General features: G+C 42.7%; 5 protein-coding genes and 1 long non-coding RNA gene across 26 annotated transcripts; 5 read left to right on the top strand and 1 right to left on the bottom strand.

Annotated features, from left to right (window-relative positions):
- Nucleotides 1-45,680: 45,680 nt before the first annotated feature.
- Nucleotides 45,681-799,144, bottom strand: RIMS1 (regulating synaptic membrane exocytosis 1). Of its 19 annotated transcripts, none has more exons than XM_033935980.1 (29): nt 798,961-799,144; nt 595,160-595,373; nt 505,974-506,317; nt 490,959-491,827; nt 456,315-456,382; nt 451,753-451,863; nt 439,707-439,806; nt 435,824-435,947; nt 425,005-425,051; nt 417,641-417,753; nt 393,472-393,602; nt 378,468-378,639; nt 365,285-365,438; nt 347,205-347,358; nt 338,134-338,259; nt 318,154-318,216; nt 307,869-307,958; nt 293,463-293,540; nt 290,318-290,389; nt 263,915-264,027; nt 235,462-235,491; nt 215,557-215,669; nt 184,600-184,766; nt 151,652-151,887; nt 88,077-88,218; nt 74,012-74,124; nt 54,855-54,956; nt 51,547-51,686; nt 45,681-47,917 (listed from the first exon to the last, which is right to left on the bottom strand). In XM_033935980.1, exons 1-29 carry the CDS (start codon nt 799,125-799,127, stop codon nt 47,699-47,701), a joined length of 4,572 nt encoding a protein of 1,523 aa, XP_033791871.1. In that variant the 5' UTR covers nt 799,128-799,144; the 3' UTR covers nt 45,681-47,698. The 19 variants fall into 19 exon arrangements, with proteins under 19 accessions (XP_033791871.1, XP_033791869.1, XP_033791868.1 ...); XM_033935978.1 differs by lacking the exon at nt 798,961-799,144 and adding an exon at nt 645,088-645,297 and having other exon boundaries at nt 88,077-88,215; XM_033935977.1 differs by lacking the exon at nt 798,961-799,144 and adding an exon at nt 645,088-645,297.
- LOC117356583 lies at nt 471,435-506,165 on the top strand. Its single transcript, XR_004538672.1, has 4 exons — nt 471,435-471,899; nt 481,147-481,435; nt 489,610-489,727; nt 506,032-506,165. It is a non-coding gene; the product is annotated as an uncharacterized LOC117356583 (long non-coding RNA).
- A 52,047-nt stretch (nt 799,145-851,191) lies between the features above and the next one.
- Nucleotides 851,192-856,199, top strand: LOC117358045. 2 transcript variants are annotated; one of them, XM_033939470.1, is made up of 4 exons: nt 851,192-853,481; nt 853,757-853,849; nt 853,991-854,059; nt 854,156-856,199. In XM_033939470.1, the coding sequence occupies exon 4, from the start codon at nt 854,174-854,176 to the stop codon at nt 855,554-855,556; it is 1,383 nt and encodes a 460-aa protein (XP_033795361.1). In that variant the 5' UTR covers nt 851,192-853,481; nt 853,757-853,849; nt 853,991-854,059; nt 854,156-854,173; the 3' UTR covers nt 855,557-856,199. The 2 variants fall into 2 exon arrangements, with proteins under 2 accessions (XP_033795361.1, XP_033795362.1); XM_033939471.1 differs by lacking the exon at nt 853,757-853,849.
- A 3,610-nt stretch (nt 856,200-859,809) lies between these two features.
- On the top strand, nt 859,810-862,958 carry LOC117357644 (extensin-like). The gene is made up of 2 exons (XM_033938521.1): nt 859,810-862,187; nt 862,444-862,958. The coding sequence occupies exons 1-2, from the start codon at nt 861,608-861,610 to the stop codon at nt 862,806-862,808; spliced, it is 945 nt and encodes a 314-aa protein (XP_033794412.1). The 5' UTR covers nt 859,810-861,607; the 3' UTR covers nt 862,809-862,958.
- An 84,709-nt stretch (nt 862,959-947,667) lies between these two features.
- Nucleotides 947,668-1,030,137, top strand: ASRGL1 (asparaginase and isoaspartyl peptidase 1). Of its 2 annotated transcripts, none has more exons than XM_033938331.1 (7): nt 947,668-947,737; nt 956,883-957,104; nt 976,331-976,473; nt 990,338-990,492; nt 998,476-998,594; nt 1,003,468-1,003,578; nt 1,029,352-1,030,137. In XM_033938331.1, exons 2-7 carry the CDS (start codon nt 956,918-956,920, stop codon nt 1,029,579-1,029,581), a joined length of 945 nt encoding a protein of 314 aa, XP_033794222.1. In that variant the 5' UTR covers nt 947,668-947,737; nt 956,883-956,917; the 3' UTR covers nt 1,029,582-1,030,137. The 2 variants fall into 2 exon arrangements, with proteins under 2 accessions (XP_033794222.1, XP_033794221.1); XM_033938330.1 differs by lacking the exon at nt 947,668-947,737 and adding an exon at nt 948,194-948,603.
- An 88,971-nt stretch (nt 1,030,138-1,119,108) lies between these two features.
- On the top strand, nt 1,119,109-1,149,358 carry LOC117357171. Its single transcript, XM_033937542.1, has 3 exons — nt 1,119,109-1,119,562; nt 1,147,868-1,147,903; nt 1,148,862-1,149,358. Exons 1-3 carry the CDS (start codon nt 1,119,109-1,119,111, stop codon nt 1,149,038-1,149,040), a joined length of 669 nt encoding a protein of 222 aa, XP_033793433.1. The 3' UTR covers nt 1,149,041-1,149,358.
- The last annotated feature ends 4,075 nt before the right edge of the window (nt 1,149,359-1,153,433 follow it).

The following is a 1,153,433-nucleotide window of genomic DNA, read 5'->3' on the forward strand; positions in this document are numbered from 1 at the left end:
ATACTGCTGGCTGTTATGTTTTCTCTCCCTTTCGTTTGTTCCTATCCTTTTAAATATTTAAATATCTTTAAATATTGTAGTCCTCCCCTTTGTTTTCAGTTATGTCTATGATTCATTGTGTTTTGTATATTGATAATGTATTATTTTTAAACTTCTTTTTTTATCTTTGTAAAACTGCCTTGAAATCTGGCAAGGCGGTATATCAAAATTTGAATAAACTTGAAACCTGAAGTGGAGGAGATGAGAGCATGTCAGGGTGAGGAAGGACCAAAGCTTGAAACCCCCAAAGTTGTTGGATCCATGACCACTAAGAAGTAAAGGGTAGTGGTGGTTGGTGATTCCCTTCTGAGGGGTATAGAAGCATCCATCTGCAGACTAGACCTGCAACAGGACATAAACATGCTTGAGAAATGGGTCGCAACATGGCAAATGAGGTTTAACGTGAATGAGTGTAAGATGATGCATGTCAGTAACAAAAATCTTATACATGTCTGGTGCAGTATTCGGAGAGACCCCCCAGGAAAGAAACTTGGGAGTACAGGTTGACAAGTCAATGAAACCGACCGCACAATGCACGGCGGCTGCGAAAAGGGCGAACAGAATGCTAGGAATGATTAAGAAGGGGATCACGAACATATCAGAGAAGGTTATCATACCGCTGTACCGGGCCATGGCATGCCCCCTCCTGGAATACAGTGTCCAGCACTGGTCGCCATACATGAAGAAGGACACGGTACTACTCGAAAGGGTCCAGAGAAGAGCGACTAAAATGGTTAAGGGCCTGGGAGTTGCCATACAGTTAGAGATTAGAGAAACTGGGCCTCTTCTCCCTTGAAAAGAGGAGACTGAGAGGGGACATGATTGTTCTTATGTTCTTAAGACAGGTTGTTCACCCTCTCCAAGGTAGAGAGAATGAGAGGGCACTCTCTAAAGTTAAAAGTGGATAAATTCCGTACAAATGTAAGGAAGTTCTTCTTCACCCAGAGAGTAGTAGAAAACTGGAACGCTCTTCCGGAGGCTGTTATAGGAGAAAACACCCTCCAGGGATTCAAGACAAAGTTAGACAAGTTCCTGCTGAACCAGAATGTACGCAAGTAAGGCTAGTCTCAGTTAGGGCACTGGTCTTTCACCTAAGGGCCGCCATGTGAGCGGACTGCTAGGCACGATGGACCACTAGTCTGACCCAGCAGCAGCAATTCTTATGTTCTTATGATTTAATAGGACAGAGTCAGCATGGGATCAGCTGAGGGAGATCTTGCCTCACTTCTTTGAAAGTGTGAATAAGCATGTGGATGAAGGTGAGCCAGTTGATGTAGTGTATCTAGATTTTCAGAAAGCTTTTGACAAAGTTCCTCATGAGAGGCTCATGAGAAAATTAAAGTGTCATGGGATAGGTGGCAAAGTTCAGTTGTGGATTAGAAATTGGTGAGCGGATAGAAATCAGAGGGTATGGTTAAATGATCAGAATGCCAGTATGGAAATCTAGCCTCACCCCACCTCTAGAACATAAGAACATAAGAGTTGCCATACTGGGACAGACCGAAGGTTCATGAAGCCCAGTATCCTGTTTCAAACAGTGGCCAACACAGGTCCCAAGTACAAAACTAAGGAAAGGAAATATAAAATTAAATTCAGACATAAAAGATGCAATATTATACTGAGTGAATTAAATTCAGCTACTCTACACTATTTTGAAAACGTTAACCACGCAACCCACTCCTGCTGCTAATTTTACCTTGCAATCTAGAGCTGAAACTATTGCAAAAACATTCAAGACTAAAACTGAACAGATTCACTCTTCATTTAGTACATCATTGACAACACAATCTTTGCAACTTGTAACAACTTCTAATATCACATTTTTAACCTCTCCCCTCCCAGTGCAGGCCGCGTGATGAATGCTCTGTGCTGTTCCTAATGCTCATAGAGACTCTATGAGTGACAAGAGCGGCACAGAGGATTCAGCGTGCTGGCCTGCGCTAAAAATGCTTCTGTGATTTTGTAAAAGGGGGGTTATGCACACTCTCTACATTCAATATTTCCTCAATAACAGAGCTCAAATCCTTAGTTTCATCAATGAAGACCACTATATCCTCTCATGATCCAATACCTACAAACATTTTGTAGAAATTCTTTATTTCCTTTGCTCCATCTATACATAGCATGATATCTAATAGCCTTACTTGCAGTACGGTACCATATTATTGGGAACTGGCAACTATTATCCCCCAAATTAAAAATGTTCATCAACCAATTTCTGAAAGTTCAAATTATCGCCCAATTTCTAATATTAAATTTTATGCAAAAATTATTTAAAAAAACAAGTTTTCAATCATTTAAATGACTTTATTGAAAAACAAATGTTCTACATCCTAGTCAAGCTGGTTTCCATTTAAATCAGTCAACAGAAACATCACTTCTTGGTCTTAGTACAACAATATTATAATAAGATAGTAGATGACGGCAGTCATCCGTCCATCCAGTCTGCCCAACCTGATTCAATTTAAATTTTTTAATTTTTTCTTCTTAGCTATTTCTGGGCAAGAATCCAAAGCTTTACCCTGTACTGAGTTTGGGTTCCAATAGCCGAAAAATCTCCGTCAAAACCTACTCCAGCCCATCTACACCCTCCCAGCCATTGAAACCCTCTCCAGCCCATCCTCCCCCAAATGGCCATATACAGACATAAAACGTGCAAATCTGCCTAGTACTGGCCTTACTTCAATATTTAATATTATTTTCTGATTCTAGATCTTCTGTGTTCATCCCACGCTTCTTTGAACTCAGTTACCGCTTTCCTCTCCACCACCTCTTTCAGGAGCGCATTCCAAACATCCACCACCTTCTCCGTAAAGTAGAATTTCCTAACATTGCTCTTGAATCTACCACCCCTCAATCTCAAATTATGTCCTCTGGTTTTACCTGGAAAAGATTTTGTTCTACGTTAATACCCTTCAAGTATTTAAACGTCTAAATCTTATCTCCCCTGTCCCTCCTTTCCTCTAGGTCAGTGATGGCTAACCTTTTTGAGCCCGAGTGCCCAAACTGCCGCACAAAACCAAAGAATTTCCTCAAAGTGCCAGCACGTCAATTAAACCTTAATAACAAGATTTTAGTATCTAAAAACTCTTTATAAAGTTGCCTGAACTATGTAACATCATTTTTAAAGGTTGGAATCTTTGTATTGTCAGAGAATCAATTTGATTCACAATCCTTTGGTTTTCATTTCAATTTATTGGCAATTTATAATGTTTTAATGATTTCATTCAATTTAATGAATTTAGGAAGAATTTGATTCAGTTACACAATATATTTTAAATGTATTATTCACATAACATGTCAAATGTATCCTGAGTAAAAAAAAAGATAAACTTCTTAAAACTGTTAACTGTGTCAAGACTCGGTGTGCATTCCCAAAGAGTCTATACATGTTTTTTTGTAAAATTTACAATCAAATTAGAAAATAGTTAAATCATTACATTTCTAATAATATGATGTAAAGAAAACAAAAGAGCTTTCAATTAAACCAACCGTTTTTATTGGAAATTCCAGATTGGAATACAACAGGGCCATGTAAAGTCCCTTTTTTAAATAACATCTTTAAATAATATTTAAATAACTTAGAAAGTGTCTTAACTGCAAACTGAAAACACTGCTTCATGTAAACATATGCATTGGGCATGCTCTGAAAAAAATTAATGTGATTTTTGTTGTTGCATGCATGCTGATAACTTGTCAATCCTTGGCTCATAGTGCGTTAATTTCAGAGCAACACAAGCAGCACTCATGTCATCCGTTAATCTGTTTCTAGCATCAGATTTTATATGATTCAAAGCCGAAAACAGCTGCTCACAAGCATAGGATGACCCAAACAAAGTAAGAAGAGCAATCCCAAGTGCTTTCATGGACTTAAAATTGTCTGGCAGAGAATTCCACACTTTTAGGATTTCATTTTCAGAACTGCTAGCAGTGATTTCATTTGTCACCCTTTCACACTCAATACGTTCAAGAGCCGCACGCAGGTCATTGAATTTACTTTTCCAGATAGAGCTTTCTTGAAATTCCAGTAGCTCCATTTCCAAATTTTGAATATCCAACCACTGTAAGCAGGAAAGATCAAGATCTTCAAATGTGGACTTTCCTGGGGAAGTTATAAATGAAAGGGTTGTCTCCATCTTACGGAACTGAGAAAATATTTTACTAAAATTCTCCTTTGCTTCGGCTACAATAGTGGAATATGCTTTGTGGATTTCCTGGTGTTTTTTATGACTGTCCACAAATGTTGTAGAATTATCCAAATGTATTTTTAGGTTGGGAAAATATTTTAGCTGTCCACTCTCAAGGTCTTTTTCAAAAACATGCAATTTTCTCTCAAAAGCTTTGATGTCACTAAACATGCTTTCTGCTGTTTTTCCCATGCCTTGTAATTTTTTGTTTAGTACATTAAATTGGTTAGTAAAATCTGTAAAGAACATGAGGTTGGTAAGCCAGGCCATGTTGGTGAGTTGAGGATAGTCTTCCCCCTTTTCGTTCATAAATAGCCTAACTTCTTCCAAGCAGGCCACAAATCTCTCTAACACTCGTCCTCTGCTCAGCCACAGGACATTATTGTACATCAGTAAAGTGTTATATTGTGCCTGAACCTCATCAAGAAGGGCTTGAAATTGTCGAAAATTAAGAGCACGTGCCATGATGAAGTTCACCATTTTTGTTATATCTTTGAGGACATTGTCAAGTTTTTTGCTGCTTTCTTTGGTGCAGAGAGCCTCTTGATGTATTATGCAGTGAAATTGAATCAGTGGATGTTTTGCTTCCTTAGCAAAGAAATGAATGAATCCTGATGTTGTCCCCACCATGCTAGGTGCTCCATCGCTAGTAACTGAAACCACTTTTTCTGGACTTATGTCTAGTGATGAAAAAGCCTCCATCACAGCATTGTGGATATCTATCCCTTGTGTTCTTCCAGGCAAAGACAGCAGTTTTACCAGCTCTTCTCTCATGATGTCACCAGTAGCATAACGCAAAATGAGCGCTAGTCTTGCATGGTTAGTAATATCTGTACTTTCATCCAAGCACATGGAGTAGAAGGGTGCTTTTTGTAAGTCGCAAGTAAGCTGTTGACTAACATCAGCAGCCATTCGCAGAACCCTATCTTTTGCAGTATTTCTGCTTAGCGGCATCTCAGAGATGCACTGCACAATTTTATCCTTGTTTTGGAAATCATGGAAGAGTGAATTACTCCCAGCCAAAATTGCCTTTTTGATAAAATCTGCATCAGAGAGGGGCTTACCATGTTTTGCCATGCACAGTGAAATTTGAAAGCTGGCAACTGTAAGATGATTAGTTTTTGAAAGATAGTTGCTAAAACTAAGAGACTGGGAGTGATATTTCTTTAATTTTCCTACAAGGAACTCTTTTCTTTGAGCTAAACCAAGTTCAGCAATACTGTTATGGTTGGTCTCAAAGTGACGTTTGACACTTGATGTGCGAGACACAACACTTTCATTACACATAATACACAATGCTTTCCCACTGCGTTCAATCACTCCATATGTCTCTGTCCAGACCTCTTGGAATGGTCTTCCACTATCTGTTTTTGCTTTTTTTGCTGTACTCATTTTCTTTGTTCAAGACTTCAAGTCTACAAAAAGATAAAATTTGTATAATAAAAAAAATCTAATGATGTGCTGTATACAAATCCGTCCCCATAAAAAAAATATGTGATTGGGGAATTTTACTAATTGTAGACATCTGTTTTGGTCAAAAAATATACTGTCCGGGTGAAAACCGGACTTGTGCAACCTGAGTGTATGGGAAAAGGACTTTTATTTTTCATTATTGGAGCCTTTGTTATTTTATTATGATGTTTACAAAAGCACTGTGAAGGGCCACATATACACTTTACTGTTTTTTGCTATATTGAGTTTTCCATAAGGTACAGCGCAGAGGATTAGTGTGTTGGTTGTTCACAGAGAGCCCAGCCCTCCTCTCAGCTTACTGAACTTCTCTATGCAATCATCATAAGCAGCTTTTTTATTTCCTCGAATTTAGCATGTCCCCCATGGAAGATACAGAGGTTTTTACATAGGAGCACATTATTAGACACATTAACATCCCCCCATATCCTCACCTCTCTAGCATGGGAGCACTAGGAACTGTTCCTGATTACAGATGTCACATGTGGAGTCACACTACAGCCTCACTGAGTTCCTGTGACAGACTCAGTGTGAAGCTTCTCTTCCTCCCCCCACTTCCCCCTCACACACTGCCTGGCTCATAGGATACTAAGGGGAAGACAGGCAGGCTAAACATCCACTCACAGGACTGCAGCCAGCACAGGAGGATGGGCCGCGGCACACCGGGACAATGCCCAGTCCTCCCAATGGCCAGTCCGGCCCTGTTGCCAGGTGAGCTGCAAAGCAGACACCGGCACACTCGCCTCCCGCCGCGCCGCATATCTTAATTGCGGACTAGAGAGTTGCGCGGGGACAGAAATCCCACCCGTCCCCGCCAAAGTCTCACCCGTCCCCACCCGTCCCCGTGAGGAATCCCACCCATCCCCGTGAGGAATCCCTCCGTCCCCACCCGTTCCCCCGAGGAATGTCCTCCGTCCCCGCCCGTCCCCGTGAGGAATCCCCTCCGTCCCCGCCCATCCCTATAAACTTCAGAAATAGTTATTTCATTTAATTATGCTACTGAATTAAAAGCTCTGGTAGAAACCCATTTACAAATAAGCAAAAAGACTTTATTAATTTGGAAATATTAATTGGGAAGACCTGTAAGAAGGTAATTTAGATTCGCGGTTAAGGGCAGAGAGGTTTGTCGGCCAGGGCTGTTGTCGGTCGGTCGGGTTAGCGCCACAAAAGTAAGGGGACCTGGCCGGCTGTGCTGCACCCGGGGTGGGGTGGACCACCCCCCCTCCTTTGGTAGCCACTGGAGTCGCGAGGCTACTCCTCCTTACCTACCCTGCCTGCAGCACAGAGCCGAACGAAAGTCTTCCCGACGTCAACGCTGACGTCGGGAAGACTTCCGTTTGGCTCTGTGCTGCAAGCAGAGCAGGTAGGGAGAAAAGCCGCGCGACTTAGTACATCCAGCCCCGCAGGAACCCCGCGACCCTCGGAGGCGTCCCCAAGGGAACCCCCGCGACCCTAGAGGGCGTCCCCATGGGATTCCCGCGACCCTAGGGGGCGTCCCGTGCAGCTCTCTATTGCGGACCTTCCCGCGTGCCAGCTGCAAGGCGCATAACTTTGCATTTTTTGGCATTGTTCAATATTTTTCTGACCTCAGCACTTACTCTTGCACAATCTATCGGCTTTACCGTTTTTGTATAAACCGATGATGAGGTACAAAAAAATTAATAAAAAATTTACCCCCTCTTTTACTAAAGCGCGCTAGCCGATTTAACGTGCGCAAATCAATTTAGTGCTCGCTAACGATTAGCGCTCGCTAAATGCTAACACGCCCATTATATTCTATGGACGTGTTAACATTTAGCGCGTGCTAATCATTAGCACGCACCAAAATGATTAGTGTACGCTAAATCGGTTAGGGTGCGCTAAATCAGTTAGCATGCCTTAGTAAAAGGACCCCTTAGTTTAATCTCTGAATGGTTAAAAACTAATCATTTGTCATTGAACCCTCAGAAATTGAACGCCACGCTTTTTTGTACAAAAGAAAATCAGACACTTTCTTCACCATTAATGTTATCTAATACCCCAATTCAATTATCATCAATATTAAAAATTTTAGGAGTTACCTTAGATTCAAAATTATCTTTCCAACCACAAATTTCTACCGTTATACAATGATGTTATTGCAAATTACACCTTATCCGTTCAAGATCTCATCTTTTACTACCTTCGGCAATTAATATTCTCGTTCATTCACTGGTAATCGGTACACTTGGGGCTCCTTTCACAAAGATGCGTTAGGGCCTTAACGTGCGGAACAGCGCGCACTAAAATGCCTCGCGCGCTAGCCGCTACCGCCTCCTCTTGAGCAGGCGGTAGTTTTTCAGGTAGCGCGCATTATAGTGCGTGCACTAAAAACGCTAGCGCTCCTTTGTATAGGGAGCCCTTGATTATTGTAATTCTCTATATTATGGCATCATATGTAAAGACATAACTGGGAAAAATTAATTTGATCACGTCATTCCACTTTTAAAGTCCGCTCATTGGTTGCCTCTTAATCATGGATTAACATATAAGAATTAGCTTTTGGTCTTCAAGACACACTCTGCACGATCACCACCTTATCAGCACAGTGCGCAGCGGCTGCTAAGAAGGCAAATAGAATGCTAGGCATCATCAAAAAGGGTATTACAACCAGAACGAAAGAAGTTATCTTGCCATTGTATCGAGCGATGGTGCGTCCGCATCTGGAGTACTGCGTCCAATATTGGTCGCCGTACCTTAAGAAGGATATGGCGATACTCGAGAGGGTTCAGAGGAGAGCGACACGTCTGATAAAAGGGATGGAAAACCTTTCATACGCTGAGAGATTGGAAAAACTGGGACTTTTTTCCCTGGAGAAGAGAAGACTTAGAGGGGATATGATAGAGACTTACAAGATCATGAAGGGCATAGAGAGAGTAGAGAGGGACAGATTCTTCACACTTTCAAAAAATAAAAGAACAAGAGGGCATTCAGAAAAGTTGAAAGGGGACAGATTCAGAACGAATGCTAGGAAGTTCTTCTTTACCCAGCGTGTGGTGGACACCTGGAATGCGCTTCCAGAGGGCGTGATAGGGCAGAGTACGGTACTGGGGTTCAAGAGGGAATTGGACAACTTTCTGCTGGAAAAGGGAATAGAGGGGTATAGATAGAGGATTACTGCACAGGTCCTGGACCTGTTGGGCCACCGCGTGAGCGGACTGCTGGGCACGATGGACCTCAGGTCTGACCCAGTAGAGGCATTTCTTATGTTCTTATGTTGATAATTACCTAATACCATACTGTATACCTTCTCATTTACTTCAACAAAACCTTCTTACTGTTCCATCTGTAAGATCAGCTACATGCACTTCTACTAGAGAGCATATTTTTTCGGTTCATGGCCCACAACTCTGGAATGCCCTTCCTGATCACATTAGATGTGAAAACAATTTAGAATGTTTCAAATCTCTTTTCACATCTTTTTTTTTATTTTCAGATGCATTTAACTAGTAGTTTTCACTCAATCGGCATATGTTTATATTTCAGGCAGAACTCAGTGAGCATCAATATGAAAACAGAAGCACACATTTAAAATTAAATTAAAATTGCATGATCTATCTTTTATGTGTTTATATTGCAACTTTCAATTCTCATTCTATTTTAACATTTAGATTAAATATAAACTGCATAAATACATTTACCAATGGGGTATGTCAAATTCGAAATAAACTTGGAAACCTACTGCTGTAGTCCGGGTTCCTCTTTCCCACAGGCATCACTTTGCATTTTATCACATTAAACATCACCTGCCATTTTGATGCCCAGTCTCGCAAGGTCCTCTTGTAATTTTTCACAATCCTCTTTGCAAATAATTTTGTTACCCAGAATAGCTTCCACCATTCTGCCCGGCATGGACACCAGTTTCACTAGTCTGTCATTATACTGGCATACGTCTGATACCTTACCCTCTCCTTTACAAAACTGCGCTAGCATTTTTAGCACCGTGGTATCAGCTCCAACATTCATAAAATGCCTATGAGCATCCCAGGGGGTTAACTAATTTTTAATGATAGATTACAGATTACTAGGAACACATGTTCACTTCAGTTTTTACTGCCCTGGTGATTTGTGATCAAGAGAGCATGCGGAGATAAAGAAGTTGAAAGGGGAATCTGGAGAAAAGAGTTGCATGGAATATGTTATAGTCTAATTTTTATTTTTCAAAGTCTTTCCCAAGATAGTTGTCTTGTAGACTCTCACAAAGCCCCTCTGTTTACATGTCAAAATTAATTAAGGGCAAAGGAATCCTAATGGTCAAGAGAAGTTACTGTATCCTTGTCAGGCATACTGAATATTCATCTCATCGTTTTAAAGGTAAAGCAAGGCTGTTTTGGCTTTCTTTCCTATGGATTTTCCCCTACTTTGGGTCTATAGGAAGGATTTTTTTTTATTTCAAAATTCATAAGAGTTTAATGAAGTTTTATAAGACCCAGAAAGCAGATTAGTTATAGTTTTCAGCATCCAGTTGAGATTGAGAACATTCACCCCATTCTGCTTGTATGCACCAGAATGGGGGAACATGTCCCCTCCGTGCTTCCAAAAAGAGAAAAAGCAGGATTTAAAATTCAGCTGTTTGCCAAGGTATAAATCCAGGCTGATAAGAATTCAATCTGTAGAATATCTCAGGAACAGGGCATATATATTAAGAAAGCTACATTAATCACAGTCATAAAGGAGACCTCTTAATTACGTACATAGAGTTCGTCAGGCCAATGTTTTATGAGAGAGAGGGAGCAAATGAGTTATTTCTCTTGACACATTACATTTGGTAAAATTGTTGCTGGGATGATTTAGAACAGCCAATAAAAAGCACTTGTGGTCCTTGCTTCAGTTTTAGAAATGCACTTCAGTTGCCATAACAGTCTGATATTGTATAAACAGTTTTATTGAAGATCAACATAGATACTGTGACGGAAAAAAAAAGTATATAATTTCCATTACATATCTGCTGACTGTAGCAGATGATAAACTGAAGCCAGAGAGATGTTTCAACAGAATCTAGTAGCTTTAAAATTAACTATGCTTTTGTCTGCTTGAATAAATGTGATAGTTTAATTTTTATGTACCCACTATTAACATGCAAAGCTATAAGCAATATTCATGATGGAATAAGAAGAAGAAACCTTGGAAACCAGTTCAATTTTGTGCTTTTGTTAGATTCGATCGAGTTATTTATTTTACATTTGCCCTAGCACAAAACTGTACCAGACAAATCTAAGTGGTTTACAATCTAATAAAAGAGGTCAAAGTGAGAAAAGGAATGCCAATATGTAGACAGGAAAGCAGAATATCAACCATTCAGTGTACAAAATGGGATAAAAGACAAGAATTCTGAAGGATAATGACTCTGAGGGATAATGGGTGGCCTGGCTGCAGTAGAAATCCTTATACCTATGTTATGTAGATGAAAAGGCTTGCATGAGCAGCCATGTCTTGAGGGCAACTTTAAATTCCTTAAGCAAGTACAAATAGACAGGGGAAGAGTATTCCATGCAGATGAGTCTGTAAAGTAGAATGCTCGATGACGTGTGAATTTAAGATGTGCTTGTCGTGGTCCAAGTAGGATTAGGTAAAAATCATTCAAGGAGCATAGGGGATGGACTGGGCTGTATGAGATAGTGAGACAGACAAGATTTTCTGGGGTCAGTGGGAGAACTTTGTAAGTGATCCTCTGTTTTAACTGGAAGCCAATGGTGAGGTTTTACCTGGTGACTCTGACATACCTACCAGCTTTACAAAGAAGTCCTAATGGCCATATTTTGGAGAGTTTGTAGTCTTATTAGTGTGTAATCTAGGGGCCACATGTAAATGATGTTACAGTAGTGCAGTTTTGAAACAAAGAATGAAAGGATTAGGGCCGGAAAAGTGTTGTGGTTAAATAGGTAATGAATTGAATGAAGCTGGTGGAAGACAAAAAAAACTTACGGAAACACTTCATGTTTTTTGAGTTACCGGATTGGCCAGGAAAAAGCCCAAATCTCAACCCCATTGAATACCTCTGGGCCAGATTAAAGAGAGCAACCATCCAACAAACATGAGTTGATAGCAATAATCAACTTCTGATTCTACATAACACCTATGAATCTCCAAAGACTTGTGGACAGCATGCCAAGAAGATGTGAGGCAATAGTCGAGGCCATATGGCATCAGAACACTTTTTTGTTTGGGAGGGGCCCAAAAGCTCCACCCCAGACCCCGCCCCCATAATAGTACTAATTGTAATACCATTTTTTCCATTCATTTTTTTTATATATACACACAATATAATCTAATTAAAAATGCATAATGGTTAACCACAAAATTAAACTACAAAAAGCACACTGTATGCTTCTCAACATTCATTCCTACCAGAACACCTGGCCCTGGTCACATATGCAGAACACAGATAAACCCTATGCAAATACAGAACCACAAACTAATAGTACTAATATATACAAATGAAGCCCTAAGATGCAAGACTCTGCATGCAGTATAACCCCATAGAAATAGAAACAAATGCATTTCTTCCTGAACAGTGCAAAATATAGACATCAGATGTAAATTCTCAACACTGACACATTTCAGTCACTAAATTGAAATTAAAATCATTTCATCTACCTTTTGTTGTCTGGTGATTTTATTTTTCTAATCATCTCTTCCCAGTCTTTGGCTACACTTACTTCTATCTGTGCACTTAACTGTGTATCCAGGGCCCTCTTATCCATTTTAAGTTTTTCTTTCCTTCTTCACTTTCTGCCCTACATCCATCTTTAGCATTAACTTTTAACATTCAACTTCCTTCCATTTTTCTGCTTTCTTCTCAAAATCTATCTACTTTTCCATGTCTTCCCATCTAGTCATGTGTACCATTTCCTCCTTCTTTCTTATCTCTTCCCTGCCATACCCATTACTATGCATCACCTCCTCCCTCTGTCTCCCCTTCTCCTCCATCCCTGTGCATCATCTCACCCTTCTCTCTCCTCCTCCTCCTCCTCCTGTGGTCAGAAATCTGTCTTCCCCCCTTCCCCCCTCCTATGGTCTGGCATCTTTCTTCTCTTCTTCCCATAGCCTGGAATCTCTCTCTCGTTCCCACCCTGTTCCTGTGGTCTAACATCTCTCTCCTTCTCTCCTCTCCTTTCTGTGGTGTGGCATGCCTCTCCTTCGCCTTCCTGCAGTCTGGCATCTCTCTCCTCTCCTCTCCATCCTACAGTCTGGCATATCACTCTTCCTCTTTCCCTTCCATTCTGTGGTCTGGCATCTCTCTCTCTCCTTCCTATTCCAGTGGTCTGACATCTCTCTCTTCCCTTCTTCCATCACCTTTCTCCAGAATCTGACATTTGTCACTTCTTTGAGTCATGTCTCCTCCTTCCCAGTATAACATGTCTCCCTCCCTCCTTTCCACCACTATCATGTCATACAATTCTCACTCTTACTTCCTTTCCCTGTGTATACCATCGCTCTTTCCTTCCCACTCCACAAGCCTATGTCCAACAATTCTTTTTCTCTTCCCTCACCCACCAGCAGCATCTCTCTCCCTCCCTTCCCACCACCCCACCCATGCATCGCTCTTTCACTCCCTTCCTAACCCCTAGTCCATGCGGAATCTGTCATTCCCAACCCCTCCCAGCCCAGACAGCATCTGTCCTTCCCTCATTCCCAAACCTAGCTCCCACCCCCACCCCCACCCCCACACACACTATCAGCTAGATCCTGTGGTAGACCTCTCCACAGATCCCGACTCCCTACCCACCACTGTAATTTAAAATCTTTGGTCAGCCAATGGCACAACTAAGCCAGCCTCCCGCCATCGGCCTGCCCCAGAAGTGTTCTTTATGTAGCACTTCCTTTTCCCATGTAGGCAGGACCACTGCAGAAAGAAAACTTCTGGGTCAGGCAGACGACGGGAAGCTCACTTCATTGTGCTGCCAGCTGCCCAAAGATTTTAAATTACAGCGGCAGGGAGGTGATTTTTAGTAACAATCCATACATCACACATGAGTACCTAGGAAAACGCAGCATCTTATATTCTGCAGTGAGCAGTACAACATCAATACACCCACTGTAAAACTAAACAAGCCAGACTAGTATAGATCAATCCTGCACACTCAATCCTAACAGAACACAGAAAACACCTTTGCCTAGTATGGAATATCTAATCACAAACCAACCCATTTCCCTTTTACAAAACTATAGTGTGGTTTTTAGCCACAGTGGTAACAGCTCAGATGCTCATAGAATTCATAGCATCAGAGCTGTTACCAACACGGCCAACACTAAAAAACGCTCTACAGTTTTGTAAAAGGGGAGATAAAATAGAAATACGTAGACAAAGGTTAAACTGAACCACCAAGAAGCTGGACTCTGCATACAATGCAACACCACAGAAACAGCGATGCATCTCCCCTAAAGCAAAAAAAATAAAAATTAAAAAAATTAAATAAATAAATACATTTTTTTCTACCTTGTCTTCTCTGGTTTCTGCTTTCTTCATCTTCTTGTCACTCTCTTCCTTTCATCCCCCGTCTACTCTCTCTCTGCCCCTTTTCTAGGGCATCTTCTCTCCTTCTATTCCCCTTCCAGAAACTTTATGCCTCCCCCTTCCATCTCTCCCTTCACCCTCATTGGTCTGGCATCCATCTTCTTTCCTCCCCCCCTCCCCAAGCCCTGGCATCTCTCCCTCCCCCTCCATGGTCTGGTAGCTCATTTCCTTTCCCTCCTTCCAATGGACTTGGCATCTCTGGTTCTTCTCCCTTGTCTTCCTTCTCCCTCCTTCCCTCTATCTCCTCAATTGGGTGCTACAGCAGCAGCATTTCTCTCTCCCCCCTTCCCTTCCCTGTGCAGCAGCAGCATTTCTCTCCCCCCTTGCCTGTGTAGCAGCAACATTTCTCTTCCCTGCCTTCTGCAGCAACAGCGTTTCTGGCTGGTTCCTTGCTGCAGCTGGTTTTCTATTCAAAACTGTGGGCGTCGACACCTCGTGCAATCTGCGACTACGTCGGAAGCCTTCTCTCTGATTTCGTGACGTCAGAGGGAACGCTTCTGACACAGCCGTGGATCGCGCAAGGAGCCGACGGCTGCATCTTTGAGCGGAAAAACTGCTGCAGGGGAGCCGGCCAGAAACTAAACGCCCGCTGGAGGGAGCAATAGCTGGGCCGCGGACACCCCTGATTTGAAATTTACTGCCGCTACTGCTGGTTATGGAAAGCAGCAGCAACAGAATAGGGAGGGAGGGTGGCTGGCTGTGCACCCCCTTGGAGCGTGCACTCGGGGCGGACAGCCCCCCCTGCCCCTCCATTGGTACGCCACTGTGATCAGTGACTACCAAAACATTATCAATGTTTCAGCTGTCATGTTCCAGACACAGCAAATTGATGCGCACAACAGGTCTTCCTTGGAAAAAAAAAACAGACTACATGTTGAATTTAATCGAAATACCATCCAGAGACAAATACAACCTTGGCAGCAACCATATGAGAATAAGATTTCCAAATCCTAGAGGAATCAAATATTCACTCTACAACCTTCTCATACTTGGCAGCAAAAGGGTAGAATTCTTTGCCAGCACAATCAAGGAACACCCTCCCCCCCCCCCCTTAACGAAACATCTTACAAACCTATATGTTTGGAAAATACCATGCTCCTACCTTCCCCCCACAAACAATAAACTATGACCACCAGAAACCAGATATAAAAGACAAAGATGACCTCTCTTATCTCAATAGATGACCAAGCTCCCTACAAACTTGGAGACACCCATACCAGAACCTGTAAAATCAAGAGTACAACACCGGATATAGACAATCTTCTCTCCAAACCATATGCCATAATCATACACCTACATGTACACACACCAAGTTATCTGTGTCATGAACCCTAATGAAATAATGAAATCCCTGGATATGGCCAGGCTCTTCTAAATTGTAAATCACATTGAACTCCTTCTGGGGCATATCAACAATTCATAAATAATAATGTAAAGTTATATATACAGTATAAAAAAAAATAATAGAAGTGGCTCTAATATTGAAAGGTGATTTAAACTGGAATATCACCTGTTTTTGTAGTGCTCAGAGATTAATTAATTTATCAGACCTTGGAACGAACCCGAGCAGATGAACGTATGAATTTATCACCACTAATCATTGCACTCTTTGATATATATATATATAAATTTTTTTTTAAGACTCCAATACTGAGAAGTGTAAAAACTGCGTAGACTTATCTGAAATCGTTGAACTTGATTCTCAACAAACTCTGGGTTCTGACGTGTTTCGCCAAGGCTTATTTATTTATATATTTAAAAAATTTCTATACCGTTTAAAACTAAACGGTTTACATAATTTACATACCCATATTAAGATCATTCAAATGTGGCTCTGTAACAAATTGTCAAACAGTTACAATCTGCGTGCACACAAAGTATAAAAGATAATCTTACAAAGAATAATTCAGAAAGAAAATCATGGGAACTCCAGGCGGTACTTGTCAGACACAGCCATTACTTCTTCTCCTGCTCGTGAATAACTGTCCAAAAATTCTCTCAGATTTTAAAGCCCTCCTCCACCGAAAATGACATCACCCACAATCACGGGACTTTCAAACCTGCTCTCAGAAATGGTGCACGTAAGCCCACCATTCCACCTCCTTATTCAGGCCCCATGGTGTCACTGTTTCCCATTTAAATATCCAATGTTGTTCCCTACTCCATAGTAATTCAGCGATGTTGCCTCCCCGAGGTAAAATAGGAGCTTCTAACTTCGTATACTTCAAATCGCTCAGAGAGTGCTCTTTCTCCTGCTAATGAGTAGTAAAGGGTGCATCCCCTCTCCGTATTTTGCTGAGGTGTTCCAAAATATGCATCTTGACACACCGTACTGTATGGCCAATGTAGAATAATCCACAGGGGCAAATAATCAGATACACTGCCCCCACAGTGTTGCAATCGGTAACTACCCTAGATGAATGAAAATACTGTAGTCCAGTAGTCAGGGGCTGAATTTGAGTAGGCATATGCTGCAATCTGGTAATCTGATCACGTAGATTTTTTTTCCCCCCCGAGGCTGATCTTTAAAAATGTCATGAACTTGAAGAACATGCCAGTGTCTCTGAATAGCCCTCTTGATCTGGAAAACCTGACGAGAGTAGGGTAACGCGCATACCATGCCTTCAGATGCTTCTCTGACGGATCCCTCTAGTAGCCACTCCCTTTCAGCATACAAGGCCTGCTTGTACGCTTTCGTAATGACTGCTGTGGGATAACCTCAGTCACTGCACCTCTGCCACATATTCCGAGCACAGTCTTTATATTGCTCCAAAGAAAGCTGCCAACCAGGTAGAGAAAGCTTCAGCAAAGGCAAGACAAATGCTGGGTTGCATCAGAAGGAGCTTTATCAGCCGTAAGCCTGAAGTCATACTACTGTTGTACAGATCCATGGTGAGACCTCACCTGGAGTACTGTGTCCAGTTTTGGAGGCCACATTATCAAAAGGATGTGAAGAAGATGAAGTCGATACAGAGAATGGCCACTAGGATGGTCTCAGGACTTAAAGACATCCAATATGAAGAACGCCTGATCAAACTGCGCTTATATTCTCTTGAAGAGCGCAGAGAAAGGGGGGACATGATAGAAATATTTAAATACATCATGGGCCACATCAAAGTGGAGGAGGAAATCTTTTTTCTAAAGGGTCCCACAGCGACAAGAGGGCATCCACTAAAACTTAAGGGGGGAAGATTTCATGGTGACACCAGGAAATACTTCTTCACCGAACGGGTGATTGATCGATGGAATGATCTTCCCCGCCAGGTCGTCGAGGCGAGTAGCATGCTCGACTTCAAGAGTCGATGGGACAAACAGGTGGGAGTACTACAGAGTTATGCTCAATCGATAGATACTCCAGTGAGGAAGGGTCCTTGAGTGCGCAGACTAGTTGGAGGGAGGGTTCTCAAGTGGGCAGACTTGTTGGGCCGTCGGCCCTTTTCTGCCGTCACATTCTATGTTTCTATAACCTTCATAGCAGCTACTTCTATTTTTTTGGTTTATGCATGTGCTACTTTTGGGAGTAGGCTATCCTTATAGTTTGTTGCTTCCCAGTTTTGTTTGGGATGTTTTATATATATAGATATAGATATGCATACAACATATATATAATAATAATAATAATAATAACTTTATTCTTGTATACCGCCATACCCAGTGAGTTCTAGGCGGTTCACATTAGTTAAACATGGATTACATGCGGTTAAGAATTAGTTGAACAGATTTACATTAATTAAATATAATTACATGCATCGTTACATGCGGTTCACATTAATTAAACATAGTTATATGCAGTTAAGTAATAATTGAACAGAATTGCATAGAGTTAGGTGTTAAAATGAGCAGGGATTCAGGCAGCGAAGAAGATGAAATTGGGGAGTAGGATAAGGTGGGTCAGGGGGGTGGGGGTGGGGCGAGATGAAAGAAAAGGGGGGGAGGGGGGGGATTCTTTGGGGAGGTGGCCTTTAAGTGTTGTGGCGTTGGAAGAGGTGTGTTTTGAGTAGTTTTCTAAAGCTGAGGTAGGTTGGAGCCTCGAGGATTAATTGGGTTATCCATGGGTTTAGCTTGGCGGCTTGGAAGGTTTTGTCGAAGAATTTATTGGAGTGACAAAGTTTTAGGGAGGGGAAAGCAAATAACTGGATTCTGCAGGAGTTCTTGTTTCTGTGATTCAGGATGAAGTGTGGGTTGATGTAGTTTGAGGCTAGGCCGAATACTGTTTTGTAGCAAAAACAGGCGAATTTAAATAGGACTCTGGATTCCAATGGTAGCCAATGAAGTTTGTGGTAGAAAGGGGTGACATGGTCCCATTTTTTCAAGCCGAATATAAGGCGGACAGCGGTGTTTTGGATCATTCTGAGTCTTCTGGTAGTTTTCTTCGTGGAGCTCAGGTAAATGATATTACAATAGTCCAGTATGCTGAGAACGGAGGATTGCACTAGGAGGCGGAATGACGTGTCGTCGAAATATTTTTTTATGGTGCGTAATTTCCAGAGCACCGAGATGCTTTTCCTAACTGTAGTGTCGGTGTTTTTCTCCAGGGTTAGGTGTTTGTCCAGTGTGACTCCTAGTATTTTTAGGGTTTGTTTGAGGGGAAAGGTCGATCCTTTTACTTGAATTGTGGTGTCTATGATTTTGTCTTTGGGGCTAGCCAGGAAAAATTTTGTTTTGTCGGGGTTTAGTTTCAGTCTGTAGGATTGCATCCAAAGTTCTATCTGGTTAAGTGTATTTGAGAGGGAGGTGAGGAATTCTGGTGTGAAGCTGGATAACGGGATGACTATTGTGATGTCATCAGCGTAGATGAAGAATTTGAGTTTGTGGCTATGCAGAAGATTACCCAGGGAGGCAAGGTAGACATTAAACAGGGTGGGGGATAGGGGGAGCCCTGCGGAACACCTTGCATTATTATTTATGGATCACTAATATACATTTTAGAAGTTGTGTATTTAGTTATGCAACAGGCCACTAGATGGAAGCACCATGCTATGTTGTCTGTAGCCTCCTTATTCCACTACATAAGAAACCCAGGATCACATTTTAAGAAACCCACAATCATATTTTAGCAGGGTTTGTACATAAGCAAATAATCTTGGATAACTCCCCACTCCAAAGAGTAAGAACAACGAAAATACTGGGAGTGTTATTAGATCAAGAACTCTACTTTCATGATCAGATTAGTTCAGTGGTTAAAAGCTGCTTCTGTAAGTTACGTCTTATCAGATCCTTAACAAAAGTCTTAAAACCAGAAGCACTTAACGTCCTCATTCACTCTTTAGTCATCTCAAGGCTTGATTACTGCAATACATTGTATTATGGTATAACCCAGAAAGAAATAAGAAGACTACAAATCATACAAAATACAACAATAAAAATTATTACTAATTCAAAAGAAATATATGATCATGTCACACTTCTGTTACAAAAAGCACACTGGCTACCATTCTCACATAGAATAATTTATAACATTGCACTGATAACCTTTAAAATCCAACAAACTAACGCACCAATATTTCTGGATCGTCTTCTAATACCATATTCTTCAGTCAGGATGGCACTTAGATCAACAGAACAACATCTGCTGACTATCACTTCTTTAAAAATAATAGGTACTAGGAGATCTACTATCTTTTTGGTTATAGCATCCCGGATCTGGAACAACTTACCAAGTTACTTACGTGGTGAATCCTCACTAGAAAAATTTAAAAGCTCTTTAAAAAGTTACTTGTATAGGGACGCATTCGAGACATAGATAGCATAAATCTTCTATCATTAAAGCATACGCTTTAATACTTAATTTTAATCAGACTGTACGTATAGGTTGTAATCTCCTTTACCTCTTTTCCATGTTTTCCATATTTAGCCATATTTTCAAGATTAATTTCTAATTTCTATTACCCTCCAGTTGTTTTCTTCCCTAAATGTATCTATTAATGGAGAAAGCCCAATGTTTCTATTAACGGAGAAAGCCCAATGTATCTATTAACAGAGAAAGCCCAACCTACTGGAATAACCGACTAACCCAATCCACCTCAACCAGACGCAGGAGAACCCATTCACTATTCACACACCCACCAACCAAAAATGTTAAACGAGGAAAATTATATGACAACCTAATAGCCACCAAAGCAGCTAAACTGGACAGACAAATCACCATTCTGTTGTCATCGACCAAAGACTACAAAACCTTCAAGAAAGATACTAAAACCCTACTCTTCAAAAAATACATAAAACCTATCTAACATGACCAGTTCCTACCAAACCCCACCTACCCACTCTATACCCTTAATATACTCTAATATGCTTCTAACTGCCCAACTAATGCTAAATGCCTCTGTTTACACAACACTTACCATCTTAAGATCTCGACAACTCTTTGGTAATTCGTCTCTTATGCTATTCCTGTAAACTTTTATGTAATTTCTGAAAACTTTTATGTAATCTGCCTTGAACCGCAAGGTATTGGCGGAATAGAAATCACTAATGTAATGTAAAGGTTATAGTTCACCCTCCTTTCCTTTTGTATTGGTAATTATTTATATGTATAGACTGTAAGTTTATTTGTATAAAGTTGTTTTATTGTTTGTTTCCTAATTTTTAAATTGTCATACGCATTGAAGTATTTGACATTGCGTGTACAATAAATTTTTAATAAACTTGAAACTTGAAGACTTTAAAAAAAAATTTTATTCATTAAAAAAAAAGTGCAACACATTATACATACATTTTATACTTTAACAGCACTTAAATTCTATCAAATTATATTTTATGACAAATACATATATCATCCCCCCCTTTTCTACATATCCAACAATTGCTCTCAAATTAAATTATCTCCCCACCCACCCACCCTGTACGTGTATGATCAAAGGGCACAATCAACAATCACTCCTTACAGAATTTTGTCAATGGCTCTAAAACATCCATAAATTTCCTATAATGTCCTTGTTGTATGGCCATCATACGCTCCATTTTAAAAGTATGGCATAGAGATTCCCACCAAAAAGTATAATTTAACCGATCACAGTTTTTCCAATTCCTCAAAATAAGTTGTATGGCAACCCCTATCATAATAAACAGGAGTTTATTATTATGGGAAGATATTTGACTTTTGGCAAAATAGTACGATATCGTACTTTTTTAAAAAAATTTACATTTCACATACTGTTTTGAAATCATTCGTTTTATTTTTTAGCTTACAAACAAAAGCATACAAATAAAACATGGTTTAATTCTGTCATGGGTGTGTATGCTAAATGGTTTAATAACAGAATCTCAGCTGTGAATTTTCTCCTCTGGCTGCGCTGGTTTTAGAGGAGTTGATTATGGAGTGCTGTAGCAGTGATGGCAAATCTAGGGCTCCTTTTACAAAGGTGCGCTAGCATTTTGTAATGCACGCACCGGATTAGCACGTGCTATAGTGCGCGCTAGCTGAAAATATACCGCCTGCTCAAAAGGAGGCGGTAGCGGATAGCGGCAATTTAGTGCACGCTATTCCGCGCGTTAAGGCCCAAGCGCGCCTTTGTAAAGGGAGCACCTAGTGTTTGCAAAAGATTTTCATCAGGTTTTAGCAGCCAGTGCTATTAAATTGGTCTGTGAGAATCAATTAGACAAAATAATTACTTTAAGCAGACCCTCTTCCCTGCCCTTTTATTTATTTTTTATTTATGTATTTGTATTCTACTTAGAACCAAGTGGTTCACAGCTAATGTGCATAATTAAAACCAAAGAAACAAAAGAATTGCCAGCTGTATAAGGCAATTATTTATTAAAAATTACACATATTCTCACTAATTCTTTAAACCTGTGTGCACAATCACGAGGGGCCACTGAAAAGTTCTCAGCCCAACCAAGAAGAGAATGATGTGGAGCCATGAAACTTTCAAATTATTCTACACTTTTCTTGACACTTTGCGTTTCAATAAGGCAATTGCATCTAGTAAATAGGCACAAGTATAGGGGAAACCAAGCCATTGTGACATCATCGGTGAGGTTGGTTCTTAGGCACTGGTGGAATGAGGCATTATGACATCACAACACGAGGGGCCCCTGAAAGGTTGTCAGCCCAATCAAGAATAGAACGATGTGGAGCCATGACACTTACAAATTATTCCACACTTTTCTTGAAACTTTTCATTTCATATCGTTGAAACGAAAAGTGTAGAATAACTTGTGTCATGGCTCCTCATCATTCTCTTCTTGGTTGGGCTGAGAACCTTTCAGCGGCCCCTTGTATTTTTATATTTGGCTTTTCCACACATCTTTTTCAATAAAAGCAGCTCAAGGATGAGTAACATTCAGGTATTGCCCTGTCCCTTGATGGCTCACAAAATGAGTTAACTAAATATAATAAAGGTACAATCGTATTCCGTGAAGAAAAATTGTAAATATAAACGTTGTAAATAGTTATAGTAGGGATTCATTCACACCAAAAAAAGTAATAACAAGTACAGGACAGTTGACAAAATCATAAATAAACGGAGAAAAATAAACCTCAATTGTGGGTCGCCGGGACTACACAAGTGCCCTAAGCTCCCCACCTCATCACGGGGTTTATAAAAAACTCCGTACAATTATAGATTACTTTCACACTTCAATGTCTCTTTAGAGGAATAATATTCAAAAATTCTCAAAAGGTTTGAATTGCAACGTCCATAAATTTTCTATAATTAGGTGAAACAGTCCCAAACTCACTATATTTATGGCAATTAGCTTCAGCTGTAAATAAATTCAAAACAGGATTTCATAGCGTGGCTGTAAAACCTGCATGATAGCATATATAAGAGAGTTAAACACTCATCTGAAGGTAGAATCTTCGTCCCGATAGAAAAGATCTTCTATTTCGCCTGAAAGCAGGCTACTTCAGGGGATCCGTTTGAACAAGGTTATCTCCACGCTCTCAGCTGCATAGTGGGAGGCCTGCCTCTCTCAAAATGGACCTCAGACCGAGACACGCGCCCGGCTCGTTTAAAAAACAGGAAGGAGTCGGGCGTCATGACATCATCGCTATAACGCGATGCGTGATAGGTCAAACATTAGCACTTCGAGTAAAACACAAAATCCAGAAAAACAAACCGCATACTCTCCGTTTATTTATGATTTTGTCAACTGTCCTGTACTTGTTATTACTTTTTTTGGTGTGAATGAATCCCTACTATAACTATTTACAACGTTTATATTTACAATTTTCTTCACAAAATGAGTTACCATAAGTGACTTGCCCAAGATCTCAAGAAGCAGTAGTGGGATCTGAACCAGGCCCTCCTGGATGTTAAGGCAAGTGCTGTAGCCACTGGACTACTTCTACACTCTGGGCTCCATTTACTAAGCTGCGCTAGTGTTTTTAGCGCGTGCTACATTGCCCCGCGCGCTAACCCCACGCTACACGCCAAAAACTAACGCCAGTTCAATGGAGGCATTAGCGTCTAGCATGCACGGCAATTTAGCACGCGTTAAGCGCACGCTAAAACCGCTAGCGCAGCATAGTAAAAGGTGCCCTCTGTTTATGAAGATTGACTTGTGCCCCTAACCTTTTTTCTGCCTTTCTCTCATCCATATTGGTGGGCACAGAAGGGAAGAGTGCAAGGCTGAGACTTCAAGGTTTGAGATATTTTATAGCTTTGGCTTTCCTCCTCTTCTTCTTGTGATTAAGGCATGAGGTACAAGGCATTCTGGGATGCACTGGGAGTAGCCTAAGATTCCGATTGGCCAGATCCCTTAGGCCACTCCCAGCTGCAGTAAAATTCATATGATAGAATTCCTATGAGCATCAGAGCATTTACCAAAGTGACCCGCGATAAGTAGCCCTAAGGCTGCTTGAAAAAAGGAGGCTCATTTCAATTAACACATACATTAATGGATTACTATAAATCATTTTCTTAGTTATCAAGGTAAATTTTAGAATAACCCAAATCCAAATCCAAAATCCTTTTTAAAATGAGTTCCAGACTTTTTACTGAATTTCATCTCAATAAGCAATGGTTCAAAGGTTACTTCAGGAGTGTCCATAATATCCCCTGACAGAATGTCTAACACTATTGTACTGTTTATGCATTACGGCATTTCATAAAATCAATAGCTCATTCTCTGTAGCTACCCTAATTTCCTTTTCTCTCCATCTGTAGCTACTCTAATTTCCTTTTCTCTCCATCTCGCTGAAAACTTGCGCCTGTCGGCTTCACAGTAAGTGCTGGGCATCATTGATTTTTTTCCATAGAATGTGACTCTGCAAAGGTGACCTGCTGTGGCTTTTACAGGCACAGTCTTATTTGAAATATACAGACACCTTTTATCTCCCCACCTTATCTTTTTACATATTAGCTTGCTTGCTTTATCAGACATGTGCATGTGACGGTAGCTTGTATGACTGCATGATGCATCCAACATATAAACAAATATAGGAGCACAAAATCTAAGTGAAAAAAATGCCTTTACAGGTTTCTCTTGCTGCCTGTATCTCAGCTGAGACATTGTGCAATTAAGGAGTTTCCAAGTTTCCGTCTATCAACTTGTACCTAGACAGTTTACAATACTAAAAAATTTTAAAAGAGGTTAAAAAAAAAAAAGTAAGGGGTTCATAATAAAAAAAATAAAACCGTCTAAAAAGTGGCCTAAATGGGTACTTGGACAATCAAAATGCCTGATCGTCCAAGTACCCATAACGAAAGCTGGTTTTAGACATATCTAAAACCAGCTTAGGCCTTTCCCCTACCTCTAAACGCATAGAGCAAAAAGAGGCATTTTAGAGGAGGGGAAGGGCGGGAGGTGGGCCGACCTAGACATAGGTATTCAGCAGGTATAACCAAAAGTTTAGACAGGTTGCCTAGTCGGCACTTATATGTTTTGAGTTAGACCAAGTCAAAACAGGTAGAAGTGCCGAAAAAGGAGCTGCTGAGCTGATCGCGGCTACTGTGATGAGCTCAGCGGCCCCGGCAACCCGCCCACCCCCCACCGCAACCATCACGGCAGGAGAGATGGCTCATCTCCCCTTCCATGATGGCGAACGGCCACCTCCCGAACCACGGCACTTTGGGGTGAGGATCGCGATCCTCAACCCGAAGTGCCGCGGTTGGGGGGGTGGCCAATCGCCATCGTGGCAGGAGAGATGCTCAATCTCTCCTGCCCTGGTTACCGGTGACCCTCCCAACATGATTGGGGCAGGAGGGAGCCCAAGCCCCTCTGCACCAGCGACCTGCGACCCCCCCGGACACGATCGGGGCAGGAGGGAGCCCAAGCCCCCTACCCCCCACCCACACTAAGATATGTCCCTGAGGGTGGGGCTTGAGGCGCCTGGGCCAATCAGACCCTAAGGTCCGCCATTCTGAAGATGGCAGGCCTGCCTGACGAATGGGCTTGGGACCCATCCATCCATCCAACTTTGTTATGGTACGGGGGTGTCGGGGGTGGGGGGTCTCCAGGTGGGGGGGTCATGGGGTTTGTGGGGACTGATTGGGGGTTCTGGGGGGGCGATCGTGAGGGGGGTGCGTCAAAGGCAGGAGGGCCTGGAATTCCTCCTGCCCGTATCTTAGTGGGGGTGGGGGATAGGGGGTTTCGGCGGGGCTTGGGCTCCCTCCTGCCCTAATTGTATCGGGGGTGGGGGGTCACAGGTTGCCATGGCAGGATGTCTTGGGCTCCCTCCTGCCCCAATCGTGTTGGGGGATTCTTGGGTCACTGGGGCAGGAGGGGTTAGGCTCCCTCCTGCCCAATCCGATTGTTGGGATGAGGGTGGATCGTGGCAGGAGAGATTGGCTATCTCTCCTGCCGTGATTGTTGCTGAGGGGGGTGGATTCTGTAACCAGTATTTTTGTTGACAGACACCGGTTACAGAATCCAGCCCCTCCTTCACCTAAAAGCTCTTGTGTTGGGCTTTGGGACTTAGGCTTTTTATTGGTTGATTATATGTTATTAGTGTAGACGTAATGGTGGTCTGAGCGTTTAAACAGCTGAGGTTTTTTTTTGAGAATGGATATTTTCACTGCTTCTACTTTCATCGTTTAGGGCCTAGGCCAAAAGGGGACTTAGATTTTTTTTTTATGCCCCTCCACACATATATATATATATATATATATATATATATATATATTCAATAGAGAAGACATAAACATGCAGAAACAAGAGGATCAAGGGCTAGGCAAGAGTAAAATACATCGAGATAAAATTAATTTTATAAAAGAGTGATCAGAGGACAAGGAGAAAACAAGAGGGGGGATGATGCTTCTTAAAAGCTGTGAGCGGAGAGTCGGGGCTGTAAAGGGCAGGAGAAGTTGGCAGAGAGCAGGAAAGGTCGTGAGCGACTGGTCCCCCAGTTGGTGTTGCTTGAAAAGTTTAGTGAATCATGTCCTTCCTATTTTGTATATATAGCAAAATCAACTCGGATATGTGAAAATTCAATAATACTCAAATATTCACTTTCACAGTAGCGAAAAATAATAAATCATGTGTCAGTGGACAGTGCTGCCTCAGTTCAAGTGAAGAGGAGTTTCAAAAAAATGGAGGAAAAAGCCTCAGACTGGAGCCCTCCCACCACCACTTGAACTGAGGCAGCACTGTCCACTGACACATGATTTATTACTTTTCGCTACTGTGAAAGTGTAGATTTGAGCTTCCTATTTTGTATGCCATTTACCCTTATTTGCATGCGCGGATCGGAATCGGATCAGCCATGAGGTTAGTGAATTGGGTCGGGGTCACAAACCAATCAGTACACGATCGGTTTGCTTAGTGAATCAAGCCCAATGTCATTTGGGTTCTATTTATCAGAAACAACAATTTGTTAATTGAAATGGTATATCTCTGGCAAATGATAGAAAGATGTTGATTTGATTACTTAGCCAGATGAATAACTCAGTTTCTAAGAATTGGTCCATTTTCATGGATTATGACACAAATATATTTTATTGATCCAGTCTGGAAGCATTCTAGGATAACATCTTACTAAGTAATAGAATAAGAACATAATTAAATCTGCTTCTTAAACTGTATAATTTTAATTGGTGAGAAATATAGAAGTATCACATATCATCTTTAATTTATATACTTCTAGTCAAAAGTAATATGAAAGCAATTTACAAGAAAAACAAAAGCTAAATAAAATAAAGGATGAATTTATAAACTTATGCTAGTTATATGAATCATAGCATCTAAGATCACTCGTACCTTTCTTTATCACTACTCATATAAGAGTTCAATTTACTACTTGCAGGGTACTTATATCAAAGGGCTGCCTTGTGAATCAATAATTTCCCTTACAAAGTGACTCTCTTTTCAGAAGTGGCCAGGTCTGCTTCCAAATTTCAAGGATATGCTTAGAGGTAGACTATTATGAATCATGGAGAGAATGTTAATATTGTCTCTAAGTATCAAGAGAGGGAAATATGTAGCATGAAATGATTAAATTTGTTGGATTATAACTGAAATAATCTGGCTGCCTTCAGACCATCAAGAGCCTAAAACAAAAGGAGTTAAGTTCCCAATCTAAGGAGTGAGGCCGATAACAAGTGAGGCCGGGTTGGGGCAGAAGTGTTAAGGAACCCCAGGCCTAGATGCACTAAAGAGGATCAATAAGGCCATGTGGATCTGCTCCAATCTGATTTTTGGCCGATTCAAAAAGAGCTATTGATGCACTAAAAAGTTTTTATGCAAATGATTCATGCAGAGGTTCGTCTTAACCCCCGCCTCTGCCATCAGATTGATTGCTGAGCCGGTAGGGGAAGCCCCGTAAGCAGCATCCTGCCACTCAGCAGTTCAGGGCAGGAAACCTTTTTTAAAAAAAATGGGCACAGATGCTGTGTGTGTTTAACAAGCACAATATCTATCCCATTAAAAAAAGACACATCCCCAGCTGATAGCCCTCCCTGACAACCCCCCCTCCCCCTCCGCACTGTACTAGCAAAAATTGGAAGGAAGGATTCCATTCCCTCCTGCCATGCCAACCATCCCCCCTTCGGCAGCAAAATGGCAGGAGGGATGCCCACTCACTCTTGCCACCGAAAGCCCACCCCCAAACATCACCTACCCTCCCCCCCTAAAAAGACAGGAAAATTAGAAAAGGTGCAGAAAATGATGACAAAAATGATATAAGGTTTGGGATGCCTTCCCAATGAGGAAAGGCTAAAATGGCTAGGGCTATTCAGTTTGGAGAAGAGATGGCTCAGGGATGATATGATAGAGGTCTATAAAATACTGAGTGAAGTGGAAAGGATAGATGTAAAAGGATTGTTTGCTCTTTCCCCCCAAATTACTAGGACTAGGGGGCATGCGATGAAGCTACTAAGTAGCAGATTAAAAAAACAAGTCCAAGTCCAAAACGCCTAGAACAAGTCCTGTTGGAGTGGGAGGGGGTCTGCAAAGTGATGGACAGAACACCCAGACATGCCACCTAAATAGTGGGGTACCTTACAGAGCACTGCTGTGAACTTCACAAAAAGGGTGCCATGTCTTCTCCTCCCTACAGCTCCCTTATAGGTCATGGTGAGCCCCCCAAACCACCACCAAAATCCCCTAGACCCACTTATCTACCACCCCAATAGCCCTTATGGCTGCAGGAGCCACTTATATGCCAGTACAAAAGGGTTTGGGGGGTATATAGGGGAGTTCACATGTTTAAGTATCAATTCAGTGACTACAGGGGCTTGTGGGCATGGGTCCTCCTCTCCATGAGTCCCTAACCCACCCCCAACATGACTTAAGCTGCCTCTGGGCTGGACGACTAGGCTTTCCTATGCCAGGCGGCCAGGTGATGATGGTCTGGAGGCTGAATTTTAAAGTTATGATTAAAATTTTTATGGGGGGGGTTGGTGATCACTGGGGTAGTGTGTGGGGGGACTGTTTTATGTGTTTGCAGTGCTTATCTGGTGAGTTTAGGTGGATTTTTGTGACTTAGACTATGTTTTACATAGTCTAAGTCACAATGTCCAAGTTCCGTCTAGGGTCTGTTGTAAAACTTTCAGTTATAAATGCTGTATGACTAAGTCTAAGCTGGCCCATGTCCCACCCTCGACACGCCTCCTGAAACTTCCCGTTTAGCTTTGGACATTGAGTGGCACTATGAAGGCCTAGGTCGTTTAGAAATACGTCCAAACCCCATGTTTATCATCGGCACTTGGACGTTTTTGAGAAATGTTCGTCCAAGTACCAACTTAGGCCGGTTTTTGGACGTTTTTCTCTTTCGATTATGAGCCCCATACTATTTAAGAAATTTGTCAAATGATCTAACCAAACTGTATTGACCCTTCCCAGATCCCAACGCACACTATAGCTATCAACCTTGTAATCTCCCTGGGAATGCCCAGGCTAATTTCTTATAGTAAACCGCCTAGAACTGAAAGGTATTTGCGAGATAGAAGATACCATGTAATGTAATGTAATAAAAGGAAAAGGAAAAGAAGGCCACTTTAGTTCTCAAATGCAGTAGCTGAAAAGGTGAGAGAAAAAAGGTTAGCCTTCATAAATTACAAGACATCGCAGAAAGAGGAAGACAGACAAAAATATGTAGGAAAACTATGAGAAGTGGGAAAAGCTGTCAGAAAAGCAAAGATGCAAATGGAAGAAAAGATAGCCAATAAGGTAAAAATTGGGGGACAAAACGTTTTTTAAATATGTAAGTGATAGGAAGAAGTGTCAAAATGGCATAGTGAGGCTCAAGGGTGAGGGGGACAAATATGCAGAAACCGATAAGGATAAGGTTGAACTGCTGAACAATTATTTATGTTCTGTGTTCATGGATGAAAGACCGGGCGTAGGCCCACAAAAAATGAACGTAAATGGGAATGGATGTGTAATAGATCAGGAAAATTATCAGAAGACTGTGTTTGTGAGGAACAAGCTAAATTAAAAGTAGACAGAGCGATGGGGCCTGACAGGATACATATGAGGGTACTCAAGGAACTCAGAGAGGTTCTGGGGGCTCCATTGTCTCATCTTTTTAATGCTTCCTTAGAGTCTGGTGTGGTCCCATAGGACTTGAGAAGAGCAGATGCGGTCCCTCTGCACAACAGCAGAAGTAAGGAGGACTTTGGGAATTACAGAACGGTCAGTCTGACCTTGGTAGTGAGTAAACTAATGGGAACTCTTCTAAAGCGGAGGATAGTGAGATTTCTAAAATCAAACAGACTGCAGGACCAGAGGCAGCATGGTTTTATGAGAGGCAGGTCTTGTCAGACAAATCTGATTGATTTCTTTGACTGGGTGATCAAACAGTTGGATACGGGAGGGGCGCTAGATGTAGTGTACTTGGACTTTGCATACTGATAAACTGAATGCATGTGATATGGGCCCTAAAGTGACCAACTGGATTAAAGCTGGTTAAATGAAGAAGACAAAGTGTAGTGGTATTGGCAACTATGATTTAATGTTAAAAATACAGGGTCATGCATTTGGGATGTAAAAATCCAGGAGAACAGTATAGTGTAGAAGAAGAGCGGTAATTGGGGGTGATTGTATCTGATGATCTCAGGATGGAAAAAGCAATGGTCAAAGCCAGGATGATGCTTGGGTGATAAGGAGAGGAATGGCCAGTTGGAAAAGGAAGGTGATAATGCCGTTTTATATAAGTCTCTAGTGAGGCCCCATTTGGAATATTGTGTGCAATTTTGGAGACTCCACCTTCAAAAAGATATAAATAGGATGGAGTTGGTCCAGAAGGTTGCTATTTTTTAGATATATTAGTGATAGAAGAAGTGCAAAAGTGGCATTGTAAGACTCAAAGGTGAAGGGGAGAAATATATAGAAGCTGATAAAGAAAAGGATGAATTGCTTAACAAATATTTCTATTCTGTGTTCACAGCTGAAGCACTGGGAGTGGGACCATAGAAGAGAAACATGAATAGGGATGGATGAGTGGTAGACCCTGATTGATTTTCAGAGGCTTGTGTTCATGGGGAGCTAGCTAAAATAAAAGACAAAGCTATGGGCCAGATGGTGTACATCCGAGGGTGCTGAAAGAACTTAGGGAAGTTATGGTGGCTCCACTGACTGACCTTTTCAGTGAGTCTCTACAGTTGGGACTGGTACCAGAGGACTGGAGAAGGGCAAATCTGGTCCCTCTCCACGAAAGTGGAAGTATGGAAGAAGTAGGGAATTATAGGCCAGTAAGTCTGACTTCTGTGGTAAGCAAATTAATGAAACACTTTTAAAACAGAGAATAGTGAAGTTTCTGGAATCCTATGGATTACAGGACTGGAGGCAACATGGATTCACTTGAAGTAGGTCTTGTCAGACAAATCTGATCAATTTCTTTGACTGGGTGACCAGAGAATTGGATAGAGGAAGTACGCTAAATGTGGTGTATTAAGATTTTAGCCTTTGACAATGTTCCATACAGATGTCTAATAAATAAACTGAGTTCCCTCAGAATGGGTCGCAAAGTGACAGGCTGGGTCAAGAACTGATTTAGTGGAAGGCAACAGAGGGTTTTGATCAATGGAGGTCGCTCTGAGGAAAGGGATGCTAAGAAATGCAAGGCCGTGCATTTGGGCTGCAAAACCCCAAGGGAATTGTACAGTTTAGTGGGTGAAGAATTAAGTGCACGACAGAAGAGTGGGACTTGGGCATGATTGTATGTGATGATCTTAAGGTTGCCAAACAGGTTGAGAAGGTGACAGTGAAAGCTATAAGGATGCTAGGGTACATAGGGAGAGGTATGGCCAGTAAGAAAAAGGAGGTATTGAGGCCCCTGTGTAAGACTCTGGTGAGACCTCATTTAGAATATTGTGTACAATTCTGGAGGCCCTACCTTCAAAAAGATATAAAAAGGATGGAGTCGGTCCAGAGGAAGGCTACTAAAATGGTGCGTGGTCTTCATCATAAGGTGTATGGGGACAGACTTAAAGATCTCAATCTGTATACTTTGGAGAAAAGGCGGGAGAGAGGAAATATGATAGAGACGTTTAAATACTTATGTGATGTAAATGCATATGAGTCGAGTCTCTTTCATTTGAAAGGAATCTCTGGAATGAGAGGCATAGGATGAAGTTAAGAGGTGATAGGCTCAAGAATAATCTAAGGAAATACTTATATACAGAAAGGGTGGTAGATGCATGGAACAGTCTCCAGTAAGAGGTGGTGGAGACAGAGGCTGTGTCTGATTTCAAGAAAGCCTGGGATAGTCATGTGGGATCTCTTAGAGAGAGGAAGAGATAATGGTTACTGCAGATGGGCAGACTGGATGGGCCATTTGGCCTTTATCTGCCATCATGTTTCTATGTTTGTCATAAATTGTATGGGGCCAGACTTAGAGACCTTAATATGCATACTCCGTGGCGTTAATGTACAGGAGTTGAAGGAAAACTCTGGAAGGAGAGGGCATAGGATGAAGTTAAGAGGTGATAGGCTCAAGAGTAATGTAAGAAAATACTTATTTAAAGGAAAGGTGGTAGATGTGTGGAATAATCTCTCAATGGAGGTGGTGGAATTGAAGACTATATCTGAATTCAAGAAAGCTTGGGACAAGCATGTGGGATCTCTTAGGGAGAGGAGGAGATAGTGGATGTGAATGGACAGACTGGATGGGCCATTTAGCTTTTATCTGCTGGTTTGAGATTGAGCCTCCTTAGATGGTCTGTGTAGATGTCAAGGAATTGAATGAGGTCTACAAAATCCTGAATGATGTAAAATAGGTTAAAATAAATCAATTTTTTACTTTTTCAAAAGTACAAAGACCAGGAGACACTCACTGAAATTACATGAAAATACTTCGAAGACCAAATAGAGCATGATAAAAAACTATTTACAATGTCCAATGTGACAAGGACAAGAGGACATGGACTAAAGCTAAGAGGGGACAGGTTCAGGACAAATATCAGGAAGTTCTGCTTCACGCAACGAGTGGTGGAAACCTGGAATACTATCCCAGAAGAGGTAATTGCGGAATTCACCATTCTAGGGTATAAGGGTAAGTTAGATGTACACCTCCTTATGAGTGGCTTAAGGTGACATAGGTAAGGGTAAGCTAGATGTGCATCTCTTATGAGAATCTTAGAGTGATATGGGGACTAATACTATGCCAGGGTACACCTGGCGGGGCTTCCCCATGTGCGGATTGCCGGACTTGATGGACCTAGGGTCTTTTTCAGAGATAGCACTTCTTATATTCTTATGACAAAAGGAAATATTTTATCACTCAAATAAAAGTTAAGCTCTAGAACTTATTGCCAGAGTATGTGATAACAGCGTAGCTGGGTTTAAAAAAGGTTTGGACAAGCTCCTGGAGGAAAAGTTCATAGTCTGTTATTGAGACAGACATGGGGGAGAAGCCACTGCTTAGTATTGGTAGCACTGAATGTTGCTACTACTCGTATTTGAGTTTCTGCCAAGTGCTCATGACCTGGATTGGCCACTGTGGAAACAGGATACTGGGCTAGACGAACCATTGGTCTGACCCAATATGGCTATGCTTATGTTTTTATGCTGATTCTTATTTTTGTTCTTAATTGTAGTTCACTTTTATTATAAACCATTCTAGACCCACTGAAGGAAGAAAGCAGTCTATAAATGTTAGATTAGATATTCAGCCAGTAGCAATCAGCATTTTGCTTACTGCTGCTGACGTTAAACCCATAAATTCATTGCCAGGCCACATTTGGGCAATGGCACTGGCTTTCTGGAGCTGGCTAACACATGACTGGTTAAGTGTAATATTCACCACTGAACTGGCTATGGGTTACTGTATAAAGATAGGACTGACTTTTATGTAGTTAACCTAGCCAGTTAAATGCTGAATATCAGCACTTAACTGGCCCCCAGAACATCTCCCAAATAGCCAGTTTTCAGTTCACTGCTAACCGTTTTCAAAGATCTAATTGATTAAATGCTTCTGAAAATTAGTGGTTAGCCCTAAACAGGTGGCACACCTCAATTATAATGTGCTGTTTTTTCCTTTGTTGATTTTCTCCTGCAATTAGAACCACAAAAGGCAAAATTTGTGAGTTTTTATATTTTATAATGGAGGGATTGGGAACCCTATGCAGTTGTTTGTCTAGAGCCCACTAATAAATTAACCCTACCCTGCCCATATCACACTCTAACTATTGCATGTGGTGGAGCATGCGAGCTCACTAAAACCCACCCAAAACCTACTGGATCAACATAGAGTGACATCTGCAAGCATAAGAGCTATTAGTGTACACAGTTGGGTCTAGTAGGTTTTGGATGAGTTATGGAGGGTTCAACCATAAATCATAAGGGGGGTTATGGTAAGGGGTTTACCTGGGACCTTTAATGTGATGTTCACTACAGTGCCCCCTGAGGAGCCCCACTGTTTTGCTGGGATGTCGGTGTGGCCAGTCTACTGAAAATGCTGGTCCCCCCTACATCCCAATGGTTTGTTTTGTGCGTTTTTCTTTTGAACATGGTTTGGGTTTGTTTGATTTTTGAAAATGGTTCAAAAAGATAGAGGTACATGAAAAATGGCCATTTTCAGAAATACAAGATAGACATTTTGCAGTTTTAGAAATGACCATGTTCACTACTGGATTTTTGTGTATCTTTTGCAAAATGGCCAAACTCAGATTTAGATGTCGTATCAAAAATGCCCCTCTTGTTTTTCTCTGGAGTCTCTATTAACATACAGAGTGGATTCAATATGGGTGCATTTTCTGTGTTCCAACTCTCACTCATTAGATTGTAATCACTGCATTCATGGGAAGTAAGCTTATGAGAAAAGCCAAGTGGTCCAACCAGTAGAAGGAATTATGAACACATCTTCTTACTGTCTCCTCCTGCCCTTTATCTTCACCCTCTACCTCCAAAATGCACATGTTCTTAAACTTATACATACAGTTTTAATGGAGAACAAATTTCAGCTCAAAGAGTGCAAGAGTGAGAAAGCCTTAAAATAAGTATAACACACTCCTAATTAGTGACACTTGGGGCAAATTTTATAAATGGTGTCCTGTTTGTAGGCAGCGGTAGGCGTCCTACTGCTGTCTAACCAGCCAATCGGGATGCAATTTAAAAAAAACCCAAACACATCTCGAGGCACACTGTTTACATTATAGGCATCTTTGCAAGCCTAGGGAAGTGTGTAAGCTTGCCCAAGGCTAGGCATGGGTGTGATTTCGCCCGGAAGTGGCCTTAGGGGAGCTTAGGCAGCCCAAGGCATCCCCCTACATTTCAAATAGATGCGTCCGCTGCATTGATCCCTTGCCGTGATCAGTTTAGCAACCATAGCAGGGACCTGAACCTCCCCCAGGAAGACTATCGACAGCAGGGATGACCAGTCCCTCCTGCCGGAACCCTGAAGCCGCCCCACCCCCAAATGTCTGCGGCAGAAGGAGTGCACAATTCCTCTTACCGCTAGTCCCCATGACATTCCGGTTGGCCCAGGTGCCTAAGAACATAAGAATTGCTACTTCTGGGTCAGACCAGTGGTCCATCGTGACCAGCAGTCCGTTCATGTGGCGGCCCTTAGGTCAAAGACCAGTGCCCTGATTGAGTCTAGCCTTACCTGCATACGTTCCGGTTCAGCAGGAACTTGTCTAACCTTGTCTTGAATCCCTGGAAGGTGATTATTATCTCCTGAGGTATTACTTTAGAAATATTTCAAGAAAATATTGGGTTTACGAAACACGGAATCAACATTGATTTCCAACCTTTACTATTTCCCACATAAGAAAAAAAATCTCTGTAGAACAAGGACTGGCTCAATTGGCCCCAACTAAGGACCCTCCTATGTCTCATTTTTTCGAAGAGATACCAACATTACCAGGTGCATACTATTTAAACTTATATTGATATATGCATCATTAATGATGCAATATACATTTTACACTTTCTTTGGGTAACAGAGAGACAATATCTTAAATAAGTCCAGAATGGAGAATTCATGAGCCCAAGCCTATAATAGAAATACAAGGAACATGTCAGGAACAAGAACCAAGACAAAGAGCTAAAGTCGATAAGTTAACAGACTTCCAAAAGTGCAGCACATCTTGCCCTGAATTGTGTCTAAGAATGGAAATAGAACATGACATTAACATTTAGAAATATGCTGAAGAGGCATAGCAGTCCTGAGTACTGTTGTGGGTAATTTGTCTTTTCTGTTCATTAATGTGCTTTTGTTTAATCTAAGAATGGCTTTCTGAATGGATCCAAATCTAAACAGTGTGTCTACCCTCAATGATTTATGCTGCTAAACTCAAGCTACACATTTCACAGTTTGTCAAAGCTACTGCCGCAGGATGATTGGTTCCACAGTTTAAATAAGGAGCCTTAATGCTCTATGCATCTACGACACTTTTTGTTTTCAGAATATTTGAATTGAGCAAATCCAAACAAACAAGATCATATAATACCAAAACACTTGTCAAGTTCAGCAAGACAAAGAATGATATCTAACAGATATTTGTCAGAAAATAAATCAAAATATGTAAATGGAAAAAAACAAGTTATCAGGAGGTTAAGAGATTGCAGCTCCTCCTTCGCCTAAAAGGTCTGGGTTTGGAAATTTGGGACTTGGGCAATTTTTTGGACAGACATATGTTGTAGAGCTAGACGTAGTGGCAGTCTGGGTGAGTAGATTGTTGAATGTGGAGGTAGGCCATTCTGAAAAAAACTCCTCATTTTGGACATTGTTTTTGAGAATAATTTCCCTGCTGCCAACTTCAGCGTCTAGTGACTTAGGCCAAAAGGGGACTAAGCCATTTTTTTTTATTATGCCCCTCCACGTGGTTTAATTACAGCTTCTAATTCCTACCAAACTTTAAGAAAAAAATGGTAAAACTTATTTTTTTGATAAATTTGTCTGATGTTATCACGAATTTTAATGCTATCGCTGTACTATCCAGCTTTTCATTATTTTAAACCACATAGAACTGAGAGGTACTGCGGTACAAAAATAAAACGTATTATTATTATTACAACAGTGGCCAATCCAGGTCCCAAGTACCTGGCATAAAGGGAACATCTGTTGATATCCAAATAGAAAATTAGATACAATGCAGAAAATAATAATGTGCAGCAAAAAACATTACTAAATAAGTCTTATCAACAATAATTCAAGGCCAAATAAAAGAAGGGGTCATCAGTTACTCAATAGAGAGGGAAATAAAGTCACTGCATACAGAAGTGTCACACGTAGATGAGTACCTGATAGGATCCAGGCGACCAAAATAATAAGTTAAGTCCAAATCACCAATAATATATTGAAACCCACAGAGAGCTGTGAAAATATCTGGTCTGCATGGATTGTAACTCACTTTGAACTACTGAAGAAAGTGCCAGCCAAATCCAAATCCTGTAAATAAATTGAAGGAAAACAAGAGATTCCATGGACTTTTTCATGCTAATATTGATGACCAAAATCCAACAAATCTGCAGGGAGGACACAGTAGATACAAAACAAAAAGGAACTGCAGAAAACTGTACAAGATGGGATCCAACACGGTCTGTGTTTTGATCAACTCGTCTTCATCAGGGGTCCCTAGGTATGGTGGTGGAAAAACAAGCTCGCAACAAATTTTGCCCGATTCTGTGATGTAAGCGAAAACGTCTGACTGCTGCATAATGAATATTCATGAGTTAAGATTTGCACATGCTGCCTCCATTGCATGCAAATCTAGTTCATGAATATTCATTGAGTATCCTGAAAATCCGACTGCCTGGGTTCCTCCAGGACAGGTTTGAGAACCACAGTAATAAAGGTTTTTTAAGTTCAAAATTATTTATTGTATTTTCAACAAATCATAACAAAAAACAATATAAGAAAATGATATCATGAACAGTACCATATCAACATAAGCGAGGAGCACTAAAAATACATACAATAGGTTATGTATAATAATATATGAAAGTCTAAGTGTCCAGCCATCTTGACATGGACATGCAGTTAACCTGGGGAGAAGATGAGAAAGCAAGAAAAAAAGAGAGAAACAGACAGTTAATTGTTCAAAAAGTAAGAGATAATTATCACCAGTAGTCAAGGGGGAAAAAGGTAAAGATTCGGAGCAGGGCGAACGACCCAACCACAGGATATAGATGACAAAATATGGTAATAAGGAGCGAAACAAGATGAGTAAGTGAGGAGGAGTTGTCAGCGGCTAAAAAGAAAAGGATCGAATAGGGTCCCAAATTTTGGAAATAATAGATTTCCTACCAGAGCGTTCAGCTGTTTTCGATTCATATGAGTGGATTAAGAGTACAGTATTCCACCAAAAAGTGAGATTAAGAGAGTCGGCAGATTTCCAGTTGTGAAGGATCGCTTGTATAATAAGAGCAATCAAAATATTCAACAGTGATTGTTGATGTAGGGAGAGGATATCATCTAAAGCTAATGCTCTAAAAAGGAGAATATCTAAGGTAAAAGTGGAGCGGATCGGTAAGATATGTTGTATAACACGCCATACATGTGACCAAAAATTGGAGATAAGGGGACATGTGAAGATCATATGGTGAAGGTCTCCAATGTCAGATAGACAATGCCAACAAAGGTTCGATTCATGAAGCCCCGCACAAAACATTTTGTTCGGGGTCCAAAAGGTCTTATAAGATAGGAAGTACAAGGACTGGGACAAGCTCGAAGAGGCAGTAGGTCAAAGAATTTTTGTAAAATAATGATCCCAGTCCTTATCTGTTCCACTCCAAGATGCGTTCGTAGACCATATTTCAGTAGATTTTTTGGATCTAGGAAAGCTGTGAGATCTCATTTCCTTATAAAAACGGGAAGTGGAATGACCCATGTCGATACTCAATTGAGATGTGGATACAGTAATAAGGGTTTGATGGTTTTTTTTAACATGATTAGAAGTGAAATGTACGTAAAGAAGCTGAATATGGATTTCCTCATGATATAATAAACCAACAAAGGTTGTAGCATGTTCTTTTAATCTAAAGCTTAGCACTACACCCTACAGCAGGAGTGTCTAACCTGCGGCCCCTTGAAGTATTTTGTACGGCCCCTGGTCGAGGGTGATGCAGTGATTTCCTCTGCTGCCCCCAGATGTTTACCATCTTGCCGGATCCCTCCTCTGTCTTGCTGCAGCGTTTGCGTGTATGTGCGGCCCCAGAAAAAGTTTTTTTTCGGCCAGTGCAGCCCAGGGAAGCCAAAAGGTTGGACACCCCTGCCCTAGAGCTATAGCAAACATTTTAATGGTGAAATGCAGACTTTTTCTGACGACTGACAGGCTCTGGCTAGCCACAGGGAGCCCATCCAACAGGGGGCACATGTACTAATTGGTTACTCAAGACACAAAAGTTTCTGCTGCCTGTGAAATACAGCTCTGTATTTTACAAAGAGTACTCTTTACTGTTTTGGAGAATGGAATACCTATTGATATGCCTTATTCTCCTGTGGGATACTTTGTTTTCCTTCAATGTCGTGGAGAAAGGTTCATTGTTGGTGAGATGGCCAAGAAGAACCCACATCTTCCATCTTTGCATCACACTGTCGGGTCCTTCAAAGGCAGATGTGGCGTGTTGTTATGGCTAAACACCCACCTTCTGTGAAATCAAGTTTTCAAGTCTGAGGTTTCAGGTTTACTTGAAATACCACATCATATTATTTATGCAGTTTGCAATCAAATTTAAATATATTAATACAAATAATAAATGATAGTTATGCAGTATAAAATTATTCATGTGTTTATACGGCCACTTACAAAGTACAGAGTGGTGTGAAAAAATGTGCTATGACAAGATGGCACATATTTATTTATTTCCAATTTTTGATATACCATCATTATGATTATCAGCCAATCAAATTGGTGAGATTGCACAGGAGTGGAAACTCCTGTTGAAATTCCAGTATTGCAGATGAGATAACCTCCCCCTTCCCCACCCCTTTCTCACGATAGGAAATCCAGCAGACAGTTCAATAGGGTCTCCATTTTGCAGTGGCGTACCAAGGGGGGGGCGGTGCACCCCGGGTGCCAGCCCTGAGGGGGTGCTCCCGGCCTTGCCGTTCAGTCCCCCCCCACCCCCGAAGGATCGCTCGCCCCACTGACCTTCCTGCACCACCTGTGAAGCAGCCCGCAGCAGGATCGCGACGTCAGCGATACCTGAGCTGCTTGGGCGCTGCTTCCTGCGCCGCGGTCCCGCCCCTCCTCTGATCCTAACCCTAACCTCTGATGTCAGAGGAGGGGCGGGACAGCGGCGCAGGAAGCAGCGCCTAAGCAGCGCAGGGATAGCTGACTTCGCGATCCTGCTGCGGCTGCTTCATAGGTGGTGCGGGGAGGCCAGGGGGGCGAGCGGTCCTTCGGGGTGAGTCGGGGCATCAGACCTTCAGGGTGGGGCGGTCGGGCAGGCAGGCAGGCTTTCAAGGGGGAGGGGGAGACAGGCAGGCAGGCAGGCCTTCAAGAGGGGACAGGCCTTTGGGGGGGGGTGTGCAGACCTTCAAGGGGTGCAGGCCTTCAAGGGGGGGACAGGCCTTCAGGCGGGGGGCAGGCAGGCCTTCAAGGGGGGGCAGGCAGACCTTCAAGGGGGGGCAGGCCTACAAGGGGGTGGGACAGGCCTTCAGGGGGGGACAGGCCTTCAAGGGGGGGAAAGGCAGGCAGGCCTTCAAGGGGGGGACAGGCCTACAAGGGGGTGGGACAGGCCTTCAAGGGGGGGACATGCCTTCGGGGGGGTGCAGGCCTTCGGGGGGGTGCAGACCTTCAAGGGGGTGCAGGCCTTCAAGGGGGGGAAAGGCAGGCAGGCCTTCAAGGGGGGGGACAGGCCTACAAGGGGGTGGGACAGGCCTTCAAGGGGGGGTGCAGGCCTTCGGGGGGGATGCAGACCTTCAAGGGGGGTGCAGGCCTTCAAGGGGGGGACAGGCCTTCAAGGGGGGGACAAGCAGGCAGGCCTTCAAGGGGGGACAGGCCTACAAGGGGGGACAAGCTACAAGGGGGGGGGCAGGCCTTCAAGGGGGGGACAGGCCTTTGGGGGGAGCAGGCCTTCGGTGGGGGGTGCAGACCTTCAAGGGGGTGCAGGCCTTCAAGGGGGGGACAGGCCTTTAAGGGGGGAACAGGCCTACAAGGAGGTGGGACAGGCCTTCAAGGGGGGACAGGCAGACCTTTAAGGGGGGACAGGCCTTTGGGGGGGACCATGGTTTAGAAGTACACGGAGGGAAGGGGGTGTTCAAAGAGACGTGCATATGCCAAACTTTGGGGGGGGGGAAGAAATAATGGGTCTGAAAATAGAGGAGAGGGAGAGAGATTATGGACCATGGGATTTAGGGAGGGAAGGAACAGAAAGGGAGAGAAATTGGACACAAGGGATGGTGTGGCGGAGGGATAGAGATACTGGATAGGAGGGTAATTAGGAAAAGAAAGGGAGAGATGGTGGACTCTGGGGTGGTGGGGAAGGAGGGAGAGATGCCGGATGAAAGGGTAGTTAAGAAAAGGTGGATCTGTGGAGAGAGATGAAAAAAAGGAAAGATACCAGACTTCCTGGGAAGGGAAGGGAAATGGAAAGGGAGGACAGAGTTGGCAGATGGATGGTTAGCATGCAGAAAGGAGACCCTGGCAAGCAAGTTATCAGAAGAAAACCAGAGCCTTGGACCAACAAGATTTGAAATATAACCAGACAACAAAAGGTAGAAAAATTAATTTTATTTTCTGTTTTGTGATTATAATATGTCAGATTTGAAATGTGTATCCTGCCAGAGCTGGTGTTGGACTGCAAACGTGAGCTAGGATTTAATAGAGAGAGGAAAAGTCTTTTTTGTTTCTTTATTTTATTTACACCACAGCGCCAGTGTGGTTAGGAGAAGCCAAAGGGGGTGAAAAAGCTATAAAACCCACCAGGAGTTTTGAAAAAAATCACCCAACTGGGCAGGAAAATCGAATTGAAAAACCAATTCAATAGGCTGAATCGAATCGAAATTTTTTTTCCTGAATCTGGCAGCATTAGTTCGCGCTACTGTCTTAGACTTTAGGACCTGGGATTGGGGAGAGATGGCATCTTCAGTACTTTATAATGCAAGTGAAACGAGGATTTGGTCAGACTTTTAAAGGGTCTGCAGAAAAAAAGTATTGTATAGGCCGGGGACATGAGACAGCAGGAAATGGGAACTTTTCTTCCTTCTATTTTTGTGAATGGAAAGGCTGAGGATGTCAGAGAGTTCAGTTAAAATATGTGCTTTATAAGAAAATATAATAATGTGTTTTATAAAGTTTATAGCATAGCTGGCCTACCCAGTGAGGTGTTCCTAGTGGTGATGGTGGCAGCGTGTCAATGTGTTGAGAGGAAGAGGTGGTCTGGGAAATTCTGCTGAGCAAACTCCGGGCCCATTTCCACCCCCCAGTTAGTCCACTCCACTCAACTGGTTCACACACTGAGTGGGTCTTTGGGTGTTGTTTTGGGATCTCTTCCAGTGGTTTATCTCCTTCTGGTCCAAGGAAGGAAACTTTGTTATCCTTAGCATTGACCTACAGAATATGTTTGTAACAGCGCTGCTTGTGTGGCATTAGGCTATGTAGTGATCGAAAGAAAAAAACAGACCTTTGCACATTTTTGCATTATATGGTGGGTGTATGAGGAGATTCACATTTCCTGCACAGCTAAGTCCATGTGAAGTTACCTTGTGCTGTATTTGACATCTAGCAAGGTCTCTGTTTGAAAGGAAAGATCTAAACTTAAAAATGAAGTGGCCAGAAGTTATGGTAAAAGCAGATAGTGTAGCTGGTTTTAAGAAAGATTTGGACAAATTCCTGGAGGAAAAGTCCACAATCTGTTATTAAGACATGGGGGAAGTGTCTGCTTGCCCTGGATCGGTAGCATGGAATGTTGCTACTCTTTGGGTTTTGACCAGGTATTAGTGTCCTGGATTGGCTACCATGAGAATGGGCTACTGGGCATGATAGACCATTGGTCTGACCCAGTTAGGCTATTCTTATGTTATGTTCTCATCTGTAGGGGCCTTTGTTTTCACTTCTTATTTTAATGTAATTTTTTCTGGGAACTTATCAGTGTTTTTTATAATGGGAACAAAAATGGAAGAGAATTAATGTGTGTGGGATGAGGGGGTAACTAATTTCTTCAGCTAAATAATTGTAAATCCACTTCAAACAGACATAGGAGAACTCACGCACCATTCACACACCCTCCAACCAAAAACGTCAAAAGAAAAAAACTGTTCGACAACCTCCTAGCCATTCAAGCTGCAACACTCGACCCCCAACTCTACAACCAATTGACATCGACCACAGACTGCAAAACCTTCAAAAAAGAAATAAAAACCCTTCTATTCAAAAAACACATAAAACCGAACTAACACAATCAGAACTGTCCCAAGCATCACCTGCAACTACTCCATATGTACTTCTGATGTCATGACAATTCAGACATAATTTATGTTATGTTATGTTTGGAATATAAGAAAATTTTCACTGCCTGTTTCTATTCTGACCATTTATTCCGTTTCATGGTCATTACAAAAAATATTTTTTTACATGGGGGGGGGTGTCAAAAAATGATGGGCCCAGGGTGCCACATACCCTAGGTACGCCACTGCCATTTTGTACTTTTTTTGAAATCCAGATTGAAGGTATTCTAACATCTGCTTATTCTCTAGGACAGAGGTTCCCAAATCCACCCTGGAGAACTTCCAGTCAGGTCAGATTTTCAGTATATCTACAATTGCATGCACAGTCCTCCATACTCCCTCAATCCCATACTTATTTATAGGTATTTAAAAAATCTGACTGGCTGAAGAACCCCCCCTCCCCACAGGACAGGTTTGAGAACCACTGTTCTAGGAAGGCCTGCTGTTGCTTTAGCACCATTTGCTCAATTATGTTGCCCAAGAAAAAGAAAGTTATGAAATGGGCCAGTTTGAAATGGTTGTAGTTGCAGATAGATTATTTTACAACCAGCTGAACTATTGATATTTTCAATCCAAAAGCAACATCCCCTTTGCCAAGGAAGCATCCAGAATAGATATTACACCTCCCCCTCCGTATTTGCAGTTTTGGTTATTCGTGGTTTTTTGTGCGTGGGCTCCGCCCCCAAATTTACATCAAAGGAAGTCACTGCTCTCAGCAATGCACAGAGAAAATTGATCCTCCCAGAGATGCACAGAGAAAATCAATCCTCTCAGCGTTGTTCAGAGAAAATTGTGGCACTTTCTTCTTAGGAACAGGTAAGGTTATTTGCAGTTTTGTGTCTTTTTTCAGGAAGGATCTCATAGGTGACAAGCACCAGACACAGGGTCTAAATAAGACTTGCCCTGTACATCATTGTGTCCAATATTTAAGTTTGTTAGTGCAAATATCCATTGGCAAAAATTCAAACCAGGTGAAAAAAAGGAGTAAGAAAGTTTTAATCTCCCAGTTTGATTAATTTTTGATGCATTTTGAAACCGGGAGATTAAAACGTTCTTACTTCTTTTTTTCACCTGGTTTGAATTTATGCCAATGGTTTGTGGATTTTTGCACTAACAAACTTAAATATTGGACACAATGATGTAAGGAGGAGGTCTTATTTAGACCCTGTGTCTGGTGCTTGTCACCTATAAGATCCTGCCTGGGGCTAAATCTTGTTCCAAACAGTGAACTGTGCCAGTACTGATGTCCTATTATTATTTTTTTCTAATATTCATTTGAGCTTTACATTCTGGCATTTTCTTACCAGGGGGAAAAAGTTGTTGCCAATTGTGTTTTGGGTATTGCCATAGCCATGAAGCCATTAAAAAATATAACCATACGAGTACTTACCACCATATATTTTGTAGATGTTAAGGGCTTGCACAGCATTCCTATCCTAATCAGTTAGCACTTGGTAATGTAGATGTGCTAATTAGCATAGGATATCCTACTCTTCATCCCCCTGACACGCTCCCTCCCAGGAAAAAAAAAATTAGCACATAATTAGTGCATGCAGAATTGAAAATAATCGCAGGACACCTGAATGTGTTGTGGTAAGCACACGCTAGCACTGACTGCAGCTTAGGTAAAGGATCCCTAAAGCGCGCCTGTCAAGGCGATCTAACGATTAACTCGGGTCTTTTTTAATGAATATTACACTTCTCCCTCCGTATTCGCGGTTTCAGCATTCGCGGTTTTTAGCTTGCTGGCTCCTCCCCCCAAAATGCATCAGCTTACATAGAGAAATCGCTGATTCCAAGCGTTTACAGAGAAAATCACTGATTCCCAGCACTTTCTTCACCGTGTTTTGCCTCTCCTTACCGGAACAGGCCAGGTCTCCCACCATGTTATTCGCGGTTTCACCATATTCATGATGGTTTATAATAGAAAACAGCGAATAACATATGAAATAGTTATTCACGGTTTTTCTGTATTTGCAGTTCTGTTAATCCTGTTATCACAGCGAATACGGAGGGAGAAGTATATATATATATATATTTTGAATTGGTATGAGGAGATTGAGGGTTTTTAAAAATTTTATTTTGCTGTTTTCTGTTCATTTTTATTAGAATTTAGAGGCATTAGAATTCTTGCAATGGGCATCCAGTTATACAATATTAGTCGTAAACTTTCAGAACAGACACCGCTGCCTTTTTTTAACCCACTCAAAGGAGACGACTACAGTGGACATGAAAAGTAAATTTTATTAACCGAGTTTACATACCATGAGCTGGAAGTTCATTTAAAAGCACAGGAGGGTGTTAAGACAAGTGGTCAAAATAGAAAGAAAGTGTCAAATTTATAATCAATTGGCTTTCTGGGCCACTAACACGGACGAGAATGTAGAAGTAGTGCATCAATGCTTCAGTTCTTCCTGCTCAGCAGGTCGAGCAGTAATCAATCGTTGCCCTATGGAAAGATGGGCAGAATGGTTCTGGCCTGTTAAATAACAATTCATAGTTTCTTGGTGCAGGCAGTATGTCTATGAGTTAAAACCTAGTGAATGCACAGTTTCTACATGTGTTACAGCCCCACATCAGGAATCTACACCAAAATATTTATCTGAAGGAATTTGGTCCGTACTATATTATGTTTTCCATAGGGTAAAAAATAAAGTCCATCTATAGACATTTAACACCAGATAAACACACCTGGCCTGGTTAAAACCTGCAAAATGTCTATAAGAAAAAATGGATGGCTTAGATTTCTTGATTATTTCATTAGAATTACGAGGAAACTGTACAAGTACATGCAACATACAAGCTGGCCTATGTGGAACTAACACATATTATTAAACAAATTTTTTTTTGTTTGTTTCTTGGTCTCTTTTTACAAAACGTGCATGCAGCTGTGAACATCTCTAAGTCATGCTGCTTTATTGGCGTGATCACAAAATCGAATGGCCCATGAAAGAAATATTTATCAATGCTCTAGCAATTCTGCATTGATATATCTATCGGTCATCATTTTGTTTGTTTGTTTGGTTTTTTTATTTTATTTTACATGAAAATCAGTGGGGATATCAATGTCAAGGCAAGGGAAACTAAAATGAATCAAAAGCAAATTGAATTTTCATTGTTATTCTTCAAAACATTTAAATATTCTGCGTTAAAAAATCAAGCATTGTGCTTGCAGCAATCCCAAAAAAAATGTAAACTGAAATTTAATAAAAATATTTATAAGTGCAGAATTTTTCAACTGGAATTTCCAGTGGAATACTGAATAACTTACACACTGCTGCATCCAGGGCAGATACATGTGTCTTATGGGACATCATAGGTAAAGCTGATAGTGCCATATGTTCATTCTCACTACCACTCAATGTTTTATCATTTTGACACACAATCATAATTATGACTTGGTTTTCTGATTCAAGGACAAAATCTCCTTTGCAAGTATTATTTTAAAATGTCACACTTAATTTGGAGCTGCTTATGTCAGTCCCAGAACTGGCCCAATAGGTCTTCATCATGCAGAATGCCATAAGACATAAAACTCTTTTTTTCTTTACAGTGGAATCACAGAGAAAAAATGGTACTGTGACAAATCATCTTATTGTTTTACTATTTTAAAGCATTTTGTTCTGTATTAAAAAAAAACCCCAAAATCCATTACTCATTCATGCCATGTTTCTGTGTTGCAAGACTTTTGAGAACCAGAACTAATGAAACAATGTTGGCATTACAGTATGTATTCTGGTTGATGAACACTTTAAGGATACCATCAGAGATTTACCGCAGGACTTTAAAAAATATATATATAAAAAAAAAGTGGAAAATCTCTGAGGGCATCACCATGAGGATCTACAAAAATGTTAATGAAACCATATAGGAAAAAAATAACTAGTAGAAGTAACAAATTCAGAAAAAAAATTGTTGAAACACCTTAAAGATAATACTGCTTAGATCTCTGTAAAAATGCTGAAAAATACATTTTTGCCAGAGTGAAAACTTCCAGTTTCTGTTTTACTCTTCTCTCTTTGAGGATCAACAACTTTCACACATATTAAATGAGCATCAATCGATGTACCAATTTATCAATTTCAGCCAGCTTTTTTTAAAATCTATTTTTAGATCAATATTACAGGCAAAAAACAAATGATTGTCTTCAATAATGCTTTGTTCTTGGAAAGATATGGTTCAGATTGATATCTTAGATAGATAAGGTTTTGATTACAGGAGTTGGAATTTCCTGACAGTTCATTAAGACCTAACGCAGGGAGGGCCAGTTGAACTTTCAAGAGATGATTGGGAAGCCCTGCGAGTAAGGGGTGTCAACGTTGGATCCACCAGTGATGAAGGGGGGAATAATTTATACCATCCAATTACAACACTGGACAAATCAAGTTCCTCCAAAAGAATCTGTGCAACACCCATGAAGCACTTGTGATCCATTCGACCATAGTCTCCCCAGACAATTACCTACAAACAAGGAAAAGAGAATAAACATTATTCAAAAGCTAGCTAAGTAATTATATAGAGATAAGTGGTTCTGCTAGTATTTGAGAACAATGTCTGCCAACGTAGAACATATTCTAAAATATATCGTGAAATGGACATTTAAGCACCAATTGTATGCAGCAAGAACACTCATTTTAGAATCACAAGTAGCAAAATATGATTGGTATCGGAAGACTGGAGGCCAACATAATGCCAATTTTTAAATAGGGTTCCAGGGGTGATCCAGAAAATAATAGACTGGTGAGTCTGACATTGATGACAGGCAAAATGGTAGAGAATATATGAAGAACAAAATTACAGAGCATATACATAAGCATGGATTAATGAGAAAGCCAACATGGATTTAGTCAAGGGAAATCTTGCCTTGCCAATCTACTGTATTTCTTTGAAGGGATGGCTAAAGGTGAGACGGTTGATATTGTGTACCTCATGAAAGACTTCTGAGGAAATTAGAAATTTGTGGAATAGGAGGTAATGTCTTATTATGGATTAAGAACTGGTTGAAAGACAAAACGGAAAGTAGATTTAAAAGGTCAATATTCCCTTCCTTATTACCCTCCCTTATATCTCATTATGTAAGAGAAAAAAAAATTACTGATTTTCCCCACCAGGTTGGATGAGTGGATGGTTTAAACCCTACTCTTTTATGAATTTACTATATATGAAGGTGGGTAAGTCTCCGGGGTTGAATCACAAAATCAGATTTCTGACCCCGATATAACTTGCCTGGAAATGGTGGCAAAAGAAACAGCAGAAAATGTCTCCATTCCTATAGATGGTGAGGAATGAGGCTTTCCCTCCAGAAATAGGGAAATCATGGTTTCAAACATGGAAGCAGGCAGGAAGCATCAGCTTGAATATCTTCTTGGAGGTGGGGGAAGGATCTTATCAAACTTTCTCCAAACTATAAAACACATGGGCCCTGTAATCATGCTTACGACCTAGGAGGGGCACAGCCAGCCCCGATCCCGGAAACACCTCCACGGAGTCACACAGTCTGCGCTCAAACACACTAGCAGATGAACCTGGGGTGAGCCAGCTCCCATGGGAACGATCCCTGAACCCTGATTAGAAAGTGCAGGCTGCCCAGAGGGTGCACTGCCAGGTAGCCAACACCCTGGAAACAGACTTTCCCCAAAGTCTATGATCTTCCGCAGACAGAGCGGTCCCCGCACGGAACTTCTGCACCACAAGGGTGGAATTTGTGAACAAAAAAACTGAATTTAAAGAAAATAAACATGAGCAGAGAAAAAAAAGTTCCTATAGTCTGGCTTATAGGAAAGAAACTGGATTCTTGGGGGGCAGTCCTGAGGTAAGAGAGAAGGAGCTCAAGACTCTGTGAAATGAGAATTCCTACATGCTCTGGCGAGTATGGGAAAATAACCCACTAGTCTAGGAATAGAGTGGAATTGTACAAGAACCTTCTATTATATCATAAATGTGAATGCAGCAAACAGAAACACTATCCCCCTCTTCTACGAAACTGCAATAGCAGTTTTTAGCGCGGGGAGCTGAATGGTCCGCGCTGCTCCCGACGCTCATAGGAACTCAATGAGCGTCGGGAGCAGAGCAGGCCATTCAGCACGGCTCTCTACACTACAAACCGCTAGTGCGGTTTCATAGAAGAGGGGGTATGCTTATTTTCCACTGTATTCATGATTTTTATTGGTTACATATGCTATTCTGCTAGAAGTTATTCCATGATTTTCTACATATGAAAGCTGTTTGTATATACTTATGGGATCATTCTGCTTGTTGGTATAGTTTGAATGTTATAACTTTTGTACATGTTAATATTGTTATACAGTGTTTCTTTGCAGAAATATTTTTAAAAATAAGCCTCAAAAAGGTAAGACTTTTAAACTGGATTTGAATAGGACCGGAGACTGAGCATGATGTATAGGTCAGGAAATCTATTACAGGTGTAGGGAGCAGCAAGATAGAAGGAATGGAGCCTGTAGTTGGCAGTGGGAGGAGAGGAGTACAGATAAGAGTGACAAACCAAATCATAGTTACCAGATGCTAGGGTCCACCTTGGGGGGCAGCACCCAAGAAAAAGATCTGGGTGTCATTGTAGACAATACTTTGAAACTTTCTGCCCAATATGTGGCTTCGACCATGCGTTTTAACAACTTTGAATAGTTTAGTGTAATCTGCAAATTTAATCACCTCACTCGTCATTCCAATTTCCAGATCATTTATAAATAAGTTAAATAGCACCGGTCCCAGTATAGACCCCTGTGGCACTCCACTGTTTACTCTCCTCCATTGAGAAAAATGACCATTTAACCCTACCCTCTGTTTTCTATTCGATAACCAATTCCTAATCTACAACTGAACTTTGCCACCTATTCCATGGGAAGATTGTAAGGGAAGACAAGAGAGGAGCATAATGAATGCAGTTGTGTAAATCAGGAAGAGGAGTTTGAACTACATATGAAAACTGAAAGGAAACCAATGAAATAACTTGAAGAAAAATGTTATGTGAGTGTAGCACCACCAACAGAAGATAATTGCAACAGAATTTTGAGCACATTGAATGATAGAGAGATGGTTTAATGGGAGACCTGTGAACAACAAGTTGCATGTATTCAGAAAGAATGGAACAAATTTCATTTATTATTTGTTACACTATTTGTTTGATGCCTTCTGAGCAGTGTACATTTTCTATGTTATCATATAACTGGAGAAAAAGTAGAAAGAATGGGAGCAAAAGTTAGAGAAATTATAAAAGCAGAAGCTCAGAATGCTCTGTGGTCCTTCAAGATGAGTCCAGGTGTCCAAAAGTACGCCTCTGGGTTTTATTAAGGAATACGCTTCTGAAACAGTTTGTGACTGGGTTCTAGAAAGAGACTGGAAGGGATTCCTGGAGTAAAGGATTACAATGCACTCCTTACATTACTAATAGGATTTATTTTACCAAATGGTTTATAAAAGTGGAAGAGATACGAGGGATCCAGTTGCTTGTAATGAATACAAAAAACAAAAGGAAGAGCTTCAGCTAAGGAGAAGAGTAAAACAGTTTATACTCCTGTTGGTTGCTGGAGTTAGGGAGGAAAGAAGAGAGATCTGTTCTAGAATTTTGCAAGAAAGAAAGAGAGTCAACAGGTTGGAATATCCAAGGATACATCTCTGGAGTAACCTGGACAGGTGCATAATGATAAGGGAGTCTTCTGTGTGTTAAACATGGTTTCAGCGACTGTAAATTTACTGTACAGGTATCACCAGAAGAACACAGCCTGGCATAGCTTTATTCATATTTCAAGATTGTAGATGCACATCAACATTTCTTTAAGCCCCGAAGCAGAATTCCATCCTACCACAGTAACCTTTGGAAACCCCATGGAGTGCAGTATGGATCAGCAGCTTCCAGATATTCCTATGAGAATTTGGAAGGAGGGTTAAACAAGTGACCCTGGGCAAGTCACTTAATCCCCCCATTGCCCCAGGTACAGTAGATAGAGTTTGAGCCCACCGGGACAGATAGGGAAATATGATAAAGTACCTGAATGTAAACCACTTAGGATATAAGTGGTAAATAAACATTAAAAAAAAATTAATGTAGTATATAGGAAAACATTACTACTGACCTGAAGGACTTTGCCCAGTGGACTGTCTTCAAAAACCAATGACTGCTGGTATAATGGATCAAGCGTCTTCCGTGCAATTCTAGTCTTCTTCTTCGCAATGCAAGCCCCGTTTTCTAGCAGATACACTTTGACATATGGTGCTAGAGAATCAAAGCATCAGATGCAACTCAGTAATTTCTTTCAAAGACGATTTTAGAAGTACATTGTTTTGATTATTGCAGTTGTTCAGGTCATGTCGCATTCCAGGTAAGTGGAACCAACATATGCACTCCCTGAAAAAAGTGACAGCTTGATGGCCGAAACACTGGATTCAATTACTTGGACCATCTGCATAGCAGAAATGATCATGACGTCAGCCTCAGAAGCCAAAGAGAACATTATATTGTTCAGTCTTTCTCTCTTAACAAACCCCTTCATTTCTCAACAATTGCGGAGCAAAGGCAGTAGTTAAATCCACGGTTGCACACAGGTCACATTTCTAAGATATCTTTAATGAATCTCCACAAAAGATACAAGTCTGCTACCTTCATTATATGCAAATGTCTATCAAGTATATTTATTTAAAAATTTATATACCGTATATTATCAATACGGTTTACATAGTCAGAGTCATAAATGTTAAGCAAACATTTTAAGTAATTATAAAAACTATACCATAAAATTTGATCATTAATCTGACTTATGGATGGTCCTCAATGACTGGGAGTGAAAATTAAGGTATGAAAAGGTTAATAGCTATAAAATATACAAAACTATAGAGCAGGTTCACCTCTAATTGCCCTTGCATTATCATGAGATTTGTTGCCACAAAAAACCCTTTGGTAATTAAAAAAAAAATATCTAATTTTATTCATTTAATTTTCTATACCATTCTCCCAGGAGCTCAGAACGGTTTACATGAGTTTATTCAGGTACTCAAGCATTTTTCCCTGTCTGTCTCGGCAGGCTCACAATCTATCTAATGTACCTGGGGCATTGAGGGGATTAAGTGACTTGCCCAGGGTCACAAGGAGCAGCGTGGGGTTGAACCCACAACTCCAGGGTGCTGAGGCTGTAGATTTAACCACTGCACCACACTATTAAATTACTTAGAAACTAATGAGGACCATCAAACTAAAAAAATTCAAGATCTTCATAGCTAACATATGCATGCATATCATTTTTAAAAACCTACATTTTTATTCATTTATTTTAAAAACAAGTCCATAATTTGTCAAAACTATTTTAAATTGAAAATAAAATAACTTCTACAAATCCAATAGTCCATCCAGTCCATGTCAATTGTTTAGCGTGGATATATTTTAGCGGCGGATTATCAAAATGGCTTACCATGGTTTTTTTCCGAGTTTCCTAGCAGTCTCCTACTCTGCCATGCAAATGTATTACAAAGAGGTCATTAATATTTAAAGGAACACTCTGGGCAATTCTCTATTATCGCCAGGTGATTCCCTAACCTCACTGTCCTACACTTGCGAGCAAAATTTTCCAGCAGGTCTGAGCTGTCATAGCCTTACTTTCTGGTCAGTGCCTGAGCGCTGATTGGTTCAGGCATTGACAGGAAAGTAAGGCCCTCTCACCACCTGCAAACAACCCTTGACACCCTCCTCCCCCCCCCCGGCAGCGGGACAGATGCTCGCTCCCTCATGCCACCATGCAACAACTCCCGACACGCCCCCCCCCGCCTCCATGCAACAATCCCAGACACACCCCACTGGCAATGGGAGAGATGCCTACTCTCTTCCACCGTCAAGCAACTCACCCAGCAGTGGGAGGAATGCCTACTCCCTTCCCCCGCCACCATTATGTCCCTGACAAATGCCCCCTCCGGATGCCTACTCCCTCCGGCCAGCAGGCCCGCCTCTTCAAAATGATGGGTATTTCTCTCCCCAGTGCATCCTGGGATGTGCTTGGAAGGAGCCTAGGGCCCAGACACCTAAGGTCCCTCCTATAAGAGGGGTCTTATGCAACCTGGGCTAATCAGAGCCCTAGGCCCCTTCCTGATGCTCCTAGGATGCACTGGGGAGGGGAAGGCCCGCCATTTTGAAGAGGTGGGCTTGCTGACTGGAGGGGTAGGCATCCCTCTGGCCGGCTTTCGTAAACAAGGTAAGGGGGCGGGGGGTCATCAGAGGCATGGGGACGACGGCGGCGGTGGGAGATAGTAGGTATCTCTCCTGCTGCTGGGGAGCTGTTGGGGGTGGGTGGGTTGCTTGATGTCAGTGGTGGGAGGGAGTGGGCATATAGGGAGTGGGCATGCATCCCTTCTGCCGAACTTCGATTTGGGTTTTTTTTTGCGCATTTATTCTGCGCATGTGCCAATCTCTATCAACAGTGATCAACACATGCAAATTTAGCAACCCTCCACAAACCTTATTTGCATGTGCATTTTTTAAAGAATGACTCGCCTTTTTGAAATCATTACAGTAGTGTCCGTGAGAGCTGCCCGTCAGATTTTACCATAAACATCTGAGAATCTTCCCTGGGGTGCAGATTTTTCCCAGTGCCTACTTTTCATTGACATTTACATAATCTGGCCCTTTGTACATAAATAAAACCCTAATGCCCTAAAAACAACACAGAAAAGGACAACTCTTCAAAATCCTAACAAGTACAATCAAGCTAAATATCCAAATCCTCAAAAATATAAAGAAAACAAAAGAGATTAAATTAATAATAAGCTGAAAATAGAAAACAAAGTCAGCCATTCAACTCTAATCACTTCTGAACAATTACTTTAAAGCCAGAAAAAGCCAATCAGTTACATAAAGCAAATACACTTCTCCCTTGTTATTCGCGGGGGATAGGGGCAGAGCCGGACCGTGAATATCCGGCTCTGACCCACCCCCGCCTCCCCCTGGCATCCCGGCCTTACCTGGTGGTCTAGCTGGTTTTTGGGGCAGGAGCGATCTTCCTACGCTCCTGCCCCATGCAGATAGCCATTAAGAAATGGTTGTGGGGAGTCTACGGGAACTCCCCACAGCCATTTCCTAATGGCTTTCTGCACGGGGCAGGAGTGTAGGAAGATCGCTCCTGCCCCGAAAACCAGCTAGACCACCAGGTAAGGCTAGGATGCCGGGGGGAAGACAAAAATATGGAGGTTTTTTTCCCTCCTCCCCCCCCCCAAAAAAAAATCGCGATTATGTGAAATTGCGAGTAGGGAAACCGCGAATAGGGAGGGGGAAGTGTATAGATAATCCTGCTTGTGTCATCATAGAAATATTTTGGACTCTTAGTAGGAGATATTGATTGCCAGAGGTCTTCAAAGTATAGAATGAGTTGACAGGGTTGGTATACTGCTATGATATGCTTACCAGGAGTCGATTTGGAACCTGGCTTTTGTATAAGACCTCTGGCTCTTATGACTTCTACTTCCAGCTGACCCTTTTTATCTACCATACCAATCTGAATATCACCTGTAAGAAAAGGGAAACACCCTTACATTTAGACTGTTTCCAATGACATTTTTTGTTAAATATCAAAAAGGCATTGATTTAGCATACATTTGGAAATTTGATCTTGGTACAACGCACATGACAATGAAAATCCAACTGTAAAGAACAAAACAAGTGGTTACCCTGTAACACTTTACATTTAGAAAGGAAATGACAACTTTAATACAGCAATCAAGGCTTTACTTTTTAGATTCTACTATCAATAGTTTAAACTGTTATGGTATAGTCATAGGTCCTTTTACTAAGGTGCATTAACCGATTTAGTGCACGCTAAACGCTAACATGTCCATTATATCCTATGGACGCTTTAGCGTTTAGCACATGCTAAATCAGTTAGCGCACCTTAGTAAATGAGGGGGTAAGTATGGTAATAGTAGGGCTTGAGGACATAACGTTGATAGAGGGAATGCAGAGTTCCAAATTGTGGAATCACCCCTGGCCTGTGGACTGTAGAAGCTCAATGTGACCAGACTCCATTTTGATTGTGAAGAATTCGTTTGGATCATGAACAAAGCTAAGGAGTCTGTTTACTTGTTTCAGAAACACAGACCAAAATGGAAGTCAACATAAGACAGAACATTTGGCCTCATAAATGTTGTTTGTTTCTTCTAATTAGGGGAGACACAGGATAGAGTTAAGCAACAGCAATATCATTGGTGGATATAACATAACATAACATAAATCTTTATTTATATACTGCATAAGTCATTCAGTTCAAGGCAGTTTACAGGATAAAAACAAAGGAGAAACGTCAAATTTAACATTTGAAGGAATATTGTAAGTGAAAACATTTAACTTTTAGCAGGAATATTACAGAGGTATATAAGTGGTGAAATAATAAGTAGGAATGGGCTAGTCTTAGGTCAACAGTGTGAAATGGGAGTTATTTTAAACTTGGTTGTCCTGTTTGGGAAAGAGGAGCGTTTTTAGGAACTTTCTGAAATGCATGTAAGAGGTTGAACATCGGACCAGTTGACTCCATTCCGGATCTTTGGAAGCAACTTGATAGGGTTAAGAGTATAGTAATGAATCCTTTATGGGTAAAACCTTTAATTGAGGGGTAAAACCTTTCCTTTTTAGTGCTGGACAAATAATACTGATACAATTGAATAACTGATTGAAAAATGGAGTTTCACCTGCAGCTGCTGGTGTACTTGTGATTTATAGTTTTCTACAATTGCACAAAAAATTATTTTCAACTATCTGAAAGTGAGTGCAAATGCTTGCAATGCGTAGTTTGTGGCTTGATCCTTCCTGCAACCCTTGCTAGGGGCAGAAAGACTGATGCGCAGAATCACACGACCCTCTTGAGGTTATATCTACTCTATAACCCCTAAACCTGTTTAAACATATTCATGAGAACCCCCTCCCCCCTACAGAAATACATTATTCAGTTAGATTGTGAGCCTGCCAGGATATATAGGGAGAAATACTTAAGAGTACCTGCAGGAAGTTTCAAGTTTCAAGTTTATTGGTTTTTTATACCCCGATCATAAAACAAATAGGAAGACCTTAGGAAATTGGAAGACTGGGCATCCAAACAGAAGATGAAATTTAACGTGGACAAATGCATAGTGATGCACATTGGGAAGAATAATCCAAATCATACTTACAAGATGCTAGGGTCCACCTTGGGGGTTAGCTTATAAACCGTGCCGAGCTCCACCTCCATGGAGATGATGCGGTATATAAATTTAAGGCTTAGATTAGATTAGATTAGATTAGCGCTCAAGAAAAAGATCTGGGAGTCATTGTGGACAATATGCTGAAACCTTCTGCCCAATGTGTGGTGGCAGCCAAAAAAGCAAACAAGATGCTAGGAGTTATTAGAAAAGGGATGGTAAAAAAGACTAATGATATTATAATGCCTCTGTATCGTTCCACGGTGCGACCTCACCTTGAGTATTGTGTTCAATTCTGGTCTCCTTATCTCAAAAAAGATATAGCGGCACTAGAAAAGGTTCAAAGAAGAGGGACTAAGGGTTCCTTTTACTAAGCTGCGTTAGGGCTTTAACGCGCAGAATAGCGGGCGCTACAACGCCACGCGCACTAGATGCTAATGCTAGCATTGAGCTGGCGTTAGTTTTAGCCGTGTAGCGTGGGGTTAGCGTGCGCTAATCTGCTACGTGCACTAAAAACACTAGTGCACCTTAGTAAAAGGAGCCTTAAGATGATAAAGGGGATGGAGGAAAGACTAAAGAGGTTAGGGTTCTTCAGCTTGGAAAAGAGATGTCTGAGGTGAGATATGATCAAAGCCTACAAAATTCTAAGAGGGGTAGAATGGGTACAAGTGGATCGATTTTTTGTACTGCATCAAGATGTACAAAGATTAGGGGACACTCGATGAAGTTACAGAGGAATACTTTTAAAACCAATAGGAGGAAATATTTTTTCCACTCAGAGAATAGTTAAGCTCTGAAACGCATTGCCAGAGGATGTAGTGAGAGTGGTTTAATGTAGCGGGTTTTAAAAAGGGTTTGGACAAATTCCTGGATGAAAAGTCCATAATCTGCTGTTGAGACAGACATGCCACTGCTTTCCTTGGGTTAGTGGCATGGAATGCTGCTACTGTTTGGGTTTTTGCCAGGTACTTGTGACTTGGATTGGCCTCTGTAAAGAAAGGATACTGGGCTAGATGGAGCACTGGTCTGTTCCAATAAGGCGATTCTTATGTTCTTACCTGAATGTATACTGCTTTTAATAGAAGCAGTATAAGAAATAATATATCTGACTAGGTTGATCTGTAGTGAATTTAGACAAGTACCATAGAATTCAGCTTGAGCAGATAAAAAGAGCCTCACAAAAGAAGAGCTGCAACCTCAAAGAAAGAACAGAAGAAAGTGTTGACCATGAAGAAGATCTTTACGTTTATTGGAAGCTCTATATTGCTACTAATGACTGGGGAGTTAATTTAGAGTGACCAGAGAATTGGATAGAGGAAGTGAACTAGATGTGGTATATTTAGATTTTAGCAAAGCCTTTGACAGCGTTCCACACAAACGTCTAATAAATAAACTGAGTGCCCTTGGGATGGGTCTCAAAGTGACAGGCTGGGTCAAGAACTGGTTGAGTGGAAGGTGACAGAGGGTAGTGATCAATGGAGATTGTTGTGAGGAAAGGGATGTTACCAGTGGTGTGCCTCAAGGTTCTTTTTAACATTTTTATAAAAGATATTGTTGAAGGGCTCTTTGCAGATGATACCAAAATCTGCAATAGAGTAGATACCCAGGATGGTGTGAAAAACATGAAGAAAGACCTGGCAAAGCTTGAAAAATGGTCAGAAATTTGGCAGCTAAACTTTAATGCTAAGAAATGCAAGGTCATGCATTTGGGCGCAAAAACCTTAAGGAACAGTACAGTTTAGGGGGGTGAAGAACTTATGTGCACAACACAAGAGCGGGCCTTGGGTGTGATTATATGTGATGATCTTAAGGTGGCCAAACAGGTTGAAAAGGTGATGGCATAAGCTAGAAGAATGCTAGGGTGCATAGGGAGAGGTATGGCCAGTAGGAAAAAGGAGGTATTGATGTGCCTGTAAAAGATTTTGGTTAGACCTTATTTAGAATATAGTGCACAATTCTGGAGGCTGCACCTTCAAAAATATATAAAAAGGTTGGAGTCGGTGTAGAGGAAGGCTACTAAAATGGTGCGTGGTCTTCGTCATAAGGTGTATGGGGACACACTTAAAGATCGAAATCTGTATATTTTTGGAGGAGAGGGGAGATATGATAGAGACGTTTAAATACCTACATGAAGTAAATGCGCATGAGTCGTGTCTCTTTCATTTGAAAGGAAGCTCTGGAATGAGAGGGCACAGGATGAAGTTAAGAGGTGATATGCTCAGGAGTAATCTAAGGAAATATTTTTTTACAGAAAGGGTGGTAAATGCGTATAACAGTTTCCCGGTAGAGGTGGTAGAGACAGAGACTGTGTCTGTTTTCAAGAAAGCCTGGGATAGGAATGTAGGATCTCTTAGAGAGAGGAAGAGATAATCATTACTGCGGATGGGCAGACTGGATGGGCCATTTGGCCTTTATCTGTCATCAAATTTCTATTTATGAGCTTCAGTAAAGGTGTTACAATACACGAGCTTCAGTAATGGTGTTCCGATACATGAATTAAATATACGCATATCTTACCTATATATTCCATCTATGTACATATAGCTTCTGTATATCATATATTCATCTTACTTTGTGTTATTTGTGAGTTCATCCTTTCATGTTCCAAGTGGGTAGTATGCTGTTTCCTACATGTTGCTATTCCCCCAATTGTTTCTTTATTTGTTATGAAGAGAATTGTCTTTATTCCTTTCTTTAACTTTTTGGTGTCCTTTTCTAGTTTTCATTCCCTCGGAAGGGAGTTCTACTGCACTGGGGCTATCACCAAAAACATTCTTTTCCTGACACTTTTGTATTTGATGTCTCTGAAGGAGGGTATTTCCAGTAGGTATGAGTCGTTGCCAGCAAAGGTCAGATGGAATACCCCACATTCTTAGGACATTCTTGGGCGAGATAAATCCATGACTATACATATTTTAGGAGTTAATTAGCAATGTTAGTTTTTGCAGGTGCTAGGATATCTATTTTACCAAAAAGCCAGGATATGCATTCTGTTGTCTCTTTATCACTTTACCCATTATAATAATTCATCATTTGTAGTAACTGGATTATAATTGAGTTTATAATAAATTCCTGATACTGCAGATGCACCTGTGTTGTGGAAGAACAATTCCCAGAGCTGTATCCCATTTCCCAGAGCCCTCTGCAATGGAGGAAGGGAGAGAGACTAAGGATTTGAAGGGAAAATCATTTTAACTCGTAATTTAAGAATTTAAATGAGACATTATATTAAGTACTCTTCTTCTAACTCTGTGACCTGTATTTATTATTTTCTCCTACTACATATATACCGTGTTTCCCTAATAATAAGACAGTGCCTTATATTAATTTGGGGGTCCAAAAAACACATTTGGGCTTATTTTCGGGGGATGTCTTATTTTTTTCATGTTCAATGATCATCTCTCCCTTCCTCTCCTCCACCCCAATCCTCTTTCCATTCTCTCCCCCACATGCCTCCCCTCTCACCCATCCCCTTGCACCTTCCTTCTGCAGCATCTTTCTATCCCTCCCTCCCATCGTGCAGAACCCTTGCACAGCATCTTTCTATCACTCCCTCCCATCCCCCCCGAGGCAGAACCTTTGAGCAGCATCTTTCTATCCCTCCCATCCCCCATGCAGCAGATCCCTTGCATAGTATCTTTCTATCCCTCCCTCCCATCCCCCCATGCAGCAGAACCACATCGACCCTCCCACTGTGAAACCGACATACCTCCCGCTATACAGCAGCATTGGCAGAACTTTAAACAGGTTGCTTCGTGGTCTCTCCCACCGGCTCCTACTCTCTGTCGCATCGCCGTGAGACCGACATACCTCCCTCCAAACAGCAGTGTCAGCAGCACTCTAGATAGGCTGCTTCGCGGCCTTCTCCCGCTGGGGCTTTCCCTGTGCTGCATCACTGATGACATCATCAATGATGCAGCAGAGTAGGACCCGGCAGGAGAAGACCTCGAAGCAGCCTGTTTAAAATGCTGCCAGCGCTGCTGTTTGGAGGGAGGTATGTCAATTTTGCGGTTATGTGGCAGAGGGTAGGACCCGGTGGGAGAAGACCATGAAGCAGCCTGTTTAAAATGCTGCCAATGCTGTTGTTTGGCAGGAGATATGTCGGTTTCGCGATGGGAGGGTCGGCGGGGTTCGGATTGGAAGGAGAGATGGAAAGTGTCAGTTTCAGTTAGTGGCCCCCCCAATGTATGGTGGTAGGGGTTAGTGAAATGCGCACCGACCAACGCCAGGTCCCAGGTTCAGTTCCCTCACCGATGACTCACCAGGTAGTAGAATAAACGAGCACAGCCAGAGGTGATTATATAAAGAATATATTATAGAAATAGGCTTACAGAAAAGTAATATTTATAAGCATTACAATTAAATAGAGAGCCCAGCAGTTTCCCTGCATTACAGAGTCCAGAAGGAATTGAGTGTGAAGTTTCAGGGAAAGGCAGAGAGAGAGAGAGGGGGATGGGGTGATGTTTCGTGTTCCATAGATAAAGAGAAGGATAGACAGAGAGATAGAGAGAGCTCAAGAGAGAACCAGAGTGCCAAGCCAAGAGCCAAGCGATAGCTAGATAGAAAGAGAGAGAGAGAGGGCCAAGACCCCTCTCCTGATAGCTTGATAGAAAAAGAGATATATTGATAGAGCAGAGAGCAGGCTTTTATACCTTGGAATCTTATTCTGAATAGAGAAAATATTGTATCTCCCAGTATCTTTCTGTTTAGAATTTGCAAACTGTTTGAGACAATGGTCAATTTAATTGACAAAGGAGGGTGTGATACCTGCAAGCATGGTGATGGGATTAGCTCTGGCTTCTTTGTCCCATTCAAGCAGGCCATTGTCCTAAGCACCCTCTTAATCAGACATTAACACCTTTTAGCTAGTCATGATTCAATCAGGGAAACTTAAAACATATCAAGGATACTTAAAACAGTTTCCCTGCACTAAGGGTCTATCTGCCTTCCCATGCCAGAGTCAGATTGATATAATTTCCCAAAGGCCTCTAGGCTGACAGAAAGATGCTGCGCGGGGACATTTGGGAGGGGCTTTGGGGGCAATCTAACTAAGTCTTATTTTTGGGGATAGGGCTTACATTAAGACCTACCCCAAAAATCATGCTAGGGCTTATTTCGTGGTAGGTTTTATTTTTGGGAAACACGGTAGATAGTCGTTTAAGAATGCTGATTAGGGTGTCCTTTATACTTTTTTATTTCTCCCTGCCTTTCCTCTAGCAATTCCTAACTCTTCCCTGTTACATCTGCATTTAACACTCCTCCTCTCCTTGTCTCGCTGATGTCAGTACTAAGGGAAACTTAGGCTGTCTGAGAAGGTATGTATCTTCATAGTTTTGTAGGGCTGGGCTGATGCCTGATCAAAAAGGACACACAAAAATTAGCTTGTTATAAAATATAATTCCACAGGATCAACTCCAAAGCAGAAAGTATATAAAAGTTGCTGAACCACTCTACAGACGTGAATAACAAGGTTGCAGGCAAAATACAGTATTTAAAACATCAACAATAGACAGCAGAGGGTGCCAAAGTATTATGCTCATACAGTTCACAAGCTATAATATAAACAGCAAGCACATAGCCTCCTATTTTTTAGAAAGTGATTTTGCTCAACTACTATACACGTTTGTATTATCCCGACTAGATTATTGCAACGCTTTGCTAGTGGGCCTACCAGCAAGAACACTCTCCTATCTCCAAGGGGTCTCCAAGGGGTGCAAAACGCCGCAATCCGACTCCTAAAAAACCTGGGCTTCCACGACCACGTCACCCCTGCACTAACTTCCATGCACTGGCTGCCTATCCAAAAACGAAGCGCCTTCAAAGCCTTGGTGTTAGCCTTCAAGACTTTTCACAAGATGACACCAAACTACATAGCATCAAAACTACAAACTTATGTCACTGAGATCCTGCCACCTGGCCGTTCGCTCACGTCTGAGATAGCCCGAAGACACTCATTCTCATTACATACCCAGATTATGACACATCATCCCCCCATTCATTAGATCACTAGACAGTCTTTGGAACTTCAGGAAAGCCGTGAAAACCTCTCTCTTTGCAAACCCAGCTCCTTAACAACCCGCGTCTACACTCCGGACGGATGGATCTCAATGGCACCGCCTAATACACCAAACGACATCTCTAAACTCACAGATCACCGCAAATGTAATCTGAATTACCACCACATTCTCCGACAACAAAGATACACCCACCTGCTAGGAAAGCTATGTTACCTCCATGTTATACCTACACTGTAAACACTGCAATTTAATCCATCCTATGCCTACTAAGTCTGTATGTTATGTCTTTACTGTAAATGCTGTAACCTAACCCCCCTTGTCAATACTGTAAATGCTGTAAAGTCTGTATTTCTCACTAAAGTTTGTCCTACCCATACTATGCATGTATTCCTGTAACCCGTTCTGGGCTCCTTTGGGAGGACGGGTTAAACGAATGAAGAGATAAATAAATAAAATGTTTTGCTGGGTAAATGCCCTGGTTGAAAACTGTCCCCCCTTACAAGTGCTTAAAATACATAGGCTTTCATAGCATGCATACTTTTAGCCAGAGCAACAAGAAGCAGTTTTAGGGATGAGGGAGAGAGAGTGTGTTTAGGGTAGGATTTGAGTTGAGCTCACACCTTTTCAGTAGTAGTTTAAAGTGAGTGTACATTCAGGTACAGTTGAGCCCAGCTGGGCTCACAATTTAAGTTCAAAACCAATGATTGCTATATTGGGCAAGGAGAAAAAGAGTATGCATAGGTCTGATTTTCAAAAGTATGCATGCTGTTTTATTCCCATATCATTTTCATGTATTGAATTTATACTCTGCTCATTTCATTCAGTCCTTCTGCGCTCACTTATAAGACATCCATAAAATGTAAACAATAACACAAAGAAACAAATCACTTGGCTACCTGCAGCATAAGAAGGAATAAATGTGCATGTCTGCTTTGTACACAAAGACCCAGTATGCAATGTCTGGGTTATTTAATTTCACCTGTGGAAATTAGGAACAAGGTTCACACATGCTGTGTCGTTACACTTTTGAAACACTTTGAAGTACAGATGATTGACTCTGACAAAAAGCAGTACTACCTATCCTTTTAAAACTGAAATTCCAATGCAATTAGGACTGTAGGTAATTATTTACCCCAGAGTTTGACAGGAACAAAGTGCAAGCTTTTCTTTACAATAAACTCGAATAGGCCAGTAGGAAAATATTCATCTTCCCCCCTCCCTAATGCAGAATGAAATAACATCGAAAACAAATTTAACTTCTTCCTTAGTATAGAGCAGGGCTGTCCAAGTCCGGTCCTCGAGATCTACTGGCAGGCCAGGTTTTCAGGATATCCACAATGAATATGCATGAGAGAGATTTGCCTGCACTGCCTTCTTGGTATGCAAATCTCTCTCATGCATATCTATTGTGGATATCCTGAAAACCTGGCCTGCCACTAGATCTCGAGGACCGGACTTGGGCAGCCCTGGTATAGAGTCTTATTTCTGGAACAGTATTTATCTGACTTGTTCACATCATTGGATCTTGAATGCCTACAAAGGGCAAGTGACTAGAAAAGCAACAGGATGATAATACAGTTCACATAAGCTTCAACTAGGTGTAAATTTTACTAGCAGCTATTGGATTAGAGCAGGAGTTCTCAGCCCAGTCCTCAAGAAACACTCGATCAAGTAGTCAGGATACCTATAACTAATATGCATGAGACAACTTTGCATGCTTGCAACTAATATCAAGCAATCACTACAAAAAAAAAAAAGGGAAACAAGCAATTCTATTACAATTCGACAACTTAGCTGCCTTTTTTAAGTTCAATCTTCTTTATTAAAGTTTGGAATATACAATTAGTCATTAACCAGTTACAGGTACAATTATACAGTGCAGCTGCCTTTGATTCATTGGACCATAACCTCCTTCTGTTGAAACTCAGTGAAATTGGAATTGGAGGATCTCTGCCTAAATGGTTCAACTCATTCTTAAACAATACTGTAGAGAATGCATTGTATAGAAAGATAGCACCTTCTCTCAAAGCTGGAGATCCTTCTGTGGCATGCTGCAGTTCTCCTCTCTATCTCCAATTTTATTCAACTTATCTATGAGCTCACTTGGTGAAATCAAGTTCACAAATGGAGAGCAACTCCTAACCTATGTAGATATCATCCTATTTCTGCATATCGATCTGTTGACATGAACATCGCAGAATCAATCTCAGGATGAATAAACAAAATTTCCACCAGCGCAAACAAGCTCAAGCTGACCACCACCAAGACCAACTTAACATGGTTCCATATGAAACATTGAACAATCCCAAATTCTGTTAGCTAGAGCCACAGTCAGCATTCAAAGCTCATCCAAAGTCTTTGGTGTAATCTTGGACACTACTCTTTCTTATGCCCCCAGTGTTGAAACAATTGCACTGGTTACCTGCAACATTTCAGATTGAATATAAAATCTTGATGATTTTATATCAAGTAATATATGAAAAGGCACCTTGGTACATAACACAAGTCATCAGGAAATATCTACTTTCTCGTTCTTTAAGATCTGAATCTGCCAGTAGGTTGAGCCATGAGCATGGGTGTGAGGTGCTTTATAAAAAAAAAACCATGGAGGGCAACAATTTCAATATCAGGACCTCAATTATGGAATGATTTGAATGGGTCACTGAAGTTATGTCAAAACCGGAAGTTTTTAAAAATCTTTGAAAGCTCACTTCTTTGTTAAGGCTTTTTTTCTAAATTGGTAGCTGCCTGATGTTGAAATTGCATGAATGATTAGTCTGTTAATGAGTTTATGGTTTTTTCTTTTTACTTTGTATGTAAATTGTAATCCACTTAGGTTGTTGAGTGGAATACAATTTTTTTTAAATAAATAAATAAAGTATCTAATCTCTGGGGGAAAAATATCATTAGCATGAAACGTCTGCAGTTGATCAGACCTTCTTTTATGAACACCACTTTGAAATACTGGTCCAAATGCTCATTTTTACTCAGCTAGACTATTGCAACTCCCTATATTCCAGAATAGGCGCTAAGCAGCTCTACAGACTTCAGTTCATCCAAAATACAGTAGTCGGACTAATCTTCAGGCTCAGGAGGTTTGACTCTGTGACTGAGTACTACCAGAGACTCCACTGGTTACCCTTGGCCTCTAGGATTTCCTTCAAATCATCTTGAATCTTATTCCACATCTACAACAATCACTCATAGGAGGAACTTATTCAGCTATTCTCCAAACATCACTTCACATCAACCCGAATCACCAACAGATTGCAGATGATCCTTCCTTTACCAAAAAGAATCAAGTACAAGCACATTTTTAATTCCCTGTTCACCTATGTTGCTATCAATACATGGAATAGCCTGCCTCTAGTCACTAGAAAGAAAACTTTCTATCTAAAATTCAGATGGACGCTAAAAACATGTCCATATGACTAGTCTTTAAGCCCGTTACATTAACGGGTGCTAGAATAGATGTGTGTGTCTGTCTTTCTTTCTTTCTTTCTTTCTCTCTTTCTCCTTGGCCACTTTCTGTCTGTCTTTCTTTCTTTCTTTCTGTCTCTTTCTCTCCTTGGCTGCTGTCTGTCTTTCTTTCTTTACCCTCTCTTTCCTCGGCTGTCTACCACCACCCCTTTCCTGCTCCCCCTGTCCAGCAGCAGCCCTTCTCCCTTCCTTTTACCTCCCCGCTGTCCAGCAGCACCTCTTGCCTGCTCCCCCTGTCCAGCAGTAGGCCTTCTCCCTTCTTTTTACCTCCCCCTTCTCAAGCAGCACCTCTTACCTGATCACCCTGTCCAGCAATAGGCATTCTCCTTTCCCTGCTCACCCAGTCCAGCATCCGCTAGCCCAGGCAGCCTTGGGGCTTTTGCTAGGCCGGCCTACCTCGCATTATCGAAGTGGGCTGGCCTAGCAAATGCCCCGCGGCTGCTGCGTTTGCTGTTCCGGGGGTGAGAAGAGGCGTCTTAGCAGCGCAGGAGTCAAACCGCCACCACTGCTCAAGCCGCCTTGCACGCGGCAAGCCGTCCCACGTACATCCAATCAAATTCGGCACAGAGGCACACAGCATGGTGGCAGGGAACACGAAACCCTATGTGCGCATGCGCGCTTAGGGTTTTATTATAAAGGATAAGTACACATGACTAATCAAGCCTCAATTCCTATGACCCTCTCTGTGGAGATATGGAACATGCATTCTTTTTTCTTGTTAATTCTAACTAGCAGATTGAATTGTGCCCTGTTAATATAATTCACATGTATGGAAGTCAGCCATTCCCTTCATCTGTATACTGGAATGTTCACCATCTTTTTATAACTTGTTAATTGTAGCTCCTCATGTATGCATGGGTCCTTGACATTGTAAATCACCTTGATCCTTTACAGGATCTAGATTTGATTGGATTAAATGCTTTGCCTCTACTGTATCCAAATCTATCTCGTATATATTGTGGGCATCCTACAAAACCTGTGTCCTGAGGATAGGGTTGAGAACCAATATATTAGAGAGACATGTTTTGGATTGATTTTGTTCATATTTGATTGGTAGGATTAGGGTTACTAGACGTCCAGATTTCCCGGGACAAGTCCTCCTTTTGAGGACATGTCCAGGGGTCTGGACGGCTTTTAATGACGTAAAATCTGGTAACCCCAGGTAGAATGTAAGAAGTTGTATTAGATGGCTGCTCTATAGATTATTATTTCAGTACTATGTGAGTATATCAAGGATCATCTCTCTGTCATCTTATTTAATATCTATATCAGTGATGGCTAACCTTTTTGAGCCCGAGTGCCCAAACTGCCGCACAAAACCAAAGAATTTCCTCAAAGTGCCAGCACGTCAATTAAACCTTAATAACAAGATTTTAGTATCTAAAAACTCTTTATAAAGTTGCCTGAACTATGTAACATCATTTTTAAAGGTTGGAATCTTTGTATTGTCAGAGAATCAATTTGATTCACAATCCTTTGGTTTTCATTTCAATTTATTGGCAATTTATAATGTTTTAATGATTTCATTCATGGGCCGAATACACACATACTTTTCTCTGTCGCCGCACTCTTTGATCAAAAGATTTGTAAGCCTGCAACCACGTCAAGGTAGACTCTTTCAGCAGCTCCCCTCCCTCCCCCTTATCTTTGTGGCCAAGTCAAAATGATCTACCAACAATAAAATTTTAAGAACACAAAGCACGCTGTACGCAGAGAAAATGTTAATTATCATTTATATTCCGCGGGTTTTCAAAGAGGTCAAGGCAGATGACTTTATGCAATGTCACCTCAGTAACAACTATACAAAAATAGACAAATATTCCCCCTCCCTTTTTACTAAACCGCAATAGAAGTTTTTAGTGCAGGAACCTGCGCTGAATGCCCCACGCTGCTCTTGAAGCTCATAGGCTCCCTGCGCTAAAAAGCGCTATTGCGGTTTAGTAAAAGGGGGCCATAGTGCAAAATATAGACAGCATATATAAATTCTCAAAACGGACACATTTTGATCACTAAATTGAAAATAAAATCATTTTCCTACCTTTGGTAATTTCATCAGTCTCTGGTTGCACTTTATTCTTCTGATTGTGCATCCAATATTTCTTCCCTTTTTTCAGCCTCCTGTATGCTTTCTCTCCTCCAGACCTCATTCCCTCCCCAAACTTTTTATTTGTTTCACCCTGCCCCCTTCTTTCTTTTTTTCTCTCTCCATACCCCCTTTCATTCTGTATGTCTGTCTTTCTCTCTCTCTCCGTGCCCCATTTTTCTTTGTTTCACCCAGCCCTCTTTCTTTTTTTTTTTTTTTGGCTCCCTGTCCCCCCCTTTCTTTCTTTCTCCTTGCCCTCCCCTATGCCACCACCATTGGGAAAATGCTGCCACCGCCACTGGGGAATAGGCTGCCACTGCCGCTATCGGGAACAGGCCGGCGCCGAGTTCGCCCTGCTTCTCTTCTCCACGGGACCGACCAACTCTCGCCACTCGACGTCAATTCTAACATCGGAGAGGTCGTTCTGGGCCAGCCAGGCAGTGATTGGCTGGCCCAGAACGTCCTCTCCGACATCAGAATTGACGTGGGTGGCAAGAGTTGGTCGGCCCCACAGGGAAAAGCAGGGAGAACTTGGCACCGGCCTGTTCCCAATGGCGGCGGTGGCACTCAAGTGGCTAAAGAGACACAGTTTGCCAGCCTAGGGAGAACACTGGAGGGTGGCCAGCTGTGCACCCCCTTGGGGCGTGAAACCAGGGCAGACCGCCCCCACCCCCACCTTGGTATGCCACTGTCTGTACCTCACTCCCTCCCTATGACCAAAAATTCTCCTTTCTTCTATTCCCCGTGTACACAACCATCTCTTTCCCTCCCTTCCTCTCTCCCAAGTCCTTGCCTTCTGTGTCCAAAAACACATTCCCTCCCCCACCTCAGCATCTCTTTCCCTCCCTTCCTCTCTCCCAAGTCCATGCCTTCTGTGTCCAAAAACACATTCCCTCCCCCACCTCAGCATCTCTTTCCCTCCCTTCCTCTCTCCCAAGTCCATGCCTTCTGTGTCCAAAAACACATTCCCTCCCCCACCTCAGCATCTCTTTCCCTCCCTTCCTCTCTCCCAAGTCCATGCCTTCTGTGTGCAAAAACCCATTCCCTCCCCCACCTCAGCATCTCTTTCCCTCCCTTCCTCTCTCCCAAGTTCATGCCTTCTGTGTCCAAAAACCCATTCCCTCCCCCACCTCAGCATCTCTTTCCCTCCCTTCCTCTCTCCCAAGTCCATGCCTTCTGTGTGCAAAAACCCATTCCCTCCCCCACCTCAGCATCTCTTTCCCTCCCTTCCTCTCTCTCAAGTTCATGCCTTCTGTGTCCAAAAACCGATTCCGTCCCCCACCTCAGCATCTCTTTCCCTCCCTTCCTTTCTCCCAAGTTCATGCCTTGTGTCCAAAACGCACTCCCTTCCCCGTTTGTCTCCCAGCCCATCTTAGCAACTTTCTCAGCAAAATGTAGCTCGAGCCGCGTAGGCTTGTCTTCCATTTCCTGCCTGTCCCGCCGCGCACACATAGCCGATCGGAAATCTTCCCCGGAGGGAGGGCTTAAGCAAAGCCCGCCCTCCGACGTCAGCGCTGACGTCGGGGAAGATTTCCGATCGGCTGTGTGAGCGGCAGGGCAGTCGGAGTAGAAGACGAGCATCGCGGCTTGAGTTATAGTTAACCCCGTGGGTCCCCCATCGTCCTCGTTCAGCTCTCTCTCCTGTGCACCCCCTGGTAGTACTGCCCTGATGGCGGCCCTGCGCGTGCCAGCTGCAAGGCCTTCGCGTGCTACAGTTGGCATGCGCGCCATAGGTTCGCCATCGCTGATCTATATGATGCCTATTTGTCATATGCTGAGGGAGCTTGGTGTGTAGCCTCCAGGGATCTCAAAGTCCCTCCTTGAGGGCCGCAATCCAGTCGGGTTTTCTTGATTTCCTCAATGAATCTGCATGAGATCTATGTGCATGCACTGCTTTCAACGCATATTCATTGGGGAAATCCTGAAAACCCGACTGGATTGCGGCCCTCAAGGAGGGACTTTGAGATCCCTGCTCCAAACTGTATGATATGGTATTTTTATTTTCTTTTGGAGAAAATTTGAAGACATATCTAGTCAAGGTTGTATTTGTGAAAGATTCAGGATTGGATGTCAGCTAACCATCTGGCAATTAATTTAGCTAAAACTGAAATCATGGTTAGTAGTCAAATGCTGTTGTTGAATCTTCCATTTTTCAAACAGATCAAATCACTATACTTTATACTCAAATGTCTGGGGGTCATTTTGGATTCAGTATTTTTTAATGAAACTGTACAGTATATTAAGTATTTAATTTCAACTTCTTATGAAGATTCATCACATTCTCTGGCAACGAATTCCAGAGTTTAATTACATGTTGTGTGAAGAAATATTTGCTCCGGTTTGTTTTAAATCTACTACTTAGTAGCTTCATTGCATGTTCCCTAATCCTAATATATATATTTTTAAAATATTTTACTTATGCATTTTCAAAACAAATTCACAAGCATCTTCTCGTTTCGGCAATACAGAGTATAAAGGAATATTATTACAAATAGGAAAACATAAACATAAAAGTCAAAATTAAACCTCTTCCTTAGACCACTACAAATCTTAGGGCATCGGTGGGTTTCGGGGGGTGGGGGATGCGATCGCAGCAGGAGAGATTAGGCATTTCTCCTGCTGCAATCATTACCGGCGTGGGGGGACAGGTTGCTTGGGCTGCTGAGCTGCGGCCCAATTAGGAACTTATACTTGTTTTGACTTGGTCTAAGTCAAAACGTATAAGTTCCATCTGGCAACCTGTCAAACCTTTTTGGTTATGACTGCCGGATGACTAAGTCTACATTGGCCCACCTCCTGCCCTTTCCACTCCTCCAAAAATGCCCCTTTGCGCTCTAGGTGTTCAAAGGCAGGGTTTTTAAAAAAAATTATGTCCAAAAAACCTACGAAGTTGTTCCAGAGCAAAAAAGGTGCATTTTATCCCAGAATATCTGACCAGACATTTACAAGGATAGCTCAGAATTAAAGTGGCTACCAAGGTTTTAACTTCTTGTCTTATCCTCAAAAACAATTTTCTATGCTCTTGAGTTGTCTTCGTCACATCGGGAAAAATCCATACTTTTTGACCAAAAAATAAAAATTGTAAAAAACAAAAAAACATACGCATAACTGCATTCAAGCCTTGTTCAAATATAAAGGATATAAGCAAAGTAGATAGAGATTAAATTTCTACTGTGGAACTTTCCAAGAATTCATTTATACTGTATTATTCATATCCATAGCTGGTGATTTATTAGCTTCAGAAGGGTCACCTGGTTTCTTAGGCAAATAATACTGTATATCCGGTTTATAGGAGGTATTGAGTCTGAAGTAAACGTTAAAATTTCCATCAAATATTTTTTAAACATATCACTTGGTATAATCCCTATTAACTTTGGAAAATTCAGTTTCCTAAGATTTAGTTTTCTATTGAAATTCTCAATTTTTAAAATTTTTCTTTGAAAGAACATTTTGTCATTAACAAAGTTCCCAGATAAATATTGCAAAGAAGCTATCTCTTTATTTATCTGGTCAAATTCAGTAGCAGTATCCATTTTAATAGTCTCAACAGATGCTGATAAATTGTCTATTTTACTCATTATTGCTGATAATTCTCCCGTTGACTTAGGGCTCCTTTTACTAAGGTGCGCTAGTAATTTTAGCGCACGCTAACCGTGTGCTAAACGCAAGCTCTATGGAGACATCAGCGTTTAGCGCGTGCACTAAAACTGCTAGCGCACCTTAGTAAAAGGAGCCCTTAGTCAATGCCACTTTGAGTTTTTGGAGAGTTTCCCAAATGTTTTCCAACATCACCATGGAGGAGCTGCTATCCCCAGCTTCTTGTCTGGTCAAAAATTCAGCGTCCTGATCCACATGAGGCCCCCCACTATGCGGCTACATCGGGTACTTTTGGACCTCGGCAATCACACTCTCAACATCTCTTGATGCTGGAAACGGTGGAGATCAGGTAACTGGAGAAGCCAAAGATATTTCCAACCCTGAAGCCTTGGAAGCTCGTTCCTCGGAGGCAAATGATGGTAACTCGATTCCAGGTAAGGACGGCGAGCTGGCCATGAAGCAGTCCATTGTCACTTATCCTTCTGAGGAGGGGTTCAGCCGGACAGGGCCCTTATGCTTATTGTGGAGCATAATGAAGAACCAACAGGAAACTTGCTCAGTAGGAAAATGGTAAGGCAAAACGGAGTGCTAACGCTGGCTGCTAACACACTGCCATCTTGGCCACTCCCCTAGTCCTAGTGTTTTTGAAAAGAGTGAACAAGCGATTCACATCTACCCTTTCCACTCTACTCACTTTGCACTTGCTCACACTAAACGCCATCTGTCATTTTGATGCCCAATCTCCCATGGTCCTCTTGCAAGTTTTCACATTCCTCTTGTGATTTAGCAAATCTGAAAATTTTGGGTCATCAGAAAATTTAATTATCTCACTAGTTAAAAAGCAGCAGTCCCAGCACAGACCCCTGGGAAACCCCACTACTTACTCTTCTCCACTGAGAATACTGACCATTTAAACCTACTCTTGTATTTCCCATATTAGATGTAATTATTTACACGAGCTCTATGGTTGATTGCCTAAACTCATGCATGTGTATATACTCGGTTATACTAATATTCTTCTATACAGGAAAGTAGAAGCCTACTTTTCTTCATAGAATAGGTTCTACTGAGATGCCCTATTATTTATTTTTTTGTTAATATGCCACCTTTCAATAGTGATATTTAGATGATGTACCTAGAATTCCCTCAGGATGGAGGAAAAGTCATTTTCCAATCTGCTATCAAGCTTGTACTCTGTAATGCATTCCAATAAAGTGAACAAATCTGAGACATACTAGGCTGAATATATTTATGTTTAAATGTTATATAGATTCCAGTTTTCCATTGTATAAATATAACCATTTACAGTATGGTTTACTGACACTATATATAATGTTGGCTAAAAGATCAATGTGAATATCCTTCAGACTTTTTTTTTTTTTGTTCTGTCTGAGATACACAGGAAAGACATTTTTGGCTTTCTGTAGAGGCTGATATATTGTTCTTGGCACTTAAAATAAGGTATTCAAGTCTCTGGGGAAAGTTTTCCTGCTGCTGTAACTTGGATTCTCTGAAGAATAATTTCTAGAGATTAGTGGAAGAGGGGTCTCTTCTCTTTTTCTTTCCACCTAGAGAAATTTGCAATTGAACCTGGAGAAATGTCTTAGAAAATATTATTTTAGTATTTAGTTAAATCCATTGCTCTCAGAAGGGGCTGATGCTCAAAGGTTCATGGTAGAGTGAAACTCTACCACAAAACTAGTGCAGAAAAATTGCTGCAACATGCTCAAAATAATTGACATGCAAATTTTAGCAGGGTTAAAATCATGGCAAATCTGCTGCTTAGCTCGAAATATATGAGCTCAGGCACTGACAGGAAAACTAACATTTAAAAAAAGCTTGCCACAGCAAGCCCCTGCATATTGTATATGTAAACCACTTTGACTGTACCCACAAAAAAGCAGTATACCAAATCCATGACCTTTTACCCTTTACCCCCAACCTAACTCCTCTGCCGAACCCCTCCACAAACATATCCCTGGTGGCTTAATAGATTCCCTTGCCAAGCACAGGCCCTGACCTCTCCTTCCCACAAACCTTAAAAAATACCCTGGTGGTGTGGGGGAGGGACACAAGACCACCAGACCACCTAGGCATTTTTTTAAAGTTTTGACATAAAGAATTTTGAATTAAAAAGCTTCTAGCACAATTCATTTTCACCATCATATAATATCCAACGAGACACTATCTGCATTACTTTACAAGTAAATAACTTACCCATTGCAGGGGTTGCTAGAGTTTGCCGACCTACTAGTTGTGCAGGCCCAAGTCCATCAAGGAAATCACTGAACTGACTATCAGCTCCCAAACGTACTCCAGGGAATATTAAGCTATGGTAAAACAAAACAGATAGTTAAGCACAAATGGTTTTGAAATGATCTGCCATAACAGGTACAATATCTCTACAAAGAACCCAGTGCCTTAAATAATAATCCTTTCCACAGTTCATATAGTATGTTTCACTGAAACATACTGTATGATCATTTTTACTAATTTGTTGACAGGCTTTTCTTTTTTTTTTAATCTTTATTAAATTTTCAAGGCTAATACATTGTACATACATTAATAATCAGAATCAGCACTTACAATCCATCAGTAACAATACAGAATGAATTAACCTTCCCCCTTCCAGTACATTCAATCAAGTAATAAAACAAAGGAGATAACCCCTCTCCCACCCTTCCCTAGGATGTGTGTATAAATCTAAAGGAAATTAAAGGTAAAAGAGAAGAGCGACTAAAATGGTTAAGGGCTGGAGGAGTTGCCGTACAGTGAGAAATTAGAGAAACTGGGCCTTTTCTCCCTTGAAAAGAGGGGACATGATTGAAACATTTAAGATAATGAAGGGGATAGACTTAGTAGATAAAGACAGATTGTTCACCCTCTCCAAGGCAGAGAGAGAACGAGAGGGCACGCTCTAAAGTTAAAAGGGGATAGATTCCGTACAAACGTAAGGAAGTTCTTCACCCAGAGAGTGGTAAAAAAAAACTGGAATGCTCATCCGGAGACTGTTATAGGGGAAAAAACCCTCCAGGGATTCAAGATAAAGTTAGACAAGTTCCTGCTGAATCAGAACGTATGCAGCTAAGGTTAGACTCAGTTAGGGCATTGGTCTTTGACCTAAGGGCCATTGTGGGAGCAGACTGCTGGGCACGATGGACCACTGGTCTGACCCAGCAGCGGCAATTCTTATACCGAAGTAACAAAAGTCGTTAATGGACCCCAAACTAATTTCAATAAATGATTATGCCCCAACATGTCAGCATTCATTTTCTCATACTTATAACACAAACATAAATTTGCCCATCAAAAGGTAAAACTAAGCCGATCCCAATTTTTCCAATTGTGGGTAACCATTTGCATGGCAATCCTGGTCATGATAATGAAAAGCTGGCATTTATACCGGTCCAATGGGGGTTTAATATGCAATAGTGTCCCACAGATAACTACTGAATTATTTAATCAGCACACATGAATTGTTATGAGAGAGTATATCATATGGTCCAAGTTGGATCATTCTCGAAGCAGCTAATCAACAGATTACTACATCATAAGTTAATGGAATCGATGATTCCAGTATGTTATTCATATGTCCCCATATCGACTTCCAAAAATTGAGTATCAAAGGACAATAGAACAACAGACGATCCTATTTCAAGATGACAGAGCTATCTAACTCCTGCAAACGAACTGGAGTCCAAAAAGATCTGTGTAAGAAGAGAAACCAAGTTTGTCTCATAGATGCTGACGCTGTACATCTCATCCTCCAAGTCCAAATCCATGGCCATTGAGAAGCAGAAATCTGCTGCTTAATCTCAATGCTCCAAATGTCTTTCAGACTAGTTTTTGGTTTCTTATTCAAATATTCAGATACTAGTATTTTAGCCCGTTACATTAACGGGTGCTAGAATATATGTCTGTCTGTCTTTATTTCCGTCTCTCTCTCTCTCTGTCCTGCTGTCTTTTTCTGTCTGTCTCTCTCCCTGGCCCCCTTTGTCTGTCTGTCTTTCTGTGTCTCTCCCTGTCCCTGTATATTTCTTCTTTTCTTTCTGTCTCCCTTCCTCCCCCTGTTGTTAGAATATATGTCTGTCTTTCTTTCTTTTTCTTTCTGTCTCTCTTCCTCCCGCTGTCTTTCTTTCTGTCTCTCTCCCTCCCTGGCCCCCTTTGTCTGTCTGTCTTTCTGTCTCTCTCCCTGCCCCTGTCCCTGTGTCTTTCTTCCTAACTCCTTCCCTACTTCCCTGTCCAGCAGCCGCAGCATTCCCTCTCCCTCTATTTATCACGAGAGGAGCCTGCACGGACCTAACAGCCCGAGCCCCCAGCAGTGTAACTTCCTGGCGGCTCCTTTCACGATCGCCGCCTTCTCCGACGCAGGAGCGGCTCTTGAAAGGAGCCGCTGCAGCGTCTTTGAGAAGTTGAAAAAAACTTCGGCCCGTCTCTGTGCTCGGCCGCGGCGGGCTACAGTTGCTGTGGCCTGCAGCCGCCGACAGCCGCGGCGGCCGACATCCGCCTTGCCGTATTTTTTTTTTTAGTTGAAAGACGCGGCGGTGGCTCCTCTCATGATCCCCACCTGCGTCGAAAGTCCGACGCAGGCGGGGATCGTGAGAGAAGCCACCGCTGCGTCTTTCAAAGAACCGTAAGCCGCGCATGCGCACTTCCTATGGGTCACTACAGCTCACAGAAAACGGACCTACGCGATGGGAGTGCGCATGCGCGGCCTAGCGTTTTATTATATTAGATGAATTTATACCACTTGGCTGCCTGATGCCTTAGCATATCTGTCTGGAAGCAAAGGCCCGGCAAGCTATACTGATTTTTAAAATTTCGCCAATCAGGGAACCCCTTCTGAATGGACTGCTTCAACTGCAAACATTTATATGCTTCAGACTTTGTAATACTGAATGATTGTTGCAGTTGTGAAAAATCAAGCAGGCTTTTCTTGTTTTGAACATATAACTTGATTGATGGCCTTCTACTCACTGCCAGCTCAGGGGCAGGTGAAATTTAATGCATTTTGTTAAACTTTCCGGAGGTATTAGGTGATGCACTAGGAATAAATAGGAATAAAATGACTTCTTAGAATTTAGAATGAAGTCCAAGTCTATACAGCATATCAGATGTGGATGTCCATTTCTTATGTATTTTAGAACAGGATCTGCTGACAGCCTGTTCTTCACTATATGAGAAATGGATGTGCAAATGCTGGCCATGTCCAGCATGAACATCCATTTTACAAACTAAAACAACTCAATTATAAATGGGGCAAAATAAGGAACAAAGAAAGTTTAGTGGCAGCATAAAAATGTCTGTAGCATATTATATAAGGTCCTCTTTCAGCACACAATTTAAGGACTATAAAAATCACATCAAGAGTATATCAGTAAATCATAAGAACATAAGAATTGCCATACTGGGACAGACCGAAGGCCCATCAAGCCCAGCATCCTGTTTCCAACAGTGGCCAACCCAGGTCCCGAGCACCTAGCTAGCTTTAAGGGTATTAACGTAGAACATAATATTTTCCAGAGAAAGGAAAATGGTAAAACCTGAGGACATAATTTGAGGTTGAGGGATGGTAGATTCAAAAGTAATGTTAGGAAATTCTACTTTACGGAGAGGGTGGTGGATGCCTGGAATGTGCTCCCGAGAGAGGTGGTGGAGAGTAAAACTGTGACTGAGTTCAAAGAGGCGTGGTATGAACACAGAGGATCTAGAATCGGAAAATAATATTAAAAATTGAACTAAGGCCAGTACTGGGCAGACTTGCATGGTCTGTGTCTGTATATGGCCATTTGGTGGAGGATGGGCTGGGGAGGGCTTCAATGGCTGGGAGGGTGTAGATAGGCTGGAGTAGGTTTTAACGGAGATTTCGGCAGTAAGAACCCAAGCACAGTACTGGGTACAGCTTTGGATTCTTACCCAGAAATAGCTAAGAAAAAAAAATAAAAAAAAAATTTAAATTGAATCAGGTTGGGCAGACTGGATGGACCATTCAGGTCTTTATCTGCCGTCATCTACTATCCTAGGAATAAGCAGTGGATAAGAACATAAGAATTGCCACTGTTGGGTCAGACCAGTGGTCCATCGTGCCCAGCAGTCCACTCACGCGGTGGCCCCCAGGTCAAAGACCAGTGCTCTAAATGAGTCCAACCTCACTTGCTTATGATCCAGTTTAGCAGGAACTTGTCCAACTTTGTCTTGAATCCCTGGAGAGTGTTTTCCCCTATAACAGACTCCGGAAGAGCGTTCTAATTTTCTACCATTCTCTGGGTGAAGAAGAACTTCCTTACGTTTCTACGGAATCTATCCCCTTTCAACTTTAAAGAGAGGGTGAATAACTTGTCTTTATCTACTAAGTCTATTCCCTTCATTATCTTGAATGTTTCGATCATGTCCCCTCTCAGTCTTCTCTTTTCAAGGGAGAACAGGACCAGTTTCTCCAATCTCTCACTGTACGGCAACTCCTTCAGCTCCTTAACCATTTTAGTCGCTCTTCTCTGGACCCTTTCGTGTAATACCATGTCCTACTTCATGTTTGGCGACCAGTGCTGGATGCAGAAACTCTGGGTGAGGGTGCACCATGGCCCGGTACAGCGGCATGATAACCTACTCCGATCTGTTCGTGCTCCCCTTCTTAATCATTCCTAGCATTCTGTTAGCCCTTTTCATCACCATCGCACATTGCGTGGACGGCTTCATCGACTTGTCGATCAGAACTCCCAAGTCTCTTTCCTGGGAGGTCTCTCCAAGTACCTGTATTCGTGCATGAGATTTTTGTTACCGACATGCATCACTTTACACTTATCCACGTTGAACCTCATTTGCCATGTCGATGTCCATTTCTCGAGCTTGATTATGTCACATTGTAGATCTTCGCAATCCCCCTGTGTCTTCACTATGAATAACTTTGTATGGTCCGCAAATTTAATTTTATAGCTTCTTCACCCACTCCACCCCCTTTGCCCTCTCCTACCCACACTGGCGCTGTGTAGTAAACAAAATAAACAAAAAAGACTTTTCCACTCTCTGTTAAATCCTAGCTCATGTTCACGGTCTAATACCAGCTCTGGCAGGATACAGATTTCAAATCTTACACATTGTAATCACAAAACAGAAAATAAAATTATTTTTTCTATCTTTTGTTTCCTGGCATTATTATTCAAATCATGTTGGTCTCAGGCTCTGCAACTGTCTTCTGATAACTGGCTTGCCAGGGTCTCCTGCCCATTTGTCATTTTCTTCTTTCTCTGTTCTAACCATCCATCTTCCATCTCTGTCCTATCCTTCCGTTTCCCTTCCCTAGAGGTCTGTCATCTTTCCTTTTTTTTGTCTCCATCACCGGACCTGCAGCAATGGACTCCACCATTCCCAGATCCACTGTCTCTCCTTTTCTCAACTACCCTTTCATCCATCATCTCTCCCTCCTTCCCCACCACCCCAGGGTCCACCAGCTCTCCCTTCCTCTTCTCAACTACCCTCCTATCCAGTATTTCTATTCCCCACCACACACACACCATCCCTTGTGTCCAACTTCTCTCCCTTTCTGTTCCATTCCTTCCTAAATCCCATTGTTCACCATCTTTCTCCCTCACTTCTTTTTTAGACCCATTATTTCTTCCCTCCCCTCCCCATCCCCTCTCTATGATCTCCTCAAGTCCATCGTCCCCTCTCCACCAAGTTCATCTCAAGTTTCAAGTTTCAAGTTTATTAGGATTTTATATACCGCCTATCAAGGTTATCTAAGCGGTTTTACAATCAGGTACTCAAGCATTCTCCCATCTTCTCCCCCAAGTCCATCTCTCCCTCTCCCCCATCTACCTTTATTTTGATGTTAAAACTTGTTGCTTGTGGTGGTAGTTATTCAGCGATCCACAGAGTTCTCTTGCTGCCACTCCTTGCGTCTTCTATCCATTGCGGCCGCCCTCAGTGAAAACTTCCTGTTTCCGCTTGGGCAGCCGAATTGAGAGAAAACGCCAGACTAGCAGCATGGTAATGAATCACTTTCGCTACCGCCGCTTTTGCCTGGAATTAAAAGGTAGATGCGGGGAGGAGAGGAGAAATGCTTCTGGGAAGGAGCCAGCCAACCAATGTAAAAATTACTTTGCTGCAGCCAATCTGCGCACAGAGGTTCACTTGGCGCTCCCTTTGCCGAAGTCCTTTCTTTTGATGTAACTTCCGGTTTTGCAAAACAGGAAGTTACATTAGATGGAAGGACTCCGGCAGAAGGAAAGCCTGAATGGGTTTGCAAACACAGATTGGCGACCGACATGAATCAGTGAGTATGTTTTTATTAAAAAAACAAATCAATTCAAATCGATTCACCTGAAGTGAATCGATGAATCGATTCGAATCGGGAATCGGGCAGCTCTAGTATATACAAATGCTCAAAGTATGGAAAAAAAAAGTTCTTGATCTAGAGGCTATGATGGATGAGGCTGAGTTAGATTTTTTGGCGGTAACGGAGACGAGGTTCACAGAGAGACATGACTGGGATATACTGGGCTATAAACTGATCAGGAAGGAAAAAAAAAAAGAGGGGAAGTGGCATTATATTTTAAAGATCATTTTAAAGTCATACAATTGCAGGATCTACATTGCTGTAAATGGTGTCCGCTGCCTGGTCTATTGTTTGCATTAGCAGCAGAGTTATGTCATTAGGAAGAATGTCTATATTGAGTCACTAGCAAGCAGCAAGATGTTTCAAAGGAAGTTAATAATGCAAGTACAATAAATCCATTACAATAATCTGCTGAAAATATTCTTGCTAGGGTAAAATAAGCAAACATACTGAAATGGAAAGAATGGCTGCAAATATTTGGCCAGGATGGTTGCTTAACATATACAAAGAGCTGGTGTGGGATTCTTTTGCTATTGAGAAAAGGTTCAAGATTTGTTGCCTGTTAATTCATGAAAAGGATGAGATAAATACCCTCTCTGGTTTTCGTTTTCAAAACCTAGTACATGCCAAAATGTAATCCTCCAAAGAAAGTAGAGAAGGGTGATTTACCTAGCTACACCACTTCATCTGCAGCATGCATTTTTTTCTGCTAACTTGCTGCAGTGGGCATATTTTTACTTTCAATACAACCTCAATATAATATAATCCATTCAAATGGAGGGGTCTACAATCAATTAAGTTCAAGTTCAAGTTCAAGTTCAGGTTTATTTTGATTAATCGCCTATATAAAACTTTCTAGGCGATGTACAATAAAATACAGGTTATAAAAAAACATAATATCATATTAGTATTACAAAACATCCAAAACATCAACACAAGTAATTATTAATTAATTAAATAAAATAGAGAAGATTTCTCTTCTAGCTGTTATTATAAGTCATTTTCTTAATACAGGAAAAGGCCTCAAAGTTTAGGAGTACTACGACACGTCGTATCATCGACTCGCACTATCAGCGTAGTTAAAAGTCCACACGGATACTCCATAATTCAATCACTGGCCAAAAACCTGCTTTAATGTATTTTTTAATCTTTTTTATCGTCTTTTTTATCTTTTATAATTTATAACTTATACTTAATAAAAATGTTAATATCCTCTGCCAATGATTGAATTATGGAGTATCCGTGTGGACTTTTAACTACACTGATAGTGCGAGTCGATGATACGACGTAGCGTAGTACTCCTAAACTCTGAGGCCTTTTCCTGTATTAAGAAAATGACTTATAATAACAGCTAGAAGAGAATTGATTGTAGACCCCTCCATTTGAGTGGATTATATTATATTTTTATTGAGGTTGTATTGGTTATTTACACCACTCAGTTAGGTATACTCTAAGATTTTGTGCACATTTTTATTTTCTCAACAGGCAGTTTTTCTCTCTAGGTCAGCTGTAAACAATGTTGGGATCAGGGAATCGTGGTGCCTTGAGCATTCATTTATGACTACAGGTAATGCACTTGATATTCTACCATTCTGTGGTACAACCAGAGCAGTTAAAACAAAGCAAGGAGAACTGCAGTAACATGTACAATGATAGAGGCAAAGTTTATTAAAATAATTGCAGTTAAAAACAACACCTTAAAATTAAACCACAGGACCCAGCACGGTCCGTGTTTCGGTACACGCCTTCTTCAGGGGTCCTAGGTTAGAAAGGAGTCAAATTGATCCGCAAAAAGCATGCTGAAGCCTGTGTGAAGACGAACATCGAAGAGCAGCTTGTACGTGGGCTGATAGATTTTGAATTATGAGGGGGGAGGGGGATAATTTTATTATTACATATTGTACAAGGTATTTGATTATATGATAGAAAAGGGTGGGAAGGGTGGGAGATAAGAGCATATCATTTGTACCATTGATGATTATTAAGTGATATATTTATTGTTAATCTGTTTTAACTTATTGACACACTTATTGTAAGTTTGAAAATGAATAAAGATTTAAAAAATAAAAAAAAATTTGACTCCTTTCCAACCTAGGACCCCTGAAGAAGGCGTGTACCGAAACATAGACCGTGTTGGGTCCTGTGGATTAATTTTAAGGTGTTGTTTTTAACTGCAATTATTTTAATAAACTTTACCTGTATCATTGTACATGTTACTACAGTTCTCCTTGCTTTGTTTTGTCTTCGACCCTTTTACTGCAGATTTTTGGTTCTTCCTTTTTTTGTTTGAGTTACAACCAGAGCAGTTTCTCTGTCTCTAGTGGGTTCACAACTTGTACCTGGGGCAATAGAGGGAGAGGTGACTTGCTCAGGGTCATAAGGAACCATAGCAGGAATTGAACCTAACTTTTCTGTTTCTCAGCCCTCTATATTAACCATTGGGCTACTTATCTGTTGATTTTTATGGGTTTTTCTGCATACTTTTAACACTTATTCACACATTCTCCCCACCCCCAAATATAAACATTCTGACCATTGCAATAACAATCCTTTAACTACAATTCCAACTTAACATTTCTATAGCATTGCTAAACATATGCAGAGTTGTACAGATAGATAAAACAGACATTGCCTGGCCCTAAACCATACAGCTTACAATATAGATGAGACAATTAAGAGGTAATTCTCAAAATGTTGCCTAAAGTTAAGTGCCAGGATGATGCTTGCTAAATGAGAATTCTGTATTGGCAATCACACATGAAAATGCAGCTATAGAATTCTAGTGTAAGTTCTAAATTATACTTCTAACTTTAGGTGCAAGTACTTAAGGTAGCTCAATGGCTGGTGTAAATGCTCACACCTAACTGCTTCACTTAGGTGGTGATAGTATTCTGTAACCCAGGCATGTAAGTATTAGGCATGCCCCTGACCTGTCCAAGCTCCTCCAGGTCAATACCCCTTTGCAACTGAGACTACGAATTTTATTTGCACCCTCTGTAGAATCCCAACTAAGGGCAGTTATGCATATAACTGCTAATTACTGCCAACTAACACCAGGGCAGGGCAGGATTAATTCGTCAAGGGCCCCTAGGCACACAAGTCTGCTGGGCCCCCTGCACCACCCCACCCCACCAACCCTGCCCCCATTTATTTACCCATTTTCTTCTTTATTTCCACTTTATTACCGTATTTTCACGCATATAACGCGCGCGTTATACGCGTTTTTACCTACCGCGCATACCCCTCGCGCGTTATATGCGTGAGCGCGGTATACAAAAGTTTTAAAACATAGTTCCCACCCCGCCCGACGCCCGATTCACCCCCCCAGCAGGACCGCTCGCACCCCCACCCCGAACGACCGCTCGCACGCGCTCCCACCCGCACCCGCATCCACGATCGGAGCAAGAGGGAGCCCAAGCCCTCTTGCCCGGCCGACTCCCCGACGTCCGATACATCCCCCCCCCCGGCAGGACCACTCGCACCCCCACCCCGAAGGACCGCCGACTTCCCGACAATATCGGGCCAGAAGGGAGCCCAAACCCTCCTGGCCACGGCGACCCCCTAACCCCACCCCGCACTACATTACGGGCAGGAGGGATCCCAGGCCCTCCTGCCCTCGACGCAAACCCCTCTCCCCCCCAACGACCTCCGACCGCCCCCCAGCCGACCCGCGATCCCCCTGGCGACCCCCACGACCCCCCCACCCCCCTTCCCCGTACCTTTGGTAGTTGGCCGGACAGACGGGAGCCAAACCCGCCTGTCCGGCAGGCAGCCAACGAAGGAATGAGGCCGGATTGGCCCATCCATCCTAAAGCTCCGCCTACTGGTGGGGCCTAAGGCGCGTGGGCCAATCAGAATAGGCCCTGGAGCCTTAGGTCCCACCTGGGGGCGCGGCCTGAGGCACATGGGCCCAACCCGACCATGTGCCTCAGGCCGCGCCCCCAGGTGGGACCTAAGGCTCCAGGGCCTATTCTGATTGGCCCACGCGCCTTAGGCCCCACCAGTAGGCGGAGCTTTAGGATGGATGGGCCAATCCGGCCTCATTCCTTCGTTGGCTGCCTGCCGGACAGGCGGGTTTGGCTCCCGTCTGTCCGGCCAACTACCAAAGGTACGGGGAAGGGGGGTCGCCAGGGGGGTCGCGGGTCGGCTGGGGGGGCGGTCGGAGGTTCTTGGGGGGGGCGGTCGTTGGGGGGGAGGGGGGTTTGCGTCGAGGGCAGGAGGGCCTGGGATCCCTCCTGCCCGTAATGTAGTGCGGGGTGGGGTTAGGGGGTCGCCGTGGCCAGGAGGGTTTGGGCTCCCTTCTGGCCCAACTACCAAAGGTAAGGGGGGTGGGGGGGTCGTGGGGGTCGCCAGGGGGGTCGCAGGTCGGCTGGGGGGGCGGTCGGAGGTTCTTGGGGGGGGCGGTCGTTGGGGGGAGGGGGGTTTGCGTCGAGGGCAGGAGGGCCTGGGATCCCTCCTGCCCGTAATGTAGTGCGGGGTGGGGTTAGGGGGTCGCCGTGGCCAGGAGGATTTGGGCTCCCTCCTGGCCCGATATTGTTGGGGAGTCGGCGGTCCTTCGGAGGGAGGGATGTATCGGACGTCGGGGGGGGGGGCATCAGGCTTTCAGGATGGGGACAGACCTTCAAGGGGGGACAGTGCACGGAAGTCAGGGGGGGTGAACGGAGAGTCGGGACAGCGCACGGAAAGTCAGGGCGGGCGAAAGGAGCATCGGGCAGCATGCGCGGTATACCCGTGAGCGCGGTATACCAAAGTTTTTGTACATATCATCGTGATTTCTGCGCGCTATACCCGTGTGCACGTTTTATACGGGTGCGCGTTATTTGCGTGAAAATACGGTACTTTTATTTTAAAATACAAAACAAAAGTGCCAGTGTACAGTTTTTCTTCTATGCAACCTCCAAACATCTCTGCACAAATCCCCCCTTCCTTCCTAGAGGAAGAGATCTTCAGCTGGCAGGGCTTTGGGAAGCCCACCAATTTATATTTTGCATTTGGGTAGGAGGCATGGGGCAAGAAAATTTAGTGCCCGTCATTTTACTGGACTAATACATTTCTCAATTAGCTTTCAGAGGTTAAAACCTCTTTCTTCAGGTCAGTAAACTATACTGCTGTTATAGTATCCCTGTCCTGACCTGAGGAAAGGAGTTATGGTCTCTGAATTAGTAAAAGAAATGTATTAAAATTAGTCCAATAAATCACCTTATTTCCATTTTCATTTTATTTATTTAATTTTGCTTTAGGCTAAAGTATTATTGTAGCTGTGTTGATATTCAGAAGAGAAATAAAGTTCATACTCTTCAAGAAATCCCTGATTAAATCTTAACATCTCAAATACCTCCTTCCACCTATCTTCTTCCTCATTCTCTGAAAATATCCGCCCTCTTCTCTACCTTCACTAGTCGTGACCACTGATCTCTTCTTGTAACAGATCAACCATAAATTCTTTTGTAATCCGCCTTGAACCGCAAGATAATGGTGGAATAGAAATCTCTAATGTAATGTAATGTAATTAATAGAAAATGGAAATAAGGTGATTCTTGGATTTCCATATACAATCAATTGTTGACTATATTATAATTAATGGAAGTCCAAGAATCACCTTTTTCCATTTTCTATTAATAAACGATTATTAACACAGCTACAATAATACTTTAGCCTAAAGCAAAAATAAATAAATAAAATAAATATAAATTTTTTTTCTACCTTTGTTGTCTAGTTTCTGCTTTCCTCATCTTCTCATCATTCACTCCCTTCCATCCACTGTCTGCCCTCTCTCTGCCTCTTCCATATGGCATCTGCTCTCTTTCTATGCCTCTTCCAGAAATTGTCTGCATCTCCCTTCCATCCCCCCTTACTGGTGTGGCATCCATCTACTTCTCTCTGCTTCCCCAATGGGTGTGGCATCTGTCTTCTTCCCTTCCATCTCTCCGTCCCTCCCAAGAGATTTTAGCATCTTTCTCTCTCCTCCTTTCCTCCCCTCAGATCTGGTATCTTTCTCCTTCCTCCTTTCCTCCTCCCAGGTGTGGTATCTGTCTCCTCCCCATCCCCCCGCTCTGGCAACTCTCTCTCCGCTCCTTTCCTCCTGTTCTTCCCTCTCAATTTATTTTCTACCTCTGTCTAAATTCTTTCTTACTATTCAGTCCTCAATTTCCCTCTTTCATTGTGTCTACCTTTAGCTTGCCACCTCTTTCCCTCACCCCTTCCAGTATCTAACTCTATCCTCTTCCCCAATCCAGCATGTGCCCCTTTTTTCTTTCTCCTCCTCACTTCCTTCCAGTGTCTACTCCCCTCTCTCACCCCCTTCCATTCAATGTCTGCCTTCTTCCCCTACACTTCCATTCAGCATCTGTCCCCCCTCCCCCACTCTTCCATTCAGCGTCTGTTCCCCCTCTCCCCCACACTTCCATTTAGTGTCTGTCCCCCTCTCTCTCTATCCTTCCGTCTATTGTTCATTCTCTGTCTTGCCCCTTCTATCCTCTGCCCTCTCTGCCCTTTCCATCCAGTGTCCGCCCTCTCTCTTCCATATGGTAACTCTCCTCTTTCTATGTCCCTTCAATAAACCGACTGTCCTGGGCCCTTTCTTTCCTTTGTACATGATTCATTTCAGCTTCACCCCCTCTCTATTTTTCTGTCTCCACCCCTTCCCCTATGCTCTTCCTTCCTTCCTTCCCTCCCTCCCTTCCTTCCCTCCCTCCCTCCCTCATGGTGTGGTATCTCTTGCCTTTTCTTTCCTTCTCTTCTCCCCCTCCATTATCTGGCATTTTCTCTCCTTCCGTGCCCCTGGTCTGGCATCTGTCTGCTTCCTTTCCTTCCTCCTCCATGGTCTGGTATCTCCTTTCCTTCCCCTCCCTCCCATGGTATTGGCATCTCTCTTCCCCTCTCCCTTCCCTGATAGTATTTTGTAAGTTGTGTATGCTGTGACACATTTACCCAAGTTTCTTCCATACTCCACCTACATTCATAGCCCCTTGCATTCATGCACTAAGCCAACTTATGCACTATTGCAAATAGCGCATAGTCACTTAGCTACTTATGCCTGTAAGTGCTGTTTTTTGTGTATGTTGTGACACCTTCACCCAAGTTCCTTCCATGCTCCACCTACATTCATAGCCCCTTGCATTCATGCACTAAGCAACTTATGTGCACCATTGCAAAATAGCGCATAATCAGGTAGGGAGAATGAGAGGGCACTCTCTAAAGTTGAAAACTAAGCCCAATAGCACCTCTGGCTCCTCTCCCTGCCAACCCAAATTACATATTTAAAGTAAAGAGGGGTAATTTTGAGCCTCCCTCTCTCTCAATTCTGATGGCATATTAAAATAGGTAATGATGAATCCTCCACCCATTCCCAATTTACCATATGTAATTGCCAAACCCCTATTCCCTAAACACCATACACCAATTCCAGACTACCTGAAGTTCCCACTAAACAAACAAGAAAAAAGGCTCTAGTCTTGACTGCAATGTTCACCATGATGATTAGTAAGTGTGGGCAAATCTTAGAGCTGTATTGATGTTTCATATCAATATCAACACTGCACTCTTCTTCTACTTGATCCATTCACATGAGCTGTCATCAAATGGACCAATTCATTCAGAAACCAGTTCTTTTGGTGGACATGTGGATTATTAGAAAACTTAGAAACAATATGTACTTAACTTGATCTTATAAGAATCAGAAAAGAAGATGGGAAAGACCTGAAATGCCCTATGCATGGTAGGGATAAAGGTCAGTATTTTAGCAAATTCTGTACACAGATGAGAATTTGAACCCCAAATGAAAAAAAATCTCAACTTGGCAGTTTGGGCAGGACAATTTGTTTTTTCTTCATCATTTACTATGAAAATTATCTGATAATTTAACACAAGATAAACTAAAAATGTCCTAAAAATGTCAATCAAGATTAAAAGGTTTCAGTATGTGCTTGGTTATGCTGGATTACTTACTTTCCTTCTGAGCTGTAGCTATTTATACTTCCATCCGTGGACTCCCGACTTGGCTGACGAACCATGCGACTTCGCATTTCTGCTGCCATTCCTGTTTCTGTGCTTCTCTGGATAGTACTTTTCAATTTTTTGTTGCCAGCTTCTGAAAATAAATGTGTTTACTTGTTTATTAAATGTATAGCCTACATTATTTAAAAATATAATCAGGTTACAAAAACCACACACACTATTGAATAAAAATGAAAGAAATAAAACCAATGCTAAACCAGTATCATAAAAACAAACTTTAAAAAAACCCAATAAAAAAGTTAAATAAAGAAAAATAAATACTATGAACTATATCATTAGCAAATCAAGCTGGAGTCAAATCATTAACAACATTCTGCCATTATATTTATACATTACCGTTCATCATATTCATCATTTAAGAAAACACTTGGACAAAAATAACTTGCTTTCAATCTCTTGTGAAATATTTCAATAAGGCAGCGAAAGACAGATCAACTGTGCACAATGAAGTACCAGCCACAGAAAACATTAATGTACAAAATTCTGACAAGCATTACATTATATTACATTACATTACCATTTGTATTCTGCCAAAGCCCATATGAGTTCATGGTGGATCACAATAAATTCAAGTTAAATTCAAGCTGTTCTTAAAGTTCTAGATGGACAATACTGTCTTGGGGCAGAGGTTGGAGCTTCATTATGAAAAGCTTTGTGAATCAAAGTTTGTGGTTTAAATTTTATTGACTACTTCAGAAGCAACCAATGAAAAGAATGTAGGATACCAGTCTAAGAAATCAAATACTATCCCCACAATCTCTCCTTCCCCCTGGTTTAATGATAACTTAAGAACCAAGAAAAGGGAATTAAGGAAAGCAGAAAGAAAATGGTGCAAATCGAGAGCCAACAATGACAGATCCACCTGGAAAAAACTACACAAAGAGTACAAACAAGCTGCCCTAGATCCAATAAAACTATACTGCTTCCAACAACTACTAAAGTACCTTTCTTGGGTACTCTCATTTAATAACATCCCTCCCATCATATAGTTGTACCTCGGGTTTCTGTTTCCCATATGCAATACTTTACACTTCTCAACGTTGAACTTCATCTGCCATCTCGTCGCCCATTCCTCTAGTTTTTAAAAGTCCCTTTGCAATTCTTCGCAGTCCTCCTTTGTCCGAGCTCCACTAAATAGTTTGGTGTCGTCCGCAAATTTTATTATCTCACACTTCGTCCCTGTTTCTAGATCATTTATGAATATATTAAATAGCAGCGACCTGAGCACTGAGCCCTGCAGAACACCACTCGTGACCTTCCTCCAGTCCGAGTAGTGGCCCTTCATCCCTGCCCTCTGTTTCCTACCCTCTAACCAGTTTCTGATCCATCTATGCACGTCTCCGTCCACCCCATGGTTCTTCAGTTTCCAGAGTAGACGTTCATGAGGCACCTTGTCAAAGGCTTTCTGGAAATCTAGGTATATGATGTCTATGGGGTCTCCTCTATCCATCTGTTTGTTAATTCCTTCAAAGAAGTGCAATAAGTTAGTCAGGCATGATCTCCCCCTGCAGAAACCATGTTGGTTGGTTATCAGAAGTTCATTTTTTTCAAAATGTTCATTGATGTTTTCTTTTATCAGTGCTTCTGCCATTTTCCCCGGAACCGAGGTCAGACTTACCGGTCTGTAGTTTCTCGGGTCACCTCTTGATCCCTTTTTAAAGATGGGCGTAACGTTGGCTATCTTCCAATCCTCTGGGATCACGCTTGTTTTCAGGGATAGGTTGCAAATTTGCTGCAGTAATTCCGCTATTTCCTCCTTTAGTTTCTTCAGAACCCTTGGATGGATTCCGTCCGGACCTGGGCATTTGTCAGTTTTTAGTTTTTCTATCTGCCTGCGCACATCTTCAAGGCTCACTTATATGGATGTTAACTTTTGTGCTTGATTTCCATTGAAGATTTGCTCAGGTTCCGGTATGTTGGTTGTGTCTTCGCTTGTAAATACAGACGAAAAGAACATGTTAAGTCTTTCCGCGATCTCTTTCTCCTCCTTCAACACTCCCTTCCTCTCTCCGTCGACCAGCGGTCCCACCTCTTCCCTAGACGGCTGCTTCCCTTTAGCATATCTAAAGAACGGTTTGAAATGTCGTGCTTCCCTGGCTAGTCTCTCTTCATATTCTCTTTTGGCTTTTCGAACCACATGGTGACATTCTTTTTGATACCAGTGTACTGGTGTACAAATTGTTTTATTTTTGTCTCCTAATTTTAAATTGTCATACGCATTGAAGTATTTGATATTGCGTGTACAACAAACTTTTGAAACTTGAAACTATTGATGATAGTTGGCATAATTGGAGATCTATTACAGAATGCGTCTATCAATCCTTGGTGCCAGTTATCACCAAAACAATCTCCTATGCTTGGACTGCACTGTGGTTCCTACCCATTCATAGAGCACTAAAACAAAATTGCAGAAAGTTAGAAAAGAAATGGAAAAAATCTCATTCAGATACAGATAAATTAAATTAGAGATGTGTTATTAGAAAATATAATTTTGAACTTAGGAAAGCGAGAAAAACTTATTATGGATGTAAAATAGCTAAGTCCAATAATCAGGGTAGTATTCTTTTTAAACTCTGGCATTCTCTGACCAATTCCAACTCAAATTCTGATCAACCATCATCTTCCCCTGCCGACGTTGTAACCTGCTTTTTTCAAGATAAAATCTCTCTCATTGGGCAATCTTTTCCCGTAGGAGATATTGGATACTTCTCCTCATATTCCAAAAATCCCATAATGGACATACCAGTTGATCATTATTGGTGTTCTTTTAATTCAGTATCCGAACACCAAGAGGGGCATAATTGAAAGGAATGTCTAAGTCCATTTACGTCTAAGTTGCAAGTCGTCCAAAGTAAAAAAAACAGCTTATGACACATTTTCGAAAAATACGTCCAAATTTTTTTCGTTTCGAAAATTGTCTAAGTATAAATCCTGCCAATCTGATCGTCCAAGTCGCTAAATCGTACATCTTTATACCACATTTTCGTCCAACTTTTCATCCAAGTCAAAAATGCCTAGAACAAGCCCTGTTGGACATGGGAGGGATCTGCAAAGTGATGGACTGAACACCCAGATAGGGTACCTAAATAGTGGGGTACATTGCAGAGCATTGCTGTGAACTTTACAAAAAGGGTGCCATGTCTTCTTCTCAGTACAGCTCCCCCCAAACCACCTCCAGAATCCCCAGACCCACATATTTACCACCTCAATAACCCTTATGGCTGCAGTGTGAGGGTCTGAATTGTCTGTTTGCAGTGCTTATCTGGTCACTTTAGGTGGGTTTTTGTGACCTAGACCATGTTTTAAATGGTCTAAGTCACAACATTCAAGCTCCGTCGATCCTGTGCTGTATAACTTTCGGTTGTACATGCAGTACAACTAAGTCTAAGCCTGCCCACATCCCACCCTCGACACTCCTCTTGACACACCCCATTTAGCTATGGTCGTTCAGTGGCACTATGAAGGCCTAGGTCATTTATAAATACATCCAAAACCCAGTTTTATTATTGGCACTTGGACATTTTTGACTGATGATCGTCCAAGTGCCGACTTAGGCCAGTTTTTGGACGTTTTTCTCTTTCGATTATGAGCCCCCAAGTCTCAAAATTGTGTGAAAAGTTGAGAAAGTGTAAATGCTCAGTGGACCCTTTTCCATCATATCTTTTTCTTAATATTCTTTCTCAGGCTATAACGTGGATGACCATTTTACTGAATTACTCATTGGAAAATGGATACTTTTCGCAAACTATGGTGCAAATAACACTCCTTCCTCTTCTGAAAAAAATCAGATTTAGATCCTACCATCCCCTCTGATTATCAACCAATTGCTAATATACTTTTGCTGACAAAGATGCTAGAATCAATTGTAGATGGTCAACATACCAATTACCTGGAGAAATTTTCACTACTCCAACCTTTTCAACATGGATTTCGTTCTAATTACTTTTACAAAATAAATGTTCAATTTTGCTTCAATTCGATTTGTCTGCGGCATTTGATGTAGTCCATCATGATATTCTGCTTCAATTACTTTTAGATATTGTACTTAATCAGGTTGTTCTTGATTGGTTTTCTAAATTTCTACTGTCTCGTTCTTATTCAGTCAATATTGAAGGTGATATTTCCAATTCCTCTCCGCTTTCCCCAATCTTGTTCAATCTTTATATGACTACTTTGAACACTTATAAGTTGTCAGCTTGGGAAACGCTTTTTACCTATGCAGATGATATCTTTATACTGATCGAGATTGATTCGAATATTACTAATTTAGCTTTTAAAATAAACCACTGTATTTCTAAATTTCAAGCTTGGGCTATGTCTGTCCAGATGAAGTTAAACGCAGCCAAAACTAAACTTTTGTGGTTAGGCCGAAAACTAAACTGCCTTCCTTTCATTGTACTTCTGGATTCTGGGGTCTCCCTGCAAATCAAGTTCTCTAAGATTTTGGGAATCCTTTTTGACTCCTCTCTTACCTTTAAGGATCAAATAAATTCTCTGGTTAAGAAATGCTATTTCAGTTTTCGAATGCTGAGGAAGGTTAGATCTCTTTTTCATCAATGTCATATTTCTGTCTTGGTCCAATCAATTATACTATCTTGGCTAGATTACTGTAATGCTATTTATCTTGGCATCACAAAGATCTGTCTCCAAAGGTTACAACTGATTCAGAATACCGCTGCAAATTTGATTTATGGAAAAAGCAAATTCAACCATGTGACTCCTTTGCTTTAGAGCCTTCATTGACTCCCAGTTCATTTCAGGATTCAATTTAAATGTGTATGTATTACTTTTAAAATTTTATATGGTATCTTTATTCCTCTTGTTTCTCTGCTATGGAACGTTTATAGATTTTCCAATGCTAGAGGCATTCAACAATTTAAACTTTCCCTTCCTTCAAGGAAAGGTATTAAAGGAGTCAAGAAGCCTTTCTTTGGCTTTTAAATTTTTGCAATTATGGAATGAACTCCCTTTAACTGAGATGCCCTAGTCCTTTCCAATTCTTCCGTAAATCATAAAAAACTTTTTTATTTGCTAAACATTTTGAAAATTAATCTCCTTGAAATTTTAGCATTGTTTTTTAATTATTGCTAACCGAGTCGAGCTTCCTTTGGTTGATGACCCGGTATATAAAGCTAAGTTTTAGTTTAGTTTAAAATTATTACAGCAAAGTAAATACTGTATACACATATTTACACTTGAAGTGATTTTTTATAATATACTGTTTCCAGTAAGCAGTTATATTTAAATTGTTCATTAAAATCATCGCAGTAAAGTATATGTAGAAAATGATCAGGTATTGGTAGTTAAAAGAGAACAAATGTTCAGGAGTTTCCCGATGGCCGCTTGGTTTTATATTTATTTTTATGAACAACATGTCACCCCAAAATTTTTTTGTATTTGAACAATGGGAAATGATGTCTTGTAAGTTGGTCTTTTGATTGGGTAAGAAGAATGATTGCGTCCTTTCAAAATTCAGGTGAATGAAAGCAAGCATTGCCTGCACGATGTATGAGTGGTTTCTTCATGCTACAGACTCATGAGAGAGTTTTGTAAGTTTTGATTACCACAATCTCAATATAACAGCAACATTGCATTCAGTATGTTTTTTTTCATGTCCGTAGGATTTTTCAACCTGGGTGTCAGTCAGTAATAGTTATAATAGCATTTCCCCTGAAGAAGCCCACATCAGGTGAAACAGATCGGGTCTCCGTCGGGAACAAAAGATAAGTGCTGGGTTTTCTGCCTTCTGTTATTTACTGCCGTATACCTTAAAGCAAGTTGGTTGATATTTAGATTGTAAGCTCTTCTGAGAAGGGACTGTCTATTTTATGTTAAATGTACAGTGCTGCGTACGCCTTTCAGCGTTATAGAATTAATAAATAGTAAATATACGGGAGCTATAGATACTTACAATTGATTGAAAACATACTTAAAAAGAAAAAATAAAAAAATTTATATAAAGTGACTTTAAATATAATTAAAAAATATTAGTCACATTAATCAGAGGTTTTAAAGACCAGTGATAGTACTCCAAACCCCTTAATGGTGCTTTTCAATTGATCTAGCACTCGGGGTTCTTTGAGGTCTTTTTCCTCTGTAACAATTGGATTTGTGCATTATTTGCTATAATTAGTGTACAATTTTTAGTGCCAGCCGCTGAAGTAACAGCTCTGGCGCTCATAGAATTCATATGAGCATTAGAGCTGTTACTGCAGAGGCTGGCACTAAAAACCGCTCTACGGTTTCATAAAAAGGGGGAGGGGTTAATTTCTTCTATGTCTGCATGACTAAAAGCTATCAAAGCAGTATATTCAGGTACAGGAGGTATGTTTTGCTCCTGGAGGGTTCACAATCAGAGTCCTGCATTTCTCAAATTTGCTATATAACCAGAATATCTACCTTATTTATTTTAGGTATTTATATCCCACCTATCAAAGTTATCTAAGTGGTTTACAATCAAGTACTCAAGCATTTTCCCTATCTGTCCTGGTGGGTTCACAATACAATGGAGAATTGAGTGACTGGCTCAGGGTCACAAGGAGCAGTGCAGGATTTGAACCCACAATCTCAGGGTGCTGAGGCTGGAGCTCTAACCTCGATATATTTGGAATGCAGTATAGAAAATTACAACTAAACTGTATTATAACATCTTTATTAAAAGTATTTTAAAATGTATCTCTACCTACTACAAGTTCCGTTTCTACTAGGAGAAGAACAGCTACTAGAACTGTAAGAAAAGTTTTCCAAATTTGCAGTATTTAATTACATTCTAAGATCTATTGGACACTTGTGACTCAGATAGGCTACTACTGGAGACAAGCAGCAGTTGTCAATCGGCATTGGTCTTTCTTATGGATGTAGTAGTAGTAGTTCTCATTATGGGCTACCATTAAGATGTGTTATTTTACCACTAATTCATGCTACTTTAGCTCAGGTCCTATTTTATGAGACCTAGGGCCAAATTCTATAAACGATGTCCTGATTGTAGGTGGCAGTAGGCGTCCTACCATTGTATAACCAGCCAATTGGGACACACGTTTTCTAAAAAAAACCAACCCAAGGTAGGCTAACTACACTGTAGGTGCCTGTTGTGGGTGCAGAGAGGCACCTAGGGATGCTTAAGCTCACCCAAGGCTGGGCGTGGTTTTGCCCAGAAGTGGCCTTAGGTGAGCTAGGCCTACATTTCAAATCAACATGGCCGCTAAACTGATCGCTGCAAGGAAATCTTCCTATCGTGATCAGCTGAATGGCCATGGCAAGGAACCCCTGAACCCCACCGCAAGTTGGCCGGCAGAAGGAATGCCCACTCCCTCCTGCTACCCCCCGACCCCTCCCATACACACACACTGTCTGCGGCAGGAGGGATGCCCATGTCCTCCTGCTGGAACCCCTGAGACAACCCCCAGAAGGAGTGATGCCCAATCCCTTCTTCCGCAAACCCTGAAGTAATCCCCAACAGGAAGAATGCCCACTCCCTCCTGCCGGCAGCCCCCCAACATCCCTGGCAGGAGGATGCCCACTCCCTTCTGCTGGCTCCCACTCCCAACATCCCCGGCAGAAGGTATGCCCACTCTCTCCTGCTGGCACCCCTCAAAACCCCACCCCCATACCTTTATCAGCAAAGCCAGCCAGAGAGATGCTAACTCCCTATGGCTGGCAGGCCTGCCTCTTCAGAATGGCAGACCTTTCCCTTCCCGGTGCATCCTGGGATGCACAGAGAGGCCTAAGGCCCTGATTGACCCAGGCACCTAAGGACCCTATGGGAGGGGCCTTAAGCACCTGGGCCAATCAATGTCTTAGGTCCCTTCCCAGTGCAATCCAGGATGCACCAGGAAGGGGAAGGCCTGCCATTCTGAAGAAGCGAGTCTTCCGGTCAGAAGGAGTAGGCATCCCTCTGGACGGCCTTGCTGATAAAAGTATGGGGGTGTGTTTATGTGGGGTTATGTGTTTAGTGGGGTTGCCAGCAGGAGGGAATGGGCATCCCTCTTGCCAGGGATGTTGGGAGGGGGTGCCAGCAGGAGGGAGTGGACATTCCTCCTGCCGGAGATGCTGGGGTTGCCGGCAAGAGGGATGCCATCCTTCCTGATGAGGATTGTTTTGGGATTTGCCAAAGAGAGTGTGTGTGGGGGTTTGGGAGTGGTGGCAGTAGGGAATGGGCATCCTTCCTGCTGGCCGACTTAGAGTGGGGTTTGGTGGTTCCCTACCACTGCTGCTCAGCTGATCGCGGCAGGGAGATTCTCTAAACATCACCTGTGACATGGGTGCCAGTTAAAGAATTGGGGTGGTTAGATGGGGTTAGGCATCTGTCCATTAGGACAGACGCAATTCTGTATCAGATGCCGGTGTGTGATTCTCAAAAGCCACCTAGACAGCTGCTGAGACCGGGCATCCTATACAGAATCAGGCACCTAGTTACTAATAACTAGGGCTAACAGTAAAATAACACATCTTAATGGTAGTCCACATTGATTACTCTTCCACTCAGTATCTTATGTTCTTATATATTTTTCCCCCAAAATTTTTCTAAGAATGGAATCATAAGTTAGCATATTTCCCTCAGCAAATCACAAACTATTATATTATTTTGCAAGAAATCTAATCTTATTTCTAGGACTTCCCACACTTATCCTGGTCTAGTTTTTAGGTTATCCACAATTAATGTACATGAGATAAACTTGTACATTCAAGGTCACCATTGGCATAGTAATTTATCTCATGCATATTCCTGTAGCGATTTTGAATTCTCAGCTAGCTAAAGGAACCTCAGGATAGGTTTCTGAAGCCCAGTATGAATGATTTCAGAGCTTTGCAAATAGAAGCTATTAACTCTCCAGCAACTCTTTTGACAACAAACCAAACACTAGCTTTGTTATAACTAGTGTATATTTAAATATAGTTATTTGTTATATATCATAAGCCTTATTTATTTATTTACAATACTTATAACCCATACTAACCAAAGATCTAGGTGGGTTATCAGGATATACATACACAAATCAAAACAATAAAATAAAAAATAAATTAATCCATAAAGAGCAGATCATTAAATATGAAAAAAAGTAATGAAATATCAATTATAAAACAAATCTGTACGACATAAAAAACATAATCAAAGTCAAAATTTCTCAAGAAGAAATATCAAATGCATACATAAATATCACAGTTTCGATTTCTATTTTAAACGACTGCCCTGTACTCTTGTACAGATGCCAGCTTGACCTTACAACTTTGGGGCCTTAGTTCAGGGACTGTCCTATATTCCAAGAACTGTGGGCTCCTTTTACAAAGGTGGGCTAGGGTTTTTATCGCACACACAAAATTACCGTGTGCTATAGCATGCGGTAGCCAAAAATCTGAAGAACTTCTCATCAATAAAGAGGCAGTTAGCACACAGGAGGGGATGATTGTGGAGTCCAGCACTAGTGAGGTGATTGAACAATTGGAGAGATACATTGAGGATGCCCACCAACAGATTGTGGAGACCCCAGGGCTGGAGATCAGCAACTGAACAAACTTGGAAGGAGGAACAATTGAAGAAGAAAGGAGCACCAATCCAATCAGTGAGGAAGTGACAAGGAAGATAGATGATATGACTTACGAAGAGGATACGGACTTAAGACCCCCGAGGAACCTCCTACTAGAGAAGATTGGAATTATAGTCGGAAATTCTATAATAAGAAATGTAGATAGCCACGTTGTGGGAGGAAGAGAGGATAGACTGGTCACCTGCCTGCCTGGAGCAAGAGTGAAGGATGTGGCCAGCAGGATCACCAGGATTATAGATGGAGCAGGAGGAAAGGATACTGCGGTGCTTATCCACGTGGGAACCAACGATGTTTGCGGACGGAAGTATGACAGGGAAGAAATGAAGGACCAGCTTCGCTCACTTGGAAGGCAGTTGAAGGTCAAGGAGGTGAAGGTGGCTTTCTCGGAAATCCTTCCGGTACCGAGAGCGGATGCAATGAGACAGGATGAACTGAGAGCTGTAAACACCTGGATGAGGCATTGGTGCGAAGAAGAGGGTTTTGACTTCATGCGAAACTGGTCAACATTCTGGGGTAAAAGCAGGTTCTATAGAAAGGACGGACTACACCTTGCCAAGCAGGGAGCGAGGGTCCTGGCTGAGAACTTAAAGAAATTCATTGAGAAGGCTTTAAACTAAAGATTAGGGGACAGCCGACAACTGGTCGATGGGCCGGACACCAGGTAATACTAAGGAGGCAACTTCAAGTAACCACAGTGATATAGAGCACGAACATGAGGATACTATGAGAGCCGACAAAAGAGAACAAATGGAGACAAAAAAGGATGAGAGGACCATTAATCCCAGTAATGTAGCACGAACAGAAATTAGATGTATGTACATGAATGCCAGAAGCTTAGGAAACAAAATGGGCGAGCTGGAAGAAATAGCAAGAAGAAAACAACTGGATATCATAGGAATAACAGAAACATGGTGGAATGAAGAGAATGAATGGGATACGGCATTGAAAGGCTACAAACTATATAGAAGAGATAGGATTGGGCAAAAAGGGGGAAGTATTGCCTTGTATGTTCAAGAAGAAATAGAGTCTGTTAGAGTAGGAGAGACAGAAGCAAATGGCAAACTAGAATCACTCTGGATAAAGATTCCTGGACATAAAGAAGCAGACATACAAATTGGACTTTATTATCAACCCCCGGGACAGACTGAGGAAACAGATATTGAATTGATGGAGGAAATTATTCGAAGTAGTAAATCGGGAAATACAACTATCATGGGGGACTTCAACTTTCCGGGGATCAACTGGAAATTGGCAACGTCAAACTGCGGCAGGGAGTTAAAATTCCTTGAAATGTTAGGAGATTGCTTCCTTGAACAAATGGTAGGAGAACCGACAAGAGGAAATGCAATCCTGGACTTGGTCATAAATGGCATTACTGGAAGGGCAGCAGATGTGGAAGTTTCGGCCCTGCTAGGGACAAGTGATCACAATATGGTCAATTTTACCTTGGGCATCGGAAAGAGGAAACCAATCAAGACTGAAACTACGACCTTCAACTTTAAAAAAGGCAATTACGACAGCATGAGAACTATGGTTAGAAAACGACTCAGGAAGGGCATAGCAGACCTCCGAACAGTTGAACAAGCATGGTCTCTACTGAAAAATACCATCATAGAAGCACAGAATCTACACATTCCGAAGATATCCAAAGGAAGGCGAAAAAAGAACAAAGGAGAACCAGCTTGGTTATCCAAAGAGGTAAAAAATGCAGTGAGGGAGAAGAGGAACTCGTTCAAAAAATGGAAACGAGAAAAAACGATGGAAGCCTGGAACAGTCACAAAATCAATAAAAAAAAGTGTCATAAAGTGGTAAGAGATGCCAAAAAAGTCTACGAGGAGAAGATAGCGCAGGAAGCCAAAAACTTCAAGCCCTTTTTTAGATATATAAAAGGGCCGAAACCAGCAAGAGAGGCAGTGGACCCTCTCGAAGATCTAGAAAGGAAAGGGTCAATTAAAGAGGACAAACAGGTTGCCGATAGGTTGAATTCATTCTTTGCCTCAGTTTTCACAAATGAAGACACTTCAACAATGCCAGCCACAGGGAGGATATTCACCGGGGAGATAGAGGAAAGCCTCATAACAGTACATGTGACGTTGGACTTGATTTACGTTCAGATTGACAAACTAAAAAGCGACAAATCCCCAGGACCGGATGGAATTCACCCGAGGGTATTAAAGGAACTTAAGGAGGAAATTGGTGAAATATTGCAATCCGTAGCTAACATGTCAATTAGAACGGGGCAAATACCTGAAGACTGGAGGATAGCGAACGTCATCCCAATTTTCAAGAAAGGATCAAGAGGGGATCCAGGAAACTACTGACCTATGAGCCTTACATCGGTTCCAGGGAAGATGATTGAAACACTAATTAAAGAAAACATTGTACAACACTTGGAGGATCATAATCTATTAAGGGCTAGTCAGCATGGCTTCAGGAAAGGGAAGTCATGTTTGACAAATTTACTGCAATTCTTTGACAAAGTGAACAAACAATTGGATAGTGGCGATCCAGTGGATATAATTTACCTGGACTTTCAGAAAGCATTTGACAAGGTCCCACATGCAAGGCTCATGAAGAAACTAATATGCCATGGAATAGGGGGATAAGTGCACAGATGGATCGGAAAATGGCTAGAAAACAGAAGGCAGAGGGTTTGCATAAATGGGCACTAGTGGCGTGCCCCAGGGCTCGGTTCTTGGACCTATATTGTTCAATATTTTTATAAACAACCTGGAGGAGGAAACATCATCCAATATAATTAAGTTTGCTGATGATACAAAACTATGTCGGCCGGTTGGCACTCAAAGGGACTGCAAGGACCTCCAAAAGGATCTGAACCAGCTGGAAACTTGGGCGAACAAGTGGCAGATGAACTTTAACATAAACAAATGCAAGGTGATGCACCTAGGAAAGAAAAATAAAGAACATGAGTATATGATGATGGGGTGAAGTTAGCAAAATGCAAACAAGAAAGGGATTTGAGGGTACTGATTGACAGTACCCTTAAACCATCGGTACAATGTACGGCGGCGGCAAAGAAAGCAAACAGGATGTTGGGCATAATTAAGAAGGGGATTACGAGTAGATCGGAAGAGGTCATAATGCCGCTATACAGAACAATGGTCAGACCACATTTAGAATACTGTGTTCAACACTGGTCTCCATACCTTAAGAAAGATATAACTCTGCTGGAGAGAGTGCAGAGGCGAGCCACGAAACTTGTCAAAGGGATGGAGCATTTGGATTACAAAGATCGACTCAGGAAACTGGGACTGTTTTCCCTCGAGAAGAGAAGACTGAGGGGGGATATGATAGAGACTTTTAAAATATTAAAAGGATTTGATAAAATGGACCAAAAAACAGCATTACTAACATTTTCAAATGTGACACGGACTAGAGGTCATAGCCTGAAACTGAGTGGCAGTAGGTTCAGGACAAATGTCGGGATGTTCTGTTTCACGCAGCGCGTGGTGGGTGCTTGGAATGCACTCCCCGGGGAGGTTGTGGAGGAGACTACTGTACTGGGATTCAAGCGCAAGTTGGATACACCCCTTCTTGCATATCATATTGAGGGATACGGTAATTCTGGGTCTCCAAAAAGGATCGCTGGACTAGATGGACCTCGGTCTGATCCGGCGAAGGCGTTTCTTATGTTCTTATGTAGTGGCTAACGTGCTCGGGAATTTAACGCGTGCTATTGCGCACGTTAAGGCCCTAGCACACCTTCGTAAAAGGAGCCCTGTATCTTCAGGGACATCAAGTTCCAAGAACTGAATGTTTAGAACACAGGGAGGAGCTTGCTTATTTTCAAGGACAATGCCTCCACTGAACTGTATAAGAGGACATGCTGGAAAACCAAGACATAAGCTGGGTTTTCCATTCAGCCTGAATTACCACCATTTTGGTTTCTACCAGCCCCCGAGAGGCCTGGCAGCGCCAGCATATCACCTCTCATCACCAGAGAAAACAGCAAGAGAGGCTTGGTGGGTCCGTCATATCATCTCTCAATGGGAGGTGTTAGATTGGGACTGCCAAACCCCTCTTGTTTTCTGAGGCATGCCAGTTAGTGGCACCAACCAGAGCTTTGCCAGTGAGTGACACCAATTTTAGCTGCCAACACAGCACCATGAGCATGCTGAGCTTATTAATAAAAACTACACCTGCTTGTGGTGCCAGTGTCAAGTTGCTACTGAATACCATCTATTTTGGAGAGAGAACAGAGGCAGCCTCCACATTCCTTTAGCTGGTGGGTGTTGTTGCCTCCTACTTCCCCCTTGCCTTTTTGACTACATTATTGGTAAAAATGCTCTATAAAACTCACCATACATTTTTGTTTCTAGTTTAATCTCAACAACAACTGTATAGTAAATAAAAATCTTTAAAACAAAAAGTCACTCAGAACCTAGAACAAATTCACAATGCTAGCACTAACTTCTAAAACAAGGATCCTACCTATGATATTTTAAGGCCCTAAAATATCATTACATTTATTGGGAAAATGCACAAACCAATAGTTACAGAAGGCTAAATAGAAAATTCATACTAACAGAATACCTTGGTCACATACACGGAACAAAAATGCCAAATATACAATAGGGGACATTATTGCCAATGTTAGATAGATATTAGAGAAGAGCAAAGAATACCAAAATCCCGTACAAGTTTGCTTCATCGACTACAGCAAAGTTTTTGACTATGTGGATCATGATAAACTATGGAGAACTCTAGCACAAATGGGAATACCCAAACACATAACTCAGCTGATAAAGAGCTTTTACAAAACTCAAGAAGCTGCTGTGAGAACAGAATATGATAATACTGATTGGTTTCCAATATAACGTGGTGTCAGACAAGGATTCATCTTGTCACCTTACCTATTCAATGTTTATGGCAAAGCCATTATCAGAAAAGCAAATTTGGAAGAAGAGACTGTTGGTGACTGAAATATAACAACCTGTACTATGCAGATGATGCAATGCTCATCACCAGCAGCAAAGAAGACATGCTATATCTACTGAAAAAGGTCAAAGCCGAAAGTCATAACATGGGATTAGAACTGAACATAAACAAGACGAAGATCATGAACATGGAAAATGATGATGATTTTGAGCTTGTAGGTAATAGAATATAAGTTGTAAAGGATTTCAATCTCCTGGGTTCTTTCAAAAACAAAGAAGCAACTAGAAGGGAAGAAACACTTCACTGAATAGCACTGGGTCACTCTTCAATGAAGGTTCTTGACAAAGTGTTCAAAGGCAAGGAAATAACATTCCAAACGAAGATCAGACTTGTCCATGCATTCTTTTTCTCAGTGGTCAGTTACAGATGCAAAAGCTAGAGACTACAGAAACAAGACAGAAAGAAGATCGACTCTTTTGAGCTTTGGTGCTGGAGAAGGATTTTATATGTGCCGTGGACTGCCAGAAGAACTATCAAATCGATTCTGGAAGAGATCAAACCGGCTATGTCACTCGAAGCCCACATAATGAAGTTACAACCATCTTATTTTGGTCATGTTGTCAGAATAGAAAGTACAGTGGAGAAGGACATTATATTTGGGACGATCAAATGAACCATTTTGCCCAGCACAAGTGTTAGACTCACTGGTCTATAATTTCCCGGATCACCACTGGAACTCTTTTTAAAAATCGGTGTCATGTTGGCCACCATCCAGACTTCCAGTGCTATGCTGGATTTTAAAGAAAAATTGCTAATAGCTCTGCAAATTAATTTTTCAATTCTATCAGCACTCTTGGATGTATACTGTCCGGTCCAGGTGATTTGCTACTGTTCAGTTTGTCAAACTGACCAATTACATTATCCAGTGTTACAGAGATTTGTTTGAGCTTGTCTGATTCATCTGAATTGAATACCATTTCTGGTACCGGTAACTCCTCCACATCTTCCTTGGTGAAGACTGAAGCAAAGAATTCATTTAATCTCTACGCTATAGCCTTGTCTTCCCTGAGAGTCCCTTTTATCTGTTGGTCATCTAGCAGTCTAATCGATTCTGTTCCTGGCTTCTTGCTTTTAATATACTTTAAAAAGTTTTTACTGTGTGATTTTGCTTCCAGCACAATCTTCTTTTCAATGTAAACTTTCAAGTTTAAGTTTTGATATAACATAACATGACATAAAATTTTATTTATATACCGCAATACAGCATGAAGTTCGATGTGGTTAACAGTGGTGAGATAGAGGATCATACATAACAGGGGAGGGCACAACGATAAGTATCATAGGCGTATAAATAACAAAGGATCATGGCAGGTCATAGTCAAATATAATACAGGTGAGGCAATAAATGAAGAAATACACAGATTAGATCTTGAGACAAATTCAAATACGGTAAGATAGGAATGAGTCAGTTCATAGAGCCTTTCTTTGTTTTGAGGAGAATGAGAGACGTACAAAGAGGGCACTGGGTTTACTGCTCTACAAGGAAAATATTGAACAGATATGTTTTTACTTTTCGCCTGAAAAGCATGTATGATGAGGATGACCCAATTATGGGGAATAGTTCCCAGCTGTAGTTCCCAGCTGCTTCATATGATAGCAGTTTAGTCATGTAGCTTTTTTAGGTTTTCCTAGCAGGGAGGGGTAGGTGAAGATGGAGTTGAAGCGCAAAAGGTGGGTCAGGGGGGTGAACTCAAATAATTCAGTTGCGTAGATTGGCAGGAGGCCATAGAGAGATTTATACATGAAGCAACCTAGTTTGAATATAGATCATTGTAAAACTGAGCAGTGTACAAAAAAAAATAAGGGAAAGAAAAATATATATAAAAAGAGAAGTACATACATAATCATAAAAGATATAAGATACAGTAGAGTAAAAAGTAATATGGATAAGGGTTGAGCTACAATATCTTGCTAGGAAAGAGAATAAGGGGAAGGTCACAAGAGGGAACAGGGTAAGGGTATTCTACAAATTGATCTTGGATCAAGTTGAAATTAAATATTTAATTTTGATTCGCTTTATTATAGTGTATCATATGCATCACTGAATAGAAAAGTTTTGAGACTGGATTTGAATTTAGTTAATAAGATTCCTGACAGAGATATGATGGACAGAGATAGAAGCCTTTCACGTAATATCATACGTTATATGCCTTGCAGATGGTATAGTCAAGATATTTTATTGACTAAAATGGAGTGTTCTTGGGGTGTATGGGATCCTGGGGAATTATTTTGTCTGCTTACCATGTAGCATCAGAAAGCTTGTTTTTGCTTCTTGTAACTTACACTATCTGGCACTGAAGATAATGCAATGCAAATCCAAATGAAATAAATAATCATACAACCAAATTCCATGGCAGATACCTATACAACATTCCCCCATCTGATCCCATCCCTGACATACATTTTTCCACCTCAACATTGTGCTGATTCAAGTTCCCAATCCCCGAAAACCCCTCCATCCCAATTACAATAATCAACACTTTCCCTGAATGCATATGCCTCTGATTCCCCTAAATCCTCCAAACAGCACAACTCAACAGGTTCCTTCCAATGCCCTGACCACCTGTTGCATTCTCACCCCTCCTTATCCTACCTGTCCCCCCCAGGCCACTCATAATTCCTAGATATTATCCAGAGGCAATTATTGGTAAAATTGTGGTTTGTGTAGGAGAGGTCCCCCTCTGCTCCCAACCATCCAATCTGGCTCACAAAATCACTACTATGACCACCAGCAGTAGTCTCATGGAAGGATGAAACCTAGAGGTAGCACCATGAAACAACATTTAGGAATTGCAGCAGCCATTTTGTGATTGTGGTATAATGACCATGTTGGTACTATATGTTTGGTTTAAGACTGCTATTCATCTGGTCTAAAACAAAGGACTAACTTATCCAGTGAAAACTACCACTAACTTATCCAGTGAAAACCACCACTATCTAGATCATTTTTTGGCCTCGCCTTTTGCCTTTCCTAGTCCAGCACTGTTTTACATGAATAGTATCAGGATGTTTAGCAATGACCTGATACTATTTGACCATTTATTTATTTAAAAAAAAAAAATCTACAGATAGGAGAGTTATGTGTTGGCCACTCATGGCTCCTTTTACAAAGCCGCGCAAGTGGGGTTTACCCGCGTGACTTTTCATCACGTGATAACCCCCGCGCTGGCCAAAAACTACTGCCTGCTCAAGAGGAGGCGGTAGTGGCTAGCGCGTCCGGCGGTTTGGCGCACGCTATTATGTGCGTTAAACCGCTAGCGCACCTTTGTGAAAGGAGCCCTCAGTGATCAATTCAGAACCTTATTGGTTAATTGGCCTGAAAATTATTATGGCATTCAATATGGCAGTAGTAAAATGTTATTGTTTTATGATATTATCTTTAGTGGACTACTAGGGAAGTTTACTTAACTCAATCATAACATGACTATATCTCCAAACAAAAAGAATATGAAAAAAAAAATTATATATATATATATCTTTTACTTTTCAATTATCCTGGATGTGATGGCATCCCTTCCTTTGTTGTTATGGTACAGATCCTAGTACTACATAATTCTGTTTTTCATAATCCCAACAAACCCGTAAGTACACAATTTTGGTTTAAGGCTGTGACCCATGCTGGGGTGTATAAAAAAAAAATCATTCAGCAAGTCCTGACATTAACATTTTTACTGTTTTACAATTGTTTTTGAAAAGTTATCTATAGTTCCAAATAACATCTTAATGTACATACTGCACTTTTATATGCTGTTGCCAATTCTTGGTTTCAAAATTCTTCCTTTAGCTACTAAAGCTATTAAAATTCTCAGAGCAAACGCAAACATAAAATGATACAAATTAAATTTATAAAAAAGAAATATACCCTTCCTTTACAAAGCTGCATTAGCAGCTGCCACATAGCAAAATCCCTATAGCCCTTTAAATTTCTATGGGCTTCAGGGCAGTTACTGGAGTGGCAGCTGGGGGGATAATGAAAGCAAGAAAACGGAACAAGATTTCTGACCACTGGTGATTTTTATATATATATATATATATATATATATATATATATATATATATATATATATATATATATATACACACACACAATATCCATTTAGAAAAAAAATTCTAAAATAAAGCTGTCTCTTGAAGATTTTAACTTCAAAATAATTGTTCCTACAAGTATTTACATCTATCACCAAATAGTATACATTAACATTGGTAGTGAACTATAAACTTGTATACAGTTCCTTTATGAATAACCAATACCTATTTGTTATCTTTTCATGCTGCTTTGAAAAAAACTTTCTTTGCCATCTAGTTTACTCGAGTATTTGAAGCTTCAGTTTAATATTGTAATATGCATTTAATTTCATCTTAGATATCAGAACTGAATATATTGCTTTTGTCAATTCCTGAATCTGTCATAGCAAACACATGTCACAGCTTTTATGGGAAAATGTACAACCAAAAGAAAACTTACCAGCTGTGGCTAGGCACAAAATAACCTCTTGAATGTTAACCACAACAGAGTATACTCCCCGGGGGAAAATAGGAAGGCAAAAGAGCGTCCTCTTTCATAAATGCCTTGTGCTTATTTTTGGAGAGTACTCTGTGAGGTCTCTGCATACTCTTTTTTTTTTTTTTTATAAATCTCTTGGCATAGTAAGGTGTATCTAGCTTGCTCCAGTTCCAAGCTCTTTAATAAGTGATTACATTATGGGGCCATGCTGTGAAATGTGTTGAATGAAATGTTAAAATACATTGCACTGTGATGATCTAAGGAGATGGAAGAACTGAGCACAGACTATTTTGGCAGTTCACGGTTGCTTGCAGATAAGGCTAAATTAAAGGGAATAGGTAGGCAAAATAACTGGTGACAAAGGTATAACAGACAATCCAAAGGCATGCGCCAGTATAAATTGCAATAATATTTTTCAAGAGTGGATCTTTAGATGGCAGACTGTTATACCATCAGGTTTAAATCGTGAAATAGAATGTTGGGCCTATTTGTATACGTAACAAGTGGCAAACACTATTTAACAGACTTATGTTGTACCTTGTATATTTTCTCAACTGTTGTCTAATTATACGCAAGAGCCCCTCCGACACCTGTATTTCATTCATTGGTATGAAGCGGTTCATTCATCAAATTGCTTCACTCATTTCAATGTCATCATGACATCATTATGTCATCACGCCGCTTCACATATATATGAGGGCGGGACTAGCCAGTTGGCATGTTTTGAACCTTTATGAAAGCTCTCAAGTCAGGTACCGTCTCTCTGTTTACCAGATATGTATTACTGAAGGATGATAATTACATTACATTACATTAGTGTTTTCTATTCCGCCAGTGCCTTGCGGTTCAAGGCGGATTACATCAAAGTTATCAAGAATTACATAAAAGTTTACAGGAATAGCATAAGACATGTCATAATAGTTACTTAAGAAGTACCAAAGAGTTGTCGAGAACTTAAGGTGATAAATGTTGGGTAATAAGAATTACCAAAGAATTGTCGAGATCTTAAGGTGATAAATGTTGGGTAATTAGAAGCATTTTAGACTTGTTGGGTAGTTAGAAGCAAATTCGAGTGTATTAAGGGTATAGAGAGGGTAGGTGGGGTTTGGGTAGGGACTGGTCGTGCTAGATGGGTTTTCTGTTTTTGTTTGAAGAGTATGGTTTTAATATCTTTCTTGAAGGTTTTGTAGTGAGACATTTGCAATTAACATATGGATACTCAAATATGCATTATTGTTATGGTTTTCAGTTCAAAGAGATCGTTACTTAAACAGCAGTGTAATAAATTTAACAGCGGGTTCTCTGAGATAGCAAATGCGAAACGCATCAGAACCCTGACACATATGAGGCTTTTTTAAAAAAAATAAATCTTTATTAATTTTCAATCTTTGACAGCGCATTACAAATAATATAACATCAAAAGATTACATAAAATACACCATTCTCACACAAATATTAAAGAAACAATCATTTTCCCCACCCTTCTCCCAATTATTTATATACCAAATCATATTATGTATTACAACATTATAATTAAATAATTTTTTTATCTTCAAATAAAAATCCCTCCCTCCCCTCACCCTGGATGTGCAAGGAAATCCAAAGAAAGATACATTACCATTTTTGTATGTTAACAAATTCAGTTAATGGGCTCCATACTTTATTAAATGCGTTACTAAATCCTGAACATTCCGCATGCATTCTTTCATATTTATATGTGTTACACACACTTGCCTACCAGAATGTGTAATTAAGTCTGTCATGACATTTCCAGTTCTTCGTGATCATTTGGATGGCTATTCCTGTCATGATCAATAAAAGACAGCTTTTATATTTATCCAAAACAGGCTTTACCTGTAACAACGTGCCACAAATTACGACTTCATAAGATAAAGGAATAGATGAATCAAGAATAAGATTTATTTGTCCCCAAATTGACCTCCAGAATCAAGTATCAATGGACAAAAATATAACAGATGATCAAGAGACCCTATATTAATATGACTATGCCAGCATCTATTAGACTTAGAATTATCCAACTTTTGCAATCAAACTGGGGTCCCAAAAATCCTATGCAATAAAAATAACCATGTTTGACTCACAGATGCTGACGTTGTACATTTCAACCTCCAAGTCCAAATTTGTGGCCATCGAGATTCAGAAATGTACTGTTTTATCTCGATGCTCCAAATATCCCTGAGACTATTTTTTGGCTTTTTATTCAAGAATTGAGAAATTAATTTGTACCACTGGGCGGCCTGATGTCCTACTAAATCTGTCTGGTAGCAAAGGATCTGCAAGCTATAATACGTTTTTAAGTTTTTCCATTCAGGGAACCCACTTTGAATGGCCTGCTTCAGCTGCAACCCCCTATGTTGTTGAGATTTTAAAATGCCAAACGATTGCTGCAGCCGTGAAAAATCAAGCAGTTTCCCATTGGCTTTTGAGGCTTTTGATACACCTAACTAAAGATATTTACAAATCTACAACAAGATGTGTCTTTCTATACAATATTCACAATAATGTGCAATGATTGAAAATGATGAGACATTAGATGATGAACGTGACTCCATGATAGGGTGTCAGGTCAAAAGCGCGCCGGGACAAAGGCGCGCCCAGACAATTGAGCGCAGCGCGCGCCGCTGCGCCGCTCTAAATTACTGTTTTTAGTGCTCTGACGGGGGGCGTAGGGGGAACCCCCCCACACTTTACTTAATAGACATCGCGCCGCGTTGTGGGGGGTGTGGGGGGTTGTAACCCCCCACATTTTACTGAAAACTTCACTTTTTCCCTGTTTTTAGGGAAAAAGTTCAGTTTACAGTAAAATGTGGAGGGTTACAACCCCCCAAACCCCCCATAACGCCGGCGCGATGTCTATTAAGTAAACTGGGGGGGTTCCCCAACAAAACCCCCCGTCGGAGCCCCTAAAAACTGTAATTTAGAGCGGAGCGGCGCGCGCTGCGCTCAACTGTCGGCGCGTGCTTTTGTCTTTCGCGCCGTTGTCTATGAACCCATGATAGTCTTATGAGCCATCAAACTTTTCTCTAAATGAGCACATTTATAGTGATACAATATACACGATAAATATTATTGCAATTTATACTGGTGCACGCCTTTTGATTGTCTAAGTCACAGGTGTCAAACTCAAGGCCTGCGGGCCAAATCCGGCCCGCCTGGTCGTTTTATGCAGCCCGCGGTCCAATGCCCCCAGTTTTACCTTGTGGCCGGCTCCCTCCTCCTCACAGCTGTAATGTGCAGGGAGCCGTGTGCAGCGACCCAGAAGCATTCCCTCTGACGTTGTGACGTCAGAGAGAAGGCTTCCGGTTCAGGTGCAGGACGCACGAGGAGCCGCTGCACACGGCTCTGTGCACACTATGGCTGTGAGGAGGGAGCCAGCCAGAAGATGACACCGTGGGGGCATCGGACCACAGGCCACATAAATTGCCAGGTTGGAGACGGCCAGAAGATTAGACACCCACAGGAGGGAGGCACAACATTGAGGGAGGGAGACAACAAAGATAGGGGGAATGGTTTTATTTTCAAGTTAGTGTTTGAATTGAGTTTTGAGCATTTTAATCTGCTATCTTTTGCACTGCTCAGGAAGAAATACATTTGTTTCTTTTCTCTGAGGGTTGTACTACAGAAAGAATCTTGAATCTTAGGGTGTTTTAAAAAATATATTAGTACTTTTAAGAGTCCTTTTACTAAGCTGCGTTAGGGCTTTAACACGCGAAATAGCGCGTGCTACAATGCCACGTGTGCTAGACGCTAGCATTGAGCTGGCATTAGTTCTAGCCGCGTAACGTGTGGTTAGCGCATGCTAATCTGCTCCGTGCGCTAAAAACGCTAGCGCACCTTAGTAAAAGGAGCCCTTAGTTTTTGGTCCCGTATTTGCTTAGGGGTTATCTGTGTTCTGGTAGGAATGAATGTTGAGAAGCATACAGTGTGTTTTGGGTAGTTTAATTTTGTGGTTAACCATTACCATTATGTGTTAATAAGATTATACTGCGTGTGTATATCTGAAAAATGAATGGAAAAAATGGTGTTATAATTAGAATTATTATGGGGGTGGGGTCTGGGGCGGAGTTTGGGCGGGGTCTGGCCCACGACTTAGCCTGTGCTTTGGATTTCGGCCCCTTAATGTGATTGGGTTTGACACCCCTGGTCTAAGTGCTTGCAGATAAGCACCAGTTTGCTGGACTCATTTTATTAACATTATCATTTCTGTAAAGGGGCTCAAGAATTTAAGCACAAGAATAAGTAGAGAAGGTTTTATGAAGTGTGACATGTGGAGAGGAATGTTATAACACATCACTTATGTGTACAGATTAAGTAGGTGCCTATTTCAAGCTTATACTGCTATTACTTTAGGATTGCTGCCAGACATGTACAGCGCTGTACATTACAGTAACCATGTAATAATGTACAGAGATTACAATCTAATCTTTAAAAGACATCTAAAAGCACATTATTTTCAATTGGACTTTTCAAATTGAAGAAACGAGTTTGGGATTGCAATCTGTTCTATGCAGTTATTGATTTTTTTCTAAGAATATTTTCAGTTTGTATTAGTTACTTAATTTTTATTATTGATAGTTGATTTTTATAGAATTTTAAGTATTTTTTAAAATGTTTACTCTTTTTTTTTCTTTCTTTCTTTTTCTATTTTTGAATGGAGTTCTTTTCTAAATTGTTTTGAAATATGGATTGTAAACCGCTTGGATCCTTTTTTGGCTGTTATGCAGTATATAAAGATTTTAATAAACATATTACAAAGACACATAGGTGCTTGTTTGTCTTTTTAATTCACTAGGAGCAACATTGATAGAAAGTCAGACATGCAGCAAATATAAATGTTCACTTATGTGTACCCTTATTTTATAGCTCAACCACTAGAACCCTGTGGACTTGGTAGCCAATAAAGTCCAACCTAAATACCAAAAAAGAAATTGGCTCACAATTAGAATTCTCCCAGAAGGGAAAGTTTGAAAGAAAAAATAAAGTTAAATAATATTAAACGGGCCTTTAATACATAAGCCCCTTATATATAATGGACATCAATAAGAGCCTTTCGAGTGGCACACAGAGTTTTTTTTTGGCTCAGGCAGTAACTCATTGATGACTAGCATCAAACAGACAAGAGTCTAAATAAGAACTGCCTCATACATCATATTGTCCTTTATAGTATGTGAAAAAACAAACATCAATGGTTTAATTCCTTTCAAACGTTCACTCCTGGAAAAAATAAATCAAATAGTCTCCCAAGACGTAATGATATAAAGTGCCAAAGGCTATAAAGTGCTTCAAAAGAAAAAAATCAAAAACAGATAACAAATACTGAAATAAAGTGCCAGTGCAAGATTTAAAAGCTGTATATAAAAAAATTGATTAAAATAACACCCTAAATTAGTAGCTAATCAATTGAAAAATGTGCAAAATGTGAAAATGTATAGAAAATGTAGAAAAGTAGAAAACAGTTCATCCAAGTATCCAATGAAAAAATAATAAATAGTAAGAATCAAAAACAATTCCTTCATACAAGTTCATAAATAAAGAAATCACTTAAAAAGTTCAAGGACTAGGTGGTAATAACAGTTCATAAGATGAATGTCAGTTCATTCGCTCAAAAATCATGAGATTCATACATTCAATAGCAGTTCACAGAATCTTAAAATAAAGTCCACCAAAACCAATTTGCACACTAGCCCGGAACTTAAAAAATTGAATACTTAGCTTTACAAAATTGAACAAAGTGTTGCCTGTAGAAATCTGTAGAAATCTCCACTCAGCAGAGCTCCGTTTCGTCACCTTCCTCAGAAGCGGGGATTGAAAAAAGTAGTAGGGCGACAAACCACTAATAAGGCCATCAGCCACATATATCAAGTCAAAAAGGGCGACGGTTCAATAATACATGGCCCGTCGCCCTTTTTGACTTGATATGTGGCTGATGGCCTTATTAGTGGCCCCCTGCCGCAAAATGAATGATTCTTTCCTGCCACACCCTTGTACCAAGAGTGGGAGGGATTCACTGAATAGAGAGGGACTAGTTCCAACACCATTGAGCATTAGCTCACTGCCACTACACACAGATGGAGGATGGGCCAAAGAGGGAGGATTCTTGACTGTAGGCAGGATAGGCAAGGGGGGGGGGAGTGTAGAGAGTGATGTGCATGTGCAGACGTGACAGTGGAGTCAGAGTTTCGTTACTTTGCAGACTCCTTGAGTCAGGAGATTGGCGGTAGTGGAGCAGCCAGCTGACAGGGAATATTCAACACAGAGCGCAGCACCACAGACAGGGTAAAGTGAAACTCGAGTTTGCTTGTTGTGTATCCCCCTCCCCTGAAGAGCCAAACGTACTTAATTTGCTGTAAAGAATTTACAGTAAAGTTTTTAGGCTGTGAGGTGACCCATTGATGGAAAGGGGGGGGGGGGAAGGAAAACAAAGGCCTACAACAAAGTGAAACCAACCACTTTTGGTGTAATGTACATCCAGAATTGGTTTCACTTTGTTGTAGTTCACTTATCTTTCCCTTCCCTCTCCCCCTCCTCATTTTATGGCAGCCATCTCCTTCCTTACAATCCACAACCCACCCCCTGGCATCATCAGCGTTGTTTCTCTCCCCAACTAGCATCAACACAATCTTCACTCCTCTCTCCATTTCTCTTGATTTCACCACCACCATTCATTCCCTCTATCATCATGACCCTGAGCTAATAACGGGCATGGACCAAAAGAGAAATAGAAACATTAAAAATGACTGCTGTACTGACTATTCTTCTATGTCTGCCCATCCACACCAACTAATAAGCTCTACATCTCTTCCTGTCATTTAGAGATCCTCTGTGTTTGTCTCATTCTTTCCCTTCAACATCACTTCCCTTGCTTTTGTCCCATGCTTTCCCCTCATCACCCTCTCCCTTCCCTCTCCTGTCATCTAGTTTCTCTTCCTCTATTCCTTCCACCTCTGGGTCAAACATCTTTCCCTCTCTCTTTTCTCCCTCCCATTGTTCAAGATCTCTCCTTATCTCCCTCTCCTCTGCTCCTGGGTCTTTGTCTCTCCTCTCCACTCCTGGGTGAGCATCAGTCTCCTCTGTCACCCCCTTCCTCCTGTTATTCAGCATCTCTCTCTCCTCCTCTGCTCCCAGATCTGGCAATGCAGGATCAGGCTGCTGACTATGAAACAGGTCAAGATGCCAAAACAGAAGACCAAAATCCTCCGCAAACTAAATCCAGCACAAGACAACAGCGGTGGAGAAAAAAAGTCAGGATGGCAAAGTTCACGTGCAATGACTTTATTGCAAATGAATGACACTATAATATGGTACATGAAAGACTTGACACAATTTAAAGATTTGATTTTTGGTCAGAACAATATAGGTTTGTGAAACCAGCACAGCAATTAGACTCCTGATGCAGGCCTTGAGAAAAAGTGGCTAATATTATCAAGCCTATGGTCAAAGAAATATGTGGTTTAAAAGCTTCCCTAAAAAAACAAAATAAAAAAAGGTCTTGCAATTGTTTTTTCATGCAGATGCTGCTACTACTACCACTCATCCTCCAATGTGAGTAAAGGTCATGGGTACACTTCTCCGTTAGTCTGAGGCTTTTCTTTTGCTGAAACAGCAATATTCCATGCTCTGGCATTTGTTGCTTGGTGGTGCTTTAATGGTGCTTTGAATTTCTCCCTCCATTCCTCCTTTTTTTGTCTTTCTCTTAACCTGGCAATATTCAGTGATGAGTAGCCTAGTGATAGAGCTGCTGCCTCTGTATCCAGAAGTGGTGGGTTCAAATCCCAGCGCTGCTCTATGTAGGCCAGTCACTGTGTCAGGTACCAACTAAGTACCTAGATCGATGTAAACCACTTTGAAAGTATAACTACAAAATAGCAGTATACAGTATAAGTCCCATTCCCATTTTCTCATATTGTCATTAATGATTGGGTCCTCATCACATTCCATTCAATGAATAGCCTTTATTTTTCTAAGAGATTTCAGACCTGCTGATACCTATAGTACTATGTAGCTCTGTTTCATAACTCAGGGGAGGGTATCCTACCTTTGCGGGGAACATAGGCCTAACAAATCCATATATCCCTACTGTAGTCATAGGATCAGGACACATGTTTTTTAAAAAATCATTGCAAATTGCAGTCACCTTAAATGTCACCTTGAAATTAGCTTTTCAACAATATGGTTCTACTCTTGCAATTATTGCCAGAGAATATGGTGACAGCATAAAGTATTTAACATAGCAGTCAATAGCATCACGTGGACTGATAATACTCTACCACATATATCCATATGTCCTGAAATTGGTAAAGTCCACAGGATATGGGAAGGATAGGACTCATGATGTCCTTTTCAATCACTGGGATTTTGCCAGCTACTTGTGAGCTGGAATGGCCATTGTTTGGAAACAGAATCTGACCCTCAATGGAGTGTTGGCCTGTCCAGTCTTCCCACTATTGTGCCCCTCTGGCCAGTCTCTCAAAGAGGCTGATGGAATAACTCAAGCACCTGCTGTAAGAGCCCTACAGTTTGAAGATGCATATGGGGATTGGGGGGTGAGGGCACTGTAGGGGGTGGCATAAGAACATAAGAGATGCTGCTGCTGGGTCAGACTAGTAGCCCATCGCGCCCAGCAGTCCGCTCACGTGGCGGCCCTTTTAGTCAAAGACCAGTGCCCTGAGACTAGCCTTACCAGTGTACATCCTTGTTCAGTAGGAACTTGTCCAACTTTGTCTTGAATCCCTGGAGGGTGTTTTCCCCTATGATAGCCTCCGGAAGAGCGTTCCAGTTTTCCACCACTCTCTGGGTGAAGAAGAACTTCCTTGCGTTTGTACAGAATCTATCCCCTTTCAACTTTAAAGAGTGCCCTCTCGTTCTCCCTACCTTGGAGAGGGTGAACAATCTGTCCTTATCTACTAAGTCTATCCCCTTCAGTATCTTGAATGTTTCGATCATGTCCCCTCTCAATCTCCTCTGTTCGAGGGAGAAGAGGCCCAGTGTACTTGTATTCATTGATTCTATTTTGATTCTATTTTGTAACTTATCGTTGACTGTCCAGCTCCTCATATTGTAAACCGCCTCGAACTACCATGGCTTTGGCGGTATATAAGAAAATAAATTATTATTATTATTATTATTATTAATCTGTCACTGTATGGCAGTTCCTCCAACCCCTTAACCATCTTAGTCGCTCTTCTTTGGACCCTTTCGAGTAGTACCGTGTCCTTTTTCATATACAGTGACTAGTGCTGTACGCAGTACTCCAGGTAAGGGCGCACCATGGCCCGGTACAGCAGCATGATAACCCTTTCCGATCTGTTCGTGATCTCCTTCTTTATCATAGCATATCTGCTCACTGGTCCTCGTTGTCCTGGAGTGGCACCTCCCAGTCCCCCTGGTCCACCTCCACTTCTTTCTCCTGGCTCTCGGCCTCCTGGCCTACCTTCTGGGTCCCCCTGCTCATCTCCTCAGCTTGCTGATATTGGCCTGTGTGTAGTAAATACAGAGTTAGGGTGATCATATCATACATGGGTTGTATAGTATTGCTGATGAAGGTCAGGAAGCAGGGACTGGCACAGGAATGTGGTCTGAGGGAGTCAGGTCTGAAGGGTGGCACCAATGAGATGACTTAGCATAGAACCCTGACAGGTGGCCGGGCAGTGTGTGACAGAGGGTGGGGTGGTCTAGCAATGATGCACGGATGGGACTATTATGTGTGAATAAGGCTGTGAAAGCAGGCGTGTTGGGAATCATATATATTTTGGTGCTGCCTGAAGCCCACCCGGGAAGCTTGTACTATTGTGCAACTGTGGAGCCTCCCCCACCTCAAAGATGGCACGATTGTGGTTTGAGGGTAGGGTATGTGATCTATAGGTACCTGTCTGTGTGGGGGAGTCATGCTAACTGTTGGCCAGTTGAGTGGTGTTTGGGTTGGCAATAAAGCCCTTTACTGAGAATCTTTAGAGGTGCATAAGGAGGAGGAGGAGCACACATGGATATAGATGGGGTTCTGTGGGGGAGAGAGAGCGGTTTTAGGGGAGGTCCTGAGCTGAGAAGATGTATTGGGCTGCTGGTTTTAGACTTTCAGGAATGTCTTGCAAAGCATCATTCCAACCTGTGGAGCTGACTGTGGTGTATGCCATGAGTGTAGTTTGGGGCATGTGAAAGGTTATTGTTTTGAGGAGCCAGGGATATCACTCGTGCCTACTGTCATTGTACTGTCCTTCATCCCTTTCCCTTCTGTCAGTTGATTGTGTGGTGTAGTGGTTTGTACTGAGTTATTGCAGTGCCAAAGTTTGGGGGTTTGATACCCACTGTTGGTGACTCTGTCTTTTTTTTTCCCCAGCTACAACAGTAAACAATGCATGAGTGTGTGGGAGAATGTGTTCTTTAAAATTGATGGGTACTGGTCATATATGCCTTTCTTCCGCCCTGATCTTTCCCATGTCATCTCATAAGCTGAGGTCCTGGGGGTAGCAGGTGCAGAGAACAGATGGGCAGGGAGGTTGTAGGGTACTTACGTTGAACTCTGAGGCACTGTCTCATATGCCTGATGAGGGCCGGGTTCTTCTGGCGCACCTATCAATTGCAGTGCCTGAGGGATTCCATGTCCCGGTGGATGTTGAAGTGCCTGCATGACACAAGTTGGTGGAGAATAGGGTCAGGTGATGGGACTATATGACTGTTACTTGTAATATGCTGTGCAATGCTCCACATATGGCCTTAGACCAGGGGTGTCCAATGTCGGTCCTCGAGGGCCGCAATCCAGTCGGGTTTTCAGGATTTCCCCAATGAATATGCATTGAAAGCAGTGCATGCAAATAGATCTCATGCATATTCATTGGGGAAATCCTGAAAACCCGACTGGATTGCGTCCCTCGAGGACCGACATTGGACACCCCTGCCTTAGACCAATAAAGACAAGCTGCTTGCTGGGAGGGTTGGAGGACTGGCATCACTGGGGATCCTCATATTAGGAGACTATTGGTGTTATATGGGTCTCCTGACAGCTAATGAGGCCCTAAGGAACACAGCCTGCTAGTGTCTAGGGTTTAGATAGTGGAGGTCACTGGAGGTTGTGTTAGGAGTGGATAGCATAGATGGTTTTAAGAAAGGTTTGGACAATTTCCTGGAGGAAAAGCCCATAGTCTGTTATTGAGAAAGACATGGGGGAAGCCACTGCTTACCCTGGGTCAGTAGCATGGAATATTGCTACTCCTTGGGTTTTGGCAAGGTACTAGGGACCTGGATTGGCCACCGTGAGAATGGGCTACTGGGCTTGATGGACCATTGGTCTGACCCAATAAGGCTATTCTTATGTTCTTATGATGACACTCACCTCTGGAGGGTATTCCCTCAGGAAGAAAGTGCAGGGGGGCCTGCTGTCAGGGCAGTCAAAAAGGAGGACACAGGTTACTGTTTCTCTTTCTGTGGTGTTGCATTTCGTTCAGTGTCTGGCTTCTTAAAGTTTCCATTTAATTTTTGTCTACATATATTGTATTTTTAGCAATTAAGCTTTAAAGCAGAATAACACAGCTATGATTACTTTATCCTAAATGTAAAATAAAATACTTTTTTCTACCTGTGTCTGGTCATTTAATTTTTCTAATCATGTTAATTCTCTTAACTCTATCTTGCCAGGGTTTACTATCCATTTGCCATTTTTCTCTTTTCGCCCGTCTTCTTCACTTCCTCCATTACATCCATCTCCAGCATTGATCTTTTCCTTTCAATGTTTTCAATTTATTTTTCTGCCTCCCTATCCAGATTTCATTACTACCCAGTCTTCAGTTTCCTTCTTTTTAGTACATCTACCTAAAGATCTCCATCTCTTTCCCACACCCTGGCCCTCCCATTCTCCTTCTCATATTTCTCAGACTTTCATTAACTGTGTCCTCTCCTCTTTTCATCTTGTTCTCTCCTCTTATTCCATCCAGTCTCCTCCCTCTCTCTCTCTCCCTTCTCCCTTTCATTCACTGTTTCCCCCCTCGCTCCACTTCCATTTAGTAGCACCCCTTTCCATCCAGAATCTTTTCCTTCTTCCCTCTTTCTCCACTATAGCCATTCAGGATCTCCTCTATCTCTCTTGCTCTTTTACGTCCCCACAATCCATCTTCTCTAATATGCCCTTTTGTCTCTCATCTCCCAGCATTACCCTGTCTCTCTCTCACCCATTCAGCATCATGTGTCTCTCCCCCATTACTCTTATCCCACTCTTTTCTTTCCTCCATCATGCCACATAGTCCCATTTCTCTTCCCCTCATCCTACTGTTGTCCCATTTTCTCCCCCTCTCCCTCTTGGTCACTCATGGAAATCTCTTCCCGGTCCCTTCCTTCTGGAGTGCCTGTAGGAATCAGGAGCTCAGTTCCCTGCCTGTAACCAGTACTGCGGGGCCCTAACCCCTATGCGTGCCACTGCCAGCTTCCCACCCTTCCCTATTTGACGCTGCAGGATGCAAACAAAACTAACCAGTGTTGCAAGGCCCTAACACTTTGCATGCCACTGACAGCATCCTTCCCCCTTCCTCCCCCTTGCAATGTAACTTCCTATTTTGTGGAGGGAAGAGGAGGGAATACAACAGCAGCATGCACAGCATTAGAGCCCTGCGGCAAGGGTCAGATATGGTTGCATGCTACCACAAGAAAAGAGAGGGCAGCAAGTGAGTGACAGGCAGGGAAGGGAAGGAAACTCACCTCACTAGGCAGTCGGGGTGGGGGCCCTTGTAGCAGTGGGGCCCAGGGCAACCGCCCCATTTCCTTGTTTAACACCTCCCACCACCACCACCGGCCTTGCACTCTCTCTATCACATCTTTTCTCATTACACGTCTCTCAATCTCTCTTACAATCTATCACTCTCACACTCTTTTTCACACTAGCACTATCTCACTGGCACTCTCACTCTCTCAGACTCTTTTTCCACTAACTCTCCTCCAAAAACTCTTAATTACACTCATAAAGAATCACATTTTCTAGCACAGTTAATGATACACTTACTTTAGACATCCTACAGGAAGTATAATGAAAACCTATTGTACATCCAGCTGCTACATTTTATGGATTATATATTCAGAATTCTTGGACATCCAGTAGAATGGATTTAAGATGGCAATTTTCCAGATGTATAGCTAGTTCATTTTCAAAATGTCCTGTTCTTCCTTGATGTCTTTTTGATTATGACCTTTCCAATTTTGGCCATCCAACTCTGGATGTCCTCAGTTGGACTTAGATATCCTATTGAAAATGGTCCTGTACATGTATAGAGTGACAAGGTCATATATTTAATTTTTAATATACAAGCATTCTTAGCAGACAGGTTAATAGCAAATATAACAATAATACTGAATCTAAAGGCTCGACTTTAATAAAATTCATATTGTGTGAATTCTGCTTTTACGTTAATATTATACAATTTTTATATGGCTATTTCATTTTCACTTTAGTTGTAACGCTATTATTACTACATTATTAACTTATTATTTTTGGGTGGAGGAAGTAGAAGGAAAATTGGAGTGCCTATGGAATTTGGGGGATGGATTTAGGTTGTTTTTGTTAAAATGCTGTTAAATCTGTACTTCTGGTTTTGAGGGTTATTTCACGTATTATGATTGTCTCTTTTTGTCTAAAGTTTGCACTAGAATGTTTAAATAAAAACTAAATTTAAAAAACTGTGATGTATTAAACCTAATCACCCTATCCAATAATAGATGGGCTTTACATGAATGGATTCTTCCTCCTTACATTTAATAGCTCAATTATTTCTTTAAACAGCAATTCTGGTATATCATTTGGTATGGGGAAAGGTTACCTCCAGTGCTTGTGGCTATTATGACTTTAGAACTGGTCTTGTCAATATACCTTTGATGCAAGCTATCATTGGTCCCTTTCAATTCCCCTTTCTTCTTTTTTTGTATTTTTATATTTTTATTTATTTTTTCTTTTATAAATACCAGATTGTTTTAATTGGTGCTTAATTTCATTAAATTTTGTTTATAATCAATAGATTGATATATTTTCCAACATGGTAACCTTAACAATCATTTCTAGGGAAAAACAAACTTTCTGTTTAACTCTTGTACTTAGCTTTGTTTTCCCCAGCCGGCTTTAAGTGCAGCTGATGATATAATTTTCTTGCTGGGTTTTATGATAAAATTAGAGTGCTCGACGGAGCGTCCCCGTTTCACTCTGCATAGAAATTCTTCAGGAGAATTGCATTTGTTAGCTTAAGTGCCGGTACAGTTTTCCGTATTGTCACATGTACCAGCTTTCCAGCTCTTAGCGCAATGGCAGTAATGAAGGGGAGTAGACGCAGAAGAAAACCAGCAGAAAGAGGGTTGTCACTGGATTGTTTCCTCTGCAGCGTGAGAAAAATTGCAGTGTAATTAATTAATTATACATTAAAGGAAGATTTAGGGCTCCTTTTACGAAGGTGCACTAGCGTTTTTAATGCAGGCACTGAAAAACTACCGCCAAAAAACTACCGCCTGCTCAGGAGGAGGCGGTAGCGGTTAGCGTGCTATTCCTCGTGTTAAGGCCCTAACGTGCCTTCATAAAAGGAGCCCTTAGAGTAACTTGAAATCTTTGTTATATCACTCTTGTACTTAATATCACTAGACAAGAGAGAAATCAAGATGGCGTCGGAGCAAGTCACGTAGGAAGAGGCTCCTGCTATGTCGGCAATCACTCAGTCACTCCGTCAGTGCTGCTCATTTCACCCCTGACCCCGGAGGAAGTTTCAATCTCGCTGGGATTTCACAGACAGCAGCGTTTGGAGGAAGTGATTTTCAGAGTGCCGTGGGAGTTGAAATTGATTTTCATGAGTCTTCAGAAAAGGTTTCTGCAGCAATATTGCCTTCTATTTCCCTCCCCAGCCCCCTGATAAAACCAGCTATGATAGACTTGGAAGCAATCTGGGGAGCTATTGAGAGTCTGCATAAGGTATGCACCCATTTAATTTCTTCAACATAAACTTCAGCAATTCAACTTTAAAATTACTGAGCTTTGGAAAATCTTTCCTGTCCAGCTGCGTAATTTGGGCTCTTTCCAATTATTTCAAAAACATCTGAAAATGTGGCTATTTTCAAAAAATGTAAATTCCGCTGCTCTCTATATAACCACTAATTCTTATTATATTTTCCTTTCTTAAACTCTTGTAAACCGTGTCGAGCTCTATCCTTATAGAGAAAATGCAGCGTATAAGCTTAAGGCTTAGTTTAGTTTAAAAATTGTGAAGAAAAGATTCAACAGCAGTCTATTAGAATGGACCAAATAGAAAAATTAGCCCTAGATTTAAAAATTTTCACTAATCAACAACTGAAAGATAAAAGTTTGCTAATTAGGAAAATTGAAAACCTGGAAAATGCTAGTAGGAATTTAAAGTTGAGATTGATTAATTTTCCTGTTTCTAGGCTAAAATCTCCTAACTGAGACAGGATTGCTTCAGACAATTTTCTCTACTTAAAGTCAGCACAAAAGAATGCATGCCTTGTATCATGTATCACGACTGTAGGTTTTTCAATCATCCACCTAGTAGAGACAGAAGCAGTCTGATTTACCACTCTAGCAAGGCTACTCACAGTCTCCTAAGAAAGGATCCTGGAAGCAGCTTGAAGCAAAGGATTTTCTAATGTCATGGGAACCACCATCACTGCAGCCTGTTCCCAAGAATATCCACAAAATGCCACTTCTAGGGACAGTGCTGTTATTTGGACTGACTCGGGACTGCTTCCAGGTCACAGGGACACGTCTTGTTCCACAGGGCTCAGCAATGGCCCTTCCAAACTGCCACTCAATGCTCTCATGCTCAGCACAGCTAGTGGGGAGGAAGCTTTTGAGCTGGTAGGAGCCAAAAATAGCTCCAAAGTCACCTGCCACAACACAGGTGTAGAAGTTGGAGCAGGGGGATTCTCTCAAACCTTTCCCTATCTCATACCCATCAAAAATGGGCAAGATAATTCCTGTTGAGGTCTACGGTGTCAAAGGACAGTTGCTCAAACAGATATGCCCTCACTTCAAATCACCATCTTGGATCATCTCTCTAATTTGCATATTTTTGTGACTGACTTTGTTCCTGGAGACCCATCTATTAGAGGCCTTTAGTCTTTGGAAAGGAATTCTTATGGACTATGGACCTATCTTAGTTAAAGAAATACATTAATTTCTTCTCAAGTAATTGATACCATTTCACTCTGAATATAATAGGAATGCTCATGTAGCACCTGGAGGCTCCCAGCAGGTTGAAAGGGTGGAAGAACCTCACTATAGGACTGAATGTAACAATATATAATATATGTTCTTTCACATTCCCTTTTCATAGCATGTTATAAATCAAAGACAACTGAACCATGAAGTCATGTTTTAACAGCTACAACAGGCCTGATGTTATCCACTAAAAGAATGCATAAACTACCACATAAGAAAATGTTTCCTAAGAATTCTGGAACAAATTTTCAATGAAAATAACTTTCTACAGTAGAAGTTAATACAGTGTACTGGAATAGCTCCAAAAACTGTTTTAAAAGTTGGTAACAGATTTCCTTTATAAATAGTTTCATTTGTATTACAGAGCAAATGTATTCAGTTAGTTTAGATAAACCCTTTCAATTGCAGCAACATGAGTTTAGGAAATGCCCTATATATAACAATTATCTTTGCCACTGCTCATGTCCTATATTGGACCAGTCTGTTCCTATATGGCACCTGGCTGTTCCTACAGGCATATGAAATTTTAAATGGGTAATATATCCTTGAGCACATCTCTTTAGGGTATTTCCTGTTATTGTCTAGGTTTTCTATAAAAGTGGTTTTTATTATTTAAGTTTTTTGTCTGTCCCTCTGAAAGATTAACTGTATATTTTGCATAGACGATTCCTATCTTGTATTTGGAGTACCTTTTCCTTTGCTTTGACCTAAACAGGACATTGTTCTCAGATCATTTTCCCTTCTGTAAAACTGTAAATTAACATGGCTAATTACTGATTCCACAAGTCTTTTAATCATATTTACATTTTCCCACAATTCCACTTCATACTATGAGCCCCCCTAAAATAATCAAAGCAATTCACTCAGCCTGTCCTTTTCCAGCAGCACAAAATAATAATAAACAGAACAACAGAAATGTATCTTTCAGGCAGGATTCACATTTTGGAATCTACAGTTGACATGTTATGTGTAGAAGACGATCACCATGTCTACTTTAGTAGAAAAACAACTGATTTACGGTAGATGTTAGAAGGAGTTTTTCTAGATTTCCTGATTTCAATGCCAAGAAAACAAAGAAAAACTGTATACTGTAACCTGTCAACATAGTTGCCAGGCATGCTATGATTTCTTCTCATTCCTGTCTAGGTTAACAACATCCTTCTGTTATAAACCATATATTGAGCATATCTGACAGTTATGAAGGCTGTCTTAGCCTCAATATCGTATTATCTCAAAAAAATTAACAGGAATAAACACTTGCAACACTTCTTAATATTTAGGGTGGAGGTACCGTATTTTTCGCTCCATAAGACGTACTTTTTTTCCACCCAAAAGTGGGTGGAAATGTTGCTGCATCTTATACAGCGAAGATACAAAGTTTTTACCCCCCGTCGTACCTTTTTACATGCTGCCCCACCCCCAGTTGTACCTTTCTAAATGCTCCCCCCTGTTGTAGTATCTTTTTAAAAAATGTCCCCCCCTCCGTACCTTTTTACATGCCGCTTATAACCTGGTGGTCCAGCGGTGTATCGGCCGGCAGAGCGAGCTTTCTGCGCTCCTGCCTGGGCCAACACTCACTAATTGTTCCTTTCCAGATAACTTTCACTGAATACTGAGGCCTATAGATTATAAACCATATTATACATAGAACCTGTTGATCAGAATTGAGATATCCAGGTCAGCATATGCTCAAGTCCTGTGGCATTTTAAAAAAATGATACGCTGGAGTGGGAGGGGCTAGAGAGTCTAGTAGAAGTAGGGTTACCAGATTTTCCTTCAGGAAAATACGGACCCATAGCCACCCCCCTTGGCCGCCCAGTTCCACCCCTCTATCAGATGATTTCCATGCATGTGCGGAGACGACGCAATGAAGTCACATGCACGCACATGTGTGTGTGCGACTTCCCCATTTTATGTCTGCGCATGCGTAGATGCCCCTTCCCGACGCGACTATGTTGGGAAGCTGTTAAAAAACTAAAGTGCCGGGTTTTGAAAAGCCGACCAGACTCCCGGACATGTCCTCAAAAAGAGGACGTGTTCGAGAAATCCGGACTTCTGGTAACCCTAACTATTTGCAAGCCTTATTTCCTAAAGGTCGTAGTGCAGTTTTAAGATGGGTGTCCTAACTGAGATTGAGGAGGGGTAGAGAGTACCATTGGAAGGGGAAGGGAAGGGAGGGTTTGGGGAGGGAAGGTAGAGGGTATTAAATAGATTCAAACATGTAGTCCTATTGAGGTTTGATGGTGGATGGAGAGTACCTTTGAATGGGGAAGGGAAGGGAGGGTTTGGGGAGGGATGGTAGAGGGTATTAAATGATTTAAAACATAGATTGAGTGAGGTTTGATGGGGGATGAAGGTATTTTCTAGGTTTATATGGGATGTATTTTACTCGATGCCTCATTATTATACTAAGCACTTTGGTGTTGTATGTAATATTGACCACATCAATATGTTCATCATATTATTATATTTGATTCATCATCATTGTTATACAAGTGTTGTATTTGTTGTTGTTTGCATCAATAAAAATTGTTTGAACTTAAAAGGAAAACATTGGGATTGTTTTTCAACCGTTGGTCCGTGGACCGGTGCCGGTCTGCAGAAATTTCCTGCTGGTCCACAGGGCCAGCACGTGCATCGGGTCCGAGACAGTGTTCTTCAACCGCCGGTCTGCGGTGCGATCGATGCGGTGTTATCTTTGAGCCGGTTCCCCTCTTCCTTACTGCCGCAGTACACAAAGCCACGGGCAGCGGTTCCTATGTGCGTCCTGCACCTGAACCGGAAGTCTTCTCTCTGCCGTTGCAATATCAGAGCGAAGGCTTCCAGGTAAGGTGCGAGACATGCGAGGAGCCGCTGCCCGTGGCTTTGTGCACTGTGGCAGGAAGGAAGAGGGGAGCCGGCCTGAAGTTAACACTGGGGGCGGCATAAAACGGCCAGGCAGGAGCAGGTCAGAAGGTAAGGCACAGCATGGAGAATACACAGCATGTGTATAATGAAAAGAAATCCTGCTCTTTGAGGCTTCACTGCTTAAATAGTATCCTAGGCTAGCTTTCCACTGACCTATTTTCTAACCTGCTGATTTTTTCACATGGTGGATAAATCATATATCACAATCATTAATTTAATTTTTAATCGCACTGTTACATAATGTTCATCCACAAAATGAAGCATTAACTGAGTTAGGCAAAATTGCCTGATTCAGTGTGTCTGATAGAACTTTGGTTAAAATTGCCTCCTTTTCCCTGTAAACAGTTATAGGGAAGGTAAAAGGATAGCTGGTCATGTACTATTTGTCTTTAATTAGAGAAAGAGAAATCTAGTAAAAGCAAAACAAAACATGGAGGGAAGGAGACAAAGGTAGGGGGAATGATTTTATTTTCAATTTGAATTGTGTCAATTTGGGGAATTTTCATCTGCTGTCTATATCTTGCACTGTTCAGGAAGAAATGCATTTGTTTCTTTTCCTCTGGGGTTGTACTGCTTGCAGAGTCTTGCATCTTAGGGTTTGTTTGTATATATTAGTACTTTTAGTTTTTGGTCTCGTATTTACATAGGGGTTATCTGTGTTCTGGTAGGAATAAATGTTGAGAAGCATCCAGCGTGATTGTGCTTTAATTTTGTGGTTAACCATTATATGTTGTTACTATAAGATTATATTGTGTGTGTGTACTGTATATATGAAAAATGAATGGAAAAAATGGTGTTACAATTAGTACTATTATGGGGGTGGGGCGGAGATGGGGCGGAGTCTGGCCTACAACTTAGCCCAGTGTTCTTCAACCACCGGTCCGTGGACTGGTGCCGGTCCACAAAATAATTATTTTAATTCCGCCGGTAAATAGGTGTAAAAAGGTTGAAGAACACTGCTCTAAAGGATCAAATTTCCCTTTTGCTTGAGATTTAGCTCTGGAATGTTGAGGAAAAAAAGAATCATATTACTCATAATAATGGCTAGTGATAAATCCAACAAAAATGGCCAAAGCAAGATCCTCTGTCCTTGAACAGGATGGTGGGTGCAAAAGGCAAAGAGGCCACTTGACCAACTGTTCTACATGAACTGCTTCAGGCTAAGGACTTGCTGATTGATATATGTTACTTAAAAAGGCCAGAGAAGAGACATTGCAAATAAATGAAGAACTTGCTGTGAATAATATTACTACTGACAGCCTTGAAAAACAAGCAATGGCTAACTCAAATACCATTCTGGTGCTGTAGTATTTATTTATTTTTCTGTCCTATCCTCCCCAAAGAGCCTAAGACGGGTTACAGGTCAACAGGTTACAATTTGCTTAGTTACAGTACAAGTTTTTATCGTAACTCGACACATACTAGGGATCTAATACCAATATCCATAATATACAGTTTACAGGTTAAATTAGTTAGAGTGCAAGATTTTTCAATACAAGTTTTTATCCTAATGCGACACATATCAAGGATCTTGTATCAATATACATTTCTTTGTAATCTATCAGTCATGGGCTGGCAAGAAATCTAGAAGACCTCAACATTTGCACCTATGAGAACAACTTTCCGATATTGGCAGTCCCAGAAGGTGAAAAAGGGACCGATCTGGTAGAATTCAATGAAGCTTTTGGAACTGGCTCTTTGCAAAGCCTTTTGAAACTGAATGGGTCCTTTAGGTTTTTACTCCTAGGGGAATTCTGTGCAAAATTTTTGAAAATTCTGCGCACAATATTTCAAAATTCTGAAAAGTTTATTATTGGTGCTTTGCACAGAATTCTCCTATCAAGGGGCCTGAAGTTCCTTCCTGTCTTTTCCTTTCTCAGGTTCCATCATCCTCAGTTCTTTCTCTCACTCCATCTGCATTTCTGTCTCCCTCTAAATCAGACCCCTTTCTTACTTGCGCTCTGAAACCCCTCCTTGGTCCCCGTAGTCTGGCATCTCTCTCCCTCTCTCCACTGTCTAAGAATTTCTTCCTCCATTCCCATCCCCTTTCTGGTCTTGGTCACTCTCTCTTCTCGCTCTTCTTCCCTCCCCCCCACCCCACTTGCAAGTCCACGTCTTTCACCCCACCCACCACCTCTCTTGCTTGCACCCTGAATTCCTTCCTTATTCTACTACTACTATTAATTATTTCTGTAGCGCAACCAGACGCACACAGTGCTGTACAGTGTCACAAAGAGTAAAAAAAAACAGTCCCTGCTCGAAAGAGCTTACAATCTAAACAGGCAAGACAGATAAACAAGATGTCATGGATACAGTTAAGGGGAATGGTTAATTAGTGGGCTGGGTTGGAGGGCAGAGGAGTAGGGTTAAGGATTGAAAACTATATCAAAAAGGTGGGTTTTCAGTGTGCTTTTAAACAAAAGAAGGGAAGGGGCTTAATGGACAAACTTGAGTAATTTATTCCAGGCATAGGGGACAGCTAGATGAAAGGAACGAAGTCTGGAATTGGCAGTGGAGGAGAAGGGTAACGTTAAGAGTGACTTACCTGAGGAACGGAGTTCTCTGGGAGGTGTATGAGGAGAGAGAAGAGAGGAGAGATATTGAGGGGCAGCAGAATGAACACAATAAAATCTTGAACTGTGTGTGATGGCAGATAGGGAGCCATTGAAGTGACTTAAGGAGAGGGGTGACATGAGCATAGCGAGGTTGGTAGAAGATGAGTCGCGCAGCAGAGTTTTGCAGATTGCATGGGGGGAGAGGCGACACTGAGGGATACCAGTTAGGAGTAGATTGCAGTAATCTAAGCATGAGGTTACAAGAGCTTGGATAAGGGTCTGGGTAGTGTGCTCAGAGAGGAAGGGGCGAATTTTGGTGATATTGAAAAGATAGAAGCGAGAGGTCTTATTGGCATGTTGGATATATGTAGAAAATGAGAGGTCAGAATTGAAGATGACTCCAAGGTTGTGAGCAGAGGAGACTGGAGCAATGACAGTATTATTTACAGAGATGGAGAAAGGAGGAAGAGCAGAGGGTTTAGGAGGAAAGAGGAGCAGCTCAGTTTTGGACATATTTAGTTTCAGATGACGGCAGAACATCCAGGCAGCAATGTCAGCCAAACAAGCAGAGACTTTTTCTTGGACTTTAGGTGAAATTTCAGGTGTAGAGAGGTAGAGCTGGGAGTCATCAGCATAAAGATGATACTGGAAGCCATGGGAAGAGATCAGGGCACTGAGGGAAGCGGTGTAGAGAGAGAAGAGAAGAGGTCCTAAAATAGAATCCTGGGGTACACCAACTGCTTAAGGGGTAGCAGCAGAAGAGGACCCACCAAAACATACACTAAAGGTGCGTTGGGAAAGGTAGGAGGCAAACCAGGAGAGGACAGAATCACTGAATCCAAATGAGGACAGCATATCAAGGAGTAAGTTGTGATTTACAGTATCAAAGGCAGCAGACAGGTCAAGAAGGATAAGGATAGAGTAAAGGTCCTTAGATCTGGCTATGAACAAGTCACTGCAGACCTAAGTGAGGGCAGTCTCTGTGGAGTGTTAGAGGCAAAAAAACAGATTGTAGAGGATCGAGAATCTGTCAAGTTGAAAGGAAGTCCAGGCAGCGACGGAGAATAGCATGCTTGAGTATCTTGGATAGGAATGGAAGAAGGGAGACAGGGCGATAGTTGTACGGGCAGGAAGGGTCCAGCAAAGGTTTTTTGAGAAGTGGCTTAACCACCGCATGTTTGAAGGCAGCAGGGACAGTTGAGGTGGAAAGAGATAGATTGAGAACATGGCATATGGGAGGGATAACAGTATGTGAGATGGGGGTTGAGCAGAAGGGTGAGAATAGGGTCTGAGGGACATGTAGTAGGCTTGGATGAGGACAGAAGTTGTGCAGTTTCTTCCTCTTTAATTACAAAGAAGCAGAAAAGTCAGCAGTAGTTGATGGGGGGACAAGCGGGAGGGGCCAGACAGGAGAAGTTTCTTGAGCTGTTTGGGTGAAAGATGAAGTTCTTCTTCACCCAGAGAGTGGTAGAGAGCTGGAACGCTCTTCCAGAGGCTGTTATAAGGAAAATACCCTCCAAGGATTCAAGACAAAGTTAGACAAGTTTCTGCTGAACAAGAACGTGCGCTGGTAGGGCTAGTCTCAGTTAGGGTGCTGATCTTAGACCAGAGGGCCGCCGCGTGAGCAGACTGCTGGGCATGATGGACCACTGGTTTGACTCAGCAGTGGCAATTCTTATGTTCTTATGTTCTTAGGTGCAAGGTTGAAGTTCAGGAGAGTGGATGGTAGGTAATAATAATAACTTTATTTTTGTATACCGCAATATCACAAGCAGTTCAGAATGGTTTACAGAGGAAGAGATGGGGGGAGAAGGATGCAACTTTGTAGTGAACTCAAGGATGATCTTGCAGACCTTGTCATGGAAGTAATCAGCCATAATCTGGGGATAATCATACTCCTCATGGTCTAGCATCTCTCTCTTTCTCTCTCTACGGTCAAGCATTTCTTCTTTTACACACACCCTACCCGCTTTCTGGCCTGGGTTTCCTTCTCACCTCCTTTCCCCTCACCCTTTGGGTCTAGCATTCATGTCCCCTCCTTCCTCCTCCCAACACTTGTAGTTCAGGATCCATGTCCCCTACTCTTCACTCCTACTTGCAGTTCAAGATCCATGTCTCCTCCTCTCCCCCCCTCGCTGTCCAGGGTCCATGTCCCCTCCTCTACCCCCCCTTGCAATCCAGTATCCATGTTCTCTCCTCTCCCCCCCATCACGGGCCTAGCATCTATGTTCCCTCATCCCCCAAAAAATTGTGGTCCAGCATCAATATCCCCATCTCCTACCCTTTCTCCACGTGGGTATGGCCCTTCTCTGACTCACCCTCCCCCCCCCCCCAAGATCAGACATAACTGTTGGTCTCCCAGAGAAGAAGCAGCAGCAGTGGTGGTGGCAGCCATCTGGTAGAGGCAGCACAGTGAACAGGCTGCTTGTGGCTGGCCCTAACAGGGCCTTCCTTCTGCCATGTCACGTATCTACAGGAAGTGATGCACAGAGGGAAGGCCACACAGCTTGTTCACAGCACTGCCTCTGCCAGTTGGCTGCCAGTCGGAGGGTGATAGGCCATACCCGTGTGGTCGAGAAGGATTAATAAAGGGGAGAAGGAGTGGACGGGGACATGGGCAGAATGGAAGGTTTGCAGAATTCTGCACAGCAGAATAAGTTTTGTCTTAATATCCACCTGGAGGTAAGATTCCATGTCCAATAGTCCTCAGTATACTGTACTCTGATATCAACAGGTCTATCAAATCATGCCAAACTGCTAAATTGAAAGTTCTTCTCCAATAACAAGGTAAATCACTAGGGGGGTGGGGGTGGGGGAGTATAAACATGGACTACCATTAAGAGAGGTTATTTTACCATTAACTCTTGCTGTTTTAGTACAGCTCTCATTTTGTGCAATAAGAGGTTAGTTCTCAGCTGATAGTAATTGGATCAAACCGGGAAGAATGCTACTATTGTTTATAACTAGAGGCCTGTCTCATAAATAAATGTTGACCGTAAAAAATATGCTAAAGTTCTAGCCAGTCATTGAACAAGGTGCTCACCATCAGAATTCATTAAAATCAAAAAAGCTTTATGACAGCAGATATATATGTGTTTATTCTGTGAAGTTCACTTTAGTGCAGATCAAGTTGACACTTCCATTATAGCAGTTTCATTCGATGCTGAGAAGGTATTTGATTGTATTGAATGGGATTACTTATTTCAAGAACTGCACTACGTAGTTTAAGTTTTGATCCAAATGTGCAGATAATGGTGAATTGCCATGCTGGAACAGACTGAAGGTCCATCAAGCCTAACAATGCGTAGGCGGCACAGTATGCCAAACTTTTATAGAATCTCACCTAGCACCACATAAGTCAGCACTAGAGAATGATACGGGGGGAAAAAATCTGTCCCTGTCCCGTCACCGGACCACCGTCCCCTTTATCGCCCCGTCCCCGTTGTCCCCGCAGCATCCTCCCTTCCCTCTCGCCACCTCACCGCCCTTCAGCGGCCCGAGAATCTCCCTCCCTCCCCCTTACCTTCACGGTGTAAAGAAACGTAAAGGAGAGAAGGTGCGTGGTCAAATCTATCTCCCTCCCTCCTTCCCTTCGCAGCGCTTCAGAAAAGAAACTGATGCCGGCGAAGCCTGCCTGTGCCGCCCTGCAGTCGTGTGTGTGTGTGGGTGGAAGCTTCTCCTCTGACAATTAGAAACATAGAAACATAGAAAAAAACAGCAGAAAAGGGCTATAGCCCACCAAGTCTGCCCATTCCAAGTATCCCCTCCCCTGAATTTACTCCCTTTTATAAACACAAATAAAACAGAGCAAGGTTCAACAAAACCCATCTCTCCTCCCTTTCACATATATCCCCTTCACTATTGTGAAAACTGAACAAACCAAATTACTACAGAATGCTACATAGAAAAATCAAGCTAACAGAATACTTTAGTTACACATGGCAAGAATAATGTGAGCAGAGTGCAACTAGGGCAACTGCCCCCTGGTCAGAGAGAGAGCCCTAAGCCAGCTACAAGCAAAGAAGCTCAGCCTGGACTTTGCGGTCTCCAGTTATGTCTAATACCAGCTCTAGCAGGATACATATTTCAAATCTGAAATATTCTAATCACAAAATATAAAATGTATTTTTTTTTTTCTTTATGTTGTCTGGTAATTTTATTCTTCAAATCACATTGGTCTCAGGCTTTGGTTTTGGGTTCCTTCTGTCTTCATCGTGATATGGTTGGCTCCTGAAGGTAAAATAGGCACAAAAGGAGCTGGGGAGAAGATGCAGAGTCTGACAAGGGCACAATTTATTTTACCACAGGAGTAAGACTTTTCACCGCTCCCAAGGGGCGGTAAAAGGTATTGGCCCCATTCCCGCGGGGCGGTGAAAGGTCTTGTCCCCATTCCTGTGGTAAACGAGTTGCAAATGTCTCCATTCCTGCGGATTTACTGCAGTAACCCACGGTTTACCGTGGTAAATGGTCCCCGTGTCATTCTCTAGTCAGCACCAATATTTCTAGGTGCTTGCCCTGGATCGATAGCATGGAATGTTGCTACTTTTTGCGTTTTGGCCAGGTACTAGTGACCTGGATTGGCCACCATGAGAACGGGCTTCTGGGCTTGATGGACCATTGGGCTGATCCAGTAAGGCTATTCTTATGCTCTTACATATAAAATCAGGGTCTTAGCTTATAAAACCAGTCACTGTTAGTGAGTTTCAGACCAGCTAGATTTAGGTGAATATTCATTGTCACTATTAACCAGATCAGCACCACTTAATAATATGAATAAAGATAACTGTGTAAAATAACTCAGCTATCTGTAGACACGTTGGGGGTCACTGAATATCGACCTCCTTAATTTCTCAGTAAGTAAACTGAAAGGTAGGAGACAATGAAGCATGTGTTCATCTGAGCAGGCTGGCGTTTGTTTAAAACTGCTAGCCCTTATTAGGAAATCTTTTTTGAAGATGAGTAACTAGACCTGAATTGTGTTTCTGAACTATTAATGGCAGTGAATTCTGGCACTGGACAGCAGCAATAAACATTGCCAAAGAACATTTCCTTGGAAATTTCCTTGGAACTCATGAATTGAGAAATGTTCCTGCAGCACTTTGTTCATTTCCTTTCCAATGATTGCTTTCCTACTGCTACGTATGAATTTGTAAAGTAAAATATTAATGGAAAATTCTAAAGTGCAGGATTTTCTATTTGGACTTCATTTTTCCCAATAAAGTTCTTTTAGAAGCCTGTTTACTGAACCGCAATAAACAATTATGGTGAAATTCAATAAATGGTGCCCACAGTTAAGCACTGGGATGATCTGTGCTAAGCAAATATTCTGGAAAGGCTGCTCTGCACAGAGTGCCCTTCCCAGAATAATAGCTTGGCATGCATTTTATACCTATCTTTGGGGGTGATCACGTCCACTTACCACAAGCTGGTGTAAATGGTGCACCTAACTAATAGCAGTGCCGCTGACCTGCCCATGTACCTCCCAAAGCCATGCATTCTTTGAAGCTGTGCATTTTGAAATGTAGGTGTACATGTTATGGATAGAATATGGCATAAGGTGGATCTCCAAGTAACACTGCCAATTAATTAACATGCTGTTGATTTTTATTGTCTAATTAGCTAATTAGTTTACATGCAAATCTGCAATTCACGCCCATACTTGTACACCCAACTTTGGGCATCTTTATTGATATCTCCCCTTAGTGCATTAATTGAGAAGTGCTGGCGCAATAGTCAGTGTATGCTAATACACACAGTGACTGTACAACATGTTTTGGAGTAAGAAATAGATGGGTTATAATCAAGGAATAGGCACAAACAGCCAACGTTTCATGCTTTAGGGCAGGGATAGGCAATTCCGGTCCTCGAGAGCCGGAGCCAGGTCAGGTTTTCAGGATATCCACCATGAATATGTATGAGATGGATTTGCATGCACTGCCTCCTTGAGATGCAAATCTATCTCATGCATATTTATTGTGGAGATCCTGAAAACCTAACCTGGCTCCGGCTCTCGAGGACCGGAATTGCCTACCCCTGCTTTAGGGAGTCACCCACACCAGAAGAAATTTATTTTTCCACTTTAAAGAAACATTGACCACTGTTAGAGAAGGACTGAATATTAAAAGTTAAGGGCACTTCATCTTTGGTGATTGATATTTTTGAATTATGTGGAAACTTAATTGATTAATTTTCAAGCAATGCACAAATTTGCATTTTTGAAGGGTTGGTCTATGGAAGGTTTTTTTGCCGATGATTGATAGTGAAGTGCAAACAGAAGCTGTTTTGCTCTCTGAGGACTTTTCTTTCTTTAACAGTTACCTAGGTTAGTTTTTTGAAGTCCAGCATTGTGATTTAGAGTTTTGAATGTTTAATTAAAATATGACAAAGTTCTAATGGAGTGTACACAGGCATATATGTACATATACATGCCAAAAATTCAGTCTTGCACTATTCTGTAAATACAAGACTAAGGTTACCAGCCATCCGGGAAAACCCAGACATGTCCACTTTTTAGAGGACTGTCCGGGCTCCCAGACAGACTTTCCAAAACCCAGCATTTGTCCGGGTTTTGGAAAGCCCTGACCAGTTCAGGGTGTATCTAGAGGTCCTTTGAGCATGTGTGGATAACGTCAAACACATCCGCACATGCTCCAGGCCCTCCAGACGCAACCGGAGCTGGTTGTAGAAGAGAGGAGGCTTGCCGGGGACGGAGGCAGAATGTGATGGGCAGAGCTGGAGGCAAAATGGGGCGGGGCTAGAGAAGATCCAGGATACAAAAAAACAGATCAGAATAGAGGTCCAAAACTCTATAACAAAATTTATTCACCATATAAAATCATAAATACATAAATAATTAAAAGCCCAACATGGCCATATTTTGCCCTCATAAGGGTTGCATCAGGGGCTGTAAAAAACAAAAGCTATTATTCAACAGGTATCATCTATTGGCAATAGCTTCTCTCCTCTCCCTGCAGTTAAAGCCCCTGACACAGACCTTATGAGGGTGAAACATGGTCGTGTGAGGCTTTTAGTAAGGAGGAAGTTGGGACTTACAGACCTGTTAGTCCGATCTCAGTAGTGAGTATAATGGAAATGCTTCTTAAGTGGAGGATAGTAAGCTTTCTAGAATTGAATGGACTGCAGAACCCGAGGCAGCATGGTTTTACAAGAGGGCAAGTCTTGACAGACAAAACTGATTGATTTCTTTGACTGGGTGAGGGTTGCCAGATTTCCTCTGTAAAAAAAGAGGACGTCTGGCCCCAACCCGTTCTGCTCCCAGTCCCGCATTGCAAAGCCTGGGGCGGGGCCTAAGGCCCACAGTTCGTGGATGGAGGCCTCTGGAGCAGGAGGGACTAAGCACCCCTCCTGCTCCCAACTTTTACAGGTACGGGGAGGGGGACTGGGAGGGGGCGTCCGCATCCGGTGGCAGGAGGAAGTGAACATCTCTCCTGCCATTTGTTTTTTTTGGGGGAAGGAAGGAGTCGGTCCAATGGCAGGAGGGAGTCGGCATCCCTCCTGCCATTCATTTGTGGTGGCGGGTATTTTTTTGGGGGTTCGGGGAGGGAGAGGGCACTTTGTCGGGGGAGATATTTTGCATGTGTAACACACAAAATGGGATTCTGGGCTAGAAGTACCACTGATCTGACCCAGTAAGGCTATTCTGATGTTGTTAGCTTCCAGGGGAAACCAAACAGGTTAAATAAATTAAAAAACAAAAACCCACAAGTATATGTAAATAAAACATTCAAATGCCTTAAAAATACCTAGGAACTGAAGTAATCAAATCCTCAATAGAAAAATATTCTCTCATTGTTGAGGTTACTGCATATCTTATTACAATAATTCATAAAATGGAAATTATTATATTGCGCCTGATATTAAAAAAAAAAAAGTTGTGCCCCTAAATTTAGGCTCCTAAATTTATGCTTTATTTTTAGTCAAATGTAGGAGCAAGGGGTCCTTTAACTAAGATGTGCTAATGAATTTTAGTGTGCATTAACAAATTAGTGTGTTAAGTGCCATGCAATCCATAGGCACTAATTTTCAGTATGCACTAAATTAGTGCACCTTAGTATAAGGACCTAAGTGTAGAAAATAAACCTAGTGTGGAAAATCAGCATTAGGCTGTTAACTTTTTCCCTTGCACTAAATCTGCTCCTGTTACCATCCACTTTTCATTTAGCGGGCAATGGGTATAAATTCAAGCACTTAGCTGTGGAGGACCATTTTTGAAAGTACATCTGAATCTGATTTGGACAATCTGAGAAGTGCATCCATAATTTGGATGCTGATACTGTCCATTTTTGGGTTCATAGACAACCCCGCGAAAGACAAAGGCGCGCGCCGACAACTGAGCGCAAGACGGAGGCGTGCGCCGAAGAAAATTACAGTTTTTAGGGGCTCCGACGAGGGTTTTTGTTGGGGAGCCCCCCCAGTTTACTTAATAGAGATCGCGCCGGCGTTGTGGGGGGCTTGGGGGGTTGTAACCCTCCACATTTTACTGTAAACTTAACTTTTTCCCTAAAAACAGGGAAAAAGTGAAGTTTTCAGTAAAATGTGGGGGGTTACAACCCCCCAAACCCCCCACAACGCTTCGCGATCTCTATTAAGTAAAGTGGGGGGGGGTTCCCCCCACGCCCCCCCCCCCATCAGAGCCCTAAAAACAGTAATTTTCTGCGGTGCGCGCCTCTGCGCTGCGCTCAATTGTCTGCGCACGCCTTTGTCCCGGCGCGCTTTTGACCTGACACCCATTTTTGAAACCGCTAGTTATCCATCTTTTTTTTTTTTTTTTTTTAATCGCCTATTTAGATGTCTTGGCTGATAGAATGCCTAACTTTTTTGACCATTTTCAACCACAAAAACTTCCTAAGTTGAAAATGGACCTAGGAGGGGCTACCATTTGTACTACACTGACCATACAGACAAGTCAGAAGAGCATTGGGGCATCTTAGAGGACACTGCTGTGAACTTTACATAAAAGGGTGTAAGGTACACATCTCACCATAACCCCCTCCATAATATATGGTGAGCCCTTCAAAACTCCCTCCAAATCCAATATTCCTACCTGTCTACCACCCCAATAGCCCTTATGGCTGCAGATGTCACATATAAGGCAATACAGTAAGAATTTGGTTTTTTTTGGTAGATCACACTTTCCACCATAAATGTAGTGGGTAGAGTGGGATATGGGTCCGGGTCCCCCTCTCTACATCCCTACACTCTCCACCAGGTTACTCCAGACACCTGTCTGCTGCTCTATTGGGCTTTCCCATAACAGATGCTGCTGTTCTAGAGACAGGTATGTACAGCTTTATTCAGATATTTAGAGGGGTGAAAGGGGGGTCAGTGACCACTGGGGAAGAGGGGGGTCATGACTTAATCCCTCCAGTGGTCATCTGGTCAGTTTGGATACTTTTGTGGCACTTAGACACTTCAAAAAAGGTCTAGCTCCAGATGTCTAAATTGTGTCCTAGTCGTCTTCAGAAATGTCTGAATATCACCGCAAGATGTCCAAGTGCAAGGCAAACCAGTCTTTTAGGGGATGGGCGAACTCAAGTTGTACCCTTCCCAAATGATCTCTAGCATCCAGCAGTCTGATGAGATCTGCTCCCAGGTCTCTGCATACGCCGAGAGTCTTCTTCCTATCCTCAGGGGAAAGACTTTGACCATGGCATCATTGCGCCTTCTTAGAGGTTGAAAAGAGACAAAGACTGGAGGCTTGGCTTCGTCTAGATCCTGTGAATCTATGACAGGATCACTGAGACGAAGCTTCTCCTAAGTACTGTCGAAAGCACCTGGAATTATGAAAATTGGAACGTCCAGAATCTCTAGAGGTTTATTGTCTGCTGTCAGATTTTGGTAGAGATTTTGGCTGGTGATCTGCCATGCTCTCCTTCAGATCATCTAGACCAGGGATCTCAAAGTCCCTCCTTGAGGGCCGCAATCCAGTCGGGTTTTCAGGATTTCCCCAATGAATATGCATTGAAAGCAGTGCATGCATATAGATCTCATGCATATTCATTGGAGAAATCCTGAAAACCCGACTGGATTGCAGCCTTCAAGGAGGGACTTTGAGACCCCTGATCTAGACCCTTTCCGAACAACATCTGTCCTTTGAAAGGGAGTCTGCTGAGAGAAGCCTTGGGGGTGGAATCTCCTGCCCATTGCCTAATCCAGAGCATTCCGAGGGCTGAAATCGAAGTAGAGTCTTTGCTCATGACTCCGATGATGTCGTAGAGAGCATCGGCCGCATAATACACCCCTGCTAGCATAAGCTGAGGCAAAGGCTGGTCCTCTGCCACGGTAAATCCAAAGATCTTGGTATGATAAGTGCATGCTACAAAAAAGGCTGCTATAATTGCTTTGATTCCTAAGGCCACAGCTCCAAACTGCTTTTTTAGGACCATATCTACTCTGAGATAAGAATAGCCTTACTGGTTCAGACCAATGGTCCATCAAGCCCAGTAGCCCGTTCTCACGGTGGCCAATCCAGGTCACAAGTACCTGGCCAAAATCCAAGGAGTAGCAATATTTCATGTCTTTCGCAATAACAGACTATGGACTTTTCCTCCAGGAACTTGTCCAAACTTTTCTTAACACCAGCTACGCTATCCACTCTTACCACATCTTCTGGAAACACGTTCCAGAGCTTAACTATTCTCTGAGTGAAAAAAAATTTCCTCCTATTGGTTTTAAAAGTATTTCCCTGTAACTTCATCGAGTGTCCCCTAGTCTTTGTAATTTTTTTACGGAGTGAAAAATCAATCCACTTGGACCTGTTCTACTCCACTCAGGATTTTGTAGACTTCAATCATATCTCCCCTCAGCTGTCTCTTTCCAAGCTGAAGAGCCCTAACCGTTTTAGTCTTTCCTCATACAAGAGGTGTTCCATCCCCTTTACCATCTTGGTTGCTCTTCTTTGAACCTTTTCTGGCACCACTATATCTTTCTTAAGATAAGGAGACCAGAATTGAACACAATACTCCAGATGAAGTTGCACCATGGAGCGATACAGGGGCATTATAACATTCTTAGTCTTGTTAATCATCCCTTTTTTAATAATTCCTAGCATCCTGTTTCCTTTTATGGCTGCCGCTGCACATAGGGCAGGAGGTTTCATCGTATTGTCTATGATGATACCCAGATCCTTTTCTTGGGCGCTAATCCCCAAGGTGGATCCTAGCATCCGGTAACTGTGATTCAGATCATTCTTCCCAATGTGCATAAACTTTACATTTGTACACATTAAATTTCATCTGCCATTTGGATGTCCAGTTTTCCAATTTCCTCAGGTCCGCCTGCAATTTTTCACAATCCGCATGCATTTTAACAACTTTGAACAGTTTAGTGTCATCTGCAAATTTAATCACCTCACTCGTCATTCCAATTTTCAGATCATTTATAAATAAGTTAAATAGCATCGGTCCCAGTACAGACCTCTGCGGCACTCCACTGTTTACTCTCCTCAATTGAGAAAAATGACCTTTTAACCCTACCCTCTGTTTTCTATCCGATAACCAATTCCTAATCCACAACTGAACTTTGCCACCTATCCCATGACTCTTTAATTTTCTCAGGAGCCTCTCGTGAGGAACTTTATCAAAAGCTTTCTGAAAATCTAGATACACTATATCAAACGGCTCACCATTATCCAAATGTTTATTCACACCTTCAAAGAAGTCAAGTAAATTTGTGAGGCAAGATCTCCTTCGGCTAAACTCATGTTCTCATGTTGACTCTGTCTCATTAAATCATGTTTGTCTACGTGTTCCACAATTTTATTTTTTATAATTGTTTTTACCATTTTGCCCAGCACTGAAGTGAGGCTTACCGGTCTGTAATTTGCCAGATCTCTCCTGGAGCCCTTTAAAAAAATCGGCGTAACATTGGCCACCCTCCAATCTTCAGGTACTACAGATGATTTTAGCATTACAGATCACTAAACAGCAGGTCAGCAATTTCATATTTGAGTTCTTTTAGTACCCTAGGATGTATATCATCCGATGCTGCATATACTTTAATATTATACCTACCTAACTTGGCAGTTACCTGAGCAACCAAGGAATCTACCTTGGGCTGAGTGAACATCTGTTGACACTCCTGTGCCATAGTCATTTGGCTACCTTTAAAGAGCCCTAAGGAACCCTAAAACACTCATATCAGGATGCCAGGGTAAAGACATGGACTGCGCTCTCACTCCTCTCAGGATAGAATACTGAGTAGAAGGGGCCTACTGGGAGTCTAACTATAACTCCCGCAGGAAGTCAGTAATGAGCTCCAAGAACACCAAAGGCTTAAATAGCCGGCATACAGTGGGATACTCTTCTTGGTCGAGGGCCACTACTGCTTCCTGCGTATTTTCTCCTATATCACCCTGCAGGAAAGACTCGCTCTATGACAGCAAGGGCATATAGACTAATCCCTTACCTTCTGAGTCCCTGCCCAAAAGGTCCAGAGGATTCTGGACAGGCGCTGTCAATGACTCTGATGCACCCTGGAAGCCCAAGCCCCCTTGCGCAACCCCTAGCTCACTACCAGACCTCATAAGAGAATCCCAATTATCCAAATAAGATCTCTATATCAAATTCACAATTCAGGATAAAAGGCTTTACTAGGCATCACTGAGTCCCCTTTATGTAACTCCATCTTATGTCACTTGGGCTCCACGGCTTCCATACTCATGTTTAGGTACACCGCTGTTCTGGGGCTCCAGGAGGGATTTTCTCTTGGTAGACAGGCCTCCCAAAGTTTCCTCAGCCCCAGAGACCAAAAGGGGGCTAGGTCCAATAATCCCACCCCTCCTTCACATGCTGTGTAGCATATGGTGCAAGGGCATTCTGCCAGTGCCCATCTGATGCAAAGCTGGCATGAATTAGGGGTAACAGAAAATGAAGACTCTATCTCTCCCAGTTTTGAGACAAAATGAGGTGATTGAAGGATCTGGATAACTTTAAAAAAAAAAATCAGGATTTTAGAGGTGGAGGACACTATAGGATATGGCAGAAGCCTTCAAAAATAGGCTCTCAGACCCCCTCCCTCCCCCCCCCATTTTGCCCATAGGCTTTAAGAGCCTTACTCACTGCAACCTGCCTCTGTTCTAAGAAGTAGCTGGATCTGGGAGAAGAATCCCTGTTTCAATCAGCCAGTTCTCCAAACACTGAGATTTTCGGGCTGCTAATCGGACTGAAGTTGGGCCGATCCTCAACCCCTATGGTATTGTGCACGCAAAGGGGGGAGGTGAAATTATAGCTGGCACCCTGAAGAGCCCTATTGAGTTCCCTGTGGATGACTAACAGCCTGTGCTTAAATCTCTGCGATTCAGTAGGTGAACTAAGCTACTAGGGATACGGATCCTGAGATCCACAAAGTTTTCTGTAGGCTGGCCAAACAGGTCCCCAAAGGATTAACCTGCTGGCTGCAGACCCAAGTCTGTGTCTTCACCACACAGGTAGAACTTTTTCCTGCACTGGGGAATTCTGGGGAACAGACAGCCACAAAAAAAGCAAAAAATATGGAAAATAATAAAGAAATATTTACTTTATGTTATTAGGTATTTATATACCACCTATCAAGGTTATCTATGTGGTTTACAATCAGATACTCAAGCATTTCCCTTATCTGTCCCAGTGGGCTCACAATCTATCTAATGTACCTGGGCCAATGGAGGATTGAGCGACTTGCCCAAGGTAACAAGGAGCAGCACAAATCAGAGAGATTCCTTCCAGCTCGCTTTCAGAAGGAAAAACTGAAAGCGGCAGTAGAGCCTTTTGAAGAAGTTGAAAACCTGGAATGGGTTCCTTCTGCATGACTTGTGAGAATGGGGAGAATATCCTACTGCCTAGAATGATACACATATTGCACTAGAACACCTTGATATACTATGGGATTCAGCAACCTATAATATCTCAGTCCCACAGTTTGATGAATCCCATGATAAACGAATAATGCCGCTTGCAAGAAGAATAGGACTGCAGCCCTATGCTCCCAAGCTGTCACATCAGGCCCTCTAGATTACTGCCCACCCCCAAAAGCTGTACTTACCCCCCCCCCAGCTCCATAACCCCAGGCATAAGGTCCACCCACTCTCCACTTCCAAAATGTCCAAGCCCCCCCCCACTCTCTACATGGCCCTTGTCTCCCTAATAGGTCTATCATTTTAAACACTGGTGGTTTGGGGGTGGTCCTCAGTCAGGAACGATGCCCAATCGCTCTTGCCCAGTTTGGTGCCATCTGGACTGAATGGGAACGCGAAGGCCTGGAGCATGTGCATATGCTCAAGGCCCAGCATGAAGAAGGCAAATCTTCAGGCTCCGGCACTGGCATGTCCTGTGCGTTGGTGCCGGTGCCAAATGGGGGTAAGGAATGTGATCAGGTGGGTGGCTAGGTGCCTGGGGCATGCCGGATCGCTGCGGAGGGGGTGCGACACGAGCACGGGGTGCCGGATTGTGGGGGGGAGGGTGCAGGATCATGGGGGGGGCGATTTTGCAAATGTTTTGCTCGTCTTGCAAAACACTCGCAAACCGGTGCACTCATAAACCTAGGTACCACTGTAACTTCAAACATTACAGCCAGTGTTTAAATGAAATGTTGATCATGGAATTAGAAAATTGACCCTCAACCAATTTTACCACCATAGCCTTCCAAACTACAAAGTCTCCTTACACACTCTCTTCAAGATTGAAAGAGAGATAAATACACACGGATGTCACAGCACAGTCGCATTTACAAAATGATAACCACAATTTGTAAACATACAGACACACACATACATACACTTCCTCTTCCATAGAAAACGAACTCCTCTAGCATTCTAATGATATTCCTTATGGGCCAGCTTAGGGGGTATTCTATAAAGGTCACCTATAATTAAGCTTTGTGATGATATGCTATAAATACAAATTCTATAAGAACTATTATATGCACAATCCTATATATGTCTGCATTTAGGTGTAAGAATTTATGATAGCTCAATGGCTGGTGTAAATGCTCATGCCTAACTATAGGCAGTTAGGTGTTGTGATGAGTAAGGCACTCTCCAGGCCTCAATCACCTTTTTTCCCTACTGGATTCACACAGAAGGTGCTGCAGGGATCCCTGGGGCAGAATCCCCTGTAGCAGTCCTGGGCTGGCAGAGCAGGGTCAGCCTAATTGGGTGAATAGCAGCTCTTAAGTGTTATTACGACAAAGAAGAAAGAGGTCTAAACCTGGCTGAGGATCAGATTTACAGAGAGGATTACAGCAAGCTAGGCTCCTGGGCCCAAGCCTAGGGAGGGAGGAGGTGGTTTATAAGCCCCAACCTGTCAGTGAAGGGCTGACTGGCATTCTGGGTTGTCCATTCTGAAGGAGAATCCCTGTTGTTCCCCTCCCTGAAAACCCCCAGGACAGGACTACAGGACTTAAAAATAAATAATATAATTTGGGGGCTCTTCCGGGATTTGATCCTGGGACCTCTCACATGGCAGGCAAGAATTCTACCACTGAATTCCCAGGGCAAGCAGTTCCTTGAAAATGGAGTTTGATGAGCCCAGAAACTAAGTGTAGAATCTGGTGAAGCCAGGTTTTCCCTGCAGCACTTAGAAGCCACAGACACTACAGCCAGAGGTAAGTGATCCAGCTGTGCACAAGAAACAGGGGAAACAGTTGGAGTTCATGAGATGGGAACTACCTGTTGTACCTCAGCTATCTGAAAACAGTGAAAGGAGCAGACTTCTGGAGAAAGAGGTACAGGCGATATATCTCTGAGGGTCAGAGGAATAACAATGAACATTCATGGGTATTTCCTGCAACTGTGATTTGTGAAGCTGTATTCTAAACTGTGTTTAAGCAACATAAAGGGGAGAATCCCTGTTCACACAGTGGGGACATGTCTAGAAATAAGCTTTGTTGAAAATCCACTAGATGCAGTTAGAAAGGGTCTAAGGCCAGAAGACAGGAGAAAGCTTTGGGACCCCTATAGACAGATCTTATAGCAGAAGGTCCATGTTTGCCATTGGGAGATGTTATTTTTGTTTAGAAGCTAATAAATTGATTTGAACTCTGAAGTAGGACCTATGGTGTGTTTTATGAAACTCAGGAAATCCTGGGGTGGATTAGTTTCCAGCCACAGATCAAATTCTTAGATGCATATGTTTTCCTTGATTTAAAAAAAAAAAAAAAGTTGGTAGTTCCTAACCATGATAAGGGCGACCTAACCTGTCACAGTGTACAGTATAAATGTTAGCATTCTATAACTAAACAAAATCAGAATCTAGAAATTACTGGTACTGAAAAAAAAAAATATCATTGAATAACTAAGCATATATTTTCTGAGATGCCCTGAGATATGTAACTCACTTAACTTACAACAATGCTGTTTTTAAGGTGAACAGAGTTTTCTCATTCATAGGGCTACAACAAACAAAGCAAGCAAACGTTTTGAATTTTATAAATCAAATATAACACTCAATTTGAAACTATATTTTTAAAATGTTCATATCAATATAAAGTCAGTACTTATTTGTTTCTGTGCTGACTTTGTTGCTTGCCACTTTACTGCTAATAACAGAACACACTGTGAAAAAAAGTTACCAACTGCCACTGAAAAAAACAACTGAGCCTGTCATACTTTGGAAAGAAAACAAAAGATCACTCCTCTAAATATGCCCTCATGGCACATGTCAATTTTGTACACAGACCTTTTTGTGTAAGGAATGGCAACATAACAATAATAATAATAATTTTATTTCTTATATACCGCTATAGCAGAAGTTCAAAGCGGTTTACAACAGAGATACATACCGTCAGTGATTGAGATACAAGGTAAACATTCAATCTGAAATACAATAACAGTTGGAGGAATACATCAGTTAAATCTAAAATCTAAAAGTTATAACAGTGGCGTAATTAAGATGTTGACAGCTGTTTGGGAATTGTTAGTGAGATAGGTGGAACATGCTTTGAGATTTAGAACTTGTCAAACACGTGTCTTCAGTCATTTTCTAAAGCCAACGTAAGTGGCCTCAAGTATGGGTTTTCCAAGCCATGTGTTCAATTTAGCTGCCTGGAATGATAACATTCTATCAAAAAACTTCTTGTATTGACATGATTTCAGGGAGGGATAATTAAATAGATTTATTCTGCTGGTGCTCTTATTAGAATAGTTTAGAATGAACTGAGAGGCAAGGTAAGCTGGTAAGAGAGAGATGCTAAAAACCACAGGGGGAGGGAAGGAGAGAGATGCCAGACCATGAGGGGAACAGAAGGAAGATTTTGGATGCCAGACCAAATTGGCGGGGGGGGGGGGGGGGCAGGAGGAGAGATGCCAGGGAAAGACAGACAGTGAATGGAAGGGGCAGATGCTGGACTGAAGAGACAGAGGGCAGACACTAGATGGAAGAGAGTGAAAAGACAATGAAAGCAGAAACCAGAGACGACAAAAGGTAGAAAAAAAATAATTTTATTTCTATCTTGTGATTAGAATATATCAGATGTGAAATATGTATCTTGCTAGAGCTGATGTTAGACATAACTGGGGAGTGCAAAGCCCAGGCAGTGCATCTTTAGCTTCCAGCTGGCTTAGGGCTCTCTCTGATCAGGGGGCAGTTGCCCTAGTTCCACTCCCCTAACACCATTCCTGCCATGTGTGACTGTGGTTTTCTGTTACATGATATTTGTGTAGCATTCTGTAATAATTTGGCTTATTCAGTTTTCTTGATAGTAGAGGGGATATATGTGAAGGGGAAGGGAGACAGGGGTTTTGTTGATCTTTGCCCTGTATTATTTGTATTTATAAAATGACAATTGCATAGAATATTGTTTCTTTTTATACTTTAATAAAATATGTTCAATATAAAATCATAACTATTTGAGGCTTGTGTGGATGGGATCAGATGGTTTGTGGGACCGAGCTCGCGGGGACAGGGCAGCGATGGTTTTTCAAAAAAATTTCAGCCGGTCCACTAAATAATTATTTTATTTCCGCCGGTCCATAGGTATAAAAAGGTTGAAGAACACTGTTCTAGAGTATACATTTTCAGATCTTCCATTCTCTTCTTGCACATCTTTTGGCACAAGCCCCATAGCATTTTTTGCGCTTTTCTCTGGAACACTTCGAGTCTTTTTACATCCTTAGCCAGATATGGCCTCCAAAACTGAACACAGTAAACCAGCTGTACAGAGGTATCACAGTAAACGACCTGTACAGAGGTATCAACACTTCCTTTCTTCTGTTGGTTTTGCCTCTTTCTATATAGCCCAGCATCCTTGTGGCTACAGCCACCACCTTGTCACACTGTTTTGTTGCCTTCAGATCCTCAGACACTATCACCCCAAGGTTCCTCTCCCCATCCGTGCCTATCAACCTTTTACCTCTCAGCACATATTGTTCCCTCAGATTTCTACTCCCTGAGTGCATCACTCTGCACTTCTTCGCATTAACTTTTGCAGATCCTTTTTCCTGTTTTCCACTCCCTCTGGGGTGTCAATTCTATTATAAATCTCAGAAAACATATGCTTACTTAGTGATTTTTTTTTTTTCTCAGTACCAGGAGCTTCTAGTTTCTGGTTTTGTTTAGGTATTTGATTTTTTTTCCAGAACATTTTTTTTTGTTAGCATTCTATAACCCCAAGAAAAAGACCTGATAAAGTATTTAAAAGATGCAGGAAACAGGTAGGATATGCCCTAGGGCATTACCAGCAGTTAAATTCCCCAATCTCCACACTAACAAAATTTAAATATTTAAAGTGGGAGCACCCTTAGAGTGGGTTTGAAATAGAGAATGACACGGTGACAAAATTCATCACCGTTCCCGTCCCCGCGGATAACCGCGGGAAACCATCTTCATGTCATTCTTTAAGGAAAGAGGGAAGAATCAGAGTATGAATGGCCACAACCACTGACCCGCAAGCTTTGCTTTGAATAATGCTGGTGTAGAAGGACAGAGGATGAAATAGACACTAGAAAATGACATGGGTTTATTTTCCGTGGTTATCCGCGGGGACGGGAACGGTGATGAATTTTGTCACTGTGTCGTTCTCTAGTTTGAAAGCCCTTAAGAGTAGCTCAATAGTTCCTCCCCTTCTGTCTTGCCTGCCTGGAATTTCACTGACCTATGGCTGTGATATTTGATCCTGCTTGGTTCTTGAGGAAGAGGCCTTTCACTGAAACCCTGCTGGGTTGAACCATGTGTAAATGGGACTTTACCTTCTTTGGCCTAAGAACAAAAGGACTGGGCTGCCTCCGTTACTATTTAACAACAGAACTATGGATTCAGCTAAGTACTCTGAGTTTTTATTGACTATTTTTTTGAATTTGGGCTCTGGTCAGCGGGCTCAGGCATTCGGAGCATTACTTGACTGTTGATTCCCTGTTTACTTTGGCCCAAATTCACTAAGCAAATCGATCATGTACTGATCGGTTTGCGACCTCTTAGCGACCCCGGCCCGATTCACTTACCTGTCTTCCAACCATCTTCTGATCCGCGCATGCAAATGAGGGTAACAGCATGCAAAATAGGCAGGGACGTGATTCACTAAAGAAAATCCTGCAACACCGACGGGGCTGGCCAATAAAAAAAAAGCGATTGCTGAGGACCAGTTGCTGAAGCCCTTTCCGGTTGCCCGTGGTTTTAACCCGCGGGCTTAAGCGGGTTAAAACCACAGGCTCCCAAAAGTTCCTCGGTCGCCTATTTAAAAAAATAGAACAACAACCAAAAACCAAACAAACAACTCTGACAGCCCGGAGGTCCCGCGCATGCTCAGACCATCGCTATAGTGCGATCCGTACCTGCAGATGGGGGCGTTCCTCCGATCGCCCTCATCTGCATGTTGGAGTTTCCTGAATTCGTCGGACCTGTCCGGATCAGGCCCGATCAGGCAGGTTAGTGAATCCTGGCCTTTATTACTCCTCTTGTTGATTGTGCACTTGATGTTGTGCGGCTAGCATTGAGCAGTATTTTTTAGCTTTATTGTTTGCTGGCTCTGCTTTCGTTAAGCATCAGAGCGGCTCTGTTGAGCTACTCTTAAGAGCTTTCACACCCACTCCGAGGGTGCTCCCACTTTAAATATTTAAATTTTAAGTTTTGTTAGTGTGGAGATCGGGGAATTTAACTGCTGGTAATGCCTTTGGGGCATCCCCTTCCTGTTTCCTGCATCTTTTAAGCATTCTATAACCAGCATGCAAAACTGCCCGACATGCCCATGACCCTCCCATACCCCTCCCAGGTCCACGACCCCGGTAAACTTGTGGGTGATGGATTTTGGACCTCAACTTAAAAAAGAGTGACTAATAGCAGCTACTTCAAAACAGTGCCAGTTAATGTTTGTTAAGGGCAATTTTAGGTACTTATTGCCAATTTAGCAACAATTAGATAATTAAGTTACCTGCATAACCACCCTTGTTCTATAACGCCACACCCAATGGTGTACCTAATTTTGGACACCATTTATATAATTTTGGTGTTAATATTTAAAAATTTGAACCTTCAGCTATGGATTGCATATAATCTGATGTGCACTCTATTTTTATCATGATTTCTAATTTTATGACAAAGCAAAAGGGTACAGTGCTATGGGTTGAAATCCAACAGCCCTGTATTTTATGACTAGCTTATTTGAAATGCAACCCAAGTCATATTTTTCACAGTGAAGATAAAAAGCATAAATGGTAGACCGTATACTGTAAATTGACTAATCAAGGGGTCCTTTTATCAAGCTGCGGTAGTGGTTTAACACGCATAATACCGCACGTTAATCCGCCTGCCGCGCTAGCCGCTAACACCTGCATTCAGCAGGCGTTAGTTTTTTAGCCGGCTGCGGGGGTTAGCGCGTGATGAAATGTCCGCCTCGTTAACCCCGCTAGTGCGGCTTGATAAAAGGACCCCCAAATGTATAATATTCAGATTAGTAAATTAAATCAAAACGTAAGTGAAATAATTTCCATTTATGCTATAAACGCTTTAGGGGAAATTCTATAAACGGTGCCTTAACGTAGGCGCTGGTAGGTCACTAACACCATTGTAGGCGTGGCTAACACCAGACATGGCGTTAGGCGCCGGAAGCGCCATTCATGTCAGAGGTAGGCACCAGAAATGTAAGCCTTGAAAAGCCTGGCCTACATTTCCGGTACCTACCTTTGCTGGAGGCACAATTCTCTAAATCAGGGGTGTTCAACCTTTTGGCTTCCCTGGGCCGCATTGGCTGAAAAAATTTTTTCTGGGGCCGCACACATGCGCAAACACTGCAGCAAGACAGAGGAGGGAGCCGGCAAGACGATAAACACCTGGGGGCAGCAGAGGAAAACACTGCATCGCCCTCGACCAGGGCCGCACAAAATACTTCACAGGGCCGCATACGGCCCTTGGGCCGCAGGTTGGACACCCCTGCTCTAAATGGTGCCATCACATAATTGACATGCAATCGAAGGGCGCTTTTAAGGCAGTCACTGACAATGGTGCCATTTAGAGAATCCGGGTGTTTAAGAATTACTTAATACCTGTGTTCCATATTCAGTGTACAAATGGTAAGTGTTTTACTTACATTCATAAAAATCAATGCTATTAACACTGTCAAATTTCTGAACAGCACAACCTATTAACAACAGGACTTCCAAACAAATATGCTAAACCTGTCCACTAAATCTCCTATTTGACCCAAATACATACCTTATATATGGTTAGTTTGAAACTATTCTAGCTGTAGTGTACATCCTTATTAAATTTGCCTTGAAAAAAGGGATTCTACAGTTAGAAAGAAGACATTCAGTTTTATATTTTAGAATAATATATATTTTTACTTACCATGAGCTTTGTGTTAACCGTGACTACATGAATGGATGACTGCAGAGTGCCAGTCTAACAGATTACTCTCAAGCTAAATAATGAAGAGATACTTTAAGCACCTCTGCTTTACTTTCTTCATTCAACTTATGCCTATGCTTTATTCTCCCTCTTTGCTCCAGGCCACCCAAACATCATGGTACAATCTTCACTGAAATGTACTGACCTACTTTTTATGTCTTTCCTATTGAGTAAATATGGTCTTTTTCTCTTAGATATTAATAAAACAAAATGCAATCTCTGTTCAAAAAGAAGTTCTGAAATGCATTTCTGCATTTAAGATAGTAGTTTATCTTTAGCTGCATTCATTTAGTGCAAAAGTCCATCTAACTACAGGATTCTTTAGTCATCCTTGCTTGTGCAAACATGTTTAAATCAAAGCATGCAGAATGGAAATACTGTGGACCACGGTTGCCCAAGTCCGGTCCTCGAGATCTACTGACAGGCCAGATTTTTAGGATATCCACAATGAATAGGTACGTTAGATAGATTGTGAACCCACCGGGACAGATAGGGAAAAATGCTTGAGTACCTGATTGTAAACACCACTTAGATAACCTTGATAGGTGGTATATAAAAACCTAATAAACTTGAAACTTGAATATGCATGAGAGAGAGATTTGCATACCAAGAAGGCAGTGCAGGCAAATCTCTCTCATACATATTCATTGTGGATATCCTGAAAACCTGGCCTGCCAGTAGATCTCGAGGACCGGACTTGGGCAGCTCTGATGTATACATTTATTCCGTGAACAGGGCAGAGCTGGTTTTTATTAGCTTGCAACTGGTAACACATGCTCTTTAGGGATGTCAATGATCAGGAAAATAGCTCTCAGTCAGGAAAGCAATGACCTCCAATTTTTAATGCATTTTTTTAAAGAAACCTATTGACATTTTTAAAAATATATTGCATATTCTCAAACACATGGCTCAGAAAATGCTGATTAGTACCTATAAGAATCTGGCTAGATGAACCATCGCCATTTGCTATAGGTTGAACAGAGTACTTCACTCACCTGTTTGGCTAAGCTGGGATGTGCTTCTGCTTCTCCGAGATACTATGGCAACTACTTTGGCACTTAGGCTTGACCTCCTTTTCTTTCCACCTGTTCCAACCGTGCCAACAGCAGTGTCTGACTGGCTCCCATCATTATGCTCCAATTTGTAAATCTCTCCACTCATACTTGTGCTCTTTGTGATGGTTCTCCCTGAAGTCCCCATCCTTCTGCTTTGCATTTGGGGGGTAAACGAACTGGATTTATAAAGTAAAAATATATAATATGTGCATACAAATTAGTGCCTGTGCATTGGTAGCTACAATGCAATGTACTGATATTGCAAAAGTTCAGATTTAAAGAAGAAACTTGCTATATATGAATATCTGGAAAAATAAAACCAGTTGCTCCTTTTATCCTTCAAACTATATTGGATCATCTTACTGTATGTGTAATAAAGTAATTTAAGTTGAACATTTTTTTCTGCTCTAAATTAAAATGCTCAACTATGCAGATAAAAGGCAATTTTTATACCTGGATGCCTGGTTTAAAGTAGACAAAATGGCCCTGATTCTATAAATGACGCCTAACTCCTAGGCATCGTTTGGCATGGTTGTCAATAAACCGCTAGGCACCATTTATAGAACTGCATTTAGCAGCGTCTAAGGGGTCCTCTTACTAAGGCGCGCCAGCCATTTTAGCGTGCGCTAAACACTAACATGTTCATTATAGTCTCAAATCCACCTCAAATCCACTCCTAACCATGCCTACTTGCCTATCTCGAAGTGGTAGGTGTCTACCGAGTTAGGCGCCTACCGTCAAATTAATTTTTTTATTTGATTTTCAGGGGTCCTTTTATCAAGCCGCACTAGCGGGGTTAGCGCGTCGGACATTTCATCATGCGCTAACCCCCGTGGCCAGCTAAAAAACTAAAGCCTGTTCGATGCAGGCGTTAGCGGCTAGCACGGCAGGCGATTTAACACAGAGTATTACGCGCGTTAAACCCCTACCGCAGCTTGATAAAAGGACCCCTTAGTGATGCTTACAATTATCTACATTAAGAGCTCCTTTTACAAAAGTGCGCTAGCATTTTTAGCGCACGCTACAATGCTGCATGCGCTAACCCTGCGCTACACGGAAAATACTAATGCCAGCTCTATGGAGGCGTTAGCGTCTAGCGCGCGCTTAAACCGCTAGCTCACCTTCGTAAAAGGAGCCCTAAGTCAATAACAAAAATTAAGTTAGGTCCCTAGATGGGCACATTTAGCAAAACAGTAGGAGCCTTTTATAGAATCAGGACCAATGTGTCTATTTGATAAAGAAAAGTAGGTACCTTGTTTTCTCTACTGTATAATGTGCTTGTGTAAGTAGTCAAAAATGTGCCTTGATGTATGACACAAGCATTCACACCAGCCCTAGGACTAATATAAATGCCAACCTCTACCTCTGCAAGAACGTGCATAAATTATAGAATTTTGTTCTGCCCGTGATCATCCGAAACTCAGGCCACATGTACCCCACAGTAAAAGTATGTGCCTTGCAAATAAGACATGGACTTTTACTCTGATTGATATTTTATAAGGAGTATGCTTCTTGCAGTAAAGTCCAACTCAGGAACATCATCTCTCCAGTTTTGGGGGGGTTCATTTTATAAGGAGTCACATATATGTCAAAATAATCACTTATGAACCTCAATAATGTATGTTCTCACTGCCTAAAACTAGATGGCTCCTTATAAAATTACCCCCATAAGGGCTGAATATCACAGTTATCTGTATAGTTAGGCAGAACAGTGTAGCTGTGGTCCAGCATTATAAAGATCATGCTAGAACAATCAGAGAAAATGTTCATTGGCATTGTCTGTATAGTGTTACTGAAAATTAATGGATAGGGGACTTATTCATATAGCGGTGGCTATTATACAATGCCAATTGTATAACAGTGTACCTCCATCCAAATAACCCAAGGGTGATGAGTTAAAAGCTTATTCTACAAAGGACCCCAACCATAGCCCACACCATTAAATACATCCTTCTTTATAATAAATTTAAAGCATGGACATAAAGGGCCTGTTTCTCTTTAGGATCTTGGCGGCCACCTAAGAGGTGTATGATTGCTTCTCAATCATACATCTGCATCCTAAAGAGAATCGTGTCTACATTGCTGAACAGATGCCTTAAATGTAGGCCAGCATTTTGCAGGCCTACATTTAAGGCATCTGTCTCATGCCTATGGAGAAGCGTAGGGATGCCTAAACACGCCCAAGGCCATTTCCAGGTGAAACCATGCCCACACCCCACCTTGGGCATGCTTAAGCATGCCTACACATTTCCATTGACGTGCGACACATGCCTACAATGTAGGCTTCCTTCCTCCTTTTTTTTTTTTTAAGTGTGTCCCGATTGGCTGAGAGACAGCAGTATGACACCTACCGCCGCCTACCATCAAGACACACATTTGCAGAATCATGCCCAAAATGTCCCAATAATATTCTCATAAATATTCTCAAAGATGTTTTCACAAGTGTTCTCCACCTCAACAGAGTCTTTCATTCAACTCTATCATTACAAGTTTACACTTAAGTTAACTGAAAATAATAAGCTTTCAGACATTTTCTAAAATGGACAACAGATAGTTCTTCTCTTAAATCCTGAGGTAAATCATTCCACAACATTTGGGCTAGGTAAAAAAATGTCATATTCCGAGTACTGGTCATATGTGCTTCCTTCACTGCTGGCACCTGGAGCAGAGAAGCCTGACTAGAACGCAATGTGCGGGATGGGACATAAGATGCAACCAATTTAGCCAATGCACTTTGTGTTCCCATTTTTAACACCTTATATAAATAATCAAATCTTAAATCATGGATGGCACGATCATATTTACCTACTCTGCCAACCAATATTACAGCTACATTTTGCAAAGTTCGCAGCTTTCTCAGATTTTTTTTTTAAACCAGGTAATACATTTGCATAGTTCAACTTGATCATAAATAATGAATGCACCAAAGTCAAAAATGAATCCTATCAATTAAATTTTGCACTGCTCTCAATTTATGTAAAATCAAAAAGCCCTGTTTTACTACATTTTTCACATGAGCAGATTACAAAAAAAACCAAACATAATCATAAGATAAAAAAATAGTATAAAACAAAACAATATTAATATTAACAAAACTTCCATTAATCACTTCATTCCTTCAGTCATTCTTAATCACTTAAAAAGCTTCTATAAAAAGAGATGTTTTTAATAATTTTTTTTAAAACTCTGAAAGTTATATTAATTCTCAATTGTCCAACCAGATTATTCCAGAATACTGGCATTTATGTACATATGTACACATATATGTGTGTAAATGCCATAAATCCAATATACGAGGGTCATTTCATAAATAATGCACACTATTTTTTAAATTTACATGTTGTTGGTTTTTTTTCAAGTATTTCTTTACAGTCCTCAAAAGACACCATCAACACCTTCTCTCACATCAGGCAGCATTATGGGGTAAAGATCTAGAACAATTGCTTATGCCTACCACTTATGAGGAATTCAGGAAACGCCTAAAAACATATCTGTTCCTGAAGTATCTAGACAGCTGACCCATTCAACTCTTTCTCTTCAATAACTGTTCCCTTGAGCTGTTAACCACTATCTTTCACCTCTGTTATGTTCAATCAATTTGTACCATCTTTTAATCTTTGTAAACCGCATAGAACTTCACGGTCCTGTGGTATATAAACTGTTCTTATTTATTAATTCAATATAGTCTTCCTGCTTTGCAATGACCGAGTCCCAACGTCCGGGAAACTTCATTATTGCATCCAAGACACCGCTTTGTTCAGTTGCCGAATGGCTCGGGTAACGGCAGAAGAAAGCTCTTCCAGGACTTAAATGAGAAACCAAGGTGGCAAGGGAGCCCCTTCTGGTGATACAGACAGGTCGTGACCTGTTTGGGCCGCCGCGGGAGCGGACTGCTGGGCGGGATGGACCTGTGGTCTGACCCGGCAGAGGCACTGCTTATGTTCTTATGTTCAGAGATGCAAAAAGATGTCCATGAATAGGTTGTTTCAGTTTTGGAAAAAGGTCGAAGTCTGGTGGAATCATGTCTGGACTGTAGGGAGCATGAAGTAACACCTCCCAGCGGTATTCATGTAGTTTTTCAATGACGACATTCCCTATATGTGGGCGAGCATTGTCGTGAAGAATGAGTGGCCCAGCCAAGAGCAACTGAGGTTGGGTTTTGTGCATTTTTCTGCACATTTTTGCAAAAAATCACGATAATATACTGCTGTGACACTTCTTCCACATGGAACTTTGTCTGTGATTATGATTTTTGCTTATGATCATGAAGGCATCATCATTTGTTTGACTTTTGATTGAACTCGTCAAAATTTTTTTGGTCATGGGGAAGATGGAGCTCTCCACTCATTGGACTGTGATTTCAGCTCCGGCTCAAAGTCTCTGATCCATGTTTCATCAATAGCAACAATGCGATTCAAGAATGCATGACCTTCAATGTTGAATCTTTGTTTCAGCACGGTTGCACTGTCCAGGCGTCTCAGCTGCTGTTCAGCAGTCAAGAAGTGGGGGACTCATAACGCAGAAATTTTTCACTTTTTAAATAATTTGTCAGAATTCAGTATACTGATGGCAGTGGAATCCCTGTGGTTTCAGAAAGTTCCTTGCATGTCGCACGATGATCTTGTTTAAGAGCATTAGCCATGAGTTTCACACATTGTTCATCGATTGTTGATTTTGGCCTTCCTAGTCTTGCATGATGATCTATTCTCACACGATCACTCCGAAAATGAATTGCCCACCGTGAAACTGTACTACGGTCCACTGTTAACTCACCACAAACTTCATGTAATGCACTGTGGATTTCTGTTGGGTTTTTGCCACGTAGAATTTCAATTTTAATGTACGACCTCTGATCGTCAACAAACACAGTCCCCGAAACACCTGCAGCCTTCATTTCCCACACTTGTCACAGTCATACTATGTACACTACAAAGCTCCTAATCACACATCCTGATGCTTCAAGCACTGAAGTGAAAGTGAAACAAGGTTTACTGCAATTACATCATCCACTCTCCAATGTTACCAACCTGTGCATTATTTATTAAATCACCTTCGTAATAAACTTGGGGAATGTGTGGTACAGTGGTTAGAGCTACAGCCTTAGCACCCTGAGGTTGTGGGTGCAAACCCATGCTGCTCCTTGTGACCTTTAATCCCCCCATTGCCCCAGGTACATTAGATAGAGTGTGAGCCTGTCAGGACAGATAGGGAAAATGCTTGAGTACTTTAATGTACATCACTTAGATTGTAAGTGGTATATAAATACTAAAAATAAATATGTGCTGTTCCATAAAAAGGCATCTACAAGGGATAGCATGTATTTTTCAGTTAGCCATTCACATGGCTAATTCATGTTATGCAAACTGCTGAATATCAGATGGGACCCCTATAAATGAATACAGATTTGCTGGTCACCTCTGATCTTCCCTTCACTCTTCTGATTGTGATCAAACCTCTTTCCCATAATAAGTAGAAAACAGGTCCTTCACAGCCCCTCCCCCCACACTAACTTGTAATGCTAATATGGTTGCTGCTAGGGGTCACGGCAACCATATTGGGAAAGCAGCCATGGCAGACAGGAGTGAGTGGGCATTTTTTTCTGCCCAATGAACTTCACTGGACCACTAGGGTATTATAAGGTAGGCCGGAGGGCTTTTAGAAGGGGAAGGGGTGGGTGGGATAAAGGACCCAGTCTCTATTTACTTGCTATGGGAAAGAGGGGCAATTGCAATCAAGAGAGTATAGAGGAGGATCAAAGGTGGCTAGCAAACTTTTATTCATTTAAATGAGTCTCGGCTAATATTCAGCTGGGCCCGCTTAATTACAGACAGGTTTCATATTGTGAATTAGCTATGTGAATGGCCAGCTGCAAAGTACATCCTGTTTAAGTGCCTTTTACAGAATAGTGCAAGGAAGGCTAGAAGGCCTATGGAGGGCGGAGGGAGTAGGGTTGGCGTGGGGAGCTGGTCTCTACTTACTTGCTTCAGGATGGAGGAGAATAGTGATCTGGGGAAGTGTGGGGGACCCCAAAAAATCCTTCAGCTACTTCTGGGACAAACTATCCAACAGGCAATGTACGAGTACATATGTTGCATTTCACTAGCTCTGTTCCAGTTATCGCGTAAACAATTGCCTTTAATTTTTGATTCGCCCTCGAAGATCTGATTTGTCTAAAACCACACAAGAATGAAGAAAAGGTTTTTGACTTGCGATCACAGGTTGTGTCTCTTGGTGCTACATTTCAGCTATAATTTCCTCATTAAGCAAACCAAACCAAAACCCAAAGAGCCTCAAAGAGTAAGTTGTCATCCAAAATTTATTGAAGGGTCCAAAATTTTGGATGCTGGAATACTCTTGGAAGCCCTTTGGGCCAGATTCTATAAACAGCACCAAGCGGTGCCTACATTTTAGGTAACGCCCGGCGTGGCTGTCAATAAAAAAACAGCACTGTTTATAGAATCACACCTAGTGGCTCCTAAGTGGACTTAGGCATTGCACAATGAATATGGATGACAGAGACTTTGAAGACCTGACTAGTCAGGTGGTCCCTGAGGACTGGGTTGAATACCACTGGGATAGACTATGTGAATACACTAGTCAACAAAAATAAAGTTTTTCTTTGCTACTGAGAACTTAAGAAGTATTCTTTGTTAATTTAATGATGCTGATTTCAAATCTGTAATTGAAATTCAGCTAGCATGTCAGGTTATACAATATTGCGAGTATGAACTGTGTGCCACCAAACTTGTGTTAAGGAGTTTACTCTGAAAACAAACACTAAGACAATAAGGAGGGCATGTTGCAGCATATATTTACGCCTCTCTTAACTCACACAAAAGTGATGTCAGCATGTTCAGAAATGTTTGAGACACAATAGTCTCCCATCATACTGGAAACTTTCCTTGGTAGCTGCTTTCCATCACCTTGATATCTTAATGAAATCTTTCCCCATGTTCATTGCTGACATCACCAAGATTGAGTGGGAAGAAGTTGAGGTGAGAATGTAAGAAGTGCATTTTAAGTGACATTCTGGCACCCATTAGCTCAGGGGTGCCCACACTTTTTTGGCTTGCAAGCTACTTTTAAAATGATCAAGTCAAAATGATCTACCAACAATAAAATAAAAAAAAAACCCCACAAAGCATACTGTTCGCAGAGAAAATGTTAATTATCATTTATATTCGGGTTTTTTTCAAAGAGGTCAAGGCAGATGTCTTTAAAATATGCAATGTCACCTCAGTAACAACTATACAAAAATAGACAAATATGCCCTCTCCCCTTTTACTAAACCGTGATAGCAGTTTTTAGCACAGGGAGCTGCGCTGAATGCCCCGTGCTGCTCCCGACGCTCATAGGCTCCCTGTGCCAAAAAATACTATTGCGGTTTAGTAAAAGGGGGCCCTACTGCAAAATATAGACAACAGATATAAATTCTCAAAATGGACACATTTTGATCACTAAATTTAAAATAAAATAATTTTTCCTACCTTTGCTGTCTGATGATTTCATGAGTCTGGCTGCACTTCCTTCTTCTGACTGCAAATCCAATATTTCTTTCTGCCTCCTGCATGCTTCTTTTCTTCCATACCTCATTCCATTCCACAACCAACATCTCTCTCTGTCCCTCCATGAGTCCAACTTTTTCTTCCTCTCTTCTTGCCCCTCCCCTTTCTTTCTCTCTCTCTCAGGCCCCCTTTCTTTCTGTTTTTCTTTCTCTCTCCCTGCCCCTCCTTTCTATGGTTCTTTCTCTCTCCCTGCCCCTTCCCTCAAGCCACTGCTGCCTATTTCTCCCTACTTCCCTGATGCCGGGCCAGGCGCATACAAGCGCCGGGTCCACAAGCCTTCCCCCAGCATCAATTCTGACGTCGAGGGGGGGGGGGAAGGCTGTGGGCCTGGCCTGGCATTGGGGAAGCAGGGAGAACAGAAAGCAAAGGCAACACGAGTCTATCAAAGAGCCCAGGATGGGCTCTGCAATCGACTCGTGTTGTCTTTGCAATCTACTGGTCAATCGCGATCAACCTTTTGAGCACCCCTGCATTAGCTGATATGCTGTCAGCATGTTCTCCACAAGCTCAGCATAATTCTCTGATATGTGATTCCCAAGAAAATTCTAACAACCAGCACAAATGCTTCCCATGCTGCTGATTCAGCTGGGTCCAGCTTCTATTTGATTGCATCATCAAGGATCAGTTCAAGGATTTCAGGTCCAACAAAAACACCTTCTTTGATTTTGGTTTCACTTTTCTCAAAACCAAATGTACTTCTTAGATGCTGATTAAAAAACATAGAAACATAGAAGATGACGGCAGAAAAGGGCTACAGCCCATCAAGTCTGCCCACTCTGCTTACCCACCCCCTGTCTATGCTCTAATGACCCAATTTCCTTATCTTGACCCTCGTAGGGATCCCACATGGGTATCCCATTTATTCTTAAAGTCTAGCACGCTGTCTGCCTCAATCACCTGCACTGGAAGCTTGTTCCAATGATCAACCACTCCCTCTGTGAAGAAATACTTTCTGGTGTCGCCATGAAATTTCCCGCCCCTGAGTTTGAGCGGGTGCCCTTATGCAGTAAATTGTCCGCAGACATAACAGATATGATCAGGATGGTTAACAGAACATTGTCTGTTCATAATTATAATATCTTAGACAAAAACAAACAAAATATATAAATTCACAGGTACAAAAAAAAAAAGCGCAATCACTTTTTAGTATAAACTTTCAGATTACTGATATATGTGATTGATGAGCTGTCCTAAAATGCAATATTGTGTTACAAAAACAGTAAAATATTGACGCTTGAAGGTAGCGTTATTGGCAAAAATGATATAAACATAAATTGACGCATAACTTAAAAATAGGAAGTGATAGACAAAAACTGTTTTCAGATTTAGAGTCAGCATGTGGCCCTAATTAAGATACAGGTGACAGAACTCCAATAGCAAAATGCTTGTTCACCAGTGTTATGGGTCTTATTTTAAAAAAAGATAAATGTTCAACAGACGGCATAAACCGACACTTGGACATCTTACTAGTCAAAATGTGCACGTGGACATTTTCAAAACTGACTTTCTAGACGTCTTTCTGGTTATTTTTCTCCAGTGTGTCTAAATCTTAATGGGGCATGTTAGAGGCGTGTTTTGGATAGGATTAGGTTGGGCTTAGCACTTGGAGGTTTAACAGCGATAAACATTTTACAAAATGTCTAGGGCACAATTTGGACATTTTGGGCTAGATCTGTTTTTAAAATGAATAAGGGCCTAAAAGATACCCAAATTGACCAGATAAATGCTGGAGGGACGAAAATATGGCTCACACACACTCCCCAAGTGGTCAGTGACCCTCTTCCACCCTCCAAATATCTGCATGAAACAGTACATATCCATCTCTATGACAGCTGCAGATACTATGGACAGTCCTAGAGCTGTACCGGGCCATGGTGCGCCCTCACCTGGAGTACTGCATCCAGCACTGGTCACCGTACATGAAGGACACGGTACTACTCGAAAGGGTCCAGAGAAGAGCGACTATAATGGTTAGGGGCTGGAGGAGTTGTCGTACTGCGAGAGATTAGAGAATTTGGGCCTCTTCTTCCTTGAAAAGAGGAGACTGAAAGGGGACATGATTGAAACATTCAAGATAATGAAGGGAATAGACTTAGTAGATAAAGATAGGTTGTTCACCCTCTCCAAGGTAGGGAGAACGAGAGGGCACTCTCTAAAGTTACAAAGGGATAGATTCCGTACAAACGTAAGAAAGTTCTTCTTCATCCAGAGAGTGGTGGAAAACTGGAACATTCTTCAGGAGTCTGTTGCAGGGGAAAACACCCTCCAGGGATTCAAGACAAAGTTAGACAAGTTCCTGCTGAACCTGAACATACGCAGGTGAGGTTGGACTCATTTAGAGCATTGGTCTTTGACCTTGGGGCCACTGCGTGAGCGGACTGCTGGGCACGATGGACCACTGGTCTGACCCAGCAGTGGCTATTCTTATGTTCTTATGCAAGCAGATCTCTGGAGTAGCCTGGTGGGCAGTGCAGTGGCTCATATGCCACCCTAACTAGTACACTTCTGATGGAAAATGTGAGCCCACCAAAACCCACCGTACTGCCATATAAGAACATAAGCAATGCCTCTGCTGGGTCAAACCTGAGGTCCATCGTGCCCAGCAATCCGCTCACGAGGCGGCCCAACAGATCCAGGACCTGTGCAGTAATCCTCTATCTATACCTCTCTATCCCCTTTTCCAGCAGGAAATTGTCCAATCCTTTCTTGAACCCCAGTACCGTACACTGCCCTATTACGCTCTATGGAAGCACATTCCAGGTGTCCATCACACGTTGGGTAAAGAAGACCTTCCTAGCATTCGTTTTGAATCTGATCCCTTTCAATAAGGTCATAGCAGTGCCCCCAAGGGTGTCCCACTGCTCCGATTTCATGTCTATGTGGCTAGTCCATTAAAATACTGGCACCTCCTACATGCAAATGGCTTATTTTGGGCCAAATTCTATAAATGGCATTCCGATTGTAGGCGGCCAACTGCTGCCTAACCAGCCAATCGGGACACACGTTTTCTAGAAAAAAACGTCCTGAGCAAGGCCGCCTACATTGGAGGCACCTCTCGGAGCCTAGGGAGGCACACAAGCCCGCCTAAGCTCGCCTGAGACTAAGCATGGGCGTGCCTTGGCCCTGAAGGAGCTTTAGGCTGGCCTACATTGTAAGCAGACATGGCTCCAGAGCGTGTTACAATAAATATAACGGCTACAGCCACGGCTGCCCATCCCCCCCATACATCACCAGCAGGAGAGACGCCCAATCCCTCCTGCTGGAACCTCCTCACATCGCCGGCAGGAGTCCCTCCTGCAGAAACCCCTTCATCCCCCTCCCATACATTGTGGGCATCCCCCCGCTGGGCCCCCCCCAGCACACCCTTCCTGGACCCCATGCCACCCTCTCCGGGATGCACTGGGAGTGACCTAATATTCTAATTGGCCAGATCCATTAGGCTACCCCCACATGGGGTGATGTATGGGGGGGTTTCCAGCAAGAGGGATTGGGCATCCCTCCTGCTGGCGATGTTCAGTAGGGGTGGGAGGGTTGACAGGAGAGATTGGGCATCTCTCCTGCCGGTAGTGTTCGCGGGGGGAGGGGGGAACGGGTTGCTGCTAAACTTATCATGGCAGGGAGATCCCTTGCCACAATAAGCTAAGCGGCAACCCGATTCTCTAACCGGTGCCTGTGACATGGACGCCGGTTAGACAATCAGGTTTTTAGGCGGGCTTAGACACGATTCTTTATAGGACACCCGTGTGCAATTCTCAAAAGCTGCTTAATTTACAAATTCTAAAGCATAAATGTATACAATTACTTTTTAAATATTTTTAACAAATACAATATTTTATTTTTTTATTATTCATTTATTTAATGTGTTAATTTTTGTAGGGAGAAGCATCAGATGTTGAAGTATGTGACAGTCTGGGATTCTGTCAGGCTGGAAAAGCTGCCGCTTTATTGTTAAGAGGTATAAAAAGCCCTAGTGAAGATGTAATAAGTAAAGTCAAACTACTGTATACAACAGGGGTGCCCAATACGTCGATCGCGATCGACCGGTAGATCGGGAAGGCAACGTGAGTTAATCGCGGAGCCCATCCCGTGATAGACTCGTGTTGCCGTCCCAATCTACCGGCCGATCAGCCTTCCTTTCTGGGACGTCAAAGCCACCGCCGCCGGGCATCCAGTTTAGTCCTTTTTTTGTCATTTCGGAGGGGGGGGGGGGGTGGCGGCGGCAGCAGCCTGAAAAAGAAATCATCCTGGCTGGGGTCGGTGTCATGCTCCGGAGCTTCTACAGCCTTCCTATCTGGCCCTCTCCCTTCTACTTGCATCCGGCCACACCCCCTGCTCCGCGGCTCTCTTCGGCAACTCAGCAGCAGCAATCGACACAAGCTTCTGACGTCGGGGCCTACCCTCTGCAAGTCCCGCTTGTTTCATCTTCCTTTTTCTACAAAAGTGGCACTTGCAGAGGGAAGGCCTCAATGTCGGCTGCCTGTCTTGATCACCATTGCTGACGAGTTGCTGAAGAGGGCTGCAGGGCAGGGTGTGTGGCTGGATGCAGGTGGAAGGGAGAGGGCCAGATGCAGGACTCGTGGGTGAGGAAGGAGAACGAGAGAGAGAAACAGAGAGGGGAGGGAAACAAAAGGAAATATTTCATACCGGGCTGGGCCGGAGTGGAGGGAGGGTGGAAAAATTCTGGCTACAAGAAAAGGACGGAAAGCTGAAAATGGAGATAGTGACACAAAGAAGAGAAAGGGTAAGCAGGACCTACTGAATAAGGATAGAGATACAGAGGGGAAATAGAGACATAGAAGTAATACTGAAAAAGGGAGGGGGGAGATAAAGACATTGAAAGGGCAAATGGTGAACATGGGGTAAAGAAAAGGACAGAGACAAATGAAGATTCTGAAAAAGTGGTGAGATAGGGATATAGGTGAGATGGACACAAAGAAGGGTGATGCTAGAAAATAGGTGGAATGGTAATTCTGACAGACACAGAAGGGAAATGCTGGATCAAGGAGAGATGGGGCTCAAGCTGGATGGAATGGGGAGAAATGCCTGGTTGGCCCAGAACTTCCTCTCCTACGTCAGAATTGACGTTAGGAAGCGGAATGCTGGTGTAAAGTTGAGATGTGAAGAAGCATCAAGTAAAATTTGGGCGAGCCATGAATTTAGTTTGGCCGCTTGAAAAGAGAAGGTTCTTTCGAAGAATCTTTTAAAATGACACGATTTCAATGAGGGAAAAGCAAACAGATTTATTCTGCGGGAGCTCTTATTATTGAAATTCAAGTTGAAGTGAGGATAAAGATAATCCGGTGACATAACAAATATTGTTTTGTGGCAGATGCATGAGAACTTAAATAGAACTCTGGATTCGAACGGCAGCCAGTGCAACTTGTGGTAGAAAGGGGTTATGTGTTCCCATTTCTTCACTTTTCTCTAACACCATGCCACATCTCTCCCTTCATTGCCTCCTCCCTCTTGTATCCCTGTCATCTGTCCCAGTGTTATCTCTCCACCATCACATTTCTCCCTCATCTCTCTCTTCTCCATACCTCCGTACTTCACTCCTCTCACACCACCATGTCCAACAATTTTCCCCCTCCCTATGCCCTCCCCTTCCCTATGCTCTTTCTTCCTTTCCTTCCTCCCCCCTTCTCACTCACACACCCATGCCAAAAAATTCTACCTTTCCACTCCCTCCCCCACCTCAGCATCTATTTCCCTCCCTCATTCCCAGGTTTGTGCTCATCCCTCCTCCTTTCCATCTTTTGTCCCAAGTTCATGCTCCCTTCCTTCTTTCCATGTCCCAAAGCATCCTCCCCCCCATATCCCAATGCACCTCTCTCCCTCCCTCCCCCCTCCCTTGTGTGCCCCAAGTTTGTGCCTCCATCCCAGGATGTGTACCTCTCTGTATAGGCCTACTCCTTCTTCCAGAGGCCTACTTCTTCTCTTCCTCTTGGCCAGCTCTAGGACGGTCCACATAGGCCTACTCCTTCTCTTCTTCCTCCTTCTTCCTTCTAGGAGTACTTCTTCACAAATCCGGGGGTAGCGGCTGACCTGGAAGTCTCCCTATGACATCGCAGATTCCCTGTGACATCAGAGAGAGGGCTTCGGGGTCAGCTGATGCCTGCAGATTTGTGAAGAAGTGACACCTGGAAGTAAGAAGGAGGAGGAAGAGAAGGAGTAGACTTACATGAACCATCCTAGCACTGGCAAGGAGGAGTTAGAGAAGGAGTAGGCCTATGAAGACCATCTTAGAGCCGACCAGAATTACACATCCATGGAAGGCCCCCCTCCCATTTTGACACCTCCGAGCCTGTTCCGACAATTGGTAGATGTAGTACAAATGGGTACAACAATTGGTAGGACGACACAGCTTAGTTTTATATCTAAGACTGGAGAACAGTGTCATTTCTATAAGGTATGGACACACTCCCAGCTCCCTTTTTGAATAGGAGAGGCTGGTAGAGTAAGACGATTCTATGACAAAGTTGAATTGCCTTGAAGTCACCAACTGTAAGTGCTCATTCTTTACTTCATGTTATTAAAGAAAGCTGTTCAAGAAATACAGAGTCTGCCTGGTAACACTAAGATTACAGAATTAAGGTTTAACTGAATAGGAGCTTCATACAATTGCCAATATAACTAAGAGTGAGTTCAACAGTGTTTGGCCATTCAAAGAAGTCCTATTTTTCAGGGAAGTCCTATTTTTCAGTAAGCTATAGTCAGCAGAGCTTCAGTATATGCAAATTATACACCTGAAATGACATAAAGGCCTAGCATCTGACATTGTATTCGCTAATTTCCATCAACTAGAAAATAGAACTATTTTTTCCTTTTTAATACCAAACTAACTCCGCAAGCTAAATGTTGAGCCACTCATAGGAATGAAATGGACGTCTCGGCATTCAGCTCATGCTGCTCAGCAACGGAGCTTTATAAAAGTGTGTGTGGGGGAAGGGGATGTCAATTATTTTAAGAAATCAGAGTGTCATAAGTACAGTGGAACACCGATTATCCAAACTCCACTTATCCAGATGTCCAATTATCCTGATTGCTTCAAGGGTCTCAGTTTATATTTGAGTTCCCCCAAAAGTACTATTCCTATCACTCTCCCTCCCACTAGTGCTCCTTCTCTGCTTCTGTTACTGCTGCTATCAGCTCAGCTCAGTCCAGCCCAGCACCCCTCTCCCCCCAAACCGGGAGACTTTCCCCCACCATCAGCATGCCCCCTGCAATGATTGGACGTTAATTTTTTTTGTTTGTTTATAATAAAAAGAATACCTTCAGTGCACCCCCCTTCCCCGACAAGACAGCATTCCCCTTCCTGGAAGTCTCGGCAGCTATTTTTGTCACTGACAGAGCATGGGCAGGAGCGAGTAGGATCACTCCTGCCCCAGTACTGCCGCTAGACCACCAGGGAAACAAGGTAGGCCTGGGAGTTTTCCCTGTGGTCCAGGAGGGGGTTGGTGGTGCCTGTTCAGGGAAGGAGGGGGAATGTAGCCTTTTCTTGTATGGGGGGGGGATGAGCTGAAGGTATTTTTTAAATTAAAACCAAAAGAAAAAAATTAATGTCCAATTATCCTGATATTTGATGATCCGGACTACATTCTACCGAGGATAGTTCTGATAATCAGCATTCTACTGTATTTGCAAATCTTTCTTTGCATTGCCTTCCTTGTCAGCTTAGTACCATGTCATTTATATCATTAGTTCCTACAGAAAAAAATAATAAAAGCTTTATAAATAAAATGAAATTTTACCATTTATAAATATTTGCATTGGTGTTTTATTTTAAGCATTTCCTTCCATGAAAATTATTCATATGAACAATAATCCCCATTCACACTGTATTCCACACCTGAAATCAGTGAAACAATGCAAAACAATCTAGCACTCATCAGTATTTTGTATACATGGGTTTTCTGATAATGTCTAGAAAGGAGCATGCACTTGAAATGCCCCACTCAAACTATAGTGACATTTTCATCAAGGAACAATGTTCTTTGATAAATAAACAAAGTAAGAACTGGCAATAAGCTTTAAAGATTCAGATATTCTGTATATATGCACACGAGACTAAGAAGAGGCACTGGTTAAAGTCACTTTCCAAATTCACACCATGCACTTAAGCACTAGTTAAGACTCCTATCACCAGGAGCACCTACATGCTAGCTGAAAAGGAAAGACACTTACAGGCAGAGTGAACTGGAACTTCATATGCAGCAGCCTCACCTAATCATTCTTGGAAATAAATCCAGTTTACAGAACGATCAAGTCATTAGCTATGACCACAACAAGAACTGCCTCCTCCTCTAAGTTCTTAGGTGCATTTGTGGTCAGTAGGAAGGATATGATAGACAAGAATTCTTCTCACCACACATCTTTATTATGGTCCCTTTCTCTACCCAGTTCAAATAGCTATAACACGTCTTTGGCTTCAGTGGCCTTTATTAATACATATCAGGGAGCTGCCTATCATTGCTGTTGAATGCAAATTCATGTAACAGTGTTGACTCCTATGACGCTTATACAATAAGGAATTTCATGAATGCTAATATCAGATGTATTGACCAAGAGAGAAATACAAATTCTTCACTTCCATTAAAGAAAACCTAAAAGCTGCAGTCTGCTGCTGAAAAGGCGCTGCCATTAACTTGCCTCTGTCCTTTTTGGATTTGCTGCATTTATACCTATATGTTTCTCTATAAGTAGCCAATTAAGTTTCTTATAGAATACTAGCTGATTACCCGGCGTTGCCCGGATATTTATTTATCCCAAAATGTCCAACCCCTTACATGTCCCACCCCACTATGTCCCACATGTCCCACCCCCCACGTTACCCCCCCCCACATGTCCCATATGCCTCACCCCCATGTCCCAACCCCCTACCCTCCACATGTCCCAAAGGAATGTCCCTCTCTATGGGGCTGAACTTAGACTTAAACGGCATCGGGAGTGTCGGTATTCATCTCTGCGAGCCCGAAAACTATGGGTTGGACATTAATATCTGTCGCTTTTGATAATTTTAACATATCACCCCCTTCCCACCCCCACAGTATTTTACCCCGTCCCACCTGCACAATATTTTTCCCCAGATAGTAAGTCATATGTGTACCAAGTTTGGTTGAAATCTCTCCATGCGTTTCAGAGTTATGCTGAGTATTCATCTGTGAGCCCGAAAACACTATGGGGTAGATACTAAAATCTGTCATTTTCAATCATTTTTACATATCCCCCCCTTCCCACCCCCACAGTGTTTGTCCTCAGATAGTAAGTAATGTGTATGTCAAGTTTGATTGAAATCTGTCCATGCATTGAAGAGTTATGCTGGAACATACATATATACACACACACATATATATTCAAATTATAATGTGAAATATTTGACAAAATGAATACAATACAACTAACGCAAAACTTGATTATAAACAACATTTTTAGTTTCACCTCCAGGAGCAAGAACATATAAAATCTTGGGTGAACCCACCCTTGAGCAAGCAACATAGAGTTGTGGGCCGCGAGACCCCCAGAACATATCACCCCAGGTAGTGAGGGATCTGCATACCAAGTTTCGTTCAAATCGGTCAAGCCGTTTTTGAATTACTGTGAGAATGGCAGCTTTTTACATTTTTCCATTGACATGAATGGGTGAAATCTGATTTTATGTTTGTAGCTCCGCCCACGTGTGCAGGTGGGCCGCGAGACCCCCAGAACATATCATCCCAGGTAGTGAGGGATCTGCATACCAAGTTTCGTTCAAATCGGTCAAGCCGTTTTTGCGTGATCGCGGCACATACACACACACATACATACATACACACATACATACCTCCGATTTTATATATATAGATAGAAACACTATCATATCTCCTCAGGCCATATATAAACCTCATTGCAGTATTTTGAATCAGCTGCAATTTTGTTTTACCATTTTTGAGTTTAAGCTCAAATACAAAGAATTACAATAGTCAAATTGTGATAATATTAACATTTGTACGACCAATGCAAAGTGCCTGCTCTATGTTTTGTCCCTGCCCGCCCTGTGCCCTGTCCCAGCCTGTCCCAGAGGGGGGGGGGACATAGTACAGAGCCTGGCAGGTAGAATTTGGTCCAGAATGTTTTTTCTTGTTTTCCTCCTCTAAATCTAGGGTGCATCTTATGGTCAGGTGCATCTTATGGAGCAAAAAATATGGTAACTAAAAAATATCATTAGCATATGAGAGTAAAAGATCTTCACCCGACAGAACCAATGTCTGCACAGAACTCATAAAAATATTAAAAAGTATCAGAGAAATAGAAGACCCCCTGTGTAACTCCACAAAAAGAGTTCCAACTTTTAGAGAAAATTCCATCAAAGCAAAGTCAGAATAACAAAAATAATGTTAAAACTGTTGTTTAAAGCTTCTTAGGTATACAACAGGAGAAAACACCTCCACAGGTTCAATGTCACAAAGCAAGAAGTGGAGATGTCCAATCAAGACTGGTGGACTCAAACTATTTCACAAGTCTCTTTTATTTGTTCAAATCCAATGACTCTACAAGTACATGTTTTGGCCCAAACGGCCTGCTTCAGGGGTCTTGAGAGTCTTAGACAGAATGTCAATTAATATAACCACAAATTCTAAAAGATTTTCAGGTCATTCAAATCATACTCTTGTGTTTCAAATCAGGTCTGTATTGCTTCCTTTGCTGGCTGTACTCTATTCCCAAAGCCAGTGTGGCTTGGTTTCTGAGTTCTGCTTTGGGAAGGGAAGGGAAGGGGCATGACACACAGACTCTGGTAGTTTGTTCCAGGCATATAGGGCAGCGAGATGAAAGGAACAAAGTCTGGAATTGGCAGTGCCAGAGAAGGGTACAGATAAAAGCAATTTATCTGAAGAGCAGAGTCCTCAGGGGGCATAAAAGGAGAGATAAGAGAGGAGTGGTATTGAGAGGCTGCAGAATGAACACATTTATAGGTTAGTAATAGGAGTTTGAACTGTATGCAAAGGCAGTTAGGGAGCCAATTAAGTAATTTGAGGAGAGGGGTATAGCTTAAAATCTACCGCCTGCTCAAAAGGAGGCGGTAGCGGCTAGCGTGCTATTCTGCGCATTAATACCCTAGCGTGGCTTTGTAAAAGGAGCCCTATATATTTAAGATGATGATTTTTAATTGTACCTTTTAACTGATGTTGTATTTAATTTGATGTTGTATCCATAGTAGTTGTGTGTTTTTTGATATTGTATTTTTTAAATGAAATGTTTCAGTTTCTCTGTTGTGAACCGCCTAGAACTGTTGGTGGGGCGGTATACAAGAAAATAAATTATTATTATTATTATTATATAATGCTACTTCCCCTCCTTTTCTTCCTACCCTGTCTTTCTTGAACAGATTATAGCTCGGTATAACTACATCCCAGTCATGGTTCTCTGTGAACCATGCCTCCGTGATTGTCACTATCCAACTTCTCTTCTTCCATCAGAGCTTCTAAATCCAGAATCTTGTTTCCCATACTTCGAGTATTAGTATATACTGTTTTCCAGACATTGCCCCCTTTTAGGTGCAGTAATTGATTGCATTGTTTAAAACCAAATAAAATGTCATTAAAAAATGTAGGCGCCTACAAAAAAGGATACCATAATCACATCTACAGAGGCACCGAACAGTGCGCCTAAGATCAGGTCTTAGTAGGTGTGATTTATGCCAGAAAGGATCTTAGGCTCTATATACTTGTCAAATGTAGGCCTTCAAAATCCTGGCCTACATTACTGGTGCCTATGTTTAATGGTAGGTATGATTCTGCCTTTTTTAGGCAGACGTCCATGTAGGTGCTATTTGAAGAATCCAGCCCTAAATGCCTGCAGAAAAAGACCAATTGGTTTATACTGTCTGTGTTCTTCAAAAATACAAACACTATGCACCTACAGTATAAAAACAGTAGAGTGGTAGCCTAGTATTAGAAGAGTAGGCTACACCCAAGAGCATCCAGAATTCAAATCCCACCTCTCACATAATACTTCTAACCATAAGAGACTCTCATCTCTCTTCAGCTTAACTTTTGCAATAATGAAAGAATTATACTGATTGACTAACCTCTAGCACAGGGGTTCTCACTCAGTCCAAAGTAGTGTGCTAGATTAGAAACCGATTGACTGACTGATGGAGGAAAGAAAGGTGAGTATTGGAGTTCCTAAGGGATTAGTTTAGGGGCCAGATCTATTCAATATACTGTAGTTGCCAACATATTAGAAGGAAATGTTTGGCATTTTGCAGATCACATGATGAATTTTAATGCAAAGAAGTACAGTGATGCACATACAAAAAATCATTTCTATAGCACTACAATATCTAGCTGGTCTCAGTCAGTGTTTTTAAAAAAAACAAACACTCACCATCACCAGTTGATTTAGCCCCCAGTATTCAGGGCCAGGCCATATATATCATTAGAAGCATGTTGAAAAGCATTCAGTTGGTCCTCAGGAATGTACTGTTCATAGTGGATTAACTTTTGAACAAGAAACTTCACATAAAGAGTCATATAAAAATTGTAGCTGAGGATCCCACTGGTAAACATGGTGTTCTGAAAAAGTCTACGCCCAAATTTGACCAGGATTCTGCCCTTTCTGCCAGGAGACGTGCTGGCATATGTCCTTCAACTGCTGGCCTTCTTCAGTTCTGATTCCAGAAGCAGGGATTGGTGTTGCAGTTGGGACTTATCAAATCCTGGACAAGACTGAGCTCTCTATAAAGGGGTGCTTCCCAGTTCTTAAACATGGTTTCCTTCATGAGGTTATGGGAGGGAAGCTTAAGACAATCTTTTGGCCATTCTTTGTAATCCAAATTAATAAACAGTTCTGCTCTTGGTTTAGACTCTGACTCCATCTTTATTGGCAAATATTGCCCCATTTGCCTAATAAAATTTGTGAAGGAGTAGCTCTCTTGTGGTGACTTCTGTGAGGAGGTGGAGGAGATGGATCAGATTCTAGTCCATATGGCTCTTCAGCAGAAAGATCTGATTAGTCAGAAGATGAATGTTGAGATGAATCCGAGTCATAACTCTTGATGTCTTGCCTCAGTGATGGTGAGTGTTGAGAAGGATGTCGAGGTGAATGCTGAGGTGTACTGTATGTTGAGGGGAGAGCTTATGAGAACATCGGGCTTGACGTCGAGTGGAGTGTTGAAAGACTGTGAGGTGTTCTGTGGTATCTATCTGATGAGTGCCTGGATCAGGACAAAGAATTATAATGCCTTGATGATACAGCTGTCCTGGACCTCAAGCTTCAATATGGAGTCCAAGATCTGGCTCTCTCGATGCTTGCATAGAGCGCGGACTGGGCCGATATCAGATGTGTCATGGCTGATGGTTGTGCTGCATGTATCTGTATCATAGTAGTAAACTCTCTCTGAAGCAGCTCTCATATCTGGTCCTGTAAGGACATCACCAGTACCATGGCAATACTCGGTACAGATGGTGCTGGGAGCATTAGGTGCTAAAGCATTGGTGACCTTTGATGACGAGGCATACCTCAAAGGGGACACTACTTGAAGAGAAGGTGATCTCGTCTCAGTGGTCAATGCTTGGGATGCGCCGATAATGCAGACACTTAAGACAATAATGATGTATGTTTGGATAAGGAAGAGGGTTTACGCTTCTTGGCTGATTCCCCTGATAGAGGCAAAACCGATGACACCGATGTCGAGTGAGGTGTCGATGTCTGCACCGGTACCAATGCTGCAGATGGTCTGTGGGCATCAGAGTTTGCTGACATTCTTGATGCTCCTAAAGTCTCTCCAAAAAGTTTTCCACATTGCAGCTAACGAGTCTTAACTGACCTCTTCTGCAATTTAGAACAGCACAGGCAAGAATCTGGTTGGTAGTGAGGACCTAGGCCCTGGACACACCAGTTGTATGAGTCAGTAACTGAAATGGTCCTGTTGCACTGAGTGCACCACTTTGAAGCTATTGGAAGGCTTGGACATTGAGGGAAACACCGCCGATGCAAAATCGAAGGACTCAATTGTCTGGGGAGGTCGAGTAAATATAATACCGAAAAAAGCTCAATGCTCTCAACCTAAAAACAGACTAAGGTGAGCCAGAAGGTCCAAATGAGAAAAAAAATCAATAAAAATTTAAAAAATTGTACAAATGTGAAAGAAAAATAAAAGAAAATAATAAACTATAGTAAAATTTGAACAGAAAGGCACTACAAAAGTAGTTTGAAGCATGGGAGAAAATATACAGCTCTCAGCTCTGCGGGAAACTGAGAACTAATGGTCCCACAAGCTGACATGGATGAGAAGACACCGACACATGCGTGGTACACTTTTGAACTGTCCATACCGGGTTCCGTGGATAATGTAACCCACATGTGAGAATGTACTGCCTGGTTGTCCTACTTAAAGATGTACTCACCACGGATGACCCGTCATAACCTTGTGGAACAATGGTGCACCGACAATTGCACGCAGGACTTATGCACGCCAAATTAAAACAGTTACTGTAAGCGCTCCAAGGGTGTGTGTGTGGGGGGGGGAGGGGGGGTTAACCTCCCACTAAACTTAGAAGTGTTTGCGCTCCCATTGGTGTGTGTATGGGGGGAATCCCCCATTACAGAGGAAACTGTCGATTACCTCCCAAACCGAGGTAAAACAGCAGTTTCCTCTGTACTGGGGGTTCACCCTCCTCCAACCCTCCCAAAGGGAGCGCAAACACTTCTAAGTTTAATGGGAGTGTTCCTCTACCCTCACCCCCTCCCCTTCGGAGCACTTACTGTAACTGTTTTAATCCTGCGTGCAAATGTCCTGCATGCGATTGTCGGCGCGCATTTTTCCCGTGCATTTTGGTTATTGTACTACTCTAAAGGGCTGTTTTCAGTGGCTCAGAACTAATTCAGCTCCCTCCAAATTGTGGCCACAAGCATTTAGAAGATGCCAAAAATGCACTTTTTTTTCGTGAGGAAGGAGAATGGGGCAGTGGCATGGAGGGAGCATGGGGTGGGGAGGGACATGGCACCACCTAGTGTACCCCCTAAAGTAGGCACCGCTTAGCTTAAACACACCCACTTCAACTGAACCAAGAAACTCAGAACATGAGCAAAATAGCAAAGAAGATCAAAAGCTTGTGCAGATCATACATCCACCTGCTACTGATAGAGAATACTGGCTAACCAAGGAGCATGCCATCCTGTGGGGCAGAACTCAGTTTAATCTCTCTATCTCCACCAAGGGTAATTCTATAAAGAAAACACTAACTTCTATAAGTGTCAATGAACACAATCCAGCACATGCACTCTTATACATCAAAATCCAGCCCCAGGCTATTCTATAAATATGTCTTCAAAAACTATGATGAGTATTAGTCTTATGCTCAGAAAAGTCAGTTAACAATATTCCACCAGCAAATGAGCATTTATTACATCTTTTATATTGGTTTAAGAGCAGTTTTTTTTCCAATCTATGAGCCTCAGCCCCACCACTCCACCGCATCAAAAGACTTTCATCGCGGCAAGCTTTACGTGGTACTTCATCATCGGCTCTTCCTCTATAATTTTTAGATCTTAAAAGTGCAATGTGCTATTGCTACAACTCCCTTATAAAAGTGTTTAGTGCTATATTTCATTCCATATATATAGTATTCACTTTCATAAATATATAAATATAATAATATAAATATCTTCAAAGACTTAGTTCTTATTTCACTTCATGTTTAACATAATCAGTTTTTTCAGTTTGGGAAGGTTGGACCCGACATGTTTCGCCAGTTTACCCTAAAAAGGCAAAACTTCATCAGAAATATTTTAGGCTTCTACTTTTTTAGGAAGTAAACACCTTTTCCCTTATATAATCTATTAGATTAAATTAGATTAAAATAGAAATTAGGTGTTTTAGGCTTCTACTTTTTTAGGAAGTAAAGTATTTCTGATGAAGTTTTGTCTTTTTAGGGTAGACCCTTGAGAAAGTAAACTGGCGAAACATGTCAAGTCCAACCTTCCCAAACTGAAAAAACTGATTATGTTAAACATGAAGTGAAATAAGAGCTAAGTCTTTGAAGATATTTATATTATTACTAGTCTTTAAGCCCATTATATTAACGGGTGCTAGAATATGTGTGTGTCTGTCTTTCTTTCTTTCTTTTTCTCTCCCTGGCCACTTTCTTTCTCTCTCTTTCCTCGGCTGTCCACTTGCCTGCTCCCCCTGTCCAGCAGTAGCCCTTCTCCCTTCCTTTTACTTCCCCCCCTGTCCTGCAGCACCCCTTCCATGCTCCCCCTGTGCAGCAGAAGCCCTTCTCCCTTCATTTTAAGTCTCCCCCTGTCCAGCAGCACCCCTTCCCTGTTTCCCCTGTGCAGCAGGAGCCCTTCTCCCTTCTTTTTAAGTCTCCCCCTGTCCAGCAGCACCCATTCATTCTCCCCTTGCCAAGCAGTAGGTCTTCTCCTTTCCTTTTACCTCTCCCCCTTCTAGCAGCACCTCTTCCCTGCTTCCCCTATCCAGCAAATATATTATTATATTTATATATTTATGAAAGTGAATACTATATATATGGAATGAAATATAGCACTAAGCACTTTTATAAGGGAGTTGTAGCAATAGCACATTGCACTTTTAAGATCTAAAAATTATAGAGGAAGAGCCGATGATGAAGTACCACGTAAAGCTTGCCGCGATGAATGTCTTTTGATGCGGTGGAGTGGTGGGGCTGAGGCTCATAGATTCTTAAAAACTGCTCTTTAACCAATATAAAAGATGTAATAAATGCTCAGTTGCTTGTGGAATATTCTATAAATATGTGCATGTATTTGGTAGTACAGATTTTACAGCTGAGCCTTCACAAGGGCAAAGTCTGGTCAGAATGTGGGCAGGACTCACATGCATGCAAATTAAAGAATACTATAAATTATGCATGCATTTCTTAAATCTACATGAAAGCATTTACACCAGATCTATGGTTGGCATTAAGTACCCATGCCTAAGCATACTCATGTGGTTAGTATTCTATAAAGGAAGGTAAATGGCTTCTTCTCTTTACAGAAGACGCTCCACATAGGCTTCTTCTAGGCACCTTAATCTAGGCACCCCTTTATAGAACATCTCTCCACATATGCAGTAATTACCTCAAGGTTATTTGTATGGCACAGTCCCCCAACCACTCAAAGTATGGCAAGTTAAGCAGGAATTAGCATGTTGCTATCAAGCCATTAGGTCAACAGTTAGTGTCCTCTAAGTCTCACACACAGGACCCATACAAGTCAAAAAGTCCAAAGATCATCTCATGTGATATAAAAACTGTGACAACATGAATTCCTTAAATCAGCATAATCATGAATGCTTTGAGTATATCAAGAGAGCTAAAACTTAATAAATTGTCATAGCCAATTCACTATAATTCTAACAAAAATGTGTTGTGTAGACTCCCATTACAGAGATGTGTGCCTTACTACCATATTGATTCTTTCCATTTTTTTCTCCAGACCTGGCAGTCTCCTCATGTTCCTTTGGGACTGTGTAGCTGATTCAGAACCTAGGCTAGAATCTCATATCATGATTGTATAGTTACATGTACCCAGATTATTTTTTTTAAATCTCTAAATCAGTAATTGAAGTGGGGACCTTCTGCATTAGATTTTGACTACTATCTCAACTATATTCCTCCATTTTCATGTTTTTAGAAAATCCGTGACCTCCCGATATTCAGCACTATTTAACCAACCAGAAATGGTTCCTGGCCTGTTAAATAGCGTTTGACCAGCTAACCATTAATATTCCGTGGGAATTAGCTGGGACTTAGCCAGGCTGTCTCTCATGGTCTGAATATTAATTTTTTTTATATATATCACATAAAAACACATGGACATTTGCACTGATAATTTCAAATGTTTCTTCATGGCTGTATGGGGCTAACTTCTGAAAAAACAAGAAAGTATAATTATAAGGCCAATATAAATGATCTGATATTATAAAAAAAATGATCGGCCTCTTTTACATAGTCGCGCCAGCGGCTGTGCTGTGCTAATGGCCCCGAAGCCCATAGAGATTTAAAAGGCTTTGGGGCTGTTGCCGTGCGGCAGCTGCTAGCATGGCTTTGTAAAAGAGGCCGTACGTCTTACCTGATAATTTTCTTTCCTTTAGATGCAGCAGATGAATCCAGAGACTAGTAGGTTGTGCCCATCTATCAACAGGTGGAGATAGGCAGTACTGAGTTGAACTCTGTCTTATTGGATGGAGAGGCTCCTGGCCAACTACTATTGCTCTTGCCAAAGCACAAGGAACTGTATACCCATGAAAAAATTCCTTTCCCTTGAACATATAACCAATGAAAGAAACAACCAACCACTAATCCCAACAGTGAAAAATACTGTGTAACCATTTCTGAGAAAAACAAATACTCAAGTACAGATAGGGTGGGACTCTGGATTCATCTGCTGTGTCTAAAGGAAAGAAAACTATCAGGTAAGACATAATTTTTCCTTCCTTAGTGCCAACTGCAGACAAACCACAGACTAGTGGAATGTACCAAAGCAGTCCTTAAGTAGGGAGGGAAGAAACCACTACCCCTGCAAAAACAGACACAGTAAAACAAGCATCTGAACATGCTACCAAATCCAATCTATAATGCTTGGAAAACATATGCAATGAGGACCAAGTTGCTACCCTGCAAATTTTCTCCAAAGAAAAGCATATGGAATCCACTCTGGAAGAATAAGCATTAAACACTGCTGGCAAAAGAATTCTCTTGCCTTTTAATAATAAGGATTCTGATTAGCCTGCATTAAAGTTAGTGCTTGATACAATACAATACAGTGTTTTATATACTGCAATTCCCTGCAAGGAATCTATGCAGTTTATAAGAAGAACTAGATCAAGTTTTGGAAGATACATTTTAGATACATTTTTGGTAGCCTCAAACATCTTTTTCCGCCGTACTTCTTGAGGTGACAGGAAGGGTAGTATGAAGAGTTGTGATACATGTGAATTGAAGAAGGAGTTGGGACTTTGGTATCAGATGTTAGTCTCTCCAAGTTTCTCCACAAAGACTTAACTCTGAGGACTTTCTTAAGAAATCAGACTCCACAGGTGACCCTTGAGGGGAGGAATGTAAGCCTGGTTCTAAGAAATTGGTTGTAGAGGATCAGCATTAAAGATAGTTTCTGACAGGCCCACCCCTAGCTCATTTCTTTACTTATAGCAACCTGTGAACTATTGTCTGCCTCTGGAATAGGGCATTACTTTGGTATGATTTTTCTGCCCTTTCTTTTTTTTTCTTCCAGGTGTAAGTTCTTCTGCACCACAGTATGGCTAGGAAACGTATCACCAAAGCTGCTGCTCAGGTTACAACTTCTGTTTCTGTGCAGATAGAAAATGTTACCCAGGCAGAAGGAGTTGTTCCATATACAAGATATCTTCAGCTTGAATCCCTCATGAAGGAAGTAAAAGAACTGAGAGAACAGGTGGCAAGATTGAGAAGCATCCATGAGAATGAAAGGTACATCAATGAAATGGTTCATGAGGAGTCAAAGATTTCCGGTAGAGGGGAAGAAGAGGCTATGCTGAGGATAAGGCAGCTGTACTCAATTTACGGAACACTGCAAGATTGGTACTGTGACTCCCCCCGCCCTTGAACTGAAGAACCGGTATGCTGTCCTGGAAGTGGAGGAGATGAGAGCATCCCAAAGAGAGGAAGGACCAAAACTTGAAATAGGAGTGAAAGGTGAGTGATGAGATGGGCCTAGGGTGGAGGGAGAGGGAGAAGGTGGCAGAGCAGAGCAGGGCAGATAATGGATGTGGGAAGAAAGGGGTAGGGCAGGGCAGATGATGGAAGTGGGGAGAAGGGAGACAGAAGGGAGCAGGGCAGGGCAGATTATGGAAGTAGGGAGAACTTGTGCCCAGCCCTCACCTCCTCACCACTGCTGCTGCTTTCCCACATGCTGGATGGGGGGGAAGAAGATAGTTAGTGAGATAGTGGAGGGGTAAAGGAAAGGGGTGGCAAGCTGTGAGTAGACACAGTGAAAAGAGGGAAATTGAGGGCTGAATAGTAAGAAAGAATTTAATTTAGACAGAGGCAGAAAATAGAGAAGGAAGACCAGAGAAGAAAAGGAAAGGGAAGAGAGAGGAGAGAGATGCCAAAGAACAAGGAAGGAGACAGAGATATCAGATCTGAGTGGAGGAAATGAGAAGAGAGAGAGATGCTAAAAACCATAGGGGGGGGAGGGAAGGAGAAAGATGCCAGACCATGAGGGGAACAGAGGGAAGATGATGGATGTCAGACTAAGGGGGGGTAGGAGGAGAGATGGCAGAGGAAGGCAGACATTTTCTGGAAGGGGCAGACAGTGGATGGAAGGAAGAGAATGACAAGAAGATGAGGAAAGCAGAAACCACATAACAAAGGTAGAAAAAAAGTATATTTTTTATTTTTTTGCTTTAGGATAAAGTAGTATTGTAGCTGTGTTGATAAATGTTTAGAAATAGAAATAGTGATCCTTTTATTGGACTAATTTTTATATATTTTTGATTCTTTCAGAGGCCAAATTCTTCCTCAGGTCAGGACAGGATACTGTAACAGCAATATACTTTACTGACCTAAGGAAAGAGGTTTTGACCTCTGAAAGCTAATTTTAAAAATATATTAGTCCAATAAAATTGTATTATCTTATTTTCCATTTTTTGTTTTATTTTTATTTGTTAATTTGTAAAGTGATTTGTTATTTCTCCCTTTTCAAATTTACATCTGCTATCTTAATATTTTGTTCTGTATTGGGGGATATGCACCACTGTTTCTTTACCCCCTAAACTATACTGTTCCTTCGATTTGTAGCCCTTGATGCCCTTGCTGCCGTTGGCACTTTTGAGGATATTTCCCATACTTAGAATCCCAGTTTACAGCACATCTTGGCTCTTTGGATTCAGGTTCATTCTTGCATTTTGGGCAAGAAAATCTATTTTTCAGGGATTCTTATTCCATATGCGCATAAATTTACTCCAGGTGAATTGAACCCAATACTTAGGAGCTAGGCCAAGAAGAGACTGTTGACTCTGGGTCAACCTTTTGAGGCTGAGGAGCCGCTCCCATTTGAGACTCTGGTGGACGAATACGGGTTGTCTTCCATGGGCCTTTTACCCTATAGACAGCTGGAAGATTGTATTAAAAAAGGACCCAATGGGATTTGAGTTCCTTCGATACATCTTCTTTTAAGGTGGTTCTGATGAAGGTATGTGGTCTGAGAAGCATCACCAGGCTGTATAATGTGCAATTAATCCATCTCCGGGTACCCTTAATATATAAGCAGTAGTGGGAGGTGTTCCTTGGTAAATGTTATTCAGAGGAGAAATGGGGCAAGATTTTCCAATCACTTCTTAAAGTTTTTATTGCTAGCAATATGGTAGAAATGGTTACAAACTATATTATCACTTGTTTATAGACGCCTTTCTCTAACTCTGTGGTTATTATTTGTTTTAGATTTGAATAATTCTGTATTAAGGAAATATTGTAAGGAAGACTGACTTATTTGTTTACTGCATTTTACAATGTTTGTTTGTGTTTGAAATTGTGGATGTAAATGTTTTTGTATATCGCTTAGATTTAAGCAATTCATAATTTTTTAATTTTTTTTTAAATAAATAAATGAATATATATATATATATATATATATATATATATATATATACACACACACATACACATTATATCCTTGTCTGTCTTAAAACTATATTTGGGCATGGCTCTGACCTTTGTTGGAGAGCTTGTGGGGCTGTGGGCATCTTTGAACATATTTGGTGGTATTGCCCCAAGGCTCAACAATACTGGGATCAGGTTTTGCAATTTATTTCTCATGTACTGGGGCAATCTGTTCCTAAATCTATGGAATGTTGCTCTTTTTGCCTTGCCAGCACAAAGAAGGAAATAGGAGCATCTAGTTTTCACTGCTTGTCGCCTTCTGTTGGTATCCCATGGGAAGAGGCCGGAGATGCCTGCCTTCTTTGCTGTGCTGGCAAAAATGAATTATATTCAACAAATGTCTAAATTGACTGCTCTTTGGAATCTTTTAACTCTTTATCATAAGACTTGGGATGCCTATATTACTTGGCAGATGCTCATTCCAAGCCCGTAGTTCTACCCATAATAGCTCTCTAGTTGCTGTTATTCCCCTATTATTATGATTGCATACATCCATTATTTTGTTCTGTTTTGGAGGGGGTAGATTTCTGGGATGAGGGGGGGGTTGTTGAGGGGGGTTTGTCTGATGCGTATTTGCCTTCATTAGCCATATGCTGACGAGTGCCGGCGCATCAGATCTGGCTACTTTACCTTTGCATTTTTCACGTTCTTTAGTGTTTTGCTTATATTTGTACTATTTTTTGTTTTATGAATGAATAAATAAATAAAGTGACACTCGTGCAAATAAACAAAAACTGTTCTAGCTAGCTGCCGGGGGATAAATGAAGCCTGTTCCTGTCAGAGCCAGTATCCCCTAAAGCTGGCACCGCTCAGCCAGTCACCCCTTAACTCAACTGCACCTAGTACAGGAGCTCACAAACAGCGACCAGGAGCTAGAAGACACCCATCCATCCGCCTACTGAAAATAGAGCATACTAGTTGACCAGGAACTTTTCCATCCAATAAGACAGAGTTCAACTCAGTTCTCTCTATTTCCACCTGCTAGTAGATGGGCACAGCCCACTGTCTCTGGATTTATTTGTTGCTGGCACTAAGGAAAGAGATATTCAGCATTCTGATGACTGCAAAAAAGATATATGGATAAGATATCTTTACATGAATTGTCAGTCAGTATTCATCCCATTAATTTGGCAGTATTGGCACAATTTTATTTGAAAAGCTTATTCATATAAAGTTATCTATGTTGTTTCTGTGTCCAACTTAGAAGATATGTTATTCCAAAAAAGGGTGACTATTACTGCTCTCTGGTCTGTGTAACATGACTTGTGGTTGGCTACAGATTGCAGTGTAGAGTCAAAGGAAAAATTTTATTGGTGAACAAGTTATCAATCAAATCAATACAGTCTGTTCCCCTGTTATAGTTTCAGTTCATCCCTGGACAACAACTACAATAACATTTACTTCCTTCTCTTTCTAGCATTTCTGCCTTCTTCAGCACAGTTCTAATTATTCATAAATAAATTCAGGCCTAGCTCCAACTAGGACACTCCAGATCTGGGTCTTCACAGAAAAATATGGCACCCCTTTACTTTGCAGTCTTCTGTTCCTTCTCTTGAAATCCCTGAGCTTCTACAGAATGCAAACCTCTGTGCTAGGGCCACTCCTTACTTATCTGGGACTCCCCCCACAGGTACTGTAGCCCAGCCAATACTTTAGAGAGAATTTCTTCACTTGGAGCCTCCCTCCAGTAGATCTCTGCATTCAGGATCTCTCTCCTGGAGACTTGGCTTCTTGCCTGGAGGCTTCTTTGATCCACCTTGCTTCAGGGTATTTAACCACTTCCTGGCTTGAGCCCCAGCTTCTAGCATGGCAGGTTAGTGTCACCTGACATACAGTGGCTAAAATGCAACCTCAGTGAAGAAGTGTACTTAGGGACACCTGCCACTATATCAGTCACTCCCTCACACTGCCTAACCTCTGACCCTGCCCCATAACACCCCTTTGAAGATATCTGGATAAATATTTGCCATAAATCAACTTATAGGTCAAAATTTATCCAAACACCTGTGGGCAATGCCTGATGCTGACTGTATAACCAGTTCTGAATATTGTTCTTTTTTTCCAGAATTTAAGCAGATATTTTATATACTCAAATATAAGTCGATCTGAATATAAGTCGAGACCCCATTTCCCCCCAAAAGGAGGAAAAAAAAAAATTAAAAAAAATGGTTGACTCGAATATAAGTCGGGCAGCTTAATACTCAAGTGTCCTGTACTGTCAGGCTCTGCACCCAACTCCCTTTCTTCCAGGCACTGCACCCAGCACCCTTTCCTCCCTCCCAAGTCAGGCATTGCACCCAGCCCCTATCCTTCCTTACCCCCCTCCCCTGTCAGACTCTGCACCCAGCACCCTTCCTTCTCTCCCTCCTTCCCCTGTCAGGCACTGCACCCAGCTCCCTTCCTGTCAGGCACTGCACACAGCCCCCTTCCTTCCTTCCCTCCCTCCCCTGTCAGACTCTGCACCCAGCACCCTTCCTTCCATCTCCCTTCAGATTCTGCACCTTCCCTACCTCCCAGACTCTGCACCTTGCACCCTGCCTCCCTCCCTTTCTTAGACTCGGGCTCATACCTCTACTGATGATCGTCAGTGGAGGTGCAGCGGGCAGGAGCGAACTTTCCAAGTTCCTGCCCCGCTGTTAACTGGCTACCGTGTCTGATTGTTAGTGGAGGTGCAGCAGGAAGGAGCGAATGTTCCAAGTTCCTGCCCTGCTGTTAACTGGCTACAGTGTCTTCCGTCGCTGAGAAGAAGCATGAGCAGGTGTGCGATTTTACGCTGCTGCTCAGTGCTGAGCAGCTTCCTTAATAGTTCCCGCGAATTCTCGTGGGAACCATTAAGGAAGCCGCTCACCACTGAGCTGCAGTGCAAAATCACACACCTGCTCATGCTGAAGACACTGTAGCCAGTTAACAGCGGGGCAGGAACTTGGAAAGTTCGCTCCTGCCTGCTGCACCTCCACCAATGATCATCAGCAGAGATATGAGCCTGAGTCTAGGACAGGGAGGGTGGCAGGGTGAATGGCGGTGGTGGCCTGCAAAAATTTTGGAAGGGGCGGTGTATTGGCACGAATATAAACCGGGACCCCCATTTTTGGGCCAATTTTTGGCCCCAAAATCCCGGTTTATATTTGAGTATATACGGTACATTTGTTCTTTTCTACTCATTTGAAAATGTAATCAGCTATGTTTTCATTCACATAAGCTCTTCAATAGGTTCCTCTTTATTCATTTATGCTATCACATATCGTTTGTTTTGATAATTAGAAAAAAGCAAATGAGACTCATGGGTCTGTCACCCACATGCAGTCCCTTCATGTTGGCTTCCCCTGCCAGTGGTACTCTCTCTTGAATGCAGCTTATGCATAGGATGATAGTGACCTTGCTTTGTGGTATATGTATTTTCCAGAAACACATAGGGCTTCTTTTACAAAGGCGCGCTCGCGGTTTTAGCGCGCGCTTAGTGCGCACTAGCCGCTACCGCCTCCTTTTAAGCAGGCGGTAATTTTTCGGCTACCACGCACAATAGTGCGAGCTAATCTTGAGCATGCGCTAAAAACGCTAGCGCACCTTAGTAAAAGGAGCCTATAGTTACTTGGGCATACCTTACACAGCAAGTGAAAACAAATTTCCATTTTTAACCACATACAAGTTGACTTGACACATTTGAAAGATCCCAGGGACAACATACCTGATTCTGCCCCTGGGGAGCTCGGATTGCTCTGACATAAAGCTTGTGCTGCTGAGACGTGAGGCACTGCTGGTACGGGAAATGGCTGACACATCACTGACATCACTATCGGATGATCTGGCAGAGATGTTATCACAACTTCTGTATTGATCTCTACGTATGTTATACTAAAGATAAAACATAGCAATTGTAAGTACTTTTAAAATTACATTTCAAGGCTATGCTATCACAGATTTAGGAATTAAGGGTTATTTAATTGTATTCATATTTAATTGTAGACGCCATTTTACTGTAAAAGTTCAGGTATGGTAAGTTCATTTGGTAAATGCAGAGGGCATGCCCAGCATTTGTTCTCCATTAATTACACATTGCAGACACTTACCACATGTTCAACCATGGTACATGCATCTGAAGATAGCGCAAGTATACCCATTTTACTTGCCGGTGCATGTAACACATTTGCTCCAGAGCTACCACTGCTGTCAAACAAAGATGAAATAGTGGTAGGTAAAGTTCTCCCACTTCTGATCCCCTTTCCAAAAGCACAAGCACGCACCCCTTACCTCACCTCCAATCCCCTCAGGACTCACCGGAGGTTCCTTGGTTTGTTTTTAGTGGGATGGAATGGGAGTGGTCCTTTTCGGTTCCTGCTCTGGCGAGAACCAGATGTTAAAATGGTATCAAAGACTCCTTGTGCTAGCTTTGCAGTACTACTGCTAGGATTCATGCTTTCATGCAAGGGCACTCCTTATATAGAAAAAATAGAACCATGAGATGACCACTAGGAGTTACTGGCATCATTTTGACATTTAGAGCAAAATGGGATGGGAGAAGAGGGGGGACCACTTCCATTCAATCATACTAGACTACCAGGGAACTCCCTGGTGAGTCCTAGGGGGAGCCATTGGAATAGGGGGTACAGAGTCTGCTTGGGAGAGAGGGATGGGGCCTGCTGGAAGGTTCAGTTATATATTTGAGGTGTGGGGAAGGATCAGTTTCTTGAGCTCATGGTGGATTAAAAGGAGGAACTGCCATCACCATGACTTTACATGATGATGACTATTTTTGAAGCATTATATTTCAAAAAGAAATAAAGAAAAATGTTATTGCACATAATTAATAGTGAAGACTCTAAACTAAGGACCTGTTTTACAAAGCCATGCTAGTGGATGCTGCGCGGTACGGCCCCAAAGCCCATAGAGATTTAAAGGGCTTCGAGGCTGTTGCCGCGCGGCAACCAATAGCACAGCTTTGTAAAACAGGCTGCAAGGTTAGCTGCTAAAATATGTAAATACCCTTGCCCACATCTATGAATAGTGAGAAAAAAATAATTTATTTAACATAAACATATATATTTATTTATAGTGGTTAGAATTTGTCAGACCCTCATTTCCAGCCCTTCAGCTACCATTTCTAAGATAACAATGCATTTTCCAATTGAGTGGATTGAAAAACCCCCTTCCAAAAAAACCCCCCAACATATTGATTACCATTCAATTAAATCTAAACTAAACCTTACGTTTATATACCGCATCCTCTCCATAAAGATAGAGCTCAGCATGGTTTACAGGAATTTTAATATAAGGCAGGAAAAAACATAATAAGAATTAGTGATTATAAAGAGGGTAGCAAGATTTACATTTACAGGGAAATCTTCAGAAAAATGTTTAATCTTTTGCCAAAATCTTATTCTTCAAGTTTACTTCTCATGCCTGCAATCTGTTCCTACCCATGTTAAACTGCTAGCATGGGTTTTTACCTTGCTAGCTGGTTTTAACATGCAATGAAACATGTAAGCCCCCTTGTGTACCCAACTGTTGGGAAGGGGCCACACAAAGTATTTTTGTTTATAGTAGGGCTGTGAACGGGGACCAGCGCCAAACTGGCAGACAGTCGCAAGCACTCTCCAACATAGTATCTCTCTCTCTCTTTGAAATGAAGCAGACCACTCCAGTAGTTATGAAAACAAACTCCAATTTGTATTTCCAATGGGAACAAGAGTGAAAGGTTAGGTTCTTACCTTGTTAATCTTCTTTCAGATAGAAGACTTGGAGGGGCATAATCGAAAGGGACGTCTAAGTCTGTTTATGTCCATCTCGCAAGTCGTCCAAAGTAAAAAACAGCTTAAGACACATTTTTGAAAGATACGTCCAACTTTTTTTTCATTTCGAAAATCATCTAATTATACGTCATGCCGATCTGATCGTCCAAGCCACTAAATTGTCCATCTTTATACCACATTTTTGTCCAACTTTCCGTCCAAGTCCAAAACGCCTAGAACAAGCCCTGTTGGACGTGGGAGGGGTCTACAAAATGATGGACTGCACAGCCAGACATGCCATCTAAATAGTACCTTACAGGGGTACCTTACAGGGCACTGCTGTCAACTTCACAAAAAGGGTGCATGTCTTCTCCTCCTTACAGCTCCCTTATAGGTTATAGTGAGCCCCCCAAACCAACTCTAGAATCCCCTAGATCCACTTATCTACCACCCCAATAGCCCTTATGGCTGCAGGAGCCACTTATATGCCAGTACAAAAGGGTTTGGGGGGTGTATAGGGGAGTGCACATGTTTAAGTATCAATGCAGTGATTACAGGGGCTTATGGGCATGGGTCCTCCTTTCCATGAGTCCCTAACCCACTCCCAAGATGACTTAAGCTGCATCTGGGCTGGACGACTATGCTTTCCTATGCCAGGTGGCCAGTGATGATGGTCTGGAGGCTGAATTTTAAAGTTATGATTAAAATTTTTATGGGGGTAGGGGGGTTGGTGATCATTGGGGTAGTGTGTGGGGGTCTGTTTTATGTGTTTGCAATGATTATCTTGTGACTTTAGGTGGGTTTTTGTGACAGACCATGTTTTACATGGTCTAAGTCACAACGTCCAAGTTCCGTCTAGGCTCTGTTGTAAAACTTTCGGTTATACATGCTGTACGACTATGTCTAAGCCGGCCCATGTCCCACCCAACTCCCACCCTCGACACGTCTCCTGAAACGCCTCGTTTAGCTTTGGTCGTTCAGCAGCACTATGAAGGCCTAAGTCGTTTAGAAATACGTCCAAAATCCATTTTTATTATCGGCACTTGGACGTTTTTGAGAAATGCTCATCTAAGTGCCGACTTAGGCCGGTTTTTGGACGTTTTTCTCTTTCGATTATGAGCCCCATAGGATTCTGTACCATAGCTGGTGCTTCCCATTAGTCACTATAAAACTCTTAACTCCTCCCCTTCCGCAGTGGAGAACGGCTCCCTCTTCAGTTGGTACCAAAGCAATTAAACTCCACTGAAACATAAGTAAAGAAAAGGAGGGGCATGGGGAACTTCCCAAGCAACAAACCATATTCTGTTCTGCTCTGTAACTTATGATAAAAGAACAATGATTAATAAACATTTAACAATTTAACATTGAATAACAAATCACACAAATGATTAGCTAGGAGCCAACTTGCTAAGTGTAACTAGTAGGCGCCATAAGAACATCTCCAAAGGAGAAAAAGAAAAGGATCCCTCATGTCCCTGTAGTTTTGTCTCTGCTAAATTTTAACTACAGAAGAAGAGGTCCTGAGACGAAGAAGAGGTCCTGAGACGAACACTGGCATCATCTGAGGCAAGAATCAGGTGAATCAAAAGCTTTTTTCAGGTTGGGGCATTCAGAATTTTATGTTTCATTCAGTAGCAAAGACATAGGATTCTGTACTATAGCTGATGTACCAAAGCAGTGCCAGACATCTAGGGAGAGACAGATGAGCCTACCCGCAGTACCGAGGACCCAAAAGTGGGGAGTGTGTTGTGCAGTGTTGTGGGTTCAAATCCCATGCTGTTCCTTGTGACCTTGAGTAAGTCACTTAATCCCCCATTGCCCCAGATACATTATATAGAGTGTGATTCCACCAGGACAGATAGGGGAAAATGCTTGAGTACATCAATGAAAACCACTTAGGCTATAAATGGTATATAAATATGAAAAATAAATAAATACATCCTCTTGAGCCACCACATCCACTTTGTAGAACCTTGTGAAAGTGTGGAGAGTAAACCAAGTAGCTTCTGTACAAATTTCATCAGGTAAAACCGCCTGGGGCTCTACCCAGGAAGCAGCCAAACCTCTAGTCGAATGTGTTGTTATTGAGCTAGGGGGCTGTTTACCGCAGGCAATGTAGGAAGATGAAATTGTCATGCAAATCCATCTAACAATTGAAGCCTTCAAAGCTGGCTTGCCTCATCTCGAGTGGCTGGTCAGCACAAAAAAGTGGTCAGAGAGCCAGAAATCATTAGTTCTCTCCAAACAGAGAAGTAGGGCTCTACGCATATCCAGCCTCCACAAAATTCTGTCCTGTTTTTCCAGACCCATGGGATGAAAGGCAGGTAAACAAATCTCCTGATCGATACGGAAGGCAGAAACCATCTTTGGAAGGAAATAAGGTACCGTCCACAGAGAAATATCCGACTTCATAAACCGGAGGAAGGGTTCTCTACAGAAAAGGGCCTGTAACTCTGTAACAGAGAAGGGCGGCAAAAATGATAAAAGGAATGGGACAACTTCCCTTTGAGGAAAGGCTAAAGCTTGGAGAAGAGATGGCTCTGAAGTGATATGATATACGTCTATAAAATACTGAGTGGAGTGGAAAGGGTAGATGTGAATTACTTGTTCACTCTTTCCAAAAATACTAGGATGAAGCTAATAAGTAGTAGATTTAAAACAAATCAGAAAAAATATTTCTTCACACGTGTAATTAAACTCTGGAATTTGTTGCCAGAGAATGTAGTAAAATCAATTAGTTTAGCGGGGTTTAAAAAAGGTTTGGATAATTTCCTAAAAGAGAAGTCTAAAGGCCATTGTTGAGATGGCTTGGGGAAATCCACTGCTTATTCCTAGGATAAGCAGTATAAAAGCTGTTTTGCTTCTTGGGATCTAGCTAGGTACCTGGGATGGCCATTGTTAGAAACAGGATACTGAGCTTAATGGACCTTAGGTCTGTCCTAGTATGGTAATTCTAATGTTCTTATGAGGAGGCAATCTTGTGTGTATAGAGCACTGAGGATTGCTCGAAGCTTGAGGAAATTAATGTGGGGGCCTTCAAGGTGGGATCCCAACAAAGCATGAAAGCATCTGTTTGCATTTTTTGATGTGGTGGAGTATGGAATAGAAGTCCCCTGGACAGATTAGTCTGTGATAGCTACATTGAAGGGACTGACGGAGAGCTGAAGTCACACGTAAGCATTGGGAAAGTGCTCCAGTGGCTTGAGAACATTGAGTGGACAGTGTCCAATTGGATTGTCTGAAATGCACTGTAGATGGGAAAAAGGAGTCATGTGATCCATGGATGCCTTGTGGTCCAGAAGACGCACGATTTGATGTGCAGTTATTGTCAGAGTTTAATTTACATTATGTTTTATTGATATCCCGATTTTATTCTTGTAAATCGCTTTGAAATATGATATTGCGATTGAATCCAATTTTTAAATATACTTGAAACAAGCTTGATTTATATCCAGAGGTGTTCCAGTGTACTCTAGAGTTTGAGTGGGTTGGAGATGGGATTTCTCATAACTGAATGCATATCTGAGAAGCTCTAATAGATGTGCTGTGGAATTCATGGTTGATGTGGCATTGAAGCTTTGATCAACCAGTTGTCTAGATAAAGGAACAGATGGAATCCGCATGAGCAGAGATTGAGGCCACTACTACTAAACATTTTGTAAAAAAAACAATCTGATGGCTGAGTCTAGTCTGAATGGAAGCATCTTATTCTGGAAGTGACATGTTCCCACTCAAAAGCGAAGATATTTCCTGTGGGCTGGGAGAATGGGAATGTGTGTGTAGGCTTCTTTGATATTTAAAGTGCAGCGTCATTTTAATCCAATAGTGGTAATAAGGTTCCCAGAGAGACCATTCAAAATTTCTCCCTCACCCAATATTTGTTGAGAGCACAGAGGTCCAGAATTGGATGGAGATTTCTGGGGTTTTTTTTCAGTATGAGGAAATACTTTGAGTAGAACTGGAGGAGGACTGAGAGCTCTTGGTGAACGAGGGTCTTCTGAAGGGATTTGAAACAGGACTCTCTTGGAGGATAGTCTGGAAGTCTTTTTTTTTTTTTTTTTTTAAATGAAGAGCATATCCTTGTCTCAATATTTGAAGGACCCAGTTGGCTGATGTTATTATGGACCAGTGATGATAATAATGGGTGATTCAACCTCCTATATGAAGAGTTTCAGGAAGAAGTTGGGAAACACTAACTAGGTTCTGTAGGATGGAGTCAAAAAGATTGCTGCTGTTTAGACTGGGATTATGACTGTGGCTTTTGAGTTCTCCACTGCCTGGGTTGTTTCTGAGTAGATGTGGATGGTTGATTGTATCTATGTTTGGTGTAATACAAAGCATGTCTGGAGGTGGTGGAATATTTCTTGGATGTCTGAGTTTGTGTGGTCTTAGAAGAGGATAGAGTAGTCATGCAATTCTCATGTTTTTAATTTTTTGCATAGCCTCTTCTATATGGACTCCAAAGAGATCATCTCCTATGCAGAGGATGTTAGAAAGGCAATCTTGCACATTGGCATTGAGGTATGATTCTAAGCCATGCCTGTTGATGCATGGCAATAGATACTGCTAATGTTCAATAGACAATATCAAAAGTGTCAAAAGTGGAACGAACCATGTATTTTCTTGTCTTCAAGATGGCATTGGAAAGATGTTAGTAGGAGTTTAGATGTTCTTAGAGAATATATTGCTTATAGAGAGACATTTTCTGAATAATAGATTTCACATAGAATGTCAAATAGAAATTGTAATTTTAATTATATTGGCCAACATAGATCCCTCAAATACTCTTCCTGATAGAGTGCTGGCATTATTCAATATTTTCAAAGCTGATTCCACAACTAAGGACTGGTGTAATTGTGGTTTGTCAAAGCCCAAACAAGATTGTATCCTGTATAATGTGTCCAATTTGCACAGGGCTACTGGGAAAGAGTGTGGTTGTTCCAAATTTTTAAACAAGACCTCTTTTATCAAATTATGAAGAGGTAGTTTGACACAATCTTTGGGCCACTCCTTGTAGTCTAGAGCTTCCATTATCTCTGCTCTAGGCTCTGTCTCTGATTCCATGTTTATAAGAAGAACGTGCCCCATCTATCTGATATATTTTGTGAAAAGACAGGTTTTCTGGTGGGGATCTTCTGTGAGGAAATGGAGACAGGTCTGAAGGTATACCATAGGACTCCTCTCCAAAATATTCTGGGTAATCTAATGAAGAATGAAGAGATAAGTTCAAATCATACTCTTCAATATCAGGTCTTAGAAATGTAAAGCGTTGAGGCAAATATTGAGGTGAATGTCAAGGTAAGCCTCAAGCAGAGCAAGGACTGTTTCAAGTTGGACGTCGAGGTGACCGTTGATGAGATCTTCTAAAAGAATGTAAAAAATGTGAAGAACTGTTCTCCATGAAGGAAGATTGATTTCTTCTTGAAGGGAAACATTGATAGTGTACAGTCCGAGAATGGATCCTTGATGAAGCTTTTAGAGAATACTCAGACTGGACAGAGACCATCTTTGCTGGAGCAGGTGTTTGCAACGTATGCAACTGCAGCATCTCAGCAAGTTCCTTCTGCAACAGCTCTTAGCTGAATTTGAAGAGATGGTACTGGTACAGAAGGCGCAAGCAACATTGGGTGTTAAGGCATCAGTGACCTTGATGTTAAGGCAAGCCTCAGAAAAGACACCAGTTGTGACCTGGTATTGGTGCATCTGTACTTAGAATGAGTTGATGGAATTGATGCTTGGGAAGAAGCAGATTAATGCTTAGAGGGAGAAAGGTATTTATGTTTTTTAGCTTTCTTATGATTGTCCCCCAAGGGTGGCAACACCAATAAAACAGATATGGACCAAGGTGTTGTTTCTGTCAGTGCCAGTATCGTTGCAGAATGTTGAGTGTTGGCATCGGAGTCTATGGGCATCCTTGATGTAGATGGAGCTGTACTGAAAAGTTATCGTATTGTAATTGACTTGCCTTGAGCGACCTCTTTTGTAGCTTGGAACAAAGCTATCAAGAAAAATCAAGGTGCTCTGAACCTAGGCACTGAATACACCAGTTATGTGGATCTGTAGTTGAAATGCTCCTGTGACACCACTTGAAGCCGCTTGGAGGTTTGGATATCGAGAGGATCACTGCTGATGCAAGGACTCAATGGTCTGGGGAGGTTGAATAGGCAGGAACAGGAACCTGAAAAGGGCTCAATGTCTGAAAACAGGCTTAGTGGAGCCTGGAGGCCTAAAAAATAAAATCAGTGAAAAAATTATAATTAGAAACATAGAAACATAGAAAAAAGCAGCAGAAAAGGGCTATAGCCCACCAAGTCTGCCCATTCCAAGTATCCCCTCCCCTGAATTTACTCCCTTAAAGATCCCACGTGAGTATCCCATTTTCTCTTAAAATCCGTCACGCTGCTGGCCTTTATCACCTGGAGTGGGAGTCTGTTCTAATGATCCACTACTCTTTCGGTGAAGAAGTACTTCCTGGAGTCGCCATGAAACTTCCCTCCCCTGATTTTCAGCGGATGCCCTCTGGTGGTCGAGGGTCCCATGAGCCAGAAGATATCATCTTCTGACTTGATGCGTCCCGTGATGTACTTATATGTTTCAATCATATCTCCCCGTTCTCTTCTTTCCTCAAATGAGTACAGCCGCAATTTTTTAAATCTTTCTTCATACGTGAGATCCTTGAGCCCCAAGACCATCCTGGTGGCCGTTCGCTGAACCGACTCGATCCTCAGCACGTCCTTTCGGTAGTGTGGTCTCCAAAACTGAACACAGTACTCCAAGTGAGGCCTCACCATGGCTCTGTACAACGGCATCATAACTTCAGGTCTCCTGCTGACGAAACCTCTGCGGATACACCCCATCATTTGTCTTGCCCTGGAGGAAGCCTTCTCCACTTGATTGGCAACCTTCATGTCCTCACTAATGATCACCCCTAGGTCACGTTCTGCTAAATGGATGAAAACAATAAAACCAAAGAAAATGCTTGCTTGTACTCGGATAATATTATGTTTTTATCTGTTTCTGACTATGGTGCTGTATTGCTAGAAAAATAGTTTGTAAACTACAATCAGTCTCTCCATATTTATCCCCAATTATACCAATATTTGCTACACAATTTGTTAGAGACCTTAGCCTTCCAAAAGACTTAAGACAATTTTAATGAGGAGCTCTGAAAAATCTTGTTCATCATGCTGGAGAAAACAAAACAATTCACTAAATGAAAAATTTGCTATCAATACTTTCAGATACATTCTGTTTCTATGCCTATGCATACATTGAGATGATTTGATGAAGTTCTTTTTATTAGAATTAATATGAAGGCTCTAATCTCATGTCAGTATAACAGCGTATTTAACACCCTTCCAAAATAATATTTAGACTTCAGAAATCATATTTGGGGAGAGAGGTCTATTACGGAATTTTGGTCCTCAATATGGGAATACAACTTTAAATGCTCAAGTTTACACTGGTAAATTTACAGATTAAATTAGTTTTTGGTCTATATTTAACCCCACAATGTTTGCATAAGTTGGATTCCTCTATTTTACCTACTTGTTGGAGGTGTTGCTTAACTATTGGTATGTTAATTCGTATGTGGTGGAAATGCTCCTTAATACTGAAATTTTGATCCATTACACAGGTCAAAACATCAATTTCATCACAGTTAATAATGCTGGGTGGGTTTTGTAGTATCTTTCATGCTGATTCCAAATCTGTGTTTAGTTTTTCACTAGCATGTCACATTTTTGTGATGAGGCTCATTATATATAATTACAAGCTGATCACCCGGCATTGCCCGGATATAAATTCCCTTGAGAACATTCACTTGAGGATTAACATCACACAAATTTTCAGTTTTCACTTTCTGTTTAGGCTTCACCACACCACAGCTGCACTTCCTTATATACTGTTAAATGATTGTGTGACATCATTCCCAAAGCTGGCACCTCTCTTCCTCTCTGCCCCTTGCTTTTTCCCATTCCTCCCCTCCACGTGTGCGCCCCCCTTCCCTTCCCCCATACCTCTAGTTGAAGTTATTTGCGGCGTTGCCCTGATATAAATTCCCTTGGGTTTTGATTTACATTCACTTGAGAAACATTCACTTGAGGATTAACATCACACAAATTTTCAGTTTCTGTTTAGGCTTCCCCACACCACACCACAGCTGCACTTCCTTATATACTGTTGACTTTGACATCATTCTGACTGTGTGACATCATTCCTCAAGCTTCACACCATTGGTCAAAAAATATCTGTCTTTTTCAATGATTCTTTACATGTCACCCCCTTCCCACCCCCACAGTATTTTCCCCCAGATAGTAATTGATATGTATACCAAGTTTGGTTGAAATCTGTCCATGTGCTTCGGAGTTATGCTGGAACATACATATATCCGATTTTATATATAAATAGATAGATAGATAAACGTTAACTGGGCGATATATCATACGTTTATAGGATAATAGTAATAACTTTATTTTTATATACTGCAATACCACAAACAGTTCAAAGCGGTTTACAGAGGAAGAGACTATATACAGACAGCGATATTACATAAAACTTTAGCATGTTAAGGTTAATCAAATTTATCTGGACGTGTTTTGGAAATACATCAAGGTTGAAGTGGGGTCAGAGAAATTTGTCAAAGAGATAAGTTTTGATTGACTTCCTAAAAGTTTGATAAGAAAGTGCGTTTGAGAAGAAGTTGGTTAAAAATTTGTTCAATTTGCCTGCTTGGAATGATAATGTTCTACCAAGGAATCTCTTGTAGGTACAGCCCTTTAAAGATGGAAAAGCAAACAAGTAGGCACTACTAAGGAGGGTTAACGACAGTTGTCTTTTTTTTTTTTTATGCTACAGACATTATTTATGGTGATTAATATCAGTCTTTATCATGCCAAGACATTGTACTAATCATCCAGATAATTTCTGTTATGTCTGTGGTTCATTCATGACGAAAGCACATCACCCAATTACCGTAGATCTGAAGAAGGTATACAAATTGTACTTTGGCTGTCCACTGGGTGACAAGGATAAGTCTTGGGCTCCACATATCATCTGTACCAGTTGTTCTGGAAAAGGGAGGCTGCTAAACCCTCTCCATAAAACTGACTCAGGCCACACCAGGAATGCTGTTGCATAAAAGTACAGATTTATTATAAAATAAAAGCAGCATAGAAATACAAATTACCAGCATTCAGAAGTGTCACAGATGAGAGATAAAGTTTCACACCCTGCAGGTATGTGGAAAAATACCCTATCTGTTTCTCTTTCTTATCTTACATGGGGCCAGATTTACTAATCTGCCCGATCGGGCCCGATCCAGGCAGGTCTGACGAATTCTTCAAAATCCATAATGCAGATAGGGGCGATCATAGGAACGCCCCTATCTGCCGGCACAGATCGCAGGTCTGCAATCCCTGCGCATGCACAGACCATCTGTAGATGGTCTGCGCATGTGTCTAGACCTGTCCAGCTGCAACTTTTTTATTTTTTAACTTGTTGGGCTAGTAGATTCACAGTGCGCTGACTTTCCTGCTCTCCCCTTGCAAACACTTTCTCTTCCCTCGCCACAAACTGAACCAAACCCCGCCACCTCCACTGACCCCAACCGTGTGCTCCCAGAAAGCCGGTCCCGCTCTTGCCAGCTGCTGCCCTCACCTTGCTGCTGTAATGTAGCGTGCTGGGCCGGGTACACTCGTGTCCCTGGAGAGGAACGCAGCCGTGGACTCTTTTCTCGGCTCGTGCTAGGCCCAGGCTCGGCCAGTGGGCAGTGACGCATGCACTGCCCTCGTGCCTCTCTCTCAGGCACGGCTTGAGGCGGGGGCTCTTCTTCAGGATTTGAGAAATCTATGGAGTGCGAGAGAAAAAGTTCCTTGCGCTCGCAGTTGATAAAAAGAGAGCGAGGAAGTGAGGGGCGTATCTGTTTATGCAATCGCGCCGAGATTCACCCCTCCGTTCTTAGCTGGGAATTCGAGATGAGGACTTTTGTTTGATATAAATCAGTTTTATCTGAAGACAACAGAGCTAGATTTAAAAACAAAACTCAAAATATAAATAGCAACGGTAATTGGCTCTGAACTAGAGTGACCCTGTGTAGTTTCTGGGAATATAACGGCTCTATTTAGGATATTTGTGTACCGGACATCAGAAAAATAATCTGCCTTTCAGAGCAAAAATATACACCATAAATTCCTGTACACAGTTCAGGACTTTGAGGAAGGGCAGGAGAGATCTGGGAAGAGCAGGGCGACAAGCAGGGCTTCCAGCATCGGAAAGACATTTTTGACTGGTCCCCAGCAGTCGCTTCTTGAGTTCATCAGCCAGCCTAGTTGGATGGTGAAATTTGTGTTATGAATCACGTCCCTGCCTACTTTGCATGCGTTTCTCTTCATTTGCATGCACGGATTGGAAATGGATCGCAGGAGAGGTAAGTGAATCAGGCCGGAGGGAAATTTGGCAGTAAAGGGGTCGCAAACCGATTGGTACATGATCGGTTTGCTTTGTGAATCTAGTCCATGGACTGATATATTATCAGCCATTCATTACAATCTATTGGAAAGTTTCTGATTGGTTATTAGCATTATCACAAGTAATCAGGTGCTAATATGATTTGTAGCATCACTAACAGAATTAATTAAGTGGTTACAGATACATGTAATTGGCTATATCCCTAACTGATGTAAAAGCTATTAACATCTGCATAAGAACATAAGCAGTGCCTCCGCCGGGCCGGAGGCCCAAACACGACCTGTCTGAATCACCAGAAGGGGCCCCCTTGATTTCTCATTGAAGTCCTATCTTCCCATCGAAGTCCTAACCCTCCGGTCTTGCACATGCACGACCTGGTTGGCTTTCTATACTTATTACCTGGTTAGCTTTCTAAACTTGTGTTACATCCCAGCACCTCTCTCAGTATCCCACGATCCCTTTATCCCTCAGGAATCCGTCCAATCCCTGTCCTTGAAGCAATTTTCCATTTACATATGTCCAAAAACCACCAAAAAACCACCTAATTTTATCTGCCTTTGACACCCTTCTGCTTGAGGCTTTTTTCCCCAGAAATTATCTTTGCATGACCTCTGCCCAATTCCAAGAACAGCCCCCTCTCTGTCCTCTAGTTGCTGTAGTTTTGCACATGTCTAGGTCAACTTGTCCTTTTACGGTTCCATGGACCAGGGCAACTGTAGTTCTGTCTTTGATGTTCCAACAAGGCTGTTACTTCATCTTACAGTGGCTGTCAGAAGGACAACCTTATCACTTGTCCAAGTGTTGCAGTTTTGTGCATATAATGTATAGGCCTCATACCTGGCCTGGCCTACTGTCCATTGTTTCACCTCTGGTCAGAGAATATAGGAAAAACAGGAATCATTGCTGAAAACAAAAATCATTGCTGACTGCTTTACACCTGCAGACCTGTCTCTGTCCCTCAGCTAAGCACTAGTATTAGAATTTTCTTTCCATGTAGCAAACAATGGTCTGTGTTGTATGGTAAGATCTGTATGCTGTGTATTTACTTATCTCGATCAGCAGAGGTTGGAAGAAATTGGCACATGAGGTACAGAAACAGTATCTTTTTCCAGAGTTCCTGTAAAGATGAAACTATGCAGAAATCAAGCTTGGCCTGTTTATAAGGTCCTGTTATTGAAGTCCTGTAGTCATATCCCGAGAGTCCCCGGGAAAGGGGGCCAACCGAAATTCTTCTTCAGTTCCAACGGACTTCATTACTAGCTCAATTGACAAAACAACACAAAAAATAACCCTATGGACAATATTGAAGTCAATAAGTATGATCACAAATCCAGCAAACGATTGGCTAACACTCTTAATCCCTTGGGGGGAATAATTAAACTAAAAACCTACTATAGTTACTGAAACTCTTAAAATAATGGACATCAATATGAGCCCTTGGTGAACAAACGAGGGAATATGGTTCTCGGGTAGTAGCTCATAGGTGACTAGCACCAGACAAAAGTCTAAATGAGAACTGCCCCACAGGGACAAGCAATGTGAAATTTATACCATTGGTGTATCCTCATAAAATATTTCTTCCACCTCTTCATATCAAGCTGAGGCTGATGAAGAACCTGGTAAAGGCCATGGGTAAGGCAAACTCACCATGTTTTCAATATCTTGTTAATAAATTTCTAAAAATCAGCACTGCAAAACTGAAGGAAGGGATATTTATGGGCCACAGATCAAGTCTGCTATGCAGGTTGAAGATTTTAAGCAATCACTCTCAGCAGCTGAGCTTGAAGCTTGGGAGGCATTCAAGTGGTTAGTGGAAAACTTTCTGGGTAACCATAAGTCACTTCATACAAGGAAGGAGTTCAGAATCTCCTTGACTCATATCAGAAATTTGGCTGTCGCATCTCATTAAAATTACACTTTTTGCACTCACAGCTTGACTTTTTTCTGGAAAATTTTGATATGGGGAGTGACGAGCAAGGAGAACGTTTTCACCAGGACATTCAGTTAATGGAGTGAGAGTATGATGGCCGACTACTGTTGGATGTTGTGCCGTGACAACCTAGACACAACTCACAAAAAGAAATCATACTCTAAGCATTTTTGAAGAAATATTGGTTGCTAAGGGACATAGTCCAGTATAATTATGCTATGATGTGTGTTTATTTGACTTTGGACTGCAGATACTGCAACATTTCTTTAAGTTGATGCTGTAATTCTTAAAACCCTATGGGGCTCATAATAAAAAAAAAAAACGTCCAAAAAGTGTCCTAAATCAGTACATGGATGATCAAAAAGACAGATCGTCCAAGTATCGATAACCAAAGCTGGCTTTAGACATATCTAAAACAAGCTAAGGCCTTTCCCCTGCCTCTGAATACCTAGAGCGAAAAGAGGCATTTTTGGAGGAGGGGAAAGGGCAGGAAGTGGACCGACCTAGACTTAGTCGTACAGCAAGTATAACCAAAAGTTTAACGAGGTTTGCCCAGATGTAACGTATACGTTTTGACTTAGATCAAGTCAAAACAGGTATAAGTTTTGAATAGGGGCCGCTGAGCTGATTGCAGCTGCTGCAAACAGCTCAGCAGCCCTGGCAACCTACCCCCCCCCCCCAACGATCGCAACAGGAGAGATGCTTAATCTGCCGCGATCACAATCCCCCCAAACTGCTGCAAACCGGCAGGAGAGATGCCCAATCTCTCCTGCAGGTACCCCCCGACAAACCCAATACTGGCAGGAGAGATGCCCAATCTCTACTGCTGAAGACGTGGTGCACCCCCTCCCCCTCAAATACTGGCAGGAGGGAACCCAAGCCCTCCTGCCGAGGTGCAGCCTCCCGAATAATCCCCCCTGAACCAGCAGGAGGAATCCCAAGCTCTCCTGCTGGAAGGCGAACCCCTGAACCTCATTACCCCACAGAACCGGCAGGAAGGATCTCAAGCCCTCCTGCCGGAAAGTGAACCCCCGAAACCCTCCCGAACCGTCAGGAGAGATACCAAGTCCTCCTGCTGAAGACGATGACGTCCCCCCCAGGACCCCACACATACACCCTAGGACCCTCCACACTGACCTTTAATGTTGGCTGGCCGGCCGGATTCCCGGTCCATCCATCTGGCAGACCCTCCATCCTTGGAATGGTGGCCCTGCTCCTTCCTGGTGTATTGTGGAATACACTGGGGAGGGGCCTAGGGCCTGTTTGGCTCAGTCGCCTAAGGCCCTGCCCATAGGAGGGGCCTAAGACAACTGGGTCAATTTCAGTTGGCCCAGTTGCATAAGGCCCCTCCTTTGGGCGGGGCCATAGGTGATTCAGCCAATCAGGCTCTAGGCCCCTCCCCGAAGGGGCAGGACTACCATTCCGAGGATGGCGGGCCAGCCGGCCGGCTAGACCAATGACCCGTCTGGCTGGCCAACGTTAAAGGTCAGTGTGGGGGGTCCGCCATCATCATCATCTTTGGCAGCAGGGCTTGGGATCTCTCCTGCTGGTTCAGGGGTTTGGAGGTTCGCATTCCGGCAGGAGGGCTTGGAATCCCTCCTTCTGGTTTGGGGGGGTTATTCGGGGAGGGGGTGTGTCTCGGCAGGAGGGCTTGGGATTCCTTCTGCTGGTATTAGAGGGGGAGGGGTGCACCGTATCTTTGGCAGGCGAGATTGAGGTTGTCGGGGGGGGGGGGAGCGGCAGGAGAGATTGGGCATCTCTCCTGCTGGTTCGCGGTAGTTTGGAGGGATCACGATCACGGCAGAAGAGATTAGGCCTTTCTCCTGCTGCGATCGTTGCAGGGGGGGAGGGGAGGGGGGAATTCTGTTGGTTTTGACAGAAGCCGGTTACAGAATCCAGCTTTTAGGCGAAGGACTGGCCCCTCCTTCGCCTAAAAGGTCTGGGTTTGGGTGTTTGGGACTTGTGCGATTTTTTGATCAGGAATGTGGTGTAGGGATAAACGTAGTGGGAGTGTAAGCCAGTAAATTGCTGAACGTGCAGGTAGGCCATTCTCAAAAAAAACCCCTCAATTTGGATGGGTTTTTTTGAGAATGGACATTTCCCTGCTGCCAACTTCAGTGTCTACTCACTTAGGCCAAAAGGAGACTTAGACTTTTTTTTGATTATGTCCCTCCACATGCTAAAACGCTATAAACTAACATTAGTCATAACTTTAAAAAAGTTTACGTGACTGAAAAAAACTAATCGCAAACACTGATCACCTTGTTATCAATATGTTAATAAATATATCAAATGGTCAAATAACCGGTGACTCTAGCCTTCAAAGTGAACGCTCAGATCCATAACTGTCGGAAAAAGTATGGCAGCAACAACTTAACAGTATTTTAAGCATATACCCAGAGCAGTTATAGAGCCCTCCCCCCAAGTATCCATCATATGTGTCACTACAGGGTGGTAGGGGAAGCTACATATCTTTATAGATCTAACTTATCTGTAGAAATTTGTATGCTGGTATAATATTAATAAGGGTTTTGGAGACATTATAGAGTGGGGTTATAACATTTGGTCTGGGATTTCAGTGAGGTAAATTTCAGCATTGCTTGTTTCCTCTTTTTCATATATTTTTACCTCTTTTTTTACTGATGCATCTATTTGATAGGGCTATAATGGTCCCTGATAGGGCTATATTGATGAGAACTCTTGAGGAAATGTTCTAGTGATAGCGATAATTGTATTAAGCTGGATATAAGGGGGGGGCCCATAACCCAATATGTGATACCCCTTTCCTGGGAAACCTGAAAGACACTAATATATATATATATATATTTTATTTTTTTTTTTTTTTGGGGGGGGTGGGGGTCAGTTGGAATTCAGAGATTTGGAGGTCCATTAGAAATAAGGGCAATTTTTCTGTTTTGCAGGGAGGGGGTTGGGAGGGTTAACAGGATTAGAAGATCAGGGGAATGAAGGTAATAACACTATTAGCTTTTCCCCCTGATTCAACTGCTATAGAAGGGCAATTTAACTCTTCTATACCTTCTCAAATCTGATGGAAAATGTCTTGTGATTTGCTTACCTTAAAATCTTCTGTGCATTTCTCTGCAATGGAGTGGAATAGCTAATAATTTTGTTACTATTCATACTATGCTGCATGCCTATGTCTACTATGCAAGTTATCTTCAGCACTCTTTCTGCATCATGCATCCAGTAATATTTGTGCAGACTTCTTGTTAATCACTTACTTCTGTCCATGGTAACTTTCTGTATCATAATTGCATATAAGAAAATGTAAAATAATTTAATATACAGTATATGTGTGCTCAGTGCACCATCTGTGCAGACATTTCTTGCTAGACCAAACAGAAAGGGAACCATCACAGTATCGCACCATTCCCAATTTAAACAGAACCACAGATCAAACAGAATTGTTCTTAAAAATGAACTTATCTGTTCCAAGAAAGTTGATATATCCACTCCAGTCTGTGATAAGATCTCACATACTTCAAAGTCTGGCTCCAAAATGACAGCAACGTGAAAGTGAAGCTTAAATTTTTTCAAGTAAAAAAAATCCTGTGTAACGTCTTTCTTTAACAAACTCCTCTCCCTCCATATGTAATTATAATTTAATTTTTTTTTTCCACAAAATTTGTACTTTTTATATATAGACACGTTAAATTTTTGTGCACTTGGTTAAGAGAAAATTCCCCTATATTATACATTTTTGTTAACTTTCTGTATCAGCCACAATGTTAACTCAAAAAATGCATTTCTGAAGTCACGTGGATCTCTTGTTGAGATCATGCTGTAATCTCATTGAAACTCACCATGTTTCCAGCATTGTTTTCACAATCACACAACAATGTTTTTCTTGAATGAACTGTTAATTCCAGAATTAAGATGACAGCACTTAGGGCTCCTTTTACTAAGGTGTGCTAGCGTTTTTAGCGCACACTGGATATTACCGTGCGCTAAGCAGCTAGAACTAACGTCTAGTGCGCGCGTTAATGCCCTAACGCACCTTAGTAAACGGAGCCCTTAGTCATATAGGCCCAGATTCTAGAAAAGATGCCTAAAGTTAAGCGCCTAGATTGGTGCAGCTAGCCGATCTAGACACCTAACTTTGGGAACCTTTTGCTAAGGTGCGGTAGCTGATTTAGCGCGTGCTAAACGCTAACGCGTGCCAAGGAGATAATGGATGCGTTAGCATTTAGTGTGCGCTAATTCGGCTACCATATCTTAGTAAAAGGACTCCTTTAATTAATTAGCTTAGGTTCAAACAATTTTTATTGATGCAAACACAGCAAATACAACACCAGCGCACCCCAAAGGTGCACAGTACAAATAATAATGCATCATATACAATAATAGAACAAGCATATACAATAAAAGAGTAACATCAACCAAACTCCCTCCCCTTCCTTCTCTTCATAGGGCAAGTGAGATTAATGAGGGTGGAAAGATACTCCAAAGCCCTGTATTCTTATGAATCCCAAAAATGTCACACCATCCCTTCCCCCAACCTGAACCACTTATCCTATCTTTGACTAATTGCCATAACCTTCAATACACCCCATTTCCCCTCTTCAAACCCCCCCTCTCCTCCCCCCCCAAAGATACTCTCGACCCCACCCCACCAGTACTCACCATTACTCTTAATTAGCTTAATCAGCACCAATTACAAGCTTAATTGGCTTAAATTAAAATTTATTGGGTGGTTGGCACCTAATTCTGTAGGCGCCTACCACTTTCAGCTGGGCATCTAGACCAAGGTGCCCCCAGAAAGTGGGTGTGGTTAAGGGCGCATCATGGGTGTGTTGTGTTTTGTGTGAAATTGGACTTAAGCGTTGGTATTTAGGCCAAGAAATGTTTGGCATTAATGGGGGCAACTAAGGTTTTGACGCTTAATGGCGCCCAAGTCCAATTTAGGCGCTGCTAGGCAGATTCCACAACTTGTTATCTACCTCTTGACTGACATGCACTAGGCACCGCGTTCCTCGGTGCATATGCATACTACCTAATTGTATTTATGGCTGTAAAAACTGCATGCAGAAATCTGAGTGCATGCCCAATTTCTGCACACAATTTAACTGAATAACAAAATGATTAGCGCTGATAATTGGGTGCTAAGAATCAATCATTGGTGTTATTTAGCATCAATTAAAATTTACACACACATTTTTAGGCACCAGTCTCCATGCATAAATTTTGTGTGTGAATCTGAAAAATAGGTATGGACATGGGTGGGGCATGGGCAGATCAGGGGCATTCCTGGAATTTATGTGCAGTTTTATAGTATGGGGAAAGAGGAGAGTGTGGCACAGTGGTTAAAGCTACAGCCACAGCACCCTAAGGTTGTGGGTTCACACTCACGCTGCTCCTTGTGACCATGGGCAATCACTTATTTATTTATTTAATAAATTTTAAAAATTTATATATTATTTGAACCAGGAGTGTCGAACCTGCAGCCCGAGGGCCACACGCGGCCCCGTGAAGTCTTTTGTGCAGCCCCGGTCGAGGGCAATGCAGTGTTTTCCTCTGCCGCCCCCGGGTGTTTACCGTCTTGCCGGCTCCCTCCTCTGTCTTGCTGCAGCGTTTGTGCGGCCCCAGAAACATTTTTTTCGGCCAATGCGGCCCAGGGAAGCCAAAAGGTTGGACATCTCTGATTTAAACCTAAACAGTTTACATATTATTACATACATAATTCAGTAAGACAAATAAAATCAAACAAACGTTAACATATAATCATTGGAAAATCACGTAAAGTATCCATCAAAAGAACAAACACAAAGGGCTCCATTTACTAAGCTGCAATAGCGTTTTTGGCGCACGTAGGATTTTAGCGCACGCTAAACCCGCGCTATGCATACATAATTCAATAAGACAAATAAAATCAAACAAACATTAACATATAATCATCGGAAAATCACGTAAAGTATCCAGTCACTGGTTACTTTTTAATGAAAGTAATATGTTAAGTTACTGTGAAAATAATATATTATTTTTAGCTACTTTTTTAATCCTTGGACATAAACAGTTGTTTGAACATTACATAAAATTAATTCTAGCAATTAGAATTCCAGCCATTATCAAACCCCCCCTCCCCCAACTAAACATAAAGTACCCGATTCTATATAGATTGTCTAAAAAATTGGCACCAACTAGTGCAGCGCTAAGCATGATTCTATAAAAGGTGTGGAGGGGCATAATTTTAAAAAACCGTCTAAGTCCCCTTTTAGCCTAAGGCCCTAAACGTTGAAAGTAGAAGCAGGGAAAATGTCCATTATCAAAAAAAACGTCCAAAAGAAGGTTTTTTAAAATTTTTATAATGGCTTGCCTCTACGTTTATCTGTTTAAACGCCCAGACCACCACTATGTCTACACTAACAACATGTAATCAACCAAAAAAAGCCTAAGTCCCAAACACCCAACACAAGAGCTTTTAGGCGAAGGAGGAGCCAGTCCTTCACCTAAAAGCTGGATTCTGTAACTGGTGTCTATCAAAAACAACATCGGTTACAGAATCCACCCCCTCTCCCGTCAACGATCTGGGCAGGAGGGAGCCTAAGCCCTCCTGACCCGTTGAGCCGCGACCCCCCCCGACATCGGGGTAGGAAGGAGCCCAAGCCCTCCTGCCCCGTCGAGCCGTGACTCCACCCTTCAACATCGGGGCAGGAGGGAACCCAAGCCCTCCTGCCCCGTCGAGCTGTGACCCTCCTGAAAACATCGGGGCCAGAGGGAGCCCAAGCCATCCTGCCCCAGCGAGCCGCGCCCCGTCCTTCAACTTTGGGGCAGGAGGGAGCCCAAGCCCTCCTGGCCCGGCAACCCCCACCCTGCCGACTACGATCTGGGTATGAGGGAGCCCAAGCCCTCCTGCCCAGGTGACCCCCCTACCCCCACCCCCACTAAGATCTGGGCAGGAGGGATCCCAGGCCCTCCTGCCCTCGGCGCCCCTCCCATGATCGCCCCCTGAACCCCCGATCGGCCCCCCCACCCACTGACCCCGCAACCCCCTGCCGACCCCTCGACCCCCCACCCCCAACCCCCTCCCCGTAAATACGTTGGCCAGATGGATGGGTCCCAAGCCTGTCCATCTGGCAGGCCCACCATCCGTTGAATGGCGGACCTTAGGGCCTGATTGGCCCAGACGCCTCAAACCCCGTCCACAGGTGGGGCCTGAGGCGCCTGGGCCAACCGGAATCGGCCTAGTAGCATGCATATTCAATGGGGAAATCCTGACTGGATTGTGGCCCTTGAGGACTGACATTTGACACCCCTGTCCTAAGTGGTTTACATTCAGGTACTTTATCATATTTCCCTATCGGTCCCGGTGGGCTCAAACTCAATCCCCTCATTGCCCCAGGTACACTAGATAAAGTGACTCACCAAGGGTCACAAGGAGAAGTGAGGGATTTGAACCCACAGCCTCAGAGTGCTGAGTCTGTAGTTCTAACCGCTGTTCCACACACTCCCAAATGGGCTTGATTTGGACATTTTGAACATGGATGTTTTGTATTCAGAAATGGGCAAAAACTGTAGACATGCTAAATGCCAAGACATCGAAATAGGTGATTTTCAAATAAAAAAAAATTTGGACATCTAGCGGTTTCGAAAATGGATATTTCCCCATCCTAACTTTTGGATGTGTTGTGGGAAATGTCCAAAAATGGACTTAGACGCACTATCAAAAATGTCCTTCTATATTGTCACCAATTGATTGACATCAACACTGTGGCATCATTGGATTTTGAAAGACACATACAGGACAATTCTACAAACAGATGGCTAAGAGCACACATCTTTTTACCTGTCTTTGGTACCAATAACCATCAGTGTACATACAGTGGTGTGCAAAAGTCCTGCATCACATGGTGAATTTCAAGTATTTAGTCATTTGAGACTCAGTTAACATAATCTAATCTACTAATTGAACATAATTTTGTCTGAAAAGTATAATTCCATGTAATTTCATGAAATTTCTGGTAATTTCTTGATAACTGGTAATTCCTTGATGACTATTCAGTTACATCAGATTGATCAGAATGATTTTGATAACAGGCATAAGAGTTTGGTTAATTTCGATTCAGTTTTCACACAATCAGCAGTGTTGCATTTGCACAAATCAGAAGTGATATTTTTGCAGCCAGTCTGCATTAAGCTTCACTACATGGTGGGAAGTCTAAATTTTGGGGATTTCTGCAGCTGGTATCATTCAAAATGATTGACCAGTGACACTAATATCAATGAAGTTCAAATTTCAGTTTTTGTCAGAGAAAAAACAGGTTTGAATAGTGGTTCTTGGTGAAAAGGGGTATTCCTGCAGGCAGATTGCACAGAGGGTAGAATGCAATCAAAGTACAGTGATCAGTGTTTCAGAAGAAGAAGGAGACAGGAGGAACACAGGATAAACAGCGTTCAAGTTGACCAAGAAAGACGAGTTACAGACAAGATTGAGTGTTGAGATGCACATCTCTTGGCAATAGGAAGCTGACGTGACTAGTTTCCAAGTTTCCAAGTTTATTAGTTTTTAATATCCCGACCATCAAACAATTGTCTGGCCGGTTAACAATAAAATTAATAAAGAGTTTAGATGTAGTAGAATGTGCATAAAGATGTCTAAAATTGAACATAAATGACAAGGACTTGACATACTGGAGTGTGAGGGCAATGGGGAAGGAAAGGGAAAAAGTTACATTGTATAGATGAGATGGAAGGAGTGGGGGGGGGGGATTGAACGAAGGGAAGGGGGAGCATTAAAACGATGGATGCTTGCCTGATGAAAGAGAAGAAAAAAAAATTTAAAAAAAAAAAAAATAAATAAAATTTAGGTTTGATTAAATGCGTCCCGAAATAAGAAAGTCTTTAGATTCAAGTTTATTAAAATTTTGATTAATCGCCTATTATGATATCTAGGCGATATACATTAAAACAGGGATACTTGTAATTATTAATAATAAAAAAAACATTAAAATAATAATAATAACAGTTTATATACCGCAGTACCGTGAAGTTCTATGTGGTTTACAAAAGATTAAAAGAAGTTACAAATTGAATGAACTTAAAAGAGGTGAAGGAAAGTGGTTAATAGGTCAAGAGAACCTTATTGAGGAGAAAGAGATGTACGGGTCAGCTGTCTAGATATTTCAGGAACAGATATGTTTTTAGGCGTTTCCTGAATTCCTCATAAGTAGTGGGTAATAGCAATTGTTCTAGATCTTTACCCCATAATGCTGCCTGATGTGAGAGAAGGTGTTCATGGTGTTTTTTCAGTTTACATCCTCTAACTGGGGGGGAAACGAAGTTCGAGTGTGAGCTTCTCTTGTGTCTGTTGGCTGCGAAGGAGAAAAGGTCAGTTGTGTATTTAGGGGCTAGTCCGTATAGTACTTTAAAGCAGAGGCAAGCGAACTTAAACTTTACGCGTCTCCATCGGCAGCCAGTGCACGTGATCAAATTTCTTTAGTCCGAAGATTAGTCTGACCGCTGCATTTTGCATTAATTGTAAACGTCGCATATTCTTTTGAGAAATTCCTAAATAGGTGATGTTACAGTAATCAAGTTGACTTAGTACGAGGGATTGTACCAGGATTCTGAATGCTGGCGTATCATAATAGGATTTGATGGATCTAAGTTTCCAGAGAGTGAAAAACCCCTTTCTGATTAAGAAGTCCACCTGGTCTTTCCTGGTTAGGGATTGATCCAGAGTTATACCCAGTATCTTCATGGTAGACTGAATAGGGTAATTAAGTTTATTGATGCATAGTGGTGTTTTGGTGTCAAGCGGATGTGATGAAGCAACGAAAAATAACTATCATGGACAATAACAGACGCAATGCAAAACAAAGTGGGAGGAAATAGAACTATAAGAAAAACAAACATAAAAAATAAAAACAATAGGAAGGGGGGAAATTGTTTGAGCTGTTAACCAGAGAATGGATAAGAGCTGGAAAACTGGAGAGGCTGAAAAAAGCCTAAAATTTAAAGGCAACTTTTCAGTGTCCCTTTGAATTTGTCTAGGTTTTTTCCCACCCTTAGTTGGACAGGTAAAGAATTCTATATAAGAGGAATATAAGATTTAATATTATATGAAGTAAACAAGTGAATTGTATGAATATTGAATGATTATTGTTTACTTGTTATGAGATATGAAAATGAATAAAGAATTGGAAAAAAAAAAAGAATATGGTTGTGCGATGAGTGTTGATGATCTTTAGGGAGGATATGAACAGTAAGTTTTGTGTAGCGGATCTAAGTGATCTGGATGGTAGATGTGGAATGAGAATTTTGTCAATAAAATTAGCTGTCTGCTTGTCCTCCTTTTCTGATAGAGTGGCAGGACAAGTGCTCAGCCGTGGTTAATATAAGCACAGTGAGGCAAAGGTACCTGGAATTTGGTTCGAGAGGGTGTAAAGCTAGGAAAAAAAAACACTACTTATGCAGCAAAGAAAGCGAAGAATGGCCTGGCCTGTGCAATACGGCAAATGGACAAAGGAAATGTGGGAGAAGGTGTTATTTAGTGATGAGAGACAGAGTACTTTCTACATCTTAGGTGATCAGTACATATGTAAACAGATATCCAGGAGAAAAATTCAAGCCTGAATGCCTTAACCTGTCAGTTACGCATCCTACAAAGGTCATGGTATGGGGATGTATGGCGGCAAGTGGTGTTGGTCGGCTTCACATTGTAGAGGGCATGGTGAATGCAGTGAAATACATTGAAATCCTGCAGAAATGCATGTTCCCTTCAGCATAGAACTTATTTCTTTGTGATTACTTCTTTCAAGATAATAATGCACCATGTCATTGAGCAAAAACTGTACTCGAATGGATGAGAAAGAAGGGAGTGAAGGCAATTAATTGGCCTGCTCAGTCACCAGATCTCAATCCAGTTGAGAACCTGTGGCACAGGCTGTCACTGGCAATATAAAAAAAAAAAAAAAACAGCCAACAACAAAGCAAGAGCTGATTGTGTCACTGAATGAAGCTTAAATGCAATTGAGAAAACTGACTCAAGTCAATTAAACCTACAGGAGAAGGACTCATAAACACCGTAACGCTGCTCAGAGACTTGTAACTCTAAAGAGAGGGAGGAAACCCTCTCTTGGAACAAGAGTATTTCTTTCAAATCATCGCATAGTATTTAGTAAAAACGAGTCCAACTCTTGAGGGTATGCAAGGCTTGAAAAATATATTCAATGCTTAGATGAAGTATTTCACAAAATATTCTTTAAAAGTCCAAAATAATGGCGATTGCATTCAGGAAATGCTAAAGATAGTACTTAGCTTATATGCACATCAACTTTCCAGGGTCCCGACGTGGCCCCGTTTCGGCGACTGCTTCAGGAGACCCCGCCAACCGAAAGTGAATAGATTTTCTCAAAAATCACACTAAGTGTAAGTGCTTCAATTGTAAGCTGAAATGCAACAACACAAAGAAAATAGTAACATACACTAGATACAGGCGCTGGGACTCAAAAAGCTACTGTAACTGTGCAAGTCTCTGAGCAGCGTTACGGTGTTTATGAGTCCTTCTCCTGTAGGTTTAATTGACTTGAGTCAGTTTTCTCAATTGCATTTCAGCTACTTTCTGACTCTTAATTGCTACATTGTCCCTGTTTATTGGAAACTGAATGAAGCTTGGAATAGGATTATCACCCACAAGCATCTGGTGAAGCTAGCCACTCTATGCTCGAAAGGCGTCAGCTTGTCAGCAAGAGCAAAGGCTGGCCAATCAAATATGGAAAGCCTTAGACAGGACAAAACAGCCCTCTTCAGGACTAAATACAGAAAAAAAAAAAAGTAATATCATACAGCCATATGAGCACAATACATTATCATTACCAATGTTCAACAAAATTTCCCTGGACTGAAAATGTATTTAAATTTATTATTAGCGCAAACCTGCTTTGATGTGCCAAAATGTGATCATTTATACTAGGCCAATGGCTGGAGTAAGTAGGCATGCCTAAGTGTGCCAATCAATGCGTGCAACTGATAGTATTCTATAGGTTGTGCTCAATGTTTAGTGACATGTCCATGGCCCACCCATGCTCTGCCCATATATACACCCCCTTGCAGTTTTCACCCTATAGCACTTTAGGAACTACCTTACAAAAGAGCACCTGTTGTGTATATAGTAGTGTGCAAAAGTCCTGCATCACTTGACTTGGTTGATGCATTTTAAGCTATGCAACCATTTGTTATGTATTATCTTATTTAATTTTCCATTCTACTATCATATATTGAGTTACTGTACATGTATGCTTGATAACGCTCTCCTATCTTAATTCAAAAAACCAAATTTGCCAGCAATTCAACACAAAACTTATATCAAAAGAACTTGTTTCAAAAATATATAAATCCAGGAGAAACCTATCTTTCAAAGGTTTAGTCCACTTGCCAGCACCATATGAGAAGATTTACAAGCTGGTACAATTGCGCACCTGCCTGCTACGTTAAAGTAGCAGGCAGGTATAAACTTGTAATAATTTCTATTCCGCCTGTGCCTTGCGGTTCTAAGCGGATTACAAATTAGAAGATATCTGGACATTTCCAGGAGAATTACAAAACAAAGAAGCAAGTATGATATGAGTTTTGTGTTGAATTGCAGGCAAATTTGTTTTTTTTAAAATTAAGATAGGAGAGCTAAAGTGGATTTTTTTTGACTAAGGATGTGCCCCCTACTTCAAACAAAATTAATTTGAAGGTAGGCTAGTCCAGTGATTCCCAACCCTGTCCTGGAGGAACACCAGGCCAATTGGGTTTTCAGGCTAGCCCTAATGAATATGCATGAGAGAGATTTGCATATGATGGAAGTGATAGGCATGCAAATTTGCTTCATGCATATTCATTAGGGCTAGCCTGAAAACCCAATTGGCCTGGTGTTCCTCCAGGACAGGGTTGGGAACCACTGGGCTAGTCCCTTTGGATACACATTTTATCCTGAGTGACACTGAGGTCTTTTCTCCACTTATGGAATTGATTATAGTTCAGTCCCTGCATTAGCTATTACGTGCTTTTTTGGATGGTTTTTTTTTTAGAGTATAGTTATGTCATCTGTGTGCCATGATGCCATTACAGAACATGAAATAATTTGGCATTATCAAGCTCTCTAGGACTACTGTAAATGCATGGGGAAAAAATGCAGCAAATTAGCAGGTTAATTACAGTATTCTATCATTTATTTACATATGTGGAAGCCAAGCATCTGCTCCTCTCCAGTGAATGCCAGCTTGCATTTACACACCAAGACATTTGTGTGCGCATGTTATAGAATATCGCTGGAGTGCTCTGCTAGCACTTAATCCCATGTGTACCTTCACCTGCCTATGCGCCAGTATTCTATAAATTTAAGTACACATATGCGGAAAAATTCTATAAGTGGCACCTAAGTTAATTGATAAACACCATTAGAAATGGCGAAAAACCCTGATATTCAAGTGCCTACCAGCACCTAAATAAAAGGCGCCAGAATCATGCCTACACATAGGCGCTTTATAGCCCCTAACATCACTATGGGCATGACGTTAGATGCCAGAAAGTGCCTATGTAGGCACGATTCATGACATAGATAGGTTCTGGAAATGTAGGCCCTGAAAACTCTGACCCCCATTTCCAATGCCTATCGTGCCCGGAGGCACGATTCTGTATACGCGCAGTCACGTAATTCATATGCGATCGGCAGCTGCTTCTTGGATTTACAGAATATGGCCACTGGTGCTTAAATTTAAATGTGCCCTGTTAAAGAATGAGGGGACAGTAGCTCAACTCTAAGGGGCACTTTTTACTATGCAGCGTTAAAAAAGTCGCCTGTGCTATCCCCTGCGCAGGTCTTTTCCACATGCTAAGGCCACGTTTAAGGCTGCCAGGAAATGACAGTTTTTTTGTATTTTGGCATAAATGGCCACACGCTAATTTTCCCATTGGTTCACGGTCATTAGCACATGGGCACTTAGAAACATAGAAGATGACGGCAGAAAAGGGCCATAGCCCATCAAGTCTGCCCACTCTCATGACCCACCCCCTTGATTTTACTGACCCACCCCCCTTTACATCCTTAGAGATCCTACGTGAATATCCCATTTACTTTTAAACTCTGACACGCTGTTGGCCTCAATCACCTGCAGTGGGAGTTCGTTCCAACGTTCGACCATCCGTTCTGTGAAGAAATACTTTCTGGAATCACTATGAAATTTCCCTCCCCTGATTTTCAGCGGATGCCCTCTGGTGGACGAGGGTCCTATAGGACAGAAGATATCCTCTTCCACCTCGATCTTGCCTGTGATATATTTAAACGTCTCAATCATGTCTCCTCTCTCTCTTCGTTCCTCGAGTGAGTACAGCTGCAGTTTATTCAGCCTTACTTCATACGGGAGATCCTTGAGCCCCAAGACCATTCTGGTGGCCATTCGCTGAACCGGCATCTCTTTTGCAGACAGGAAGGGCTCATGTGCTAACCATGCGCTAATCAATTAGCATGCCGCAATGTAGCTGCACTAACTGATCAATGCAGAACACACCTACTCTCCACTCAAGACCTACCCCAGGTATTAAAAAAATAAAAAAATACTTTTTAGCATGTGTATAGTGTGCGAATATCCAATAACTATTGTAGGATACCTGAACACATTCCAGGGTAGTGCATTTTAACTTGCTGCAAGGACCCCTAAGTTTTTGCAAAACAGAGCACCAGTTAAAGGCATATCTGAATACCCCATTTCTACATAACCAAAGCAGTGCTTTACCATTCCATGCCGACCATGAGAAACCTCTTTGCGGTCATCTCAGAAATTGCCATTACATCCCACAGAAAGCAATCTGTTGATTTCTAGTGAACAGAATGCTACAGAAAGAGAGAACTCTGACAGATATGGCACTCTGAAATAGTTGGCTTGAAGAATTTATCCAGAACTACAAAGCACTATCTGTTATACATAAGGAAATACTAACAACAATTATTTACATCATCTTTCAACACTTGTTCTGGTGCTTTACTGCAAGTTATACTCCAGTTTTCTTCATGCCCCTATTTGGGCGCAGTTCAGAAACTGGTTTTCCCTTACAGGACCAGCAGAAGATTTAATGATGTCATGGAGAGAACTAAAAGTTATTGGCATATAAAACTTGCAAATATGATATTATCCCAAGATTTTTACCACATATATAATATGCAACATTGCCATTCCAGCTCTGGCCATAAGGGGTGATTTCCGCTGAAAAAATACGGTATTCTCTCAAAAGGTATTAGGAAGTAGGAGTGCTTAACATCCTTGGTTGAATTTTCAGTGGATTGCAGCAAGTATTATTAAACCTGGTATCTGATGAGATTTAAGCAGTTAGGGCCTGATTCTATAAAAGGTGCCTAACTCATAGGCGCCGTTGAGCACAATTGTCAATCATCCAGTAGGTGCCATTTATAGAATCATGCCTAGCGGTACTTAAGCAGTCTTAGGCACTAGTAGGCATTGAAACCCTAGGTGCACTCCCATTTAGGCCAGGGATTTAGGTCAGGCTTTTCTTGGCCTAAATGAGTGCGCCTAAGCTCAAACTCTACCCAGAATCTGCTCCTAACACCACCCACTTTTTGGTAGGCGCCTCGGGGTAGATACCTACCTTGAAGTGGTAGGTGACTACCAAGTTAGTCGCCTACCAGATACATAATTTTATTGTTTTTAATCATCTATTAATAGCACTTTCAAAGATCAGCGTCGATTAACCCTAATTGAATAATTAAGGCCTCTGTTTATCAAGCTGTGCTAGGTTTTTTTATTGCGGGTTGCTGCGGTACAAGCTCCGACGCTCATAGGAATTCTATAAGCATCGGAACTTTTACCGCAGTGGTCTGCGATAAAAAACCCTAATATAGCTTGATAGAAGGGGGCCTAAATTAGGTGCCTAGATCAGATAGGCATGCTGATCTAGGTACCTAACTTTAGGTTTATTTTATAGAGTCAGGACTGTAGTGCCATTGTGGACCAAATAAGTCTTTTAAAAAATATATATTTGCCTCTTTATATGTGGTCTAGGATTATACATTTAATAGTTTTGTCTAGGGTCTGGCAGGAAAATTACATGAAGATTGGCAAAATTGAGCAAGCCTAACCTATGTGTAGAAGAATATTTAAACAACCAGCGCTTCTGGATGTACAAATAAAGAAAGCACCACGGCTGGCATTTTACTTTATCCTACAGCTATAACTGCTGAAAATCTGGCCTGCTGTAAAATAATACATGCTTTTCTGGAAGATTATTTCAACAAAGCACATCTTCCAATGGGTTATGAGACAATCAGAGAGGTATATGACATATTCTAGACATGTTTACCATCAATCTGCTAATATATCATGTTTTTATTGTAACCTGCTTAGAAATGAGCACCAACTTCTTTAAAAGCTGAGGCTAACAATACATAGACCAAATTACTGTCATATTTAAAAAATAATATCTGGCCGTCGTTCATACTATACATTCAAGACCTCTCCCCTCTTTTCTGAACTAAAGACGTGTTTCATGCTACTGCCTTTACCTTGGGATATTGCTCACGCTCATATTCTTGACTAGAGCCAGACCCTGCCATCTGCTTATAACGATGCACTTTCATTTTCATCTGTCTCGTCCGCTCTTCCACCAACAAGTTTGCTGTAAAAACATAAAATAGAAGCTCATGAAAAGAGGTGAAACTATTCTTGGGAAAAGCATTGTTCATTCTTGGTAAAGAGTGGAAACAATACGAAAGGACAAGATCATTGTGCTGTGCTGGATCCAAACCATACACCTGAGCATTGAATGTGTTGTTCAAGTCTGTAATTATCCTTCTCTCTGGCCTGACAACATGTAAAGGTATTTATGGCGATGAAAGCCACCAGAACAGGAGAACTGTTAAAACAACAAACTACTTCTAGAGACAATTCACTTTTTTAATATTTTTTGAATGGTCACTAAATAATGGAGCTATTAATTAAGTATGCTCACTCTTCTTGCTTTGACATTAAGAATGCCTTGTCTTACTACTACTACTCAATTCTATAATGCTACCAGATATATGCAGTGCTGTACACATTATACACTTCTCCCTTCATATTTGTGGAGGTTAGGGGCAGAGCCGGCCCGCGAATATGGAAAAATCAAAGATAACTTCTAGAGCCGACTCTGACCCACCCCCCACCACCCTCCTGCATCCCGTACCTCCCCCAGACCTTACCTAGTGGTCTAGCGGTGACGTGGGGCAGAAGCAATCTTCCTACGCTTCTGCCCCATGCAGAGCCGTCATCAAAAAATGGCTGCTGTAAGTTCCCGTGGTCACCATTTTTGATGAAGGCTCTGCACGGGGCAGTAGCGTAGGAATATCGCTCCTGCCCCGCCTCACTGTTAGACCACCAGGTAAGGTCTGGGGAGGTCCTGGACGCAGCATTTCTGCCTTAACAAACAAGGGGGAGGTCCTGGGCAAAAAATCGTGAATAACTGAATTTGCAGGTACTAAACCTGCGGATCTGGAGGGAAAAGTGTATGCAGGTACTTTCTGTCCCTAGTGGGCTTACAATCTAAGTTTTGTACCTGGGGCAATGGAGGGTTGAGTGACTTGCCCGGGGTCACAAGGAGCTAGAGTGGGAATTGAACCCAATTTCCCCAGGATCTCAGTCTGCTGCACTAACCATTAGGCTACTCCTCCACTCCACTTTCCAAATAGCCTATGGTTTTATGAGATTTTATTTTTGAACACTCCCAAAATGCATGGAAAAAAAGAATTCACATTTAAATTTAATTTTTGACAAAGAACTGTCTCCACACCTCCCATTTAAAAAAAGTTGTGCTCGTGTTACATACGCTCTAGTCTATATAATATGTGAAATTGGCATTCCCTAAGTTATGCACACATCACCAATGTGGGAATATGTGACACCAATTTAAAGATATCTATTTGGAGTGATGAGGGTTGCTGTCCCAAATCAATTGCTTATTTTGCCTTCAAAGCGCTCAGATCTTTCTGAGGTAAGAGAGTCAGCAAAGCTTTACAGAGCTAAGAAACTGAGGGCTCCTTTTATCAAGCCGCGCTAGCGGGGTTAACGCACGTGACTTTTCATCACGCATTAACCCCCGCACTGGCCTAAAATCTTCCGCCTGCTAAAGGCTAGCGCGGCCGGCTGTTTAGCGCACGGTATTACGCGCGTTAAACCGCTAGCGCGGCTTGATAAAAGGAGTCCCGAGTCTCTTCCCAAATCCTTGCAAAAAAATCTCTAATGAAATGGCTATGCTACTGTTTCTTGGCTTCTCGATTTATTGTAATATAGGGTTGTAACTGTGTGTAAGCACACATCTCTCCCAAACCAGATCTGACTCCTAAATGTGCCATAGGTAACAATGTCCTCCCATTAACTTCTCAAAAGTTTAAAATGCATCCATATGTTTAGAGATTTTCTCCATTAAATCCTCAGAATTTACTGGAAGCAAACAGAGTTCACACTGCAGAACCACACTAGCGAAAATAATGGAAAATGTGGTTTATTCCCAACTTCATCAGTTTCTACTGGATCACTGTATCTTGGATGATCATCAATATGTATTCAGAAAAAATCATAGTACGGAGACTTTGTTGGTATCTAGGTTTGATGAATTTAGAGTGGGTCTGGATGAGGGAAAACAATTCTTGGTGGTGTTTCTGGATATCTCAGCAGCATGCGATACGGTGGATCATACGATTTTGTTAAGCAGATTGAGGGGTTGTGGGATTCATGGATCGGTGGTGGCCTGGTTTGAGTCGTTTTTGAGGGGTGCTTATGGGTGAAAAACTGTCGAGCTGTAAGGAGGTCAAAATAGGGGTGCCGAAGGGATCTGCTCTTTCTGCGGCCTTGTTCAATCTGTATCTTGTTCTGTTGTGTAAACTGCTTTCGGACCTGGACGTATCATACCGACAGTAAGCTGATGACATCCAATTCATTTTCCCCATTGAAGGGAATTTTCATGGGGCTACATCACGCTTACAGTCGGAAGTGGTAGCGATTAACACTGGATGGACCATAACAGGCTGAATTTTTTAAGTATTCAGGAAACACAGGTGTTGTATGTTACAAGAACCCTGGGTGCTAATATTCCAGAGATAGTTGAGTTGCTGGGGAAGAAAGTATTGGTAAGGCGCAAGATGAAGTACCTTGGTGTGCTTTTGGATTCAGGACTCACTGAGAGGGCAGATGCTTTGCTGTAGTTTGGAAGTTGTATTTTCATCTTCGGTTAGTTAATGGATTGAGACCTTATCTAACGGCCACATTGTTTAGGATGGTGTTACAATTGATGGTTTTGTCCGTTTTTGATTATTGTAGCCTGGTGCTCTTAGGAGTACCAGAATCAGTTTTGGGGGCGCTTCAGGTGGCCCAAAATTCAGTGGTGCGCTCACTGTTTAAATTGGATAGACGTAAGCATTTAAGGTTGTATTGGATGAAGGTAAAGGATAAGATATGGTACAAGCTACTGGTGAATGTTTTTATGTGCTTACAGAAGTTGGCCCCTAAACACCTGGTCCAGAGCATCTTGCCGCATGAGCCGGCTCGACTGCTCCACTCAATTAAGCATTGTGATCTGTCTGTACCATCTGTGCGGGAGTTAAGGCTTTCCTCTTCCAGAAACAGTGTCTTTCACTGCATCGGCCCCTGGGAGTGGAACGGTCTTCCAGGATACATTCACCAGCAGCAAAATGTTCAGAGCTTTAGGAAACTGCTAAAAAGACATTTGTTCTGTAAAATGAAATATAGGGTCTAAGTTAGGCTGAGGGAGGAAGAGTGATGACTCTTGAGTGCTGGTCACGGAGGCGTTCGATGGTCTGGTTTATTTTATTTAGTTTATTAATGTCTGTCATTGAGGCACCTTGTATGACTTATGGAATTTTATATTTTGATGTATGTGTGGGTTTGATATGTAAGTGCGCAATTTGTTATAGTGTGTCCTTGAAGTGTTTTGTATTACAAATGTAAATGTTTTAATTTGTATATTAATATGTAACTTGCGCTGGATAAGGGCGGATGAGAAATAAACAAACAAAAAAACCACCAACTGGCATTAATTTAATGAATAAACAAATAAGAGAGAATCAGCAACACAAGTCAAACAATGCAGAATCAAAGAGAAGTGAGCCACAGATGGAAATGAAGGAGGAGACTTAGGCTGGAGGAAGCCAGTGGTGTAGCAAGGGTAGGAGATGCCCGGGGCAGTGGCACCCCCTGTGTCCCCCTCCATGCCACCATGTGCCCTCATCTCCCCCGCCCCTCCCCGCTATTCTCACGCTCTCCCTTCCTACCACCTAACCTCTTTAAATCTTCACCAGTGCGAGCAGCTTCTCTAGCCTGCTGCTCATGCTGGCTTTCTCTCTCACATCACTTCCTGGCCCCGCAACCCGGAAGTGATTTCAGAGGAAGCCAGGCCAGCACGAGCGCAAGTTAGAGTAGTTGCTCACGCTGGCAAAGATTTTAAAGAGGTAAGAGAGTGGGGAAGGGTGGGTGTGAGCGTAGCATGGGGGACTGAGAGGTGCCAGCGTCCCCACCAAGATGGCACCCAGGGCGGTCCGATCCCCTTACTTTTACTATATTGCACTGGAGGATGCAATATTTATTGAAGGATCCAGCAAGGCCTGTGTTTCAGAAATATGCCTGAGCCAGGTGTCATATGTAGTGTCAAAAAACGGAGCCTACCAGATTTTGTGAACTGGAGTTGTGATAAGCTTGAGATCTTATGAACAGAAATCCATTTGCTTTTGACCCTACGGGCTACTTTTACAAAGGTGCGCTAGCGTTTTTAGTGCATGCACAGGATTAGCGCGCGCTAGCTGAAAAATTACTGCCTGCTTAAAAGGAGGCGGTAGCGGCTAGTGCGCACTAAAACCACTAGCACACCTTTGTAAAAGGAGCCCTACATATGATCCCTGATGCAAGCACATTGGCAAAACAAGGGCTGTGGTGGGTCTTTCAATACATATTGCTTCCTTTGACCTAAGGCTCTGCCTTTCAGTTTCATCCAAATCCTGCTGATCTTTATTTCTGTAATAATTTAAGGAATATACTTCTAATTGCTACATATAATATGCCTTAAGCAGCAATGTCATACTTTTCTAAAAACTTCTTACTGCAAAACATACTCAATTTTGTTATATTAAAGAAATAAGAATACTGTTTTTCCCTTTACAATTTTTGTGTGTGTGCTTCATGTCTATTGTTGAAGTAAATTAATAGAAGTATCACAAAATTTCTCAGTCATGCTTATCTAACAGTATCAACAGTTCCAAACACTCAAATAGTATTAAAGTAGGAGATCTCATGTCCAGAATCTAGTTCCATCATTAAGCTTAGATAGGCATTCCAACAAGCAGAACAAATGAGTGAGAATCGACCTGTAAGTACAAGTGCAAGAAAGTAACAGGCCGCAAACTTAAGTGTATGTACACAAACGCAAGGAGCCTATGGAATAAAATGGGGGAATTGGAAGCTATAGCACCAAAAGATAACCTAGACATCATTAGCATCACGGAAACATGGTGGAACAAAGGCAACGTCTGGGACACTGTACTACTGGGACACTGTACTACTGGGATACAAGCTATACCACAGAGACAGAGTAGGACAAAAAGGTGGGGGTATTGCCCTATACATAAAAGAGGGAATTGAGTCTACCAGAGAAAACATGCCGGAAACGAACAATAAGGTAGAGTCTCTATGGGCCAAAATACCGGGAACAAAAGGAACAGATACGAAGGTCAACATCTAATACCAACCCCCAAGGCAATCCAAAGACTCTGGTGAAGAAATGACAGACGAGATTAAACACGAATGCAAGGGAGGCAACGCAGTTATCATGGGCGACTTCAATTATCCAAGGATAGATTGGAACCTAGGCAACTCCAGCTGCAGTAGACAGACCAAGTTCATGGATGTTGTAGGCGATTGCTTTCTGGAACAACTTGTCATGGAAAATACGAGAGGAAATGCAATTCTAGACTTAATTCTAAAAGGACTACGGGGACCAGCAAAAGGTATAGAAGTGGAAGAGACACTGGGAAACAATGATCACAACATGATCTACTTCATCCTAGACACAGGAACAAAAAATTGATCCAGAATGACAGCCATGGCACTGAACTTCTGAAAAGGGAACTATGAAGGGATGAGAGTCATGGTGAGGAAGATTAGGAAGAGGATAAGCACTGTAAATACGCTAGAGTACAGGTGTCAAAGTCGGTCCTCGAGGGCCACAATCCAGTCGGGTTTTCAGGATTTCACCAATGAATATGTATTGAAAGCAGTGCATGCAAATAGATCTCATGCATATTCATTGGGGAAATCCTGAAAACCCGACTGGATTGTGGCCCTCGAGGAGGGACTTTGACACCCCTGCGCTAGAGCAACCATCGTCTCTTTTTAAGGACACAGTCACAGAGGTGCAAAATTTATATATACCGCATATCAACAAGGGCTCCAAGAGGAAGAGGAACAAGGAACCGGCATGGCTCACTGTAACACTGAAGGAAGCAATAAGAAACAATAAGACTTCATTTAAGGAATGGAAAAGGACAAAAATGGAAGAAAACTGAAAAAAGCACAAACAACATCAAAGCAAGTGCCATAAGGCGGTAAGAGGGACCAAAAGAGACTACGAAGAAAAAATAGCCAAGGAAGCCAAAAACTTTAAGATGTTCTTTTGATATATTAAGGGGAAACGACCCATGAAGGAAGTGGTGGGGCCATTAGATGACCAGGGAATAAAGGGAGAACAAAAAGGAGGACAAAGCCATCGCCAACAAACTGAACACATTTTTTGCATCTGTATTTACCGAAGAGGATATATTCAATATACTGGAAGCCGACAGGCTATACACAGGAAATTAAGACAGGAAACTGACAGGGACGACGGTCAGTCTAGAAGAGGTATGCAGATTGATAAGCTTAAAAATGATAAATCCCTGGGACCGGGCAGCATCCACCTGAGGGTAATCAAAGAACTGAAAGGGGTTATAGCTGAACTGCTCCAACTAATAGCCAATCTGTCGATCAAATCAGGAAAGATTCTGGAAGACTGGAAAGTGGCGAATGTTATGCCGATCTTCAAGAAAGGTTCGAAGGGAGAAATGGGAAACCACAGACCAGTGAGTCTGACTTCGGTACTGGGAAAAATGGTAGAGGTGCAGATAAAGTACTGCATCATCATCACCTTGACGGACACAAACTGATGAGGACCAGCCAGCATGGATTCAGCAAAGGAAGATCTTGCTTGACAAACTTACTGCACTTCTTCGAAGGAGTAAATGGGCAGATAGACAAGGGTGACCCAGTCGACATCGTATATCTAGATTTTCAGAAGGCGTTCGACAAGGTTCCGCATGAATGTCTACTTCGAAAAATTGCGAGCCATGGAAACGAGGGTGATATACTCACATGGATTAAAAACTGGTTGGCGGATAGAAAACAGAGAGTGGGGGTGAATGGACAATACTCAGACTGGAAAAGCGTCATGAGTGGAGTGCCATTTGGTGCTTTGGCCTGTGCTCTTCAACATATTTATAAATGACCTAGATATTGCCACGATGAGTGAGGTGATTAAATATGCATAGAGTCATCTGCCTTGACCGCTTTGAAATATCCCTGGAATATGAATGATAATTAACATTTTCTCTGCCTTTCAGTGTGCTTTTTTGTTTTTAAAAAATCTTATTGTTGGTAGATCATTTTGACTTGGTCATTTTAACAATAGCTCGCAAGCCCAAAAAGTGTAGGCACCCCTGGTCCAAGGGCTTGCACTAATCAGTTAGTATGCAGCAATGTAGTTGTGTTAACTGATTAGCACAGAAATGTTTACTTTCTGCTCTCAGGATATGCTCCTTCCCAGAAAAATGGAAAAAATAGTTTTTAGCACATGATTTGCATGTGCACATTTGGAACTTATCGCGGGACACCTCAAAACACCCCACGGTAAATCCTTTTAAGCTGTACTGCAGCGTAGTAAAAAGAACTCTATTTCTTATACTAATTCATTTTGTATCTTTCTATCAAAAATCAAATAAAATATTTTTCAACATGGAGGTCATTGTTCACTGGCAATGGTACTATGACTTTCTATAGTTTCCCAACAAAATTATCCTTAAGACAATTCATCATTTTTGAATATGGACTCATCTATGAAGTTTTAATGAAGTTCTCTCGTCACAATGCTTCCCAATCCTCCTCTTCTTTAAAAATTAAAATGTGATTTCCTTCTTCCCCATTCAGAATATAAGCCTGATTTTCATTAGGGCATCTGGATGTTCATGTCTGGATGTTTAGAATTAGCAAGGTATTTTACAAATACAGTCAAACCTCGGTAAGATCTTCCGTCTTCTGCCTGCCTGCCTTGAGCAGGAATCTCGGCGAGAGGGAGAATTAGAAGTCCTTGAGCATGCGCAGATGCATGCTCAAGGCAGGCAGGCAGAAAGCCGGAAGATCTTCTAGGCACACGATCTGTGCCTGCGCTAGACAGGGGGGGGTGGGGTAAGTTTAAGTTGTTCGGGCGGGGGGGGCCAGATTGCGCGGGGGGGGGGGGGGTGCCGGTTGGAGTGAGGGGGCCTTTGCGAGCGGGAGGGGAGCGATGCCGGTTATCGGGGGGGGGGGGGGGTGGAACATATCAAAGCAAGTTTCCATTATTTTCTATAGGGAAACTCGCTTTCATAAACGAGCATTTTGGATTACGAGCATGCTCCTGGAACAGATTATGCTCGTAATCCAAGGTACGTACCACTGTAGCTTACTGAATGTGGAACCTTTTGTCAAAATCATACAGAACCAAGATAAACGTGTATTTGTGGCACACACAGGAGGAGCAACTATTATAGGATGAAACACATTTAAAACAGGAATAGCACCATTCAGAGTTTTGAATGTACAAATACAGTAAAAGCAAAACATTTCATTAAATTTTAACTTGATATACAAGCAATGTCTTGCAATACAAGTACATACAGTATACACACATCACAACTGAGCCGATGGTTCTTCTCTCTCTGACGCTGTAGGAGTGTACTGACTGTTCTAAATGAGCGAAGTCTTGCAATAAAAATACGTATAGTATTTTGTATTAAAGTTTTGGGGTTGTGGAATGAATCATCTGAGTTTCCATTATTTCCTATGGGGAAATTCGCTTTGATATACAAGTGCTTTGGATTCCAAGCATAGAAACATGACAGCAGATATAGGCCCATCTAGTCTGCCCATCCACAGTAACAATTACCTCTTTCTCTATCTGAGAGATCCCATGTGCTTATCCCAGGCCCTCTTGAATCCAGACACAGTCTCTGTTTCCACCACCCCTTCCGGGAGACTGTTCCGCGCAACTACCACCCTTTACGTAAAAAAGTATTTTCTCAGATTACTCCGGAGCCTATCACCTCTTAACTTCATCCTATGCCCTCTCATTGCAGTTTCCTTTCAAATGAAAGAGACTCAACTCATGCACATTTATATTACATAGGTATTTAAATGTCTCTATCATATCTCCCCTCTCCTGCCTTTCCTCCAAAGTATATAGATTGAGATCTTTAAGTCTGTCCCCATACGCCTATCACGAAGACCACACACCATTTTAGTAGCTTTCCTCTGGACCGACTCCATCCTTTTTATATCTTTTTGAAGGTGCAGCTTCCAGAATTGTACACAATATTCTAAATGAGGTCTCACCAGAGTCTTATACAGTGGCATCAATACCTCCTTTTTCCTACTGGTCATACCTCTCCCTATGCAACCTATCATTCTTCTAGCTTTCGCCGTCACCTTTTTAACCTGTTTGGCCACCTTAAGCTCATCACATACAATCACACCAAAGTCCCGCTCTTCCGTCGTGTACATAAGTTCTTCACCCCCTAAACCGGGGGTCCGCAACCCGCGGCTCTTTTTCACCTTTGCCGCGGCTCCGGTAGTGTGTCACGCGGGCCGGAGTCTTTCAGTGGCTGCGGCGCGCTCCTGAAGAATGGGAGGCGCAGAGGATGACGTGTGATAGAGGTCTGCACGGGAACAGGGATCACGGGGATCCCGCGGGTTCCCCCCCTGGCCCACGGGACTCCCACGGGGACGCCCCCTGGCCCACGGGACTCCCACAGGGATGCCCCCCTGACCCACGGGACTCCCACGGGGACGCCCCCTGGCCCACGGGACTCCCACGGGGATGAAAACAGTCTACCTAAATTCTGGCGATGCAGGCATGCAGCTTACTAGTCCGGCGTCGCAGCGGGAAATAGCCATGCTGAGCAGTGAGCTCAGCACGTACACAGATGAAAGCCTTGCTTGCTGATTGGTCCGGTGGCCCCGCCCCGTGCCGCCGGACCAATCAGCAAGCAAGGCTTTCATCTGTGTACGTGCTGAGCTCACTGCTCAGCATGACTATTTCCCGCCGCGACGCTGGACTTGTAAGCTGCATGCCTGCATCGCCAGAATTTAGGTACGCTGTTTTCATCCCCGTGGGAGTCTCTCTCGTGCGCTATGGCTCTAAGTCAGGGGTGCCCAACTCAGCAGCAGCGATCGACACAAGCTTCTGACGTCGGGGCATACCCTCTGCGAGTCCCACTTGTTTCAACTTCTTTTTCCACAAAGGCGAGACTCGTAGAGGGAAGGCCTCGATGTCGGCAGCTTGTCTTGATCACCGCTGCTGACGAGTTGCTGAAGAGAGCCGCGGAGCAGGGGGGTGTTGCTAGGTGCAGGTAGAAGGGAGAGGGCCAGATGCAGGACTCGTGGGTGAGGGAGGAGAAGAGAGAGAGAAAGAGAGAGGGGAGGGAAACAAAAGGAAATATTTCATACTGGGCTGGGCCGGAGTGGAGGGAGGGTGGAAAGATTCTAGCTACAGGGTTCAGTAACAAAGGAAAAGGGGGGAAAAGCTGAAAATGGAGATAGTGACACAAAGAAGAGAAAGGGTAAGCAGGACCTACTGAATAAGGATAGAGATACAGAGGGGACATGAAGAGGAGGTGAAATAGAGACATAGAAGTAATGCTGAAAAAGTGTGGGGGGGGATAAAGACATTGAAAGGGCAAATGGTGAACATGGGGTAAAGACAAGGACAGAGACAAATGAAGATTCTGAAAAAGTGGTGAGATAGGGATATAGTGAGATGGACACAAAGAAGGGTGATGCTGGAAAATAGGTGGAATGGTAAATCTGACAAACACAGAAGGGAAATGCTGGATCAAGGAGAGATGGGGCTCAGGCTGGATGGAATGAGGAGAAATGCCTTGTTGGCCCGGAACTTCCTCTCCTACGTCAGAATTGACGTCAGGGAGCGTAATGCTGGTCAGCGCGACGCTTCTGCAGGGAAAGCTTGGGACGGCGGTGGCTTGGGGGCTATTCCCCAATGGCGATGGCAGCAAACCGAGTGGCTTGGGGGAGGGCACTAAGAAAGAAAGAAAGGGGGCAGACAGAGACAGAAAGAAGGGGGAACAGGGAGACAGAAAGAAAAAGTTGGGGGAGAGAATGAGGTCTGGAGGAGAGGAAACATACAGGAGGCTGAAAGAAAGGAAGAAAGATTGGATGCACAGTCAGAAGAAGAAAGTGCAACCAGAGACTCATGAAATCACCAAACAGCAAAGGTAGGAAAAATGATTTTATTTTCAATTTAGTGATCAAAATGTGTCTGTTTTGAGAATTTATATCTGCTGTCTATATTTTGCACTATGGCTCCCTTTTACTAAACCGCAATATCGTTTTTTAGCGCAGGGAGCCTATGAGCATTAAGAACAGCGCGAGGCATTCAGCGTAACTCCCTGTGCTATCCCCAACACTTATATAAACATGAAAAAGTATGCATTTGGAGTGCTGTCGATCTTCGGCTCCACATATGTATGTGAGCAGGTCTTCTCCAACATGAACTATATTAAAAACAAACATCGATCACGCCTCACAGATGTCAGCTTGCAAGCCTGTGTGAAAATGAAGGTGACGTCTTACAGCCCTGATGTGCAGACACTGTGCACTGAGGTTCAGGAGCAAAAATCCCATTAACCAGCTAAATTAAATATTTTAATTAGCTATTAATGTGCAAAAATATATTTTACATTGTTAAGTGAAAAAGTCCTTTTTTTCTTCAGATTGACAGCTAACTGCATGATCCTGTATATAGCATTAAGATAAGAAACAATATATGCAGTGTTAGATTTGTTTTATAATGGTTTTGCGGCTCCAAGTTTTTTTTCTTTTCGAAAACGGGTCCAAGTGGCTCTTTATGTCTTAAAGGTTGCAGACCCCTGCCCTAAACTGTACCGTTCCCTCAGGTTTTTGCAGCCCAAATGCATGACCTTGCATTTCTTAGCATAAAATTTTAGCTGCCAAATTTCAGACCATTCTTCAAGCTTTACCAGATCTTTCTTCATGTTATTCACACCATCCGATGTTTCTACTCTTTTGCAGATTTTGGTATCATCTGCAAAGAAGCAAATCTTACCCAACAACCCTTCAGCAATATCATTTATAAAAATGTTAAAAAGAACAGACCCAAGAACAGAACCTTGAGGCACACCATTGGTAACATTCCTTTCCTCAGAGCGATCTCCACTGATCACTACCCTCTGTCACCTTCCACTCATCCAGTTCCTTGGGATGGGTCCCAAAGTGACGGGCTGGGTCAGGAACTGGATGAGTTTATTTATCAGACATTTGTGTGGAACACTGTCAAAGGCTTTGCTAAAATCTATATAAACCACATCTAGCACACATCCTCTAGCCAATTCTCTGGTCACCCAGTCAAAGAAATTGATTATAAGAACATAAGAATTGCCGCTGCTGGGTCAGACCAGTGGTCAATCGTGCCCAGCAGTCTGCTCACGCGGCAGCCTTTAGGTCAAAATCAGTGCCCTGAGACTAGCCTTACCTGCATACATTCTGGTTCAGCAGGAACATGTCTAACTTTGTATCGAATCCTTGGAACGAATTATGCTCGCAATCCAAGGTTTGACTGTGCCAGTATTTATAAGTGATAGATGTCATGTAACTGGAAGTCCAGGAAGAAACAAGTAAGGAGTTGTTTGAAAAAGAAAACAACCCTCTTTTTAATATGAAATTTTGATTTGGCTTTAACACCAGAGAAGTAATGTAAGCATAATTGCCTTCTTAGTTTCTAAGAGGGTTATGGACTCAGTACCGAATCTGACTTATCAAATTACTGTCTGACTCTGACTCCAACTGATATTACTTTAGAACCAGGACAAATATATATATGTACTAGCTGATTACCCGGCGTTGCCCGGATATTTATTTATCCCAAAATGTCCAACCCCCTACATGTCCCACCCCACTATGTCCACATGTCCCACCCCCCACGTTACCCCCCCCACATGTCCCATATGCCTCACCCCCATGTCCCAACCCCCTACCCTCCACATGTCCCAAAGGAATGTCCCTCTCTATGGGGCTGAACTTAGTCTTAAACGGCATCGGGAGTGTTGGTATTCATCTCTGCGAGCCCGAAAACTATGGGTTGGACATTAATATCTGTCGCTTTTGATAATTTTAACATATCACCCCTTCCCACCCCCACAGTATTTTACCCCGTCCCACCTGCACAATATTTTTCCACAGATAGTAAGTCATATGTGTACCAAGTTTAGTTGAAATCTCTCCATGCGTTTCAGAGTTATGCTGAGTATTCATCTGTGAACCCGAAAACACTATGGGGTAGATACTAAAATCTGTCATTTTCAATCATTTTATATATCCCCCCCTTCCCACCCCCACAGTGTATGTCCTCAGATAGTAAGTAATGTGTATGTCAAGTTTGGTTGAAATCTGTCCATGCATTGAAGAGTTATGCTGGAACATACATACATACACACACACACATATATTCAAATTATAATGTGAAATATTTGACAAAATGAATACAATACAACTAACGCAAAACGTGATTATAAACAACATATTTAGTTTCACCTCCAGGAGCAAGAACATATAAATTCTTGGGTGAACCCACCCTTGAGCAAGCAACATAGAGTTGTGGGCCGCGAGACCCCCTGAACATATCACCCCAGGTAGTGAGGGATCTGCATACCAAGTTTCGTTCAAATCGGTCAAGCCGTTTTTGAATTACAGTGAGAATGGCAGCTTTTTATATTTTTTCCATTGACATGAATGGGTGAAATCTGATTTTCTGTTTGTAGCTCCGCCCACGTGTGCAGGTGGGCCGCGAGACCCCCAGAACATATCACCCCAGGTAGTTGGAATTACTGTGAGAATGGCAGCTTTTTACATTTTTTCCATTGACATGAATGGGTGAAATCTGATTTTATGTTTGTAGCTCCGCCCACGTGTGCAGGTGGGCCGCGAGACCCCCAGAACATATCACCCCAGGTAGTGAGGGATCTGCATACCAAGTTTCCTTCAAATCGGTCAAGCCGTTTTTGAATTACTGTGAGAATGGCAGCTTTTTACATTTTTTCCATTGACATGAATGGGTGAAATCTGATTTTATGTTTGTAGCTCCGCCCACATGTGCAGGTGGGCCGCGAGACCCCCAGAACATATCACCCCAGATAGTTGGAATTACTGTGAGAATGGCAGCTTTTTACATTTTTTCCATTGACATGAATGGGTGAAATCTGATTTTCTGTTTGTAGCTCCGCCCACGTGTGCAGGTGGGCCGCGAGACCCCCAGAACATATCACCCCAGGTAGTGAGGGATCTGCATACCAAGTTTTGTTCAAATCGGTCAAGCCGTTTTTGAATTACAGTGAGAATGGCAGCTTTTTACATTTTTTCCATTGACATGAATGGGTGAAATCTGATTTTATGTTTATAGCTCCGCCCACGTGTGCAGGTGGGCCGCGAGACCCCCAGAACATATCACCCCAAGTAGTGAGGGATCTGCATACCAAGTTTCGTTCAAATCGGTCAAGCCGTTTTTGCGTGATCGCGGCACATACACACATACATACACACATACATACACACATACATACCTCCGATTTTATATATATAGATGTATAAAATGATAGTTTTTATTTTGAAGCTGGAAATGAAGTTTATACATTTTTACTGACTGACTCCACAGCCCTGGTTATTAGTGCAAACTTCAGCTGCAAACAAGCTGTTAGCTGACACACCTGCCATAGAGTAGATGTAAATGGCAACATCCAGTTTTTTCAAGTATGCATACACTACGGATGCCCGATTCCCAATTCGAATCGATTCCTTCTCAGAAAAAAAATCGGACTCAATAATTCAGTGCAGGACGGGTAAGAGGGTGTTCCAAGGGCCAACATCATGGTCTGGAAACTTCTCTGCAGAGGCAGCCTTCACAACACACTGCCCTTTCTGGTGCCGTGGGAAAGAGTAGGAGAGGCTAAGGTCACAGAGGGAGGAAGAAAGAGAAAGAGAGAAGCTGGGACAGGGGATTGGGAAGAGCAGAGTGGAGAGAGAGAAATGAGAAGAGTGGGAAAGAGGCTAAATCCACAAATGGAGATTAAAAAAGAGAGAGATGCTTGCCCTGGGATGAGGGTGTAGGCGGAGAAAGAGAACCGAGGGGGGTAAAAGCTGGACAGAAGGAGAGGCAGGGCCACAGGTGGATGGATGGTTATACAGTGTATATAGAAGGGTCAGAAAGAGAGGGCAGATCTATGGAAGGGAGAGAGGACAGACACTGGATAGAAAGAAGAGAGAAGAGGAAGACTAGATTTTTTTTTTTTTTTTGCTTTATTGTAGCTGCAATGACAAATGTTTATAAATAGAAAATGGAAATAAAGTTATCTTTTTATTAGATAGAATGTGAGCCCAGGAAAGATAGGGAAAAATGCTTGAGTACCTGAATGTAAACCACATGAAGGGGCATAATCAAAAGAAACGTCTAAGTCCGTTTTGGGCCTAAGTCGCAAGTCGCCCAAAGTCGGACATGGGAAAAGATCCATTTTTGAAAAATACGTCCAACATATTTTTTTTTCCAAAAATCTTCTAACTGTACGTCCAGCCATCTGATCGTCCAGACCGCTTTATACCCCATTTTCGTCCATAAATTCGTCCAAGTCACAAATGCCTAGAAAAAGCCCTTTTGGGCGCGGGAGGGGCCAGAAAAGTGATGGACTGGACACCCTGACATGGCACCAGAGTAGTGGGGTACCTTACAGGGCACTGCTACTAGACCCACCTATCTACCACCCCAATAGCCCTTATGGCTGCAGGAGCCACTTATATGGCAATACAAAAGGGTTAGGGGTTTTTTGGGTGGCGCACATTTTTCATCATGAATACAGTGATTAGAGTGGCTTATGTACCTGGGTCCTCCTCTCCATGGTTCACTAACCCACCCCCAAGACCACTTAAGCCACCTCTGTGCAGCTCTACAAGGCTTTCCTATGCCAGGCTGCCAGGTGCTGATGTTCTGGAGGCAGATATGTAAAGTTATTACATATCTGCCTCCAGAATTTTTATGGGGGTGGGTCAGTGATCACTGGGGCAGTGTGTGGGGATCTGTACTTTGTGTCTGCAGTGTTTATCCGTATAACTGGATAAGACTTCTCAGTATACAAATAAGCAAAATATATGTCTGGCTTATAAAGTAAGTAAAGTGTTCACATACATTCAGAATTGTGAAATTTGACCAAGAGCGTTAGCTCCTATAACCAAACCCACCGCCCCATCACTGTGTATAACGCTCTTGGTCAAATTTCACAATTCTGAGTGTATGTGAACACTTTACTTACTTTATAAGCCAGACATATATTTTGCTTATTTGTCTACTGAGAAGTCTTATCCAGTTATATAGTATTACCTTGACTTCTTTGCCCTTTAAGCTACGACAACACACACCCTCTACTATATTCAGTGTGACTGCAGTGCTTAACTGGTCACTTTAGATACCTTCTTGTGACTTAGACCTGGTTTTAGATGGCCCAAGTCACAACATCCAGGTTCCGTCTAGGCAGTGTTGTAAAACTTTCGGTTATATATGCAATACGACTAAGTCTAGTTCGGCCCACGTTCCGCCCAAATCCCGCCCTCGACACTTCTCCTGACACGCCCCTTTTAGCTCTGGTCATTCAGCAGCACTGACAAGGCCTAGGTCGTTTTTAAATACGTCTAAAACCTGGTTCAATTATTGGCACTTGGACGACTTGTCTTTTAGATCGTCCAAGTGCCGATTTAGGCCGGTTTTTAGACATTTTTCTGTTTAGATTATGAGCCCTTTAGGCTATAAGTGGTATATAATTATTAACATAAATAAAATAATAAATAAATACATTTTTTTACTAACCAGGTCAGGGCAGGATACCGTAACCGCAGTATACTGTACTGACCTGAAGAATGAAAAAATGGATTAGTCCAATAAAATGGTATTTTCTTATTTCCATTTTTGTTTTTTTTCTATTTGTTAATTTGTAAAGTGGTGATTGTTATTTGTCAGTTTTTTCAAATTTACATCTGCTATCTTTATATTTTGCACAGTATTAGGGGACATGCATTACTGCTTCTGTGGTGTTGCACTGTATGCAGAGTCTGGCTTCTTGTCGTTGAGTTTAACTTTTGTCTATATATTTCTATTTTTAGTTTGTGATTACTTATTCCATACTGGGCGAGGGTGTATCTGTGTTCTGTGTGTATGAAAAGGACATGGTTTTCTATTAGCATTGACTGTGCAGGATCGATCTGTATTAATCTGGCTTGTTTAAAGTTGAATCAATTTTTATTGTAAAACTAAACTTTAAACAGCTGTGTCATTGAAAGCGAAGCAAATTTTTTTTTCCCTGAATCAAGCAGCTCTAGCGTGTTCTGCCATTGTAAAATCTGAGATAAACCTATACTTTATCAGCCTGCTGAAACCACATCCACAACAAGCCTTCTTCCAAATGCTGAGGGTTTCTAAAACCACTTTAAAGCCTATAAGCCCTGATTATATAAAGTCCGCCCAAACTTAGGCACTGATATTGGCACCAATTCTATATAACATAGGTGCCCATTATGGAATCACGCTTAGCATTGCCTAAGCTTGCTTAGGCAGTGCTCAGTGTCCTAACATTTAGGTGTCCCAATTTATGACAGGGTTCTCTTTGCTCATGCCCATGATCCTCCCCTAACTATGCCCACTTTTAGTGTAGGCACGATGGGCTAGACACCTACTTTTTAGAGAAACATGTTTTTTGATTTAGGTGCCTAACTTTCAATTAAGTTCAATTAAAGTCAATTGAGAGATGTCCAGTGATAAATTGGCACAGATTAAGCCTACTGATCAAATAGGTTAGGCGCCGATATTAACACCTAACTTTAGGCGGAGTTCATGGAATCAGAGCCATAGGGTATTTAGATGTATGTATGAATGCCATTATTTACACTCAAGGGCCAAGCAATTCTTAAATGATCTCATTTTCTCCACCAGATTATACATTTTTAAATTTACAAGGAATTTTGGAAATCAACTTGGAGTCAATTAAATTGTTTATTAGAAAATCATGTGGCATTATCCTATGATACAATATTATTTGGCATGGAGATGAGAGCTAAGAGTCAAATATCCTCTACAAATAATAAATTATTGCTCATTTTGACAGGAGTTGCCATACAACAAATAACACTTAATTGGAAAAGTTGGAATAGATTGAACTTTAGTTTTTGGTGGAATTTAGTATGCCATATTTATAAAATGGAAAGAACATTAGCCATTCAAAAAGGGAACTTTAATAAATTTCAGGATGTGTGGAGGCCATTATCAGATTATTGTAAAGAATGAGTATATATTTTTCTTCCCTGATTAGTACAAATGGAAATTGGACAGGGGGAGGGGGTATTTATTATTGGAAAATGTTTTTATGAAATATAAAAGGTTGAGAGGGAAGGGGATAAATTTAATAAGATTAATTGTAGAATTTCAAGTGATATATCTATGTTAAAATGTTAATATCAATGTTGATGTACTTGATGTAAGTTATAAAATGAATAAAGAATTATTTAAAAAAAAAAAAAATTTACATTTGGCCAGTTCTTTTCTTATCTTCCTATTTTGAGTATGCATGAAAACAACATTTGTATGACTTCTATAAGGTCAAAGGGGCAATTATTCTATAACTGGGTGCCTTTAGTTACACACATAAGTGCACTAAGCAGCATTCTATAAAGTAGCACATATCTGCCTTAGCGCATAACTGCAGGGTGAGGGGTATAGACATGAGTGGAGCACAGGAGGGCATGGGCATGTTTCAAACATTTCAGGATGAAAGATTTATGGAACACAGTTTGCATTCCAGTTTAAGTGGGTTGAGTCCAGTTCAGTATTTTCTCTGTGTTTTGAGTAAAACCCATAATTTTGATAGCTAAACCTCATCGCCATGTTGCCAATTTATCAAGCAGAACTGGGTAAAGTGAATTCTCATTGTCTAAGCAGTTCCTCTCATCAATATGCTATTGTTTGTCACTAACCTTAACCCTTCTAGTCAGAGTCTCCCATTTCCTTGACCGGGAAATCAGGACTGAAAGGTGCAGGGATGCCAACTGACTCAATTTTTTTCAGGTCAGGATTATCCAGTCCTGCTTTATTACTGTATGTCCCTAAGAGGAGAAAGACTACAATTTCATGAAAGCATTGGGCTACAAACCAGGACTGAATCACATTGCTCTCAAAGTCTAAAGCCAACTGGAAACCCTAGTGGTGGAGTTGTCCTAGATTTTGATACACTATGCCTTGGGGCACATTTAGGAACTATGCAGAAAATATGAACACTATAAAGTCCAAATACATCAGTCAAATTTTATCTGAAAAGGTTCATCAGAGTAATTGATTTAAATCAGAAATTTAACAGAGCAAAACCAAAATGAGAGTGCATTGTCCTTCAGTCTTCCACTGTGTTATCCAAAAAGAAGGTCCAGAGAAAGTAACTTACAAGTTCTAATGTATCATACAGAACACTAAACAGATGATTTTATTTTGTGAGAAAAATGGGGCTAATTCTACAAACGGCGTCCCAATTCTAGGAGGCGGTAGGTGTCCTATCGGGATGCACATTTTTTAAAACATGAATGCGGTGTAAGATGTCTATATTGGAGGCTTTGTCTCAGGCCTATGGAGATGCATAGGGATGCTTATGGATGCCCAAGGATGGGCATGGGCTTGGTTCCACTGGAAGTGACCCTGGCCATCTGTAAGTATCCTTATGCATCTCCGTGGGCACAAGACAGACACCTTAAATGGAGGCCTGTAAAATGCTGGCCTACATTTAAAGTATCTATTAGAAAAAATGGATGTGATTCTCTAAAAGATGCCAATGCGTGACTGACTTGCGATCGGCGGCCACTGAGATTGGCATCCTTTAGAGAATCAGGCCCGATATGTTTATCTTTTTATTTAGGCTACATGATTATTGGCATTTGCAAGAATAATTAAAAATGAATTACATAAAAACAAACACATTCAAATAGAAGACAAACATAATCATTTTCAATATATGATAGTAGATTATGTTAATATTTACCTTTGAAGAATGAGTTATAGCTCTCTGGTTCTTCAATGATTTTAATGCACACAATGATGGAGACATAAGAAAAACATCAGCACATACAGGTCAGACAAAGAAATATGTCATAAAAAAGCAATGACACATACTTTACCATTCAATGCATCAAAATAAAATCAATATGAATACAATGCCCAGATAGAAGCTGAAACTAATAGCAAGCAGGAAGTAACTGGAATTTGACTTTCTTTCTTATGTTAACAGAAATGAAAAAATAAAAATGCAATACAGTAGGTACATGACAAAAAAAATTGCAAAAGGAACTTTAAAATGTACAAATTCCATGGAATTGCCAAGGCCACATGGAGAAATTCCCAAATATATTGCCTTTGCTTAGCTCATATATACTAGGATAATAATAACTGCTACAAAAGAAATATAGTCAAAATTATCTCAAAATTTTTGCTGCGCTGAGATGCTTAAAAAGAACAAAAACGAGCAGCGGTGCAAAAAAGACAGTTCCTGGCACGCCTTAACGGGCAGTCAGATGCTCCAAAATAAATACACCAATGCAATAAATGATAAATTCGTGGTAATGTTCTGAGCCCTCACTGGAAGAAAGTAAGCTAGCGAGCCAGCGGGAAAGCAACCCAAACCTTTAGATAGAACAAGAGAACAGCAAGCTCTCTCGACTAACGCACACCATCATAGGGCCCACATGGGTGCTACCATAGTGAGTAATTTAGAAACACTAAAGCCACTGCATTGATAAATCAAAAAAATATATACTAATTCTAATTATTATGGAGCAACGAATGCCAGGGGATAAACCCACAATTTTAACGGCAGGAGAAGCAGGAAAGTCTTAGCCTCCCTCCACAAAAAAACATCCAAAAGTACTTAGCTTTTAGAGTATGATGGTAAATCAAGTTAGCGTTGAAAACAGCTTACTTTCTCTCACAACATTATCACTAATTTATCATTTATTGCATTGGTGTATTATTTATTATATTTATTTTGGAACATCTGACTGCCCGGTAAGGAGTGCCAGGAATGGCTTTTTGGTACCGCTGTTCATTTTTGTTCCACAAAAGAAATATAGGGAACCTTTTACCTAAGTGCAGTAAAGCACAGTTACTTACCGTAACAGGTGTTATCCAGGGACAGCAGGCAGATATTCTTAACACATGGGTGACGTCACCGACGGAGCCCTCGGTACGGACCTTTTTAACTAGAAGTTTCTAGTTGGCCGCACCGCGCGTGCGCGAGTGCCTTCCCGCCCGACGGAGGAGTGCGTGGTCCCCAGTTAGGATAAGCCAGCTAAGAAGCCAACCCGGGGAGGTGGGTGGGACGTAAGAATATCTGCCTGCTGTCCCTGGATAACACCTGTTACGGTAAGTAACTGTGCTTTATCCCAGGACAAGCAGGCAGCATATTCTTAACACATGGGTGACCTCCAAGCTAACAAAGAGGGAGGTGGGATGGTTGGCCATTAGGAAAATAAATTTTGTAACACAGATTGGCCGAAGTGTCCATCCCGTCTGGAGAACGCATCCAGACAGTAGTGAGTAGTGAACGTGTGAACTGAGGACCAAGTGGCCGCCTTGCAGATTTCCTCGATGGGCGTGGAACGGAGGAAAGCTACAGAAGCAGCCATAGCTCGGACTCTGTGGGCCGTGACAGTTCCTTCCAGTGAGAGACCGGCCCGAGCATAACAGAAGGCAATACAGGCAGCAAGCCAATTTGAAAGTGTCCGTTTGGAGACAGGGCGACCCAAACGGTTGGGATCGAAAGATACAAATAGCTGAGGGGATGTTCGGTGAGCTCTGGTACGATCAAGATAGTAAGCAAGGGCACGCTTACAATCCAGTGTGTGCAACGCCTGTTCCCCAGGATGCGAGTGAGGCTTAGGGAAGAAGACGGGTAGCACAATGGACTGGTTAAGGTGAAAAGCTGAGACCACCTTGGGAAGGAATTTAGGGTGGGTACGCAGAACAACCTTGTCATGGTGAAAAACAGTGAAAGGTGGGTCGGCAACCAGTGCATGCAGTTCGCTAACCCTCCTGGCAGAGGTGATGGCAATTAGGAAAAGCACCTTCCAGGTAAGGAGCCTGAGCGAAGTTGTGGCAAGAGGCTCAAACGGAGGCTTCATGAGTGCTGAGAGAACCACATTCAGGTCCCAGACGACAGGAGGAGGCTTGAGAGGCGGCTTGATATTGAAGAGCCCTCTCATAAATTTGGAAACCAGAGGATGAGCCGTGAGGGGTTTTCCGAGAATAGGCTCATGAAACGCAGTGATGGCACTGAGGTGGACTCTGATTGAGGTGGTTTTGAGGCCAGCATTGGACAGTGAGAGCAAATATTCCAAGACAGTTTCCACCGCTAAGGAGGTGGGTTCCTGATGATGCCGGAGACACCACGAGGAGAATCTGGTCCACTTCTGATGGTAACATTGGAGAGTGGCCGGTTTCCTGGAGGCGTCCAAAATGAGGCGGACCGGTTGAGATAGATTCTCCGGAGAGGTCAGCCCGAGAGAAACCAAGCTGTCAGGTGGAGGGAAGACAGATTGGGATGCAGTAGAGACTGATGCTGCTGTGTAAGCAGAGTAGGAAACACAGGAAGAGGAATGGGCTCCCTGGAGCTGAGTTGAAGCAGGAGGGAGAACCAGTGTTGACGAGGCCACCGAGGGGCGATGAGAATCATGGTGGCGTTGTCCTTGCGGAGTTTGGACAAGGTCCGCAACATCAGAGGAAGTGGAGGGAAGGCATAGAGGAACCGATCCCTCCAGTCGAGCAGGAATGCATCCGGAGCCAGACGGTGAGGAGAGAAGAGTCTGGAACAGAATTGGGGCAGCTGATGGTTGTGAGGTGCTGCAAAGAGGTCCACCTGCGGCGTGCCCCATCGAGCAAAGATGGAGAGCAGAGTCGGAGGGTCCAACGTCCACTCGTGAGGTTGAAGGATGCGGCTGAGATTGTCGGCCAGGGAGTTCTGTTCGCCCTGGATATATACCGCCCTGAGAAAGAGATTGCGGTCCGTGGCCCAGGTCCAGATGCGCAGAGCCTCCAAACAAAGGGGGCGAGATCCGGTGCCGCCTTGCTTGTTTATGTAGTACATGGCGACTTGATTGTCTGTGCACAGGAGGAGGACTTGAGGGCAGAGAAGATGTTGGAAAGCCTTGAGGGCGTAGAACATGGCTCTGAGTTCCAGGAAATTTATGTGATGACGACGCTCCTGTGGGGTCCAAAGTCCCTGGGTGCGTAGATCTCCTAGGTGAGCTCCCCATGCGTAGGGGGACGCATCGGTGGTGATGATCATAGAGTGGGGGGGCAGATGAAAAAGAAGACCCCTGGAAAGATTTGAGGAGTTCAACCACCATTGGAGAGATTGCTGAAGAGATGATGTCACAGAGATGGGATGAGAAAGAAGATCTGTAGTCTGTGACCATTGGTTGGCGAGAGTCCACTGAGGTGTACGAAGGTGGAGACGCGCTAGAGGAAGGACATGTACCGTCAAGGCCATGTGACCCAGGAGGACCATCATCTGTCGGGCAGGAATGGAGGGATGCCTGAGTACCTGACGGCAGAGGTGGAGCAGGGTCTGCTGGCGATCGGAGGGGAGAAAGGCCCTCATCAGCGTGGTGTCCAGAACTGCTCCAATGAATTGAAGTCGCTGGGTGGGAAGCAGATGCGACTTGGGGTAGTTGATCTCGAACCCCAGGAGGTGGAGGAGAGAGATGGTGTGATGAGTAGCTTGTAGCACGAGTTGAGATGAGGGTGCTTTCACCAACCAATCGTCCAAGTAGGGGAATACCTGGAGGTTGTGAGACCTGAGGAAGGCCGCCACCACTATCAGGCATTTGGTGAAGACTCTGGGGGAGGAAGCGAGGCCAAACGGTAGCACTTTGTACTGATAGTGGTGGTGTAGCACCTGGAACCGCAGGTAGCGGCGAGAGTTCTGATGGATGGAGATGTGAGTGTAGGCCTCTTTGAGGTCCAGGGAACATAGCCAGTCGTGTTGAGAAAGTAGAGGGTAAAGTGTGGCAAGGGAGAGCATTCTGAACTTTTCCTTGACCAGACACTTGTTGAGGTCCCTGAGATCGAGAATGGGACGGAGGTCTCCCGTCTTTTTGGGTACTAGGAAGTAGCGGGAGTAGAATCCCTGACCCCTTTGATCTGGAGGTACTTCTTCGATGGCATTGAGAAGGAGGAGGGATTGAACCTCCCTCAGAAGGAGGGGGGTTTGAGAGGAGTGTGAAGCAGACTCTACGGGAAGGTTGTCCGGTGGAAGAGTCTGGAAGTTGAGAGAGTAGCCGTGGCGAATGATGTTGAGGACCCACTGGTCTGACGTGATGACTTCCCAACGGCTTGAGAAAATGGTGAGACGACCCCCAATAGGCTGTGGAAGAGGCAGCGAGGGTGGATGACTGGCTATGCCCTGGAGAGAAGAGTCAAAAGGGCTGAGATTGTTTAGCAGGCTGAGGAGGCTTGGAGGGTTGAGTGGCCTGAGATCGAGCCTGGGCATGGTGCTGCTGTTGACGGGGTCGCCGAGATTGTTGGGGGGGCGGATTGAGTGGCCTGGCTGAGAACCTCCGCTGGTAAGATGATTGAGGCCGATAGGGTCGAGCAGGCGGAGCCTTCTTTTTCGGCTTGATCAGGGTGTCCCACCTGGTCTCATGGGCCGAGAGTTTCTGGGTGGTGGAATCCAGGGACTCTCCAAAGAGTTCATCCCCGAGACAGGGGGCGTTGGCCAAACGATCCTGGTGGTTGATGTCCAGGTCGGAGACTCTGAGCCAGGCTAAGCGACGCATGGCTACGGCCATGGCAGAGGCCCGAGAGGTGAGCTCGAAGGAGTCGTATATTGAGCGGACCATATATTTTCGCATCTGGAGAAGACCAGAGATGTGTTGTTGGAATAGCGGGACCTGGCGCTCAGGAAGGTACTTCTGGAGGGCAGACAGTTGTTGGACCAAGTGTTTCAGATAGAAAGAAAAATGGAAGGAATAGTTGTTTGCCCTGTTGGCAAGCATGGCATTCTGGTAAAGCCTCTTGCCAAACTTGTCCATAGTCTTACCTTCTCTGCCAGGAGGGGTAGAGGCATAGACACTGGAGCCCTGAGTCTTTTTTAAGGTGGATTCCACCAGAAGGGACTCATGGGGCAATTGAGATTTGTCGAATCCAGGAATGGGAATGACACGGTAAAGGTTGTCCAGTTTACGGGGGGCTCCCGGTACCGTGAGGGGATTTTCCAAGTTTTTGTAGAACGTTTCCCGTAGGATGTCATGCACGGGAAGCTTGAGGAACTCCTTAGGAGGTTGCTCAAAGTCTAAAGCCTCTAGAAAGGCTTGAGACTTTTTTGAGTCAGATTCCAGAGGAAGGGACAGGGCAGCAGACATTTCTCTCAGAAATTTAGAAAATGAGGACTGCTCTGGTTTAGAGGTGGCATCGGGTGCCGATGGTTCCTCATCAGATGAGGAGGGATCCTCCTCGGTACCGAGAGGAGTTTCCTCCCATAAGTCAGGATCCCTGACTTCTGGCGCGTGTCGAGACACCGGGGTGGAGGGCGCGGTATGGCGAGTTTTGGACAAAGACTTTCCAGAGCGCACCGAAACGGTACCAGGGGAGGACGACCGGCGTCTATCTCGGTCCCGAGAAGAATGCCGTACCGCCTGGTGCCGAGGAGGATCCAATGTGGCCTGAGAATGAACCACCGGATCGCCCTGAAGTTGTTGGGCCGAAAGGATTGGCATGGATGTGTTCACCGGTACCGAAGGGGTGGACACCGGGGGCTCGGTACGGGGCTCGGGCCGGTCTGGTACCGGAAGGAGCGGTGCCAGGATAGTGGGCAACAGTTGTTCAAGTTGTTTCTTCAACTGCTCTTGGAGTTGAGCCTTTAAGATGGCCGAGATACGGTCATCTAGGGGTGGCATCGGAACCGCTTTCTTTTTCTTCGGTTCCTTAGATGCCGCTCCACGCCCCGGCGATGACGAGGCCGATGACGAGGCACTCACCGAGATCGGGGCGGAGCGTTTGCGGGACCGGTGCGATGCCGGTAGGGACGGTGTCGCCGCCGTAGCTGGAGGGCGCTCGAGGGAAGAGGAAGGCTTCTTAGCCGGCTTACCTGGCGCCAGCGACGCCGATGTGGGGTCGGTCGGTGTCGAGGTCGACGGTGCCGATTTTTGAGGTACCGCCGTTGAAGGTGAGGAGTCCATTGCCGACTCGGTGCCGAAGAGAAGAGTTTGTTGAATTCTTCGGTTTTTAAGAGTTCTCTTTTGAAGAGTGGCACAGCGGGTGCAGGAGTCCGCCCGATGCTCCGGACCCAGACACTGCAAACACCAATTGTGTGGGTCAGTTATGGAGATCGGGCGTGCACACCGCTGGCACTTCTTAAAACCGACCTGCGGGGGCATGAAGGGGAAGATAGCCTCCGCAAAATCGAAGCCCGAGGCCTGTATACTGGCAACAGGCCCCGCCGGGGCAAAAACGAAAGAAAAAAGGGAAAAAGCAAAGTTTTTTTTTTTTTTGCAAAACAAAGAAAAATAAACCCGAAGGTAAAGAGAGAAAAAATAAGGAAAAAAGCGCGAGCGGGAAGGCAAAAAAGTGGTTTCAACGGCCGTTGAAAAAACACACGCGTCTTCTTCGCTCCGCGGAAACGAAGAAACTGGGGACCACGCACTCCTCCGTCGGGCGGGAAGGCACTCGCGCACGCGCGGTGCGGCCAACTAGAAACTTCTAGTTAAAAAGGTCCGTACCGAGGGCTCCGTCGGTGACGTCACCCATGTGTTAAGAATATGCTGCCTGCTTGTCCTGGGATAAGATCTGGGCGTGGCACTTTTATGAGGGACTTTTCTGCATGCTAAGCCCAGGTTTAAAACAACAATTTTGTAGGGCTTTTTTTTCTGATTTGCAGGTCATGTGCTAATGTTCCCATTAGTGTGTGCTATCTGCCAAAAGTTAATGTGGGAGCACCTAACGCCCCCTATTTATCCAACTAGTGCATACTAATCATAGCACACTAGCTGGATAATGCAGGAACATCTTCATGAGACTGCCTACTCTCCGCCCATGACATGCCCACTCTGAAAAATATTGCTAAAAATCGGTAATGCGCAGGTTAGCTCATACAAACAGGCAAAATAAAGCAAAACGCTTAAATGCATGTCTGTAGTTTCTTGTTTGCATGTGCTAACTGCATGTTAATGGCTTAACATCCTGCATCTCCAGTTTAATCCTTATTTCTAGTACAGTGGAACCTTGGTTTACGAGCATAATTCGTTCCAGAAGTATGCTCGTAAACCAAATTGCTTGTATATCAAAGCGAGTTTCCCCATAGGAAGTAAGGGAAGCTCGTTTGATTCGTTCCCATTCACCCCCCACCCCCCGAGGCCAGCGGCACTGCTCCAACCCAGAGAACCGGCATCACTCCCCCCCCGTTCACGTCGCCCCCCTCCCCCGCTATTCTACATCCCCCCCGAGCACCGAAATGAAATCCCTTACCCCGATTGGGCACCGGCACCAGCACCAATGCATAGGACATGCTGGTGCCGGTGCCCGAAGATCCTCCCTCTTCTGGGCTGGGCGGGGCGTCGGAGATCCTCCCTGTTGCCTGTGCTGGGCTGGACTGAGCTTTGAGCATTTGCGCATGCTCAAATCCTTCTGATCTCGCTCTCTCCGAGATTCTCAGATTCAGAATCTCAGAGAGAGCGAGACCAGAAGGCCTTGAGCATGCGCAAATGCTCAAGGCCCAGTCCAGCCCAGCACAGGCAACAGGGAGGATCTCCGACGCACCGCCTTACCCAGAAGAGGGAGAATCTTCGGGCTCCAGCACCGGCATGTCCTATGCGTTGGTGCTGGTGCCCAATCAGGGTAAGGGATTTTGTTTCGGTGCTCGGGGGGGGATGTAGGATCGCGGTGGGGGGGGGATGCCGCGAGTGGGGGGGATGCCGGATCACTTGGGGGGGATGCCAGATCGCGGGGATGGTGCTCGTAAATCGAGTCAAACTCGGTTTCCGAGGCGCCAATTTTGCGAATGTTTTGCTCGTCTTGCAAAACACTCGTAAACCGAGGTTTGACTGTACTTTCCTTCATCAAACAAGTTGCTGAATACTATTTAGAAAAGGTATTCTTCACTTGCTCTGGCATATCACTAATGAAGCAATCATGCATGTGAGTAAGTTACTAGTGCCTTGTTTTTTAATGTGTGAGCATTTTAACAATTTACTGCAAATCAGCAACTATATTGAAACATAGACTTGTTACTTAATATGAATGTGCATTCATTACCAGGTTAATTAGTGCAGGTTAAAATTTTTTAATGTACCCAATGTTGTTATTATTAGGTCATACAATTGTTGTTGGCTCAAATTATACATTTAAAACATTATTTTTATTAAAACAAACAAGTAAAGTGAACTAAAGGAAGTCCACAAAGGAGGAAAAATAACCAAACAAATGGAAAACATGCCAAAACATTTGCCATGTGCACATTCCTATATCTCTTCAAAGTAAAATGAATATACTTACAAGCTAACAGCATTTAGAATATTTGAAAATAATAGCTAAAATGGTACCAATGCTAGGATCAGTTTCTGAATTCACAGAGTAGGAAAAATCTTCAAACAAATTGAAAACAAGTCCAAAAACTTTTACCATTTGCATATCTCTTGTTATCTAATAAAACTTTAAAGTAATATGAACATCCTTACATGCTAATACTGTTTAGAATATTTGAAAACAATAGCTAAAATGGTACCAATGCCAGGATCAGTTTCTGAGTCCAACTGCACATGAAAACACCCTGCTGATTGTGAATATTTTATACCAACCCATTCAATTCCTATGGGCTTCAATGCATTTTCTGCAGCATCACTACCACACCTCTGTATAAAGGACCCTTATTCTTTGAATCCAATGCATAAAGGTATTAACAAAAGAGTACCACAATTGAAAAATGAGAAGGGCAGATCTTTAGAGCTATTTACTCAGATCTATCTTACATTCAAGCATGAGAAGAATTGCATTGTATGGAAGTCATGTGCATGCAAATCTCTTTTATGGAGACATGCGTAAAGTTTAAGTTCGCCTGCCTCTGCTTTAAAGTACTATACGGACTAGCCCCTAAATACATAACTGACCTTTTCTCCTTCTCAGCCAACAGACACAAGAGAAGCTCACACTCGAACTTCGTTTCCCCCCCAGTTAGAGGATGTAAACTGAAAAAACACCATGAACACCTTCTCTCTCATCAGGCAGCATTATGGGGTAAAGATCTAGAACAATTGCTATCGCCCACTACTTATGAGGAATTCGGGAAACGCCTAAAAACATATCTGTTCCTGAAATATCTAGACAGCTGACCCATACATCTCTTTCTCCTCAATAAGGTTCTCTTGACCTATTAACCACTTTTCTTCACCTCTTTTAAGTTCATTCAATTTGTAACTTCTTTTAATCTTTTGTAAACCACATAGAACTTCACGGTACTGTGGTATATAAACTGTTATTATTATTATTATTATGTGCATGCAAATCTCTTTTACACTTGATCATAAGAAATATCCTGAAAACCATACACTGGAGGAGCTTGAGGACATGAGTGTGGATACCCCTGACTTAGTTCAACCAGTAAACTGAGTATTGCTTCTTCTGAACTAATTTTAAATAATTCATGCCAATGAATAAGAGTTTATCTTAGCTATCATCATATATGGATAATATATATTCTGATAATCTCACCCACTGGCAGCCCTCAAGGACTAGGAGTAAATACCGCTGGGATATATCAATATATCATTAACTTTATACAGATACATCTCATTTAAATAATTTATCAGCATAAAACATTGGCTATGTGGGCACTGTTGCATGTTAGTATGCATTTGCATGTAATTATCATACTCAGTTTAATTACTCCACTTTTAATTTAGGGAGCCACTCTCAACAGAAGAAAAAGCCTCAGGTTTTCTTAGGGTAGAGCATTAATGCTCAAACCTCTTCCACCAACATCATCGGCTAAAAAACTTCCGGAGAGAATGTGCAAATTACCACATTTAACTAAAGTAATTATCACATGTACCACATGTAATTATCATGACATCAGTAAAGTGTTGGCTAGAAGAAAGTTCTGCATATTTGTGGTAAAGGTTTATATGCCCTTAGAAAAGCAATTTCTTGATTTTTTCCATAATTCCATTTTTGTCATAGTATAATAAAATAACAAAAGGGAAGCAACTCGCAAAGTGAGAATGCCCTGAGTGTCTTGAACATTATAGCTCTTTTCTCTTACCTTGCTTGCCTAGCTTACAGCAACAGCCTGCTATGACCCTAAGCTTTTCTTCATCTTGTGGCAGTTTTAATACTTCAGAAACAATTACAACTTTCAAACAAATAATATTTGCCATCTTTCCATGTAAATATCAATCAATTTAAATTACATTACATGGGTTTATTCTATATCACTTTGATAAACAAGCAGCAGAGTGCTTCAGAAAAATAAAGGTCCAATTTAACCTTCAAGCAAAAGTAGGGGGGAAAAAAGGTTAAAATTTCTTTGTATTAGCTGGTTTGCAGAATAGTAAAAAAAATACAGATTTTCTCCATAGGTGTTCTTTAAAAATGCCACGCTGAGGGGTTTTTACAAATAAATCACATAGATTATCTGTATAGGGCTAGATTCTGCAGATAGCACTTAAAAATTAGTGCCGAAAAAGATTGGTATTCAATTCTGTTCTATAATGGATATTCAAAGATGGTTGCCCTTTATAGAATACTATTGAGTAGCAATTTGGGCATCCAAATTTAGGCACAAGGACTTATGCATGCTGAAACCATGTGAAATTCCTAATGTCCAATGACCAGCCCATTCACTTCCCATTGGGTTACTTGTGATAGAATTTGAGTATCTGTAGTTGCCACTGACACTGGCCATTATCTATATGCAGCCACTTTCCCTCAGATTCCATATATGATGGTCAAAATAGGTGCTGATATTTGGGCACAAGTCCAAGATATGTGCACACCTGAAATGGCAAACAAGCCAATTAGAGCCAATAATGAAGTGCTATTTGGTACTAATTTGAATTTGCACACAAACCATCATACGAGTACGTACTATTCTATAACAATGTATGTCCAAATTCTATCACACGTAACCCAATGGGAAGTGAATGAGCAGGTCATTGGACACTAGGAATTTCACCTGGTTTCAGCATGCATATGTCCTTGTGCCTAAATTTGGATGCCCAAATTGCTACTCAATGGTATTCTATAATGGGCAACCATCTTTGAATATCCATTATAGAACAGAATTGAACACCGATCTTTTTCGGCACCAATTTTTAAGTGCTATCTGCAGAATCTAGCCCTATACAGATAATCTATATGATTTACTTTAGGACTACAACAAACTATACAATTTACAACAAATCTATAAGATTTACTTTAGGATTGCAACAAACCTAAAGAAACGCTATAAGCATTGGTCCCTCTAAGCTGAGCAAGAGTTTTCCACCTACAGTCTTCCAATGAGGGGATGCTGTTTCAATATCGCATTTAAAATAGTGGAGGACAGGCAAGTTCTGCAGGACTCCAGGGAACCTGCCTATCCATAATGACTGAAACATACTACCCCCTACTGGTAGCAATGCAGTTGGAGGACACTTGCACAGCTTAGAGCAGGGGTCTCCAAAGTCCCTCCTTGAGGGCCGACCCCAGTCGAGTTTTCAGGATTTCCCAAATGAATATGCATGAGATCTATGTGCATGCACTGCTTTCAATGCATATTCATTGGGGAAATCTTGAAAACCTGACTGGATTCGGTCCTCAATGAGGGACTTTGGAGACCCCTGGCTTAGAGGGAACCATGCCCATAAGATATCTATAGAGAAGCTGAATATCACCACTATATGGATAATATATTGTTTATGCCCTCACTTCCACTCTTTCACACCTATATAGATAAGGGCTAATTCTATACCTGGGAGTCTAGTTTCCTCTTCTTTACAGAATACTAGCATAACAGTGAAAATATATGCCTATAAATGAGGTGTAAGTACTAGGATTACCATATGGATCCAAAAAAGGAGGATGGATTGAGACATCCGGATATTAAAACCTCCTTTTTCTGGAGCTGTATGGTAACCCCAGAAAGTACTTATGCTAACCATAAAGCTGGCGTAATTGTGTGAACTTCCACTGAAAGCAATGGAAGTAAAACCCGGATGTCTCAATCCATCCTCCTTTTTCTGGAGCCAAAGTGAGTATTGACGCCAGCCATAGAGCTGGCGCAATTGTGTGCACTTAACACATGCAACTTATTTGTGAAATAAGTGCTACATAAGATATGTGTGTATTTTTAGAATAGTGCTCAGTTGGATTTTTGGCATCTGTACATTCATGTGCACACATACATATTATATATGCTATTACTGCTAATGATTTATGCACACAATTAGCATGTAATTGTTAACACATACTCTATATAATTGCCCTTAGTGTTCCAGGACAGTTAGACATATTTTTGCTCCAGCACAAAACCATATAGGAGATGATGATCGATAAATAATACACTAGAAGGGTAGCTGTTAAGCCGTGGTAAAATAGTAGAAATGTATTTAGTCTATCATATTATTTTCTTATTGTTCTCTATTTACTGTTTTATATAAAGGTCTATTGTGGAAGATATAGCCTATTATAGTACTGAATTTGATTTACTGTTGTATGTTTTACTCCGGAATGCTTAATAAAGATTGAATAATTTGAGAAAACAAACAAATAGTGACCCCAAGTCAGGTCTGCTATCTTTTAAAGTACCTAGTGACAGAATACATTAACTGACCCACCTCTTCTCACAATTCCCCTATCTCCAACTTCCAATAATCAACCACCCATTCCCCTCCACCAAAACCCCTTTGCCACTACCAGAGGTTTCCCTTATGGTTAGCTCATGGCAACCTCTAGTGGTAGTCTCATGGTACTATTGCTAGGACCAAACTACCAAATAAGGACCTTTTATGTAAAATGTTCAATTTACATTTGTTTTATAAGCCTCTAGTACAATAGGTCAATTTATAAAAAAAGATGAAAAGGAGTAGGAACTGATAGAGAATGAAGCACAATATATATTATGTGGCTATGGATACATTTATAATAAATTCAGTATTGATTGCAAAAACCTGTACCCTACTCTGCAATACTATAGAAGAACTTCAGATATATGCAAAGAACATATCAGATTATTTTTTTTCATATAGATCTAAACATTGATCCGAGTTAATCTCAGAATAATATTTGACAAAAGGAAATGAAAAGTCACAGTCATCATGCAGCATGAAATTGTAAAGTCATCACCTTTATAGTATTTCATTTGTAACTATCAAGGAATATGATTTTTTTTAAATTAACTTGCCATTCCATTTTATAATGTACATCTGGTGATGTACATTATAAAATGGATGATGGTGATTCACTTTTAAAGCACACATATTGTCACCACCCATTTTGTAAGGATTCACATGCTAATCCCGCACTTATCAGTTCACAGTATCTGGCTGCACTAATTGATTCACACTTCCAAGCTCAGGCTCCGCTCTAGACACACCCTCTGAGAAAATTTCTGGAATTTTTTTTTAGCATATGGTTTATGCAGGCAGGTTGGGATTTTACCACAGCGTGTCCTATGGTAAGCCCTTTTAAGCTATGGTAAGTACATTTATCATAACTTACGGCCTCTTTTACAAAACCGCGCAACAGCCCCAAAGCCCTTTAAATTTCCAAATTTCTTGACTCTAAATCCTTAAATATTCTAATACATTCATTGATAATTACAAAACTTGATTATTGTAATGCATTATTAATCAACATTACACAAAAAGAAAAAAAACGGTTACAAATAATTCAAAACACTGCAGTTAAACTTTTATACAACGGCAAAAATTTGACCATGCAACCCCCTTTATGATCGAGTCGCATTGGCTCCCTATCTCTCACCGCATAACATTCAAAATCTTATTGCTGGTATTTAAAACTCTATCTACAAACGAACCCTTATTCATAAATCGGATGCTTATTCCACACAATTTATCACGTTCTCTTCGTTCTTTGACTCAGGGGTTACTGGCAGTCCCTTCCCTGAAAGTGGTGGGTACCAGACGTCATGATATGTTTTCAATTGTAGCCCCCCCAAACTTGGAACTCTCTGCCACAATATATAAAAAATGAAAAGGAACTTAGTCTGTTTAAAAATAAATTAAAAACCTTTCTTTTTAAAGATGCTTTTAATCTTTAATCAAAATACTTATTATTGCAGTTAAGTCATCCCTCCTAGTGTTTTTCCCTTGAATGTTCCTTTCTTGAAATACCTATTATGTAACTTTTCCCCTTTTATCATTATGTGTCTTTGTATTTGTCTGTTTATGGGTTTGTCTTTATTCAGCACTTAATTTTACTAACATGTATATCAAAATGCTTACAATCGTCTTATAATGTTAAAGTGTTTGTCAGTTTAGGAATTTGTTTTTTTTTTAATCAAGTATTTGTTATTATTAACATGTTTTAAACTGTTCATGTATTTTATTGTTAATCGCTTAGTAAACTACGGATAAGCGATCCATCAAATGAAAAATAAACATAAACATAAACATAAATCTCTATGGGCTCCAGGGCCATTAGCGCGGCACAGCGGCTAGTGCGACTTTGTAAAAGAGGCCGTTAGTAAAAAGACCCCCTCTTTTAATAAGGCGCGCTAGCTGATTTAGTGCACGCTAAATCGTCTAGCACGCCTTAGTAAAAGAGGGTGTTGATAAATTAATTGCTTGAACAGAAAACACAAAAAGGGTTCCACCAAAGAGATTCCACAAGGAAAATAGCACCGCAAACACAAAAGAGACTGTGGAATTGATGAGCCTGTCGGAAGTAATTGCTGCTTTTTGGGGGGACAGGCAACCTTTATGGGGGGATGGGCAGGGACGGAAGGGATTCCTCACGGGGATGGAGGAGATTCGGGGGGGGGGACGGGGGGGATTTCTGTCCCTGCGTAACTCTCTAGCCCAGAGCCACAAGGAGCTGTAGTGCGAAATGAGCTCGCAACCTCAGGGTGCCGAAACAGCTACTCTAACCACTAGGCCACTCCTTCACAACCCATTTTAGACAGGCTGCAGAAGTAGGAATTGAGACGTGCACGTTACTGCATCTCAGGTTTCACCAATATTTTAGAACTGAATTTGCTGTCATAAAATCTGTTCTAAAAGTCAAGAGAAATGGATGTTTATGCACCAATTGCATGTAGCATAAATGTTCAATTAAGAAAAACAAACATAAGTAATTTCAAGGGGTGGAAAGCAATTAATTGGTTATGTGCTGGCACCAATCCAGTTATGTTGTACAATGCTGTTAAAGTGACCAATTTCCTTTGCCAGCTTGGCAGTTGGTGGCAACATTGCTGAAGGGTTAGCTTGGTCTTTATCTGTAGAATTCCCTTTCCTATCATATAAGCTCCAAATTCTCCTTTTTATTTATTCATTTAAAAATTTATATACTGCTTAAAAATCTAAGCAGTGTACAATCAATTAAAAAAAAAAAAAAAAAAAAAGCTGTTGTTACAGATTGCTTTCAGGCAAGTAATGCAATTCTCTATGTTCTCGTGATGCCCCCTCTATTCTTATCTCTTGTTTCTCCCTTTTCCTCCCCAACTTCCACTCTTCTTCCTATCTGCCCTCTTCTCCGCCTCTTTAGTCTTCAGCCATGATCAATCCACCCCTTCTCTTCTCCATCCTAATTCCCCCTTTTCCATCTATATTTTTCCTGCTATTTTTGATTTGTTTTATTGTAAACTGCTGAGCTGTGCACTCATGGCAATGGCAGTATATCCAGGTAATGTATTAAATAAATAAATAGTAGATTTTAGGCATGACCATTTGCACCACTCATAGTTCTGGCGTAAATGCTTACACCTAGATTGGTAAACAAAAATGCACGTAAATTATAGTATTCTAGAATTTATGCATGTTAATTGTGTGCCCTACCTTTGCTCTGCCCATGTATATGCCCACCTTCAACTATATGCCATTCCATTTAGCCATTTCATAGATTAGATCATCATGGAACACCAACATGTACATATGTGCTTACATTCTGGTCATTAGTACATGAGAGATATGCAAGCAAAGCAATTCTCTTTTGTTTAGAATCCTGTGTCATTTTTGAGTTTTTTCATTTTGTGTGTGTATATATATATATATATATATATATATATATATATATATATACAGTATATAAACAAAAAATTAGAAAAATGCAGTTTATATATATATATTTTTTTAAAAAAATTTTGTTTTATATACACACACACGAGGACTGCCTGAAAAGTAATGAGACTGCCTCTGGTTTTCTTTCCAAGAAGTAGACTTGGTAATACTGTGCTGGTTCTTGTGAAGCATGCAGTTTGATTTCCTGGTAGACAGTGTGTTTCCTGCTTGTCAGCTGATCCCGGCTTGTGCTGAACCCTGGGACCCTGCTCGAGTCATGCTTAGTTTACTGTGCACTGCACCGCGGAGAACCAGCATTTAAATTTGCACTGCACCGGGAGATGCCCCCAAGGTTGCCCCTGATGAAGGCTACGAAACAGGGCTCCGTAGAGCAATCAGCTGGCGCCCCGTAGACATTACAGCGGTCAGCAGATAACGATAAGTTCCTGAATTTTGAGTAATTTAATGAATGATGGTAAAACCGATAAGATTGAATAGCACAGGAACTTTTCAAATGATGTCAAATTAGAAGCGATTTCAATTTTTTGATCTTTAATTCTTCACATTCACTATTTAAGACACCGGGGCATTTGGGCTGTTAGCTAGGTTTTTTGTAATAATTTAGATTAAAAAAGACAAAAAAATTTTTAGCATATTAAATTATAGTTTTCATAGGAAGTTGGCCCACAGGGTGTGTAAAATGATGTAAGTGGGTAACGTCTTCCGGGTACTTCTGTGCTACTGGTGGTATTGAACCCGGGTGAACTCGCTTAAAAACATTTTCTTCCGCAAGTTCCCACCTACTGATTAACACCCTGAAACACTCGTTGTAACAAGTTTGGTAGGCCCTTAACCCTTGTGGTGTTGGAAGAATAAGAGAGCAGGTCTTTATCCAGAGTTCCAAGATTTTTCTGACCCCTCTCGTTTAGAGTAAGGCTCTACCTATTTTGGATCTTGTGATATTTCTGAATCTGCAGTTGGACTGCCATAGTCTTCATTGTTGGGTCACAGCGAGAGGATGAACTTCATACGTTTCATCATGGCTGATGAGGAACTCGTGTCAAAGTATGGAGCATGGCTAATTGTTTCACCATTGTATGCTTGCTGTAACATTTCAAGAGTTTCATTAGCACTCTTTCCAAGTTTAATAGAAAATTCAATCACATACCGTCTTCCTCAACTGCCATGACAAAATGTATAAAGTTCTTCCTCTCGCTCTATTTATTTATGGCACAGATGAAGAGTACTACTGAAGAAGAAATATAAGACACAATTAAGGATGGGCTGGCTATAGCAACCTCTCTAAATAAGTAATAGCTCATTACTGAATCATTACTGAAAGTACTGCAAGAGTGTTGGAAATTCTCATCTGCAGCGCTTAATATTAATAAATCAAGAACAGGAACCATTGGAATAAGGTTATCAACAGCCCTTAGTTTACAGAGAACTCTGCTTGCTTAAATTTCCATTTTTTTTATTTATATTAGCTAAAAGAACAATAAACCTGAAAAAGAAACTGTTATATTCTGGGGTAATGGTGAATTTATTTTATTAATGTATCATGAATAAAACAACATTTTGGTCTGCTCAAGGGCATTCATTATAATTATATAACATATCAAACCCCTTTATATACATAAAGTCCCCGATTCTAGTCATGACGCTTTAAGTTAGGCGGTGGTAAGCGTCCTACCACTGCCTAACTTGTTTCAATTGGTGATAAATGGTGAGGTAATTGACTGCCGAAGAAACAACAGCATCATTTTAAACCAATTAAAAACTGATTTAGGAAAAATGGAAGTGCTTAAGGTAGCCTCCAAAATGGGTACTGTTCTCCCGTCTACAGAGGCACTTTACATCAACTAACCCCAGAAATGGCATTAGGCGTCATAAAGTGCCTTCATAGCTGTAATTCTTGCGAAAGGTAGGCACCAAACATGTAGGCCCTTAAAACCCTGGCCTATATTTATATCGCCTACTGTTGCATGATGGACACGCAATCGGCAGTTGTTTTTTAGGCTGCCACTGACAAAGGCACCGTTTATAAAATTCGGCTCAAAATGTCAACCAGAGCTCGCTCTCATTATGACCAGTTACACATAAATGTTATGTGGTAGTGGTGGTAACTTTTTTTGGTTTCTCTTGACATGTGATTTTTATTTTTTTTTTTTAAGTTCATGAAAGTTTTTTTTTATAAAGTATCAAAAACATAATATGAAAATACATATGGCATCATTCCAAACATATAAACACTTCAGAGTACAGAAGACAGTTACGCAATAATGCATGTGATAGTTTTGATATATTAAAAGCAAAACCTATATTGAAAACATAAATATAGTACAGTACTCCCCCGATATTCACGGGGGTTTCGTTTCAGGAACCCCTGCGAATATTGAAAAATCGCGAATACGGTTTTTCGTCTGGGGAGGCAGCAGAGGGCAGCTGGAGAGGCAGGAGAGGGCAGCAAGTGAAGGAAATCATTTGCGGGTATGCTCTGACCGCCTCTTCCTGTACTAAAATCAGCCCTCACCAGGGGAGCTCAAAACGGTTTACATGAATTTATTCAGGTATTCAAGCATTTTTCCCTGTCTGTCCCGGTGGGCTCACAATCTATCTAATGTACCTGGGGCAATGGGGGGGATTAAGTGATTTGCCCAGGAACACAAGGAGCAGTGAGGTTTGAACCCACAACCCCAGGGTGCTGAGGCTATAGCTTTAATCACTGCACCACACTCTCCCCCAATATGTGCGTACAGAAGCTTAAAATGGTATACTGCAGGCTATGCTGAGGCATCCCATGGTAACTTTGACATGCGTGCATACTATCAGTGCACTAAAATTTCAAATTAATTTTTTTACCCATGCGGGCAGATCTGGGGACCAAGACTGGGTATGTCTATGCTAATCAGTTAGTGCAGCTAAATTACCAGGTGCTGATTAACACAGCACATGAGTCCTTAGGGCCTGATTCTATAAATGGGGTCTAGGTTAGGAGCCGCTAGGCGCCCTAATCACGGATGCCTAGCGATATCTATCTTAGGCCAGGATTCACTAACCTGCCAGATCCGGGCCTGATCCTGGCAGATCTGATCAATTCAGAAACCAAAAATATGCAAATGGGGGTGATCGGAGGAACACCCCCATCTGCCTGCATGGATCGCGCATGCACGATCCACACGCATGCGCAGACCATAGGAGCAGCGTTTGTTGTTGTTTTTTTTAACTTTTTTGTACTTGCGGCAGGACCTGGGGGAGACTGAACCAAACGCCGCTGACCCCAACCCGCGTGGCTCCCAGGAAGCTGGTTCCGTTCTTGCCAGCTGCCACCCTCACTAATAATAAAAAGATAAATGGAGCCTGTGGTTTTAACCCGCTTAGAGCCCGCGGGTTAAAACCATGGGCTTGCACTGCGGGGAAGGGTGGGAGAGTCCAGGCAGGCAGGAAATCATGGCAGTTTGGGGCAGGGAGCAGTTTGGGCAGGCAAGAGAAGAGCATCAGAAAGACGAGCAGCAGGAGATAAGAAGCAGGGCTGAGCAGGGAAGCATTCGGGGCAAGCAGGCAAGAGAGATTGCAGGGCAAAGAGCAGGGCTTCCAGTCGGAAAGACGTTTTCAACTGGTCCCCAGCAGTTGCTTCTTCAGGTGATCGGCCAGCCCAATCGGATCAGAAATTTGGTGTAGTGAATCTGGTCGCTGTCCAATTTGCATGCATTTCACCTCATTTGCATGCATGGATTCAAAGCGGATCGCAGGAGAGGTTAAGTGAATCAGGCCGGATGGAAAGGGGTCGCAAACCGATGGGTAGGTACATGATCAGTTTGCTTTGTGAATCTAGCCCTTAGTTCTGCATGCAACTTGTTCCTAATTGGTTCAAATGGTGTGATAATTCACCACACCATTAAAATCTGATTTGAAAAACATTATTTTAATTATCAATTTAACTCGCATGGGAATATCCACATGGCGCCTAGCGACGCCTAAGTCAAGGCACCCTCTTCCTAACGATGCCTACCTGGAAAGTAGGTATGGTTAGGGACAATTCCTGTAAACCGTGCCGAGCTCTACGACTATGGAGATGGTGCGGTATACAAACCTAAGGTTTAGTTTAGTTTAGGTGTGGTTCACTTACGCATTACTAGGTGTTGTAGTCAGACTCCAGTACATTAGGCCAGGAAAACCCTGGCTAATACACTGGTGCCTAACACAAGGATGCCTAGGCAAGCCCAGGTGCTGCTAGATGTGAATCTATAAAGGACACCTAGCGGTTGATTGACAACTGTGTGGAGCGGCGCGGCGCCTACTAGTTAAGCACCATTAAAGGCTCCTTTTATCAAGCCACGCTAACAGTTTAACATGCGTAATACCGCACGCTAAACCGCCGGCCGCTGTAGCTGCTACCACCTCCCTTGAGCAGGCGGTAGTTTTTAGGCCAGCACGGGGGTTAATGCGTGATGTAACGTCGCGCATGTTAACACCGCTAGCGCGGCTTGATAAAAGGAGCCCTAAGTGACGTGTATAGAATCAGGTCCTTACTGCCTATAAAATAGCTAATTTTTTGTTACAGGCTGCACACAAATGGTAATATTAGATATTAAATTAACAGAAACGTAATGAAATGAATTTAAATTGAAATAAGATAAGGTAGCTTTAGGCAGCTTCTCGGAGTTTTCACTCAAAGCAAGAACGGGAAAGTCTCCGGCAAAAAAATAAATATGGGTATATTTAACACATTTTGTCCTTTTCCCCTTATTTTTGTTTTTATACTGCTGGCAATCGCAAAATGCTCATTTCCTGAAGAAGCTTTTTGTTTAGAGTGAGAGCGAAATGGAGATCTTCCGTCGTAAGCTGTATCATTCTCAGACAGCCGGGTAGAGAAACTGCACCCAAGCTAAGTACTATAATAATAATAATAATAAAAATCTAGGATAAGGGTAAAATATGAATTACAAAAGTAAAAGTTTTCACACAAAATAACTTTTAAAAAATGAACAAAAGAGACAAGTGGACCGATGATAGCCCGCAAGAAAGTTATTAGCCAAGACTTGTTCTAAAGGCAAAATAACAGCGGGCACTTGAGATCCAAGGTCTCTATTTCAATTTCACTTATATTGATATTCTCGATCTAGCATCAGCCTATTTTTAGGAAGTTATTAGTGATAATAGAAGGTAAAATATTAGTGTATGACCAATAAATTAGAAAATTAGCCATTTTTGGGCTGAGGCAAAAAATGGCCTTAGATCATGGAAAAGAACCATATAGGGGTGTGCTAAGCTCAATTTTTGCTATAGTTTAGTAAAAATACCCCTTGTATTTTTGTTCCTTATTGTATGCTGTTAATTTGGTTTGTCAGTTTGTCATTTGTTTTAATTTTGATTTGTGATTTATTCATTTAACAAAGCCACGCCAGAAGTTTCTACCACAGGCCAGTGAGTAGGGTTATCAGACGTTTGGTTTTACCCAGACATGTCCTCTTTTTAGAGGACAGGTCAAGATGGCTTTTCAAAACCCTGCATTTTGTCTGGATTTTGAAAAGCTTCCAGTGAGACATCCTCATCCAGTGTGACATCATCACATCACACCTGCGCATGTGCAGATGCCCTTCCGACGCAGCTCCAAGCATGAGAACAGATTGAGGGGGCGGGGCTGGGGGTGAGGATGGGGTGGAATGGGGTGTGACTGGGGCAGAACTGGGCAGGGCTAGGTGGAACTGAGTGGGTGCCAGGGATCCGGATTTTACAATAGTAATATCTGGTAACCCTACCAGTGAGGTAAATGCTCCGATGCACACAGGAATTCTGTAAGCGTCAGAGCATTTATGTCGCCAGCCCACAGTAAAAACCTTTACTGCAGCTTTGTAAAAGCTAGCGTCTGTTTGTGTATTATGTATTACTGATATTTTTCTGTTAATTGCACTTTAATTATTGATATTTTCTTGCAATCTGTGTTTTATTTATTTTACTGTTTGTGTTAATTTATATTTTATTCATGATAAGCATACTGTTTTGATGTTGGTTTTTGAAAAATGATATTTCACTTTCATTAAACATTAAGGAGAAAAGTTATCAATCTGTGCTACCATTAAAATGTAATGTAATGTAATTTATTTCTTATATACCGCTACATCCGTTAGGTTCTAAGCGGTTTACAGAAAATATACATTAAGATTAGAAATAGGAAAGGTACTTGAAAAATTCCCTTACTGTCCCGAAGGCTCACAATCTAACTAAAGTACCTGGAGGGTAATAGAGAAGTGAAAAGTAGAGTTAGAGGAAAAATGTGTTTGTTTGTTTTTTACCATAACTCATGCTATTTTAGCACAGGGTCTCACTGCATAAAATGGGAACCTGTACTAAAATAGTACAACCTGTGGTAAAATAACCTGTCATAACAGTAGTCCATATTGATAGCTTCCCCACTAGATATAAATGCTGCATGATCTAAGAGGGGCTTTAGGGAAGCAAACGGATATTTTTATTTCCCCAAAAAGTAAGTGCTGTAATTCCTAGCTTGACAAACAGCCCTAATTCTTGAAAAACAGTTTGTGAGGCCTAGCGTTAACCTGCTGTTAGCACGTGCATTCTAGTTTACATGCATTAATAGTGCTTTTACAAAGCATTAAAGGGTCCTTTTATCAAGCTGTGGTAGGGGTTTAACGCGCATAATACCGCGCGTTAAACCACCTGCCACGCTAACCGCTAACGTCTGCATTGAGCGGGTGTTAGTTTTTTAGCCAACCGCGGGGGTTAGTGCGTGATGAAATGTCCGACGCACTAACCCCGCTAGCGCGGCTTGATAAAAGGACCCCTTAGTTTTTTAGCCGGCAGCGGGAGTTAACGTGTGATGAAATGTCCGACGTGCTAACCCCGCTAGCGTGGCTTGATAAAAGGACCCCTAAGTAGTTCACAAAATTTTTAATGCAAATTTTATGCTAATAAGGTAATGAGATTAAAACCTGAAAAAATACCCATTCCTTATTAGTTTATTGAAAACCAATGCATATTAAGATATGCAAAGTGAATATAGACCCATTAATACAAATAAATTTAACTATACATTAATATATTTTTCAAGAAGGTGCAATTCATTTTTTTGTGTTAATGCCCGTATTAATGCATTAAATTTAACACTAATAAAAATAAAAAAGCAAACAAACCCAAAAATCATTTATGTGTCTTCAAATGGCTGTTAACACAGTCCACTGTAATTAAATTATGATAATGACAGATGTTAAAGCACCTTAGTGAACTAGGCAATAAAATACTGGAATTAGAGACGGAAATGAGGAGTGCCGACCTAGATGTGGTGGCAATATCTGAAACTTGGTTCACGGATTCCCATGGATGGGATATGGCTATACCAGGTTATAACTTACTCCGCCGAGACAGAGAAGGCTAAAACGGAGGAGGGGTAGCACTATATATCAAGGAAGAAATCAAAGTTACCAGAATCACAGGTGTCAAGTATACAGGAGAGTCCCTCTGGGTGAACCTTGCCAGGGGAAGTGGCAAATGCCTGTTTCAGGGCATTGTATACGGAAACAACAAGATGACATAGACAAAGAATTAATTGAAGACATCGAGACCATCACTCTCCGTGGAGACACTGTACTATTAGGGGACTTCAACATGCCAGATATAAACTGGAGCAAACTTTCAGCTACAATCAGCAGCAGCAGAAGGCTACTAACCTCTATACGGGGAGCACAACTCAAACAAATGGTACTGGAGCCCACCAGGGATCAGGCGATTTTGGACCTGATACTCACCAATGGAGATAGCATCACAGAGTTCTGGTAGGTGAGGCGTTGGCCTCCAGCGACCACAACATGGTGTGGTTTCACCTCAGGAAGGGATCTACGAGGTCGAACCCCACATCAACAAAGGTCCTTAACTTTAAGGGCACTGACTTCGAGAGTATGGGAGATTTTGTCTCTGAGGCGCTGCAAAACCAAGACACAACAGATGATGTGGAGGTAATGTGGTCAGCTCTGAAATCTACCCTACTGGAAGCAACCGACCTCTTTATAAGAACCGTGAGTAAATGGAGGAGAAATAACAAACCCCAATGGTTCTCTGCGGAGATCTCGGAACTCGTAAAACAGAAGAATAGAGCATTTGTATTCTACAAACAATCACAACGACCAGAAGTCAAAGAAGCTTATCTACAGAAATTTAGAACTGTTAAAACAGCGGTCAGAAACGCCAAACTCTGGATGGAAGAAAATTTAGCTAGGAATATTAAAAAAAGGGGATAAATCCTTCTTCAGGTATGTTAGTGATAGAAAGAGGAATACAGACGGGATAGTGAGCCTGAAGAAACCCGACGGCAACTTTGCAGAATCGGACTCTGATAAAGCCGAACTACTCAACAAATACTTCTGCTCAGTCTTTACCTGTGAGGCACCGGGTTCCGGTCCACAGCTGCAAACAAGGTAGAGCTCAGAAGACCCGTTCAGGAATTTTGAATTTTCCACCAGCAGCATCTACCAAGAATTGTCAAGGCTCAAAGTGAATAAAGCCATGGGACCGGATAAATTGCAACCCAGAGTGCTTAGGGAATTGAGAGATGTCCTGATAGAGCCGTTAGCCGTGCTCTTCAATCTTTCTCTGAGCACGGGAAAAGTTCCATTAGACTGGAAAACAGCTAACATCATTCCGCTCCACAAAAAAGGATGCAGGTTAGAGACTGCAAATTACAGACCGGTAATTCTCACGTCAATAGTGTGTAAACTTATGGAAACATTGATTAAACACAAATTAGACACGGTTCTGGATGATGAGAGACTGAGGGATCCCCACCAGCATGGATTTACAAGGGGGAGATCCTGCCAATACAACCTGATCAGCTTCTTTGACTGGGTAACAAAAAAACTAGATAAGGGAGAGTCCCTAGATGTAGTGTATCTGGACTTCAGTAAGGCTTTTGATAGCGCCCACACCGTAGACTTTTGAACAAAATGAGTTCGTTGGGGCTAGGAGAAATATTAACTGCATGGGTTAAAGACTGGCTCAGTGGCAGACATCAAAGGGTGGTGGTAAATGGTACTCCCTCTGAAAAGTCCGAAGTGCACAGTGGAGTACCGCAGGGCTTGGTCCTGGGTCCAATCTTATTTAATATCTTCATACGAAATCTGCCTCAGGGACTTCGGGGTAAAATTGTATTATTTGCCGATGATGCTAAATTATGCAACATAGTAGGCGGAAGTACCGTGCCCGACACTATGACACAGTACATACTTTTACTGGAGCACTGGTCTACTATTTGGCAGCTGAATTTTAATTCCAAGAAGTGTAAAGTTATGCACCTTGGTAGCGGAAATCCATGCAGAACCTACACTCTGAATGGTGAGACCTTAACTAGAACTGTTGCAGAACGGGACCTGGGAGTAATCATTAGTGAAAATATGAAGACAACCAATCAAGTGGAGAAAGCCTCATCCAAGGCTAGACAAATGCTGGGTTGCATCCGGAGAAGTTTTGTCAGCCGAAAGCCCGAAGTTGTAATGCCGCTATACAGGTCCATGGTGAGACCACATCTGGAATACTGTGTACAATTTTGGAGGCCACATTATCCGAAGGATGTGCTGAGAATAGAATCGGTTCAACGGTTGGCCACCAGGATGGTCTCAGGACTCAAGGATATCCCATATGAAGAACGTCTAGGTAAGTTGCAGCTATACTCTCTCGAGGAACGCAGAGAGAGGGGTGACATGATAGAGAGATTCAAATACGATATTGGCTGTATTGAGGTGGAAGAAGACATCTTTTTCCTTACAGGACCTATGGCGACAAGAGGACATCTGCTAAAAATCAGGGGCGGGAGATTTCATGGTGACACTAGGAAGTACTTCTTCACCGAAAGGGTGGTTGATCGTTGGAATGATCTTCCACTTCAGGTAGTTGAGGCCAATAACGTGACTGACTTTAAGAACAAATGGGATCAACATGTGGGTTCACTTCAAAGAAGAACTTAGGGGGGAGGGTTATTTGAGTGGGCAGACTTGTGGGGCCGAAGGCCCTTTTCTGCCGTCATATTCTATGTTTCTATCCTGTAAGTATGGTGAAGTTCATTTTTGAGGGAGCCTATTTTCCATTCCCCCTCCCGCACCCCATAAAAAGTTTAAATTCTTCCATAAGAAGTTTCTTGTCATAGTCTCCCGTGCTATTTTCTGATTGCTCTGTTTTATGTTTCTGATTATTCTGCTCCTGGTTGTATGTTCCTTTGCAGTTGTTAATAAAAATAATTTGAAAAAAAAAAAAAAAAAGAAGTAATAGGGAAATGAATGACTCTGGTAATACTCTGGTTGGGACTTGTACCAGATTCAGGAAAAATTACAAAGACAAGGGGACACTCGATAAAGGTACAGGCAAATACTTTAAAACCAATAGGAGGAAATAATTTTTCACTCAGAGAATAGTTAAGTTCTGAACACATTGCCAGAGGATGTAGTAAGAGTGGTTTAAAAAAAAGGTTTGGCTAAGTTCTTGGAGGAAACATCCACAATCTGCTATTGAGACAGACATGGGGGAAGCTACTGTTTGCCCTGGATCAGAAGTATGGAATGTTGCTACTGTTTGGGTTTTTGCCAGATACTTGTGATCTGGATTGGCCACCGTGAAGACAGGATACTGGGCTAGATGGACTTTTGGTCTGACCCATATGGCTATTCTTATGTTCTTATAAGATGTTGTTAGATAGAGTGAAGGATATTAATGGATTGTGGTTGTTATTCCTGATACAGCTTCCCATGCATCTGAATTAAAAAATAAATAAATAAAAAAGCCAACAACTTTAAATATACAATAAGAGCAGAAGACTATAGCTTACCCCCCAAAATATTTGACTTTTAATCCTTGGTATAAAGTCTGTAGAGAATATATGTAGGCGATAAGTGGCCCAGACATACATAAATTGACAATATGTATAACAGTTTTGGCGCAACTGACCTCTAAAGATAAAGAACTGATGTAGACGAAGGAACATGTTTTAATGGATGTTATTGGGATTAACAGATAAGGAAAAGCTCATAAAATTTGTACATGTTCAATGACTTTTTCTTGTCCGAAAGTCTTTCTAGAATTTATTCTGATTGGGAAAAGCATCAAAATTCCAATCAAGTGATATAAGGTTGGCGTTACATCAAACTTACCTCCTCTTTTACCAAGGTGCGCTAACCGAATAGCGCACGAAAACTGATTTAGCGCGCACTAATCGGTTAGCGCACCTTAGTAAAAGAGGGGGTTAGTCAGCAATACAGTAAGACAAGAAGAGCTATGAAGACTTTTTGATAATAATAATGATTTCATCCACATAGATTCAACTCGAATTGAACTCTTCTAATTTCAAACACTTCAGAGTGGAGAGAGGGGACTGATGGGTAAGAGAATTAAAGTGATATAGTTTACATTTGAAAACTCTTGTAAGGCAGGTGGATTCCCTGGGTGGAGCTTTTGATTCTATAATTATTAACAGTGCATTTATGTGCTTTTAACAAGCCAAGTTCAGAACAAGGTGAAAGCAGTCAATATTTTCTTGATGTAAACCCAAATGTGAGGTCCCAAGTCTCACAACAAAGATCCTACTGGGGTAACACAGCATGCACCAAACATATTTTTTTCAGATCACAATGAATACTTTCTTTTCTTTATGAATCATCTCTCTCCTAAATATCAGCATTTGCCACAATTATTATTTGGTTTATCAATTCTATTCAATTTCCATAGGCCAAAACAATTTTCTGATTTCTCTGATTCACTAACATACTATGGTCTGTAGTTGAAATATTTACAATTTCGATCATATTTTCCTATTGACAGCAACAATTGAATGTTATTGCCACCACATTGCACACTATTGCTTTACCTTACACTATTATATTCCTGCATTCAGAATGCTAAAACTAGTGTGACTGTTCATCAGTAAAATGAAACTGTTAAATCCAAACAAGAAATATTTAGCTGTGCATGACAGATGCATACACATGTGAGCTTAATGTTTGGTATTGCAAAGCTCGAGTGGAATCCAAAGTTAATTTACAGAAACTAAATGGAGAATTTTGAAACAAATCACTATTATAGACTTTTGAATTATTCTTTTTGTCTCTTCTTGACAGGAATGTCATACCATATAGTAAATCATATCACTTTGACAAAAAGTTCACCACTCCAAGTCAGGAAAACATAAAGAATCAAACTCATGATGTTAAAAGTTGCTCACTGCCCATCCTTTGATACCTTGTTCTACACTATTGCTTCTTACTGGAACCTGTGGCAGCTGTCTTCCCCTACGACTGCTGAAGGACGAGTCCGCAAGAGACGACTGCATTGGGCTTCCTTGTTGATGTGCTCTGTAGATGAGAAGAGGATACAATAAAAGTGCTAGTTGATGTTTTCACTTATTTTAATTTGTATATTTGAGATTTGTATTTATTTATATTTGTAATCCATCTTGAATGGCTTCTATTAAGAGGGGAGTCTAAAAAATTAAAAATTAAATAAAATATAAAATTCACATCTACATTAGTATAAATAATCCCCCCCCCCCCCTTTTTACAAAACTGTGCTAGTGGCCAACGTGCGGCAAAATCCCCAAAGCCCTTTAAATCTCTATGGGCTTCGGGGCAGTTACCGCAGCAGCAGCCGCTAGCATGGCTTTGTAAAATGGGGGAATGTTTTCTGTGCAAGGAAAAAAGGTATTGCATTTGGGAGGTTCATCTAAAGAGCAACACAGTTCCCAGATTTACCCTGTTTTACTGCTATAGAAAACATTTTGCAGGGAATACTGCAAGAGCAATGTAAGGAAATTCTTTAAGGAGAGGGTGGTGGATGCCTGGAATGCGCTCCTGAGAGAAGTGGTGGAGATGAAAACAGTGACGGAGTTCAAAAAAGCATGGGATGAACACAGAGGAGCTAGAATCAGAAAATAATTGTAAATATTGAAGAACTAAGGCCAGTACTGGGCAGACTTGTATGGTCTGTGTCTGTCTGTATATGGCCATTTGGTAGAGGATGGGTTGGGGAGGGCTTCAATGGCTGGGAGGGTGTAGATGGACTGGAGTGTGCTTTGACAGAGACTTCAGTAGTTGGAACCTAAGAACAGTACTGGGCAGAGCTTTGGATTCTTGCCCAAAAATAGCTAAGAGGAAGAAAAAAACCCAGTAAATTTTTAGATTAAATCAAGTTGGGCAGACTAGATTAGAGTCTTTATCTGCCATCATCTACTATGTTACTATGAGTACAATAACTGGAGCTGAAATTACTCTGCTTTTGTGTCTCTCCTAAGTGCCTCTCCTAAGTGCTTGTTATGATAATTCCACTTTTGGAATGTTCTAGCCCCAAGAAGGAACCCGGACTCCTGTAGGTAGTTAAATGATTAGAAAATAAAACAACAACAAAAAAAAGAGCTGGCAACCTAAATAAATCAAGAGTTATTGACAAATCAGTTCATTTATAAAGATAAAAAAGCAATGTCTATTGAAGTCTATAGCTTTGTCAGCACTGGTTGCTCCTATTTTCTACCAGTTCCCACAGAAAAAGATGAAGTCTGAATGCAATGTAAAGTCCTGGTGTACTTTAGAAGTGAAACTATCATGAGAAAGGGAAGTACCTTAAGGAAAGGCAAATACTGTATAATGCAGTGACAGTTTACAGATGAGCACTACAAAATTAATATGTACAATAGGGTTGATTGATAGATTTAGTTGGTTTATAAACAACATTTCTACCCAAGGATTCTCTGCATGCAATAGTTGTGATCTATGACATTTAAATTTTAATTCATCTACATTTTTGTTCAAAACCTCAAAAGAACTAGTAGTAAAGATTATGGTGCAGACATCAATCTGCTAAAAATGTCCAAATCCCGATTTTGGAAAGTCAGAATTTAAACGTTCCACACTGCAGTTCATCAAAATAGCAAGGGAGCATGTCGTAGGCATGTTTTGGGTAGGATTAGGGAGGGCCTTAAAGTAGGATGTCCAACAGAGATTTTCAAATGGGAAGAAATGTTCATATCTTAAAAGAAGGATGATTTTATTTAGACCTGTTTCAGTCATGTCCAGGTTACAAAAAGTTGCTCTAATTCAACAGCTAACCACTGGAGGAATTAAGGCATGACTGTTCACAAATGCCCCAGTGGTTGCTGTGCCCCTCTATCCCCTAAAAGTGAAACTGGAAAAGAAAACCAGGCGTTATGTCAGCTGCAGGTATTATGGGTATTCTGATCAAAGCAGCAAACATATCAAATAAGTCATCTAGTGGTTAGTGCTATAGGCTGTAAACCAAAGGACCCAGGTTCAAGATCTTCAAACGGCCGCCAAAAAGTTCTCAGTCCAACCAACCAACTTCATAAATTTTGAGCTTTATTTTGTCAGTATATGGGGGACAAGCTAAACAGTAATTGGAGGTAATAGTGGACAAGACAACGAAGCTGTCAGCACAGTGCGCAGCGGCCGCTAAGAAGACGAATAGAATGCTAGGTATAATCAAGAAAGGTATTACAATCAGAATGAAAGAAGTTACTCTGCCGTTGTATCGGGCGATGGTGCGCCCGCATCTGGAGTACTGCGTCCAATATTGGTCGCCTTACCTTAAGAAGGATATGGCGATACTCGAGAGGGTTCAGAAGAGAGCGACACGTTTGATAAAAGGTATGGAAAACCTTTCATATGCTGAAAGATTGGAGAAACTGGGGCTCTTCTCCCTGGAAAAGCAGAGACTTACAAGATCATGAAAGCCATAGAGAAAATGGAGAGGGACAGATTGCAGATGACACAAAACTATGCAGTTGGGTCACAAAAGGAGAGCGAAAAACTTCAGAGAGATTTGAACCAGCTGGAGAAATGGGCGGAAAAGTGGCAGATGAAGTTTAATATAGATAAATGCAAAGTGATGCACCTGGGCAGGAAAAACAAGGAACATGAATATAAAATGTTAGGTGTAACATTGGGCAAGAGCGAACAAGAAAAGGACCTGGGAGTACTGATAGACAGGACCCTGAGGCCGTCGGCTCAGTGTGCAGTGGCGGCAAAGAAAGCAAACAGGATATTGGGCATGATAAAGAAGGGAATCACGAGTAGATCGGCGGACGTCATAATGCCACTTTACAGAGCAATGGTCAGACCACACTTGGAATACTGTATCCAACACTGGTCTCCCTACCTAAAGAAGAATATAACACTGCTGGAGAGAGTGCAGAGGCAAGCAACGAAGCTAGTAAAGGGTATGGAGAATTTGAGCTACAAAGAACACCTCGGAAAACTGGGATTGTTCACCCTCGAGAAGAGAAGACTGCGATGGGATAAGATAGAGACTTTTAAAATACTTAAAGAATTCAACAAAATAGAGCAAGAAACATCGTTATTCACACTGTCAAATGTGACTCATACAAGAGGTCATGGACTGAAACTGAGGGGCAACAGGCCCAGGACAAATGTCAGGAAGTTCTGTTTCACACAGCGAGTGGTGGACGCTTGAAATGCTCTCCTGGAAGAGGATGTGATGGAGACTACCATTCTAGGATTCAAGGGCAAGTTGGATGCACACCTTCTTGCAAATCACATTGAGGGATACGGGCAATCAAGGTTTTCATCAGGAAACACCTAGCTTGGCCTCCGCATGTGCAGGTCACCGGACTGGATGGACCTATGGTCTGATCCGGTGAAGGCATTTTTTATGTTCTTATGCTCAAACTTTCAAGAACTACAAGAACGAGAGGGCATTCGGAAAAATTAATAGGGGACAGATTCAGAACCAATGCTAGGAAGTTCTTCTTCACCCAAAGGGTAGTGGACACCTGTAATGCGCTTCCAGAGGGTGTGATAGGACAGAGTACAGTACTGAGATTCAAGAAAGGATTAGATAATTTCCTGAAGGAAAAGGGGATAGAAGGGTATAGATAGAGGATTACTACACAGGTCCTGGACCTGATGGGCCGCTGCGCAAGCTGACTGCTGGGCATGATGGACCTCTGGTCTGACCCAGCAGAGCCACTGCTTATGTTCTTAGTGCTAATTTGTAGAAACAAAATTCTATGTTTTCGCATTGTTTCAGATCATTGACTGAACTATATCCATGTTATTCTCTTCTTGGATAGGCTGATAACTTTTCAACATCACTAAATCTACTACAGATGGTTCATGAGATTAACCTGAAACTATCAGTTCTTGCAATAACACCCCACTTTTTAATATACAATAAATTGTTTCATAAGAGAGAAAAAGGATCTCAGAAACCTGCTTGATTAACCACATTTCTATCATTGATCCTGAAAAACCTCTCAAGAAATTTATCATGCTTAATTGCTCTTATTTGTATTTTTCTATAAAGTGGCATTTTTGTAAAGTGGTATTTTTATCAACAACTGCTGGAGTCTCAATATTTTATAATAACAGTCTATACTTATCTCCAATATAGCAAGCATTTTAGGCAGCAGCAGTCTGTGGAGTAGTGGTGTTTTTGGCAAAAGTCTTAAAACAGCCTTGGGTGAACCCTTGAAGAAGTCAGTGAATTAAGGTGAAACAGGTCTTGGGCCAGGGCTGCAAATTCCAAGACATGTCTAGCAGAAGTAATGGCTACCAGAAAGACCATCTTGATAGTCAGATCCATGAACGTGGCCTCTTGTAAGGACTTGAACAGAGGCCGCAAGAGCCCCTCCAGTATTGTGTTAAGGTTCCAGGAAGGACAGGACTGGTGAACCGAAGGCCTAAGCCTCAGGGCACCCTTAAAGAATCTGACAATATCCAAGTACAAAGCGAGAAAACCTGGCACCCTGGGCTCTGAAACAGGAAATTCCAATCATTTGAACCTTCTAAGAGAAAAACGCCAGCCCCATGTCCAAGCCTTCTTGAAGAAAGGGCAACGCTGATGATACCAAGGCTGTGACAGGGTCCAGCTTCTTCCTGTGATATTAACATTGGAAGGAATCCCACGCCTTGACGTAGGCCATGAATGTGGCAGGTTTTTGGCTCTCAAAAGTGTACACACCACCAAATCTGAATAGCCCTTCTGTCTCAAAATTGAACGCTTAAGAGCCATGCCGTAAGATCAAAGCACTCCAGATCGTGTAGCACAATTGGACCCTGAGAGAGAAATCCCTCAAGTGGTTGAAACCTCAGAATGGGGACTGTCATGTTGACGCACCAGATCTGCATACCACAGGTGCCTGGGCCAGTCTGGAGCTATCAGGACATGTCCCAGGTACCTGGCTACTCATCTCAGGACACTGCCAATCATGGACCAGGGAAGGAACACATACAGGAACTTGTTCACTAGCCAAGGCTGTACTAGAAACATAGAATATGACGGTAGAAAAGGGCCATCCATCGGCCCAACATGTCTGCCCACTCGAAGAACCCTCCCCCTTAAGCACTTCCTCAAAGTGAACCCACGTTTATCCCATTTTTTCTTAAAATCGAGCACGTTGCTGGCCTCAACTACCTGAAGTGGAAGATCATTCCAATGATCAACCACCCTTTCGGTGAAGAAATACTTCCTAATGTCACCATGAAATCTCCCACCCTTGATTTTGAACAGATGCCCTCTTGTTGCCTTAGGTCCTGTAAGGAAAAAGATATCTTCTTCCACCTCAATACGGCCAGTAACATATTTGAACGTCTCTATCATGTCTCCCCTCTCTCTGCGTTCCTCGAGAGAGTATAGCTGCAACTTACCTAGACGGTCTTCATATGGGAGATCCTCGAGTCCTGAGACCATCCTAGTGGCCATTCGCTGAACTGACTCCATTCTCAGCACATCCTTTTGATAATGTGGCCTCCAAAATTGAACACAATATTCCAGATGAGGTCTCACCATGGACCTGTACAGCGGCATTACAACTTCAGGCCTTCGGCTGACAAAACTTCTTCTAATGCAACCCAGCATTTGTCTAGCCTTGGATGAAGCTTTCTCCACCTGATTGGCATTCTTCATATCTTCACTAATGATTACTCCTAGGTCCTATTCTGCACTTCCAGGCTCATATCTGCAGCTAATGAAGTGGACTGCTTTCTTGTTCTTCACCGTTGCAATGAAGTCCAACATTGGACTGCCCCAGCAGTTGACAATGGTCTGAAATGCCTGAAAGACCACTCTCCTGCATCCAGGGGTTGTCTGCTGAGGAAGTCCGCCTGTATATTTTGTACTCTGGCAACATGGGCTGCTGAAATGGCCAGAAGAAAAGCTTCTACCCAATGGAAAAAGCCTTCACCTCCTTCTGGAGCCCGACACTCCTGGTGCCTCCTTGATTGTCTGACTGCCTTGTTCATCAGCCAGGGCTAAAACTACTTCAATGCTAGGTGGATGGCTCGGAGTTCCAGCCTGTTGATGGACCAACAGCACTGTGACAGAGGCTACCGCTTCTGAACTAGATGGTGCTCGCAGTGCGCTCCCCAGCCCAAGAAGCTGGCATCTGTTGTCAGAGTGGTCCACGAGTCGATCTTCAGAAGCATCCCTGAGGTCATTAACTGGGTATAGCCACCAGGCCATTCTGAAGCAGGCTGCTTTCATCCGGGGTAAGAGAACATGCAGAGAATCCCTCTGCGGGGACCAATGAGACAGAAGAGTGTTGTAGGGGATGCATATGTGCTCTTGCCCAAGGTACCACTTCTATCAAGGCTGCCATTAAAACACAGAATTTGAAGATAGTCTCAGGCTGGCAGATTCTTGTGTTAGAAGAGCTGAGATGTGGCCCCAAAACTTCTGTTTGCATGCCTCTGGAAGAAACACTCAGCCTTTCTCCGGGTTTAATCTGACACCCAGGTATTCCAGTGACTGAACTGGTTGCTACTGACTCTTTTTCAAGTTGACAATCGAGCCCAGACTCTGAAGAGTTGTCATGATGGCCATGATTGCTCGCTTCCTCCCTCGAGGAGGCTCTGATGAGCCAGTCATCCATGTAAGGGTAGACAAGCCAACCCATTTTGTGGAGATAGGCCACTACCACTACCATCACCTTGGTGAAAGTATGTAAGGACAGCAGACTTGATCAGTTTGCAAACAGATAGGTCCTCGACCTGGTCCACAGTAGCACTTACTCCCTAGTCTACTTCACTCAGAACCACATCATTCTTAATAGAGGTTTCACTCTGGGGAAAGAGGCAAAGCGTCCAGATCATCATCCTCAATAACCCCATCCGACCAACTGTCAGAGTCCGGGGGAGACGCAGGCCCTCTTAGCGGAACAGAAGTGGAACCACAAGAGGGCTGTGTATCTGGTTGCACTCCAGCTGACCCAGAAGGAACACTAGCACCACCAATATAGGCTTGACAGAGCAAGTTTACAAACTCAGGCATAAAGGGCATAGAGGACCAAGAACCCCCTTCAAGAGGAGGGTTAGAGCGCTTTCTTTTCAATTTGGGGCCATCAATGCCCTTACCAGGTGCTGGCACTGCAGTGCAGGATTCTGAGAGGCTTATATCATCCCCCAACCATGCCAAGAATCTCTTGGTAGCCTTAATGAGATGGTCAGAGACTAAACCTGGGGTCCCTACCTCTCCATCTTACATGATGGTACACGTGGCACAAGAGTGTTCTTCCAATGCCCAACCGGAGCAAACTTCACATGAATTCATGAGATTGGAGCTTGAGGACTCCATCCCTGGTGGTTAGAATTGAAAATGAGGCTTTTTAAGGAAGCTTGAAAACTTAGAATTCAAATCGGGAAAGATCTAAAATGGCCACCACCAGGATTTTCTTCTGAAGAAATGGCTGTAACTAACAGAGAACAGCCAAAACCAGCAATTTCAGGATTTTTGGGGTAGGGGAACAAGGCACCATCAAATAAAACATTCAAAAACAACAAATTCAGACACCCTGCCCTATGAGTTGTGGCAGTCCTACTCACAGACCAGACACTGGGAAGAAGTGCTTCAGCTTGACTCAGCTCCTCTAAGGGTAGCTGGAAATTGGAAAGGACCTCTGCCATCTGGAAAGCTGCCTTTTGTGAATTTTCAGCTGTCAGTTGGGCCACTGCTGGACTGAGCCTCAACCCATACAACCTGCACTAACACTCCTGATTAGTCAAGGAGTGAGCAAACAGTAGGGGAACGCCCCTAGCTCCATAGTTCAAGCAGGCTGGTTGAACAGGTCCCTGCAGGATTCACCTGTCAGCCGTAGACCCAAATCTGCTCCTCTCATGCAGGCTAGGCAGTCACCAGAGCTATACTGGAACACGAAGTCCCAAGAAAAAACACAGAAAACAAAAAATAAAACAGAGCAGATCAAAGTTACTCCTGCAGGCTTGCTTATAGAAGAAATAACAGACTGGGGGGGGGGAGGGGCAATAGAAAACAGGGAAAAGGAGGAGATGCTGAAAGCAGTGATCGGTATCTCTTGCAACAGACTCACAGGAAGATCCTTGGTTCAGCATACCGTCCCTATTGCACTGGAACACATTTTAACAAGGGTAGTCTGCTGGGTGCCTCCATCCTGGAACAGAACTGAAGAACTTTCACAATAGATCTTACAAGTGGTTTTGTCATCCAGAGCTCACCCGTGTGAGAGAAGATTTGACTTAGTTTGTCTGCCAGGAAGTTGTTCTTGCCTGCCAGATATGGAGCATGGAGAAGTATCAGAAGACAAACAGGAGAAACTGCCTTCACAGCAGTGAGGGGCACAAAAACAACAATGAAGGAGAACAAATGGTGCTCAATTCTTTTATTTTAAAACAGACTCGACACAATCGTGTTTCTTTTAGTTTTTTTCCTCCTGCATGGAGAAGTATTCCTTGAGAAAAGGTCTATTTTCTATACTCTGAGTTTCCCATCACAGGAGGTATGAACCTATCGCTCTTGTTACAGAGGTTAGGGTTATGTGGTCATTTCTCTAGGTGAAGGAAGGTGAATAGTGGAGTACTCCAGGGTTCTGTATTGGGACCAGTGTTATTTAACTTATTTATAAATAATCTGGAAATGTGAACAACTGAGATGATTAAATTTGCCAATGACACAAAACTATTCAAAGCTGTTAAATCACAGTGGACTATAAAAATTGCAGGAGGACCTTAGTAAATTGTAGCGCACGCTAAAACCGCTAGCATACCTTAGTAAAAGGAGCCCTAAATGTGCAGTGGAAGCAAAAATAGCAAACAAAATGCTAGGAATTATTTTTTAAAAAGGAATGGTTAACCATGCTAATAATGTTATAATGTCTCTGTATTGCTCCATGGTGTGACCTCACCTTGAGTATTGCGTTCAATTCTGGTCACCTTATCTCAAGAAAGATATAGTGGAACTAGAAAAGGTTCAAAGAAGAGTGGCCAAGATGTTAAAGGGGATGGAATTCTCTCGTATGAAGAAAGACTGAAATGTTAGAACTCTTCAGCTTGGAAAAGAGATGGTCCTAAGCAGGGTGCCCCTCTCAACCTTCAAAAATGAAACATCCTCTCTGTCTTAAACGGTGTGGAGCTTGGAGTAGATTGCATGATGTTGTCTACTGGTAAGAGCATAAATCTCTTCCTAAACTGACCTTTCGATGTTCTTATAGAAAAGTGGGCTAACCCATTGTTGATGTGGTTGACCAGTTGTCCATGTAGCTATTGGGGATAGCTAGTTGAATGATGTGCAAAATCTGAAATTCATTGGCTTTAAGCTTAGTCTTCTTGTCCACAGGTAAATATTGATGTCTCATTTAAAAAGCCACAAGTCAGTAAAATTGAGGGTAATCCCAGTTGTCTATAAGACAATTCCATTAATCTTTCTACACCACCAAGTTCTGAATTAATTTGAAGTAAAATATTCCAGATTTGTAATGCTGGAGAGTGACACCACAAAAGAAAAAGAAACATGCAATGGTATTTTATAGACTCTAGAATATACATATTTTGATTGATAACAACTGAGCTTAGTTACAGTAAAATAGAAACAGAAGCTACGTGGCAAAAATGGCATCCTAAGCATAGTTATCTGTGTAAGTAGTAATGTTCTCACTTACATTGACTGACAACAAATTCCTAAAGTCCCAATATGAATGTATTACAAAACAAAACAATGGAAGAACAGAATGCTACCAGAGATAATCTCTGCAGAAGCCCACCATGAAAAACTTAGCAACTGTAAGATGAATAAGGCAAGAATAACAAGATATGGGACAAGCGCTGATATCATGAAAAAGGAACTGTAATATGCTACAGTGGTGGAAAGAGTGAACACAGAGTACACTCAAGAAGGTACAACACCACACTGACATCTGGAAGGCAGGACACTGATACCGTGCTGCACATTCAATAGCACCTTTTCAGAAGTGGAGAAGGTGGCGCCGACCCTCCTGGAGATAGGTGATGTACTGGGCACAATGCTCTGACACTAGAATGCTCACTCGACCTTGAGCGAGTGTGATGCTTTCCCCTAATGCTTTGCTGCTCAGTTGTTCTTAGGGTGATGTATCCCCTTCTACAGTGGCTTGGCAGTACCCTATAACAATAGGGTCAAAAGAGGATTTTTATCAGTCATTAGTTCCAGAATATGGAACGTTAGGAAAACCTGTAGTCAGAATATTTGAATTCTAAAGAGAAGATTTTCAGATGTGGACAAAACAATATTATACATTATGCTACTTTTTTAGGCGTGAAAACAAAAGAAACATATGGATTCCAGCATGCACACTTCATCTTTCCATCTACAAGCTACATTCCTGAGTTCTGTAGAATTTTCTGTACAAATCTCCTCCATTTTCAGTTCTTTCTTGCAAGCATAAGAACAATCCTCTCAATACATACAGAAAAAAATTATACAGTAAAACCTTGGATTGCAAGTAACTTGGTTTGCAAGTGTTTTGCAAGACAAGCAAAACATTTTATTAAATTTTAACTTGATATACAAGTAATGTCTTGCAATACAAGTAGATACAGTGTACACACATCACAAATGAGCCATTGATTCTTCTCTCTCTGATACTGCAAGAGTGTAGTGACTGTTCTATACAAGCAAAGTCTTACAATACGAGTACATACAGTATATACGCGTCACATCATCACAACTGAGCCGATGGTTCTTCTCTCGCTGAGACTGCGGGAGTATAGTGACTTTTCTAAATGAGGAGGTCTTGCAATACAAATATGTGTAGTATTTTGTATTAGTTTTTGGGTTGTGGAACAAATCATCTAAGTTTCTATTATTTCCTATGGGGAAATTTGCTTTGATATACAAGTGCTTTGGATTAAAAGCATGCTTCTGGAACGAATTACGCTCGCAAACCACGGTTTAACTGTACTGTTTTTATTTATAAGCTTTCTTTGACAGAAGCAGTATATAAACAAAAGACATTTACATAACTTTTAAAGGTATTCCATTTAGAAAGTAGGCAACTAAGTTTGTGAGTAATAACTAGACAACACTAGCAGCCATTAAGTTGGAAGTGATAAAACATGACTGAAAAAGTTCCAGAAGTTCCAGAAGTTCCATCTGCTTACTCACAGATGCTAAGAGCCATGCAGTGCATGAATTACCCTACTCAGCTCACCAACATAATGCAGAAAAGAAAAAGAGTGAATCAATAGATAATGAACTCAGTTGACAATAGATTTTGACAAAGATAGAGAATGCAAAAAAAACAAACCAACCCCTTTCTAAGAATAAGTACATTGAAATTTCTTCTTTCCTAATTTTGCTTAATTCAGTAATACAGGCAGCCTCCCTTTTACGAACATCCGACTTACATCAGACTCGTACATACAAACGGGGGTCCTGCTCTACCTTTGGTGTCCCAATGTGCCCCTCCACCTCCCTCCCGAGTCCCAACGCGACCATCTCCCTCCCTCCTGCTTTCCAAAATGCCCCTCTTTCTCCCTTACTTCCTCCCTCCATTCTGTGCCCCAAGTACGTGCCTCCTTCTGGCGGGTGTTTACATTCTGGCCGGCTCCCTCCTCCTTCCAGCCAGTCATTTCTCTGCACAAAGCCATGGGCAGTGGCTCCTACGCACATCCTGCGACTGAGCCAGAAGCCTTCTCTCTGATTTTTTCCGCTTGATTTACAGGTTCAATTACAAGGGGGGAGGAGGGATAATTTTATTATTTTATTAATATATATTGTACATTGTATTTGATTATATAATAGGAAGGGTTGGGGAGGGTGGGGGTTAATAGCATTTTATGTGTACTCTTGATGAGTATTAAGTGATATATTTATGATCTATTTGTTATATTATATCGATGCACTTATTGTACGTTTAAAAATGAATAAAGAATTTAAAAAAAAAAAGAAATGTTATAAAATCATAAATAAAATAAAAATTAGGCATAACTGATCCTATGAAGATCAGGTTCAGTGATTTGTTTCACATGAACCACTGGGTAGTTCAACCCTCTGAGGATCTGTACCATCCTTAATTGGTTTAAGGTTTGGTAGAAAAGATGTTAGTATAAATAACACTGGAAGTTGGAGATAGTTTGAAGAGGCCTATTTTGTAAACTGCATGCCTAACTTCTCTCCAGTGTAACTGCAAAGGGGGCATGGCCATGGGAAGAGCAGGGACAGATCAGGGCCAGTCCCACAATTTAGATGCATTTTTTATAGAATAGTGTAATTTACAAATCCAACTGCCATTAGTTACGTGTCCAACTGCCACCAGCTGGGGGTAATTTTAAATAGGCACCCTAAACTATGCACCAAGTAGACATCCAATTGTAGGTACGCAAATGGGAGCTAACAGTAGTTAAATGACAAAATGGGGATAAAATAGCAGGTATTTGTATTTCTTTATACCTTGCCTTTTCCAAGGCGGGTCACAATAGAATACATGCACAAACAGAATCACATACAGTACAACAAATCTAACAGGAATAAAACATAATAGTGATAATGTAAAGCCTCCTAAAATTACAAAGAGGCTACCAGCGCCTCACACCCCAAAACTATAAATCAAGTCCCATATTTCATCTTACAGAAGAGGTGTTTCTTCAACATTTTCTTAAAACTACTCAAACATGTTTGCTGTCGTAAATATCCCGGAAACTTATTCCACTCCCGAGGACCCACACATGAAAATATGTTAGCTCTAGACACAGCTAGCCGCAGCTGTTTCACTGTCGGAATATGTAGGTCATCGTGAGTCACCAAGCGCAACATGCGCTGAGGTTCGTATGGCAGAATGCTATCCCTCAAATGTTTCTGTGGCTTATTGTGTATACAAAGATGCACCATGACCAGTCATTTATAAAGGATTCGATGCTCTAATTTTAACCAATACAAAGATATATAGCATTCTGTCACATGATCACAGGTAGGCACATAACCGGGTGACTCGCCCCCAAATTCTATAAAGTCCATCTAAAGTTAGGCGCTATATTGGCGTGCCTAGCTGATGTAGGCATCTAACTTAATAGCCTTAATCAGCACTGATAATCGGCACTTAACATATAATTGCCATTAATTGGATTTAATTGAAAGTTAACTCGAAAAATGTGAATCTACTCCATAAAAAGTAGGTGCCTGGTCCAAAGCACATAGTTAAAAGTGGACCTGGTTAGCAGCAGATCGTGGATGTGTTTTCTAGTTGGGGGCCTGTTTTTGATTTAGGTGCCTAACTTAGGTGAAGAAAACCCTGGCATAACTATGGTGTGCCTAAAAATCAGGATGCCTAGTGATGCCTAAGGCTCATCCTGACTGTTTAAGGGGGCTTCCGAAAGGACTTCTGGACTCTTTCCATGAAGAGAGGAGCTTGTCAGGAGCTCTCTGGTAACCGTTGAGAAGATGAATGCTGGCTTTTTGCCCAGAGTGACTGGAAAGTCCAAGAGGGAATTTCCAGTGACCAGTAGTGTCCAGTAGTGACCAGAGAGAGTCCAGGAATGTCCAGGGTACTCTGCATTCACCTTCGGGTAGGTGGCAAATGACCAGACTGATTGGAAGTGATCAGAGTGACCAGAGCAAACATGAGGACTCAATCTATACTCTCGAGTAGGTGGCAAAGATCATCCTAGGCGCCCACATTTGCACACTCAAATCTGTTTGTGTGCCCATGATGTGCATACAAATTAACTACTTAATAAGCAAAATGACATCATTGATCGGGTGTTAGCAACTAATTACCTGTGTTAATTGGCATTCATTAATATTTATGGGTGCATCTGGCCGTGCGCAATCTTATATCTTGAAAGGGAATGTGGCCATAGGAGGAGCATGGGCATGTCAGGGATGTTCCAAAAATTTGCAAGCATAGTTATAGAATACTGGATCAGTGTACCTAACTTAGGAGCTAGTATTAATACTAGGTTTCAGCAAGTGTAGGTCTGGGATCCAAAGTTAGGCTCAAGATCTGCCCTTAAGTACTATTCTATAAAGGGCGCACACCCTTTACAGAATAGAGCTTAACACTGATTTTGTCCAGTGCCAAAGTTTGAATGCCATTTATAGAATCCAATCCTACAATATGTATGTATTTTCACTCAGAAAATATCAAGTGAAAATATAAGCTGGCATTTGTCCACTTTGAAAATTTTGCAAAGTCTGCAGAGTGCAAATACTTATTAAAAGATAGCCTTTACGAAATCTGATTCTGCACAACCTTTCAGATTTCCTACAATTTGACTCTAAAGCTACTCAGTTTTATTTATTTATTTTAAAATTTTCTATACCGTTTAAAACTAAACGGTTTACATGATTTACATACATCCTATATAATAAAACGTTAGCGGCACATGCGCTTTTAAAAAAGCGTGATCCCTGCCGCTGTGGTGTGTGATCCATGGCCGTGTTCCATTTTAGAACCCGGCCAGGGATCACTCTGCCAACTCCCCTCATCCCGCTCTCACTCACCAACCCGAAGCAAGCTCGAACACACCTCCTGCCCTCACCTCACCAACCCGAAGCAAGCTCGAACACACCTCCCGCCCTCGCTCACCGCTGCTGCCGCCGCCGCTAATCCTCCTCTTCGGGGCAGCCTGCTATCGTGGCCAGCTTTGGCGGGCCTCGCGGGCCGTTTTCCGGCCTCGGTGGCACGTTCCCTCTGACGCACGGGATCGCGTCGAGGGGGGGGAAGTGCTTCCGGGTTGGGGAGCGGCCTGCAAGGTTCGCTGGGGCCGGCCACCACGATCGCGGCCTGCTTTGAAGACGCTGGGATGGAGGGAGGGTAAGCAGGGGGGATCAATACAGGGGGGCCAGAGGGAGAGGGAAAGGGGGCTGCTTTGGGGGGAGGGGTGTGCTGAGGGGAGACAGAAGGGGCCATGGAGAGATAGGGAGAGGGAAAGGGGGCTGCTTTGGGTGGAAGGTGTGTTGGAGACAGACAGCTTTGCTCTGGGGGGAAGACAGAAGAGGCCATGGAGAGACAGGGAGAGGGAAAGGGGGCTGCTTTGGGGGGAGGGGTGTGCTGGGGGCAGACAGCTTTGCTCGGGGGGGGGGGAAACAAAAGGACACAGACAGCGGCCAAGGAGAGAGAGATAAAGAAACACAGACAGACAGACACATCTATTCTAGCACCCGTTAATGTAACGGGCTTAAAGACTAGTAATATTCTTCCCTGTTCCATTCTTCCCTGTTCCAGCACAGTGAAGGGGAAGGGAGATCGAGTCGTCCCCCTTCACTGCACCGGAGGAGCAACGCGTGCGGCGGTTTGCCCCGCCCCCAGCAGCCACTTCGGCACCTGGCCTGCTTTCCAGCCCTCTTAAGGGCTTTGCAGACCGGGCCATTCTTCCCTGTTCCAGCACAGTGAAGGGGAAGGGAGATCGAGTCGTCCCCCTTCACTGCACCGGAGGAGCAACGCGTGCGGCGGTTTGCCCCGCCCCCAGCAGCCACTTCGGCACCTGGCCTGCTTTTCCAGCCCTCTTAAGGGCTTTGCAGACCGGGCCATTCTTCCCTGTTCCAGCACAGTGAAGGGGAAGGGAGATCGAGTCGTCCCCCTTCACTGCACCGGAGGAGCAACGCGTGCGGCGGTTTGCCCCGCCCCCAGCAGCCACTTCGGCACCTGGCCTGCTTTTCCAGCCCTCTTAAGGGCTTTGCAGACCGGGCCATTCTTCCCTGTTCCAGCACAGTGAAGGGGAAGGGAGATCGAGTCGTCCCCCTTCACTGCACCGGAGGAGCAACGCGTGCGGCGGTTTGCCCCGCCCCCAGCAGCCACTTCGGCACCTGGCCTGCTTTTCCAGCCCTCTTAAGGGCTTTGCAGACCGGGCCATTCTTCCCTGTTCCAGCACAGTGAAGGGGAAGGGAGATCGAGTCGTCCCCCTTCACTGCACCGGAGGAGCAACGCGTTCGGCGGTTTGCCCCGCCCCCAGCAGCCACTTCGGCACCTGGCCTGCTTTCCAGCCCTCTTAACCCTTTCCGCCCCCCCTCGGCGAATACCTTTTCTTACAGCGAGACACCATTACCACAGCCCAAACCAGAGACATATCAGAACCAAAGAATCTCCCTCTACACAAACAAAATGGAACATTACATATACAAAACCACACTTGCCATCCTAATACTTTCACTACTCATTTCCAACTGGCAAACCACAGGATATCACCTATCACCCATCCCAATTCTCACAACAACCTACAGGCAACCACAACCACCCAGAAAAATCCACACCACGAGAACCCTAACATCCTGCCCACTGACCAGCCAAGACCACATTCCCACCACCTGGGGAAAAAGACCTCCACCAAAGCACAAGACCACTACTCAAAAACAACTCACATCACCAAAAAATATCCTCTACCTTAATTGCAATCCTAATTCCAACACAAAATATACCTCGTTAACCTGTGCCTACATGAATATAAGATCAATTAGCCCAAAAGCAAACCTAATTAAAGACTGGCTGACTGAAGAACAACTAAGCTGTCTATTCCTAGCCGAAACCTGGCTAACATCCAATTCGGACCCATGCATAACCGAATTCTGCCCCAAAGGGTACAAATTAGAGCTGGTTTGTCGAGAAAACAAACGAGGGGGAGGACTAGCTATTCTAGTACAAAACAACCTCAACCTAAAAGTTCTACACAAACACTCAACCCCTCACTTAGACCTTCTTGCATGCCAACTCTCCGACAACACACTCACAGACACCCTGAACTGTCTATTATGCTACATCACTCCAGGAAAATGGAACACCTCAAAACTTGAACTCGAAGAATTCATATTCCAGAACTCTCTAACCTCCACATACAATTTGCTCCTAGGAGACATCAATCTCCACCTCGAGGACCACACATCCAAACAAGTAGACGATATACTCTCATACCTCGACGCCCTATCCTACCAGATCCTCAATCCTGAACCCACACACGAAAAAGGCCACCAACTTGATATAGCAGCATTCACGTCTCATAACCTCCACACCCCAAAAATTCATATCACCAATGGTACCTGGCATCCCTCTCTTTGGTCAGACCACCACAAATACACTTTCACCATCAACTGGCCTCAAAATAACACAAAACCCAAGCCACAAAAAACAACCTTCAAATCTAGACAGAAAATTGAGCCTGCCACATTCTGGGATAAAGTTGACCCTATAATCGCCCCCATCGACCCAACTGACTTCGTAAATCACTGGCGCATCCTAAGTGAAACAACCTTGAACGAGCTAGCCCCTGAAAAAACCAAACATAGAACCTGCAGATCCTCAGACAAGTGGTTCGACTCCGAACTCCTCCTACAAAAAAGGCACTGCAGACAACTTGAAAGATCTTGGAAAAAAAAGAAAAATGATCAAACCAAATCCGCTTGGAGAACCCAAATCAAACTATACAACATCAAACTAAAAGAAAAGCGCAAAACATACTACTCTAAACTAATTGGCACAAACACCTCTGACACAAAAACACTCTTCAACTTAGTAAAAAAACTTACGGACACAAACCCATTCCTTGCCACTCAAGGCAATAAACCACCAACAGCTTCTCAACTAGCAGAACACTTCAAACACAAGATCACTACAATCAGAAATACCCTCAACAACTCAACCACCAAACTCTACGAGATAATAACCCCCACAACGGAAGAAGCCATATCTGCAGACAGAACATGGACCACATTCCCAACTCTACAATGGTCTGATTTGAACCGACTATACAAAAAATACAGCCACGCCTCATGCGACTTGAACTACTGCCCATCGTATCTGCTAACAAATGCCTCCCTTAAATTCAAAACCAACCTCATGCAATGGATTCAAAGCACTCTCATAGAAGGTCAATTCCCGCAAGATCTTGGAGAGATCATAATCACACCCCTACTGAAAGATCAAAAAGGCCCTATAGACGCTCCTACCAACTACAGACCTATCGCTTCGATCCCATTATATGTCAAACTGATTGAAGGACTTGTGGCTCAATACCTCACCAACTACCTATTCGACCATAATATACTTCACTCCTCTCAATCAGGATTTAGATCTCAACACAGCACGGAAACACTACTAGCAACACTACTAGACATAGCACGACAACACCTCAGTAAAGGACACAGGATCCTAATTATCCAACTGGATCTATCCGCCGCCTTCGATCTAGTCGATCACACCATATTACTCCAGATACTTGATGCAATCGGGATCTCAGGGGTGGTTTACAATTGGTTCCAAGGATTCCTCAAAACAAGAACGTACAGAGTTAAGACAAACAACACGAAATCTAACTCATGGTCAAATCCATGCGGAGTCCCGCAGGGGTCACCACTATCGCCCATTCTATTCAATCTCTTCATCTCCTCCCTCGGCACCACTCTAGACAACCTAAATGTAACATCATTCAGCTACGCAGATGACATAACTATTATCCTCCCCTTTGAAATCCAAGATCACACCTCAACAGGACACCTGGAAATAATTCTGGATGAAATAGAAAAATGGATGACAAACCATAAACTGAAACTAAACTCGGACAAAACCAAATTCCTAATGCTTGAAACGGACAAAAACCCATCCATAACAGACCTAGAAATTAAAGCAACCAAATACCCAATCCAGACCTCACTCAGAATCTTGGGAGTGCTGATAGACAGATGCTGCACTATGCAGACCCAGATCAACAAAACTACCCAAAAAGCATTCTTCACAATGCGCAACTTAAGAAAAATAAGGAAATTCTTTGACAAAGAACACTACAGGATAATTGTACAATCCCTGGTACTAGGTCTCGTGGACTATTGCAATATCCTTTATCTACCATGCCCCACAAACATGATCAAAAAACTTCAAACCGTCCAGAACACAGCCCTTAGACTAATTTACTCACTCGGAAAATTTGACCACATCACCAATGCCTACCTAGACTCACACTGGCTACCGATTCGAGCCAGAATTCAATTCAAACTATACTGTCTACTCTTCAAAGTAATTAACGGTACTGCACCCACCTACCTAAATGACCGCCTAAACCGTAACCTTCCAACCAGAACAAGAAGAACACTGACATCATTCACATACCCACCACTCAAGGGTACCCACCGCAAAAAGCTTTATGATAGCCTCCTGGCAACACATGCTGCAAAACTCGAACCTTCCATCACCAGATTGTTAACCACAACATCAGACCTCAAGACATTCCGTAAAGAAATCAAAACACTGCTGTTCAAAAAATATATACAATCTACCTAACCTCCCTCACCCCTTCCCCCAAGAAACCAAAACACTGCCGTCCAAAACATCTTCCGATGTTATTAAGTCTTTACTATCATTCTGTTATTAAGTCTCAATCCTCAAACTGTATTCTCTATTGTCATGTACCATCCTGGAAATGTCCAGTTCTCTTCTTATGTAATCCGCTTTGAACCGCAAGGTACAAGCGGAATAAAAATCACTAATGTAATGTAATGTAATGTAATGTAATATTATAAAACCATAATAAAACAGACACACAAACAATCCTCAGAAATCATATCTACAAACTAATACCATGGCTTATATAATGAAAATCATGAATAGTTCATCAACTATGCCAGAGAAGAGAATTATTAGCTAGAAAAAGGCATCTACAAATAATTGTGCCTTGAGTAATTTTCTAAACAAGCCCTTTTCACGACAATTTCGTATTTGGCCCACAAGGGAGTTCCATATTTTAACTCCTGCGCAACAAAAAGTCATTTTACCAGTCTCCACAAGCCTCGGGTTAACGCTCGTCTTCAGTAAAGCTAAATTCTCAGAACGTAATGATCTATTTGCATATTATTTTTAAACAATTCTAGTATGATTCCATACAAGAATTGATGGCAAATCATTACTGCTTTATATTCTGAAAGCAACTGGTAACCATTGCAATTGTTGGCGATAGGGCAAAATGTGATCATATTTCGACAATCCCATTATCAATCTTGCTGCTGCGTTTTGTATAACCTGCAATGCCCTGCACCTTGCTTTTCTTATTCCAAGGTACAGGGCATTGCAGTAATCAAGTCTCAACAAGACCATAGCCTGGACTACAGTACGGAAATCATATAGCGATAGCATTGGTTTTGGTCAGTGTAACAAATGCATTTGTGCAAAACATATTTGTACGGTCTTAGTTTCTTGCAACTTCATTGTAAGGCCAGAATCAAGCCTTACACCTACAATGGTCATAAACTCATGTACTGGAAGAACATTGTCAATTACTTTTACTTCTTTAGGCCACTGATGATCAGGCTTTCCTACAAGCATTATTTCGGTTTTATCCACATTTAATTTCAAACCTTGTTCTCCCATCCACTCCTCAATTTTACACATATATTTACTCAATGATTTTTCAAAATTAATATCCCATCCATCTACTGGGAAAAAGAACATGATATCGCTGCATATATTTGATATTCAACTCCTAAAGATTTAAATAATTGGCCTTTAGCAGCCATATAGATGTTAAATAATAGGGCAGAAAGCGCCAAACCATGTGGTACTCCGGTCCTAGCTGAGTATTTTCCTGAGATCTTACATCAAGTCGTTTCAAGTTTTTATTATAATTTGATTGAGTCGCTTATCCAATTTCTAAGCGAGATACAAATTAAAATATAATAGGGAAAACAAAAACATGACTAAAATAAAAACAACGCCAATAACAGGATAATTTAAATAATTTAAATGAAATATCAAATAAGTGGCGTACTAATGGTTGACAGATTGACAGACAAACATGAGACAGAAAGGAAGCTGGGTTGGAACTACAAGTTATATAAAAAAAGGTATTTTTAAACCAATTAAAAACATCATTCATTCCAAAGTTATACAGTCTCACCAGCAATTTATGAAGATCAACCGCATCAAATGCTCCAGATATATCCAAAGACACAAGACAGAATGTTGGTTCATCCCTAGTCGCAGAGTATCAATTAAGATCAATAATAATTATATGCTATAAGCTTTCCTAAAGTCAAATTGATTACAGTCCAGCCAACCAGTCTTCTGTATAAAATTATCTAACTGAGAGAGAACTATTTTTTCTAGAACCTTTCCAATAAATGGTACAATGGAAATTGGTCGGAAATTTTTCATAACACTTATTTCCAGGTTTTTTCGCTTCAAAACTGGTTTAACCGTAGATTGCTTGCAAACCCCCAGAAAAATTCCATCTTCCAGTGATTTGTTTACAGTTTTAGTAATTACCATGGTTACCTTATTAACCATTTGTCTTATAATTGTTGAAGAGCAAGAATCTTGTATTGCATGGGTAGGTATACAGTCACAAATAACTTTATGAACCTCAGTTTCATCTACTCTATCAAACTGGGACCATTTCTCAATTTTCACATTCTTCTCCATACGTAAATCAAATTCAGTGGAAAACTGTTGAATTCCTCCCATTCTTTCCACTAGAAACTGAGCATACTTTTCCACATCTAAATCATGGTAATCAACTGAACCATCATACCCATTAATCAAATAACTAACTGTATTAAACAATTCTTTTAGTCTCTTCAAAGCCTGAATAACCCGTTCCTTATAGTAGTCATTCCGTTCATTCTCATACAAACCAAGATATTCCATAATGCGAATTTTGAAGCTTTCATAGTACTCAATATCTTTCGTCCTATGCCATAGGTACTCTGCCTTTCTAACTTCACTTCTAACCTGTACTATCACCTCAGATCTCCATGGGCAAGATTTATATTGTCCTTTCAACACAACTGATTTGTCAGGTGCAATAACATTCAATGCATTTGTCAAACCTTTATGCCATTTACACACCATCACATCTACTGAATCATTCTCATCAATCTTTACACAAGACAACCATTCCTTTTCTAAATCTTTTATATCAAAGTGTGGTCTTATCTGTCGCGCTTCTTTCTTCTCCTGACTCATATATTACCCAAGCTCAAAAGATAACATTTGTGGTCCGACCAATCCACCTGTCCAACCTGCAAAGTATTTTCAAGCAACCTCATGCAGTCATGGGATATAAAAATGAAGTCTAATACATGACCTGCTTGATATGCGCTTTCTTTCACCATCTGTTCTAAATTTAAAGCGGAAAGTGACACAAAAACATGATCTGGATCAGCCTCTCCAATTTCCTGAGGATTTAAATGAACATTAAAATCGCCTAAAATACAAAGTTTACTAAGATCAATATTTAAACCCATTATAAAATCTAAAAATGGGAGCCCATGATTAGCAGCTATCCCCGGAGGAAGATAAACCAAACACATCACATAAAAATCATCCCTCACCACTACACATTCACCCAACTCACACACCATTTTATCAACCATCTTGAATACCAGGTTTTGTCTTGAGAAAACTACCAAACCTCCTCCTCTTTTTGTCTTTTCGACATGCCCATTCCCAACCAAACCCAGGTGGACCACATTGTCTGATTAATATTAAATCAGACTCAAGGAACCAAGGTTCGGTTACACACAATAAATCATATGCACTCTCACTTAATAAATCATAAATTTAAACCACCTTATTCCTTGCTGACCTAACATTTATATATCCACTTTTAATCCTAGCTTGACATTCATTCATCATAACTACAATCTTCAAATCCATGGTCACACCCGGTATTCTCATCTACAAGAAGGCATATTCCATAATCTCCCATATCTCCCTTGTCCTACTAAAACAGTAATTGGTTCATTATCCATAACCCTTAAATAAACCCTTACCCAAAGCCTCCCCAAAGTCTCACCCAAAGGAGCACTCCAGGAAACATCTACAGAGGCACCTAACGGCATTTCTGGCATTGGTCATGCCTACACTGGCTATAGGTACCGTTTAGAAGGTGCAGGTATGAGGCTACATTTTTAATTTAAACATAGTAACATAAATATAGTAAATAATGGCAGATAAAGATTTGAATGGTCCATCTAGTCTGCCCAATGGTTATATGCATTAGAAATTCATGATTAAGTTAGAAACACAGAAACAAAGAAACATGACGGCAGATAAAGGCCAAATGGCCCATCTAGTCTGCCCATCTGGGAGACTGTTCCACGCATCTACTACCTTTTCTGTAAAATAGTATTTCCTTAGATTAACCTGGAGCCTATCACCTCTTAATTTCATCCTATGCTCTCTCATTGCAGAGTTTCCTTTCAAATGAAAGAAACTCGACTCATATACATTTATATTACTTAGGTAAACGTCTCTATCATAGCTCCTCTCTCCCACCTTTAAAAGTATGTCTTATATTTCTGGAATATTCACATAGTACTAATGGAATATGAATATATATTTTAATTGTCCTGTTAATCAACTGACTTCTAATCCTGTAGAAACTTTCAAAATCCTTATATTGAAATAAACTTATCAAATGTTCCAATTACAGAAATAGTGAAAACAAGTTAAAGAAGTGCTCTGAACCATACTAGTGGAAAGAGATATAAAGTATCATCACCGCACTTCTTATGATCCAGTCCATCACCCTTATCACCACCACAGTGTGATACATTCTTACTTAGCTTTTGTTGGTTTCCAACATAGACGCTACAGCTCTCCCTAACAGGGGAAATATTTATGCTTTTTAGTGGTGTATTCCACAAGATGATTCCAAGGAGAGCAAGCTACAATTTCATATGAAATGATCATCTTCATATCCACCAACCAACCAAAAGCTAAGTAAGATTGTATCACACTGTGGTGATAAGGGTGGTGGATTGGAACATAAGAAGTGCGGTGATCGTTCCTTATATCTCTTGCCTCCAGTATGTAAGAATTTTATGGTTTTAGCACTTTCACTTTTTTCATTTTTTCTGTAGTTGGAACATTTGATTAGTTTATTTCAATATAAGGATTTTGAAAGTTTCTACAGTCCTGGTTTTAGGATTAGAACTTATTTTTCTGGGCCATAGACTGTAGAAGTCTGCCTGGTAGTTCTTTGGTTCCAAGTACTGGAGTTGCTGTTGAAGCTCACTCCAGCCTATCTAAACCATCCCAAATTACTGAAATTCCCATAGCCCTTCCCAGTCCATCCTAAACCGATTAGCCATATGCAGGACACAGACCCTATTTTTTTCCATTTATACCCTTCACTTTCTGATTAGAGATCCTCTGTTAGTCCAAAGTTTTTTTATTTTTATTTTTTTTAATTCTATCACCATTTTGCTCTCCACAACCTCTCTAGGGAGGGCATTTCAGGCATCAACCACCCTTTCCTTGGGTTGTTATGTAGGTTTTAAGGCAGCGGTACAATGCTTACCACTGCCTAACTTAAAACGCCATTTGTAGAATCATAAGAACATAAGAAGTGCCTCTGCTGGGTCAGACCGGAGGTCCATCGTGCCCAGCAGTCCGCTCGCGCACCGGCCCGACAGGTCCAGGACCTATGTAGTAGTCCTCTATCTATACCCTTCTATTCCTTTTCCTTCAGAAAATTGTCCAATCCCTTCTTGAACCCTAATACCATACTCTGTCCTGTCACGCCCTCTGGAAGCGCATTCTAGGTGTCCACCACACGTTGGGTGAAGAAAAACTTCCTAGCATTGGTTTTGAATCTGTCCCCTTTCAACTTTTCCGAATGCCCTCTCATTTTTGTAGTTTTTGAAAGTTTGAAGAATCTGTCCCTCTCCACTTTCTCTATGCCCTTCATGATCTTATAGGTCTCAATCATGTCCCCTCTAAGTCCAGAGAAAAGAGCCCCAGTTTCTCCAGTCTCTCAGTGTATGAAAGGTTTTCCATTCCTTTTATCAAACGTGTCGCTCTCCTCTGAACTCTCTCGAGTATCGCCATATCCTTTTTAAGGTATGGCGACCAATATTGGGCGCAGTACTCCAGATGCAGACGCACCATCGCCCGATACAACAGCAGGATAACTTCTTTCGTTCTGGTTGTAATACCCTTCTTGATTATACCTAGCATTCTATTTGCTCTCTTGGCAGCCTCTGTGCACTGTGTCGACGGCTTCATTGTTTTGTCCACTATTACCCCCAAGTCTCTCACTCAATAACATCCCTCCCATTGGCGGCCCCAAGATGAGTAGAATTACTTCACTTTTTAAAAAACTAATTTTAAACATGAAACATCTGGTGATCAATGCAATAGAATTTAATTTGTACATACTAAAAATAGTGTGCGCTGCAAAATGCTTTAACTTATATGTACATGTTACAATGGTTACTCCATCACTTGAATGTGTATACGCTCATCTGCAGATAAATGAGGCATCATACAGAGTGAAGGAGTGGCCTGATAATCAAAGCAGTAAAGTAAGAACCAGGAAAATAGAAACATAGAAAAATGACGACAGAAAAGGGCCAAAAACCCATCAAGTCTGCCCACACTAAAGATCCCCTTCCCTAAATTTATCCTCCCAGATATCCTATATCTCATCAAGTCTGCCTATTCTGATGACCCTCCCCCCGCTTTTACTTTCTTAGAGATCCCACATGCGCATCCCATTTATTCTTAAAATCTGGCACACTGCTGGCCTTGACCACCTGCACAGGAAGTCTATTCCAATGATCAACCACTCTTTCGGTGAAGAAATACTTCCTGATATCGCCATGAAATTTCCCGCCCCTGATTTTTAGTGGATGCCCTCTTGTGGCCGAGGGTCCTTTAAGAAAGAAAATATCATCTTCCTCCTCGATATAACCGGTGATATACTTAAACGTCTCAATCATGTCTCCCCTCTCCCTACGTTCTTCGAGAGAGTACAGCTGCAATTTATTCAGCCTCTCCTCGTATGAGAGATCCTTTAGCCCTGAGACCATCCTGGTGGCCATACGCTGAACCGACTCAACTCTCAGTACATCTTTACGGTAGTGTGGCCTCCTGAATTGCACACAGTATTCCAGATGAGGTCTCACCATGGATCTGTACAATGGCATTATGACCTCCGGCTGACGAAACTTCTATGGATACATCTCAAATTCTGCTCTACTTATTGATTTTTCTTGGGGAAGTCACCTAAACCTCTGTTCCCTCAGGTGCAAACTTAGGCCTTGATTTACAAAGTTGTGGTGAAATAGCAAGTTTGACTGCTGTATTACCATTGGATTCACTGGCCCATAGGCCTCAAATAGAAAAAAACTAGCGACTCTCCCAGTAATTTTCTATACATTACAACAGCTAAGAACATCACACACTCCCGGCTATAGGCCTGCACAGAACTCAGGAACTTTATTTTGTATATACCTTAAAAATATTTGGTATATGTTAAATCATCCTAATCTATTTCTATCTTAACTCATCTATATTGTGTATGAAGACTAAAGTTATGTTTAGAAGTCACAAATGGATGATTTTCATGCAACAGTCAACACAGAAGCAACGGAAGTGATTAACAGATTATTTTGAGGTTTCTCACCTACCTTTCTGTTTCAGAAGTAGTGCTTTTCCTAGTCTGCTTTTGGCTGTTAGATCTCTCCATTTTCCTGGACTGTCTGTGAAATGAGATGATGTTAAAAAAAAGAAGACAAGAGAAACAACATAAACACATGAAGAAAGAGGCCACTGTTATGCAACAAAAATACAAAAAGAACAAAAAGATGAGTGGGAATTGTGAACACTGAAAATGTCTTCTCCCAAACTGCTTTACCCCTGGTATGTATTATTATACTTCATAGCTTGTCCTCTTAAGAGAAACAAGACAAACGAAGAAACTAAATGAGCCGGTGTTTGACTACTTAAAAGTGTGATTATCCCAATACTATTGGATGTTATTACACCCTTCATATAAACTGATGTACAAGATGACTACTTCTAAAGACCTCCTTACTCACAACTTCTTTCTATTATTAGATTTGAAAGTTGAGAGATAGTCGTAAAATACAGTATGATCAGTATAACCACATGTACGTAATATGTATGCTGATAACTGTACAAAGTACCGAGTTATATTTATCTAAACAATTGATATTTATGAAACTGCTGAGCTTTGTCAATCTTCTGGGATTTTTTCCCCCCCCCAAATGTTGATAACAATGGTTGGTCTAAATGCTCACACCTACCTACTGGCATATTTGAAAATCTGGTCACATTCAAGCCCTGATCCATTCAAGCCCCTCCCATGGGCATGCCCCCTTTGGAGAAGCATGTTATAGAAAATAGGAACCCTGGACCTGATTCTATAAATGGCGCCTAAATCCTTAGCACTGCTCAGCATGCTTGTCAATTAAACGCTAGGCGTCATTTATAGAATCGTGCCTAGGGGCGCCCAACTCAACTTAGGCACCAGTAGGAATCATAATACAGTATTAGATACCGGTATATTAGGTCAGTTGAGCCAACTGGTGTACGTGAACAAGGAACCCGATTCTATAATTGCGTGCCCAGTGGTGCACCTTTCTTCATGTGCTATTTATATAATCAGATGGTTTATGTCTGTCTTTGATTAGCACAATAGTGCCAATAGTTGCTTAGGAACTGTACAAGTAGTGTATAAGTATGATTCCAAATAAAGCTGTCTTTTGCAACTGACAGGGCATATTTGATATGGTTCCTAAGGTCTAAATTATAATTGGCACTACTTTTGATTTTTCTTTATTCCATAATCTTTCAGTTTTATGTAGTGAATGCCTGTATTTTGTGACTTTTTCAGATTCTTTATCTTCCACTCAACTGTCTCCTGAGTGTGTGTGTTTATGTGCATGTATATATGTATATTGTACTGCATATATGTACACTTCTTCCTCGTTATTCGCGGGGGATAGGGGCAGAGCCGGACCGCGAATGGCGAAAAACCGTGAATATCCGGCTCTGACCCACCCCCGCCTCTCTTCCGCCTTCCCCCAGCATCCCAGCCTTACCTGGTGTTCTAGCTGGTTTTCGGGGCAGGAGCGATCTTCCTACACTCCTGCCCTGTGCAGACAGCCATTAACAAATGGCTGTGGGGAGTTCCCGTAGTCTCTCAAGAGACTACGGGAACTCCCCACAGCCATTTCCTAATGGCTATCTGCACGGGGCAGGAGCGTAGGAAGATCGCTCCTGCCCCGAAAACCAGCTAGACCACCAGGAAAGGCCGGGATGCCGGGGGAAAGACAAAAATATGGGGGCTTTTTTTCCTCTTCCCCCCCCCAAAAAAAATTGCAATTATGTGAAATCGCAAGTAGGGAAACCGCGAATGGGGAGGGGGAAGTGTATATATCTACATCTACATACATACACATCACCCAATTTTTATAAAAACAGCACACAAAATCTTTCTCTTTTTTTTCTTTGCTCTTAAAGTAATCTTTGAAAATATGTATCATTGGAGCATGAGACTCAGCAGAAATATATATCTCCTTGATTGTACTCAAGTTATAATACTGTATATTCCTCAGATATTCAGCCAGCAGTGGTCAGCATGTTCTTTAAAACTCTGTCACCAGCTAAATTATGCCCCAATACCATACTATACGATACAATCTCTTATTTCCTGAAATTTTCCACAAGGATTCAATGTGACTTACAATAAGAATTGTAACAGACATAACATTGAATATTGGGGCATAGTTCTCAGTCGATATTCATCCAGACCCACATAGTTTTGTAGGCCCCAGCCCGATATTCAGTCGCTTCTGCCTACTTGCAGCTCCCATAGTACTACGCAAAGTACTGCAAGCTGCTACAAGAGGTCATGGCAGCCATTTTGAAAAGGCATTGCAAAGGAACAGGAACGAGGGGGCCTGTCCCTGTTGGACCACCAGGGGAGGCCTACCTGCACATGGGAGGAGGTGAGCAGGCATGGGGTGCTTTGATTCCAGCAGAGGAGAGTGGGGAGAGAGGAGGCATTCATGGGGGGCAGGAGGGGTGTGGGGTGTTTTCTTATAAAACAAAACAAGAAAAATACTTATGCAGGCCCCAGCTGAATATCACCAGAGCCTCAGCTCCACCTTCTGGCCTACCTCTGTCTGGCCCACTTTTTTTGGGCCTGTCAGAGCCAAAATTCAGCAACACTGCCCAACTTAGTACCACTGAATATCATTAGCTGCAATTAGCTATTTAAATGGGTCAGAGCCTCTACTTTGCCTGTTTAAATCTCTGAATATCAGACCCATTGAGTAGTCATGCTTTGTGATAAGGAAATAAATATGATACTAATACAGAATATAGAGCTAGATATATTTTAAGATCCTGATATTTAGTGGTACTTATCTGGGACCAGCCACAGATATTTTTCAGCAGCATTATTCATGTAATGCTGCTGAAAATCTCTCTACCAACTGTTATCCTGGTACTGTTGATAATCAGCACTGCTGAATATCAGCTGTATTCAGATAACTTCTGGAAACTACGTTAGATATTCAGCACCTGTATCTTGGTATGGCCCAGCACTGAATATCTAAGTATAAATTTCAATATTGCAGTCAATATGGACTGTGATGTGTAAATATTAACCTCTTACTTAGTAACAAGGCACACAGAAAATTATGCTGCATTAGATTGAAAACTAGAAATAAGGCAAGGAGTATTTTCAGTAATTGCATACACTGCTCTTAGTTATGATCGGCATTTTCTTGAAAGCATGGATACCTCTGTGTCGATCCAGGTTTAGCACTTAGGTGGTTTATACTTTCTTGTTTTGGAGTGCAAGAATCCAGTGTCCTGGTTCTTCACAAAGGGTGGGAACATGGACGTGAATTGGTACAGAATGAACAGACAGAAACAGAGAGATGGTCACATGAAGTGCAAATGGAATGAGTAGGCAAGATGCTATACACAACATGAGTGCATGATGGTTTGAGATCTTAATTTACATGCATATAAAAGGGGAACCAATGGCATCTAGAGAAGGCTATAATTAAATGCCAAATTAAAATATGAAAGAGTACTCCCAAGTTCCAAAATATGGACAGAACATACTACTCCTGTCACATGGTGACACATTATTTATTTAAAAGGAAAACAGATATTTCAAGCAAACAATATTACCCAAAATAAAGGGTGCATGCTTATTTCAAGAGCAGCATGAATTACATTTTTGTTCCAAGGCTAGTACATTATAACATGATTACGTAATACAGTGGTGCCTCACACAACGAACTTAATTGGTTCCAGGAGCAAGTTTGTTATGTGAAACGTTCGTTATGTGAAACGCGTTTTCCCATAAGAATACATGTAAAAAAAAATAATTCGTTCTGCAGCATAAAATATGCTAAGATGACATAAAAAAAGATAAATTTTTGGTTATTATTTTTATTTAGATACATCTAAAAACATAATTGTTTTTTAAAACAACACACATTTTTTAAATTTAAAGACAGACTAAGTAGAGTCTAATTTTACAGTGAGAGAGGGCAGAGTCTCAGCGGCAAAAACTGGGACTTAACTGTTCATTTTTTTTTTTTTTCTACCGTGTTTCCCCGATAAGGCAGGGCCATCAAATAAGACAGCCCCCCCTTTTTAGAAAAAAATGTAAAATAAGGCACCCCCCCGCAAATAAGCCACCCACCGATACCTGCGCTTACCCGAATCGGGTGGTACGGTGGGTGACTCCGTGTGGTCCCTGGCACCCCCGACACGATCGGGGCAAGAGGGAGCTCAAGCCCTCTTGCCCCCCGACTCCCCGACACGATCGGGGCAAGAGGGAGCTCAAGCCCTCTTGCCCCCCCGACTCCCCGACACGATCGGGGCAAGAGGGAGCTCAAGCCCTCTTGCCCCCCCCCCGACTCCCCGACACGATCGGGGCAAGAGGGAGCTCAAGCCCTCTTGCCCCCCGACTCCCCGACACGATCGGGGCAAAAGGGAGCCCAAGCCCTCTTGCCCCGCCGATTCCCCAACTCCCCGACAATATCGGGCCAGGAGGGAGCCCAAGTCCTCCTGGCCACGGCGACCCCCTAACCCCACCCTGCACTACATTACGGGCAGGAGGGATCCCAGGCCCTCCTGCCCTCGACGCAAACCCCCCTCCCCCCAACGACCGCCCCCCCCAAGAACCTCCGACCGCCCTCCCAGCCGACCCGCGACCCCCCTGGCCGACCCCCACGACACCCCCATCCCCCTTCCCCGTACCTTTCTGTAGTTGGCCGGACAGACGGGAGCCAAACCCGCCTGTCCGGCAGGCAGCCATCGACGGAATGAGGCCGGATTGGCCCATCCGTCCCAAAGCTCCGCCTACTGGTGGGGCCTAAGGCGCCTGGGCCAATCAGAATAGGCCCGGGAGCCTTAGGTCCCTCCTGGGGGCAGGGCCTGAGGCACATGGTCGGGTTGGGCCCATGTGCCTCAGGCCCCGCCCCCAGGAGGGACCTAAGGCTCCCGGGCCTATTCTGATTGGCCCAGGCGCCTTAGGCCCCACCAGTAGGCGGAGCTTTGGGACGGATGGGCCAATCCGGCCTCATTCCGTCGATGGCTGCCTGCCGGACAGGCGGGTTTGGCTCCCGTCTGTCCGGCCAACTACAGAAAGGTACGGGGAAGGGGGTTGGGGGTGTCGTGGGGGTCGGCCAGGGGGGTCGCGGGTCGGCTGGGAGGGCGGTCGGAGGTTCTTGGGGGGGGCGGTCGTTGGGGGGAGGGGGGTTTGCGTCGAGGGCAGGAGGGCCTGGGATCCCTCCTGCCCGTAATGTAGTGCAGGGTGGGGTTAGGGGGTCGCCGTGGCCAGGAGGACTTGGGCTCCCTCCTGGCCCGATATTGTCGGGGAGTTGGGGAATCGGCGGGGCAAGAGGGCTTGGGCTCCCTTTTGCCCCGATCGTGTCGGGGAGTCGGGGGGCAAGAGGGCTTGAGCTCCCTCTTGCCCCGATCGTGTCGGGGAGTCGGGGGGGGCAAGAGGGAGCCAGGCGGAGAGAGGGCAGTTAAGCAGTGCCTGCGCGGAAGGATGCAGCTCGGGCGACTTCGTTGTGTGAAACGAAGTTCGTTGTACGGATCAAGACATAAAGTTCGTTGTGCGCAGCGTTCGCTGTGCGAGGCGTCCGTTATGCGAGGCACCACTGTAAATGCAATATAATACTATATAGAGAGGTTCATTTTCAAAGCACATAGACTTACAAAGTTACATATGCTATTATGTAATTGTATAAGTCTATGTTCTTTGAAAATGCATATCATAATATAATAAAAGATCTGTTAAGACAGTAATAAAATTGCAATTTGAAATTTTTGCATAAATCGCCTCAACCAATTCAGTAGATTGAACTCAGAAAGCCTTTTAGACTTAGGGCTCTTTTTACTAAGGTGCGCTAGCATTTTTAGCACATGCTACATTGCCATGCGTGCTAACTAAACTAAACCTTGGGTTTATATACCGCACCATCTCCACGAATGCGGAGCTCGGCACGGTTTACAGGAAGAAAGATGAGAGAGGAACTACAGTGGAGAGATTAAAGAGTTAGGTGTAAAGGGGGAAGGTGAGAGGCCTAAGAGGGGGGAAGTGTTACAGTTTTGAGAATAGCCAGGTTTTTAGGTGTTTGCGGAAGAGTTGGAGGGAGCTTGAGGTTCGGAGAGGGGAGGGGAGGTTATTCCAGATCTCAGTGATTCTAAAGGGGAGGGATGACCCAAGTTTGCCTACATGGGAAATACCTTTTATGGAAGGGAAGGATAGTTTAAAAATTTGGGAGGATCTGGAGGAAGTAGGGGTTGGGGAGTTCCAGGATAGAGGGATAACGGCAGGAAGGATGCCATGTAGGATCTTGTAGGCCAGACACGCACATTTGAAGTGGATCCTGGGGATTACTGGGAGCCAATGGAGCTTAGACAGGAGTGGTGAGACGTGATCAAATTTGCTTTTCGCGAAAACAAGCTTAGCTGCGGCGTTCTGAATCCGCTGAAGTCTGTGGAGGCTTTTCTTGGTTAGGCTGAGGTAGATAGAATTGCAATAATCCAATCTGGAGAGGATGATGGATTGTACTAGGACTGCAAAGTGTTTTTGGTGAAAATAGGGTCTGACTTTCCTTAGCATGTGAAGGCTGAAGAAGCATTTCTTCACCAGGGATTGGAGATGTTCGTTGAAGGATAGAGAAGAGTCTAAGGTGACACCCAGAACTTTGCTTGAGAACTCGAGCTGTAATGGGGGGCCGGAGGACAATGGGATGGAGGAAGGTAGATGGTCTAATTTTGGGCCGAGGCAAAGGAGTTTTGTTTTGGACTCGTTTAGTTTCATATGCATTGTGAATGCCCAGGATTGGAGGTTCTTTATGCATGAGGATATGTTCGTGGAGAGGTTAGTGAGGTTCGAGTCGGTCTCAAGGAGGACGAGGATGTCATCAGCGTAAGTGTAAAGAGTTTCAAGGGGGGATAGTTGGAGTAGTTTCAGGGAGGACATGAAATGTTAAAGAGGATTGGGGAGAGGGGTGAGCCTTGTGGGACACCACAAGTCGGGGTCCAGGGGGAGGATGAGGTGCCGCTCATGTTAACCATGTAAGAGTGGGAGCGCAAGAATTTGGAGAACCAATCAAGAACTATGGAGCTAATGCCTATCTCGGAGAGTTGGAAAATTAGAATGTCGTGGTGGACAACGTCAAAAGCTGCGGAGAGGTCGAATTGTAGAAGGACAGCAAACTTGTTACGAGAATGCAGTTGCTGAACCTTAGAGATTAGAGAGGCCAATAGGGATTCAGTGCAGAAGTTGGGTCTGAAGCCATATTGGTAAGGTAAGAGGATGGAGAATCTTTCTAAGTAGGAAGAGAGCTGGGTAGATATGATAGATAACCCTGCGCTATGTACCAAAAACTAATGTCAGCTCAATGGTGGCATTAACGTCTAGTGCGCACTAAAACCCCTAGCACAGCTTAATAAAAGGAGCCCTTAATTTTTTTTGGGGGGGTTGTGGCTTGATCTGAGATAAAATATTTGAAATAATTGCACAGTATCTCAAAGTTTATTTTATACTATTCTAGAAATGTAAAAATGTGGTAACAAAAACTCTACTAAGCCTAGAAAAAAAAGAGAGATACAAATTTAGCTCATAAAAACATTCCTTGTTTCTCTATTACACAGTGTCTAAAAAGGGCAAATAAAAAATAGTGGCACAAGCATCTTGGGATATATTTAAACAAAAGCTGCTACTATATGCAGTAGGTAAAACAAAATGTATTGTGGCACCGCATATCCTCTTTCACAAATCATGTCCTCATCCTCCCAGACTTTGTTGAATTGCCAGTAACCTATTTCTGGTGTGACTGAAAACAGACAGCATTCAAAAATTGCATTATAAAATATTAATATACTGCTAGAAAGACCATCAGCTCCCAACCTATTCTTCAAGAACTGCTCTGCCATTCTTGTTTCAGGATATCCATAAAGCAGTTACTTACCGTAACAAGTTATTCAGGGACAGCAGGCAGATATTCTCAACATATGGGTGACGTCATCCACAGAGCCCCGATGCAGACAGTTTCAGAAGCAGACTTACTTGAAGAACTTTTAGAAAGTTTGCGACTGCCGCACCGCACTTGAGCGAGTGTCTTCCTGCCCGACGTAGGGCGTGCGTCTCCTCAGTTCAGGTAGCTAGCTAAGAAACCAACATGGGGAAGTGGGTGGGTTGTGAGAATATCTGCCTGCTGTCCCTGGATAACACCTGTTACGGTAAGTAACTGTGCTTTATGCCAGGACAAGCAGGCAGCATATTCTCACACATGGGTGATCTCCAAGCTAACCAGAATGGGATGGTGGGAGTGTTGGCAATTCAGGAGAATAAATTTTGTAATACTGCCTGGCCAAAGTTGCCATCTCATCTGGAAAAAGAATCCAGACAATAATGAGAGGTGACTGTATGAACCGAGGACCAAGTGGCAGCTTTGCAGATTTCCTCAATAAGAGTAGATCTAAGGAAAACTACAGATGCTGCCATTGCTCTAACTTTATGGGCTGTAACTCGACCTTCTAGATCAGTGGGCTGTAACTCGACCTTCTAGATCAGTGGGTCTCCAAAGTCCCTCCTCAAGGGCCGAATCCAGTCAGGTTTTCGGGATTTTCCCAATAAATATGCATGAGATCTATGTGCATGTACTGCTTTCAATGCATATTCATTGGGGAAAACCCGAAAACCTGACTGGATTCGGCCTTCGAGGAGGGACTTTGGAGACCCCTGTTCTAGATGCAGTCCAACCTGAGCATAACAGAAAGAGATGCAAGCAGCCAACCGGTTGGAGATGGTTCTCTTGAAAATTGGATGTCCCAACTTGTTTGGATCAAAGGAGATAAAAAATTGAGGAGAGGATCTCTGTGGCTTAGACCTTTGCAAGTAGAAAGCCAAAGCACGTTTGCAGTCCAGAGTATGAAGAGCTGTTTCTTCAGGGTGAGAATGAGGCTTTGGAAAAAAAAAACCACTGGAAGTACAATGGATTGATTGAGATGAAATTCTGAAACAACTTTTGGTAATAATTTAGGATGAGTGCGGAAAACCACCGTGTCATGCTGTGAAATACTGTGCAAGGTGGGTCCGCTACTAAAGCTTGTAGTTCACCGACTCTGCGAGCAGACATGAAAGCAATGAGGAAAACTACTTTCCAAGTGAGATATTTCAGATGAGCCGAAGACATTGATTCAAATGGAGGTTTCATCAACTGAGCAAGAACCACACTGAGATCCCAAACCACTGGAGGTGGTTTGACATTGAAAAGACCTTTCATAAATCTGGTAACCACAGGATGAGCAGATAAAGATTTCCCCTCCAAGGGCTGATGAAAAGCCACAATTGCACTGAGATGGGCTCTAATGGATGTTGAGGCCTGATTGAGATAAATGAAACAGGTAATCCAGAACTGAAGACAAGGAGGTAGACTGAGGCTCCTTGTGATGAAGAGCACACCAAGCAGAAAACCTAGTCCATTTCTGGTTGTAACAGTATCTAGTAGCAGGCTTCCTGGAAGCCTCTAAAATGTCTTTGACAGATTGAGAAAGCTGTAGACTGGCAGTTACGTTGAAAGGTACCAAGCTGTCAGGTGTAGGGACTGCAGGTTGGGATGAAGCAGAGAACCCTGACTCTATGTAAGCAGAGACGGAAAAATGGGTAGAAGTAGAGGCTCCCTGCTGCTGAGTTGAAGTAGAAGGAAGAACCAAGGTTGTCTGGGCCACTGAGGAGCTTTCAGAATCATGGTGGCATGTTTGTGTTTGACGAGTGTCTTGAGAATTAGAGGGAATGGAGGAAATGCATACAGAAATTTGTTCGTCTATTCCAGGAGAAAAGCATCTGCCTCCAAGTGGTAAGGAGAGTATATCCTGGGGCAAAATTGAGGCAGCTTATTGTTGTGTGGAGACGCAAAGAGATCTACTTGAAGAATCCCCCATTGAGAAAAAATGTGATGAAGAGGCGACGAATTGAGTGTCCATTCGTGAGGTTGTAGGAGATGACTCAATTTGTCCGCCAGACAGTTTTTCTCTCCTTGAATGTAGACGGCTTTTAGAAAGATGCTGTGAAAAATTGCCCACTTCCAAATCTGCTGAGCTTCTGTGCAAAAGGGAAGGGATCCTGTTCCACCCTGCTTGTTGACATAGTACATGGCTTCTTGATTGTCTGTACGAATGAGGACTACATGATCATGAAGAAGATACTGAAAAGCTTTGAGAGCATTGAAAATCGCTCTGAGTTCCAACAGATTGATGTGACACCAGCGATCTGTGCTGGACCAATGTCCTTGAGTACGGAGACCATCGAGATGAGCCCCCCAAGCATAGGTCGAGGAATCTGTTGTGAATACTTTCTGATGAGGAGGCATTTGAAACAGTAAACCTCTGGAGAAATTGGATGAAAGCATCCACCAGTGGAAAGACTGTTTGAACGAAGGAGTCAGGGTAATGTGCTGAGAGAGAGGGTCAGAAGTCTGCGCCCACTGAGATGCCAGGGTCCACTGAGGAATTCTGAGGTGAAGTCTGGCAAAAGGAGTCATGTGAAATGTAGAGGCCTTGTGACCAAGCAGAACCATCATGTGCCTCGCTGAAAGCGAAGTAAGGGGCAGAACTTTGTGACAAAGTTGTATGAGAGTATCCTGATGTTGTTGAGGAAGGAATGCTCTGAGTTGCACAGTGTCCAGTACAGCTCCAATGAACTGTAGAGTTTGAGAGGGTTGGATCTGGGATTTTGGAAAGTTTATTTTGAATCCCAAACTTTGTAGAAACCAAATAGTCCACTGGGTCACTACAATAACCCCCTGAGATGTGGAATCTTTGATGAGCCAGTCGTCCAAGTACGGAAAAACTGGAAGACCATGACTGCGCAGAGCTGCTGCCACTACTACTAGTCACTTGGTAACAACTCTGGGAGATGATGCCAGGCCGAAATCTGAGGAACTTGCAGGAGGCTGGATGAATGGGAATATGAGTGTAGGCCTCTTTGAGATCTAGAGAGCATAACCAATCATTGAGATCCAGAAGGGGATACAAAGATGCTAGAGACAGTATCCAAAATTTTTCTTTGACAAGAAATTTGTTGAGAGCTCTGAGGTCCAATATAGGTCGGAGATCTCCCATCTTCTTCGGGACAAGGAAGTAACGGGAGTAAAACCCCATGCTCTGCTGTTCCAGAGGAACGTTTTTGATGGCACGGAGATGAAGCAGAGCTTGAGCTTCCTGAAGAAGGGTGAGCTGCGACGAATTGGAAGGACACTCTCTAGGAGGGAGATCTGGTGGAACTTGAAGAGAATAACCTTCCCTGATGATTGTGAGGACCCAGAGGTCAGATGTAATTTGTTCCCAATGTTGATAAAAATGTTGAAGACAACCCCCGAAGTGAAGATGGATGTGCAAGATTGTCAAAAAGGCTGCATTGGCTTAGTTGTAGCAGGAGTCTGGGGCTTACGTTGCTGCTGTTGTTGTTTCAGAGGAGGTGGTCTAGAATAAGCCGGAAAGGAATTTTGTGGGTAGCGGCGCTGATAAGAAGAAGGTGGCTTATAAGCCTTAGCAGCTAAGGGTCTAGGCTTGGGCCTAATAAGAGAAGCAAAAGACTTTTTGTGCTCTGACAAGCGTTTCATGGCCGCTTTGATGGACTCGTCAAACAGCTCGTTTCCTTGGCATGGAATATTGGCGAGACAATCCTGGAGATTTGGATCCATGTCTACGATCCACAGCCAAGCCAACCGACTCATAGCCACAGAAAATGCAGTGACTTGTGATGACATTTCAAATGCATCGTATGCTGCTTGGACCATGTGCATACGAAGCTGGGACAGAGTATGGTGTAATTGCTGAAACTCAGGCAAACGATGTTCTGGTAAGTCCATGAAAAAAGAAAGTAAGGTCTTAATCCAATACTTCAGATAAAAGGTAAAGACAAAGTTGTAGTTAAAATTTCTATTTGTCAAGGAATTTTGATAAAGACAACGGCCAAATTTGTCCATGGTCCGTCCTTCTCGACCTGGAGGGACTGCGGCATAGACTTTAGTCGGGTTAGTCTTCTTTAAAGAGGATTCAAGCCCGGTTTCGGTGACAAAGTGTCCCTTCATCAGGAACCCATTAGGATTGGAGAGCTGAAAGCATCAGAAACTATGCAGGAAAACAATTCAAGCTGGCTCGGCCCTCCTTCCAGCCAGCTTGGATTGTTTTCCTGCATGGTTTCTAATGCTTTGTCACCGAAACCAGGCTTGGTTGAACCCCGCCTGAAGAATAATTTTTTGAATCAGTTACTCTCTGGACTTTCTGCTATTGGGAGGATTTTGTCCACTCTTCAATCCAAGCTAAGTCTGTGTTTATTTTCTTCTGGAGTTGGCTGGGGGGGTTCTCAGAGTGATATTTTGGCTTTAATTGATTTACTTGTGTGATTTTGTAATTATTCACTGCACTATTTTTCACAAGTTTTGGTTAGGCACACGTGAGATATCCAATGATGGTGTGCAGGTAGGGGGCTTTCTGCCTCTGCCTTAGTGTGTTAAGCGCTGGAGGTTTTCCTCCCTTCGCTAATCCTTCACACTGAGGATATCCCGTCTTATATTATAATTATACTTATATATTTATTGAGGGTTCGCTACCTTGTTCACACATCTTATTGCCAGAATACCACTCTCAGAACTTGTTGACTTTACTGCCTTTCAGTTTGTCTCTGTTCCAAAGACTCAAGCATTCAGGGCCAGATTCTGTAAACAGCGCTGTTATTGGAGGCCACCTAATAAACAGCCACCAATCGTATGTCAATCACGCAATAGTGCCATTTACTGAACTGCAGTGTTCATTAAAGATAGGGGTTGGAAATGTAGGCCGTTGAAATGAAGGCACTGTTATTTTTAAACAATTTTTAAATAGTTTTAAAATGGCTTTATTAATTAAGTTAGGTGCCGGTAGGATGCCTACAAGCGCCTAACTTAAGACTCCGTTTATAGAATATGGCCCTCAAAGTCTTCTTGAGATAAGTCAGGATAAAGCCTGCAATGCTGTTCAACTCCTTGCATCACAAGCTTTATCCTATATCAAAAAGATATTGAATGCTTAACTATTTGTAATGCCATTGGTAGATGACTACACCAAAGTGTACGTGTTTAGCTATTAGCTAAGTATGTTATATTTCTGTTATTTTCCACAATAAAATTTGGGAATCCATATGGCGTCAAGTAAATAATTTACTGGAAAATCTGGTGGCTTTATCGTATGATACTATGCTATTTGGTACATCAATGAGAGCGAGGAGCCAAATTTCATCTAATAATAATAAGTTACCACTTATTATGACAGGGGTTGCCATACAGCATATTACAAATAATTGGAAAAATTGGGATTGGCTATGTTATAATTTTTGGTGGAACTCTTTATGCTATATCTTTAAAATGGAGCGGGCTATAGCTTTTCAACAGGGGCATTTTAAGAAATTTAGAAATGTTTGGGACCCATTAACAAAATATTGCAAAGAATGAATATTTTTTTTCCCTTTGAACATATATGTCCGAGATGGGGGGGGGGATAATTTTTGTTTTCTTAAAACTGAAGATAATTGTTGGGTTTTCGTGGGGTGGGATATTTGATTTAAATTAGTTTCTGATAGAATATTAAGTGATCTTAAAGTGTAAAATGTTTTCATCTTGTATTGCACTTATTTAAAATTTTAAAATGAATAAAGAATTTAAAAACAAAATGCAGATATTGAAAGTTCTTTTAATAAAATACTACTAGAATTTTTCCATAACATATCTTTTTATTATTATTTTATTACAGGAGAATGTTTTCTTATTCTTTTGTGGTTGTAAAATTGTATTAGTGGTGTTCTAAGGATTCTGACCCCACTTTTTATAATAAGCATATTGGAGACTCTAGTGTTATTTCTGTACTGATTTATTGTCCTTTTTCAGTAAAACAGACTTGACATAAAATGTGTTTTTATCAATGTATCACTGCTGAATGTGAAAACATAAAACTTATAACTACATTACCAAGAAATTTGTTTTGCTTTGAAGGACCCTGGGATGGGCTTTAAACATTTTTAAAAAATTAATTTCTGATCAAGCACAATCAAATTCATGGGAAAAACTTCAATTTGTACAGTTTTTCCAACTTTAGGTTTTTCTGGACAACCCTAATGGTACCTGCTTATAAAATTACTTGCCACATGTATAATTAGAGAGAACCTCTTGCTCTTCTCTCAATTTGCCCTGGTACTATAGTGCCAGAATATTTAGAGGGAATTTTTGACGCCATTATTTATATACTGCCATTAAAAATTCACAGGTTATACATTTAGAAATGGCTGCTAAACTTCTAACTACTTTCATTCAAGGGCTTAACAAATGGAACCAGAAGCACCTGAGCCCCTCTACTTTCTCCTCAGGCTCCTACAAGTTACCTAGCCCAACCACTGGCAGTGTAAATTACCATAAATGAAGAGAAGCCCACAGCTTGTCATCAGAAGAGGGTAATAAACTGTATCTTTCCTCAATGTTCAGCTGGCATCATGCACACATTAAAACTTTATAGGTGGGCCATCCTTGTTCATGATCTCCCTCCCCTTGTTTGCTTTTACTAGAGGCAGGAATCTGGCTGAGTTATTGTCTCTGGGTCTGAATGAGATCAAAGAAACAGGTGAATTAAGGGGACATTATCAGTGTGGTAAGTGTGTGAATTGCAAGAATGCATGGCAAGTAGATAGCACACTGAATCCAAATACAGGGAAAAAGTTTTACTTGAGATCTTGCATGGATTGCTCTACCAAAAAGAGTGTGGCACAGTGGTTGAAGCTACAGCCTCAGCACCCTGAGATTGTGGGCTCAAACCCAAGCTGCTCCTTGTGACCCTGGGCAAGTCACTTAATCCCATTGCTCCAGGTATATTAGATAGACTGTGAGCTTACCAGATCAGACAGGGCACCTGAGCCAATCAGGGCATTAGGCTCCTCCCTGTGCATCACATAATGCACTGGGGTGGGGCCCAAGGCCAGCATTGCGTTGCGGGCTGTGACCATCCAGGCGTTATTCCCGCCAAGGTCCCAGTTAGGTCTGAAGGCAAGGTACAAAGGAAAGCCAGGAAAGGAGCGGGCAAAGTTCATTCTGTTTCTGATACTGACAATTTTCCTATTAACCACCAGACGGAGCCCGATCTTTCTGAAAATGAGTTAGGTGATCAGTATCCAGGTCACCACTGGAGGAGCCCAAGAGCCACATTTAGTCCTGCTGACACAGCTAGTTTAGGGCGTGTCCCTAAGATACAAAAACCCACAGTGGAGAACAGAGAGGCAGGCTGGCTAGGGAGGAGGTTCAAACCTGCTCTCCCTGAGATTCTCCCTGGGTCAAGCAGGTGCACTAAGCCTACACCGATGGAATGGAGGAGACTGGACAAGCTGAGGAACTGGCTTTGCTGGAAGCTGAATGTCCGATGGAAGTCCAAGAGATCTTTGTGGAAGCTGATACAAACTTACCTGAGGACATGGAAGTTGGCTTGATTACCAGCTGCAAACAGTGAGATTTTTTCAAGAAACTGTTTGTCTTTTGGGACTATTTGATTTTGGGGAGCTAGTTGTTTGAGCTCAGAATTTTTGGTTTTCCTGTAAAGCTGGGAGTGTCATTTGGGGAGAGGTTTTGCTGTCACCCAGGGAGGGAAAATGTGAGAGCCATTACTAGTGCTTTTTCTGTGCAAAACCTGGGACACTCTCCTTTGCCTGGCAATAGCATATAGGCTGCCGGAGGCTTTATTTTTTAGGACTGTAAAGAGCGAGAACAAGTGCAAAGAACTTTATTTTTGTATTTTGAATAATCCTGCTTGGGAGCAGGCAGTGCAAGCTCTGAGGAGAGCTAAACCTCAAAGGCAGTTTGGACTAAGTCAATAACAAGTGAAAGTTTTGGACTTTATTTTTGAGTTGGTTTATTTTGCCATCATTTTGGTATTTTGCTTTGCTGAAAGTTTTCCTTCTGCCATTTCCATCCCTGTTTTATGGATTGCTGACCTTTATGTTTGGAGAAGTAAAAGTGAAATGCCTTCAGTTAAAACGTATTTTTGTGTGGTTTATGTTTTGTGTTCCTGAGTGTGTCAGTTCAGTCCTGCAGGGTGACTCCAGTCCGGGTCACATGCTGGTGTATTTTTTCAAGTAACCACTTGGAGCGCTGTGGAGTCCTGTTCGGACCACAGTGGGGGTTACAGGGCCCGATGAGGAGTAGGAGCAGGAGGACTTTGTGGTTCTTCCTGCTCCCGAAGATTGGAGGCCTACAGAGCAGGAGGGACTGAGCACCCCTCCTGCTTCCAACGTTTACAGGTACAGGGGAGGGGGCCAGGGTCAAGGCCGGGGCGTTCACCCGCATCCAGTGGCAGGAGGGAGTAGATATCCCTCCTGCCATTCGTTTTGTGGTAGCAGGCATTCTTTGCGGGGTGAGGGGGCACTTTGTCGGGGGAGGGGGATTTTTTTTCTAAATTGGCCAGATATTTTGTGTGTGTAATACATGCAAAATATCTATGCCATTAAAAAAAAAAACAAAAAAAAAAACCCAGCAGAAGTTCTGACAGCAGTGACAGGAGGCTGCTTCTCCTGTCACTACTGTCAGAGCTGTCCCGACTCAATCGCTCACTAAGTGATTGAATAAGGGAGTTTGCATGCAAATGATTTTCACCTCCGTGCAAATCATTTGCATGCAAAAAAAGATAGTGAATCAATCGCTGTTTCAAAATCAGCCAACAGCGATCTTTAGTGAATCTGGGTCTTTTTGTCCATTTAGTAGGCTCAATAGCATAGTAATTATGTGTGACGATTAGGATTTTCCGAGTGTGTCGAGTTGGGCTAAAACAAATTATAAGAAGTTTTAATGAGCATGTCTGTGGAATGTCATGTGAATATGATATGTAATTAAAGAACAGTAATTGCATTATGAAAAAATAAAATAAGGTAATTGTTAGTAAATTTGATAATGCGATTTGTAGTAAATTTTGAATATAACAACTTTTGAACTTATACTGAATTATTATTACATGTTTTGAGTACAGCAAAATTATTTATATGGCAGTCATTGATAACAATTTAGCTTCATTAAAGTAGGATGAGATCATGAATGGGACAGGCCAACCACAAGGTTTTAATGCATACTCAGCATTGGTTGCACAATGGAGAAAGGAAGTAGAGAAGTGAAGAGCAGCTAATACTATCTCAATGCCATGTGTGACATATGCTGATGGGGCGAGACTCTATGCCTACTGACCCCTCTCCCCAAATTAACCCTGAGCCCCTCTCAAATATTGTATTCTACCTATACCATTGCTTTGAATATTGACCCATAAATATACAAGTAACCTACTGTAGCCACCCCCCCCCTCAATCTTCATTTTAAACTTCTCTCCTTCATTGTCCGAATATTAAAGATTCTTTTAAACAGAGGCCAGATGCAATAATTAGCTGGAACATATACATTGCATGAAATATCAATGCAGAAAAGAAAAGTCCCAGAAACACTACAGCCCATGACAATGGTAAAAATAAAGTATGTAAAACAAACTAAAGGGATCTTGCCCCACCTCCCTGTCCCCAGCATGCATGAAGAAACAAAAAGAAATAAAAATTAAAAAAAAACCAAACCACCATCACAGATGAGAAGAAACCATGAAGTTTTTGTTTTATACCTTTCTCGTTCTGGTGAATGCAAACTAGTATCTGGTCTCAAGCAGTTGGTACTAGCACTCCTAGCCCTGTCAAGGGAGGGCTGTAGTTCACTAGTGCCAGTGCATTGCATCCAATGGTAGAAGAGAAAGAAGAAAGAAAAAAACAAAGAAAAAACAAAGAAAAGGATACAATGTTAGATATCAGAAATCATAAAGAAATGTTATCTTTACATAAGATGTAGAATCATTATGATTTAATTGACGGGGATGTAAAAGAGCTGGCAGGATGGCAGTGTGCACAAAATCTGTTTTGAAAATAAAGCCAAATGAAAGCTTATGCTCTGAAATTATTCAAACCTACACCATAATGCAGTCTATCATGAAACAGGATAAGTACATTGAAGAAAAAGGTAAAGTAATATATAGGGGTCGATATTCAAAGTAATTTAACTGGACAGGAGAGGCTCTTGGCTTGTTAAATTGCCTGTATGCGGCTATCCTGGCATGGTCGGCAGCACGTAGGGCTAAATTCACAAAGCAAACCGTTCGTGTACCGATCGGTTTGCGACCCCTCCGGCCCGATTCACTTACCTCTCTGCCGACCATCCTCCGATCTGCGCATGCAGATGAGGGCAACGGCATGCAAAGTAGGCAGGGATGCGACTCACAAACCCAAACCATGCAACACCGACTCGGCTGGCTGATCACAAACAAGTGACTGCTGAGGACCAGTCGCTCAAGCCATTTCGGACTGCCCTGCCTTCTGCTGCCCTGCTCTATGCCCTGTCAGCCCCGATCTCCTGCTGCCCCGAACGCCTCCTGCAGCCCCGACTCTCCTACTGCCCTGATCTCCTGCCTGCCCCGAACGCCTCCTGCAGACCTGACTCTCCTGCTGCCCTAATCTCCAGCCTGCCACAAAATGCTCTGATCTCTTGCCTGCCCCAAACGCCTCCTGTAGCCCCTACTCTCCCACTGCACCGGATCGCCTGCCTGCCCCGACTCTCCCACCCTTCCCCGCATTGCAAGCCTTTGGTTTTAACTCGCGGGCTTAAGCGGGTTAAAACCACGGCCTCCATAGTTAAAAAAAAGTGAAAAAAAAAAATCTCTGTCGGGCCTGGAGGTCCAGCGCATGCGCAGACCATCTACAGATGATCTGCGCATGCGCTGGGATCACTCTGCAATCCGGGCAGGCAGATGGGGGCGTTCCTCCGATCGCCCCCATCTGCATATTATAGTTTGGGGAATCCATCGGACCTGCACGGATCAGTCCCGATAGGGTAGGTTCGTGAATCTAGCCCCAAGAGAGTGCCACTGAATATCCCCTCTAACTGCATAAGCTGACACCAGCTATGTTGTGGGTGGATGGAGTTAGCACTTATCCGGTTAAGTACCAATATTCAACACTTAACTAGATAAGGTAACTAGGCAAACTGAAACCCAGAAAACACAATCTTGTCTTGGTCTGGTTTCACTTTCCTGGTTAAGGGCTGAATATTTACCTCACTATGGGCTCCTTTTACAAAGCCGCGCTAGGGCCTAAACTGCCGCACGCGCTAGCCGCTACCGCCTTCTTTTGAGCAGGCAGTAGATTTCTGGCTAACGCACGCTATAACACGCGCTAATCCGGTGCGGGCATTAAAACCGCTAGTGCGGCTTTGTAAAAGGAGCCCTATATTTATCACCATTACAGCAAGTAACTAGAAGTCTTAGGGCTCCTTTTACAAAGCCGCGTCAGCGGTTTAACGAGCGTAATTGCATGCGCTAAACTGCAGGCCGCGCTAGCCGCTACTGCCTCTTACTGAGCAGACGGTAGGTTTTCGGCTAGCGCGGGGGTTAGCACATGATTAAAAGTCGCGCACGATAAAGCCGCTAACGCGGCTTCGTAAAAGGAGTCCTTAGCAGCAAAACTGAAGGATAATGCTGTACTGTATACTACAATCAAATCATTCCACTTGAGGAGAATGCGGGCATCAATCTAACAGTCTTTATTTTCATAAGGTGAGAGATAGTAGAATCAACTAACACAAAGCATTTCAATTGAAGATCCCAATACTTGTGTGTTAAAGTAATCACAAAGGAGTGAAATGCCTTGTCTAATCACTGATTTGGTCTTAGCACATGCAGGCAAATTGGAGGTTCACAAGCTAAAATTATTTAAAGAAAAGTAAAATTAAAGTTTCATACAAAGACAACAGAAGGCAAAGAAATAAAAGTGTGGGATTTTACCACATTCCCAATGAAGGGACATCAACTTATGAATAAGAAATTGAACTTCTAGATAATTGAAATTTCTGCAAAGGTTTATCACATTCATGCCAAATTAAACTAGCCCTTATTTCTCATTTCTTTTAAAATGGCTCACTTTTCTTCTCCTAAGTATTGCATGTTCACAAATGTTAGGGTTGCATTAGCACATTTAAAACATTAAGAACACAAGAACATAAGCAGTGCCTCTGCTGGATCAGACCAGAGGTCCATCATGCCCAGCAGTCCGCTCACGCGGCGGCCCATCAGGTCCAGGACCTGTATAGTGATCCTCTATCTATACCCTTCTATACCCTTTTCCTTCAGGAAATTATCTAATCCCTTCTTGAACCCACACCATCTGGAAGCGTATTCCAGGTGTCCACCACCCTATGGGTGAAGAAGAACTTCCTAGCATTGGTTCTGAATCTGTCCTCTTTTAATTTTTCCAAATGCCCTCTCGTTCTTGTAGTTTTCAAAAGTTTGAAGAATCTGCCCCTCTCCACTTTCTCTATGCCTTTCATGATCTTGTAAGTCTCTATCATGTCCCCTCTAAGTATCCGCTTTTCCAGGGAAAAGAGCCCCAGTTTCTCTAATCTCTCAGCATATGAAAGGTTTTCCATACCCTTTATCAATCGTGTCACTTTTTTCTGAACCCTCTCGAGTATCGCCATATCCTTCTTAAGGTACGGCGACCAATATTGGACGCAGTACTCCAGATGCGGGCGCACCATCGCCCGATACAGCGGCAGGATAACTTCTTTCATTCTGGTTGTAATACCTTTCTTGATAATACCTAGCATTCTGTTCACCTTCTTAGAGGCCGGTGTGCACTGTGCCGACGGTTTCATTTTCTTGTCCACCAGTACCCCCAAGTCCTTTTCTAGGCTACTTTCACCCATTACCAGCCCTCCCATCGTAAAGCTGTACATCGGGTTTCTGTTTCCTACATGCAAGACTTTACATTTCTCTACATTAAATTTCATCTGCCATCTTTTCACCCACTCTCCCAGTTTGTTCAGGTCCCTTTGTAAATCTTCACAGTCCTCTTTAGTCCTAACTCCACTAAATAGTTTTGTGTCGTCTGCGAATTTTATAACTTCGCACTTCGTCCGTGTTTCTAGATCACTTATAAATACATTGAACAGCAGCGGTCCGAGTAAGGACCACTGCGGAACACCACTTGTGACCCTCCTCCAGTCAGAGTAGTGGCCCTTCACTCCCACCCTTTGCCTCCTACCTGCCAACCAATTTCCAATCCATCTATGTACATCTCCTTCCACCCCATGGTTCTTCAGTTTCCACAGTAGGCATGCATGGGGTACCTTGTCAGAGGTTTTTTGGAAATCTAAGTATACAATGTCTATGGGGTCCCCCTTGTCCATCCGTTTGTTAATTCCTTCGTAGAAGTGCAATAAGTTCGTTTGGCACGATTTTCCCTTGCAGAAGCCATGTTGGCTTGTTTTCATCAGTTTGTTCCTTTCTTGATGCTCAATGATGCTGTCTTTTATCAGCGCTTCCGCCAACTTCCCCGGAACCAAAGTCAAATTTACCAGTCTGTAGTTCCCCGGGTCGCCTCTCGATCCTTTTTTGAAGATGGGCGTAACATTAGCTATCTTCCAATCCTCCAGGATCACGCTTGTTTTCAGGGATATATTGTAAACCTGCTGCAGTAGTTCCACTATTTCCTCCTTTAGTTCTTTCAATACCCTAGGGTAGATTCCGTCTGGGCCCGGAGATTTGTCAGTTTTTAATCTATCTATCTGCTTGTGTACGTCTTCAAGGCTTATCTCCATGGATGTTAATTTATCTGCTTGATCTCCTTTGAAGATTTTTTCAGGTTCCGGCACGTTGGATGTGTCCTCTTTTGTAAATACTGACGAAAAGAACATGTTTAGTCTATCCGCCACTTCTTTTTCCTCCTTCACCACTCTTTTCCTATCTCCGTCAACCAGCGGTCCCACCTTCTCCCTTGCCGGCTGCTTCCCTTTAACATATTTGAAGAACGGTTTGAAATTTCGTGCTTCCCTGGCTAGCCTCTCTTCATATTCTCTTTTTGCTCTTCTAACCGCGAGGTGACATTCTTTTTGATGCTTTCTGTGCTCTTTCCAGTTCTCCAGGTTTTGTCCTTTTTCCATTTCCAGAATGAATTTTTCTTATCTCCTATCGCTTTCTTCATTTCTTTAGTTATCCACTAAAGAAGTGAAGAAAGCTGTGTTATTTGTTGGCGTCCTTACCTTGCTGTCCTTAGGTGTACTGCCTCGGCCCTTCTTGAGGCCCTTCGCAAAGGTGCTCTCGCTAAGATGAGCGCCTTTGCCGCTCGCCTTCGACGCATGCCGAATGGCTGAGCGCCATTGGCCCCTCCCCTTTTAAGGGGGAGCTTCGTTGGTCAAAATCGGGAGTGTGCGGAGCTAACTCTTGCCGATTCCCCCTATAGTCTCCTGCCTCTGTTTCCCTTTTTTGCTTGTTTTTTTCTTCCCTCTCCTTCTGCTGCTGTCTCCTACTTTCCCCTCTCTCCTGCTTGCCTACCCAATCTCTCGATTGCCTCCGCTCATTGGCCCCTCCCCTTTTAAGGGGGAGCTTCATTGGTCGACATCGGGAGTGTGCGGAGCTAACTCTCGCCGATTCCCCCTGTAGTCTCCTGCCTCTGCTTCCCTTTTTCTCTTATTTTTTTCTTTGTTTTTTGCTTCCCTCTCCTTCTGCTGAAACTACACAACAAAGTTTTTACTTGAAAATATTCCAATGAGAACTGTTTTCTAGTAAGGGTATCTTGGGTGGCAAAGTTTTACTGTGCCTGTCAGGATTTCCTGTGTTGGCAATACACAAAACATACATATATACATATACACACACACACATAAAAAAATAAAAAAGTACATTTGCATAAGTCTGTAAAAAGTAAATCAATGTTCAAAAACTTGTACCTACATTCAAATGAAGTTACATTTTTAAAATGATTGTCTATACTGCAGCTGCAAAAAGGATTCCAGATACTGACAGTTTTTTTCATGGCAGGATAGATAGATAATCATTCAAATTGTGTTAGGTCTGTTGAAAAACTGGTTGGTACACCAATACAATCTTTCTAGCTAACATCCCAGTTTAACAAAACATGGGAATCACTGAACCATGTCTCTGTGATAGTAACAATATCCAAGTCTAACATCAGGGCCTGCAAATCATGAACTTTATTGCTTAGACTGCAAGCATTTGTGATCACTGCTTTCCAGCTACATTTCAGTGGCAACCTAATTTTTTTGATAGTTTTTTTTTAGTCTCACTTCCAACTGCATTGCTAAGAAGTGAATTACTAAAATTGTTGTTTATATTGCTATTTTTACTAATGTAACATCTTATCTTTTACTGGGATTGGGCCCACAAGAAGTGACCTGCATCCATATGCCACACCCAGCTTCTAGTTTAAATGCCTAGAAATTTATTGCCTGAATTTCGAAGCAAGGATTTTTTTTTCCTGCCATAGTATGACGCAGCCCATCATTACAATATAAACTTTTTATTTTTCCATGTATTTTCTCATCCTCCTATGTACTGTTTTCCTCTCCATCACCTCCCTTGGGAGGGCATTCCAGGCATCAACCACTCTATCCATGAAATGCTCTCCTGAGGGAGGTGGTTAGAGTGGAAAACGGTGACGGAATTTTAAAAAGTGTGGCATGAACACCGAGGATCTCTAATCAGAAAAAGAAGGATATAAATTGAAGAACTAAGATGCCTACTTGCCATTGTAGGTTCCTTGGTGTAGAATTGGTAGGCGCCTACAGAGTTAGGTACCTACCAGCATGAGTTCCTGTACTAAAATATGGAGTCTGGTTAACTCCTATTGCAACACAGGCTGACGACATTCAGTTCATGTGCTGAAACATGGATATCATCATCTAAACCTGGCTCTTGCTATATGGCTCACTCCTAGTGTTCCTATAGGTGTATGGCTCCGGTGTCTCTCTGTGCTTTGTGTTTTGGATTTTACATGTACTTTGCATTGGTATGGCATGCATGTTTCTTGCCTTGTTAACATTTATTGTACTTCATCTACTAAACTCAATAAAAATTTTTGAACAACAACAAAAAAATTTAAATCAATTATTAATTGTTTTTTTTTATATATGCTTTCAATTATCATTATTATGCTTTCAATTAAAAAAAAATGTTAGGTGCCTAGATCAGCTAGGCGACCAATCTAGGGGCTTAACTGTAGGCGTCTTTTATAGAATCAGGGCCAGAATGTCTTGGGTCAGCTGACTACGATTCACCTACAAATCAAGAAAGTAAATATACAGTCTCTCTCACTCACAGAGGTGCAGAAATCCATTGCTGCATTCCTGAGATCAGGGGAACAGAGCAGCTTTAATTTCATTTTAATTTAATTCAAATCATATAAATATTAGAACAATAAGTTCAATATCACTAAACCTAGCACCCAATAAATACAGGATAGACATTTAAGGGAAAATTCTAGGAAAAGCACCTAAAGTTAGACGCCTAAATAAATAAGTGCCTATGGTTAGGCATCTAACTTACACTCCGCCCCTTTTACTAAATCCTGGTAAAGGTTTCTACTGTGGCCCTGAGCGCTAAATGCTCCGAAGCTCATAGAATCCCTATGAGCATTGGATCAGCATTGAAATATTTAGTGCTTTGGGGCATAATAGAAACTTAGTAAAAGAGGGCCTTAATTAGTAAATCGGTTTCAATAATGAGTTTTAACAAGCTCATAATTGAAAAAAAATTAAATTTAATTGGGAGATAGATGCCTATCTTAGGCACAATTCTATAAAAGATAGGTGCTTATCAGCACCTAACACCAAAGTAGGCGTGTTTCGAGGTGCATAAAAACTTGGGCGCTACTAAGCAAATCTGGGGGTATTGAGGCAGAAATAAAACTTTGAAAAAAAAAGATTGAAATCCAAGATGGCCACCGCCAGCAAATTCGTACCAAAAATGGCAAAAATAAACAAAACCTGAAAATAAAAAAATAGAGATTTGGGGTCTGGGGAGGTGGGAAACCTGAACCCTACCCTCAGAAACTGTGAAAATCAACTTTTAAAATGTTCAACCGGCCACAAGTTCCCTTAGGAAATAATGGAGGTATACTCAGTTCTGCAGTACCTTGCATGTCAGCATTTTTATTAGCAGCTAAATGGAACGAAAGTATTTTCTGCCTCAGAAATTTCTCCAAATGACCAGAAATGAAGATCTTTGGACTGCCAGTCAGCCAGACTCTGACTATGACCTCCGCCCCCACAAATCCTCACTATGCGGTCGTAGGCGGGAAAGGCAACATGTGCCTTGAAACTCGGGTGGGTTTCCCTCCAGACACATACATGACAAGGTCAGCGGGCCAGCAAACTCCCAGGGGAATGGACCCTAAATTTAGGAAGGGTGGCATACAGCAGGCTGGCTCCATAGATCCACCAGACTTTCTCTGTGAAGTAGCAGTTCAGCACAGCAGGACTGCATCCTTTCCTCCAACAGGGGTATCAAGGCACTGAAGCCACAGAGAACGTGAACTTTAAGTGAAAAAACAAGAAAAAGAAGAACAACTGCAAAAGACTTCTGCATGGATTGCTTGCAGAAATTGTAACTGGATATATTTTCTAGCTCTCAGGCTAAGGAGCATGTGCTCAGAAAAGTGTTGGATTTCTGCATCTCCCGGATTGCGGGTTGGGATTGAACACCTAGCGTTTGAAATCCAGAAGGGACGTTAACAGAAAGAGACATTTAAATACCTACATGAAATTAATGCACATGAGGCGAATATCTTTCAATTGATTGGAAATTCTGGATTGAGGAGGCATAGGATGAAAGTGAAAGGAAATAGATTCATAAGTAACCTTGGAAAATACTTCTTTTGTAAAGGGTGGTGAATACATGGAATGGCCTCTTGGTGAAGGTGATGGAGACAAAAACTGTATTTGAATTCAAGAAAGTTTGGGACAAGTACACTGGATCTCTACGATAGAGGAAGAAATAGTTGATGGTATGAATAGGTAGACTGGGTAAACCTATGGTCTTTAGCTGCTCTCATTTTTCTATATTTCTATGTTTCTGCGTTAAGTTGCTGTTTACTTAACCAGGTTCAAGTTCTACCCAAGTCCTGCCTGAAACTGTGAATGCCCCTAACTTGGATGTTCTATTTCTAATCTAATTGCCCTAAGTAAATTGGAAATAGAGAATGACACAGTGACTGTTTCCTGCGGCTAGCCACAGGTAACCTGCAGGAACTGGGGGAAAAATTGACTGATTGCTGCAGGTATAGGGACAAGGCTTTTCACCGCCCCAAGGAGAGGTGAATGACCTTGTTCCTGCTGTAAAGGATTTGCCGTGAATCACCTCCCTTTCCACCCCTCCCAATCAGCATCCCCCCTCCCTCCCGCCCTCCCTATCGCGGATCCAACAGCCCCCTCCCTCGCTTGCAATTGTGGCTACCAGCAAAGGGGCTGACAGAGGAGTTGCAGGTTTTATTGTGTTTTAGGTTTTTTTTGCTGGTAGCCACAAGTGGGAGGGAGGGGGGTTGGACCCACAATAGGGAGAGGGACTGCTGGACTCACAAGGGGGGGACTGCTGTTGCACCCGTGAAGGGGGGAGGGAGTTGCTTGGGCTACTGGACCGTCAGGAGCTGAAGTTGCTGGGGAGACAGGGGTTTTGTTGATCCTCTTGGTTGATGACTCGGTCTATAAAACTAAGTTTTAGTTTAGTTTATACAATGACAATTGTACAGAATATTGTTTCTTTTTATATTTTAATAAAATAAGTTCAATATAAAATCATAACTATTCGAGGCTTGTGCAGATAGTATCAGATGACTTGTGGGGAAGGGGCGAGGACGGGGACCAATCTCGCGAGGACACGGCGGGGATGGGGACTGAGCTAGTGAGGATGCGGCAGGGATGGGACCGAGCTTGCGGGGACTGGGACAACTGTTTTCCCTGCGTTATTCTCTAATTGGAAATTCAGCATAATTTGGACATTTGAAGTTATCTGACAAATCTTACAATGCCATTCTTGATAAACATGACCGCAGTCCAATACTACTATTAAATAGCAGAAAGTAAGAGAAACACATCCACTGCTTTTCTAGAGAAAAAAGCCATTTAGATACATGATATTACATCTGCTATGAACGAAGTTCAAAGCAACAACAAACAAAAAATCCAACAGGACTGCAGTGAAATATCAAGTCGAAAAATGAAGGCAAAAACTGCAGTGATGATGTACAAGATGCCAAGTCTTTAATGAACAATCATAAAAAATAAATATAAATATAGTCATAAAACAGTTTCTATCCACAAGGATTGATGAACCAGGACCTGACCTGACACAGTCCTTGTTTTGAAGAAACACTCCTTCCTCAGGGGTCCTAAAATGTATCATATGCAAGAAAACCTGATGGATAAGAACTGGAGTCAGCGGTAAACAGCTGAGCAAACTGTGAAAGCTCCTACACAGTGCAGGACAATAGCAAAGTTCAAGCCACAGCTCTTTATAGCAAAATGTAATCCAATAAAGATACCATACCAAATACTAATATTAGCTAAGAACTGTAGCTTTTATTTAGTATAATGTCTGCATGAAACCAGGCTCACATCTCCATGAATAAGACCTTACAACTATTGTTATTAACTGAAAATACTTAAGAATAAATGGAATAAATCAAGGGAGATTAAAAAAAAAAAGAAAGGGACAAGAGAAAACAGAATGAACTTAATAAAAAAAAATAACAGATTTAATACTGCCATGTAAAGACCAGATTCCTTGTGACTAGACAAGTACTTCATTGTCAGTAAAAGTGATTGTTTATGGCACTATTATGAAATTTTAAACTGCAGATGTGAGTTTTGATAATCCATTATTAATGGGTCTGTGTAGTAATCATTTTTCCTATTTACAAAATGAGAGAAAGCCCATGAATAAAACACTCAGCAGTTACTATGCTGAGTTCAACATAATAAAAGCTAAAAATCACAGAGAAACAATGCCCAATACAATTAGCAATAATAATAATGATCTGGAAAAGGTTAATTATAAGCAATCCAGTATTTACCTGATGGTATGTAGGCACTCTGCACTTCGACCTCGTTTTGCTCTAGGCAGCATCAGAAACTCGCTGCACAGAGAGGATGTATAGTGAGTGTAACAGAAAATAAAATGAGGCATTAGGTGACGTATGATTTATGAGCTTATTGGCCAATGGAAAACATCTTCTATGCTAATGTATTCTGTGAGGATAATTCTATAACAAAGCACCTAGGTTAGGGGGGTATACAGGTGCCTATTCTAAATACATAGATACCCAATTTTCATTAAAGAATACCAGTGCAAGTGACATAAAACACACATATATTTAAAGGTACAATGTCTTACACCAGATGGCAAACACACCCACACTTAGATGCAAGCCAGAATGAATGTAAATTTTTGAATGCTACAATTTTTAACATATTTGCACACTGCTACTATTTCTTCTTATCATTTCTACAGTGCTGCTAGAAATATGCAACACTATACATCAAAACATAGAAGAGACAGTCCCTGCTCAAAAGAGCTTACAATCCAGTCAAGACAGACAAACTGGACAAGAAGGTGCATCTATATACAATGCTCAGGTGGGGAAATCAGAGGGAATGATAGAAAGATTAGGTTTTTACCTTGATAATCTTCTTTCTTGTAGATGTGTCTAGTAGTCCTGAACTGTAGGGTTATGCATCTGAACCTGTAAGTTGCTTGCAAAATGCTGGCAATCATCTTTGAACTCAGCCTTCTTCTCAGGAAGCTGCTTCTGTCCCCTCAGTTTGTTCAAAAGCAATCAAGCAGCATTATTATGACAGACATAACTGAAAGGAGGGAAGTGGGGAAAACATCCCCGACACTACAATTCTGTTCTGTCCTGTAACAAACATATCAATTAACATTATAACATTAAAGTAACTGATCAAAACAGATACTTAAACTATGTGCAACCAACACTAACATTATACAGAGCTCGTAGCTACTCACATGTCCTACTATCAAACATAAGAACATAAGCAGTGCCTCCGCCGGGTCAGACCATAGGTCCATCCTGCCCGGCAATCCGCTCCCGCAGCGGCCCAAACAGGTCACGACCTGTCTGAATCACCAGAAGGGGCTCCCTTGCCACCTTGGTTTCTCATTGAAGTCCTATCTTCCCATCGAAGTCCTAACCCTCCGGTCTTGCACATGCACGACCTGGTTGGGTTTCTATACTTATTACCTGGTTAGCTTTTTATACTTGTGTTACATCCCAGCTCCTCCCTCAGTATCCCACGATCCCTTTATCCCTCAGGAATCCGTCCAATCCCTGTTTGAATCCCTGTACCGTACTCTGCCTGATCATTTCCTCCGGTAGCGCATTCCAAGTGTCCACGACCCTTTGGGTGAAAAAAAATTTCCTTGCATTTGTTTTGAACCTATCTCCCTTCAGTTTCTCCGAATGCCCCCTCATACTTGTTGTCCCCTTCAGTCTGAAGAATCTGTCCCTATCCACCCTCTCTATGCCCCTCATGATCTTGAAGGTCTCTATCATATCTCCCCTGAGCCTCCTTTTTTCCAGAGAGAAGAGCCCCAGTCTATCCAACCTCTCGGCGTATGGGCAGTGTTCCAGCCCTTTTACCAGTTTCGTTGCTCTCCTTTGGACTCTCTCAAGTACCGCCATGTCCTTCTTGAGGTGCGGCGACCAATACTGAACGCAGTATTCCAGATATGGACGCACCATCGCTCGATACAATGGCATGATGACTTCCCGCGTCCTGGTTGTTATGCCCCTCTTTATGATGCCCAGCATCCTGTTGGCTTTTTTCGAGGCTGCTGCGCACTGTGCAGATGGCTTCAGTGATGCATCCACCAGCACACCCAAGTCTCTGTCAAGTCTGCTGTCTCCCAACAATGTCCCCCCCAATTTGTAGTTGAACAACGGGTTCTTTTTCCCTATATGCATGACCTTGCATTTTTCCACGTTAAAGCGCATTTGCCATTTGTTTGCCCAGTCTTCCAGCTTGTCCAGGTCCTCACACTCCTCCCTGGACCTATCTCTGCCGCACAGTTTGGTATCGTCTGCAAATTTTATAACCTCGCACTTTGCCTCCTTTTCCAGGTCATTGATAAATATGTTGAAGAGTAACGGCCCCAGCACCGATCCCTGTGGCACACCGCTTGTGACTCCCCGCCAGTCAGAATATTGGTCCTTCACTCCGACCCTCTGCAGTCTACCCGACAACCAGTGCTTGATCCATCTGTGCACATCCCTTCCCACCCCGTGGTTCCACAGCTTCCTAAGCAGCCTTTCATGTGGCACCTTGTCGAAAGCCTTTTGAAAATTGAGGTAAATGATGTCTATGGGTTCCCCATTGTCCACCCGACTGCTTATTCCCTCAAAGAAGTACAGAAGGTTCGTTAGGCACGACCTTCCCTTACAGAATCCGTGCTGGCTTGTTCTCAGTAGGCCATTCCTCTCGATGTGCTCACAAATGCCATCCTTGATCATAGCTTCCACCATCTTCCCTATAATTGAAGTCAGGCTCATTGGCCTGTAGTTCCCGGGGTCACCCCTCGATCCCTTCTTGAAGATAGGTGTGACATTCGCCAATTTCCAGTCCTCTGGTACCTCACCAGTTTTCAAGGATAGGTTGCAAACATGTTGGATTGTGCCCGCTATTTCTTGTCTTAGTTCCTTCAGAACCCTTGGGTGGATCCCGTCCGGGCCCGGTGATTTACCGCATTTTAACCTGTCTATCTGTTTGAGGACATCCTCCTTACTTACCTCTATGTGCTCCAATTTTTCGGCCTGTTCCCCACTCATGAGCTCCTCTGAGTCCGGTATATTAGATGTGTCTTCGCTCGTGAAAACCGACGAGAAGAACGTGTTCAACCTCTCAGCTACCTCTTTATCCTCCTTAATCACTCCCTTCCTATCCCCATCGTCCAACGACCCCACCTCCTCTCTCGCTGGTCGCTTCCACTTTACGTAACTGAAGAATGCCTTGAAGTTTTTCGCCTCCCTGGCCAGCCCCTCTTCGTATTCCCCTTTTGCTTTTCTAACCTCTCGGTGGCATTCCTTTTGGCATTTCCTGTGCGCCTGGTGATTTTCCTCCATTGGGTCCTTTTTCCATCTCCGGAAGGATACTTTTTTGTCACTTATTGCCCTCTTTACTTCAGTTGACATCCAAACCGGGTCCTTTGATCGCTTGTTCTTGCAGCCTTTCCTGAAACTGGGGACGTACATTCTTTATGCTTCTTGCAGGGTGTCCCTGAATAGGGTCCAGGCGCTTCCCACAGTCTCCATCCTAAAGATGTTTCTGAGCTTCCTCCCCACCATTTCCCTCATAGCAACAAAGTTCCCTTTCTTGAAGTTGAGCGCAGTTGTTGCGGTCCTCCTTACTATGGGTGTCCCCCTTTCTAATGTGAATCTGATCGCGTTGTGATCATTGTTGCCTAGTGGTCCTCCCACTTCTACCCCTCTTGCAGGCCCCCCTAATCCGTTTAGGATGAGGTCAAAAGTAGCACCCCCTCACATCGGTTCTTTGACTAGTTGCTCCATGAAGCAGTCCCTCACAGCTTCTACAAATCCTCTTTCCCTAGTGCAGTTGGAGTGACCCGTACTCCAGTCTATTCCCGGGTAGTTGAAGTCCCCCATCACTGTTACACTTCCAGTCCTGCATTCCTGTCTCAGTTCCACTTCCAAGTCGTGTCCGACTCCTTCTGGCGTACCAGGTGGGCGATAGTACAGCCCCAGTTTTATGCCTGCACCCTTGTTTCCCGGCAATTTGACCCATAGCGATTCCAGCCCCTCTGCCTTCGTTGCCATATCCATCCCGACCGAGTGGATAGAGTCCTTTATATATAGTGCTATGCCTCCCCCCCTTCTTGTGGGGCCTGTCCCTCCTGTAGAGCTTGTACCCCGGCAGTGCCACATCCCATTGATTTTCCTCTGTCCACCAGGTTTCTGCAATTCCAATTATATCTAGGTCCTCCCCCTTGGCCACGACTTCTAGTTCACCCATCTTGGCCATGAGGCTTCTTGCATTTGCGTATAAGCACCGCAGGTCCCGTTTTTCCTCCACCTCTGCATTTACCTGGGCCGCCTGCCCTTGGATTTCGGGCAGTTCTCCCGTTCCCTGTGCTTCTGCTTTGCCCTCAGCCTTTACCCTCTTAGCTTTCAGCTTCCCTACATTCCCGCCACCCCACTTCCCCGCTTTTCCTCTGGGTTTTCTAGCCCTACCGGCCCCCTCCTGGGCTATCATCCCTTGAGCCTCTGTTTGATCCCCCTCGCCTTGTGGTACCTCTATATTGCCCTAAGCTTTCGCCCTCGTGCCACCCAGTCCCCCTGTGTCTCTATGCCCCTTAGTCTTCTCCCAGCAAGCTCCCTTTACCTGATGTTTCCCTCGCTGTCTGATCATAAGATCCTCCGGTCCCTCTGCTTCCTCCCTGCAGTCAGCCCGTTCAGCTTCTGTTCTGGATACTGTTGTCCGAAGCGTCAACATCTGATCAGCTGTCGGCTTTCCCCCTCTCCTCAGTTTAAAGCCCTCTCGATCTCCTTCCTCACATTGGCTGCCAGTAGTCTAATTCCCGCTGTGCTCAGGTGCAGGCCGTCCTGCCGGTAGAGCTTGCTCTTTCCCCAGAAGGACGTCCAGTTCCTCACAAAGTGGAAGCCCTCCTCCTGGCACCATCTCCTCAACCTGGAGGTCTGCCTGCCTCTTTGCATCTGCTCTCGGTACAGGCAGGATCTCCGAGAATGCTATCCTCCGTGTGCTCCGCTTCAGCTTTCGTCCCAGGACCCTGAACTGGTCAGTCAGTGTGGCCATGCTGAAGTTCCTCCGGCTCACATCATTCGTTCCGACGTGGATTATTACCGCAGTCTCCTCTGTCTCTGCTCCGTCCAGGATCCTCTCGATCCTATCAGTGATGTCTCGTGTCTTGGCCCCTGGGAGACGTCACTAGCCGGTCCTCCCTTCCTCCAGCTACGTAACTGTCTACCTCTCTCAAGATCGAGTCTCCCACCACAATAGCAGACTTCCCTTTCCTCAGCAACCTCCTCTGCCTCAGGTCCGTGTCCTTGGTGTAGTGCGGTGTCTCTCCCTCGGGGTCCCGGTGAGTCGCGGTCTCCTCCTCTTGCGTGGTTTCTCCGCTAGGTCCTTCCCCGGTGTCGCCTTGTGGATCCTGGGTCTCGTCTGCCGACATCCGTCTGTGCAGCTGCTGGTCCCGTTCCTCCACCTTCCTATAGGCCTCCTCGATGAATCTCTCGAGGTCCCTCACCTGGTCCACAATGGGGCCTGCTCCGTCTGTGTTCTGGGTTGACCAGCTCGTCTCCTCTGTGGTGCGCAGTCCCTCCAGTCCCTCCAGTTCCTGAACCCTGACCCTCAATCTGCCGACCTCCATCCTCAGGCTTTCCAGTTCCTGACACCGACTGCATATGTACTCCCGCCTTCCCAAGGGGAGGTAGTCATACATATTGCACTCTGTGCAGTATACCGGAAAGTACCTCCATCGCTCTCGTAAAGTGCTGGTGTGCTCTTGCTGATTGGAGCCTGTTATTTTGTTAGCTTCAGAATCCAACTGTCGTCACTGCAGGCGCTTCACAAAGGCGCGCACTTGTCACGCGCCTTCGTCGGCGCGCCGAACGGCTGAGCGCCGTTGGCGCTGTGCTCTTTTAGATGTTCCCTTTCGGTCAGGGAGAGGGGCGGAGCAGGGCTCCCACGCTGCCTCTCTTCGGGAACAATCTGGATACGCTGTCTCCCGCTGGTGGCCTGAAAGGGGGCCCGGCTGGCTGCTGTGCTCTTTTAGATGTTCCCTTTCGGTCAGGGATAGGGGCGGAGCAGGGCTCCCACCCTGCCTCTCTTCGGGAACAATCTGGATATGCTGTCTCCCGCTGGTGGCCTGAAAGGGGGCCCGGCTGGCTGCTGTGCTCTTTTAAATGTTCCCTTTCGGTCAGGGAGAGGGGCGGAGCAGGGCTCCCACGCTGCCTCTCTTTGGGAACAATCTGGATACTCTGTCTCCCGCTGGTGGTCTGAAAGGGGGCCCGGCTGGCTGCTGTGCTCTTTTAGATGTTCCACTGTTGTTGAATCAATCAAATCATATATTGTGCTTGTCTTAATAAAACTCACACTAAGGGCTACCCATAATATATTATATAGAGCAACCTGCTTAAGGTATATTTCCGACCACAGTCGGATACAAGACTACCGAATGCTTATACTCTTCGTCGGTCCAACCTTTATTAGTGTTTATTTATATCCTTTTTTTGTTATTTTTCATCTCCTATTAATTAAAATGTCTTGTATATAATTGACAATAGAATATCACTTAGGTTATAGTGATTCTATCTTGTCTTCACCTCTCTCGACATGCATGTTTCACAAAGAAACCTTTCTTCAGGGTCGAGGGAAACGTTTGAGGGAGCAGTTTACATTCTGCTTCTAAAATCAAATTGCTTTGGGTAGGACCAAGATTAGAAAAACTTTCTACTTCTGTTATACTGAATACAGGTATCTCATTGCACATAGATTTTTCTTCTAGAGAATTGGGTATTATCCTGGATTCATCACTTTCATTTCACGAACAGATAAATTCTTTGACAAAAAAGTGTTTTTTTAGTATATGTATGTTGAGTGAAGTTAGATCATTGTCCATCAAGTACATTTTTCAGTATTAGTACAAGCCCGAAGTCATAATGCCGTTGTACAGATCCATGGTGAGACCTCATCTGGAATACTGTGTACAATTCTGGAGGCCACATTAGCAAAAAGATGTGCTGAGAGCTGAATCGGTTCAGTGAATGGCCACCAGGATGGTCTCAGGACTCAAGGATCTCCCGTATGAGGAAAGGCTGAGTAAATTGCAGCTATACTCACTCGAGGAACGTAGAGAGAGGGGAGACATTATTGAGACGTTCAAATATATCACGGGCCATATCGAGGTGGAAGATGATATCTTTTTTCTTAAAGGACCCACAGCCACACGAGGGCATCCGCTGAAAATCAGGGGCGGGAAATTTCATGGCGACACCAGGAAGTATTTCTTCACCGAAAGTGTGGTTGATCATTGGAATGAACTTCCACTGTAGGTAATTGAGGCCAGCAACATGCCAGATTTTAAGAAAAAATGGGATAGGCATGTGGGATCTCTTAGGGGAAGAAGTTAGGGGGGTGGGTCATTAGAGTGGGCAGACTCGATGGGCCGTGGCTCTTTTTTGCCGTCATTTTCTATGTTTCTATCTACAGTGCTTGTCCAGCTAGACTACTGTAATTCAGTCTATTTAGGCATTAAGCAGGGCAGTCTACAACTTCAGCTGATACAAAATACAGCAGCTAAGCTTATATTTGGGAAGCAAAAGTACGATCATGTTTCTCCTTTGTTGAGAAAGCTTCACTGGCTTCCAGTCCGCTTCAGGATTCATTTTAAATGTGCATGCATTATTTTTAAGCTTCTCTATGGAATATTTGATCCTTTAGTTCAGTGTTTTTCAACCGCTGTTCCGCGGCACACTAGTGTGCCGCGAGATGTTGCCTGGTGTGCCGCAGGGCCGCCGGGCCCGGAGCTGACAGGGGGCCCGAGGCAGGGGCGCCAGTAGCTCAAGGCAAAGTGAGTCGATCACCCAGGACTCACTTTGTCTTGGCGATCTAATCTATCGAGCCGATAAGTCTTCTTCTCCCCGACGTCAATTCTACAGTCGGAGAGGAAGTTCGGGCCAGCCAATCGCTGCCTGGTTCGGGCCAGCCAATCGCTGCCTGGCTGGGCGGAACTTCCTCTCCGATTGTAGAATTGACGTCAGGGAGAGCATGCGTCGGCGTCGGCTTTGGGGCCTGTTATCCATTGGTGGGTCCTGTTCCCCGATGGCAGCGGCAGTGGCAGTGGCTTGGGGAACGGCAGGGAGAAAGAAAGAAAGGGGGCAGGCAGGGAAACAGAAGGAAAGAAGAGAAACAGAAAAAAAGAAAGAAAGGTCAGGGAGAGAGGAAGAAAAAGTTGGGGGAGGGAATGAGGTGTGGAGGAGAGAAAGCATACAGGCTGATAGAAGGGAAGAAAGATTGGATGCACAGTCAGAAGAAGAAAGTGCAACCAGAAATCACCAGACAAGGTAGGAAAAATGATTTTATTTTAAATTTAGCAAAGTGGAGGCAGTATTACCACAGTTTTCAAAGGAATTTGCCCAAATAACTTAATAGTTAACTGGGTAAATTCCCAGAGATGAAAACTTCCCTTCACTTACTATGCACAGTTCTGAATTTATATCTGCTGTCTATATTTTACAATATGGTCACCTTTTACTAAACCGCAATAGTGGTTTTTAGCGCAGGGAGCCTATGAGCGTCAAGAGCAGCGCTGGACATTCAGCGCAGCTCCCTGCGCTAAAAACTGCTATTGTGGTTTAATAAAAAGGATGGAGGGTATATTTGTCTATTTTTGTATGCTATAAAAACCAAATACAGAGAGAGACTGAGAGCTGTTGACGAAGAGCTACGTGTGTGTCTTTCTTCGATTCCAGCCAGAATATCAGCTTTGTGTTCAGCCAAACAGGCCCAGGTTTCGCACTGAATAAAGTATTTTATAATTTTTATTTCGTAATAAAGTAATTATAAAATACTTTCTTTGTGTTTATTTGATTCCTATTCAAGAGAATTACTTTATATATAGTCAATATAGGCAGAGAGTTAAATTTTTTAACATTTTCTTATGGTGGTGTGCCTCGTGATTTTTTTCATGAAACAAGTGTGCCTTTGCCCAAAAAAGGTTGAAAAACACTGCTTTAGTTCCCTTATATTGGAACCCCTTCAGATTTTGCTATTTGAGGAATACACAGAGATATAAACTATCTTTCCCTTCTTTTAAGGGTATTAAATCTATAGGAAAGCTAAGTCGATCTTTTGCCTTCAAGCTGGTAGAGATGTGAAATGGGCTTCCTGACTCCATTAGACTGATAGGCCAGCTACAACAATTTCGTAAAGCCCTGAAAACTCTGCTGTTAACAAAATTTAAATGGTTTAATTATAGAATCAAAGAATTGACGATAATCCAGCTTTTTTTTTACTTTATGCTCTCTTTCTTATGTACTCGTCTTAATTATATGTGAACCGAGTCGAGTTCCATTGGGAGATGACCCGGTATATAAATTGAAGACTAGATTAGATTAGGATACATAACAAATAGTTATTCTAAGAATATGGCATGAATCCTAAACGGTATTACTTTTTCTGTTTAAAGCACTGGAGGAGCCTCAACCCTGATGAAGTTGAATTGAAACATGATCATGTCTGGAGAGACTCTCCTTGCATTAAGCCCAAGCAGATAAGTAGCTTTTATTATATAGTGTTTAAAGTGAAATTATTGATCCAATGACGAATGGAGTTTTTGTGGTGAACTTACTATCATCACAAATTCTGAAGAAGCCTGCTGAGGATCCAAAAGAACTTATATGAGAATGTCTGGGGTATATATATGTTGCATGTGAAGATTAACCCTGGAAATATAGCTAAAATATATCATGTGTACTTTGATGTACCAAAATATTCGGTGAAGAAAGTGGCTCACACTATCCTAATATGAAATATATTCAGAAGGAAGAAGAGCCTGCTGAGGATTCTACATAAAAGGCTTTATCAATGGTGATTAAGAAAATAGCAAATTAAGAATTAGTAAAAACAATATTGTAGACTGGGCTGTTGGTGTGTTGTACCAAAATATACAAAAGCAGGCTAGCTAGCTAGGTGTCCCGGAGGGCTGATCTTGCTAGCAGCAGACTTCAGCAGCGCGAGTCTCTCTTTTCCCAGGCTGATGTCTCAACAAGTGGGAACCTCTGGGCACTGAGCCTCCAACCGAACAGTAAGAAAAAAATACCCTAAAATGATAAAACCACAGAGCAGAGCAGAAACACTTCTGAGTAACTCGCTTGCAGATAAAAACTGAGGGAGCAGGAGCAGCTTCCTGAGAAGGAGACGGATTTCAAAGATGATTTGAAAGCAATTTGCAAGCAACTTGCAGGTTCAGATGCATAACCCTACAGTTCAGGGCTACTAGACACATTACACTAGAAAAGACAGATACTGGTGCTTACTACTTCTATTAATTATTTCTATAGTGCTACCAGACGTATGCAGTGCTGTACAGAGTCAAGAAGACGGTCCCTGCTCGAAAGAGCTTACAATCTAAACAGACAAGACAGACAAACAGGATGTCATGGATACAGTTAAGGGGAATGGTTAATCTGCTGGGTAGGTTTAACAGGTAGGGGAATTACAGAGGGAATGATAAGACAGGTATTGGATGCGAACAGCCTCACAAACAGACTTGCTTGAAGAAACTCAGAAGTTTCAAGACTGCCGCACGGTGCATGCATGAGTGCCTTCCCGCCCAGTGTAGGGCGCGTCTCCTCAGTTCAGATAGCTAGCAGAGAAGCCAACCAGGGGAGGTGGGTGGGTTGTGAGAATATTTGCCTGCTGTCCCTGGATAACACCTGTTACGGTAAGCAACTGTGCTTTATCCCAGGATAAGCAGCAGCACATTCTCACATGTGGGTGACCTCCAAGCTAACCAGAATGGGATGGTGGGAGTGTTGGCAATTCAGGAGAATAAATTTTGCAATACTGCCTGGCCAAAATGGTCAGCCTGTATGGAGAAAGCATTCAGACATTAATGAGAGGTGAAAGTATGAACCAAGGACCAAGTGGCAGCTTTGCATATTTCCTCAATAGGAGTGGATCTGAGGAAAGCTACTGAAGCCGTCATGGCTTTGACTTTGTGGGCTGTGACTCGACTCTGTAGATGCCTCACTTCTCAAGGATGCAGTCTAGCCTGAGCATAGCAGAAAGAGATACAAGCAGCCATCCAGTTGGAGATGGTGCGCTTGGAAATTGGATGTCCCAACTTGTTTGGATCGAAGGAGACAAAAAGTTGAGAAGCAGATCAGTGTGGTTTGGTGCATTCTAAGTAAAAGGCCAAAGCACATTCGCAGTCCAAAGTATGAAGAGCTGATTCTCCAGGATGAGAATGAGGTCTTGGAAAAAACACTGGAAGCACAATGGATTGATTGATATGAAATTCTGAAACCAGTTTAGGTAAGAATTTTTTTTATTTTTTATTTTTTTATTTATAATTTTCACAAATTGTTTAACAACAATCTAAAGAAATTAACAATTGAAAAAGAAAATAATTACATTAAATTATATATAATAATTCCACATATATGACTAATCAGAGTCCACATATTGAGGAGAGAATCCATCACCTCCAAGGGAAGTTGGATCTAAAAGAAAAGAAAAACTCATACAAATTTACAGAGTGCGGTTGGATTTAATCATCTGCCTGGATGGAGGACTGTATGGAAGGATCTGGAGCTCTGGACTCCATCTTACCCTCTAAAAAGAAATTTAATTGGTCAGGATCATAAAATATATATCTAACATTCTGGTAGGTAAGACAGCATTTGCAGGGAAAACGTAACTGAAAGGTTGCTCCCATATTCAAAATTAACTGTCGATAGGCCAGGAATTTCTTCTGCCTGGCTTGCGTCAATTTTGATACATCAGGAAATATTGAAACTTTGGAGCCGTGAAATTCCACATTCTCAGTCCTATAGAATGAACGGAGAACTGCCTCTTTATCCTGAAGAAAAACAAAGGTTACCAATAAAGTTGCTCTAACAATTATTTCTTCTTGAATTGATGTTTCCAGCATACCAGTGAGATCCAAGTCTCCTGATACAATCCCTTTGCTTTTCTCTTCTTTGGGAATGTTCAAATAGTAAAGTTTTTGAAGCGGTGGCATATTATTTTCAGGAAATTTCAACACTGATTGTAAGAAGGAATTAAATAAGTCTCTTGGAGTTTGAAATTTGGATACCGGAAAGTTCAGTAGTCTAAGATTTAAATTTCTATTTGCATTTTCCAAATTTTCCATTTTTCTAACCAGCAAAGATTTTTCCTTCAAATGTAAATTCATAGAAGCCTTTATTTCTGACACTGATTTTTCCAAATTGTCCGTTCTATTAGACTGCTTTTGGAGTTTCTCTTCCAAAGTTTTAACTTGTAAATTAGTGTTCTGTGTTGAAGAAAAAAGTTGAGAGCATACCTTATGTATTGATTCAAGTCCACTCCAGATTGCTTCCATATCGATGACTTCAGGTCTTACTAGAGGAGGGGGGAAAGATATTCCAGGGATTACCCCATTAGCTCGCTGCTCCTCTGTCCCTGCTTCCTCGCCAGCAACTGCTCCTCCGTTCTCCATTGTCGACTGCAAGAGAGTCGGCAAGCCGTGGAACACTTCCGGAGTCAGGGGTGAGTTCAGCAGCGTCAACGGAGAGCTCGTCTCCGGCGCCTCCTGCGCTGCCGACGGTGTCCCCGACATCCTCCCGGGCCGCGGAGGAGCTCCAGGACCCATAGGGCTAAGCGAGATTTCGCTCTCCAAGACCGAGGTCTGCCCCCCTCGGTCAGCGGATATGCCCGATCCAGCCGGTGTGGCATACGCTGTAATTGCCACCTGTCTCGCCGTTGAAGTACCAGATGAGGCTGGAAGAACGCCTCTCTGTTTGCCTCTGCGCTTAGGCATAATTGAGGTAGGAAAATTTTAAATGAGATAAATTCACCAAGCCAAGCAGGAGCAGCTTTCAAGGGTGACTCACTCCGTCGCCATCTTGGATCTCTTAGGTAAGAATTTAAGATGAGTACGGAGGACCATCTTGTCATGATGGAATACTGTGAAAGGTGGATCAGCAACTAAAGCTTGTAGCTCACTGACCCTGCGAGCAAACGTGAGAGCAATGAGACACATTACTTTCCATGTGAGATATTTGAGATGAGCCGTAGCCATTGGTTCAAAAGGAGGCTTCATCAGTTGAGCAAGAACATTGAGATCCCAAACCACCGAAGAGGTGGTTTGACATGGAAAAGACATTTCATGAATCTGGAAACCAGAGGATGAGCAGAGAGGGGTTTCTCGTCAATAGGTTGATGGAAAGCCACAATTGCACTGAGATGGACTCGAATGGATGTGGACTTGAGGCCAGAGGTAGATAAGTGCAGAAGATAATCCAAGACAGAAGACAAGGAGGTAGCTTGAGGCTCTTTGTCGTGAGAGATGCACCACGTAGAAAATCTAGTCCATTTTTTGTGGTAGCATTGTCTAGTGGCAGGCTTTCTGGAAGCCTCTAAAATGTTCTGAACAGGTTGAGAAAACTGAAGAGGAGTTATGTTGAGAGTTACCAAGCTGTCAGGTGTAGACTGTAAGTTGGGATGAAGTAGAGATCCTTGACTCTGTGTAAGCAGAGGTGGAAAAACTGGTAGAAGGTATGGCTCTCTGCTGCTGAGTTGAAGTAGAAGGGAAAACACCAGGACTGCCTGGGCCGCCGAGGAGCTATCATAATCATGGTGGCATGATCATTCTTGAGCTTGTCAAGAGTCTTGAGAATCAGAGGGAATGGAGGGAACACATACAGAATCTTGTTTGTCCATTCCAGAAGAAAAGCATCTGCCTCCATTCGATGTGGAGAGTATATCCTTGAGAAGTGAGGCAGTTTGTGGTTGTGGGGAGACGCGAAGAGGTCTATCTGAGGGGTCCCCCACAGAGAGAAAATGTGATCAAGAGGCGATGAATTGAGAGTCCATTCGTGAGGTTGAAGAAGGTGACTCAATTTGTCTGCCAAACAATTGTTCTTCCCTTGAATGTAGACAGCTTTCAGGAAGATGTTGTGAGAGACAGCCAAGCCTAAAGCTGCAGAGCTTCTCGGCAAAGAGGGAGAGAACCTGTGTCTCCCTGCTTGTTGACATAGTACAAAGCGACTTGATTGTCCGTTTGAATGAGGACTACTTTGTCGTGAAGATGTTGAAAAGCTTTTAGAGCATTGAAAATTGCTCTGAGTTCCAACAGACTGATGTGACATTGACGATCCATGCTGGACCAATAGCCTTGAGTACGGAGACCGTCGAGATGTGCCCCCCAAGCGTAGGTTGAGAAATCTGTTGTGAGGATCTTCTGATGAGGGGGCACTTGGAACAGCAAACCTCTGGAGAGATTGGAAGAGAGCATCCACCAGTGGAGAGACTGCCTCAAAGAAGGAGTCACTGTAATGTGTTGAGAGAGTGGGTTGCAGGCCTGCACCCACTGAGATGCCAGGGTCCACTGAGGAATTCTGAGGTGAAGTCTGGCAAAAGGAGTCACATGAATTGTAGAAGCCATGTGAACAAGTAGCACCATCATGTGTTTCGCTGAGATTGAAGAAAGGGAAGACACCTTGTGGTAAAGCTGAAGGAGATCATACAGACGTTTTTGAGGAAGGAATGCTCTGAGTTGTACAATGTCCAGAACACCTTTGATGAACTATAGGTTCTGAGAGGGCTAGAGGTAGGATTTGTGAAAGTTGATTCCGAACCCCAAACTTTGTAGGAACCAGGTAGTCCGTTGGGTCACTACAATAACCCCCTGAGATATTGAATCTTTGATAAGCCAGTCGAACAGGTATGGGAACACCTGAAAACCATGTAAGCCTCCTTGAGATCTAGAAAACACAACCAATCGTTCTGATCTAGAAGGGGATATAGGGATTCCAGGGACAACATGCAAAAATTTATTGAGAGCCCTGAGATCCAACATAGGCTGAAGATTGCCCTTCTTCTTCAGAACAAGGAAGTAACGGGAGTAAAACCCCCTGCTCTCCTGTTCCAAAGAAACTTCCTTGATGGCATGGAGATGAAGCAGAGCTTGAGCTTCCTGAAGAAGAAGGGTGGTCTGATTGGAAGGATACTCTCTTGGAGGAAGTTCTGGTGGAATCTGAGAGAAATGAAGACAGTATCCTTCCCTGATGATGGACAGCACCCAGAGGTCTGATGTAATGGTCTGCCATTGATGGTATAAATAATGGAGATGAAAAACCTGCTTCAGGAGGTTATTACTGGATCCAAGATGGCAATACCGTGGTAGCTGCCTAAGTGAGCGCTTCGTCTTTTCCTGCCAATTTTCTTATTACATAATCGTACCATCAGTTCGTTGTTGTTCTGGCTGCTGGGGTTTCAATGCCGCGTACCAAGCACAAGGGCGGACTCCGGGCGGACTCCTCTATGCTCCGACAAGCCACGATGGACCACTTCATAGCCCGCTCTCTGTTTGTCTCAGGAGGGGTTTCCACGGCATTTGCACCAGAGGAAGGAGCCTCAGGAGCTTCGGGGCTTGAAATAGATTTATCCCCTCTGGGCTGTGTGTTTGCCACCTAATCCAGTGCAGGAAGAGGTTGAGAGCGTGCACGCTGAAGACCAGAAGAACCTGACGCGCCCACATGGTAGGGAGACTCCCTCAGACAACGACACTCTACAACTAAGCTAGGACTCAAATCTCTCGGTTCCCCAAAGGTGACACTGGACAACATTTGGATGGTCTTCCAAAAACTCAAAGTAGCCGTTACTAAATCAGCTGCAGAAGTCTCAACTATCGTGAGGAAAATGGATAATCTCTCAGCAGCAGTACAAAATATAAAATCGGAAACAACAACTAAATTTGATCAAATTGATAAAGAGATTGCCTTATTGCAGAGTCTATCTGATAATTCTGCCAAGGAAAATTTTTCTATCAAAGAAAGATGGAACAAACTGAGAATTTCAATAGAAGACTCAATTTAAGAATCCTCAATTTTCCTAAAGGTTTTGCAGTCACACCCTTAGATATGTTTAAAAAATATTTGATAGAGAACTTGAAGTTTCCTTTGGACTCCTTACCTCCAATTAATCAAATATATTATATTCCTAAAAAACTGGATAAAGTTACTGAATCTAATCAAGCTGAGGGACAACAACCTATTGACTTAAATAATATAACTCAGATTTTGGAGAGCTCTCAGAAAGAAATGAGTATAGAAGTACATTGCTTGTTTCTTTTGGTTTTGAGCAAGATTTGAATGCAATAAATAGGCTAAATTTTCGCTCTTCTCAAAACCCTTTCTTCGGTCAAAAAATATGGATTTTTCCAGATGTGATAAAAACACAAGACCGTGGGAAAGTATTTTTGAGTATGAGGCAAGAAGTAAAAAATTTGGGAGCCACTTTTCTTTTAAGTTATCCCTGTAAATGTTTAGTTAGATATGCTTGGACCAAATATGTTTTCGTTCCTGAGCAACTTTGAAGTTTTTTGGATGTTAATAACTTAATTCATAGTTGAAGGCAGCAAGAAGTTTGAATGTAAACGAAATATCATCGAACACGTTAAGCCTTTTCAATATTAATATAATTTGTTGCATAAGAAGAGATCTCCTTATCTCTTTACCTCTTGTTCCTCTCAGTTTTCTTTCTTCCTTTTTTAGGTCTAAGGAAGAGGTTAATTGTTTCAACTTAAGAATAATGAAATGAAAGAATTCTTTAAATTAATTTTTTCTTTTAATTTGATTTGGGAATTATTTTGTTTTGAATAATTTTGCCTGACTCTGTGTCGCTGTAACAAGTTAATGCTTGTGAAAATTATTTTGAAAAATTAAAAAAAAAAAAAATGATGGAGAGGACAGAGGCAGAACGATGGAGGTTATGCTCTGTTGGAGAAAGTCTAAAAGGATGAGAAGACTTGGGTGCAGCAGAAGGCTGAGGTTTCTGTTGCTTCTGCTGCTGTTATAGTGGTTTCTTAGCAGGTGCTTGAGTGTAAGGAGCAGCTCTGGGAAGATAACACTTCTGATAGGATGGAAGGGGTCGAGAAGGCTTGAAAGGAGCTGGCTTAGGCTTAGGTCTGACTATGGAAGCAAAAGATTTCTCATGCTCAGACAACTTCTTGGTAGTCACCTCAATGGATTCATCAAAGAGGTCATTGCCCTCACAAGGGATATTGGCCAGACGATCTTGAATGTTGGGGGGTCCATGTCAATAGTGCGAAGCCAGGCAAGCCGGCGCATCACTACTGAGAAAGCAGTGACCCTCGAGGAAAGCTCAAAGGCATCATAAGATGACTGTAGAAGGTGTAATCTAAGTTGTGCCAGTGTAGCAATGACTTGCTGGAACTCCAAAAGCTTGTGCTGAGAAAGGTCTTTAGTAAAGCCAGGTAGGATTTCAATAAAATATTTGAAATAAGTAGTAAAGATGAAATTATAATTCAAAACTCTGAAGGCCATCAGAGAATTTTGATAAAGCCGACGGCCAAACTTGTCAATTGTCCTGCCCTCTCTGCCAGGAGGAATGGTAGCATAGACCCTGGAAGGATGATTTCTCTTCAAGGAAGATTCTACAAGAAGGAACTGATGAGATAGTTGAGTATTCTCAAAGCTCTTGCAATGTACAGTTCTATACCTCAATTCCAGCTTGCCTGGAACAGCAAGAATGGAGTAAGGAGTCTCCAGGTTTCGTTTGAAAGTCTGGGAAAGAAGCCTGTTACAAGGGAGTTTGAGAGACTCCGCAGGAGGCCGAGGTAAACCCATTTCCTCTAAATACTCCTTAGAGTACTTAGAACCAGAGTCCAATTTAAGATCCAGGTCCTCAGCCATTTGAGGAGGAAGGAGGAAAAAGACAATTGATCCACCAGAGGATGGCCTCGAGAGGGACTAGATGACCTCGAGGCTCCTCGAGTAGAGAATGAAGGCGAGGCCTCTCTGGAGTATTGATATCCCAGCGAATAAGCAGACTTGGATGAGTTACTGGGAGAAGCAGAACCCTCAGGTTCTGCTATCGGCATCCTCGATTGAGGTGTTAGAGGCCTCGAAGAGCTGGAATGTCTGGATGAGGGAAGCTTGTCTCTTGAAGAGGACCTGTGCCTCGATGAATGCCTCAACCGGTGATGGGAGTGTTGCCTGGAAGCAAGTCATGCTCGAGATCGAGGAGACTTCGCCCTATGCCTCGAAACGGGCATAACCTTATGTGAGGATGAAGGGCTGGAAGCTCTAGAGCGAAGACAAGACACCATAGAAGACTCAGTTGTTTGGATCGAGGTATCTTGAAGCACTCCCAAAGACTCAGCTCCTTGTATGGAGTGTGAAGATTCCAAACCAGACACTCGCAAAGACTCAACTCCTTGCATTGAGTGTATAGATTCAGCTCGAGGCACAGGCAAGGACTCAACTCCTTGTGAGACTGCTGAGTGCCCAGGCAGGACTGCAGGAAGCAGAGTTGAGGCAGGATTATATTTGGTCAGTAATTGAACAAACTCCCGCTCCAAAATGGGCTGGATGGTAGCCTGCAATTGCGGATCCAAGTCTGAAACTGGACCACTTGCTGAGGCTAAAGGCTCTGAGGACGAAGAGGAAGAATGCTTCACCTTGGAGGAGTGTTTCTTGGGCAGCTTAAGAACTATCACTGGAAGCATCTGCTGAGGTATCTGACCTGAGGGAAGTTCAGGAAAAGACTTGGCAGATTTACTCGAGGTCGAGAACATTCCAAATGAGGAAGGTGAAATGAGAGTCGAGGTTGTGGAAGCAGGAGAGCACCCAGTGGCAGACGACCAAGTCGAAGGTCGAGGTCGAGACCGGAGTGGGGGTTTCCATATTGAAAATCTTCTCCACCTGCAGTCGAAAACGTTTTAGGGTTCGAGGTTGAAGGGTAGCGCAGCGAACGCACGACTCCGGGCAATGGTCAGGCCCAAGCACTGAAGGCACCACCAGTGTGGATCAGAGAGGGAGATCGCATGCTGGCACTGGCTACACTTCTTAAAGCCCGTGACCGGCTGGGACATAGAAGGAAAAGTAGCCGCCGCAAAATCAAAGTCAAAGAGGCTGAAGGCGCAGGGCAGACCCCGCCGTCACTCGACGAAAAAACCCCACAAAGAATTCTTTTTTTTAAAAACACAAAATAAAAAAATAGCACAGTGACACTGTAATAAAGAAATTAAACACGAGCCGCGGTAAGAGAAGGCACGAAGTCGAACTAAGTTCAGCGCAGAGCGTCAAAGACGGACATCTCAGCTCCGCCGAAAACAGAACTGAGGAGACGCGCCCTACACTGGGTGGGAAGGCACTCGTGCATGCGTGGTGCGGCAGTCTCGAAACTTCTGAGTTTCTTCAAGCAAGTCTGCTTGCGAGGCTGTCCGCATCCGGGCTCTGTGGATGACGTCACCCACATGTGAGAATATGCTGCCTGCTTATCCTGGGATAAAGGGGCACTACCATCTCTGTTTTCCTACTGGCCATTCTTTTCCCTGTATACCTAAATAATTATATTCTTGTCTTTTCAATGGTTTGCATATTCTAACTGCAGATATGAGACCATGCACCCATTCTTTTTTGCAATTTGAGTTACCTCTAGGGTCTGTTTGGTCTCCTTAGTGAAGATTTAATTCTAGTTTATTGTGAAAGAAGATTTTACATCTTTTCTGAATATTTTCATATTAACCATATAAATGATACTTCAGTGGAGTAGGATATTATGTCAATTCAAATATGATTTTGGTTTAGTTTTCAAGTGTGCATTAATAATAAATCATTTCTGTGGCAAGAATGATCTGCTAGTAGTCTTTGGACCTAGGGTCAACTCTACAACAGTGAAAAAGTTTTGATTGTTTTCAATATCTTATTGTCACATTAGTATATGTGGGTACAACTTCACTATACTCTCCATTCTGCATATATTGATTTGACTGATTTTACTGAAGCTTAGCACTCAGAAATAGTGTCTCTGAAGCTTTTGGTTTTTTCAAACCTTGGCTTTAGGTTCTATTGTTATATTCTTCCTAACCAATGGAAGCTTTATTGGAGTCATCTGTATCACCCTTAGTTGCACCAACTATCTGTTTCCTGGTCATAGGGCATTAGGGACTCCAATGAAAGTAATACAGTTGGATATGATAGGCATGACTGCTGCCAGCGTTGTGGGGTGAAGAAAAGACCCTTATTATATATACTGTATCAGTGTTATCTACTTTTTGGGAACAGATTTGGGATAGAATTTTAGAATTATTGAGCATTTAGGCACTGATATCCTTGAAGATTATATTGTGGAAACCCTTAGCTTTAGACATTTATCTGTCGGCTTCAGATGCAAGTTTGTTTAATTTTTTTGTTGACAATAGCACTGTAGGTTGTGCTTGTTAATTTGAAGCATGTGTAAGATTTATTCAACTGAACAAAATTTACCTTTCTTGATCAGATAAATACTGACTATCCATATCTCTGGATCTACGATCAACTGGACTTCGGGAGGCATCATGGTGTCTAGTTGGAGAACGAGATCGTCTCATTTGATGAATTTCATCTAAACTCCTAGAAAAAATTGATGAAAGTCAATATAATTTAAAATCATTTTACTGAACATTGTCATACTGAGACAGACGGAAGGTCCATATAGCCCAGTATCCTGTTTCCAATAGTGGCCAATCCAGGTTACAAGTACCCGCCAAGATCCCAAAGAGGAAAACAGATTTTATGATGCCTAACCTAGGAATAAGCAATGGCTTTTCCCAAGTCCCTCTTATGGACTTTTCTTTTAGGAAATTAGCCAGACCTTTTTTAAACCCTGCTAAACTAACTGCTTTCAACACATTCTCTGACAACGATATAAGGTGCTTAGATTAGTGCGTCTAACTTAATTTTTTAACTGGTTTAGTCGGCACTGTTAACTTAACATCGACATTAAAAACCAATTTTAAAATTTTTTTAAAAAATTAAGTTTTGGGTAGGTGCCAAAAGAAGGCATGGTTAAGGGTGGAGTTTGTATGTGGAAACAGTTAGGTGCTGCTAGATGCCTGCCTTAGGCACTGCTATTTTATGCCAAGAAATATACTTCAGTTAGATGCAACTAGGCATGATGCTATAAACAGCACCTAACTTTGAATGACATGTGATAGATGGCATTTTTAATGGTGCCTGCCAATTTAGGCACCGTTTAGAGAATCAGAGCCTTAGTGAAGAAATATTTTTAATCTACTACCTAGCAGCTTCACTGCATGTCCTCTAGTTTCTAGTATTTTTAGAAAGAGTAAACAAGCGATTCACATCTACCTGTTCCACTCCACTCAATATTTTATAGACATCTATCATAGCTCCCCTGAGCTAACTCTTCTCAAAGTTGAAAAGGCCTAGCTCGGGGGTCGGCAACCCGCGGCTCCAGAGCCGCATGCGGCTCTTTTCCACCTTTGCTGCGGCTCCAGTAGTGTGTCACGCAGGCATGTAGCTTACAAGTCCGGCGTCTCGGCGGGAAATAGCCATGCTGAGCAGTGAGCTCAGCACATACACAGATGAAAGCCTTGCTTGCTGATTGGTCCGGCGGCCCCGCCCCGCCGTGCCGCCGGACCAATCAGCAAGCAAGGCTTTCATCTGTGTAGTGCTGAGCTCACTGCTCATCATGGCTATTTCCCGCCGCGACGCTGGACTTGTAAGGTGCATGCCTGAAAAAGAAATCATCCTGGCCGGGGACGGTGTCATGCTCCGGAGATCTACAGCCTTCCTATCTCCCTCTCCCTTCTACCTGCTTCCGGCCACATCCCCTGCTCCGCGGCTCTCTTCGGCAACTCAGCAGCAGCGATCGACACAAGCTTCTGACGTCGGGGCCTACCCTCTGCGAGTCCCGCTTGTTTCAACTTCCTTTTTCCACAAAGGCGGGACTCGTAGAGGGAAGGCCTCGATGTCGGCAGCTTGTCTTGATCACTGCTGCTGACGAGTTGCTGAAGAGAGCCGCGGAGCAGGGGGGTGTTGCCAGGTGCAGGTAGAAGGGAGAGGGCCAGATGCAGGACTCGTGGGTGAGGGAGCAGAAGAGAGAGAGAAAGAGAGAGGGGAGGGAAACAAAAGGAAATATTTCATACTGGGCTGGGCCGGAGTGGAGGGAGGGTGGAAAGATTCTAGCTACAGGGTGCAGTAACAAAGGAAAAGGGGGGAAAGCTGAAAATGGAGATAGTGACACAAAGAAGAGAAAGAGTAAGCAGGTCCTACTGAATAAGGATAGAGATACAGAGGGAACATGAAGAGGAGGTGAAATAGAGACATAGAAGTAATACTGAAAAAGTGTGTGTGTGGGGGGGAGATAAAGACATTGAAAGGGCAAATGGTGAACATGGGGTAAAGACAAGGACAGAGACAAATGAAGATTCTGAAAAAATGGTGAGATAGGGATATAGGTGAGATGGACACAAAGAAGGGTGATGCTGGAAAATAGGTGGAATGGTAATTCTGACAGACACAGAAGGGAAATGCTGGATCAAGGAGAGATGGGGCTCAGGCTGGATGGAATGAGGAGAAATGCCTTGTTGGCCCGGAACTTCCTCTCCTACGTCAGAATTGACGTCAGGGAGCGGAATGCTGGTCAGCGCAACACTTCTGCAGGGAAAGCTTGGGACGGCGGTGGCTTGGGGGCTGTTCCCCGATTGCGGTGGCAGCAAACCGAGTGGCTTGGGGGACGGCACGGAGACAGAAAGAAGGGGGAACAGGGAGACAGAAAGAAAAAGTTGGGGGAGAGAATGAGGTCTGGAGGAGAGGAAACATACAGGAGGCTGAAAGAAAGGAAGAAAGATTGGATGCACAGTCAGAAGAAGAAAGTGCAACCAGAGACTCATGAAATCACCAAATAGCAAAGGTAGGAAAAATGATTTTATTTTCAATTTAGTGATCCTGTATATAGCATTAAGATAAGAAACAATTTTTGCAGTGTTAGATTTGTTTTATAATGGTTTTGCGGCTCCAAGTTTTTTTTTCTTTTCGAAAACGGGTCCAAGTGGCTCTTTATGTCTTAAAGGTTGCAGACCCCTGGCCTAGCTGCTGAATGTGTTACAGTATAAAAGGTACAGAATAAAAGGTAAAAATGAGTAGTATCATTACACTGGAACAGTACTACTGAGGGCCGCTTTCTAACTTGTGGTAAGGTTTTGCATCTAAAAAGAGATTAGATTCTTACCTTACAGTTGATAGGGATGGTATGCTAAACCAAGTGGCTTGCATCTGCTTCCACGAGTCTGTTGCAGGAGATACTGATCATTGTTTATTAAAAGCTTCTATACCACTGCTAATGACTGGGGGAGACAGTATATATAAGCCTTGTAATGGTATTACAATACATGAGCTTCTGTAAAGGTGTTACAATAAAGAGTTTGTGCTTCCTGGGATAGTTTCAATTTAGTACCTCCTCCTTATCCTTGCACTGTCTGCCTTCAATCAGTTAGTTTCAAAGCTGGCGACAGCCCTACAGGAGGAGAATGGGGAGATCACCTCAAGACTTTGATATGCTCATAAGTATAAACTCATAGGGGCTCATAATCGAAAGAGAAAAACGTCCAAAAACCGGCCTAAGTCGGCACTTGGATGAACATTTCCCAAATACGTCCAAGTGCTGATAATAAAAACGGGTTTTGGACGTATTTCTAAACAACCTAGGCCTACATAGTGCCGCTGAACGACCAAAGCTAAATGGGGCGTTTCGGGAGGAATGTCGAGGGCGGGAGTTGGGCGGGACGTGGGGCAGCTTAGACTTAGTCGTACAGCATGTATAACCGAAAGTTAATACAGCCCACGATTGACAGAACTTGGACGTTATGACTTAGACCATGTAAGTCACAAAAAACCACCTAAACTCACCAGATAAGCATTGAAAACATATAACACTGACCCCTACACACTACCCCAGTAATCACTGACCCCCCCCTACTCCCATAAAAATATTAATCACACCTTTAAAATTCAGCCTCCAGACCATCATCACCTGGCCGCCTGGCATAGGAAAGCCTAGTTGTGCTGCACTGAGGCGTCTTAAACCGTCTTGGAGGTGGGTTACGGACCTACAGAGAGGAGGACCCATGCCCTTAAGCCCTTGTAATCACTGCATTGATACTTAAACATGTACAATCCCCTATACACTCCCAAAACCCTTTTGTACTGGCATATAAGTGGCTCCTGCAGCCATAAGGGCTATTAGGGTGGTAGATAAGTGGGTCTAGGGGATTCTGGAAGTGGTTTGGAGGGCTCACCATACCTATAAGGGAGCTGTAAGAAGGAGAAGACATGGCACCCTTTTTGTGAAGTTCACAGCAGTGCCCTGTAAGGTACCCCACTATTTAGGTGGTAAGTCTGCGTGTGCACTCCATCACTTTACAGACCCCTCCCACATCCAACAGGGCTTGTTCTAGGCGTTTTTGACTTGGATGAAAAGTTGGATGGAAATGTGGTATAAAGATGGACGATTTAGCGGATTGGACGATCAGATCAGCAGGACGTATAATTACACGATTTTCGAAACAAAAAAAATTTTGGATATATTTTTTGAAAATGTGTCTTAAGCTGTTTCTTACTTTGGACGACTTGCGAGTTGGATGCAAAGGGACAGATGTCCCTTTCTATTATGCCCCTCATAGCTTATAAACATGCCATGGAGAGGAAGGAACGAATAACAAACTTTATTAGTACAAAGCAATCAGAAACTGTGAAACTCTGGGAACAACCTTAAGCAGCTATATACAGGCAATATTCAATGTTTTCCAATATACTATAGCTGACAGAAAAGTCAGAGATGCAGTCTTCAAGTAGCAGGAGGTCTAGTCAGGTGCACCAATAATGATGGGTGGGAGGTTCAAAATACCATCCCTATCTACTGGAAAAATTATTATCAATGTACGAACCTAATATTTTTATCCAGTGCAATAGGGATGGTATGCTGAAACAAGTGACATACCTAAGTAGTCCAAGAAACTCTGGGTGGGAGAGATAAGCCTGCCTTCAAAACTGAGGCTCCAAAGGAGGATTCCTCTTGAGCGTTTAAGTTAACCCTATAAAACTTGTTAAAAGTATAAAGGGATGACCAAGCTGCTACCTGGCAAATCTCCTTTGGAGGAATCGTCCTGGTTTCAGCCCAGGAAGAGGCAATCCCTCTTGTTGAATGTGCTCGAAGAACAGAAAGGCTGCATACCGCAGGACAAAATGGCTTATCTGATCCACAATGAAATGGTAGCCTTGGAAGTCGGCCTCCCCTTAGCCAGATTCATCAACATGAAGAAGTGATCCAAGACAAAAGTCATTCTTAACTTCCAGGTAATGCAAAATAGCCTCCTGGACATCCAGCACTTTCAAGACTTTGGCCTTCTTCTTAGAACCCGAGGGATGGAAAGCTGGAAGGCAACCTTCCTGGTTGATGTGAAATGTCGAGATCACCTTTGGCAAGAAAGAGGGAACGGTTTTCAAGGAAACCCCAGCCTCTGTGATACGCATGACAAGGCTTGCAGTTCAAAGACCCACTTTGCAGAAGTAACACTGTTTTAATAGTCAAGTCCGTCAAGGTGGCATCCTGTAAGGGTTCAAATGGAGCCCCCGAGAGCCCTTCCAACACGATGTTCAGATTCCAGGACAGTCAGGGCTGGCGAATCAGGGACCACAGCCTCAGAGCACCCTTGAAGTACCTGATGACATCTGGGTGCGCAGAATGAGAACACCTAGCACCCTGGAACCTGAAACTGAAAATTCCAGCCCCATATCTAGACCTTCTTGAAGAAAGGACAGGACAGCAGATACCGAAGCAATGGCAGAATTCAATTTGGTCCCTGAAACACCAACATTGGAAGGAATTCTATGCTTTGGCATATGCTGCAAATATGGCAGATCTCTTGTCTTTCTTAAGATTGCACACAACCAGACCTGAGTAGCCTTTCCAGCTCAAAGCCGAGCACTCAAGAGCCATGCCTTGAGACCAAAGTGCTCTGGATCTAGCAGGATAATCGGACCTTGAGAGAGAAGTCCCTAGAATGGCTGAAGTCTCAGAGTCTACTGATCTGAAGATGCAGTAGGTCTGAGTACCATGGGTATTGAGGCCATTCCGGATCCACTAGGATAACCCACCCCTGATGCCTGGCCACTCTTCTCACGACTCTCCCTACCATGGGCCAGGGAGGGAACACATACAGGAGTTTGTCCATCAGCCAAGGCTGCACTACCATATTGATCCTGCATTCATATCTGCAGCTGCACTTGTATCTAAGCTCATTTCTGTGGCTGAAGAATCTCACCACTTACTTGTTGCTTTCCGTCATCATGAGATCGAACATAGGGATGCCTCAATGGTCGACGATGTTCTGAAATGCCTGAGACGAGAGAGACCATTCTCCCAGGTCCAGAGTCTGCCCGCACGTTTTGCACACTGGTGACATGAGCTGCAGTGATGGCCAGAAGATGAGTCTCCACCTAGTAGAAGAGAGCTTTTGCCTCCTTCTGGAGGCCAATGCTCCTGGTGCCTCCTTGCTTGTTGACTTAAACCACTGGTGGTCAGAATCAAAAATGAGGCTTTCTGAAGAGGTTTGAGAACTTAAAATTAAAATCAGGAAAAATCCAAGATGGCCACCACCAGGAATTCCTGCTAAAAAAAAAAAATGGGAGGACCTAAAAAAACAGTGATTTTAGGATTTCTGGGGTAGGGAAATAAGGCTACAACAAAATATAACCTCAAAAACCACATTTTCAGACCAGACACTGGGAAGATGTGATGCAGCCTGCCCCAGCTCCTCTCAAGGTAGCTGGAATAAGGAGAGGACCTCTGCCACCAGGAAAGCTGCCTCTTCTGACTCTTCAGCTGCCAGTTAGGCCACATAAGAACATAAGAATAGCCTTACTGGGTCAAACCAATTGTTCATCAAGCCCAGTAGCCCATTTTCATGGTGGCCAATCCAGGTCCCTAGTAACAATTCCTAGGATCCTGTTTGCTTTTTTTGATTGCCGCCACACATTGGGTGGAAGGTTTCATCGTATTGTCTACAATGACACCCAGATCCTTTTCTTAGGCGCTAACCCCCAAGGTGGACCCTAACATCCAGTATCTATGATTCGGGTTATTCTTCCCAATGTGCATCACTTTGCATTTGTCCACATTAAATTTCGTCTGCCACTTGGATGCCCAGTCTTCCAATTTCCTAAGGTTTGCCTGCAATTTTTCACAATCTAAATGTGTTTTTAACAACTTTGAACAGTTTAGTGTCATCTGCAAATTTAATCACCTCACAGCCAGACTGAGCCTCAACTCCCTAGACCAGGATCCAAACACAACAAAGAGGGGAAAGGAAAGTGCAGCTGACACTGTGTGCGCTCTGAAAAAATTGCAATTGATGCCCATACAACCTGCGCTGTACCCTTGATCAAATCAAGCAAATGGCAGAGGAAACCTCTGAACTCCACATTTCCAGCAGGCTGGCTGAGCAGGTCCCTGCAGGATTCACCTGTCAGCTGCAGACCGAAGTCTGCTCCTTTCACGCAGGCTAGGCAGTCACTGGAGCTGAACAGGAATACAAAATCCCGCAAAAAAACTGCAAACAAATACATGAAAAATAAAAAAGAAGACCAAGCAGATCAAAGTTGCTGCTGCAAGCTTGCTTGCAGCAGAAATAACTGACTGGGGGCAGCAGAGAGCAGGGAGGAGTGATCAGTATTAGAGAATGACACAGTGACAAAATTCATCACCGTCCCCGTCCCCACGGATAACCGCGGGAAATAATCCCATGTCATTTTCTAGTGTCTATTTCAACCTCAGTCCTTCTACACCAGCATTCTTCAAAGCAAAGCTTGCGGGTCAGTGGTTGTGCCCAATTATACTCTGATTCTTCCCTCTCTCCTTAAAGAATGACATGAAGATGGTTTCCCGCGGTTATCCGCGGGGACGGGAACGGTGATGAATTTTGTCACCGTGTCATTCTCTGATCAGTATCTCCTGCAATGAATTTGTGGGAACAGATGCAAGATCCTTGGTTCAGTATACCATCCCTATTGAACTGGAAAGTGCATTATTGTCCAAAGTTAAAGGGGACGGGAATGGGATTTGATATACTGCCTCTCTGTGGTTAAAATCTCTGTAAGCAGATGAATCAAAGCAGAGATGCTTAGATACAAGAATTCTGTCTACAGGAGGTTCGATAGAAAATGACTTGCTTAGTTTTCAGGTAGCTGGAAACAGCTTTTTAAAAATCTAATCTAATCTTCTATTTTTGGATCACTCATACCTAGGTACGCTCAAGGCGACTTAAAGAGTGACTTTCTAAGAACTAGGCACTAATATCGGCGTGATACGAATTTCTATGTTGATCAGATCCCGGGTGAGAAATTGGCCATTCAAAAGACCCATCAGATCCGCATTCCATGAACGGCACGGACAATCCAGAGATACCATGATTACCGTGCCGCGAAAGCGAAGCTATGATCACCCACACAAACAGGTTACTGGTTGGCCTAATGTTTATGACTCCCATCCTAAACTTTGGCCTGATCCCACTTTAAAGCCCTTATCGGGGTTGAGCCCTAACAAATAGTGGATCAAATAAATACTGAGTTATTTGTCTAACAGGACAAAAGAGATAGAGAAAGCGTAAGCATATAGCACTATCCATCTTCTATACTGCAATTAAAATCCAAAACACAGTAACTGCTGAGACTACAGTAAATATGAGAAAAGTCCAAAAAGCTGGTTTCTTTGAATAAATCCCCATGATATAATTCTTGATTAAAACTAATACAGTACTGTGTTCTGGCCATATTTTCCATTTATCAAGAGATACTTTGGCCAATATTCAGCTAGTAGTGATCGGAGGTTTGGCTAGATTAGCTTCTAATAAATATTCAGTGCCAGGCCATGTCCAGGCTCCAGCACTGGAAATCAGTAGATAATTTGATGAGTATGGCTGCTGGAGCCTATGCAGGTCCCAGCTGATATTTAGTTGGGGCCCGCATAAGAGAGTTATGCAGGTCCTAGCTAAATATTGGCCGGGACCTGCAAAACTATTTTTTTTAAACTTGAACTCCCACCTCCAATCCTCTTCCTGGACTCAAAAAACATCCCCATGAAAATCAAAGCCGCCCCCCCCCCCCCCCCCCCCCCGAAGTCTAGGTATACCTGGCAGTCCTAGTGGAGTTATTGGAGGCAGAAGTGAAGCCCCCTCACTCCTGCTTCTTGCAGTTACCCTTGGAAAATTGTTGCTATGACCTCTCAAGGCAGCCTCATGTTACGACACAAGTACCACAGGTATCAAACAATGCATTCAGAGAGAAACCAAACAAATGTGGCAGGGAAGGTGAAGACATATTTGTCCATCATACAGCATGTGTTGACGACAAATCTGATATACTTTATAAGCAAAACTAGTCAATTTGGAGATACTGCCCCCAAGAAGAAAATTTAGTAATCATATTCTTGAATGATTTAATTTAATGCATATATTTCAAACTGTTATTAATTGGCAATGCAGAAAACACAATAGTACCTTTGTAATGGCACATTTGGTAAACGTGAACGGGTCCTGCCCTGATCGTCACCACGGTGAGGAGATACAGATCGTGAACGATGATGTGCTGCTCTTTGCTGTTCTGGCACAGTTAATGTTGTGGATCTACTTTCTCTGACATTTGTTCTAGAACCTAGAATTTGGAACAAAAAAAATCCATATCTACTTGTTAAACCATGAAGTTCGTCTTCATTTAAAAAGTATCAGTGTAAATGATTATGAAAATATCGCTATCTTGTTTTCTAGATTCAAAAGTATCATGCAAAATATAAAGGGCCTATTATTCAAGAAAAGTAGCACTCCTACATTTTGTGGTAATTTGTCTTATTAAGATTTTTGTAAATTGATTAAGACAATCTTATCTCAACAATATTATAGATCTCTGAACTACTGACTGGGAGATTCCTAGTGATGTCAATTGTATACTAGACATAGTATAACTGTTGTTATTTTGGTTTTTGTTGCAACATTATTGTAATTATTATAACTGTTGTACTTTGTACATTATTCACTGCTTAATACTTATGTCATAGTGGTATATCAAGAATAATAAATCCAGTCCAATCTATATTCATTCACACATAGGAGCCTGTTTTCTACTAAAAATTCACCTAAATTTAGGAGCTTAAAAATTCTCCATTCATTCTCCTAGATATGTCATTTTTATTCTTTTCAGCAATCAAATTGCCCTACCACCTCATGAACTGCTCCTACATCTGCATGACCACCCTTAAATTCTCCCCTCTTATGACTCACTTTTAAGGGTCTTAAATGTAGGCGTTGAGTAAAATTTTGTACATAAATTAGAGCATGCAGCCCCAGTAAGTTTTCTAAGAGGCCAGTTTAGGATCCTAACTCTCAGAGATAGGGGCATAAACCCTTTGAATATAGGCCTCAGAATGTTTATATATAGGGGCAGATGCACTAAAGAGTATATCCTATTTTATATCTATGGCTAAAAATGTTTACTACATATGTCCCATGTATAATTTTACCTCTTATTGAAAGAGTTTTTGGGATGGTGTATAAACAATATGAAAACCTAATCATGTATACATGAATTCATGCTTACCTGTAGGATTAACTGAACAAATAAAAAAGGTAAATATAATATACCATGAGGGAAATGCAGAATTAAAAGTGAATTATTCAGGCATGATTATGACAAATTATTAAAATAATAATCTATAGAATTTTGAATCATAATTAGTTTGTGTTTGGTATACCTAGTTGAAAATCACATTTCCCGCGCGCACCATATCGAATAAGCATTTCTAGGTATTATACCAATAGTGTTAAGCATATGGGAAAAAATTATTAATATAGATATCTGATGACAGGAAGAGACAAGATAGACCAGTGGTCTCAAACTCAAACCCTTTGCAGGGCCACATTTTGTAAGTACTTGGAGGGCTGCAGAAAAAAATAGTTAATGTCTTATTAAAGAAATGACAATTTGCATGTTTTTCAGGGCCTTCTTGTCCATTGACTGTTTTTCTCTCCATCTTCACTTTCTGCCTTGCATCCATCTTTCAAACCAAGCCTTTGAAGGGTGATCAAGAAAAATTGTATAAAATTACGCAGAGATGTGAAACTCTGAAAGGAAGGCTACAAAACCTCCCTTAGGTAAAGAGTTTACCTTCCAGTCATTGTTATTCTATAAAAATCTTTTTTGATCACGACCTGGAAAGGCTAAAAAGTTCAAACTGTTTCAAAAGTTCAAAATAACTGGTTTTTTCTTGTTGTTAATATCATGCAAACGTCACTGCATACTTGATGAAAAAAATCCACTTAGCTGTTAAACAGGAGTGAGGAGGTCCCAACGTGGCCCCGTTTCGCTCCCTGCTTCAGGGGACCCGATGTAAGCTGGTTCAGATTAAATCCTAGTCGATACTAGTGCTGGAATGGCATAACTGCGTGACTTGCAAACAAACGCATCATAGCTGGGGAGTCAAAGATATAACTTCTTGCGATTCAGACCACCAGGTCTCTTTGACTCCCCAGCTATGATGCGTTTGTTTGCAAGTCACGCAGTTATGCCATTCCAGCACTAGTATCAACTAGGATTTAATCTGAACCAGCTTACATCGGGTCCCCTGAAGCAGGGAACGAAACGGGGCCACGTTGGGACCCCCTCACTCCTGTTTAACAGCTAAGTGGATTTTTTTCATCAAGTATGTAGTGACGTTTGCATGATATTAACAACAAGAACAAACCAGTTATTTTGAACTTTTGAAACAGTTTGAACTTTTTAGCCTTTCCAGGTCGTGATCAAAAAAGATTTTTATAGAATAACAATGAATGGAAGGTAAACTCTTTACCTAAGGGAGGTTTTGTAGCCTTCCTTTCAGAATTTCACATCTCTGAGTAATTTTATACAATTTTTCTTGATCACCCTTCAAAGGCTTGTCTTATTTACATGGTCAGTTATATGTCTTTTGGACTTTGACTCTTTCTGACCTAGTGTTTGTCAAATAATATCCCTGAACGTAATTCAGTAATTGCATCCATCTTTTGCATTAACTTAACATTCAATTTTTCAATTGTTCTGCTTTTTTCTCAAAATCTACTTTTCCATGTCTTACTTTCCCTTCCCTTCCTATCTCACTCCCCTTCCCTCCCTATTTCCATGGTCTGACATCTACCTCCTTCACTCCTTCCCCCCTCCCCCACTGTAACATTTCTCTTTCCCTTCCTCCTTTCTAGCCTCCTGCAGTCCATCTTCCTTCCCATCCTTAAAAAAAACCTCGCCCCCGCATGCTTCCCAGCCTTCCCAATTAATTTAAACGCTCCTACCTGGCAGGCCCACCACACAATCCTCGCCTCACACTTCTCCACCTCCCCTACCCCTAACAACCCTGGCCAATGGGCGACACGAGGGCCGACCAGCCCCGTGTTACCTTCCGCTCATTGATACAGGGGTCTCGGGCTCCCATAAAGAGTAAAGATGATAATATGTATAATATTTAAACTGATATGTAAGAGATACTAATTACCAGAGACTTCTTTGATCTATCTGACTTTTAGCTTTCCTCTTTGTTTCTTCTATTGATAGGGGGCCTCTGGCTTTTGTTTATCTTGATTACCTTTTGGACCATTTGCCATGGAGGCTATCTGTGGAATGTGGAGCAGCTGGACTGTAGAATTTCTCTTACTATCTTTAAGGCCTGATTTATTTTAACTTTAAAAAATAACCTTTGATCTCAGGCTACATTCTAATGTAGAGAACAAGAGGGCACTCTCCAAAGTTAAAAGGGGATAGATTCCGTACAAACGTAAGGAAGTTCTTCTTCACCCAGAGAGTGGTAGAAAACTGGAACGCTCTTCTGGAGGCTGTTATAGGGAAAAACACCCTCCAGGGATTCAAGACAAAATTAGACAAGTTACTGCTGAACCAGAACGTATGCAGGTAAGGCTAGATTCGGGGCACTGGTCTTTGACCTAAGGGCTGCCGCGTGAGCGGACTTGCTGGGCATGATGGCCACTGGTCTGGCCCAGCAGTGGCAATTCTTATGTTCTTAGACACAGCAAGGAATGCAGGTGGCCCTTTGTCTGTGAAAACTGACAGTTCTTCCATGAGGCAGAGAAGAACTTTGATTTTATCTGGTTTGCACCTAAGGGGGTTTTCTTTCTTGGTTAAAACAAGTTTTGCATTCCTTTGGTAAATTGTCAGCTTTATTACACTAAGATAAGCAGTACTAAGAAGTTCTCCTTTTAAGAGAACACTTTATTATATGATTCTAAATACATATTTAGAATATTTTAGAAATTGTTGTAATAGAAATATATGTAACTTCTATACTTTGTAAACTTTCTGTTATCTTTCAAACCCTAAGGAAATTTCTTTGTCTGAAATAGTCCCTTCTTCTAAAAGAACATGTTAGCTAAGTATTGGAAGCTGACGTGACGTATCACCAGTCATTGTAATAATATATAAGCAAGTCCCCGGCTTTGATTCGTGGGAGAAGCTCTCTTCACAGAGACCACTTAGTCTCTGGGAAAGAATCCCCCCTCACACACAGAATAATTATGGGGTTATGGTTTGTAATGCATATAATTAATTGGCATTTTAATTCTCATTTTAACCTCAAGTTCAATTTTGATATAAATTGAATAAATATAATTTTTATAAAAATGCATATCTTTGTGTGTTATTGGCGTCAAAATGTACCCTATGTTGAGCTGAAATGCAGTAATCGTGCTCAAGTTCTAATCATGGCACAACAATGTGCTTGATAACTCAAAATGTCCAAAATAAGTATTAAACATGAGTGCGCTTATCTCAAATTTTAATTGTGAAGCCCTGGCCTCAACATGAGCTGTGTTTTGCAGGCCGCTGCATCAGGAAGCCAAGCAATAATGTGCTTTAAATGAAATCTCTTCTTACGATGAATTTTGAAGTATTTCTCAAAGCCTAACAGATACTTTTGAACAATAGCTGGCTTCTGTAGGCTGGCTAACTGGTACCATAAAGGATTGGTGTGTCAGCTGCACAGCTGAACCCACTTAGCACCAAAAAATGAAGAAAACACCCCCCCCCCCAAAAAAAAAAAAAAAAAAGAAAAGAAAAAAGATGACCAAAATAAAGAAATAAGCACAGCAGAACATAAACATTCCTTCAGGCTTGCGTACAGAGGGAAAAACTGTATTTATTTATTTAGATTTCTATCCCATCCTCCTGTGAGCTCAGAACGGGTTACAAAAGCACATTCACAGTAGATTACAGTAGAAACTCACAGTCAATTATATTAGACATTCACAGTATATTACATAGGACAATCATGGTAGCTTAAGGACACGACAGTTGCAGAGAGATGTTCATAACAATCACAGGATGTGTTTCCTGTTAATCAAGAAATTACTGATTGTATAAAAGCGTTCACCGGAAGAAGTGAGTATAGGGGAGCTGTTTGCTAGAGGTAGTTCAGTTGAAAAGGAAGGTTTTCACTGCTTTTTGGGAGCTCATCAGTGAGTTCAGTGATCTGATCTGTGCAGGCAATTGGTTCCATAGTCGTGGGACAAAATGGCTATAGGAGCATTTATGGGCGGTTTCTATCTGGAGAGATCTCCCTGGGGGGATGCATAGCCACCTCTCTGCCTCGGAGTGGAGGGGCGGGCGGCAGCAGAGCCCTCTGTGAAGAAGGAGGGATAAAAACAAAATCCGGAGTGGATGCTTTGTGCAGGGCTTGTGGCTACAGGGTAATTACCCGTTTGTCCAGAATGACACAGCTATTGCACTAGAAATACTGTTTCAGCTCTAATTTTCCATTTATGGCAGAGGATGCAGAAAATCTTGTAGAAGCTCAATTACCTGACTCTCTGGAAAAAAAAACAGTTCTATAAAATAGTGCCTAGAGGTATGTGTCACTTAGGCGTGTCAAAGGCACCATCAACTGACAGGTACCTATGTGCACTTGGTGCTATTCTATAAGGCAGTGTCTAAGGCCTAGATTCACTAACCTGCCCAAATTGAACCAATCCATTTCCGATTCGGGCATGTCCGAGGGATTCACTAATGAAGAATATTCAAATGGAGGAACGCCCCCATTTGTGAGCAGGGATCGCAAATGTGCGATCTCCGCTCATGAACAGACCCTGACAGCAGTGACAGGAGAAGCAGCTTTTGCCCTGATCTCTCCTGCCTGCCCTGCTCTGCCCCGATCTCTCCTGCCTGCTCGCCCCAACTCTCCTGCTCTTTGCCGCCCTTCCCCGCAGTGCAAGCCCGTAGTTTTAAAGCAGGCCTGCACTGCGGGGAATGGTGGCAGAGAGCAGGAAAGATCGGGGCAGAGCAGGGCAAGCAGGAGAGTCTGCAGTAGTCTGACACCTCAGCCCGCCCCCCCCCCCCTGAATCAACCCCAACCGGCTCCACCGCCTCACCCACGACCGGCCCACCCCAGGTCAGGCCAGGCGGCTGTGCCCGACCTACCCGCTCAGCATACCTTACTAATCGTTGGGAGCAGGAGGGGGTGCCCGATACCTCCTGCTCTTTAGGCCGCCTTGGCTCCATCTTCGGGAGCAGGAGGGGTGCCCAGTCCCTTCTGCTCCTTAGGCCTCCCCTTGCACATCTTCGGGAGCAGGAGGAAGTGCAAAGTCCTCCTGCTCCTGCTGCTTTTAAGGCCGCTACGCCATAGTGGCCTTAGGCCACATCTCAGCACATGGGGAGGGGCCTAAGGCTCTGATTGGCTGAGGTGCCTCAGGCTCCTCCCTTGCATCGGGTGAGGCCTAAGGCCTCACTCGTCGGCGGAGGAGGTGTGGAGCAGGAGGGACTGAGCACCCCTCCTGCTCCCAACAATATTAAGGTACGGGGAGGGAGTGGGCTTGCCCGGTCATCCTGCCAGCCTCAGAGGAGGCCTAGAGCAGGAGGGGCAGAGCACCCCTCTTGCTCCCAACAATTTTGAAAGATGCGGGGGGAGTAGGTGGGCCGGGCCTGGTCAGCAGGCCTGCCTAGGTTAAAGTACAGGGAGGGATTTCACATGGCAGGAGGGAGTTGGCATCCCTCCTGCCTTTTGTATTGCATCGCGGAGGGGGGGAGCATTGGCGCGGGGTGGGTGGTGCAGGGGGGGGGAATCGGGCGGGGGGCCGCATGGGGGGGCATGAAGTTTATAAACTACTATTATTAGAAAAGGGATGGTAAACAAGACTAAGAATGTTATAATGCCTCTGTATTGCTCCATAGTGTGACCTTATCTTGAGTACTGTGTTCAATTCTGATCAACTTTTCTCATAAAGATATAGCAGAACTAGAAAAAATTCAAAGAAGAGTGACCAAGATGATAAAGGGTATGGAACTCCTCTACTATGAGGAAAGAGGTTAGAGCTCTTCAGCTTGGAAAAGAAATGGCTGAGGGGAAATATGAATGAAGTCTACATAATCCTGAGTGGTATAGAACGGGTACAAGTGGATCACATTTTTTATTCCATCAAAAATTACAAAGACTAGGGGACACTCAAAGTTACAGGGAGAAACCAAAAGCGAAAATATATTTTCACTCAGAATAGTTAAGCTCTGGAACACACTGCTAGAGGATGTGGTAAGAGCAGTTAACGTAGATGGTTTTAGAAAAGGTTTAGACAAGTTCCTGGAGGAAAATTCCATAGTCTGCTATTGAGACAGACATAATAATAATAATAACTTTATTTTTCTATACCGCCACAGTCAGGCGACTTCTAGGCGGTTTACATTGTAAGAAGGCTGGACATTCAGCGAATAACAAAAGGTCTTAATACAATACCATAAGTCTACATACAATACAAAGCAATGAATCTAAGTACAATACAGTGCAATACAATACAATGAGTCTAAATACAATACAATACAATACAATAAGTCTAAATACAATACCATACAATGAGTCTAAATACAATACAATAGTCAAAATGGGAAACTTACGTACTATTTGGAGTTCTATGGGTAATGAATACCTGAATGCTTTAGAACTTACATATGAAATGGAGTTTTTATGGGTAGAGAATACTTGAATATATGAGGAGCTTCTTGAGAGAAAGAAAAGGCGTTTACAGGGAGGGGAGTCCTAGTGAGGGAGGGGACAGTTTTAGTCAATGAATTTTGCGAATAGGGCGGTTTTGATCGATTTGCGGAATGAACTGTAAGACAGATTGGGTTCGTTTATGTAGTTTTTCAGCCAAACTTGCTGTCTGTTCGCTTGGAACTTAAAGGTTCTATCCAGGAATGGGGGAAGCCACTGCTTGCCCTGTATCGATAGCATGAAATGTGACTACTTTTTGAGCTTTTCTCATGTACTTGTGACCTGGATTGGCCACTGTGAAGACGGGACCACTGGTCTGACCCAGTAAGGCTATTCTTATGTATTATAAATTATATGCATCGCAGCAAACTTAGGTGCAATGAATTACAGCTGCTATTGATATGGTATATGAAAGCACACCCAAACCTTTGCACACCAATGCTGACATATATTAGTTTCCTATAATGGAAGCTATTTATAGAATTGATGCTAGGAACACAGCATTGGTGCACCTAAATTGAAGTGCCAATTTATGGAATTGCACCAAAATACTTCATCCAATACAAACTGACTTTTAGACCCATCATTTCACAGAATGTACTTTTATTAGCATTGTGGACTACATCATGGTGATTTTAGATATGGACCGAGATGTTCTCTTAGTTTCTATCAACCTATCTGCTACTCGACCTAATTAATGATACCATCTTACTGTCTTGAGCATAGGACCTTTTGAGGCTCTTGATTGCAAATGTTCTCACATTTACATTAAACTTCTGGGGTCCTTCTGGGCTAGATTTTGCGCATTATACATAATTTTTAACATTTTCCTTGCCCCTCTTGAATTGTTTATTTAATCCTGCTTAACCTAAAAAGATGCCTTATGACCACGAACCAGCTTGATTCATGGCGTATGCTTTGCAACCCAAAATTTAGATAACAAGAGCACAAACAAAATGATTATTAATTAATCCCAATTTACAGTAGTCAAAATTCCTTTTGGGTGACATTTTCCATTGTTCAAAAACACCCTATTCTATGTGCAGGATCCAAGAAACAGAAAGAGCTCTGGAGTCTCAATGTGTAGATGAGACAATGGGACAGGAAGGAAGAATTTAGATTAGGAACCAGGCAACATTATGGGGAAGGAGAAGCCTATTCTGAAAGGATGGACTTCATCTTCACCAAGGTGAAATCAGGATAAGGGTTCTAACCTCTAAAAAGGGCAACTTTTTATTTAGTTCCTTTGCTGTTTAACATATTTCTAAATGAACAAGGGGTAGGCGTGATGAGTGAACAAATTTGCGTATGACAAAAAATTGCTAGAACAGCTGAGGGCTATGAGGATTTGTAGTAGGATCCTGTAAGATGAAGCCTATTATCTCAATAATAACTCAATAAATCTCCAGACTCAGAGAAATTCAAAGCTCTCCTTTTATACCAGTTTTTCAGCTATGCATTGAAGTTTTTGATGAGGCATATTCTTGATAACTTAAGCCATTCTAGGTCAAACCAATGATCCATCTAGCCAAGGTCACAAGTATCTGACAGAATCCTAAGTAGTAGCATCATTCCATACAACTGATCCCAGGGCAAGCAATGGCTTCCCTCATATCTATCTCAATAGTAGACTATGGACTTTTCCTCCAGGATCTTGTCCAAACCTTTTATTTTAAGCTAGGGTACTAAAGCTAAACTATTTGTTGAGTGAAAAAATATTTCCTCCTGTTTTAAAAGTATTAACTTCATTGAGTATCCCCTAGTCTTTGTACTTTTTGAAAGAGTAAAAAAATCAATTCATTTTTATCTATTCTGCACCACTCAGGATTTTGTAGACCTCTATCATATCCTCCATGACCCATCTCTTATCCAGTCTGAAGAGCCCTAACTTCTTTATCTTTTCCTCATATGAGAGGAGTTCCTTCCCCTTTATCATTTTGGTCATCCTTTTTTAACCTTTTTCTAATTCCACTATAGCAGGGGTGTCCAATGTCGGTCCTCGAGGGCCGCAGTCCAGTCGGATTTTCAGGATTTCCCCAATGAATATACATGAGGTCTATTTGCATGCACTGCTTTCATTGTATGCTAATAGATCTCATGCATATTCATTGGGGAAATCCTGAAAACCCGACTGGATTGCGGCCCTCTAGGACAGACATTGGACACCCCTGCACTATAGGACTCATTTTCAAATGAGAAAAACATCCAAAAAGTGACATAGAGGGACAAATGAACATTTTTCTTGCCAACCCTTCCTATTCACTATTTTCAAATCATATTTTCTAGGCAGATTTCTAAGCTGTTCATCCACAGTTTGTCAATATCTCAAGGGCATGGTGTGGTCTGGACTAGGGTGGGCTTAAGATTTGGAAGTTCTTCTGCCATAATCAAATATTTGAGAAAACGTTCAGGATATAATTTGAATTTTTAATAATAAATAAGTGCCGAAAAGGTGCTCAAACTGACCAGGTGACCACTGGAAGGATGCAAGCATGAAACCTCCACACTCCCCCAGTGGTCAATGACCCTCTCCCACCCTACAAAGATGTGAATAAAACAGTACATACCTGCTTCAGATGTTATAGCAAGTCCTAGTACAGCACAAAGCAGGTTCCTGGAGTAGTCTAATGGGAGGTGTAGTGAACCGTAGAGATGGGGACCCAGACCCAAATCCTATTCTAACCACTGCACTTATGGTGGAACATGTGAGGCCACCAAAACCCACTCTACCTACATCTAGGTGACAGCTGCACACATAAAGGCTACATATTGGTATGGTGTATAGTTGGGTCCAGTAGGTTTTGGGTGGATTTTGAAGGACTCATCATACAATATAAGGGGAACCTTTTATGTGAAGTTAGTGCAGTGCCCCCTTAGGTGCCCACTGCTCTGCTGGAATGTCTATGTCATCAGTCTACTAAACATGCTGGTCCTTCCTACATCCCAATGGCTTGTTCTGTGTGTTGGTTTCAAAAATGGCTCAAAAAGATAAATGAACATCTGAAAAATGCCCATTTTCAAAAAAAAAACCCCAAGATATATGTTTTGCAGTTTTGTAAATGAGCATGTTTGGGTACTGGATTTTTTGTGAGCCTTCCACTAAACGTCTAAATTCTGATTTAGCTGCCATATTGAAAATTCCCATCCACATATTTTTTGAGATATGGGATGAGAATTGAATGTAATACTCAAGGTGGGGTTGCATCAAGGAGCAATACAGAGGTATTATAGTATTTTTTTTTCTTATTTTTCATCCCTTTCCTAACAATTCTTAGCATTCTGTTTGCTATTTTTGATCACTGTCACACCCTGGGCAGAAGATTTCAGTTTATTGTCTATGACGACACCCAAATTTTTTTCTTGAGCGATGACTCCTGAGGTGGACCCTAGCATCAAATAACTATGATTGGGCTATTCTTTCCAATGTGCATCACTTTCCATTTTTCCACAGTTCCTTGAATTAAGCTTGTATTACACTAACTTGGTTCCTAACCAGGTCATTTGTTCACAAATAGGCTGATACCAATCTTTCCATAGTCATTATTTGAGAAGGTGATAAAGAACCAGAGGGATAACACTAGCGATTTACCAAGGAGACATTTGGTCTTCTTGTCTCTGTTGAAGTTTGCCTACAAATCTATTTCTGTGAAGATTTAGACCCCACAACAAAGGACTTGAGACACTGAGAGGGCAGTTTTATAAGTGGATTCCTCCATTTAGGTGCATGGATGATCCACCTTGGTGCCAGGATTCCATTATAGAATACTAGCATAACCTGATATTAGCGTACCTAAAATTTACACGCATGCAGTTACAGTAGCCAGAGAATTGATGTAACTGTGGTCACATGACAGCATACATATGAGTTGATGATATTACTGTATAGTGATAAAATCGATCTAACTTTGTATTCTAAAGATTTAAATCCATTGAATTTAACAAAAATGTAAATAGAAAAGAAAGCAATGCATCGAAGAATGAATCAGTTTATGAAGTGACTGTGATAAAAATCCTCTCTTTAACACATAAAACAAACAATATGAATACCTGAAATATTATTGAAAAATCTACAGAATTTGTCTGATTTTGATTTTTAATACCAAATCAGGATGCTAGACTTTCACTATATTTTTCCTGTTTTTAACAAATATATAAACCACTAAATGAGAATAACAAATATTTTCAGAGTTGTCTGCAGTAGGCTTAATCCCCCAAATTCTAAAAGGAGCTATAATTGTGTACGCAAATTTGAGCACACACCCAATTTCTGTGCACAATTTAATTAACATGCCTCTTGGCACCAAATACTGGTGTTAATTGGTAACAATCTAGATTTACGTGCACATCGTAATATGCGCTATTCTATAAAGATGTGTGTGCAAACTTTTAGCATGCAACTGAAAGGGGGGCTTGGCCTTGAGAGGGGCAAAGGTGGGTCGGGGCATTCACTAAAGATGTGTGCAGTATTTTAATTTGTGTAAATCCTCGCACCTAAAATTTGGGCATGGATCATAAGAACATAAGAAATGCCTTCACCGGATCAGACCTTAGGTCCATCTAGTCCGGTGACCCGCACACGCAGAGGCCAACCTTGTTAACCCGTATCCCTCAATGTGATTTGCAAGAAGGTGCGCATCCAACTTGCCCTTGAATCCCAGAATGGTGGTCTCCGTCACAACCTCCTCCGGGAGGGCATTCCAAGCGTCCACCACTCGCTGTGTGAAACAGAACTTCCTGACATCTGTCCTGGGCCTGTTGCCCCTCAGTTTCAGTTCATGACCTCTTGTCCGTGTCACTACATGCTATTCTATAAACAGCATCCAGCTTGGAGCACCATTACCGTAATAGAATAGTGCCTAGCACTCATTTTTTGGCACCCAAATTTGGGAGCCATTTACAGCATCTAGTACGAAAAAGGTGACAAGAGGCTAACTTTAAAACAGTATCATATCTACTAATTACTTTTCCATTCCTATAGAGTGTGCATATCGATAGCAATTACAATTAAGGAATGTTTTCTGCACATTAATAAAGTTCTTCTCATGCAGCATGCTCTATCATCTACTTCCATGCACTGACAGAATTCTGTCAAGGTCTACATTCTACTTAGGTTTCAAGCAAAAATAATAATTAAAAAATGATCCTTGAACTGAGTATCATGGCCTGCATTCTTTGAGGATAATGTTACATTTTTTATTAAGTTCAGGGCATTGTGAAGTCACATGAATAGAAAAACACAGCCTCCTATCTCAATACGAACAGTGGTTTACAGACAGCAATGTTAATTAGCAAATAAAAGGCAAAATCTATTTTCATAGTCTGTAATTTAGAAGGACCCCACTGAACAATGGCTACTGTTTTCTCCACAATACACTGAATCTTCAAAATGAACATCCTGCAGGAGTCCAGAAAATTACAGTGAACTAAAGAAGTAAAGCACAAAGAAAAAGGGCCATGCTATTCAGCCACGCACCTGGAGGAACTACTCCAATAGCATCATCAACATCAAAATCAGAGATGTCACTATCATTGATTCGCTGAGATCCTGCACAACAGTAAGGCAAATAGATACCTATATATATATCTGGAAATTTTATTAAAACACAACAATGTTTTAAATAGGAGCTTTCATAAAAATGGTCTTTTTTTTAATAGGTCTAGGGTACCTTAAATATTAATCTTCAGCTTTCTTTGACTTACCTCAGATCTTCTGTTTTGATCATTTCCTATATTAAATGTGCACTGTCTCCAGTTCAGGCACAGTGCCTGGCAGCAGTTCCCAAACCAGTCAGGCATGCGGGCAGCACCTACCTGCCAGGCAGGTTTTCAGGATACTCACAATGAATGCCTAGGAGATGAATCTGCATTGTGTGTATCCTGAAAATGTGACCGACCGGTGCAGGGCAGGTTTGAAGTCTGCTCCATGGTAATGATGATACCACAGCACATGTGCTGCGTGCGTCTGGCAGCACTATAGAAATAAGTAATAGTAGCAGTATGTGCAGTTCGCATGACATGAAGGCAAAGGAGGGAGCAGAGAAAAGCAGTGGATCTCCAGTGGATAGAACTCTGAACAATATGGCAGTAGTCATCTGTTCTGATTACAGTGGTACCTCGGTTTATGAGTGCACCGGTTTGCGAGTGTTTTGCAAGACGAGCAAAACATTTGCAAAATCGGTGCCTCGGAAACCGAGCATGGCTCAATTTACGAGCACCCCCCCCCCCCCCGCAATCCGGCACCCCCCCCTGCCTCGAACGGGCACCCCCCCCACCACGATCCGACCCCCCCGACACGATTGGGCACCCCCCCGCCACGATCCGGCACCCCCCCCGACACGATTGGGCACCCCCCTGACACGATCCGACATCCCCCCGACACAATTGGGCACCCCCCCGCCACTTCTTACCCTCATCTGGGCACTCTTGAAGCTCGGCCTCCTCGTCTGCTGGGCCTTGAGCATCTGAGCATGCTCAAGGCCTGCGAGTTCACGTTCTGAACGTGAACGTGAACTCGCAGGCCTTAAGCATACTCAGATGCTCAAGGCCCAGCAGACGAGTAAGCCGATCTTCAAGAGTGCCCAGATGAGGGTAAGAAGCGGCGGGGGGGTGCCCAATCGTGTCAGGGGTGGTCGGATCGTGGCGGGAGGGGTGCCGGTTCGAGGCAGGGGGGGGCCTGATCGCAGGGGGGGGCCTTCGAGGGAAGCAATGATGGTTCTCGGAGGGGGGAGGGGGGGGAAACGCATCAAAGCGAGTTTCCATTATTTCCTATGGGGAAACTCGCTTTGATAAACGAGCATTTTGGATTACGAGCATGCTCCTGGAACGGATTATGCTCGTAATCCAAGGTACCACTGTATTTTGCTTTTCTCAACGATGGCTTTGGTCACCCATTTCCAATAATTCAGTCTTTCTTCAATCAATCACTGCACCAAAGCAACTGTCTCTGGTGCTTGTTCTTTCAAGTCAGATAATAATCTGCTACTTGACATGTGATGAAATGAACGACATCAGTACAATGTGGTAGGAAAGATTCACTCTTCTTGACATGGAACTTAGTATTGTTCTGTCTTTATTTCCAAGCTTCTTAAGTGTGGGAGGTGGATCTAGTCAAACACTCAGAAATGTATCAAAATATTCATTAACCTACATTGGAAGATTAAGGATTTTTGTCTATGCTTGCCATTTATGAAATCTTCCTTTAGAAAATAAAAGAAAAAATATTCCAGTTATCCGCTATGGTTCAAATTTTAGATGAAATAAATAAGCATCTGGTTTAATGGTAATGGTTCAAAATGAAGGAAAAGATCTCAGAATTGCCACTCCCAGGATAATAATAATATTGTCCAAAAGGGAATTGTGGCATGTGGTATCTTTCATTGATCAAAAAACCTTCATGATCAATGAAAGATACCACATGCCACAATTCCCTTTTGGACAATATTATTATTATCCTGGGAGTGGCAATTCTGAGATCTTTTCCTTCATTTTGAACCATTATCATTAAACCAGATGCTTATTTATTTCTGTAGATTAACCTTCTGTGGATCTAGTTTATAGTGGTTAATCTTTTCTCCTGTTTTTGTACTAGTTTTGATTTATCAAATTTTAGATGAGCCATCAAATTAAGGGCCCTTTTTATAAAAGCATGTGAATAATAATATAATAATAATTTATTCTTATATATCGCCAGATCATGAATGGTTCTAGGCGGCTCACAGCAGATAAGGCTGAACATCCAGCAAATATACCGTTAAAAAGATACATCAATTTCTAGAATGTACACAATACATGTTATATTTAAAAAGCATTAGGAAGCTTGGGTTACAAATTTGTCAAATAGTTGTGTCTTTAATAGTTTTCTAAAAAAATAATAAGCAGTTAAGAGTCAAATTGGGGGGCATACAAATACATTTTCACATTAAAGTTAGTGCAGCAGTTGACAATATGCACTAATTTCTTTCTCAACTGCATAGAATGAATGGGGAAGAGAATTTGATTTTATGTAAACCGTCTAGATCAGTGGTTCCCAACCCTGTCCTGGAGGATCACCAGCCAGTCAGGTTTTCAGGATAGCCCTAATGAATATGCATGGAGGAGATTCGCATGCCTTTCACCTCCATTATATGCAAATCTCTCTCATGCATATTTATTAGGGTTATCCCAAAAACCCGACTGGCTGGTGGTCCTCCAGGCCAGGGTTGGGAAACACTGGTCTAGATACTTCTTTAACAGGCAGTATATCAAATAATTTTTTTTAAGTTATAGTGCATTCAAGTTCCAAATTTAACTGCTAAAGAAGCAGATAAAACAGAACGGTTAAAAACCACCTTAATAAGTGGCATTTAGTGCATTAGTAAAACTTGTATGGTGTTTTATCACCACATTGACTGTATAGGCTGCCGCTGGTCACATCCCCTAGGGCAGGGGTGTCCAATGTCAGTCCTCGAGGGCCGCAATCCAGTCGGGTTTTCAGGATTTCCCCAATGAATATGCATGAGATCTATGTGCATGCACTGCTTTCAATGCATATTCATTGGGGAAATCCAGAAAACCCGACTGGATTGCGGCCCTCGAGGACCGACATTGGACACCCCTGCCCTAGGGTTAACACAGAGGCACTGCAAATACTGTACATAAACAGTTTGCAACTAACAGATGGTAACAGCAGTTATAGTGCAACTCAGTAAAAGAGGACCTAACTATCCAAAGCTGTCTAGTCTCCTAAGGCTAATCAGTTTCTATAAAATATATATTATAGAAATTGATTAGGCACTATAATACAAGAACTAACACTGCTAAACAGAACCACTGCTGTAAATAAGATTATAATCACAGCTCCCAAAAATCTAGCTTCTTTTTTTTGTGTGCCATCATTCACATTACTACTATTTATTATTTCTATAGCATTGAAAGGTGTACATTTTAACATACAATAGACAGCTCCTGCTCAGAAGAGCTTACAATCTAATTTAGACAGGACATTTCAGGGTTGGGGAGGTTAAAGTGGATATAGGTATCTGACAGCACCAGGATTGGGGAGATTATAGCGGGTATGGGTATCTGACAACAGTGAGGCGGAGTTAAGAGTTGAAAGCAGTTTCAAAAAAGTGGGTCTTTAGCTGGGATTTGAACACTACCAGGGACGGAGCATGACGTATTGATTCAGGCAACCTGTTCCAGGCATATGGCGCCACAAGAAAGAAGGGACGGAGTCTGGAGTTGGCAGTGGAAGAGAAGGGTACAGATAAGAAGGGCTTGTCCAATGAGCGGAAATCACCGGGGGGGAGCATGGGGGGAGATGAGCGAGGAGAGATATCAGGGAGCTTCAGAGCGAATGCTGGTTCCTCTCCAACTCTGCCCCCTGTACTGCCCTGACCTGCCCACTTTGGACATGGCTGGTCAAAGCCGATATTCAGTGGCACTGCCTCTCGTGCCTGGTTAATTTACTTTGAATATTACGCAGTGTCATAGGCATCCGTATAAGAAGCTTGAGAAAGTTAAGCCTTCCCATCCCAACCATGACCTTCCTTTTCTCCCTGTAATTTCAATGAACTACAAAAACAAATGTGAAGCTTCGCCTCCCTACCTGTCCAACCTGCTGCTGCCTCTCTGATTCACTGGTGGCAAATAAACAAGAAGCTCTGAGCAGGGCCATAGAACTCTGCGTGCTGCCACCTCTGCCGGTCTTCCCTGAATGGAAAGCTACATCATAAGGGGTGGGGTCGGCAAAGCCAGCAGCAGCATACTATAGCTCTGTGTACAGTTTCTTATTTGCAACCAGCGAATCGGGAAGGCAGCGGTTGCAGGTGGGGAGAGAAAGCTTTCTTGTTATGACCATATAGAGGTGTCTGAGCTCATGAATGGAGGAGGAAAAGGAGAGAGACAGGAGAATTAGGGAGGAAGAGAGAGACACTGGGGCAAATCTGGATAGTGGGAGAAGGAGAGAGAGAGACATGGGCAATCCTGAATGATGGGTGAGAGAGACACGGGGCAATGTTGGAAAGGGGGGGTATAAACAGAGATAGAGAATAGATCCTGGATGGCTGGAAGTGGAGGAGAGAAAAAAAAGGCTGCATGGTAGGGGGAGAGAGAGAGGGGTAATGTTGGAAGGTGGGGGAGGGGGGAGGGAAAAAGAAGAAATCCTGGATGACTGGGGGTAGGATAAGCTTCATGGTTGGGGATGAGGAAGACACACATAAAGAGGAGATGCTTGATGGAAGGGGGAGGGAGAGACTGTGTTGAAATATGCCCCCACTGACACATGTCCTAACCCTAAGGATTTAAATTTGTCCTTCTACACCTCACCCTTCCATAGCCCTGGCCAACTTTAGCCTCTCCAAATGTCTAAGTTACTAAATGCCTATGGACAGAGTACTTTTTAGACAACAGAATATGAACTATGCACAAAAGATTGAAAACTTTTACAAGGCACTATCCCTCAGATTTTGTATAGGTCACCCAAATGTGGGTCAAGAGGTTTTAGTGAAGTAGCTAGAGACATTCTTGAGCAAAGCATTGAAATATATATATATATATTTTTTTTTTTTTTTTAAAAAGGGAATCAGAACCTACTCTGTAATTTTTTGTTCGAACTTTCTCCATGGATATGTCTCCGTGGCATGAATGGTGATGGCTGAGGCAGAGGTAGTGAGGATTCATCATGGGTCTGTAATTTATACCAATGTGGTTGATCATCTAAAAGGGCAGTTTCCAGCTCTATAAGAATCTGCAAAAACAAAAACGTAAATGCAGTAACTGAGAAATCTTTCAATGCAAGAATTAATTGTGCATAACAGTATGCTATATCTGCTGAGTTAGATCACTTAGGGCTCCTATTACCAAGGTGCGCTAGCGTTTTTAGCGCACGCACTGGATTAGTGCGCGCTAGCCGAAAAACTACTGCCTTATCAAGAGTTGACGGTAGCGGCTAGCATGCGCTATTCCGTGCGTTAAGGCCCTAACGCGCCTTCGTAAAAGAAGCCCTTAAAGTTTTATGTACTAATAAGCATATTAAAAGCAGCCATGCATTTTTTTTAGCTTATCATTACATTACATTACATTAGTGACTTCTATTCTGCCTGTACCTTGCAGTTTTAAGCGGATTACAGAATAAGACTGCTGGACATTTCCAGGAAGTTACAATTTAGGGGACGCTTACATAATAGATGCAGGGGAAATTGCAGTTTAGGGGACGTTAAATAGTAGATGCAAAGGGGAGAAATTGAGGAAGGGAGGAGAATTGTGGATTACTAGTAGGGAAGAAGTAGTTTAGGGTTGGTTACTTGATAGGGTCATTGGGGAGATATTAGTAGAGGGGTAGGAGGTCAGCTGGAAATTGTGCCTACCCTATCAGTCCATTAACTAACTTCATTTTTAGCACAGATATGTATAAAGCTAATATAAAGGGATCCTGTGGTCCTCCTAACCAGTGTTGTGTGTTCTTAACTTTAATACCAGTAAAAGAGGGATTTGCTGTGGTTTGTGAGGTGGTCAGTGATAATGGTGCTATGGAGTATTCTGCAACAGTGGATCTCTCCTGACCCACCTACTGAGCAGCTGTGGTGCTCTTATACGATACAATGTTCATGGGGAGGGGGGGTTGGGGGGTGAGATGTGCCTGGAAATGCTGTGATTGTTGAACTTGGCCTAATTGTATATGTGCTTTGTTTGTTTTTCATGGTTCAACAATAAAAAGATTTAAATATAACATTAACGCCAGTAGATATTGCCACTGGGCAGATTATGTCATAAAGGAATCACCTGAGAATTCTATTGGGGGGCGGGAAGGTTCTTCCTATGTGATGTAACAGTTAGTACTGTTGCCTGATTGCAAAGAAGGGGTCATGCTGAGAAAGAAGTGAGGATGGAAGAAGGTGAAGGAGTACAAGCAACCACTGCAAGCTCTAGTCCAGGGGTGTCTAACCTTTTGGCTTTCCTGGGCCGCATTGGCCGAAAAAAATGTTTCTTGGGCCGCACAAACATGCAAACGCTGCAGTAAGATAGAGGAGGGAGCCGGCAAGACGGTAAACAAATAGGGGCAGCAGAGGAAAACACTGCATTGCCCTTGACCGGAGCCGCACAAAATACTTCACTAGGCTGCAGATTGGACACCCCTGCTCTAGTCCCTGGTGCCTGGTTTGGAGAGATGTTCAAAGATGACAAGTTTTAGTTCATCAGAAGAGCTACTAATAGCGATTGGGGTCCCTGGTTGGGATACTGGGTACCAGCCCCTTGTTGAACCGACACCAGAGTAAGGATGGAATCAAAAAGAAGGGCACATGATAGAGCAGAGCTGATAAAGAGGTATCGTTTCAAAGGACCCCTAGGAGTGTTGAAAAATTGAAGTGGGAAGGAATATGAATTGTGTTAGGTTTCTACAGTAAATTTAATATACTGATTTGGAACACCATCTGCTGGTCTCTGAGAGAAGGTTCTTTTGTTTTTTGAAAGAGAGAGTAATTATTTTTAGGGACTTGATGAGGTGAATCGGGCCCTAGGGAATCTGATCCCAGATATTCCAATGATGAGGACGGACTAAGGGACTCTCCATTAGGGCACATTAAATTGAAAGTAGCTCTTTAAGGAGATAATTTTGTAAAGGATATTTTACATGTAAACCTATAGCAGCTCTGGGTTATTTGCCTGAGTAGCCATTGCTGCAATACACCCTTTTTGCTGCAGCTTATTGTTATTATTATTATTTTTAGTCTTTTGCGATTTGTTTCTATCCTTTAAAGTTTTGATTGGTGTAGTGTGAGTTGCAAACAAAACTACAGCATCTGTTTTAGATCAGTTTAGTAGTTTTTGTCTCTGCAATATATATTGATGACATTTTAGATGCGAGTGCATTTATTTATGAATGATTTTTAGCTCTGCACCTGTCTATATATTCAGAGGCAAGTAGAATCATTCTTGTATTCTTTATTATTCTATTGCCTCTATACTATTGGTGGTAGTGTTCTTTTAAGATCACATATAAACTTTTTATTTGATTGATAAAATAGAGTTTTTAAAATTAATCATATTTATTAATCATATTTATTGCACATCTTAGGCCTGATTCTGTATAGGACGCAGGTCTTGACAGCCACCTAAACGGCTGAGAATTGGGTACCAGCGTCCTATAAATAATTGTGCCTACCCTAACAAACAGACGCCTAACCCCCCTCCCCCCTCCAATCCTCTAACCGGTGCCCATGTCACCAGCACCAGTTAGAGAATCGTGGCTCAGCCACCTATCTTTGCTGAGGGACCCCTTGCATCAGCTGATCATGGCAAGGGAGTCCTTGAACAGGACTCCCCGGGTCGACGGCAGGAGGGAGTGGGCATTCCTCCTGCCAATCCACAATGGAGGGGGGTTGGGGATTTGAGGGACAGTGTCAGGAGGGAATGGGCTCCCTGAACCCTGACACCCCCATTGGAGACTGGCAGGAGGGAGTGGGGATCCCTCCTGCCAATCCATGATGGGGGGTCTAAGGAAATCGAGGACTGTTGGTAGGAAGGAATGGGTATCCTTCCTGCTAGTCTCTGATGGGGGAGGTATTAGGAAGGAGGGAGTGGGCATTCCTCCTGCCAATTTTGAGGGTGGGGGTGTCCTCTGCCACAGCCAGCTCAAATGATCATGGCAGGGGTATTTTCCCTTTGATCAGCTGAGTCGGCAGGATCATTTGGACAGAGGCAGGCCTGCTGGCCGGATGGTGCGAAGACCTGTCCAGCCAACTTGGCGGTAAGCTTCAGGGGGATTTCAGGGTGGGGGAGTTCATTGAGGGGGGGGTCCGGCAGGAGGGGTTGGGCACCCTCCTGCCGGCGATCTTCGGGAAGGCCGTAGGGGGAGTCCGGGGAGGGCGGTTAGGGCATTTTGTTTGGGGGGGTCATTGGGGGAGTCCAGCAGGAGGGGTTGGGTACCCTCATGCCGGTGATCTTTGGGGGTGGCGGGTTATTTCGGCTGGAGGGGTTGGGCAACCATCTGCTGTGAACATCGGGGGGGGGTTGGGGAGAGTGGCGGCCGTAGTTGTGGCCGCTATACTAATCGAGGCAGGGAAATTCCTTGCTGCGATAAAGTATAGCGGCCGCGTCCTATACAGAATTTGGGCCAAAAATCCGATTCTGTAACCGGCGTCTGCAACATGGACGTTGGTTATAGAATCGGGATTACTTTGGGCGGGTTTTGTTCCGATTCTGTATAGGATGCCCGGGACGGGCATCCTATACAGAATCCGGGCCTTAAGGCACAAGTTTTCCTTAAAGAATCAATACCTGGCGGGCCGCAAGTTTGAGACCACTGGTGTAGATCCCTTCCACATTCTACAACCACACACATAAATTGGAGGAATTTTGAATTAGAAAAGGTTCAAAGATCAATGATAAAGGAGATGGAACATCTCTCATATGAGGAAATTCTAAAAAGGTTGGGGCTCTTCAACTTGGAAGAGAAATGGTTGAGGGGAATATGGTTGAGGTCTACAAAATCCTGAGTAGTGTAGAATGGGTACAAAATTAATCGACAAAAATCAGGGGACACTCAATGAAATAATATGGGAATACTTGTAAAACAAATAGGAGGATTTTTTTTTATACGCATAGAATTGTTATACTCTGGTTATTTCCAGAGGATGTGGTTACAGTGGTTAGTGTTTCTGGATTTAAGAAAGGTTTGCCGAAGCTTATGGTGGAAAAGTCCATAACGTGCTATTGAGACAGACGTGGAGGAAGCCACTGCTTGCCCTGGATCAGTAGCATGGAATTTTGCTATTATTTGGGTTTCTGCCATTTACTCTGACCTGGATTGGCTACTGTGGAAACAAGCAACTGGGCTAGATGGACCATTGGTCTGTCCTATTATGCCATGTCATTCTCTAGCATTAATCCCAGTGCTATATGCTATTCTATAAAGGGCATCAATCAATGAATGCCCATTATAGAATATCGATCAGTGCAAATTTTATCGTGCCAAATTTTGAGAGCTATTTATATAATTTCCCTCTTAATTAACTTATGGAATTTCACGTAATTTTGTTTCTAGATGAATAACTACAGATACAGGAGTGCACACAGAAGTACTAGTTGAAATATACTCTATACAAGTGAAAAAAAATCATAGAAGAAAATCACCCTGGTTCATAGAAGAACTACTATCACTATAATGGGAATACAGGATCCTAGAAAGAAAATAGAATAAGTAGCAAATTGAAGAAAACAAAATCTTACGGAGAAAAAAGATCAACCCTTCCAAAACCCAAACAAAACTAGCCAAACGTAAGTATTATTCCAAACAAACTGGAAAAGGAAAACCAGACTTGAAAAAAATTATTTCTAATAACATACTTCCTAAATAATTCAACTGAATTAACAGCCAAATCAACAAATACCCAAGCAGAACCGGCAATTTTTTTCAAAGCAAAAGTACACCACATCAGAACCAACACTAACAATGGAAACACAGCAAACTGCATAGAAGTACTAGGAAACAGTGCAAAATCAAAAGAGAGTGAGAAGACCCTCCACAAACAAAATACCCAGCAGATAGGCACTGGGAGGAATTCTCCCCAATCACATAAACAGAGTTAATAAAATTACTACCCAAATACAGCCTAAACTCTTCCTTGAAGCTGGCTGATGGGGCACATAAATGATTTGTTTGGGACCAAGGCCGGGACCAACTTCCAAGCTGGGGTCTGCTGCAAGAACACACAAGCCAATCTCCTCTCTCCTCCAAGAACTCAGACCACACCAAGTATTGCAATTCAAACTTTTTCTTTTTTTAGGTTTCAAATAAAGAGTAACAAGAAAGTAGATCATTATTCAAAGTAACTGCAACACAAGGTAAACACCACAGAGCATATAAGAACATAAGATTTGCCACTGCAGGGTCAGACCAATGGTCCATCGTGCCCAGAAGCCTGCTCACGTGGCGGCCCTTAGGTCAAAGACTAGTGCCCTATTTGAGTCTAGCCTTACCTGCATATGTTCTGTTCCAGCAGGAACTTATCCAACCATTACTTGAATCCCTGAAGGGTGCTTTCCCCTATCACAGCCGCTGGAAGAGCGTTCCAGATTTCTATCACTCTCTGGGTGAAGAAGAACTTCCTTACATTTGTATGGAATCTATTCTCTTAACTTTAGCAAGTGCCCTCTGGTTCTCTGATCAACTTTAAACTTGACATCGGGAAAGGGAAACATACCAAAACCTTAACCATGACCTTAAACTTTCAAAAGGGAAGATAGAAACATAGAAGATGACGGCAGAAAAGGGCTACAGCCCATCAAGTCTGCCCACTCTGCTTACCCACCACCTGTCTATGCCCTAATGACCCAATTTCCTTATCTTGACCCTCGTAGGGATCCCACATGGGTATCCCACTTATTCTTAAAGTCTGGCACGCTGTCTGCCTCGATCACCTGCACTGGAAGCTTGTTCCAATGATCAACCACTCTCTCTGTGAAGAAATACTTTCTGGTGTCGCCATGAAATTTTCCGCCCCTGAGTTTGAGCAGGTGCCCTCTTGTGGCCGAGGGTCCCTTGAGAAAGAAAATATCATCTTCCACTTCGACACGTCCCGTGAGGTACTTAAATGTTTCGATCATGTCTCCCCTCTCCCTACGTTCCTCAAGAGTGTAGAGCAGCAATTTGTTCAGTCTCTCTTCGTACGAGAGACCCTTGAGCCCCGAGATCATCCTGGTGGCCATCCGTTGAACCGATTCAATTCTGCGCACATCTTTACTGTAATGTGGCCTCCAGAATTGCACACAGTACTCCAGATGAGGTCTCACCATGGCCCTGTACAACGGCATTATGACTTCAGGCTTTTGGCTGACGAAACTTCTATTGATACAACCCAATATCTGCCTTGCCTTAGATGAAGCCTTCTCCACTTGATTGGCAGTTTTCATGTCTGCACTGATGATTACTCCTAAATCTCGTTCTGCTGAAGTCCTAGTTAAAGTTTCTCCATTCAAGAAGTACGTCCTGCATGGATTTCCGCTTCCGAGGTACATGACCTTACATTTCTTAGCATTGAAGCCTAGCATTGAAGCCTAGATACGATAGCATGAGAACCATGGTGAAACAATGGCTCAAGAAAAAGATGGACAAAGTTAAAACGGTAGATCAGGCATGGTCCCTACTGAAAAATACTATCACGGAAGCACAAAATCTCTACATTCCACGGATTTCCAAAGAAAGGAAAACTAAAGGCAAAAGAGAACCGGCATGGATTACTAGAGAGGTGAAGGAAGCCATAAAAGAAAAGAAGGACTCCTTTAAAAAATGGAAACGCACAAAAACAACCAAAGCTTGGAACAAACACAAAGATGATCAGAAGAAATGTCACAAGGCGGTGAGGGATGCCAAAAAGGACTATGAGGAGAAAATAGCACAAGATGCCAAAAATTTCAAGCCTGCAAAAGAGGCGGTGGGACCGCTGGATGGCCAGGGAAGAAAAGGGTACATCAAGGAGGACAAACAAATTGCAGACATACTAAATTCCTTCTTTGCGTCTGTCTTTATGAAGGAGGACACCGCAGCAATACCAGAAGCAGTGAAAGTGTTCAAAGGAGTAATAGAGGACAGCTTCACCACAGTAGAAGTGGACTTGGACCAGATATACTAACAGATCGACAATCTTAAAAGCGACAAATCCCCTGGACCTGATGGAATTCACCCGAGAGTCTTAAAAGAACTGAAGGTTGAAATCGGAGAGCTTTTGCAAAAACTTGCCAACCTGTCAATTAGAACTGGACAGATACCGGACGATTGGAAGAAAGCGAACGTCACACCAATTTTCAAAAAAAGGATCAAGAGGAGAACCGGGCAACTACAGACCTGTGAGTCTTACGTCTGTCCCTGGAAAGATGGTTGAAGCACTGATTAAAGATAGCATAGTCCGGCACTTGGATACACACGACCTGATGAGAGCCAGTCAACATAGCTTCAGGAAAGGGAAATCAAGTTTGACAAATTTACTTCAATTTTTTGAGACCGTGAACAAACAAATTGATAGTGGAGAACCGGTGGACATAATATACTTGGACTTCCAGAAAGCATTCGACAAGGCTCCACATGAAAGACTTCTCAGAAAACTACAAAGCCATGGAATAGAGGGAGATATACTAAGATGGATAGGCAAATAGCTGGAGAACAGAAAGCAGAGAGTGGGCATAAATGGGAAGTTATCAGACTGGGAGAAAGTGACTAGCGGTGTGCCCCAGGGCTCGGTACTTGGGCCCATCTTATTTAATATTTTCATCAATGACCTAGAAGAAAGAACATCCAGTGAGATCATCAAGTTTGCAGATGACACAAAGCTATGCCGGGCAATCAGATCGCAGAAGAATAGCGAGAACTCCAGAGTGACTTGTGTCAGTTAGAGAAATGGGCGGAGAAATGGCAGATGAAGTTTAATTTGGAAAAGTGCAAAGTAATGCATTTAGGCAGAAAGAACAAGGAACACGAGTAAAGAATGTCAGGTGCAACTCTGGGTAAGAGCAAACAAGAAAAGGACCTGGGTGTACTGATAGATAGGACCCCGAAACCATCGGCACAATGCGCGGCAGCGGCAAAGAAAGCAAATAGAATGTTAAGCATGATAAAGAAAGGAATCACGAGTAGATCGGAGAAAGTTATAATGCCGCTTTATAGAGCAATGGTCAGACCACACTTAGAATACTGTGCCCAACATTGGTCTCCCAACCTAAAGAAAGATATAAAACTGCTGGAGAGGGTGCAGAGACGAGCAACAAAGCTAATAAAAGGTATGGAGTACTTGGAATACGAAGGATGACTTAAGAGACTGGGATTGTTCTCTCCTGAGAAAAGGAGACTGCGAGGTGATATGATCGAGACTTTCAAAATACTGAAAGGAATCAAAAAAATAGAGCAGGAAAAAAAATTATTTACAATGTCCAATGTGACACGGACAAGAGGACATGGACTGAAGCTAAGGGGGGGACAAGTCCAGAACAAATATCAGGAAGTTCTGCTTCACGCAACGAGTGGTGGGCACCTGGAATGCTCTCCCAGAGGAGGATATTGCAGAATCCACCGTTCTAGGATTTAAAAGCAAACTAGATGCACATCTCCTTACGAGAGGCATAGAGGGATATGGGTGACTAAAATTATGCCAGGTGTACAGCTGGCTGGGCCTCCGCGTGTGCGGATCACCGGACATGATGGACCGAAGGTCTGATCCGGAGATGGCAGTTCTTATGTTCACCTCGGAGAGGGTGAACAGTCTCTCTTTCTCTACTAAGTCAGTTCCCTTCAATATCTTGAATGTTTCGATCATGTCCCCTCACAGTCTCCTCTTTTCAAGGGAGAAGAGGCCCAGTTTCTCCAGCAACTCCTCCAGTCCTTAACCATTTTTGTCACTCTTCTCTGGATCCTTTCGAGTAGTACTATGTCCTTTTTCATGTACGGTGACCAGTGTTGGATGCAGTATTCCAGGTGGGGGGAGGGGGCTACCATGGCCCGGTACAACGGCATGATAACCTTTTCAGATCTGTTTGTGATCCCCTTCTTAATTGTTCCTAGCATTCTGTTTGCCCTTTTCGCCGCCACTGCACATTGCGTGGACGGTTTCATTGACTTCTCTACAAGTACTCCCAAGTCTCTTTCCTGGGGGCTCTCTCTGAGTACAGCACCAGACATCCTGTATTCGTGCATATGATTTTTGTTACTGACATGCATCACCTTGCATTTATCCACGTTGAACCTCATTTGCCATTTCACGGCCCATTCCTCGAGTGTGTTTATGTCTCGTTGTAGGTCTTTGCAATCCTTCTGTGTCCTCACTACTCTGAATAACTTTGTATCGTCTGAAAACTTAATCACCTCACTTGTCATGCCAATTTCTAGGTCGTTCATAAATATGTTGAGCAGCACAGGCCCAAGCACCGAACCCTGTGGCACCCCACTCGTGACGCTTTTCCACTCTGAGTATTGTCCATTTATCCCCACTCTCTGTTTCCTATCCACCAACCAGTTTTTAATCCACCTGAGTATATCACCCTCAATTCATGGCTCACAATTTTTTGAAGTAGATGTTCATGCAGGATCTTGTCGAATGCCTTCTGAAAATCTAGATATACGATGTCGACCGGGTCACCCTTGTCTATCTGCCTATTTACTCCCTTGAAGAAGTACAGTAAATTTGTCAAGCAAGATCTTCCTTTGCTGAAGCCGTGACAGGTATAATGTAGCAAAAGGAGATGCATCCATTGAGCATGTTAATGCGCATAGAATTGGGTTAAAGGTGACCATATGAGAGAGTATTTGGAAAGAGTATTATTTTTCTCTGCCAAAACCCTATCAAATTTACTGATCATGCAAATATTATTCCACCATGCATGGACATCAACTTTTGATAAGTCTTTCTAATAATAAAGGAAATTTTTGATAGCTATTGACATCAGAATGGTGAGCAGCTTGATCTTATGGTCATTCAAGTGAGTGCTAAGGTCTTGAGACATAAAAATAATAATGGAGAAATTGAGTCATTCTTTGAGATCCAAACTAGAACACACTGTGTTCCAGACCTTTTCCCAATATAATGAGAGGTGTTTGCATGAGAATAGTAAATGTTCCAAGGAACCAGGTGATTACTGACAAGACCAACAGTTAGGAGACATGGAAGGGTCGATCTTGTTTGAGAGGATGGGAGTCCATGTGGCTTTATGTAACAAAAAGAAGGTAGATTGTAATAAAGATGCAGAATTGATGGATTTGAATAAATTGAACCAGATGAAAGACCAATCTATTGCAACTAAAGGGAGATTCAGTTCTTTGAGGCAATTGGATTCCGAAATTGTGGGAGCTCTATAAGTGGAAGTCTGTAGAAGCTTGTACCAAAGAGACACTTTACCCGTCTGGGATGAGAATTTTTGAACTAGTGTCATTAGACTTAGGCAATCCTTCACATTATATGAATCTGGATGAAGTTGCAACCATTTGAAATGTTGGTTAAGAGATAATCTGTAGTGATTGGATAACTCTGCAAAGGACATCCACCAATTATCAATGAGTAGGTCACAGATATTTCAAATCTCACAGTTTTGCCAAATGTGCCACGAAATGACTGCATTTTGTATCTTTATCAAGGGATTATCCCATACTGGCATCATGTTCGAGCTGGACAATTTGATTGTCATTAGAGAGTCTATTTCTATTATGGCAACCTTGGAAGATGAGAGAATATCAGTTCTCTAATTTGGTTATCAGACTTCTTTAATTTGGTTAAAAGTATACTTGCTAGTGATTTTAGGTGATTTTCTCCATACATAAGAACATAAGCAATGCCTCTGCTGGGTCAGACCTGAGGTCCATCTTGCCCAGCAGTCCGCTCACGCGGCGGCCCAACAGGTCCAGGACCTGAGTAGTAATCCTCTATTTATACCCTTCTATTCCCTTTTCCAGCAGGAAAATGTCCAATCCTCTCTTAAATCCCAGTACTGTATTCTGCCCTATAACGTCCTCCGGAAGCGCATTCCAAGTGTCCACCACACGTTGGGTAAAGAAGAACTTCCTGGCATTCGTATTGAATCTGTCCCCTTTCAACTTTTCCAAATGCCCTCTTGTTCTTTTATTTTTTGAAAGTTTGAAGAATCTGTCCCTCTCTACTCTCTCTATGCCCCTAATGATCTTATAAGTCTCTATCATATCCCCTCTAAGTCTCCTCTTCTCCAGAGAAAAGAGACCCAGTTTCTCCAATCTCTCAGCGTATGAAAGGTTTTCCATCATGGCTTGTTCCAATAGTTGCCAAGCTGGTAGATCTTTGCCACCTTGTGAATAGTGCCATTGGGACCATTGTCTCAATAGAAATGCATTGTTGTATAGATAGAAGCAAGGAAAATTAATACTGCCTCTAATTCTAATAGCTTTTAATTTGTTTAGAGCTATGCGAGGTTGTTTTTTGTTCCATAGAAATTGCATTAGAAGAGTCCAAAGTTTTGTATATGTGTTTAGGTAGGCGGAATGGAAGCATGATGAGTATGCAGTTGATTTTTGGGGAGATCATCATTCTGATGGTTTCTAACCTTCCCCACCAGGATAAGTTAAGTGGAGACCATTTGCTAATCAAATCTTTGATTAAGGACGTTAGGTGATCAACGTTATGTTGTATCGTATCGTCAATGAAGGGGCCAAAAAATATACCAAGTTATTTAATTTTCGAGTCTGACCAGTGAAAGCCATGCTGAAGGACTTCGTGTTTGATGCCAGGACAATTAAGAGGCATGACTTTGGATTTATTTGCATTGAGTTTATACCCAGAGATGGCAGAGTAATCTTGGATTATTTACAACAAGTACGGTAAGGAAGATGAAGATATGTAGAGTAAGATATCGTACACGTATGTCGAAACTTTGATCTCTGTATCTTTGAGATGAAATCCATGCATGGCAGAAGGGGTTCCATTGCCAGTTCGAAGAGCAGAGGGGACAGTGGGCATTCCTGTGGGAGATGAGTATAAGACTTTCACCTTTTTTATGAAGATTGGAAAGAACCCAAACCATCTTAAGACCTGAAAGATAAAAGGCCTCTCTACCCTGTCAAAGGTCTTTTCCGCATCTATTCCCATGGCTAAGAGGTGTTGATCTCGGGTATGGATTTGAAAAGATGCACGTGTTATCATTGGAAAAACAACCTGTGATGAAACCGCTCTGATCTGGGATGATAAGTTTGGAGATTATGGAATGAAGTTTGCTGGATAAGATTTTTGTGAATATTTTCACATCAACATTGATTAATGATAGGGGTCTGTAATTTGGAATGAGTTGTTTGTCCTTGCCAGGCTTTGGGAGAATGATGATACTTGATTCGGCGAACATTACCAGAATCAACAAGATAATTTATAAACTGTAAGAATTAGAGAATAAGAACATCTTGGAAAGTTTTGTAAAATTCTGACGTTAGTCCATCAGGGCCAGGGGCCTTTTTAGAGGCTATGGAATTAATAGCCTGAGAGATTTCAGAAGATGAGGAAGAAGGCCTTGACATGTGAGGAAAAATCTCGGTGGATAAGTAAAAAAAACTAAATGGTTGCACCCCGATATGAAAAAAACACCAGAGAGAGAAGGCCCGAAGGCCTGACTGAGAAAAAAAATTAACGGTTGTTTATTTATTTTTTAAAGAAAAAAGAACCAAAGACAGACACTATTATTCTAGATAAAAGAAAAGAAAAATAAGCTGAAAGGCAAAAAGTATGCTAACTGGGAAGGCAATGTGATTTGGACAGAGTCCAAACACAACTACTTTGCTTTGTGGAGAACAAAAAACTGAGGAACCGCAAGCCGACATCGGGCAGGAAGGCACTTGCGTGTGCACGATGTGGGCAATCTCATAGCTTCTTAAAAAGTTTAAAGTGACAGTACACTTTTCACACTGTTCATACCGGGCTCCATGGATGATATCACCCACATGTGAGAATATGCTGCCTGCTTGTCCAATGATAAATATATGTACTTCCCATCCATGAGAAAGTGCTCATGAGAGCAAGAGTAAGGCAAATGTATCTTTAGTTGTCTTTGTCCAGCTGGGTATGGCACAATAGTATTACAAGTATAAAAATTCAGCATACAATTTAAAATACCTTAGACCCAATTTAGTAAAGTTTTACCATGTTCTGTTTGTGCTTCAGGAAAAAAATACCCCTTGGTTAATCAGTTTCTTTGCAGACAGAAATACAAATAAAATACCAAGAGACTGTACCAGAATCTTACAAAGTAATGGGGAAAATAATGTTTTGTGTTTAAAGAACCATACCTCTCCAAGAAATTCACTTTCTTCTTCTTGAATTCTGGGCTGGTCCCACGCTGTTATTTCTAACATTCTTTCTCTAAAATCTTTGCGATGTACATGCGTGTAGAGAAACGTTTGATTCCATTTTGGTTCAAGGCTTTTCTTTACTGTTTTGGTCCTCCTTTTACTTTTATCACTAAAACAAAAACACTGTTGTAAATGGAAATGCTGAAATTAATAGTATGCTGCCACCTAGCTTCAAGCAATATGATTACCGTTTCACCTCAATTTTTTCAAAAATATGATTTTGCAAAAAGGTCACTTTAAATCAGCCAGTTCAAAAAGTCACCCGGCCTCTATTTGCTAATATTATAAAACGCTGAAACATACATCACTATATAGTCCCATAAAACAATGAATAACACTTCCCAGCCAGTTTTTAAAGATTTCAGTTGGTCTCTTTTTTGATTCTACAATTCTATTTTTTGAATTTGATTACCAGACTGTTTCTTTTGATCTTAATATATTTTTTACTAACCACAATTGTATGCTTTTTTTTAAAATAAAAATCTTTATACATTTGTTTGAAATCTTATCATTTGTTTCTAGAGATCTCCTTTCTTCAGGTCATTCTTGAATGTTAATAGTAAATAACAGATAATGGCAAGGAAAGATCAAAATAGCCCATGCAGTCTGCCGTTTATACATTTCTTATCAAGACAGATGTGCATATAAAATTGCTAAATGCAACCCCAGCACTAGCTTCCCTTAGTCGCGTCTTCCCTATGACTCTTCAACCCTCTTGTATCTGTCACAGGCATGGCTAAAATCCATCAATGTTCTGGCTCCTTCAGTCTGATGGAACCAAGGGGAGAACAAGCAGAAGCTCTACCCAGAGCTGGAAAGTGGGCATAGTATACAATTACAGGTCTTTGAGGAGGTGGATTCTAGGAAGGAGAGCCTGTACATGGAACTAGAAAGGGATATGTTTACCTCACCCAGGAAGATCTTTCATCTTAAAGAACTCATTACTGAAAAAAATCAATTTGCCCTAGAAACTGGGAGACTATTTAACTTGGCAAATTGATTATTGCTAAAGGAATCAGAGATACGGATAGAGGGAAAAGTGTGGAGCCTTACAATTTTATAGAACTGAACGACTACCTTAGAACTGTAGAGTTTTGCACCTAAGTTCAGTAAAGGAGTTGGAGCTCCCCACTTCTGCCTTTGAGTGGTCTTTGGGGAAATCTGTACATCAGAGCTTTGAGGGAAATCCCTAGCCCTGGAGAAAATCTGCTCTTTAAGAGAAGAGTGTGCATGCTAGGAGAAAACTGGGGAGCTTCTTGCTTTTAATATACCTAAAAAAGCTTTTACTATTTTTGCTTCCAACGCAATCTTCTTTTCAAGGTCTCTTTACCTTCCTTATTGCATTTGACTTGCCATTCCTTGTGCTGTTTACAATTATTTTCAGTTGGATCCTTCTTCCACTTTCTGAAGAATTCTCTTTTAGCTCTTATAGCTTCCTTCACTTCACTTGTTAACTTCGCCAGATGCCATTTGGTCGTCCTTCCTCCTTTTTAATAAATGTAATACATCTTGTTGTAAAGGATGTACATTTTGAAATGTAGAGGTGTCCTCAGTGTGTCACCTTTTATGTAACTGAGGCCTATGAACCAAACTCTGACTAGGCCTGAACTAAATTGACATGGCTGCCTCCCTGCCTGAACCAATACATACCAGAACGTTCTCCAGGTTTTTTTACTTATAGTATTTATATACTATTTATAACCGAAGTGGTTTACATTCATGTATTCAAGCATTTTTTCTTATCTGTCTCGGTGGGCTCACACTCTACCTAATGTACCTGTGACAATAGGGGATTAAATACTTGCCCAGGGTCACAAGGAGCAGCATGAGACTTGAACCACAACCTCGGGGTGATAAGGCTGTAACTCTAACCACTGTGTCACACAATTCTTTTTAGTATCGTAACTGAATATTTATTCAGTTATCTATTTTTTTATTATGCGCGGTTGTATATATTTTGTATAGCCTGATTAATATTGATTGTGTGTTTGTGTGACATTTTGCTAATTATCAGCAATATTTATTTTTATATAATAAAAAATATATATTCCACCTTGGAATTGTTCATTAGGTACAATTACTGAGATAAACCTTTGGTTATCGCTAGTAGGTTCTGTAGGTTCACATTTCCCTAGACATTTACGTGCCTAGAGGATTGCAAATCAGGGAGTTTCTGCACTAGCAAAGGATACCCAGATTTGTGCAATTGTTTGTACAGCTCCCCCTCCCGATTTGCGGTTTCCCCACTTGTGAATTCGGTTATTTGCAATTTTTATTGCCCCTTGTTTTTTAATGGAAAAACGCTGCCCCCGGACATCCCCCAGACCTTACCTGGTGGTCTAGCGGTGACATTGGGCAGGAGCAATCTTCCTACGCTCCTGCCCCATACAGAGCCGTCATAAAAATAGCTGAACAATATGAGGGGCAATTTTGATAGGACGTGTAAGTCTGAAGTTGGATGTTTTGAGCAAAACGTCCACAAAGGCAACAGAAAAAATGTCCATTTTCAAAACTGCCAGACGTCTATCTTTTATTTCTGAAAATGACCTATGTATAAGTTTTGGTCCTTATGACGTCTATCTTTTTTGGCCATTTTCAAAGATAAAAGCATCCACATGAAAAATGCACAAAAAGCAAGTTTTGTAGACGTACCCAACTACCTTGTCTGATGGCGGAAGAAGAATCTCCATCAGCTGAATTACTGCTGGCTCAGCTGATGGGGATTCCCCTTACTAGTTTCAGCTGAGCTAATGAGCCCTACACCCCTCACCCCAACATCCCCCTGACATCCCCAGACTCCCTGCACCCCTCCTCCCACATCCCCCAACATTGTTGAATCCACCTCCACAGATCCTCCCATACCTGCCGATGACAGATCAGTAGGAGGGAAGCCCACTCCCTCCTGCTCACAGGGCCGTGTGCTGTGAATGATGCAAATGACGGGCCTTCCCCCTCCCAATTTGAGACAATCAGGGCCTTAGGCCCCTCCCACTGCATCCTAAGATGTAATGGGAAGGCCCATCATTCACAGCACACAGCACTGTAGGCAAGAAGGAGTGGGTTTCCCTCCTGCCAATCTGTCATTGGCAGATATAGGAGGGAGTCCAGAGATGTGGGGGGGGGGGGGTCCAACAATGTTGAGGAATGTCGGGGAGGGACCAGGGATGTCAGGGGTAGTCCAGCAATGTTGGGGGATGGGGGGTCCAGCATGTTAGATGATAAGGGGGGATGCGGGAGAGGGGTCCGGGTATGTCAAGGGAATGTCAGGTGGAGGGCTCTACAGCTCAGCTGATCTTGGCAAGAGGAATCCCTATCAGGTGAGCCAGCAGGAATCCCGAAAACCATCTCAGCTGATGGGGATTCCTCTGCTGCTTTCAGCTGATGGCAAGCCCTCAATGCGTTTTTTTTTCCCCCCATCTTTGGGTGGTGGGAGGGGTTCATGACCACTGGGGGAGTAAGGAGGGGTCATGCCTTAAACCCTCATGTCAGTTTGATCACCTTTGGGGCACTTTGACCTGTTTTATTTTGATCTAAGTACTGGCATATAAATTCTGCTTAGGATGTCCTGGAAAAGCTTTGATTATTGCTTCAGGACATCCCGATGGAAGCCTGCCTGATTCCCGCCCATAATACACCTCCCAACACGCCTTTTTGAGCTCTGGATGCAGTTTAGAAGTTCTGCTGAACCTCCAGAAAGTTTGTTTTGAATATCAGCACTTGGACGTCCCTGCTATTAGGACGTCAACGTACCAACTTAGGCAGGTTTTTGGATGTTTTAAAGTTTTGATTATGCCCCTCTATGTATTCTCATCTGAAAAAATATGTGTACATGTATACTTAATTAGCTTATTAGAATCAAGTAACTAATGAACCATTCAACAGAATAAATCTGCATAGCTGATATGGGCACTCTCTCCTTTATAAAGGTCTAGGTTTTGAGTCTATAACGAGGTCTTGTGTTATAAACAATATTTAACTTGCCCACTGTACCTATAGCCTCAGTTCAAATCCCACACCGAGATTTCTGTCAGCCAAGCTCAGCTTAGCACATAAAGATGGTCACCCAATTTATAGAATATGGTCAGTTGCATGTACAACTTCATTTCAGTTCAATATCTTTAATGAATTTTAACAACAGAGAACATAGAAGAAAAAGGAAAACATACAAATCACAGAATAGATAACAACCAGAGTCCAGAAAAATGTAACCTACAATTAATATGAATAAGCGACATTAGGATTACAAATGAGTATCTACATATGAATCTAGAGTGACTATGGTCTTACAGGTCAATAGAAACACTTTAGTTCTAGTTGTACAGGCTGCATCAAATTTCCTGTTAGACATACCAAATTCCACCAATGTCCATATTGCATTCTTGCTATTGATTTCCAATAAGACAGATCAATCCTAAATGCCAAGGATAATAAAATATCAGGAAGTTTTCCAACCATAGGATCCAAATCAGTGATTGCCAGTGATCTCCAGATAATAATTGCAAGTAATATGGGTGCTTTAGTATGACAAATATCTTGAATAGTCAACCAAAACTTCAACCAATATAGTTGTAGGCATTCAAATAGCATGTGGGCCAAAATGCCTATAAACAAGCAATGCCAACAACATTTATCAGAAAAAAGGTGACCAATTTTGTGAAGTCTGACCAGAGTCCATACAGCTTGATAGAAAACAAAAAAACAGCACATGTAATTGTGCTAATGAGGCAGATTTGGTAACTGAATGCTGGCCTCCAAAATTTGTCCCAGAGTGATTCTTCTAAGGTCTGACCAACATACTTTTCCCATACTGTGGGGCTCAAAATAAAATAAAAAAAAGTCTAAAAAGTGGCCTAAATGGGTACTTGGATGATCAGAAAGCCTGATCGTCCAAGTACCCATAACCAAAGCTGGTTTTAGACGTTTCTAAAACCAGCTTAGGCCTTTCCCCTGCCTCTAAACGCATAGAGCGAAAAGAGGCATTTTTAGAGGAGGAGAAAGGGCGGGAGGTGGGCCGACCTAGACCTAGGTGTACAGCAGGTATAACCAAAACTTTTGACAGGTTGCCTAGTTGGCACTTATACGTTTTGACTTAGACCAAATCAAAACAGGTATAGGAGGGGCCTAAGGCTACTGGGCCGATTCCGGTTGGCTCAGGTGCCTCAGGTCCTACCTGTGGGCGGGGTTTGAGCTGCCTGGGCCAATCAGGCCCTAAGGCCCGCCATTCCAGGGATGGCTGGCCGGCCAGAAGGACGGGCTTGGGACCCATCCATTCGACCAACTTGTACAGGTACGGGGAGGAGGATTGGAGGGGGTCTCGTGGGTCATGGGGGGGCCAATCAGGGGTTCGGGGGGGCGATCATGGGAGGGAGTGCGTCAAGGACAGAAGGGTTTGGGATCCCTCCTGCCCATATCTTGGTGGGGGTGGGGGGGTCGCGGTTCGCCAGGGCAAGAGGGCTTGGGCTCCCTCTTGCCCTGATCTTGTTGGAGGGGGGTCGCGGCTTGCCAGAGCAAGAGGGCTTGGGCTCTCTCTTGCCATGATCTTGTTGGAGGGGGGTCGCGACTCACCGGGGCAAGAGGGCTTGGGCTCCTTTTTGCCCTGATCTTGTCGGGGGGGGAGGGGGTCGAGGGCTTGGGCTTCCTCCTGCCCCGATCTTGTCAGGGGGGTCACGGCTTGTCGGAGAAGAGGGCTTGGGCTCCCTCTTGCCCCGATCTTGTTGGGGGGGAGGGGGGGTCACGGCTCACCAGGGCAAGAGGGCTTCCTCCTGCCCTGATGTTGTCAAGAGTGGGGGTGGATTCTGTAACTGGTGTTGTTTTTGACAGCCACCGGTTACAGAATCCAGTTTTTAGGCGAAGGACTGGCTCCTCCTTCGCCTAAAAGCTCTTGTTTTGGGCGTTTGGGAGTTGGGCTTTTTTTAGGTTGATTATATGGTGTTAGTGTAGACGTAGTGGTGCTCTGGGCGTTTAAACAGCTGAACATAGAGGCAGGCCATTATCAAAAAAAAACTCCTTTTGGATGGTTTTTTTATAATGGACATTTTTTCCTGCTTCTACTTTCAACGTTTAGGGCCTTAGGCCGAAAGGGGACTTAGACCTTTTTTTGATTATGCCCCTCTGTTTGTATTTTGCCATATTTGTGTAGTATAACAGCATTATAAATATATGATGCCAAATGTCCAGTAGTCAAAAGTACAGGTACAATGGATAATAGAGACGTGGTACATATCCATGATTTAAAAAAATTTGGCAATGCATGGACACAGGTACTAAGTTGAAGAAATGTTATCTGGGACATGGTGTAATGTTTAGAATTTTTAAAAAGAATGTAATGCAGTAGAAGTTGCTATATGACGAAGAGATAAGACTATAGTTAGCCCATTTATAGCAAAACTGGATATGTGAATTAAACCAAAGTGATTGACATGAAGAAGATATTCTTACAGATATTATCCATTGCAGTAAAAGCCAACAAAATAAAGAATAAGATCGGGTGAGAGATAAGTTTAGTTGGAGGATACATTGCATTAGTGATTTCTATCCGCCATTACCTGCGGTTCAAGACGGATTACATAAGGAGTTATTTGGACATTTCACATGGTATTATGGAGTGGAGCAGGTACTATTGGGGATTGAGATGATTCTTGCTGTGTTAGTTTGTCTTTAAGGATTTCTTGAATAGCAGGGTTTTTATTTCTTTTCTGTAGGTCTGGGGTCCTGATCAGTAAATTGGAGAATTGGTAGTCTAGTTTTGCTGCTTGAGTGGCCAGAAGGCCATCGTACATTTTTTTTTCATTTAACGTTTCTGATTGGAGAGTGCGTGAATGGAGTGTGGGTTCTCCTATGTCTGGTTGTGGTTGTTTGGTTTAGTCGGTTGTTCAAGTAGGCTGGGCAGTCTCCGTTTATGGTCTTAAATAGTAGACAGTAGAATTTAAATAGTATTCTTGTTTGTATTAGGAGCCAGTGTGAATCGAAGTAAGCCGCTGTGATGTGGTCGTGTTTCCTCAGTGAGTAGATAAGTCTCAGAGCTGTGTTTTGTACTGTTTGTAGTTGTTTTATCATGGTTACGAGGCAGGGGAGATACAGGATGTTGCACTAGTCTAGAACAGTGGTTCCCAACCCTGTCCTGGAGGACCACCAGCCAGTCAGGTTTTCTGGATAGCCCTAGTGAATATGAATGGAGCAGATTTGCATGCCTTTCACCTCCATTATATGCAAATCTCTCTCATGAATATTCGTTAGGGCTATCCCAAAGACCCGACTGGCTGGTGGTCCTCCAGGACAGGGTTGGGAAACACTGGTCTAGAAGACCCAGGACTAGGGACCGGACCACAAGCTGGAATTGTTTTCTGTCGAAGAATTTTCGAACTTGCGAATGATTTCTGTATTGTTTTGTTGATTTGTGGCTGCATGGTACAGCCTCTGTGTATCAGCATTCCCAGAAGTTTTAGAGTGGGTTGAATGGGGAATGTGAGTGAGTTTATTACTAGGTTTATTATGGTTGGGGGTTTTGTTATTTTCGAGGAGGATGAATTTTGTTTTGCCAGGATTCAGTTCAGTTTGTGCTCTTTCATCCATGTTGCTACTGTTTCTAGAAGTAAATTTAGTGGGAGACAAATATTTACTTCAATCTGTAGCCATCTAAGAGAAGGCATCCAGGCCAAATCATAAAAGGGCTGGTTGAAATAAAAATGTGAGATGATAACAATATAAATCTGGGAATTTCATTCTGACACTTTATCAAGAAGCTTTTAATTTTTCCATTGCTATCCTTGAAACCATATTGTGCCCTAAAAACTGACTCAATTTCTGCTCCAAAAGTTTATAGAATCTCAAAGGAGCTAAACAGGGGAGCATCATTTTAATAACATTCACCCGTCCCCATCAGAATACATGGATGAAGACCACCACTTAGGGCTCCTTTTACAAAGGTGCGCTAGCGTTTTTAGCGCCCGCACTGGATTAGTACATGCTATAGCATGCGCCTGCTTAAAAGGAGGTGGTAGCGGCTAGCGCGCATGCTAAAACCGCTAGTGCACCTTTTTGCAAGAAGGTTTCTTATTTTTCCCATAATTGTCATGTCTAATCCATATCGAATTCAATTTCTAAATATTGTCTGGTTGAGGTATAGGGAATCAATGATTTATAAATCAAAACTGGAGTTTTGTATAGCAAAGATTTCAAGGTAAGCAGACTTAATTTATACATTATACGGTGCGCGACTGGGAGCCAGTGCGCTTTCTTAAGAAGGGGAGCCACGTGATCGAATTTCTTAGCGTTCATTATAAGTTTGATTGATGCATTTTGGATGATCTGTAAACGTCCAATTTCATTTTGGGCTATTCCCTTAATGTTCTCTAGCAGCAGTTCCATGCAGAACTAGTTATAGAATTTGTGCTTAACTGCCATCTAAATGTTGGCACCATTTATTGAATTTACCCCTAAATGAGTACTCAGAATTAATCAGGAAGTAAAGATGACTGGGGAAGGCAATGAAAATCAGCCTGCTAATAGTCTGTGTGAAGACCACTGCACAAGTGACAGCTCCCATAAGTCATTCGCAACTTATATTTGCATATATGGGACTACCTTTACTTTTAACTCTGGTCTTTATCATAATGGTTAATCAGCTCTCATGGTGATGGGATAATCGCGCGTGAGACACCAGCGCGCCGACAATTCAGCGCAAGACAGAAGCGCGCCGCCGAACGCCACCCAAAAACTTATTTAAGAGCTCTGACGGGGGATGTGTGTTGGGGAAGCCCCACACACTTTAATGCATAGTGTTCGCGTTGTCGTTGGGGGGGGTGTGGGGGGTGCAACCCCCCACATTATAGAGAAAACGGAACTTTTCCTAAAAAAAATCGGAAACTGGTCTGTTTTCTCTATAATGGGAGGGGGTTGCACCCCCCACCCCCCCAACAGCAGCGCGAACACTATGCATTAAAGTGTGGGGGGTCTCCCCAACACCCCCCGTCAGAGCTCTTAAAAAATAAGGTTTTGGGCGGTATGCTTCTGTCTTGCGCTGGATTGTTGGCGCGCTAATGTCTTGCACACCACTGACTATGAACCGCTCTCATCATGCCACAATCAAAAGAAACTTTAGGGGAACTATAAAAAAGAACAGTCAATTCTTGTCTAGATGGGGTAGATTATTCCTAAACATTCGGCGCACCATCCATCTGCTGTCAGACAATCTAAAACTTTTAAAAGATGACTGATGATGATTCTACTCTAGAGTAGTTTTTTTGACAAGATTTCCCCAAAACCTCTTCAGAAATCATCCATGAACTTACAAAGAACCCCAGATTAATCTTTAAAGATCTACAGGCCTCACTTGCTGTGGATGGAGTGAGTATTCCTGTGTCGGTCATAATTGAATTTGTTAGTATTGTATATTACTTAGCACTAATGTATTTAGCGGCATCCCAAATTTATTAAATTCAATCCAATATAAAAAAAGCCAATGTGAATGGGGTTCATGAGAGGATAGCTAGGAAGAGCCCACTGCTTTCTATAACGAAAATTACCTGCCTGGATAATTTTGGTATAATGTCCTCTGGACAGAGCAGTTAAAAAAAAAAAAAAAAGTTACTTTCTTGTTCACAATAATGAATGTTTTGTTGGTTGAAATCAAAACGTATTTAAAAGTAAGAATCCTATCCTGACTACTTGCTATGACGGAGCTTGCTATGATGAAGCTATGAATTCTGCTTTATATCAGAATAGTCTAGAAGGAAATTCAGGCCATCCACCCATGGACTGAAGAAGAGCCAAAAGTGGGTCACACACACAAAACAAAAGCCCTAAATATAAAGGTAAATCTACTACAGAAGGGATGTGACAATGGTCTTTACAAACAAAAAGCAGCCAAATGGATCAATAAAAACATAAACATGTTCATCCACAAAATTGTAGACCTGACACAGCACTGTGTTTTGGCATGTGATACGCCTGCTTCAGGGGTCAAATATATTCTGAACTCGCGTCCTGAGGCAGGTGCATCACAGTGCTGTGTCAGGTCTACAACTTTGTGGATGAATACATTTATGTTTTCATTGATCATTTTGGTTGCTTTTTGTTTGGAAAGACCGTTGCACCATCCCATTTCTTTTTAGGATTTCTGGAGAACATACACTTTCCCTTATGTGAGTCTTGGCTGATATTCAACCAGGACCTGCATGAAATCTGGCAGCCAGCACATGCTGAAATGTCCCAGATATTCATTGCCAATCCACAGAAATGGCCTAGCATTGGATATCAGGGCCTAACTGTGCCCACAGTAGTCAGTTTAAAAGAAACAAATGCTGCACATTTCCAAATGAATATTGAATAGGTAGAGTTTGAAATGCTCCAGTGGGATATGGCATTTGAAATATACAGTGCTGAAAGAGTTTTTGAACCTGCTAGAATGGTCTGTATTTTAACTGAGTTTATGCTCAAAAGATGTCTAAATCCTGATATAATTCCCAGTATGAGAGAAAGAATGGTAGATGGTGTGGGATAGAAAATTTTAAAATAATTAAAAAAAAAAAGGCATATGTATTTTATTCAATAAAAAGATTCAGCAATAGTTATCCTTGAGTGAGAAAGTATGCAATCCCTTTATTTAGTACCTGACAGTACATTCATGAGGGTCAATAACATCTACTAAATAGTTCCTGTAACCATTGATTGTCTCTCGCATTGCCCGTGAGGAATTTCAGGGTAGAACTGTAGCATAAGAATATAAGAACTGCCTTACTGGGTCAGACCAATGGTCCATCCCGCCCAGTTTCCTGTTTTCAACAGTGGCCAATCCAGGTTGCAGTACCTGGCTGAAACCCAGATACTAGCAACATTCCATGCTATCAATCCAGGACAAGCAGTGGCTTACCCACCTCTGTCTCAATAGCTCGCTATGGACTTTTCCTCCCAGAAAATCACGGATTAATCCTGTGCTCTCCTTGCGCATTGTACATTTCAAATATCAATGCCAAATAACAAAAAAAAAATCCAAAATCAAATAAAACTTTTATGGGCCAGCTCTCCCTCCCCCGTTCCTTCCAGCTGGATTGTCGCGCGCATGTGACGTCAGGGTGGTCATTAGTGGTTGCTACGTGCTTCATGGCAGATAGAGCCGCACAGCCTCCTGGGATTCGTAGGCTGTATATAACAGCGCCTGATCCCAACGCATTCAACAGCTGTTAACTGTTGTGCCTTCTAGCAACTTAACAGTACTTTTTCAGAGAGAAATGGACGTCGCTCGTCGGCAAACTTCGAGATCGATCCGTTAAAAAAGGACAAACTCGAAGAATTCAACAGCTCGCTCACAAACCTCCGATGCTAAAAATTTTCAAAAAGCTTGCAACAGTACTTCTGAAAAATAACGGTTGGTAAGAAGACTTCCTTATATTGCCTTTTTTACGACAATAATGCTTTGCGGTAGGCGCATTCAGAGCCCGCTAATGACATCCGCGATTAAACCAAGCCCCATTTCTACGCAGTGAAGCGTTATGAGCTTCAAAACCATGTTTCAGCGTTAATAGCAGCGTGTTTACGATTGGATCATTTGACTCGGAAATGGATAGGACACAAAGCGGATAGATTTTGGGACTTTAGTGAATCCTGCCCTAACTTAATTGCTTTAATTGGTGATAATGTAGTAATTAATTGTCATTTAAAACCAATTAAAAGGTGATTAACAACAAAAAAAATAGCCACGACTAAGGGCTAAATTCACTAACCTGCCTCTCCGTGCCCAATCCATGGCCGATCCGCGGCAGGCCAACCAATTCACCAAGGCTCAGCATGAAAATGGGGGCAGTCGGAGGAACGCCCCCCACTGACCACACGAATCACTAGTGAGCGATCCAGAAGCATGCACATCCAGAAGGTCTACACGTTTACAGAGCTGCAAGCTGCTTTTTTTCTGGGGTTTTTTTTTTTTACTACTACTACTTCGCAAACCCGTGTTTTAATCCATTTTAAACCTGTGGGTTAAAACCACGGGCTCACACTGGGGGGGAAGGGCAGGAAAGTCAGGGCAGTGAGAGGAGAGTCAGGGCTGAAAAGGGCAGGAAAAATCAGGCTGGAAAGGGCAAGACAGGCCGAGAAAAGTCGGGGCTGAAGTCGGGCTGAAAAGGGCAGGAGAAGTCGGTAAAGAGCAGGAAAGGTCGTAAGCAAATGGTCCCCATCAGTCGCTTCTTTTTGGATCAGCCAGCCCAGTCGGTGTTCCTTGAAAAGTTTAGTGAATCGCGTCCTTCCTACTTTGCATGCCGTTTACCCTCATTTGCATGCGCTGATCAGAATCAGATCGGCCACGAGGTTAGTGAATCAGGTCGGGGTCGCAAACTGATCGGTACACGATTGTTGCTTAGTGAATCTAGCCCTAAGTGGCCTCTCTGACCGGTGCCTATGTCCTTGGTGGCTAATGGTGCATAGTGATGCTGAAGCCCGGAAGGCCTTCAAGTCCTCTTTCCTGATCCTGATCTGTCCTTTCCCTGGACAAGATGAGCCCCTGACCAGATCCCTCAACCTTCACCCCTTGGAGGCCCCCAGTAGTATTGTGACAAATAGAAGAGTTTTCTGAACTGGCTAGGGGGTTGAGCCCTTTCCAATATGGTTTTCAAAAAGGGCATGAGCTGGAAACTTTATTGCCCTCTATTTTGGATAAGATCAGAAGAGGAATTGATGGGGAGATGACGTGGAGGGGCATAATCGAAAGGAACGTCTAAGTCTGTTTTTGTCTAAGTCGCAAGTCGTCTAAAGAAAAAAACAGCTTAGGACACGTTTTCGAAAAATACGTCCAAATTTTTTTCCCTTTCGAAAATCATCTAAGTATACGTCCTGCCGATCTGATCGTCCAAGTCGCTAAATCGTCCATCTGTATACCACATTTTCGTCCAACTTTTCGTCCAAGTCAAAAACGCCTAGAACAAGTCCTGTTGGATGTGGGAGGGGTCTGCAAAGTGATGGACTGAATACCCAGACATGGCACCTAAATAGTGGGGTACCTTACAGGGCACTACTGTGAACTTCACAAAAAGGGTGCCATGTCAACATCTCACTACAGTTCCCATATAGGTCACGGTGAGCACCCAAACCACCTCCAGAATCCCCTAGACCTACTTATTTACCACCCTAATAGCCCTTATGGCTGCAGGAGCCACTTATATGCCAGTACAAAAGGGTTTTGGGGTGTATAGGGGAATGCACATGTTTCAGTAACAATGCAGTGATTACAGGGGCTTATGGGCATAGGGCCTCCTCTCCATGGGTCCCTAACCCACCCCCAAGATGATTTAAGCTGCCTCTGTGCAGGACGACTAGGCTTTCCTATGCCAGGCTGCCAGGTGATGATGTTCTGGAGGCTGAATTTTAAAGGTGTGATTAATATTTTTATGGGGGGGGATCGGTGATCACTGGGGTAGTGTGTGGGAGTCTATATTATGTGTTTGCAGTGCTTATCTGGTGACTCTAGGTGGGTTTTTGTGACTTAGACCATATTTTAAATGGTCTAAGTCACAACGTTCAAGTTCCATCTAGGCTCTTTTGTAAAACTTTCGGTTATACATGCTGTACGACTAAATCTAAGCCTGCCCACATTCCATCCAAATCATACCCTCAACACTCCCCCTGAAACGCCCCGTTTAGCTATGGTCGTTCAGCGGCATAATGAAGGCCTAGATCGTTTAGAAATATGTCCAAAACCCGGTTTGATTATCGGCACTTGGACGTCTTTCGTTTATGATCGTCCAAGTGCCAACTTAGGCCGATTTTTGGACATTTTTCTCTTTCGATTATGAGCCCCTTATTGTCTAATTTCATTGAATGTATCTGCTGCAACTGATTCGGTAAATACTGAAGTGCTGTCGCAGAAGCTAACTGCAGCTTAAGAAAATTTTCAAAGCACATTTATTCACCTTAGCTTTTTTGACTACCCAAACGCGTTTGTAAGAGTAGGGAGGTGGCTGCTATAAGTGACTCACTCATTGATGATGGGAATATTGCAAAGATTGCTATGTATCGTATTGTGACTGTTATTGTGTGTGTCATTTTATTGTAAACCAGTTAGTGATAAGCGAGGTATAGATTAAAAAAAATAAAATAAAATAATACAGAAATAAATAAGACTAGTGTCCATTTCCTCCTGTCTGTCATGGCTCCCATCTCAAAAGGGCCACCATAACCTTTAGTGGGGCCTACAGGGGGCAGCGGGAAGGAACACAGAGGATCTAGAATCAGAAAATAATATTAAAAATTGAACTAAGGTCAGTTCTGGGCAGACTTGCACGGTCTGTGTCTGTATATGGCCGTTTGGGGGAGGATGGGCTGGGGAGGGCTTCAATGGCTGGCAGGGTGTAGATGGGCTGGAGTAGGTTTTGACGGAGATTTCGGCAGTTGGAACCCAAGCACAGTACTGGGTAAAGCTTTGGATTCTTGCCCAGAAATAGCTAATAAGAAAAATTTAAAAAAATTTAAATTGAATCAGGTTGGGCAGACTGGATGGACCATTCGGGTCTTTACCTGCCGTCATCTACTATGTTACTATGGAAAGGGAGGGGGCACCAGAAACCCCCACAGGCTGCTACTCAGAAGTTATATGGTGCCCAGCCTATATTATAGTTATATGGTGCCCAGCCTATATATCTGGTACCCAGATATCAAACCAAGCAGATTGCACTACTTTTTAGACAGTCCTGTCAGCATCCACATAACTGCCGACCCCCTCCCCAACTCTGCCCCCGTAATGTCCCTTTCTTTCCTGATTTCAGTTTGGCATCTTCTGTCTGTTTAAATCACTTTGAATATCAACCCCCCCCCCCCCCTGCATTTGGAAAAATAAGTCAAGAGTACATGAATATACATCACAATGAATAAGGTTACTATACATACATACTATACAGAGCATATATAAGTCATAGGCCTGTTGGGTAATTCTGAAAATTTGGCCTTAAAACTTTACCTTCTATCTGGAAGAAAGTACATTTTTACATAAGGATTCCTGGGACGTCCATCTACTCTTGGTGGCAAATCTTTTGCTTGCAGAACGTTTACTGTTAGCCGATGCTCCACTTTGTCATACCATAGTTTCACCTAAGTTACAATTGTTTTAATTAAGTTACAATTTCTTGATACCAAATGCAACAATGCGTTTACAAAATATGGACCATGAAGAGGTCAAGCATTCTCAAACACCCATAGAAAGCATACTCCAGATGTACAAAAGTAAGTTTTGCTTTGTTCATACTTACACACCAAATACCACAACTAGAAAGAAATAAGAGCAATCTCACACAATAACACAAAAAAAAACCCCAAAGAGACTGTTTCAACTACAATTACTTACACCAAAATTAAGCTTACAAGATTATAAATATGTTCAATTAACTTTGAAAATTAAGAATTATAACCTCATAATAATCTTTAAATAATTTTCTACAGAGGTGAAGCATCAGATCTTGAGGTGTTGTTTATCTTTGGTTATTAGGCCTCTCGTGGGACCTGTTTCTGTTTGAACTACTCCACATAAAGTTTTCTATAGTGATCAGTACATGTTTGGGAACGCAAGAGACAGGCAGGCTTTGCATTCTTTTAGAGAGCAAGTTTGTGAGTGTTGAGTGGAAACCACTCTTGCCAGCTGTTCAGTTACAATGCTAAATGCTGTTGTTGTTGTTGTTGTTAGGACATTGTTTTTGGTCTTATTTTCTTTTGTTATTGTGGATATTAGATTTTAGTATATGAATCAGATGTGTTAAAGGTAGTAGTGGTTTTATTTATCTAGGGGGGAAGCAAGTGATAGTGAGGGTGTGTAAGTTGGAAGCTTCTGGTGGGATGTCCCATGAGACACCTAATAACCAAAGATAAATACCACCTCAAGATCTGATGCTTCCCCTCTTTATAAAATTTAAAAAAAAAAGATTATTTTGAGGTTATAATGCTAAACTGTCAAAGTTAATTGAACATATTGTATTTGTAATTTTGTAAGTTTAATTTTGAAATAAGTAATTGTGGTTGAAGCAGTCTTGGGGGGGGGGGGTGTTGATATTTACATGTGCTGTAGCTCTAGACCAGGGATCTTAAAGTCCCTCCTCGAGGGCCGCAATCCAGTCGGGTTTTCAGGATTTCCCCAATGAATATGCATTGAAAGCAGTGAATGCACATAGATCTCATGCATAGTCATTGGGGAAATCCTGAAAACCCGACTGTATTGCGGCCCTCGAGGAGGGACTTTGAGACCCCTGCTCTAGACCCTCACCATATACTGTTTTCTCTTACAGAGTTTGTTTTCAAAGAAAAAGATCTGAGAAACTGAAGTTATTCTGCAACAAATAATGAAAAATAATCTACTGTAGATTTTCTTTTCATAAAGGTAAAAGTACCTCTGGATTTCAACAATTAAAGGAAATGTCCAGTGACATATGTACATCTTACGTAGATTTTCAGTACACTGCAAATATGTATATAAATAAGTGCATACTGATATGTAAACTCTGCACACACAAGTGACAAATATTGGCGTCTCTGCATGCAACCTACACACACAGATGCTAAATATCAGTGCCGATACTTACCAATTACACACTTGGCCTGAATGATACATGTTATATCTAGTTTTGATACATGCATGACAAACGCATAGGCTCAACAAATAAGCATCCAATATTAGCACACCTGCATATAGAACAGGGATCTCAAAGTCCCTCCTTGAGGGCCGCAATCCAGTCGGGTTTTCAGGATTTCCCCAATGAATATGCATTGAAAGCAGTGCATGCACATAGATCTCATGCAGATTCATTGGGGAAATCCTGAAACCCCGACTGGATTGTTGCCCTCAAGGAGGGACTTTGAGACCCCTGATGTAGAATATATGCACAATGGGCACCAGCCCAGAATGCCCCTTCCATACCCATTCCTTCAACATCTAATGGACTATGGGTAGATTCACTAAGCCCACCGATCAAGTCCTGACCCCTTTGTGACCCGCTTTTCCTCTGATCCGATTCATTAACCTCTGTCCCGATCATCCTCTGATCCGATCCGCGCTTGCAAATAGGCAGAAAAAAAAAAAAGAGGGACACCGACTGGGCTGGCTGATCAAAAAGGAGCGACTGCTGGGGACCAGTTGCTAATGTGCTTTCCGATTGTCCTGCTCTCTGCCTCTCTGCCCCCTTCAAGCCAAGGGTTAAAAGCATCTACAAAGACAAGCAGACTTCCTTCTAATGCCCTGGACCAGCCTGTGCAATCCTCTCCTGCTCTGCTGCCCTTTCCCACAGTGCGAGCCCGTGGTTTTAGCCCGGGAGTTTAAAGCGGGGCTGTAGAACACGCTGCGGTGCACCCCGCTTGAAACCTGCGGGTTAAAACCATAGGCTCGCACTGGAGGGCGGCAGAGAGTAGGAGAATCGAGGCGGGTTTGTGTTCTGTTCCATAGCTGCCCAGGACATTTTTCCTCCACTCCCCTCCCAGAACATGAACTGGCTTTTTTAAGGCTGCAGCAAGTCCCGTTAAAGTGATCGGGCCCGGCTCAACCCTTGATGCCTGCCTGGATTACTTTGCCACCCCTCCTCCTTTGTTTTGACCTCGCTGGTGCAAGCACATGTGCAGACCATCTATAGGCAAAGACGATGGTCTGCGCATGCGCCGAGATCGTTCTTCAGCGATCCGTGCGGTCAGTTGGGGGCGTGCCTCCGTTCGGTCTGCTTTGCATGCAGGCATGTTCAAAATCAGTTGCCTGGCTTCGGATTGCCCACGGATCAGATCGGATCGAATCCGTAGGCTTAGTGAATCTAGCCCTATATAAAATAACAGTGAAAATGTTTAAATAATATCTAAATCAGGCTTACAATTTTAGTCTCTGAGGGTCACAGACAGGCCAATTTTCAAGTTATCCTTAATGAATGTGCATTAGAGGGATTAACCATCCCTCTGTTTCATTGTATGCAAATTTCTCTCATGAATATTCATCAGATATCCTGAAAACCCAGCTTCTTTGTAGCCCTTAAGGGTTGGACGTGTTCGACTGGTCCTCAGCAGTCACTTGTTTTGGGATCGGCCACCCCAGTCGGTGTTCCTTTTTTTTTTAATGAATCTCTGCCTGCCTATATTTGAATGCTATTCTCCCTCATTTGCATGCGCAGATCGGGAGGTAGGTTAGTGAATCAGGTCCAGCTCACAAAGGGGTCGCTAAGTGGTCAGGACTTGATCAGTGGGCTTAATGAATCTAGCCCTAGGTCTAAATATTACAAGAAGCCACTATTCAGATTAAGTTAAAATGCCAATGTCATATATTTGTAGCTCCTATCTGTATAGGGGGCAACACAAAAAAATATATATACAGTGGTACCTCAGTTTACGAGTGCACTGGTTTGCGAGTGTTTTGCAAGACGAGCAAAACATTTGCAAAATCGGTGCCTCGGAAACTGAGCTTGCCTCGAATTGTGAGCAGCGCCCCCCGCGATCCGGCACCCTCCCCCCCCCCGTGATCCGGCATCCCCACGCTCGCGTCGCACACACCCCCCCCCCCCCCACCGCCACGATCTGAAATCCCCCAGACTCACCCGAACATGCTGCCTACCCCCATCTGGCCACAGACACCGGCACCAATGCACAGGACATGCCGGTGCCCGAAGATCTGCATCCTCTTCTTTGCTGGGCTTTGAGCATCGGCGCATGCTCAAGGCCTGCGAGTTCACGCTGTCTCCGAGATTCTCGGAGATCTCCGAGAATCTCGGAGAGAGTGTGAACTCGCAGACCTTGAGCAAGTGCAGATGCTCAAGGCCCAGCAAAGAAGAGGACGCAAATCTTTGGGCACCGGCACCAGCATGTCCTGTGCGTTGGTGCCGGTGGCCAGATGGCGGTAAGCAGCGTGTTCGGGTGGGTCTGGGGGATTTCAGATCACGGCGGAGGGATGCCGGATCATGAGGGGGGGAGGGTGGCGGATCACGCGGGGGGGGGCCTTCGGGGGAGCAATGCCGGTTCTTGGGGGGGGTAGAGCAGCGCCGCTGGCCTCGAGGGAGGGGGGGGTGGGAATGTATCAAGCGAGTTTCCCTTAGTTCTTATGGGGAAATTCGCTTTGATATACGAGTATTTTGGTTTACGAGCAAGCTTCTGGAACGAATTATGCTCATAAACTAAGGTATCACTGTATATATATAGGCTGCTGACCACCTGCTCCATTTAGTTCAGGCTTACATCATTCTGTTTGAAAATTGCCCTGATAGTTCTCAGTCACTGCCACCTAATAGAATAAGAACATAAGAATAGTCATACTGATCAAACCAGTGTTTCATCTATGACAATATCCTGCTTCCAACAGTGGCCAATCCAGGTCACAAGTACCTGGGAGAATCCCAAAGAATAGCAAGATTCCACGCTACTAGTCCCAGAGATAAGTAGTGGCCTCCCTGTGTCTATCTAAATAGCAACTTAAGGACTTTTCCTCCAGGAACTTATCCAACCTTTTCTTAAACCCAGATATGCTAACTGCTGTTACCACATCCTCCAACAATGAGTTCCAGAGCTTAACTATTCATTGAGTGAAAAAATATTCTCTTCTCTCTTTTAAAAGCATGTGTTTCATAGATATTTATGCCATTCCAAGAAACTCCAGCTTTAGCAAATGGTTATTTAAGACACATTACCTGAATACCAATACAGTACAGGGTTATATTTAAAACTCTATCTCTGATCTTCAAGGTCCTTAAAGGAAATGGGTCAGAGAACTGAAGAACAGGAACTCCCCTCTATGCACCTCCAAGATCACTAAGGTCCTTCTAACAATTATCCCTAACCATTCCCTCTGCAAAGGAAATCATTCAATGTGATACTCACCAGCGAACCTTCTATGGAGTAGTCCCCCCTCCCCCACCCATATTCCGGAATACACACCCAAAAAGGTTTTGCCGTATGCACAACTGCCATGTTTCCCTGAAAATAAGACAGTGTCTTATATTAATTTTAGGCCCAGAAAATGCACTAGATCTTATTTTCGGGGTATGTATATGATCATCTCTCCCTTCCTCTCCTTCACCCCAATTCTTCCTCTTTCCTTTTCTCCCCCACATGTGCAGTATCTTTTCTCCCCTCCCATCCCTCGGGCAGCAGGACCCTTGCCCAGCTTCTATCCTTCCCTCCCTCCCATCCCTCGTGCAGCAGAATCCTTGAGCAAGCACCTGCACCCGCAGCCGAACCCCCATCCTTCCCTCCCTCTCTCCCATCCGAACCCCGCCAACCGCGAGCGAGCCCTACATACCTCCCTATGCAGTGTCAGACCAGCAGCACTCTAAACAGGCTGCTTTGGCCTTGTCCGCCCGTGAATTTCGCGTTACTGGCTTATTTTTTGGGTAGGGCTTATATTAAGACCTACTCCGAAAATCCTGCTAGGGCTTATTTTCGGGGTAGGTCTTATTTTCGGGGAAACATAGTATCTGTATGAAGGGGTGCTGAAATGTTCCTAAACTTTATTTATTTCCTAAATTACTTCCTAAATTTTATTTATTTATTCAATTTTCTATGCCGTTCTCTTAGGGGAGCTCAGAATGGTTTACATGGATTTACTAAGGTACTCAAGCATTTTGCTCTGTCTGTCCCCATAGGCTCACAATATATCTAAAATACCTGGGGCAATGGGGAACCAAGTGACTTGCCCAGAGTCACAAGGAGCAGTGTGGATTTGAACCCTCAACCTCAGGGTGCTGAGGCTGTAGTTAAACTAAATCTTAGGTTTGTATACCGCGCCATCTCCACAAGCGTAGAGCTCGGCACGGTTTAAAGAGTTAGGATAGAAAGGAACTCCAATGAAGGGTTATAGGAAGGGAACAAGAAGAAAGAGAGGGTCAAGGGTCCCAGAGAGCAGGAGGTGTTAGATTTTTGAAAAGAGCCAAGTTTTCAGGTGTTTGCGGAAGAATTGGAGGGAGAGTGAATTTCTGAGCGGGGATGTGAGGTTGTTCCAGAGTTCTGTGGTTCTAAAGGGGAGGGATGTTCCTAGTTTTCCTGTGCGGGATATACCTTTTGTAGAAGGGAATGATAGTTTCAGTTTTTGGGAAGATCTGGTGGAGTTAGGGTTAGAGGAGTTCCAAAGGAGTGGAATTACGGGAGGAAGGATGCCGTGTAGAATCTTGAAGGCTAAGCAGGCACATTTAAAGAGGACTCTGGAGTGTACTGGAAGCCAGTGGAGCTTGGACAGGAGTGGAGAGACGTGGTCGAACTTGCCTTTTCCCTGTGCTACATTTTCAGACATAGTATGGTAGAAGAGGGCATGACAAACATTGTCTGACATAAATGGCAAAACACAGTTAACCAAGCATGATAAAACATAATCTGACAAAACATGGTATGGTAAAACATAGCACGGCAAACCTAGTATTACAAAACATGGCTAACACGGCAAAAATGGTAAGGCCAGTGTGCATGACTAAACATAGCATGGAAGATATGGAGCGGCAAACATGTGGCAAATATGGCATGAGAGACTGTAGCATGGCAAACATAGTATAGCAGGTCAAAGCTACAGCATGAACCAGAAATAATAGGTGTACCGTTCATCATTTGAGATAAGACTGAGTTTATTTCACTTTGACCACACTGAATTTTCATTGCACCGCACAGAGCTTTTTATTTTCCCAGAGGAGGTTATTTATGCCTTGAGGTTTTTTGCCTGAACACCTTAAGTCACTTCTGTGGCGAGGGTGGGAGGGTTTTCTTCTGAGGCTTTTTCCTCCTGTTTGGGTTTATTTCTGGCTCGTGCTATAGCTTTGACCCTTTACATTACATTATTTATGGAAAAGTGTTATTTAATCTGATATTTGATTTTCACTATATCTTGATGCTTTCGAGACCTAAATGCCCTTTTTAGGGCTACGTAGTTTTAATCAATTATTATTAATATTTTTATTTTTTTTTTAATTTATAATACCCCTTAAAAAAAAAAAAAAAATCTGGGGGCCATTGACGACTTATTGTAATGAGTAGACACCATTTTCTATTGAAAGTATATTTGCAAATGGGGGAAGGAGGGTGAATTAAAGTTTTACTATAAGTTTAATCAATAGTAAAGAATATTTATATTTGTATATTTTTGATTGAATGCTAAAGGAAAGGGTGGATGGGAAGGGAATAAATTTATTTATTTGATGTTATACTAGAAAGAAATTCAAGTGATGTATTTAATTTTAAATGTTTTATTATTTGTACACTTGTTGTAAGATTAAAAAATGAATAAAGAATTTAAAAAAATAATAATATTTTTTTTTTGACACCCTCCCTTTTGTTCTTTCCCTATATGTTCTCTTTCTTACTTGATAAATTGTAGTTCTGTCCTTCCTCCCTCTTGTTTCCGTTTGTTTTTTGAATTGTTTTTAATGTTTTGAATTATGACTGTTGTTTCCAAAGGATACATATATGTTTTTAACATAATGTTCACTGCCTAGAAGGTTGATTGGGTGGTTTATAAAATTTCTAAATAAACTTGAAACTTATTTATAATAAATATAGTATAGCAACCATAGTATGATAAATGTGGTGTAGAGTGTAATATAGTATATAGTATAGTAGGACAGAGATGGCGAACAGAGTGTGGAAGAAGACTGTATGAGAAAACAAGGCATGGTCAGATATAGGACGACGTACATAGCATTTGAAACTCCAGACAGTGGCGGGTCAAGGCACTTTGTCAGAAGGGTCAGGGAATTTGGATTAGTTCACTCTAAGAGAGGGTCAGGGAAAGAGTTGAGTAAACCTTCTAATGATCTTATATGAGTAGGTAGTTTGTTCCAGAGGCAAGGTAGGTAATGCGAGCACGAGTAAGATCTTTTTCAGGTGTTCTCAAGGTGGAGGGCGCATCCTGAGGGCTTACGTAATTGCTTCTCTTCTAGTGAGCGAAACGATCGATTTGGGGCGTAGGGTGGAAGTTTGGAGGCCATATAGGCCGGAACCATGTCATGGAAAAGTTTGTAGGCCATTACTTGGCCTTTGAATATACATCATTTGATGATTGGCCACCAGTGGACAGCATGTAATGCCGATGTGATCAGGTCTCGTATGTGTAGATTCTTCAGAAGTCTGATAGCGACATTTTGTACTCATTGTAGTCAATGGAGGTTTTTTGTAGTGAGTCCATTTAGGAGCACATTGCAGTGGTCTGTATGGAAGAGGACAAATGTGTAAATTCTTAGTTATTTTGCCATTAGGTGAAGAGTGTTATTTTATTTTGCAAATTATCAATCTGCAGACATAATGCTATGTTTTACATTGTTTCAGATCACTGATTGAACCTTTTCAATGAAAAGTGTAAAATTTTCAAGTGTGGATCTCCAAGCATTAACTTTCTATTCCTGCAGAAGAAAACTCCACGGGAAATCCATGAATTATGATGCTAACATAGGTGACAAATGCCCATCATACTCCACAGTGAAGAAGTGGTGTGCAAACTTTCAGCATGGAGATTTTGAGACCAAAGATGCAGCAAGGTCTGGGAGGCCACAAACGGTGTCTGTCCTAAAATTGCTGACCATGTCCATGACCTAATTTTGGCAGATTGGCGAATATCAGCTAAAACAATTGCTGAGATACTACAGATATCCAGGGAATGTGCTGGATGTATAATCCACAAGCAGTTGTGTATGCAGAAGCTATCAGCCTAGTGGGTATCCAAATGTGTGAATGATGAGAGAAATGACGTTGAGTGTACACTTCCAAGTTCATATTACAGCATTTTCAGTGAGCTGGTGCCAGGTTTTTGGATGAAACATGGTAACACCGCTATGACCCTGAGACAAAACAACAGTCTATGCAATGGCAGCATACAAGTTCTCCAAGGCCAAGGAAATTCAAGACCCAAAAATCAGCAGGAAAGATCATGGCCAAAGTGTTTTGGGATCAGGAAGTTGTTGTAATGACCATCTTCCAAGGGGTACAAATAGGTAATTGTAAAAACCCCTAGTAGTGATGTGCTGCAATTACATTAAAGTTTAATTATTACAATTAAATGTATGTGATGCTATAATAATGGACAGATGTTTCAATAGGTTTCCCCTTCAATTCACACCAACATAGAGGTTAAACAATTAAATATTTGTACTTATTTGTTGCAACAAAAAAACCCCTAGTAACAATTGAGGGTGAACGGAAACTAAATAGGTATGTCCAACAATTGTTGTTATCAGAAGTTGTTCAAACAAGGTAAATTACATTTAAATAAAAATGAATAGCAAAGCTAATTTACCATTCATGTGTAAACAAATTTACATTGATTACAACATTTTAATTAGTGATAATATTCAAACCTCAAACAAACATGTCATGCCTTTCAACTTAATACCAAGTATTTAACTAGGTGTCTCTTTTAAAACCGGAGAATGTTTCTCAGTTCCAAAGTTAAATAAAATACAAAAAATTTATATCTGTGTCCACACACAAAAAAATTATTCAGAAAAACCTGTTTTCTCCGGTATCGTCGCTTTCTTGCATTGATCCAGATGTTTGCTACTATCCTATCTATAAACAAATGAAAGGAAGTAAAACCCTAAGCTCCCTGGATGAATGCAGGCTAAAGTCAGTGTCTTCTTAGGCTAAGGCCATGTATTTTTAACTACATGAGCAAAAGAACAGATATTTTATCCCTAAAGCTGACCCTCCCAGGAAAATCCCCCCAAATGCTTCTGATATGAAATCAGCTGAGTTTCAACACATATTCACACAATATCTGCACCATCTTAGCTTTATCTGAATATCCAAGTATCTTTGATTCAGAAATAATGGAACTCCTAAGTAATTATCTCACAGTCCCACAGAGCCTGCCAGTATAATTGAATACTAACTGGAAATAGCTCTGCACCATAGCACTTCTCAGAATTCTAAGACAAGAGATTGCTCTTAAAGTTTTAGACTTTCAGTTCTCAGAACATTTAGCTATCAAAAAATAGTATATACTAGTTAAGAGCTCAGCAGATTAGTAATCAGAAAAGACTACAGGAATGAACTCCAGCAGAAAAACACCACATTAAATACAAAACATTTGCCTAAACACCAATGATACTAGGCAATCTGAGTTGAATCAGTGGTCTTACACAGCGAGGAGATTAAAACTCTCTATTTCCCAGTACTTAATACTTCCTTTTAGCAACAGGAGGCACAAAAATCCAGTATAAACACTCTAAAAGTTCTAATCAATTTTCCTTTGAAATATAACACCAAACTTAATTTAGAAATCTTAATAAATCATGAGAACCAGCAGGTATCGGATAAGTTCTTGATCCACAACTCACACAACTCATCTGTATTTTGTTTTACAGCTTTCACAGTACACACCTTAGCTCAACAGCCCATAAACAGGCTTAATCTGCAGCATTCCTCGTGAAATCAAACATTTGCAGGAAATATTGAAAAAATATCCTTTCCTTCCATACACAATGTCCAGAGCAGACCTAGAAACTTTCACTCAGCAGCCCCACCATTTCCTCACCAATTCCTGGTGCTGCCTTAAGCTATCTGCTCACATCTAGCTCACAGTAATAGTTCTGGGGCTCTTAATGATGAATTATTATGTGCAGCTTCCTGCTGGAGACTCTCTGTCTCTCATCTCTATGATCTTCCTGTAGATCACACAGGCTCTGTGCATGGACTCTTCCACTGAGCAGCCTTAAACACTTCCTGCCAAACAAGTAGAGAAGGCCTCATCCAAGGCAAGGCAAATGATGGGATGTATCAATAGAAGCTTCGTCAGCCGCAAACCTGAAGTCATAATGCCACTCTACAGAACCATGGTGAGACCTCATCTGGAATACTGTGTGCAATTCTGGAGGCCACATTACCGGAAAGATGTGCTTCGAGCTGAGTCGGTCCAGCGGATGGCCACTAGGATGGTCGCCGGACTCAAGGGTCTCTCATACGAAGAAAGACTGGGCAAACTGCAGCTCTATACCCTAGAGGAGCGCAGGGAAAGGGGTGACATGATTGAGACATTCAAGTACGTCACAGGTCGTGTATTCTTTCCCAAGGGACCCTCGGTCACAAGGGGGCACCCGCTCAAACTCAGAGGAGGGAAATTTAGTGGTGACATCAGGAAGTATTTCTTCACAGAAAGGGTGGTAGATCACTGGAACAAACTTCCGGTGCAGGTGATCAAGGCCACCAGTGTGCTCGACTTTAAGAATAAATGGGACATCCACGTGGGATCCCTACGACGGTCGAGTTAAGGAACTAGGTCATTAGCACTCAGACTTAATAGGGTGGGTAAATGGAGTGGGCAGACTTGATAGGCTGTAGCCCTTTTCTGCCGTTATCTTTCTATGTTTCTATGTTTCCTCATCAATTTCTCCTGTTATATAATGTAAATGATACTGTAACTTCCTGAGCCAATTTAAGGAAGCATTGAAAAAAAAGGAGAGGGAAGCTGCAGAAAAGTGTTTTTGAAAGACAATGCACTTGCTCACAAGACTGGTAAAATGATGGATGTTTTGAAGCATTTTGAGTTTAAGTGTATACACCATCCACCCCACTTACCAGATCTTGTTCCATTTGACTATTTTCTGTTTCCAAACAGTTTGAAAGGTTGACAATTTTTGAATGATTTGGAGGTGGTTGCAGCAGCGGAGCAGTATTTCAGTGACCAGATAAGAGTATTTTTTTGGGAAATGTTACAGAAACTTCAGACATGATATGCCAAGTGTGTTGAACTTTGGGGTGGATATGTGGAATAACTTGTAAGTTTCTTGGCTCCATGTCATTCCCTTATTGGTTGGGCTAAGAAATTTTCAGCACTCCCTCGTACTTTAAGAAGTAGTTGTAAACTTGGCTTTTCTTCCACACCTTTAAATGAAGAAGCAACACTGCTGCAGGACTTGATTATCCACTCAGGTGTTGTGTTTTAGTTTAGTTTATTTGATATACCATCCTATACAGTAGGTGAACAATCTAGATGGTTTAGAATACTAAATGACAAGTAAATATGCTGAATTTTCCCCCACCTTTTCTGACTTTGTTGGGCAATCTTTTCTTAACTTTTCTTAAGTTATTTCTAACTCCTGTTACTCTATCTTACCATATATACTCTAATATAAACCAGGATTTTTGGCCCACTGCACCTCCATCAGGGACCAGCAGAGGTATGAAGATAGGGCAGGGAGGGGACGGACGGACAGAGGGCAGAGCCTGGGAGGAAGAGTGTAGAGTCGGACAGGGGAAGGAAGGAAGGGTGCAGAGCCTGACAGGGGAAGGAAGAGTGCTGGGTGCAGAGCCTGACAGGGGAGGGATGGAGGGAAGGGGGCTGGGTGCAGAGATTGACAGGGCAGGACACTTGAATATTAAGTCGCCCGACATATTCGAGTCAACCATTTTTCCTCCTTTTGGGGGGAAAAGGGGGGTCTCGACTTATATTCATATTGACTTATATTCAAGTATATATGGTATCTGTCTATAGGTTCCACCTGCACTTATCCCTGATGTTCTTTATTAAGATGTATTTCGGTGGTTCCCTTTATTGGGAAAGTTATTGAAAAATTGGTGTTACATTAATTGGAAGAGTATGTTCAGGGAACTGTTTGGATTTGTTTCAGTATGGATTCTGTAAAGCATATAGCATTGAGTTATTGTTGCTATCGGTGTTAAGATACGTTGAAGGAAGGCTTGGACGGATGCTGTTCTTTTTGTTTAATTTCATTTGATGTATCTGGAGCCTTTGATGCAGTCAGTCTTTCTGTATTGCTCTCTAAATTGAAGAGTTTAGGTATTCAGGTTAAGGTGTTGGAGTGGTTTTTGTCCTATTTCATAGGAAGATCTTTTTGTGTGAGAGAAGGACAAAATATCTCAAAGAAGAAAATAGTCAGTAGAGATGTGCCCCAGGGGTCAGCCCTGTCGGCATTACTGTTCAACATTTATATGTCATTTCTTGGGCGAGTCTTTCAGCACTTAGGGGTTCACTCTAGGATTTATGCTGATGACATCCTCTTTTTTTTCCCCTATTGACGGGGATTTGAAATGTGCTGAAATAAGATTAAATCGATGTATGACAAAGGTGTGTGAGTGGATGTCACAACATGGATTGAGGTTGAATGTGAATAAAACAGAATTCATGATATTGGGGAAGGAGGATGAGACTAAAGTGATTAAAAGTATGGATGTCATGGGTGAACAGATAAAAGTAAAGGAGCAAATTACAATCCTGGGAGTCTGTTTAGACTTAACTTTGACTATAGGGAAGCAGATAATGAATGTTATTCAGAAAGACTAAGATTAAATGAATAGAAGAAAAAATCTTTTATAAATCAATTCACCTAATAAATAATATAACACTAAATGTGAATCAAAAAATATTTATAATATGTCTTAAATTATTATAAAATAATTTATAGAGTGCTCAGTGTGATATCTTATTCAAAACCAACAGGTTAATAGAATGAAGATGTGATAACATTCCATCATTGCACTCACCTACCTACCAGCCCTATCTAATTTAATAATTCAAGCTGAATAATGATGGTAAAAAATTTATAGATGAATACTTAGCTGAATATAGTTGGTGAAAACATATATATTCACATATATTTCCTTAAGTTCTGCTTATTAAAGCTGGAGGTTGTACAATGAAGTCTTTTCAAATATAAAACTCGTTGGTTTAGTAGAAAATGTGAAAAAAGTGAGTCTCCAAATCCACCGTTAAAAGTTAGTACATTTCAGCATATAGCTAAAACTCCTTGTAGTGAAAGCAATCCAACATTTCCTCAACACCGATCGTGTTTCACTATATCTTGCGTCATCAGGAGGAAACAACTGAAAATAAGAATATAACAGTTCTTGAAAAATCCTCAAAAAATACTGTATAACTTCAAAACTAAAGAAATAAAATACCTTCGGACCACACAATGGAGAGAACACGCCGACATAGGATTCCAACTAGAAAGTTAAATCAACGTGAGACGTCTGACGTCTAAACGTGCCAACGTATTTGAAGATCTTTTAAGGATCACGTGATAAATAAGATATAACATCGTGATTAACTGAGATATAACTATCATCTGGTGGTCCACTCTATTTCTTTGTTGAGACCATTAGGAATCACTGTGTTCCAGGTGTAAATTAGACGTTGTTCATGATAAAGAAGTATATGAGAAATATCACCCTGTCTATTAAATTCAAATTGCCTGATTACACAGAATTTGAGGTCATTAAGAGAATGACCAACTGATTGCCAGTGATCAGTTAAAGGAGCCTCAGATTTGTTGGTTCGAATACTGCTCAAATGTTCTGCTATTCTAAGCTTAATTGCTCTTTTAGTTTGACCTATGTACATCTTGTTACAAGGACAGAAAATTCCATATATTACTTGAGAGGTGTTACAATCTGAATGTCCCCGTAAGTAATCAAATCAAAATACCTAACACTAATAACATTCATTACTTACGGGGACATTCAGATTGTAACACCTCTCAAGTAATATATGGAATTTTCTGTCCTTGTAACAAGATGTACATAGGTCAAACTAAAAGAGCAATTAAGCTTAGAATAGCAGAACATTTGAGCAGTATTCGAACCATCTTGTTACAAGGACAGAAAATTCCATATATTACTTGAGAGGTGTTACAATCTGAATGTCCCCGTAAGTAATCAAATCAAAATACCTAACACTAATAACATTCATTACTTACGGGGACATTCAGATTGTAACACCTCTCAAGTAATATATGGAATTTTCTGTCCTTGTAACAAGATGTACATAGGTCAAACTAAAAGAGCAATTAAGCTTAGAATAGCAGAACATTTGAGCAGTATTCGAACCAACAAATCTGAGGCTCCTTTAACTGATCACTGGCAATCAGTTGGTCATTCTCTTAATGACCTAAAATTCTGTGTAATCAGGCAATTTGAATTTAATAGACAGGGTGATATTTCTCATATACTTCTTTATCATGAACAACGTCTAATTTACACCTGGAACACAGTGATTCCTAATGGTCTCAACAAAGAAATAGAGTGGACCACCAGATGATAGTTATATCTCAGTTAATCACGATGTTATATCTTATTTATCACGTGATCCTTAAAAGATCTTCAAATACGTTGGCACGTTTAGACGTCAGACGTCTCACGTTGATTTAACTTTCTAGTTGGAATCCTATGTCGGCGTGTTCTCTCCATTGTGTGGTCCGAAGGTATTTTATTTCTTTAGTTTTGAAGTTATACAGTATTTTTTGAGGATTTTTCAAGAACTGTTATATTCTTATTTTCAGTTGTTTCCTCCTGATGACGCAAGATATAGTGAAACACGATCGGTGTTGAGGAAATGTTGGATTGCTTTCACTACAAGGAGTTTTAGCTATATGCTGAAATGTACTAACTTTTAACGGTGGATTTGGAGACTCACTTTTTTCACATTTTCTACTAAACCAACGAGTTTTATATTTGAAAAGACTTCATTGTACAACCTCCAGCTTTAATAAGCAGAACTTAAGGAAATATATGTGAATATATATGTTTTCACCAACTATATTCAGCTAAGTATTCATCTATAAATTTTTTACCATCATTATTCAGCTTGAATTATTAAATTAGATAGGGCTGGTAGGTAGGTGAGTGCAATGATGGAATGTTATCACATCTTCATTCTATTAACCTGTTGGTTTTGAATAAGATATCACACTGAGCACTCTATAAATTATTTTATAATAATTCAGAAAGACTATGCACAACTTAGAATGTTGTACAGGCTTAAACCACTTTTGACAATTAGTGATTTCAGAACTGTAGCCCAATGTTTGTTGATAACTAGATTGGACCATTGTAATTCGTTATTTCTAGGATTGGCCAAGTCAAAGTTGAAAGCACTACAGGTACTGATGAATTCAGCAGCTAGGCTGATTAGCAGAGTTACAAGAACAACACATATAACCCCCATACTGAAAAGCCTTCATTGGCTGCAGATCGAACAAAGAATTCAGTTCAAAGTGTTATCTTTGGGGCACCAGATCCTGTATCAATCTGCACCCTGTTTGTATCAGTCTCTCTGGGAGGTTTATAGACCGAACAGAGCAGTGCGATCTGAGGGGGCATGAGATTTGTAGCTCGGACAGCTGAGAATGTAAGATATGTGGCAACGAAACTGCGGGCATGTCTCTTTGGAACAAGCTTACTGGTCAACTGAGACTATGGGCTCCTTTTACGAAGCCGCATTAGCAGCTTTAGCGCGCATGACTTTTCATCATGCGCTAACCCCCACGCTGGCCGAAAAACTACCGCCTGCTCAAGAGGAGGTGGTAGCGGCTAGTGCGGCCGGCGGTTTAGCGCATGCTATTACACATGTTAAACCGCTAGCATGGCTTTGTAAAAGGAGCCCTAAGCTGTTTGCAGATGCTTATTTTTGATCTAATTCTTTTAAATTTGCTCTGGTTCCTCTGTTATATTTTGATTTTTGATTATATTGAGGTTTTTAAGGTTGTATTTTTTTTTTTTGAGGGGGGAATTTGAGTGTGTAGAGCAGGGGGTTTCCAAAGTCCCTACTTGAGGGCCGAATCCAGTCGGGTTTTCAGGATTTCCCCAATGAATATGCATGAGATCTATGTGCATGCACTGCTTTCAATGCATATTCATTGGGGAAATCCTGAAAACCCGACTGGATTCGGCCCTCAAGGAGGGACTTTGGAGACCCCTGGTGTAGAGCTATTGCTTTGAGATGATGTGTATTTATCAACTGTATGATTTATGTTTATTATTACATATGTTGTTACAAGGAAACCGCTGAGACTTCAGACAATATATAAATTTTTAAAATAAGTAAATAAAAATGTGTAAGCTTATTTGAATATTTTTACTGTTACGAGGTATAAATGTTTTATTACTTATGTCAGTCTTATACTTGCTGTACAAAAATGTGACAAATAAAACTTAATAATAAATCCCTATATACGTCATATACAGAATGACTATATTACACTATCATCTCAGATCTAGAACAGTCTTTTGGAGATGGGAATTTAAAAAAAATGATACCAGAAGGCAGCTAACTAATATATTTAAGGATCTACAGAAATATTTATTTATTTAGTACTTTTTATCAAAATATGATTGCAGTTTACTTTTCAACCACAAATTTCTGAAATCTATATCTATTTAGTCATGAATTCCAAGAAATGCATTTTACAGTAAATGATGTCAAAGGCATTCTTAAGTCAATTGCCTACTGAAATATCAGAACATTATAACATTACTGATAACAGAATGGTCTAGAAGGCAGACATCTCTAGCTGGAAGGATCCTTAACCTGACCCTTCCCTTAGCTGCTTGAGATTCATCTGACTTTCATCTGATCTTCTCTCAACTCACTGAACACTTCAGACTTCCTGAGCAAGCATTGCCCTCAAGAAGGCAAACCATGATTCTTCACTATCAACACATGCAGGTGGTACTGATGAAACTTTATAATTGCTGGGCGACAGATTAGGTAGTTGCCAATAGGGTAAAAATGTGTGTTTGTACAAACTAATTTCTGATAAGTCTGAGTTTTCTTTTCAAAGAGCATTATTTATTTATAAAATGGAAAGCATAATTGCTATTCAAAAAGGGAATTATAATAAATTTTAAAAAGATCTGGGGGCCATTGACAACTTACTGTAATGAGTACGGTAGATACCATTTTCTATTGAAAGTATCTTTGCAAATGGGGGAGGAGGGTGGATTAAAGTTTACTGTAGGTTTAATCAATAGAAAAGAATATTTATATTTGTATATTTTTGATTAAATGCTAAAGGAAAGGGTGTGTGGGAAGGGAATAAATGTATATATCTGATGTTATACTAGAAAGAAATTCAAGTGATGTATTTAATTTCAAATGTTTTATTATTTGTACACTTGTAAGATTAAAAAATAAAGAAAGAATTTTTAAAAAAGCATTATTTCTGAGCATTTCTTATATGTCATTATTTCATTCTTGTAAATAAACTGCTTTTATTATAGTTACACGTTCTTATGGTACATACAGTACATATATCAAGAGTCTGAACTCAGATGAGTCCTTTATGAGACATGAACAAGTAATAAATATTCAGAGTGCATAATTTAACCTTTATTTGCCTGTCTCTATTCTACCACTCCTAGTGGTGATTGTATTACGCCTACAATTGCAGCTTATACAAGTATCTTCTCTCCCCTACAGTCAATTTTACTGCAAATGTAAAAAATGCCTTTTTTCAATAATTTTCATTAATGGCCACAGGTTAGTGTAAAAATAAGCATGAGGCTATTTAAAAAGAATTACTGCATGGCCACTTACTGCTACTATTTAGGAGGCAATATGGACTCCCACCATAACAGTGTGCAAACCAGTGAAAGCCCTGAAACACCCTCCCAAAAAATAATTAGCATGCAAACAGAACATGCACATGCCTAAAATAATGTGGAACGCTTTAATGCATCTTGTATTAGGCTTTTTATGCTGCATTAAATGCAGGTTATCGATTAACGCGGCTTAGTAAAAGGGGCCACCCAGTTTAAACTGGGTGGCTAATAACATTGGGCGAAGGCAAAGCCCACAAAGAAAAATTGAAAGGGAGGGGGGGGCAGGAAAGAGCAAGGTTAGGATAGAGACAAGGAAGAGGAATTTGATTGGTGGGGGAATAGGAGATTGGGGATTGGTTAAGAGTGAGGGGAGGAAGGAAGAAAGAAATAGGATTGGTTGTGACATTTGGGCGGATAGAATTTCGTTTGGGAGAAGAGGGTGGTGCGAGGGAGTCGGCGTTCCCCTCCCTCCCTCCCATGTTGATTAGGAGATGGGATGGGTGTACGGGGTGGAGACGGGTGTATGGATTGCTGGGGGGGTGGGGTCGCAGCTGGAAGAAGGGCCTAGAGGGGAGCATTTGATTACAAATAGTTTGAAAATTAATATAAATGAGATGAGTTGAATTATGTCCTCGTGGGCGGCACCGCCACGAGTTGAGGTGACTTGACGACACCGTGGGTCACCGGAGAATGTAAAGGAGAAGACGGGGAGACTGGGGCTAGATCGATACCGATTAGCACCAGGAATGGATTAAAGTAATTTTGAAAATTTGGTTGAGAATTGGTTTTATGTTAAATGTTATAATCAAATTGAGTTTTGAAAATGATGTTAAATAAAGCTGCGGCCAACTTTTGCCCATTAAAGAGTATATTGGTATTCTTTGAAAAGAGTGGGGAATGTGTGATATATGAGAAGTGTGGCTGAAGTACGAGTCCCAATGTTAAAAGATTCCTTAAATGCTTGTTAAAGTAGCAGGCCGAGATCGATGTTCTCATGACTGATTCTATAAAGGAAAAATTCCATGTTCTGGCCAAAACTTTCCATTCCACATACTGTTCAAATGAAAACTTAGAGCAACTTCCACAAAATCTTCCTTGTGACAAGATCTATGTAAATGAAATGAAATTCTGACTACAAATACGTACTGAAGTGAGTATGCGCATAAAGGACAATTCTATATAAATACATCTGCTTTGACATGCTATTTGTGCGTGCAAATCAATAAAGTGCCATATAGAGAATGACGCGGGGGAAAATTTGTCCCCATCCCTACTACATCCCTGCAAGCTCAGCGCCGTACCCACCCCATCCCCGTGAGCTCGATCCCGGTCCCTGCCCCATCCCTGCAAACCATCTGATCCCCTCCGCACAAGCCTCGAATAGTTATGATTTTATACTGAACTTATTTTATTAAAGTATAAAAAGAAACAATATTATGTACAATTGTCATTTTATAAATTACAAATAAGACAGAGCAAGGATCAACATAACCCCTGTCTCCCCTCTCCTCCCCCTCACAAATATCCCCTCCACTATCGAGAAAACTGAAGTTAAATTACTACATAATGCTACGTAGAAAAATCAAGTTAACAGAATACTTCCGTCACACATGGCAAGAATAGTGTTAGGGGAGGGCAACCAGGGCAACTACCCCCGGTCAGAGAGAGCCCTAAGCTATCTGGAAGCTAAAGAAGCACAGCATGGGCTTTGCAGTCCCCAGTTATGTCTAACACCAGCTCTAGCAGGATACATATTTCAAATCTGATATATTCTAATCACAAAATAGAAAAAAAAAATTTCTACCTTTTATTGTCTGGATATTATTCTTCACATCACATTGGTCTCAGATTCTGGTTTCTGTTTCCGTCTGTCTACTCTTAACTCACTTGCTAGGGTCTCCTGACCATTTGACATGTCTTCTTTCTTCAGGCTTACCATTCATGTTCCATCTTTGTATATGTTTTTTCCTCCATGTTCAGCAAGCATCTCCTTTCTCTGTCTCCTATACTTCCCTTTCTATAATTTCCCCTGTGCCCATCTCCCTGCTTTCATCATCAACATTATTCTGTGTCCCAATCCCCTCCATACTCAGTGTCAATCTTGTATCCCTATACTCCCCCCTCCCAAGTCCAACATTTCTCTTCTGCGTTCCTCTTCTCCCTCATGACTAGCCATCTTCTGTGTCCATATACCTTCCTATGTCTGACATTACCCCACTGAAAATATCCATATTCCACCCCCATAAAGCATTCCCCTTTGTATCCCTGTTCCTATGCTTTCATCCATGCCCACCATCTCCCCTCTTTTCGTATATCTCCTTATGTCCAGCTTCTCCCCTCTTACTCCTTTTCACCAAAGTGTCTCTCCCACCTCTTTTTCTTTCCTCCCCTCCACTGTGTTAAATATTTCACTCCCTTCATCCCCTTGGTTCAGCATCTCTTTCCTATCCCTCTCCTCCTCCCTGTGGGTCCAGTACCTCTCTCCCTTCTCTCAACTGGAAGATACATTAAGGAAAGACTCGTCGGCAGAAGGAAGGCCTCAGGATAAGCCTCTGAAGATTTTTCATCATTGGCACGGTTGGCTTCTTCAGATAAAACCGCCACCACGCTGAGAAATCTTCAGAGGCTTGCTCTGAGGCTTTCCTTTAGCTGACGAGTCTCTCCTTGATATAACTTCCGATTTTGCAAAACTGGAAGTTACATCAAGGAGGGGCTAGTCAGCTAAAGGAAAGCCTCAGAGCAGGCTTCTCAAGATCTTTCAGCGTGGCACTGCTGACTCGTTCAAGTAAGCTAGGCACAAGGGGAACTGGGGATTAGACACTGAGCCATGGGGAGAGGGGATATTGTCGTGCTGACAATGGTGCAATTCTTTTGCTGTGGGAACAAGGCCGTTTACCGATCTAGCGGGGCGGTGGTAAGACTTTGTTTCTGTTCCTGCCATGTCAGCTACATCGTTTCCCATTTTTGCGGGCTAACCGTTGTTTGCTGCGGTTTACCGCGGGAAGCCTTCATCATGTCTTTCTCCAGTGCTATAGACACAAACAAGCACCCTAAGCACTATCCTATATTTAATGGTGCATGCAAAAAATTCCAGGAGCGTGAATCTTTTGGAAGTTAGATCTCTGTTGCAGTATTCACCTGTATTCTTTATCTTTTGTGAACTGCACAGAACTTAGCGGTATTTATTTTATTTATTTATTTCTTCCATTTGTGCGTCACACATAAGTTCTAGGCAACATTACAGAGGAAGGGGTTAGAAGAGGGTAGGGAGGACTATGGAGGGCAGGAAGGAGTGGAGAGGAGAGAAGCATGTAGAATATTTCATAGAAATTCCTAACTTTACAGATAGGAGCACCATCTATGTAAATGAATTAAAGGAATATGTAAAAAGGAATAGAAGGGAGGAACCATTAAACAATAGAATTCAGTTAATAAAATAAGAATATTTATGGTATAGAAGTGAGTTTTATGTTTTATATAGCACATAACTGCAAAGGGGGTATGCATGTGGGTAGTGTATAAGCAAGATATGGGCATGTTTTCCAGTTGCATGTGTAACTTACAAAGTACTGTAAGTTACAAGCACCTTTGCGATATGTATGAACTCACAATTATGCCAGCTCTATGGCTGCTGAAACTGTGGCCGAACAGATTTTAGGTGCACCAATGCCGACTTCGCTAGTATTCTATAATGACATCTGGACACCCAGATGTTGTTATATAAAAGGCTCCCCAGGCTACTTCAGTTTGCCTAAAAGGAGATATCCACTTACAGAATTGCCCCCATAGTGCATCTCACTTTGATAAGAGACTAGGATATAGGCAACAAAAAGAGTAAAATAAGGAAAATCTTGGTTATGCTTTTGGAAGATTTAAATGAGTAAAAAGAAAAACAATCGATTAACATCAAATTGAAACTGAGCCATATAAATTGACTTTCTCCAGCATATCCTTCTGTTTGTGTGAGGATGCTTTTTAATTGAGCATTCAATGTTGCGGTTGGGTCAATCTATCTTATTGCTCATCTTCAATGACCTCTTTTACCTTCAACCTTGCCTAACATAATTGCTTTTTTTAGGAGCTCCAACCATCATATAATATGACCCAATGCGATAGTGTCAGTCTAGTCATGTGAACTCCTAGTGAGAATTTGAATTTTATTTGGTCAAAGATCCATCTGTTCAATTTCATGGTATTCACTGAAAAAATTATATCCAGAGTCAAAAGTTAAATGCTTCAGTGCACTTTCTATCCTGCTTTTTTATGGTCTGTCACGCCCATACTATGTAATAGAAAAAAATAATTGTCTATATAATTTGATTTTTTGTTGGTAACAAAACATGACTTCAAAATCTTCTTCATCACTTCGTTGCAGCTCTGCCAAGTTCTATCTTGCAGCCTACCTCTTGACTACTGGAGCCTTTGCTGTCAAAGGTAAAAACTGTTTACAAGTTTGATGTCTTTTCATCATCAATTCTGAAAAGTGACGTTGCTTCTGTTGTCATGATGTTAGTCTCTTTTAGGTTCAGTTTTAGCCTTTTTTTTTTACTTTGAGAGGTATTTTTAAAAGAATGCCCAATTCAGAATTGGGATGCCCTGCTCATAACATCTAAAAAAAACAAAGGGTCCACCTCACAGCCATTTATGAACAGGAAATATACTGGGGGGGTTTCCTGTTTGAAAATATGTGAGAACATCCAAAATGAAGTAATTTTACAAATTGAAACATCCATATTATGAATTATGAAAGTCAAAAATCTAGGGACAAGGACAGCATTTTTGCAGAAATGGCAACACAGACATCCTTGCAGAGCAGAGGGACAATCTAATGATCAGTGGAGTGAATTGTAAACCAGGGCACAGAGGTTCATATCCTCCTACAACTATTATTTTACATGCTGAGTCCTGTAGGAACAAGGAAATACTTACTCTATCCGACTATACAGTATACTACCTCAATAGCCTTCAGGCTTCCAGTTGTAACAAATACTTAGATACAGTAGGTATATATCTGTTTCTGGAGGGCCCACAATTTAAAGGAGAAAAAAAAGAGAGCTGAAGTGCAAATTGAACCTGTGTCCCCTAGTTTACAGTCTACTGAACTGGTTATTAGACTACTCCATAGACTTTTTTTCTGCTTTGTTCAGAATGCCCATAAAACTTGATGCTATCATAAAGCCAGGTATTCCTTTCTGGTTTCACTGTCAGGGGAGTGGGAGGACAGCTAACACTAAGGGATTTATGAGGGTTCATGCCTTAAGCCCTCCAGTGGTCAGCTGCTCAATCAGAGTACCTTTTTGTATTCTGGACATGACTGAAACGTCTATATAAAAACGTCCTTTTTAGACTTGGGTATTTCTTCCTGTTCGAATTATCGCTGTTAGACATCCTAATTTTGGGACTCCGTAGTCTCACCCAAAACTTGCCTACAACAAGCCCTCTTGCTATTTGGACAAACTGCAATGTGGGACATCCAAACTCTGCCCCTCCAAAATCATAATTTGGATGTTCCTGGCAGATAGACTTTTGGGAAGTATTTTGAGACATCCATGAGCTTTGAAAATGAGCTCCTTTGTGCCTTAACTTGATTGTTAAATTCTCTTCACTTTCAACAAGAACACTGTCTTCAACATGTCAAAAATCATTAATATTCCTTACTCCAATTTTAAACACTCTTTCACCATTTTCCAGTCATTGAAGACAAAATATCGATGCTCTTATTATTGGTGATTACAAAGAACAATTGGTAGCACATTTGATTATTATGTATGAGAACTACCTGAACAGATTTGATGTGTGAAATTTTACCTCAGTATTAGTTTCAAACATTATAGTTAATACTGCATGCTATAAAATGTATAAAATACTCTTACAGAAAGTTGTCCAGGTAGGACCTGAGGTGCATCTTTTAATGTTCCAGGACTTGTTGGAGAGATAACCGATATTGAAGGCCGTTCCATCTTTTGAGATTCAAACGAACTTGAACCTAAAACAGAGAAACAGTAGTATATAACATTCTAAATAACCCATCAGTGCTTCTCAGAGTACTAGATAAGATGCAGATAAAGGACTGAATTCTATATATGGCATTAAAAAAAAAAACAGTGCAGGAAAAAAAGCCTGAGCATGATTGTAAGAACAGTGCTTAAAGTTAGACGAAGTGCTTACACCCAGGAATCAAGCCTAACTTTAGGCACATCCACTTGCAACAACTAAAACCTTGCATCAAAAGTTAGCCCTGATTCCACTACTTTAAAAAGTTGCTTTAAAGCTTATAACTGGCTTCATTCCTTCTCTTCCTGTGAGATTATTTTTTTACCTCACTAAATTAATGTACTCATCCCTCTCTGCCTGCTTTCTGTACTCTGAAAAATCTATATATCTTAAGCATGCTCTGTTTGTAAACTGTAAATGCAATCCAGCTATCTGTTAATTGTCTAATTCCATTCCACTGTCTCCACAGATCTCTAAGTTTTTCCCTCAACACAAACCTGTGACATTCTCAGTGACCCTCCTTCATCCCTCATTCTACCATTTATAAAAGATGCTTTAAAGCTTATAAATGACTTCATTCCTTTCTTCCTGTGGGATTATATTTTACCTCACTATATTATGTACTCATCCCTCTCTGTCCGGTAATTATGCTTTCTGTACTCTGAAAAATCTATATGAAAATACATAGAAACATAGAACATGATAGCAGATAAAGGCCAAATGGCCCATCTAGTCTGCTCATCAGCAGTAACCATTACCTCTTCCTCTCTATGAGATCCCATGTGCCTATCCCACACTTTCTTGAATTCAGACACAGTTTCTGTCTCCACCACCTCTTCCATGAGACTGTTCCATACATCTACCACCCTTCCAGTTTCCTTTCAAATTAAAGAGACTCGATTCATGCACATTACATTTACTCCCCTCTCCCACCTTTCCTCTAAAGTATACATATTGAGATCTTTAAGTCTGTTTCCATGCACTTTATCATGAAGACCACATACCATTTTAGTAGCCTTCCTCTGGATCGACTCTATCCTTTTTAAGGTGCAGAATTGTGCACAATATTCTAAATAAGGTCTCACCAAAGTCTTATACAGGGGCATCAATACCTCCTTTTTCCTACTGGCCATACCTCTTCCTATGCATCCTAGCATCCTTCTAGCTTTCACTGTCACCTTTTCAACCTGTTTGGCCACCTTAAGATCATCACATACAATCACACTTAAGTCCCACTCTTCTGTCGTGCACATAAGTTCTTCACCCCCTAAACTGTACCATTCCTTCGGGATTTTGCAGCCCAAATGCATGACCTTGCATTTCTTAGCATTAAATTTTAGATGCCAAATTTCAGACCATTCTTCAAGCTTCACTAGGTCTTTCTTCATGTTATTCACACCATCCAGGATGTCTCTCTATTTGAGATTTTGGTATTATCCACAAAGAGGAAATTCTTACCCAACATCCCTTCAGCAATATCACTTATAAAAATGTTAAAAAGAACAGGTCCAACAACAGAACCTTGAGGCACACCACTAGTAACATCCCTTTCCTCAGAGTGATCTCCATTAACCACTACCCTCTGTTGTCTTCCACTCAACCAGTTCTTGATCCAGCTTGTCACTTTAGGGCTCATCCAGAGGGCACTCAGTTTTTTTAATTAGACGTCTGTGTCGAACACTGACAAAGGCTTTGCTAAAATCTAAATACACTACATCTAGCACACTTCTGCTATCCAATTCTCTGGTCACCCAGTTAAAGAAATTGATCAAATTTGTTTGTAAACTGTAAATACAATCCAGGCTGTCTGCTAACCCTGTATCACATAGCTAAAGGGAAGAAAAACCAATGGGACACTGTGATACCAGGGTACAAGCTACATCGTAGTGATAGGGTAGATCGAATCAGTGGAGGCGTAGCGTTATATGATAAGGATACCTTGACTCAAAAGCACTGAAAATTCAACAGGAGCAGAAACAGACCTTGGAATCCCTATGGGTAGAAATTCCATGTGTAAGTAGGAAAAGGATAGCGATAGAAGAGTACTACCATCCACCTAACCAAAATGCTGAAATGTTATCAGAAATTAGGGAAGCTAACAAACTGGGTAACACAATGGTGATTTCAACAACCTCGCTATTGAGAGGTTGAATGTAATATCAAGGCGTGCTATGGAGAAAAAAATTCCTTGATGAAATCAAGGACTGCTTTATGGAGCAGCTAGTTCAGGAACCAACAAAAGGTGAGGCAATTCTAGATCTACTTCTTAGTGGAGCATATGAATTGGTGCAGAAGGCACATGATAACAGTGATCACAACATGGTCAGATTTGATATGATCCCTGGAATAAGTTTACAAAGGAAATCCAATACAACAGCATTTAACTTTAAAAAATGAGATTTATGATAACACGAGGAAAATGGTAAAAAAGAAACTCAGAGGTGCAGCTGCAAAGGTCAAAAATATATACCGTATTTTTCGCTCCATAAGACGCACCCTAGATTTAGAGTAGGAAAACCAGAAAAAAACATTCTGAACCAAATTGTGTACTAATATATACCAGGCTCTGCACCCAGCCCCCCTCACTCCATGCCAGGCTCTGCACCCAATCCCATAGTCCCTGCCAGGCTCTGCACCCTGTCTCCCCTTCCCTGCCAGGCTATTCCTTTCATTTTTCATATACACACAATACACACAGCAAATATAAATTATCAAAACTTGACACATTTTGATCACTAAATTGAAAATAAAATCATTTTTGGCTGGTCCAAGATGGCCGCGGTCGCAGTTCTCTAAGCTACTGCCCGCAAAGTCTTTTCTTCAAAAAACTTTCCTTCCGACGTTGTCCGCTGGATTACATACCAGTTATGCCGAAGAGGAGAGGGAAGAGCGTCCCTGGAGCCTTGCAACGCTCTGGAGCGGCTCCCTTTGGAAATATTGAGGACTTGGTGAGGCGGATGCAGGGCGCCATAGCTTCATCGGCGTTGCCTATGCCCGAGACTTTTCCGGGGAATGGAGCGGAGGTGTCTCTTCGGGCCTTTGAGACCACATTGAGCCCCGACATGAGAGCTCCTCCCCTTAACCCTCGAGCTACCAGTTCCCCGGGGGTAGAGAGGCAGTCGGAAGTTGACTTGCGTTCTCCCCCAGAGGTTGCAGAGGACGGTGAGAAAAACAGCGACCCAGGCTCTCAGAGTCTTCATCAGAGCCTGAGTACTCATGAGGATGGATTAACAACAGGGTCAGATCCGACCCAGGAGAGACAGAGAAGAGGAGAACCTTTGGTTGGTGAGCAAAACTTTCCATCATCATACTTGCAAACTTTAACATTAGACGCCTTGTGGGATCTGACTGCCAATTTAGTTAAAACAGTGAATACTAATTATCTTCAAATTGAAGGGAAGATAAAAACTCAAGAGAAGGAAGTTTTTCAAATAAAACAAGACCTGGGTGAATCAAAAATAGATATTCAGAATATTAAAGATGAACTTAAATCCTCCAAATTTATTCAGGAGACATTAATAAAGGACAATGTTAATTTAAGAAGGAAGATAGAGACATTTGAAAATTTCTCCAGGAGTAACAATCTCATATTGATTAATTTTCCTCGAATTCTAACAGTTACCACAAGAGAAATGTTAAAATGTTATTTGTTGGAGATATTAGAAGTGCCTGAAGATTTATTGCCTCCATTTACCTAGGTCTACTATTTGCCGAATAAAAAGATGAATCAACAGGAAAGAAATCAAGGACCAATTGATGTATCTGCTTTACTTGAACTATCAGATAAAGAAAGTGCAACACCAGCAACATTAATAGCAACCTTAGCTCTTACTTTGGACAAAAATTGGCTTTTGAGACTTTTCTTTAAAAATAAAGAGAAAAAGTTTCTTGATTTTAAGATACAAATCTTCCCAGATTTGGCAAGAGACACACACAAGCGTAGAAAAGAATTTTTATTATTAAAAACTGGAGTATTAGCTCTTGGGGCGACTTTTTATCTTCGTCACCCATGCAAGTGCACAATACAATATAATTCTCAGAAATATGTTTTTTTTTGAGCCATATCAGCTAACGGCCTTTCTCTCTTTGTCCCCCCTGGAGAAGGAAAAGAAATGAGGACTTTAATGTATTAAACGCTTGTATATCAGTTAATCATGTACCACGCTTCTTATTTTCTTATTATTCCGTTTATATTACATCTTGAATCTTATTGTGGACTTGAGTTGATTAAGCAATACTTATTATCTTATATAACTTGGGGGGGGATTTTTCTTTGTTGTAAATCACTTTCTGTACAAGTTAAATCTTGAATTGAATATTTTGAAAATCATAAATAAATAAAAATAAAAAAATAAAAAAAAATCATTTTTCCTACCTTTGTTGTCTGGTGATTTCATGAGTCTCCTTCCTTCCTTTCTTCCTTCCTTCACTCAGGCCCAATTGTCCCTTTCTATTTCCTCCCTCCCATGTCCCAAGTTTGTGCATCCTCACTGCCTTCCAGCCTTTGTCCTTCGACCTACCTCCCTCCCATGTCCCGAGTTCTTGCCTCCTCACTGCCTTCCATCCTTTGTCTTTCGACCTCCCTCCCTCCCATGTCCCGAGTTCTTGTCTCCTCACTGTCTTTCATCGTTTGTCATTCATTCTCCCTCCCATGTCCCGAGTTCGTGCCTCCACACTGCCTTCCATCCTTTGTCCTTCGGCCTACCTCCCTCCCATGTCCCGAGTTCTTGCATCCTCACTGTCTTCCATCCTTTGTCATTCGTTCTCCCTCCTCCCATGTCCCGAGTTCGTGCCTCTTCCCCCTCACTGCCTTCCAAGCCTTTGTTCTTCCTGCCGCGCTGGACACTGTCTTCCTCCCTCCCTGCCGTGCTAATGAAGCCTGCCTACCCTCCGCCGATTCCGCCTCCTCTGGCCCGGGTCCCCCTCCGCCACGCCGCCACTCAAAGAAGGGAAGAGCCAGCGTGCAGCGATTGCATGTCGCCGGCCCAAAAGCCTTCTCCCAATGTCAGAACTGGCCCTTCTTTGAGTGGCGGCGCAGCGGCGGACCCGGGCCAGAGGAGAAAGAATCAGCGGAGGGTAGGCAGGCTTCAATGCGGAAGGGAGGGAGGAAGGCAGTGTCCGGCGCAGCACTCTGGCCCTTACCTTCCCTTTCTGGAATTGCAGCACAGTGGCAGCCAGCAGGGAGCAGGGGCAGCAGGCATGCGGCAGTCAGCCCGTGGTACATTTTGAAGAGGTAAGGGTGGGTGGGGGTGTTTATAAAAAGTTACCTTCACTTCATAAGACGCACCCAAATTTCCACCCAATTTTGGGTGGAAAAAAAGTGTGCTTTTGAAGCGAAAAATACGGTATCAGGCATGGATGTTGTTCAAAAAATACCATCCTGTAAGCCCATGCTAGATATATTCCATATTTTAAAAAAGGAGGAAGGAAGACCAAATGGCAGTTGGAGTGATTAACAAGTGAGGTGAAGGAAGTGTTGAAGATTTCTGGAATTTACAGGTGTGACAGTTGTTACCGATGATATGAAAACTAAGATTGTGAATGAATCAAACTTAAGTGAATACATTAAAAAATAATTATCTGCACATTGCATTGGAAACTCAGCCGTGAGCCTTGTAATAAATAGATTGCAATAAATAAATTTAGCTAGCTCACAGATTGGCATTCCCTGTCTAAATTGCTGATTCTACATTTCAGCTAATGCTAGGAAGTTCAGAAGATTGATTTTGTGACTCTTAAGAGACATAGATTTATGTACCATTGTTCACATACATCCATAGGGATAAGGTTCTCAGAGGAACAGGAAATTTGGGTGTTTTACAAAGAATCTGTTTCTTATAGATTAGAAAATACAATACTATTTTGAGGAAGTAGGGCTTTGTAATTGACATGATTGATACTTGGAAAGGTCAAAGATCAAAACTGATTTAAGAAGAAAAGTGAAACACTGCCACCTGCTGGGTTTAAAAACTTAACAGAATGGACTTTTAATGTTAATATTGACGTAAGGCATTTTTGGAAAAGAAGTCATGTGATTAACTGTGCCATTGTATTCTAAAGCATGATAATTATTATAAATGATGCCACTTAGGGTATAAATCTGTTTGCCTTGTTTTCTCTCTTTGAAGAGCACTGAAATTTTGTGGAAGCTCTGTCAATAAACCATTTGTTTTTACATGGCTTTTCCTCGTCTGTTATTTGAATTCACAGAACGGAGTCTCCAGCCCAATGATATGGGAAAGAGAATCCATTCTGGCAATTCTTTTAGCCTCAATGTTCGAGTCTCCAGCCTACTTGAACAGAAGGTATTAGAGCTAAAAGAGAATCTTTCATAAAGATGAAAAAGGATCCGACTGAAAATAATTGTAAACAGCACAAGGAATGTCAAGTCAAATGCAAGGCGCTAATAAGCAAGGCAAAGGGAAACTTTGAAAAGACAACTGTGCTGGAAGCAAAAACACAGTAAAAACTTTTTTTAGGTATATTAAAATCAAGAAGCTGAAAAGAGAATTGGTTGGCTGTTAGACGACTGAGGGATAAAAGGGGCTCTCAGGGAAGGACAATGCCATAGCGGAGAGATTAAATGAATTCTTTGACTCGTTCTTCACCGAGGAAGATATGGGGGAAATGGTATTCAATTCTGATGAATAAGAGAAACTCTATTCCTAGGAGATTAGGTGGCCGCTACTCAACCACTGGACACAGACTATAATCTGAGATTGAGGGAGTCAGGCCGCCAAAGAAGAAAACAAAAAACAAACTATCATTCTAACCTGAATCATCTACTGGAGGTAGAGAAATACAAGCTAGCTCTACACTAATGAAGTCACAAGAAATTGTCTTGTTCTTTATCTCCACCAGCTGGGTCAAGGACATAGCCTACTGGTTTGGACTGGTTTAGATGGATAATAAGAAAATACTTTTTAAGGTGCCTATGTTCAGCCTATTTTATAAAGACATTTCCCATGTCCTTTGGGACAGATAGGGAAGTTCTAAGTACCTAATTTTATTTTATTGTAACCCATTCTGGGCTCCTGGGGAGGATGGGCTATAAAACTGAATAAATAATAATAATAATATCTACATTCCTAAAAGAAAATGGCTTTTCTGAAGTCACTATTTATACATATGTGCTAATTTACATGTATAAATTAGGTTTTTACTAAGTGAATGGCACCCAGCCCTTCTGAAATCATTATTATATATCAAGGTAAGCAAATCCACAATTAAGCATATTACTTACTGGATTCCAGTGGAGGATGAGAGCTCTCAGGAATTCTCGGAATGTCACTGAAAGCAGACAGGTATAGAAATATTCAATTAATGTATAAGGTAATTCCCTTGTATAGATTTATATTAAGCAAGCCATCTGACATACATTTGTGTAGCATGTTAACAGAAAATGTCATAAGATTAGCAAATTTAGCAACTAAATCACACAGTGGGAAAATGAAATACTAGACAAATGCAGGGGCATGATAATTACAAAATACTACTGAAATGGTATGATCTAAATACAAAAATGAAATGAAATAAAAAAATGAATGTTGTTTTGCCAAGATCAACTTCTTTATTAGTTCAGTTTATATGTCATACCCTAGCCTCTTTGATAAATAAACAAATATATTTTTGGAAATCCCATTATCTTAATACTACCTATCTTTTGAATGTGCCACTAGATATACCCCAGATAAAAAGCTTTTGAAATATCCTCAGGAGATTGTTGAATTTACATTTGTTACCTTCTTTTAAAATCTGAATAAAATTTATAAATATCTGTGCTCAAAATAGAGCTTTAATAGAGAAGGAAAATATTACATAGTACGTTCCCATGCCATTGCATGTGATATTTCATCCCTACTTACCACTGTCTTGGACTATACTTCCATGAGATGTGTAGCAGACTAAATCTGGAGAATAGCATCTCTGATCAACCATTAATCATGTTCCAATGGAAGGAAAGTAGCAAATCATTTCCCTGAATAGACAGGAACATACTCCAGGGCCTAACCAATTGGACCAAACACCAAGAAAGTATCTTCTGAGCTTCTCCCCCCTCCCCCTCACACACACCCAAAAAAAAAACTGGAGCTAAACTAGAAATTGTTCATACACTGGTGGGCTCTAGTGGCATACCTAGAATATTTGATACCCAGGGTCGATCTTTTTTAACACCCCCTCCACTATGTAAAAAAATATATTTTTGGAAATAATCCAAGAGTCAAACAACAAGGATACACCTAGGAAAAGGCAGCATCTTAAACACTGCAGTGAGCACTAGAACATCAATACACCCATTGTAAAACTAGACAAGCCAGATTAATACAGATCAATCCTGAACAGTCAATGCCAACAGAAAGCCATGTCCTTTTCATACACATAGAATAGAGAGTTGCATGGGGACAGAAATCAAACCCGTCCTCGCTGGAATCAAAACTGTCCCAGCCTGTCCCCACTGGAACTGAATCCATTCCCCACAAGTAATCTCTTCTGTCCCCTCCCATCCCCATAAACTTCAGAAGTAGTTATTTCATTTAATTATTCTACTGAATTAAAGGCTCTGGTAGAGACCCATTTACAAATAAGCAACGGCAGTTTATTAATTTGGAAATATTAATTGGGAATGAGTCTCTATCAGAGCCTCTAGTGTAAATATAAAATGTAAATAGTCCAGCTGATGAGGACCCTCAAGCTATATCAGCTGATGACTTCTTCTGAAGATAGCTGGGGGTCCCTTTTGCCAAGCTGGGCAGGCAGCAACAGTGTCCCTAAGTCACAGATGCTGCCTTTGGAGGAAGTCCTCAGCTGGTAGTGCTTGAGGATCCTCACCAGCCATAGTAAGAGTCAGCAAGTACTCTCTCGAGGAACGTAGGGAGAGGGGAGATATGATAGAGACATTTAAGTACATCACTGGCCGCATAGAGGTGGAAGATGACGTTTTCTTTCCTTCTAAAAGGACCCTCGTCCACAAGGGGACATCCGTTGAAAATCAGGGGGGGGGAAATTTCATGGGGATACCAGGAAGTACTTCTTCACTGAAAGAGTGGTGGACCATTGGAATGAGCTCCCGGAGCAGGTGATCGTAGCCAGCAGCATACAAGATTTTAAGAATAAATGGGATGTCCACATCGGATCCCTACGAGGGTAGCATAGAGGAGGGCAGCTTGGGGACGAGTGATAGAGTGTAGATTAGGGGAGGGTTGTTGGAGTGGGCAGACTTGATGGGCTATGGCCCTATTCTGCCGTCATTTTCTATGTTTCTATGTTTCAAGTACTTCAACACTGGAGAAATAAAACCAGAAATGCATTTCCTTTTCTGTTGACCACAATACAAAAGACATCTTCTATAAGTATATATGTACATTTCCTAAAGCTAACATATTTCAGTCAATAAATTCTTTTTTTTTTTTTACCTTTGTTGTCTGGAGCCTTATGTTTCCATCAAGTTGGTTCCAGTTTCTCCTTTTTCTGCTTTCCTGTCTTCTGCAAATTCTTCTTCAAGTGTTTGCTATCGACTGGTTCTTCCTACCACGGACTAGCATTTCTTACTTCCCATTGTACAGCATCCTTACTCCCTTCTATCCTGGATCCATCCCCCTCTTTTTCCCCTCCCCACTCATGCACAGCGTTTCTTCCTCTCTCTTCCATTTCCCATAAGCAACATGTCTCCCTCTCACTGTTCACCATCTTTCTCCCTCTCATTCCATTCCTTGCTGCAAAGGGAATGAGAAAAGAGAGAGAGATAAATCCAAGGAAACATCTCTCTCACTCTTTCTACAGCCAAGCCCAACATTTCTCCCCCTCTCATCCCCTGGCCCTTGGGAAGTATCTTTTGCCCCTCCCCAACATTACCATGCCCAATATTTCTCCTTCTATCATCCCTCTCCAGCGCCATGACACACTTATCCCTCCATTCACTCCACCATCATGTCCAACATTCCTTCCTCTTGCATCCCTTTCCATCTGGCCCACCCTTCTCTCTCCATCACAACATCCAATATTTCTCCCTCCTCTCTACCACCATGTCTTTCTCCCCCAAGCCTACCGAGGTACCTGGTGGCACAGCGGGGGCCTTGATGGCTGGAATGCGGTCCTTTTGCTCCTGCCTCCTAAAATGGCTGCCATGACCGAGGCATTTCCTGCAGTACCACGAGAGGTTGTGGCACCCATTTCAGAAGGTAGCTGCAAGGAGTCAGGAGCAAAAGGGCCTTGCTCCTGCTACAAAGGCCCTCGCTGAATCACCAGATACTTCGGTAGGTCTGGTGGACCCTAGGAGAAAAGCTTTGAGAGGGTCCAGGGAAGAGCGACTAAAAGGTTAAGGGGCTGGAGAAGTTGCTGTACAGTGAGAGATTAGAGAAACTGGGCCTCTTCTCCCTTGAAAAGAGGAGACTGTGAAAGGTGGATCTGCGACCAACGCATGTAGCTCACTGACCCTCCTGGCAGAAGTGAGGGAGATGAGAAAAACCTCTTTCCAGGTGAGAAATTTGAGATGAGTTGTTGCCATTGGTTCAAATGGTGGTTTCAACAACCTGGAAAGAACTACATTAAGGTCCCAGACGACAGGTTGAGGCTTGAGAGGTGGTTTTAACACTGAAAAGCTCTTTCATGAATCTGGAGACTAATGGATGAGCAGTGAGAGGCTTTCCCTAGACTGGCATGTGAAAAGCTGTAATAGCACCAAGATGGACTCTGATAGATGAAGATTTAAGACCAGAATTGATAATACAGCACCAATTCCAATGACAAGGAAGCTGGATCATGATGATGACGGAGACACCAGGAAGAAAATCGAGTCCACTTTTGTTGATAACACTGTTGAGTGGCTGGTTTACTGGAAGTGTCAATAATAGTGCGGATAGGCTGAGAGAGATGCAATGATGTCAGCCCAAGAGATACCAAACTGTCAGGTGTAATGATTGCAGGTTGGGATGAAGAAGAGCTCCTTGATTCTGTGTAAGCAGAGTAGGAAATATTGGAAGAAATATGGGTTCCCTGATGCTGAGATGAAGTAGAAGGGAGAACCACCTTCTGGGCCACTGAGGAGCTATGAGTATTATGCTTGAGTTTGAAAAGATTTTTCAGGATGAGAGGAGTGGGAGGGAACGCATAGAGGAACAATTGTGTCCAATCCAGAAGAAACGCATCTGCTTCCAAGCGGTGAGGAGAGTAAAGCCTTGAGCAGAAGCGGGGCAGTTTGTGGTTGTGGGGAGCTGCAAATAAGTCCACTTGAGGAGTGCAAAGATGGACTGAAGAGTTGTCGAGCTGAGTGTCCATTTGTGAGGCTGGAGAATTCGGCTGAAGTTGTCTGCCAAGAAATTCTGTTCGCCCTGTATGGAGACTGCTCGCAGAAAAAAGATTGCGGGTGGTCGCCCAAAGCCAAATCTTTTGAGCCTCTTGACAAAGAAGAAGATAACCCGTGCCTCCTTGCTTGTTGATGGAGTACATTGCTACTTGATTGTCTGTGCGAAGGAGGAGAACTTGGTCAGTCAAGAGATGTTGGAAAGCTTTTAGCGAATAATACATCGCTCTGAGCTCCAGCAAATTGATGTGAAATTTGCATTCTTTGGAAGTCCAATAACGCTGCGTTTGAAGGCCACTCATGTGTGCTCCCCAGGTATAGGGAGAAGCATCCATCGTGAGTACTTGGTGATGCGGAGGAAGATGGAAAAGAAGACCTCAGGATAGATTGGAAGAGGTCATCCACCAGTGGAGCGACTGCAGAAGAGATGAGGTTACAGATATATGCTGTGAGAGCAGACACCACTGAGAAGCTAGGGCCCACTGAGGAGTGCGAAGATGCAATCTGGCTAGTGGGGTGACATGAACCATGGAGGCCATATGGCCCAGGAGAACCATCATGCATCTCACAGAGATCGTTTGGAGCTGAAACATCTGTTGACAGAGATGAAGCAAGGCAGCTAGGCGATCTGGAGGAAGAAACGCCCTCATGAGAGAAGTATCCAGAATAGCCCCGATGAACTGAAGACGTTGAGTCGGTTGGAGGTTAGACTTTGAGAAATTGATTTTGAAGTCCAAGGTTTGAAGGAAAGAAATGGTGTGAGTTGTCACCAGGGTCACCTCCTGAGATGATAAAGCCTTGATCAACCAGTCATCCAGATAAGGAAACACCTGAAGTCCCTGGGATCGGAGGGCTGCTGCCACTACAATTAAGCACTTTGTGAAAACTCTGGGAGAAGATGCCAGGCCGAAGGGAAGAACTTTGTACTGATAGTGACGATGACTGATTTGGAAGCAGAGGTATCTTCTGGAAGCCGGATGAATTGGTATATGCGTGTAGGCTTCTTTGAGGTCCAGAGAGCATAGCCATTTGTTCTGAGCCAATAGGGGATAAAGGAGGGTGAGAGAGAACATTCAAAACTTCTCTTTGACAAGCTATTTGTTGAGAGCTTGGAGATCCAGGATGGGTCTCAGACCTCCTGTCTTTTTGGGGACCAAGAAATAGCGTGAGTAAAAACCTTGGTCATGTTGAGAGGGAGGAACTTCTTCGATGGAATTGAGGAGGAGAGATTGAACCTCCTGGAGAAGTAAAGAGGACTGTGTCAGATTTAAAGTAGACTCTTTTGGAGGATGGTCTGGAGGAAGAGTGTGAAAATGAAGGATATACCCTTGATGAATGATGTTGAGGACCCAAAGATCTGATGTAATTAGCACCCAGCAATTGATGTAAATCTGAAGTTGTCCCCCTATGGGTTGAGGCAGAGAAAGTAGCAGAGGAACTCAGGCTATGCTCTGAAAGAACAAGGCAAAAAGGCTGTGCAGGTTTCTGAGGAGCAGCCGGTTGTTTAGGTTGTTGACGTGGTTGTTGTCATTGTCGACGAGACTGGGTAGGTGCCTGAGGATTAGGTTTGGCAACATATCTGCGTTGGTAAGAAGCAGGCTTAAAAGGCAGAGCAGGTTGAGGCTTCTTTTTGGGCTTAACCAACACATCCCATCTGGTCTCATGAGCGGACAGCTTTTGGGTGGCAGTGGAGGCTCCAAAGAGCTCATCATCAAGGCATGGAGCATTAGCCAGATGGTCTTGGTGGTTAACGTCAAGGTCTGAAACACGCAACCATGCCAATCGTCTCATCGCCACCGACATAGCTGCTGCTCTAGATGAGAGTACGAAAATATCATAAATAGAATGCACCATGTACTTTCGAAGTTGCAGAGAGGTAGAGACCAGAAATTGAAATTTCTTGGCTTTACATAAAGGCAGATATTGCTGAAGCGATGAAATTTGCTTATGAAGATACTTCACATAACAGGAAAAGAAAAAAGTATAATTGGATGCTTTGTTTGACAACATTGAATTTTGGTACAGACGCCTACCAAATTTGTCCATTGTCCTACCCTCTCTACCAGGAGGAACAGACGTGTACACACTCGTCCCAGAGGATTTCTTCAAAGTGGACTCAACCACGAGAGACTCATGGGGCAATTGAGGCTTATCAAAGCCAGGCAAGGGTACCACCTTAAAAAGAGATTCCAAATGTTTAGGAGCCACTGGGACAGAGAGAGGAGTTTCCAGGTTTTTATAGAACATTTCCTTCAGAATGGCATGAAGTAGAAGCTTTAACAGTTCTTTAGGAGGAAGATCATAAGCAAGTGTGTCCAAGTACTCTTTGCTGTATTTGGAATCAGCCTCCAACGAAACATACAGATCATGTGTCATCTATCGAAAAAATCTGGAAAAAGAAAATTTCTCTGAAGAAGAAGATGCTCTAGTAGGTGAACGTCTAGGTGACCCAGAAGCAGAAGAGTCCACATCGGTAGTAGATGGCATTTCAGGCTCAGAATCCCCCAATAAATCTGAATCTCTGAAAGGATGAGGTCGGTGTTGACGGCTTGGTGTTAAAGTCTCCAAATGTTTGGATTTACTGGAGACTTTGCCTGACCGTGCCGGAGTAGCATCTTGAGATGTGACGGAGGAGGATCGGTGCCGGAGTGGAATGCTCGAGTCCTGGGTCGAGAATGTCTGCACCGGTGGAGTACCATTAAGAGGAGTGGTCGGTGCCGTGAACAACTCAGCCCACACTAGTTCCTGGAGGGTCGGTGCCATGCTTGCTAAAAAGTGAGCCGGCGCCAAGAGGGTAAAATGCTCTCTTAACTCCTCCCGAAGCAGATTGTCAATTTTATGTTTAAGGGAAAGTGCCGATACTGTTTACTTCTTTTTGGCCAGTACAGATGGCTGGTCAACAAGGTCTGAGGATGATGAGGCCGAAGAACAGGCACTCACTGATATCGGAGCCCTGCGTTTACAGGACTTAAGCAAGATCGGCAGGACTTGACTCTGCAGCTTTGACCTACGTCCCGGAAGGGGTAGTGGAAGGCTTCTTAGCCGGCTTATCCAGAGTGAGTTGTGACACTGAAGTCAAGGTTGGTGGATCCACCCTCGGTGTCGTCTTGGTCGGTGCGGTCTTAGTCGGTGCGGACGGTGTCAGAGATGAACTGGGCTCTGTGTCCACTGCAGCGCTGAAGAGTTGTTATTGTTGAAGCAACCGATTTTTGAGAGTGCACTTCAGAAGGGATGAGCAGCAGAAGCAGGAGTTGGCATGGTGCTTGGGTCCCAGCACTGCAAGCACCAGCGGTGAGCACAGCGACCACACTTTTTGAAACCCGTCGGCAGATAGGACATGGATGGGAAGACAGCCGTTGACAAATCGAACTCTATGGTGAAAAGAGTCCATAAGGCCCCATTGGGCCAAAAGCCCGTGACAGCAAAGTAAACAGAAAAAAAGAGATTTTTTTTTAAATACAGAAAATAAAAGACAAAAAAAACGAAAGAACTATAACAAAAAAGTCACAATCCGCGAGGGCGGGAAGGCAAGCGATAGAAAAAAATTCTACAAAGTATTGGAAAACGCTTCTTTTTAGCTCTGCAGAAACTAGATATCCATTGATGGTCGGTAAGATTTTCTTGGCAAGTCCCAATAACAAGATCGTGAACACCTCCTTGAGACTAAATGGATCAGACTACCCAATTAATCCCACAACCAAAATCCTTGGCATCACCCTGGACCGAAGCCTGACGTTTGAAGATCACACTAATGCTCAAGTCAAAAAATGCTTTTTCACTCTATGGAAACTTCGTACCATTAAACAATACTTTGATTTCTTTCCTTTCGACTGCTGGTTCAATCCCTGATCTTAAGTACCTTAGACTACTGCAATATTATATACTTGCGATCTCTCAAGAAAACCATCAAACGACTGAGAGTCATCCAAAATGCTGCAGTCCGTCTCATTTATGGCCTCAAGAAATCAGACCATGTAAGCCCATATTACAAAAAACTACACTGGCTGCCTGTGGAAGCAAGGGTCATTTTTAAGTTTGCTTGCCTTTGCTTCAAAACCATGACAGGTTCATCCCCATCCTATCTGTCTCACCAATTCGAATTCCCAGGTACAACTAATACACTCAGTACCTACTTGTTCGCTTTTCTATCCCTAAAGGGCTACACCTACAAAAGATACCTCGATAGAACACTATCATTCCAAGCAGGCAAATGGAATAAATGTTTAACCAACTTCATCTCAAATGCACTTTCATACCAAACGTTTAGGAAGTCAATAAAAACTTATCTCTTTGACAAATTTCTCTGACCCCCACTTCAACCCAATGTACTCAACCTGATGTACTTCCAAAACACTTCCAGATAAACCTGACTAAACTTAGCATGCCAATGTAATTTTGAAAGTTCTCCATAATGTCGCTGTCTGTATACAGTCTCTTCCCTTGTAAACCGCTTAGAACTGTTTGTGGTATGGCGGTATATAAAAATAAAGTTATTATTATTATTATTATTATTATTATTATTAAAAGTGAACTCAGGGGAGCCTATAGAAGGGTAGGGGAGAGAAGGGTTCTTTGGAAGAGATTTCTGATGGAGGTTCTTAAGGAGAGTTATGAAGAGGGAAAACTTCAAGAGAGGATTTGTTTGCTGGGAAGATTGGGAAGGGGACAAATTACTTTTATCAAAGCCTAGCCCCTTTAAAATGTGGCCTGGGAGCAATTGGCTGCAGGTTATTGACTTGATGCGTCCATGCACAAAATTAATGCAGCTTGTAGTGTTCAGTGTAATCTGCATTATCCAATTTATATAGTAATAAGGTATTTTGCAAGCATCTGTATGCTTTACTCCTCATTACTATGCATCTTTAGGTAACACAGTAGTGCACTAAGGGCAAATAACATGTTATGGCCATAATACAACTTAATAACTATGCTCCTATGTGTCTTTATAAAATACTAGCACAGATTCTGCAGAGATAGAACACAGAAACATGATGGCAGATAAAGGCCAAATGCCCCATCCACTATCTCCTCCTCTCCCTGAGATCCCACATGCCTGTCCCATACTATCTTAAATTCATAAACAGTCTTCATCTCCACCACCTCCACCGGGAGACTATTCCACGCATCTACCACCCTTTCTGTAAAAAAGTATTTTCTTACATTAATCCTGAGCCTATCACTTCTTTTTTTTATTTATTTATAAATTTAATCATTTATTACAACAAATAAAATTAGGAATACACACTAATATTACATCAAAGAAAATAAATTCAATTCCAAGTCCACATTATTGGGACTGTGACTTCAACCGACAAATCACATAATTACAGGATAATATAAATTTAAATTATAATCTGGCAATCAGGCATATCTATATTCCATTCTTTGCTTTATCACTTCTTATCAATCTCTGTAATAATCTACTTTATGTTTATTTTGTAAGAAAATTTCCAATTGAGATGGATCATCAAAACTATACTTATTATTCTCCTTTGTAACCAAACATTTACAGGGGAATTTAAAGAAGAATAAAGCTCCTACTGCCAAAACTCGCGTCTTGAGTTGTAGGAACTGTCTTCTCCTATACTGTGTTTGCCTGGATACATCTGGAAGAGCCTATCACTTCTTAACTTCATCCTATGCCCTCTCCTTCCAGAGTTTTCCTTTATTTGAAAAAGGCTCACCTCCTGTACATTAATGCCACAGATATATTTAAATGTCTCTAGCATATCTCCTCTCTCCCGTCTTTCTTCCAGAGTATACATATACCGTTCTCCTGGATTTTGCAGCCCAAGTGCATGACCCTGCATTTTTTAGCATTAAATCTTAGTTGTCTATTGCCTGACCATTCTTCAAGCTTCACCAGATCCCGCCTCTTGTTACCCACACCCTCCAGGGTGTCTACCCTATTAAAGAGCTTGGTATAATCTGCAAAAGACATACTTTGCCAGACAATACATAAGGAAGTGGATGCTTACATTTATGTCTGCTTGAAAACAGACCTATATGTTAATTTGTAAACTACACACATTTGGACATATTATACAAAATATATGCCTAAACCACCCACATTCCACTCCTAACTGGGAACACCTAGAGGCACCTAGCCAAATTCTATGCACAACTTCAAATTAGTTAATTTACTTTAACTGGTGTTTTAAGTGAAAGCGCCATTTAAAAGTCAACTTTAAAAACATTCATTTAACATTAATTGAAGTTGCGCGCAGAATTCAATGTTATTGGCACTCAAGTCAAGGTACCTACCTATGCCTTCTGTTGCCTACCTGAAAAGTGGATATGGTTAGGAGTGGAGAATAGGTGTAGTATGAATTAGGTGTCGTTAGGCAACTGTGGTAGGCTAGGCGCCAGTATAATAGGCCAGGAAAATCCTGGCCTATTATACTGGCACCTACCATTAGGATGCCTAGTGACACCTAAGTCAAGTTAGGCACCAACAGGTGTGATTCTGTAAACAGTGTCTAGTGTTCGAGTGACAACTGTGTCAAGTGGTACTTAGGAGTTAGATGCCGTTAGGTACAGTTTAAAGAATTAGGCCCCTACTGTATAAGCATGCATTGGTTTGAACTGTACTTTTAGGCAGGATCAAATGCTAATTTTTACGTGAATAGGTACCTCTTCCAATGAGTAATGTCCAGTTTTACATTAGCTGATATTTATTTCTTACTTGTACATATAATAAGAGCGATTGCAAATTACCATGTTCTAAGAACTACTGCAGTATAGATATAATGCTGTTCCGTACCCAATAGGTCTTGAAACAATAATTTCAACTTGAGGTTCTGCTTTTGATTCTAAAATAATGTTGTAAACATCTTCATTTGTCACTCCAGGCAATGGTTTACCATTCCATTCTAGGACTTCATCCCCTTAAACAAAAAAACAAAAAAAAAAAAGAACAAACAATCAGTATACCAACTCTGAAAAGAATGGACCTAAAACCAGAATATGAAATGTTGATTATTCATATTGTGACAGGAACCCCGCTGAGAATGGATTTAGTCCTGTCCCGCTCCAGAAAGTGAGAACCCAGAGGGAAAGAAAGGCACAAGCTAAAAAAAAAAGTTTAAGTCTTCCCCTTTAAAAATGAGCAGAGAAAATCGGTATCAGGTCAAAAGCGCGCCGGGACAAAGGCGCAAGCAGACAACTAAGCGCAGCGCGGAGGCGCGCACCGAAGAAAAAGACAGTTTTTAGGGGCTACGACGGGGGTGTGTGTGGGGGGAACCCCCCACTTTACTTTATACAGATCGCGCCGCGTTGTGGGGGCATTGTGGGGGTTTTGGGGGTTGTAACCCCCCACATTTTACTGAAAACTTAACTTTTTCCCTGTTTTTAGGGAAAAAGTTATGTTTTCACTAAAATGTGGGGGGTTACAACCCCCAAACCCCCCACAACACCGCCGCTATCTGTATTAAGTAAAGTGGGGGGGCTCCCCAACAAAACCCCCCGTCGCAGCCCCTAAAAACAGTTGTCGGCGCGCGCCTTTGTCTTCCGCGTTACTGTCTATGAACCGAGAAAATCTCCCATTTTGAAGTGCAGGTCCCTTTAAGAACCAATCTGTTCCAACTCATGGAAAGGGGTGGAGTCCAACCTCCTGTTTCACTTTAGGGCAGCCTCCTGCACTAAGCAAAGCAGCTGAACAGGAGCTCAGCCCAGGAGCAAGCAGGACTAGCCTCCGGAAACCCTGCCTGAGGGGGAAGACGAACAGGCGGAGCCACAACACTGGGACAACATGGGAGAGTGTGGAAGAGTGGAAGCCTCAAGGCAGTGCTATGGAGTGGGAGCCATGTTCAATTGCATCTGGAGCACCAGAAGGAGGCATGGAGTGTGAATAATGCTTTTGAACAGTGCACAGCTTTAAAGTTTGTTCTTCTTTTTGGAATGGACAATCTTTAAAGTTTGGTTTGCCATGTGAAGGACTAAGAAAGTGAGAAACCCTAGCTGAAGCACAGGCGTAAACTCTGGGTTTCATTTTTCTTTTGGAGGTTTTTTAAGGTTTAACCTGGCTATCTTTATGATTGCTGACTCCTGGCAATCTGTGCTTTGGTGAGGGGTCCCACATTGTGTTGTCACTGAAATCCCATTCTCCAGTTGGATCCAGACCTCCTTCTGTTTCCTCATTTCAAAAAAGGTTTAGATTTAACATTATAGGTGCCAGAAGATCCACTGCCAACACTAGATGTGTCCAATGAATAAGAAATTATAATCTGAGGTTGCTTGACATCCGTGTACATCCATGAATAAACTAGTTAGATGAATCGTTCTTTTCATCGGGTACGTAGACTATACAGTGCGAGACAATCACGAACAGACATTGCCGGGCAATTGCGCGCAGGACGTCAACGCGCTGGATTAAATCACAATTTTAAAGCACTGAGGGGGTGTGGGGGGAACCCCCCCCACTTTACTTAGAATAATTGGTGCTCCCATTGCGGAGGGTGTTGGGGGAACCCCCCATTATAGAGGAAACAGCTTTTTCCCTCTTTTTTAGGGAAAAATTACAGTTTCCTCTGTAATGTTGGGGGGTTCCCCACCCCCACCCCCAACAGGAGCACCAACAAGTTCTAAGTAAAGTGTGGGGGGTTCACCCCCACCCCCAGGAGTGTTTTAAAATTGTGTTTTAATTCAGTGCGCTGACGTCCTGCACATGACTGTCTGCTTGGCAATTTCCGCATGTGATTGTCTCGTGCGATTTTGACTCTTCACCTTTTATCACGTTTACATTTTTTAACTTTGACTTTGTGGATATCTTCCCGAGCTTGAGAAATCTTATTTGATAATTTGCTCTGTTTATTCACCTCTTCGGCAGAAAACTGGAACTGGATGAGGCCAAGGGGCGGAACAGGGCAGGGCCAAGTGTCCAGTTTTTTAAAAGAGGAAATCTGGTAATCCTATAAATGTCTATCCCATGCAATAAATGCAGGCCAGATGCTTCAACACCCCCAACATTTACTACATAGACTTTGCACTTACAACATATTAAGTGGCTCATAATCAAACTTTAAAGATGTCTAAAAACCCGCCCAAGTCGGCACCTCTGTACCTCAAACACTGTCTATGTACTACTGTGACCCTTTCTGAGCTCCTGGGTAGGACGGGATATAAAACTGAAAGAAAGAAATAAAAGACAGGTCATCCAAATGCCCATAATCAAACTGAATTTCTGGATGTATGGAGGGACTTTTTAGGCCTCTGAATGCCGCTTTGTGCCCAAAGCTGAAAGAGGCATATCTGGAGGAGTGGTTAGGGCAGTATTTGGGTGGGAGTGGGCCAACCTACACTTAGTCATCCTGCAGGGATAATCAAATGTCTTACGAGACTTTCTGGACGAAACTTATACATTATGAGTTAGACAATGTGAAAACAGGTATAAGTGCCAAAAAGGTATTCAAAGTGACCAGATAACCACTGCACAAACAAAGTAAAGAGCTCCACACACTCCCCCAGTGATTACTGACCCCCCTCACACCCCCTCAAAGATCAGAATAAAAACGTACATACCTGTCTCCGGAACATCAGCACCTGGTGTAGGAAAGCCTAGTAGAGCTGAATACAGATGACTTAAGTAGCCTGGGTGGTAGGCTAGTAAACCATAGAGAAGCAACTCTATGGCCATAAGCCATTAAATATCACAAAACCCTACTCTATTGCCATATAGGTGCCACCTGCAGCCATAAGGGCTATTAGGGTTGTAGACAGGTAGGTATAGTGGGTTTGGGGGAGGGGGGCTCATCATAACCTATAAGGGAATTCTGGTGAGATGTTTATCTGGCACCCTTTTTGTGAAGTTCACAGCAGTGACCTTTAAGGTGCCCCACTGCTGTGTTGCCATGTCTGGGTGGCCAGTCTATCACAATTCTGGCCCCTCCCATGTCCAAATGGTCTTGTTCTGAACATTTAGGACTTGGACAAAATGTTGGTTAAAAATGTGGTTTCAAGATAGACATACTGGTGGTATGGACGATCAACCGTCTGGACGTCCAGATAGAGGATTTTCAAAAAAATATATATTTTGGACGAATAGTGATTTGTCTTTCGAGAATGAACATTTTCCCAGTGCCGACTTTGGGCATTTATCACCATACATCTGAATCGGACTTAGACGTATGTTTTGATTAGGCCCCTCCACGTTTACTATTTAATTTGCAGTAAGTGCAAAATCCTACCATACTTCAGTAAACAAGCCGCTTTATGTAAATTTTGTAGAAGACAGCAAGTATGCATTACTTAATTCTAATATTGATTACCTCGATAAATTTAAAAATCTCACTGTTTGATTCTATTAGTAGTAGTAGTCTTGAGTTCTTCTAGTAACAGGGCGTCTCAAATTTATTTTGAGCTCTGGCACACTAAACAGAGCAAATGTTTTTTGCAACACATTATAATTGAAATTATAAAATTGCAAAACCAACAAAAAATTAAATTTGAGAGTTATTTATTTAAAGTTATTTAAGCTATCTATGGGTAACTGTAACAATGGTGAAACTAAAGAAGATAGAATTGCTAATCAATGTGATGAATGTGCTATTTTTTTAGTGCAAATTTTTAAAAAACACAGGCTGTTGGCTCCATTATGTTTAATACTGATTTGCATATAATTATTGCATTAACATTATTTTATTTGTTACCTGCTCTTAGGTGTCCCACAACATCAGCTAGGCTTCCCTTCTTTACTTTGGTGATGAATGCACCAAGGCGACCTGTGTCTGTCATCTTTCCTCCAACAACCTAAACAATTACAAACCCATGAGATGCCAAACAAAAACATTGGGACACATATTCAAAGAAGAATGTGACCAATATGCCTTTTAAACATAGAGCAAAGTTGGTTGGGATAAATACTGGGTCCGATATTCAGCATAGCGGTTAAAGATAGGTCTGCAATTTATGCGGCCTATTTTAACCACTAAACATAACCAGTTTAGCAGCCAGGATTGTTTGCTTTTATTTATTTATTGGGGGGGGGGGGAGTAAGGTTAAAGATAGATACTAAATATGCAGGGAGCCCAGAGAAGGCTGGAAAAGAGCACCTGATTATAGGCCCCTGTCTACTTCATCCTCTCCTTCAGGCTTTTAGCTTTTCCCACAATAGTCCCACTACCACACCTAACTAATTATGTCAGGAGGAGAAACAGAGGAGGGTTCTGACACTGACTGGGGGGGGGGAAAAGAGGTTCTGAGGCTGATTGGATGAGAGAGAGGGATCGGAGGCTTATCAGGGTGTGAGAGGAGAGTCTAAGACTTATTGGGGGCAGGAGAGGGGTTCTGAGGCTGATTGGATGAGGGTGAGGGGTTTGAGGCTTATCAGGGGTAAGGGGACGTGTTGTGGTAAGCAGCTTATGCCTGCTAGCAGTGTCCCGGTGATGACAGAGTCATTTGAGTCTGACATGAACTTTAGTTTGCACCTCAGTTAAACACATGTATTGCTGAATTTGATGATGTTCCCTCTAGAAACACTAGAGGGAGCAAGAGTGCAGTCTTGCCTGTAGCACAGAACACATACTCCACAAGGAGCTATGCTATTCCTTTAATCAACAGGCAGGGAGTTGCAGAATGCCAAGAGGAGCACCTCCACCTGGGGGTTGGGGGCATGGCAGTAACTTCTTAAATGCTGAGGCAGAACTATTCAGAGAGAACACAGGCACAAGCATGAGTACAAGGACAGCAGCAGAGCAGGGAACTCTCAGGACTGAGAGGTCAAGCTGGCATTGAGCAGCCAACTGCTATGGAGTTAGAAGAGGCTGGACCCGAAGCTACAAACTCAGACAGCCTAATAAATCAGCCCTTGGAGGTAGAGATTTACTCAGACCTGCCAAACCAGGGGCAGCAAGAAATGGAAGTTTGCTGACACTAAGGCAAGTGAAAGTTGTTACCTTGCTACAGAACACAGTTAAAGTTTTGTTTTGGGAATTGGAGGGACTTTCTCTTTTGCTTTGCCCTGCCAGTAACCTTTGCAAGAGACTGTTGGCTATAAGAGACTGTTTGCTACAAGAATTTATTTTTTTTTTTTTTTTGCTACCAAAGACTATTTGCTATGAGTGTTTGTTTGAAAGCAATTGAAGGGGGGGGGAGGTTCTGCTGACTTTTGTTTTCCCCTTTTTGGATGTGGGGGATGTGCTGACAAAAGCCCAGTGAGAGTAAACGGGAGCTTTGTGTTTATGTTGTGTTGGGAATGTGGGTTTTATTAATAAAACTTCCAGCACACAAAGCACAACTTTCCAGCCAGCATTGGGATACACTGGTCTGTCAGTGCCTTGCACTGGCACAGGCTGTGCGGCAAAGCACACAAACCTAAGAAAGTTTGGAAAATAGTTTTTCTTTTATTTGCTGTGATGAACTGACACTTGTGTTTTGAAGGCATTGTGAAGTCAGGACTCCTTACTAAGAAGCTTACCTGGGTGTTTTGGGGTTTTTTTTTTGTATTTTGCATTCTCTGCATTTGCTGTGTTCAAAAACTGGCCAGAGCACTGCAGGAATCCATTGGGGCTCAGAGAAGCCCACAAAAACTCATTTCTTGTTTTGTTTGTTTATTACATAAAAGGACCATTTCGGTTTGTGGGGAGCATTCTGACACTAAGAACTATATTTTTTTACTTTTTGGCCTTACCTTTTATGAGCTCTCTTTTGGCTGCTAGAAAACCTTTGATTTTGAACTGAGCTACAATAAAGTGTGGTCCTTGTTAAGCTCCAGATATATCGTTTGTGTGGGTGTTTTTAAAAGCTAGAACTGTTCAGTTTCCTGAAAACCTTGTACGTCCCAAAGAGGCGCATAGAAATCCTGTCACGTCAGCTTGATCGAGGGTGGGAGGAGGGTCTGAGGATGATCACGGTCTAGGAAGGGGGATAGGATCTTGTTGCAATGTGTGAAGAGGGAGGGAGGGAGGGGCCATCAAGCCACTACTGATAGCTAAGCGGGTGCTGGTTGGTATTAAGTGCCAGCACCCTCATAGCTATCCAGGCAAAGTTAGGATTGCTGTTTGTGTTTTCCTACAAGCTGTGTTAGCTAAGAAGGTACCAGCACTGAATATTGCCAATAGCTGCACAACTCTCAGTTCCTTCCTGACTCCGCCCCCTTCAACACCCCTCTCCTGCCCCTTTTTCAACATGCCAGTTAGAGCCAATATTCAGTGGTACTTTCTAGTTACATCTGCCTTTAGCAGCATTTTTCATGTGGGTAGATGGTCATTGACCAATATTAGAGAATGACACAGTGGCGGGTTACCCGCGGCAGCCACATTTAGCCACGGGTAACCCGCCGAAACGGGGAAGAAAAAATAGTGGCCTCTGTGGGACGGGGACAAGGCCATTCACCGCCCCGTGGAGCGGTGAATGGACTTGTCCCCGCAGTGAGGCAATCAAGGATCGCGCGGTCCCCACCATCTCCCTCCCTCCCTCCTTACTGCCGGTTGAATTTTTGCCGGTCTGGCGTGAAAAAAAAAAAAAAAAAAAAGCCTCCTTCCTTTTCCCCTGCTCTTACCGCCATGCTCATGCTGCAGCTACTAAAGCCGACAGGAAGTCTTTCCGACGTCAGTTCTGATGTCGGAGAGGACGTTCTGGGCCAGCCAATCGCTGCCTGGCTGGCCCAGAACGTCCTCTCCGACATCAGAATTGAGTCGGAAAGACTTCCTGTCGGCTTTAGTAGCTGCAGCATGAGCATGGCGGTAAGAGCAGGGGAAAAGGAAAGAGGCTTTTTTTTTTTTTGAGCGGCAGGGAGGCAGCAGGCTGGCTTTGGCTAGGAGGGAGAAAGGTAGGCAGGCAGGATTCGGGGGTGGGGGTGGGACAAAGTGTGGAAGGCAGTGAGAGGGACATAGGAAGGAAGCACTAGGGGCACTAAAGACATGGGAAGGAGACACTGGGGGCACTAAAGACATGGGAAGGAGGCACTGGGGGCACTAAAGACATGGGAAGGAGGCACTGGGGGCACTAAAGACAGGAAGGGGCACTAAGGACATGGGAAGGAGGCATTGGGGCATTAAAGACAGAAAGGGGCACTAAAGACATGGGAAGGAGGCACTGGGGCACTAAAGACATGGGAAGGAGGTACTGGGGGCACTAAAGACAGGAAGGGGCACTAAGGACTTGGGAAGGAGGCACTGGGGGCACTAAAGACATGGGAAGGAGGCACCGGGGGCACTAAGGACATGGGAAGGAAAGAGGGAGGGAATAGAAAGGGACAATTCTTGGGCCTGAGTGCAGAAAGAAAGAAATGAAAGAAAGAATATACAGACAGAAGGAAACGCAAACAGAGACTCATGAAATCAATCACTAGACAGCAAAGGTAGGAAAAATGATTTTATTTTCAATTTAGTGATCAAAATGTGTCAGTTTTGAGAAGTTATATCTGCTGTCTATATTTTGCACTATATTTGTCTATTTTTCTAAAGTTACTGAGGTGACCGAGCTTGCGGAGATGGGGCGGAAACAGGCTTTTAAAATTTTAGTCCTAGTAGTTTGCCGGTCCACAAAATAATTCTTTTATTTCTGCCGGTTCACGGGTGTAAAAAGGTTGAAAAACACTGATGTAGAGTATGCCGGCTTTCTTTTTCGCCCAGCCGCATGCGTTCAAAAAGCCGTGCTTGCGCGGCTGCTCAAGTTGATCAATCTTCTCCTCTCTTACAACTTCCTGTTTCCGGTTGCGTCAGAGGAGAATATTGAACAAATGAGCACCCGTACGTGCGGCTGGGCGAAAAACAAAGCCGGCATACTCTACATCTAAGGTGAGATGGAGGGAGAAAGATGGCGGAACACTGCAATCGGTCGGGTGTCTGCTGTTTTTGTATCACTGCCTACCTGCGCTCACGTTCCAGATCCTCCTGCATTTTTAGTGTGCACAATTGATCTGATTCGAGCTATAGGTGAACATGGGGGACATTGCAAGGGAGGACAAGTCAATTGATTTATTTTATGTTCTGTTATTACTACAGGGCAGAGGCACTGAAACAGATTCTCAGTGCAATAGTAGTAGTGGCAGGACTCTCTTCTGTCTTCATGGTGTTTTGCAGTACTGAGGCTTATATGGATGCTGCGGGGACGGTGACGGGGCGGTGAATGGGATGGCAGTGGCGGTGACGGGGCGGTGAAAGGGATGGCGGTGACGGTATCGGGGCGGTGAAGGGAACGGTGGTGACAGGGCGGTGCAGAGGATGGTGGGCCGGGGACGGTGCAGTGATGGGGACAGATTTTTTCCCCGTGTCATTCTCTAACCCATATGTAAAAGTTTGAAAATTTCACTATCATTATTATCATCATTAGCCCTAATACTTATGCTAAAGATGGGGACCTTGTTATCCTAGGTGATGTGTGGCCAATTTGAACTGGGTGGGGGGGAGTTCTCTTCCTAATATCCTTTGATCAGCTGATAGTGTGAATGGAACAGTTACTAAGCTGCAGTAAAACATCATATTTTACCACAGCTTAGTTTTTCCCAGGAAATACTAACATGTTAACTTTGTGCCATAGGTTAGTAACTCTCATGCTATCAACCTCACAATGAAAGATTAGGTTCTTACCCAGATAATCTTCTTTCTGTTAATCCTCTGAAGAGTCCATACGTATGGTGATCAATCCATTCCCAAAAACTGGACTTGCAGAAGTGTGAATACTTACAGCTTTGAGCACCTTCCTCATGCAGGCAGAACCCAGAGTCCCCTTTCAGTTATATTCCAGAGCAATTGAGCTGCACTGGAATACAAAGAAGAAGGGGAACAGGGAATGATCCCCACATACATTGCACAATTCTGTTCTGCTCTGTAACTTAGAAACAAGAATTAGAACAACAATGAATAGGAATTTGTATAAAACCTTAAAGAACCAACCAGCTGACTGCAACTAGCATTAACAATAAGGGGAAGAATACACTACATATACAAGATTTCTTCACATACAGCTCTGACTTGACAGGAGACGAGCTCTAGGCCTGAAATCTAGAAACATGAGGCAGAAAAGCAGATGAAATAGAATATAGATGTACAGACTCCTGAGAAGATTAACAGAGAGATGATTATCCAGATAAGAACCCAATCTTTCATTCTGTTACTTCTACTCAGGAGTCTGCACGTATGGTGACATACGAGCCTGCCCGTAAGATCAAGGACCCAAAAGCAGCATCCCCTCGAGCTGCCATGTCCACTCTGGAAAATCTGGAAAATGTATGCAGAGTAGACAAAGTAGCTGTTCTACAAATCTCTGCGGGAAGAGCTGCCTGAGAGTCCACCTATGAAGAGGCGACACCCTTGGTGGAATGCCCCTTGAGAGAGACTGGCAGCTCTTTACCTCAGACAATGTATGCCAAAGATATGACCATGCAAATCCATCTAGCTATAGAGGCCTTGGACGCTGGCCTGCCACGCCAGGACTGGCTGGTAAGCCAAAACAGATGGCCTGAAAGGCGAAAATCATTAGTCCCTGCCAAGTACTGGAGCAAAGCTCTCCACACATTAAGCTTTCTCAAAATCCTATCCTATTTGTCTTAGCCTCTAGACTGAAAAACAGACAAACAAACCTCCTGATTGGCATGCAATATAGCAATTGTCATCCAGCAAGATTAAGAACTTCTTTATCTATTGTCAATTGCTTCGCATTCATAGGATCTGTACTTCATCTGAAGAATTTGAAAAGGAGGCCAAGATTTTGGAACACAAATTCTTGGAGAGAGGTTATCCTCAGTTGGTTGTCCACAAGACTTACCTAAGGGCTCTGTTTACTAATCGGGAGCTGTTATTAAAAGACAAACCACAAGATAATTCCAAACAGTTAGTTTGTGTGCTTTCATATTCATTTCATATATGTATACTTTAGAGGAAAGGTGGGAGAGGGGAGATAGATAGAGACGTTTAAATACCTACATAATGTAAATGCGCATGAGTCGAGTCACTTTAATTTGAAAGGAAACTCTGCAATGAGAGGGCATAGCATGAAGTTAAGAGGTGATAGGCCCAAACAGGATCATCCAGGACTGAATCCGCACCCTGAGACAAAAACAGCATGGAGTCTGACCTCCAATCCAGCCAGTCTGGCTCCGAAAGGTCATTGGAGCTCAGGCCAGGCCTGTTCAACTGAGAAGCAGACACTGGAGGAGATGACGCTCCCTGGGTTGATAGCTGGGCACTCGCAGGCTGCACTAACTAACCTGGTCTTGTCAGAAAAGCTCTCCATATCAGAGTTACAAGTTCTGGGGAGAAGCCTTCTGCAGGTGAAGCAAATGAAACCTGCAGAAGCTCCAGCTGGACTTGTGTGGGTTCTGTGGACTCTATGTGCCTCCACTTTGCAACATCACAAGATAGGGGATCCGTACTGGACTTTTTACTCATTTATCAGACCCACAGCGGTTCACCAGCCATGGAGGACATGAATGGGTCTAAGTATGAAGTTCAAACCCTTCCCTTGCATACACTGCAGCATGCAGTACATGGATGCTCCTCTGCTGAATAAGTGGCACAATTTTTACAAGTAATGGTGTCCTCATACCATGAGAAATCCATTCCAGTTGATTACAAATCAAAATCAAGGGGTTTTAAGGCAGCTTGAGGCTTTTGAAAAAAGATTGATTGATTGAAATCCAAGATGGCCACCACAAGTAAAATCGCGCCAAAAACGGCCCGTGGAAACTTATTTGAAAATTGAAAAGCACAGAAAAAGGGGTTTTGGAAATGGAAGACCTAAACCCTAACCCCAGAAACCCTCAAAATCGAGATTTCAGACCCACCCTGATTTTCGCATAGGAAATAATGGGGCTGTACTCACAGCTCTGTAAAGGGCCTGCCAGTCAGCCATTTCAGTGCAGCTGGAGAGAAGGAATAGACTTTCTGCTTCAGATGCTTCCAAAATCCAACTCCAAACTAAGAAATCTTCCGGCTGCCAGTTGGACCGACCCCGATTGAAACCTCCGCCCCCAAGGAACCTCACAGAGTGATGGGGGGTGGGCAATCTATGTAGCTGGCACCCTGATACCTCAAGGGTTCTTACATAGGGCGCCACAGCCTGTGCTCAAGTCACTGAGAGACTCTTAAGGTGAGCTGGCTCCCAGGGGAATGGACCCCGAACCTGAAGACATACAGCAGGCTGGTTTCCCAGATCCAATTGAAGGCTACAGTCCAACTCATTGGAATCTGCAACCTTTCCCAGGTAGAGGATCCCCAAGAATGGGGTCTCAGGGCACTAAATACTCAGAAAAAATAAAAATGAACTTAGGCATTTTCTCTTTCACTCAGGGTAGTATACAGTAAACATACAACAACAATAATATCACATTTTCTACAGTACAAGGTGTGGTAACCATGTACATTTATACAGAGGTGGTGGCATAATGCCACCTAATTAGCCCCTGCAGAGGATGGGAACCCAAGAAAAAAAGGGGGTGAAGGGCACTAATATCCAATGCATCTTCTAAGGTAGATACCCGCTAATTTAGAGGCTTTTTCTGATATTTTTCCCAGGGCTCTTAATTTAAACTTCTGCCACTGGGCCTTCATGGTATTTTGTTCTCTGTTTCTTTTATAGATTAGGGGCGTGTTTACTAAAGTATGGTAAGCTATTATGGGAAATAGCGTGCAGTAACTTAAAACACAACCACATGATGAAAGATAGGCGCAGAAAATGTAGACCACGGTTTTCTAGGCCTATATTTCCAGCACCTATCTTTGCCATGAATCGCACATATGTAGTTGCTTTAGGCTGCCTAAAGCCACTTCCGGTGTTAGCCACAATCATAGTGGCTTTAGGTGGCCTAATACGCCTACATAGGCATGATTCTAGTACCAATATTTTAGGCTTTGATATGCACCTTGAAACTCAGTTAAAAATGTCATTGGAATGGTATTTTTAACTGAGTTTGGGTGCCTGTCTGCGCCAGTTAGAGAATCTAGGCCTTACTGCCTCCTGAAGAGGAGGGGGTAAGTGAATCCACATTATCACTGATACACTTACCACAGCTGGTGCATCTAAAAAAAGAACCTTCCAACCCACTAAATGGCATTCCAGAAACCCCCTCCCAAATGTCTCCAATAAAAACTACAGATACAGTAAGTGGACCTTGCTAAATGAAATCCAACCCAATGAATGAAATTTAACAAACTAATAGGGTTACCGGATTTTTAATACTCTAATCTATTCATACAATTAAAATTTGCTTCCTCATGCCTATCAATTAATAGGAAAATTTAATTGTCCCACTAATAATTTTATCTTACCCTTAATATAGCACAGAACATATCTTAATGCCTTAGGTGATAAACTAGGAGGAGGGTATGTCATATATTGTTGATAACTCTCAGTGCTTAGGACCTCCCATAACCTATGTTTTCTCAGGTCCACATTCTGCTCTCACGATATAATCATCTATACCACAGTTCTTCAACCGCCGGTCCGCGGACCGGTGCTGGTCCGCAGAAAATTTCTGCCGGTCCGCACAGGGCCAGCGAGATCAAGTCAGCAGTTAAATTTCCTGCCGACTACGGTTCCTCCCGACTGCGGTTCCTGCTGACTAATGTTCCTCCCAGCCTCAGGCGATCAAGACAGGCTGCCGACGTCAGGGCCTTCCCTCTGTGAGTCTCGCTTGTTCGGAAACAGGAAGTTGAAACAAAATAGGCGGGACTCAGAGAGTGTAGGTCCCGACGTCGGCAGCCTGTCTTGATCGCCGCCCCTGCTGAGTTGCTGAAGAGGGCCGCGGGGAAGTTGCGATTAGAACGGAGAGAGCTGCAGATTCAGGTGCAGGTGGAGGGAGATGGTCAGTGTGTGCGAGCAAGATCCTGGAAAGCCTTCACAGTGGCTGTCTCCCCTCCCACCAGCTCTCCTATTTGCCAGGGCAGTGATTTACCGGCAAATTCCTGCAGGCAAGTACTGAGAGCTGCTGGAAGGGGAGACAGCCACTGTAGGAGGCAGGGAAGCTGCTGGATAAAGGGAGAGCTGTTACTGGACTTGGAGAGAGTTAGAAGGAGAGATGCTGCTGGGAGGGGAGGAGGGAAAGGGATGGGAAGAGAGTTAATGTTTATGTTGGATAGAGGGAGGAGGGAAGGGAGAAGAAGGAGAGATGCTGCTGGGAGGGGAGGAGGGAAAGGGATGGGAAGAGAGTTAATGATGGATAGGAGGAGGGAAGGGAGAAGGAAAAAAAGGAAGGAGGGAAGGGAGAAAGAAAAAAGGAAGGAAACAGCTGGCAGGGAGATTACAGGAGGGGAAGGGGATCAGGGTGTAATGGAGAGATCAGATGAGGGAAAGGGGAGAGAGAGGAATGAGAAAGTAGAGAGACATTGATGCTGGAAAGGGGGTCAGCAGAGAAATGAGAGAGGGATAAAGATGCTAGATCTGGTGTAGGAGAGATAAAAATGAAGAAGGCAGTGAAGCTGGAATGAATGATGTAAAAAGGAGAGAGGAGGAACAGGCTGGATGGACAGGGAAGAGAGGCCTAGAAAGAAGTCAGATACATATGGAAGGGGGAGTGGGCAGACATTGGATGGAACGGGCAGATGCTGGAAGGAAAAGAGTGAAAAAAAGATGAAAGCAGAAACCAGAGGCAACAAAAAGTAGAAAAAAATAATTTTATTTCTATTTTGTCATTAGAATATATCAGATTTGAAATATATATCCTGCTAGAGACATAACTGGGGACTGCAGTATTCTGTTAGCATGATATTTCTATGTAGCATTCTATAATAACTTGGCTTGTTCAGTTTTCTTGATAGTAGAGGGGATATATGTGAAGGGGAGGGGAGACAGGGGTTTTGTTGGTCCGTGCTCTGTATATTTGTATTTAAAAAATCACAATTGTTCAGAATATTGTTTCTTTTTATACTTTAATAAAATACGTTCAATATAAAATCATAATTGCGGCTTGTGCAGATGGGATCAGATGGTTTGCGGAGACTGAGCTCGCAGAGATGGGGCGTAAACGGGGTTTTTAAATTTTAGTCCTAGTAGTTTGCCAGTCCACAAAATAATTATTTTATTTCTGCCGGTCCACGGGTATAAAAAGGTTGAAGAACACTGATCTATACCATCTCCTCCTTCCCTTACCTTAATGTTCAAAAGCTCACTATTTAATGTTACTAATTTTTCATAATCAAATTTTATTATTATTCCCAATAGTACTCAATTTTATTAATAAAAAACTATTACTACTTCTTCATTTTAAAAAAACCTACAAATTAATTGAAAAGTGTAGGGATGGAGGTCTGATAAGTTCTGATCCAGGGCATCAGAACACAGGCAAGGTCAGCACACAGGCAGTTCTGAACCAGGCCAGGTCAGCACACTGACCTAGGGCCTGTGTATGAATCTAGGCCTGTGTTTGGATCTGAGGCCCTGTTTCTCATTCCCTCTCCCTCCTGCCACGTATACATTCTAAGCAAGGACAAGGTTTACACCTTTTGACAGAATGCTGAGGCATTTCTCCTCCCTTCCTGTCGCATATTAACCTGACACACATTTACCCTTATTCCTTATCTTGTTTAAGCTTCCCTTATATGGGCAACAATCAGACTTTGCCTGAGCAGGCCTTGACTTAAGGCTAATCAAGAAAGCTTAAGGAGTATACATTATAACCTTTGGACTGTCACATGCTATAGTAAGATTTGAGACATATCAGAAATGTACACATTGGGAATCACTTTATTATTAACCATTATATGTATTCAGATGTCATGTGAGATAGTAATTTTGAGAAGCACATGAAATATGTAAACAATGAATTACTATGGTCTAATCCTCACTGTAAATGCATTATGAAATTATAACCTTGTAGAGCATTAATTAAGTAATTAATGGAGCTATGATTCTCAATAAAAAGGGGGAGAGACCATTCATTTGGAGCGCCTCCTTCTTAACTCTAAGACTGCATGTGTATGTTTCCTGTGTGAAATTCCTACAGAAAAGCTGCCTTATAAGAGGCCAATAAAAACTACCCCTGAACTACCTCCAGCTCTAAGCAGACATTCCCTGTTGGCAAGTGAGGGAATACAAACAATCCTTAGATGCTTCTGTATCTATGCCCAGGTTCAAAATGGCACATTTGGCCCCTAGTAGCTCTCTCTCTCAATAGTGCCCCTAGTGATACATTCTTTTATTTGACAGTTTGACTGCTAGCAGTAGTACTACAAAAATACTACTAGGGGGTCTAAGACAGTGGTTCCCAGCCCTGTCATGGAGGACCACCAGCCAGTCAGGTTTTCAGGATAGCCCTAATGAATATGCATGGGGCAGATTTGCATAGCTGTCACCTTCATTATATGCATGTTGTATCCCTGATATTCTTCCGGATATACCTAACCTCTCTCAACTTACTAATGTAATTTGAAAATATTTTCTGTAACATCGCTGTCTGGGTACAGTCTCTTCCTCTGTAAACCGCTCTGAACTGCTTGTGGTATTTGCGGTATACAAAAATAAAGTTATTATTATTATTTATTATTATCATATATATTCATTAGGGTTATCCCAAAAACCCGACTGGCTGGTGGTTCTCCAGGACAGGGTTGGGAACCACTGGTCTAAGACATAATTAGAACCCAAGTGCTGACTTTGCCAAATTTATACCTCTTAGTTAACCTAGCCTCATAAAATTATAACATCTTTTCTTTAATACATATTAATAGATTTCATCAAGTTGGAATATATTTTAGCAAGCAATACTCATTGAAAAGAAAATTATTTGAATTCAAATAGGATGGATAGACTCATACTTACTTTCAGCCCCAGTAGTGCACCTGATTCCTTTGGCATGCTGGTTCTTTTGTTCAGAATAACTCGTCCAATTAATCGATCTCCTTCTTTAGATGGCTGCCACGTTACAGGATGCTTTGAAAAAATACAGTATCAAGGAAAGAGTGGAAATCTCTGCCTAATACAAGAAATAGCAGTTTGGTAGCATGAAGATGCAATACAACAATACTAAGCCCCTCGTACTGTAAGTTTCATGTCAGTGTTCCAGCCAAGTTTAGCACAAAGTCTCTATATCAAAGGGAAAATAATTTTTGAAAGTCTTTTAGGAGTCTACCCCCAATATTCAGCCAGCAGCAGTCAGATTCTTTTTTAAAATTCTTAATGTCACCAGATAAATTAGCCCCCAATATTCAGGGCAGGCCGTATGACGGCATCAGTACTGAAAATCTGGGGCTAATTTTGAAGGGGCTGGCCAATGAAGCTTATATGGGTCACGGCTGATATGGCAGATATGTGGGCCCCAGCTAAATATCGGCTGGGACCTGCATAACTTTTTTTTTTTTTTTTTTACCTGATTCTTTCCCCCCAACTTCCCCCCCCCAAAAAAAAAAAAAACAACAATACTGGATTATAGCATGGTACACATGATCCCATTAGCACAAACACTAGAAAGAATAAAATGATACATGAATTGAGAAATAACATACATTTGCCGAATATACTCGACTATAAACTGAGATTTTTGGGCCCAAAAATGGAGGTCTCGGTTTATATTTGAGCAGTCCCCCCATTCAACTTCCAATGACCAACAGGGCTGTAATCTTCAATAGAATGATCCCTCCACTCTCCCTGCTGAATACACGCCCCCCTCCCCGCCCCCTGATGAATCTCAAAGCCGCTATCCTCCGTGCACACAAACACCTGCCGTCACCCTCCTCCATGCATGCCCCACTCCCTGACATTGCACTTACCATTAATACTGGAAACCTGCTGCCACTGTCAATGCTGTATTCTGAACCGGTACGGAGTTTTGAGCATCTGCGCATGCTCAAAGCCTGCCACCTCCCGCCCTCTCTGAGATTCTCAGAGAAGGCGACAGCAGGCAGGTCTTGAGCATGCACAGATGCTCAAGGCCCTGCACCGGATCAGAATACAGCATTGACGGCAGAACTAATGGTAAGCACGATGCCGGGGAGTGGGGCGTGCATGAAGGAGGCAGTGGCGGTGGGGATTGGGGTGCATGTAGGATATTGGCTACAAGATTTATCACGGGGGGGGCATCGTCCTATTGAAGATTTCAGCCCTGGTAGCAGGGCTGGCATTAGGGGAGGGCAAACAGGACAGCTTCCGTAGGCTCCACAACTCCAGGGGACCCTGCGGTCTGGGCATCTTTTTCCCCTTGTTGGGCCTTATCCCTCCTTCCCTTCACCTTTGCAGCGCTTTTCAAAACCAAAGTTTTCGCTCACAGAGGGTCCCTGACACAGCAGCCCCAATGCTTCTCCTCTGACTCAACTTTCTGTTTCCACCTGGGCGATTCGCATCAGAGGAGAAGCATCGGGGCTGCCGCATCAGGGGCCCTCTGAGAGCAAAAACTTTGGTTTTGAAAAGCACTGCGAAGGTGAGGGGAAGGGAGGGAGATGGCCTAACAAGTGGAAGAGGTTGAGTTGCACTTTAGTTTTATTGTGTGGAGAAAGGGGGAGGGATGAGAGACACTGGATGGAAGACGGGGGAATGAGAGAAAAGCAGATGCTGGATGGAAGGGAGTACAGAGAGAGGGGAGCAATTGCTGAATGGAAGTGGAGGAGCAGACACTGAATGCAAGTGGGGAGGAGAGAGAGGAGAGCAGATGCTAGAAGGAAGTGGAGAGGAGAGAAAGGAGGAAATGCTGAATGGAAGCAGAGAGAGGGGGAGCAGTCGTTGGAAGGAAGTGGGTAGGAGAGAGAGGGGAGTAGTCGCTGGAAGGAAGTGGGGAGGACAGAGAGGGGAACAGACACTGAATGTTAGAGAGAGGGGGAGCAGACGCTGATGGAAGTGGGAAGGAGAGAGAGGGAGCAGACGCTGGATGGAAGTGGAGAGGAGAGAGAGAGATAACACATACTGGATAGAAGGAGGGGATAAAGAAAAAGGGCACATGCTGGATTGGAGAAGAGGATAGAGTTAGTGAGATACTGGAAGGGGTGAGGGAAAGAGGTGACAAGCTGTAGGTAGACACAATGAAGAGAGGGAAATTGAGGATTGGATAGTAAGAAAGTATTTAATCTAGACAGAGGCAGAAAATAAATTGAGAAGGAAGACCATGGAAGAAAAGGGAAGGGAGATCTTGTTGCCTAGTCTCTTAATTAAGAACATAAGAGTTGCCATACTGGGATAGATTGAAGGTCTATCAAGCCCAGTATCATGTTTCCAGCAGTGGTCAATCCAGGTCATAATAATGTGAGAAGATCCCCCCAAAAATAAGAGATTTTATGCTGCTTAAGCTAGAAAAAAGCAGTGGATATTCTTAAGTTTTTGTAGACTGGTTCACCAGGATCACCCAAAATTCTAATCTCGGTTTATACTCGAGTCAATTTTTTATTTTTTTTATTTTTTTATTTTTTGGGGGGGAGGGGGGTTACCTCGGTTTATATTCAAATCGGTTTATATTTGAGTCTATATGGTGAGTAGTACATTTAAAACAAACAGAAGAAAATATTTCTTCACACAAAGTGTAATTAAACTCTGGAATTTGTTGCTAGAGAATGAAGTGAAATCAGTTAGCTTAGTGGAGTTTAATTTCCTAAAAGAGAAGTCCATAAGGCTTGAGGAAATCTATTGTTTATTCCTAGGATAAGCAGCATAGAATCTGTTTTGCTACTTAGGGACTTGCTAGATGCTTGGGACCTGGGTTGGTCACTGTTGAAAAGAGACTTCCAAGTCCTAACTTGAGACCCTGCATTGTCCAAAACTATTTATTTTGAAGGAATAAAAGAACTGAATGCAATCCCCAGTCATCCCAGAATTTCTCTGACTGTACCTCCAGTTTCAGAAGATGAACCTTCCGAGGTGGCACTGTACTCTGAGGGCAAACCCCCATGCGCAATAGCTGGCATGACCCCAGAGGATGCAGCCATACCCCGTTAAGTCATATAGGCTTCAAGCATAATACAAACAAAAACAAGGGCAAAGCCCTGAACAGGATGCCCCAAGGACATCTGGAAGAACTCTCTTTGTCAGGCTTGCATTTTTTGGATGCATGGAAGACAACCTGGACACCGTCTGCAGCTAAGTGTTTGTTCGTTTTTTTCCTGCTTACCATTGACTGTGTTTGAAACTCATATATGTACTGCTTGCTTTACTCACATTTTTTGGAAGTTTTGCAATTTGGCGTGCTAGAGTTTTTTTTGAGGTGGTTCCTACAAGGGCTACTATAGTGTTTCTCACTGCTGAGTGAACTGATACATTTTGGACCTTGCTTAATGGTTGTTTATGAGTGGAGTTTTTTGCCATATGAAGATGAACTGAGGCTTTTTCTCCACTTTTTTTCTTGTTCTTTGTGTGTTAAGTGAATGAGTGGGTCTTTGTATGAGTGCAGTGGGTAGACCTGGTAGTGTCTAGGTCCCTCCTATGGTTTCCAATAGGGCATAATTTATTAGTTTTAGGGATTTTTGACCCCCAGAACGAGCCATCTGTGACTGCATCACCCTAGAAGGACCAGAGGAAGTTAAATCCAGTGCACCCACCCCCTCACATGTCCTACGGCACATGGAAAAGGGATGCTCCTTATCCAGCCATCTAGTGCAAATTTGGCATGAATCAGGGATAAAACAGTCTGAAGAATCCATCTCAATTGATTTTAATCCAAACTGAGGTGTTTGTGAGGCACACAGATGCTTTTACAATAAATTGGAAAATCCAAGATGGCCAAAATTTGGGCATGGATCCCAGATCTACATGCAAATGAATTAGCTGATGAGCTATCTGGAATTGGTGTTACTTGGCACTCATTTGAGTTTGAGAGCGGATCCTCCCTGCGTCCCTATTCTACAAAGTATGCACCAAAATCGCTTACCCCGGGATTCTATATAATAGAATCCAGGGGTAAGCGATTTTGGTACATACTTTATAAAATGAGGCTTATGATTTAGGCATTTAAATGCCAATTTTTTTGTACCAATGGCAAGTGTACAGTACATGCCAGTATTCTATATCCTGTTCCTGTATATAGAGCCTAATCTTAATCACCAACTTATAGAACACTAATGTGTTTCTTTCTGGGCGTATAGGAAATTTTAAGAATTTTACTAAAGATTTGTGCATGTTACCTACAGCAGGGCTCATGTGAATAAAATGGATCTTTTGACAGATAACATTCACTGTTTAGTAAAAGACCCCATTTGGGGGGAGGGGGTTAAAAATAAGAACTACTTTAGCTTTCTTGAAACATACTGACATTATCAATTTTGCCAAGATATAAACTTAGAATTACATGCTTAAATATTTGGTTCTTTCACTTTTTCCATATGGGTTGATCTCCTCCTATGCAGGTTATTTAAAAAAAAAAAAAAAAGCTATTGTAACCTTTTTTCTCCATTTCCCAAGCTTCTTACCGAACTAAGTGGTGATGTCTCTCTGCTGTGCCATGTAGCTGGATCCAGCCAGTAATAATCCAAGTCACCTGAAAACAATAAAGAAATCTTTAAATTGAAGTAAAAGACATATCCGAGCACATTTGGCCTAAATTCACAAACCTGTTGTGTTCAATAATTCTACAAACCAAAACTACCTCATAAGTGCAACAGTAAATCTACAAATCTTTGTAGCTTTGTAAATTGTGCTACTTTTAAAAAGATCAGCAAATAGATGTACATGAGCTTTTGAGATATTGCAAGTCCACTCTTCAAATACTGCTGAACCTTTCTAATAAAAATCAGTCCCCATACCCTTGGGTATTTTAGAGTAAAATAACAGAGAGTGAGAAGGATCTCAAGAAGTTGATCCTGAAGCTGAAAGAAGAAAGTGAGAAGATGGGACTTTACCTGAACATCAGGACCAAAATCATGTCTACCACCAGAAGAAAGTACACATAAAGATCAACAATGAAGAAATTGAAAGCTTCATTTTGCTTGGGTCCCTCAGTAATCACAGTGGCAGTTCAACAACAGATATCAAGCATCGATTAGTACTGGGGCAAGCAGCCGAGCATGGACTAAATATGGAAGTGCAAGGATGTCTCAAGCCACCATTAAACAAAGATTGATCACTGCAATTGTGTTCCCAAACAAAGCATATGGCTGCGAAACATGGACACTCACGAAAGCAGATAAAAGGAAAATTGATGCCTTTGAGCTGTGGTGCTGGAGAAGACTTCTACAAATCCCATGGACATTTAGGATAACCAACAAATATGTTCTTGAACATATAAACCCAGAGTTGTCCCTGGAAGGCAAGATTACCAGACAGAAACTGACCTATTTTGGACATGTGATGAGGGTAAATTTACTAAAAAAGGAGGTGCTATTCGGAATGGTCAGTGGTAAAAGGAATCAGGGGAGACCAAAAACCATTTGGCTAGATACCATCAAGAATGACATGAGAATGAACATCAAGCAATTTAAAGAAGCCATGGAAAACAGGGAAGCATGGTGAGGACTGGCCTACAGTGTATCCAAGGGACGGACACGACTGAATGGATAGTTTTGTTTTTGTTTTTTTGTAATAATTTTTATTGAGAAAGCAGTCAAAAAGAACAAACAACAAGGCCCAATCTAAGGACCAAAGTACTAGTACAAAGGAAGAGTAAATCGCTGGTAAATACAAAACCGTACAACAGGAGAGGTGCATACGAAACAATCGCTTGGGAGGAAGCCAAAATCCGCAAGATAAAATAAATTGGGGAACCCGTCCAATTCGGGCTCAGAGACATGCAGCAAAAGACTCTCCTAAAGATACCATAGACTGCAAAATCATTTTTCAAAAATAGAAACCCCCCACGCAACCAGCCCCCACTCATCCAGCAGACAAAATCATCCCTCTCAATCAATCCACACAGTCCGCACCAAACATACACCAAGCACCCCTCAATCAAACAACAAGCACCCGAGCTCGAGAGGCACCGACCAGTCCTGTAGGGCGAAGTCCCATGAAGGCGGGTCCCCAAGTCTAACGGGGACCAGATTCCAGATTATGGCAAGGGAGCAGAGACTGCAGAGTCAGCTGCAACCTGAAACGCCCTCCATAAAGAAACATACAGTTTTTTGTCATTACTAAGAGGAGCTGCATAGGTCTGGCATTCGAAGGCAGCTAGTTCCCGCATTTTGTTGAGCCACTGACTAAAGGAAGCTCGCGTCTCCACCACCCAATGTAGAAGCAAAATCTTTTTTGCCACCAGGATTGCCGTATATAAGAACTTCTGGGAGGGTGGGGAAAATCCCGCAGCAGACACCTCGCCCAGGTCTCCCAGGAGCAAGAGGCCATAAGACCTGGGTACCTTCCTGCCAAGAAGGCCATCAAGAAAAGGGAGAACCTGGAGCCACAGAGCTGAATGGGGACACTCTAAAAACATATGTACTAGTGTGCCCGATGCCCTCCTACAATGAGAGCAGATAGCATCGGCCCACAAGCCCATAGCCTGTCCTCTAGCCCTAGAAATATAAGCCCGATGCAAGATCCTAAATTGCATCTCCCGGAGTTCCATAGAGCTCGTGAATTGGATAAGATTAGTAAAGAGGGCCAAAAATTTGGACTCATTATAGTCAAGGGCCAGATCACGAGCCCACTGGGCCGAAACCCGAGGCAGATAAGAGGTGGGAAGAGCAGTTTTTAAGAGCCTATACCAAGTGGCTAGGGTGTTAAGGTGAGAAGGAAGAAAGGCCAAACAGGCGTCCAATTTGCCAAAAGGCCACTGCTCGCCCCATTTACGTGTTAAGGAGAAATAGTAATGTCTGGCCTGCAAGTAAGCCCAAAAATGTGAAGCCGGAAGGTCCCACCGGTTCTGCAGTTGTTGAAAAGAAAGAAATGTCCCCTCACCCTCAGCAAGGAGATGTCGCACGCTGACACAGCCCCGGGACTCCCACAGGTGAAACCCCGATGGACCCATTCCCGGAAGAAAATCAATATTACCTACCAGGGGCAAGAATGGAGAGGCCTGCGGAGCCCGCCGTTGCAACCTCCGCCACCACCACCAGGCCTGACGAAAAGGTTTCAGAAAATGAAATCGGAAGTCCACTCCCGGGGAAGACCGAGGATGCAAATGCAATAAAGAGATAAAGGAGTGAGGAATACACCAAGCCGTTATCCACCCCCGGGGGAGAATACCTAAACTGTCCCGAGATGCCCTCATGAACAGAACGCATCAAGGAAGCAACATTATATAGGCGAATATCCGGCAGATTCAGTCCGCCTTGCCTGGTGTCCAAGGATAAGGTAGCAAAACTAATTCGAGCCCTTTTGTTACGCCACAGAAAAGAAAGAAGGAGAGACCGAAAGGCCTGGACATCTTTATTCAGGATCCAAAGCGGGATCGTTTGAAGCGGATATAAAAGTTTTGGCAAAAGAACCATCTTAAACAATGCCGCTCTGCCCCATAAAGAAAGAGGCAAATCTTTCCACTTCTCACAAAGGTGACGTATAGCCTCAATGTGATGAAGAACATTATACTTATAGAGGAGATGATATTGGGTGCTCAAATAGACTCCTAGATAGCGCATGGGTTTCCGGACGGGAGGAATGGGAAGATTGTCATGCCACAGCTCATGTCTATGGGAAGCCAGAGGCAAGAGTTCTGACTTAGCACAATTAACTCGGAGGCCCGATATGGACCCAAAATCTCGGACAAGTGAGAGAGCCACCGGGAGGTGTAAAGGTGCATTCTCCAAATATAACAAAATATCGTCCGCAAATAGATTAATGCGACTCTCTTTGGCTCCCACGTGAATACCAAGCAGGCGTGAATTGGAACGAATCTTAACCGCCAATGGCTCAATAGCCAGAAGGAAAAGAAGCGGGGACAAAGGGCATCCCTGCCTAGTACCGCGTTCCAACGGAAATGGCGAAGTGAGTTGTCCGTTAACCAGCAGTCGAGCCTGGGGCAAAAATAGAGACTGCGCACCCAGTCCAGAAATGCGCCCTCCAACCCGTAGTGACCCATAACCCAAAAAAGGTAGGACCAAGAGATGCTATCGAACGCCTTCTCCATATCAAGGCCCACTATAGCCGCCCTATTGTCTCCCCCCCCGACGAGAATAGATGGCCATCAAAGCTCTCGTAAGATTCATGGAGGCATATCTGCCAGGTACGAATCCTGCCTGATCTTCATGAATAAGAAGGTGAAGATAAGAGTTCAAACGTCGAGCAAGCAGGGCGGCCAGCAGTTTGGCGTCTTGGTTGAGAAGTGATATGGGTCTGTAAGATCCCACCTGCGACGGGTCCTTGCCCGGCTTGGGTAGCAAGATAACGTGCGCCATATTATAGCGGTCCACACCCTTCTGGGAATGCAAAGAATTAAAAGCAGCTGCCAAAGAAGGGGAGACAACGTCAGACAAAATCTTATAATATTCTGGTCCATATCCATCAGGCCCCGGAGATTTAGTTAATTTAAGTGCCTTGATACCCAACTCCACCTCAAGGCGATCAATCGGGGCATTCAAGGCTTGAACCTGGGATGGGTGAAGTTTCGGTAAAAGGATATCCTTAAAGAAGTGGTCCCTGTCCGCATCCGCGAACGGCCGACAAGCATACAAATCCTTATAGTACTTCACAAATTGTTGCTGGATGTGTGCTTCCGTCGTGTAGGTTTGACCCTTTGGGTCGGTAATGGCCGTAATGATTTGACGCTTACGATAGGGACGGACCAGACGGGCCAACAACCGGCCCGCCCGTCCCCCCCACCGATGTAAATTGTAACGACGAAAATACAGATCTCTCTCCGCTCGCTGGGTGAGGATCACATCGATTTGTTGTCGAAGAGTACGTATGCGGATACGATCAGCATCCTGCAAGAGTCCGCTGGTGACGTCTCCGTAACTGCTGCAGTTCGCCCGATAAACTGCAACATATCCGCTTCCAATTTCTTTTTCTTTCCAGCAACGTATGCTATCACGAAGCCACGCAACACCGCTTTGGAAGCCTCCCAGAAAAGACCCGGGTCAAGATCAGGGTCATAGTTGGTACTATAATAATCTAGCCACTTTTCCCGCAGTAAATCTACGAAAAGCAAGATCTTTAAACAGGTATCCCGGGAAACGCCAAGTCCGATCAGAGGAATCAGCAGTGATTTGGAAAGAGAGGACCACAGGAGAGTGGTCAGAGAGCGGGACCTCCACAATGTCAGCAGCATGAACGAGGGGCAACAGCGAGGGAGAGAGCAAGAAATAGTCAAGACGGGTGTAAAGATTATGAGGATTAGAGTAAAATGTATAAGTACGTTCCGTAGGGTGAAATAAGCGCCAGATATCCAGGAGCCCAAGCTGTGTGGCCAGAAAATTAACCCCCCTTTCCCATATGGTCTCGAGGGATGCGCTTCGCGGGGGCACAGTCCTGAGCCGGGTCCGCTGTGATGTTAAAATCTCCCCCCAAAATAACTTGGTATCCCCGGGTACTGTGTCAGCCGCGACATCACCCCTGAAAAGAAACTGTGATTATAGATATTAGGGGCATATACATTACCGAGTAGGTACTTCCGGCCCCAAAGCTCGCCCAACACTAGAACATATCGACCCTCTTTATCTTGTATAACCTTATGCAATTGAAAGGGGAGTTGCTTGTGAACCAAAATAGCTACCCCCCGTTGACGGGCGCTATATGAGGAATAGTACACCTCCCCCACCCAGTCCCTCCTGAGTTTTCTCATGTTCTACTGGCGTGAGGTGAGTCTCTTGCAGGAAAGCAATGTCTATACGTTCCCTACGAAACCAAGAAAGGATTTTCTTCCTTTTGATCGGGGAGGTGGATCCCATTCCACATTGAGTGTGGAAAGTTTCAAATTAACCATTGTCTGCCACGCTTGGAACTGCAAGAGTAAAACGGGCAAGAGAAAAATACAGGGAAGAGGGCCCCCCCCAGCCAGGCCCACCTCCCACCGACCCCCATGGGACTCACCCCGCTGTGTATAGGGAAGACGCTCGCACTCTCGAGACTCCAATCACACTTCCCCATGCATACCCTACCCGACACACTCCCCCCCCCACCCCCTCCCTTCCCAACCCCCCTCCCCAGGAACAATCCAACCACCCACAACATGACAACCCTTCCTGAAAACCATAAACGTAACCAATAGCCCGAACCCCCCCTCCCTCCACTATAACAAAGGTCTGCAAGATATTCAAGTAGTCAGCATAAGTGCAACAGGACCAAGGCCACCAGTCTAGCTCCCGGCCAGAGCGGGCAAAGGGAAAAATGCCCATCAAGGTCTCCGCATCAGGTGACAGTCCAAGAGATGCTGCCCCAGCAGCCGGGACACAGACCCAAGCCCCGCCGATCGATCATCAACCGAGACAGGGTCCAAGGATGCAGCCACGGGCAGGGAAAACCCTCAGGGAGAGGAGGCAAGATCCCTCCCCCCGGCGTTAGTCTCGAAGGTGGAAACAGAAATAAGCAGGTCCCCCTGCCCAGGAAACAAAGAGAACTCCATCCCCCTATCCGGGGGTCGCAGGGCAGAAACCCAAACAAGGACTCCGCCGTCATCAGCCCCTCAAGTGGCCGGCAGCCACCTCCAGATATGAGCGAAGCTCCGCCGGGGTATCCATGGTAACCACACGGTTGTTATGAGAGATGCGGACTTTAGCTGGATATTGGAGGGAGAATTTAACTCCCCTGGCATGGAGCTGGGTGCAATATGGTGCCAGAGCCCGCCGGTGTTCCGACAGCTTGATGGAGAAATCCTGGAAAAGCAGGAGCTTGGTGCCATGGTAGTCCAGGGAGCGGGTGCGCCGGTAAGCCTCCAGTATGCGAGCTTTAATGGCATAATTTAGAAAACGGGCTATGACCGGGCGCGGCCGCGCTCCCTCAGCTCGCGGGGCCCCGATGCGGTGAACCCTCTCCACTTGTACTGGGCCCAAGGAAGATGGAAGTCCCAGGGTGTGGGGAAGCCACGTGGCCACCAATTCGCCCAGTTCAGAATCTCGGACAGCCTCTGGCACCCCAATTAGCCGCAGGTTATTGCGACGGCTGCGGTTCTCCGCCTCCTCCGCCCGTTCTTTCCAGCAGCTTAACTTGTCCCTCCAGGGCACCAATACGAACCTCCGCCGCCACTGCCTGCTCCTCGTGCGCCGAAATGCGCTCCTCCGCCTGCTGCAGCCGCGCCGCATGGCCCGCTATGCTGTCTTTTACCTCCTCCATCACGGTATGCAGTTTGGAAAGTTTCTCGTCCAGGAGCTTGGAGAGATGGCAGACGGAGACCTGCATGTCCGCAATCATGCGGAGGCGGCCCGGAGAGATCGGGCTAGCGCGCGGCCATGTTGGGAGGCTTTGCAGATTTTTCTTTGCCGGGCCTCGTGGTCTTGATCGGCATCCCTGCCGAACGGAACCGATCTGCTTGTTCCGGAGCTCCCGACGCAATGCCACAGCGTTCCCTAGCAACAAGCAGCGAAATCGCCGGGGAGTAAACGCTGACTACAAGCACGGTATTTAGCAGTTATACGGAGGAAGAGCGGAGCCCGAGCCGGAGATGTCCGGTCAGCTCGCTACCATCACGTGACCCCCGAATGGATAGTATTAGTCGTAATCATCTCTCCCCCTCTCTCTTTATTTATGGAAAAATATTTTTCATTTTTTAAAGGCATAATCAGTCCATGCCCGAGGTTGAAATGTTGCTGGATTCTGCAGTTAATATTCCTATGTTTTGTGGTATAAATAGCACATATCCCACTTTTGGAACCTTTTTGCTCAGATATAGAGCCAGATATACACGTGGATACACATGCACATGTGTATTTATACATTTATATACTGTATATATTTAGATATGATAGCTAATCAGATTTATAATAAAATATTGCAGACTAAAAGCATTCTAATGGTATATGAGGGGCCGCTGAAAAATTCTGAGCCCAACCAAGAGAATGATGTGGAGCTATGAAAATTACAAGTTATTCCACACTTTTCTTGACACTTTTCCTTTCAATGATATGAAATAACATGAAAAGTGTCATGAAAAGTGTGGAATACTTGTAAGTTTCACAGCCCCTCATTCTATATGTTTCATGTCAGTGTTCTAGTCAAGTTTAGCAAAAAGTCTCTATATCAAAGGGAAAATAATTTTTGAAAGTCTTTTAGGAGTCTACCCCCGATATTCAGTCAGCAGCAGTCAGACTCTTTTTTTAAAATTCTTAATGTCACCAGATAAATTAGCCCCCAATATTCAGGGCAGGCCGTATGACGGCATCAACACTGAAAATCTGGTGCTAATATTTGAAGGGGCTGGTCAATGGAGCTTATGTGGGTCACGGCTCATATGGCAGTTATGTGGGCCCCAGCTAAATATCGGCTGGGACCTGCATAACTCTATTTTTTGCCCTGATGCTTCCCCCACCCCATCCCCCAACAAAAAACATTTTTCTCTTCTTCCTGTCCCTGCCCATGAGTCGGAAACCCATCTCATCCCTTCCCAAGAATAATCCAACTGGGCCACCAGGGAGGAAGATAAGACCAGAGGACCTAAACTGTGGTAGATTAGGATCAGGGGCCATTCCTAGGGGAGGGGCAGGAAGGTTTTATGACTTGAGGGCTGGAAGAGGGGGAAAAGAGAAGGGGTTTTTTTAGTGGGCAACAAGAGCAATAATAAAAAAAAAAAGTTATGCAAGTCCCAGCCAACATTCATTGCTGAGGTATGCATAGCTAGGTGGGTTAATTTAGAACAGCTGTTCTAAATTAACCCATTTAGGTATGCAGGTCCCAGTAGAGGGTGACCAGAACAGTGATTCTCAGTTTCAACCAAAACTGAACCAGCAACTGAAATTTGCAATTCGGTTTTAGTTTAAACCAAAACCAAATCTACTCCCCTGCATCACTCTTGGTGCCCCCACACCCTCATGATCACTCTCTGCATCGGCCCCCTTGTAATCACTCTCAGTGCCCATACCTAACCACCATCAACCTCCACGAGTCTATCTTTAAATCTCCTGGTAGTCTAGTGGATCTTCAGGGCAAGAGTAATCCCTAATCACTCTCATTCCTGCCGATTCTGCAGCCAAAATGGCTGCCGGAACTTCCCACAGCAGCCTTGCGAGACTGCCGCAGGAGGTCCCAAAGCCATTTTGAGATTGGAAACAGCATAAGTAGAAGTGACTGGATTTCTCTTGTTTATACTGGTTCCAGTCTCAAAATATCCACCAGGACCTCCTGCAGCAGTCTTGCGAGGCTGCTGTGGGAAGTCGTAGCAGCAATTTTGGCTGCAGAACCAGCAAGGGCAAGAGCAGCTGTGGATCGCTCTTGCCCTGAAGAGCCACTATACCACCAGAAGATTTAAAGATTCTTTGGGTGGAGGGTGGTAGTGGTGGGCTGGCGATGAGAGTGATCAAAGTGGGGCTGGGGAGGGAGAGGGTACCAAGAGTGATTGTGATGGGGAGAGTTCAGTTTTAGCCAAAATTGCACTGACATTTTTGACCGAAACGCAAACCCAGCTTTTGTATCAGATTTGATGCCAAAATCACAAACAAAACCAAAATTTGGTTGGCCTCTAGTACTGGCACTGAATATTGCTGGCACCCATATAATTCCTGGCTGTTCCCTGCTACCCAACAAAGAAAAATGGGGAGACCCAATGATCCACAGTGAAAACAATCCACGAATGAAAACAAAAACAAAAACTGTGGATGCAGATTTTCTGGAGATAATTTATTAAACACTGACATATAAAACCACGAAAATTAAATTAAAAAAGTACAATGATTAAAAAATACAGTGATAAAATCTAACCGGACCATCCAGTTTGCCCAATATTCACACCCATATACAGTATATTCGTGATTAAATTGTCTTTTCTTTAGTATTTCTGGGCAATAGACAATAGAAGTCTGCCTGGTACTCTCTTTAGGTTCCCACTTCTGTAGGTGCCATTGAAGCGCACTCCAGCCTATCTTAACCATTCTGTCACTGGAGCTTGTATCAAAGCCCTCCCCAACTTATCCTAAAACAAATCACCATATATGGGACACAGACCGTGAAGGATTGCGCAGTACCGGTCTTAGTTTGTTTTATACAATTCATTTTCTAATTAGAGATACTCTGTGTTCATTCCATGTTGTGTTGGTATTTTTATTCTGTCATTGTTTTAATCTCTACCACCTACCTCGGGAGGGCATTCCAGGCATCTCCATGAAAAATAATTTCCTAATGTTACTCCTAAGTCTTCTACACTGCAACCTAAATTCATGCCCTCTAGTTTTACCATTTTCCTTTCTCTGGAAAAGATTTGTTTCTATCTTCATACTTTCAAGTATTTAAACATCTATATCATATCTTCCCTGTCCCTCCTCTCCTCTACAGTATAAATATTCAGGTCTTCCAATTTCCTCTTGTACATTTTCATCACTTTTCTCTGGGCTACTTCAAATCTTTTTACATCCCATCCTTTCCCAGAGACAGCTTACAAAATTGAACACAGTATTCCAGGTGGGGCCTGTACAGGGGCATCAACACCTCCTTTCTTCTGCTGGTTATGTTTCTTTCTTTACAGACCAGCATTTTTCTGATACAGCCACCGCCTTGTCAAATTGTTTTGTGCCTTCAGATCCTCAGACACTATCACCCCAAGGTTCTTCTTCCCATCCATGCATATCAGTCTCTCACCTCTCAGCACATACAGTTCCCTTGGATTTCTTCTCCCCAAGTGAATCACTCTGCACTTCTTTGCACTGAATTTTAGTTGCCAAACATTAGACCATTCTTCTAATTTATGCAGATACTTTTTGATGTTTTCAACTCCCATTAGGAGTTTCCACTTGCTGAAGGGTTAGAAGTAAGGTTTGCCTTTTTGCAGAAGATACCAAGGTTTGTAACAATGTCACTCACAAATATATTGAACAGAATTGGCCCCATCACCGATCCTTGTGGAACTTCACTACTCACCTTTCCTTCCTCTGAGTGAATTCCATTAACCACCACCCTCTGGCATTTGTCCATCAACCAGTTTCTAATCTAGTTCACCACTTTGGGTCCTACCTTCAGCTGATCAATTTTGTTCAAGAGCCTCCTATGAGGAACCGTGTCAAAGGCTTTGCTGAAATCTGAGTAAATTATATTTAGTGCACTTCCCTCAATCTAATTCTTTGGTCATCCAGTCAAAGAATTCAATCAAATTCATTTGGCACGATTTACCTTTAATAAAGCCATGTTATCTTGGATCTTGTAACCCATTAGATTCTAGGAATTTCACTATTCTTTCCTTCAGCAATGCTTCCATTATCTTTCCAATAACTGAAGTGAGGCTTACAGGCCTGTAGTGAAATAGAGCATTATAATAGATCTTCTCTGCACATAACCTATTTGATTTCCTTGTATAATTTTAGGCAATACTAAAATTGCTAGAATATTGGCATAAATGTTGTAATCTGTTTCATCTATAGCTTTCTACAGAAATAGCATCCTTAAATGGCTTCTCTAATACTATAATCACTGCTTCAGCAAAGTTAGCACTGACATTTTTATGTTTGATCAGATGTTAAAACTATTTCAATAGCCATGGCAAAAGCATTTTACTGATATTCTTATAACACTGAATTTCTGTAAGTTGTAAAGCTGAGACATTTTTATAAAACTTGCCATCTGGCCTAGTGCTTTATTGACTTGTAGCAAATCTATTGCCATTTGAGTCTCTAAATTAGAAAATGGTGAAAAAAAAGTCATTAACTCCTAACTCAAGTCATTATCTCCTGAGATAGAAATTGTTCTACTTTTAGGAAAGACCCAAAAACTACCAAAGTATACAACTCTGAGTAATATTTTTTGAACAGATCCATTCTATTCTCACTAAAGTTGGAAATTTGTCTTTCCTCTGCCTTGAGCACTCCTCCCACCTCATATTTAACTAGCAGTAAGCAGTTTATAAATGATGTCTGCCAGTTAAATTCAGTATTGGCATCCAGATACCAGGTGATGACACAGCATTATCTAGTTAGAGATAATATTCAAGTTACTAACTGGATTATAAAATTATAACAGACTTTTGGCTGTCTTTAATTTATCCTGTTCAATATCCCCACTAACCGGATAACCTTTAGCTCCGCTCAAGCCCTGCCCTGGACTGCCCTGGCACTAATCAGATATTCCCAAGGAGGTCAGAGGACATATTTAGTGGCACTATCCAAGTAGTTTCCACTGACTGCTCACGTGCTCAGCTTAGAGGTAATACGGGTGCTCCTGAGTGCTGCTAACTAGATAAGTGGTAATCACTCATACTTTCTTGGAGTATTGTCATAGATTTTACATGGTTGTTCATGAAAATATTTGCAAATGTGGAAAACTGTTAGTTTTTAGAACTTTTCGCTCACATGAAAAAAAAAATTTGCACACACCCAGCCAAATCCTTAGAGGGAGCACTGCTTAGGAGTCCACTAGTGATGGAGAAAAAGTGTCTGAATGGAATATGTAAACCTGTTTGATTGTACACAGAAAAGCTGTATATCAGATGTGTTATCAAATAAATAAAATAACTGAATTAGTGCATTTGAATATACAGCCCTTTAATTTTAGTTCTAACCTTCCTTTGTTTTAAGTAGCTGGCCCACAGCCTATTATTTTATACTGAATTATACTGCTATCAATCAGCATAAAGTTTTTCCCCATGCATTAAAGTATCAGTATGCTTATTGGTCATGCAATATGATTCTAAAGATTTTTTTTCCAAACCTTAAATCTAAGCATATTTCATTTTGCTATGAAAGCTAGCAGCCTGATTAATTCTCTAACAATAGATTTGAAAGCTTCCCAAAGATAACGAGAGGTGGAAATCTTTAGAATGGAAAAATTATGTCTTACCTGATCATTTTCTTTCCATTAGTCATAGCAGATGAATCCAGAGATGAGCGGGTTATGACTATCCACCAGCAGGCTGAGAAAGAGATCACTAAACTGAGCTCTGACATATGTAGGATGGAAAGCTAGTATTTCTTGTAACGAAGCAACAGGAGCAACATGAAGAGCAAGTTGGCTGAGAACTTCCCTCCTCATAGCTTCACTATACAAAGCCAATAAGTCCAAATCAAAGCAACCTGAAGGACCAACACCCTACGGAACAAAGGAGAAACTAAAGAAAACAGAAAGGGTGAGATTCATCTGCTGTGACTAAAGAAAAGCAAATTATCAGGTAAGACAATTTTCCTTCTTTGTCATCAGCAGCAGATGAATCCAGAGATGAGTGGGATGTAACACAGCAGTCCTCAGTAGGGGAGAGATAGTGAACAGAATGTAGAAAGAACGAGATACCAAGCAGTCCACCATCCCCCAAGAAACAACACAAGTAGTGCCCAACCGAAGGAGCTCTACGGAACTATCTGCCCCACTGAAAGAATGACTGGAAACTACACATCATGCCTTCAAAGGGTGAGACTATTTCCACTCAATCCAAAACACTAAACTGCAAGGACAAGCCTTACAAAGTTTGGTGTCGAACAAATCAAACATGAGCCACCAGAGCACCCAGAGGAGACAAGGGTGCGTGCTTCATGACTCAAAGGGTTGACAGTATCCAAATCCTAGGCGGACAGCAGGGAGAAGTCACGCACACACCCCTTGGCATGGAGCTACACCAAGGATATGCACGACAGCTAAGGAAGGTGTCTTGCTCAGCAGCAAGCAAAGAAAGTGTGACCAACACCCAGACAAGGGGTGGCACTCAATAACAGAAATGGAGTTGTGTGCAGCAGCCTGAAATAGGGCTATGCTTGACAGCCAGTGATCAAGTTGCTCTGCGATGGAGCCACACACAGCCTCTAGTGATGGGTCAGTATGAAACATATAGCAATGGACCAGTGCTCAGCAAACAGCTATGGAGTCTTTCCTTACCCCCAAATGGATCTGCATTCTATATCCAGAGATGAAGCTGTGTTGTCCAACCAGGTGGAGTTGCGCTCAACATCCAGAGATGGATCTATGCTGACTACCCTGGAGGAACCACCTTAACATCCAGAGATGGATCCGTGCCAAACAGCTCAGTGGAGCCATGCTCTACATTCAGAGATGGATCCATGTGGAATAGCCAGACAGGGTCACATTCTACATCTAGAGCTGGAGCTATAATGAACAGCCAGGTGAATACATGCGTACTGCTAGGTAGAGATGTGTTCTACATTCAGAGTTATCCTGCCATTGTATCAGGCGATGGTGCGTCTGCATCTGGAGTACTGCGTCCAATATTGGTCGCTGTACCTTAAGAAGGATATGGCGATACACGAGAGGGTTCAGAGGAAAGCGATGCGTCTGATTAAGGGTATGGAAAACCTTTCATACACTGAGAGACTGGAGAAACTGGGGCTCTTTTCCCTGGAGAAGAGGAGAATTAGAGGGGACATGATAGAGACTTACAAGATCATGAAGAGCATAGAGAAAGTAGAGAGGGACAGATTCTTCAAACTTTCGAAAACCACAAGAACGAGAGGGCATTCGGAAAAGTTGGAAGGGGACAGAATCAAAATCAATGCTAGGAAGTTTTTCTTCACCCAACGGGTGATGGACACCTGGAATGTGCTTACAGAGGGTCCCCTAAAGCTGCATTCAGAGCTAAGTGAACATAGTGGTGGCAGTTTCTTTATGTCAAATAAGAGAAGATATTTCTTCATATAGTGGAAAGATTCTAAGAATTTTGATTTTTTAAAGACAACAATTTTTTGAGTCTTCAAGTGTGACCACGGACTTGTTAAGTTGCTATGACTAGAAGGTGAACTCTTTCTCAGGGAGGTTTAACAGCCTTCCCTTCAGAGTTTCATATCTCTGAGCTTTTTTACAAGTCAGTTGGGTCACACTTTATAGACTTGTTTTCATTAAAATCAGTTTGTCCTATGGTACATCCATCTTTGACATTAACTTTTTTCCATTTTTCTGCTTTATTCTCAAAATCTCATTTTCCATGTCTTGCATTCCCTTCTTATCTCTCTCCTCTCCCATGGTCTAACATCTCTCTCTCCTTCCCTCCCACTTTCTGTGGTCCAGCATCTCTCTCCTTCCCATCCTCCCTCCCAGCGGTCTGACATCTCTCCCTTCCCCCCCCCCCCAGTTGTTCGACATCTTTCTCCTTCCTTTTCCCCCTTCCCACAGTCTGGCATATCTCGCTTCCCCTTCCAGTGCTCCAACATCTCTCTCTCCCTTCCTCCATCACCATTCTCCAGATCTGACTTCTCTCCCTTCCTTAAGTCATTTCTCCTCCCTCCCAGTGTAACATTTCTTCCTCCCTTCCTCCTTTCTGCCCAGTGCAGTCAAACATCTCCTCTCCCTTCCTCATTTCTGGTCCCCTCCAAACCCAACAGTTCTTCCTCCTTTCTCTCCACCAAACCAAAATTTCTTTCTCTCTGCCCTTGCACGCTTCCTCTCCTCCCCCAACATCTCTCTCTCCCTCATGAGTTCCACTTTTCACTCTCTGCCTTCTCCCCCTTCTCCTGAGTGTAACATTTCTCTTTCCCCATCCATCTCTCCATTAGTCAAATACTTTCTGCCTCCTGCACACTTTTTCTCTTTCTCCATAACCCTTCTCTAGAGTGTGACATCCATCCTTCCCCCAGTCCATCTCTCCCCAATACCACTCACAACATTCTCTCTCCCCATGCACCGTCTCTTCCTCCCTTCCACCCCATGTCCATTTTCCCTCTCTCACCATTCTTATTCCACCTCAAACATTTTTCCTTCTTTTCCTCCTTCCCCAGCCCCACTCACAACTAACATGCTCCCTCTTGCTTCAATAGGTTAGCAGCAGCGATTCCTACATGAGACCCAGCAGAGGAGAAGCTCCCAGGTTAGCAGCAGGCAGCATGTAGTAATTGATGCCACTAACCTGTTGAAGCAATAGAGTAGTGCAGGAGAAGCAGGACCACGGGATCAAGACTGCAAAATTAATTACAAGGGCAGCAGCAGTGGTGACAGTGGCTCCACCAAGGGGCTGAAAAGGAAGGAGGGCAGGAGACCCACGCAGTGCCGCGTACCCCCACCAGTGGTTAGAGTACCCTTAGGGGTTCACATACTGCATGTTGAGAACCTCTGCCCCATAGCAGGTAAGTTTGGTTAGAAGCTGTAATTGTATCTAAGTTGGTTCATGCTCAGAGGTTTGTTACCTATAGCCTATAGGTGCGATTAATTGCTTTAATTGTGTCTAAGCGGGTGCCACAAGTGACATCGCTCTATGGTACAGCTGCACCTCGAATACTATGTGCAATTCTGGTCGCCATATCTCAAAAGCGATGTAGTGGAATTAGAAAAGGTTCACAGAAGGGCGATGAAAATGATAAAAGGGATGGGACGACTTCCTTTGAGCTACGGCTTTTCAGCTTGGAGCATAGACAGCTCAGGGGTGATATGATAGAGTTCTATAAAATACTGAGTAGAGTGAAAAGGGTATGTGAATCGCTCGTTTACTGTTCCCAAAAATACTAAGACTAGGGGGCATATGATGAAACTAATAACTAGTAGATTTAAAACAAACCAGAGAAAATATTTCTTCTCTACAAGCAGGGCTGTGGAGTCGGTAGATAAATGTTCCGACTCCGACTCCTCAGTTTTTTGTACTTCAGACTCCGACACCAACTCCAGGTACCCAAAATTTCCTCCGACTCCTCAACTCCGACTCCAACTCCAGGTACCCGAAATTTCCTCCGACTCCTCAACTCCGACTCCACAGCACTGGTTAATTTTCAGATCGTTAAAATGGAATGTCAAGTTGAGAGAAATGAGCATTTTCGACACCACCTTCTTTTTGCTTTTAATCAAGGTTCTAAGGCCACAGAAGCTGCTCGCAACATTTGTGCTGTGTATATAGCGGGTGCTATAGCTGAAAAAATCACTCGTGATTGGTATGCCAAGTTCAAAAATGGAGTCGGTAGATAAATGTTCCGACTCCGACTCCAACTCCTCAGTTTTTTGTACTTCTGACTCCGACTCCAGGTACCCGAAATTTCCTCCAACTCCAACTCCTCGACTCCATAGCCCTGTCTACAAGTAATTAAATTCTGGAATTTGTTGCCAAAGAATATGGTGAAATCAGTTAGACTATCAGGGTTTAAAAAAGGTTTAGATAATTTTCTAAAAGAGATGTTCCTAGGCCATTATTGAGATGGTTTGGGGAAACCACTGCTTATTCCTAGGATAAGCAGCATAAAATCAGTTTTACTCCTTGGGATCTTGCCAGGTACCTGTGACCTGGGACCTGGGTTGGCCACTGCTGGAAACAGGATACTGGGCTTGATGGACCTTCGGTCTGTCCCAATATGGCATGTTCTTATGTTAATGGAGATGATGTTTGAGACAATATCAATGCATGCTTCGAGAGGGAGACATGCTTGTGCTTCTTAGCTCGCTTACAAGGTTCCCCTGATGCCTGTAACACCAATGATAAAGAGGTAGATTGAGTCGTTGACATGGTCAGTGCCAGTGTCGATGCTTAAGTAGTATTTGGCTGTGCATTGAGTTCAGAATCTGCACCCATGCTCAATGTCCTAGAAGTTGTACTGAAAAACTTCTCAACTTGCAACTTCCTGGCCTTGAGCAGAGTGTGCATGAAATATGCTGATGGTCCAGACTTAGGTACTGAACACAAATTGTGCTGGTCAGTACCTGAAATGGTCCTATGACATCAAGTGCACAGTTTGAAGCCGCTAGGTGCCTTGGACAAAATCAAAGGGCTCAATGGCTCGGGGAGGTTGAGTAGATGTTAATCTGAAAAACGATAGACACTCCTGGTGTGGGCATGAAAAATTGAAGTTGGAGGAAAATGAAATTCTAATTGAAAATGAAAGAAAAGATAATATTATGACAAAAATGAAAGGAAAAAATATTGGAAAGGCACAAAACAAGTTTGTTTGACATGCTTTAAGAGAACTTGAAAGACACAGCTTCTCAGCTCCACAGAAAACTAAGATAGCACCAGCATGCATGCAGTATGGTGGTCTTAAAAAATTTATATTGACAGTACACTTTTTGACTGTCCATGCTGGGTTCCATGGATGACGTTAGCCAACTATGAGGATATGATGCCTACTTGTTCTCGGAGAAATAAATCTTTATTTCTGTATCTTGTCTTATATCTCTATCTCTGCTTTTTCTTGCTCCTCTCATGCTTCCTCTCTGCCTTCATGTTTTTTGACTTTTATGAATTCTTTCCCAGTCTTCTCATTTCTTTTATTGACTCATCCCCTCAACCTCATCACATTCATGTCTTTTCCCTCCATTATTATCTTTTTCCTCTTACCTTTCTCTTAGATGGGAGTGTATTTTTGTTGTAGTGGGAAAAGAAGGGCTGAGAGACACCCAAGGGGACCCTCCAACCACAGGTCCTGAAATGCTGTGCTCAATAATACAGCCAAGATGGGAAAAACAGGCCAAGCACAAGATGGATTCTTCTAAGGACAAAATGACAGTTTTAAAACTTATTTTCTGCACATCTCTGTGACTGCTCAACAGCTTATGAGAAACTTTACAAGAAGACTGGGGACATTTCTTCACAGAGCTGGACATCAGATAAAAGGCTAAGAACAGCCCTAAAAAGCAGAAGCTGTGCCATGTTCCATGGTGACAAGATGTTCTGCATGTACTCACTGATGCAACACTTTTCAAGAAGGAGGAGGGGGATTCTGAGAAGGGTCAAGTACATGCCCAGAAGATCTTGTGGTCAGCCTCAGGGACAAAGGTGTGTCGGTCAAATAAGATGATGCTTTTGGGCACCTCCCAAGACTGGTAATGAAGTACGTCAATAATCGACTTGCCCAATTAGAAATTAAGTATATAATGACAGCCAATCATTTAAAATGCAAATGTAACAACTAATCAGAATAGCTAAAGTAATATTCCCCAGATGAGTGGGAAACCCCGGCGCGGACCACAGGTAAGATTTTCAGTGTGCCTTTTATATGGTTGGTGTAAGGAAAACCCAGACACTGGATTTCTTACCAACAAAACTCTACCGGGTTTATTAAGACAAAAGAAAAATTCCAAAATAAACAATGGCGTCTCACAGGCACCAATTAGATAGTTCCTCCCTTTAGATCCAGTGTACTCTATCTGTGCTCAAGTTCAGGGACTGGACAGTCCTTGTCAGCAAACAAGATAAACCAAAATCAAACACGCTTTCCAGTCTCTCAAATGCCCCAATACTCCCTATTTAGGGCAGCTGGCTTCTATTAGCACCAGTTCTGGCCAGCACTGGCTGAGCACTGCAGGTGCTAGCCCTTCTTCCAAGTACTTTTCAGACAGAGAGGGGAAAAAAACATTTTCTTTGCCACCGCTTTCCCTCTCTAGCGCTTTGTCCCCCTAAGGACTTTCACAGCCCTGCTTTGCAGGCTGTGTGGAGCAAGCCTCCCTTTTCACCAAGGTCTTCAGGCCCTTCCAATAGCTACCACAGTCCTAGAAGAGCTTATAATTTCTAAATCAGGTTTCCATACATTCTTCTGGTACACTTAATTCTACCTCAGCCTCACTGCACCCCCCCCCCCCCACCCTGTATCACTGGAGCTATAGTCGTTTTCTGTTTCCATGAATTCCCCTTCTTCACTCTCCACCTCCCTTCCCCCTCTCTGGGTGTTTGGGAAAGCTTCCTGGCCAGGTTCATCTCCCTCTGAGAGAACCTCTAGCCCTACCCCCTTAGGCTCCCCTGGGACATCACAATACCTAGCTGGCTGCTGGGTTCCTGTCCCTGCTTGTTGGCCTGGGGCAATCCTATGTTCCTGGTGGTTTGCACAGAGCGTTGGGCTGCTTCCAATGTGCTCTGTTCTGCTTCTCCAATTAGAGTCAGCTGACGCTCCTTGATCTCCCTGCAGTCTTCCTACTTGAGGCTTATGTGATTGCAGAACTCAGTGGCTAACTCCACCCCCTTTTGGGTTGATCTCACGTTTCTCCCTAGCTTTGATTTCCGATGCATATCTTTTTAAGAAATCTTTTGGAAATTAGATAATCTTGCTTACTGTATTCATCTTGCACACACAAATCTTAGGTGGACCACATAGAACATTTTTGGTATAAATGTTCTATAGGTATGTTATGATTCCCAAGTACATTAGATAGATTGTGAGCCAATCAAGACAGAAAGGGAAAAATGTTTAAATTTCTGAATAAATATAATCTGTCCTGAGTCTCCTTAGGAAATTGGTATAGAAAATGAGACATCTTAGATTAGTACAGTTATGTTTTATACATTATTTTATTATCTTATTTAACATCATAGAAACATAGAAGATGACGGCAGAAAAGGGCCATAGCCCACCTAGTCTGCCCGCTCTAATGACCCACCCCCCTTGATTTTATCCCCCTAGAGATCCCACATGTGTATCCCATTTCCTTTTAAAATCTGGCACGCTGCTGGCCTCAATCACCTGAAGTGGAAGTTCATTCCAATGATCAACCACCCTTTCGGTGAAGAAGAACTTCCTGGTGTCGCCATGAAATTTCCCACCCCTGATTTTCAGCGGATGCCCTCTTGTGGCCGAGGGACCTTTAAGAAAAAAAATATCATCCTCCACCTCAATAAGGCCCGTGATATATTTAAACTATCTCTATCATGTCTCCTCTCTCTTAACATTCCTCGAGTGAGTTTAGCTGCAATTTATTCAGCCTTTCCTCATACGTGAGATCTTTGAGTCCCGAGACTACATGAGTTCATTGAAACATTACAATTTGAATACCCGAGAAACTCTACTAACATATTCTGATGATATATTCATATTACTTGAGGTTGATCCACATCTCGATAATTTGATACCCAATATTAACCATTGTATTACTAAACTTCAGTCCTGGGCGACAATAGTCAAGATGAAATTAAATGCTGCAAAAGCTTTTATGGCTTGGTCCAAAGTTAGATTCTCTCCCTTCTGCTATGATCTTAGACTCAGGAGAATCTTTGAAAATTGAATTTTCATCGTTAATACTAGGTATTGTTATTGATTCTTCACTTACATTTAAGGACCAACTAAACTCGCTTATTAAAAAGTGTTTTTTCAGCCTTCATGCTCTGAGAAGAGTGAGAGCACTTTTTCACCAATAATACTTCTTTGTATTGGTTCAATCAATTATTTTGTCAAGGCTGGATTACTGCAATTCAGTGTATTTGGGTCTTTCAAAGGTCAGTCTGCAGAGACTTCAATTAATACAGAACACTGCAGCTAAACTTATCTTCGGTATGAGTAAATTTGATCACATAACCCCTCTGCTCAAGGAATTACATTGGCTTCCAGTGTGTATCTCAGAATTCAATTTAAGTGCACTTGTATTGCATTTAATATCCTATTTGGCATTTTTGCCACTTTGATTCCTTTAGACTGGAATGTTCATAGATCTCAGCTTGCCAGAAGTTCTCAAAAATTAAATCTTACATTTCCCTCTCTCAGTGGTAAAAACAGAACCTAAGAGATTTAGTTATTCTTTTGCTTTTAAATTAACCAAATTCTGGAATACTTTACCACTTACATTAAGAAGTTTAGGTTCTTTTGCTTTATTCCGGAAAGTTCTGAAAACTTTTTTGTTTGCTAAAGATTTTGGAAATTAACTATTTCAGTCTACTTTTTCTTGTCAAATTTATGTATTATGTTTTACCTTATTGTAAACCGAGTCGAGCTCCTGCTTTTATTCATAATATCTTATTCCTCACGAACCTTTGAGAACTTTAAGATCCGCATCACAACACCTTCTTCATGTCCCATCCCTAAGAATCATTAGTACGCATAAGGCCTCTTCATTTGCAACTTTAGCTTCTACAATATGGAATTCGTTACCATCATATTTAAGGGTGGAGCAAAATCTAGATAAATTTAAGGGCAACCTTAAGCTTCTTATTTAAAGATGCTTATGATTGCTAATCGATCTCTGGCTCCTTTCTTGCCACATTCTGTTTTTATTCATATTCAACATCAATATGATTTCTCCTATTTCCCTTTTGTTTTTAACCTTAATTGTACTCTCTCCTTTTAAAACTGTATTTCTCCCCACTTTCCTGTTATTTTCATGTAAGCAAAGTTGTGTCTTAAGTCCTTTGATTGTTCCCTATTTTAATTTTTATTGTCAAACGCTTAGAGGGGCATAATCAAAAAACCGTCTAAGTCCCTTTTTGGCCTAAGGCCTTAAAAGTGGAAAGCAGAAGCAGGGAAAGTGTCCATAACCAAAACAAACGTCCTGGATTTGATTATGGCCTGCCTCTACCTTCAGCTGTTTAAACGCCCAGCCAACCACTACGTCTACAAGTACACCCCCACGACGTCTACGCTTATACCCCATAATGAACCAAAAAAACACATAAGCCCAAAACGTCCAACACAAGGGCTTTTAGGCGAAGGAGGAGCCAGTCCTTCGCCTAAAAGCTGGATTCTGTAACCGGTGTCTGTCAAAAACAACACTGGTTACAGTATCGCGCCCCCACACATACACACACAACATCGGGGCAGGAGGGAACCCAAGCCCTCTTGCCCCGGCGATTGTGCTCCCTTCCCCCCCCTGCCGAGTACGATCGGGCCAGGAGGGAGCCCAAGCCCTCCTGGCCCCGGCGACCCCCCCCCCCTTCTGACTCTATCAGGCCAGGAGGGAGCCAGATAGTCAGAGGGGGGTCGCCAGGGCCAGGAGGGCTTGGGCTCCCTCTTGCCCCAATATTGTGTGTGTGTGGGGGGGTGAAGCATCGCGGCAGGAGAGATGCCTCATCTCCCCTGCCGCGATGCCATCACTCCTCTACCCGAACTGCCGCGACCTGCGGCAGGAGAGATAGGGCATCTCCCCTGCCGCGGGTCGCAGCAGTTCGGGTAGAGGAGTGATGGCATCGCGGTAGGGGAAATAAGGCATCTCTCCTGTCGCGATGCTTGCGGTGGAGGGGTAGGCAGGTTGCTGGGGCCGCTGAGTTGATCGCAGCAGCCACGAGCAGCTCAGCGGCCCCTTTTTCGGCACTTAGACCAGGTTTGACTTTGTCTAAGTCAAAAAGGTATAAGTGCCGACTAGGCAACCTGCCTATGGTTTTGGTTATACCTGTTGTACACCTAGGTGTAAGTCGGCCCACCTCCCGCCCACCGCCTGCCCTTTCCCTTCCTCTAAACACGCCTCTTTTCTCTCTGTGCGTTTAGAGGCAGGGGAAAGGCCTAAGCTGTTTTTAGATACGTCTAAAAACCAGCTTTGGTTATGGGTACTTGGACGATCAGGCTTTTTGATCGTCCAAGTAGCCATTTAGGACACTTTTTAGATGTTTTGTTTTTTTTGATTATGAACCCCTTAGTATTTATGATTAGCGTTTTATCAAATTTTAACAAACTTGAAACTTGATGACTCGGTCTATAAAACTAAGTTTCAGTTTAGTTTATTTTTAGTTCACTTTTCACTGTAGCAGCAACTTGCTTAGGTTTTAAAACAATACTCAGCCAATATATTAGAGCTTAGCCTATTTAAACTACAGCATACAAAATTAACTTTTATTTTCTTCCTTTGCATTTCTTTGCATTCATTTTCAATGCTGTATATTATGTTAATGATGTATTCACTGAAACAAACCAAATCACAGTTACAAATATTCCTTCCTTATTAATTAAGGATTGCCTCATAAGGATATCTGCAGTATTAAATGAAGCTGTTTGCTATATGTAAATCTAATTTTATATCTTTCTTGTCGTGTTCTAATTACATGTTTTTCAATGTTGCAGTTCTACCAATACCATTTCTATTGTTTATTTTGCTATTAATAATTTACCTGCACAATTATGGACTGAAGCTAATTACTGGAGGTCCTATTTGAGGTATCATCTGTTTAATACTTGTCAATAGCAGACTTGTCAATAGCACCTCCCAAGACTGGTAATGACATATGTCAATAGCAGACATGCTCAATTAGAAATTAAGCCAATCAATTAAAATGCCAATGTAACGACCAATCAGAATAGCTAAAGTAATAGTTCATATAAAGGTATAAAAAAGCTACTTGTTGAAGACTTCCATTTACAGTGGATCCAGAGGAAAGCTAAAACTTCCCTACATTGAGAAGACCAAACAACCGAAGAAGAGACTTAAGTGCCTGAAAAACCTGAACCTTTATAAGAGACTTGGCAGAAGGGCTTCGCGGTAAAATAACATTATTCGCCGATGACGCCAAACTAAGTAATGTAGTGGGCAAATGCACAACGGACGAAGATTCAATGCCCGACAACATGATGCACGACCTACTCCTACTAGAGCGCTGGTCTAGGACCTGGCAACTCAGCTTCAATGCCAAAAAATGCAAAGTTATGTACTTAGGCAGCCAAAATCCATGCAAGACTTATACCCTTAATGGTGAGATCCTAACTAGAACGGTAGCAGAACGAGACTTGGGGGTGATCGTCAGTGAGGACATGAAGGCTGCCAGTCAGGTGGAGCAGGCTTCATCCAAGGCTAGACAGATCATAGGTTGCATACGCGGGGGTTTCGTCAGCCGTAAGCCGGAAGTCATTATGCCATTGTATAGATCTATGGTGAGGCTCCACCTGGAATACTGTGTGCAATTCTGGAGGCCGCATTATCGCAAGGATGTGCTGAGACTGGAGTCGGTTCAGAGAATGGCCACCCGGATGGTCTCGGGACTCAAGGATCTCCCGTACGAAGAACGGTTAGACAAATTACAGCTATACTCGTTCGAGGAGCACAGAGAGAGGGGGACATGATCGAGACGTTCAAGTATCTCACGGGCCGCATCGAGGCGGAGGAGGATATCTTCTTTTTCAAGGGACCCGCGGCAACAAGAGGGCATCCGTGGAAAATCAGGGGCGGGAAACTACGAGGTGACACCAGGAAATTCTTTTTCACTGTAAGGGTGGTTGATCGCTGGAATAGTCTTCCACTGGAGGTGATTGAGGCCAGCAGCGTGCCTGATTTTAAGGCCAAATGGGATCGACACATGGGATCTATTCACAAGGCAAAGGTAGGGGAGGGTCATTAGGGTGGGCAGACTGGATGGGCCGTGGCCCTTATCTGCCGTCTATTTCTATGTTTCTATGTTACCATGTAAAGACTAAGTGACTGTTGCCACCAGGATCATAAGCTTATGACGACAGAATGAACGTTTTGAGAATGGACCCTAAACTTCTACAACTTATTTTGTTTCCTTGCAACTATGGGCTTGCTGTCGATTTACATTTTTAATCTTCCTTACGGACTTATGCAGTACTGACTTATGTGTGCAATGACAAGATAGTGACAGGCCCATTGAAGGATTTTTGTGCTTTACTGAATGCAATGTTTAGAAGAGCCAGTATGTATTTTTTCATCCTGTTTTGAATCCTGTAACTGTACCTTAACTGTTTCCCACTTCAATAGACTCTTCCCATGTTCTTCTTGCTGCTCGACTGAAGTGAAGTGCAGTGAAGAATGCATAAAGATACCGGCAGCAGATGAGATATGGGGGCCATGACTGCTGCTGTGAAGGATACTGCCTCATGACTTCAACCCAACCACCTTTCTGATTCAAAGATGGAGATTTCTGAATTGCACAGTGCGGAACATGAGAGCATGAACCACGTCTGCACTTATCTCAGCTTTCTTGGAAGGGCATGGCAACAATCTAGTTTCAAGTGAAGAGTTTTGTTAACTTATCTCCTTAGGTGCGGTAAGTTCATGACAGGATGAAGCCATGAAGTATTTTCAATGTACAAAAGTATAAGAACAATGTTCACGTGGATATGATGTTTTGATTAAGTAACTATTTTTACCCATGCAAATGTAATTAGATGGTGTCTCTATTTTTCACATGCGATTTGCAACAGAAGAGTTTAGGCCTTGCCTGTTTATGACATCTTGCTTTACTGCCGTATGATATAATTTTGATCTAAATGATTTTATGTTTATAATGTGAGTTCACTACCAGACTGGGACATTTAGCGATAGGGTTGGGATGACCAGCTTCTCCCTGGGTTGCTGCACTGGGTCTGTGGACTATGGACTTTGCCTTTTTATGTGACCCCCTGATACTCCAGCTCATCATCAGACCCAAGCCTACACTCATCTGCTTCAAACACTCACCTGTGATACCTTTTCAAAGCTGTCAAGAGGGGAATGAGAGACCCCCGAGGGGACCCTCTAACCACAGACCCTGAAATGCTGTGACTCCCAGGTACTCCTACTCATCAACTACTACTCATCATCAGACTCGTGCCTAAACCCATCTGCTTCAAGCCACCCACCTGTGATGCCTTTTTCAAAGCCATCAAGAGGGGGATTAGAGACACCCGAGGGGACCCTCCAACCACAGGCCCTGAAATGCTGTGCTCAATAATACAGCGAAGATGGGGAAAACAGGCCAGGCACAAGATGGATTCTTCTAAGGACAAAATGACAGTTTTAAAACTTCTTTTCTGTACATCTCTGCTGACTGCTGAACAGCTTATGGGGAAACTTTCCAAGAAGGCTGGGACTGGAAATGCACACGTCAATAAACGACATGCCCAATTAGAAATTAAGTAGGTAACCACAGCCAATCAATTAAAATGCCTATGTAACAACCAATCAGAATAGCTAAAGTAATATTTCATGTAAAGGTATAAAAAAGCTAGCTAATGAGGAAATGAGCAGAGTAAACTGAGACCTGCCAAGATTGCTACCATCTTCTTGTCTTCTTTGCTTACACAATTGCTGTATATTCCCGTGATCCATGTCATGTAAGCTGCCTTTGCTCTATTATTCATTAAACTTAAATTATTATATGAAACAGCAACTGTGTTGCGTCAAGGTAATTTCATGAAGGGCTAAGCAGCCGGCCTTTCACATCTCTTTCAGCAACTCTTTCCTCTGTATTATGTTCTCTCTACTAAATCATGTCTCTTTCTCACAACTCCCTTCCCCTTTCAAAGCCCAAGTTCTCTCCCTGGATTTTTCTTGTTCTTATAACCTGCTTCTTCTCACTCACAGCTACACTCCCAGTTGCTATCCTCGTCCCTCAGCCTTTCTTCCCTTAAGGCACTTCCAGTTCTTTAAAACAATATTCTCTCTCCCAACCAAGAATCCCATTCAAACCCCTTTATCTCTAATTTATTTATTTTTATTAACCTAAGTGTTGTACATTCAGGCACTCAAGCATTTTTCCCTCTCTGTCCTGGCAGGCTCACACTCTATCTAATGTACCTGGGGCAATGGGGAATTAAGTGACTTCCCCAGGGTCACCAAGGAGCAGCATCAGATTTGAACCCACAACCTCAGGATGCTAAGGCTGTAGCTCTAACCATTGTGCCACACACTTCCTAGCCCCCTCTATTTTTCTATACAGCTCCACTTCCAGTGTCTTTCCTGACCACCCAGCCCTTCGCCCCTTTATAGTTCCAACCTGTTTCTTCCATCCTTTCACAGCAGCATTCTGTCTCCAGGCAGTAACCCCCTTCCTATTCCTCTCCTTTCCAGTAATTCTTTTCAAGCCCCTTCATCCTTTCCTATCCTCCTCTATTTCTGTCCCACAACTGCACTCTTAGCCTCTGTCCCTGTTACCCAACCTCTTACCCATTCAGCAACTTTTAGCCTCTTCCAGGCCTTCACAGCAGAATTCTCTCTGCCTAGCGGGTACCTCTTTAAATCGTCCCTACTCCTTTCCAGACCTCTCTATTCCTCACCCCACAGTTCCACTCCTAGTGCATGTCCTCATCATCCAGCCCTTCCCCCCTTACATCTTTTTTCTGTTACTTCCAGTCTTTTACAGCAGAATACACTCTTCTACGTCTCTGTCCTATGCCAATAAAAGTTATGTAGTTCATCCAAGGTGATACCGTTAGTTCACCCTTTATACCTTGTATCAAAAAAGAGGTTTCAATGTCAGTCTTTTAGCCCTCAGAGACACCACCAGAAGATCACATTATCATATCTTCTGGCTTTACGCACCTAATCGTCATTGGGTCAATATATAGTGTGTATATCAATTTCTTATTTTTTTTAATTAATTAAATTTATTTTAAGACAATAAATAGTTTTAAAGAATATTTTATATGAATTAAATACTTAACTTAACTGGTGGTTGGTGGTTAGCAAGGGATTAATGAGCCAACATGTTTCACCCTTAGAGGGGGTTTCCTCAGGGCTACTATCCCTACAATAAGAAAACCTTATTGTAGGGATTTTCTTATTGTAGGGATAGTAGCCCTGAGGAAACCCCCTCTAAGGGTGAAACATGTTGGCTCATTAATCCCTTGCTAACCACCAACCACCAGTTAAGTATTTAATTCATATAAAATATTCTTTAAAACTATTTATTGTCTTAAAATAAATTTAATTAATTAAAAAAAATAAGAAATTGATATACACACTATATATTGACCCAATGACGATTAGGTGCGTAAAGCCAGAAGATATGATAATGTGATCTTCTGGTGGCGTCTCTGAGGGCTAAAAGACTGACATTGAAACCTCTTTTTTGATACAAGGTATAAAGGGTGAACTAACGGTATCACCTTGGATGAACTATTGGTACTTTTTTCCTTGTAAAAAAACTTTTTTTCATTCTATATAAGCCAGATACACTAAAATAAAAGTTATGTGACATAAGAGGGGCATAATCAAAAATACGTCTAAGTCCATTTTGGGCCTAAGTAGCTAGTCACCCAAAATCGGACATGTGCAAAGTCCATTCTTGAAAAATGCGTCTAAAATCTTTTTTTTTTTTTTTTTTTTCAAGAATCGTCTACTTGTGCGTCCAGCCGTTTGATTGTCCAGACCACTAAATCATCTGTCTTTATACCCCATTCTCATCCAAAAATTTGTCCAAGTCAAAAACACCTAGAACAAGACCTTTTGGATGTGGGAGGGGCCAGCAAAGTGATGGACTGGCCACCCAGACATTGCAACAGAGTAGGGGGGCACCTTACAGGGCACTGCTGTGAACTTCACAAAAACAGTGCCACATAAACATCTCACCACAACTCCCAGTGCCACATAAACATCTCACCACAACTCAGGGAGACCCCCCCAAAACACCCCCCTAACCTACTAGACCAGTGGTCTCAAACTCGCGGCCCGCCAGGTAATATTTTGAGGCCCTCGTATGTTTATCATATTCACAAAAGTAAAATAAAACAGTTTCTTGATCATATGTCTCTTTAGCTATAAATTACAATATTATTATTAAGACTTAGCCAAAAGGAAAGATTTATAAACTATAAAGAGTTTTACCTCATGCAAAATTGTCATTTCTTTAATAAGACATCAACTATTTTTTTCCGAGGCCCTTCAAGTACCTACAAATCCAAAACATGGCTCTGGAAAGGGTTTGAGTTTGAGACCACCTGTCTACAACCCCAATAGCCCTTATGGCTGCAGGTGCCGCCTATATGGCAATACAATAGGGTTTTGGGGGTGCACAAGTTAGAGTGGCTTATGGGCCTGGGTCCTCCTCTCTATGTTCCAGTAGCCTACCCCCCAAGACTACAGAAGCCACCTCTGTGCAGCTCTACTAGGTTTTCCTATGCAAAGTGCTGATGTTCTGGAGGCAGGTATGTACATTTTTATTCCGATTTTTATGGCAGTGGGGAGGGGAGTCAGTGATCACTTGGAGAGTGTGTGGGGGTCTGTACTTTGTGTCTGCAGTGGTTTTCTGGTCACTTAGACCTGTTTTTAGATCACCTAAGTCACTACGTATAAATTCCGTTTAGGCAGTCTCGTTAAACTTTCAGTTATACTTGCAATACGACTAAGTCTAGGTCAGCCCATGTCCCGCCCAAATTCCACCCTTACCACTCCTCCTAAAATGCCCCTTTCAGCTCTGGGCGTATAGCTGCACTAAAAAGGCCTAAGCTGGTTTTAGATACGTCTAAAACTCGTTTTGATTATTGGCACTTGGACAACCTGTCTTTAAGGTCGTCTATGTGCCGATTTGGGCGGGATTTTAGACGTATTTCTGTTTCGATTATGAGCTCCTTAGTCTTCTTTCATTGTTTATTTGTTGCTATTCACCTCCTCATTGGCAGCCGTAGGCAGGAAGTGCCTCTATCCTTAGTTACAGCAGCCTCCTCCTCCCCATGGAGCCCATCTTTCAGATACAGCCAGACAATAGGCTGTAAAACAGCTCTTTCATCCTCTTGCAGCCCATTGGGCAGATATGCTAGGCAATAGCAACAGAAGAAGTCAGGAGCAGTGACTGGGATACAGAAACACTTCCTGTCTGCTGCTCTGCAGCACGGAGTTTACAGATCCAGATTTAATAAAGTATATCATAGAAACATGATGGCAGATAAAGGCCAAATGGCCCATCTAGTCTGTCCATCCGCAGTAACCATTATCTCATTCTCTCTCCCAGAGATTTCATGTGCCTATCCCAGGCCCTGTTGAATTCAGGCACAGTCTCTGTCTCCACCACCTCTTCTGGGAGACTGTTCCATGCATCTACCATCCTTTCTGTAAAAAAGTATTTCCTTAGATTACTCCAGAGCCTATCACCTCTTAACTTCATCCTATTTCCTCTCATTCCAGTTTCCTTTCAAATTAAAGAGACTTGATTCATGCACATTTACTTTAAGTAGTTATTTAAACATCTCTATCATATCTCCCCTCTCCCGCCTTTCCTCCAAAGTATACAGATTGAGATCTTTAAGTCTGTCCCCATACGTCTTATGATGAAGACCACATACCAGTTTAGTAGCCTTCCTCTGGACCGACTCCATCCTTTTTATATCTTGTTGAAGGTGCGGCCTCCAGAATTGTTCACAATATTCTAAATGAGTTCTCACCAAAGCCTTATACAGGGGTATCAATATCTCCTTTTTCCTACTAGCCATACCTCTTCCTATACAACCTAGCATCCTTCTAGTTTTTGCTGTCACCTTTTCAACCTGTTTGTTATTATTAAGATCATCGCATACAATCACACCCAAATCCCGCTCTTCTGTCATGCACATAAACTCTTCACTCCCTAATCCATACTGTTCCCTCGGTTTTTGGCAGCCCAAATACATGACCTTGCATTTCTTAGCATTAAGAACATAAGAACATAAGAAATGCCTCTGCTGGGTCAGACCTGAGGTCCATCGCGCCCAGCAGTCCGCTCACGCGGCGGCCCAACAGGTCCAGGACCTGTGCAGTAAATTTCTATCTATACCCCTCTATCCCCTTTTCCAGCAGGAATTTGTCTAATCCTTTCTTGAACCCCAGTACCGTACTCTGCCCTATAACGTCCTCTGGAATTGTATTCCAGGTGTCCACCACACGTTGTGTAAAGAAGAACTTCCTAGCATTTGTTTTGAATTTGCCCCCTTTCAACTTTTCCGAATGCCCTCTTGTTTTTTTATTTTCTGAAAGTTTGAAGAATCTGTCCCTCTCTACTCTCTCTATGTCCTTCATGATCTTGTAAGTCTCTATCATATCCCCTCTTAATCTTCTCTTTTCCAGGGAAAAGAGTCCCAGTTTTTCCAATCTCTCAGCCTATGAAAGGCTTTCCATCCCCTTAATCAGTCGTGTCGCTCTCCTCTGAACTCTCTCGAGTAATGTCATATCCTTCTTAAGGTACGGTGACCAATACTGGACGCAGTACTCAAGATGTGGACGCACCATTGCCCGATACAGCGGCAGGATAACTTCTTTCGTTCTGGTTGTAATACCTTTCTTGATTATACCTTGCATTCTATTCGCTCTCTTAGCGGCAGCTGCGCACTGTGCTGTCAGCTTCATTGTCATGTCCACCATCACCCCCAAGTCCCTTTCTTGGGTACTCTCATTCAAAACATCCCTCCCATCGCATAATTATACCTCGGGTTTTTGCTTCCCACATGCAATACTTTACACTTCGCAACATTGAATTTCATCTGCCATCTCTCTGCCCATTCCCCTAGTTTGTCCAAGTCCCTTTGCAATTCTTCGCAGTCCTCCTTTGTCCGAGCTCCACTATATAGTTTGGTGTCGTCTGCAAATTTTATTATCTCACACTTCGTCCCTGTTTCTAGATCATTTATGAATATGTTAAAAAGCAGCGGCCCGAGCACCGAGCCCTGCGGAACACCACTCGTGACCTTTCTCCAGTCTGAGTAATGGCCCTTCACCCCTACCCTCTGTTACCTACCTTCTAACCAGTTTCTGATCCATCTATGCACGTCTCCGTCCACCCCATGGTTCTTCAGTTTCCAGAGTAGACGTTCATGAGGCACCTTGTCAAGGCTTGGTGCCTCATGAACGTCTACTCCGGAAACTGAAGAACCATGGGGTGGACGGAGACGTGCATAGATGGATCAGAAACTGGTTAGAAGGTAGGAAACAGAGGGTAGGGGTGAAGGGCCACTACTCAGACTCGGGCCGCTGCTTTTTAACATTAGCTGCCAAATTTCAGACCATTCTTCAAGCTTCGCCAGATCTTTCTTCATGTTATTCACACCATCTGGCGTGTCTATTCTATTGTAGATTTTAGTATCATCAGCAAAGAGGCAAATATTACCTGACAACCCTTCAGCAATATCATTTATAAAAATGTTAAAAACAACAGGCTCAAGAACAGAACTTTGAGGCACACTACTGGTAACATCCCTTTCCTCAGAACTATCTTCATTGATCACTACCCTCTGTCGCCTTCCACTCAACCAGTTCTTGACCCAGCCCGTCACTTTGAGACCCATCCTGAGGGCACTCAGTATATTTATTAGACGTCTGTGTGAAACACTGTCAAAGGCTTTGCTAAAATCTAAATACACCACGTCTAGCGAACAACCTTTATCCAATTCTCTGGTCACCCAATCAGAGAAATTGATCACATTTGTCTGACAAGACCTACCTTTAGTGAATCCATGTTACCTCCGGTCCTGTAAGCTACAGGATTCCAGAAACTTGACCATTCTCTGTTTTAACAGTGTTTCCATTTATTTGCTGACCGCAGAAGTCAGACTTACTGACCTGTAATTTCCTACTTCTTTCTTACTTCCACTTTTGTGGAGAGGGATCACATCTGCCCTTCGTCATTTCTCCGGTACCACTCTAGAGACTCATTGAAAAGGTCAGTCAATGGAGCTACCAGAACTTCCCTAGGTTCCTTCAGCACCCTAAAATCTACACCATCTGGCCCCATTGCTTTGTCTACCTTTATTTTAGCTAGCTCCTCACGAACACAACCCTCTGAAAATTGATCAGGGTCTATTACTCCTCCATCTCTATTCACATTTATCTTCTGCGGTCCTGCTCCCCACTCTTTGGGGTGCTCCAGCACCCACAGCATTCACAGAGCTGGTGCCTATGTTTATCCCGATATGTTATTGGTCAATTAAATTTCACAGTATCTTATATAAATTGGCTGCCATTTTGAAGCCATTTTTTCCTATGGTTGAAGCTTGAGTGAAAGGTTAACCTCCTGATGCAGCTTATTTTAGCAAAATGAGAGAACCTTGTCTGAGTGTTATGCTGATGCAATGGGCATTGGGATTATTTTTGGACTATTACAGATTGAGGAGTGTCATTAAAGTCACTGTGGATGAATTTGGGCTGCCTGTTTGGACATAAACTTGAGAATATGGTGTAAAAAAGGGGTGTCCAACCTCAGCCCTCGCCAGACTAGGTTTTCAGGATTTCCCAAATGAATATGCATGAGATCTATTTGCATACAATGGAAGCAGTGCATGCAAAAAGATCTCATGCAAATTCATTGGGAAATCCTGAACACCCGACTGGACTGTGGCCCTCAAGGACCGATGTTGGACAACCCTGGTGTAAAGCCTTAGAAATGATTGAAGATAGCTCTGTCTAGAAGATTTCCTACACATGTGGTGTTATATATGGGTTTTTATGGATACAAATGGTTTTCTTTTGTAAGATTGGGGCTTTTCTGTATCGTTTTAGTGAGGACGTGGAGATGGCAGAGGACTTCCCAAGCTTGAGCCCAGCTGCTGAAAAAGAGGAGGCAATGGACACTGCTGAAGTGTGTCCCGAAGCTGACTATAACCCAAAGGGAATGGAGGTTAGTCCATAAGCTGAAGGGAAGCCGAGTATCTGTCTCACTAAACTGCGTTTGAGTGCTGGCTCTCTGCAACCAAAGCCCAGGTGTCCCTGATTAGGGAGAGAAGGAAAACCTCTCCGTTTCACTTTGGGACTGCCCGAGGTTGTTGTTTGCTAAAGGAACTGTTTCTTTGATAGTGTGAAGCCTCTGTGTTAAAGCCTTTGTAAACCTACCAGCTTATCTATCCTGCTGTGCTCCGTTGGCTGGGAAGCTCAGCTGATGCTAATGAGCCTGGGAGCCTGCTCTGAAAACTATACATATTACCCAGGTTAGCTGAAAAGCCTTGAACTTTATTTCTAAAGTTTGCCACTTCATTTATCTGCTTTGTGATGCAGTTTGCTTTCATTGTTTGGAAGTTTATTTTCATGACATTTCTGTTTATTTGAACCTGGTGAAGAGGACTATCTTTAAAGCAGAGAAAGTGCCATACTTGGTGCTCAAGCCATTCTGACAACTATATGCTGTTTTTGTTTTATGCTTAATTTTTGCATTCCATGAGGGTGGCTGAAATATTTAGACCCCCCCTGTTCAATAAAGCCTAAGTATGTGAATTTGAACAAACCTGAATCGTGTCTCCTTTTTGGCAAAGTATCTCAGTGTGGCCTGGCAGACTAGGCAGGTGCCTAGGTCTGTTTTACCTGAAAAGCCTTCCTCTTTCCTGGGGAAGCCATGCCGACAGGTCAGGATTCAGCACAGCTAAGCCGCCTGCCAGTCAGAGCAGGGAATAGCTGTGTGCAATATATCCATTAATGCTAGTGAAAGGTAGCCAATGGAGGGAGAAGGCATTTTTATCTAGTTATGTTTTACTAGTGAGCTCTCAAAATTAACTGGTTGAACATTTTTAAAATCTACAAAACTTAGATCTGTTTGTCTACCTTAGCCCCTATTTATCATTTTATTTACTTTGCTAACCACTTAGGGCTCCTTTTACGAAGGTGCGCTAGGGTTTTTAGCGCACACACAAAATTAACTTGCACTAGAGCATGCGGTAGCCGAAAATCTACTGCCTCCTAACAAAGGAGGTGGTAGAGGCTAGCGCGCTCGGGAATTTAACATGCACAATAGCGCGCGTTAAGGCCCTAGTGCGCCTTTGTAAAAGGAGCCCTTAGATTTTCATTATATTTGCAGTACATCAAATAAACTGAATTTAACTTGAACTATATACATATTATCAATTATAAACATTTCTTACCTTTTTCACTGACACTTTCACTTTCTATTTCCACATCTTCACAGCTTGTGTATCCTGGGGTTGATGCTCCTTCTTCCTCTGAGCTACTGACTGACATCTGCCTTCTTTTACCACCTCTTTTTGATCTATGGGGCTTTGGAGGTGATGGTCTCACCGATTCTGACTGGTCAGAACTAAGGGAATCATTCCTTAACATGGTCTCCATTTTTTCCCGCTTTGCTTTCCGCATAAGGATAGCAGAACTAGGATCTAGTCGACTTTGTTTTTTCAAGGTGTCATGGTTCTTGGAGTCTATATGTTCTGAAGGAACAGGGCTGTGTCTTGGAGTTGGTGGGCTATGATTGGATAATTGTTTAGACATAGGAAGTCTTCCATCATCAGTTCTATCTATAGAATATGCTCTTTGATTTTCCATAAGAGTTTTTTTGTCCTGAGTTCCTGGTAACTGTGAAAGTTTCCCGAGTTTGTTTTCAGGTACTTCGGCTTCATTTACTTCCGTGTGTGCTAATGCTACATCACTGTGTCTCCTTTCATAACGTACCTTAGAAACCTTTGCATGCATTCGCATCTGTTGTTCCTCTGGTTGTGGCTTCACTGGATATATTGCTAAATTAGGGTCACTTCTATAACGAGTCTGATAGTCTTTCTCCTGCCTCTGTTTATCAGTGGTAGCTGCCTTGCCTTCTTCTACTTTGTCAGGCATGTCCTGTGACCTCCCTTTCTCTAGTCTTCTATTTTCTCGTCTTTCTTTGTGTTCTCTGTTTTCCATGTGTCCCTCCCCAAGTTGAGGAGAGAATTTTGGCACTCGTTTGCGCTCACTTCTTAAACCCCCTTTCCCACTTAGCTCAGGAGTTGATAAGGTCTTCTTCCTGCAGTTAATAAAAAATGAAAATAAGTCATAAAAATTATGCCTTATATAAATGTTTAGATTTGGTATCATTGCCCTATAAATATAAAAGTCTGCAACTTTTATAAGACAAAAGATTCTAGATAACACACATTAAAAAATGAAAGAAATTAATTAATTTATTTATTTATTTATTAACCACATTTATGAAGAGATTTGCCCAATGTGGTATACAGCAGGTATAGTTTAACATAAAACTTATAATTTTGTTAGAACACAGCAATAGTAAAATGACCAAACAGGTCATGCCATGTCAAGTGGTTAGAGCTCCCCACTCAACCACCTCAGAAATTGATGACATTTTTCAGGGAATATGTTGGGACCTCTAATGAAGATATCCAAAGTTTTGGGGCACGATCTCAACTAGGTTCAAAGTTAGGAGCCCCTTTATTTGGGTCACTTTTTTGTATCTGTGGAAGATCTTGAAATTGGATCAGTTGGCATGAAATTACCAGTTAATGAGGTAAACTTGGAATTGGAAAATTGTAACCTTGTAATAGGACTAACATGATACTGTATCAGAAATATACACATTTAACAATACTGAAGAACAATTATATTAAAAAAAAAAAAAAATCTCAGTACAATAGTAGATGTAATCTACTTAGATTTCAGCAAAGCCTTTGATACAGTTCTCCACAGGAGGCTCATGAATAAGCTGAATGGTATGAAGTTGGCACCCAAAGTGGTAAATTGGATTGGAAGTTGATTGGCTGACAGATGACAAAGGGTGATGGTAAATGGAATCTGCTTAGGAGGAACAGAAGGTGAGTAGTGGAGCGGAATGGTGGTAAATGGAATCTGCCTAGAGCAGGGTTGTCAAAGTCCCTCCTTGAGGGCCGCAATCCAGTCGGGTTTTCAGGATTTCCCCAATGAATATACATGAGATCTATTAGCATACAATGAAAGCAGTGCATGCAAGTAGATCTCATGTGTATTCATTGGGGAAATCCTGAAAACCTGACTGGATTGCAGCTCTCGAGTAGGGACTTTGACACCCCTGGCCTAGAGGAATGGAAGGTGAGTAGTGGAGTGGAATGGGATGACTCATTGCAGCCATTTCATTGCGGGACGAATCATCCTAGTGAAGGGAGGTGAACATGTAAACTTTCCAATCTGCAAGCCTCTTCATGCAAGTACAAAATTGGTCTGGCAAGTGAACAATGACATGGCAGGAGACGTCACTCCACAGTACCTCTGGTCAAGAGTGCACCAGATTTGTAACTTTCAGTGGAGTAGACTTGTGCCCGTCATCGACTCCCAGGTCATCTCTTTTAGAGGTCCTCTTCTCTCCCGCTATGGCGGAACTACTGCCCAGTTACTCTCTGATCTGGGGGAGGGGGGAGAGAAGTATCTCCCTAGATGCTGAATCCACATGATCTGGGAGGAGAGGAAGAGGACTGCCTATTTGGTTGGGAGCTGTTTGTTTCATCGCTGAATGTTTCATGGGATGGTTCAGCGCTGAAACAGCCGGGATAAACTAGATTTTTCTAGATCTCTTTTCATGTTTTCTACTCCCTCCTGGATATCTACTCTGTTTGCAATCTTTGTCATCCACAAAAAGGCAAACTTTTATTTCTAACCCTTCAGCAATATTGCTCACAAATACAAATAGAATCGTCCCCAGCACCGATCCCTGAGGCCCCTGGGGACGATTCTATTTGTATTTGTGAGCAATATTGCTGAAGGGTTAGAAATAAAAGTTTGCCTTTTTGTGGATGACAAAGATTGCAAACAGAGTAGATATCCAGGAGGGAGTAGAAAACATGAAAAGAGATCTAGAAAAATCAGAAGAATGGTCTAAAGACTGGTAGTTGAAATTTAATGCAAAGAAGTGCATAGTGATACACTTGAGATACAGAAGTCCAAAGGAGATGTATCAGATTTGAAGTAAAAGACTGAGAAGAACAATTCAGAAGCAGTACCTAAGGGTGGTAGTATCTTAGGATCTCAAGACAATGAAACAATGTGACATGGTGGTGGCTGTAACCAGAAGGCTGCTAAACTGTATAGAAAGAGGTATAACCAGCAGTAGAAAAAAGTATTGACGTCACTATACATGTCATTGGTGAGGCCCGATTTGGAGTACCATATTCAGGCTGAATCTCTCTACGGACGTCACTACAGACATTAAAAAAACCCAAAGTGGTTCAAAAAAAAGCAACAGAAATTATGTGAGATTTTAATCAAAAGATATGAGAAGAGACTCAAGAATATAAGGAAAACCTTACTGGGTCAGACCAATGGTCCATCAAGTCTGGTAGCTCATTCTCACAGTGGCCAAATTGAATATGTATACCATAGAGCAGGGGTGTCAAACTCCATCCGAGTCTCACCTTCAAAGCAGTCTGCAGAGGATTGCCGGTCGGCTGTAGTGAACCTAGTAGGCTGCTGTCGACCTTCACAGCATGTTTCCTCTGCCGCGGTCACATACGTCAGAGGAGGGGTGGGACCGCGGGAGAGAGAATGTGATGCGGAGGCTGATGGCAGCCTACTAGGTTCACTACAGCCAACCGGCGATCCTCTGCAGGCTGCTATGAAGATGAGAGTGGAAAGCCGGAGGACGCTAGAAATAAGGCGGGCCCTGGTGTAAAGAAGGGGAGAAACATGCAGGCCTTCTGGGGGGGGATTTGCGGTGGCAGGCCCTGTTGTAGACGTACACGGAGGGAGGGAAGGATGTACAGAAGGAGGGGGTCCAAACAGACGTGCATATGCCAGACTGAGGGTGAGGGGAGGGGAAGAAACAATGGGTCTAAAAACAGAGGAGAGGGAGAGAGATGGTAAACAATGGGATGGAGGGAGGGAAGGAATAAAAAAGGGAGAGAAGTTGGACACAAGGTGTAGAGAAGGGGATAGAGATACTGGATAGGAGGATAGTTGGGAAGAGAAAGGGGGTGGATCCTGGGGTGGTGGGGAAGGAGGGAAAGATGCTGGATGAAAGAGTAGTTGAGAAAATGAGAGATGGTGGATCTGGGGCTGGTGGGGTCCATCGCTGCAGCTGTGGGAATGGAGACGAAAAAAAGGAAAGATGTCAAACCTCCAGGAGAGGGAAAGGAAATGGAAGGGGAGGACAGAGATGGAAGAAAACAACAAATGGGCAGGAGATGCTGGCAAGCGAGTTATCAGAAGATAACCAAAACGTGGGACCAACATGATTTGAATAATGACCAGAAAACAAAAGGTAGAAAAAATAATTTTATTTTCTGTTTTGTGATTACAATATGTCAGATTTGAAATGTATATCCTGCCAGAGCTGGTGTTAGAAAGCAAGCATGAACTAGAACCTAAAAGAGAGAGGAAAAGTCTTTTTTTATTTATTTTGTTTACATCATAGAGCCGGCATGGGGTTGGAGAGGTTGTAACCCTATACTTCTACTAAGGGGTCCTTTTATTAAGATGCGTATTTAGCGTGCGTTAAATCGGTTAGTGTACCTTAATAAAAGGACCCCTAAGTATCTTAATAAAATATTTGGCCTGCGACTTAGCCTATGTTTTAGATTTTGGCTCCTTATGTGATTGGAGTTCGACACTCCTGCTATTGAGGATAGGAGGGATAGGGGTGATATGATACAGCACAGTTACTTACTGTAATAGGTGTTATCCAGGGACAGCAGGCAGATATTCTCAACATGTGGGTGACGTCACCGACGGAGCCCCCTAGCGGACGTTTTTGCAAGCAGACTTGCTTGAAGACCTTCAAGCTTGCGATTGGCCCGCGCATGCACGCGTGTCCTCAGTTCAGATAACTAGCAAAGAAGCCAACCACGGGGAGGTGGGTGTGTTGCGAGAATATCTGCCTGCTGTCCCTGGATAACACCTGTTACGGTAAGTAACTGCTTTATCCCAGGACAAGCAGGCAGCACATTCTCAACATGTGGGAGACCTCCAAGCTAACTAGAATGGGATGGAGGGAGAGTTGGCAATTTAGGAAAACAGATTTTGCAAAACGGACAGGCCAAAATGGCCATCGTGCCTGGAGAAAGTATCCAGACAGTAGTGTGAGGGAAAAGTATGAACCGAGGAACAAGTGGCAGCCTTACAGATTTCCTCAAGCGGAGTTGAGCGGAGGAAAGCAACAGACGCCGCCATCGCTCTGACCTTGTGGCCTGTGACTCAACCCATCAGGGAAAGACCAGCCTGAGCGTAAAAGAAAGAGATACAAGCAGCCAACCAGTTATAAATGGTCTGCTTAGAAACAGAGCGACCCAAGCGATTAGGATCAAAAGAGAGGAACAGCTGGGGAGCAGAATGATGAGGAGAGGTGCGCTTCAAGTAGAAGGCCAGCGCACACTTACAATCAAGAGAATGCAGAGCCACTTCTCCAGGGTGAGAATGGGGCTTCGGAAAAAACACAGGAAGAACAATGGATTGGTTGATGTGAAACTCAGAAACAACCTTAGGCAAGAACTTAGGATGGGTACGTAGAACCATCTTATCATGATGGAAGACAGTGAAAGGCGGGTCCGCAACCAAGGCTTGAAGCTCACTGACCCGATGGGCAGAAGTGAGACCAATAAGAAACACAACCTTCCAAGTAAGATACTTCAGGTGAGCCCGCGCTAGCGGCTCGAACGGGGGTTTCATCAAGCGAGCAAGGACTACGTTAAGATCCCAAACCACAGGAGGAGGTTTAAGGGGCGGATGAACGTGGAAAAGGCCTTTCATGAAGCGGGAAACCACAGGATGAACAGAGATAGGCTTCCCATCAATCAGCTGATGAAAATCAGCAATGGCACTAAGGTGGACTCGAACCAAAGAGGACTTGAGTCTAGCGCCAGACAAGTGTAACAGATAATCCAGGACAGCAGATAAGGAGGCAGAGAGCAGCTCCTGCTGTCGAGTAGCACACCAGGAAGAAAAGCGGGTCCACTTCTGATGGTAACATTGGCAAGTGGACTCCTTCTGAGATGCCCCCAGGATGTCCAGCACAGGCTGGGAGAACTGGAACGAGGGCATTAAGTCTCGAGGAACCAAGCCATTAAGTGCAGAGACTGTAGGTTTGGGCTGAAGAAGGGAACCTCGACTCTGAGTAAGCAAAGAAGGAAAAACAGGCAGAAGAGGCTCCCTGGAACTGAGTTGCAACAGAAGGAAGAACCACGGCTGCCGTGGCCACCAAGGAGCTATCAGAATCATGGTGGCACGCGAAGACTTGAACCTGACGAGAGTTTTTAGAATCAGAGGGAATGGAGGGAATGCATACAGAAACAGGTTCGTCTAATCCAGCAGGAAAGCATCCGCCTTGAGCCTGAGAGGGGTGTAAACCCTGGAGCAGAAGCGGGGTAACTTGTGATTGAGGGGGGACACGAACACATCGACGTCTGGAGTCCCCCAATATGCAAACATCTGACGCAGGGTGAAGGCATGGAGGGACCACTCGTGAGGCTGCAGAAGACAACTCAACTTGTCCACCAGACAATTGTGCTGGCCCTGAATGTAGACTGCTCGAAGGAATATGTTGCGGTGGATGGCCCAATCCCAGAGCCGCATCGCCTCTTGGCACAAGGACAGGGACCCCGTTCCCCCCTGTTTTTTATATAATACATGGCGGCCTGGTTGTCCGTGCAAACCAGAACCACTCGGTCATGAAGCAGGTGACAAAAAGCTTTCAGAGCGAGGAAAATCGCTCGAAGCTCCAGCAGATTGATGTGACAAAGGCGGTCTGCACTGGACCAAAGACCCTGAGTGCGAAGACCATCAAGATGAGCCCCCCCAAGCATAGACCGATGAGTCCATCGTCATGAGGCCCTTCTGCGGAGGAGGAGCATGAAACAGAAAACCTCTGGAAAGATTGGAAGAGAGCATCCATCAACAGAGAGACTGCTCCAACAAAGGAGTCACGACAATGAGTCGAGAGACGGGATCCTGATCCTGGTTCCATTGGGACGCTAGAGTCCATTGAGGAATACGGAGGTGAAGTCTGGCAAAAGGAGTCACGTGAACCGTGGAGGCCATGCGACCTAGAAGGTCCATCATGAGCCGAGCCGGGACCGAGGACAGATGGGCCACCCTCTGGCATAAGCGAACAAGGGCCTCCTGACGAGGCCGAGGCATGAAGGAGCGGAGACGAGCCTTGTCCAGGACCGCTCTGATGAATTCTAGAGAATGGGACGGACAGAGGTGGGACTTGAGGAAGTTCACTTCGAAGCCGAGACTCTGAAGGAGCAAGATGGTTTGATTCGTCGCTCGTAGAACTTCGTGGCGAGAGGACACTTTGATCAACCAGTCGTTGAGGTAGGGAAACACCTGCAGGCCGCGGAGATGCAGGGCCGCAGCTACCACAGCAAGACATTTCGTGAAAACCCTCGGAGAGGCCGCCAGGCCAAAGGGAAGAACACGATACTGGAGATGGATATCCCCCATCCTGAATCTCAGATACCGGTGAGAGTCCGGGTGTATCGGAATGTGCGTGTACGCCTCTTTGAGGTCCAGCGAGCACAGCCAGTCCCCCTCGTCCAAGAGGGAGTACAACGTAGGAAGGGTGAGCATTCTGTACCGTTCCTTGACCAGAAACTTGTTCAGAGCACGGAGGTCTAAGATTGGACGCAGATCCCCCGTCTTCTTGGGTACCAGAAAGCACTGGGAATAAAATCCGGTATTCCACTGGTCTGGAGGAACCACCTCGACCGCCCGAAGGCGAAGAAGGGCCTGAGCTACCTGCAGAAGGAGAGGTATCCGAGACCGGGCAGAAGGAAACTCTCTTGGAGGAAGGTCTGGGGGCACGTGACTGAAGTGAAGGGAGTACCCCTCCCGGATGCTGGAAAGCACCCAACTGTCGATGGTAAGACTTTCCCACTGGGTATAGAAATGATGGAAACAACCCCCGATGGGAAGGAGGGAAGGCTCCAGGAGAAAGGGAGCCCGAAGGCTCAGACTGGAATTGTCAAAAAGACGGCCCAGGCTGGGCCTTAGCCTGACGCTGTTGCCAAGAGAACGCAGGAGTAGATTTCTGCGGATTCCTCCGGGGAGGAATTTTGTATTGCTGAGATGGAGGGGTCTTCGGCTTAAATCTCACCAGAGAGGCGAAGGACCGTTCGTGTTCCAAGAGGCGCTTAGTGGCCACCTCTATGGAATCATCAAATAGCTTATGACCCACGCAAGGAAGATTGTCCAGACGATCCTGGAAATTCGGATCCATATCCACAATCCTGAGCCAAGCGAGGCGATGAATGGCGATCGCAAAGGCTGTGACCCTCGAGGACAACTCAAAGGCATCGTAGGCTACCTGAAACATATAGAGGCGGAGCTGGGAGAGGGTCTCCTCGAGGAGGCAAAACTCCTGATGTCGAGAATCTGGTACATCCTCCCGGAATGAGTGGAGAACTTCCACACAGAACCGGAGGTAGGACATGAAGATAAAGTTATAGTTGAGGACACGATTGGCCATCATTGAGTTTTGATAAAGACGGCAACCAAATTTGTCCATCGTACAGCCCTCCCGGCCCGGAGGGACGGCAGCGTAAACCTTCGAGGGGTTGGATTTCTTCAAGGAAGACTCAACCACCAAGGATTGGTGAGAAAGCTGAGAACTCTCAAACCCCTTAACCGGGATCGTCCGGTAACGGGACTCCAATTTGGAGGGAATGGCCGTGACCGCATAGGGGGTCTCCAGGTTTCGGAGAAATGTTTGCCTGAGAACCTGGTGCAATTGCAAGCGCAGCACCTCACGGGGCGGATGATCAACATCCATTTCCGCCAGGAATTCATGGTTATAATGGGACTCAGACTGGAGGTCCAGGTTCAAGGCCCTGCCCATGTCAGAAATGAAATGAGTAAAGGAGGAGTTTTGAGGAGAAGGCTCATCCTCCTGAGGAGACCCCAATTGAGATCTTGACATTATTCCTAAATTGACCCCCCCCCCCCCCCCGCCACCTCAATTCATATCCTCTAGTTTTACTGTCTCCCCTTCTCTGGAAAATATTTGTTTTCATATTAATACCTTTCAAATATGTAAATGTCTTTATCCCAGGACAAGCAGGCAGCATATTCTGAACATGTGAGTGACGTCACCGATGGAGCCCCCTAGCGGATGTTTTCGCAAGCAGACTTGCTTGAAGACCTTCAAGCTTGCGATTGACCCAGGCATGTGCGCGTGCCCCTCCCGCCCGACCTAGGGCATGCGTCTCCTCAGCGGGGCCTCAGTTCTATGTTTTCCGCAGAGCCAGAAGCACTGCTCCCTTGCTTCGCGCAATCTCTTTGTCCCTTTTGCACCGCGGCTTATTTGGTTAATTTCAGTTAAGTCACTGTGCCCGCGTCTTTATTTTTTTCTTTTTGTCCGTTCGTATATTTTTGACCAGGTTAACTGGTCTTGCTCTGGCAGCCTGGCCTCGCGGGGCCGCGGCCGTCTTTTTTCTTATGTTCCAGCCTCGTTCCAGGTTTAAAAACTGTACTAAGTGCAACCGGGTTATCTCCATCACCGACCCTCTTCGTTGGTGTGTGGAGTGCCTGGGTATGGAGCACCGCACTGAGTTGTGTCCACGTGGTGCGACTTTGTAACCGCAGGTTCTTCGTCAGAGGGTGGCCAAGATTCTCCAACTCTTTGGCCCCATGGATCCTGCGGAACAGGCCTCGAGCTTGGCCTTGGCACCCTCGTTGGGTGATTCGGCCTCGAAGTCCCCCTCGGCCTCCAAGGCTCCAGCCTCAGCTCCTCCTGCTACTCCGGTCTCGGGTAAGTCTCCTCTTTCCTCCTCAGGTGTGCTGGCAAAGAAGCCTACCTCAGAGTCTCATGTCAGTGCTGCCTCGTCGGCATCTTCGAGACATCATTCTAAGCGTGCCTCCTCTCGTAGGGAATACTCTTCCTCGAGGTCGCCCCCGAAGGAGCGCATTGCTGCACCTACGATCCACCAGCCTTTGGTCTCGGTGCCTATGTTCGAGGACATGCTTAAGGCTATACTTACCACGCAGCTTACCTCGGTGGTGAGCCAACTGGTCCCGACCTTGACGCCTCTGACCTCGGTGTCGACCCAGCCTTGGTCTGACCAGCCTGAGCGTCCTTCTCTCATGTCTCAGGACCATGCCCGCAAGACTCGTTGGGTTCCCTCGAGCGATTCTTCTTCCCACGAATCACCTGTGACTTTTCAACGGTCCAAGACAAGGGCCCACTTTTCGCCCGCTACTATGTCGAGGCTTGCCCCTCCTAAAAAGCTCCAGTATTCGCCGCCCCTTCGGGGCAGGTCTCCGACCGCGAAGCCTTCCATGCACACCCTTGTCCTCAAGTTGGACTCTAGTGTACATTCCCCATCGAGGAAGCTGTCAGCCTCTAGGACAGGGGTGTCAAAGTCCCTCCTCGAGGGCCGCAATCCAGTCGGGTTTTCAGGATTTCCACAATGAATATGCATGGGATCTATCTGCATGCACTGCTTTCATTGCATGCTAATAGATCTCATGCATATTCATTGGGGAAATCCTGAAAACCCGACTGGATTGCGGCCCTTGAGGAGGGACTTTGACACCCCTGCTCTAGGGGGTCTTCTTCAAAACTGGTGGACGAATTTTCCTTTGCCCCATCTTCTCCGAGGCTCCGCTAGCTGATTCCTTGGTCTCCGGGGTCCTCCCCGATCCACCTTGCACGAGGTCGTTCCTCGATGCCCCCCAGACACTTTAGTTGAACCTCTTTGATCTCCCATTCACTGGATTCTGAGGCCCCAGCTTACTATTCGAGGGAAATTTCGCCCTCTTTTTCGACTGCCCCCAGATCTATGTATTTGTGTTTTTATTGATTAGTCATTGGGTGGGTGGGATAAAATGGTTGCTCATGTATGTCTGTAAGATGAATGTGCTTTTCTTGATTTATTATATGTTTATATACTTGTGTATTGCACTGTTAATATTTGGAAAATCAATAAAGAATTAAAATAAAAAAAAATTGAAAGGAAACTCCAAAGTGAGAGGGCTTAGAATGAGGTTAAAGAGGTGATGATTTTGCCTGTGGTTTGCTACCAAATGGGTATGTTGCCATTTTTTTTTTTTCAGGGGTCATTTTATAAAAAGTTAAATAGTATACTCACCAAATTTATTTGGCTATGGAAAGATACAAGAGTGGCTCTAGTATCTTTACAAAGACCAATTGCGGAGGGTGGGGTAAATTTTCCCAACTTTTATAGGTACCATCAAGCCTATATAATGCGCCAGGATATGTATTGCATCCTCCCCAAGCTCTTGGAAAATCTCCCGGACTGGCTATATTTAGAATGGAAATTGATGTCCCCAATGTGACTGTCTCATGTGTTAAGTATCAAGTTGCCCAGATGGGTTAAGGACAATAGTATTTTATTGGACACTTGGAAAACTTTGAAATTTATTAATAAATTAACAGATGTTCCAGTAGAGAATTATCAATCCTTGTGGTTAAACTCCAAGATTCAAATAAGCGGATCTGGGATTGCCTGGAAGCAATGGATGAAAGCAGGGATTCGAACACTTGATGATGTTATCTCAAATGAGAAAATGCTTGAGTTTTCATGACTGCAACAAACATTTAGTATTGCTAATTCTCAAAATTATAAGTGGTTGGAGTTGAAGCAGATCATTCAGAAGGGGTTCCCTGATTGGCAAAATCTAAAAAATTATTATATTTGCAGATCCTTTCCTTCCAGATAGATTCGTTAGGACATCAAGCTGCTAGGTGGTATAAATTAATATCAGAGTTCTTGAATAAAAAAATCAAAAAATGGTCTTCACGACATTTGGAGCACCGAGATAAAGCAGTATATTTCTGCCTCTGGATAGTCACGAATTTGGACTTGGAGGATGAAATGTCAGCATCTATGAGACAAACATGTTTTTTTTATTACATAGATCTATTTGGACCCCTGTTAAGTAGCACAAGTTAGATAATTCTAAATCTAATAGATGCTGGCACTGTCATTTAGACATTGGGACACTAGATCATCTGTTGTTCTAATATCCTTTGATACTTAGCTTCTGGAGGTCAGTATGGGTTAGAATTAATAACATTTTGGAATCATCAATTCCTCTAACGTATGAGGCAGTCATTTGTGGTACAATATTACATGTTAAGCCCCTTATAGGTCAATATAAAGGTCGTCTTTTCCTTATAATGACTGAGATAGCCATCCAGATGATCGCTCGAAACTGGAAGAACTGTGATCGCTTAAATTTTTCGTTTTGGTGGGCAAGTCTTTGCTCTAGTTATAGATTTGAAAGAATAAATGCTGAGAATTTGGGGTAAGGTAATATATCTAAATTGATATGGGGCCCATTGGCATCAAATGTTACCTCATTATAATTGATTGTTGACTGTGAGTCAGACTTTTGTTTACTTTGGTACATATCCAGGGAAGGGTGGGAGGGGGGTTATTTATAAATTGATTTTTGAATATTCACACTTGGGATGGGTGGGAAGATATCAATATTCAGAATAGGGTAAGGTTTTTATGGTAATATATGTTTTTGTGTCTTATTGGTTGATTATTGGATGGGTGGGTGGTGGGGCAAAATGATTGATTATGAACATATGAAAGTTGAATGTGCTTTTGTTGTATCATTATACATTGCATTTGTTGAAGTTTTGAAAATTAATAAAGAATTTTTTTAAAAAAAGGATTTTTTTTTCACCGGCCACTATGGTAAAAGCTCCAATGCTCATAGGAATTCTGTGAGTGTTGAAGCTTTACTGCAAAAGCCGATGATAAAAAACCCTAATGCAGCTTGATAAAAGGGAGACTTAATTAGTAAACTGACTTCAGTTATGAGCTTTAATGCTTTAATGAGCTCATAACTGAAAAAATTAGAAATTAATCAAGCCTATTTTCTTAGGCATGATTCTACAAACAATGGGCACCTATTGCATTGCGCCTAGCAGCACCTAACTCCAAAGTAGGCATGTTTAGAGGTGGAGAAGGATTTAGGCGCCACTGGGTGCAGTTCTCTAAAGGACTTGAGTGCCTATAATGCAAGTCTTTAAAACTCTGGCCTACATTACAAGCGCCTACGTTTTAAGTTAGACACCGATAAGCATGATTCCATAATAGGCACCTAAGCATGATTGACACCTGATAGGCACCTATCTTTTTAGACACCATTTACAGAATTTCCCCTTAACTGGCTAATGCTGAGTTTACACTCGAGTATTTAGTGCCTACTACTTAGGGGCAGTAAATTTTCTCATTTAAATTTTTGCATGTCCCATGCACTAATTAGCACAGGACCTGCAAAATTAAAAAAAAAATACAAAAGCTCTAAATTCTGCTCTGTTGAATCTGGGCTTAGTATGCAGGAAAGTCCTGTGTTAAGCCCCCCCCCCCCCCTTTTTACTAAACTGCAATAGCGGTAATTAGCGCAGGGAGACGCGCTGCTCCCTACGCTCATATGAACTCGTGAGCGTTGGGAGCAGCGCGGAGCATTCCTTGCGGCTCCCTGTGCTAATAACTGCTATCGCGGGTTTAGTAAAAGGAGGGGAGGCAGATGCGCTAAGTCCAGATTTAAACACCCTTTAGTAAAAGGGCCACTTTGGGCTCCTTTTACAAAGCCGCGCTAGGGCCTTAATGCGCGGAAAAGCACGCGCTAAATTGCAGCACGCACTGGCTGCTAACGCCTCCTTTTGAGCAGGCGGTAGATTTCCGGCTAGCGCGCGCTAATCTGGTGTGTGTGTTAAAACCGCTAGCGTGGCTTGGCAAAAGGAGCCCTTTGTTTTTAGATATTGATTTTGTAATTTTATGTGTGTAAATTTTAATCTACTTAGGTGTTAGATGGAATAGAAATGTTGAATAAATATGTACATAAACTCTTGTTATTTAAATTATATAGGGGCCAGTTTATAGCTTTTTAAGGACAAGACAGCATAAAATAATTTTTGCCTTATGGGGTGATAGAAAGAGCAAGAGTTTTGAGATAAGTACTTACAGAAGGAAAATACAACTTCTTGCAATACAAAACAAGACAACATCCAGGACCTAAGTATAAAGATGGGGGGGAGATAAGAATTTGACAAGTTGCAGCCGCCAATCTATTATGCAAGCCACTATACCAATATAACATGCTTCAGATTCCTTAAGCAAATGAAAGGGCAGTACTATGCCCCTCCCAACCCAATATTGTGGAAGTAAATACTATTTATTTATTTATTTAATTTGTTATCTATCCCGTTTTCCCCAAAGAGCTCAGAACGGGTTACAGGTTAAAAAAACATAAAATATTAATCTTTGTCCTTTTACCACTTATAAATAATAAATTCAAAATTGGGTCAGGCCATACACTGTGGAAGAATGAGTTATGACCAGTTACTGTAAATCAGAACAGTAATATTATTCTCTATAATAGCAATTAGTTTGTTGTTCACTACAATACTAACAAAATCCTAAACCAGGGCTTTCTAAATCTGTCCTGGTAACCCCAGAAAGAGACTTCAAGGAAATCCACAATAATATACGTTTGGAGACAATGGGTCTTCAGTATATGCAGATGTCTCCTTTGTATGTTTATTAAAAATGTTCTGAAAACTTGTTCTGTGGGGTCACCATTACAGGCTTAGAAAGCCCTGGTCTAAATGACAAGTCCAATTTTCTAAGTCCCCATCTTAAAAATCTTGCCCTGCCTTGTCACCCTATAAGGCAAAAAGCTATCTCATGATGTCTTGTTAAATTAAATAGCCGACAACTGGCCCTTACACTGTACAATATATGTAGGTGGGGAAAGCATGCAGAACTTTACAGCCCTTCAGCATATGTGTGTGATTGCAACATAAAGTGGTCTCCAACTCAAACCCTTCGCAGGGCCACATTTTGGATTTGTAGGTACTCGGAGGGCCTCAGAAAAAAATAGGTAATGTCTTATTAAAGAAATGACAATCTTGCACGAGGTAAAACTCTTTAAAGTTTATAAATCTTTCCTTGCGGCTAAGTCTTAATAATAATATTGTAATTTATAGCTAAAGAGATATATGATCAAGAAACTATTTTATTTTACTTTTGTGATTATGATAAACATGCTGAGGGCCTCAAAAGAGTACCTGGCAGGCCACATGTGGCCCCCGGGCCGCGAGTTTGAGACCACTGGTCTAAAGGGTAACATAGTTTTTATGACTTTTAAACATCATGCTATAAGTTCAAAGGAGAAAAGAACCATAACTAATTGGGTTTACTAAATCTTACCTTTCTCTTGGTGGTTCACTTCTGGATCTTGATGCCTGCTTCTGTTCCTGATCCATAGCTTGCTGCAATGTCTCAGGCCCTTTGCTCCTGTCAGAGTGGATGCTGGAAGGAGAGGTTTCTTGTGACCCTACTGTCGCTGCTGCACTTAAAGGAGTTTGAGACCGTGATCGCTCTTGAAGTCGTGCTTTCTTTTCTCTAGGTGCATCAGTGCCACCCCCAGTAGCTGTATCACTCAGGGCTCCATCCTGACTGGACGGCTGTTGTGTTCCACCTCCAGAAAACCATGCTCCAGATTTGGTTAAAATTTCTTGCTGCTTTCGACATAAATTGCATACCCACATAACCTGGTGGAAGACAAGAATACAGTATGACCCTGCAGCCCAAATGTTCCAACCCTTGTGTGTGTGTGTGTTTTAAAAGATAGAAAAAGTTAAGTTAATACCAACAACATACTTATTGTTCAAATATATCTATAACTTCACGGTCCTGCAGTATATAAACTGTTATTATTATTATTATTATCATCATATTAAAATGACAAATCCAGACTCTCAGAGTACAAGTCTTCTGAATTTACATGATCTTGTCTTTGTTATTGGGTTGGGGTAGTGGGGGGAGGGAGGATGGATAGATTCATAGGTGCGGTGGTGTACTTTTGATATTCCATTGGCACCTTTTTTTATTTGATTGTAACTGTTGAAATTTGTTGTTGAACCTTCATAGAAACTGTATCCAGGGAGACTTTCCTATTTGTAAATCACCATTCCCCGAGTGGCTTTGTTCCATTGTCGCTAACGTTTTGGGGATTGGATTGACGATGCTATGACAATGGTTTCTAATGTTTGTGTTTATTGACAATTTTCAATAAAGATTTGAATATAAAATGACAAATCCAAAGCCTTAGCTATGGTTTATACTAGGCCAATGCAAATTAAGACTGGGGTGAGTTGATATAGCTGAATACGAAATTATGACCAGTCTCTTCTGCAGCTATATCAATCCATCCCAATCCCATATACAGGGGTGGATGAGTAGCCTAGAGGTTAGAGCTGCTGCTTCAGCATCCTGAAGTTGCAGGTTAATCCCAGTGTTGCTCCTTGTGACCCTGGGCAAAGTCACTTAACCCTCTATTGCCCCAGGTACCATAGTTAGATTGCGAGTCCACCAGGACAGATAGGGGACATACTTAGAGTACCTGATTGCTATTCAATGTAAACCACTTAGGACATAAGCAGTATATTAAAAAAACATCATTTGCAGTTCGCTTGATTTACAATCTGAAGAAGTATGATCATATTATCTTTGGGCTGAAGAAATTCGACCACGTGACACCCTACTATCGGCAGCTGCACTGGCTACCAACGGAAGCCTGAGTAAGGTTTAAATTTGCCTGCCTCTGCTTCAAAGTACTACCGTATTTTCACACATATAACGCGCGCGTTATACACGATTTTTACAAACCGTGCATAACCTTGCGCGTTATACAACGTTTTTTTTACATAGTTCCCCCCCCCCCGACGTCCGATTCACCCCGCAGGACCGCTCGCACCCCCCCCCCCAACGTCCGATTCACCCCCCCCCCCGCAGGACCGCTCGCATCCTCACAGCCTCCCCACCCCCCCATCATGGAGAAGCTCCTACTGTTCTCCTGCTGCTTCCTCTGCCGGTGGTCCCGGGCCTTCTGTGAGCCCTGCGTCTGCGCTGCTTCCTCTTCCGGCGGTCCCGCCCTTTCTCTGACGTCAGAGAAAGGGCGGGACCGCCGGTAGAGGAAGCAGCACAGACGCAGGGCTCACAGAAGGGCCGGGACCGCCGGAAGAGGAAGCATTTCAGAGCAGGGCTCACAGAAGGCCCGGGACCGCCAGCAGAGAAAGCAGCAGGAGAACGGTAGGAGCTTCTCCATGATGGGGGGGTGGTGAGGCTGTGGGGGTGCGAGCGGTCCTTCGGGGTGGGGGTGCGAACGGTCCTGCGGGCGGGGTGAATCAGACGTCGGGGGGGGGGCATCAGGCTTTCAGGGTGGGGGACAGGACTTCAAGGGGGAGAGGAGAGTCGGGGCGGGCCAGAGGAGAGTCGGGGCAGGCGAAAGGAGAGTCGGGGTGGCCAGAGGAGAGTCGGGCGGCAACGGGAGAGTCGGGGCGGCATGTGCGGTATACCCGTGTGTGCGGTATATAAAAATTTCTTTACATAAATTTGTGTTCCCCGCGCGCTATACCCGTGTGCGCGTTTTACACGGGTGCGCGTTATCTACGTGAAAATACGGTATACGGCCTGACCCCCAAGTACATAACGGACCTTTTCGCATTTTCTAATAACAAACTCAAGAGAAACACACACCACAAACACCTTCTCTCTCACCAAGCAGTCCTATGGGGCAAAGACCTAGACCAACTGCTTTCGCCCACTACATACGGGGAATTCAGGAAACGCCTAAAAACATACCTGTTCCAGAAATACCTAAACAATTGACCCGCGCTCCCTCTCCCTCTCCCTCCCCCTCCCTATTCCCACCTGAACTTACAGCACTGTTATAAATATAATCTGTCATCTTCATCTTATCGTAACTTTACGTTGCTATTTATCCCCAACAGGTCCTGTCGGACATTATCTACTAAAATGTACATATTACATTTTCGCTCAGCAAATTGTATTTCTATACTATTGCCTCCTGAGGTCTCTGATCTCTGTATTTCCTCTGAACATCTACTTATTGTATTTCACTGAATGTCCAGCACTCTTGATTGTAAACTGCCTAGAAGTCGCAAGATTGTGGCGGTATAGAAGAATAAAGTTATTATTATTATTATTATTATATTACACCTTACTGTTGTCAACTGCTTTGGCTACCGACTGAAGTGCAGATTAAGTTCAAGTTTGGCTGTTTCTGCTTTAAGGTATTGGCAGGCTTAATTCCAGAATATTTATTGGAATCATTTACATTCAATAACTCCATACATTCCAGGAAATCACATGCTCTTTTCCATCTGCCAATTGAAAAGATTTCAAGAACGTCTGCACTATGGGATAAGGATTTGACTTTCTTAATTACGTCCATTGACTCTTATCTACAATTTTGACGTGTCTTAAAAACGTATCTTTTTACTGAATACTGTACTTTGAAATTTAGGCATGCTCTGCCTTTCTTCTCATCTTTTGTACACCGCATAGAATTTAGCGGTATTTGCAGTATAAAAGTTTTATGTTATGTTATGAGTTTTATGTTATGTTATGTTAAATATCCAGGTTTTCATCCTGCTAAACATGATCAGTTTTCCTCAACTATGTATTAAGTACCTAGGTTAAACCACCAAAATCATTACAGCCCAATCATTTAAACTGGGTTAAATGGGAAGTAAATCAATTAATTCTGGGGCATCATAGCCTCATCCAAATCATACTGGCATCCTCTTCTCAAAAGTATCTAGTGGGAAACGGTATGCCTGTACATTTTGTCCAGACAGCTGGGAATGGCAAGTGAAGGAAGTGTGCTGGGACAGGGTATGTGGGAATTGAGCAATAATTTGGAACAGCTGGTATGTTTTACTTGTAATATTGTTTTAAACTGATTTTATGTAGAAATATGTATGTAACCTGCTTTGTGAAAGGTAGAATATAAATAAATAATACATTACCAATATAATTTAATTGTTTATGAAAACATGGTTCTCTCTGAAATCCCACTTGTATAACACATTAAACCTTCCCACAGAAAATGTTATCAGGCTGTTGAAAGCTTTGTACCAGCTAAAATATTTTTTTCAAACTCATTATTCAGTACTTCAAAACTACACAACATAATGGATCTGCCAAAGGATTTAAGTGCTGTAGCAGTAAATCTGGGCTCTACAGAAGTCTTTCAGCCTAAGACTGAAGAGACTGTGTGCCAGTAATGCATGGAAATGATTTCAAAGATCTCTGAACAGAGTGGGATGTGTTACATTGAGATACCCGTCCACTACATAAGACTTACACAATAATGACAGCCCCTACTCAGTTCAGACAAGCCAATATTCTCTACCTAGTCTACTCAGTTCTCTTCCAAAGAACAGGGTAACTTAAATACCAGACACAAAAATCACACCTTCAGCTTATTCCTACTAAACTGGATAAAGAGGCAACATATCAATTAATTATTTAAAGACAGCGCCAATCAAATATTTTTCCTATAAACTGAGAAAAAGGAGGTCATCAATGAAAATAATTAAATTATAAATAAAGCAAAATAAAGTTACACGCAGTGGCGGCGGCATAGTGTTGGGGGAAGGTGAGAAGAGGCGCCGGCGTCCCGGGCGCTTTGCGCCTCCCACCCCCCCTCCCCTCGCGGCTTTTTGCCGGCGGGAGCAGCGACTTCAACTGTTGCTGGTGCCAACCTCGGCTCCCCTCTGAAGTCATGTCCTGGTCCCGCGACAGGACGTAACGTCAGAGGGGAGCCGAGGCTGGCGCAAGCTACAGGAAGATGTTACTCTTGGCGGAGAACATTTCAAGGGGTACAAACCCATGAAGATGGCGACCCCTCTTACTATGCCACTGGTTACATATGATCAAACCTTGCTGAATGAAAGCATGCACAAACAGCAATGACTGACAAACTCCTACCGTGTCGTTTGTTAATTAAAAATTTGAATATTTCTAAATCCAAAAAAAATTGAAACCTCACGCTCAAAAAAAAAAATAAAAGCAAATCCATTTCAAAGCACTAGATAAAGATACAATAGCTATCGTCCCTACTATGATTTTTTTTTCCTCATTTATTAAATTATTTAACAAAAATACTAAGGTGCGCCACGGGGGTTAGCGCGTCGGACATTTCATCACGCGCTAATCCCCGCGGCAAGCCAAAAAAACTAGTGCCTCCTCAATGGAGGTGTTAGCAACTAGCATGGCAGGCGGTTGAACGCGCGGTATTCCGCACGTTAACCGCCTACTGCACCTTGATAAAAGGAGCCCTAAAATGTGCACAACTAAAGGCAAATATAAATAATAATAATTACATGTAATAAGCACAGCTAATCCTTTCTCAAAAGAAAAATTCATCACCGTTCCCGTCCCCGCGGATAACCGCGGGAAATAATCCCATGTCATTTTCTAGTGTCTAAGAACATAAGAACATAAGAAGTTGCCTCTGCTGAGGCAGACCAGAGGTCCATCTCGCCCAGCGGTCCGCTCCCGCGGCGGCCCATCAGGCCCATTGCCTGAGCAATGGTCCCAGACTATCCCTATAACCTACCGCTACTTTTATCTGTACCCCTCAATTCCTTTATCCTCTAGGAACCTATCCAAACCTTCTTTGAAGCCTTGTAACGTGCTCCAGCCTATCACAGCCTCCGGAAGCGCGTTCCATGTGTCCACCACCCTCTGGGTGAAAAAGAACTTTCTGGCATTTGTTTTAAACCTGTCTCCTTTTAATTTTTCCGAGTGCCCCCTTGTACTTGTGGTTCCCCATAATCTGAAAAATCTGTCCCTGTCTACTTTTTCTATACCCTTCAGGATCTTGAAGGTTTCTATCATGTCTCCTCTAAGTCTCCGCTTTTCCAGGGAGAACAGCCCCAGCTTTTTCAGTCTGTCAGTATATGAGAGGTTTTCCATACCTCTTATCAGTTTAGTTGCTCTTCTCTGGACTCCCTCAAGTACCACCATGTCCTTTTTGAGGTACGGCGACCAATACTGGACACAGTACTCCAGATGCGGTCGCACCATTGCACGATACAGTGGCAGGATGACCTCCTTTGTCCTGGTCGTGATACCCTTCTTAATGATACCCAACGTTTTGTTTGCTTTTCTTGAGGCTGTGGCGCACTGTGCCGACGCCTTCAAAGACGTGTCCACCATCACTCCCAGGTCTCTTTCAAGGTTACTTACCCCTAGCAGTGATCCTCCCATTTTGTAGCTGAACATCGGGTTCTTTTTCCCTACATGCATGACCTTGCATTTCCCTATGTTAAAGTTCATTTGCCATTTTTTGGCCCATTCTTCTAGCGTCGTTAAGTCCCTTTGCAGATCTTTGCAGTCTTCCATGGTTTCAACCCTGCGGTAGAGTTTGGTGTCATCCGCAAATTTAATAACTTCGCAATTTGTTCCCGCCTCCAGGTCATTAATAAATATATTGAACAGGAGCGGTCCCAGCACCGACCCCTGCGGAACTCCGCTCGTGACCCCATGCCAGTCTGAGTAATGGCCCTTCACTCCAACCCTCTGTTTCCTGTCTGCCAGCCAGTTTTTGATCCATCGGTGGACCTCCCCTTGCACCCCGTGTCTCCACAGCTTTTTAAGCAGTCTTTCGTGCGGTACCTTGTCAAAGGCTTTTTGAAAGTCAAGGTAAATGATGTCAATGGATTCCCCTTTATCCACCTGTCTGTTTACCCCCTCAAAGAAGTACAATAAGTTTGTGAGGCATGACCTACCCTTGCAGAAGCCGTGCTGGCTCGACTTTAGCTGTCCATTATTTTCTATGTGTTCACAGATACTGTCCTTAATCAGTGCTTCCATCATTTTTCCTGGGACCGAGGTCAAGCTCACCGGCCTGTAGTTCCCCGGGTCCCCCCTTGAACCCTTCTTGAAGATGGGTGTGACATTTGCAATTTTCCAATCCTCCGGGATCTCTCCAGTTTTTAAGGATAGGTTACATATTTGGCAAAGTGGCTCTGCTATTACGTTCCTTAGTTCCTTGAGTACCCTTGGGTGAATGCCGTCCGGACCTGGCGATTTGTCGCTCTTTAGTCTGTCTATCTGCCTGAGGACATCCTCTTGGCTTACCTCTAGTTGGACCAGCTTTTCATCCCGATCCCCATTTACGATGTCCTCCGGTTCCGGAATATTGGATGTGTCCTCCCTCGTGAAGACTGACGTGAAGAACTTATTTAACCTGTCTGCTATCTCTTTTTCCTCTTTTACCACTCCTTTTTTGTCTCCATCATCCAATGGCCCCACTTCTTCCCTTGCCGGTTGCTTCCCCTTCACATATCTTAAGAACGATTTGAAGTTTGTTGCTTCCCCCGCCAGTCTCTCCTCATATTCTCTTTTAGCTTTTCTAACCACACGGTGACACTCCCTTTGGTGTTCTTTGTGCTCCTTTTGGTTGTCCTTTGTTTGGTCCTTTTTCCATTTTTTGAACGATGCTTTCTTGTCACTTATCGCCTTTTTCACTGCAGTTGTTATCCACGCTGGGTTTTTTGTTCGGTTTTTTTTGCACCCCTTCCTGAATCTGGGGATGTACAGGTTCTGTGCCTCTTGCACCGTGCACTTGAGTAGGGACCAGGCTTTTTCTACAGACTCCATCTTCCTTGCGCTACCATTGAGTTTCTTTCCCACCAATTTCCTCATGCCATCATAATTCCCTTTTTTTGAAGTTGAGTGCTGTCGCTGTGGATCTTTTCACCTTTGATGGTCCAATTTCCAGCTTGCACTGGATCATGTTGTGATCGCTGTTTCCTAGGGGTTCTAGCACCGCCACCTCCTTTGCAGGTCCCCCTAGCCCATTGAGGATTAGGTCGAGAGTTGCATCCCCCCGTGTTGGTTCCGTGACCAGCTGTTCCATGAAACAGTCCCTCGTGGTTTCCAGGAATTTGGTCTCCCTTGTGCAGTTTGAGTGTCCAATACTCCAGTCTATCCCAGGGTAGTTGAAGTCTCCCATCACCATCACGCTTCCGCTTTTGCATATCTGCCTCAGCTCAGCCTCCAGGTCCCGGTCGAGTGCTTCCGGTTGTCCAGGTGGGCGATAGTACAGGCCCAATTTTATGTCTGCTCCAGCTCCTCCAGGTAGCTTAATCCATAGTGATTCCAAGTCGTCCGCCCTTACTGTTGTTTCTATCCTGGTTGAAGGTACGGAGTCCTTTATATAAAGCGCTATTCCTCCACCCTTCTTGTGTGTCCTGTCCCTCCTGTAGAGTTTGTACCCTGGTATGGCCATATCCCATTTGTTGTCGTCAGTCCACCACGTTTCTGTGACTCCTATTATGTCCAGGTCCTTTGTACTGGCTATGACTTCTAGTTCTCCCATTTTGGCTCTTAGGCTCCTAGCATTAGTGTATAGGCAATTTAAGTCCTGGTTGTTTGCCTTTTCCGCTGGTTTTCCTCGTGGTTTGGCGCCCCTGCCAACCTTCTCATGGGTTGCCAGCCCCCGAGCTTTGTTGTGTTCATCCCCATCCTGCGGTGTGTCTATGTTGTCCTCAGCCTGCTCCCCATGTTTGGATGACCCCTCTGGCTCCTGTTGCTCTCTCTTAATTCTGCTTGCTAGGTTCGTTTGCTGCATTGGCTCCCTGCATTGCGTCCTTGTGTCCTTTTCCCAAAGTTCCCTCTCAGTCCCGAGCCCTCTTTTACAAATTTCTGGTTCAGTATCCTTGTTTGATACTTTGGTCCGATGTGTCGAGGTCAGGTCGACTGCCGGCTTTCCCCTTCTCCTCAGTTTAAAGCCAAGTCTATGCTGCTCTGGACGTTGCGTGCCAGCAACCTCGTCCCAGCCGTGCTCAGGTGCAGTCCGTCCCTCCTGTAGAGCTTGTTCTTCCCCCAAAAAGTTGTCCAGTTCCGTACAAAGTGAAACCCTCCTCTTCGCACCATCTCCTCAGCCAACCGTTTACTGCTTGCAGCTCGGTCTGTCTCTTAGCATCTGCCCTCGGTACTGGCAGGATCTCTGAGAAGGCTATCCTCCTTGTCCTCAGCTTCAGTTTCCTCCCCAGGATCCTGAACTGCTCAGTTAGTGTAGTCCTGTTGTAGCTCCTCCTGCTGATGTCGTTGGTTCCAACGTGGATTATCACCGCTGTCTCCTCTGTTTCAGCTCCGTCCAGGATTCTCTCTATTCTGTCAATGACGTCCTTCGTTCTCGCCCCCGGGAGACATGTCACTAGTCGGTCCTCTCTCCCTCCTGCTATGTGACTGTCCACTTCTCTCAGGATTGAGTCTCCCACTACAATTGCAGACTTCCCCTTCCTTGGTTGTCTCTCTGGTCTCAGGTCCGTGTCGCGATCCACTAGATTTTCCTCTGGGTTCTGTTGGGTCACTATCTCTTCTGTCTGTCCAGCTCCTCCGCAAGGTCCTACTCTCATGGCGTCTGGTGGATTCTGTCCAATTGTTGGTTCCACTCCGATGTGTTGTTTGTCCTGAGCCGCCACCATCCTGCAGGCCTCCTCGATGAATTTCTCGAGCTCTCTTACTTGCTCCGTGACGTGACTCTCTCCGGTGGTATCCTCCGTTGTCCAGCACGGTTCCTCTAAGGTGCACAGTCCTTCCAGCTCCTGGACCCTGGCCTGCAGTCTCCCGACCTCCTTCCTCAGGCTATCCAGTTCCTGACATCGACCGCATATGTACGCCTGCCTCCCAGAGGGGAGGTAGTCATACATATGACACTCGATGCAGTACACTGGGTAGCTCCGCTGGGTTCCTGCAGCCTCCATTTCTTTTTCCCTGCTCCTTTGGTTCCTCGGTGTGTATGAGTGGTGTCCGGCGTGCAGCTAGCTGAAAGGGTAGAGAGAGAAGAGAGTAATGAGAGAGAAAAAAAAAGATTTTTGCTGCTGCTGTCTGGGCTCCTTCTCAAGGCTCCTTCGCAAAGGCGCTCTCGCTAAGGCGAGCGCCTTTGCCGCTCGCCTTCGCTGGGCGCCGTTGGCTCCCTTCTTCTTATAGGGGGAGCCCGGGCCCGATGTAACCTCTGACGCGGGTGGGGGTGGGCGGAGCTAACTCTCGCCGCGACCCCGGTCTAACAGCCTGCTCTGGCTGCTTCCTCCTGCCTTCCCCTCTGCCTCTCCGCTCCTGTAAAGAAGAAAGAAGAGAACAAAAACGCTGCCGAGGTTTGCCTCGTGCCCTGGCTCCCTTCTTCTTATAGGGGGAGCCCGGGCCCGATGTAACCTATGACGCGGGTGGGGGTGGGCGGAGCTAACTCTCGCCGCGACCCCGGTCTAACAGCCTGCTCTGGCTGCTTCCTCCTGCCTTCCCCTCTGCCTCTCCGCTCCTGTAAAGAAGACAGAACAGAACAAAAACGCTGCCGAGGTTTGCCTCGTGCCCTGGCTCCCTTCTTCTTATAGGGGGAGCCCGGGCCCGATGTAACCTCTGACGCGGGTGGGGGTGGGCGGAGCTAACTCTCGCCGCGACCCCGGTCTAACAGCCTGCTCTGGCTGCTTCCTCCTGCCTTCCCCTCTGCCTCTCCGCTCCTGTAAAGAAGAAAGAACAGAACAAAAACGCTGCCGAGGTTCCTTCTACACCAGTATTCTTCAAAGCAAAGCTTGTGGGTCAGTGGTTGTGGCCATTCATACTCTGATTCTTATGTGAGCCAAGGATAATGAAGCCATTGTGACATCACTGATGTGATTGGCTCTTAGGCACTGGTGGAATGAGGCATTATGACATCACAATATCTGCTCTGGATACCAGAGACTGTCATTCTGTAGTGTCTGTTTCAACCTCAGTCCTTCTACACCAGCATTCTTCAAAGCAAAGCTTGTGGGTCAGTGGTTGTGGCCATTCATACTCTGATTCTTCCCTCTCTCTTTAAAGAATGACATGAAGATGGTTTCCCGTGGTTATCCGCGGGGACGGGAACGGTGATGAATTTTGTCACCGTGTCATTCTCTACTCTGAAACCACAAATTATATGTCCATTTTGTACTCGCAGCAAACTGTACTGCTGCCTGTTGAGGATATCCCCAGAGCCTAGCTTTCTAATGGTGTGCTTGCTCTGAGTTACAGTCAGTACAAATAGAAAAATAACAGAAGCTCTTACAGAAGGAAAAATAAAAATCACAGTGCTGTGACACTACAGTCAAAATAAGAAAGCTAAATCCTGGACAAACCTTTTTAAGGAATGTATGCAGCGGATATGATCGACTAACATGCTGGAATGCTATCCTGGCTGAATGTAATCCAAACTAGTCTAAACTAAGGTGGGTCTGTGCAATAACTTATTGTAACTTTCCACAGATGTGCAGAAAGCAATCATGCAGTCCAAGGAAGAATTACAGCAACATAAGTGGTTTGTTTAATCTTCTGTTATGTGTTAAAAGAACTATTTTTACAGTGTCTCTCATACTTTCTCAAGCCGGGACACACTAAGGGCTCCTTTTACTAAGCTGCGCTAGCGGTTTTAGCGCGCGCGAGATGCTAACGCCACTATTGAGCTGGCGTTAGTTTTTACGCGTAGCACCGGGGGGCAGCGCGCGCTAAAAACGCTAGCGCACCTTAGTAAAAGGAGCCCTAAAGGTAGTGGCCACGGCTTGAGGCACCCAGAAGTGTGCGAACATCGCCGTGATGACATCACGCATATGCGTGACATCATCAGGTCGACATCCATGCATGTGCATGTGCCCTCCAGATGGGCCCTGAGATGTCAGTAAGGGGAGCCAGCAGGGAAGAGAGGAGAGGCACTGGCGCAAGCTGATTGCCTACAGCAGTGTTTCTCAATTACTTCAAACTAAGTACCCCCTAAGTCTAACAAATATCAACTGAGTACCCCAACCACAGACCTCCCTAGGCCCACCCAAGCTCGGCCCCAGATCCCCATCCCCTTTACTAATTGTAATGCAATTTTTTCCATTCATTTTTCATATACACAGCAGATATAAATTCTCAAAACTGACACATTTCAATCACTATATTGAAAATAAAATCATTTTACCTACCGGCGATCCTCTGCAGGCTGCCGTAATTAGCTTTAAAGGTGAGACCAGGAGGCCAGGGGGGAAGCCAGAGGACACAAAAGAGAAGAGAGAAACATGCAGGCCTTTGGCGAATCAGGCAGCGCTGGCGTAGTACCACGTAGGGAAGTCAGCTGGCACGCGCTTCTCTTCCTCAGTGAGCCGCAGCACACTTGCAATCTTAGGAGGCACACTAGAGTGTCTCGGCACACAGTTTGAGATACACTGTATTATTACAACATAATAGGCCTTATTTAGTAAATGTTTTTTGCTTGTGTAATTCAGTCTTAATGTTCTCAGTTTGCTCAATTTTCCTTGCAGAAAACATGTCCAAATACAAGAAGATTATGGAAAGAAGATTCTGCTGTAAATAGCCACAGACATTTCTAAATAATCAGCTGCTAGAGCAAACAGGTGGGCATAAAAAAATGAGAAAATATAAACTGTTTGCCCTCGGCATACCCACTAGTTTGGCCATGTTGTTTATAGGAGGGTGGTTTGAAAAGTTTGGTAAAAAAATGCAAGTTAAACAGCATAGTCTCCATTGAGGGCTATACACTAACAGCGGAAGCTGGAATGGCCCGCTTTCTTAATGTTAACATCATCCTACCCCAACAAACCCTTAAACAAATCCCCAAGAAGACACGTAAACTTGCGTGGAGAAACCTGGCCGCAGCCCTGTTTATTGCAAATTAACATATTTAAATAACATTTAAATATTATAAATACATTACAACAACCTTAAATAACAGTTTATCTATTAAAACCTTCACAATGGTATCACCATTGTGACACAGATCCCGAGCTACTAACACAGATGTAAATGGCCCCCGACCCTGCCATCTAAGCAAGGGTCCGAGAGGTGGCATGTCCCCACATGCCCCATTGTCCAAGGTCATCCGACCAACCAGGCACGGCTCCCAACCGGCCCACCGCTCATCCCCATGATGAGACCAGCCGCCAGTAGCTCGGGATACCGCCTACCAAAGCAAACTCTCCCCCCAGATACTAACGGGCGGGAGGGCGGGAAAGTTGTCTCAGAGGACCGGAAACCGTTGAGGTCCTCCGAGACCTCCTTTAAATACACCTCCCACCCCCCCTACCCCCCCAACGGCCGCGACACTGACCTATCGGAGGCCAATCCCTCGGCGGGAAGGCCCCTACCCACCCGATTCCACCTTTTCTTACCTAACCCGCCCTTTTATCAAAACCTACCCGACGGACGGCCCCGCGGGCCTCCCAGCTCCGCGTTAGAGCCGTCCGTCGAGACTAGCTCTCGGACTTTTTATTACCGAGTACGGTAGTAAAGCGAGTCCAGTTTTTTTCGTAAGCTATTTTTCCTACGATACAAAGAACTGAAAACTCATAGGACTACCCAGTAAGTGTATAACCCTCGATGGAGGCTGTGCTGTTTAACTTGCTTTTTTACCAAACTTTTCAAATTACCCTCATATCTGTCTATACACAGCTAGATGTATGTAATGTGTCTGCAGTCGACCCATAACACATGAATTTTGAGTAACAAACAATTATCCCTAAACCATGCACAAAATAATATCAGCATAGGTGTAGAGTCAATAGTGCATAGTGGAACAAGTGCATCACCCCTTTGAAGAAGAACATCTTAAAATTCTTGTCTTTCTGCTACACGGTAGCAGAAATATTTTCAGTGCACCACTAACTTAAGCAGTCACCATATACCACAAGCAGAAAATATACATGATCAGAAAACTCTTTACATTTTCACAAAGATATTATTATTTAACCACCCTCCCTTTTTATCAAGCTGTGCTGCCCATAGGAATAGAATTTATGAGTACAGTAAAACCTTGGTTTGCGAGCATAATTTGTTCCAGAAGCATTTTTGTAATCCAAAGCACTCTTATATCAAAGCAAAGCAAATTTCCCCATAGGAAATAATGGAAACTCAGATGATTCGTTCCACAACCCCAAAACTTTAATACAAAATACTATACGTACTTGTATTGCAAGACCTCGCTCGTTTAGAACAGTCAATACACCCCCGCAGCGTCAGAGAGAGAAGAACCATCGGCTCAGTTGTGATGATGTGACGCGTGTATACTGTATATACTTGTATTGCAAGATCTCGCTCGTTTAGAACAGTCAATACACTCCCGCAGCGTCAGAGAGAGAAGAACCATCGGCTCAGTTGTGATGATGTGACGCGTGTATACTGTATGTACTTATAATGCAAGACCTCTCTCGTTTAGAACAGTCACTACACTCCCGCAGCGTCAGAGAGAGAAGAACCATCGACTCAGTTGTGATGATGTGACGCGTGTATACTGTATGTACTTGCATTGCAAGACCTCGCTCGTTTAGAACAGTCACTACACTCCCGCAGCGTCAGAGAAGAACCATCGACTCAGTTGTGAAAATGTGACGCGTGTATACTGTATGTACTCATATTGCAAGACCTCGCTCGTTTAGAACAGTCACTACACTCCAGCAGCGTCAGAGAGAGAAGAACCATCAGCTCAGTTGTGTTGATGCAACGCGTGTATACTGTATGTATTTGTATTGCAAGACCTCGCTCGTTTAGAATAGTCACTACACTCCCGCAGCGTCAGAGAGAGAAGAACCATCGGCTCAGTTGTGATGATGTGACGTGTGTATACTGTATGTACTAGTATTGCAAGACCTCACTCGTTTAGAACAGTCACTACACTCACGCAGCGTCAGAGAGAGAAGAACCATCGGCTCAGTTATGATGATGTGACACGTGTATACTGTATGTATTTGTATTGCAAGACCTCGCTCGTTTAGAATAGTCACTACACTCCCGCAGCGTCAGAGAGAGAAGAACCATCGACTCAGTTGTGATGATGTGACGCGTGTATACTGTATGTACTTGCATTGCAAGACCTCGCTCGTTTAGAACAGTCACTACACTCCCGCAGCGTCAGAGAAGAACCATCGACTCAGTTGTGAAAATGTGACGCGTGTATACTGTATGTACTCATATTGCAAGACCTCGCTCGTTTAGAACAGTCACTACACTCACGCAGTGTCAGAGAGAGAACCATTGGCTCAGTTGTGATGATGTGACGTGTGTATACTGTATGTACTTATAATGCAAGACCTCTCTCGTTTAGAACAGTCACTACACTCCCGCAGCGTCAGAGAAGAACCATCGGCTCAGTTGTGATGATGTGACGCGTGTATACTGTATGTACTAGTATTGCAAGATCTCGCTCGTTTAGAACAGTCAATACACTCCCGCAGCGTCAGAGAGAGAAGAACCATCGGCTCAGTTATGATGATGTGACGCGTGTATACTGTATGTACTTATAATGCAAGACCTCACTTGTTTAGAAAATCACTACACTCCCGCAGCGTCTGAGAGAGAAGAACCATCGGCTCAGTTGTGATGATGTGACGCGTGTATACTGTATGTACTTATAATGCAAGACCTCTCTCGTTTAGAACAGTCACTACACTCCCGCAGCGTCAGAGAGAGAAGAACCATCGGCTCAGTTGTGATGATGTGGCGTGTGTATACTGTATATACTTGTATTGCAAGATCTCGCTCGTTTAGAACAGTCAATACACTCCCGCAGCGTCTGAGAGAGAAGAACCATCGGCTCAGTTGTGATGATGTGACGTGTGTATACTGTATGTACTTATAATGCAAGACCTCTCTCGTTTAGAACAGTCACTACACTCCCGCAGCGTCAGAGAAGAACCATCGACTCAGTTGTGATGATGTGACACGTGTATACTGTATGTATTTGTATTGCAAGACCTCGCTCGTTTAGAATAGTCACTACACTCCCGCAGCGTCAGAGAGAGAAGAACCATCGACTCAGTTGTGAAAATGTGACGCGTGTATACTGTATGTACTCATATTGCAAGACCTCGCTCGTTTAGAACAGTCACTACACTCCCGCAGCGTCAGAGAGAGAAGAACCATCAGCTCAGTTGTGTTGATGCAACGCGTGTATACTGTATGTATTTGTATTGCAAGACCTCGCTCGTTTAGAATAGTCACTACACTCCCGCAGCGTCAGAGAGAGAAGAACCATCGGCTCAGTTGTGATGATGTGACGTGTGTATACTGTATGTACTAGTATTGCAAGACCTCACTCGTTTAGAACAGTCACTACACTCACGCAGCGTCAGAGAGAGAAGAACCATCGGCTCAGTTGTGATGATGTGACGCGTGTATGCTGTATGTACTTGTATTGCAAGATCTCGCTCGTTTAGAACAGTCAATACACTCCCGCAGCGTCAGAGAGAGAAGAACCATCGGCTCAGTTATGATGATGTGACACGTGTATACTGTATGTACTTGCATTGCAAGACCTCGCTCGTTTAGAACAGTCACTACACTCCCGCAGCGTCAGAGAAGAACCATCGACTCAGTTGTGAAAATGTGACGCGTGTATACTGTATGTACTCGTATTGCAAGACCTCGCTCGTTTAGAACAGTCACTACACTCCCGCAGCGTCAGAGAGAGAACCATCGGCTCAGTTGTGATGATGTGACGCGTGTATACTGTATGTACTCGTATTGCAAGACCTCGCTCGTTTAGAACAGTCACTACTACACTATTGCCACTTCAGAGAGAAGAACCATCGGCTCAGTTGTGATGGGTGTATACTGTACATACTTGTATTGCAAGACATTGCTTGTATATCAAGTTAAAATTCAATAAAAATGTTTTGCTTGTCTTGCAAAACGCTTGCAAACCAAGTTACTTGCAATCCAAGGTTTTACTGTATTTATATACCACTTATAGCCTAAGTGGTTTATATTCAGGTACTCAAGCATCTTCCCCTATCTGACCTGGAGGGCTCACACTCTACCTAATATACTTGGGGTAATGGAGGATTAAGTGACTTGCCCAGGGTCAGAAAGAGTAGCATGGTATTTGAATCCACAACCTCAGGGGGTTCTAGTCACTGTGCCACACAGCACGCTTAGCATTTAACTTGCACTGCTTGGCTGTGCAGCTTGATGAAAAAGGGGTTTATTATTAGCAGGGCTTTTTAGATGCACTTGAAATCCTTATTTATTTCATGTGGAGCTTACTCTAAAACACACTTATAAATACATTTCAATAAAAATGCTTTTATTTTATTCCCTGAAAATTCATGGCTAAGAAAATGTGTCTCTTTGGTACATTTTTAGACACGTTTCCCCCACCACCTGATATTGAAAACTATTCAGGTTTTTGAGAATCCTGGCCTTAATTCCTTATTCTATTATTCCTACTCTGTATTCTTCACAACCGGTACTTCTTCATTTGTAAACACCCTCCGCACCCTAACACACACACACCTCCTGATTTTAGTTTATATTAACAACAATGATCTATTCTGATACTTATTTCAAATAAACTGTCTTTTGATTGTCTTGTGGCATTGTCTGTTCATACTAAAAGATATGCATGGTGATATTATGCTTTTAAACATCTGTCTGTAGGTTACAAGAGAACCAAGGAAGACTTGTGATATAAAATACTTCTTTTCTATAAACCTGATGCAGCTGTTCAGACTTGGATTTGTTAATTAAATTAAATGAGTGCATTCTATCTATAAATATCAGTTAATACCTTCTGTTTATAGGGTGTTTAATTAACACTCAAGCTAAATTCCTAAGACACCCACTAGTGCCATTTTTAATCAAAATGTGATAAGGTATTGAAACTTTCCCTTTTCAGATAAAAACTGTTTAATAGGCCACCTGTAAAGACTTTAAGGTACCCTAGCATATCCAGTAGATTATTTTGAGGTTCATCTACTGTTGTTAGGTGCCATTAACTCATGCTCGAGTCCTAGCAACTTGATGAAATGCAGATCTAAAAAGAAATTGGTTTTGTGCTAGTCCAGAAAGTTCCTCCAGCGTCATCCCCATGGTTGTTTTCAACATGTCAGGACATCGGATTGCAGGTCGCCCTGTTCGCCTGATTCTTTCGATCTTCCCAAACATGATGTCCTTCTCCAGTGATCTCTCTCTTCTGATTGTGTGACCAAAATAAGACAGTCATAATTTCATTATTTGGGCTTCAAGTGACATAGCCAGTTTGATCTCTTCCAGAATCGATATGTTAGTTCTTCTGGCAGTCCACGGCATGCCTAAAATCTTTCTCCAAATTCATAAGGAGAAGTAAGATACTCGGTCCTCAGAGGGTCAAATTACCCAATGGTTCAAATGAGTAGAAGCTCATAGAACCCGATCTTCATGGGATCCAAATGTATCTTTTTTTTATCTTTATATACTTTTTTTCAATTTTCTTTCATCCATAAATCATTAGTAAAAATGGTTTTTACTTAGCTTTTATCTAGTTTATAAAGGGGAGCGCCTCCACCAACATGTCCATGTTTCACACGCTTTCCTCAGGGTCGAGGCTCCCAATTATATCTGTAAAACATTTGAATATCAAACATTACTCCTAAACTATTGTTAACTTATGTTTTTTTAAAAAACTCTTGGTTGTTAATATATTATAGTATGTCTAATCAAGACTTTTAAACTCATAACAACTTACTCATGCACACAGTAGAAATCGCTCCATTCGAAATAATTTCATGCCGGTCGAGAGCGTCTGACGTCAGTTCCGGTATTTAAACCCTAAAAAAGCTTACTCAGCAAAAGACTCATTGTATGTCTTACCGGAAGAGACTGAAATATGGAAGAAACGTCAATCGATTCAAACTAAAGACATCCAGTCAATTTCTTCATTCAATCCGTTAGGCGATAGAGCATTTAATTCATATATCCATCTTTGCTCCTTGATATTAAGAGCTTTTTTATAATTCCCACCCTCCTTCCCTATTATTACAGAATCTATAATACGCCATTTAATATCTTGCCAAGAGTGTTGTTTATTTAGCCAATAATTTACTATGGGTGCAGTGTCCGTTTCAGTATGAACTCTCGATTTATGTTCGTTCAGGCGCGTTTTAATCGAGCGCTGTGTTCTTCCCACGTATGTTTGATCACAAGGGCATTGAATGATATAGACAACATTAGTAGTATTACAATTAGTGATCTCCTTAGATTGTATATTCTTCCCTGTGGATGGATGAGTCCAAGTTTCTCCTGGGATAGTGAGAGCACACCATTGACAACTACCGCAATCTCCATGATATCCACGTTGCTGAGGGGATATAGGACTCCGGAGTATTTCTTCAATGTTGCGATGTCTTCGAAAAGCAAACATCGGTCTTTCTGGTATACCCTCCAATAAGCGGACAACATGCCAATGTTTAAGTAAGATATTTTTTATTTGAATAGACAAAGTAGTGTATTTCTGGACATATACTAAATCACTAGCATTTTGTTGTCTTTTAAAAGCTAACAGTAAATCACGGTTAGCAAATTTAGCCCTTATGTAAGCTCTTTTAATGATATGAAAAGGATAACCTCTATGGGAAAAACGTTGCCACAATTGTTTTGCTTGACTTTTATAATCATCTAGAGAAGAACACAATCGACGAATTCTCAAGAATTGGCTCATAGGGAGGTTTGATCGTAATGACAGGGGGTGAAAACTATGATAATTCAAAAAACTCGCCCTATCCGTATGTTTACGAAAAACAGAAGTATGGAAAATATCTTGTGTTTTTCTTATATGAATGTCCAAAAAATTAATTTCATCCTGATGTATATTGGCCGTGAATTTGATGCAAGAATCAATAGTGTTGATCCATTCTATGAATAATATTAAGTCTTCTTTAGAGCCCGACCATATGAAGATGACATCATCGAGATATCTTTTCCACAGTTTAATATATTGAAATAAAGGATGTTGGTATATATGATGTTCTTCCATGTTTACTACATATATTGTGGCTACAGAAGGAGCCAGGGACGCCCCCATTGCTACACCATGCACCTGAAGAAAATATTCTTGTTCAAACATAAAATAATTCCTTTTAAGCACTAGAGTCGTGATGGTTAAAAGAAACCTAGGGGTGAGACGGGGGATCCATACCCGTGTGTTGAATATCTCTTCCAATATATGCAGTAATTTATCCACTGGAATCATGGTATACAAGGACGTAATGTCCATAGTAACTAACCAATCTTGTTCATTAACATCGACAATGTCATTTAAAATATGAATCATATGGGTGGAATCCCTAATAAAAGATTTGGCTTCTTTAGCTATTTGCTGTAAAAATTTGTCCACAAATTTGGATAAAGGCTCAAGAATGGAAGCTTGCATCGTAACTATTGGTCGGCCCGGAGGGGTTTTCTCATTTTTATGTATTTTTGGAAGGAACTTAATTCTTGGAAGACGAGGATATTGTTCAGTTAAATAAGTAGCTTCCTTAGTTGTTAAAATGTTCTCCTTTAATGCTTTATCAACAATAACTTTGATTTCCTGTTTAAGAGATTCAGTAGGATCCGAAGGAAGACGTAAATAAATATCAGGCTTATTAAGTTGTGAATAAGCTTCCTGAAGGTAGGCTTCTCTAGTTTGAATGACGATGGCGCCCCCCTTGTCAGCCCGGGTGATGACAAGGCGAGATTCAGATCGAAAAGATTGTAAAGCTTTCCATTGTTTTAGAGACATATTGAATTTTTGTCCCAGAGTCTCTCGTTCGATATGTTCTATGTCTCTCAGAATCAATTCCCTATAAGTTTCGATATGATGATTAAACGGTCCCGGAGGGCACCAATTAGATTTCAAAGTTACAAGGGAGCCATCACCAATAGAGTTATGTGTCTGAAAAAATATCTTCAATTGGAGCTTCCGCAAAAATCTATAAATTTCTCGTCGGGTTTGAAAGGCATCATAACGAGGCGTGGGGACAAACCCCAGCCCTAGATCTAATACTTCGAACTGCAATGTAGTAAGTTGAATGGTGGATAAATTGAAAATAGAAGGCTCAATCACTGTTGAGAGCGAGTGTTCGGACGACTGTTGTACTGTGTTCGTCCTTGAAACCCCACTCGTAAAGTGCCCCTATTCTTACTCCTACCTCGTTGTTGTCGAGTATTTTGACCACCTCCATATGAAACATTATCTTGGGCAGTACCATCACTACCCGAATCCGTAGAAGACGAATCACTCTGGAAAGATTGTTTCAAAACCTGTTTGTTATCTTTATATTTAAAAGTCCATGTGTAAATACGGTTTTGATTATAATCCCCTTCATCTCGTTTTAGCTTCTTAATTTTAGATGCCTTTATTGTTTCACGAAATGTATCCAATCGTTGTTGTGTATCTTGTTTGAGTTTATGGAACTGTTCCGTATCTGTACTTTGTTGTATGGTTTCTTCCAAAGCTATAATGTTACTTTTTAATTTTTAATGTTACTATCCCAGGAGAAACTTGGACTCATCCATCCACAGGGAAGAATATACAATCTAAGGAGATCACTAATTGTAATGCTACTAATGTTGTCTATATCATTCAATGCCCTTGTGATCAAACATACGTGGGAAGAACACAGCGCTCGATTAAAACGCGCCTGAACGAACATAAATCGAGAGTTCATATTGAAACGGACACTGCACCCATAGTAAATCATTGGCTAAATAAACAACACTCTTGGCAAGATATTAAATGGCGTATTATAGATTCTGTAATAATAGGGAAGGAGGGTGGGAATTATAAAAAAGCTCTTAATATCAAGGAGCAAAGATGGATATATGAATTAAATGCTCTATCGCCTAACGGATTGAATGAAGAAATTGACTGGATGTCTTTAGTTTGAATCGATTGACGTTTCTTCCATATTTCAGTCTCTTCCGGTAAGACATACAATGAGTCTTTTGCTGAGTAAGCTTTTTTAGGGTTTAAATACCGGAACTGACGTCAGACGCTCTCGACCGGCATGAAATTATTTCGAATGGAGCGATTTCTACTGTGTGCATGAGTAAGTTGTTATGAGTTTAAAAGTCTTGATTAGACATACTATAATATATTAACAACCAAGAGTTTTTTAAAAAAACATAAGTTAACAATAGTTTAGGAGTAATGTTTGATATTCAAATGTTTTACAGATATAATTGGGAGCCTCGACCCTGAGGAAAGCGTGTGAAACATGGACATGTTGGTGGAGGCGCTCCCCTTTATAAACTAGATAAAAGCTAAGTAAAAACCATTTTTACTAATGATTTATGGATGAAAGAAAATTGAAAAAAAGTATATAAAGATAAAAAAAGATACATTTGGATCCCATGAAGATCGGGTTCTATGAGCTTCTACTCATTTGAACCATTGGGTAATTTGACCCTCTGAGGACCGAGTATCTTACTTCTCCTTATAAATTTGGAGTTTTACAATACTGGAATAATTTCTTTTTCTGTCTTGATATAACGCATCAATTCCAGTTTCAGTATAGCCATTTATTGAAGGACTCCAAAATCTTTCTCCAGCACCAAAGCTCAAATGAATCAATCTTCTTTCTGTTTTGTTTCCGTTTTGTCCAGCTTTCACATCCATAACTGACCACTGAGAAGATGAGTGCATGAACAAGTCTGATCTTCGTTTCCTTGCCTTTGAATACTTTGTTAAGAGCCTTCATTGAAGAGCAACCCAGTGCTATTCTGCAGAGTATTTCTTAACTGCTAGTTGTTTCTTTGTTTATGAAAGAGCCCAGGAGATGAAATCATTTCTATTCTATCACCTTCATGCTCAAAATATTCATCATTTTTGTGTTCATGATCTTTGTCTTGTTTATGTTCAGTTCTAATCCCATGTTATGACTTTCGGCCTTGACTTCTCTCAGTAGATACAGCATTTCTTCTTTACTGCTGGTGATAAGCGTTGTATCATCTGCATAGTGCAGGTTGTTTATATTTTGGCCACCAACTTTGAAACCGACACTCTCTTCTTCCAAATTTTCTTTTCTGAAGATGGTTTCACCATACAAGTTGAACAGGTAAGGTGACAAGATGCATTCTTGCCTGATGACAGTGTTGCCATATTCAGTTATCACCACAGCTTCTTGATTTTCATATAAGCTCTCTATCAGCTGAGTTATGTGCTTGGAAGCTGTGGAGCCACGGGGTGCAGGGGGATGTCCACCGATGGATCAAACACTGGCTGTGGAGCCACGGGGTGCAGGGGGATGTCCACCGATGGATCAAACACTGGCTGGCAGGCAAGAAACAGAGGGTTGGAGTAAAGGGCCATTACTCAGACTGGCAATGGGTCACGAGCGGAGTTCCACAGGGGTCGGTGCTGGGACCGCTCCTGTTCAATATATTTATCAACGACCTGGAGACGGGGACGAAATGTGAGGTTATTAAATTTGCTGATGACACCAAACTCTGCAGAGAAACACGGAAGACTGCGAAGACCTGCAAAGAGACCTAACGAGACTGGAAGAGTGGGCAAAAAAGTGGCAGATGAGTTTTAACATAGAGAAATGCAAGGTCATGTATGTAGGGAAAAAGAAACCGATGTTCAGCTACAAAATGGGAGGATCACTGCTAGGAGTGAGCAACCTTGAAAGAGACCTGGGGGTGATGGTGGACACAACATTGAAAGCATCAGCACAATGTGCGACAGCCTCAAAGAAAGCGAACAGAATGTTGGGTATCATTAAAAAGGGTATCATGACCAGGACGAAGGAAGTCATCATGCCGCTATATCGTGCAATGGTGCGCCCACATCTGGAGTACTGTGTCCAGTACTGGTCACCCTACCTCAAGAAGGACATGGCAGTACTTGAGGGGGTCCAGAGGAGAGCAACTAAACTGGTAAATGGTATGGAAAACTTTTCATACACTGACAGGTTGAAAATGCTGGGGCTGTTCTCCCTGGAAAAGCGGAGACTTAGAGGAGACATGATAGAAACCTTCAAAATCCTGAGGGGCATAGAGAAGGTGGACAGGGACAGATTCTTCAGACTGTGGGGAACCACAAGTACAAGGGGTCACTCGGAGAAATTGAGAGGGGACAGGTTTAGAACAAATGCGAGGAAGTTCTTTTTTACCCAGAGGGTGGTGGACACATGGAACGCGCTTCCGGAGGTTGTGATAGGCCAGAGCACACTACAGGGTTTCAAGGAAGGCTTAGATAGGTTCCTAAAGGATGAGGGGATTGAGGGTTACAGATAGATGTAGAGGTAGGTTACAGAAATGGTCAGGAACCACTTCACAGGTCACAGACCTTATGGGCTGCCGCGGGAGCGGGCCGCTGGGCGTGATGGATCTCTGGTCTGACCCAGTGGTGGCAACTTCTTATGTTCTTATTCCCATTTGCACTATTGTTCTCCATAGTTTATTGTGATCCACACAGTCAAAAGCTTTGCTGCAGTCGATGAAGCAAAGGTATAAGAGTTTCTGGTATTCTTTGCTCTTCTCAAATATCCATCTAACATTGGCAATAATGTATCTTGTTCCTCAACCTTTTCTGAAACTAGCCTGAACTTCAGATAGTTCTTGATCAACGTATGATTTTATTTTCAGCAATATTTTCATTTTATTCTTTTTCAAATCTCATCAAAGCCACCTCTCCCGACATGTATGCTTCAAATGAAACTTTCTTCAGAGTGGAGGGGAGCTAGAAACATAATGTAAAAACAAAATCTTACTATCTCTGAGGCACAATATCCAGCCATTAAAAGAGATAGATAGATAGATAGATAGATAGATAGATAGATAGATAGATAGATAGATAGATAGATAGATAGATAGATAGATAGATAGATAGATAGATAGAGACATTTTCAATAAAAATTGGACAGATGAAGAGTTTAGCAGTTGGAAGGATTCAGTGCCCAACTGCAGTCTGAAGGTCCATACAAAAAATTTCTTACATATGTAGCTACGACATGTTTGCTAGTCTACATATAATCTATATAATAAAACCGTAGGCGGCGCATGCGCAGTCTTATCGGCGTGCTTCCGTGATCCGTATGTCCGTGGCCGCGGCACTTCACTCCATTTTCGCCAGAGCGGTTTGCCCAGATAGGGGAAGCTGAACAGCTCACTCCCGCCTCTGCTCGACTTCCTGTTCACAACCCCCCCCCCCCCCCCCCAAACAACCGCATAGGAAAAACTCACTCCCTGCTCTCCTGCCACGGCGGTTTCTCCACATAGGGAAAAACTCAATCAATGCTTCCTCTACTCGGCACGGCACTTTACCCGGCAGACATTGAATAAAAGGTTGCCTCCCCCTGCCGCTCTGAATACCTGACCGGCTAACTTTAAACCCGCGGCTGCAGCTGCTTTGAAGACCTGGCCTGGCCGCCTAACTTTAAAACCACGAGCTAAACAGGTATGTAGTTCTTCCTTTCACCTGAACAAAGCCCATGCAAGTTTGCAGATAAAACTCCCGTCGGGGTAATAGCATGCGCGTTCGGTTGTCAAAGCTATTTCCCGCGAGCTAATAGCATGCGTGTTCCAAGGTTGTCAAAGCAATTTTCCGCATGCCGCACGTTCGCATAACAACGAGTGTCCAGTGCCGGTTTAACCTACACAATTCACTCTGTGCCAATTTACGAGTTTTAAACATTTACTCTGTGAGAATTTACTTTTTAGTACTTTCTCTGTGCAACTTTGAAGTTACTCTCTTCAACTTTCCTGATAAAGAAAAAAAAGGTAGGTGGGAGAAGCCCCATATTCTCACCAAAGCCCCCTGACTTCTCCACACATTACATTACCCTAACATCCCTCTGATATCTCCACACACACACACATAAGGACAGGGGGTTAGAGAAATACATACAGCAGCCAATAAGACAGACAGTCAGCAAAACAAAAAACAATCATACAGCGATCAAAATACACACAAACAAAGGCTAAAGAGACAGAAAGCAAAAAAATATAAACATACAGCGACCAATGACACAGACCAAAATAAGAAACACACACAGACAGCGACCAAGCACATAGAAAGACAGACAGTTGGCAGTGAAAGACTGAAAAAAATTACAAAACATACAGTGCCCAAGGACAAATACAGGAACCCCCCCCCCCCCCACATACAGTGACCAAGGAGTTAGACTGTAAAAAAATATATATACAGACATATAGCAACCAAACACACACCTTTACATTCTTTAATTTCTCAGGGTTTATTATGTTGCCTGGGAAGTATGTCTGTTATATTCAGTTGACTGAGTTTTTACATAGTTTAAACTTTGCTCTACATGTTTGTATGCATTGTTGCTTGGGGAGGGTAGAACATTTTAAAGCTATCATGCTAAGTTTTCTGCAAATTTTATACAATATTAAGATTCCACATCTATTCTAGCACCCGTTAATTTAACGGGCTTAAACACTAGTATATGTAATAAGAGTGCAGCCTATTTAGTACTTCCAGTGATAAAATAGATGACTGAAGTACTAATTAAATGGCGTAGCAATACAGTAGAGAAAGAAATGACACGTTTTGGTGGTCTGTTGGATATATGAGGAGAAGGAGAGAGAAGTCAAAGATGACCCCAAGATTGTAAGCCGATGAGGCAGGGATGATAATGTTATCCAAAAATCAGAGAACGCAGGAAGAGGAGAGGTGGGTTTAGGAAGAAAGCTAAGGTGCTCAGTCTTGGCCCTTTTTAAGTTTAGATGGCAGTGAGTCATCCAGGTAGCAATGTCAGACAGGAAGGCTGAGGCTTAGGCCTGGGTTCCTGTAGAAATTTCAGCTATAGAGAGGTAAATCTGTGAGTCGTCAGCATAGTGATACTGAAAGCCATGGGAGATTAGAGCATCAAGGAAAAAAGTATAGGTGGAGAAAAAGATTATCTCTTTCAGGAAGCAGGTGAAAGTTTGGCTCTTCACCCAAGCCTTTAATGGAAGAAGTAACTTACTAGCCTCACACAAGGAGTAACATAGGCTGTACATTCTGTAGCAGTTTTGTGTTGTTTTTTTACATGTGCCACTGTTGTCAACTCAATTCAATTGCACCTCGTAATGCTCATTGATCATAACACTGAGGCTGTATATTTTTTTCTCAATAGAGCTACAGATAAATGTCATCAATTTTTTGTGTATATATTTTTTTGTATGGACCTTCTGAATGCAGCCGGGCACCGAATGCTACCGGTTGCTGCTGTCTTCATCAGTCCAAATTTTATTGATTTTTATTAATTCAAGTGATATTTTCACTTTATAATTATTCAAAATATAAGAGTGCTACTTAGCTTTATACTGAATTATCACTCTTCATTTACACCATCTCTCCCGACATGCATGTTTCAAATGAAACTTTTCTTCAGGGTCGAGGGGAAACATTTGAGGGAGCCAGTCAGCCATTTGTTTGTGTTGACTCATTCATTTAAGCAAGACGCCCCCGCTTCCATGACCATGATTTCCAAATGGATCCATAGGGCCATTTTGTCAGCCTACATTCTTTCAGAGAAACAGTCTCCTGCTTCCGTTAAGGCACATTCTACCAGTAATGTGGCTTCTTCATGGGCTAGATATATCCCTCCTGAGATTTGCAGAGCGGCGACATGGTCTTCTCGTCACACATTTACCAAGTTCTACTGAGTGGATGTGATGGCAAGACAGGACTCCACCTTTGGGTCCTGGTCTTAAGGGTCGGCACATCAAGCCTTCCCTAGCTTTTTGGGAGACTATTTTTGTACATCCCCACTGGAAAAATGAGATTATGTACTTACCCTGGTAAGCTCTTTTCCAGTAGATAGGTGAGACATTCTAGATTTCCGGCCTGTCCTTCCTGCGCCTGCTTACATTTTTCAGTCTGTTTATGCTTCTCCAATCTGATTCTTGGATGCCTGTCAGCCCTTGTGGGCTGGGAAGAATTTATATATATGTTTCAATTTTGGAGGGCTAGTTTCTGAGCACCTTTAAAGCTAGTGTTGGTGGTTTAGTAACTTTTTGAGCAGAACAATTTCTTTAAGCCTGTTGCTACAAGTGCCTCTACTTCACATGTATTGGGTGGCTGTACGTGCTTGGGTACTAACTGAAGGTGGAGCTAGAGAGCCCAGTGAAGTACAACAGTGATAGAGTGAAAAATCCAGAATGGATTCCTTTTGCAGCAGCTATGGGGAAATAACTCTACTATCTAGAATGTGTCACTTATCTACGGGAAAAGAGCTTACCAGGTTAAGTACGTAATCTCTTTTTCTTCTTGCGAGCAAAGTGGTCGATTTGGGGTAAAGGGCAGAAGTTTGTAGGCCAAATAGGCCGGTACCATGTTGTGGAAGGGTTTGTAGGCCATTACTAGGCTTTTGAATATACATTGTTTGTTGATCGGCAGCCAGCGCACAGCGCTGGAGTGATAGGGTCTCGTATGTGGAAATTCTTCAGGAGTCAGATGGTCCTTCTTTGTTCCTGGGCCTGTTCCATCTCTGTTGGTGTGTCCTTGCATCTCCAGTGGCAGAGAAGGGTTTCCCTCCCCAGATCCTGGGGTTGTCCACACCAAACTGGGGGTGAGGGAGGGAGCTGTTACATCATCAGCTGATACTGGCCTGCCTGCTGCCCTCTGAATTCCCCTTTACTCTGAATTACCCTGACTACTGGGTGAAATATGTCAACTGGCTAGGCATGCCTGCTGACCTGTGTCTGACAGGTTGCTATCATAGGCCAATACATGTCAATGCCCTCTCCTTCATGTTCTCTCCCCATATGTCTCCACCTATTCCCTTTCCCCCTTCAGCTGCACATGTGTAACCATTATGGGATCTATCTGTTTGCATACCCTGTTAACCATGATCTGATATTATATCATGTGCGTATTGTGTAAGAACAAGCGATATATGTTTGCATTACCATTGATATGATGTGATGTGATGTCAAAATAGTCACAGTTGTCTGTAATCTTGGAAACAGTGGTATATCTCCTGACAATTGTCATCTTCATGAACCATCTTACGTCTGTTGACAATCTGGTTTTCACAACAATCATTCTTAACATGTCCCTTTTGTCACATGTCCTGCACTGTTACATGTATCTGGTGACCACCTGATTCTACTGGCTGCATGGCCATGGTTCCTGACGCTGTTTCAATGTCCTTCTCTCTTGTGTCAGATACAAGTAAGTGAAATGACATGAGTGGATAAAAATGGGACTCTCAGTTTGGATGAATAATATTAATGTTTATTTTACTCTTATCATTGTAAAGTATCTAATAATTATAATACATATTTGCAGAAATACAAATGAATGGTAGAAAATCTGTTTACAAAAGAGTGATAGAACAATAGGCAGACAAAATATTGCTTCTGCAAACCAATATGATATCTCTTTAGTGTCGGTTGAATGATACAGGTCTGCCCATTTGCAGCAACATGTCTAACATTGTCCAACCTATGCAAAGAAGCTTTTCATTTCTGACCCTCGCATTGCTGATTTCTTTTAGAGAGGCAATATTTGCTGAGGGGTGGCCTAGTGGTAGAGCTGCTGTCTTTGCATCCAGAGGTTGTGGGATCAAATCCCAGGGCTGCTCCTTGTGACCCTGGCCAAGTCACTTAATCCTCCGTTGGGCAAGATATACCTGTATATATGTAAACCAATTTCAATGTGTAACCTCAAAAAAGCAGTATACAATCCCCATTTTCTCAAAGTGTCATTCATTACTAGGGACTCATCACATTCCATTCAATTATTTGATGTTATCATTTCTAGGAGATTCCAACCCTGCTGATAGCTTACAGTAGCTTATTTTCATAACTCTTTGTGGTGAACATAGGTCCACCAAATCCATGTCTTCCTACTGTAGTTATAAGATTGATACACACATGTTTTCATATAACAATTGCAAACTGCAATCTCCTTAACCATCACCTTGTAATTAGCTTCTCAACATTAGACATCTACACTTGCAGTCATTGGCAAAGAATGTGGGGCCAGCATTTCACACAATAGCCAGTAACATCAAGTAGGCTGATAACATTGCACCACATATATTCATATGTCCTGATGAGATGCGGTTGATAAAGTCCACTGAATATGGAAAGGATAAGCCTCGTGATGTCCTTTACAATCATCGGTATGTTGCCAACTACTTGTGAGCTGGCCTGGAAGCTGTAAGAAATAGGATCTGGCCCTCAAAGCAACCATTACCCTGTCCAGTCTCACAGAGGCTTCTGGAAAATGTGCCACAAAAGCCCCACCATGTCCTGCAAGAGCTGCCTCTGCTGTTCAAACCCCTGCTGCATGTCCTGGTGCGCATGCCTCACTTGCTGCAGGAGCTGCATATGCACCTTGGGGGGGGCACAGTAGGGGGCACCTCCATGACAGCAGTGCCTTGGGGCTGGGTGGGTGGCTCCACAGACCCCTCTTCATCCTCCTCCAGAGGCACCATGTCTGCATATGGGTCGTCTACCTGTAGGGTGTCATCTGGCACCTCCTCCTCCTGTGCTACCTCCTGGTCCATCCCCTCACTGCCTCCTGGGCTAGCTCCTCCATGGCATGCCAACTTTGCTCTATGTGTGGTAATGACATAAGAGGGTGACCACATCATACATAGGTTGCATAGTAGTGCAGCTGGCAGGGAATGTTTTTTTCCATGCACCATGGAGTCAGCTTTGAGGGGTAGCACCAATGAGATGACATAGGATAGAACCCTGACAGGTGGCCTGGCAGTGTGAGAGAGGGTGGGGAGGTGCAGCGATGATGCACAGAAGGGACTGAGAATATGTACTGGGCTACAGGTTTGTCTTACAAGGCAGCATCCCAGTGTGTGGAACTGACTATGGTGTGTGCACTGAGTGCAGTATACAGGGGTGTGAGGGGCCAGGGTTATATTGAGTGCCCTCTGTTACTGTACTGTCCTTCATCCCTTTCCTTTCTGTCAGCTGATTCTGTGGTGGAGCAGTTTGGACTGAGGTGTTGCAGTGCCAGGGTTTGGGGGCTCAATACCTGGTGTTTTTGTATTTATTTATCTATTTAACATTTATATACCATCTATTAACTAGGCAGTTTACATCATCATATACATAATACTCAAAAACAAATCATCAAATAAAAATATTTTTCCCCAGCTGATGGCAGGTGCAGATAAGAGGTAGGTGTGTTATCACATCTAGGACAGGATGGGCGACTAGGGCAGTTGTAGAGTTACTGTGGGGGTACTTACATTGGTATCTGAGGTGCTGTCTCATGCGCTGGATGAGGCCCGGGTTGTCACAGTGCACCCACTTATATCAATGTCTGAGGAATTTGAGGTCTCTGTACACCCCACAGTGCCTGGAAGACACAAGTTGGTAGAGAATGGGGTCAGGTGACAGGCCTTGGAATCCACCAATCAAAAGTGTGCAGGGTTATGAGGGCACTGAGCACATTATACAATATTTCTCATGACTATTTTGATGATGTATTTATGTAATAATATATTGGCAAGAATTATATAATCCTATGCAATACACAAAAGTGGTTTTCTAACTTTGTCCCTTTTGAATTGCAGAGACACTGCAATCCTGCACACATGGCCTTAAAGGTGATAGTAACAAGCTGCTTGCAGAAAAGGTTAAGGGGGCTAGTTCAGGTTGAGATCATTGAGGCCTCTCATATTAGGAGGCCATTCGTGTTATGTAGTCCTCTGACAGCTCTTGAGCCTTAAGGAGCACAGGCTACCTGTGTGTGCTTACATAGTGGAGCATAGTGGCTGGCACTCACCTATGGAGGGTGTCACGGATGCGGGCCCAGGCCCTCATGGAAACTGCGCAGGTGGCCTGCAGTGATGGTGTCCAAAGATATGGCTCTCATTGCCTAGGCAGTGTTCCACTAGAGCCTGTGTCTCCTCAAGGGAGTAATTAGGCTCACGCCTTTCCGCCATCATGCCTACTTTTATTCCCACACTCTCTCACTGACCCACTCTCTGATTCTCTCATTCACTCACTTTGGTGGTCACACTCTTATCACACCCTTTCTCACTGCATGTCTCTCACTCCCTCAATCTCTCACACATTCACATGTCTGTCACTCTCACAGTCTCTCTCGCTTTCTATCACCCTGGCACTCTCTGAATCTCTCTCTCTCTGTCTCAGTCAGAACTCTTTTTTATTTTAGCATCAACAACCACCTACACCACAAAACTCAAAACTCCACTACACTGCACCCACAAAGAATTATCATTCCACATGCAGAGCTATAAATGTACATATAAGATGCTAGTCACATCTCTGCGAGAATGTTTTGATTTCATCTGGGACATTTGCCAGGACAACTAATAAATGGCCTACTTTATACATTGCGAGTCCCTGGGGTGGTCATAGTAGCTTGTAGGCTCTAAAACCTCAGTCCCTAAAACTTCAGAAGGCTGTGGGTTTCACTATGCCAGGGAGGAGGGCATGCTGGAAAGCCAGGAGTAGGAGGTCTGAATGGGAAGGAGCAGGGATAGCCCCTTGAACTCTCTATAAATTACAGCTCTGAGAGTTTACCTTCTACTCTCCCTTAGAATCCTTGTAAGCAGCTTGGTTCTATGAGTGGGGGAAGGGAGAGAGTCTTATAACAGCGGGATAACATTTTTCTGTTCTCTGTTTTATTTGACTGCTTCCTTTAATGGCTGAATACCCCTGTAGCAGTCACTTGTATGTACAGAGTCAGACAAAACCTGTTTCTACTGATGTCATCAGAAAGTGCATTTCCAGGGAGTTAGACACTCCCTGTTTCTGCTGATGTCATCAGAAAGCAGCAAGGGTCATTTCCAGGGGGCCGATACTTTGAGGGTAGGCAGTGAGTGGAGCTACCATCATTCATTCCTATGGGAGGGGAGGAATGTGGGAGGGGCAGTGGATGGGGCATGATTGGAGCATGGGTATGGTGGGTGGGGTGTGGGTGTGGTATGGGCATGGTCTAAACCGGAAGTGAACACTGATTGACAGGTGAAAAAAGGATTGACCAATCAGTTTGACATGTTGTATACCCATTATACGACTCTCATATTATGCAGATTTTGCATTGATTTGGAAGAATTTAATACACAAGGCACACTTATGGCCAATAGATTCACAAAGAAAGGTTAACCTAAGACATGTACAATATTATTAGCTCTTTACCAAAAGCAAGGGCCCAATGTAGGGAATTGCTCCTTTTAGGAAGTCAATCAAAACTTATCTCTTTGACAAATTTCTCTGACTCCATTTCTACCATGATGTACTTCTAAAACACTTCCAGGAAAAATTGATTAATCTTACCATGTTAATGTAATTTTGAAAGTTTTTTGTAATATCGCTGTCTGTATGGTCTCTTCCTCTGTAAACCGCTCTGAACTGTTTGTGGTATTGCGGTATATAAAAATAAAGTTCTTATTATTTTTACTATCCAATGTCAACCTCATCCCATTTTCTGATCTTAAAACTCTCCATGGTCGATATATCTCAAATAAATTTTGAAAAACATGCTGCTGCAGAAAAGTACAGAACCTGGTGAACTATTGACAGCACTTTGTACTGCACTCTGAGATATAGGAAGCCAGTGCTGTTGTTTAGTAATATATGTGCCATCCAAGGGACACCAGTAATCAACCTGGCAGCAGGATTCATTAAAAGCTGCAGAGCCTTACACCTTTCCTTAGTTACTCCAAGGCAGAGCACATTACAATAGTCCAATCGAGACAATATCATGGCTTGGAACACAGATCAAAAATCATAAGGAACCAACATTGGTTTTAACCTATACAAAAGATGTCATTGAGCATAACCTGCCTGGATGGTCTTCATTATTTGATTTCCCATAGACAAGGCAGCATCAAACTGAACCCCAAACACCTTCATCTCTCTTTTCACATTCAATTGAACACCCAACACATTCAAAAACTCTGGCCAAAGTTTACCATTGTCTTGTCCAACAATCATCACCTCAGTCTTACTGACATTTAGGATTCCTTTTACTAAGGTGCACTAGCATTTTTAGCGCACGCAGGAAGTTACCACACGCTACGCTTCTAGAACTAATGCCAGCTCAAGGCTGGCGTTAAGGTCTAGCGCGTGCTATTTTGCGCGTTAAAGCCCTAGCGCACCTTAGTAAAAGGAGCCCTTAATTGCAAATCCATGTCTTGACATCCACATCACAACCTCTTTCATACATAGATTCATTCTCATCTCTATCCCTTGATACCATTTACCTACAGGGAAAAAATAATATAATCAATCACATACAACCTTTATTGTACTCCTAAATTAAAAATAAATCTACCTAATGTTGCCATATAAATATTAACAGTGCAGAAAGAGCTGATTCTTGTGGAACACCTCACTCTAACAAAACTGGCTTCGACACTGCATTCCCAGATCTTACACACAGGGACAGTCCCTGTAAATATGAGGAAAACCATTTTAATATCCCATCTCCATGATCTAAGCCTTTCAACTTTAACAATAACAAATCCAAATTCACTGAATCAAATGCCCCAGACACATCCAGCGATACCACACAGTACGACAATTTCTGATCCAATATCTCCTTCAAAATATTAATTACCGAAACTAACAACAATTCAATACTATGTTACTGTCAAAAACTAAATTACTTAGGGGTACTTTTACAAAGGCGCGGTAGCGGTTTAACGCACAGAATATCGCGCGTTAAACCGCCTGTCGCGCTAGTACCTAATGCCTCCATTGATGAGGCGTTAGGATTTTAGGCTGCCGTGGGGGTTAGCGCGTGATAAGAACATAAGAACATAAGAATTGCCGCTGCTGAGTCAGACCAGTGGTCCATCATGCCCAGCAGTCCGCTCACGCGGCGGCCCTCTGGTCTAAGACCAGCACCCTAACTGAGACTAGGCCTACCAGCGCACGTTCTTGTTCAGCAGAAACTTGTCTAACTTTGTCTTGAATCCTTGGAGGGTGTTTTCCCCTATAACAGCCTCTGGAAGAGTGTTCCAGCTTTCTACCACTCTCTGGATGAAGAAGAACTTCCTTATGTTTGTACGGAATCAACTTTAGAGAGTGCCCTCTTGTTCTCCCTACCTTGGAGAGGGTGAACAACCTGTCCTTATCTACTAAGTCTATCCCCTTCAGTACCTTGAATGTTTCGATCATGTCCCCTCTCAATCTCCTCTGTTCGAGAGAGAAGAGGCCCAGTTTCTCTAATCTTTCGCTGTACGGCAGCTCCTCCAGCCCCTTAACCATCTTAGTCGCTCTTCTCTGGACCCTTTCGAGTAGTACCGTGTCCTTCTTCATGTACGGCGACCAGTGCTGGAAGCAGTACTCCAGGTGAGGGTGTACCATGGCCCGGTACAGCGGCATGATAACCTTCTCTGATCTGTTCGTGATCCCCTTCTTTATCATTCCTAGCATTCTGTTTGCCCTTTTTGCTGCCGCTGTACATCGTGTGGACAGCTTCATCGACTTGTCGATCAGAACTCCCAAGTCCCTATCCGACGCGCTAACCCCCGTAGCGCGCCTTGATAAAAGGAGCCCTTAGTTTCTATACAACACTGCCACAGAAAAGATTTTGAATGTAAAAAGAGGACGATATAACCTCAAAAAGATAAGAAGTCAGGAAAGAAGTGAACCATCTTCACATGAAATCTAATATTGCCAGTAACATATCTTAATTCATTACTTTTTCCTTTTTTAAAATTTGCATAAAATTCATCTAATGTAAATCTTCTAATTCATATTAAATTCACTACTCAATCTCATTTTGGAACACAGAACCGACAGAAAAAAGTGCACGGGTGCTTTAGAAGTGCTGTATTGGAAAGTGCATTCGGTCTGTAAACTTTTTTAATTCATTTCTGCTTGTAAAGCTTAAAGTGCATAGCTCCTGCTCTAGGTAGCCAAGGCCGTTGCTTGTTACTTTTAAACATCCGATGCGGCCTGCTTGGAGCAGCAAATAGAAATAATGTTTCACAGTATATTTATTATTCTTTGAAAAATTATATCCTGCGGTATCTGAAATTCTAGGCAGATCATGATAACATACGTAAAATACAAAACTAATAGAGAAAATCAAGAAAGAAGTTTTAAACAAAAATCAATAAAACATAAAAAAGATATTTTTTAAAAAAGAAAAATCTGCCTCTATTAATAAGTAACATAGAGTTAGGGGTTCTTGAATGCTGAAGAATACATTAATCATAGGACCTCTAACAGATAGCTTTTTTTTCTTTTTGTATTATAAATAAACAAACAAGCATAATTAAGTCATATTTTGCAAGAAAAACAGTCCATAAAATTATCAGAAGGCTTTTGCATGCTGCAACAGAATTACTCTCTGTATTTCTACTTTTAAATGTGCACAAACACAATCACTTAACACATCTGAGCTGAGAAATTAATCATCCTACATGTAATCCTCCATTATTTAAAGTAAACAGGAACTAAAATAAACGTGGAGTATAACTAAAAGCACAGAGATTACAAAGTGGTATGAGAACATAACCATAAATATACACAGATCTATCTAGGTCACAGTCTACTAAAAATACACTGAATTTTTATCCTGACTGAGGATTAAAGTTCGACATGAAGAAACTTTTGTGAAAGACAGCACAAAAGAGAGAAAACAGTTTGCATACATTTCTGTTAATGATTTTGACGGCAAAAAGTAGGCTGACATCTAAATCAATTCTCAAATGCTGGTAAATATTTCATATATGACTCCCAGGGCCACTTAAGGCTCCTTTTACAAAGCCGCGCTAGGGCCTTAACGCTCGGAATACCTCCTTTTGAGCAAGCGATAGATGTTCGGCTAGAGCAGGGGTAGGGAACTCCGGTCCTCGAGAGCCGTATTCCAGTCGGGTTTTCAGAGTTTCCCCAATGAATATGCATGAGATCTATTTGCATGCACTGCTTTCAATGCATATTCATTGAGGAAATCCTGAAAACCCGACTGGAATACGGCTCTCGAGGACCGGAGTTCCCTACCCCTGGGCTAGAGCGTGCGCTAATCCGGTGTGTGTGCTAAAACCGCTAGCGAACCTTCGTAAAAGGAGCCCTTAGTCTCCCAATATTAATCAATAACTTGGGGGAAAAAAATCCTTTCTAAAATAGACTAATCATATCAAACTGATCAGACTAAAGAATAAATTCCTATGGGGCCCTTTCACCAAGCTGTGTTAGACACTAATGCACACCTAACTAACATTGGGTTTTACTAAACAGCGCTAGAGGTTTTTTTAGCATGGTTTGCCCTCTTCTATTATGTATAAGGTTATATTTCTATTCAGGATTAGAGAATAATGTGGGGCTTTACTCTGCATTCATTACAAGACTGTTGATAGTGAGTTTGGGGGGTTAGAGGTGGAGGTTTAATATTGTATATTAGGAGAAGGGTTTTGGGGGATAGGGGCATTTAATGCATGATCAATCCCTAAGATGGGACATAAATGAGGTTGTTTAGGGAGGGGATAGCCAGGGGCGTGCAGGGTAGAGGGATAGAGGGGAGGTTGGGATGAGGGCTGGAAACCCATCAATCAATACGATGGTGGGCGATTGTATTGCAGAACCAGCCAATGGAAAGAAGGCTTGTGTGGCAATACTTCTCCACAAAGGAGTAGCTGATCATATAACTGATATTACAAAAGATCCAGGGGGATAATATGTTTGTTGCAGAGCATCTATATCCACAAAAGAAGTGCTATTGTGAGGCGTTTATGCCCTGAAATGAATGGATGATTCTTTTTATAAACAGCTGGTTATCTTTCTGTTGACTCAAGTTCCAAATACTTTGTTGATAGGAGGGGACTACAAATAAGCTTGGTCCCCAGACTTAGATAAATCCCACAATCGAAAGAAATTAAAGACCAATTGGGCTAGGGGGCTCCTGAACTGTTATAGCTTGTTAGACCCTACTAATGAATGGAGAGTTTTACACCCTTTGGAAAGGGATTTTACCCATTTGTTGCGAGCACACTCTATACAATCATGTATTGACTTTTAGAGGCAAATTCTATAAACAGTGTCATGATTTTAGGCAGCGGGAGGCATCCTACTGCTATCTAACCAGCCATTCAGGACACACATTTTCTAAAAAACAAAAAAAAAGAGGCAGACCAACTACACTGTAGATGTCTGTTGCGGGTGCAGGAAGATGCATTGAGACACTTAAGGTCGCCCAAGGCTGAGCGTGGGTGTGGTTTCACCTGGAAGTGGACTTGGATGAGCTTAAGCGGCCCTAGGCATCTCCCCAGGGCCACGATAGACGCCTGAAATGTAGACCAGCAAAATGCTAGCCTACATTTCAAATAGATGTGGTCGTTAAGCTGATCGCAGCAAGGAAATCTCCCTGTCATGATCAGCTGAGCGGCGGCGGCAGGACCCCCCCCTCGCAAAGTTGACTGTCAAAAGGGATGCCCACTTCCTCCAGCCAGAACCCCCCACTTGCGAAGTAAATCAGCAGGAGGTATGCCCACTCCCACCTGCCCTGGAACCCCACCCCCAAAGTAAGATAGGCAGGAGGGCTGCTTACTCCTGCCCCGGAGCTGCCGCACTCTCCAGGCAAGCCGGACAGGAAAGATGCCTACTCTCTCCTGCTGCCAACCCCCCTGAAATCAAAACCCCCATTATGCACCCCTAAAGCTCAGGCCCCCCAACCCACACCCCTAACTCTATCACATAGAACTTCACGGTCCTGCTGTATATAAACTGTTACTATTATTATTATCCCCAACCCCCATACCTTTCAGGGGGCCAGTCCGGGGGGGAGGGGGCAGGCTTCGGTGCTAGAGGGAGGGGAAGCGATCGCCTGTCCCATTGTCCCCACGGACAGCTTCGGGACGCTAACCCTGAAAACGGAACATTTTGGCGTCCCGAAGCTGTGCATGGGGACAACGGGACAGGGGATCTAAAAAGGGGACAGTCCCGTTCACCTTAGGTAAGACTGCAGCGGCACGGACTGGGGGAAAGGAAGGAGGTGCTGAGGTGCAGGTCCAGTAGGAGGACCCGGACCTGGCGGGCTGTGCATCCCTCAAGGCGTGCACCGGGGGCAGACCACCCCCCTGACCCCCCCCCCTCTTGGTACACCACTGAACGCATGCAGATTGTGAAAAATTGCAGGCAGACTTTAGAAAACTGGAAGACTAGGCATCCAAATGGCAGATGAAATTTAATGTGAACAAATGCACATTGAGAAGAATAACCCAAATCATAGTTACCAGATGCTAGGGTCAACCTTGGGGGTCAACACCCAAGAAAAAGATCTGGGTATCATTGCAGACAATATGTTGCCACCCAATATGCAGCGGCGGCCAAAAAAGCAAACAAGATGCTAGGAATTATTTTAAAAAGGGATGGTTAACAAGACTAAAAATGTTATAATGTCTCTGTTTCACTCCTGTTACAATACCTCTGTATCACTCCATGTTGTGACCTCACCTTGAGTACTGCATTCCATTTTAGTCACCTTATCTCAAAAAATATATAGCGGAACTAGAAAAGGTTCAAAGAAGAGTGACCAAGATTATAAAGGGCCTGGAACTCCTCATGTATGAGCAAAGACTAAAGAGATTAGGGCTCTTCAGCTTAGAAAAGAGACAGCTGAGGGTGGATATGAGCGAAGTCTGCAGAATCCTGAGTGGTGTAGAATGGGTACAAGTGAATCGATTTTTTTACTCTGTCAAAAATTACAAAGACTAGGTGACACTCAATGAAGTTATAGGGAAATACTTTTAAAACCAATAGGAGGAAATATTTTTTCACTCAGAGAATAATTAAGCTCTGAAACATGGTGTGCAGTCTCTTATGCTGTAAACCACCTAGAACTTTTGGTAATAGCAGTATAAAAGAATAAATTTATTATTATTATTATGGTAAGAGTGGTTAATGTAGTTAGTTTTAAGAAAGGTTTGGATAATTTCCTAGAATAAAAGTCCATGGTTTGCTATTGAGAAAGACATGAGGGAAGCCACTGCATACCCTGGAATGGTAACATGGAATGTTGCTACTATTTGGGTTTTTGCTAAGTACTAGTAACCTGTACTGGCCATCATGAAGACAGGCTACTGGGCTATTGGTCTGACCCAGTTAGCTATTCTTATGTTCTTAATAGAGCTTACAAACATCAAACAAACAGGATAAGTAGGGAGTTAGGGAGTTTCTCAGGTTGTCATCATAATTTGCATTTTTCCAAAAAGTTTCCTTCTTAGTTTATAATATGAAAGGCAACATATCAAAAAATCCTTGGAAATTCTTCAATCAGGCCAGTTGCACAAAATAAAATTGGGATAATTTCTATATTTTTCTGCCACAATTTCTTGATTTCTTATTGCATCTTTTGCTACTTGAATATCTTTTTTCCAAAGTACAGAACAGTCACTTGGCACTGACACTTCTTTTACAAGTGCTATATTTGTACTTTTCTTCTTTACCACAATGTTCAATTATCTTACATCAGGCTTTTTATCTGTGAAAACAGAAAGGTAATCACAATTCCATTCTCCACAGTTCTGTCCAGGATGCGAGCCCAGTGTTTTTCTGGCACAGTTTCAGAGGGATGAGATGTGCCACCTTATTTTGCCTTTTTGTATATTTTGTTCTGAAATAACCACATCCCACCCAAAGATGAGATGTGTGTCCATTTTCATTTCAGAGCTGCACAATCTGCGTTTGTCTGTTTGACCACCAGCTCCTTTTACTAAGCTGCGCTAGTGGTTTTAGCGCGTGCTAACACCCGCGCTACGCGGAAAACCTTATGCCAGCTCAATGGAGGCATTAGCGTCTAACGTGTGCGGCATTGTAGCGCGCACTAAGGGGTCCTTTTATCAAGCTGCGGTAGGGGTTTAACGTGCGTTAAACTGCCTGCCGCGCTAGCCGCTAGCGCCTGCATTGAGCAGGCATTAGTTTTTTAGCCGGCCCCAGGGGTTAGCGCGGGATGAAATGTCCAACGGGCTAACCCCGCTAGCGCAGCTTGATAAAAGGACCCCTAAGTGTGTGCTAAAACCGCTAGCACAGCTTAGTAAAAGGAGCCCCATGTTTTCTGTATTTTACTATTCCATGCTGTAATTACGCTCATATTTAGATTTATATTCACTTTTCCTTACCTCTTCTTGCGTCAGATTTTAATCTACCTGTGGTTTCTGAAGTACCTATTTATGCTTAGGCCAGTTCGTTATCTTCACTTAATGGTCTCATTCTTTAAAGAATTTTCTCTCTTTTTGCAAATTTTATTATTTCTATTCCTCCATATGTTAGTAAACAATAACTCCTGTTCATCAGAACACTTATCCAGGTTTAAGGCCCGTGCCATCATCAACTCTTGGGATATAAAATTGTGGCTTGTGAAGGGGCATTAAAAATAAATAAAATTCTAAATTAGAACATCCCAAATGGACGCCTGTCTCACAAGTATTTTCAAATAGGGTATAAGCTGTTCGAAAATATGTGAGACAAATGTCTGTGTGCACATTCATTTTACAAACTGAAACGCACAAATTTTGAATAGGAGAAAACAAGGGACATGGACATCTGTATAGCAGCAGTCTTAGAGAATGACTACAGAGATATCCATGCAGAGCAGAGGGTCATAACAGTGGTTAGTGCAATGGACCGTAAATAAAGGGACCAAGGTTCAAATCCCACTTGAATGCATTTTAAAAATTTTTTTTTTCCAAAATCTGTTTATTAGGTATACTCGCAGTAACATACAGCATCATAGACAAACAAACTTCAAAGTAGCCATGGATAGCAGCAATATAATAGAGAAAGTAATTAAAATCAAAGAAGAATCTAATAGACCATCACTGTTGTTATACTAATATTAATATGGTACCTTATAGTATGATAGCTATTGTCTATATGTAAATTTATACAATCATATTTGTATGCACTCAAGAATGTGATAATATTAATAATACTGTGACAGAACCGAAAACACCAAAGTTACACAGTAATTAGTAATGTATATTACATTACATTACATTAGTGATTTCTATTCCGCTTGTGCCTTGCGGTTCTAAGCGGATTACAATTAGAAGAGATCTGGACATTACCGAGAGAATTACATATACAACGATTCAAGTAAATTACATGTTATGGTAGAATGTTACAGATTTAGAGACATCTGGAATTTTTCTGATAGAATTACATAGCCAGACTCAGGTAGTTACAGGATACAGTGGGGAGTAACAGTAAATTCGGGTAACAGAAGAGCGTTACCTAACATTGAAGGTAGTTTAGGGATAATAGTGGGGAATTTTTCCAGTACAATTACATAGGTAATTACATAGGTGATTACAAGATACAGAGGGGAATAAACAGTGTATTAGGGGAAAAGAAGAAAGTTATCTAACATTTCTGGAGTAGAGGTATTGGGTACAGATGGTAGATGGTTATGTAGGGATCTGAATATTTTTGGTAGGTGTGGTTCGTGGAGTTGTATAATGTGTTGTTAATGGGGGGAGAGCATGTGTAGTTGGGGAGAGATTAGTAAGTAAGGACGTGTTTTTTTAATAAGTATGTTTTGATTTCTTTTCGAAATACTTTGATGTCTGTTGTTTTGATCATCAGATTGGTGATGGTGGGGTCAATTTTCGCAGCCTGTGTCGATAGAAGGCTGTCGTAAAGTTTCTTACGTCGGGTACCGTTAAGAGGGGGGAAGGTGAATAGGTTATGAGTTCTCCTTGATCTGGGTGGTTGGTAGTGGTAAAGGCGGTTGTTTAGGTAAATGGGGGCAGTTCCATGGGTTATTTTGTATAGTAGGCAGTAGAGTTTGAATTGAGTTCTTGCTTTTATCGGCAGCCAGTGTGAGTCTATATAGGCGGGGGTGATGTGGTCAAATTTGCTAAGGGAGTAGATGAGTCTGATGGCTGTGTTCTGGACGGTCTGAAGTTGTTTTGTCATATTGTTTGGGCATGGTAGGTAGAGGCTGTTGCAGTAGTCTAAGGAGCTAAGTATGAGGGATTGTACAATGATCTTGTAGTGTTCTTTGGTAAAGAATTTTCTTATTTTTCTTAGGTTTCGCATGGTGAAGAATGCTTTTTGTATGATTTTGTGTATTTGGGTTTGCATTGTACAGCATCTGTCTAATTGAATTCCCAGAATTTTGAGTGTGCTCTGTATTGGATATTTGGTTGTATTTACTTCTAGATCTATTATGGATGGTTTTTGTTCCTTCTCTAGTAGTAGGAATTTGGTTTTCTCCATATTTAGTTTCAGCTTCAAGATCCTTCAAGATCCTGAGAGGCATAGAGAGGGTGGATAGGGACAGGTTCTTCAGACTGAGAGGGACAACAGGTACGAGGGGGCACTCGGAGAAACTGAAGGGGGATAGGTTCAAGACAAATGCAAGGAAGTTTTTCTTCACCCAAAGGGTCGTGAACACATGGAATGCGCTGCCGGAGGAAGTGATCAGGCAGAATACAGTACAGGGATTCAAACAGGGATTGGACGGATTCCTGAGGGACAAAGGGATCGTAGGGTACTGAAACCAAGGGGTGATTCAGACAGGTCGTGACCTGTTGGGCTGCCGCGGGAGCGGACTGCTGGGCGGGATGGACCTGTGGTCTGACCCAGCAGTGGCACTGCTTATGTTCTTATGGTTCATCATCCATTTTTCTACAGTTTCCAGTATTGATTTCAGTCGTTCGTAGGAGACTGGGTCTTGTATGTTGAAGGGTAGGAGGATGGTTATGTCGTCCGCGTAGCTAAAAGATGTTATATTTAGGGCGTCTAGGGCTGTGCCTAAGGAAGCTATGAATGCGGGATGGTGGTTAACGGCATAAGTGGATCCCTGACGAAGCGGCAGCGAAACATGTCGGGTCCACCAGCCTAAGTACAGCAACACTTTTGAAGATAAGTACACATACTTCATTAGTCGTTTTAAAAGTTATAAAAAGTATCCAAAAACATAAAAATATTGAGCATTAGCTATTAAAATTCAAGCCTTGACCGATGAGGAGGTTACACAAGAATCTCCCCGTTATGAGAACATAACCTGTATGGGACGGAGGAGGAGTGTTTCTGAGGTCTATGGCTAAAACAGAAGCAACAACACCAGATAAGGATCTAAATGTGTAACATAGAAAGAATACTTTAAAGGTTGGAAGCTTGGAATTTGATTTTGGATTTATATTAATAGTAAGAACATTAGAGAATTAGATATTATAACGATAATAATAGTATTGACAACAAATACCATAATTGTATACCCTCAAAAGTTTAGATATTACTACCTTCCTCCCTCCGCACCCCTGGCTCACATTTATTAAAGAATAAGAGAACATAGACCTAGACAATATACCACCAGTATCACCAGTATCATGACCAATATCTTAAAATACAAATCAACATGCCTATAACAAGACAACACTGGATGTAGACATTCGTACTGAGATCCCCAGAATGAGAGAAATAATAATCATCATTCACTCGGGGCTCCTTTTATTAAGGTGCGCTAGCGTTTTTAGCGCAGGCAAGATTTTAGCCCGCGCTAAACCCGCGCTACGCTTCTAGAACTAATGCCAGCTCAATGCTGGCGTGAAGGTCTAGCGTGCGTTATTCCGCGCATTAAAGCCCTAACACACCTTTGTAAAAAGAGCCGTCTCTGAAGCACACAACAGCTTTACCAGCCTATTTGTTAAGCAATAAGTTTCTTTCCCTATTTGGCAATACATTCCAATAGAGTTCTCCGATATCTTGGAAGCACTTCCATTTGTGATCATTCCCATATCCAGCATCTTTCCTCTCTAGTAGAGCGATATCATATAACAGCTATTGCCACTGCTCAAGAGTAGGAGGCATACGATCTCTCCACCGCAGAAATATAACTTTCTTTCCCAAGTCTAAGGGCTCCTTTTACAAAGGTGCATTAGGGCCTTAACGCGCGGAATAGCGTATGCTAAAATGCCGCGTGCGCTAGCCGCTACCCGCCTCCTCTTGAGCAGGCGGTAGTTTTTCAGGTAGCGCGCGCTAAAGGAGCCCTAAGGCTTTAAAGAGAAACAAATGTTGCCTCTTCAACAGCTTTGTACCGTGAGACACACACTGAAATAATACTGCTACCATCTCAAAGTCAAAGGGAGTATTTAACAAGAAACACAGATATTCCAACACCTTTGTCCAAAAAGCCTGGACTCAAGGATATGTCCAAAGCATACGACTAAGAATGGCATGGGCAGCTCCACATTTAAGGCACTACCTTTTTTTTGGCAACTCCTTTTCTACAAGCTCACCACAGGTAAAAATATACGATATGCTCTAAATGTGAATTTATAATACTTTCCCTCCCTGAAATCATATGAGAAGACAGATATGTGTGATAACATGTAAATAATCTTACAGAACAGATTCCTTTATCCATGTCCCCAACTCTTCAGACCACACCTCAGAAAGATAAATAGGTTAAAGATACTTTCTCCTCCACCCCCAGGCCCAAACTAGTATATAACTTTTATGCTGCTAATGCTGTCAAATCTTGTCCAGGGAGTGAGGAGATGTAATAATGAACTTGTAAAAGCATATACAGTAATGATCGACTACATTAAGTTCAAAATATCACACAATATTTCAAAGGGAATTTTTATACCAAATTTATCCAATAATTCCCCACCCATCACCCCTATCTTTCTATTTCCAAAAGATCCGCCCAAATAAACATGGAGTAAACCCCTTGTTCCCAGAAAGGGGCAAAAGAGGAGTAATTAAAGAATTTAGGCAAAGCTTATGACACCAGCGCTTCCAACTGTTCTGCATATACGACCAAAGCAAGTGTCTAGCCCAGTGGTCTCAAACTCACGGCCCGGGGGCCACATGCGGCCCGCCAGGTACTATTTTGAGGTCCTTGGTTTGTTTATCATAATCACAAAAGTAAAATAAAACAGTTTCTTGATCATACGTCTCTTTAGCTATAAATTACAGTATTATTATTAGGACTTAGCCAAAAGGAAAGATTTATAAACTACTAGCTGATGCCCCGGCGTTGCACGGGTATTTAATTATAGCAATAACACTGTAAATGGATTCAAATAAAGATACTTTATAGTGGTGAATGAAAGTATTTTTTACAGCTTAATAAAAAGTACAATATTCAAATTATAAAGTGAAATATTTGACAAAATGAATACAATACAACTAACGCAAAACGTGATTATAAACAATTTTAGTTTCACCTCCTGGAGCAAGAACATATAAATTCTTGGGTGAACCCACCCTTGAGCAAGCAAAATAGAGTTGTGGGCCGTGAGACCCCCAGAACATATCACCCCCAGGTAGTGAGGGATCTGCATACCAAGTTTCGTCCAAATCGGTCAAGCCGTTTTTGAATTACAGTGAGAATGGCAGCTTTTTACATATTTTCCATTGACATGAATGGGTGAAATCTGATTTTCTGTTTGTAGCTCCGCCCATGTGTGCAGGAGGGCCGCGAAACCCCCAGAACATATCAACCCAGGTAGTGAGGGATCTGCATACCAAGTTTCGTTCAAATCGGTCAAGCCGGTTTTGAATTACTGTGAGAATGGCAGCTTTTTACATTTTTTCCATTGACATGAATGGGTGAAATCTGATTTTCTGTTTGTAGCTCCGCCCACGTGTGCAGGTGGGCCGCGAGACCCCCAGAACATATCACCCCAGGTAGTGAGGGATCTGCATACCAAGTTTCGTCCAAATTGGTCACAGTGAGAATGGCAGCTTTTTACATTTTTTTCCATTGACATGAATGGGTGAAATCTGATTTTCTGTTTGTAGCTCCGCCCACGTGTGCAGGAGGGCCGCGAGACCCCCAGAACATATCACCCCAGGTAGTGAGGGATCTGCATACCAAGTTTCGTTCAAATCGGTCAAGCCGTTTTTGAATTACTGTGAAAATGGCAGCTTTTTACATTTTTTCCATTGACATGAATGGGTGAAATCTGATTTTCTGTTTGTAGCTCCGCCCACGTGTGCAGGGGGGCCGGGAGACACCCAGAACATATCACCCCAGGTAGTGAGGGATCTGCATACCAAGTTTCATTCAAATCGGTCAAGCCGTTTTTGCGTGATCGCGGCACATACACACACACATACATACACACATACATACCTCCGATTTTATATATATAGATAAAGAGTTTTATCTCATGCAAAATTGTCATTTCTTTAATAAGACATTAACTATTTTTTCTGCGGCCCTCCAAGTACCTACAGATCCAAAATGTGGCCCTGCAAAGTGTTTGAGTAATATCGGATTGATTTAAATCTTGCCCAAATATTGCGGCTCTCACAGAATATGAGTTGCACAGCCAAATTTTGGACGGATTGGAGGGGAGCGAGATGTCTAAGCAGAAGGTTTGAGAGTAGCAAGTTACAGTAGTCTAAGCACAAGGTGATAAGGGCATGGATAAGGGTTTTGGTAGTGTGCTCAGAAAGGAAGGATCAGATTTTGGTAATATTATGGAGGAAGAAGTGGCAGGTTTTAGCGATGTGTTGTATCTGGGCGGTGAAGGAAAGAGAGGAGTCAAAGATGACCCCAAGATTGCGAGCAGACAAGACAGGGGGATGAGAGTGTTGTCCAGCAGGGAGGTCGGTATAATAATAATAACAGTTTATATACCGCAGTACCATGAAGTTCTATGCGGTTTACAAAAGATTCAAAGAAGGATACAAATTGATTGAACTTAAAAGAGGTGAAAGATGGTGGTTAATAGGTCAAGAGAACCATTATTGAGGAGGAGGATAGGAGGGAAGATGAACATTTTAGCCATATTAAGTTTTAGATGGTGGTGAGACATCCAGGCTGTAATGTTGGACAGACAGGCTGAGACTCTGGTCTAGGTTTCAGTTGACATATCTGGTGCTGAGAGGTAGATTCCTGAATCAATACATCGTGCTCCCTCCCTCCCTAGCAGCGTTCAAATCTAAGATAAAAGCCCACTTTATTTGAATCTATTTTCAACTCTTAACTCCCACTAATGCTGTCAGATACCTATACCCACTGTATCATTTCCTCTACCGTAATCTCCCCAACCCCGAAATGTCCTGTCTAAATTAGATTGTAAGCTGTTCTGAACAGGGACTGTCTATTGTATGTTAAAATTTACAGCGCTGTGTACGCCTTTCAGCACTTTAGAAATAATAAATAGTAGTAATAGTAGATACGGGAGTCATCAGCATAGAGGTGATACTGGAAGCCATGGGAGGAAATCATTGCTCCAAGTGAGCAAGTGTAGATTGAGAAAAGGAGTGGTCCAAGGACAGAGCCTTGAGGCACACCAATCTACAGAGGGAAGGCTATGGAGGAGAAGCCACAGTTACATACACTGAAGATGCGATGGGAGATACAGGAAAGAACAGAGCCATGGAATTCCAAGGAAGACAGGCAGTGTATTAAGGAGTAAGTGGTAATCAACAGTATCAAAGGCAACAGGTAGATTGAGAAGGATGAGGATGGTGTAGAGGCCTTTGGATCTAGCCAGGAACAGGTCACTGGAAACTTTGGTAAGGGCAGTTTCCATGGAGTGCAACGGGTGAAAGCCTGACTGAAGTGGATCCAGAATAGATTGGGAGGAGAGGAAGTCCAGGCAATGGCAGTGAACGGCACATTCAAGTAAGCCAAACGTTGGAGAGGCATTTAGGGTCCAGTAAGGGTTTTTTTGAGCAGGGGTGTGACAACAGCATGTTTGAAGGCCTCATGGACAGTTGCAGAGGAGAGCGATAGGTTGAGGATGTGACAGATAGGAGGGATGACAGAGGGCAAGAGAGCGACGAGTAGGTGAGTGGGAATCGGGTCGGAAGAGCAGGTAGTGGCTGTGGCTATAGCCAGAAGAATGCTAGGCTGTATAGAGAGAGGCATAACCAGAAGAAAAAATAGGAGGTGTTGAAGCCCCTCTACAGGTTTTTGGTGAGGCCCCACTTGGATATTGTGTTCAGTTTTGGAGACTGCATCTGGCCAAGGATATAAGAAAACTTTAAGCAGTCCAGAGGAAAGCAATGAAAATGGTAGGGGGTCTGCACCAAAAGAAGTACGAGAAGAGACTGGAGGACCTCAACATGTATACTCTGGAGAAGAGGAGGGACAGGGGTGATATGGTACAAATGTTTAAATATTTGAAAGGTATTAATATAGGACCAAATATTTTCCAGAGAATGAACATTGGTAAAACTAGAGGACATAATTTGAGGTTGAGGGGTGGTAGACCTAGGAATAATGTTAGATAATTCTTTTTCACAGAGAAGGTGGTAAAGAGGAAAATGGTGACAATTCAAAAAAGCGTGGGATTTTCACAGAGGATCTCTAACTAGAATATGAATGGGCAAACTTTCATGCTCTGAATCCCGCAAAGGAGATGGATTGGATAAAGATGGAATAAGCTTCAATGGCAACTCCAGTAATTGGAACCTAAGGATAGTACCGGATGGACTTCTAAGGTTTGTAGCCCAGAAGAAACAAAGAAAAAAAAAAATACAATTCAATCATGACATTGTAATGCATGTATTTACAGGGCAGACAAGATGGACCATTCAGGTCTTTATCTGCCATCATTTACTATCTTACCCTTTAGATTACATGGGGCCCTGGCTACTTTCCAACAAACCATTAATCATTTACTCTGACCCCATACTATGTATACCAGGGCATATTTGGATAAGTGAGTTTTTTCAGACAAGTGGGAACAGCATTTACAACATTTGGAGGCAATCTGTAGGGCCCTTCGGTAAGTAGGTCTTACAGCAAATCCAAAGAAACGTACCCTGGGAAAATGGGAGGTAAAATACCTAGGGTATTGTGCTGGACAAGGGTAGATTAGGCCATTGTCATCCCATGTATCAAGTTTATCAAGTTTATTAGCAAAATTTGATTGATCGCCTATTAGAATCACTAAGCGATGTACAAATCAAAAATAAAAGAGGTTCACATTTAACAATTTTATGACATAAACATACAAGAAATTGGGAAGGAATGGATGAAAGTTACAATTTTCAAGTAGAGTAGAAAAAGGGAAAGAACAAAAGGAAAAGGGTGGTAAACCACAGCATTTTTAGCAAAACATACTCTGCTTTTAAATATTGAAAGCATCTCTAAATAAATAAGATTTAAAAAGTTTTTTGAATGTTAAAAACATCTTTTTCATTACGAATATATTGTGGAAGGGCGTTCCACCATAGGGGACCCGTCACAGAGAATATGTCAGCCCTTCTCGTACCAATAATTTTTAGGGAAGGGACTGAAAGAAGGTTCTGACTAGTAGAACGAAGTGAGCGTTGAGTGCTATGAGGTATTAAGAGTCTAGATATGAATTGGGGTTCCTCTGAAGCTAAAGTTTTAAAGATGAGCAGCGTTATTTTAAAAGTGATTCTATGGCTAATGGGGAGCCAATGAGAATCTATCAATAATGGTGAGACATGGTCATATTTCCTGGCTTATATATTAATTTTATTGCAGTATTTTGAATCAGTTGTAATCTCCTTATTTCTTTCTGTGAAATATTAAGAAAGAGAGCATTGCAATAGTCAAGTAGAGGCTATTCAAAAGGCTCCCATTCCAAAAACAAAAAAATCACCTATGACAATTTTTGAATAGGTTAGGATACTACCATCTGTTTGTACCCAACTTCGCTGAGGTAGCCTCCAGTTTGACTAAACTATTAAGTAACACCTTCCCCAACACATTAAAGTGGATGCCAGAGGCAGATAGGACATTTCGTTCCCTAAAGGAGTGTTTGTGTGAGGGGCCTGTACTGAAAAATGCTGATTTTACTCCCTCTTTTACGAAGACATAGCGTGGGTTTTAGCTCCGGCAGCAGCCGGAACTGCTCCAATGCTCATAGGAATTCTATGAGCATCGGAGCAGTTACCACTGCTGTCAGCGCTAACAGGGCCGCCATCAGAAATTTCTGGGCCCCTTACTGAGCAATCCTATTGGGCCCCCCACGCACCCCTTTCCCCCCCCCCCCCTTCTTCCATGGGCCGAATACACACATACTTTTCTGCTAATGCTCCACCTAAGCCAGTCCCGTAAAATCTTCTCACGTCCATTGGGTGATTTGGCATAGAGGAGATATTCATAAAAAGAACATCCGTCAAGATCTTTACTCATAGACTGTGCCATTTGCTTTAAATCATCTTCCATCATTAATCCAAATTGCACAATTCTTTCTCTGTCTTTGTCCTGAATGGCATCTGGCCACATTGCTGGATCCTTCCAGTCAACAAATTTATGAGCAGGCGCGGAGAACGCATTTTTAAACAAATGTAGTTTATCCTTGTACTCCTTATGTAATTTTAATCAACTATGGATATGTTTGTATGTTTATTGTTCAAATGGTTTTATTTATTTCCCTAAATTTATTTTTGTTATACGCATTGAAAATATTTGATATTGCGTTTAAATCAAAATCTCAATAAACTTGAAACGAGTGCCCATGAGATTGTGGGAGGGTTAAATACTCAAAACTTAGAAGAATAACAATTTACTTAAAGTTTTTGCTACGCCAGCTTTCTGGTATCTTTACATACAGTGGCGTACGTAGCATATGTAACACCCGGGGCCCATCATTTTTTGGCACCCCCCCCCCATCTGTAAGAAAAACATGATTTTTAGTAACAAACCACACTTCACACATGAGTACCTAGGAAAAGGAAGCATCTTACATATTGCAGTGAGCAGTACATCAAAACACCCATTGTAAACCTAAACAAGCCAGACCAGCACAGATCAATCCTACACCGTCAATCCTAATAGAAAACCATGTCTTTTGAACACAGAAAACACAGAAAACACCTTCGCCTAGTATGGAATATGTCATCACAAACTAACCCCTCACTCTTTTACAAAACTGTAGTGTGTATTTTAGCCACAGTGGTAACAGCCCTGACGCTCATAGAATTCTGAGCATCAGAGCTGCTACCACCACGGCTGGCGCTAAAAAACGCTCCACAGTTTTGTAAAAGGGGGGATAAAATAGAAATACACAGTTTCAACGCTCTAGCTCAGAGGTGCCCAAACTTTTTGAGCTTGTGAGCTACTTTAAAATGACCAAGTCAAAATGATCAACCAACAATAAAATTAAAAAACACAAAGCACACTATACGCTGAGAAAATGTTAATTATCATTCCTATTCTGGGTTTTTTTCAAAGAGTTCAAGGCAGTTGACTCTATGCATTGTCACCTCAGTAACAACCATACAAAAATAGACAAATATACCCTCCATCCTTTTTATTAAACCACAATAGCAGTTTCAGCGCTGCTCTTGACGCTCATAGGCTCCCTGCGCTAAAAACCACTATTGCGGTTTAGTAAAAGGGGACCATATTGTAAAATATAGACAGCATATATAAATTCAGAACTGTGCATTGTAAGTGAAGGGAAGTTTTCATCTCTGGGAATTTACCCAGTTAACTATTAAGTTATTTGGGCAAATTCCTTTGAAAACTGTGGTAATACTGCCTCCACTTTGCTAAATTTAAAATAAAATCATTTTTCCTACCTTGTCTGGTGATTTCATGAGTCTCTGGTTGCACTTTTTTCTTCTGACTGTGCATCCAATCTTTCTTCCCTTCTATCAGCATGTTTGCTTCCTCTCCTCCACACCTCATTCCCTCCCCCAACTTTTTCTTCCTCTCTCCCTGACCTTTCTTTCTGTTTCTCGCTTCGGGCCGATCAGTCTTCCTCTCCCCGACGTCAATTCTGCCGTCGGAGAGGAAGTTCCGCCCAGCCAGGCAGCGATTGGCTGGCCCGAACTTCCTCTCCGACTGCAGAATTGACGTCGGGGAGAGGAAGACTGATCGGCCCAATAGATTAGATCGCCAAAACAAAGTGAGTCCTGGGTGATCGACTCACTTTGCCTTGGCGAGCTACTGGCGCCCCTGCCTTAGAACACTGCCTAGGACCCTGGGGGAGCCCGGGCCCTCTGTCAGCTCCGGGCCCCTGAATGCAGGACTGGTAGTACTGCCCTGATGGCGGCCCTGAGCGCTAAACCCATGCTATGCCTTTGTAAAAGAGGAGGTTAGTCAAAAATTAATACTTTAGACTGATACCTCTGGAATGGGTTTAGGGGTGGTACTGAGCCAGGGGGAGGGAGAGGATGAGCATCCAGTAACGTTCCTCAGTAGAAAATTGTTCACAGCAGAGCAGAAGTACCACCACCAAAAAAGATTGTTTAGCAGTCAATGAAGGCAATGTCCTACCTACTGGATCCATTGCCCTCTAATCTCAATAATAATCTTCACTAGAATCTTTTGCCCTTTACATTAAATATGTTGAATCAGTCTATTTAATAAGTACGGTACTTTCCCTTTCCTTGAATGAGGGCTAGTGTTTGATTGTTACTGAAAACGCCTAATCTTGACTGCTATAATTTTGAACTTTTGTCATTTTCGATCTGCAATTTTCTTCAAAGCTTTTGGAGAAATTTATTTAGATATAATTAAGTAATTTTTCGGAGGCAAATGGTTTTTAGACTAGTGTATAGAACAGATTAGCTTTTATTAATCATGTAAAATGAAATTTGCTACAATTCTGATGCAGGAAAAGCAGCTCTGATCATGTTATTGATTGAACTCTGCAAGAATTCTCATTAATCATTAATTGCTGCATTCATGACTATCTAGCTTGGGACTGAGGGAGGGGGCGCCATGCTCCATTAGTTCTCCTCCTCCTCCTATTTACCATTAGATTCAGCTCTTTCCTGGACCTTTCTTTTAACTAGCTGGGTTTTGCAGGTCTCAGTTCTAGTTCCGGTATTATTCAATCACTTTTTAGCACCACTGCCTACTCTAATTCAGAATAAAGGACTAAGAGGATGATATCTACTTGAAGCATATGGGAGTACCTATCCTTATATTTGCACGCCATAAATAATTGCTTAGATGCAGCAATTAATGGGCTACATTTAAATTAATGGGCTACACTTAAATTTTTAAATATTTGAACAATAAAACTACTATCATCTACTCTATATCCTACAATTAAGGATCACTCCATTTTTCCTTGAGTCCATCTGAACTTTTTGTTGTCCACAGATCATATATGTGGTTAGATCTTTGTTTACCTTGCTCCAGATTCCTTCAATTAAGTTACTTCTGAACTTTAAGAACTTATTCTCTCTATTATAAGCATTTATACTTAGTCACTTGGAGTACTGCAGTTCCATATATACAAGTTTCAAACAACTTATTAAGCTCATTTATATGTTTGCAGGTCTACAATGTTGATGTGTCAGTACTGGCTAGAAGCCCACATATGAAATGAAGTCAGAATTTTGACAATCACATACAATGTACTTTATACAGATATTTCATTACACTTTTCAAGTGCCTAATTCCCTTCACTTAGATTGCATCCATTTCATTTAGATCAGGGGTGTCCAACCTTTTGGCTTCCCTGGGCCGCATTGGCCGACAAAAAATTTTCTGGGGCCGCACAAACGCGTAAGACAGAGGAGGGAGCCGGCAAGGCGGTAAACACTCGGGGGAGCAGAGGAAAACACTGCATCGCCCTTGACCGGGGCCACACAAAATACTTCACGGGGCCACATGCGGCCCTTGGGCCACAGGTTGGACATCCCCAATTTAGATTATGAAAATCTGCTTCCTGTTCAATCCCCTTTGGTTATTCATCTAAAAAGTATATGTTGACTGTATTCAACTGATCTTTTTTGCACATGTGTACACATTTACAAGAATTTTAATAATTTGTGTAGAATGAGTATATAAATGCTAGTGTCTGCTTCACAGAATTAGCACCTTATGCATATACCTCGGGCATATGGATCTTGGCATTTAATCCTCATTTCCTCAAACTTTGATTGTAAGATCTTTCAGTCAGGAGATAATGCAAACATGAATTCTCTTGTATAATGTTTTAGGTATTCATCAAAATATAAAAATAATTCTTATTCTTAAAAAATGTGGTAGGAAGGTTCAGTATTGTTCAGAAGCTGACAGAAGGAGCCAGTCACTAGAGCAGTGTATTGCAAAGTGTGTGCCGTGGCACACTAGTATGCCTCCTGCAATTTCAGGTGTGCTGCGAGACGTAGAGGAGAAGGAGAGGCAGTGACGTCGGCTGACTGCCTACAGGACATGCCTCTCACAGTGAGAGGCACATCCTATAGGCAATCAGCTGGCGCCACTGCCTCTCTTCCTCTCTGCACTTCTTCCCTGCCCCCCCCCCCCCCCCGGTGGCTCAGGGCCCATCTGGAGAGCCTTCGCGCGGACATTGACGTAATGAAGTTGCATACTTCCTTGAGTCACGGCCACTACTTTTAGTATGCCACAGCTTGATAAAACGTTTGCAGGGCACTGCACTAGAGGGAGCCTAAGAACTAGTTTCATTTGTACCACTTGAATCTGTTCTACAGAAACAGAAAAATAGGAAACTAGTTATGTACAAGTCACATGTTATGTTATTTGTGATCTTTTAACCTGCCAAATTTTCCAAAGTGGAGTTTGATGTGGGTTACAACAGCAATTAATGCAACATAAACATAAATCCACAGTTCAGGAAAAAGTCCTGTTGTATTTCTCGCATATATTTCTGATACAGTGAGTTTGTGGGTAGTATTTGCTTCATAAGCAAATGAGGTCTGTTCAAAAAGTTCCAGGCAGTTTGAATTGTGCACCAACCGGAAGTTCTTTTGAGATGCGCTAGGTGGCGATGAATAGCTTGAAAACCTCACGAGTAACCTCCTTTTTTTTGTTTGTTGATATCTGTTTTGTCTCCAAGCTACAGCAGTTTTTGAGAAAGTGTGTTTTTGTGATTGGCTATTTTTCATCATGTGCGACCTGAATGAACAGCGCTACAGCATGAAGTTCTGTTTTAAATTGGGAAAAATCGCTACAGAAACCTATGAGATGTTGAAAGTGGCTTATGGGGAATATGTCTTGAGTCGTGGAAGGTGTTTTGAATGGTATTCACACTTCAAAAGTGGTCATGAATCAGTGGATGGCAGTTCGCAAACCGGAAGGCCATCAACATCAACTGATGATGAGTATGTTGATCAAGTGAGGGTTTTTGTGCACACTAATCGGCAATTAACTGTTAGAGAATTGGCAGAGGAATGCAACATCTCCATTGGTTCATGCCACAGCATTCTAACAGAGAAGTTGGAGATGTCTCATGTTGTGGCAAAGTTTGTTCCATGGTTGATGACCGACAACCAGAAGGACAATCGCAAAAAATATGATGATAGTTCTTCCCCAGCCACAGCCCCTGCTGACTTCTTGTTTCCTAAACTGAAATCCACGCTGAAATTAAAGTGATTTGACATCATTGAAGACAAAGCAAAATTCAACGCAGCAACTTTTGACAATGCCTGAAGATGTGTTTAAGGACTGTTTCTAGAAGTGGAAACGATGTTGGGGAAAAGTGCATATGTAGGAAAGGGAAGTACTTTGAAGGGGACCCAATGGAATAAGTTGTAAGATTTGTTTAATAATTTTTTATAAAATCAGTCCTGGAACTTTTTGAACAGACCCTTGTACAGTTCAAAATCAGAGTCGAGCTAGGCTACTAGCCAGGATTTTTGGAAGAGCCATCAAGTGGATCATATAGAATCCTGTAATTGGAATCCTCTACTACAGAAGAGATCAAAGGGTAATTCTAAGCCAAGATCCTACAAGCCAAGCCTACAAGATCCTGCATGGCATCCTTCCTGCCGTTATCCCTCTATCCTGGAACTCCCCAACCCCTACCTCCTCCAGATCCTCTCAAACTCTTAAACTATCCTTCCCTTCCACAAAAGGTATTTCTCACGCAGGCAAACTTGGGTCATCCCTCCCCTTTAGAATCACTGAGATCTGGAATAACCTTACCTCCCCGCTCCGATCCTCAAGCTCCCTCCAACTTTTCCGTAAACACTTAAAAACTTGGCTATTCTCAAAACTGTAACATTTCCCCCCTCTTAGGCCTCTCCCACCTTCCCCACCCTTTTACATCTAACTCTTAAACTCTCCACTGGAGTTCTCTCTCATCCTAATTCCTGTAAACCGTGCCGAGCTCTGCATTTACTGAGATGGTGCGGTATATAAACCCAAGGTTTAGTTTAGTTTAGTTTAGACCCTTGAAACAATGAACCTTTCGATCCATCAAGGACAAGGACTGAAAAAACTTGTTCAGAGAGAGAGAGAGAAAGAAAGAAATAGAATATGTGCCAGTTTGGGGTAAGGTCTCCAGCTACCTCTGCTATTTAATAAGATGAATCTGAAGCTGATGGTTTATCTCCAATAAACCAAGAAAAGGAACTGACTATCATTGAACAGTTAAAAGCATAAAAACACAAGAAATGTGAAGTTGACAATAGTAGTAGAAGAGTCTAGGAAGAAACGGAGGACAGGTTACACAAGAAGGGATGAAGGAAGGAAATGGCTATGTAACTGGGGAGGTGAAGACTAGAAGAGAAGAGGAAGAAGGGAAACAAAAGACTGACAAAGTGAAATCAATAATGTTGCAGCACAAGAAACTCATTTAAGTCTCCTGCCTTATAGGGTTCAGGTGTGTCAGTGATTCACTCCAGAAAGGAAGTGTTTCACTGGAAAGAGATCACAGTTCAATCCTGGAAGAGATGTCTCATCCATCTCTTTCCAGCAACAGAACTCAAGTCACTTCATCATGCCAGCAGAAGAAGGAAGGTTACAACACTGATTTATTTTCATTAAAGTTATTTCATCCCATGCCTCATAAGTTTCTATACCAGCAAAATATTATTGCAGAAACTAGTCATTAACCCAACGTCATAAAACATAAATCATAAAAACATAATTCTTGTCTTAGAATATATAAACCAAAGCTACATACTACTGGGAGTAGTAATATTATAGAAATAACAAACAGCAGAGTTGTACTTATAAATGACCTAGCAACACAAACATTTTCTTCTGAAGATATATGTAGCTCATGCCCTTTGAGATAGTCAAATTGTTTCAATTAATCATTGTTCTTGATCCATTTATTAATTGCTACTGAAGAAGGAAACAATTCATATGCTCGTACTTCACATCTAGAATAATGGAGGTTGTTGTCATACTATAGGGCTCATTTTCAAAAGAGAAAAACATCCAAACACTGGTAGGGTTTGAACAGCCATGTAGGCATAAAGGGCCTGCTTCTGTATAGGACGCCCGATCTCAGCAACCACCTAAGCAGCTTTTGAGAATCGCACATGGGCGTCCTATATAGAATTGCATCTGTCCTAACAGACAGACGCTTAACTCCACCTAACCACCCCGATTCTCTAACCGGTGTCCATGTCACAGACGCCGTTTAGAGAATTTCAGTTCCGCTGAGCTGATCGTGGCAAGGGAATCTCCCTGCTGCGATCAGCTGAGCAGCAACAGCAGGGAAACCCCACACACACACACACACACTGGAGGGATGCCCACTCCCTTCTGCAGGCACCCCTTACAACATCCCCAGCAGGAGGGATGCCCAATCCATCATGCCGCAAACCCCTCTGAACCCATTCCCCCAAAGCCCACCCAGATCCCTGGATCTTTAACAGGAAGGCCGGCCGGAAGGATGCCTATTCCCTCCAGCCGGCAGGCCCTCCCCTTCCTGATGCATCCTGAGATGCACTGGGGATGGTTCTAAGGCAGGGGTGTCAAACTCAATCACATAAGGGGCAGAAATCTAAACCATAGGCTAAGTCGCAGGCCAACTTTTTTATTAAGATACTTAGGGGTCCTTTTATTAAGGTATGCTAACCAATTTAGTGCACGCTGGTTTGTACCTTAATAAAAGCACCCCTTAGTCTTAGTAGAAGTATAGGGTTACAACCTGTCCAACCCCACGCCAGCTCTGTGAAGGGCCAAAATTAAAAACTTGGACAAATCAGTTTTTGTTCTCTCAAAAGAGACCTTGCTTTTTTAGATCCAAAATATACTCAGATGGCATCTAAGGTCACATTGGTGGGTTTGGACTGCAAACAACCTGGAACCATCAATTCTTTCATCACTAACTTTTGTGCCCCTGCTGTAGCTTCTGCAGTATCTTAGGGTCAACTGAGTGAAGGCTTCCATTGGTTCAACCCTCTCACCTCCTTTGTCTATATTCAAGATGTTATCCGCAATGGGATCTAAGCCACCATTAAAATCACAGATGAACCCCTTTGTGCCAGGCACTTCAGCATCTCCCATCTGAAGCATCATAAATCCCTATACTGGCAAGCTCTGAGCCCTCAAGTGCAATGGGGAAGCTTTCAAACTAGGGCTGAGTGTCACATCTGGCCCAACAATTGCAAATGGTTTGGGAACTCACCTCTTCGATAGCTTTTCTTTTAACCTTCGATACCTTTGATAGCCGGGAGAGTGCAGGCATCCAGGAGGATGAGGCAGCCAGGAGGACTAGGCAGACCTGAATGGCGACAGCAGCCGGGAGGGTGCAAGTGACAAGAGCGTGACGAGCGGTAGCAGTAGAGAGCGTCAGGAGCATAGCGTCACACAGCATGGCGGCCGCAAGATTTGAGGCGCGTGAATCTACAGCTGGCCCGCCAGAAGGCATTAGCTGTAGATTCACGCGCCTCAAGTCTCGCGGCCAGCACGCTGTGCTCCAACGCTCTCTACTGCTAAGCTGGCCCGCCGGAAGGCAGCTGTAGATTCACGCACCTCAAGTCTCACAGCAGAGTAGTAAAGACTTGAGGCGCATGAATCTACAGCTGATGCCTTCTAGTGGGCCAGCTTAATTGCAAATTTTTCATTGTCTGGCGGGCCAAATTTTATGACACTGAGGGCCGGATTTGGCCCACGGGTCAGAGTTTGACACGTCTGATCTAAGGCCATGACTAGCCCAGGCGCTTACCCTCCCATAGGAGGGGCCTTAGGCAACCTGAGCATAACCAGAGTCTTAGGCCTCCTTCCCAGTGCATTCTGGGGAGTACTGGGAGTGGCCTGATTCAGATTGGCCAGATACCTAAGGCCCATGGGAGAGGCCTTAGGTATCTGGCCAATCATAGAGGCCTCCTTCCCAGTGCATCCCAGAATGCTCTGGGAAGGAGGCCTAAGACTCCGGTTGGCCCAGGCGCCTAAGGCCCCTCCTAGTGGTGTCTTAGGTCCCCTCCCCGGTGCATCCCAGGATGTACCGGGAAGTGGAACGTTTGCAATTCTGAAGAGGCGGGCCTGCTGGCCAGAGGGGATAGGCATCTCTCCGGCCAGCCTTCCTGTTAAAGGTACCGGGGGGAGGGGGTCCAGGTGGGTGTGGGCAGGAGGGAGTGGGCATCCTTCCTGCCAGGGATTGTTTTGCAGTTTGCGGCAGGAGGGATTGGGCATCTCTCCTGCTGCGGAGAGTGTGTGTGGGGGGGGAGGGGTTGGGAGTGGCAGTGGGAGGGAATAGGCATCCCTACTGCCGTCTGATGCGGTGGGGCTCAGGGGTTCCCTGCCACAGCCACTCAGCTGATCGTAGCAGGGAGATTGTGATCAGTTTAGCAGCCATGTCTATTTGAAATGTAGGTCAGCAATTTGCTGGCCTACATTTTAGGCACCTATTGCGGCCCTAGGGCTGCTTAAGCTCGCCTAAGGCAACTTCCGTTTAAGCTCACCTAAGCTCACGCCAATGCTCAGCCTTGGGAAGATTTAACCTCCCTAGGTGGCCTGCCTCGGAGTTGTTCTTTTAGGAAACATGCACCCCAATTGGCTGATTAGACAGCAGTAGTATGCCTACCGCCGCCTACAATCAGGGTGCCGTTTATAGAATATAGTCCAAAATGTCAAAAGTAAATAATCAAATATCATTAAAAAACGCTTTCTACGGCATTAGATGCATTTCATGGGCAGCCGGTAGGCATGACTTGGGCGGTGTTAACAGATGAACGTCTTCACGCTTTACAGATAGTAAAAGGATTTGTCTGGGCATTCTGAAACATGCTCAGAGTTAGACCTATTTTAAACAGCAAATAAGGTGAGCAATAATTTGTCTATTGACTCACTAGTGATTTAGTTGTGTTGGAGAGTAGAGAACAAGAATTGAGCGTTTCCCTGAACTACTAGAGAGTTGCTAAGTGCTTTACTGATCCTGTCACAATGCATTGAGGCACAAATTACAGATATGGCGTTAAGCTAAGTGATTTTGGCATTCTTATAAGAATTTATATCAATTATTGATACTAACCGAGAAGGTAGTATTTTAGAGGATAATTTAATATAAAACGAAAAAGACTAAAATATCTATAAAATCATTAAAAATATTTATATATTAAATAAAAGCAGTACAGATGATGAATATATGGCAGAAGTGATATACACAGCTGTTCCAAATCACATATGGTTGGTGGTGGCATGTCTGACAAGTCTGCTTAAAATTGAATGAATATACAGTATGGGGCTCATAATAATAATAAAAAAAAACACCACCACGTCTTAAAGGTGGCCTAAATGGACACTTGGACGATCAAAAAGCCTGATCGTCCAAGTACCCATAACCACAACTGGTTTTAGACATATCTAAAACCAGCTTAGGCCTTTCCCCTGCCTCTGAACGCATAGAGCAAAAAGAGATGTTTTTAGAGGAGAAGAAAGGGCGGGAGGTGGGTCAACCTAGACATAGTCATACAGCAGGTATAACCAAAAGTTTAGACAGGTTGCCTAGTCGGCACTTATACGTTTTGACTTAGACCAAGTCAAAACAGGTATAAGTGCTAAAAAAGGGGCCACTGAGCTGATCGCAGCTGCCGCGATCAGCTCAGCAGCCCCTTTTTCAGCACTTATAGGCAACCTACCTACCCACCACCGCAACGATCACAGTAGGAGAGATTGGCTATCTCTCCTGTCGCGATAGCCGATCATCCCTCTACTCAAACTGCCACGATCCATGGCAGGAGAGATGCCCAATCTCTCCTGCCGCGATCCACCCCTGATCGGATTGGGCAGGAGGGATCCCAGGCCCTCCTGCCCCGATGCAGCTCCCCCCCACCCCGATCGGGCAGGAGGGATGCAAGCTGGCACAACTCAAAAATGATCCGGGGCCGAAACAAAGTAGGAAAATGTAACGAGGGCCACAGGTAGTGGCCATGGCTCGAGGTACCCGGAAGTGCATGGATGTTGCCGTGATGACATCATGCGCATGTGTGACATCATCACTTCAACATCCGGCGCATGTGCAGAGGCCTTCCACACAGGCCCTGAGATACCAGTAAGGGGTGCCAGTAGGGAAGAAGGCGGGAGAGAAGGAGAGGCACTGGCGGCGGCTGATTGCCTACCGCAGTGTTTTTCAACTACTTCAAGCTAAGTACCCCCAACCACAGACCTCCCAAGCTCCGCCCTAAACCCACCCAAGCTCTGCCCCAGATCCTGCCCTCTTTATTAATTATAATGCAATTTTTTCCTTTCATTTTTCATATACACACAATACACACAGCAGATATAAATTCTCAAAACTGACACACTTCGATCACTAAATTGAAAATAAAATCATTTTTCCTACCTTTGTTGTCTGGTGACTTAATTAGTTTTTGGTTGGACCTCCTTCTGACTGTGCATCCAACATTTCTTTCACAATCCAGCCCCATCCCCTTTGGGTCCAGGTCTCTATCTCTTTTCCTTCTGCTTACCCTCCCCAGATCCAGTGTCAGTTCTCCTTTATACCTACCACCACCTTTGTTCCAGGTCTACCTCTCTCTCCTTCCTCTGTTATGATCTTCCACCTCTCTGTTCTTCCTCAGGGTCTCTCCCCCTCTGTCTCTTCTGTCTGCACCTCCCATAGTCAAGCATCTGCCTCCTGTCTTTCCCCTTTGGTCCAGGCCTCTCTCTTTCTTCAGTGAGGTCATGTTGATCTTGAACACTGAATAATTCTTCCAAATTCTCCATTATCACAGTAGTCTGGTCCAGTAGACTGCTTTTGCACTATTACATGGGCAATAGCAAATTCATTATGCCACAGAGAATGCCAAAAGCCTCTTGTTTCTTGTGCTGTGTTTACATCTGCCAGCAGCAGAAACTTGTGAGACAGATCCCTTGGCAATACTACACTTCGGAGCCCTTCGACCATCAGATTCTGTAAAGTGGCTGCAGGCTTTAAAGCTCTGTTTACTGGAGGAGATTGTCCAGCATCCATAGATGCATCACTCTTAGGGATCTGATCGGAGATTGCATTAGACAAGGTGGTATTTTTAGGCATGGGAAAACAGGACATGTTCTCCTCAATCTTCACTGTTCCCTCTAAGCTGAGCAGGAGTCCTCCACCCACAGTCTCACCAATAGAGGGTGCTGTTTTACTGTCACATTTTTCAATTGTGAGGGACATGCAAGTTCTGCAGGACTCCAGGGAACATACCTGTCCTTAGCGACTGAAAATATTCCACCCCCTAGTGGTAGCAATGCAGCTGGAGGACACCTGCTCAGCTTAGAGGGGAACACGGCGGGGCCGGTCGGGCGGAGATGCCTTCAAATGCCCTTTAATGTTCATCTGATCTTGGGCTGCATCTTGCCTCCTGAGCTGATCTTCAAAATAGTTAAACTGTTGCTGCCACATCTGCACAATTTGCTTCTTTTCTTTTTCGATCGTTTGCTGCTGCTCAAATTTCTTTAGGTATTCAGTCTGCAGTTTGTTCCTGGTATTCCATTCCATACTTCTTTAAAATAGATTTCTTTAACTCATCTGTTCGGGGGGAAAGGCCACATCCTTCAATTTTTTCATAATATCTTGTTTCTCCGGTACAGCACACTGCTGATACTCTCGATGACTGGGGAGTTTTTCTACAAACAAGATTATATACTTGTTATAAAGAACTGGGAAATGCATTTGGTTTCCCTCCTCTAAATATACAGCTGCCATCCGTTCCATCTCTACCCTGGGTCAGAAGTAGCGGCGTGGAGTAATGTCCTCACTGATTGTGACATTGATGCCAAGTTTACTTACAGCGCGCACCCACTCTTCAGGACTCAAGGATGCCAGTTTCTTCAGCGAGCCAACAGAAAATGGCTGCTCCATATTGTCTTTTCTGCAAATTTTCATGTTCCCCATTTTATCTTAGATTGTTCATCCAGACCCACACGCAGAGTTCACCTGTTTAACCATCCAACACTAAAGGCCTGCCGTTAGAAAAGATACCTGAACAGAACACTTGCCTTCCAAGCAGGTCAACTAAATGATGGGCTGGGCAATATTATCTCGCAATCCTCATCCTACCTAAATTTCAGAAAATTATTAAAAACAAACCTGTTTAACCGATTTGTATCCTAAGACCTCTTATGCCCAACCTCTTGTTTCCCAAGATCCCTTATGCCTTCCTCTGTATCCTGCTCACCTATATATATTGTACCTGTATCCTGCTTACCTATATAAATTGTATCTATATTCGCTGATGGTACCTATTCGCTGATTGTCCAGCCCTTCTTTGTTGTAAACCGCCTCAAACTACTACGGCTTTCGTGGTATATAAGAATAAAATTATTATTATTATTATTATTATCTTCCCAATCCTTCTATCCTTGGAAGCGTTATTTTCAGGATTTTTCCCTTTCTTGTCAAGAACCTGCTGCGAGGCACAGGATTCTGCACGCAACCTCGAGCCGTTTCTAGGCAAACCGAGATGCTTCTCCTGCTCCCGGGCCTTCCTGCCTCAGTGAAGAGAAAAAGGAAAGGCGTATTTTCACAACTCGCCTTCCCTCCATACCCCTTCTCACGTCGAGGTCTATTGTTGAGGCACGCACGCGCAAGTGACGCTTCCAGTCGATGGTTCCTGTCAGTGGGAGAAGCTGGCACGGTCTGAACCCCCACGGGCAGGAGAGTGGAGTGAGAGCCATATCGGGCGCGGGCCGCAGTGAGAACCTTTTTGGGCCACATGTAGGAATTGAGAAGTACAGATCAGTGTGTGTCACATTTGACATTTTAGAACAGACTCTACCAACATATAGAGCCTGTTTAAAACAAAGTAGAAATGGATGTTTATGTGTCGGGTGCATGCAGCATATACAGTACAGCCAATTTAGAAAAATAAACATAAAATATCAACAGGTTCAAAGCCAGAACATAAACGGTGATGTTCTGGCATATAACTGATTGTCCTGACATTGTTAGAAACATAACCAGCTATTATCACATAGTGACTAGTTGTTCTTGCTAGATAGCATTTGAGGGAGCTGGAAGGGGCAACCCCACAATTCATCGTGGAATGTTGCACAATGGCAGCTGTTTAACAAATCTTAAATATGATTGCTGGCAGCTTTTTAGAAGAGAAACATTTAGTGCCCTTCTGAAATGGGAAATAAAGGTCCGCAATCTTCCCATGCCCCTGTTGCATCCAAGACATGCCCAGATAACACCCCCTTTTCATTTGCACGCACTTGGGTTTGATACATGCTGTTATGCCTATGAACTACGTAATATATCTCCTCAAGTCTGCTTATCTGATCTGGGTGTTACCAAGACAACATCAAAGGTTTCCACAACAAGTATCTGCTATCTTGACCTTTTTGACCTGGGAGTTGCCCAAACAGCATCAAAAGGACAGATGACCTTTTTGACCTGGGAGTTGCCCAAACAGCATCAAAAGGACAGATGGAAAACCGGTCTCTGTAACACCTCCTTGACCTAGGTGTTGTCAAAACAAAGAACAAAAGACCTGAATCGTAACAAAGGACGCTAATTACTGCAGGACCAGCCATTATACTATGAGCTCAGCAGTTTTCCTATATAAGAACGGAATACTGCCCCTAACATTAGAATTCAAGACGTCTCCAGGGATACAGAATCCAAGACGCCTAAAAGGGATAGTCTTCCGTTTTTCTACCCACCTATCAATTGCAGGGGTTCCCATTTGTGAAGGAGGTCGATGCCTGGAATTACGGTGAAGTTATTTAATTCTTATATATATAATAAAGGGTTATTGTTTATGCTTTTATATTGTCTGTGTGCTTTTCTGAGTGTCACTGATCATCCCATCTGTCAGAAATAAGTGGCGGAACAAATTGGTACCAGAAGTGGGGTTGATCAATGTGGTCAGAAAAGCTACCTAGAAAACAAGGTGTTGAGGAGCAGGCTCCCAATCCCTCCATTCCGAATGGGGATGACAGTATAGGTACATTAATGGCCACTGAGTGGTCTGTAGAAGCAGGATTATGTGAATCCTGTACTTTTGGAAGTGGGGATCCACATGAATTATGTGCCTCCTTACAAAAGGTGAAAATCTCAAAAGGAGAAGAGCAAGAAGGAATTTCTAGACAAGAAAGGATGATTTTGTCAGACTGGAGGAATTTGCATGAAGCTAAACAGGAATTACAATTGAAATTAGGAGAGCTGGGAAAGAAAAGGTGTAATCAACAGCATGCCATTAAAATGCTACAATGTCAGAATAAGTTGTTAATGGATAAGATAGACACCTATCAAAATGTAACAGAAAAGGCAGATGTGCAATATGCACAATATAAATATAAGAAACGGAGGCGGAAAGTGAGTTACAGAAAAGTTAAAATCTTAATTTATCATCTGCCGGATGATTGGAATCCAAACAAACGGGATGGGGATATTTGGGATTCAAATTCTAATAACAGTGAGGAGGATATATGTGTTGAAGGAGAACAGGCAGAAAGTTTAGAAGCAGGGCCTGTGAGGAGACAAAGATTACAGGGAAATCTGCAAACAGGAGAAAATCTAACTAGAAATAATGTTATGGAGAATGTTACTCCACATGAAATCATGGATACGATGGCACGCTTTACACAGCAGCCTGGGGAACCACTAATACAATGGGTAATTCGGGTGCAGAAGATGGGCGCAGCAGGGATTATGTTGGATGCCACAGATGCCCCTAAATTTGTTCAAATTAGTCAAGAAGTAGCAGTGAAAAATGCGTTGCGGGAGGATCCTTATCCTGCAAAATATGCCCAATGGTCTTTATTAGAGATAATTAGTAGGGGTGTCACGAGGCGATATCCACTTGAATCTGATTGGCCCTCAAATGATAAAATTTGGTATACATTAAAAGATGCTCAAATGAGAATTAAGGAGGGGGGGAAGTGACGTCATCGTGGCTAATGGCAGCCTAGAGCGATAGCTCCGCGGACCCCGGTGCTGTTTTTCGCTGCCTTCGCGCGATTTTGCGTGCCTGCACTTCTCACTTCTCTCAGCTTACTTGCAAAGCTGTTTGCTGCACTCTGATGGCAACACGGAAGAAACAAATGGACATTAAGGCGTTCTCCTCGCCGCTCCCGCATGGGCCGACTAAAACTGGCTCCAAAATGGCGCCCGACCCGGCTGCAGCTGCGGAGGTTTCGCTTTCGGATGCAGCGTTGCCGACTTTACATCAGGAGATGCGCGGCTGGTTTCAGGACCTGAAAACTGAAATTACAGCGGTTCGGGCTGATATACACACAGTCGTTGCTGAACTGAAACGTGAGGTGGGTGAGATCGGGAGTCGAGTGGGAGAAACCGAGGTTGCAGTGGAGGCTCACAGCTCTGAATTAGCCCAGTTGAGAGGCAGGATTGCAACGCTGGAGGAAAAAGCTGAAGTGAGCACCCTAAAACTGGAGGACTTGGAGAATCGTTCCAGGAGATGCAACCTCCGCTTTCGGGGTGTGCCAGACACTGTCTCTGATTCTCGCTGTATGGAGGTGATTGATCATATCTGTATTCAGGCGCTAGAGACTGCTGGCTTACCTGTGGAAGTGGGAAAACCATTGCTTGATAGGGCTCATCGCATCCCTGGCCCTCGTGATGTGAACCGCCCTCGTGATGTTGTGGCCTGTTTCCATCGCTATATGGATAGGAACATGTGCTTAGGGCGGTGAGGCGTTCTGGGGGAGCTGTTAAATGGGAAGAAGCGGAAATAGATGTTTATCCTGATGTGGCTCCAGCAACCCTGGCCCGCCGTCGCACTTATAGAGACTGTACCCGTATACTGCAGGAGCGCAGTGTTAGATATAGATGGATTTATCCTATTGGACTGGCTTTTACACATGCAGGCAAGAACTACTCTGCATTATCTGTGGCTGATGTTCAATCTCGAATGGTGGAAGCAGGATTGATGACGGCTTCGGAAATGGCTCCACTGCCTCAGAGGTCACCTATACCCAAAGCAGGAAGAGGGCTGGGATGGCAGAGAGTGGCTAGGTCGACTGCAGCCCGTCGCCCTTTGGAAGTGGCCACGTCTTCATCCCTTTGAACTTTTGTATTTGTGGGATGTGTTCCTGAGCTTTTGTGCTGTGTATGTTTCTTATTATTTTTGCAGTGAGGCTTCTGTTGCGAAGGTTGTTTTTAGGGCTTGTTCTGGGGGTCCCTTTGTGAGCTGTTTCTCTACACTTCCTGTACCGTGGTTACCAGGTGCTTTGGTAGCTGGGCCATGTGGGGTGTTGTTGGGGGGTTGGGGGGAGGGGGGGTGGGGGTGTTGGTGTTGGGAAGGGTTGTGACCGAGTGCTCTTTTGTGTGGTTGTATGGGAGTATGTTTGTATATTGTTTTTCTTAAGGTTGCGATTGCAGGGGTTGGTTGACTTGGCTGCTTTGGAACATGGTATGGGTTTGGTGATGAAGTGCTTTTTTTTCTCTTGTATAAATGGATAAACTTACTTTGCTGTCTTATAATGTACATGGTTTGAATTCTCCACAAAAGCGACGCTTGTTATTTAAGGAATTGAGTCGCCTGAATAGTGCTGTTGGATTCATTCAGGAGACCCATTTTCAATCTCACTATGAGAAATTGCTTACACACAATAGCTATCCTCATGTTTTCCTTTCCTCTAATAAGATCCGGAAAAAGACTCAGGGGGTGGGTATTTTAATCCATAAACGTGTCCAGGTAGTATTGAGAGAGGTGGTGCGGGATGTTGAAGGCCGCTACATTCTGGTCAAGGCTGAGTTGGATGGCACCTTATATAGTTTACTGAATGTCTATGCCCCAAATGTTGGTCAGGGGGCCTTCTTTACGTTGTTAGAACGTGTGCTGTTGGATCATGTAGAAGGTACTCTCCTTGTAGGTGGAGACTTTAATCTTACCTGCTATCCTCAGGAGGATAATTCCAATTCTTCCATCCGTTATGCTAGAAGTGACAGAAGGGCTTTTTTGCGCTTTCTGCGTCGGCAGGATTTGATAGATGTGTGGCGTTATTTACACCCTGGCGCTCGAGATTACACCTTTTATTCATCAAAACATGATTCGTATACTAGAATTGATATGTGGATGCTGCCTCGTGTTGCTCTGGCCCCGTGCCCTAGCCTCCCAGTATTGAACCCCGTGTGTGGTCTGATCATGCTCCCTTGACTTTGGAGTTACAAGTTGGACTGGTTAGAGGTGGTCGTCGATTGTGGCGTATGAATGATTCTTTGTTGAAGGATCCCAGTACCTTGACTTTGTTAGAGGCTGATGTTAAGGAGTTTTTTGTTTTTAACGATGTGGCCGGCATTAATGTTGCGATACTATGGGAAAGTTTTAAGGCCACCCTTCGGGGTTGTTGTATCTCGAGAGGGTCGTATCGTAACCAATGTCGAGTTGCTCGTAGATTAGAGCTGGTGTCCCGCCTCCGGCGCTTGGAGAATGCTCATAAGAGAGCCCCGTCGGTGGCTGGTGGTTGTAGCGCTGACGGAGTGACCGGAGGGATTTACAGGAGCTTGATTTAGAGGGAATGGCTTGGCCCTACAGAGACGGAAACAACGGTTTTTTGAATGGGGTGGTAGGGCGGGTCGCTTGTTAGCTACACAGATCAGGCAAACTCAGGCGCAACATTCTATCACACGGATTCGGAATGGGTCGGGACAGCTTTGTGCAGATGATGAGGCCATTCACCAGGCTTTTTTATCTTTCTATCGGACTCTGTACTCTCCGGAGATTGAAGCCACGGAGGGGGAGATAGATGCTTTTCTATCTAACGTAACCTTGCCTTGTTTGGCGGAGGTTGATGCGGAGTGGCTCTCTTCCCCTATTCAACCTGTTGAGGTGGTGGCGGCTATACATCATTTAGCTGCTTCTAAAGCACCGGGTGCTGATGGTTTTTCGCCCCTGTTTTATAAAAAAATGGAGGCCCATATAGTCGCTCCTTTGACCAGATTGTTTAATTCTTTTTTGGAGGGGGATTGTTTGCCGTATTCGTTTCGTCAGGCTGCGGTCTCTCTTCTTCTTAAACCCGGGAGAGATCCCCTCCATTGTGGGTCCTACCGCCCTATTTCGTTGTTAGGAGTTGATTATAAGCTGTTTACCCGTATTTTGGCAGTCCGGTTGCAACGTTTTTTGCCTTTCCTAGTTCATGGTGATCAATGTGGTTTTATTTCTGGGAGGCAACCTGGTGATAATATTCGGAGATGGAGTGGCCCATCAAAATTCTGTTCCAGCTGTCTTGTTATCAGTAGATGCTGAAAAAGCCTTTGATAGGGTTTATTGGCCGTTTATGCTAGCAGCTTTAAAGAAGATGGGCATTTCGGGAGCTTTTCTACATTGGGTGACCTTATTGTATGCTGCTCCGGAGGCTTATTTAAGGGTTAATGGAAGATATACTGCTAATTTTATGATTCGTAGAGGAACTAGGCAGGGGTGCCCTTTATCGCCGCTGATTTTTGCGTTGGTTATGGAGCCTTTAGCAGCTGCTATACGTGCGAATGCTGATATTCAAGGGATTGTGGTGGGTGGCGAAGAACATAAGATCTTACTGTATGCTGATGATATTTTGTTTACCTTGACCCACCCACATCTTTCTTTGACGGAGGTGCTTCGTGTTTTGACTATGTGGGTGTGGTGGCTGGCTTTAAAATTAACATTGAAAAGTCTGAATTGCTTAATGTTTCCCTTCCGGACTTGTTGGTAACGGACTTACGTGCTAAACTTTCGTTTCGATGGGCGGCTAAATCCATTAAGTACCTTGGTGTGCGTATATCTCGAAGACTCTCTGACCTTTTTGAATTGAATTACCCTCCGTTGTTACGAACTGTGTTTGCAGATCTGGATCGCTGGGAAGGATTGAGGTTGTCTTGGATGGGTAGGATTAGTGCTTTGCGTATGAATGTGTTGCCTCGTTTTTTATATTTGTTTTCCTGCCTGCCTCTCTCAATTCCTAAGCGGTTCTTACTTAGGCTACAACGGCAGGCCTTTGCTTATATTTGGACACGTAAGCCTCCTAGGGTGCGGAGGGAACGTATGTATTGGGACAGGTTACATGGGGGAATGGGTGTCCCTGATTTTACTACATATTATTATGCGTCCCAACTGCAAGTGTTGTTTCATTGGGCTTATCCCTCCCAACGCTGGGTTTCTCTGGAACAGGCTCTACAGCCAACCTACCCATTGGCAGCATTGCCTTGGCTGTCTTTTGATATCCTTCGGGATTTGCAGACTGGGACTTCTTATGGGATGGCGTGTACCTTGCAGGCGTGGAGCCGGATTCGACGAGCTTGGTTCCCACGTCAGCGCTATTTTTATGCTACTCCCATTGGATTTGCCCCTGATTTTTTGCCTGCTAGGGATACTGGGATTTTTCGGCGTTGGGAAATGGAGGGTCTTCGGGTCCTGGGTCAGTTGGTAGTGGGTGGACATCTGGTATCCTTTGCTGCCTTGCAATCTTTATATGACCTACCCTCAACGGATTATTTCGCCTATGTTCAACTTCGGGATTTTATGGTGAAGAGGGTGATTCCTGAGTGGGAAGGGGCAGACTCTGCTTTTCTTCAGGTTTTTAGGATGGGATTTGGAGTGGGCCTTATTTCACGTCTTTATAAAGCTCTTTTATACACTAGGCCTCAGGCTCGCACATACGAACATCGTTGGGAAACCTTGTTGGGAAAGACCTTTGATTATCAACAATGGGACCGCCTTTATGGTACATTGCTAAGAGTTTCTTTAGCGTCCCCCTTAGTTGAGCAGGGGTATAAGATGCTATTTCAGTGGTACCTTACGCCGGAAAAGGTGCACCGTTTCTATCATTGTGGAGATGGGCACTGCTGGCGTAACTGTGGGAGTCTGGGCACTTTTGGGCATGTTTGGTGGGATTGTGCTATGATTGTACCTTTTTGGAAGATGGTTCAACAACTGATGATTGATGTGTTACACTTACCCATTCTATTGCGTATGGAAGTATTTTTACTTAATTATCCTTTGGGGAGTTTGGATGTTGATCAGAATCATTTTGTGGCCCTAGTTGATACGGCGGCTAGACTTACTGTGGCCACATATTGGAAGCGTGCTTCTTTGCCTTCTCGTGCTGAACTGTTAAATAAGATTGACCAAATTTACTTAATGTCTAAATTGACTGCTTTGAATAATGATTCCTGTGGTACGTTTCATCGTCAGTGGTCTCGTTATGGCTCCTGGCGGGGTCTTTTTTGAGTTATCCTCTTTTTCTTCTTCCTTTGTTTCAGGCTTATGCTGTATCACTCGGTTGGGGGTGGGGGGGTTATGTTATTTTCCTATGGGCAATGTACTTTTGCTGTTGGCATGCTGCCTGTGTACTGTTGTTTCATTTTGTTGAATAAAATATTAAAATATCAAAAAAAAAAAAAAAAAAAAAAATGAGAATTAAGGAGGAGGCTATGAAGTCCATGAGAACCTGCATACAAACAGGTATGCACCGGCATACAAACAGGTAATGATAACTTTGTTGATCAATCAAATAGACAGGACTATTTTGGAAGCCTTAGAAGCGGTCTGACAGTTAGGAGATCGGGGGGACTGGGGACCTCAAAATACTTTTGATAAAAAGAAAAAAGGGACAATCCAATTCAAACAGGCTATCGGGTGTCTCGGAGGAATATGTTTTTGAAATTAATAAAAGATGGTGTAAAGGGGGAAGAAATAGATGGGGAAAATACAAGGACATTATGGGAAATGTACAAAAGTAGAGGACTGGGAAAGAAATCTATGTCTCAAGCACAAATGAACAAAGGAGAGAGGGAGGATATTTTGGTGCCAACGGCTCCCCCTGAGGAAACTGCTTCCATTCTTTATCCTGATTTAAAAGGGTGGAAGTGTTGGGAGGATCAATAATGTGAATGCCGAGCCTCAGTGTTTGCCTGGACCAAATTAGAACAGCGTCCGCAGGTAGAGATAAATATTTAGTAGAAATCTGGGGAGCAAAAGGTACAAGCTGTAGTGGACACTGGGGTGGAGGAATATAAATATCAGGATTGGGGGGAAAATTATACAAGCAGGAAGAAAAAAAAAAAATTACAAATTTTAAAATTGGACAATTACCAATTTGGGAATAATCAATGAGATTCCTTAAAATATAATAGGGCTAATCTCCACTAAAATTGTAAATTCCTATAGTGGAGCAATGTCCAGAACAATTTGCATTCACTTGGCAAGGGAGGCAATATACATCTACCAGACTACCACAAAAATACTTGCATAGTCCCACTTTTTATCACAAGATTATAGCAGAAAGTGGGCAAAAGGATGCCGAGAGGTGATAGGGAAAGTTAAACAGAAGATTGTAAACTTCCCTTCTCCCCAAAGTAAAAAACAGACTTGGGCCTTTTTGGATTCTGGAGGCAACATATTTCACATCTGGGGTAACATATGAGGTAGGTTGGACAGTAAAAGAGTAGAAATATTGCTAAGTGACCTTTATAATGTATAAAGTTTTGTTAGATAGTATAAGGAAGTTGCACTCCAAGTGATTTTGCAAATGTGTCTTTTACCTCAAACACTAGCATTGTGAACCACTGTACCTGCACGTAAACTTTTCTTGTATGTTTTATAGATTAAAAACGTCCCTGCTTGCATTCTCTTATGATTGTGTGACAGAGCTTTGAAATGGAAGAAAATAGAAAGAAGACCAGTAAAACTATATAGAGCAATTAACTTAAGTTTCTATCTCTCTTTCTTTTAGAAGCTTAGTATCCAGACATGGTCAGGAGAACCAATTTCACTGTGCCATATTTAAAATACTTCCAGCACTGTGACCTGATAGTGGGAATCTAATGGATACCAAATTTGTTTATGACTCTTTTGATTAATAGTGTGCTTATTTACAGATTAAATTCAACCCTGAATCATTACCGAAGGAAGAAAGCATGCCGGAGCTCTGTGTTTGTCTATTTCTGTTATGTGTTGTCTGTTTTAGCTTATGAGGTATCCCCAATACACATCGCACATTGGCCATTTCCAGAGTTTATTCCACCCCTTATATTAGTCCAAATGGTACCATATCCCTTTCCAAAAAAGATTCCCCCACATACAAGAAAGTATCTTATGAAAACCATGCTCACAATTTTATGCGATGGCTCATACAGCCCAATTATATTTTAGTTAGGGGTTATATTATAAGAGGATATCTGAAGAGAAAAAATTAGAAAGCTTTATACCTGGTAAAATGGTGCTCATTGGTATATGATATTTGCTAAATAAAATAAAAAATGGTCTCTCTTTATTTAACTTACCAGGTATAAACAGTGCAGTGCACATCTCTGACATAAGTTATTTTGATATTACCATCAGTACGTGTTTATGGTCTCTTTTAAGTGACATAATAATTATGTCCAGAACATAAAAAGATGTATTTTCTGAATGTCCTACAGAATACCTTTAAGTGCATTAGTGTTGTTTCTCTTATCTCACACAAATACTACCTTACACACAAGTATTGTGTCACATGTTATCACATTCTGTACATAAAGTGGTTTTTCTTCTTTTTCTTTTTTTTCTTCTCGTTTACCACTAGGGGTGTTTATTGTAACTAAAGCATTGAAGCTAAACAGTCATGATGAAATATTTTCCTTGGAAAATCACGTACTGGGAAATGTTATTCCATATAGACTTTCATCCCTTTGTGATAGAATTAGTCAGCTCTGCTCTCTTATTCTTATGATTTGGCTAACATGCTGGGTTAAGAGAAAATTTCACCAGATCGAGAAGATGATGACCCGAAACCAGACATACAGTGCCGTGCCATGACGCTATTATGTGGCACCGACTTGGGAATAGAAGTGAGCCTATATCCTACCACTTCACATTAGGGCTGGTCTCTGGGGGTGGTACACTTGACTCTTACGTGAGTGAAGGCATGTGAGTGGCATAGCAAGCCTATTGAAACTGGAGCATAGCCAGACCCTAATCAAAGCTGCTAAGAAAAACGGGATACCAGATAACTGCAGTGATCGATGGTGAATATGAAGCTACCCTAAATGTATGTAAGCCATGAGTAAGAGCACAGATATAATATTAATAAGATTATTAATTTCCATGATTCCCTATACGTGATACTTGGAAAAATGTAGAACCTGAGGTATAGTAAATACTATTGTTTCTGAAATACTGGCTGGCAAACAAGCATATTTTAGCTCCAGAGTAGCAGATGTATTTAGATGGGAAGGTGAATGGGTGCCAAATGCTGTATCTCATTGATTTAAAACCACATCACATTCTGTACCCTTAGATAGAAAATGGTGTAATTTTGAAATGAAACATTGTGTCCTTTTACGGTGATGCATTTAACATTGGGACCCCAATTAAGGTTTCCCACTTACAATTTGTGCCAATGGACCATTCCACCGCAAGGTTATACCTTTATGCAAAAAATATCACATAAAAATGTTTGTGTTGCTAGCACTACTGTTAAACTTGTGATTCCTGCTATTCAAGCTCCCTTTTCAGTATCAAATGTGAATATTAATTTTTCTATTGCCGATTGCCATCTATAAAGAAATATAGCAATCCTATAGATACTGAATTTTGCAATACTAACTTGCATTCTGTGGCAGATCACATTGAAGCTACCACTGCACACCCTTGGTGGAATGCTTTTACTAGAGAGAGGGCTATGGCACAAAAGGTGTTTCTTCATTCCTTACTCTAACTATCCTTATGTTACACATTTCTTAATTGTGGGTTTACCTATTGTGTATACAAACGGACACTCTCTCCCTTTATTCGGATGATTTCTTTTTGGGAGGTGCAGACTTGAGGATCCAGGGGTGGACTGTTATGCCTATGAACTACGTAATATGTCTCCTCAAGTCTGCTTATCTGATCTGGGTGTTGCCAAGACAACATCAAAGGTTTCCACAACAAGTATATGCTATCTTGACCTTTTTGACCTGGGAGTTGCCCAAACAGCATCAAACGGTCTCTGTAACACCTCCTTGACCTAGGTGTTGTCAAAACAAAGAACAAAAGACCTGAATCGTAACAAAGGACGCTAATTACTGCAGGACCAGCCATTATACTATGAGCTCAGCAGTTTTCCTATATAAGAACGGAATACTGCCCCTAACATTAGAATCCAAGACGTCTCCAGGGATACAGAATCCAAGACGCCTAAAAGGGATAGTCTCCCGTTTTTCTACCCACCTATCAATTGCAGGGGTTCCCAATTGTGAAGGAGGTCAATGCCTGGAATTACGGTGAAGTTATTTAATTCTTATATATATAATAAAGGGTTATTGTTTATGCTTTTATATTGTCTGTGTGCTTTTCTGAGTGTCACTGATCATCCCATCTGTCAGAAATAAGTGGCGGAACACATGCTGTGACAGGGACGCCCCACCCAGGGTACCCTGCCATAAGGAAGAGATAGTTGTGACTTGCACACCCAGATACTGTGGCTCCCAGGCCACCCCTTTGATTAGCGCACATTGATTACCAGTTGAACACAGAATCAGTTATAAAATCCTACTTTTAACATTCACAACAAAAACAAACACCCAACCAGATTTTATCAACAGACTTTTAATTCCCTATAATACATTCAAATCTCTTCGTTCAACGCCTCAGAATCTTCTCGTTATACCTTCTTTAAAATTAATATGTTGCGCTCCAATAATTTTGCCGTCACTGCCCCTACTCTCTGGAATTCGCTGCCTAACCACTTGCGTGGTGAATCCGATTTAAAACAATTTAAGGTAAAATTAAAAACATTCTTGTTCCAAGATGCCTTTGGATAACAACTGTCCTTTTAAGGACAAAATTAAAGTAAACTGTTACTTTTTACCCTAACCTATTGTACTTTCCTTTTATGTTGCACTTTTCTATAACGAATGTAGTTCTTCCCCACTTTCTATTGTTTGAAGTAGGACCAAACGTTTTATCTGTGCTTTATTATGACACTTGGATTTTATCCAGTATCCCTTGTTTTTATATGTTTTTAGGTTTTAATATGTTTTTATGTAATTTTATATTATACAGCTTAGAAACCTGATTAAGCAGTTTAAAAAATCTTTTAATAAACTTGAAACTTGAGGTACTAAGTTCTGCCCAATAACTGCCCCATGTGTTTCCTTAATCCTTAGTAAAAGAAAACAACAAAATAATGTCCATATGAAAAAAAAAAAAACAACAACACACTTTTCTTTGTTTAGGCTTCCCAGTGCATTCTTTTATTCAGGTCAGATTACCTCATGCACCGGCCTTTCAATTCATACATCTAATTTGTAATCCACTTAACAGCAAATATATTTCATCTTCTCAGGTTTGACTTTTCAAACAGACCAACAAAAACTTTGAATCCATACGTACTTATTAGCATGTCAGTTCCTCATGTTTGTCTTTCAAAACTGTCCCCCCCCAAAAAAAAAAAGAAAATAAAAATAAAAAACAAACTTTCCTTCGTCTATGCTGTGTAGCATTAACCAGGCTCTTATTGTAACTGAATTGGTACCAAGCCCACTTTACCAGTCAGCTAGGCAGGGCAGGATTAATTTGTCGAGGGCCCCTAGGCACACAAGTACACTGGGCCCCCTGCCCCGCCCCACCCCACCATGCGCCCAGGCGGAAACAGGAAGCTGCATCAGAGGGAAGCTTTGGGCAAGCAGCACCGCTTGCACAATTACAGTTCCCGTTGCCTTTCTTACCCGCGTTGCTTGCTTGTCTTACTATCCATCATTGGGTTGGGGCCGTGTTGTTGATCGGGGGGGGGCGCGTTACCAATCGGGGGGGGGCCCATGTTGCCAATCGATGCTGGAGGGGCCCATCGCCGTTTGGAAAAAAACAATGTTGAAGTCCTCCTAAATCGGGCCCCACTTACCATTTTGGGCCCTAGGCACGTGCCTACTTGGCCTATTGGTTAATCCTGCCCTGCAGCTGGGGTTTAGGGAGACCTGCGCCCTCAGCTGTAACCTCCCTGTCCCAAAACAGAGCACTGTACTCTCTGTGAGATTGTTGCAGCCACTGCCCACAAACCCCCAATCTCTGGTATTAGTATTGGCCTTAATGCTCTGTAAACTTTAACCACCAAAATCACATTCAAAAAGAAAAAAACTCTCATACAGTTCCTTTAGGCAAAAAAAGATTTCAAAGTTTCAAATGGCTTTGCTGGAGCCACACTTCACAGTATGCAACTCCCAGAGAAAAAGAAACAAAACATTCAAACATTTTAAAGTTCAGGTTACTCTAACCTTGTATTAGGGCAGTCAGCTGATATCCATGGTGTCCTCCACCAGCCACTGGGGATCAGAGGAACTTTCCAACTCCATGTAGTGGTCTGGAGGAAAACTGGCATCCAGCTGCTTTTCCTCCTCATTCCGTTCCTCTTCCATCTCCCAATCATTTAAGCATGGCTGGGGTCTGTTCACAGATTCTTTCTCAGCCAACTTTGGGGAAAAGGAATCTCTCTGGCCTTGACCCTCCCCTTTGCTCAAAGCAGTTGCATTCTTAAAGGGGCCTTCCCTTTCATACCTGGGCTCTGGTCTGGTGTCTCTTAAAGGGACACTATTAAACCTGCAAGGTCCAGGTTGTTTCTGTTTTCCTTCCTGGGGGATTCTAGCCTTTAGGCTGTGCTTAGGGGTAGAACTGGGGAAATGATAAGCACCTGATTCTAAGGTGGAACTATGCTCATAAGAACATAATAGCCTTACTGGGTTAGACCAATGGTCCATCTGGCCCAGTATCCCGTCTTCGGGGAAGCCAATCCTCCCATCGCATTCAAGGCATAACTAGCAAAAACCCAAATAGTAGCAGCATTCCATGCTACTGTCCCATGTCTGTCTCAACAGCAGACTATGGACTTTTCCTCCAGGAATGTATCCAAACCTCATTTTTTAAACCACATCCTCTGGCAATGCATTCCAGAGCTTAACTATTCTCTGAGTGAAAAAATATTTCCTCCTATTGGTTTTAAAAGTATTTCCCTGTAACTTCATCGAGTGTCCCCTAGTCTTTGTAAATCTTGATGCAGTACAAAAAAATCGATCCCCTTGTACTCGTTCTACACCACTCAGGTCCCTGCCACAATGCATATTCCAACTTTGTAAACTAGGGACTTTAGACATACTGTATATGAAACATAAATGTTTACATGTCAGTTTATGCACATATCAAACATGAATAGGATTTGCTAAATAGGATCCATAGTGATGCACACACATATAGAGAAACATATATATATATATATATATATATACACACACACACACACACACATTTATTCATATAGATGTCTCTACCTTTAGTAAAGATTACAGCAATTACACAGACTTAGAAATGGTATATTTGAGAATAACGTCCATGTATAATGTGCTCACAATAGTGTGATTTTTTTTTCTTTTATTTATGTTTTCCACATACCACACAGGGCTTAATTTGTAGAAAAAAAAAAAAAGTGGAACTTTGGATCCCAGAGAGGCTTGGGTGGGCCACGAGCAACAGGAGAAGAGGAACTGGATTAGAGAGTAGTGGTTATTCTTTGCCCTACTGCAGGTTCACCACGTCCCCTTTTCTTCCCTGCAGGCTGCGTGTAAGAGAAGGGATAGAACAGAAGGCTCCTGCTGCAATGGAGTCTGGAAATAAGTGGTAGAACTTTGTCCCTGGTCATTGCATAAGACCATAAGAATTGCCAAACTGGGACAGATCAAAGGTCCATCAAGCTCAATATCCTGTTTCCAACAGTGGCCAATCCAGGTCTCAAGTACATAGCTAGATTCCAAGTAGTAAAAGTGGGAATAAGCAGTGGATTTTCCCAATCCATCTCAATAATGGCTTATAGGACTTCTCTTATAGGAAATTATCCAAACCTTTTTTAACCCCTGCAAAGCTAACTGATTTCACTACATTCTCCGGCAATAAATTAAGCCCTGATAATAACATATCTTTCATATTAACCCCACTAAGCTTAATATCTTATATAAAATTTTTAAATAACAGTATAGTCACAAATAGTAAAAGAAAATGTAGATTCTAACCACTTTGTCCTCCTTTGAGAAAGCATCCAAGGAAGCAGAGAAAAAGAAAAGAGAATAAAAAAGAGAAAAAGAAAAGGTAAGCAGGCTTTAATAGGCAGATATTGGAGGGGGGAAAAAGCAATTTTAATAAATCTCTGCAAAAGTTTACACAAGAAAGAATGTAAATTAATATAATAGCATCAGAGAACCTAAAAAGCAGGCAGTGCATGCACAAAAAAATTAATTTCAATACAGATGTTATACAGTATGTCAGCAAAAAAATGAAGACTACAAAGTACAAAAAGCTGTAGTTCTAATCAGTGGTACTACTTACATAGACAATGGTTTTTAATTTCAACCAATATCTGTTTTAAACCATAGAAAAAAATGTACAGTAAACTCTCAGTTAACCAGCACCCATGGGGATTGGGAAGATGCCGGATAAGTATAGTTTCTGGTTGCTTGAGAGATACTATTAAAAATAGGTCTAACTACTGTATATACTGTACTTGAATATAAACTGAGATTTTTGGCCCCAAAAATGGGCCAAAAATAAGGGTCTCGGTTTCTATTTGAGCCTACCCCTGAAGACCACTGTCACTTCTGTCTTCCCACTTCAAACTCCCCCCTCAAGGCCACAATCAGTGCTACCCTCCATTCCACCCCCCCCCCCATCAAGGCGCTGCTGTCCTCCCTTCGCATTCATGATTGGTGCTATTTTCCACCTCCTCCCCCACTCACCAGCACTGTGCTTACCATTTGCATGCTGGTGCTGAAAGAGCCTACTGCCAATGTTCAGTGATGGACATTGCAGGGCCTTGAGCATCTGTGCATACTCAAGGCCTTCCAGCTCCCGCCCTCTCCAAGATTCTCATGAGATTCTTGGAGAGGGCAGGAGCTGGAAGGCCTTGAGCATGCACAGATGCTCAAGGCCCTGCAGTGGCTCAGCGTTGAACATCGGCAGCAGATTCTTTCAGCCAGGGCTGTGGAGTCGACAGATAAATCTTTCGACTCCGACTCCTCAGTTTCTGGTATCCACGACTCCGACTCCAGGTACCCAAAATTGTCTCCGACTCCTCGACCCCCACAGCCCTGCTTTCAGGACCAGCACACATATGGTAAGCACAATGCTGGTAAGTAGGGAAGGATGTGGACTGCATTGCCATTTTGAGTGCGAAGGAAGGATAGCAGTGCCGATGGCCTTGGGGGGGAGGGAGTTTGGAATGGAGGGTAGCAGCGATGGTGGCTCTGAGGGAAGGGTTTGGAGTGGAGGGTAGCAGTTAAGGTGGTCTCGGGGGGGGGGGGGATTCTTTTGCTGGTTGCTTGAGAGTGGTGGTTAACTGGGATTATCCTATTAGTAGTCTGCTAAAAGCTTTTGATCTAGAAATATTTTGAGCACACTAGAAAGGTTACAGGTATCCTTACCTGTTGTTATGTTCTGAGATTCTGTGAATACCTTGTTTCATCTCATTTTTAGGCTTTTAGATGGTATTTGGAAAAGTAAATTCATGGTTCAGATCAGGATATGGAGAATTCCCACAGTATTTTAAAAGAGCCTCTACTAAATGTGGAGTCTCTTTTAAAATAGATGCAGGGCTGTGTGATTAAGGTTGTCCACATATAGCAGGTGCAGCAATTTCAAAAAGCTGCAAGTTGGGGGAAAAAATGTCATGTTGAGGGAGGAGGAATGAAACTACCAAAACTTGAATCCCCCCCCCCCCCCCCAATAGACTAGTATAGGCTATTCGCATAGTACTGCACTATTGCTGTACTGGTGCTTTTGCCTGTCTCAGCTCACACTGCAGCTGGAATATGGAGAAGACCATTGACTCTAAAGTGTCCACAAAGCTGTGATCTTCAGGCTGCCAGTCGAACCAGGATGGTCTCGGGGCTAAAGGGTCTCTCGTACAAAGAAAGACTGAACAAATTGCAGCTCTATACTCTCGAGGAGCGTAGGGAGAGGGGAGACATGATTGAGACATTTAAGTACATCACGGGACGGGTCGAGGTGGAAGATGATATCTTTCTTCTCAAAGGACCCTCGAACACAAGAGGACATCCGCTCAAACTCAGGGGAGGGAAGTTTCGTGGAGACGTCAGGAAGTACTTCTTCACGGAACGATTGATAGAGCATTGGAACAAGCTTCCAGTACAGGTAATCGAGGCCCACAGTATCCCAGACTTCAAGAATAAATGAGATACCTATGTGGGATCACTGCGAGGGTCATACCAATGAATAGGGTCACTAGGATATAGACTTAATAGAGCAGGTCAGTAGAGTTAAGGGGGCCAGTAGACTTAAAAGGGGGTCAATGGTATGGGCAGACTTGATGGGCTGTAGCCCTTATCTGCCGTCATCTTTCTATGTTTCTATGTTTCTATGAACCAAAGCCAGACTGAGACCTCATAACCCCACAAATCCACACACTGTGACAGGAGGAAGAAAATGCAGCTGGCACCCACTAAAGCCCATTCCAGACCACCACGAGGACAAACACTCAAGTGCCTGATGAATCAGGGGCAAGCCTAGCTTCCAGGGGAATGGTCTCCGAGCTCCATAAATGAAAATGCAGGCCATCTAAACAGGTTCCCTAAAAGGGTTTCCCTGTTAGCTGCAGACTTCTGCTCAGCGAGTCTGCATCTTCTCCCAGGCAAAGGTGCCCCAGGGCTACTAGGGTCCTCTTGAGCACCGAAAGCCTCATAATTTTGATAAAGACCTGAAAATAATAAAATATATTCAGAGCAGTTCAGAAAGACACCTTCTCAACTTGCTAGCAGAAGGAAAAGCTGAAGGGCTGAACATCGCCCAGTGACATAAGGAATACATAAGGAGGCTTGATTGAACAGAACACAATACAGGGATTCAAAGTAGGTTTGGATAAATTCCTGAAGGATAAGGGGATTGAGGGGTACAGATAGAAGTAGTGATAGGTTATAGGATGAGTTTTGGAACCACTGACAGGTCATGGACCTGATGGGCCGCCGCGGATGCGGACTGCTGGGCGCGATGGATCTCTGGTCTGACCCAGCGGAGGCAACTTCTTATGTTCTTAATAGGAGTTGAAAAATGTAGATGATTTCTTCTGCAATACTTGCAGGTTTGCAGAGAGAACTCACTTGTCAAGACTCACATCTCTTTTGCTCTGGAAATTTCCATATTGATAAATTGGGGAAGTGGCAGGGAAAATGGTAGGAACCGCCCCTTATACTCAGCATAAGGTATGATGGCAAGGCCCGCACAGGAAGCAGATTTTCGGGCACAGGACATGCTGATGCCGGCGATGCCGATGCGGAGGGAAGTAAGAAGAGGGTTTGGGTGGGTTGGGGGATCTCAGGTGGCAGCGGGGGGGGGGGTGCCCGATGGCAGCGGGGGGGAGGTGCATGATGGCGGCGGGGGGGTGCCAGATCGTGAGGGGGAGGGTGCCCGTTCACGGGGGGGGGGGCGGCCTTCCGGGGTAGCAATGCCGGTTCTCGTGGGGGGGAAGGTTTGGGGTGGGAACATATCAAAGCAAGTTTCCCTTACTTCCTATGGGGAAACTTGCTTTGATATACGCGCATTTTGGATTACGAGCATGCTCCTGGAACGGATTATGCTCGTAATCCAAGGTACCACTGTATATGATATTGCAGTAATCTAAGGTGCTTAAGATTAGAGACTGGACCAGCAATCGAAAGGAGAGAAGTCGAAGTAGTGTTTAATAGTACAGAGTTTCCAGAGGGTGCAAAAGCATTTTTTAACCTGAGCATTGGTATGGTCGTCAAAAATCAGGCATCGGTCCAGGATGACTCCAAGAATTTTAATGGTGGAATTCATTGGGTAAGTTAGCCCGTTTAATTTTAGAGTGGTATTCGTTAGTTTGTGGTTGGGACTTGCGAGGAAAAGCTTAGTTTTTTCTGGGTCTAGTTTTAGTTTGAATTGTGTACTACATGTATTTCCTCTGGATTAACTACATGGGCCAATGGTGAGTAAAACAGTTAACATACAGGATTTGTGGCTGCCAAATGGTAATCTTGGCAGTCATCATGCAGTAACTACAAAATTTTACTACACTTTGGTGCTTATTTTAAAATAATTATTTGTATTTTAGATATTCATAAACCGGAGCTTAGATCTTCAGACTGCATAGACATCTAAATCCCAATTATATGAACGCCCAAAGCTGTAGAAAGTGCATCTGGAAGGGAGTTTGGTCTGAGCATGTTTTGGGTAGAACCTGGGTGAGATTTGGGCAGGCTTAAATTATAGTTGTTCATTCCCTATTGCAGAAGAGGAAGGGATGCCAATGTCCAAAAAGGTACATGTTGGGAGTTATGCCTGCTACTTTGAATACCCAGGAGGCTCTTTAGGTAGGATTTGTAATTGTTTGCACTCACCCTGTGTTAACAGCAAAACAAAACATTGGGTAAATACAAAGCTTCTGCCCACCATGTCCCCTTTACTGATTGAAACTTCACAAAATAGATCTAATAAAATAAAGTCCATTTCAGGAACATCGTCACTCCACAGTTTTTTTTTTGGTCTCTCTTGGATTTTTTTCTCTGTGGATCTTTTGGGGTCAATTTTCTTTGATTTTGTCTTGTTTGTATCACATTGACCCATCATGGCCTTCCAAACTTGGGACCACATACTTAGCTTCTCAGAGGAACAATTACAGAACCTTTTGATGGATCTACCCCCTGATGAAAATGCACCTACTCTTTTAGAACAGTGGGAGGACATCATCTCACTCAATAAAGAAGTCATCAGACTAGATTTATACCATGCGTTCCTTCTAGAGTACTGCAGAAAACAGATAATACCACGTGGCCTGAGGATCATAAAGAGCCCGATGATGTTCACTAATAAGCAGGACTTTTTAAATGATTGGCGTAAGATTTTAAATAAATGCTCCCTATATTTGATGATTTTACTGATTCAAACTTCACAAAATAGATCTAATAAAATAAAGTCCATTTCAGGAACATCATCACTCCACAGTTTTTTGGTTTCTCTTGGACAGCTATCAGTTGAACAAGCAGCTGGCTTAAAAACCTTTAGGTAAGGGGAAGATGTTTCAATGAAACATTTGTTAAACTGAAGTGGGGTTTTGATTTTAACATATATGCTTCTGTTGCAGTGTGATTATCTATATTATCACCCCAACCCTGCGGAAAGACATTGAAACGCGTCAGAAGAGGTGTAGCTGCAAGAAAGCTGTTATAAATTAATCTCATGCTATATATAAGTAAAGATTCAAATAAACATAATACAGCAAATTTAAAAATTTAAAGTAAAAATTATACAAAAAATAAGGATCAATGAAGAATGGAGTCTTCAGGGGTTAAGCTGCTCAGAAGATTATTTGAGGATCCTTGTAGTAATAAGTATTATATAATTTATTAGATCTGCTAACAAGAAAATCGAGGGTTCGTTTGAAAATAAATATATGTGTGATGTTTACTCATGTAATCCTAAGCATTTTGTGAACACTCTGGGTGCTGATGCCAATCCAAATAGTTGCACTTTGTACTGGAAGTGGCAAGTTCCCACTTGAAAGCAAAAGTATTTCCTGTGGGCAGGTAGGATGGAGATATGGGTATATGCTTCCTTGAGATCCAGAGGGTAGAGCCAATCATTCTTGTCTAGCAGTGGCAGTAGGGTTCCCAGAGAGATCATGTGAAACTTCTCCTTCACTAAGTATCTGTTGAGAGCATAGAGGTCTAGAATTAGATGGAGACCTCCAGTCTTTTTTGGTATCACATAGTATTTGGAGTAGAACCCTCTGCCTTCTCCCCCAGAGGAACTTTTTCTATGGCATTGAGCTGGAGAAAGGGGATCTTCTGATGGGAGTTGAAAGAGACTCTTTTAGAAGATAGTTCAGATGTTTTCTCTGAAACAAAGGGCATAGCTATGGCTCACCACTTGAAGGACCCAGTGATCTGCTGTTGTAAGGGCTCAACGATGATAAAAGTGGTTGAGTCGACCTCCTGTGGGTACAGGTTGAGATATGCTGGCAATGCTCTCTATTATGGAGTTAAAAGGACTGTTGTTGTTTGGATTGAGACTGTGACTGTTTCTTCTGCTGATTCTGTTGTCTAGGATGGCTCTGATTTGATGAGCGAATGGATAAAAAGGTTGGTTATACTTTTGTTTAGAATAGTAAGTTGAACATTGGGGTGGTATTAGGATATATCCTTGTCTGGTGAAACAGTCAACTTGGTAGATGACAAGGTCATCATGCAGTCAGTGTGTGTTTTGATTTTTTGTGTTGGCTCTTCAATACAGTCTCCAAAGAGGTTATTTCCTATACAGGGAATGTTGGAGTCTAAGTCTGAAATTCAAAGCTATGTCTGCCTACGCATGGCTATAGAGACTGCTGAGGTGCGAGAGGTGAAATCAAAAGCATGAAAAGTAGAGCGCTCCATGTATTTCTTAGTCTCCAGGAGATCGTTTGTCAAATATTGATAAGACTTAAGATACTCCAGTGATATATATTGCTCATATGATGACATTTTTTGGATGAGTGATTTCATATAAAATGTCATATAGAAATTATAGTTTAAAATTCAGTTGGCTAACATAGAGCCCTGGAATACTCTCCTTTCAAACTTTTCTAAAGTTCTGCCTGATGGAGTACTTGCATAAGTTCTGGTACTGTTTGATCATTTAAAGATAGACTCTGTGACTAAGAACTAGTGTTGTAACTGTGGTCTGTCAAAGCCTAGACGAGATTGATTTCTGTGAAGAGTGTCCAACTTATATGGAGCCACTGGGATAGAGTAGTGACTTCCAGTTTTTAAATATGGTTTCCTTTATTAGATTATGGAGTGGAACCTTTATGCAATCCTTAGGCCACTAGGTTTTGATTCAGATTTTCATGAGGTGATCTTTGATGAGGAGGTGGAGGAGATAGATCAGAAGGAATCCTGTAGGATTCATATGCAGAGAACTCAGGATAGTCACTAGAAGAGCATAGTGACAGATCTGAATTATGCTCCTCGATGTCAGCCCTTGCAGTTGTAGATCATCTAAGTAAGCGTCAAGGAGAGTGTGAAGGTGAGCTTCAAGAACCACATTGAGGTGAACGTTGAGAGGAACATCAAGACGAGCATCAAGAATATGACCATCAAAGAGAGTGTCAAGATGAGCATCAAGGAGAGTGTTGAGGCGAACGTTGAGATTAACATCAAGACAAGCGTCGAGAATATGACCATCAAGGAAGAGTGTTGCCTGGAGAGAAGTAACTAGATCAGCATTAAAAAAGTGTGGCATAAACTTTGGCTATTAACAATGTTTGATGAAAATGAACCTGAAGGGGAAGACTTTGAAGGTTTCCAAGTTAGTGATAAAACAGTGATTATATCAAATCTCATTGCTTATACCAGATGTCTATCACCTGAAAATGTTAATAAGTTAGAGGCAGCTGATATTAATGATGTACTGAATATTGACAAAGATTCACCTGTTGTGCATTCTTTCAGTGATGGCGAGATTGCTGAAATGGTGCTAAATAGAGAAAAGCCTGAGGATAGTAGTGATGATAAAGACCTTCAGAACACCAGAGAAAAAATCCCTATAGATGTGTGATGGGGTATATGTCCCATCACGTGAGAGAGTGCTTCCTCAAGGGAGGGGCCTAAGCCTCTGATTGGCCCTGATGCCTAAGGCCCCTCTCATAAGGGAGGTTTTAAACAACCTAGGCCATTCAAAGCCTTAGGCCCCTCCTAGGGGAAGGCCCACCATTTTGAAGAGGCATGCCTGTTGGCTGGAGGGAGTAGGCATCCTTCTGGCCAGTGATCATACGCATGGTAAGGGGGAGGGGGTGGGGGATCTTTGGAGGTAAGGTGGGTGTCGGGGGGCATTGCATGGCGGGAGGTAGTGGGCATCTCTCCCGCTGCCAGAGCGGTGTCAGGTGGGTGATTGTTTTGATGTCAGCAGCAGGAGGAAGTGGGTATCTCTCCTGCTGCAGGGGAAAGAGTAGAAGTATCGGGTGATTGTGCAACGTGGCAGGAGAGAGTGGGCATCTCTCCTGCCGATCTTCAATTTGGGTTTTGTTTGGGAGGGAGAGGTCAATTTGGATTTTTATTTTAATTTGGGGGGAGGGATCTGAGCTGTCAAACCTTATTTTCCCGTCAGTGCCTGAGCCAATCAGCACTCAGGCACTGATCAGAAAGTAAGGCAACAACAGTTCAGACATGTCGGCAAATTTTGGCTGCAAATGTGGCACAATGAGGTTAGAGAATCATTTGGCGATTATAGAGAATTGCTCGGAGTGATCATTTTAATTTTGATGACCTCATTGTGCTACATTTGCATGGCAGTATCGAAGACTGCTAGAAAACTCAGAAAAGACCTTGGTGAGCTGTTTTGATAATCTGCCACTAAAATACATGCACGCTAAACCAACCGGTTTAGCAAGCACGTTAAAGGCAGAATTTAGTTATGAGAATCTGCCCTTCAATGCTGAAAGTTACAAATCAAATATAGAACCTTAGTTTGTTTTAATGGGAACAATCTATTCTCTGTACAACAGCACTGTATAACAATTGTATGGGTGGAAGTGATATAAAAATGAACAAGAACAAATCAAAAATATTCAAAACAAATATTAACGTACTTTACATAATGAGGGAAATTTTATAACAGGGCATCTGGTAAGAGTCTATTCATAGTTTAAAGGAACATAGGTGCCTACTTTCCTTTATAAAATACTAGGTTAGAAACACCCAACATAGAGCTGATATAACTGAATGTGTCTACGTGTTGAAGATACATGTGTAACTTACAATATGATATATGTTATGTCACGGTCAACAAATCCTGGGCACCAGGTCGCTATGGTGCCTAAAAACTGTACCCTGGTGTCCGGGATTTCAACAGAAAGATAGTTTCCCTCCTTTTGCATAAGGACTGCTTCTCCTGCCTCGGCACAGCAATCAGGTTCTCCATAGACTTGAACCCCATGGTGCAGGAAATTTGGAAAGTCATGTGGTTTCAAGTCTCGTGGGACTTGAAACCCCAGACTTCCTGAACTTCCTGCATCACGGGGCTCAAATCTATGGAGACAGGTGATAGGTGAACAAAAAGGCAATTGCCTCTTTGCTTCATCTATCTAGAAGGTGCTGTCACATGCTTTGGGAAGGGAGACTATTGACTTCTGCAGTGATAGCATAGGCACCTTAAGGAACTGATTTACTAAAAAAATTTTGCCCACAGGAACAAAATAGAGGGGGATGATGAAACCTTAGTAAGTCAATTTCTAAAAGAGCTACTGCTAATCAATCTGGGAGGGGATTCCAAACCATCTTCCTCCCTCCAAAAAAAAAAAACAAACCCTTCACTGGAGACAATGTTGTTGGAGAAGCAAGACAGTTCTTAAACATTGGCTCCTAAGCTTTTGGTCTGAAAGGGATCCTAGATTTAATGAAAATTTGTTGAGGCTGGCCTGTGTTATGCGCATAAGTAATGTAATGTAATGTAATTTATTTCTTATATACCGCTACATCCGTTAGGTTCTAAGTGTAAGTCCTATCCATGCTCTGCCCAGACTCTGTGTGCTCCCACTCATAAACGATACATTATGGAGCCCTTTTATTAAAGCATAGCATATGATAATGGACATTAGCATGCGCTAAGTGCCATGTGACCCACATGTATAAAATAGGATGTGCAGCATTTAGCGAATACTAATGTTTACTAAGCTTTAATTAAAGGGCCCCTATATAAGATATGGGCATTTTTATAGAATGGTGCTTAGGAAGAAAATTGGCTTTTACATGCATATGTGTACACACGTGTGTATACGCCAGTATTCTAATGGCATGCATGCATATCTGGTGCCACAAAGATGTCTTCTTCATCGAATTGCCACCATTATGACAAGCTAGCACTTAATCCACACTTACGTTGTTTGATCGGAGAGAAACACGGCCTCCACATCGGGCACAAAATTTTGTCCGACAGTAAGAGCATAAGTGACCACAGCCATCTGCAAACTTTGTTTTGTGACAGATTCCACACGTTGGCGCATCATCCTTGTGTTCTCCTGGGTGGCGACGGGTATCTTCACCTATTTTTTTTATTTGCTCTTTGTAGCTCTCAAACTGTTGATGTAATCTCCTGTACGGAAGAACAATACATTTACAGTAAGAATATCCATATTTGCTTTTGGGAGAAGCATATTTGTATACTTTGGGACAGAGGTATCAACAAAAGAGAGGCAGTTGCGATCCACAGAATGTAGTTGCAAAGAGTAACAACTGATTGAATTGTAATATAACGCCTTCTAAAACTATCTTCAGTACTGAATCTATTTCATCTTCCAGTTCTATAATAGGATCTCTACTCAATTTTTAGTAAAATTTTCTGTCTGTATTTTGTCTAACTTCTCTCACATAAACTTCCATGTTCATGTTGCTAGGTTGGGTTTGTTTTTTAAGTTTCTCTCTCTTTTGAATGTTTTAGCTATTATTATAATCTGTTGGTTCAATAATTTTATTATTCGCTTGCTATGTTATATCATGTTACTACCATGCTTGCTTTTACTATGATTTTAATTAAATTTAATTATTATAGTGGTTTGTTTGTATGCAATTCTATTATTTATTGTAGTTTGGTTTTTCATTTGAAATTTGTTAAATTAACAGTTGCTTCCCCCTGAAGCAGCCTGCCATAGGTGAAACATGACCACATTAGGCAATTTTAACAAAAGTATGCTTTGCTTTTTTTTTTTATTTTAACCTCTTTGATCCATTGTTGCTCTTCGCAATTTTGGAACAAATATATCAAGGTCATATCTCAGATATTAGACAAGTGAATAGAAGAAGAGTCTTAGGGAGTCAATTTTAAAGCCATCTAGCTAGCTAATAGGGAATCAGATGGCTGCATCAAAGCTGCAGCGACTTCGGGGAAGTCCTGCTGGCTCAGCAGATCGTAGAGTCCCCTGCACTCAATCAGCTTAACCAGCAGGCAGGGGCTGCTTTTTTTTTTTTTTTTTTTTAATTAAATAAAGAAATTGCATGAGCCCAAAACCAGCACCCCCTGACCTACCCCCTATGACACCATGCCCCTAATACTCCAGACATCAAGCCCCCCTTTCTGATACCCCTGACCCCTCCCCCCACTCTCCCCAAAAAATCCTGGTGGTCTAGTGGGCTAGAGTATTAGGTTAGACCCCCCAACTCAAGGACCCTCCACCCCTGACATCTCCCCCACCCTATACCTTTTGTCGAAAATCAGGCATGAGGGATACCCACTCCCTCCTACCTCAAGGGCTGCTTCTTTCTCCTGGGGCATCCTGAGATGCACTGAGAGGGGCCTAAGGCTCTGATTGGTTCAGGCACAAAAGGCCCCTTCCCAAGGGAGGAACCAGGATGCATAGGGAGGGAGAAGGGCTTCCATTTTGAAGAGGCAGCCCTCCCAGTGTATGCCTCCCAGGATGCACTGGGAAGGGGAAGGGCCAGCATTTTGAAGAGGCGGCCCTTCAGACAGGAGGGAGTGGGCATTCCTCATGCCTGATTTTCAACAAAAGGTACAGGGGTGGAGGGTCATTGAGATGGGGGTCTGACACGACACCTTCCCCCCCCCCTGAGCTCAAGTGGCAAAGTAAAGAGGTGGCGATGGGACTTGAAGTGGGGTGGTTCCCGATTTTGGGTCCCTCTGCCAATAGGGCTGCGTTTTGATTTTTTTTAATGCAATTGTGCATGTGTTGTGTGTCAGAACACATGCACAACAGCTACTGGCAGTTCCAGAGCTGCTGGTAATTATCAACTGGAAATGGGATGTTCCCTTTTGTGCATTGCTAAGGGAGCTCATTTAAATACTAATGAGCTCCTAGCAGTGAATTTGCATAGGGTTCTCAGTGGTAAAGGGGGGTTTAGGAAGGGGGTATATAGCTGGGGGGCGCTCCCAGCATTCCCTAGCCTCGCTACACCACTGTATCAAAGGATATGAATATTGACTCCTGCTTGCCTAAATTTAGTTGCTCAAATTCTTAGGGAAAAGGACCAACACTTTTGTAAACTGACCAAACTTACCAGCTAAACTTATCCCCCTAATTTTCACTTGGCATATTGATTTTTAATTTTAGCTGCCTAACTTGACAGCAAAATCTGGGTGCTGACAAAGCAGGCCTAAATCTAGCAAAATTCCTGACTGCTTTCTTGATCCCAACAATAACTACAAAACCCCAACACACCATTACCAGACACTTCATTTTGAGTTTAAAAGACTACTGCTGGATTGAGATACTTTCCCTGCCCCCTTCCCAACTGCCACTCCCTCATGCCTTCTTCTTGCATCTTTTAACCTCCCCAGTCTCACCTCAACTAGAGCCAGCAGGAGAAATCACTTTTATTTGAAAAAGTCTGTACCATCCTATGTTTCTAGGGTACTCACTCCTTTCTGCCCCTCCCTTAGAGACAAAGTACCCACACTCATAGAATATGATATGAATGTGACATAAAGCACCTCAGCACAGCTGCTGACTCTGCTCTAGAGCAGTGTTTTTCAACCTTTTTACACCTGTGGACCGGCAGAAATAAAAGAATTATTTTGTGGACCAGCAAACTACTAAGACTGAAATTTAAAAAACACATTTCCGCCCCGTCTCCGCAAGCTCAGTCCCCGCAAACCATCTGATCCCATCCGCACAAGTTTCAGTTATGATTTTATATTGAACATATTTTATTAAAGTATTAAAAAAAACAATATTCTTTACAATTGTCATTTTATAAATATAAATATACAGAGCAAGGACCAACAAAACCCCTGTCTCCCCTCCCCTTCATATATATCCCCTCTACTATCAAGAAAACTGAACAAGCCAAATTATTATAGAATGCTAACACAGAAATATCATGCTAACAAAATACTGCAGTCACACATGACAGGAATAGTGTTAGGGGAATGCAACTAGGGCAACTGCCCCCTGGTCCAAGAGAGCCCTAAGCCAGCTAGAAGCTAAAGAAGCACTCCGCACTCCCTGGGCTTTACAGTCCCCAGTTATGTCTCTAGCAGGATATATATTTCAAGTCTGATATATTCTAATGACAAAATAGAAATAAAATGATTTTTTTCTACCTTTTGTTGTCTCTGGTTTCTGCTTTTATCTTCTTTTCACTCTTTTCCTTCCAGCGTCTGCCCTGTCTCTTCAGTCCAGCATCTGCCCGTTCCATCCACTGTCTGCCCCTTCCAGAAACTGTCTGTCTCCCCCCTGCCATCTCTCCTCTAGACCCCCCCCCCCTTTGGTCTGGCATCCATCATCTTCCCTCTGTTCCCTCATGGTCTGGCATCTTTCTCCTTTCATCTCTCTTTCCCTCCCCCCTGTGGTTTTTAGCATCTCTCTCTTCTCATTTCCTCCGCTCAGATCTGATATCTCTGGCATCTCTCTATCTCCTTTCTCTCTTCCCTTCTCTGGTCTTCCTTCTTTATTTTCTGCCTCCATCTAAATTAAATTCTTTCTTACTATGCAGTCCTCAGTTTCCCTCTTTTCATTATGTCTACCCACAGCATGCCACCCCTTTCCTTCACCCCTCCACTATCTCACTATCTTCTTCCCCCATCTAGCATATGTCCTTTTTCTTTACCCTCCTTCCATCCAGTATGTGTTCTCTTTCTCCACTTCCATTCAGCATTTGCTCTCCCTTCTTCCCACTTCCATCATCTGCCCTCTTTTCTCTCCCTACTTCCATCATCTTCCCCTTCTCCCCACTTCCATCATCTGCCCTCTTCTCTCTACCCCTTCTCTCCTCACTTCCATCATCTGCCCCTTCTCCCCACTTCCATCATCTGCCCTCTTCTCTCAAACTCTCCATCTACCACAGACCCATCTTTCTCCCTTCCTCACCTTTCCGATTTTGGCAACAAGATCGGCAACGCCCCCTCCCCCCCCCCCCCCCCCCCCGCGATGACACTTAAGATCAGCAACGGGCCTCCTTCTACCCCCGGCATCAACAGAACTTCAGATCGGCAACACGGTGCTCAGTCAAAAGCGGAAACAGGAAGCTGAGTCAGAGGGAAGCTTTTGACGTGAGCACTAGAGAATGACCCAGGGAAAAAAATCTGTATCCGTCACTGCACCATCCCCTTCACCACTCTGTCACCGCCATTCCCTTCACCGCCCCATCACCGTAAAGGTCGCCGTAAAGGTCATTTCTGATGCAACTTCCGGTTGCGTCAGAGACGACTTTTACAGCAGCCATATGCAACTACAACACTGCGGCTGCCATAAGAAGACAGTTTAGACATCGCCGGCACAGGGCAGGGAGGTTTGTCGGACCAGACCGGGCCTGGGGGGGGGTGAAAGCGTCACAAAGGTAAGGGGGTGTGTGAAAGCGCCACGAAGGTGGGTGGCAGTAAGGAGGGAGAAAGCGCGATAGGGACCGGGTCGGCTGTGCACCCCCCCCTAAGGCTGTATCCGGGGCAGACCGCCCCCCTCTCCTCACCCCCCCTTGGTACGCCACTGGTGCCTGCTATCCTTGGATATCACCTGCTACAAATAACTATGCTTTATCTGAGAACAAGCAGGCAGTATATTCGGTGACACGTCAAAACCGTGCGGGACATTGCCATGCAGACAATCGCGTGCAGACAATCCTGCGTGTCGCCTAAAAACTGTTACTGTTCGCGCTCAAAGGGAGTGTGGGGGGGGGAAACCCCAACTAAACAGACAACTGTTCGTGCTCACATTAGGGGTGGGGGGAACTACACTGAAAACTGCCGATTACCCAAAAACCGAAGGAAAATGGCAGTTTACAGTGTAAGGGGGGTTTACCTCCCCCCCCATGTGAGCGCGAACAGTTGTCAGGTTAGTTGGGGGTTACACACACACACACCCTCAGCGCTAACATTTACAGTTTTTAGCCGGCATGCAGAAGTCCTGATGTTGGCACATCAATGTCCCATGCTGTTTCATTACGGAACCATATATTCTCATGTGGGTTTCCCTAGCTGCCAAGATCATGTTTATAGGAAGATGTGTTGGTTTTAGCATGAGCTTGGCAAAACCAAAAGGGTTGGTAGGGAAGTTGGCATTTAAATGGAAAATATATTTTGAAGAACTGCTTGGCTAAACCGACTATCCCTTTTGGAATGATTGTGTAAGCAATAGTGGGATGTGAATGTGTGAATTGAGGACCAGGTGGCTGCCTTACAGATGTCCACAATAGGAGTGGAACGTAGATGAGCCACTGAAGTTGCCATCACTCAAACTTTATGAGCAGTGACTCGGCCTTCTAGCGACAGCTCAGACTAAGCATAGCAAAAGGAGATACAATCTGCTAACCATATTGCGATGATTCTCTTGGTGACAGGAGCTCCAAGTCTGTTGAAATCAAACAACAAGAATAGTTGAGTGGAAGTTCTGTGAGGTTTGGTCCATTCCAGGTAAAAAGCAAGAGCATTTTTGTAGTAGAGAATGACACGGGGACAAATTTTTCCCCGTCCACGCGGGAACTCATTTTCCCCATCTGTCCCCGTGAGTTCTTTTCCTGTCCTTGCCCCATTCTTGCAAGCTCCATCTTCATCTGCACAAGCATCAAACACTTTAAAATCATAAATGTTCGAGGCTTGTGTGGTTAAGGCAGAGCTTACAGGAATGGGGCAGGGACAGTGACAATGGCAAAACTCATAGGGACGGTACAAGGAAATTGAGTTCCTGCGGGGATGGGGACAAATCTGTACCTGTGTCATTCTCTAATTTGTAGTCCAATGTGTGGAGTGCAGCATCACCAGGGTGAGAAGATGGTCTTGGGGAAAAAACCCAGGAAGAAATATAGACTGATTGAAATGAAATTCTGAGATGACTTTTGGGAGGAATTTGGGATGAGTGCAAAGAATATTGTATAAACTGGATCTGACACAAGTATTTGAGGTTCTGACACAAGTTCTTGAGGCTCACTGACTCAGGGTACAAAAGTGATGGAGATGAGAAATACTATTTTCCAAGTAAGATGCTTGAGAGATGGTTCAAAAGGAGGCTTCATCAGAGTTGGAAAGGATAACATTAAGATCCCAAGCAATTGGAGAAAACTTGGACTGGGGGGTTTGGTATGAAAAAGGTCTTTCATAAATCTGGAAACTATAGGATTTACTGATAATGGCTTTTTATTCAGAGGTGTATGCAAAGCTGTAATAGCACCGAGATGAACTCTGTAGTTTTGAGTCCAGAGTTAGAGAGGTGCAGAAGATTGTCCTCTCCTATCAGTTCTGGACTATTTTTTGGCTCTAATGAGTGAAGATTACACCGCAATCCACTTAGTGATAACAGCGTTATGTAAAATTTTTTCTAGAGCTTGAATGATGGATGACACTGGTGCAGATAGTGGTAAAGTATCTAGTTGCTGAGAGAAAGATACCATGATGTGAGAGCTAATGAACGTAGATTGGAGAAGAGAGCCTTCATTCTCTGTCAGCAACATAGGAAATATTTGATGTGTGATGGGATCTTGTACACTGAATTGTAGGAGAAGAGGGAACCATGGTTGATGGGACCACCGAGGTGCTATGAGAATCATGGTGGTCAGTTCTTGGTGAAGTTTGAGGAAAAGCATACAGAAATTTTCTCACCAGTTGAAGAGGAAGGCATCTGATGCGAGGCAATTGGGAGTGTACATTCTGGAACAGAAGACTGGAAGTTTGTGATTGTGAGGGAAAGCAAAGAGATCCACTTTTGGAGTTCCCCAATCCTTGAAAACTTGATGTAAAACAGATGAATGGAATGACCATTCGTGAGGTTGTAGGAGTCTGCTCAACTTGTCTGCTAAGATATTCTGTTCTTCTGCGAGATATACTGCTCTGAGAAATATGTTGCAAGGAATCACCCAGGACCAAATTTTGATCGTTTTTTGGCAAACTGGTTGAGACCCTGTGCCTCCTTGTTTGTTCACATAGTACATGGCTACCTGGTTGTCCATGCGAATGAGAACTACTTGATTGAGGAGGCGGTCGTGGAATATGCATAGAGCATTGTGGATTGCTCAAAGCTCAAGGAAATTGATATGGAGAGATTTCTTTTGAGGATTCCAACTGCCTTGAATATGGAGGCCATCAAGGTAGGCTCCCCCAACCAAGTGGCAGAGTGTGGAAGAGAAGGCCTCTGGATAGATTGGCCAGGGCTATCCACCACTGAACGGAATGATGAAGTGTTGAGGTTACTTGCATTCTTTGGGATAGTAATCAGTGGCTTGAGCCCTTTGGGTTGAAAGTGTCCACTGAGGTTCTCCGAGATGCAGATGAGCAAATGGAGTTACATGAACTGTAGATGCCATGTGACCTAGAAGTTACATCATTTGATGTTCAGTGATGCTTTGAAGAGAGGAGAACTTCTGGCAGATATGAATTAGTGTCCAGTCTCTTTTGTGGTAGAAAGGCATGAGTTTAAGTTGTGTCCAAAAGTTCCCCAATGAACTCTAGAGTTTGAGTGGTTTATAGATGAGATTTCTGGTAGTTGACTGCAAACCCCAGGAGTTTAAATAGATGAACTGTTCCATTCATGGCCTGGTGAGCTTGTTGAGGCCTTAATCAACCAGTCATCTAGATAAAGGGAACACATGGAAACTGCAAGAGCAGAGGATTGCAGCCACTTCAACTAAACATTTTGTAAATACCAGAGCTGCCCGATTCAGGGAAAATTTTTCAATTCGATTTGATTTCATCTATTGGATCAATTTTTTGATTCAATTCACTTTCAAAGACACAACTTTTTAAAGTTGAATCAATTTTTATTGTAAAACTAAGCAAGCCAGAAGGAGGAGCTTAACTAAGATGGCTGCTTGAAGTGCTTACAGAGACGCCATCAAGATTTCCTCTCTCTTTACTGATGGTGAAGAGGAAATCAAAGACCTGGGTTTTCCCAGATGCATCTACAGATGTTACATTATCGACTGGACCAATGGATGCTTTTATGGAGTGTAGCTCTGGAGTGCAGCGACCGGAGGAAGCTTCAGCAGGAGGAAGCACGCAGATAGAGGAGCAGAGCCCACCGACACTGCCTCTGGTGACGACGACAACTTTGGATGCTGAACTGGACTGACATGTTTCTTTGCCATCTCAGCGGGGTGGGACTGGAAAACAGTCCGTGGTCAATTTGGAGCAAGATGGGTCAGCGATAAAGTCGGTGGAGTAATTGAAGAAATCTCATGGAGTGGAATAAGTGAAAGTTTCCTTACCAAATGTGGCTCCAGGTACTCAAATCTCCTTAGAAGTTTCCGGAATGGAAGTTTCTCCACTGCAAAGACCGAAAGTCTTTAATTTTGAGTCTATTTGGGATGCTATTTCTAATTTGCAATTCTCTCTTAGTAACCAGATACACATACTTTCCTCCTTCTTAGAGAACTTAGATGTTAATAAAATATCAACTTTGGAGAATAAAATTTTGGACTGTGAGATCAGGTTGAATGTATTGGAAGCTCAAGCTTTGATATGGGTGAAAGACAGTGGGACTTTACATTTTAAACAAGAGATGTTGGAGAATGCTGTCAGAAGGAGCAATCTCAGGATTATAAATTTTCACAAAGTTTTTTCAGTTATGGGTCAAGATATGTTCAGGAGATATTTAACTGAGTTACTGAAAGTTGCAGAGGCCTCATATCCTCTCTCAAAAATCTATTATTTGCCTGAGAAGAAAAAGAGACAGCAGAATTTGTGTGAAGATAATTTGGACTTAACTGATTTCCTTGAGAGATCAGATATTGATGCACAGGTTCCCGCTACCCTTTTTATTCAATTTACCATTGATTCTGATAAGAGAATGGCTGCTTAAATCTCAGATAGTGCAGTTAGGAGCTACTTTTATTCTAAGATATCCTTGCAAATGTGTAGTTGCTTATTTGGAGAATAGATAATAATAATACTGTAATTTATTCTTGTATACCGCCAAAGCCATAATAGTTCGAGGCGGTTTACAATGAGAAGTACTGAACAATCAGTGAAAAAAATACAATATAAATCATCAGAAATACATACAAAATAAAAGGATAAAAGATTAAAAACAGTGAATCAGGTTACAAATTGATCAAACAACTGTGTTTTTACTAATTTTCTAAAAGTAAAATAAGATGGAGCACGTATAATAATATTATCCAATCAGTCATTCAATTTGCTTGCCCGAGATGCAAGAGTTCTATCCAGAAATCTTTTAAACCAACAAGCATTTGCTGTTGGGTAAGCAAACATATGGATTCTGCGTGTAGGCTAAGTTTTTTTTTATTTCTGTTTACATTGCATAATTTCTCTTTGACTTTTTTGTTATTGTCAAATATAAAATTGCATAAATAATAATAATAAATCAAACAAGCCAGATTAATACAGATCGATTCTACACAGTCAATGCTAACAGAAAACCATGTCCTTTTCATACACCACAGAACACAGATACACCTTAACCCAGTATAGAATGCAATCACAAATTAAAAATAGAAATATGTAGACAAAAGTTAAACTAAACGGCCAAGAAGCCAGACTCTGCATACAATGCAACATCACAGAAACAGTAGCACATGTCCCCTAATACTATGCAAAATATAAAGATAGCAGATATAAATTTGAAAAAAAATTGACAAATAACAATCACTACTTTACAAATTAACAAATCAAAATAAAACAAAAATGGAAAATACCATTTTATTTGAGTAATGCATTGTTGAATTAGCTTTCAGAGGCCAAAACCTGACCTGGTTAGTAAAAAAAATGTATTAAAATTAGTCCAATAAAAAGATTATTTTATTTCCATTTATAAACATTTATCAATACAGCTACAAAAAAGCAACAAAAATCTTTTTTCTACCTTTTGTCATTTCTACTTTAATCATCTTCTTCACTCTCTTCCTTTCATGTATCTGCCCTCTCCATCTACTGTGTCCCCATCCCTTCCCCTGTGGCCATGCTTCTCCTTCTGTTCCCTTTCTCCTCCTACACCCTCATCCCAGGGCAAGCATCTTTCTCTCTTTTTTCTCTCCATTTGTGGATTTAGCATCTTTCCCACTCTTCTCTCCTCATTTTCTATCTTTCTTCCCTCTGCTCTCCAGCTCCCCTGTCCCAGCATCTCTTTCTCTTTCCTCCCTCCATGACTTCAGCCTTTCCTACTCTTCCCCATTGCCTTATCTAAGCTCTCTCTTGTCTCCAGGCTATCTTCTTCCCTACCTGCCCTGTAGTAAGGCATCTTTTTTTACCTCTCCCCTCCCCCATGAGATCCAGCACCCTCATATGCTCCCCCCCCCCCACTGAAGTTTGATAACTCCCCCCTATTCTGTTCTCCTCCCCTTCCTGTCTTTCTTTGTTACCCACCAACAACACACACAGTCAGCAGCGCAGCCTTTACAACTTGCTGCTCCTGCTGACATCGGGCTTTTCTTTCTGCCGGATCCAGCCTACTTCCTGTTTCTGTGAAGGCAGGACCTGGCAGAGAGGAAGGCCCAATGCCGGCAAGAGCAGCATGTTGTGAAAGCTGTCACTGCAGAGAAGCTCCTGGACCATGACAATGGTGAGTCTGATTTTTTCTGAGAACATATTGATTTGAATCAATTCAGAGGGTTCATCCTGAAGTACCATTTATATAATAATACTAAGGGCTCCTTTTACAAAGGTGCGCTAGCATTTTTAGCGCACGCATAAGATTAGTGCGCGCTATAGCACGCGCTAGCTGAAAAATTATCGCCTGCTTAAAAGGAGGCGGTAGCAGCTAGTGCATTTTAGCCCACGCTAAGCGCGCACTAAAACCGCTAGCGCACCTTTATAAAAGGAGGCCTAAGTGCTGATTTTTCCCGACACCTATTTTTCAGTGCTATTTTGTGAATCTGGATCAATGTGAGTCACTTTGATTTTGCATACACTTAATCTTTTAAGATGTGCTAACAAATTGTGACCGGGCATGGCCGTGCTGGAAGCGTCCAGGATCCAAGCTCAGGTCACACAAACCTCAGCCAAGTGAAGGCAAGGGAGTTGGTAGCTTGAGTTATTGCAAAAAGATTTTAAAAAACCAAGCCAAAGTTCAAATAAACTGCAAAGATTTTGCTTTTATATAGTTTATCACATAGGCATGTGGAAACCTCAAAACATAGTGCATGGTCCAAGAAAACACAGGGACTTTTCCTTAGGCCAATCCAGTGAATGCCTTTCACCTCAACAACAGTAGATATTAAACATTACAAAATATTTTCCTTTTGTCCCTATTTCCTGCCTGCTTACAAACTTCAGTCCAGCCTTAGGCAACTGTGCCAGACCATCACTATCACACAATATCTTGCAAACATGGAAAACAACTTCTTAATCTTCCAGCTCCGATTAAACTTCACAGTGTCTGCAATCCTCAGAACTGAAAACTTTCCTTGGGTTTGACTTTTATCACAACCCCTAAGGCATGGGATCTATCCGCCCAAATGATCAGCTTGAATTAGACCCCTCCTGAAATCCCAACTGGAATTTACATCTTTACAGTATCCTTTTCAATTGCAGTGCCTGTTCCTAACACAAGCTTAAGCTGGCAGGCATTTCCACCCCCCCTCAAAAAAAAAATAAAAAACCCACACCAAAAATATTTTTTCCTTTCTTGCCAAAACAATATGGTTTGCTTTTAGACCTGCTCCCTGTAAGGTCGCCTCTTAACAAAACAGTCTCCTTTAGCACTGGTTTGTATATTATTTCCAGTTTGATACAAACATACAGCATTTCTGTCAGCCACTTGCTTTAACTGGATTTAGTTCATCTCCATTTGCTCACAGTCTGGAGTTACTGAATAATTATCTTCCCCCTCAAAGAAACTAAGGCTCTCTTCCATTTCTATATCATCTTGGCAAACAGATAAAATGTCCTCTAGAGCCTCCCATTCCTGGGTTTCTACCTGCTCCTGCTGCAGTGGTGATCTCTGTTGCTCCACTGTACTTAACTGCAAAGGTCTGACTTCCTTAGACTTGCTAGGAGCTCTCCAGTTCTGTGGCTGCCTCTTGCTGCTAGGGGCTCCACCCTTTTCTTTGCCTGCAACTAGGTAATTGGTTCTAAGTGCAGGTGTGTTCTTAATCCTGACTGCTTTAGCATTCTGGGGCTTGCTGGGCTGGTTAAAACCAGTGGTGGCTGAAGCTACTCCATCCCTGGGTTTTGGTTTAACCTGCCCCTACTTAGCTGCAACTTGTAGTTCTGTCATTACTTCTCTAGTTTGTGTTCCAAGAAATGATAAACAGGTCTTGGGAGGCTCAGACTAAGTCTGAGGACTGCATTTCAAAGGGATTTTGTTTCCCTGCAGTATCCTAGGTTGTAAACAGGCCCTGATATGTGTGAAAGCTTGTGCCAATTCCCTGCCTCTGGCATCTGCCCCCCGATACTGAGGCTGTTCCTTTGAGCTCACAGGATCTCTTCCCTGTGACAAAATACACAAACCTAATGAACTTCCATTTGTGTAATCATTTGCTGGAAGACTACAAGAATACTCACCCACTTTTCTTTACATAATTCTTATGAGCAACTTCTCCTGAAAACACATAGGGCTTCTTTTACTAAGGTGCGCTAGCATTTTTAGCGCACACAGGATTTTGGTGCACGTTAAACCCATGCTACACTTCTAGAACTAACGTCAGCTCAATGCTGGCGTTAAGGCCTAGCGCGCGGGGCAATTCAGCGCACGCTATTCCGCGCGTTAAAGCCCTAACGCACCTTTGTAAAAGGAGCCCATAGTTACTCTCCATCTAAAACAATTCACCTACATCAAAATGAATATTCAATGTTTTCTTGGCAAATCCTTTTTCTGTAATTCTGTCTCCAAGTTCACTAACTCAGAGACTTGCAACAACTGATATATGTGTGTCATATCCTCTCTCAGCAACTTCTGTTGATTTAGCAACAGATGATGTAATACTGCTAAACAAAACCTGACCCATAATATCACGGCCAGCACCATTAAAAACCCTAATAAGCACAGGCACTGCTCTGCTACTAACAATCTTTGAAATCTTATGTACATACTTTGCTCCATCAGATGAGTCACCTACCCTTCTGGCAGCATTAACATATTGTTTAAATGACAAACCTCACTGCCAGATGACACATATCTTCAGATGGCTGCAAAATATAATTTCTTCCAAATGATAATCTAGACACGATCTTGTTGAAATTGTATAACCTTGTCTTTCACTTTAGTTGTTACAGAAAATGATATAACTTACCAGTACAGGATCGCCTGGTCACTTGCCTGCCTGAGCTTTGATAGGTTTGGGGAGAAAAGCTCAATTGTAGGTTACATTACATTAGAGATTTCTATTCCACCATTACCTTGCGGTTCAAGGCGGATGACAAAAGAGTTATAAACAGTGGGTTACCATGGAAGATCATTGGTCATTTCTAGAGACAGTAAAGAGTAGATCAGGTAGTATCTGTGTGGCAGGAAGAAGGAGGGAGGAAGGAAGGTAGGTATTTCTGATGTTAGGACTGTTTCAGGAATTTCAGGTTCCTTCTAAAGACAGTTTAGAATAGATTTTAAAAGAACAAACTTTACTTAGCTAGTCTACATAGGATAATACTGGCTGGCAGGCAGAGCAGGGTCTGGCTTAGTCTCCATTCCCACCCACCCCTAGTTCATTTCTATACTTATAGTCTTATTTTATTGTCAATTATTCTAATTAGGAGAACAGGCGAGCTCTTTATATTTCATTACCAGTAAAGAAACAAACAATAAATTAGCATACAACATACCATATTTTTCGCTCCATAAGACACACTTTCTTCAACCCTTAAAAAGGGGGTGGAAAGTAAGTGCGTCTTATGAAGCGAAGATACAAATTTAAGCCCGCTGCTACCGCCACTGCATATTTTAACCCCCTCCCCCTGCCACCACCGCATATTTTTAAACTACCACACCCGCGGCTGCTGCATATTTTAAACTCCCTCTGCCGCCACCACTGCATATTTTTAACCCCCCTGCCGCCGCTGCATATTAAAAAAAAAAAAAACCACCACTGCTACAACTTTAATCCCACCCGCTCATCTGCCCGCTCGCTGTCATACTTGGTGGTCTAGCAAATTTCCCATCCAGAAGCGCAGAGATCAGGAGTAATCTTTCACGCTCCTGCCTGGGCCTGCGCCGATCTCTGAATGGCTGCAGTCAGTTCTTGCAAATCCCGTGAGAGCTGACTGCAGCCATTCAGAGATCGTCGTGGGCCCAGGCAGGAGCACGGAGGACTTGCTCCTGATCTCTCTGCGCTTCTGGCCGGGAAATTCGCTAGACCACCAGGTACGACGGCAAGCAGGTGGGTGGCTGGGATTAAAGTTGTAGCAGTGGTGGGGTTTTTGTTTAATATGCGGCGCTTCTGGCCTGTGCGCCGCTGGCTGGGAAAGATGGGAGGAATTAAAAAAGGTACCGAAGGGGGATGATTAAAGGTATGGGTGGATGATTAAAAAAGGTACTGGGGGTACGTGGGGATGATTAAAAAAGGTACTGGGGGCATGTGGTATGGGGGGATGATTTAAGGTACTGAGGGCACATGGGTGTATGGGGATGATTTAAGGGATTTGGGGGATGATTTAAGGTAATGGGGGGTATGTGGTTGTATGGGGGATGATTTAAGGTACTAGGGGGGTGTGGGGCCTGCCTGCCACTAGGCCTGCCTGCTTGTCACTAGGCCACTAGGCCTGCCTACCTGTCACTAGGCCACTAGGCCTGCCTGCCATCAGGCCTGCCTGTTCTGTGCCCTGCCCCGGCCTACCACTAGACCACCAGAGGGGAGGGGCAGGGTACAGAGCCTGGCAGGGAGAATTTGGTTCAGAATGTTTTTTTTTCTTGTTTTTCTCCTCTAAATCTAGTCTTATGGTCAGGTGCATCTTATGGAGCAGAAAAATATAGTAACCCTAAGACTATCTAAGAAACAAACACTAAATAAAACATTTACTAAAATCCTAAAGGCTCTCTATACTAGTCTAATATATTCCTAGTAGCTTAATAAGGTTAATTAATTAATCATCTCAATAACAAGATGCAGACAGTAGTCTAGCAGCAAGAGGGTTGCCATCCAGTCTTTTGCATTGAGTGTCACATGTATGATTTTCTCCTGGTTGATGAGAAGTTATATGTGTGTGCTCCTAGCTCTCAGAGAATGAGTATGTTCCCTTGAGGCTAGAGTAGCAGACTTGGAGGAGCTGAGGGAGACAGAGAAGTACATAGAGGAGACCTACAGGGATGTTGTATGTAGAGAAGTCCCACCTCCAGTCTGGTAGCCCCTGTGTTGCCTTGGAGGAGAGAGGTCTCCTAGAAGGAGAGCATCACCCTGGTGAAGTAGGAAATAATCATGTAGCTAGGACCTGCCACCAGGGGACGCAATATCCTCTTTCACCAAGGATGTGTCTCCAGGGGCTTCTGCCCAGGAGGGAAAAGTTAGGTCATCGGATAAAATTGGTGATTAGATTATTAGGCATGTAGATAGCTGGGTGGGTGGTGGGCGCGAGGATCGCCTGGTAACTTGCCTGCCTGGTGCGAAGGTGGCAGACCTCATGCGTCACTTAGATAGGATTTTAGATAGTGCTAGAGAGTAGCCAGCTGTCTTGGTACATGTAGGTACCAATGACATAGGAAAATGTGGAAGGGAGGTTCTGGAAGCCAAATTTATGCTCTTATATAGAAAGCTGAAATCCAGATCCTCCAGGGTAGCATTTTCAGAAATGCTCTTAGTTCCACATGCAGGACCCAAGAGGCAGGCAGAGCTCCAAAGTATCAATGCATGGTTGAGACAATGGGGCAGGGATGAGGGTTTAGAGTTTTTAGGAACTGGGTAACCTTCTGGGAAAAGGGGAGCTTGTTCCAAAAAAATGGACTTTATCTTAACCATGATCGAACCAGGCTGCTGGTGCTAATGTTTTTTAAAAAGGAGATAAAGCAGCTTATAAACTGAGATGGGGCGAGGGGGGGGGGGTTGAGCTCACAGTCACCCAGGACTGGATGGTTGGTGTGAAGTATCCTTGAAGGATACTATTGAAACAGGATATTTAGGAAGACAGCCCTTCAGCAATATCGCTTATAAAAATATAGCCTAATCTAATATAATAAAACGCTAGGCCGCGCATGCGCAGTTCCATCGCATGGGTCCATTTTCCGTGAGATGTACAGCATCTCAGATAGGAGTGCGCCGGAAACACTCTCTCTCTCCTCCCCAGAGACGGATGTCGGACACGGAGGCTGTCGGCCCGTGCTATTTTTTGATCTGCCCTGCTCCTTGCCTGAAGTCCTCTCTCCTCCCCCGAGGCTGATGTCGGACGCATCGGCTGTCTCCCCCGAGGCGTATGATCTTATGGGAATCAATGTTCTTCGCTCTGCCCTGCTCCTTGCCTTACTATATTTTTAAGTTGAAAGACGAGGCAGCGGCTCCTCTCAGCATCCCCACCTGCGTCGGAAGTCCAATGCAGTCGGGGATCTTGAGAGGAGCCGCCGCCGCCGTGTCTTTCAACTTAAAAATATACTAAGGCAAGGAGCAGGGCAGAACGATCGTCAAAATGGCGGCAACTCGATCTCCGTTTCTCCGGGGGGGGGGTCTGGGAGGAGAGGGATCGCGGACACTCAGCGCCCCCACCGAGGAGCCCAGCAACTTTCCGCTGTCCGGGACCCGACTCATTTGCCGCCCCCCCCCTCTTCCCTTACCGTGGGCCCGACTGGCGATTTAAGCAGCGTGTCAGCAGCACTCTTCACACGCTGCTTCGGGCCCTTCTACTGCCCTGATTTACTCTGGCACGTCCGGAGCAAATCAGGGCAGTAGAAGGGCCCGAAGCAGCATGTGAAGACTGCTGCACACATCGCCAGTCGGGCCCGTGGTAAGGGAAGAGGGGGGAGGCCGCCAAATGACTCGGGCCCGCGACTGTTTGTAGTCGCAACTGTGGGAAGGGAAAGAGGGTAGAGGAAATGCTAATGCAGGCACAGGGAACTGGTGTGGGGGGAGGGAATGCTGCTTTGGACAGACAGACAAAGGGAGGAAGGGACACAGAAAGACAAGAGGAAAGACACAGGGGCAGGTGCACAGGGAACTGGTGTGGGGGGAGGGAATGCTGCTTTGGACAGACAGACAAAGGGAGGAAGGGACACAGAAAGACAAGAAGAAAGACACAGGGGCAAGTGCACAGGGAACTGGTGTGGGGGGAGGAAATGCTGCTTTGGACAGACAGACAGAGGGAGGGACACAGAAAGACAAGAAGAAAGACACAGGGGCAGGTGCGGGACAGCGGGAGTCGCGTCAGGAGGGGTGCGGGATGCCGCAGAGGGAACTTTTCCAATGGGTGCAACTGGGCGGCTGTCGGGAGCCTCTGATCACGGGCAGAGCAAGGTAAGTGTATCATAGGGATAAGAAGGAGGAGGGGGAGAAAAAGGAAGGGACGCCTACTGCTGGACAGGGGGAGAAGGAAAGAGGTGCTGATGGACCGGGGGGGGGGGTGAAGAAAAAGGAGCGGAGGCCTAATGTTGGACAGGGGGAGAAGGAAGGTGCTGCTGGACAGGGGGGAGGTAAAACAAAGGGAGAAGGGCTGCTGCTGCATAAGGAGACCTGTGAAGGGGTGGTGGTGGACACAGGGGAGGTAAAAGGAAGGGAGAATGGACAAGGGGAGCAGGCAAGGGGTGGTGATGGACAGCCAAGGAAAAAGAAAGAAAGAAAGCAGCTAAGGAGAGAGAGAGAGAGAAAGAAATAAAGAGAGACACACACACATATATTCTAGCACCCGTTAATGTAACGGGCTATAAGACTAGTACATAATATTATTAGGCTACAATAACATGAAAGAAACAAGGAAAACAGAACAGGAAAACAAATATATATTGGTGATAACAAGTTGCATCATAAAACACCTCCCTACCAGGGCTCCTTGTATCCTTAGATAATATATCTCAACAAAGTATTATAATCATGCTATCACTTTCATGTGTGTTAATTTATAGGACAACAAAGAAAAATGGGGAGACCCAATGATTTACAGTGAAAACAATCCACTAGTATTTAGTTTCAGTCTCCCCACTGGATTCTCTTCTTAGCATTTTTTATTTTATTTTTTTTTTTTTGCTACTTCAGTTTGTCTGCGGTGTTCTTTGCTCACATGTTTAAACAATAAACTCTTTTCAGTCCAATTCTTTATATGTGAGGTTGCAAACCATTGGACCCCTGAGGAAGGTGTGTTTGCCAAAACACAGACCGTGTAGGGTCTGGTTGGATTTTTATCACAGTATTTTTTATCATTGTACTTTTTTAATTGAATTTTTATGGTTTTATATGTTAGTGTTTAATAAATTATCTCCAGAACATCTGTATCCACAGTTTTTGTTTTCATCGGTGTTAATTTATAGGTTAATGAGTATTAATTCAATTTCATACACACTACATTATTAAGGTGTGTTCAAAAATTTGCACATCCCCAGAACCGGACCTACTGAGACAGTAAGAGGCTGATTCAATGAAGTGTGCTAAGGTTTTAACACAGAAAACCTGTATTTACCACACAAAACATTTTATTCAGTGGGGACTATTCATTTATAACATATGTAAAATTAGTTTCATTATATTCATGGTGTAAAAATGGGACCATTCCCCAATCAAATCTGATTTAAAAAGTATCCAAGTCAAAAGCAAACATGACATCCATTCATTTGCTTTGAAACCTGGAGCATGGGTTTTGTTTCATAGTAATGTGGAGGGAAATTTTCATATGTTCCCAGAGGTCAGTTGAGAACTTTTTTCTTATAGATCAGGAAAGGACCATGAAGGACTCATGAATTCACTGACCAATGTCTACAATATGATATCGTTAGCAAAAAAAAAAAAAAAAAAAAAAAAACCACCAACAACCCAAAAACTAAAGTTAAAATTAAACCAAATATTATTTATTAAAAGGATAAAGCACACTTTGCTAAAAGAAGCTGAGCTGCAGCGGTGATTGGAAAAAGGACATTGAATTGAAGATACTTAAGATGCCAAGATGTATTTACTGCAAGTCATAGGAAACACATTTTTTAAAAAACCAACTAAACTAAAGGAAAGTCCCATTTGCCTTTTACCCTGCAGACTAGGACAAAAGTCTGAAAAGCGATTTTTAAAGGAAAGATAGGAAGTGACAGATGATATTTTACAAAGGGCTCCTTTTAAAAAGTCACAATAGTGGCTACTGCTGCATTAATCACTCTGATGCCCAAAGGGATTTAATGGGCATTGTAGTGTTTGTCGCAGCTTTGTAAAAGGTGTAGTAAAGCAGGTAACATAGAAGACAAGCTAAGATTAACAATGAAAAATACCCTGTTTGATCACATTTTAGAATGATCAGATTTTTTAGGTCATCGAATTATATTTTCAAAAAAATGTACCGTACATGTCTAAGCTATATTTGCATCAGAATTCATTTTTACTAAGCTGCATTTTGTGCTAAAGCATGCCTAATGCAGGAAAATGAACTAACAAGGGATGCGCTAAAGCGTTCTACATTAGTTCTTTCATCTGCGTGAGCTAAGTGCATAGTATTTATTTTTTTATATTTGTTTGGAAGGGGCATATTAGGGTAGAAAATCGGTGTGAATGTGCTAATCAGCTAATGCACTGGCATTACCTCTGTGCTAACTCACTTGCACATCCATGACTCTCAGTCTAAAGAGTGCATCTACCGCTGGCTGCTTAGAAAAGCAACGCCAGTCACATATCAGTCACATGACTGCACTGTTTGGAGACTCGCAGCCACATCGAGGGAGCCTGGCAGTGGAGCATTAGTGGTGCAGTGGTTAAAATTAGGGTTTTTTTTAGAGAGCAGGAATATATGAATAGGAGGAGACCAATGAAGAAATGAGATTTGTGGAATTGTTATTTGTGCAGCATGTGATATTTGTGATTAACGTGGATTTTATGTATGCTAGTTATGTAACTCGCTTAAGTTTTAACCCGGTGATAATTTTTTAAAATAAATAACTCCCCCCCTCCCCTTTTTACAAAGACGCGTTAGAATTTTTTATGACTGGCTGTTTCTGACGCTCATAGGAATTCTATGAGCGCCGCAGCCAGTGATAAAAAAGCCTAACGCAGCTTCATAAAAGGGGTGGAGGGTAAATAAATTACCACGTCTTTTATCGTCAATTAAACCACTTAAGTTAGGTGGCAGTAGGGTGCCAACCACTGCCTAACTTTCAGTGTAGGTTTGAGAATTTGGGACTTAGTGCTTCCTAAATAAGCTCCCGCATTAATTTTTTTTTTAATGGCTTTACACTAATGCTAACATTAGCACACAGTCAGAAATAAAACAGACGGCCACACTGGATATAGAATACAGGGAAGGCCACGTAAAAATGTGCAAAGTCCATTTACTGGTTCAGCTTAATAAAAGGACCACTACCCCTCCCCCCCTTTTACTAAACTAAACTAAACCTTAAGTTTATATACCGCATCCTCTCCACGGAAGTGGAGTTCGGCACGGTTTACAAGAACTTAAAATATAAGAGAAAGGAAAAGGTTTATATGAGCTTATATATAGAATGGAAGAGTAAGGGGGAAAATAGAATTACATGTTAGAGAAGAGCCAAGTTTTCAGTTGCTTGCGGAATAGCTGGAGAGAGCCCAGGTTCCACAACGGGATAGTAAGGTCATTCCAGAGATTTTGAAGAGAAGCGATTTTCCCAGTTTACCTGCATAGAGAATATCGCGTAGAGAGGGGAAGGATAGCTTATATCTTTGGGCAGGTCTGGTGGAGTCAGGACTCGAGGAGTTAAAGGATAGTGGGATTAGGGGAGGAAGGATGCCGTGAATGATCTTAAAAGCCAGGCAGGAGCATTTGAAATGGATTCTGGAAATCACTGGGAGCCAGTGAAGATTGGACAAGAGTGGAAGGAGACTTAACCTGTCTTGTCCCTCTGGGTAAGTCCTAGGAGTGTAAAGGGATCTGGGAGGGACTAGGGGGTATGAGAATGGAAGACTGGAAAGTGTAACTGGAGGGGTTAAATTGGACCCAAGGGGTATAACTGGAAAGGATATTTGACATGGGGGGGAAGCATCAGGTGGTAACTAAGAATTTGTGTAGGCACCAGTCAGTATTTAGTGCTGGCACCAGCATAGCTAGGTGGCTCTAGTCAGAACCACCTTTTCTGTGGTCCTATCTAGCCACTTAGCTGACCAGACACCTGCACTGCATATGATCTGTGCCTGCATAAATCCTGGCTCCTCCCCAATTCTGCCCCCAGACCACCCTGGGATTAACTGGGCAGTTCCTGGGTGGTCAGAACCCAGTTTCAATGGCACTGCCCAGTTGACGTTGAATATTGGCAGCTGCCCCATTCAGTGTGATTTAAGTGGGAAAGAGCCTTTTCTGCCCACTTAAACCATGCCAAATATAATCAACCTCCTTCTTTTTAGAGTTCATTTAGGTTTCATTGCATGGAACAACCCAACACTTTTTCTGAACTCTAGAAATTTTGCTTTAATCTGGAGAAAGAGGGGTGACAGGTTGTGGACCTGATGGGCCACTGCGGGTGCGGACTGCTGGGCACGATGGACCTCTGGTCTGACCCAGCGGAGGCAAATTCTTATGTTCTTATGACTGATGTAGCTAGTGGAGTCTAATTTTATCAAAGTTGGGTAGGTACAAGGATATTTTTGTCTCATAATAATGAACACCTTCTTTCACATCAAGCAGCATTGTGGGGTAAAGACCTAGATCAACTGCTTTCACCCACTACTTATGAGGAATTCAGAAAATGTCTAAAAACTCAACTGTTCTTAAAGTATCTAGACAACTGACCCACTCATCTTCTTTCTCCTCCATAGTGATTCCTCTGTCCTATTAATCTCTTTCTCCTTAACAACGCATTTCCGGTCCTATTAACTCTCCTCTTCCCCCTTCTTAAATTCAATCAATTTGTACCTCGCTTAATCTATTGTAAACCGCATAGAACTTAACGGTATTGCAGTATATAAACTGTTATTATTATTATTATAACAACTCTGAGTGGCATGTAACATGATTATGGAAAAACACAAAAAAATCTCCACCTAACTAGAATTTCCAAACTTAAATGTAGCAGGCAACCTGGTATAAACAGTTGTAAGAGCTGGACATTTGCCAGCCCTACTGGAAGAGGATTACTCATAAGAATTCCTATTGGTGTCGGAGCTGTTACCGCTGCAGCTGGTGCTAAAAAAACGCACTACAGTTTTGTAAAAGGGGGAGGGGGTAAGTGATTAGGATTGTCTTATTTTTTTTCTCTTTTTCCTCTCTTTCACATAGGGGATGCAATGCCTTTGTTAGGGCTTGATATCGTTCAGTTATTTCTTTAATTGTGTATGTGTGGGGGAGGGTTTCCAATGTCATGCAGTCAATGAAAGAAAAAAGAATTATATAAGTGAAATAAGACAGAGTGCCAATCTATTCAGATATACCATAGGTGTCCTTCTCTGATGATGAATGAACTTGGTTACAGTACATAAAGTCCATATCTCTATCAAGTGATTGCAAATAAATATGTATAGCTCAAAAAGCAGACATAATTTATCTTCTATGTCATAGTGGAAACAGCAAAATACTTTGAATAATTGCTATATTATATGAAAGACATCAGAACAAATATAATAGTGTCATTGCCTAATTCAAAGGTATAGCAGCAGGACCTCAGGCAATTGCCTTCTCCACCACTTTGGGCTCAAACCCCCTCCAAAAATTGTGGCACCTAATACATGGCTGGTGGGGGTGCTCAAGCTCTCTGAGCAGTGGCTTCCCTCATGTCTGTCTCAATAGCAGACTATGGACTTTTCCTCCAGGAATTTGTCCAAACCTTTTTAAACCCAGCTATGTTAACCACTCTTACCATATCCTCTGGCAACCCATTCCAGAGTTTGACTATTTTCTGAGTGAAAAAATATGTCCTCCTATTGGTTTTAAAAGTATCTCCCTGTAACTTCATCACATGTAACCTAGTCTTTGTAATTTTTGATGGAGTAAAAAAATTGATTCACTTGTACCTGTTCTACATTACTCAGGATTTTGTAGACTTCAATCATATTTCTCCTTAGAGGTCTCTTTTCCAAGCTGAAGAGCTCTAACTTCTTTAGTCTTTCCTTATATAAGGAGTTTGATCCCCTTTATCATCTTGGTTGCTCTTCTTTGAACCCCTCTAGTTCCGCTATCTCATTTTTGAGATAAGGTGACCAGAACTGAATGCAGTACTCAAGGTGAGATGGAGCGATACAGAGGAGCGATACAGAGCATTATAATATTCTTAGCCTTGTTTATCATCCCTTTTCTAATTCCTAGCATCTTGTTTGCTTTTTTGGATGCCCGCCGCACATTGGGCAGAAGGTTTTGCATATTATCCACAATGACACCTAGATCTTTTTCTTAGGCACTGACCCCCCAGTGTGAAACCTAGCATCTGGTAACTATGATTTGGGTTATTCTTCCCAATGTGCATCACTTTTCATTTGTCCAAATTAAATTTCATCTGCCATTTGGATGCCCAGTTTTTTTCCTAAAGTGTGCCTTGCAATTGTTCACAGTCTGCACGTGTTTTAACAGCCTGAACAGTTTAGTGTCATTTTGCAAATTTAATCACCTAACTCGTAGTCCCAATTTTCAGATCATGTATTAATAAGTTAAATAGCATTGGTCCCAGAACAGATCCCTGTAGCATTCAACTATTTCCCCTCCTACACTGAGAAAAATTGCCATTTAACTCTACTCTCTGTTTTCTATCCGATAACCAATTCTTAATCCACAACTGAACATTGCCACCTGTCCCATGACTCTTTGATTTTCTCAAGAGCCTCAAGAGCCTCTCATGAAGAATTTTGTCAAAAAGCTTTCTGAAAATCTAGATATACTACTTCAACCAGCTCACCATTATCCACGTTAAGAACATATGAATAGCTGTACTGGATCTGACCAATGGTCCATCTAGCCCAGTATCTCATCTTCACGGAGCTCAATCCAGGTCACCTGGCAAAAACCCAAATACTGTGTTTCCCCGATAATAAGACAGTGTTGGGCCAGCTGCACACTAAACAGGCTGCTTCGTGGCCTTCTCGCAGGGACCTTCTGTGTGCCATGTTACTGATGACATCATCAGTGACACGACAGATGGAATTCCCCAGCAAGAAGGCCATGAAGCAGCCTGTTTAGAGTGCTGCGGGCCTGAACCTGCTCTTCAGGAAGGTATTTATGGTCACGGTCAGCGGGGTTCAGATGGGAGGGAAGGATGGAGGGTCAGTGGCGGTTCGGCGGTTCGGCTGCGCAGTGGGGGCGGGGCAGGGGGAAACGTGGCTGCCAACGACTAGGGCTTATTTTCAGGGGTAGGGCTTATTATTATTAATAATAATAATACATTTATTCTTCTATACTGCCATTACCCAAGAGTTCTAGGCGGTATACAGCGTAAGAAACTGAACAATCAGCGAAGTACATACATATCATAAGATTTTAAAAAACAAGATTAAAAATAGTAAAATAATTACAATGTTAAGAAGGCCTAATTATGTGATAAAGACCTACCCTGAAAATCATGCTAGGGCTTATTTTGGGGGAAACACGGTAGTAGAAGCATTCCATGTCACTGGTCCAGGGCATAGAAGGGAGGGAATAGAAAGGGAGAATTGTTGGGCATGAGTGTGTGAGTGAGAGGTAAAGAGATGGTATACATGGGGAAAGAAAGAAAGGAAAATTGGGCACAGAGAGAGAAAGGAGTGAGGCAGAGATGCATAGGTAATAGAAGAGAGGGAGAAATGTTGGATATGGTGGTGGAGAGGGAACAGATGACAGATTGAAGGGGATGCAAGAGGGAGGAATGTTGTATATAGTGATGGAGGGAGAGATGTGGCATTCTGCTGAAGAGGGGTGATACAAGGAGAAATGGGCATAGGGCTGGTTGGCAGTGGTGGAAAATGCTGTACATGATCTGGGGGATGAGAGAGGGAGAAATGTTAGATGTGGCAGTAGAGGGAGTGGGAGAGATGCACCCGGTATCTCTCTCTCTCTCTCTTTCCCCAATCCCTTTGCAGCAAGGGAGCGAATGAGATAAGGACAGTGAAAGAGAGAGAGAGAGACATGTTGCCAATGGGGGTGGAGGAGAGAGGAAGAAAAGCTGGACTCATGGAGGATCAGAAAGAGGTGTTGTTTGGGTGAAGGAAATGAGGTCTGGAGGAGAGGAAGCGTGCAGGAGGCAGAAAAAGAAAGGAATATTTGCTGCACAGTGAGAAGGAAGTGCAACCAGAGACTCATGAAATTACTAGACAACAAAGGTAGGAAAAATTATTTTATTTTGAATTTCGTGATTGAAATGTCAGTTTTGAGAATTTATATCTGCTGTCTATATTTTGCACCATATTTGTCTATTTTTCTATAGTTGTTCCTGAGGTGACATTGCATATTTTAAAGTCATCTGCCTTGACCTCTTTGAAAAAAACCCGAATATAAATGATAATTAACATTTTCTCTGCGCACAGTGTACTTTGTGTTTTTTTAATTTTGTAGTTACCATTATGTATTAATAAGATTATATTGTGTGTATATGAAAAATGGATGGAAGAAATTGCATTACAATTAGTACTATTATAACAGGAGTGAATTCAGGGGTAGAGTTTGGGCGGGTCAGGGGCAGAGTTTAAGAACATAAGCATAGCCCAGTAGCCCATTCTCACGGTGGCCAATCCAGGTCACTAATACCTGGCCAAAACCCAAGGAGTAGCAATATTCCATGCTAACGATTCAGGGCAAGCAGTGGTAGGTCTGGGGTGGTCTGGGGTAGAGCTTGGGCAGGGGTACTCAGTTGATATTTGTTAGACTTAGGGGGTACTTGGCTTGAAGAAGTTGAGAAACTCTGGTATAAACTGTAAACTGTAAGTATCCAATCATTCAATAATTTAAAAGTCTTAAAATATTCCGGTCGCCGCTGCTGCTGATCTATCAGGACTAGCAAGTATCAAAGGCAGCAGCAAGCAGGTATGTCTTCAATTTAGATTTAAATTCTCTACAAGTAGTTGTAGCATGTAGCGGCAGTGCAAACTATTCCACAAAAAGGTGTGAAGTGGTCAAACTTTCTGATTCCTATAACAAGCTTAATTCACCTAGCTGCATTCCGGATGAGTTGCAGTTGAAATAATTCAACTTGAAATAATTCAACTTGAAATAATGCCTTGATATAATGCATTGCAGTAGTCCAAGCTGCTATAACCAAAGGGTAAACTAGTACCTGAAGGACTGACTGGCTAAGCAAGAGCCTCACTTGACTGGCTCGGTCTGTGAAAGCAACACACCACTACTGATGAGATCTATGTCTTAAAAGTATGATGTTAGCATACATCGTGGTCGATTTGAGTAGCAAGGAGAGCGATAAGGGAAATGCAGCCTTGAAAAAACTGTTTGGTGAAACATGTCGGCTAAGCTATCTCTGAGAGAACGATCACAGAAGATAAGTCACTAGTCATTTTAATATTTATAGAAACATCATATTTATTTATTTATATGATTAAGGATTTAAATGAGGTTATCACTGCTTAGGTGACATGCCCCAGTGAAGAGACAGCACTTAAAGCCTAAGACAATGAATATTATGAGTCTCAGGTGGTGTTTCTGAGGGGCATTTAGCAGTGTTAGATACACACCAGATGTAATGAATGAGAACGGGAAGTGGGAACAAGCAAGAGTTTTCCCAGGACTATATTAAAAGTAAGGGCATCATCAAGAGTAACACCTAAGATTTTAAGTGTTGGGACAATAGGGAAAATGGAATCGTGAATGGCAATTGGCTTTGAGAAAGTTAAAGGACTATTTTCTGTGATAATAAGAGCTTTTGATTTGTTTGAGTTCAGTTGAGGAGAGCTATTTGGCAACAGTTCAAAATCTTTCATTAAGGGCTCCTTTTCCAAAGCCGCACTAGCGGTTTTAGCGCACGCCCCGGATTAGTGCACGCTATAGCGCGTGCTAGCCAAAAATCTACTGCCTGCTCAAAAGGAGGCGGTAGTGGCACTTTAGCACGCGCTATTCCGTGCATTAAGGCCCTAGGCCCGCGCGGCTTTGTGAAAGGAGCCCTAAGAGATAGAATGCAGTTTGAATTTGTAAGTTCTATACAGGTCGATTTGGTAACTGTCCTATCAAATGACTGTATAAGTGTAAAACCATGCAAGGAAGATGTCCAACAGTGTCAGAAATATAGAGCCTTGTGGAACGCCACAAGGTAATAAATATGGTTTGGATAGTGTTTACTGCTAATTTTAAAAACTATTCCCTCTCAGTTAAGTAGGAAAATGTAAGACATAATTCAAAAATACAAAAGAATTGCCATTCTAGGTCAGACCACATGTCCATCAAACCCAGTATTCTGTTTCCAACAGTGGCCAATTCAAGTCACACATAACTGGCAGAAAGCCAAAACAGGAAGATTCCATGCTAGTTACCCTCAGGGATAAGCAGTGGCTTTCCTAGGCCTACATAATAAAAATCTATTAACTGGAGAAGAATTCTGCACATATTCCACATTGCACAGTGTTGCAGAAATCTCCCATGATTACCGTAATAACATATGTTACTTAAATTTTCCAGATATTTTGAGTTTCGAACTTTCATGTACAGCTTATTGCTTGGTTTCCTTTGTTTTATTATAAACAAAGAGGAAAACAAAAACAAATCAGCCAAAACAAGTGATTACATGATTTTCCTATGCAAAATACATGAGAATATCTTGGTGACAGGGTAGAATTATACAACAGTCAAAATATTAGTCTTCTGATGAAACGGTTTTCTTCAATGTGTTCCTGGTGTCCAGCAGATGGCGATGCAGGCTATGCCTTAAGTTTTTCTATGCATATAGGAATTTGCTCAGGTCTACACATTGTTTGATGATGTCAGGAACTGAGTTATTCAGGCTTTTACTAGTAAGTTCCTACTTAGGATTGTGACATTTCAGAGTATATATAACCCCACTTCTTGCTTGTCCTAACTGCAACATATTGATCCTCAAAAATAAGAGTCCAACCATAGGGTGTGTATATTCTGGATTGTCTCTCTGCTTTCCCACCAGCTCACACTGTCTCCAACCCTGCAACAAGTATAGTGTTTGTAATTTATTTTATCCCAGGACAAGCAGGCAGCATATTCACTACATGTGGGTGACGTCACCGACGGAGCCCCCTAGCGGATGTTTTCGCAAGCAGACTTGCTCAAAGACCTTCAGGCTTGCGATTGACCTGCGCATGCACGCGTGCCCCTCCCGCCCTGCCTAGGGCATGCATCTCCTCAGTGTGTCCTCAGTTCTATGTTTTCCGTGAAGCCAGAAGCACTGCTCCCTTGCTGCGCGCAATCTCGTTGTCCCTCTTGCACCGCGGCTTTCTTTCTTCTTTTCATTTCCCCCGCTACTGGGGCGAGGCTTGCCTCTTCTAAAAGGCCCCGGTCTTCCCTGCCCTGTGTCTACACACACACTTGTCCTCGAATTGGACTCTAGTGTATATTCCCCATCGAAGAGCTTACTGGCTTCTAAGGGGCCTGCTTCTAAGCCAGTTGGAGATTTCTCCTATACCCCGTCTTCTCTGAAGCTTTCTCAGCGATTTCCTTGGACTCCGGGATCTTCCCCGGTCCATTTGACATAGGGGCCATTCTTCGATGCCCCCTACACGCCTTAGCCGAACCTCTTCGGTATCCCATTCATGGGACTCCGAGGCTCCGGCTTACTATTCCAGGGAACTTTCTCCCTCTTTCTCGACTGCACCCCGGCTAACTGGTGATTTTTAGTAGTACTTAATCAGTTAGCACCAAACTCAAAGCTGGCTATTTTGAGGGCATTCTGGGGGCAGATTTGGCATTGGCTGGTAAGTGCTCATATTCAAACTTAACAGGCCAGGTTAACCACATAACTAGGACAGCATAAAAGTCAGTCCTATCTTTATGCATAGCCCATAGCCAGTGCTGAAAATCACACTTAACCAGTTATACAATCCAATGCAATCCAATAAGTACTTAGACCCTGCAAAGTCCCATATGAGTTCTATGTGGTTTATAATGTAAAGAAGCTGGGAATACCCAGGAAAACTACAATCATATTTGATAACTGTATGTTGGCAATATATTACTAGGATGATTTATTAGAAAAGAGATGAGAACTCTTCTAAACAAATTTTAATGCGTGAGTTTCAAGTATCCAGTGATAAAAAAATTCCAATAAGTGGATTGGTATGAAAACAAACCTCTGAGCTATGTGCTAGCCAGCTTTGTTAGCCAGGCTATGTCCAAGCACCAGCATTAAATTTTTAGGGGGGGGGGTCACGTGATGCATCCTGCCTGAGGAGACGTGGGAGCTCCGCAGTTACCGACAAAATCAGTTATAATTACCTCAAAATCTCATCAGATTGTCTACTTTTTGCTTCTGGAGAAGAGGCAACCGGTCCTTAACTTGGCGAGAGAGAATCGGGCAGTGAGGATGCTTTTCGTAAGTCCATAAAAGCTATGAAAGCCACCAGAGACAGGCCTAACCCAATGCCAGCCAAAATGGTGGATGAGCCTGCATCTTTTACCATACCCACAGGAGATTGGATCCAGGAGATCAAAAGATTGGTCTTAGCAGATCTGATGGATCACCTAAATAAACTGCACTCTGCTGTAGATGAAATGCATGAAAAGTTTGATTCACAACCGGCACCTCTCCGAGGTAGAACAGAGAGTATCCGTCCAAGAGGACATGTGCAACAGCCTGGAAATGCAGCTCACGGTGCTGAGAAAAGAAGCTGTGATGATGCAAAACAGACTTAAGGAATAGGAAAATAGGAGTCAATGCAACAACCTCCAAATAGTGGGGCTGCTCGAGAAGGTCAAAGACAGTGATCTGTACGCTATCTTTAGCAAATGGCTGCTGGAGAAGCTAGGCCTTCATGAGGGCAGTACTGCATGAGGGCGGTACTTGGAGAGACCTCACAGGAAAGATACTTGGGAGTTCTGATCAAGTCAATGAAGCTGTCTGTGCAATGTGCGGCGAAAAGGGCAAACAGAATGTTAGGAATGATTAAGAAGTGGATCATGAACAGATCGGAGAAAGTTATCATGCCGCTGTACGCCCTCACCAGTACTGGTCGCCATATATGAAGAAGGACACGGTACTACTCAAAAGGGTCCAGAGAAGAGTGACTAAAATGCTTAGGGGGCTGGAGGAACTGCCGTACAGCGAGAGATTAGAGAAATTGGGCCTCTTCTCCCTTGAAAAGAGAAGACTGAGAAGGGACATGATAGAAACATTCAAGATACTGAAGGGAATAGACTTAGTAGATAAAGACAGGTTGTTTACCCTCTTCAAGGTAGGGAGAACGAGAGGGCACTCTCTAAAGTTAAAAGGGGATAGATTCCGTACAAATGTGAGGAAGTTCTTCTTCTCCCAGAGAGTGGTGGAAAACTGGAATGCTCTTCCAGAGGCTGTTATAGGGGAAAACACCCTCCAGGGATTCAAGACGAAGTTAGACAAGTTCTTGCTGAACCAGAACATACGCAGGTAAGGCTAGTCTCAGGGCACTGGTTTTTGACCTAAGGGGCCGCCGCGGAGCGGACTGCTGTGCACGATGGACCACTGGTCTGACCCAGCAGCGGCATTTCTTATGTTCTTATGTTCTAACAGTGCCTTCTGTTCCATCTTTCTGCCTCACTATTTCCCACAAGTCCAGTATTAGTTACTTGGATCTCTCATTGTGGAATTCTTTACCACCTCACATCCGTGGAAAACCTTCCTATCCTAAGTTCAAATCATTACTCAAGACCCATCCGTTTATTGGATCATTTGGTTCATCTCCATTATATGTCTCCTCCTCTCCTTGTTTGTTTCCTCACCTGATTTTACATTTTTCTAATCTGCATAGTTGACATTTTTTGGATCAGTGAAGGTATATCAAGCACATGGAAGAAAAAAAATTAATATCTTAACATACATGTTTTTGATAATGTATGTGACTGGCAGGTAGGCTGAATGGACCATGTAGGTCTTTATCTGCCATCATATTACTATGTATTCCATACAGAAAACTAGGAACCTACATTTACTTCTAGAATAGGCTTAAAACAGGCACCATAAGCAGTGACTATTGTGCACACATTGTTAAAGAATTATCTTCCACAAACCTATATTTTTTTTCTTGCTTTTCCGAAGAGATCTGGCAGTATTTTCTTTGCTTTCCAGTGGTGTCACAAGCAGGAGAGGCAGCAGCAGTGTAATTTTTCACATCACAATTATTGCTCCATCTAAGGATTGCTGGGTGCATGCAATATTTTTTTTTCTAATTGAAACTACATTAGCTGCCCATAACAGCAAGGATCAAGGTTAAATTAGGCATCACTGCCTTTAAGATCCTGACAGAAAATGCCCCCGACTACCTAACAGAGTTGGTTGGCTGCCCTACTTCAGGGTGCCTCCAACAGATATTCCACCAGAAATTTTTTCCACTTAAAATTCCCAGCATGCAACAATATAAAGTCTACTGGGCAAATTACCTTAACCATCCAATATCAATTAGCAAAATGCTGGAACCAACCTACCACTTACACTATGATCTTAAAAGCATTTCTGTACCAAGAGGGAGCTAACCCTGAAGTAATGGAAATGATCATTGTAAAAGCCCATTTCTAAACTGTTCAATGCAACTCCTCGGACATAACAATGAGCCAAAGATGACCTTAAACTTGTAACTATGTATTTGTAACTATGACCTAAATGTATTAAAAACTGTACTGATCTATCTCTACTACTAACTCTATTGAATGTCCATGTCAAATTGTCCATTGTAGCTTCCTGGGTATCTGACCCCCAGCCTCTTGTAATGTAATCTGACCTTGAACTGAATAGGTAAAGGCAGAATAAAAAACATGATTAACATCAACATCTGAGCAATAAGTTCTAAAAACCAACAATTTTCCAGATTTGCAAGTATTTTTGTGGGCAGATCTACCACCCTCTCCTCCTCCGTAATCACATCTTTTCTCATCTTCCAAACCCACTACCTGCTCCTCTGATCCGATTCCTACTCATCTACTTGGCGCTATCTCACCCGCTGTCATCCCTCCTATCTGTCACATCCTCAACCTATTGTTTTCCACTGCGACTGTCTCTGATGCCTTCAAACATGCCTTTGTCACACCCTTCCTCAAAAAAACCCCTCACTGGACCCCACGTGGCCCAATCTCCCTCCTCCCCTTCTTATCCAAGTTACTTGAATGTGCTGTTCACCACCGTTGCCTGGACTTCCTCTCCTCCCAAGTTATTCTAGATCTGCTTCAGATAGGCTTTCACCTGCTGCACTCCTTACCAAAGTTTCCAATGACCTGTTCCTGGCCAGATCCAAAAGCCTCTACTCTATCCTCATCCTTCTCGATCTATCTGCTGCCTTTGATACTATTGATTTCTGACTACTCCTTGATACGCTGTCCTCGCTGAGTTTCCAGGGTTCGGCTCTCTTCTGGTTTTCTTCCCATCGCACTTTCAGTGTATGTAACAGTGGTTCCTCCTCCACAGCCTTCCCGCTATCGATTGGTGTACCTCAGAGCTCTGTCCCGAGACCATTCTTTTTCTCAATCTACACTTGGAGCGCTGATCTCCTCCATGGCTTCTAGTATCACCTCTATGCTGGCGATTCCCAGAACTACCTCGACTACTACTACTTATTACTTACAGTATATAGTGCTGAAAGGTGTATACAGCACTGCTTGGAAGAGCTTACAATCTAACTTGGACAGACAGACATGACATATAGGGTTGGGGATGCAGAACCCAAGATGATAGGAGTTAAGAGTCGAAAGCACTCTCGAAGAAGTGGGCCTTGAACACTACCAGAGACTGTCAACTGAAACCCAGACCAGAGTCTCTGCCTGCCTGTCCGACACTGCCGCCTAGAAGTCTCACCACCATCTAAAATATGGCTAAAACTGAGCTGCTCATCTACTCACGTAAACCGACCTCCCCACTTCCCCCATTCTCTGTCTCTGTGGACAACACTCTTATCCTCCCTATCTTGTCTGCTCGCAATCTCAGGGTCATCTTTCACTCCTCTCTCTCCTTCATCACCCAGATACAACATATCACTAAAACCTGCCACTTCTTCATCTATAATACGAGCGTATTACCAAAATCTGACCCTTTTTGAGCACACTATCAAAACCCTTATCCACGCCCTCATCACCTCACACTTAGACTACTGCAACTCACTACTCTCAGGCCTTGCGCTTGGACATCTCGCTGCCCTCCAATCAATCCAGAATTCGACTGCATGACTCATATTCCGTGAGAGTTGTTATATTTACATTACCTCTCTCTTAAAGTCACTTCATTGGTTTCCCATCCATTTCAAAATACAATTCAAACTCCTCTTACTGACCTACAAATGCACTCACTCGGCTGCCCCTCACTATCTCTCTTCACTTACCTCCCCCTATATTCCCCCCCCCACTGTTCCGCTGAGCTCTTCACTTTTCTCCCCTTATATTACTCCCCATGAGCTCCTGTCTATGCCCTTATCTTCCTCTGCCAACTCCAGACTCCATCCCTTCTACCTTGCTGCACCGTATGCTTGGAACAAGCTGCCCGAATCTTTACGGCGGGCTCTGTCTCTAGCAGTGTTTAAGGCCCAGTTAAAAGCCCACTTCTTCAAGACTGCTTTCAACTTCTAACTCTCTCACCTTGGGTTCCGCATCCTTAACCCTAAATGTCATGTCGTGTGTCCAAGTTAGATTGTAGGCTCTTCTGAGCAGGGATCATCTATTAAATGTCAAAATGTACAGTGCTGTGTATGCCTTTCAGCGCTATACAAGTGATAAATAGTAGTAGTAGCTGAAAAGGTATGGAAAAAAGAGGTTAGCTTTCATAAACTACAAAAGATCACAGAAAGAGGAATATGGGGTAAAATATCTGGAAAAATTAAGAGAAGCTGGTTAAGTAGTCAGGAAAGCAAAGATACAAATGGAATAAAAATGAGCCGACACGTTAAAATGGGTATATTAGTGATAGGAAGAAGTGCAAAAGTGGCATTTTGACACTCAAAGGTAAAGGAGAGAAATATGTGGAAGCTGCTAAAGATAAGGCTGAATTGCTTAACAGTTATAATAATAGAGGTGTGGTAGACCCTAATCAAGTTTCAGAGAACTGTGTTTGTGAGGAGCTAGCTAAACTGAAGATGGGCAAAGTACTGGGGCCAGATGGTATAAGAGCATAAGAAAAGCCTTACTGGGTCAGACCAATGGTCCATCTAGCCCAGTTTCTCGTCTTCGCAGAGGTCAATCCAAGTCCCAAGTACCTGACAAAAACCCAAATAGTAGCAGCATTCCATGTCAACAGCAGACTATAGACTTTTCCTCCAGGAATTTGTCCAAACTAAGGGTACTGAAGGCACTTAGGGAAGTTCTGACTGCTCCACTGGCTGACCTTTTCAATGCTTCTTTAGAATTGGGAAATGGTACCAAAGGACTGGAGAAGAGTGGATGTGTTCCCTCTTCACAAAAGTAGAAGTAATGAAGAAGTAGGGAACTACAGGCCGGTAAGCCTGACTTCTGTGGTAAGTAAATTAATGGAATCACTTTTAAAACAGAGAATAGTGAAGTTTCTGGAATCCAGTGGATTACAGGACCAGAGGCAACATGGATTCACTAGAGGCAGGTGTTGTCAGACAAATCTGACCAATTTCTTTGACTGAGTGACCAGAGAATTGGATAGAAGGAGTGTGCTAGATATGGTGTATTTATATTTTAGCAACATCTTTGACAGTGTTCCACACAGGTGTCTAATAAATAAATTGGTTGCCCTTAGGATGGACCCCAAAGTAACAGACTGGGTCAGGAACTGGTTGAATGGAAGGCAAAAGAGTGTAGTGATCAATGGAAATCTCTCTGAGGAAAGGGATATTACCAGTGGTGTACCTGAAGGTTTGGTTCTTGGGCCTATTCTTTTTAAATTTTTGTAACTGATATTGCTGAAGTGCTGTCAGGTAAGATTTGCCTCTTTGCAGATGATAACCAGAATCTGCAGTAGGGTAGGCATCCCTGATGGTGTGAATAACATGAGGAAGGACCTAGCGAAGCTTGTTGAATGATCTAAAATGTGGCAGCTAAGATTTAAAATTAAGAAATGTAAGGTCATGCATTTGGGCTGCAAAAGCTCAAGGAAACGGTAAAGTTTAGGGGATGAAGAACTTTTGTATATAAAAGAGGAGTGGGACTTGGGAGTGATGTGACATTCTTAAGGTGTCCAAACAGGTCAAAAAGGTGATGGCAAAAACTAGAAGGATGCTAGGGTGCAAAGGGAGAGGTTTGGCCAGTAGGAAAAAGGAGGTATTGATGCCCCTGTATAAGACACTGGTGAGACCTCATTTAGACTATTTATACAATTCTGGAGACCGCACCTTCAAAAAAATAAAAACAGGATGGAGTTGATCCAGAAGAAGACTACTAAAATGGTCAGTGATCTTCATCATAAGGTGTAATGGGACAGACTTAAAGATCTCAATATGTATACTTTGGAGGAAAGGTGGGAGAGGGGAGATATGATAGAGATGTTTAAATACCTAAGTAGCATTAATGCTCATGAGTCAAATTGCTAACATTTGAAAGGAAGCTCCAGAATGAGAGGGCATAGGATGAAGTTAAAAGGTGATAGGCTCAGGAGTAATTTAAGAAAATACTTTTTTTTTTACAAAAAGGGTGGTAGATGTATGGAATAGGCTCCCGGTAGAGGTGGTAGAGACAAAAAATGTGTCTAATTTTCAAGAAAGCATGGGACAGGCACGTGGGATCTTTTAGGGAGCGGAGGAGATAGTGGATGCTGTGGATGGGCAGACTGGATGGGTCATTTAGACTTTATATGCCATCATATTTCTATGTTTTACTTAGTAGGAAGCTGTAAGTTCCCATTTCCAAAATGTAATGCTTCATGTCTGTTACTACATCAACATTAAAACATTCCCAATGTCTTCTCTGTGCCTATGGCAGACAGTCTAACCTGTCCTTTCAGCTTTATATGATAATCTCAAATACAGCACAAGAAATGTCTCAGCCTTTTAGAAAACTGCGAAACCACTCAGCTCATTACATTGTTCTGTGATTTTAACCTCCTTTTGGCCAAACGAGGCATCAACATTTTTTTTTTTTTCAGAATGCCAGGCGTGCTTTAAGGAAAGAATGCTCTCCTATGGAAAACCAGTCTTTTTTTAGTTAGTTAGTTATCTGGGCTTGGTAGACCACTACGAGGGGGTGCTGAAAGGTCTTCAGCCCAACCAACCAACTTCCTAAATTCTGAGCAGCATTTTGCCACCGTAGCTGAAAGGAGTGTTATTTCATTATGTGCCAATTTGCAGAAACGAAATTCTATGTTTTGACAATGTTTCAGATCATTGATTGAACCACATCCACGTCATTCTCTTCTTGGCTGGGCTGAGAATTTTTCAGCACCCCTTCGTATTCAAGTAATCATCATAGAGGTGAACAGTATCAGTTGCCTCCTCAGCTAGCACATGCCTCTTAAGCAGCCTCCCGGGAACAAAGAAGAAAAAAAAATCTAACAATTACATCCTTGCAAATAGCAATAAAAGAGGAAGTGGATTATTACTAATACGTTACTAACAAGCTTCTGTTAACTCTCCTCCTACTCCTCAGCTTAGCACTGAATGCTTGAAAATGTCAAGACATCGTTTGCTCATCAGTCATCACCATCAATTAAGCTAACACAAAATGGAGGTGCATGCCAAAATAAGAATTGCTTTTATCAGTATATTAAAAGTAATCTTTCACTCTGATGACAATTTTGTATTAAAAATAAAGCACTGAATTGCACACAGTGTATATCAGTTTCCATAGAAGTTCTTTTCAGTGAAAGACATGAGTGATAAAACATTCAGAAGTCAGCCCAAAATTTTAGGAGACAAAGAAATTGAATTGTTTCACTTTTTTCATTTGCTTGCTCTTTCTTGCTTGTTTGTGTCCCTGATATATTAATCATGGCCAGTTTGGTCCTTGTGAGTCTGAAAAAATGGTATTAGTGAAGTCCCTTCATTATTCAAGTCTGAGATGCATAGTTTGGGTATCCATAGAAACATGATGGCAGATAAAGGCCAAATGGTTCATCCAGTCTACCCAACCACAGCATCAACTATCTCCATCTCTCATTAAGAGATGTTTTAGACCTCAGATGCACTCCAGAGGACAAGAATGTCTTAGAGTCATCCTTTGGTCAGACACCATTCTAATAGACTTCCAGTACCAAAGTAATCACTCATACATTCTGTACAGATAAACTCTCATTTTGCTCTTTTTATTCTGGAGGAAATCAAGCTATGAATACCTTTTTAAATTAAATTTACTGTAAATGTGAGAGCTAAACCATTCTGAATGTGGAGACAGGGGCAGAAGCAACTTGGGATAAATTCTTCCCTGACTAAGTACTAGACCACCAATGCAGATGACGTTTAATGTGAGCAAGTGCAAAGTAATGCATGTGGGAAAGAGGAAAATGAACTATAGCTACGTGATGCAGGGTTCTATGCTAGGAGTCACTGCCCAGGAAAAGAATCTAGGTGTCATTGTTGAGAATATGTTGAAACCCTCAGCTCAATGTGCGGTGGTAGCTAAGAAAGCAAATAGAATGTTAGGAATTATTAGGAAAGGAATGGAGAGCAAAGATGAAAATGTTATAATGCCCTTCCTTGTATCCTGGTACGGCCGCAACTTGAATCTGATTGTCGTATCTCAAAATAGATGTAGCGGAATTAGAAAAGGTACATAGAAGAGAGATGAAAATGATAAACTGTTTGGAATGACTTCCCTATGAGGAAAAGCTAAAGCAGCTAGGGCTCTTCAGCTTAGAGAAGAGACGTACGTCCTACCGCTGTCTAACCAGTCAATTGGGATGCACATTTTTAGGAAAACCTACCCGAGGCAGGCAGCCCTAGGCATCTCCCTAGAGCCACGACAGACGTCTGAAATGTAGACCATTAAAATGCTGGCCTACATTTCAAATAGATGCAGCCACTGAGCTGATCGCTGTCATGATCAGCTGAGTGCCCACGGCAGGGAACCCCCAAACCCCACCGCAAGTCAGCCAGCAGAAAGGATGCCCAATTCCTCTTGCCAAAATACCAGAAACAACCCCCTCCAACTGTGATAGGCAGGAGGGATGTCCACTCCCTTCTGCCAGCAGGCCCCCCCCCCCCCGAACCCATGACTCCTCCAATCTATGCCCCCAGACCTCCACCCTGGCAACCCCCCATACCTTTTGTAGAATGGGGGGCCAGAGGGATGCCTACTCCCTCCGGCTGCCAGGCCCGTCTCTTCACAATGGCGGGCGTTCTGCTTCCCGATGCATCCTGGAATGCATGGGGAGGGGCAGAAAACTCCGATTGGGCTGATACCAAAAGCCATAGGCTTGGCTTTTGGCATCTGGCCAATCAGATTTTTAGGCCACTCTCAGTGCACTAGAAAGGAGGCCTAAGACTCTGGTTGGCCCAGGTGCCCAAGGCACCTCCTATAGGAGGGGCCTTAGACGCCTGGGCCAATCAGGGTCTTAGGTCCCTCCCTGGTGCATCCCAGAATGCACTGGGAAAGGGAAGGCCTGCCATTGTGAAGAGGCGGGCCTGGCGGCCAGAGAGAGAAGGCATCCCTCTGGCCCGCTGTACTATAAAAGGTACTATAAAAGGTACAAGGGCTTTTAAGGTGCGGGAGTTGAGTCTGGGGGTTCATAGATTTGGGGTCATGGGTTCAGGAAGTCCTGCAACAGGAGGGAGTGGGCAGCCGTCCTGCCTATTGCAGCTGGGGGGGGTTGTTTCAGGGGCTCTGGCAAGAGGGAGTGGGTATCCCTCCTGCTGGGGAACTTCAAAGGGGGGTGGGTTGGGATTAGTGGTAGGAGGAACTGTGCATCTGTCCTGTTGCGGACAGTGTCAGATGGGGATTTGGTGATGGCCGCAGGAGGAATTGAGCATCCCTCCTGCAGCAGACAGTGTCGGGGGGATTGCTTCCGCTAGGTTGATCGCAGCAGGGAAATTCCCTTGGCACAATCAGCTCAGTGGTAACGCAATTCTGTGACATGGGCACCGGTTAGAAAATCGGGGTGGTTATGCGGCGTTAGGCATCTTTCCCTTAGGGCAGGCACAATTCTGTATAGGACATCGGTATACGATTCTCAGCTGCTCCTTAGATGGCTGCAGAAACGGGTGTCCTATATAGAATTTCCCCCTTATCGTGCACTAATTCCGTTAGCATGCCTCTACCCCTAAGTTCTCTCTGCCTATGTGTTTATGATGGGCTTGCCCTGCCACTGTATTTTAGTGATTTATGAGTAGCTTCTTATCTCTAGTTGTTTGGGACTTTGCCAAGTTTCCATCTGTTAATTTATAAAGTTACCTTTTCATGCTGAAGTTTGGCTTGTCTGGCAATGCTCATGTGGATACTGTACCCAAAAGTACTTTGCTCCAATTATAACAGGGCTTTGTTGCGTAGTCAGCTCAGCCAGTACTTAGAGATGTCTCATCTCTAAGTACTTATTTATTTGTATTGGTTTTTTCATTTTACCTTTTTATATTATGTTAAAAATGTAAATGTTGCTATGACACCTTATTACAGGCAGCTGCATTGGTTGCCGATGGAAGCACGCGTAAAGTTTAAATTCGCCTGCATCTGTTTCAAAGTACTTTATGGACTAGCCCCCAAATACATAACGGACCTTTTCTCCTTTTCCACTAATAGACACAAGAGAAGCACACATTCAATCTTCGTTTCCCTCCAGTTAGAGGTTGCAAACTGAAAAAACACCATGAACACCTTCTCTCACACCAAGCAGTCGTATGGGGTAAAGACCTAGACCAATTGCTTTCGCCCACTACTTACAAGGAATTCAGGAAGCACCTAAAAACATACATGTTCCTGAAATACCACAAGGAATTCAGGAAGCACCTAAAAACATACATGTTCCTGAAATACCTAGACAACTGACCCGTTCCTCTCTCTCTCCTCAATAACGGTCCTCCTGACCTCTTACTCACTTCTTCTTCCCCACTTAAGTCCAACTATTCTGTACCTTTTTAATCTTTTGTAAACCGCATAGAACTTCACGGTATTGCGGTATATAAACTGTTATTATTATTATATCCTTATAATGTTATTTTTTCTCTACGTCCTTCCTAGTACCTGGGTAGTATATTGAGTCATACATAGTGCTAATTCAGGCCTTTTTGACTCCTCCAGCTTACCAGTAATATCCTAATTGGCTAGTTTTACTTTTCCCACAACAGGCAAGTAGTGTTGCCTGAAATAAATTTTTTCACTGGAACAGATAGGTTTTTCTCTTTTAAAAAAGTTGGCAACTCCAGTGCTCACTAGCCTATTACCTGATGCCCCCATGCCCCCAATTGCCCCACTTCATGCAGTGCCCCTATCCCATCCCACATTACTGCAGCAAGAATAGCCGTGCAGTCTGGGGACGTACAAGAGATTGTACTCTTCAGTCCCCGTTGAGCCACAGAATCCTAATGCTTCCCCCATATGGTATTAAAGCCAAATAAATTATGCATTCATAGAACTCCTTGGCCCTCCCTCATCCAAGGATGCAGAACATAAGAACATAAGAATTGCCGCTGCTGGGTCAGAACAGTGGTCCATCGCGCCAAGCAGTCCGCTCACGCGGTGGCCCCCAGGTCAAAGACCAGTATCCTAACCGAGACCAGCCCTACCTGCGTTCATTCTGGTTCAGCAGGAACTTGTCCAACCTTGTCTTGAATCCCTGGAGGGTGTTTTCCCTTATAACAGACTCCGGAAGAGCATTCCAGTTCTCTACCACTCTCTGGGTGAAGAAGAACTTCCTTATGTTTGTACGGAATCTATCCCCTTTTAACTTTAGAGAGTGCCCTCTCATTCTCCCTAGCTTGGAGAGTGTTAACAGTCTGTCTTTATCTACTAAGTCTATTCCCTTCATTATCTTAAATGTTTCAATCATGTCCCTTCTCAGTCTCTTCTTTTCAAGGGAGAATAGGCCCAACTTCTCTAATCTTTCACTGTACGGCAACTCCTCCAACCCCTTAACCATTTTAGTCGCTCTTCTCTGGACCTTTTCGAGTAGGGCATCATGTCTTTCTTCATGTATGGTGACCAGTGCTGGACGCAGTATTCCAGGTGAGGGCGTACCATGGCCCGGCATGATAACCTTTTCCGATCTGTTCGTGATCCCCTTCTTAATCATTCCTAGCATTCTGTGCGCAGACGGCTTCGACACATAACTCACTATGTCAAGAAATTACCAATTCTAGTATAATCTTAGTAACAGCAATATGAACCCTCACAGTATCAGGCAAATTGTGAAGCAATATACTGTATAACTCCACGAAAAAAGATAATCAGGACATAGGGCAAATTTACCATACCAGCACTTTCTTCCAAACAAAGACCCTGCCTACAAAAAGGTAATATCTTAAATATTACAGTGGACTCTAAGGGGTCCTTTTACTAAGGCGCATTAGCCGTTTTAGCGCAAGCTAATATTTAGCGCGCACTAAAACAACTAGCGCGCCTTAGTAAAAGGACCCCTACAATACCAATACATCTATCAGGAAAACTGAACAAACCAACATTCTACAGAATGCCACACAGAAGATAAGATAAAGATAAGAATAAGGGGGCCTTTTACTTAAGTGTGGTAAAATCTGGGCATAGGGCATCCTAATGTGGGATTTTCTAGCGTGCTTTGCCCAGATTTACCACCTCTGTAATTAGGGCTTTATACTTTTTTTTACAGATCTTGTACTAATTTTTCCATTTGCATTTAGGACTTGCAAAAAAAAAAAAAAAAATCATGGGAGCACTGACCATTATCCAGATACTAGACAATACACCAAAACCTTCCGCCCAATGTGCGGTGGCAGCCAAAAATCAAACCACATGCTAGGAATTATTAGAAAAGAGATGGTAAATAAGACTGAGAATACTATGGTGCCTCTCTACTGCTCCATGGTGCAACTTCACCTTGAGTACTGCATTCAGTTCTGGTCACCATATATCAAAAATATAGCAGAATTAGGAAAGACTAAAGAGGTTAGCGCTCTTCAGCTAGGAAAAGAGACGACTGAGGGGAGATATGATTGAAGTCTACAAAATCCTGAATTGTTTAGAGCAGTGTTCTTCAACCTTTTTACACCCGTGGACCAGCAGAAATAAAAGAATTATTTTGTGGACCGGGAAACTACTAGGACTAAAATTTAAAAACCCCGTTTACGCCCCATCTCCGCGAGCTCGGTCCCTGCAAACCATCTGATCCCACCTGCACAAGCCGCAATTATGATTTTATATTGAACGTATTTTATTAAAGTATAAAAAGAAACAATATTCTGAACAATTGTGATTTTATAAATACAAATATACAGAGCACGGACCAACAAAAACCCTGTCTCCCCTCCCCTTCACATATATCCCCTCTACTATCAAGAAAACTGAACAAGCCATGTTATTATAGAATGCTACATAGAAATATTATGCTAACAGAATACTGCAGTCCCCAGTTATGTCTCTAGCAGGATATATAATTCAAATCTGATATATTCTAATGACAAAATAGAAATAAAATTATTTTTTTCTACCTTTTGTTGTCTCTGGTTTCTGCTTTCATCTTCTTTTCACTCTTTTCCTTCCAGCATCTGCCCGTTCCATCCAATGTCTGCCCTCTCCCCCTTCCATATGTATCTGACTTCTTTCTATGCCCCTCTTCCTTGTCCATCCTCCTCTCTCCTTTTTACATCATTCATTCCAGCTTCACTGCCTTCTTCATTTTTATCTCTCCTACATCTTTATCCCTCTCTCATTTCTCTGCTGACCCCCTTTCCAGCATCAATGTCTCTCTACTTTCTCATTCCTCTCTCTCCCCTTTCTCTCATCTGATCTCTCCATTCCACCCTGACCCCCTTCCCCTCCTGTAATCTCCCTGCCAGCTGTTTCCTTCCTTTTTTCCTTCTCCCTTCCCTCCTCCCTCTATCCAACATTAACTCTCTTCCCATACCTTTCCCTCCTCCCCTCCCAGCAGCATCTCTCCTTCTAACTCCCTTCAAGTCCAGTAACCTTCCCAGCCTCCTACAGTAGCTTCCTCCCCTTCCAGCAGCTCTCGGTACTTGCCTGCAGGAAGTTGCCAGTAAATCACTGCCCTGGCAAATTGGAGAGCTGGTGGGAGGGGAGACAGCCACTGTGAAGGCTCCCCAGGATCTTGTTCACACACGCTGACCATCTCCCTCCACCTGTAACTGAATCTGCAGCTCTCTCCGGTCTAATCGCAACTTCCCCGTGGCCCTCTTCAGCAACTCGGCAGGGGTGGCGATCAAGACACGCTGCCGACGTCGGGACCTTCACTCTCTGAGTCCCGCCTATTTTGTTTCAACTTCCTGTTTCCGAACAGGCGAGACTCACAGAGGGAAAGCCCCGACATTGGCAGCCTATCTTGATCGCCTAAGGCTGGGAGAAACATTATTCAGCAGGAACCGCAGTCGGGAGGAACCGCAGTCGGCAGGAAATTTAACTGCCGACTTGATCTCGCCAGCCCTGCACGGACCGGCAACGGTCCGCACACCGGCGGTTGAAGAACTGTGGTTTAGAGTACAAGTGAACCGATTTTTGTACTCCATCAAAAATTACAAAGTCTAGGGGACAGTCAATGAAGTTACAGGGAAATACTTTTAAAACCAATAGGAGGAAATATTTTTTTTACTCAGAGAATAGTTAAGCTCTGGAACACATTGTCAGAGGAAGTGGTTAGAGTGGTTAACATTATTGGGTTAAAAAAAAGTTTTGGACAAGTACCTGTTGGAAAAGTCCATAGTCTGCTATTAAGACAGATGGGGGATGCCACTACTTGTACTGGGATCGGTAGCATGGAATGTTGCTACTATTTGGGTTTTTGCCAGATACTTGTGACTTGGATTGCCCACTGTGAAAACAAGATACCGGGCTAGATGGACCATTGGTCTGACCCAGTATGGCTATTCATATGTTCAGTTATTGCATGCTAATGTGAAAGTGCTAGTTGACACCCTCCCCAAAATATGTTAAAAAAATAAAACATGATTAGCATGTGGAAACTGGAATATTCCCCCCCCCCCCAACAAAAAAAAAGATTTTTCTCATATGCTAAGCACATATTAAGGCTTAGCACCTTTTAGTAACAGAACCCCTAGGTGACCACAAACTAGAAACAGAAATATGTTATTTACAGTGGTGCCTCACACAACGAACTTAATCCGTTCCAGGAGCAAGTTTGTTATGTGAAACGTTCGTTGTGTGAAACGCGTTTTCCCATAAGAATACATGTAAAACAAAATAATTCGTTCTGCAGCCCTGTTTTCCCATAAGAATACATGTAAAACAAAATAATTCGTTCTGCAGCCCTACATTTCCCTCCCTCCACCTCACCTTATATGCAGAGTTTGCCAGCTTTCTTTTTCACCCAGCCGCACGCTTTCAAAAAGCTGTGCACGCGCAGCTGCTGAAGTTGATCAATGTTCTCCTCTCCTGCAACTTCCGGTTTCCGGTTGCGTCAGAGGAGAAGATTGAACAACAGAGCATGCGCGCATGTGCTGCTCTTTGAAAATGTGTGGCTGGCTGAAAAAGAAAGCCGGAAAACTCGGCATCTAAGGTAAGGTGGAGGGAGATGATGGAACACTGCATTCAGACAGGAGGGTGCTGCTGTTCCCGGCTCACATTAGGAAGCGGCGAGAGTAGTTCCGCCCCCCCCCCCGGGCCCCTCGGGCGACTTCGTTGTGTGAAACGAAGTTCGTTATAGGGAGCAAGACAAAAAGTTCGTTATGCGCAGCGTTCGCTGTGCGAGGCGTCCGTTATGCGAGGCACCACTGTATTTATTTTTATTTATTCAATTTTCTATACTGTTCTCCCAGGAGAGCTCAGAACACAAGCATTTTTCCCTGTCTGTCCAGGTGGGCTCACAATCTATCTAATATACCTGGGGCGATGGGGGGATTAAGTGACTTGTCCAGGGTTAAAAGGAACGGCGTGGATTTGAACCCACAACTTCAGGGTGCTGAGGCTGTAGCTTTAACCACTACACCACAAACTCCAAGAAGCCAGACTTTGAATGTAGTAGTACTACATCAGAGAAACAGAAAGAGATTAATTTCCTCCTATACTTTACAAAATATATACATAGCAGATTCAGGGATGGTGTTAGGGGTTGAAATTAGGACAATTGCCCATGACCCCCTACCAGAGAAGCTGATGAAAGCATAGCCTTGTACTGAGCTTTGGGGTCCCTCCTCAAATTTCTGTCCTGGGCCACAGCTATGCCTAATACCAGCTATGGTAGAAACAACATTTCAGAAACTAGCATTTACTAATCACAATATATACAAATTTTTTTTTTTTAACTGTGCTTATTATTAGAAATTTTATTTAAATTAAAATACAAAGCCCCCCCGGGGAGCCCCGAAGGGATTTCGAGGCTTTTTGGCCCGGACTTTCCTAATGGGAAAGAAAACAATACTGCATAATTGGATTACATCAGATCCACCAACATTGCCATTCTGGCGAATTCTGATGATTCGACAAGCATCGCTGGAGCGTATGTCTGTAACTTCTTTGGACTCTCCCAGGGGTCAAGTATTTTGTTCTGTTTGGGAACCCTTTTGGTTAACGTTGAATCATAGAGCCCGTAGTAACCTATTGAACTCGTAATGGATTGACAGCTGGAGGATTCTTGCTATTGTAGGAGGAAGTTGGGAAGGTGGGTGTTGGGGGGAGGGAGGGGAAGGGGGGGGGTTGATAAAGATGTGACTTGTGTATTCCTTTTCTTGTAAATTCAATAAACATATTTAAACATAAAAAAAATACAAAGCCTGGCAGGGTACATCTAGAGCAAGGGTGCCCAAAAGGTCTATCATGATCGACCAGTAGATCACGAAGGCAATAGACTCCGTGATAGACGAAGGCAATAGGCTTCGTGATAGACGAAGGCAATAGGCTTCGTGATAGACTTGCGTTGCCTTTGCATTCTATCTGCATCCCGACGCCATAAACAGGATGCAGAAGCTCCGGACCAACCAGCCTTCCTCTCCCCGACGTCAATTCTGATGTCAGAGAAGAAGTTCCGGGTCAGCCGATCATTGCCTGGCTGGCCCGGAACTTCCTCTCCGACGTCAGAATTGACATCGGGGAAAGGAAGGCTGGTCGGCCCGGCGCTTCTGCGTCACGAAGCAGGGAGAGCTTGGGGTGGCAGTGGCTTGGGGACTTGTTCCCCAATGGCGGCGGCACTGAAATGGGGCAGGCAGGGAGACAGAAAGAAGGGGGCAGGGAGACAGAAAGAAAGAAGGGAACAGAAATAAAGAAAGAGGAGGGACAGGGAGACAGACAGAAAGAAAGGGGGCAGGTGGGGGGACAGGGAGACAGAAAGAAAGAAAGGGGGCATGGAGAGAGAAAGAAGGAAAGGGGGGCAGGGAGACAGAAAGACAAACAGAAAGAAAGGGGAGGGGGGCAGGAAGATAGGAAAAAAAAAGTTGGGTGAGGGAATGAGGTTTAGAGGAGAGGAAGCATACAGCAGGCTGAAAGAAGGGAAGAAATATTGGATACACAGTCAGAAGAAGAAAGTGCAACCAGAGACTTATGAAATCACCAGACAACAAAGGTAGGAAAAATGATTTTATTTTCAATTTAGTGATCAAAATGTGTTTGTTTTTAGAATTTATATCTGCCGTCTATATTTTGCACTATGGTCCCCTTTTACTAAACCACAATAAGGTTTATTAGCGCAGGGAGCCTATGAGCGTTGTGAGCAGTGAGGGGAATTTCATGCAGCTCCCTGCGCTAAAAACTTCTATCACAGTTTAGTAAAGAGGGAGGGGGTATATTTGTCTATTTTTGTAAAGTTGTTACTGAGGTGACATTGCAAAGTCATCTGCCTTGATCTCTTTGGAAAAAAACAGAATATAAATGATAATTAACATTTTCTCTGCATACAGTGTGCTTTGTGTTTTTTTTTTTTTAATTTATTGTTGGTAGATCATTTTGACTTGGTCATTTTAAAAGTAGCTCGCAAACCCAAAAAGTGTGGGCACCCCTGATCTAGAGTAACAACAATAAAGTACAAAATAATCTAATCTAATCCTTAGGTTTGTATAGCGCATCATCTCCACGTTCGTAGAGCTCGATGCGGTTTACAGTAGGAGAAATAGGAAGGAACTACAACAGAGGGTTAGTGGTAGAAGTGTGAAGAAAATTTAGAGGACTTGGGATGCCAAGTTATAAGAGTTTCCTTGATTCCTAAGTTGGAGGGAGACTTACATTTTTTGAGAAAAGCCAGGTTTTCAGATGTTTGCAGAAAACTTGGAGAGAGCTCAAGTTCTGAAGAGGGGAGGTAAGGTTGTTCCAGAGCTCAGTGATTTTGAAGTAAAGGGAGGTCCCTAGCTTTCCTGTGTGGGAAATGCCTTTTAGCGAGGGGAAGGATAGTTTTAATTTGTGGGAGGATCTGGTGGTATTAGGGTTTGAGGAATTCCAAGAAAGAGGGATAAAGGGAGGGAGGATACCATATAGGATTTTGAAAGTTAAACAGGCGCATTTATAGTGGACCCTGGCGATTATCGGAAGCCAGTGGAGCTTGGCCAGGAGCGGGGAGACATGGTCAAATTTACTTTTAGCGAAGATGAGCTTGGCCGTGGCATTCTGAATCCGTTGGAGTCTGTGGAGGTTTTTCTTAGTTAGGCTTAAGTAGATAGAGTTGCAATAGTCCAATCTGGAGAGGATGATGGATTGGACAAGGAGGATAAAATGTTTTTGATGGAAGCAGGATATAACTTTCCTCAGCATGTGAAGGCTGAAAAAGCATTTTTTTACCAAGGATTGGAGGTGGTCATTGAAGGACAATGTGGAATCAATGATGATGCCCAAGACCTTGCTCGAGAATTCAAGCTGCAGAGAGGAGCCAGAGGGTAGTGGGATGGAGGTGGGTAGGTGATCTAGTTTTGGACCGAGCCAAAGAAGACTTGTTTTGGACTCATTCAATTTCATTTGCACAGTGTGGGCCCAGGATTGTAGGTTCATTGTACAAGAGGATATGTTCTTAGACAGGTCGGTGAGGTTCGAATCGGTCTCGAGGAGGACGAGTATGTCGTCTGCATAAGTGTAAATTGTTTCAAGGGGGGATAGGTGGAGGAGTTTTAGGGAGGACATATAGATGTTGAAAAGAATAGGGGATAGTGGAGAGCCTATTCATCCACATCTTCCAAAACTACCTCTCTTTGTTCCCTCCCACCTCCTATCCCTTCTCATCCCAACTCCATCTCCTCCCACCCCCAATTTCCCCCCTCAGTGAAGCATGAAATTCTAATTCCTTTACATAACATTTTACCATGTGGTGCAGAATTGATGGGCAAACCTTTCTCTATATTTCAATTGTCAAAATAACTTAAGTGGGACAATCTAAACAGAAATTGATGACCAAATGTGTGCATGCTCATTCCCTTTATCCCGAAGATCTAGGATAAGCTTATCAAAGGACTTAAGCTCTGCAATTACTTGATACCAAGCCTCCAAAGTAGGACCAAGGGTCTCACTATGCACATCTTAGCTGTCAATTTGTGACACATTAATTGGTAATTTCCCTCCTACCAGCTGCTGGCATGCTATACCCAGTTTGTACATCCCTTTATTTTCCCTATAATCTTTTCCAGTCCAATGGCGGATATAGTCTAAAATTCATATCCAGAAATTCTGTATAATAGGACAATCCCACCACATGTGTTCTATAGAGCCTGGTTGCCCACAATTTCTCCAACACAGCCCCCTATGCTCTGATGTAATATGCAACATGCAGGAAGGTGTCCAATATGCCCTATGAATGATCTGATATTGAAGTTGTTTATAGTTTGTAATAAGAGTAATCATAAAATACAGTGGTACCTCGGAATCCGAACACCCCAGAACTCGAACGCTTTGGAATCCAAACTTTTTTTTGTAGTAAATTTTGCCCCAGAATTCGAACGCCCTGCACATTGTATACGTATGTTTGTGCCTCAGAATCCGAACTCTGCTTTGGAATCCGAACGTCCTGCACATTGTATATTGTCACCTGCCGGGGTCTCTGGAAGCTTGTGGAGGACCACCGACAGGCGGCAGCACGACCCTGGCGTGGCCCCCAAAGTGGAAGACCTCACTGGTGTCCCAATACTCTGGGCTTCGCTACAATAAATCACAGCGAGAGCCAAGTCAAATCAAAAATGTCCAAAGTTTAATTTGTCATCAAAACAAAACAAAAAAAATAGAAAACCAAAAATCATACAAGGAAGCACTAGCGCACTATCTTCCTTTTGCTCCAAAGAAAAAAAAAAAGGTTTCTATGCTCCCAATACAGTTCAATGGAAGAATAGCAGTTCTTATATTAGGTAAGTTCATAGAAGTCCACAATAAAGGTTCAAGCGGCTTCACCCAGCACTGAACCACACGCTCAGCAAGAAAAAACAAAACTAGTCCCAAAAAGGAAAAGTCCTCAAGAATATTCTTGAGTCCTGGACTTTTCAGCATATACTCCTGTTTCTTCACCAGGCTCTTATCATTCCAGCAATAGCTACTCTCCAGTCCTTCTCACTGTTGGGCCACAGAATTGCTGGTTCCCCTTTATTCAATAGCTTTAACAAGCTCCCGCAGAATCCCAACCCTTAGATCTTCGGGGATCCTACCCCAATTCTGAAAGTCCCTTGGAGTATAACAGGAAACAGGGAAACTGCTCCACAAGCCCAAAAGAAAACTCCTTTCAGTTTCCCCTGGCTTTTGCACACCTGGAGTGCAGCAATGTAATTAATGCTGAATGCTGCAGCAGCACTGCTCTCAGCTTGGTTTTTCAGTAGAACCAAAACTTTTATACCAAAACAAACAGTCCCAATAACTATCTCCTTATGGAAACCAGTACCTCCAGTCCTTAGTGAGAGATTGCCAAGCTGACATCCATGGTTTCCACGTTCTCAGCTCCAGGCAGCACCCATTCAGCCGTGTCCATGTTTTCTGGAACACCCAACTGCTCTGCTGACTCTTGGTCAATGGAATCCTCCCATTCCATAGGCTCCTGTGTGAGGTCTGGCCTTTGCCTGGCCCGGAGAACCTTCTCTGCCAGGTCCTCATGTGCAGCCTGCCTTACTGCCTTGGAGAGCTGCTTAAGAGAGTTTGTGCCACTCCCTGTTCTAGGTGTCTGTGTTCCTAGCTTTCCTGCTCTTTGGCTCCCCCCTAGGTTGCTGGGCAGAATACAACTGGGAGCCTGATTAAACCTCTTAAGGGAGCTGGTTTTTTTACTGGGACGTGGAGCTAACCTATATTCTGGCTCCTGCTCAGGTTCAGATGGCTCAGGATAGGCAGCTCTGCTTTCAGGATCTCCTGCCTGATCATCCTCAGTCAGTCCCTGGTCTCGGACAAAGGATTTAGTATTGGGTTTCACTCCGACATGACCGTCTCAGGGAGCGGAAATGTCACAATATGTATGTTTGTGCCCCAGAATCTGAACTCTGCTTTGGAATATTTAATATTTTACCTTAAAATCCAGTGTATTTACTGTTAAAATTTGAGTTTATGGGACCCAGGAATGGATTAATCCAGTTTCTATTGTTTTCAATGGGATAAATTGTCTTGGAACTCGAACGGGGTTCTAGAATGGATTAAGTTCGGATTCCAAGGCATCACTGTATATAATTTTTTTTAGAATTTATCTTTGCTGTCTGGTCATTTTATTCTTCTAATTATGTTGATTCCAGTTGCTGGTTTCTGTTTTCCTCTGTCTTATTTTAAATTCTCTTGTCAGGGTCTCCTTTTTAATTTACATTTCTTCCATCTCTATGTCCCCATCTTTCCCTGTGGCCAGCATCACTCCTCTCTATTTCTGTCCCTCCCTGTGTCTAGCATCACCACTGTGTCCCTGTCCTTATGCGTCCCCGTTGAGTAGCATATTCCCTCGATGCTCCTGTTGTCCCCATGCCCCTCTGCTTCCATGTACCCCCTACACACATTTCCAGTGTTGTTTCTTTGTCCATATCACTCTCATGTTCAGCATTGTCTCTTTGAGACCATATACTCTCACTTGTGTCTAGCATTACTCTTCTGTGTCTCTATGCCCCCAACCATGCCCTGGATTGCTCCTATCCTCATCCAGCAACTCCCCTTTGAGTCCCTGTCCCTATGATTCCCCCATATTCAGATATAAAGGTTAGAAAAGTGTTTGGCATCTCTGACATCTTTCTTCCTTCCTCTCTCCTGTCCCTCCAACAGTCCTTCAACACTATACTATCAATGGCAGAAAAGACTTACAGAGACTGCCTTCAGCCAGCTCTAGGGCCTTGTCTCTGCCATTTCATGCCTAGATTGATACAACTTTGTTTCCACTTAGACATGACATGATAGAAGCAGGGGTGCGCATGCGGCCCCGTGAAGTATTTTGTGCGGCCCCGGTTGAGGGCATTGCAGTGTTTTCCTCTGTAGCTCCCGGGTGTTTACCATCTTGCCAGCTCCCTCCTCTGTTTTGCTGCAGCGTTTGTGCATTTGTGCGGTCCCAGAAACATTTTTTTCAGCCAACGCGGCCCAGGGAAGCCAAAAGGTTGGACACCCCTGTTATAGGGGGAAGGTCTGAAGCCAGATATAAGCAACCAGTATGAGTCTCTGCTGCTGCCAGCAGGCTGAAGGAGGCAGGGAGAAAGATGGAAAGATGCCAGGCCACAAGAGGGGAATAAGAGAAAGGAGAAAGAGATACCCTCCTCTGGGTAGCCCTGCACCAAAAGTGGGTGGGCCCTGGCACTCAGTGGGTTGATATAAATGCATAAAAGATGAAGCTGAATGATATAGAAATGCTTTAGAGTTAAGAGCAAAAAGGATATTGCTTGGTTAGCATTATTGGCAAGCTGTTAAAGTTTTTAAATAGATGTTTTGTCCCGGCTGCTACTTCCTGTAAGGTTGGATCCTAGAATTAGGGAACAGGTCACCGTGCCCTAACAAGATGTCCAATGCAATGAAATGAGTAATGATCTCAGCTAATCTAAATGTAAATGTTGACAGGAGCAAAATCAATAGTGCATGATTTATAAGTCATTATAAAGTTGCTAATGGGGTGGTCACGTGATGCTGTCTGCCTGAGCGGTCGCACGCCGGAGAGCTCCTGCCTCACCCCTGCTAAAACCGGCTAAAATACCGACTCCTTTGTGTCCCCACGGCAGAAACGAGCAGGTGGGACAGGGACTGACACCCCGCTTTCCTATTTTCTATTTTTGATTGTCGGGAGTGACTGCAGCGGCGGGGGGGGTCCCGTGGTGCTGCCTGCCTGGACGGCCGCGTGGCGGTGAACTTCGGCCTCATCCCCGCCAACCTCGGCACTCATACCGCCGATTTTGAGTCCCCACGGCAGCAACGAGCAGGTGGGACGGGGACTGACATCCCGCCTTTCTATCTCTGTTCCTCGGGGGCGACTGCGGCGACGGGAGGGTCACGTGGTGCTGACTGCCTGGACGGCCGCGTGGCGGATAATTCCGGCCTCTCCCCCGCTAAGCCCGGCACACATATCAACTATATTGAGTCCCCACGGCTGAACCGAAGCAGGTAGGAAGGGGAATACCTCCCAGTTTTTTGTTCATCAACCGGGGAGACTGCAGAGGCGGGGGGGGGGCCACGTGGTGCGGCCTGCCTGGGCGGTCGCGTGCCGGAGAGCTCCTACCTTACCCCCGCTAAAAGTGACGGGCACTACGGGCCGTTTAGCGTCCCCAAGGCGGAAACGAGCAGGCGGGCCGGGGACTAACAGCCCGCTTTTCCCTTCCTGGTCCTCGGGAGCGACTGCAGCGGCACGGGGCATGCCCATAAAAACGGCAAAGGGCGCCCGGGACAAATCCTCTCTTACCCCCTCCAAGATGGCGGCGGAGCAGGCCACATTCACTATCCCCGCCGGCGACTGGATCACAGACATCACGAGGTCGGTCACGGCGGCGCTGGCAGATAAACTGAATAAAATTCAATCAGCGGTGGATGAAATGCACGAGAAATTTGACTCCCACAGCCAGCGCCTAACAGAGGTAGAGCAGCGCGTGTCCAACCAGGAGGACACGTGTGTGACGCTGACGGCCCAGGTGGAGGAACTCACACGGACGTCTCGGGAGTTGCAGGCGGCCCTGGAGGAGCAGGAGAACAGGAGCCGACGGAACAACCTGCGGCTGGTAGGGCTCCCGGAGACGGTGAGTGACCAGGACCTCTATATGATTTTCAGCAAGTGGCTTCCTGAGACCTTGAACCTGTCGGGGGGAGCGGAGGCCTTCGCCTGCGAACGGGCGCACCGCATTGGAAATCGACCTCTGGAGGGGAGTAGGGCGAGAACCGCCATAGCCCGCTACTCTAACTGGAGGGAAAAAGAACTCATACTCCGGGCCTTCCGAAAGGCGGGCACCTTGGATTACAAAGGATCCCGAGTGCTTATCTTCAATGATTACTCTGTGCGGGTGGCGGCCCAACGCAAGCTTATGGCGCCCTCCTGCACTGACCTCCACAACAGAGGTGTTAAATTCGCGCTGGTCTATCCGGCGAAGCTCCGAGTCTGGCATGAGGGCAAAACTCTCACCTTTAACAGCGGAGAGGAGGCCAGGGCGTTTCTGGCAACTTTACCCGCCTAATGTTACCTTAAACCGGAGGTGGCTGCTTTGCGGCTCGCCTGTAGATGCGGCTCAGTACTCCTGGGAGCTGTGTTGGAGTCCTTTTGAATCTATCCTCTGCGCGTTCAGCGGAACCGTGAGACCAAGCCGCTATTGCGGTGGTGGGGCTCCTTTCCTCGACTTGGATATGTTTCCCGAACCCGAGCGGCTGGAGTGACCTGAGTGATACGCGCTTGGCAGTGAGGGGCTGCGGTGCTTACGTCTTTCCAGTGGACTCCTGTATCTCCGTCGGCTAAACTCACCCTTGAATGACTCTCTTTGATCTTGGTGCGGGCCGCCCTGGATGGAGGGGATCCCTTTCGAAGTGGCATGCGGCAGCTCTGGAGCACTTTCTTGGACTTCTTGGTATCACCTATTCCCTGTTCACTGTTTGTGTTTAACTTCCTGTTTTTGCATTAAATGTGGGGACTATATGTTAGGGGTATTGTTATGTGGGTGGGGGGGGAGGGCTCCGGGCAGGTTGGGGGAACTGTATGGGTTTGTATGCTGATGGGATGGGATCAGCCTGGGGGGTAAGAATGGGGGGGGGAGGGTGGAGGGAGGGTTCAGGGGGGGGGAGTGAATGGGAGCGTGTGGTTGTGTATGGGATGAGTGCACAGGGGGGTAGGGTGGGGGTCTGGGGGGTGGATCTGGAGGGCACAGAGGTATCGGGGACAGCGAAGCTTAGCTGGGAGGCTTCGCCTGGGCCCACTTATTCTTTTTGTATTGGACGAATGTGTATTTGGCGGATGGAGAATGGATGAGTTCACACTCTTTGGGAGGGGTGTTTCCTTCTGGATTGTTGTGCTGCATAGAGCTACTCTCTCACTGTTATGGCTGATTTAAGAGTTGTAACCTTTAATGTCGATGGCATCAGGTCCCCGGTAAAGAGATCCCGTATTCTTACCAGCTTGCGACATTTGAATGCGGAAGTAGCGTTCCTGCAGGAGACCCACCTCACTCAGATCGAACACTCTAAGTTGCGAAGAACTTGGGTTGGGGATGTTTATTCCTCCTCCTCCGGGGGCAGGAAATGCGGGGTGGCGATACTGTTGCACAAGAGACTACCATTTACCTTGCATAAACAATTGATCGATCAGGAGGGGAGATATGTAATTGTGCTGGGGGAACTTTGGGGTTTAAAATTGTTACTCTGTAATTTGTACGCCCCCAACTCTTACTGTCATAAATTTTTCTCCTCTGTTCTCTCCCTAATTTCGGCTTACCCGGATTATCAGGTGGTCCTGGGGGGGGACATGAATATCACTGCGGACCCGGGGGTGGATTGCAGACCTCCCAGGAGCAGTCTGAGGGATCATGATAATAAGGGGGTGGGCTTCCTGATGCAGCATTTAGGTCTGGTGGATGTATGGCGGACACTGCACCCATATGACTCGGAGTTTACTTTTTACTCTCATGTACATAAGGTGTATGCCCGCCTGGATTATATACTACTAGACCAACGGCTGTTCTCTAGGGCTACTAGATCGGAGATAGTGGATTCCACGGTCTCGGATCATGCTACTGTGGATCTCACATTGACGCTAGCAGCTGGCAGGAAGGCCTCCTCTTGGAAAATGGCATTACACCTGTACCAAGACCGGGAATTCCGGTCGTATCTTCGGGCACGTTGGGCGGATTACCAGGCTACAAATGACACCCCGGATATTGGACCAATATCTTACTGGTATGCTTCCAAGGCAGTCCTGAGGGGGCATGTGATTGCATACACTGCGGCTAAACGCAAGGCCCGGGGCGCTGAGCTTCTCTCACTCACGAGACAGCTGCATGGTTTTCGCAGGGCACACATCTCCTCTCTTTCGGATAAGGAGCGACAGGAATACAAGATTATACGTGACCGTATTGAGACTCTACTTCATCAACGAGCGGAGCAGACCCTTGCGTTTCAACGGTATAACATGCATAGATGGGGAGGGAAGACGGGGAGACTTCTGGCGAACCTAGTGAGACCTTATAAGAAACGTCAAATTATTACGGCAATCCGCGATGCTGGGGGCACTCGACATGAAGGGGAGAGCCGAATTGCGGAACAATTTGTTAACTACTATGAAACTCTATACGGTAAGAGACCTCTAGATGAGATGGCCCTTCAGGATTTTTTCAGGGGGTTGTCACTACCTCGCCTGGAGGAGGATCAGGCTGCCTCTTTGAGCCTGCCGATTACCGAGGCTGAACTCCGTGTCACCATTCGGTCCCTTAAATTGGCAAAGGCGCCCGGCCCGGATGGGTTTGGGCCCGAATACTACCGCATTCTAGAAGATCTGGTGGCGAAACCCTTGAGTGCAATGTATAACGAAGTGGCAGCGTCAGGGGGCTCCTTTCCGGATAACATGGCTCATATAGTTCTACTCCCTAAGCCGGGCAAGGATCCGGATCTGGTGGGGTCGTTCCGCCCGATCTCCCTACTAGATCAGGATATTAAGCTTCTGGCTGCGACTTTGGCGAGACGTTTGAATGGTCTTCTTCCCGATCTCATTCACCCAGATCAGGTTGGGTTTGTGCCGGGTCGATACGCCTCTATGAACTTAATGAAGGTCTTGGGAGCGATTCATGACAGGGTAGGCAGGGGGGGACAAGAGGCGGTGGCGGGACTGGATATGGAGAAAGCATTCGATAGCATCTCTTGGGATTATCTCTTTTGGGTCTTACGTCGGGGCGGATTTCGGGGTGCTTTTCTGGCCTGGGCCTCTGCCCTATATCACAACCCCAGGGCGCGCCTAATGATCAATGGGGGTTTGACGGAAGATTTCGGTCTGCAGAGAGGAACTAGACAGGGGTGCCCGCTCTCACCGCTCCTTTTCCTACTGGCTATCGAACCCCTAGCGGCGAAAATCCGGCAAGATGTGACAATTCAGGGAGTTGTGGTACGGGGACAGGAATGCAAAATCAGCCTGTTTGCTGATGACATCTTACTCTACTTGGATCATGTTTCCGTGCATTTGCCCAGAGCTCTGGAGGTGATTCGAGCCTTTGGAGCACTGTCGGGATTACAAGTTAACTGTAGTAAATCGGAACTTCTGCTACTGGCTGGGGGCCGGGCGGAGACCTGGCACGCGGTGTTGCCTATCGCACCCACGACTAAACCAATGAGATACCTCGGCATATACCTCAGCACTGATCTTCCCACGCTTTACAACGCGAATATCCGCCGGCCCCTTGAGGCCATAGCAAAACTGTGCCAAGCTTGGCAGGACCTGCCACTGGGGATTCTGGGTCGGGTGGCCTTAGTGAAAATGAGTCTGGTACCGAAACTCTTGTATCCCTTGCAGGCCATGCCACTGTGGCTTACCAGGAGGGATGAGCTTGTCTTTAAATCTACTATCTCTCGATTTGTTTGGAGGTCTCGCACTCCTCGGATAGCGATGTCCAAGCTTATCTTGGATAAATCACTGGGGGGACTTAATGTCCCGGATATTCGGCTTTATAATGTTGCCTCTCTCCTCCGTTGGATTCACGAGGGCTATAGTGAGTGCCCCCGCTACTCCCCTCGAGGTTGGTTGGCGAGCTGGAGTGCCCCCTTTCACTTTATGAACCTCATACATCGACATGATGATCCTGGGAGGCGCTATACGGTTTGTTCTCGTTTTCTGCGCCCGTTCAGACTGGCATGGCGTTGGTGGAGGCGACGACAGCAACTACCACCGGACATATCCCCTTTTGTGCGCCTGGAGGGCAACCCCAGGTTCCCACCAGGCAGGGGAAGATCTGTATTTCAGCATTGGTCGGCCCAGGGTTGTAGGTTGATGGAAAACGTACTTGACCTGTCTCCGTCTGGGTTTCCCTCCTTCCAGCAGGTCCGGGACGCGTGGGGTCTTCCCTCGAGCTATATGTTCTCTTATTTTCAGGTTCGTCACTACTGGGAGACGGAACGTAGGGGAGTGGCGGGGGCCTGGGTCAGGGGCCCCCTGGATATCTTGTTCTCGGCCACCCAGCCCGCGCTAAACTCCCTGGCGCGCTGGTATCGCGTCCTTAAGTTGTCTCTTGACACGTCGGTATTTACACCGGTGCGTACATCCTGGGAACGAGACCTGGGGCAGGATATTTCTGAATCACAGTTCACTGCCTGCTTTACAACACTATATTCCTACACTAAATCAGCAGACTTCCAGGAACTCCAGTATAAGATCCTTCATAGGGCATACTTTACGGCACAGAGGGGAGCGCGAATGGGAATATGGGAGAGCGGTCTTTGTATTAAATGCAAGAGCAGTGCCGGAACATATATACATTCCTTTTTGGAGTGCACACGGCTGGATGTGTGGAGGGAAGCCCTCCCCTTGTTGGAACAAGTGGTGCAGCGCACTGTGGAATGGGACTATGGGTTCATACTCCTGGGTCTGCAGACATCCCTCCAGGACCAGGGATTCACCATACCCCAATGCAGGTTTCTCTATAATGCTATTTTAGTAGTAAAGAAACTGATCTTGACATACTGGATGTCTGAGGAGCCCCCTCCGCTGCCGCACTGGAGGTGCCGGCTTCGAGAGGTAGCTCTGTTTGAAATTGGATCCCAAGCGAGAACAACGAGCGTGCTTAAGCAACATTACGCTGGATTATGGGCGAGACTGCGGGACCTGGTGCCGTCGACAGCACGAGAGGGGGACCAGGGGCCTTCTTAGCAGGGAACTGATTTTCCGTTTCTTGGCCGGCCCTTGGGGTTTTGCCGCCTTTATCTGACTCTTTACAGCCTTCTTTGTCTCTCTCTTTTTCTTTTGCTTTTCCTTTCTATACTTTAGTGCCCTGGGATGGGGGGGAGGGGAGGGGGGGAGGGAGCTTCCTGGGATATGAGTGAATGGTCTGTATGAATGGCTGCAGATGTGTGCGCTTGATGATCTGAGTGTTGCGTGGGTTTTTTGGGGGTTCTTCTCATGAAAAAATGGCGGGAGATCACTGCTCCAGACGGGTGACCTTCCTTCTCGAATGTTCCTCTCAGCTTATGCCCTCAATGCTCTTTTTGTCCTGCTCTGTTTTTTGTCTATCGCTTGCATGGGGGGGTACCCTGGGGGACGTATTGCTATTGTTGATGCCTGTTTTGAGTGTTGGACTGTTATTTGTCTTTTCAAATGATTGCTGTTGCGCCCTGCTGGGCGGTGTATTCTCTCTCGCTGTCAATAAACATATGTTTAAAAAAAAAAAAAATAAAGTTGCTAATGTTAGGGAAAATTATAATGACAAGAAATCACAAGACCAATGAACCATATATGGACCTACTGGCAAAATGCAGTCATATGCAATTTATCATTGGATCTTAATTAAGTAATTGTATTGTATTGGAAAATACACTAACTTATATGTGAATAATAATGAATGAAATGATGTCAAGAAGCTAATAAGATGGACCCATGGTTCAGGGAGATTCTTGATTGAGATTCTTCCAATTAGTAGATCACTAAAATCTCCCATAAGGCCTTATTGTTTTAACCTGAATTGGTCTGGTTATTATTATTTGGTCTCCCTCAGAGATGGAAGAAAGGGCAAGGTGGTAGGGGGGGTAGGAAGTTTGTCCATATAGTTTTCAAAGCAATTATATCCAGATAATGCCTGGAGCTGACTATCCAGGCATAAAATCGCACATCAGCCATCAAGATATTAGGAATATAAAGTGTCTTTTATGTAAAACTGTGCTGGCTAGTTCTCTGTTATCAAACTTCTAGGATCCCTAACTCCAGAATAATGATATTTTGGTAGAATGCTCTATATAAATGATTTTTCCAGTAAAAAAAACCAAACTAAGCTACTCCATAAATCTTCCAACTCTATGTTGATTGCAAATAAAATGGAAATGTTAACTAGATTCATTATTTATACAATATCTATCAACCAATAAAAAAATCATTTAAATATGATACAATAATATAATATTCCCCAAGGCTAAATAATGCATATTTTGTCTTAACTCCTTAAAGATGTTAATTAATTCTATCAAATATATTCCACATTTCATTATCTAGACTGAGTCTTATGTATATTTTAATATGTTCTTATCTTTAGGAAGGTAAATTATTGTTCTATTCTATGGCAATTTTATATTTCTTATAACCATCTTTCCTGGTAGTCTTATCTCTAATTCCCAGTGCTCAGTGTTACTATTATTGCTATAGATATCATTTATATCAACTTACATTTAATATCAGGCATCAAAGGCTAATTTGGAAAACTACCAAGAAAGAATTCTGCTGAGTTTTAGGACATATTAACAAAGCAATAAGTCCTTTCATACCACTATCAAGTCAAAAATGTAGTCCAAAAATATAAACAGTTTGAGGCATGGCAATTAGGTTTACACTCTTCTGTACATCTAATGTGTTCAGAAATATTTTCCAATTAAAATCCTATTCCTATTTCTATTTTGTTCACAAGAATGTGACATGAGAAGGAAGCAGATGGCAACATGCTTTAAAAGCCATCCTTTGCTATCTGATATTGTTGAGTACAAGGTATTTAAAGAATCCTGTAATAATGAGCCTTTCAACTCAGTGAGAACTCCATAAATGACAGCACTGTGATTACTCTTCAGCTTTTGGAAGGAAGCGCAAAAGGAAATCTTTTCAATTCCACCACAATGAAAGAAGAATCAAAGAGAAAAGAAACTAGTAGGATGAGCAATGAGATTCTCATTCCCTGATGAATGGTCATGATGTGTTCAAAAAGAGGGACATTGTCTTTTAGACCCGGTAGCCAGAACATTCAGGTAGCAGAATCTGACTGAGCAGCTCTCCACTGGAGAGATTAAGGGACACAATGAAAATGTTGATCAGTGTTTCCTGACATGATTCCTCGTCCACTGGACAACTTTGCCAATCTGATACAAGTCTCATAAAATTGTATATAAACTTTTATTGTTTTATACCTTTTTTCCTAATTTTAAAGTCCAATCTTTCAATTTTGTGGTATAATAGAAAATCTTTTCAGAATGCCTTGGTTGTGCATTGACATTTTGTTCAATAAAGTTTGCTGATGACATCATCACGTTTCAGGGAGTGCGTTTGCCTTTCGCGGGGCTTTTTAATCACGTCAGATTTTTTCAGCCGCCATTAATTCCACTGATTTTGGGCTACAGAAGTAGTAAAATCTGTTGTAAGCTCACCTCCAATGCCTTTTTTCAGATAGGTTTTTCCTACCATTTTGAATCTGCAATGATTTGGACCATATAACACAGAAATATTTTCAGAAATATTTACTGTAAATTGTCATTGTCTACCTTAATATAAACCACATATGACCTTTTTAGGAAGTCAACGGTCTAAAAATACCTTGATAAGAGTAGATATGCAAGGGAAGATAAAAATGGAGGGGTTAAGGTGAAAGGGTAAATAAATATAGGAGGAGGAGGTAAGTGGATGGATACTAGAGAAGGCAGTATGGGAGAAGAGGCAGGGCAAAGGATGATGGGGCAAAGGGGAAATAAAAAGGGAGGGTTATGAAGAGGGTGAGGGACAAAGGAAGAGGACAGATCTTTTAAGGAAGTGAGAAAGAGTGAAAATATGCGACCCTTATTTGATTCAGGCAAGAATCTAAATTAAAATTTTTAATTTGTATATTCACGAAAGATTTTGTAGCAATTTATACTCCCTCTAGGTGTGTTCATTCTTTGATTGAGCTGAAATTGGTCAAACCATCCAAAGTTTTATGCATGTATAATATCTGGGGAAGAGACATCACCAGACAAGATGGACAGTTGAGGGCTTAGCTTTGCTTGCTCCCAAGCATAATTCTCTGCAATGCACCCAGAGCGATACCTACATTGCTATTAAAGTTATCTGCATGAGTAGCTGGAAGAACGCTGATCTGTTTGAGTGTAAAATGTCTCACTCTAATCGACGGACTCTCAAAGATTTTGTGTTTCAACCACTGGGACCCAACAGCAACAAAATGGTGGAGAAAAATGGTCATGGGGATAGGCCCACAGAGTGCAATAATACAGAGGAACCTACATGCTGTCCTGTTAACCTGGTAATGCAAATACAAGAAATATTCTGCATGATAAAATCTGATGTAAAAGCAGTACATGATGAACTTACTAACTTAGCGGCTCTGAGGAGAGATCACGGATTTGGGCAAGCATGTGGGTGAAGTAGAGGAATGCATGGAGGAAGATCAGGAGTTTATTGCCACAGCAGAAGCACAATATAAGGAATCGCAGAACAATCAAATGTATATTTTGGACAAACCTGAAGATCTTGAAAACAGGAGCCGGAGGAATTATCAGGAAAGGAATGAAAAACAAAGAGGAAAATGTTATAATGACCTCATATTGCTCTATGGTATGGCCGCACTTTGAATACTGTGTGCAGTTGTGGTCGCTGTATCTTTAAAAAGATGCAGCAGAATTAGAAAAGGTACAGAGAAAGGTGACAAAAATGATAAACGGTTTGGGACGACTTCCCTATGAGGAAAAGCTAAAGCAGCTAAGGCTTTTCAGCTTGGAGAAGAGATGGCTCAGGGGTGATATGATAGAGGTCTATAAAATAACGAGTGGGGTAGAAAGGATAGATGTGGATCGCTTGTTCACTCTTTCCAAAAAATACTAGGACTAGGGGACATGCGAAGAAGCTACTAAGTAGTAGATTTAAAACAAACCAGAGAAAACTCTGGAATTTGTTGATGTGGTGAAATCAGTTAGCTTAGCGGGGTTTAAGAAAGGTTTGGACAATTTCCTAATAGAGAAGTCCATAGGCCATTATTGAGATAGCTTGGGGAAATCCATTGCTTATTCCTAGGATAAGCAGCGTAATATCTGTTTTACTACTTGGGATCTAGCTAGGTACTTGGGACCTGGGTTGGCCACTGTTAAAAACAGGATACTTGGCTTGATGGACCTTTGGTCTGTCCCAGTATGGCAATTCTTATGTTTTGATGAGAGCAAATTTGCATATACTGGGTATACCTGAGCTGCCAGAATTCACCAATTGTGTGTGAGTGGTGCAACAAATAGCTAGCATGTTAACTTTCTGTGGATGCAGACCCTAGAACTCTGGACTCTTATTACAGTGTTTCCCTGAAAATAAGCCCTAGCATGATTTTCGGGGTAGGTCTTTAATATAAGCCCTACCCCCAAAATAAGCCCTAGTTGAAGCGCTTATTTTTGGGGTAGGGGAAAGCAAAATAAAAGTCCACTGCTGATACCGGGATCTTCCTAAATGCCACAGCAGATCCTTCTATCTCTCCCTCCCCATGCCGACCACGAGACTGACATATTATTACCTACTTCCAAAAGGCAGCATCGCGGCAGCAATCTAAATGGGCTGCTTCGGGCCTTCTCACATCGGGATGTTCTACTGCAGTGTTGCTGCTGACATCATCAGTGATGCGGCAGAGGAATGCTCCGATGTGAGAAGGCCCGAAGCAGTCCGTTTAGATTGCTGCTGCAATGCTGCCTTTTGGAAGTAGGTAATGATATGTCAGTCTCGTGGTCGGGAGGGAGGGAGGGAGGGATAGAAGGGTCGGTGGGGGTTCGGCTGCATGGCAGGGGGGATAGAAAGATGCTGTGGGTTTGTGATTGGGCAGTTTCCCCGAAAATAAGACCTAGTGCATTTTTGGGGACCAAAAATAATATAAGACAGTGTCTTATTTTCGGGGAAACACGGTAGTTTAGAAAGAGCACATCGAGCCTTGAATGCTCCATGGGGCAATAAACCAAGAGACATTATTGCTTGCTTTACAGACTTTAAACTGAAAGAAGAGGTAATGGCAGAAAGCACGCTCCAAACCAGCTCTCCACTGGAACACTTATCATATTGAAATTTATTGGGATTTGGAAGCAGTTTGAAACCCTTACTTTTGTATTTGAAAGAGAAAAATATTCACTATTGTTTGCTCTTTTGTTTTACTTTGAGGGCACGCAGCATACTATTAAGACACTTGAAGAGGCCACTCGGATTTTTCTGGAAATACAGTTCACATCTTCAGCACAGCCACAGACAGTGAGATCCACTAATGTACATCTGAGCTCACAGAGTTCTTAACATCCGTATTGGCAATGCTTGGTGAGGGTCAGTGGAAGGCTCAAGAGACAATCCCTGGAGTCTCAGTCCCATACAATGGAAGGGTCTTAAATATCTGGATGTTAGACTTTGGAGCATTTGATGTGACTTAATTTCACCTCTCTGCAGAGATCTTTGGCTGTTAAGTTGATCAGTTATATATAATTTTTGAGAAAGGATGTTTACGTGAAATGGACCTCTGTACTTTGTTGATATGGAATAAGGTCACTGGTGGCATGTAGAGCTGACCACTTTCCTCTGTGGGTGGAGAGTACCCATTGTGTTGGGCTCTGCTGTGGAGGTGGTTCTTGTTGGGTGGTATAAGACAGGGGGGTTTTGACGGGGGGAAGGGAGGAGGGATATTGCACCCTGTGGTTTGGGTCTGATGAAGGGAGACCTTAATAATTCGGCTAGCAACCTTCTCTTAGGAAGAGGGGATCCTTTTTTCAATAGCTTAAGCGAGAAGTTGTTTAGTACTGTCCCAGTTTTCTAAGGACTTCAGATTTCTCTCCATAAATGGTAGGGTCTTAACACACCATCTAAATGATGACTGCTTTAAAAACAGATTTTACAATTACAAGCCAATATTATTTTGGGGCAGAGACGCATCTCTTAGTTAAACATGAATATTTACTTACATACCCGAATTCCCTTGGATATTTTGAGCTTCCAATACGCAAGGGAAAAAAAAAATGAAATGGGTAGGTATAATGCTAGCAGAAGTCCTGGGGTTATCCACCTTGAAGACAGACAGAGATCCAGGAAGCAGGTATTTATTACTGCATGTACAAATGAGTGGACAAATCTAAGTTGGATGGGGCGTATTTCTGCACTTAAGATGATGTTATTACCTAAATTATTTATTTCTGGCCCTCCTGCTCCTTATACCTAAACAATTCTTCTATCTTCTAACTTGTAAAGTTTTTGCATACATCTGGCAGAAGCAACCACCTAGGGTGCGGCGTCAAATACTTTATCAGGCTAAACAAGATTGAGGCATGGGGGGTCCCAAATGTTTATCTTTATTATAAAGCTGTGTTACTACAAGAAGTGGTGCTATGGATTACATGTGTAGGCTGTCCCTGGATACACATAGAACAGAAATTTATTTTGGATCTATCACTTTGGAGACCCCCATGGGCCCCAATAGCTGTACTTTGTGCCTGTCAGAACCAAATCCATTTTTAGCAGCCATATTGAGTACTTGGGATGATATACAAATGCAAATGTTTCTAGAATGACAGTATTTCTCACAGACCTTGGCATTAGACTTTTAACCCAGGAATGAGGACCCCTTTAGATGCAAATGGGTCACAATGGGATTGTGAACTTTGGGGCAACTATGGGCAGAGTCACATATAATACCTTTTGAATTGCTACAGGAAAAGCATAGGTTGGAAGCTAAGGATTGTTTCTTCTATGCTCAGCTTCGCACCTTCTTATATAAAAGGGCCTCTTGGGACCTTTGTTTAGGAGAGACCTTGCTTGAAACTAAGTTGCGGGCTGGTAGAAGGAAATGGGTATTTCTCACTTATACTGTGCCTTATTAAAGAGGGAATCCCCAAGGGACCTGTATAAGTTACAATGGGAGAAGGACTTGGGGTTCACTAATGAGTCTACAAATTGGGGGTTGGTTTATAATTGTTTAAACTGACAATGTCCACAGCATATGCTGTATTGAGAATGAATACAAAACGTATTACATATGGTATTATACCTCATGTAAAATGTAAATTATTTATGGTAATCGCACTGCCCTGTGTTGGAAACACTGTGGGGGTAGGATGGAGGTTTTCGACATGTGTGGTAGTCATGCTCCCAAATGCAATAAATTTAGTTGGAGATGGGGTGCCTCCTGGTCCGTATTACGTGTTGATGGGATATTGGGGGGTTTTTATGTGCCAGTCCCAGGTCACATCACTGATGAACAAAAATTTGCAGCTTGTATATTTACTGTGGCTAGCCTAGTACTTGCTAAGTGTTGGCATTCTGACACTATCCCAGATGTACAATGGATACTGAGCAGGTTAGATTATCTTCAACTCATGTCTAAATTGACAGCATTGAGACATAATAAATTGAACTTGGAGAGAACATAATTGATGATACTTGCTAGTTTGTCTGGAATGTTTTGTAATGGTCTCTTTTGAGAGTTCTGTAGAATAAGGGTGGGGCTAGGGGGGGAGGATACGGGATAATTTCACAAAATGAAAGAATTCTGTGCTGTGTATACTTAAGGTGACCATACGTCCCGTTTTGAATGGGACCGTCCCGTTTTCAGACCCCCTGTCCCGTTGTCCCCACACACAGCTTCGGGATGCCGAAATGTCCCATTTTCAGGGACAGCATCCCGAAGCTGTGCGTGAGGACAATGGGACAGGCAATCGCTTCCTGTTCCTGACCCTGCCGCCCAAAAAAAACAACAAAAAAGCCTCTTTTTCTGGCCTCTTGTAGCACTGGAGGAAGAGAAGGGCAGAGATGAGGGCTGAGTGACGCACGGTCTTCAATCCCTTTCAGTGCTGATTGGTCAGAACAGTTCCTGGGGCAGGGAGAGTCATAGAAGGGTCCGCCCTCTAGCTCTGATTGAGGAAGAAGAGAAAAGAAGGTGTCAATCTCAGCTCCTTCTGCTACTCATAGTTAGGGCGGGAGGAGGAACCAGGGCTGGATATGGAGCTGGGAAGATGGGCGCCTGATTTAACCCACCCCCCCAACTACCCATCGGCCACCGCCGCTGTTCTCCTTCTTACCTCCCTGCTGCTGCTGGTAATCGTCCCTCAGATGCCTTCTTCCAGATGTCAGTTCTGACGTCGGAGAAGATGTTCTGGGCCAGCCAAGCAGTGATTGGCTGGCCCAGAACGTCCTCTCTGATGTCAGAATTGACATCGGGAAGAAGGCTTCTGGGCAGCGATTGTAAGCAGCAGCAGGGAGGTAAGAAGGAGAGTAGCAGCGGCGGGGGGGCTTAAATTGGGCGCTGGAGGGAGGCTTTTTTTTTTTTTTTTGCAGCGGCAGGGAGGGAAGGAGGTAGGTAGGCAGGCAGGTTAGCTTCGGTGGTGGGGGTGGTACAAAGTCTGGAAGGCAGTGTGGGGGGGATTATGGGAAGGAGGCACAGGGGACACTAAGGACATGGGAAGGAGGCACTGGGGGGCACTAAGGACATGGGAAGGAGGCACTGAGGGCACTAAGGACATGGGAAGGAAGGAGGGAGGGAATAGAAAGGGACCATTGTTGGGCCTGAGTGCAGAAAGAAATGAAAGAAAGGATGCACAATCAGAAGGAAACGCAACCAGAGACTCATGAAATCACCAGACAGCAAAAGTAGGAAAAATGATTTTATTTTCAATTTAGTGATCAAAATGTGTCAGTTTTGAGAATTTATATCTGCTGTCTATATTTTCCACTATATTTGTCTATTTTTTTTATAATTACTGAGGGGACACTGCATATTTTAAAGTCATCTGCCTTGACATTTTTGAAACCCCCCAAATATAAATGATAATTAACATTTTCTATGCGGATAGAATGCTTTAAAAATTTTATGGTTACCATTATGAATTAATAAGATATTATGTGTGCATGAAAAATGAATGGAAGAAATTGGGGGCGGGGCTAGGGCGGGAATGGGGAGGGATGAGGGTGGGATTGGGGCGGGGCTAGGGTGGGATTAGGGGCGGGACTGACAAATAATAGATGTCCCCTTTGGATGAAAAAAATAAATGGTCACCTTATGTATAATGCATGTGACCTAGTTCTGGTTATGCTGGTTCATTGTAAGTGGTTTGCTGGATATATGTATGTTGATCATTTGTATTCCTTAATAAAAATAGATTGGGAAAAAAAACATATAATACCTGTAAGCAGGAGACTGAATGCTGAAAGTTGTATAATTTAAGAAATATCATGGGACAGAATGGCTGAAGAAGTACATGGAGTGACTGATGCAGTACATGTGATGAAAATGAGCTACTGGCAGAGCAATAGTGGAAAGTCATATAGGGCTCCTTTCACAAAGGTGTGCTAACTGTTTTAGTGCACGCTAAATTGCCAAGCACACTAGCCGCTACTGCCTCCTTTTAAGCAGGCGGTAATTTTTCAGCTAGCGTGCGCTATAGCATGCGTTAATCCAGTGCGTACGCTAAAAACGTTAGCGCACATTTGTAAAAGGAGCCCATAGTTTAAGTGAAACTGTGGAACATTGTATGTGATGGACTGGATTGAATGCATGCAAACTGAATGGTACATATATATATATATATATATATATATATATATATATAAAAAGAAAACAAAGAGAAGAGATGATGAGATGATTTGTATGCAGACAGGAATGCAAAGAGATACAAGTGTTAACAGGAATACAAGGGTTTCCAGGGATACTGAACTGGAGGTAGAACAGAATAGGTTTGTTACACGTGAGGTTGGCCGACAACAGATCATAATTACAGGACAGAAGGCTTATGCTAAGTGTACTTATTAACTAGGAGCGTTGAGCTTTCGGGAACTAATCAAATTTGTGTGTCTCAGTTAATTTTGCTTTTAGAATGCCACAACGCAGGAAGAATACCATGACGTTGGCAGAGACTCCAAAGGCAGCAACAGCGCAGAGGCGTGGAACCAGAAGATCCAAGAGGGGAGCAGCAGCAGGGTCCGGGCAGTGGCAGGTACCTACGTGGAATTCCCTCCCCATTCACTTAAGGGAAGATCGTCATATAGACAGATTTAAGAGCAAGTTAAAATGCTTTCTTTTTAAAGATGCTTTTGACTGTTCCGTATAACTAAGATTTCTGGTCCCTCCTCATTCTTCTGCTTATCCATCCCTGTTGTTTTATCCCTTACTTGTCTCATTTCCTATCAATTATTGGATTTGTGACCCTTTTTTCCTTTTGTTGCTTATGTCCTGTACGTCAAATCTACGTTATATGTATTGTTCCCCTGAAAGCTGTAAAGTTTTTAAACTATGTATATCGCTTAGAAATATGATTAAGTGATTAATCAAATTTTAAATAAACTTGAAACTTGAACAATGGGTTGGTGTCTCAGTCTTACAGAGTGTGTTGGGAGAGGCAAAAAGTGCCGAGTGCCAGATTTGAGGATTTTTTTTTTTTTTTTAAGGAAGGATTAGGTCTAAGAAATATTATGGTGGGAAGCATCTGTTTTAAAATTGCAGCCCAAACTTCCTATTGGCCACATTGGAAAGGAGTGAATAGTTCACTGATATATTCAGATATTTTTTTAATGTATTTTGCATCTTAAAATCCTTTTTTGGGGGGGATAAAATCTTTATTCGTTTTAAAACTTACAATAAGTGTGACAGTGAGTTAAAACATTTTAACATTAAATAAAACATTTAATAATCAACAATAGTCCAAATCATATAATTTATCTCCCTCCCTCCCCACCCTTCCATAGCAAATACAAAACATATGTATCATATGATAAAATTTTTCCCCCTATTATTCTTATAATCCTGTCCTCTGACAATATTCTTTGAATTTTTTTATAAATCTTTTGTTTAGTTGCTTTAAAATTAGGGGCTCCTTTTACTAAGCTACGATAGCGTTTTTAGCACACGCAGAATTTTAGCGCGTGCTAAACCCACGCTATGCGGCTAGAACTAACGCCAGCTCAATGCTGGCGATAGCGTCTAACGCGCACGGCAAGCGCTAAAACCGCTATCGCAGCTTAGTAAAAGGAGCCCTAGGTATTTGTGCATGAACCATGATAAAGATGCTGCATTTGCAGGGGTCAGGCTATGGTACTGCAGTGTAAATTGTTTTCACTTAACCCCTTCCCCCCTTTTACAAGTGTGGTAATGGCTGCCGCGTGGCAAACGCTGTAATGCCCATTGAATCCCTATGGGTCATCGAAGTGATTTCCGTGGCCTGCTGCAATAATCGCCTTTGTAAAAGGGGACCGTAATATGGTCAGTTCATGATGACTAAGTAAACCAAACCTTCAGCTAAGGTAGTCCTGAGAAAATTCTGAAAAGGGTTTTAACCTTATTACTGTAGATGTTAAAAGCCGCTACAAATATTCCTGGATGTATAGAGAAAAGCAAGCCACAGCATTGATTGACCCACTATCCTCCCTACAGAATTCATCTTTTCAGGAAGCAGCTATTTCTGGAAACACAAGAGGCCGAGCCCTGTTGCAGAAATGTCGAGGGTGAACCATCCCAAGGAATGAGATTGAAGGCCAAAGAGTGAAATTTTTCAGAGGGTGCATCCAGGGTATAAATCTAATATGATTTAAGTGTAGCATTTCTTTGCAAATCAATCAAGGCAGCATTAAATTATATTGATTATTTTTTTTTTTTAGCCTCTGACAAATTGCAGACAAAGTGGGAAGCTATCAACCTCTTCTATTATGAGTTATTAATTGGCAATTATCAGCATCAATTAGGCCTATTATTCAATTAAGTTATGCATCATATATAGAATGTGTATACATAGTGTCCAAAAAACATACAGGTTAAGATTAGTGCTAAAATCCAGTACTCCACACTAAATCAACTTAACTTATTGCTCAGAAAATAAAGTACTACTACTACTACTACTATTAATTATTTCTATAGCGCTACTAGACGCACGCAGTGCTACACAGAGTCACAAAGAATAAGAAAACAGTCCCTGCTCGAAAGAGCTTACTATCTGAACAGGCAAGACAGACAAACGATGTCATGGATACAGTTAAGGGGAACGGTTAATCAGCAGGCTGGGTTGGAGGGCAGAGGAACAGGGTTAAGGATTGAAAGTTATATCAAAAAGGTGGGTTTTCCCCAGCATTCATCTCCCGCCCCCCCCCCCCCCCCCCCCGACAACCATACATCTACCCAGGGAAGAAAGGAAGGAGCAACACCAGCCCCTAGAAGTGAGTGATTGTTGTGACTTGAGGCCGGTTGTCTGTGGTTTGGCTGTGTCTGGATGGGGGTTCCATATTACTTAAAATGTCAATTGTGCTGGGCATCCAACTGAGGGTTTATTGTACCTTGTCTCATTGTTGCCATGTTCTTTCTCTTGTTGAGTTACTTGACAGTTTTGCACTGATTCTATTTGATTCCCTTTTGGTTGTATGTTCCTTTTGCAATTGCTAATAAATATACTTAAAAAAAGGTGGGTTTTCAGACTCCTTTTGAACAAGGGAAGGGAAGGGGCTTGATGGACAAATTTGTGTAACTTATTCCAGGCATAGGGGGCAGCTAGATGAAAGGAACGAAGTCTGTAATTGGCAGTGGAGGAGAAGGGTAACACTAAGAGTGACTTAACTGAGGAACAGAGTTCTCTGGGAGGGGTATTAGGAGAGAGAAGAGAGGAGAGATATTGAGGGGCAGCAGAATGATCACACTTGTAGGTCAGCAATAAGATCTTGAACTGTATTCGATGGCAGATAGGGAGCCAGTGAAGTGACTTAAGGAGAGGGGTGACATGAGCGTAGTGAGGTTGGTAGAAGATGAGTCGCGCAGCAGAGTTTTGCACAGATTGCAAGGAGGAGAGGCGACACTGAGGGATACCAGTTAGGAGTAGATTGCAGTAATCAAAGCGTGAGGTTATGAGAGTTTGGACAAGGATTTAGGTAGTGTGCTCAGAGAGGAAGGGGTGAATTTTGATGATATTGAAGAGATAGAAGGACAGGTCTTAGCAGCTTGTTGGATATACTTAGAAAATGAGAGGTCAGAAGATGACTCCAAGGTTGCGAGCAGAGGAGACTGGAACAATGACAGTATTATTTACAAAGATGGAGAAAGAAGAAGGAGGAGGCGAGAGTTTAGGAGGAAAGAGGAGCAGCTCAGTTTTGGACATATTTAGTTTCAGATGACGGCAGGACATCCAGACAGCAATATTAGTCAAACAAACAGAGAATTTTTCTTGGACTTTAGGTGAAATTTCAGGTGTAGAGAGGTAGAGCTGGGGGTCATCAGCATATTGGTGATACTGGAAACCATAGGAGGAGATAAGTTATCTCCACTGCAGGCGCTAAAACACACACTATGCTTTCGTATAAGAGAGGGTAAATTTATTTTCGGTAAAGGACAAATGATAAAAAGTATGAGAATTGACTTCATTTACTCTTGGTAATTTTTCCAAAACTACTTCAAGCTCCATCTTTATTTTATTACCGGTTTATTCTTTAGTTCTTAGCTCCTCCTCCTAAGATTGTGGGCTAACAATTACAATGTAGGATTGGAAATTTTTCCTTGATTAGTCTAATTTGACAGAACATTATTGTTCTTTGATTGTTGACTTCTGATAAGAACATAAGAACATAAGCAATGCCTCTGCCGGGTCAGACCCGAGGTCCATCGTGCCCAGCAGTCCGCTCACGCGGCGGCCCAACAGGTCCAGGACCTGTGCAGTAATCCTCTATCTATACCCTTCTATCCCCTTTTCCAACAGGAAATTGTCCAATCCTTTCTTAAACCCCAGTACCGTACTCTGCCCTATTACGTCCTCTGGAAGCGCATTCCAGGTATCCACCACCCGCTGAGTAAAGAAAAACTTCCTAGCATTTGTTTTGAATCTATCCCCTTCCAATTTTTCCGAATTACAATGTATTACAATGTATAATTCCTGTTGATTGATTGTCATTGTAAAATGCAAAGTTGTACAAATAAATTTTTTTTTTTCAAAAAGTCTGGTATACTCTTGTCTTCCATCTCTTTGTGCTACTTATTATTTTATGAATTCACAAACATTACCCTCACTGTCATTCTGCTGTAAATAGTTCTTCCGCAAACAACTGAAAACCTGGCTTTTCACTAAAATGTAATTCTATCCCCCCTTACTCTTCTCTTCTATATATAAGTTCATGTAAACCTTTTTTTCCTTCTCTTCCTATATTTTAAGTTCTTGTAAACCGTGCCGAGCTCCACAACATCCGTGGAGATGATGCGGTATATAAACTTAAGGTTTAGTTTAGTTAGTTTAGTTTCATTCTGTTTGTCCTTCCTTAATGAAAAAAGAAAACCAAAACTCATTTTTCATCTTCTTTCTGTCTTGTGCTACAGCTTAATAATCTACTATAATAAAATGCTAAGCGCGCATGCGCACTCCTACCTGTGTGTTCTGTGATCCTTATGTCTGTGGCAGATAGGAGTGTGCATGCGCGCCTAGGGTTCTGTTTTCCCGTAACGCAGTTCGTCGTTGTCGCCCAAGCCACGCCGCACCCGAACCCCTGTTGACCCTCCAACCCGACCGTCCCACCGCGAGATGACCACAAACTTCCTGCTTCCAGCAGCATCCGCAGCACTCCGAACACACTGCCTCGCGGCCCTCCACTGCCCTGATTTCCTCTGCTGCGTCCCTGATAACATCATCAGAGACACGGCAGAGGAAATCAGGGCAGCAGAAGGCCGCAAAGCAGCGCGTCCAGAGCGCTGAGGATGCTGCCGGAGCCAGCAGGCCCATCGGTCGACTTGCAATGGGAGGGTCAGTGGGGTTGGCTGCATGGCAGCGGTAGTGAGGGGAGGAGGGGGGAGATGGAAACATGCTTCTCAAGGGTTATACTGCAAAGAGGGATGGGAGGGAGGCAGGCAGGCTGGCTTCGGAGGGTGGACACCCCAGAGGGAGTGGAATACATGGAAAAGGAGCTGCAAAAGTTAAAAGAATGATCTGTTTGGCAACTAAAATTCAATGCAAAGCAGTGCAGAGTAATGTAGATGGAGAGTAGAACTCTGAGGGAACCGTATGTGCTGAGAGGTGAGAAACTGATGGGGAGAGGGACTTTGAAGTGATAGTGTCTGAGGATCTGAAGGCAAAGAAACAGTGTGACAAGGCGGTGGCTGAAGCCAGAAGGATGTTGGGATGTAAAGAATGAGGTATAACCAGCAGAAGAAAGAAGGTGTTTATGCCCCTGTAAAGATTGTTAGTGAAGCCCCAACTGCAGTCCTGTGTTCAGTTTTGGAGGCCATATCTGGCTAAGGATGTAAAAAGACTTGAAGCGGTCCAGAGAAAAATGATGAAAATGGTATGGAGCTTGCGCCAAAAGACATACAAGTAGAGATTTTTAATGGTTAAACTAGAGGACATGAATTGAGGTTGCAGGGTGGCAGACTTAGGAGTAATGTTAGGAAATTCTTTTTCACGGAAAGGGTGGTAGGTGCCTGGAATGCCCTCCCAAGGGAGATGATTGAGATGAAAATGATGACAGAATTTAAAAAAGAATGGAATTTCTAATTAGAAACTGAATGGTATAAAACAAACTAAGGTCGGTAGTGGGCAATTCTGCACGGTCTGTATCACATATATGGTGATTTAGTTTAGGATGAGCAGGGGAGGGCTTTGATAGAAGCTCCAGTGACAGGATGGTTAGGATAGGCTGAAGAAGGCTTCAATGGCATCAGCAGCAGTGGGAACCTAAAGACAGAACCAGGCAGACTTCTATGGTCTATTGCCCAGAAATATTAAAGAAAAGACAATTTAGCCATGAATATACTGTATAATGAGTGTGATTATCTGCTGTCATTTGCTATATTACTAATGAGTGTGACTATTGGGCAGACCGGATAGCCCATTCAGGTTGTTATCTGATGTCATTTACTATAAAACATTAAAACACCAAATTTTCATCTTTTCAGTCTTATAAATTCATAAAAAGCAACATATGAATCGCAATTAACATGTGTTTACATTGAAGTTATACAAAGATGACCACAGAAGAGTTAGAAGTGAGTAGTTTTTCGAGCTTTCCGATATATTGTAAGTCACTTTCATGAATCAGCCCCCGGATGTAGTCTCCCATCATGTTCTCATTATATTGTCCTTGGTAGCTGCGTTCAAAGTCCAGTATATCTTGGCAGAAACGCTCACCTTGCTCCTCTGAGTATGCTCCCATATTCTCCTTGAATGTCTCAAGATGAGCTCAAGAACATGAACTCTGAGAGATATCCTATAGCCCATTTTACTGTAATTCACCAGATTCTGAACCAATTCCATGTAGTTTTCAGCCTTGTGATTGCCCAGGAAGCCCCAAACCACTGCAACAAAGCTGTTCCAAGCCACTTTCTCCTTTCTAGTTAGCTTCTTGGGAACTTCCTTGAACTCCAGGATCATCTTTCTGTGGTCTGACAAATACACCAGCTTTGACCTTTGCCTCAGACAGATTAGGGAAGATGTATTGAAGGTATCTGAAGGCTGCCGACTCCTTATAATTGTTTCATTAGGCCCAATTTGATGTGCAGTGGTGGCATCAGTACCTTCTGGGGGTCCACCAGTAGTTCCCATTTGACATTGTTTCTCCATACAGAGAACTCGGTCCGTTGCGGCCAGTCCCACCTTTGGTAGTTCACCTTTGTTTCCCTGCTGTCCCAAAGGCACAGATAGCAGGGAAATTTGGTAAAACCACCTTGGAAACCCATTAGGAATGCCATCTTTTTGAAATATCCAGTGCCCTCCCAGCCATAGTCATCATACTTCAAGGTGCCTAGTAAGGTCTTGATGCTTTAGTAATCCTCTTTGAGGTGCACTGAGTGAGCCAGTGGAAGAGATGGGTACTTGTTTCCATTATGGAGAAGCATGGTTGTGATGCTCCTAGATGAGCTGTTCCCTGTCACAACCAGGTTGTCACTCCTCTCCTCTCTCCTCACCTTGAGTTCTTAATCAGCATAATTATTGTTAGCGAATACTAGCATAAGTCTATAGCTATATGCTTAACTTGAGGCATGAGTACTTATGCTAGCTCAATGGCTGGTATAAATGCTTGCTCCTAATTGCTGTCATAGATACTGTATATATATATCTCCAAGATCATCCATAGTTACAAGTTGGTTCAAAAATCTCACAGGATCCCACCGAAATCAGTCCAAAATTGATTCTGAGGCATCCACTCGACCATGCTTCTGGTGAGCATTGAAACATTTGGGAACCCATTTGGCTGACAGCTTTCTCATGTCTAAAATCTTGTGAATACTATAGCCTACTTATTCTCAGGATTTTTCTAGGATCTCTGCTATCTTTTTAGTGGCTATTCTTTGATCATCCAGGATCACGGAATGAATGGCATCCATGTTTTCTGGAACTGTCACTTGAGTTGATCTCCCTGAATGTTCTTTGTCTTCTGTGCTCCAATATGCTGTTCTAGATGCAATTACCCAGTTCTTGATTGTGGAATAGAAAGGATACTTATCCCCCTAATGTAACTGATATATCATCATAAATTTCTTTGGCTGAGTTTCCTTTTAGGAAAAGATATTTCATCACCACTCACCACTCTTTTGCAGTGGAATCTCTGCTTTTTTGCACCATTTTCAATTCCGATCTGCAAAGAAATATTAAATAAGCAAGCTACAGTTATGAAATTTATGTCAGACACATACGAAACAATAAACTTTGATGTGATAAAAGGAGGTAAAATAGGAAAAGCCTCCTACCATGCAAGTTTGATTTTAAACAGCTGGGCCATGACATATCAAAGTCCACTGTTCTGTAATTTCCCACATCTTTGATTAAAAATTGGCAGTACTTTGGCCACCCTCCAGTCCTCAGATACTGTAGCAGACTTTAATGAGAGATAACAGATTATCATTAGCAGGTCTGCAATTTCATATCTGAGTTCAGAACTCTGGAGTGAAACCATAACATCCTCTTGATTTATTGCCATTTTGCTTGTCAGTTTGCTTTAATATATCTTACAATTTAACAGTCATTTACTGCAGTTACTCTAATCATCACTTTTAATAAATGAGTCCAGTGTGAATATCTCCCCAGCATCCTCTTCAGTAAAGTTTGACGTAAAGAATTCATTTAGGGTGAATATTTCAGCCCATGGTAGTCAGCACTTTTGTAAGTGCTGACCACTGTGGGCTGAATTAGGTCCAGATATTCAATATCTGATGAAAATCTCAACTTCAGTGGTTTGCAATAATTCAAAGCTAAAGGGAAAATTGGAGTCACTGATTTTCTAGGTAAGTGAAATTTATTGTTCCCATTGCCTGAATAATAGATTAATGAGATAACTTGTATTTCATCTCTAAAAATGAAAAATATAGGAATAACACGACTCAGCTTTGGATTTAGAATTGCATGTGTTGCATTTAGCCAAGAGAACTTTCTGGTAACTGAATTTATTTATTTATTTATTTTAATACGTGGAGGGGTATAATCAAAAGAAACGTCTAAGATCATTTTTGGCCTAAGTCGTTAGGCACCCAAAGTCAGGAAAATGTCCATTCCCGATAAATATATCCAAAATATTTCCCCCCCCTAAAAAAAAATTGTCTAGTTAGATGACCAGCCATTTGATCGTCCAGACCGCTAAGTCATCTATTGTTATACCCCATTCTCTTTCAAAAATTCCTCCAAGTCAAAAACGCCCAAAGCAAGACCTTTTGGATGTGGGCGGGGTCAGCAAAGTGATGGTGTTGTGTGTGGGTGGGGTCAGTGATCACTGGGACAGAGTGTGGGGGTCTGTACTTTGTGTCTGCAGTGCTTATCTGGTCACTTTGGATACCTTTTTGCCACTTAGACCTGTTTTTACATGACCTAAGTCACAACGTACAACTTCCATCCAGGCAGCCTCATTAAAGTTTCGGTTATACTTGCAGTATGACTAAGTTTAGATCAGCCATCTCACAGCCGGGTTGCATAAAAGAAGTGTAAGCTGGAAACTGAAAACAGCAACCAAACTACTTAGCTTTTTATGGTTGACTTTGCTGACTTTGCTGATTTGTCTTTATAGAAGAGTGCAGTCACTAGTGTAGATTTGCCGACGCGGCCAGCGTTTCGCGGAAATAATTAATCAAAAGCATCCGCTGCGTCAGGGCCACCAGGACATTCAAAAAGTCAAGGCTTCATTTTTAAAACAATCTTCAGTGAGGTATCTTCATGCCTATGCTTGCTCTGGCTGTAGGATCAAGCAGCAGCCTCACAGCTGAAGGATGTGAGGCTGCTGCTTGATCCTACAGCCAGAGCAAGCATAGGCATGAAGATACCTCACTGAAGATTGTTTTAAAAATGAAGCCTTGACTTTTTGAATGTCCTGGTGGCCCTGATGCAGCGGATGCTTTTGATTAATTATTTCCGCGAAACGCTGGCCGCGTCGGCAAATCTACACTAGTGACTGCACTCTTCTATAAAGACAAATCAGCAAAGTCAGCAAAGTCAACCATAAAAAGCTAAGTAGTTTGGTTGCTGTTTTCAGTTTCCAGCTTACACTTCTTTTATGCAACCCGGCTGTGGGTTAGCTGTTTTAATTGCTTTTTGAAAATGCCTTAAAAAAATATATGTGGGTCAATGATTGGAGTTGGAGCGATTGTACTACGCTGATTTTCTCCAGTTTGTGAGTGTCACTGCTGTGTGTAGGCTCCGTTTCTGAGACCCGAGCCCTTCCAGCTGTCTGGGCTTATATTTAGAAGTGTATTGCTGGGTAATAGCAGTATTTGGATTGGTTCTCTATTATATATATATATATACTGCTGGGGTATTTTGTTGTAAGTTTAGATCAGCCCACGTCCCGCCCAAATCCTGCCCTCACCACTCCTCCTAAAACGTCCCTTTTAGCTCTGGTCGTACAGCAGCACTGACAAGGTCTAAGTCGTTTTTAGGTATGTCTAAAACCCGTTTCGATTATCGGCACTTGGATGACTTGTCTTTTAGATCGTCCAAGTACCAATTTAGGTGGGTTTTAGACATATTTATTTTTTTTATTATGAGCCCCTTAACGTATACACCACATATAGCCAAAGCGGTTTACATTCAGGTACTCAAGAATTGCTCCCTATCTGTCTAATATATTTGGGGTGATGGAGTGTTACGTGAGTTGCCCAGGGTCACAAGAAGCAGCTCTGGGCTTGAACTTACCTCAGGGTGCTGAAGCTGCAGTCCTAACCACACATACCAGGGATCTATGCCCCAACTGGACACACGGATTACACCTAGTTTTAGCAGGCATAAGCCCTGGTGCCCAAATTTGTACCCCAAATCAGCATTTGGGGCCAGATTATGTAATTAGTGCCTTTCACATGTCAATCGTTCTTTGGCCCGCTAAGTGCGATTCTGTAATGGACACCTAACTTAAAACTTAGCTGCCTATAATGTAGGTTAGGGTTTTAAAGGTTTACCTCGATTTTCAAAAGGCTTTCGACAAGGTGCCACATGAAAGGCTGCTTAGGAAGCTGTGGAACCACGGGGTGGGAGGGGATGTGCACAGATGGATCAAGCACTGGTTGTCGGGTAGACTGCAGAGGGTCAGAGTAAAGGGCCAATATTCTGACTGGCGGGGAGTCACGAGCGGTGTGCCACAGGGATCGGTGCTGGGGCCGTTACTCTTCAACATATTTATCAATGACCTGGAAAAGGAGGCAAAGTGCGAGGTTATAAAATTTGCAGACGATACCAAACTGTGCGGCAGAGTTAGGTCCAGGGAGGAGTGTGAGGACCTGCAAAGGGACCTGGACAAGCTGGAAGACTGGGCAAACAAATGGCAAATGCGCTTTAACGTGGAAAAATGCAAGGTCATACATATAGGGAAAAAGAACCCGTTGTTCAACTACAAATTTGGGGGGGCATTGTTGGGAGACAGCAGACTTGAAAGAGACTTGGGTGTGCTGGTGGATGCATCACTGAAGCCATCTGCACAGTGCGCAGCAGCCTCGAAAAAAGCCAACAGGATGCTGGGCATCATAAAGAGGGGCATAACAACCAGGACGCGGGAAGTCATCATGCCATTGTATCGAGCGATGGTGCGTCCACATCTGGAATACTGCGTTCAGTATTGGTCGCCGCACCTCAAGAAGGACATGGCGGTACTTGAGAGAGTCCAAAGGAGAGCAACGAAACTGGTAAGAGGGCTGGAACACTGCCCATACGCCGAGAGGTTGGATACGCTGGGGCTCTTCTCTCTAGAAAAAAGAAGGCTCAGGGGAGATATGATAGAGACCTTCAAGATCATAAGGGGCATAGAGACAGGGATAGGGACAGATTCTTCAGACTGAAGGGGACAACAAGTACGAGGGGGCATTCGGAGAAACTGAAGGGAGATAGGTTCAAAACAAATGCAAGGAAGTTTTTTTTCACCCAAAGGGTCGTGGACACTTGGAATGCGCTACCGGAAGAAGTGATCAGGCAGAGTACGGTACAGGGATTCAAACAGGGATTGGACGGATTCCTGAGGGAAAAAGGGATCGTGGGATACTGAGGGAGGAGCTGGGATGTAACACAAGTATAGAAAGCTAACCAGGTAATAAGTATAGAAACCCAATCAGGTCGTGCATGTGCAAGACTGGAGGGTTAGGACTTCGATGGGAAGCTAGGACTTAAATGAGAAACCAGGGTTGCAAGGGGACCCCCTCTGGGGATTCAGACAGGTCTTGACCTGTTTGGGCCACCGCGGGAGCGGACTGCTGGGCTGGATGGACCTGTGGTCTGACCGGGCGGAGGCACTGCTTATGTTCTTATGTTAATACATGGTGATCTGACCAAGGCACACGCTCAGTAAAGATTTCAACCTGATTATTTAAAGCTAGTTTTCTTCCAAAAATCAAAGATGTAATGTGCAAGACCGGAGGGTTAGGACTTTGATGGGAAGATAGGACTTCAATGAGAAACCAAGGTGGCAAGGGGGCCCCTTCTGGTGATTCAGACAGGTCGTGACCTGCTTGGGCCGCCGCGGGAGCGGACTGCTGGGCAGGATGGACCTATGGTCTGACCCGGCGGAGGCACTGCTTATGTTCTTATGTACATTATAGGCGTGTACTTATTTATGCACCTAACTAATCTGCTTCTTTTTTTTTTTTTTTTTTACATCATGCGATAGATGCCTATCTTTTTTGAATTGCGCCTAAGGCGCCCATCACCCAATTACTTTTATTTTCAGTTATGAGCTTATTAAAGCTCATAAATGAAGCCAATTTACTAATTAACCCCCCTCCTTTACAAAGCCGCGCTAGCGTTTTTAGCACTGGCCATGGCGATAACAGCTCAGACGCTCATAGGAATTATAAGAGCATTGGAGCTGTTACCACGATGGCCAGTGCTAAAAATGCTAGTGTGGCTTTGTAAAGGATGGGGGTAAGATAGGTGCCTATTTATGTGCATAACTTTAGACGTCTCTTATAGAATTTTCCCCTCGGCGCTATTTCATATGGGTGCCCATTATGGGACAGTACTGAGCACTAAGCTTTTGCGGCACTGATTTTTGAGCACCATATACTGAATCTAGCCCTTAGTGCAGGAAAAAGGCTTACCACAAAATACATTTAAAATGTTTTTGCGATAGTTTGCCTCTCACTGTGTTCTAACTTGCACATTAGCTTTTCAAAAAAAAAATATTTTTTGCTGGGGGCATGGCATGAATGCAGAATGGGCACAGAAGTATTAACCAGCTAACATATATGCATTAGCATGCACTAACTGATTCAGGCGGAGTTAACCTGAGTACTTAGTATCTCCTAAACACGAAGGAAGAAAATGCTCCCAAGTGGGTTTTACAAAGCTGAGGTAGACCTGTGAGGTAAATGCTCTGATGCTCATAGAATTCGAATGAGCATTGGAGCATTTACCTCGCCAGCCCGCAGTAGAAACCTCTACCGCAGCTTTGCAAAAAGAGTTCTTAATGTCTCTTACTCAGATTCAGAAAAATTGTGAATGCTCAACAATTTTTAGATTACTCCAAAAACATGCCTATATGGGAGGGTGGCAAGAGGGAAGCCACTGCTGATGAAAATCCTGATGTCACCACACAGATGACACTGCACACTAATGAGAGGTGGTTTTTGTAGTCTGATGTAGTCTTGAAGCAAAGTCAGATATGTGATTGAGGGGTACAGATAGGAGTAGAGGTAGGTTATAGAGATAGTCAGGGACCACTGCTCAGGCGATAGGCCTGATGGGCCGCCGCGGGAGCGGACCGCTGGGCGAGATGGACCTCTGGTCTGCCTCAGCGGAGGCAACTTCTTATGTTCTTATGTAAAACAAATATCACATCACATCTCAACACTATCTCTACAGGCAGTGGTAGTATTATGTTGTGGGAATGTTTTGCTGCAGTGGGAACAGAGAGAAACGAAGAGGGAGAGAAAGATGGATTGTGCAGAATTCAAGCAGAGCTGAAGAAAAACACATTCCAATCTGCTATCAATCTGGGTTGGGGAGAACATTTACCTTTCACCAGGAGAGTAATCCTAAGCACAAAGCCAAAGCTTAGGTGAGGTGGCTCGGCAAGAAGTGAATGTCCTCGTGTGGCCCAGTCAAAGCCTAGACCCGAATCCAAATCTGTGGTAAGGCATGAAGCCTGCAATCCACAGATAATTAATTTAAAGAGTCTGAGCTAATCTGCCAAATATATTGGGGGGGGGGGGAACTGCACCATCCTGCTGTGTAAAGAGACACTTATACTAAATGACTCATGGCTGTTTATGCTGTAGAAGAGACTTCTAGCAAGTATTGAGTCAAGCTGTACAAAACTCATTAAGTAGCCCATCTGTTGCTCACCGAGCAAACCAGGGTTGCAAATATCATGTCCAAATACACATTGAAAATCCACCCAGTTAGTACTGGGACTAAAAACTGGATTTGGGAGTCAAAACACACCCAGCAAAAGAAAGGAATGTCATAAGAGTATAGTTATACCATTTTACCTTAGACTGTAAAAGTTCAGCTACTAAGCAGGTGCACAAGAGGCAATTTTGTACTATATATAGTGAGCCAGCAGCCGAAGATATGCATTGCCCAATTCTAAAAACTCAACAGGGAATAGCAGCAGTTTCATGGTGTTTGAAACTCTTTTAGAGACTTCTGCTGGTATTTCTTTTGGAAGTTCAAATGTCCTGCCATTTCCCACAAGAAAGCAGAATCAGCAAGCTTGCACAGGGACATGCATAGCAATGTGAGAGTTTCAGGCAGAAATAGTGTTATAGCCCACTCAGTCAGCAAGCACCAGAATACATGCTTAGGTCTACAAATTCAACCCACACCCTGGAAGACTAGCACCATTGTTTGGAGGACCCCAGCCAAACACAATAGAAGTATCCTAACATCTAAACAGTAAGAGTAGGCTTTAAAACATAAGAATAGTCATATTGGTTCAGACCAATAGTCCATCTAGCCCAGTATCCTGACGGTGTCAGGTCAAAAGCGCGCCCAGACAATTGAGCGCAGTGCGGAGGCGCACACCGCAGAAAATTACTGCTTTTACGGCTCCGACGGGGAGGGCGTGGGGGGGAACCCCCCCACTTTACTTAATAGAGATCGCGCCGCGTTGTGGGGAGGTGTGGGGGGTTGTAACCCCCCACATTTTACTGAAAACTTCACTTTTTCCCTGTTTTTAGGGAAAAAGTTAAGTTTACAGTAAAATGTAGAGGGTTACAACCCCCCAAACCACCCACAACGCCAGCGCGATCTCTATTAAGTAAACTGGGGGGGCTCCCCAACAAAAACCCCCGTCGGAGCCCCTAAAAACTGTAATTTTCTTCGGCGCGCGCCTCCATCTTGCGCTCAGTTGTCAGCGCGCGCCTTTGTCTTTTGCGGGGTTGTCTATGAACCATCCTGACTCCAGGTTATGAGTACTTGGCAGAATCCCAAACAGTGGCAAGATTCTCTGCCTTTAAAATTCTGGTAGTCATTGCTTCTCAGGCATTTTGATTATTGGAATATCATCTATTGGACAAACACTAAGAAAAATCTACTTAATATGCAAATAATCCACAATACTGTGGTTAGGCTCATGTATGGACTGAGAAAATATGGCCACATGATCCAGTGTTCCCTCTAAGCTGCGCTGGCGTGCGCTGGCGCACAAAATATTGCCTCGCAGCGCACAATGTCACGTCACAGCGCACGGCGTACGGAGATGGCAGGCCGCGGCGAGAGGAGAATCGGGCGAGTTGGCGCTGGCGCCCGATATTTTTAGCGCACGGGGAAAAAATTTTGCTCACACCACCCGCCCGCTTAGAGGGGACACTGGCCACATCCCATATTGTTATCATGAATTGCATTGGTTACCTGTGGAGGCACGAATTCTTTTTAAATTGGGGTGTCTCTATTATAAGGTATTAATGGGTTTGGTTCCATCCTACCTAATTGAGTTGTTTTGTTATTCTTCTACACAACACTTGCTTATTGCCAAAGCCTTTTTTGATTTTCCTCCATCTAAGGCAGGGGTGCCAAAGTCCCTCCTCAAGGGACCGCAATCCAGTAGGGTTTTCAGGATTTCCCCAATGAATATGCATGAGATCTATTTGCATGCACCATCCATTTCATACCTTCATTACAGGAAACAACTTAAGACTTTCTTGTTTATTAAATTTCTTAGCTCTTAATACTAACATATTCATCATGTTGATTTATGTATCGAAGCTAGTCTTTTGTAAAAAGCATTGAACTTTACGGTAATGGCGGTCTAGAAATAAATTCTTATATTATGTTATTCCATGCTATGGATCCCAGGGATAAGTAGTGGCTTTCCCTATCCCCCTCTTTTATGAAACTGCAACTGCAGTTTCTAGCTCAGGGAGCCACGCTGAATGGCCCGCGCTGCTCCTGACGGGCATAGGAACTTAATGAGCGTCGGGAGCAGCGCAGGCCATTCAGCGCAGCTCCTCGCGCTAGAAACTGCTATTGCAGTTTCATAAAAGGAGGCCCATGTCTCTTATAATAGCAAATTATGGACTTTCTCTCCAGGAACTTGTCACCCTGAGGCCTGCCTCCCTTGCAAAACAACACTTAAAAATCTAACTATATTAACAAAGACCATTGAAATGGATCATCATTTAAAGGCCCAAGTCCTCCTGTCAAAAGAGGGAGGTAAAACCATGAGATATCTGAAGTGTCTGTAATGTTTGTACCAGAGCCCAGTTCCTATTGAACTGCACTACTGTCAGTGCAGTGAGTTTTTTTGAGGCAGAGGATCCTTCTGACTTATGTGAATGAAAGTGGTCTCTGGCGTCAACCTGGAAGAATGACAACTGTTCCAGAAAGCTGTATGGAAGAATGTTCAGCTTGGAGAGTAAAGCAAGCAACTGAACAAGTGCCCTGGGACCAGTAGAGTGAGTACCAGGGAGGGGCCTCTCCTTCTCCCTAATATAATCCTTTCCCAACCTGAGTCATCTGGCATGGAGGGTAGGACCGTCAGAAGTGGGAGAAGACAGGGAACAGAGGGTGCTCGGAACCAGAAGGAGTCCTCTAGTCCAGCCTTGCAGCCTACAGCACATCAAGAAAACCCCCTTAACTGTCCTTCAAGCCCCAGGTCTGGGGAGAGAAACCATAAAGAGTATGTATAAACATACTTTGGAGAAGCACAACTTTTTCTGCATACCTCCATCTACGCTGCAGCAAGTACTACATGAATGAACATCTTGACTCAAGGAAGTGAGCTCCTGCACTTTTATAGCAAGTAGCAAGTTGCCTTAGAACTGTAAGGACATTAAGAAGGGTTCTATACGACAATGTGATTTTGGCAGTGGGGACTCTAATGAAGAGCTAATCACCTAGGATCTTGCCAGTTTGGAGTATTCCCAGCCAAGAAGTGGAACAGATCATTCTGGATAGTAGTAGTGAGCCAACTAGGGACAGAGAAAGTAGCTGTATATAATATGTAATAATTGTAGCAGTATATCAAATGCATGACCTATATACCATACTCACAGTTGTACACTAGAAAAGGCTAGCAGCAGCCATGGATCCCCCCACCCTAAACCAGCAGGATCACTAAAGGGACTCAATCTAGTTACTATGCCCATACTAACTAATTGCAAAGGGACCCATGAACTGAGCAAGGGAAAGCAGGAGATAGACTCCCAAACTGCTTATGAGGGACTTGTGGAAAGTCCACTTACCCTTATGTTTATTTGGCTGTAACAAGCATGGTAGAACTAAATATGTCCAGATTTTACTTATGCAATAACACAACCTATATATTCCACAAGGGTCCTCAATCATCAATATAACTCAAATGGTAGCAAAACTTTACCACCATTAGAATACCCTTATGCATTAAACCTTTTAGTCGAAGTTTCAAGGATCCTCAGCGGCACCACTTGGAGCTCAATAACATTTCATTGCGCCAAGCTTTATGTGTCTACTCGTCATCGGGTCCCGTTATTATATTAATTATCAAGTACTATTCTTCACTCTTGCATTATATCAGACAATTTTTTAAGTTTATATATTTTTTAATCAGTATTTAAAAGCTGTTACTTAGCTTTTTCGTGTGGTCTCTGGCAAGGGGAATGTCATACCGACATGTTTCGCTATAGATAGCTTTATCAAGGAATACCCCCTACGAAAACAGCAAAAGTTACATTAATATAAATACATCCCACTATTGCTCTCCAAGTGATCCACAACCCTTTAAAAATCACCCAGATAGCAAACATCTTACCCTAGTATTAAACCGCCAGCGCATACGACCACTCAGTCCTAAGAGTGGTCGTATGCGCTGGCGGTTTAATACTAGGGTAAGATGTTTGCTATCTGGGTGATTTTTAAAGGGTTGTGGATCACTTGGAGAGCAATAGTGGGATGTATTTATATTAATGTAACTTTTGCTGTTTTCGTAGGGGGTATTCCTTGATAAAGCTATCTATAGCGAAACATGTCGGTATGACATTCCCCTTGCCAGAGACCACACGAAAAAGCTAAGTAACAGCTTTTAAATACTGATAAAAAAATATATAAACTTAAAAAATTGTCTGATATAATGCAAGAGTGAAGAATAGTACTTGATAATTAATATAATAACGGGACCCGATGACGAGTAGACACATAAAGCTTGGCGCAATGAAATGTTATTGAGCTCCAAGTGGTGCCGCTGAGGATCCTTGAAACTTCGACTAAAAGGTTTAATGCAGATTTTACTTATACCACTTTCAGTTCCAATGACCCTTTGATAAAGAAAAACTACTGAACAATTAAAAAAAAAAAACTGGCAGACAGACAGATCCATAAGGAAGCACTCCATTCAAGTGGCAGATCAAGGGTTGAGGGTGAAACAGCATTCAACTCCCCAGATTCTGTCTGGGAAACCAAAAATGAAGAAACCTGACCTAAACTGGAACACCTTGTAACCAGCAGGAGAAGACAGAGACTACTGCACAGTAAGGGTAGTGGGGATCCTAGGACTGCAAAAAACAAAAACAAAAACAACCCCACCCAACTTTCAGTGTTACGGTAAGTGCTGCTTTATCTGTAACATTTGTGGGGGGGGGGAGGGGGGATTCCCAACTGCAGCAATACCTTGTAGCAGGGAGCAGCTGTGGGATCACTGACTGCCCAGAAGAAAAGGTTCTTTAATAAACTGAACATTTTGCTCTGAGATTAGGTAATGAAGAGAGATTTTTGGGTGTTGAAACGATAAAGAGCTATTGTTGATTGGTGTTCTGAATGCAGTGTATTGCCTACTCATTTCTTTAACAGAAGGCTAAATGGAGAATTTTTACAAATTTACTGTTCATTGCTTTCTATACTACCTCAATACTTTGTACCCATCGGAGAGTTAATTGTATAATTTTCCAAAATTCTACTGCTACTACTATTAATCATTTCTATAGCGCTGAAAGGCATACGCAGCGCTGTACATGTAACATTCAATAGACGGTCCTTGCTCCCTCCAAAGAATGGAGAGAGAATACATGTGTATATATATATATATATATATATATATATATATATATATATATATATATATATATATACAGTATATATATTGGAGTGTGCCACAATATTATCTTTTGCCCCACCAGTCTTAATAAAGGAGCGCTTTTACTAGAGCTTACTGCATGCCAACAGACTTAGCATATGCTAAATGCTAAGCATCCTATTTTATACCTATGGCCACATTACACTTAGTATATGCTAATGTCTGTTAACACATATTAACCCTCTCTTCTACAAAGCCACAATAGCGGCTGCTATGCAGTAACGGCCCCGAAGCCCATAGAGATTTAAAGGGCTTCGGGGCTGTTGCTGTGCGGCTTTGTAGAAGAGGGGATAAGTCTAAGAACATGGGTCCCTAAGTGAAAGAAAGTTGAGTCATGGGCTGTCATCCTAAATCTGAATATTGCACTTAAAATATATATTTAAGGAATGTGTACGGTGATGACTTCCAGGTAAACCATAGTATGCCTGTCTCCATCCAGGAGATTTACAGATATGAAATATAGAGTATGTGGTTAATGAAGTTATGTTACATGTAATATCTTTAGCAATGATGGACAGGAGCATTGTAATACAGCAGTGTTTCTCAACTCACTCCTGTCAGGTTTTCAAGATATCTACAATGAATGCTGAAGGGTTAGAAGGAAAAGCGTGCCTTTTTGCAGATGATACCAAGATTTGTAACAGAGTAGACACCGAAGAGGGAGTGGAAAATATGAAAAAGGATCTGCAAAAGTTAGAGGAATGGTCTAATGCCTGGCAACTAAAATTCAATGCAAAGAAATGCAGAGTAATGCATTTGGGGATTAATAATCAAAAGGAACCGTATATGCTGGGAGGAGAGAAGCTGATATGCACGGACGGGGAGAGGGACCTTGGGGTGATAGTGTCCGAAGATCTAAAGGCGAAAAAACAATGTGACAAGGCAGTGGCTGCTGCCAGAAGGATGCTGGGCTGTATAAAGAGAGGCGTAGCCAGTAGAAGGAAGAAGGTGTTGATGCCCCTGTACAGGTCACTTGGAGTATTGTGTTCAGTTTTGGAGACCGTATCTGGCGAAGGACGTAAGAAGACTTGAAGCGGTCTAGAGTAGGGTGACGAAAATGATAGGAGGCTTGCGCCAGAAGACGTATGAGGAGAGACTGGAAGCCCTGAATATGTATACCCTAGAGGATAGGGGAGATATGATTCGGACGTTCAAATACTTGAAGGGTATTAACGTAGAACAAAATATTTTCCAGAGAAAGGAAAATGGTAAAACCAGAGGACATAATTTGAGGTTGAGGGGTGGTAGATTCAAAGGCAATGTTAGGAAATTCTACTTTACGGAGAGGGTGGTGGATGCCTGGAATGCGCTCCCGAGAGAGATGGTGTAGAGTAAAACTGTGACTGAGTTCACAGAGGATCTAGAATCAGAAAATAATATTAAAAATTGAACTAAGGCCAGTTCTGGGCAGACTTGCACGGTCTGTGTCTGTATATGGCCGTTTGGTGGAGGATGTAGATGGGCTGGAGTAGGTTTTAACGGCGATTTTGGCAGTTGGAACCCAAGCACAGTACCGGGTAGAGCTTTGGATTTTTGCCCAGAAATAGCTAAGAAGAAAAAATTTAAAAGAAAATTTAAATTGAATCAGGTTGGGCAGACTGGATGGACCATTCGGGTCTTTATCTGCCATCATCTACTATGTTACTATGTTACTATGAATATGCATGAAAGAAATTTGCATATGATGGAGGCAGTGTATGCAAATCAAGTTTATACAAATTCAATGTTGATATCCTGACAACCTGACTGGCAAAGGGGTACTCCAGGACCGAGTTGAGAAACACTGTAATAGAGGACTCTTCTGTCTAGGTCTATGTTTTATCATCCCTACAGCCAAAGATTTTGGAGAATAAAATGAGTGACCCACTGAGCGAAAAGGTTCTAATAGTGAGGTCTGTGACTTATTTATATCACAAGACAAAGGGATAACTACATAATCCTGCAAAATGTCAGCCTCAAGTATGGACTAATTGTGAGATACAATTATCAATTAAAAGTAATTACCTCCAGAAATTGCATAACCCACTTTAGGTATCTACAGTTTCTAAGCTATAGAACATAACAAAATATCAAAGTTGTGAAAAAAAATTGCATAGTTCCATTCTTATCGAATCTAATATTTGCGTGTCTTACATCAAGAAATGAAGAATAAAATTAGATCATTACAGAAAGATAGTACGTTAGACACTACATAAAGAAGTTTTGAAATTTAAGAAGGCATTATTGTATAAGGATTATGGCTGATTGCTTCCATGACAAGATCATCCTTGAGTTCACTACAAAGTCAACTCCTTCTCCCTTACCTACCATCCACTCTCCTGAACTTCAACCTCGCACCTCCCACCACCTTCATCCTTCACCCAAACAGCTCAGGAAACTGTCTGGCCCTGCCCACTTGTCGTCGTCCCCCCCCCATCCCATCAACTACTGTTGACTTTTCTGCCTTCTCTGTAATCACAGAGGAAGAAACTGCTCAACTTCTGTCTTCAGCCAAGCCTACTACATGCCCCTCAGACTCTATTCCCACCCCTCTACTCGACCCCATCTCATATACTGTTATCCCTCCCATATGCCATATTCTCAATCAAACTCTTTCCACCTCAACTGTCCCTGCTGCTTTCAAACATGCGGTGGTTAAGCTGCTTCTCAAAAAACCCTCGCTGGAACCATCCTGCCCTTCCAACTATCGCTCTGTCTCCCTTCTTCTGTTCCTATCCAAGATACTCAAGCGTGCTATTCTCTGTCGCTGCCTGGACTTCCTTTAAACTCAACAGATTCTCGATCCTCTACAATCCGGTTTTCGCCCCCAACACTCCACAGAGACTGCCCTCACTAAGGTCTGCAGTGACTTGTTCATGGCCAGATCTAAGGGCCTTTACTCTATCCTTATCCTTCTTGGCCTGTCTGCTGCTTTTGATACTGTAAATCACAGCTTACTCCTTGATATGCTGTCCTTGTTTGGATTCCGTGATTCTGTCCTCTACCGGTTTGCCTCCTACCTTTCCCAATGCACTTTTAGTGTATGTGTTGGTGAGTCCTCTTCTGCTGCTACCCCTTAAGCAGTTGGTGTACCCCAGGATTCTGTCTTAGGACCTCTTCTCTTCTCTCTCTACACCTCTTCCCTCGGTGCCCTGATCTCCTCCCATGGCTTCTGGTATCACCTTTATGCTGATGATTCCCAGCTCTACCTCTCTACACCTGAAATTTCACCTAAAATTCAAGAAAAAGTCTCTGTTCGTTTGGCTGATATTGCTGCCTGGTTGTCTTGCCGTCATCTGAAACTAAATATGGCCAAGACTGAGCTGCTCTTCTTTCCTCCTAAACCCTCTGCTATTCCTCCTTCTTTCTCCATCTCTGTAAATAATACTGTCATTGTTCCAGTCTCCTCTGCTCGCAACCTTGGAGTCGTCTTTGATTCTGACCTCTTATTTTCTACGTATATCCAACAAGCTGCTAAGACCTGCTGCTTCTATCTCTTCAATATCATCAAAATTCACCCCTTCCTCTCTAAGCACACTACCTGGATCCTTGTCCAAGCTCTCGTAACCTCACGCTTAAATTACTACAATCTACTCCCGCAAATGAGGCGGTGGGACCGCTGGATGACCAGGGAAGGAAAGGGTACATTAGGGAAGACAAACAAATCGCAGACAGACTAAATTCATTCTTTGCGTCTGTCTTTACAAAGGAAGACACTGCAACAATTCCAGAAGCAGTGAAAGTGTTCAAAGGAGTAACAGAGGACAGCCTTACCACAGTAGATGTGGACTTGGACCAGATATACCGCCAGATCGACAAACTCAAAAGCGACAAATCCCCTGGACCGGATGGAATTCATCCGAGAGTCTTGAAAGAGTTAAAAGTGGAAATCGGAGAACTATTCCAAAAACTTTCCAATCTGTCAATCAAAACAGGGCAGATACCAGACGACTGGAAGATAGCAAACGTCACGCCGATATTCAAAAAAGGATCAAGAGGAGTACCGGGCAACTATAGACCTGTGAGTCTCACGTCGGTTCCTGGGAAGATGGTTGAGGCGCTGATCAAGGATAGCATAACCCGGCACCTAGACACACACGACCTGATGAAAGCCAGCCAACATGGATTCAGGAAAGGGAAGTCATGCTTGACGAACCTACTTCAATTTTTTGAGACAGTGAACAGACAAATTGATAATGGAGAACCGGTGGATATTATATACTTGGATTTTCAGAAAGCGTTCGACAAAGTTCCACATGTAAGACTCCTCAGGAAACTGCAGGGCCATGGAATAGAAGGAGATATACTAAGATGGATAGGCAAATGGCTGGAGAACAGAAGGCAGAGAGTGGGCATAAATGGGAAGTTCTTGGACTGGGAAAATGTGACTAGTGGTGTGCCCCAGGGCTCGGTACTTGGGCCCATCTTATTTAATATCTTCATCAATGACCTAGAGGATGGAACATCCAGTGATATCATCAAGTTTGCAGATGACACAAAGCTATGCCGGGCCATTAAATCGCAGAAGGACAGTGAAGAACTCCAGAGTGACTTGAGCCGATTGGAGAATTGGGCAGATAAATGGCAGATGAAGTTTAATGTAGAAAAATGCAAAGTGATGCACTTAGGCAAAAAAAATAAGGAACACAAGTATAGTATGTTAGGTGCAACTCTGGGAAAATCTGAACAGGAAAAGGACCTGGGAGTATTAATCGATAGGACACTGAAGCTGTCGGTGCAATGTGCGGCGGCAGCGAAGAACGCGAATAGAATGCTAGGCATGATAAAGAAGGGAATCACGAGTAGATCGGAGAAAGTCATAATGCCGCTTTATAGAGCGATGGTCAGACCACACTTGGAATACTGCGTCCAGCATTGGTCTCCATACCTAAAGAAGGATATCATACTGCTAGAGAGGGTGCAGAGACGAGCAACAAAGCTGGTGAAAGGTATGGAGAACCTGGATTACGAGGAAAGACTTAAGAGACTGGGGGTTGTTCTCCCTTGAGAAAAGGAGACTACGAGGGGATATGATCGAGACATTCAAAATACTGAAAGGAATCGACAAAATAGAGCAGAAAAAAACGTTATTTACAATGTCCAATGTGGCACAGACAAGAGGACATGGGCTGAAGCTAAGGGGGGACAAGTTCAAGACAAATATCAGGAAGTTCTGCTTCACACAACGAGTGGTGGACACCTGGAATGCTCTCCCAGAAGAGGTAATTGCGGAATCCACCCTTCTAGGATTTAAGGGTAAGTTAGATGTACATCTCCTTATGAGTGGCATGAAGTGACATGGGTAGGGGTAGGCTAGATGCACTTCTCTTTACGAGAAGCTTGGAGCGATATGGGGACCAAAACTATGCCAGGGTACACCTGGCGGGGCCTCCGCGTGTGCGGATCACCGGACGTGATGGACCTAGGGTCTGTTCCGGAGATGGCGCTTCTTATGTTCTTAACTGGTATCTCTCAGTGTCGCCTCTCCCCCTTGCAATCTGTGCAAAACTCTGCTGTGTGACTCATCTTCTACCAACCTCACTACGCTCATGTCATCCCTCTCCTTAAGCCACTTCACTGGCTCCCTATCTGCCATCGTATACAGTTCAAGATCTTATTGCTGACCTACAAGTGTGATCATTCTTCTGCCCCTCAATATCTCTCCTCTCTTCTTATACACGTCCCAGAGAACTCTGTTCCTCAGATAAGTCAGTCTTAATGTTACCTTTCTCCTCCTCTGCCAATTTGACTTTGCTCCTTTTACCTAACTGCCCTCTACGCCTGGAATAAATTACCTGAGTTTGTCCGTCAAGCCCCTTCCCTTCCCTTGTTTAAAAGCAGACTGAAAAATCACCTTTTTGATATAGCTTTCAATCCTTAACCCTATTCCTCTGCCCTCCAACCTAGCCTGCTGATTAACCGTTCCCCTTAACTGTATCCATGACATTATTTGGCTATCTTGCCTGTTTAGATTGTAAGCTCTTTCGAGCAGGGACTGTCTTCTTATTCTTCATGACTGTGCAGCGCTGTGTGTGTCTGGTAGTACTATAGAAATAATTAATAGTAGTAGTAATAAGATCTTAGGATTGCTTAAGTTCTGTAAACTGGACTTAGTTGCTGGAAGGGTTCAAGGGGCATTTTCGATAGAATATCTAAGTCTGTGTTTGGATGTTATGGGAAAGACGTCCAGAAATCCAGCAGAGAAAATGTTCATTTTCAAAACTGCAAGATGTCTTCTTCCTTTTTTTTTTTTTTTTAAATAATCTAGTACGTCTATCTTTTTGGCCATTCCCAAATATAAAGACGTCCACATGAAAAGTGCAGAAAAGCAAGCTATCCCAATGTCCAGGCAGCCTAAATTCTTAGCATACTGTTCAGACAGCTTAATCAGTTTTAATCCAGTCCATCACTTTAGGTCCCATACTGAGAGCATGCAGTTTATTTATCAGCTGCCTATGCAGAACCATGTCAAAGGTTTTGCTAAAATCCAAGTGCCCTTCCCATATCCAACTATATGGTCACTGTATCAATTAGATTTGTCTGACAAGACTTGCCTCTTGTAAAACCATGCTGCCTTGGATCCTGCAGTCCATTTGATTCTAGAAATCTTACTATCCTTTGCTTAAGAAGCATTTCCATTAGTTTACTCACTACTGAGGTCAGTCTAATAGGCCTGTAATTCCCAACCTCCTCCATACATTTGCTCTTGTGCAGAGGGACCACATCCACCCATCTACAGTCCTCCGAGACCACTCCATTCTCTAAAGAAGCATTGAATAGATGAAACAACAGAGCTGCCAGAACCTCTCTGAGTTCCTTGAGTACCCTCAGATGTATACCATCAAGCCCCATCGCTTTGTCTATTTTTAATTTAGCTAGTTTCTCACAAACACAGTCTTCTGACAATCTGAGGAAGGGGAAATCTGCTGTTGTAGTAGGAGACTCAATCCTGCGAGAAGTGGACAGTCACATTGCCGGAGGAAGGGAGGACCGACTAGTGACATGTCTCCCGGGGGCAAGAACAACGGACGTCATCAGCAGAATTGATAGAATCCTGGAGGGAGCCGAGACAGAGGAGACGGCAGTTGTAATCCACATTGGAACCAACGACGTCAGCAGGAAAAATTTCAACCGGACTACACTGACTGAGCAGTTCAGGATCCTGGGGCGGAAACTGAAGCTGAGATCAAATAGGATAGCCTTCTCGGAGATCCTACCAGTACCGAGAGCAGACGCAAGAAGACAGAGCGAACTACAAGAAATGAACGGATGGCTGAGGAGATGGTGCGAGGAGGAGGGATTCCACTTTGTTCGAAACTGGACGACCTTCTTGGGGAAGAACAAGCTCTACAGGAGAGATGGACTGCACCTGAGCACAGCTGGGACGAGGCAGCTGGCAAGAAACATCCAAAACGCCATAGACCTAGCTTTAAACTGAAGAGAAGGGGAAAGCCGGAAGTCGATCTGGCCTCGACACACCGGACATTGGTATCAAAAAATGATACCGAACAAGGACATTGCAAAAGAGAGCTTGGGACCGAGTGGGATCTTTTGGACAAAGGGACTGAGAGAAAATTCTTGGGCAAAGGGACTATGAGAGGCTTCTTGGATAAAGGGACTGAGGGGACACTTTTGGGCAAAGGGACCGAGTGGGAACTCTTGGACAAAGGGGCTGAGAGGGACTTTTTGTACAAAGGGACTGAGGAGACACTTTTGGACAAAGGGACCGAGTGGGAACTCTTGGACAAAGGGGCTGAGAGGGACTTTTTGGACAAAGGGACTGGGAGGGAACTTTTAAACAAAAGGGCTGAGTGGAAATCTTCAGAAAAAAGGCCCACAGATGCAATGCAGGGGCCCAGTGCACAAACGAGCCTAACAGGCATGGTTGAAAGAGAACAATGGGAGCAAGAGGACCATCCAAAAAAGGAGATACTGGATGGGGGCAAAACGGACACGCCACGGGAGGTGGATGACCGAGTAAAGGCAAGCCAGGTGGGAGCGCCGAGCCATGGAAAGAAAATAGCAGGGCGGGCGACAAATCAGGACCTATATTGCCTCTACACAAATGCGAGGAGCCTCAGGGCCAAAATGGGAGAGCTGGAAATTATAGCCAGTCAAAAAGCCCTGGACATAATTGGAATCACAGAAACGTGGTGGGCTGAGGATAATAAATAGGATGTGGTCATACCAGGGTACAAACTTTACAGGAGAGACAGGACACACAAGAAGGGTGGAGGAATAGCGCTATACATAAAAGACTCCATACCCTCAACCAAAATGGAAACAGCAGTAAGGTCAGAAGGCTTGGAATCAATATGGGTTAAGCTACCAGGAGGATCTGGAGCAGACATCAAATTGGGTCTATACTATCGTCCGCCTGGCCAATCGGAAGAAATCGACCGGGACCTGGAGACGGAACTGCGGCAGGTATGCAAAAATGGAAGTGTGGTGGTGATGGGAGACTTCAACTACCCTGGGATAGACTGGAGTATCGGGCACTCAAGTTGCGAGAGAGAGACCAAATTCCTGGAAGCCACGAGGGACTGCTTCCTGGAACAGCTGGTCATGGAACCTACACGAGGAGAAGCTACTCTTGATCTAATCTTCAGTGGACTGGGGGGACCTGCAAAGGAAGTAGCGGTATTAGACCCACTGGGAAACAGCGATCACAACATGATCCAGTGCAGACTAGAACTGGGATCATCCAGGGTGAAAAGAACCACAACAACAGCGCTCAACTTCAGAAAAGGGAATTATGATGCAATGAGGAAAATGGTGGGGAAGAAACTCAACGGCAGCACAAGGAAGGTAGAGTCCGTAGAAAGCGCCTGGACCCTGCTCAAGCGTACGGTGCACGAAGCACAGAACCTGTACGTCCCCAGGTTCAGAAAAGAGTGCAAGAAAAATCGAATAAAGAACCCAGCATGGATAACGGCAGCTGTAAAAAAGGCGATCAGTAACAAGAAAGCATCGTTCAAAAAATGGAAACAGGATCAAACGCAGGCCAACCAAAAGGAACACAAGGAAAGCCAGAAGGAGTGCCACCGAGTGGTTAGGAGAGCAAAGAGGGAATATGAAGAGAGACTAGCGGGAGAGGCAAAAAATTTCAAATCATTCTTCAGGTACGTAAAGGGGAAGCAACCAGCGAGGGAGGAAGTGGGGCCCTTGGATGATGGGGATAGAAAGGGAGTAGTGAGGGAGGAAAAAGAAATAGCTGACAAGTTAAATGACTTCTTTACGTCGGTCTTCACGAGGGAGGACACATCCAACATTCCGGAACCAGAGGAAATAGAAAATGGAGATCAAGATAACAAGCTGGTCAAATTAGAGGTGAGCCAGGAGGATGTCCTCAGGCAGATAGACAAGCTAAAGAGCGACAAGTCGCCAGGTCCGGATAGCATTCACCCAAGGGTGCTCAAGGAATTAAGAAATGAAATAGCAGAGACACTTCAGCAAATATGCAACCTATCCCTAAAAACTGGAGAGATCCCGGAGGACTGGAAAATAGCTAATGTCACGCCCATCTTCAAGAAGGGTTCGAGGGGCGACCCGGGAAACTATAGGCCGGTAAGCCTCACATCGGTCCCGGGAAAGATGATGGAGGCACTGATTAAGGACAGCATCTGTGACCATATCGAAAAAAATGGACAGCTAAGGTCGAGCCAGCATGGGTTCTGCAAGGGTAGGTCGTGCCTCACAAACTTGTTGTACTTCTTTGAGGGGGTAAACAACCAGGTGGACAAAGGAGAACCCATAGACATAATTTACCTAGACTTCCAGAAAGCCTTCGATAAGGTACCACATGAGCGGTTGCTCAGGAAGCTATGGAACCATCGGGGAGGTCCACCGATGGATCAAAAACTGGCTGGCAGACAGGAAGCAGAGGGTTGGTGTAAAGGGCCATTACTCGGACTGGCAAGGGGTCACGAGCGGGGTTCCTCAAGGATCGGTGCTGGGACCGCTCCTGTTTAACATATTCATTGACGACCTGGAGGAGGGAACAAAATGCGAGGTCATCAAATTTGCAGATGACACCAAACTATTCAGCAAGGTTGAAACCACGGTTGACTGCGAGAATCTCCAAAGGGATCTTACGACATTGGAAGAATGGGCGAAAAAGTGGCAAATGAGCTTCAATGTTGGGAAATGCAAGGTCATGCATATAGGGAGAAGGAACCCGATGTTCACTTACAAAATGGGGGGATCAATGCTAGGGGTCAGTAATCTGGAAAGAGACTTGGGAGTGATGGTAGACACGACATTGAAGGCGTCGGCACAATGCGCCACAGCCTCGAGGAAAGCAAACCAAATGTTAGGTATCATTAAGAAGGGTATCTCGACCAGAACGAAGGAAGTCATCCTGCCACTGTACCGGGCTATGGTGCGCCCGCATCTGGAATACTGTGTACAGTACTGGTCACCGTACCTCAAAAAGGACATGGCAATGCTTGAGGGAGTCCAGAGAAGAGCAACTAAACTGATTAAGGGTATGGAAAACCTTACATACACTGACAGACTGAAGAAGCTGGGGTTGTTCTCCCTGGAAAAGCGGAGACTCAGAGGAGATATGATAGAGACCTTCAAGATCCTGAGGGGCATCGAAAAGGTTGACAAAGACAGATTTTTCAATTTGAAAGAAACCACAAGAACAAGGGGTCACTCGATGAAATTGAAGGGGGACAGGTTTAAAACAAACGCAAGGAAGTACTTTTTCACACAGAGGGTGGTGGACACATGGAACACCCTTCCGGAGGCCGTGATAGGAAATAGCACAGTACAGGGTTTCAAGGAAGACCTGGATAGGTTCCTGGAAGACAAAGGGATTGAGGGGTACAGATAAGAGCAGTGGAAGGTTTAGAGATAACTGTAGAGGTAGGCAATAAAATTAGTCAGGGACCGCTGACCAGGCAATATGCCTGATGGGCCGCCGCGTGAGCGGACCGCTGGGCTGGATGGACCTCTGGTCTGCCCCGGCGGAGGCGACTACTTATGTACTTATGTACTTATCTATCCTGGTCTACCACACACCCATTCCCATTTGTTTTCTGCAAGTCTTTCATCCATGAACACAGAACAGAAATAAACAGTTCAGCTTTATCAGCTTCTACATACATTATTTTTCCTGTTCATTTTTGAGCCTCACAATGCTATTTTGACAAGTCTTCCTTTTACTTACATACCTAAAAAATGTATTGTCTCTCAATTTTACCATATTGGCTAACTGTTCTTCCATTTGCATCTTCGCTTTTCTGTCAGCTTTTCCCAATACTGGTAGCTTTTCCATATATTTTTGCCTGCCTTACTCTTTCTGTGATGCCTTGTAGTTTATGAAGGTGAGCCTTCAGCTAGTAGTCTTTTAGTACATATGAAAGTAGACCAGCATAAACAGTGTTACAATAATCCAAACACAAAGTAATCACAGCATTGCAGAGATCTAGGTGAGCTGGATGGTCACAGCAATGATGGATCACCTGCAATTAATGAAGGGTATTGTGCTAGTAGCAATCCCCTCTGAACAACATGCTCTCCAAGCAGGTAAAGTTTCCTTCACTATCTCCTACTGAATTCCTATCTTTCTCCTATCCGCTGAATCTTCTGGGAGGAAAGTAAGCAATGTGCCCCTTGTATGATCTCTGAGAGTAATTCATAAAAGCCAAAGAGTGATACGGAAGGACAGGCTCAAGTCTAACTGACCACTTTGAATTTGGTTATATACTCTAATAATGTTCTTCATTGCTGATTATGCACATAGCTCTCTAAAAGCTAAAAATAGAGCATAATTAATTTCCCAAACATCTTTTTCCAAAAGACAATAACTTATTTCCTCTTCAAGTGCTGGACCATTATTTATTGCAAAACTGCTTGTCTCCTTTAAAGGAATGTTGCTTCCCACTGCCTATACTTTGCCCTGTCAAGCTGATTAACAACCCTAGTCTTAAGAACTGTCTTAAGAATCTTTCCTGGAACAGATGTCAGTTTCACTGTGGTCAGCAGGTTCGGGTCTAGACACATTCTTAAAAATGCATGATAAAGTCAGGGCTTGATAAAACGGTAGTAAAATGAAGATGCTATTTGAGCTCACTGAGCTGCATTTACTATGGCTTCAGTGGCTCAGTCTGAGTGAATAAATTATATATGTTACTGAGAATTTCACTGGGAGTGTTAGAAATCTATTGATTTTCTACAGAAGACAAATCAAACTCCATTATGGACACGAGACGGAAGTAGAGCTTTGTGCATATGCTACTAATGTAGTCCTTTAAAGGCTTTTGTGCCTTACAGTACCTCCTATCACAAATTATACTGGAAAAGCGGTACTTCGCTGCAGTCCCACATACGGCAACATGCCAACTTTCTCATAAAAGCCTCATCAGTTCTCTACATACTTGTTAACAGGGGTGGGCCTGGCTGGGCCCACCCAGTTTGGGCTCAGGCCCGTCCACCCAACAGCCACAGCTGCTGGCAGCGGTTCCTACATGCTGCTGGTGGCTAACCCAGAAGCCTACCCTCTGATGCGTTTGCATTTTGCGGCAGAGGTAAGGCTACTGGATCGGAGCCAGTAGTGTGTAGGAACCACTGTCAGAAATCTAAAGAAATGTGTGTAAAATGGTGGTGGCCACATTCAGTGCCAGTGGCTCACACCATCCCCTTTTCTCCTACCAGCTCCCTTTCTGCCTGCAGCATCACTTGCCCATCATGGGTATCCTGGGTAGTTGATTGGTGCGATGCTTAAAGGAGGGGGCAGAGCTAAATGTGTGTTGAGGGCCCAGTACTACTGATCATTTCTATAGCACTGCCAGATGTACACAGCACTATATATTAAACATGTAAGAGACAATCCCCGCTTGATAGAGCTTACAATCTAATCAAAACCAGACAAACGGAACAAATAAGGGTTAGGGAATTTCTCACAGAGGGAATGATAAAACAGACATTGGTAAGAGTTAGAAGTTAAAAGCAACCTCAAAAAAGTGGGCTTTTAGCCTAGATTTAGATTTAGCCTAGATTTGGAGCCTAGATTTTAGCCTAGAGACGGAGCCTGACGTACTGACTCAGGCAGTCTGTTCCAGGCATATGGTGCAGCAAGATAGATGGGACAGAGACTGGAGATGACAGTAGAGGAGAAGGTTGCAGATAAGAAACACCTATCTGATGAACCAGCTTAAAGAGTGGAGGAGTGGCCTAGTGGTTACCTATAGCCTTCCCACTCCCCTAGCCCGTGCAGTAGCCTTTCTCTATCCCTCCCCCAGCCCTGCAGCCCATGTCTTTCCCTTCCTTTCCACACTTTTCATGGTTGTCAGATAAAGGATATTAGACAACTACAACTAATCCAAAATACAGCTATTAAATTACTGACCAATAGCAAGAGATATGATCATATAACCCCTTTACTCAAAGAACCACCCTGGCTCCCTGTTACTCATAGAACTATCTTTAGACTCTTGTCCACAAAATCCACCATACCTGCTTTCCATTGTATCTTTCTTGCCTACTTATTCCTTACACACTGTCATGTACACTCCAATCATCATCTCAAAATCAATTAGTAGCATTCAAACAATACAGCTTTTACCCCCTTTCTGAAATGCCAAATCTGCATAGAAGGACTCTTCCTTAAGTGGGATATTAAATGATAATAAACCTAATCTTAAAACTTGAAACTTGAGCTAAAGCTTTAAATTTAATATGCTGGACAACTGATAACCAATGAAGTGTGGTCAGAATGGGTGAAGTAAGATCCCTGAATTATCTTCCTGGTCAAGCAGTCTGTTTAACCATGACATTTTAATTTTTCTGTAATTGTCCTGAATCATATGCTGGAAAAGCCAAGTACAAGATGTTACAGTAATTGATGAGCAACAGTGCAAAGGCCTGAGTTAAAAAAAATGGCTTGAGTAACTCTCAGCTGTTACAAATGATTAAAAAAACCCCAACACATTTTCACAATGGAGAAGATTTATGGATTCCATGTTTAAAAAGCATTCATTGGCTTGCTCTTTTTCTTGAATTATGATCACGTCCCTGAAAAGGTTCAGATACCAATACTGCCTCACACACATACTCTGTCTTTTCTGGTATCGATGCATCGGGGGGGGGGGGGCATCTCATTAGAAAGAAAAGAACACACATGCAGTTGTATGGCCAAAGAAATGTCCCGTTTATTCAGAGCACTGACACATATTTATAGCATTTCACATGGGTCAGTTTTTTCAGCATATGACTGTAGGAAAGACCATATTTGGTAACAGGATACATAAAAGCAACTAGAAAGAGGTAGCAAACATAAGAGGGGGAATAGTGGGAAGTTTCCATTATAGCATATAATACTGTCTTGTCTAAGGTCTACTAGCAATGTTTCTTTTTTAACAAATGTTTCTTATCAAAACAAGTCAACTGCAGAACAAAATAGGGACACAGAGCTCAGAACACAAGAAGAAAAGACCTTGTGGTTTCTTGGCAAAATGATACACAAGCAGGAATAGAAAAACTTACAAAGAATATATGTGCCCCTTCAATCCTATATAACACAAAGGTGTGGCATTGTACATTTTCCTTTCTCATGGAGACAGCCTCCATGTTTTGGGGATTTCTTTTCCGTGTTTTCATATTTAGCCATGGACTAATATTGATTACGCCAGCGTTTCCCAAACTTTTAGTGGCCTCATTTTTGGACTGGAAAAGTCACATGATTCTAGACTTGTAACAGACTATAATCTGTGATGTGTTTTTATACTATTATTATGTATGTTTTGATTGTACTCCACTATGAAATGCAGAATAGAAATGTTTTAAATAAATAAATAATTCAACTTTGATGCTGGCAGTAAAAAGTAGAATATCAAATTAATAAATTAAGTCAATACAAATTAGCCATTCACAGCTTGTTTCTTGTGGGCAGTACAGACAAAAGACAGAGAGGGATCCCTTAATGTCTTGTCTTATCGTTGGGAAAACTCCTGTGGGGTTTACCTCTGTCCCCCACTTTGTTTAATATTTATCTTGCTTCCTTGGGAAATTTGTTGCAAACTAAAAGCTCAAGTTCTACATTTATGCAGATGACATTACTATACTCATCCTGTTAACTTGTCTGTCACCGGAGTTCATAAATTTTTTAGCGATTATTTTAAGTCAGATTGAACTTTGGATGACTGCTTATAAATTGAAATTAAAATGCGGAAAAAACTAAATTTTTTTAGCAACTTCCAATGATAAGATTAAAGAAACAACAATACACGTGAATGTGTTGGACTATAATATAGAACAATCCATAAAAATATTGGGTGTGACTCTGGATTAACATCTCACATTGGAACAACATACGGATTTATTGTTTAAGAAATGTATCTCTGTGCTTTGGAAGCTTCGTACCATTAAGAAGTATTTTGATGAAACTTCTTTTTATTTACTGGTACAGTCTTCTATCTTAAGTATTCTCGATTATTGTAACATTATATATCTAGGTGCTTATAAGAAAATTTTCAAAAAATTGAGAGTGATTCAGAATACTGCCATTCGCCTCATTTTTGGTTTAAAAGAATGGGAGCATATCACTCCTTTTTATTTGAAACTCCATTGGTTGCCGATAGGAGTCGAGAATTCTGTTCAAATTTTCTTGTATTTGTTATAAATCAGTTTCGGGTTTCGTTACCAGGTTATCTTGTGTCTCATTTTTCTTTGAAATGTGAACTCTGGCACTCGATTAATCCACTAGGAAATGAAGATATTAGCTAGTATCTAAATTCAGCTGGAAGAAGTTATCTAGCAGCCTTAATCAACTTCATTTAATAAACTTTTTCTGTATATTCACTGGTCCTCAGCGGGCCACCATACACTCAAGTACATTCATAGTGAATGGCTTTACGCTCCCACTCCTCATTGGAACCAGCCCGACCTTATATTAAATTTTGAATTTTAACTTGCATTAATGATGGTAATATATAAATACTAAAAGTACTTAGCTTCTAGTAGAATGCTGTGCAGGGAGAATGTGTCTAAGTATCAACATGTTTCGCCCGTTAAACTCATTGGGCTTCATCAAGATGTATACTCCCTTTAGATAAACCTGCAGCCACCATTGTGCAATGGTGGCTGCAGGTTTATCTAAAGGGAGTATACATCTTGATGAAGCCCAATGAGTTTAACGGGCGAAACATGTTGATACTTAGACACATTCTCCCTGCACAGCATTCTACTAGAAGCTAAGTACTTTTAGTATTTATATATTACCATCATTAATGCAAGTTAAAATTCAAAATTTAATATAAGGTCGGGCTGGTTCCAATGAGGAGTGGGAGCGTAAAGCCATTCACTATGAATGTACTTGAGTGTATGGTGGCCCGCTGAGGACCAGTGAATATACAGAAAAAGTTTATTAAATGAAGTTGATTAAGGCTGCTAGATAACTTCTTCCAGCTGAATTTAGATATCATTTTTCTTTGAGTCACGCCAAAAAGACCACACGTAGAGTGCACTTGTTTTCATATCCCTCCATAAAATCCTGTCATTATAAGAAGTTCCTTGAGAGAAGCCTCTCATTTCCAGCCGCTAAACTGAATGCATGGCTTGGAAAAATTGTTAGAGGTCTCTTCCTATCTTGCTTTTAGAAAATTGTTAAAAACTCAACTCTTTGATAGGCTGGTATCTCTTTCATTTTTTCAATCAAGTTCTTTATATTCAACTTGATGTATTTTAACTGTTCTATGTATTACTTCTTTCACTGCCATGCCGGTATTTTCTGCATTATATTGTAAATGCTTTCTGTCTTTATCTGTTTTTAAGTCCATTATTCTAGTTTGTATTTTATCTGTATCCCATGTATTAGCTCACCTTGTTGTGAATTGCCTAGAACTTTTTTGGTATGTTGGTATATAAGAATAAAATTATTATTATTATTATTATTATAATGATGACAAGTTCAATTCTGGCTTGTCTATCGATATATAGCCACAATTTATCTTTTCAAATGTGAGACGGGCCATTGGTGTGCTAGTGGCAGGCCAAATGTTGATCCAGACGACACTGATATTCAGCCCTGTTTGGATAAACATATATGATTAAGTCTGACCACAGATTCAGCAGATCTAAATCCAGATAAAGATATCTGGATGTTTTTAACCGGCTGTATTCAGTAGCATGGATTTAACTGAATAAATTCATCAGTATCCAGTTAAAGTTAACCAGATATGATGTCAATGAATAGTGCATCCATAATACTGTATGTCATATGCATATTACAGTGTTTTGGTTCACTATTGAACCTTCTTTCAGAATAATAAAACACAGAAATTGCAGAGTGAATCCAAGCTATTAGTACACAATGAAATCCCTATTTGCAATCTCCTGCAGGGCAGCACTGAAAAGAAAGGAGCCCCATAGGGACCTGTCTGATGTATTATATTTCTTTCCGGCCAACACCGTATTTGTAATTACGAGCAATGCCTCTCATTGCTTCTCTTATAACATTTTTTTTACTCTTTTTTTCCAGAATTGCTGAATAGGTTCTCTGCAGTTTATTGTATAGTCTATGTAAGTCTCCTCACTTACACTTCTTTAAAAGAATGTTTTTTGTACCATTTAGGAATAAAGGTGGCATGTGATCTCAGATGTAGCCTGAGCTGGTCTGTCCAAAATCAAAACTTATTCTTGCAAAATCAGATTTTTAGAATTAATAATATGCTCATACCTAAAATTAAAGGGTTTGATATTCAAAAGCAGGGGTGTACAACCTTTTTGCTTCCCTGGGCCGCATTGGCCGGAAAAAAATATTTTCTGGGGCCGCACAAACGCTACAGAGGGAGCCGGCAAGACGGTAAACACCCGGGGGCAGCAGAGGAAAATACTGCATCGCCCTCGACCGGGGGCTGCACAAAATACTTCACGGGGCCGCAGGTTGGACACCCCTGTTCTAAAGGGTAGGCTATTAGTACACAATGAAATCCCTATTTGCAATGTCCTGCAGGGAAGCACTGAAAAGAAAGGAGCCCCATAGGGAAATGGAATTGCAGCCTCTCACATTTTGAAAAGCCATCCGGACAAAAAGGAGGAGATGTCCGGGGAAATCCAGACGTTTGGTAACCCTAGATTTAACCAGCTAGAAGCTGTTTCTGGCCAGTTAAATCACATTGAATACATCAACCACAATATTTATTCACAACTTCAAAGGTGGAAACTGTTGCTCGGGTAAGTAGTCACAGTGCTGGAATCTGTGCTAAATCCAGTGGCCAAAGAATTCATAGCAATTCTTAGAAACTCATTGACTAACGGCCTCTTTTACCAATCAGCGCAGCAACAGCCCCGAAGCCCTTTAAATCTCTATTGGCTTTGGGCCTTTGTAAAAGAGGCTGCAAGTTATTGTGCATTGCTGTACTGCAGTCATCGCGCTGCACCTAAACCAACGCTGTGATCTCTCAAGCTCATGCAAATAAGCATCTCCAACAACCGTCTCAAAGCCTGTTCATTCTGCCTCTACCACTTTCTGTGCCGCAGGTTTTATGAATGACTGGCAATCAATGAGAGTGAATGACTGCCAACTGCCCACTCAACCCTTTTTTTACTCATCTCTGCATGCACACACTACAGAACTGAGCGCTGCTCTGCGACTGCAGATGAGACTTCTCTGTACAATTGAAAACACTTATATTTCACATTAGAGCCAAATGGGTCTCCCAGTATGTAGTGCATACAAAATTATGCACAGGGAAGATAATTTTCAAGAGGGTATATCTGGGTAACTGATTTCCCCCACTGTTAAAAAGGGCAGTTCTGGGAGGAAAGGCAGAGCCACCTGATAATATAGGGGAATTTTGTTCTGAATTCCCTCTTCATTATTTATGGTGCAGGTGCAAAGTCCACAGGTACTAATGTAAGCACTTTAGAAGCCAGCCCCAGATTTTCAAAAGGAAACTCTGCAAGGAGGCTTTTCTTTGAAAACGTGCTTGTAGGCCTGCAGGTACAATGTCCTCGACAGCCTATAAAGCCCCATGCTTGTTTTCAAACTTGCTCCCATATTGAGCCAATTTCCAAAATAGCTAATGGTGATTTTAATATGTTACTTTTACTATTTGGATTTTATAGATACTTTTGGAAAGAGAAGCAATCTGAAGTTCTAAACAGATTACAAAACATCCCTAAAATAAACCAAAGTGGAGGGGCATAATCAAAAGAAACGTCTACATCCGTTTTGGGCCTCAGTTGCCCAAAGTTGGCAGTGTCAAAAGTCCATTCCAAAAAATAAGTCCAAAATATTTTTCTTTTTCGAAAATCGTTTAAGTATACGCCCAGGCGTCTATCGTTATACCCCATTCTCATCCCAAAATTTGTCCAAGTCAAAAATGCCCAGGACAAGACCTTTTAGACATGGGCGGGGTCAGCAAAGTGATGGACTGGACACCCAAACATTGCACCAGAGTAGTTGGGTAACTTACAGGGCACTGCTGTGACCTTCACAAAAAGGGTGCCACATAAACATCTCACAACTCCCTTATAGGTCATGGTGGGCCCCGCAAAACACCCTCAGAATCACCTGTCTACCACCCCAATAGCCTTTATGGCTACAGGTGCTACTTATATGTCAGTACAAAAGGGTTTCGGGTAGTTTTGAGGGGTGCACATGTTTCACCATGAATGCAGTGATTAGAGTGGCTTATGGGCCTGTGTCCTCTTCTCCATGGTTCACTAACTCTCCCCCAAGACCACATAAGCCACCTCTGTGCAGCTCTACTAGGCTTTCCTATACCAGGCTGTCAGGTGCTGATGTTCTGGAGGCAGATGTGTGTGTTTTTATTACAATTTTTATGGTATGGGAGGGGTCAATGATCATTGGAGCAGTGTGGGGGGATCTGTACTTTGTGTCTACAGTGCTTATCTGGTCTCTTTAGATACCTTTTTGCCACTTAGATCTGTTTTTACATGGCCTAAGTCACAACGTACAACTTCTGTCCAGGCAACCTCGTTAAAGTTTTAGTTATACTTGCAGTATGACTAAGTTTAGATCCCTCTTGCCTTAACACCCCCCCCCCCCCCGACACTCTCCACACCCTCTTGCTGGTCTTCCAGTAAAGATATGAGGAGTGTCGAGGAGGTGTCGGGGGAGGACGTTCAGGCAGGAGGGAGTGGGCATCTCTCCTGCTGATTTCAGGTGTTGGGGGTGTCATGAGTGTCCTCAGATAGGGGAGCTTCTGCCTGCCGCTACTGCCCTCATTGTTTGCTGAGCTGATTATGGCAGAGGAATCCCTGATCAACTGAGCTGGCAGGTTGTAGTGCACCAAATTTGAAAATCTAGCATTGCTCTTTTCTCAATAGTTGTAGACAACGATCACCTCTTCTCATATCAGAAAGAGCATGATCTACTGGAAAACATTTAAGATCATCAAAGACATGACTGAAAGTCTTACAGTGCTCCACTAGGGGCGTCTCTCTAATGTTTCTATGCAAAGTACTGCAGTGCTCAATTAGCCTCATTTTTAATTTCCTTGATGTCTGCCCCACCCATAACTTCAGACAAGGACATTGTATACAGTAAATTCAAAATCTGAATCATATGTAGCAGATTGCCTCAAAGTGTATACTCTTTGGTCACTAGGGTTCACAAATGTTAAAGATAGTGTAAGTATTGCATGAACTATGGCTGCTTACTCTTTCATCAACAGTTCTTTGATCCTAATAGGGAAATGTGAGAGATAAAGAGAGATATTTTTTGATTGACGTCCAAATCCGATTTTGGATGTTTTGCAAAAAATGTCCAAAAATCCAGTGCAAAACCTGGTCATATTCGAAACAGATAAACATCTATCTTTTTTGGTTTGAAAATCATCCTATTTTAGATGTTTTGTATGCCTATCTTTAAGGGCCATTTTCAAACAAAAAACATCCAAGGGAAAAATGCACATAAACAAACCATTGGGATGGTGTGAAGGCCAGCGAGACGATGGTGGGAGGCTGGTTTCGTTGTGCCATTGGCTGCCCAAAGATTTTAAATTTCAGTGCTGGGGAGGTGGTAGATGGGAGAGTCGGGACTCAAGGAAGTTCCTGGAGAGGGTTTTCCTACAGTATAGTGTCAGGCATGCCGGATTTGGCCTGCGGGCCTTGTGTTTGACACATGTGCTCTAGAGGAACCAGAAGAAGATAAGAACTGGCTAGTGTTGGTAGTAAAGAGAAAGGAGAAGGGGTCAAAGAAGTCTACAGTGTATTATTAGAAGATTTTGTCTGTGTGTTGGCCATTTAGTTTGAAGAATTCACAGCAATTAATGTCTGTGAACTTTGTAATGTCCCTGAGGAGTGACTCTATTAGTGAAGTCAGCAACCCAATGAAGTAACCCAGAAATGTAGAAACAGGGTGGCAGATAAAGTCCAAATGGCCCATCTAGTCTCTCATCTGCATCCACTATCTCCTCCTCTCCCTATTGGCTAAGGCTCTTAACATTTGCATCTCCTCTTCCTATAGGCTAAGGCTCCTTACACCTGCATTGTGAGGTCATAGAGCTGCCCATCCGCAGTAACTATTATCTCTTTCTCTCTCCGAGAGATCCCATGTGCCTATCCCAGGCCCTTTTGAATTCAGACACAGTCTCTGTCTCCACCACCTCTTCTGGGAGACTGTTCCATGCATCTACCACCCTTTCTGTAAAAAAGCATTTCCTTAGATTACTCCGGAGCCTATCACCTCTTAACTTCATCCTATGCCCTCTCAAACCAGAGCTTCCTTTCAATTGAAAGAGACTTCACTCATGTGCATTTACGCCACATAAGTATTTAAATGTTTCTATCATATCTCCCATCTCCTGCCTTTCCTCTAAAGTATACAGATTGAGATCTTTAAGTCTGTCCCTATATGCCATATAATGAAGACCACATACCATTTTAGTAGCCTTCCTCTGGACCGGCTCTATCCATTTTATATCTGTTTGAATAGGGCCTTAAAAGTTGTATCCCTTGCCCCACCCCAAATATGCCTTGGGGGTCAGATGCACAGAGCTTTGTAGCCTACCCTGCACAGTATACCTAGTATGCATCTCCCCCCCCCCCCACCTTCCCAGTTACCCAGGTACTACCTATGTTTTTCTGCTTGCTTCAGCATAACAAGCGAACCAAGAAAGAGCAGAGCAGTCCAAGTCTTCAAACCGATGGGAAGTTAATAACAAACATGCAAAACAATATCGAGTCGAGTATTGATATTGCCTTGCACGTTTGTTGGACTGTTCTGCTGTTTCTTGGATTGCTTATCATGTGTATGCAGAGGGTGACATTACCTATTTTGGGGTGGATTGTGTGTTTCTACTTAATACCAGCATTACTGAGTGATAGAGACGGCAGCATCTTAAGTGGTGTCTACAAAATACTTGAAGCACATCTGAGTGTGCTCCCCTAATTTTACAGTATCCGGTAATATATTCCAGGGGTGTCAAACTCAATCACATTAAGGGGCCGAAATCCAAACACAGGCTAAGTTGCGGGCCAGACCCCGCCCAATCTCTGCCCCAGACCCCCACCCCCATAATAATATTAATTATAACACCATTTTTTTCCATTCATTTTTCATATATCCACACAAAATATAATCTTATTAACACTTAATGGTAATGGTTAAATACAAAATTAAACTACACAAAACACACTGTATGCTTCTCAACATTCATTCCTACCAGAACACTGATAACCCTTATGCAAATACGGGACCAAAAACTACAAGAACTAATATAGAAAAAAAAAAAAACCACCCTAAGATTCAAGATTCTGCATGCAGTACAACCCCCAGAGAAAAAGAAACAAATGTATTTCTTCCTAAGCAGTGCTAAAAATAGCAGATTAAAATGCTCAAAACTGATGCAATTCAAACACTGAAGGGAATAGACTTAGTAGATAAAGACAGGCTGTTCACCCTCTCCAAGGTAGGGAGAACGAGAGGACACTCTCTAAAATTGAAAGGGGATAGATTCCGTACGAATGTAAGAAAGTTCTTCTTCACTCAGAGAGTGGTAGAAAACTGGAACACTCTTCCGGAGTCTGTCGTACGGGAAAACACCCTCCAGGGATTCAAGACAAAGTTAGACAAGTTCCTGCTGAACCAGAACGTACACAGGTAGGGCTAGTCTCAGTTAGGGTGCTGGTCTTTGACCAAGGGCCGCTGCGTGAGCGGATGACTGGGCACGATGGACCATTGGTCTGACCCAACAGTGGAAATTCTTATGTTCTTACTAACTTGAAAATACCTACCTTTGTTGTCTTCCTCCATGCTGTGCCTCCCTCCGGCGGGTGTCTAACCTTCTGGCCAGCTCCAACCTGGCCGTTTTATGCAGCCCGCAGTCCGATGCCCCCCCCCCCCCCCGGGTGTCATCTTGTGGCCTGCTCCCTTCTCCTCACAGATGTAGTGTGCACAAAGCTGCGTACACCGGCTCCTCGTGCGTCCTGAACCTGAACCAGAAGCCTTCTCTCTGATGTCGCAACGTCAGAGGGAATGCTTCAGGATGAGGTGTGGGACGCGGGAGGAGCCGCTGCATGCAGTTCCATGCACATTACTGCTGTGAGGAGGAGGGAGCCGGCCACAAGGTAAAACTGGGGGAATCGGACCGAGCAAAAAATGACCAGGCGGGCCAGATTTGACACCTGTGATCTGTTCAATAATGGGCTCAACACCACTGCCACTGGATGATGCTGCCACTGCCTGCTCTATCTAATTATTCAGCACTGGCCACTATCCAGATACCAGCACTGAATATTCTGATTTTATTGGCCACAACAGCCAGCATTAAAAAAACCAAAACAAAATCTGACCACCACAGCTCAATTGACCCATAAAAGTTCTGGCTCATTACATATCCAGTAAAGACAGCGTATTAAAGGAAAATGTAATATTTTTTTCTTTTTGTACCAATATAATGTGATTTCTGTTCCACCCTGATCATGCAACAATCAGCAGCTGTGAATTAGTTTGTTGTATATATAAAGTGCTGTAACATGGTTTTAAACATAGCAACACAATTTTTTTTAGCTAAAAAATGTCCCTGATGAATAGCTAATTAAAACATAATAATACAATGAAGCATGAAATCTATTAAAAGGACAAACCTGATTTTGTTAATAGCTTTTTTATGCACCAAAGTAATGTTTAGTAGATTTGTGCTGTGTCTAGGAGATATGGAGCTAGCATTTTCAAATGCATCAAAAGACATATTATGATGACTAAATTGCACAAAGATAAGCATTTCTAGTTTTGCAATTTATTGTGCTGAAAAGCTCCTCTACGTGACAGTATAAGGGCAGTAATGTAATGATTTTAGAATATTACAGACCTGGTTCTGGTGTGTTATTAGCTGCATTTATACAAATAATAGAGATGTGTTTACTAAAGTGCAGTAAGCAGTTTCCCCAAACTCTGAATATGGCACTAGGATGTGTCAATTTTGGAGATGTCATAATATTAAAAAGCAGTGAAGAAATGGTAGAATTTCATGTAGAAATTCAATGCTGGTGGCCAGATAAGGTCCAGACGCTGAATATCCAGGATTGCTGCTGACTATGGGAGGCAGCTGGACTGCTTCCTGTGGTTGCAATATCGAGCCCATAAATTATAGAATACCATAGTTTATGCATGTACTTTCCCAACCATGTACACGTATTTGCCTGTTACACTAGTTCTTTATAAAGAAAAGTACTCGTAAATTGAGTGCATATACTTCACCAGAAAAGTAGGCATCTGCTGAACATGTCCTAATAGAATAGGCTCTGATTCGGTCTGTCCTGAGGACACATGTGTCCAAGTCAACTTTGGACATCCCGAGTAAGACGTCCAAAACCCAAATGCTGAAAACGTCCATTTTCAAAACCACTAGCCATCCAAATTGGGTTGTTTTTTTAAAAACTGCCTATTTGGACGCTTTGGCCGTCAGGACGTCCAACCTTATGGAATGGGCCGATTCATTGTGGCCATTTAAGAGCCCATTCAACATGGAACAATTCAGAACAGCCATTTCATCATGGAACTATTCAGTACAGTCCTATTCATCGTGTGGCCCTTCACATGCTGAATCATCTGGGGCTGGATCGTCCCTTCACATGGCCTTTAAGAACATAAGCAGTGCCTCTGCCGAGTCAGACCACAGGTCCATCCTGCCCAGCAGTCCGCTCCCGCGGTGGCCCAAAAACAGGTCAAGACTTGTCTGAATCATCAGAAGGGGCTCCCTTGCCACCTTGGTTTCTCATTTAAGTCCTGCCTTCCTATCGAAGTCCTAGCCCTCCGGTCTTGCACATGCATGACCAGGTTGGTTTATACTCATTACCTGGTTAACTTCCTATACTTGTGTTACATCTCAGCTCCTCCCTCAGTATCCCACGATCCCTTTATCCCTCAGGAATCCATCCAATCCCTGTTTGAATCCTTGTACCGTACTCTGCCTGATCACTTCCTCCGGTAGCGCATTCCAAGTGTCCACGACCCTTTGGGTGAAAAAAAAAACTTCCTTGCATTTGTTTTGAACCTGTCTCCCTTCAGTTTCTCAGAATGCCCCCTCGTATTTGCTGTCCCCTTCAGTCTGAAGAATCTGTCCCTATCCACCCTCCATATACTAAATCTTCTCATTTGAGTCTGGATCATCTCTTCACATAAATTGGAGGGGGGGGGCATTGTCCCCACACACACTCGCTAGATTGTTGGATCATCTGATTTAGGGCTGGATTATTTGATTTGGGAGAGGGGACACTGCCTCCCACCCACTCGCTGGCTCATTAGATGGTCTGGAGTGAGATTTGACAGAGACTTCAGTAGTTGGAACCTAAGCACAGTACTGGGCAGAGCTTTTGATTCTTGCCCAGAAATAGCTATGAAGATGGAAAAAAAAACACATTTAAATTGAATCAGGTTGGGCAGACTGGATGGACCATTTGGGTCTTTATCTGCCGTCATCTACTATGTTACTAGAAGTGATTAGTAGTAAAGAATAAGCAACTAGGCTCAATAGGAAGCTAACACTAGAATCACAATCAAAGTAGCCATACACATAGATCTGTTCCTTGCCATTTTACAATCATTTTAGCTTATTTTACATTATTCTAGACTATTTATGTTTTGTTCCCCTTCCTTTTTTTTTTTTCCCCCTCTTCCCCTCTCTTTCTTTTTATATATATTGTATTTCTGCCCATTTCCATCCTGTATCGGTAAGTCAATGTTTGTCAGTGTGTCTGATCGTTTGAAGCATTGTTTTGCTATTTGTTTTTAATTTACGTTTTTATTATACTCTCTTTTTATATATTATGTAAAACCACTTTGAATTTTGATAAGGCAGTATATCAATTTTAAATAAACCTGATATCAGTGTCTTGCAAACTGTGCGAGCAGGTGGCATACAAAATCGGGGGCCGTGGCTCAAGGGCATCCGAAAGTGCGTGGATGTTGAGGCAGTAACATCATGCACATGCGTGACATCATCACACTGACATCCATGCATACACGGAGGCCTTCCAGACGAGGCCCTGAGTGTGTGTGTGGGGGGGGGGGGGGGGGTTTGCTGAAAAAGAAAAGGCACAGAGAGGAGGAGAAATGCAAGGAAAGAGGAGAGGTGCTGGTTCTCACCACAAGAGGCACATCCTGTAGGCAGTCAGCTAGCATTGGCACCTTTCTTCCTTCCCAGCATCTGGTAGCACACCTGGAATTTCACGAGGCACACTAGTGTGCCGCAGCATACAGTTTGTAATACAATGAGTTACATTAAGAGCAAAATAAAGGAGTGGGATTGTCCTAAATAGACTGGTGGACACAATTTATTACATAAATGTTATTTTATTCATCCAATAACTCAATGACTCAGGACACCTTTTGGCTCCTGCAACTTCTTTCAGAAGACCCAATAACAGTATTAGTGACTTGAAAATTTGCATATTAATGGATACATTATTTGACGTTGCCCTGAAGACTTTTGGCTGAAACATGTATATGTCGAGACAGCGTATCCTGATTGTTCCCGAAGAGAGGCAGCGTGGGAGCCCTGCTCCGCCCCTCTCCCTGACCGAAAGGGAACATTTAAAAGAGCACAGCAGCCAGCCGGGCCCCCTTTCAGGCCACCAGCGGGAGACAGCGTATCCAGATTGTTCCCGAAGAGAGGCAGCGTGGGAGCCCTGCCCCGCCTCTCTCCCTGACCGAAAGGGAACATTTAAAAGAGCACAGCAGCCAGCCGGGCCCCCTTTCAGGCCACCAGCGGGAGACAGCGTATCCAGATTGTTCCCGAAGAGAGGCAGCGTGGGAGCCCTGCTCCACCCCTCTCCCTGACCGAAAGGGAACATTTAAAAGAGCACAGCAGCCAGCCGGGCCCCCTTTCAGGCCACCAGCGGGAGACAGTGTATCCAGATTGTTCCCGAAGAGAGGCAGCGTGGGAGCCCTGCTCCGCCCCTCTCCCTGACCGAAAGGGAACATTTAAAAGAGCACAGCGCCAACGGCGCTCAGCCGTTCGGCGCGCCGACAAAGGCGTATGCGCCTTAGTGTGCGCCTTTGTGAAGCGCCTGCAGTGACGACAGTTGGATTCTGAAGCTAACAAAATAACAGGCTCCAATCAGCAGGAGCACACCAGCACTTTACGAGAGCGATGGAGGACCCAGGATCCCAAAGGTACTTTCCGGTATACTGCACAGAGTGCAATATGTACGACTACCTCCCCTTGGGAAGGCGGGAGTACATATGCAGTCGGTGTCAGGAACTGGAAAGCCTGAGGATGGAGGTCGGCAGATTGAGGGTCAGGGTCCAGGAACTGGAGGGACTGGAGGGACTGCGCACCACAAAGGAGATGAGCTGGTCAACCCAGAACACAGACGGAGCAGGCCCCATTGTGGACCAGGTGAGGGACCTCGAGAGATTCATCGAGGAGGCCTATAGGAAGGTGGAGGAACGGGACCAGCAGCTGCACAGACGGATGTCGGCAGACGAGACCCAGGATCCACAAGGCGACACCGGGGAAGGACCTAGTGGAGGAACCACGCAAGAGGAGGAGACCGCGACTCACCGGGACCCCGAGGGAGAGACACCGCACTACACCAAGGACACGGACCTGAGGCAGAGGAGGTTGCTGAGGAAAGGGAAGTCTGCTATTGTGGTGGGAGACTCGATCTTGAGAGAGGTAGACAGTCACTTAGCTGGAGGAAGGGAGGACCGGCTAGTGACTTGTCTCCCAGGGGCCAAGACACGAGACATCACTGATAGGATCGAGAGGATCCTGGACGGACCAGAGACAGAGGAGACTGTGGTAATAATCCACGTCGGAACGAATGATGTGAGCCGGAGGAACTTCAGCATGGCCACACTGACTGACCAGTTCAGGGTCCTGGGACGAAAGCTGAAGCGGAGCACACGGAGGATAGCATTCTCTGAGATCCTGCCTGTACCGAGAGCAGATGCAAAGAGGCAGGCAGACCTCCAGGCTGTGAATGCATGGTTGAGGAGATGGTGCCAGGAGGAGGGCTTCCACTTTGTGAGGAACTGGACGTCCTTCTGGGGAAAGAGCAAGCTCTACCTGCGGGACGGCCTGCACCTGAGCACAGCGGGAACTAGACTACTGGCAGCCAATGTGAGGAAGGAGATCGAGAGGGCTTTAAACTGAGGAGAGGGGGAAAGCCGACAGCTGATCTGATGTTGACGCTTCGGACAACAGTATCCAGAACAGATGCTGAACGGGCTGACTGCAGGGAGGAAGCAGAGGGACCGGAGGATCTTATGATCAGACAGCGAGGGAAACATCAGGTAAAGGGAGCTTGCTGGGAGAAGACTAAGGGGCATGGAGACACAGGGGGACTGGGTGGCACGAGGGCGAAAGCTGAGGGCAATATAGAGGTACCACAAGGCGAGGGGGATCAAACAGAGGCTCAAGGGATGATAGCCCAGGAGGGGGCCGGTAGGGCTAGAAAACCCAGAGGAAAAGCGGGGAAGTGGGGTGGCGGGAATGTGGGGAAGCTGAAAGCTAAGAGGGTAAAGGCTGAGGGCAAAGCAGAAGCACAGGGAACGGGAGAACTGCCCGAAATCCAAGGGCAGGCGGCCCAGGTAAATGCAGAGGTGGAGGAAAAACGACGGGACCTACAGGACCTGCGGTGCTTATACACAAATGCAAGAAGCCTCATGGCCAAGATGGGTGAACTAGAAGTCGTGGCCAAGGGGGAGGACCTAGATATAATTGGAATTGCAGAAACCTGGTGGACAGAGGAAAATCAATGGGATGTGGCGCTGCCGGGGTACAAGCTCTACAGGAGGGACAGGACCCACAAGAAGGGGGGAGGCATAGCACTATATATAAAGGACTCTATCCACTCGGTCGGGATGGATATGGCAACGAAGGCAGAGGGGCTGGAATCGCTATGGGTCAAATTGCCGGGAAACAAGGGTGCAGGCATAAAACTGGGGCTGTACTATCGCCCACCTGGTACACCAGAAGGAGTCAGACACGACTTGGAAGTGGAACTGAAACAGGAATGCAGGACTGGAAGTGTAACAGTGATGGGGGACTTCAACTACCCGGGAATAGACTGGAGTACGGGTCACTCCAACTGCACTAGGGAAACAGGATTTGTAGAAGCTGTGAGGGACTGCTTCATGGAGCAACTAGTCAAGGAACCGACACGAGGGGGTGCTACTCTTGACCTCATCCTAAACGGATTAGGGGGCCTGCAAGAGGGGTAGAAGTGGGAGAACCACTAGGCAACAGTGATCACAACGCGATCAGATTCACATTAGAAAGGGGGACACCCATAGTAAGGAGGACCGCAACAACTGCGCTCAACTTCAAGAAAGGGAACTATGTTGCTATGAGGGAAATGGTGGGGAGGAAGCTCAGAAACATCTTTAGGATAGAGACTGTGGGAAGCGCCTGGACCCTATTCAGGGACACCCTGCAGGAAGCACAAAGAATGTACGTCCCCAGTTTCAGGAAAGGCTGCAAGAACAAGCGATCAAAGGACCCGGTTTGGATGTCAACTGAAGTAAAGAGGGCAATAAATGACAAAAAAGTATCCTTCCGGAGATAGAAAAAGGACCCAACGGAGGAAAATCACCAGGCGCACAGGAAATGCCAAAAGGAATGCCACCGAGAGGTTAGAAAAGCGAAAGGGGAATACGAAGAGGGGCTGGCCAGGGAGGCGAAAAACTTCAAGGCATTCTTCAGTTACGTAAAGGGGAAGAGACCAGCGAGAGAGGAGGTGGGGCCGTTGGATGATGGGGATAGGAAGGGAGTGATTAAGGAGGATAAAGAGGTAGCTGAGAGGTTGAACACGTTCTTCTCGTCGGTTTTCACGAGCAAAGACACATCTAATATACCGGACTCAGAGGAGCTCATGAGTGGGGAACAGGCTGAAAAATTGGAGCACATAGAGGTAAGTAAGGAGGATGTCCTCAAACAGATAGACAGGTTAAAATGCGGTAAATCACTGTGCCCGGACGGGATCCACCCAAGGGTTCTGAAGGAACTAAGACAAGAAATAGCGGGCACAATCCAGCATGTTTGCAACCTATCCTTGAAAACTGGTGAGGTACCAGAGGACTGGAAATTGGCGAATGTCACACCTATCTTCAAGAAGGGATCGAGGGGTGACCCCGGGAACTACAGGCCGGTGAGCCTGACTTCAATTATAGGGAAGATGGTGGAAGCTATGATCAAGGACGGCATTTGCGAGCACATCGAGAGGAATGGCCTACTGAGAACAAGCCAGCACGGATTCTGTAAGGGAAGGTCGTGCCTAACAAACCTTCTGTACTTCTTTGAGGGAATAAGCAGTCGGGTGGACAATGGGGAACCCATAGACATCATTTACCTCGATTTTCAAAAGGCTTTCGACAAGGTGCCACATGAAAGGCTGCTTAGGAAGCTGTGGAACCACGGGGTGGGAGGGGATGTGCACAGATGGATCAAGCACTGGTTGTCGGGTAGACTGCAGAGGGTCGGAGTGAAGGGCCAATATTCTGACTGGCGGGGAGTCACAAGCGGTGTGCCACAGGGATCAGTGCTGGGGCCGTTACTCTTCAACATATTTATCAATGACCTGGAAAAGGAGGCAAAGTGTGAGGTTATAAAATTTGCAGACGATACCAAACTGTGCGGCAGAGTTAGATCCAGGGAGGAGTGTGAGGACCTGCAAAGGGACCTGGACAAGCTGGAAGACTGGGCAAACAAATGGCTAATGCGCTTTAACGTGGAAAAATGCAAGGTCATGCATATAGGAAAAAATAACCCGTTGTTCAACTACAAATTGGGGGGGACATTGTTGGGAGACAGCAGACTTGAGAGAGACTTGGGTGTGCTGGTGGATGCATCACTGAAGCCATCTGCACAGTGCGCAGCAGCCTCGAAAAAAGCCAACAGGATGCTGGGCATCATAAAGAGTGGCATAACAACCAGGACGCGGGAAGTCATCATGCCATTGTATCGAGCGATGGTGCGTCCACATCTGGAATACTGCGTTCAGTATTGGTCGCCGCACCTCAAGAAGGACATGGCGGTACTTGAGAGAGTCCAAAGGAGAGCAACGAAACTGGTAAAAGGGCTGGAACACTGCCCATACGCTGAGAGGTTGGATAGGCTGGGGCTCTTCTCTCTGGAAAAAAGGAGGCTCAGGGGAGATATGATAGAGACCTTCAAGATCACGAGGGGCATAGAGAGGGTGGATAGGGACAGATTCTTCAGACTGAAGGGGACAACAAGTACGAGGGGGCATTCGGAGAAACTGAAGGGAGATAGGTTCAAAACAAATGCAAGGAAGTTTTTTTTCACCCAAAGGGTCGTGGACACTTGGAATGCGCTACCGGAGGAAGTGATCAGGCAGAGTACGGTACAGGGATTCAAACAGGGATTGGACGGATTCCTGAGGGATAAAGGGATCGTGGGATACTGAGGGAGGAGCTGGGATGTAACACAAGTATAGAAAGCTAACCAGGTAATAAGTATAGAAACCCAACCAGGTCGTGCATGTGCAAGACCGGAGGGTTAGGACTTCGATGGGAAGATAGGACTTCAATGAGAAACCAAGGTGGCAAGGGAGCCCCTTCTGGTGATTCAGACAGGTCGTGACCTGTTTGGACCGACGCGGGAGCGGACTGCCGGGCAGGATGGACCTATGGTCTGACCCGGCGGAGGCACTGCTTATGTTCTTATGATGAATAAAAGGACATTTATGTAATAGACTGTGTCCACCAGTCTATTTAGGACAATTCCTCTTCTTTATTTTGCATCTTTGAATTTGTGGATTTGCATTAAGAGCATCCAGGATCCAAGATGGCTGCTGCAAGCTGGACGCGCTGAACTGTTCGCGTTGGGACAATGATTTTTATGAAGGAATTTTCTTAGCGGTAATTACTTACAGCAATGCCTAAGAGAAGAGGCTGGAGCACTGCTTCTGCCTTGCGCCACCCCGGAGTTCCAGGTCTTGGCAATATTGAGGAACTCCTGAGCTGAATGCAGGAGGTCTCGGTGCCATCGAACGGTAGGACACAGGGAGGTGAACCCATAGTGGATCCTCTTGGGCCTGATATTACCCTTAGCCCCGATGTTAGGGCACCACTCCTGCAGCCTCAGGTTACCAGCTCTCGCAGGGGTGGGGAAACTCCTAAGCCCGAGGTGTTCTCTTCTCCAGAGGCAACTTTGGATCCGGTGGAGAGTCTGGAGGTTAGGGCTCGTTCTCAAGGAGCCCAAATGGAGATATCTGGGGCAGATTCATCTCTGCATGAGGGTGATGCCCAGAACACAAGCCTTGAAAAAATCTCCAGAATGCTGAGCACTCTATGTCGATACAAGTTCCAATTTCATTGATTAAGCCCGCTGAAGTAACTCTAGATTCTTTATGGGATTTAATGGCTGACTTTGTAAAGTCTATTACTCCTACTTTTCAACATATTAAAGGGAAAATTAAGGAACATACTAAAGAACTGAATGACTTAAGAAAGGAAATGATTACTTCTAATTCATCTATACAGAAAATTGAAAAGGAAATTACTACATCTAAACAACTTCAAGAGACTTTAATTAAGGACAACATTAATTTAAGGAGGAAAATTGAAATGCTTGAGAACAATTCACGTAGTAATAATTTAAGGTTAATTAATTTTCCTAGGCTTGAGATGGTAACACCCAGAGATATGCTTAAGAGATATTTAGTGAAAATGTTGGAAATATCTGAAGAAATGTTACCACCATTCTCACGGGTATATTATCTGCCTGATATAGGCCGTAATCAACAACAAAAAAAACAAACCTCAGTTCAAGAACCTTTAAATGTTTCAGAAATCTTAGATTTCTTACTTAATAGGGAGAAAAAACTTAGTATTCTGTGACAAGAATTACTCTATAATATTGTGATCACAACTATAATCTATTGTTAATAATATTACTTTCCTTATATTATTTTAAATATTATTGTGAAGTGCTCAGACCAAGTAACCCAAAATATAGTGAAGTCACTACAATGAGGTTAACAAGGGGACCATCATCACCTTCACCTGTCCCCTGCCCTCCCTAGATGACCACAAACATTTTCAGGTCAACTTAATGTACTTATCTGAATAGGGGGGTAGTTGGTTTCGTTAATTCTCATTGATGACTGTGTGCTAATAAAACTCTTGTGCTCCGTTTAAAATCCTAGAACTGTTCATTCATTCTTCCAATCCCATCCCCCCAACTCGAGTTTCACCTCTTCATCAGGGAGGAACACTAAGGAAAAATCAAACCAAGTTCAAAATTCACAGCTCAAACTACTTGGAACTTATTGTGATAAATCAAATTAACCCTAATGGTTCTGAGTACCATTTGCTAAATTCCAATGTATTGACTTAATCTTAAAGCTCTTAAAATTCCTATATTACCTGGTGATGGCTCACTGAGACCAGACTCATTCAAAGCAAACGGGCCAACTGAATCTGTCTGCTCAGCTTCTGAGTTTTTAAAGAGAACTAACTGGAAGAGGCTGCCAAGGCGACAACCGGAAATCAACACTATATTCGATTGCATTCACTAAAAGAGAAGTCATACTTTTAAACTGCTAGCCAATCTATGTCTAAATTTAAACCCTTTGGCGCCAGGGTCTGCCAGTTATATATGAAGCGTTGCTCTTTTTACATAAGAACATAAGAACATAAGAAATGCCTGCACCGGATCAGACCCGGGGTCCATCTAGTCCGGCGTTCCGCACACGCGGAGGCCCAGCCAGGCACACCCTGGCGAATACAATGTCACTCGTATCCCTCAATGTCTTCTGCAAGAAGATGTGCGTCCAATTTTCCCTTAAATCCTAGAACGGTGGTTTCCTCCACCAGCTCTTTCGGGAGAGAGTTCCAGGCGTTCACCACTCGCTGTGTGAAGCAGAACTTTCTGACGTTTGTCTTGGCCGTGTCCCCTCTCAGCTTCAGGCCATGACCTCTGGTCCGAGACTGGGTTACATTTGCCAATGTGAATAACGCTGTTTCTTGCTCACCATCCTTTCCCCCTGTTGGTGAGTGAGCTTGCTCCATTATGTCAATTCCTTTTAGCAATTTAAAAGTCTCTATCAGATCCCCTCTCAGTCTTCTCTTCTCAAGGGTGAATAGTCCCAGTTTTCTGAGGCGATCTTTGTAGCTCAAGTTCTCCATACCTTTTACTAGCTTCGTCGCTCTCCTCTGCACCCTCTCCAGTAGTGTTATATCCTTCTTCAGGTATGGAGACCAGTGTTGGACACAGTATTCCAGGTGTGGTCTGACCATTGCTCTATAAAGCGGCATTATGACCTCCCTTGATCTACTCGTGATTCCTTTCTTTATCATGCCTAACATCCTGTTAGCTTTCTTTGCCGCCGCTGCACATTGAGCCGATGGCTTCAGGGTTCTATCTATCAGTACTCCCAGGTCTTTTTCTTGATCGCTCTTCCCCAATGTTATACCTAACAGTTTGTACCCATGCTCCTTGTTTTTACTGCCCAGGTGCATCACTTTGCATTTTTCTACATTAAAACTCATCTGCCAATTTTCTGCCCATCTCTCAAGTTGCTTCAAATCTCTCTGGAGTTCTTCGCTGTCTTTTTGTGACCTGATTGCTCGGCATAGTTTTGTGTCATCTGCAAACTTGATGATAGCACTGGTCGTTTCTTCTTCCAGGTCATTTACGAAGATATTGAATAAGATAGGCCCAAGAACTGAGCCCTGAGGCACACCGCTAGTTACTTTCTTCCAGTCTGAGTACTTCCCATTTATGCCCACTCTTTGTCTTCTGTTTTCTAGCCATTTTCCTATCCATCTCAGTATATCCCCTTCTATTCCATGACTTTGTAGTTTCTTGAGAAGTCTCGCATGAGGTACTTTGTCGAACGCTTTCTGGAAGTCCAAGTATATTATGTCAACCGGTTCTCCGCTATCGACTTGTTTGTTCACTCCCTCGAAAAACTGAAGTAAGTTTGTCAAGCATGACTTCCCTTTCCTGAAGCCATGCTGACTACCTCTCAGCAGGTCATGGTTATCCAGGTGCTGTACAATGCTGTCTTTAATCAAAGCCTCAACCATTTTCCCAGGGACCGATGTGAGACTCACTGGTCTATAGTTTCCCGGTTCTCCCCTTGATCCTTTCTTGAAGATTGGTATTACGTTCGCTATCTTCCAGTCTTCTGGTATCTGTCCGGTTATAACTGACAAGTTAGCGAGGGTTTGCAGTAGTTCTCCGATTTCCACCTTTAGTTCTTTTAATACTCTCGGGTGAATTCCGTCTGGGCCAGGGGATTTGTCACTTTTTAGTTTGTCAATCTGATAGTATACCTGGTCCAGATCCACCTTCACTGTGGTGAGGCTCTCCTCTATTTCCCCCTTGAATACTTTCACTGTTTTGGGTATCGATGTGGTGTCTTCCTTGGTAAAGACAGAAGCAAAGAAGGAATTTAATCTGTCTGCAATCTGTTTGTCCTCTTTGATGTATCCTTTTCTTCCTTGGTCGTCGAGAGGGCCCACTGTCTCCTTTGCAGGTTTTTTCCCTTTAACATATCTAAAAAATGGTTTGAAGTTTTTGGCCTCTTGGGCTATCTTTTCCTCATAGGCCCTTTTAGCTTCTCTCACAGCCTTGTGGCACTTCTTCTGGTCGTCTTTATGACTGTTCCAAGCCTCAGTTGTTTTCTCACGCTTCCATTTTTTGAACGAGTCTTTCTTTTCCCTAACTGCATCCTTCACCTCTTTGGTTAGCCAAGCTGGTTCTCTTTTGGCTTTAGTTTTCCTTCCTTTGGCTATCTGCGGGATGTATAGATTCTGTGCTTCGGTGATAGTTTTTTTTAGTAGGGACCATGCTTGTTCTACCGTTTCGATTTTGGATATCCTTTTCTTGATCCGTTTTCTTACCATGGCTCTCATGCTATCGTATCTTCCTTTTTTAAAGTTGAAGGTCTTGGTTAGGGTCTTAGTTCGCTTCCCCTTCCCGATGTCGAGTTTAAAATAGATCATACTGTGGTCGCTCGTTCCTAGCGGGACCGTGACTTCTACATCTTTGGTTTGCCCAGTTATGCCATCTAGGACTAAGTCCAAGGTGGCGTTTCCTCTTGTCGGTTCTCCTACCATTTGTTCTAGGAAGCAGTCTCCCATCATTTCCAGGAACTTTATTTCTTTGCCGCAGCTTGAGGTTACTAGGTTCCAGTCTATTCCTGGGAAATTGAAGTCTCCCATGATAGTTACATTGCCCGTCCTACATTCACGTCTTATTTCATCTATCATATCCGAGTCTGTTTCCTCCGTCTGACCTGGAGGTCGATAGTAGAGACCTATTTTTATGTCTGCTCCGTTTTGTCTGGGGATCTTTACCCAGAGGGACTCCAGTTTCGTTTTCTCCTCCGCCTTCCCTTCTCCAGTAGATTCTACTCCTTCCTGGACATATAGGGCAATGCCTCCCCCTTTCTGCCCTGTTCTGTCTCTTCTGTAAAGCTTGTATCCCTGTAGTACTGTATCCCATTCATTTTCCTCGTCCCACCATGTTTCTGTTATGCCAATGATATCTATTTCTTCGCATCTAGCTAGTGTTTCCAACTCCCCCATTTTATTTCTCAGGCTTCTGGCATTCGTGTACATACATTTAAGCTCCCTTTGTGTTGCCTTCTTAGATTTTCTGGGCTTCACAGGCCTTATTGTATCTTTTGCTGCATCTATTTGCGCTCCATTGTTGTCTCCCTCATTTGCGTCGAGTTCTTCCTCTTCATCTGAGCGGATGTCCTTATTTCCTGCTGTCCGGGCCATCAACTGGTTGTCGACTGTCCGCTCTCCCCTGATCTTCAGTTTAAAGTCTTCTCAATGATCTTCTTCATGTTTCCAGCCAATATTCTCGCCCCTTTTGTATTAATGCTTTGGATATGTCACCCTCGATATTGTGTGTTTGAATCAATACCGTGTATTTCAGATCTTCTAGTGAGTGTGACTGCTCCAGCCAATGGGAAACCAGGGGGGTGGAGATTCGGCTTGTCCTGATGATACTTAAATGTTCTATGATCCGGGTTTTAATCATTCGGATCGTTTGCCCTATGTATATTTTTTTACATGGGCACTGTATATAATAGATCACCCCCCTGGATTCACAATTGGTCCCTGTATTCAAAATAAAATGTCGTCCACCTGAACACGGTATTTCCACAAAAGTGGCATCCAATATATAACGGCAGACCCTGCATTTGCCGCAGGGCTTATGGGGAATTTAGGAATTTTAAGAGCTTTAAGATTAAGTCAATACATTGGCATTTAGCAAATGGTACAGAACCATTAGGGTTAATTTGATTTATCACAATAAGTTCCAAGTAGTTTGAGCTGTGAATTTTGAACTTGGTTTGATTTTTCCTTAGTGTCCCTCCCTGATGAAGAGGTGAAACTCGAGTCGGGGGGACGGGATTGGAAAAATGAATGAACAGTTCTAGGATTTTAACGGAGCACAAGAGTTTTATTAGCACACAGTCATCAATGAGAATTAACGAAACCAACTACCCCCCTATTCAGATAAGTACATTAAGTTGACCTGAAAATGTTTGTGGTCATCTAGGGAGGGCAGGGGACAGGTGAAGGCGATGATGGTCCCCTTGTTAACCTCATTGTAGTAACTTCACTATATTTTGGGTTACTTGGTCTGAGCACTTCACAATAATATTTAAAATAATATAAGGAAAGTAATATTATTAACAATAGATTATAGCTGTGATCACAATATCAGAAATCTTAGAGACATCTGATAAAGGCTTAGCATTGCCAGCCACTTTGATTATAACTGTAGCCCTACCAATAGATAAAACATGGTTGTTAAAACCTTACTTTAAAATCAGAAAAAAAAAATTTCTTGGTCACAAAATACAGATGTTCCCAGATCTTTCACAGGAGACGCAAAAGCACCGCCGTGAATTTCTTGTTTTGAAACCTCGGGTTATATCTTTGGGGGCTATCTTTTATCTGAAATACCCTTGTAAATGTATTGTGTGTTACCGTACTGTTAAGTATGTGATCTTTGAACCATCTCAATTGACAACTTTTGTGGCAATGTCTCGTTTGGATGGAGGAAAATTTTGAGCCCTATAATTTGATTAAGTATGGGATCTCATTTTCAGTGCTATAGGTTTCAGCATTTTGGTAAAATACTTTGTATTTTCTTTCATACTTCGCTGTTTCTGGAGTCTTGGATCCAAAGATGAGGACTTGAGCATAAATAGTTAAATGTTGTTTTCTTTACTAGCTGTAAATTCAAAAGTACTCTACTATTATTGCTTTCTGTACAAGTGTAATACTTGAACTTTAAATTGAAAATCAATAAAGATTTAATTATAAAAAAAAGAGCATCCATACTTTGACCTAATCTTTTTGGACATGTTGATGTTCTTCATTTCTAAAGACAAATAATAAAGCTTCATTATAGTGGTACTAACGCATAAGGGATTTTCAGATTCTCAGTCAAATATCTTTTAAACATCTTTTGGTGATACTGCCAACAATTATGGAAAATTAATAGCAAAGGTCGCAAGATCTAGAAGCATTGTCCAACATTTCTACTATAGTCTGCAAAGCAGTTAAATCTTTAATAATATTAGGATTTATAGTTTGTAAACTCTGAAAAGTACGTGGTCAATACTGTCATTTATACATATAAATGAGCTTTCAGAGTCTATGTTTTGGAGCCAGTATTTCTGCACCACTATCATGCACAGAACTTTTGGCCATCCTGGAATTTTGGGCAAGGCCAAAATTATTGCTCTTCTCATGCTGGCACCAAAATAGCAACTCCCCCTGCCAGATCTTTACAGTCCAGCTCTCCATACTCACTCTGCCGATGGTGTGGGAGACTGATGTGCACTCCATTCCGCCAACAGCACATCTACAGGGAATAGCCATGAGACCTTGAGTAGAAAAGAAATAGCTCATATTTCCTTTCTGCTCAAGGACTCCAGGTTGCTCCCTGTAGATCAGTGGTCTCAAACTTGCGGCCCAGGGGTCACATGTGGCCCGCCAGGTACTATTTTGAGGTCCTCGGTATGTTTATCATAATCACAAAAGTAAAATAAAAGTTTCTTGATCTGAAGAGGCCTGGGTTGGCGCATACTACGCAGAAGCGTTAGCAAGGCGTGACAGAGACCTTCCTAGTCCTGATCAGAGGGTCTTATATGCATGCAAACACATTTAAAACTTTGAAAAAGTCAGGATAATAAACAAAAGACCAGGAAACCGATATATAGCATAGGAAAAGGGGAATTCACTATTTGTGTGAGGTGTTAGGTGGGGCAGAATCATAGAGGAAATCAGGTAAAGAACTCTAATGACTCCATTTTAGGTTCTGTCTTTGAGTCTTCTTTGTTCTCTCTGCTTTTCTTGTTCAGGTTTTCCCGCTTTGAGCTTCATGATCTAATTGATGCCAGATGTGCTTGAGCTGGTTAGGAGCATATTCGATTACATATCCCAAAATGGGGTATAACTAGTGTTACCATATGGCTCCAGAAAAAAGGGGACGGATTGAGACATCCAGGTTTTACTTCCATTGGTAACCTTAGCGTATAACCAAGAAAGCCTTCTTGTATTAAGTATGAATGCAATATACCGTGTTGTGTGTGAATGGGGCCCCGAATGAATGATGGATGCTATGAAAGACATGTGAAAGAATGGTTTGTACTTAATTTCCAATATTTTATATATTTTAAACCTAAAGAAACTCTAAGGAGAAATCCTGAGGCAACATCTGGAAATAGTTAGAATCAGAAACAGTGTACCAGTCTTTGAGAGACTCAGAGTAGGGGGAATAGCTCCTCCTCTTTCATTTAGTGCTGACAGGGACATGAACTTTTCAGCAGGTTGACTTTCACACAGACGAACTGTCTGATTTAAGTTTTGAGTATGACAAAAAGAGTATTGGGTATGTTATAAAAAATGTTTATGAATTTGATAATTGGCTTAACTGGTAATTAATACAAGGTGAATAAAAGTTGTAACTATGGGTGGTATTCTAAACCTCCCTTAGATGCCTTGTATCAAATGTCTGATTATCGTTTATCTTCTCGGCCCTCAGAGATGCCACCAAGGGTTCACATGATCATAACCCCTGGCTTTATGCACCCAATTGTCACCGGGTCGGTATTAGTGCAAAACTAGTATAAAGTCTTAAAATGAGCTGCTTTAATTTACTTATATGTTCATTTAGAATAATAAATATTGAGAACTTAGATCGGGTGGTCACGTCGTGAATAGCCAGTAATAGAAAGCGATAGTAGCCCTGAGGAAACCCCCTCTACGGGTGAAACATGTTGGCTTTCATATCCCTTGTCAACCACCATCCCGGTTAAGCTAAGTATTGATTCAAAAATTTATTATCAATATTTATTATTCTAAATGAACATATAAGTAAATTAAAGCAGCTCATTTTAAGACTTTATACTAGTTTTGCACTAATACCGACCCGGTGACGATTGGGTGCATAAAGCCAGGGGTTATGATCATGTGAACCCTTGGTGGCATCTCTGAGGGCCAAGAAGATAAACGATAATCAGACATTTGATACAAGGCATCTAAGGGAGGTTTAGAATACCACCCATAGTTACAAATAAAAAATGTTTATGCATATTCAGAAATTAATGTAAACAAAAATATGATTTTAAAAACTTTGTCTTTGAGTTTTGGAAAACTTGTAAAGGAATTTCTTTGTCCAAAGCTAAGGACAGCCTCTGTTAGTGGATTGGCTGACAAGTAATGATGTCATGCAGGACAAAAGGTACATATTGGGGAGCAACGAATTCTCAGGTTGAGATCTTTATCAGAAAGGCCAGCATTTGGCATCTGTAACGATCTCCCGGTGACACAAACAATCTTTTGAGGATCATTATGGCAATTAATAAATGAAATAACTATTTTAATAAAATTTGCGTCATGTGTCATTTTCCATGTACTTCTTACCCACCTATTAGCAAACCTGGCTGCTCAGATCATATGTTTCTTTAGCTATAAATTACAATATTATTATTAAGACTTAGCCAAAAGGAAAGATTTATAAACTATAAAGAGTTTTTTACCTCGTGCAAAATTGTCATTTCTTTAATAAGACATTAACTATTTTTTCTGCGGCCCTCCAAGTACCGACAAATCCCAAATGTGGCCCTGCAAAGGGTTTGAGTTTGAGACCACTGCTGTAGATGTACTGCCAGTGGAATGGAGATTTTTTCAGTAGGCTTTTCGTCAGATTTGGAGGGAGGCTCCACCTTTTTGCTTGTGGCCTCATGTAACCTTCCTCCTGTCTTAGAGAGACAGGAATAGATTTTGAATGTTTCTCCTGCTTTTGTAGTGAGTGTTTCTTTGCTTCCAGGGTGGGTGGGGTGCCCCTAACCCGCCCCTAAATTTGTTTTAGCCATGTACAAGGCTTACTTACAGGCGGTAGGTGGTCCTGTTTCTTCCCTGGTGGTCTCTAGTTTTTTGTAAAGGCTTTTGCCTTCCATGTCTGTCCCCGTTTAGCTCCCCTCGGCATCGGCTCCTGCCCAGTCTCCCTATCTTCAACCAAGCAGCTGAGGATTTTATGAGACAAGGATTTTTTTATTTGCAGAAACGTTTTTGCCTGATGAGGACATGGACCCTTTGTTGGATCCCCAATATCCTCTCGGGGGGCCAGATGATGAGGGTGTCTGTTTTTCTGAAACGCTGGTTGGCAAGGATGTGTCGGTAGTGCACATTTTTCATCATGAAGAGCTGCAGGAACTTATTCTTCAGACTTCCATACCAGACACGGTGAGTGTAGGGAGCAAGCTGTAAAGATCTCGCAGGGGGAGTTGCTGTTTCAGTGCTGGCATACTTCCAAGAAGCAATAATTTTGGCCATGTCCAAAATTCCAGCATGGCAAAAATGATTGTTGTCAAAAGTTCTGCGCCATAACAGCGGTGCAGATATGCTGGTGCCAAGACACCAATGGCCAAAAGTCCTGCTTCGTATCAAGGTACTCAAACCTGTCCTGGGATCCTGCCTAAGCTCCTGAAGATGCTTATTAGCAAAACACAATCTTGTGTCGAGCCTGGCTGATCACAGAACTGCTTCCTGAGCTTGGCTGATTAGCGAACTTTTTTCAGCATGAGAATTATGAAGAATTACAGCTTATCTAATGAATAAAGTGATTTGCAACAAGGTGTTCTGAAAAGACTTGGAAAATGGTAGTATAATTAGTATGATATTTAATTGGAAACTTTAAGGTGAATTTATAACCATGGAGAGGCAGGGAGGTTTCTTGCTATTTGTAAGACTGACAAAAAAATTTTTTTTGTATTGTGTGATTGATATTTATAACTTGATTGTATGGAAAAGGTTGTAATAAATAATTTTAAAATAAATAAATAGCTTTTTCAACGATATGTTAAATAATTGAATGTATTTCAAAGCTATTTTAACAAACTGAGAAGTCCCGTTGTATATGTCATTTAAAAATATGCATGAGATAGATTTGCATGCCTATCACTTCCATCATATGCAAATCCGTCTCATGCATATTCATTAGGAATACTGTATCCTAAAAACCCAACTGGTCAGTTTGAGTACTCCTGCACGTGTGTTCACATATCCACATAAATGGCTAGAGTATGTGCATTTTTGCCACTTAAATCTGAATGGCTCCTTATAAAATTACCCCTTTACATGTGGAAAAAAGGTTTAGAAAATTACCCTTTTAAAAGGTGCGAGAGCATCCTGAGGAAAACAGACTACAAGGAAAGGCTAAGAACAGCAAATTAGAATAAGGCCTGCGAACCCCATGGACTTTCCTTCACTGCAAGCAGCTAAATTATTGCCCCCTAATTATACCTACCATAGCATTTAATAATGAACATTTTTTATTATTTTTACAAGAAGTTTTGATTTGTTTAGGTTTATATGATATATATAATGCTGTAGCATGGCATTAAGGGCCTCTTTTTCAAAGCCATGGTAGTGAGTACTAGCACAGCAAATGCAATACAGTCCATAGGAATTAAATGGGCTACATCACATTTGCTGAGAATCGCTACCACAGCTTTGTAAAAGGGGCCCTAAATCTGAATATTAAGATGTTCTCAGAAACTATTTCTGTCTATATATTCAATCTTTTCTATTTGTTTAATCGGAGTTAACCAGTAAATAAGTTCAGAAAACTTAAGAAACTTTAGTTTGAAAAACATCAATTGTCAACAGAATTCATTTTATTACATGTGGGTGGAAGCCATCTGGCATGTTCTATTCACAGAAATGTGCCAATTTTTCAAAATCTGTCAGAGCAGATTTTTTTCCTTCATTTTTAGTACAGGTGTCATACATGACTTTCAATTATAGTTCTGAAGAGGAATACTAACATCATCTAGTTGGTATTCAAATGAAACTATTTCCTAAAGATAGCGTAATCAATTAGCTTGAGATCATAAAAAACATGTTTATTATAATTCTATTCTTGGAAGAGCTCAATACAAGTTGAAGTATTTTTCTAGCTCAGGATTCAAGCACTTTACCAGATATTTTTGAAAAAGTGATCATTTTTAGATTGCATAATGTGATAGTTTGCTGGATTATTTTTGTTCTTTGATTTCCTGAAGTGAATTTTAGGAGGAAAGAGGCATGATTGGTTATTATATCTTTCCCATTTTTAATATGAGAAGTTCAATGGGAAAAAGCCAGCAACACTATTAATCTGAAATCTAAGAAATTCTGAGATGTTAGTTCCCTCCATCCAGTCTGAATTCCCACCTTCCTCACCTTTCAATCTCACAATATAGATTAGCCCACTAATTGAGAAGTTAAATTAAGCAGAATTACTTAGCATTGGTTAGAAGGAAAGCATAATATAAAGTAATTTAGATCAACTCTTGGTCATCTATGAAAAGAAAATATTTAAATTATTTTTGAGGGGGGAGTTTAATTTAGTAATAAATTATTAGATATTTGAGCTAATAAGGTTTAGTCAGAATGTTTTTGTACCCTAGGCAATAGGATTCTACCAAGGGAACCACACTAAACTATATACCATTACTAGCTGGTATATAGTTACCATTACTAGCTGGGGACAGGCATCCATGTCCACGGAGGGCACACTGAGCAATCTGGAGTGACAGGCACGTGCCACAAATGAGGCAGCAGCCACTGCCTTGATACCTGAAGAAGCCACTTCAAAAAGCTTTTTCAATATAACGTCCACTCTGTGATCCTGGGAGTCCTTTAGCACTACTCCCCCATCGCTAGGGAGGGCCATGCATCAGGTAAATTGTGCCATGGCAGAATCCACCTTAGGCTACTCAAAAAACTGCTGAAAATCAGGAGCCAGGGGATAAAGCTTAGTCAGAGCTTTCAAGAGCCGGAAAGAGCTTTCTGGTGTATCCCATTGTTCTCTAACCAGACCAAAAGGAGCCCTTAGGTGTAGGCATTCAGGCCAAGAAAACCCTGACATAAATAGGTTGTGCCTAAAGTGAGGATGTCAATTGATCACTATTCCTTCTAAGCCAGTGGTCTCAAACTCGTGGCCCGCCAGGTACTATTTTGAGGCCCTCAGTATGTTACCATTGTTCTGGAATGTTGCCTGCTTCTGATTTAAGGCTTTGTTTGGTTTAGCTCCCAAATACATAATTGAGCTTTACTCTTTTGCAACCAAGAGACATAAGAGAAACTCATATCTGAATTTTGTTTTACCATCTGTTAGAGGATGGAAACTTAAAAAAAATCATCAAAATTTTTTTTCATATCAAGCAGCGTTATGGGGTTTTGAAAAATTGCTTTTGCTTACTGACATTTGTGGGGAATTTAGGACAACATCTAAAAACATATCTGTTTTTAAAATATTTAGGTAGGTAATTTGTAAAAATTTTATTATGCACTATTTTGATCATTTTAGTGTCTCTAATTATTGGCTTTTAACTTTTTTTAGTTCTATTCAACTTCTTTTATTGTTTTGGTTTTTTTTTTAACTATTGTAAACCGCATAGAACTTTACGGCCTTGCAGTATATAAATTGATGATTACTATTGTTATTATTATTAATATTATCACTGCTGTAACCTCACACAAGCACTTTCCTGCATCTTTCTTCATGTTGCACTGCTTTCAGCTGTGTATAGCTGAAATTATCAGAAGCAATTAAGGAAAGATTTATAAACTATAACGAGTTTTACCTCATGCAAAGTTGTCATTTCTTTAATAAGACATTATTTTTTTTTCTGCGGCCCTCCAATTACCTACAAATCCAAAATGTGGCCCTGCAAAGGATTTGAGTTTTAGATCGCTGCTCTAAGCTGATTAGGAGTCCTCCACTTACAGAACTGCCAGTGGGTGTTGCTGTTTCTCTATCACTTTTTCAATAGCGAGTGACAGGCAAGTCCTGCAGGACTCCAGAGAATCTGCCTGCCCCTAGCGATTGGAAAATAAAATATCAAAGCATTACCTCCTAGCAGCAGTGCTGTTAGAAGACTCCTGCTCAGTTTAGAGGGAACAGTACTGGTGATGCCTAAAGCCATTTAGAAACATAGAAACAAGATGGCAGATAAAGACCAAATGGCCCATCTAGTCTGCCCATCCGCAGTAACCATTAACTCTTTCTCTCTCTGAGAGATCCCAAGTGCCTATCCCACGCCTTCTTGAATTCAGACACAGTCTCTGTCTCCACCACTTCTTCCAGGAGACTGTTCCACACATCTACCACCCTTTCTGTAAAAAAGCATTTCCTTAGATTACTCTGGAGCCTATCACCTCTTAACTTCATCGTATGCCCTCTCATTTCAATACTTCCTTTCAATTGAAAGAGACTCAACTCAAGCGCATTCATCATGTAGGTATTTAAATGTCTCTATCATATTTCCCCTCTCCCGCCATTCCTCTAAAGCAGGGGTGTCAAAGTCCCTCCTCGAGGGCCACAATCTAGTCGGGTTTCCAGGATTTCCCCAATGAATATGCATGAGCTCTATTTGCATGCACTGCTTTCACTGTATGTTAATAGATCTCATGCGTATTCATTGGGGGAAATCCTGAAAACCTGACTGGATTGCGGTCCTCAAGGAGGGACTTTGACACCCCTGCTCTAAAGTATACATAATGAGTCTGTCCCCATATTCCTTATTACGAAGACCACGCACCATTTTAGTAGCCTTCCTTTGGACCGACTCCATCCTTTTTATATCTTTTTGAAGATGAATTCTCCAGAAAAGCGTGATTCTATACAGTATGTATACTTATAGAACTGCGCTTAGCACTTTACTAGTCAGTGCTGATTTTAAGGGACATTACTCCACAGGTTCTACACTTGCTCCTTGTGATCCTAGAAAGTCAATTTAACCCTCGTCTGGAACCATGAAAATAATTACATTATCAGTACCATGGGGCCAGTTTTAACCCCGCCATATAAAAGGCACTATTCCACAAAATAAAAACTTTTTTATTGAACATTTTATTGCATTACTAACTTTTTAGAACACAGTTGTGGATATATTTCTCATAACATTGAAAAAGAAATTAACAAAAGTATTGAAACCGACAAACTGAAACGTAACTACCTCAGAAATGTTTTCAATATTTTTTTCCTGAAAACATGAAGCTACATCGCAAAAAGGTACAGAAAAAGATAGATTAAAAAACTTTCTAATACTACAGGTTTGACTTTCTGATAAGGTCAAACATTTAACTCCTGGCACTGATTCTTCACACAATGTGTAATTAAACTCTGGAATTTGTTAATGGAGAATATGGTGAAATCAGCTTAGCAGGTTTTTAAAAAGGCTTGGCTAAGTCTATAGGCCATTATTGAGATGGCTTGGGGAAATCCACTTCTTATTCCTAGAATAAGCAGCATAAAATCTGTTTTACTGCTTGGGATCCTAGGTTGACCACTGTTGGAAATAGAATACTGGACTTAATGGACCTTCGATCTGTCCCAGTAAAGCAATTCTTATGTTCTTATTGCAAATCCACTTGCTGTGATCTTTACAAAGTTATTGCATGTGAATTTTGTTTCTTGTCCTTCGATCTGGGACATATGAAGCATCTCTTGCACTGTGCTGAATGCCATTGAGTGTTACTTGGGCCCACTAATGATGCCTCTGGTAATATTCCACAGCTGCAAATGACATATTTCACATTTGGCGGGGTTTGTTGTGCTTCTAAGTGGTGTCGAGTGTTTGGAGTAATCAAAGCAATCACTAGTTCCTTCAATAATTTTTGTTGCTTGTCTTTTTTGTTCCCTTCAAAGGTAGGGTCATTGTGAGTGAAAATGATAAATGCATTGAGAGCAGAGCTGTCAACCATTCCATAAAAAACCCTCATTGGCCAATGATTTGTTTTCCTCGCCTTTGTATACAAGACACACTTTTGATCATGGCTGTCCACACCGCCTTTTTCCTGGTTTTAAAACAGATTTATTTCTTCATTTCTGGTATTCTCATCTGTATTCTTTGTTGAATGCAGCGTGGACAGGAAGAGTACCCTCTTGTTGGACTGGAGCAAATGAGAGCAAAGGCTTATTGCACTGTTTCCTCATTCGCTTTCACCAAGAAGCTCAGTCGTATGCACCGTTTGTTTTTTTCATTGTACCAACCCAAGTTAGATTTTGAGAATTCAGTTCCATGGCCAATTAAATTGATGTATAATAACTGTCAGTGGTTATGTTTCTATTTGTTCCTGAGACTGTCTGAATCAAATCCAGGACAGCTTGGGTTGGCACTGGCAATCCTGTTGCATTAGAGCCAGCTCCTGCATAAATTTTAGAACAAATCGAGTAGAAGGATTTGCTATTAGCCAGAACATTCACTTTGATGCCGCATTTGGCCGATTTATTTGGTATGTATTGTTGTAAACTACACCTACCTCTGAAACCAAGGAGAGATTCATCAACTGTGCAGCCCGGTCCTGGAGTGTATTTTGCTAACAAGCAGAGACAAACTTTTCGTATATGTTTCAAATAGGCACCAGCTTGTCATTGACTCTTTACTGTTCTCTCATGGTTGAATCATTGAAGCGCAAACAATACAGAAGAAACAAGAAACACTTCTGACTCATCGCTGCTGTACATATTGACTTCCCCGTACCATCTTTGGTCCAAATGCTTGCAGTACTTTCTTTTGAGCTTTTTGAAACACCCAAGAACATCAGGATGCCTATTAGTGCATGAACTTCAGTCACGTTTGTATTGCATGCAAATCCAGGATTGCTTGTGTAATTGGTTGTCACTTATTCAATCTTCTGGTTCGCCCACATCATAATTTCTATTATCATAGATTCATCAAAAGATTTCAGGGGTGTATGTGCTTTACGCCCATTCCCTTTTGGTCCTTCTTTCTGTGCTACAATATTTCGAATTGGAGTTCTTACAGTTTTTTCCTTACTTGACCACAAATACCCACCTTTTCTTAAAATTTGCATACTGTCACCATCATGCTCCTCTTCAAAATCTTCCTCACCAATGTGGCAAGAATTCTAGGAAATAAGCATTTAATCGAGCATGGCAACTGACACAGACTAGGATACCAATCGGCAACCCTTTTACCGAGTATATGTTAAATCCCCCATTGTGACCTCAAAACATTCAAACACATCCAAATTACCTTCATCTCTCTGTGTTTTAATGATATCTAAAAATCAGATGATTCATTATCCATTTTGGAAGTCAGTTTATATTTCACATAGGAAGGAAAAATGGATGGGCTAGATTGGTATCTTAGTCTTTGTCAGTTGTCATACTTGTTTAAATGCTTCTTTCCTAGAATTCTTGCCACATTGGTGGGAAAGATGTGTAAGTACAGGACATAACCTATCTTTAGTAGTAATAAAAGATAGAAGGCATTATAGTCCCAGGAAACAACACAAAAAATTATAAGGGGTGTTGAGTTTTCATACTGACAGACAGATAGATAACTGTCAAGGCCACCTCAAATCAATGAATGGGTTTGGAAAAGGTTGTTACTACTGAGTCATGCATTCTGAATCACCTTAGATAAACAAATAAAAGGCTAAGGCCATCGAGAGACATGAGTAAGGCTGTGAAATACCTGTAGGACATTGCTTTATGTGAAGATGTCACTTTTCCTATCATAATTCCTTTATCTTTTAAGCAGAATATTTTATTTATTTTTAGACCCTGTTTCTGTTATGTTTTGCACAATACCATTGTTATATCATTTTTGTACTCTGTTGTTGTAGCACAAACTTTGTATATTGTTGTACTCCACCTTCAATAAAAATGATTTTTTAAAAACACACAGAGAAGAGAATATTTAAAGGGAACTAGCGGGCTAAGTAAAGGATTAGCTGATTAAACTGAAGCCTTTTGAAAACTGACTTTCAGAACTAGCCGCCTAACTTCATCACCTAAATCTAGGCTCTGCAACCATCCTCCCTCCCTCATACACAAAAAAATATCCTTGAAATCCCATTGCCTTCCTTCACTCCCTCCTGACAGTGATTCTTCTGAAAGATAAATTCTCCCGGCATTTCTTTCTCTTTCTCTACAGAAAGTGGTTCTCAACCAATGTTTTGGGACACACTGGGGTGTCACCAAAATTTTGACAACTACCTATATATGCTGCAGGTTGAGGGAGAGTTGAGAACTAGGAAGATAGGTACTTGAAATCTCTATAATAATAATAATAATAATAGCAATTTATATACCACAGGACCGTGAAGTTCTATGCGGTTTACAATGATTAAAAGGTATCGAGTGGAAGTTCAGAGTTAGTGAATAACAGTTCTAAAGATCAAAAGGTATGTTTTTAGGCGTTTCCAGAATTCCCTATAAGTAGTAGGCACAAGCAGTTGTTCCAGGTCTTTATCCCATAATGCTGCTTGATGTGAGAAAAGATGGTGGTGATGACTTTTAAATTTACAACCTCTAACCGGTGGAGAAACAAACTTCGGATATGAGGTTCTCCTGAATCTGTTGGTTGTGAAGGAGAAAAGGTCTGTTATATATTTAGGGGCTAAGCCGTAAAGTACCTTGAAGCAAAAACAATCAAACTTGAATTTCACATGTGCCTCCATCTGCAGCCAGTGTAGAAGACGATAGGAAGGTGTCACGTGATCAAACTTCTTCAGTCCACAAAGTAACCTAACCACTGCATTTTGTATCAGTTGCAATCGCCGCATGTTCTTCTGGGAAAGTGCCAAGTAGGCGATGTTACAATAATCGAGTTGACTCAGTATGAGGGATTGTACCAGAATTCTAAATGATGAGACATCGAAGTAAGCTCTGAAGGACCCAAGCTTCCAGAGGGTCTGGTCCAGTGTTACTCCCAATATCTTCATAGTGGGTTGAATGGGATAACTAAGGTTACTGATGTACAGTGATGCTTTAGTGTCAAGTGGGCATGGCGATGCTATAAAAAATTTTGTTTTCTCTGAATTTAGCTTTAGTATGAATTCAGTCATCCATTGCTCCAAACGATTTAGTGCTTCTGTTGCTTTGGGGTTGACTTCTGAGACAGAGGTAACTGGTCCCTACTTCTGTCACCAGCCCTAGATGAAAATGTTGCAGTTCATCTCTCTCACCCTTGTGTTAGTATTTCCCTTATATCATTGTTAGCAACAATTAAATGATATATAGGTTTTTTCTTTGTTCAGCTACATGTTGTAGTGTTTAGTGTCCACAAAAATATATGCATAGAAAAGTCTTCATTGTGAAAACGGATGACTCTTCATCGGGAGTCTGCCCAGTACTGGCCTTAGTTCAATTTTTAATATTATTTTCTGATTCTAGATCCTCTGTGTTCATCCCACTTTCTTTAAACTCAGTCACAATTTTAGTCTCCACCACCTCTCTCCGGAGCACATTCCAGGCATCCACTACCCTCTCCGTAAAGTAGAATTTCCTAACATTGCCTTTGAATCTACCATCCCTCAACCTCAAATTATGTCCTCTGGTTTTACCATTTTCCTTTCTCTGGAAAAGATTATGTTCTACGTTAATACCTTTCAAGTATTTGAACGTCTGAATCTCCCCTGTCTCTCCTTTCCTCTAGGGTATACATAGTCAGTGCTTCCAGTCTCTCCTCATACATCTTCTGGCACAAGCTTCCTATCATTTTCGTCGCCCTCCTCTGGACCGTTTCGTCTTCTTACGTCCTTCGCCAGATATAGTCTCCAAAACTGAACACAATACTCCAAGTGGGGCCTTACCAATGACCTGTACAGGGGCATCAACACCTTCTTCCTTCAACTAGCTATGCCTCTCTTTATACAGCCCAGCATCCTTCTGGCAGCAGCCTCTGCCTTGTCACACTGTTTTTTCGCTTTTAGATCTTCGGACACTATCACCCCAAGGTCCTTCTCCCCGTCCGTGCATATCAGCTTCTCTCCTCCCAGCATATACGGTTCCTTCCGATTATTAATCCCCAAATGCATTACTCTGCATTTCTTTGCATTGAATTTTAGTTGCCAGGCATTAGACCATTCCTCTAACTTTTGCAGATCCTTTTTTATATTTTCCACTCCCTCTTCGGTGTCTACTCTGTTACAAATCTTGGTATCATCTGCAAAAAGGCACACTTTTCCTTCTAACCCTTCAGCAATGTCACTCACAAACATATTGAACAGGATTGGCCCCAGCACCGAACCCTGAGGGACTCCACTACTCATCTTTCCTTCCTCCGAGCGACTTCCATTAACCACCACCCTCTGGCGTCTGTCCGACAGCCAGTTTCTAACCCAGTTCACCACTTTGGGTCCTAACTTCAGCCCTTCAAGTTTGTTCAACAGCCTCCTATGAGGAACTGTATCAAAGGCTTTGCTAAAATCTAAGTAAATTACATCTAGCATATGTCCTCGATCTAGCTCTCTGGTCACCCAATCATAAAATTCAATCAGGTTCGTTTGGCACGATTTACCTTTTGTAAAGCCATGTTGCCTCGGATCCTGTAACCCATTAGATTCAAGGAAGTACACTATCCTTTCTTTCAGCAACACTTCCATTATTTTTCCAACAAATGAAGTGAGGCTCACTGGCCTGTAGTTTCCTGCTTCATCCCTGTGACCACTTTTATGAATAGGGACCACATCCGCTCTCCTCCAATCCCCAGGAATTACTCCCATCTCCAGAGATTTGTTGAACAAGTCTTTAATAGGACTCGCTAAAACCTCTCTGAGCTCCCTTAGTATCCTGGGATGGATCCCGTCTGGTCCCATCGCTTTGTCCACCTTCAGTTTTTCAAGTTGCTCATAAAAACTCTCCTCCGTGAACGGCGCAAAATCTACTCCATTTTCTCGTGTAACTTTGCCAGACAATCTCGGTCCTTCTCCAGGATTTTCTTCTGTGAACACAGAACAGAAGTATTTGTTTAGCACATTTGCTTTTTCCTCATCACTCTCCACATATCGGTTCCCAGCATCTTTTAGTTTAGCAATTCCATTTTTCATCTTCCTCCTTTCACTAATATATCTGAAAAAATTTTTGTCTCCCTTTTTTACATTTTTAGCCATTTGTTCTTCCACCTGTGCTTTCGCCAGACATATCTCTCTCTTAGCTTCTTTCAGTTTCACCCTGTAGTCCTTTCTGCACTCCTCTTCTTGGGTTTTTTTAATATTTCACGAACGCCAACTCTTTCGCCTTTATTTACTCCGCCACTAGTTTGGAGAACCATATCGGCTTTCTTTTTCTCTTGTTTTTATTTTCTTCACATAAGGGTCCGTAGCCATTTTTATCGCTCCTTACAGCTTAGACCACTGTCTTTCCACTTCTCTTATGTCCTCCCATCCTAACAGCTCTTTCTTCAGGTACTCTCTCATTGCATTAAAGTCCGTACGTTTGAATTCTAGGACTTTAAGTATTGTGCAGCCGCTCTCCACTTTAGCCGTTATATCAAACCAAACTGTTTGATGATCATATTTCTTCTCTCTATAGCCATTCTCTTATCCTTATCTTCTTCCTTCTAACAACCACCTCTTCCTTTTATCAAATGTAACTTCAAGAACTTGATCTAATTTTTATTGTAAACCGCATAGATTCCTTGCAGAGAATTGTGGTATATAAGACACTATACTGTAGTGTATGGGCTCCTTTTACAAAGGTGCGCTAGAGTTTTTAGCGCATGCACAAAATTACCGTGTGCTATAGCGCGCGGTAGCCGAAAATCTACCACCTCCTAAAAAGGAGGCGGTAGTGGCTAGCGCGCTCAGGAATTTAACGCACACTATTGTGCGCGTTAAGGCCCTAGCGCACCTTTGTAAAAGGAGCCCTATGTCACTTAAAAAAACAGTGCCGAAAATAATATGCATATAGCACTATTCTATAAACCACTCCAGTTAGGCACAATTTATAGAATATGCGTAGCAGCTGTTTTTCCTTTTTCAGATCCACCACTTTACAGAATACACTTAGAAAGTTGTACGCTTAAATTCTAATTAGTGCTATAGTGCCAATAATTGCTTGTTAATTGGCAATTATCAGCGCAGATTGATTGTTAACTAATTAAGTTGTGTGCACAAATTGGGAATACACACAGATTTGATGCATAACTTTAGTAACAGTATACAGAATCTGGGAGTTGTACCTCTATTCAGGCACCTGGAGAGAGGTTATGTGGTACCTATTCTAAAGGAAAGTAGATGCCCACTTTCTTTTATAGAATACTAGCATATCAGATGAAATACATGTCTATAATTGAGCAATCATTTATGCCAGCCATAGAGTCATATTTCCAGTAGTTTTTAGCATTCTGTAAGTTATGCATATAAATGTGAATCCTGCTTACACTCTGCCCAGATGCTAGGGGGCTCATAATCGAAACAAAAATACATCTAAAAACCGGTCTAAATCGGCACTTGGATGATCAGTAAGACAAGTCATCCAAGTGCCAATAATCAAACCGGGGTTTAGACGTATCTAAAACAACTTAGGCCTTTTCAGTGCTGCTCAACGCCCAGAGCTAAAAGAGGCATTTTAGGAGGAGTGGTGTGCAGGATTTGGGCGGAACATGGGCCGACCTAGACTTACCCCCCTCGTCTATTAAACTGCGCTAGCAGTTTTTAGCGCAGAGAGCCACGCCGAATGGCCCACGTTGCTCCCAACGCTCATAGGAACTCTAGGGGCGTCAGGAGCAGCACAGGCCATCCAAAGCGGCTCCCGCGCTAGAAACTCCTAGCGCAGTTTATTTATTTATTTTTTTAAAAAATTTTATTATTTTATAAACTACATTAGTGTATTACATTTGTTAAAATACACTACAATTTTCATAGAATACACCACTTCATACAATTAATATAAAAAGCATTACTTTACCCACCTACCCTTCTATCAAATAATGATAATACCAAGTAACTTATTACAAATAAAATGAAAATGAAAATTTTATATATATATATATTTTTTTTTTTTTTATTTTTTTTTACAATTACCTCCCACCCTCCCAGATGTGTAATGATAAAATCTTAGAACAACAAAAATTCTTAATGTGAATCAGCAAATAAAGCCAATGGATCCCATATTTTATTTAAAAAAAAACCTGTATCTCAAACAATCAGCATTCATTTTCTCATATTTGTATGTATTACATACATTTGTCCACCAAAATGTATAGTTTAATCTATCATAATTTTTCCAATTTTTTGTGATCATTTGAACAGCTTTTCCAGTAAAGATCAGGAAGAGACGAGGGGAGATTTAACGTGTAACATAGTACCACATATAATGGCTTCATATGTTAGTGAAATATCAGATTCTAATATAGTATTTATTTGTCCCCAAATCAACTTCCAAAATTTAAATATCAGTGGACAAAAAAATAACAGATGATCTAATGTACCTATGTCAGTATTACAGTGCCAGCATCTATTAGATTTGGAACTATCTAATTTTTGCAAACGAACTGGGGGTCCAAAAAATCCTATGTAATAAAAATAAACATGTTTGCCTCATGGATGCTGACGCTGTACACTTCAATCTCCAAGACCAAATTCGTGGCCGAGATCCAGAAATATGCTGTTTAATCTCGAAGCTCCAAATATCTCTGAGACTATTTTTTGGTTTTTTATTCAGAAATTAATTTATACCACTGAGCAGCCTGATGTCCTACTAAATCTCTCTGGTAGCATAGGATCTGTAGGCTATAATAATTTTTAAAAGTTTTCCATTCAGGGAACCCACTCCGAATGGCCTGCTTCAACTGCAACTATCTATATTGTTGAGATTTTAAAATACCAAATGATTGTTGCAGTTGTGAAAATTCCAGCAGATTCTCATTGGCTATAACATCATCTAATGTTCTAATTCCTGCCTGCATCCAGTTCTTCCAGGCGATCCCAGCACTGCCCACTTGAATCTTGGAGTTTAACCATAAGGATTGTAAAGTTGATTTCAATATAGGAACATCTGTTAATTTATCAATGAATTTAATTGTTTTCCAGGTATCCAATAAAATTATGTTGTCTCTAGCATATCTAGGTAATCTTATACTTAATACATGAGAAAGTCGCATTGGGGACATAATTTTCAATTCCAAATGTAGCCAATCAGGCAGATGCTCCATGAGCTCTGGGAGGATCCAATATATTCCCTGGCGCATAATATGGTACCTATAAAAATTGGGAAAATTTACCCAACTAGAGCAGTTTAATAGACGAGGGGGTTAGTCGTACTGCAAGTATAACCAAAAGTTTAACGAGGCTGCCTAGATGGAACTTATACGTAGTAACTTAGGCGATTTAGGTCTAAGTGCCCAGAAAGTATCCAAAGTGACCAGATAACCACTGTAGAGACATGGTAGAGACCCCCACACACTCCCCCAGTGATAACTGACCCCACTCCACCGTCATAAAAATCGTAATAAAAACTTTACATATCTGCCTCTAGAACATCAGCACCTGGCATAAGAAAGCCTAGGAGAGAAGCACAGAGGTGTCTTAAGTAGTCGGGGGGTGTGGGCTAGTGAACCAAAGAGAGGAATACCCAGGCCCATAAGCCACTAACCACTGCATTCATGGTGAAAAATATGCACCCCCCAAAACCCTACTGTACTGCCATACAGGTGGTACCTGCAGCCATTAGGGGTAGTAGACAGGTGGCTATAGTAGGTTTTGGGGGTGTTTGAGGTGGCTCACCATGACCTATAAGGGAGTTGTGGTGAGATGTTTATATGGCACCCTTTTTGTGAAGTTTGCAGCAGTGCCCTATAAGGTGCCCCACTACTGTGTTGCCATGTCTGGGTGTCCAGTCCATCCCTTTGCTGGCCCCTCCCACATACAAAAGGTCTGGTTCTAGGCGTTTTTGACTTGTACAAATTTTTGGATGAGAATGGGGTACAAAGATAGATGACTTAGCGGTCTAGCCGATCAAACGGCTGGATGTATAATTAGGCGATTTTCGAAAAAAGAAATATTTTGGACGTATTTTTCGGGAATGGAATTTAGACACTGCCGACTTTGGGCGACTAGTGATTTAGGCCCAAAACGGACAGACATATCTTTTGATTATGCCCATTCACCTATGTGCATGCTGTGAGCCTGCCGGTGCCGGGTTTTGCAAATGGCCACCAACCAGGGCTCAGCAAAGACCGAGCTCTGCCGTGCCTTCAAAAGAGGTTGAAGGTCCTGCTGGTTCTTATGAGTGAAACAAAAACATGGCAGGAACAATAAAGCTTTTAACAAAACTGAGTCCAACTTTATTTCCCTCAAATAGCAAATTGTCCCAATTTGGACTACGAATTCAAAAACAATCATAAACAGAAAATTTGGGCATACAAAAAAAATACAGCCCCCACCTTTCGTGCAGGTAAGTTCAAAATGGTTCTATTGTAGCCTTGCCCTAACAGTCTCACAATCAAAGAAGGCAAAATACGGCTACCGGAACACCCAGCCTTTTCCCTGGTTATTCCCAAAGGTTTTAAACAGTCCAGAACATGCTGCCTAGGCCTGGTCTTTAACAGGCCTTCCCCAACCAACTTCACAAACAGCTGGTAGGGGAGGGGAGTAGCAGAATCCACTTAATTAAAGCTTGCCAAAAAATTGGCCCCACAATCCCGCCCTGAGGATCTTACGTGGATTCTCCCCACTACTATCCCTTTCGCCCGGCTAAGTCCAAAGCAACATCCAAACAGGAAAAAAAACAAAAGTCCAAATGTTCCACAAAAAAAAAACCTTCTTCACTGTCCCAGGCAATAAGGCACACCTGCAGCCGTGAGCCTAGCACTGCCCACGCTGCACACACTATCCTGGTGCTTTCAGACAGCCCCAAAAGAAAACCAGATTCAAAAGACAATAAAGAAAATAGCAAAAGAGTCCAACTTAGCTTTGGTCCATGTAGCTTTCTTCTGGTTCCAGGGAAGTATCCATGAATTCTATGGTGTCCTGGCTGGCTGGCTGGTTGACCTCAGGGACAGTGGATGCCTCAAGCATTTCAACATCCTGACACAGTGAGGATTCAGGAGCCCAGTCACTCGAGCCTCCTTCCTGGGCTGACCCAGGGCAGACTGAATTGTTTCTCTTCAGCTCAGCCTCTAAAGCCCTGAGTTGGACACGCCCTAACCTGTAAGGGGGAGGTACAACCTGTTGCTTCTGCTGAGCTTTTTGATTAACCAACAATCAACAACAACACACTCCTAATTTGCCAAACAAATCCTAAACTAGAAAAAACAAGGAAGGCAACCAAGTCACATCAAGGTCTGCGTGGGGGAAGCTCAAAGTGCCAAACTTGGCTCACAACTTACAAGCCAAATGCAGTGTGACATGTCAAAAAGCATGTCACACTGTATAATGTTGTAGGGCGCTCTCAGTGTGAACCCTCAGTGATAGGAGCACAGCTCCGACACTTCACTTCTGGGTCAAGGCGATAAGCCTCCACCCGCACACCATCATCGAGCGCCCTGTGTGTGCAAGAATCAAACCAATCAACAATCAAAGTGAGTAAATGAAACTCAACACAAACAACCTGAGCGACCCCCACACAAACCCTGCCAGCCAAACCCCCTCAAAAAGCACGCACAAAATCACAAACAAAATCAAAAACCATACCAAAAAGTGAAAAACATATCCAAAAATAAGCAATACTTATCCAAAACTGTCACACAAACGGAAAAACCGCGCCAGGAGGAAAGGTTCAACCGCGCTGGTTTCGGAAAGAGCCCTTCTTCAGGAACCTGGCCTCCAACAGAACATGAGCAGAGAGGACGGCTGGAGGGCGGGGTGCCCGGGAGGGAGAGCACACCGGCTAAAACAGATCCACAGGTGACATCATGCACGAACCAACCAATCATGCTGTGCCAGCACTCAACACAATCAGAACCACAAAAAGGAAGAAAAAGAAAGAGGGAGGGAACAAGGAACACCCACCAATAGGAACACCACAATCAAAAAAGTTCCCCCCCCCCACACATAAACACACACACCACACGCTGCATCCAAAATCCACTATCCAAAAGGAGCCAAAAACCTTATTAAACAATGGTATTCCATTCCACACTTTCGTTAAGGCCATTCGGCTGAACAGATTGTAATTGAAAAATCCAATATTGTTCCCTGAGATTCAGATGAGCCTGTCGATCCCCCCTGAAGTCCCAAGGGACTTGCTCAAGCACGAACCAAGATAGGTCAGTAAAACAGTGACCAAAATCAGCACAGTGGGGTACCAGAGGGGCAGACTGAGATCCAGTACGGATCCGGCTTCTGTGTTCTTGCAGTCTGACCCTAACACTTCTGCTGGTCCGTCCCACATAGCACAAACCGCACGGGCAGATGATAACATAAACTACCCATTTAGAATCACACGAAGTTTGCGCTCTGAGGTGGTAAGTGCGTTGAGTCCGGGGATGTTGCCAGGTAGAAATTGACAGAGATAAATGACACATATCGCAATGTCCACATGGTTGATGGCTGCCCCCACTGTGGGCCCGACTCCTGGTAGCCAAAAGGTCCTTCAAGTTCTTAGAACGAGCGAAAGCAATACACGGGGTCTCCTTAAAAATAGTATGATGTCCCAAAACATGCCAGTGCTTCCTCACAATATTAGCTATCTGGTGGGCTTGATTAGAAAATGATATGACACACACCTGTTGCTCTAAAGGTAGCCAAATGGCAGGAGCCCTTAGCAATTCAGGGTTAGCATAGCGGGCTCTGCGGTACGCTCTTCTGATAATCCACTCAGGATAGCCACGAGCCTTAAAATGCAGGGACAGAGCCTTTGCCTGAGCCTTATACTCTCTCAATGATGAGCAAATCCGACGAATCCTGAGGAATTGCCCCACGGGCACCGACTGGCGCAACCGGACAGGATGGCAACTAGTATAATGTAAATATGAAGTCCGATCCGTGGGTTTGCGAAACACAGTAGTGACCAGTTTACCCTGCTCTTTGCTAACCCTGGTATCCAGATAGGTGACGCTGCTTGTGTTGACAGTGGCAGTAAACTTTAAATGCCTGTCAAGAGTGTTAAGCCAAGTCAGAAACTCATAAAGCCTGGCCTTGGTGTCAGTCCAGATGAGGAACACATCATCAATAAAGCGGAGCCATGTGGCGATATGGATCATCCATGCAGATGGGTATAACAGACGTTCCTCAAAATTTGTGACGTAAAGATTAGCCACACTGGGGGCCATGGCTGTACCCATGGCTACCCCATGTGTTTGGAGATAAAACTCCCCACGCACTTCAAAAAAGTTATTTTGTAACACCAAGGTGGCCAATTGCATGAGGAAAGCTTTGGTTATACGATAGTGAGGCCCCGTTGATAGATGATGTTCAACAATCTTTAAGGCTTCAGTCTGAGGTATATTGCTATATAGAGCTTCCAAATCCATGGTTACCAGAAGATCGGACTGCTGCACCTGGATAATATCGATTCTATTGAGAAAATTGGTGGTGTCCAGCAGTGTTCCCGCTAAGCTGCGCTGGGGTGCGCTGGCGCACAAAATATTACCTCGCAGCGCACAAGTTTCTCGTCACAGCGCACACAGTGTAGAGCACAGTTCTTCAACCGCCGGTCCGCAAACAAAATCTTGCCGGTCCGCGAAGGATTCGGTCCCCGCCGCAACGAAAGGCCGGCGTCAGCTGACTTGCAACTTCCTGTAGCAGTCGCTGTGCCGGGACTCCTGCCTTCGCCGGGACTCCTGCCTTCCACCGCGTTTGCCTCCTGCCTTGTCTCCGCACCTCCAGACCAGCAGCGGCAGCTGTGTATGCTTTTAACTTCGGCACAGAGCTGCCCCTAATCAATAGTTTAGCGCGGTTTCATAAGGCAGCCTCGGGGCCTTTGCTAGGCCGGCCCACATCGCATCATCGAAGCGGGCCGGCTATCAAAGGCCCCGAGGCTGCCTCATGAAACCGCGCTAAACTATTGATTAGGGGCAGCTCTGTGCCGAAGTTAAAAGCATACAGAGCTGCCGCTGCTGGTCTGAACTCTTGGGCCGCTGAAGGAGGGCAAAAAGCAGCTGTCCTGGAGGTTTCCCTTCCTCTCGCCTTTACAGGTTCCTTTTTTCCACCTTTTTTTTTTTCCTTCAAACGGCAACGGGCCCCAGCATCGACATCAATCAAGTAAGTTCCACTGTCAATCAAGCGGTTCTGCTCGGCCAAAGCTTCCCCTGTGACATGAGCCACCCTCAGGGGAAAGAAAGTGACCCACAAAGGTGAGGGGAAGGGGGGCAGATGATGGAAGTTGGGGGGGGGGAAAGAGAGAGAGAGAGAGAAGGGGCAGATGATGGAATGGAGGAGATGAGAGAGAGAGAGAAGGGGACAGATGATGGAAGTGAGAAGAAGGGAGAGAGAGCAGAAGGCAGATGGATGTCAGTTGAGAAGGGAGAGCAGATGCTGAATGGAAGTGGGGAAAGAACACATACTGGATGGAAGGAGGAGATAAATAAAGGGGGAAGAAAATAGTAAGATAATGGAGGGGTGAGGGAAAGGGGTGACAAGCTGTGTGTAGACACAGTGAAAAGAGGGAAACGGGACTAAATAGTAAGAAAGAATTTAATTTAGATGGAGGCAGAAAATAGAGAAGGAAGACCAGAGAAGAAAAGGGAAGAGAGAGCAGAGAATGATCAGATCTGAGTGGAGGAAATGAGAAGAGAGATATGCTAAAAACCACAGGGGGGAGGGAAGGATAGAGATGCCAGACCATGAGGGGAACAGAAGGAAGATGATGGATGCTAGACCAAATTGGGGGGTGGGGGGGGCAGGAGGAGAGATGGCAGGGAAAGACAGACAGTGAATGGAAGGGGCAGATGCTGGACTGAAGAGACAGAGAAGGTTATCATGCTGCTGTACCGGGCCATGGTACGCCCTCACCTGGAGTACTGCGTCCAGCACTGGTACTTTAAGAAGGACACGGTACTACTCGAAAGGATCCAGAGAAGAGCAACTAAAATGGTTAAGGGGCTGGAGGAGTTGCCGTACAGCGAAAGATTAGAGAAACTGGGCCTCTTCTCCCTTGAGCAGAGGAGATTGAGAGGGGACATGATAGAAACATTCAAGGTACTGAAGGGAATAGACTTAGTAGCTAAGGCAGGGAGAACGAGAGGGCACTCTCTAAAGTTGAAAGGGGATAGATTCCATACAAACGTAAGGAAGTTCTGTGGTAGAAAGCAACATATTTATTTGGCTCATAACTTGCTGGCGCCTGATATTTTTAGCTCACAGTGAAAAAAGTTTGCTCACAACACCCGCCCGCTTAGAGGGAACACTGGTGTCCAGTACAAAAGACCGTGCCTGAGCAACCTGGGGTTTCAAAAAATGGTCAACCATTTTGGACAAGGGTTCAAGGATAGTACCCCGGAGCGACACAATAGGTCTACCCGGGGGATCATTAAGAGTTTTATGAATTTTGGGTACAGTGTAAAAGTGGGGGTTGCGACTGGGGGCCTGGGATAAATATCTGGCCTCAGATTTAGTGATAATGTTATTCTGCAGTGCCTCCTGCACCACTACTGCAATCTCCTGACGCAGAGCGGGGGAGGGATCCTCCTCAAGTTTAACATACCAGTCTGCGTTGGAGATATGCACGTCCACCTGAGCATTATACTGGGTCAAAGATTGAATGACCACAGCTCCGCCCTTATCAGCGGGTTTGATGTCCAAGTCAGGGGTATCTCTAAGGGACTCCAGAGCAAGCTGTTGCACCCTGGTCATATTAACAAAGTGACGACCAGGAGGAACCTGTCCAAGCTGATCAATATCACATAATATCAAATCACGGAATACTTTGATATGAGCATCCATGGGCCCCGGGGGGGTCCAATGAGATTTGACCCTAAATAAAGAATCATCCCGGGTACCCACCTGAGAAGAGAAAAACAGCTTGATCTGGAGACCCCTCACAAACCGAGCCATATCCCTATGTGCTGTAAAAAGATCCAACCCAGTAGTAGGAACAAAAGACAGTCCCTTCTCCAGCACTTGAGTCTGTGCATCGGAGAGGGCAACCCCCGATATATTGACCACTAAGGACCCCTCGCTGCTTGCGAACGAGTTACTGGAAGGTTGTATGTTGGGGCTGTGTTGCGGTTTGGATAACCCCTGCGGCCCCGGGACCGTCTCCTTGGGCCTCGCCTGGACCCTCGGCCTAAAAAACGCCCTGACCCCATGTACAGATTACGTCCACTAGAATCACTAGAGGACGAACCATCATCAGATGGATATGTAGAAACCTGTGGTATCACCAAAGAGGACCCCTGAGGCTGCATCCAGGAGTATACATACCCCGACGCATAATCCTCAGCGTCCCTGTGAAATTTCTTAACCTTGCCCTGCTTGATTTTATTACGATACTGGTCATGTGCTGCCTGCAAATCAGGCAAACACAGGTGCTGAATTGGGGTCAGAAGCTTTTTGATTAGCCTTCATTGGGCCCAGCAGTTGTGCCTTAGCAGTGCTGTGAGCCTGCCTCTTAGGCTGTTCTTTTTTGTAAGGCACCTCCTGCTGCTCCAGGCTGTTCTACCTCTCATCTTCCCCTCCCCAGGGTTCTGTAACCTGGTGGTTTGATAGGAACTCAGACCCTATCTGTTTGTCTGATCTTAGCCTATCACCCTGGTTAGCCCTTTTCAGGGTAAGGCTTGTATTTGGAAGAGATAGACCTGGCACAACCCTAGTCTTGAGGCTGGGATTGTGACAATGCCTATCTGTCAAGTATGTGCTACATAAGATATATACATATTTCCTAAGTTTGGCTTTAAATAGGGAACAAATTTAGGAGCCTAGCTCAAGCGCATTTGTTGGTTTTTTTGGGGTTTTTTTTTTGAATATCGGACCTCAATAAATAAATTTGTCAGACCAGACTACTTGTTCCAGCCCTTTATAGATCCGTCAGATAATAAAGCCCCTTAGTTACAGCTAGGATATTCAGGTAGAATCAAATAATGTGCACAGGCAGCTACACAGTTAAAAATTACAAAGACTAGGGGGGACACTCGATGAAATTACAGGGAAATACTTTTAAAACCAATAGGAGGAATTTTTTTTTTTCACTCAGAGAACAGTTAAAACTCTGGAACGCATTGCCAGAGGTTGTGGTAAGAGCGAATAGCGTAGTTGGTATTAAGAAAGGTTTGGACAAGTTCCTGGAAGAAAAGTCCATAGTCTGTTATTGAGACAGACATGGGGGAAGCCACTGTTTGCCCTGGATCAGTAGCATGGAATATTGCTACTCCTTGGGTTTTGGCCAGGTACTAGTGACCTGGATTGGCCACTGTGTGGATGGGCTACTGGGCTTGATGAGCCATTCGTCTGACCCAGTAAGGCTATTCTTATTCTTATTTATTTCATATGAACACAGTGCTCATTTTCCTTTTGTTACCAATCTGCTTCCATTTCCCCACTGCATCTGGAAAGGAAGATGGAGGTTATTGCTAGCTCTAACAAGGCAACTTTTTTATTTTTGTTTTGTTTTTCTAAAGAAAATCACTACTGTATGCAAACTCATCTTTATCTAATTCACTCAATCTATTGCACTAGCAAGCTCGCTAAACAGAGTAATTTGAGGAGTGATAATAATTACCATTTGGAAAAGAATATTAGGTAATTTGCTGATTGAACAATGAGCAGGATAAAAAAAGGGAAATATACCTCTTTCACATGTTATGTAGTTTTCTACCTTAGCTATAATTTAAGTATTATGAATTCAATTGAACATCGTGTTAGCATAGATATAACTTCTGGTAATTTAGCTATTATCCAAAACCTGAAGATGGTTAAGCAAAGATGTGTAAACACAAAGTGAAGCTCAAGCCAGGTACATTTCGTGTCAGGTTTGAGAAGAATACAGGTAGACTATAGATTTTTTGAAGATTCACTGTGAAAATCAGTTGGACTTTTCCCTGACAGAACTGGAACATATGCAGATATGCAAATATCTGAATTAGATTTGCTGGCCCAGTTTCCTTGGATCTACAGAAATACAGGATATGGCACTGGCGTTGCTGGTGTTCAGTTGTGATGGAGTAAGCACACCACTACCAATATAATTCATCCTAGCTATTGGAAAAATAAAAATCTTCAGGCAAGCAAACCAAGATCTCTCTTTCTCTCTCTCATTGTGCTGGTAGAATCCAGCCAATGCTCCCTATGACTCTGCTTAAAACTGAAGGCAGAAGGATCACATACATGATAGTTTGTGCAAAACCACTAGCATCATCCCTAGAATGGAAAGTTAAGGGTTGTATGTTCTATTGCTCTACGTGTAGATGTCAGCATTTGCTGTGGTGTTGACAGACTAGGTCAGGACCTGGTTGAATGGAAGGCGACAGTGTGTAGTGGTCAATGGAGATCGCGCTGAGGAAAGGGATGTTACCAGTGGTGTGTCTCAAGGTTCGGTTCTTCAGTCTGTTCTTTTTAATATTTTTGTAAGAGATATTGCTGAAGGGCTGTCTGGTGAGATTTGCCTCTTTGCGGATGATGCCAAGATCTGCAATAGAGAAGAAACTCCTGATGGTGTGAATAACATGAGGAAGAATCAAGTGAAGCTTGAAGAATGGTTTGAAACTTGTTAGCTAAGATTTAATGCTAAGAAATGAAAGGTCATAAGAATTGCCATACTAGGACAGACCAAAACTCCATCAAGCCCAGCATCCTGTTTCCAACATGGACAACCCAGGTCCCAAGTACCTAGCTAGATCCTAAGTAGTAAAACAGATTTTATGCTACTTATCCTAGGAATAAGCAGTTGATTTCCCCAAGCCATCTCAATAATGGTCTATGGACTTCTCTTTTAAGAAATTAATCAAACCTTTTTAAACCCTGCTAAGTTATCTGATTTCACCACATTTTCTGGCAATGAATTCCCAAAGTTTAATTACACATTGTATGAAGAAATATTTTCTCTGGTTTCTTTTAAATCCACTACTTAGTAGCTTCATCATATTCCTCCTAGTCCTATTATATTTGGAAAGAGTAAACAAGCAATTCACATGTACCTTTAACATAAGAACATAAGAATTGCTGCTGCTGCGGTAGCCCCTAGGTCAAGACCATTGCTCCAAATGAGTCCAGTATTTTATAGACCTCTATCATATCACCCCTAAGCCATCTCTTCTCCAAGCTTAAGAGCCCTAGCCACTTTAGCCTTTCCTCATAGGGAAGTCATCTCATCCCTTTTATCATTTTCATCGCCCTTTTCTGTACCTTTTCTAATTCCGCTACAGAGTGATACAAAGGCATTATAACATTTTCATCTTTGTTTTCCATTCCTTTCCTGATAATTCCTAATATTCATTCTATTTGGGGGGGGAGGTTAGCTGCCAACACACATTAGGGCTGCCTGACTCAGGGAAAATTTTTTTAATTTGATTTGGCCCATTGAATTGATTTTTCAATTTGATTCGATTCACTTTTCCTGCCCAATCAGGTGTTTGGGTTTTTTCAATGATGAATAAAAATTAGCTAAGCGATTCTTATCCCTGAAGGGAATATATGAAAATTAACAGTGTGTAAGAAACTAACTGAACAGCTGGTCACTTAAATAAATTATCAATATAAATAAATTTATAGAAAATAATAATAACATAAGTCACTAAAGGACATCAGTATGAGCCTTGAGTAGGTAGCATACGATACATAGGCTCAGGCTATTTCTCATAGGTGACTAGCACCAGAACCTCGGTCCAAATGAGAATCGCCTCAAACATCATTAAGTCCTCTTAAAGTGACCAGAAGTGCTAAAGTGAAAAGTGTTGGAAGTAAAAGAAAAACTTAAAGTTCAGGGGAAGGATCTTCAAGATAATTAACTAATTGAAAATAGAAAAACTCCCCAAAAACATCACAAAGTGAGGAAAATGTGCTTCAAAGTGCTGAGTGCAAAAAAGGAAAAAAACATCAAAAAATATCAAAAGTACTAAGACTATAAACACTCCTATTAGGTAAAAAGAGTATATAAATAACATCAAAAGTTCATAAAAGCTCAAAGTTCATAACATGCTATAAAGTTCATAACGTTGTGTAGCAAACATAGCACCAAACAATCAAAAGCACCACAAAGTCCTAGCACCATGTAATAGAAACATGTAATAGAAACATGGTGCTAGGACTTTGTGGTGCTTTTGATTGTTTGGTGCTATGTTTGCTACACAACGTTATGAACTTTGAGCTTTTATGAACTTTTGATGTTATTTATATACTCTTTTTACCTAATAGGAGTGTTTATAGTCTTAGTACTTTTGATATTTTTTTCCTTTTTTGCACTCAGCACTTTGAAGCACATTTTCCTCAGTTTGTGATGTTTTTTGGGAGTTTTTCTATGTTCAATTAGTTAATTATCTTGAAGATCCTTCCCCTGAACTTTAAGTTTTTCTTTTACTTCCAGCACTTTTCACTTTAGCACTTCTGGTCACTTTAAGAGGACTTAATGATGTTTGAGGCGATTCTCATTTGGACCGAGGTTCTGGTGCTAGTCACCTATGAGAAATAGCCTGAGCCTATGTATCCTATGCTACCTACTCAAGGCTCATACTGATGTCCTTTAGTGACTTATGTTATTATTATTTTCTATAAATTTATTTATATTGATAATTTATTTAAGTGACCAGCTGTTCAGTTAGTTTCTTACACACTGTTAATTTTCATATATTCCCTTCAGGGATAAGGATCGCTTAGCTAATTTTTATTCATCATTGTATTGGGCAGTATTGGCTATTCTAGTCCTTCCGGGTTGCAAATTCTTTTTGCTGTTTGGGTTTTTTTCAAACATCCTGATGGATTTATTTTGTAGCCTCTTTACCTACTCTACCCCCTTTGCCTTCTCCAACCCCAAGCCGGCACTGTGGTGTAAACAAAATAAACAAAAAAAGACTTTTCTTCGCTCTGTTAAGTCCTAGCTCACCCTCACTAACAACAGCTTTGGCAGGATACATATTTCAAATCTGACATATTGTAATCACAAAATAGAAAATAAAATTATTTTTTCTACCTTTTGTTGTTTGGTCATTTTATTATTCAAATCATGTTGGTCCCAGGTTCTGGTTTCCGTTTGTCTTCTGTTAACCCACGCGCCAGAGTCTCCTGCCCATTTGGCATTTTCTTCTTTCTCCTTTTCACCATCCATCTTTCATCTCTGTACCTTCACTTCCATTGCCATCTCTAATATTTTTGTTTCTTCCCCACTGTCTACCATACCTCTCTCTCTCTCCTTGCCTTGTGCCCTGGGTGAAACCTCTTTATTCCCCTCCATCCAGCAACTTTCTCTTCCTCCCCGCCATTATCATGTGCAACATTTCTTTCTCTCCCAATGCACCATCTCTCCCTGCCCTCCATCCTATGTCCAACATTTCTCCCTCTCCTCCACCACATGCAGGATTTCTCCCTCTATCTTTCTACCTCTTAGTTGCATCTCTTCCTTCCTCTCCTTTACTTCATTTCCAACTATTCTTTCTCTCCCCCCCCCCCCCTTGTGTAGCAGCTTTCTATCCCTCCTATATCCCTGTGCATCAGTTTTTCCTCCCTCCTATCCCCTTGTGCAGCACCTCCTGACCGACCCCCCTCCATCATGAGATCTGACATATGGGCCTCCCATAGCAGCAGCAGTGGTGGCGGTGACCGGCAGAAAGAAGCAGTGCTCGAAACAGGCTGCTCCTGGCCTGCCCCACCAGGGCTTCCCTCTGCAGTGTCATCAGTGACGCTATCAGTGACATGGTAGAAGAAAAGCCCTGGTGGGGCAGGACAGGAGCGGCCTGTTCCAAGCACTGCCGCTTCTTCCCACCGGCCACTGCCACCACTGCTTCTGCTTTAGGAGACCCAAAGGTGTCAGGACTCATTGAATTGGTGAATCTGATTTCACTGGACAACAATTTTTTCCAAAGGTTTTGCTTCCTTAAAACAAACTGCTGATTATGATAGATCCCTTCAAAATAAAAACAAATGTAATTTCCCATTGACTGTATCACGTAGGAATTTTGAGAAACATGATGTTATCTTTAATTGACTATAATTTCAATGCACAGTTTCTGATAAGCTATAATAATTCACCACGGCCAAAAATGTTTTCCTGCTGTTTTTTGCTTGTACTCCGTGTCCGGTGCACCTCGTTGCAGTGGCCAACAATAGTCAGCCAGCATTGATGGATTCCAGTTGCCTTAATATCTTTTTTCCATATTGGCAATGTCCTGGTGAAACCTTTTGCCAAGATTTGTGAGGAAGAAGTCTAAGTGTGAATGTGGAGAGTTCATCTTCAGGGGCATGTTACACTTCATGGTTTTGTATGCTCTAAGAAGTTTGTCAACCAGTTGAATATAGTTTGGTGCTCTGTAACTGCCAAAAATATTCTCAACAATATCCTTGAATGCTTTCTAGGCAATTTTCTCTGGCCCGATTAACAGATCTTCAAATCTCTCATCATTGATGATGTGTCTAATCTGTGGACCGGCAAAAATGCCTTCCTTAATCTTGGCGTCAGTTATTCTTGGAAACATCTGTCTTAGATACAAGAAAACCTTTGCCTTCCTTGTTTATTGCTTTTACAAAATTTTTCATTAGTCCAAGTTTTATGTGAAGAGGAGGCAAAAATATCTTTGTAGGGTAAACAAGTGGTTCATGTACCAAATTCTTATGGAGTGGCCAGTTCTTTTAAATGTAATGCAACTCCTTAGCACAGCTGTCCCATTCACAAATAAAATAACAGTACTTGGTATATCCAAGCTGCATTCCAAGTAGCAGAGCTACTACGTGTAGATCACTGCAGATATTCCAGTTGTATTTTGTATACTAAATATGATTTAACACCAATTCCATGTTTTCATATGTTTCTCTCATGTGTGCTTTAAAAGACACAACTACTAGGCAGAACCAGTCTATGGGTTCTGAGAGTGATAGCTCAATGATGAGTAAACCTGTGAAGAATTAACACACTTTCAAAAACAAAGTGAGAAATACATATACTAAATATTAATGAAGTGGGTAACCTCAGTGTGGAGGGTCAGCGAAGGGAGAATTTCTCCAGCGCTTCACACAACAAGGCAAAGGCAAACATGCCCACGCCTGCACACCATCATCGAGTACCTCACATGTGCTTAAATCAAAAATATGTGATAAACCACAGTGAAATAACTAATAACACACACGTGTAAATCAATCAAGGAGATCACTCTGAGAAACCCCCCCAGCCAACTCCCCCCCAAAATATATACAGCCGACTTAGCTTCAAACAGTCTTCATGAGTCTTGCTATGAGAACGAAGGGGCCGTGATAATCCAACACCCCACAATGCCAGATTCGAACCTGTAGGCGAAAGTTGGCGATAACACAAGTCCGAGCCGGCTGGGAGAAGGGTAGAATGGTAGAAATGGTGATGGTGAAAGATAGAAGGATGCTAGGGTGCATAGGAAGAGATATGGCCAGTAGGAAAAAGGAAGTATTGATGCCCCTATATAAGACTCTGGTGAGACCTCATTTAGAATATTGTATACAATTCTGGAGATTGCATCTTGCAAAACACTCGCAAACCGGGTTACTCGCAAACCGAGGTTTGACTGTACTTTAGAGGAAAGGCGGGAGAGGAGAGATATGATAGAGGCGTTTAAATACCTACGTGGCGTAAATGCACATAAGTCAAGTCTCTTTCAATTGAAAGGAAGCTCTTGAATAAGAGGGCATAGGATGAAGTTAAGAGGGGATAGGCTCCAGAGTAATCAAAGGAAATACTTTTTTACAGAAAGGGTGGTAGGATGCGTGGAACAGTCTCCCGGAAGAAGTGGTGGAGACAGAGACTGTCTGAATTCAAGAAGGTGTGGGATGTGGTGTGGGAACACATGGGATCTCAGACAGAGAAAGAGATAATGGTTACTGCGGATGGGAAGACTAAATGCAGTTTCTTTTTTTTTTTTTAGTTCAATAAATTTTATTTAGTATTTTAAAAAATACAAGGAGCAATTCAAATACATAAAAGTAGTATAACATTTTGCATTAATATACAGTTAATTATAAAGGCCCATATTATTAAGAAAAGCTCAGAGTTGTTTTTGGATTTGTTTGTGGTGATGTATGACAATAGAAAGTGAAATAGGACAAAGTAAAAATTGAAAGAGAGAGGAAAAAAGAAGAGAGAAAGAAAAAAAAAAAATATATATATATATTAAATGCAGTTTCTATACAACTAATTCACACTGTGTTTGGCAGTGTACGCTGTACTGCACTCTTTCTGTTAAGGGACTGAATTGGATTAAATCAACATCTCAATAAATAATCATTTCACTACATAAGATAAATTTCATTAGCACGGTTAGGACTTTAAACAATGCATATTCTTCACATCACTTTATCATCTTTTTATATACAGTACATTAGATGGGTACTGCAAACTAACTTCTGATTCAACTTATTTTGACTTTATATATTTTGGGATTAAAATGGCTACCATGGAACTACCCAGCTGTGTTTGAAAACTAATTATTTCAAGCTCAGCGGTTGGTTAAACCTCATTTCCTTTTAATAAAGACTTAAAAGTCATAAATATTTTAGCAGCAACAGTGTGGAATTGAGACCAATTAATCTGAACAGTGACCCTGCCCAAGCTTATATAGTAGCTCAAGTTGATTCAAAAACATATTTGATACTTGTTCCATTCTATGCTTTGCTATCGCTTGCACAACATCTTTGACATAATATAATTTATTTATGATGCATATATACTTTTATCAATTTCAATATTTCAAGAGATAGGTTTAAGTAATATTGTATGCACTCAAAGTCTGCATGACCTGAGAACTTCATACTGAGAAGACATAGAAAGAATTAATACAGTCTTAAAAGCAACAAATTTGTATCATACCACAGAAAAGTCTTGATCCTAGATACTTGGTAATATTTTGGTCTTGTTTGATTTCTCCAGTCTAAAAGGTAAGTAACTTGGGAATCCCTGTAAACATTTTACAGACTACCAACATGAATGAAATGATAATTGTGAAGATGGAGCAACCAGGGTACTTTGTCACAAGTCCATAATGCAGTATACAAACTTATTTTTAGGTAGACGAGGACCATCCAGGCCTGGTGCAAGAGATTAGTTTCCAAGTTTATTTTCCACATTTATTTAAAATTTTAAGAAAAATCACTTTTTTATAAATTCAAAGCGATGTACAATAATAAAAAAAAACCCAGAAAACAAGCGGAGACAGACAATTTTGGGACGATATTGACTTACTGCAAATGAGAGGGAGGTGCAGGGAAGAACTACAATCGATATAGGAAAGAGAACAAAAAAGGGACTAAAACATAAGGGAATAACATAGGTGGTGCTATACATTAGTCACCTAGGCAAAACCTTTTATCTTGTGCCCTACCCCCCTTCCACACACACACAACTAACTTTCAGCTACTCCACTCAAGATTGTAAAAAAATTAAACTTAATGATCATATTAAACCCAACACTACCAGCCCCTAGCAGAGTCCTGTAAAAACCCATAATTGGACATCATTCTTTTAAGTTCCAAGTTTCCAAGTTTTATTAAAATGTGTTATTCCACTTATTGATTTTCTAAGCGGTATACAGAGATAAAATTATACATAAAAAAATAAAAGGGGAATACAGAATGAAAGTCATTGACAGACAATATACATGTACTTATAGATAGTACAGACTAACAGCAGTTACAGGGTGGTAAAAGGGAAGAAATACAGTTTTAAATAGGATAGGGAGACATAAAAGGATACGGGATTGATATTCAGGATGGCTTAAGCCAGGGATCTCAATGTCCCTCCTTGAGGGCCGTAATCCAGTCAGCTTTTCAGGATTTCCCCAATGAATATGCACTGAAAGCAGCATATGCACATAGATCTCATGCATATTCATATCATGCAATCAGCAGTGATAATTGCCAATTAACAAATAATACCTGGCATATGTTTGAAATGACAGAGGAAATGCTAATGACATATCCCATGACCATAAAGAAAGGGATAACAAAAGTGCAAACTACACAGAATCCTCTATAATAAAATCCTAAGCGCGCATGCGAACTTAGGAGGCTGTGATCCCTGCCGCCGTACTGTGTGCTTCCTTGGCCATGTTCGATTTGCGTCGCATGTGGCATGCATGGGGTGTGTGGCGGCTTGCGGCACGTGCGTCGGTTTGAGCGGCGCCAAGAGCAACAGCAGGAGGGTGTCCTTCAGCCTGGACGAAGCGGATAGGTTGTGGGTGCTGCGAAGTGTCCGGCTGCTACTGCTGTACAGGAAAGTGGAGGGGGAGATGGAAAGGGGGTTTCTTTGGGGGGAGGGGTGTGCTGGGGGGGCAGGCAGCAATCTTGGTTTGCTTGGGGGGGAGACAGAAGGGGGCCTCGGAGAGACAGGCAGGCATGGCGCAACAGAGAGAAATAGGCAGGCAGGGGTCCAGGGAGAGAGACAGACAGAAAGAAAGACAGACAGACAAGGGGCCAGGGAGAGACACAGACAGAAAGAATGACAAACAGACAAGGGGCCATAGAGACAGACAGACAGCGGCCAAAGAGAGAGAGAGAGACAAAGAAAAAAAGACAGATAGACAGCGGCCAAGGAGCGAGAGAGAGAGAGAAATAAAGAAAGACAGATAGGGGGCCAGGGAGAGACACAGACAGAAAAAATGCCAGAGAGACAGACAGAAAGACAGACAGTGGCCAAAGAGAGAGAGGCAAAGAAAAAAAGACAGACAGACAGCGGCCAAGAGAGAGAGCAGAAAGAAAGACAGACAGAAAGCGGCCAAGGAGAGAGAGACAAAAAGAAAGAAAGACAGACAGATAGACAGAAAGCGGCCAAGGAGAGAGAAAGAAAGACAGACAGACACATCTATTCTAGCACCCGTTAATGTAACGAGCTTAAAGACTAGTAAGCAATTAAAGCACAAATGGCCTAAATAATAGGGACAAAGATCATTTCCAAGTTTATTTAAAAATTTGATTAAACGCCTATCAAATACTAAGTGTTTTACACACGTAAAATTAAGGGGAGACACAAATTTAAAAACAAAAAACATATGACAGGACATATAATAATGGATACGTTTAACACTAGGAAAGGGGGGAGAACTACAATGGTTTATAGAAAAGAGAACGAATAAGGAAAAAAGTTATAGGGACAATGGGGGGGAAAAGAGAGAAAAAAGTTGGAGTCAATGAAAAAAAAAGAGAGGAGAGTTCAATCTGCAAAGGCATCTTTAAATAAGAAGCTTTTTAAGCCTCCTTTAAATTTGTCAAGATTTTGTTCTGCTCGAGTATGAGTAGGCATGGCGTTCCAAATTGTGGGTACAGTAATTGAAAATATTGATGTCCGGCGAGTATTTATAATTTTCAATGAGGGGACCCAAAGCAGGCATTGATTGGAAGATCTTAGGGATCTGTTAGATTCGTACGGGATATGATATTTATCAATGAATGCCGGTTCCTTTGATTTAAGAGTTTTAAATGATAACATGGAAATCTTGTAAGTTATTCTGTGTTGTTCCTATTCTTAATGAAATATCCCATGCCATTTCAAGTTAGTGGAAAAGGAAAACAAAATTACAAAATGTGGTGTGGTTTTTGGGGGTTTTTTTTCATGTGCCATATATAGTGTGCACTCTCTTGGAAACAGCATGCATTCTTTCAAAAGCGTGATCACTGTTAGGAAAACTGTGCACTATTCAGGAAGAGGGCATACTCTTTCCCAAAAGTGCACGCTCGCAGAAATGATCACACATAATGGACAAATAGCGCATGCTCTTTCAGAAGAGTGGCCACTCTTAAAAACTGCACTCCCATGACAACAGAATAAAAAAAAAAAATTGAAAACAACTACAAAGAAAAACAAACCTTCCTGGAAACAAAAATGTTCTGGCAGCACACCCTTAATTTATTATATGTCATTCTGCTTTACAAGGGTGGAAATGACAGAAGAACTAAACTCCTCCACGAGTAAAGTCACAGCAAACAACAACCGAGTGGACTGTCTGTACGCCTTTCAGCGCTATAGAAGTGATAAGTAGTAGTAGTAGGCTTGATATGAATAAGAAACCAAGCTTTTCTTGATAACAGTGTCATTTAAGTTGTTGCAACACCGTGGTCCAATAAAGCTCAGTTTGTTCTTCACATCAAACCTACTTTGTTTGCCATCCACTCTATTAGTGTATGTACCTTTAAAAAAAGGGCTTCGAGAAGACCTCCCATCAAGGCACTAATGATCATGCACAAACCTGCATCTTCTCTAAGTCAGGCGCAACTACAATATGGGTGTATACTCTATCACCTTTCCAGAGAAACATTACTCTCCCAAATGTCTACATACAAACTGCATGTAAGTATGCATAAGCTCTTGTCAGTCTGTGACTGAGTTCAAAGAAGCGTGGGATGAACACAGAGGATCTAGAATCAGAAAATAATATTAAATATTGCACTAAGGCCAGTACTGGGCAGACTTGCACGGTCTGTGTCTGTGTCTGGCCGTTTGGTGGGGGATGGGCTGGAGAGGGCTTCAATGGCTAGGAGGGTGTAGATGGGCTGGAGTAGGTTTTGACAGAGATTTCGGCAGTTGGAACCCAAGTATAGCACCGGGTAGAGCTTTGGATTCTTGCCCAGAAATAGCTAAGAAGAAAAAAATTAAATTGAATCAGGTTGGGCAGACTGGATGGACCATTCAGGTCTTTATCTGCCGTCATCTACTATGTTACTATGTCAGCATGTACATTTGTATGTAATTTCCCACCCACAGAGTTTTTAAAAAGCCAGGGCTCTCTATTCAAGTCTAGTTGACTGGGTAGAAGAGGCTTTTTAGCCAGTTACCTAGTGCTGACAGGGCCAGGCACTGATATTCAGTGGCACTTCACCACATAGGGTTGGTGCAGTGGAGAGCATCAATAGGTTGTTTATGGTGCCTCCTTGTCCTGTGCACGCTACATATCTTTTAGGGGTCCTCTTACTAAGGCGCTAACTGATTTAGCATGCCCTAATCTTTAGTACATGCTAAATCAGTTAGCACACACTAAATCGGTTAGCACGCCTTAGTAACAGGACCCCTTAGTGAGCAATACTAATTATTTTCTTACAATTGCTTTCTGAGTCAAATCAAATATTCCTTAATATCTGCCTGCCAAAAAGCACACTTGTTTTGTTTTGGATGAAATAAGTCCCAGGTAAGCGAGAAAATCTATGATCTGATAGTTGCAAGCAATTTATTTGCACGTATTTGATATACCGAACTTAAAACCAAAAATGCAACAAAGGAATTAATTCTTAGGGATTTTCTTAGAAACATGATGGCAGATAAAGGCCATAAGAACCATCCAGTCTGGTCATACACACCACCTACTATCTCCTCCTTCCCCTAAGAGATCCCATGTGCATGTTTTTCAACTCAAATAGTCTTTTCCTCCGCCCACCTCTACATCCACAAAATGTATTAATCTTAGATTAGTTCTGAGTCTAAAACTTTTTCACTTCATCCTAGGCCCTCTCATTCTGCAGTTTTCTTTCAACTGACCTCAATTTACAAAGTGTACATATGCCAAATCATAAAACTGAACCAAAAGATCCAACAAGAGAGTTAATTTTTGTCTCCTAACATGACTGCACCCAGGAGTATAGAGGAACTGCAGCAAGTAGCAAAAAATAATTTTAGAAATAACTATTCAACAATAAAATTTTAAATTGTGTATGGTCAGTATTTAATTCTTGTCCTGTGTACTTCAGAAATCCTCAAGAGAACATCCCAGAATACTTAGAGCTCGAGAAAGTGCTGACGGTACCTCTCACAACTCTGCCCAACTTATCTTTGAAGACAGGGAAGGTTCCAAGGGACCGGAAAAAAGGCAGATGTTGTCCAATTCCACAAAAGTGGAAACAAGAAAGAGGCAGGTACCTACAAAATTATCACTCTAATTACAATAGTAGCAAAGCTATAAAATTTCGGAAAAATCACGTAAAATGTGTCTATTCCTGGTATAAAGTGAAGGCAGTTGGGAAACCAACATGTGAATAGAGAGGTCTACTTTGTTGTTCTCGCAATTTTTAAATGGTTTAACTACAGCCTCAATGAAATGATAATATTCTAGTTATTTTTCTTATGCTTGTTTTTAATTAGTTCTTCCTTCTCCTATGATTTCTGCTATGTACTCTAGTCTTAATTATATGTGAACTGAATTGAGCTCCACTGGGAGATCACCCGGTATATAAACCAAAGATTAGATTAGATTAGATTAGGAGAGGATATGTCAGTAATAAAGGATGTAAACTGCTGATTTACAAATGGGTGATTGTTGATGTTTTATGTCTATTTGTTCATTTTGAATTTATGATTTTGTTGTTTTGTTTTTCAGCAAGTGCCCCAACTATCTGCAGATGAGGGTGACTCCTGGAGCAGATACACACATTATTTTAAGTGGCTGTGATTAAAATGCCTCCACTCTATTTCCAAGCACATAGATCATGTAAAAACAGTCCCTATAGGCTGACTATATATCCTCTCGACAGCCTCTGGACTAGAGTTGCGCGGGGACAGAAATTCCACCCATCCCCACCCGTCCCCGTGAGGAATCCCTCCGTCCCCGCGAGGAATCCCTCCGTCCCCGCGAGGAATCCCCTCCGTCCCCACCCATCCCCGCCCGTCCCTATAAACTTCAGAAATAGTTATTTCATTTAATTATGCTACTGAATTATAGGATCTGGTAGAAACCCATTTACAAATAAGCAAAAAGACTTTATTAATTTGGAAATATTAATTGGGAAGAATACATACTTTGTAAACAGCTTTCTACCAGAGCCTCTAATGTTTATAAATTTTTATCAATACAACTAATATACTACATTATCCTGAAGCAAAAAAAAAAAAATAGAAATAGAATTCTTTTCCTACCTTTGTTGCTTGGTTTCTGCTTTCCTCATGTTCTCATTCAATTCCTTCCATACACTGTCTCTCTTCCCTCTGCATCTTCCATTTGCTCTGTTACTTTGCCTCTCCCTTTCTCCCCCCTTCCAAATTGGTCTGGCACCCATCTTCTTCCCTCTGCTCCCACCATAGTCTGGAATCTCTGTCTTCTTCCCTGCCAGCGTCTTCTCCCCACTCTCTCTTCCCCAATTCCTTTCAGCGTCCTTCTCCCCCCCATCTTCCCCATGTCCTGTCAGCATCCTTCTCCCCCCTCTGTCTTCCACATGTGCTTTCAGTGTCCTTCTCCCCCCTCTGTCTTCCCCATGTCCTTTCAGCGTTCTTCTCCCCTTCTGTCTTCCCCATGGCCTTTCAGCGTCCTTCTCCACCCCCCTCCCATCTTCCCCATGTCCTTTCAGCATCCTTCTCCACCCCTTTGTCTTCCCCAGTGCTTTCAGCGTCCTTCTCCCCCCTCAGTTTTACCCATTTCCCTTAAGCGTCTTTTCCTCTCCACTCCACCTTTCCTCCCTTTCTCTCTCCCTGCCCCCTTACCTTCGTGGCGCTTCCCCGCCCGCCCGACAACAGAACAGGCCCGGTCCGACAAACCTCCCTGCCCTTAACCACGAATCTAAATTACCTTCTTACAGCTGCTGTAAGAAGGTAATTTAGATTCGCGGCTACAGGGCAGGGAGGTTTGTCAGACCGGGGCTGTTATCGGTCGGTCGGTCGGGGAAGCGCCACAAAAGTAAGGGGACCTGGCCGGCTGTTCTGCACCCGGGGGCGGACCGCCCCCCTCCCTTGATATGTCACTCGAGCCGCGAGGCTACTCTCCTTCTCCTTACCTGCCCTGCCTGCAGCACAGAGCCGAATGGAAGTCTTCCCGACTTCAGCGCTGAAGTCGGAGGGAGGGAGGGCTTTGTTTAAGCCCTCCCTCCCCTCCGACGTCAGCGCTGACGTCGGGAAGACTTCCGTTCGGCTCTGTGCTGCAAGCAGAGCAGGTAGGGAGAAGAGGAGCCGCGCGACTGAGTACATCCAGTCCCGTAGGAACCCCGCGACCCTCGGAGGCGTCCCCACGGGATCCCCACGACCCGAAGGGGGAACCCGCGGGATTCCCGTCGTCCAAGTTACCTTGCAGCTCTCTACTCTGGACAGGCACATATAACCCACACTGCAAAAATAATAAAGGGAGACTGGTAAGAATTTGTGCAAAAATTCCTAGTTATTGAACTATGGAACTCCTTGGTGGGGCAGATACGGAATTGCTGTGAAAAGGGTAGCTTTAGAAAATTACTAAAGACGCAGCTATTTGTTAATGCCTTTTTTTAGACATTTCTGACAGAGTTAATGAATTAACCATGATCTTCTCATCCATATTATGGTATTTCCTGAAGATTGTTTTTATGCTTATTTTATTTTTTGCTTTTAACTATTCGTTTGTTTTTATTATCTGCTCATTTTAAATATTGGTTATATAAACTCTGTCCTTTTACTAAGGGCTCCTTTTACTAAGGTGCGCTAGTGTTTTATAGCACACGCAGGATATTACCGCGCGCTACGCAACTAGAACTAATGCGTTAAGGTCTAGCGTGTGCGGCAATTCAGTGCGAGCTATTCCGCGCGTTAATGCCCTAACGCATCTTAGTAAAAGGAGCCCTAAGCTGCGGTAGCGTTTGTAGCGCATGCTGCAGACTAGTGCGTGCTAACCCCGCGCTACACGCCAAAAACTAACACCAGCTCAATGGTGGCATTAGCGTCTAGCGTGCACAGCAATGCAGCGTGCACTAAAACCGCTAGCGCAGCTAAGGAGCCCTTAGTTTTAAACGGTATATAAATTCTTAAAATAAATTGAGCCCTCCCCAGATGCACAAAAATATACAAAAGTGGAGCATAAAAACAATAAAAACATATAAAGTGCAATTCTGCAAAGGAAAGTAAACACATAGAATACTAGCATAACAAATTTATTTAGCAGCAACCACTTACTCCAGCCACAGAGCTGATGTAACTGCAGGCTTGGTGACAGGACTAGAGAAGACGGGGGAGGCAGGTTTTTGTAGAAGGGGGATATTCAGAGGGGGCATCAGAAAAGGGGTATGTGCTGAACCTAGGGTTCTTCAGAGCATATGTGATGGGCGGTATTGGGAGGGTAAAATGTGATGGAGTATTAGGAGCAGGACAGTGTGATGAGGGGTGTGTTGGGAGGAAAGGGGACCTTTTAACTAGATTGGTTGGCCCATGAGCAAAAGGAAAAATGCTTTATGCTAGCATTATTTTTCAAAGAATAATGCAGCTTTCAGTGTTCACTGTAGGCTTTATTATTCAATTTGCATTGTAATGAGGTGTTTCGAATAAGAACATAAGAATTGCCATACTGAGACAGATCGAAGATCCATCAAGCCCAGCATCCTGTTTCCAAAAGTGGCCAACCCAGGTCCCAAGTAGAAAACCAGATCTCAAATAGTAAAGCATATTTTATGCTGCTTATCTGGGAATAAGTGGTGGATTTCCCCTAGTCCATCTTAATAATGGCTTATGGACCTTTAGGAAATTATCCAAACTTTTTTTAAACCCTGCTAAGCCAACTGCTTTCACCAAATTTTCTGTCAATGAATTCCAGAGTTTAATTACACGTTAAGTTTAATTTTCTTCGGTTTATTTTAAATCTACCGTACTTCTTAGTAGCTTCATCACATGCCCCCTAGTCCTGATATTTTTGGAAAGAGTAAACATGTGATTCACATCTACCTATTCTACTCCACTCAGTATTTTATAGATCTCTATCATATCTCCCCTGAGCCATCTCTTCTCCAGGCTCAAGAGCTCTAGCCGCTTTAGCCTTTCCTCACAAGGAAGTCATCCCAGCCCTTTTATCATTTTCATTGCCCTTCTCTGTACCTGTATATTTCATGGTACCTTAAATTAACAGTAATATAATGTACATTATTGCCTTTTAAAGCGTACCTTAAGGGCAGAGGGGTGGTCTAGGACTAAATTTCTACGTAAGGCACCCAAAATGTAGGCACCCAAAAAAAGTGTTATTCTATAAGCCACGCTTACAGGGTCCTCTTTTACAAAGCCACAGTAGTGATTCTCTTGCAGCAAATGCACTGAAGCTCATAGGAATTGAATGAGCTTTGCTGCATTTGTCACGGGGGAAAAAGGAGCCCAAAGTTAGGTATATTTTATGGAATAGCATTTATACCTGAGAAACTATATTTAGGCACGGCCATTTGCACCAAGGAAAATGTGGTGCAAATACCTCTGCCTAAATTTAAATGCAAGGTTCATATTATATAATTACACATGGAACTGAAAGGAATGCCTCCATGGCCTGGCCATGATCCAAAGAACAAAAAAAAGAAGGAACATGATCCACCCATTTCAGCATCCCCTTTTTTGAGCCTTGATTAAAATTTATGCACTTAACCATTAACTGATTCTCATTAACGCCAATATTGCTTGTTATAATGCCAATTATAGGCAGTAATTAGCTTGTTGTTCAATCAAATAGTGCACACAATTTGGTTATGCGATCACATTTGCACATGCAATTTTTGGCGTTTTATAGAGATTTAGGGGGCTAATGGTTAGTACAGTGATTTGAGAACCTGGGGAATTGGGGTTTGATTTTCTCTGCAGCTCTTTGTGATCCTGGGCAAGTCACTTAGGCCCAAATTCTGTAACCAGCACCTAAAGTTAGGCACCTATTTCAGAGGCGACTAACTAGATAGGTGCCTATCTAAATTGAATAACAAGCTGAATTAAGCTTTTTAACCAGCACTGATTGAAACATAGGTGCCTATCAAGAAAGCGCGATTCTGTAACAAGGCGCCTGTAAAAATTTAGACGGCCTAAAAAAAAAATAGGCGCTATGCATGTTGGGTGTGGCTACGTGTTAGTCGCCCTCGTATAGAATCACTGCTCTTAAGCGTGCTTAAGCGCTCGCATGGGCGCCTAACTTTTAGTTGTGCCTAGAGCTGGCCTATTTAATGGGCGCCTCCAAAATAGATGCCGCTCAGCGTGATTCACTAAACAGCACCCGATTTTACTTGAATCGTGCTGAACAGTGCCTATATCGGCGCCTAACTTTTGGGCGCATCTTATAGAATTTGCCCTTTAATTCTCCATTGCCCCTGGTACAGAACTTAGATTGAGAGCCCACTAGGGACAGAAAACAGTGCCTACATATAGTACTGTACATGTAAACTGCTTTGATTGTACCCACAGAAAAGTGACATATGCACAGATGGGGAGAGGGACCTTGGGATAATAGTATCTGAGGATCTGAAGACAACAAAGCAGTGTGAAAAGAAGGTGGCTGTAGCCAGAAGGATGCTAGGCTGTATAGAAAGAGGCATAACCAGCAGAAGAAAGCAGGTGTTGATGCCCCTGTACAGGTCATTGGTGAGTACTGTGTTCAGTGGAGTATTGTGTTCAGTTTTGGAGGCCGTATATGGTCAGGGATATAAAAAGACTTGAAGAGGTCCAGAGGAAAGCGACAAAAATGGTAGGGGGTTTGCCCCAAAAGAAGTACAAGAAGAGACTAGAAGACCTCAACATGTATATTCTGGAGGAGAGGAGGGACAGGGGTAATATGATACAGACATTTAAATATTTGAAAAGTACAGTATTAATATAGGACCAAATCTTTTCCAGGTAAGGGAAAATTGAGGTTGAGGGGTGGTAGACTTAGGAATAATGTTAGGAAATTCTTTTTCACAGAGAGGGTGGTAGATGCCTGTAATGCCCTCCTGAGAGAGGTGGTGGAGAGGAAAACTATGATGGAATGCAAAAAAGTGTGAGATGAACACAGAGGATCGCCAATTAGAATATGAATGGGCTAACTTTCACAGTCTGAATCCTGCAAAGGAAATGGTTTGGATAGCCTGGAGTGAGCTTCAATGTTAACTGCAATAGTTGGAAACTAGTGTCAGTACCGGGTAGACTTCAAAGGTCTATGGCCCAGAAATAAAAAGAGACATTTTAATTTAATCATGAAATTGTGATTACAGGTAGACTGGATGGACCATTCAATCTGCCATCATTTACTATGTTACTATGTTCCATGACCCATTACCCCCTTTATGAACTACTCCCCTTAATTACTAGTGGTCAGTTCTAGATACCATATCTTTTGAAGGATATTTAAATGATGGAAGAAGTTCAGAGAAAAACTGTAGGTATTTTCTAAAAATCCTAAACTGAGAAGTTTAAATAATGCAAATGAACTCACGAAAAGAAGTAAAAGTGGGGGTATGACAGAAACACTTAAATATTTAACAGGCTTTTCTATACTGTAAGGAGATGAGATTTTCTATAGAAGAAATTCAATGACAAAGGGTCATGATGTACAAGTGAAAGCAGGGAGGATTACAGGAAATGTTTCAGCTGATGGGAAATGCCTATGGGTGTCTTGAGCTGGGGATGAGGGTCCTATTTTAAAGCTAGTTTCTACATTGCTTATTTTATATCATCTTATCACAATTGGTGGACTCTAACTGATGTGGTCTTAAGTCCAGAGTTGGATAAATGGAGAAGGTAATCCAATACTGAATAAAGAGAAGATGTGGAGGGATTGAGTTGATGGAGATTACACCATGAAATGAAATGTGTCCATTTAAGCTGATAGCATTGCTAAGTAAAAGGCTTTCTGGAAGCAGCTATAATGGCTTCTACCTTTTTTTTCTACCAAATTTAAGATTGTAAACTTTAACCCTTCCCTACCCCTTCATGTCTGTATTTTATGTAACTTTATTGTCAATCGATAGTTTCGCTGTATCACTTTCTATATGGATTTTGTACATCGCCTAGCAATTTTAATAGGCGATTCATCAAATGAATAAATAAACTTGAAACTTGAAACTACTGAGTCAGAAAGATTAAAATCTGCTGAAGTCAGGTCAAGAGGTAACAAGCTGATAGGTGAAGAGATTGCAGATTGGAATACAAAAGAGAGCCTTGACTCTGAGTGAGTAGAGATGGAAAGATCTGTAATGGAACTGGATCCTTGACACTCAGTTGAAGTAGGAGGAAAAACCAAGGTTGTCTGGGCCACCGAGGAGCTATTAGGATCATGGTGGCTGACTCTTGTTTGAGTTTGACTAACGTCTTTAAACCAGAGGGATTGGCAGAAACGCATAAAGGAACTTGCAGGACAAATCCAGAAGTAATGCATCTGCTTCCAGACAATGAGGAGAGTATTGTCTGGAACAGAAGAGAGGTAACTTGTGGCTGAGGGGAGATGCAAACAGGTCTATTTGAGGAGTCCCCCGAATCAAGATGTGGCGTAAGAGTTTGGAGTTAAGAGTCGACTCGTGCAGCTGAAGAAATCTGGTGAGCTTGTCTGCTAGGTCATTCTGTTTGCCTTGGACATATATGGCTTTGAGAATATGTTTCAAGGAATTGCCCAGTTCCAAATGTGTTTGGCTTCTTGACATAGAGGAAGAGAGCTCATTCCCCCTTGCTTGTTGATGTAGTACATAGCCACTTGATTGTCTGTTCGAAGAAGGAGGACTTGGTTGGAAAGATGATCCTGAAATTTCCTCAGGGCATTGCGAATTGCTTGCAATTTGAAAAGGTTGAAATGAAGTGTCTTTTTTCAAGCAGGTCACAGTCCCTGAGTCCGGATGCTGTCCAGGTGAGCTCCCCATGTATACGTGGAGGCGACCAACATGAGTACTTTCTGATGTGGAGGGATGTGAAATAACAAACCTGTGGAGAGTTTTGCTGGATTCATGAGTGTTTTGTCTTTGTTGGGATAAGAAAGCTCATAGAAGAGTCATGTTGAGCAAGGTTCCTATGAACTCCAACACTTGAGTGGGTTGAAAATGAAACTTTGGAAAATTTACTTCGAACCCTAGAAACTGGAGAAAAGCTATGGTTACTTGTGTAGCTGAGTGCACTGCTTGAGACGATGCAGCTTTTACCAACCAATCGTCTAGATTAAGAAACACTGTGGGAGTACAGGGTTGCTGCTCAAGCACTAGGCACTTTGTGAATACTCTTGGAGCTGAAGTGAAGCCAGAGGGTAGAACTTTGTATTGAAAATGATGATGACCTACACGAAAATGAAGAAACTTTCTGGATGGATGGGAATGTGTTTGTAGGCCTCTTTGAGGTCTAGAGAGCACAGCCAATCGTTTCATTCTAGAAGTGGGTTTAGAAATCCCAGGGATAGCATGCAAAATTTCTCTTTGACTAAATATTTGTTGAGAGCTCGGAGGTCGAGAATGGGACAAAGACCTCTCATCTTCTTTGGAATTATGAAATAACTGGAGTAGAACCTCTGTTTTTTCTGAGAAGAGGGTTCTGACTCCATGGCATTTAGTTGAAGAAGAGATTCAATTTCCTGAAGAAAAAGGGACATCTGTTGACATGTGAAAAAAGACTCTCTTGGAGGGTTGTTTGGAGAAACAGTTATACAATGAAGAGAGTAATCCTCCTGTATGACTTTGAGAACCCAGGTGTATGTGGTAATGAGACTCCAGCATTGATTATATAAAAGAAGGCCTCTGATGGGTTGGGGAGGTGGCTGAGATGGGGATATGCCGCAATACCCCCATCTCAGCCACCTCCCCAACCGATCTAGAAGCATGTCAAAAGACTGAGCTGGTTTCTGAGGAGCTGAAGTCTGAGGCTTTTGAGGCTTCTGTGATTTCTGCCTCTTCTGTGATGGGGGCTTGGAAAATGATGAGGTAGTTGGAGAACACCTCTTATAGGAAAAGGAAGCAAGTCTCTGGGAAGACTTAGATGGCTGAGTCTTAGCTTTGGAGCCCATTAAGGTGTTCCAACTTTTTTCATGTCTTGTAAGTCTTTGGGTGGCATCCTCGACTTTGTCCCCAAATCGTTCTTCACCAAGACAGGGGCTATCCGCTAGATGATCTTGAATGTTAATGTCCATGTCAGAGACTCACAACCATGCAAGACGTCTCATAGCAATAGACATAGCTGATGCTCTGGATGTCACATCAAAGGCATCAAAAGCTGATCTTGCTAGAAAAATTCTGGTCTGAAGTAGGCTACGCTCAGATGGGATGTATTGTTCAAAATCAGCCAACCACTTTATGAGTTGTTTATGATAGAATGACATATAGAAGTTGTACCTGGGAACTCTAGTCAACATAGAGTTCTGGAAAAGGCAGCGCCCAAACTTATCCATGGTGCAGCCTTCACATCCTGGTGGTGTCGTAGCATATATTCTTGTGCTGGAGGATTTTTAAGAGTGGATTCAACCAGCAAAGACTGATGTGGCAATCATGGCTTATCAAAGCCGGGACAAGACTGTATTCTGTACAGAGAGTCAATCTTTCCTGGAGCTTTGATAAGGATGAGAGGAGTCTCTCATTTCTTAAACAGAGCTTTCTTAAGTAGATTGTGAAGAGCCAATTTGAGAAGCTCTTTAGGAGGTTCATTAAAATCTAACACCTTAAGGAATTCTGCTCTGGGTTCAATGTCTGACCCCAGTTTAACAGGCAAAGCTTTCCCATCTGCCTGATAAACTTAGTGAAAGAAAGTCCTTCTGGAAGAGATCTGCATCACGGTGGTGGAGGAGATAGATCTGATGGGATGCCATATGACTCTGGAGCAGAAAATGTGGGTTCAAGATCAGAATCAGTGTTTCGTACAGAAAGATCAGAATCAATGTTTGCAGCTCCAGGAGATTCTCTATAGGAAAGATGCTTCCTAATCTGAGGAGTATGATAAGAGCATGATAAGAGTATGATAAGTGTGAGAGCATTGAGAAGAGCTCCTTCGATGCCATCGATACTGGTCCAATGAAGATGATGATGAAGATTGACGTCGAGAATGTCTAGATCTTGATTTACATCAAGATGAACGTGAATCGGTACTGTGCAATGCTCATTTGGATGTAGAGGAGCGGGCATCAGTACTGTGGGATATCGATGTCTGTCAATGCTTCGATGGAGAGCTGGATTCGGTACCCTTGGGCCTCTGTGCCATGCTCAGGCTGTGCCGGTACTGAGGGAGTCAATGTACACAGCTTAAAGAGGTCACTGAACTCCCTCTGAAAGAACTCAATCAGTTGTAGTCTCCAGACTACAATGGGAACTCACGGCAGCCATTTTGATAACGGCTCTGCACGGGGCAGGAGCATAGGATAATCGTCGCTGCTAGACTACCAGGTAAGGTCGAGGCCGCAGGAAGGAGGGGGTGGTGGGTCAGAGTCAGCCCAAAAAAATTATTCACGATTTTCCCTATTTGTGGGCCAGCTCTGCCCCTAACCCCTGCGAATATTGAGGATCTGCTTTAGCACTGTCCGTACCTGGCTCCGTGGATGATGTCACCCACATGTGAGAATATGCTGCCTGCTGGTCCAAGGATAAATGATTTTACAAGTCTGAATTAGATTTTAAACACTGTCTTAACAACCCCCTCCCCCTTTTTACTAAGATTCAGTAGGGGTTTCTACTGCGGTTCAGGGCACTAAATGCTCTGACACTGCTCTGACGCTCATAAAATTCCTATGAGCGTCAGAGCATTTAGCGCTTTCGTCCATAGTAGAAACCTCTACTGTGGCTTAAATGAGGTTGTATGGCAGCACAGCAAACAGGTGCACAAGGGCAGACCCGGCAAGGTAAAGTAAGAAAGAGCTGAATTACAAGCCCCATTCAAAACTCTGCCTTACTGAATTTCTAACATTTCTACATCATCACCAGTCATCTTTTCTGTTTAATATGCCAAGCACACACCTTTAACCGGCAGCTCATCTAAAGGGCAGCTCTTTACCAGGGTGCCTACAATAAGGTGCCTACTTTCCTTTACAAAATTATAGCTTAAGCAGGTATATGCATGCCTAGGCAAGAGGTGTAACTGGGGGGCACCTAAATGGTGAACATAGGTGCATACTTTACAGTATTCTAAAAGGTCTTTGCATAAGTATGTACCCTGCCCATGCAGGTTTTGGGTAGAGCAGAGAAAGAGGCATATAGGGGCCAAACTGCAGCAAAAGGTGGCCTCAGTGCGCCCTTACATGGATCCTGTTTTCTCTATTAATAGCCACACGCTAATTTTCCCATTAGTGCATGAGCCCTTAACAGTACTTATTTTGGTGGTGGAAAGAGCTCACTCATGAACCATTTGCTAATCGATCAGTGTGAAGAACAGGCCTACTCTCTGCCCCACAGAACTAAGAGTGTGTGGTGCGGTGGTTGAAGCTATAGCCTCAGCACCCTGGGATTGTGGGTTCAAACCCCGCGCTGCTCCTTGTGACCCTGGGCAAGTCACTTAATCCTCCATAGCCCCAGGTACGTTAGATAGATTGTGAGCCCACCGGGACAGACAGGGAAAATGCTTGAGTACCTGATTGTAAAAAAACCGCTTAGAAAACCTTGATAGGCGGTATATAAAATCCTAATAAACTTAAACTTAACTTAACATCTGTTCTGTAGCGTGCGCACATAGCAAAATTACTGCAGGGCATCTTAGCGTGCCCTGCAGTATGCCATTTTAAGCTGCAGTAAGCATGCATTTATGCTTACCACAGCTTAATAAAAGGGCCCCATAATTTATAAAATATTTTGCACGTAAATGTTTACACCTGTTTCGAGCAGACATAAAGGTCCGCACATTCACTTTAGGTGTGATTTCTGAAAAATATGTGCTGGCATTTTATAAAGACACACAGGCACCTGTTTGTCCTCTCAAACTAGGTGACCTGTTCTAAAATTAGCCTCTGTGCAAGGGAAGGAAGGCACCTCTTAGCAGCCTACTTTATAAAGACATATAAGCGCCCAAGCATCTTCGTGAAGTTGCCCCAGAAACGCAGCAGAAATTGCGACGATCTTGAATCCAAAGACATGCCTATTCAGGAGCAAGTGTAACTTAAAGTAAATGCAGACATGTATTAAATGAAGACGCTGTCTGTGTTTGTCCTAAAACCTGCCCCTGAATCATATACAGTACTGTATACGTATTCCTCCATATTCACGGGTTTGGTAATCGCGACTTCGATTATTTGTGTTTTTTTGCTTTGCTGGATCCGCCCACCGAATGGCATCATCCTGGAGTGCCGAGAAAAAAGTTCAGTGCTTTTTTCAGTGTGGTCGAGCAAATGGCAGCATCGGAGAAAAGTGGGCAGAGAGAAAGTTCAGCACCTGCTTCAGTGTGGTCGGGCAAATGGCAGCGTCGGAGAACTGCAATATAGTATATACTGTAACTTGTTTTGGGTTTTTTTTTTTAAACAATCACGAATGTCAACGATAAGTTTTATTCATGATTTCACAGTATTCACAAGGGTTATACCACAAACTCCACGAATATAATAGCACAAAGTTATTTATGATTTTTTTTTTGTATTCCCAGGCCGTCTTTGACTCTAACCCCCGTGAATACGGAGGGAGAAGTGTCAAAGTATATGAGTTCTAGTCATCGCATATACGAGCGGGGTCATTTTATAAACAGTACTTTACACACATGAAAATGCCTTTATAAATTACACTCGGCAAAAATACATATCAATGCAAATCTAGTTTTTCCTTTTTTAGTGGAGGAGTGGCCTAGAGGTTAGGGCTGCAGCCTCAGCATTTTGAGGCTGTAGGTTCAAGCCTAGAACTGTTTCTTGTGACCCTGGGCAAGTCATTTTAACACTCCACTGCCCCAGGTATGTTAGTCAGATTGTGAGCCCACCAGGACAGGTAGGCAGAAATATATACTTGAGTACCTAAATGTAAACCACTTTGGGCTCCTTTTATCAAGCCGGCCGCACTAGCCGCTAACACCTCCCTCGGGCAGGCGTTAGTTTTAGGCCAGCACGGGGGTTAATGCATGATGAAACGTCGTGCATGTTAATCCCACTAGCGCAGCTTGATAAAAGGAGCCCTTAGGCTATAAGTGGTATATAAATGCTAAAATAATAATACTATTATTATTTCCAAAATTCATAAACTGATATTTCCAAATGATCAATGTAGGGTACAACTGGAACATATAAAAACTATTTACATATAACAAACATAAAAATCTTTAAATGTCAAATACACCAAATACTTATATAAAATAAATACAGTGAAAATAAAAAAATGGAATATATAACAAGATAGACAAAATAAACAAATCAATAATGAATGTAAATTGCCTATCAGCTGTGTCTGTAGTTCAAACGTTTGCCTGAATAAGTGTACCTTTAGAAGTTTTTGAAAGGATAGCATATCTCTAAACATATAAAGTTCATTTGAAATTCAATTAACTAATCAATTAATTAAGAAACAGTAGCTGCTGATTCACATCCAAATCAATGTTCCAGTTTATAGATTCTGATATTAGAGGAAGAAAATATAACTGCAAACCTTAACCAGGAAATGTCTGACCTCTGTGGTCTCGGTTAGCCAGGCACCCAAAAACAGAGGAGATTCTCCAATCTTTATTTCGTTTATTCTTCAAATAAATTAATGCGCCATCCCTTACTCTTAAAATATTTGTGCCATAATTTGACAGTAAAAGTTCGATCATGTAACACCTTCCTATAGACTTCTATACTGGCTGCCGATGGAGGCGCGTGTGAAGTTCAAGTTTGGATGTTTTTGCTTTAAGGTACACTAGAACATAAGCATCGCCTCTGCCGAGTCAGACCATAGGTCCATCATGCCCAGCAGTCCGCTCCCACGGCGGTTCTCCAGGTCAATGACCTGTAAGTGATCCTTTACTAAGATATCTTATCCTGTATAGTATTCCTCTAATTATACCCTTCAATCCCCTTTTCCTTCAGGAATTCGTCCAATCCCTTTTTGAAACCCAAAATTGTACTCTGCTCTACCACTTCCTCTGGAAGCGCATTCCAGGCATCCACCACCCTTTGAGTGAGTACTATACGGTTTGGCCCCTAAATATATAACTGACCTTTTCTCTTTCACAACAAACAAACATAAGAAAAGTTCACATCTGAATTTTGTTTCCCCACCGGTTAGAGGATGTAAATTTAAAAGTCATCATCAACATCTTTTCTCGCATCAAGCAGCATTATGGGGTAAAGATCTGGAACAACTGCTTATGCATACTACTTATGGGGAATTTAGGAAATGCCTAAAAACATATCTGTTCTTGAAGTATTTAGGTAACTGACCTACACAATCTTAGTCCACAACTACTGATCCCCAGAACTGTTAATCACTAACCCTTAACTTTGTTAAATCTACTCAATCTGTAACATCTTTTAATCATTGTAAACCGCATAGAACTTCACGGTCCTGTGGTATATAAACTGTTATTATTATTATATAATAAATATATGCACAAGAACAGGACAATACCCAAAGTAGAAGCATTTGTTAACATGATTGTCAGGCTGAGCCCCCGCCCAACTGAAAGCACATAAACAATATCATTCAAATTGTTCACATTTGTGATAAATCTGATAAAAGTAGAATTTAGGTTATTGAAATATTTGAACGCAACAAGTAAATAATGGACAGTCAGTGAAAGCAGTTCTTTCCTCACCTATCATAATTTCACAAAAGCCAAGTGATAGTATATAAAATGAGAAATGAATGAAAGGAAAAGAAGTATTACCAACTGGGAGACTTCTATGACAAAGCCAGTGATGCTGCCAAAGTAAACACACCAAATAGGCGGGAATTGAATGGGATTTATTTACTGCGGCAGCATCGCTATTGGGGCTTTGTTTAAGGGGCCCTTCAATGGTGTTTATTTTTGTGCTTCTCTTCCTATATTTTTCCACATTTATATTTAAACATGAAATGTAGTTTTTTACTTTCTTGATGAGAATGATAAGACTCAGCACCAATATTTTTCCACATTTTTGACATGTTATTTATTCATTTCTTAATTTTCAGTTTTCACAGTCGCTTATCAATCACTGACCTGCACTCAAGTCTTTCAGTCACTCTGGCTGATCTAACACAAAACCATTCCTTTCGATACCAGTGGAATGGTGGATGTTACCATGCTAGACACCCTCTACTGTGTCTACAAATATCCCTTCCCTTTGCTTTTATGTGTAAATAGTTTACCAAGACATTCTTAATAATACATATTTTTCTCAGATGTCTTTGAAGTCAGTTACTCTGCTATTTAAAAGGGTGTTTCTCTAAAAGATAAGGTTTTAAAGAAGTCGCTGACTCATCATGTAAACAGCAAAAAATGCATTTATCGTTAAAAAATGTGCATGAAATATTTTTGTTCAATATTTTCTGTACGAACATTTTTGGCATTACAGAAAAACATAATGTGGCACATTTTAACTGATGGAAACTCAGAGTCTGTGAATCTTAACACTGCTGCAGGGGCATAGCTACTAGAGCTGCCCAATTCAGGGAAAAGTGTTTTGATTCGATTTGGCCTATTGAATCCGTTTTTTTATTTGATTCGCTTCGCTTTCAATGGCACAGCTTTTTAAGTTTAAAGATGAATCCATTTTTATTGTAAAATTATACAAGTCAGATTAATACAGATCAATCCTGCACAGTCAATGCAAAGAGAAAACTATGTCCCTTTCATATACACAGAACACAGATACACCCTTGCCCAGTATAGAATAAGTACCATATTTTTTGGTGCGTCTTGTGAAACGAAGGTACAAATTTTGTTACCCTCCCCACCCTGTACCACTGTAAAACCCGCCCCTGCTGCAGCACCACCTTTTTTTTTTTTTTTTTTTTAAGAGCCCCCCCCCTGTCCATCCGTCTGTCATCGCCGTTCCACCTTTTTCACCCGGTGGTCCAGCGTTCTCATCTTACTTCCCAGCCAGCAGTGAAACAGATTAGCAACGCGGACGTCAGGAGCAAGCTTTATGCTCTCCCGCTCGGCCCCCGCACTGCTTTCCGAATGGCTGCCGTAGGTTCTCGCAGGACTCACGAGAACTTACGACAGCCATTCGAACTTGAAGAATTAGATTGGTAATTACAAACTAAAGATAGAAAGTGAGATCCTGCTTCCACCAACAACATTTTGCTGTCCTCGTACAATCAATCATTCTTTCGAGGTTGGATTATTGTAATTTGGTCTATCTAAGTCTAACCAAGAAAAGTCTTCAAAGATTTCAACAGATCCAGAATACTGCAGCTAGGTTGATTTTTGCAAAAAGCAAATATGATCATGTTTCCCCGCTTTTTTTAAAACTTCACTGGCTCCCAGTAATCTCTAGGGTTTACTTTAAATGTGCCTGCCTAACATTTAAGATCTTGCATGGCACCCTTCCCCCCTTTAATTCCTCTATCCTGGAACTCTGTGAGACCTGATATTACCAGATCTATCCAAAAGCTTAAATTATCTTTCCCCTCGTTAATAAGCATTATCTATATCGGAAAATTAGGGAAATCTCTCTACTTTAAAATTACTGAGCTTTGGAATAACTTTCCTGTCCAGCTGCGTAATTTGGGCTCTTTCCAATTATCTCAAAAACTTCTGAAAACGTGGCTATTTTCAGAAATGTAATTTCCACTGCTCTCTATATAATCACTAATTCTTATATTTTCCTTTCTTAAACTCTTGTAAACCATGTCGAACTCTATCCTTATAGAGAAGATGTGGTATATAAGCTTAAGGTTTAGTTTAGTTAGTTTAGTTTACAGTATACTGCCTTTACAGTATCCTGTCCTGACCTGGATAGTAAGAAATGTATTAAAATTAGTCTAATAAAAAGATTACTTTATATTCATTTTCTATTAAGGCTCATAATCGATTGGAAGATAGTTGGAAAAAAGGGGGGATGGAAGACCTTCTTTGTAGGCTGGGCTCGGTACTGATTTCAGAGGGGGGGTTGGTTGGAGAAAAAAAAGGATTAAGGATTTTATCTTCATTGTTCTCCATTGTGGAATCCTGTATACTTTGTTAGCTGTTTATTCTCTTTGGCTGTATTATCTATATCTCTCTTTTAAAAAAAAAAAATCTTTATTCATTTTCAAACTTACAATAAGTGTGTCAATATGTTAAAACAGATTAACAATAAATATATCACTTAATAATCATCAACAGTACAAATTATATGCTCTTATCTCCCACCCTCCCCACCCTTTCCTATTATAAAATCAAATTGTTTAAATATAAAAAATGTTATCAACTAGTTTTTTAGCCTGTTACATTTACGGGTGCTAGAATAGATGTGTAGACTTAGGCATTTCTTTATTTCTCTCTGCCCTCCTTTGTTTTCCCTTCTCCCTTACTTTTACCTCCCCCCTGTCCAGTAGTACTCCTTCTCCCTTACCTGCTCACTGTTCAGCATCCGCTAGGCCGGGCAGCCTCGGAGCTTTTGCTAGGCCAGCCCATTTCGCATTATCGAAGTAGGCCGGCCTAGCAAATGCCCCGCAGCTGCTGCAGCTGTTGGTCTGGGAGTGAGGAGAGGTGTCGTCAGAAGTCAGATGGTGTCGGAGATCGGGGCAGGAACGTTGCTGGGGAAACCGCCGCATGCGTCGTAAACCACCGAAGGCTCCTACTGCGCATACGGTGACACGGAGCCACAGATCAGGGATCACGGCCGCACAAAGTTTCAACTGTGCATGTGCGCTAAGGGTTTTATTATAGCAGATACAGCTACAATAAAGCAACAACAAAAAAATTTGTTCTGCCTTTTTGTTGTTTCTGCTTTGATCATCCTCTCTCTCCCTTTCATTCATCTTCTCTTTCTCTCTCTGCCCCTTCCATCCACTGCGTCCCCATCCCCCCCTTAGCCCCCCACCCCATGTCCCTGCCTCTCCTTCTGTCCAGCTTTTCTCCTTTTGTTTCCTTTCTCCTCCTATACTCCTCATACAAGGGCAAGCATCTCTCTTTTTTTTCTCTCCATTTGTGGATTTAGCCTCTTTCACACTCTTCTCTCCTCATTTCTTTCTTTCTCTCTCTTCCATATGCTCTTCCAGCTCCCCTGTGCCAGCATCTCTTTTTCTCCTTCCTTGACTTCAGCCTCTCCCACTTTTCCCCACTGCCTTATCTAATTTCTCTCTTGTCTCCAGACCATCTCCTTCCCTGTAGTAAGGCATCTGTTCCCCCCTCCCAGCGATATTCAGCACCCTTCATCCATGCCTCCCCCCCTGAGGTTTGAAAACTCCCCCTATTCCCTTTCCCCTCCCCTTCCTCCCTCTCTCATTTCCTCTCTTTCTTTGTCACCCCTCACACACACACACTCTATCGGCAGAACATACTGCTCTTGCCAGGGTCGGGCCTTTCTCTATGCCGGATCCCACCTACTTTCTGTTTGCGCAAAGGCAGGACCCAACAAAGATACTGGCAAGAGTAGCATATTGTGAAGGCTGCCAGTATGGAGAAGTTTCTGGACCATGATGATGCTGGGTCTGCGCTGAATCGGTGAGGTTGATTTTTTCCCAGATTGAATCAATTCAACTGAAGTGAATCGATTCAAATTGGGAATTGGGCAGCTCTAGTAGCTACCATTGCGCGAGCTCAGCAAAATGTTAGGACTACCCAATGGTAGGGGCCAAGGTACTCTAGGCTCTGCATCCCCACTGTCTGACATCTCTCTGTCTCCCTTCCTCTCCACCTTCCGTCCCCCTGGGGTCCTCGAAAGTCATGGTGGATAATTAGCATAGGCAGCAAAGAAAAGATGCCTCTGGTCAGCCCCACCAGGGCCTTTTCTCTGCTGTGTCCCACCCATGATAGTTACATCAGAGGAGGCAGGACATAGCAGAGGAAAGCACTGGCAGGGCTGGCTAGAGGCAGCCTGTTTACTTTGCTACTTCTGCCAGCCATCAGTCACAATTTTGAAGGGCTCCAAAGGGAGTGGAAGGGAGATGGAGAGATACTAATCCCATGTGTAGCTATGGTTTCCCGCCTCTATCACACAGCATGGGGCTATATGGCCAGCTCATTGGGTCAGGGGGGAGGGGATGCTTGACTGTCACCAGGGCTCACAAAAGGATAATTGATGTCTTACTTGCAACAGCAACACAGGGGTAGTTGCAATCATTCAATGACTCACTCTCGAGCTGAGTGTAGGCCGGGGCTGGATTACTCTGGTAGGCCAGAGGAAGGGCAACTCTGAGGTCTTACTCCACTTGAACCTTTTGCACTCTCTCCTGGGATGGACCGACAGCTGAGCCAAGGTATGAGTGAACCAAACGGGAACTTCATTTGAAATTAATTCAGGAACAGTCTTTAAATTATTTACAGTCTCTCAATAGGCAGATAATATCCTCAGATTATCCCCCTTTCACCTTCAAATTTTCTTTGCAGTCTTCACTATTTACATCAAATGTCCAGTTCCCTCCCAAATTGCTCTGAGAATTTCCCTTGGTCTTGGGGATTTGGTTGGTGAAGGAGCAACCAAAAGCCAGGAACTTCTTATTGCACTTCGTTTTATAGTCTCCCCCTCTCTTCAGGGAAAAGGCTCTCCAACTCCTCTCCTTCAGTCTATGCTAGCCACAGACTGAAACCTCAGTGACCACCTGAAAATTCCTCCACACTGTTTTCACAGTGGGGCATTTTTCAGGGTGGGGCACATATGCATGGAAGTGAAGAGAGGAGAGATGCCAGACCTCCATGAGGGTGAGATGAAGAGAAGCCAGGGTGGCCAGGGTTAAAGAGAAGCCAGGGTTAAAGATGGAGAGATGTAGTATACAAACTTAAGGTTTAGTTTAGTTTAGTTGGCCTGCAAAGGGATAGAAAGAGAGGAGAAGAAATCCTGGATGGGGAGGATCAAACAGGAAAGAGAGTCCCAGATCACAAAGAGGGTGAGTCACTGGAGCAATGGAGAGAGAGTAAGAGATGCCAGATCATGGGGGAGAGAGGGGAGGAGTACAAGAGGGAAAGATGCTGGCCCAGTAGGTGAAGGAGGCAGTAGTGGCAGGGATCAGAAAGGGAGAATGCTGGCCCCAGATTAGGAAGTGCAGGAGGAAGGGGAGAAAAAGGAGAAGCTGATCATGAGAGGGAACGGAACACAGAAAAGAGATGCTGGGGCATGGAGGAGGCAAAGAGAGAGGGACACAGAGGGACAATGCTGGACACAATGGAAGGGATACAGACACTGAGGGAGGATGCTAATTATGAAGGGAGGATAGGGACACAGAGGGAAGATGGATGACAGACATAGAGAAAAAAGGAATGCTGGAAAGAGTTAATAAAAACCAAAGGAAAGCAGAAAAGAGAGTGGGACTAAAACAATGCTGAGACAACAAAGGCAGAAAATGCATCTTTTTTCTCAATTTATTAATTGTAATATATCAGCTTTGGGAAGTGTGCATCTCTGATAACTTGCATTTCCATTTCAATTTCTATTACTCTGACAGATCTGGAATGTGTTTGCTTTTTGCAGCCTTGAAGGGTCTCCCCTTCTCACCCCCAAACCCTATTACCTTGGGAAAGATGGTGTTATAAGGACCCATCTTAATTTGTCCACCGAGGACTCATTCAATGCTAGCTACACCACTGCATTGCACCGCAGTATGCGTCGGAGTCAAAGCCGGCACGAACAAGGCAGGCTTGAGCAGACTCGAGGCCAAAGATGTAGAATCGGAAGTCGAAGGTGTGGCGCTCTGTGAAGAGGGCAGCACTGGGGACGCCTCCATGCTAAACAGCAACTCCCACAAAATACAGCGACGCTTAAAAGCACGTGCTGTAAGTGTGGAGCAAGGCCGGCACGATTTCGGAAGGTGTTGAGGCCCGAGACACTGAAGACAGTGTCGATGAGGGTCCGTTAACGAAATCGCGCGCTGGCACTTGACACACTTTTTAAAACCGGTAACAGGCCGGGACATAGGCCGAAAAAGCTCCGCTGCAAGGTCGAAGCCGCGGGGCCGCGGCCATGCAACCTGCCCGGTCGACCGATTGAAAGGAATTTTTTTTTTTCCATAAAAACAACAAAATGCAACGTGAGCCAACGAGAATGAGCTAAAAAAACTCAAACCCGCGGGCACAGAAGGCACAATAAAGGAACTTCACGCAGAGAATTTCAAAGGCAAACTTCTCAGCTCCGCGGAAGAGAAAGAACTGAGGAGACACGCCCGGTGCATCGGGCGGGAGGGCACTCGCGCATGCACGGTGTGGGCAACTCGAAACTTCTAAAAGTTTCTACAAGCAAGTATGCTTGAGAGATGTCCGCATCGGGGCTCCGTTGGATGACATCACCCACTAGTGAGAATACCTGCCTGCTTGTCCTGGGATAATGAAAAATCTATGATCACTGGGACAATTCCATGCCAATTGAGAAGTTTAGTACAAGAAATCCAAATATAGGAGTAAAGGATAAATACATGACCACCACCAATAATGGAAGTTTTGTGCTATGTGTTTATTTTGGCCATTGGGAGTAACAGGACACCCAAATTTCAATGCCCAAAGGCATTGAAGAAATAAAGAAGAAATAAAGTACCTATTTTATAGAATTACTCCCTGTATGGAGACAGACTAAGAAAATGTGGTGATAAGAAAAATAAATATGTCACGTCATATTGGGTTTCACTTGCTTGATTATAAAGGCAATTTCCAAGCAAACCCTGACAGGTTGCCTATTACATTTTATGAACTCCAGAACTCTGGATGGGAACATCTGAAAGGAGTAGAAATGCAGTGGGCAAAACTGAAAGGAGTTATTGTAAAGGCAACAAACCTTTTTGTGAGGCAAGTAAGTAAAAGTAAGAGGAAAAGAAGGCCACTTTGGTTCTTAAAAGTAGTAGCTGAAAAGATAAGGAATAAGAAGTTAGCTTTCACAAGCTACAAAAGATCACAGAAAGAGGAAGACAGGTAAAAATATCTAGAAAAGTTAAGAGAGGCTGGTCGATTAGTCAGGAAAGCAAAGATGCAAATGAAAGAAAAAAATTGCTGACATGGTAAAACAGGGAGATAAAACATTTTTTTAGATATATCAGTGATAGGAAGAAGTGCAAAAATTGCATTGTGAGACTCAAAAGTGAAGAGGAGAAATATGTAAAAGCTGATAAAGAAAACACTGAATTGCTTAAAAAATATTTGTTCTGTGTTCAAGGCTGTAGTGCTGGGAGTGGGACCACAAAACACAAACGCAAATAGGGATGGAGGAGTGGTAGGCACTGATCAATTTTCAGAGTGTTGTGTTCGTGAGGAGCTATCTAAATTATAGGTAGGTAAAGCGATGGGGCCGGATGGTACACAGTCAAGGGTGCTGAAGGAACTTGGGGAAGTTCTGGTGGTTCCACTGACTGACCTTTTCAATGTTTCTCTAGAGTTGGGAGTGGTACCAAAGGACTGGAGAAGGGTGAATGTGGTTTCTCTCCACAAAAGAGGAAGTTAGAAGTAGGGAATTACAGGCCCGTAAGTCTGATTTCTGTGGTAAGCAAATTAATGGAAACGCTTTTAAAACAGAGACTGGTGAAGTTTCTGGAATCTGGTGGATTACAGGACTGGAGGTAACATGGATTTACTAGAGGTAGGTTTTGTCAGACAAATCTGATCAATTTCTTTGACTGTGTGACCAAAGATTGGATAGAGGGAGTGTGCTAGATGTGGTGTATTTTTGGTAGTGTTCCACACAGACGTCTAATAAATAAACCGAGTGCCCTAAGTGATGATCTGGGTCAGGAACTGGTTGAGTGGAGGGTGACAGAGGTTAGTGGTCAATGAAGATTGCTGAGGAAAGGGAAAGGTTCTGTACTTGGGCCTGTTTTTAATGTTTTTTGTAAGCAATGTTGCTGAAGGGCTATCAGATAAAATTTGCCTCTTTGCGAATCATACCAGAATCTGTAATAGAGTAGACACCTCGGATGGTGTTCATAACATGAAAAAAGACCTAGCTAAGCTTGAAGAATGGTCTGAAATTTGGCAGCTAAAATTTAATGCTAATAAATGCAAGGTCATGCATTTGGGCTGCAAAAGCCCAAGGGAATGGTACAGTTTAGGGGGTGAAGAACGTATGTGCACAACAGAAGAGCGGGATTTACAATAGGTGTGATTGTATGTGATTATCTTAAGGTAGCCTAACAGGTTGAAAAGGTGACGGCAAAAGCTAGAAATTTGCTTGGGCGCATAGGGAGAGGTATGGCCAGTAGGAAAAAGGAGGCATTGATTCCCCTGTTGAGACCTCATTTAGAATATTGTGTGCAATCCTGGAGACCGCACCTTCAAAAAGACATAAAAATGATGGAGTCGGTCCAGAGGAAGTCTACTAAAATGGTGCGTAATCTTCGTCATAAGACGTATGGGGACAGACTTAAAGATCTCAATCTGTATACTCTGGAGGAACAGTGGGAGAGGGGAAATATGATAGAGACGTTTAAATACCTACCTGGCGAAAATGCGCATGAGTCGAGTCTCTTTCATTTGAAAGGAAGCTCTGGAATGAGAAGGCATAGGATGAAGTTAAGAGGTGATAAGCTCAGGAGTAATCTAAGGAAATCCTTTTGTACAGAAAGGGTGCTAGATGCGTGGAACGGTTTCCCGAAAGAGGTGATATAGACAAAGACTGTGTCTGAATTCAAGAAAGCGTGGGATAGATGTGTGGGATCTCCTAGAGAGAGGAAGAGATAATGGTTATTGTGGATGGGCAGACTGGATAAGCCATTTGGCCTTTATCTGCCATCATGTTTCTATATTTCCATGGCATGTCTATAATCCCTTAGCTGCCTGCTGTGCTTCAACAGTGCCATAACCTTCTAACCTGCCTATGCTGTATGATGCTTACTGAAAGCATCTGAACAAATTAGGCATCTAAATTATATTCAATATATAGAGTGAAAAAAACCAATACATATCCTGAGACCAGAATCAAGTAGGGTTCTGTCTGAAAATATGGTATAATTACAGCTGCTAGACTCCACAGACTTGGAAACATTACCAGGGTTCATGGGCTCTTGACAAAGCAAATCATTAAGGAATAAAATTGGTCATGATAGAATTTCATTCAGTTTATAATAGCTATTTGAGAAACGCTGTGTTATAATGATTCTATTATTGTCAAAATATTTCAGTGGGTTTGCAAATATGTGCATCTTTCTTTAACCTGGGACATCAGAATGCCTTTGATAACTGTTGAACTGATTTGAGTTGATATAGGTCTATAAATGGAAATATAAATGGAAACTGAAATTTTCTATCTGCATGTTGAGTAGGTGGGACCTCAGGGTCTTGAGGTATGCTAGGAACAAACCTTAACATATTCTGTTTGGAAATAGAGTATATAGAAAGTGCCATTGTAGGGTCCCTACTGTCCCAACACCAGTGTACCGTATTTTCACGTAGATAAGGCGCACCCGTGTAAAACGCGCACACGGGTATATCACGCGAAAAACACAAATTTATGTACAGAAATTTTTATATACCGCGCACAACCGTATACCGCGCATGCTGCCCGACTCTCCTTTCACCCGCCTCGACTCTTCTCTGGCCACCCCGACTCTCCTTTCGCCCGCCCCGACTCTCCTCTCCCCCTTGAAGTCCTGTCCCCACCCTGAAAGCCTGATGCCCCCCCCCGACGTCCGATTCACCCCCCCCCCGCAGGACCGCTCGCACCCCCACCCCGAAGGACCGCTCGCACGCACCCGCACCCCCACCCCGAAGGACCGCTCGCACGCACCCGCACCCCCACCCCGAAGGACCGCTCACACGCACTCCCACCCGCACCCCCACCCTGAAGGACCACTCGCACCCCCACAGCCTCCCGACCCCCCCATCATGTAGAAGCTCCTACCGGTGTCCTGCTGCTTCCTCTTGGCAGTCCCGACTCTCCAACACGATCGGGGCAAGAGGGAACTCAAGCCCTCTTGCCCCCCCCCCCCCGACTCCCCGGCACGATCGGGGCAAAAGGGAGCCCAAGCCCTTTTGCCCCACCGACTCCCCAACTCCCCGACAATATCGGGCCAGGAGGGAGCCTAAGTTCTCCTGGCCACGGCAACCCCCTACCCCCACCCCGCACTACATTACGGGCAGGAGGGATCCCAGGCCCTCCTGCCCTCGACGCAAACCCCCCTCCCCCCAACGACCGCCCCCCCCAGCCGACCCGCGACCCCCCCTGGCCGATCCCCACGACACCCCCACCCCCCTTCCCCGTACCTTTGTGTAGTTGGCCGGACAGACGGGAGCCAAACCCGCCTGTCCAGCAGGCAGCCAACGAAGGAATGAGGCCGGATTGGCCCATCCATCCCAAAGCTCCGCCTACTGGTGGGGCCTAAGGCGCCTGGACCAATCAGAATAGGCCCGGGAGCCTTAGGTCCCTCCTGGGGGCGGGGCCTTGGGCACATGGTCGGGTTGGGCCCATGTGCCTCAGGCCCCGCCCCCAGGTGGAACCTAAGGCTCCTGGGCCTATTCTGATTGGCCCAGGCGCCTTAGGCCCCACCAGTAGGCGGAGCTTTAGGACGAATGGGCCAATCCGGCCTCACTCCGTCGTTGGCTGCCTGCCGGACAGGCGAGATTGACTCCCGTCTGTCCGGCCAACTACACAAAGGTATGGGGAAGGGGGGTGGGGGTGTCGTGGGGGTCGGCCAGGGGGGTCGCGGGTCGGCTGGGGGGCGGTCGGAGGTTCTTGGGGGGCGGTTGTTGGGGGAAGGGGGTTTGCGTCGAGGGCAGGAGGGCCTGGGATCTCTCCTGCCCGTAATGTAGTGCGGGGTGGGGGTAGGGGGTCGCCGTTGCCAGGAGGGTTTGGGCTCCCTCCTGGCCCGAACAACTAGCGGGGGGGGGGGGTTCGCCAGGGCCAGGAGGACTTTGGCTCCCTCCTGGCCCGATATTGTCGGGGAGTTGGGGAGTCGGCGGGGCAAGAGGGCTTGGGCTCCCTTTTGCCCCGATCGTGTCGGGGAGTTGGGGGGGCAAGAGGGCTTGAGCGGTCCTTCAGGGTGGGGGTGCGGATGCGGGTGGGAGTGCGTGCGAGCAGTCTTTTGGGGTGGGGGTGCGGGTGCGTGCGAGCGGTCCTTCGGGGTGGGGGTGCGAGCGGTCCTGCGGGGGGGTGAATCGGATGTCGGGGGGGAACTATGTAAAAAAAATTTTGTACAACGCGCTCACGCGTATAACACGCAAGGGTATGCACGGTAGGTAAAAACCACGTATAACATGCGCGTTATATGCGAGAAAATACGATAACTTGTGAGGAGCTTTTAAGCTATACACTAGGGAATTATGCATAATTCTCTAGGGTGCTTCTGAAAGCACTGCTATAATCCTTCATCTGTCTCCCTTACTCCCTCTGAAAAATAGAATAATGATGGCCCCCTTGTACCTCCCAGCCACCACCCCCCTTTCTCCCCACCTCCCCCTCAAAATCTATGAAGACCCTGTGTGGCTCCCTTGTACCACCTACCCTCCACCTCCCTGTCAGTGGCAGCCCCCTTCCCGGGTCTACCATGTTGTTAGAGGCAAATAGGGGTAGGAATTCCTGCCTGTGCTAACTCCTGCATCAAAATGGCTGCTGGGCTGTCAAGCAGCAGTCTTGTGAAACTGTCACTGGAGGTCCTGGCAGCCATTTAGAGATTGGAGCTGACAAGGGCAAGAGTGATATGCTATTGTTCCTGCTCATGCCAGTTTCAATTTCATGATGGCTACTCGAACCTCCAGTGACAGTTTCACGAGACTGCCACTTGAGATCCTGGCAGCCATTTTGACTCAGGAACAAGTATAGGCTGCTCATACCATGACTAGCCACCAATGACAAGGGAGGCCTGGGAGGGGGGCTGCCACTGATGGGTTCAAGAGGTGGGTCTTTCTTGTCAGGATGGGAGGAGAGAGGAAGTGGGAGCTCCACTGCACAGTTTTAGTTTCAGTCAAAAATTAATTGGCATGATCAGCGCTAAAACAAAAATAAAGTCATCCTCTCTCCCTCCCTCCCTGCATCACTTCCCCTTCATCTCTCTCACTCTGTCTATGTGTGTGTGTATATAAATATATAAATATATATATACACACATACACACACAAGATTGCATCAAAAAGTAAAGGCAAAATAAATTTAACAGCTTTAATAGAAGCATATGTGAGAAATTGAACATATCACTTTTCCACAAGGTCCCCATGCAAGATGATGGATGCATTTGTTATATCATTCAACTGGTTTCTGCATTCCTGCACCGCTTCCTTTACTTCATCATGCTTTGTCTTTACTCAACAGGTCACAGTAATGCACCCATGTCTCATCGCTGATGACAATTTTCTCCAGAATACTTGGTTCTTCTTCACACCATCTCAGGAACTAGGTCACAACCAGTAAGCTGTTTGAAAACTCATCGTGCGAAGGGCAGTGTATTATGAGAAAGAAGCTCATTTCTGTGTAGGGAGATCTGTGAGGAAAACAGACCTCTAATTCTGTGTAAATAAAAGCCTATTCTCCTACCTCCCAAGAGTGCGTGTTAGCATTTGTGTGACTCCTGTTTGGGCGACGGGCTACGGCTGTTACAAAGTGGAGACACCACTGAAACTAGGTCTCTGGTGCAGAGAGAACAGCCCGGTATTACTAGTGGGTTTGGAGCCCTCAAGACAGAAAGAGGATTTTTTTTTTTTCTCTCTTTCTTTCTTGGCACAGCCCAAGGAGATAGCTCCACCTAGAGTTAGAGAGGGATTTCCTAACTGGCAGGTCTTTATTTTGGAGTTTGGTGGTGTCCAGCAATAACCCTAGGCAGAAAGAATGGGAAACATGGAACAGCTGGTGCAGGTGGTACTGGAAAGCCAGCAACAATGGCGTCAACAACAGCAACAGCTACTTCAAACCCTCACAGGTTTACCCCAGGCCATACAGGCCCAAGGGGCCCATTCCCCAGTGCCAGTGCAAGCTGCACCCCAACTAAGTCCGCCAGCCACAGTTTTAAAGAAAATGGTGCCAGAAGATGATCCAGAATATTTTTTAAACCAATTTTGAGCAGGTAGCACAGCTGGCAGACCGACGAGAAACTTCCTGGACTGCTTATTTAGGAAACTTGTTGATCGTCAGCAGCCAAACAGCAGAATGTCAACTCCACAAGTTTAGCCATCTATGCCCAAGTGAAGAAGGAAATTTTAACCCGAGCGGAGTGCATGGCAGAAGTATACTGGCAGAGGTTCAGGAAAGCTTTCTTACAGGAGAAAGAGAATCCCCATAGTTTCTTTTTTAGACTCAAAGAGCTCGGGTGGAGATGGCTCCAGCCCAAGAAGACCAGACCACAAGATGCCCAAGAGATTCTCCTGGAATAGTTCCTGGAGGGCCTGCCTCAACCTAATCAACAATGGGTCCAGCGGCACCCAGACTTAAACCCAGAGAGCATCATGAAGGTAGATGAAACTTATTATCAGATGCAGCAAGACCCCAAAGGTTTGAGCCTTCAGGAATCCAAGAGGAAAGCGAAATTTCGGAGTAATGGGATGCCAAATGTTCCAAACCCCAGGCTCTACCCCCAGCCCTTGGAGGCCAGAGTCCAGACCAAGGGAGACTGACTCCACCCAAATCTTGTTAGCCTCCCCGAGAACAGCCTCGGAGAGGTTGGCGGGCCCTCGAATTCTGCAGCCTCGTGAAGGACAAGGAACAGAAACCCCACCACCAGTTTGTTTTGCATGTGAATCCCAAGAACATTTTGCTAGGGATTGTCCAGGAACTGCCCAAGAAGAGATGGATGTAAAATTCACTGTTCATGCTTGTATTATAGTGGAAAAGTCCCTGCTCCCGAGTTCCACCAGGATAAGCGAGGTTTACCTGAGGGTGAAGGCATACCTGGCTTTCTTCAACTTGGGAAGCATGAAAACCCTAATCAGAAGAGACCTATTAGAATGGTCCCAGATAAACTATACAAAACTTGTGTGCATGGAGAGGTCCAACAATACTCCATGGTGCTAATCAGCCTGCTGACCCCTGCAGGGTCAGTCCAACTAGAAGCCACTGTCCTGCCATGGATATCCTACCCCATAGTGTTGGGAAAAAGACTCCCCGTTTGAGTCTTGCTTGGAAATGATTACCAGACAATCTAGCGACCAGGATGAGAATCCTCAAGAGTTCTTTCCTTTACATAACCCAAACCACTTTGGGGAAGAAAGTGAGAGCAGGTCCCAACATCGGATGTCAAGTTCAACCAAGCAGGGATCCAGAACTCTGGAAGCTGCTATGGACTTGGCCCCTCAGCCAAGAGCCTGCAGAACTGAGCCTAACTAATGAACCTTGGTTGGGGGTGATCTGGGAAACGCAGAGGGATTTAAAAGAGCCGAAGCAGAAAATGAATCCCTTTGGGAAGCAAGAGCCTGGGTAGTAAGCATAGATGACCCTATAGGAAGAGGGCTAAGCTCAGGGAAATCCATATCACCCTATTTCATCATTAAGTCCTGGCGGCTAGGGTCCCCTGGAAGGAGAGGAAGTAGAGCAATTGCTAGTCCCTCACCCATTCAGGCACAAAGTTCTACAGTTGGCCCACAGTCACTTGTTAAGAGGCAACTTAGGGAAGTATAAGACTTGAGAGTGCATTATAGCCCGCTTCTACCGGCCAGGTATCTATAAGCAGGTGGACCTCTTTTTTCAAGCCTGTCCCACCTGTCAAGTGAGTAATCCTACACGCTCCACTTGTGTCAGTACCCCTGGTCGATGTCCCTTTTGAAAAGTGGGGCCACTGGAGTGGACAACCCATGGGAACATGTATGTCCTAGTCATCCTTGACTATGACACCAGGTATCCCGAGGCGATTCCTTTACGAAATATGAAAATTATAACGGTAGGCCAGGTTTTGTGGGAGGTGTTTGCCCACATGGGCCTTCCAAAGGAAATTCTCACAGGCCAAGGCACCACTTTTATGACAAGAACAATGAAACAGTTATGTACCCTGTTGCAAGTAAAGACCCTGAGAACTTTGATCTATCACCCTCAAAATAATGGCCTGGTCGAGTGGTTTAACAAGACCCTCAAGCACATGCTTAGGAAGTTTGTGACAGAATACATGAAAAATTGGGATTCACTCTTGCCTTACATAATGTTTGCCATCCGAGAGGTGCCCCAAAGTTTGATAGGATTTTCCCCCTTTGAGTTGCTTTACAGGAGGAGGCCCCACAGCATGCTGGATGTGGCAAAGGAAACTTGGGAAGAAGAACCCAGCCAGGAAAGAAACTTGGCCAAATTCATACTCAAAATGCAAGACCGAATGAAACAGGCCAAAGAAGTTGCTACCACTTTTTTTTTTTTTTATGGCTGTATACTAATGCTCTAAAACAGTGTTTTTTCAACCATCGGTTGAATTTTCTGCCGGTCCACAGGGCCGCCGTACATCAGACCCAAAACAGTGTTCATCAACCGCCGGTCCACGGTGCGATCGATGCGGCGTTATCTTTAAGCCAGCTCCCTCTTCCTCACTGATTCAATGCACAAAGCCATGGGCAGTGGCTCCTACACGCGTCCTGCACCTGAACCGGAAGCCTTCTCTCTGACGTTGCAATGTCAGAGGTAAGGCTTCCAGATGAGGCATGGGACGCGCAAGGAGCCGCTGCCCGCAGCTTTGTGCACTGCATCAGTGAGGAAGAGGGAGCCTGCCTGAAGATAACACTGGGGGCAGCATAAAATGGCCAGGTGTGAGCAGGCCAGAAGGTAAGGCATAGCATGGAGGGAGGGAGACAACAAAGGTAGGGGGGAATGATTTTATTTTTGAATGTAGTGATTGAATTATGTCAGTTTTGAGAATTTACATCTGCTGTCAGTGTGCTTTGTGTAGTTTAATTTTGTGGTTAACCATTATGTGTTGTTAATAAGATTATATTGTGTATATCTATGAAAAATGAATGGAAAAAATAGTGTTACAATTAGTACTATTATGGGGGCAGTGTCTAGGGTGGAGACTGGGTAGAGATGGGCGGGGCCTGGCCCATGACTTAGTCCAGTGTTTTTCAATCGCTGATCCGCGGACTGATGCCAGTCCACAAAATAATTCTTTTATTTCTACCGGTCCATAGGTGTAAAAAGATTGAAGAACATTGCTCTAAAACACCTATAACTAACAAGCTGTTGCTAAAAAGAAGAAATATTAAGAATAATATTCTTAATACAGAGACAGAGGATCTCAAGGGGCTGCAGTTATTACCGGTAGACCAGGTCTTAATACATAACCACCATGCAGACTATCATCGGACTATCCGGATAGCTGGGTAGAAAATTTACACCCAAGCTAAGTGCCATTCAGTACTGCTTTGAATTGAAGGAAAGTTCACTCATATGTACAGTGCATATAAAACCATAGGAATAGATGCAGAGTAACAATTGCACGGGTTACTATTCAAAAAACTCCTAAAAATAGGGTATTAGAATGATATAATTAATAAAAATTATTTTGATATAATCATCATATTAAACTGAGACAAATAGGACCAATGATAGTCTGCATGGTGGTTATGTACTAAGACCTGTTCTACCCGTAATAACCGCAGCCCCTTGAGATCCTCCGTCTCTGTATTAAGAATATTATTCTTAATATTTCTTTCTTTTTTTTTATTAATTTGAAAAATATCACAAGTAATACACTTGTTGCAGAAATACAGAAAGTAAAAAACATCAAAAGGAAACAAAATTATAAATGTGGCATTTCAATTATTATCCTTCTTAGACCACTAATTTCAAAAGAGGGAGATCCATAATTCCATGGAGAAAAAAAACAGGCAATCTATTATTAGGAAAGCTGACTACGCTAAACAGCCCCAATTATTTTCTTTCCAGCAGATCAAATACATTATTTATCTCTAGAGATCTTTTTAAGGTCCAGAAAGGCTCTCAATTGTGATGGTAAAAAGAAAGTGTACTTAATCCCCAGGTAACGAATCAAACATTTACAAGGATATGCCAACAAAAAAGAAGCCCTCAAACTTTTTGTCTCGTCACGCAGAGCCAGGAATTCTTTTCTGCGGTCCTGTGTTATTCCAAATTCTTTGTCCTGAAAAGTCTTGATGTAAATTCCGAAAGTAAAATTTCATTATAAGATTTAGGTCTTGTTCAAATACAAAGGAGACTAATACCGTCCCCCTTTCTTTAATATCAGCAAAGGATTCCTCCAACATTGCCGTCAAATTTTCTTCCAACATCAAATTCCCAATATTTCTTCTTTTTAGCAACAGCTTGTTAGTTATAGGTGTTTTAGTGTGTAACACTTGAAGTATTGGAGTTATTATGTGTACTAATGCTAACATAAGCACACAGTCAGAATTCAAACAAAAAGAAAAATGTCTGTTTTATGGCCACACTAGAAATGGGCTTAGCACATAGGAAAGTCCCATTTAAGGATATTCCAAGCCCATTCACTAGCAAAGCCTAGTAAAAGAACCCCTTACACCTTATTCCTCATTCTGTATTTCTGGGGAAAGACCTTGATGAATCTTACAAGAGTGGGTCTAATCTAATCTAAGGCTTGGCTTTATCTACCGAGACATCATTCCAAGAAAGCTCGACTCGGTTTACAATAGTTAACGTAACAAATAAAAAGCATAAAGAACAAAACTAAGTTTCGGAAGATTAATTTTCAAAGTGTTTAGCAAATAAAATGACTTTTAAAGATTTACGAAAAAGTTGAAATGAACCAGAACTCCTTAAAAGGAGTGGGAGATCATTCCAAAGTTGAGAAAACTTAAAAAAAATCAGAGATTGACTGAAAATCTTCACTCCTTTAATCCCTTTCTTAGAAGGAAGAGATCAATTAAATTGTTGATTACCTCTTGCAAAGGAGAATCTGTAAACGTTCCAAGATAAAGGAAGGAGAGGAGTAAAGATACCATATAGGATTTTAAAAAACAACACAAGCACATTTGAATTGAACTCTACAATAAACCGGGAGCCAATGGAGACTCTGGAGCAGCGGAGGTCACGTGATCAAATCTACGTTTCCCAAAGATCAATTTCGCAGCATGTCTAAGATAAAACTCTCCCTTTTTTAACTAAAACGAAATATTTAGGGAGGAATTCATCAATGAGCACTGGGCGATTTAATACACGCTAATTATGTTACTGCTTACTAATGATTAGCATGCATGAAACGCTATGACGTCCATTATATTCCTATAGCCACCTTAGTGTTTAGCACGCACTACATTGCTTAGTGCCAGTTGATGAATTCCCCCTATTTAGGGCTCCTTTTACTAAACAGCACTAGAGGTTTTAAGCACGGGCCAGCAAGTTAAATGCTTCAGCGCTCATATGAGCATCAGAGCATTTACCTCACCAGCCAATGTTAAAAACCTCAAGCAACGTTTAGTAAAACCCAACATTAGTTAGTTAATTTAATTTCTTATATATCACCTGCAAGCCCAAAAGCTATGCAAATGGCATAGTAGGTATTTTTCTGTCCTTGAAGGGCTCACAATCTAGCTTTGAATGTGAGGCAGAGGAGAACATAAGAATAGCCTTATGGGACACACCATTGGTCCATCAAGCCCAGTAACACATTCTTACAGTGGCCAATCCAGGTATCTAGTACCAGGCCAAAACCCGCTCTTACTACAACCTCTGGCAACGCGTTCCAGAGCTTAACTATTCTCTGAGTGAAAAAATATTTCCTCCTACTGGTTTTAAAAGTATCTCGCAGTAACTTTATCAAGTGTCCCCTAGTCTTTGCAATTTTTGATGGAGCAAAAAATCGATCTACTTGTACCCATTCTACTCCACTCAGGAAGGTTAAGTGATTTGCCCAAGATCACAAGTACCCTGTTTCCCTGAAAATAAGACCTATCCTGAAAATAAGCCCTAGTATGATTTTTTAAAGATGCTCATAATGTAAGCCCTATCCCAAAAATAAGCCCTAGTTAAGATGAACTCCCGAAGACCCCCCTCTCGAATGTCCCTGACACTCCACAATTCCATCCCTGACAACAGTGCTGCCCAATTCACCGGACTAGTCAATTCAGCAACCCTCCACCCTGGTGAGACCTGACATACCTCCACTCTGAGGCATCCTAAAGCAGCAGCAGCGGCAGCATTCTAAACGGGTTGCTGCACGGCCTTCCCCACCGGGGCCTTCTCTCTGCCGCATCACTGATGACATCATCAGTGATGTGGCAGAGGGAAAGCCCCGGCGGGGAAGGCCTCAAAGCAGCCTGATCATAGTGTTGCCGCTACTGCTGCTTTTGGAGGCCTCGGAGCGGAGGTATGTCAGTCTCACGGTAGGAGGGTGGGTGGGGTTCTGCTGCACAGGGGGATGGAGGGATGAATAGATGTTGCACAAGGGAATGGGTAAAAGGGGAGGAAATATGCTGCACATGGGGGGAGGAGAAAGGAAAGAGGAAGAATTGGGGTGGAGGAGAGGAAGGGAGAGATGATTGTTGTACATGAAAAAAAAATAAGACATCCCCCCCAACTAAGCCCAAATGCAGTGGTTCCCAACCCTGTCCTGGAGGACCACCAGGCCAATCGGGTTTTCAGGATCGCCCTAATGAATATCCATGAGAGAGATTTGCATATAATGGAAGTGACAGATATGCAAATCTGCTCCATGCATATTCATTAGGGCGATCCTGAAAACCCGATGGCCTGGTGGTCCTCCAGGACAGGGTTGGGAACCACTGCCCTAATGTGTTTTTTGGTCCCCAAATTAATATAAGACACTGTCGTATTTTCGGGGAAACATGGTAGCAGCAGCAGGTTTTGAACTGATTCTCAGTTCCCGGCTCTAACCATTAGGCTACTCCTAATAAGGAGAGAGAGGAGTTAATGTAATCAAATAATCCTGGCAGACAGCCAAAATAAATGACTCTTATTCAATCTATTAACATGAGATCCCAGCATTAATTAACAAATCCATACTTCTGTACAAACAAGAAAAAAAAAAACCTTCTATGCAGTAGTTCGGTGCTTAAATACAGTAATACCACCGCCACTATTCCACTCATGATCAAGTGGCAGCACAGTTCACCCAGTGCCCACAGACAGCAGCGGTTTCCACACTTGATGGAGGCTCACACCAGAATGTGAATTAACATTTATTTTTGCCTGGCAGCATGCTGTATTAGATGGTCCACCGACAAATGAGCGCAGGACAATTGCGCTCTGACAAAAGTGTCCCGACAATTGAGCGCAGGGACAAGTGCGTGCAGGATGACTCCTCAAGCCCCGTCCCTTGGGCCTAAGGCGCCTCAAGGGCCTCCCAAGGGACGGGGCCTGAGGAGTGTCAGCAAATCAGGGCCTTCATGTTAGGGTAAGGTATATATATCACGATTTTCCCATAATCATGATATAAATCTTACCCTAACACTAGATAGCAAGTGAATTTTTAAAGTGTAGTTGGGGGCCCCCCACCCCCTAAAAAAAGAGGGTTACTTTTCAACCCTCAAAAAGACAAAAAAGTATCCACCGCCGCATTTGTCCTGTGCGCACTTGTCCCTGCGCGCAATTGTCGGGGTACTTTTGTCGGAGCGCAATTGTCCTGCCCTCATTTGATGGGTCACCTTTACAGATAGCCAAAAAGGGCAGGTCTAGAAAGAATGATTATTAACAATATTTTCTTATCTGAATAATAATGAGCTGTTTCATTTACTTCCCCCCCCCCCCATTTAAGAAACAGGATGGATTAAAAACAAAAATCAAGGAATAGTTACAGTGCACAGCTTCATAACTGTTGTTGTTATTATTATATGTCCTGTCCTGTCTTGTCACACATAAGCACATTACGTTCTTACAAGATGATGGGTAAAGCCCAAATATAGGGCCTGTTTTGCCATGGGATTTTTCTATCCTGTATCCCCTGAGAAAAAGAACAAAGCTTAGTTAAAAAGGCCCTCACACCTTACAATGTGGAGCAAAATCCAGTTCTTTCAATAGAAGTCAAATAAGCATGCCAGAATTAGAGTCTCCTCCACATTCTATATATGGAGCCCAGTTTTGGGCATGCTTCTGAGCGTGCACACATAATGGCTAATGAGCCATTAACTAGCAATAATTGGATGCTAACAACTAATTATTGACTCAGGGTTCGTGCATGCATCTGGCTGTTTGCTATTCTATAACACGGGGCATCTAAATCCCACAGGGCACAGCCCGAGAGGAGGTGTGGCCATGGGAGGGGCATGGGCAGGTCAGGGGCATACCAAGACGTTGCCCACAGTGTTATAGAACAGTGTCCCAAGTTGGTCCTGGAGCCCCCCTCCCCTTGCCAGTCAGGTTTTCAAGATATCCACAATGACTATGCATGAAATTGATTTTGCATATACTGCCTCCACTATATGCAGATCTCTTTCATGAATACTCACTGTGGAAATCTTGAAAACCTGACTGGCAAGGATGTGCAACAAAGGAGCCGTGAGGATGAGATGCCAATAATTCAGCCACGGGTGTGCAGTTCAAAGTTCACTTTATTGAGAGTAGACACTGGCAGGGTTTCGGCATCTATGCCTTTGTCATGAGTTTCAAACGGCCGGTGGTTCTATCACATAAAAAGAGCATTCAATACAGGTCAAATTTAGAAGCGAGAAAAGGAAAATATCTTTGCACACATATGGCCTGTATTGAATGTTCTATTTATGTGATAGAACTACCAGCCGTTGAAACTCGTGACAAAGGCATACATGGCGAAACACTGCCAGTGTCTAGTATCCATAAAGTGAACTTTGAACTTTACACCCGTGGCTGAATTATTGGCATCTCATCCTCACGGCTCCTTTGTTGTGTCTTGATTGTTTCGTCATTGAGGCCTCCTTGGGCTCCCTTTTTGGTGGCAAGGAGGTACTCCAGGATAGAATTAAGAAACACTTGGGCACTGGGATTTACACCAAGTTTCAGTAGGTGTAAGTGTGGTGCCAAAGTGGTGTCTGTCAAACCGTGTGCCCCGAAGAGATTCCGAGTGTACCACGAGAGATTCCAGAATTTTACTTTATTTTAAAAAATTATCTTCATAAATATACACTAGAATTGATGATGTATACGTCACGTACGCAAGAGTCTGTCAGTGTTATGAGCATCTGTGTTTAAGGATACAACCGCCTAGGCAAGCATCATTCTTTGACATGATTGGTCCTTGAAAACTAACGGTAAGTAATTTTAGGGTTTTTTTTTGAGCAACAAAGCAATGAAGACTTTGTTACTGTCTGGATCTTCTTATCTTTGCAAACTTGGATTTTCAGCTCTGACAGAAATTAAATTTAAAAAGAGAGAACTGCAGATGGTGGACAATGAAATGTGTGTTTGCTTGTCAACTGTCGAACTGCATTTGAATTAATTTGCACTCAAAAAAAGCACATCCATCGCATTGATTAGCAATTCTATTCTATCTACTTTAGTTTCACCGTTGTTACAATTACCCATACATAGCTTAAAAAACTTTAAATAAATACTGTAACTCTCAAATTTAATTTTTTGTTGGTTTTGCAATTTTATTTCAGTTTTAATGTGCTGTGAAAAAAACATTTGCTCCGCTTAGTGTGCCAGAACTAAAAAAAAAGTTTGAGAGACACTGCTGTAAAGGGTGCACGGCCTTTATAGAATAGCGCTTAGCGCTGATCGCTTCCGGCACTCATTTATAGAATTCCCCCCTCTATGACAAAGAAAGGAAGACAGAACAAGAGTTTACAGACAACTGGGAAATAAAAGTTCAATCCTTGTATATCCTAAGTGAAATAACAGCAACAAGCTACATATGGAATTTGAAGGGTGAGAAATACTACTTTATTCAAGAAAGATGAGGCAAAAACTACAAAACTCATAAATATGTTTCCTGATCTATGACATTCGTTATCTAGCGGTTAGACAATTAATTAAATTGTGCTTTTTGCCTAAAGATATTGTTGAGGTGGAAAAATAGATTGTCCCTCTTGCCCCCCTCCCCCCATCCTTAGACAGGAGAACTAAAATATGAGGAGACACTGTTTTCTCTCACCACAACCAACAAACTACTGAAGGAAGAGCAAACCAATATATTGAAGATACAGTAGGAAACGTTGTACACAGGGAATATTATTCTGTGGCAATGAGCTACTGGTATTAATACCACACTTTCTTTTAATATTTGGATCTGTTTGTGCTATTTCACAATGCAGAACCTTATTCAATCCTAAAGAAAAGGGGGCAAAGCTGCTGAAACAAATAGTTAAGAAGCAGTATGATTATGGAAGGCATGAAGGCACCCTCAAGTGAATTTGTCTGTACACAAGAACATAGAAGGGGGGTGCTGAAAAGTTCTCAGCCCAACCAACCAACTTCTTAAATTCTGAGTGTTATTTTGCCACTGTAGTTAAAAAGTGCTAATTGCCAATTTGCAAAAACAAAATTCTCTGTTTTGGAGTTTTTCTTTTTTACATTATTTTTAGATCATTGATTGAACCATATCCACGTCATTCTCTTCTTGGTTGGGCTGAGAACTTTTCAGCACACCCCCCCCCTAAGCTATCCAAGGTTCACTGTCTGAAAACGTGTTGTCTATGGACCTCCACAAATCATCTTAATACAGTATCTCTCAGTTATACAACATGTTCATTATGAATTATATATGACGATTTTTCCGGTGCAGGAACATTAATACTTTGTATTCAACATGGATTAAAATTTTAGAAGGATATGCTAACAACAACCATGTTTTGTTTTTTGTTTTTTTTAAAAAAAACATTAGACGGATTTTCAAGACTAGCACAAATGCAGAATAATTACATTTTCCTAGGGAATCCATTCAGGTTTTGCCTATGCCATGAACGCATTGGAAGTTCCTCCTCCCCCACCCTATCCATGTCAGGGGGGAAAAAAAAAAACTTTTCTCAGATTTTCATTGCCCTTCTGGAAAAAAAAACCAAACATTTTTTTAAATCTATCCTCCCAGCTTTCTTAAAACAGTAACAGTCTGGGTGTTAAAAGGAGATGATTAAGGCTTATTCCATTATAAGCCTACATGTCCACGGCTGCTCTTGAAGGGTGTTTCCAGGATCCGGATCTACAGCCGAGATCTCAGGCATCTAATCTATGGCAGAAGCATCCCTGTAGCATTACAAAAGTTAAAGCGTACACTGAATTCGATTCTTGAATCGTGCTGCCATCTGCCCATCTACATCTAGCAAATAAGGGCGGCAGTCGGAGGTAGCCATGGCCACCCGATCTGACAATACCAGGAGGAACGAGGTATAGATAATCTTTTGCATTTATTTCTTTAAACCCACTTACTCAGCCATCGAACACCTCATCGCTAAATTGCTGGTCCACATCCTACAGTGCATCTTTCTAACTGCCCTCTGGTCATCCAGCCACACCCCGGGACTCTTAGGGAAAATCGGCCAGCGGGCTTTACGGCTTTGCCTTCTCCTCGGTGCCCGATCAAAGCGGGGGGGGGGAGGCTCGCAGTGCCCGCCCTGCCTTCTAGCGCTACCCCGACCGCTCCGGTGCCCACCCGAATGAGCAGCCCGGCAGCTCCACCTGCATGGACGCAGAGAGCAACCCTCAGCCGCCGAGGGAGGGAGGGGGGAGGGGGGAAAGGCTGACAGCCCCTCCTGGTGAGAAAGCTCCCAGCGTGTCGCTATAGCATGCATCCCGGCTGTCAAAAATCACGGCGACCAAGTGGCCGCCAAAACACGCACAAAGGCAGTGCCACACCTTGTCCATCCGCGAACTACACAGAACGCGCACGAAGTGCGATCCCTTGCGCTCAGAATTTTTAGCGCGGCCTTAACCTGACCTTTCGCTATTAGCCCAACTAGGTCTAACAGTCTCATCAGCATCACTTCATCTCCAGACATGAAGGCCTTCAAAATGAATACATTTGAGACAGAAAATCCTGATGATCTGGCACAGGCCCGTAATCTGCACACAGTACATACAGCGATGTGGACAATTTTCGAAACCGCACACTTGAACCGTGTATTCTGGGTCTGAACTTACGACATCTAAGCCACGGGGGGAAGGGGGGGGTGCTAAAGGTTTACAAAGATGGCATCGACCACTAAAATCCCTGACCTATGCGATGCACAGGGACGATCATTCAAGCCTGTCATTTGTACAAAATCGTTTGTCACGAACACATCGCCAAACACCTGGACGGAGCAAAGTGGGGGGGGGGGGGAGGGGGCTGTGCCGAATGCGCGACACCCACCTACAGTTAAAATCATCGTCCTGCCTCGGAAGGGTCCAAATGAAATACATGAACTGATGCCGTGTCCTTACTTTAGCATGGCCTCCTCTTTCTCTTCCTCGTCTTTCTGCCGGTCCATCACGGCCAGGATGATTTTCCTTTCTTCCTCGGTCAGGTGGCTCAGGTCGGGGATTTCTGGCATCTGGGGCGGCAGGATAGGCGGCGGCCGAGGGCCGCGGGGCCCTAAGGAAGAAGACATTTTCGGCGGCAGTCCCCCCCCCCCCTCTTTTTTTCTCTCTCTCTTTCTCTCCCCCACCCCCCCCCCCTCTCACCTTTGCCAAAGCGAAAAGGCTCGTCCCCCCGCCCCCCACCCCCGGTTATAAGGTAGTCCTCGGCCGGCCGAGCAGCTCTCTCGCATAGCAAATCGAGCTCGTCACGGCCGCTCGCATCCGGTCGGCGCTCTTTGATTTGCCGGGCTTAGTGACATGGGCCCTCCCGTTGCCCCCGATGCACATCCTAGCCCATTCTCGCTAAGGGACTGACACACAGCAGCGCCGCTCTCGCGCTGCAATCAACATGGCAGAGTGAAGCCGGCTCTTCCTCCTCTCGTTTGCCTTTCACTCCCAGCTTCCCTCCTCCCCCTCGTTCGCTCGCTCGCAGCTAATAGGTGTGAAGCAGCAGGAACCAAAAAACCCAGCAGGGAAGGGAGGCGAGGAGGTCAGGGCGGGGACAGGAGAGGGCGCCAAGGCATCGGCAGCGTGGTCCGCCGCCGTCTCTTTCCCTTCAGGCAAACTTCCGGCAAGATTTGTAGCTGGTATTCTTAAAACATGTGGAGGGGCATAATTTAAAAAAAAAAAAAAAAAAAAAATGTCTGAGGCCACCTAAGGCCCTAAACGTTGAAAGTAAAAGCAGGGAAAATGTCCATTATCAAAAAAACGTCCAAAAGGTGTGTTTGTTTGTTTTTTATAATGGCCTGCCTCTACGTTTAAACGCCCAGACCACCACTACGTCTACACTTACCACATATAATGAACCCCAAAAAAGCCTAAGTCCCAAATGCCCAAAGTCAGGCCTTTTAGGCGAAGGAGGAGCCAGTCCTTCGCCTAAAAGCTGGATTCTGTAACCGATTACAGAATCCACACACCCCCCAGCAACTATCGTGGCAGGAGAGATGGCTCATCTCCCCTACCGCGATAGCGATACCACCAAGTGCCACCAAACACGGCACTTGGGATCGCTATCGCGGCAGAAGAGATGAACTATCTCTCCTGCCGCGATGGTGATTGTCCACGCCCCAAACCGCAGGAGTGCGCCGAGGGCAGGAGGGCTTAACCTCCCTCCTGCCCAGATCATAGGGGGGTTGCTGGGGCAGGAGGGCTTAGGCTCCCTCTTGCCTCATCCAATCGGGGGAGAGGGGTGTATCACTGCAGGAGCGATGGCTCATCTCTCCTGCTGCGATAGCGATCGCCCACCCCCCTGAACCATGGCATTTCGGGGTGAGGATCGCCAGCAGGGGAGATGCCCTGCCGTGATACCCACCCCGAAGTGCCACAGTTCAGGGGGTGGGTGATCATCATCGCAGCAGTTGAGATGAGCCATCTCTCCTGCTGCGTTAGTTGCAGTAGGCGGTAGGCAGGTTGCTGGGGCCGCTGAGCTGCTGCGGTCAGCTCAGTGGCCCCCTTTTCAGCACTTATATCTGTTTTGACTTGGTCTATGTTAAAACGTATAAGTGCCGACTAGGCAACCTGCCTAAACTTTTGGTTACACCTGCTGTACACCTATGTCTAGGTCGGCCCACCTCCCACCCTTCCCCTCTAAAACGCCTCTTTTCGCTCTATGCGTTTAGAGGCAGGGGAAAGGCCTAAGCTGGTTTTAGATACGTCTAAAACCAATTTTGGTTATGGGTACTTGGACAATCAGGCTTTTTGATCGTCCAAGTACCCATTTAGGCCACTTTTTAGACATGTTTTTTTGTTGTTTTTTTTTAAATTATGAGCCCCATAACCTCTTCCTACACACAATGAAGGAGCACAGAACTCACTGGCACCCACAGAGTTAGCACCCATAAATTTATTTTTAAAATGTATCACCCGTTTAAAACTTAAGTGAGTTACAGTAAAAAAAAACAAAAAAAAAAACAACCCATGCATAAAATCAATGCCAAACGCAGACATCACATTCTAAAAGGAAAATATACAACTATTCTACTACTGAAAGGTCACTTGGATACACAAAGTCAGAGGTGTGAAGAAAGTACAAGAGTTTTTTATTCACAGCATGCCGGGACTCTAGTGCAGTTAATAGCCTGCCTACTAGAGTGTCAGAAACAGGAAATACACGGACTTTTATGCCCTTTTCGCAAACTAATATATGCAAAAACTACAATTTTCATTTGTTACTTCTATAACTTTCTACAATTATTATTGGTCCTAAGCCAGCACTTATAATAGGCTCAGGGATACAACTTATAGTCCTATAGGAAACTAGCTCATTTCTCTGCTTATCTAAATCTTACAGGTCTAAATGCTACATGTACAGAAGGGCAGGGCACATCATGGCTCAAACTCTTATCTATTCAGCTTACAATGTGGTAGGGCAAGGACATACATTTCAGGCAGATGCAGTCAATAGATTATACACTGTTTTTAGCTATGTAGGCCAGAGCAATATTTTAAACAACAGTTAACTATTTCATGACCCTACATTCCCCCCTTTCAGGCTGGCGTACCTAAGGAGCCAAGCCTGACAAAATAAAGTTAGGGGTCAGGAAAGTCGGGGTCCCCAGTGGGTAAGGGACGATACTGGGAGAGGGCAAGGGCCAATGCAGCAGTGGAACGTTTGACAGCAGAGTCCATAGTTCAGTGGAGCAGCTTTATGGCTATGGGGACCATACAGGGCAGGCAGCAAAGGAGCAGAGAAGACAGGGCAGCAACCAGCAAGATGATCTTCAATGCTGAACCAGAGGGCAACCAGGAGCTGAAGATACCAGAGATCCAGTCTGCAGTAAGGTCACGCCAGGTCTGGTCAGGAACATGAGCCAGTTTGGTGATACGATCCACATCGTTCTCAATCACTTTACTCAAGTTCAAGGCAGCAGTTGGAGAGGTTGAATTTATCACAGGCACAGCAGCTAGTAAATAGTCCAAAGCTAGACGATTCTGATAAATAGCAGTGCACATTTTAGCATTCGCTCTGCCAATGGTACTCAAAGCTCGGGAGGTCTCATTGGTTATCAGTTCAAGTACAGCTTATAGACAAATAATGCAGTTCAGCATATAGATTGGGGTCCGATAGCCCCAGGTGTCATCCTCGGTCCATGTGGCAGGTCCATAAACAGCAATGATCCATTCTGCAGGCCAGTCATCACCCCATTCACCTATTTTAAGGGAATTGGTGGAAGTAGACCGCTTTTGGCGACCTCTGGTGTTGAATACAGGGGCTCCCAGGTGTTCACCATCGGCCAGCGGTAACAGGAAGAAGCTGGGACGGATCATGCAAAGCACACATGTACTAGTCCATTAAGCAGGCAACCAAGAGTAGGCAAACGGATCACAGAGCCAATATCAACTAACAGGAGCTGACTATAATTCATAGGAAGTTCCATTAAGCAGTGTCTGAAGGGCTGAAGACAGTGGGAAGCAACAATGGAGGTTCACAAGGCCCATCGTGAAGGTCGTGGACCTGACGTAAAAGTGAGGGTCTGTGAAGTCAGGTTTAACATGTCCAGCTGCTTTGCCTCCCATAGCCACTGTTCTCCCATACCAGTCCCTCCTCATACAAAATAATTGCTAACATTAAGAGTCTGACCTATAGTTTCAGCAAACTATATAAACAGATTTCTAGTGATTACAGGATATTAGTATCTACTTTCATAATTTCATAAAACTGGAGAAACACCACAGAGTGATAGACAGGAGCACATGAGTGGAATACAATTCGGACATATACATCAGTACCTGAGTCTCACCTTTTACCATCAATATACAATGCCATGCAGTCTCTGGCCTTCTGGACTTGGACATTGGCATTCCAGTTATATGGGTCAGTGATAGTGAAAACCATGGGATTACAGTAGCCTGTAGTACACAAGGGGCCGGAGCTAGGACCTATAGTAAGGGAGGCAGACGGGGTATTAGGGGGATATTTGTGTGGGTTATTGTAGGTGGCCCACAAGACACTTTCTCATAAAGGACAGGCTCCACCATTAGTGAAGGTTTCCTCATAGGGGCAGTTCTTAAAGGCATCAGGTTATAATAACACAGTTAATCTACGGAGCCACACAAAACTGTATTAGGGGTAGTACCATGACCTTGAGAAACATCAAATAGCACACATGTATCACAATACAAAGACACCGGGTGAGTGGGGTCTACAATAAGAGTCTAGTTGATAAGTGGACCCTCAACATTATAAATGCAGATTTCCGCCCACTTTTAAACTTCATCACCAGTAGGTTGGAAACAGAAAATACCCTCAAATGTTTGACACTGTACTTAACTCCTTCATGCAAACAAACATCAGGCAAAGGGGCTGCACTTGTTAAGTACAAAATACAGAAGAAAGAAACATAAGTGAGGGCAACACAAATATCATATCTATATATACTAACATAGGAAACTCATTTTTCTTTCAGGACAACTTAGAAAACTTCAAACAGTTATACTCAAGACACTTGCTAAAGGCAGTGGTGAACCACAGGCAGTCAATTAAACTCAAACACTTATAAAGAATTATATTCAGAACACCTGCTAAGTACAGTGGTAAATATTCAGAACTTTTGAGGTCTTAGAAAGCTTCAGCTGAAGATCCGTGTTGTAGTGGAACCAAGTTTCATGTCCGGACACCTTTGACAACTGTAAGAGAAGAAATTAGGACAGTAAAAGGACCTATCCACCTAGGTTTCAGGGGGTCTGACTTCCAAGTTTTAGCCATACTGTATTTCCATGGAATTACCCATGGACTTGTGTAGCTATCGGTAGTGGGGCCCTTTCCAGGACCCATTTATGGAGCTCTTGAAGGGCTTTAGCTAAAGACTGGACCTGACTCTGGAGGATATCTGATCCCAGAGTAGCAAAGGAACCAGGATCTGGGTTCACAATGGGTGGTTGCCGGCCGAACATGAGCTCAAATGGGGCTTAGATGGGATGCATCTAATCTGAAAAAGAACAGAAGGCAGCAGGACAGGTCAGGACAGATTAGTTTCTTCAATTCATTTTGTGAGAAGGGTCTTAAGAGTTCTGTTTATTCTTTCGACCTGACCAGAGCTCTCAGGATAGTAAGCAGCATATAATTTCTATTCAATTTGGAGGGCCTGAGCAATTTGTTGGACAACATTGACAATGAAAGCAGGGCCATTGTCACTGCCTATAAAAACAGGGAGACCAAAGCACGGAATTATTCAGGAGGTGTTTGGTTACTTCTCTGGTGTGTTCAGTGCAAGTAAGGAAGGCTTTGACCCATCTAGTCAGGGTGTCTGTGAAGACTAGGAAGTGACTGAGGGAACGGAAATGGGCATGTGGGTAAAATCTACAGACAGAACCTGCATCGGATATGTTCCAATAGGTTGGTATCCAAGTGGTGGCAATTATCTGATTGGGAATTTTATTCTAGAACCGACAACACACTGTCGGACCATATTCCAGACTAGCTGATCAAGGTGATTGATAAAGAAATGTCTCTTGAGAATCAATTTTCATAGCGGGTTCTCCAGAGTGTGCCAAATCATGGCATCTTTTGACAATCGTGAGGGCCAGGTGTTGAGGAATGAATATGAGGGTACCCGCTGTGCTTGCGTTTGAAGTATCAGTGTGTGGGTCTGGATTGGCACTTGAATTGGTGCATTTTGTATCCACCCCCCTTTCAGGACAGACTGGCCCAAAATAATGCATGCCCAAGTCTGTTCCTGAGAAGCGTACTGGGGTGTAAGGGAATCCAGAAAAGGAATGATTGTATACAGAGGGGCCGAAAGAGGGGGCAGAGACTGGCAGCTCGGGCTGTGCGGTTGGCAAGGGCATTGCCACGAGAGACAAGGTCCGTCACGCGTCTGTAAGCATGGCAGTGCATAACAGAAACACGTGAGGGTAGTTGTACGGCCTCAAGAAGGTCAAGAATGAGGGGAGCATGATGGATCAGTCGGCCGGAAGCTGTAATGAAACCTCGATGTTTCCAGATGGCCCTATGGGAATGCAAGTTAAGGAAAGCATATTTGGAGTCAATATATATATATTGCAAGACTGAGAGGCAGAGTGGCGCAGGGCAAAAGTGAGGGCATAAAGCTCAGCTTCTTGGGCAGAAGGGCCAGAAGGCAGGGGCCTGAGTCAGAAATTTTTGGAGGCAGCGAAAAGACCGCTCCTGAAGTTGGGTCCAGACAAAAGGGGCTGAGTCAGCGCCTTTGGTGGAATCATACAGAGGACGAGCAATAGTAGAGAAATCAGGGATCCAGATGAGACAGTATCCTGCAATACTGAGAAAGGTGCTCAGAGCCTTGCAGTTATCAGGGACAGGGAGACTACAGACAGCCTGGACACGGGTGTAGGAAGGGACCTGGTACCCTTGGAGATTTGAAAGCCAAGGTAGGTTACACGAGGAAGGCATACTTGAAATCAATGTAAATATGGCCACAGGAAAATTTAAAAGGCAGACCCACTATCTGAAAGACTCAGATAAATAATAATAATAACAGTTTATATACCGCAATACCGTGAAGAGCTATGTGGTTTACAAAAGATTAGAGAAGGTACAAAATAATTGAACTTAAGATGTGTACTAACACATAAGAATTGTTCTCAATCCCTATTCTATATCAGGTTCCTACCCCAAAGAGCTGACTTATAAAATTAAGCTAAAAGCAGTTCTGGATCCACCCACTAAGCAGGGTAGTCTGACACAAGCGCTCTCTAAAGCAGCAGTCCCTTCACTATCAGCTGACTGGCAAAAATATTTACTTCAATACAAAAGCATTCCTAAAATTTACATTGTTATACCTAAACTTACATTTTTTATATACAGAAATACAAAACAAAGATTGGAATATACAGTAAAACTTTGGATTGCAAATAACTTGGTTTGCAAGTGTTCTATAAGACAAGCAATGATTAAATTTTAACTTGCTATACCAGCAACGTCTTGCAATACACGTACATACAGTATAGAAGCATCACATTTTCACAACTGAGCCAATGGTTCCTCTCTATATGACGCTGCAGGAATGCAGTGACTGTTCCAAACGAGCAAGGGCTTGCAATACAAGTATGTATATTTTTGTACACTAATGCCCTGGAATACAAGCATACTTCTGGAACAAATTATGCTCCCAAACCAAAGTTTTACTGTACTCACAAGTTTAAACATTGTTCATTTTTATTTTTTTTTACAATCAACATGGGTCTCAGTAGAGACTTACTCCCCCTTCCTACAGAATTTCACAAAGGAGAGAGAGTTGCTTAAAGATCAAAGAGATCAAATTACAGATGTAGTCCTTTTCAGAACTTTTAAATTTAGACAAATAACTACTAAATTTGGACAAAGAACTTCTTTTTAGCATGGAATATAAGTTCCAAAAATCATATTTTTCGTTTATATGCATTTCTGAATATGCATATACATTTTATAACATAGCCAAAAACTTCAAATGCAAAACCACTTATCTGTTTCAGGAGAAACCACATTGGAAGTGCTACACACTTCATGGCCCTTATCAGTACAAAAGGAAAAGTACTCTCCTCTCATGCTGTGAACAACTGACAGTTTAAACTTCACTGATACATTTGAACAGACAGAAGTCATAAAGAACCCGGGATACTGCAGGACTTAGGAATCAGATGAAGGGAAGAATTTGGCAAGGTCTGAAGCAAGGGCAGTGCTGAATAGAGAGGGGCTAATTTTAAAGCCCTGGGGTAGACGGGTCCAGGTTACTTAGGAGGTTTGTCCAGTGGAAGGGTTTTCCCATTGGAATGCAAAAATTGGCTGACTGGAAGAGGAACTGACAGCAAACGAATGCATAAAAACCTGACGAGTTATGTCCTCTTCCAGGGAGCCAGAGGGGGCCAGCCCACACCAAATATCGGCCATTCTAACTGGCACAGACAAATAAGGGTTGATTTGTTAAGTATAATCAAAGACAAATTCCTTTTTTAAAATTAGCTAACATATCAAGGGATCCCCACAGGTAGAAAGACATCCCCCCATTGTGCAATGGAGGACAAAAACACTTCCCTGAATTCCTGGCCCCGCCCGTCTCCGGACTAGGGAAACGCAGTACTAACAGGTCCACACTCGCTTCGTCCTCAAGGACGTCTCAGACACTCTCAAACACACAAAACACAACAGATTTCAGTTCAGTTACTCAACCAGAAAATAACAGTTCCTAGAATCCCTTTCCCACAACTTTTCAGCGACAGATCACGTGGCTTACTAGGCAGGAGACGAGAGACAGGATAGGGATGATCAATCCCCACTTACCAGATAGTGGCCACTCCAGGTACAGATACAGATACAGATTCTTGTACTTTAAACTGAGACTAGATAAGTCAGTTGAAGCGGTCCAACGTCCTGAGGTCTGCCAACCCCCCAAAAGGAAGGCAGCCGGCTAAGCAGACATATCAGCCGTAGGACCAGAAACAAGTGACCAATCGAGTAACCAGTGGTCAAGAGACCTTCAAGTCCCTGTTCGGGCGCCAAATGAAAGGTCACTTGGATACACAAAGTCAGAGGTGTGAAGAAAGTACAAGAGTTTTTTATTCACAGCATGCCGGGACTCTAGTGCAGTTAATAGCCTGCCTACTAGAGTGTCAGAAACAGGAAATACACGGACTTTTATGCCCTTTTCGCAAACTAATATATGCAAAAACTACAATTTTCATTTGTTACTTCTATAACTTTCTACAATTATTATTGGTCCTAAGCCAGCACTTATAATAGGCTCAGGGATACAACTTATAGTCCTATAGGAAACTAGCTCATTTCTCTGCTTATCTAAATCTTACAGGTCTAAATGCTACATGTACAGAAGGGCAGGGCACATCATGGCTCAAACTCTTATCTATTCAGCTTACAATGTGGTAGGGCAAGGACATACATTTCAGGCAGATGCAGTCAATAGATTATACACTGTTTTTAGCTATGTAGGCCAGAGCAATATTTTAAACAACAGTTAACTATTTCATGACCCTACACTACATATAATTTCTTGTTTCCTCTTATTCATATATTCTTCCTGAGTGTCAGCAATAAATTAACACATAAACACCCGCACAAATAAATACGTTTTAAATGCCTAACGGAAGCTTTAGAATAGGTTATTTTAGCTGATGTGCAGCGATGTATACTGTAGATGTGATTTTCTAGCAAAGCCAGAGAAAACTCCCAGATTGAAGGGAAGGCTCCCTGGTTGTCCTCCTCTAATGATAGTATAGGCACTAATATTTCAAAATGATTGGAGTACCAAACATCATCTGGCTGATATTCATCCCGCGGCTGTGAGCATTTTGTAAAATGTTGGTGGGCAGATTTAGCCCTGGATGTTCAATGCTGGACAATGTTTAGGCACTGCCATTGAATATCAGGGACTAAAGGAATATAAAGTACCACCGGGTTTATGCGGGTCACAGCTGATATTCAACTGGGACCCGCAAAAGATATTTATGTGGGTCCGGGCTGAATATCAGCTGGGGTCCACATAAGGTGCCATTTGGTCCTTTAAAGCCTCCCTCCCAACCAAAACATCTTTAAGGACTGACTAAACCCTGTCCCCCACCCACCCTCACCCTATAGGCCCTTCCAGGCCTATCTTTATGTACCTAGTGATCCAGTGGGGATGTATGGGCAAGAGTGATGCCCATTCACTCTTGCCTGTCATGGCAGCTTTTCTACCCTGGATACCGTGACAGGCAGGAAGGAGTGGGTGGGCATTGTTCCTGCCTCTGTGCGAATGATACCAAAATCTGCAATAGAGTAGACATCCAGGATGGTGTGAATGACATGAAGGAAGATTTGGTGAAGCTTGAAGAATGGTCTGAAATCTGGCAGCTAAAATTTAATGCTAAAAAATGCAAGATCATACATTTGGGCTGCAACAACCCGAGGGAATGGTACAGTTTAGGGCAGTGGTCTCAAACTCATGCAGCTCGCCAGATACTATTTTGAGGCCCTCGGTATATTTATCATAATCACAAAAGTAAAATAAAACAGTTTCTTGATCATATGTCTCTTTAGCTATAAATTATAATATTATTATTAAGACAGCCAAAAGGAAAGATTTATAAACTATAAAGAGTTTTTACCTCATGCAAAATTGTCATTTCTTTAATAAGACATTAACTATTTTTTCTGAGGCCCTCCAAGTACCTATAAATTTATTTATTTATTTATTCCATTTGTGTGTCGCACATACCTATACAAGCTCTTGGCAACATTACAGAGGAAGAGGTTAGAAGAGGGTAGGGAGGAAAATGGAGGGCAGGAAGATACAGGAGGAGAAGAGGATACAAGTGATTAGGTGTCAAATAGATGAGTTTTCAGTTTCTTCTAGAATTTGGTGTGGTTAGGTTCCGTCCTGGTCATTTTTGTAAGGTCATTCCAAGTTTTTACGCCTAGAAAGGTGAGCATGGAATGGAAAACAAGTTTGTATTGCAGATTTTTTGTGGAAGGGAGATTTAGAAGTATTCTGTTGAGGGTTCTGCGGGAAGTAGACCACGCCTTGGAGAAGAGCTAGATGAGAGGAGCCGTGGAGTTTCCGTAAAGTATACGGTGAATGATGCATGAAGTTTAGAAGGTTATTCGTGATGGGATAGGTAGCCAGTGCAGTTGCCTGATGAAGGCTGTAATCGAGTCATATTTTCTCAGGTTGAAGATTAGTCTGACAGCGGTGTTTTGGATGAATTGCATTTTGTGAATCAGATGTAGATGGAGTTGCAGTAGTCAAGTTGTGGAAGTATCATCAGCTGTACAACTAAGGCAAAATGGTGTTGGTGAAAGTATGGTCTGATTAGTCTTAGTTGTCTCAAGGTAGAGAGGGATTTCTTTCAGAGACTAGAGATTTGAGGTTCCATGGTAAGTGTGGAGTCCAGGATGCAACCCAATATTTTGGAAGATTCTTCTACAGAGAGGGTCTTGCCCAATCGAAGAGTGATGCTTGTTGTTGCCATTTGTTGGGGTGTGTGGAAGTATAGAACTTTGGTTTTAGTTGTGTTTAATTTTAGTTTGTTGGTAGTCACCCAGATTTGGATTCTTTCAATATTATGTGAGACTTTGTTGGTGAGTATTATGTGAGTGATTGTTGGTTATGGGAATAAGGAGAAAGATGTCATCTGCGTAGGATAATATGCTCTCGCCAAAATGTGGCCCTGCAAAGGGTTTGAGTTTGAGACCACTGGTTTAGGGAGTAAAGAACTTATGTGCATGACATAAGAGCGGGGTTTGGGTGCGATTGTGTTTGATCTTAAGGTGGCAAAACAGGTTGAAAAGGTGACGGCGAAAGCTAGAAGGATACTAGGGTGCATAGGGAGGGGTATGGCCAGTAAGAAAAAAGAGGTATTACCGTATTTTCACGCAAATAACACGCACCCGTATAAAACGCGCACACGTGTATAGCGCGCAGAAATCACGATGATAAGCACAAAAACTTTGGTATAACGCGCTCACGATTATACCGCGCATGCTGCCCGACTCTCCGTTCACCCCCCTGACTTCCGTGCACTGCCCCGCCTCTCCGTGCGCTGTCCCGACTCTCCGTTCACCCCCCCTGACTTCCATGCACTGCCCTGACTTTCCGTGCGCTGTCCCGACTCTCCGTTCACCCCCCCTGACTTCCGTGCACTGCCCTGACTTTCCGTGCGCTGTCCCGACTCTCCGTTCACCCCCCTGACTTCCGTGCACTGCCCCGCCTCTCCGTGCGCTGTCCCGACTCTCCGTTCACCCCCCCTGACTTCCATGCACTGCCCTGACTTTCCGTGCGCTGGCCCGACTCTCCGTTCACCCCCCCTGACTTCCGTGCACTGCCCTGACTTTCCGTGCGCTGTCCCGACTCTCCGTTCACCCCCCTGACTTCCGTGCACTGCCCCGCCTCTCCGTGCGCTGCCCCGCCTCTCCGTTCCCCCCCCCCCCGACGTCCGATTCATCCCCCCCCCCCCCCGGCAGGACCATTCGCACCCCCACCCCGAAGGACCGCCGACTCCCCGACAATATCGGGCCAGGAGGGAGCCCAAACCCTCCTGGCCACGGCGACCCCCTACCCCCACCCCGCACTACATTACGGGCAGGAGGGATCCCAGGCCCTCCTGCCCTCGACGCAAACCCCCCTCCCGCCCAACGACCGCCCCCCCCAAGAACCTCCGACCGCTCCCCCAGCCGACCCGCGACCCCCCTGGCGACCCCCACGACCCCCCCACCCCCCTTCCCCGTACCTTTGGTAGTTGGGCCAGAAGGGAGCCCAAACCCTCCTGGCCACGGCGACCCCCTAACCCCACCCCGCACTACATTACGGGCAGGAGGGATCCCAGGCCCTCCTGCCCTCGACGCAAACCCCCCTCCCCCCCAACGACCGCCCCCCCCAAGAACCTCCGACCGCTCCCCCAGCCGACCCGCGACCCCCCTGGCGACCCCCACGACCCCCCCACCCCCCTTCCCCGTACCTTTGGAAGTTGGCCGGACAGACGGGAGCCAAACCCGCCTGTCCGGCAGGCAGCCAACGAAGGAATGAGGCCGGATTGGCCCATCCGTCCTAAAGCTCCGCCTACTGGTGGGGCCTAAGGCGCGTGGGCCAATCAGAATAGGCCCTGGAGCCTTAGGTCCCACCTGGGGGCGCGGCCTGAGGCACATGGGCCCAACCCGACCATGTGCCTCAGGCCGCGCCCCCAGGTGGGACCTAAGGCTCCAGGGCCTATTCTGATTGGCCCACGCGCCTTAGGCCCCACCAGTAGGCGGAGCTTTAGGACGGATGGGCCAATCCGGCCTCATTCCTTCGTTGGCTGCCTGCCGGACAGGCGGGTTTGGCTCCCGTCTGTCCGGCCAACTTCCAAAGGTACGGGGAAGGGGGGTGGGGGGGTCGTGGGGGTCGGCCAGGGGGGTCGCGGGTCGGCTGGGGGGGCGGTCGGAGGTTCTTGGGGGGGGACGGTCGTTGGGGGGGAGGGGGGTTTGCGTCGAGGGCAGGAGGGCCTGGGATCCCTCCTGCCCGTAATGTAGTGCGGGGTGGGGTTAGGGGGTCGCCGTGGCCAGGAGGGTTTGGGCTCCCTTCTGGCCCGATATTGTCGGGAAGTCGGCGGTCCTTCGGGGTGGGGGTGCGAGTGGTCCTGCCGGGGGGGGGGGGGGATGTATCGGACGTCGGGGAGTCGGCCGGGCAAGAGGGCTTGGGCTCCCTCTTGCTCCGATCGTGGATGCGGGTGCGGGTGGGAGCGCGTGCGAGTGGTCGTTCGGGGTGGGGGTGCGAGTGGTCCTGCTGGGGGGGTGAATCGGGCGTCGGGCGGGGTGGGAACTATGTTTGAAAACTTTCGTATACCGCGCTCACGCATATAACGCGCGAGGGGTATGCGCGGTAGGTAAAAACGCGTATAACGCGCGCGTTATATGCGTGAAAATACGGTAATGCCCCTGTATAAGACTCTGGTGAGACCTCATTTAGAATATTGTGTACAATTCTGAAGTCCACACCTTCAAAAAGATATAAAAAGGATGGGATCGGTCCAAAGGGAGGTTACTAAAATGGTGCAAGGTCTTCGTCATAAAGCATATGGGGACAAACTTAAAGATCTCAATCTTTATACTTTGGAGGAAAGGCAGGAGAGGAGGGATATGATAGAGACGTTTAAATCAAAAAACCCAAAAAATATATTACTCACCAGCGACGGGCTCAACACCCCCGATAAACATTGCGTGCAAAACGATGGAGAAAAAGCCTCAAAACTTTCAAATACTTCAGCAGTAAACACTCAAACTGATATAAGTTTCAATCTGCTTAATTTCCTATCATCGGCAAAATACTCCACCATCCTGGTGAATAATATAGTTTTGGGTTTTTTTTAGTTATTTTGTTACTCTTGTTTTTTCTTGAGAGACGTTTAAATGCCTACGTAGCATGAATGTGCATGAGTCAAGTCTCTTTCAATTGAAAGGAAATTCGGAATGAGAGGGCATAGAATGAAGTTAAGAAGTGATAGGCTCCGGAGTAATCTAAGGAAATACTATTTTACAGAAAGGGTGGTAGATGCGTGGAACAATCTCCTGGAAGAGGTGGTGGAGACAGAGACTGTGTGTGAGTTCAAGAAAGCTTGGGATAGGCACGTGGGATCTCCTAGAGAGAGGAAGAGATAATGGTTACTGTGGATAGGCAGACTGGATGGGCTATTTGGCCTTTGTCTGCCAACATGCTTCTTTGATCATTATTGGAGGTGCTCAGCTCCCAGTGCACACACAGAGCTGGCTTGTATGACTGATAGCAGAGGGTTTCCACCATATATAATTGATAGGAAGTGCTAAGGGCAAAGAAGGTAATGCAGTAAGCTTGCATTAGTGCTAATGCTTAGTGCATGACTTCCTAATGAAAGTCTTAGGCACAAATATAGCTCCAATGTTATAAACATATAGTATGCAAGTTACAACAGTGTTAAAAAGTGTGTGCTGTCAGAACCCCCCCCCCCCAAACAAAATGGTACACTGCTGCACTACTATGCTGCTATTTGCTGTATCCATTGTAAAATGTTTCCCTGCATATCAGCAGGAATTGGCTCACACAAGGACATTATGAAAAAAAACAGCCTGCCAGGCTCGACATCCTCTCTCAACTTCAATACCACAAAAATAATCCCCGATGACCTAGTAGATTCTTCCCCCTCCCACTTCTCTCTCACCCCAACACTGAAAAACTGACAACCAAAAATAAATCCCTGGTGGTCTACTCAAACCATCCCTTCCAACAGATCTCACAAGACATGACCCCCTGACACATTTTAAATAGGTATGGTAAATAGCAAAATTTGACTATCCTGGTCACAAAAGCAAAGTTTTATGGAAATAACAGGCATTTTCTATACGCTTTAGGCATGAACAATTAGTAAATTACACTTAACAAAGAACAAAAATTGTGGTACATAGTGTATTCACTGTTAACATATCCTCTGGCAGCGAGTTCCAGAGCTGTGGAGGGGCATAATCAAAAGAAACGTCAAAGTCCATTTTGGGCCTAAGTTGCTAGTTGCCCAAAGTCAGCAGTGTCTTAAGTCCATTCTCAAAAAATACATCCAAAACATATATATATATATACTAGTCTTATAGCCCGTTACATTAACGGGTGCTAGAATATATGTGTGTGTGTGTCTTTTATTTTTTCTCTCTCCTTAGCTGCTTTCTGTATTTCTGTCTGTCTTTTTTTTTTTTTTCCTTGGCTGTCCACTACCACCCCTTGCCTGCTCCCCCTGTCCATTCTCCCTTCCTTTTACCTCCCGTGTCCTCCACCACCCCATCACTGCTCACCTTTTCCAGCAGAAGCCCTTCTCCCTTTGTTTTACCTCCCCCTGTCCATCATTACCTCCTTCCTGCTCCCCCTGTCCAGCAGTAGGCCTGTCTTCATTTTTCTGCCCCCTCCCTGTTCATCCCTGTCCATCAACCCCTTTTCTGCCCCTCCATTTCCGTGTGTAGCAGCATTTCCCTCCCACCCCACTTCCCTGTGCAGTATTTTCCTCCCCCCCATATCTGCCTCCTGAACTCCATGCCCTACTTATGTCGACATCCGCCTCGGGGGAAGGGGGGTGGGAGGAAGAGAGAGAGCGAGCTTCGGGCGGCCAGCAGCCACCGCGGCCGACATCCGACTCAGGCTGCCGCGGTCGACATCCGCCTCGGGGGGGGGGGGAGGAAGAGAGAGAGCAAGCTTCGGGCGGCCAGCAGCCGCCGCGGCCGACATCCATCTCGGCGGGTGGGGGAGGAAGAAGACCGTAAGCCGCACATGCGCACATACTAGCTACAGCTCACGGAAAACGGACGCACGCATAGGAACTGCACATGCGTGGCTTACCATTTTATTATATTAGATATATATATATATATATATTTATTTATTTTTTTATTTATTTATTTTTTTCCAAGAATCGTCTAACTTTACGTTCAGCTGTTTGATCGCTCAGACCACTAAGTCATCTATCTTTATACCCCATTCTCGTTCAAAATTCAGCCAAGTAAAAAAGGCCTAGAAAAAGGCCTTTTGGACGTGGGAGAGGCCAGCAAAGTGATGCACTGGACACCCAGACATGGCAACAGTGGGGCACCTTACAGGGCACTGCTGCGATCATCACCAGAAGGGTGCCATATAAACATCTCATCACAACTCCCTTATAGGTCATAGTGAGCCCCCCCCCCCAATAACCCCCAAAACCTACTTGATCTACCTACCTACTACCCCAATAGCCCTTATGGCTGCAGGTGCCACCTATATGGCAGTAAAGTAGGGTTTTGGGGGGTGCACATGCTTCACCATGAATGCAGGGGTTAGAGTGGCTTATAGTTCACTAGCCCACCCCTAGGCTATTTAAGATACCTGTGTGCAGCTCTACTAGGCTTTCCTATACCAGGTGCTGATGTTCTGGAGGCAGGTATGTAAAGATTTTATTCTGATTTTTATGGCGGTGTGGGGAGGTCCCAGTAGAACAAGGCCATAACATGATAACTCCAATTCTAAAAAACGCCCCATCTAATTACAGACCTATCGCTAACATCCCGCCAGTCACCAAAATAGCAGAAGGGGTGGTTGAGGCTCTTTTGAACCTGGGCGTGGCAGCCTATTAAAAATGGACAGCTATGTGGTGGAATGGGCAAGCATGAAAAATAAAATAGCCATTTTATTTTCCTTCCATTGCTCTGGATTTATTAGTCAGGGTCTGTTTATAATATAAGGACCTATCCAAGGGCAAAGGAGGAGGGTTTAAATGGCTAGATAAAATTACAATTGGAGAAGCCAGAACACAAACCAGATAAGACAAACAGGGGATAATATATAAATATATGTTTTGTGCTGAGATCACTGGAAACAGGAGTAGGCCTTCTCTCATGTCACTAGAATTAATATATATGCTTGTTGAAGGACCAGAGAAGATACACACAGGCTGTAGCTTAGTTTTATGAAGTCCCATTGTTTCAATGTGTGTCCAATCTGGTCTCCAGAGACCTGCAGGACAGATAAGGGTTGGCTTTTGACCTGGTTGCTACAGAGATGGACTTTTCTTCTTACTACGGAGATTACATTCCAGGGGATGGGTTTCCCTCTCCTTTTTTGCAGGGTAAAGTTAGAAATGCTAACTGAATATACAAAATGATGAATAAAATTTTAGTAAACTAATAACATAGGGACTTCATATTCAAGGGTTCAGATTGACATATAATTACCTCTAAAAATTGTACTGGAGGAGTCATATAGGAAAATGTAGGGAGTGGATTGGCCACTCCCCTTTTCTTTCACTGAGAAACGGGATTTTCAGTGCATGCATTTAAATGACTCAGTAACATGGGAGCAGTAGTTTGACTCTTAAAGAGAAATGATTTAAATCTGTGTGTATGGATAATTTTTTCTCTGTAAGTATATTATATTGTAATACTTTTTCCTGGTTTCTTCTGTACCTTTTCTTTATTAGATAAGCTAGTATTAAAATGTAACTTTTAAGAATTCTTGTGTGAGGGGGACGGACACTCTCCCAATATGCATACAAGCGCCTTATATGGTATCAAGTATTCATGACCAATTAGATGCAGGCAGTAAAATATCGTCATGTATTAGGTATATTTAAGTGAACCTAGCAGAATGGAATTTTGAGGGAGTTATGTCAAGGAAGTTGCATTTACACTCTCTGACCTGTAATGTTCCGCCATTGTACAAATGAACGCCTTGAAACAGGACTGTCTGTTGAATTTTAATAAAACAATATTTTATCTGAAATATTTGTACAATTATCATCATGTCAGTGCACCTATGGGCAGGGTAGAACCAAAACTCTGCTCAATACCTGGAAAAATTCAATATCTTACATGACAACTAATCGGGCTTTCGTGCAGGCCACAGCACCAAAACCATTATAGTCTCACTGCTCAACCACCTGCACTCACTCTTTAGCCAGGACTCTAGCGCCCTGATCTTGCAACTTGATCTGAGGAGTGCATTCGACCTGGTCGACCACACTATTCTCCTGGACTGCCTGGCAAACATCGGCATCTCAGGCCTGGTTCTCAACTGGTTCCGCGGGTTCCTGGGAAATAGATCATACAGGGTGTTTAAGAACGACTCTTTCTCCTATAGCTGGGACAACTCTTGTGGGGTTCCACAGGGCTCCCCCCCATCCCCCACCCTGTTTAATATCTATCTCGTCTCCTTGGGAAACCTCCTGCAAAGTTTAAAGCTCAAATTCTTCATCTACGCAGACAATATCACTATAGTCATCCCACTAACCAGTTTTACACCAGAGTTGCTAAACTCTCTATCAAGCACTCTAAATCAGATAGAACTCTGGATGATATCTTATAGATTAAAATTAAACTCCGAAAAAACTAAATTCTTCCTAGCAACACCCAACGACAAAATTAAGGACACCACAATACAAGTGAATGGATCGGATTTTCCCCTAGAACAAACCTTAAAAGTACTGGAAGTCACTTTAGACAAACATCTAACCCTGGAAAAACACACCGATCTTATATTTAAGAAAAGCATCTCGGTGCTCTGGAAACTCTGCACCATAAAAAATACTTTGACGAAACCTCATTTCGTCTGTTAGTACAATCCTCCATTCTCAGCATCCTGGACTACTGCAGCATCATTTACCTGGGCTCCATGAAGAAAACCATCAGAAGACTGAAATTGATTCAGAACACCACCGTCCGCCTCATTTTTGGCCTGAACAAATGGGAACATGTCACCCCCTTCTACCATAAATTGCACTGGTTACCATTTGAATCCAGAGTCCTGTTCAAGTTCTCATGCTTCTGCTACAAAACAGTATTTGGTATGTCACCAAGATACCTCAACCCACACTTCAATTTAAACTACAACAATAAGAGCTCCCGCAGAATTCACCTGTCGCCTTCCCCTCACTAAAATTATGCCATTTCAAAAGGTTCCTTGACAAAACCTTCTCCTTCCAGGCGGCTAAACTGAACCCATGGCTGCCCAAATTGCGCTCGATGCCCCCGCCTACCTTGACTTCAGAAAACAACTCAAAACACACTTATTCCACAGACTGAACTCTTAATACACTTGACTTCTACTTCTTTCACCTCCATCCACTAATGACCAGGAATCTCCTCCTACTCCTTTTTATTGTACATTCCTAACCTGTTAATTTCAATGACTTCATTGTTTGTAACTCTGATTAACTGATGTGAACCGCCTAGAACTCCCTGGGTAAGGCGGTATGCAAAAATACAATTATTATTATTACTATTGATCACTGGAGGAGTGTGGGGGGGGTCTGTGTCTATACAGTGGTTATCTGGTCACTTTGGGTATCTTCTGGGCACTTAGACCTGGTTTTCATTTGCCTAAGTTGCTACGTTTAAGTTCTGTCTAGGCTGCCTCATTAAACTTTCGGTTATATTTGCAGTACAACTAAGTCTAAGTCGGCTCATGTCCCGCCCTCACCACTCCTCCTAAAACGCCCCTTTTAGCTCTGGGTGTACTGCAACACTGAAGTTGTTTTTAAATACGTCTAAAACCCGGTTCGATTATCGGCACTTGGACGCCTTGCTTTACTGATCGTCCAATTGCCAAATTAGGCCGCTTTTTAGACATATTTCCGTGTCGATTATGAGCCCTTTTGTATTTGTTGAGTGAAAAAATATTTCATCCAATTTGTTTTAAAAGTCTTACCGTGTAACTTCAGAGTGTCTCATAGTCTGGAGTTTTTGAAAGAGTAAAAATCTGATTCACTTTTACTCATTCTACACCACTCAGGATTTTGTGGATCTTTCTCATATCGCTCCTCAGGCTCAGCCATCTATTTTCCAAGCTGAAGAGCCCTAACCTCTTTAGCCTTTCCTCACAGGAGTTCCATCCTCCTTACCATATTGATCACCTTCTTTCAATCTTTTCTAATTCTGTTATATCGTTTTTGAAATACGGTGATCCCTTCATGGATTCCTCTAACCCTTCTCCACTCACCTCTGAATATTGCAAGGCATTGATACTCACTCAGTTCTGCCTCTGGCACCAGTTCAACCTACCATATAACACAAGCACTTTATTTGCCTGTCACATTTTATTTATAGATATGTGCATTTTTAACTTGAATTTGTTGATATTCTAATAAATAAATTGTCCTTATAGTGGTTTGACTTGTGTCCCTTCCCCACTCCCTATTTTGCTCACCTTGTATGTTAAACAGCACAAGTTCCGGTATAGATGCCCGTGGCACTTCACTATTCACCCTCCCTCACTGAGAAAAAATAGTCATTTAACCCTACCTTCTGTTTTCTGTTCAATAACCAATTCCTAATCCACAACAGAACATTGCCTCCTATCCCATGACTTTTTTAATTTTCTTAGGAGTCTCTCATGAGGAACTTTTGTTAAAAGCTTTCTCAACATCTAGATACACTACTTCAACTGGTTTACCTTTATCCAGTGGCGTACCTAGGGGGGGGCGGGGGGGGCGGGCCGCCCCGGGTACCAGCCCTAAGGGGGTGTTCCCGGCCTTGCCGTTCAGTCCCCCGCCACCCCCGAAGGACCGCTCGCCCCCCTGGCCTCCCCGCACCACCTATGAACAGCCGCAGCAGGATCGCGAAGTCAGCGTCAGCATCCCTGCGCTGCTTCCTACGACGCGATCCCGCCCCTCCTCTGACGTCAGAGGAGGGGCGGGACCGTGGCGCAGGAAGCAGCAGGGATCGCTGACGCTGACTTCGCGATCCTGCTGCGGCTGTTCATAGGTGGTGCGGGGAGGCCAGGGGGGCGAGCGGTCCTTCGGGGGTGGCGGGGGACTGAACGGCAAGGCCGGGAACACCCCCTTAGGGCTGGTACCCGACGCTGACTTCGCGATCCTGCTGCGGCTGTTCATAGGTGGTGCGGGGAGGCCAGGGGGGCGAGCGGTCCTTCGGGGTGGGTCGGGGCATCAGGCCTTCAGGGTGGGGCGGGCGGGCAGGCAAGCAGGCTTTCAAGGGGGAGGGGGTGACAGGCAGGCAGGCAGGCCTTCAAGGGGGGACAGGCCTTCGGGGGGGGGGTGCAGACATTCAAGGGGTGCAGGCCTTCAAGGGGGGCAGGCAGGCCTTCAGGGGGGTGCAGACCTTCGGGGGGGGGTGTAGGCCTTTGGGGGGGTGCAGACCTTCAAGGGGGTGCAGGCCTTCAAGGGGGGAAAGGCAGGCAGGCCTTCAAGGGGGGGACAGGCCTACAAGGGGGGGGGGACAGGCCTACAAGGGGGGGGACAGGCCTTCAAGGGGGGGTGCAGGCCTTCAAGGGGGGGGTGCAGGCCTTCAAGGGGGGTGCAGGCCTTCAAGGGGGAGACAGGCCTTCAAGGGGGGGAAAGGCAGGCAGGCAGGCCTTAAAGGGGGGACAGGCCTACAAGGGGGTGGGACAGGCCTTCAAGGGGGGGACAGGCCTTCGGGGGGGTGCAGACCTTCAAGGGGGGAAAGGCAGGCAGGCCTTCAAGGGGGGGACAGGCCTACAAGGGGGGGGCCAGGCCTACAAGGGGGGGGACAGGCCTTCAAGGGGGGGTGCAGGCCTTCAAGGGGGGTGCAGGCCTTCAAGGGGGAGACAGGCCTTCAAGGGGGGGAAAGGCAGGCAGGCAGGCCTTAAAGGGGGGACAGGCCTACAAGGGGGTGGGACAGGCCTTCAAGGGGGGGGACAGGCCTTCGGGGGGGTGCAGACCTTCAAGGGAGTGCAGGCCTTCGGGGGGGGGGGGGTGCAGTCCTTCGGGGGTGGGGTTTAGGCCTTCAGGGGGGGACAGACCTTCGGGTGGGAGGTAAAGTCCTTCGGGGGGTGCAGGTCTTCAGGGGTGGGGTGTAGCCCTTCGGAGGGGGGACAGACCTTTGGGGGGGGGGGGGTCCTGGGGTAAAAGTACACAGAGGGAGAGAGGGAAGGGGGGGTTCAAAGATACATGCATATGCCAGACTTTGGGGGTTAGAAATAATGGGTCTAAAAACAGAGGAGTGGGAGAGAGATGGTGCATAATGGGATTTAGGGAGGGAAGGAACAGAAAGGGAGAGAACTTGGAAACAGGGGATGGTGTGGAGGGGGGATAGAGATACTGGATAGGAGGATAGTTGGGAACAGAAAGGGAGAGATGGTGGATCCTGGGGTGGTGGGGAGTTGAGAAAAGGTGAATCTGTGGATGGAGACAAAAAAAAGGAAAGATGCCAGATCTCCGGGAGAGGGAAGGGAAACGGAAGGGGAGAACAGAGATGGCAGACGGATGGTTAGCACGGAGAAAGGAGACCCTGGCAAGCAAGACAACAAGAGCCTGGGACCAACAAGATTTGAATATTGATCAGAGAACAAAAGGTAGAAAAAATAATTTTATTTTCTGTTTTGTGATTACAATATGTTAGATTTGAAAAGTGTACATGAGACAGCTTGAAATGGGAACTTTTCTATTTTTGTGAATGGCAAGGCTGAGTTCAGTTAAAATATATGCTTTATAAGAAAATATAATAATGTGTTTTATAAAGTTTATAAGCATTGCTGGCATACTCGGTGAGGTGTTCCTAGTGTTGGTGGTGGTGGTAGCATGTCAGTGTGTTGAGAGGAAGAGGTAGTCTGGGAAATTCTGCTGAGCAAACTCTGGGCCCATTTCCACCCCCAGTTAGTCCACTCCACTCAACTGGTTCACACACTGAGTGGGTCTTTGGGTGTTATTTCTGGGTAGTTGTTTTAGAATCTCTTCCAGTGGTTTGTCAGTATCTCCTTCTGGTCCAAGGAAGGAAACTTTGTCAACCTTAGCATTGACCTTCAGAATATGTTTGTAACAGCGCTGCTTGTGTGGCATTAGGCTATGTAGTGATCGAAAGAAAAAAACAGACCTTTGCACATTTTTGCACTATATGGTGGGTGTATGAGGAGATTCATTTCCTGCACAGTTAAGTCCATTTTTTCTACTGAATAATAGTATAGGTACAATGAAAGTAAATAGCAAAAATGTTTGAGTAGATAATTAAGGAAATCTTTTTCATATTGCTTGCTTATGGACTGGGAAAAAAGACTGTTCAAGCAAATGTCTCCAGAACTGCTTTAATGGAAAAATGTGATTTTTTTTTTTTTAAGTACTTTGTGAAATTTATTGTTGTTGTGAAATTTATTGTTATACTTTGTTTAAACTTAAAAAGCGGTGTCATTAACAGTGAATCTAATCGAAAAATCGATTCAACAGGGTGAATCGGATCGAATGAAATATTTTTCTCTGAATCGGGCAGCACTATTGGCTACCATGAGAATGGGCTACTGGGCATGATGGACCATTGGTGTGACCCAGTTAGGCTATTCTTATGTTATGTTCTCATCTGTAGGGGCCTTTGTTTTCACTTCTTATTTTAATGTATTTTTTTCCTGGGAACTTATCAGTGTTTTTTTATAATGGGAACAAAAATGGAAGAGAATTAATGTGTGTGGAATGGGGGGGGGTAACTAATTTCTTCAGCTAAATAATTCAATCCACTTCAAACAGACATAGGAGAACTCACGCACCATTCACACACCCTCCAACCAAAAACGTCAAAAGAAAAAAACTGTTCGACAACCTCCTAGCCATTCGAGCTGCAACACTTGACCCCCAACTCTACAACCTATTGACCTCGACCACAAACTACAAAACCTTAAAAAAAGAAATAAAAACCCTTCTATTCAAAAAACACATAAAACCAAACTAACATAATCAGAACTGTCCCAAGCATCACCTGCAACTACTCCATATGTACTTCTGATGTCATGACAATTCAGACATAATTTATGTTATGTTATGTTTGGAATAATGGTTACATAAATGAGGTTCAATAAAAGAAAATTTTCTGTGGGAGCATTTGTTGGAACTTCTGTTATCCTGATTTCTTCTATCTGTGGGCTTTCTTTAGCTAACCTACTTATCTGGGGCTTTCCACTTCTGCAGCTGCCCTTTTCACGGTCCACTTTGCGCTTGCACTCTCTGGGGAGGGGGGGTTGGGTCTGGGCTTGGTGGGGTAGGTGTGTCTGGTAGTTTTGTCTGGGTGGTGGCTGGGTGTTTCTTGGGTGCTTGTTGTGCGGATTGGTGTGTCTGGTGAGCGGTCTGGGTGTTGTTGCTTGTGGGGGTTTTTTTCATTATAAAATATGGCTGAGGGTCTAGTCCGGCTTATTATTCTTGTGGGTTCTGGGGTGGGATTTGTTTGCTTGCCCCAAGTTTTGGCCTTTTGTTGTGTATTGCTATGCCTCTCATTGGCAATTTTCTCTTGGGAGAGGCTTGTTCATGCTTGTTGTTGCTGTTACTCTCATTCTGTGTTCTTTTTGATAATGTATAAGTTTCTGTACAGACCATGGTTGCTTGTCTGGACCTTTTGCCATTCTCAATAAAAATACTTTGGAAAAAAAAGAAAAAAAAAAAAAGAAAATTTTCACTGCCTGTTTCTATTCTGACCATTTATTCCATTTCATGGTTATTGCAAAAAAAAAAAAAAAAAAAATTTTACATGAGGGGGGGGGGGGGTGTCAAAAAATGATGGGCCCCGGGTGCCACATACCCTAGGTACGCCACTGCCTTTATCCACATGTTTACTCACACCTTCAAAGAAATGAAGCAAATTGATGAGGCAAGAGACTTCCTTTGGCTGAACCGATGATGACTCTGTCCCATTAAACCAGTGATTCCCAACTCTGTCCTGGAGGAACACCAGGCCAATCGGGTTTTCAGGCTAGCCTTAATGAATATGCATGAGAGAGATTTGCATATAATGGAAGTGATAGGAATGCAAATTTGCTTCATGCATATTCATTAGGGCTAGCCTGAAAACCCAATTGGCCTGGTGTTCCTCCAGGACAGGGTTGGGAACCACTGCATTAAACCATGTTTGTTTATGTGTTCCCTAATTTTATTTATTTATAATAGTTTTTACTATCTTGCCCAAAACTGAAATCTGTAACTTTTTGGAACACTCTGGAATAATTTTTAAAAATCGATGTTAGACTGGCCACCCTCCAGTCTTTTGATACTACAGACAATTTTAATGACAGGTTACAGATCACTAACAGTAGATCAGCAATTTCATGTTTGAGTTCTTTCAGTAATACATCGTCCAGTCCAGGTGTTGTATCACTCTTCAACTTGTTGATTTGGCTCAGTGCATCTTCCAGGTTCACTGATATTTCTTTCAGTTCCTCCACGTCATCACCCTTGAAAACCATTTCTGGTTGATCCCTTACATCTTCTTCCGTAAAGACCAAAGCAAAGAATTCCTTCAGTCTCTTTGCTGTGGCCTTTTCCTCCTTCAGTGCCCCCATTGCTCTTTGATGATCCAACAGTCCCGTGGATTCCCTCATAGGCTTTCTGCTTTAGATGTATGTGAAAGCGTTAACTTGTTACTGTGAGTTTTTTTGCCTCTTCATATTCTCTTTTAGCCTTCTTTACTTCTAACTTGCCAGTGAATGTTACAAAAGAGTAAATGGCTGAGAAGGTGGCCAACGCCTTTTTATACACCAGGAAGCCACCCCATTAGCTGTTTTTCAGTACACAGCTGCCTTCAAAAAGTGTCTGATTAGAACGAGTTACAATCATAACAACACTTGGCACACATTCCTTTAAGTTTAGGGCTGCAACTGGCACAACAGCAGAATGGCTGTTCTCTGATAGAATTCAGAGAAATGGCAGATGGAAATCCACAGCATACAAAATTACATTAGACCTGATGCTCCTAGCTGCTCATCCCCTCACCCTAACTACATTTTATTACATTTCGCCTCCCCAGGAAATGGTTCAAGAAGCAACACAGTATGGATGGTTGGATACTCTTTATGGAATGGGCTTCCAAGAGGGACGAATCAGGACTGTATGGCTGGCTTCCAAAGGCATCTTCATCTGCTGCATTGAGAAAATTGCTTCCCAATATAAAAAAAAACACAAAAGCTAAGTTAAAATCTAGTGCATTCTCAGGGCTCCTTTTATCAAGCCGCGCTAGCGGTTTAACGCGAGTAATAGCGTGCGCTAAACCGCGGGACGCGCTAGCCACTTCCGCTTTCTCTTGAGCAGGTGATAGTTTTTGGCCAGGGCGGGGGTTAACGCGTGATGAAAAGTCGCGCGCGTTAACCCCGCTAGCGCGGCTTGATAAAAAGAGCCCCAGGAGAAAAAGGGTCATTTGCAGTGAGGTGTCATACTTCATCTCAGACGATCCAAGATCCTTGGTGATCTAGTACAGTGCTTCTCAACCCACTCCTCAGGGTACACCTGGCCAGTCAGGTTTTCAATGCATCTATGCCGGAGCGGCCCAAGACAATCTGCTGCCTGAGGTGAATGATGAGAGGGTGTTCCCCTCCCCCCCAATTCTGCCTTTAATTGTTCCAAAAGTTGGCAATTCACACACGCTGCCCGTCTCTATGTGGCCCGCACTCTTTGATATAACTTCCTGTTTCTACTGGGGTGGGCCATAGTAGAGAGAAGACATCGGGCCGGCCTCAGACAGGCAGCATGTGTGAATCGCCAACCTTTGGAACAATAAAAGGTAGAATCGGGGGGAAGGGAGTCAAGGAAGGAAGAGTGGAGATCCCTACTGAGTGGGAGGGAATGTAAGGAGAGATGCTGGGGAAGGACTGCAGTGATTAAGGGCTCCTTTTATGAAGTAAAGGTTTCCATTGTGGGCCGGCGAGGTACTGTAAAATGCTCCAACGCTCACAGAAATTCTGAAAGAATTTTACTAGCTCCCTATTGAAAGTAGAGCACTAGCGATTTTTAGTGCAGAGAGCCGTGCTGAATGGCCCGCACTGCTCCCGACGCTCATTGAGTTCCTATGAGCATCGGGAGCAGCGCGGGCCATTCAGCATGGCTCCCCACACTATAAACCGCTAGCACGGTTTCGTAGAAGAGGGGGGGAAATCATTTATCTTTCAGAACTGCATTACATTTCTCCCTCCATATTCGCTATGATAGGGAGATTAACAGAACCGCAAATACTGAAAAACCGCGAATAACTTTCTCATATGTTATTTGCTGTTTTTTTTATTAAAAAACCATCGTGAATATGGAGAAACCGCGGATAACATGGTGGGAGACCTGGCCTGTTTCTGAAGGAGAGGCAAAACATGGTGAACAAAGTGCTGGGAATCAACGATTTTCTCTGTAAACGCTTGGAATCAGCGATTTCTCTATGCAAGCTGATGTAATTTTGGGGGGAGGAGCCAGCAAGCTAAAATCCGTGAATAATCAAAACCGCAAATGCTGAAACCGCGAATACGGAGGGAGAAGTGTACTTTGTAGCCAGACTACACAACCATACTACAACATGCACACTTTGCTCGAGTCAAGAATACTTATTGAAAATACCATCTTTCAAAGACATCAAATACAAAAGTGCCAGGAAAAGAATGTTCTCAATGGTGGCTCCAATATGGTGGCTCCAATGTGGTGGAACTCCCTCCCAAAGGAATTAAAACTAGAAAAAGATACCAAAAAGTTCAAGAAAGGAATGAAGACCTTCCTTTTCGTTTAATTAATATAAGAATCATCCAGGAGGATTAATTAATATGATGGAATTAGCTCACTACTTCACAGTTCATGATTGAATGAAGCAAGATATACAAAGGAAGTTTAAATTATGGTACATTTAAATGGCAATTAAAAGTTTTAGTATGTATGAGATATATTTATAAAGATTAATTATATAAATAAGTATTCTTTATTGTTGAGTCAATCAAAGGATAGACTAGGTAAATGATATGCTGGACATCTCAGAAACAATCTTTTTTTTTTTTTATAATCTTTATTAATTTTCAGACTTTAGCAGTGCATTACAAATAATATGACAATAAAAATTACATAAAATGCACCATAATACACAAATAGAAAAGAAAAAAAACAATCTTTCCTCCCATCCAACTTCCAAATATCAAAATCCTAAACATATTATTTATATAACATTATACTCAAATATTTAATTCTTAAAAATACCCTTCCCTCTCCTCCCCCCACCCTAGGATCTCAGAAACAATCTAATTCTGTATATAACACCATTACTCAGCTATTTTATCACAACTCCAACAGTGTTGTGTTACTATTTGACTATAGTTCATATATTGTAGCTCGTGTATTGTACCATCATTACTGAAATTAATATTCATATTTCCATCAAAGCTGCTCATGTAAACCACTCTGAATTGACTTCACAGTCATTAGTAAGTGATATAGAAGCTTTAAATAAACAATAAGCTCACCGGTCTATAATTTCCCAGATCACCTTTTGAATCCTTTTTAAAAATTGGCATCACGTTGGCCATCCTCCATTCTTCCAGTACTATGTTGAATTTCTACTATGGCCCAAAGCGCTAAGTGCTTTGATGCTGCGTTGACACTCATGAGTTCTTCTATGAGTGTCAAAACTGTTAGCGCTCCAGGCCAAGGTAGAAACTTGGTGTTTTTGTAAATGTTTCAGCTCTCCTGCTGTTGTTCAGAGTACAAAGGTGGTCCACTCCAGGATGTCACCTTTTTGTGACAATCAGCCATGCCCACCCTTAGCCTGGAAATCTCTCTCACTTTTGTCCAATGCTCTGAGGTACACAACTCCAGAACACCACCCCTTGTGACACTTAGCCATGCCCATGCTTGGTTCTTGTCCTTCTGTTATTAAAGGCCCAGAGGTGCCCTGCTTTAGGATACTGTCTCTTACATATTTAGCTAACCCATTCAGGACCTAGGAAGCTTTCTCACTGTTATTCAGGACTAAGAAGTGTTCTGATCCAGTGTGCTGCCTCTTGCAGCAAATAACCATAGCCAACCTCAGCTTGGGAAGATAGCATAAGCAGGGCCGGATTTAGATGAAAAGAGGCCCTAGGTTATTCCACTTATGAGGCCCTTTCACCTCCCATTTTTAAGTTTGTAAATTACATGAGAGATAATAAAATGCATCATTACTGTGATATATATCATTATGTTAAATGAAACATGTTGTTATTGGTACTAACCTTTATAAAAAATGTGACACGGATCTTGAGGCCCTAGGCTGAAGCCTAGTTAGCCTATAGGAAAATCTGGCCCTGAGCATAAGCATTCCATGTGTTTAAGTTATTATCTAATAGCAGCATGCACTGAAGGGGTGAACCTAAGGATCATCTCCAATAGATGTCCTGGTGTTTTTGATTGGAGCTGCAACCTTTATTTTCAAGAGCATTATTGATATGAAGCCTCTGGTGAACCAAGCTGTTATAGGAGGGCGAATCAAAAATTAAAGGTAATTGTTAAATTACACGAGAACCGGAACAGAGCTAGTGAAATGCAACATGTACATTAACTGTTAGATAGTTCGTCCACGCACAGTGCAGCATTCGGCCTTTAGTGGTGTGGCAGCCATGGGGTCAGAAACATGTACGCTCCATTGCAAGATTGCACCATCGAAGAACAACATGCAGCAGTGTGCTTTCTTTGGGCAGAGGGAGTGACACCTGTGGAAATTCACGTTGGATATTGACTCAATATGAACATAGCACCATGAATCAACAAAAAGGTTTATGAGTGGATAAAAAGGTTAAAGTGGAAAGAACAGGTGTAACTGATGAAGATCATTCTAATCGCCCATCAACATTGCGCACACAAGAGCACATTAATTAGAGTAGACCAACAGATAATGGTGTCTGAATTGGCTGCAAATTTGGATATCAACTATGGATCTGCATTTGCATGATGACTTGGAATGCAGGAACGTCTGCGCATGATTGGTTTCCAAATAGCATACTGATCTGCACAAACAACAGTGCATGGAGGTTGCGACCCAGTTCCTGAGATGATATGAAGAAAATCTAAGTATTCTGAAGAGAATTGTTACCGGCAACGAGACGTGAGCGCATGACTGCGACCCGGACAGCAAAAGACAAAAGCATGATGAGGTAAAGGAAGCCGTGCTCACCTGGCTTCTGAAACAGCCGTAAAACTTCTTCTCTGCAGGAATGCAGAAGCTAATTAAATGATACAACAAATGCATCATCTTGCATGGTGATTATGTGGAAAAGTGATATGATCAGTTGCTCACAATTACTTCTATTACAGCTGTTAAATGTATTTTGCCTTTACTTTTTGATTTACTTTTGTATCTATCAGTATGCTTTTGCTGATCTGTGCATCATTAGTACCAATTATTTGGGGATTATGAACCCCCCAATCCAGTGGCATGGCTAGATCTGATTTTGGATGAGGGGAGGGTGGATCCAGACTCAAGATGTCTAAGGGCTAGATGCACTAAGCAAACCGATTGTGTACCGATCGGTTTGTGAGCCCTTTGCAACCCGATTTCCCTCTGACCTGATTCACTAACCTGTGTACCGATCCGATTCCAATCCATGCATGCAAATGAAGGAAATGGCATGCAAAGTAGGCAGGGATGTGATTCACTAAACAAAAATCATGAACACCGACTGGGCTGGCCAATCAACAAGAAGCAACTGCTGGGGACCAGTCGCCCACCTCCTTTCTGACTGTCCTGCCAGCCCTGAAATAAACCCCCCTGCCTGCCTCTGCTCTCTACTGTGACCTGCTCTCTGCCTCACCGACTCTCTCTCTCTGTCTCCCCTGGCTCTCCTGGCTCCCCTGGCTCTCTGACTTGCTCTCCTCTTGCCGCCCTGCTCATCCCCAACTCTCCAGCTCTGCTCAGCCCCAACTCACCTGCCCTGCTCAGCCTCAACCCTCCAGCTCTGCTCAGCCCCAACTTTCCTGTTCTGTCAGCCCCGACTCACCTGCCCTGCTCAGCACTGACTCTCCAGCTCTCCTCAGCCCCAACTCTCCAGCCCTGCTCAGCCCTGACTCACCTGCCCTTCCCTGCAGTGTGAGCCCGTGGTTTTAACCCGTGAGTTTAAATCGGGTTAAAACCACAGGCTTGAGAAGTAAAAAAACAAACAAACCCAGTAAAGAAGGAAAAAAAGAAAAAAAAGCTCTGTTGGGCACGAAGGGCCAGCGCATGTACAAACCATCTACAGTCAAAGAAGATGGTCTGCGCATGCTAAAGGATCGCTCTCCAGCGAACCGTGCGGTCGGTGGGGGGGGGCATTCCTCTGATCGCCCCCATTTGCAGGCTGGCCCTTCGTGAATTTGTTGGCCTGCCGCAGATCGGCAGGTTAGTGAATCAAGCCCTTAGTGCTTCTGGATCCTAACCTAACTGCAGCAGTAATGGTATGAAGGCAACATGATAATCAGCAACAGATGGTTGGTAGGTGGAAGTAGTTGCAGTAGAGGTTCTGATTCATCAGCTAAGGAAATGTAGTGCAGTGCCTCCTTTCATGTCAGGCCTGAGCTGCCTGCTATATGCTCTCTGGCAGAAGCTTGTAATCTCATACAGCGGCAGGACGTTAGATCAAGGTGAAGGGGTGGAGAGGGCCTTCACACTGCCTCCATAACTGAATAATACAGAGGCAGCAGTAGAGGGGCTGGGAAGGCTGTCAGTGCAATCTCTGCTCTCTGGATTTGAAAAATCAGTCCACGATGCAAATCAAGATGCAGCGACGAGCCACCTAGCCACAGTGCTTGCAATTAATCAGTAGTGGTGAAAGGATGGCCTGCCAGTGCACTGCTCTGTGTGCATTTTAGCTCTGATATATAGTCCACAGCAACGGGGTGGAAGCCAGATTAAGGTATAGAAATGGGGGGGGGGAACCTTGTATTTCTAAATTGTGGAAGGGAGAGCTCAAAGCTGCCAATGTAGTCTCTCCTCTTTCACGCAAGATAGAAATGATTGAAAATTACAATCGACGTCTTAATTTAAGAGTACTGAATTGTCCAAAAATTCCTTCTATGCTACCGATTGACGTCTTTAAAAAAATTTCTGGTGGAGAATTTGTCTTTTCCACCAGATAAATTACCACCTATAAACAACACCTATCAACACCAAAAAGAAATACTGGCTTGGAAGAACTACTCGTTTCTGAAAATGTAGCACTTTCTGGGAATTTACCAGCAGTTTTGGAAGATTCTTTCACGGATGTATAGGATAGAGCTACATTAATTGTAAACTTTATATTTGAGCAAGATCTCAATTCAATCATGAGGTTATTCTTTAAAAAATAGGTACACCTTTCTGTGGTCAACGTATATGGTTACACCATGATATTACAAAACCAACACAAGAAAGGCGTAAGCTTTTTTTTAGCAATGAGAGAAGACACAAAGAAGTTGGGAGCTACTTTTACTTTAGCTTATCCTTGTAAATGCATAATTAAATATATGGGTCCAAAATATGTTTTTTTTTATGCACCTGATCATCTAAGATCCTTTTTGGACCTTAAGGGGTTAATCAGAGGTGGAGAGTCTAGCTCTAAAAAATAAAAAGCCGGAGTACAGTGGTACCTCGGTTTATGAGTGCACCGGTTTGCGAGTGTTTTGCAAGACGAGCAAAACATTTGCAAAATCGGTGCCTCAGAAAGCGAGCATGGCTCGATTTACAAGCCCCCCCCACAATCCGGCATCCTCCCCCCGTGATCCGGCACCCTCCCCCCCATGATACGGCACCCTCCCCCCGTGATCCGGCAACCCCCCCCCGACGTGATTGGTCACTCCCCCCCCGCCACGATCCAGCACCCCCCCGACACGATTGGGCACCCCCCCGCCGCTTCTTACCCTCATCTGGGCACCCCGAAGATCGGCCTCCTCGTCTGCTGGGCCTTGAGCATCTGCGTTTGCGTGGGGATAGTCATGCTCAACAGCCTGAATAGGGAAATAGATTGGCCGATTTTGCATTAAAGTGCACCTAGCCACGTCAGCTGGTTTTGGCTATTTAAATGTATTCGCTGCTCCCTGTCGTCATAACGTTTGTGTGGCGACGGCGAGTTGTGTTATTGACGAGCCGTGCTTTGACTTCCTGCCCGGTAGGTTCGCCTTTTGCTTGTTTTCTTGTTTAGTTTATTTTGTTTTGTTGTGTTTATTTAAGCACGTTGATAAGTTCATATATATTGTTTATATTTTTTGATTTTAGCGGTATTTTTTCCTCTTGATAAAGAAAGCTTGAAACACGGCCTGTGTCAAGGAGGAAGGAGGAGTTAAGAAGAACGATAAGGAACTGTTTCCTACAGTTTGTGGGCTTCATGATTGTGTGAACATTTGGTGTTTTTGCTCCTGGTTCTGTGGACTGTGTCTTGCATCCTGGTTTGTTTCTTGTGCTTGCTTTTGTTCTATTTTTGTATAGATTTCCTGTATTTTTACCTGGTCTTCATTTGAATTTATTTCTTGTTATTTGAACTTTTGATACTTCTCCACGTCGATGACTGTTACTGTGATTATTTGAACTGTTACACCATTTTTCACGCTGGTTTTGTATTTGGATTATTCTTTTGGACTGTTTTTAAGATTGAAAATTTCCTGGTTTGTTCATATTTGACCTTATGATTATTATTTTTTTTTTTGGGGGGGGGGAGTTTTTCTTTTGGGATCCCTTTTTGCTTTTCATGATCATGAAGCCTTTGTTTTTGTTGTATGGTTTGTCCTACATGTTTATATGTTGATGGTAATTGATTTTATATTAATCTAAATTATATTGTGATATTGTGATAATTTGACATGAATAAAAGTTTTGATAATTATTTATAAGATTATTTAGATATACTTTTCTGTCTGTTATCAACACTTGCTATATTTATACTTTATGTGATTGAATGTGAGGGGTTCTTAGTTTGTTTATTAAAATTCAGTTGCCAAATAGTAGACCAGTGCTCCAGTAAAAGTATCATAGTGTCGGGCACGGTACCTCCGTCCACTATATTGCATAATTTAGTGTCATCGGCAAATAATGCCACAAACTTACTGCCCACTTAGGCTTTGGCGCTCTCTCTGATGTCACTTCCGGGACCCGTGCCTATGAAGTGACGTCAGAGAGAGCACTGAAGCCGACGCAGGCAGTAAGTTTGTGGCTTCTGGCGCTGAAGTTTAAAAGGTACAGGGAAGGGGTGCGCATGCATGGAGGGGGGGGGCGGGGGAGTGGTGTCGCTCACCCTTACTAAACCATTGTAAATCGCTTTGATTATCGACCCATTTGAGGTCAAGTTTTATTACATAGGCATCTAAATTCTTTCTAGCATACTGGAGGCCAAAGCATGACGAGTACAAATTGAAAAAAAACCTTGACTGACCAGGGCTATAAATTCTGTTGCATTTTGCTGCAGCATGGTACGTGAAAAAATGTGTAGTAGGCTCAGAGCAATATGTTCTTTTCAAAACACCCCCATCTTTGGATCAACATCCTTTTCTCAGTCAATCATCCATTTTTCCACAGTATTTGCATGAACAATAGTATCATCATCATGATTACTATCAGAATCAAGAAGACAAGTGAGTAAACTATAACAGCAGTCAAGCGGAGGAAAAACATCAGGTGACAGGCACCAGATGTGTGAGGAGCAAAAATGCTGGATGCATTTTGCTGCTGAAACCCTAAAGAAGAACAAAACACTAAATAGGGGAAGGAAGATATTATGAAAGGAAGTAAAAAATATAAGAGACTATGGATAGCGGATGTCTGATAGCAATCATGCAGTGCAATATCAGTCTGGAGAGCCATGTCAATATATTTGTAACCCAGTGGCATGGAATGCTGCTACTATTTGGGTTTTTGTCAGGTACTTGACTTGGATTGGCCTACTTGGCAATTTTCCAGAAGAATATGTGGCAGCTACAACTAGTGCAGAATACAGCGATCAGACTGATCTTCGGGTTGAAGAAGTTTGATCATGTAACCCCTTCCTACCGACTTCTGCATTGGCTGCCGATGGAGGCACGTGTGAAATTTAAGTTTGGTTGTTTCTATTTTAAGGTAACTATTCGGTTTAGCCCCTAAATAAATAACGGACCTTTTCTCTTTCTCAGCCAACAGACATAAGAGAAGCTCGCACTTGAATTTTGTTTCCCCTCCGGTTAGAGGATGTAAATTTAAAAGACATCATCAACATCTTTTCTCACATCAGGCAGCATTATGGGGTAAAGATCTCGAACAATTGCTTACGCCTACTACGTATGGGGAATTTAGGAAACGCCTAAAAACATATCTGTTCCTGAAGTACTTAGGCAACTAACCTGCACAATTTCATTCCACAATAACTGATCCCTAGAGCTGTTAATCACTAGCTTTTAACTTTGTTAAATCCACTCAATCTGTAGCATCTTTTAATCATTGTAAACCGCATAGAACTTCACGGTCCTGCGGTATATAAACTATTGTTATTATTATTTGTGAAGATGGGATACTGGACTAGATAAACCATTGGTCTGATCCATCAAATTATGAAATACATACCAACACCATATTGTCACAGGGAAACCATTGTGAACTCCGGCTTAACCTCATAACCTACTGCCAAGCCCAGGCACTCTCTAGAAAAGAAGCAGGACCCTGGTAGTCCCTATTTATTTTTTTCTAGGAAGTTCAGATAAAACTAAGAAAGGAAAGCAGGGAATTCCTGGTCCCAAAGCTAGTGCACACATTAGCCAGAAAGCTAGATTTATCCAGTCTAGTACTCCTCAGAGGACCACCAATTAGAGTAAGGCTCCCACCTGAAGTTATCCTTAATTACCCCAGCAGACTAAGCCAAAGAGAGCCAGAGCAAGGCATTGCTGGAAAGGACATGGAAAGGACAGCAGCCTCAAGCTAAAGCTGGGGACTTATGCTAAGGACAAAGATAAGAAAGACAAGCAATCCAGGTATCTCATAGAGCCAGAAGCTGATTTCTCTGAATCAGAATATCAGGATGGGTTCAGGAATGGATATAATAGAAGATGAGACTAGGCCTATGGATTGTAATGGTGGCTATTATGAATGCATTCGGGTCTTTTCCAGATAAGCCCCGCCACTAATGCAAAAAGTGCACGGGCGAAAACTTAAGCCATGCCACCTTATAAATTATTAAACTATTGAAGCCCTCCGAGGAAATTATTCACATGATTTGAATAATGACTCGGGGGGGGGGGGGTTCAACGGGGCTCCGCCCTCCCTTGTATATCACTTTCCCCAAGTATTCACTTAGCATGGTGTTAGCTAAAACTGTGGCAGGGGTTAACTTTTTGGCGGGGCTTATCTGGAAAAGATCCATGCATTCCTATGGAAAGCTGATTTAAGGAAGAAATTGTGGACTGTTTAAGAAGTTTGCCAACTCCAGGTGTAAACTGACTTTGAAAATAAGAAGCCTAGAGATATGGCTGGCTGTTTGTTTCTTGAAAGTAAAAGGCTTTTCCACATGGAAAGCAGCTAGTTACATGTACTGGAGAACCCTAGGCTTGGTGCCTGCCTTGCCTAGCGCCCGGTCACAATATTAAAAAGTCATAAAAAGGGCAATGCTATCATCTAGGTACCAGAATTTACACACCCCTTTGCTTGATAAAATGCCTGGAATACTAGCACTTACTCATGTATGGGGATAATTCTCAAAAGTTAGGTGCGCTAAGTATGGATTCTATAACAGCAGTTGCATATAGTCACAAGAGCAGTCGTACTAAGAAGCCCAAGATTCCTATGTTTACCAACTAGGACAGAACCCTGACCTATATTCCTTGCCTAAATGAGAATAGTGTGCCATTTGATAAAACGGAAGAAGAAGAGGGAGTAAGACCCAAGAAGTTTTAAGACTCTGGGAGAAAAGGGATTTCTCAAAGTAAACCTGCAATCCGAGTTTCCAAGGGGAAGCTAAAAAGTGTGAGACCTTTGCCATTAGAAACAAGCAGCAATGCTAAGCCTGATGCTGACATGCCTCATAGGAGAAGGAAGTCCTTACACCAAGTTGCATGACACGCCCTGGAGAGGGAACTTAAAAACATGCAGAAGTGTTTCCAGGGGGAGGACTTGGAGGAGCATGGGAGTTCCTCAGAGTGCTTGGAGGCTATGGAACAAGTCCCTGATGATTGGGAAGGAACCTCACTTGAGGCTAGCTTAACCCAGACATAACCATGGACTGGGAGGACAGCACACCAAGCTTAGAGGAGACAGAGCATCTGATGGGACACCCTTTGGGGATCAGTGGTCAGGTCAGAGTAAAAGACTCCTTTTAAATTGTTCCTTTGAAATAGCAAAGAAAGTTTGTGTTTGCTCTATAGGAATGGCTTATGGTATTTTCACTAGGTTCCGGATGAGAGGATATCCGAAAAAATCCATTCGCCAAGCATATCTGCGAGCAAAGTTTGCCCAGAGGGATTTACTCTTATGTGAGTCAGGGCATTCTGATAAGGAAGTTAACGAGCCATTGACATGTGTGCTTCCATATTCAAAGGCAACTAAACTAATGGTGGGTTACTTAAAAGAACACTGGCATATAGTACAACTCCACTCAGCGTTTGATGATTTTCCCCGGATAGCATACTCCAGGGGTAAGACTTTAGGGCAGAGATGTGATCCCTTGAAGTATGGTAAGAGGGAAGAGAGGGGGAGTGGTTAACATAGCCCATGTGGTAAATGTCAGTGGTGCCCCTCCACCATTAGTGGTGAATTATGGAGGGTTCCGGCAAGATCAGTGAGCCTTTATTCTAATGCGGTTACAGACTGCGCTTCACAGGATGTAATATATGCGATCATATGCCCATGTGAAAAGGTATATATAGGCAGGACTAACCGTAAGATTAGAACTAGACTCACTGAACACAAATCACGTATCGTTAATAATGTTATTCAGGCACCTCTGGTTGCCCACTGGCGGAGATATAACCATGGGGTTGATCAGATTAGGTGGCGAGTGATCAAAAGGATTATGGGGAGGGACGTGGGAAGGATTCACGGAGGCTAAATGAGGCAGAACAAAGGCTGATTTTTACTTTAGATACAGTAGAACCAGGGGGACTGAATGGAGAGATTGACTGGGTTACGTTGATTGGTGGATGAATGACCTAATGGTTTCCGGGGGGGAGTGGCTATCACCGGTTTGCATTTAAAATTAGCCTGAGAATGCCGACGCCATCTTTCACAGAAGTTGCACTTGTGAGTCGGATGACAACGGCGGCCTCGGTAAGCGTTTGACTAAATGATCTTGAATTAACTTATATGGGGGGAGGTATGTAGGGAAAGTCTTTACTGCCGGTCCCCTAAGGTCTGTTCTTTTTGCTTTCACATAGGGAGACCCTTGAAACAGCACTGATTGTGCGAAACATGTCGGGTCAGACTCCCAGGTCCAGCTGTGTGGTTAAAAGCTAAGTATATATACTATATTAAAAATACATTATTTTAGTCTACAAAAATGATAATAACATTGAAAAATTGCCACAGCATTTAGATAAACTTAATACCTATGATGAGTTGCCACGTAAATCTCCCGCGGTTTTGAAGCAAACACAGCGGTGGAGTGGTGGGGCTGAGGTATTCTCAGAAAACCATTTACTTGTGAATATACCAACCTTCGTCTACTTTTTTGCCATCATGGTATTTTCAGACAGTTAAGTCCTGCTGCACTAGAGTGGGGGTTGGAACGTGAGGTAATGAGCCTTTCAGAAATGGGTGCAGTCTAAAAACCTCAAGCAGAAGATAAATGCCTAGATGCACTAAAGATACCAACTGGATCGCTGTTGGCCGATTCTCTGGCCAATTCTGGATGAGTGATCGATGCACTACCAAGTTTGTATGCAAATGATTTGCAAGGAGGTGCAAATCATTTGCATGCAAACCCGACAGATCAATCGCTCGGTGAGTTTAGTTTTGAGAGCTAATCACGTGTACACCCAGCTGTCCTGAGATGCAAGTGACCGCTGGCAGCATAATATGCAACTGCCACTATAGAATGTCTGCATGTCTACATTTACGCATCTACCGTATTTTTCGCTCCATAAAATGCACTTTTCCCCCAAAAAGTGGGTGGAAAAAAGAGTGTGTCCTATGGAGCGAATACCCATCTCCCCCACCCATTACCTTTATTTGGATCAGGGTTTTTCGCCCACCGCCGCTGCTGCTGTTACTTGTTGCTCACTCACCGCCACAAGTAGAGGGAAAGGCCAGGCGGGTGCAGTGATTGCACGCCACCGGCCCAGAAGCCTTACCCCAGCAATTCATTCCATTCGGAGGGAGTGAATCGCTGCTGGCTCCCTACTCGTCCCTCGCTATCGGGTCACAGTGAGGCCATGGCTTGCGGTGCCACGCTGACTGGAGTTCGACCCACTGCTGAGCCAAGCTTCCCCCCACGCTGCTTTGTCCCGCCTGGAGCCCGAGCCCTTCACAGCAGTAGCAGCGAGAGTTAATTAAATCCAGCGAGCAGGCTTGGGGGGGGGGGGGGTAAGAGGACATAGGCTGGAAGGCAGTGAGGGGAACATAGGAGGAAGGGAGTGAAAGAAGGAGGACGGGACAATTGTTGGGCCTGAGGAAGGAAAGAAAGAGAAAGAAAGAAATCACCAGACAACAAAGGTAGGAAAAATGATTTTATTTTCAATTTAGTGATCAGTTTTGAGAATTTATATCTGCTGTCTATATTTTGCATTATATTTGTCTATTTTTCAATAGTTGTTACTGAGATGACATTGCATATTTTAAAAAGTCAGCTGCCTTGACATCTGTGCTCTGTCTCTGCTCGCCCTGTGCCCTGCCCCAGCCTTTCACTTGACCACCAAAGGGGGGATAGGGTACAAAGCCTAGCAGGGAGGGGGGACAAGGTGCAGAGCCTGGCAAGGAGTGTGGGTTTGGGTGCAGAGCCATTGTAGAGAGAATTTGGTTCAGAATATTTTTTTTCTTGTTTTCCTCCTGTAAATCTAGGTTGTGTCTAATGGTCAGGTGCGTCTTATGGAGAGAAAAATACGGTAACTTTGGGCACAAGCACTCATGCCAGGTTTATGTAAATGCTTACAGCTAACTGTAAGCAGTTAGGTGTGTAAATGTTGGCATTCTATAATCCATGTATGTAACTGCCTGGCATGCCCCAACCCACCTATGCCCCTCCCAGGTTCATATATCCCCTTTACAGTTGTGAGCTCTGAAATTTGAAAACACAATAGATATCCTGCAAATAGGATGGTTGGATAGGCTGGAGTGAGCTTGGATAGCAACTTCAGCATTTGGAACCTAGGACAATACCAGGTGGACTTTACAGCCTATTACACAGAAATATCAAAGAATAATAATAATACTGTATACCGCTAATACCATAACAATTCTAAGTGGTTCACAGTAAAGATTTTTTCATAAACCGGACAAATCAATCAATCAATAAATAATAACAAAAACATGTATAATAAAAAGAAAGATAAATAACGGGGAGTAATTTAAAGTCTGTCATTAAGGCAGCTGGGTCTCCAAGAGGCAAGTTAATTTAATCATGTATTTTTAATGGGTATAACTAATGGGCAGACTGGATGGACCGTTCAGGTCTTTGTCTGCCGTCATTTACTAGGTTACTTTGTTCCAATTGATAGAATACAGGCTAGGAGAGTTACATGAATAACTGCCAATTGTTTATTGTTTATTTAAAGCTTCTATAGAGCTAACTAACGACTATGAAGACAATTCAGAGCGGTTTACATGAGCAGCTTTGATGGAAATGTGACCATTAACTTCAGTAATGATGGTACAATATATGAACTATGTAAACGATATGCGAATGAGGGCTTCTTCGCTTGACCTTCTGGGTCTGGCCTAAACCCAGGTGGTTTTAGCATATTGCTTCCCCTGGTGGTCCTCTATTCGTGTGGTTCTCTGAGACAGGACATATACCTTGTCACAAGATCCTTTTACTGAGGCCTACTAATGGATTTGGGGCTAGATTCATTAAGCAAACTGATCTTGTACCGATCGGTTTGTTACCCCTTTGCGACCCGATTTTACTCCTGTCCGATTCACTTCCCTCTGTGCCGATCCGATTCTGATCTGTGCATGCAAATGAGGGGAACTGGCATGCGAAGTAGGCAGGGACGCGATTCACTAAAGAAATCTTTGAAACTGGCCGATCAACACGAGAAGCGACTGCTGGGGAACAGTCGCAAATGCCCTTTCCAGCCCTGCAGCCCATCTCTGCCCCTTCCAGCTGAGCCTTGCTCTTGCCGCCCCGACTCTCCTGCTGTCTGCCGCCCTTCCCCGCAGTGCGAGCCCATGGTTTTAAAGCAGGGCTGCACTGTGGGGAAGGGTGGAAGAGAGCAGGAGAATCAATAATTGCCTTCTTTTTGTTACCTGTGGCTCTTCATGGCAGGGATTTGCCGGGGCAGTGAACTTGTGTCTGCGAAGGGGACTCTCCTGGCCCGATCTCTGCTCTGAATCTCCTGCCCCGACTCTCCAGCAAATCTCCTGCCCTGATGTCTGTCCCAACTCTCCTGCAAATCTCTTGCTCTGATCTCTGCCCCAACTCTCCTGCGAATCTCCTGCCCCGATCTCTGCCCCAACTCTCCTGCGAATCTCCTGCCCCGATCTCTGCCCCAACTCGACCCCGTGGTTTTAACCCGCTCTAAACCCGCGGGTTAAAACCACAGGCTCCCAAGTAAAAAGTAAAAAAAACAACCCCAAAACAAAACACCGGCATCAAACGCATGCGCAGACCATCTACAGGCAAAGTAGATGGTCTGCACATGCGTTTGGATCGCTGGAGAGCGATCCATGAGGTCGGTGGGGGGGGGGGGGGGCGTTGCTCTGATCACCCCCCCTTTGAATATAGGTCCGTTGGGAATCAGTCAGCCTGTGTTGGATTGGACACGGATCGGACTGACTGGGCCAGGTTAGTGAATCTAGCCCTTTGTGCATGCTAGTGATTAGTTAATGAGCCATTAACAAGCAATAATTGGTGTTAATTGGCTGTTCTTTGGATTCATGCACAAATCTAAGTCCTGTTCAGTAAAATGTGTGCCTATATTTTATAGCAAGTAACTCAGAAAGAGGTCTGACCATGGGAGGGGCATGAGTGGGTCAGAGACATTCCCAGAAATTAGTCACAATGTTATAGAATAGGATCATTTATATGCTCAACTGCCAAGTGTCTATATAAACCTCATATAGTGTGTACATTATTCTCAAGTCAATCAATTTCTTCCAAACCTCAGTGACACCACTTAAGGCTCAGGTACTTCATTGCCATAAGCTTTATGCGTCCATTCGTCATTGGTTCAATTTATAATTTAGTAGCTTCTCTCACACTTGATATTTTTCTCTTTGTTATAAATAGTATTTCCTCTTTGTTATAAATAACCAGCTTCAACATTTAAATATTGCACTTAGCTTAATGTTCTAGTGAGTAAAACATCTAAAGGAGACCTACCATCAACATTGGTGCCTTCCGGTAAGAGGCCTAAACACGAGGTTCCCTCCCCTGAAAAACTTCTGCCGAAAACAATCAAATCTCAATTAGCTACTGCTCTAAGCATTAGGCTAATATAATTTGTGTGATTAGTGGGCTAGGTTTGTAATTGCGATTCATAGACAAGTCGGCGAAAGCCAAAGGTGCGTGCCGACAACTGAGCGCAAGATGGAGGCGCGCGCCGAAGAAAATTACAGTTTTTAGGGGCTCCGACGGGGGATTTTGTTGGGGAGCCCCCCCCAGTTTACTTAATAGAGATCGCGCCGGCGTTGTGGGTGGTTTGGGGGGTTGTAACCCTTCACATTTTACTGTAAACTTAACTTTTTCCCTAAAAACAGGGGAAAAAGTGAAGTTTTCAGTAAAATGTGGGGGGTTACAACCCCCCACACCCCCCACAACGCCCCCACAACGCGGCGCAATCTCTATTAAGTAAAGTGGGGGGATTCCACCCCACGCCTCCCCGTTGGAGCCGTAAAAACAGTAATTTTGTGCGGCGCGCACCTCTGCGCTGCGCTCAATTGTCTGCGCGCGCCTTTGTCCCGTAATTGCTGCTCCAAACAGGTTGCCTCCCATGAATTCATTTCAGGCTGTAGCTGCTGCTCCATGCAAAATAAACCCCATGTCTTCTTAGAAATGGAACAAGTCATTTCACCGCTATTTGTAGCTATAGTGTTCAATATTTGTTTTTTTTAGCCGCTTGTATTAAGTGATCCTCTCTTCTTATACCACTTTGAATTCTGTTGCTATTTTTGTCTCCGCCACCTTCTCTGGGAAGACTTTCCATAAAAAAAGTACATTGATTTCTTAGGTGGTAATGCTGGATGAACTAGTGAGCGTTAATACCTCATCTTATCATTTGCATGTGTATTAATTTATTGTATGGAGGCAAAAATGCATGGCGACAAAGTGCAATAAACCTGGGCATTGCTCTAATGCCATTTATAGCATAGATGCCCACATATCCATACTCCATATCTCCCTTAAGGGCTGTCATATGGTTTGTGTGTAAGTTTACACTGATAGTTTCAAATCTTGTTCCCAGCTGAATATGTACAAAATGTGCCTCCAAAAATATCCATCTGAATTAAAAAGGTGTGAGAGAATAAGTGTTGCTTAGTCATTATGTTAGCAATTACGCTTCTCTCCAATCCTGTCATTTAAAGTGGACTAGCTTTCCAAGGGGTGAATTCCAAGAATAAACTAGTGAATACATAAATAAGAAAATAAGGGAGCAACCTACAGACAGCGGGAAGGCAAGATCTTGGCACCCTAAAATCTGAAAAAAATTCAAAAATGTTGTAAGAAAAAATTGTAGTAATATTCTGTTGACTTTCTACATCAAAATGATTGGCAGACTGGACACTGTGATATTGTTGCAGACATAAGGGACTCAAAGATTGCGCTGGAAGCAAAACCACACAGTAAAAACTTTTTCAGCTAAATTAACAGCAAGAAGCCGGGAAGAGAATCAGTTAGACCACTAGGGGCTCCTTCTACAAAGGCGCGCTAGCGGGGTTAACGCGCGCGACTTTTCATCACGCGCTAACTCCCGCGCCGGCCAAAAACTACCGCCTGCTCAAGAGGAGGTGGTAGCGGCCTAGCGCGTCCGGCGGTTTAGCACGTGCTATTACGCGCGTTTAACCACTAGCGCGCCTTTGTAAAAGGAGCCCTGGATGACCTACTACTACTATTAATTATTTCTATAGCGCTACCAGACGCACACAGCGCTGCCCAGAGTCACAAAGAAGAAGAAACAGTCCCTGCTGGAAAGAGCTTACAATCTAAACAGCCAAGACAAACAAACAGGATGTAATGGATACAGTTAAGGGGAACGGTTAATCTGCTGGCTGGGTTGGAGGGCAGAGGGGAATACAGGACAATCAAGCCATTGTGACATCACTAATGAGGTTTGCTCTTATTGATGGAATGAGGCATTATGACATCTTCACACTACTACTACTACTATTATTAATTATTTCTATAGCGCTACCAAACAAACGCAGCGCTGTACAGAGTCACAAAGAAGACAGACAAAACAGACAAACAGGATGTCATGGATACAGTTAAGGGGAACAGTTAAGAACATAAGAAATGCCTTCACCGGATCAGACCCCAGGTCCATCTTGTCTGGTGATCCGCACACGCGGAGGCCAAGCTAGGTGATCCCTAATGGACACCTTGTTCACCCATATCCCTCAATGTGATTTGCAAGAAGGTGTGCATCCAACTTGCCCTTGAATCCCAGAATGGTGGTCTCTGCCACAACCTCCTCCGGGAGAGCATTCCAAGCGTCCACCGGCAGAGGAGTAGGGTTAAGGATTGAAAGCTGTATCAAAAAGGTGGGTTTTCAGTCTGCTTTTAAACAAGGGAAAGGAAGGGGCTTGACAGACAAATTTGGGTAATTTATTCCAGGCATAGGGGGCAGCTAGATGAAAGGAACTAAGTCTGGAATTGGCAGTGGAGGAGAAGGGTAAAAGCTAAGAGATTGCAGTAATCTAAGCATGAGGTTAGGAGAGCTTGGACAAGGGTCCGGGTAGTGTGCTCAGAAAGGAAGGGACAAATTTTGTTGATATTGAAGAGATAGAAGCAAAAGGTCTTAGAAGCTTGTTGGATGTGCATAGAAAATGAGAGGTCATAATCAAAGACCATTCCAAGGTTGCGAGCAGAGGAGACTGGAACAATGAGATGGAGAAAGGAGGAGGAAGAGCAGAGGGTTTAGGAGGAAAGAGGAGCAGCTCAGTCTTGGACATATTTAGTTTCAAATGATGGCAGGACATCCAGGCAGCAATGTCAGTCACAGCTAGTTTGCTTGGTCAGATCCAAGAAATCCCAAAGTTTCTACATCATTGCAAATCTGCAATACAAACTTGTTTTCCACTCCATGCTCACCTTTCTAGGCGTAAAAACTTGGAATGACCTTACTGAAATGACCAGGACGGAACCTAACCACACCAAATTCTGGAAGAAACTGAAAACTCATCTATTTGACACCTAATCACTTTTATCCTCTTCTCCTCCTGTATTCCTGCCCTCCATTGTCCTCCCTACCCTCTTCTAACCCCGTCCTCTGTAATGTCGCCAAGATCTTGTATAGGTATGTGCAATGCACAAATAGAAAAAATAAATAAATAAATAAATTTCAACCTCCCTCTAGGAAACCTTCTGCTGGAAATCCAATCTAGGTTCACCTTCCAGACTCTAACTTGATTGTAGACAGTCTGTGGCACAAGAGATGGTTGACCATGTAAACACATACTGTAGCTCTGAACGTGTACAAGATCCAGTGTGTTGACAACCTGGTTTTGACCTTCTATATCAGTTGTGGTGATGGCTAAACTGATTTTGCTTGAGCTGTGGCTATAGAGCTTCAGGGGTGATCTGTGCCCTTGTGGAGTCAACCAAACAATAGAACAGTGTCCATACATATCCACTCACAGTCTGCCAGGTAGTCTTAAGGTTTTTCACACTGCATCTGACTCTGATATAGATTGGCTCACTCAAGAGTTAAGCACACCCTAAGAAGAAAACTAGAGTCTTATTCACTAAAGGGACAATTTTACAAATGGGTGTCTCTATCTAGGTGCCCTGAGGATACACGGTAGGAGGCTATTCTTTAATAGCACATAAGCTCCCAGGTCTTTTTATAGAATACTAGCATAACCAAGTATCAATGCATATAACATTTATGAGCTCACAGTTACACCAACCATAGACCTGGCATAAGTGTGGCAAAACGTACACATGAAACTGGGAGCTATACCCATCACCCACTCATGCTACACACCACCACACATTTATGAGTTATGTAAGGTGTGTAGTTGAAGAACATATAATGCTTAGGCACCCTGCTGACACTTTTGCAGGTAAGATTATGCTTACACACACATAAGTGCAATTATACTAGACATTTACATGTGCATGAGGCATGTAAATGTAGGTTCTCTAGATTTTAGACTTGCCCTTTAAGAGGCCAATTCTATAATAGAGTCTATCCTAAAATGAACACAGGCACTAGCATTTAGATGCAATTACATCCTAGGCATATCTATGGGGTGGCAAGTGCCACCCTCCAAAAATGGTTTGCCACCCCAGTTTTAGTACACATTGTGACAAACCCAGCGCCCGTGCAGGTTTTGCCCCTAAAGCTGGCAATAAGATCCTGTGCAGAAGAGCCGACCAGGTCAGTTCTACTGAGCAGCTTGAGACTGACATCCCTTGCCCATGCTATAGGAGCAGAAGTAAAGTTGACCAGATTATGAACAACCAGACAGGCAGCATTCTTATCTTGCCAGTACACTAGCGAGGGCAGTTAAAGCCAAGGTGTCAGTGCCTTTAAGAATAAGGCAGAACAAACAGGGAAAGCTTGAGCTGACACAGCCTGCTGTGGAACCAAAGCCCAACCCCTTCTACAGGCTGAAGGGGAGTGGCTTTGGGCCAATTAAAGGCAGGCTAAAGGAAGCAGGGGGGGAGTAGAGAGTGACATGGTAGATGAACTCCAGCAGTCTGAAGCAAGGCAGAAGCCTTGGAGAGATGGGGCAGATCTTGAAGTCTTGGACTGGCCCATGACAGAGGTAGAAGAAAGTTTCCCTACCTCAAACTCTCATGCTCCAGAGGTTTGGGAGAGCATGGAGATCCAGGAAGCTTGCAATAGCTCAGAAAGCCAGCTGGAGCACATGGAGACCAACTAAAGAAGTGAATGGCTGTTGAACAGCTGGTAATTTCTCCTCTGGCATGGTATGCTCTATGTTTATGTCTAATAATCTTGAGTTGGGCATTTTCATTAGGAAGTTTGGTAACCTGAGTTTTGTAGTCTGCCAATTTCGTGCTATGTTTAACCAGAAGAAAACTGTGCAAAGTCAGTGTTTTTGAATGCTGGGCAAAGTACACTGTGTTTGCCGTTGCTGCAAGCAATTACAGAGCTCCATTCAGCTGAGCTGCCTACTAATGGTTGCTATAGCAACCAGAAAGCCTTATACGGAGCCAGACTATATCAGCATACATCTTAAAACCTCAGGGAACATAAAAAGCTCTCTACTCCTGAATGATACAGTCCCTATATGCATTGTATTATGAATATTTTGCTATCTGGAAAATAACTGACACAGAGAAGAAGTTTTGGTTTCCTGGAAGCAGCTTTAATTTAAATGCTGGGCAAGAGTCTATTGTCCAATGCAAGATAAGTTTATTTGGGTTTTTGTTTTTCAAAGTTCCTTTTTTTTCTATGCCTTACTGCAGTCTGGACTTAGGGTGGTGCCCTTATGCAAAGAACTAAGGCCCTGATTCTGCAAAGTGCGTCACGATTGTAGGCAGCTGTAGGCATCCTACAGCTGTCTAATCAGCCAATAGGGAGGCACGTTTTCTAAAAAAATGCTCCCCAGGCAGGCCGCCTATATTGAAGGTGCCTCCAGGAGCCTAGGGAGGCCCACAAGCCCGTTTAAGCTTGCCTAAGGCTAGGCAATAGCCTTAGGGGAACCTAGGCGGCCCTGCGCATATCCTTAGCAGAATGGGAGACGCTTACAATGTAGGATAGCAAAATGCTGGCCTACATGGTAAGTAGACGTGGCCGCTATACTTTATCGCGGCAAGGGATCTCCCTACCACAATTAGTATAGTGGCCGCAGCTACTGACGCCAGTCTCCCCAACCCCCCCCAACGTTCGCGGCAGGAGGGTGCCCAACCCCTCCTGCCGAAAGAGCCCACCCCCTCAAAGATTGCCGGCAGGACGGTACCCAATCCCTCCTGCTGGACCCCCCCCCAATGACCTTCCCCAAACAAAATGCCCTAACCGCCCTCCCCAGACCTCCCAGCGGCCTCCCCAAAGATTGCCGGCAGGAGGGTGCCCAACCCCTCCTGCTGGACCCCTCAACGCCCCCCGAAGATCGCCAGCAGAATGGTAGAGGTGCTGATAAATGACCGCATCATTGATCACTTTGACAGACACGGTCTGATGAGAACCAGCCAGCACGGTTTCAGCAAAGGCAGATCTTGTTTGACAAACTTGCTGCACTTCTTCGAGGGAGTAAACAGGCAAATAGACAAGGGCGACCCGGTCGACGTTGTATATCTGGACTTTCAGAAGGCGTTCGATAAGGTTCCGCATAAACGACTATTTTGGAAAATTGCGAGCCATGGAATCGAGGGTGAAATATTCACGTGGATTAAAAACTGTCTGGAGTATAGGAAACAGAAAGTGGGGGTAAATGGACAATACTCGGACTGGAAGAGCATCAACAGCATACAATCTGTACTGCACCTTCAATCTCTGAAATACAATGCTTATCTCTGCCATATAGAGTGCACAGGGCCAAAGCCGTCATGTAGTGGCAAGTCTCATTCTAATGAGCATTGCATCTCTGGTAGCAGCTGTGTTTCAGGAATTATTTCTGAGATCCTTAAAATCCAGAGATTGCCATATTTTGAATCATTGGTTGTCTGAGCAGCCTCCTTCCGTGTGGTATTGTAGAAACAAACTACATGCCCTTATGCATGAGAGGTGAGAGCTGTATCTGGTTGCTGAAAACTGCATAAAGCTTTTTTTCAAAGTGTGGACTCCCTATCTGAATGTTCTGACTCCGAGAAGTCGAAGTCAGGTCTTGAATACTTTGTAACTGGGGGTTTTGGTTTTGGATTCCATATATGGGTTACTATACAGTCTTTTTGTGAGAGGACAGGAGTGTTGGGAAGGGAAGGTGGGAGGGGAGACCAAAGGGAAGTGTGATTTTATAGGGGTTGAGGGTTTGGGGACATGGTGGGCCTGATTCATTGTTACAGAAATTATTGTTCTTGTATGGATGTTTGTACTTTTCTTTGATTTTAATAAAAGAATATTACATAAAAATCCAGAGATTGCCCTTTCTTTAGCAATTCTCCAAATCTTCCAGTTCATAAGCATGGGTTTTCACCAGAGATTTAAGATCATCCAGCACTCTGGATGACGTATGTGCTTCATCCTCCATGCTCAAAATACGCTATTCAAGTTCTGGAAAGCCCAAAAGCAGGTCTGAATAGGTGAGTCCAATTCAATTCAAAATCCAAATCAATTCAAATCGATTCAGCCAAACTGAATTGGTGAATCGATTCAAATCGCGAATCAGGTAGCACTACTTCATACACCAGTACACAGTATACAGCACCTATAATTTTAAAACTCTCATCTTACAGGTCTGGGAAATAGATGCACCCCCCTAACTTCTCACTTCAGTGCATACTGTTTGCCCAGGGCTATACCTGGTTTTCTGCCTGCAGCCCAATATGTGGATGCTGCTACCTGATCTTCCAAAAAACATCTACAGCAAATGATACAGACCCCCCCCCCCCCCCCAAGAAACATTACTCATTCTTAGGCTGGTGCAGATTTATTTTAAAAGAATGCAACAAAGCTGAAGCAGCAGTTGTCTGCTCCCATTTCCACACTGGAGCAAAAGAAAGCAGAAACAGCCAAAAATGGTGGTGGCAGAAGCATGGGAGACGAGGGGGAGGAGGAGAGAGAAAGAGGGTTGCATGTGAACAGGTAAAGATAGCAGAGTGCAGTAGGAGGTACACACTGTTCCTTCTTGTGAAGTGTATAGAGCAGGTTTTGGCAGATACTGAATCAGATGACTCATCATGTGAAGGATTTCCAGAATCCAGAGTAGATTCAAAGTTAGAAGCCGAGGATGGTTTGAATAAGCATTTGTTAGCAAGCATGATAAGTGGTGATCAGCCACAAGAGGTAGGAAGTGATACTGCCAGGACCAACAGCACCCACAGGAAAAGCAGGTACAGTAGTTACCACTATGAAATGTGCTCCTGAGCTTTCATCTTCTCAGCTGTATTCTAGAGCCAGATTAACAGGTGGGTTAGTAAGATATTAATTTGAGGTAGCCAAGAGAAGGGGTGCCACAATGTTCTGGTAATTACATCACCTTTTGAACTGTGCAGAGAGGCAGGCAGTATCTGGGCCCAATTCAGAATGGCAAAAGAAAAAAAAAGCCAGCTGATAAAGAACAACCCACAGGTAAAAATCTTAAGTCAGGGAAAGGACTTCAGAAAACCAAATGTAACCCCCTCCTTCTCAGACTGAGGTAAAAGGTATCTCTTCTTGAAATAAAATTTGTTTGTAGTTGTGGGTGTCCGAGGGTTCAACATATACCTTTCCCCAGGAGAAGGAGTGATTTACATAAAATAATAATAATAATATAATGTTGTAATGATTTGATGTGTGATGTAACCTGGTTCCTTCCTAAGACCAAATGCTCAGGAAAGACACCAGAGTTACATCTAAAATGGTTTTTACTTTGAAATAAAAATGTTTATTTAAACCATATAATAAAGTAAATTTAAAGAAATACTATAAATTCTAAGTGGAGAATAGTAATAGAATTTAATAAACATGCTATAAAATAACTCTAGGTAATGCAATTAAGATTCACTTCTGCACAGTTCTCTTAATGTCCAATTAAAATCTCCTTTAATCCTATGAATAGGAAATCAACATCAGCTGTTACCATGAAGGCTTGTCAGATAAGTACTTTTCACTTCCTTAATTTCTTCTGATTCTGTCTAGAAATGGCTACCTGATGTCTCTAAGAAACTGATTCTTTAGGTAAGTATAGTTGTTGCTTTCTTGTCCTTTCTTTAGGTTGTTACCATGATGGTGCGCTGTTGCTTGCAGATCACAGGAAACCCTACTACTCTGTCTTTAACAAATCAATAAAAGAAACTACAACCCTAAAGCTATTTAATCAGTAACTTTCTCTATCTAAAGAAAATTAAAAAATAATTAGAAAAATCCCTAAACTATTCCCCTCCCAAAATTTTCTATATTACTACAACAACCACAATTGTGGTTAGAGCTACAGCCTCAGCACCCTGAGGCTGTAGGTTCAAATCCTGCGCTGCTCCTTGTGACTCTGGGCAAGTCACTCAGTCCTCCATAGCCCCAGATAGATTGTGAGCCCACCGGAACAAATAGGGAAAATGCTTGAATACCCGAGTGTAAAAAAACGCTTAGATAACCTTGATAGGTGGTATATAAAAACCTAATAAAATTGAAACTTGAAATTCACTCAGTATCTTACAGAATAATTTCACAGAATATGTTCACCAAAAAAATTCCCAGAATAGCTCTCAGAATACTTTCACAGAATAATTCCACAGGTTTGCTCCACAGAATACTTTCACAGAATATGTGCACAGACTAACCTCTCAAAATAGCTCCACAGCTCTCAGAGAAAATCTCAGAACAATACCAGCATCAATACCAAACTTCAAACCTTAACCAGAATTTCACAGTCCTCCTCAAATTTAAATAAAACCACCATAATTACCTTCTTACAAGGAACAGAAACCAAACCACTTCCACATAGATCCAAGTCACCCTCCCGGTGACAGGTCAAAAACGCGCAAGACAATCGCGCGCAGACAATCGCGCGCAGACAAATAAGCGCAAAGACAATTGCGCGCAAGACAATTCAGCGCAGCGACAACTCCGCGCAAGACAATTCAGCGCAGCGACAACTCCGCGCAAGACAATTGAGCGCAAGACAAGTCAGCGCAAGACAACTCAGCGCAAGACAACTGAGCGCGCCACTAGAGGCCGCTTGACCATCGGAGGACACGCGCACGTACAGCACGTGAACACGTCATCACGTCAACGTTGACTCTTTGCGTTTTCAACATAAATCACGTGAATGCATTTTCGTTACCATGGTTACGTTATCTCATGATATATATTCTCCGAACACGTCATCACGTCAACGTTGACTCTTTGCGTTTTCAACATAAATCACGTGAATGCATTTTCGTTACCATGGTTACGTTATCTCATGATATATATTCTCCGAACAGCATTTAAATACAAGTCACGTGAATGCATTTTCGTTACTATGGTTACGTTTCTACATTATATATGTCCTCCTTCCTTTCCCGCCTTCCTTTCGCTGCCTGACCGTGTCCGTTATAGGTAAAGATCTGGTTTTGCTGGTACTTGATCTATAACGAATATTTGTCTTGCGCGGATTTATCTCGCCTCTGGTGAGAGCGAACGTCCACATTTCTTCATTTACAGGTATGTTTATATTTACGCTTCACGCGCAAGAAAAGGGAGGGGGGGTATGGTTCATAGACAATTGCGCGCAAGACAATCGCGATCATAAAACTCAGCGCAATTGATCCTCAAGTTTATATAGGTATGTTGATATTTACATTTTCAGTTCTTGTATTGCGCGCAATTGTCTATGAACCAGTGATATTTACGCGCAATTGTCTATGAACCGCGATTTGGTCCCGTATTGTCTATGAACCGCGATTTGGTCCCGTATCTAAACGCACAGGTCCTTAAAAATCTTGTCTTGCGCGCAATTGTCTATGAAACCAGTTTATATTTACGCGCAATTGTCTATGAACCGCGATTTGGTCCCGTATCTAAACGCACAGGTCCTTAAAAATCCGCGTTCTGCGCCACTTTTCGGGTCCCTGCCACATTTAGTCTCTGGCTCTGACAGAGTTGTATGATAATTTAACTCTGAAGGATCCTAATGCTTTCCCTTCCCCATGCTAGGATCCGTCAGAGTTAAATTCCCATACGGTGCCGGGTCAAAAGCGCGCCGGCGCGCCGGGTCAAAGGCGTGCCCACCCTATTGAGCGTAGCGCGCGACGCCGCGCCTTTCTAAATTACTGTTTTTAGGGCTCCGACGGGTTCATAGACGATTGCGCGCAAGCCGCGCCGCTCTAAATGACCGTTTTTAGGGCTCCGACGGAGGGCGAGGGGGGGAGAACCCCCCACTTTACTATAATGTGGAGGGTTACGACCCCCAAACCCCCGATAACGCCGGCGCGATGTCTATTAAGTAAACAGAAGGGGGTTCCCGAACAAAACCCCCCATCGGAGCCCCTAAAAACTGTAATTTGTTGCGGTTCGGCGGCGCGCCTTGCCTTAAATTGGCTTTCGTCTTTCGCGCCGTTGTCTATGAACCTTCTCATCCAGCCCTGTCAGGGGCAGGGACCTGAAAAGGGGCACGGAACGCGGATTTTTAAGGACACCCCGTCTTGCGCTTAGTTTTCCCGCATGTTAAAAGAGCGAGAAGGTTGAGGTATGGTATTAAGATTATGTATAATGTGATGATGGATATTAATTGGAAGCATAATTGGATGGAGTTATAGATTTTAAAAGTAATAAATATCTAAAAAAACTTGTTGGCATGAGGTAAAAACTCTTATGCCAGCAACACTAGTATCTGAATATGTTTAATTTGAGGATTGTATCATGATGTAATGATGCAATATTATTGGGTAAGTGCATGAGAAAAAAAAAAGGAAAATATCAGCACAGGAGTCACCATTCAACATATAAGTAATAATTTTAAAGTATCTAGTTTTGGGTACAATTCATTATGTCACATTATCAAAATGGAAAGAACAGTAACAATAAAAAAGGGAGACATTAACATCTTACTGTAATGAATATACACTATTTTCTATTTAAAGATACACTGTCTTATTGTTGGGAGGGTGTCTAAATTATACTATTATCATTCATATTGGGAAAAGTAAGAGTGGGGAAGTGGGTTGGGAAGGGAGGTACTTGATTGACATGTGATGTATTTCATTTTAATGTTTTGATTCTTGTACACATGATGTGTCATTTAAAATGAATAAAGATTTTTTAAAAAACCGAGTGTGCTCACGGTTTATAGTTTTATAAAGGCATTGGGTACCATTTTCTTTTGCAGGTATCATACATAAGAGGATATTCACATTTACAGGTATATGCATAGCTTCATTTTTTGGTTTTGCTAAATTGGAACAATAGGATAGGATAAATAGTCTGATGGTAGGGCTTATTGGGGTACACTTTTAGCCTTGGGTGTGTAGTGAGGGTGATTGTATACAATTGTTGTGGGTCCTTGTTTTGGGCCTCTCTGCCTTCCTTCTGTCTGCGATTAGGTATAATGACGTTCTTAATCCATGATGGTTGGCAAGCCAGATTTTAACTATTACAGGTATGATTGCAAAGGTAAGTACAGACATAGTGGGTGTTGTTTGTTATATCTATGTGCTAACCTTATAAATTTTAGTCTTGCAGTCATGTGCTGAGGGATATGAATTTGCTGAAACCCTAGTGTTGTCTAGAAGTTCAATCTTGGAGGCAACGTAAGTACAGAGGTATAGGGATTTGTATGTCCTATGTATATAATAACCTTATCTAATCTACTACTGAAGGTGACTACAATCAACAGAGGACATTCAAGAGACCACGATCAACAGAGGACACACATCTTCAGTGTTTTGCTGACAGGAATCGCACCCTTGCAGGTATATGGTGTTGTGCCATAGCACTGAACTTTACATATAGGGATTTGTATGTCCTATGTATATAATAACCTTATCTAATCTACTACTGAAGGTGACTACAATCAACAGAGGACATTCAAGAGACCACGATCAACAGAGGACACACATCTTCAGTGTTTTGCTGACAGGAATCGCACCCTTGCAGGTATATGGTGTTGTGCCATAGCACTGAACTTTACATATAGGGATTTGTATGTCCTATGTATATAATAACCTTATCTAATCTACTACTGAAGGTGACTACAATCAACAGACTACAATCAAGACACCACAGTCAACAGAGGACAGACATCTTCAGTGTTTTGCTGACAGGAATCGCACCCTTGCAGGTATATGGTGTTGTGCCATAGCACTAAACTCTACATATGTATGGCCTAACCTCACCTATTTGACCTTTGCATGTTTTTTTGTGTGCTGGAGATTGGTGGGGGGTGAACATTAAGTTTACATGCATGTTATAATTCTTGCAGGTACTGGTTCAGGGTTGAAGGTCGACTACAGTTCCTGAGGGTTTCATCGATATACTTCCAGTCTTACAGGTATGATGTTCTTTTGAGTAGTGCATTCATGATATAGGCAATTGTATATCAATTGCAAGTCAAAATAGGATAATGTTATTAATTGTATGGTTTCAGGAGTGATTTGACATAGACATGGAAGTAATAACTTCACAGCGTGGGAGAGAGCACTGGGTTAATGAGGGCTATCGATATCGGCGTGACCGAGTGATGGCAGACGGATCCACGTCCTGGAGGTGTGTGCGCCGTGACTGTGTGGGAAGAAGAAAGAGGCTCGTTGATGGATCTTCTGTTGAGATAACGGCGCATGTGCATGCACCCAACAATGCTAGAATTGAAGCTGATCGAATGATGGGAGACATACGTGAAAGAGCTGTGGCTACGGTTGAAAGGCCACGTCAGATCATTCATGGCACAACAGCTGGGACAAGTTTAGAAGCAGCTACATTATTGCCTGCATACACCTCCATGCAGAGAACAGTTAATAGAAAGAGAAATGCAGGCCATCTAGCAATGGGTAATCCCAGGTGCATAAGAGACATACAAATTCCTGAGCCGCTACAAAGAAGCACACGTGGTGAACAATTACTGTTGTGGGATTCAGGTGAAAATGATGAAAGACGCATATTCATTTTCACTACAGAATCTAATCTTGAGGTGTTGGAGCAACATGGACATTGGTTCATGGATGGGACATTCAAAGTTGCCCCCCATTTGTTTGTCCAAGTCTTTACCATCCATGCATTTGTAGACAATCGTGCACTTCCCATGGTCTACGTGTTGTTGAACAGTAAAAGGGAGGAGGACTATGAACGTGTGTTGAGGAAACTGCTGGAAACCAGAAACACGTTGGCACCATTGACAATCTTGATGGACTTTGAGAGAGCAAGTCTGCAAGCTGCCCGCACTGTATTTCCCAATGCTACAGTTTCTGGCTGCCTGTTCCATCTGGGTCAATCATTGTGGCGCAGAATTCAACATGAGGGACTGACCGCCAGCTATAGAGATGAGGAGAGAGTAAGAATGTTCACCAAAATGCTGTTAGCATTAAGTTTTGTTCCTGTGGATGATGTTGCTGAGTGTTTCCAGACCTTGGAGGAGAGTCGACCAGATGAACTGACCCTGGTGTATGACTATTGGGAAGACAATTACATCGGGAGATTGCGGCCAAATGGGAGACGGGTGCCACCTTTTCCTATTCATCTGTGGAATATGCGCTCCCGTGTGGAAGATGGACTGCCTCGGACCAATAATTCCGTTGAAGGTTGGCACCATGCATTTCAATCCTCTGTTGCATGCCACCATCCAACCATCTTTAAACTCCTTGAACATATACAGCGTGAGCAAGATCACACAGAACAGTTGCTTGCTCGATTCCAGGCTGGTAACCGCGCACCACCCAGCAGTAAGAGCACGTATGTGAGAGTGACGCAAAGACTAACAACGCTGCTGCCAACATATGGTCAAACACCTCTCTTTCAATATCTCCGTGGTATAGCACATAATCTGGAACTGTAGAGTTTGATGTTGAAGTTCAGGTTTTCCTGTTGCTATGCTACAATTGTGTGCACTTTGAGATTTGAAATTTGCTTTGACATGTCCATATGGTCTCCCAAGCACATATGCTGCAGGAACAGGAGAGACACTTTGAAATGTCTATGTCCCCCTCTCCTTTTGGTGGCCCGAAAGCTACAGGCCTGCAAACTGTTGTGCTCAGGATCTCTCCCCCAGGAGTTTCTCTGAAGCCCTCCTCTGACCCCTACCTATCCTAGTATCCACTGCTCTGACATGTGCCAAGCGTGAAGGTTTTTTATGCCGAGCAAGGTAACCCACTCAAGCATACTGTACTCGCTTTGACATTTTCAAGGTGTTGTGGGTGGTGTTCAAAGGCTTTTTCCTTCACGTAGGGAAGGTCAGATGGTGTCTTGGATGGAGCGGCTTCAGGGAAAGCGTCTGTGTTAAGGAAAATTTGAAAAACTTGAAATTGTACATTTCCTCCCTTGTTTTTGGTGGCCTAGAAAGTACATAAGCAGAAATGTCAGTCAGGTGCTGTCATGAGATTCAGAAAAAGACGAGGACCCAGAATGGGTTGACAGGGGTGCAAACCTGATGGTGGCAGTCATGTGTTGGCCTTTGCAGGACCCAGAATGGGTTGACAAGGGTGCAAACGTGATGGTGGCAGTCAGGTGTTGGCCTTTGCAGGACCCAGAAGCAGAGTCCCCCCCCCCAGCAGAATGTCAGTCAGGTGCTGTCTCTGAAGCCATGAGATTCAGAAAAAGATGAGGACCCAGAATGGGTTGACAGGGGTGCAAACCTGATGGTGGCAGTCATGTGTTGGCCTTTGCAGGACCCAGAATGGGTTGACAAGGGTGCAAACGTGATGATGGCAGTCAGGTGTTGGCCTTTGCAGGACCCAGAAGCAGAGTCCCCCCCCCCAGCAGAATGTCAGTCAGGTGCTGTCTCTGAAGCCATGAGATTCAGAAAAAGATGAGGACCCAGAATGGGTTGACAGGGGTGCAAACCTGATGGTGGCAGTCATGTGTTGGCCTTTGCAGGACCCAGAATGGGTTGACAAGGGTGCAAACGTGATGATGGCAGTCAGGTGTTGGCCTTTGCAGGACCCAGAAGCAGAGTCCCCCCCCAGCAAAATGTCAGTCAGGTGCTGTCTCTGAAACCACTGCTCTGCCAATATCTCTCTCTCCCACTACTGTTGGTTAACTGCTCTGCCAACTGTTGCTCTCACTCCACAGATGTTGGTTAACTGCTCTGCCAATATCTCTCTCTCCCACTACTGTTGGTTAACTGCTCTGCCAACTGTTGCTCTCACTCCACAGATGTTGGTTAACTGCTCTGCCAATATCTCTCTCTCCCACTACTGTTGGTTAACTGCTCTGCCAACTGTTGCTCTCACTCCACAGATGTTGGTTAACTGCTCTGCCAATATCTCTCTCTCCCACTACTGTTGGTTAACTGCTCTGCCAACTGTTGCTCTCACTCCACAGATGTTGGTTAACTGCTCTGCCAATATCTCACTCTCTCCCACTACTGTTGGTTAACTGCTCTGCCAACTGTTGCTCTCACTCCACAGATGTTGGTTAACTGCTCTGCCAATATCTCTCTCTCCCACTACTGTTGGTTAACTGCTCTGCCAACTGTTGCTCTCACTCCACAGATGTTGGTTAACTGCTCTGCCAATATCTCACTCTCTCCCACTACTGTTGGTTAACTGCTCTGCCAACTGTTGCTCTCACTCCTATTTATTTGAGGCAACATTGATTTCTAAACTAATAATATATATGGACAATACAATAAAAGATGATCTAATGTCCCAGCCTCAAGATGATAGTGGCAATATTTTTTAGGCCAAAGTTGTGGCCATTGAGATGCATCAATTGAATGCTTAATCTCAATGCTCCAAATGTCTCTTAGACCATGTTTTGTTGTTTTATTTACAAGTCCAGCTATTAAGTTATACCACCTGAAAGCATAAAATATTGTGATTTATTTAGACCAAATATATGTTGCAATTGTGAAAGGTCAAGCAGTTTACTATTAGTTATTACATCCTCTAAAGAACATATCCCTGCCAACATCCAATGCTTCCAAATGAATACATCTGAAGTTCTTCCACTAAATGTACATTTTCTAAAAGGTTTATTTCATCCATTTTCAAGTTCACAATTCCAATAGAAAAATATAATTTTCAATTCCTTCATTTATGTAGGTTAAATCATCTCCTGTACAATTGACCTGGTGGCATATTATCAGTGCAGAGTGACTTAGATTCCATTTTCATGTTAACATTAGGTCACTTAACTTTAGGACAAAGATAAGAATGAACAAACGACCCGATACACACCTTAGGATAATGATACCTACTTTCTGCATTGAGCAGTAAAGCACAGTTACTTACCGTAACAGGTGTTATCCAGGGACAGCAGGCAGATATTCTTAACGCATGGGTGATGTTACACACTACTCACTAGATATTCTTACGTCCCACCCTCCTCCCCGGGTTGGCTTCTTAGCTGGCTTATCCTAACTGGGGACCACGCTCTCCTCCGTCGGGCGTGAAGGCACTCGCGCATGGTGCGGCCAACTAGAACTTTCTAGTTAAAAAGGTCTGTACCGGGGCTCCGTCAGTGACGTCACCCATGCGTTAAGAATATGCCCGACGGAGGAGTGCGTGGTCCCCAGTTTCTTCGTTTCCTCTGATGTTGCGGACCTTGTCCAAACTCCGCAAGGACAACGCCACCATGATTCTTATCGCACCTCGGTGGCCTCGCCAACACTGGTTCTCACTCCTGCTCCAACTCAGCTCCAGGGAACCCATTCTCCTTCCTGTGTTTCCTACTGTACTTACGCAGCAGCATCAGTCTCTACTGCATCCCAATCTGTCTTCGCTCCACCTGACAGCTTGGTTTCTCTCGGGCTGACCTCTCCAGAGAACCTATCTCAGCCGGTCCGCCTCATCTTGGACGCCTCCAGGAAGCCGGCCACCCTCCAATGTTACCATCAGAAATGGACCAGATTCTCCTCGTGGTGTCTCCGGCATCATCAGGAACCCACCTCCTTAGCGGTGGAAACCGTATTGGAATATTTGCTCTCGCTGTCCAATGCTGGCCTCAAAACTACCTCCATCAGAGTCCACCTCAGTGCCATCACTGCGTTTCATGAGCCCATTCTCGGAAAACCCCTCACGGCTCATCCTCTGGTTTCCAGATTTATGCGAGGGCTCTTCAATATCAAACCACCCCTCAAGCCTCCTCCAGTTGTCTGGGACCTGAATGTGGTACTCTCAGCTCTCATGAAACCTCCATTCGAGCCTCTTGCCACAACTTCACTTAGACTCCTTACCTGGAAGGTGCTTTTCCTGATTGCCATCACCTCTGCCAGGAGGGTTAGCGAACTGCATGCACTGGTTGACGACCCACCGTTCACTGTTTTTCACCATGACAAGGTTGTTCTGCGCACCCACCCTAAATTCCTTCCCAAGGTGGTCTCAGCTTTTCACCTCAACCAGTCCATTGTGCTGCCCGTCTTCTTCCCTAAGCCTCACTCGCATCCTGGGGAACAGGCGTTGCACACGCTGGATTGTAAGCGTGCCCTTGCTTACTATCTTGATCGTACCAGAGCTCACCGAACATCCCCTCAGCTATTTTTGTCTTTCGATCCCAACCGTTTGGGTCATCCTGTCTCCAAACGGACACTTTCCAATTGGCTTGCTGCCTGTATTGCATTCTGCTATGCTCGGGCCGGTCTCTCACTGGAAGGAACTGTCACGGCCCACAGAGTCCGAGCTATGGCTGCTTCTGTAGCTTTCCTCCGTTCCACGCCCATCGAGGAAATCTGCAAGGCGGCCACTTGGTCCTCAGTTCACACATTCACTACTCACTACTGTCTGGATGCGTTCTCCAGACGGGATGGACACTTCGGCCAATCTGTGTTACAAAATTTATTTTCCTAATGGCCAACCATCCCACCTCCCTCTTTGTTAGCTTGGAGGTCACCCATGTGTTAAGAATATGCTGCCTGCTTGTCCTGGGATAAAGCACAGTTACTTACCGTAACAGGTGTTATCCAGGGACAGCAGGCAGATATTCTTACGTACCACCCACCTCCCCGGGTTGGCTTCTTAGCTGGCTTATCCTAACTGGGGACCACGCACTCCTCCGTCGGGCGGGAAGGCACTCGCGCACGCGCGGTGCGGCCAACTAGAAACTTCTAGTTAAAAAGGTCCGTACCGAGGGCTCCGTCGGTGACGTCACCCATGTGTTAAGAATATCTGCCTGCTGTCCCTGGATAACACCTGTTACGGTAAGTAACTGTGCTTTCTCTGCATCCCTCTTCACAAACATATGTGATGTATGACTGTATTAATATATTAGGAGTGGAAAATGATGTGTAATAATTACAATAATTTACTCATGACTCCCTGATCTTTTTAAAATTAATAGAATTTTATTGTTCTTATGTGTTTCCCATATTCAAACACTGTAATAGCTTATTTATTTATTTATTTATTCAGATTTCCCATTAACGCTAATTGTGTTTCAATCAATTACTACAAAACTATATACTATAAAATACACACATACTCAATTAATATGTGCATTTCATCACTACAATGTAGTAAAATCTGTTTGACTATTGACCATTTAACACGTGTTTTAGATAACCAATAGCAGCGCTGAAAAGGGGAAATCTCACGATATTCACACAACATCGGTCATGTGACTGGTATTTAAGCTTTGCAATTAGGCCCCCCACCCGCATTTACAAATATCACCATTTATTCAGATTTCCCATTAACTCTGTTCGTCCGCATTTTTAACTTGCGCTCATTATACTAAAACCCGTCAATTGCGCACTGGGAAACTAATCCGTCAATTGCGCGAAAAAGTACTATAACTTTAGTATGATGATATACGTCATCATTATGCACTAATGGAGACAAGCTGATGTCATCACGCGTTTCAACACATATGCGCGCCATGCTAACGCTAATTGTGTTTCAATCAATTACTACAAAACTTTATATTATAAAATACACACATACTCAATTAATATGTGCATTTCATCACTACAATGTAGTAAAATCTGTTTGACTATTGACCATTTAACACGTGTTTTAGATAACCAATAGCAGCGCTGAAAAGGGGAAATCTCACGATATTCACACAACATCGGTCATGTGACTGGTATTTAAGCTTTGCAAAAACGTCATAGATTCACAGAGAAGATGGCATCCTATGTGGGTTTCCGTGGACGTAAGCCCAATTTCTCCGAGCGTGAAGTACTCATATTAACTGAGTACTTCACGCTCAATGCTAAACTGCTTTTCCCCGTTAAGGGGAAAAGACGCAATATAGGTGAAATGGACAGGGCCTGGGGAGAACTTGCGCAGCTGTTCAACGCCCGCGCTATCACACCGCGCTCCGTAAGTATTTATCAAATACATGTTGTTCATAGACAATTGCGCGCTGACAAATTGGCGCGGATAAAGAATTTATTTTTTTGCGCGGAAGGCAAAAATGGATACGCATCTCCTGAAATCGCGCACTGCGTCATCATACATCTGCTGAAAAATTTTGCAGTTGATAATGGTGTCTCTCATGTACTTATTTGATTTAATTAGCTGTATTCCAGTCGGGTTTTCAAAATTTACATAATTATTATGCTTGCAATCTATTTCCATGCACTGCTTTCAATGCATATATATATATCATGTCTGCGCGATTTGTCCACGTGCTATTCTCTATGAACCATATATCATGGCTCACTCATGTCTCTCCATTATGTAATAGGTTGAGGATTTGAAGAAAAAAGCCCGCGAGCTCAGGCTACATCACCCTGCATGGGTCCGGGCTGTCCGCCGCAATCTGTACAACACCCCAGGTATGTTACAGTAAAATATCGGGTGGGTATAAGGTGTGCAGTCATAATATCTGTGTTGAACAATCATGTATTTTAAACATTGACAGGTCAAAAACTCGAAAGACAATCGCGCGCAGACAAACATTTTAAACATTAACAGTTTTTCATATACTTCTGACACTACATGCATTTATGTCTTCAGATGCGAGTGAGGAGGAAGAGGAGGAGGAGGATCAGGAAGAGGAGGAGGAGGAGGAGGAGGAGGAGGAGGAGGAAGACACCCCTATCCCTGACCGGCCGTTCCTTATCCCCCGCAGACGCCCCACCTCCCAATCCCCTTCCACCTCCGCCCAGTCCCATCCAACGTCCCAACCCCCTTCCACCTCCGCCCAGTCCCATCCAACGTCCCAACCCCCTTCCACCTCCGCCCAGTCCCATCCAACGTCCCAACCCCCTTCCACCTCCGCCCAGTCCCATCCAACGTCCCAACCCCCTTCCACCTCCGCCCAGTCTCATCCAACTTCCCCCCACCGACGCCCTAGACCACCCTCTAGGATCCCCCTAAAAAAACGCCCCAAACCCTGCCCTGCCCCTTCATTCCCAATGCCCTGTTCCCCCTCCCTCCCACCCCCTAAACCCAAGTTCTGCCTTAAACTTTTCCCTGAAATTCGACCCTCTGTCATCACCTCTCCCCCAGCCCTCCCACGTACCTCAATGAGTACTGCCTCAACCCCCATCCTGGACAGATTTAGCGACCTCTCTGTCCAGTCCGGTAAGTGTTATGATATTTTTATTCTGTAATTTTTGTACTGTAAAAGCTTTTATTCATTTTTACAACGTACATCAAGTGTACAATTAATAAACACATTTATGATTTAAGACATCACTTGAATTTTAATAATATAATATAAAATGCTTAGGTTTGTTCATATGTAACAAAAACAACCAAGTTTGTCTCATAGATGCTTCCACTGTACATAATTGTCTTTTCAATGTCCACCTGCTTTTCATGCTCTTTTTCATTACAGATATATTGGCATCCCCCTCCTCTTCGCCGCCTTTGTCAACATCCCCACTCCCCATTCAAAGCCCCAACCGTTGTTCCACCTGTTTTGCCCCCCTCCGACCCTCAACCAGAGATTGTGGGACCAACCCTGCAACGGCCACCACCCCTGTTGCAGCGACCACTATTGTGGCTCACGCTGCCACAAACACAGATCCTCCGCCCAGTTCTGTAACAGTGGAGGACATTTACACGGCGGTGGTTACCATCTTAGCAGGGGTGGAGCACATGAACGACTGTGCTGAAGAATCCGTTCAACACATTCGTCACGTGACAGGGGCACTGCAGGTCTTGCTAGAAGCACTTCGCGGTACCCCTCCCACCCCGTGAATGGCTCCACTGTTAACGAGGGAGCTGCACCCTCTTGTCACCACTCCTCCCTCCCCTTCTTCCCCCCCTGCCTCACTCCCTCCCCCTCCTGCCCTTCGCCCTCCCAGAAAAAATACAAAAAAAGTATAAAAACAACTCCCTCCCCTTCTTCCCCCCCTGCCTCACTCCCTCCCCCTCCTGCCCTTCGCCCTCCCAGAAAAAATACAAAAAAAGTATAAAAACAACTCCCTCCCCTTCTTCCCCCCCTGCCTCACTCCCTCCCCCTCCTGCCCTTCGCCCTCCCAGAAAAAATACAAAAAAAGTATAAAAACAACTCCCTCCCCTTCTTCCCCCCCTGCCTCACTCCCTCCCCCTCCTGCCCTTCGCCCTCCCAGAAAAAATACAAAAAAAGTATAAAAACAACTCCCTCCCCTTCTTCCCCCCCTGCCTCACTCCCTCCCCCTCCTGCCCTTCGCCCTCCCAGAAAAAATACAAAAAAAGTATAAAAACAACTCCCTCCCCTTCTTCCCCCCCTGCCTCACTCCCTCCCCCTCCTGCCCTTCGCCCTCCCAGAAAAAATACAAAAAAAGTATAAAAACAACTCCCTCCCCTTCTTCCCCCCCTGCCTCACTCCCTCCCCCTCCTGCCCTTCGCCCTCCCAGAAAAAATACAAAAAAAGTATAAAAACAACTCCCTCCCCTTCTTCCCCCTCTGCCTCACTCCCTCCCCCTCCTGCCCTTCGCCCTCCCAGAAAAAATACAAAAAAAGTATAAAAACAACTCCCTCTCCTTCTTCCCTCCCTTTCCATCCACCCCCCTCCACACTCCCACCCCTTCACATCCATTCACACCATACCCACCCCACTCCACCCACAGTCTCCAGCATCATGACTCGCCTGCCTCCTACCGTCTCGTGGGATCTTCAGTCCTCCTGTGAGTGTCTCTCTATCTCTCTCTCACTCTCTCCCTCCCTTCCCTCCCTCCCTCTCTCTCCCTTACCACAGTGTTTTCTTTGCCCTCCAGCCTCCTGTGTCGCAGCAGTGGTGACTACAACTTCACAATTCATGTCTCCAGCATCATGACTCGCCTGCCTCCTACCGTCTCGTGGGATCTTCAGTCCTCCTGTGAGTGTCTCTCTATCTCTCTCTCACTCTCTCCCTCCCTTCCTCCCTCCCTCTCTCTCCCTTACCACAGTGTTTTCTTTGCCCTCCAGCCTCCTGTGTCGCAGCAGTGGTGACTACAACTTCACAATTCATGTCTCCAGCATCATGACTCGCCTGCCTCCTACCGTCTCGTGGGATCTTCAGTCCTCCTGTGAGTGTCTCTCTATCTCTCTCTCACTCTCTCCCTCCCTTCCTCCCTCCCTCTCTCTCCCTTACCACAGTGTTTTCTTTGCCCTCCAGCCTCCTGTGTCGCAGCAGTGGTGACTACAACTTCACAATTCATGTCTCCAGCATCATGACTCGCCTGCCTCCTACCGTCTCGTGGGATCTTCAGTCCTCCTGTGAGTGTCTCTCTATCTCTCTCTCACTCTCTCCCTCCCTTCCTCCCTCCCTCTCTCTCCCTTACCACAGTGTTTTCTTTGCCCTCCAGCCTCCTGTGTCGCAGCAGTGGTGACTACAACTTCACAATTCATGTCTCCAGCATCATGACTCGCCTGCCTCCTACCGTCTCGTGGGATCTTCAGTCCTCCTGTGAGTGTCTCTCTATCTCTCTCTCACTCTCTCCCTCCCTTCCTCCCTCCCTCTCTCTCCCTTACCACAGTGTTTTCTTTGCCCTCCAGCCTCCTGTGTCGCAGCAGTGGTGACTACAACTTCACAATTCATGTCTCCAGCATCATGACTCGCCTGCCTCCTACCGTCTCGTGGGATCTTCAGTCCTCCTGTGAGTGTCTCTCTATCTCTCTCTCACTCTCTCCCTCCCTTCCTCCCTCCCTCTCTCTCCCTTACCACAGTGTTTTCTTTGCCCTCCAGCCTCCTGTGTCGCAGCAGTGGTGACTACAACTTCACAATTCATGTCTCCAGCATCATGACTCGCCTGCCTCCTACCGTCTCGTGGGATCTTCAGTCCTCCTGTGAGTGTCTCTCTATCTCTCTCTCACTCTCTCCCTCCCTTCCTCCCTCCCTCTCTCTCCCTTACCACAGTGTTTTCTTTGCCCTCCAGCCTCCTGTGTCGCAGCAGTGGTGACTACAACTTCACAATTCATGTCTCCAGCATCATGACTCGCCTGCCTCCTACCGTCTCAGCTCCCACATCTGGACTTGGCTTGCCAGCTCTCCTTCGATGATCAGAAAAATCTGACATCATATCTATGATACTTTTAAAAATACATTTTAATATACAACTTATTGAAAATAAAGGACAACTGCGTACTGGATAAATGCAAAACCTTATCAAACATAAGTGTTAATTTACATGGCTGTGTCAACTAGGTAGAATTTGTAATGCTACATGATTGACACCTTATCTTGTTTAGAGATGTTCTTAATAGAGTATAACACTTATCATGCTTAATCCTTTAAGTATAAATTAGATGAAATGCATTGAGGTGATATGTTAACATCTTTCCTTTCGTGCACACAAAATGTGATAGATGTATAAGGTGTACACCTGACATAATTTTAGTCACCCATCTCCCTGTATGCCTCTTGTAAGGAGATGCACATTTAGTTTGCTTTAAATCCTGAACTACTTACCATCAATAAAACAGGGGCACTGGTCTCCTGACGTAATAGCATGTATTTAATACGTACTTCCTGAGTGCTGTGTCAAAGCACTAGCATTGAACAGGTGCGCCAGTTTCCCCCAGACCCAATCGATTTCACCTATATTTCTAACTTTCCTCTTGATGGGGAATAGCAGTTTAGCATTGAGCGACATGTACTCAGTTAATCAGAGTACTTCACGCTTGGACAATTTGTGTTTCTGCACACAAAATCCATAATAGGAAGTCATCTTCTCTGTGTATCTATGACATTTTTGCAAAGTACTCAGTTAATCTAAGTACTTCCTGAGTGCAGTGTCAAAACACTAGCATTGAACAGGTGCGCCAGTTTGGCCCAGGCCCAGTCCATTTCACCTATATTTCTAACTTTCCTCTTGATGGGGAATAGCAGTTTAGCATTGAGCGACATGTACTCAGTTAATCAGAGTACTTCACGCTTGGACAATTTGTGTTTCTGCACACAAAATCCATAATAGGAAGTCATCTTCTCTGTGTATCTATGACATTTTTGCAAAGTACTCAGTTAATCTAAGTACTTCCTGAGTGCAGTGTCAAAACACTAGCATTGAACAGGTGCGCCAGTTTGGCCCAGGCCCAGTCCATTTCACCTATATTTCTAACTTTCCTCTTGATGGGGAATAGCAGTTTAGCATTGAGCGACATGTACTCAGTTAATCAGAGTACTTCACGCTTGGAGAACTTGTGTTTTGGCACACAAAATCCATAATAGGAAGCCATCTTCTCTGTGAATCTATGACATTTTTGCAAAGTACTCAGTTATTCTAAGTACCTCACCACAATTGTGGCTCACACTGCACACAGACACACACACACTGACTGAATGAGAGCCAAAGAGTCAGTTTTCTCCACACTATGTCCATTTTTCAAATGTTCCTGTGCTTGATGGGGAAACAATACTTTAGCATTGCACAAAACATACTCTATCTGGACTAAATTTATGTATGTTTCTCTATATATGATCTTTTAAAGTTCATAGCCTTTTACATCCTCCAGTTCAAACACTGAATCTCAAGCATACAGAATACTTTTCTTTCTGTGAATTTATGCTTTCGCCCTCATCATCATCCTATTTTTAGACCAATTTCAAAATCTTTTCAATTTCAATATTCTTATAATAATCTTTATCATTCAATGTTATTATTTGCTGTTCACATCATGTTTACTTGTGTTCAATAATACTTACTTTGCATTTAACTTTGCCCTGGGAGATCTATGTTATCCATTCTATATGTTCACTGTATTATGCTTTCTTCAATAATACAGTTACTCAGAAATAAAAACATTATAACACAACTATTGATTCCAGAATTTATTTTACACTCACAAACTCCAATGACATTATGAACTTATAATGACTAACGTCATTTAACAAATTGTTTATTATTGTCTTTTAACATATTAAAACACTTCATAAAATCAATAACTAGAAAGCTGCAAACAAATTGTGGACAGTTTTGTTTGGGTTTTATTCGGTGGGGAGGGGCAGTGAAGCTTGTCTTTAATCTTTGAAATCTGTTGGGCCTGAAGACAACTCAGCGTGAAGACGACAGAGCATGAAGACACTTGTAAGTTTGAACATGAATAACGATTTAAACAAACAAAGAAAATGACATAATGATCGTCATAAACACTTAAAACATATATTATGTCATATAACGATTATTAAGCTAATTCAGCTTTACAAATTTTTACAATTCATACAACAAACATATCATGCAAGACAAACAGAAATAATGAAACTTAGCATTTGACAGATGGATCAGATGAATAGACACTGCAGGCATCAGACTATGGGCATTTCATTATGACCCCAATGCAAACACCCACTATGCCCATTTACCTTCCACTATTACAGGTCTCACAGTCCACAATTAATGTGTCTGGTAACGGGACAAAAACACCTGGGGAAAAAATTTGGAACTATCCCAAAATCTGCAGCCTGGAACTGGGTAACCTGGCCACCCTGTTACTTTGATTTATTAAACTCTTTTTTCCAATATGAGAATGACACGAACTAAATTCACCATCCTGTCCATATGAGTTATGTAGCTGTCCTTGTCCCTCTCCCATTCCTATCATCTCTGCTTTAACAGTGTCAGGTCAAGACCACACCAAGACAAAGGCCGCTGAGCGCAGGGCAGAGGCATGTGCCTAACAAAATTAATAATGCATTTTTAAGGTCTCCAAAATAATGAGGGAAGTTGCCTTGCCTCGCGCTGAGTTGCTCGCGCTCAGTTGTCAGTTGTCTCGCGCTCGATTGTCTGCGCGATTTTGTCCGCGCGCGATTGTCTTGCGCGCAATTGTCTATGAACCGTTTTGAGCTCAGTTGCTCGCGCTCAGTTGCTCGCGCTCAGTTGTTTTGAGCTCAGTTGTCTTGCGCTCAGTTGTTTTTGAGCTCAGTTGTCTTGCGCTCAGTTGTCTTGCGCTCAGTTGTTTTTGAGCTCAGTTGCTCGCGCTCAGTTGTCTTGCGCTCAGTTGTCTTGAGCTCAGTTGTCTTGCGCTCAGTTGTCTTGCGCTCAGTTGTTTTTGAGCTCAGTTGTCTTGCGCTCAGTTGTCTTGCGCTCAGTTGTCTTGCGCTCAGTTGTTTTTGAGCTCAGTTGTCTTGCGCTCAGTTGTCTTGCGCTCAGTTGTCTTGCGCTCAGTTGTTTTTGAGCTCAGTTGTCTTGCGCTCAGTTGTCTTGCGCTCAGTTGTTTTTGAGCTCAGTTGCTCGCGCTCAGTTGTCTTGCGCTCAGTTGTCTTGAGCTCAGTTGTCTTGCGCTCAGTTGTCTTGCGCTCAGTTGTTTTTGAGCTCAGTTGTCTTGCGCTCAGTTGTCTTGCGCTCAGTTGTCTTGCGCTCAGTTGTCTTGCGCTCAGTTGTCTCGCTCGTGCACATTCATGAAAATAATTTGCGCTCAATTGTCTTGCGCTCAATTGTCTTGCGCTCAGTTGTCTTGCGCTCAGTTGTCTTCACGCTCATTTGTCTTGCGCTCAGTTGTCTCGCGCTCGATTGTCTGCGCGATTTTGTCCGCGCGCGATTGTCTTGCGCGAAATTGTCTTGCGCGCAATTGTCTATGAACCCACCCTCCCAACTGTCAAATCTGACAGTTGGAATGTTCACCAGCTGATGCTGATCTCTGCACTAGGACAGCAAACCTGTGCAGGAGATCAGCAACAGAATACCAAAACTGCACAAATACAAACGATATACAAACCAAACTTCTTAAAATAGGAAAATCCCCACAAATCTTACCTTCCAGATTTTCTTTACTGTAAAAACCCTTTAAAATCTTGTTTAAACCTTGTTTTTCTCGCTCAGGTAACTTTGACCTTCAAGTTTCCTCAACTTTGGAACAATTTTCCACTCTTTTTATGAAGTTCTGTCTCTCTTCCTTTTTTTCGTAAGTCTTTGAAAACTATTCTGTTCACTAAGCACTTTGGTAATTAATTTCCTCTTGGTTTTTTTTTCTTTCTCTTCAGTCCTTATTGGCCTAAACTAACTACTATAAACCTAGACGAGCTTTCCTGGATTGCAGTCTCGGTATATAAAGCAAAGCATTAGATTAGATTAGATCAAACTTTTAACCCTGGTTACACAAACCGCAGACAAATGTATCAGTCTGACAGTTGTCATTCATTAGTCCTCTAACATCTCTTGTTCAGTTAAAATTTAAAATTACATTATTTTTAAAAAAGTGCCCATGCATAAAAAAGTATAAGTGCAACAAGTTAACCTCAATTATAAATCATACTCCAATGGAAAATGCACTTAACTTTAGATACAGCCAATGGGGGCCATTTCACCTCAAAGACTGGGCTTCTTCAGAACTGCAGTGGAGTTTTGAGGCAATTTATAACGGCACATTTTGAATCTGCACTTTCCATTGGAATATGATTTATAATTGAGATTAATTTGTCGCACTTATACTTTTTTATGATAACTAAGCCATTATAACTGTCAGACAGAAAAATTTCTCTGCAGTTTGGTTTTCTGAAGCACCTTCCCTGACTTAATGTAACCCTGCCTATTTCCAGTGACTCAGAAAATAGGCAAAGCTGCATAAAAAAATTTCTTTCACTCAAATATTTCAAATAAAATAAATTTAATATGCATTTAGAATTAACAATATATTACAGTTACCACAATTGTAGCTCAGAAGTTTTTTTCTTCTTAATGTCCAATCACACGCCGGTCCAGGACAGATGACAGCAGGCAAACAGGTGTTTATTTTTCTCTTCTTCTTTCTTTTTTGCGTGGGCTAGCGTTTGATTGTAGTTCTTGTTGATCCCTATTACTCTATCTATTAACAAATCAATAAAGGAAAACCCTAACTATTCTCCAAGATTCCATTTTAAACTAGCTATATAAAAGAATAGAGAATTGAGATGGCCCTAAACTATACCCACCCACAATTAACTAATATTTCAATAAACCTCTTATAACCCTAAAACACCAAAGTTAAAATTTGGGGAAACCCCCCCCCCCACTAAACATTGAATAAATGTTTCAGAAATACTATTATTACAACACAAATTACTCCAAACAGGAAACTGTATTCTAACCAAATCCAAATTATTACCGTTCTTCAATAAATTCAAAATTTACTTTCAAAAACACAGACAACTTCTAACACACAACTGTCTACATAAAAACCCACCCAAACTCAACTGCTCTCTTTGGCAATTTAGTAGAGAATGACACGGTGACAAAATTCAACACCATTCCCATCCCTGTGGATAACCGTGGGAAACCATCTTCATGTCATTCTTTAAGGAGAGAGGGAAGAATCAGAGTATGAATGACCACAACCACTGACCCGCAAGCTTTGCTTTGAAGAATGCTGATGTAGAAGGATTGAGATTGAAATAGACACTAGAAAATGACATGGGATTATTTCCCGCGGTTATCCGCGGGGACGGGAATGGTGATGAATTTTGTCACCGTGTCATTCTCTACAATTTAGAATACTAGCAGCACTGTGCTATCTAGAATTCAAAAAGTGACATGTACAGCTCTAAATTCTTAAAGCTACAGAAATACTTTTTATAACCTTGGTTACATTAAGAAATTTACTGGTGGGTTATTCTTTATCAGCTGGCTTTTTCTTCTTTTTTTTTTTCACTTTTGTGGAGTGTTGCCAGCAGCCATTTAGTGGTTTTGAATATTTCACACTGATTCAGAATGACCCCAAACATGGATGTGTGCCCTCCAAATTGCCTCACTAGGCATGCTAGGATTGAGATTCAGATTGCTGCAGGAGCACCCCCCCCACCTCAATCCCAGCATGCCTTGTGCAGAGATGTCAAGTCACAAGCAATAGGTGTCTGACATGCATTTGGCTGCCCTCACACAATAAGCCTCCCCTCTTTTGCAGTCTGGTAACTTTCTACTGCCTCTCCTCCACACAAAGTCTGGCTTATCTTCTACACTCCTTTCCCCACCTAAGGTTCAGTATCTCAACCTCTCTCTCAACCCCCTCTTCCAGTGTTCCTTAATCTTGTCTTTCACTACCAGCAGCAGATAGGCTGCCTGCAACCAGCCCGAGTCTTCCTTCTGATGCACCCCACTCATGTGAAAACAGGAAGTGGCATTACCGGAGGACAGGATGACAGAGGGAAGACACAGGGCAGTTGCAAGCAGCCTATGTGCATTGTTGCCACTGCAGTGAAAGACAAGTTTAAAGGTAGATGGGGGGGGGGGGGATTTCAGAGACTGGTAGGGGATTTCAGAGACAGATGCCAGATCATGGATGGAGGGAAGAGTGGAAGGATAGATTTTACTTTATTGCACATTTCTGTTATCATTAGTTGAGTTATAGTTTATTATTTATATTTTGCCTTTACTGAAGGCAGATTACAAACAAACATACATAATTTAAAACAATAAAACATTGAACAAGGACATACCAAAACCACAAAAATATACATAAAAGTGAAACTCTCATATAATACATTAAAAACTCAACAAAACACAAGCATAAATCTCAAGCCAAGACAGTTACCACCCCCAGCTAGGGTTACCAGATGTGCGGGAAAACCCGGTATGATCGTGTGATCAGGCCAAGTGGTCAACACCCGTCACACATCTGTCCCTAGATACTTCCAGTCTTCTACTAAGCTCTGCTAAAACACAATAACAATAACACTGTTAAACATACTCCAAAAACCATCACCAGGTCCCTACAGGCTCCACGAGGTTCGTGTGGTGGCGGAGTTGGGGTCAGAATGGGGCGGAGCCAGGTGTTTTCTTTTTTTAAAGAGGAAATCTGGTAACCCTACTCTCAGCTCTACTGCCCATTTACCACAACCCACCAAAGGCTCACAACAATAATTGCATGTTTTATCTTTCATTAAAACTAACTGTAACCTGCCTCAACCCAATCAGAAGTTCATTCCATTCAAGAGGTCCTATCACAGAGAATGCAAATTTTAGATGCATCGTTAACTAAGAGGGAACAACAAGCTGATGCCAGACTCAGGGGTGGAGGGGAGGAGGTGATGGACTAGGGGATGAAGAAGAAGAAGAAAAGAGAGAGATATTGGACCCAAAGGCAGAAAGGAAGGAGGGAGACATGCTCTACAACAGGATGGAGGAATATCACTTTGCATTATTAGTACAAATGCTTGTACTAACACAGTTAGATTATTGCAATTCATTGTATATTGATTTGAATGTTTGCATATCAAACAAACTTCAACTAATCCAAAATACAGCAGTTAGACTGATCTTATCTTTGGCTTAAGAAAATATGATAGTGCCATTAATGCTTTTCATAGGTTGCATTGGTTATCAGTTAAAAAAAAAAGAGTAGAGTTTAAATCAGTTTGTTTGATTTTTCATGCACTGCAGACAGATTCTTCTGATTTTTTAACTCAGTCTTTCTCTAGTTTACATTTTTCATTGATACGGTTAAATGAAATATCTTTACTCCATTATCCTTCTACTGAGGGAATGAGATATAAGTGATAATTTAGTTGTCTGTTTACTTATGCTGCTACTAATATTTTGAATAGTTTACCATGGCAAATTAGGGTAGAATTTGGTTACTTGATATTTCAAAAAAAGCTGAAAGCATTTCTATATAGCAACATGTAGATTACGCCAACTATTTTGTCTTATTTAGATTTTTTTAAATTGTAATTACCATTATTTGTATATGGTATTTCATATTGACGTGATATATATAAAGCTTTATTATTATTATTTATTATTATATTGTAAATCACTGTGATTCATAAATTTTGGATTAGATTAGACCACTGGGGCAGGGAGAGGAGAGAAGAAATGATTGGCCATAGAAGGGAAGGATGGCAGGAAAGAGAGAGGAAGATATTCTGTACCATAGGGGGAAGGGCTAGAGAGAAGTAAAGATGCTGGACAAGATCAAGGGATAGAAGATAAGAGAGATGGGACAAGGAGATGCTTGGGAGGGGGGGGTGGAGTGGAGGGAGATGATAGGCTACAAGGGGTGTGGGGAGACAGAAGGAGATAGAGGGAGGAAAATGCTGGGCTACAAGGGTGGAAGCATGTATATAACTAATGGGCAGACTGGATGAACCGTTCAGGTCTTTATCTGTCATCATTTACTATGTTACTATAAGGGGCCATGGTGGCTGTCACACAGGTAACTGAATACAGAGGGTAGAAATGTGGTAATGGGAAGCAAATGACATACAGAAGGGAATATAAAAGTAGGGAAGGAGTAATAGAGGACATGAGAGAACTAGGGGTGAGAGAGAGAGATGGAAATTAAGGAGTAAAAAGAAGAAAAAATGTGGGTGGAAGTGACATGGGCTTCCTGAATGACTGCCTGATTATGAGCTCTGGCCTCCTCTCTCAAATAATAATCTCTAACTTACTCCATCCGCTACCTAGGCTTGTATTTTTAATTTCTTTTGCTTGGATTGTGTTGTGTGCTAATTTGGACGGTGAATAAGCTAAAAATTTTAGATGTGAAAAAAAATCTTTAAATCAGTTTTGGTGGGCCAGCTCTGACCCTTGCCATATGGCAGGCCAGTAGGCCTCTCTCACCAACATGGCTTATGGCACCTGAGACTCAGAACAGCTCTGATGATGATGGGGAATCAGAACCTGTTAATCTTTGCAGTTTAAGCTAAGATGTCCAGAGCAGTGGCGTACAAAGGTGGGGGGGGAGGGGGAAGTCCCCCTGGGTGCAAGCTCGTTAAATAGTAAGCAGGCAGAGGAGAGATCTCTTTCAAATATTTTCTTTTATTATGATGCTTGTTAAGGTATTCAATCTTTGTTGTGAAGGAGATGGTTATACTCATATTTTGCAGTTTGTATGCGATGGTGTTTTGCATATGAGATAGAGTGATGAGTGATGTTTGAAAGTTTTGGGAGAGAGAATAGGTGCTATAGAATGGAACAAGCACACTTCCTCCTCATGGATTTCTCCCTTTGGGTAAATTTGGCCTGAGAGAGAATTAATAGTGTTGGGATTAAGGAGGTTCCTTGTGGGTTGGGAGGATATATTTTTCTGTTTTATATGGCTTGGGTTTTGTTTGGGATGGGGGTGGGTGGGGGAAACTTGCCTGTTCTTTTATTGTGCATAGGATTGTCAATCGTTACTCTGCATGTAATTTTGTTACAAATCAATGTCTAATGTTGTAAATGTACTTACCATCAATGTTCATGGTCTAAACTCAACCTATAAACGAAATCAATTGTGGCAGGAACTGACTACACAAAGTGCTCATGTGGTCTTCTTCCTTCAAGAGACTCGTTTTAGAACCCAGCATGAGCACTTATGCTTTAGAGCAGTGGTCTCAAACTCGTGGCCCAGGGGCCACATGCAGCCCGCCAGGTACTATTTTGAGGCCCTCAGTATGTTTATCCTAATCACAAAAGAAAAACAGTTTCTTGATCATATGTCTCTTTAGCTATAAATTACAATATTATTATTAAGACTTAGCCAAAAGTAAAGATTTATAGAAACATAGAAACATAAAAAAAGACGGCAGATAAGGGCCGCGGCCCATCTAGTCTGCCCACCCCAATGACCCTCCCCTATTTATCTCTGTGGAGAGATCCCACGTGACGATCCCATTTCTTCTTAAAATCAGGCACACTGCTTGCCTCGATCACCTCAACCACTCTTTCGGTGAAAAAGTATTTCCTGGTGTCGCCGTGCAATTTCCCGCCCCTGATTTTCCATGGATGTCCTCTTGTCGCCGTCGGACCTTTGAAAAAGAAGATATCTTCTTCTACCTCGATACAGCCCGTGAGGTATTTGAACATCTCGATCATGTCTCCCCTCTCTCTGCGTTCCTCGAGTGAGTATAGCCGTAATTTATCCAGCCGTTCCTCGTACGGGAGATCCTTGAGTTCCGAGACCATCCGGGTGGTCATTCGCTGGACTGACTCAAGCCTCAGTACATCCTTGCAGTAATGAGGCCTCCAGAATTGTACGCAGTATTCCAGATGGGGCCTCACCATGGATCTATACAATGGCATAATGACTTCAGGCTTGCGGCTGACGAAACTCCTACGTATACATCCTATGATCTGCCTAGCCTTAGATGAAGCCCGCTCCACTTGATTGCAGTCTTCATGTTTTCACTGATGATTACCCCCAAGTCCCGTTCTGCAACAGTCCTTGCTAGGATCTCGCCATTTAGGGTGTAAGTCTCGCATGGATTTTGGCTGCCAAGGTGCATGACTTTGCATTTCTTGGCATTGAAGCTCAGTTGCCAGGTCCTAGACCATTGCTCCATTAGGAGTAGGTCGTGTTTCATATTGTCCGTTGTGCTCTTGCTTTTTATGTTACACAGTTTGGCGTCATCGGCGAATAACGTTATTTTACCGCGAAGCCCCTCAGCCAAGTCTCTTATAAAGATATTGAAAAGGATCGGGCCCAAGACCGAGCCCTGCGGCACTCCACTGATCACTGCCGTCGTTACGGAGGGGGTGCCATTCACCACCACCCTCTGAAGCCTACCACCAAGCCAGTCCCCAACCCATTTAGTCAAAGTGTCACCTAATCCTATAGAACTCATTTTGCACAATAACCAGCGGTGAGGGACACTATCAAATGCTTTGCTGAAGTCCAAGTATACAATGTCCAAGGACTCTCCAACATCGAGCTTCCCCATCACCCAGTCAAAGAAGCTGATCAAGTTGGATTGGCAGGATTTCCCCTTGGTAAATCCATGCTGACGGGGATCCCGCAGATTCTCCTCATCCAGGATCATATCTAATTGGTGTTTGATTAGAGTTTCCATTAGTTTGTGAGACTCACTGGTCTGTAGTTCTCAGCCTCTGTCCTGCAACCTTTTTTGTGGAGTGGAATGACATTAGCCGTTTTCCAGTCCAACGGGACTCTACCTGTACTAAGGGAGAGATTGAAGAGCGCGGATAGTGGTTCCGCCAGGACATCCCTTAACTCCCTGAGCACCCTGGGGTGTAGGTTGTCTGGCCCCATTGCTTTGTTAACCTTGAGCTTTGACAACTCACAGTAGACACTGCTTGTTGTGAACTTGAAGTTACTAAACGGGTCTACTGAGCCATCCTTCTTTTGTAGTTGAGGGCCAGAACCTGGCGCCTCGCGGGTGAAGACTGAGCAGAAGTATTCATTTAACAGTTCAGCTTTTTCCGAGTCTGCTTCTACATAGGTCCCGTCTGGTTTCTTAAGGCGTACTATCCCGCTTGTGCTGCGGTTTCTGTCGCTAATGTACCTGAAGAAGGATTTATCGCCCTTCTTGATGTTCTTTGCTAAAGTTTCCTCCATTCGGATTTTGGCCTCTCTAACTGCTGTTTTGACGACTCTTGCCCTAGTCAAATAGACTTCTCTAGAGTCCTGAGATCATGTATGTTTGCAAGAGATGAATGCTTTTTTCTTCTCTTTTATGAGGTCCGAGATCTCCGCAGAGAACCATTGTGGCTTATTGTTCCTACGCCGTTTACTCCCTGATTTTATATAGCGATTGGTCGCCTCCTGAATGGTAGCTTTCAGAGTCGACCACAGTTCCTCTATGTTATCTGTTCCTGCTTGGTTTTGTAGTGCTTGATGGATGAAATCCCCCATACCCTCAAAGTTGGCGTTCTTGAAGCTAAGGACCCGCCCACTGAGACCTCAGTGACACTTTCACCATTGGTAAGCAACAGGTCCAGTATTGCCTGTTCCCTTGTTGGCTCCAATACCAGTTGCCTCAGTTTAGCTCCCTTCATAGAGTTCAATAGTCTCCTGCTGCTGCTGGATGCAGAGGAAAGTGTGTTCCAATCCACATCAGCCATGTTGAAGTCTCCTAACAACACTGTATCCCCACGCAAGGTGATATTCTCTATGTCACTGATTAGTTCTATATCTATGTCATCCTGTTGCCTTGGGGGTCTGTAAACTATGCCAAGATACAGGCATTTGTCATTCCCCCTGGCCAAATTTACCCAAAGGGATTCCCCTGTGTACCTGATATCTGTGATTCTGGTGACTTTAATATCATCCTTAGTGTATAATGCTACACCACCTCCCATTCTGCCCTTCCTGTCTTGGCGAAGGAGGTTGTATCCTGATATCACCACGTCCCACCCATGGGAGTCGGTGAGCCAGGTCTCAGATATCGCCACCACATCCAGGTCAGCGTTTCTCATTTCAGTCTCAAGTTCCAGGATCTTGTTGCCCAAACTATGGGCGTTGACGTACATGGCCCTCCATGTAGCATGTTTGCTATGCCTCCCTGGGGCTGTTCCTGTTTGAGCTGCGTGGACCTTTTCAGTACTACTTGTAGTTTGTGTACCTTCCCTAGACCCAATATTGCAAAGTGTACCTGCCCTAGGTTCGAAAGTGTTTGTACTCTGTGGGGGAATAACTGTTTGAGCTACTTTAATTCTTTTAGTACAGCTTGCAATGTGTGTACCCTCCCTAGACCCGGAATTATAAACTATAAAGAGTTTTACCTCATGCAAAATTGTCTGAGGCCCTCTAAGTACCTACAAATCCAAAATGTAGCCCTGCAAAGGGTTTGAATTTGAGACCACTGCTATAGAGTGTACTCACAGGGACCTTAAAGTCCAGATTGGTCAGATGCACAAAGACCCTTAAAGGTGATTTATATTTGCACAGGTCTTGGTGGACGAGGTAGAGTTGACCTTGGCAAATGTATATTCGCCCAACATGGGTCAAGCTATCTTTTTTTTTTATTTCTTAAACATGTAGTTGAGTGGCTTTATTAAGAGCCACTTGATTTGTGATGGAGATTTCAATGCTTGTATTGACCTGATCTAGGACACTATTGGGAATAGATTAGTGGAGGCTACACCAGCCAATGGAGCTCTTCAAAGGTTTATTCAAGATCTGGGGATATTTGATGTTTGGAGAGAATGTAATGGAACAATAAGGGATTATACTTACTTTTCCTCTCCACACTCACAATACTTCTGTATTTACTTAGGGGCAAGATGGGTGACTCTTTAATAGATATTTACTTTCTCAGACCACGCCCTATGCATAGTAGATTTACTGAATCTTAAAGCAGAGCTAGTAGTTTGGTTTTGGACTCTAAACACTTCCCTTCTTAAGGATGAGAATATAGTGCGGTAGTATAAGAAATTTTTGAAGGATTATTTAGAGTTTAACTTGAGCTCAGACTGCCCCCATTTCAGTTGTCTGGGATGCCTTGAAGGCAGTGACTAGGGACTTCTTTTTAGGTTGAAACAATTTTTATTGATGACAAAACATTGGAAACAACCAGAACAGAGGAACATCGCAATACAAAGCATAAAACCAAAAGAAGATCAAACAGGCAGTCATCAAGTTTTCTACCCAGCCCTCCCTCAGCAATCCCAAAACCAACAACGACCCAATCTCAAGAAAAAGAAAGAGAAGCCATAAGGCACGTTGATTCTTAGTGCCCCATGGTAAAACCAAGCCCAACCCACCCCAGATGGATGTGCGCTCAGTACAAGTATGTTCAGAATGCGGCTCCAGGCTCTCGGAGGCAAAATCTGCAAATAGGGAGTTCAAATCTGCACAAAAGTATGGCTCTTCTGATGAGAATAGGATGCCTTACGAGCCTCCTAGTCCATCAACTCATGTAATTTGTTTTGCCAATACCAAACTGTAGGTGCTTCCCCCGAGGTCCAGTGGGATACACTTCTTCCCCAATATAAAACATTTACCCAGGAGCTTCCACTCAGAAGAACCCAACATAGACCACGCAGAGAATTGAGAAAATAACATACGAATGGCGGTCATCGAAAGCGGCGACTACATAATCTGCCCCAGAAAGGTGGCCAAAAAGCCTGAATAAAAGTACAGGACCAGAGCCCATGAAAATAGAAATTTCCAATCGCCATAACTGGGTAGCCAAACAGTCCATATAATAAGCTTGACTTTGGGAGGCGTAGGCTCTCAACATGGTGTGATAGTAACATTCCCGAAGCTCTGCATTATACACCAAACCAGGCACTCTCCTAAGTGCTCGAAAAAACAGGTCGGCCAACACCACCATCCCAGATCCCGCTGCCACAACAGCAAAATGAAAGCAAAATCGTGAGGAGCCCGCAAAGCAGTTAACTGTTTGTAAAAATAAGTCACCAAGGGCTCCCCCTCCGCCTCCGCCTCCAAAAAGGAAAGGAACCGGTTCCCAAAGGGAGAGACCCCATGTAGTGACCCAGCTGACAGCGCGCAAAAAAAAGTCCCAAAGGCAGAACCCCCTACTGCAACAACTCGGCCGCCAGAAGAAGCGTGACCTCTTCACTCAAAACATGTTGCAACTGGCGCACCCCTCTGGTTCGCTACCGATGATAAAATAGAAGGTATCATCCCCGGCAAAAAGGACCTATTCTCCACCAGATGCAATAATACACTGACTATAGGATCCAGATGCCATAGTGGCAGGATTGCACACCACAGCTTCCACAGAGGTCGAAGTAAGACACTGTGTCGAAAGGGTCAAGGCAGGTCTGTTACCCGGGCATGCAAGAGGGAAAGCAGACTCATAGGAAAAAAATACTCCCATTCCAAAGCAACATCGGTAAAATGAGCAGAATCCAGCACCCAATCCCTCAAATGACGCAGGAGGCAAGCCTGATTGTACAAAAGGACATCTGGCACCCCGAGACACACCCACGTCCCCGTCCCCAAGGAGCTAAGAGATACCCTCAATGCAACTTCCATCTGCGCCCATTCCAACCAAAACGCGACAACTGAGAATAGGTACCATACGAAAGAGATTGATTCTCCCCATCAAAGACAATGGCAGACCCTGCCAACGGGCCAACATAGAGCGGGTATCTGAGCACAGAACATCCACAATCAAACAATAAAGCTGTCTAACATCCATAGACAGACGGATGCCCAGATACCGAAAAGAAGTGCCCCCCCAAGCAGCCCTCAGGGTAGCTGAAGAGGCCAAAACCTCAGATTTACCCAAGTTCAACTGGAACCCGGAGAAATCCCCATCTTCTTTAATACTTTCCAATAAAAACAGCAATGATGGAGGGGATTAGTAAGATAGACCAACAGGTCATCAGCAAATGCAGAGATCTTAAAGTGGGCCACTCCCAGAACCATCCCGCTGATATCTACGTTAGCTTGTATCTCACGAATCAAGGGGTCCAGAGAGAGCACAAATAAGAGCGGCAAAAGGGGGCAGCCCTGTCTGGTACCCCAACGAATCTGAAAGGGCTCCAAAAGATACCCATTCACCAAAAGCCGTGCCCCAGGGTCACAATATAAAGTGCAAATAGCACTCAAAAAGAAGAGTCTCAACCCAAACGCCCGCAAGTCCGCAAACAGGTACCCCCACCGCACATGATCAAAAGCCTTTTTGGCATCAAAGCTGATGAGCATGGAGGGGGTATCATCTGCCTGCCCCTTTTCCAAGACCAGCAAAATACAGCAGATATTCTCGGAAACTGGACACGCCCGATCAAAGCCTACCTGCTGCTCCGAAACCAGGGAGGGCAACACACGAGCCAAACAATTTGCAAGATTTTTGCAAAAAGCTTAGTCTCATAATTTAAAAGAGAAATGGGTCTATAGGATGGGTCTATAGAAATGGGTCTATGGCAGCGTCGAGTCCCTCCCCGGCTTCGGAAGCAGAACAGTAGCTATATTCAAATGTCGAGGGAGAAACCCCTTAGCCACCCCCAAGGAAAAGACTTCCACCAATAAGGAGGAGATCTCAGTTACTAACAATTTGTAGAATTCCCCACGATACCCGTTAGGGCCTGGCACCCTGCCCAGGGGGCTACTGAGGATGGCCCATTCAACAGCTGTAATCGGGTGCTCCAAGGCAACCGAATCCTCCTCCGAGAGCTGAGGAAGATCCAAGCTGTCCAAGTACACCTCTCTCCCAAAATCATTGGCTCCCGGAGAGGTGTGCAAAGCCTCAAAAAAGCCCCGGAACACCCACAGGATAGAGTCATTCGTATGATGAAGAGTCCCCCCCCCCCGAGTCCCGTAGTACAGTAACAGGCTGACGTCCCAAATGCGGCTGTGCTAAGCGCGCCAAAAGTCGACTACTCTTGTTTGCAAAGCAATATAGCTGAAATTTAAAATAAGCCCTCGACTTTTGTTCCCCCAAGTGAAGCAATACATGCAACTCATGTTGAGCAGTCAACAATTGAGCCTGAAGTTGGAGAGATGCTCGGCAACCAAACTGGACGTGCAGAGAAGACACATTGCGTTCAAGTTTCAAGTTTCAAGTTTATTATTTATTCTTGATTAATCGCTTTCTCTAATTCAAAGCGATATACAAATCAAATTTAATTAAAAGAGAACAAACAAACAAACAAGCAAAACAAACTGTTGGGAATCACAATGCTTAAAAAGGTTAAAACTTATTATACAACATTGGGTAAAAATAGGGTAATGAAATACATTCGTTATATAAAAGAGTAAACATAGGAAAACACATTAGGAGAAACAATAAATAAAAATTCAGGAGTTAAAAGCGTCATTAAAAAGAAATGTTTTTAATAGTGATTTAAATTTTACCAAATCTTGATCGTTCCGTATAAAAATTGGAAGAGCATTCCAGGTTTGAGGGGCTGTTACGGAAAATATAAATTGACGTCTAGTATTAATCAATTTCAATGAGGGTATTGTTAATAAATTTTGATCAATAGATCTTAATGTTCTAGTTGGATGGTAAGGTATTAAAAGTTTATGAATAAAAGCAGGTGTCTTATATAGTAGTGTTTTAAATGTAAGTAAACAGATTTTATAAGTTATTCTATGGATGACAGGGAGCCAATGTGCCTTTTCTAGTAGGGGAGTGACATGATCAAATTTTTTAGATTTAGTAATAAGTTTTATAGAGACATTCTGTATAATTTGTAAACGTTTAATTTCATTTAATGCAATACCTCTAAAAAGAGAATTACAATAATCTATTTTTGATATGACTAATGAGTGGATAAGAATGTTTAAAGATTGTGCATTCAGAAATTTTGAGATGGATCTAATTTGTCGTAATCTATAGAATGAAGTTTTAACAATATGACTTATATGGTCATGAAAGTTTAATTTAGAATCAACAATTACTCCTAATATTTTCGTTTTATTAACTATCTGTAAAGGAATATTTCTTATAGTAATAGGGGTGATAAGTGTGGGATTTTCCTTCCATGGAAAGATCATCAAATTTGTTTTTTTTATATTAAGGGCCAGTTTATTAGTGTTTAACCAATATTGAATTTGATCGAGTTTCTTACTGATCTCATGTATTTCTGATATATTATCAGTATCTACAGGATGTAAAAGCTGAATATCATCTGCGTATCCGAAAACTTGAAAACCTATAGATTGACACAATGTAAGGAGTGGTGCCAGAAAGATATTAAATAGTAATGGAGAGAGAATAGACCCTTGGGGAACACCGAAAGTGGTTGAAGTGGAATTAGATATAGATTCTTTAAAGACAACAGAAGAAGAACGGTCTGTAAAGTATGAATTAAACCAAGAAAGTATTTGATCCGTGATCCCAATAGATTGAAGTCGGTTTATGAGAAGTATATGATCAATTGTGTCAAAAGCTGCGGAAAGATCTAGTGAAATTAATAAAGTAGTTTTGTGATGGTCAAGAAAATAATGAATGGAAGTAGTTAAGCCAACTAGTGATAATTCTGTACTGTGATGTTCTCTAAAACCTGTTTGATTAGGGTGGAGGACGTTAGTTTTTTCCACAAAATCTAATATTTGAGTATAAACTATCTTTTCCGTTAACTTGGCCAGAAAAGGAATATTAGATATGGGCCTGTAATTTGTTGGGTCTGTATTACTTGCATTTTTATCTTTAATAATTGGACGAATTATTGATTTTTTCCATTCTTTTGGTACTTTACTTTGGGTCAGACTTTCTGTAATTAAGGTATGAATAAAAAAGAAAAAAGAAAAATCGCCCAAGTTCACACCTTTTTCTGATGGGCCACATAAGCCAACACTTCCCCCCAGAGAACCACCTTAGCAGTCTCCCAAAACAGGATGGGGTCCTCCTGATGCACCTGATTAGTAATTTGAAAATCGCTCCATTTTTGGTACAAAAATTCGTGAAACTGTGGATCCCTATAGAGATAACAAGAAAAATGCCATCAACTACTGCAAGATCCCACAGGCCCCCAATCCCAACACAACTCTACCCAAGCATGATCAGAGATCTCTATGGGACCCATCCACATCCCCGTTACCACAGGGAGCAAGGAGCGAGAAATCAGCACCAAATCAATTCGAGATAGGGTCCCATGAGCCCGAGACAAATGAGAATAGTCGTGCTCCACCGGATGTAAAACATGCCAACTATCGAGGAGCTCCAAAGAAGAAGAGAGCAACTGTGTTCCAGTACAGGCGTGGGAGGACTCCTGCCCCCGTGATGCAGAGCGGTCTAAGAAAGGGTCCAGAACCTCATTAAAATCATCGCCCAGAATAAGAGGCAAATCCCCACATTGTAATAACTGATTACGAAGGGACCGAAAAAATTGAAAAGAGGGATTAGTGGGTGCATAAACATTGCATAAGAGCAGGGGTTTATTATTGAGGGAGACCGAGGCTATAAGAAAATGACCATTGGGATCCCAAATAACCCTATGTGTTTCTAGCTGAACCCCCTTCCGAATCAAAATGAGGACCCCCCTTTTGTGTTGGGATCTGGCGCCTCCAAATAGCTCCCTACTCACCAAGTACACAACTTAGCCTGGTCCGCCCAGGGTGTGCAACATCCAGGAAGCCCCCAGCACCTGCCATACAATCGCCCACAGTTCCAATGAAGATCAAAGTAAGAAACAGAAAGTAACAGAGACAGGGGAAAATGATCAAGAGCATACCCAGCACCACTACCCACCCAGATCCCCAGGCAGAGCTCCAGAAAACCCCATCCCAGCCAACAACACTCAAACACCCCATCCCCCCAGCAGCCAACAACCTTCAAACATCCAGAGGACAAACCCCTAGAAAAACCCAGCACCTCTCCCCTATAAGCCAGGATCTAAGCCACCCAAAAGGAGGCCTCAACAGGAGATCCTAGAGGTAGAAATCCCCTCCCTTGGAGCCAAAGTAGACTGGGGGAAGCAAAAACAGCCCATGGACCAGAAGGCAAGCACACTAAAGCCAAAGAAACAATCCTTAGACAATCCCCCGTGCACTAGAACATCCACAGGGATAGAACCCCAAACATACCAAACAAACACTCCCCATTCACACACCCACCATAACCAGTCACAAGACAACCATGACCCCCAACTGGCCCAGCACCCAACAGGCCCTTCTCGAGCAAATCCCAGGGGTCGCTAAACATAGAACACTTACACAGCCAGAGCCAAGCAGCAAAAAGTGCTCAGGGCCATGTTAGAACAACATAACAGCAAGAGACCAAGACTAAAGTCCCCCTCAAGGCATCCTCAGGCTGTTCCCTCAGGTATATTGTCCGCCACAAAATGCTGGGCACTCTCCAGGGAAGTAAAATGATGGGCCTGGCCCTGGTGTGTTAGTCGCAACTGTGCGGGATACTGCAGCGAAAAGGGGATGCGGCGCTGGATAAGAAAGGTGCATGGAGAGAAAATTGCTGTCGAGCCTGGGAAACCTCAACAGAGTACGGTAGTCCTGGAAACAAAGAATGGGGTGATTTTCATGGTGCAATTTCTTCCTTTGACGCAGGGCATGCAGGATCACTGCTTTATGTTTGTAGTTCAACAGCCGACAAATAACCACTTGAAGTCTTCCCGCGTCCTTCCATCATTGTACCAGCCGATGCGCTCTCTCGATGGTGATGGGGCCCAGTGACGCCGGCAGAGTAAGTGAGTCCTGTAGCCAACGCTCCAAGAACTCACCCAAATCGCGCTCTGTTATGGTCTCGGGCAGGCCCACATAATGGAGATTATTTCTCAGTGACCTGTTTTCAAGGTCACTGTTTTCTTCGCCCAAAGTTCCGCCAGGGCTGTGGTATGGGTAGATTGTACCTGGGAGAGCTGTTGCACAGTGTCCTCCATAATGCTAATGCACTGCTGTGTATCCTTCAGCTCTGCCGATAAATTAGCAAAGTGCTGGTCCAGGGAGTCGAGTTTGTCCAGAATGCGCTGCAATTTGCCTCCCAAGGCACCTTCCACAGCCGCCTGGACCTCCGCGGTCACCTCCGCTACCTCCGCGGGACTAGGCGATCCAGGCGAAGCTGGTGCTACGCAGTCCGCCATCTTTTTTTGTTCCACTGGTCAGAGTGTCTCGTGCTCTTTGTAAGATCCTCTCGCTGCCATATACTGCCGAACCAGTACACCGAGCGCAGCACCCGAATTAGCAGGGAGAGCACCGCTATGGTGAAGATTAATAGGGTGAAAAAGCAGGTAAATTGCAGAATCGTGGCGGGTGCAACCGGAGCAGCACTTCCTTGTGACTTACTGCCCCATGCTTCTGCCAGAATTCCTAAGGACTTCTTTTTAAAACATGCAGCATTGAAAAAGAGACAGAGAGAGTCATTATAGACTCATTTTGTTTCTTTGGTATCCTACCTGGAAGCACAACATAAATGTACAGGATCCCCTAAGACCTTGAGAGACCTTTGGGAAGCTAGACTCTCTTTGGAGAGTTTACATCAGGAGGATCTTCCATTTGCATTAGACAGGGAATATTCAGGGAGAGTTATTGCCATCTTAGCATATATGTAAAGCTAGGGCCGAACGTTTGGTGGAGAAGATTAAGGATCATACTGGTCAGCGGCTTTACAAATCATCATTATTACAAGCCCACTTTAAAGAGTTCTTACAGGAGTTGTATACTAGAGATGACTCCCTTAAAGACAGTGCTATTGACACCTGCTTAGGTTCCACATAATTACCTAATCTTATAGATGAACAGAGGGTTCGATTGGATAGCATAATAAGCCCTGAGGTTTTTCCTCTGCTTTATCTAGTTTATCCCCCTCCTTTACAAAGCCACGCTAGCGTTTTTAGCACCGGCCGTGGCAGTAACAGCTCGGACGCTCATAGGAATTCTATGAGTGTCAGAGCTGTTACAGCAGCATACAGTACTAAAAACGCTAGTGCAACTTTGTAAAAGAGGGGGTTATTGTTGAAGGGGTAATGAATAAATTATTTATTACATTTCTGGCCCAAAGTTTTATGGAATAGAGGAATTTGGTACTATTTTGAAGTATTCCACTGGTTTCTATTTTTTGAGTTGGAAGAGTGGGGACTTCCCATGGCAATTTTCCACTATAAAAAATTATCATCTATAAAAAAATATTTTATTCTTTTATATCTTAAAAGTACTTCGAAACAGGAAATACGGATCCAAGATGGCTGCATGAGCAGTCGCATGAGTCTCACGCTCCCGTCTATTCCTTGACATAATTTGTCCACTCAAATCTTTACCTGTTTCACGATGCCGAAGAGGAGGGGACGTAGCGCTGCTGGAGCCTCGCAGCGCTCCAGAACAGCCGTCTTCGGGAACATCGAGGACCTGATGAGGAGAATGCAGGGCACGCCGATAGCTTCGGGGAGTTCCCCGCAGGAGACACACGGCGGAGGCGCGTCAGTGGCGTTCACCATGGGGCTGGAGACATCGTTGAGCCCCGAAGTGAGAGCACCACCCCCACGCCCTCAGTCGACCAGTTCCCCGCGAGAGGAGGAACTTCCTGAGGTTGGAGTTCACTTCCTCTCGGAGGCTAAGGAGGAGAACACGGGGACTGTGCCACGGGACTCCCTGCTGGAGCAGAGGAGTCTTAACGAGGAGACTGTGGAAGAAGCAGTGGGGGATAAGAAAATCCAACAGAAAATCCAACAGATTGCAGGAGGAGACAAGTTGCCAGAGGGTGAGCTAATTAACTTAAAATTACAACCATTGCAAATTTTGAAGCCCCGAGAGGTTACATTAGACTCTCTGTGGGACCTGGTAGCCAATTTGGCAAAATCTATTAATCCACAATTACAAGAAGTAGAAAAGAAATTAGAAAATCATGGAACTGAGATTAAAAATTTAAAGACTGGACTTGAGGACTCAAAAATTTCAATACAAAATATTCATCAAGAACTTAAAGTATCACAACAAATTACTGAGGTATTAATTAAAGATAATACCAATTTAAGAAGGAAAATGGAAGCAATGGAAAACTTTTCTCGTAACAATAATCTCAGATTGATAAATTTCCCTAGGGTCTCTGTGATAGCCCCAAGGGAAATGTTGAAACGTTATATGACGGAAATATTGGAACTCTCTGATGAATCATTACCACCATTTACGCAGGTTTATTATCTTCCAAGTAAGCCTCAAGACCAACAACAACAGCAATTACAACAGAAGTCGGGACCTGATTTAATGAATATATCCAATATATTGGAAATGTCTGATAGAGAATTAGTGACCCCTGCAACCTTATTATTGACAGTAGCTCTCGCACCAGATAAAAACTGGTTGCTGAGACTTTTCTTTAAAAATAAGCAAAAAGAGTTTTTAGGTTGTAAAATTCAGATGTTCCCAGATTTGGCCAAGGAGACGCAGAGAAGGAGAAAAGAATTTCTGTTAAGGAAACCTGGTGTTTTATCTCTGGGGGCGACTTTTTACTTGCGACACCCATGTAAATGTGTTGTTAATTACCATTCTCATAAATATGTTTTCTTTGAGCCATCTCAACTGACAACTTTTCTCACAACTGCATCTTTGGAGAAAGAAAGTGCTTAGTTTAAGAAAGGGTGCCTCAATCTCATTCGACTAGCCATTATTTTGTTTTATAATAATTTCTTTCTTTCTATCGCCTATTTTCCTTCTTGGATCTTATTGAGGACTTGAGTAGAAATTTATGCTTATATGTTCTTTGATATATGTTTTCATTTGTATTAATTTCTTGCTAAATTTCCTTTCTGTACAAGTTATAATATGCTTGAATATATTGAAAATTTCAATAAATATTAAATAAAGAAAAAGTACTTCAAGTTGCTTAACACAAAATATTTAGGGTTCTGTATCAAGTCTTATGCTGGGTGATATGTCCCACAAAAAAAGAGAATGAATTAAGGAATATAAAAGCTAAATCTGCTAACAAAATCCAGTTCAACATATAACATTATCTGAGATATACAGTATGGGCTCCTTTTACTAAGCTGCGCTAGCGGTTTTAGTGCACGCTTAGCGTGCGCTGCAATGCTGCACGCACTAGACGCTAACGCCTCCATTGAGCTGGCGTTAGTTTTTCCACGTAGCGTGGGGAGCAGCGCGCGCTAATCTGCAGCATGCGCTAAAAATGCTACCGCAGCATAGTAAAAGGAGCCCTATGTTCAGGATCTGGATCTTTGAACAGATAAATTCTGAAAGCTTTATGATGGATAAGGAGAGGAGGGAGAGCTCAGAAGTAATTTATAAGTTAAAGGCATCCTTGAATAAAAAGCATTTTAGATATTAAAAAGAATTTAAAATGCTTTTTATTCAAGGATGCCTTTAACTTATAAATTACTTCTAAGCTCTCCCTCGTTCTCTTTCTTCTTCTTTTCCACGCTTCTTTCCCTAATTCTTTCTTTTTTATGTTGATATCTTTTTCATTGTTGTATAAATTTATTAGCTCATTATATATTTGTTATGTAAATTCTCCCATTTTTTAAAAAATTGTATTTATTGTATAAATTGCTAGTTTTATAATATCTTATATGTTATTTCCTATTTTAGTATTATGTTTAATTATATGTTACTTTTATATATTGTAATTCGCTTAGAAACAATTTTAATTAAGCGATTAATCAAATATAAATAAAACTTGAAACTTGATCCAAAGAACAAGAAGATCGACTCAATTTTTATAATAGTAATATAATCTGATCATTAGAAACAAAAGAGAATGATGTCCAATATCTTTCCACTGGGATTAAATCATTTTTATCAGATAGTAATGGAATAAAAATGGGGATGATTTTAATAATAAATGAGGAACGAATGAGCTTAATTTCATTCTGAAAGAAGTCAGCTAGAACATGGGCTTTAGGTTTCTGAAGATGCTGCTCACTCTATCTAGTTTACTTGTAGTGGAAAGTGTGAGTCTACAAAAATCCACCCAAAACCTACTATACTGACAAATAGGTCATACCTGCAGGCATAAGGGCTTTTGGGGTTATAAACATTTGGGTCCAGTAGATTGTGGGTGAGTTGTGGTGGGCTCACCATACAATGTAAGGGGGTTATGGTGAGATGTGTACCTGGGACCTTGAATTTTAAGTTAACGGCAATGCCCCCTAGGGTGCCCTACTGCTCTGCTGGGATGTCTGTGTGGCCAGTCTGCTAAGAATATTGGCCCCTCCTACATGCTAATGGTTGTTTTTTTGTGTGTTTTTCATTTGGATGGGGTTTTCTGTTTGCTTGTTTTATTTTTTTAAATGGTCCAAAAAGATAGATACACTGAGGGCAAATACATTTTGAAATGGTCATTTTAAAAAGATAGACGTGTTTCTGGCTTGAAAATGGTTATTTTCTCTATCTGATATTTAGAAATTTTTCCCAAAATGTCTAAACTCGGATTTAGACTTCATATTGAAAATGGTCCTTCACATCTACTGCGCAAGTGAGATGTGAATGTTCTTGTCTGTAGGCAAGGATATGCGAGATCTGATCTCCATGGGCTACAGATGAGACTTCAGAAGTGAAATGAGAATGGAGGTCATCAAAACAGGTGAACAAATGAGTCAATATGACACTGGTGACCTCTTGCACTCTTTTGCCCCTCATACCTGCAAAGGGTAAAGAGGTATAAGAGATCAGTCTCCAGAATTTTGGATCTCAGCAGCAGTGGAACAGGAGTGAATTGCTCTTTCTCTTGCCTCCATCTTGTTTTTGGCATCATTGGAAGGGGTAGGTAGGGAAGGCAAAGGGTGGGGAAGTTGGAGATTGGATCAGGAAACAAAGGCCCCTTCATCTTGGTGTCAGGATGAGGTAGCAGGAGTTGGCAAAGGCACTTTATTCTTATCTTGGAAGATCTGAGCACTATGTTCTTGCTGTCCTAGTTAGAGGTGTCAAGGCACTGAGACCTCTTTATTTTTGCTGCCAGGCTTGGGGATGGTTAGATGGTGATCTGCCATCAGGGGACAGGAATGAAATTGCCTGTGCCATACACTTGTGCATGCTAAAAGATTTCAGGTGGCATGCGGATTAATTTTGTATGTTCACTATGGAGACTGATTTTTGATAAGCATGTAAAACGTAAGTGCATTGTCCCTTATAAGCCATTTTAGTGTGGTATATACCGGTACTAGTCAAACCAGATTTCCAGATGCATACTAGCCAGTTAGTGCATTACTTTTGCCTTCTTTTATTTGTTATTTTCTAGACTACAAATGCAATAAACTCTTGCACAATTTCTTATATATTTGTAGAAATCATGTGATTCTTCCTGCTTCTCTTTATTCTTCATACCCTACACTATTTCATTTGAAGCTTCTCCTCCTACACTCTTCCTCCTGCTGTCACCATCTGGTCACTTGCCAGTCTTCTCTTTCTCCTTCCACCTGCTAAATGAATGAATCATTCTTTTAACAAACATCTTTCTATAAACAATTCATCAATTTAACCAGCATGTGCTTGTTTTAATTTTTACTTAGACTTTGGATTAGTTGACAATCTAAACAGCAGACTAATTTAAATAAATTCTCATAGCCCCCAATTAACCTCTCTGTTTGGTAAAGGCAGAAAAAAATAGCAACTGTGTGGCTAGCTTAATTTAGGTCTAATCATTAAATTTGCCAGACACAGCCCTACTATATTTATTCCCTTTGTGAACTTTAGCCAGTAAAGGTCAAATATGAAATTGCTATAAGAAGACTTTTATTTCAAAGTTTATTTATGCTGATTATCAAAGTCATATTTTAAATTTAACAATATGTCTTGAAATTGGAATTTGGATAAATCACAATGTAAAAACTTAGGTCTGTATTCTGTAAATGGTACCTAAATATGGGCAGTGCAAAAAAATGATCGTTAAGAACTATTCTATAAATGGCGCTCTGAGTTGGGCACCGTGGAGGGGTATTTTCGATAGGATGCCTAATTCTGAATCTGGTCGTCTTTTGAAATCCAGGAGAGAAAATGACCATTTTCAAAACAGTAACATGTATATTTTTTTTCTTTCAAGAATGACCTATCTGGATGTTTTGGTCCTTAGTATGTTTATCTTTTTTGCCCGTTCCCTAATATAAAGACGTCCACATGAAAAAAACACAAAGGCCACCTTTTTGGACATCCAAGCAGACCTTGTCCGAAAGGTTTGTCATCAGCTGAACGCAGCAGGGAGAACGCGATTCCTCTCTCCCTACTTCTCTCACGCCCATCAATCCCCCTCAGTCCCCCTTCACAGAGAGCCACTGACCCCCGAGTCCCACACCCCTCCCCCTATATCCCCCGACACCCCATACCTTCCATTTTGAGCCAATCAGGGTCTTAGGCCCCTCCCACAGCATTCCAAGATGCATTGGGAGGGGAAAGCCCAACACCCTGAAGAGGCGGCCCAATTTGCAGGAGGGAGCAGGCTTCCCTCCTGTCGATCTTTCATTAGAAAGTACGGGGGTGTCAGGGAATCTTGGGGGAGTGTTGGGGGATGTTGGGGAGATGCCAATTAAAGGGGTGTTGGGTGATATTGAGGGGTGCTCATTAAGGTACGTGGTGTCAGGGGATGTTGAGGGGAGTGGTTTTTGAGGGAGGAAAGGAGAGAGGAATTGATTACTCCCTGCCAGTTCAGCTGATCCTGGCAGAGGAATCCCCAATCAGCAGAGTAGGCAGGACTCCACAAAACCAGCTCAGCTGATTGGGATTCCCCTGCCGTGATCAGCTTTCGGACAGACTGAAACCTTGTTTCAATAGAGACCAGTTACCACTGGAGGTTCTTGTATACGTCTCAAATCTTTCCAAGGCTTCCTCAGCCTGCAGCTAGGAAAGGGGAAGTTTCTCTCTCCCTGGGACTCCTTCCTTCCTCAGAGATTTTTCTCTCTTGGGGGGACTTCTCACTAGGTGATTCTCCTCTGTGGCAGATAAACACCTCACTGCTGAGTCCCGCCCCCTGACTCAGCAGAGTTACCTTGTTAAGGTGGCTCAGCACTGAGCTGTAAAACCCAGTGCAGTCCGGGACATGTAGTCTGCTCAGTCTTGGGCTAGCAGCCCCTTTTGTATCCTAATGGTAGCATTAGTGGAAGATAACCCATTACTCTTCCACACAGCAGTTAATGGGTTGAGAATTCCCATCAAGGGTTATATTGAAGCAGATAGCGAACGATTTGAGTCTGCAGTTATCAAGCAATTACGTAAACTTTATGGCATGACCAAGACTCATATAACACCATATTATCCTCAGGAAAATGCAAAATGTGAGCATTTCAACAGAATGTTGCATGACATATTATATCATTAGGTCTTATGAAAAGAAGAGAAAATGGGCTGAACATCTGCCAGAATTAGCTTTTGCTTACAATAATGTAATGTAATGTAATTTTATTTCTTATATACCGCTAATCCGTTAGGTTCGAAGCGGTTTTCATCAATTGGATACTGCCCATTCTTTATATGTTTTGGGAGAGACTCAAGACTACCTTGGGATATACATACAAATACCAACCAAGGAAGTAGAAACAGAGGATTTGGATGACTGGGTGCAGGAGCATCAAAAGAAGTTACAATTGGCTTCTAAAATCACAGAACAATCTGGAGAAGCACAAAAACAAGTTTTTGATCAGAAGAAGAGAGGGATGCTCATTGGATTAGAAATAGTTGTGCAATCACTGAAGAGGCAGGCACAAAATCCAGAATGCCTGGAAATCTACCCCTTACACTGTGGTTGAAGTTTTTAAACCAGACAGGTTAACATATGGCATTAAATCTTCAAATGAAACATAGAAAGTGACGGCAGAAAAGGGCCAAGGCCCATCGAGTCTGCCCACTCCATTGACCCCCCCCCCCCTAGTTAATCGCTCTCTGATGACCTTTTCCCTCATAGAGATCCGACATGAGCATCCCAACTGTTCTTAAAAACTGGCACGCTACTGGCCTCAACCACCTGTACTGGGAGCTTATTCCAGTAATGGTGTAATTAAAGTTAGTAACTTTTCCTATAGAATAGTGTATCACAAACTGTGCCTCCTGAGATTTCTGGTGTGCCGCGACAACTGGCGAGGAGGAGAGTCATCCAAGCCGGCTGCCTACCTACAGGACATGCCTCTCACAGTGAAAGGCACGTCCTGTAGGAAATCAGCCGGCGTGGACGACTCTCCTCCTGGCAGGCGTCTCTCCTCTTCTCCCTGCACCTCCCAGATCCCTGTAATGGCGAGGTCGCAGCAAGACGGGCCTCCACGTATGCGTGGATGTTGACGCAATGATGTCACACATGTGCATGAAGTCATCGCATCGACTTCCGGGTGCCTTCCGGCCGGGGCACTGCATGTAGTGTGCCGCCGGCCAGAAAAGTTTGCGGGAAACTGCTATAGAAGATGCTTTGCCCATTGTGATTAATACTTCAGATGTAATTATAACCCAAAGAAGGGACTGGACCACTGGAATGGGAAGGAGAGAGAGAGATGCCAGACCGCAGAAAGGAGAGGAGAGAGATTTAGATCTTGGGAAGAGGGAGGGAAGGAGAGAGAGATGCCAGACCATGGGAGAGGAGAGAGATGCCAAACCATGTGAGGGGGGAAGGGGGAAGACAGATGTCTGGCCATGAGAGAGGGATGACATGGTACCTAGGGATGGAGGGGAAGGGGAGGTAGAGGGAGGAAATGGTGCACAGCAATGAAAATGTTTGTTCAGAAGTTGATGATGATGATGATAATTCGGATTGTTGGTTTGCTGTATCTTATGTAGTTCCTGTAGATTATAACTGTGTCCCCCACTGCAAGTGCATCTGGCAAGTCAGAAAGTATATGTTTGAAAGAAGATGTGTTTAGTATATTAAGTCTGTCCAACAGAAGTGAAGAAGATGTGCTTAGGTGTTCTACCAGATCCATCAGAGGAATGAAGCCCAAATACGTCTGAGAAAATTATGTGGGATACTTAGACTGAATGTTTTGACAATATATTGAACTGGTCTTCTGTAAGGTTATGGGTAGTGCTAGGTGTCACCTAGCATGATTCTAAACTAATTTGAATTATTGAAGAATGTATGATTATCACTTAAAGTGCTTCAACAGTTGTGAAGTAACCAAAAAAAAAAAAGAAGATGGTGAGCTGCAGGGAGATCATAGAGATGAGGGACAGAAAATCTGCAGTAGGAAGTTCTGCATATAATAGTCTCTATCATTAACAGCCTCAGAACCCTTACTGTGAGCTATAGGAAAACAGAGAGATTAAGGTAGCACCAGGATTTGGTAAGAAAAATGGTGGGGCTGCTGAGTGAAAGTTTCTAGGTCAGCTCTGGAGTTTTTCTGTGTGTGTAAGGAATGGATATTCTTGAAATATTTCCTGCAAATATTTGATTTCAAATAAAAGCTGCTGATAAAACCTGCTTATGTTTTTTTAAATGTTTATTCAAATTTGATATACTGCTGAATCTTACAGAGTTCTCAGCAGTTCAATGAGAATCTTGACAGACTGAAGCTGAGGGGCACCAGGCCCAGGACAAATATCAGGAAATTCTACTTCACACAACGAGTGGTGGACGCTTGGAACACACTCCCAGAGGAGGTTGTGATGGAGACCACCATTCCGGGATTCAAGGGCAAGTTGGATGCACACCTTCTCGCAAATCACATTGAGGGATACGAGTAAACAAGGTTTCTCAACAGGGAACACCTGGCTTGGCCTCCGCGAGTGCGGGTCGCCGGACTGGATGGACCTAGGGTCTGATCCGGTGAAGCCATTTCTTATGTTCTTATGTTCTTTATGCTAAAGTGGCTCCCACTAGAAAAAAAAAAAGTGAGCATTATGGGTCACCATCACTACCACCACCACCACCTGCATCAGCTGATTGGTCTCCTACAGTATAATTTACAGCATGCTTTTTTTAATGGTCCCAGGGACCTTAAGATTGAGACCTATCAATGAAAAGATCTTGGAGAACAGATATTACAACACTGAAGTAAGTCTGAAAAGAATATGATGGGTTGTGTTAGTCAAGTGAAAGCCTATTCTGACAGTACTTAACATGAAAAGAAAGAAAAATCATATGTGAAATTCTGAAAAAAATATCAATATAAGTTGCTTAAAAAATTATAATTATTCAAAGTAGTTATTGTCTTCTATCCTCTAAATCATATAGGGTCACATTTATGAAGCTGTTTAGCGTGGGCCGCCGAGGTAACTGCCCCAAAGCCCATAGTGATTTAAAGGGCTTTGGGGACATTGCTGGGTGGCTTTGTAAAAGGCGGGATTAGTTATCAGACAGTACAAGTGTCCATTAACACTTATTAACACAGTACAAGTATGGAATTTGCTTTCTCTTGATATTTGTAAAATTACCTCCTATATTATATTTTGTAAAAAACTGAAAACTTAGCTTTTTTCAAAAAATTATGCTAGAAGGTTAAATATATCTGTCTGAAATGTCCGTGTTAAAAGTATATTTGAAATTTTTTTTTTTTAATATATTCTTTTGTGTTACCTGCTTTATCTTTTGTGGCAGGATAGAAGAATTCCATCAATATAAAATAACATAACATAACCTTTCACCTCATAGGAAATTACAAAATCAATTAAATAGATTAAACTAGAAAAATATCCAAAAATGACAGCTTTACTACTGAGTTTCAGAAACACTGCTGAACGATTACTGCATTCTTTAATTCCAATATTTACCTTTCTCTTCAAAGGAGATTTTTTGGCCTATACTACATATAGAAGTAATTTCTGTATTACCTAAAAAGTGCAAGGATCTTTTCAACTGTGTCAGCAGTATGGGAAATTGTATGCCAATCTCCTTTATTAGCAAAGATTGTAAGATCATTGCCAATCTGTCAGCAGACTGTTTGGAATTCATTCTAGCTAAGTTAATTAACTGAGATCAACTGAGTTTTGTAACAGGCTATTTATTGTCAGGATGTAGAAACCATTCAACCCAATCAGAATGCTAATGATTCAAAATATAACATGCGACAATTCTGATTAATGTTCAAAACTCGATTATATTTTAAAGCAACTAAAAGCTCATATACAAGGCCCCCTAAGATAGTCCTTGTCAAAGGCTCCAAAGACCACTTTCGTGGCCAAGATCAGGGACCTTCACTTGGTCTTCGTTCTCCATTACCTATCTGCTGCTTTCCATACCAGTGATCACTGCTCTTCGACAGTTTGAAGTTAATGTACTAAGCCACTCAAAAAATTTGCAGCTTAGTGGTCATTTTTGCAAAATGTAGTAAAGGGATGCAAATGAGTTCCTGGCTTATTAAAATTGTGTAGCTAAATTTTGAGAGAAATTTCTCACATGTTCTCAGCTGTGGCAATACAGAATAATTTTTTTAAATTCCTTTTCCTTCACGATATAGAAATCTTAAAGGGACCATTGGCCAAGTTGTCCAAGTCCTCTCCCCTGGGGACCTCAAATTCCTGGTGGCCTAGAGAGCCCATCTAGCTCAGTCAGGATTTTAACAGCCAAAAGTATGGTAGACCTCTTTACAAGGTCCATCCACTCCTGCAAACCCTATCCCCTACAAACAAAAGTGGCTTTTGACTCAGGGGCTCCCTTTCCTTTCTCCTTCCTCCCAAGATACCACTTTTTTCATAAGAGGTAGATTCTGTAGTACATACCATTTTATATTCAATTTGAGCTTATACGTATGGGCAATCAATGACATTTGATCAAAAATGATGTAACTATCACATTTCTGCAAGTCAAATATTAATTTCGTATCACTATAATCTAAAATTAAAAGAATACAAAAAACTTATAACTACCAAACGCTTTAACTTTTACGCACTAAAAATTGGCTCCCCCAAACTCCGACATCAAAAATCTTTTCAAAATAGTCAACAACCTTTACAACATTCAGACCTTAACCCGTCCTATCTTAGACTCCCCACCATCAGTCAATGCCCTGGCCGAGTTTTTCAACAGCAAAATCTCCAATCTGAGATCCACCCTACCGGTCGTCACAACCAACCATCTGAACTACCCAGTTGTTCAGCTCAAAGACGAACCTAGGGCTGATCTGTTCTGGAACAATTTTACCATCCCCACCTGGCAACAATTCTGCAAGTTTTACTCAAAATACACTAATTCCCACTGCAAACTAGACTGTTGCTCACCAAATGTAATGAAAGTTGCCCCGGTCACCTTCAAAGCCAAGCTACACACCTGGCTCTCTTCCCTTTTCCTGAGGACCTAGGCCAGATCCTAATCATTCCGATTGTAAAAAATCCCAAAGATTCCATCAACCTGTAATCAAATTACAGACCCATTGCGAACATTCCCTTCTTTGCAAAGTTGATGGAAGGTCTGGTCAACCAGGATCTAGTAACCTATCTGGATAAATTCAGCATTCTAAATAATAACCAGTCAGGTTTTCACTGAAACTGTTATTGCTTCTCTGCTAGATTCCCTCCATTGCCAGTTTAGCCAGGGCACAAGTGCACTAGTCCTGCAACTTGATTTAACTAGTGCCTTCAACTTAGTTGATCATGCCATTCTTCTGGACTGTTTGGAATCAATCGGTCTCTCCAGCAATGTGTTAAAATGATTCCAGGGTTTTCTAAGTAAACGATCATACCAAGTTTACAGTGACAATACTCATTCCTTCAGCTGGGTAAACGCATGTGGAGTCCCGCAGGGCTCCCCCCTGTCCCCCACACTGTTCAACATCTACCTGGCCGCTCTAGGGAATCTATTGCAAAGTTTAAAAATCAAATTCTACATTTATACTGACGACATCACCTTAGTCTTTCCCCTAATTAACTTAACTTCCGAGACAAAAAACCACCTGGCATCTATCTTAAAACAAATCGAACAATGGAAGGCCAATTTCTAATTGAAACTCAATTTAGAAAAAAACAAATTCTTTCTGATGAGTCCGAACGACAAAATCAAAGATTCATCAATTTCCTTGAATGGTCAGGTCTTTCCTATCACAGATTCCATAAAAATTCTGGGTGTGACACTAGACTGCAACCTTATCCTTGAATTACAAACCGACTTACTGGTCAGAAAAGGATTCTCCACATTATGGAAACTAAGAACCATCAGATACAACCTCATTCCGCTTACTGGTGCAATCCTCCATTCTAAGCTTACTCGACTACTGTAACATCATTTATCTGGGGTCTTTCAAAAAAAAAAAAACCATTCAAAGACTCCAAATCATCCAAAATTCGGCAATCCGACTAATCTTTGGGCTAAAAAAATGGGAACATAACTCCACTGGCTACCCTTGGAAGCAAGAGTACAGTTCAAGTTTTCCTGTCTCTGTTACAAATCCATTCTTGGCCTGGCCCCCATATACTTGGTTCCCCATTTTATCTTAGATTGTTCATCCAGACCCACACGCAGAGTTCACCTGTTTAACCATCCAACACTAAAGGCCTGCCGTTATAAAAGATACCTAAACAGAACACTTGCCTTCCAAGCAGGTCAACTAAATGATTGGCTAGGCAATATTATCTCGCGCTCCTCATCCTACCTAAATTTCAGAAAATTATTAAAAACAAACCTGTTTAACTGATTTGTATCCTAATATCTCTTGCCCGAATGGGATCGACACATGGGATCTATTCACAGGGCAAAGGTAGGGGAGGGACAGTAGGGTGGGCAGACTTGATGGGCCGTGGCCCTTATCTGCCGTCTATTTCTATGTTTCTATGACTTCTTGTTTCCCAAGATCCCTTATGCCTTCCTCTGTATCCTGCTCACCTTTATATATTGTACCTATATATTGTACCTGTATCCTGCTTACCTATATAAATTGTATCTATATTCGCTGATTGTACCTAGTCGCTGATTGTCCAGCTCTTCTTTGTTGTAAACCGCCTCGAACTACTACGGCTTTGGTGGTATATATAAGAATAAAATTATTATTATTATTAAAAGTCCTCTGTTCAGTATGTCAACTTTAATTTTATATCCTAGGAAAGAAATTGAGATTTGTGACTTCATTGATGCTGAACTATCCTTCTATTAAGCATATTTGTTTTAAAAGGCTGTAGGACAGTTCCTTTACAGTTCAGGCAAGTAAGATCTGGAATGGCCTTCCCATTCAAGTTAGAACATTATCTTATCTTCTTTTTTGAAAGAATTTAAAGAATTATTCATTCCAGAAATTCTTGCTGAAATAAGTGTTAATGGATAATGATCTGTACTGGAATCACTTTGACCCCTGAACAGGAAAAAACTGAAGTAATTCAATTTGCTGATGATTTAGAAGTATTCTAACTCATTAAATCACAAGACAATTATGAGGAATTGTAGCAGGACTGCACAAGACTGGGACATTGTGCATCTAAATGGCAGGTGAAATTTAATGTGCAAAGTGATTCATATAAGCAGAAATAGTCCAAATTACAGATGTAGGATGCTGGGTTTAGAGTCAGGCATCAGGAAAAGGGTCTAGGAGTAGTTAAGGTCGTTACATTGAAATTGTAGGCCCAGAGTGCAGCAGCAAAGAAGCTGAAGTTAGGAATTATTAGGAAAGGGATGGACAATAAAATAGAGAATTATTTAATAGACACCTAGAAATATGAGCCAAATGGACCATCCAGTCTGTCCATCCTTAGCATCCACTATCTCCTCATCTCCCTAAGAAATCCCACTTGCTTATCCCATGCTTTCTTAAATCCACAGTCTTTGTCTCCACCACCTCTACCAGGAAACTATTCCATGCATCTACCACCCTTTTTATAATGCCTCTACATAGATCCATAGTGTGCCCACTTTGTGAGTATTGTGTACAATTCTGATCATTTCATCTAAAAAAATACATCACAGAACTAGAAGAGGTTCACAAAAGGTGTAAAAAAAAACCCATAGGGGATAAAATGGCTAACCAAACAGAAAAAGGCTAAAGAGGTTAGGGATCTTCAGTCTGGAAAAGAAATGGCTGAGAATAGACCTGATAGTGATCTATAGAATCCTGTGGGGGGGGGGTAGGTAAATAGGGAATGAAAGATTAGATTCTTACCTTTGCTAATCTTCTTTCTTGCAAATACACACTTTATTCCTGGACAAATGGGTAGTCAATCCCATCGCACGAGATCTCTTGTGGGAAACTTCATTTACATATTTTTGATCCTCCCCTCTTATCTCAGAACTGCCTTCTGACTTCTAGTTGGTACAAAAGCAGACAGCCACACCTGAACAGGACACAGAAAAGAGGGAGGGGTATGCGGGTACTCCCCTGGACACATGTCTAATCTACTCATATCATAAAATTGCATAACAATCACAAACTATTAAAGCAAGTTGCAGAATACTTGTAAACCATAAAATCAGAATAAGGAGACACAGCCTACACTAAAAAAACTCAAGACAAACTGCAAAATATGATCAGATGTTAATCTTAGAAAGGCTGGTTAAGGAATAAAAGTATGAAAGGAGAACTAAGTGGCAGCTCTACAAATCTCTTCTGGAGAAACCATCAAAGATTCTACCCACGATAAAGCTATGCCTTGTGTGGAGTGAGCCTTTACCGAAAGTGAAGACCACTTTCTGGCTCTGATATAGGCAGATGAAATGGCCATGTGGATCCATCTGGAAAAGGTGCTTTCAAAGCCGATCAGCCCTTATGGGCTGAACTAACCAGCACAAAAAATGATCAGACAAATGAAACTTGTTTATGACCTCTAAGTACCTGCGCACATCCAGCGATTTCAACACCTTATCATGTTTGTTTGAACCCGAGAGTGCAAGGCTGGCAGTCGCTCCTCCTGGTTGATGTGGAAACTAGAGACCACCTTCAGAAGGAAGGAGGGGACAGTGCACAGGATCACACTTTATTCAATAATCCGAAGAAATGGATCTCTTCAGGACAAGGCCTGACGTTCAGAAACTCTGCGGGCTGATGTAATGGCCACCAAGAAAACCATCTTGATGGCAAGATCCATCAAAGAAGCCTGGTCCAACAGTTCACAGTGTGAACTAGCAAGTGGCCTGAGAACTAAATTGAGATTCCAAGTTGAGAAGGGCTGACATAACGGAAGATGTAGCTATAATGCACCCATCAGAAACCTAACTACATCCGGATTGGCAGCCAGAGAGCCCCTCAGGGGCTTACGACCAAAGCAGGAAAGTCTGGCTATCTGAACCCTCAGGGAGCCAACTGCAAGCCCCTCTCATCAATACTGGGCAAGTTTCTCAAATAGTATCTTCTTATAACATTTAAAGGCTTTTAAATATTTAATTGTGCTCATAAGCTCTTCGGCAAGGCGCCACAGCAGCGGTATAATGTCGCTGGAAAGGTGCTTGAATTTTAATCATAACACATTGGATGGAGCAAGGATACATAGTAACATAGTAGATGACGGCAGATAAAGACCCGAATGGTCCATCCAGTCTGTCCAACCTGATTCAATTTAAATTTATTTTATTTTATTTTAAATTTTCTTCTTAGCTATTTCTGGGCAAGAATCCAAAGCTTTACCCGGTACTGTGCTTGGGTTCCAACTGCCGAAATCTCTGTTAAGACTTACTCTAGCCCATCTACGCCCTCCCAGCCATTGAAGCCCTCCCCAGCCCATCCTCCACCAAACGGCCATATACAGACACAGACCGTGCAAGTCTGCCCAGTACTGGCCTTAGTTCAATATTTAATCTTATTTTCTGATTCTAGATCCTTTGTGTTCATCCCACGCTTCTTTGAACTCAGTCACAGTTTTACACTCCACCACATCTCTCGGGAGCACATTCCAGGCATCCAACACTCTCTCCATAAAGTAGAATTTCCTAACATTGCCTTTGAATCTACCACCCCTCAACCTCAAATTATGTCCTCTGGTTTTACCATTTTCCTTTCTCTGGAAAAGATTTTGTTCTATGTTAATACCCTTCAAGTATTTGAACGTCTGAATCATATCTCCCCTGTCTCTCCTTTCCTCTAGGGTATACATATTCAGGGCTTCCAGTCTCTCCTTATACGTCTTCTGGCGCAAGCCTCCTATCATTTTCGTCACCCTCCTCTGGACCGCCTCAAGTCTTCTTACGTCTTTCGCCAGATACGGTCTCCAAAACTGAACACAATACTCCAAGTGGGGCCTCACCAAAGACCTGTACAGGGGCGTCAACACCTTCTTCCTTCTACTGACTACGCCTCTCTTTATACAGCCCAGCATCCTTCTGGCAGCAGCCACTGCCTTGTCACACTGTTTTTTCGCCTTTAGATCTTCGGACACTATAACCCCAAGGTCCCTCTCCCCGTCTGTGCATATCAGCTTCTCTCCTCCCAACATATACGGTTCCTTCCTATTATTAATCCCCAAATGCATTACTCTGCATTTCTTTGCATTGAATTTTAGTTGCCAGGCATTAGATCATTCCTCTAACTTTTGCAGATCCTTTTTCATATTCTCCACTCCCTCTTCGGTGTCTACTCTGTTACAAATCTTGATATCATCTTCAAAAAGGCACACTTTTCCTTCTAACCCTTTAGCAATGTCACTCAAACACATATTGAACAGGATTGGCCCCAGCACCGAACCCTGAGGGACTCCACTAGTCACCTTTCCTTCCTTCGAGCGACTTCCATTAACCACCACCCTCTGGCGTCTGTCCGACAGCCAGTTTCTGACCCAGTTCACCACTTTGGGTCCTAACTTCAGCCCTTCAAGTTTGTTGAACAGCCTCTTATGAGGAACTGTATCAAAGGCTTTGCTGAAATCCAAGTAAATTACATCTAGCATATGTCCTCGATCCAGCTCTCTGGTCACCCAATCAAAAAATTCAATCAGGTTCGTTTGGCACGATTTACCTTTTGTAAAGTCATGTTACCTCGGATCCTGTAACCCATTAGATTCAAGGAAGTACACTATCCTTTCTTTCAGCAACACTTCCATTATTTTTCCAACAACTGAAGTGAGGCTCACCGGCCTGTAGTTTCCTGCTTCATCCCTGTGACCACTTTTATGAATAGGGACCACATCCCCTCTCCTCCAATCCCCAGGAATCACTCCCGTCTCCAGAGATTTGTTGAACAAGTCTTTAATAGAACTCGCCAAAACCTCTCTGAGCTCCCTTAGTATCCTGGGATGGATCCCGTCTGGTCCAATCGCTTTGTCCACCTTCAGTTTTTCAAGTTGCTCATAAACACCCTCCTCCGTGAACGGCGCAGAATCTTCTCCATTTTCTCGTGTAACTTTGCCAGACAATCTCGGTCCTTCTCCAGGATTTTCTTCTGTGAACACAGAACAGAAGTATTTGTTTAGCACATTTGCTTTCTCCTCATCACTCTCCACATATTTGTTCCCAGCATCTTTTAGCCTAGCAATTCCATTTTTTATCTTCCTCCTTTCACTAATATATTTGAAAAAATTTTTATCTCCCTTTTTTACATTTTTAGCCATTTGTTCTTCCGCCTGTGCCTTCGCCAAACGTATCTCTCTCTTGGCTTCTTTCAGTTTCACCCTGTAGTCCTTTCTGCTCTCCTCTTCTTGGGTTTTTTTTTATATTTCATGAATGCCAACTCTTTCGCCTTTATTTTCTCAGCCACTAGGTTGGAGAACCATATCGGCTTCCTTTTTCTCTTGTTTTTATTGATTTTCTTCACATAAAGGTCCGTAGCCATTTTTATCGCTCCTTTCAACTTAGCCCCTGTCTTTCCACTTCTCTTATGTCCTCCCATCCTAACAGCTCTTTCTTCAGGTACTTTCCCATTGCATTAAAGTCCGTACGTTTGAAATCTGGGACTTTAAGTATCATGCGGCCGCTCTCCACTTTAGCCGTTATATCAAACCAAACCGTTTGATGATCGCTACTTCCCAGGTGAGCACCCACTCGAACATTAGAGATACTCTCTCCATTTGTGAGGACCAGATCCAATATCGCTTTTTCCCTTATGGGTTCCGTCACCATTTGTCTGAGCAGAGCCTCTTGAAAGGCATCCACAATTTCCCTACTTCTTTCCGATTCCGCAGACGGAACATTCCAGTCCATATCCGGCAGGTTGAAATCTCCCAACAGCAGAACCTCTTCTTTCCTTCCAAACTTTTGGATATCCACAATCAGATCCTTATCAATTTGCTGCAATTGAGTCGGAGGTCTGTAGACTACACCCACGTAGATAGAAGATACTTGCTTCTACTGGAGTGGCAAATGTTATGGCTCTACAAAAGTTGTTTAACAGTATGTTTTATGAAAAGATCAGTTCACGGCTCCAACACAGTCTGTGTTTCGCTACGCTACATCAGGAAGCCGGAAGGATGAGCTTTTTATATTGATTTTATTTGCAGTGTACAGTGCCTGAGTCCTTTGGTCTACACACTTGATTTTGAAAAAAGACGCCCAGGGTTGGGAAGGACAAATGCATGGGCTGGGGGGGGGAGGAGGAGGAAAACAGAGATGCTGCACAGGTGGAGTAGTGGGAAGGGAGAGAAAGAAATGCTGACAGTGGGAGAGGGAAAAGGAACAGAGAATTGTTGGCATAGGTGTGTGGCATGAGAGGGAAAGAGAGATGATGTATATGGGGAAAGGATGAAAGAGGGAGAATTGTTGGACATTATAGTGGTGGAGAGGAGGGAGGGAGAAATGTTACACTGGGAGGGAGGAGAGATGACCCAAAGAAGGGAGAGATGTCAGACCACTGGAATGGGAAGGAGAGAGAGAGAGATGCCAGACCGCAGAAAGGAGAGGAGAGAGATGCCAAACCATGTGAAGGGGGAAGACAGATGTCTGGCCCTGAGAGAGGGATGACATGGTACATAGGGATGGAGTGGAAGGGAGATAGAGGGAGGAGATGGTGCACAGCAATGGGTGCGACAGGAAAGAGATAAGAAGAAATGCTCCTTATGTATAGATGGGAATAGGGGAGAAGAAAGATGGAGGAGATGGTACACATGGATAGATGGGAAGGGAAGACAAGGAAAAGTAGATTTTGAGAAGAACACAGAAAAATGGAAGAAAGTTGAATTTTAAAAGTTAATGCTAAAGATGGATGTATGATCCAAACAGACTGGGGATTTTAAATTACAGTCCACTTGAGGGGGCAATACTTTCAAAATAGAACAAAAAACAAAAAACCCCTCTCATCAATACTGGGCGTCTTTTTTCAACATCAAGTGTGTAGACCAAAGGACTCAGGCACTGCACACTGCAAATAAAATCAATATAAAAAGCTCATCCTTCCGGCTTCCTGATGTAGCGTAGCGAAACACAGACTGTGTTGGAGCCGTGAACTGACCTTTTCAGATAAGTTGTCTACTGTTAAACAACTTTTGTAGAGCCATAACATTTGCCACTCTAGTAGAAGCAAGTATCCTTGCTCCATCCAATGTGTTATGATTAAAATTCAAGCACCTTTCCAGCGACATTGTACCGTTGCTGTGGCACCTTGCTGAAGAGCTTATGAGCACATTTAAATATTTAAAAGCCTTTAAATGTTATATGAAGATACTATTTGAGAAACTTGCCCAATATTGATGAGAGGGTTTTTTTTGTTTTTTGTTCTATTTTGAAAGATGGATGTATGGCAGAAAGTGAAGGAGAGAAAAACAGCAAGTGGATAAGGAGGCCCTCGATACACAGTTAAGAGCACAGACAGAAGGAAGTGCAGCCAGAGACTGGAAAGATGGTTTGAAAACTAAAATCACCAGGCAATAAAGATAGGGGAAATGATTTTATTTTCAATTTAGTGATTGAATTGTGTCAGTTATAAGAAATTACAACTGCTGTCTATATTTTGCACTGTTCAGGAAGAAATGCATTTGTTTCTATTTCTCTTAGGGTTTTGTTTGTATATATTAGTACTTTTAGTTTGTGGTCCTGTATTTGCATAGGGATTATCTGCATGTGTGGCCAAGGCCAGGTGTTCTGGTAGGAATGAATGTTGAGAAACATGTATGCTTTGCGTAGTTTAATTTTGTGGTTATATTGTGTGTATGAAAAATGAATGGAAAAAATGGTATTACAATTAGTACTATTATGGGGGTGGGGTCTGGGGCAGAGCTTGCGGGGGTCCCCAAACAAAAAAGTGTTCCGCTGCCTTTGGTTTAAGGAAATACAGAGCCATAATCCAACATGAAAATAAATCTAAGTAGAAACTAAAAAATAATAATCTTATGGAAATAGCTCTTTCTTAGACCACAAACAGAAACAAAGGAGGAATGAAAATTACTGAGAGATAAGTTACAGAAAACTATTTAGGAAAAAGCTGGTTAGCACTGTAATGTTTTATGTGGTGCTGATGAAAATTCTCTACAATTTAGCATCTTTCTTCACATTTTTATTAAACAGTATACACTACATATGAAGATAAACATGTATTGGATCCCCTTATAAATGTTTTTCTCATGTGAGTAACTGTGGGATCCTGGGATATGAATTGACATAGTTTGCAAGGATATGTATCATTCTCTTCTTTCTGAGCTTCTGTTGGGAGTTTGGTTTTCACTAATGTTTGTTTCAGATTAGGGGCTTGTCAGAAGGTCATCATAAGTGGAGCTGGGAATATTTCTTTCAGTAATTCATTCTCCTATAGTAGCTGCTGTAGATCTTTTATGATTCTTCTCAATTATTCCAGCTCTAGATTGTTTGTCATTACAAGGGGAACACTGTGGTTTTCTTTTCTTCTTATTGATATAGTTTTTTTCTAGGTGTTTTGAGTGAAGAGGAAATCTTCTTGTAGATTATTTTGGGGTTGCATTTTTTTTTTTCATTTTTGGAAGGATTTAGTCCAGGGGTGCCCACACTTTTTGGGCTTGCGAGCTACTTTTTAAATGACCAAGTCAAAATGATCTACCAACAATAAAATTTTTAAAAAAACACAAAGCACACTGTATGCATAGAAAATGTTAATCATCATTCCTATTCCAGGGTTTTTCAAAGAGGTCAAAGCAGATGACTCTAAGCACTATCACCTCAGTAACAACCATACAAAAATAGACAAATATACCCCCTCCCTTTTTACTAAACCACGATAGCAGTTTTTAGCGCAGGGAGCTGCGCTGAATGCCCAGCGCTGCTCTCGACACTCATAGGCTCCCTGCGCTAAAAACCTCTATTGCGGTTTAGTAAAAGGGGACCTTAGTGTAAAATATAGACAGCAGATATAAATTCAGACACATTTTGATCACTAAATTTAAAATAAAATCATTTTCCCTACCTTGTCTGGTGATTTCATGAGTCTCTGGTTGCACTTTCTTCTTCTGACTTTGCATACAATCTTTCTTCCCTTCTTTTAGCCTGTATGCTTCTTCTCCTCCAGACCTCATTCCTTCCCCCCAACTTTTCCTTCCTCTTCCCTGCCCTTTCTTTCTCTCTGCCTCCCTTTCATTTTTTTCTGTTTCTCTTCTTTCCTTCTGTATCCCTGCCTGCCCTTTTTCTTTCTTTCTCCCTGCCCTTCCCCAAGCCACTGCCACTGCCATTACCATCGGGGACCAGGACCCAAACACCACCAATAACAGGCCCCAAGCTCTCCCTGCTTCGGCCAACCAGCATTCCTCTCCCCGACGTCAATTCTGCCGTCGGGAAGAGGAAGGCTGATCAGCCCAAGATCGTGATCAACCTATTGGGGGAAATGCTGCCGGGTCCTGCCTTCGCGGAAACAGAAAGTAGGCAGGACCCGGCAGGAACAAGAACAAATGCTTCACTAACCTGTCTCCCGCATTAGCCCGTAGCGAACGCTTGCTTCAGGGCTCTCAACATGTGCGTGCCGGCTTCCCTTCTCCCCCCCCCGGACATAACTTCCGGTTTCGGAGGGAAGAGAAGAGAAGCCGGCATGCACACGTTAGAGCCCGGAGCATAAGTTCGCTAGGGGCTGAAATCTCCAAGCCGTTTTTTTTTTAATGTTCAGCAGCGGCAGATGACAGCTGGGCGGACCGCCCAGCTAAAAGGCCCTAGGGAGAACACTGGAGAGGAAGGCTGATCGGCCCGTAGATCAGGACGGCAACATGAGTGCGATCAACTCGAGTTGCCTTCCTGAGCTACTGGTCGATCGCGATCGACGCGTTGGGCACCCCTGATTTAGTCAATATTATTTAAAACATTGTCTCATTCTATATCCTAGCTCCAGTTAGATGTGAATGCCATAGTTTAATCACCATTATTATAGTTTGTTTTGTTCGCTGTCATTTTATTTTAGTAAACACTAACTTTTTAAAACCAATATAGGGGGACAGTTACTAAGGTGTGTTAAGGTAATAGCACATCATATTATAGTAAAGCACATTGGTTTAAGTTACTGTAGGAACCATAATAAGTGACTGGGGACTACTCCTGCTCAGCCCACCCTAGTCACTCTTAGAGTACCCTTTTGCCAGTCAGGTTTTCAGGATATCCAATGAATATGCATGAGTTTGATTTGCATGCAGTCTCCATTGTATATAAATCTCTTTCATGCATATTCATTATGCATATCTTGAAAACCTGACTGGCAAAGGGGCACTTGAAGACCAACTTGAGAAACACTGCCCTAGGTCACAACTAATGCCTTAGGATAGGTTCAAAGGGCCAGCAGGGATGAGGAGGCATGAGGGGTATGGGTCTTAGGATGGTAGTGGGGGTGGGGGAGGGGGCAAGGCTTGGAAGGATACAAGGTTATCTTCCCTGGGAGAGGATATAAGGTTATCTTCAGGGCAAAGTGGGACCTGCTTTTTTTATGCACTGGTCTCTTTAAGAAATGCTCCCCAGAAGCATTGGACCACATGTTAGTGGCAAAATGCTCTCCGGAGCTTGCAAGGTTTATCAAAAGTTGCATTATTCCTGTACTTCAAGAATCACTAACTTGCAGTACTGAGATATTACAGGTTAGTGAACTCCATGGTAAACTAAGGTGTTGTAATATACCAATTTAATCCACCTTAGTAACTAACTTCCTTTAATGCAAACTAATTTGATTTATTGTGTTAATTATTGTAGTGCACACTAAAGAAATAAGTACATAGTAACCAAAGGGATATTAATGACAGCCCATCTCTAATTTTCATGTAACCTTTATTCCTACATGATTATATTATTCCCAGAGTCATAGTTCTCTCTGATAAATATTTCAGATCATGGCTTATCAATTAAAAATGAAAAACAGCTTCTATAATTAACTTCATATGTCCCCTTTTTTGTCTATAGAACATCCTTAGTAATGGAAATCAATTGCTTGACATTTAGATGAAGCAACAATTAGTCTTTGGCACAGCAGAAAGACCAACAATGTATTTGTTAAAATTTGTTTGCTGCTAATGTTGATGGAAAGGTTCCCAGTATATGCTAACAACCACTGAAAGTGTTCCTTGTTGCAACATTTCTTTCTGCAAAGACAAATTTTCAGGGGTTATCTGTTCATTGTTTATTAAAATTTTCTATACCACCTGTTTGAATGTGATCATCAGTGGCTTAGAAAGAGGAGGTGGTCCGCCCCAGGTGCCATCTTGCTGAGGGAGTAGGCACCTGTCCTCCTCTCACCCCCTTGCTCCTTCCCTGCCCCCCCCCGCCGCAACATTTCCCTATCCCCGTATCTCTGTAACATTCCTGGTGCGAACAGCAACCCCCAAGCTGTTGTCATTCCAGCATTGGCTCTTCCTCTGATGTCACTTCCTGGACTCCCGTCTAGAAAGTGATGTAAGAGGTAGATCCGACGCTCGCATGACAGCAGCTTGGGGGTTGCTGCTTTTGCCAGGAATATTACAGAGGTATGGGAGAAGGGAAGCAGCACACGCGGCAGAAGGGGGTGGGGAAGGAGCATGTGGAAGTGGGGGGGGGTGGAAGAGAGGGCGAACGAGGGGCACCACTACCCCAGATGGTACCATAACGCAGGACTTTGGTGCACCGACAATCCCGCAGCGACATTTGTGTGCAGGATAAATGCGCGCTGCCGCTTTTGCCATTCCTGTTTGCGCTCTGAGGGGGGTGTGGGGAGGGAAACCCCCGACTACACTCTCTCCAGTAGTCAGCTGTTCAGTGGAGTAGTCAGCTGTTCAGTTAGGGGACTGAACAGCTGATTTAGCTGTGACTGAAACAGGTCTAGATAAAAATGTCTAGAGGTCTCTCTCCCAGATGGTAAGTGCCTCTGTAAGTCCTTCATCTTTTAGTACTTCCTTTTTGCCCTTGACCTTTTTTCTGGACTTGTGCAGGGAAGATAAGCAGTGGAAGGTAGGTAAGGGCTGTAAGGGTGCGTACAGAGTATGGAAACAGAGGGCTAGGGAGTATGTTAAATATGGGGCAAGGGTTTTGAGAAACAGAGGGGGCAGTGGGAGTACTAGAGAGGGGATGAGAGGGAGATGGGAAAAGTTGGTAGGTAGGTGAAGTGAAAAAGGAAAGGATGAGAGGAGGGGGAGAATTAGGGCAAAATCAAATGGGCAGATATAAATGCAGAGAAGAGTAAAAGAACAAACAAACCCATAAAAAAGATCAGTGGCAGACAGATGTAGAAATGGAAGAGAGAAGAAATGGAAAGGCAAACTTAGAAAATAGCTTGGGAGAAAACTGACAAGGGAAGTAGAAAAGAAACTGTGACTAACCAGCCCAATCAGAAAAATAAAATGCCCAGAAAACAATGGTAGAAATAGACCATATTTATTTATTCATTTTTCTATACCGTTGTTCCAGGAGAGCTCAGAACGTTTTACATGTACCTGGGGCAATGAGTGGATTAAATGACTTGCCCAGGGTCACAAAGAGTTGAACCCCAAACCCCAGGGTGCTGAGGTTGTAGCTTTAACCACTACGCCACACTCTCCCCATATCATTTAATCGATTTTAAGGATCGAGATGTGTCCACTTTAGGAAAATGTACATTTCTTCTATTTTTATATTTGTAGAGTACAGGAGAAAACACATTTTTATTTCTCTTTTACTAATATTGCCCTGCTTCTAGGTTGGACTTTCTTGGGTGGAGGGGATGTAGGGATATTTCCGTATTCACACCTGTGGGTTAGGGCTCTCCGATGTCAGCAAAGCCTGAACCATTCTCAAGATATCCATCCCTATTGAGTGTATGCACTGTTCAGACTTCACTTGGTTTGAAACCTAGTAGCCCTGTAGTTTCCACTCCAGGACCTGTTTCACACCGTCCAGCGGACCTGCCTTCCTCTTCTGATGCACCACCCAATAGGGATGGACCCAAGACACAGAAGAAGAGACGGCCCAATAAGCAACAGAAGCAGAGTGACCTCAGCATGCTAATGGAACAATTTACTCAAGTGCTAGATCGTATTTCTGCCCTGGAACAGACTTCCAAACAACTGGCAGTACCTGTCCCAGCGAGAAGTGAACAGACCCCGAGGAGAAAGGATAACAATGTCGGTTACAAGCCTTCCAGCACTCGAGTGGTCAAGTCTGTAGCAACTGACACCCAGGCTTCCTCAGTAGACGACCTGGATGACACACCCGAATTGTTGGAGGACGATAACGCATGACTAGTCCGAGAACCACTTTCTCCACCCACTATTGTATCTTCTGTACAAACAACATCTCCTGATGCTACACAAGACATTGATCCGGTACAATCCAGTGAATTATCTGAGGATACAGAGTGGCTTCCTTCGTGGGATTCCATTAAGTCACACAAGTATTTCTTGGGTAGGTTAACACCTATGGGTCAACGGTACACTTTACCTTTGTTTCTCCAACAGGTTTTGTCTTGTCCCGGTTTACTTGATACGGCTTCTGAAGTGACTTTGATCACTCAGGGACTATTTCAACGTTTGCAGACTACCCTGGGTACCCAGAATCCACTGTCGATTATTCCCTGTGATTTGTCTTTGGTTGCATATGGACATCAGAACATTGAAACAGTTGGTCAAACTTGGCTTACCTTGCAGTTAGGCAAAATGACTGTCAAACACCCAATGATTATTATCACTAGTCCAGGAGAGGAGTTTTTGATTGGGAACGATCTTTTGAAGAGATTGTGGCCTATTTTGGATTACGTCCAAGAAGTGGTCTGGGCTCAAGTGACTCGTCCCCTTCCTTTCGGAAAGGTACCGACTACACGCCTGCCCCAGGTTGCCAGTACTGTGGAACGAAACGATACTTCAATTCGAATCAATTTCCTGCGTTCAGCGGATCCACACATTTTGGAGCTACAGTATGCCAATGTTCCAGAGGGGGGTCCCACAGACCGCGAGATTGTCAGCGTTCCCAAGGAACAAATATCTGACATTGTTCTCCAGGCTGACCATTTGGAAATTGTTCTGAAGTCTACGTTCCCCGTGCCGGATCCACCTCAAGAGACTGTCCAAGACCCGACCTCATCTATTACCAGCTCTTTGACTTCTCATCCTCGTCTACTGGCTGTACTTCACCATGATGATACTGACTTGTCTGTTGATGTTCACCAGCACGGTTCTGTCCTAGTTCAAGCTCAACTGCTATTCCAGAGTGACATCTCCATGATTAGTGAATCTTTTTACTGTCAACTTCAGCGAACCACACCCGTTCCGTTTGTTAGGCGTCACTCTACTCACCTACCTATACCAGGTCAGGGGGGTCAAGCCTTCCGCTGACCATGGGTTCTAAGACTTTCACTCATCACTTTTCTGTGGTGAAAGGCCTACACACATCCTTGTGTTTGGGATCAGATTGTTTTGTTTGTCTAGGAGTCTACGTTGATTTGGTGAACGGTGTGCTTTGGAGCAGATTGCAAGGCACCCCGGTAGAAGATGTGGACCTGATGGATGGTCTGAAGGCTGGACAACTTCTTCCTCAAGTTTGTGAAGTGGTCTGTGCTGAAGACGTCAAGATTCCTGGCCTGGTGCAGGATTTTGCTCTGCCTCTTCGTTTGGCCCATGGTCAACGCATGCTCGATGATATTGGCTTTTTCAACCCGAATTCCTCTTTTCTCGAGCATGGTCTTTCTCTAGGTGCTTTACCCTGTCTTGAAGTACCTAACTCTTCTTTCCGCGTGTTGATAGTCAATGCTCAACCTGCGGAAGTCTTTCTTTCCTCTGGAGAACCTTTGGGTTTTCTAGTGGATGAATCTTTTCCTGATGTTGAGGTAACATTGCCTATCATTGGCAGCTTGTCTTCCATTGTCGACCCCTGCCAGGGCGGGGACATACCAGACCGTATTTTACCTCACCTAAAGGACTCATTTCACTGGACTTCCTTTGGCCATATGATGCATCGACTTCCCATGTAACGGTGGAGAATGATTGTTTGCTTTTATCCAGGAAGTTAGCTCTGTCTGACCAATCTAAAGCGGTGAATGCCATTGAATCTTCATCTTTGCAAGAACAGATTGAAGACCAAGTGGAAATCTCTTCCAATCAACCTTTTTCTGAGTTTGATGCCATGGTAAAGACACAAGTAGACCTAGCTGATGCGTGCTCTTCTGAGGAAGAAAAGGCTCAGTTAACACAGTTGTTGTACAGGTATCGAGACTTGTTTGCAGTGGATTCTTATGACACTGGCCTGACCAATCTACATGTGACCAAGATTCCTACGGATCCCCACAGTAAGCCCGTCTTTGTGCGTTAGTATAAGATTCCTTTGGCCTCGTATGAGTCCGTGCAAGAGATACTTGATACCCTGGAAACTAGTGGTATCATTAGGCCTTGTAACAGTACATACAACTCACCCTTGTGGCCAATCCTGAAGAAGAATAACAGTTGGAGAATTGCTTTGGACTACCGACAGCTAAACAAGCGGGTACCCTTGTCTAGGTGGCCTATGGCCCATCTTGACCAGAGCTTGACTACCATCAAAGGAGCTAAGTATTTTACCAGCTTGGATTTAGCGCCTGGATTTTGGACAGTTCTTGTACATCCACCGGATCAATACAAACTAGCATTTACCTTTGGGAAGAAACAGTATACGTGGAACAGAACACCTTTTGGTTTTCTGAACTCTCCAGCTGAGTTAAACATATTTCTCCATAAAGCCCTTCCAGATGCGGAAGCTCGAGGAACTCTAGTCTATGTGGATGACATCCTGATCAAGAGTCCCACTTTTCAGAAACACCTGGAAGAGGTAGAACATGTGTTCCAACAATTGCAAAATGCAGGAGCTAAATTGACCCTTGCCAAAGGTCAATGGTGCCGAACATCTCTGAATTACTTAGGGTATGACATTTCCTCTGAAGGTCTTCGACCACAGAAGAAAAGGATACAGGCCCTACAACAGTTAAGGAGACCTACCAATTTGACGGAACTTCGTTCATTTTTGGGGATATGCAACTATTCTCGACAGTTCATAGATCAGTATGCAGAGATCTCTAGACCCTTGGTTGCCTTAATGAAGAAGGATGTACCTTGGACGTGGGGTCCTGAACAGGAAGATGCTATGCAAGAGATGAAAGAGTAGCTTAGTCGCTTTCCTTGCTTGGCCTACCCCGAGAGTGGTCGTGAATTCTTCATCGACCTCGGATTCTCCAAACACTCTATGAGTGCTGTCCTGTACCAGAAATACAACTCTGACAAGCGTGTGGTGGCCTATGCAAGCAAAGGCTTCACCGATGTAGAGAAGAAGTATTCTGAATGTGAGAAAGTCTACTGTCAACTGTTTGGGCTCTTCAACATTTTCGGAGTTATATCCAAGGAGAAAAACTCATTGTAGAGACTTGTCATCAACCTATTAGTTTCTTGGGTAGTGACAAGATCAAGACTGGTCGTGTCTCCAATAGCCGAATAGTCCCTGAAACATCGTAACACAGTAGCCCAAGGGATAGCAGAATTGCATGATTGTACAGAACAAGATTCTCTTACAGGTATATCGGAACCTGATGTTCCACCAGAAGAGGAGGAACCCCATCGTCATCATTTTTATGATGAACAACTATGTGCCAATATACCTCAAGTCTACGTAGATGGCTGTGCCTTCCACCAGACCTCGACCCATACTCTGGTCGCAGGAGTAGGTGTAGTGTGGAATGTCGACACACTTATAGAAACCTTGAAGTATAGATTGGGTGCTAAAACCAACCAATATGCAGAGATTGTAGCAGCCCTGGTCGCTGTACAGTCTGCGGTACAGAAGGGGATCCCAGAACTGATTATCTGTACAGATTCTGACTATGTGCGTCAAAACTTTGTGTCTCACTTACCCGTGTGGAAAAAGAAGGACATGTTAAATTCCAAAGGAAAGCCTGTCCATCATGGCGACTTGATTCTAGCCTTAGATCAATTGGTAAGAGACAATGACATGACCATCTATTGGAAAAAAGTGAAAGGTCACGCCAAGGTTAATAGTTCTGACAAGATCGGAAATGATCTTGCGGATCAACTGGCCAAAGAAGGTGCTTTGTCAGGTGAACTATGGCAATGCCCTGAAGAGTTGTTCTCGATGGTACATGCTATTACTCAACGCCAAACGAAACAGGTAGCTGAAACACCTGCAGTGCAGTGGGGTAATGATGTCCCTTCCTTTGATCTTGTAACTGCTCAGAAGACAGATCTTATCCTGGGAAAGTTCTATAACTTCATACAGAATCCACAGGATCATCCATTGTCTGAAGACAACCAGAAGGATGAAGTACTGAGGATACTCTACACCTCCAGAGAAAAATTTTTGATTCACCAGGACCTGCTCACTCAGACGAGTAAGCATGGTATTGTGCAGTGGGTTGTACCCCGTGCATATCGAGGAATCATGTTGCAACATGCCCATGATGAACCTTGTGCTGGACATAGAGGTGAAGAAGTTACATATGAGACACTGAAGCAAGTGGCCTACTGGCCTCATATGCGGCAAGATGTGCAGTTATATACGAGAGGTTGCTTGACTTGTTGTCAATTTCAACCCTCTACACCACTTCACCGAGCTCCTTTGAGAAAGAAGGGTTTGGTCATGCCCTGGTCCGACATCCAGATTGATTGGATTGGCCCAGTGGTCCGTTCCTCCCGAGGTAATAAGTATATGTTGACTGTCACCTGTTTGTTTACCAAGTGGATTGAGTGCTTGCCTGCACCCAATTGTACGGCAGAGACTACCGCTACCTTGTTACTGAATCATGTGTTCAGTAGGTGGGGTTTGCCCATGAGAGTGGACTCAGACCAAGGATCACATTTCACTGCAGATGTGATGCGACACATGTGGAAGATGCTCGGAGTGAAAAGTAAATTGCACATAGCTTACCACCCTCAATCATCGGGACAAGTGGAAAGAGCGATTCGTACCATCATCACGATCCTGAAAAAGTACGTGTCTACCTCTGGTAAGGATTGGGACATGAAATTACCTTTGGTACTGATGGCTATTCGTGCCACGCCTCACCAGTCTACGGGGGTGACGCCTTTTGAAATGATGACAGGTAGAGAAATGACGTTACCAATTCATTTGTTGTATAGAACTAATGATGTAAATCTTTCTAGTGCTACTACTGCTCATGAATATGTCACCCATTTACGTAAACATTTACAGGGTGCATTTTCCTTTGCCCAGAAAAATCTGGAAACTGCTGCTAAAGGTAGAAAAGCCTATTATGATCATAGGACTACCACAAAGGAATACCAAATTGGCGACAAGGTATTCTATTACAATTTTGGCAAAACCAAGACCAAAGAAAGTAAATTTTTGCCAAGTTGGCATGGTCCATTCCCTATAGTGGAAAAAGCTTCACCTGTGGCCTATCAAATTCGCATCAAATCAAATTCTCCAGGTGCAGATGTCCTTAAATGGGTCCACATTAATCAACTGAGACCATCTCATCCCAGTAAATTTGCCCAGGATGACACCATTGTTGTGATGAATGACATTAATCTAGCAACAGCCTAGGCTGTTCTCTCTCTTTTCTGTTTTTCAGATGGCGGAAAGAGTTCTGCTGATGCTGTTCCTGGTTGTCCTGCCGATTGGAGTTGTTATCAAAGTGATCGATCCTGGTCTGCAGTCCCGTGTTGTCCTTCAAGATTCTCCTGGTTTCTTGTTCTTCCCGTTCCAGATCTTGCTCCAGAACATTTTCTTTCGATGTTTATCTTTTCCATTTGGACTCTACTCCTACTGAAACTGAATTGGAAATCCTGGATGTTTTCCGTGGACATTCCTTTTGGCATACCTTTTGTGCCTTGCTAAGTAGTTATGATTTTTGATTTTATCATATATTGCCATTAATCAGTGATTTTGTTATCATTTATTTGGCTGGGTTCATATATTTTGCCCTTGCCTTTATGATTATTATACATTGATTATTGATATCTTTGATTTATTGCTGATTTATATGGTATTGCTAATGTTTATGCATTTTGTATCACCTTGGGTCTTGGCGATCCTTTCCTAATTAGTTAGGTTGAGGGTGAAATAGACTCCATTGAAGTTATTTCTCCTTCAAGAGGGGGGACTGTAGGGATATTTCTGTATTCACACCTGTGGGTTAGGCCTCTCTGATGTCATCAAAGCCTGAACCATTCTCAAGATATCTTTCTGCTGAACAAGAGATTTTTCCAGCATGTATTGCAAGAAGAAAGAAGTACATAGCTTTGCTGTTTCTGCCTGATGCATTATGGGTATGTACCAGAATGTTGCTATGCAAGGACATTCATTTGTGCTTTCATAATGGGACAGTGTGAATCTTGAAGAAATTATCCTGTTCTTATCTATCTAACGGCCCTGGGTCTTCCAGCCTATATGATACTTTCTACAGAAAGGCTATTCATCCAAGTCTGTTTCTGGATTGGTCCGAGGAGGTCATCTGATGAGATACAAGAAAGACGGCTAATTAATTAATTAGTTAGTCTGTGATAAGGTCCGGGGAAGCTCAGATCTGCTCACAGATGTTCTATATGTAAACTTTCTCTTTTAATAATTAGACCTGTAAGATACCTCGTGTGACTCTCTGCCTAAGAGAGAGAAATTCAGACTTTTAAAACGGCTCTGAACTCAGCACGGAACGGGACCTGTTTGCGGATGATTTATAGCCTCATCAAGGATTGTCAACACGTGTACCTTTAACAACAGGATTCCTGACGTCTTCCAAAGCTACCAAGAAGTTTTCCCTTCCACCTAATTTCGCCTGAGCGGCTGATCCTAAGGTGAGATTATGGAATTTACACTCTTAACAGCTGGGTTAGATAAGGATCACTTGTGATAAAGGATAAGGGTTGAAAAGCTCCATTGGTGATAATATAATCATTTGCTAATCAGGGATTATTATTATAAGGAATTGTTTAGTGTGTGTTTAACAAGTAGAATTACTTAATTGTCAAACCATTAGATTGTGATAATTATGTACTGAGTTTCATTTGTGTAATCAGATATTTTGTGAACAATATTTAGATTTTGCAGCTGGCTTGTGAATTATATTTTTCTATTTTCATAATAAAGATATTTCTCATTAGCCTGGGTTTTGTGTCGTGTAAACAGGCAATAAAGCTGAATCTGGATAAGATTTTATGGTTTTCCCTAGACATCATTATCAGAGACGTAATTTATTTACGTAACTGCTAAGTGTACCATAAATCCTACTACAGGGAGGAAGTTCTCTATTTCATTTATTGTTTGCATGTCTTTTGTGGTATATTAGGTAAGAATCTGTCCATGTTCTGCATTTGCAACTGAAGTGAAGGATTCTGCTAGCATATAGGGCTCCTTTTATGAAGCCATATAGGGCTCCTTTTACGAAGCCGCGGTAGCAGCTTTAACGTGCATGACTTTTAATCACGCGCTAACCCCCGCGCTAGCCGAAAAACTACCGCCTGCTCAAGAGGAGGAGGTAGCGACTAGTGCGGCCGGCAGTTTAGCGCGCGCTATTACGCGTGTTAAACCGCTACCCCAGCTTCGTAAAAGGCGCCCATAGTGTCTCTGTAGGAATCTGTAACAGTTCAGTGTATTCTACTTTCCCAGTAGTAGGCATATTTGTGCTCTAGGGCCCAGTGTGATATTTACAGCACTCTGTCTTGTCATAGGTGAGTTAGGGCTGTTTTGGTTTGGTAAGTTTGCTATATAAGTTTTGAATGTGTCTTTGCAGGGTTTTGTATTATTGGACTTCACATTCTGTAGATTCACCATATGAACAAAATCCTATTTGAGTTAATCAAAGTGTCTGGCAGTGGAAGGAGCATATACTGCGCCTGAGGTACTCCTGCCTGAGGAGCTAAATCTTGCTGAGCATCCCAGCACAAGATAATAAGTGGCACTTAACTGGATATTGCTGCTGAATATCACCACAAACTGACCATCTCCTAATCAGTTAGGTTAGGGGTGGACCAGGGTGGAATGTGGGTGGAGCACCTACTTAAGAACCTAAGAACATACGAATAGTCTTATTGGGTCAGACCAATGGTCCATCTAGCACAGTAGCTTATTCTCACGGTGGCCAATCCAGATCACTAGTACCTGGCAAAAAACTAAATAGTAGAAACAGTCCATGCTACTGATCCAGCGCAAGCAGTGGCTTCCCCCATATCTGTCTCAATAACAGACTATGGACTTTTCCTCCATGAAATTGTCCAAACTTTTCTTAAAACCAGTTACATTAACTGCTTTTACCACAACTTTTGGCAATGTGTACTAGGGCTTAACTATTCTTTGAGTGAAACAAATATTTCCTCCTATTGGTTTTAAAAGTATTTCCCTGTAACTTCATTGAATGTCTCCTAGTCTTTGTAATTTTGGCGGAGTAAAAAAATTGATCCACTTGTACCCTCCCCCCCCAGGATTTTTTAGACTTCAATCATATCTCCCCTCAGCCATCTCTTTTCCAAGCTATAGAGTCCTAACCTTCTTAGTTTTTCCTCATAAGAGAGGAGTTCCATCCCCTTTATCATCTTGGTTGCTCTTCTTAGCCAGTTAGCTGCAATTTTCAGTCCACTAACTGGCAAAGTAACTGCATAAAGTTAGGATGACAAAAAGGTGAAGTTAACTGGGCACCGGTCTAAATATTAGCTTCTACCCAGTTAACTTCCAGGTAACTACTGAGACCTGGGTTTCAATGCAGAGAACTGTGCGCGAATGCCCTGGCACTGAATAGCCAGAATCACTGCAACCTACAGCTGTGAGCAGCTAAAATACTGCTTATCACCAAGGGCTGCATATCAGGCGGAAAGAGAACATTTATATGCAATGCTATCTATCTGTCTCGCTGTATTCATATCTTGTATTCAATTTAAAATCATATAATGTATTCAAGAGTAGCTAACCTTGCACTACATAGTTTTCATTTATTTATACATCTATTTTGTGGTATAAAACAGATGGGAACCAAAATGAATATCCACACTTTTTTGTCCAAAATAGGCAGCTTTTAATTAAAATAGATTCATAAGCTTATCAGGCTGTTTCTCATTAAAAGTGTAATGTTCCCACATTATGATAATGAGCTAGTTTTGTAGCATAAGAATACGAAAGGTTGGTTTGTCATGGCTTGATAATGATAGATGTTAATAACTGAGTCACAAGATACCTAAAGAATCATTCTGAGGCTAAATTTTCAGTATTACTGCTAAGTAAGTACAGTGACAGAACATTGCCAAATTACAATGTAAAGAAACACAAGATGAAGAAATTTGCTAGAGGTGTAAAGCACTATGTTTCGGGACGTGTTTATCCTTGGATGTATGATCATGAAGATAAGTGCCGTGATGTCTTTCTCAAGGGTCGGGCCATTATAGAAGGGACCTTTTCAAGATTTAGTTAAGCTTTTGAGACTTACATTACATTAGTTTCTTTTATTCCACCAATATCTTGCAGTTCTAGGCAGATTACAAAAGGAAGAGATTCTGGTCATTTCCAGTTTCCACATATTATGATTACCTGAAGGAAACAATTCAGTTTAATTCAATATCTCACTCAAATTTGAAAGGGTCTACAGATCTCCTTCCAAATTGCAATATGGCGTCAAACTCCCATGCCCCTATTTATCAGAGTCAGAAGATCTTAATTGTACTTGACCTTGCGGCTTCAACTGCAGCTAAAAGAAAAGCTTTTTTATTACTCAGGCAAGATCTGAAAGAGATCGTTGCTCAATTTGGATTATTATATCTTGCTTGTATGAGAATCCCATATCACAACAACACTACTTCATATACCAATCCTGAGGTTTTCCATGCTTGGATACATCAAGTTAAATGGGTTGAGACATCTCATCCATTTGAATGATTTTCAGCTGTTTTCCCACAGCGGATAATTTGTTATTAATCTCTAGAATGCTTGGGAAGTACTTTATATGAATTCTTTCTTTTTCTTATTCATATAAATGTGAAGCTCTTTTGCATTTGTCTTTAGGTTCTTTATCTTTTTATGACTTCATGCATTCACCTTGATTTTTGCATCGCATCTTACGTGGAGCTCCTATGATTTTGCATTTTGGGACTGTTTAGCTTTTCCATATCTTCCACCCTAGGACTAGCAGGGACCCCTGAGGATGACTCTGTTGTCGAAACACGGACCATGTAGGGTCCAACGCTCCCAGCGGACTAGGTCCTTAAGGTTGTTTAAGTGGATTGCTACATTGATTGATTTATTTTTGTTTGTTTCTTAATACTTTTAACAAAGTCCATCTCAGGAACATCATCTTTCCACAGTGTTTCTTTGGTTTTTCTTGGAATTTGCTCTGTGGACTTTCCAGGGTCAATTTCTTTGCTCTTGTGTTTTATTATATTAAAATGTATAACATTTATAATTACATAATGAGTTCACTAATTTAAATTAATTATTTTATTTTTATTGTGTTAATTCTTTTTAAAACTCCAACAATACTTTCATTTTATATCCTTTGACTTCATTTACTAATTTACTCTCCTCCCCCTTTACAAAGCTGCGCTAGTGTTTTTAGCGTCGGCTGGGGCGGTAACAGCTCCAATGCTCATAGAATTACAGTGGCAGCCAGCGCTAAAAACTGCGCTATAGTTATGTAAAAGTGGGGGGTTAATTCCCTCCTTTTTTTCTCCAGTTGAGGTGAATTTTCTTAAGCTTGTAATCAGCAGTGTGAAACTGTTTGAGCTCTTCTATGCAACAGATGCTGTTTAGTCTATACATATTTGATGTTTATGGAGAGATGAATGTATATCAAATGCTTACTATGTGATGTCTTTGTAGGAATAGCTGTTATATATATATGCATTTTACTTATACTTAGTTACTTTATGATTGCTCCCTATATTGAACATCAGTAAAGAAAAAACCCAATAGAAGAACGCATAAAACTAAGATTTCGAACAAGTACTCAACGCATATACTGTAATGTTACTACATGGTAAGCACTGTGAACTAGAAGCGACTACAAAATTTCCAAACTCAATATTAAATTTTTTTTGTGTACCATCAGTGTGTAGTCATAAGCTATGCGAGCAAAATAACTTGAACGGCTAAGGCTCAGCTGCTTTCTAAACGCTTAGGGGCTCATAAAAAAAAAAAAAAAAGCCACGTTCAAAAAGTGGCCTAAATCGGTATTTGGAAGATCAAAAAGCCAGATCGTTCAAGTACCGATAATCAAAGCTGGTTTTAGATGTATCTAAAACCAGCTTAGGCCATTACCCTGCCTCTAAATGCCTACAGCAAAAAGAGGTATTTTTAGAGGAGGGGAAAGGCTGGGAGATGGGCTGGAGGTGGGCCGACCTAGACTTAGTTGTACAGCAAGTATAACCAAAAACTTTTAACAGGTTGCCTAGTCAGAACTTATATGTTTTGACTTAGAACAAGTCAAAACAAGTATAAGTTCTGAATAGGGGCCGCTGAGCTGATCATGGTTGCCGCGATCAGCTTAGCAGCCCCGGCAATCTACCCACCCCCCACCACAATAGTCGCAACGATAAGGCATCTTTCCTGCCGTGATCATGATCCTCCCCCAACGAACTGCCGTGAATCACGGCAGGAGAGATGCCCAATTCTCCTGCCGCAGTTTGCGGCAGTTCGGGGGGGGGGAAGGATCGCGATCGCGGAAGGAGAGATGGCCAATCTTTCCTGCCGTGATCGTGATCCACCTCTCCCAGACAATACCGGCAAGAGGGAGCCCAACCCCTCCTGCCAAGGTGCGAGACCCCACGACCCCCCCACCCAACACAATACCAGCAGGAGGGAGCTCAACCCCTCCTGCCGAGGTAACCCCGTGAACCCCCATCCCCCAGATAATACCGGCAGGAGGGAGCCCAAACCCTACTGCCGAGGCGACCCTCCACCCCTTAAAATACAGGCAAGAGGGATCACAGGCCCTCCTGCCCACGGTGCACCCCAACCCCGTGATCGTCCCCTTGCCCCCCTGATTGCCCCCTATCCCCGCGACACCCTGCCATCCCCACATCTAACAGCCTCCTCACCTCCCCTGCACTTATAGTAAGTTGGCTGGACGGACGGGTCCCATGCCTGTCTGCACAGCAGGCCCGCCATTCTCTGAATTCTCCGAGCAATCTATTCTGGTCCGAATTCTCCGAGCAATCTATTCTGGTCCAAATTCCTCAACCAACTCTCCTCCAACCCTAGACCTACAGACTCTGAATCCCATTGGGGCAACTGGACCGCCCTCTCAGAGTCCACCTACCACTCCCTTGCTCCAATATCCACTAAAACCATCTCCTACCCCCGAAAGGCCCCCTGGTACTTACCTCTTCACAGAGATTTGAAACAGAAATGTCGCGCTCTGGAGCGCAAATGGAAAAAATCTAAATCCCCCTCTGAAAGACAGACCTGGAGGGACAATATTAAGCTTTACAATTCAACACTAAAAAAAGCCAGGAAGAACTTCTTCGGAGACAAGATCTCTAAATCCAACAACCAGATCAGTGCACTGTTTAACATCTGGCGCTCCCTAACTACAAAAAAAGACCCACCCTTGCTCTCACCGTCCATATCAGCCGATGCCCTTGCAATCTTCTTTAACGAAAAGGTTACCACCCTAAGACGCTCCTTCCTACCCACAGTCTCCTACAACTCCCTGGTCTCCACTGACCCCAACCCTACCTTACCTGTCTCCACCCCCATTCCAGCCGACAGATCCTGGACTGTCTTCGAACTTGTTTCCGAATCGCAAATCTCCAAACTTTGCCTCAAACTAAAAACTTGCAAGTGCACCTTGGACCCTTTCCCCTCCTACCTATTCGAGAACACCTCTACACAGGCCATCGCTTCCCTCACCGAACTTATAAACTCAGCCCTAACATCGGGCCTCTTCTCCTCCGACATGGGACATATTTCATTGGCCCCTCTATTGAAAAAGGCCGACCTTGACCCCTCCATACCATCAAACTACCGCCCAATAGCAAATATCCCCCTCCTAACCAAGTTATTAGAATCCATCATATCCACTCAACTTTCATCCTACCTAGAAAGATTCTCTATCCTCCTACCCCACCAATTCGGCTTCAGACCCAACTTCAGCACCGAATCCCTTCTGGCCTCACTAATCTCTAAGGTGCAACAACTCCATTCTCGCAACAAATTCGCTGTTCTCCTACAATTCAACCTCTCCGCAGCTTTCGACGTCATCCATCACGATATCCTTATCTTCCAACTCTCCGAAATAGGCATAAGCTCCACAGTCCTAGATTGGTTCTCGAAATTCCTACGCTTCCGCTCCTACACCGTTAACTTAAACGGTACTTCATCCCCCCCCTGGAAACCGAAATGTGGAGTCCCGCAAGGCTCCCCCTCTCTCCTATCCTTTTCAACATCTACATGTCCTCTCTGAAACTCCTTCATCTATCCCCCCTAGAAACTCTCTACACCTACGCTGATGACATCCTCATCCTCCTCGAGACCGACTCGAACCTCTCTAACCTCGCTGAGAATATATCCACCTGTATTACAAATCTCCAATCCTGGGCCCAATCTGTACAAATGAAACTGAATGAGTCCAAAACAAAACTACTTTGGCTCGGCCCAACATTAGATCATTTACCCACCTCCATCCCATTACCTTCTGGACCCACTCTTCAGCTCGAGTTTTCAAGCAAAGTCCTAGGCATCGTCATAGACTCCTCTCTCTCCTTCAATGATCACCTCAACTCTTTGATAAAAAAATGCTTCTTTTGCCTTCATATGTTGAGAAAGGTGAGATACGGCTTTCATCACTCTCACTTTACCGTCCTTGTTCAATCTACTATCCTCTCTAGACTGGATTACTGCAATTCCATCTATATAAGCCTAACTAAGAAAAACCTCCATAGACTTCAGCTAATTCAGAACGCCGCGGCTATGCTTATTTTCGCAAAAGGCAAGTTCGATCATGTCTCCCCACTCCTCTCCAAGCTTCACTGGCTCCCAGTATACTCCAGAGTCCTCTTTAAATGTGCCTGCTTAGCCTTCAAGATCCTACATGGCGTCCTTCCTCCCGTTATCCCACTCTTTTGGAATTCCTCAAAACCACACTCCACCAGACCCTCTCAAAAACTGAAACTATCATTCCCCTCTATAAAAGGTATATCCCGCGCAGGAAAACTTGGAACATCTCTCCCCTTTAGTACCACAGAACTCTGGAACAACCTCTCATCCCCACTCAGAAACTCAAGCTCCTTCCAATCCTTCCGCAAACACTTGAAAACTTGGCTCTTTGCAAAAATCTAATCACCTCCCATTCTCCAGTATTCTGTCCCTCTCTTTCCTCTTAGTCCCTCTCCTTTATCCCTTATTGTAGTTCCTTTCCTCTTAACTCTGTAAACCGTGCTGAGCTCTGCGCTTGCGGAGATGGCGCGGTATACAAACCTAAGGTTTAGTTTAGTTTAGCCTTAGGGCCTGATTGGGACAGGCACTTAAGGCCCCACTCACAGGAGGGGCCTTAGGTGCCTGTGCCAACCGGATTTGGCCCAGTTGCCTTAGGCTCCTCCTGTGGGTGAGGCCTTAGGCACATGGGCTGGGTTGGCTCAGGTGCCTAAGGCCCCTCCTAAAGGTGGGACCTTAGGCACCTGGCCCAATCAGGCCCTAAGGCCCGCCATTCGGAGGATGGCAGACCTGCCAAGCGGACGGGCTTGTGACCCGTCCATCCAACTTACTGTAATTGCAGGGGTTCTACTTGAGCTTGGTTTTGAGGCGACTTTCCCCTTCTTCAGGAACCCAAACTTGATTGAATAATAACTGTAAGAACAGTCACTACACTCTTGCAGTATCAGAGAGAGAAGAACCATCGGCTCAGTTGTGATGTGTACATACTGTGTGTACTTGTATTGCAAGACATTGCTTGTATATCAAATTAAAATGTTTTTCTTGTCTTGCAAAACACTTGCAAACCAAGTTACTTGCAATCCAAGGTTTTACTGTATATGCAGGCACCTGTCCCTAGTGGACTTACAATCTAAGGGCTCCTTTTACAAAGGTGCGTTAGGGCCTTAATGCGCGGAATAGCGCGTGGTAAATTGCCGCGCACGCTAGATCTTAACACCAATATTGAGCTGGCATTAGTTCTAGAAGCGTAGCGCGGGTTTAGCGTGCGCTAAAATCCTGTGTGCGCTAAAAACGCTAGCGCACCTTAGTAAAAGGAGCCCTAAGTTTTTTGTACCTGGGACAATGGAGGGCTAGGTGACTAGCCCAAGGTCACAAGGAGCTGTAGTGCACTATTTATGACACTGGAAAATACCATAGTTTTGGGACTCTTCCTGTCATCTCAGGCTATAAACAACATGGGAAAAGTCAGTGACATTTTCCCAAGACATTTCAAATGAATTCAAATCCTTAGTGAGCACTCCTCCCCCAACCCCAAAATGCACCTTTACAGGGTAATTTTCAAACCATTTCTAAAAGTAGATCAATGATTTTATAAAATTGTCTATCTAATGTGCAGGCAAAAATAGGTGTATACAGCCTGAACACATATACTTTTGCTTGAGTGAGCACAGGTGCTCCCAGGATGGGGTGAGGGCTTGCATATAATTTCATATTTTCATAAATTACAAAAAATCATATGCCCCAAAAAGCAGAGTAAATGCAAGGACAGACCTATAGCTAACATTCCTTTCTTTATTAAATTGATGGAAGATCTGATCAATATTGATCTGATGAATTATTTAGAAAAATTTGATATCTTGCACAAAATATAGGCTTGATGGTACCTATAAAAGTTGGGAAAATTTACCCCACCCTCTGGTTTTTGAAGAGATACCATGGCAATTCTTGTTGCTTTCCCCAGCCAAATAAATTTTGTCAGAATACTATTTAATTTCTTATAAAAGGACCCCTGAAAAAAACAACAGTAACATTCCCATTTGGTAACAAACCCCAGGCAGAATCATCACTTCTGGAAAGCGGCAAAGACCCTCCTCTTCAATTAAAATTAATCCACAGTCTACGCCTCACCCCCCTTAAGCCCCCCTCCCCTCTCCCCTCTCTTTTCCTTTCTAAACTTCTACTTAAATTGCTGTACAGTCCATTCTTAACCTATACTTAAATTGCCGTATAGTCCTTGTATTTAAACTACTGTATAGTCTTTGTATTGTCCAAATGTACTCCACTGTGAATGTTTGCTTGTAAGCGTTCTGAGCTACTGGGAGGACAGGATAAAAATCTAAATAAATAAATAAAATAAAATCATCTTAACTGTTTGGACTCTCCCCCACCAAGACAGATGTAATGGGTTCCAATGCTCACACATTATTATTTGGGAGCCATTAACAAGATACTGTAAAGATTGAAATTACTGCATAGAATAAATATTAATTTTTTCCCTTTTGTTCATACATGTCCAGGGTGGGGGGGGGTGGAAATATTTTATGATTTCTTTTGTTTATGAAGAACTGTTGGGTATAAGGGAGGGGGGATAGTTGATGCGAGTTAGTATTTGATGATATATTAAGTGATGTTAAAGTATAAAATGATTGTATTATATGTTATACTTATTGTGAGTTTTAAAGATGAATAAAGATTAACAACAACAAAAAAAGAAACATGACGGCAGATAAAAGCAGAATGGCCCATTCAGTCTGCCCAACCACAGCATCCACTATTCTCCCTAAGAAATCCCACATGCTTGTGCCATGCTATCTTAAATTCAGATACAGTCTTCATCTGTTACACCTCTATGGGAGACTATTCCATGCATCTACCACCCTTCCTTAGATTATTCCTGAGCCTATCACCTCTTAACTTTATCCTATGTCCTCTCCTTCTAGAGCTTTCCTTCCTTTGAAAAAAAAAAAAAAAACAACTCACCTCCTGTACATTAATGCCACAGAGATATTTAAACATCTCTATTATATCCCCTCTCTCCCATCTTTCTTCCAGAGTATACTTATTAAGGTTTCTAAGTCTGTCCCCATACGATTTATGACAAAGACCACTAACCAATTTTATAGCAGCCCTCTGGACCGGCTGCATCCTATTTATATCTTTTTGAAGGGGTGATCTCCAAAATTGTACACAATATTCCAAATGGGGCCTGCCAGAGACTTTTACAATAGAATTATCACCTTCCTTTTCCTACTGGCTATTCCTCTCCTTATGTACCCAAGCATCTTCTTGACTTTGACTGTTGCCTTTTCTACCTGTTTTGCCACCCTGAGATCATCAGACATAATCACCCCCAAGTCCCACTCTTCTTCCATACACAGAAGTACTTCACCTTCTATGCTATACCATTCTCTTGGATTTTTGCAGCCAAAGTGCATGAACTTGTGTATTTTAGCATTAAATCCTAATTGCTAGTTACTAGACCATTCTTCAAGCTTCACCAGATCCCACCTCATGTTCTCAAGTTATCCATACTCTCCGGGGTGTCAACCCTATTACAGAGCTTGGTATCATCCACAAAAAAGATAAACTTTGCCATACAGTCCTTCCACATTATCACTCACAAAGAGGTTAAAAAGAGCCGGCCCAAGGATAGATCCCTGCGGCACTCCACTAACAATATCGTTTTCCTCTGAGCAAATTCCATTTACCACTTACATTTGTCTCCTTCTGCTTAACCAGCTTTTAATCCAGTCTGTCACTTTAGGGCCCATACCGAATGCACTCATTTTATTTATTAATTGCCTATGTGGCACCATATCAAAAGCTTTGCTAAAGTCCAAGTATACTACAACTAGCGCCCCTCCCATATCCAATTGTATGGTCACCCAGTCAGAGAAATCAAATTCATTTGACAAGACCTGTCTCTTATAAAAACCATGCTGCCTCGGGTCCTGCAGTCCATTCAGTTCTAGAAATCTCAATATCCTCTGCTTAAGAAGCATTTCCATTAATTTACTCACTACTGAGGTCAGACTCACCAGCTTGTAATTCCCAACCTCCTCCTTACTTCCGCTCTTGCGCAGAGAGACAACACCAGACTCTCAGAAAGCATTGAAAATATGAGAGAAAGGAGCTGCCAGAACCTCTCTGAGTTACTTGAGTACACTCAGATGTATCCCATCGCTTTGTCTATTTTTAATTTAGCTAGGTCCTCACAAACAGTCTTCTGTGAATTTCTCCCAATCTATCACACAGCTATTCCCATTTGCATTTGTTTTCTGCAGTCCTACTCCCAGTCTTTCGCCATGTATACAGAGCAGAAATAATTGTTAAGCTGTTCAGCTTTATCCTTATACGTTTCTGCATATTTGTCCCCTTCACCCTTGAGCCTCACTATGTCATTTTGAAACTTCTTCCTATCACTTAGATATCTAAAAAACAAACATGCTGTCCCCCAATTTTACCATATTGGTTATCTTTTTTTCAATTTACATCTTTGTCTTTTCTGACAGCTTTTTCCACTTCTCCTAGCTTTTCCACATATTTTTGCCTGAAATCCTCCTTCTGTGATGTCTTGTAATTTATGATGACTAATCTTTTTTCTCTAACCTTTTCACCTACTACATTTGAGAACCAAAGTGGCCTTCTTTTCCTTTTACCTTTTACCTTTATGGCAGATAAATAATGAACTGGCCCATTTGGTCTACTCGGTGTTAAGATGAAATCAGATTTAAGTACATCTTTGCCAACTCAAAGTTTCCATTTATTAATTTAGAAGACCAGTCACCAGAAGTCAGTAATACTATACACACATTGTAATTCTGGCTTCAACATTCTGCCAGGCAGGGTGAATATTTATATGGTTTACAGACAAAGAAATATATGTGAATTTGTGATTATAGCAGAAAAGCTACTATCGTCTCAGATTTTTTTTCTTCAAATTGTATTCTTCATCACATTCCTCATTTTACTTTCTCATGTATTTTCTCTGTCTTTGAGTGGGAACACCAGCTCAGTTACTGCTACATCAATAAATCTATTTATAATTATTGTGTTTCATTTTAATGTGTTTGGGCCTAAATACACATTTACACCAGCAAGGTAGTTAGATCTGTAACTGCTGTTCCATGCAGATTACCCCTCATGCTTTCATTGAGGGTTGTGACTGCTAGTTTCAGTTGCGGTGTTCTAGGCTGGGTTTCCATCCTCCTGCTGTTAAAGGATCCCCTGTGTTTATCCAGTATCTTTTCGAATTTCATCCAGTGTTTATGAGGGAGGGGGGTGCTGAAAAGTTCTCAGCCAACCAAGAAGGGAATGACGTGGAGCCATGAAACTTACAAGTTATTCCACATATTCACCCCTAAATTCAACTTACTTGGCACATCATGTTTGAAGTTTCTGTAATTCTTCCAAAAAATACTCCGATATCTGGTCACTGAAATATTGCTCTGCTGCTGCAATCATCTCCCAATCACTTGAAAATTGCCTTTTGAAAATCCAAATACACAATATAAACCGGGTCACCTTTATCCACATGTTCATTCACCCCTTCAAAGATATGCAGTAGATTGGTGAGGTGAGATTTCCCTTGATTAAATCTATGTTGGCTTTCTCTCATTAATCCATGCTTATGTATATGGTCTGTTATTTTGTTCTTTATAATAGTCTCTACCATTTTGCCCAGCACCAATGTCAGACTCACTGGTCTGTAATTTCCTGGATCACCTCTGGAACCCTTATTAAAAATCACTGTAATGTTGGCCACCCTCCAGTCTTCTAGTACGATGCTAGATTTTAATGATAAATTTCTAGCAATAGCTCTGCAAGTTCATTTTTCAATTCTATCATCACTCTGAGATGTATACCATCCGTTCCTGGTGCTTTGCTACTGTTCAGTTTTTCAGTTTGACCCTTTACATCTTTCAGCGTTACAGAGATTTGTTTGAGTTTCTCTTATTCATCAAAATTGAATACCATTGCTGGCACTAGTAACTCCTCCACATCTCTTCTTTGGTGAAGACCAAAGCAAAGAATTTATTTAATCTCTCTGCTATGGCCTTTTATTCCTCTAGCAGTACAACTGATTCTCTTCTCGGTTTCTTGCTTTTAATATACCTAAAAAAGTTTTTACTGTGTGTTTTTGTTTCCAGAGCTATTTTCTTTTCAAGGTCTCTCTTTGCCTTCTTTATTAGTGCCTTGCATTTGACTTGCCATTTCTTGTGCTGTTTAAAATTATTTTCAGTCAGATCCTTCTTCCTCTTTCTGAAGGATTTTCTTTTAGCTCTAATAGCTTCCTTCACCTCACTCGTTAACCATGCTGGTTGCTGTTTGGTCTTCCTTCCTTCTTTTTCAATATATGGAATACATTTAGTCTGGGCTTCCAGGATTGATAGAAGTCTTTAGAGAGGAAGTCTGCTTGTCAGGCCTTAAGAGTGAAGTGTTCTCACACATTTGAAGTTCTTGCATAAATTATCAAAGATATTCAAGCAGACTTTGTCATTTGATGAAAAAAAATTGTTAGAACAACAGACAGTGATTCCAACTTTGTGAAAGACTAAGATATTGAACATGAAGATACAAGTGATGAATTAGACAGCACTACTTCTAATACAGATGGTAATGACAAGAACGATGGTAAGGTACTCTTTGCTACTTGGAAGCCAAGTGATTATTCAGAGATTCCCTTGATCATAAACTGCAGACCCAGAAGACATTAGTAATATTGCAGCCTGGCCTAATTTGAAGAAACTTTTTATCATAATGAACAATCCACTTTCTGTTAGTGCAGCTCACAAGCATGACAATCATTTTCAAAAATTTAATTTTACTAAAAGCAAAGTGGATTGAATTACAGAGCAATAAAGTTGTTGGGATAAAAATGTTAACAAAACAAAGGAGCGTTGAAAAATTCCCAGCCCAACCAAGAAAAGAACGACATGGATATGGTTCAATCAATGATCCGAAACAATGTCAAAACACAGAATTTCTTTTCTGCAAATTTGCACTTAACGAAATAAGATGACACTCTTTTCAGCTACAGTGGCAATATAACGCTCAGAATTTAGGAGGTTGGTTGGTTGGGTTCAGAACATTTCAGCACCTCTTCATAGTTGCCTTCATTGTATTTGTGGTACTTTTACTTTTTACTCAAATATATTAAGGAATAACTTTTTTACTTTCACTTAAGTACATTGTTTAATGTTATCTTCATTGTACTTTTACTTAAGTATTAAAATAGGCATTTATTTTTACTTTTACTTGCGTACTTTGACCTAGTACTTTGAACAACACTGCTCATTGGCTCTTCATATCACCTCCTCTAGCTCTACAACAGGGGTCTCAAAGTCCCTCCTTATGGGCCGCAATCCAGTCAGGTTTTCAGGATTTCCCCAATGAATATCCATGAGATCCATGTGCATGCACTGCTTTCAATGCATATTCATTGGGGAAATCCTGAAAATCCGACTGGATTGCGGCCCTCAAGGAGGGACTTTGAGATCCCTGCTCTGCAGCCTCTCTCCTCCTTTGCAAAAGATTCATTAATACCTTTCAAGTTAACATCTGCATCATATTTCCTCTGATCTTCTTGTCCTCTCATGAATATATATTTAGGTTCTTCCATCTCGTATGCCTTCTGGTGCTGAGTCCATATAATTTTTGTTGCTGTCCTCTGGACCACCTCTAGTTTCTTGACTTAATTCAGACCTGAACACAAAGTATCTCATTAACAAAAAAAAATCCTCCATACATCACATTTCATGATCAGTGGCAATGAGATGACTTGGTTTGCTGAAAATCCCAGTAATAAGTTTGCATCTGACAGAGAGAGATGGAATATTCCTGTAAGAACCCTGTAGGAGGTTGGGCTCTAGCTCTGCATTTTACTGTATCTCAAAACATTTTAACAAGCAGCGAAATTCTGATATTTCAAAGTGATGGTGAAAGAAAAAAGAAACTATGTGAAGCTATGATAGCTTTTGTCTTCTGAAGAATCTTCTCAATATTTTTCTGTGGGTATTGTTGCTGTGATCGTATTATATATGAAATAAAAGTTTTCCTTATTAATGGTAGATTGATGTTCCTGTCTCATGGTCAGACACAAAAGTTCCACTAAACCTGCCATTCCCTTTTTACACTCAGAGTTGTAGCATCTTTGTTTTGTATATTTATATAAATCAAATCCTTGTTCATTTAAAAAAAAAAAAAGTGTCAGTGAGAGAGACCAATCTCAATGTCAAGCGGTTGTATTTTGATGTTTTCTAAAGAGAGTCAGATGAAAGCTTTTCTGATAGATACTTTACTTCCAAATGCTTTTCTGTGTTAGACTGGCACAGTTTACTTTAACCATTCATGTTCCTTCTATGGATATTCTGAAATTTTTATAATGGCAGTCTGTAGAAGAGGCTCCAAAATTAACTCTTTTGGAAAAATGCATAGTAATGCTTGGAATACAGTGTACTAGAACACAAAGCTGCAGATGAAGAGAGTCTGGTTTGACTCACCAACTACCCCACACTACTAGTGTGACCTTTAGCATAGGCAACTTTTTGTGATCGTTCTTTGGATCAGGACATTGTAGTTGATTTGTACCATCTTCTAATATAATAAAACGCTAGGCCGCGCGTGCGCACTCCCATCGCGTGGGTCCGTTTTCCGTGAGCTGTAGCGACCCATAGGAAGTGCGCATGCGTGGCTTACGGTTCTTTGAAAGATGCAGCGGTGGCTTCTCTCACGATCCCCGCCTGCGTCGGACTTTCGACGCAGGTGAGGATCATGAGAGGAGCCACCGCCGCGTCTTTCAACTAAAAAAAAAAAAAAAATACGGCAAGGCGGATGTCGGCCGCCGCGGCTGTCGGCGGCTGCAGGCCGCGGCAACTGTAGCCCGCCGCGGCCGAGCACAGAGACGGGCCGAAGTTTTTTTCAACTTCTCAAAGACGCTGCAGCGGCTCCTCTCAAGAGCCGCTCCTGCGTCGGAGAAGGCGGCGATCGTGAGAGGAGCTGCCGGGAAGTTACACTGCTGGGGGCTCGGGCTGTTAGGTCTGTGCAGGCTCCTCTCGCAGTAAATAGAGGGAGAGGGAATGCTGCGGCTGCTGGACAGGGAAGTAGGGAAGGAGATAGGAAGAAAGACACAGGGACAGGGGCAGGGAGAGAGACAGAAAGACAGACAGACAAAGGGGGCCAGGGAGGGAGAGAGACAGAAAGAAAGACAGCGGGAGGAAGAGAGACAGAAAGAAAAAGACAGGGGTATGGAGAGAAACAGAAAGAAAGACAGACATATATTCTACCACCAGGGGGAGGAAGGGAGACAGAAAGAAAAGAAGAAAGACACAGGGACAGGGAGAGACACAGAAAGACAGACAGACAAAGGGGGCCAGGGAGAGAGACAGACAGAAAAAGACAGCAGGACAGAGAGAGAGAGAGAGACGGAAATAAAGACAGACAGACAGACATATATTCTAGCACCCGTTAATGTAACGGGCTAAAATACTAGTGTTATTATATTCTCACAAGGGTAAAGATTGACTTACATTTGAGTTTAACAGACTAGCAACTATCATACAAACAGATAGACATAGGGGGGAAAAGTTATTTGGACAGCTAAAATAAATGTGAGTATGCAAGAGAAAAAACTCAGTACACATGTTCTTTATTCACTCTACCCACAAAGACTTAAAGGGCAATTCTGTAACTGTGCACATGGGAGGAAGTGATACACTTGGGGAGTAAAAATGCAAAGGAGCTGTCTATGCTATGGGCTGAGAAGCTGATATGCATGGACTGGAAAAGGGACATTGACATGATAGTGTTGGAGGATCTCAAGGCTGCAAAACAATGTGACAAAGTGGTGGCTGTAGCCAGAAGGATGTTGGGCTACATAGAGAGAATTGCCAGCAGAAAAAATGAGGTGATAATGCCCCTGTGCAAGTCGTTGGTGAGGCCCCACTTAGAATATTGTGTTCAATTCTGGAGGCTGTTATCTTGCTAAGGAATAAGACTTGAAGCGGTCCAGAGGAAGGCTACGAAAATGATATCCTGATTCAACTGATTCAAAATACTGCTGCAAAATTGATCTTTCGGAAACGTAAATTTAATCATGTGATTCCGTTGCTCCCAGTTTATTTTAGAGTTCAATTCGAATGTGCTTGTTTTGTTTTAAAAATCCTATATGGTATCTTTACTCCTCTCCTTCTTTTATCTTGGAATATTTACAGATTTTCCTTTGCAAGAGGTAATCAACAATTTAAATTATTTCTTCCTTCCAAGAAAGGGATAAAAGGAGTCAAGATTTTCACTCAATCTTTGATTTTTAAGTTTTCTCAACTTTGGAATGATCTCCCATTCCTTTTAAGGCAGGGGTGTCCAACCTGCGGCCCCGTGAAGTATTTTGTGCAGCCCTGGTTAAGGGCGATGCAGTGTTTTCCTCTGCTACCCTCGGGTGTTTACCGTCTTGCCGGCTCCCTCCTCTGTCTTGCTGCAGCATTTGCATGTTTGTGCAGCCCCAGAAACATTTTTTTCAGCCAATGCGGCACAGGGAAGCCAAAAGGTTGGACACCCCTGGAGTTCCGGTTCATTTCAACTTTTTCATAAATCTTTAAAAACCATTTTATTTGCTAAACACTTTGAAAATTAATCTCCCGAAACTTAGGGCTCCTTTTACAAAGGTGCGCTAGCGGTTTTAGCGTGTGCTAAAATACCACATGCATAACCGCTACCGCCTCCTTTTAAGCAGGCGGTATTCTAATCCTGTGCGTGCGCTAAAAACGCTAGCACACCTTTGTAAAAGGAGAACTTTAAAAGAAGCGTTGAGGCCGCGCTGAGACCAGCGGCAGTATCGGGGACCTGCGGCAGGGCACCTGAGCACAGCTCCGCCCCTCCCCCAATCCAGCAAGGAAGAACTTTAAAAGCAGAAGCACCGAGGCCATGCCGAGACCAGCGGCAGTATCAGGGACCAGCGGCAGGACACCTGAGCACAGCTCCGATCCAGCAAGGGAGAACTTTAAAAGCAGAAGCGCCGAGGCCAGCGGCAGTATCGGGGACCAGCGGCAGGGCACCTGAGCACAGCTCCGCCCCTCCCCCGATCCAGCAAGGGAGAACTTTAAAAGCAGAAGCGTCGAGGCCGTGCCGAGACCAGCGGCAGTATCGGGGACCAGCGGCAGGGCACCTGAGCACAGCTCCGTCCCTCCCCCAATCCAGCAAGGGAGAACTTTAAAAGAAGAAGCGCTGAGGTCGTGCCGAGACCAGCGGCAGTATTGGGGACCAGTGGCAGGGCACCTGAGCACAGCTCCGCCCCTCCCCGATCCAGTAAGGGAGAACTTTAAAAGAAGAAGCGCTAACGGCATGCGGCCATTTGGCGTGCCGGCGAAGGCGCATGGCAAAGGTGTGTGCACCTTAGTGCGTGCATTTGTGAAGCAACTGCCGGGAAGACCTCAGAAGCGTCTGCCGGGTAGCCGACCGGACCTGTTGCAGACTGGACATCCACTACAGTAGTTTGCACCTCTCTGCAGAACTGGTCCTTGCATTGCATGATAAGTATAATCTAACTACTGCATGACAAGTCTAGCCAGAGTTCAGAGTTCAGTCCAAATTGTAGCCTATTGTTAAACAAAAAGTTCCTGCATGATAAGTATACCTAGCTACTGCACAACAAAACCAGCTAGTGATAAGACCAAAAGTATAGCCTATTGCTAAACGGGAAAAAAATAAAAGTCTATCTGATGTTAAGAACAAAAAGTATAGCCTATTGTGTAGCCTATTGTTAAACAAAAAGTTACTGTTAATCAAAACGTTACTGCATAATACGTTTAACTAGACACTGCATAACAAATCTAGCCAGTGATAAGACCAAAAGTATAGCCTATTGATAAACAAGTGCATCTATTGCATGACAAGTCTATCTATTGTTCAGACTAAAGCATAACCTGCTACCACATGTTATTTACATAGCCATCCACCACAAGTATAGCCAACTTCCACAAGTATAGCATCCTCTGCACGATAAGTCTATTTATTTATAGCATCCACTGCACGGTAAGTCTATTTATTGCTCAAACCTTTACACCTAGCATATACCAGACACATACAGTTAACTGACTAGCAGGCGGGCCTGGGCTAACACCCGGCGAGTGAGAAATTCAGGAATGGCAGGGAGAACTAGAAGCAACAAGACTGCAATCAAAACCGGCGTTCCAGTCACAGAGGAGATCCAGAAGATGGCCACAGTTTCCATGCAGACAGAGGACGACCCAGGACGGATGACAGAGATCTCTGTACAGACCAAAGTTATACCGCAGCTGAAACTTTCAGTCTCAGTGCAGACAGAAGAGATCGACCAGCAACAACCTGACAGAAACATCCTACAGGAGCTGATGTGCCTGAGGGCAGAAGTGGAGCGCCTGAGAAGCATCCGAGAAAATGAGGCCTTCATTGATGGAGTCCTCCAGGAGTTGTCCCAAGTCTCCAAGCAGGCGCAAGGAGACAAGACCATCTTTGGGACGCCCAGACCAACCAGACCTGCAGCCTTGGAAGAACCGATTGGGATGCAAGAAGAGACTAGAGATACCGACTCCTGGCAGCTAGATACCTCTATAAGCGAACATAGACGGGCTTCCTCTTATTCACGCAATTGGAACAGCTTTACATCAAACCCACAGATCACCTTGAACAGGTTCCAGCTTCCACAGGATGGACCTGCCGAGCAGACGCAAGGAGACAAGACCATCTTCGAGACGCCCGGGCTGACCAGACCTACAGCCTTGGAAGAAATGGCTGGGTGCAAGAAGAAGCTAGTGATGCCGACACCTGGCAGCTGGTTACCTCTTCAAGCAAACACAGAAGGCCTTCCTCTTACTCATGCAATCAGAATAGCTTTACATCAACCCCATGGATCACCTTGAAGAACAGGTTCCAGCTTCTACAGGTTGGACCTGCCAACGACTTCCAGGAGGATTTCCAGCAGGAGGATCAGCTACCCTTGGAGATCAGCTACCCCTGAAGATCAGCTACCCCCGAAGCACAGAGTGGTAGTCATTGGAGACTCCCTGCTACGTGGCACCGAGGGACCAATATGCAGACTGGACCTATTAATCAAGAAAGGTCTGTTGTCTGCCAGGAGCCAGGATGTGACCACCTGCTTAGAAAGACTGATCAAGCTCCAAGACCACTACCCAATGCTTCTCATCCACGTCGGGACGAATGACACCGCCAGGAGCTACCCGGAGATGATATCTAAAGACTTTGGTGCCCTAGGTGAGAAACTGAAGCGGATGGAAGCGCAGGTGGTCTTCTCCTCAATCCTTCCAGTGAGAGGCAAGGGAAGAACCAAGATCGAATCCAGAGGACTAATGAATGGCTACAAGGATGGTGCAGAGAGATGAACTTCGGATTCCTGGACCATGGAGAGGCACTTCAAGGACTACAGGGATCAGACGGGCTTCACCTGACCAGAAGAGGAAGGAACGTCTTTGGACGATGACTGGCTCACCTGCTCCGAAGGGCTTTAAACTAGGTGAGTTGGGGGAGGGTACCCACTCTCATCACGGTGTGGTATGTAACCTTTCTGGTGGGGTGAGTTGCCACCCCATTTCTGAATCAGAGGCAAATACTCACATTGCAGACAAAACTGCAGAGGGCAAACCAACTCAAATGGAAAAATCCCTATGCAGACCGGGCAAACTCAGAGTATGGAGGGCTATGTACGTCAATGCCCACAGTATAGGCAATAAAATCCTGGAATTAGAAACAGAAATGAGGATTGCTGACCTAGATATAGTGGTAATATCTGAAACCTGGTTCATGGATTCCCATGGGTGGGATATGGCTATACCAGGATATAACTTGCTCCGTCGAGACAGAGAAGGCAAAACTGGAGGAGGGGTAGCACTATACATCAAAGAGGAGATCAAAGTTACCAAACTCACAGAGATCAGATATACCGGGGAATCCCTCCGGGTGAACCTGGCCAGAGGAAATGACAAATGCCTGTATCTTGGTGTGGTATACAGACCTCCAATACAACAAAATAATAATAATAATAACTTTATTCTTCTATACCGCCACAATCTTGCGACTTCTAGGCGGTTTACAATCAAGAGTGCTGGACATTCAGCGAAATACAATAAGTAGATATTTACAGGAAATACAGAGATCAGAGACCTCAGGAGGCAATAGTATAGAAATACAATTTGCTGAGTGAAAATGTAATATGTACATTTTAGTAGGTAATGTCCGACAGGACCTGTTGGGGATAAATAGCAATGTAAAGTTACGATAAGATGAAGATAGCAGATTATATTTATAACAGTGCTGTAAGTTCAGGTGGAATAGGGAGGGGGGAGGGAGAGGGAGCGCGGGTCAATTGTTTAGGTATTTCTGGAACAGGTATGTTTTTAGGCATTTCCTGAATTCCCAGTATGTAGTGGGCGAAAGCAGTTGATCTAGGTCTTTGCCCCATAGGACTGCCTGGTGAGAGAGAAGGTGTTCATGGTGTTTTTTCATTTTGCAGCCTCTAACTGGAGGGGAAATGAGTTTTGGGTGTGTGTTTCTCTTGAGTTTGTTATTAGAAAATGCGAAAAGGTCCGTTATGTACTTGGGGGTCAGGCCGTATAGTACTTTGAAGCAGAGGCAGGCAAATTTAAACCTTACTCGGGCTTCCGTTGGTAGCCAGTGCAGCTGCCGCTAGTAGGGTGTCACGTGGTCGAATTTCTTCAGCCCAAAGATAAGTCTGACCGCAGCATTTTGCATTATTTGGAGACGTCTCATATTCTTTTGTGAGATTGCTAGATAGGCGATGTTGCAGTAGTCAAGCTGACTCAGTATGAGGGATTGCACTAGGATTCTGAATGTTGACGTATAGAAGTATGATTTAATGGTTCTGAGTTTCCAGAGAGTAAGGAAACCTTTTCTGAATAGGGAATCCACTTGTTCCTTCATTGTTAGGCATTGGTCTAGAATAACACCTATTATTTTCATGGTGGGCTGAATAGGGTAGTTGAGTTTATTGATGCATAGTGAGGTTTTATTGATGACATAGACAAAAAATTGATTGAAGACATCGAGACCATCACTCTGCGTGGAGACACTGTACTGTTGGGAGACTTCAATATGCCTGATGTAGACTGGAACAAACTTTCCGCTATGACCAGCGGCAGCAGAAGGCTACTAACCTCCATAAGAGGACCACGACTCAAACAGATGGTATTGGAGCCTACTAGGTATCGGGCGATACTGGACCTGGTGCTCACCAACGGAGACAACATCACAGAGGTTTCGGTGGGTGATGCGTTGGCATCCAATGACCATAACATGGTGTGGTTTCACCTCAGGAAGGGTTTCAATAAGTCAAACACATCTACAAAGGTTCTTAACTTTAGGGGCATTAACTTCAAGAGCATGGGAGATTTTGTCTATGAGGCACTGCAAAAACAGGACACAACAGATAGTGTGTAGGTACTGTGGTCAGCTCTAAAATCTACCCTACAGGAAGCAACCAACCTCTACATTAAGACAGTGAGCAAACGATGGAGGAATAATAAACCCCAATGGTTCTCCACAGAGATCTCGAAACTTGTAAAACAGAAGAAGAGAGCATTTGTAGCCTACAAACAATCTCAACACCTGGAAGCTAAAGAAGCCTATCTGGTGAAATCCAGGAATGTTAAAACAGCAGTCAGAGATGCCAAACTCCGGATGGAAGAAAATCTAGCTAACAATATTAAAAAGGGGGATAAATCCTTTTTCAGGTATGTTAGTGACAGAAAAAGGAACACAGATGGGAGAGTGCGCCTAAGGAAACCTGATGGTAACTATGTAGAATCGGACTCCGATAAAGCCGAACTACTCAATAAATACTTCTGCTCAGTCTTTACCTGTGAGGTGCTGGGATCCGGTCCAAAGCTGCAGACAAGGGAGAGCTCAGAAGACCCGTTCCTGAACTTTGAATGTACCGCCGGCAGCATCTACCAAGAACTATCAAAGCTCAAAGTGAACAAAGCCATGGGACCGGATAAACTGCACCCCAGAGTGCATAGGGAATTGAGAGATGTCCTTGTGGAGCCGTTAGCTGCGCTCTTCAATCTTTCCCTAAGCACGGGAAGAGTCCCATTGGACTAGAAAACAGCTAACGTCATTCCGCTCCACAAAAAGGGATGCAAGTCGGAGACTGCAAATTACAGACCAGTAAGTCTCATATCAATAGTGTGCAAACTTATGGAAATGTTGATTAATCACAAATTAGATACGATCCTGAGTGACGAGAGGCTGAGGAATCCAGAAGGCTTTGCGAGACCAGAAGGCTTTGAGCATGCGCAAATGCTCAAAGCCAGTCCAGCCCAGCCCAGACCAGAAGAAGGAGGATCTCCGATGCACCGCCCAGCCCAGGCCGCGCCAGAAAAGGGAGGTTCTTCGGGCATTGGCACTGGTGCCAAGTCGGGTAAAGGAAGTGTCATTAACTGCTCGGGGGGGGGGAAGTAGGATCGTGGTGGAGGGGGGGGCAATGCGAGTGGGGGGAGGATGCCGGTTCGCAGGGGGGGGAAGCCGGATCGCGGGGAGGGGTTTGGAACAGTGTTGGATTCCTCAAGGGGAGCAGCACCGGTATCCTCGGGGGGGGGGGGGGGAGGAGGTGGAACCAATCAAAGCAGTTTCCCTTACTTCCTATGGGGAAACTTGCTTTGATATACGAGCAATTTGGTTTACGAGCATGCTTCTGGAACGAATTATGCTCGTAAACCAAGGTTCCACTGTATTTGCCGATGACACTAAACTGTGCAACATAGTGGGCAAAAACACCGTGCCAGACACTATGATGCAGGACCTACACTTACTAGAACAATGGTCCGCAACTTGGCAACTAAGTTTTAATGCCAAAAATTGTAAGGTTATGCATGTTGGCAGTGGAAATCCACGCAGAACTTACACCCTGAATGGTGAGACCTTAGCAAGAACTGTTGCAGAACGGGACCTAGGAATACTCATCAGTGAAGATATGAAGACTGCCAATCAAGTAGAGAAAGCATCATCCAAGGCTAGACAAATGCTGGGTTGCATCTGTAGAAGTTTTGTCAGCTGGAAGTCCGAAGTTATAATGCCATTGTACAGGTCCATGGTGAGACCTCATCTGGAATATTGTTTTCAGTTTTGGAGGCCACATTATCAAAAGGATGTGCTGAGAATGGAGTCGGTTCAGCGAATGGCTACTAGGATGGTCTCGGGTCTCAAGGATCTCCCATATGAGGAATGTCTGGGTAAGGAATACAGAGAGATGGGAGACATGATAGAGACATTCAAATATGTTACTGGCCGTATTGAGGTGGAAGAAAACATCTTTTTCCTTACAGGACCTACAGCAACAAGAGGGCATCCGTTAAAAATCAAGGGTGGGAGATTTCATGGTGACACTAGGAAGTATTGATCGTTGGAAGAATCTTTCACTTCAGGTAATTGAGGCCAACAACGTGCTTGATTTTAAGAAAAAATGGGATAAGCATGTGGGTTCACTTCGAGGTAGTGCTTAGGGGGGAGGGTTCTTAGAGTGGGCAGACTTGTTGGGCTGATGGCCCTTTTCTGCCGTCATATTCTATGTTTCTATTCCTCATGGCTTTTATTTGTTAAGTTAACTATTGTAAACCGAGTCAAGTTTTCTTGGACTGATGTCTCGGTATATAAAGCCAAGCCTTAGATTAGATTAGATTGTGCTGAGAGATGTATGAGAAAAGGCTTGAATACCTGAATATGTATACCCTAGTGGAAAGGAGAGATAGAGGAGATATGATACAGTCGTTTAAATACTTGAATGGTATTAACCTACATACAAATCTTTTCCAGAGATGGGGAAGCAGTAAAACTAGAAAACATGAAGTTGGGGTAGTAGACTTAGGAATAAGTCAGAAAATGCTTTTTCACCACAATGATGGATGACTGGAATGCACTTCCTTTGGAGGTGGTGAAAGCAAAAAAAAAAAAACAGTGACAGAGTTCAAATATGCATGGAATAAATACAAAGGATACTTAAATAGAAAGAGAATAGTATCAACACAAAACTCAAAAGATCAACAACTATAACTTTGTTTATAATGTACAGGAGCAGTGCCTAAATCAAAGCCCCAACAGTGGGGAAGCAATGCCAATGCTGGACAGACTTATACAGTCTGGGACTCATTTTCAAAAGAGAAAAACGGCATAAAACCCTGTACTTGGACATTTTAATCACCAAAACATTCAAGTGACGATTTTTGAAACTATTTTTTTTTAACATATTGCAGGGCATTCACCCTCCAGGATGTCTAAATGTTAGGGGGGTGGAGGAAAGTAAGAGGTGTGGTTTGGATGGGATTTGGGCAGGCTTAGCACTTGGACATCTTGCAGGGATAATCAAAGCTTTTTCAAAATGTCAAGGGTGTCATTTAGATGTTTGGCATTAGACCTGTTTTAAAAGTGAATAAGGGGCAAAAAGGCACCCAATCTGACCAGATGACCACTGGAGAGATGAAAGTATGGCCCCCTACACTCCCCCAGTGCCCACTGAAACCCTCCCAACCCCCAAAGATGTAAATGAAAAAGTACATACCTATGTCTCTAGAACAGCAGCACCTGGTATGGGAAAGTCTAGTAGAGCAGCACACAGGTGTCTTAAGTAGCTTGGTGAACCATAGAGAGGAGGGCCCAGGCCCATAAGCCACTCTATCCACCACATTTATGGTGGAAAGTGTGAGCCCCCCAAAACCTACTGTACTGCCGTATAGGTGACACCTGCAGCCATAAGGGCTATTAGGGTGGTAGTCAGGTGGGTATAGTAGGTTTTGGAGTGCTCACCATATACTAAAAGGGGGTTTGGTGAAATATGTGCCAACTGCCTCCTCCGCTCCGAAACAGAGAGACGACTATGCATCCCCCTGGTAAGATCTCCAGAGGGAAACGGCTTACAAGTGTTCCTACAGTCTGGTTCCTCAGCTATGGAACCAGCTGCCTGAACAGATAAGATCACAAAACTCACTGATGGCATTCTGAAGAGCAGTAAAGACACTCCTCTTCAGCTAAATGGACTCCAGCAGATAGACTCCTATTTACATCATGCCTCCTATATACTCCATGTTTTATGACCAGTCATGTCCTTAATTGCTGTGAATGTTTAATTTACTATGAGTGGGGTGTTTTTTGCAATCCATTCTGAGCTTCCGGGAGGCCGGGATAGAAATTGAAATAAATAAATAAATATCTTAAGTTCACAGCACTGCCCTATTGGGATGTCTGCATAGCCAGTCCATTAAGATGTTGGCCTCTCCCACATCCAAATGGGGTTGATTTGGACGTTTTGAACATGGATGTTTTTGTCCAAATAGGTCATTTAAAAAAAAAATAATAAATTTGGATGTCTAGCGGTTTCTTTTTTTTTTTTTAATCTCTTTATTCATTTTAAAGCTTAAAATAAATGCAATATATTATACAGACATTTTACACTTTAACAGCACTTAAATTCAATCAAATTATATTTCATAACAAATACATGTACCCTCCTCCCTTCTATATACCCAACAATTGCACTCAACCATAATTAAATTAAAAGTATTTCCCCACCCCCCTCCCTGCTGTTTTCTTGAATGATCAACATATGCTGCTGAAACAAATACACAGTATACAGATCGAAACACGGACCGTGTTGGGTCCCATATTCTGTAAAAAGTGGTTTATTTGTACGTAACTATCTGTTTGTTTAAAATAAACTTTGTCTGCATCTTGTACATCTGTCTGCAGTCTTTTTCTTGTCTTTAGTAATCCTATTGGCACAGGGAGTATGGATTTGTATCTGTGGGAATTCAGATAAATATAAATAACATATTATGAAGTCTGTATTCCAGTGTCCTGGCCTAGCCAGGTCATGTAGGTGACCCCCGTAGCCCTCACTAATACGCTTACATTATACTTACATTCATATCATCTGAGTACAGATCTTGCCTATCTCAGGGGGAGAGGAAGACATTTTGTAGGAGAACTTAGCAAGTAAAATGAATAATTACTAGACTTGGTTCAACATTGCCTTGATAATGAATGTGACTGCTGGGCAGATTAGATGGACCATGCAGGTCATTTACTATGTTACTATGAAGTTAAAACCTTAGAGTGGTAACAGAATGGAGAGGCCCTAAGGAAGGAATCTTCCAAGCTGGCTGCAGTACAGGAAGTGGAGCACAGAGAAGAGAGGAACAGCTTGAAGCTCAGGTCTCCACAGCCTATAGAAGACTTGTCTAATCCATGGCCCCAGGCTAGAACTCAGCCCGCCAGTTTCAGCTTCTTGACCTGCATAAGCTCTGTAAAGTCCTCCATAGGATTCCTGCTTCTGTGCTGGACTGGTCATGAGCTGTGAAATGCTGGAAGTTGAAACTAGTCCCGCAGGAGACTTAATACCATGAGAGCCAACATTTACTTCCAGAGACAAAACCCAGTTGCATCATAGTAGAAGGGATCTCATTGGAGGACTACTCATGGCAGGAAGAATACCAAAAAACACTGTGGCACAGCGCGAAGCATCGCAGTAGGGAAGCAGAGAACCTGGCAGGGAAGCAAGGATCCATTCAATCAGTCAGGTGAAGAGACAACAGGATGAAGGTGGTGGTGAGGTATATTTAGAGAGAGAACTGGTAAAGATTGGGGGAGGGGTGCAGTAGGTTTAGGGTGGAGACAGGCAATGTGGTAAGAGGAGGAGAGACCAAGCTGATACAGAAACAGGGGCAGTTGTATGGGGTAGAGAGAGAAAAAGAAACAAGGTCATGGCAAATGGTGTGGAGGGAGAGAGATGGGCAGTGCTACATGCCAGGGTAGGGGGAGGCTTTTCTGTTTGGGGGTGCCCAGGTTCCGCCCCAACCCCATCTCCTTCCCTACCTTTATAGTTCCCCCCATAGCATCCAATATCTATCTCTTGCCCTCCCTTTCAACCCCCTCCTATGGTGTCTAGCATTTCTCTTATTCTCTACTCTTTTCTGCCCCCCCCCCCCATGGTCTTCAGCATCTCTCTCCATTCCTTCCTGCCTCCCTACCATCTCTCTCCATTCCTTCCTTCCCCTCTTCAGTATCTCTCTCTTTCTTTCCCCATTTCCCCTCTTAAGCATGTTTCTCCTTCTCCCCCCCCCCCTTCTTCAGCATTTTGTTAACTGCCACCACTGCCGCAATGAAGTGTTTATTGTTTTACCTTGGTCTGATATTAATCTACCATATGCATAAGAAATATCACAGGACCGCCTGGAACAAATCTTAAACATTTGGGCATGTTCAAAGCTGGCTGGCTCCACCCCCTCCAAACTTCCTGTTTTAGAAGAAAGAGAAACTGACCAGCCTTGAGCATGCACAGATGCTCAAGGCTCTGCGCTGGACAGCTGCATGATGCCTGATATACATATGGCAGAATCACTGTCCTAGGGCAGGGGTAGGCAATTCCGGTCCTCGAGAGCCGGAGTCAGGTTAGGTTTTCAGGATATCCACAATGAATATGTATGAGATGGATCTGCATACACTGCCTCCTTAAGATACAAATCTATCTCATGCATATTTATTCTGGATATCCTGAAAACCTGACCTGGCTCCGGCTCTCGAGGATCGGAATTGCCTTCCCCTGTCCTAGGGGGATCAAGGTAAAAAAACAAACAATTTTCAGGGAGCGAGTCTGATGTCTGGATAGGATGTGGGAGCCAAGTAGAGCTTGGACTGGAATGTACTGATGGCCCAAGCCAAGAACCCTTGAGATAGGGGCGGTGCAGCTGTATGGACTGCTTCTATGTGTAAAAGTTGCAGTAAAGACATTGTTTAGTTCAGTGGTTCCCAACCCTGTCCTGGAGGACCACTAGGCCAATCGGGTTTTCAGGCTAGCCCTAATGAATATGCATGAGAGAGATTTGGAAGTGACAGGCATGCAAATCTGCTCCATGCATATTCATTAGTGCTAACCTGAAAACCCGATTGGCCTGGTGATCCTCCAGGACAGGGTTGGGAACCATTGGTTTAGTTGTCTTAAATATAAAAACATAAAGCAAAAAAAAAAATCCAAGTAGTTAAGAGGCTACAAACAAGCATCAATTCACTAACTTTTTTTTTTTTTTTTTTATACAGAATTGTTGCTTCGCTGGAAGGATACATATGTGATAAAAAGAATAAGTGAAGGCTGAGAGGGGTAACATGAGGGGGAGTGAACCAATTTTTGCTAATTTCTTATTTAGTCACACTTAATATGTCTCCACCTGTGTGTAAGAAACAAAAATTTGATGTTGAAGGTCGAGTTTTTAAGGAGTCATGGATGGTTGATTATTTTATCAAATATTCCAAATGATTATTGTGTCTTATTTGTCAAGAAACGATAGCAGTTTGCAAAGAATACAATGTTAAGCGACACTATTTGACGAAACCTGCTGAAAAATGTGATGCTGTTACGGGCCAAGGTCGGGTTGATCGAGTGAACACATTAAGACAGAGTGTTGTTGGACAACAATCATTCTTCAAGATTGCAAGACAAATATCAGAAACTCCAACTAAGATCCGTTACCTAATATCTGAAGCCTTAGCTAAGACGGAAGCCACTTTCAGAAGGCAAATTTATTAAAGATTGTTTGGAAATATTCACAAATGTTGTTTTTCCTGAGAAAATATCTCTGGTAGAAAGCTTTTCATATCAGATTGTTGGTCGAATGGTTGATGATCTTGCCTCCAATAGCCGAACTATGAATGGGAGACTGAAAATTCAACCTTTCGTAGAAGCTACGTGGAGCTGATGAAGCTCCTGGTATGATAGGCAAATTGTGATTATACTGTGGAAATAGAGGGTGCCGGAGAATGGGTTTGGGCTGGGGTTGGAGTAAATTTAAGATTTTAATGATTAAAGACTACTACTAATTATTTCTTTAGCGCTAATAGACGTACAAAGAAGACAGTCCCTGCTCAAAGAGCTTACAATGTTTAATGATCCTATGTTACTATACAGAATAGAAATATTTTTTAATTAGGGAAAATTTATTATCGTACACCACTGACTGTAGAGACAAATTGGTTCAGCAATATATACGGTGAGGGCTCATAACACCTCACTCGCTTCTAAACATTATACCAAAGGGTTCCTTTCACAAACCGCGGTAGCCGCTCCGACGGCCATAGGGATTTAATGATCATCAGAACGACTTTGTAAAAAAAAAAAAAAAAAGGAGGAAACTTTGGACACTGCACCCTTTAAATGCGTGAAGGTGTCACTCCACCTCCGGGTCTAGCGTGTTAGGATTCCAATCAATTTAATGCTACATTTGAAGACTGGCTGCGGGAAATATTTAGCAGTTGTAGTTTTGGGGGCTATTTTATTAGTGTATGCGTGTTTTTCGGTGGCATTCACTCGTATTCCAACCTTCAAGTCTAGCGTTCCGGCTACTGCTCCAACATGTTGCCAAGCCTCGTTCCGGTTCTCCAATAGGCTCTCTCAGTGGTCTCCAAACCTCCATCTGGTTCTCCAATAGCCTCTCTCAGTGTTTTTCCAAGCCTCATTCTAGTTCTTCAATAGCTTCCGTCAGTATATTTTTCGGTGCCTAAGACTTTGAGACTGTTGCCCAACAGAGAGTTTAGAGAAGAGAGTTAGGATAAATAATCTCCTGGTTTCTAACAAAAGTAAGGATGGGTATACTTTTTGGTATATACAATACAGTAGGTTTGTTTTCTGTACAGGTCGAATTATTAAGTGTATATAAAAGGCAAGTGTTGGAAAGTGTTAAGTTTGACTTTCTGTCAAATATACATTACTCAAGTGGAAAAACTAGGAAGTGGTTGGAAACCTACCAGCCATAGTTTATTTCTTAAGGAGCCGATGCAGTAAGCTGTATTAGGAAGCTGTATGATAAATTTTTCCTTATAGCCAGTGCAACAAATAATCTTATCAACAAATTATGCAAATAAGCTAAGTGCACAAACTGCACTGACAAGTGAAAGCACACTGATACATGTGCACACAGGTCTGTGCTAGTGGCAGCTTTATTTTGCAGCTCTAGATTACTTTTTTTGTGCTCAGATCTGTATGTTTGTGGTATATCAGAGGTGTCCAACCTGCGGTCCAAGGGCCGCATGTGGCCCCATGAAGTATTTTGTGCGTCTCCGGTCGAGCGATGCAGTGTTTTCCTCTGCTGCCCCTGGGTGTTTACCGTCTTGCCGGCTCCCTCCTCTGTCTTGCTGCAGCGTTTGCGCATTTATGCGGCCCCAGAAACGTTTTTTTCGGCCAATGCGGCCCAGGGAAGCCAAAAGGTTGGACACCTCTGATGTGTGTGTATATAATTTCACCTGCTAATGTGTGCATCAAGCCCTTGTTAAAAATACAGAAAGATGTTTAGCACCTGAATTAATTCCTGTGGCAATTCAGAGATGTTTCTGCAGGAACACAATGTTAAAGCACAATGCAAGAAATTCATTACTACCGGTATGTCTGATGTGGTAAAAATGATAAGGAGAGCCTCACCAACTTGATCTCATGCCCCAACATAGCTTTCTGCATCAGCCCCCCTTTCCTTAGTTTTAGCGTCCTCCACCTTCCACCCCAAAATCAAACCGTTCTGATTCCTCCTGTTCCCTGATAAAACCCAAAATCCTTAGTAATGTAGTGGTCACTTTCTGTGACTTAAACTCCAAAATCACTTATAGGCTATTGGGCCTGCTCCTTCCCTGCCCTGTCATATTTGTCTGTCTGTAAAAGGATTCCCTGGTGCCTAGCAGTATTACTCATACTACCCTGAGAGGCCCCTCCCCCCAGTACCTTCAAGAGGCAGAAGTGATACCCACTCACTTCTTATACCATATACCTCAGTTAGGACACTCAGATCAACAGATCAGCATCTTTTGACGATCCCCTCCCTAAAGGTCATAGGCACTAGGAGATCTTCCATTTTTTCAGTTATAGCTCCTCAGCTCTGGAACAACTTACTACATTATCTATGTGGGGAAACCTTGTTAGAAAAATTTAAAGGCTTTTTAAAAAGTTTCCTTTATAAGGATGCATTTGAGGCATAGACAAGACAACCAGTTTATATGTAAAACCTTATATCTTATATTCTAATCAACAATTCTTATCAGTCTTTACTTATAGGACTCAATCTTCCTCTTATTCTTCTTTTAATTTTTCTCTTTTTTTGTTTGTTTATTTATTTATTTTTTTTTAATTCAATCTTCCTTTTTCACTCTTTGCCCCCCTAATGTGTTACCCGTATATGTCTTCTTTCTACTTTAATGATTGTAGTTCACCCCCCTTTCCTTTTGTGTCTGTATTGAATCTTGTATGTATATATTATTTGGTAATAAATTGTTGTAAAGTCTTTCCCCTATTTTAATCTGTAATACGCTTTGAAATATTTGACATTGCGTACGCATCAAATTTTAATAAAACTTGAACTTGAAACTTTTGCTCAAGTGTCACCATCTTGGAAAATGGTAGCCCCTGACCCCCATAGGGTGCATCCTGGGATGCACCAAGAGGGGTCAGTCTGCCAAATAATAATAATTGTTATTGCACAGTGAGATGTTTTTAAGATTGTAACCTGTTATAATGAACTGTTTTTAGAATTGTAACCCACTATAGTACTTCGTTTTTAGCAATATATTAAGTATTAAAATCAAAGATACTGAAGATACTGAGGGGAAAAAAGGCTGGGAAGAAACAATGGACAAATTACAGGAGTCAACTAACCAAGAAGAGAAGGTTAGAAAGATTGTAGCCCAAGAGAAGTATCTAAAGACCGAAGCGCAGGGAAAGGAATTAAAGGCAGCAAAATTCCAGGAGCTAAATTGCATATATACTAATGCAAGGAGCCTAAGAAACAAAATGGGGGAATTAGAAGCCATGATCATTGCAGAAGACATAGACATCATTGGAATCTCTGAAACATGGTGGAATGAGGAAAGCAAATGGGATACAGCACTGCCGGGGTACAAGCTCTATCGCCAGGACAGGTCAGGACAGAAAGGTGGTGGAATAGCACTATACATAAAAGAAAGCATACAATCAACAAGAATGGACACAGCGGAGACGACCAACAAGCTAGAATCACTATGGGTTAAAATACCAGGAAGGAAAGGGCCTGAAATAAAGATAGGCCTATACTATCGTCCACCCGGACAAACCGGAGACATCGATGAAGAAATGGAAGCCGAGATGAAGCGAGAATGCAAAGGCGGTAACACGGTTATTATGGGAGACTTCAACTACCCTGGGATAGACTGGAGTCTCGGAAGTTCAAGATGCGCTAGGGAGACAGAATTTCTGGAGGCTGTACAAGATTGCTTCATGGAACAGCTTGTTAGAGAACCGACAAGAGAAAATGCCACTCTGGATCTAATCCTAAATGGGCTAAGGGGACCTGCAAAGGAAGTGGAAGTAGTGGGACCGTTGGGAAACAGCGATCATAATATGATCAAGTTCAAGATGGAAGTAGGAATACTGAAAGGAAAGAGAACCATAGCAACAACTTTTAACTTCAGGAAGGGTAACTACGAAGCAATGAGGGGAATGGTAAAGAAAAAACTTAGGAACACTTCCCAAAAATGGCAGACGGTAGAACATGCCTGGTCCTTTTTCAAGGACACGGTGAGCGAGGCGCAAAATCTATATATCCCCAAATTCAGAAAAGGGTGCAACAAGAGTCGAATAAAAGACCCGGCGTGGATAACTAAAATAGTGAAGGAAGTGATAAGCAATAAGAAAAATTCATTCAGAAAATGGAAAAGGGACAAAACTGAGGTAAACTGGAGAGAGCACAGGAAGTATCAAAAAGAATGTCACCGTGTGGTACGAAAAGCCAAAAGAGAGTATGAAGAGACACTAGCCAGGGAAGCACGAAATTTCAAACCGTTCTTTAGATATGTTAAAGGGAAACAGCCGGCTAGGGAGGAGGTGGGACCACTGGATGACGGAGACAGGAAGGGAGCGGTGAAGGAAGAGAAAGAGGTCGCAGAAAGACTTAACATGTTCTTTTCATCTGTATTCACAAACGAAGACACAACCAACATACCGGAACCTGAGCAATTCTTCAATGGAAATCAAGCACAAAAGTTAACATCCATAGAAGTGAGCCTTGATGATGTGCGCAGACAGATAGAAAAACTAAAAACTGACAAATCCCCGGGTCCGGATGGAATCCATCCAAGGGTGCTGAAGGAACTAAAAGAGGAAATAGCGGAACTACTACAGCAAATTTGCAACCTGTCTCTGAAAACAGGTGTGATTCCGGAGGATTGGAAGATAGCCAACGTTACGCCCATCTTTAAAAAGGGATCAAGAGGAGACCCGGGAAACTACAGACCGGTGAGTCTGACCTCTGTTCCGGGGAAAATGGCGGAAGCACTAATAAAAGAAAAAATTGATGAACATTTTGAAAAACACGAACTTCTGATAACCAGCCAACATGGTTTCTGCAGGGGGAGATCGTGTCTGACCAACTTATTGCACTTCTTCGAGGGAATTAACAAACAGATGGACAAAGGAGACCCCATAGACATCATATACCTAGATTTCCAGAAAGCCTTTGACAAGGTGCCTCATGAACGTCTACTCCGGAAACTGAAGAACCATGGGGTGGACGGAGCCGTGCATAGATGGATCAGAAACTGGTTAGCGGGTAGGAAACAGAGGGTAGGGGTGAAGGGACACTACTCAGACTGGAGGAAAGTCACGAGTGGTGTCCCGCAGGGCTCAGTGCTCGGGCCACTGCTATTTAATATATTCATAAATGATCTAGAAACAGGAACAAAGAGTGAGATAATAAAATTTGCGGATGACACCAAACTATTTAGTGGAGCTCGGACAAAGGAAGATTGTGAAAAATTGCAAAGGGACTTGGACAAATTGGGAGAATGGGCAGAGAGATGGCAGATGAAGTTCAATGTTGAGAAATGTAAAGTATTGCATGTGGGAATCAGAAACCCGAGGCACAGCTATACGATGGGAGGGATGTTATTGAATGAGAGTACCCAAGAAAGGGACTTGGGGGTAATGGTGGACATGACAATGAAGCCGACGGCACAGTGCGCAGCGGCCGCCAAGAGAGCGAATAAAATGCTGGGGATAATCAAGAAGGGTATTACAACAAGAACGAAAGAAGTTATCCTGCCGCTGTACCGGGCGATGGTGCGTCCGCATCTTGAGTACTGCGTCCAGTATTGGTCACCATACCTTAAGAAGGATATGGTGTTACTCGAGAGAGTTCAGAGGAGAGCGACACGACTGATTAAGGGGATGGAAAACCTTTCATACGCTGAGAGATTGGAGAAACTGGGTCTCTTTTCCCTGGAAAAGAGAAGACTTAGAGGGGATATGATAGAGACTTACAAGATCATGAAGGGCATAGAGAGAGTAGAGAGGGACAGATTCTTCAAACTTTCAGAACATAAAAAAACAAGAGGGCATTCGGAAAAGTTGAAAGGGGACAGATTCAAAACAAATGCTAGGAAGTTCTTCTTTACCCAACGTGTGGTGGACACCTGGAATGCGCTTCCAGAGGACGTTATAGGGCAGCGAACGGTACTGGGGTTTAAGAAAGGATTGGACAATTTCCTGCTGGAAAAGGAGATAGAGGGGTATAGATAAAAGATTACTGCACAGGTCCTGGACCTGATGGGCCGCCGCGTGAGCGGACTGCTGGGCGCGATGGACCTTAGGTCTGACCCAGCGGAGGCATTTCTTATGTTCTTATGTTCTTATGTTCTTAAATCAATCCAATTCCCCCTTACCACTGACTTAAAACCAAAGTACCCTGGTAGTCTAATGCCCCTTCTTTTACCAACCCGACTTCCTACCCCTTCATTAAAAAGCAATAACTTGATATCTACCAGAACCTCTCCTCCCCCTCACAAGGATGTACTTCAGCAGTCATCTTGGAACATGGCAGCCTCTGACCCCACACAGTGCATCCTTGTAGTCTAGACAGGTAGTACCAAATATGAGAAAAGCTCCCTTATTATACTAATTATGCCATCAAATTTATAGAGGATTATTTGGGGTAGGTTCTAATTGCAATCCACTCGTTAATTAAATAAAAGACCGCAATAAATAGCTGTTACCCCTAGCATTCTGACTCTCCTTATTATCCATGTTATAATGTTCATTCCACAATATGAAAGTTTACACTAAAAAGCTACGTTTACAATAGCTTACTAAAACCAAGCAACTTTCTATTGATTGCAATTCAGTTGGCAGTTAATTCCACAAGATGGGTCCAGCATAATAGAATGCTCTTTTCTGTGTTCCAGTCACTCATTTTATCCAATGATTGCAATTGCTAGACTAAAAGGGCTTTTGTTTTAAATTGGATGGAGGGTCAGTATCAGGGGGAGGGAGGGAGGGGGCCACTAGATTACCAGGGCTTTTTGGTTTTAAATTGGAGGAGGAAGGGTCGTGCTGGGGGCTGAAATAGGCTAAGGTAGGCTACCATAGATTTTGCAAACCTGGTGGCTTTTTTTTTTTTTTTTAATGTCCCCATTCCTGTCAGTGCATGAGGTTGTCACTTCACACATTGAGACTTCGGAGCTCTGCCTGCCTTTTATGTCCTGCGCGTGGAACGGGGATCATTTCTGAAAATGCTACCCTGGAGGATCTGGATTTCAGCTTTCTACCTAAGAGTCTAAATTTGGCTTCCAGAACCTCTCTTCCACATTTTCCTATGTCATTACTACTTACATGTACCAAGACAGCCGGCTCCTCCCCAGCACTATCTAATATCCTATCTAAGTGACACATGAGGTCTGCCACTTTCGCACCAGGCTGGCAAGTGACCAGGCAATCCTCACGCCCACCAGCCACCCAGCTGTCTACAAGCCTAATGATTGAATCTTCCAATACATCAGTCATCCTAACTCCTCCCTTCTGGGCAGAAGCCCCTGGAGATAGATCCTCGGTGCAAGAGGATGTTGCATCTCCTGGTGTGCAGGTCCTGGCTATAGGATCATTTCTGAAATGATAAACAACAAAAATGTGGGATGAAATAATTATTGCCAAAGATCATAAATAATTCATTAATCAATACTGAAAAGAATGGTAAGGCTGAGCTTTCATTCAAAATATAAAACTCATTTGTGGTGAGACCTCAGAAATTCACTATAGGGCAGCCTAAGCTGATCCATTCGGAGGATTAATTTATCAATCACCGGTCATTCACCACTCACCAACCTTAATGCAAAATCTTATCGTGTTAAAACAAATAAATATTATGTAAACATTATAAGTGTGGAACTTAGCTTCAAACAGTAATGAAACTTCACAATCATGATCTCAAGGGGGCCTGTTTCGCCCGTGGCTTCATCAGGAGATCAAGAGAAATGACTATAACTGAACATGTTCCAACCACATTTAACATCCAGTGACCAAAGAAAAGAAGAAAGAAGTTGCCTCCACTGGGTCAGACCAGAGGTCCATTGCGCCCAGTGGCCCGCTCCCGCGGCGGCCCATCAGGTCCATGACCTGTGAAGTGGTTTCTGTCTAATTCTATAACCCACCTCTGCTTCTTTCTGTACCCCTCAATCCCCTTATCTTTTAGGAACCTATCTAGACCTTCCTTGAACCCCTGTAGCGTGCTCTGGCCTATTACAGCCTCCGGGAGCGCGTTCCATGTGTCCACCACCCTCTGAGTGAAAAAGAACCTCCTAGCATTTGTTCTAAACCTGTCCTTTTTCAATTTCTCCGAGTGCCCCCTTGTGCTTGTGGCTCCCCACAGCCTGAAGAATTTGTCCCCGTCTACCTTCTCTATACCCTTCATGATTTTGAAGGTTTCTATCATGTCTCCCCTAAGTCTCCGCTTTTCCAGAGAGAATAGCCCCAGCATTTCCAATCTGTCAGCATATGAGAAGTTTTCCATACCCTTTGACCAATTGGCAGAAAGCTTGATGTGACCCATGTCTCTATGCAATCATCCTCACTAGGACTTGTGTTCCATAACTTCTGCCCTGTAATGGCATCAGCCTGAAAAAACGCCGTGGCAAACCTAAAGTGCCACCTATCATTTCCTCCATCACCAGGATGGTGATCTCCTTTTAGGAGACCTCCCTCTTCCAAGGCAGCACTGGGTACAAAAGACTTTTATTGAGCTGCTTAATTAAATCCTATTATTGTACTAGGAATGTTAGACTGATATGTTTCAAATTTGTGGAGATTGCCCTTATTAAGATCAGCTGGGGAGTTGTGGAAGGTAATTTAAGAGTAGAGCAGGAAGAAGAAGGTTGGGGTAGTTATTAGGAAGGTAGTCTGAAGATGTGTGTGTGAGGGATTGGGGTGGGGTTGGTTGGCACAAATGGCTGTGAAGAAGAAACCATATACCATATTTTTCTTTTGGATTGTTGGGTATTTAGGCGGGTGGTCTACGTTTTGAAATTTATACCTGTTTTTCAAAACTTTTTTGGTTAATGTTGGAAATGTATGTTTATGATTTATTCCATCAAAAGGACTTATACATGTTTTCTCTTATTCCTATTGGTGTTAATAAAAATATTTAAACAAAAAAGGCACCTATGGTGAGAGGATAAAAAGTGTCTTTGCAGCCTATTTTATAAAGATACATAGAGTAGCATTATAGAAGGGGCCTTCAAATGGGAACTGAGACATCTAGATCAGGGTGTTTCAAGTTCCTCTAGCATCTTAGAACAGGATCTACCAATGTAGAGCCTGTTCTAAAATGCATTAAGAAGTGAATGTTAATGGGAAAGAGAAAGAACACCTATGGGGAAGAGAAGGGATCCCTACCTGGAAGAGTGGGCAGAGTTGTAAAGGAGCTGAAATTCCATCTATAGCCTTCAGCCCAATGGGAAGCCGATGTCATCAGTCTGTGCCAACAAACTATAAAACATGATTTTTCCAGTGCTGTTGGGGATAATTTTTCTCAAATTTTATATTCTGAAGACTTATGAGTACTCCTTTTGAACAGATTGTTGGAACCTTGATTCAGGGAACTTAACCAACATGAAGCCTGTTATTGTGGTTCATGGGGGAGCAGGCACCATCTTTAAAGACCGAGAGGAAGGATACCGCACAGGAGTTAAGCGAGCAGCTTTGAAAGGTTATAATATCCTGAAGAACGGTGGCAGTGCCTTGGAAGCAGTGGAGGAAGCTGTGGTAGTGATGGAAGATGATCCTCATTTCAATGCAGGTAACTGTGTTGATCTTTTATAAATGTTTGTGTTGATGCTCTTTGAGACAGTTGATAAAACAACTGCATTTTAGAAGCAATATTGGCATTCTATAAATACTATACCATATTGCTAGGTGCCATCAACTCATGTTTGAGTCGTAGGATCTAAAAAGAAATGGTTTTGTGTTAGTCCGGTAAGGCCCTCCAGTGTCATCCCCATGCTCATTTTCAAGGTGTCCAGCCATCTGATTGCAGGTCGCCCTCTTTCTTCGATCTTCCCAGATATCCTTCTCCAATGATCTTTGTCTTCTGACTATGTGACCAAAATAAGACAGCTGTAACTTCATCATTTGGGCTTCAAGTGACATAGCCAGTTTGATCTCTTCCAGAATTGATACCATACCATATAGTTTCCTATATTGTGCAATTTTCTACAATAAAAGTTACATCTGGACAATGTAGTTACAATATTTTTTTCAGACATGGAAAATGATTAGAGTGGAAGGGCAGATAGGTAATTAGACTAAAGACACGAGGTGGGAGTTAAAAGAAGAAGAGAGATATCTTTAGCATTTTCCTTAACTGATAGCAAGTAGAGGGCTGTACATAAGTGCTTGTGTGTCTTCTTTTTTTTATGGTTGCCTACTTGCCCTCACAGTCCAGTTAACGTGTTACAAAATTATTCCCAAATATAAACAAGCTTTAGTAAGGATCAGGCTTTTAAGTTATTTGTTTCTATAGTGATTCTCAGAACAGAACATTTCTCAAATACTCTAAAGTGCCTAAGCTTTGACACTGTTTTATCTCTTAATAATGGCAGCCAAGATGTGTATTGGAAGAATCCAGGTGGGTCTAACCTTCAGACCTGGTATCAGGTAATTGAAGAGCTAAGATCATTCAATAAAATTACTCAAGAGCTCTGTGGGAAGAGAAGTGAACATGCACAATATTGCCTCCCAGTAAAAGCCTAGTTTAGCCATAATATAAACTTTTCTAACTTGGAATAATCTCTTTTTTTTCCGTAAGGGTAGTTTAGAGACTCTGGGATATCTTGAAAGCAAGAATGATGTATTAGTTTCTACTGACTCATTCTCCTTGTACTTATTTCATGAATAATGTTAATGTCACTTTTGAAGAACACTGTGACAATGCTGGGATTTTTTAATGATTTGTTGGGGAGGGGAAGGGAAGGGATAGTGGGGGAGGGTTAAGTGGAAAGGGTGGGAGTTTTTGCTGGATGATCTTTTCAGTTGTAATTTTTTATTTTATCACTCGTTCCATTGATATATCATTTTTAATATTGGCATAACGTTCTTTTGAGTGAAATGGTGTGGTAGCCATGCTAGTCCACTGTTGGAGATAAAAATATAAAATTAAAAGAAACAAAGGGAATAAAAATAATACCTTTCTTATTGGACTTAGAGCATTGTTTGATTAGCTTTTTTGAAGGTGACCCTTCTTCCTCAGATCTATTTCTGATCTGAGGAAGAAGGGTCACCCTCAAAAGTTAAACAATGTGCTAGCCCCTCCTTTTACTAAGCCGCAGTAGAGGTTTCTACTGCGGCCTGGAGGGCTAAATTCTCCAACGCTTGTAAAATTCCTATGAGCGTCAGAGCATTTAATGCCCTGGGCTGCAGTAGAAACCTCTACTGTGGCTTAGTAAAAGAGAGCCTAAATTAGTTTAATAAAAATGTACCCCTTATTCCTTTTGTCTTATTACTTTTAATTCTATGTTTATTTTTTTTTAATTCTAATTAAAAAATTATGATAGACTTAATTATACTTTCTGGTGGGCAAACTTATGTTCTAGCTACAAATATGAAAGAATGAATGCTGAAATTTTAGGATTTAGTAGTGCATTTGAAAGGGTGTGGAGCCCATTGACATCATTTATTGAGTCACAATAGTTGTCATGTACCTTTTCTTTTTATCGGTCCTCCTTACACATCCAGGGTGGGAGGGAGGGAGATGGGAAAACATTATAATTATTATTCATTATATCTATTTTATTGAAATTATACATGTGGTTTTATTTTCATTAGTTAAGGGGAGGAGGGGGTGAAAATGTTTGTTGTTGAAATATTTGTATATCTAAAGTGCTTTTGTTTGATTCGTTTATGTTTAAATTCACTGTATTGCACTGTTAATAATTGAAAACTAATAAAGATTTACAAAAAAAAAATTTTAGTAATAAAAAAAAGTACCATAATTGATGGATTTCTGTATTAGTATACAGTGGTTAACTTAGCACTTTTTCCTCTTCCATGATTTGTTTCTCTTATTTTTCTGATGGCTACACAGTTCTTGTCAGCTGTGTGTGTGGAGGGCTCAGACTCAAATATTCTGAATCATTGTATGTTGTCCCATATTATTGCCTTGCTTATATACACATCATCTGTCCTATGATATGAGAGTCTACCCAAGCCCCTAAAACAAAGAACTTAGGGCTAGATTAATTTACCTCACCGATCCGTGGGTGATCCGTGGCAGGCCGACTAATCCACAACGCGTCCTCATGCAAATGGGGGCAGTCGGAGGCACGCCCCACTCCGATGACACGGATGGCTGCAGAGCGATCCTGACGCATGAGCCAAAGAGCCTGGAGCAGGGAATAGAAGCGCAATAGGGGATCTCATCCACTGAAGTTAGAAAAAGAATTATTAGAAAGAATTACTTCAGCATTTCAAAACAGTCTGAATGGGGTCCGTGTAATGGTTGTTTGGGTTTGGGGAGGAAGGGCGGGATTTCAGTCACCGCCGTGTTTATTGACTGCTTTCCTTGGCCTTTTCCTGGGGTGATTCATATGAGGGGCTGCCCTGTCAGTTGCGTGTTGTTGGAAAGTGGTCGCTGTCTCTCCTCAGGAATATTTTTCAAGTGGTTTCTTTTTTTTTATTTCTAAACACGCCCATTAAAAAAAAAGATTGCTGCTAATTAGAACATTTGCCTTTCTTGCATTGGCATTTGTGAAAAGACAAAGGAGCAGAACATGCTGCCGTAGTGCAGCCCCGCCTTAAACCCACGAGTTAAAACCATGGGCTTGTAGAGAGGCAGGATGGCAGAGAGAAGGGTTTTTGCACAAGGGAGATATTTAATATTTCAGGGCTGCAGGGCAGCAGAGCGCAGGAAAGGATGTGAGCCAGAAGGTTAGTGAATCGAGTCGCAAAGTGGTCTGGACACGATCGGTGAGCTTAGTGAATCTAGCCCTTAATTGATAGGAATGTGTTGAGAATGGAGCCTAGTGCTGCAGAAAATTAGCTGTGAATAATTTTGGTTTCAGCAAAGAGAGCTTTTTGAATTGCTGAAAATTGCAAGGTTTTGTTTTTTGTTTTCTTTTATAAGCTACTTTGTGGTCTGCTGCTTTGTATAAATTTGTGAGGTCAGATTCCCCTTTTCCAGGTCACAAATATATTGTATGTTCTAGGACCTCAAGCACACTGATTGCACTAGAAATTCTTATAAAAACTGCAATTTTGCAGTGAACTAAACCAATGAAATAACTAAAGTTTAATAAGCAAATAATTTTGTATTTGGTAGTATTTCCCCTTTAATGTTGCCTTGCTAGGTTTACAGGACTATGCTAATAAAATGAGACAATGTTTGTTCTTGAATCCAGTGCACCTTAGCAATCCATACATTAGATGGGAGTTTTCAAAGCTTTTTTCAGAGGGCCTGTGATTGCATTCATCCACCAAACATAAATCTAAATGGCAGGATCAATACAAACAAATTGAAATGGAACTACAGGATTTAGAGAAAATCTATGAAGAGACACCAAAGTCCTCCATATCGGAGTAAATTAAACAAAAGCATTTCAAACCAGCCTGGGAATGGAGAGCTTTGTTTTTACAGACCAAGGAGTGATGTTATGATTGAGGAGATAAGAGAGGGGACAGTTTCCAGGGTTAGTTCAGAAGAAAAAAAAAAAAAAAAGAGAGAAACTGATTGTTGTCATTTGAAAAATAAAAAGTAGTAATCTTCATTTTATTTTTGTTCCTTCACAAATGGTAGTTAACACAGACTATGCGAGACACACTGAGACACATAGAACGATTGATTAAAAAAAAAACAAAAAACAAGTCCCAGTCTAGTGTCCCAGGTGGTCATTTGTCTTGTTCACCCCTTGTGACAACCTTGTCTGTACAAATAGTTAATATAATCTCCTTGGGACACTTTTAAAAACAAATAGTTTAAACAGAGAAATGTGCTGAACAAAAAATGGAAGATAGATCATTCACAAGTTCTGTCCTAGATTTACTATATCCCTTAATCATTACTGGTAGTGGCGTATGATAGGGAATGCACCGTTCTAAACATAAGCTATTGTTTATTCACTTACCCTAAGTACCTGCTTGTTGCCACTGTAGATAATGCCATTGAAGATGTCTCTTACATCTGTCCCAGTGAGGTTTCATATAGACTAGTGTGATAGAGCTATCATGAACATAACACCTCAAAGTATCAAAAGGACTATTGAGTGCAAGATAATAATATGCCTTTACAGCTTGATGGAGCTTCTTCAGAGATTAATAAACTAGTTAACACATGTTAGCTAGCGATTTTTACACAAGATAACGCAGATCAACACTCACTTTCATCAGAGTTAATGCTGGGTGGGTTTTGTTGTATTTTTCATGCTGATTTCAAATCTGTGTTTAGTTTTTCACTAGCACGTCACATTTTTGTAATGAGGTTCATTATATTTAATTATAAACGTTAATTGGGCGATATATCATGCGTTTATAGGATAAAAGAATAAGGAGGATTAATGACAGTTGTGTTGTCAGATGATTCCGAAAAAAAACTTTTTTGGTGCCTTGTGTAATTATCCAAAATTTGTCTTTCTAGTAGTGATAGCAATGCTTTTTGATCTGATGCAAAAAGGAAAGGTTTATTTTTCTGTTAAAGATAGATATCATAATCTTGTATAATTTGCTGGGAGCTGCAATTTATATTAATCTTCAGACTCCCCTAGATATTGCAAGGCTGTGGGTACCTTGTGTGCATTAGTGCTGCCCGATTCAGGGAAAATGTTTTTATTTGATTTGATAATTGAATTGATTTTTTGATTCGATTCATTTTCCTGCCAATTGGGCATTTTTTTTCAAACGGATTGGTGGGTTTTAATTTTGTGACCTCTTCACCCATCCCACCCCCCCTTTGCTCTCTCCAACCCCATGCCGGTGTTGTGGTGCAAACAAAAAAAAAAGAACATAAGAACATAAGAATTGCCGCTGCTGGGTCAGACCAGTAGTCTATCGTGCCCAGCAGTCCGCTCACGCAGCAGCCCCCAGGTCGAAGACCAGTACCCTAACTGAGACTAGCCCTACCAGCGCACTTCTTGTTCAGCAGGAACCTGTCCAACCCTGTCTTGAATCCCTGGAGGGTTCTCTCCCCTATGACAGACTCCGGAAGAGCGTTCCAGTTTTCCACCACTCTCTGGGTGAAGAAGAACTTCCTTACATTCGTCCAGAATCTATCCCCTTTCAACTTTAGAGAGTGCCCTCTCGTTCTCCCTGCCTTGGAGAGGGTGAACAACCTGTCCTTATCTATTAAGTCTATCCCCTTCAGTACCTTGAATGTTTTGATCATGTCCCCTCTCAATCTCCTCATAGCTCAAGCTTGCTGTCTTAATACCAGCTCTGACAGGATACACATTTCAAATATGACATATTGTAATCACAAAACAGAAAATAAAATTATTTTTCTACCTTTTGTTATTTTATTATTCAAATCATGTTGGTCCCAGGCTCTGGTTTCTGTTTGTCTTCTTTTAGCTCTCTCACCAGAGTCTCCTGCCCATTTGATGTTTTCTTTTCGGACCACTGTCCTCTCTTTCTTTCTCCTTCCTCAAGTATCATCAGCATATAAAGATATTTTGTGAGCTTCTTCTCAAATTTTTATACCTTGCACCATATTAGACATTCGAAGCACAATAGCTAAGGATTCGAGAGCCAACGCAAAGAACAGGGGTGAGAGGGGGCACCCCTATCGCCTCTGTGAAGTGAAAAAGATGAAGAAAGGCTATCATTTACACAAATAGATGCAGGAGGTTTCAGATAAATGGCTGTTATCAATTGACAAAGTTAGGGCCCAAACACAAAATAGGTATGGCCACTCAACTCTGTTGAATGCTTTTTCAGCATCTAAAGAAAGTATTGCCAAATCTTTGGAATTTTGAGAGGTATGGAAAAGGACACTTAGGGCTCCTTTTACTAAGCCTCGTTAGGGCTTTAACGCGTGGAATAGTGCGCGCTAAATTGCCGCCGGCACTAGACCTTAACGCCAGCATTGAGTTGGCTTTAGTTCTAGCCACATAGCGTGGGTTTAGCACGCGCTAAAATGCATGCAGTAAAAATGCTAACGCGGCTTAGTAAAAGGAGCCCTTAATTAAATGTCTAATATTATCTGAACTGTAGCGATTGTTAATAAATCTTGTTTGGTCTGGATGAACACACTCCGTAATAGCATGTTTTATACAGTTGCTGAGTATTGCAGTAAATATTTTGTACTCTATATTTAATAAAGAAATAGGTCAGTATTTAGTACAAATAGTGGAGTCCTTTCCTTCCTTTGGGATGACCGTGATCACAGCCGAGTAGAACGTTTCAGGCAAGCGGTGGGCTGTGGTTATTTCATTGAACACCTCTGTTAAATAGGAGGCAAGGTAATCCACTAGGCTGTGATATAATTCAACCGGTAATCTATCAGGTCCTGCAGCTTTATTTCTTTTCAATTTGGTGATAGGTGATTGCACCTCTTGGATAGTAAATGGACGATCAATGTTTCGTGCCTAGCTGCATAATATTGACTTGCCTAAGTTAAAACCTGTATTTCAATCAATGTGTTCTTGCATACTCGTAGAATGAGATTTATATAAGTTCATTTAAAATATCATACATATTACAAGATACAGTACCATTAGACAATTTTATCTTTTCAATATGTTTTTTAAGTTTAATGCAATGTCATTTTAATAGTTTGGGGGATTTATTAGACTCCTGAAAAAAAGAACTTTTGGTCAGATTGAGATAGTACGCTGTTTTTTCAGTCTTTATAGAGTCATTATTTGTTGTTTAATTTGCCGTATGTCTTTTAAAAGATGTTTCTTATGAGTTTATTCTTAGCTTCCAGAATTGCCAAAGAGTTATGTAACGAGTTTAAAAGTGCTGCAGCTTGTTTTTTAATATTTGAAGATATCTTGGATGTGTGTCCACTTAGCACTGCTTTCCCGGCATCCCAGAAAATGAATGAGTATCAGCATTATAATTAAATTGTACATATTCTTCCCAGATGGAAATTAGTTTTTGCAAACCTCTGGGTTTTGTAGAAATTGCCTATTGAAAGACCATTGCCTTGGAGGGAGAGTATTTGATAAATCATCTAAAAGAAAACCAATGGGGGCCTGGTCAGAGATGTATCGAGTAACTATGAAACTATTTAAAACAGCAGGGTGTAAGTTGGAAGGAGTAAACCAATAGTCAATCCTGATGAAGGAATTATGAACTGTGGAGTCGAAAGTATAATATTTTTCTGTGCCAAATATCAATAAGATTCAGCTCTTGTAGATGTTGTAGAAGAAGTTTAATAGTTGGTTTAATTTAAAAGTTGGTTCTGATTTTTCATGTGCTGCAAGGGCACAGTTAAAATCACTTCCTAAAAATAATGTGCCTTATAATGAAAGGTTTAGAGTGCGGAAAATTTTTTGAAAAAAATCAAAACAAAGTTATTATTGGGTGGCATAAATATTATCCAAAGTAATATGTGTTTTCCAGTTTACCAATCAATATATCTGCCTTCTGGGTCTTTTAATAACTGTTTCTATTGTATATGGGCAGGAATTATCAATGAGAATAGCTACCCCTCTCTTGGATTTAGTGGAAGAGGAATAGTAGACTTACCCAGCCTAATTAGTAGAAAGTTTTTCATGTTTCGCATCCGATAAATGTATTTCTTGAAGAAAGGTAATGGAAACGTGAAATTTTTTAAGGGCAATTAAAACTTTCTTTTAATTGGATGGTTCAAGCCATTGATGTTCCAGGAAATAGTTTTAATCATCCAGGAAAAAGAAACCTGCAAACTGGAATACCTTGAGGAGACTCTCCTGGGTTAATGAGAAGAAAAGAGAAAAAAAAAATCCTATTGAGTGCTCTGGACTCTGGAGTAGAACAACAAGACAATGAAAATTCCATTCTATCATATCATTGAGCCCTGAAGGTTTGACAGCATGTAGCTCAAAGATCCAAAATTGTTCTCTAAGTTGGATCCTAGCCATTTTATCACCATGAAAGCTTGAAGGGATTTGTTCAATCATCAGCCATTGCAATTGAGTGAACACATGCAATTGAATGAACAATTGAGTGAATTCCAGACAGTGGCTTACCATAGGGGCAGTCAGGCTTGCAGTGTTAAAGTTTGCTTTTATGTTCATCTAACCGGTTCCCGATCTGTCTGCTGGTGCATCCCACATAAATCGTCTGACAGGGACAAATGATGATGTATATAACCCAAGCTGACACAAAGGTAGTTAATGCTCTCAAGGGGTAGCTCTTATGATTGGTAGGATGAGTCCAACAGTCCAGTTGCAAAGAGTTGCAAAGAGATGGCACACATCTGACACGATCCACATGGGGCATGGCCCCTAGGTTGTTGATTCAGAGTCTGGTGGATTGAGGGAGACGTAAGCATATTAGACAAGTTCTTAGGTCTAGAAAAGGCAATGCATGGGCCAGCCCTAAAAATATCATGCGTGGCCAAAATCCCCCAAAATTAATATTAAGAACCTCAACAGCATGATCAGAATAAGTGAGGAATTAGACAGGCACTGAGGTATCCATGGTGTTAGTAGGATCATCCAAATGTTCATTGAGAAGTAGTCTATCTTTTGAAGTTTTCCGATATTTGGGCGTATTAAGTTGCTAGCCAGAGTCCTCTGTGTTAGAGGTGAAAGAATTGCATGGTTTCTCTTTTCTGGTAAGTATGTCTAGCCGTTTGCTGTGTTTCTCAAAGTCCTTTATATATTGGGAACGTCCTTGCCAAGTAAACACCAGAGCAAAAGTTAAATTCTATCTGTATTTGATTTCTTTGTTTTGGAGAAGTTGTGTTAAAGGACAAAAATCCTTTCTTTGTTATAGGATATATTGTGAAAAATCAGAGAAAATTTTAATATCAATTCCCTGAAAGTTTATATGATCTTTACTTCTAATATTGTCCATAAGAGATTTGTTTATCCTGAAAGCGATGGAAACGGGCCATAATTATTTTAGGATAATTTGTAGATTTGGATGTGTGAGAAGAAACTCGATGGATTCTCTCTAGTTTAATAGTAGAAGAGTCAGAGTTAAGGACATAATGCTTTGTATTAATCCAACACAAATTGTTGTATATTTTCATTACCCATTCTGGAATGCCCAATATTCGTATATTGCATCTTCTCTCTATTTTCAATATCATCTTGTTTGTCTATAATTTCTTTACTAAGCGTATCCAAATTTTGTATTTTATTTTGAAATAAAGCGACAGCATCAATTTGTTCTCCAATATTTACCACACCATTGCTCAAGTTAAAAAATGCTTTTGCACCCTCTGGAAACTCCGAACCATCAAACACTATTTTGACTTCCTCTCATTTCGATTGCTGGTTCAGACTCTAATCTAAAGCACCTTAGACTACTGCAATATCATATACTTGGGTTCCTTGAAGAAAACCATTAAATGCCTGAGAATCATCCAGAATACAGCCGTTCGTCTCATCTATGGTCTCAAAAAGTCGGACCATGTAAGCCCGTTCTACAGAAAACTTCACTGGTTGCCAATAGAGGCAAGGGTCATCTTCAAGTTTGCCTGCCTTTGCTTCAAAACCTTAACAGGCTCATCCCCGATCTACCTATTGCACCATTTTGCATTCCCAGGCACTACCTGCACACAGAATGCCCAACTGTTTACCTTCCCCTCCCTGAAAGGCTGCATTTACAAGAGATTCCTCGATAGAACACTGTCATTCCAAGCTGGCAAATAGAATAAATGTCTAACCTCATTTCAAATACACCCTCCTACCAATCCTTCAGGAAATCAATCAAAACCTACCTATTTGACAAATTTCTTTGACTCCTTCCCATCTGGTTGCATCTCTGAGAAATTATTGTATATCTGTCACATTCCCGATTACTCCTAACCTTTCTCGGCTCACTAATGTAATTCAAATTATTTTACTAATGTAATTGACAATACCTTCTGTAACATCGCTGTCTATGTACAGTCTCTTCTTCTGTAAACCGCTCTGAACTGCTTCTGGTATTGCGGTATACAAAATAAAGTTATTATTATTATTATTTATGTAACTCTGTCATACAAACATTTACGTTCTTGCTTGATGTCTTTAATAACTGAGGTAATATCCATTCTGAAGGATTTAATTTCCTCCAACAATTCTAAGAAATCTGCTTAAGTAACAGAGGTATCTTTAGGAGACAAAGAAGATTGTGAAGCAGTTAATTCTTCTTAAGTGGAGTCCAGTGGAGTGTTTTCCGCAAGTTTCTGACTACGGGAGAGTTTAGACACTGCGGATGCATTTATCGATTTTATGAGCCATGTTGATAGCTGTGAGAGCAACTGTTTCAACCAACGGAATTGTGAAGAGTTTGTTAAATTAGCAATGTGAGATATGAGTGAGAGAGATAAAATAAAATTGTAAAGAATAACAGCAATTCCTTCTGGTCAGCAAAGTGTTAGCCCAATAATGAAATGTTGATTTATATAAGTATTACAGTAAGGTTGGCAGTGCAATGAGGCAATAAGACTCCAAATTATAACGGAGAATATATGGAAAAGCTAGATAATTCTACTGTGGACATCTATTATCAGAAACGCCACTATACAATGTAACCGGCACCAGAGTCTAGCAACGGGACTCCTCAGTGCCCCTAGTGGTTACAGCTAAAACTGTACCAGTGTGTGACCCAGTATGGAGTCATCCTTCAGACACTGTATTAACCTGAGCAAAACTAAAAACAGAACCAATGTACAAAGTCCCAGGTTCGGTTTCTAACGAAAATTTAATGTCAGAATGACAAAATCCAAAATTCAATGTAACTTTCAAAACAACACAAAAGAAAAACTCCAAAGGGAAAACTCTGGGAGAGTTCAGGATTTCTTCTCACAACTGCCAATAATCTTCTCTGTGCTTTTACCTTCCACAGAGCTATTGACAATAAGGCATTCAAAGCCTGCTCCTAGCAGGTCTCAAGAAAGTTCAGCTCTCTGCTATCATGCACCAATATACAAACAGTTTTTAAATAGTAAAGCCTCCAGTCTTGTTTTATAGTACTGCTGGGTCCAGGGGAGTGCCTCAAGTTTGCCTGACCAAAAAGCACAAAACAGCTTTTAAAATCCCTCCCAGTTGTTGGCAAACTTCTCCCCACAAAAGCACTCCCAGCTTCTTAAGAAAAATGTGCAGAGAACAAAACAGTAAAGTAACAAAACCCCACAGTTCAAGCAGTGTCCCAGACTGACAAAAACACAACCTCAGCTAAAATAGCAAACAAAAAAAAACCTCACAGTTCTCCAGCTCAGTTTTTGAAAATGGATGCCAAGCCTACTTCCATCGGCTCAGGAACCACCCACAAGCCCTCAGCTCCATTGGCATCTCCTGGTCTGCTTCCAGCAACTCTGAAGTGGGTTCAGGCTCTTCCACTTCCATTGGATCACAGGTATTATCCGGGCTTGAGGCACAAAGCTCTTCCTTAGGGAGAGACCTGAGCTTCCTTTCTAACCTGCCTAGTAGCTTGTTAACATCCACTGGCTTTTCAAGAGGGGAGCCACGCCCTGCTCTAGCTGAGCCTGCTCTCACCTGGGCTTCTCTCTGGCTCCCCCGGTGGATACTAGGGTAATAGCCTTCTTCACTATTCCTGGAAGGTTTAAAACCTATGTCCCTAGCCCTGCTGTGTGAATGGTAGTGATTGTGCAGGGCTTTCTCTTCCCTCCCATTCTGAGTCGGTGGCATCCTCAAGCGGGCCAGATTGGTACTGGGAGCTGGCCTTGGCAATCCCCTTTTTGGGCTTCTTGCCACCCTTTCTTCCAGCTTTCACCGGGACCTTGGCAGGCTCAAAGCCTGACTGGTCACAACACATATGCATAGAATTGCCAACTATCATGTGAATCTACAGACAATACAGCTCTAAGCATACATATCTCATAATATCTTAGAAAAAAGGTTATTAGGTATTTGAGATCAAAGATCATAAGCAGTACACAACTATTTGCTTCTCCCTCACATGCACTTATTCACATATTCAGAATCCTTTAAAGAAGCTTATTAGATATCTGAAATTGAAAGTTATAAGCGGTACATTAGCAAAATATAATATACCATAGAAAGAGCAAAGAATCTCAACATATCACACAGTCATCATAACAGGATCATAAGTGTAGTTGTTCTATAAAGCTCGCAATGTCTCATAAAGAAAACTGTTGCTTCCAAGAGCAGTAAGTAATAATAATAATAATAATAACTTTATTTTTGTATACCGCAATACCACAAAACAGTTCAGAGCGGTTTACAGGTTAAGATACTGTACATTTACAGTGAAGTTACAGAATATCAGAAAACAGTTCAGAGCAATTTACAAGGAGATGAGAACTGTACATATGCAATGAAGGTACAGAGAATTAGTTATCAAGTGTATGGTATAAACCAGTGGCAATTACAAAATGATCCAATAACTGTTGCAAGGGGGGTGCAGAAAGGGGAAAGGAAAAACAACGGGGGAAGAAGGGGAGGAAGGGTAGGGAGGGAGGCGAGGTTGGGATTAGTAGTTTGGTTGGGAGGGCGGGGGTTAGAGGAATTTATCAAAGAGGTATGATTTGAAAGATTTCCTGAAGGATAGATAAGTTGGGGCAAGAGAGATGAGGGCGGACAAGCAGTCATTCCATTTGCCAGCTTGGAAAGAGAGGGTTTTGTCGAAGAATCTTTTGTAGATGCATCCTTTTGGGGAGGGGTAGGCAAACAGGTGGGCATTACGTGTACAGTTAGAGCTTGGGAAGGCGAAGTGGCGTGGCAGGTATATCGGGTCTGAGCCAGTTAGGGTTTTGAAGCAGAGGCAGGCGAATTTGAAGATGACCCTTGCTTCAAACGGTAGCCAATGAAGTTTTCTATAGAAAGGGCTGACTTTTTGAGCCCATAGATGAGGCGGACGGCGGTGTTCTGGATGAGTCTTAGTCGTTTAATGGTTTTCTTGTAGGAGCCCAGGTATATGATGTTGCAGTAATCTAGGGAGTTTAGGATTAGGGATTGGACCAGCAAACTGAAGATGGGGAAGTCAAAGTAATGTTTGATGGAACGGAGTTTCCAAAGGGTGGAAAAGCATTTTTTGACCTGGGCATTAGTGTGATCTTCCAAAGTGAGGCATCGGTCCAAGATGACTCCGAGGATTTTTATAGTGGAGTTGATTGGATACGTTAAACCATTAAGTTGCAGGGTGGTGGACGTTAGTTTGTGGTTGGGACTTGCAAGGAAGAACTTGGTTTTTTCTGGGTTTAGTTTCAGTTTGAAGCGTGTGGTCCAGTTTTCTACCATGGTGAGGACAGTTGAGATGTATTGTTCTGTCTCATGTGACAGTGAGGTGATGGGTATGATGATTGTAATGTCATCTGCGTAAATATAGGATTTCAGGTTACGGTTCGATAACATGTGTCCCAGTGATGCCATGTAGATATTGAATAGTGACTGGGATAAGGGGGAGCCTTGGGGAACTCCGCAGGGGTTGCTCCAGGTATGGGAGAAGGTTCCGTCGTTATGGACTTGGTAGGTTCGGTTTTTTAGGAAGCCTGTGAGCCAGGTTAGTACTTGTCCGGAAATGCCAATGGAGTCGAGGCAACTAATCAGAATGTCATGGTCTACTAGGTCGAAGGCACTGCTGAGGTCAAACTGGAGTAACAGTGCGCTGTTTCCCAATGAGAATAGTTGGAGGAGGTGATTGGTTAGTGAGGCTAGAACGGTTTCCGTACTGTAATTAGTGCGGAATCCAGACTGGGAGTCGTGAAGGATGTTAAATTTCTCTAGGTATGACATGAGATTGTAATTGACAAGTCCTTCCATGATTTTAAGGAAGAGAGGAATATTGGCGATGGGTCTGTAGTTGGAGGCTACAAAGGGAGATTCTTTGGGGGTTTTGATTATTGGAGATATGAGGATGTGGCCAAGTTCCAGTGGGAAGTGGCCGGTTGAAGAGTTCAGCTTTGAAGGGGAGGGGGGCAGTTTTCATGATGGATGGAGGGCAGTTATCTAGTAGGCAGTTGGATTTGGAATATTTTGAGTATAGCTTGAGAAATAGGTTCCAGTCTGGGTTTTTGAAGTGAGACCAGGTCATGTCAGCAGGTGAGCCATCATTTTCTGGAGAAGGTGGATGGATATATGGGTAGGTGCTAGTTGTTGTGAGCGTTGTTTTCAAGTTGAGAATTTTGTTGGCGAAGTAGTCAGCTAGATTTGTCGGGGAGGGTGGTAGATCTGTGGGGGAGCTTTTATGTGGGACGGTGTCAAATAAGGAGTTAACTAGTCTGAAGAGTTTATTGGTGTTTAGGGATGGGGTGTTGATAGATTGGGAGTAGTGCTTGTGGCGCTTTTCTTTGATCATTTTTTTGTATTCTGTAACTTTAATTCTGTAACTTTAAGTAGCTTGGTAATTACCATAATTCAGATATTTTAAACAAAACACTTGCACAATACAAAATAAAATATAGTATCGTATTGTAGTGTATTAACAAGTTCAGTTATACAGACAATATCTAAAAAGAAGCTTGTGAGGAACTTCAAGTCAAAAATGAAAGCAAAAAAGGATCCAGTAAAAAAAGGAAAGTGCTTAGATTAGAAGAGGTATGCATGTTGGGTTATTATAAGGGAGGGCTTTTCTTCAAGCTGGTTTGGATAAAGGCCTCGCTGTGTCATCTCTGCAGGTTCAGGTGGCTGGACTGTCCTGTTTTAAATTTCAGGACAGTCGGTTCTCTTTGGCATCTCATCCAGATGTTGCTCGATTTATTGAAGGGGGATCCAGCTGCCCATTAAGAATCCTTACCCAGCTTGGGACTTTAATTTGGTGCTGTCGGGCCTTGCTTAAGCTCCCTTTGAGCCTCTTCGGGATGCCTCTCCCTTAGATTTAACTCTCAAAACTGTTTGTTTTTCTTGTCACCGTCAACTCTACCCATAGGGTTTCTGAATTGCAGGCATCTTGTAGAGAATCTTTTCTCCATATTTTGGAGGCGGTTTTTGGACAGTTCCTTCCTTTTTGCCGAAGATTGTTTTTGGCTTTCCATGTCAATCAGGAAGTGTGTTTGCCTGCTTTTCAGCCGACAGGTTCCAGAACTCAGGATAGCCTGCTGAAGAAATTGGAAATTGGACGTGTGCAGGGTGCTCCTAAGTTATTTGGAGGTCGCTAACGAGTTTTGGATCTCTGATCATCTGTTTGTGCTGACTCATTCAGTTAAGTGGGGTGCTCCCGCTTCTAAGGCCACAATATCCAGATGGATTCATAAGACCATTTCATCAGCTTATATTCTGGCAGGGAAACAGTCTCCTGTTTCCTTCAGAGCACATTCTACCAGGAGTGTGGCTTCGTCGTGGGCCAAAGCTCATGCTGTTCCTCCTGAAAAGATTTGCAAGGTGGTCATGTGGTCTCCGCTTCACACGTTTGCCAAGTTCTACAGAGTGGGTGTTGCTGCCAGGCAGGACTCTGCCTTCAGGTCCTCAGTCTTAAGGGCCGGTGCAGCAAGCCCACCCTAGCTATTTTAAGGTGGGCTGCTTTTGTATGTCCCTGTTGTCTAGAATGTCTCACCTATTGCACTGGAAAGAGATTATGTACTTATCACGATAAGCTCGTTTCCAGTAGATAGGCAAGACATTCAAGACTCCCCACCCTTCCTGTGCCTGCTTTCAGTTTTTCAGTCTACTTATGCTTCTCCAAGCTGATTCTTGGTGACTGACCAGCCCTTCGGGATTGTGAAGAATCTGTACATATGTTCAGCTTGTTAGGGAGTAGTTTCTGAGTTCCTTTGATGTCTGGGTTAGCGGTTAATAGTTGTTTATGAGCAGAACAGTAGTTTAGCTTGTGGTTACTGGTGCCTTTCTATGCTTGGGTACTTACTGCTAGAGGGCGCTAAGCTGATCTGTGAAGTACACTGGAGGCAGAGTGAAAAATCCAGAGTGGATTCCTTCTTCAGTCCATGCGAGTGTTGGGAAATAACCTGTTGTCTAAAATGGCCTCGCCTATCTACTGGAAAGAGTTTAGCAGAGTAAGTACTTAATCTCTTTTTCAGATAATCTTCTTTCAGTATATATAACAAGCATAGAATATATAGGCAGCAATAAGTCAGAGTAAACTCCTTGTACTGTCAAAAATCACTGAATATATCAGTCAGCTACTTCAGTGAAAAATAACTAGTTTCCAGCCGTTATTCACGAGGCAGGTTCTCTAGATCGAAGGGTTCGCAAAAATCAGTAATGGTGATCTTCTCTGGGTCTGTCGGACGCATAAAAGATCTGTCTCGCAAAGGGGCATGCCTACATCAATTGAAATTCGATGCGACTGGCACTCTCAGTAGATAGTCTGCTAATCTGGCAATTTGTAGATCAACATATATAGGGCACAAAGTCTGTAAATTTCTTCTAAAAGGCCAACATTCTGATATTGCTGTTGGCACCAAGCTACTTGCTATAAATCTCTGTGTTTTTTTCATCTTGCGAACAAGGGTGCTGCAATATTTTCTTCCATACAGTACTTTCACCAAATTAGTAATGGTCGCATTGCAATGCAATGCAAACTTCCAGTAGAATGCAAACTTCCAGTAGAAATCACTCCCCCAGCTCATAAGTGGCTCACTATCAGGCCCAAATGGTCCGATTTAAACCCCATCGGAAGAATGAGGCAGATACAAGCACCATGAGACTCGCCAGCCGGATGCCGTCACTTAGTAAAAGAGGTCCACTATGCATCCAAAGCTTCTCAACAAGGCATCACAGCTCCAGCATACTCACCACGGATGATCCACTTTTTAGTAAGCTTTTAGCTCTCCGTCACAAGAGCCGCACGTATTTCAAAAGCACTCATCCAGCATCAAAAAGGAAGGATCATGCCACAAATACAAGGCATCAGGTCTTGAGATCATCATCACGCGTCCATGGTTCGTAGGATTGCACAAATCTTGTATTTAGTCCTCCCAAAGCCCAAGGTAAGGTAAAATTAATAGATTATGAGCAAAAAAGGTAGAAAATTTTCACTCTTTCATCCTCAAAATAACAAATACATAAGCCAGGAGGGGAGAGACTCCAACTCATGTGGCCATTTTCCTCGGTGCGCAGGCTCCGCTCCATTGCAGGCTCTCTTGCCAAAGACCCCATTCTCTGTTTCTCAGATTCTAGGGTTATGGTCAGATGGTTTCATCCTTCATTTGAACCAACTGGTGTTTTTGCCCTTCTTAGGGAGGATTTTGGCCAAGGAGTTTTACTCCTTGCAGACTTTGAATGTTTGCCATAGTCTTCTGCAATATCTGGAACTTACTAATGAGTTTTCAGTAGTCAGACCACTTTTGTGTTGTTTTCGGGCCCTAAAAAGGATACCTCAGCTTTTAAGGCTATGATTGTGAGATAGCTTAAGGAGACCATTAATTCAGAATATATTATGGCAGGCAGGACCCCCACCAATTTCACTGAAGGATTATTTCACTAGGATAGTATTTCTTGAATGGAGATGCAATCCTTTTTCCTTGAGAAGATCCGTCACTCTGACCCTGGTCATCTTTGCACACCTTTTTGAAGTTATTTTTGCTACATTTTCTAGGCCCCCACCCTACTTCAGGAGTACTTTGCTGCATCCCACAATTTATGGATTTATCTGTTACTGATGTGATGGAAGGAAAATTCTTACCTGATGATTTTCTTCCTTTAATCAGGGAAGATGAAACCAGGAAAATCACCCTGTCTGGTTCTCTGGCAAGATGTTTCTTACAATTTATTGGACGTTGTTCATTGGATTGCTCTAAGTTTTTGTGAGGAAGGAGAGGTCTGTATATTATGATGCCTTGGTTTCTGCTTTGCTGGTGGAATACTTGGCCTAAGGACCGTCATAAAGATTAGAGTTCAGTGCCCTCTGTCTCCACCTGCAGGTAGATGGTTATAACTCACAATTTCTGGATTTATCAGGTAAGATAATTTTTCCTTAAGTTGGTCCTATATAGAGTATTGGGGTTTGAGATAAATAATTTGCATTAACATGTACCAGCATGCTCTAATTTGCATCTTAAAACAAAAACTGAAGATGTGGAGGACTAAAATAACTCAAAATTCCTTTCTCTTCACTAAATGCGCACTGAATGTGAGTACACACAAAAAAGAAATAACGAAGGAGAGACTGACCCTGACCCTTGATGAAGTGGTAGAAACTATGAAACGCTGACCATCATTGGAAGGACTGTGGAGGAGTGGCCTAGTGGTTAAGGCTGCAGCCTCAGCATCCTGAGGTTGCAGGTTCATGCCAGCGCTGCTCCTTGTGACCCTGGTACATCAGATTGTGAGCCCACTGGGACAGATAGGGAGAAATTACTTGAGTTCCTGAATGTAAACCACTTAAGCTATTAGCAGTGTATATAAATAAAGCAGAAGGGTTAGTTTGCTTAGTCATCTGCAATGAAGATTAAAAAAAAAAAAAATGTGGTGATGTTTAGAAGGTAGAGCATGAAGAGAGAGCTCACCAAGCGATTGAGGATTTTTCCTTTGTTATTTTTGTTTTTGGTGTACTTGCACTCAGTTTATATTTAGTGGAAAGAGTAGTTTGAGCTATTGTGCATCATTGCATGTTATTGAAGATTAATACTGAGAATAGTTAAATGAAGTTTGATTCTCTCTGAGAACTGACTTAATTTTGAGTGAACTTAGGCTACTGAACAATATCTTGGTATTTTCTGATGCTGCTGCGTGCTGAGCTATCCAGTGCTGAATAATTAACAATATGCACCTTTTATCGTAAAGGTGATCAAACAGAAGATCAGATGTGTAGATAGTATTTAAAGAACCATTATTTTTCAGTAAGACTGGATTTTGTAGCAAGTCTAATGGCATTGTACAATTTCTAACATTTTAGTAGTAATTTAGACAGCAGCTTATTAGAAGTGAGCATACGCACAATGGAAAATCAGTTTTTGAGAAGAATCAGTGAAACTAAATATATGTTATGTCTTTAACTGTTTTCTGTTCATTTCCCTAGGCTGTGGATCGGTTCTTAATGAAAAGGGTGATGTAGAAATGGATGCCATTATCATGGATGGTAAAAATCTAGCCTCAGGCGCAGTATCTGCGGCCAGATGTATAGCTAACCCAATAAAACTTGCCCGCCTTGTCATGGAAAAGGTATGTGAAATGTGCGATGACACAGGAAGTGTAAATTGTATATACTGGTCATAAACCTTCCTTTGTTGTCTTTTGCAGGTTGCTGGTAAGAAGTGAGAGCTTGATCAAGAAATTAAAAAAAAAATGATACAAATTTAGACTACTAACTCATATAACATATTTTTTTGTAGTGGTGATTTTTCTGTTTCACTGTTTTAAGTGTCATTTAGAACAACAGTGCTTGGCATTTTATTATGAATGTTTACTATTTCATGTTTCTTAACATGATACCCATAACCTGATGCCTACCACAGATAGGGATACTGTTTTACAATTTGGCATCTTGCAAATATATTGGGGTCTGCAGACTGAAAAACTGCAGGCAGGAAGTTGGAGGACTGGGCATCCAAATGGCAGATGAAATTTAATGCTTTATAGTTAAAATACACTATTCAGGGCAGGTTCACTTGAACCATCCCTAAAAGCCTTCTATTTTAATGGCTCTTCTGGCCCTCAGAGATGCCACCAAGTGTTCAATAGACTTTCATAGCACCTGGCTTTATGCATCCAATCTTCATCGGGTCATTGTTTAAAGATTATTTTCATACTCCTAATGAGTTAAGTTAAACCATCAACTTTACTAGGTTAAATAAATGTTGTACTTAGTAAAGTTGACGGTTTAACTTAACTCATTAGGAGTATGAAAATAATCTTTAAACAATGACCCGATGAAGATTGGGTGCATAAAGCCAGGTGTTATGAAAGTTTATTGAACATTTGGTGGCATCTCTGAGGGCCAGAAGAGCCATTAAAATAGAATGCTTTTAGGGATGGTTCAAGTGAACCTGCCCTGAATAGTGCATTCGGGTATACCTTCTATTGAAATTGAATTGTTTCAAGTCTTTCATAAGAATTTATTATAGTTAAAATAAGCATGATTAAGGCTTTAGGGCTGACCAATGAGGAAGCTTGCTACAATAAACTTGAACTTTAAATGAAATTACATGCTTGAGTGTAGCCGCTGAAGTCATGTTATGAATAATTTGAATTAAAAATATTTATGGGCAAAATCTGAATAATCTTGAAAAAATTTCCAAGAATATGGAAAGTGGAGAACTATTGAATTACATTGGAAAGAATAATCATAGTTACCAGAATGCTTGGGTCTATCTACCTTAGGAGTCAGCACCCAAGAAAAAGATCTAGGTGTCATTGTAAACATCTAACTGAAATCTTCCGTCCAATGTGCACCATCAGCCAAAAAAAGCAAATAGGATGCTAGGAATTATTAGAAAAGGGATAGTGAATAGGACTAATAATAATGCCTCTGTATTGCTCCATGTTGTGATCTCATCTTGAGTATTGCATTCAATTCTGGTCTTCGTTTCTCAAAAAAGATCTAGTAGAATTAGAAAAGGTTCAACGAGACCGAGATAATAAAGGGGATAGAACTCCTCTCATATGAGAAAAGAATAAAGAGGTCCCTAGGGCTCATCAGCTTAGAAAAGAAATGTCTGAAGGAAGATATGATTTGAAGTCTATAAAATCCTGAGTTTGTATAGAACAGGTACAAGTGAATCAATGATTTACTCCATCAAAAGTTACAAAGACTAGGAGACACTCAATGAAGTTACAGGGAAATACACTTCCCCCTCCCCATTCGCGGCTTCCGCACTCATGATTTCACATAATCGCAATTTTTTTTGGGGGGGGAGGGGAAAAAAAAAGAGACTACGGAAACTCCCCACAGCCATTTCCTATTGACGATCTGCACGGGGCAGGAGCGTAAGAAGATCGCTCCTGCCCCGAAAGCCTGCTAGACCACCAGGTAAGGCCGGGATGCCGGGGGAAGGCAGGAGGGAGGCGAGGGTGGGTCAGAGCCGGATATTCGCGATATTTCCCTATCCCCCGCGAATAACGAGGGAGATGTGTACTTTTAAAACCAATAGAAGGAAAAAATTTTCACTCTAAGAATAATTAAGCTCTGGAGCTCATTGTCAGAGGATGTGATAACAGTAGTTAATGTAGCTGAGTTTGAAAAAGGTTTGGACAAGTTTCTGGAGGAAAAAGGTTGAGACTGACATGAAGGAAGCCACTGCTTGCTCTGGGATTGGTAGCATGTAATGTTTCTATTATTTAGGTTTCTGCCAGGTACTTGTGACCTGGATTGGCCAATGTGGAAACAGTATACTGAGACAAATGAACCATTAGTCTGACCGAGTATGGCTATTTTTAAGTTTTTATGTTTTTAATGATTTTGTACTAAGAAAATAGAAAAATTAAAAGACAACAAGCAAATATGTATTCTTTGTAAACAATATGCCTCTCCTTTTAAATCATAGAGATCTCTTGAAAATTAGTTAAACCATGTCTCTGGTGCTGAAAAGTAATGCATCCACTTGAAAAGCCTTTGTTTAAATCAGTGTATTGCAAACTGTGTACCGCCCAAGATTTCAGGTGTGCTGCAAGACGACAGGGATGAGAGGCGCCGGCTGAATGCCCTACCAGATATGCATCTCATGGCGAGCGGGACATCCTGTAGGCAATCATCCAGTGCCAGCACCTCTCCTATCCCCGGTGCCTCCCTAGTCCAGTATTTTTGGAAACAGTAAAAAGTGATTCACATCTACCCTTTCCACTCCACTCAGTATTTTATAGACCTCTATCATATCATCCCTGAGCCATCTCTTCTTCAAGCTGAAGAGTCCTAGCTGCTTTAGCTTGTCTTCATAGGGAAGTCATCCCATCCTTTTTATCATTTCCGTTGCCCTTCTCTGTACCTTTTTTAATTCCGCTATATCTTTTTTGAGATTTAGCGACCAAAATTGCACACAGTATTTGAGGTATGGTCGTACCATAGAACGATACAAAGGCATTTTAACATTTTCATCTTCGTTTTCCATTCCTTTCCTGATAATTCCTAGCATTCTATTTGCTTTCTTAGCCGCCGCTGCACACTGAGCTGAGGGTTTCAATGTATCCTAAATGATGACACCTAATATGGAGCCCTGCAGCACACAGCAGTAGTTTGGGTTCCTCTTTCCCACATGCATCACTTTGCACTAGCTCACATTAAACTTCATCTACCATTTTGATGCCTAGTCTTCCAGTCTCACAAGATCCTTTTGCAATTTTTCACAATCATCTTGCGATTTAACAACTTTGAACAACTTTGTGTCAACAGCAATTTAATTATCTCACTAATTATTCCCATCTCTAGATCATTGTTAAAAAGCAGTGGTCCCACCACAGACCTTTTGGAAATCCCACTATTTACCCTTCTCCATTCAGAATATTGACCATTTAAACCTACTCTGTTTTATAATAATAATAAAGCTTTATTTATATCCCGTCATACATGTTCAGTTCAAGACGGTATACAATAGTGGAAAAGTACAAAGTAGAAGATGAACCTTTTCGGTTCTAGACAGTATATAATAGTGGATACAGTAGTGGATGGTTACAGAGTGGGAATGTGGGGTAATTAACAATATAAGTAAAGTAAGGAGGGGGGGAAGGGGACAGAGAGAGAGAAAGATGGAAGTAGAGGGGGAAGGGGGAGGGGTTTCATAAAGAGGCAGGGGTTTGGAGAATCAAATGAATTTGTCGAATAGGTGGGTTTTGAGGGATCCCCTGAGAGCTTGGTATGTTGGGGCATTCAAGAGGAGGTTGCTTAGGGTGTTGTTCCATATGCCTACTTGGAAGGAAAGTGTTCTATCTAGGAATCTTTTGTAGTGGCATCCCTTGGGGGATGGGAATGAGAATAACAATGTTTTGTGGGTGGGGCGGGGATTGTCCTGTAGGACGAAGTGATTCAGGAGGTAGGTGGGTGAAGTACCGAATAGTGTCTTGTAGCAGAGGCAGCCAAATTTAAAGATGATTCTGGCCTCAATCAGCAGCCAATGTAATTTTCTGTAGTATGATGTGGTCAGATTTTTTCAGGCCGAAGATCAGACATACCGCCGTGTTCTGAATCATTCTTAGTCTTTTAATGGTTTTCTTATGAGATCCTAGGTATACGATGTTCACAGGACTACTGCAACTTAGAATCAGAGCATGGACTAGGAGTCTGAATGTGGTGAAATCAAAGAACGATGCGTAATTTCCATAGAAGGTTAAAGCATTTTTTTTTTTTCAACTTAAATTTCAAGTATTACACTTGTACAGAAAGCAAGAATAGAATAGATATCAAATACAATAGTAATATAATTCCTAAGTTAACAATTATACTATTTATGCTCAAGTCCACAAATTAAGATCCAAGAATTAAAGAAAATTGGTGAAATTATAAGGAAAAACAGTAATAATATTAAGAAACTGAGAGCTATAGCACTGAGATGGGGTCACAATATCCAAATTATAGGGCTCAAAGATTATTAACATTCAGACGAGACATAGCCACGAAATTTGTCAGTTGTGATGGTTCAAAAAACACATATTTAAGAGTACGGTAATACACAATACATTTACACGGGTGTCTCAAATAAAAAGTTGCCCCCAAAGATAAAACCCCAGGTTTCAAAAGAAGAAATTCACGGCGGCGCCTTTGCGTCTCCCGTGCCAAATCTGGGAACATTTGTATTTTATAACCAAAAAAGCTTTTTTGTCTATTTTTAAAGTAAAGTTTTTACAACCATGTTTTATCAATTGGCAACTTTTTATTTGAGACACCCGGTTATAAAAACTTGATAAAGCATTTTTTTTATAAGTATGTTGGTATGGGCCTCAATTGTGAGCTGTTGATCTATGGTAACTTTCAACCAGTTTTTAATCCATAATAAGACATTCCCTTCAATCCTATGACTTTATAATTTCCATAAAAGTCTTTCATGACGTAGTTTGTCAAATTCCTTTTAAAAATCAAAATACAGAATATTAACCGGCTCACCTTTATCCACATGCTCTTTCACCCCTTCAAAGAAATGTAGTAAATTGGTGAGGCAAGATTTCATTTGACAGAATCCATGTTGGCCTTCTTTCATTAATCCATTCTCGTGTATAGAGGAATGGGGTCTTGTATACTGCCTTTTGGTGGCTTTGCATTTCAAAGCTGGCATTCAAAGCAGTGGGCACTGGAGGATTAAGTGACTTGCCCAGGGTCACAAGGAGCAGCACTGGGATTTGATCTCACACCCTCTGGGTGCAGAGGCAGCAGCTCTACCAGTGAGCCACACATTCAGTATAGGCTCTGTCATTTTTCCTTTCTTTTTTTTTTTAATCTTTATTGATTTTCAAACTTTGATAGTGCAATACATTTGATTAATCATGAATACTACATGAAACGCACTATTAACTATACAATTGATGCATTAAACAATCATTTTCTCCCATCCTCAACTTAATTACTAAATACAATAATACATATAATGTACTTGCAATATTATAATTAAATAATTTAACTCTTCAAAGTATATTTCCCTCCCTCACCCTCCCACCCTCCCTGAATGTGTAAAGAACTCCAATGAAAAGGGAAGAAACATGATCCTTACTGTAGTCAATGGACTCCATGAATCATTAAAGTACTTACTAGTCCCCAAACTTTCCACCATCATTCTTTCAAACTTGCAGGAGATAGGCCCAGATAATGTCTGGTGTCCGTCTCCTGCGGAGCCTGCAAACAAACCGGCACCAGTCCAAAGCAGTCAAGATGGTACCAAATGGATCTGCTTCTGATGTACCTAAAAAAATTGTTATGAGTTTTTGCCTCTTTGGCAAGTTTCTCTTCATATTTTTTCTTAGCTTTCTTTATCAATGCTTTGCAAATAACTTGCAGTGCTTGTGTCTCTTCTTATTTTCTTCATTGGCATCCTTTTTTCATTCTTTAAAGCACGGGTGTCATAGTTGGTCCTCAAGGGCCGCAATCCAGTCTGGGTTTTCAGGATTTCCTCAATGAATATGCATGAGATATATTGGCATACAATGGAAGCAGGGCATGCAAATAGATCTCATGCATATTCATTGGGGAAATCCAGAAAACCCGACTGGATTGTGGCCCTTGAGGACCGACTTTGACACCCCTGCTTAAAGGATGCTTTTTTTGGCCTCTTTCATTTCACTCTCGTTTCTCTTCTTTCCACCTCTGTTAATATGTGGAATACATCTGGTCTAGGCTTCCACCACGCTGATATTTTGAAATAACATCCATGCTTGGTTTATAGACCTAACCTTTGCGACCGATCCTTTTAGCTTTTTTTTCAACCATTTTCCTCATTTTATTATAGTTGCCCTTATGAAAATTAAATGCCTCTAAAGTAGATTTCTTTTGCAATGTCACTCCAGTTATCAGCTCAAATTTGATCATGTTATGATCACAGTTTCCCAGCAGACCCAACACAGTTAACTCCTATACTATGCCTTGCATCCCACTAAGGACCAAATCTAAAATATCTCCCCCCTCTTGTCAGTTCCTGGACCAGTTGTTCCAAGAAGCAGTCATTTATGATGTCTAGGAATTTTACCTCCCTAATGTAACATTTAACCATTCAATGTTGGGGTAATTGAATGCCCCAAGTTTGACTCAATCAGTTTTGCAGGAAATCATTTTCCCAGGCTAATTCAGCCAATCATAAGGATCTCACTACAACCAATCATTGCACAGCCTCCTCTTCCTTCAATGATTTTCTTCCAATCAGAGGCAGATTCCAGTGTTTCTTATGGTAGCATTCTGTTCAGTCAGTTTCTTCATTATAATATCCTTCATTCATACACATCCTTCTCCTGTAACAATTTTCTTCTACTCAAATGCAGTATCTGACTGAATAGTATGCTGCCAAAGGAATCACTAGAATCTGTCTCTTATTGGAAGAAAATCATTGAAGGAAGATTGTTTGTAGTGAGATCCTTGTGATTGGCTGAATTAGCCTGGGGAACAATTTCCTGCAAATATGATTAGTAGATGTTGTTAGAGAGACAGAGCTCAGTAAAAGAATGAATGATATCATAATGAAATATCTGACTGAAGAGAGAAGTGCAGGAGGAATTCTGAGAATCTGCCTTTGAGTAGAAGAAAATTTGTGCTTGGTGCCATTTATATTTTCAGTGCTGGATATTGATGTGCTTGAGCTTTCTTCTAAATGGCTAATTGAGTGGGTAAATAAAATCACCTATTATACTGTTGCCCAGTTCTCCAGCTTTCCTAATCTCTGAATATATTTCTTCATCTGTCTGTTCTTTCTGTCCTGGGGACGGTAGTATAACCCTACTTTTATATTACTTCCCTTCACACATAGAATTTCTATCCATATGGATTCTATACTGCTATTTCTGTCATGCAGAATATTTATTTTATTTGATTCAACTCCCAATTTAACATATAGTGCAACCCCCTTCCAATTTGATCTACTCTACCCTTGTGATATAATTTGTACCCAGTTAATACGGTGTCCTATTGATTGTTCTCCTTCCACCAGATCTCCGAGATGCCCATATATCTACCTCATTATTCAGTGCTATATACTCTAACTCTTCTATTTTATTTTTTAGGCTTCTAGCATTTGAATACAGACATATGGTTTTTTCCTTGTAACTACAGGCTGCTGAGAAGACAGGGAAAATTTGAGTCTTTTATTCTGCCTTCCTCTTAAACACTCCTGGATTTCTTTCACCATTATTGAAACCTCTTTACTGGGACTCTCTAAATATCCTGGGCTTACTAAACTCCTGAGACGCCATTGTGATTTCCTCCCTGATCGTTTCATTACCCATTTACGTCTTGGGATATGGTGCAGGCAGCAGTGAATATGACTTCTGCCACCTCTTTATTATTTTTGAAAGTTTTTCTTTAAATACATGTTTGTGGAAGACTGCCTGTTTTATTGATATTCCCGCTCCTGACGAAGGATCCGAAACAGGGCTCTGTCGAGTGGTGACCCCATCTGGCAAGACGATATGTGTTCTTCGATTTCAAATTCAGCTAAGTACTGATTAAGCGCCGGTTTGAGTTTATGGTGCTCATTTTTCTAGGTGCTATAATGACATGGTGCTATAATGACATGGTGCTATAACTTATTGGACGTTTTATTATATGGTGCTAGGACTCTGTGGTGCTTTTGATTGTTTGGTGCTACGTTTATTACACTATGCCATGAACTTTACATGATGCTATGAACTTTGAGCTTTTATGGAATTTTTGATGTTATTTATAACCTTTTTTACCTGATAGGAGTGCTCACAGTCTTAGCATTTTTGATGTTTTCTGATGTTTTTTCTTTTTTGCACTCAGCACTTTCAAGCACATTTTTTCACAATGTGATGTTTTTGGGAATTTTTCTATTTTTTATTATTTATTAAGATCCTTCCTCTGACAATAAGTTTTTTTTTTCTCTATTTCAGCACTTTTCACTTTAGCACTTCTGGTCACTTTAAAAGGACTTAATGATATATGAGGTGATTCTCATTTGGACTGAGGTTCTGGTGCTAGTCACCTATGAGAAATAGCCTGAGCCTATACACCAGTGGTCTCAAACTCAAACCCTTTGCAGAGCCACATTTTGGTTTTGTAGGTACTTGGAGGGCCTCTGAAAAAATAGTTCATGTGTTATTAAAGAACTGACAATTTTGCATGAGGTAAAACTCTTTATAGTTTATAAATCTTTCCTTTTGGCTAAGTCTTAATAATAATATTGTCATTTATAGCTAAAGAGACATATGATCAAGAAACTGTTTTATTTTACTTTTGTGATTATGATAGACATACTGAGGGCCTCAAAATAGTACCTGGCGGGCCGCATGTGGCCCCCGGGCCGCATGTTTGAGACCACTGCTATACACCGTACGTTACCTATTTAAGGCTCATACTGATGTCCTTTATTGACTTGTGTTATTTATTATTTATTACTTATTTTGACAATTTATTTAGGTGACCAGTTGTTAGTTTTTCATATATTTTCTTCAGGGGTAAAGGACCGCTTAGCTAATTTTTATTCAGTTTTGTATTGGACAGTATTGGCTATTCTAGTCCCTTCGGGTTGCAGATCCTTTTTGCTGTTTTATTAATTGCTACCATTTAGAAGCTCTCCTGACAAGAATGTATCACAGGGCCTTACAGAAAGTCTAGAGAATTGGTGATGGATGTGCAGTTTCCTGGTAAATGTGAACAAATCTGCCCAGGTTTGAAAGGAATGAATGAAAGTCCTTTAGCCAAACTCTGTCCTGGACAGGAGTCATTCTATCCTACAGGGATGGTTTCAACACTGGGTGCTCAACCTGATATACATCCTACCTTCTTCTGCATCCTTGATCTATCCCGTCCCTTTCGGTTCACAGTGTATTTTCCATATTTGGCAGACTTTTCTTGTACTTATTTTTGTTCTCTTTTTTTACTTTAGCACTTTCCTTCTTAGAGGTTTCAATAAAATCTTAATCCAAGGAACATTTATTTAAAATCCCAATCCAGTTCTGAATAAAATCTTTATTACCTAAAAATATCCAAGGTTCCTTGAAAATACAAAGACCTCTGAGTATCCTTTTAACTTGGTAGTATTCAATAAGGGTGGCATATTATAGATCCATACATTTTGCTTTTATTTGTAAATGTGCCAGTTTTCTCCATTCATTCAAATACATAGTATCCTTTCCCGTATCATTATACAGTGATGGTTCCTGAAGTAATTCTTCCAAATGGATATCTTTCTTTAAATATCATAGTGGAGCTTCACAAATCAAAGTAAGGAAAAACAAAAGGCAAATTCAGCTGCAACAGGAGCAAATACAATAAAATAAAGAAGCAAGTAGATGAAGCAGTTGGTTCAAACCATTTAAAGTTTAGGTATAAAGCAGGTAATGAGAAGCACAAGCAACCAGTGCCATCTCAAGAATGATTTGGGAGACAGTTGCACACATATTAAATTGACATCGAGCATGAATTGGTAACCAATGGAGTTTTGTCAAATAAGGAATAACCCTATCGCATCTCTTAGCCCCCAAAATAAATTTAGCTGCTGTATTTTGCAGTAAGTGAAGGCAATCTACCATAAATACCCATCATAACAACCAACATGCAAAAAGGTAAGTTTACTAACCAAGTAGAATGTTGCATTTATCTGATGAGTTGCAATTTAGATGTTCCTTCTTTTAAGGTAATTAGGTTGGAAAGATTCAGATCATTCTGTTTTACTGTACTGGGACTTAAGCTATGGAATTCTTTACATCCTAGAATGAGAAAACTGAACAATTTCATTATTTTTAAAAAGGAGCTCAAGTCCATTTTATTCTTGCAGTTTTATGGAGCATAAGATTAAAGTGAAGTTGACTGTATTATGAGCTCTTAGCAGGACAGAAGTGAATGAATTTATGTTTTGTAACATATGTATTTTTTAAAATGTATTATGAATGTTTTATCTTTGTAAACCACTTAGGGTTGTCAGATTTGCAGTCTATAAATACTATAAATAAATAAAAATGGCCTGCTCCAAGAGCATCAGATGTTTGGTAGAAAAATAGTTCCTTATTTGTCTTAATTTTTCAATCTATAAAATACTGGTTTTACTTGCTAAATACTTAGTTTGTTTACTTGCTTTCTCATAGATAGCTGAGGGTCTAGAATAATTCTCAGAATTTGGAGTGAACTTTCAAAACAAAATTCCACTCTGCATATCCAAACCATATAATCTTAGTTTTAGCAGCATTTTATCTTAATCTCGCCGCTATCACCCACTCTTGCACTAAAGAAAAACTTTCCTGACTACGGAGAGCTACTGATGAAAACAATGTGAATGGAACCAGCATAAGTAAAATGACAAATCTCCTTTTTAAGCATGAAAGATAGTAAAGTAGCCATCATATTAAAAAGAACCCTGAGAGACCCAGAGACGAGTAGGTTATGAACATTCACCAGCAGGTGGAGATAGAGAACACCAAGATGAGCTCTGTTATAGATAGGGCGGTAAGCTTTTGGTAAACAAGTATTCTCTATCTCCAGCAGACGGATGGTCTCTCTCCAGGTCATGGTTTTCATAATGTGCTCAGCTTAGGGGTGTAAGTTTTTGGGTTCCTACTTGGGCTACACCTGGTGGTGCCAGGTCCCTTCCCTCCCCCTTTCCCCTCCTCATGGCTACTTTTCTCCTCTTTTCCCTCCTCAAAGATATGAGTAAGCAATTTCATAAGCAAGGTAAAACATAGGAAATAGCTTGTTTTCTACTCATCCTAAACCTATTCATAGATAATGCACATAGCTGTAATAACCATTTATGCAATAATTGCAGTGCATGTGGCAGTTCATTATTTTTTTGTTAAACAGGCAGGAATCCCCTAAAAGTTCAAGTTACTGTTTTCTATTAGAACATGGTCTCAGTATGAATTACCAGGATGTCTTCACATTTAAGGGCCCTTTTACTAAGCTGCATTAAGCAACTATTGCAAGTTTTGCCATATATTAAATGCTGGCGCACACCCTGTAATTAGATGTATAACACGGGAAGGGTCAGAGCAAGGAAGTGGCCAGTGATAACAGAAAATGATGGCATATATTGAAGAAATAAAGGCAGACTTGCATGGTCTGTGTCCCGTATATGGCCATTCAGTTGAGGATGGGCTAAGGAGGGCTTTGACAGCTGGGATGGTTTAGATGGGCTAAAGTGAGCTTTGACAGAGACTCCAGTAGATGGAACCTAAGCACAGTACCGAGCAGAGCTCTGGGTTTCTGGCCCAGAAATATGTAAGGAAAAAAACAATTGAAATTAAATCATTAATTTATAGACATTGTATGGTTGGGCAGACTGGATGGACCATTCGGGTATTTATCTACCATCATTTGCTACGTTACTGCATAACAGCTAGCATATGGGCTGGTACTGCTTATTAGCTGTCATAACTGTTGATAGGAGTCACATTAGACACCCACCTGACCATGATCAAACACACAAACCTGGTGGCAAAAAAGTGCTTTTATGTACTATGGAAATTGAAGACCATTAAAAAATATTTCGATCCTCTATCTTTTAGACTTCTGGTTCAGTCATTGGTCCTTTCCACATTGGACTACTGCAACTTCATTTATGTGGGTTTACCTAAAAAAACTGTAAAAAAAATTAAGAATAGTGCAGAACACGGCTGTCCGCTTAATATTCGGACTAAAGAAAAGCGAGCATGTTAGCCCCTACTACAAACTGCTACACTGGTTACCAATGGAGGCGCGAATAATGTTCAAGTTCTCTTGCCTATGCTTTAAACTGGTGTGGGGAATGGCCCTTAACTATCTCTTACCACATTTCGAGCTACACATTCCCAGTAAGACAACCAGAAACTCCAATCTTTTTGCCTACCCAAGGATCACTGATTGCAAATATGGACAGAACTTTGAAGTCTCAAGGTAGCAAACAGCAGACCTGGCTAGGCAACTACATCAACAGAGCTAGGCTGACCTACGTCGCATTTCAGAAAGAAATTTAAACAGCACTATTCAACAGATTTATCTCCTATCAGTTACCAGTTCTAAACGATTAACTCCATGCTGATAACTTGAGAAATACGTGTACTGTACTAACTGTACTGTATCGTATTGTATTTTACTAATTGTAATTCACTGACTGTACTGTATCATCCTTGCCATTTATCCATTTATATTCTGTAATTTGCTGACTGTCCAGCTCTCTTCACTGTGAACCGCCTAGAAGTCGTAAGATTATGGTGGTATAGAAGAAATAAAGTTATTATTATTATTATTAATAGTTTCACTTAATACCACCTCAAGAGTCAGCCCTGGTGGTACATCTCCTTGACATATCCTCTGCCCTCTGATCATTTCTCCCCAACATAAACTCGGTCCTCAAAAGAAGCCCTGCCCTTCCTAGAGCCTGACCCTACTAGGGTCACATTGGTATTCCAGTAGCCCCATAGTGAGAGCAGTCCTCTTTCTACTCCCACCCAGCTGTGCTGGGATCTGAAATGGCATTTAAAAAGTACTATCGCTAGGGATGACCCTTCTTTATAATGAGATTCTCCCCCAATCCTGCCCCTAACATAAAGACCCCTGTAGAACCTCCTCCCCCCCCAAAAAAAAAGAGGCCTCTTCTGATCCTTCCCCACACAGAAGACCCTTTTGATCCACTTTCCAATTCCCCTGTCCAAAACAAGTCCTGCCCCCCCCCCGAGCCCAAATCTCCCTTGTCCCCCCCCACTAGGAGGCATTTGGTGCCATTTTGGATTCTGGTGCAGTTCTGTATGGCAGCAGATGGACTGCTCCTACCATGGGGTCATTGAAACACCAATCCAAACCCTTGGTGAACCCAGAGGCGGGGGGTCAGACTCTGGATTATGGAGATTGTATATAGAAACTCGGTGTTTATCGCTACTGGCCCAAAATTTTGGAATTCCTTATATTGAATATATTCCATATTAATTCAGTACTTTCTATTTATTTCATCAGGCATTTTTTTATTTGCATTTACTGTTAAGTAATCTTTATTGATGCAACTTACTTGTTTCATTTATTGAGGTTTATTGTCATTGGTTGGAGATTTTTATGTTATTTTGTAAATTGTTAGCTTTTGTTTATGTATTTTTATTTGTAAGCTGCCTCGATCTATGGATGGGTGTGATATGAGAGTTTTTAAGTTAAAATAAAGTGTTAATGCTTACCGCAGCTTAGTAAAAGCACCCCTGATTGAGTTGTTCATGGTCTCCTAGCACTTGCCTGTGCAGGTTCAGCAAATTTGAATCTGGCTTAAATTCCAAAATTAATACTACAAAAAAGAATCTAAATAAACTAAACTACAGATTTATTTTTTTTAATAATCTGATCTGGTGCAATGTAAGTAGGGGCAGCTGGTCAGACTGGGTTGGTCAAATGCTTTTCTTCTACTGACACCTATTATGTTATTGTATTAGAATTAGACTACTAAGATGCATGTTGCAATTGAATGCATTACCTATCTTTTTCATTCCTCAGACTGACCACATGCTGTTGACCGATCGGGGCGCATCCATTTTTGCCAAAGCACAGGGTATTCCTGAAGTTCCAGGAGAGATGTTGGTGACTGATAGGTCCAGAGAGAGGTGGAAAGCTAACCTGAAACCAGAGTCGAACCCTGCGGTACCACAAATGTATGTCTACATCAAGTGAAATGTCTTTAGATGGTACCAGACCTACCAAGTAATCTCGTTTTGGCATGAAGAGCTTGAGCCAATTTTGGTTTTAAAACTCTTATTCCTATAGAATGTGGGGATTTTTAATTCTGCCTTTGTCTATTACTCCAAGCCCAAATAAACTTACTCTGTGAAGTCTAATGGGATATGTATCAAAAAGCCATGATACACTTTCTTCTAGCACCATATAGGAGCCGAAATGTTGAAAATGTCACACAATGACTATTCAAACATGACTCCTGAATTACATTACTGATCATTCCCATAGTGTTACCGTGTATCCATTCTCATGGTGAAAAATATGTCCAAATAATTAAGGCTTGTATTAAGACGAACATTAAAAATCCAAATGCCTGTATTATCCATTCAAATCACAGTACTCATAATAATGAATTTATTATTTTTTTAATTATTATTTATAGACCACTTATAGTCTATGTCAGACATGGGCAACTCCGGTCCTTGAGGACCGGAATCCAATTGGGTTTTCAGGATCTCCCCAATGAATATGCATTGAAAGCAGTGCATGCAAATAGATCTCAGGCATATTCATTGGGGAAATCCTGAAAACCCAATTGGATTCCGGCCCTCGAGGACCGAAGTTGCCCACCCCTAGTCTAAGTGGTTTACATTCAGGTACTCAGATATTTCTCCCTATCTGTCCTGGTGGTCTCACAATCTGACTAATGTACCTGGGGTAATGGAGTGTTAGTGACTTGCCCAAAGTCACAAGGAGCAGAGTAAGGAATTAAGTAACTTATTGTATCTTTATATGGGCAGTATCGCTGCTCATAACTCCAAGCCAGCAGCGTGGGCTGTGCTTAGTCAGTCCTGAGTTTCTGTTAGGTCTGTGGTGTATACTGTGATGTGATGTCTTACAGTACCAAAATGTACTTTTGAGGTTATTGTTAATGCATTTGACTATTTTTATGATAGATGTCAAGCAAACATTCGGGTGATATAGCAAGGATGATTAAAGGGATGATTTCCCTTAATTCCTCCAATAGACAGCTGCTCAAATGAAGCACTCTTCTATAAACATGGACATGCTGAATACCTGGTCTAAATGCCAATGTCTATCTTTTTGGACATAGATGCCCCTTTCCTTCTAAAATCTAGGTCCCGCCCAACCCATGCCTTCCTGCCTTAAGTTCCAAATTAGAGTCCTGGCTACTTTCCACACATCCAGTGCTTATAACCTCATTCACTCAATTTGTTAGCAACACATTCCAATACGTAAGGTATAAGGATCATCAGATTACCACCCAGGCTGGCTATAATCCTCATTGATCCCTATTACCAACCTCTCCACTCATCTTTTTACTTAACTCTTATTATTCATTATGATCGTCTCCTGTTTAATATTCAGTTCTTACTTTTAATCAATTTCTTTACAGTTTTTTAATATATGGATTGAGAAACTATAGACTTATATTGCAGCACCACCTCAGCTTCCAACTGGAGAGGATCATAATGAACAATAAGAGTTAAGTAAAAAGACGAGTGGAGAGGTTGGTAATAGGGATCAATGAGGATTATAGCCAGCCTGAGTTATGCTACCTAGGTGGTAATCTGATGATCCTTATATCTTATGTATTTGAATGTGTTGATAACAAATTGAGTTCTTTCCATAAGAACATACTGCATTTTTGAAGTCCATTTCCCTGCTTTATAAAATCAGGATTTGGACAGCCATAAAATATTGGTAACAATTTTCAGATGTCCAAAACACAAATAGTTTCCAAACTAAGAGCATTACCTCATTACCTTACTGTAACCCTGCCCAAGGGAACATCTCTGTTTAGTAGAGGTAAAAATATGCACATTGTGGAACAGTGTACCAGCTTTTATCCATGTACAGGATAATTTCATAACGGGTTACATTTAAAAAATTTCCAAAAATGTATCTATAAACAGGCTCTTACAGTGTCCCCAGCAGCAACTAAATCATTTTGCACAAATGCACAACTGTTCAAAAGCACAAATTTTATAAAGTATTAATCTATGTTACAGTTCCCCAACACTCCTTTGTGTTTGTTTTGTGTGGCACCTTTAATATGTGAAACACAACAACAACAAAACCTCAAAACTCCACTAAACAAATGGAAGAGCCACAAACCAAAACCAGTGTGAAAAACTGGCAAAGTGGAGTTGATAAACTGGAACAACCAGGTTTGTTTATTCAGCAAAAAAATCAATGAGAAACAATGAAATCAGTTTTAGCTGGGAAAAGTACAGTAGAATAATAGCAACAATTAGGGCTCCTTTTACTAAGCTGCCCTAGCGGTTTTAGCGTACGCGCTAGACGCTAACGCCACCATTGAGCTGGCGTTAGTTTTTACGCGTAGCGCGGGGGGCAGCGCGCGCTAATCTGCAGTATGCGCTAAAAACACTAGCGCACCTTAGTAAAAGGAGTCCTTAGTTTCAAGTTTGTACCAATCAATTTGAGGATTAAGCAGTTATCTGTACATAACTAATTCCACCTTGTATAAACAATTGCAGCAAAAAGAAGATACCAGCAGCATTTCCCTCCTCACACCCCACTTCCCTGTACAGTGTTTCTGGCCGGCTCCCTTACCCTTGCCAAAGTTATTTTTGAGTTTAAAGCTGCCGCAGCAGCTCCTCTAACGATCCGCGCCTGCGTCGGAAGTCTTCTCTCTGACTTGATGTCAGAGAGGTTTCTGACGCAGGTGCGGCTCGTGAGAGGAGCCGCAGTGGCAGCATTGAACTTAAAAATAAGTTCGGTAAGGGAGCCGGCCAGACCGCGGGCCGCAGAACAGTACCTGGGGGGTCACGAGTTTGACACCGCTGTTAGACGGAGTGAGGGCGGGAGGGGGAAGTCGCCTCTGCACGTCCCTGCTTCACGTGCCTCCGCATGCGCAGAAGAAACCACTGCTGACTCCTCCTACTGTGCATGCGAAGCTATGGACGCATGGAGCCACCAGGTTTGAAGTGCACATGCGCGCTAAGGGAATTATTATAGCGGATTAGTGATCGAAATGTGCCTGTTTTGAGAATTTATATCTGCTGTCTATATTTTGCATTATATTTGTCTATTTTTCTATTACTGAGGTGACATTGCATATTTTAAAGCAGGAGAGCACAAAACAAGTTCACTGGAAAAGTTATACGAGAACAAAACGCATTTATATTGTGCATTTCATGCTATTGTATATTTTATTGTGTTAACCACTGCACCATTTTTCAAATAAATTGTACAAGATACCAGTTCCACTTTTTCTCTTTTTGCATTGCATATTCTAAGGTCATCTGCCTTAACCAGTGTGCTTTATGTTTTTTAAATTTTGTGGTTACCATTATATATTAATGAGATTATATTGTGCGTATATGAAAAATGGATGGAAGAAATTGCATTACAATTAGTACTATTATTATAGGGGTGGGGTCAGGGGGCAGAGCCTGGGCAGTTCTGGGGCAGTGCTTGGATGGGGGTACTCGGTTGATATTTGTTAGACTTAAGGGATACTTGGCTTTAAGAAGTTGAGAAACACTGATATATAGGACCTTGTGTGTGGAATACGAATCTGTTGTATATATGTCAGCAGGGAAATTTATAAAATTTTAAATTATTATTGAAAAGATATCTATTTAGCAAAATGAAGTATGAGGACTGAATATTTTGTTTTAGGATTGAGCGCTGGATGCTAATTAATGTTTTCATTGTTTAAGAACATAAGAATGGCCTTACTGGGTCAAACCAATGGTCCATCAAGCCCAGTAGCCCGTTCTCATGGTGGCCAATCCAGGTCACTAGTACCTGGCCAAAACCCAAGGTGTAGCAATATTCCATGCTGCCGATACAGGGAAAGCAGTGGCTTCCCCCATGTCTTTCTCAATAACAGACTATGGACTTTTCCTCCAGGAACTTGTCCAAACCTCTCTTAAAAACTTGTCCAAACCTTTCTTAAAACCAACTATGTGATGTTGCTATATTATTATGTATGTATCTGCTGTGCCCTGCTTTGTATAAAGCGGGATATAAATGAGATAAACTATATCTCCCCTCGCCCATCTTTCCTCTAAAGTATACATATTGAAATCTTTGTCTGTTCCCATACGCCTTATGATGTAGACCATGGATCATTTTAGTAGCCTTCCTCTGGACCGACTCCATCCATCATGCTTTTATACCATCTTAAGTGACACATATCAGATAGGACTTAACTGAGATCTGGGCTTTCTTTCCCACTATAAAGACACTTATAACTGCTCTGCCACCTTTGTCTCCTGTCCACCCACCCACCCTGCCCTCCCTCTTCTATCCCTGAAATGATTTCATGTTTTCCTTATATGTACTAATATTTGTCAACATTTGCTTTTTTCTGATCTGAAGGAAAAGGGTTACTAAACTAAACCTTAGGTTTATATACCGCATCTTTTCTATAACAGTAGAGCTTGGCACGGTTTACAAGAAATTAGAAAGGAGAACAGATACAATATGGATTTGGAATTGTATGGAGAGGAGCGGAATTTACAACTTTGAAAATAGCCTGATTGCCACGAGGAACAAGCGGATGGCTTAACGGCTCCCTATACACACGCCTAATTTAACAAAACTGTGCTTATACGCTATGATTTTTCTTACATAGCAAGATATATTTTACTGCCGGAACTCTTAACCCCTCAGGTCCTCTCGAAAGAAAGACGCCCCGGACAAGGGATTAAATCCTGGATCACGCTGAAAACGCGAGTGAGCCAGTGGTGCGAGTCGTTCGCTTGATACCAGCGAAACCAACATAAAATAAAAGAAAAAATAACTGACACAAAGAAAAGGAAGGGGATGGAATCTCTCTGGCGCTGCTCAACAACAGGAGGCTTGTGATCGCCGGAAGAACGCGTTTTTCAAACCGTATGTCATGGCGGAATTGTAACTGCGCCAGAGGTAGGAAACCTTAACATTCACACCTCCTAGAGGCTCAAACTCTGAGGAACCGTTTCCCTCTTCCAGCCTTCATTGACCCTTTCTTCCCTCAAAAAAAAACCTGACATAAAACAAAACCGACATAAAATAAAAAAAAAAAAAGGGAAAATATTTCTCCAGCACTGCTCACCGCTAAGAAGCCTGAAGTCAAAAACATCTCTTCACATAAAGGAGTTACTAGAGCCACTCATAAATATGAGCTCACTTTCTAAAGAGCTCAGCATTACAGTTTGATCTCATTCAGATTAGCTTCACTTGGGTGACTTTGAATCAGACTGCACACAATATCATCAACCATCTACACTGCGAACACTCAAATTCCGTTTGCTGGAACTGTTTGAAAGAAGAGGGAACTCTTGATCATATGTTTCTCCATTGTACTTTGGTCCGCTCTTTTTGGACCCAAGTCTGGAACACCATACAATCTATCACTAACTGTTCGGAAGAGATTTCTATGGACATTATAATCCTTCGATCTCAACATCCTTGTTTCACACAATCAAATTGCCCTCCTAAACTTATTGATACCATGATCGTGACTGCTCTCATGCATATTTTAAAAAATTGGAAACTATCTTCGTCATTAAATTATACGTTTTGGTGGAACTCTCTTTGTATGTACCATAGATATGAATCATATGCATATGAAAATAGAGTTTCGCTCCGAATATCCATGAATATGAAAAATAAAAAATCACCCTGGTCATTCTTAGATTCATATGTTCGCTCTACTTTGTAGACACTTCTGTCTTCCCCTACCTATTCTTCACTTTTTCTCTTCATTTCCTTTCTCTTTTAATTTTTATTTTATTCTATCTCATTTTCTTTTCTCATACAATCTTCACAAATAATTTCATTACTCTGAGCTTTTCTTAATATTATGGTCCTTTATAGTTAATTGCATATTTATAGATCATATATATACAAAATGTTATATGTATTTGAATTGCTCATTGTATTTTTCCAAAATACTCAATAAAAATTTATTGAACTAAAAAAAAAAAAGAAAATAGCCAAGTTTTCAGATGTTTTTGAAATGGTTGGAAAGAGCCCAGATCGCGCAGTTCAATAGGAAAATTATTCCACAGCTCAGTAATTTTTAAAAGTACACTTCCCTAATTTGCCAATGTAGGTAACGCCTTTCAACATAGGAAAGGATAATTTAAATTTTTGAGTAGATCAAGATCTGGTAAAGTCAGATCTTACAGAATTCCAAGACAGGGGAATTAAAGGAGGAAGGATGCCATGCAAGATCTTAAATGTTAAGTAGGCACATTTAAAATAAACCCTGGAAATTATTGGAAGCCAACAAAGTTTTTGCTGGAGCGAAGAGACGTTATCAAATTTACTTTTTGCAAAGATCAGCCTAGCAGCAGTATTCTGGATCAGTTGAAGTCTTGGAAAGCTTTTCTTGGTCAAGCTTAAATAGACCGAATTAAAATAATCCAACCTCGAAAGGATGATTGATTGAACAAGGACAGCAAAGTGTTGATGATGGAAACAGGATTTCACTTTCCTCAACATATGGAGACAAAAAAAACTTTTTTTTTTTTTTTACCAGAGAATTAAGATGGTTGTTGAATGAAAGTGTTAAATCTATAATGACACCCAGAACTTTACTTGAGAATTCAATCTGCAGTGAGGATCCTGAAGGCAACAGAATGGACAAAGGTAGCTGCTCTAATTTTGGGTCAAGCCAAAGTAACTTTGTTTTGGACTCGTTAAGTTTCATTTGTACAGTGAGGGCCCAAGACTGAAGTTTCGTTATACATTCTATTATATTCCCAACGAGGTTATTGAGGTTCGAGTCTATCTCAAGGAGAACAAAGATGTCGTCGGCATACGTAAATAGTGTTTCGCAGGGGGGATAAACGGAAAAGCTTCAAAGTAGTCATGTAGATGTTGAAAAGAATAGGTGATAAAGGTGATCTCTGCGGGACTGTGCATAAAGGCTTCCAAGAGGATGACATGGTGCCATTCATATTAACAGTATATGAACGAGATCGTAAGAATTTTGAAAACCAGTGGAATCAATACCTAGCTCAGAAAGTGGGTAAATCAAAATATCATGGTGAATGACGTAAAAGGCTGCCGATAGATCGAATTGTAGCAAAATTGCAAACTTATTGCGCACTTGCAATTGCTGAACCTTAGAGATTAATGAGATCAGTAGAGATTCGGTACTGAGATAGGTCTGAATCCATGGAGAGTGTGGCACAGTGGTTAAAGCTACAGCCTCAGAACTGTGAGGTTGTGGGTTCAAACCCACGTTGCTCCTTGTGATCCTGGGCAAGTCACTTTAATCCCCCCATTGCCCCAGGTATACTAGATAGATTGTGAGCCTACTGGGACAGACAGGAAAAAATGCTTGAGTACCTGAATAAACTCATATAAAGCATTATGAGCTCTTCTGGGAGAACGGTTTAGAAAAATAAATAAATAAAATGTTGGCAAGATAAAAGAATAGAAAATCTCTCTAAATATGATGAAAGCTGAGCAGATATAATGGACTCTAACATTTTGGTCAGTAGAGGAATATTCGCTATAGGTCGATAGCTAGACGTTACCTTCGAAAGCTCATCATAAAATGCATTTAGTTAGTCCAATAAAAAAGGTATTAACTTATTGCCTTTATTGTTTTATTTCTTTATAACACCTTCTTTAAAAATTTTGATCAATGGTAGGAAGAAAGTTGATCATAAACTCTTACAGATTAACGCTGTGTACAGAACAAAATATATGGAGATAATTTCACAGATCTAGAATTATTCCAGTTTATTCTAGGGATCTGTTAATTTACTTTGGTCATAGGCAATATAGACTAGCTGTACTGAAATTTGTTGTGCTGCTGACTGTTTTCTGCTTATGCTGAGCTGGATCTTGGAAGTTTTTCAGAGTTCAAGGACGATCCTAATTAGAAACAGTTTTTGATCCACTTTTGCTACGGAGCTTGGCTAAAGTTTTACCAAATAATTTGTGCTGTATTTACTTTTTGGCAGAGACCTTGGAACAGTTGGTGCAGTTGCTATTGACAGTGATGGTAGTGTGGCTTGTGCTACATCTACTGGGGGACTCACTAATAAATTGGTTGGCCGTGTTGGGGATACAGCATGTATAGGTAAGATTTCTTTTTTTTTTTTTTTTTTGTCTTTTTTGGTTTTTAATGTTCCTCTCTTTTTCTTAAAGAGAATAATTTAAAAATGTTAAGACAAATCCCTCCCTGGACTGCTGTACTTGTGTCACTGGTTTGTTTGTAACCTAAACTCCCCCATTACCTGTCCTTGAGCACCCAACGGTCCCACAGATTCCCTCATAGGTTTTCTGCTTCTGATGTACCTAAAAAAAATTGTTGTGAGTTTTTGCCTCATTGGCAAGTTTCTCTTTATATTCTTTCTTAGCTTTCTTTATCAGTGCTTTGCATATAACTCGCCAGTGATTGTGTCTCTTCTTATTTTCTTAATTCGGATCCTTTTTCCATTCTTTAAAAGATTTTTTGGGCGCTAATAGTCTTTCACGTCACCTTTTAACTATGCCGGCTCTTGTTTCCACCTTTGCTAATTCGTGGAATACATCTGGTCTGGGCTTCCATGATGGTATTTTTAAATAACATCCACACCTAGTTTACAGACCTAACCTTTGCAACTGATCCTTTTAGCTTCTTTTTAATCATTTTCTTCATTTTATCATAGTCCTTTAGAAAATTAAATGCCTCTACAGTAGATTTCTTTTTCGACATCACTCCCAATATCAGCTCAAATTTGATCACGTTATGACTACTGTACTATGCTTTGCATTCCACTAAGGACAAAATCTAAAATAGCTCCCCCTCTTGGCGGTTCCTGGACCAGTTGCTCCAAGAAGCAGTCATTTATGACGTCTAGGAATTTTACCTCCCTAACACTCCCTGATGTAACATTTAATCAGTCAATGTTGGGGTAATTGAAATCAATATGAAAGAAACACACACTACTTTCTTCAGGAGACAAGGAAATGATCCGACCAACACAACCTCAATAATGTGGAGCAAAAAGACCTCAATGTTTACAGATCACCTCCTAAAAAGGACAAGCCAATATAATCAAGAGGGTGCACACTATTCATAGGTCAGGAAAAAACTCCACACATCAATATTGTAAACAGTCAATCCCCACGAACTTCTGGATGTGATAAAGAAATGAAATATTTTTGGTGCAAAATCCAAATCTTTATAATATCAAACATGCGTAGGAACTATAAAGTCACCGATACATCCCCCACAATTAGGCCCTGATTCTCCAAAGTGCCGTCCCGATTTTAGGCAGCTGTAGGCGTCCTACAGCTGTCTACTCAGCCAATCGGGATGCACATTTTTTTTTAAAAAAATGCTCCCCAGGCAGGCCTGAAGGCACCTCCGGGAGCCTAGGGAGATCCGCAAGATGCCTAAGCTCGTCTAAGGGCCTTAGGCGAACCTAGGCGGCCCTACGCGTCTCCCTAGTAGAGGAGAAGCTTAAAATGTAGGCCAGCAAAATGCTGGTCTACATTGTAAGTAGACGTGGCCGCTATACTTATCGCGGCAAGGGATCTCTCTGCCGCTATAAGTATAGTGGGCCGCAGCCTGTCAGATCGCTGACAGGAGGGTGCCCAATCCCTCCTGCCCGAAGATGCACCCCCCCTGACACTACCGACCGCCCCCCCCCCCCCGACATTACCGATCTCCCCCCCCGACAATATCGATCGCTGGCAGGAGGGTGCCCAATCCCTCCTGCCCGAAGACGCACCCCCCCGGCGCTAACAACCCCCAAACCTCCACTCCACCAAACCTGTTCTTACGGCCAGATGGGTCTTGCACGTCCAGCCGGCAGGCACCGCCTCGTCGAAATGAGGCGGGCCCGCCCCTTCCCGGCCCATCCTGCCGAAGCCTAAGGCCTGATTGGCCCAGGCTCTAGAAGCCTGGACCAATCAGGCCTTAGGCATAGCGGGTCCGCCCATCCCCACTAAGTCTAAGGTCTGATTGGCCAATCAGGCCTTAGATTAAGTGGGGATGGGTGGACCCGCTATGCCTAAGGCCTGATTGGTCTAGGCTTCTAGAGCCTGGGCCAATCAGGCCTTAGGCTTCGGCAGGATGGGCCGGGAAGGGGAGGGAAGGGAAATGGAAGGGGAGAACAGAGATAGAAGATGGATGGTTAGTACGAAGAAAGAAAGAGACCCTGTCAAGCAAGTTATCAGAAGACAACCAGAGCCAGGGACCAACAAGATTTGAATAATGACCAGAAAACAAAAGGTAGAAAAAAATAATTTTATTTTCTGTTTTGTGATTACAATGTAACATAGTAACATAGTAGATTACAGCAGATAAAGACCTGAATGGTCCATCCAGTCTGCCCAACCTGATTCAATTTAAATTTTTTAATTTTTTTTCTTAGCTATTTCTGGGCAAGAATCCAAAGCTCTACCCGGTACTGTGCTTGGGTTCCAACTGCCGAAATCTCCGTTAAAACCTACTCCAGCCCATCTACACCCTCCCAGCCATTGAAACCCTCCCCAGCCCATCCTCCACCAAATGGCCATATACAGACACAGACCGTGCAAATCTGCCCAGTACTGGCCTTAGTTCAATTTTTAATATTATTTTCTGATTCTAGATCCTCTGTGTTCATCCCATGCTTCTTTGAACTCAGTCACAGTTTTACTCTCCACCACCTCTCTCGGGAGCGTCAGATTTGAAATGTATATCCTGCTAGAGCTGGTGTTAGACCGCAAACGTGAGCTATGATTTAACAGAGAGAGGAAAAGTCTTTTTTGTTTATTTATTTTGTTTACACCACAGCACCAGTGTGGTTAGGAGAAGGCAAAGTAGGTAAAGAGGCTATAAAATAAACCCACCAGGATGTTTGAAAAAACACACAATTGGGCAGGAAAATTCGAATTGAAAATCAAAATTTTTTTTCCTGAATCGGGCAACATTAATGCCCACTGCAACTTGATCCACCTGCTTTTCTCACAGTTAACAAACACCAATCTCAGGGGCAGTTCCTCCTCCGTTGTGGTAGCAGAAATCCTCTCACCCACGCTGAAATCCCATGCTGAAATTGAGGTGGTGTTGGCAGGATCATTCCCATGTCTCGTGAAGAAAGTGTGTGTTTATTTGATATTGAATTGTTCCTACTTTTGCCTGTATGTGATTGTTCTGGTAATTGAAATCACCCATTATTATACTGTTGCCCAGTTCTCCAGCTTTCCTAATCTCTGAAAACATTTCTTCATCTGTCTGGGGGATGGTAGTATTCATTCATTCAGGGGAGCTCAGAACAGTTTACATGAATTTATTCAGATACTCAAGCATTTTCCCTGTCTGTCCCGGCGGGCTCACAATCTAACTAATGTACCAGGGGCAAAGGGGGAATTAAGTGACTTGCCCAGGATCACAAGGAGCAGCATGGGTTTGAACCCACAACCTCAGTGTGCTGAGGCTGTAGCTTTAACCACTGCGCCACACTCTCCCCCTATCTTTATATTCCTTCCCTTCACATATGGAATTTCTAATCATATGGATTCCACACTGCTATCTGTCATGCAGAATGTGTATTTGATTCAATTCTTTCTTTAACATATAGCGCAACCCTCTCCCCCTCCAATTTGATCTACTCTATCCTTGCGATATAATTTATACCCAGGTAATGCAGTGCCCATTGATTGTCGTCCTTCCACTAGGCCTACGAGATGCCTATTTATATCTACCTCATCATTCAGTGCTATTTTATTTTTTAAGCTTCTAGCATTTGTATACAGACACTTCACATTGTGTTTTTCCTTGTAACTACAGGCTGCTGAGAAGACAGGGAAAATTTGAGTCTTTTGCTCTGCCTTCCTCTTAAACCCTCCTGGCTTTCTTTCACTTTTATTGAAACTTCTCTACTGAGACTCCCTAAATATCCTGTTTCAATAGTTTCCTTCAAGGATACCTCACACCGAACTATCCACTCCTGGGCGACTGTCGGCTTTACCCTGCATCTCAGTTTTAAAGCTGCCCTATCTCTTTTTTAACGTTAGCGCCAGCAGCCTGTTTCCATCCCAGTTAAGGTGGAGTCCATCCTTTTTGGAACAAGCCCCCGCCTTTCCCAACTTTCTACCTAAGAGCCTAAATTTGGCTTCCAGAACCTCCCTCTCACATTTTCCTATGCATCATTTCAGCTGGCTCCTCCCCAGCACTATCTAAACTCCTATCTAAGTGACGCATGAAGACTGCCACCTTCGCACCAGTCACGCAAGTGATCAGGTGATCCTCGCTCCCACCAGCCACCCAGCTATCTACATGCTTAGTGATTGAATCAACAACTACAACAGCTGTCCTAACCCTTCCCTCCTGGGCAGAAGCCCCTGGAGACACATCCTCGGTGCAAGAGGATATTGCATCCCCTGGTGGGCAGGTTCTGGCTACAGGAATATTTCCTACTTCACCAGGGTGATGCTCTCCTTCTAGGAGACCTCTCTCCTCCAAGGCAACACAGGGGCTACCAGACTGGAGGTGGGACTTCTCTACAACATCCCTGTAGGCTTCTCTATGTACTTCTCTGTCTCCCTCAGCTCCTCCAAGTCTGCTAGTCTAGACCCACTATTTACAAAGACAAACTGCAGACTTCACAGCATACTCTGAAGAAAGCCGCAGCATGATGGCTGAAACGTCAGTTTCTACCCGACATGATGCAGCAAGACCCAGAAACCTTAAACAAGAAATAGTATCTCCATGCCTTTAACTTTTAACTTTAAATGTATTTACTAATTTCAGAGTGTATGGCTTTTATTTCCTTATTTTGGCCCTCCTTTACAAAGCCACACTAGCATTTTTAGCACTGGCCACGGTGGTAAGAACTCCAACTCTCATAGGTATTCTATGAGCATCACAGTTTTTACTGCCACGGCTGGCACTAGCACGGCTTTGTAAAGGAGGGGGTTTATTTGAAAGTAAAAGCTTAACTTACAGAAATGTTTGCTTTTTTTTTCTTTTTGAGCAGGAAGTGGAGGATATGCCGATGATTTGGTTGGTGCCACATCTACAACAGGGCATGGGGAGAGCATTATGAAAGTGGTCCTAGCCAGACTGGTACTACATCATATGGAACAAGGTATAGATTAATTACTTTAGTAAATAGATCACTTTTTAAAATTGTTTGAAGTGCAGGACAGTTTTGCAGTTGATTTGCAATAACTGCTCAAATTTAATGCATGGTAAGTACAAAACCTCTTCATTAACTGTTGGGGGCATCCTCAGGATTTTCCCATTCAGTTAATGCAAAGAAAAGTTTTACCACATGTTAAGTATATGGCAGATAATACAATATATTTAGTAGCACTTCATGAGGTAGCATTAATCATTAACCCTCCATTACTCCAGGTACAAAAATAAGTGCCAGTATATAATATATAAACTGCTTTGATTGTAACCACAGAAAAGCGGTATATTTCTGTATTTATTTGATTGGTTTTATATTCTGTCCTCCCAGGAGAGCTCAGAACGGGTTACAAGTTTACATACATAATATGTATGTAAACTTGTAATATGTATGTAAACTTGTAAAGTGTATTACATATTAAAGTATATTTGGGAGTGTGTGGTGCTGTGGTTAAAGTTAAGCCCCAGCACCCTGGGGTTGTTGGTTCAAATCCCTTGTGACTCTGGATAAGTCACTTAATCCCCCAGTGCCCCAGGTACATTACATAGAGTTTGAGCCCGCCGGGACAGATAGGAAAAAAAAGCTTGAGTTCCTGAATAATTGGGGGCACTAAAGACATGGGAAGGAGGCACTGGGGGCACTAAGGACAGGAAGGGGCACTAGGGACATGGGAAGGAGGCACTGGGGGCACTAAAGACAGGAAGGGGCACTAGGGACATGGGAAGGAGGCACTGGGGGCACTAAGGACATAAGAAGGAGGCACTGGGGGCACTAAAGACATGGGAAGGAAGCCCTGGGGGGACTAAGGACATGGGAATGAGGCATTGGGGGCACTGTGGGCACTAAGGACATAGGAAGGAAAGAGGGAGGGAATAGAAAGGGACAATTCTTGGTCCATTCTTGGTCCTGAGTGCAGAAAGAAAGAAAGGATACACAGACAGAAGGAAACGCAACCAGAGACTCATGAAATCACCAGACAGCAAAGGTAGGAAAAATGATTTTATTTTCACTTTAGTGACCAAAACGTGTCAGTTTTGAGAATTTATATCTGCTGTCTATATTTTGCACTATATTTGTCTATTTTTCTATAGTTACTGAGGTGACCGAGCTTGCGGAGATGGGGCAGAAACGGGGTTTTTAAATTTTAGTCCTAGTAGTTTGCCGGTCCACAAAATAATTCTTTTATTTCTGCCGGTCCACGGGTGTAAAAAGGTTGAAAACCACTGCCTTAGAGAACCTTTCTGCTTGCATTTAAATTTACCTTAATGTAGTCCATAAGATTAAGCAGAATATGCACAATGAAAAATGCATATGTAAACCTGTTCGTCTCAGGTGGAGAACATTGATTTTTTTCAAGAGTGTCAATTGAGCAACTACCAGCTTCCTTGCCACTTTTGCCACAAATGGCAAATAGGAAATAGGGCAAAAATTGGAAATTGAAGAGAGATGAGTCCTAGGAACCTTTAGATGAGAATGGAAAATTGTTTGCATTTGCCAGAGACAGAGCTACACCCAAAGCTGGTGGCTAGCAATGGTCGGGGTTTTATAAATGGCATTAAAATAAGCATTTCTGTTACACAAGGCATATGAGTCCTGACAAGTGGGTTAAGTTCCCCCATTCGCAAGCTGTTGCAGAAGGAATCATATACTTTTTCTTCAGCTCCACCTCCTTCCTCAGTGGGATGTACTGTCTCTCTTCTGATTTTTCCTTCTACAAGCGAGCTAGAAAGCATCTTTCTGATCTGCTCTGAGAAGTTTTATATTTGAGGGTATTTTTATCTGATTTTGAGGCTCACAGTGTTCAGGAGGTTCCCAGTGGCCCTGAGGCAGCTCTGTCTGGAAGAGGACGCAGACCGTCTGATGAGCTATCTGCTGTTGGCATGGCAACCGTAAAGGAACTTACCTAGCCAGCCCGCACTAACAGTTAAGAAGCTCGGTGATTGTTCCCCTGGGAACAAGGCATGTCCCTGATTTATCAGGTGCTTGAGCATAGGCTTTTTGGCCCCTTGGTGGTCCAGGATGGCTTTGATGGGTGACAGCTGCATTTCTTTCCTCCCTCTGTTGTGGCATACAGTTCCGTGGGTTTCTGGCCTGACTGTCAGCCTGAAGATTGAAGAGTCCTGGACTAAGGATTTACTTGTTTGAGGCAAGGGTCTTCTCCAGTATCCATCTGCAGTGAGAATGAACCAGCCTCTATCTGCTTCAAAACACCTCGATTTTACTTAACAGCAATTATTAACTCCTCAGACCTTTCTACCCTTGTATCATGCCAGGTTTGTGCTGGATGGTCGGCTGAGGAGTGTCTGTGCCATGTGCTGCGACGCACATGGTGGTAGGAGGCTTAGACTTAGCCTTCCCTGGTGCCTCTAAGGCTGTGGAACCACAAGTGACTCTTATTTGTCAGGGAGGAAATCCTTCCTGGAGCTCTTGGAGAGCGATTTTGGTGAAACGCAAACCCATGAACACCAGAGAGCCCAAGAGGCAAAAAGGTGAGTCCCTGAAGGGGTCCTCTGGGCTTCCTACACAGGGTTTACCCCTGATTTTGTAAGTCTCATATGGAAAGCTTATTTAAGTTATTGGGGTCCATCTTCGCCTGCAGAAGGCTGCATCTGTGGCTGTGCGGGAGGATCTGACCTCCCATAACGCGCTTCACACAGAGAAGGTTTCCAATCTGGGACCAGACAGAGAGAGATTGGGGGGTGGAATCCATGTTTTTACTGCCCCAGAGTGCATCTTTATTTTTAGGCGATTCGGGGTCTCAAGCAGAGACCACTTGTCAAGAGATGGTGGTGGCCCTTGATCAAAGGGATGACCTATTGGTACGTTACCTCTTTAAGCCGACAGCACTGCTGGAAGTTATTATGGAGTCCTTGTGGAAATTAAATCTGGATGTTCCGCAGACTTCGGCTACACTATGCTCTGTTATGAGTGGCTTTAAGACTCAGATTGCATTTTTTCCCATTGCATCTTGACATTACGTTGCTAGTCACGGAGCATTGGGAGGTTCCAGAGGGCTCCTTGCGGGTTGCTAGGGCGATGTCAAAGCTGTATGCCATGGCTCCCAAATTTGGTAGCACAGGTTACCAAGTGTACTTCCTGTCTAGTTAGGGAGGCGTCATATTAAAGGATTACAGGATAGAAGTTGTCCTCAAAAAAAAGTTTGAGGCCTTGGCTTTGGGAATCAAGGCAGCAGCATCGGTCTCGTTCATGGCTGGTTCAGTACTTGTCACCATACCTCAAGAAGGATATGGCGATACTCGAGAGGGTCCAGAGAAGAGCAACAAAAATGATAAAGGGCATGGAAAACATTTCATATGCTGAGAGGTTGGAGAAGCTGGGGCTCTTTTCCCTGGGTAAGCGGAGACTTAGAGGGGATATGATAGAAACTTACAAGATCATGAAGGGTATAGAGAAGGTTAAGAGGGACAGATTCTTCAGACTGGCAGGGGCAACAAAAACTAGAGGGCACTCAAAAAAATTGAAGGGAGATAGGTTCAGAACAAATGCTAGGAAGTTCTTCTTCACTCAGAGGGTGGTGGACACCTGGAATGCGCTTCCAGAGGAGGTGGTAGAGCAGAGTACGATTTTGGGTTTCAAAATGGGATTGGACAAGTTCCTGAAGGAAAAGGGGATTGAGGGGTACAATTAGAGGGTTACTATATAGTACAAAATGCTTTAGAGTAATAGATCACTTACAGGTCATTGACCTGGGGGGACGCCACAGGAGCGGACTGCTGGGCATGATGGGCTTATGGTCTGACTCGGCAGAGGCGATGCTTATGTGCTTATGTACATGTGCTTGCTATACTAGGTTGCATCAGACTCCCTCGATGGATTACTGTTTACCCCCAGCTGGTGATGGCAGGAGTTGACTATGTAGTGGATGCTCTGTAGGATATAATTAAGAAACTCCTATGTGTTCATGAGTGTACACCAAATAAACCAACTGTTTATAATAATAATTTTTGAATAAGGAGAGCTTCAGTAAAGTCGACAGTTTCCACTGCTCATGTGTGCATGAGGGAAAAATCCTCTATTTGCAAATGCTTCAGTTACATCATTAGTAATCTCTCCTTTATTTTGAATAACACCACTGCGTGCTGAACATAAAGGCATTAAATAAGTGTCCCAATCTTGATAAATCTCCGTGTCTATTCACGACTAACAATTTGTGATGCCCAAAGCAAATGTGAAAACAGTTACATCGTTGTTCACTATCTAATATAATAAAATGGTAAGTCGCGCATGCGCACTTCCTAAGTGTGCGCCGGTTTTCCGTGAGCTGTAGCGACACATAGGAAGTGCGCATGCGCGGCTTACGATTCTTTGAAAGACGCAGCGGTGGCTACTCTCACGATCCCCGTCTGCATCGGACTTCTGACGCAGGTGGGGATCATGAGAGGAGCCACCGCCGCGTCTTTCAACTAAAAATAAATAAAAAACAAGGCGGATGTCGGCCTGATGGCTGGAGTTCACCGCTGAGTCCGGTGAGGAGTGCTTCCCTCAACAGGAACCGTCGGGTCTAATTCAAATACTCCCGGCAGGTCGGGAGGGGGCGGAGCAGGCTCACACACCTGGCGGGGACTGGACAGGAACTAGACTCCCTGCAGGAGCCAGCCTGATGGCTGGAGATCACTGGACTGGACAGGGGGAGCAGGTAAGGGGGTGCTGCAGTACAGGAGGAGCAGGGAAGAGGTGATTCTGGACAGGGGAGGAGGTAACAGGAAGGGAGGCCTACTGCTGGATAGGGGAAGCAGGGAAGAGGTGCTGCTAGGGGGGGGGTAAAAGGAAGGGAGAAGGGCTCCTGCAAAGGAGAAGAGCTACTGCTGGATATGGGGAGCTGGAAATGGGTTGATGCTGAACAGGGAGAGATAAAAGGAGAAGGACTACTGCTAAATAGGGGGAGCAGGGAATGGGTGGGGGTGCTGCTGGACAGGGAGGAGGTAAAATTAAGGGAGAAGGGCTGCTAGCACCCGTTAATGTAACGGGCTAAACAACTAGTTTATATATAATTATCAATGGTAGATTTATCTGAATGCTGGTTTGCTTGAATGTGTTCGACAAGCGCTTCACTTCGATGTCTGCTTCAGAGACTTTATAAAAATTCTCTTCTATTGTTTACTGTTGATGAGCCATTAGAAAAGTTTGTAAGACTTACCAAAGTTGTTTAGATCCCAGCCTTTAGGCGACTGAAATGATGCAAAAAACGCCAAAAACTTAGCGTTACAAACATGATGATATCATCCTCAATAACTTTATGTATAATACAAAAAGACAATCTGTATAATCGCTCAAAGAGCTTGTTTGAAAAAAAGACTTAAAATGTATAAAAATTGAATAGAAAACCCCTCCAACCTGCCACATTCTATATAACAGAATACTGATTTTACTTTTTGAAGTGTATGAATCCAAAATTACTCCCTGAATGCCAACCGGTGATTAAAATCACCTCCTCTAATGGAAAGGGAAATCTGTTCCAGAATAAACCATTTGATGTCAGAAAACACATGATGGTGTAAAAAATGACTGACCATAGGAGCAGTCAAAGTTCAAGTATTTAATTTACTTCTGTGTTCGATGAGACTTGTTCTGATTTTTCTAGAAGTCCGTCCTATGTAACATTTTTTGCACGGACATGTGATGACATAAATGATGCCTTTTGAATCGCATGTGGTCCTGCCCTGCAATTTATAATGGCGACCACTTATCAGATGAATCCATTCAGATATAGAACTGGTGTATTGATATAATTCACAATAACCACAAAGAGTGTGATTGCCTTGAACTATAGGCTGTTCAGTATCTTCCATTGTGTGTAGTAGCCTGTCCTGAATGTTTCTTCCACAAGTAAAACCTACAGATGTCCTATTTGAAATACAGCATGTAATTGTAATTATCCTAGGACAAGCAGGCAGCATATTCTTCTCACATGTGGGTGACATTATCCACGGAGTCTGGTACAGACAATACCAAAGTGTACTCAGTGGCATACCTAGCATATGTGATACACGGGGCCCATCATTTTTTTACCCCCCCCCCCGGCCATCTATTTGAAAAATATGATTTTTAGTAACAATCCACATATCACACAACAAGAGTGTACCTAGGAAAAGGCAGCATCTTAAACACTGCAGTGAGCCCTAGAACACCAACACATAAATTGTAAAACCAAACAAGCCAGATCCCGCACAGTCAATCGATCCTGCAGTCAATGCCAACTGAAAACTATGTTCTTTTTATACACACAGAACAGAGATACACCCTCACCCAATATGAAATAATCACAAACTAAAAATAGAAATATGTAGACAAAAGTTAAACTGAACCACTAAGAAACCAGACTCTGCATACAATGCAACACCACAATACCACAAAAACAGTAACACATGTCCTCTAATACTGTGCAAAATATAAAGACAGTAGATGTAAATTTGAAAAAACTGATACATAACAATCACCACTTTACAAATTAACAAATAAAAATAAAACAAATAATGAGAAATAAGAAAATACCATTTTATTGGACTAATCCATTTTTCAATTAGCTTTCAGAGGCCAAATCTTTCTTCAGAACAGTACTGTTATGGTATCCTGTCCTGACCTGAGGAAAAGGGTTTAGTCCAAAAAATTGCCTTATTTCCATTTCTTATTTATAAAATTTTATCAATACAGTTACAATACTACTTGATTCTAAGTAAAGCAACAAAAATATATTTCTACCTTTTGTCTTTTCTGCTTTAATCATCTTCTCTTTGCTCTCTTCTTTCTATACAGCGTTTGTCCTCTCTCCCTTCCATGCAACATCTGCCCTCTCTTTGCCCCTTCCACCCAGCTTGTGCCCTCTCTCTCTCTCTACCCCTTCCATCTACTGTCCACCCTCTCTCTGCCCCTTGCATCTACTGTCCACCCTCTCTCTGCCCCTTGCATCCACTGTCCTCCCTCTCTCTGTTCCATATGGCATCTTCCCTCTTTCTATGTCCCTTCAATAAACTGTATATCCTGTGCCCTTTCTCTCCTTTGTACATGATTCATTTTGGCTTCACCCCCTCCCCTATGCTCTGGCATCTCTCTCTTCTCCTTTCCTTCCTTCCTTCCCACTCCACCCCATGGTCTGGCATCTCTATCTCCTTCCCTTCTCTCCCCCATGCCCTGGCATCTCCCTCCTATCTCTCCCTCTGGCACCTCCTAATCTAATCTAATCCTTAGGTTTGTATACCGCATCATCTCCACGTTCCTCTCCTTTCTTTCCCTCTTGTCTGGCATTTTGTCTCCTTTAGTTTCCCTTCCTACCCCCCATGCCCTGGCATCTCTCTCCTCTCCTTCCGTCTCCCCCTCCCACTCCATTATCTATCATCTCTTCTCCTTCCTTTCTCTCCTTCCTTCCACCTGGTCTGGCATCTGCCTCCTCCCCTCCCCCCTGATCTCTCTCTCTCTCCCCCCATGGTCTGGTAGCTCCTTTCCTTTCCTTTACTTCCATGGTCTTGGCATCTCCCTTCCCTGGTGTTCCTTCTCCCCTCTCTCTCCCCAATTGAGTGCAGCAGCAGCATTTCTCTTCCCATCGGCGGAGTCACAAGCTTCCCTCCATCGCTGACCTCTTGCTGCTCTTCCTTGCTTCGGGCCTTCCTTGTTGCTGGGTCCTGCCTTCGCGGAAACAGAAAGTAGGCAGGACCTGGCAGCCAGGAAGGCCCGAAGCAAGGAAGAGCAGCAAGACAAGTTTTAACTTCCCTCCGTCGCTGACCTGTCTCACTTAGCTTCCCTCCGTCACTGACCTTAGCCCTAGCGAACTCATGCTCCGGGGCTCGAACATGTGCATGCCGACTTCTCTCCTCCCCCCCCCCCCCGGAAACGTAACTTCTGGTTTTGGAGGGAAGAGAAGGGAAGCTGGCACGTATACCTTAAAGCCCTGAAGCATGAGTTCGCTACGGGCTAAGGTGGGAAATCGCCAAGCCGGTGAGAGGCGGGGGTTGTTTTTTAAAAAAAATGTTGAGCAGCAGCAAGATTCGCGATAGATGGTAGCCGAGCAATCATCTAAATTAGCCGGGCGCAGCGCCTGGCTAAAGGCCCCAGGGCAGTGGTAGGCAAACTCATTAGTCAAAAGAGCCAAAATCAGCAGTACAACGATTAAGATTTTTTTTGGGAGCCATACCCCATGCCCGCTTGTGCTACAATGGCTACGTCAACCCGACTGACACGTCTGCACGTAGTCGAAATCGATTCGTGGCAGAGCCTAGAGAATGACAGGGAGAAAAAATTTGTCTCCGTCCCCTCCCAGTCAGCTCGATCCCCATCCCCGCAAACCACCTGATTCCATCCACACAAGCCTTGAATTGTTTTATATTGAACTTATTATATTAAAGTATAAAAAGAAACAATATTCTGTACAATTATCAATTTATAAATCAGCGTCTTCTCCCCACTTTCTCTTCCCTTCAGCGCACGCACATAAAAACAAGCAAGTAATTTTATATCATTTTCATTCTATTCATTCATAGAAATTAAAGTCTAAATAATGCCAGTCACATAACAAAACATGATTTTACAAAAATAATTCCCTGCACAGTCAAGCCTGCGAGGATTACTAAATGTCTTTCAGCAGCTCACCTCCTTCCCTCCCCCTTACCTTCGTGGCTAAGTCAAAATGATCTACCAACAATAAAATTTTAAAACCACAAAGCACACTGTACGCAGAGAAAATGTTAATTATCATTTATATTCCGCAGGTTTTCAAAGAGGTCAAGGCATATGACTTTATGCAATGTCACCTCAGTAACAACTATACAAAAATAGACAAATATACCCCCTTCCTTTTTACTAAACCACGATAGCGGTTTTTAGCGCATATTGCTGCGCTGAATGCCCTACACTGCTCTCAACGCTCATAGGCTCCTTGCGCTAAAAACCATTATTGCGGTTTAGTAAAAGGGGGCCATAGTGCAAAATATAGACAGCATTTATAAATTCTCAAAACGGACACATTTTGATCACTAAATTGAAAATAAAATCATTTTTCCTACCTTTGTTTGGTAATTTCATCAGTCTCTGGTTGCATTTTATTCTTCTGACTGTGCATCCAATATTTCTTCCCTTCTTTCAGCCTCCTGTATGCTTCCTCTCCTCCAGACCTCATTCCCTCCCCAAACTTTTTTGTTGTTTCACCCTGCCCCCTTCTTTCTTTCTCTCTCCATGCCCCCTTTCTTTCTGCATGTCTGTCTCTCTCTCTCTCTCTCCGTGCCCCATTTCTTTCTTAGCTTCACCCTGCCCCTTATTTCTCTCTCCATGCCCCCTTTTTTCAGTATGTCTGTCTTTCTCTCTCTCTCTCTCTGTGCCCCATTTCTTTCTTTCTTTCTCTCTCTCTCTCTCCATGCCCCTTTCTTTCTGTATGTCTTTCTCTCTCTCTGTGCCCCATTTCTTTCTTTCTTTTACCCTGCCCCCTTCTTTCTTTCTCTCTCCATGCCCCCTTTCTTTCTGTATGTCTGTCTTTCTCTCTCTCTCCGTGCCCCATTTTTTTCTTTTTCTTTGTTTCACCCTGCCCCCTTTCTTTCTTTCTGGCTCCCTGTTCCCCCCCTTTATTTCTTTCTCCCTGCCCTCCCCTCCCCTATGCCACCACCATTGGGGAAAATGCTGCCACCACCGCTGGGGAATAGGCTGCCACTGCCGCCATCGGGAACAGGCCGGCGCTGAGTTCGACCTGCTTCTCTTCCCCACGGGGTCAACCAACTCTCGCCGCCCGACGTCAATTCTAACGTCGGAGAGGACGTTCTGGGCCAGCCAGGCAGCGATTGGCTGGCCCAGAACGTCCTCTCTGACGTCAGAATTGACATTGGGCGGCAAGAGTTGGTTGGCCCCGCAGGGAAGAGCAGAGAGAACTTGGCGCCGACCTGTTCCCGATGGCGGCGGTGACACTTAAGTGGCTAAAGAGCCGCAGTTTGCCGGCCTAGGGAGAACACTGGAAGGTGGCCAGCTGTGCACCCCCTTTGGGCGTGCACCCGGGGAAGACCGCCCCGCCGCCACCCCTTGGTACCCACTGAGTGTACTGTTACTTTAACTTCTTGAGAAGTCTTGAGACTACCCATGCTGCGCATGCGCAAGTGCTTTCCTGCCCAAAGCCAGCTCGCAGAGTCATCAAGTTTTTATTTTCCATGGAGCTAAGTAGATATATTTTGGGAGTCATTCCAAAAGCGCATATTTTCTTTTCTGTGCCTTCCTGTTTTTTTTTTTTTACTTACCGTATTTTTTGCTCCATAAGATGCACTTTTTCCACCCCCAAAAAGAGGGTGGAAAAGTGGGTGTGTCTTATGGAGCGAATACACCTCCCCTCCCCCCCTTACCCACGGTACCTTTTTTTAACTGGCGGTGGTCCAGCGCGGTCTCCTGCTGGACTGCAGCCTATTTCGCTGCAGAACAGCACATAAGGCAGGAGTGTGACCTTTACACTTCCTGCCTGGTCCCGTGCAGCTCTGTGATTAGCTGCTGTCAGTTTCGCAAAAGGAGAGGAAAGAAAAAGAAAATTCATCTTTAGTTGGAACAGTTCTTGCACTACTCCAGCAGCCATGTAAGAAAAAGGCTTCAATTCTTTTCTTCTTTTTTTTTATCTTTAAGTATTTTTATTGATTTCAATATTATATTAAGTAAACTTGTACAGAAAGCAAATTTAACCACAACATATTATAATCATATAAATCCATACTTAACAATATTAAGCAGATTACAAAATAAACTATTATGGTAAAGTTAGCTCAAGGCCTCATTGGATCCAAGAATTAATTGTGAAAAGATATTAAGAAAACAATCAAAGAAGTAATGCTATTCCTATAAATCGGGAATGAAGATACTATTTTCTTTTAGAGCTTAACCTTGAGTTTTTTCTTTGTCCAGACGGGACATCGCCAAAAAAATTAGTCAAATGTTGAGGTTCAAAGAATACATATTTAATTGAATGGTAACGGACAATGCACTTACAAGGATGTCTCAAATAAAATGTAGCCCCTAATGAGATGACCCCAGGTTTCAAAAGAAGGAAATCATGTCTACGTTTTTGCGTTTCCCTTGTAACATCAGGGAACATTTGAATTTTACAGCCAAGAAATTCCTTTTGTTTATTCTTTAGAAATAGTCTCCATAACCAAGATTTATCAATAGAAAGAGCCAAAGTGGCTACTAATGTTGCAGGTGTTACCACTTCCTTATCTGACTTCTCCAAAATGGGTTTCATTTCAATGATAAGAATATAGCAGTTCAGTTTCAGTCATTCAATAGTTCCCAATAGTGATTCCAACCAACCAATAAGCCAAAAAAATTCCTAATGTTCAGGTGGCAGTCTTTAGAGAATTCTCTTTCTTTCTCAGGTTTATGTATTAAACAAAGCTTTCAAAAACTGCAACACACCATAGTTCCTTTTCCAGCAAGGCAGGACAGAAAATCCTCTTCATAGCACAGAAAAAGGAAAAACAAACTAGCAGTGCTTTATCTTAATTGGTCTTCATAGCCTCAGCTGGTTCAGAGTAAAAAAAGGTAAACTTTCACCAACCTCCTTGCATTCCTCTGCTCCAGACCAATCTGCGTATGTGGGTTGTTCAGCTTCCCCAAGCTCCATCAGTTCCTCTCCAGGAATGACTTTAGGCTGAAATCTATCCCATTGCATGGACTGCTGTTTCTCTGTCCCTCTCTCTAGAGCAGGGGTCTCAAAATCCCTCCTTGAGGGCCGCAATCCAGTTGGGTTTTCAGGATTTCCCCAATGAATATGCATGAGATCTATGTGCACTGCATGACTGAGTTCAAAGAAGCGTGGGATGAACACAGAAGATTTAGAATCAGAAAATAATATTAAATATTGCACTAAGGCCAGTTACTGGGCAGACTTGCATGGTCTGTGTCTGTGTATGGCCGTTTGGTGGAGGATGGGCAGGGGAGGGCTTCAATGGCTGGGGAGGGCTTCAATGGCTGGGAGGGTGTAGATGAGCAGAGATTTCGGCAGTTGGAACCCAAGCATAGTACCGAGTAAAGCTTTGGATTCTTGCCCAGAAATAGCTAAGAAGGAAAAAAAAAAAAAAAAAATTTAAATTGAATCAGGTTGGGCAGACTGGATGGACCATTCGGGTCTTTATCTGCCGTCATCTACTATGTTACTATGTTACTATGCTTTCAATGCATATTCATTGGGGAAATCCTGAACACCCGACTGGATTGCGGCCCTCAAAGAGGGACTTTGAGATCCCTGCTCTAGAGCTATCTTCTGTTCTCCTTCCTGGAATCCTCCTCTCTTGGCTGTAGCTGGGGCTTATATTCTAAGAAGCCTCGCCCTGAGCTCTGAGTTAAAGGCATGGGCCAAAACTGCCTCTGGCTCCCCCTTTGGCTAGGCTGAAAATAGCACTTAGGGAACCTAGACTGTTTAAAGGCAGGTTTAAATTGGTTTTCCTTTTTCCCAGAATGGACTCTTTCTACAGGGCCACTTTGTTCTTACTGAGCGGGGATAAAGCTAAGGGCCTCTGTGTCAGGATAGGCAGCCTCATACCTAGAGAAATTTCTCTGGAGAAATTTTCTACCCTCTATCCCCTTATTCTTCCTGCTTTTACCATGTGGCAAGACCGACATAACCCTAGACGTGCCACAACCTACTAGTGGAGGTGGGGGAGGATAAAGTGGGAAGGGAGACAAAGCTATTTTTATAGTAACTCTCAAGTTATCCGGCATACTTTTTGGGAAGGTGCCTCAGTGTAGACAGCTACATGGCGCCTACCGAGTTAGGCACCTACCCAAAAATTCATTTTTAAAATTGTTTTTTTTTAATGGCACTGTTCAATTAACAGTGCCAATTGAATTGATTTAAAATATTAAGCTAGGTGCCTAGATCAGCTAGGTGCGTCGATCTAGGCTCTTAGGTTAGGCGTTTTTTATAGAACTGGGGCCTCAATGTGTTTTGTATTTATATTTTTTGGCTTAAATTATTAAATTAGTACTTTTGTCTTAACTGTTCTTAAAACAATGGTCATTTCTTTATTGGACTATTTCAGTCTGGTATATCAGAGAAGACACAGATTTCCAGGTACAGTTGCTCCAAAATATAGCAATAAAAGTAATTTAAGCAGCAAAATGGGAAAGGGCAACACAGACACTTTGGGAACTCTACGGAATTTGTTTTAAATTTTAGCTGGGCAATATTTAAAATGACTAGCTGGTCACTATCCAGTTAAATCACTTGGTCAGGGCTAGCCACTAATATTCAGTGGCACTTAACCAACTCAGTGCTGCTGAGTATTGGGGTTAGTACTGAATACAAACCCGGATATCTTGGGGGCGTGGCAGGGGTGGAGTCAGCACTTGGATGGTGAAGTGCTGATATTCAGCACTTAAATGGACAGGGTCAGCACATAGTAGCAAAAATGAGTGGAATTGTCCAATCAGAAAGGTGCACAAATAAAAGTGTCTTTCAACTCATCTGATTGATCTTTATTCATCCAAAGTTACTCGACCCGACATGTACATGTTTCGGCCCTAAGGCCTGCGTCAGGAGTCTTGAAGATCTTTGGGTATATGAACAAAAATGTAAACCACTTGAAATGCTGTTTATGTCAAAACGCCGTCGTGTCGCAAACTTGCAGTAAAGTAAAACTCGAAAAGACACTTTTATTTGGACAATTCCACTCATTTTTGCTACTTTGTCCTTTGTGGATTTGTTTCCCCTGTCATTTGCGCAGGGTCAGCACATAAGCAAAACTGTATAAATGTCCTATCTATGGGGCCCTTTTACTAAAACTGCAGCAAAAGTGACTTTAATGTCTCTTCCATGTGCTAAAGCCACTTGTGCTGCAGCAGGAAAATGGTTAATTTTCCACATTAATGGCCACACACTAATTTTGTGCTGAGACTGGAGTCGGTCCAAAGAATGGCCACCCGGATGGTCTCGGGACTCAAAGATCTCCCGTACGAGGAACGGCTGGATAAGTTGCAGCTGTACTAACTCGAGGAACGCAGAGAGAGGGGTGACATGATCGAGACATTCAAGTATCTCACGGGCCGCATCGAGGTGGAACAAGATATCTTCTTTTTCAAGGGTCCCGCGGCAACAAGGGGGCATCCGTGGAAAATCAGGGGCAGGGAACTGTACGGGGACACCAGGAAATTCTTTTTCACTGAAAGGGTGGTTGATCGCTGGAATAGTCTTCCACTTCAGGTGATTGAGGCCAGCAGCGTGCCTGATTTTAAGGCCAAATGGGATCGACACGTGGGATCTATTCACAGAGAAAGGTAGGGGAGGGTCATTGGGGTGGGCAGACTAGATGGGCCGTGGCCCTTATCAGCCGTCTATTTCTATGTTTCTAAATTATAAGGGTTCAACAGTGTAAAATACCAACTAAAAATAAAAGCTGTTGAAAATATACTGCAACACTGCAACTCACAAATAAGGTGGAGAGAAAAGCCTTAGAATAGTCCAGCAGTAATAGATACAAACGTCAAAAACACTGCTATTATAGTCACTGGCATTAAAAAAACCCTCCAACCTCTGCATGCCAAACACAATCCAACTTGCATTAAGTACAGGCAACCCATATACTGTAACATACACGCACAGAAGACAAAACACTTATCTGGAGCAACACAGCTGCTGGGCAGGCTGGATGGGCCATTCGGCCTTTATCTGCCGTCATGTTTCTAAATTATGTGATTCATATTCTTTTGATGCTCTCTGATCTGACAGCTATTGTACTCTTAGCCTTAGAAAGTATTTAATTACGTGGAATCTTTTCAAGCCTTTCTATAGAATAGATAAATCAAAACTATTAGATTTGAAGCATGATGTGCTGACAATGGGAGGGAAAGGCTACTAGATTGCTATTGGAGACACATGAGGAAGCCACTGCTTGCCCTGGGATTGGTAGCATGGAATTTGGCTGCTGTTTGCATTTCTGAATTGGCCACTGTGGAAACAGGATACTGGGCCAGATGGACGATTGGTTTGACCCAATATGGCTAATCTTATGGTTTTTGTTTCAATTGCGCCATTAGTGATCCTTAGTAAAGATATAACCAAATTGAATAGTTTATTCCTCTATAAAAAGGGCAAAATAGAAGTTGCAATTTATAGACTTCATTTAGTTCATGATGGTGGCCTAGTTTTTATAGCTACTGGTTTCATTGTCCCTGATGCAGCCTGTGTACAGCAAAACATGGCCATATTGGGAATCACTTGTAATCCCTGGGCCTTTGTATATGCAAATAAAGGCGCTTACTATGATTTTAAGATCTACTACTTCTTCTCTAGTAGACTGTTTGCCTTGCTGTTTTTTTACTCTAGTTTTTCCCAGGACAGAACATAAGAATTGCCGCTGCTTGGTCAGACCAGTGGTCCATCATGCCACTCACGCGGCGGCCCTCTGGTCAAAGACCAGCGCCCTAACTGAGACTAGCCCTACCTGCGTACGTTCTTGTTCAGCAGGAACTTGTCTAACTTTGTCTTGAATCCCCGTGAACACCAGCACCAATATTTTGAATTCTTGTCTGATAGAGATTTCATCCTGCTTATGAAAAAGTAAGCTAAAATAGTATGTTGGATTTTAAAAGGTTTGGATAAATTTCCTAAAAGAAGTCTGTAAGCCATTAGATGTGTGGAATAGGCTCCCGGAAGAGGTAATGGAGACAGACTGTGTCTGAGTTCAAGAAAGCATGGGAGAGGCATGTGGGATCTCTTAGGGAGAGGAGGAGAGACTGGATGGGCCATTTGGCCTTTATCTGCCTTCATGTTTCTATATTTCTATTATTGTGATGAATTTGAGAAAATCTACTTTTGTGTCCATTTTTCTAGGATAAGCAGCATAATATCTGCTTTACTCGTTTGGGGTCTTGCCAACTACTTGTGATATGGATTGACCATTGATAGAAACAGGATACTGGGCTAGATGGACCTTTGGTTTGTCCAAGGATGGTAATGTTTGTTTTATGGATAAGCAGAAGTTATTCTTTGGTCCAGATTTCCAATTATGTTATTATCCTCTTCCTATAAAAGGCTTTCTTAGAGTAAGAGAAGTAGGAATAGCTTAATAACACATCCAATCTTAAATTGCATATTTTTGACAGGGTTTTTTTTTTTTGGGGGGGGGTTGTTTTTTTTAGACATAAATGGCATATGTTTAGAAAAATCAGTCCATTTGTTGTGGAAATTGAGATCTTGAAGAGACTGACTTTGGCTTCTGATTACTCAGCTGGAGTATTATAATGACCTAATGGCTATTTTCACAACTGATCCTGGGAAAAACAGACAGGCACACCTTACTGATAAAACATTACTCTTTTTCTCAATTTTGTCCAAGATAATTTGTGGCACTGATATTTAGGACTCTGAGAGGTTCAGGTTCCACTTGTGTGATGGACTCTTACGACCAAATTCTATAAACGGTATCTCGATTGTAGGCGGTGGTAGGCATCCTACCGCTGTCTAACTAGCCAATCTGGATGCATATTTTTTTTTTTTTTTTTTAAAACCACCCTGAGGCAGGCTGCCTACACAGTAGGCATCTTTCAAAGTTGAGGGAGATGAGTAGGGACGCTTAAGCTTGCCCAAGGTTGGGCGTGGGTGTGATTCTGCCCAGAAGTGGCCTTGGGTGAATTAAGTGGCCCTAGGCATATCCCTAGGGCCTCAATAGGCTCCTGAAGTGTAGGCCATTGAAATGCTGACCTTCATTTAAATTAGACGTGGCTGCTAAACTGATTGTGACAAGGAAATCTTCCTGCTGTGATCAGCTGAGCAGCAGTACTCCCCCGCAAAGTCGACCGGTTAGAGGGATGTCCAATTCCTCCTGCTGTGACCCTCTGAAGCATTCTTTGGCAGGAGGGGTGCCCAATTCCTCCTGTCACCATTCCCCAAAGCATCCCTTGAAAGGTGTGCCCAATTCCTCCTGCCGCTACCCCTCAAGCATCGCCTCTCTCCCCAAAGTATCCCCAAGCCACCCGGGAGGGCTTTAGGTATCTTGCCAATCAGAGTCTTAGGCCACTCCCAGTGCATCCCAGGATGTACTGAGAAGGAGGCCTAAGACTCCAGTTGGCCAGATACCTAAGGTTCCCCCTATGGGAGAGGCGTTAGGCATCTGAGCTTATCAGGCTCCTCCCCAGTGCATCCCAGAATGCACTAGGAAGGGGAAGACCCGCCATTTTGCAGTGGCGAGCCTTCTGGCCGGAGGTTGTATGCCTCGCTCTGGCCGGACCTTCATTTTAAAAGGTACGGGGTGAGTGAGGTGTGGTCTTCTGTTAGGATGGATGCCAGATGGGGCCTCCAAGTAGGTGGGGGTGTTGGTCACCGGGTGGGCAGGGTATGCTTTGGGGGTGGAGTAGTGGCAGGAGGCAGTAGGCACTCATCCTGGCGTGGACAGTTGAGTGGGGGGGAGTCGAGGGTTCCAGCAGGAGAGAGTGGGCATCCCTCCTGCCAGCTAACTTGTGGGGGTGATTCAGGAGTTCCCTGCCACTGCTCAACTGATCATGGTAGGGAGATTCCCTTGCCACAATCAGCTCAGTGGCAATGTGATCCTCTAAACAACGCCTGTGACATGGACGCTGGTTAGAGAATCGACAGACGCAATTCTCAAAAACCATTTAGGTGGCTGCTGAGATCGGGTGTCCTATATATAATCAAGCCAAAAGTGTGAGCCTGCATGCCTTAGTGTAAGCTTGCTTGAGAATCAGCTGAAAATCCAATTTAACTGCTTTTTACTATAGCAGTGTCAGTTCTATGAAACCAACTTTCTTGCAAGTTATGTACTTAGTCTAATTGTGAGATAGCCTTCAACTTATAACCCTACTCCCCTCTATCCTTTGCTCACCAGCCTAGTCAGCAGTTTAACCATCCCCTCTAACTATAACCCCTACCCTGACATCCTGTTTGTCTGTCTTGATTGTAAGTTCACTTGAGCAGGGACTGCTTCCTTTGGGACTCTGTACAGCACTGTGTACGTCTGGTAGCATTCTAGAAATAATAGTAGTAGAAGTAAAAGGTACAAACCTGTTTGTTTTTTTTCAGTGATCTTTTAAGTATAACTAGTATATTAAGTATATTAGGGAGATAATTGTCCATCTTGGTTCTCATTTAATTTCCTGTATGATTGGTGATCTATATTTGGCTGATTTTCTGTTCATTTATTTTTGAAGTTTTGTTTGTGTTGAATTAAAGTTTTTTTGTGTGTATGTGTGTGTGCATGCCTTGACAATGTTTTATGAGGATACTGTTCAATGTTTTGATTTTTGTATACTGCCTTGTTATACTTCATTTATTTACAAGCCACTTTTTTTGTAATTTTTTAAATATTTAAATCTTGATTTGAAACACAAATCAGAGATTCTGCACTGATCAACTAAGCAGATATTGCTATTATAGGTTCATTTATCTTTACTGCATTGAAAATGATTGTACCGTACAGTAACAACTATATTTTTATAGTTTATTTCATTTCATATACCACCTTATCAGTCAAGGTCAAAGCGATTCACACATTTTGTTTGTCAGGTACTCTGTTTCTTTCAAACATGAGAATTCAAATAGTAACTTCAGAAGCTGACACAAAAGCTATGGCCAGGAAAGACAAGAAAACCTTAGGAATAAAGATAATATGACCTAAAAATATCTTGCATGTTCAGAAGTGATCCTTTCAATATCATCAAAGCAGAAGCAATTCTCATGATACGTATGCTTTCATTCAGTGTATTGTTTTGTTGCACTCTTTGCATGCATGCCTTTGTTTCCTATAAGTACAAGATCTTCATAAAATATTCCCAAGTGGTGTCTTTTATGACACACTGACTCCTACAGTTTTCTTAGATGAATTCAAATATCAGTGGAGGGTACTGAGATGTATTCCTTAAAACTGCTATAACAAAAGTGGGAAAAATCTTCTTATTTTTAGTTAAACAATACAGCACTCCATTTTATTTTGCTCTATAGAGGAGGAAATACATTTATTTCTCCAATGTGATCAATTTTATTTAAAATTGACAACACTGCACGGTGCTGATAAGTATTCAGGTACAATATTTCTCTCCCCTAAGGAGCTTTCAGTCTAAGTTGGTACCTGAGGTACTGTGGGATAGTATCTTGCCCGTTGCTCAAGGCCATAGAGTATTGATAGTAGAAGAAGGATTTAAACCCCAGACTCCCCAGTTTTTAGTTCACTGCTGTAACCACTAGGCCACTTTCTCCTTGTGTGCTTCCTTGGAGAAAAGATGTCATCTGACAGGACAGAATCATCTTGGTGAAGCAGGAAGCAATCCTGTAGGGCAGTGGTCCCCAACCCTGTCCTGGAGGACCACCAGCCAGTCTGGTTTCCAGGGTAGCCCTAATGAATATGCATGGGGCAGATTTGCATGCCTGCCACCTTCATTATATGTAAATCTCTCTCATGCATATTGATTAGGGCTATCGGGAAAACCCGACTGGCTGGTGATCCTCCAGGACAGGGTTGGGGACCACAGCTGTAGGGTATTCAATATTCTTTCACACCAAGGGGATTCAATATCCTTTCTCCAGGGAATGGCTAGGACAGCTGTTTTAGTTGGAGATTAGATCTAGACGTGCAGGTAAATGGGTGTCAAGTGGGAATGAGAATTTTCAGTGCCAGGCACAATGACAGAAATTATAATGAACAAAATTACTAAATACATGGACAAAAAAAAAATCCAAAACAGGAGAAAGCTTTGTGGTCCAACCCTACTCTGAAGGATTTTGAACATATAGACAAACATTGGGAAAGGGAAAGCTTGCCTTACCAATGTATTACTTTTTTTTTTTTTTTTTTTGAATGGATGAATAAATGTGGCTTAAGATAAGCCACATTTTTGGGGAAATTGCGGCACTTCCCGTCCAACCCTACATTGCCGGAAACGTTTCAAAAATAAAAAAGCAGAAAGCCCCGAGAGACGTATGTTTGCTGGCTATTGGCCCTGACGCAGTGGACTAGCAACGGTGTCCACGAAACGCTGGCCGCGTCGGCTTAGCCATTAAATAGGCTAAATAAAGAACTTGACGTGGAAGCCTTTAAAAAAGAAAAAAAGAAAAAGAAAAAGCAGATTGAGATAAGTGATTTAGCTGCCTATTGAATAAGGATACACTGTGAATAGGACTGAATTTTAATATCTTAACTTCACCTTTAAGAGTTTTGAATTTTAGTCACTATACTTAAGGTCTATTTATTAAAAAGTTTCAAAAAATTCAATTAGGGTATGGGCCTATGACTGGAGCATGGAGCTATAAGAAATACGCTGACAGTTGAGTCCGTGATAGGACTACGCGTATGCTCCAAATCTGAGGCCCTCCTCTAAGTTCCCTACACAGTGGATATATCCTGTTAAGTGGTATTTTCCTCTATATGGTTAAGATAAGCTAGCTAATGATTTGTATCTAGATTTTCAAAAAGATTTTGACACATTCCCTTATGAGAGGTTTCTGAGAAAATGAAAAAGCCAGAGGATAGGAGACAAGGCTCTGTTGAAGACTGAGAACTGGTTAGAAAAATAGAAACTAGAGTAGGATTAAACGGCCAATTCTGTCACTAGAGGAAAATGAATAGTGGAGTGCCATATTAGAGTTAAAATAAAGGGAAACACCAGAATTGATGGATTAACTGAAATTTTATGATGCTTTCAAGAACTTACTGATTCCTTGTTGTAAATTTATAATGTCATAGTATCTGGCACTATGGTGGAGGCATTAATTATAGTGCTACGTACACCAGGTCATACATCTACTGAAGTAGCAAATTACAAACTTTTATTACTCATAAATATAAAGGCTAAGATACTTGCAAAAATTATTTCAAATACATGTATGTTGGCAGCAGACCCTCATCCAATAATGTAAAATTATATCTCCGTCTAAGACATGTATCCAAATAACTCGATGATCCAGCCTTCTCTCTCTTGATTGGCCGGGTATTTTTTCTCATGTCAGCGACAAGTTCTAAAACCCAACAATTTGCCAGATTTGCAAGTATTTTTATGAGCGACCATGTAAAATCTGTGAGCGACGCTTCTAGAATGTATGAACGATTGCTCACGTGCTCTGCTTGGAGGGAACATAGGACCTTCCATGTTGCCTAAGATTTTCCTACCCAAATGTCCTTATTTCCAACAGCTGCCTGGCACTCCTCCGAGTTGGTCTAGAGCAGGGGGTCTCAAAGTCCCTCCTTGAGGACCGCAATCCAGTCAGGTTTTCAGGATTTCTCCAATGAATATGCTTGAGATCTATGTACCGGGGTCTCAAAGCCCCTCCTTGAGGGCTGCAATCCAGTCGGGTTTTCAGGATTTCCCCAATGAATATGCATGAGATCTACGTGCATGCACTGCTTTCAATGCATATTCATTGGGGAAATCCTGAAAACCCGACTGGATTGCAGCCCTCAAGGAGGGACTTTGAGATCCCTGGTCTAGAGTCTTTACAGCTTTTTCTACTTAGCCTAAGGTCTCCATTCACTAGCGCCAGTTTTATGGCCCTACTAGTGTGCTACCGCAACTTATTGGATCATGGCTGTTGCAATCCTAGCTCTGTTTGTTACAGCAGCTTCCTCCCTCACACCTCTATGGCTTGGCTCTTGTCACTGCTGCAACAGGCATTCTTGTCTCATGTTGTTGCTGCAATGATCTCAAAGGCAAGCCTCGATGTTGCCAGCGGAGCATGTATGGCCTAAAAAAAATGCAGAAGTTTGTGAAAAATAAATGTAAGTCTTGCCTTTACATACCTGTTTCTTAAATGAAAAAGGGCTGGATCTACTGGGTTTCAAACTTGTTTGGGGGAAAAGGAAAGGAGGAGAGCATGTTATAGCAGTATTGTACATTGCTATACAGAGAGACTTGGGCTTGAGTTCTGGCTCATATCTTCCTACTCTTCAGGTCAAAAAGGGTTAGGGATATTACAAGGGAAGTGTTCATAGCCCCTGGGAAGAGGTAGCTTCTGAGATACTCAAAACCTGCCTAAACTTCCTCTCTGACCATATTTAAAACTTACCTTTTTGAAAATTGCTTCTAAGTCTTGAACCCTTAAGACCTAAATACTGACTCTCACTGTATAGGCCTTGTATTTTGTGTGCTTTTTTGTTAGTATAATAAATTTCCTGAATCCTCTTGTTTGTCCTTCCTCTTTTTGATCTTTTCTAAATGTAAGCTCAATGGAGCAGGAATTCTCTTAAAATGTATCTATACAATGCTATGTGCTTTCGGTGGTATTGTAGAAATGATTAAATCACTGTAATAGAGATCAGTAATTGTGCAGTGGTGACACCCAGTGGCTGGCTTAAGGGCTTATGATCGCATGGTTTCAGAAGTCCTCTGATCGAGGACTATAACTGCAAGGACTGTTCCAAAGTAAAGCACGAATAGCAAATAAAAACAAGAGCTCAACCAAAATATATCAAAGACTGAAAACACCACTGCAAAAGCTATACCCAAATTCAGAAGATCTAAAACAGACTGGCAAGATATAAGGTATAAGACCAGCCACAGAAAAAGCAGTGTTCCATATCTTCATCAATTTTAAACTTGTTTAACTGAAGAAACAACTAACAAATATGAGTGAAAGGGCCCAAGACCAATATGTCAAGTAGATACCTGGATCTCACATCATGTGAGGCCTTAAAACATCAACAAACATATCTTAATTTATAACATTTTATTGAAGGAAACAAGTAAATATACAATAATGTAATACAAAGAGATATTCACAATAATATAATACAAAGATAGATTCATAATTATAATATTTCCATACATATTTCTATCATTCCTCCAAAATATATTTCCATAAGACCTATTTCAACCCCCCCTACACCCACCTATTCCCTTCCCCCCATTCTTTTTATTTTCAATTTATAACATTGTATTGAAGGAAATAAGCAAATTATGATATTTCCATACATATTTCTATCATTCCTCCAAAATATATTTCCATATGACCTATTACCCCTACACCCCTCTGTTCCCTCTCCCCCCCTGAATGAAAGATGACATAAATAACCAGGTATTGGGATGCAATGAATGTTTCCAAAGCTTCAGTGTAAAACATTAATAATCATACTTCGTGCTCTAGATGAAAGATTTTGAGTATAGGGGTCCCAAATTTTCAAAAAGAGACGAGTTACATATCTTAAATGGCTTTGATGTTTTAGATTTCCAGTTTTACTTACAAGTATATCTGCTAGTATTCTTATTGGTTACCGATAAACTAAAAGTTTATATTAGACTCCAATGGCCAACCATAGACATGAGAAATCTACAAAATAAAATATGACTTTTCAGGGAAAATTAGCAATCCTGTGTCTTTTTAATTTAAAATCTGTTACTTCTCAAAAGGGAATAGAAGATTTACATCAGACCATTCTTTGTGACCAACAAAAGAGTATGTGAACTATATACATTTTTCTTTTATGCAAAAGTAGATCGCTTAGAATTTAGATTAAGCGATTAATCAAATTATTATTAAACTTGAAACTTGTAGATACTGAATTGTTTAGAACTCTACTATATGGCTTTGGGGAAAATTTGTAATTCTTATTTTGGGGCTTTGAAACAAATCAGAATTTTCAAATTTATGCTTAATTTTACATTTACCACATTTTGTGTCTCTTCCTTTAATATAACTGTTACCTTGATAATGCAAAAAAATAAAAATAAAAATAAAAATTGCCTTGGAAAATATGTGGAAGCTCTATTTAAAGCTGTGCATTATGCCATGGAACTAAAATACTAAAAATAACACAAAGAAAGGGAAATGAAAAGCTATTCATCTAGAAGCAGCCAGAATGACACTAGCTGAAGAATCACATCACTTTAAGCACAAGCAATTGTAGGGTTGGTTTGTTTTCTTCTTTAACCAAAGTGTTATTTAAAGTCTAAGGGCTCCTTTTACGAAGGCGCGTTAGGGCCTTAACGCGCGGAATAGCGCATGCTAGCTGCTACCGCCTCCTCTTGAGCAGGCGGTAGTTTTCCGGCTAGCGCGCACTATAGCGTGCGCACGCTAAAAACGCTAGCGTACCTTCGTAAAAGGAGCCCTAAATGTTGTCTGGTAGAATGAGTTAATTTTCACCAGGTAATGTTAATCCTATCAAAAGGCCAGCATTACATGACGACTTCTGCCAGGTCAAGTAAAAAATAAAAAAAATAAAAAAGACAGTCAGGACATTTGTTGCTCCGGAACATTCACGTCTTGCTGTGTGTACTTTTTGGCTATTTATATGTGTTTATTTTTAAAAAACCAAAAAACTTTCCATGTGAGAACTCCAGCATGAACATTTGGAAGCATGGATGGCATTAGAAACAGAGATTGCTGCTATTTTTTCTTACAAGACAAGCATCTTCTGGGCATCTGAATAAAGTTGACTTTTGAAATGAGCGTCTCTAGAGTTGGCTGTGTTGCAGTGCCCTGCTGTGGAAAGTCTAGTATTGCACGTTCTTATACGGAGCATAACTTAGTTGTTTTCTCCTGGTACCTAAAACTCATTGGGAATTTCTTGTTCTTTTCTTAACAGCCTTCCTGTCTCTGTTCACTTTTGTTAAAGGGATTGTATAGTTTGAACACCTTCCCAGTAGGATCAGATTGGGAGAGCAGTGAGCACTCAAAAGAGAGCTATGAGAACTGGCCGTTTAACATGCCACAAAATAATATAATACACTCAAGTCAAATTTTAATTGGCCGGGTTAAAGAGCTGCTGATAGGCACCTAATTTTTCATTAACCAATTGCTTGGTGGTTCTAGAGAAAGGGAATCATGAATTGGGCAGCAGAATTTGCATGATCTCCAGAAGCACATCTTGTATTAAGAATGGAAGGAAGCCCTAAAACAACAAGTCAGTGTGAGATTAGAAAGGCATGAGCTTAAGACAAGCATAATAAATCTTTCATAATGGAAAAAGAAGTGGTACAGCAAAACTCAATTTTGTGAACATAAGAATAGCCTTACTGGGTCAGACCAGTGGTCCATCAAGCCCAGTAGCCCATTCTCACGGTGGCCAATCCAGATCACTAGTACCTGGCCAAAACCCAAGGGTAGCAATATTCCATGCTACCGATACAGGGCAAGCAGTGGCTTCCCCCATGTTTTTCTCAATAATAGACTATGGACTTTTCCTCCAGGAACTTGTCTAAATCTTTCTTAAAACCAGCTGCGCTATCCACTCTTACCATAACCTCTGGCAATGCGTTCCAGAGCTTAACTATTCTCTGAGTGAAAAAAATTTCCTCCTATTGGTTTTAAAAGTATTTCCCTGTAACTTCATCAAATGTCCCCCTAGCCTTTGTAATTTTTGACAGTGTGAAAAATCGATCTACTTGGATCCATTCTATTCCATTCAGGATTTTGTAGACTTCAATCACATCTCCCTTAAGCCGTCTCTTTTCCAAGCTGAAGAGCCCTAATTGTTGTAGCCTCCATGTCACTCCATGGTGCGACCTCACCTGGAGTATTGCATTCAATTCTGGTTGCCTTATCATAGGAAAGATATAGCAGAACTAGAAAAGGTTCAAAAAGAGCAATCGAGATGTTAAAGAGGATGGAACTCCTCTTGTATGAGGAAAGACTAAGGGCTAGATTCATTTTATTAAAAAGGCCTTATAGAGTTCCTTCTGATATTTGCTGTACAGATGCCAAAAATAATTTTGGTGATCTAATAAACTGAATGTATGTATAAAATGGTGTGTTGGAAAGGATTTGAAATGACAGATTCTTTGGTTATAGCTTGACATTTTGTGGACTTTTCTTTTTAGGAATGACTCCAGAAGAGGCTGCAGATGCTGCACTAAGTTACATGAAAGAAAGGGTAAATGGACATGGAGGAGTTATAGTTATCAGCAAGTCAGGCGGCTGGACAGCTAAATTCTCCACCAAGCAGATGTCTTGGGCTGCAGTGACAGATGGCCAACTACAGTGTGGTATTTACCAGGGAGAGAATCAAATTACAACTGTGGAAGAAGCCCTTGCACTCTTGTTAAACTAGTGTATGTCTATCACCTTGATCCAGCTGAAGCTTATTTTGAGAAATGTTATTTGGTGATTGACTATAGGCAAGTAAAATTAAGGATTAAAAGGAGTCCTCTAGATATAACTAGCTCCAATGGGACACAATGCAATAAAGTGTGGTCTACTATGTTAGAGTTTGAGTAGGATATGAAAGATCATACAATTATGTTTTGATGAATTCTAAATGGACAAAAAATTATTGGTAAAATAGGACATTTGGATTAAACCTTTATACAAATTATTAAGGAAACAAAAACATGTTTGTTCCTAATATCATAAATTACCATCCTTTCTATTATTAAGAAAATTGTTTTTAAATGGTTTATATATTGCAGAATTTCAGTGTATGGGTTTATAAGGGTTTGTGTATCATGTTTTCTAGTTAAAATTCTTAAATTTTGGTCATTTTGGCAATTCTCACATTTTCTGTTTTGATCATGAATATCTTTAAAAATATTAATTTGAATATTATTTTCTAATTTCATATATAATTTTCTGTAAAATGTTCATCGGACAATAAAAACAAGAATGCAGATTGTGTGAGATTTCAGGTTTCTAGATCACTTTACCTTTGTTATTTTCTATTACATCTCTCCATAATATAGGGGTCTAATACCTTGCAGAATAATTTACCCTATAGTGATCATCCTAGTGATCACCTACTGGGTAGTTATCAGACAGTAGATTTATTATAAGTTATAGATGGGTCATGTGCACCTCTTTTACAGTTTTACTTATGTAATCCTTTAACTATGTCAAAAGAAAGTCTTGCTGCTCTACACTATTGCTTAATTTTTCCTTTGCTATCATGACAATTTTTCCTTGCTTGCCACAAGCTTGTTGATACCTTTACCTTTAAAATGCTTGTCTTCTTGAATTTTGAGTAGTCAACCACTTCTCACGAGAACTCTACAATTGTAGGGAGCTTCATTTGCATTCTTGTTACTCCTCCCTTATCACTTGGCTGTCCCTCAGCTCTTCAGTTGTCTTCCTACAAGTGAAAACAAAAGGAGTAGGAATTAAGGCGTGGCCTTGCACACAGTCCCATCTATCTTGCCGAATTCAAGAGGGCCTGGAATAGACACATGGGATCTCTTGGAGAGAGAAAGAGATAATGGTTACTGTGGATGAGCAGACTAGATGGGCCATATGGCCTTTATCTGCTGTCATGTTTTATGTTTCTATGAAAGTGATTTCCAGCTTCTACATCAACCAGGAAGTACACTTGCCTGCCTTCACAACCTCTGGTTTGAGCAAACATGATTGGGTGTTAAAATCATTGGATGTGCACAGACTCTTACTGTGGTATCTAGCAGTTACGAATGAATTTAGATAGTCAGATCATCTGTTTGTCCTGGCTGGAGCAGCCTGTAAAGGTCAGCCAGCATTGAAAACAACAATTTCAAGGTAAATCTGTATGGCCATTTCTTCTGTCTATATCAGAAGTGGAAAGCATCCACCTTATCTGTAAAGGTGCATTCCATGAGAGGTGTCGCTTCCTCATGGACGGAATCCTCTGCAGTTTCCCCTGAAGAGATCTGTGGAGCCACCACTAGCTCTTCTCTTCATACATTCACGATGTTTGGATGGGGATTTACGTCAAGGAATTGATGTCTGGGTGGGAACGTCTGGAAGCAGTGGAAATGCAGTGGGCAAAACTGAAAGGAGTGATTGTAACGGCGACAAACCTTTTTGTGAGGCAAGTAAAAGTAGGAGGAAAAGAAGGCCGTTTTGGTTCTCAAAAGTAGTAGCTGAGAAGGTAAGGAATAAGAGGTTAGCTTTCGTAAGCTACAAAAGATTGCAGAAAGAGGAAGACAGGCAAAAATATCTGGAAAAGTTAAGAGAGACTGGTCGTGTAGTCAGGAAAGCAAAGATGCAAATGGAAGAAAGAATAGCTGACACGGTAAAATGTGGAGACAAGACATTTTATGGATATATTAGTGATAGGAAGAAGTGCAAAAGTGACATTGTGAGACTCAAAGGTGAAGGGGAGGAATATGTAGAAGCTGATAAAGAAAAGGTCGAATTGCTTAACAAATATTTCTGTTCTGTGTTCACGGCTGAAACACCGGGAGCGGGACTGCAAAAGACAAACGTGAATAGGGATGGAGGAGTAATAGACCCTGATCGATTTTCATAGGGTTGTGTTCGTGAGGAGCTAGCTAAAATAAAGTTAGACAAAGTGATGGGGCCGGATGGTGTACATCCGAGGGTGCTGAAGGAACTTAGGGAAGTTCTAGTAGCTCCACTGACTGACCTTTTCAATGAGTCTCTAGAGTTGGAAGTGATACGGGAGGACTAGAGAAGGGTGGATATGGCCCCTCTCCACAAAAGTGGAAGTAAGGAAGAAGTAGGGAATTACAGGCCGGTAAGTCTGACTTCTGTGGTAAGCAAATTAATTTAAAACAGAGAATGGTCAAGTTTCTGGAATCCTGTGGATTACAGGACTGGAGGCAACACTAGAGATAGGACTTGTCAGACAAATCTGATCAATTTCTTTGACAGGGTGACCAGAGAATTGGATAGAGGATGTACACTATACATGGTGTATTTAGATTTTAGTAAAGCCTTTGACAGTGTTCCAAACAGACATCTAATAAATAAACTGAGAGCCCTTGGGATGGGTCCCAACGTGACGGGCTAGGCCAGGAACTGATTGAGTGGAAGGCGAAAGAGGATAGTGATCAATGGAGATCGCTCTGAGGAAAGAGATGTTACCAGTGGTGTGCCTCAAGGTTCTGTTCTTGGGCCTGTTCTTTTTAACATTTTTGTAAATGATATTGCTGAAGGGTTGTCGGGTAAGATTTGCCTCTTTGCGGATGATACCAAAATCTGCAATAGAATAGGCGCGCCGGATGGTGTGAATAACATGAAGAAAGACCTTGCGAAGCTTGAAGAATGGTCTGAAATTGGCAGCTAAAATTTAATGCTAAGAAATGCAAGGTCATGCATTTGGGCTGCAAAAACCAGAGGGAACAGTACAGTTTAGGGGGTGAAGAACTTATTTGCACAATGGAAGAGCAGGACTTGGGTGTGATTGTATGTGATGAACTTAAGGTGGCCAAACAGGTTGAAAAGATGACAGCGAAAGCTAGAAGGATGCTAGGCTGCATAGGGAGAGGCATGGCCAGTAGGAAAAAGGAAGTATTGATGCCTCTCTATAAGATTCTGTTGAGACCTCATTTAGAATATTGTGTACAATTCTGGAGGCCGCACCTTCAAAAAGATATAAAAAGGATGGAGTCGGTCCACAGGTTCCCGAACAGAGTGTCTGTCATATTAGAAGGAACGATTAGGTTCTAATCTTGATTATCTTCTTTCTAGTAGACATACACTCTATTCCTGAAGCCCGCTCTGTCAACTTTGAATTCACCTGCTTCTTACCTTAAGACCTGACAATTCAGACATCTTGTTTCTTTGATCCAGCTTTGACATGAATAGAGGTAGTGGCTACCGCATTGAAGTATCTCCTACACTCTTAGTACAGGTTGCGCTCAAGTTGGTGACTCATTTGGTTTTCATCTTGTTATGTATTGAAAATGTTTAAATTTGATTATCTGTGATATGTTTGCAGATACATTGATGATATGAGCAGAACAGACATGTTTCTTGGGGAGAGTCCCCATACCCCTCCCTTTTTTGTTTCCTCTCCAGGGCTAACTATCTGCTTTGTTATGCACTGAGGAGTTGAAGGACTGTCCAGAGGTAAGGTTGGAGGAGCAAAAAGAATGAAAATGAAGTTCCTTACAAGAGTTCTCATGAGAAGAGTTTGAGGTTGACCACCCAAAGGTTCAAGAATAGAGTGTATGACTACTAGAAAGAAGATTATCGAGGTAAGAGCCTAATCTTTCCTTTTTAAATATCACAATTGCCAAAGTGCTTTACGCTTAAAAGGAAATTGTAGACCAAGGAGCCACAATATGAAGCAAAAAGGAGGTAGACCAGCAGTATTGTACTGTAAATACTATAAGTTTTCATTGATGATGTTGGTGAAGATAAAATGGTAGAATTTAAGAAAGCATTGGGCAAACAGAGGATCTTCATATGCAGAAAGCAAAGGTTAAATTAATCGGGGGATATTATATTGCACTAGAAAGGGAAAATGAGCAAACTTAATTATTTGCGGCCATATTTTATGTTTCTATATTTTATACTGATGTTTGCTTTTGAAACATTTGATGTCTGGCAGTGTCTGTTTTTTCAGAAAACTTAAAAAAAAAAATACTGTACATTAAATTTTGCATTAGAATCTCCAGCTGCTAAGCATGGATTATAAAAAATGGTACAGTGTCATGTATCTATTTTGCTCTTTTTTCTTTACGCCCCACCACTTCCTTTTCATTTTATCTGTGAGCTCCAGTAATTGCTAATTTTTCCTAATTCATTTTTTTACTGGCCTTGTTGATGAGGCACTTTAGTAACATCTGGTATATTTTCTTTAATTGCTCGCACAGAATAGGGTAATGCATGTTGAGAATTGTCATAAGATTATCACTGCTAACTAATGTTATGGTGTCATGACTGCATGATAACTCACCTGCTGATACTAGTGACTGCCGCTTAAGGGGATACTCAACATTTCTGATATTTTAACCGAGTACATTTTGTGAATGATGTTAATATTGACATACTGATATTGCACATTTTCTAAAAGTAAAAAGCTGATGAGAGTTTAGTCTGGTGTTCATCTTCAGCCAGCTGTGTTTGTCCTTATACTGATGAAATTGCACAGGCTTCGGATAATCCTGAGTGTTGAATTACCTATTATGTTGCTGGCTTGCTTCCAAGAGAACAACTACAGTATGTTGAAAAAGATAAACATAAAAGAGAGAATGTGTGTGTGTGGGGGGGGAGGGGGGGTTTCCTAGGCAAATTAATTATGCAGTACTTTTCAAAAATGACTTTTTATTTCAAATATCATTCAAGAAACTCAAAATAAGTGACATGTTGGTATCTCTATAGGTCAGATGTTATCACATATTTACAGAGGAGCATAGCTGGCAAGTGTTGAGATCAAAACAAATAACTTTCATATCCCATATAGTCTTGCTGTCTAAACTAACCCCACCCCATTTTTACAAAACCATAGCGCAGTTTTATTTCCAAAACTCATAGAATTCCTATGAGCATTGGAGCTAATACTGCCGTGCCAGGTGCTAAAAACCACATTACAGTTTTGTAAATGGGGGGGGGGAGGGGTGTTTTTCACTATTACTGCTGCTACTACTACTCTTCATTTCTATAGCTTTTCCTCCTCTATATTCTCTCAGCCTCCCCCACCTCACATCTCTGGTAATATAGGTGTTTGTGGTTTCTTTGTTGGCTCAGCACCAGAGGCAAAAGCCAGCCGGAATTCCATTGGCAACTCATAGCCAAGACCTTTGGAGAACATCTGCAGAGTGATTTGGATGTTATGATATACTCTTTATTCAAAATGTTATTTACTTGTTCTCAGAATTACATAATTTGTTGTGGGGGTACTTGTATATTTGAATAAACATTTACAGTGGGTCCAGAATATGGACGAGCTTTCCTTTGTAAAAGGAACTGATGGTTTATCATGCTGAGTTTTTCCACATTACTCCATTGTTTAAAAAAAAGTGTGACAATCTGATTTAGAATCCAGATTAAATGATTAATAATTGCATTTCAAAGTATTGTTGACTAAATAACTGCATTGTTCATCTTATCCCATGTTCACCTTCTTGTACTTTGAGGTAGCTAGCACAAAGGAGAACTCAAATCCCATTTACCCACCCCCCAATCAAAGGTATACAGCGCAAGAAGATGTATGACAACCCACTAGCAACGCAAGCAGCGAAAATTGATCACCCCTACCTCCAACATGCTGACAGCAACGACCAACTTCAAATCATTTTGAAAAGAAATCAAAACCCTGTTGTTCAAAAAATTTATCAATAAATCATAACACATCTCCATGTCTATCCACACTCTTGTAAATTTCCCATCAAAGTCTCGACCATGTAAACAGCACCCTAATTTGTAATTTTCCTGGAAATAATAATAATTTAATAATAATTTATTTTTTTGTATACCGCCATACCCAGGGAGTTCTAGGCGGTTCACAACAAATAGATGAATTACATACAGTGCGATTGAAAAAAGAAGAACATAGCAAGGCAATCGAAAGGTCAAAACTAGTTTACATTGACAATTTAGGTGAGGGAAGGGCTAAAACAGAGCACATACAGTGTGTACTGTAAAAGAATACAATTGGATTTATGAGAAGGGGGAACAAAGCATATTAGATGAGAGGGGGGGGAGCAGCAATCTTGGAAGGGTGGGGAAAAAGTAAAGGAAGAGGTGGGAAGCGTTGAGGAGGGGGAGGGGAGGGTTAAGGATTTGATCTGTTGCAAAGAAGAGTTTTTGATCTGTTTTCTAATGTGGAGAAGGGGAACGTTAAGGCGAAAGTGGGGAGCATTAAGGATTTGGTCCATTGAAGAGTAGAGTTTTGAGCTTTTTTCTAAAGTGGAGGTATGAAGAGGCGTCAAGTATAATTTGGGCGAGCCATGAATTTAGTTTGGCCGCTTGAAAAGAGAAGGTTCGTTCGAGGAATCTTTTAAGATGACACAATTTCAGTGAGGGAAAAGCGAACATAGTTATTCTGCGGGAGCTCTTATTATTATAGTTCAGGTTGAATGGGGGTAAAGATAGTCTGGTGACATACCAGATACGGTTTTGTAGCAGATGCAAGAGAACTTAAATAGGACTCTGGATTCGAATGGCAGCCAGTGCAACTTGTGGTAGAAAGGGGATATTTGTTCCCATTTCTTCAGGCCAAAGATAAGGCGGATGGCGGTATTTTGGACCAATCTCAGCTTCTTGGTGATTTTCTTGAAGGCGCCTAGATAAATGATGTTACAGTAGTCCAGGACACCAAGAATAGAAGCTTGGACCAGCAGACGAAAGGAGGTGTCGTCAAAGTATTTTTTAATGGTGCGGAGTTTCCAGAGCACCGAGATACTTTTCTTAAACACTAGGTCAGTGTGTTTCTCCAGTGTGAGATGCTTGTCTAAGGTGACTCCTAGTATTTTTAAGGATTGCTCAATACAGTAGTCTAGACCATTGACATGTAGCGCAATTTCCTTGATTTTATCGTTTGGGGATACTAAGAAGAAGTTAGTTTTTTCTGGGTTTAGCTTTAGTCTAAACGCTGTCATCCAAAGTTCGATCTGATTTAGGGTGAAAGATAGTGAGTTTAGAAGCTCTGAGGTAAGGTAAGAGAGCGGAATGATTATGGTGATGTCGTCTGCGTAGATGAAGAATTTGAGCTTTAAACTCTGCAGGAGGTTTCCTAGGGAGGCAAGGTAGATGTTAAATAGGGTGGGGGACAATGTCCAGTTATCTTCTTTTGTAATCCGCCTAGAACTGCAAGGTACTGGTGGAATAGAAGTCACTAATGTAATGCAATGTATTTTATTTATTTATTTATAAGATTATTCATTTATTACAACAAATAAAAACTATAAGCAATTACAAATCAGTTCCAGGAAACAATCAAATCATACACAAACTTAAATTTCTAGTCCACATTATTAGGACTACTGCTAACCCAGTAGAGGAGCACCTGTAAAGTAGTTCATATGAAAAGGGAAATATATATATATATATATAATGTGTGTATGCATATATAAATAAATATATATACGCATACAGGAAATTCTTTGATATTGTATTATCTTTTACTGTAATCCACTTGGAACGTTACAGTTAAGTGGGATATAAATATGGAATTAAATTATATAGGAAATTAAATTTGAACTAATTGATTCTATCTCCAGTGAGAACCTTTCTGGAAATCACTTGCAAAATGGATTTTAGTTTGCAAGCCCCAATATTATGGAATTTGCTTCTACATAATTCAACATCAGGTGTAATTTACCCTGTTTTTAGGGCACAAGTTAACTCCTGGTTTGTTATTCAAGCACTTGATTCTTTATGACTGCATAGATCATGATTTTATTGAATGTATCTTTGTTTTGGCATTTACTCCCCCCCACCCCCCTCTTTTTACAAAGCAGCGTTAGTCTTTTTTTATTGCTGATCATAGAGGTATAGGAATTCTATGAGCATCTGAGCTAATACCGCAATGGCCAGCGATAAAAAAGCCTAATGCATCTTCGTAAAAGGGGGGGGGGGTAATTTTTTGGTATTTTACATTAAGTACTGTTTGTTTTTGTTTTTATTACTGTATTCTTGCACGTGTTTACATATGGTGTAAAATTTTATATTATGGATTATTTATATACTTACCTTCCCTTGGCTCTTCTAAATAGATTAATGCAACTGTGTTTATCAAGACTTTTCATTATGTTTAAGAACATAAGAATAGCCTTACTGGGTCAGACCAAATGGTCCATCTAGCCCAGTATCCCATCTTTGCGAAGGCCAATCCAAGTCACAAGTACCTGGCAAAACCCCAAATAGCATTCCATGCTACTGTCCCATGTCTGTCTCAACAGCAGAGTATGGCCTTTGTATTGTTAACTGCCTTGATAGTGAAATAAGAGGTATTCTTGTACAATCCCACTTTATTCCAGGACCAGTGGGTTATTTCCATCTACCTATCAAGACTTTACAGGAAGCCTCAAATTTCAGAGGTTTAAACCCCTCCCCCTCTTACCTCATCACTGTCACTGGTTCTGTAAACATTAGTCTTTCTTCCTACAAGCAAGGCTGTAGGAGCTTACCTTTTCAGCTTGTGTTTTATTTCATGTAATTTCAGTCTTTGCGTTCACGGTTTTCACCCTCATGCTGCGGCAGTTCTCTGCGGGGACAGCTCCAACTGTGGGAGATCGCATACCATATCAGTGAGTAGAGGTAGTGGAGCACAGCTGGAAGTTGAATGAGGAGGTTAAGGCAAGAAACTTAGAGGCTTAAGTGTTAGAGAGATCGTCAGTGTGAGTATTAAAATCCCCAAGAACCAGAGAGGGAGAAGATGAATCAGGGAAGCCAGGAGTCAAATTTAGTGAGAAAGAAGGAAGGGAGGGACTTGTTGGAGGAACAATAAATGACTGCTATCCAGAGAGGTAGAGGAGTGAATGGACGGACAGAGTGGACTTCCAAGTGAGGAGTTTCCAATCTTAGTCATCATGATCCTCAATCTAGTTGGAGTTTCAGGTTTTCTCCAATTAATATGAATTATTTGCAAACACTGCCTCCATTGTATTCAAATAGATCTCATGCATATTCATTGTGGAAATCCTGAAAATCTGACTTGGCGAGGGCCAAGGTTTGTCCCTTCTGGTTTAGCTCATCTACTGAATCCCCTGTTATAAATATGAAACATAGAAACATAGAAGATGACGGCAGAAAAGGGCTACAGCCCATCAAGTCTGCCCACTCTGCTTACCCACCCCCTGTCTATGCCCTAATGATCCAATTTCCTTATCTTGACCCTCGTAGGGATCCCACATGGGTATCCCATTTATTCTTAAAGTCTGGCACGCTGTCTGCCTCGATCACCTGCACTGGAAGCTTGTTCCAATGATCAACCACTCTCTCTGTGAAGAAATACTTTCTGGTGTCGCCATGAAATTTTCCGCCCCTGAGTTTGAGCGGGTGCCCTCTTGTGGCCGAGGGTCCCTTGAGAAAGAAAATATCATCTTCCACTTCGACACGTCCCGTGAGGTACTTAAATGTTTCGATCATGTCTCCCCTCTTCCTATGTTCCTCAAGAGTGTAGAGCTGCAATTTGTTCAGTCTCTCTTCGTACGAGAGACCCTTGAGCCCCGAGATCATTCTGGTGGCCGTCCGTTGAACCGATTCAATTCTGCGCACATCTTTACTGTAATGTGGCCTCCAGAATTGCACACAGTACTCCAGATGAGGTCTCACCATGGCCCTGTACAACGGCATTATGACTTCAGGCTTTCGGCTGACGAAACTTCTATTGATACAACCCAATATCTGCCTTGCCTTAGATGAAGCCTTCTCCACTTGATTGGCAGTTTTCATGTCTGCACTGATGATTACTCCTAAATCTCGTTCTGCTGAAGTCCTAGTTAAAGTTTCTCCGTTCAAGAAGTACGTCCTGCATGGATTTCCGCTTCTGAGGTGCATGACCTTACATTTCTTAGCCTAGCTGCCAGGTTGAGGACCAACTTTCCAATGTAAGCAGGTCCTGCGCCATATAATTCTGTAAACTGCATTCACTTACTATATTACATAGTTTGGCGTCATCGGCGAATAGTGTTATTTTACCTTGAAGCCCTTGAGTCAGATCCCCTATGAATATGTTGAAAAGGAGTGGACCCAGGACCGAGCCCTGCGGCACTCCACTGGTCACCTCCGATGTTTTAGAGAGGGTACCATTAACCACCACCCTCTGAAGTCTGCCACTCAGCCAATCATTGACCCATGCAGTTAGTGTCTCTCCTAACCCCATCGATTCCATCTTGCTTAGCAGCCTGCGGTGTGGGACACTGTCAAAAGCTTTCCTGAAGTTCAGGTACACGACGTCCAAAGACTCTCCCAAGTCCAACTTTCTTGTTACCCAGTCAAAGAAGCTGATGAGATTGGATTGGCAGGACCTACCCTTGGTGAATCCATGCTGACTGGGATCCCGAAGATTCCCTTCATTCAAGATCGTGTCCAATTTGCTTTTAATTAGTGTTTCCATGAGTTTGCACACTATTGATGTGAGACTCACCGGTCTATAATTCGCAGCCACTGCCCTGCAACCCTTTTTATGCAGAGGAACGACATTAGCTAATTTCCAGTCCAGGGGAACTTTCCCCTTACTTAGGGAGAGATTGAATAGCTCAGCCAACGGTTTCGCCAGGACATCGCTCAATTCTCTGAGCATTCTTGGGTGCAAATTGTCTGGTCCCATGGCTTTGTTCACCTTGAGTCTTGCCAGTTCACTGTAAACTTCACCTGGTGTGAACTCAAAATTCTGAAACGGGTCTTCTGTGCTTTGTGTTGCCTTCAACTGGGGACCGTGTCCCGGTGCCTCACAGGTGAAGACTGAGCAGAAGTATTCATTCAGTAGTTCGGCTTTATCGGAATCTGCTTCCACGTAACTTCCGTCCGGTCTTCTAAGGCGTACTATCCCGCCTGTGTTCCTTTTTCTGTCACTAATATACCTGAAGGATTTGTCTCCCTTTTTAATGTTTTTTGCCAGAATTTCTTCCACTCGAAGTTTTGCCTCCCTAACTGCCATTTTGACCGCTGTAGACCTGGTCCTATATTCTACTTTTGCCTCTCTTTTCTCCGTGCGCTTGTAGGAGAGAAACGCTTTTTTCTTCTCCTTAATGAGGTGCGAGATCTCCGCGGTGAACCGTTGGGGTTTATTGTTTCTTTGTCGTTTATTTACTGATTTTATGAAGCGGCTAGTTGCTTCATGTATGGTTGATTTCAGTGTTAACCACTTAGCTTCTACATCATCGGTCTCCGCTTAGTCCTGCAGCGTCTGATGGACGAAATCTCCCATGCGTGCGAAGTCTGTGCCATTGAATCTATGCATGCCATTGAATCTATGCATGCTTCAAGGCAGGATATTGTGCTTCTCTTCATAGAAAACAATGAAAGAAGAGGCACGGGAGATTTGAAAAACAACCTTCAGTTGCATATACTTTATTGTTGATTTTTCCAAAGTCTAAAAACAAGTCCTTAACATACAAAATGAATGCGGTCCCAACTCGGATCCAAGTTTTGGCAACGGTGTCACCTTTCTCAGGTGCCATTGAGTCTGTGCATTGAATCTATGCATGCCATTGAATCTTCCATGCTTCAAGGCAGGATATTGTGCTTCTCTTCATAGAAAACAATGAAAGAAGAGGCACGGGAGATTTGAAAAACAACCTTCAGTTGCATATACTTTATTGTTGATTTTTCCAAAGTCTAAAAACAAGTCCTTAACATACAAAATGAATGCAGTCCCAACTCGGATCCAAGTTTTGGCAACGGTGTCACCTTTCTCAGGAGACAACAAGGGACTTGTGATTCTTTGCGAATATTGCACGGTAACACGTCGGCATCTCTGCACAGAAAAGAATCTTGTTTTTGAGACCACATTTATTTTGTATGTTAAGTATTTGTTTTTGGACTTTGGAAAAATCACCAATAAAGTATATGCAACTGAAGGTTGGTTTTGGCATCTCCTGAGCCTCTTTCATTGTTTTGTTTTAACCTGAGGCTTTTACCTTCTTTCCTGCTGTTTGCTTCTCTTCATAGGCCTTGACGACTCTTCTCTAAACATAGCATTTATGGTTGTGACCATAAAGTTCAATTTTGGTCTCTTCACTCCAAATTATTTTGTTCCAGAAGGTTTGAGGCTTCTCTAGGTGCAGTTTGACATATTGTAAGTGGGCTGTTTTGTGGCTTTTTTTCTGGCAACTTTACCATGCAGCCCATTTTTGTTAAAGCATCTTATTGTGCATGCTGAAACATCCACACCACTTTGTTTTGGAGAAGCCTGTATTTCAATAGAAGTTGCCTGTGGGCTTTTCTTTGCACTCCTACAAAGTTTCTTAGTAGCTAGGTCTGAAATCCTTCTTGGTCTACCCGATATTAACTTCGTATTTACAAAACCCAGTTATTTTCTACTTCTTGATCAAAGTTTAAACAGTACTGATTGGCATTTTTAAATCTCTAGATGTGGTTCTTCTAGTCCTTTGAACTTGCTTGATATTTTGCAGTGGAACTAAACAAGCAATTGGATACTAGTCATTTTAAAGAAAATTTATCCAAATATGAGGTCTTTAAATAGTAAAACTTCCACCATTCATGAGCTGATTGTTAATGAATGTATGCATATTTTATGTATTACTGAACTTCAAAACTGAGATGGATTTTCATTTCTTGCAATCATGCTGCCCTGATTTCCTCTCTTCAGCAATCTTGAATGAATAAATATGTTGGGAAGGGGAGGGGGAAGAGTAGGAGGAAGGAATTGCTATTGTATATCATGATTTTTTTCTATTAAAAAATAATCCTATCCATCAACCCTATGATACTGAATGCTTGCTCCTGTAATGCAGTAGTTTTGATATGGTGATTTTCTTACACAGTCATACACACCAAGGTTATAGGTGATGTACAATGAGGAATATTAACATGAAGTTTTTGATCTTTTAGGGTAATATGTTGTATCTATGAGTTCTTATCTATAGAAGCCCTAGGCTTGTCTCTGGAACTTTGTAGATCAACTCATGTAGCTGGTTTGATTTTTATTTTTTATTTTTTTTTACCTGAACAATGTACATTCAGAGACTAATTTACAAATTCAAATCTGCTCTTAACCAGCTTGACAGAGACAAATGGCATTTTATAGACTAAAAGAAAACAAAACAAAGTAGGACATGTGAATGTTCAGGATTCTGTATCAACTTTAATTCTCCGTAGAAAATGTCAAAGTTCATTGGAATGCAAACTCAATCATGAGCTCTCAAGACCAGAATCTACTTTGAAGATACAAGCTTGAATCTCTTCAATTTTCATATAGTAGCTTCAGTTATGAAAGTTGAGAGGATTCAAGTGACTCTGCTATCCTGTTCAGATCATTATCAAATGCTAGAAATATCACTTTATTGAAATTATTTTCTGCTAGCACAAAACTGAGTCTGGAATTTCGTAAGTATTTTAGAGCAGTGTTCTTCAACCACCGGTCCATGGACCAGTGCCGGTCCACAGAAATTTCCTCCCGGTCCACAGGGCCAGCACGTACATCAGGCGCAAAACAGTGTTCTTCAACCGCTGGTCCATGGTGTGATCGATGCAGCATTATCTTCGAGCCAGCTCCCTCTTCCTAACTGATTCAGTGCACAAAGCCTCGGGCAGCGGCTCCTACGGGCATCCTGCGCCTGAACAGGAAACCTTCTCTCCGACGTTGCAACATCAGAGGGAAGGCTTCCAGATGAGGCACGGGACGGGCAAGGTGCAATTAGTACTATTATGGGGGCGGGGTCTAGGATGGAGATTGGGTAGAGATGGGCAGGGTCCGGCCCATGACTTAGCCCAGTGTTTTTCAACCGCCGGTTCACGGACCGATGCAGGTCCACAGAATAATTTTTTTATTTCTGCCGGTCCACAGGTGTAAAAAGGTTGAAAAACACTGTTTTAGAGAACTTATTCTTGGATTATATAACCAGTTCAGTTGATAGAAAGGTTGCTACTTGGAAAAGAGAACTAAAATAATGTGATTAACACCATTGCCTTTTAAAGAGATGTCTGATCACTGTGAACAAGTCTACTCCTTGATCCTTGGATGAATTGTGCACTATGGAACAATTAAGAGTTTGATAGGCACTGGTGTAAATCTGCCTCTGATGTGAATAAAGCCTCATGCAAAACTCACCAAGTCTTGTGTAAGATGACTGTAGAGACCAAGATAAATGATTTTCTGAGTTAATTAGGAATCTCACAAAATGCATGTGCTGTAAACCCTAGTCAGCCTTCTGTTATTCCTTGTAATCAATTTGCAAAGAACTTTTCAGATAAGAAGCTAGGTATCCATAATGAACTGGATGCATCTGAAGGGAAAATGGAAATTTATGCTTATTAGAGAATAAACCTGCATATTAGATTTTTTGGGGGGAAATGGGTGGGGGCTCTTTTCTCATGAGTAGACTTTGCTTGTTGAGAGTTGATAGCCTAAGGGGCTCATATTTAACCAAAACAAAACAAAGTACCAAAAAGGTAAAAGTGGCAGATGTACATGTTTCTTAAATGAAGATGTTTAAATTGTATAACCAACCCAAAAAAACACAAACCTTCCAAGTCCGATATTTGCTGAAAACAAAATGTTCCCAGAGGGGGCATTTCAGGGGTAGGTAGTGGGCATGTGCTAACGTGATCAACAAATAGCAAAATGATTTCCTGGGGGTTGAAAGAAATATTTGATGAATTAGACCTGCTTTATAAGCATCTAGGGCAAGGCCAAACATGTTTTTGGACCCATTTGTTGGAGAGTAGAGAGATTGAAGTGGTTGTTTGTGAGAAATAGAGGAGAGCTGCTAAGTGGTTTGTTACCTTTGTGTTTGCCCCAGTCTGAATTCTTTAACCCTCACATTTCCTGCTTTAACTCCTCTGTGTCTTACCTCCTTACGTCTTTGCCCACACTTGCTGGCCAACTCAGTCACACTCATCCCTTTCTCTGTATCTGCCCCCTTCCCCCATTAAACCCTCAGACCCTGATTCTACAAAGTGCGTCCCGATTTTAGGCAGCTGTAGGCGTCCTACAGCTGTCTAATCAGCCAATCGGGATGCAAGTTAAAAAAAAAAAAAAATGCTCCCCAGGCAGGCCGCCTATATTGAAGGCGCCTCCGGGACCCTAGGGATGCCCGCAAGACGCCTAAGATCACCTAAGGGCCTTAGGCGAACCTAGGCAGCCCTATGCGTCTCCCTAGTAGAGGAAGAGACGTTTACAATGTAGGCCAGCAAAATGCTGGTCTACACTGTAAGTAGACGCGGCCGCTATACTTATCGCAGCAAGGGATCTCTCTGCCGCTATGAGTATAGCGGCCGCGGCCGCCTGTCCGATTGCCGGCAGGAGGGTGCCCAACCCCTCCTGCCGGAAGATGCCCCCCCCCCGACACTACCAATCACCGGCAGGAGGGTGCCCAATCTCTCCTGCCAGAAGACGCCCCCCTCCGCATACACCCCCGCGCTAACAGCCCCCAAACCTCCCCCCACCAAACTAAGGCTTAGTGGGGATGGGCGGACCCGCTATGCCTAAGGCCTGATTGGTTCAGGCTTCTAGAGCCAGGGTCAATCAGGCCTTAGGCTTCGCAGGATGGGCCGGGAAGGGGCGGGCCTGCCGGCTGGACGGGCAAGACTCGTCTGGCCAACAATTAAAGGCTAGTTTGGTGGGGGTAGGTTTGGGGGCTGTTAGCACGGGGGGAGGGTGCGGAGGGGGGCATCTTCCGGCAGGAGGGATTGGGCACCCTCCTGCTGGTGATCTGTAGTGTTGGGGGGGGGGAGGGGGCATCTTCCAGCAGGAGGGTTTGGGCACCCTCCTGCCGGTGATCGGTAGAGTTGGGGGGAGTGGGGGTATCTTCTGGCAGGAGGGGTTGGGCACTCTCCTGCCGGCAATCGGACAGGCGGCCACGGCCGCTATACTTATCGTGGCAGAGAGATCCCTTGCTGCGATAAGTATAGCGGCCGTGTCTATTCTAACCCGATTCTGTAACCGGCGTCTGTAACATGGACGCTGGCTACAGAATCGGGGTTTAGTGTAGGCCCAATTCTGTGTAGGACACCTTTCCTGGGCCGTCCTATACAGAATCCGGCCCTCAGTGTCCCCAAACTCCCTACCTGCTTGTCATCTGTCTTATGGTTGCTGTTTGTCCAGTCCCAGTTTGTCACTGTTTTCTGTGCGGCTGGTGTGTAAGTGAAGACCATTTGCTGTTGGGAAAGAGTGCCCTGTGCAGCTGGTGTATGTGTAAGGACTGTTTACTGGTGCTAGTGCTGGGTCTCACTAGATGGCGTGTACACACTGATAGTACTAGGATCAGTGGGTTGAAGCTGTGGTGATGAGACACCAATGTGCTGAATACTATTGTAGCTGATGCCTTACTGGATTTGGCTGAGAGTTTGGAGGGGGAAGCCCTAGAGGAGATATCCCTAGTCTTTAGGCCCCAAACCTGCTTCCTGAACCTCATCGACCAGGAATGCCTTATTAAGTACTGCTTTGATAGGGCTGCCATATAGCACCTCTGTGACCAGCTCCTCTACCAGGCCAGGATATGCAGGAATAATCCACTGCTATTCCACCTAATAGTCATTGCCTTCCTTGCCTTTCTGGCCACTGACACTTTCCAATCAGTGCTAGCAGTCAATGTAGGCCTCACACACCCTGCCATCTCCAGCTGTCTTGTCCAGTTCCTTGATGCCTTCCTCAGCCACATTTCAGTCTCTGTTACCTTCCCTTCCACTGCCCAGACCCTGCAGAACAGGCCTCGGTTCTATACCACAGACCACTTCCACTCAATTATAGGTGTCATTGACAAGTCAAGCTATTTTCTAAAACATGCAGCTGCTCCATTAAGGTGATAACTAGGTTACCCCAGCCTTCTTGGACAGCAAATGCAGCCATACCACTTAGGTTTGTAGCGATGGCTGCTCTGTATAGCAGAGCACCACACTATGGGAACATTTAAACAACCAGGCAACTCCATTTAGTCAATGCAAGGATGCACAGTAAGAGTCCATTCTATTATGCCCCCTCTGTTAAACCTTCAAATAGTCTTCACATAAATGCAGGTGTGTAAATACACCAGGGATGCATGTAACTTACAGAACATGTACTTATGTGGGAGCTTATCCCATGCTCTGCCCTATGTATTATGTAAGTGAAGTGGATATTTGCAGAATAGCACTTACCCTGCCGTCACAGCCACAGGTGCACACATATATGTGTAAGTGCAAGTATTCTAGACATTTACACATGAATGGGCATGTAAATTAAGGCAATTAGATGACTGAATTGTACTTTACATTCATTGGCTTTCATTTTTCTCTTTTATATGATAAATGGTCAAGCTTCTTCCATCACGCCTTCTGCTTTTTATCCCCAACTGCCATTCACATTCCACTCTATACTATATTTGTCCCAACTAAGCTTATTTAGCATCTACCATGACTTTGGTTGCCAGTACCTCTGCAATTATGCTATTATAGGCATCTCCCACACTCTCAATAGTCATTCTTTTTCAAGTTTGCAATTTCTTATCATGACCCTTTATTTTCCTTTTCTACAGAAAATTTCATCTTGCTTTATTTTAGTGAGAAGACAAATCGAGAGATTTATGCAATAAGAAAACAGAACATTTTTCAAAGTGAAATTTCTATTATCTAGGCCAGTATATCGCAAACTGTGTGCTGAAGCACACTAGTGTGCCTCCTGAGATTCCAAGTGTTCCGCAGCACACTGAGGAGGAAGAGAGATGCCGACCAGTGACTTGCCGTCTTGTAGGGCCAGAGGTTCTCAACACGCGGTACGGCGCCAGCGCTGCAAGTCTAGCGACTTCCTGCTGCTGTTGCGTATCTCCTGGGACTTCTGCCTGCCTTATCTTCTCTCCCCTCCCCTGGACCAGCAGCGGCAGCTCAATGTACATTTTATATTACATTACATTAGTGACTTATATTCTGCCTTAACCTTGCAGTTCTAGATGGATTAGCATTAGTTTAGATGTGGTTCCATCAGGCAGCCTCGGGGCCTTTGCTAGGCCGATCTGTTTCGATGATGGAACTTCCTTTTTTGTTAGAGGCGGGCCGGCCTAGCAAAGGCCCCATGGCTGCCTGATGGAACCGCGTCTAAACTAATGCTAGTGGCAGCTGTGTGGGGAACATAAAAGTACAGTGAGCTGCCGCTAGAGAGAGGAGAGGTACTGCTGGACAGGAGAGGAGGGAAAGGGAAGGGAAGAGAGGTAGAGTTGCTGCTGGACAGGGGGAGGGAAAGGGAAGGGAGAAGAGGTGCTGTTGGGTGTGGCAGAAGGGGAGAGAAAGGTGCTGCACACTGGAGGGGAGGGTGAGATGGTAGTATTGTAGTGGGGGGTAGGGGGTCCACCAGGGCAGGAGGGGTTGGGCTCCCTCCTGCCTGATCGTGTAGGGGGGTGGGAGGCGAGAGGCCAGGAGGGCTTGGGTTCCCTCCTGGCCTGATCCTAATCAGGGAGGGGGGGTTGCCGCGGGGCAAGAGGGCTTGGGCTCACTCTTGCCCCGATGCTGTCAGGGAGTTGGCGACCCGCAGCAGGAGAGATAGGGCAAAACGGCAGTCAGGGAGGCCAAACTCCGAATGAAGGAGAACCTTGCGAAGAACATCAAGAAGGGCGATAAATCCTTCTTCCGGTATATTAGTGACAGAAAAAGAAACACAGATGGGATAGTACGCCTTAGGAAACCCGATGGGAACTATGTAGAATCAGACTCCGACAAAGCCAAACTTTTAAATGAATACTTCTGCTCGGTTTTCACTTGCTGCCGACGAGGGAAAACTCGGAAGACCCGTTTCAAAATTTCGAGTTTACGCCCAGCAGTGTCTACGAGGAGCTATCAAAAGGTGAACAAAGCTATGGGACTGGACAAACTACACCCTAGGGTGCTCAGGGAGTTGAGTGACATCCTGGCGGAACCATTATCCGCGCTCTTCAATCTTTCCATAAGTACAGGAAGAGTCCCATTGGACTGGAAAACGGCTAATGTCATTCCACTCCACAAAAAGTGATGCAGGACTGAGGCTAAGAATTATAGACCGGTGAGTCTCACATTGATAGTGAGTAAACTTATGGAAACACTAATCAAACGCCAATTGAATATGATCCTGAACAAGGAGAATCTACGAGATCCCCATCAACATGGTTTTACGAAGGGAAGGTCCTGCCAATCAAATCTGATCAGCTTCTTTGACTGGGTAACAAGAAAGTTGGATATAGGGGAGTCCTTGGACGTCGTGTACTTGGACTTCAGCAAAGCGTTTGATAGCGTCCCACATTGCAGGTTATTGAGCAAGATGGGTTCGATGGGACTAGGTGAAACATTAATCGCATGGGTTAGGGACTGGCTTAGAGGTAGACTTCAGAGGGTAGTGGTAAACGGTACCCTCTACGATACGACGGAGGTGATCAGCGGAGTGCCGCAGGGCTCAGTCTTGGGCCCGATCCTATTTAACATCTTCGTAAGAGACTTGGCTGAGGGGCTTCGAGGTAAAATTACATTATTCGCCGATGATGCCAAACTATGCAACCTAGAAGGCAACTGCACAACAGATGAAAGCACAGTGCCCGACAAAAGCTCAATGCCCGACAGTATGACGCAGGACCTACTCCTGCTGGAGCATTGGTCAAAGACTTGGCAACTAAGTTTCAATGCCAAAAAATGCAAGGTCATGCACCTTGGTGGCAAAAATCCATGCAGGTCTTACACCCTAAATGGTGAGATCCTAGCAAGGACTGTAGCAGAATGTGACTTGGGGGTGATTATTAGCGAAGACATGAAGACTGCCAATCAAGTGGAGAAATCTTCATCCAGAGCTAAACAAATCATGGGCTGTATCCGTAGAAGTTTCGTCAGCCGTAAGACCGAGGTCATAATGCCGTTGTACAGATCCATGGTGAGATCCCATCTGGAATACTGTGTAGAATTCTGGAGGCCGCATTATCAAAAAGATGTGCGGAGAGTTGAGTTGGTTCAGCAAATGGCCACCAGGATGGTCTCAGGTCTCAAGGATCTCCCATATGAGGAACGACTGTGTAAGTTGCAGCTGTACTCACTCGAGGAACGCAGAGAGAGAGGAGACATGATCAAGATGTTCAAATATGTCATGGGCCGTATCGAGGTGGAAGAGGATCTCTTTTTCCTTAAAGGATCCACGGCAACAAGAGGGCATCCGTTGAAAATCAGGAGTGGGAAATTTCATGGCGACACCAGAAAATATTTCTTCACCGAAAGGGTGGTTAACCGCTGGAATAATCTTCCACAACAGGTAATTGAGGCCAGCAGCGTGCCAGATTTTAAGAAAAGATGGTATTGGCATGTGGGATCTCTTCATGGAGGTAGTTAGGGGATGGGCCATTAGTGTGGGCAGACTAGATGGGCCGTGGCCCTTTTCTGCCGTCATTTTCTATGTTTTTTTCTGTTTCTATGTTCAGTTGTGACCTATACAAGGACAATATTACTTTTTTTGATGGTGATATCTCTACATGTGTAAACATTGTTGGCATTTCCCATTGCTTTATTACGTTGACTGGCTCTCTTGAAATCATCTGAGATGATTACTTCCAGATTTGTTTGGACCTTATCCAGTTCTTATGTTACTAACTGATATATTGCTAATGGATTTTTGTACTAATATATTCTATCACAATATAGGATTCATTCATTAATTCTTAAATTCAACTTCGAAACCTTTTTACTTAATCTCATTTAATTTACAGACTTCAGTGGTGTCACTTAAGGCTCAAATATGTCTCCAGCCCTAAGCTTTATACACCCTTATCATCATCAGTCCAATTGAATTTTGTATCACAAATGTATGATTTTATGCCCTTATTTTTTGCACAAACTCAGGTTTCAAATCCTTGGGAATAAATATTCCAATTTCTTCAATTCTCCACTCACATTTTCATCAGTTTTGGCATGTTTATTGTGTTACAGATCTTTATATTATCACAAACAAGCATACTAAGGCTAGTTCTATTATCTAGACTCCTATATTTAAGGGTTCTTTGTGTGTGTAAATATATAACATATTAGCATTCCAGTAGTGATATGAGAGATTGTGGCAACCATTTTTCAGAGACAGTTTCTAGGAGCAGGAGCAAGTGTGGTAAGTGGGGTTTGTTCCTGCCTTCATTGCCCCTCTGGGGGCTTATGGTCAATGGGGATGGGGAATGAGGATCTTGCCACATCAGGACTGGGGGTGGGATGGGGATCCTGCCTCATCAGGGGGAAGGGAGGGAGAGGGATTGGAAGGGGAGCTATGTGCTTCTAGAGGGGGAGTGAAAGGGAAGATCAGAGGGGAGCTGCAGAATGTTCTAGGGGGGAGGGGAGATGGTTAGTGACGCTTCAGGCCAGGACCCAAAGTTAACCAGGCATCAACCAATATTGAGACTAGTGCTCAGATAACTGTCTACATAAAATTAGAGCAGTCTTTCATTTGTCCTAACTTTATGTGGTTGCTTAGCTGGTTAGTGGATTGAAAATCATCACTAACTGGTTTAACTTCCATTCCAACATAACTGCACCCCCAGACAGCCCACAAACTGATGACTCCCAAATCTACCTCTCCACACTAGATATCAATACAGGAATTCAGAGCCAAATGTTAGCCTGCCTGCCTTACATTGCTGCTTGGATGTCTTACCGTCATCTATAACTGAATAGGGCTAAAACTGAACTCCTTAATCTTTCTGCCTAACCCCCCCCCCCCCCTACTGTTCTCTATTTCTGTGAATAACACTAACCTCCTAAGCTCACAACTAGAGAATGACACGGGGAAAAAATCTGTCCCCGTCATGTCCCCGTCCCACCGTCCCCTTCACCGCCCCGTCACCGCCATTTCCTTCACCGCCCCATCACTGTCACTGTCATCCCTTTCACCGCCCCATCACCGTCACTGCCATCCCATTCACCGCCCCATCACCATCCCCACAGCATCCATATAAGCCTCAGTACTGCAATATTTAGCTTATTCCTTCCTTATAAATCAAAGTTCTGGCTGCTGAACTAGAGAAAGATGTTCAGCTGGCAGGGCTTTGTTTATAAATTTGTATCAACACAATTAATATACTACTTTATCCTAAAGCAAAAAAGAAAAAGAAAATAAATAGAATTTTTTTTTCTACCTTTGTTGTCTGGTTTCTGCTTTCCTCATCTTCTCATTCAATTCCTTCCATCCACTGTGTATCTTCTTTCTGGGTCTTCCATTTGCTCGGTTACTGTGCCTCTCACTTCACCCCCCCCAATTGGTCTGGCACCCATCTTCTTCCCTCCGCTCCCCCATAGTCTGGCATCTGTCTTCTTCCCTTCCAGCGTCTTCTCCCCACTCTGTCTTCCACAGTTCCCTTCAGGGTCTGTTCCTCTCCACCCTCCTTCAATGTCTGTTCTATTCCTTTCTACCACCATACTTCCCTCCCTTCTTCACCATCTGTTCCTTTCTACCACCCTTCAGCTCCTCTAATGCGGCCTCCCTCCCTCCCTCTTACTTTCGTGGCATGTTACAATGTAATTTGTGCAAGCCGCTTGGGCCTGCGAGCTCGGTCCCCAAACAATCTCGCTTCTGTGTTCCTATTTTCCCCATTTCTAATATCTCCCCTATGTATCTGGCATTGCCCCCCCCCCCTGTGTCCATATACCATCCCCATGGCATGTATGTCCCCTTTATGTCTCTGTCCCTATGCCCCATGCACATAATTTCCCCTCTGTTTCTGTTACCTTCCTGTGTCCAGATTTCCCCTGTCTTCCTCTTCCACACCAATGTGTCTCTTCTCTGCAACCCCATCTAGCTTCTTTCCCTCTTTCTTCCCCCCCCCCCCTGCTTCCAGCATCTGGCTCACCTGCCTGCCCTCCCCTTTCTTTCCTGCTGTGGGTTTCTTTCTCTCCCTCTTCATCCCCTTGGCCCAGAATCTCTTTCCCTCCCACTCCCTCCTTCCTAGTGTGAGCCTCGCGCGGTCCAGCAGCCCCCTCCCGCCCGATTGCAGCATTCAGTCAACTCCCTCCCTCCACCTCACCTTAGATGCCTAGTTTGCCGGCTTTCTTTTTTGCTCAGCCGCACGTGTTCAAAAACCCGCGTACCTGCGGCTGCTCTGCTGTTCAATCTTCTCCTCTGACGCAACCGGAAACAGGAAGTTGCAGCAGAGGAGAAGATTGAATAACTTGAGCAGCCATGCTTGCGCGGCTCTTTGAAAGAGTGCGGCTGGGTAAAAAAGAAAGCTGGCAAACTGCATCTAAGGTGAGGTGGAGGGAGGGAGATGGTGGAACGCTACGATTGGGCAGCTGGGGGCTGCTGGACCGCGCGATTCTTCATTGCCTCACTGCGGAGACAAGTCCATTCACCGCTCCACGGGGCGGTGAATGGCCTTGTCCCTGCCCCGCAGCGACCACTATTTATTCTTTCCCCATTTCGGCGGGTAACAATCACCGTGTCATTCTCTACTCACAACCTCAGGATGATCTTTGAATTCTCTCTCCCCTTCTCCGCTCAGATCCAGTAAATCGCTAAAACCTGTCGCATCCTCCTCTATAATATTACTAAAATCCGACCTCTCCTCTTCGAGCGCACTATCAAAACCCTTATCCATGCTCTCATCACCTTTTGCTTAGATTACTGCAACATTCTTCTCTCAGGACTCCTGCTCGTCCATCTCTCTTCCCTTCAATCCGTTCAAAATGCTTCTGCACAACTCATATTCTGTGAGAGCCATCACGATCACATTACCCCTCTCCTCAAGTCACTTGTCTTCCCATCCATTTCCGAATACAGTTCCAGCTCCTCTTATTGACTTACAAGTGCATTCACTCTTTAGTCCCTCAATATCTCTCCTCATCTCCCTCTATGCTCCCCTCACCGTTAACTCAGTTCATCAGGTAAATCCCTCTTAATCTGTACCCTTCTCCTCCATCGCCAACTCCAAACTCCGTCCCTTCTTTCTTGCCACGTTGTACAGTGGTGTAGTGAAGGTTGGAGATGGCCAGGGTGGTGGTACCCCACAGCACCCTCCTCTCTGCCCCCTGTTCCTTCCATGCCAACCCCCTCGCGCCCTCCCTTCCTGCAACATACCTCTTTAATTCTTCGCCAGCGCAAGCAGCTTCTCTGTCCTGCTGCTCGGCCTGGCTTTCCCTCTGACATCTCTTTCTTGCCCTGTGACCCGGAAGTAATTTCATAGGGAGCCAGGCCAGCGTGAGCAGCAGGCAAGAGTAATTGCTCTCTCTGCTGAAGATTTTAAAAAGGGGTGGGGAGGTGCAGGTGCCCCCACCAGCATGGCACCCGGGGCACTCTGTCCCCATTACTATGCCACTGGTGTCATATTCCTGGAACAGACTGCCAGAGTCAATATGTCATGCTCCGTCACTAGCAGTATTCAAATCCAAGCTAAAAGCCCATTTTTTTAAGCTGCTTTCAACTTTGAACTCCCAATCATTGTATTATTCCTTATGCCAGAAACTCCCCAACCCTGAGATGTCCTGTGTGCAAATTAGATTGTAAGTAGAGAATGACACGATGACATAATTCATTACCATTCCCGTCCCCGCAGATAACCGCGGGAAACAATCCTGTGTCATTCTTACATGTCTATCTCAACCTCAGTCCTTCTACACCAACATTCTTCAATGCAAGGCTTAAGGGTCTATGGTTGAGCCCATTCATACTCTTGATTCTTCACTCTCTCCTTGAATAATGACACGGTGATGAATTTTGTCACCGTGTCATTCTCAAATTGTAAGCTCTTCTGAGCAGGGACCATCTATTGAATGTTAAATGTACAACGCTGCATAGAAATCATAAATACTAGTAGTAGTAGTAGCAGTTTCAGCATGGGCAGTTAAAGGGTGAATCTTGGCTCAGTGATATAAATGCATTAACAGTAGTTTGGGAATCTGTAGCATTTGATGAAACTGATGAGCAATCTCACAGTTTAAGTTTAGTCTGGCACAGAAAAGAGCGGAAACTTGGAAAGCACTTTTGGTTGGCTGCTTTGAAGCTCTTCCTTCTAGAGGAAATCTACTGTATCTAGTCCACAAATGTAACTTCAAAGAGCATGTTACTTAAAACATCACTTTAATATGTTTTGGTTCAGCAACAGACTTTATAAAGGCTGTGCTAGCTTTTAGCAAGTCCTTCTCCGTCCTGTGTTGTGGCTCAGTTCAGTGCAACTCGGCTGACAACTGTAATTTTCACTTTGCTTGGCTTGCAGGACAAGTTTGGAGAAGCAGGAAACATGTGGAGCCAAAAGTTGACATAAAATCTGGTTTTAGCTTATTGTGTTTCTACTCCAGAGTAGAAGCTCTGTGAAAATTTAAAGGCATGAATATATCCAAAAAAGGAAGGTAATTTTATACTTAATTTCTCGTGTTTTCCTATCGCTTTTGTTCTCTTGTCCGGGTCCTGCTGCATCATATCTACAGCTGTTCATTAGCTCAGCCAACTCTAATCTTCTCTTAATGAACGATTCCTTGGTTCTAAAAAAAAAAAAAAAAAAAAAATTAAAACAGAGAAACCCCAAAATCTTGCCTTTTTAATCACCAAAAAAGTACGATTTCATCTGCTACTGTTGCATAAGGCCACCGATTTGTTTTTGAATAGCATGAATGAAACCTAGGAACCACTGCTTCAGGCTTGGACTTACGGTAACAAGGTATATCTTTTTGTACCATTTTATGAAATTCAATACCAACAGTTATAAAACTCTAACGACTTTCTTGTTAATTTTCTTCAGGTAAATTGCTAGTACAATATGAAAAAAAGTCATGGAAAATGCCCTATATCCTGAGAACGCTAGAAATGGGCTTCACACAAGGGAAAAGTCCCACATTAGCAAGCACAAAGTCTATTTACTAGCACCCAAAGCCATATAATATATAGACACCTCGGCATATGCGTACAATGCACTATGTGATATAAAGTGTATTTTAATAGCATGTATTCTCTTTTATATATTTAATATAGGCAATTTGGGGCTGCCGCTCTAAAGACTGCCTAAAATTAGGTAAATCCGAAAATACTTCAACAACGAACAATTCATATCCTAGGACTCCTGGACTACTGTAACATCCTATACCTGCCATGCCCAACCAACATGCTAAAACAATTACAAACAGTCCAAAATACAGCTCTTAGACTGATTTACTCACTGAAAAAAATATGACTACATTACCACCGCCTTCCGAGATTCACACTGACTCCCAGTACAAGCACGCATACAACACAAATTCTACTGCACCCTAGTCAAAGCCCTAAATAGAAACAGACCAAGCTATCTGAGCAACTGCCTAAACAGGAAAAACACATCCAGACCAAGGAGAACTCATGCACACTTTACCCACCCCCCAATCAAAGGTATACAAAGCAAAAAAATATACGATGGACTATTAACTACCAGAGCAGCGAAACTAGACTGCCACCTCTCCAATCTGCTGACTATAACGCCCAACTACAAACCTTTCTATTTAATAAATTTATCAAATAATCTAACTAAACCTGATCAACCCTCCACAGATCCCAACGCATACTACATCTATTAACCATGTATTCTCCCTGTAAATGCCCAGGCCAACTCTTGTTGTAAACCACCTAGAACGGAAAGGTATTGGCGGGATAGAAGACACCAATGTAATGCACTGTAATACCCTTAGCTCAATAATTGTTTAAAAAAAAATGTCATCGGGTGACAGGTGCTGCTAAGCACATTGCGATAGATGCCTAACGCCTAAGTGGGCGGAGCATGAGTTAGGCACCACTAAGCGCGATTCTCCAAAAACTTAGGTGGCTGAAATGTAGGCCTTACCCTCACCTACATTTCAGGTGCCTAAGTTTTTACATAGGCGCCACTTGCTGTGATTTTGTAAACGGCACCTAAGCATGATTGACACATGGCTGGCACATTTTTATTAGGTGCTGGCTGATTTTGGCACCATTCATATAATCAGCCCCTAAGTGGTATTTTATATAAGGTTTATGCTTTATATAGAATAGTGTTTTATAGGTTGTAGTGCTGTGGAAAAAGGCGCAGGGCTGCCCAATTCCGGTTCTCGAGATCTACTGGCAGGCCAGGTTTTCAGGATATCCACAATGCATATGCATGAGAGAGAGATTTGCATACCAAGAAGGCAGTGCAGGGAAATCTCTCTCATGCATGTTCATTGTGGATATCCTGAAAACCTGGCCTGCCAGTAGTTCTTGAGGACCGGAATTGGGCAGCTCTGCGGGGGTTTTAAAGTCTTGCTTGTAATTAGTACAGCAGAAGATTTAAAATTGATGGAACCAGCATCTTCTTTGAATATAAAAATAATGTAAAACTGATTTGTTAGCTTCCATGTACCTATATAACCCCGTCCCCCTTTTTATAAAAGTGCGGAAGAGGTTTTTGGCGCCAGCCAGCACATTGAATACTCTGCGCTGCTCCGATGCTCATAGGAACTCTATGACCATCAGAGCAGCGCAGAGCATTCAGCACGCCAGCTGGTGCTAGAAACCTCTTCTGCGCTTATGAAAAGGCGGGGAGGGGGTGGTAAAATAGGCTGACAATGAAACCAGCTACTACGCATTTCAGTTTCATTTGCATCACTAAAAATGAATTACATATGTTCTTTCTGCAAAAATTCAAGAATGTTGTCCTCTGACAGCGAGATTTGGGCACATAATCCACTCCATACAGAATGCTCTGAACATGCCAGTAGAAAGGATTATTATTTTTTTAAAGACCCTATCCGGCAGCTTTAGAAAGCAAAAGAGAAAAATATATCACAGTTTATATCCTTCATTCTACATAGCAGTTTTACTGATACAGATATAACAAGGGGTTATGAATTTCAGGAACATTTGAAGGTTCAAAGCCCAGTCGTCAAAATCACTGTGCTGTCACAGCTACTAGAAGTGAGAGTCGGCACTGCTTGTAATCCCCATTGCTCCCCCCACCATGCAAAATGAGTCCTTTATATATAAAATAACCTCCCCCCCTCCCTTTTCCTAAGCCGCAGTAGAGGTTTCTACCGTGGCCCAGGGCACTAAATGCTCCAACACTCAAAGAATTCTTTGAGTGTCAGAGCAGCATTGGAGAATTTAATGCTCCAGGCCACGGTAGAAACCTCTCCCGCAGCTTAGTAAAAGGAAGGGCGGGAAGTAAAAATAAAAATCCTCTAAAATTAAATTGTTTTACCATTCTATAAAAAGTGTGGATAGTTTTATTATTTACAAATTACGCATGGTTGCATTTCAACTTGAAAAGCAGCAGGTTCTATTTCTTATGAATTAGCGCGATGAGGTTTTCATTATAAAGAGTTAATGAAGTTTAACATCTGAGTTATATGCGCAAATCAAATCTAGTTGAACAATAAAAATAATGACCTTCTGGATAGTTTGTGAATGATAAACTAAGTTCAAGGTAAAAGCAATTCAAGGGTCACTTAGAAAAAAAAGGCGAATGAATCTAGTGAGACACAGGATGCTGAGAAAATGTATTTTAGCACAATTTGTACTCAAAAATGTAATTAAATCCAAATCTAAACCTTGATTGGAAAGGTAGCTCTACTGAATGAATAACTTAGATAAAAAAAGATACACTCAAATTTTTTATCCTAAAAAAATGATTAATCAATAAAGGCCCTCTTATTAAAGTGTGTCAAATACTTTAACGCACAAATTAGTATGCATTAACTGCTATTGCACAAAAAGCGCCAAGTTTTACCACAGTGGGTTTGCAGTTTGTGTGTGCTAATTTGCATGTTAAGTGCTTTTTGTGTTAGAGGACATAAACCTCCAGGGCAGAAGCAGAAAATGGGCATGCATAGCATACAGCAGTTAGCTTGTTACCAGAGTCTATGTACGCTAATGCAAATATCCATGCATTATTTGCATAGAACAAGCTGGGCACACCCCAACAATTAGCTTTCACCTAATGTACACTGATTTTTTTTCTGTTAGGGCAGGGGTCAGCAACCTGTGGCTCTTTTCCCATATGGCTGTGACTTTTCTATACATAGGCCCCCCCCCAAGAACTACCAAAGTACCTGGTGGTCCAGTGTTGGTCTTCGTGGCAGGAGCGTGGCCCTCTTGCACCTGCTTGCTCATGGCTGTCTTTTAAAATGGCTGCTGTGACTTCGTGGCAGCTTGTAGTACTACAGGAAATGCCTTGAGCAGCTGTGAAAGGTCATGGCAGCCATTTTAGAAAGCAGGTGCGAGGAGATAGGAGCGAGAGGCCCACATTCCTGTCACAAAGACCCCCACTGGACCATCAGGTACCTTGGTAGGCCCAACAGGTCCTGGACCTGTTGGGCTGCCGTGTGAGCGTACTGCTGGGCACGATGGACCTCAGGTCTGACCCAGCAGAGGCATTGCTTATGTTCTTATGGAGGGGAGAGAAGCTAGACCTTGGGGCAGGAGGAGAGACCTGGAAAATATCAAACCCCTCTTCTCTATCCATTGTGGCTCTTTGTAAATTTTAGGTCAGACATTTAGGATAAAATGGCTCTTTGCTTTAAAAAGGTTGCCGACTCCTGTATTAGGGTATGTTAAGTGTAAAAACTTAACACTTTAATAAAAGACTATCTAAATATTTGTGTATAAAAAAGTGTGTGAATGCTTCATTCAGTAAGTGGTGGCACTTTCTTGAACAGCAAGAACTTGATCTAAACATTTGCTATAGCTATTGATCAGTGTCTTACATCACCCTTGATAAATGTTGTCCCATTCTTTCATACAGAACTGTTGACTTTTAAGGGTTTTCTTGCATGATCAACCTGCTTTAAGTCTTGCCACAAAAAAAAAAAAGAAAAAAAGGCAAATAACAAATTTACCTGACTGTAAATCAGAATAATGGTAAGGACCCCCCCCAAAACAAAAAAAAAAAAAAAATCAACAACCAGCTGAAAACTACTTCCAAGCAGTTTTTAAACAATTCCAATATGATCTCACTAAGAATGATCAGAAGCCTGGGGGAGAAAAGACATCAAACAATTATAAGACAAGACATAGAGTGTCTTATAGCGCCAGCTATTTCAAACCTGTGCCTTCTAATGTCAGATTCTTATCTGTCAAAACCCTTAAGGGACTTGTTTCAGTTTTATTAAGGCACCCCTCAAGCAATTTACATGAATTGATTAACTTCACACACAAGTCACTGTGTCTCAATAACTCTAATATGCTAAAATGGCTATTAAAATGAAAAAAATGGCACTTATCTGTAATATGTCATCGTCAGTGCTGATGGAACTTTATATACCACTATTTCTGCATAAAAGAATATATGGGGCAGTTGAGAGTTTATGATTAGCTTTAATAATGATTGTGATGACTACCTCTTTTTTATATACTTTTATACAGTACACATTATGCTTCATGTATTTTTTTATATATTTATTATGTTTTATACATTATTTTTTTATATATCTACTTGGATGTGTCAATTATTTATAGACTCCTGAGGCAGGCCTTGCCGGCCGAAACATGTACATGTCGGGTCATTGAAGCTGATAATGAACACTTGTTTTTGGACATCTCCACTATTTTCTTGTGGGAGGAATATTGTCAACTTAACATTGTTTAGAGACGCTAGTAAAGCAGTTCTTAGAGGGGACATTTTCTCCTATCCAAAACACAAATATAAACAGTTGAATTGCCAAAGCTTACTTTTTAACTTTAAATCATTTTTATTAAGCATGAGAAAATACACATAATATGAAGAGTGGATAGACAAATTTATATAGTTATATAAATAAACAATGCTCAGGTGATGAAGGCTCTTAAAGATCTAGCTTACATCTTAAGTCATGAACATACATGTTTTCATCTGCAAAAGACTTTGAATACTTTTAATTCATCAGCATACGATGAATACCTTGAAATATCAATGCCATTGATTTTTTAAATATGGGAACTGAATGGGTATTTGCCTTTCACTTTTAGTCCATGATGCTTCAGGGCCTCAGTTCATCCCTGTGTTAAAAGATCTAGTGGGTCAGGACTCCACAGTCAATAAATTCATTAATCAGATGCTCCATAATTATTATAAAATCTTGTTTTCAGAGTCCCAGTCTGAATCGCAGGGCCTTCCAGAATTTCTTTTACTAATATAATCATCTCAACTCCCACTGAGGAAGATTTGGTAATTCTTAATGATCCAATACATGGTGGTGAACTTCAATTAGCCATTAAGACTTCGCTCCCCCTCAAAAATCCAAGGACCAGATGGACTCCCATTAGAGCTTTATAAAATTTTGGGACATACTCTTACGCCAACCTTAATGGCTGTATACTCTGAAAACAATGGAAGTAAGGAGGACAGATAGACATCTGGGTTTTACTCAATCCATCCTCCTTTTCCTGGAGCCATACAGTAAGTAACCCTAAGTATGCCTATATTGAAACCAGGTTGAGATCCTCAATTTGCAAACTCTTACAGACCGAGTTTGCTCATTAATGTAGACATTAAGCTATATGCAAAACTTTTAGTTAACTGTTTACTAAATATTGTTTTCACTTTAATAGGTTCCACTTTAATAGGTTCCACTTTAATACTCCTCCCCTTTGACACACAAGATCCCACCAAATCAGGCATCCTGGAAAAAACTCTAGAAGCAGTGGAAAAATGGATGACAGAACATAAACTGAAGCTCAACCCAGATAAAACTAAATTTCTACTGCTTGAAAAGGACAAAACCCCTTCTATAACTGAGCTAGAAATAAAAACCACCAAATATCCCTTACAACCCACGCTCAAACTCCTTGGAGTAACAGTAGACAGAGGTTGCACTCTTCAGGTGCAAATCAACAAAATCACACAAAAAGCTTTCTTCACCATGCACAACCTTCGCAAAATCAGAAAATTCTTTGAAAAAGAACAATTCAGACTCATAGTTCAATACCTAGTCCTAAGTCTATTGGATTACTGCAATATCCTCTACCTTTCTTGTCCCACCTACCTAATAAAACAACTACAGACCGTGCAGAACACTGTCCTCAGAATGATCTATTCCCTTGGAAAATTTGACCACATCACCAACGCCTTCCTAGACTCACACTGGCTTCCAATACAAGCCTGCATCCAATTCAAACTATACTGCATGTTATTCAAAACATTAAACGGAACGGCACCCACCCACCTAAACAACCGTCTAAACAGGAACCTCTCAACCAGACAGAGGAGAACCCAATCCCCTTTATCCTACCCCCCTTTTAAAGGAACTAAACGCAAAAAGATGTATGACAACTTACTTGCAACACATGCAGCTAAATTGGACCCCTCCATCACCAACCTACTGACAGCATCAACTGACCTCAAGGCTTTCCGCAAAGAAAATCAAGACCCTACTATTCAAGAAATTCACCCATACGTCCTAATCCCTTCCTTTTCCCCTTTCACCCCCCTCTTAGAATCCTCTCATCAAAATTGCTTTAGACCTTACGCCTTTAATTGTAATTGTATTTCTCTTCCTGGAAATGTCCAATTAGCGTTAGAACTGAAAGGTACAGGCGGAATATAAGCCAGTAATGTAATGTAATGTTCCCACCAAATAGGTTTTGTTAATGGTTGAGAATGCAGTAGCCAATGTCCAACATGTAATTTGTGCTTTGGAATCAATCCATATCCAGTATTTTGAGTCTTTGTTAATAAGCTTTGATATTACAAAAGCCTTCAATTCTGTGTCCTGGCCCTATTTATGGGAAGTGCTTCAATGTTTCAAGTGTCCAATGGTTAGTATGATATATTTGCTTTATACAGCTTCTTGGGCCCAAGAATTAAGCACTGGAGCTCTATCTTCTCCTTTTCCTATAGGATGGGGCACATGATAAGGTTGCACTTTGTTCCCCATTTTGTTCCTTTTTTTCTATAGAACTTTTAGCACTGAAGCTTCTCAACAATCCTAACATACATGGTATCCTGATGGGTCAGAAGGAATTCAAACCAGCTGTGTTTGTAGATGATTTGCTGGTTGCTGTAATAGCCCCAAAGACTTCTTTATCAAAGGCACTTACTATGCTTTTGCAGTTTGGCTATTTCTCGGGACTGTGGATCAATACAGACAAGTCTGAAGCATTAAGCTTAACCGAGGGCTTGGAATAACAATGGATGGGGAGTTTTCCTCTTAAATGGGTTTGTACTGTTCCTATTCAGTAAATATTGAAGGCAATATCTCCAATTCCTGGCAACTTCGCTATGGGGTTCCTCGAGGCTCCCCCCACTCTCTCCAATTTTATTCAATCTCTATATGACCACACTGAAGACCTTTAAGCTGTCAGCTTGGGAAACGTTATTCACTTATGCGGATGATATCTTTATATTGATTGAGATTGATCCAGATATTACCAATCTAGTTTCCAAAGTAAATTTTTGCATTTCCAAACTTCAAGCCTGGGCTTTATCTGTCCGGATGAAGCTTAGTACAACTAAAACTAAGCTTTTGTAGTTAGGTCCAAGATTAGACTGTCTTCCTCCTACTGTAGCTCTGGTATCTGGGTCCTCCTTACCAATTGATTCTCTGCTAAAATATTGGGAGTACTTTTTTATTCCTCACTTTCCTTTAAGGACCAAATAAATTCCTTGGTCAAGAAATGCTTCTTTAGTTTGCGAATGCTGAAGAAGGTTAGACATCTTTTTCATCACCGTAAATTTCTATCTTAGTTCAATCAATTATATTATCTCGTCCTGATTACTGTAATGCTATCTACCTCGGCATTACAAAAATTTGTCTTTATAGATTACAATTAATTCAGAATACTGCTGCGAAGCTGATTTTTGGAAAATGCAAATTTGACCATGAGACCCCTTTGCTTCAGAGTCTTCATTGGCTCCCGGTTTATTTTAGAATTCAACTTAAATGCGCTTGTATTTCTTTTAAAATTCTACATGGTATCTTTAATCCTCTTATTCCTTTATTTTGGAATGTTTACCGATTCTCCTTTGCAAGACGCATCCAACAATTTAAACTCTCCCTTCCTTCTAAAAAAGGGATTAAAGGAGTCAAGATCTTCAGTCAATCTTTGGTTTTTAAATTCTCTCAACTCTGGAATGATCTCCCCTTTCCGTACATCTTTAAAACCTACTCTATTTGCCAAACATTTTGAAAATTAATTCTTTTGAAATTTTGCTATTATCTTCTATTTATCATTTGTAAATCATTCCCTTTTTATTTAATTGCTGTAAACTAAGTCGAGCCTTCTCATAATGATGACTCGGTATACAAAGTTAAGCTTTAGTTGAGTTTAGTTTGATATCACTTTAAATATTTGGGATTGTATATTTCTTGTATTCCCTCAAATATATCCTCAATATAAGCCCTTTATTAAAGCACTCCGACATTGTTGATCAATGGGGGGATGGGGGGAGGGGTGCTTGCCTCTCTCATTATGGGGAGAATAGTTTCCAGGTTTCCAAGTTTATTTAATCTTTGATATACCGTTTATCAAAAACATACCTAAACGGTTTACAATTATCAGAATATTGTTAAAATAAAACATAAACTTAAAAGTAAAAAGTGAAGGGGATGACAAAACAAATAATAATAATAACAGCTTATATACCGCAATACCGTGAAGTTCTATGCAGTTTACAAAGATTAAGCAAAGGTACAAATTGATTGACTTTAAGAGGGGAGGAAGAAAGAGGGTTAATAGGACAGGAAATCCAATTTTGAGGAGAGAGTGATCAATAGAACAAGTTAATCGCTATAGAGGGGAGAGAGAAGAGAGGATCAGTTGTCTAGATACTTTAGGAACAGGTGTGTTTTCAGACGTTTCCTAAATTCCTCATAAGTAGTGGGCGAAAGCAATTGTTCTAGGTCTTTACCCCATGATGCTGCTTGGTGCGAGAGAAGATGTTCATGGTGATTTTTCAGTTTACAACCTCTCACTGGGGGGGAAACAAAGTTGGAATGTGAGCTTCTCTTGTGTCTGTTGGCTGGGAAGACGAAAAGGTCAGTTATATATTTAGGGGCAAGTCTGTGTAGTGCTTTGAAGCAGAAGCAGGCAAATTTAAACTTTACGCGCGCCTCCATTGGCAGCCAATGCAGCTGCCGGTAGTAGGGTGTCACATGGTCAAACTTCCTCAGCCCAAAGATCAGTTTGACCGCTGCATTTTGCATCAATTGTAAATGCTGCATGTTCTTTTGGGGAAATTGCTAAATAGGCGATGTTACAGTAGACTCAGTACGAGGGATTGGACTAGAGTTCTGAATGCCGCTGTATCGAAATAAGCTTTAATGGATCTGAGTTTCCAGAGAGTGAAAAATAGACTTACTGGAATAAAAAGAAAAAAATGGGAAATGGTAAGAGCTTAAATACTATGAAAAAATAAAATCTTAAAAGGGAGGGAAGAAACGGAGGGGCTTTAACACACTAGGATAGGGGTCGCTTCAAAAGAAGCGTTTCAGTTCGGTACTGCCGACTGCATAGAAGCTGTTAGGGCTGTAAGTGAGAAGGCGTCTAAAAGGGAATGTTTTTGGTTTACATTAGAATTTTTCAAGAGATGTTTCTCGTCTAAGATCTGATGGAAGGGCGTTCATAACGTGGGGGCAGTGACTGAGAAAATGATTTTGCGGGTAGAATCGAGAAATAGCTCACGAATAGAGGGGACAGAAAATAGGTTTTGAGTAGTGGAACGCAAATTCCGGGAAAGGGCATATGGAATGAGAGGTTTGTCAATGAATGGGGGGTGAATTGGACTGCTTGGTTTTAAATGTTAACAGAATTGCTTAAGATGATTTTGTTGCCAAAATGGGTGCATTTGCTTCAACATTCACCACTGGTATTTAAGAATAAGGATTTGGCTTGCAGTATATACTCGAATATAAACCGAGATTTGGGGGCCCAAAAATGGGAGTCTCAGTTTATATTCAGATCAGCGTTGACCCGCACCCCTCCTGAACCTGTTGCAGGCCTTTGCTGGGCCTGCAGTAAGACCTGGTAGTCCAGCGGTGGGCTGGGACAGAAGCGATCCCTCCTGTCTCCTGCCCCAGCCAACTTTAACAATTTTTATCTTCCTCCTGCCACCTCCATACCTTTTAAATCCCTGGTAGTCCAGCAGTGGGCCAGAACAGGAGGGATCCCATCCATTGCCTGCTCGGGCTGACTTTAAACAACTTTATCTTCTTCCCGCCCCTTCCGCGTACCTGTTAAGTCCCTGGTGATCCAGCGGTGAACCATGGCTGGAGCGACCTTCTTTCGCTTCTGTCCATGCAGAGCCGCTAGTTAATTGACTGCTGCGAGTTCTCGCTGGACTTCAAGAATTCCCAGCAGCAAATTAGCTAGCGGCTCTGCATTGGCAGGACCGAAGGAAGGTTGTTCCTGTCCGTGCAGAGCCGTTAGCTGATTGGCCGCCATGAACTCATGGGCAGGAGCAAAGGAAGGTTGCTCCCACCATGGTTCACCACTGGACCACCAGGGACTTCACAAGTACGTGGAAGAGAAGGAGGGAGATAAAAGTTGTTTAAAGTCAATTGGGACAGGAGACAGAAGGGATCCCTCCTGTACTGGCCTACTGCTGGACCACCAGGGATTTAAAAAGGCCTATCCTGGTCCACCAGGACTTATGGTAGGCCCGATGGAGGCCTGTAAGGCAGTGGGAGGGAGTGGGGATAGGGTATAGGGAAGAAGGAGGTGGGGCTGGGTACAGAGATGGGCAGGGAAGAGAGTGAAGGAGGGGGATGAATGCAGAGCTTGGCAGGGAGGGAGGGAGGGCAAACAGAGTGCAGAACCTAGCAGGGAGGGAGGGGGACTGGGTGAGGAGCCTGGCAGAGCACTGCACTTGAATATTTACCCCTCACACGTTTATATTTGAGTCAACCTTTTTTCCTCCTTTTTTGAGGAGAAAAAAGGTTACCTCGGTTTATATTCAGATCGGTTTATATTCAAGTATATATGGTTATAATGCTATCTGCAAATTCCTGTGGGGCACCAAAAAGTCACAGATAGCTCTGCGCCACTTACAATTTTCTCATAGAGACGGAAGCTTAGGTCTCCCTGATCTTAAAGCTTATAGAGCAGCATGTCAATTACACTATATTAGAGATTGGAGGTTTGATACTTCCAAATTTTGTGACCTTATTTATGAGTCTAAAATAGGGGGCAATTTTTCTCCTCCATATCTGATTTATGCAGAAAGTCAACACATACCTAAATCTCTAATTTCTCATCAATTGTTAGGCCCTATAAACGGGCCTGGATAATTTTCAGGAAGTAATACGTTTTACACCTCACATGTTTTCAAAACTTGCCTATAATAGTAAATGGTGCCTTTCTCCCAGATTATATCGAACTCACTTTAAATTTTGGCATACTCGATGATTCATCAGGTCCTTGAAGTAGATAGGCAATACAGTTATCTTATGATGAGTTTGTGATAAAGAAGATAAATTTTATCTGTTGATGCATATAGTTGTAAATGTTGTTTTTGTCATGAACACATTGTGTATATATAATTGTGACCCACCTAGGAGTTAGGTGGGCAAGAAATTTTAAAATAAAAACAGTAAATACTTTACAAAAAATCTTACGATTTTCTTAAGAACATAAGAACATAAGCATCGCCTCTGCCGAGTCAGACCATAGGTCCATCGTGCTCAGCAGTCCGCACTCGCGGCGGCCCCCCCCCAGGTCCATGACCTATAGTGATCCTTTACTTAAGACATTTTATCCTTTATAGTACCCCTCTAGCTATACCCCTCAATCCCCTTTTCCTTTAGGAACATGTCCAACCCCTTTTTGAAACCCAAAATCGTATTCCTCCTCCGGAAACGCATTCCAGGTATCCACCACCCTCTGGCTGAAGAAGAACTTCCTAGCATTTGTTCTGAATCTGTCTCCCTTCAATTTTCTTGCGTGCCCTCTTGTTTTTGTTTCCCCTGCCAGTCTGAAGAATCTGCCCCTCTCCACTTCTATACCCTTTATGATCTTGTAAGTTTCTATCATGTCCCCTCTAAGTCTCCGTTTTTCCAGAGAAAAGAGCCCCAGTTTCTCCAGCCTCTCAGCATATGAGAGGCCTTCCATGCTCCTTATCATCTTTGTTGCTCTTCTCTGGACCCTCTCGAGTGTCGCTATATCCTTCTTAAGGTACGGCGACCAGTACTGAACGCAGTATTCCAGATGTGGGCGTACCATCGCCCGATATAGCGACAGGATAACTTCTTTGGTTCTGGTAGTGATTCCTTTTTTAATAATTCCCAACATTCTGTTCGCCTTCTTGGAGGCCGCTGCGCATTGTGCTCCCGACTTCATTGATTGGTCCACTAAGACCCCCAAGTCCCTTTCTAGGTTGCTCTTCCCCAATACCAACCCCCCCCCCCCATCTTGTAGCTCTGTTTCCTTTCCCTATGTGCAAGACTTTGCATTTCTCTACATTGAAACACATTTGCCATTTATTTGCCCATTCACTCAGTTTGTTCAAGTCCCTTTGTAGTTCTTTACATTCTTCAACAGTTCTAACCCTACTGGAGAGGTTTGTGTCCGTAAATTTTATGACTTCGCACTTTGTCCCCACTTCCAGGTCCCCAATTCCAGGTCCCCACTTTGTCCCCAATTCCAGAATATATTGAACAGCAGTGGTCCCAGCACTGACCCCTGCGGGACATCGCTCGTGACTGCTTCCCAGTCAGAGTAGTGTCCTTTTACTCCTACCCTCTGCTTCCTGTCCGCCAACCAATTACAGATCCATCTGTGCACTTCCCCCTCCACCCCATGGTTCCACAGTTTCCTTAGCAGGCGTTCATGGGGTACCTTGTCGAAGGCTTTTTGAAAGTCCAGATATATGATGTCTATGGGGTCACCTTTGTCCAATTGTTCGTTAATCCCCTCGAAGAAGTGCAGTAGGTTCGTTTGGCAAGATCTCCCTTTACAGAAACCATGCTGGCTGGTTCTCATCAGATTATTTCTTTCTATATGCTCTTTTATGCTGTCTTTGATTAATGATTCGGCCATCTTTCCCGGGACTGAGGTCAAGCTCACCGGTCTGTAGTTCCCCAGGTCACCTCTGGATCCCTTTTTGAAGATAGGTGTAACATTCGCTATCCTCCAGTCCTCCGGGACTACCTCTGTTTTCAAGGATAGGTTGAAAATCTTCTGTAGTAACTCCGCTATTTCGTTTCTGAGCTCCTTCAATATTCTCGGGTGGATTCCATTAGGTCCCGGCGATTTGTCAGTTTTTAGTCTATCTGTTTGAGTACGTTCTCGAGGCTCACCTCTATTGATAATAATTTTTCCTCTTGATCCCCCCTGAAGGTTTTTTCCGGTTCTGGCACGTTGGTTCTGTCCTCTTTTGTGAAGACTGACGAGAAGAACGTGTTTAATCTGTCTGCTACCTCCTTTTCCTCCTTTACCACTCCTTTTCTGCCTCCCTCATCCAGGGGTCCCACTTCCTCCCTTGCCGGTTGTTTTCCTTTCACATATCGAAAGAATGGTTTAAAATTTCGTGCCTCCTTGGCAAGTCTCTCCTCGTACTCTCTTTTCGCTGTTCTAACCACACGGTGACATTCTTTTTGATGTTTCCTGTGCTCTTTCCAGTTTTCCTCAGTTTTATCCTTTTTCCACTTCTTGAATGATTTTTTCTTGTTCCCTGTCACCTTCTTAACTTCATTGGTTATCCATGCTGGGTCTTTTGTTTGATTCTTTTTGCTCCCTTTTCTAAATCTGGGTATATACAGGTTTTGTGCCTCGTTTACCGTGTCCTTGAATAAGGTCCAGGCTTGCTCCACCGTCTGGATTAGTATGCTTATGCTTTGCAAATATGCTAAGGACTTTCAATAATCACTATTTGATAAATGTTGGCCACGCCCGTTATTATGAAGGTTGGAAGAATTCCCTTCCACATACATATTTACATAAAATTTCAAAAGCTTGAACTATAGACTTTGAAGAATATACAGTGGAAGATTTATTAAGATGTTTGAAAGAAGGGCCCCATCTAGCGGCCAGTATCTAATTGCAGGTATTATATTGTAGGTTTCTTATACAAATGTATATACAATAAATCCCTCTAGTGCTTATAAGATGGGTCTACCTATAGATGGCACTTGCAAAAAAAAAAGTGCAACTAAGAATGCATCTTGTGTGCATTGTTTTTGGACTTTGTCCAGATATTAGACAATTCTGGAGTGCATTGTGACTTCATCTGGGAAGGCTTTATAATCGCCAGTGGGAGGCAACACCTCAATGTTATTTGTTTGATGACATGTCGCATATTGCAGAAGGCACTCAGATTTATGGTCTATTTCAAATTATCGACTGATAGTGTCCATCCCATTTTTTTATAAAGATCATGGAAGGGTTGGTGCAAATTCAATTATCAAAATACTTAGAGCTGCATTCCTTGATACATGACTCTCAATCAGGTTTTAGAACCCACTTTAGTACAGAGACACTGTTAGCCACTCTTTTAGGCCATTTAAATAGTATTTTGAGCAAGGACAGTAGTACGCTGGTACTTCAGTTTGATCTGAGTAGTACTTTCAATCTTGTAGACCATAACAAACTGGTGGAATCCTTGGACGCTCTAGGTATTCAGAGCAAAGTGCTCTCATGGTTTAAAGGGTTTCTTGAATCAAGATTATACCAGATCAGTTTCAATGGCACATTTTGTGCTTTCTGGAAAAATCCCTGTGGAATGCCACAGGGCTCTCCACTTTCTCCAACACTTTTTAATGTGTACCTATCGTCATTGGGCCATTCTTTAAGAAACCTGGGTATAAAATTGTTTAGCTCCGCCGATGATAGTCATTCCTTGCAGTGTAGCTTTATCCAAAAGTGCTCAAATTTTTTAATGTTTCCCCACAAAAGACTACCAGTGAACCAATAATCAATATCAATTCAACATTATATACACTAAGTCCAACAATTAAAATTTTGGGAGTTGTTCTCGACCAATGTTTGACCATGAGGAACCAGATAGATGCAGTGGTCCAAAAGGGATACTACACTCTATGGAAATTGTGCACCATCAGATCCTATTTTGAAGCTGCTGCTTTCAAAATCTTGGTTCAGTCGTTACTTCTGGATCTATTAGACTATTGTAATATAGTTTATTTGATGAGCACTAGGAAAAATATGGCTAGACTGACTTTGGTATAGAATACGGCAGTGAGATTGGTTTACGGTTTGAAGAAGTATGATCATGTGACTCTTTATTATCGTGAGTTGCATTGGCTTCCTGTGGAGGCTCGTGTGATTTTCAAATTAGGATGTCTATGCTACAAAGCTGCCTTTGGAATAGCTCCATTATACTTAGTTGACAGGTTGCTTATAATGTCACATAAGAATAGCAGAAAATCACATGCCCTCTTTACATATAAGGAAAGACTAAAACAGTTAGGGCTCTTCAGCTGAGGAGAGATATGATTGAAGTCTACAAAATCCTGAGTGGAGTAGAATAGGTACAAGTGGATCGATTTTTCACTCCATGAAAAATTACAAAGACTAGGGGACACTCAATGTAGTTACAGGGAAATACTTTTAAAACTAATTGGAGGACATTTTTTTTTCACTCAGAGAATAGTTAAGCTCTGGAACGCATTGCCAGAGGATGTGGTAAGAGCGGATAGCGTAGCTGGTTTTAAGAAGGGTTTGGACAAGTTCCTGGAGAAAAAGTCCATAGTCTGGTGCAAAGCCATTGCTTGCCCTGTATCAGAAGCATGGAATATTGCTACACCTTGGGTTTTGGCCATGTACTAGTGACCTGGATTGGCCACCGTGAGAACTAGCTACTGGGCTTGATGGACCATTGGTCTGACCCAGTAAGGCTATTCTTATCAAACTGTATACTTACAGCCCTTTGCTCCCTATTTATACAGGCTCTTTCTTCTGATAACTGAGGTAGGCCTGACTTGATCCGGGAGATAGAAGAGGAAGCTGTGGATAGATTCATCTCTTTTATGGACATACTTCTTGTCCCCAGGGATTTAAATAGTGTATTGCCCTGCATACACTCCCCATCCTGTCCCCTGAGCTTTAGTGGTTCCTCCATGCCCTGTCCAACCAGAAATGGCTCAGATATATTCCTTCCCCTGCCTGTACACCCCTGAATATAATGGGATTCGAGCTGTTGTAGTCCTGTCTGTACCATCATCCTCTAAAATATAACCCCATCACCTACCCCTTATATTTTTCAGTCTATGTCTGACTTATTGCATATGTTCTATTGTATACTGCCAAGAACTTTGGATTGTACGGTATATAAAAATATATAAATAAACTAGTTGTTTAGCCCGTTACATTAACGGGTGCTAGCAGCCCTTCTCCCTTACTTTTACCTCCTCCCTGTCTAGCAGCACCCGCCCTATTCCCTGCTCCCCCTATATAGCAGTAGCCCTTCTCCTTTTATCTCCCCCTGTCCAGCATCACCCCAGCCCCATTTCCTGCTCCCACTGTCCAGCAGTAGCTCTTCTCCTTTACTTCCTGCTCCCCCCCTGTCCAGCAGTAGCCCTTCTCCCTTACTTGTACGTTCCCCACTGTCCATTAGGAACCCTTCTCCCTTATCTGTAAACCATGCAGCCTTACATTTTAGAAGTCCTCTACCCCATTCTGACCAGCTCCTTTGCCAAATTTCAAAGCCGCAGGCAGCGGCGGCTCCTCACCTGATCCCCGCTTACAGCGTCCCCGCACTCACGGTCTGGTTGGCTCCCTTGCTGGAGCTTTTTGCGGTGTTGTCTCCTCTTGGGCTTCTCTGAGGGCTGGCTCACATGAAAATGTTGTGTTGCTGTTTGGGGCCGGGTGCTAGAATATATGTGTGTGTATCTGTCTTTTTTTATTTTTTCTCTCTCCTTAGCCGCTTTCTGTATTTCTGTCTGTCTTTTTTTTTTCCTTGGCTGTCCACTACCACCCCTTGCCTGCTCCCCCTGTCCATTCTCCCTGTCCTTTACCTCCCGTGTCCTCCACCACCCCATCTATGTGCACTATGTCCTTGGATGAATGGGAGAAGCTTTGGTTTCATTCAGAACACAGAACCATCCCAAATTCTACATCCAATCAGAAACTCTTCCACATAACATGCCTAGAAGTTGGACAAATGATTTTTACAGTTGAGTGAAATTTCAGGAGTAATTTATTCCAGGGCTGGGTCGGATTTGGCAAGACTGAACTTGGTCCTTGGCCCGATTTACAAATGCTACTATTTGAATGAACAGGTCGGCTTTTGGACAATTGTATTTTATTTTCTCATTTGAAAAAAAGTAAAAATCAAGAAAACGATGGTCTCTCTGGCTCAGGATTTGTGTGGATGAGGCCAGTGTCGACTTTCAAAGTATTTCTTCAGCCCCTGCAGACTGACTGGTGGAAAGTATGTCCGCCTGGGGGGGGGGGGAGGAAGAGAGAGAGCGAGCTTCGGGCGGCCAGCAGCCGCCGCGGCCGACATCCTACTCGGGCCGCCGCGGTCGACATCCGCTTCGGGCGGCTAGCAGCCGCCGCGGCCGACATGCGACTCGGGCCGCCGTGGCCAACATTCACCTCAGCGGGGGGGGGGGGGGAAGAAGATCGTATGCCGCGCATGCGCACTTCCTAGCTACAGCTCACGAAAAATGGACGCATGCATAGGAACTGCGCATGCGTGGCTTACCGTTTTATTATATTAGATAACAATGCAGCCAAGGTTGTTCCTGTGCTGCAGTTCTTGCGAAAGCCTGATTGGGAGTCATGAAGTAGACGGTTAAATTGCTTTGACTATTGACCCCCTAAGTTGATAGAATAGTGCCTAAATTCAGTTACATGCGTAACTGCAAATTGGCGCCAATTAATACCACTTAAGGATCCTTTTTGGCAGTTACAGCCAGTTAGCACCCACTTAAACAGTTAAGTTAGGCACTGTTCTATAACTTGTGTGCAAAACTTTGCATGCTAGTCTCAAAATCGTGTGCCTAATTTAATAGAATTAGGGGGTATGGAACTTAGGTGCTACCTTATGGAACATTGCCTAGAGCAGTGGTTCCCAACCCTGTCCTGGAGGACCACCAGCGCAGTCGGGTTTTCAGGATAGCCCTAATGACATTGCTGAAGGGTTAGAAGGAAAAGTGTGCCTTTTTGCAGATGATACCAAGATTTGTAACAGAGTAGACACCGAAGAGGGAGTGGAAAATATGAAAAAGGATCTGCAAAAGTTAGAGGAATGGTCTAATGCCTGGCAACTAAAATTCAATGCAAAGAAATGCAGAGTAATGCATTTGGGGATTAATAATAGGAAGGAACCGTATATGCTGGGAGGAGAGAAGCTGATATGCACGGACGGGGAGAGGGACCTTGGGGTTATAGTGTCCGAAGATCTAAAGGCGAAAAAACAGTGTGACAAGGCAGTGGCTGCTGCCAGAAGGATGCTGGGCTGTATAAAGAGAGGCGTAGTCAGTAGAAGGAAGAAGGTGTTGATGCCCCTGTACAGGTCATTGGTAAGGCCCCACTTGGAGTATTGTGTTCAGTTTTGGAGACCGTATCTGGCGAAAGACGTAAGAAGACTTGAAGCGGTCCAGAGGAGGGCGACAAAAATGATAGGAGGCTTGTGCCAGAAGACGTATGAGGAGAAACTGGAAGCCCTGAATATGTATACCCTAGAGGAAAGGAGAGACAGGGGAGATATGATTCAGACGTTCAAATACTTGAAGGGTATTAACGTAGAACAAAATCTTTTCCAGAGAAAGGAAAATGGTAAAACCAGAGGACATAATTTGAGGTTGAGGGGTGGTAGATTCAGGGGCAATGTTAGGAAATTCTACTTTACGGAGAGGGTAGTGGATGCCTGGAATGCGCTCCCGAGAGAGGTGGTGGAGAGTAAAACTGTGACTGAGTTCAAAGAAGAGTGGGATGAACACAGAAGATTTAGAATCAGAAAATAATATTAAATATTGAACTAGGCCAGTACTGGGCAGACTTGCACGGTCTGTGTCTGTATATGGCCGTTTGGTGGAGGATGGGCTGGGGAGAGCTTCAATGGCTGGGAGGGTGTAGATGGGCTGGAGTAAGTCTTAACAGAGATTTCGGCAGTTGGAGTCCAAGCACAGTACCGGGTAAAGCTTTGGATTCTTGCCCAGAAATAGCTAAGAAGAAAAAAAAATTAAATTAAAAAATTAAATTGAATCAGGTTGGGCAGACTGGTTGGACCATTCGGGTCTTTATCTGCAGTCATCTACTATGTTACTATGTATGTTACTATGTTACAGGTGTCACAGCAGAGGTTCAGTGGGGGCAGGAGACAGCAAGCTCCTGGCTCTCACCCTTCTCCTGTCTCCAAGAAAGCACAGTGATGCCTGGACAGGGGCCAAGCCCCTCCAGATAGGGGTCAGCCTGTCAGCCTATTAGTCAGTCTGGCTCAGATTGGCGCAGAATGTTGGATCCTAGAAGTTATTTGAAGTTACAAAATTGAGTTCTTTGCCTCCCTTCTGGACCTTTTTGTAGATTCTCCAGCCCACTAGAGAGAGCCCTTAGAATCTGGGCAGCAGTGCAAAGGCTACTGAATCTTCGTGCAATAGAGCCAGTTCCAGAGGAAGAATCAGGCTCGGCAGATACTCCAAATACTTCATTGTGCCAAAGAAAGGCTCAGATGACTGGAGGCCAATTCTGAACCTCAAGTCAGTCAATGCTGCACTGAAAGTGCTGCACTTCTGCATGGAGACCGTTCAATCAGTCATAGCAGCAGTGGTGCCAGGGAATTTCTTGCTTCCCTTGATTTGACCAAAGCCTATTGACACATTCCCATTTTTCCAGCCCACAGGAGATACTTGTGGTTTCATGTGCTGGAGCAGAATTTCCAGTTCTCTACTCTCCTCTTCAGCCTAGTAACAGCACCTCACACCTTTACCAAGGTCATGGTGGTGGAAGCAGTGCACCTCTGCAAGTGCACCTGCATTTGGACAATTGACTAATCATAGCCCCATCCAGGGAGGAAGGAGAACGAGCAGTTTCGAGAATGGTCCAACTCTTCCAGAACCTCAGATGGATAGTCAACTTCAAGAAAAGTCAGCTGGAGCTGACCCCTGGGAGTATTGTTTGTCATGGCCTTGGGTCAGGTTTTTCTTTCAGGGCCATGCAGACTGAAGCTCCAGAAGCAGATTTTGAACCTGATACAGGGTCGATGGTGGCAGCCATAGAGGTGGTCCCTTTGGCGAGAGAGTGTGCATGAGACCTCTCCAAGATCCCCCTCCTCTATCGCTGGTCTCCTCAGATGGACTCGCTTCAGCCTGTGGTGGTAGCTGCAGACAGCTTACCTCTCAAGGTGCATGGTTCTCCACATTTGCTCCTGGGATATACTAATGACCGAAGCCAGCCTTTACTGGATATTGAACTTAATGGACTTTGGCATAGCTTTTCTTATGTTTAATGTCTGTATCTTGTAAAATAAAACACAACTGTTTATGTGGGTTTTTTTACAATGTATTTCATACATAGCAACACAATAGGTATTGTGGCAATTCTATAAGCGGGCTCCTCCATGTAGGTACCCTGACGCTATGTGAGGAGTGTCCATTTTATAATGCTATCTGGGTGCAGAGATTCCATTATAAAATGCTAGCATAACCTGACGTTGGCATACCTTTCATTTAGGCTCCTAGCCACCGACCTGATGTAACAGTGGGTACCTAAATGTGGCAAGGGTGCATATAAAAATCCAAAAATATCACTCCAAGACAAAAGCACCACACAAGCCAAGAAAGCTAGTTTATTACTTATGCGAAAGAAAAGCCTCAGACAAACAGAGAGGTGCACCCACACTCTTCCACCCAAGCATTATAGGCAAAAAAACTTTCGCACAAGTTTAAAGTTAGCAGGTGGGAGCAAAAAAAAATAGCCAAGAATGATTAATGGTAAAAATCACTGAACACAAACAGGCCAACCCGACGATCGTTTTGTGGCCGGTTACCACTACTTCAGGGCATTAGCGCCAAAACCAGGCTATCCTATAACACAAACCTAAAAGGGAAATGAAAATACTCACCTGCATATAACTCACAGTATTTGATAAGTTAAGTATGGAAACTGGAGCCTCACTTATGCCTATCCAAGCACTATAGCACTTTATTTACCCCCTTCTTTACAAAGCCATACTAGCATTTTTAGTGCCAGCCATGTGGTAACAGCTCCGATGCTTATAAAATTCCAATGAACGTTTGAGCTGTTATCGTCACGGCCGGCGCTAAAAATGCTAGCATGGCTTTGTAAAGGAGGGGGTTAATTTATTACAGAAATGTCTAACACGCTCTATTCTTCCAGTCTAGGCAGGCTATAAATGAAACATACAATACACAACAATAAGAAAATTAAAATACACAATAAACTAACCAAATATATAATTGAGCCATAATTATCTAACCTAGGCCTAACCTTCAGCCTTCATTATTATATAACCTACTGTAAGCTGAGTCAGCATGCCAAATAAGTTTTATAGTTTATTTATTTACATCCCACTTTACACAAAGCAGGTCACAGCAAAATACATACATAATCATAAAATCAACACATACACAACAGAATAATCACAAAGAAAAAGCGCTCAAACATAAAACCTAAAATTCAATTCCCATACTACATCTTACAAAAAATGATATCTTTTTAATAATCTTTTTAAATTATTCAAGTTTTCTTGCTGGCTCATTCCATTCTCTGGGCCTATACAGGAAAACATACTAGAGTTTTGTAGAATTAAAGTGAAGAACATGTCTGTTCAAATAAGGAGAGAGTATGGTGCAGTGGTTAAAGCTACAACCTCAGCTCCCTGAGGTTGTGGGTTCAAACCCACGCTGTTCCTTGTGACCCTGGGCAAGTCACTTAATCCTCCCTTGCCCCAGATATATTAGATAGATTGTGAGAGACAGGGAAAAATGCTTAAGTACCTGAATACATTCATGTAAACCATTCTGATCTCCCTGAGAGAACAGTATAGAAAATTGAATAAATAAATGAGTGTTCAGCTGTCTCCTAAACAGTGTCAATGAACTGATGCATCGTAGGTCAAAAGGTAATGTATTCCTAAAATGTCATGTTATGTTAATTAGGTTTTCTATTCTGCCTTTACCTATTCAGTTCAAGGTTTGATTACATTACATGAAGTTACAATGGGCAGATTGATGTGGACATTCAATAGGGTTGCTTGTATGGGTAGATCAGTATAACTATTAATACAGTTAGGTCATAGTTTCAACTATATAGTTACAAGTACAAGTAGGTCATTGTTGGTTCTTTGTTTTGACCGGGCGTTGCATTAGACAGTTTAGGAATGAGCTCTTTCAATGTAAAAGATTGTAGAGATCCTAGAGAAGCAATGGATAAAAGTCTGTAATTCACATAGAAATAGACCCTAATTATCCATCTAAACTTCCAGGGTAGGCTGAAATTTTCTCAGAGGGAAGGGAATGGTTCAAAGAATGCTGTCCCTTTAAGAGGGTCACCAGATCCTTGTGCTATAGAAAGCTGAAATGATTCCTCCACTCAAGGATGCCAGTAATCCAATCAAAGCCAAGGAAAGGGGAGGGCATAGTTTCCCAGAGGGTAATATAAACTCTGTTCCAAGAGGTAGAAGAGAGGGGTAGTGACCTCCTCACCTGCCAAAGCTCACTGCTAAGGAAGCCTCGAATAGGGCTCCTTTTATTAAAGTGCGCTAGCGTTTTTAGCGTGCGCTAAAGATTAGCAAGCGCAAACCATGCGCTAAATGAGAAATACTAACGCAAGCTCTATGGAGGCGTTAGCGTCTAGCGCATGCTATGCGTGTACTAAAAATGCTAGCATACCTTAGAAAAAGGAGCCCTAAATGTCAGCTAGTCTGGTAAACACTAAAAAATATATATATATATACTTTTTGGGATATAGCTGAATCTGGCTACATTTGTTGTTTTAACCCTATGAGTGTTAATTTATAACCTGTGCTGAACTCTCTGGGGAGGATGGGATATAAAACCAACTAATCAAATAAATAAATGAATTCAGAGAGTGAGTGTTAAGCTGCAGTTGAAGAATGATAGTAAGAAAGAGAGTATATAATGGGGAAGCGCAAGAAAAAGAGAAATCCAACGTGGTCTGCAGTGAAACAAGCAGCAATCGAAAAACAACAAACTGCAGATAATGTACAAGATGTAGGCGTTGTTTATTAGTGGAGAAAATGCAGTAAAATATACAACCTTTATACTAACCAAGGGACCCGACACGGTCCGTGTTTCGGATAACATGCCTTCCTCAGGGGTCCATGATGGTTAAGGTATGAGACAAACCGCATAAAAGATATCAAACAAGCGCCTACATAGAACGAATGTACTCAAGCGAATCCTACACAATGGCAGAGAGTATATAATGACCAGGATCTGTGTTTGAAAAGACAGTGAATGAGACCGCCCAACTAATTTAGATAAAACTCCTAACTGAATTAACTTGTCTGTTTTGGAATTCTACCTCCAGGAAAGGAGGACATGGACAGGCTGTCCTGTGAGGACTGGAAGCCTAGTAAGAAAATTCGTATTTTGGAACTGCTGCCGAAAACTTTACTCTTTATTTTACCCTGAGTGAGCCAGAGCCTCAGAATCTCTGTGTTTGATGGATGCCTCTGCTTGCTTGTTGGTGTTAGGTTCTTAATCCTGCAGTTCAGGTTAGGGTTACCGGACATCCGGATTTACTTAGACATGTCCTCTTTTTAGAGGATTTTCCGGGTTTCAGGATATCTTTCTAAATTTGAAGAGTTTGTCTGGGGTTTCCTCTCCCCTGTCCCCCACCTAACCTCCTCCATAGAATATTTAATCTTTGGGTGGTCCAGCCGACAGCAGCAGTGAGATGAGCCTGCTGCCATCAGCCTGCCCTGGAAGCCTTCATTCTGCAGTTGTACTTAACCAGTTCTAAACACCAAATGTGACTTCCTATTCCTGTACTGTTTAAGTGGATTAAGTTAGGACAACAGCAAGGCTAACTTTATGTGCCAGATGTGCACTAGAGAATGACATGGGGGAAAAAATCTGTCCTCGTCACTGCCCCGTCCCCGGACCACTGTTCCCTTCACCGCCCCGTCCCCGCCGTCCCCTTCACTGCCGTAGCATCCACTCTTCCCTCTCGCCATCTCACCGCCCTTCAGCGGCCTGAGAATCTCCCTCCCTCCCCCTTAACTTCATGGCGCTTTAGTAAAGAAACTTACTGAAGCTGGCGAATCCTGCCTGCAGTCGCATGTGTGTGGGCGGAAGCTTCTCCTCTGATGCAACCGGAAGTTGCGTCAGAGGAGAAGCTTCGACCCACACACATGCGACTGCAGGCAGGCAGGCTTCGCCGGCTTCAGTAAGCTTTTTTTACTAAAGCGCCGCGAAGGTAAAGGGGAGGGAGGGAGGGAGATAGATTTGGCTGTAGGGAGGGAGGGAGGAAGGGGACCGTGCGCGATCGGTGACCGCACGCCTTCCCTCCCTTAACTGTGGGATCAAGCCCATTCACCGCTCCATGCGGCTACCCGGTGAATGGATAACTGCCACCATGTCATTCTCTACTGTGCACTGTGTATATTGACCAGTATGCAGTGAGCCTATGGATGACTATAGTCTAATCTAAGTCTTAGATTTATATACCGTATCATCTCCTGAAGTAGGGGCTCGAGTCAGTTTACATTAGACTTCAATAATCAGGGAAATCAGTTTAACTAAGATATGAATTACTAAACAAAAGACAATTAACACTCCTTAGTACCATTTTCCCCAAACTGTTGAAATAGCATTGTTTTCATTGATTTATGAAAAATCTGGAGAAAAGAGTTCTAATATAACTAGGAATTTCATTCCAAATCGTTGTAAACCTATATGAAAAGGAGCAAGACATATTACCAACAAGCTTTATCCCTTTCACTGAAGGAAATGAAAGTTTGTACTTCTCAGAATTCCTTGAAAGAAAAGACCAAAGAGAATTCCATGTTAGAGGGACTATATGCAAAAATAGACCATGTATAATTTTGAATATTACATTACAATAGAGATTTCTATTCCGCCTTTACCTTGCGGTTCAAGGCGGATTACAAAAGATTTAAGGTTGGTCTGTTACAAGAAGAGATCAGTGGTCATGACTAGTGAAGGTAGAGAATAGGGCGGGTATTTTCAGGGAGTTAAGAAGAAGACAGGAGGAATGAGGTAATCGTAATGTTAAGACCTAATCAGGGATTTCTTGAAGAGTATGGTCTTTATTTCTTTGCTTAATAACCTGTAGTCCGTGGTCGTTATCAGCAGATTGGAGATTTGGTTATCCAGTTTCGCTGCTTGGGTGGCTAGGAGGCCGTCGTAAAGTTTTTTCGTTTAACTTCTTTGATTGGCGGGGGTGTGAATGGGGTGTGAGATTTTCTATGTCTAGTTGAGGTATTATGGATGAGTCAGTTGTTCAGGTAGGTTGGGCTGTCTCCGTTTATGGTTTTAAATAGCGTTTATGGTTTTAAATAGCGTGCAGTAAAATTTGAATAGTATTCTTTCCTGGATTGGGAGCCAGTGTGAGATCATCAATGCTTCAGTAATGTGGTCGTGTTTCTTTAGGGAGTAGACGAGTCTTAGTGCTGTATTTTGGACTGTTTGCAGTTGTTTGATCATTGTTGCAGGGCAGGAGAGATAGAGGATGTTGCAATAATCCAGTATACCCAGGATAAGGGATTGAACTATGAGCTGGAATTGTGCTCTTTCGAAGAATTTGCGTATTTGTCTTAGGTTCCTCATAACGGCGAAAGATTTCTGTATTATGTTTATTTGCGATTGCATGGTGCAACATCTGTCTATTGTCATGCCTAGTAGTTTTAGGGTGTTTTGAATGGGGTAATTGATCGAGTTGATTTCTATGTTGGTAATAGTTGGGGTTTTGTTATTTTCGAGGAGGATGAATTTTGTTTTGTCTGGGTTGAGTTTCAGTTTGTGGTCTTCCATCCAGTTCACTAATGTTTCCAGAGTTCAATGTAGAGTGTCTGTTATGGTGGTCTTTGGTTGATACAAGCGCATTTAAATTGAATTCTAAGATGAACAGGGAGCCAGTGAAGATTTCTCAGTAATAGAAATACATGATCAAATTTCCTTTTTCCAAAAATCTATCTAGCCACTGTATTCTAAATCAATTGTAACCAGTTGATATTTCCTTTACTCAAGCAAATGTAAATAGAATTGCAATAATCTAACTGAGCCAAAATGATGGCTTGAACCAATACAGCAAAATGTTGCTGAGAGAGCAGTTGATGTATCCTCCGTAACATTTGAAAACTAAAGAAACTTTTAAAAAAGTTGATTCACCTGACTTTGAAAGGGAAGAGTCCAACAAAATACCCAATACCCTAGATGAAAAATCTATCTTCAAAAGATCTCCAGAATTCAAGGTTATCAAAGAAGGTAAAAGGTCAATTTTCAGGCCAAACCACAATTTTGTTTTTGCCGCATTGAGCTTTATTTGAACAGATGTAGCCCCAGCTTGGAATTTGGAAATACAAGAGTTAATATTTGATTCAAAATTGATCAGCATTGGGTCTACTTCTAATAAGATGACGATGTCAGCAGCATATGTGAATATTGTCTCCAAAGCAGTTCACTTATATTTCTTTAAGGTGGTCATATACCATGTTTCCCCAAAAATAAGACAGTGTCTTATATTAATTTTAGGCCCAAAAATGCACTAAGTCTTATTTTTGGGGTATGTACATGATCTCTCCCTTTCTCTCCACCCCAATTCTTCCTCTGTCCTTTCCCTCCCCCACATGTGCAGCATCTTTCCTCCCCTCCCTCATGCATCAGGACCCTTGCTCAGCTTCTATCATAAGAACATAAGAAGTTGCCTCCGCTGAGGCAGACCAGAGGTCCATCTCACCCAGCGGTCCGCTCCCGCGGCGACCCATCAGGCCTATTGCCTGAGCAGTGGTCCCTGACTATTTCTATAACCTACCTCTACTCCTATCCCTATAACCTACCTCTACTCCTACTCCTATCTGTACCCCTCAATCCCTTTGACCTCTAGGAACCTATCCAAACCTTCTTTGAAGCCCTGTAACGTGCTCCTGCCTACCACAGCCTCCGGAAGCGCATTCCATGTATCCACCACTCTCTGGGTGAAAAAGAACTTCCTAGTGTTTGTTCTAAACCTGTCTCCTTTCAATTTCTGCGAGTGCCCCCTTGTACTTGTGGTTCCCCATAATTTGAAAAATCTGTCTCTGTCCACTTTTTCTATGCCCTTCAGGATCTTGAAGGTTTCTATCATGTCTCCTCTAAGTCTCCGCTTCTCCAGGGAGAACAGCCCCAACTTTTTTTTTTTTTATGTTCAATCATTTTTATTAATTTTCATATAACAGAACAGAACAAAACTTATAGTAACCATATATAAGGTAACATGTCATTACAGTATATAGCGTATGAGATTAACATTATCATCATATCATTGACCATCTTACATCAAACACTTTTGCAGTAGTCCAGAACTGGTAACCAAACAATTTGAAAGTGTGAGAGGGTATTAGTTTTTTCTGCAGCTACACGTTCATACTTAGAATATAGGCATACAGTGTTCAAGTTTCAAGTTTATTTAGATTTAATGGTTCGCTTAATACATTCTAAGCGAATAACATAACAATTAAGTTGGGATAAAACAATTAAATAAAAAAAAAATAAAAAGAGACAGGGTCAATACAGACTAACACTACTGACAAAACTGGAATAATTGGGAAAGAACATGAGGGAATAAAAGTTACAATATTGTTGTTTCCCCACTGGGAAAAGAAGAAAACTATATAGGATAGGAAAAAACACTAGGGATGGGGTATAAAAAGAGTGAAGACTTTTCACTTTTTATTATTTTAAATTATCAAGGAAAAAAATTCCTTTTTAAAGATTTAAAAGAAGCTTTGAATATGTGTTCCACCACATATTATGATTTAAGGAAGAAAAATCCTTCCAGCATGATAATATTGTTTTGATCGCTAACAATAATAGCGCCTGAAGTAACTTAGCTCCATACTTATCCAAAGGCAACTGTAAGGCGCAGGAACCATAGATAATAATTGCATAAGTCAGTGCATCTGGAATAAGTAGTAGTTTGCATATCGTCATCCATACATCATTCCAAAACATGTGTAAATGAGAACATTGAAATATCATGTGACATAAAGTACCTGTTTCAGTAAGACAAGACCAACATCTGTTAGATACAGTATTATTCATTTTAGCCAACTTGACAGGTGTCCAGTAGGCTCGATGATATAGATACAATACAGTTTGCATTATAGCAGATGACCTCAAAGCCTTAAAAGATAATAACCAATTTTTTTCCCATGGTGATGAAGCAGGATCTATCTTTGTATCCATAGCCCAAATATCATACAAAGCTGTAGGAGGTAGAAACTTTTTACGATGAATAAATTTGTACCAGTAAGATGCTTGACCTGGCTGACCAAGTAACTCTATAGCCCATGTGAGTATGGACGGAGATTCATCTGTAAGCTGGATAGTTTGTAAATATGTACTAACACTGTGGCGTAGCTGCATCCATTGAAAGTGCTGAGAAAAGTCCAATGAAAATGAAGAGCAGAGATCATCAAAGTCTTTGAATTTAGTACAGCCATCAGAAGACAATAGATGTTGGAACGCCCAAATTCCACGCTTGCGTCACGATTTCCACTTAATATATTGTCCCTGTATCGGTACATGTGGGTTTCTCCAAAGTGGCAAGTAAAAGGTATCCATCCATTTTAATGGAGCATGGGAATCCACTTCACGGAGAGCCATCCTGGTGGAAGCTAAGATATGATTTCTCTTGATCATACTATCTGGAGTTGTAAAAGATATATAATTCAAATAACATTTGTTAAACAGCTTATGTTCTAATTTGAGCCAGGTTGGACAATATTGTGTATGTGAGTCCAGAAGCCATAATGATCCTTGCCTACATAAAAAGGCAATATGGTAATCGTAAAGGCTGGGAAAATTGACACCGCCATTCTCTTTAGTACATTTCAATTTCTTTAATGCTATGCGAGGTACTTTATTGTTCCATAAGTATTGAGTTAGAAGGGATTCAAACCTCTTATATGCAGTGTTAGGCAGAAGAAAGGGTAGCATCGATAACACATAAGTAATTTTAGGAGCTAGGACCATCTTTATAGAATCAAGCCGGCCCCACCACGAGAGTTTTAAGGGTGTCCATCTAGCAGTCGTCGTGCGTATTATCTGGAGAATATGATCAATATTAAACTTGGCTGTTTCTTCTAGTGACGTACCAAAGAACACTCCCAAGTATTTTAGTTTAGTAGGAGTATATTTGAGATGTAAGTTGTTAACTATATCGCTGCAGGGTTGATCAGTGAGTGACATGACTTCCGTCTTAGTGGAGTTCAGCTTATAACCAGATACACAGGAATATGCCTCAATGCATTGTAAAACAGACAGCAGAGATTCAACAGTAATATATAATTGAATATCATCTGCGTAGGCGGATAATTTTATCTGAAGGCCATCAAATTTTAGTCCATATTTGGTTGAGAACGCATACTAATAAGGAGAGGCTCCAAAGCCACGTTGAAAAGGAGTGGCGACAATGGGCAGCCCTGTCTTGTACCCCTAGTAGGAGTAAAGACAGCCGACAATACATTGTTTATCCGCAATCTGGTAGATGGGTTTGAATAGAGTACTCTAATCATTTGTTGAAAAATCTCCGGGAAGCCAAACCATCTCAGAACATGAAATAGATATGACCATTCTACACGGTCGAATGCCTTTTCAGCATCTAAAGCCATGCTCACAAATGATGAGATTTGTGTAGGAGCAAACGAAATAATGTGAGAGAAGAGTCTGGTGTTGTCACTCGCCATCCTCCCTTTCATGAAACCATTTTGATCCGGAGAGATGATTCAAGGCAGAACTTGTTGCAGTCTATTGGCTAGTATTTTTGCAAATATTTTGGCATCAACATTAATAAGGGACAAGGGACGATAATTTTGAACTGAAAGAGGATCTTTTTCAGGCTTCAACAGGACAATAATAATGGCTTCCGTAAAGGTACCAGACGCAGAGCCTGTATCAATAAGATAGTGGAAATAACGCAGTAAGATAGGCAACAAGACGTCTTGAAAGGCAATATAGAACTCCACAGTGAGACCGTCTGGTCCTGGTGACTTACGTTTGGCCATGCCTAATAAGGCTTCCTTGAGATGATCAAGCTGTATTGGTAAACTTAGTATCTCTATATCTTCCGAGTCTAGCTTAGGTCCATCCAGAGTCTTTAAGTATCCAAGGATAGTTGATTCATCAGGCGAATCTGTAGAATAAAGCCTTTCATAAAATGTGCGAAATGAATCGCAAATATCTGAAGCATTTAACAGAGTTGTACCATCAGTATTGTAAATTGCTGGTATAGTAGTTCTTTCAGCCCTCATCTTCAAGTAGTCAGCAAGCTGATGTCCAGCTTTATTCGAAGTTGCATAGTAATGTGCAGCCTGTAAAAAGACCTCTGATGCCGCTTCAGTGCTAAGTTGCAAATTATATGCATATCTCAGTTTTCGTAGCTTTTCTTGTATAGATATATTAGTCAGGTCTTTTAAGTGGGAAACTTCCATTTCCTCAATCTGATTTTGTAGCAGTTGTAATGAAGATCTATTCACCCTACGCTGTTTGGCTGTGTAAGAAATAATGACACCTCTGATGTAAGATTTGAAGGCATCCCATGTAGTCTGCCAGGATGTCAACTCAATACGATTAAATTCAAAGAATTCTACTATATGTTTATGCACATGCTCAATGAATGATTGGTCAGTTATCATAGTTGAGTTGAAGCGCCAGCAAGGTTTGGCTTGTGATATTGTAATATCTGTGAGAGCTAAGGATATGGAAGCATGATCCGAGATGAGTATTTGATGAAGATGAGCTGATATCAATTTATGTACCAAGGAATGACTAATCAAATAAAAGTCGATTCTTGAGTAGGACGAATGCGGTGATGAGAAGAATGTAAATGCCTGCTCGTCTGCATGCAACAGTCTCCATGGATCTATAAGTTTAAACTGACATATTAGGTCTTGCAAAGCATACCAGGAGCTGGACTTTTTATAGGACGATTGAGACTTACGATCTTTGTCAGGATTAAGAATTAAGTTGAAGTCACCCCAACAATGCAAGGCTGATCACCAAAACTCGAAATCACTTCTGCCAATGAAGTAAAGAAAGAAGGACTATCCTTATTAGGTGCATATACATTAAGTATATGAAGTGGATTATTTGCTATGAGAACAGATAATTTAATCCAACGGCCTTCAGTGTCAGTAGCAGAGGAGATTATTTTGATATCTGAACGCCGTCTGAGCAGCGTAATGACTCCATTTTTCCTATCTATAGCCGGTGAAAACAAAGGTGGAAAAGCCCATGTAGGAGCAATTTTAAGTGCTTCTATATTATTCAGATGAGTTTCTTGATAGAGCACTATATCAGGTGTATACTGGTTAGTATAATTTAAGATTTTCCGTCTCTTCACAGAATTGTTAAAACCCTTCACATTTAATGATAAACAAGTTAAAGACATATCAGGTAAATAAAGAATGTCATCATCCACAGATATTGAAAACTAGTAAAGTGTAGTAACCTCATTGTTAGATATGATAATAATGTATAAGAGGGAAAAGACAAGATGGCAACAAACCATGAAAGCATGAAGAGCAATATCAGCATGAACTGTAATGACAAAAAACATCCTGAAAACCAAGCAATTAACACTGTGGGTCTAAAGGCTGTCAGGAAAAAGAAACCCAGAAAGTCGAGCTCCTTCATCTTGTGAAACTCCGGGAAAAGTATTCTAAAATTGAAAAGAGTTAGACAGAATAAACCAATGCATAGTACATGAAAACCGCATTCAATATGTAGTCTTACATATGCAGACCAAGTACCAATGTGTATGAGGGACCTTATAAAGCCCTCAGGTTTTATCAATAGAGGTGGGTTTGACACCCTCTATAAAATCAGCCAAGTCTGATGGTAGATGGTAATCTTTTGTTGTATTATTGTAGGTAACACGCATACGCGCTGGACATAACATTCCAAAACGCGCTCCCATTGCTTTGAGCTGAGGTCTGTATTATAACAAAAGCTTTCTGCGTTTTGCTGTTTCTTTAGTGAGATCCGGCAAGATGAGCAGTTTTCCTCCTTCAAATGTGATCGGAGCGTGCATCTTGGCATGCTGCATTATTTTCAATACCTGTTGGTGCCTCATCATCGTCACCAAAATAGGCCTGGGATATTTTCTGTGTAGGTTAGGTGGATGTGGAAGCCTATGAGCACTCTCAAACTCAAGCTTGGTGTTGTCATTCATTTTCAGTATTTGTGGTAGTAATACCGCCAGAAAATCCATCAAATCACAAGCTTCACGGCCATCCGCAAGGCCCAGAAGTCGAAATCCATTCCTCCTCGCGCGGTTTTCAGCATCTTCTTGTGCTTGCTCAAGCGTGGCGATGTGCGCTGATTGCCGATGCAACTTCTTAATAGCGTTTTCATTCACTCCCACCCTAGTATCTATTTCGTCTATTCTGGATCTGGCTGCCGCAAAATCAGCCTTAAGAGCAGCTAAATCAGTCTTTACCTCTGATACGTCTTGCTTTGTGTCCACAAGCAGATCTTTTATCGAGCGGAGCTCATCCAAGATGGCGGCGGTAGCTGTTTCCTCGATCCTCACCGAGCCATCTTTAGTCGGTGTGGAGGGTTCTGCGCTCTTTCTTTTGGTGGATTTGCTCGAGGCCATACTTTACCGAGCTCAAGAAACCAATATTAATGTAATCACGGCGATGGAGACGATTTCCTGAGTCGTCAGAGATTTTTTACACCGGAGCTCGTGCTAACTGCGTCTTAACCCATCGGGCACTCTAGCGCCCCCCGGCCCCAACTTTTTTAGTCTGTCAGTATATGAGAGATTTTCCATACCCTTTATCAGCTTAGTTGCTCTTCTCTGGACTCCCTCAAGTACTGCCATGTCCTTCTTGAGGTACGGCGACCAGTACTGGACACAGTATTCCAGATGCGGGCGCACCATTGCACGATACAGTGGCAGGATGACTTCCTTCGTCCTGGTCGTGATACCCAACATTTTGTTTGCTTTCCTTGAGGCTGTGGCGCACTGTGCCGACGCCTTCAATGTTGTGTCTACCATCACTCCCAGGTCTCTTTCAAGGTTACTTACCCCTAGCAGTGATCCCCCCATTTTGTAAGTGAACATCGGGTTCTTTTTCCCTACATGCATGACCTTGCATTTCCCTATGTTGAAGCTCATTTGCCACTTTTTGGCCCACTCTTCCAGTGTCATCAGATCCTTTTGGAGATCTTCGCAGTCTGCCGTGGTTTTAACCCTGCTGTATAGTTTGGTGTCATCCGCAAATTTAATGACCTCACATTTTGTTCCTGCCTCCAGGTCGTTAATGAATATATTGAACAGGAGCGGTCCCAGCACCGACCCCTGCGGAACTCCGCTCGTGACCCATTGCCAGTCTGGGTAATGGCCCTTTACTCCAACCCTCTGTTTCCTGTCTGCCAGCCAGTTTTTGATCCATCGGTGGACCTCCCCTTGCACCCCGTGGTTCCATAGCTTCTTAAGCAGTCTTTCGTGTGGTACCTTGTCGAAGGCTTTTTGGAAGTCAAGGTAAATGATGTCTATGGATTCCCCTTTATCCACCTGGCTGTTTACCCCCTCAAAGAAGTACAATAAGTTTGTGAGGCATGACCTACCCTTGCAGAAGCCATGCTGACTCGACTTTAGCTGTCCATTGTTTTCGATGTGTTCACAGATGCTGTCCTTAATCAGCGCTTCCATCATCTTTCCCGGGACCGAGGTCAAGCTCACCGGCCTGTAGTTTCCTGGGTCACCCTTTGAACCTTTCTTGAAGATGGGCGTGACATTTGCTATTTTCCAGTCCTCCGGGATCTCTCCAGTTTTATCCTTCCCTCCCTCCCATCCCTTGTGCAGCAGAACCCTTAAGCGAGCACCTTCTCAGAGCATCCGCCCCTGCTGTGCAGCCAAACCCCTATCCTTCCTTCCCTCCCTCCCATCTGAACCCCGCTGACCGCAAGCGAGCCCTACATGTACGGTACCTCCCTAAGCAGCATTGGGCTGGCAGCACTCTAAACAGGCTGCTTTCTGCCTTGTCCGCCCGTGAATTCACTCTACCATGTTACTGCTGATGATGGGTGGGAGGGAAGGATGGTGTTTCGATTGCATGATGGGGGCGGGTGCACGCTCAAGGGTTCTGCTGCACAAGGAATGGGAGGGAGGAAAGGGAAACTGCAGGCGAATCCTGGGACTAGGGCTTATTTTTGGGGTTGGGTTTATAAACTTTATATTAAGACCTACCCCGAAAATCCTGATAAGGCTTATTTTCGGGTAGGTCTTATTTTGGGGGAAACACGGTAGATGTTAAAAAGAGGGGACAATGGAGATCCCTGTGGAACATCACAGACAGGTTTCCATGTTGCTGAGGTTTTACCTTCAATATTCACTTCATATGAACGCAAAGTTAGAAATCCTACAAACCAGCTCAATACTTTTTGAGCTAAACCTATATCTGAAAGTAATTGGTTCAATGTTTCATGATAAACAATATCAAAAGCTGCAGAAAGATCAAACTGCAACAGAATAGCACAATGATTGTGCGATAGTAAACTTTGGATCTTGGAGATTAGAGAAAGAAACAGAGTTTCTGTACTAAAATTATATCTAAAGCCGTGTTGAAATGGCAAAAGAATTGAGAATTTATCGAAATAACTAGAAAGTTGTCTAGAAATAATGGTCTCTATCATCTTTGTTAACAGAGGGATGTTAGCGATAGGCCTGCAATGAGATGGAATAGCTGGGTCTAAATCCACACTTTTCAGCAATGGCGTTTGAGCAATATGTTCCATGCTTTCTGAAAAATAACCATTATCCAAGGATGTAGTTTATAAAAAAAATGTTAACCAAACTACTGCTTGATTGGGAATATTACAAAAAATATAAGAAGGAAAAGGATCCAGAATGCATCTTTTTTGTCCAAGTTTATCACATACTGTAACTTCTTAACCTGACCCAACTTTCGATGCCAATGCCTGAAACAATACCTGAATATTTGGGCTCAGTCCAGCCTGCAGAAGTCCGTGACTTAAAAATTGATGACTCCCATGGCTGAATATTACTCTGAATTGCTAATTTTTGCTGGCTGTTACAAAGCCATGGTAGAGGTTTCTGCCAAGGCTTTGTAATAGGAGCCATTTATGAAGCATTTTCCACATGTAATGTATTTAATCTTAACCCTTCAAAAATTATGTGAAACACACAAAAACACTTAATAATAACACGCTACTGTTAAAGAGTGATAACAAAAGAATTCCCATCCAAAGAGACAAGAGGATCTCAAGTGTCTGCAGTTAAAATCTTAGAGCTAAACATGCAGACTATCATTGGTCCTATTTGTCTCAGTGGGAAAATTATTTTTTGCAATTTAAGATTTCTTATACAAATATAAATTTTTTTTAAGGAGTTTCTTTAAACTTTTAGTTGCAATATATTTGTTGCTCTATATTAGTTCAGTTTTCCTTATCAGTTAATCTTTATTTAAAGCAGTACTTAGCTTGGGCAAAAGTTCTCTACCCAGCCATATCCATCCGAAGATGACAAAGAAAGATCATTAAAGAAGGACATCATGTTTGGGAAGATTGAAGAGACCAGTCAAAGAGGGCGACCTGCAATCAGATGGCTGAACATGTTGAAAACAACCATGGGGATGATGTTTTCAGATTGTAATTCATCAAGCTGTTAGGACTCGAACAGAAGTCGATGCTACCTAACTAATGCATTTAATACATGCAACAAAGGGTTCTCATAAAGTTGTATGGGGTCATATATGTATTTTAAAAAACAAATGTGCTGAAAGTGCAACACAGATGGTATTTTAGGAAATCCCAGGGGCATTGTTAGGGAGGAGCAGGCTCAGAGGACAGGGAACCTAGTGTATCTGCATGTAACTCATAAATACAAGTAATATAGCATAACAATTTATTTTATATTCCACAGTGTACCCTGCAGTTCAACATGGATAGCAGCAATAAAAACTGGTCAAAAACCAGGAATTAAAAAAGTTAAAATACAAATACACTACTTTAACGGATAAACTAAGTATACCTTGTGTAAATTTGCATGCTATTGGGGCTAATTCTAGGTGACTATTTCAGAATCACTGAGCTCTGGAACAACCTTACCTCCCCCCTTCGGAATCTGAGCTGCCTCCAACTTTTCCGTAAACATCTAAAAACTTGGCTATTCTCAAAAATGTAATACTTCCTCCCTCTCTGGTATACTAAGCCCCTCTAAACATTCTTTATACTAAGGCCTATAACCCTTCATTGGAGTTCCTTTTCTATCCCAGCTCCTGTAAACCGTGCTGAGCTCTACGATTGTGGAGAGGATGCGGTATACAAACCTAAGGTTTAGTTTAGTTTAGATAAAGGGACAGCGGTGTCTGTCACATTTATAGGTCACATTTTTAGGTGTTTAGGTCTGTCACACTTTTAGGTGTTTCATTGAAAGGGAATGGGATTAGATATACTGCCTTTCTGTGGTTACAATCAAATCAGTTTATATATTATGTACACGTATTTATTTTGTACCTGGGACAATGGAGGATTAAGTGACTTGCCTAGAGTTACAAGGAGCTACAGTGGGAATCAAATCCAGTGTCCCCAGGTTCTCAGGCTATTAATATAATCAGTGGCGTACCAAGGGGGGAGGGCCGGAGGGGCGGTCCGCCCCGGGTGCCAGCCCTGAAGGGGTGCTCCCAGCCTTGCCGTTCAGTCCCCCCACACCCCCGAAGGACCGCTCGCCCCACTGACCTTCCTGCACCACCTGTGAAGCAGCAAGCAGCAGGATCGCGAGGTCAGCTATCCCTGAGCTGCTTGGGCGCTGCTTCCTGCGCCGCGGTCCCGCCCCTCCTCTGACGTCAGAGGAGGGGCGGGAATGCGGCGCAGGAAGCAGCGCCTAAGCAGCGCAGGGATAGCTGACGTCGTGATCCTGCTGCGGCTGCTTCATAGGTGGTGCAGGAAGGTCAGTGGGGCGAGCGGTCCTTCGGGGGTGGTGGGGACTGAACGGCAAGGCCGGGAGCATAGGTAGTGCTGCTTCATAGGTGGTGCGGGGAGGCCAGGGGGGCGAGCGGTCCTTCAGGGTGGGGCGGGTGGGCAGGCAGGCAGGCATTCAAGGGGGAGGGGGGTGACAGGCAGGCAGGCCTTCAAGGGAGGGACAGGCCTTCGGGGGGGTGTGCAGACCTTCAAGGGGGAGGGACAGGCCTTCAAGGGGGGGCAGGCAGGCCTTCAAGGGGGGACAGGTCTACAAGGGGGGACAGGTCTACAAGGGGGTGGGCAGGCCTACAAGGGCGTGGGACAGGCCTTCAGGGGGGGTGCAGGCCTTCAGGGGGGGTGCAGGCCTTCAAGGGGGGGACAGGCAGGCAGGCCTTCAAGGGGGGGACAGGCCTACAAGGGGGGGGACAGGCCTACAAGGGGGTGGGACAGGCCTTCAAGGGGGGGGACAGGCCTTTGGGGGGGTGCAGACCTTCAAGGGGGGGGACAGGCCTTCAAGGGGGGGGACAGGCAGGCAGGTCTTCAAGGTGGGGGGACAGGCCTACAAGGGGGAGGGACAGGCCTTCAATGGGGGGACAGGCCTACAAGGGGGTGGGACAGGCCTTCAAGGGGGGTGCAGGCCTTCAAGGGGGGACAGGCAGACCTTTAAGGGGGGACAGGCCTTTGGGGGGGACCCTGGTTTAGAAGTACACGGAGGGAAGGGGGTGTTCAAAGAAACATGCATATGCCAAACTTTGGGGGGGGGGATGAAGAAATAATGGGTCTGAAAATAGAGGAGAGGGAGAGAAATGATGGACCATGAGATTTAGGGAGGGAAGGAACTGAAAGGGAGAGAAATTGGACACAAGGGATGGTGTGGAGGAGGGATAGAGATACTGGATAGGAGGGTAATTGGGAAAAGAAAGGGAGAGATGGTGGACTCTGGGGTGGTGGGGAAGGAGGGAGAGATGCCGGATGAAAGGGTAGTTAAGAAAAGGTGGATCTGTGGAGGGAGATGAAAAAAAGGAAAGATACCAGACTTCCTGGGGAGGGAAGGGAAATGGAAAGGGAGGACAGAGTTGGCAGATGGATGGTTAGCACGCAGAAAGAAGAAAGAAGGAGACCCTGGCAAGCAAGTTATCAGAAGAAAACCAGAGCCTTGGACTAACAAGATTTGAAATATAACCAGACAACAAAAGGTAGAAAAATTAATTTTATTTTCTGTTTTGTGATTATAATATATCAGATTTGAAATGTGTATCCTGACAGAGCTGGTGTTGGACTGCAAACGTGAGCTAGGATTTAACAGAGAGAGGAAAAGTCCTTTTTGTTTCTTTATTTTATTTACACCACAGTGCCAGTGTGGTTAGGAGAAGCCAAAGGGGGTGAAAAGGCTATAAAACCCACCAGGAGTTTTGAAAAAAATCACCCAACTGGGCAGGAAAATCGAATTGAAAAACCAATTCAATAGGCTGAATCGAATCGAAATTTTTTTTCCTGAATCTGGCAGCATTAGTTTGCGCTACTGTCTTAGACTTTAGGACCTGGGATTGGGGAGAGATGGCATCCTCAGTACTTTATAATGCAAGTGAAACGAGGATTTGGTCAGACTTTTGAAGGGTCTGCAGAAAAAAAATATTGTATAGGCAGGGGACATGAAACAGCAGGAAATGGGAACTTTTCTTCCTTCTATTTTTGTGAATGGAAAGGCTGAGGATGTCAGAGAGTTCAGTTAAAATATGTGCTTTATAAGAAAATATAATAATGTGTTTTATAAAGTTTATAGCATAGCTGGCCTACCCAGTAAGGTGTTTCTAGTGGTGGTGGTGGCAGCGTGTCAATGTGTTGAGAGGAAGAGGTGGTCTGGGAAATTCTGCTGAGCAAACTCCGGGCCCATTTCCACCCCCCAGTTAGTCCACTCCACTCAAACACTGAGTGGGTCTTTAGGTGTTGTGTTGGGATCTCTTCCAGTGGTTTATCAGTATCTCCTTCTGGTCCAAGGAAGGAAACTTTGTTATCCTTAGCATTGACCTACAGAATATGTTTGTAACAGCGCTGCTTGTGTGGCATTAGGCTATGTAGTGATCGAAAGAAAAAAACAGACCTTTACACATTTTTGCACTATATGGTGGGTGTATGAGGAGATTCACATTTCCTGCACAGCTAAGTCCATGTGAAGTTACCTTGTGCTGTATTTGACATCTAGCAAGGTCTCTGTTTGAAAGGAAAGATCTAAACTTAAAAATGAAGTGGCCAGAAGTTATGATAAAAGCAGATAGTGTAGCTGGTTTTAAGAAAGATTTGGACAAATTCCTGGAGGAAAAGTCCATAATCTGTTATTAAGACATGGGGGAAGTGTCTGCTTGCCCTGGATCGGTAGCATGGAATGTTGCTACTCTTTGGGTTTTGACCAGGTATTAGTATCCTGGATTGGGTACCATGAGAATGGGCTACTGGGCATGATGGACCATTGGTCTGACCCAGTTAGGCTATTCTTATGTTATGTTCTCATCTGTAGGGGCCTTTGTTTTCACTTCTTATTTTAATGTATTTTTTTTCTGGGAACTTATCAGTGTTTTTTATAATGGGAACAAAAATGGAAGAGAATTAATGTGTGTGGGATGAGGGGGTAACTAATTTCTTCAGCTAAATAATTCAATCCACTTCAAACAGACATAGGAGAACTCATGCACCATTCACACACCCTCCAACCAAAAACGTCAAAAGAAAAAAACTGTTCGACAACTTCCTAGCCATTCGAGCTGCAACACTTGACCACCAACCCTACAACCAATTGACATCGACCACATACTGCAAAACCTTCAAAACGAAATAAAAACCCTTCTATTCAAAAAACACATAAAACCGAACTAACACAATCAGAACTGTCCCAAGCATCACCTGCAACTACTCCATATGTACTTCTGATGTCATGACAATTCAGACATAATTTATGTTATGTTCTGTTTGGAATATAAGAAAATTTTCACTGCCTGTTTCTATTCTGACCATTTATTCCGTTTCATGGTCATTACAAAAAATATTTTTTTACATGGGGGGGGGGGTGTCAAAAAATGATGGGCCCCGGGTGCCACATACCCTAGGTACGCCACTGAATATAATTACCACCTAAGAAGGCAAGCTGGCACTTTTTACCACCAGATCTGCAAGCTTGTTTTCATAGGGAAACTCCCCACAGAATTTCTTTGAAAATTCTTCAGGCTGAGATGCTGCCAGGCTTTTTTCTTTTTTTGTAAAATGAATACTGTAACAGGTGCCAAATATGTGGTTGCATTCCTGTAAAGCAGGCATGTAAATTTCAAAACTGAAATCCCCATGCTTAGCATATCAGGCCCACCTTGGCTTCACACACAGTTCTACCTCTTTCCTTGAAATTTATACATGCAGTCATCGGCATTTTCCCCCAGTGAAGACCTAGGGCAATTCTGAAAGGGGGATTTTTCATGGATAATGCCTCTGTTTGCCCAGATAAATTTAATTATAAATGGCCCCATTTATAATTCTGTCAAACCTAGGGCCCTATAATATATAGGATTTAAAAAAAAATAATTTTAATTGACTAAACATGAAAAAAATTGAATTGGTTTCAGTTTTGAGGACAACAGTGATTATACAGTATAACATAATTCTCTTTAACTCTTATATCTACCATAACTGAGTCAACACATAAAAATGAATGAGTGCTCCCTAGCTTTACTGGGGATAGTTTTTCAGGGTCTTGACATTTAGGGCTCCTTTTACGAAGGTGCGCTAAGCATTTTAGCATACGCAAAGGATTAATGCGCGCTATAGCGCACGCTAGATGAAAATCTACCGCCTGCTCAAAAGGAGGCAGTAGCGGCTAGTGCGCGTGGCAATTTAGCGTGTGTTAAAGCCCTAACGCGCCTTCGTAAAAGAGCCCTTAGTTAATCGCTATATTTTTGTTTGTATTGAAAAATATTTTAGTCGCACATGAATACAAAATACAAAATATTCTAGTACAACAAACACATTATTCCTAAATCTGTGGGTAGTCATTCAATTCCCACGAGAATACTTGTAGAGAGCTTCATTTTGCTCCAGCTCCCATCCCTTGGGGCTGTCCTCTAGTTCCTCAGTTGTCTCTCTACAAGCGAGAAGGTAGAAGCCGGTCTTTTCTGCTCATGTTTATTTTTCAATTATATTTGGGTTTTTTGGATTGTTTTGGAATACGAACAGGAGAATCTGCCTTCATAATCGTGAATTGCAAAAAAACAACAACAAAGGTGACCAATGGTGTTCAGTCTCTTTTTATTGTGATTGATTCGACACGATCGTGTTTCGGCCCATAAGGGGCCTGTCTCAGGAATCTACAGTAAAACATGTGAAAAAAAAAAAAAAAATATATATATATATATATAAAAATTCATACCAACTTCTTCATAAAGACCGAAAAAACATAAATATAACATTTAAGAAAACATAAACAATATCATATGTAGTCAATAATATACACAATGCTCACATATATATATACATTTAAATTATTATAAACTAAAATCAATTTGTATTGATTCACAAAAAAACATATATAATTATACATAAAATACTGATCAAAACCAAATATAAGTAAGAAAGAAGTATGTATAAGGACTCATATATTATCATACCTTGTAGTTATGTCGTGATAGACAAAATCACAATGCTCTTTTACTAGAAAACATAGGAAGAAAGAAGAAAGAAAAAATGCAGAAAATAGAGATCAAGAAAAAATACAGAACCAGAAAATAAAATAAATATGTGCGTGCACATTATATAACAGCAAAGACTCTTCCAACTGGGAATATAAGCCAAAATAAAACCGGGACAACCATTTACAATTACAGTATATATATTTGACAAGGTATTCAGAAGCCAAGAAGTAACTTTGAAAAATGTAACCTCATTTGCTAAATTTCTATTAATCAAATTGGTAAGATAGATGAAAGCAAAAAGGCTTTAAGACATTTCACTACATTTAGGGCTCCTTTTACTAAGCTGCGTTAGCGGTTTCACCGTGCGCTTAGTGCATGCTACACGCTAATGCCTCTATAGAGCTGGCGTTAGTATTTTTTTGCGTAGTGCGGGGTTAGCGCACGCTAATCTTTAGTACCCGCTATAAACACTAGCACAGCTTATTACAAGGAGCCCATAATTTATATAAAATTATTGGTGGATAAAACTAGAACGTCTCAAATGGAGGCATTCAGCTAAACCAAAGTATTGTTTGAATACTGCGTTTCTACCAAACTAAGAGATAATGAAGTGATGCCATAGTACACTATTTCTTTGGTATGGCGGCACATACTTATACAAGAGGCAAAATATACCTCCTGATGAAAAACTCTGTGGTTGTTCATAAATGGTGCATATATGATCGACTTTAATAGTTAAAACATTTGGGTCAATTGTAATCTAAAACATTTATTACAGTCAAGATTCATAAAACCAACTAATTTCTGTTAAGATGACAGATGACTCCAAAAAATGGAGCAAGCTCAAAGTTACTCAGTGTAATATTCTTTCATTAAGATCTTATACATTAAAAATCATGCCAATTTGTGTTTGACTATTAAAAGGGACAAACTGTTTTGAAGTACACCCACTTGAACAGCCTGTACTACCAGTTCGGAGGCTCAGGGACCTTTACCTTGGGAGCAGTGCTCACCCAAGGTTTGTCTGCAGTGGGCTTGAGTGCAGGTCGAGTGTCTCCATGATAGTTTTTCCAGGATCTGGGCTGGCTGCTTCCTCCCGTTTGCGTGCATGAAGTCCAGTGGGGGTTGGCACGTCTGGCCAGTTTGTTGGGCTCGAGAGGCAATAAAAACATAACCAATCCAGATTCCAAGCTTGTTGAGACCTTTCTCCATGTAAGCTCTTTGAAGCTTTAGCACTTGCAGCCTCCAGCACACAGCATGGCACAGTGAATAATTGGGGGGAGGGGGGATTCTGAAGTTAAAGTCAGGTTCCCCCACCTCTAACCAGAAACAAAAACATTTTTGCATACCCAAAGATCACAGGCTGCAAATACAAATCCTTCCTAGACAGAACCTTCATGTTCCAAGCAAACAGACAGCAATCCTGGCTGGGAAACCACATAAATAAAGCCAGACCTACAACACGTTCCGGAAATCAATTAAAACCGCTCTATTTGACAAATTCCTTGCCTAATCAGATGACCTCTCTCAGGTATTCTTTCCCCTTATAACCCCAATGTATTATGTAACATCTTTCTTCTCTCATGTATTCTTTCCCCATGTTTCTCCAATTTATTATGTAACGTCCTTCTTGCATTTTGTAATTCGCTGATTGTCCAGCCTTCTTTCTATGTGAACCGCCTAGAAGTCACTTTGACAATGGCGGTATAGAAAAATAAAGTTATTATTATTATTATTAATAAAATCCTACAATCACTAATGTTCTGTATGATGAAATATAGGGTCTGAGATTGGCTGAGGGAGGATGAGTGATGACTAGAGAGCATTGTGCTGGCCACTAATGTATTCCATGGTCTGGTCTGCTTTAGAAGATATTTTAAAAGTGACATGCAATTTTTTATTTTGATGTACCTTATGATCTGGCCAGCATTTTAGGCTACAATGATGTTTATCGTTGAAGTGACTTGCATGGTTTATGTATTTTTATATCTTGTATGTATGTATGTATATATGTGCTTTATGGTGATGTTTTTATTGATGTGTATTGAATGTAAACTGTACTGCTGTATTTTGTATGTAAATGTGTAACTCGCCCTGGATAAGGGCGGAGGATAAACAAACAATGCAGTCCAGAACTTAAATACTCTCTGATTGAAAAAATATTTCCCCCTATTGGTTTTAAAAGTATTTCCCTGTAACTTCATCGCGTGTTCCCTAGTCTTTTTGTAATTTTTGATGGAGTGAACAATCGATCCACTTGTACCCATTCTACTCCACTCAGGATTTTGTAGAATTCAATCATATCTCCCCTCAGCCGTCTTTTTTCCCAAGCTGAAGAGCTCTAACCTTTTTAGTCTTTCGTCGTATGAAAGGAGTTCCATCCCCTCGTTGAACCTTTTCTAGTGCCGCTATATCTTTCATGAGATAAGGAGACCAGACTTGAATGCAATACTCCAGGTGAGGTCACACCATGGAGCAATACATAGGTATTATAACATTCTTAGTCTTGTTAACCATCTCTTTTTTAATCATTCCTAGCATATTATTTGCTTTTTTGGCCGCCACTGCACATTGGGTGGAAGGTTTCATCATATTGCCTACAATGACACCCAGATCCTTTTTTGGGGCGCTAACCCCCAAAGCAGACCCTAGCATCCAGTAACTGCGATTAGGGTTACTTCCCAATGTGCATCACTTTGCATTTGCCACATTAAATTTCATCTGCCGCTTGGACGCCCAATCTTCCAATTTCCTAAGGTCTGCCTGCAATGTTTCACAATCTGCATGCGTTTTAACAACTTTGAACAGTTTAGTGTCATCTGCAAATTTAATCCTCTCACTTGTTGTTCCAATTTCCAGATCATTTATAAATAAGTTAAATAGCACCAGTCCCAATATAGATTCCTGCAGCACTCCTGTTTACACTACTCCATTGAGAAAAATGACCATTTAACTCTACCCTCTGTTTTCTATCCGATAACCACTTCTTAATCCACAACTGAACTTTGCCACCTATCCCATGACTTTTTAATTCTCTCAGGAGCCTCTCATGAGGAACTTTGTCAAAGCTTCTGAAAATCTAGATACACTACATCAGGGGTGCCCGAATGGTCGATCGTGATCGACCAGTAGATCGCAAAGACAACGCGAGTGGATCGCGTTGCCCTTGCGATCTTTTTCTCCCTGCTGCTTCCCCAAGCCAGGCCTGGAGTGTACAAGCCCCAGACTTACAAAACTTCACCTCACACATCAATTCTGACATTGGAGAGGAAGTTCTAGGCCAGCCAATTAGAATTGACGTCGGAAGTGAAGTCTTGTGGGCCCAGCACTTGTATGCGCCAGGCCTGGCTCGATGAAGCAGCAGGGAGAAATCGCATTGGTGGCAGGGAAAGAAGTGGGGAAGTGGAGAAATTGGCACGATGGCTTGGGGGGGGGGGGGCAGGGGGAGAGAAAAAGAAAGATTGGCTTTACAGAAGAAGGAAGTGCAACCAGCGACTCATGAAATCATCAGACAAAAAGGTAGGAAAAATGATTTTTTCAATTTAGTGATCAAAATGTATTCGTTTTGAGGATTTATATCTGCTGTCTATATTTTGCACTATGGCCCCCCTTTTACTAAATCGTAATAGTGGTTTTTATCGCAGGGAGCCTATGAGCATCGAGAGCAGCGCAGGGCATTCAGCACAGCTTCCTGCGCTAAAAAATGGTATTGCGGTTTAGTAAAAGGGGAGGGTTATATTTGTCTATTTTTGTTACTGAGGTGACATTGCATAAAGTCATCTGCCTTGACCTCTGAAAAAAAACCCCGAATACAAATGATAATTAACATTTTCTCTGCATACAGTGTGGTTTGTGTTTTTAAAAATTGGTCATTTTAAAAGGAGCTCGCAAGCCAAAAAAGTGTGGGCACCCCCGCACTACATCAACTGGCTCACCTTTATCCACATGTTTATTTTATTAGTCTCCTTTTATTTGGTCACTGATAAGGGCTGGTTGTTGTGACTATATTTTAGACACCATGAATTCTAAGTTTCAAGATCCGTATGCATCTACATTATATTACATTACATTAGGGATTTCTATTCTGCCATTATCTTGCAGTTCAAGGCGGATTACAAAAGAATTATCCAAGATGTATTACAACAAGAACTTACAAAAAAAAAAAAAATTGTCATTTTTAAAAAGAGTAAGAAATGGGTACCATTATATGTTTGGGGTAGTTGGCTTTAGTAAGAGGTGGAGTTTGAGACTTGCGGTATTATTTCTTTTTTCAGAGTTTTCTTGAAGAGTATGGTCTTTATTTATTTTCTAAAAGTCTTGTAGTCGAGGGATGCCGTTAGTAGATTGGCGATTTGGTTGTCTAGTTTGGCTGCTTGAGTGGCCAGGAGGCCATCATATATTTTTTCCGTTTGACTTCCTTAATTGGGGGGGTATGAGAATGGGGTGTGAGTTTTCCTATGTCTGGTTGCGGTGTTGTGGATGAGGCGGTTATTCAGGTAGTTTGGACTGTCTCCGTATAAAGTCTTAAATGGTAGGCAGTAGAATTTAAATTGTATTCTTGCTGGGATCGGAAGCCAGTGCGATTGGAGATATGCTTCTGTAATGTGATTATGTTTCTTTAATGAGTAGATGAGTCTTAGTGCTGTGTTTTAAATAGTTTGTAGTTGTTTTGTTATGGTTGTAGGGCATGGGAGGTAGAGGATATTACAGTAGTCAAGTAGGCCTAGTATTAAGGACTGAACTATGAGCTGGAATTGAGTTTTCTCAAAGAATTTCCGAACTTGTCTTAAGTTTCTCATGACTAAGAATGACTTTTGTATTGTTTTATTGATTTGTGATTGCATGGTGCAGCATCTTTCGATAGTTATTCCTAGTAGTTTTAGGGTGGTTTGTTTGGGGTAGTTGATTGTGTTGATTTCAATGTTGGTTATGGTTGGTATTTTGTTGTTTTCTAGGAGGATGAATTTCGTTTTAGCTGGGTTCAATTTCAGTTTGTGATCTTTCATCCAGGTTGCTATTGATTTTAATGTTTGGTATATTGTGTTCGTCATGGAGAGTTCAGGTTGATCGAAGGATATGAGAATGGTAATGTCATCGGCATAGCTGTAGGAGGTTATGCCTTGTTTGTCCAGGTGAGAGCTGAGGGAGGCTGTATAGAGATTGAAGAGAGTCGGGGATAGAGGGGATCATTGGGGAACTCCGCAGGGGTTTGACCAAGGTTCAGATTTTTGTTTGTCTGATTTTACTCTATAGGTTCTTGATTTAAGGAATCCTTCAAACCATGTGTATACTTTATCTGTGATACCTATTGAGAAACAGAAGGCAATTTCTGTTGTTGAGCTGTATTTTTCTTAAAGTTCCCTTGTAAATGTATAGTTAACATAGGTCTCATAAATATGTTTTTTCTGATACTTTGCAACTGTTCACTTTCATACTAATCAGGGGGACATGGAGAGTGGGAATATAACTGTCTCCTATTCTGACTGCTACGGATGCCCTCGTAAACTCTTATGAGCTTATTCTTAGCTGTTTTTTTTTCTTTAGATATTTTTTTATTTTCCTATTAATTTTATACTTAAATCTTCCATATTCCCTTTTTAGGTGATTAATTTAATAATCTTTTCTTTATTATTACCTTTCTGTAAAGTGTATTTGATTTGTTTTTGTGAATTGCATTTTAAAAATTGACACTAGGCCAATACGTGCTTTTGCCAGCATGAGCACAAGCAGCACGAAAAAGAATGACTTCCCATGGCATCATCCATAGATAAGTGTCATCAATTTCATAGGGGAGCAGCCATTTTCCATGTCTAAGTGACAGAATCTATAAGTACAGGTAGCTGCTTTCAGAAACCTACACATGGAACTGATAGCCATTAACGTCTGAGGCCATCAAAAATCTGGTTTTTTTTCCCTATGAGAGTCAGAAATATAAAATGGGGGATTAAGAACAATTGAGGTTATTAAGTGCAGCTTTTGGCAAAATGCTAGCCAATGTTGGTGGAACCTTGCTGACTACAAATAAGTGTTTGTGACAGACAAATAAGTTTTGTCTGTTTAAAATTATTTTTGGAAATACTGAGTAATCGTTTGAACATTTGCTTTGAAACTATGGAGGTTGGTTCAGCTGATGAGGTAACTACCCTTCAAATCCAGCAAGTCTTTAAAAATTTTTATGGATGGAGGTTCTGGGGCTTTTATCTCCTACTAGTCTTTAAGCCCGTTACATTAACGGGTGCTAGAATAGAGTGTCTGTCTGTCTGTGTTTCTTTATCTCTCTCTCCTTGGCTGCTGTCTGTGTCCTTCTGCCTCCCCCCCCCCCGAGCAAAGCTGTCTGCCCCCAGCACACACCTCCCACCCAAAGCATCCCCCTCTCCCTCTCTCCATGGCCCCTTCTGTCTCCCCCCAGCACACCCCTCCCCCAAAGCAGCCCCCTTTTCCTCCCCCTGTCTCTCCATGGCCCCTTCTGTCTGCCCCCAGAGCAAAACTGTTTGTCCCCAGCATACCTCCCCCCAAAAGCAGCCCCTTTTCCCTCTCCCTATCTGTCCATGGCCCCTTCTGTCTCCCCCCTAGCACACCCCTCCCCCAATGCAGCCCTCTTTTCTTCTCCCTGTCTCTCCATGGGCTCTTCTGTCTTCCCCCCAGAGTAAAACTGTCTGTCCCCAGCACACCTCCCCCCCAAAGCAGCCCCCTTTCCCTCTCCCTCTGGCCCCCTGAATTAATCCCCCTGCTTACCTGGCCTGCTCCTCTTCAAAGCAGGCCGCGATCGTGGTGGCCGGCACCAGCGAACTTCGCAGGCCGCTCCCCAACCCGGAAGCACGCTCCCCCCGACACGATCCCGTGCGTCAGAGGGAACATGCCACCAAGGCTGGAAAGCGGCCTGCGAGGCCCGCCAAAGCCGGCTACGATCGCAGGTTGGCCCGAAGAGTAGGAACAGCGGCAGCGACAGCAGCGGTGAGCGAGGGCGGGAGGTATGGTTCCAGCTTGGTGAGGTGAGGGCAGGAGATCTGCTGAGCTTCCTTCGGGTTGGTGAGGGCGGGAGGAGGGGCGTGGCCAGAGTGATCATTGGCCGGGTTCTAAAATGGAACACGGCCACGGATCACACACCACGGCCGCAGTAATCACACTTTTTTAAAAGCGCATGCGCCACTAACCTTTTATTATATAGGATATATTGAATAACAACTGCTACTTACCTGTTCACTATACATAAAATTATAAAAATTATTATGGGGAAGTTTCTCTTGGGATTAAAACAATTCCTTCCCTCCTTAAAGCCCCAGCCCAAATGAGAACCTTTTTTTCTTCAAATCAGTGTGCCTGGCAGCAAATGTCAAAAGAAGATAGAGAAATTGTTATAAATATTCACATATCTCATTGTAAAATGGCAAATATTGGACTTGTATATTTTCTTGGTCCTCCTTAACTGTGCACTCTTGAAAGATGTGCATCCCTGGGACACAAACATGGAAATACATCTTTCCGAGATCACTATTTATATACTAGCCATCTGTTTGGAAAGATGAAGGTTCTAAGGCAGTATGGTGTCTCAGGCATTGCTACGGGTAGGCCCTGATGGAAACTGACCTGCCCACTTTGAGCTCAGGCCTATCCAGCAGTAGCACAGCTGGTTTGTGGCTAGCAGTGATCCACCAGTCAAAGACTCCTGGTGATCCACCATCTCTTAAATTCTTCCCCAATCCCTCCCAAGGAGCTTTTAAATCCTTTAGTGTTGGGCTGACAATGAGCAAAAGTGCATAGCAGCTGCTCGCACCTGCCCTAAGCCCTCCTGGTGATGCAGTTCCTAACCCCATATACAGGAAGTTGCATCAGAGGGAAGACTCAGGTCTGGTGGAGTTGGGGGCAGGGTTCCTGTATCCCCCCCCCATGGGGCTATAGCCCACTCAAAATTGGGTGTCTGGCTATTTCCCTGAATAGTGTTAGTAGAGGTGGCTCTTGTCAGACAAATGTTGGATTGAGGAGGATTGCCAGGTGTGATATACTTAGATTTCATCAAGGCAGTTCCACATAGGTAGCTCATGAACAAACTGAACACCCCTTCAATGGATCCTAAAGTGACTGATTGGGTCAGATGGTGGTACATGGGAGTTTTCTTTGAGGATAGGGTACTACAAGAAGTGTGCCACAGTGATCAATCCTTGGTCCAGTTCAACATTTTCATAAGCAATATTGTAGAATTTCCAGGTAAGGTTTGCCTTTTTACCCTGTTGCAGATTTGGTATTATCTGCAGCCATCCTGGGACAGAACATAAGGATGGATCTAATGAAGCTAAATGGTCCAGAGTATGGCATCTAAACTTTAATGCCATAACATATTGGGTCATATATTTGGGCTGAAATCCAAGGGAGACATACAGCAGCAGGAATGATGTATTTCTGTGCACAGAAGAGCAGGATCTGGAGGTGATCAAATCTGATGATCTTAAAATGGCTAAACAGGTAAGAAAGGTGACACCAAAACCCAGAAGGATGTTTGGATTCCTAAGGAGAGGAATGGCCAGCAGAACAGAGGAGGTGATAGTGCCTCAGTATAAACCTCTGGTATGATCTTATTTGGAATACTATGTTCAGTTTTTGAGACTGCACCTTTGAAAAAATATAAATAGGATCAAGTTGATCCAGAAGGCAAATATGAAAATGGTCAGAGGGTTTTTTTATACAACATATTGGGACAAATGTAAAAATATCAATATATACTCTTGGCAGAAAGACAAAAAAAGAGATATCGTAAAAACATTAAAATACTTCCATGGAATAAATGCATAGGAAGTAGGTCTCATTCAACTTAAAAAAAACCTCTGAAATGTAGGTCTATATAGAAAAAAGAGAAAAATGAAGGCAGGTAAAGACCATATGGACTATCCAGTCTGTCTATCCATACCATCTATTATCTCTTCCTCTCACTTAGAGATTATACTGTATATATTTGTCACAAGCTTTCTTGAATTCAGGTACATTCTTCATCACTTCTACTGGGAGGCCATTCCACACATTTACCACCTTTTCTGTGACGTACAAAGTCTATTCAAAAATTTCCAGGACAGTTTGAATTGCGTACTAATGGTAAGTTATTTTGTGATGTGCTAGACAGCGTTGAGTAGCTTGAAACCTCATGAGGAACCTCCTTTTTCCCATTTGATTTATGTTTTTGTCTTTGAGCTACAGCAGTTTTTGTGAAAGTGTGTTTTTGTGATTGACTATTTTTTAAATCATGTGTGATCTCAATGAGCACCACTACAGCGTGAAGTTCTGTTTTAAATTGGGTAAGGCCGCTACAGAAACTTATAAAATATTGAAAGTGACTTATGGAGACCATGTCATGAGTAATGGAAGGTGTTTTGAATGGTATTCACGCTTCAAAAGTGGTTGTGAATCAGTGGAAGATGATTCACGAACTGGAAGCCCATCAGTGTCAACTGATGATCCTGTTGATCAAGTAAGGGTTCTTGTGCATGCTAATCTACGATTAACTGTTAGAGAATTGGCAGAGGAATGCAACATCTCCACTGGTTTATGCCACAACATTCTAACAGAGAAGTTGGGGATGTCTTGCATTGTGGCAGTTTGTTCCATGGTTGATGACCGATGACTAGAAGAACAACCACAAAAAAAACAAAAACAATGACAGTTCTTCCCCAGCCACCTTAGTCTCATGACTTGGCCCTTGCTGACTACTTCTTGTTTCCTAAACTTAAATCCATGCTGAAAGAAAGGCAACAAGGGAGAGAGGCATGGCAAGATGGCGGACTGAATCTCCGACAGTGTTTCGTTTGCCAAGAAGTGCTGCAGCGGGTTTTCTTACCTGGAGATATGCCCCATGCAAAGCGTAAGGGGAGTGTGAAGGCACAACTGCTGCCCGCCCAAGCCTCTTCCCCAGTGCAGCAGACCCTGGATAGATTCGCCGTTAGAGCTCCACCTCAAGATCCTGGAAAGCAGAGCCCTGCACTGAATGATGCCAAAGGAGTGGTGTCGTTTTGGGGGCCAGACATCTCATTAACTCCTCCGGGCATCGTACCTCCACTGTGTCCAGCGTTCACTTGGGGTGGAGCAGGCACTTTCCTGATGGCGGCTAGCGTGGGAGAGGAAACTCCAGGCAGTGAAGAGAAACCCGATGAATCGAACGCCGAACAAAAAGTTGAAGGAACCATATTGGATTTCTCTAGCCCTGAGGGGGTGACCCTGGACAGTATCTGGAAGGCCATTTAGAAGCTAGATGGGACATTAGTAAAATCTGCCCAAGAAATATCTTTAATTGTGAATGAAGTTGACCTTCTTTCCCAGTCACTGGAGACTTTAAAACAAGAATAAGTTTTAGATATCGATCTAACAAAAAAGGAAATTAAAGAACTTAAGGGTAATGTGGTATCTATAATCAAATATAATATAATTTTGCACCAGAAAATGGAAAAAATTGAGAACGTTAATAGAAGACTTACTAGTCCTTTTACTAAGGTGTGGTAGCCATTTTAGCATGTGCTAAATGCTAACACACACCAACGCGTCCATAGGCTATAATGGATGCATTAGTGTTTAGCCCACTAATTTTTAGCACGTGCTACAACAGCTACCGCACCTTAGTAAAAGGACCCCTTAGTCTGGGTTCTGAACTTTCCCAAAACTGTAGGAGTATCTCCCTTGGATCTTTTAACAAAATACCTTATAGAAGTATTGAAGTTTTCTTCTATTGCGATTCTGCCTTTAAATAACATAGTAAATGATGGCAGATAAAGACCTGAACGGTCCATCCAGTCTGCCCATTAGTTATTCTTATTAGAAATACATGATTAAGTTAACTTGTCAATGCTTTGATATTTCTGGGCCATAGACTAAAGTCCACCTGGTAATATCCTTCGTTCCAGATATACTTTTTGCCAGTCTCCTCCAAATCTGTGAAGGAACCCCAGGTCGAAGAGGTCTAGGCCTAGGAGAGAGAGATGCTGTTTTTCAGGATTTATCAACTATTTTGGAAGATTAATTATCAGAAGTATCTGTCTGAGCAACACTACTGGTATCTTTTGTTTTTGAACAAGACCTTAATGCAGTGATGAGACTATTTTTTGAAATTCTCATGTTCTATTTTGTGGTCAAAAAATTTGAATTTACCCGAATGCAACTAAAATTACACAAGAAAGAAGTTTCTGTCACTGAGGGAGGAAACTCAGGCTTTAGGAGCATTGTATTTGTTGGCATACCAATGTAAATGTATAACTCATAAGATACCTGGGTGTAAAATATGTTTTCTTTGATCCGGAGCATTTGAGGGCCTTCGTTGATATTAAGAAAATTTCCAGTGGTCTTGATCCAACAAAAAATGAATGATTTGTGAATGATAGATGGACAATATCAGTTTAATGCCTTTTCTTTAATTATTTTTTCTTCTTTTTTGGTCTCCTTGTTTTCTGTCACCTGCCTCTTAACTTTCTTTTCCTTTCATAGTGGTCTAAGGAAGAGTAAAAATTTTATTTTTTTTCTTTAAAGATTTATTCTTGATTAGTAATTCTCTGTTTTTCTTGAACAAGTTGTAAACGCTTGTATAAATTTTCAAAATATAAATAAAGGAAGGCAATTCAACACCATTGAAGACATAAAGCAAAATTTGACACAAACTTTTGGCAATTCCTGAAGATGCATTTAAGGACTGTTTCCCGAAGTGGAAACGACGTTAGGAAAAGTGTATACAGGGAAGGTGAATACTTTGAAGGGGACCCAATGGAATATGTTGTAAGATTGTTTAATAAATTTTTATAAAATCAGTCCTGGAACTTTTTAACTGACCTCTTATTTCTTCAGGTTCCTTTTGAGTCTGTTCCCTTTAACCTTCATCCTATGACCCCTCATTCTAGAAGTGAAAGAAGTTAAACTCAGGAGCAAAGCTGTACTTCACTTAAAAATGTTAATCACTCAATTAATTGTGACATTACTTTTTAATCACAAGATTAATCACAAAAATGCCTCATCCACATTTCCTCCTGTACAATGCAAAATATACAGATAGCAGACATAAATTCTCAAAACTGACATATTTCAATCATTAAACTGAAAATAAAATCATTTTTCCTGCCTTTGTTGTCTGGTGATTTCATTTTTCTAATCATCTTGTTCCCAGTCTCTGGTTCTGTTTCCGTGTCTGTGCTCTGAACTATGTTTCCAGGGCCTTCTGTCTATTTGATATTTCCTCTCTCTTTCACTTTCTGCTCTATATCTGTCTTTGGTAGTGACCATTCACATTCAACTTTCTTCCATTTTCTGCCTCCTTCTAAAATCTAGTTTCCATCTCTTACCCTTCCCTCCATCTATGTGCAGCATCTCCTTCCTCTCTTTCCTTTCTCCTCTATTAATGTGCATTACCTCCTTTCTTCTTTCCTCCCATATACATACAGCATTTTCTCCTTCTCCTTTTCCATCTATCTGCATTTTCTTCATGTCCATCCATGTGCCACATCTTTGTCCTCTTTTTACTTCCCCTCTCTTCATGTGCATTTCCCTCTCTATTTTCTTCCCCTCCTCTCCATTCAGAGCCAGTATCTCCCCTTTCCTCCTTCCATCACCTAGTTGCAGAATCGGTCCTTCTCTCTCTCCTGTCCAGATCCAGCATATCTTTCTCTCCATCCCTTCCTCCTCGAGTCCAGTACTTCTTCCACACTCTTTCTTCCCCCTCCCCAGTCCAGTCTCAGTCTCTTCCTCTCTCTAGGCTGTATTCTAGCTCATGGGTCCAGCGTTTCTCCCTACCCAGTCCTCCAAACTTCTGTATATTCACTGGCAACAAGGCAGCAATTAAGCTAAGCTGCCTCTTGCTGTCTTAAGGGCTTTCTCTCTGACGCTTCCCACCCATTCAGCAACAGGCAGTTATTTCAGAGAGAAGGCTCCCAGGGCCAGCCAGGCTTAATATGGCTGATGAAGATATACAAGTTTTGAGGATGCCAGACTTGTGGCAGGGGAGGGGAGAAGCATAGCAGCATCAATTTTATTTTAAAGCATTAAACTTTTAACGTAAATGGACAGCCCTACGTTGTCTAAAGCAATATTTCTGTATGAAAAGAATGGTGGATGCATGGAACAGTTTCCCAGTGAAGACAGTGGAGATGAGAACAGTATTTAAATGGCTAGGCAATATGGTCTTTATCTGCTGTCATTTTCTATTTTCTGTGTGAAATTGTAAAGAAGACTGATTATAACACACAGCCCTCAATTACAACTGACACACAGCTGGATGTGATCAGTGTGGCAGGACTGCTGAGATACAGGACATAGATTACACAGCATGTCCCAAACTATTTCAACTCCCTCTCAAGTGCTTAAGAAAAACTAATGAATAAAAACGCAGGGGGGAGGGAGGGGGTAAAGAGTGAAAGTAACCATATGGCCATTTCTATTTCAACCACCTGAAAGTGTGCAATGGAGTTCAGCAGTGATTGCTGAAACACACCTCCTAGTCTAGAATGAAGTGTTGCAGGGTCCAACCGATACTGTATGTAATAACAGCAAAAGTCAATTACTCTTACTGTGTTTTATGAAAGCCAATGAAACAAAGAATATGAAGACACATATCCCCAAATTCTGTAGACGTTGTCCAGATCCACTTGTAAGCCAGTCAGACAATTAGGAGCTAACAATCAATTATTAGAGTTAACAAGTAATTGACAGTAATTAGGAGTTAGGTGCAGATCTGCCCTATGCCCTGTTCTATAACATTCTAACAATTCTTAAAGTGAACTCAAGACAGATCAACCACAATACAAAATTTTTCAGTGATGAGACACCCCATAAAATAGTATATTTCTCATCACTGAAAAATTTTGTATTGTGGCTGTTCTATAACAGGCACACATAAATTTCAGAGTGTGCACCTCAAAAGGGGTGTGCCCATGGGAGGGGCATTCCCAGAAATTAGGTGTCATGTTATAGAATACCTGCATTTGCATGCCTGCCTGCCATCTGTTGGGTGTCGGCATTTACGCCAGCTTTGGTCAGGTTTAAGTGCTCACTCTCAAGTGCGAGAAGCACGCCAAACTTGAATTCTGTAAAGTACACTCTGCGTAGAGCGCCCTTTACAGAATATGACCTTAGCATGGATCATAATGGCACCTAACTCCGGGGGGGCCACTTTCTGAATCTGATCTGGCCTGCTCATTTCTGGTCCTGGTGCAGTGTCAAAGAAGTCAAATGGAAAAAAACTATATGATGGCCTCCTAGCCACACAAGCAGCAAAACTCAACAACCAAATCTCCAATCTACTAATTATGACCCCAGACTACAAAACATTCAGAAAAGAAATAAAGGCTCTACTCTTCAAGAAATTCCTGCAAACGACTTAATATCGCTAGCTCCTTCCCACTCCTCAATACCACTCCCTAATACCTTCCTGATTCCCCCAAAGCAACCTCATCTTCTCCATATCTCCTCTAGAAATTACCAGATAGCTTCTTCATGTAATTCCTTTATTGTAATTCTTTTGTAATCCGCAAGGCAATGGCGGAACAGAAATCTCTAAAGTAATACATCTCAGCTTTTCCTTCACAAATACGGATCCTCTGTACTTATCCTGTTTTTAAAAGTTTCTGTCAGTTTTTATTTCCATCACTTCCACTGGAAGGCCTGCCTGTGCATATACCATACTTTCCATAATAAAATATTTTCTGAACTGATGTTACGCCCAAGTCTGTTCTGTTGAAGCTTCATACCTCAGCCCATTCTACAACAGTTTGTTGCTTCATGATGTATATTAATTAATGGAAGCAGTCATGGAAGAGATTGACTTGGATGGTGCTGGAATATCTGCACGACAGACTGAGAAAATGTGTGCTAGGGTCTCGGGAGACCATGAATTGTTATTGGTTCTAGGTATGGGTCAGAATTTCATCAGGCTTTTTTTATATCTTGCAGTGTGTCCCTGCCAGTGCCTTGCATTGCTCACTTTTAATTTTGCTACTTCCAAGCACCATTTTCTGTAAATGATGTGACAGCTATCATTATTTAACTGTGAAGTCTTGAGACCTCTTGTTATACGATATCAACCTCCACACTCTAGATTTCTCCAATATGGCTAACAGTCCCTAGAATTAAATTATCTGCATGTTGAAATAACGTGGACAATGATACCTTACAATTAGTTTTATGCTTCTGTTCATTATATCTAGAAACATAGCATTTTGAAGTGATTAAAGCCTCTTGGCATAAAAAGTTAAGGGTCGTAGAAAGGGCTTCTTCCTTCCCTGCTTAGCCAGTAAACCAGGGCTACTCAAATAATTTGAGCTGAGGTCAGCTGTCTGAAACTCAGGGTCTGCAAAGTACAGTGGAACCTTGGTTTACGAGCATAATTCGTTCCAGAAGCATTATCCACATTAAACCTCATTTGCCACGTCACGGCCCATTTCTCAAGCATGTTTATGTTCTGTTGCAGGTCTTTGCAATACTTCTGCGTCTTCACTACTCTGAATAGCTTCGTTTCATCTGCAAATTTAATCACCTCGCTCATTGTACAAATTTCCAGGTCGTTTATAAATATGTTGAAGAGCACGGGTCCAAGCACCGAACCCTGCAGCACTCCGCTCTTGACGCTTTTCCAGTCCGAGTATTGTCCATTTACCTCCACTCTCTGTTTCCTATCATTTGCTGTGTCTTACTCAGCTATTATTAGAAACAAACTCACCAAAGCTAACTTTGATGCTACCTGCGAGTCATCATATGTTGTGTATGTCATTACTGTGCTCATGCTTTTTAGTGCACGTGGGAAGAATGAAGTGATGCATAAAATGGAGACTTAATGAACATGAGTTGTTTGAGAACAGGAGCACTCACAGAGTGCTGTTGGTGATGCGCTGGCAAACTTGATAGAATCAGATCATGGATTTCAAATGGCAAATAATAAATGTTATGCTGGCTTCCAACTTGGGAGGAGATCGAGACTGACAGAGCCAGCTCTGGCAAATCAAGAACAATTTTGGATATGTAAATTAGCCACAATAAAGCCTGAAGGACTTCATGACGAAATCGAGTGGCTTTCTCTTTTGTGATTGGTGTGGGATGATTATGTGACTGCTCAATGATTGACTACATTTAGTTTGTTTTAAATCTAGCACCATGAATTGATTGCTTGAAAAACTTGCAGCAATGTTCAGTGGCATAGTAAGGGTAAACAGCGCCCCCTCCCTCGAACGCACACTCCCTTTCCCCATAACTTTTTAATTTCTCCGGCATGAGCAGCATGCCAACATCGGTGTCGGCTCGCCCTTTGACGTCGCTTCCTAGGTGCGGGTCCCGGACGTGGCATCAGTGAGCGCGCCGATGCCGACGCAGGCAGCAACCTACGCCGGAGAAGTAAAAGAGGTACAGGAAAGGCAAGGGGCGCGGCGTGCGGCAAGGAGAGGATTGGGGGGGTGGAGAGGAGGAAGGGTGCTGTGCCCTTAGCGCGCCGGCCCCCCTTCCCCTTACTACGCCACTGGTAATGTTATGGACTATAAAGTAAAACTGGACATTTAGGGGCCTTTTATTAAAGGCCATAAGACACTTAGGTCCTGATTCTATAAATGGTGTCTAAATTGTAGGCATAAGTGTCAATCATACACTAGGTGCTGTTTATAGAATCTCGCCTAGCGGCGCTTAAAGCAGCCTTGGGCATTAGTAGGCACTGAAATCTTTTGTGCACTCTATGCCAGGGTTTTCTTGGCCTAAATGAGTGTGCCTAAGTTAAAACACATCCAAGATCCACCCAGAATCCGCCCCTAATCATGCCCACTTTCTGGTAGGTGGAGTAGATGCTTACCTCAAAGTGGTAGGCACTTACCATCTAATTAATTGCAATTTTTAATTAACAGCCCCAATTAAGGCTAATAAATAAAGTTAGGTGCCCAGATTGGCTAAGCACACCAATCTAGGTGCCCGACTTTAGGCATCTTTTATAGGGCCTTAAAGCACAGTTAACATGCAAAACCAGGTTTCCACACAAATATGCTAAAGTGTTTTGCAGTATTTTCCCTGTTTAAGGGGTCCTTTACTAACCCGTGACTAAAAGTGGCCTTTGGGCACCCTAAAAACATAAGAATGGCCATACTGGGTCAATGGTCAATCTAGCCCAGAATCCTGTTTTCCATAGTGGCCAATCCAGGTCACTATGGAACCTGGCAGTAACTCTTACCCAGGTCTTTTCTGTGTTTTACTGCAGTTGTAAAATGGCAGATTTTCTATTTTTGGTATTAATGGCCATGCGCTAATGCTGCTATTGGTGTGTGGTCATTTTTAAAAAATTACCACATCAGCACTTACCACCACCCATTTTGTAAGCAATAAGAGCTCATGCAGTATTCTCACATTAACCAGATAGCATGCGATAATTTAGCACAGAAATGTCCATTCTCAGACACCTAGAAAAACAACAAAAAAACACATAAAATATTTTTAGCATGTGCAGATTTGGCAGTTACCACAGGAACACTGGGCACATCCCATGGTATGCCATATGAAGTTGTATTAGGCACACATTAGCACCTAATGTAGCTTAGTAAAAGGTCCCCTAAATTGCGTATTATTGGGTTGTTTTTTTTTAAGAACTTATCTGGGAATGTGACATGGACATGGAAATGTTAGCCAGCTAATATGTTGTCATTATTGTGTGCTAACCTCTGCTGTGATGCAGTTGCCACTCAAAGCACTTGTGTCGGGTATTGTGGAAGTGAAAATGTGGGAAGCTGAATGCTGGAGAAACTGAGATAGAATCAAATAAACCAAGTGTCTGATTTAACTTTTGCTTATGCTATTCACCAGATTCTATATATAGCACCCAGATCTGCACAGCCAAACTTGTGTACATGCTAATTTCTTAGAACAGTAGATTGTGGACTCCACAGCAAAACTTTCTGTAAGGGCCCCTTAGGTTTCAGGATATTCACACTGAGGCCCAGATTCTCTAAAAGTGCGTCCCGATTTTAGGCAGCTGTAGGCGTCCTACAGCTGTCTAATCAGCCAATCGGGATGCACGTTTTTTAAAAAAAAATGCTCCCCAGGCAGGCCGCCTATATTGAAGGCGAGGCCCGCAAGACACCTAGGCCCTGATTCTGTATAGGACGCCCGGAAGAGGCGTCCTATTCAGAATCGGCCTAAACTAAACCCCGATTCTGTAACCGGCGTCCATGTTACAGACGTGGGTTAGAGAATCGGGTTAGATTAGACACGGCCCGCTACACTTATCGCGGCAAGGGATCTCTCTGCCGCTATAAGTATAGCGGGCCGTGGCCCCCTGACCGATCACTGGCAGGAGGGTGCCCAAACCCTCCTGCCCGAAGACGCACCCCCCTCACCGACACTACCGACCGCCCCCCCCGACACTACCGATCGCCCCCCCCCGACAATATCGGTCGCTGGCAGGAGGGTGCCCAATCCCTCCTGCCCGAAGACGCACCCCCCCCCGGCGCTAACAACCCCCACTCCACCAAACCTGTTCTTACAGATGGGTCTTGCATGTCGAGCAAGCAGGCACGCCTCGTCGAAATGAGGCGGGCCCGCCCCTTCCCGCCGAAGCCTAAGGCCTGATTGGCCCAGGCTCTAGAAGCCTGGACCAATCAGGCCTTAGGAATAGCAGGTCCGCCCATCCCTACTAAGTCTAAGGTCTGATTGGCCAATCAGGCCTTAGATTAAGTGGGGATGGGCGGACTCGCTATGCCAAAGGCCTGATTGGTCCAGGCTTCTAGAGCCTGGGCCAATCAGGCCTTAGGCTTCGGCGGGATGGGCCGGGAAGGGGCAGGCCCGCCTCATTTCGACGAGGCGTGCCTGCTTGCTTGACGTGCAAGACCCATCTGTAAGAACAGGTTTGGTGGAGTGGGGGTTGTTAGCGCCAGGGGGGGGTGCGTCTTCGGGCAGGAGGGATTGGGCACCCTCCTGCCAGCGACCGATATTGTCGGGGGGGGGATCGGTAATGTCGGGGGGGGGGCGGTCGGTAGTGTCGGGGGAGGGCGGTCGGTAGTGTCGGGGAGGGGGGTGCGTCTTCGGGCAGGAGGGATTGGGCACTCTCCTGCCAGCGACCGATATTGTCGGGGGGGGGGATCGGTAATGTCGGGGAGAGGGGTGCGTCTTCGGGCAGGAGGGTTTGGGCACCCTCCTGCCAGTGATCGGTCAGGGGCCACGGCCCGCTATACTTATAGCGGCAGAGAGATCCCTTGCCGCGATAAGTATAGCGGGCCGTGTCTACTTACAATGTAGACCAGCATTTTGCTGGCCTACATTTTTAAGCTTCTCATCTACTAGGGAGATGCGTAGGGCCGCCTAGGTTCAGCCTAAGGCCCGCCTAAGGCCCTTAGACGAGCTTAGGCATCTTGCGGGTCTCCCTAGGCTCCCGGAGGCGCCTTCAGGCCTGCCTGGGGAGCATTTTTTTTTAAAAAAACGTGCATCCCGATTGGCTGATTAGACAGCTGTAGGACGTCTACAGCTGCCTAAAATCGGGACGCACTTTTAGAGAATCAGGGCCTGAATGTGCATGAGATTGATTTGCATATGCTGCCTCCTTGGTATGCACATATTCATTGTGGATATCCTGAAAAACCTGATTGGGTGTGCCAGGACTGGGTTGAGAACCACTGACATTTGGGGGGGGGGGGGAAGCTGGGAGGTTTGCTTACATACCTAATACTCTTACACGGGCCCTGATATGCTTGTCTGCACATACATACATGTGGCATTTTATAAGACCACAACAGGATAGGGAGATAACTAATTTGAATCTGTGATGAAGAATCACAATACCATAAAACAATCACAGCTCTTATAAAAATTATCAATTATAAAAAAGTGAATATAAAGTGCTCAGACCCTATAACCATTAGTTTAGTGATGACACCAAACTGCGGTTTAGATAGGGACCATCATAGCATCTTTATAGTCCCTAGCCCAACCCTTAAGCATATAATCACAAAAGAGAAAAGATAACCACTTATCTGGGTTCACTGGAGGGTCGGGCACTTAATCTGCCACAGTTGTGATAAAGTGACGTGCTAGAAAGTGCCAATCAATGTTAAAAAGTGTACATTAAACTGCCATATCAGTATCCATGACCCCCCGACTCGATTTTCGGCTCTTCATCAGGAGGGGACACTGTTAAAGCAAAAATTCTATTTAAAATCCTGAACAGTGAATAACCTCCTAATTCTACCACTATAGACTTGTCATCTACTTGCCATCTTACATACTATAATTATATTACTCAAATTCTTTAAGTTAGGAAATATGAAAACCAAATCTCATACCGAATATCGGCAGCCTATACCCGGCAGGCTAGGAAATGCTGGCAACAATGAAACCTGAACTGCAACTACTCTATTTATCGGTCTATCCCTTACCTCACCGGAAATGACATCTACCCAATAGACATGCTCGTTATAAATTGAACCATTCTATTTCTGAATTCAAACCAAGCGGCATAAGAGTTTGCCAATTGTAAATGAATCTCTGTTCTTTCATAATTAAAAATTTTGATAGATCACCGGAAAAATCTTTAATATGCAACAAGACAGTGTATCTCTGCCTCAATTGAATGGGCTTCCTGTAACCAATGGGATACTAAAGGGGCGGAGACTCACTCTCTACAGATATTACTAAGGTGCTCTGTTATCTGGATTTTAATTTTTCTACAGGTCTGACCAATGTATATCTTCTCACAGGGGCAAATTATGCAGTATATTACCCCGCTGGAGTTACAATCTGTACCGGAAGACAACACAAATTTCTTACCACCTGAGTACGGGATCACCAGATGTGGTCGATCCAGTATGTAGGGTTATATGGTCTGAGCACTTTATATTCACTTTTTTATAATTGATAATTTTTTATAAGAGCTGTGATTGTTTTATGGCATTTCATAAGAGCCATTTTCCACATGCACATACTTTATGGATGGAAAATATTTTATTAAATTACCCCTATAATGTTCTTTAGGTGGCCTTCGGTAATTCTGTTAAGGTCAGCATAGGTAGTAGGGCTGGCAGTGCTCAGGTTCTTAGTGAACATCGCCACAGACATGCACCTCCTTGTCTGCAGCTAGAAAATATGTGAAGCAAAAATGATTAAACATTTCAAAACTAATATCAACGATAACTTAGAAAAGAAGTTCTGACCTTTCATTTTAAAATTAGAGCCGAGCACTTCTGACTGAAGACATTGGAAATTATCTACAGTGCTCTAACACATTTCTTTCTTTCTATTCATACTAAAAGCTGAGCAGAAGAAAAAAAAAAAAAAAATCACCGATTAAAATAAACGTCCACCCAAACGCTAATTGCAGCAGATTTGAGGCATCTGAAGGGAGTTAGGCACTTGAAAGCAATTTGCCTTCAAGGAGAAATCGCTCATCCGCCTCCAAATGAGCCTAGCCTGCCAATTTTGGTGCTTCAGAGGTATACGGTCTCCACGCAGCAACCCAGATGAGACTGTTCGCAGGCTGCTGGGAACGTCCTGAATAACCTACCAGGCCCCAGCCTGTGCTCTGCCTCTGCCCGCCGGAGGTTGCACCGGGCAGGAAGCCAGGCAGGCCTGGGAATGTGCAGCGGACCCTTCCCATTGGCTGAGGCGCCCGGAGCTGGGAGGAGCTTCCCGATTTTTCATTGGTCGGGAGAGCTGACTTCTCCGGGATGGAGGGGCTCGGGGGAGGGGGGGAAAGACAGTGCTTCATTGACATGAGCGCGGGGAAGGATGTACCCTGTCGCCTCCTTGGCGAGGAGGGGGCCCTGGGAGGAGGAAGTAGCTGGCCAGGGAGGGCTAGGTGGGGATGAGTTGCGGGGCTTGGGGCTCCCAATCTCTGCCGAGGGGGGTAAGGTAACTCCGCGCAGGGGAGAGTCCGAGAGCTGCAGAGCTGTCAAAGCCGAAGGGAAACTGGGTAGAGGAGGAGGAGGAGGAGGAGGAGGAGGAGAGTCACATACAGACACGCGAAGAATATGGCGAGGGAGGAGGACCCGATTTGCAGCTGCTCGACTGCTCTGGCACTGCTGGCTCTCATCGGGGCAGCAGTTTCCGAAAGGAAGTCCTTGTGCGTGCCCTTCCCAGCTAAACAAGTGCAATTTGTGCGGGTTCTCTGCCTCCTCCCCACGGAACGAAATCATTGCAATCCGAAATCCGTTCGTTCCTGTTGTCCTTCACTTGTCTTTCGGTAAGTGGTCCCAGACTGAACTTGTTGTTGTTTTTTTTTCTTTCTTTAAATTTACTTTATCGAGTTAAAGCCTATCAAACAGCCCACGCTATTTTTTTCCCACAGTTTGAGTTTGTGCCCCTATGCAACTAACCCCCCCCCGATCATTTTATGGGTCGTTGCACATATGGTCGTGAGAATTTATGCGACCAAACTTTCAGCGCACGCTAAAATCAACAGAGCAAACGGAAAAACGCATGGGGTTGGAAAATTGCAATCGGTGCATTATAGACCTCAGCTTCTATTATTTTGGTGGCATCCCCTCCGCCGTTTAAACTTTTTTTGCATGCCCGACTTCCCTAACATGGAGCGAGTTGCTGTCGCCCCCCCCCCCCCCGGGCTGACGGAGGAGGGGGCTGTTCCCTCTTAGAAGTTCAAACGGATCCCTGTTACCAGGTGACTTCGTTTTGCTGCGACTGGCAGGGTTGTAGCAACTTCCAACAAACCTGAAGGGCGAGAGGGCGGCGCGCGGAGGCCAGTTCGGAGCTCTGCGGGAACGAGCCCGGCGTCCGCTCGCTGAGCTCGAGCCGACACGGCTTCGGGGGGAAGGGAGGGGGGGGGGGTTGTGACGTGCGGACTCCTTTGCCTACCCAAGGGGAAGAGAGCCTGCAGGTGTATTGACGGGTAGGTCTGTAGGACTAGATGTGAAACCAACCAACCATTCTTGAGTGATTTGTCTTTGGTTTGATTTGCTATTGGTAACTGTCCTTAAGGCTGGCTTACACCTTCGTATTATTAATGGTGCATGATATGGCTTTGATTTATCCCGCGAGTTAACTAAAGACCTTAAGGACATCTGAGCAGGTGCTCTAGAGAGCAATGCCCTCATTTAAAGTTTATAGTTGAAACGTTTATTATATAGGGTCTTCCATGTCGATCAGAAACCCGTGTGTTGTTGGGGGGGGAGGGGGGTGTTCTTCAAAGGATCGAGCCATAGACTCGGATGTCCCAAGTTTTGTAAAAAAAAAAAAAAAAAAAAAAAAAATAAGTTATTTCAGCGAATGTTGTCCTAAACTTAAACACTTCTGATTGTAATATTACATTTAAGATTCTCAAAATCTGCATGGAGCTGAGACACGATTTTGATGTTTGAACTGTGTGCAAGACTTCCATAGAGTGAACCCAAATAAGTTACCCAGATAAGTGAAGGGGACAGTTTTAGTTCACAAAGAGTAACAAAGTGGGAAATCAAGGTCACATAGATGCACGAGCACCCCAATACTGAGCAAACTTCTTGACTGGGTTTAGCACCCCCCTCCCTAATCATTTTCAAAAGTTGGCTCCTATGTATGTATAAGATGCCTTCAGCACTCCCAATCATTTCAAAAGTAGAAATTACACAAATTGCCCCTACTTGCCTATAATGAGAGCTTGCACAGTGTATGGGTGGGGGTGGGGTAGGTGGTAGGTGCTCAGCACCCACAAAGCTAGTAGCTTTGACACATCGAGTTTTCAGAATATCCCTAATGAATATGAAAGAGGCTTCTAGACAGTGGAGACAATAAACATGCAAATATCCTTTATGCATATTCACTAGAGATATCCTGTTCTTCCAGGACTGAGCGTGAAGAACAAGGCATTAGGATTCTCTTGATGTCTTAAATTCCTTGCCTGCCCCTAGACTACAGCCAGTGTAGAGATCATTCATTTTCTTCTGTGTGTAAAGCTGTAGATTTGAAATCCATTACATTTGATCATCCAAGGGCTGTTTTTTTTTTTTTTAAAGAGAACCACCAGTATGTTTCTAATTGAGATGTGCTTGCAAAGGGGGGGGGAGGGGCTTATGCATTAACACTTGTGTACCATTTTACTTCTACCTGCATTGAAAGCTTATTTTTTTTTTCTAAATATGCAGGAATTCCACGGTGAGCAGCTGGGAGTATAATTTTGTAACCTGGCAGTTCCGTTAAATATTCGCTTTTAAGAAACATAGTGGAAATCAGGCATGCGAGTTTCAAAGTTTTAGTACTGCAAAATATGTTAATGATGCTGTATCTTATATCTGGAGAGTATAGTAGCCTCTATGTATCAGAAGTTTAACAGTATTATTAAGTATTTGCGGAGAGTGTGACTTAGTGGTCAGAGCTACAGACAGCCTCAGCACCCTGAGGTGGTGGATTCAAACCCCATGCTACTTCTTGTGACCCCGGGCGAGTCACTTAATCCTCCACTACCCCAGGTGAGCCCACTGGGACAAATGCTTGACGTACCTGTATGTAAATCACTTTCAGTGTGGCTGTAAAACTACAAAATGGTGGTATACTCGTATAAGTCCCAATCCCTCTTCCTTAAGTACAGAACTGCATGTTAGTGTGACATACTGAACGGTGTGTAAGGAGTCCTTTTTTAGCACAAAAGGTATATATTATCTTGCAGGTTAATGCAGATGTGCTATATTGAATTTAGTGAAGACAATACTAGAGAAATCCATCCTATATTTGTGCAGCTCTAGGTCTTTCGAAGTTAAGAATGGCATCTTGAGTTACAATGCTGTTAAGTTTTCTTAACCTAGGACTAACTCTTCAAAACCTGACATTTAATTGACCTTTGGAAGTTCATTCTGTTAATAATACTCCAGCACTAAAGCTATGGTTGACTGAGCTGGTGTTTTTACATTCATTCGTGCTTAGCATATGAATTCTGCAGCATAATTGCTACTTTAAGTTCCTATTTTCAGAGAAGAAAGAGTTCTTACTCTTCCCCCCCCCCCCAGGGCTGGGTCCTTGTAGAGTGTTTTGGATTGAAATGTTTTCCTGCCATTAGTTTGTATTGGGCGTGTCTAAAAGAAGGGGGAAGTAATGGAAATTTCTTGCGTATACTTGAACTGCTTTGGGAAGGACAAAAATGCAGTTGGAAATGGAGGACGACCTTCAGGGTTTTTGAAGGTTATTTGGTGCCCAGTGGAAAAGACATTACAAAGGTCTAATTGCTCTGGCGTTCTAGGTCACAGCATCTGAGCTGCAATGATAAATAAGTTTGGCTAATAACATTTCTAGAGAATTAAACTCGCATTTTGTTAATTTCATCTGAGGCACTTAGTATAAGCAAAATAAGCCATTTTCACTTAGGAGCTAGCAGGTATTGAAATGCAACTGTTGCTTTTAACTTTAGGTTTGATTTGGTTTGGATATCTGTAGGGGTTGTAAGTGAGAAAGTATTAATCCTTCTGTGGTTGCATATTTGAGTCCTGATAACCAGCCTTTTATTTTCTTAAAGCTTTTCAGCGGACTGCGTCCTAGAGGTTTTTATGTGGTTTGCCAAGTTTTATTATTATTTTAATATTAATAAAGTCCATCTCGGGAACATCATTTCTCCACATTGTTTTTTGTTTCTTCTTGAATTTGTCTGTGGAGATCATTGGGTCAATGCTCTTGTTTTCTTTTTGCAAGAAAAGAAAAACATTGTTTTTTGAACTGCAAAATGTATCTTGCGTACGTAGTGTTTTGTGTTTCATTATTTTCTCATTTATAGCTAAATTTGAAAACTGTAGGGTAGGAAATGTGAGCCCGAGAGCTGGTCTTGACAGGTGACCATAACATGGGGCTGGGAGGTCCGCGTGTCACCTGTTGAGATCTTCCTGGGAAGGGCTCGGAGAGGTAATTGATCAGTGGCATTTCCCGCTGGGAGGAATTTAAAATGATTGGAGGGGTGCTGGTGGGGGTGGAGTTGAAAGCCGGGACCTCGGAGGAGGCTTTTCCCACCCGCCTGCCCCTTTTGTTTGCTGGACAGATGTGGATGGTCGGGAGGTAGCTTGGGAGGGCAGTTGTCCCGAGTTACTGGTACTCATCCAGGGATGAGCGGCGGGCCACCCTGAAGCTGTGCCTGTGGGTTGGGAAACCCTGAAAACGGGGCAAGGAGGTACATGCCGCCCCTCAGACCCTCAGGGTCAGGAGCTTTAAGTATTAGACTTATTTTGATAGCTCAGGAATGTTGCTGTTGCCGATCATTCTTCGAAAAGAAGCAAGTCCTACTATTGGTACAATCTGTAATCCTTGGGATGCTGGACTACTATACCTACCATGTCCCGCGACCATGATGAAGCAATTGCAGACGATGCAGAATACAGCCCTGAGACTTGTCTATTCACTAAAAAAATATGACCATATCACAGAGGCATACCATGACTCGCATTGGCTTCTAATAGAAGCAAGAGTGAACTTCAAATTCTACTGCTCACTTTACAAGGCTATCAACGGAGAAAGCCCAACTTACTGGAATAACAGACTAAATCAATCCTCCTCTATCAGACACAGAAGAACCCATTCACTATTCTATTACCCACCATCCAAAAATGTCAAACGAAAAAAACTCTATGACAACTTAATAGCCTCCAAAGCAGCTAAGTTGGACAAACAACTCACCACTCTGTTATCTTCATCCACAGATTACAAAACCTTCAAGAAAGAAATTAAAACCATACTCTTCAAAAAACACGTTAAACCTATCCAGCACAACATCCAACACTCTATAAACCCTTAGTACTCTCTAATTTTTTTCTAATTACTAAACATTAACTAAAACCCATAATTATCCCTTAAAATTTTATTCTATTACTTCAAAGTTGAAATGTAATTCTTGTTTTTAGTTTGGATGTAATCCGCCTTGAACCGCAAGGTAATGGCGGAATAGAAATCACTAATGTAATGTAATATTATGTTTTGGAACTTGTTATGGTTACCAATGAACAGAGTTGCGATTATTTTCCCAAGAAGTGAGTTTTGTGTGATGATTACCGTATTTTCACGCATATAACACGCATACGTGTATAACACGCATACGCGTATAGCGCGCGGGAACAAAGCATTTCTGTAAAAAAATTTATATATAGCACGCACACGCGTATACCGCGCATGCTGCTAAAACCTCCTCCCGCCACCCCCGCTTACTCCCTCTTCTGGCCTGTGAACCGGAATCCTCCCCCCCTGCTCACATCACCCCCCCTCCCCCGTGATCCTACATCCCCCCCCCAGCACCGAAAAGACATCGCTTACCCGATTGGGCACCAGCACCAATGCACAGGACGTGCCAGTGCCCGAAGATCCTCCCTCGCCTGGGCTGGGCTGGGCTGGGCTGGGCGGTGCGAGGGAGATCCTCCCTCTTCCCTGTGCTGGTCTGGTCTGGGCTTTGAGCATTTGCTGAGAATCTCAGAGAGAGCGAGACCAGAAGGCTTTGAGCATGCGCAAATGCTCAAAGCCTAGACCAGACCAGCCCAGCACAGGGAAGAGGGAGGATCTCCCTCGCACCGCCCAGCCCAGCCCAGGCGAGGGAGGATCTTCGGGCACTGGCACGTCCTGTGCATTGGTGCTGGTGCCGGTGCCCAATCGGGTAAGCGATGTCTTTTCGGTGCGGGGGGGATGTAGGATCGCGGGGGAGGGGTGACGCGAGCGGGGGGGAGGATGCCGGTTCGCAGGAGGGATGCCGGATCACAATGAAAAAAAAATTGTATAACGCGCTCACACATATAACGCGCATGGTTATGCTCGGTTTGTAAAATCGTGTATAACGCGCGTGTTATATGCGTGAAATACGGTATATTAAGGGTATGTTATGGGGAGTAAGGATTGCAAATGGTAAGGGGGGGTAACGGGTGACAAGCAGGTCCTCTCCAGATCCTGCTGTTAAATATAATAGTGATATAGGAGGCACCGTGAGCAAATGTAGTCTGATTTTTCTAGGTCTAAATGTAGATTTTTATTGTATAACTTTTCACTTGTGCTCTTTGCAGGAAATTGAAATGTCAGGTGATGATATGATGATTGGCTGTCTTAAATATAAGACCCAACAATATAGCTATGAGGATGGCTTTTATCACAGGTGGCAGGCAAACCACAGCTGCTGATCTTAGGGCCAGTATAATCAATCAGTAAGATTACTTAGTCATTTAGGTGGCATCTTGGGGGGTGGGGTGGGGGGGGGAGAGCAAAGAAATTCAGCAAATTATCAGCACTTTTACATTTGTCCTGCTTTTTTTTTGGTGGGTAAATGTTTTATTGTTCTGGGAGAAGTGGTAATTCAGTTTTATAAAAAAACTGAGGGGGGTTCCTGGGGGCCTGACAAGCAATTGAAGAAGCCACAGAGCTGAAGGCTTTTGGATGCCTATTAACGGAAAAGGCGACATGTTTAATGTGCAGTGCTGTGTACGGTTGGCAGCGCTGTGGAAATAAGAAGTAGTAGTAAAGGGTGGTGAATGCTTGGAACAGCCTCCTGGTGGAGGTGATGGAGATGGAAGAGTTTATCTGAATTCAAGGCAGCTTGGGATAGGTAAATTGGAGGGGGTTAATGTGAACGGCATGGTTGGACAAACCAGACAGGCCATATGGTCTTTATCTGCCTTCATTTTGCTATGTCTCTACCAGCCCTGGCTGCTGTGTCATTATGTATTCTAAAATACCCTAATCACAAAAATGATGGAGATGAGAGATGATATTTTTATGAACAATTTGGTCACTCATCAACCACTTCTTGCATCCTTTTGCAGTGCTCAAATGAATTAGTCGTTTTTAAACCATTCGTGGCAGCGTACACTATGAACTGGAAACTCAAAAGCAATTGGAGGCGATGCAGAATTTCCTCAAGTGCTCGCAACGGTTTGATTTTTAGAACAGGTCTATGTCAAAACTGCCTAGTGCGGGCTATCACCCGGTTTCAACAAACCCTATATATATTAACAGTACTCCTATTTAGCTTTCTTTTTATATATTATTTAGGAGTACTTAGCTTCGATAGGCATTAAACCTTCTTTATTCCAGTTGAAGTGACTACCAATCTATTATCCCAAATGAGTTGCTGATCACTGGCTCTACGGAGCGTCTCCGTGTCGCTCAAAACCGAGGGCTCCTTTTACGAAGCTGCGTTCAGCGGTTTTAGCACATGCAGCTTTTTAGCGCACGCTAAACCCGCGCTACGCGGCTAGAACTAACGCCAGCTCAATGCTGGCGTTTAGCGTCTAGCGCGGCCAGCAGTTCAGCGCGCGCTATTACGCGCATTAAACCGCCAACGCTGCTTCGTAAAAGGAGCCCTGAGCTTCATCAGGAGATGTACAAATGGATAACATACCGATCACAACAAACTTTATTTGCTGTCTTTCGCTGAATAACTAGAGACGCGGCTCATTCGGCCGCTCTCCCGTTCAACACGCTTATGCTGCAAAGGCCTTTAATGCCAAATGGCCTATATAAATAAAAATTAGGTTTTTTAAAATACCTGTGGCATGTAGAGTCTGAACTATGTAGGCTGTGCTTGCTCTCATATGGTGCCTTAAAAAAAACAAAAGAGAAAACAAGCGACTGTTTGCTGAGTGACAAAATAATTAGAAGTTGCTCTAACTTATGGGCAGACTGGGTGGACTGTTTGGGTCTTTATCTGCCATCATTTACTATGTAAACCAGGGGTGTCCAAGTCCCTCCTCAAGGGCCGCAATCCAGTCGAGTTTTCAGGATTTCCCCAATGAATGTGCATGAGATCTATTAGGATACAATGAAAACAGTGCTTGCAAATAGATCTCGTGCATATTCCATTGGGGAAATCCTGAAAACTCGACTGGATTGCGGTTCGCGAGGAGGGACTTTGACATCCCTGACGTAAACCCAAGTATCAGCTCTCAATAAAAACTGGTCCGCTTCTGGTTTTTTTGACCTCGAGTCACTCACTGTTTTAACTCCTTGGGATGCCCATTTTTGCTGGGGAAAAGAATGCTGAATGTTTTATAGCAATCAATTTAGTATAGTGCTTAGTCTGCCTCAAAGTTAAAAAAAAAATAAATAAATAAAAGTGAAGCTGCAAATTCACGTCTAGAAATGTGTTTCAATCCTCCAACTTTGTCACTCTTTTAATGACTTATCAAAAAAAATCAGAACTTCAGGAAATAAGATAAAACATCTAACATAAAAGTTGAAACTATCAGCACCACCACAGTGCTGAAACAATAACTTGTGCTTAACCCTTTCAGGACCATAAGGATCGTAGGCCAATTTTTGTGGTTTTGACGACATTTTTATGGTAAAAAGGGCTTGCAGATGCCAAAAAATTGATTTTTTTTGTGAAATATCATTATTTTTATTTAAAAAATCACACTTCTGGCTTATGGACAGTGTGGCAAGTGAATCTTCTCGTCATTCTGGCAACGACGCTAATGAATGAATGTCGGAACCAGTTTGTTTACATAAAGGCAGTTTCATATGGAATCCGTACATATCAAATTTAGAACTGTAGACTATCCCAATCAAAATTTATAGGATTTTAAAGTTATGGGACAAATATGTCCCTTGGTCCTGAAAGGGTTTTAATGAAAGAAGTGCTCCGTGACTTAATTTTCCAATGTGGAAGAAAGAAACCATCATTGCACTTCGCTAGTTCCCCTTCAGCACCATAGTTGTTAACAATAATGTCACTTAATCTGGAAAAAAAAATCAGATGATACAGTCCTCATTACTCATACTGTTCACGTTCCTGCATTCTTTCCTCCATATACACCAGCGGTCTCAAACTCAAACCCTTTGCAGGGCCACATTTTGGATTTGGCGGTACTTGGAGGGCCGCAGAAAAAAATAGTTAATGTCTTATTAAAGAAATGACAATTTTGCATGAGGTAAAACTCTTTATAGTTTATAATTCTTTCCTTTTGGCTAAGTTTTAATAATAATATTGTCATTTATAGCTAAAGAGACATATGATCAAGAAACTGTTTTATTTTCCTTTTGTAATTATGATAAACATACCGAGGGCCTCAAAATAGTACCTGGCGGGCCGCATGTGGCCCCCGGGCCGCGAGTTTAAGACCACTGATATACACCATTCTTCAAAATCGTATTCGGTATTTAAAACTGTCCTTCAGCTCATTGTCCTTATTGGCTCTTCCCAACTCAAATCTGGGTTCCTCCTTCTGGCTTCATCAGGAGGAGAAGCCTAAAACTACCATACAAAAAACCACCAATATACCATTTAATCATAGCTTATAATTCTTTTGACTTCTCCCACCGATGCTATTGGCCAACAGCAATACTACACCCAACACAGCGATTTTGAGTGGTTACATCATGTGATCCAACCCACATTGTTATCAAAAAGCTCTGCATGTTCTACAATTCTAAATGGATTACAAATTATTCAGGTACTCGAGCATTTTTCCCCAACTGTCCCGGTGGGCTCTCGCTCTTATCTAACGTACCTGGGCCTTGCCCAGGATCACAAGGAGCAGTGCGGAATTCAAACCCACAACCTCAGGGTGCCGAGGCTATTGCTTTAACCACTGCACCATATACTCCCACACACTTCTGCCCATGATCATTCCACCAAACTCGCCATTCTTTTAATCGCACAACTTCACTCCCACTTGCACGTCCAGCCATTCATTAACCTTACACCCTAATCTTACACCCATTCACAAATTCACACAGGGTGAAAACCAAACAGAGCAGGGACTGGCAATCCAAATCCCGTACCTGCATTGTCATAACAGCCAATGCCGCCTCCGTTCATAAACACCACATATCACTCTAAACCTCTTACTGTCCTCAAACCAAACGTCTCTCCATTCCATCATAAGCTATGCCAATCTATCTTGCGCACCCCGCTAATGAAACCTCCATTGCAGTGTTATTACATCGTACACTAACAGCTCATACCACTCATAACGCATACTGTCATGATTATCTATAAGAATTCAACACAATCCAACCCTAATCACTTATACCGGCATCACACTTTACTGCACACAAGCTTCATAGCTGGTTTTAAGAAAGGTTTGGACAAATTCCTGGAGGAAAAGTCCATAGTCTGTTATTGAGAAAAACATGGGCGAAGCCATTGCTTGCCCTGGATCGGTAGCATGGAATATTGCTACTCCTTGGGTTTTGGCCAGGTACCTGGATTGGCCACTGTGAGAAAGAGCTTGATGGATCTTTGGTCTGACCCAGTAAGGCTATTCTTATGTTCTAAAATGACTGAACCCCCCTCCCTCCACCTCCCCCCCCGTGCGTATCATAAATTCAATCCTCACTACCTTACACATCCTACACAATGCTTGCAATACCCAAGTATTCTTTTAATACACAAATTAATAATTCAGAGCATTAAAAGTATAATAGTAATGCTGAGTGAATGTTGTTTGAATTTCATATTGCTGGTGGCTAAGACTCTCTTCAGAAGCTTGGTCTCTACCACAAAAATCAAGGTGGACCACATCATACCACAGATCATTGCTCCACCAACAAAAGAAAACAAACAATATTAATGATCTAAAATTTCTTGAAGCAAAGACTCCATGTCCGTATCCATCATAATTCCCCAAGGATTATTATGTAAAGGTAAGCAAAAATCAATATTCCAATTACGTTCCTTCCCTTTTTTTCTGTGAACTTGCCACTGTAAACCGAAGGATCTTCAATTGGTTTCACCCGTACGTAGTAAGAGCTGCTTCAGGGAAAACTTAAGGGTAAAGAGGCCGTGGATATACTATAAGTAGGTAGAAACAAAATAGAGAAAATGAGCAATTAAATACACTTTTTTCTGATGCAAAAAAAACTAATGCAAAAATCAGCTTTAGCAATGGCTCCTACCCAGTCCAAAAGGCCAGCCATAAGCTCAAGCAAATAGTAAAGGTGAATAGACAATTCCCCAACAGACATGTAAAGAAATGCTGCCATTCAGTGTCGGGATTTAAACCCTGCTGGGATCCTCTCTGCCATTTATAAATAAAATCTTATTCATGTGTTACAATATAGAAAGGTTTCCTTCTTGTGGCAACAAACTTTTCAATTACAAAATTCTTAAACTCTCCAGCATATGTAGAAGTTGTCTAAGATGGGCTCTGTTTGTTTCACATTAGCAACATTGTAAGACAGAGCAGTGTTGGAATTATCTGGTCTGGATCATAAGAACATAAGAATAGCCTTACTGGGTCAGACCAATGGTCCATCAAGCCCAGTAGCCCGTTCTCATGGTGGCCAATCCAGGTCACTAGTGTCTGGCCAAAACCCAAGGAGTAGCAATATTCCATGCTACCGATACAGGACAAGCAGTGGCTTCCTCCGTGTCATTCTCAACAACAGACTATGGACTTTTCCTCCAGGAACTTGTCCAAACCTTTCTTAAAACCAGCTACGCTATCTGCTCTTACCACATCCTCTGGTTTTAAGAGCATTTACGTGTAACTTCATCGAGCGTCCCATAGTCTGTAATTTTTGACGGAGTGAAAAATCGATCCACTTGTACCTGTTCTACTCCACTCAGGATTTTGTAGGCTTCAATCATATTTCCCCTCAGCCGTCTCTTTTCCAAGCTGAAGAGCCCTAACTTGTTTTAGTCTTTCCTCATACGAGAGGAGTTCTATCCCCTTTATCATCTTGGTCGCTCTTCTTTGAACTTTTTCTAGCACCACCATAGAAACATAGAAACATAGAAAGGTGACGGCAGAAAAGGGCTACAGCCCATCAAGTCTGCCCACTCTACTGACCCACCCCATTAAGTCTGAGTGCTGCTCGACCCACGTAGGGATCCCACGTGGATGTCCCATTTATTCTTAAAGTCGAGCACGCTTGTGGCCTTGATTACCTGCGTCGGAAGTTTGTTCCAGTGATCTACCACTCTTTCTGTGAAGAAATACTTCCTGATGTCACCACTAAATTTCCCTCCCCTGAGTTTGAGCGGGTGCCCCCTTGTGACCGAGGGTCCCTTGGGAAGGAATATATCGTTTTCTACCTCGACACGACCTGTGACGTACTTAAAAGTCTCAATCATGTCACCCCTTTCCCTGCGCTCCTCTAGAGAGTACAGCTGCAATTTGCCCAGTCTTTCCTCGTATGAGAGACCCTTGAGTCCAGAGACCTTCCTAGTGGCCATTCGCTGGACCGACTCAGCTCGAAGCACATCTTTACGGTAATGTGGCCTCCAGAATTGCACACAGTACTCTAGATGAGGTCTCACCATGGTTCTATACAGTGGCATTATGACTTCAGGTTTGCGGCTGACGAAGCTTCTATTGATACATCCCATCATTTGCCTCGCCTTGGATGAGGCCTTCTCCACTTGTTTGGCAGCCTTCATGTCTGCACTGATGATCACTCCCAAGTCCCGTTCTTCTGAAGTCTTAGCTAGTGTTTCTCCATTCAAGGTGTATGTTCTGCATGGATTTCTGCTGCCGAGATGCATGACCTTACACTTCTTAGCGTTGAAGCCCAGCTGCCATGTCGTGGACCATTTTTCCAACTTGATCAGATCCTGCGTCATACCATCCGTGGGATTGCTTCCACCCACTATATTACACCATATCTTTCTTAAGATAAGGAGACCAGAATTCAACACAGTACTCCAAATGAGGTCTTACAAAATAGTCTTCCCGACATCTTTTGATATGGTTTGGTGTGGACACAGAATACTGTGAATTGAATGTTGGCCTTTTTCAGTTTATACGACAATGGAGTGGGAAGAGTAACCCAATGGTTAGTGCAGCAGACTGCGATCCTAGGGAACTGGGTTTAGCTCCCACTGCAGCTCCTTGTGACCTTAGGCAAGTCGCTTAACTGTCCATTGTCCCATGTACAAAAACTTAGATTGTGAGCCTACTAGGGACAGAGAAAGTACCCGATATAGTCCCCCCCCCCCTCTTTATGAAGCCGTGTTAGATTTTTTTTTTATCGCTGGCTGTGGCAGTAAAAGCTCTGACGCTCATAGAATTCCTATGAGCGTCGGAGCCACTGCGGCTGGCGATTAAACCCCCCCCCTAATGTGGCTTCATAAAAGGGGGGATAACGTGTACAGTGCTGTGTACATCCAATAGCACTATAGAAACGATTAGTCGTAGTGGTGCTATATCAGGGTGAATAATTTCTGTAACAACATTTTTTATAAAACTACACAATGGCCATATTTAAAGTGACAAAAACAAAAAAGCAATGTTCCAAATTCCACAATCCAAAGTAACAAACAACCAACAACAGAAGTTGCATTGCAGAATGTGTCAAAAGATCATGTAAACTTTTTTCTGTGGTGAAAGGTTTATTGTGGCTTAATTGGATTATCAACTTTTGCTTGTCTTTACATAAAAATGTACATTCATTGGGATTATTGTGGATATGGACCATAACCCTTTGCTCTGAGGCATTATAGATGAGTATACTTTTTTCTTTTGTCAGTGGAACAAATGCTCTCTGATATGAGATCTGCCTTGGTTTTTCATGATATTAACTGAGCTCTCTTCTTGCCTTTTTGGGAATAGTCTCATATGAGCAATCCAACAATATTAATTTCATATTCAAAATTCACTCAACATTACTATTATTATACTTTTCAAATAGTAATGAGTGAAATTGGAATGTTTTGAATTGATACAAATGCAGTCAAGATGGAGGGTTCTTTGTATTGAAAACTACATATTCCTTCTCATCGGCAGCAGATGAATCCAGAGACTAGTGGGTTGTGTCCATCCACCAGAAGGCAGAGATAGAGAGCACCAGGCTGAGCTCTGTCATATAAAGGATAGTATGCTCATTGGTAATCTAGTATTCTCTGTCTCTGCAGGCGAATGAATGATCTCTCTTCTAATCCTGGTTTCATCTGCTGCTTGGCGTGGCCTGTAAGCAGTGGTGATCGGCTCTGGGCTCAACTAAGCTCCTGTTTTGGCTTTGCTAACTGAGTTGAGTAAGGGGATTAGGTTTCCGTGGTGCCAGTACCCTACCCATTCCCTGTAGTCCCATTTGGCGTTGTCTGGTACTCCTACTTCCCTCCTCACAAAAAAAGCTGCTTACTAAACACAGAGGAAGTGCAGTGGACTGGAGGCATTTGGTGAGAAGCAGCCAGCTGGGTATGTATGCTTTAGATCTCTTTATCACAGTGAGGTATGTTTGTTTCCCCATTATGTGTGCATTTGGGATGATATCGAACTTGGGCCTATTGTTAGCTTGCTAGGAGGCTGGTGTCTTTGTCTTGGTCAGGCTCTGTGGTTCCGGGAACCACATCCAAACTGGAGCAACTTAGTCCATGTATGGCTCAAGGTGGTTTCCTCCCTGCAATTGGAGTGAACTGGTGGTTCCTATCGAGGTTCTCTCTCCCTGAGGCTATTAACCATTATGGACATCTCATAGCATTTGGGCTACATAACCTTTTCCTCCAGAGGGCGAGCATGATATTTCCTTGGTGGGCTCCTGCCACCTCTCAGGTGGTGCCTCACTTTTTCTGGCAGTTTGCTTTGGCTTCTTCTCAGGAAGTAGGATAACTTTCATTTTAGCAGCTGTCACGACTCTGGAAAGGAACATTCCACCTCCTGCCTTTACTACATGGGCCTATCTTGGGGATTACAGTTCTGCTTTCCCTTGAAGTCTTTATTGGCTCCTTATTGGGGTAGGGAGCATTGTTCCTCTAAGCCCTTTTTCTGCTTGATCTCCATATGGTGGATGTGTCTTCATTTGTAAATACAGATGAAAAGAACATGTCTTTCTGCTACTTCTTTCTCTTCCTTCACCACTCCCTTCCTGTTTCCGTCGTCCAGCGGTCCTACCTCCTCCCTAGCCGGCTGCTTCCCTTTAACATATCTAAAGAACGGTTTGAAATTTTGTGCTTCCCTGGCTAGCCACTCTTCATACTCTCTTTTGGCTTTTCGAACCACACGGTGACATTCTTTTTGATACATCCTGTGCTCTTTCCAGTTCCCCTCAGTTTTGTCCTTTTTCCATTTCCTGAATGAATTTTTCTTATTGCCTATTGCTTCCTTAACTATTTTAGTTATCCATGCCGGGTCTTTTGTTAGACTCTTTTTGCACTCCTTTCTGAATCTGGGGATATATAGATTTTGCGCCTCGCTCACCGTGTCCTTGAAAAAAGACCAGGCATGTTCTACCGTTTTGCCATTTCTTGGAAGTGTTCCTAAGTTTCTTCCTTACTATTTCCCTCATTGCTTCGTAGTTTCCTTTCCTGAAGTTGAAAGTTGTCGCTATGGTTCTCTTTCCTTTCGGTATTCCTACTTCAACCTTAAACTTGATCATATTATGATCGCTGTTTCCCAACGGTCCTACTACTTCCACTTCCTTTGCAGGTCCCCTTAACCCATTTAGGATTAGATCCAGAGTGGCATTTCCTCTCGTTGGCTCTCTAACAAGCTTCTCCATGAAGCAATCTTGTGTAGGCTCCAGGAATTCTGTCTCCCTAGCGCATTTTGAGCTTCCAAGACTCCAGTCTATCCCAGGATAGTTGAAGTCTCCAATAATAACCGTGTTACCGCGTTTGCATTCTCGCTTCATCTCGGCTTCCATTTCTTCATCAAAATTTCCGTTTTGCCCAGGTGGACAGTAGTATAGGCCCATCTTTATTTCAGCCCCTTTCCTTCCCGTTATTTTAACCCATAGCAATTTCAGCTTGTTGGTCGTCTCTGCTGTGTCCATTCTTGTAGATTGTATGCTTTCTTTTATGTATAGGGCTATTCCACCTCCTTTCTGTCCTAACCTGTCCTGGCGATAGAGCTTGTACCCCGGCAGTGCTGTATCCCATTTGTTTTCTTCATTCCACCATGTTTCAGAGACTCCAATGATGTCTATGTCCTTTACATTGGCCATGGCTTCTAATTCCCCCATTTTGTTTCTTAGGCTCTTTACTTTAGTATATATGCAATTTAGATCCTGGTGTTTTCTTGTCTTCATTTCCTTTCACTGCGCTTCGATCTTTAGCTTCTCTTGTGCTACAATCCTTCTAACTTCCTCTTCTGGGTTAGTGAACTCTAAGAGGTGGAGCACAGCTCCATTGCTGGATGTAAAACGTAGCTCTGGCTGACTGTTGGCACTGCTCCGTCTCCGAATGTGGCGCACGGAGCCAGTGGCCTGGGGGCACTGCTCCGTCTCCGGAGGTGGTGCGCGGAGCTGGCGGCCTGGTTGGTGCATGTGGATCCATTTGACAGTGGCTCAGCTATTGCTTGCCATACACCACTTCATCGCGGTAGGTCGGGCACTAATCCGTGGTACAGAGTACCATAGAGTACAGCTCTGTCATTGGTTGTTGAGCACTGCTGTATTCGGTCTGCTGGGCACAGCTTCATCTCGAGTTTGAGTGCTTCCCCTAGGCTGGCTTTGTCCATCTCTCAGAAGCACGCTTTTGCTGGCTATCAAGTTGTGGCCTTCCTTGGTGGTCGAGTGCGTAAACTTGGAGCAGCTCCATCCCTGGGGTGTCATCTTCTCTGTCTGCCTAGGATGTGAGTGCTCTGTACGGACTGCTTCATGGCCTTCCCCGCTGGGGCTTTCCCTCTGGTGCGCTGCTGCTGATGTCATCAGTGATGCGGCAGGAAGAAGGCTGCAAAGCAGCTCATTCAGAGCATTGCTGCCGCTGCAGTTTTTTGAGGCCTCAGAGTGGAGATGTGTCAGTCTCACAGTGGGAGGGTTGGCAGGGTTCTGCTGCACAGGGGGATGGGAGGGATAGAAAGATGTTATACAAGGGGATGGGTGGGAGGGGAGGAAAGATGCTGCACGGGGGTGGAGGTGGGTGAGAAAGGGAAAAAATAAGAATTGTAGTTGAGGAGAGGTGATGATTGTTGTACATGGGAAAAAAATCAGACATCCCTGAAAATAAGCCCTAGTGCGTTTTTTGGACTCAAAATTAATATAAGACACTGTCTTATTTTTAGGGAAACACGGTATTACTTTTACCAGGTTTTTTACATGCTCCATAGCTCTATCATACATTCAGACACCATTTTGTTCCCCCTGTTTTTAATCTGTAAACCAGAAAGTTGGCTTTAAAAAAAATCTCTTTAGGTATTTATAAAGCTACAGGCAACGTACATGAATTAGTAGGCTTTTAATTTTTTTGGATTTAATGAGACCTTTTTCATTCACAATTGTTTTCTAAAAGTATATAAAAATACATTAACCTTATCCTTGTATCCTGTGGACTAGCTGAATCTGTATTAACAAAATTTTATTGTTTTCTTTTTATAGTGCTGTTGCAAAGACTTTAAAAAAAAATATATATATATGGTCCCTGGATATTAGCATTAAATGAAATGTAGCACAATAAAATGACTTCAGAAATAGAGCATTCAGTCTGCCTAGTTGTCCTGTCTGTAGTAGGGATGCATCTCAGCTTGCGTGATAACCTGCAGTTTTTTCGTTTAAACTTCTCCTCCATCACATGGTTAGAGAGAGAGAGATCACATTCTCAGTTTCCTCCTGTAGCCACCTTTCCCATGCCTAACTGGAATGGAGGAGTAGCTTGATGTTTAGAGCAATGGTTTGGGAACCAGAGAAGCCAGAGCTCAAATCCATTTACTTATGCATTCTTTTGCATTTACTTATGCATTCTTTCTTTCTTCTATACCTTTCTCCCTGGGGAGCTCAGAACAGTTTATATGGATTTATTCAGGTACTCAAAACATTTTTCCTGCCTGTTCTGGCAGCCTCACAACCTATGTAATGTACCTTGGGTAGTGGGGGGGATTAAGTGACTTGCCCAGGCTCACAAGAAGCAGCATGGGTTTGAACCCACAACCTCAGGGTGCTGAGGCCGTAGATGTAACCACTGTGCCACACAGTGATTTGTGATCTCGGGCAAGCCATTTAATTCTTAGTTGCCTCGGGTGAACGGTGGCTCTCCTGTAGACCAGCTGATACCAGACGTGTGTCGAACCCTGGGTTCCTGCTCGAGGTCGCTAGTTTTACCGGTAGGTGATATGTTTTAGTAGACATCACAGTGGGAAGTCGGTATATGTGGTAGATTTGGTATGTGTGACTGAACATGTGTGATTATTGTGTATTTTAGGAGAGCGTTGCAGATGGTGGAGCGTGTAAACACAGCTCCTGAAGACGCCATACGGTGAAACACAGTCTTGTGCTGGGCTGGATTTTTTTTTGTTTTCTGAAAGTTTGGTCTCTTGAAGTAAAGGGCAACTGGGCTGTGTACGCTTTATTTTTTTGAAGAGATGGACAATTGAGATGAAAGGACAGAGCCTTGTGTGCTAATATGAAGGACAATTAAGGAGAAAGAGGGGTATCAGCTGTTGGGGATCGGTGATAACTGGTTGCGAGTAGAGTATCCCCCTTTCTGATTCATTTTGACTGATGCAGATGAACTTTGAATTGGAGTTGTTAGCAATGTGACCATAGCGTTTGCAGCCCTACTTTTCAAGAATACTATATGCTGTTATTAATGGATGAATGAGTGCACGTGTGGATGATGGTGAATGGCGTATATGTTAGTTCATGGAAGAAGGTTCACCAAATGTGCAATATTTATAAATGATTTGTGAAATTGTATGTACTATTTATAATCATCATGAGTAAAGGATAGTTTATGATATTTATATAATTGGAATAATTAAAAGAAAAATTGATTTAATAAAGGATAGCTGATTTAATCATTGGGGTATAAATTTACGAGATTCTGAGCCCTTCCTGGAAAGGGAAAGCTCTGCTCTACCTGAAGGTAATTTGTTTTGAGCTACTGCTGAAAGGAATGGGTTAAATGCAAAATTTAATCTGTAGTAATAGCCTGAACATTGCCCAAATATCTGTCTTCTCTGAATGTGATCTCGGAAACAACTGGAAGCAGAAGGGTTCATCTTATTTCGCTTATATTTTTCTCTTCTCAGTAAAGACGGGGGCCAGTTTATTAAAGCTTAGGGCATATTAAATGTTAAGAAGCCCATTTTATATCTGTGAGCTTCTTGGTGCGTAGTGCATGCTAAACTTTGGTAAAACAGCTCCACAGCCTTGCTTACCTAGTCAAGAACCAAATGGCACCTTCATGGGGGGAGTGTGTGGCACAGTGGTTAAAAGCTACAGCCTCAGGACCCTGGGGTTGTGGGTTCAAACCCACGCTGCTCCTTGTGACCCTGGGCAAGTCACTTAATCCCCCCATTGCCCCAGGTACATTAGGTAGATTGTGAGCCCGCCGGGACAGTCAGGGAAAAATGCTTGAGTACCTGAATAAATTAATGTAAACCATTCTGAGCTCCCCTGGGAGAACAGCATAGAAATTGAATAAATAAATGGGGTTAGCCTGCCATACAGACCCTGTTAAGTGAGTATCTGTCTTCCCACTAACTCAGGGGTCTCAAAGTCCCTCCATGAGGGCCGCGATCCAGTCGGGTTTTCAGGATTTCCCCAATGAATATGCATGAGATCTATGTGCATGCACTGCTTTCAATGCAGATTCATTGGGGAAATCCTGAAAACCCGAGTGGATTGTGGCCCTTAAGGAGGGGCTTTCAGATCCCTGCACTAACTCATCTCTGACACTGGCATTTTTTCAATTTTTGCTTTTTTGCACAGGGTTCATCATAACAGAAGCCAAAGACTAAGGGCTCCTTTTACTAAGGTACGTTGGGGCATTAACGTGCGGAATAGCGCGCGCTAGACCTTAACGCCAGCATTGAGCTGCCGTTGGTCCTAGCCGCGTGGCGCGCGGTAATATCCTGCGTGCGCTAAAAACGCTAGCGCACCTTAGCAAAAGGAGCCCCAAGAGGTTCCTCTTACTAAGGCGCGCTAACCGATTTAGCGCACGCTTAAGATTAGCACGCGCTCAGTGCTAAGGCGCCCGTAGAATATAATGGACGCCTTAGCGGGTTAGCGCGCCTTAGTAAAAGTATCCCTACAGGTTCACCTTCATTGAATGAACGTGAATAAATCTTGCCTGTGTCAAATTTCGCTTTTCAAAGCGAAGCCAAATAGATTCGGTAAGATCTAAAATGTCGAAACGGGACAGAGTGATTCCAGTCTCTCTCGCCTCCTGTTGTGCTTGCATCCAGCTAATTACAAGTTGGCAGTGTGATGTCATTCAAGTGATCTTTGCTGACTGCCTCTTTAAATAGGGTTTGCAATTATCAGGGGGAGATGAATACATGTGGCTTCCCTAATAAAAATTTGAATTCTCAAGTACTTTCAATTAAACTGAATGTCTGCCCTTCTTAACACTTTCACAATCTACAGTGGTTTAAAAATCCCATGTTTGCATCTTGATTTGGTAATGCTGCCTTTTTTTAAAACGATGTAAAGAAATGTAAGTTCTTGATTAAATTCACAAAATCGCGCTTGTCAGCTTTTGGTTAGAAGTCATAAATGCCACAACCAGGAGTTACTGATTTTCTTGGAATCTACTTAGCTACTTCAGAAGTTGCAGCGAAAATCAGAACATTTTTTTCCAGAACTTTCTAGGCTTGGCTTGTTTTGACTCGAACAGATTTGATCTGGGTGTTTGTGTTAGCTGAAAGGGAGCTTTTACATGAGGGAACTGAAACACTAAATTGTTGCAGAGGCAGTATCCTTGCCATAATCCCCTCTGACTTAATTTGATTTTCTCAGCTGTTAATATTAAAAATCAGATGGACAAAAAAACTTGCACCAATGTGTGACTAGTTTGTATGTGTGTGGGGGTTCCTGTCACTAAATTTTGTTTAACTTTTTTGCACAAGGTTATGGACATTGGGCTTTTTTTTTTTTTGGTTTTTCTTTTAGGGGGGGGGACATGTTTAATTTTGTATCTTTAAAACACTTGTATATATACACTTACTCCGTGTACAGTCTAAGATATTTGTTTGAATTATCAAACATTTCAAATGTGTGCACTAGAGATATGACTGTTTACAGAAATTTAATACTTATTCATAGCTTTTTGCCTCGCTTCCAGTACCGCAGATACAGTATTTTGCACAAAGAATGCCCATATTAATGGCTGGCTGGCAGGTTGTTTTACAGTTGAGCGTGGGCGTTCTGGTGCAAGCTTTGTGAAGACTATGGTAGTACTTTTCACTAAGTAGGCTGCCTCTCCCCCTCTTGTTTGGAGTGCTACGCTGATGCCAAGTGCTAAGAATTCCTGGAATGTGGAATTGCACAGCTTCTGATAAAGTTTGCTTTGTTCCCCCTAGTGACTTGACCTGTTCAGAATATGTGGTTTCCTAGGAAGTTTTAATACCTCAAAGTCAGTAGTGATTAAAGGGTGACTCCAACACAATTGATTTCTCTCTCTCTTTTTTTTTTTTTTTTTTTTTTTTAATTCCACCTGCTGCCTGGCAGATTAATTTCCTTAAACTTAAGATAGAAAGAAAGGCACCTAATGTTTTGGAAAGAAATTCATTACAGGGAGGGGCAACTTCCTGTACTGGTTGCCGACCACAGTACAGAATCAATTGTGTATTATAAATTTGTGCTTTTTAGAGCTTTACTAAGTAAGTTTTTAGTATTTCTGGTTTAACTACAGCATAGACCAGTTCTTGGGTACATTTGCTTGCTTAATCAATCCAACATCGGATGTACCGGTAAATCTTCAGTACACTTCTCCCTCGGAATTCGCTGTGATAGGGGATTAACAGACCCACGAATACAGAAAAACTGCAAATAACTTTTTCATATGTTATTCACTGTTTTCTATAAAAACCATCGTGAATACGGTGAAACCGTGAATAACATGGTGGGAGACCTGGCCTGTTCCTGAAGAAGAGGCAAAACACGATGGAAGAAAGTGCTGGGAATCAGCAATTTTTTTTATCTGTAAATGCTTTGAATCGGCGATTTCTCTGTGCAAGTTGACGTAATTTGGGGGAAGGAGCCAGCAAGCTAAAAAACGTGAATAATCAAAACCGCAATTGCTGAAACCACGAATACGGAGGGAGAAGTGTAGTTTAATGCAGTTGGTTTGCAGAGTGAGCTGCTTTGGTCTTTATGGTATGGCTTCCAATGGTCCTCTAAATCTTATTGGTTTTAAAGAGCAGTGTGCTTCTGTGGTGACCCTTTTTATAGGTTTAGAACACTTTGGGCACACACCAAAATCTCATTCTTGTCTCAATCGTGGAGAAAAGTCTTGGTCACAGGTTGAGATTTTTTTTTTTTTTAAATTGGGGGGTCTACATAGCACTATATGGTCAGAGCATAGAGCTTCCTAAACTGGATTATGACCCCAGAGAGGGTCATAGAATCTGTGTTAAGGGTCATGACCTGCATGGGGTAAAAGAAAATCTCATTGGCCCACACCTCCTGAGGAGCCTGCACTAGAATTAAGCCTTCAGAGCTCGATGGATAGGGAGGGGGCAGAATAGCAGTGTTGTCTGTAATGCTGGAGGAGGACCCTCTAGGAGCCACAGGCTTCTTTTGGCTACAATAATTAGTCATAGCCACAGAAAGTTTGAGGAGCATTGTCCTGGGACGTTTCAGCTGGCACAATTTCTGAGTCGGCAAAGTCACAAAAGCCACCTCTAAACACAGTGTAAACAGGAATGGTGTTACTGGCATGCATGGTGTAGTGCCAAGTGAAATACACAGGCAGACACACACAAATGCCCTTGGAAGACCATTAATCAGTGATAAGCAAAGTCAGCTTTTATTGCTGGTACACTTAAAGTAGATGGTACTCTTTTTGAAAAGTACAACAGGCCTCGAGATCAGGTTCATGATGCAGGCTGTTCTTGATCATTTATGAAGGTCAATAAGACCTTGTGACATGATGTCTAATGCTATTCTTTCCCTAAAAAAAAGTGAATGTTTGTGTTTTATTCAATCTTTTCTTGACCTACATTTTTTAAACTGTTAAAATTGTATATTTCTTCCTCATTTGTAGTGCACTAAGAATATTGAGTTCTTTAATACTGAAATGTTTTTTTTTTAAATCTTATTTGCAATTAGATTGATTGCAGGTTGGATAAAAAAAAATCAATGATTTAAAAAACCCCCAACTTTTAAAAAAAAAATTTGGATTGTTTTAAATATGTATTTATAGACCACTTATAGCCCAAGTGGTTTACATTCAGGTACTCAAGTATTTCTCCCTATCTGTCCCGGTGGGCTCACAATCTGATAACATATCTGGAGCTTTTTTGAGGAAAAATCTATCTAAAGATTAATTTTCCATTTTAAGATACATTATAGTCCAAAAGTTATTCATGGAATAAGTATCATTTTTAAATTATGTAGCATGAGGCTTCATATTTGTAATATTTATATTTTTTGATAAATTCAATTAATCTATTCATGATGTCACAGGCAATTTGTCTATGTAGATAGAAATTGTCACAGATGCTTGGTTTTGCGTTTCTCAAAACGGAATTTGTGTCTGCAGAGATAACATGCTTCTTCACGGCAAAAATCTTTCTATAGAAAACTATGACTTAAATCAAGTCTTTCTGACTAATGATTTTAAATCAGTTTGATTTAAATCCACCCTGGATAGATGCATACTGCAATTAGATTCATGTATGTTGAACTTCATTTGTCTACCTCTGAGGTAAAACTGGCTAATGTCAGGTGGTGTGTAGGAGCAAAGCTCTGTATCTTTTACAACATACTGGAGAGGACAGAGCTGGTAGTTTCTTAAGCTAATGGTCCTTGTAGCTATGTTTTGGGCTGTCTGTCAAAATTAAATAAAGAGATGGGGAAAGAATGACAGGATAACCAGAGTGACTTGGTTCATAAGTATTTGGGAGGCTTTTTGCATAGTATATGCTCTTCACCTAGGTCTTGAAAACATCCAACACCGAGTCTGTTTTAAGACCTCACTGGAACTTGTCAGAGATGAGGATATTGGTTGATTAAACTACTTTAGAGGAAAGCAAGGATTCCTACACATAGGATGTGAGGCAGTTGAGGGGTTTTGGTTATAAGCTGAGGCTTTTGTGAAAGGTAAAATATAAAAGAGGATAATACAGTGATTAGTGTATGATGGCAGTGTAGTGTTTCAAAGAAATTTCTGAATGGTGATTATAAGTTTTATAAGAAGACTGAAATTTCCACAATAAGCCATGAGGTTTAGCTAGGTTTGCACCATGCATTCTGATGATTGAACAGAATTCTGTATCTTGGAACCTGTGGAAAATATTACATCCCTTAAGTAGCCTTGTGGTTAGGACAGTGGGTTGGGAACCATGGAAGACGGGGATCAAATCCCATAGACACTCCTTGGGCAAGTTACTTAACTCTCCACCTCAGTGGCCGTGCACTAATCCAGTGTCTCTCATAAGAACATAAGAATTGCTGCTGCTGGGTCAGACCAGTGGTCCATCGTGCTCCCACGGCGGCCCTTAGGTAAAGGACTGAGTCTAGCCTTACCTGCGTATGTTCTGGTCTAGCAGGAACTTGTCTAACTTTGTCTTGAATCCCTGGAGGGTGTTTTCACCTATGACAGCCTCCAGAGGAGCGTTCCAGTCTCAAACTTTTAAAACTCTGGCACACTGAACGGAGCGAGTGCATTTCGTGGCATATTCAAATTTAATTTTTTGTTCCTTAAGTTTTATAAGTCGGAAATTATAACAGTGGTGAAACTAAAGTAGATGGATAGATTAGGATTACTAATCAATGCAATACAAAGGATGAGCTTGTTTTGAGTGCAAATTAACTCAAAAGGTGGCTCGATAGTTGACAAGCAAACACTTGTTTCATCATCCACCATCTGCAGTCATTCTCTTTTTTTCGTTTTAACTTCTGTCAGAGCTGAAAATCCAAGTTCGCAAAGATAAGATCCTAACAATAACAAAGCCTTGATTGCTTTGTTGCTCAGGTTAGGATAACTACTGCATAAAGAAGAAAAAATAAAATTACTTGCTGTTAGTTTTCAAGGACCTATTGCATCAAAGAATGATACGTGTTTGGGCAGTTGTATTCTTACACGCACAGATGCTCATAACATTGACTGATCTGGAGATCCAAGATGGCTGCTGCCTATACGACCGGGTAACATGCATCTGACTATAGCTCTCTAGTTACCTGATCTTTTGCTGGCGACAGCTGTTTCCAGCTTAATAGTGCTTCTTTCCTGGACGCGATGCTGAAGAGGAGAGGCCGGAGCGCTGCTGGTGCCTTGCGGCGCTCGGGAGGGCTGACTCTCGGCAACATCGAAGATTTGCTCAGGCGGATGCAGGGAGCTGCGTCCATAACTCTGGGGTGACAGGTCAAAAGCGCGCGCCGACAACACAGCGCAGACAACTGAGCGCAAGGCGGAAGTGCGTCGAAGAAAAACAGTATTTTAAAGGGCTCCGATGGGGGGTGTTGGTGGGGAACCCCCCATTTTACTTAACAGAGATCACGCCGGCATTGTGGGGGATTTGGGGGGCTGTAACCCCCCATGTTATACTGAAAACTTCACTTTTTCCCTAAAAAAGTTTCCAGTAAATGAGGGGGTTTACAACCCCCCAAATTCCCCCCAACGCCGGCGCCATCTCTATTAAGTAAAGTGGGGGGTTCCCCACCAACACCCCCCGTCAGAGCCCCTTAAAATACTGTTTTTCTTCGGCACGCTTCCGCCTTGCACTCAGTTGCCTGTGCTGGGTTGTCAGCGCGCCTTTGTTGTCGCGTGCTTTTGTCTATGAACCTAACTCCGGATTTTAGCCCACAGAGGATCCTGGGTACAGGCAAGACCAGCGGGATCTCTCTAGGGCCTAATAACACCCTTAGCCCGGAGATCAGAGCACCGCCTCCTCCACCACAGTCCGCCAGTTCTCCCAGGGGCAAGGAAACCCCGAAGGAAGGGGCGGTCTTATCTCCAGTGGCAGACGATACAACAGCAGGGAGTCTGGAAATGGAGATCCAGGTTCAGGGAATGTCTGAAGAGGATTCTGTGGTAATTACACCATCAGGAGAAGGTTTGATCCAGAAGGAACAAAGCCACGGACATTCCAAGGAAGGTGAGAGACTATGCACTTCAATACAAGTTTCCTTTTGGGATAGGCCTGCTGAGGTGACCTTAGAGGCCCTTTGGGACCTGGTAGCAAACTTTGGGAAGACAATTAGCCCCAATTTCCAGCAAATTGAAAAAAAAAAACTGGTTCAGCACTCAGAGTTAGAAAAATTAAAGTTGGACATGACTTCTTCCAAAAACTAACCTCAAAAAATTGAGCAGGATATGGTTTCAGTAAAACAAATCTGGGAAACTTATGATTAAAGATAATTTGAATCTTAAAAGAAAAGTAGAATTATTAGAGAACCAGGCGCGTATTAATAATCTGAGACTGATAAACTTTCCAAGAGTAACTATGGTTACACCTAGAGATATGCTTAGGAGATACTAATAAGAAATTTTAGAAGTTCCAGAAGAAAACCTTCCACCATTTTCTCAAGTGTATTATCTCCCTAGCAAGATTCCGCATCAACAGCAACCTGAACCTACTAAAGGACAAGCACTGAATAATACCGAGATTCTGGAGAAGTCAGATATGGAGGTGGCAACACCAGCAACATTGATTATTACCTTAGCTCTTTCTATTGATAAATCATGGTTATTGAGGCTATTTGTTAAGAATAAACAGAAGGAATTCTGTGGTTGTAAAATTCAAATGTTCCCTGACGTTTCAAGGGAAACACAAAAACGCAGACGCGATTTTCTTCTTTTAAAACCAGGGGTCATCTCATTAGGGGCTACATTTTATTTAAGGCACCCCTGTAAGTGCATTGTTCTTTATCACTCAACTAAATATGTGTTTTTTGAGCCTCAACAATTGATTAATTTTGTGGCCTTGTCCCGTTTGGACAAGGATAAATCTAAGTCTTGAGCTCTAAAAGTAAAATGGTAGCTCCGTTCCCGTCGTATAGAAGACAGCATTACTTTGTTGTATAGATTACATTTTTTCTTTAGTTCACCAGTGTAACTTGGATCCAAAGAGGACTTGAGCTAATCCTTTACTTTTGCTTAACTTTGTTAAGTATGGATTTATTATGTTTTGGTTTTGTAAATTCGCTTTGGTTAAATTCGCTTTCTGTTCAAGTTATACTTGATACTATATTTGAAATCAATAATAAAAAAAAAATTTTTTTTTAAAACCTGACTGATTCTTTTGTAGGCAATATACATATCATCTAATCTAGTGTATATGTATACTTATGAAGGGAATTTTTAAAAATAAATAAAAATGCTGAAATCTCTCGTGGCACACCCAGAATCTCTTCAGGACGCACCACTGTGCCATGGCACATAGTTTGAGAGATACTGCACTAATCTTGTATTGGCATGCGGCCATTAAAGTTACTGCAGGAGCCCTTATTGATGCCTACTTTATAGGTGACAAGGGCCCACGTACTAATTCTGCACTAATAATTAGCGCGTGGAAGTACCTTACATGCTAACTGATTAGCGCTGCCACAGCCACTTTCTGCCCCTAAACATGCCCCCAAGAGAAAATAGGAGAATTTGTTGGTGTACATGCAGATAATGAAAATTTATCACAGGACATGTACTGCTGTCTCACGTAAGCCTGTTTAATGTGTGGTAAGCACACTCAAGCACTTATTGCAGTTTAGTAAAAGGACCCCTGTGTCTTTTCTCTTTTTTTGAAAGAAACTTTTTCCAAATGAGTCAGAGGAATGGGAAATTTCTAAATACATAAGGGCCCTTTTACTGAAGGGTATTTAAATGCATTAGCTTATGGTTAATGCATGATAGATAATAAGATACAGCGCAAATGCATTAAGGGGTTGTGTGATCGTGTACCTGCTACTGCAAATTTAGACAAGTCGTTATGGCATTTTTCTGAATTTTTTCTCTGAATGGGTTTGGCATAGGCAGAGTGGGCATAAATGGTTTGTGCTCAGTAAATAAAATGCACTAACTGGCTATCACAGAGCTAATGTGGGAGCGCTTGGCACTTACGAAATAGGAGGCGGTAAGTGGTCCCACATTAATTTCCTGCAGGTAGGAGGAAAGGGGCTGTACTTTTATATATCACCTTTTTTTGTATTTATACAACCACAAAGTGGTTTACATACAAGTACTTCAAGCATTTTCCCTATCTGTCCTGGCAGGCTCAGTCTATTTAACATACCTGGAGGATTAAGTTTATTGCCCAGGGTCACAGGGAACAGCGCAGGATTCGAACCCTCAACCTGAGGGTGCTGAGGCCATAGCTCTTATCACTATGCCAGTGGTCCCCAATTTTGCCCTGGAGGATCACCAGGCCAATCAGGCTTTCAGGCTAGCCCTAATGAATATGCATGAGAGAGATTTGCCTATAATGAAAGTGACAGGCATGCAAATCTGCTCCAAGCATATTCATTAGGGCTGTCCTGAAAACCCGATTGGTCTGGTGGTCCTCCAGGACAGGATTGGAGACCACTGAACTACGCCACACTCTCCTTCATAGGTACCCTAAGTTTACATTAAAAAGAAAAAAAGCATGTCTCCAAAAGGTGCTATGTTAAATCTGAGCTTAACACACAGTATTAGGCAGTGTTACAATGTGTTAAGCCCAGATCTTAGCACACTTAAGTAAAAAGGCCCCTTAATCACTAAGTCAGATTTCAGAAGGCTTAGACTTATTTTTTTCCCTTGCTCTCTTTGTGGTAAGAAAATGAAGTTTTGCTTATTTTTTGTTTCTTTTCCTAGCTTTGAAGTGCCATGTGCCAAGTTCTAGGCACCTAGGTGAGCTGGCTTTTTTTTTTTTTTTTTGGGGGGGGGGGTTTCTCACCCTGTTTCTGTATGAATGATGAGACTTGGTTGAAGCTTAACTTTCTTTTAAGTTAAACTTTCTTATCAATTTTAAACAGTAAGCACAAAACCAAACAAAGAAATTTGGGGTTCAGTGACTATCATATGGGAGTCAAATGATCTTATTTGTTCTATCCATCGAGCTGTTTTGAGATTGATACTGGTTCTGCAAAGGACACGTAGAACTAGTCTCAGTCATAATCCAAAAGAGTCTTAACAATATCGGATGAATAAAGTGCTCTTTGTATATTTAACCAAGGTGGCATTATAGAACTGTGCGACTCCTATCAATTGGAGTCCATTTCTCATCAATAAGGCTAAACGCTATGAGTAAAAATCCAAAAAGTTTGAGTAGCCCTTTGTAACTTTAATTTTGCAATTTTATGAGGCTTATATGCCCCCAACCCCACAGCAGGATTTTCTCATGTGTGGCATAAAAGCTGCTTCGATTATAGAAAAAAACGACATACTTAAAATATAGTTAACCTGTGGTAGAACCACCATTCTGCTGAAATCAACTCACCCCCCACCAGCTAAGATGTAATAATTTACAGGCTTGGGCTATGATACTCAGTTGGAGCCATATGATGGTTAACAATTTTGTCAAATATCTCTAATCAAAGTAACACTAAGGTATTTAATGCCATTTCTAACCCACTGAATTCAAAGTTGACAATATCTGTTGCTATACATTTTTTGGTTGAGTGGCATAAGTTCTGATTTGGTCCAGTTTTCTTTATTTTGTAACCTGAAAAACTTTGAATATGTTGAAATCAGTTGTGTACAGTTAAATGCAATAAGGGACTGCTCCAGATATGAAATGAATAAAAGTACATCGGCATAAGCTGCCAATTTGCAATATATATTATATATTTAAAACTATGAATTGCAGGTGTGTGTTTCGATGGCCAGAAGAAGAGGCTCGACAGCTATATAGGTGCTCAGTCATTTACCATGGGATTTCTTGGTATCTGTCACAAATCATGGCAATCTATCGACCGCTCAGAACCTTGTGTTCTGAAGGCGCAATATGTTTTGTCATTTGACAGACTTCTCAAAAATGCACTATGAGAACACAAGAACGTCTGCTGTCTCCATCATGGGAGTAACGCTGTGGAACAAATTAACTTGGACCACTGAGGGCTTTATTTAATATCCAGAAGTTTAAAAAAAATACTTAAAACTACATTATTTCTAGGAGCATTTCAATAAGAGAGATGTTGTTTACTGCTAGTTTTAAGATAAATGGTACTGTGAGGATCCATGAAATCTGGGTTTTAAAATGTAACTATTGTATTTATAATTCAAGATATTTGTATAAATCTTGTTTTATTTTATGTATGTTATTTTTGTAATGCGTTGATTAATTTTTTTTAATAAATATATTAAACAGAAGTGGTGATAAAGGACATCCTTTGTCATATGCCTTGCTGCAGTGTAAAGGCTTAGATCAGAGCTGTCCAAGTCTGGTCCTCGAGATCTACTGTCAGGCCAGGTTTTCAGGATATCCACAATGAATATGCATATGAGAGAGATTTGCCTGCACTGCTTTCTTGGTATGCAAATCTCTCTCATATGCATATTCATTGTGGATATCCTGAAAACCTGGCCTGCCAGTAGATCTCGAGGACCGGACTTGGGCAGCCCTGGCTTAGATAATAAATTGTTAACAGTAAAAGAGGTGGGATTATTTTATTTTTACAATTTATAGCCCGCTTGCTTTTTAAAACATACATAATAGATGACACTTGCATCTTGATATCTGATAAATTGGAGATTTTGTGAGGGGGGGGTTGTTCGTCTGTAGCTCCTGATCTTTGGATCTGACTTGGGCTTTCTGCTCATTACATACCAATCCTGGTTGTTATAGGTGGGGGGTGATAGCGATGGTAGCTGTTGGGCCTGCTACATTAGCGTGCTGTTTGGATGTGGGCAGTTATGGGAGTTGGGATTTTGTTATTGTTGTATACTTTCTGCTATATTGGTTATTTGGTTGGATTTTATTGATGTCACTATTGTGAAGGGGGAATCTTAGGGACCCTAGTCAGCATGGATTCACTAAGGGTAGGTCGTGTCAATCCAACCTCATCAGCTTCTTTGATTGGGTGACAGGAAAGTTGGACTCAGGAGAGTCTCTGGACATAGTATATTTGGATTTCAGCAAGGCTTTTGACAGCGTCCCACACCGCAGGCTACTAAACAAGATGAAATCAATGGGGTTGGGTGAGACGATAACTGCATAGGTCAATGATTGGCTGAGTGGTAGACTTCAGAGGGTGGTGGTTAACGGTACCCTATCTGAAGCATCGGAGGTGACCAGCGGAGTGCCGCAGGGCTCGGTCCTTGGTCCTCTCCTTTTTAACATATTTATAAGGGACTTGACACGAGGACTACAGGGTAAAGCAACATTATTCGCTGATGACGCAAAACTGTGCAACATAGTAAGTGGAAGCTTTTTACAGGATAGTATGACAAAGGACCTTCGTATGTTGGAAAACTGGTCCTCGACATGGCAGCTAGGCTTCAATGCTATGAAATGTAAGGTCATGCACCTCGGTAGCAGAAATCCGTGCAGAACTTACACCTTAAACGGAGTAACATTAGCTAGGACCTCAGTAGAACGAGATTTGGGAGTAATCATCAGTGCAGACATGAAGGCTGCCAATCAGGTGGAGAAGGCCACATCCAAGGCAAGGCAAATGATGGGATGTATCAAAAGAAGTTTTGTCAGTCGGAAACCAGAAGTCATAATGCCGCTGTACAGAACCATGGTGAGACCTCATCTGGAATACTGTGTGCAATTCTGGAGGCCACATTACCGTAAAGACGTGCTTAGAGTCGAATCGGTTCAGCGGATGGCCACTAGGATGCTCTTGGGGTTCAAGGGTCTCTCGTACGAAGAGAGACTGAGCAGACTGCAGCTCTACACTCTAGAGGAGCGCAGGGAGAGGGGGGACATGATTGAGACATTTAAGTTCATCACGGGACGTGTCGAGGTGGAAGATGACATTCTCTTCCCCAAGGGACCCTCGACCACAAGAGGGCATCCGCTTAAACTTAGAGGAGGGAAATTTAGTAGCGACACCAGGAAGTATTTTTTCACGGAAAGGGTGGTGGACCACTGGAATGAGCTTCCGGTGCAGGTGGTCGAGGCCACCGGCGTGCTCGACTTTAAGAGAAAATGGGACACTTATGTGGGATCCCTACGTAAGTCGAGTCACTAGCATCTAGACTATTGGGGTGGGTCAGTGGAGTGGGCAGACTTGATGGGCTATAGCCCTTTTCTGCCGTCATCTTTCTATGTTTCTATGTTTCTATTGTCTCACATTATTTTGTGCATTTGTATATTTTGAAAAATTTCAATAATTAAAATATAAAAAAATAATATACAAGAGGTACAGATGTTGTTTTCCTAAATACAAAAGTCAATATAAATCATGCCACACTCTGTGCTATTTGGTTATTTGTCAGTACCATTATATTTACAGAAATTTTCAAAAATTTTCATTCTTCTTATATAATGTTTCACCTTTCCATAGTCATTATAAAGACATTTCATCAAACTTCTACGGCCTCAGTGGCTACACTCAAGTGTTCTATTTCATGTAACACTAGAGCTTATCAGTAGCCCGCCTCCTCATCGACCTGCAGAACAATATTCTTGACTTCAATTATAATTTAAATAAATATATGTTAGATTTAGTGCAAAACTTATCTCATCTTTGAGAAGATACACTGAATGGGGGGGGGGGGGGGGGGGGAATTCAGCGTTTCGCATTCTATGCTGTTTCAAGGATAGTTCCCCTGCAATGTTATGATACAATATTCAGTATACCGATCAAACCTATCTCTGTAAAGTCATAAATGATATGCTTCTACATATTTAAAGTTCTTAAAGAACATGAACTCACCATTTAAGAAAGTACATCACTATCTCCGTATATATCTAAAATGGATGCGGCGTTTCTAGTTCTTTTCTTATTACCCATTCGTTACTCAGTCAGGCCGATGAGGAGGTGGGTTACTGATAAGCTCTAGTGTTACATGAAATAGAACACTTGAGTGTAGCCGCTGAGGCCGTAGAAGTTTGATGAAATGTCTTTATAATGACTATGGAAAGGTGAAACATTATATAAGAAGAATGAAAATTTTTGAAAATTTCTGTAAATATAATGGTACTGACAAATAACCAAATAGTCCAACCAACGAATAGAGGACAAATAATAACAAGGATTCTTGCTATTCTATACCGCTCTCAGAAACCTGTAATGTTCAGGACACTTGAGTATCCAGACATAACTGATACAGGTACAAAGTATCTTTCATCGAGCCGGTATTTTCATGTGCAAAACTACAAATGTGCAAAAAGCTATAATAAAGTGCTGCGTGAAATAAATACTATTAAAAAATTCGCACTTAGCTTTTATATGTACTTGATTTGTAGTGGATCATTGTAGTAAACAAAAATTGGCTAAACGCCCTACGGGACCCGTTTCGCCACAGTCAAGGGCTTCATCGGGGGTCTTGTATTTATGAATGTGCAACTTTGTTTGAGCTGACACGTAAAAAATGGCGCTGGCCATTACGTGTCAGCTCAAACAAAGTTGCACATTCATAAATACAAGACCCCCGATGAAGCCCTTGACTGTGGCGAAACGGGTCCCGTAGGGCGTTTAGCCAATTTTTGTTTACTACAATGATCCACTACAAATCAAGTACATATAAAAGCTAAGTGCGAATTTTTTAATAGTATTTATTTCACGCAGCACTTTATTATAGCTTTTTGCACATTTGTAGTTTTGCACATGAAAATACCGGCTCGATGAAAGATACTTTGTACCTGTATCAGTTATGTCTGGATACTCAAGTGTCCTGAACATTACAGGTTTCTGAGAGCGGTATAGAATAGCAAGAATCCTTGTTATTATTTGTCCTCTATTCGTTGGTTGGATTGTTTCGCTCAAGAGGACTTAGTCCATTTTTTGTGGTTAAGTAAATAACCAAATAGCACAGAATGTGGCATGATTTATATTGACTATTGATTGAGTATAGCCTTCACTCATAAATAATATATATTAAAGCCAATTGATTTTGATGTTTCCCAAATACAGCCATCATACATTTCACAGTTCGTCTTCAGGTGCCTTTTGAATCATTGGAGAGAATTACAATAATGCAGATACCCAGGAAAAGGATTCTGCCATTTTGGACCCATTATTGAGAAATAAACATAATGAGTTACTGCATGTTGAACTGAACGTAGATCTGGTATCGGCACTTTATTTTTTCTCATTTGCTTTCACTGCCTGTCTGGCCATCTAGAATTGGATGGATTTCTTTTAAAAATAGCCAGTGCACCACAGTATAGACTCTGATAGTCTAAACATAGTACTTTTATACTACACATGAAATTGCACTGGCAACCAGTGTAAGTGTTTTAACAAAGGTGTCACATAATGATATT

This window comes from Geotrypetes seraphini, chromosome 3 (genome assembly GCF_902459505.1).
Source record: "Geotrypetes seraphini chromosome 3, aGeoSer1.1, whole genome shotgun sequence".
NCBI classification, from domain to species: domain Eukaryota; kingdom Metazoa; phylum Chordata; class Amphibia; order Gymnophiona; family Dermophiidae; genus Geotrypetes; species Geotrypetes seraphini.

Excerpts from the sequence above, each read along its gene's own strand:
- RIMS1 (XM_033935977.1), bottom strand. The coding sequence starts at position 645,296 with ATGAGGACCTGGCAGAGAAGGTTCTCCGGGCCAGGCAAAGGCCAGACC. Across the intron at positions 338,260-347,204 it reads CCAAATGTGCCATTACAAAG|GAGTTTAGATGAAATTCATC; the intron begins GTACTATTGTGT and ends AATTTTTTCTAG. Across the intron at positions 264,028-290,317 it reads ACTACTTCTGAAACAGAAAG|AGCACATCAACAAGGAAGCC; the intron begins GTAGGTGAGAAA and ends TCTCATCTACAG.
- LOC117358045 (XM_033939470.1), top strand. The coding sequence starts at position 854,174 with ATGGAAGTAATAACTTCACAGCGTGGGAGAGAGCACTGGGTTAATGAG.
- LOC117357644 (XM_033938521.1), top strand. The coding sequence starts at position 861,608 with ATGTCTTCAGATGCGAGTGAGGAGGAAGAGGAGGAGGAGGATCAGGAA. Across the intron at positions 862,188-862,443 it reads CGACCTCTCTGTCCAGTCCG|ATATATTGGCATCCCCCTCC; the intron begins GTAAGTGTTATG and ends TTTTCATTACAG.
- ASRGL1 (XM_033938331.1), top strand. The coding sequence starts at position 956,918 with ATGAAGCCTGTTATTGTGGTTCATGGGGGAGCAGGCACCATCTTTAAA. Across the intron at positions 976,474-990,337 it reads CCCGCCTTGTCATGGAAAAG|ACTGACCACATGCTGTTGAC; the intron begins GTATGTGAAATG and ends TTCATTCCTCAG. Across the intron at positions 990,493-998,475 it reads AACCCTGCGGTACCACAAAT|AGACCTTGGAACAGTTGGTG; the intron begins GTATGTCTACAT and ends ACTTTTTGGCAG.
- LOC117357171 (XM_033937542.1), top strand. The coding sequence starts at position 1,119,109 with ATGTACCCTGTCGCCTCCTTGGCGAGGAGGGGGCCCTGGGAGGAGGAA. Across the intron at positions 1,119,563-1,147,867 it reads TGTCCTTCACTTGTCTTTCG|CTTTGAAGTGCCATGTGCCA; the intron begins GTAAGTGGTCCC and ends TTCTTTTCCTAG. Across the intron at positions 1,147,904-1,148,861 it reads GCCAAGTTCTAGGCACCTAG|GTGTGTGTTTCGATGGCCAG; the intron begins GTGAGCTGGCTT and ends TATGAATTGCAG.